Raw genomic sequence first — 1,153,433 nt, forward strand, 5'->3', positions numbered from 1 at the left:
GGTTCATGATAACAGTCCTGTTACTCCCATACTTCCATCTTCAGTCATTTGGGCAGGCCTCACACAAGATTTATTTACCCAGTTAAAACAGCTTCAACACCAAGCTCCTGGAAATTCTCCTGCTAGTCGTCTTTACGTCCCTGAGTTCCTGAGAGCTAATGTTTTGACTGAGTTCCATGATAACAAAGTTTCCGGGCATCCAGGGATCTCTAAGACATTGGAGTTAGTCTCCCGCTCAGTATGGTGGCCTGGTCTTTCTAAAGACGTTAAGGAGTTTGTTTCTTCATGTCAGGTTTGTGCACAGCATAAGGTTGCCCGTTCCTTGCCTATCGGGCAACTTATGCCCTTGAATGTCCCTCTCAGGCCATGGTCTCATATTTCCATGAATTTTGTGGTGGACCTTCCCCTTTCAGCTGGATGCAGAGTCATTTGGGTGGTAGTAGACCGTTTTAGCAAGATGGCTCATTTCATTGCCCTTCCCCGACTGCCATCTGCCCAAGGATTGGCAGTGTTGTTTCTCCGCCATATTTTCAGACTTCATGGGTTGCCCACTGATATTGTTTCTGATCGGGGTCCACAATTCGTTGCACAATTCTGGAAGTGTTTTTGTGCTTCATTAAAGATGAGATTGTCATTAACATCTGGTTACCACCCACAGTCCAACGGGCAAACCGAGCGAGTTAACCAATCATTGAAACAGTATTTGCGTTTGTACTCAGCCAAACTCCAGAATGATTGGTCCGAGTTTCTTCCATTAGCGGAGTTTGCTTACAATAATTCTTGTCATTCCTCCACCAACGTGTCTCCATTCTTTTCAGTTTTTGGTTTTCACCCCAGAGCTAATTCTTTTTTTCAACATTCCTCAGTTTCCTCGCTAACCTTAACCTCCCATCTCAGAGCCATTTGGAAAAAAGTGCACCTTGCTCTCAGAAAAGCGGCCTTTCGTGAGAAAAATTTTTCTGACCGGCTCCGACGTCCTTGCAATTTTAAGGTGGGAGATAGGGTATGGTTGTCGACTCGTAACATTAGACTTCGACAATCTTCAGCTAGGTTGGGACCCAAATTTATTGGACCATTTCATATCATTAAAAAAGTTAACCCAGTTGCTTTCCGGTTACGTTTACCAAAATCTCTTCGGATTGGTAATACGTTTCATTGCTCCCTGTTGAAGCCATACATTTCTTCCAATAAATTTCCTCGGAAGATCTCTCAGGGAAGATCTCCAGTGGATGTACAGGGACAACAGGAGTTCCTGGTGGAGAAGGTTCTCGATTCCAAGTTGTCCAGGGGCCGGCTTTATTTTCTGGTTCACTGGAAAGGTTATGGTCCAGAGGAAAGGTCCTGGGTCCTGGATAAGGATCTTCATGCCCCAAGGCTCAAGAGGGCATTTTTTCGGGAGTTTCCTTGGAAGCCTGGCTTTAGGGGTTCCTTGACCCCTCCTCAAGGGGGGGGTACTGTTAGGCGCCGGGGTCCGCTCGTCGGTGTGGCCCGGCGCCTAGCAACCAGGGACGCCGTACGCGGACAGCCGCCGGCTCCCTGGCAACGCTGGACGCCGGGCGCGCTGAGCCGCACGGACCCTAGCAACGGGGACGCCACTGGCGGACCGTGTTCCCCGTTGCTAGGTTTTAAGAGTTAATGTATTCTCCTGCTCTCTGGCCATGCAGCAAGGCAGCTGCACAGCATTTATTCTAATCAGCCTTTTGGCAGCTGATTGGAGGACTCCTTGTTAAATACACTCCCAGGGCTTCTCACAGACGCCGGTAATAGCTTCCTGCATGCTGTTTCTGTTTGCTGAGAGTCTGTTCCAGTCTTGCTGTATCCGGTCATTCCAGTATTCGGAAGTCCTGAACTCGGAAGTTTGTCATCTTGTTCCTGGAGTCCTGACTAATCACCATATAACATCCAGTGGTGTACGTGAGTCGCGGCCTTGCCGTGTGTTGCGGCTTGTCCGCTTTATTATTTATTATTTGTGTTTTGGAGCATTCTGCGGAGGGTTCCGCTTCCACAGGTCCACTCTGGTATCCGGCGGTGCTGGGTAGGAGTATTGGACAAGTGGATTTTGGTTGTCCTTTTCCCTGGCGGGTTTCCGCACATACTTCTGTTTTTGTTAGTTAGCTTGTTGCCCCTGGCCTGTTGTCAGTCAGAGGTCCTCTTGTTATCATCCTGCCTCGGATTTCCCTTTGTCTCTCACTAAGACCGGGGGGCACCGGAGTTGGGCAGACATAATCAGCCCTTCAAACGTGGCTGCCAGGGGCTCAAGAAACCATAGTCTCGCAGGGGATTTCCGATAGCACGGGTGAGACAATAGAGTTAGGGCGCCAGGGGCAACTAGTCTTCCCTGCTCCCGTTACCTGCATTCCATTCCAGCGCTCTGGTCCTTGTCATAAAATCTCCTCCGGTCAGGAGTGCTGGAATCATAACATTATTACCGGCCATACCAAAACTTAAAATTAAAACGGAGTTTAATTTTTATTCAGTTTTTTGTAAGAAATTGTCGGCCTCATGAATCCAACAGGGTTAGGACCAAATCCTGGTCAGCTCTTAGTCAGTCAGATTCAAGAACTTTTTTGTTAGAAACGTTTTCAAACCAGCGCTCCAACACAGCAGTGCTGCAATCTCCGCTGAAGTGGTCACCCCCACTTCCAAGGGAACTTTTAGACAATGTACAAAATGCAGATATGCGCACCCTGGGGTATTATGGGATAATTAAATATTTTGTGGAGAACGTTCAATGTTCAGATGTTCAAATCCTTCCCTTTTAGAGTAAGAACAGAATTCCTCCTTTTTCCCTCAAAAAAACAGAAGTAAGGGAATATATAGTGAAGTACAGTTTTATTTGGAGTGTAAATAACATGAACAAAAATAAAATAAAAGTAATAATTCCACCAACTTATAGTGGGGCAAATATGCGTACCAGAATACGTGGGGTTCCCACCGAAGGTTACCCTATAACGCTTGTGAGGTGTTAAACAGATACCTCCCGGGATCTCAGTACTGTTCCTCCTCTAGCCGTGGTATTCCTGGGTATTCCCCCTCTTATTGGATCAATCGCAGTCTGTCCCACAGCACCAACGCGTTTCTGCTCTCTGGGAGCCTTTCTCAAGGTGGAGAACCTTCGGTGGGAACCCCACGTATTCTGGTACGCATATTTGCCCCACTATAAGTTGGTGGAATTATTACTTTTATTTTATTTTTGTTCATGTTATTTACACTCCAAATAAAACTGTACTTCACTATATATTCCCTTACTTCTGTTTTTTTGAGGGAAAAAGGAGGAATTCTGTTCTTACTCTAAAAGGGAAGGATTTGAACATCTGAACATTGAACGTTCTCCACAAAATATTTAATTATCCCATAATACCCCAGGGTGCGCATATCTGCATTTTGTACATTGTCTAAAAGATTCAAGAACTTACTCAGATGGTTCAGGATCTTTCCCTTCGGGTGAAGTCGCAGGAAGATCTTTTACGAACTTCCCCGAGGGTAGTTCCTGAACCAAAAATGCATTTGCCTGACCGTTTTTCTGGGGATAGAAAAGAGTTTTTTAATTTTAAAGAATCCTGTAAACTTTATTTTCGTTTAAGACCGATCTCCTCGGGTACTGAATCTCAGCGGGCCGGGATTATTATTTCTTTGCTCCAGGGGGATCCCCAGACTTGGGCATTTGGTTTAAAAGCAGATGATCCGGTGTTGCTGTCAGTAGACGCTTTTTTTGGGTCTTTAGGACTGTTATATGACGACCCTGATAGAGAGGCATCCGCTGAAGGTCAGTTGCGCGCTCTCAGACAGGGTAGGAATCCCGCAGAGGTTTATTGTACGGAGTTTCGCCGGTGGTCGAACGACTGTGGCTGGAATGACCCAGCCCTGCGCAGTCAGTTTCGCCTCGGCTTATCAGAATCAATTAAAGACAGTCTCCTCCAGTATCCCGCTCCTGAGACTCTCGATAAACTCATGGAACTTTCTATTAAGATTGATCGTCGTCTCAGAGAGCGGAAGGCTGAAAAAGGAGCATCGGTCAGGTCATCTCCGTGTGTATATTCCATCCCTGAGGACATAGAGGAGCCCATGCAGATGGGTCTCTCCCGGTTGTCTCCTGAAGAGAGAACCAGAAGGCAAAACTCTGGTCTTTGTTTGTACTGTGGGGGTAAGGGACATTTTGCTCGTAATTGTCCGAATAAGTCGGGAAACGCCTTGACCAGGTGAATTGTGAGGGGGTTCACCTAGGTCTGCAGCTTATCTCCTCGCATAACTCCCTTTTAGTCCCAGCTAAGGTTTCCTTTGGCAGCCTCAGTTCCTCGGTGTCGGCTTTTGTCGACAGTGGAGCCGCAGGAAACTTTATGGATTTAACTTGGGCCAAGGCCTTAGGCATTCCTCAGTTATCTTTGGGTAGGAGTGTCACCATGCATGGTCTAGATGGGAGTCCACTGTCCAATGGGGTTATTTCCCTCTGTACACCCCCTGTACTACTTACGGTAGGAGCTCTTCATTCTGAAAAGATCGAGTTCTTCCTTACCCATTGCCCAGCAGTTCCAGTGGTTCTGGGTCACCCTTGGCTGGCCTTTCACAATCCCACCATTGATTGGCGGTCAGGGGAGATTTCTCAATGGGGTGCCTTCTGTGATAAGGAATGTATTTCGTTTCCAGTCAGAATAGCTGCTGCAATTCCTGAACTCATTCCCGTGGAGTACCAGGAATTTGCTGATGTGTTCTCCAAGGGCAATGCAGACCTTCTGCCTCCCCATCGGCCTTATGATTGCGCCATTGAGCTAATTCCTGGTGCCGCATTGCCAAAGGGAAGGTTATATGCTTTATCTGGGCCAGAAACTGCGGCCATGAATGACTATGTTAAAGAGAGCCTAGGGAAAGGATTTATTAGGTCATCTAAATCTCCTTTAAGTGCAGGCTTCTTCTTTGTGGAGAAAAAGGATGGCTCACTCAGACCTTGCATTGACTATAGAGCCTTAAATAAAATCTCAGTTAAAAATACTTATCCTCTGCCGCTGATTTCTGTCCTCTTTGATCAGCTGCGTTTGGCTGCGATTTTCTCCAAAATCGATCTAAGAGGAGCGTATAACCTCATCCGAATCAGGTCCGGAGATGAGTGGAAGACAGCCTTCAGTACTCAGTCGGGTCACTACGAGTACCTAGTGATGCCGTTCGGCTTGTCTAACGCTCCAGCAGTTTTCCAGGACCTCATTAACGATGTGCTCCGTGACTTCCTAGGGAAATTCGTGGTCGTTTACTTAGACGACATCCTGATTTATTCTGACTCTATTGAACAACATGTTACCCAGGTGCGTCAGGTTCTTCAAAAGTTACGTGAGAATCATCTATATGCCAAACTGGAGAAATGCGAGTTTCATGTCACGGAGGTATCTTTTTTAGGATACATTATTTCCCCTCTGGGATTTTTCATGGAACCAAAGAAGCTTCAGGCCATCCTTAGTTGGGCGCAACCCACCAATTTAAAAGCAATTCAGCGCTTTTTAGGGTTTGCGAATTATTACAGGAGGTTCATTCATTCCTTCTCCGACCTGGTTGCTCCCATTGTGGCCCTGACAAAGAAAGGAGCGGATCCTACCAACTGGTCGCGTGAAGCGGAGTTGTCCTTTCGGGCCTTGAAACAAGCTTTTGTCTCGGCTCCAGTCCTTAGACATCCCAATCCAGGATTGCCCTTCGTGGTGGAGGTTGATGCCTCGGAGGTTGGAGTAGGGGCTATACTATCTCAAAAGGATCCAGAGTCTCAGGAACTACATCCTTGTGCCTTTATGTCTAGGAAATTCTCCTCCGCTGAATCCAACTATGACGTTGGTAACCGGGAACTACTGGCAATAAAATGGGCTTTCGAGGAGTGGAGGCATTGGCTGGAGGGAGCAACACATACCATTTCAGTATTGACTGACCATAAGAATCTGCAATACATCGAATCAGCTAAGCGGCTGAATGCCCGGCAGGCTCGTTGGGCTTTGTTCTTTACTCGTTTCAAGTTTATTATAACTTTCAGGCCAGGTTCCAAGAATACCAAGGCAGATGCTCTGTCACGCAGTTTTCTTCCGGTTCATGATAACAGTCCTGTTACTCCCATACTTCCATCTTCAGTCATTTGGGCAGGCCTCACACAAGATTTATTTACCCAGTTAAAACAGCTTCAACACCAAGCTCCTGGAAATTCTCCTGCTAGTCGTCTTTACGTCCCTGAGTTCCTGAGAGCTAATGTTTTGACTGAGTTCCATGATAACAAAGTTTCCGGGCATCCAGGGATCTCTAAGACATTGGAGTTAGTCTCCCGCTCAGTATGGTGGCCTGGTCTTTCTAAAGACGTTAAGGAGTTTGTTTCTTCATGTCAGGTTTGTGCACAGCATAAGGTTGCCCGTTCCTTGCCTATCGGGCAACTTATGCCCTTGAATGTCCCTCTCAGGCCATGGTCTCATATTTCCATGAATTTTGTGGTGGACCTTCCCCTTTCAGCTGGATGCAGAGTCATTTGGGTGGTAGTAGACCGTTTTAGCAAGATGGCTCATTTCATTGCCCTTCCCCGACTGCCATCTGCCCAAGGATTGGCAGTGTTGTTTCTCCGCCATATTTTCAGACTTCATGGGTTGCCCACTGATATTGTTTCTGATCGGGGTCCACAATTCGTTGCACAATTCTGGAAGTGTTTTTGTGCTTCATTAAAGATGAGATTGTCATTAACATCTGGTTACCACCCACAGTCCAACGGGCAAACCGAGCGAGTTAACCAATCATTGAAACAGTATTTGCGTTTGTACTCAGCCAAACTCCAGAATGATTGGTCCGAGTTTCTTCCATTAGCGGAGTTTGCTTACAATAATTCTTGTCATTCCTCCACCAACGTGTCTCCATTCTTTTCAGTTTTTGGTTTTCACCCCAGAGCTAATTCTTTTTTTCAACATTCCTCAGTTTCCTCGCTAACCTTAACCTCCCATCTCAGAGCCATTTGGAAAAAAGTGCACCTTGCTCTCAGAAAAGCGGCCTTTCGTGAGAAAAATTTTTCTGACCGGCTCCGACGTCCTTGCAATTTTAAGGTGGGAGATAGGGTATGGTTGTCGACTCGTAACATTAGACTTCGACAATCTTCAGCTAGGTTGGGACCCAAATTTATTGGACCATTTCATATCATTAAAAAAGTTAACCCAGTTGCTTTCCGGTTACGTTTACCAAAATCTCTTCGGATTGGTAATACGTTTCATTGCTCCCTGTTGAAGCCATACATTTCTTCCAATAAATTTCCTCGGAAGATCTCTCAGGGAAGATCTCCAGTGGATGTACAGGGACAACAGGAGTTCCTGGTGGAGAAGGTTCTCGATTCCAAGTTGTCCAGGGGCCGGCTTTATTTTCTGGTTCACTGGAAAGGTTATGGTCCAGAGGAAAGGTCCTGGGTCCTGGATAAGGATCTTCATGCCCCAAGGCTCAAGAGGGCATTTTTTCGGGAGTTTCCTTGGAAGCCTGGCTTTAGGGGTTCCTTGACCCCTCCTCAAGGGGGGGGTACTGTTAGGCGCCGGGGTCCGCTCGTCGGTGTGGCCCGGCGCCTAGCAACCAGGGACGCCGTACGCGGACAGCCGCCGGCTCCCTGGCAACGCTGGACGCCGGGCGCGCTGAGCCGCACGGACCCTAGCAACGGGGACGCCACTGGCGGACCGTGTTCCCCGTTGCTAGGTTTTAAGAGTTAATGTATTCTCCTGCTCTCTGGCCATGCAGCAAGGCAGCTGCACAGCATTTATTCTAATCAGCCTTTTGGCAGCTGATTGGAGGACTCCTTGTTAAATACACTCCCAGGGCTTCTCACAGACGCCGGTAATAGCTTCCTGCATGCTGTTTCTGTTTGCTGAGAGTCTGTTCCAGTCTTGCTGTATCCGGTCATTCCAGTATTCGGAAGTCCTGAACTCGGAAGTTTGTCATCTTGTTCCTGGAGTCCTGACTAATCACCATATAACATCCAGTGGTGTACGTGAGTCGCGGCCTTGCCGTGTGTTGCGGCTTGTCCGCTTTATTATTTATTATTTGTGTTTTGGAGCATTCTGCGGAGGGTTCCGCTTCCACAGGTCCACTCTGGTATCCGGCGGTGCTGGGTAGGAGTATTGGACAAGTGGATTTTGGTTGTCCTTTTCCCTGGCGGGTTTCCGCACATACTTCTGTTTTTGTTAGTTAGCTTGTTGCCCCTGGCCTGTTGTCAGTCAGAGGTCCTCTTGTTATCATCCTGCCTCGGATTTCCCTTTGTCTCTCACTAAGACCGGGGGGCACCGGAGTTGGGCAGACATAATCAGCCCTTCAAACGTGGCTGCCAGGGGCTCAAGAAACCATAGTCTCGCAGGGGATTTCCGATAGCACGGGTGAGACAATAGAGTTAGGGCGCCAGGGGCAACTAGTCTTCCCTGCTCCCGTTACCTGCATTCCATTCCAGCGCTCTGGTCCTTGTCATAAAATCTCCTCCGGTCAGGAGTGCTGGAATCATAACATTATTACCGGCCATACCAAAACTTAAAATTAAAACGGAGTTTAATTTTTATTCAGTTTTTTGTAAGAAATTGTCGGCCTCATGAATCCAACAGGGTTAGGACCAAATCCTGGTCAGCTCTTAGTCAGTCAGATTCAAGAACTTTTTTGTTAGAAACGTTTTCAAACCAGCGCTCCAACACAGCAGTGCTGCAATCTCCGCTGAAGTGGTCACCCCCACTTCCAAGGGAACTTTTAGACAATGTACAAAATGCAGATATGCGCACCCTGGGGTATTATGGGATAATTAAATATTTTGTGGAGAACGTTCAATGTTCAGATGTTCAAATCCTTCCCTTTTAGAGTAAGAACAGAATTCCTCCTTTTTCCCTCAAAAAAACAGAAGTAAGGGAATATATAGTGAAGTACAGTTTTATTTGGAGTGTAAATAACATGAACAAAAATAAAATAAAAGTAATAATTCCACCAACTTATAGTGGGGCAAATATGCGTACCAGAATACGTGGGGTTCCCACCGAAGGTTACCCTATAACGCTTGTGAGGTGTTAAACAGATACCTCCCGGGATCTCAGTACTGTTCCTCCTCTAGCCGTGGTATTCCTGGGTATTCCCCCTCTTATTGGATCAATCGCAGTCTGTCCCACAGCACCAACGCGTTTCTGCTCTCTGGGAGCCTTTCTCAAGGTGGAGAACCTTCGGTGGGAACCCCACGTATTCTGGTACGCATATTTGCCCCACTATAAGTTGGTGGAATTATTACTTTTATTTTATTTTTGTTCATGTTATTTACACTCCAAATAAAACTGTACTTCACTATATATTCCCTTACTTCTGTTTTTTTGAGGGAAAAAGGAGGAATTCTGTTCTTACTCTAAAAGGGAAGGATTTGAACATCTGAACATTGAACGTTCTCCACAAAATATTTAATTATCCCATAATACCCCAGGGTGCGCATATCTGCATTTTGTACATTGTCTAAAAGATTCAAGAACTTACTCAGATGGTTCAGGATCTTTCCCTTCGGGTGAAGTCGCAGGAAGATCTTTTACGAACTTCCCCGAGGGTAGTTCCTGAACCAAAAATGCATTTGCCTGACCGTTTTTCTGGGGATAGAAAAGAGTTTTTTAATTTTAAAGAATCCTGTAAACTTTATTTTCGTTTAAGACCGATCTCCTCGGGTACTGAATCTCAGCGGGCCGGGATTATTATTTCTTTGCTCCAGGGGGATCCCCAGACTTGGGCATTTGGTTTAAAAGCAGATGATCCGGTGTTGCTGTCAGTAGACGCTTTTTTGGGGTCTTTAGGACTGTTATATGACGACCCTGATAGAGAGGCATCCGCTGAAGGTCAGTTGCGCGCTCTCAGACAGGGTAGGAATCCCGCAGAGGTTTATTGTACGGAGTTTCGCCGGTGGTCGAACGACTGTGGCTGGAATGACCCAGCCCTGCGCAGTCAGTTTCGCCTCGGCTTATCAGAATCAATTAAAGACAGTCTCCTCCAGTATCCCGCTCCTGAGACTCTCGATAAACTCATGGAACTTTCTATTAAGATTGATCGTCGTCTCAGAGAGCGGAAGGCTGAAAAAGGAGCATCGGTCAGGTCATCTCCGTGTGTATATTCCATCCCTGAGGACATAGAGGAGCCCATGCAGATGGGTCTCTCCCGGTTGTCTCCTGAAGAGAGAACCAGAAGGCAAAACTCTGGTCTTTGTTTGTACTGTGGGGGTAAGGGACATTTTGCTCGTAATTGTCCGAATAAGTCGGGAAACGCCTTGACCAGGTGAATTGTGAGGGGGTTCACCTAGGTCTGCAGCTTATCTCCTCGCATAACTCCCTTTTAGTCCCAGCTAAGGTTTCCTTTGGCAGCCTCAGTTCCTCGGTGTCGGCTTTTGTCGACAGTGGAGCCGCAGGAAACTTTATGGATTTAACTTGGGCCAAGGCCTTAGGCATTCCTCAGTTATCTTTGGGTAGGAGTGTCACCATGCATGGTCTAGATGGGAGTCCACTGTCCAATGGGGTTATTTCCCTCTGTACACCCCCTGTACTACTTACGGTAGGAGCTCTTCATTCTGAAAAGATCGAGTTCTTCCTTACCCATTGCCCAGCAGTTCCAGTGGTTCTGGGTCACCCTTGGCTGGCCTTTCACAATCCCACCATTGATTGGCGGTCAGGGGAGATTTCTCAATGGGGTGCCTTCTGTGATAAGGAATGTATTTCGTTTCCAGTCAGAATAGCTGCTGCAATTCCTGAACTCATTCCCGTGGAGTACCAGGAATTTGCTGATGTGTTCTCCAAGGGCAATGCAGACCTTCTGCCTCCCCATCGGCCTTATGATTGCGCCATTGAGCTAATTCCTGGTGCCGCATTGCCAAAGGGAAGGTTATATGCTTTATCTGGGCCAGAAACTGCGGCCATGAATGACTATGTTAAAGAGAGCCTAGGGAAAGGATTTATTAGGTCATCTAAATCTCCTTTAAGTGCAGGCTTCTTCTTTGTGGAGAAAAAGGATGGCTCACTCAGACCTTGCATTGACTATAGAGCCTTAAATAAAATCTCAGTTAAAAATACTTATCCTCTGCCGCTGATTTCTGTCCTCTTTGATCAGCTGCGTTTGGCTGCGATTTTCTCCAAAATCGATCTAAGAGGAGCGTATAACCTCATCCGAATCAGGTCCGGAGATGAGTGGAAGACAGCCTTCAGTACTCAGTCGGGTCACTACGAGTACCTAGTGATGCCGTTCGGCTTGTCTAACGCTCCAGCAGTTTTCCAGGACCTCATTAACGATGTGCTCCGTGACTTCCTAGGGAAATTCGTGGTCGTTTACTTAGACGACATCCTGATTTATTCTGACTCTATTGAACAACATGTTACCCAGGTGCGTCAGGTTCTTCAAAAGTTACGTGAGAATCATCTATATGCCAAACTGGAGAAATGCGAGTTTCATGTCACGGAGGTATCTTTTTTAGGATACATTATTTCCCCTCTGGGATTTTTCATGGAACCAAAGAAGCTTCAGGCCATCCTTAGTTGGGCGCAACCCACCAATTTAAAAGCAATTCAGCGCTTTTTAGGGTTTGCGAATTATTACAGGAGGTTCATTCATTCCTTCTCCGACCTGGTTGCTCCCATTGTGGCCCTGACAAAGAAAGGAGCGGATCCTACCAACTGGTCGCGTGAAGCGGAGTTGTCCTTTCGGGCCTTGAAACAAGCTTTTGTCTCGGCTCCAGTCCTTAGACATCCCAATCCAGGATTGCCCTTCGTGGTGGAGGTTGATGCCTCGGAGGTTGGAGTAGGGGCTATACTATCTCAAAAGGATCCAGAGTCTCAGGAACTACATCCTTGTGCCTTTATGTCTAGGAAATTCTCCTCCGCTGAATCCAACTATGACGTTGGTAACCGGGAACTACTGGCAATAAAATGGGCTTTCGAGGAGTGGAGGCATTGGCTGGAGGGAGCAACACATACCATTTCAGTATTGACTGACCATAAGAATCTGCAATACATCGAATCAGCTAAGCGGCTGAATGCCCGGCAGGCTCGTTGGGCTTTGTTCTTTACTCGTTTCAAGTTTATTATAACTTTCAGGCCAGGTTCCAAGAATACCAAGGCAGATGCTCTGTCACGCAGTTTTCTTCCGGTTCATGATAACAGTCCTGTTACTCCCATACTTCCATCTTCAGTCATTTGGGCAGGCCTCACACAAGATTTATTTACCCAGTTAAAACAGCTTCAACACCAAGCTCCTGGAAATTCTCCTGCTAGTCGTCTTTACGTCCCTGAGTTCCTGAGAGCTAATGTTTTGACTGAGTTCCATGATAACAAAGTTTCCGGGCATCCAGGGATCTCTAAGACATTGGAGTTAGTCTCCCGCTCAGTATGGTGGCCTGGTCTTTCTAAAGACGTTAAGGAGTTTGTTTCTTCATGTCAGGTTTGTGCACAGCATAAGGTTGCCCGTTCCTTGCCTATCGGGCAACTTATGCCCTTGAATGTCCCTCTCAGGCCATGGTCTCATATTTCCATGAATTTTGTGGTGGACCTTCCCCTTTCAGCTGGATGCAGAGTCATTTGGGTGGTAGTAGACCGTTTTAGCAAGATGGCTCATTTCATTGCCCTTCCCCGACTGCCATCTGCCCAAGGATTGGCAGTGTTGTTTCTCCGCCATATTTTCAGACTTCATGGGTTGCCCACTGATATTGTTTCTGATCGGGGTCCACAATTCGTTGCACAATTCTGGAAGTGTTTTTGTGCTTCATTAAAGATGAGATTGTCATTAACATCTGGTTACCACCCACAGTCCAACGGGCAAACCGAGCGAGTTAACCAATCATTGAAACAGTATTTGCGTTTGTACTCAGCCAAACTCCAGAATGATTGGTCCGAGTTTCTTCCATTAGCGGAGTTTGCTTACAATAATTCTTGTCATTCCTCCACCAACGTGTCTCCATTCTTTTCAGTTTTTGGTTTTCACCCCAGAGCTAATTCTTTTTTTCAACATTCCTCAGTTTCCTCGCTAACCTTAACCTCCCATCTCAGAGCCATTTGGAAAAAAGTGCACCTTGCTCTCAGAAAAGCGGCCTTTCGTGAGAAAAATTTTTCTGACCGGCTCCGACGTCCTTGCAATTTTAAGGTGGGAGATAGGGTATGGTTGTCGACTCGTAACATTAGACTTCGACAATCTTCAGCTAGGTTGGGACCCAAATTTATTGGACCATTTCATATCATTAAAAAAGTTAACCCAGTTGCTTTCTGGTTACGTTTACCAAAATCTCTTCGGATTGGTAATACGTTTCATTGCTCCCTGTTGAAGCCATACATTTCTTCCAATAAATTTCCTCGGAAGATCTCTCAGGGAAGATCTCCAGTGGATGTACAGGGACAACAGGAGTTCCTGGTGGAGAAGGTTCTCGATTCCAAGTTGTCCAGGGGCCGGCTTTATTTTCTGGTTCACTGGAAAGGTTATGGTCCAGAGGAAAGGTCCTGGGTCCTGGATAAGGATCTTCATGCCCCAAGGCTCAAGAGGGCATTTTTTCGGGAGTTTCCTTGGAAGCCTGGCTTTAGGGGTTCCTTGACCCCTCCTCAAGGGGGGGGTACTGTTAGGCGCCGGGGTCCGCTCGTCGGTGTGGCCCGGCGCCTAGCAACCAGGGACGCCGTACGCGGACAGCCGCCGGCTCCCTGGCAACGCTGGACGCCGGGCGCGCTGAGCCGCACGGACCCTAGCAACGGGGACGCCACTGGCGGACCGTGTTCCCCGTTGCTAGGTTTTAAGAGTTAATGTATTCTCCTGCTCTCTGGCCATGCAGCAAGGCAGCTGCACGGCATTTATTCTAATCAGCCTTTTGGCAGCTGATTGGAGGACTCCTTGTTAAATACACTCCCAGGGCTTCTCACAGACGCCGGTAATAGCTTCCTGCATGCTGTTTCTGTTTGCTGAGAGTCTGTTCCAGTCTTGCTGTATCCGGTCATTCCAGTATTCGGAAGTCCTGAACTCGGAAGTTTGTCATCTTATTCCTGGAGTCCTGACTAATCACCATATAACATCCAGTGGTGTACGTGAGTCGCGGCCTTGCCGTGTGTTGCGGCTTGTCCGCTTTATTATTTATTATTTGTGTTTTGGAGCATTCTGCGGAGGGTTCCGCTTCCACAGGTCCACTCTGGTATCCGGCGGTGCTGGGTAGGAGTATTGGACAAGTGGATTTTGGTTGTCCTTTTCCCTGGCGGGTTTCCGCACATACTTCTGTTATTGTTAGTTAGCTTGTTGCCCCTGGCCTGTTGTCAGTCAGAGGTCCTCTTGTTATCATCCTGCCTCGGATTTCCCTTTGTCTCTCACTAAGACCGGGGGGCACCGGAGTTGGGCAGACATAATCCGCCCTTCAAACGTGGCTGCCATGGGCTCAAGAAACCATAGTCTCGCAGGGGATTTCCGATAGCACGGGTGAGACAATAGAGTTAGGGCGCCAGGGGCAACTAGTCTTCCCTGCTCCCATTACCTGCATTCCATTCCAGCGCTCTGGTCCTTGTCATAAAATCTCCTCCGGTCAGGAGTGCTGGAATCATAACAACAACAGATTGGTTCATATGAAAAGACGACACCACCTTAGGCAAAAATTGCGGACGGGTCCGCAATTCCGCTCTATCCATATGGAAAACTAAATAGGGGCTTTTATGAGACAAAGCCACCAATTCCGACACTCACCTAGCCGAAGCCAAGGCTAACAACATGACCACTTTCCAAGTGAGATATTTTAACTCCACCGTTTTAAGTGGTTCAAACCAGTGTGACTTAAGGAAACTCAACACCACGTTAAGGTCTCAAGGCGCCACCGGGGGTACAAAAGGAGGCTGAATATGCAGCACTCCTTTCACAAAAGTCTGTACTTCTGGGAGAGAAGCCAATTCCTTTTAAAAGAAAATGGATAAGGCCGAAATCTGAACCTTAATGGAGCCTAATTTTAGGCCGAAATTCACTCCGGTTTGTAAGAAGTGAAGGAAACGGCCAAGATGGAATTCTTCCGTAGGAGCATTCCTGGTCTCACACCAAGCAACATATTTTCGCCATATACGGTGATAATGTTTAGCTGTCACATCCTTCCTAGCCTTTATCAGAGTAGGAATGACCTCATCCGGAATGCCCTTTTCCGCTAGGATCCGGCGTTCAACCGCCATGCCGTCAAACGCAGTTGCGGTAAGTCTTGGAACAGACAGGGCCCCTGTTGCAACAGGTCCTGTCTTAGAGGAAGAGGCCACGGATCTTCTGTGAGCATCTCCTGCAGATCCGGATACCAGGCCCTTCGTGGCCAATCTGGAACAATTAGAATTGTCCGTATTCCTCTTTTTCTTATTATTCTCAACACCTTTGGGATGAGAGGAAGAGGAGGAAATACATAGACTGACTGGAACACCCATGGTGTCACTAGGGCGTCCACAGCTACAGCCTGAGGGTCTCTTGACCTGGCGCAATACCTCTGCAGCTTTTTGTTGAGGTGGGACGCCATCATGTCTATCTGGGGCAGTCCCCACTGACTTGCAATCTGTGCGAAGACTTCCTGATGAAGTCCCTACTCTCCTGGATGCAGGTCGTGTCTGCTGAGGAAGTCTGCTTCCCAGTTGTCCACTCCCCGGAATGAACACTGCTGACAGTCCGCTTACATGATTTTCCGCCCAGTGAAGAATCCTGGTGGCTTCCGCCATTGCCACTCTGCTCCTTGTGCCGCCCTGGCGGTTTACATGAGCCACTGCGGTGATGTTGTCTGACTGGATCAGAACTGGTAAGTCGCGAAGCAAGGTCTCCGCTTGACGAAGGGCGTTGTATATGGCCCTCAGCTCCAGGACGTTGATATGAAGACAAGTCTCTTGACTTGACCAAAGACCCTGGAAGTTTCTTCCTCGTGTGACTGCTCCCCAACCTCGGAGGCTCGCGTCCGTGGTCACCAGAACCCAGTCCTGAATGCCGAACCTGCGGCCCTCTAGAAGGTGAGCACTCTGCAGCCACCACAGGAGAGATACCCTGGCCCTGGGGGACAGTGTGATCAACTGATGAATCTGTAGATGTGACCCGGACCACTTGTCCAATAGGCCCCATTGGAAGGTCCTCGCATGGAACCTGCCGAACGGAATGGCCTCGTAAGATGCCACCATCTTTCCCAGGACTCGAGTGCAGTAATGCACTGACACCTGTTTTGGTTTTAATAGGTTCCTGACCAGAGTCATGAGTTCCTGAGCCTTTTCCGTCGGAAGAAAAACCCTTTTCTGGTCCGTATCCAGAATCATGCCCAAGAAGGTCAGACGAGTCGTAGGAACCAGCTGCGACTTCGGGATATTGAGAATCCAGCCGTGTTGCTGTAACACCTTCAGTGAAAGTGACACGCTGTTCAGTAACTGCTCTCGTGATCTCGCTTTTATGAGGAGATCGTCCAAGTACGGGATAATTGTGACACCCTGCTTGCGCAGGAGTACCATCATTTCCGCCATTACCTTGGTGAAAATCCTAGGGGCCGTGGAAAGCCCAAACGGCAACGTCTGAAATTGGTAATGACAATCCTGTACCGCAAATCTCAGGTATGCCTGATGAGGTGGATATATGGGAACATGAAGGTACGCATCCTTTATGTCCAGAGATACCATAAAATCCCCCCCTTCCAGGCTGGCGATGACTGCCCTGAGCGATTCCATCTTGAACTTGAACTTTTTCAAGTATAGGTTCAGGGATTTTAAATTTAAAATGGGTCTGACCGAACCGTCCGGTTTCGGGACTACAAACAGGGTTGAATAATATCCCCTCCCTTGTTGAGGTAGGGGAACCTTGACCACCACCTGTTGAAGATACAATTTGTGAATTGCATTTAACACTACCTCCCTTTCTGGGGGAGAAGTCGGCAAAGCCGATTTGAAAAACCGGCGCGGAGGCACCTCTTCGAATTCCAGCTTGTAACCCTGAAAAACAATTTCTATTGCCCAGGGATCCACCTGTGAGTGAACCCAGATGTGGCTGGAAACCCGAAGACGTGCCCCCACTGGGGCGGACTCCCTTAGCGGAGCCCCAGCATCATGCGGTGGATTTTGTAGAGGCCGGGGAGGACTTCTGTTCCTGAGAACTAGCTGTGTTGTGCAGCTTCTTTCCTCTTCCCTTACCTCTGGCAAGAAAGGACGCACCTCGTACTTTCTTGTTTTTCTGTGACCGAAAGGACTGCATCCGATAATGTGGCGCTTTCTTAGGCTGTGAGGGAATATAAGGCAAAAAATTGGATTTACCAGCTGTAGCTGTGGAGACCAGGTCCGAGAGACCTTCTCCAAACAATTCCTTACCCATGTAAGGTAAAACCTCCATATGCCTTTTTGAGTCGACATCACCTGTCCATTGCCGGGTCCATAGGACTCGTCTAGCAGAAATCGACATAGCGTTGATTCTAGAACCCAATAGACCAATGTCTCTTTGAGCATCTCTCATATATAAGACAGCAACCTTTATATGTCCTAGGGTCAATAAGATGGTATCCTTATCTAGGGTTTCAATTTCCGCTGATAAGGTATCCGTCCATGCCGCTACAGCGCTACACACCCAGGCCGACGCAATAGCCGGTCTGAGTAAGGTACCCGAATGCGTGTAAATCGACTTCAAGGTAACCTCCTGCTTGCGATCAGCAGGATCCCTGAGGGTAGCCGTATCTTGGGATGGCAGCGCTATCTTCTTGGATAAGCGTGTCAACGCTTTGTCCACCCTAGGGGAGGATTCCCACCGTATCCTGTCCGTTGGCGGGAAAGGATACGCCATAAGAATCCTTTTGGGAATCTGCAGTTTTTTGTCTGGAGATTCCCAAGCTTTTTCACATAACTCGTTCAGCACATGTGAGGGAGGAAAAGTTACCTCAGGTTTCTTTTCCTTATACATGTGTACCCTCGTGTCAGGGACAGGGGGTTCCTCTGTGATATGCAAAACATCTTTTATTGCAATAATCATATATCGAATACATTTAGCCAATTTTGGCTGTAAGTTTGCATCATCGTAGTCGACACTGGAGTCAGAATCCGTGTCGGTATCTGTGTCTACTATTTGGGATAGTGGGCGCTTTTGAGAACCCGAAGGTCCCTGTGACATAGGGACAGACATGGGTTGATTCCCTGGCTGTTCCCTATCTTCAGCTTTGTCTAATCTTTTGTGCAATAAATTTACATTAGCACTTAAAACATTCCACATATCCATCCAGTCAGGTGTCGGCGTTGTCGACGGAGACACTACATTCATTTTCTCCTCCTCCTCCCCCTGAAAGCCTTCTACCTCAGACATGTCAACACACGCGTACCGACACACCACACACTCAGGGAATCCTCTTATCTGAAGACAGTTCCCCCACAAGGCCCTTTGGAGAGACAGAGAGAGAGTATGCCAGCACACACCCAGCGCTATATGACCCAGGAAAAAACACTATATAAATATATGTTTACCCAGTAGCGCTGTTGTACATATATATATGCGCCAAATTATGTGCCCCCCCCCCCCTTCTTCAAAACCCTCTTTCACCGTGGAATAAGCAGGGGAGAGTCCGGGGAGCTTCCTCTCAGCGCTGTGCTATGGAGAAAATGGCGCTGGTGAGTGCTGAGGGAGGCTTCTGTCCCGCTCAAATATACTAAAAACTGACGGGGGCTCTTTATATATACAGTGCCCAGCTGTATATATATATATTTTTTTGCCAAAGAGAGGTTTATATGCTGCCCAGGGCGCCCCCCCCTGCGCCCTTACAGTGACTGCCGTGTGTGAGGTGTATGGGAGCAATGGCGCACAGCTTCACTGCTGTGCGTTACCTCAGTGAAGATCATGAAGTCTTCTGCCGCCTCTGAAGTCTTCTTTTCTTCTCATACTCACCCGGCTTCTACCTTCCGGCTCTGTGAGGAGGACGGCGGCACGGCTCTGGGACGGACGGCGAGGGTGAGACCTGCGTACCGATCCCTCTGGAGCTAATGGTGTCCAGTAGCCTAAGTAGCAGAGCCTTGAAACTCACAGAAGTAGGTCTGCTTCTCTCTCCTCAGTCCCACGATGCAGGGAGTCTGTTGCCAGCAGGCTCCCTGAAAATAAAAAACATAACAAAATATTTTCTTTCAGGAAACTCAGGAGAGCTCCCTGTAATGCACCCAGGGGCAGATGTATTAACCTGGAGAAGGCATAAGGAAGTGATAAACCAGTGATATGTGCAAGGTGATAAAGGCACCAGCCAATCAGCTCCAATATGTAAATTAACAGTTAGGAACTGATTGGCTGGTGCCTTTATCACCTTACACATATCACTGGTTTATCACTTCCTTATGCCTTCTCCAGGTTAATACATCTGCCCCCCAGTCTCCTCTGGGCACAGTTTCGCTAACTGAGGTCTGGAGGAGGGGGATGGAGGGAGGAGCCAGTGCACACCCATACCTAAAGTCTTTCTTAAAGTGCCCATGTCTCCAGCGGAGCCCGTCTATCCCCATGGTCCTTACGGAGTCCCCAGCGTCCTCTAGGACGTAAGAGAAAGCATGTTTCCAAGGACTAAGGTGACTTTTTAGAAATTAAAATAACTACGGGCTCATGTCTGGTATTTATTAGAGTGAAGCATCTGCATAGTCTGTTTCCGTTCCCGGTGAATTCCTCTACACGTCTAATGCGTTATGTACAAATGTCAGATCAGGTACCAAGCTCTCGTTGCTGCATATATCTCCCTCGGAAATAATAGCAGATGAAGCAGCACGAGGCGGGCACACCACCCTCTCCCTGCCCATGTACGGTGCTCTCGGCAGAAGCAGCCTGGCAGCTGCCCACACTGGCTACAATCACACTTGTCGCGGTGACGACATCGGAGAGCGCCCGGGTGGTTGAGGCAGAGGCGGCTGCAGCAGGAGTGTGCTGCTATTCCCGGGCCAGGGTCTGCGGGTGAGTGCTGCTAGTGTCGGCCAGCCTTATACTGTAGCTCCCGCTCATGTCTGCTGGCACCGCTGCGAGGGTCCTGCTGCTGCTGCATGGCGTCCAGCTTTCTGCCTGCCTGAGTACCCGGGACAGTTACTGTACACTGTGATGCGCTGCCTCCAGTACAGTACCTACTCAGTGTTTACACATACTGTATACTACACAGGTGCAACAAAATCGCATGGGAAGTACTAATAAACACAAATACACAGATCTAGGGTTAATATTTATCATTTAGAAGCACCAATTGTAATTAAAAACCAAGATCATTTTATTTTATAAATACCCGCCAACCTAATTATTATTAATATTTAACAATTGCAATCAGTGGCGGCCGTAAGGTGACACGCAGCGTTGCTGATCCTCAGAGACCTGCAGCCAGCACTTATGTTACATACATCCCTGCATGTATGTTCATACAGTATGTGCTATCCTGCTCTCCCCTGCACAATGTGTAGGTTACAGTTAATTTACAGTCCAGGTTTTTATAGATATCCATGCATGAGCACTGGTGACTTAATACTAGAGATGAGCGGGTTCGGTTTCTCTGAATCCGAACCCGCCAGAACTTCATGTTTTTTTCCACGGGTCCGAGCGACTCGGATCTTCCCGCCTTGCTCGGTTAACCCGAGCGCGCCCGAACGTCATCATGACGCTGTCGGATTCTCGCGAGGCTCGGATTCTATCGCGAGACTCGGATTCTATATAAGGAGCCGCGCGTCGCCGCCATTTTCACACGTGCATTGAGATTGATAGGGAGAGGACGTGGCTGGCGTCCTCTCCGTTTAGAATAGATTAGAGAGACACTTGATTTACTAATTTTGGGGAGCATTAGGAGTACTCAGTAGTGTACAGTGCAGAGTTTTGCTGATAGTGACCAGTGACCACCAGTTTTATTTATAATCCGTTCTCTGCCTGAAAAAAGCGATACACAGCACACAGTGACTCAGTCACATACCATATCTGTGTGCACTGCTCAGGCTCAGGCCAGTGTGCTGCATCATCTATTATCTATATATAATATTATATATATCTGTCTGACTGCTCAGCTCACACAGCTTATAATTGTGAGGGAGACTGGGGAGCACTACTGCAGTGCCAGTTATAGGTTATAGCAGGAGCCAGGAGTACATAATATATTATATAGTGAGTGACCACCAGACACACAGTGCAGTTTATTTAATATATCCGTTCTCTGCCTGAAAAAAGCGATACACACAGTGACTCAGTCAGTCACATACCATATCTGTGTGCACTGCTCAGGCTCAGGCCAGTGTGCTGCATCATCTATATATATTATATATCTGTCTGACTGCTCAGCTCACACAGCTTATAATTGTGGGGGAGACTGGGGAGCACTACTGCAGTGCCAGTTATAGGTTATAGCAGGAGCCAGGAGTACATAATATTATATTAAAACAGTGCACACTTTTGCTGCAGGAGTGCCACTGCCAGTGTGACTAGTGACCAGTGACCTGACCACCAGTATATATAATATTAGTAGTATACTATCTCTTTATCAACCAGTCTATATTAGCAGCAGACACAGTACAGTGCGGTAGTTCACGGCTGTGGCTACCTCTGTGTCGGCACTCGGCAGCCCGTCCATAATTGTATATACCACCTAACCGTGGTTTTTTTTTCTTTCTTTATACATACATACTAGTTACGAGTATACTATCTCTTTATCAACCAGTCTATATATTAGCAGCAGACACAGTACAGTGCGGTAGTTCACGGCTGTGGCTACCTCTGTGTCGGCACTCGGCAGCCCGTCCATAATTGTATATACCACCTAACCGTGGTTTTTTTTTCTTTCTTTATACATACATACTAGTTACGAGTATACTATCTCTTTATCAACCAGTCTATATATTAGCAGCAGACACAGTACAGTGCGGTAGTTCACGGCTGTGGCTACCTCTGTGTCGGCACTCGGCAGCCCGTCCATAATTGTATATACCACCTAACCGTGGTTTTTTTTTCTTTCTTTATACATACATACTAGTTACGAGTATACTATCTCTTTATCAACCAGTCTATATATTAGCAGCAGACACAGTACAGTGCGGTAGTTCACGGCTGTGGCTACCTCTGTGTCGGCACTCGGCAGCCCGTCCATAATTGTATATACCACCTAACCGTGGTTTTTTTTTCTTTCTTTATACATACATACTAGTTACGAGTATACTATCTCTTTATCAACCAGTCTATATATTAGCAGCAGACACAGTACAGTGCGGTAGTTCACGGCTGTGGCTACCTCTGTGTCGGCACTCGGCAGCCCGTCAAATAATTGTGTATACCACCTAACCGTGGTTTTTTTTTCTTTCTTTATACATACATACTAGTTACGAGTATACTATCTCTTTATCAACCAGTCTATATATTAGCAGCAGACACAGTACAGTGCGGTAGTTCACGGCTGTGGCTACCTCTGTGTCGGCACTCGGCAGCCCGTCCATAATTGTATATACCACCTAACCGTGGTTTTTTTTTCTTTCTTTATACATACATACTAGTTACGAGTATACTATCTCTTTATCAACCAGTCTATATATTAGCAGCAGACACAGTACAGTGCGGTAGTTCACGGCTGTGGCTACCTCTGTGTCGGCTCTCGGCAGCCCGTCCATAATTGTATATACCACCTAACCGTGGTTTTTTTTTCTTTCTTTATACATACATACTAGTTACGAGTATACTATCTCTTTATCAACCAGTCTATATATTAGCAGCAGACACAGTACAGTGCGGTAGTTCACGGCTGTGGCTACCTCTGTGTCGGCACTCGGCAGCCCGTCCATAATTGTATATACCACCTAACCGTGGTTTTTTTTTCTTTCTTTATACATACATACTAGTTACGAGTATACTATCTCTTTATCAACCAGTCTATATATTAGCAGCAGACACAGTACAGTGCGGTAGTTCACGGCTGTGGCTACCTCTGTGTCGGCACTCGGCAGCCCGTCCATAATTGTATATACCACCTAACCGTTGTTTTTTTTTCTTTCTTTATACATACATACTAGTTACGAGTATACTATCTCTTTATCAACCAGTCTATATATTAGCAGCAGACACAGTACAGTGCGGTAGTTCACGGCTGTGGCTACCTCTGTGTCGGCACTCGGCAGCCCGTCCATAATTGTATATACCACCTAACCGTGGTTTTTTTTTCTTTCTTTATACATACATACTAGTTACGAGTATACTATCTCTTTATCAACCAGTCTATATATTAGCAGCAGACACAGTACAGTGCGGTAGTTCACGGCTGTGGCTACCTCTGTGTCGGCACTCGGCAGCCCGTCCATAATTGTATATACCACCTAACCGTGTTTTTTTTTTCTTTCTTTATACATACATACTAGTTACGAGTATACTATCTCTTTATCAACCAGTCTATATATTAGCAGCAGACACAGTACAGTGCGGTAGTTCACGGCTGTGGCTACCTCTGTGTCGGCACTCGGCAGCCCGTCCATAATTGTATATACCACCTAACCGTGGTTTTTTTTTCTTTCTTTATACATACATACTAGTTACGAGTATACTATCTCTTTATCAACCAGTCTATATATTAGCAGCAGACACAGTACAGTGCGGTAGTTCACGGCTGTGGCTACCTCTGTGTCGGCACTCGGCAGCCCGTCCATAATTGTATATACCACCTAACCGTGGTTTTTTTTTCTTTCTTTATACATACATACTAGTTACGAGTATACTATCTCTTTATCAACCAGTCTATATATTAGCAGCAGACACAGTACAGTGCGGTAGTTCACGGCTGTGGCTACCTCTGTGTCGGCTCTCGGCAGCCCGTCCATAATTGTATATACCACCTAACCGTGGTTTTTTTTTCTTTCTTTATACATACATACTAGTTACGAGTATACTATCTCTTTATCAACCAGTCTATATATTAGCAGCAGACACAGTACAGTGCGGTAGTTCACGGCTGTGGCTACCTCTGTGTCGGCACTCGGCAGCCCGTCCATAATTGTATATACCACCTAACCGTGGTTTTTTTTTCTTTCTTTATACATACATACTAGTTACGAGTATACTATCTCTTTATCAACCAGTCTATATATTAGCAGCAGACACAGTACAGTGCGGTAGTTCACGGCTGTGGCTACCTCTGTGTCGGCACTCGGCAGCCCGTCCATAATTGTATATACCACCTAACCGTGGTTTTTTTTTCTTTCTTTATACATACATACTAGTTACGAGTATACTATCTCTTTATCAACCAGTCTATATATTAGCAGCAGACACAGTACAGTGCGGTAGTTCACGGCTGTGGCTACCTCTGTGTCGGCACTCGGCAGCCCGTCCATAATTGTATATACCACCTAACCGTGGTTTTTTTTTCTTTCTTTATACATACATACTAGTTACGAGTATACTATCTCTTTATCAACCAGTCTATATATTAGCAGCAGACACAGTACAGTGCGGTAGTTCACGGCTGTGGCTACCTCTGTGTCGGCACTCGGCAGCCCGTCCATAATTGTATACTAGTATCCAATCCATCCATCTCCATTGTTTACCTGAGGTGCCTTTTAGTTGTGCCTATTAAAATATGGAGAACAAAAATGTTGAGGTTCCAAAATTAGGGAAAGATCAAGATCCACTTCCACCTCGTGCTGAAGCTGCTGCCACTAGTCATGGCCGAGACGATGAAATGCCAGCAACGTCGTCTGCCAAGGCCGATGCCCAATGGCATAGTACAGAGCATGTCAAAACCAAAACACCAAATATCAGTAAAAAAAGGACTCCAAAACCTAAAATAAAATTGTCGGAGGAGAAGCGTAAACTTGCCAATATGCCATTTACCACACGGAGTGGCAAGGAACGGCTGAGGCCCTGGCCTATGTTCATGGCTAGTGGTTCAGCTTCACATGAGGATGGAAGCACTCAGCCTCTCGCTAGAAAACTGAAAAGACTCAAGCTGGCAAAAGCACCGCAAAGAACTGTGCGTTCTTTGAAATCCCAAATCCACAAGGAGAGTCCAATTGTGTCGGTTGCGATGCCTGACCTTCCCAGCACTGGACGTGAAGAGCATGCGCCTTCCACCATTTGCACGCCCCCTGCAAGTGCTGGAAGGAGCACCCGCAGTCCAGTTCCTGATAGTCAGATTGAAGATGTCAGTGTTGAAGTACACCAGGATGAGGAGGATATGGGTGTTGCTGGCGCTGGGGAGGAAATTGACCAGGAGGATTCTGATGGTGAGGTGGTTTGTTTAAGTCAGGCACCCGGGGAGACACCTGTTGTCCGTGGGAGGAATATGGCCGTTGACATGCCAGGTGAAAATACCAAAAAAATCAGCTCTTCGGTGTGGAGGTATTTCACCAGAAATGCGGACAACAGGTGTCAAGCCGTGTGTTCCCTTTGTCAAGCTGTAATAAGTAGGGGTAAGGACGTTAACCACCTCGGAACATCCTCCCTTATACGTCACCTGCAGCGCATTCATAATAAGTCAGTGACAAGTTCAAAAACTTTGGGTGACAGCGGAAGCAGTCCACTGACCAGTAAATCCCTTCCTCTTGTAACCAAGCTCACGCAAACCACCCCACCAACTCCCTCAGTGTCAATTTCCTCCTTCCCCAGGAATGCCAATAGTCCTGCAGGCCATGTCACTGGCAATTCTGACGAGTCCTCTCCTGCCTGGGATTCCTCCGATGCATCCTTGCGTGTAACGCCTACTGCTGCTGGCGCTGCTGTTGTTGCCGCTGGGAGTCGATGGTCATCCCAGAGGGGAAGTCGTAAGCCCACTTGTACTACTTCCAGTAAGCAATTGACTGTTCAACAGTCCTTTGCGAGGAAGATGAAATATCACAGCAGTCATCCTACTGCAAAGCGGATAACTGAGTCCTTGACAACTATGTTGGTGTTAGACGTGCGTCCGGTATCCGCCGTTAGTTCACAGGGAACTAGACAATTTATTGAGGCAGTGTGCCCCCGTTACCAAATACCATCTAGGTTCCACTTCTCTAGGCAGGCGATACCGAGAATGTACACGGACGTCAGAAAAAGACTCACCAGTGTCCTAAAAAATGCAGTTGTACCCAATGTCCACTTAACCACGGACATGTGGACAAGTGGAGCAGGGCAGGGTCAGGACTATATGACTGTGACAGCCCACTGGGTAGATGTATGGACTCCCGCCGCAAGAACAGCAGCGGCGGCACCAGTAGCAGCATCTCGCAAACGCCAACTCTTTCCTAGGCAGGCTACGCTTTGTATCACCGCTTTCCAGAATACGCACACAGCTGAAAACCTCTTACGGCAACTGAGGAAGATCATCGCGGAATGGCTTACCCCAATTGGACTCTCCTGTGGATTTGTGGCATCGGACAACGCCAGCAATATTGTGTGTGCATTAAATATGGGCAAATTCCAGCACGTCCCATGTTTTGCACATACCTTGAATTTGGTGGTGCAGAATTTTTTAAAAAACGACAGGGGCGTGCAAGAGATGCTGTCGGTGGCCAGAAAAATTGCGGGACACTTTCGGCGTACAGGCACCACGTACAGAAGACTGGAGCACCACCAAAAACTACTGAACCTGCCCTGCCATCATCTGAAGCAAGAAGTGGTAACGAGGTGGAATTCAACCCTCTATATGCTTCAGAGGTTGGAGGAGCAGCAAAAGGCCATTCAAGCCTATACAATTGAGCACGATATAGTAGGTGGAATGCACCTGTCTCAAGTGCAGTGGAGAATGATTTCAACGTTGTGCAAGGTTCTGATGCCCTTTGAACTTGCCACACGTGAAGTCAGTTCAGACACTGCCAGCCTGAGTCAGGTCATTCCCCTCATCAGGCTTTTGCAGAAGAAGCTGGAGGCATTGAAGGAGGAGCTAAAAGGGAGCGATTCCGCTAGGCATGTGGGACTTGTGGATGCAGCCCTTAATTCGCTTAACAAGGATTCACGGGTGGTCAATCTGTTGAAATCAGAGCACTACATTTTGGCCATCGTGCTCGATCCTAGATTTAAAGCCTACCTTGGATCTCTCTTTCCGGCAGACACAGGTCTGCTGGGGTTGAAAGACCTGCTGGTGACAAAATTGTCAAGTCAAGCGGAACGCGACCTGTCATCATCTCCTCCTTCACATTCTCCCGCAACTGGGGGTGCGAGGAAAAGGCTCAGAATTCCGAGCCCACCCGCTGGCGGTGATGCAGGGCAGTCTGGAGCGACTGCTGATGCTGACATCTGGTCCGGACTGAAGGACCTGACAACGATTACGGACATGTCGTCTACTGTCACTGCATATGATTCTCTCAACATTGATAGAATGGTGGAGGATTATATGAGTGACCGCATCCAAGTAGGCACGTCACACAGTCCGTACTTATACTGGCAGGAAAAAGAGGCAATTTGGAGGCCCTTGCACAAACTGGCTTTATTCTACCTAAGTTGCCCTCCCACAAGTGTGTACTCCGAAAGAGTGTTTAGTGCCGCCGCTCACCTTGTCAGCAATCGGCGTACGAGGTTACATCCAGAAAATGTGGAGAAGATGATGTTCATTAAAATGAATTATAATCAATTCCTCCGCGGAGACATTGACCAGCAGCAATTGCCTCCACAAAGTACACAGGGAGCTGAGATGGTGGATTCCAGTGGGGACGAATTGATAATCTGTGAGGAGGGGGATGTACACAGTGATATATCGGAGGGTGAAGATGAGGTGGACATCTTGCCTCTGTAGAGCCAGTTTGTGCAAGGAGAGATTAATTGCTTCTTTTTTGGGGGGGGTCCAAACCAACCCGTCATATCAGTCACAGTCGTGTGGCAGACCCTGTCACTGAAATGATGGGTTGGTTAAAGTGTGCATGTCCTGTTTTGTTTATACAACATAAGGGTGGGTGGGAGGGCCCAAGGACAATTCCATCTTGCACCTCTTTTTTCTTTTCTTTTTCTTTGCATCATGTGCTGATTGGGGAGGGTTTTTTGGAAGGGACATCCTGCGTGACACTGCAGTGCCACTCCTAGATGGGCCCGGTGTTTGTGTCGGCCACTAGGGTCGCTAATCTTACTCACACAGTCAGCTACCTCATTGCGCCTCTTTTTTTCTTTGCGTCATGTGCTGTTTGGGGAGGGTTTTTTGGAAGGGACATCCTGCGTGACACTGCAGTGCCACTCCTAGATGGGCCCGGTGTTTGTGTCGGCCACTAGGGTCGCTAATCTTACTCACACAGCTACCTCATTGCGCCTCTTTTTTTCTTTGCGTCATGTGCTGTTTGGGGAGGGTTTTTTGGAAGGGACATCCTGCGTGACACTGCAGTGCCACTCCTAGATGGGCCCGGTGTTTGTGTCGGCCACTAGGGTCGCTTATCTTACTCACACAGCGACCTCGGTGCAAATTTTAGGACTAAAAATAATATTGTGAGGTGTGAGGTATTCAGAATAGACTGAAAATGAGTGTAAATTATGGTTTTTGAGGTTAATAATACTTTGGGATCAAAATGACCCCCAAATTCTATGATTTAAGCTGTTTTTTAGTGTTTTTTGAAAAAAACACCCGAATCCAAAACACACCCGAATCCGACAAAAAAAATTCGGTGAGGTTTTGCCAAAACGCGTTCGAACCCAAAACACGGCCGCGGAACCGAACCCAAAACCAAAACACAAAACCCGAAAAATTTCAGGCGCTCATCTCTACTTAATACTTCAGTCAATTTGGTTTAACCATCTGAACGCAAGCATGGATATCCTTAAATCCTGGACTGTAGTGGAATTTGAGAAACTCCAATATACAGATGTGTCCGCATACTGTACACCTTTCCTATATATTGACATGTATGGCGCAGTTTGGCATGCCATAGACTCAGAGATTTAGCCATGCTGTGTGATTTTCCTTACTTTCTCACATAGTCTATTACGGCAAACCAAAAATTAAAAATCCATCCACTCGCTTCTCGTAGAAAAAAGCTTAGCTGAGCTATGCATGGCATGCCAAAAGATGTAAGTGAACACATCTTTAAATTCTGTAATTCGTTTTTTATATTGTCATATACTTCAGCAAAGGTTCTCAAATGTAGTCTTCAAGGAACTCCAGTGGTCCAGGTTTTAAGTATATCCATGCTTGGCTACAATTGAAGTACCTCCATCAATTTAATGTAACCATCTGTTCCCAGCCATGAATATAGGTGTGCGCATGGGGGATGCCTGGTGCGTACAGGCACTCCCTAATGTCTGGCACCCCCCATACGCAGGGCCAACCGTCTGGAGTTTTGTCCTGAGCCCTGACCAACAAGGGGGCCCAGGTGGCAGCCGAGTACATGGGCGGGCACTAGCGAGAGTGACAGGCTTGCCTGCGACATTTAAAATGCTGCGTTGGTCGCCAGCCAATCGGGAGCAGCAGCTCCGGATTGGCTGGAGGACTGCAATTTCTGATTGGCAGGAGGCCGGCACTGCATTTGAAATGCTGCCGGAGAGCCTGCCACTCTCACTACTGTGCTGCCTGTCATTACATCACGGTTCCCTGCCCTGCCTGACTACTGCACCGATGATGTGGCACCTGGTCTCACTGTCCGTTGGCTCAGGTGAGGGATGCTGACAGTGAATGGAAGGGGAGAGGGGAGGTTACCGAGAGACAGAGGGGTCTATTTATGAAGCAGTGTAAAGTGTGGAGAAGTAAGCCAGTGGAGAAGTTGTCCATGGCAACCAATAAAATGCAGTGGTTGCCATGTAACATTTATAATGTGCATACTATACAGTTCTACGGAGCAGCTGATTGGTTGCCATGGGCCACTTCTCCACAGGCTCACTTCTCCACTTTTTTCACTGCTTCATGAGTAGACCCCAGAGAAAGAGGGAAGGGAGATGCAGGCTGAAAAAAGTGAATAGGGCAGTGGTTCCCAAACTTTTGTGAGTCACGGCACCCTGGAGTATCAGATCTTTTTTTCACGGCACCCCTAGGCCACAAGTTTCTTATTGAGAAATTTAGAAAAAAATATTAGATTAAGTAAATTATGTTTATATGTCATCCTTAGGGTCAGTTATGTGGTGAGGGACAAGATTAGCTTCTGTTTGGACACATATTTTATGATTGGCAGCCACCAGCACTGGTTTTGCCTATTACATTGACAATAAATAGTTTGAATTGGTCCTTGACCACCAACCTGAGGCACCCCTGCAAATGTCCTGCGGCACCCCAGGGTGCCACGGCACACAGTTTGGGAACCACTGGAATAGGGGATGCTGAGAGACAAAATGAAGGGAGGAGCCAACTGAGAGGCACAGAGTAAGGTGGGGGTTGGGGGGGGGGCAGGCTGAGAGGCACAGAGTAAAGGGTGGGAGGTTGAGAGACACAGTGAAGTGGGAGCAGGATAAAGGTGGGTACACACTGGAAGATATATCTGCCGATCAATTGATCGGCAGATATATCTATGGACGGATCGGGCAGTGTGTTGAGCATACACACTGCCCAATCCGTCGGGGACTGACGTCATGAACTGGGCGGGCGACTGCCGTACACACACAGCGACGCACCAATATATCGGAAGATATATTGGCCGTCGGCTGTGCTGCGGGGCCGACGCGATACGTCTGTGAACGACGGAGTTCACAGACGTATCGGCTGTACACACTGGCCGACGGACCCGCGATATATCGGCCAGTGTGTACGGGCCTTAAGGCACAGAATGAGAGGTGGGAGTCTGAGAGACAGAGTGAAGGGGAGCAGGCTGCGAGGCATAGAGTGAAGGGTGGGAGGCTGAGAGGAACAGAGTGAAGAAAAGCAGGCTGAAAGACACAGAGTGAAGGGTGAGAGATTGGGAGACGCAGAGTGAAGGGGGAGCAGGCTGAGAGAACGGGGAAAAGGCTGAGATGCACAGAGAGAAGGGGGAGCAGGCTGAGAGGCACAGAGTGAAGGGGGAGCAGGCTAAGAGGCACAGAGTAAAGGGTGGGAGGTTGAGAGACACAGTGAAGGGGGAGCATGCTGTGATGCACAGAGTGAAGTGGGAGCAGGCTAAAGCACAGAGTGAAAGTTGGGAGTCTGAGAGACAGAGTAAAGTATGAGAGGCACATAGTCAAGGGAGGGGCAGGCAGGGCTGTTTCTTGTTAATAATGCGCCCAGTGCAACCTGAGGGGGGCAGGGCCAAGCAGCCGCTGAAGTGTATCAGGGTCTGGCGGGCGCCCTGTGTGCTTGCACGGCTCTCTCGCTCCTAAAAACAGCAGTGGGGGAAGTCTGAAAGACACAGAGTGAAGGGTGGGAGGATGAGAGAAACAGTGATCAGTGGGAGGCTGAGAGGCACATAGTGAAGGGTGGGAGGATGAGAGGCACAAAAGTGAAGAGTGGAGAATGAAAGGCACAGAGTGAAGGGGGAGGCTGAGAGACACAAAGTGAGGGGGATGGTGAAAGACACAGACAGGAGATGATAGTGTGGCTGAAAGAAGCATGGGGGATGATGGTGTGGCTGAAAGGAGTGAGGAGGAGATGATGGTGTGGCTGAGAGATGCGGGGGGGGGGGGGGGGTGATGGTGTAGCTGAGAGCCAGGCTGGATATGATGGTGTGGCTGAGAGATGCGTGGAGGAGATGATGGTGTGGCTGAGAGACGACAGGAGATGATTGTGTGGCATCACTCATTTGGTAACTATAAATTACTTTACTGTATAGCTGCTTAGTGATATGCTGCAAATGTTACACTTAAGTTTGTCAGTATTTTATTCACTTTAAAGCCTGACACAAAACATCCTAATGCATATTATGTGTTTGCATTCTGCTGTGTTTCCTACCTCTGTTAAGATCTGGCTTTTTTTTTATTTTAATTTTTTTAATGTGGATCTGGCATTTTCAATGAACTGTATTTTATGCGGTTCTGGCTATTTAAATATCTTTTTTACGTGGATCTGGCTATTTCAATGTATTTTATGTGGATCTGACTATTTCAGTGTATATTATGTAAATCTATATACAGGGTGATTCAAATGTCGCAGTACACCCTTTTGTTTCAAAAACTGTGCAGAAAATGGGAAAACTGACTTAGATTCAAGATGTTGCCCATGTTCGGTACATACCCTAAAAGATAGGCCACCTCACCCATACCTTAGTGGAGTATTCAGTTTTCCCATTTCCTGCACAGTTTTTGAAACAAAAGGGTGTGCTGCGACATTTGAATCACCTTGTATATTTTTATTTGGATATAACGCTAATCCAGTTAAAAAGCTCTATGTAACGTTAACCTTATTCATATGCCAATGCCTGCATCCCATTCAGCCTTCCCCCCTTATTTTCGCATTTTATGCTCTCCCACTTGCACTAATTGTAAAATAGTGCCAGCCACACCCAATAGGCGGTGCTAGATACGCCCAGTAGTCGGTGCTAGACACGCCCAATAGGCGGTGCTAGACACACCTAATAGGCGGTGCTAAACACTCCTTTTCGGTGGTGCACACCCTAATAAAATGTACTGTGCACGCCTGTGGCCATGGATATACTTAAAATATGGACCGTTGGGGTGCCTTGAGGACCGCGTTTGAGACCCTCTACAGCATTTTCTTTTTGCCCTTTCTCTATATTGCAGTTGCATTTTGACCAGTTATTTTATTTTCTGCAGCGGGGTACACTGGTATTCCACAGGGAATAACATCGGGGTGTAGAGTTGGATCTTGATCCGAGGCACCAACAGGCTAAAAACTTTGACTGTTCCCAGGATGCACTGCATCACCTCCTCTATATGGGTGTGGATCATTAGATCAACAGTGTCTAGGTCAACAGTGTTTAGGTCGACCACAATAGGTCGACAGCCACTTGGTCAACAGGGTTTCTAGGTCGACATGTTCTAGGTCAACAGGTCAAAAGGTCAACATGAGTTTTTTTTTTTTTGGGTGTCGCTTTCTTCGTAGAGTGACCGGGAACCCCAATTAGTGCACCGTGTCCCCTCGCATGGCTCGCTTCGCTCGCCATGCTTCAGGCAAGGTGCCTTGCTCCGCTACTGCTTTGATTGGCACAGATTACCGTTCCAATCATAGTCCACGTGGATCGTTAAGTATGAAAAAGTTGAAAAAAAGATTTTTTTTTTTAAAAACTCATGTCAACCTTTTGACCTGTCTACCTAGAAAACCTGTCGACCTTCCAACCCTGTCGACTTTGTGACTGTCAACCTATAGTGATCGCAATCGCAATCGCGAGGCAGCAACATCAGAGAGCTACATAGCTCTCTACAAAGAGATTGTCCGGAGGGAGCTGCTGGCTGTGCATGCTCAACCACAGCAGCTCCCTCCTTCTTTTTAGTGGCGCATGTCTCCTGCAAGTCCCTTGGCTGGTACAGTATAAATGTAGTACTGTACCTTATGTAAGTGTGTGTATGTAGTATGTATGCAAGCACACAAACAAACATACATACTACATACAGCTTGCTTGTTTATTTATGTATGTGTGATTGTCTATGTATTTGTGAACTGTATGTATGTACGAATGTGTGTGTGCTATATACATATATATATATATATATAGCACACACACATTCATACACTCTGTGGAATATATATATATATATATTTCTCTAACGTCCTAGTGGATGCTGGGGACTCCGTAAGGACCATGGGGAATAGACGGGCTCCGCAGGAGACATGGGCACTTTAAGAAAGAATTTAGATTCTGGTGTGCTCTGGCTCCTCCCTCTATGTCCCTCCTCCAGACCTCAGTTTGAATCTGTGCCCGGACGAGCTGGGTGCTGTTCAGTGAGCTCTCCTGAGCTTGCTGTAAGAAAGTATTTAGTTAGGTTTTTTATTTTCAGGGAGCTCTGCTGGCAACAGACTCCCTGCATCGTGGGACAGAGGGGAGAGAAGCAGCCCTACTCTCTGAAGATAGGTCCTGCTTCTTAGGCTACTGGACACCATTAGCTCCAGAGGGATCGTACACAGGATCTCACCCTCGTCGTACGATCCCAGAGCCGCGCCGCCGTCCCCCTCGCAGAGCCGGAAGACAGAAGCCGGGTGAGCATGAGAAGCAAGAAGACTTCGAAATCGGCGGCAGAAGACTCCGGTCTTCACTGAGGTAGCGCACAGCACTGCAGCTGTGCGCCATTGCTCCCACACACACCTCACATACTCCGGTCACTGTAAGGGTGCAGGGCGCAGGGGGGGCGCCCTGGGCAGCAATTGGAACCTCTTTGGCAAAAGTTTAGCATATATACAGTTGTGCACTGTATATATGTATGAGCCCCCGCCAAAAAATTGTACATTGAAGCAGGACAGAAGCCCGCCGCTGAGGGGGCGGGGCTTCTTTCTCAGCACTCACCAGCGCCATTTTTTCTCCACAGCTCCGCTGAGAGGAAGCTCCCCAGGCTCTCCCCTGCAGATACACGGTAGAAGATTGTAAAAAGAGAGGGAGGGGCACATAATTAGGCGCAAAAATCAATATAAACAGCGGCTACTGGGTTAACATTAATTCTCTAACGTCCTAGTGGATGCTGGGGACTCCGAAAGGACCATGGGGAATAGCGGCTCCGCAGGAGACTGGGCACAAAGTAAAAGCTTTAGGACTAGCTGGTGTGCACTGGCTCCTCACCCTATGACCCTCCTCCAAGCCCCAGTTAGATTTTGTGCCCGAACGAGAAGGGTGCAATCTAGGTGGCTCTCCTGAGCTGCTTAGAGTAAAAGTTTAAATAGGTTTTTTATTTTCAGTGAGACCTGCTGGCAACAGGCTCACTGCATCGAGGGACTTAGGGGAGAGAAACGGACTCACCTGCGTGCAGAGTGGATTGGGTTTCTTAGGCTACCGGACATTAGCTCCAGAGGGACGATCACAGGCCCAGCCATGGATGGGTCCCGGAGCCGCGCCGCCGGCCCCCTTACTGATGCTGAAGCAAGAAGAGGTCCATAAATCGGCGGCAGAAGACTTTCCTGTCTTCATAAGGTAGCGCACAGCACTGCAGCTGTGCGCCATTGCTCTCAGCACACTTCACACTCCGGTCACTGAGGGTGCAGGACGCTGGGGGGGGGCGTCCTGGGAAGCAATGAATTTACCTTAGTTGGCGAAAAATACATCACATATAGCTCCTGGGCTATATGGATGTATTTAACCCCTGCCAGTTTTCCAGTAAAAAGCGGGAGAAGAGCCCGCCGTGAAGGGGGCGGGGCCTATCTCCTCAGCACACAGCGCCATTTTTCCCACACAGCTCCGCTGGTAGGAAGGCTCCCAGAATCTCCCCTGCATCCTGCAACTACAGAAACAGGGTAAAAAAGAGAGGGGGGCACTTATTTGGCAAAATAACAGATATAAGCAGCTATAAGGGATAGACACTTATTGTAAGGTTGTCCCTATACATATATAGCGCTCTGGTGTGTGCTGGCAAACTCTCCCTCTGTCTCCCCAAAGGGCTAAGTGGGTCCTGTCCTCTATCAGAGCATTCCCTGTGTGTGTGCTGGGTGTCGGTACGTGTGTGTCGACATGTATGAGGAGGAAAATGATGTGGAGGCGGAGCAGAGTGTCTGTAACAGTGATGTCACCCCCTAGGGGGTCGACACCTGAGTGGATGTACTGTTGAAAATTACGTGACAGTGTCAGCTCTATATAAAAAAACAGTGGTTGACATGAGACAGCCGGCTACTCAGCTTGTGCCTGTCCAGACGTCTCATAGGCCGTCAGGCAGATGGCAGATACAGACGCCGACACGGATACTGACTCCTGTGTCGACGGTGAAGAGACAACCGTGATTTCCAGTAGGGCCACACGTTACATGATTGAGACAATGGAAAATGTTTTATACATTTCTGATAATACGAGTACCACCAAAAAAGGGGTATTATGTTCGGTGAGGGAAAAACTACCTGTAGTTTTCCTGAATCTGAGAAATAAAATGTGTGATGATGCGTGGGTTTCCCCCCGATAACAATTAATAATTTCTTAAAAAGTATTGGCTGCATACCCTTTCCCGCCAGAGGTTAGGATGCATTGGGAAACACCCCCTAGGGGGGATAAGGCGCTCACACGCTTGTAAGAACAAGGGCTCTACCCTCTCATGAGATGGCCGCCCTTAAGGATCCTGCTGATAGAAAGCAGGAGGGTATCCAAAAAAAGGTATTTACACACATACTGGTGTTATACTGCGACCAGCTATCGCCTCAGCCTGGAGGTGCAGTGCTGGGTTGGCATGGTCGGATTCCCTGACTGGAAATATTGATATCCTAGATAAGGATAGTATATTATTGCCTATAGAGCATTTAAAAGATGCATTTCTATATATGCATGATGCACAGCGGAATAATTGCCGACTGGCATCAAGTATAAGTGCATTGTCCAATTCTACCAGTAAAATGGTCAGGTGATGCGGATTCCAAACGTCATTTGGAAGTATTGCCTTTGAAAGGGGACATTTGGGGTCGGTCTTTTAGACCTGGTGGCCACGGCAACAGCTGGGAAATCCACGTTTGTACCCCAGGTCGCCTCTCAAAATAAGACGCCGTATTATCAGGCACAGTCCTTTGTTGGCAAGCGGACCAAAAGGTTCCTCTTTTCTGCTCGTGACAGAGGGAGAGGAAAAAGGCTGCAGAGATCAGCCAGTTCCAAGGAACAGAAACCCTTTCCAGCCTCTGCCAAGCCCTCAGTATGACGCTAGGGCTTTACAAGCTCAGGCACGGTGGGGGCCCGTTCTCAATGAATTTCAGTGCGCAGTGGGCTCACTCGCAAGTAGACCCCTGGATCCTTCAGGTAATATCTCAGGGGTACATATTGGAATTTGAGACGTCTCCCCCTCGCCGTTTCCAAAAGTCGACTTTACCGACGTCTCCCTCTGACAGGGAGGCAGTTTTGGAAGCCATTCACAAGCTGTATTCCCAGCAGGTGATAATCAAGGTACCCCTCCTGCAACAGGGAACGGGGTATTATTCCACACTATTGTGGTACCGAAGCCAGACGGCTCGGTGAGACCGATTCTAAAATCTAAAATCTTTGAACACTTACATACAGAGGTTCAAATTCAAGATTGAGTCACTCAGAGCAGTGATTGCGAACCTGGAAGAAGGGGACTACATGATGTCTCGGGACATCAAGGATGCTTACCTTCATGTCAAAATTTACCCTTCTCACCAAGGATACCTCAGGTTTATGGTACAGAACTGTCACTATCAGTTCAGACGCTGCCGTAGGGATGGTCCACGGCACCCCGGGTCTTTACCAAGGTAATGGCCGAAATGATGATGTTCCTTCGAAGGAAGGGAATTTTAGTTATCCCTTACTTGGACGATTCCCTGTGATAAAGCTAAATATTTATCTTATATAAAACCCTTTATGAGGTCTAAGAACACTGTACGCTATTTACGTATGGAGTACCGTAAGGGTATGCTCGTTGCGTAACAATCGCTTAGCCGTGGTCGAGACGCTCAAGCGTCACGTTCGCTCACGGCCAAGAGATCACAGGCAGGCACACTATTGGCTGCCGACTAACGTAATGATTCACTATAGCGTAGCGGCCGCTCGGGACCACGAGGAGATCACCAGCGGCGCAGACGCTCACAATGTTAAACCTTTATATCTAAACCATAAACAATGTAATATGCTGTAAAACCTTAGTGTAGAGATAGGGTGTAGATGCAACACAGTGTAACCTTATTAACTTAAAAGCTGTTTGAGCGTCACCGACGCTCTGAGAATACTTAACACTATAAGAAATACACAGATACCGTGCTTAGGGTCCAACGCCTAATATATATATATATTATGAATGTTATACTTGCAAAAGAATTATTACAATACAAGTCATACACTACAATATAACATAGACTACCTAACCAGATAACTACACATGAAATACAATACAATACTATTACGTTTAAGAGAATACGAGAGAAAGAGGAGAAGAGAGAGAGAGAGATATATGGCCCACAACAACAAGAAAGACAATATGATTGCGGAGAAAACTTACGCACAAAGGAAACGATCGCATGCGCCTCTGGACATCCAGCTCCCGATTTTCAGCAATGATAACCGTTGAAGAGTGAGAGCTGGATGTGATCGGCTTGTCTATTTATGCCCCACACACAATACAATTCAATGGTCCCTACAATCTCATTGTTCATTGGACATAGGAATTCCTCCTCGCATCATAACAAAAGGTCATAGGTTGATTCATACAGGTGGGCTGTGACGATTTCCAACTGCTCAGGTGGGTGGGAAACTAGGTTTTCCGCCGCATGGATAAGTAAGTGCAAATAATAGTAAATGGACATAAACTTCTTATGTCCATAACTATTCGCACGAGCGATTAATCCGCTTCAAACCAACACCGGAATTTTGCTAATTAAATACTCTTCCGATGGATACTAAACACCACCGTATTACTCCTGTCTGACCCTTCGTATCAAACAAAGGGGGATTTCCCTGTCCATGAACATTCTACATTAACCAAACTTTCAGATTCTATCAAAGGGACCATGATCTACAAAATACATTATATGGTGAAAATATGTAACGATTGAGTCGCACGCTACGAACACATGAACTCTACCGTAAATGCACATACCGCGCGCCCGCGGGTGCCCGCAACAGCGAGTATGCGCACGCACGGGAGAGCGCACGCATGCGCAGCGCAGACCTGTATGAGGTGCAAATATGGCAGTGTGCATCGTGATATTTTTCTGACTTTGACAGTCCACCCTTTGGCAGTCAACAATAACTGCCACTTCCTAAAACATTTCAAAACGAGAAAAATATATGTCAGGGGTTAATACATTTACATGGTTGGGTAGGGGAGGAGAGGAGAAGGTAGGAAAAGGGTATGACCTAGTGTGATAGCAGAAGCATGTGTGTATGAATCCGTGCTTGGGGGTCATGTATCATCGTGCCGTACGTGTTTTAAATCAAGCTTCGAGGCATTGCGAAGTATACATTTGAATTCCTTCTTATCCCGCGGTACGGGTCTGTGGATGGGCTGTCAAACTTTACCGAGCTCTTTTCGGATTTTGGTTGCAACAAAATGGGGAGCACATTTTAGTTGATGATACATGAATGGGGGAATATGTGATTGCTGATATCTGTGCCTGTATTCCCTATACTATGTGTGTAATTACCTGAAGGTTGTAGAGATGAAGAAAAGACATAATTACGGTAAATGCAGTGGTATTCTATGTCAGGTAAATGAACATTTGTCGGTTGAAGTCTTGTTCGGTGTCTGTTGGTTGCAGTCTTCTTTGTGCTTTTGCCCATAAGGTGCGAGCAAAAGCTTTGTCAATGTCCATAGATTTACAAAAGTGTTGGGCTAGCGTAATTTTAAAATTTCTAGGGAAACTGGGGATCTATGGCATAGTTCATCAAAAATCTGTGTATAAGGTTGTCAAAACTTCTTCTTTAATCCATCAGTTGTCTGTATACAGGATCATCAAATTCCTCGTCCAAGTGGGTCTTTTTACCTTGGAGAAAACGGAAAAACAGGTGAAAGAAACGGACCGTAGAAATCGCATTTTCATCACATCATTGTTTCTACATTTGGGTCATAAATCAAATCCATTGGAATTACAATTTCCTCACTCCTTAAACTCATCACCCTGGTACTTCGTTTGCACTTCGTTAAAGCCTGACCGCATCTAAATATCAAGCCAATCGTTATGATAACACCTAAGATACATAGGAGAAACTTCCCTACATCCATTATGACTCCTTGAGCCCATTCTCCTAAACCGGAGAACCAATTTCGCGGGTTCAACCATGACACCCAACCAGTCAGCTCATTACTCACAGCAGCAAGGTTGAGATTGTGTCTCCTGCGAAATTCCCACTTCAATTGGAGAATATCGTCCATCTTTTGGTCTATGACCTCGACCGGGTCCTCGGTACTATTTGTAATATATGTGCAACATTTCACGCCGTACTGCGTTGCCAGTGTGACACAATATCCACCTGTTACTGCTGTGAGATAATTGAGAATCATTCTATGCTGAACTAGTTCTGTTTTATAAGCTTGAAGTTCTCTTCCAGTATACCTAAACGTGTCATCATACATTTCTGTGATATTGTCTAACAAATTTGCGAGCGCAGATATGTATTTATAATTCAGCACTCCTCTGGCGGTGCGAGTGATGTCTAACGCGATTAGAAACTGAATCCCGCTGGATTCATGGATCATGTCAGAGGCCGGATGCTCTGTTCTTTCTATCAGGTGCCGTTTAACTACGTGCTCGTAATGGGTGTGAGTATAAGGAGCTTGGGCAACACGGTGTATATCTTTCATTTTGGCATGTGATACAGTCATTACTTCAGGCAGTACTTTTCCAATATAACACAATCCTTCAGAGTTTGGGGCAAGCCACTTATACGCCTTCCTCCCGCATATGAAATATGCATCATCGGGGAGAACATATGGGACGGAGTAGGACATAACCATATTACACATCTTCCATGTGAAATCTCCTAACCCTAATTCTCCCATCTGTCTAGTACACGTATCAGCTTGTACGATATGTGCACAGTATCCTGGTGATACCTCTCCAACTCTCGTAATCCTATTTCCTAGGGTATACCTATATCGGAAAGATTTTCCTCTACTGGCTATGTGGCGTATAAGCTCTGTATCTGTCGGCATTCTATCTGCTCTATATGAAAAGGTCATGGTTTGGTTACTCCATGACACTTCCCAATTTCCCGGCTTTCGGGGATTGGAAATGTTAAAACATATGAAGGATCTATCCACATGATATTGGTGGAGCTTCAAACTAGGAGGACTGGAGATATTAAACCTCCTGTCCACCGGCCTCCCACCACTTAGCTCAAGTACCTCCCCTATCGTTAAAGGAAATGGTACTAGTCCTGATTTGCTATGACCTTGAGGTACTTGAGAGCATACCCAACAATCTGTTTGATTTAGCACACTACCCACTAAAGAGTGATAGTCACTCAAGGGATGCCGGTCCATGTGGATATTAAAACTGGATTGGCATTTCTTGATGCACCCATCCTCAACTACATTGTCACAGAGCCTACAGATACAGTTTTCCTCAGCTAACAATCCTTCACAATTCCTTCTATGGTCAATGCTATCGGATCGTTTTCTGATACTCGCCTTTGCTTGTTGGTTAAGTTCTTGGAAAACTACGCCTCCATCTCTGTCATCAGAACTCATTCCAGAACCTCTCTCGACCTCCATGGTACTCTCGCCGGAACAGACTGCTCTGGTCAACATCATGGTCAACAGGAAAATCCGGATCACAGTCTCTTGGGGCAAGTCCATCTTATAGGAGGAAACGAAGAAGAATGAGGAGGGGGAAAAATAATTTGAGGGAGAGGGGATGGGAAGTGGAGAAAAACAATAAATGGGAACAGGGAATCGACAACTGCTTTTGATCTTGTGATTTTCAATGCTCAGGTGCCGCCTCAGTCCTCCTGGAACAGACACTCCAGTGATACAACGTCCTCTACCGTCTGTTCCTTATCACGGGACCTCTCTGGATCAGCAACCTTCTTACAATGGGACGAATGAACCCAAGTCTCTCTCTCGGCAACTTTCAATGCTGTAGTGCTAGTCAATAAGACTTGGTATGGTCCTTCCCATCTGTCAATAAGGCAACCTGAGCGTAGAAAATTCCGTATCATTACATAATCCCCAGGTTCAATGTCATGACAATTACTATCTGGTAAATCAGGAATCACTAACTTCAAATTATCATTTTGATTCCTTAGCTGTTTACTCATGTTAATCAAGTACTTTACAGTCACTTCATTGTTACACTTCAAATCATCCTGAGGGTTAATCATAACATGCGGTTGTCGACCAAACAAGATTTCAAAGGGAGACAGATTAAGAGGGGACCTGGGAGTGGTTCTGATGCTGTACAGTACAATGGGTAGAGCTTCTGGCCATGTCAATCCTGTCTCTGCCATAACTTTGCTCAGTTTATTTTTAATGGTGCTGTTCACTCTTTCCACCTTCGCACTCGCCTGTGGACGGTATGGAGTGTGCAGCTTGCTATCAATTCCCATCAACTTACACATTCCTTGAAAGACATCACCTGTAAAATGGGTACCCCTATCACTTTCAATTATTCTAGGGATACCATATCTACATACAAATTCCTGCACAATTTTCTTAGCAGTAAACATAGCGGTATTTGTGGCCGCAGGAAATGCTTCGACCCAATTTGAGAAAACATCTATACAAACAAGTACATATTTCAAATTTCGACAAGGGGGTAATTGAATGAAGTCAATCTGTATTACTTGGAAAGGGCCGCCTGCAGGTGGGATATGAGATGGTTCTGTTGGTATTGCCTTTCCGATGTTCTTTCTCAAACAGGTAAGGCATGACATTGCTCTCTTACTTGCATGAGATGAAAATCCTGGGGCGCACCAATATGCTCTTACCAACTTGCACATTCTTTCCTTGCCCAGATGAGTCAGCCCGTGTGCTGCCTCAGCTAAACATGGAAGATATGCTCTGGGGGCCACCGGTTTACCTTGTCCATCCGTCCAGAGTCCTGAGGACTCCTGGCCATATCCCTTTGCCTTCCAGACTGCCTTTTCCTGTGTGGAACACAAATTTTGCATTTCACACAACTTCTGTGTGTTGATGGTATTAAATACCATCAGTTGCGTGGTGTCTGTCTGTCTGGGGGTACCAGCTGCTAACTTAGCTGCTTCATCTGCTCGGCTGTTACCAAGTGATTCTGGGTCCTGGCTATATGTGTGTGCTTTACACTTGATAACAGCCACTCTGTCGGGTTCCTGTATCGCTGTTAGAAGCCTTTTGATGTGAGCTGCATGCGCTATCGGTGTACCAGCTGCCGTCATGAAATTTCTGAGGCGCCATAGGGCTCCGAAATCATGGACTACCCCGAATGCGTATCTAGAGTCGGTGTAGATATTGGCTGATTTGCCCTTAGCCAATTCACATGCTCTGGTTAGGGCGACCAGCAGTGTTCATTCTAGCACCCTGCACCTTTCAAAATCTGTGCAGTTCCTCTTTCCCGCCTGGGGTGTCGCTCTCTGCTGTGGTGCTTCTCAGCACACTCTGATCTGTTACTCAGTGCTGTGATAGAGACCTGTGTGTGCTGAGAAGCACCAGAGCAGAGAGCAACACCCCAGGCAGGGAAGAGGAACTGCACAGGATTTGAAAGGTGCAGGGTGCTAGAATGAACACTACGACCAGTTCAGCAACCTGGGCTGAGTGAGGTGGGCCTAGCGGTTCCGCTTCTATGGTGCCTTGGTCATATACGACTGCGTATCCAGTACACAAGTCTCCCGAGTCTGACTGTCTGTGACAACTACCGTCCGTGTAGAAAGTTAGATCTACATCTTCCAGTGGGTTGTCACTGATGTCAGGCCTTGCGGTAAAATTTTGGGTCAAATATTCCATACAATCATGTGTGTCTTCCTTTGTGTTACATTCTCCTTCCCCACCACTCTCATCCTCCACCCTTTGTGCCTGTCCAGGCACACCTGGGAGATATGTTGCAGGATTTAATGCACTGCATCTCCTTATGGTGATGTTTACGGGGGCCATTAGTGCCAATTCCCATCTTGTAAACCGCGCTGATGAGACGTGCCTGGTTTGGGCAGAATTTAGCAAGGCTGACACTGCATGTGGTGTATGAATTGTGAGGTTGTGACCTAGCACTACATCTTCGCTTTTCGTTACTAGCAATGCTATCGCAGCAACGCTTCGCAAGCATGTGGGGAGGGATCGCGCTACCGTGTCTAGCTGAGCGCTGTAGTATGCTACTGGCCTGCTGGCATCACCGTGCTTTTGGGTTAAGACGCCTGCCGCGCAACCAGCACTTTCTGTTCCGTACAGCTCAAAGGGTTTCCCATAGTCTGGCATACCTAATGCTGGTGCCTGCGTTAGGCACTGTTTAAGTCTCTCAAATGCCATCTCGGACTCGTCTGTATGCGAAATCCGATCAGGTTTGTTTGAGGAAACCATCTCCTGCAAAGGTAACGCTAGAATGGAAAACCCTGGGATCCAGTTACGGCAATACCCACACATTCCTAAAAATGTTCTGATCTGTTGCTGGGTTTTTGGCAGAGTCATGTCTCTAATTGCTTGAATTCTATCAGCGGTCAGGTGTCTCAGTCCTTGTGTTAGACAGTGTCCCAAATATTTTACCTTAGTTTGGCATAATTGCAACTTGTCTTTGGAAACCTTGTGTCCTGTGTCTGAAAGATGAAACAGGAGCTGTTTCGTATCCTTCAGGGATGCTTCCAATGAATCAGAACACAGTAGTAGATCATCCACGTACTGTATTAATACTGATCCACTCTCTGGTTGGAAAGACTGTAAACAATCATGCAAAGCCTGGGAAAAGATACTTGGACTGTCTATGAAACCTTGTGGTAATCGAGTCCATGTGTATTGGACTCCTCTGTATGTGAATGCAAACAAATATTGGCTGTCAGGGTGCAGAGGTACCGAAAAGAAAGCGGAGCAGAGGTCAATAACAGTGAAAAATTTTGCAGTGGGAGGGATTTGCATAAGGATGACAGCTGGATTTGGCACTACGGGGAACTGACTCTCAACTATTTTGTTAATCCCCCTTAGATCCTGCAGTAGCCGGTAACCCCTCCCCCCACTCTTTTTCACAGGGAAGATGGGACTATTGGCAGTGCTGGACGTTCTTACCAGAATGCCCTGTTGTAGCAAGCGCTCTATTACGGGATACACTCCTAACTCCACCTCTGGCTTCAGAGGGTACTGTGGGATTTTTGGAGCTATCCTACCATCTTTTACTTGTACAACTACCGGAGCTACGTTTGCCATTAATCCAGTGTCCTGTCCATCTTTAGTCCAAAGTGACTCTGGTATCTGGGATGTCATTTCCTCTACTTGGGATGGAGTCCTATTTGTCATAATGGTATGTGACATTAATTTTGACGGGGAGTCTAACATGTCTCGCACTTCCTGAGCGTGATTCTCAGGTATGTCCAAGAATACACCTTCAGGAGTACAATAAATGACGCACCCCATTTTGCACAATAAGTCTCTTCCCAGGAGATTAGTCGGTGCCGATGCAGCCAGCAAAAAGGAATGCTTGGTATGTAACGGCCCTACTGTAATCTCGGCTGGTTTGCTAACAGGGTAGTGCTGGACTACTCCTGTTACTCCTATGGCTGGAATTGTCTTACCAGTGGTTCTCATGCCCACTGTCGAATTTATCACTGATTTGGCCGCCCCTGTGTCTACAAGAAAGTTTAATGATTTACCAGCTACATTGATTGCAATTTCTGGTTCACTCCCAAGACTTGCAATCAATTTTACTGGCTGCAGATTACAGGTATGGCCACACCCCTATTGGGTATGGTGACCTCCCTGAATCCCGCTGGCAGCAACTACTTGTGAAGGGGTGAAATGGGAACTACCAGTGGCTTGCCAGTCTCTGTTCAAGGGGTATCTTTTTGTTTCCCCTGTATGTGGCTCATAACTCCGTCTCTGCGGACCTTGCTCCCAATGTCGTGTGTCGTGTCGTTGTCTAGGGGGTTGGTATGATCTTTGCGAATTTTTTGCTCTACAGTCTCGTGCTATGTGTCCCTGTTTATGACAAAAATAACATGTTACCACCTTTGACTTACCCACAGGGTTTGGTGATATAAACACAGGCTGTTTTGTGGTCAGGGCCTGTATACTTACTGACATTAACTTATCACCTTGCGACTCCCTGTGTCTGGTGATATTCCGGTCGTGATCAATAGCAGCCTCTCTCAAAGTAGCCACCGACAGACCTCGCCAACATGGTTGTGTGGTCTGTACCCTGGTCTTTAATGCCTCTTTTAAACCATCCATTAGCACAGATACTGCTACTTCTTGATGATTTGCATTGGTCCTAATGTCCTCTATGCCAGTGTACTTTGCCATTTCTAATAATGCCCGGTGAAAATAATCAGCAGCTGTTTCTGACTCTTTTTGTTTAATGGAAAAAATTCTATTCCATTTGGCTACAGCTGGGAAATACTCCTTTAACTGTAAATTTATTCTTTTTACGTTATCTTTGTTGTACACATCTGTAAGAGGTACATCCTGATCCAGTCCACAGTCAGCTAAAAATTGAGCTGCGTCGACATTGGAGGGTAAACATGCCCTCAGCAATACCTGCCAATCTTTGTTATTGGGCTCTAAAGTGTTTCCTAGGTCTCTGATGTATTTTTGGCTAGCAACTAAGTCTTTTCTGGGGTCAGGGAATTCAGACACTATGGTCCTTAATTCCATTCGGGAAAACGGGCTGTACATGGCAATGTTCCTAACAGGAGTGACTCCTGAAGTGTCCGTTTTCCCATTTGGCACTACTATTACCTTAACAGGATTAATTCTAACAACATCATTCTGTGTAGGTTCTACAGTCTGTGGTGAAATAGTCTCAGCATAGTGTATGGTGCCGTACTTACCCGTTGATACGACCTCACCTGTCCCTCCGCTAGGGGGCTTTGTTACTAATCTTATGGGTTGGGCCGTGCCTACTGTCGTTTCTGATATGGTGGCTGCTAGAGAGAGCGCCGATATTGTTGCCGATTCGTCTTCCTGATCACACTCCTGGGGAAAGTTCAAAACAGGGTACAACTTGCACGGGTTAATACTTGCATGGGTTAACTTATTAACATTATCCTTAACATTTATACAGTTGCTAAGTGCCTGTTTGTTACCCCCTGATGCGTCATTCTCCGCAACCAATTTCTCTCCTGATATGTATGGTGGCGGCGGGGCCGTGGCTATCAGTTTTCTGATAGGGCCAGATCCCGCCGCCTGAGCCAATCCTCTCTGTATTTCACCCTCCTGTTGCCATAGCTGCAAATAATCATAATGTTGGATTCGTCTCTTTGCTGATTTAATGAGACATATCCTTCTCCTTAAATTCATTAACACTTCTGGGCTGAAGCTACCTACTCTTGGGAATTTCTCCCCGTCATGTACAGTCATTTTCTCCCATTCATCACATAAAATTTGTGTGTGTCTTCCGTATTTTTCACACATTACATACCTTGCCGACCCGACTGGTCGGTTTACAGAATCAACCCGAACCGAGGTTGATCGCCCCCTTCCTGAACAACTGGCCCCCATAATTTGCAGGTGTTGCTTGCTCTACCTCTGACCTTTATATCAGGGTCTTCAGCGAACCCTTACAAAAAACCAAAATATTCAAAGATAGGTTGACGGTGAAGTTTACCGAGCACCTCACTCACTCGCCCACGCCGACCAATATGCCCACACACTGATATAGTGCTGGCGTACTCGACCCAGGGCCCCTATTAACCTGAGTTTACTGGAACATGTGGGTGTGATCCGAAGAGCATTAACCCTTTCCAGTAAAGGTGGGGTTGTCGGATAATTCCTGAGTGACCAGAGAATTTCCCTTTTTGGTTAAAATAAAAAATTACACAAATCACGTTAGAATGTACAAATAGCGTTTATGACCGGGTTTGTACACAAATGGTACTGGTCAGGTTACTAACTAATGCACACAATTACGTGCGGTACAATCGTTCAGTACATAAGCAACTAATCTTATGTACGGAGCGACCAGTGGAATCGACATTCGGCAGCTGCGAATTCCTTCAGCCTGAGCTTTATTTTCCTATATGGGTGTCGCACCAACCCTTCTTTGGTGTTGTGCCTTGTCTCTATAGCGGACTTCCTTGTCTGCTGTACCTGGACCTCCTGGTCTGTTATGCGACCTCCTGGTCTGACCTCCTGGTCTGTTACAGTATGACCTCCTGGTCTGCTACACTCTAATGCTCAAATTTTATATATGTTTAACCAGAGATGCCTCCCTAGCCACCATGTATGTCACTTACACGTATGTACCTTCACGAGAACTCGATGATTTCTGTGGTTCAATCCCCAAAATTGTAAAACTTAAAAACACTCACTCATCACATACACACTTTTGTTTCTATTTCTATTTCTGCGCAGAAATTTTTCTTTAGACCAGATGTGTTGTAAATTTGGAGAAGGATCTGTTAATTTAAATTTCGGATTTAAAATAGATTTGCGCTACTTATCGCCTGATGCGCTACTTATCGCCTTTTGCGCTATTTATCGCCTTTTGCGTTACTTATAAATCAACACTATCGTGTGACTTGAGTTACGTGGGCGTACCCAGACGCTCCGTTGCGTAATTTACGCTGCGTGCGTCGGCCTTTGCGTACGCGAGTCTCAGCCCTTTGTTAGAGACACGTGTACACAAAGCCAATGTCCACCGTAACACAACTAACACGTTTATCAATGTAGATGATCCTCGATCCTCTACTGAACCCCACACCAATCTCTCCTTTTACCTTTAGGTAGAGCTGTGTGTGCTTTACACTTTATCCCTTAATGCATTACTTTTACACTTTAACTATGAAATAGCGACAAATCTCTCTTAGCACGTTTTATCAATTATAAAATGGCAAACAGGAGAGTGATATATGAAAATACACGAATGAAAAAGAAATGCAGATATGTGCGTGTGTACGCAAGACAGAAATAAACAGTTTTAAAAGACACTATGTTGTTCTTACCTCCGGTTCCGGATTCCTTCAGCACCCTTTACTAAGCGAAGCAGACGCTTATCCCGTCAGCACTGCGAAGAATATGATCTCCCGCCCTTTGCTGATGGATAATGTCTGCTGAAATTACCTAGCAGAGATATGTGAAGGACAGGACGAGCTGCCAATTGATAAAGCTAAATATTTATCTTATATAAAACCCTTTATGAGGTCTAAGAACACTGTACGCTATTTACGTATGGAGTACCGTAAGGGTACGCTCGTTGCGTAACAATCGCTTAGCCGTGGTCGAGACGCTCAAGCGTCACGTTCGCTCACGGCCAAGAGATCACAGGCAGGCACACTATTGGCTGCAGACTAACGTAATGATTCGCTATAGCGTAGCGGCCGCTCGGGACCACGAGGAGATCACCAGCGGCGCAGACGCTCACAATGTTAAACCTTTATATCTAAACCATAAACAATGTAATATGCTGTAAAACCTTAGTGTAGAGATAGGGTGTAGATGCAACACAGTGTAACCTTATTAACTTAAAAGCTGTTTGAGCGTCACCGACGCTCTGAGAATACTTAACACTATAAGAAATACACAGATACCGTGCTTAGGGTCCAACGCCTAATATATATATATATTATGAATGTTATACTTGCAAAAGAATTATTACAATACAAGTCATACACTACAATATAACATAGACTACCTAACCAGATAACTACACATGAAATACAATACAATACTATTACGTTTAAGAGAATACGAGAGAAAGAGGAGAAGAGAGAGAGAGAGAGAGATATGGCCCACAACAACAAGAAAGACAATATGATTGCGGAGAAAACTTACGCACAAAGGAAACGATCGCATGCGCCTCTGGACATCCAGCTCCCGATTTTCAGCAATGATAACCGTTGAAGAGTGAGAGCTGGATGTGATCGGCTTGTCTATTTATGCCCCACACACAATACAATTCAATGGTCCCTACAATCTCATTGTTCATTGGACATAGGAATTCCTCCTCGCATCATAACAAAAGGTCATAGGTTGATTCATACAGGTGGGCTGTGACGATTTCCAACTGCTCAGGTGGGTGGGAAACTAGGTTTCCCGCCGCATGGATAAGTAAGTGCAAATAATAGTAAATGGACATAAACTTCTTATGTCCATAACTATTCGCACGAGCGATTAATCAGCTTCAAACCAACACCGGAACTTTGCTAATTAAATACTCTTCCGATGGATACTAAACACCACCGTATTACTCCTGTCTGACCCTTCGTATCAAACAAAGGGGGATTTCCCTGTCCATGAACATTCTACATTAACCAAACTTTCAGATTCTATCAAAGGGACCATGATCTACAAAATACATTATATGGTGAAAATATGTAACGATTGAGTCGCACGCTACGAACACATGAACTCTACCGTAAATGCACATACCGCGCGCCCGCGGGTGCCCGCAACAGCGAGTATGCGCACGCACGGGAGAGCGCACGCATGCGCAGCGCAGACCTGTATGAGGTGCAAATATGGCAGTGTGCATCGTGATATTTTTCTGACTTTGACACCTGATAAGGGTAAGATCCAGGGAACAGTTGGAGGTCGGTGTAGCACTATCTCAGATAGTGTTGCGGCAGCACGATTGGATTCTCAATATTCCAAAATCGCAGCTGGTTCCGTCGACGTGTCTTCTGTTCCTAGGGATGATCCTGGACACAGTCCAGAAAAAGGTGTTTCTCCCGGAGGAGAAAGCCAGGGAGTTATCCGAGCTAGTCAGGAACCTCCTCAAACCGAGCCAAGTCTCAGTGCATCAATGCACAAGGGTTCTGGGTAAAATGGGGGCTTCCTACGAAGCAATCCCATTCGGCAGATTCCACGCAAGAACTTTCCAGTGGGACCTGCTGGACAAATGGTCCGGGTCGCATCTTCAGATGCATCAGCGGATAACCCTGTCACCAAGGACAAGGGTGTCCCTCCTGTGGTGGTTGCAGAGTGCTCATCTTCTAGAGGGCCGCAGATTCGGCATTCAGGACTGGGTCCTGGTAACCACGGATGCCAGCCTGCGAGGCTGGGGAGCAGTCACACAGGGAAGGAATATCCAGGACTTATGGTCAAGCCTGGAGACATCACTTCACATAAATATCCTGAAGCTAAGGGACATTTACAATGCTCTAAGCTTAGCAAGACCTTTGCTTCAAGGACAGCTGGTGTTGATCCAGTCGGACAACATCACGGCAGTCACCCACGTAAACAGACAGGGTGGCACAAGAAGCAGAAGGGCAATGACAGAAGCTGCAAGGATTCTTCGCTGGGCGGAAAATCATGGGATAGCACTGTCAGCAGTATTCATTCCGGGAGTGGACAACTGGGAAGCAGACTTCCTCAGCACGACCTCCACCCGGGGAGAGTGGGGAGTTCACCCAGAAGTCTTCCACAGGATTATAAACCGTTGGGAAAAACTCGACAGGTATTGTGCCAGGTCCAGGGACCCTCAGGCAATAGCTGTAGACGCTCTGGTAACACCGTGGGTGTACCAGTCAGGGTATGTGTTTCCTCCTCTGCCTCTCATACCCAAGGTACTGAGATTGATAAGATGGTGAGGAGTAAGCACTATATTCGTGGCTCCGGATTGGCCAAGAAGGACTTGGTAACCGGAACTTCAAGAGATGCTCACGGAGGATCCGTGGCCTCTACCTCTAAGAAGGGACCTGCTCCAGCAAGGACCCTGTCTGTTCCAAGACTTACCGCGGCTGCGTTTGACGGCATGGCGGTTGAACGCCGGATCCTGAAGGAAAAAGGGCATTCCGGATGAAGTCATCCCTATCCTGATCAAAGCCAGGAAGGATGTAACCGCAAAAACATTATCACCGCAATTGGCGAAAATATGTTGCGTGGTGCGAGGCCAGTAAGGCCCGACGGTGGAAATTCGACTGGGTCGATTCCTACATTTCCTGCAAACAGGAGTGTCTATGGGCCTGAAATTGGGGTCCATTAAGGTTCAAATTTCGTCCCTGTCAATTTTCTTCCAAAAAGAACTAGCTTCAGTCCCTGAAGTTCAGACGTTTGTAAAAGGGGTACTGCATATACAGCCTCCTTTTGGGATCTCAATGTAGTTTTTTTTTGGATTCCAAAAGTCACATTGGTTTGAACCACTTAAATCTGTGGAGTTAAAATATCTCACATGGAAAGTGGTCATGCTGTTGGCCCTGGCCTGGGCCAGGCGCGTGTCAGAATTGGCGGCTTTATCCTGTAAAAGCCCTTATCTGATTTTCCATTCGGACAGGGCGGAATTGAGGACTCGTCCTCAATTTCTCCCTAAGGTGTTTTCAGCATTTCACTTAAACCAACCTATTGTGGTGCCTGCGGCTACTAGGGACTTGGAGGATTCCAAGTTGCTGGACGTAGTCAGGGCCCTGAAAATATATGTTTCCAGGAGGGCTGGAGTCAGAAAATCTGACTCGCTGTTTATCCTGTATGCACCCAACAAGCTGGGTGCTCCTGCTTCTAAGCAGACGATTGCTCGTTGGATTTGTAGTACAATTCAGCTTGCACATTCTGTGGCAGGCCTGCCACAGCCAAAATCTGTAAAAGCCCATTCCACACGGAAAGTGGGCTCATCTTGGGCGGCTGCCCGAGGGGTCTCGGCTTTACAACTTTGCCGAGCAGCTACTTGGTCAGGGGCAAACACGTTTGCTAAATTCTACAAATTTGATACCCTGGCTGAGGAGGACCTGGAGTTCTCTCATTCGGTGCTGCAGAGTCATCCGCACTCTCCCGCCCGTTTGGGAGCTTTGGTATAATCCCCATGGTCCTTTCGGAGTCCCCAGCATCCACTAGGACGTTAGAGAAAATAAGAATTTACTTACCGATAATTCTATTTCTCATAGTCCGTAGTGGATGCTGGGCGCCCATCCCAAGTGCGGATTGTCTGCATTACTTGTACATAGTTATTGTTACAAAAATCGGGTTATTGTTGTTGTGAGCCATCTTTTCAGAGGCTCCTTCTGTTATCATGCTGTTAACTGGGTTCAGATCACAAGTTGTACGGTGTGATTGGTGTGGCTGGTAATGAGTCTTACCCGGGATTCAAAATCCTTCCTTATTGTGTACGCTCGTCCGGGCACAGTATCCTAACTGAGGCTTGGAGGAGGGTCATAGGGGGAGGAGCCAGTGCACACCAGCTAGTCCTAAAGCTTTTACTTTGTGCCCAGTCTCCTGCGGAGCCGCTATTCCCCATGGTCCTTTCGGAGACCCCAGCATCCACTACGGACTATGAGAAATAGAATTATCGGTAAGTAAATTCTTATTGTTACTGTGTTATTCCTGGGTTATATAGCGCTGGGGTGTGTGCTGGCATACTCTCTCTCTGTCTCTCCAAAGGGCCTTGTGGGGGAACTGTCTTCAAAAAGAGCATTCCCTGTGTGTGTGTGGTGTGTCGGTACGCTTGTGTCGACATGTTTGACGAGGAAGGCTATGTGGAAACAGAGCGGGAGCAAATGAATGTGGTGTCTCCGCCGACAGCGCCGACACCTGATTGGATGGATATGTGGAAGGTTTTAAATGATAATGTTAATTCCTTGCATAAAAGGTTGGAAAAAGCTGAAGCCTTAGGACAGTCAGGGTCTGAGCCCGTGCCTGATCCTATGTCGCAGAGGCCGTCAGGGTCTCAGAAGCGCCCACTATCCAAAATTGTTGACACAGATACCGACATGGATTCTGATTCCAGTGTCGATTACGATGATGCAAAGTTACAGCCAAAATTGGCTAAATCCATCCGTTATATGATTATAGCAATTAAGGATGTGTTGCACATCACAGAGGAAACCCCAGTCTCTGACAAGAGGGTTCATATGTATGGGGAAAAGAGGCAGGAGGTGACCTTTCCCCCTTCACACGAGCTAAATAAGTTGTGTGAAAAGGCTTGGGAATCTCCAGATAAAAAACTGCAGATTTCCAAACGGATTCTTATGGCATATCCTTTCCCGCCAACGGACAGGTTACACTGGGAATCCTCCCCTAGGGTGGACAAAGCTTTAACACGCTTATCCAAGAGGGTAGCCCTGCCGTCACAGGATACGGCTACCCTCAAAGATGCTGCGGATAGAAAGCAAGAGGGTACCCTGAAGTCCATTTATACACATTCAGGTACCTTAGTGAGGCCAGCGATCGCGTCGGCCTGGGTGTGTAGTGCTGTAGCAGCATGGACAGACACCCTGTCTGAGGAACTTGATACCTTAGACAAGGATACTATATTGATGACCCTGGGGCATATAAAAGACGCTGTCCTATATATGAGAGATGCTCAAAGGGACATTAGTCTACTGGGTTCTAGAATAAATGCTATGTCGAATTCTGCCAGAAGGGTCCTGTGGACTCGGCAATGGACAGGTGATGCCGACTCAAAAAGGCACATGGAGGTTTTACCTTACAAGGGTGAGGAATTGTTTGGGGAGGGTCTCTCGGACCTGGTCTCCACAGCTACTGCTGGAAAGTCAAATTTTTTGCCATATGTTTCCTCAAAACCTAAGAAAGCACTGTATTACCAAATGCAGTCCTTTCGATCACAGAAAAGCATGAAAGTCCGAGGTGCGTCCTTTCTTGCCAGGGGCAGGGGCAGAGGAAAGAAGCTGCACAACACAGCTAGTTCCCAGGAACAGAAGTCCTCCCCGGCTTCCACAAAATCCACCGCATGACGCTGGGGCTCCACAGGCGGAGCTAGGCCCGGTGGGGGCGCGTCTCCGAAATTTCAGCCACGAGTGGGTTCACTCCCAGTTGGATCCCTGGGCAATAGATATTGTGTCTCAGGGATACAAGCTGGAATTCGAAGAGATGCCCCCTCACCGATACCTCAAATCGGCCCTGCCAGCTTCCCCCCTCGAGAGGGAAATAGTGTTAACTGCAATTCACAAATTGTATCTTCAACAGGTGGTGGTCAAGGTTCCCCTCCTTCAACAAGGAAGGGGTTATTATTCGACCATGTTTGTAGTACCGAAACCGGACGGTTCGGTCAGACCCATATTGAATTTAAAATCCCTGAACATATACCTGAAAAGGTTCAAGTTCAAGATGGAATCGCTGAGAGCGGTCATCGCAAGCCTGGAAGGGGGGGATTTTATGGTGTCTCTGGACATAAAGGATGCATACCTTCATGTCCCCATTTATCCACCTCATCAGGCGTACCTCAGATTTGTGGTACAGGATTGTCATTACCAATTTCAGACGTTGCCGTTTGGCCTCTCCACGGCACCGAGAATATTTACCAAGGTAATGGCGGAAATGATGGTACTCCTGCGGAAGCAAGTGGTCACAATTATCCCATACTTGGACGATCTGCTCATAAAAGCGAGGTCAAGAGAGCAGTTGCTGATCAGCGTAGCACGTTCTCTGGAAGTGTTACGGCAACACGGCTGGATTCTAAATATTCCAAAGTCGCAGTTGATTCCTACGACTCGTCTGCCTTTCCTGGGCATGTGTTATGAGCCACGGCTGTGGCTCATTCCTATTTTGCATTTTGGTTATGTATTTTGTGTTATACTTCTGTTTATGTTCCCCGTGGGTGTCATGGGGTGCTCGGAGCTCACCCTTAAGGAGAGGATACTGTTATGAATCACAGGTAGTGGTTCATTCCTATTTTATGTTTATAAATTGTCTTGCAGGCCAGGATTTCCCGTTGCTCTGTTTACGAATACTCTTGTTTGCTGCCGGTGGTGAGTCTGTGTAATTACAGCTTGTTCCCATGTGTTCAGCCTCACCTGGCTGCTAATTGCATCTTGTCAGTTTGGAGTCATGCAACAGGACAGCTGCATGACATAATTAATTAGGCCTCTCTGTTATATGCTGGCTGAGTGCAATTCACAGACGCTGGTGATATTTCTAGGTTTCCAGTCTTCCAGGTGCTCTGGACTCACTTCATAACATCTCCCTTGTTCTGAGCACCAGGAACCTAACATTATCACCAGCCATACCACAAAAAAGAAATAAAACTTTTTTCTTTTTTGGCCCAGTCCAGTGTCTAGTCTAGAATCCAGTCCGGTGTTTAGAATCCAGTCCTGTCTGGAATTCAGTGTGTAGAATCCAGTCCGGTGTTTAGAATCCAGTCCTGTCTAGAACTCAGTGTGCAGAATCCAGTCCGGTGTTTAGAAATCCAGTCCTGTCTAGAACTCAGTGTGCAGAATCCAGTCCGGTATTTAAAAAAATCCAGTTTTGTTTAGTTTAAAAATTCAGTCTTGTCTAGTCTTGCCTTGTCTAGTCTTGCCTTGTCTAGTCTTGCCTTGTCTTGTCTAGTTTTAAATCCTCCTATGTCTACTATGCAAGCCCTGCAGGCATCTCTCTCAGCCCTGAACTCTGCTTTCAGTGCTTTGAAACCTGAGCGACTAGAAGTTTTGCAGCAATCCTTAAAGCAACTGCAAAACCTTCTGACTAAAATCTTGCTCATCTTGCCAGAAGTCGTTGAGAGTACATCTATCTCTCACAGTATGGTGACAAGAGAATCCTCTGGTTTAATTGAAGAGAAAAGGTTTAAAAGTTTTCTGCGGCCCAGGCTCTTAGAAGAGGAGCGTCTGCGTCGCAGAAACTTAAACTTATGCCTATATTGTGGGGGTTTAGGCCTCTATCTGCAGACCTGTGAGTTGCGCAAGCCAAAGTATGGTGACAAATCTTGCCCTCTGGCCAAGTTGAGTCAGGATACAAGACCTACTCCTGTCTCTACTGTGGCAGAGGTACTTGTCACACAACCCACACTAAAAAGCTCTCTGTCCTATGATTGGGGTCCTTGGGCAAGGGAGCCCCATTATAGATTCAGGAATCAAAAGAGAATGTTTCTCTCCTCTCTTGATTTTCCTGTTCAAGCAGAATTGCACACCCCTGGAGCGGTACCCAATGCCCAGAGTGCTGGAGCGGTACCCGATGCCCAGAGTGCTGGAGCGGTACCCGATGCCCAGAGTGCTGGAGCGGTACCCGATGCCCAGAGTGCTGGAGTGGTACCCGATGCTCTAGGTTATAGAGGGACATCAAATTTTATAGCTCAGGTGTCCATACCAGAAGGGGTCTCAGAAGCTGTTACCCCAGGTAGGGACTTGAAAAGCGCAACCCCAGAAAGGGTATCTGAAACCATAGTTCTAGAAGGGAACTCGAGAAGTAAAACCCCAGAAGGGATCTTTGAAGTAATATCCCCAAGTGGGGTCTCGAGAGGCGCAGCCTCAAAGAAGGGTCTAGAGGTCGCTTCCCCAGGAAAGAACTTAAGAGGCATAGCATTTGTGGAGGTTCTGAAGGTTATAGCTTCAGCAAAAGTCCCGGAAGTCATAGTCCCGGGAGGAATTTCGATAATTATCGACTCAGAGAGGGAGGCCGATGGTCCGGTCCCAGTAAAAGAATCCGAGGTGCTGACCCCAGCGGGGTTCCCGGAGGCCACTGCCCCAGCGGGGTTCCCGGAGGCCACTGCCCCAGCGGGGTTCCCGGAGGCCACTGCCCCAGTGGGGTTCCCGGAGGTCACTGCCCCGGGTAGGGTTCAGAAAGTCACTGCCCCGGGTGGGGTTCAGAAAGTCACTGCCCCGGGTGGGGTTCAGAAGGCCACTGCCCCGGGTGGGGTTCAGAAAGTCACTGCCCCGGGTGGGGTTCAGAAAGTCACTGCCCCGGGTGGGGTTCAGAAAGTCACTCAAAGTCACTGCCCCAGGTGGGGTTCAGAAAGTCACTGCCCCAGGTGGGGTTCAGAAAGTCTCAGCCAAAGCACTCTAGTCAGTCAGATGGGAAGGAAGCAGATCCTGACTCTGTTGATATCTCAACATCTATAATCTTTGATGGGGACTTAGTCCAATTTCTGGCGCTTTACAAACACTATTACACCATTTTGTTGTCTAGACCATTTCTGGGCATCACTTCAGAGAACCTAGTGCTCTATCTGATATATTCTTTTAAAGGAGAGCCTTTTGAGTGGGCGACCAGCCTAATGAAAGCTGAAGATCCCATTCTTCAGGATCCCCCAGCATTCAGTGATGCAGTTATTAAAAGATATGGTTCCAAAGAAATTGGTTCAGGTTCCTCTAAGTCACCCGTCTTGTCTGCTGAGAGTCCACCAAATACTGTAAACTCGGCACAAGAGTCTCAGCCCGTTGTTTTGACTGCAGGATGTGCTTTTCTGTCTTCTTATAATAGTACTTTGCCTGAAAGGTCAGCTCCCAAGGTTAAGAAACCAATCTCTGATTTGAACCCAGCCTTGCTGGGAGGTACCATCAGTTCAGACAATGTTTGGGGAATTACCTTGGTCAGACCTCAAGAACTTTGTAAAAATAATAAGAAGAAAAAGAAATAATTATTGACTCTTGCCTTGTTATAAAAAAAAAATATATATATATATTTTTCCCCCCTTGTCTTGTGTCCAGTGGCCACCGTCCAGTGGCCACCGGCCAGCTTGTTTCTGTTAGACCAGTGTGTCAGGTTTTTTTTTGTATCCCTTGTTTTGGAAAGTCTGAATTTTGGGGTCCTTTTACCCCTCCTCAAGGGGGGGGGGGTAATGTTATGAGCCACGGCTGTGGCTCATTCCTATTTTGCATTTTGGTTATGTATTTTGTGTTATACTTCTGTTTATGTTCCCCGTGGGTGTCATGGGGTGCTCGGAGCTCACCCTTAAGGAGAGGATACTGTTATGAACCACAGGTAGTGGTTCATTCCTATTTTATGTGTATAAGTTGTCTTGCAGGCCAGGATTTCCCGTTGCTCTGTTTAAGAATACTCTTGTTTGCTGCCGGTGGTGAGTCTGTGTAATTGCATCTTGTCAGTTTGGAGTCATACAACAGGGCAGCTGCATGACATAATTAATTAGGCCTCTCTGTTATATGCTGGCTGAGTGCAATTCACAGACGCTGGTGATATTTCTAGGTTTCCAGTCTTCCAGAGTGTTTGAGTTCTGAGCTTGTTCCTGCCAGTTCCTGGGCTCCTGTCAATCAGTGTCTGACTAGCTGCTTCCTGTGTCGATTCCTGTGTCGGTTCCCGTGTCCTGCCGTGAAGCGTTCCTGTCCTGAAGTCCTGTGGCTTTGCCTGTGCCTGGTCGAGTTTCTAGCTTCTTGGTGTCCACCGGTCTGTCGTTTGGGAATCTGCCTGTCCTCCAGTTCTGAGAGTCTGTGTCGGCAGCATTGGGGGTTCCTGTCCGTTTGCCAGTATTTGTACCGGTTCCGTGAGTAGCGGCTTTGCCGCGTCCGTCGGCCTAGGCCGCTGTATTCCTTGGTTGTATCTGTCACTGGTGTTTTGCAGAGGGTTCTGCTTATGCTGTCACCGCCGGTACACAAAAGTATTGTGTCGGCGTGTGGTCAGCATTTCCTTTGTTGTTCTTTTCCTTTGGCGGCAAGCCGCACATACATATAGTTTTAGGCTAGTTAGTAGCCCCTGGCTTTGGTTGTTTCAGTTAGAGGGCCCCTTGTTATTACCCTGTCTCAGTTCACGCTTTGTCTCTCTTTAAGACCTGAGGGGGCATCGGAGTTGGGTAGACCTAATCCGCCCTTCAAACGCGGCTGCCATGGGCCCAAGAAACCATAGTCCTGCAAGCGTGAATTGACAACACGGGTAAAACAACGGAGGTAGGGTGCCAGGGGCTATTCCCGTTCCATTTCACCAAATCCAGTATTACGTCCTGGTGCTCTGGACTCACTTCATAACATCTCCCTTGTTCTGAGCACCAGGAACCTAACAGCATGATTCTGGACACAGACCAGAAAAGGGTTTATCTCCCGATAGAGAAAGCTCAGGAACTCATGACACTGGTCAGAAACCTATTAAAACCAAAACAGGTGTCAGTGCATCACTGCACTCGAGTCCTGGGAAAGATGGTGGCATCGTACGAGGTCATTCCCTTCGGCAGGTTCCATGCGAGGACCTTTCAATGGGACTTACTGGACAAATGGTCCGGATCACATCTTCAGATGCATCGGTTAATCACCCTATCCCCCAGGGCCAGGGTGTCTCTCCTGTGGTGGCTGCAGAGTGCTCACCTTCTCGAGGGCCGCAGCTTCGGCATTCAGGACTGGGTCCTGGTGACCACGGATGCAAGCCTCCGAGGGTGGGGGGCAGTCACACAGGGAAGAAATTTCCAAGGTCTGTGGTCAAGTCAGGAGACTTGCCTTCACATCAACATCCTGGAACTAAGGGCCATATACAATGCCCTACGTCAAGCGGAGACCCTGCTTCGCGACCAACCGGCTCTGATTCAGTCAGACAACATCACCGCTGTGGCTCATGTAAACTGACAAGGCGGCACAAGGAACAGGGTGGCGATGGTGGAAGCCACCAGAATTCTTCGCTGGACGGAGAATCACGTAAGCGCACTGTCAGCAGTGTTCATCCCGGGAGTGGACAACTGGGAAGCAGACTTCCTCAGCAGGCACGACCTCCACTCGGGAGAGTGAGGACTTCATCAAGAAGTCTTCACGCAGATTGCAAGTCAGTGGGAACTGCCACAGGTGGACATGATGGCATCCCGCCTCAACAAAAAGCTACAGAGGTATTGCGCCAGGTCAAGAGACCCTCAGGCGATAGCGGTGGACGCACTGGTGACACCGTGGGTGTTCCAGTCGGTCTATGTATTTCCTCCTCTTCCTCTCATACCCAAGGTGCTGAGAATCATAAGAAAAAGAGGAGTGGGAACAATACTCATTGTTCCGGATTGGCCGAGAAGGACTTGGTATCCAGATCTGCAAGAAATGCTCACAGAGGACCCGTGGCCTCTTCCTCTAAGACAGGACTTGTTGCAACAGGGGCCCTGTCTGTTCCAAGACTTACCGCGGCTGCGTTTGACGGCATGGCGGTTGAACGCCGGATCCTAGCAGAGAAAGGCATTCCGGATGAGGTCATTCCTATGCTGATAAAGGCTAGGAAGGACGTGACCGCTCAACATTATCACCGTATATGGCGAAAATATGTTGCTTGGTGTGAGGCCAGGAATGCTCCTACGGAGGAATTCCAGCTGGGCCGTTTCCTTCACTTCCTACAGTCCGGAGTGAATTTGGGCCTAAAATTGGGTTCCATTAAGGTCCAGATTTCGGCCCTATCCATTTTCTTTCAAAAAGAGATGACTTCTCTACCTGAAGTTCAGACGTTTGTAAAGGGAGTGCTGCATATTCAGCCCCCTTTTGTGCCTCCAGTGGCACCTTGGGATCTTAACGTGGTGTTGAGTTTCCTGAAATCCCACTGGTTTGAACCACTCAAAACGGTGGAGTTGAAATATCTCACGTGGAAGGTGGTCATGCTATTAGCCTTGGCTTCGGCTAGGCGTGTGTCAGAGTTGGCGGCTTTGTCACATAAAAGCCCCTATTTGGTTTTCCATGCGGGTAGAGCAGAATTGCGGACCCGTCCACAATTTCTGCCGAAAGTGGTTTCATCTTTTCATATAAACCAACCTATTGTGGTGCCTGTGGCTACTACTGACTTGGAGGATTCCGAGTTACTTGATGTGGTCAGGGCTTTGAAGGTTTATGTAGCCAGAACGGCTAGGGTCAGGAAAACAGAGTCTTTGTTTATCCTGTATGCTTCCAACAAGCTTGGTGCTCCTGCTTCAAAGCAAACTATTGCTCGCTGGATCTGTAACACGATTCAGCAAGCTCATTCTGCGGCTGGATCGCCGCTGCCAAAATCAGTTAAGGCCCATTCCACTAGGAAGGTGGGCTCTTCTTGGGCGGCTGCCCGAGGCGTCTCGGCATTACAGCTTTGCCGAGCGGCTACTTGGTCAGGTTCAAACACGTTTGCAAAGTTCTACAAGTTTGATACCCTGGCTGAGGAGGACCTTGTGTTTGCTCAATTGGTGCTGCAGAGTCATCCGCACTCTCCCGCCCGTTTGGGAGCTTTGGTATAATCCCCATGGTCCTTACGGAGTCCCCAGCATCCACTAGGACGTTAGAGAAAATAAGATTTTACTTACCGGTAAATCTATTTCTCGTAGTCCGTAGTGGATGCTGGGCGCCCGTCCCAAGTGCGGAATTCTTCTGCAATACTTGTATATAGTTATTGCTTCAATAAGGGTTATGTTATGGTTGCATCAGGGTTGACCTGATGCTCTGTTGTTTATCATACTGTTAACTGGTTGTTTTCACTTTTTATACGGTGTGATTGGTGTGGCTGGTATGAATCTTGCCCTTACCAAAATCCTTTCCTTGTACTGTCAGCTCTTCCGGGCACAGTTTCTCTAACTGAGGTCTGGAGGAGGGGCATAGAGGGAGGAGCCAGTGCACACCAGAACCTAAATTCTTTCTTAAAGTGCCCATGTCTCCTGCGGTGCCCGTCTATCCCCATGGTCCTTACGGAGTCCCCAGCATCCACTACGGACTACGAGAAATAGATTTACCGGTAAGTAAAATCTTATTTATAGGGGTGTATTTAATAGATGTCGGATCCTTTCCGACGGAAAGGATCCGACATCGACATCTCAGTATTCAATGAGCGGCTAAATAAGACAGTATTTGGCCATTTCTGACAATGCCAACCCAACTGTTTTTAAAGTCGGATTGACATTGTTGGAAACCGGGGTCAAAACCTGTTACATTTTGCCGCGCAATCCGACAACACATGGGGATCCATGGATAATCTGCTGATCCACATGTTTTCCGACAAGTTGATTTGTGGACTTGTAGGAAAAAAAGCAGCCCGATTGAATAGGTTGGAACCCCGTCCGACCTAAAAAAGTCGGAAACTGGCGTCTTCCGACAAGACGGCAGTTTCTGACTTCAATTGAATGCCCCCAAAGTGTTAATTAGTTTTTTTGTCTGTTTTTTTACTCACTTTTCCAGCACATAATGTTTGGGGATAATAAACAGTTTTTTATTATTTTGCTCAATGACTCTACTTGGCAAAATCATAGAAAAATGTATACTTTCTCTTACGTCCTAGAGGATGCTGGGGTCCATATTAGTACCATGGGGGTATAGACGGGTCCACCAGGAGCCATTGGCACTTTAAGAGTTTAATAGTGTGGGCTGGCTCTTCCGTCCATGCCCCTCCCACCAGACTCAGTTTATAAAATGTGCCCGGAGGAGCCGGTCATAGTAGGGGAGCTCTACAGAGCTTCTCTAGTAAAAAGTTTTTTTTATAGAGTTTGTTATTTTACAGGGAGCCTGCTGGCAACAGCCTCCCTGCATCGAGGGTCTGAGAGGGGGAGCAGTGTCCGCTATGCGGGGTCTTGAGCCACTGCCTCCGCTGACTGGACATGAAGCTCCAGAGGGGACAGATCGGGCCCCGCCACAGGGGACCGCTCGCCCCAGCAGCCAGCCGCCACCCCCTCATAGTGCTGAAACATGGCGAGTTAGTCACTGTCCCCCCTTACAAGGGGGTGGGTCCATGTGAAAAAGGCAGCTTAAGGGTGGGAGCGCGGTATTAACCGTGCTCCCGCACGGCTCAGCGGTACTGCGGTGCTGTAAGGGGCGCCCTGAGCCAGCACAGACCCTGCACTGACCATTTCCAGCCTGTCGGGGTCCGCGGATCTCAGCCAGCACAAATTTCCTCAGGCCAGTATAATCTTCAAGAGCGGGAAGACAGCGCCATTGAAGGGGCAGAGCTTCTCCTCAGAGCGGACCCAGCAGCGTTCAGCGACAATTTTTTGGCCTGCAATCACTGCCAGTGTATGTACAGGTCCCTCCAGAACAACTCCAGCTATCTGTACGGTACCAGGGGGTTGTAGAAGGGGGGGGGGGGAGGCTGTATTTAGGCTGTGTTACCTATTAAGGGACACAGCGCTGGTTAGGGTCTCCCTATACCTCTAATAGCGCTGTGTGTGGGTTGGCTCCAATCTCTGTGTCTCTCTGCCATTCTTGGGGGGAAACTCTGTCTCAGAAATACCCTGTGTGTTTGTGGGGTGTTTGGTGTGTGTGACAACATGTCTAGGGACACTGTTTCATATGCTGCAGAGGATTTGTCTTCCCAGGAAGACTCCATTCCATGTAATCAGGATTGCACTGTTGTAGCGCAGATCCCAGTTAGAGAGCCAGAATGGTTAGTCTCTCTGAGGGGGACTATTTCTCAGATTTCTGATAGGGTTGCTAGGACTGAGCATGCCACTTAGGTCCTACAATCCTCTATGGTGGTATGGTCTGATACTGCTTCCTCGGGGTCCCCTGCGGTACATTCTCAGAAACGAGCACTTGCAGTGCTTATGCAGGATGACACGGACACCAACTCTGACACTGCAGACGGTGACGGGGATGTGTCGAGGCGGACAGCATCACTTGCTAAGGGGGTGCAGTTGATGATTGAAGCTGTAAGGGATGTTTTACATATTTCTGATACAGCTCCTGAGCAGGTGGAGGAGGCCTTTTTTACAGATAATAAGAAGCCCCCCTCACCTTCCCGGCATCCAATGAATTAAACGCTGTCTTTGAAAAAGCCTGGGAAACTCCAGAAAATAAATTTCAGATCCCTAAGTGGGTCTTGGTTGCTTTTCCCTTCCCAGAGGAAGATAGAAAGAAATGGGAGTCCCATCCGATAGTCGACGCCTCTGTCTCCAGGCTGTCTAAACAGGTGGTGTTGCCAGTCCCGGGATCTACCGCGTTGAAGGACCCGGCAGATCGCAAGGTGGATGCTACGCTAAAATCCATTTACACGGCTTCCAGGGCTATATTGCTGCCTACTATAGCCTGTGCTTGGATTGCAAAAGCTATTGCCAGGTGGACTATCACTCTGCTGGAGGAATCGACTACGATGGATAAAGGTGACGTTGATTTATTTTTACGCCGTATTCAGGATTCTGCAGGATTCCTGGTAGATTCCATGAAGGACCTGGGTTCCATGTCCGTCTCAGCTCGCAGGGGTCTCTGGCTGCGCCAATGGTCTGCGGACGCGGAATCCAGGAAGAGTGTGGAGGGCCTATCCTATACAGGTCAGGCTGCCTTTGGGGAGGTGCTGGATGCGTGGATTGCCACGGCTACCGCGGGTAAGCCTCCTTTTCTCCCCTCAGCTGCACCGGCTACGAAGAAGCCTTTTACACCAGCCACGGCACAGTCCTTTCGGCCTGCGAGGTCTAGAAAGAACAAGCCTTCGAACACCTTCTTCAGAGGTGGTCGTGCCAAAAAAAAGAAACCTGCTCCCGCAGGTTCCCAAACCCAGAAGCCCGCTTCTGATACCCCTAAATCCTCCGCATGATGGTGGACAACTAGGCCGGGAGGAAGGTCAGGTGGGGGCAAGACTCCAGCAGTTCAGCCACGTCTGGGTGTCGCCTGGCCTGGACCCCTGGGTCCTGGATATAGTGGCCAGGGGGTACAGGCTGGAGTTTCAAGATCCCCCACCTCGCCGTTTCTTCAAGTCAGAGGTGTTCGAGGAGGTAGCCGGTTGGTGGGGGGTTCCTCACATAGACATGATGGCCTCCCGCCTCAACATGAAGCTGGGGAGGTATTGTTCCCGGTCAAGAGACCCACAGTCAGTGGCGGTGGACGCACTGGTAACTCCGTGGGTGCTCCCGTCAGTGTATGTGTTTCCTCCACTTCCTCTGATTCCAAAGGTTCTTCAGCTGGTAAGAAGGGCAAGGGTTCTGGCAATCCTCATTGCTCCGGACTGGCCAAGGAGGGCTTGGTACGCGGATCTACTGGATCTTCTGCTGGAGGATCCAAGGCCTTTGCTTCTTCGGGAGGTTCTGCTACTGCAAGACTTACCACGGCTACATTTGACGGCATGCCGGTTGAGCGCCAGATCTTAGCTCGGAAAGGTATCCCGAGTGAAGTCATTCCTACCCTGATTCAGGCTAGGAAGGGGGTAACGTCTAAACATTACCACTGTATTTGGAAAAATATGTTTCTTGGTGTGAATCAAGAAAATCTCCTGCGGTGGAGTTTCAACTTGGACGTTTTCTCCTTTTCCTGCAGGCCGGAGTGGATATTGCCTGAGATTAGGATCCATCAAGGTCCAGATCTCTGCTTTGTCCATCTTTTTTCAAAAACAATTGGCTGTCCTCCCTGAAGTTCAGACCTTTATGAAAGTAGTTCTGCACATCCAGCCTCCCTTTGTGGCGCCAACGGCACCCTGGGATTTAGATGTAGTTTTGCAGTTCCTACAATCAGCTTGGTTTGAGCCCCTACTGGAGGCTGACATCAAGTTTCTCACGTGGAAGGCGGTCACTTTGTTGGCCTTGGCTTCTGCCCGACGCGTGTAGGAATTGGGGGCTTTATCTTGTAAAAGCCCTTATCTGATCTTCCATGAAGACAGGGCGGAACTTAGGACTCGTCCACAGTTCCTGCCTAAGGTTGTATCGGCTTTCCATATCAACCAACCTATTGTGGTGCCAGTGGCTACTGACTCCTCAATTGCTTCAAAGGCTTTGGATGTTGTCAGGGCCTTGAAGATCTATGTGAAGAGGACAGCTCGTCATAGAAAGACTGACTCTCTCTTTGTCCTCTACGATCCCAAGAAAATTGGGTGTCCTGCTTCTAAGTAGTCAATTTCGCGCTGGATCAGGTTCACTATCCAGCATGCTTATTCTACGGCAGGATTGCAGTGTCCGAAGCTTCTACTTGGTCTGGTTCGAACACGTTTGCTAAATTTTACCAGTTCGATACTTTGGCCTCTGATGACCTAAAGTTTGGTCAGGCAGTGTTGCAGGAGCCTCCGCGCTCTCCCTCCCGTACTGGGAACTTTGGGACATCCCCATGGTACTAATATGGACCCAGCATCCTCTAGGACATAAGAGAAAATAGGATTTTAATTACCTACTAGTAATCCTTTTCTCGTAGTCCGTAGAGGATGCTGGGCGCCCGCCCAGTGCTTCGTTTTCCTGCATTGGTTTTATAGTTCAGTACTGCCTGGTTCCTAGGTAAGTTCTGCGTTATTTACTGTTTCAGTACTGTTTCAGCTGTTGCTGAGTTTTCCAGCATGTTAGCCGGCTTTGTATGTTCTGTGAGCTGGTATGAATCTCGCCACTGTCTGTGTAATTCCTTCTCTCAAGTATGTTGTCTCCTCGGGCACAGTTTCTAGACTGAGTCTGGTGGGAGGGGCATGGAGGGAGGAGCCAGCCCACACTATTAAACTCTTAAAGTGCCAATGGCTCCTGGTGGACCCGTCTATACCCCCATGGTACTAATATGGACCCCAGCATCCTCTACGGACTACGAGAAAAGGATTTACCGGTAGGTAATTATAATCCTATTTTTGTTTCACCTCTCCCCATATAGTGACATAAATTCAGAAATGTATTACTCTGTTACCAGAAAAAAATGTCTATGTTGCATGTAAATGAAATGATTATTCTCAAAACCAAGAAAACATTTGTATTATTCTCAGACATATTTAGTCATAATTGAATTGCCATGATTATGACCTAAATGTGGCTGTGACAACTTTCCTAAGAAATTATTTACTTTACACAGCTTATGGAATCACTAGGTAATTGCTCATAATTGTAGTTTGTGGCCAACAGACACTAAACAAACCATTATTTAATGCTTTAAGGTGTATGTTTTTTTTTTGCTTTTTAGCCATTTGACATTTTAGGTTAAACTGTACCATTATCTATGCACAAGGCGGCAGACATTTTGTGAGCTAATCGCAGCATTTCTGACAATACAACCAATACAGTGATTAGTGACATTACTGTGTTATGAGGGGTAAACCATAATTCTTGGGTCAGAAACAGAACTGTCTTATACATGGTGTACAAGTGACAGGTGCGCTTCTGTGATCCTCTATAAAATACTGAACTGTAGAATATTGTAAAGATTATGCTGCAAATCTTCACACTTCTTTAATTTCTTTCTTTGTTTCTTTTTTTAGACGCCATCACATAACACTGGGGAACAGAAACATGCAAACCTGGGAGAGCAGGCAGAAATGGAAGAGATTACATTCACAAAAGACACGGTTTTATCCGATGTCCATCTTCACATCCCTCATAAGAGACATCTCATGGTCAGACTGAATGCAGTTGGACAGCCAGGTAAAAGTGTGATAAAACACATCAGTTGTTCATCATTTTGTTGTATTATGTGTTTTCTTTCTTTTTTTTTCTTTTTTAAACCCATTACAAGTGAACTGTTTATCCATCTCTTTTAATAGCAACATTCAGAGATTACAGATTTCAGTTACTGCCATTATTTTCTAGCAAATGTGAAATGTGTCATAAAGTACCTCATATGTCCTCAGTAAGCTTATAGACTCATAAGTTACCAGTGAATTCCACACTGCTTTGCAGTATAACTGTCAAGCAATTATTTTGCATTTAACGTAGAAGTAATAAATATTTATACAAAGCAATATCAGCGGTGTCTCTCCCTATGAAAACAGTCATTTTCTTTGCCTAACGTACTGTACATATTCATATGTGTTTAATATTTATACAAGTGCTGAAACAGAATTCCACCCAAATACTGTATACAGAAGTCAAATGGGTAACACATGATCGAAGCTTGAAATATGCAGGCACAGATATAAAAAAAAATAGCATTTTTACATCATTTGTCTATTTTCCTACTTTCATGCCTATTTGTATGGGTCAGGGGCAAACGCAGGATTTGTGTAGGGGGGTTTCTAAAGAGCGAGTGGAGCCAAGCATAAGGGGGAGGAGACTGAGGTAGTGTGCACTCTGTAACCTGATGTGGTGCCTTCCAACAGTCATTTAAATGCAGTATAGAAATGGTGGCACTCACAGACTCTTCATATCCCAGAAATGAAGACCCACAGGCGCCCGTAGGCTACTCTTAACATTTCGCTCTATAATAACCTTTGTCAGAGTATCCATGACGAATGTTAATATAAAGAAAAATGTCAGAGTAGCCTGCGGGCGCCTGTGAGTCTTCATTTCTGGGCTATGAAGAGTCTGTGAGTGCCACTATTTCTATACTGTGTGTGTGTATGTGTATGTGTGTGTATATACCCCTTGATGAAGTCCTTTGCATTGGGACGAAACGCGTCGGGAGTTACCCTGGACCCTCTTTTGATGGACAGATAAGCTTTTATATCTATTGTTTCTTGTACGTGTGATACCTGCTCATTTTAAACCGTGGTCTAATTTATGTACTAAAGTAAATGTGAAGGGAGATATCCTGGACCCTATTTTTATGGACAGATAAGCTTCTATATCATTTGTTTCTTGTACGTGCGATACCTGCTCGTTTTAAACCGTGGATATATTTTATGTACTTAATTAAATGTGAAAAATTATCTTTCTACTACGCTATTGTGGAGTGTGATATTCTGGGAGCATTTCCAATTAACACTCACTAAGTAGAAAAATGCTATAAGTACATATAGGTTTAAACGGTACACACTATTGGTTGTTTCTTTTTCTCTTTTGCATATTACTGTGATGATATTGGTCTGAGGACCGAAGATTCCTATGTGAGATAAGTGCTTGTCCCATTTTTTTCACTTAATATCATTCTATGTCCCCACCGTCATTTTCTAGGCATTATTAGGCGCTGATTACTTCTATTTTTTACACATACATATATATAACTGTGCTGGTGCCTTCACTGAAAATAATCAACAAAGCGCTCTGAATACTCAGAAAAGAAGATCAAACAGCAGCTTGCTTTGTCAATGTTTCAATTTATCTCGTCAAATTGTCATCAGGAAAAAAAAAAATGATGACAATTTGGCGAGATAAATTGAAACGTTGACAAAGCAGGCTGCTATTTGATCTTCTTTTCTGATTATTCAGCTTGAGTGCCGCACCCATATATATAATTTTTTTTGGGGGGGTCGGAGGATCGATGTCCGTGACACTGCATGCCGCCTTCTCATATTCAAAGAGACGGCTCAGCTGGCAGCTGGTTGAACGTGTGGGGAAGGGGGAGCTGCAGCGGTATCGCACAGCTCCTCCCAGGCACTGATGACATGCTCACGTCTCTCTGCACAGAAACAAAATAACCCACCCAAATCTAACTCTTTCTGCACATGTTATATCTGCCCCTCCTGTAGTGCACATGGTTTTGCCCAACTGCTAACATATTTGCTGCTGCGATCAACTCTGAATTAGGCCCAGTGTCTCTTATCACCAGGCGTCGTGGCCAAGCGGTGAAGTGTCCTGCACCCCATGCTCAGAGTCCTGGGTTCGATTCCCAAAGTGCAAATGCCTTTGTTTTTTGTTTTTTTTCTTCTTGACACATTATTCATTATTTTTTTTATAACATTCATATATAGAACATTACATTCAATAGAATTATGCACACAGGAAAAGACCTGTTTCCATTACTAACTGTCAGGGAGCCTGACACGCAAATCCGTAGCACAGTACTGTAATGTTTAATGTACATTCACTCTGGCCCTCCCCCAACCAAAGCGACTGTGGTATCAGCCCATCATTTACATACTGTGTTGGCCTCTTTGTCTGAAAAAATTAGTCTCTCAGGGGAGGGATAAGAGTCAGGGGGAGGAGGTGAGTTCAGAGACAATGCCCTTCCCTGTCCGTCTGAATATACAAGGACTGATACGCCCACTTTATAATGTCTACTGACACTGCAGTCATGCCTTTAATCTACTTCTGATTTCTCTGGCTGGGTCCACAGGATTATCCACAGGATAACATTGGGATATTGTCGAGCGACAGCGAAAATGGCACCAACACGGTCACAAGCTTTCTGGCCTCCCAGGATGCATTGGGGCCTCCACTATATAGTCCCGCCCACTGACTCAGTCAGATCAGTTTTTTGCTTGGTGCGGCAGGAAGCCGCATTGTCACAGGGCCGCTGTGAAAGCAGCCTTAAGTTTTCATTAATTTATTTTTATAGACTCACTGTTTTGGTTTTTTGAGCGACTTCTCTTAACAGCGTCTTAAACGCATATTAGAAAGAGTCGCTCCAACAACTCCCCACCGGGTAGCAACAACGCTCACCTTCGGGTATCAGTGCTGTCTCGACGGGCGTCTGTGTCGGATGTTCTAGCAGGTCCAGCAGACGTAACCAGGCTGTGGCCGGAGCATGGAGAGACGGTGAGTCTATGGACTTCCTCTTACTAGAGGGGTCAGGACACAGCTACACTGATTTGGTGGAGACTACAAACAGTGTGTTGATGCGCCGCACATCTCGGTGTGACAGCGCTACGCTCTGGGGATCATAGGCGCCAGGACAAGGTGAGGCCGCGATCCTGGGAGTTTAAGTCAACAGGGGGTTTCAGACGCTCTCCTGGCCGTCCCTCCTCCGAGTTCATGGCCAGTTCCCGCGTGTCTCTCGTTTCATGAACTGAATGACCTCACTTTCGGCTCAGACGCTACCACGAGGGTACTCTGTCGCAGCTTAGACGCTGCGGTTGTGTACACTGGATATAAACCCGCCCAGACCGAGTCGCAGGCCTTTAGCGTCTGCATACACGTGGAGTCGCTCAGTGTCCGTGTCCATCAGTGAGCGTCCGTGTCCGTTATCAGTTACCAAGAGCGGCAGTGTACACCAGTAGCGTCTGAATCCACTCAGCGTCTTACGAGCGTCTTTGCTTGGATATGGAAGTGTGGTGAGTCTCCCTGTATCCCGCTCTCCGGAGGCAGGGTATACAGTACTAAAAATTCCTTCTACTTCTTAGTATGCATTGTTAATTTTTAGTACCTATTGCATATGAGACCTGTATATTACTGTGTTTTCTGCATGTTATGTTGAAAAAAAGAACCAGTTAAACAGAAGTACAATTTTCCTACTTATGTATAAGTTATTATGGAGGTTGTATTATCATATGACAATGTCTAATGCTTTAACATGTGACTGACTGCTAGTATGCGTGCTGACTTTTCTGTGTACTGTCAGTCCTGTTCTGACCCTCAAATCAGGTGTACTGTGGTCAGATTGATTTCACCTCTATATACTGATTATAGGGTGTTTTTCAGTCACAAAATTGTGTAGTCAATATCAGATAAAATGTCTGTGAGCGGCAAAAGTGATGAGGAGAATTTGTCAAGCACTCCCATAGCCCTAACATGCTTATCTTGTAAGTCAGGGGTAATTGATATGAATGAATTGGTCACTTATGAGGGTTTGTGTGCAAACTGTTTTCGCTTTTCAGCGAAGTAAAAAACAGGAGTTAGTTCAACCTCCAGTAGAGCCACCATGGAATATGTTCGCAAAGACTCTGTCTTCAATAGCGGACAGGTTAGCTCCGGTAGCACCACCTCAAGGGTTAGGTTACACTATGAACCCATACATGCAGCTCCCTTCCTATGGTTTGGTTCCAGTAGCTTCTACAAGCAACCAAGGGGCAGGGAGCTTTAGTTCAGAAGATGTAGCTGAACTTATTAATGCAGTGAAGGCTGTGCTTTCTCTGGAAGAGCCAGCCAAGACAGCGTTAAAAGCAAAAGCACCTGTATTCAAACAAACAAAATCAGTGAAAGCTGAATTTCCAGCGTCAGCTGAGTTGACGGAAATGATGGATGAGTCTTGGGCAGCGCCCAGTAAAAAGTATAAGATTCCTAAGAGATGGGATTCTTATTATCCATTTCCTGCTGTGGATTGTTCGAAGAGAGAAGTTCCTCCAAAAGTAGATGCACATGTTCTGCGACTCGTGCATAAATCTGCTTTACCACTGTCATCTACCTCATTGAGTGATGTCACAGACAGAAGGGTAGAGAGCCTATTGAAAAATATTTTTTCTCTTGTAGGAGCAGTGGTAAGACCTGCTATGGCTTCGGCCTGGGTAGCAAATGCAATGGGCAAATGGATAGAGGAACTAGAGAATGACATCCCCTCTCTTACTAGGGAGCAAGAAGATCATCTTTGCCGTTTAAGACAATCTGCCCAGTATTTAGAAGAAGCAGCAATTGATGTAGGCACTGTTGCTTCTAAAGCTTCAGCCTTGACAGTAGTCGCTCGCAGAGCAGTTTGGCTACGGACCTGGAAGGCAGATGCGGAGTCCAAGAAAGAATTGGAAGCATTGCCTTTCGTGGGTAATATATTATTTGGAAAACCTTTATCGGATATCCTAGAATCAGAGGCTGAATCGAAAAAGGTCAGATTTCCGGCTACCTATAACCCTAAATCCAAGGGTTTAAAATTTCGCTCATTTCGCTGGCAAAGCAAAGCGAAAGCTAAAGAGGAGCCTAAACAACCCCAGTTTAAATCCAGGGGTAGGAAGCAGTGGGCTAGCAAAAAGCCAGCTTCCAAACCTGAACAGAAACCCTCAGCCTGAAGAGACGGGCCTCCGCCTGGAGGATTCCAGGGTTGGGGGCTGACTCCTGCAGTTTGCACACATATGGCAACAGTCAACAGCAGATGCCTGGGTGCAGAAGGTAGTATCTCAGGGGTATGGGTTCCCATTCAGGAGGCAGCCTCCTCAAAGATTTTTTTGCACCAGCCCGTCTCGTATAGAGTCGAAGGCCAATGCCCTGCAAGAAGCAGTCCAAAAATTACTGCAGTCGGGTGTGATTGTCCCAGTACCTCCATCACAAAAGGGACAGGGGTATTACTCCAATCTGTTTCTAATCCAGAAACCAAATGGGTCATATCGACCAATTCTAAATCTGAAGATGTTGAACAACTACATATGGATCCCGAAGTTCCACATGGAGACGTTACGCTCCATAATGTTGGCTATGGAACCGGGAGACTATATGGTGTCTCTGGATGTACGGGATGCTTACCTACATGTGCCTATAGCACCATCACATCAGTGTTACCTCAGGTTTGCCATCCTCAAGGAACACTTCCAGTTCCGGGCTCTGCCCTTCGGGCTAGCTACGGCACCCAGGGTGTTTGCCAAGATCATGGTGGTTATGGCAGCTTGTCTGCGCAAGCAAGGGATAAGAATGTTCCCATACCTAGACGACCTATTAATCTTAGCACAGTTGCAAGATTTACTGTTGAGCCATCTCCAACAGACGATAGTTTGTTTACAGAGACACGGGTGGCTCATAAATTGGGAGAAGTCGTCCCTGAATTCGTCACAGCGGATGGTTCATTTGGGAGCCATATTGGATTCAGACCTACAGAGAGTTCTCTTACCAGAGAAGAAAATAGTTAAGGTGCAGGTCATGGCTCAGGAAGTGTTGCAAGCCCAGACAATGTCAGTCCATGCAGCAATGCGACTGTTGGGTCTGATGGTATCAACCTTCGACATGGTGGAATATGCGCAATTCCACTCCAGACCGTTGCAGCATCTCATTTTGACCAAATGGAACGGAAATCATCAAACGATAAAGAAGCAGATGATAAAGATTCCAGTAAATGTAAAAAGGTCTCTAGCATGGTGGCTACAGACAGACCATTTAAACAAGGGGAGACCCTTTTGGATAAAAGAGTGGCAAGTCCTGACAACAGACGCCAGCCTGCAAGGCTTGGGGGCGGTACTCGGAAGCCTATGGTTCCAGGGAAAATGGACCGCAAGGGAAAGTCGCCTGCCGATAAAGCTGTTAGAAATAAGAGCCATTTACTTGGCTCTGGTTGAGGCAGAGGACAATCTACAAGGAAGACCAGTCCAGATCCGCTCAGACAATGCGACGGCAGTAGCATACCTCAATCATCAAGGAGGAACTCACAGCAAGAGTCTGATGGAGGAAGTAACCCCCATTCTAAAATGGGCAGAACTCCATCTCCCAGCATTGTCAGCAGTATTTGTCCCGGGTGTACTAAATTGGGAAGCAGATTTTCTCAGTTGGCACACCATTTAGGAAACCGAATGGGCACTACACCCAGAAGTGTTTCAGACACTGGTGAACAGATGGGGTCTACCGGAGATAGACCTTATGGCGTCTCGTCTAAACAACAAAGTTCCGAGGTACGGATCAAGAACAAGGAACCCAGGAGCGGTCCTGGTAGACGCACTGTCAGTAGAATGGAGGTTTCAGCTGGCATATCTGTTCCCTCCAATATTTCTGTTACCCAGAGTAGTGAGAAAGATAAAACAGGCAAAAGGAGCAATCATTCTAATAGCTCCAGCTTGGCCAAGAAGGCATTGGTACACAGATCTGTTGAGAATGTCCGTGGAAGCACCGATACTGCTCCCTCAACGTCCAGATCTGTTAATGCAGGGTCCTTGTTGTCACAGTCATCTGGATCGCCTGTCTTTGACGGCGTGGCTGTTGAAACCTCTATCTTAGAGGCTAAAGGATTTTCAAAGCAAGTCATCCAAACCATGCTTAGAGCAAGAAAGCCTTCTTCAGCCCGTGTGTATCATAGAATATGGCAAGCCTATATTCATTGGTGTTCTGGAAAAAATTACAATCCGAGATCCTTTAAAGTAGCTAGAATTTTGGATTTCCTGCAGGCAGGATTGGATAAAGGGTTGAAGGTTGCTTCCTTGAGGGTGCAAGTCTCAGCGTTGACTGTATGGTTTCAGCAGAAGATTGCTGACCTACAGGATGTACGTACGTTTTTCCAAGGAGTAGTACATATTCAACCTCCATTTGTTCCTCCTGCAGCTCCCTGGGATTTGAATTTAGTTCTTAAATTTCTCCAGGGTCCTTTGTTTGAACCACTTGAGAGAACAGATCTTATGTGGTTAATGGTTAAAGTTTTTTTTTTTTACTGGCAATGGCGTCTGCCAGAAGAGTGTCAGATTTAGGAGCATTATCATGTAAGTCTCCTTTCCTAAGTTTTTTTCCAGACAGAGCAGTTCTCAGAACGAGATCTAGTTATCTTCCAAAGGTGGTATCAAAATTTCACCTGAATGAAGAGATTGTAGTCCCAGCTTTTCAGGTATCGGGACTATCTGCGGGAGAAGCGTCGCTGGACGTGGTCCGGGCTTTAAAAATCTACATAGATCGTACTAGTGCCATCAGGAAAACAGATTCCCTCTTCATCCTCTATGGATTCCATAGAAGAGGATGGCCTGCTAGTAAACAGACGCTGGCGAGATGGCTCCGAATGGTAATATCTGAAGCTTATTCTCATGCAGATCTCCCTATTCCGGCTAATGTCTCTGCACACTCTACACGTAAGGTAGGTCCGTCTTGGGCAGCACAACAGGGTGCATCAGCTGAACAGATGTAGGGCAGCCACATGGTCTTCCATAAACACATTCATCAGACATTATGCCTTGGATACTTTTGCTTCTCATGACGCAGACTTCGGGCGAAAGGTCCTCCTGTGCAATCAGGAGCGTCCCCACCACTAAAATGGCTTTGGGAATCCCAATGTTATCCTGTGGATAATCCTGTGGACCCAGCCAGAGAAATTAACGTTATGGTAAGAACTTACCGTTGATAACGTGATTTCTCTTATGTCCACAGGTATCCACAGGGATCCCACCCTGACGCATCTGATTTGAGGATCTAGACAATCACTAAAACCTCTTCCTTCTTGTATGGAAGGGTGTGCATGTGTGTTCTTATCGCCTGTACAGGTCTCTACCTAATGTTCCTGCCTAAAATCGCTGTGGAAAGAACTGATCTGACTGAGTCAGTGGGCGGGACTATATAGTGGAGGCCCCAATGCATCCTGGGAGGCCAGAAAGCTCGTGACCGTGTTGGTGCCATTTTTGCTGTCGCTCGACAATATCCCAATGTTATCCTGTGGATACCTGTGGACATAAGAGAAATCACGTTATCAACGGTAAGTTCTTACCATAACGTTCATTTTATTGATTTCTCTTATGTCCTAGAGGATGCTGGGGTCCATTTTAGTACCATGGGGTATAGACAGGTTCTTTGGGAGCCACTGGCACTTTAAGAGTTTAATAGTGTGGGCTGGCCCCTTCCTCTATGTCCTTCCTACCAGACTTAGTTTAGAAAATGTGACAGTAGGAGCCGGTCACAGCTAGGGGAGTTCTTAGGAGTTTTTCTAGTTTTATTTTTTTCTAGAGTTTATTATTTTCAGGAAGGCTGCTGGCAACAGCCTCTCTGCTTCGTGTGACTTAGGGGGGGAGTAGGAATCAACTTCCTGAAAAGTTAATGGTCCTCTACTCCGTTGACAGGACACTGAGCTCCTGAGGGTGTTGATCGCAAGCCCACGAGGCGACCGCTCACTCCCGCAGCACGGCCGCCACCCCCTAACAGAGCCAGAAGTAAGAAGAGTGGTGAGTACAGCGCCGGCGTCCTGGTTAGTGGGTCGCCGGCGAGTATGGCGGCACAATGGGGGGAGCGCAGCTCTGACAGGCTGTGCTCCGGGAAGGCTCAGCAACAGTAACACTGTAGGTGCTTTGAGGGGCGTCCTAAGCCAGCGCAGAATACCCTACACTGGTCAAGCAGCTAACAGGGGCTAATCCCGCTGTTAGCAATGAAAAACTTTAGACCAGTTTAAACATTTAGTGCGGGAAGCCGTTACAAGGGGCGGGGCTTCCTCTCAGAGCGGATCCAGCACTCACCAGTGCCATTTTCTCCCTGCAGATCATAGGAAAGAGACGCTGACAGAGAGCACTGCCCTCCACACCACTCCAGCTATACCTCTGCGGTACCAGGGTGTTATAGAAAGGGGGTACTTATTACCCTATTAAGGGTAGTTAGTCAGCGCCGGGCTTTTATCATAATAACTGCCTACTCTGTGACTCTCTGAAGGTACTCTGGGGGAAACTGTATCTGACATTTTCCTGTGTGTGTGTGTGTGTGTGTGTGTGTGTGTGTGTGTGTGTGTGTGTGTGTGTGTGTGTGTGTGTGTGTGTGTGTGTGTGTGTGTGTGTGTGTGTGTGTGTGTAAGTGTGTATATCCCACGTTACCATGTCTAAGGACTTTGTGTCCTGTGCTGCAGAGTGTTGATCTTCTCCTGAGGAGTCTATTCCATGTACTCAGGACTTCAATGTGCTGTCTCAGCCTTCTGAATCCGAACCCCCATGGGTGGATTCTTTAAGGGGAATGGTATCCCAGATTTCAACTAGGATGTCGCATACTGAGAAAGAGACGCAGTTTTTGAGAAAATCTGTAGATGGTTTGAAGTATTCAGCTCCCACTACTTCGTCTAAAAGTCTACCTCCATACCCACAAAAACGTACACTTGCCCAGATAATGCAAGCTGACGCTGATACCGACTGATACATGGGACGGTGATGGGGATGGGGATATGCAGGGGGGAGATACATCCCTTGCTAAGGGGGTGCAACTCATGATTGAAGCCATTAGGGATGTTTTGCATATTACTGAGAAGGTACCTGAGCAGGAAGAGGAATCTTATTTTATAGTAAATAAAAAATCCTTGCTCACCTTCCCTGCTTCTAAGGAGTTAAACTCCATGGGGTAAATTTACTAAGATTCGTATTTTCCCGTTTGAGGTCAAAGTTCAATCACGAATGACATCGAAAGTGTAAATATGCAACTTTTTGAATTGATTACGACTAATTTACTAAGCTGCCGTATTCTGCATTTTCGGTTTTTCCGATGTCGATGTCATTCGTTTTTTTGGCAGTGTTTTACGTGAGTGACTTGTAAAACACTGCCGGCTTTAATACAATGAATCTCGGCCGGATCTGAGAGATCCGTGCTGGGCTTCATTGTGCACCTTGTAAAAAAAAAAAAAAAAATGTTTAAACTTAAAAAAAAAATTGCGTGGGGTCCCCCCTCCTAAGGCAAACCAGCCTCGGGCTCTTTGAGCCGATCCTGGTTGCAGAAATATGGGGAAAAATGGACAGGGGTTCCCCCATATTTAAACAACCAGCATCGGGCTCTGCGCCTGGTCCTGGTTCCAAAAATACGGGGGACAAAAAGCGTAGGGGTCCCCCGTATTTTTGAAACCAGCACCGGGCTCCACTAGCTGGACAGATAATGCCACAGCCGGGGGTCACTTTTATACAGTGCCTTGCGGCCGTGGCATCAAATATCCAACTAGTCACCCCTGGCCGGGGTACCCTGGGGGAGTGGGGACCCCTTCAATCAAGGGGTCCACCCCCCCCAGCCACCCAAGGGCCAGGGGTGAAGCCCGAGGCTGTCCCCCCCATCCAATGGGCTGCGGATGGGGGGCTGATAGCCTTTGTTCAAAGTGATTGATATTGTTTTTAGTAGCAGTACTACAAGGCCCAGCAAGCCTCCCCCGCAAGCTGGTACTTGGAGAACCACAAGTACCAGCATGCGGCGGAAAAATGGGCCCGCTGGTACCTGTAGTACTACTACTAAAAAAATACCCCAATAAAGACAACACACACACACACACCTTGAAAGTATAACTTTAATACATCCATCCACACCTCCATATACACATACTTACCTTATGTTCCCACGCAGGTCGGTCCTCTTCTCCAGTAGAATCCATGGTGTACCTGTTGAAAAAATTATACTCACATAATCCAGTGTCTTAGGCTCCTCGGTAACTCCTTTTGTAATCCACGTACTTGTAAAAATAAAAAAACGGATACCCGACCTCGCACTGAAAGGGGACCCATGTTTTCACATGGGTCCCCTTTTCCCGAATGCCTGGAACCCCCTCTGACTTAAGTCCAAGAAGGTTCCATCAGCCAATCAGGGAGCGCCACGTTTGGCACCCTCCTGATCGGCTGTGTGCTCCTGTACTGTATGACAGGCGTCACATGGCAGTGTTACAATGTTTCGCCTATGCGCTCCATTGTAACCAATGGTGGGAACTTTCAGGTCAGCGGTGAGGTCATTTTCGGTCAACCGCTGACCTGAAAGTTCCCACCATTGGTTACAATGGAGCACATAGGCGCTACATTGTAACACTGCCGTGTGCCGCCTGTCAGACAGTACAGGAGCACACAGCCGATCAGGAAGGTGCCACAACGTGGCGCTCCCTGATTGGCTGAAGAAACCCACTTAGACATCAGTCAGAGGGGGTTTCTGGCATTCGGGGAAAGGGGTCCCATGTGAAAACATGGGTCCCCTTTCAGTTCGTGGTCGGGTGTCCCGTTTTTTTATTTTTACAAGTACGTGGATTACAAATGGATTATCCGAGGAGCCCTCTACACTGGATTTGGTGAGTAGGATTTTTTCAACAGGTACACCATGGATTCTACTGGAGAAGAGGACCGATCCTCGTGGGAAGATAAGGTAAGTATGTGTATATGGTGGTGTGTATGTATGTATTAAAGTTATACTTTCAAGGTGTGTGTGTATTGTCTTTATTGGAGTATTTTTTTAGTAGTAGTACTACTACAGGTACCAGCGGGCCCGGTTTTCCGCCGCATGCTGGTACTTGTGGTTCTCCAAGTACCAGCTTGCGGGGAGGCTTGCTGGGCCTTGTAGTACTGCTACTAAAAACAATATCAATCACTTTGAACAAAGGCTATCAGCCCCCCATCCGCAGCCCATTGGATGGGGGGGGACAGCCTCGGGCTTCACCCCTGGCCCTTGGGTGGCTGGGGGGGGGGATCCCTTGATTGAAGGGGTCCCCACTCCCCCAGGGTACCACGGCCAGGGGTGACTAGTTGGATATTCGATGCCACGGCCGCAAGGCACTGTATAAAAGTGACCCCCGGCTGTGGCATTATCTGTCCAGCTAGTGGAGCCCGGTGCTGGTTTCAAAAATACGGGGGACCCCTACGCTTTTTGTCCCCCGTATTTTTGGAACCAGGACCAGGCGCAGAGCCCGGTGCTGGTTGCTTAAATATGGGGGAACCCCTGTCAATTTTTTTCCCATATTTTTGCAACCAAAGCCGGCTCAAAGAGCCCGAGGCTGGTTTGGTTAAGGAGGGGGGACCCCACGCAATTTTTTTGGGAAAAATTATAACATTTCCCACCCCTTCCCACTGATAAACATGCACGGGTCTCATGGATATGTGCATGTCTATACAAACACGGGATAAAAAAGCAGGTCTGTTTTTTTTTAGCACTTTTTCACGATTTGTATTTTAGCACGGCAGTGTTTGGCTATTGTCGGCAGTGTTTGTGTTTTGCACTTTTTAGTAAATGACCGATTTCTACCAAATTGCAGGCGTATTTGACCGATGGTGTATTGATTCGTGATTTTTTCCAAGGACTTCCAAAATATTACGAATGCCCTCATCACTGCCGTGATTTTTGCTTAGTAAATTACCGAGATGACACTTTGAAGAAAAAACGGCATCTCGGTCAAAATCGGGACCTTAGTAAATATACCCCCTTGTTTGAAAAATCCTGGAAAAACCCAGAGAAAAAATTCCAGATCCCAAAAAGACTTCTCATTGCTTTCCCTTTCCCTGAAGAGGATAGAAAGAAGTGGGAAAACTCACCTATTTTAGACGCTTCTGTATCTAGGTTGTCTAAAAAGGTGGTTTTACCTGGCCCTGGTTCAACCGTCTTAAAGGAGCTGGCTGACCGCAAGATTGAGACTACGCTCAAATCACTATAAACTACTACAGGTTTGGCCTTACGGCCCACTATTGCTTGTGCGTGGATTTCTAAAGCCATAGTAAAGTGGTCAGGCACATTACTAGAGGACTTAGATACTATGGATAGGAGTGACATTGACTTGTTTTTACGTCACATACAGGATTCTGCAGGTTTCATGGTGGAGGCCATGAAGGACATCGGCCTACTTAATGCAAGGGCTACTTCCATGGCAGTTTCGGCACGCAGAAGACTCTGGCTACGCCAATGGACCGCGGATGCAGAATCCAAGAAAAGTGTGGAGAACCTGCCCTTCACAGGTCAGGCACTATTTGGGGAAGCATTGGATGCGTGGATTTCCACGGCGACTGCGGGTAAGTGGACATTTCTTCCCTCCACAGTAACACCGGCTAGGAAATCTTATCCTTTCGGACCGCAAAATTAAAAAAATCCAAACCCCCCTCCACCTTCTTTAGAGGAGGGCGGGGTAAATCCAGAAAACCTGCACCAACAGGTTCACAGGAACAGAACAACAGACAGAGAGAGGAGGGGTTGCAAATCCCACCACTACATTTCCCTTCAGCACACTAAAAAATTACCTGTAACCATACCTGAACCTATCTGGTAATAGAAATTCAGAGAATTAGTTTACATATGTTTGCAAACACATGTTTAAGCTGCTGCGCCACTTCACGGCTTCTCCGATGTCAGCAGTCCTAACACTACACAATGGCAGTGCCCACATAGGGCCATGTAATTTGTCACAGTAGGCCTCATGATAAAGGCTATTATTAAAACACATCCAGACAGAGAGCTAACTTACCCAGGAGCCACCCCCAGGATCTCCCATTGGCACTACAAGGAACAGCATGCCTTCCAAGGAACAGAAACCAGGTTCTGCTGCCCCCAAGTCTTCAGCATGACAGTGGACTTCCCTGCCTGGAGATCGGGCAGGTGGGAGTGAGACTAAAAGCTTTCAGTCACATCTGGGTGTCATCATGCCTAGACCCCTGGGTAACAGATATTGTTACCCAGGGGTACAGACTGGAGTTTCAAGAACTCCCACCTCACAGATTCTTCAAATCAGGCTTACCAGTTTCGCTGACAGAAAGTGCTATCCTACAGGAAGCCATTCGAAAATTGGTACGAACAAATGTCATTGTTCCAGTTCCACCTCACCAAAAAACTAAGGGTTATTACTCAAACCTGTTTGTGGTACCGAAACCGGACAGTTCGGTAAGGCCTATATTGAACCTAAAGTAATTGAACCCTTACTTGAGGGTTTTCCAATTCAAGATGGAGTCTCTGAGAGCGGTGATCTCAGGTCTGGAGGAGGGGGAATCCTAATATCCTTGGATATCAAGGATGCGTACCTTCACATTCAGATCTGGCCGCCTCACCAGGCCTATCTACGGTTTGCACTACAGGACTGTCACTATCAGTTCCAGACGTTACCATTTGGCCTCTCTACAGCACCGAGGGTGTTCACCAAGGTCATGGCGGAGATGATGCTCCTCCATCGCAAGCAGGGAGTGAATATAATTCCATATCTGGACGATCTGCTGATAAAGGCATCTTCCAGGGAGCACCTGTTGCAGGATATTTGTCTCTCAACTCAGCTAATCCAGGATCATGGGTGGATCCTTAACCTTCCAAGTCACATTTGGAACCGACAAGGAGACTGCCCTTCCTGGGGATGATACTCGACACGGAAGTGCAGAAGGTGTTTCTACCACTGGAGAAAGCTTTACAGTACGGGAGATTCCATGCAATCTTCTTCCAACTGGATCTCCTGGACAAATGGTTGGGTTCACATCTTCACATGCACCAGTGGATACGCCTGTCGCCAAAAGCCAAAATTTCACTCCTCTGGTGGCTGCAAACTTCTCACCTACTCGAGGACCGCAGGTTCGGGATTCAGAATTGGATTCTTCTAACCACGGATGTAAGCCTCAGAGGTTTGGGAGCAGTCACCCAGGGAGAAAACTTCCAAGGAAAGTGGTTAAGTTAGTTATCTTTCATTCCAATAAACATTCTGAAGCTAAGAGACATATACAACGGCCTTCTACAAGTGGCGCATCTTCTACAAGATCGAGCCATTCAGGTTCAGTTGGACAACGTCACAGCGGTGTCCTACATAAACAGGCAGGGCGGAATGAAGAGCAGGGCTGCGATGTCAGAGGTAACAAGAATCCTCCTCTGGGCAGAAAGGCACGCGCTGGTGCTGTCAGCAATCTTCATTCCGGGAGTGGACAACTGGGAAGCAGACTTCCTCAGCAGACACAATCTCCATCCAGGGGAATGGGGCCTCCACTAGGAGGTATTCGCAGAGGTAACAAGCCGATGGGGTGTACCTCAAATAGACTTGATGGCCTCTCGCCTCAACAAGAAGCTTCGGAGGTACTGTTCCAGGTCGCGAGACCCGCAAGCAGTGGCGGTGGACGCCCTGGTAACTTTGTGGGTGTACCAGTCAGTATATGTGTTCCCTCCTCTTCCACTCATCCTAAGGATTCTCAAACTACTAAAAAGAACAAGAGTTCCGGCGATCCTCATTGCTCTGGACTGCCAAAGAAGAGCTTGGTACGCGGATCTTCTGGCATTGCTGCTGGAGAATCCGAGGCCTCTTCCTCTTCGCGAGGACATTCTACTACAGGGGTCGTTCGCCTATCAAGACTTACTGCAGCTACGTTTGATGGCATGGAGGTTGAACGCCAGATCTTAGCTCGGAAGGGCATTCCGAACAAGGTAATTTCTACTCTGATCCAAGCTAGGAAGGGAGTAACGTCTAAGCCAGAGGTTCTCAAACTCGGTCCTCGGGAGCCCACACAGTGCATGTTTTGCAGGTAACCCAGCAGGTGCACAGGTGTATTAATTACTCACTGACACATTTTAAAAGGTCCACAGGTGGATCTAATTATTTCACTTGCGATTCTGTGAGGAGACCTGCAAAACATGCACTGTGTGGGCCCCCGAGGACCGAGTTTGAGAACCTCTGGTCTAAGCATTACCATCGGATTTGGAGAAAGTATGTGTCTTGGTGTGAATCCAAGAAGTTTCCTACGGTGGAGTTTCAACTGGGACGTTTTCTCCTCTTTCTGCAAGCTGGTGTGGATGTGGGCCTACACTTGGGCTCCATCAAGGTCCAGATTTTGGCCTTGTCCATTTACTTCCAGAAACAATTGGCTGCTCTCCATAAGGGTCAAACTTTCTTGAATGGGGTTCTGCACATCCAACCACCCTTTGTGCCTCCTACGGCACCTTGGGATCTTAATGTGGTGCTGCAGTACCTGCAATCAGATTGGTTCAAACCTTTACAGGAGGTGGACGTAAAGTTTCTTACTTGGAAGACAGTCACACTGTTGGCATTGTCATCTGCAAGACATGTGTCTAAATTGGGGGCATTGTCACTCAAGTGCCCCTACTTGATTTTCCATGAAGATAGAGCTGAACTTAGAGTGAGTCAGCAATTTCTTCCTAAGGTTGTATCAGCTTTTCATATCAACCAACCTATTGTGGTACCAGTAGCTACTGACACCTTGATTACCTCAAAGTCCCTGGATGTTGTGCGGGCTTTGAAAATATATATCAAGTGACTGCTCGTCACAGGAAGTCGGACGCACTATTTGTCCTTTATGATCCCAACAAGATTGGGTGTCCTGCTTCTAAGCAGACAATTTCTCGCTGGATTAGGAATACTATCCAGCATGCTTATTCAACGGCAGGTTTGGCTTGTCCAAAATCTGTTCAGGCCCACTCTACACGTAAAGTGGGTTCTGACTGGGCGGCTGCCCGATGTATCTTAGCTCTTCAGCTTTGACGAGCGGCTACTTGGTCAGGGTGGAACACGTTTGCTAAGTTTTACAAGTTCGATACTTTGGCCTCTGAGGACCTAAAGTTTGGTCAATCTGTTCTGCAGGACCCTCAGCAGTCTACCGTACTGGGAGGTTTGGTACATCCCCATGGTATTAAATTGGACCCCAGCATCCTCTAGGACGTAAGAGAAAACAGGATTTTAATTACCTACCGGTAAATCCTTTTTTCGTAGTCTGTAGAGGATGCTGGGCGCCCGCCCAGTGTTTCGTATTCCTGCATGGTTACGTTTGTTGGTTCAGCCATTGAGGAATCGTTCCAAGTTGGTTAGCTTGGCTTTCCTTTTTTGTTATGTGTGAGCTGGTGTGAATCTCACCACTATCTGTGTATTTCCATCTCTCAAAGTATGTCCGTCTCCTCTGGCACAGTTTCTAGACTGAGTCTGGTAGGAGGGGCATAGAGGGAGGAGCCAGCCCACACTATTAAACTCTTAAAGTGGCAGTAGCTCCCAAAGGACCCGTCTATACCCTATGGTACTAAATTGGACCCCAGCATCCTCTAAGGACTACGAGAAAAGGATTTACCGGTAGGTAATTAAAATCCTGTTTTTTCATTATTCAACCCCCCCCCCCTTTTTTTTTTTTTTACCTTATATGCTTCACAGTACAAGGAGGGGGAGCACATACTACATACAGAACAGTACAGGGAGGAAGAACACACAAGTAGTAGTGAAACACAGACACAGGGGACTAGCGCATCAGAATCTGTCCAAGTGGCCAATCCACCCCTGATTACATACATTGCCACCACATTATATACATAGCCACCACATCACACGTATAGCACAGCATTACATGTGTAGCACCGCACCATACAAATAGCACCACATAACACGAAGAGCACCACATTACACGTATAGTACCGCACTTCACGTATAGCGCCACATTATACAAACAGCACCACATTACACACGTAGCTACCACATTACATAAGTAGCCGCCACATTACACGCGTAGCCACTGCATTACATACGTAGCCACCGCATTACATAAATAGGCTCATCATCATGGACAGACATTGGGCAGCTATAGGGCTCAAGGACTTTGCATAAGAGATTGTCCCAGGGCTTAACTATACCATTTTAATATGAATGTGGAACCCATATTTATCAAGGGGTGATTATTAGCTATCACTGTTTATGCTCTATTATTTCAGATTATTTGGCTGCCTATTTTAGAAGTTAACATATGTCTGAATTTTTAACAGATGATCTATCGAGTTCATCTGTTAAAAGAAACATTTCAATTTATGTTTATGTTAATACATTTTATAAAATTCAATTTCACTTCACTTGTTTTTAAGTCCTTTCCGCAATGAAGCGCAGTGTCCTTTCTTTGTCTGGCTGTGAGTGCTGCCTGATCAGCTGGCATCCTGAGAACAAAGTACGTCCTGCTCCTGTCCAGTCCCCAAACCATACACTGTGACGGGGACGCCCTAACCCTTACACCAACATGATAATGCAAATTATGTAAGCCAGCCCAGCCTGAGTGTGAATCGGCCTGGCTGAGGGGGATGTGGGACTGGCCCATCGGAATCTGTCATGGTGTCCTGGTGGGCCAATCCGCCCCTGCTACTTAATACTCAAATAGAAAATACTGTACAGGGATGCCAAGCACAGTGTTTTGGCATCCAGGAACTTAGGGTGGAGCTTTTATCTCTCCCCATTGTACTTATAAAGATAACACTTGCCGCTGTAGCCTTTAGAACAGAGTATGTTACAAGCTGATCGTGCTACTTAGTACTCAAATAGAAAATACTGTACAGAGACACTAAGCGCAGTGTTTTGGCATCCAGGAACTTAGGGAGGAGCTTTTATCACTCCCCATTATACGTATAAAGATAACACTTGCCGCTGTAGCCTTTAGAGCAGAGTAGAAATACAAATAGAAAATACAAAGTGGACCCGTTTTCCCATAGACTATAATGGGCCTGTTAATTCAGACCCACCATGGGGTCTGACACTTTCGATTAGCCTTGTGGGGGATCACAAAAACTCGGGTTTGCTATCCTCTGGTAGCTAATCGTCTCCCCTTTCATACCAGCCCAATTCTGAGCCGATTGGACTCCCAGAACCAGATATATTAAACTTTAAGCCCATTTTAATTGAATTTCATTTAATAGCTCAAATAAACCTAACATCAATGGACCATTGTTTTAACATGTTCATTTGCGTCTGTATACACTATTTTTATTTATTTGTTTGTCTACGGGACCTCATTGTTGCAGTGTATTTTAAACTAGGTGCTTCATCGCGCCCTACGGGCGCTCTTCACACCGTCGAAAGGGGCTATGCCCCCTTAACCCCTGCACGCCTTGCTGCGGTTCAATATTTGTATGAGTATTACCTGCATTCCTAGGTTTGTTAGTGGTTAAATATTGCACGACGAAAGTGCTTCCAATGGTAAAGGGGGCATAGCCCCTTGCGACGGCGTGAACAGTGCCTGCAGGGCACGATGTACAGAATGTAGCGGGTGCAGGGGGGACCGCGGATGAGGCAGGGAGTATGTAGATGCTGCGAGTGGAGGGGGAGGTGGATGCAGGTGTGGGGGGGAGGGGGTGTGGGACCTATACCTATGTCATTTTATTTGTAACAATATATAGGACACGGATAAGGATGTATGTGATATAGACATACCCGCATGAAGAGGTAAATGGTGTCATTAGACACAGAGGGGAGTGCTAGTACAATGCGGAGCAGGGGCAGCTGTGTCCTCTCTCTACACTGTACCATCCTTCAGGTGTAGCAACACGGACATGTTGCGCACGCAAGGTCTCCACGCGGCCGCAAGTACACCAGTCCCCTCTGCATGCGCTATGTGCGCGCCCCCCTCAGGTGCAGTAGGAGGAGAGGGCGATGGCTGGAGCTGGTACCAGGGCCAATGGGCATGGACAGCGCGGTCATGTGCTCGGTGCTGGGCTTGCGCCCTGCGCTTTCTGTGTGAGGGATAGGGAGGAGGCGGCAGAGCGGAGCATCACCGATAGACCGGTAACTATGGGGGGCACCGCAGGGGGTTATGGCTCCTGTACTCCTGGTGAGGGTTTGTCAGGGAGGTATCAAGAAGCCAGTGGTATGGACCGTGTATGGGATACAGGGGGGTAGGGAGGGGATACAGAGACGCGGGGCGGTAGGGAGGGAATACAGAAACGCAGAGCGGTAGGGAGGTGATACAGAGACGCAGAGCGGTAGGGAGGTGATACAGAGACGCAGAGCGGTAGGGAGGTGATACAGAGACGCAGAGCGGTAGGGAGGGGATACAGAGACACAGGGCGGTAGGGAGGGCACACAGAGACGCAGGGCGGTAGAAAGGGGATATAGAAATGCAGGGCGGTAGGAAGGGGATACAGAGACGCAGAGCGGTAGGGAGGTGATACAGAGACGCGGGGCGGTAGGGAGGGGACAGAGACGCAGGGCGGTAGGGAGGGATAGAGAGACGCAGGGCGGTAGGGAGGGGATAGAGAGACGCAGGGCGGTAGGGAGGGGATAGAGAGACGCAGGGCGGTAGGGAGGGGATACAGGAACGCAGGGCGGTAGGGAGGGGAAACAGAGACGCGGGGCCGTAGGGAGGGGATACAGAGACGCAGAGCGGTAGGGAGGTGATACAGAGACGCAGAGCGGTAGGGAGGGGATACAGAGACACAGGGCGGTAGGGAGGGGATACAGAGCGGTAGGGAAGGGATGGAGAGAAGCGGGGCGGTAGGGAGTGGATACAGAGGCGTAGGGAGGAGGGGATACAGAGACGTTGGACGGTAGGGAGGGGATACAGAGACGCGGGGCGGTAGGGAGGGGATAGAGAGAAGGGGGGCGGTAGGGTGGGGATACAGAGGCATATGGAGGAGGGGATACAGAGACATGGGGCGGTAGGGAGGGGATAGAGAGACACAGGGCGGTAGGGAGGGGATAGAGAGACGCGGGGCGGTAGGGAGGGGATAGAGAGACGCAGGGCGGTAGGGAGGGGATAGAGAGACGCAGGGCGGTAGGGAGGGGATAGAGAGACGCAGGGCGGTAGGGAGGGGATAGAGAGACGCAGGGCGGTAGGGAGGGGATAGAGAGACTCAGGGCGGTAGGGAGGGGATACAGAGACACAGGGCGGTAGGGAAGGGATGGAGAGAAGCGGGGCGGTAGGGAGGGGATACAGATGCGTAGGGAGGTGGGGATACAGAGACGTTGGACGGTAGGGAGGGGATACAGAGACGCGGGGCGGTAGGGAGGGGATAGAGAGACGTGGGCCGGTAGGGAGGGGATAGAGAGAAGGGGGGCGGTAGGGTGGGGCTATAGAGGCATAGGGAGGAGGGGATACAGAGACATGGGGCGGTAGGGAGGGGATACAGAGACGTGGGGTGGTAGGGAGGGGACAGAGAGACGCAGGGCGGTAGGGAGGGGATAGAGAGACGCAGGGCGGTAGGGAGGGGATAGAGAGACGCAGGGCGGTAGGGAGGGGATAGAGAGACGCAGGGCGGTAGGGAGGGGATAGAGAGACGCGGGACGGTAGGGAGGAGATACAGAGACGTGGGACGGTAGGGAGGAGATACAGAGACGCGGGGCGGTAGGGAGGGGATAGAGAGACGCGGGGCGGTAGGGAGGGGATACAGAGATGCAGGGTGTTATGGAGGGGATACAGAGACGCGGGGTAGCAGGTAGAGGATACAGAGAGGCGGGGCGGCTGGGAGGGGATAGAGAGGCGCGGGGCGGTATGGTGGGGATAGAGAGACGCGGGGCGGTAGGGAGGGGATATAGAGACGCGGGGCGGCAGGGAGGGTCCCCAGTGAGGAAGCTGATGAAGAGAGGGGAAAAGTAGTGGAGAGGGAGGGCACCAGAAGTGGAGACTTGTGTAAAGTGGCGACCAGACATAGAATCAGTGGTTAGGATGGCCGGAGGGACTCACCGTTGAGGCTGTGGGCGGCTGCTGCAGGCTGGTAAACAGTAGTGTCCAGAGGCGTCACTGGGTGTCGGAACGCAGTCTGTTCTATTACACACATCTCTCAACACCCCCCTCCCTGCGGATAAAAAGGGGGGGTTTCCTTCTGTAAAAGGGGCGTGGCCTCGCGGGTATGTTCTCTCTCGCTCCGGGGGCGTTTCCAGCTTGCCTGTTGATGCTGGCATCCCCCGGAGAGTGTGTGTGCCGGCTCTTCTCTGTGACAGGAGGAGAGTGCTGCAGGAGTTTATCTCACTGCAGCACTGGGCTCCTGTCACAGCAGGAGAGCTGACAGCTGGATGTGTGTGGAGGAGGCGGCGGGTGTGTGTACACGGCGCAGGGAGGGCTATGAAAGCCTTCTCCTGCGCCACCCGTCCCTCCTAATGTGTATGCCGGGGGCGGCATCAGCCGTTGTTGTTCGCCCGGCACCGCGATGGCGTTGTTGTTCGCCCGGCAGAGCTGCTGATGGGTGGGGGGAGGGGAGAGAGAGAGAGAGGTGGACAGGCAGCAGGAGCAGAGACTTGCTGACTCCGCCCACCGCTGTGACTCCACCCAGCGTTACAGCCAGGCACAGAGTCACAGATTTGGCCTAATATACAGGAGATAGTGTAATGATACGCGCCTACAGCATTGCCCATACAGTGTACAATAAAGTAGTTCTTGCACTATAGCGTGCTGTATTTCAATGGAGACCACACACATGCGCAATGGTGATTTTAAAAAGCGAGTTGATGATCACCAGTATTACACTCACTGGTAACGCCAAACGCCATGGTAAGCTCTGTGAGCCTCCCTACAACTAGGCTCACCACCTTGCGCCCAGGCACGCTGCGACTCCGTGATCGGGACTAACGCCATAGACAGCATAGATGAGCGAGGCTCCATCTCTAGAACTGAAAAGGCCTCTTTGTTTTCATAAAAAAAGTTTAATACCAGTGGTTTGACCAGTGCTAATGCTTACTTCCTTCTCTTGTGTGTGTGTGTGTTAAACTAAAAAATGCTTTCTCTTGCATGGTCCACAGTAGTATCCACAGGATATACATTGGGATATGAGGTAGCATCAGTGGATTGGCACCAACGATCAAAAGCTTTCAACCTCCCAGAATGCAACGGGCCAGTCCCCTATATCCTCGCCTCCTGGTTTAGGCAATTCAGTTTTTTTGTCAGGAGCCGGACCACGATCTTTGGGCTGCTGATTCTTTGGCAGCCATAAGCTTTTTATTTAATTTATTTTTATAGTCTTACGTTTTTGAGTGAGTTTTCTAAAAAGCGTCTTACACGCACCTTAGAAAGAGTCGCTCCAGTAACTCTCTGCTGGGTCGCGACAACGCTTACCCACTTGTACAGTGCTGTTTCGGCGGGTGTCAATATGGATGTACTAGCAAGTCCATCTGACGTTAGTAGGCTGTGGCCGGAGAACGGGGAGAAGGTAAGGTATTGGTTCCGCTTAGCGGGTTAAGATGCGTGACACAGCCGTACTGCTGCGGTAGGAGACTACTGAGCAGTAGCTGACGTGACTGCCACCTCGGGTACACCAGCGCTAGGCCCTGCTGATAACAGGCTCCAGGAATTAGTGTGAGGCCGGGATCCCTTGGGTTGATGTCAGCAGTGGGGAGTAAGGTGCTCCCCTGGTTGCCCCTCCCCCTAGTTCATGACCAGTTTCCGCCAAGTTTCCTGCCATGAACTGATTTCCCGCTTCCGTCTGAGATGATGTGTATCTAAGGGACCCAGTTGCAGCATAGGCGGCTGTGTGGCTTGTGTGTCAGTGTTTACTTGGGTGTCTATGTTCACTGATGTGTTCAATGGGGCGTTTGTGTACACTATTTGCGCCTGGATTCACTCAGCGTTCACTAATGTATTGATTTATCCTGGATGCGGGGTGAAGTCTCCCTGGGGTAAATTTACTAAGATGGGAGTTCTATGTAAGATGGGATGTTGCCCATAGCAACCAATTAGAGTCCAGGTATTATCTTCTAGAAGGTGCTAGATAAATGAGAAGTAGAATCTGATTGGTTGCTATAGGCAACATCCCATCTTAAACAGAACTCCCATCTTAGTAAATTTACCCCCCTGTATCCCACTCTCCTGAGGAGGTGATACAGCACTAAGTCTCTACCTACCATCGGGGTACGAGTAGTTGGATAAGTGCCTGATGCATATGAGTCTGTAAACTATTGCTGCTGTTTCTTTCGCTGTGCGACTGAATACGTTAAAAATCCTATATAAGGTAATGCAGTAATATGTTTCTCCTACATACCTGAAATGTATCTGTAGTTGAGTATGTGCTCATATTTCTTATTATACTAATGTATAACTTGTGACTGATTGCTAGTGTGATTGCTGACTTTTACTTATAATTCTGTCAGTTTCTGTGTATATCCGATCCTCAATGCTGGTGCAAGGCAGGGAGGGATCAGATTGTATGTGTCATGACTGAGGTTTTGTGAACCCGGTGTTAGTGAAGTCTGTGCGAGCGACTGGAGAATTATATGAATACTACCACTGACCTGGTTTGGGAGTGTTGTGGACTCGGGGTTTCTTCCGGTGACTGGGAAGAGGAACCGCAGCAGAGATGGCTGAATCTAGGTTCTCCTCATGCAGGATTAGGTTGGCAGACAGGAGGCACGTGTGGACGCTGAAGGTCTCCTGAAAGACAGAACTAGAAAGGCGCTGATGAATCAGTGAAGAATACCAGGTACAACTGCACTAAAGTGCACCGGATGCTTGGAGACACTGAGGCGCTTGGAGGACACTGAGGTGCTTGGAGGACACTGGGGTGCGTAGAGACACTTGGGTGCGTAGAGACACTGGGGTGCGTAGAGGCACGGAGATGCTGGAGGCACGAGGTGCTGAGACACGGAGGTACTGAGGCACGGAGGTGCCGAAAGCACGGAGGTACTAAGGCACGGAGGTACTGAGACACGAGGCGCTGAGGCACGGAGGTACTGGAGGCACGAGGTGCTGAGACACGGAGATGCTGGAAACACGGAGGTGCTGAGGCACGGAGATGCTGGAAGCACGGAGGTGCTGAGGCACGGAGATGCTGAGGCACCGGAGGCACGAGGATCCGAGACACGGAGATGCTGGAGGCACGAGGTGCTGAGGCACGGAGGTGCTGGGAGGCACGGAGGTACTGAGGCACGGAGGTACTGAGGCACGGAGGTACCGAGGCACGGAGATGCTGAGGCACTGAGGTACTGAGGCACGGAGATGCTGAGGCACGGAGATGCTGAGGCATGGATACGGGAGCTCTGGAGATCACAACTACAACAGCAGTAAAGATGAACCACGGCAGCTGTGGTTTTCAGTTGAGACTATGGAATATAATACTGTGCCTTTAAGATGAACCACTGCAGCTGTGCCTTTACTTTGAGACTCGTGGAAATAGTGATCATCAGTGGCAACACAAAAGTAAACCAAACAGGGTAACAAGGAACAGAGTTTTCACAGGAACTAGAGTATAAAGGTTACCTTTAGGGAGCTCAGCTTGAAGACTCACACATAGCTGTGAGTGTGACAGAAGGAACTGGCCCCGTTTCCAACTCAGCCTCCTGACTTATACTTCCTGGTCCTTGGTGATTGGTGAGCAGGATTAGGTGATGCAGAGAGTCTCAGGCTGGCAGAGGATTGGACAACTCTGGGTCAGGTGAACAGTCACTGTCATGTGACTACTCTAGCCTAGGCTGTGATGTAGAATGAGGCCTAGCAGGCCGAGAGAACACTGAAGCCTGAACTTCTGCAAAACATAAGATTCTGGCTTTTAGGCCCAAACTTCAGATTACTGAATTCAGCCTCACACAGGAGGAAATCACCACAGGTGGAGCTAATTAACTATTACCTTTCAGGCAGAGAACACAGGAAAACTCATAGTGCTGACAAGCTGTTTAACTCAGTGAGAAAAAGACACAGGATCCGGGACAGATGGCTGGGGTAAGTCACCAAATATGAAACCTACAGTCAGGATTGTGATAGTATCCCCCTCTTCAAGGGTGGACTCCGGACACCCATCTTGAATCTTAGAGGAACTTGAGAAATTCATACAGAAGAATTTAGGACCTTCGTTGATGCCTCTTCTTCTTACGGGAACATTTGGTTTTGACCAGGGAGAGCGGAATCTCCTGTAAAGAAAAAACTTCCTTAGAAAACATGGGACCTCCCCTGAAAGAAGTAGCATCATGAACTGGATCAAATTCAGAGTCTGAGTCCAAGTCTATTGGAAGATACCAGTCTTCTTTGGGAGTAACTACATCCGTTTTGTAAGCTGCATTAACAAGTTCAGAACAACACAAGGAACTTGGAGTGGAATCAATGGAAACATAACCAACACTTAAATCAACAGGCTGTTGTCTTTGTACTGTTTTCCAATTCTTGGCATTCCTGAAATTCCTAATGTATTGGTTCATCAAGGCATTATCTTGCTCAGAAAGTGATAGGTCAGAAAACGGAGCATCGGCTGAATGTTCTGAAGACTGAGTGGAGGATGAAATTGGACTCAAGGAAACAGATGCCACTGAAACAACATTAGACTGAGGTACACATTCAGGCATTAGGTCAATAGCCTTGGTATTTTTCTTGACTTTAGATGATAGAGCAGAATTATCCAGACATCGAGGAGAAGAGGTATTAGAATTCCCCGCGGAAGCTGTGAACTCAGTGCTAGAAGACAAGGAAACAGGATCAGAGACAGACTGAAGTCTAATTTTAGAACTAGATGGTGGAAGTCCTTTACTGGGACCAACTGACAAAAGTTCTTTACTCGGACCAATGCTTGGAATCTGTTTGAGTCCAGATGAGCTTGAACAGACTGAAACTGGAGAAATCTTTGGCTGGACGAGTAGGACTGGATTGGATCCGAGGATACTTGAATTGGCTGGAACCAAAGGAGACTGACCAGGCTGGTCCTGGAGTATCACTGGACCGGCTGGAACCGGGACGAACTGACCAGGCGGAGCCTGGAGTATTGCTGGACCGGCTGGAACCGGGACGGACTGACCAGGCTGGGCCTGGAGTATTGCTGGACTGGCTGGAACCGGGACGGACTGACCAGGCGGAGCCTGGAGTATTGCTGGACCGGCTGGAACCGGGACGGACTGACCAGGTGGAGCCTGGAATATTGCTGGACCGGCTGGAGCCCCCTCTTCACGGGGCTGAACTAAGGCAGGAGCCCCCTCATCACGGGGCTGAGCTGAGGCAAGAGCCCCCACTTCACGGGGCTGGGCTGAGGCAAGAGCCCCCACTTCACGGGGCTGGGCTAAGGCAAGAGCCCCCACTTCACGGGGCTGGGCTGAGGCAAGAGCCCCCTCTTCACGGGGCTGGGCTGAGCAAGAGCCCCCTCTTCACGGGGCTGGGCTGCACTCTGTAGACTCTCTGGCTGGGCAGCACTCTGTAGACTCTCTGGCTGGGCAGCACTCTGTAGACTCTCTGGGGCTGGACCCTCTGAACCCCTCTCTGGGGCTAAAGACACGGACGCCCCTCGTTGGGCTGAAGACACGGACGCCACTCCTTGGGCTGAAGACACGGACGCCCCTCCTTGGGCTGAAGACACGGACGCCCCTCCTTGGGCTGAAGACACGGACGCCCCTCCTTGGGCAGAAGACACGGACGCCCCTCCTTGGGCAGAAGACACGGACGCCCCTCCTTGGGCAGAAGACACGGACGCCCCTCCTTGGGCTGAAGACACGGACGCCCCTCCTTGGGCTGTAGACACGGACGCCCCTCCTTGGGCTGTAGACACGGACGCCCCTCCTTGGGCTGTAGACACGGACTCCTCTGTGACTCTAAATGGCTTAAACATTCTTCTCTGGACACCTAACTTGGGATAAGGTCTTTTAATCACCGGACCCCAGTCATAAATTTGAGTCTCTTTCAGAGTAGCCATCTTGATACCCCCATCAGCAGTAGCAGGATCGGCTACTGTGGATGACTTGTAGACATGAGCACTGTGATACTGAGATTTGTCACCATTCCCTGGCTTACGAAGAATGCAGTCTTTAACAAAGTGACTGGAATTTCCACAGTAAAGACAGAGGTGTAGCTCCCTACGCCGCTGACGTTCAGCTTCAGAAAGTTTGGGCCGTGGATAGCTCTGATGAACAACTTTTCCTTGCACAGAGGAAGAGACTCTATTAACTGGATGGGACAAAACATGATCAACAACGTTGGTAGTATTCCTGAAGAGATCAGGCATCACAGAAAGAATACTAGACAAAAGTTCTTGTAACTGTAATAACATCTGGTAGAAAAACTGCAGTTGGTCAGGAGTCTTAGTGCAGAAGGTCAGAGAATCTCTGGAGAAAGAATTCCGCTGCATACACTGTGCTAATTGATGCTGAGTCGACTCCAGACCTTCCAAGCGTCCTGCAATATTGCTTAGAAGGTCCTGCGTCAGACAAACACTTTCGGCCGGGTCCATGTGCCCAGTTGTTAGTGAAGTCTGTGCGGGCGACTGGAGAATTATATGAATACAGCCACTGACCTGGTTTGGGAGTGTTGTGGACTCGGGGTTTCTTCCGGTGACTGGGAAGAGGAACCGCAGCAGAGATGGCTGAATCTAGGTTCTCCTCATGCAGGATTAGGTTGGCAGACAGGAGGCACGTGTGGACGCTGAAGGTCTCCTGAAAGACAGAACTAGAAAGGCGCTGATGAATCAGTGAAGAATACCAGGTACAACTGCACTAAAGTGCACCGGATGCTTGGAGACACTGAGGCGCTTGGAGGACACTGAGGTGCTTGGAGGACACTGGGGTGCGTAGAGACACTTGGGTGCGTAGAGACACTGGGGTGCGTAGAGACACTGGGGTGCGTAGAGACACTGGGGTGCGTAGAGGCACAGAGATGCTGGAAGCACGGAGATGCTGGAGGCACGGAGGTGCTGGAGGCACGAGGTGCTGAGACACGGAGGTACTGAGGCACGGAGGTGCCGAAAGCACGGAGGTACTGAGGCACGGAGGTACTGAGACACGAGGCGCTGAGGCACGGAGGTACTGGAGGCACGAGGTGCTGAGACACGGAGATGCTGGAAACACGGAGGTGCTGAGGCACGGAGATGCTGGAAGCACGGAGGTGCTGAGGCACGGAGATGCTGAGACACGGAGGCACCGGAAGCACGAGGATCCGAGACACAGAGATGCTGGAAGCACGGAGATGCTGAGGCACGAGGTGCTGAGGCACGGAGGTGCTGAGGCACGGAGGTGCTGGGAGGCACAGAGGTGCTGAGGCACTGAGATACTGAGGTGCTGAGGCACGGAGATGCTGAGGCACTGAGGTACTGAGGCACGGAGATGCTGAGGCACGGAGATGCTGAGGCACGGATACGGGAGCTCTGGAAATCACAACTACAACAGCAGTAAAGATGAACCACGGCAGCTGTGGTTTTCAGTTGAGACTATGGAATATAATACTGTGCCTTTAAGATGAACCACTGCAGCTGTGCCTTTACTTTGAGACTCGTGGAAATAGTGATCATCAGTGGCAACACAAAAGTAAACCAAACAGGGTAACAAGGAACAGAGTTTTCACAGGAACTAGAGTAAAGGTTACCTTTAGGGAGCTCAGCTTGAAGACTCACACATAGCTGTGAGTGTGACAGAAGGAACTAGCCCCGTTTCCAACTCAGCCTCCTGACTTATACTTCCTGGTCCTTGGTGATTGGTGAGCAGGATTAGGTGATGCAGAGAGTCTCAGGCTGGCAGAGGATTGGACAACTCTGGGTCAGGTGAACAGTCACTGTCATGTGACTACTCTAGCCTAGGCTGTGATGTAGAATGAGGCCTAGCAGGCCGAGAGAACACTGAAGCCTGCACTTCTGCAAAACATAAGATGCTGGCTTTTAGGCCCAAACTTCAGATTACTGAATTCAGCCTCACACAGGAGGAAATCACCACAGGTGGAGCTAATTAACTATTACCTTTCAGGCAGAGAACACAGGAAAACTCATAGTGCTGACAAGCTGTTTAACTCAGTGAGAAAAAGACACAGGATCCGGGACAGATGGCAGGGGTAAGTCACCAAATATGAATCCTGCAGTCAGGATTGTGACAATATGTCACTTTAACAAGCAATAAAGTGATTTCAGTCACAAATTGTGTAGTTAACACCATACAGGTGTGTGATTTATTTATCTTGTCTAAGAGAGGTAAGGGTGAGGAGGATACACTCTCCACAGCAGCACCAACACTGATTTCATGTTTGTCCAGCAAAGCAGGGTTAACCTCTCAGGATCTGGTTCAAAATATATTATGTGCAAATTGTTATCGCTTTCACCAAAGCCTCCTGAGGTTCAAGTTGAACCCCCATGGGCTCCTTTTGCACAGACATTATCCAGTATAGCTGAGTGGATAATGCCAGCTCCTATACCAGGGATAGGCTACCCAGTTAACCCTTACATGCAACACTCCCCCTGGGTGATGACACATCCAGTTCAGGGGTCTGCAGCCTTTCAACAAAAACAGGCTGAAAGGCCTGGGGATAAATCACACAGACATGAAACAACATCTTCACAGTCTACACATGTTTCAGAAGGGGACACTTCGGAGGATGAAGATTTCTCCTCGCATTCTGGTTCTGCATGCAGAGATGAGGATGAAGGTACCAGCTCACTGGATATACCTGAGTTAATTATTGTTATAAAAGCCATTCTATCCTTGTTAAAATCCAAGGCACCTGTGTTTAAACGTCCCAAAATAGTTAGAACTGAATTTCCGGAGTCAGAACAGCTGACGGAGATTATGCAACAGGCTTGGGTCACACCCAGTAAGAAGTTCAGAATTCCAAAGAAATGGAATTCTCTTTATCCTCTTCCATCTGGGGACTGTTTAAAAATGAGGTGGCTCCTAAGGTAGATACGCATGTTATTCGACTAGTGCGTAAATCTACATTGCCTCTGCCTTCAACATCTGCCTCTGCCTTCAACATGTTACGGATAGAAAGTTAGATGGTTTTCTAAAATCTATTTTTTCCTTGTCTGTGGCAGTTGTAAGACCAGTCATGGCTTCAGCCTGGATGGCAAAAGCAGTGGTGGCCTGGGCTGATGCATTGGAGTATGACCTCTCATTGGCCTCTAGAGAGCAAAAATCCCATATTGCACATATTAAACATGCAGCTATTTTTATGGAAGAAGCAGCCTTGGACATGAGTACTATTGCCTCTCAAGCATCAGCCTCAGCAGTAGCAGCACGCAGAGCTGCCTGGCTACGTACTTGGAAGGCTGACTCAGAGTCCAAGAAGGTTCTAGAGTCTTTGCCTTTTACTGGAGATATTCTTTTTAGTAAAGAATTAAGCAGTATTTCTGCAGCAGGGCACACTGTGTTCCACAGGGAAAACATTGGGCTGTAGAGCGGGATCTTGGATCCAGAGGCTCCATCAGACAAAGCTTTGACTGTCCCAGGATGCATTGTGGCCTCCTCTATAACCCCTCCTCCAGGCACTGAGAGCCCAGTTTCAAGTAGTGCCAGCAGGCAGCAGGTCACCTAACAGGCGGGCTGCGCTGAGTAGCCCTGAAAAAGTTAAAAGAAGACCTTAAGGTCCGCAGCACTGTTATGTCAGGGTGACATTCAGTGCTTTGTCTCCGTCACCTCCCAAGTGGCATCGCTTACTCCTGCAGCTCAGATCCCGGGTACTTGCGGCGGAGACGCTCCAGCTTAGGCACATGATCGCAGACGCTCTTCTGATTCGCGTGGCTGCTACGAAGGGAGGAGGTAAGAGGGTCCCGCCATTGGGACCCGCCCATGTGGGACCCGCCATTAAATCGCGTTCCTGGTTGCAGTCTAGGGAGACGGACTGCGATGCTGCCGTGGACACTGTCACCGAGCAGGGACCCCACTATATCCGCCAGGGCATAGGAGTACAGGACGGGTGTACTGATGCCCCTATTGGTAAGGCTTCGTAGTACCGGCGGTGAAGACCAGCATAGGGGAGCCGGCGCTTGACATGTAGCCCCTCCCCCGGCCCAGGGCGCCATCTCCTCATAGATTTCCCACCCTAGAGCTGCCTCACACTCCCTCAGTTTCTGACAGAGACGCTGAGCGCCATCTTCTGAGCATAGCTGCTACTGGTCTCCGGGATTGCAGGGAAGGTCTTACCTGTAAAGCCGCCTGTCTTCAGCGCTGAGACTTTACAGACACTTGAGTATTTTACATGTCTTTTTATAGACAGCGTTAGTTAAGAAAGAGTGTACCTATTACAGAATATATTGTACGAGTATTCAGATATATACCTCCGGTCTAGGACTGTGCTGTGTTTTTATTTATATACATATATATATATATATTATAAGGGCACGGTCGTGCCCTTATATTAAGGCTGAATCGAACAAACGGAATTCTCCCATAGGGAACTTCTGAGATGGGGGCATGGTGTTTGAGGGGCTACACCTCAAAACTGATTGGACGTACCGAGCTGAAATTTGGCATGGACGTGTAGAATCGTCACCCGCTGGTGCATGCCAAATTTCAGGGCAAAATAATAAAAAATGAGGAATTGAGAGTAAGCTAAAGTTCCAACTGTCAGTTTTTTTCTGCCACTCCCTCTGTGGCTTTTTGACATGGTTTTCCTATAGAGTGAATGAGGATTTTTTTGGGAAGGCATAACTCAGGATAGAGGACAAATTAAGACTTGGGGTTTGTTTTATTAGATAGAGTATGTCCCAGTGTAGTGCCTTTTGGGGTTGTGGTTTTTGAAAAAGTTATAGTTTTTTTTTAATTAAGTAAAATATGCCCCATTTTAAAGATAGGGCTTTTCAATTTGTTGCGCCTGCGCAGTGGCCGCCAGCAGGGGGTGAACATAGATGAGCTTGTCAAGTTGTGCACGAGGAGAGCGCGGGAAGCAGTGTCTCGTGCATGACGAGGACAGCTGCAGGCGGCGGGAGGACGAGAAGGAGGGAGCGTCTACAAGACCCGGAGGAGATCGCGGGACGTGATCGACGGAGGGAGCCTTACTGGGGAAGGAGAACGACGGAGCAGAAGCCGGGTCCCCTTCAGGAGTGTCAGCGGGAGGAGATAGCCGCAGCTCGGAGGAAGCCGGCAGGATGTATGCCATCCTTTCTTATTTTTCTTATACTTCTCCCGCCCGCCCTGTTGTGTCCGCCCGCCCGGCCGCCCTGCTGTGTCCGCCCGGCCGCCCTGCTGTGTCCGCCCGCCCGCCCTGCTGTGTCCGTCCCCCGCCTGCCCGCCCGCCCTGCTGTGTCCGTCCCCCGCCTGCCCGCCCTGCTGTGTCCGTCCTCCGATGCTGTGCCCGGCCGCCCGCCCTGCTGTGTCCGTCCTGCCGTGTCCGTCCTCCGCCCATCCCCCCCCCGCCCTCCCTGCTGTCTACGCCCATCCCCCCCCGCCCTCCCTGCTGTCTACGCCCATCCCCCCCCGCCCTCCCTGCTGTCTACGCCCACTCCCCCCCCGCCCTCCCTGCTGTCTACGCCCATCCCCCCCCCGCCCTCCCTGCTGTCTACGCCCTCCCTGCTGTCTACGCCCATCCCCCCCCGCCCTCCCTGCTGTCTACGCCCATCCCCCCCGCCCTCCCTGCTGTCTACGCCCATCCCCCCCCGCCCTCCCTGCTGTCTACGCCCTCCCTGCTGTCTACGCCCTCCCTGCTGTCTACGCCCATCCCCCCCGCCCTCCCTGCTGTCTACGCCCATCCCCCCCGCCCTCCCTGCTGTCTACGCCCATCCCCCCCCGCCCTCCCTGCTGTCTACGCCCATCCCCCCCGCCCTCCCTGCTGTCTACGCCCATCCCCCCCCCGCCCTCCCTGCTGTCTACGCCCATCCCCCCCGCCCTCCCTGCTGTCTACGCCCATCCCCCCCCGCCCTCCCTGCTGTCTACGCCCACCCCCCCCGCCCTCCCTGCTGTCTACGCCCATCCCCCCCCGCCCTCCCTGCTGTCTACGCCCATCCCCCCCGCCCTCCCTGCTGTCTACGCCCATCCCCCCCGCCCTCCCTGCTGTGTACGCCCACCCCCCCACCCTCCCTGCTGTGTCCGCCCATCCCCCCCCGCCCTCCCTGCTGTGTACGCCCATCCCCCCCGCCCTCCCTGCTGTGTACGCCCACCCCCCCCGCCCTCCCTGCTGTGTACGCCCACCCCCCCCGCCCTCCCTGCTGTGTCCGCCCATCCCCCCCCGCCCTCCCTGCTGTGTCCGCCCATCCCCCCCCCCGCCCTCCCTGCTGTGTCCGCCCATCCCCCCCCGCCCTCCCTGCTGTGTCCGCCCATCCCCCCCCCCGCCCTCCCTGCTGTGTCCGCCCATCCCCCCCGCCCTCCCTGCTGTGTACGCCCACCCCCCCGCCCTCCCTGCTGTGTACGCCCCCCCCCGCCCTCCCTGCTGTGTACGCCCCCCCCGCCCTCCCTGCTGTGTCCGCCCATCCCCCCCCCCGCCCTCCCTGCTGTGTCCGCCCATCCCCCCCGCCCTCCCTGCTGTGTCCGCCCATCCCCCCCGCCCTCCCTGCTGTGTCCGCCCATCCCCCCCGCCCTCCCTGCTGTGTCCGCCCATCCCCCCCGCCCTCCCTGCTGTGTACGCCCATCCCCCCTCGCCCTCCCTGCTGTGTACGTCCACCCCCCCCCGCCCTCCCTGCTGTGTCCGTCCATCCCCCCCCGCCCTCCCTGCTGTGTCCGTCCATCCCCCCCCCGCCCTCCCTGCTGTGTCCGTCCACCCCCCCCCCGCCCTCCCTGCTGTGTCCGTCCACCCCCCCCGCCCTCCCTGCTGTGTCCGTCCATCCCCCCCGCCCTCCCTGCTGTGTCCGTCCATCCCCCCCGCCCTCCCTGCTGTGTCCGTCCATATCCCTGCTGTGTCTGTCCATCCCCCCCCCGCCCTCCCTGCTGTGTCCGTCCATTCCCCCCCGCCCTCCCTGCTGTGTCCGTCCACCCCCCCCCCGCCTTCCCTGCTGTGTCCGTCCATCCCCCCCGCCCTCCCTGCTGTGTCCGTCCATCCCCCCCGCCCTCCCTGCTGTGTCCGTCCATATCCCTGCTGTGTCCGTCCATATCCCTGCTGTGTCCGTCCACCCCCCCCGCCCTCCCTGCTGTGTCCGTCCATCCCCCCCGCCTTCCCTGCTGTGTCCGTCCATCCCCCCCGCCCTCCCTGCTGTGTCCGTCCATCCCCCCCCCGCCCTCCCTGCTGTTTCCGTCCATCCCCCCCGCCCTCCCTGCTGTGTCCGTCCATCCCCCCCCGCCCTCCCTGCTGTGTCCATCCATCCCCCCCCCGCCCTCCCTGCTGTGTCCGTCCATCCCCCCCCCGCCCTCCCTGCTGTGTCCGTCCATCCCCCCCCCGCCCTCCCTGCTGTGTCCGTCCATCCCCCCCCCGCCCTCCCTGCTGTGTCCGTCCATCCCCCCCCCGCTCTCCCTGCTGTGTCTGTCCATCCTCCCCCGCTCTCCCTGCTGTGTCCGTCCATCCCCCCCCGCCCTCCCTGATGTGTCCGTCCATCCCCCCCGCCCTCCCTGCTGTGTCCGTCCATCCCCCCCCCGCCCTCCCTGCTGTGTCCGCCCATCCCCCCCCGCCCTCCCTGCTGTGTCCGTCCATCCCCCCCGCCCTCCCTGCTGTGTCCGTCCATCCCCCCCCGCCCTCCCTGCTGTGTCCGTCCATCCCCCCCCTGCCTCCCATCCCCCCCGCCCTCCCTGCTGTGTCCGTCCATCCCCCCCCGCCCTCCCTGCTGTGTCCGTCCACCCCCCCCGCCGCCCTCCCTGCTGTGTCCGTCCATCCCCCCCGCCCTCCCTGCTGTGTCCGTCCATCCCTCCCCGCCGTCCCCAGACGCAGCACCTGACACTCACACGGACCTGACACACACGCACACATTCACACGCAGCGCCTGACACACACAGTCGCGCAGCGCCTGACACACACAGACGCGCAGCGCCTGACACACACAGACGCGCAGCGCCTGACACACACAGACGCGCAGCGCCTGACACACACAGACGCGCAGCGCCTGACACACACACAGACGCGCAGCGCCTGACACACACACAGACGCGCAGCGCCTGACACACACAGACGCGCAGCGCCTGACACACACAGACGCGCAGCGCCTGACACATACAGACGCGCAGCGCCTGACACACACAGATGCGCAGCGCCTGACACACACAGACGCAGCACCTGACACACACACACAGCAGCACCTGACACACACAGCAGCACCTGACACACACACGCAGCACCTGACACACACACGCAGCACCTGACACACACACTCACGCACCTGACACATGCACTCACACGCAGCACCTGACATACTCACACGCAGCACCTGACACACACACACACACATGCAGCACCTGACACACACACGCAGCACCTGACACACGCAGACATGCAGCACCTGACACACGCAGCACCTGACACACGCAGACACGCAGCACCTGACACACGCAGACACGCAGCACTTGACATGCAGCACCTGACACACACACACGCAGCACCTGACACACACACACACAGCACCTGACATTCAGACATGCAGCGCCTGACACATACACACACGCAGACATGCAGCGCCTGACATGCAGCACCTGACAGACACCCACACACCCACACACACAGACATGCAGCACCTGACACACACACACACACACAAATATGCAGCACTTGACACACCCACACACATACAGACATGCAGCACCTGACACACACACACACACAGGCAGCACCTGACACACACACACAGACGCAGCACATGACACTCACACGGACCTGACACACGCACACACTCACACGCAGCACCTGACACACACACACAGACGTGCAGCGCCTGACACACACAGGCACGCAGCACCTGACACACACACACAGACGCGCAGCACCTGACACACACACAGACGCGCAGCGCCTGACACACACACACAGACGCGCAGCGCCTGACACACACACACAGACGCGCAGCGCCTGACACACACAGACGCGCAGCGCCTGACAGACACAGACACGCAGCGCCTGACACACGCAGCGCCTGACAGACACGCGCACTCACACGCAGCGCCTGACAGACACACGCACTCACACGCAGCACCTGACAGACATGCGCACACGCACTCACACGCAGCGCCTGACAGACACGCGCACTCACACGCAGCGCCTGACACACACGCGCACTCACAGGCAGCGCCTGACACGCACACACACACACTCACACGCAGCGCCTAACACACTCACACGCAGCGCCTGACACGCACATACTAGTGATGAGTTGGTTCGGTTCGTCGGAATCCGGACCCCCCGAACTTCACCCCTTTTACACGAGGCAGGTTCGAACCTTCCCGCCTTGCTCGGCTAACCCAAGCGCGCCCGAACGTCATCATCCCGCTGTCGGATTCTCACGAGATTCGGATGTCTGCATTCGTGGAAAGGGGTCCCATGTGTAAACATGGGACCCCTTTCAGTCCGTCTGGTCCGGGTGTTCGGTTTGTTGTTTTGCCAAGTACGTGGATTTAATCTGGAACCTGGATCAGGTGAGTATAATTATCTTTTATTTTCAGGTACCCGTGGATTCTACTTGGAGAAGAGGACCGACTGCTTCGTGTCAACATAGGTAAGTATGTGTGTGTCGGCAGGTGTGAAATAAAGTTATACTTTCACGGTGTCTGTGTCCTGTTTTTATTTGGGTATTTTTTTTCCAGTAGAACTACAGGTACCAGCGGGCCCGTTTTTCTCCCGCATGCTGGTACTTGTGGTTCTCAAAGTACCAGCTTGCGGGGGAGGCTTGCTGGGACTTGTAGTACTACTGGAAAAAACAATATTCTTTCAATTTTCTCAAGGCTATCAGCCTCCCATCCGCAGCCCTTGGATGGGGGGGACAGCCTCGGGCTTCACCCTTGGCCCTTGGGTGGCTGGGGGGGGGGACCCCTTGATTGAAGGGGTCCCCACTCCCCCAGGGTACCCCGGCCAGGGGTGACTAGTTGGATATTTAATGCCACGGCCGCAGGGCACTGTATAAAAGTGACCCCCGGCTGTGGCATTATCTGTCCAGCTAGTGGAGCCCGATGCTGGTGTAAAAAATACGGGGGTCCCCTACTCTTTTTGTCCCCCGTATTTTTTGCACCAGCACCAGGCGCAGAGCCCGGTGCTGGTTTTAAAAATACGGGGGATCCCCTGTCCGTTTTTCCCCCGGATTTTTAGAACCAGGACCGGCTCGAAGAGCCCGAGGCTGGTTATGCTTTGGAGGGGGGACCCCACGCAATTTTTTTTTCCGGGTTTTTTACATTCCATTTAAAAAATAATAATAATCTTTTAAAAAATATATAAATAATACTTGTGCCTCCAAAAAAGAGAAACCAAGTACCTAATCCCTTCTAATATAGATATGCTATTACCAAAAAAACAACAACTTTTATTTATTAGATTCCGCCTGCAAAGTGTGACGGATTGAAAATGACGAATTTACTGTTTAAAAGCACTGTTGTCGAATTTACAAACTTCAATTGAATATACTTTTGTCGAATTGCTGCATTTGTACCATTGCAGAAAAGTCGAATTTGTCAAATGACGAATTTTAAAAAGTCGAATTTTGAAAGCCTGTAAGAATAGGCCCCGCCCCCTTCTTCACATCAGCCGTCCCCTTCTACCCCTGTACCTTGCTCTCTCCTGTCTGTGTTCTCTCCCGTCTGTAGGACTAGGCCCCGCCCCCTTCTTACCCTCCAGTGACTGCTCTCTCCTGACAAGTGGACCAGGCCTGCCCCCTACACGCTGCTGGTGTCTTCATTGTTACTTGGTCTGGAGCTCCGTTGGGGAGAGAACTCACGTGAGCTCATTAAGAATGAGGAACTGGGATGTGCACCTGACACACACGCACACACGCAGCACCTGACACACACGCACACACGCAGCACCTGACACACACGCAGCACCTGACACACACGCAGACACGCAGCACCGGACACACACACACACACACGCAGCACCTGACACACACACACACGCAGCACCTGACACACACACACACGCAGCACCAGACACGCAGCACCTGACACACACACACACGCAGACATGCAGCGCCTGACACACACATGCAGCACCTGACAGACACGCACACACAGACACGCAGCACCTGACACACACACGCAGCATTTGACACACACACGCAGACACACAGCACCTGACACACAGACATGCAGCGCCTGACACACGCAGACATGCAGCACCTGGCACACACATGCAGCACCTGAAAGACACACACACACACACACACACACACACACACAGACATGCAGCACCTGACACACCCACACACACAGACATGCAGCACCTGACACACCCACACACATACAGACATGCAGCACCTGACACACACACAGGCAGCACCTGACACATATATACATGTGGCATTTAACGCACGCACGCACAGCACCTGACACACAATCATATACACACGCAGCACCTGCTACTCACACATATATACACATGCAGCACCTGCCACTCCCACATACATGAACAGCACCTAACACACACATATATACATGCAGCACCTGACACACACATACACGCGCAGCACCTGACAGTCGCACACATGCAGATGCGACACCTGACACAAACACATACACTCTCAACACCTGACACCCACGTGGCAGCTGACGCATACAAATGAAGCCCCTGAGATACACACATATACACGTGCAGCACCTGAGACACACACATGTATGTACACGCGCGGCTCCAGGCACACACATACGTACGTACACGCGCGGCACCTGACACACACACACACACGTACATACACGTGTGGCACCTGACACACACACACGTATGCACACGCGTGGCTCCTGACACACATACACACATGTACGTACACGCGCGGCTCCTGACACACACACATACACATATATGTACGTACACGCGCGGTTCCTGACACCCACACACATGTACATGCGCGGCTCCTGGCACACACACACGTACACGTGCGGCACCTGACACATACACGCGTGTACGTACACACATGCACAGCACCTGACATACACATGTAGGTACGCGCCACCTGACACACACACACGTACACGCACGACACCTGACACACGTACGTACACGCACGGCACCTGACACACACGTACGTGCACGCACGGCACCTGACGCACACGTACATACTAGTGATGAGTGGGTTCGGTTCGTCGGAATCCGAACCCCCCGAACTTCACCCATTTTACACGGGTCCGAGGCAGGTTCGAACCTTCCCGCCTCGCTCGGCTAACCCGAGCGCGCCCGAACGTTGTCATCCCGCTGTCGGATTCTCGCGAGATTCGGATGTCTGCATTCGTGGACATGGGACCCCTTTCAGTCCGTCTGGTCCGTGTGTTCGGTTTGTTTTGCCAAGTACGTGGATTTAATCTGGAACCTGGATCAGGTGAGTATAATTATCTTTTATTTTCAGTTACCCGTGGATTCTACTTGGAGAAGAGGACCGACTGCTTCGTGTCAACATAGGTAAGTATGTGTGTGTCGGCAGGTGTGAAATAAAGTTATACTTTCACGGTGTCTGTGTCCTGTTTTTATTTGGGTATTTTTTTCCCAGTAGAACTACAGGTACCAGCGGGCCCGTTTTTCTCCATCATGCTGGTACTTGTGGTTCTCAAAGTACCAGCTTGCGGGGGAGGCTTGCTGGGACTTGTAGTACTACTGGAAAAAACAATATTCTTTCAATTTTTTCAAGGCTATCAGCCTCCCATCCGCAGCCCTTTTATGGGGGGGACAGCCTCGGGCTTCACCCCTGGCCCTTGGGTGGCTGGGGGGGGGGACCCCTTGATTGAAGGGGTCCCCACTCCCCCAGGGTACCCCGGCCAGGGGTGACTAGTTGGATATTTAATGCCACGGCCGCAGGGCACTGTATAAAAGTGACCCCCGGCTGTGGCATTATCTGTCCAGCTAGTGGAGCCCGATGCTGGTGTAAAAAATAAGGAGGACCCCTACTCTTTTTGTCCCCCGTATTTTTTGCACCAGGCGCAGAGCCTGGTGCTGGTTTTAAAAATACGTGGGATCCCCTGTCCGTTTTCCTCCCGGATTTTTAGAACCAGGACCGGCTCGAAGAGCCCGAGGCTGGTTATGCTTTAAGGGGGGACTCCACGCAATTTTTTTTACGGGTTTTTCACATTCCATTTAAAAAATAATAATAATCTTTTAAAAAATATATAAATAATACTTGTGCCTCCAAAAAAGACAAACCAAGTACCTAATCCCTTCTAATATAAATAGATATGATATTACCAAAAAAGAAAACTGCAAAAAAAACATGTTTTTACATTTTTTTATTAGATTCCGCCAGCAAAGTGTGGCGGATTGAAAATGACGAATTTACTGTTTAAAAGCACTGTTGTCGAATTTACAAACTTCAATTGAATATACTTTTGTCGAATTGCCGCATTTGTACCATTGCAGAAAAGTCGAATTTGTCAAATGTCGAATTTTTAAAAAAATCGAATTTTGAAAGCCTGTAAGAATAGGCCCCGCCCCCTTCTTCACATCAGCCGTCCCCTTCTACCCCTGTACCTTGCTCTCTCCTGTCTGTGTTCTCTCCCGTCTGTAGGACTAGGCCCCGCCCCCTTCTTACCCTCCAGTGACTGCTCTCTCCTGACAAGTGGACCAGGCATGCCCCTACACGCTGCTGGTGTCTTCATTGTTACTTGGTCTGGAGCTCCGTTGGGAAGAGAACTCACGTGAGCTCATTAAGAATGAGGAACTGGGATGCTTTAATTTTATTGTGAGTAGTGTAGTGTGGTGATGTAGTATGTTGTATGGGGGGTATAGTGTAATTATGAAGTGCAGCATATGGGAGGGCTATAGCATAGTGATGTAGTGTGGCATATGGGGGGTGGTAGCGCATAGGCGTGCGTACAGGGGGTGCCTGGTGCGCACAGGCACTCCCTAATGTCCAGCACCGCTGCACGCCACGCTTGCTGTAGCACAGTGATCTCTGAGTGTGTGATCGGTGGAGCCTAGCCTGCAGCTCATTTCCGTACCTCCCACCACCGATGCGCCCGCCCCCCCTCTGCCTGCTGCTAATACTATGCTGAGTGCATTAGTTGGCGGCCTCACTGGGGGGACTGGCGTCACCTTGCAATGTGACTTGGTGATGTCCGCCCATGCTCTCCTCCCGCCCACCTGTGCTTTCCTCCCGCTGCGGTCTCTCAGTCCTAGTGTGCCGCGGCCGCCACACCACTGGGGACTGGGAGCCGCCGGCAGACACATTCTGCTGAGACTTACTTGTCAGTGCGGGTTCCGGACGGCAGGCGGCGGGTGGGAGGGCAGACGGGGAGCAGGTGTCACAAGGAGTGTGTGGGTAACTAATTCACAATACTTCCGCTCAACGTGGCACTGCTGGTCCTTCATCTCCCATGTCTCTTCACCAGGTGGCGGGCGGCCCGGAAATTAAGTGATGTGTTGTGCAGCAGTCAGTGTGAAGTGACTGTGAGTAACACTGGTGGTGCTGATGATGCTGCTGCAGAATCGGGAAGCAATTAATTCATAAATATAATGTACTCTATCAATGTATTATACATACATAAACATGGACATACGTGTATTTGTGTATACATGTATATACATGAGTGTGTGTGTGTGTGTGTATATATATATATATATATATATATATATATGACTTGGGGTTTGTTTTATTAGATAGAGCATGTCCCAGTGAAGTGCCTTTTGGGGTTGTGGTTTTTCAGAAAGTTACAGGTTTTTTTTAATTAAGAGAAATATGCCCCATTAGAGATCGGGCATTTCAATTTGTTGCGCCTGCACAGTGGCCGCCAGCAGGGGGTGTATTAGAGTGCCTTCACTTGAGAGCCGCAATATGGCCGCCTTCTCCCCGGTTATTCTGTAAATAGGAAAATAACCTCACAGGTTCACATAGGGCAGAGTTGCCACCACTAGTGCAGGGCTGTAACGTACAGTACTAAGGAAAAGCCATATTCTAAAGCGGCACGGTGACCTCACCCCTCTCAGAGATACCAGGGCGCAGCACACTGGCCCTCATTCCGAGTTGTTCGCTCGCAAGGCGAATGTAGCAGAGTTACACACGCTAAGCCGCCGCCTACTGGGAGTGAATCTTAGCTTCTTAAAATTGCGACCGACGTACGCGCAATATTGCGATTACAAACGAGTTAGCAGTTTCAGAGTAGCTCCAGACTTACTCTGCCTGTGCGATCATTTCAGTGCTTGTCGTTCCTGGTTGTCGTCACAAACACACCCAGCGTTCGCCCAGGCACTCCCACCGTTTCCCCGGCCACTCCTGCGTTTTTTCCGGAAACGGTAGCGTTTTCAGCCACACGCCCCTGAAACGCCGTGTATCCGCCCAGTAACACCCATTTCCTGTCAATCACATTACGATCGCCGGAGCGAAGAAAAAGCCGTGAGTAAAAATACTTTCTTCATAGTAAAGTTACTTGGCGCAGTCGCAGTGCGAACATTGCGCATGCGTACTAAGCGGATTTTCACTGCGATGCGATGAAAAATACCGAGCGAACAACTCGGAATGAGGGCCACTGTACGGGGTACACTTGGTACACACACCTGTTAGCTCAGGGCAGCACTATAGGACCCTCCTGTAATGCTGTGCTGGAGGCGTGTAGTGATCAGGGCACTGGGAGACTGGCTGGCTGGTCTCCGTCTCTGCTGCCTATAGAACTTCCACCTCTGTTATATATCAGGGCTGCTCTCCTGTGTGTTCTCTTCCTCTCCTACTTCACACTGGAACTAGCCGCCCAGAGAACGAGAGGGCAGCGGCTGACATCAGAGAGGGTGCAGCAATCTGTGTGGGCAGAGCCCCTCACAGCAAGGTGTCCTTTTGCTGTGCCCCATGTAATCACTGTGATCCATACAGACTCTCACCCTGGTAAGCTCTCTATTTATTATTTATTTTTGTACACTGCAGCATGCTCGAGGGAAGGGAGCAGGCACCCCCCCACCCCCACCCCACCGCCACTACTCCTCCGCCAGCATCACTGCCGAGCCGGTCAGTGTTCCGGTGGCAATGAGCAGTAGGCAGCCACCAGCAACAACAGCCAGGAAGCTGTTACTCCCGGCAGCAGTAGCGTCAAGCTGCAATTCAGCCAGCGGCACGATGATCCGGGAGACAGTGGCAGCACAGGGAAGCAGTACCCCCTCCAATCGCAGCACCAACCTGGAGACTGAGGCAGCAACCCACCCCCAGCAGCAGCACCACCCTGATGATAGGTAAGATGCATTTTGGTGTCACAAGAAGGTGGCCGGAGTAGTGGCTGGCTGTGGTCACACCCCGGGCAAAAGTGATAGTGATTTCAGTGTTCCCTTGCGCGGGGATTGGATGTGTAGATGTATGGAGGCTATGTTTGTATAGATGTGAGCGGCAGTGTGCGGATGTATGAGAGCGGCAATGTACGGCTGTATGAGTGCGATGGTGTGCGGCTGTAAGAGTGCGATGGTGTGCGGCTGTAAGAGTGCGATGGTGTGCGGCTGTAAGAGTGCAATGGTGTGCGGCTGTAAGAGTGCAATGGTGTGCGGCTGTAAGAGTGCAATTGTGTGCGGCTGTAAGAGTGCAATGGTGTGCGGCTGTAAGAGTGCGGCTGTAAGAGTGCGGCAGTGTGCGGATGTATGAGAGCGGGGTTGTACGGATGTATGAGAGCGGCAGTGTATGGATGTATGAGAGCAGCAGTGTACAGTTGTGTGAGAGCGGCAGTGTATGGATGGCAGCATCATGGGGAGGGATGTCAGAATGCTGTTATAGGGTTCCTAATACAAAATGGAATCCGTATAGTGGGCGGGGCTGCACCATGGCACCACGTTGGGCTTGATGGGCAGGTAGTGCGGCAAGCACACCCAAATTGGCGTCTGACGTCGCCCGCAGTCCACACTGTTGTGAGGAGTCAGAGTTAATTTTGACTGTGTAGTGTACTCACAGAGGACCTACCGCCCGTCCCCTCCTCGCATCTGAGCAGCAGGTCAGTCTCTTATTTTCTTTTTAATCAGGAGAGGCTGAGTGAACTCTGAGCAGGGGGGCAGAGCTACATGGGACCCAGAGGGGCTGCTGTGCTGTCAGAGAGGAAGAGAGAGATGAAGCTACTGCAGATCCCCAGCTGATTGTGAGGTGCCGGGTTGAAGGGTGATGTGATCACCCTTCTCCCTCGCTGCAGCTGGGGACCGCATCTAGGCTTCCTCCATCGAGTGCATGCGGCGCAGCAGTGGGCGGCGTGTAATGAGTTTGTCTGACTCATTATACTGCTGCCTGTTGTGGACACCTCCGTCCGTACGGACTGGTGTACATGCCCAGCACAGAGGTGACAGTGTTGGTAGAAGTGCTGCCCAGCTCTGACCCTGCAGGCCTCCCTGATCTGGCTGCGGCCGCTGCTGCTGTGGCCTGAAACCCCTGCCGGTCCCCTCCATAGACTTCCGCCTGGCCAGCGCTGAGGTACTAGGGGTAGCCCAGCTGCGGGAAGGGTATGTCTCTGGCTTTCTCTCCGGCAGGGGAAGGTGACAGCAGCGGAGGAAGTGCTGCCCACCTCAGACACTACAGGCCTCCCCGATCCAGCTGCGGCCACAGCTGATGCTGCCAGAACCCATGCTGGTCTCCTTTGTTGACTGCCGCATGGCCAGTGCTGAAGTACTGGGGGTAAGCCAGCTACGGGAAGAGTGTCTCTGCCTCTGGCTCTCTCTCTCTGGCAGGGGAAGGAAGGGCTGATTCTCTGGCACAACAGGGAGGGCTGGGCTGCAGGAACACAGCACTGGAAGAAACAGGAGGCCGAACTCATGACCAAAAAGTGAGCAGTGCAGTGATCAGCCCCCTAGTCTTTCCCTCTCTCTGGGTGCAGAGCTGTATTCTACAGAGAGAGCTGGGATGGGAAGAAGGGGAACGGCACTTGACATACACATACACGCGCAACCTGACACACACATACACGTGCGGCACCTGACACACACACACGTAGCATCAGACACAATAAAATAAACATGCAGCACCTGACCCACACATACACGCGCAACACCTGACACACACACATATACACGTGCGGCACCTGACAAACACACGTAGCATCAGACACAATTAAATAAACATGCAGCACCTGACACATGCATATACACGCAGCACCTGACACATACATATACACGCACACCATCAGACACACACATACACATGCAGCACCTTACTCACACACACATAGACACGTGTAGTACCTGACGCACACACATGTACACGCGCAGCACCTGACGCACACTCATGTACACACGCAGCACCTGACGCACACTCATGTACACGCGCAGCACCTAATGCACACTCATGTACACACGCAGCACCCGACGCACACTCATGTACACGCGCAGCACCTAATGCACACTCATGTACACGCGCAGCACCTGATGCACACATGTACACGCGCAGCACCTGACACAGACATACGTATTCATGCACAGCACCAGACCTACCCTTGTACACACGCGGAGCACCTGATACTCACACACATATACACCCGCAACACCTGACACACATACACGTGCGGCAGCTGACGCATACACACGCACCATCAGACACACTCGTATATACACGCAGCACCTGACACACATACACACACACACAGGAGCTGATACACAGGCAGCACCTGACACACACACACACACACACACACATATACACGCGCAGCACCTGACACCACGCACTCACACGTACAAGCAATGCATTTCACGCCTACCTCCAGCCTCAGTCACAGGCTGCTGCCGCCTACCCCCCTCCCTGCATCAGCTGCAAAGGCAGCAAAATATTTTGACCAAAGTCTAAAGGCCCATACACATTAAACGATGTCGCTCTGTGAGCGACATCATCTAATGTTTCCCCCGGCCGGCCGGCGGCCAACTGTACACGCTGAGCGATATGACCGCTCATATCGCTCAGTGACGTCACGCCCCCGCCAGCCCTGCATGAAGGTCGTGGACGACAGTCCACATCCTTCATGCATGACCTACCGACAGCGACGATTGTTGCCGACCCGCGGGGCCGCGCATCGTTCGTCGCTGGCGGCATACACACTTAACGATAAAACGAGCGACATCGCTCAAGGAGGGGGAAAATGAGCGACGTTGCTCATTAAATCGTTAAGTGTGTATGGACCTTAAACAATTCGGTTTGGTTAATAAAATAATTTTGCACAGAACAGTGATGTTATACGAACATTTTCATTAAACATTTAAAAAATCAAATGTTTATTCTTACAGTGAAATTTTACATTTCTGAATAAAAAGAATAAATTTAAAAAAAGCGATGAAATTCCATAGACAAAAAACCTTACGGTTTCACATGTCCCATTAAGGCTTCTTAGACATGATCGAAATTTCAGAAACCTGTTGTAACTCTTCCACTCAAACTCCAAAAAGCAATGAAATTCCGATCATTAAGGCTGACGCCTTAATGGACGTGTTCCTTGCGCAATACAGATATGGTATGCCATCACAGCCTGTGGGTAAGTGCAGATTCAGCACTCTCACAGAGTGAGATTGCTGTCACTCACACAATGGTGGAGCTGCTAATTCACAGATTTGTGTGCTCATTGGAATACACACATGCAGTCTATGCAACTGAAGGTCTGAGCGGAAGACAAAGCTGCTCAGATGAGGTAAGAGTGTTGTTGATTGGAGGGAGGAGAGCGGTGTGGATGGGGGAACAGAAGTGTGTGGATAGAGTTGAACACTAAGCAGCACTGATGGGGGGGACAAAGAAACACAGGGGGTAATTCAGACCGCAGCAGCAGCAATCGCAGTCTGAATTAGTTTGTGAGGTGCGCACGTGCAATGGCCGCACTGCGCGTGCGTACCCCAGGAGCCCAGTGAGATGCTATCAGCATCTCACTGGCTGCGATCACCCTGCCTGATTGATAGGCAGAGGTGGTTGCGGGGAAGGAGGGGGGCGTGCAAACAGCGTTAGCATGCCATTGGCAGGGCATGGTCTGCACAACGGAGGCGTTTCCAGACCACTGGGGGGTGGGCTGTAGCGGTTATCCCCCTGCCAAGAGCACATGATCCACGAAATTTACCTTCAGGATGTCAGCTACATGAATGGGGTAAGAGTGGTGTGGATAGGGGGTAGATTAAGCAGCAAGTATGGGAAGGGAGACAGAGCGGTGCAGATGGGTTGAAAACACTGGCATGGATGGGTAGAAAACTGGTGCAGATGGGAGAGAAAATAGTGTGCCATGTACTGAAGGAGGCAGAGTGACGTTGAAGAAGGAAACACTGAGCAGCACAGAGAGAAGGGAACGGTGGTACAGACAAGGCACAGGTGGGGAAAGACAGATGGTGCAGATAAGTTAGTACAGACTAGCACAGATGGGAGAACACAGCAGTAGGGATTGGGGAAGACAGGGCAGCATGGGGGTGTATAGGGGAAGTAAGTGTAGATGCATAGACCGTAGATAGGGTATTATAGTTTTAGCAATTAACCAAGATGTTTGAGGGAGCTAAATGTGTATACTATGTGAGATGGATGTATGGAGTCAGAAGGATGTTGTAACAAGGTGGGATGGTTGTGACCGAATGGGATGGTTGTGGGCACTGTGTGGGATGGGAGCACCACAAAACTGCTCAGACCTTCAGTTGCATAGACTGCATGTGTGTATTCCAATGAGCACACAAATCTGTGAATTAGCAGCTCCACCATTGTGTGAGTGACAGCAATCTCACTCTGTGAGAGTGCTGAATCTGCACTTACCCACAGGCTGTGATGGCATACCATATCTGTATTGCGCAAGGAACACGTCCATTAAGGCGTCAGCCTTAATGATCGGAATTTCATTGCTTTTTGGAGTTTGAGTGGAAGAGTTACAACAGGTTTCTGAAATTTCGATCATGTCTAAGAAGCCTTAATGGGACATGTGAAACCGTAAGGTTTTTTGTCTATGGAATATATATATATATATATATATACAGTTTTATTGTGCTTACAATAATCTCTGCTTTGCCTGTGAATGTGTGTGCCTGCACCTGCTGTATGGTTTCACTCTCATGTGCATCCCATCTAAGGTAGCTATCACTATATTCTGTACACGAAGGGACTAGGTGCGTCAGGGTCCTCTAATATAGTGTACACAGTACTTATTGCTATACAGATATTTTACTGTGTTAAGTACACAGGGATTTAGTTCACAAGTTTGTGTATTCTGACACTGATAGTGTACTTTGTCTGCAAGTTGTGTACTCTGTGTGGCTTCATCGTACTAATAGCCTGATTGTTGCTTTATTACAATGTCTAACAATACGGGCAGTAAAACTCTAGAAGCTCCTGTAAGTTGCAAGGTATGCTCCAGAGGTTTACCTGAGGGGGAAGTATTGTGTGATGATCTGTGTTCTAAATGTCATACACCTCCCAGTCAGCCTGCAGCTCCTGTAACTACAACGGAGCCACCCTGGGCTATGTTCAGTACCCTCCTGGGGACTCTGGTGGACCATTTAGCCCCCCCCCCCCCCCTATGGGACCTCCGGTGTCACTGCCATCACAAGTTGTCCCTATAGTAAATTGCCTTGGGCGGAAAATTTGTCTACCCAGCTGCAACAGTTAAATCAGTCTTTGGTTAGACAGAAATCTACTCGAGGTCACTCCCGTGTCTCTGGGTCCTCTAAGCGGGCTTCTTCCTCCTCACAATTCACTAACCTCTCTGATGTTTCATCTGATGAGGAGGGGGAGCATACGGTCCTGTCAGACTCTGAATCATGTGTTACTGACGAGGATTCTACCTTACAGTTTGATGTCCCTGCCCTGGTGGATGCTATTAAGCAGAGCCTTCAAATCACTGAATGAGGATTCCACCACAGTGGCCAAGAAAACTGATATGTTTAAACAACAGAAGGTGGTTAAAACTGTATTACAGCATTCTGATCATCTTGTAGACATCAGGAAGGAACTCTGGTCTACCACAGGTAAAAAATTCCCGCTCCCTAAACGGACTTTGGCTCGCTATCCTCTCCCTGCAGAGTTATGTAGTAAGTGGGAGAACCAACCGCCGGTGGATTCTAATGTCACCCGTCTCGTGGTGTCGTCTACTCTGCCTGTCACCACTGTCACCCCCTTGAAGGAACCGACAGATAAGCGTGTGGAGAGATGCCTGAAATCTATATTTTCCCTCGCAGGGGCCATTCATAGGCCCACCATAGCTGCCTCTTGGGCCGCAAAGGGTATTGAGGCGTGAGTTCAGGCGTTAGAGGATGAGCTGCCCGAGGATATTTCTGAGAAAGCCAGACTATACCTGTCTCACATATGCACCGCTGCCTATTACATTCAGGAGTCGTTCTATGAGGCGAGGGTACTGGCAGCCAAAGCGTCATCCACGTCTATCCTGGCTCGCCGTATACTGTGGTTAAGGTTGTGGAAAGTGGATTTGGACTCCAAGAAGACCTTTGAGGTACTTCCCTTCACCGGGAACCTTTTATTTGGAGAGGACCTGAAAAAAATAGTGTTTGAATTAGCAGCTGCTAAAACTGCTTTTCTTCCTCCCACTAATCCTTCTACACAGAAGGCGATGACTACCACTTTTCATTCCTTTCGACCTCAAGGGAAAGCCAAGGGCCAGTCTTACCCCAGACAATCTTGTGCTCCCAAGACCACCAAGCCCAAGACGAAACAGTCCAGGGCAGCCCGTTAGCCTGCTTCAAAACAAGGCAAGCTTGCTGCATGACGTGGCGGGCCTCCCCCTGGGGGACCCCGGGGTGGGAGGCCGACCTCTACAGTTCGCCCAGGTCTGGTTAAAGACCACTTCAGATGCTTGGGTACTGGAAGTTGTCTCTCAAGGTTACGCTGTCTCCTTCAAGAGACACCCCCCCCCCACCAGTTCTGCACTACGGTACTCCCTTCGGATCAGTTGAAGGTGCAGGCTCTACAAACGGTGGTAGGTTCTCTCCTGAGCACAGGAGTGGTTGTTCTGGTACCTCAGTTCCAGCATGGCAAAGGCTATTATTCAACCCAATGGGTCTTTTCGGCCTATACTCAACCTCAAGTCACTGAACAAATTTGTGAGGGTAGCCAAGTTTCGTATGGAAACAATGTGCTCTATTGTGCTGGCGATGGAACCCGGAGATTACATGGTATCCCTGGATATACAGGATGCTTATCTGCATATTCCAATTTCCATATCGCATCAGCAATTCCTGCGGTTTGCTATTGGCGACAGTCACTACCAATTCCAGGCTCTGCCGTTCGGACTGGCCACGGCTCCTCGGATCTTCACCAAGGTTATGGCGCACCTATGTTGCTAGGGAGTCAGAATCCTGCCATACTTGGACGACCTGCTGATTCTGGCGAGTTCCCACGATGTCCTCCTCAGTAATCTACAATTGATGGTGATATGCTTACAAGCCCACGGATGGCTGATCAATTAGAAGAAGTCCTCGCTGGTCCAAGCTCAGAGCATGGTGCGCCTAGGGGCACTTCTGGACACACACAGTCAGAGACTTTTCTTGTCTCCAGACAAGGTCCTGAAAATCCAGGACAGGATAAGACAGGATCTGTCACCCCAGAGTGTCGATTCACTCGGCGATGCAAGTGCTTGACCTGATGGTGTCCGACAAGGTGGAGTACGCTCAATTTCATTCCCGTCCTCTGCAACGATTAATTCTTTCCAAATGGGATGGCCTGCCTCATCGGATCAGATCCCAAATTATCTTGTTGACTCCGGAGGTTCATTTGTCGCTGACCTGGTGGCTCTAGGACCAGCAATTGAGCAGGGGCCCGTCCCTTCTGGATCCCCGACTGGGTCCTCCTGATGACGGATGCCAGTCTGAGGGGATGAGGAGCAGTTTTGGAACAACACTCTTTTCAGGGTCGGTGGACTAAGGAAGAGTCACTCCTCCCAATAAACATCCTAGAGCTGAGGGCGGTGTTCAATGCATTATCACTCGCCCTGCCTCGGAACAGACTGATTCAAGTACGGTAGGACAATTCCATGACAGTGGCATACATAAACCATCAAGGCGGCACTCAAAGATGCATGGCTATGAAGGAAGTGTCAAAAAACTTTTGTTGGGCAGTACGCCATCTTCCAAGTATATCGGCAGTATTCATTGCGGGTGTCCTGAACTGGGAAGCGGACTACCTCAGTCGCCAGGACATACACGCTGGAGAGTGGAGTCTTCATCCGGCAGTCTTTCAACTCCTAGTGGACAGGTGGGGTCTACTGGACGTAGACCTCATGGCATCTCGACACAATCACAATATTCTGTTCTTCGGATCAAGGACAAGGGATCCTCAAACAGCGTTCGTGGACGCACTGGCAGTTCGGCTGCCTTATGTGTTCCCTCCAGTGTCACTCCTTCCCAGAGTTCTCCGGAAGTTCAAACAGGAAGGAGGAATGCTGCTTCTAGTCGCTTCAGCATGGCCCAGAAGGCATTGGTTCTCAGACCTGTAGGGTCTATCGGCGGGGCATCCTCTTCTACTTCCTCAACGACCAGACCTCCTCATACAGGGCCCTTGTCTCTACCCATACCTGGCCAGACTGGCTTTGACGACGTGACTCGTGAAGCATCACTCCTGAGAGCCAAAGGATTTTCGGAGGCGGTTATTGAAACGATGTTAAAAGCCCGCAAACCGGCCTCTGCCTGGATTTATTACAGGGTTTTGAATTCTTACTTCACCTGGTGTGCTGAGAAGAATTACGATGTGCATAGATTCGGAACTTCCAGAGTACCGGCTTTTCTGCAAAGAGGCCTGGACTTAGGTCTTTGTCTGGCCTCCCTCAAGGTTCATATCTCTGCCTTGTTGGTTTGGTTTCAGAGAAAATTGCCTTTATACCTGATGTTCAGATGTTCATTCAGGGCGTTATTCGGATTCAGCCTTCCTGTGTCCCTCCCGTGGCTCCCTGGGATTTGTCTATAAGACGGGTGTCGGACTTACGTGCTTTGTCCTGTCGTCCACCCTTTCTCATATTTCACCGGGAGCGGGCGGTTCTACGAACCCGTGCCGGTTATTTGCCTAAGGTGGTGTCATCTTTTCACCTTAAGCAAGAGATTGTGGTTCCGGCCTTTGTCTCTTTGGATTTGTCTACCAAAGAGCGTTCTTTCGATATGGTTAGGGCTTTCCGTGTCTATGTGGAAAGGACTGCCTCTATCAAGAGGTCAGATTCCCTTTTTGTTTTGTTTGGTTTTCACAAACGTGGCTGGCCTGCGAATAAGCAAACCTTGGCCAGATGGATTACAATGGTGATTGCACAAGCTTATGCGCAGACTGGACTCCCAGCTCCTGCTGCAGTTAAAGCCCATTCTACTCGGTCTGTGGGACCTTCTTGGCTGACCCGCCGTGGCGCGTCCCCAGAACAATTGTGCAAGGTGCCTACGTGGTCCTCAGTGAACACGTTCATTAGGTTCTTTGCCTTTGATACTTCCGCCTCCCAGGATGCTTCCTTTCTTACCCGCTAAGGCGCGTCCCCTCCTTGAGGAACTGTTTTAGGACATCCCCGATGTTTTCCCTGTTGAACACAGTGTACCCCGCTCCAGAAAATGAAAGTTATGGTAGACTTACCATTGTTAACTCTCTGCAAGGTACACTGGGTTCCACAGGGAGCCCACCCTGATGCACCTAGCTTCTTTGGTTGGGTTGTTTGTCATTAGCCGCTGGTACCCTCTCCTGTCATGAGATTGTGGTTCTATGTGACTAACATCTGCCTTCTCTCTTACCTGCTTCTGCATTGGACTGGTTAACAAAACTGAGCTCTCAGTGCCTGGAGGCTGGGTTATAGAGGTGGCCCCAATGCATCCTGGGACAGTCAAAACTTTGCCTGATGGTGCCTCTGGATCCAAGATCCCGCTCTACACCCCAATGTTTCCCTGTGGAACCCAGTGTACCTCGCAGAAATAGAGTTAACCATGGTAAGTCTACCATAACTCTCCTTTTTGGAGTCAGTGGCATACGCTAAGAAATTTTAGTTTCTTTCAACCTGTAAGTCCAGTCTAGGTTTCCAGCTTTTCGGTCCTTTTGGAACCAAAGAAAAGCAAAAGGAAAGGGTTGTGGCAAACAGTCCCAATCCGATAAATCTGTAAAGACTATAAAGCATTGGGCTATCAGAGGGCCTGCTTCCAAACCAGAAGATAAGCCATCGGCCTGATGGCGTGGGCTTCCACCTGTGTTATCCCAAGGCGGGAGGCCGATTTTTTCCAATTTGCACAGATCTGGCAGCAGTCCACCACAGATGCCTGGGTGCAAGCAGCGGTATTTCACGGTTATACGTTTGCCTTCAAGCAACACCATCCGCAAAGATGCTTTTGTACCAGCCCGTCTTCAGTGGAAACGAAGGCCAGGGCCTTACAAGAGGCTGTTTAGAAGTTGCTTCAATCAGGAGTGATAATTCCAGTCCCTCCTGCGCAATAAGAACAGGGTTTCTCTTCCAACCTGTTTCTAGTACAGAAGCCTAATGGGTCGTTCCGGCTTATACTCAATTTCAAGGCACTGAACAAGTACATTTGGGTTCCTCATTTTCTTATGGAAACATTATTTTGGCCATGGAGCCGGGGCATTTTATGGTATCCCCGGATATCCAGGATGCTTACCTGCATGTTCCTATAGCACAGTCCCATCAGTGCTATCCTCCGGCAACACTTTCAGTTTCAGGCCCTACCATTTGGACTGGCCACAGCTCCCAGAGTGTTCACCAAAATTATGGTGGTAATGGCGGCTTATCTTCGTTGACAAGGGATAAGGATTTTTTCATACCTCAACGACCTATTAATCTCGACGCAGTCTCAGGAATTGCTTCAGTGCCATCTGCAACAGACAATAGTTTTTTCTACAGAACCACGGCTGGCTCATAAATTGGGCAAAGTCGTCTCTGGTTCCGTCACAGCGTACGACACACTTGGGGGCAGTATTGGATTCCGGGCTTGAGAGAGTGTTTTTACCTCTGAACAAAATATCCACAATACAGTCGAGGATTCAGGAGCTACTACACAGTCAAAAGGTATCCATTCACGCAGCTATGCGTGTGATGGGATCTATGGTGTCGACATTCAACATGGTGGAGTATGCTCAATTCCACTCGAGGCCCCTTCAACGTCTGATCCTTTCCAAATGGAATGGGTTACATCAGACAATAAAAACTCAAACTATGATCCTTCCTCGAAGTTCGGAGGTCATTAGCCTAGTGGCTACAGACATCTCATCTGGACAAAGGGCGACCCTTTTGTATCTCGGATTGGGAGGTTCTGGCAACAGACGCCAGTCTTCAGGGCTGGGGAGCAGTGTCAGAGAAAGGTTGCTTCCAGGGGCTGTGGACCAAGGAAGAAAGTTGCCTACCGATAAATACCGTATATACTCGAGTATAAGTCGACCCGAATATAAGCCGAGGCACCTAATTTTACCACAAAAACCTGGGAAAACTTATTGACTCGAGTATAAGCCTATGGTGAGAAATGCAGCTGTAGCTGTACACAGCCCTCATACTGCCAGATATGCCCCCACAGTGCCAGATATGCCCTCACACTGCCAGATATGCCCCCACAGTGCCAGAAATGCCCCCACAGTGCCAGATATGCCCACACACTGCCAGATATGCCCCCACAGTGCCAGATATGCCCACACACTGACAGATATGCCCTCACGCTGCCAGATATGCCCCCACAGTGCCAGATATGCCCTCATAGTGCCAGAAATGCCCCCGCAGTGCAAGATATGCCCACACACTGCCAGATATGCCCCCACAGTGCCAGATATGCCCTAACACTGCCAGAAATGCCCCCACAGTGCCAGATATGCCCCCACAGTGCCAGATATGCCCCCACAGTGCCAGATAGGCCCTCATACTGCCAGGTTTGCCCCCACAGTGCCAGATATGCCCTCACATTGCCAGATATGCCTCCACAGTGCCAGATATGCCCTCACACTGCCAGATATGCCCTCACACGGGTGCAGTATGGCTGACCGGCGGTCTCCTGACCGCCGGTCAGCTTACCGACGCCGGGATCCCGGCAGTATACCGACGCCGGGATCCCGGCGGGGAGGGGCGAGTGCAGCAAGCCCCTTGCAGGCTCGCTGCGCTCGCCACGCTGCGCTCGCCACGCTGCGTGCTCGGTGGCGACCTGCGGTCGCCACGGGTTCTATTCCCACTCTATGGGTGGAGTGGACACCCACGAGTTGAAATAGTCCCTGTTGGTCGGCATGCCGACCATCGGGATAGTGAGCTGGCGGGATGGTGGAGGAGGTCATGTGACTGTCGGTCAGCAGACCGCCGGTCACATGAATACCACCCCCCTCACACTGCCAGATATGCCCCCACAGTGCCAGATATGCCCTCATAGTGCCAGATATGCCCTCATACTGCCAGATATGCCCCCTCAGTGCCACATATGCCCCCCCCCAAGTGCCAAATATGCTCCGCCAGTGCCAGGTATAACTTACCTTCCGCCGCTTCCGCGCTGTCTTGTGAAGGAGGGACACGGAGGGCACAGCGCGCGCCTCTCCTGTATCCCTCCTGCGTCTCCGGCGGCCGCGGCGGGTCTGTTAAATGAAGTGCCGGTTCGTGAGCCAATCAGAGCTCATGAACGGATACTTCATTTAATAGACCCGCCGCTGCCGCCGGAGACGCAGGAGGGACACAGGAGGGGCACGCGCTGTGCCCTCCGTGTCCCTCCTTCCACTGGCTCGAGTATAAGACGAGGGGGCTTTTTCAGCACAAAAAAAAGTGCTGAAAAAGTCGGCTTATACTCTAGTATATACAGTACATTGGAACTTCGGGCCATATATATAGCACTCACTCAGGCAAAGGACATTCTTCAGGGAACGCCGTTTCAAATTTGCTCGGTTAATGTGACGTCAGTAGCGTACCTCAGGTATCAAGGAGGAACGTGCAGCCAAAAGGCAATGAAGGAGGTAAGCCGCACGTTAAGGTGGGCAGAACTTCATCTCACGGCCTTGTTCACAGTATTTGTTCCGGGAGTCCTAAACTGGGAAGCGGATTTTCTCAGCCGACGCGCCATTCATGCAGATGAATGGGCTTTACACCCCAAGGTCTTCCAGAGTCTGGTGGACAAGTGGGGATTGCCAGAGATAGATCTCTTGGCCTCTCGTCAGAATTTCAATGTGCCCGCATATGGGTCAAGAACAAAGGATCCCAAAGTGATCTTCGTGGATGCTCTGTCAGTAAGATGGGACTTTCAGCTAGCCAATGTGTTTCCACCAATCGCCCTGTTCCCCAGGGTGATTCGGAAGGTCAAACAAGGAAAGGCCACCGTGAATCTAATAGCCCAGAAGGCATTGGTACACAGATCTGCAGAGGCTGTTAGTGGACACTCCGTTGCTACTACATCAACGTCCAGATCTGCTGTCTCAGGGTCCTTGTTATCCCAGGCATCTAGATCGACTGTCTTTGACGGCGTGGCTCTTGAGACATCAATCCTGAAAGCTAGAGGGTTTTCTCCACAGGTAATTCAAACAGTGCTTACAGCAAGGAAGCCATCCTCTGCTCGTATCTATTACCGGGGTTGGAAAGCATATATCCAGTGGTGCAGGGCCAAGAAGCTGGACCCCAGGGGGTATATTTACAAAGATTCGTGTTTTTGCCGTTTTGAAGGGTGTTTGAACTCGAATGGTATCGGGTGCATTTTACTGCAACTTTTTGAATCCTGATACGATCATTCACTAAGCTGCCGACTTTTCCCAATTCGTTTTTTCCGATGTCGATGTGATTCGTAATGTTAGGCAGTGTTTTACGGGAGTGATGAGTAAAACACTGCCTGACAAAACACAAGTAATCCCGGCCGGATCTGTGAGATCCATGCAGGGCTTCATTGTGTACCTTAAAAAGGTGTTTAAAGTCGTTAAAGATCAGAAAAAAATTGCGTGGGGTCACCCCTCCTAAGCACAACCAGCCTCGGGCTCTTTGAGCCGGTCCTAGTTGACAAAATATGGGCAAAAAAATGACAGGGGTTCCCCCATATTTTCATCAACCTGCACCGGGCTCTGCGCCTGGTCCTGGTTCCAAAAATACGGGGGACAAAAAGCGTAGGGGTCCCCCGTATTTTTGAAACCAGCACCGGGCTCCACTAGCCAGGTACATAATGCCACAGCCGGGGGACACTTTTATACTGGTCCCTGCGGCCCTGGCAGTACATACCCAACTAGTCACCCCTGGCCGGGGTACCCTGGAGGAGTGGGAACCCCTTAAATCAAGGGGTCCCCCCCCTCCAGCCACCCAAGGGCCAGGGGTGAAGCCCGAGGCTGTCCCCCCCATCCAAGGGCGGCGGATGGGGGGCTGATAGCCATGTGTAAAAAATGTAAATATTATTTTTAGTAGCAGTACTACAAGTCCCAACAAGCCTCCCCCGCAAGCTGGTACTTGGAGAACCACAAGTACCAGCATGCAGTGGAAAACCTGGGCCGCTGGTACCTGTAGTACTACTACTAAAAAAATACCCCCAAAAAAACAGAACACACACACACCGTGAAAGTATAAGTTTATTACATACATGCACACCTCCATAGATACATACATACTTACCTATGTTCCCACGAGGCTCGGTCCTCTTCTCCATGTAGAATCCTTGGGGGACCTGTGAAAAAAATTATACTCAAATAATCCAGTGTAGATTGTGTCCAAAATCTAATCCACGTACTTGGCAAAACAAAAAAACGGAAACCGACCACGCACTGAAAGGGGTCCCATGTTTACACATGGGACCCCTTTCCCCGACTGCCAGGACCCCTCCTGACTCCTGTCAAAGAGGGTCCCTTCAGCCAATCAGGGAGCGCCACGTCGTGGCACTCTCCTGATTGGCTGTGTGCTCCTGTAGTGTCTGTGAGGCAGCACACGGCAGAGATACAATGTAGCGCCTATGCGCTCCATTGTAGCCAATGGTGGGAACTTTGCGGTCAGCAGTTGACCGAAAGTAACCTCACCGCTGACCGCAAAGTTCCCACCATTGGCTACAATGGAGCGCATAGGCGCTACATTGTATCTCTGCCGTGTGCTGCCTCACAGACACTACAGGAGCACACAGCCAATCAGGAGAGTGCCACGACGTGGCGCTCCCTGATTGGCTGAAGGGACCCTCTTTGACAGGAGTCAGGAGGGGTCCTGGCAGTCGGGGAAAGGGGTCCCATGTGTAAACATGGGACCCCTTTCAGTGCGTGGTCGGGTTTCCGTTTTTTTGTTTTGCCAAGTACGTGAATTAGACTTTGGACACAATCTACACTGGATTATGTGAGTATAATTTTTTTCACAGGTCCCCCAATGATTCTACATGGAGAAGAGGACCGAGCCTCGTGGGAACATAGGTAAGTATATATGTATGGAGGTGTGCATGTATGTAATAAACTTATACTTTCACGGTGTGTGTGTCCTGTTTTTTTGGGGGTATTTTTTTAGTAGTAGTACTACAGGTACCAGCGGCCCAGGTTTTCCACCGCATGCTGGTACTTGTGGTTCTCCAAGTACCAGCTTGCGGGGGAGGCTTGCTGGGACTTGTAGTACTGCTACTAAAAACAATATTCAAATTTTTTACACATGGCTATCAGCCCCCCATCCGCCGCCCTTGGATGGGGGGGACAGCCTCGGGCTTCACCCCTGGCCCTTGGGTGGCTGGAGGGGGGGGACCCCTTGATTTAAGGGGATCCCACTCCTCCAGGGTACCCCGGCCAGGGGTGACTAGTTGGGTATGTAATGCCAGGGCCGCTGGGACCAGTATAAAAGTGTCCCCCGGCTGTGGCATTATGTACCTGGCTAGTGGAGCCCGGTGCTGGTTTAAAAAATACGGGGGACCCCTACACTTTTTGTCTACCGTATTTTTGGAACCAGGGCCAGGCGCAGAGCCCGGTGCTGGTTGATGAAATATGGGGGAACCCCTGTCATTTTTTTGCCCATATTTTGTCAACCAGGACCGGCTCAAAGAGCCCGAGGCTGGTTATGCTTAGGAGGGGGACCCACGCAGTTTTTTTCTCTGTTTTTACACTAAACAGACCCTTTCCCACAGATAACCATGCACAGATCTCACTGATCCGTGCATGGTTATCCAAACTGGACTGGAAAAAGCAGGTCTATTTTTTTTGCTGCTTTTTTTAACTAATCGAAAAAAAACAGACCCGCACTTGAGCACTCAGAGACTAACACCCAAATACGAATGAATAGTGAATGCCCGTATTGTATGAAATAACAGCCGCGTTTGACCGATGGTCTATTCATTCGTATTTCTGAACTTTGCCAATCAAACCATTACAAATAGACCAGACTTCCGAGTTTTCTGCTTAGTGAATTCCCGGATTGGGACTTAGAAAAAAAACCACAAATCGGCAAATTCGGATTTTTAGTAAACACTGGCCCAGGTCTTACAGAGTTTCTAGGGTCTAAGCATTCCTCCAGGCAGGAATGGATAAAGGTGTCCGTGTGTCCTCCTTGAGAGTACAAGTGTCGGCATTAACGGTTTGGATAATTGCCAACCTGCAGGATGTTCACACTTTTTTCCAAGGGCCGCTTCACATCCAACCACCTTTTGTTCCTCCTACAGCTCCTTGGGATCTAGATATAGTCCTAAAGGCGCATCAAGTTGCTCCATTTAAACCACTGACTCAAGTGGATCTTAAATGGTTAACAGCTAAGGCTTTCTTTTTGCTAGCTATTGCCTCAGCTAGAAGAGGGTCAGATTTAGGGACATTGGGGGTCATTCCGAGTTGTTCGCTAGTTGTTTTCGTTCGCAGCGCAGTGATCAGGCAAAAAAAGGCACTTCTACGCATGCGTATGGGGCGCAATGCGCACGCGCGACGTACTTTCACAACAGCCGATGCAGTTTCACACAAGGTCCAGCGATGCTTTTCAATCGCACTGCTGGCCGCAGAGTGATTGACAGGAAGTGGCTGTTTCTGGGAGGTAACTGGACGTTTTCGGGGAGTCTGTGTCAAAACGCAGGCGTGTCAAATACAAACGTAGGCGTGCCTGGGGAAACGCAGGCGTGGCTGGCCGAACGCAGGCCGTGTTTGTGACGTCAAAACAGGAACTAAACAGTCTGAAGTGATCGCAAGGTAGGAGTAGGTCTGGAGCTGCTCAGAAACTGCACAATCTTTTTTTTGTAGCAGCGCTACAAACCTTTCGTTCGCACTTCTGCTAAGATACACTCCCAGAGGACGGCGACTTAGCGTTTGCACAGCTGCTAAAAGCAGCTAGTGAGCGAACAACTCGAAATGAGGGCCATTGGGCCTAATTCAGAGTTGATTGCAGCAGCAAATTTGTTAGCAGTTGGGCAAAACCATGTGCACTGCAGGGGTGCAGATATAACATGTGCAGAGAGAGTTTGATTTGGGTGGGGTGTGTTCAAACTGGAATCTAAATTGCAGTGTAAAAATAAAGCAGCCAGTATTTACCCTGCACAGAAACAAAATAACCCACCCAAATCTAACTCTCTCTGCACATGTTATATCTGCCCCCCCTGCAGTGCACATGGTTTTGCCCAACTGCTAACAAATGTGCTTCTGCGATCAACTCTGAATTACCCCCATTGTTATGTTGTCCTCCTTTTTTGATCTTTCATCCAGATAGAGCAGTTCTCAGAACCAAATCTGGTTATCTTCCTAAGGCGGTGTCTAAATTCCACCTTAACAAAGAAATTGTAGTGCCAGCTTTTCAAGGGCCGGATCTTTCTGTGGGAAATGCATCCTTGGATGTAGTCCGGGCTTTAAGGATTTACATGGATCATACCAGGGCCATCAGAAAGACAGATACTCTCTTCATTCTCTATGGGTTCCACAAGAGAGGATGGCCTGTGGACAAGCAAACGCTGGTGAGGTGGCTTCGAATGACTATCTTGGAAGCTTACTCTCGGTTTCCGAGGCAGGTGAAACAAAATTCCTGATAAGTTGCGGCAACCTGCAGTGTCCCATGACCGCCGCAGCAGCAGGAGGCCGGGACTGCAGTGAGGGTGCCTCGGCCCAGAAGCCGGCACTCAGCGCTGTGACCCCCAGCGGGGAAGCCAAGGCAGCGCCGTGACCCACATCCCCCCTCTTCCATTCCCCCGGCGGCGGTCACATGATGGGGGAGCCGGAGGTGCAGTGCTGCACCTGGAGCTGTCAGGAACCAGCACACGGTGCAGCAACAGAAAAACTCTGATAAACAGCAGCTTGTGCCAGCTTATCGGGGCTAATAGTGTAGCTCAGGGTAATATCTTTACCTGCAGTAATGTACCATGGGTAATAGGATATCCCCCTTAGTTTATCTACATATATTCAGATGTAATAGGAATAATAAACAGTGAAAGATAATTTTATTGAAAGATTCAAAATAAATCATATCAAAGCCGAAGAACTTTGGATTGTTAATGTTAGAAAGCATTAAATCATGGTTGATCGCATTTTCCAATGCATAGCAATGTTCCACAGCATTAATCTAATAAGCAGGATTCAAGTTTTTTTTTATCATTAAAACATTAATGCAAAAAAAATCTTGTTTAACCAAAAAACAAACTTTAAACCAAAAGAAAAAAAAAAGTTTTTATATTAAAAAAAACAAACTGTTTTCTTCCAAACCTGAAATAAACTAAGGCTGCCTAACCCCCTCGCAAATTCCTCAGTCAGCCCTAGTGCTTGACAGCCTCCACTGGTTTCCTCCAAAACAGACCCATTTTCATAGCTTATAATAGAGCACAGGCATAATTGCTAAATACATTTTCTCTAACGTCCTAGTGGATGCTGGGGACTCCGTAAGGACCATGGGGAATAGACGGGCTCCGCAGGAGACAGGGCACTCTAAGAAAGAATTAGGACTACTGGTGTGCACTGGCTCCTCCCTCTATGCCCCTCCACCAGACCTCAGTTAGAATCTGTGCCCGGACGGAGCTGGGTGCATTTTAGTGAGCTCTCCTGAGCTTGCTAATAAGAAAGTATTTTAGTTAGGTTTTTTATTTTCAGAGAGCTTCTGCTGGCAACAGACTCTCTGCTATGTGGGACTGAGGGGAGAGAAGCAAACCTACTAACTGCGGCTAGGTTGCGCTTCTTAGGCTACTGGACACCATTAGCTCTAGAGGGATCGAACACAGGAACTTAACCTTGGTCGTCCGTTCCCGGAGCCGCGCCGCCGTCCCCCTCGCAGAGCCAGAAGACCGAAGCGGCGGGTGAAGCAAGAAGACAGCAAAATCGGCGGCAGAAGACTCCTGTCTTCATATGAGGTAGCGCACAGCACTGCAGCTATGCGCCATTGCTCCCACACTAACCCACACACTCCGGTCACTGTAGGGTGCAGGGTGCAGGGGGGGGCGCCCTGGGCAGCAATTGAGTACCTCCTGGCAAAATAGGGCATATATACAGCTGGGCACTGTAATATGCATGAGCCCCCGCCATTATTTTTACACAAAATCGCGGGAAAGAAGCCCGCCGCTGAGGGGGCGGGGCTTCTTCTTCAGCACTCACCAGCGCCATTTTCTCTCCACAGCTCCGCTGAGAGGAAGCTCCCCAGGCTCTCCCCTGCAGAAGCACGATAGAAGAGGGTGAAAAAGAGAGGGGGGGCACATAAATTTGGCGTAAAAACAATGTATACAGCAGCTACTGGGTTAACATTAAGTTACTGTGTTATTCCTGGGTTAATAGCGCTGGGGTGTGTGCTGGCATACTCTCTCTCTGTGGGGTATATTTACTAAGGTCCCGATTTTGACCGAGATGCCGTTTTTTCTTCAAAGTGTCATCTCTGTAATTTACTAAGCAAAAATCACGGCAGTGATGAGGGCATTCGTAATATTTTGGAAGTCCTAGGAAAAAATCACGAATCAATACACCATCGGTCAAATACGCCTGCAATTTGCTAGAAATCGGGAATTTACTAAAAAGTGCAAAACACAAACACTGCCGACAATAGCCAAACACTGCCGTGCTAAAATACAAATCGTGAAAAAGTGCTAAAAAAAAACAGACCTGCTTTTTTATCCCGTGTTTGTATAGGCATGCACGGATCCATGAGATCCATGCATTTTTTTCAGTGGGAAGGGGGGGGGAAATGTTATAAATTTTCTGAAAAAAAATTGCGTGGGGTCCCCCCTCCTAAGGCAAACCAGCCTCGGGCAGACAGTACAGGAGCACACAGCCGATCAGGAGGGTGCCACAACGTGGCGCTCCCTGATTGGCTGAAGAAACCCACTTAGACATCAGTCAGAGTGGGTTTCTGGCATTCGGGGAAAGGGGGCCCATGTGAAAACATGGGTCCCCTTTCAGTTCGTGGTCGGGTATCCGTTTTTTTATTTTTTCAAGTACGTGGATTACAAAAGGATTTACCGAGGAGCCTTCAGCCATGGATTATGTGAGTATAATTTTCTTTTTCATCCACTAGGGGTCACTGGAGTACTCTTGGGATATGGACGGCTTAGCAGAAACAAAGGCACTGAATATTTAAATGTAGAACTCTCCACCCCTCCATATCCCAGAGTACCTCAGTGTACGACCTCAGTGTTTTTTCTGTGCTAACAGCACTAACAATGGCTTGTGGGAAGTTCCCACACTTTGTGGAAGATTTTATTAATTTTTCATTTTTACTTTTAACTTTTTACAATAGCACATCCCTTCCCAGTTTCTGGAAAAACATGGGTCCGGGATAGTGCCGCTGCACGGGCAGCGCATGGCGTGTCGGTCCTCACAAAGAGCACCCTCACAGCCACAGGCAGCCCACTGCTCCTGCAACAGCTGGACGGAGCTTACACATAGAAACCCCGTCGCAGCCATGACTGGAGAGCTGGACGGAGCGTACACATAGAAGCCCCGTCGCAGCCATGACTGGAGAGCTGGACGGAGCTTACACATAGAAGCTCCATCGCAGCCATGACCGGAAGATACAGAGCGCAGCCTCTCTACAACAAGGTAGGCTGGGGAAACGGGGCGGTCAGCGCAGGCTGCCGCCCCGCTGTGTGGGTCAGTATTGTAATGCCGCTCCCGCCGCTCATACATCCGCCCGCCACACGCTCCGTCCGGCAGCCCCAGCCGCTCCGTCCGGCCGCCCCAGCCGCTCCTTCCGGCCGCCCCAGCCGCTCCGTCCGGCCGCCCATCACCGTCCACCCGCAGACGCTCCGTCAGTTGCCAGCGCTGAGAGGGTGACAACGTGCCGCTCAGGCGACCTCCGCTGCTCGGCAAGAAGGCCTCCCTGCAAGTCTTCCCGGGCTCCCCGCTGAGACACAGCGTTACAGGGAGTACGGGGGGAAGGGGGGGGGGGTGGAATCTGGCGGATTACAGCGGCAAGGGTATGTAAAGGGATACATATATAAACAGCAGGCACAGTTTATGTATATAAACTAATTAATATTGGATGTGTATGGTGGCCTGCCTGTGATTATGACCTGTGATTTACACTGTATAATAGGCTATTGAGCCTATATTACTGAAATAGGCTATTGAGCCTATATTAATGACGGTGATTTTCACTGTATAATAGGCTATTGAGCCTATATTAACACCTGTGATATTGAGTCTATATTAACACTGGAGGCATGTATTGTAACCTGTCCTGTGAGTTTCACTGTATAATAGGCTATTGAGCCTATATTAATGTCTGTGATTATCACTGTATAATAGGCTATTGAGCCTATATATATTCACACTAGAGCATGTGTTGTACTCTGCCTGTGATTATCACTGTATAATAGGCTATATTAACACTGAAGCAATTGTAACTTGTTCTGTGATTATCAGGGTCAGCATGGCATGGGGGCCATTTTAACCATGCTTCCTGTTGTTTCCAGTTTGTAATTCCGGAACATTCCTGCCCTACATCTCTACTCCACCGGAGGCGCAGGGGTGTTAGTGGGAATTTTGGTTCAGGTTTCACATAGGCTGGCCATGTGAACTGCATTTCAGCCATAAATAAATAGATATATATTACACACCTTAAGATAATAATTTTACTAAGTCGTGCAAGTGTCTGTCCGTTGCCTATGGTGCTGTCTGTCTGCATAAGGAGTAAGGCTCCAGCGCAGACTAAAAATACTTTTAAACATTGTCTAGACATAAATCTACCACATGTTCACTATGTTTTGTAGGTTTTCAGGATCCCAGATCCTATGTTAAGCATTGGCAATTCAAATTGACGCTGCTCGACAGGAGCGGTAAGATCAGAGTCTCAAAAGTTACTCCGCCAATTTTTACGGAGGGTGTTAATTTAACTGATCTTATAATTTACACATTTCTTCTATGTTGCAGACCTGACAATTCTATGTCAAACCTCACAGCACTAAATACGAGTGAGGAGGGCACATTAGACAGTCAGATAGGGAGGTTTTGACAACCATACATTGCTAATGACCAGTGAGTCAGTCTCTGTAATTTACAGAGAATAAGGAGCCTCTAACATTTCATCCGTCGTATTTGCTAAACGACGGATCTTTAAGGGGTTTCTTACTTAGGATATCTTACTAAGATTTAAGACTATTTACCCGTTTCCACACAGTGACTTCTACATTGGAGAATTCTCCATTGGGGAATTCGTCGGTGCCAAACCTTATAAAGACCCAAGATACATTTCGGTCACTAGGGCGCTCAGTGTATGGAAACAATGACGATCACTTTATATTTATCATCATGAGAAGCTGCTGAGTATCTCTGTACAGCGTCTGCTGCCGCTTGTTACCTTGCTTCTCGTTTCTCATCGTCGCTAGTTCAGCATTACAAGACCAGAAGTTGTTTGGTCCTAAATTTGACAAAATTGCCTCCTCCGATATTAGAAATACTCGGGTCCGGCGGTTAAAGCCTTTAGACTTCAGTCTTTTCAAGACTGTGGTACAAAAAGCAGTCACGCCTTGTAACGCCAGGGCGCTAAAGTCACAACAAGCCAGTGGCTTGACGGGCTCTCAGCCTATCTCGCATTTCCAATTGAGGAAACGCGCCTTTACACGTTACATTGGCCGGGTTTCCAGCCATCCACTCAAAATAAGGCATTTTGCCAGGTTGCCATTCAGTCTCTGCGGGTTTCAGCAGGTCTTATTTCCTTAAAAGACAAGACTGCCTCGGTCGCTTGATCTCCAGAATGCGTATTTACCCATTCCGGTTTGGTCACCTCATCGCCACTACCATTAACCGTTTCAGGTTCTACCGGTTGCCTTCTTGTCAGTGCCTCCGGTATTCACCAAAGTGATGTTTGTGATAATACCTCATCTCAGATCCCTGGCAGTGACAATCGTTCCATTCTAAGACGATCTACTCATAAGAGCTCTGTTTCAACAAATGCTCCTCCTACTTGCGCTGCTAACATACACCACGGTTGCAGTGTCAAGTTCAACGATTTCAATTCCGTCTCAACGATTTCAATTCCTAGGTATGATTACACATACGGTAACTCAAAGATTTACCTACTACACCAGAAAGTACAAATTATACGCCATCTGGTACAAATTAGTGCTCAAGAACACTATCGGTACATTGGTGTATTCGTCTATTAGAAACAATGATGGCCTTTCGAGGCGCTTCAGGTCGGAGGTTTTCACTCGCGGTTCCCACAGGGTGGCGAGGGTGTCTCTACTCTGGGCGAGAGTCTCAAAGGTTGGGGAGTTGTAGTTTCAAACAGGGTTTCTAAACGGATCACGACTGATTGCTGTCTATAATGTCCTGGAACTCCGTGCAATTTACTATGCACTACATGCTTCGAACTCAGACTGTCCAAGTGCAGTCACACAACGCGACGGCAGTCGTAGGCCCAACAAACAGGGAGGAACGAGAAGCCGCATGGCAATGCGGGAAGTAGCTCAATTCCTCAATTGCCCAGGATACCACAAGGTGATATTGTTGACTGGGTTCATTCCGGGAGTGGACATCTGTTAGACAGATGATCTCAGCCGTTGGGGTTTTTCATCCAGGAGACTGGGCATTAAATCCAGAGGTGTTTCACATGTTGGTCCACAGGTGGGGTTACCCTCAGGTGGACAGGATGGCATCTCGCCACAATTACAAACGCTCAGTATGTGTACAGAACGACAGATCACAAGGGCAGTGGCGGTGGAGGCTCTCACATTCGCGTGGTCGTACAGCCTCGTGTATCTGGGTCCACCGTTTTCCGCTGCTCTCTCCGTTGCTAAAACGGATCATAAGACAGTTCGTCACAGTCATACTAGTGATATCTCATGGGTTTCGGAGAGCTTGCTTCTCGCATCTCCAAGGAATACTCGCACACGATCCTTGGCCGCTCATACTACGTCCAACCTGTTACAACAGGGACTGTTCTTTTACCCCTATTTACCGCGGCTGCGGTTGACGGGGTGGTTGTTGAGACCGTCCTCTTAAGGAAAGAAAGAGGGCATTACAGTATCGGTTATACCAACCATGTTACGAGCTAGGAAGCCGGTTACGGCAGCTCATTATTACAGAATTTGGCGTGCCTATATAGGTTGGTGTGAAGCTCGGAAGTTTCCGACATCATCTTTTAAGTTACCCGTATTCTGTTATTTTACAGACGGGGTGGGATGGAGAACTGAGTTTATCTACACTGAGGGTGCAGGTATCTGTGTTGTCAATTTATTTTCAACGACGATTGGCTCTATTGCCGTCGGTACACACCTTTCTACGGGGTGTCTTCAGAGTGCAGCCTCCATTTATCCCACCTACAGCGCCATGCGACTTGAAGCTGGGTTCAGGTTTCTTACAGTTTTCATGTTTTGAACCCTTACAACAAGTGGGAATTAAGTTTCTCACTTGGAAAACGTTTTTTCTTCTAGCCTTAGCTTCGGCAAGGCGTTTTTCAAATTTGGGGGCCTTGTATTGCAAGCCACCGTATTTGGGTTTCCTGATGACAGAGCGGAACTTCGGACGAATTCCGATTTCTTACCAAAGCTAGTATCATTTTTCACATCAATAAACCAATAGTGGTTCCTGTGTTGACAGCACAGTCTAGAATTCTGATTGTGGTACGCGCATTACGCGTTTATATGTCCCGAACGTCTACTGTTCGTAATACGGATACGTTGTTTGTTCTCTATGATGCTGCCAAGTGGGGTTAGCCAGCTTCTCAGCAGACATTATCCAATTGGATAAAACTGACTACACGTCAGGCTTACATTAAGGCTAAGTTACAGTCGCCTACGTCAGTAAATAGCTCATTCCACAGGTTCTGTGGGAACGTCATGACCAGCTGGTCGTGGAGCTTCTATGACGCGGCTACATGGTCTTCAGTGCACACGTTTGTGCGCGTTTGAAACGTTTGCGGCATCAGCATCTAGCTTTGGCCGCCTACTGTTACAGGTGTCAAACAGCTCTCCCGCCCACGAGGGAAGCTTTGGTACGTCCCAAGAGTACTCCAGTGACCCCTAGTGGATGAAAAAGAAAATAGGATTTTGGTACTTACCAGGTAAATCCTTTTCTTTGAATCCATAGGGGGCACTGGACGCAGTTTTACCTGGGTTGTATTAAGCTCAGGGGATCTTATGGTAACACATTTTCACCGATTGGTTCACATTATAAAGTTCTGTCGGTTATGGTGTCAACTGTTTAGTTGTCAGTAACGTTATGTGTCAACTTTGTTGTTGTCTGTTATGTTATAGGAATTCTCCATTGTCAACCTCTCTATAGTTCCTGTTCGCTCAGTAAAAACACTGAGGTCGTACACTGAGGTACTCTGGGATATGGAGGGGTGGAGAGTTCTAAATTTAAATATTCAGTGCCTTTGTTTCTGCTAAGCCGTCCATATCCCAAGAGTACTCCAGTGCCCCCTATGGATTCAAAGAAAAGGATTTACCTGGTAAGTACCAAAATCCTATTTTTTCAACAGGTACACCATGGATTCTACTGGAGAAGAGGACCGACCCTCGTGGGAACATAAGGTAAGTATGTGTATATGGAGGTGTGGATGGATGTATTAAAGTTATACTGTCAAGGTGTGTGTGTAATGTCTTTATTGTGCTATTTTTTTTAGTAGTAGTACTACAGGTACCAGCGGGCCCATTTTTCCGCCGCATGCTGGTACTTGTGGTTCTCCAAGTACCAGCTTGCGGGGGAGGCTTGCTGGGCCTTGTAGTACTGCTACTAAAAATAATATCAAACACTTATCACAAAGGCTATCAGACCCCCATCCGCAGCCCATTGGATGGGGGGACAGCCTCGGGCTTCACCCCTGGCCCTTGGGTGGCTGGGGGGGGGGACCCCTTGATTGAAGGGGTCCCCACTCCCCCAGGGTATCCCGGCCAGGGGTGACTAGTTGGATATTTGATGCCACGGCCGCAAGGCACTGTATAAAAGTGACCCCGGCTGTGGCACTATCTGTCCAGCTAGTGGAGCCTGGTGCTGGTTTCAAAAATACGGGGGACCCCTACTCTTTTTGTCCCCCGTATTTTTGGAACCAGGACCAGGCGCAGAGCCCGATGCTGGTTGCTTAAATATGGGGGAACCCCTGTCCATTTTTTTCCCATATTTCTGCAACCAGGATCGGCTCAAAGAGCCCGAGGCTGGTTTGCCTTAGGAGGGGGGACCCCACGCAATTTTTTTTTTACATGTAAACTTTATTAATTTTTTTAACAAAGTGCACAATGAAGCCCAGCACGGATCTCTCAGATCCGGCCGAGATTCATTGTATTAAAGTTGGCAGTGTTTTACAAGTCACTCACGTAAAACACTGCCTAAAAAAACGAATGACATCGACATCGGAAAACCCGAAAATGCAGAATACGGCAGCTTAGTAAATTAGTCGTAATCAATTCAAAAAGTTGCATATTTACACTTTCGATGTCATTCGTGATTGAACTTTGACCTCAAACGGGAAAACACGAATCTTAGTAAATTTACCCCTGTCTCTCCAAAGGGCCTTGTGGGGGAACTGTCTTCAAATAGAGCATCCCCTGTGTGTGTGGTGTGTCGGTACGTGTGTGTCGACATGTCTGAGGTAAAAGGCTCCCCTAAGGAGGAGATGGAGCTAATATGTGTGTGAGAGGGTGTCTCCGTCGACAACGCCGACACCTGTTTGGATATGTGTAAGTGCTAAGGTGAATTTATTGCACAAAAGATAGAGAACAGACAGGAAATCTACACATGTCTGTCCCTGTGGCGCAGAGACCTTCAGAGTCTCACAATGCTCACTATCCAAAATAATAGACACTGATATCGACACGGAGTTTGACTCCTGTGTCGACTACGATAATGCAAAGTTACAGCCAAAGTGGCAGAGAAGTATTCAATATATGATTATTGTAATAAAGATGATTTGCATATCACTGATGACTCATCTGTCCCTGACACAAGGTTACACATGTTTAAGGGGAAGAAAGCTGAGGTAAATTTCCCTCCTCTCATGAGGAAAAAGAGCGGGAATCTCCAGACAAGAGACTGCAGCTTCCCACAAAGAATTCTCAGGCAGTATCCTTTCCCCACTAGGGCCAGGATGTGATGGGAATCTTCCCCTAGGGTGTCACGTTTGCCCAAAGGGTAGCCCTAGCTATTCTCAGGGATTTTGCAGATAGTGTGCACATTTTGATACACTACTCAGACCGGCGATTGTGTCGGCATGGGTTTATAGCGCTGTGGCGGCATGGACAGGTACCTTATCAGCAGAAATTGAGAGCCTAGTATGTATATATATATATATATATATATATATATATATAGACTAAAGATGCTGTCTTAAGATATATATATCAGAAAACATGCCCAAAGAGACATGAGTATACTGGGTCCTAGAGGCAAAGCTATGTCGATTTCTGCTTGACGTGTCCTGTAGAATATGCAATGGACAGATGATGCCAACTTAAGTGGCATATGGAAGGCTGAGGATTGTGTGGAGAAGGGTTCTCGGACCTGGTCTCCACAGCTATAGCTGGTAATTCTGATCTTTTGACTTATATTCCTGCACAGCCTAGGAAAGCAAGTCATTATCAAATGCAGCCTTTCGAATAAAGAAACAAGAAAGTCCAAGGTGCGTCCTTTTTTGCCAGAGGCGGGGGCAGAGGAAGCCAGCTGCACAACACAGCTAGTTCCCAGGAACAAAAGTCTTCCCCGGCCTCTACGAAAATCCACGGCATGTCGCTGGGGCTCCACAGGCAGAGCTAGACCCGGTGGGGGCACGCTTTCGTAAGTTCAGCCACAAGGGGGTTCACTCCCTGTTAGATCCCTGGGCAATAGATATTGTGTCTCAGGGATACAAGCTGGACTTTGAAAAAAAAAAGAGAAAAAAAAGAAAGATGCCTCCTCACTGACGGCCCTGCCGGTTACCCCCCACGAGAGGGAAACAGGGTTAACTGCAATTCACAAATTGTATCTTCAACAGGTGGTGGTCAAGGTTCTCCTCCTTCAACAAGGAGGGAGTTATTATTCGACCATGTTGTAGTCCCGAAACCAGATGGTTCGGTCAGACCCATATTGAATTTAAAATCCCTGAACATATACTTGAAAAGTTCAAGTTCAAGATGGAATCGCTCAGAGCGGTCATCGCAAGGGAGGGGGATTTTATGGTGTCTCTGGACATAAAGGATGCTTACCTTCATGTCTCCGTTTATCCACCTCATCAGAAGTACCTCCGATTTGTGGTACAGGATTGTCATTACCAATCCAGACGTTGCCGTTTGGTCTGTCTACGGCACCGAGAATATTTACCAAGGTAATGGCAGTAATGCTGGTGCTCCTGCAAATGCAAGGAGTCACCATTATCCCGTACTTGGACGATCTCCTCATAAAGGCGAGGTCCAGAGAGCAGTTGCTGAGTAGTGTAGCACGCTCTCGGGAAGTGTTACAACAGCACGGCTGGATTCTGAATATTCCAAAGTCGCAGCTGATTCCTATGACGAGTCTGCCCTTCCTGGGCATGATTCTGGACACAGACCAGAAGAAGGTTCTTCTCCCGACGGAGAAGGGTCAGGAACTCATGACACTGGTCAGAGACCTCTTAAAACCAAGACAGGTGTCGGTGCATCACTGCACGAGAGTCCTGGGAAAGATGGTGGCGTCATACGAGGCCATTCCCTGCGGCAGGTTCCATGCGAGGACCTTTTCAATGGGATCTGTTGAACAAGTGGTCCGGATCGCATCTACAGATGCATCGGCTGATCACCCTATTCCCCAGGGCCAGGGTGTCTCTTCTGTGGTGGCTGCAGAGTACTCACCTTCTCGAGGGCCGCAGGTTCGGCATTCAGGACTGGGTCCTGGTGACCATGGATGCAAGCCTCCGAGGGTGGGGGGCAGTCACTCAGGAAGAAGTTTCCAAGGGCTGTGGTCAAGTCAGGAGACTTGCCTTCACATCAATATCCTGGAACTAAGGGCCATATACAACGCCCTAAGTCAAGCGGACAACATCACCGCAGTGGCTCATGTAAACCGCCAGGGCGGCACAAGGAGCAGGGTGGCGAAGCCACCAGAATTCTTCGATGGGCGGAGAATCACGTACGAGCACTGTCAGCAGTGTTCATTCCGGGAGTGGACAACTGGGAAGCAGACTTCCTAAGCAGGCACGACCTCCACCCGGGAGAGTGGGGACTTCATCAAGAAGTCTTCGCGCAGATTGTAGGTCGGTGGGAACTGCCACAGGTGGACATGATGGCATCCCGCCTCAACAAAAAGCTACAGAGGTATTGCGCCAGGTCAAGAGACCCTCAGGCGATAGCGGTAGACACACTGGTGACACCGTGGATGTTCCAGTCGGTTTATGTGTTTCCTCCTCTTCCTCTCATACCCAAGGTGCTGAGAATCATAAGGAAAAGAGGAGGGAGAACAATACTCATTGTTCCGGATTGGCCAAGAAGGACTTGGTATCCAGAGCTGCAAGAAATGCTCACAGAGGACCCATGGCCTCTGCCTCTAGGGCAGGATCTGTTGCAGCAGGGACCTTGTCTGTTCCAAGACTTACCGCAGCTGCGTTTGACGGCATGGCGGTTGAACGCCGGATCCTAGTAGAAAAAGGGATTCCGGATGAGGTTATTCCTACGCTGATCAAGGCTAGGAAGGACGTGACGGCTAAACATTATCACCGTATACGGCGAAAATATGTTGCTTGGTGTGAGGCCAGGAATGCCTCTACAGAGGCATTCCAGCTGGGCTGTTTCCTTCACTTCCTACAGTCGGGAGTGACTTTGGGCCTAAAATTGGGGTCCATTAAGGTCCAGATTTCGGCCCTATCCATTTTCTTTCAAAAAGAACTAGCTTCTCTACCTGAAGTTCAGACGTCTGTAAAGGGAGTGCTGCATATTCAGCCCCCGTTTGTGCCTCCAGTGGCACCTTGGGATCTTTACGTGGTGTTGAGTTTCCTGAAATCACACTGGTTTGAGCCGCTTAAAACCGTGGAGTTAAAATATCTCACGTGGAAAGTGGTCATGATATTAGCCTTGGCTTCGGCTAGGCGTGTGTCAAAATTGGTGGCTTTGTCACATAAAAGCCCCTATTTGGTTTCCATATGGACAGGGCAAAATTGCGGACTTGTCCGCAATTTCTGCCTAATGTGGTGTCATCTTTCATATGAACCAACCTATTGTGGTGCCTGTGGCTACTCGTGACTTGGAGGATTCCGAGTTACTGGATGTAGTCAGGGCTTTGAAGGTTTATGTAGCCAGAACGGCTAGAGTCAGGAAAACTGAGTCGCTGTTTATCCTGTATGCATCCAACAAGCTGGATGCTCCTGCTTCAAAGCAAACTATTGCTCGCTGGATCTGTAACTCGATCCAGCAGGCTCATTCTGCGGCTGGATTGCCGCTTCCAAAATCAGTAAAGGCCCACTCCACAAGGAAGGTGAGCTCTTCTTGGGCGGCTGCCCATGGGGTCTCAGCATTACAGCTTTGCCGTGCGGCTACTTGGTCAGGTTCAAACACCTTTGCAAAGTTCTACAAGTTTGATACCCTGGCTGAGGAGGACCTTGTGTGCTCATTCGGTGCTGCAGAGTCATCCGCACTCTCCCGCCCGTTTGGGAGCTTTGGTATAATCCCCATGGTCCTTACGGAGTCCCCAGCATCCACTAGGACGTTAGAGAAAATAAGATTTTACTTACCGATAAATCTATTTCTCGTAGTCCGTAGTGGATGCTGGGCGCCCGTCCCAAGTGCGGACTTCTTCTGCAATACTTGTATATAGTTATTGCTTAAATAAGGGTTATGTTATGGTTGCATCAGGTTTGTCTGATGCTCTGTTGTTGTTCATACTGTTGACTGGGTATGTTATCACGAGTTATACGGTGTGATTGGTGTGGCTGGTATGAGTATTACCCTGGATTCCAAAATCCTTTCCTTGTAATGTCAGCTCTTCCGGGCACAGTTTCCTTAACTGAAGTCTGGAGGAGGGGCATAGAGGGAGGAGCCAGTGCACACCAGTAGTCCTAATTCTTTCTTAGAGTGCCCTGTCTCCTGCGGAGCCCGTCTATTCCCCATGGTCCTTACGGAGTCCCCAGCATCCACTACGGACTACGAGAAATAGATTTATCGGTAAGTAAAATCTTATTTTAATTGTGAGAAAAATTCCCCAAGCCCTTGTGTACAAATTTACAACCAAACTCTTCTTGGATTCAAATGCGATTTTGTTATAATCAAATATGAATTCTTTTTGTAATTCATGGGAAAAAATAGTTACTTCCACCTCAAGAGTAGCTCCCGACCCTCGTTCGGTCCGGCCACGTCTGCGTTGGTATTTCCCATTCACAGTGGTTTGAAATATTTAAAGGGTTCCTCACCCAATGAGCTTTCTTTCTTACTTATCCAACTCACTAAATCATCCACAGGTGTGAGTCTTAAATTACTTAGTGTGATTTTAGTTCTGCTATCAATATAAAGGTAGACACATTCTAACTAATATACTTACAATATAACAACCATATGGGGATAGCATACATTACATTAAATTTGGTCTCATTTACCTATAATACAAAAATAGATAAACATATATATATATATATATATATATATATATATAAGACATAAAAAAACACAAGTTAAATATAAGTATCACGGAGAGACAGGCAGACTGCTCCCAATGATCCAAAACCTACATATAGTTCAGTATAACTTATAACATCCATTATCTGTGCAAAGCCAATGTGGCTAAGCACACTAGTGTGGAGACACCCATATGCAGAGTCCCACCTAGGACCAAATCTCTAATTTTATTTTTAATTTTAATTATCGCTATTATTCTCTTCATTAGTCTTTTATTAAAGATATATTTTCAAAAGAAAGAGTACTACATGTATTGTAGTTATTGAAACAATGCAAAACAGTCGCAAAAGTAAAAACAAGTTACTCAATTTTGTCAAAACTACACATAAATAAAAATTCATATATAAATATTTTAGACATAGCGAAGGATATTGTTGCCACTAATCTATATGGGAAGATGATTGATATACCTACATAGCATCAGTGCATCGGCATCTCACCTTGGTGCGCCCATGTGTGATCACATGGTCAAAATATGCAAATGCACCCATTCAACATGGATACCACAAAATATGACTTTAGCACAAAAATAAATAAGTACCCAATAGTATAGACAAATTTACTTCTAGATGAAATGCATACCAAAGTATTAGTTTTGGGCCTAAACATTAAGATCCCTATATAACTGACAATGTACAACAAATTGACCAACGATAGATACAACACATAACATAAATATGTGATCATCCACTATTTAATAGTTACCATATGAACACATATAAAGAACAGATATACGATCATATCAGTCCCCAGAGAGCAAGACTACACAGTGAACCTACCTACAAAGAGGAACCTAGGCAAGATGATATTAAATAGACCAATGTAGAGATTTAGAACATGTAAAGGGAAGAGGTATCCAGGACCATCACGATTAAATATTGTTCATTTCAATACAATCGTTCAGGCCATTAGGGAAAAGAGTACCCAGAGTATATATCCAAAAAGCCTCTTACTTGCAGAGAAGGTTAAACCTATCCCCTCCTCTGATAGTGGGTTCTATATGTTCTATGCATTTTACATTTATATTCTTAATATCCCCATCATGGGCATCTATCACATGTCTAACCAAACTATGTTGACTTGTACCTCTAAGTATATTATATTATTCTTATGTTCTAAAAAGCTTGTGTGCAGCATGCGTGTTGTTCGGCCCACATATTGGGTCCCACACACACAATCACATAGATCACATAGTTGGTACGGCAATTTATATTCCCCCGTACCTCAAAGTGTGTCCCATAGACGTGACTGAACCCTGGTGGTTCTATCCATAACAAATTGACAAGTAATATACCTCCTTTTTTTACATTTATAGCACCCCTTAGGTTTTTAATATTTTCGTAGCCAGGTATCTTTATTAGCCATTGGATTGATATCTATTGATCTAAAGTGACTGGGGGCTAAATAGGTTTGCAAATTGGATGCCTTTTTAAAAGTAATACACGGTTTGTCATCCAATATGGTAGACAAAATCCTATCAGTTTTTAGTATAGAATAATTTTTATTAATAATAGTTTGGAGTTCTTTTGAACATGTATTAAATTTGGTGATGAATCTAGGTTGCTGTGAATTAATATTAGGAAGGTGATCTCTTTCTGATTTAGATATTAAAAGTGAACCTCTCTCTCTCTGTAGCGTGTCTCTATTAAAGCTTCCTGTATTATTTTCTCTGGATAACCCTGATCTTTAAAAGAGGCGGTGAGTTCTGAGGCTTGTATCTCAAATTGTTCTAACTGAGAACAATTATGGCGAATCCTAAAATACTGGCTTTTTTGGATGTTATTAAGCCACGGACGAAAATGGCAGCTTCTATAGTTGTTCGTATCAACCTCCTTATGGAAAGTGGAGGTGATCATTTCACTATTAGTAATTGTAATATCAATATCCAAAAAATTGATATGTGAATCATGTGCTGTGCTAGTGAACTGTAAACCAAAATCATTATAATTGAGATGTGCCAAAAATGATACAGTGGATTGTAAATCCTCATCCCAAATGAAAAACAGGTCGTCGATGTAGCGACCATAGAGCACCAGGTTCGCCCCAAAGGGGCCCTCCCATATGAGGGACTCCTCGAGCTGGCCCATATATAAATTGGCAAAGCTCAGGGTGAACTTGGCACCCATCGCCACACAGAGGACCTGTAAATAAACTGACCATCGAACGTGAAGTTCTATTATAAATTGACAGAATGAACTGTTCATAGATTCATCAGATCCTAAATAGACTTCAGTAGCCATTATTCCTTTATGATGGGGTATATTGCTATATAAAGATTCTACATCGCATGTTAAAAACATGTCATCCTTTTTCCACTTCACGTTCTTGATCAAATTTAGAAAATGTGTGAAATCCCTAATATGTGATTTAAGAGTGTTGATGAGTTCACAAAGGCTGATAAATTAGATGTGAGGGTTCCAACACCAGAAATAATAGGACGCCCAGGAGTTGATTGGAGGGATTTGTGAATCTTAGGAAGGTGATAGTATGTGGGGATAATGGGGTACTTATTAAACAAAAAAACATTCTCAGTTTTGGATATGATTCCATTTGACAAAGCTGTATCTAGAAATTGTTTAATTTCAAGCTGATATCTGATAGTAGGATCCACCTTCAACACTGTATAAAATTGGGTATTTTTGAGTTGTCTATATGCTCCTATTAGGTAGTCACTACGGTTTTGTACCACAGTGCCTCCCCCCTTATCCGCTGCCTTTATAATGATACTATTGTCACTCATAAGACTCTTAAGGGCTGATCTCTCACGGGGATGTATATTATCCCTCCTTCGAAGTGTGGATTTAGATGTAGCACAAACGGACTGGAAATCTTTTAACATAAGATTATAAAAAGCCTCTATATTTCCGCTCATATGTTGTAGGGGATAGAGTTCAGATCTGTTTTTGAATTTTGTCCCTTTCCCCATATTTCTATCAACATTGAAAAGTTTAATTGTAGAACTACTATTTTTGCCACTTTCTTCTTCCAATTCCAATAATATATTTAGTCCTACATCATCACTGGAATCCAACACAATAGGTGTCCCTATTTCCTTCCGTTTTTTCAAATCTTTTTGAATGAAATAACGTTTTCTGCATAGTTCCCTAGTATATCTGTTTAATTCAATAAAAAGACCAAAAAGATCTGGTTTCTGCGCTGGGGCAAATTTGAGGCCCTTGGATATAATCGCTTTTTCACTCTCTGTGAGAGTGCAAGACGATAGATTAAAAAGGCCCTTTTGTCTCAGATGTTTCTTGCATTCTTGGATACGTTTCCTTCTGCCTCCTTTGTTTTCTCTAGTAATAATTCTTTTCTTTTTTGAGAATCTTGTTGTAACGTGCTGAATCTGTTTTTGTGTTTTCAAAAGGGATAAACATCCTGATCTAAAAAATGGCTACTGCTGTTTCTATTGGTATTTGATTGTACTTTGGGTCTGGCTCCCTGATGACTATTTTGAGTATGCTTAATAGGGCTAGTTTTCTGTTTGGGAGGAGATGCAGCAGAACAGTGCCGTAACTAGGCATTTAAGCACTGTGTGCAAGAAACGGCATTGGCCTAAGTAAGATAAGGGCAGTGCGCGCCGCAGGCGCTCGGAATATATATAGGGGCGTGGCTTCATGAGGAAGGGGCGTGGCCACAAAATAATACCAATTCATACTACGGTGCACAGTAGTCTCCATTATTCAAATTATGCTGCACAGTAGCGCCACTACACCAGGTAGAGCCCCTTTTTACACATTACGGCAGACAGCGTCCCCCTTTTAACACATTACGACAGACAGCGTCCCCTTATTACACATTACGGCAGACAGCGTCCCCCTTTTTTTACATTACGGCAGACAGCGTCCCCCTTTTTGCACATTACGGCAGACAGCGTCCCCCTTTTTACACTTTACGGCAGACAGTCCCCCTTTTTACAGATTACGGCAGACACCGTCCCCTTTTTTACACATTACGGCAGACAGCGTCCCCCTTTTTACACATTATGGCAGACAGCGTCCTCTTATTACACATTACGGCAGACAGCGTCCCCCTTATTACACATTACGGCAGACAGCGTCCCCCTTTTTACACATTACGGAAGACAGCGTCCCCTTTTTACACATTATGGCAGACAGCATCCCCTTTTTACACATTACGGCAGACAGCGTCCCCCTTTTTACACATTACGGCAGACAGCGTCCCCTTTTTACACATTACGGCAGACAGTCCCCCTTTTTACACATTACGGCAGACAGTCCCCCTTTTTACAGATTACGGCAGACAGCGTCCCCTTTTTTACAGATTACGGCAGACAGCGTCCCCTTTTTTACACATTACAGCAGACAGCATCTTCTTATTACACATTACGGCAGACAGCGTCCCCCTTATTACACATTATGGCAGACAGCATCCCCCTTTTTACACATTACGGCAGACAGCATCTTCTCATTACACATTACGGCAAACAGCGTCCCCCTTTTTACACATTACGGCAGCCAGTCCCCCTTTTTACACATTGTGGCAGAAGAGAGAAAGAGAGAGAGAGAGATATACTTACCATCTCTCCCTGCTGGCAGTCAGGCTCCTCGTGCTGGCAGAGATCCTGGGCAGCCGCAGGGGAGAAGGAGGAGGAGGGAGGGGGACTGGAGCCGCAGCAGCGCTATGTCATTGGTAGTAGCGCCGCTGCAGCAGCCCCCTCTCCTTTCGCATTGGCTGCCCGCCGCTGTGAATGCTGGGTGGAGGGAACTGCATCCCAGAATTCACAGCAGCGCCGGGCAGCCAATACGGAAGGAGAGGGGAGTGCTGCAGCGCCGCCACTACCAATGACATAGCGCTGCTGCGGCTCCAGTCACCCTCCCTCCTCCTCCTCTGCCTCCGGCGCTGCTGCTCTCCTCCAGCGCGGCGCACGGCAAAAAACTGGCGGCTTGTAATGAGTCAATTTGACTCATTACAAGTCGCTGGCCGTGCGCCCTCAGGGTAACTGCACCGTGTGCCAGGCACATCTGGCACACGGGTAGTTACGGCGATGCAGCAGAAGGGGACTCTGTATTCCATTGATACATAGGAGTATCTGGACACTACAACTACATTCAGATTGGGACTTTATTCCCTCTTTAGCTCATCAACTGTGTTGCTTAATAGAGTGATTGTCAGTAGGTTGGTATGTGGTTCTATTTATATAGTGCAACAGTGTTCCCTGCACACCATTTATAATGTTACAATAAATTGTTTTTATGCATGGTACTATCTTTTGCGCTCTCTTATATATTCTGTTTTTTATATTACAAGGAAGAAAGTTGCCTGCCGATAAATATATTGGAACTTCGGGACATATATATGGCACTCACTCAGGCAAAGTCATACTTCACGGAAAACCGGATCAGATTCGCTCAAACAGTGCAACGGGAGTAGCGTGCCTCAATCATCAGGGAGGAACTCGCAGCCAAAAGGGAATGAAGGAAGTAAGGTGGGCAGAACTTCATCATCCGGTCTTGTTCGCAGTATTCGTTCCAGGAGTCCTAAACTGGGAAGCAGATTTTCTCAGTCGACACGCGATTCATGCAAAGGAATGGGCTTTACACCCAGAGGTCTTCCAGATTCTGGTAAACAAGTGGGGGCTGCCTGAGGACTCCTGGAATGAACACTGCGGAAAAGGCTGGATGATGAAGTTCTGCCCACCTTAACGTGCGGCTTACCTCCTTCATTGCTTTTTGGCTGCAAGTTCCTCCCTGCTGATTGAGGTACACTACTGCCGTTGCTTTGTATGAGCGTATTTGAACTGGTTTCCCTTGAAGGATATCCTTTGTCTGAATGAGTGCCATATATATAGCCCGGCGTTCCAATATATTTATTGGCAGGCAACTTCCTTCCTTCTCCACTGCCCTTGGAAGCATCTTCTTCCTGACACTGCTTCCCAGCCCTGAAGACTGGCATCCGTTGTCAGAACTTCCCAATCTGATATTGGGTCTCCTTTTGTCCAGATGGGATGTCTGTGGCCACCAGGCTAATGACCTCCTTACTTCCAGAGGAAGGACCATCGTCTGAGTTTTTATTATCTAATGTAGTCCATTCCATTTGGAAAGGATCAGACGTTGTAGAGGCCTCAAATGGAATTGAGCACTCTCCACCATGTCAAATGTGAACACCATAGATCCCATCACACACATTTCTTTGTGATTAGATACCCTTTGACTGTGTAGCAGCTCCTGGACCCTTGACTGAATTTTGGATATTTTGTTCAGAGGTAAAATTACTCTCTGAATACTCGAATCCAACACAGCCCCCAAGTGAGTCATCCATCGTGACAGAACCAGGGACGACTTTGCCCAATTTATTAGCCAACCGAGCCTCTGCAAACAAGCTATTTTCTCTTGCAGATGACACTGAAGCAATTCCTGAGATTGTGCCAGGATTAATAAATCGTCGAGGTGTGGAAAAATCCTTATCCCCCGCTGACAGAGATAAGCCGCCATTACCACCATAATTTTGGTGAACACTCTGGGAGCTACTGAAAATGTTGTTGAAGTACAGCAAACCTGAGATACAGTAGCACTGATGGGACAGTGCTATAGTAACATGTAGGTAAGCATCCTGGTTATCCAGGGATACCATAAAATCCTCTGGCTACATGGCCAAGATAATGGAATGTAAAGTCTCCGTATGAAAATGAGGCACCCAAATGTACTTGTTCAGCACTTTGAGATTGAGTATGGGCCGGAACGACCCATTTGGCTTCTGGACTAGAAACAGGTTGGAATAGAAACCTTGTCCACGTTGCGCAGGAAGAACTGGAATTATCACTCCTGACTGAAACAACTTCTGAACTGCCTCTTGCAAAGCCCTGGCCTTCGTTTCCACTGAAGACGGGATGGTACAAAAAAACCTTTAAGGAGGGTGTTTCTTGAAGGCAAACGCATAACTATGAGATACCGCTTCTTGCACCCAGGCATCTGTGGTGGACTCCTGCCATATCTTTGCAAAATGAAGAAGTCAGTCTCTCACCCTGGGATCCCCCAGGTGGAGACCCGCAGCATCAGGCTGATGGCTTATCTTTTGATTTGGAAGACGGCCCTCTGGTAGCACAATGCCTTTGTCTTTCCAGACTTGTCAGATTGGGACTGTTTGCCATAACCCTTTCCTTTTGCTTTTCCTTGTGCCTGAAAGGGCCGAAAAGCTGATTTTAATAAAGGCTCTGCTGCTTCCTCTAAGGATAGAATCGCTTTCATAGCACTAATTAGCTCAGGTATGTCCATTGAGCTGAGACCTTCATCCTCATTACTGTAGTCCTCATCCTCTGACGAGTCCCCATCTGTAACGTGTAGACTGTGAAAAATATTAAATGGGGGTGGTTATATGAGAGAAAGGGAATTATGTCATAGGAATTAAATGATGTAACTATATAATAAGACATATGGTACTTACCCTAAAGACTGACAGGATATATGTTAACATGGGATCGTAATGAATATTAACCAAGGTACGGCAAGGCAGCCAGTTTTATGACGTATATGAAATATATCCAAAAATCAAGAGAGAAAGAACATGATATGCGGGTAAATGGGCTGCTGTGGTGTGGGGAAGAGGGGAATATTGGATGTGTGTTTCTCTCCACCACTCTGTCGCACAATAATGCCCCTTGTAATAATTTCCCTTCCCTCTTTTACCAATTTCAGAGAAATCTGGGTCAATTTGTGATAGGAAAATTAGAAAGTCCTGATGTATGATGTTTAAAGAATAGTACCATTTTCCATGTATGACTGACGTCATTCATGTCAGTCCGGAATGTAGGTGTTTGCTAATAAGAGATATGAGAAGGTGTTTTTCCACACCATACAAACCCGAATGTAAAGACAAGACCCACCGATTAGTTGGACTGTCTATCATGAACAGAATGGATCATGATTGGTTCACGGATAGAATTGATAGGACGACATGGGTACACACACTCCAGACTGTGAACAAGCACGATTCGGTGAAACGCGTGTCAGACTTCCAATTCATTTCCGGTTTACGGTGATTCGTGGTGCGCACACGATCACCGGTCCAGGACACCCGAGGGAACCCAATCCCGTTGCCGCCCGCATCTCCAAACAGACACATGAGCACAGGTATCCCTTTACTCACCTCTCCGTTCTCTCATCAGCATGGAGCGGCAGTGACCCTGCAATGTCGTTAGATAACAGGCACGGCTCTTATCTCCTTCACGCTGTGTTTACCCTTCGACCCTCTTATCTTCCATTCACTGCAGCACGCTGCACATGGGGGATAGTAGAATTTGATGGGAAATCAAGCACAGTCTTTTTAATTCTCTATTTCACTCTGTGCACAAAGTTACAAAGTAATACTGTTCCATATGCTGTCTGCTATGATTTAATGTTGCAGTGAAGTGACACATTTTATAACTATCTCTATAGAGTAAGTTATTTCTTACAGTGTTGCAGACTAAGCTAAAAAGATATGTTGAAATCAGAGCAACAATTGATACAGAATATAATTTATGCATGCAGCAGGAAGCAGAAAACAGAATGTATTAATGTCACTGATTGAAGCTAGAAACTTTTTTAAGAGGAAAAAGACGACTTGGGAACAGAGGTGCATAAGGCACAATACTGTATAAGAAATTGACAGTGACATATTGTGCCTGTGTATGGTGTGAGTTAGGAGGCATTATTGCAAGAAAAGTCTGAGGTTATGAATATACGGTATATTATGTCTGTATAAAGGATATTAGAGGAATCGGAGGACTATCCCAATTATAAGCTATTAAGCATATGTTAAGTATCTCTAAAGGGATACCTACTGCATATAGACAATAAATATATATACCTCAGCCTCACCTCTCTGAAAATGTCAATGAATGAAGTGCATGTGTGGAAACTATGCACATGCAATTGATTCCATTATAGGAAATAATGAGGAGAGCCCACGGGTGTCTGGAAGTGTTATAGATGAAAAAGTATTATACATATTAATGTTATATTTATCTTAATAAAATATTTTTCACCCTGACTGATACAACATTGATAGTAAGAAAATTCAGTCAACAGTAATTGTTACACATGTATACATATTTCTTTTTTTTTAGGGAGAAATTAAGTAGGATCCACTTATATGAATTTTTAATGAATTTTTATTGCATATTTATTAAAGGTTATATTTAACTGTAATTACGTTAATAAGAGTGCCCCCAAAAAGGAGGTTTACTTCTTTTTACCCGACAGCTCTTCTTTGCAAAAGGGAAATATTTTCTGTTTAGACTGTGAAGATGTTGTTTCATGTCTATGTGATTTACTTTCCACCGGCCTTTCAGCCTGTTTTTGTTGAAAGGCTGCCGATTCCTGTACTGGATGTGATAAACCCCAGGGGGAATGTTACATGTAAGGGTTAATAGGGTAACCTAGCCCTGGTATAGGAGCTGGCATTATCCACTCAGCTATACTGGATAATGTCTGTGCAAAAGTAGCCAATGGGGGTTCAACTTGAACCTGTGCCTGCCTTGAATTATTCAGGATGCTTTGGTGAAAGCTAAAACAATTTGCAGATAATCCATTTTGAACCAGATCCTGAGAGGTTAATCCAGCTTTGCAAGACAAACATGAAATGAGTGTTGGTGCTGCTGTGGAGAGTGTATCCTCGTCACCCTTGCCTCTCTTAGACATGATAAACAAATCACACACCTGTACAGTGTTAACTACACAATTTGTGACTGAAATCACTTTAAAACTTGCTAAAGTGACATACAATCCGATCCCTCCCTGCTTTGCACAAGCATTGAGGATTGGAATACACAGAAACTGACAGAAATAGTAAAGTCATCAATCACATTAGCAATCAGTCACAGGTTATACATTAGTATAATAAGCAATATGAGCACATATTCAACTACAGATACATTTCAGGTATGTAGGAGAAACATATTACTGCATTACCTTACATAGGAGTTTAAACGTATTCAGTCACACAGCGAAAGAAACAGCAGCAATAGTTTACAGACTCATATGCATCAGGCACTTATCCAACTATTCGTACACAATGGTAGATAGAGACTTAGTGCTGTATCAACCAGCTCAGGAGAGTGGGATACAGGGAGACTTCACCCCGCTTCCAGGATCGATCAATACGTTAGTGAACGTTGAGTGGATCTAGACGCAAATAGTGTGCACAAACACCCAGTGAACCTACAGTGAACACAGATGCCCAAGTGAACACAGACGCACCAGTCACACAGCTGCCTATGCTGCGACTGGGTCCTTTTAGATACAAAGCGTCTCAAACGGAAGCGGGAAATCAGTTCATGGAAACTCGGAGGAAACTGATCATGAACCGGGGGGGGGGGGAGGGGTGACCAGGGGAGCGTCTTACTCTCCACTGCTGACATGAACCCCAGGTATCGCGGCCTCACAGTATTCCCTCGAACCTATGATCCCTGGGGCCTAGCGCTGGTGCACCCGAGGTGGCATCCGCGTCAGCTACTGTTCGGTATTCTCCTCCTGAAACAGTACGGCTGTGTCTTGCATCTTTCCCGCTAAGAGCAACCAACGCCTTACCTTCTCCCCGTGCTCCGGCCACAGCTGGACTTGCCAGTACATCTGACATAGATGCCCACAGAAACAGCACTGTATGCGTGGGTAGGTGTTGTCGTGACCCGGCGGAGAGTTGTTGGAGCGACTCTTTCTAAGGTGCGAGTAAGACGCTTTTTAGAAAACTCACTCAAAAAACGTAAGACTATAAATATAAATTAAATAACAAGCTTATGGCTGCCAAAGAATCAGCAACCCAAAGATTGTCGTCTGGCTCCTGCCGCACCAACAAAAAAAACTGAACAGGAGGCGGGGATATGGGAAAATAGCCCGTTGCATTCTGGGAGGCCGAAAGCTTTTGATCAATTAGTGCCATTCCGCTGACGCTACCTCATATCCCAATGTTATCCTGTGGATACTGTGGACTTAGGAGAAAAAGATTTTTCTCTATCGTCCTAGTGGATGCTGGGGTTCCTGAAAGGACCATGGGGAATAGCGGCTCCGCAGGAGACAGGGCACAAAAGTAAAGCTTTCCGATCAGGTGGTGTGCACTGGCTCCTCCCCCTATGACCCTCCTCCAAGCCAGTTAGATTTTTGTGCCCGGCCGAGAAGGGTGCAATCTAGGGGGCTCTCCTAAAGAGCTGCTTAGAAAAGTTTAGCTTAGGTTTTTTATTTTACAGTGAGTCCTGCTGGCAACAGGATCACTGCAACGAGGGACTTAGGGGAGAAGAAGTGAACTCACCTGCGTGCAGGATGGATTGGCTTCTTGGCTACTGGACATCAGCTCCAGAGGGACGATCACAGCTACAGCCTGGATGGTTACCGGAGCCTTGCCGCCGGCCCCCTTGCAGATGCTGAAATAAGAAGAGGTCCAGAATCGGCGGCAGAAGACTCCTCAGTCTTCTAAAGGTAGCGCACAGCACTGCAGCTGTGCGCCATTTTCCTCTCAGCACACTTCACACGGCAGTCACTGAGGGTGCAGGGCGCTGGGAGGGGGGCGCCCTGGGAGGCAAATGAAAACCTATTTTGGCTAAAAATACCTCACATATAGCCTCCGGAGGCTATATGGAGATATTTAACCCCTGCCAGAATCCGTTAAGAGCGGGAGACGAGGCCGCCGAAAAAGGGGCGGGGCCTATCTCCTCAGCACACAGCGCCATTTTCCCTCACAGAAAGGCTGGAGGGAAGGCTCCCAGGCTCTCCCCTGCACTGCACTACAGAAACAGGGTTAAAACAGAGAGGGGGGGCACTAATTTGGCGTTAGAAATATATAAAAAAGATGCTATAAGGGAAAACACTTATATAAGGTTGTCCCTATATAATTATAGCGTTTTTGGTGTGTGCTGGCAAACTCTCCCTCTGTCTCTCCAAAGGGCTAGTGGGTCCTGTCCTCTATCAGAGCATTCCCTGTGTGTGTGCTGTGTGTCGGTACGTGTATGTCGACATGTAGGAGGACGATGTTGGTGAGGAGGCGGAGCAATTGCCTGTAATGGTGATGTCACTCTCTAGGGAGTCGACACCGGAATGGATGGCTTATTTAGGGAATTACGTGATAATGTCAACACGCTGCAAGGTCGGTTGACGACATGAGACGGCCGACAAACAATTAGTACCGGTCCAGACGTCTCAAAAACACCGTCAGGGGTTTTAAAACGCCCGTTTACTTTAGTCGGTCGACACAGACACAGACAGGGACACTGAATCCAGTGTCGACGGTGAATAAACAAACGTATTCCTTATTAGGGCCACACGTTAAAGGCAATGAAGGAGGTGTTACATATTTCTGATACTACAAGTACCACAAAAGAGGGTATTATGTGGGATGTGAAAAAACTACCATAGTTTTTCCTGAATTAAATAAAGTGTGTGATGATGCGTTGGTTCCCCCCGATAGAAAATTATGGGCGGTATACCCTTTCCCGCCAGAAGTTAGGGCGCGTTGGGAAACACCCCTTAGGGTGGATAAGGCGCTCACACGCTTATCAAAACAAGTGGCGGTACTGTCTATAGATAGGGCCGTCCTCAAGGACCAGCTGACAGGAGGCTGGAAAATATCCTAAAAAGTATATACACACATACTGGTGTTATACTGCGACCAGCGATCGCCTCAGCCTGGATGTGCAGAGCTGGGGTGGCTTGGTCGGATTCCCTGACTAAAAATATTGATACCCTTGACAGGGACAGTATTTTATTGACTATAGAGCATTTAAAGGATGCATTTCTATATATGCGAGATGCACAGAGGGATATTTGCACTCTGGCATCAAGAGTAAATGCGATGTCCATAACTGCCAGAAGATGTTATGGACACGACAGTGGTCAGGTGATGCAGATTCCAAACGGCACAAAGGTGTATTGCCGTATAAAGGAAGATGAGTTATTTGGGGTCGGTCCATCGGACCTGGTGGCCACGGCAACTGCTGGAAAATCCACCGTTTTTACCCTAAGTCACATCTCTGCAGAAAAAGACACCGTCTTTTCAGCCTCAGTCCTTTCGTCCCTATAAGATCATATCTGCCCAGGGATAGAGGAAAGGGAAGAAGACTGCAGCAGGCAGCCCATTCCCAGGAACAGAAGCGTTCCACCGCTTCTGACAAGTTCTCAGCATGGCGCTGAGACCGTACAGGACCCCTGGATCCTACAAGTAGTATCCCAGGGGTACAGATTGGAATGTCGAGACGTTTCCCCTTCGCAGGCTCCTGAAGTCTGCTTTACCAAGGTCTCCCTCCGACAAGGAGGCAGTATGGAAAAAAATTCACAAGCTGTATTCCCAGCAGGTGATAATTAAATTACCCCTCCTACTACAAGAAAAGGGGTATTATTCCACACTATATTGTGGTACTGAAGCCAGAAGGCTAGGTGAGACTTATTCTAAATCTAAAAAAATTTTGAACACTTACAAAGGTTCAAATCAAGATGGAGTCACTCAGAGCAGTGATAACGAACAGGAAGAAGGGGACTATATAGTGTCCCGGGACATCAGGGATGCTTACCTCTATGTCCCAAATTTGCCCTTCTCACTAAGGGTACCTCAGGTTCGTGGTGCAGAACTGTCACTATCAGTTTCAGACGCTGCCGTTTGGATTGTCCACGGCACCCCGGGTCTTTACTAAGGTAATGGCCGAAATGATGATTCTTCTTCGAAGAAAAGGCGTCTTAATTATCCCTTACTTGGACGATCTCCTGATAAGGGCATAGTCCAGGGAACAGTTGGAGGTAGGAGTAGCACTATCTCGGATACTGCTACAACAGCACGGGTGGATTCTAAATATTCCAAAATCGCAGCTGATCCCGACGACACGTCTGCTGTGCCTAGGGATGATTCTGGACACAGTCCAGAAAAAGGTGTTTCTCCCGAAAGAGAAAGCCAGGGAGTTATCCGAGCTAGTCAGGAACCTCCTAAAAACAGTGCATCATTGCACAAGGGTCCTGGTAGAAAATGGTGGCTTCCTACGAAGCAATTCCATTCGGCAGATTTCACGCAAGAACTTTTCAGTGGGATCTGCTGGACAAATGGTCCGGATCGCATCTTCAGATGCATCAGCGGATAACCCTATATCCAAGGACAAGGGTGTCTCTCCTGTGGTGGTTATAGAGTGCTCATCTTCTAGAGGGCCGCAGATTCGGCATTCAGGATTGGATGCTGGTGACCACGGAGCCCAGCCCGAGAGGCTGGGGAGCAGTCACACAAGGAAAAAATTTCCAGGGAGTGTGATCAAGTCTGGAGACTTTTCTCCACATAAATATACTGGAGCTAAGGGTAAATTTATAATGCTCTAAGCTTAGCAAGACCTCTGCTTCAAGGTCAGCCGGTATTGATCCAGTGGGAAAAACATCACGGCAGTCGCCCACGTAAACAGACAGGGCGACACAAGAAGCAGGAGGGCAATGGCAAAAACTGCAAGGACTTTTCGCTGGGCGGAAAATCATGTGATAGCACTGTCAGCAGTGTTTCATCCCGGGAATGGAAACTGGGAAGCAGACTTCCTCAGCAGGCACGACTTCCACCCGGGAGAGTGGAAACTTCATCGGGAAGTTTTTTTCCACATGATTGTAAACCGTTGGGAAATACCAAAGGTGGACATGATGGCGTCCCGTCTGAACAAAAAACGGGACAGGTATTGCGCCAGGTCAAGAGACCCTCAGGCAATAGCTGTGGACGTTCTGGTAACACCGTGGGTGTACCAGTCGGTGTATGTGTTCCCTCCTCTGCTTCTCATACCTAAGGTGCTGAGAATTATAAGACGTAGAGGAGTAAGAACTATACTCATGGCTCCGGATTGGCCAAGAAGGACTTGGTACCCGGAACTTCAAGAGATGTTTACAGAGGTCTTATGGCCTCTGCCGCTAAGAAGGGACTTGCTTCAGCAAGTACCATGTCTGTTCCAAGACTTACCGCAGCTGCGTTTGTTGGCATGGCGGTGGAACGCCGGATCCTAAGGGAAAAAGGCATTCCGGAAGAGGTCATTCCTACCCTGGTCAAAGCCAGAAAGGAGGTGACCGCACAACATTATCACCACATGTGGCGAAAATATGTTGCGTGGTGTGAGGCCAGGAAGGCCCCACAAAAAAAAAAAAAAAAAAAAATTTCAACTCGGTCGATTCCTGCATTTCCTGCAAACAGGAGTGTCTATGGGCCTCAAATTGGGGTCCATTAAGGTTCAAATTTCGGCCCTGTCAATTTTCTTCCAGAAAGAATTGGCTTCAGTTCCTGAAGTCCAGAACTTTGTCAAGGGAGTATTGCATATACAACCCTCTTTTGTGCCTCCAGTGGCACTGTGGGATCTCAACGTAGTTCTGGGATTCTTCAAATCACATTGGTTTAAAACCAGTCAAATCTGTGGATTTGAAGCATCTCACATGAAAAGTGACCATGTTCTTGGCCCTGGCCTGGACCAGGCGAGTGTCAAATTGGTGGTTTTTTTCTCAAAAAAGCCCATATTTGTTTGTCCATTCGGACAGGGCAGAGCTGCGGACTCGTCCCCAGTTCTCTCCCTAAGGTGGTGTCAGTGTTTCACCTGAACCAGCTTATTGTGGTGCCTTGCACCTACTAGGGACTTGGAGGACTCCAAGTTGCTAGATGTTGTCAGGGCCCTGAAAATATAGGTTCCAGGACGGCTGGAGTCAGGAAAACTGACTTGCTGTTATCCTGTATGCACCCAACAAACTGGGTGCTCTTGCTTTTAAGCAGACTATTGCTAGTTGGATGTGTAATACAATTCAGCTTGCACATTCTGTGGCAGGCCTGCCACAGCCAAAATATGTAAATGCCCATTCCACAAGGAAGGTGGGCTCATCTTGGGCGGCTGCCCGAGGGGTCTCGGCTTTACAACTTTGCCGAGCGGTTATTTAGTCAGGGGCAAACACGTTTGTAAAATCCTACAAATTTGATACCCTGGCTAAGGAGGACCTGGAGTTCTCTCATTCGGTGCTGCAGAGTCATCCGCACTCTCCCGCCCGTTTGGGAGCTTTGGTATAATCCCCATGGTCCTTTCAGGAACCCCAGCATCCACTAGGACGATAGAGAAAATAAGAATTTACTTACCGATAATTCTATTTCTCGGAGTCCGTAGTGGATGCTGGGCGCCCATCCCAAGTGCGGATTATCTGCAATACTTGTACATAGTTACAAAAATCGGGTTATTATTGTTGTGAGCCATCTTTTCAGAGGCTCCGCTGTTATCATACTGTTAACTGGGTTTAGATCACAAGTTGTACGGTGTGATTGGTGTGGCTGGTATGAGTCTTACCCGGGATTCAAAATTCCTCCCTTATTGTGTACGCTCGTCCGGGCACAGTACCTAACTGGCTTGGAGGAGGGTCATAGGGGGAGGAGCCAGTGCACACCACCTGATCGGAAAGCTTTACTTTTGTGCCCTGTCTCCTGCGGAGCCGCTATTCCCCATGGTCCTTTCAGGAACCCCAGCATCCACTACGGACTCCGAGAAATAGAATTATCGGTAAGTAAATTCTTATTATCGACGGTAAGTCTACCATAACTACTTATTTTGTGAAGGTGAAATGGCTGTAAACCCCTCTGCACAGATCAGGAATACTTATAAAAATCCACCCAGTGTACCACTTTGGCCAATATCACATGGGATCCGTGATAACATCGCGGACCTATGTGTTCGGGTCCAATCATGGGTCTCCCCGGGGACTGGTTATCGGGGATTCTGCACGCAAAGCAGAATCCAGGATAAGTGTAGGCTTACGGGGCTAATAGGATAGCCCCGCTGGAATCCCTTAGCTGCAGTAACTCACCGTAGCTAAAGGATCCCGGGGGACACATTATCTCTTGTTAACAGGTGAGTTACCACACGGTAAAAACAGGCTGCAATTGAATAGCCTGATAGCATTATCAGGCTAAAAAGCCCATTATTGCCGTGTGTTAACTCACAGCACCTAATAAGATATTGGCATTTATCTCATTACTCTAATCCTGTAAAAAGAAATCTTGTTCCTATCCTGTACCCCAAAACAAGGCACATGGGGACAGCTGCTACATATCATTCCACTGCTTGTGCAGACTTCCGCTGCTCCACTAACCCTGTCATCTTGCTTTTTCACTTTCTCAGCAGATATCTAGGACTTATACAAACTGAATTCACACAGTGGGGGGAATTCAAATGTTTGAAAAGTCGGTTGGGTGTCTGTTTGTTCCTGTCTATTAGATAGGAAAAAACAGACACCCAACTGACTTTTCAAACAATTGAATCTCCCCCAGTGTGTCTTATATACTTTTGCATGCTGATTACTGATCTGTAGCAAATGTTCTTCAATGTGTTTTACTATCTGTAAAACGCTAACTATGTAGTATATACAATTATCGGAAATTATATCCAATAAAAAGCAATAAAAATATAAGGGCCATAAATTGCAGTAGTGACACTTATTATGTGTATTTGGGACAGCAGGTATTCTGTGTGACTGTATTTTTGTTATACACATGAGCCAATGTCTCACAGAGTAGTGGGTACACACTGATAGATCTAGCTGCAGATCAATTGATCGTCAGCTATATCTATGGACGGATCGGGCAGTGTGTTGAGCAAACACACTGCCCGATTCGTCGGGGACTGACGTCATGAACTGTGTGGGCGTGTACACACGCCCGCCCAGTTCAGCTGTCAATCACCGCCGGCCGCCGCAACATGGTCGCCCGTACACACACAGCGATGCGCCAATATATCGGTAGATATATTGGCCGTCGGCTGTGCTGCGGGGCCGACGCGATATGTATGTGAACAACGGAGTTCACAGACATATCGCCCGTACACACTGACCGACGGACCTGTGATATATCGGCCGTTCAATAGAACGGACGATATATCGGCCAGTGTGTACCCACCTTAAGAGACAAGCCTTTCAAAATATTACGTATATTTCTCTGACGTCCTAGTGGATGCTGGGAACTCCGTAAGGACCATGGGGAATAGCGGGCTCCGAAGGAGGCTGGGCACTCTAGAAAGATCTTAGACTACCTGGTGTGCACTGGCTCCTCCCACTATGACCCTCCTCCAAGCCTCAGTTAGATTTCGTGCCCGGCCGAGGTTGGATGCACACTAGGGGCTCTCCTGAGCTCTTAGAAAGAAATAGACTTACCGTATATACTCGAGTATAAGTCGACCCGAATATAAGCCGAGGCACCTAATTCTACCACAAAAACCTGGGAAAACTTATTGACTCGAGTATAAGCCTAGGGTGGGAAATGCAGCTCTAGCCGTACACAGCCCTCAGTGCCAGATATGCCCTCATAGTGCCAGATATGCCCCCACAGTGCTGCCAGATATGCCCCCACAGTGCTGCCAGATATGCCCCCACAGTGCTGCCAGATATGCCCCCACAGTGCTGCCAGATATGCCCCCACAGTGCTGCCAGATATGCCCCCACAGTGCTGCCAGATATGCCCCCACAGTGCTGCCAGATATGCCCCCACAGTGCTGCCAGTTATGCCCCCACAGTGCTGCCAGTTATGCCCCCACAGTGCTGCCAGATATGCCCCCACAGTGCTGCCAGATATGCCCCCACAGTGCTGCCAGTTATGCCCCCACAGTGCTGCCAGATATGCCCCCACAGTGCTGCCAGATATGCCCCCACAGTGCTGCCAGTTATGCCCCCACAGTGCTGCCAGTTATGCCCCCACAGTGCTGCCAGATATGCCCCCACAGTGCTGCCAGATATGCCCCCACAGTGCTGCCAGATATGCCCCCACAGTGCTGCCAGATATGCCCCCACAGTGCTGCCAGATATGCCCCCACAGTGCTGCCAGATATGCCCCCACAGTGCTGCCAGATATGCCCCCACAGTGCTGCCAGATATGCCCCCACAGTGCTGCCAGATATGCCCCCACAGTGCTGCCAGATACGTTCCCTCCCCAAGTGCCAGGTATGCCCCACAGTGCTGTTACTTACCCCTCCGTCGATCCCGCGCTGTCTTCTGGAGGGACACGAAGCACACAGCGTGCGCGGCTCTCCTGTGTCCCTCCTGCATCTTCGGCGGCCGCGGCGGGTCTATTATAGGAAGTGCCGGTTCGTGATCAGAGGTCACGAACGGGTATTTCCTGTAATAGAACCGCCGCTGCTGCCGCCGGAGATGCAGGAGGGACACAGGAGCGCCGCGCGCTGTGCGCTCCATGTCCCTCCTTCACACTGCTCTGCCTCTGCCTGCACTGACTCGAGTATAAGCCGAGGTGGCTTTTTCAGCACAAAAAAAAGTGCTGAAAAAGTCGGCTTATACTCGAGTATATACGGTAGGTTTTTTTATTTTCAGTGAGACCTGCTGGCAACAGGCTCACTGCAGCGAGGGACTAAGGGGAGAAGAAGCGAACTCGCCTGCTTGCAGCCGGATTGGGCTTCTTAGGCTACTGGACACCATTAGCTCCAGAGGGATCGACCGCAGGCCCAGTCCTTGGTGTTCGGTCCCGGAGCCGCGCCGCCGTCCCCCTTACAGAGCCAGAAGCAAGAAGATGGTCCGGAAAATCGGCGGCATGAAGACTCAGTCTTCACCAAGGTAGCGCACAGCACTGCAGCTGTGCGCCATTGCTCCTCATGCACACTTCACACTCCGGTCACTGAGGGTGCAGGGCGCTGGGGGGGGGGCGCCCTGAGGCAGCAATAAAAACACCTTGGCTGGCAAAAATACCTCAATATATAGTCCCAGGGGCTATATATGAGGTAAATACCCCTGCCAGATTCCATAAAAAAGCGGGAGAATAGGCCGCGGAAAAGGGGCGGAGCTATCTCCCTCAAGCACACTGGCGCCATTTTCCCTCACAGCTCCGATGGAGGGAAGCTCCCTAGCTCTCCCCTGCAGTTTACAACACAGAAAAGGGTTAAAAAAGAGAGGGGGGGCATTTAATTTACGCGCAGTATACAATATATAAAAAAAGCAGCTATAGGGGACATAACTCAGTTAGTCCCTGCATTATATAGCGCTCTGGTGTGTGCTGGCATACTCTCACTCTGTCCCCCCAAAGGGCTTTTGTGGGTCCTGTCCTCGTTTAGAGCATTCCCTGTGTGTCTGCGGTGTGTCGGTACGGCTGTGTCGACATGTTGAATGAGGAGGCTTATATGGTGACGGAGCAGAGGCCGATATATGTGATGTAGCCCCCTGTGGGGCCGACACCAGAGTGGATGGATAGGTGAAAGGTATTAACCGACAGTGTCAACTCCTTACATAAAAGGGTGGATGACGTAACAGCTGTGGGACAGCCGGCTTCTCAGCCCGCGCCTGCCCAGGCGTCTCAAAGGCCATCAGGGGCTCAAAAACGCCCGCTCTCTCAGATGGCAGACACAGATGTCGACACGGAGTCTGACACCAGTGTCGACAAGGTTGAGACATATACACAATCCACTAGGAACATCCGTGACTTGATCCCGGCAATAAAAAATGTGTTACACATTTCTGACATTAACCCAAGCACCTCTAAAAATGGGTTTTTAGGTTTGGGGAGAAAAAACAGTCAGTGTTTTGTTCCCCCATCAGATGAATAAATGAAGTGTGTGAAAAGCGTGGGTTCCCCCGTTTAGAAAATGGTAATTTCTAAAAAGTTACTGATGGCGTACCCTTTCCCGCCAGGAGGATAAGTTACGCTGGGAGATATCCCCTAGGGTGGATAAGACGCTCACACGGTTGTCAAAAAAGGTGGCACTGCCGTTTTAGGAATGGCCACTTTGAAGGTACCTGTTGATAAAAGACAGGAGGATATCCTGAAGTCTGTATTTACACACTCAGGTACTAGACGGAGACCTGCAGATCGTGCTGCTGCAGCGTGGTCGGTGACCCTGTCAAACATGAGAACATATTAAAGACGTCGTCTTATATATGAGGGATGCACAGAGGGATATTTTGCCGGCTGGCATCCAAAATGAATGTAATGTCCATTCTGTCAGGAGGGTATTAGAGACCTGTCACGGGACAGGTGATGCTGACTTTAAAAAGATTCTGCCTTATAAGGGTGAGGAATTATTTGGGGATGGTCTCTGGGACCTCGTATCCACAGCCACAGCTGGGAAGAAATATTTTTACCTCAGGTTTCCTCACAGACTAAGAAAGCACTGTATCAGGTACAGTCCTTTCGGCTTCAGAAAAGCAAGCGGGTCAAAGGCGTTTCCCTTCTGTACAGAGAAAAGGGAAGAGGGAAAAAGCTGCACCAGTCAGCCTGCTCCCAGATTCAAAATTCTTCTCTCGCTTCCTCTGAGCCCACAGCATGACGCGGAGGCTCCACAGGTGTAGCCAGGTACGGTTGGGGGCCGTCTAAAAAATTTCAGCGATAAGTGGGCTCGCTCACAGGTGGATCCCTGTTTCTTTCAAGAAGTATGTCAGGGGTACAAGCTGGAATTCGAGATATCTCCCCCCAGCCGTTTCCTAGATTATGGCTTGCCGACAACTCCCTCAGGCAGGGAGGCTGTACTAAAGGCAATTAATAAGCAGTATTCCCAACAGGTAATACTCAAGTGCCCCTACTTCAACAAGGACGGGGTTACTATTCTACACGGGTTGGGGTACCGAAACCGCATGGTTCGGTGTGACCCATTTATATTAAAATCCTTGAACACATACATAAAAAAATTCAAGTTCAAGATGGAATCGCTCGGGGCGGTTACTGCAAGCCTGGACGAGGGGGATTACATTATATCCCAGGACATCAAGGATGCTTACCTGCATGTCCCCATTTACCATCCTCGCCAGAAGTACCTCAGATTTGTGGTACAGGATTACCATTACCAAGTCCAGACAGGACTGTACAAGGCACCGAGGGTGTTTACCGGGGTAATGGCCGAAATGATGATACTCCTTCGAAAAAAGGGAGTTTTAATTATCCCGTACTTGGACAATCTCCTTATAAGGGCGAGGTCCAAGGAGCAGTTGCTAGTCGGGGTAGCACTATTTTGGAAAGTGCTACAACAGCAGAGTTGGATTCTAAACAGTCCAAAGTCACAGCTGGTTCCTATGACACGTCTACTGTTCCTGGGGATGGTTCTGGACACAGACCAGAAATAAGTGTTTCTCCGGGAGGAGAAAGCCAAGGAGCTGTCATCTCTAGTCAGAGACCTCCTGAAGCCAAAACAGGTATCGGTGCATCATTGCACGCGAATCCTGGGAAAAAGGGTAGCTTCCTACGAAGCAATCCCATTCGGCAGGTTCCATGCAAGAACTTTTCAGTGGGACCTGTTGGACAAGTGGTCCGGATCGCATCTTCAAATGCATCGGCTGATAACCCTGTCTCCAAGGACCAGGGTATCTCTAAAATGGTGGCTGCAGAGTGCCCATCTTAAGGAGGGCCGCAGGTTCGACATACTGGACTAGGTCCTAGTGACCATGGAGGCCAGCCTTTGAGGCTGGGGGCAGTCACACAGGGAAGAAAATTCCAAGGACTTTGGTCAAGTCAGGTGACTTCTCTACACAGGCAAGGCCTCTGCTTCAAAACCAGCCGGTACTGATCCAATCAGACAACATCACGGCGGTCGCCCATGTAAACCAACAGGGCGACACAAGAAGCTGGATGGCGATGGCAAAAGCCACAAGGATTCTCCGATGGACGGAAAATCATGTGTTAGCACTGTCAACAGTGTTCATTCCCGGAGTGGACAACTGGGAAGCTGATCTTCTCAGCAGACACGACCTCCACCCGGGAGAGTGGGGACTTCATCCAGAAGTCTTCCAAAGGATTGTACACCTTTGGGAAAGGCCACAGGTGGACATGATGGCGTCCCGCCTCAACAAAAAGCTATAAAAGATATTGCGCCAGGTCAAGGGACCCTCAGGCGATAGTTGTGGACGCTCTGGTAACACAGTGGTGTACCAGTCGTTTTATGTGTTCCCTCCTCTGCCCCTCATACCAAAGGTATTGAGAATAATAATAAGAAGGCGAGGAGTAAGAACGATACTCGTGGTTCCGGATTGGCCAAGAAGAGCTTGGTACCCAGAACTTCAAAAAAAAAATTATATCAGAGGACCCATGGCCTCTGCCGCTCAGACAGGACCTGCGGCAGCAGGGGCCCTGTCTGTTCCAAAACTTACCGCGGCTGCATTTGACGGCATAGCGGTTGAACGCCGGATCCTGAAGGAAAAGGGCATTCCGGAGGAAGTCATTCCTACGCTTATTAAAGCTAGGAAAGAGGTTACAGCGAATCATTATCACCGCATATGGCGGAAGTATGTTGCATGGTGTGAGGCCGAAAAGGCCCCAACAGAGGAATTTCAACTAGGTCGATTTCTGCATTTCCTGCAAGCAGGAGTGAATATGGGCCTAAAACTGGGCTCCATTAAGGTACAGATCTCGGCTCTGTCGATTTTCTTTCAAAAAGAACTAGCTTCAGTACCTGAAGTTCAGATTTTTGTAAAGGGAGTGCTGCATATTCAGCCCCCGTTTGTGACCCCTGTGGCACCTTGGGATCTCAACGTGGTGTTGAGTTTCTTAAAATCACATTGGTTTGTACCACTAAAAACCGTGGATCTGAAATATCTCACGTGGAAGGTGGTCATGTTATTGGCCTTGGCTTCGGCCAGGCGAGTATCAGAATTGGCGGCTTTGTCCTGTAAAAGCCCTTATCTGATTTTCCATATGGATAGGGCAGAATTGAGGACTCGTCCCCAGTTTCTCCCTAAGGTGGTGTCAGCGTTTCACCTGAACCAGCCTATTGTGGTGCCTGCGGCTACTAGGGACTTGGAGGACTCCAAGTTGTTAGACGTGGTCAGGGCCCTGAAAATATATGTTTCCAGGACGGCTGGAGTCAGAAAATCTGACTCGCTGTTTATCCTATATGCACCCAACAAGCTGGGTGCTCCTGCTTCTAAGCAGACTATTGCTCGTTGGATTTGTAGTACAATTCAGCTTGCACATTCTGTGGCAGGCCTGCCACAGCCAAAATCTGTCAATGCCCATTCCACAAGGAAGGTGGGCTCATCTTGGGCGGCTGCCCGAGGGGTCTCGGCTTTACAGCTTTGCCGAGCTGCTACTTGGTCAGGGGCAAACAAGTTTGCAAAATTCTATAAATTGGATACCCTGGCTGAGGAGGACCTGGAGTTCTCTCATTCGGTGTTGCAGAGTCATCCGCACTCTCCCGCCCGTTTGGGAGCTTTGGTATAATCCCCATGGTCCTTACGGAGTTCCCAGCATCCACTAGGACGTCAGAGAAAATAAGAATTTACTCACCGGTAATTCTATTTCTCGTAGTCCGTAGTGGATGCTGGGCGCCCGTCCCAAGTGCGGTGTATCTGCAATACTTGTACGTAGTTATTGTTAACTAACGGGTTATTGTTGAGCCATCTGTTGAGAGGCTCGGTTGTTTCATACTGTTAACTGGGTTTCATATCACGAGTTATACGGTGTGATTGGTGTGGCTGGTATGAGTCTTACCCGGGATTCAAAATCCTTCCTTATTGTGTACGCTCGTCCGGGCACGGTGTCCTAACTGAGGCTTGGAGGAGGGTCATAGTGGGAGGAGCCAGTGCACACCAGGTAGTCTAAGATCTTTCTAGAGTGCCCAGCCTCCTTCGGAGCCCGCTATTCCCCATGGTCCTTACGGAGTTCCCAGCATCCACTACGGACTACGAGAAATAGAATTACCGGTGAGTAAATTCTTATTTTTGAAATATTATTCACTTTTGTATTTTAGGGGAACATGAAAATCTATGAAAGCTAGCAATGGATCGCCAGTGATCTATTAAAGCAGATATGCAGAGGAATACCGAATGTTTCCTTCGCCTGACATGGCTGGCCCAAGTCTTGCCTCATATTTATGTCATCAGGTTTCCATTTCATCCCCAATGGTGAAATAAAGTGCCCACCCTGGGAAATATAAAATCTGAACAACACTGGTCTTATTATTTTGTGTTGTCCCAGCATTCATTATGCTAGCGTGAGAGCATCCAATATTCCATTATAGGACTATACGGCATCATTTTCTCTTATTAAATCTTCTGATTTAGTACTTATTCTTCATTATACATATGTTTATTACACAGTTTATTTATTATGTTCATATTTCATCTGCAGTTTTCCAAACGCGGTTTAAGATCCTTTGGGAAAACAATGTGTTGGAAGCTGGAAATAGCGAGCAAGAAAGGAATAGTGACTATGAGGAATCAGAAGAACGGTGCTGTGGAGATGAGTTGTATTTCACTAGTCAAACAAATCAAGATATAAAAGCAATAGAAGTACTACTTGATGATGATGGAGATCTTGTAGTACAGCGAAGACCACAGGACTCTTCTGGCAGGGATGAATCACACACTTGTTCTCACAATGTTGTATGTCCAACTATACTTACAATAGGAAGCCAAGAACAAACTGAAGAGGAACAGCCTGTTTACAGCAATTGTGATGTGGTTAAAATAGGTAAGTGACATATTGCAATGGATATTTAGTAGTTTTGCTAGGTCTACCAATTCTACTTTAGTTTGATCCCAGTGATCTCTTACCAAAGTATTCCTCATTAGAGTTTGAAATATAATTCTAGGTCACTATAGTCCTACATTGTCTCTGGAATCAGACTGTTTTCTTGATGTATTGTACATGTTTTTTATTGCAGCAGGTGTGCAAGTGCTGGCAGGGTAACTCATAGTAAGGATTGTGAGATACAGGTAGATTCACATACAGTAATGATGCATGGAGCAGGACACTCGTATCAAACATGTATTTTGCCTTTTAACCTACATTGAGTACAATTTCCTCAAGTTCGCTACTTTTTCCTTAATGTTGCATCTTAGTTTGCTTATAGAGTACTATCTAGTGTTTTGGTGCGACTTAGTCACAAAGTCTGTGTTGTGCTAAATGGACCTTTTTGGCGCAATTTGAGGATAGATGTACGAGAACACATCTATAGCTCTACCTTAATTGATCACTGATGGCATTACTGTATTACTATCTGACAAGTCAGCTAGTTGTTTTTTTCCCAATGCACAGTATAAATTTAATCTAAAATAGTAATTAAAGTCAACGTTTTGGCCCAGAAGGGTCTTTGTTAAAACAGGTCAGCAGAGGTATGTCCGCAGACCAAGACAATCGTCAGCGTGTATTTTTTTTTTCAATCTCTATTTTATTGAAGCATAAGAAATACAATATACAAATACAATCTAAAGAAAAGTTACAATATTTATACGATAATATTAGTGACAAAGATACATCAATGATCTTCCAAATGAAGCATGTACATAAGGAACAACCTCAAATAATGACATTGTACCAATTATAATAGGTAACAAGAAATTGCTAAAAATACAAGATTCGGTAAGGATCCCGGCAGTCGAAATACCGACGCCGGAATCTGGACACTGCACGGAATTCCGGCAATGTCATCCCGACTAGGATCATAATCCTGGCAACAGAATCCTGACAGTTGGGATCCTGAACAAGTGTTTGCCGGGCCACCAGAGAGGTAAGCTGCGGTGGGGGGGATATGGGAGGTTAGGGTTAAGGTGTGGGGAGGAGGGGTTGGATTAAGTAAATCTGTGGTGGGGGGGGGGGTAAGGTTTAGGCACCCCCAGGGAGGGTTAGGCTGCTGGGGGGAGTCAAGTTTAGGCTGCAAGAAGGGAGAGTTAGTGAGGCTTTGGGATGCTGCGGTTGGTATACATGTAACAAATAAAAGATATTGTGAAAGAAATTTGTGACACACGTTTCCCCTGCTGTAAATAGTTTGTAGTGCCTTTTATTCTATAAGGCTATCAGAGGATCACCATCTAATATTCTCAACTTGTATCAGGTGGTCAAATGTAAGCTGCAGTATTGTGGATTCTTTTCTGCACTGTGAGAGTCAGAGTTTCTATATACAATAACTCTCCCCAACATCAATAAATGAGCCTATTCATTTTTCTTTATCGAATGCACCTAGTCCATCCTCAAGACATGATGGAGCTTCTCTTTAAAAAAAGAAAATATGGGATTACCTAGTTGTACCCAGTTCTGCATGATAGTTTTTTTTAGCTGCAGGATTTAAAGCCAATAAGAGCATCCTACCACTCTTATTGACTTGTTGGGATTTAGGGGGAAACCCAAATATGGCCCTTTCCGGAGTTAAGGGAACATAATTGATTAGCATCCCGCTTCATTCTCATCCAGAATCCCCTGATTATTAGACAATCTCATAGTGAATGGTATACATCTGCCATCTGCCGATGGCATTTGGGACATCTATCTGATGAAACCAGTCCCATTAGAAATTGCTTGTTAGGAGAGAGATAAGTTGTATGTGTCATATTGCAAAACAATTCTTGGTACATGTTTGAAGACTACAGGAAACATTGCAAAAACGCAGGCGTTCCCGAGTAGAGAAAGCTGTCCCATTCCTGTTTGTAATTAGGAAGACTCAAGACAAAGATTTGCATTATGTGGTGCACAAAAGAAATACAATAAAATATAACTTTTTTCTGCTGCGGGGTACACTGGGCTACACAAGGATTAACATCGGAGTGTAGAGTAGGATCTTGATCCGAGACACCAACAGGCTCAAAGCTTTGACCTTCTGCCCAAGATGCATAGCGCCGCCTCCCATATCACCCCGCTTCCGTGCACAGGAGCTCAGTTTGTAAGTTGGTGCCATGCAGTAAGCAGGCACTTAACAGGAGCAGACCATATTATAAGCTAATTTCTGAAGAAAAAAGAGATCTGAAGACTTCAAGGGCTGCAGCATTGCTGGATGTCAGTCAGACATCCCCTGCTGCAGCTCCATCACTCTCCCAGCGGCGCTGTATACTCCCGCGCCCTGGTTGCCGGGTAACTACAGCGGAGGCTCCGGTGTACTTCTGGTCAGTCACACACACTCGCCGCTGCCCTCCGTAATCGCGTGGCCGCAGGTACAAGGGGAGGTAAGGGGTCTCTTTGGCCCGCTGTTATCGCGATCCGGTGCGCCCGTGAAGGACGAGCCGTGCGCGCTGGCGTGGACACTGTAAAGGGCAGCCTCTCCACTAGCCATCGGGACACAGGGCACAGGTGGGGGGTTTTCTCTCTCATAAAACCCCGTTTTTCTAATAGCATGGTGGGGAAGCCAGCAGGGGGATAAGGCCTAACCTGTAGCCCCTCCCCCAGCCCCAGCACGCCATTTGGGTAAATGTTCCCGCCCTGGAGCTGCATATCTCTCCCTCACTCTCTGTCAGCCGCCATTACACGGAGCTGCGCTGTTCCTGGGACTGTTTGGGCAAATCCTCCTCTGTAGAGCCGCCTGCTCGTCAGCGCTGTGCATTTTACAGGACACTTAAGTATTCTACCTGTCAAGGGACAGTGTTAGTTAAGAAAGAGTGCATACATTCAGGGTTGTGAGGTACAAAACCCTGTGATATACATCCAGTGCTTACTGTGTTTTGTTATGTCCACTGTTTACATATAGTTATACTGAGTATTACTTTGTATTGCTAGTCCAGTGCAGTTTTATTGTTTGGTATAATTTCTGCATTGTACAATTGTGACTATATGTGTGTGTGCATGTAGCTGCTGCGTGGCTGCCATATCGTGTATTTCACTCAGCTTGCTACTCCTATATACTATAACCTGAGGGGGCTAAGTGCGTCAGGTTTGTTAACTGATATCGGTATTTCACAAGATATACCTACTGTGTAATTTTCTTTGTAATTTATAGTCACCATATATCTCTTGGATTCCCGGTTTGTGCTGACACACTACACCTGGCTGACATACGTCAGGAATCCTGGGAAAATCCGGGAACAAAATTCACACCGTATAAGAGACTGTTGGTTCGCTATCCACTCTCTGCGGAGCTATGTAAAAATTGGGAAACTCCTCCGCCTGTAGATTCTCATGTGGCCCGCATGGCAGTTTCCTCAGCTCTGCCAGTAACTACCGTCACCTCTCTGAGGGAACCGACGTGTGGAGGGTTGTTTGAAAGCAATTTACACCCTAACGGGGGCTTTGCATAGACCAACCATTGCAGCAACATGAGCCGCTGAAGCTGTTGAAGCATGGGCTCAGGAGCTGGAGGCGGAGCTACATTCCAACACTTCTGATCACGCCAGACAATGTCTCTCATATATTGCCACGGCTTCTCTGTACCTTAAGGAGGCGGCTTCCGATGCCGGGGTGCTGGCGGCCAAGGCTGCTACTGCGTCCGTCTTGGCCAGACGTATCCTTTGGTTGAGATCCTGGTCGGTGGATATGGATTCCCAGAAAACCCTGGAGGTGCTTCCTTTCGAGGGAGACATTCTCTTTGGAGAAGACCTCAATAAGATTGTGGCTGACCTGGCTACTGCTAAAACAGCTTGTCTACCTAGTATGGCACCTTCAGCACAGAAGACTAAAAGTACTTTCCCTCGGCCCTTTTGTCCTCCAGGTAAAGCAAAAGGTCAGGCGTACCCGAAGCAAGCTCGTGCTTCCAGACCTGCGAAGCACAGACCGAAGCGTGCCTGGGCCGCCCATCAGCCAGCCTCCAAAACTGACAAGCCTGCCACATAATGGGGTGGGCCTCCATCTGGGGATCCCAGGGTGGGGGGTCGACTTCTAGGTTTTGCCCAGGAATAGTTGAAGACCAGATACCTGGGAGAGGGAAGTCGTCGCTCGAGGTTACGCCATACCCTTCAAGAATCCCCCTCATCGATTTTGCCTGATGGATGTGCCTCTGGATCCGGCAAAAGCAAACACGTTGCATTCAGTGGTACATTCTCTCCTGACCACAGGAGTGGTAGTACAGGTGCCTCTGTTCCTAGTCCCGAAACCGAACGGGTCCTCACGGCCCATTCTCAATCTGAAGTCCTTGAACAAGCATGTGCGGATCTCCAAGTTTCGTATGGAAACACTGCGCTCTATTGTTCTGGCCTTGGAGCCTGGGGACTATATGGTCTTCCTGGACATACAGGATGCCTACCTACATATTCCTATTGCGGTATCTCATTAGCAGTACCTGTGGTTTGCGGTGGGCAACCTTTATTACCAATTTCGAGTGTTACCCTTTGGTTTGACAACGGTTCCCCGAGTTTTCACCAAAGTTATGGCGGTCATGACAGCTACACTCCGCCGTCAAGGGGTCAGGATCCTACCGTACTTGGACGATTTGTTGATCCTGGCAAATTCCCCAGAACTTCTCCTGTGTCATCTCGATCTGACGGTCCAGTGCATGAAAGCCCACGGGTGATTGATCAACTGGAAAAAGTCCTCCCTGGTTCCTGCTCGGAGCATGTTACATCTGGGAGCGTTATTGGACACTCACAACCAACGGTTGGATGTAGTACTGGCTCTCCGTATCTTTGTGAAGAGAACTTCCTCCATTAGGAAATCTGATTCTCTTTTCATGTTTGGTTTTCACAAACGTGGCTGGCCTGCTTCCAAGCAGACTCTGGCCAGATGGATTAGAATGGTGATTGCACATGCTTATGTACAGGCTGGTCGTCCGGTTCCTGCTACCATCAAAGCCCATTCTACTCGGTCGGTTGGTCCTTCTTGGGTGGCCCACCGTGGTGCGACCCTTGAACAATTGTGCAAGGTGGCTACGTGGTCCTTGGGGAACACGTTTATAAGGCTCTATGCCTTTGATACCGCCACTTCACAGGATGCTTCCTTTGGACGCCGAGTTCTTGTGCCTGCTACAGTACGTCCCCTCCCATAAGGAACTGCTTTAGGACATCCCCGATGTTAATCCTTGTGGAGCCCCCTGTACCCCACAGCAGAAAACGAGATTTATTGTAAGAACTTACCATTGTTAAATTCTTTCTGCGAGGTACACTGGGCTCCCCAAGGCGTCCACCCTGACGCACTTAGCTTCTTTGGGTTGGTATTGGCATAGCCGCTGACACCCTCTCCTGCGGTGAGTGTGTGGTGTAATTGGCTACGAGCGATTGTCGTCTCTGGTACCTGCTACTGCATTGGGCTGGTTAACGAAACAGCTCCCTGTGCATGGAGGCGGGGTTATAGAGGAGGCGGCACTGTGCATCTTGGGAACTGTCAAAAGCTTTAAGCCTGTTGGTGCCTCGGATCAAGGTCCTACTCTACACCCCGATGTTAATCCTTGTGGAGCCCAGTGTACCTCGCAGAAAGAGATTTAAAAATGGTAAGTTCTTACCATAAATCTCGTTTTTGTCAGGTATTGTGTTTGTCTGGCTATATTCTGCTGTACAGGGCGGGAAATCCGCAGATGCTCCTGCATCATACAGTGCTGGCGAGACGGATTTACCCGAGGAATTGATTTCTACTGAGGGTCCAGGTACTGGGTGTTCTGCACCCCCTAGTCAACCCGTAGCACCTGTGGCAGATCCACCTTGGGCTGCATTTTCAAATATGCTGACTACACTTGTAACAAGACTAACGCACCCTGTGGGACCTCCTGTGCCATTACAGCCACATATTGTCCCTGTAGTTAATCCACCATGGGTGGATATTCTGTCAACCCAGTTACAACAATGAAATCAGTCCTTGGTTAAACAAAAACCTAACCCTCGCCCTACTGGGGCCAAAGGGTCATCTAAGCGGGTCATTTCTTCCTCACAATCCACTAATATTTCGGATGATTCTTCCGCTTCGGATGGGGAATATACTGATCCATCAGATGCTGATACCGCTGCTTCTGATGAAGATTCTACAACACAGGTTGATGTTCCTGACCTAGTGGATGCTATCAAGTTGAATCTTCAGATTGATGATGAGATTGACCCTCCTGATACGTCTAAGAAACCTGATAAGTTCAAACGTCAGAAGATTACTAAATTGGTCTTACCACATTCTGACCATTTAATTGACATACGTCCGGAATCCTGGTCTTCTCCAGGAAAGACATTTTCCCTGTCTAAAAAGATGCTAGCTCGTTATCCTATCCTAAACCCCGCCACCAGTGGACTCACATGTAGCCCGTCTTGTGGTGTCATCTACTCTGCCTGTCACCACCGTCACCTCTTTGAAGGAACCGACGGATAAGTGTGTGGAGGGTTGCTTGAAGTCTATTTACACTCTTACAGGTGCTGTACATAGACCCACTATGGCAGCCTCTTGAGCTGCAAAAGGCATTGAAGCATGGGTTCAAGCAATTGAGGAAGAGCTACCTCTGAATTTTTCTGACACTGCCAGACAATTTCGGACATATATTACCACGGCCTCCCACTATATTCAGGAGGCGGCCTCTGATGCAGGCGTTATGGCAGGCCAAGGCATCTACTATGTCTATCCTGGCTCGCCGGATTCTGTGGTTACGGTCCTGGTCGGTGGACCTGGACTCTAAGAAGACCTTGGAGGTACTCCCTTTTAAGTGAGATAAACTATTTGGAGATGATTTGAACAAAATTGTGACCGACTTGGCGTCGGCCGAGACTGCGTTTCTACCAAGTACTAATTCTTCGGTTCTGAAGGCTAAGAGTACTACTTTTCATTCCTTTCGACCTCCAGGTAAAGCAAAGGGTCAGGCGTACCCAAGACAGGCTTGCACTTCCAAGTCCTCTAAGCCCAAACCTAAACGTTCTTGGGCTACCCATCAGCCTGCTTCCAAACTGGACAAGCCTGCTGCATGACGGGGCGGGCCTCTCCCTGGTAGACCCCAGGGTGGGAGGCCGACTTCTGCTGTTCGCCCAGGTATGGTTAAATAGCACTTCGGATGCCTGGGTGAGGAAGTGGTCTCTCACGGGTATGCAATCTCTTTAAAGAGACGTCCCCAGGGGGGCGTGGCTTGCAGCCTGAGGGAGCAGAGGTGTTTTTGGTGAGCTCCTGCCAAACATCGCTCATTTACACTGCTATTCTGAATTTAGCAGCGGCTACGGGGTTGCCAGTGCCTTGTCATCCTGTCCCTGAGTCGGGACGATCGGAGTGGGGAAGCTGCGGAGCCGGGGAGCGGGTTTTTACTTGCTCCTGCGGGTTGCGACCTTCCTCTCCTATCGCACACGGGCCCCTGAGATTGGAAGCCGGGCGCTGGACGGAGCCGCGGGGGGTCCGGGAGAGTCGGAAGACGGCGGCCATATTGGAGGAGGTGAGGAGGACCGCGCGATCACGGGGAGCGGCCGGGTGACTCGCACAGTGATATCCAGCGGAGCTCGTCTCCCGGGGCGGCTGACGGAGAGCTCCGCTTCACTATAGCAGACCCCTGGGCCGACCTACTTGCCGTTCACGACCGGCTGCAGATCAGAGACGGCAGCCATATTAGAGGAGGCGCTCGGGACCCACATCCACAAGCTCACACTACAGCCTGCCCAGGGCCGCAGCATAACTCCCAGCGTTGCCCGCCACACGCCCACGGGCCACACTGAGCGCAATATTAGCCCCCGGAGCAGTAATATTTCTATGGGCGCCCGGCGCAGCTCGCTGTTGGTCATTGTGACGGCTGAGAGACGAATCTTGGTGCTGCACGCTGCCCTGGAAGGTCCGCGGTGGGGTCACTGGCCTTCACCTCTCTCTCTGCAATGTCTGTGAAGCTGACCTAATAATACAGCCTGTCCTCCCTGCATCGTGATGGTGTTTCTACATATCTCTCCCTTTACTGCATAACGTGCAGCAGACCAAGAACGTCTGTGTCTTTTTCTTTATTTTTAAATAATTTTTTTTCCTCTTCTTCTCCCTTTGGCGTGATATCCCACCTACTCTCTTCATCCCCCCATAATGAAGCAAAGAAATAAGAAAAACACGCAGGCCCTCACAAATTTTTTCGGGCAAAAATCTAAGGGCCTCACAACCCCTGCATTGCTCACGGACTCTCCTCCTTCCCCCTGTTCATCGGAGATGGGTATCGATCCACAGATACAAGCAGTTATGACCAGTTTACTAGAGGGGGTACAGTCCGCTTTTAAGCAAGAACTTTCCACAGCCATTGCTGAGTTCAAGTCTGACCTCACGGCCCTCGGTAATCGTACTGACGCTCTTGAATCAAAGACAGACGACCTGTGCCGCTCTCAACAACGTCTCGATTCTGAGCTCTCTAGGCTCCATGATGAGCTGGAGGACATTAAAGAACGTCAGGAGGACCAAGAAAATCGCTCCCGTCGCAATAATCTGCGCATCCGCAATGTGGCGGAATCAATCCTTAGCTCAGCGCTGCCGTCCTTCCTGAAGGATTTTTTCCAGCACGTACTGCCTGACCTTTCCGTTGCTGATTGTCTGTGTGATAGAGCTCATAGAGCGCTCCGAGCGAAGCCTGCCCCGACTCAGCCGCCCAGGGATGTCATAGTTCGTCTACATTATTTTCGCTCAAAGGAACGCATCCTGATGGCGCTGCGAGACTCTCCAGTGATCAACTTCCGTGACATGCCTCTGCAAGTCTTTCAGGACTTGGCCCCCTCAACTATCCAAAAGCGACGGGACCTCCAGCCCGTCACTCGTATATTACGCCAACAACAAATACGGTATAGATGGGGATTCCCCTTCATGCTACAAGTTACAGTGAACAACTCTACCCACTCCGTCAAAACCTTAAATCAGGGTCAAGAGTTATTGGCCAAACTTGGCCTTCTTCCTGCACCGCCTTCCGATGGTGGGACTGCCTCTTCCTCTGGGCCTAGACGCTCCCAAGCCCCTTCGCCTGAATGGACACAGGTATCTCGACGTCGCAATGACTCCAAGGACCCTCCTTGATTTTGACGAACCTTCTTCTGGATTCACTTGAACAGTTCTCACTACTTTAGGAATGCGCCTCCTGACGAGAGGGGACTTCTGTTATGGTTTTTCACCTTTAAATGCGCTTGTCGTGAGCTCTAAGGTTGCTCACCAAGCTTTACTGTTTATTATCTTATTGTCTGTTAAACATAGTCTGGTGCGTTCAAGCTAGGCTCCGATTGTTTTGCCTTGTCCCCCTTTGTTCCCCCTTTTCTCTCCCCCCCCCCCCTTTCCCCCCCCCCCCCACACAGTACGTTTTTGGTTTGTTGTTTTTCATATGTTGGGTTTCATTACGGTATTGTTCGGCTTTAGCCGACTCAACCATTGCGGTCTCGAGGGACCTGCTTTTCCTGTATTAGCTCACTGTTCCCACTATCCCCGTGCTCCCTTTATTTGCTATTCTAGAATATGATGTTTGGTATTTGTGTAGCGGTCCCTGATAAGGACCCTATAACTCAGGGTTTTTTTCCCGTATGGGTTCTCTACTACTCTCTTTTCCCTTTCTATTTCTATGCCTCTGATTATTTTCTCTTGCTGGTCTTCTTCTTTTCTTTTCCCTCCTCCCCGGGATGGGTTTCCAATGCTCCTATATTGCTCCTTGATATCGCATGGCGCTTAAATTGTTTTCTATAAATGTTAACGGGCTTAATTCTCCCAGGAAACGTACAGTGATGTTGTCCGCCTGTAGGAGGGAGAATGCCAATATAGTCTTCCTCTAAGAGACCCACTTCAACGGTGCACACTCTCAACTATCCGGTAAGCAATTTACCCAGACCTTTTTTGCCTCTGCTGACTGTAAGAAAAGGGGGGTGGCTATATTGATCCACCGCAATGTCCCTTTCGTTCACACTGCCACTATAGCTGACCCAGATGGCCGATTCCTGATAGTTATTGGGACGCTCCGCACCGATATACTCACGCTAGTGTCGGTATACGCCCCTAATCAAGATCAGTCAAGGTTTTTACGCACACTCTTTTTGAAGCTTACTAGAGTGGCGCAGGGCTATATCATCTTGGGCGGGAACTTTAATACCGTGATTGACCCTTCCCTAGATAAATCCACTCCGCCTAAAACTAAGAAAGAAGCACTCCCCTCTGACGCTGCCCTCACATTGACGTCCTCCCTCACACAGCTTGATTTACGGGATACGTGGCATCTTAAACACTCCAACGCCAGAGATTACACCCACTTCTCCGCACCTCACCAGCTTTACTCTAGAATAGATATGATACATGTATCTAATTCACTCTCAGCGCTCATATCTGTTCATGGACAGATCATGCAGGGGTATATATCCAGGTAGACTTGTATAGATCCCCTAACAAATCCCGTAAGTGGCGTCTTGACGACGCTCTTCTTTCGCACCCCTCTACCCTCTTAGACACTAAAACGAATATAAAACTTTTCTTTGAGGAAAACGCCTCCCCTGAGGTCTCTCCTAGTCTGGTCTGGGAAGCACATAAAGCCACTATCCGCGGCCAGTTTATGTCTAAGGCTTCGGCCATACGTAAGAAAGCGGCACAGGAAATTTCCTCACTGGAATCTAACTCAACACAAACTTGCCCCGTGTGTCTCCCTACTTTCCCAGATAAATAATCTCAAAGGCCAGTTAAATACCCTCCTGTCACGGAGGGCGGCAGCCATACTACAGAAGCTCCGTCAAAAATTCTACGACAAAGCGGATAAAATTGGTAGCCTTTTAGCTAATACCATCCCTATAGTGAAGCATGGTGGTGGCAGCATCATGCTGTGAGGATGTTTTTCAGCGGCAGGAACTGAGAGACTAGTCAGGATAGAGGGAGAGATGAATGCAGCAATGTACAGAGACATCCTGGATGAAAACCTGCTCCACAGCGCTCTTGACCTCAGACTGGGGCGACGGTTCATCTTTCAGAAGGACAACAACCCTAAGCACACAGCCAAGATAGCAAAGGAGTGGCTTCAGGACATCTCTGTGAATGTCCTTGAGTGGCCCAGCCAGATTCCAGACTTGAATCTGATTGAACATCTCTGGAAAGATCTGAAAATGGCTGTGCACCTACGCTTCCCATCCAACCTAATGGAGCTTGAGAAGTGCTGCAAAGAAGAATGGGCGAAACTGCCCAAAGATAAGTGTGCCAAGCTTGTGGCATAATATTCATAAAGACTTGAGGCTGTAATTGGTGCCAAAGGTGCATCAACAAAGTATTGAGCAAAGGCTGTGAATACTTATGTACATGTGATTTCTTTGTTTTTTATTTGTAATAAATTTGCAAAAATCTCAAAAAAACTTTTTTCATGTTGTTATTATGGGGCATTGTGTGTAGAATTTTGAGGGGAAAAATGAATTTATTCCATTTTGGAATAAGGCTGTAACAGAACAAAATGTGGAAAAAGTGAAGCGCTGTGAATATTTTCCGTATGCACTGTATATATGGTTACCTTGTTGAACAAAACATATGTGCAACAGTCAATATGACACAGTTTATAAAATACAGGAGGAAATGTACATAATACTTGTCAGAATGTTGTGACTGGATTTTTATTTATCACTCCTGATTTGTCATTTTATCAGCACTGACATTTCTTCCAGCCATTATTTCTTTTTGTCAAGGCTAGTGCTTAATATATTTCTGTATATTCTCCTTTTTATAGTTATTAAGATGTCAGAAAGCCTTAATACACTTACCAAACTGTAGATCAATTAACCTGAAGTTAACATACTAGGCTCTTCATATCGTTAGTCCAGGAGGAATTCCAAGCCTCTTAAGAAATGTTCATATAAATAATTTTGGGCAGGTTCCCAGATGAAACGAGTATACTACATAGGGGGTCATTCCGAGTTGATCGCAACTGTGCTAAATTTAGCACAGCTACGATCATGTTCCCAGACATGCGGGGGGACGCCCAGCACAGGTATAGCCCACCCCACATGTCTGTCCACCTCCCCCCCCCCCCCCCGCACAAGTACAAAAGCATTGCACCTGCACGGACTGGCCACGCCCCCTCCCGCCCAGCGTCCATTTCTGCCTGTCAATCAGGCAGAGGCGATCGCTAGGGAACGACGGCCTTCGGCCGGCCGGCATGCGCCGGCGCAGTGCGGCGCATGTGCAGTTCCGACCCGATCACTGCACTGCGAACAACTTCACCGAGCGATTGGGTCGGAATGACCCCCATAGTGTGTACCTATTTCTTACATTCCAGTACCAGCAGCTTATAGACATGGGGGGCAGATTCAATTAGTATGTGTTTATAGCAGAACTCAGAGCTATTTAATTGCAGCCCGTGGTACGTGTGAACCTGCACTTGCCGCAAATTACTCTTTGCACCCTCCTAAGGTGCAAACAAAAATACACGGTATGGCCCTCATTCCAAGTTGATCGCTCGCTACGGATTTTCGCTGCGCTGCGATTATGGCAGAACTGCATGCGTATGCACCGCAATGCGCACACGCGTCGTAGAAGTACAAAGAGCTTTGTGGTTTTGCACAGGTTCTAGCGATGCTTTCAGTCGCACTGGCGGATGCAAGGCGATTGACAGGAAGTGGGAGTTTCTGGGTGGCAACTGACCATTTTCTGGGAGTGTTTGGAAAAACGCAGGCGTGGCCGGGTGTTTTCTGGGCGGGTTTCTGCCGTCAATACTGGGTCCTTCGTCACAGCAATCATCGCACAGAATAAGTAACTATAGGGCTGGTCTTGTTCTGCACAAAATGTGTTTGCTTCCACTCGGCTGCACAGGCATTCGCACTCCTGCAAAGCGAAAATACACTCCCCCGTGAGCGGCGACTATGCGTTTGCACGGCTGCTAAAAGTAGCTAGCGAGTGATCAACTTGGAATGCGGGCCTAAGTGGGGTTTTCTGCCTTTACCACGGCTGCTGCAAGTGTGTTAACCCATAGCTCCAGGCACATAACCTGTAATCTATGGGTTAACGCATGTTAGCGGTGTGCTTAACGTGCAAGGAAAAAGCTTGAGGCTATAAACCCGCAGTAAGCACCACGGCTAATTTAATCTGCTCCATGAATTTTTAATAATCTATAAAATTGTAGTGCTTGGATAGCCATTATATATTTAGATGAGCCAATGATCTTGACATTTTGACAATTAAATGAACTACCGTGTTTTTTGTGGGAAAGAGAGGAATATTATTGGGACATTTTCAAATATTAACAGCAATATATTGATATGAAAGTCACTGTCAGTGTTTACTGTCTCGATTCTTCTCTGTGCCCTGACCCTCTACTCCCTGTCACTGGCGCGCGTGATATCATTATGTCACACAATAAACACAGGGGGAGCTTTGAAAGTAGGACAGTGGATGCCAAGCTTGTCCTATTGTTGCGCCCTGTGCTTTTCTAAGTAGCGGGTTGCCTCTCCAGACACACTGCAAGGTGGACAAGGGTGGTGGTTGCCTCTCCAGGTGCTGTTGAGGCTGTGACTGTGCCACCCTCTCAGCATTGCGCCCCTAGCAGTGACACTGGTCGCACATCCCTTGTACTAGTCGTGTTTATGTAATAAAGAATTAATACTGTGTTCTTCACTTTGGTAGGGAATTATGTGAAAGATTGAACAGTCTCTGTAAAGTGAGAATAATAATAACAATAATTTTATTTACTGTATATTGCGCTTTCTCCAATAGGACTCAAGGCACTTAACAGATACATAGCATAATATAGTACAGAAAATAATGAAGTGCAGAACAGCTTTTCATAAAATACAGAAGCATGTAGATAGTAAAGGGACATTATGGAAATGCTTGAGTAAACAGGAGAGTCTTGAGTCTATTTTTGAAGGATTCTGTAGTTGGGGCACTATATATAAATGAGACACTATATATAATTATCTAGAGGTCAGTACGGATAATTGCGGATTGGTAGGTGCATATCAAACAGCTAATGAATCCTTTCTGCAAGATGAAGATGATTGCAGCTTCTCGTTCAGTGATTAGATGGACTATTCCGGTATAGTACTGTATGTTGGATAAAAAACTACAACTGCACTAACATATTTCCCATCTATAATGTGCTGGAAATCCAGTGCATATAGGGCCTAATTCAACTCTCTAAGCACAGGTTATATCTGCCCCCCCCTGCAGTGCACATGGTTTTGCCCATTGGAGTAAGATATTGCTTTTGCAATCAACCTTGAATTAGGCCCATAGTCTGCGATTTATAAGGCGCCAGGGCACAGATGTAATGTATGTAACTGAATTTATGAAGACTTCAACAGGGACATGGCGTAGTGCATTAAAAGACATTACATTACTTTTTATGGGATGTAGATATGTGTCCGGCGGTCACAACACCTCCCCTTACATCCCGCCCCCTAAGAGTCCCGACAGTGAGCATGCCAACTAGCACCGAGCCCACAAGGGGCTTATTTCTCTCTCATTAAGTACTTTCACAATCTGGCAAATTTGTACAGTAAGGACCTTATTCAGAGATGAACGCAGATTGCTGCATACACAGCCAGATCTGCGTTCATCTGCTCATATGCTGGGGGCCACCCAGCATGTGTTAGGCCGCCTGTGAGCGGTCGCATCTGAACTAAGGTTGACCCCTGACACTGTCAGGCGGTTGGCCGACATTTTTTTTTTCAGAGCAGCTGAGTGTGACGTCCCTTAAAAGGTCCCGACCCCCCTCTTTGGAATGCCCCGCCCCCCCAACACCGCATCAACACCTCCCCTGACAGCTAGCTGCTGTCAATCACACTGCAGCCGCATCCTTCGTGGATGCGACCTCAATGTTTAAGGTCGCGCACAACGACTGATGCGCGTGCGCAGACCACCTGGATGTGGCCACTGCGTGCAAACGCGGCTGCGTCCAGGTCTGAATAACCCCCTTTTTCCACTATTAGTTGGATACATTTATTAACAATTGGTGTAATTACAAGTACAAATCTTCTTTATATAATTTACATTTAATATCCTAGTTAGTTTGTTTATGTCCATATTGTAGGTTTCATATATTTTTTTTATGCATTTGGTATGTTTTCATTTTAAAGTATTTCCATATGTAATTTCACCCATGTTTAAGAAGTCCATTATTGTGATTTCAGTTGGATTTTTAGGAGTCTTTGTTGTCGCACAAATCCTGACTTCATTGGTTCTAGTTTATTAGGCGACCTATTTAAGCACTACTTTGGTCACATGAACCATATCCCGTTTCTCAAACCATAATTATCAGGACACTACTATCTTTGAAAGGTTATAGCGACTGGAAGTGCCCACTTATCTGAGTACAGTATAAGATGTCTGGAAGATCTCATATTCCCAGGATTTTGGTGATTCATATTGTTATATGCATACATTAAACCTTTGAAATACTACACTATGATATTTGCTTTTGTTTTTGTTGCCTGGATTTGGTTCCATATTGGTTGAAGATATTTGTTCCACTTATCCAGTGTTACATTCTGTGACCATGTGGTGGATCCCTCCTAATGTTATGGAGTGTTATCAGATTAGCTTGAATAATTAATAGAAATATATATAGAAAGTTTATATAGAACGGCACTTTCGCCAAATAATTTTATCCCGCTATTGTGCATTCCGCACAATGGGTAGCAATAATGGACTAGCACAGAGGTTCCCAAACACGGTCCTCAAGGCACCCCAACGGTCAAGGTTTTAAATGTATCCATGCTTGGCCACAGGTGACTTGATTAGTATCTCCGTCAATTTGATTACCCATCTGTGCTGAGCCATGGATATACCTAAATCCTGGACTGTTGGGGTGCCTTCAGGACCGCGTTTGGGAACCTCTGGACTAGCAGAAAATACCAGGACAAGTATTCTCCTTTTTACTGAGGTTTCAGTGATTTACTCACTTTGTTAGGCGCGGCGGTCTTCGGCCGTGCCCTGACTGAGCAGCGGTCACGGCCGCCGCGCCTCTCTCCTTCCCTGTCCCCCGCACGGCGCCTAGCAACGCCAGGACGCCGTGCGCACGATAGCCGCCGGGTCCCTGGCAACGCAGGACGCCGTGCGTGCAGGGCCGCCGGGTGCATAGCAACGGGGACGCCACAGGTGGACCGCGTTCCCCGTTGCTAAGAATAGTTAATTAGGTTGCTCGTGCAGCAGGGAAGCTGCACGGCAACTAGTAATTAGGGTCTGGGGGCTGGTCCTGCTGGCCCTCCTGTTATTGGCCAGCAGGGCCTTTTTATGTGAGCCAGCACACTGCAGCCCCGCCGGTGATAGCTTCTTGTATGCTGTTCCTGCCTTGCAGAACTCTGTTCCTGTCAGCCGTGTTTGGTGGATCTTGCTCCCTGCCCTTTGGTACTTTGGAGGTCCGAAGCCGGTCCTGGGAATCCTTCTAGTCCTTGCGAACCTGTTTGTCATCTGGGGTTCTCGCCCGGTTTCGTGAGTAGCGGCTTCTGCCGCGTGTTGCGGTCTATGCCGCTTAGTGTTTACTTTACTGTGAATTGGTGCATTTGCGGAGGTTTCCGCTTTCACTGTCCTCCCCGGAACTCGGCGGTGCCGTGTAGGGGAGTGGACAGTGGTTTCTTTGTAGTTCTTTTCCTTTGGCGGCGTGCCGCACATACGTTTAGTTTTTAGGTAGTTTATAGCCCCTAGCGTGGTTATTTCAGTTAGAGGTCCCCTTGTTATTACCCTGTCTCAGTTCACGCCTTGTCTCTCTTTAAGACCTGAGGGGGCATCGGAGTTGGGCAGACCTAATCCGCCCTTCAAACGCGGCTGCCATGGGCCCAAGAAACCATAGTCGTTCAGGCGTGAATTGATAACACGGGTAAGACAACGGAGGTAGGGTGCTAGGGTCTATTTCCTTCCCATTTCCCAATCCCAGCATTCCATCTTGGTGCTCAGGACTCACTACATAAGATCTCCCCTGTCCCGAGCATCAGGATCGTAACACACTTTCCCTGAGGTCTATTACACATAAATACATACATATATACATACATACATACATACATACATCTTCCCCTGGTGAAGTATTGATAATATAAACACTTCTAGTTATTCTCGTTCTTTTGTGCCTATATCTTAATTGTCACATTGTAGCTTACAGTGTTGTAATAGGTGCATAGGATTAATATTTTTTTTTGCAATGGATTTGGTTTAAAATCGCAGGATACACTTAATGTTGCTTCACGTGATTCATGGTGCAGCTCACTCACTTTGGTCACCAATTTTTTGCCTTTTTTCTCAGGGTAGTGTCCAAGTCGCACACTTATGCTGCATGTACTTTGTATCGATCAGTTGTAACACTAAAACCACCTACCTAATATTGTGTAGGTCCCCCTTGTGTCATCAAAACAGCTTTGACTCGCCAAGGCATGGACTCCACAAGACCTTTGAAGTTATCTTGTGGTATCTGGCACCAAGTAGATAGCAGACTCCATGACTCAGCTTATTTTTCCAGCACATCCCATAGACACTCAGTTGGACTGAGATCTGGGGAATTGGGAGGCCGAGGCAACACCTTGAGCTCTTTGTCATGTTCCTCAAACCATTCCTGAACAATTTTTATAGAGTGGCAGGGTGCATTATCATGCTGAAAGATGGAATACCATTGCCATGAATTGGTGTACTTGGTCTGCAGCAATGTTTAGGTAGGTGGCATATGTCCAAGTAACATCCACATGAATGTCAGGACCCAAGGTTTCCCAGTAGAACATTGCTTTAACGTGTTGGCTTCTTCCCATAGTGCATCCTGGTGCTATCTCTTCACTAGGTAAACAATGCACATGCACCCAGCTGACCATTTGATGTAAAAGAAAACGTAATTCATAAGCAGTAAGCTGTGATGCATTGTGTTCTAACACCTTTCTATCATAGCCAGCAGTAACTTTTTCAGCAATTTGTGCTACTGTAGCTCTGCTGTGGGATAGGACCAGAAGGACCAGCCTTCGCTCCCCACATGCCTAGGGTGCCCATGACCCTGTCTCCAGTTAACGTGTTGTTCTTAATTACATACTGGGAACACCCCACAAGAGTTGCCATTTTGGATATGTTCTGATCCAGTTGTCTAGCCATTACAATTTGACCCTTGTCAAAGTAGGGATACAGTCCTTAGGTCGACCTCACTAAGGTCGGCACTCAATAGGTCGACCACTATTGGTCAATATGCATTAGGTCGACACCTGAAAAAAGTCGACATGAACATTAGGTCGACATGACAAGGGTCGACACATGAAAAGGTCAACATGGGTTTTTCACAATTTTGTTTCTTTTTTTGAACTTTTTCATACTTTACAATCCACGTGCACTACGATTGGGAATAGTAACCTGCGAAGTGAGCCAACCGAGCGAAGCGAGCCATGTAAGGGGACACGATGTACTAATTGGGGTTCCTTTTTCCATGTAACCATTTCCATGTAGGCCTGCCGACAATGTTGACCGTTTCCAGGTGTTGACCTACTGCCTGTCGACCAATAGTGGTCGACCTACATAGTGTCGACACAACAAACCCATTCAGTCAAAGTCACTTACATCCTTATGGTTTTCCATTTTCATGCTTTCAACAGATCAATATCAAGAACTGAGTGTTTCCTTGCTGTTCAATATATTCCATCCCATAACAGGGCAATTTTAAAGATATAGGGGATCACTCCGAGTTGATCGCTCGCTAGCAGTTTTTAGCAGCCGTGGAAACGCTATGCCGCCTCCCACTGGGAGTGTATTTTAACTTAGCAGAAGTGTGAACGAAAGGATCGCAGAGCGGCTACAAAATTATTTTGTGCAGTTTCAGAGTAGCTTCAGACTTACTCAGCGCTTGCGATCACTTCAGGCTGTTCAGTTCCTGTTTTGACATCACGAACACGCCCTGCGTTCGGCCATCCATGCCTGCATTTTTCCTGGCACGCCTGCGTTTTTTCAAACACTCCCTGAAAACGGTTAGTTGACACCCAGGAACGCACTCTTCCTGTCAATCACTCTGCAGCCAGCAGTGCGACTGAAAAGCTTCGCTAGACCTTGAGTGAAACTACATCGTTCGTTGTAATAGTACGACGCGCGTGCGCATTGCGCCGCATACGCATGCGCAGAAGTGCCGTTTTTTTGCCTGATTGCTGCGCAGCGAACGAAAGCAGCTAGCGATCAACTCGGAATGACCCCCATAGTCAGTGTTACTCACTTCATCTGTCAGTGGTTTAAATGTTACTGCTGATTAGTGTATATGATTAGGGAGTAGTTTGTGCTGTGTGATATATTTTCTCGGCTAATCACTAGAAACTAGCAGTATCTGGAAATCACTTTAGAATGAAGGGGTGTAGTCCTGCATGTGAGAGAGAAAGGCAGAATAAAGTTGTCATTTATAAATGCTAGTGTAATACACTCCCTCCAAAAGTGGACATGAACTCATAAGCCTGCCTTTTTCCCCTCTTTGATCATTAGAAGTTTGTTGTAGTGTCATCTAGTTTTCCAAAAGCAATAGGTCTCCCAGTCTCATTAAATTATGTATGTGTGCTCTCGTGTTAATATGAAGCACAAGTGTAAGTCATATGTGTACCAAGTTTGTTGTAAATTGCTGCAGGCATTCCACAGTTATGCGGTCTGCTGAAATACTCAGTTCTGCTGCCTCACCCCTAGGGGTGCTAGGGGTGTCTGATCCCCAGAGTGTTTGTTTCCAGATTGTAAGGCATGTGTACCAATTTTTGAGTACATTGCTCCAGCAATTCCAGAGATATGTGGTCTCCTTATATACTCTGTGCTTCTGTCTCCCCCCTCCCCCAGGGGTGCTAGGGATTTCTAATTGTTTTAGTTGCCTCCGCCGTGTTTTAATACTCTCGTATGTAAAATTTCGCGATCTTCGCTTGTAAACTGTGGATTTGTATACAAAGACAGAAGGACGGATTTTCACTTTTACATAGTAGCTTGTTGTATTGAGCACCTCTCCCTGAAACCATCTTCTTTCCCATAATAATTCTTATCCCTCCTGTTATCTTATAACCTGTTTAATTCTAAAAATGATTATCATAAGTTATTGAAATATGCAATATGTAACATTGCTAGAATTCTAAATTAATTATTCCTGCTTTTATACTGTTAAGGGAAATGGAAGGGGGGGGGGGGTGGTATGACTTGAACTATATATACTAATTTTAAACCTCATAAGAGGTGCTAACATGCCTGGACTTGTACTACCATACAAGAAAAAAAGAAACATGCAAGTGTGCACTCTAGGCACTACAAATATCGATAGTCAAAATTACTTTGATGAACTCTTACAGTTAACACGGAGTATAAGTGAAGTTCTTAGCACATTTGGCTAGAAATGCCATTCCACCATCGTCAAGATGAACTTCATCATATGGGTCCCTAAAATCCCTAATACTAACAGATTATATCAATTTGTCCAGGACTTCCCTATAATAGTGCCCATTCTAATTTGTCGACATCAGTGTAGGAACCTGTTCTGATTGAAAACACCTAAGGGCAGATGGGAGGGGATCTAATACATAACTGAAGGAAGCTCAACCTCCAAGTCTACATTTTATACACAAATTTATGTTCCCAAATACAGTATATCCATTATGCTTGACACTTACAGAATGACAACTGACTGAATCTTAAATCCTCTTTTATGGAATGTCAGTAGATTAATTGAAATAATGATTTGTAATAATAACAATAGTAATAAAATATATTGAATTGATGATGGAAAATTACTAGAAGAGACAAGTGGAGGTTTTATATGTCTGTGAAACCAGATGTACTGCATAGCAATAATCTCTCTGATAAGTTGTTAATAAGGAAAGGAGAGGAGATGTATGTTTCTTTTGCAGAATTACCAATACCCTAAAGGGAGATGAAAAGAGGATACTGATTCCTTAAGACAAATGTGTAAAGCCAAATAGATTCACATTAGTATAAAAAAAATCAAACTGTGTTTAACGTATGCTATGGTGTCTATAAGGAGACCGCCGGTCAGCTTACCGACGCCGGGATCTCGGCAGAATACCGACGCCGGGATCCCGGCGGTGAGGGGCGAGTGCAGCAAGCCCCTTGCGGGCTCGCTGCGCTCGCCACGCTGTGGGCTCGGTGGCGACCTGCGGTCGCCACGGGTTCTATTCCCACTCTATAGGTGTCGTGGACACCCACGAGTGGGAATAGTCCCTGTTGGTCGGCATGCCGACCATCGGGATAGTGGGCCGTCGAGATGGTGGAGGAGGTCATGTGACTGTCGGTCTCCCGACCGCTGGTCACATGAATACCACCCCCTTTAAGAGTAACTTTACTCATTGGGACTGTAATTGCATTTTGTACATTGTGGCATAGAAGAAGACTTTGTAGGCATGTCGGCTCTTTAACAAAATCTTAGTGATGGCAGTATTATGTTTTTAATAGTCAATTATTATTATTATTTAGTTTTTTTCCATCTTAGACCTGTCTTTTAAAGGGGTCCACACATCAGGAGTATTTCAGGCCAATTTGCACATCTGCCAAAGCCTGGGTCAGGTGATTAGTAAAATCCAAATGTTGGAAGTCCTCGATTAGCCGATTATGGGGGTAATTCTGAGTTGATCGCAGCAGCAAGTTTGTTAGCAGTTGGGCAAAACCATGTGCACTGCAGGTGTGGCAGATATAACATTTGCAGAGAGAGTTAGATTTGGGTGGGTTATTTTGTTTCTGTGCAGGGTAAATACTGGCAGCTTTATTTTTACACTGCAATTTAGATTTCAGTTTAAATACACCCCACCCAAATCTAACTCTCTCTGCACATGTTATATCTGCCCCCCTGCAGTGCACATGGTTTTGCCCAACAAACAAATTTGCTGCTGCGATCAACTCAGAATTAGGCCCTATGACCCAAAAATAATCATAATCGTCAATTTAGGGATTTTTAACGGTATCCGTTTGGATGGTCGACCATATTAAAGTCGACAGTCATTAGGTCAACCACTATTGGTCGACATTGACATGGTCGACGTGGACATATGGTCAATACATGAAAAGGTCGACTTGGCTTTTTAAAAAGAAAATATTTTCAACTTTTTCATACTTTGCCATTCACGTGGACTACGATTGGGAACGGTAACCTGTGCCATGCGTAGTGGTAGCGGAGCGAGGCACCTTGCCCGCAGCATGGCTAATGAAGCGAGCCATGCAAGGGGACACTACACTAATTGGGATTCATGGTCATGTTCCGGAAAAAATGACATAAAAAACAGTTAAAATATCCATGGCGACCTTTCCATGTGTCGACCTGTGACGCGTCGACCATTTCCATGTATCGACTATTAGTCAATGTCGACCATGTCTATGTCAACCAATAGTGGTCGACCTAATGAATGTCGACCTTAACATGGTCGACCATTCATACCAGAACCATTTTTAACATACTGTGATTTGCTGATCCCCCGACAAATAGTAAGTCGTCTAAGTCCATTGATCGTATAGGAGAATCAGTCCATAGATGTAGAGCCCCCATTAGTTTTCTTTTTCTAAGTACTTTTAACATATCACGTGTAACCATGTGAGTTTGTAGCACTTAAACCATATTGATACATGTAATTGTAAAAACATGCACGTTTTAAGAAAAATAAAAAATTTCCCCAATGAAATCTCCCTCATGTGTAACTGTACTTTAAAACTTCTGAAGTTCTATGTAAAAGTACATTATCACGAAAGTTATATTCTTTCATTTCAGAGCATACTATGGCTACACCTCTAGAAGATGTTGGGAAACAGGTACAGTAGGCAGTGCATTATCTATTTTTTCTGCTTCTATATATTCACTTATAGCAAAATGTTATGTCCGTAGAAACTTTTCGGAACATTAAATAATTGGTTTGTACAAACATACTTTATTTATATAGCGCACACATATTACCCGGAGCTTTACAGTTAATATTTCAGTAATTCACATCAGTCTCTGCCCCAATGACATTTACAGTCTATATTCCATATCACATGGATACATACAGTATACACTACGGTTCTTCTTTTTGCCAGAAGCCAGCTAACCTACTGTACCAGTGTGTTTTACAGGTATGGTTTTCCATCCGTACTCTTAAAATAAACTGGTAGGTTAGATGGATTATGATCCATGCAAAAACGCACATACAAACTCCACACGCAAAGTACCCTGGCCAAGGAATTTAACTCATGACTTCAAGGCTGTGAGACAGTAATACTAACTACTATGCCAACAGTGGTATATATTTTATTTGAACAAATATCTTCACAACGGTTTAAAAAAACTAAGTTTGTAGTTACGTGAACTAATGCACAACTGTGCAAAACCACCAAACCACACAGGTTGTGCAAAGCAAGTCTATGGGGGCAATTCAGTTCCGAGCAATTTCAGGTTGCGATGTGCAGCAACACACTTGTCTTGGAATTACTGTAGAATAACCACTGTGGGGTGCAAGGAAAATCTGTGATTTTGGTGGTCACACGATGCTGGCAACATGGTAAGAGCCCTGGCTTCTCACGGACACTGCACAGAATTCAGTTGCCTCATTTACGTCTTTCATTCTGTCTGCTCTGTTAGATAAGCAACTCTCACATAACAGGGCAACTTAATTCACTGGAATGAGAGAGAGTATGGTGGATTTATTCAGTTAGGCATAAACATAAATGATTTTATCTATTTTAAGTGTGTCATACACATCGCATAACAAATATATATGTTAGTTGCTCATCAAGCACTAGCAGTGCCACACAGAGGGCCTAGTTCTGAGCAGACGTGTGCCCTCTGCTGATATTGCCTTTGCAGCTTCATGCAAACACCAGTACAGCCCTTGCCTGGTGTGTCTGAATGCGCAAGTATTAAGTCACCCATAGATACTCAAATACCACTTGGTGTGTCTTTAGATGCAGGTATCGGGTGCACCATCCCCATGCTAGGTGCAAATTCTCTGTCAGAGTATGGCCTGAGGCGGTAAGTGATTATGGTATAGCCTGAAGAGGTAGAGTCTGTGCACCAAATAGTTAAACTTTCTTTCCCAGCAGCCCAGGCTCCCTCTCCTCTATATCCCGCCCCCAGCCACAGACAGCCAGTTAAGTTTGCAAGCACAATGCAAGGAGCAAGTAGAAGGACAAGGGAGACCAGCACATACTCAGAACCACACACATAGGGACGGTGAGCAGAAAAAAACGGTAGTAGAGCAAAAAAAAAACCCTGCAAGCCAGGTGCGTCAGGGTTGGCACCAGTGGTCCCTGTAGCGTAGAAGAAAAGGATTTAACAGATAAGAACATAAATCTCCTTTTCTCTGACGTCCTAAGTGGATGCTGGGGACTCCGTCAGGACCATGGGGAATAGCGGCTCCGCAGGAGACAGGGCACAAAAGTAAAAGCTTAGGATCAGGTGGTGTGCACTGGCTCCTCCCCCTATGACCCTCCTCCAAGCCTCAGTTAGATTTTTGTGCCCGGCCGAGAAGGGTGCAATCTAGGTGGCTCTCCTAAAGAGCTGCTTAGAGTAAAAGTTTTGTTAGGTTTTTTTATTTTCAGTGAGTCCTGCTGGCAACAGGCTCACTGCATCGAGGGACTTAGGGGAGAGAAGTGAACTCACCTGCGTGCAGGATGGATTGGCTTCTTAGGCTACTGGACACCATTAGCTCCAGAGGGAGTCGGAACACAGGTCTCACCCTGGGGTTCGTCCCGGAGCCGCGCCGCCGACCCCCTTGCAGATGCCGAAAAGTGAAGAGGTCCGGAAACCGGCGGCAGAAGACTTTTCAGTCTTCATAAGGTAGCGCACAGCACTGCAGCTGTGCGCCATTGTTGTCAGCACACTTCATAGCAGCGGTCACTGAGGGTGCAGGGCGCTGGGGGGGGGCGCCCTGGGCAGCAATGATAGTACCTTATTCTGGCTAAAAATACATCACATATAGCCCCTGGGGGCTATATGGATGTATTTAACCCCTGCCAGGTCTCAGAAAAACGGGAGAAGAAGCCCGCCGAAAAGGGGGCGGGGCCTATTCTCCTCAGCACACAGCGCCATTTTCCCTCACAGAAATGCTGGTGGGAAGGCTCCCAGGCTCTCCCCTGCACTGCACTACAGAAACAGGGTTAAAACAGAGAGGGGGGGCACTTATTTGGCGATATGACTATATATATTAAAATGCTATAAGGGAAAAACACTTATATAAAGGTTGTCCCTGTATAATTATAGCGTTTTTGGTGTGTGCTGGCAAACTCTCCCTCTGTCTCCCCAAAGGGCTAGTGGGGTCCTGTCCTCTATCAGAGCATTCCCTGTGTGTGTGCTGTGTGTCGGTACGTGTGTGTCGACATGTATGAGGACGATGTTGGTGAGGAGGCGGAGCAATTGCCTGTAATGGTGATGTCACTCTCTAGGGAGTCGACACCGGAATGGATGGCTTATTTAAGGAATTACGTGATAATGTCAACACGCTGCAAGGTCGGTTGACGACATGAGACGGCCGGCAAACCAATTAGTACCTGTCCAGGCGTCTCAAACACCGTCAGGGGCGTTAAAACGTCCTTTTACCTCAGTCGGTCGACACAGACACGGACACTGACTCCAGTGTCGACGGTGAAGAAACAAACGTATTTTCCTTTAGGGCCACACGTTACTTGTTAAGGGCAATGAAGGAGATGTTACATATTTCTGATACTACAAGTACCACAAAAAAGGGTATTATGTGGAGTGTGAAAAAACTACATGTGGTTTTTCCTGAATCAGATAAATTAAATGAAGTGTGTGATGATACGTGGGTTTCCCCCGATAGAAAATTATTGGCGGTATACCCTTTCCCGCCAGAAGTTATGGCGCGTTGGGAAACACCCCTTAGGGTGGATAAGGCGCTCACACGCTTATCAAAACAAGTGGCGTTACCGTCTCCAGATACGGCCGCCCTCAAGGAGCCAACTGATAGGAGGCTGGAAAATATCCTAAAAAGTATATACACACATACTGGTGTTATACTGCGACCAGCGATCGCCTCAGCCTGGATGGGCAGCGCTGGGGTGGCTTGGTCGGATTCCCTGACTGGAAATATTGATACCCTTGACAGGGACAGTATTTTATTGACTATAGAGCATTTAAAGGATGCATTTCTATATATGCGAGATGCACAGAGGGATATTTGCACTCTGGCATCAAGAGTAAGTGCGATGTCCATATCTGCCAGAAGATGTTTATGGACACGACAGTGGTCAGGTGATGCAGATTCCAAACGGCACATGGAAGTATTGCCGTATAAAGGGGAGGAGTTATTTGGGGTCGGTCCATCGGACCTGGTGGCCACGGCAACAGCTGGAAAATCCACCTTTTTTACCCCAAGTCACATCTCAGCAGAAAAAGACATCGTCTTTTCAGCCTCAGTCCTTTCGTCCCCATAAGGGCAGGCGGGCAAAAGGCCAGTCATATCTGCCCAGGGATAGAGGTAAGGGAAGAAGACTGCAGCAGGCAGCCCATTCCCAGGAACAGAAGCCTTCCACCGCTTCTGCCAAGTCCTCAGCATGACGCTGGGGCCGTACAAACAGGTGCGGTGGGGGGTCGTCTCAAGAGTTTCAGCACGCAGTGGGCTCACTCGCAAGTGGACCCCTGGATCCTACAAGTAGTATCCCAGGGGTACAGATTGGAAATTCGAGACGTCTCCCCCTCGCAGGTTCCTGAAGTTTGCTTTACCAACGTCTCCCTCCGACAGGGAGGCAGTATTGGAAACAATTCACAAGCTGTATTCCCAGCAGGTGATAATCAAAGTACCCCTCCTACAACAAGGAAAGGGGTATTATTCCACACTATATTGTGGTACTGAAGCCAGACGGCTCGGTGAGACCTATTCTAAATCTGAAATATTTGAACACTTACATACAACGGTTCAAATCAAGATGGAGTCACTCAGAGCAGTGATAGCGAACCAGGAAGAAGGGGACTATATGGTGTCCCTGGACATCAAGGATGCTTACCTCCATGTCCCAATTTGCCCTTCTCACCAAGGGTACCTCAGGTTCGTGGTACAAAACTGTCACTATCAGTTTCAGACGCTGCCGTTTGGATTGTCCACGGCACCCCGGGTCTTTACCAAGGTAATGGCCGAAATGATGATTCTTCTTCAAAGAAAAGGCGTCTTAATTATCCCTTACTTGGACAATCTCCTGATAAGGGCAAGGTCCAGAGAACAGTTGGAGGTCGGAGTAGCACTATCTCAAGTAGTTCTACGACAGCACGGGTGGATTCTAAATATTCCAAAATCGCAGCTGTCTCCGACGACACGTCTGCTGTTCCTAGGGATGATTCTGGACACAGTCCAGAATAAGGTGTTTCTCCCGGAGGAGAAAGCCAGGGAGTTATCCGAGCTAGTCAGGAACCTCCTAAAACCAGGAAAAGTGTCAGTGCATCATTGCACAAGGGTCCTGGGAAAAATGGTGGCTTCTTACGAAGCGATTCCATTCGGCAGATTTCACGCAAGAACTTTTCAGTGGGATCTGCTGGAAATAACCCTGTCTCCAAGGACAAGGGTGTCTCTTCTGTGGTGGCTGCAGAGTGCTCATCTACTAAAGGGCCACAGATTCGGCATTCAGGACTGGGTCCTGGTGACCACGGATGCCAGCCTGAAAGGCTGGGGAGCAGTCACACAAGGAAAAAATTTCCAGGGAGTGTGATCAAGTCTGGAGACTTCTCTCCACATAAATATACTGGAGCTAAGAGCAATTTACAATGCTCTAAGCTTAGCAAGACCTCTGCTTCAAGGTCAGCCGGTATTGATCCAGTGGGACAACATCACGGCAGTCGCCCACGTAAACAGACAGGGCGGCACAAGAAGCAGGAGGACAATGGCAGAAACTGCAAGGATTCTTCGCTGGGCAGAAAATCATGTGATAGCACTGTCAGCAGTGTTCATTCCGGGAGTGGACAACTGGGAAGCAGACTTCCTCAGCACGACCTCCACCCGGGAGAGTGGGGACTTCATCGGGAAGTCTTCCACATGATTGTGAACCGTTGGGAAAGACCTGGGTGGACATGATGGCGTCCCGCCTGAACAAAAAACTGGACAGGTATTGCGCCAGGTCAAGAGACCCTCAGGCAATAGCTGTGGACGTTCTGGTAACACCGTGGGTGTACCAGTCGGTGTATGTGTTCCCTCCTCTGCTTCTCATACCTAAGGTACTGAGAATTATAAGACGTAGAGGAGTAAGAACTATACTCGTGGCTCCGGATTGGCCACGAAGGACTTGGTACCCGGAACTTCAAGAGATGCTCACAGAGGACTCATGGCCTCTGCCGCTAAGAAGGGACTTGCTTCAGCAAGTACCATGTCTGTTCCAAGACTTACCGCGGCTGCGTTTGACGGCATGGCGGTTGAACGCCGGATCCTAAGGGAAAAAGGCATTCCGGAAGAGGTCATTCCTACCCTGGTCAAAGCCAGGAAGGAGGTGACCGCACAACATTATCACCACATGTGGCGAAAATATGTTGCGTGGTGTGAGGCCAGGAAGGCCCCACGAAGAAATTTCAACTCGGTCGATTCCTGCATTTCCTGCAAACAGGAGTGTCTATGGGCCTCAAATTGGGGTCCATTAAGGTTCAAATTTCGGCCCTGTCGATTTTCTTCCAGAAAGAATTGGCTTCAGTTCCTGAAGTCCAGAAGTTTGTCAAGGGAGTACTGCATATACAACCCCCTTTTGTGCCTCCAGTGGCACTGTGGGATCTCAACGTAGTTCTGGGATTCCTCAAATCACATTGGTTTAAACCGCTCAAATCTGTGGATTTGAAATATCTCACATGGAAAGTGACCATGATGTTGGCCCTGGCCTCGGCCAGGCGAGTGTCAAAATTGGCGGCTTTGTCTCACAAAAGCCCATATCTGATTGTCCATTCGGACAGGGCAGAGCTGCGGACTCGTCCCCAGTTTCTCCCTAAGGTGGTGTCAGCGTTTCACCTGAACCAGCTTATTGTGGTACCTGCGGCTACTAGGGACTTGGAGGACTCCAAGTTGCTAGATGTTGTCAGGGCCCTGAAAATATAGGTTTCCAGGACGGCTGGAGTCAGGAAAACTGACTTGCTGTTATCCTGTATGCACCCAACAAACTGGGTGCTCTTGCTTCTAAGCAGACGATTGCTAGTTGGATGTGTAGTACAATTCAGCTTGCACATTCTGTGGCAGGCCTGCCACAGCCAAAATATGTAAATGCCCATTCCACAAGGAAGGTGGGCTCATCTTGGGCGGCTGCCCGAGGGGTCTCGGCTTTACAACTTTGCCGAGCTGCTACTTGGTCAGGGGCACACCCTGGCTGAGGAGGACCTGGAGTTCTCTCACTCGGTGCTGCAGAGTCATCCGCACTCTCCCGCCCGTTTGGGAGCTTTGGTATAATCCCCATGGTCCTGACGGAGTCCCCAGCATCCACTTAGGACGTCAGAGAAAATAAGAATTTACTTACCGATAATTCTATTTCTCGTAGTCCGTAGTGGATGCTGGGCGCCCATCCCAAGTGCGGATTGTCTGCAATACTTGTACATAGTTATTGTTACAAAAATCGGGTTATTATTGTTGTGAGCAGATCACAGGTTGTACAGTGTGATTGGTGTGGCTGGTATGAGTCTTACCCGGGATTCAAAATCCTTCCTTATTGTGTACGCTCGTCCGGGCACAGTATCCTAACTGAGGCTTGGAGGAGGGTCATAGGGGGAGGAGCCAGTGCACACCACCTGATCCTAAAGCTTTTACTTTTGTGCCCTGTCTCCTGCGGAGCCGCTATTCCCCATGGTCCTGACGGAGTCCCCAGCATCCACTACGGACTACGAGAAATAGAATTATCGGTAAGTAAATTCTTATTTTCTTCTTCTTACCATATGGGACACAGGGATTACAATGGGATGTCCTAAAGCTGTCCCTCTAAGGGCGGGGCCGCTCCTGAACTGCATTGAGAACCCTTTGCCCAAAGACTGCATCCAACGAAGCGAAGGTGTCAAGTGAATATAATCAAATAAAAGTGTGTGCAGAAGACTATGTGGCCGCTCTCTAAAGCTGCTCCACAGAGGCGTAACGTCTAACCGCCCAACAGGTACCCACTGACCGTTTGGAATGAGCAGTCACCACACCAGGGGCAGGAAGTGCAGAGTAAGGGTGCATACACACGGTGAGATTCGGACTTATCCGATTCTCACCGTGCGACAGGGGGCCGGGTCGGCACTTAGCCAGTATCGCAAGCACATAATGAGTGTGCTTGCGATGCTGGCTATGTGCGATGTCAATCCTGACTATCTCTTCTATAGAGATAGTCAGGATTGACTTGCCTGCACAGCCTATTTTTTCGTCCGATGCCGACCGCGCGGGGCCGCGCATCGGCATCGGATCGGGATCGCAAGGTGACTGTCACCTTGCGATCTGCACTATCTTTTCTTCCGATTCTGACTATGTAGTCAGAATCGGAAGAAAATATCGACACGTGTGTACACACCTTAAGTCTGACCAAAGTCTGTTTAGTAGCTGACCAGCCTCATTTGTGAAAGCATACAGGACAGAGAATCCATCTTATGGAAATCCTTTGTCCTGTCCATATAAATCTGGAAGATCCTAACAACATCCAAAGAGGCCTCCTCCAGCAAAGAGTCTGGTACTTGGAAAAAGGGGGTGGTCTTCAGTATGCCGGCGGTCGGGCTCCCGGCGACCAGCATACCAGCGCCGGGAGCCCGACAGCCGGCATACCGACAGCCGGCATACCAACACTTATTCTCCCTCGTGGGGGTCCACGACCCCCCTGGAGGGAGAATAAAATAGTGTAGCGCGTAGCGCGCCACCGTGCCCGTAGCGTGGCGAGCGCAGCGAGCCCGCAAGGGGCTCATTTGCGCTCGCCACACTGTCGGTAAGCCGGCGACTGGCCTCCCGGCGACGGTATGCTGGTCGCCGGGAGGCCGGCCGCCGGCAGATCGTAGTGAACCCGGAAAAAGGTACCACAATCTCATGGTTAATGTGAAATCTAGACATGTCCCTTTGAAGGTAACCAAAGTGTATCCGAAGAACAGCCTGGTCCGAGTGGAAAGTACTTTATATCCAGACACTTTATCTCTCTCCAAGGCTTAGTAAATAGAACCCAAATTATCTTGAGTTTGCAACTAGTTATGTGACGTTCTTGTGACACTCCCATAACACACCTAGTCACCTCCCAATCACCACCTAGGAATTCCCAGTACGTTTCCAAGACATTTCTTACACCACTTCTCAATCTCGACTGCGACTGTGCGCACAGACTCTGGACGCATGTACATGGGTGACTTATACACCTTTCAGACCACTATTGGTGGTCGCACGTGGGATCCAACACGGGTGCTTCCCGAGTGCGACCCGCTTTAGCCCCTTTCACACCGCTGTCCCCAGCCCGGCATATTGCTGGGTTGGTGACATCAGCTGTGACGTGTGCGGGGGCGGCACCGCCCGTCCATACAGTGTGAACGGGAAACGGTTCGCAACCCATGCACACTGCACAGCGACCCGGGTTGAAGCCGTATTCAATCCTGGTTGCTACCAGGGTTGAAATACAGGGTCGCTTAACCCAGGATATTTCCCCTGAGCCCTTTCAAACCGCACAGCAACGCGAGTTACTGGTCGCTCATGTGCAATAACCCTGGTTACAAGCTGGCAGTCTGAAAGGGGTATTAAAGGCATGCACAGAATAAATAATTGTGTGTCCAACATTGAGTTTGCAGGATCAGATTAACGGAAGCAAATATATTTGTGCATGTGGGAATCACTGAGTGCCTGATTGTTCCCAAAACTTAACAAACATGACTCAAGGCATAAGCAAACCATTCCTATGAAATGGATGATATACTGATGCGAAAAGGGCTCCTATGCTGTACATGGCGAATGACACTATTATTTCAGACTTTCAATCTGTTCTTTTGCTAGTATACTGTAGGACTTCTTTGTAAATGATTGGCTTGCTTTTACAGAAAGAGTAACATCATATTTTCCATCTTTAGCCATTTAGTATATCGATGCTTGCGTTTATGCGAATGATTGAACTGTACAGTTAAATAACACCATAATTGAGCAATTTTTATTTAATAATTGCAGAATATGACATTCTTGTGATCTATGTCCTTTTCAGATATGGCGGGGAGCTTTTGTTCTTGCTGATTACATTCTCTGGCAGAGAGATCTCTTCAGAGGTTGTACAGTGCTGGAGCTAGGGGCAGGCACTGGTTTCACAAGTATCATCATGGCAACAGTTGCTAAGACGGTCTATTGCACAGGTATAGCATATCATTTCATTATAATAATACTCATGTCACACACTGGGTGAGCTGTTCCAATGCCCCAAGTCCAGGTTATTAACAGTAATCTACAGTTTAGGCTGACCTTGTTAGACACAAAAGGATTTTCAGTGTGAAAAAGCTTAAAATATAGGAAATAAAAGGGGAGATTGTTATCTTATGAAAGAAAGTGAATAAACTGTCTGCTTTTAGATCCATTTAGGTATTTTATTGAAGTTTATTAGCTATTAGATATATCAGCAGCAATACTACAGTATATTCACTTACAGTGAATACAGTAGAGTAGTAAAATAACATTACTTGTATTATAAGCAGCATGTGGGTAATTTGCCTAGAAAATGTTAAAGGGGGCGATTCAGAGCTGGACGCAACCGTGCATCTGTATGCAGGGGCCGCGTCCATCTGGTCTGCGCACACACAGTGGCCGCTGTGCGCAACCCTTCTCCCTACCGCAGTATCCTGGAGGTATTCTGCCGCAAGGTGATTTACAGCGGCGTCATTTCGTCATTGCGGGGGCTGAAATGGGTGTGTCGCAAAACATTTTCGGGGGTGGCTGCGTGATGTCACACACGGCCACTCCGATAAAAAAAATGGCAGCGGACCGCATGCCATCGCAGTCAGGCTGCGCTGGCAGGGGTCAACCTCTAATTGATGGGTTTGCAATTAAATTGCAGACACATTGTGAGGCGGCGCCACACATTCTGGGCGGCCCCCAGCATGTGAGGAGATGGACGCAAATATTGCTGTGGGAAGCAAGATCTGTGTCCATCTCTGAATATCCCCCAAAGTCTCTTTTGTTATACATGATACATTTATCACTATATATTGTGCACTAAATATTGCATAGGTGTTGAACCTGAATAATATGCTATTAATAACTGTGCTGAACAATTCCTTTATGACAAGACAATGCTTTTATTGGATTAAATATAGTTTATGTACCTTAAATAGAGGAAATTAGGCATAATCATGAAAATGTTAAAACGTCTTATAAATTTGTATGTAATTACTTTTAAATAGTTTGTGCCTATAACTACAAGAGCATCTAGTTCTCACAAGTATGGTAGTGCTAGGTGTATACTCACAAGATCCCTACCTCAAACCTTGCAAAAAGTGTAATCGTATAATGCCTCACTTATGCTAAGAATTAACCTAACCAATGACCTAAATAACATCTTGTGGGGATACAAGCGGTTAATATTGGCTACGCTATAATTTCCTTAAAACAAATTAAATACCTTTTTTATTTGCACTTTTAAAACTATAATGCACCAATCTTTCCAGCAGCTAAAAGTGCGGTGAGGCCTGTAAATCTTTTCTTTACTATGGTTCACGTGAGTGAATCATGTCAATTAGGGACTGCTTGTCCAAACGAGATATGGTCATGTGACCGGCACTCGGGATCCCGGTCTTTACCATGCCGACACTGGGATCCAGAGCGATCAAAAGCCCTACAGTCGGCATGCCGACTAACAGGCACTATTCGCACTCGTGGGTGTCCATGACACCCATAGAGTGGCAGTAGAACCTGTGGCGAGTGTAGCGAGTCACTGAGCCTGTAAGATGCTTTGTTGTGCTCACTGCTGCAGGAGTTACTCCTCACTCTCCACCGCTCCAAGTGCCGCTATGTACAACAGGGAAGGGTTCAAATCTTATTCTTATATAATATAAATATGCACTGAACTAGGTGCTTCATCGCGCCCTACGGGCGCTCTTCACACCGTCGCAAGGGGCTACGCCCCCTTAACCCTTGCATGCCTTTCTGGGGTTCAATATTTGTATTATATGGAGTATTACCTGCATTCCTTTGTTAGTGGTTAAATATTGCACAATGAAAGGGCGTGCGATGGTGAAGGAGGCGCAGCCCCTTGCGACGGCGTGAACAGCACCTGCAGGGCATGATGTACAGAATGTAGCGGGTGCGGGGGGGGGGGGGGGGACTGCGGATGGGGGAGGGTGTCTGTAGATGCTGCGGGTGGAGGGGGGGCGGAAGCAGGGAGGGCCCCGGATGGGGAAGGGTCGGGAGGTGCTGCGGATGGGGGAGGGGCAGAGGAGTGGGGGCTGCAGATGGGGGAGGGGTCCGGAGGCACTGCAGGTGGGGGAGTGGCAGGGGTGCCACGGGTGGGAGAGGGGCAGGTGCGGGGATGTTGCAGATGGGTGAAGGGTTCCGGAGGTGCCGTGGGATGGGAAGGGGCGGGGGTGCCGGGGGTGGGGTAGGGGGTCCGGAGGCACCATGGGTGGGGGAAAAGCAGGTACAGTTGGTGCGGCGGATGGGTAAGGGGGTCTCGAGGCGCTGCAGGTGGTGGAGGGGCAGGTGTGGGGGTGCCGTTGGTGGGGGAGGGGGGGGACCACGGATTGAGGAGGGTGTCTGCAGATGCTGTGGGTGGAGGGGAGGCAGGTGTGGGGGAAGACATATATGGGGGGTGGATGGTGGAGGGGGCCTGGAGGTGCTGTGGTTGGTGGAGGGGCGGGGGAGTGGGAGCCGCGGGTGGTGTAGGGGTTCTGGAGGCACAGCGTGTGGGGGAGGGGAAGGTACGGAGGTGTGGTGCATTGGGGAGGGGTCTGGAGGCGCTGCGGGTACTGTACCTGCCAAAAAGGTAGTTGGAGGGTATGCAGTAACAGGGCCAGGATAGGGGTGACAGGGTCAGGACAGGGGTGACGGGGCCAGGACAGGGGTGACGGGGCCAGGACAGGGGTGACGGGGCCAGGACAGGGGCGACGGGGCCAGAACAGAAATGATAGGGACAGGATAGGGGTGACATGGCCAGGGTAGGGGCGGCAGGACCAGGACAGGGGTGACAGGGCCAGGATAAGGGTGAATGGGCCAGGATACGGGTGAAAGGGCCAGGATATGGGTGACAGGGCAAGGCCAGGGGTGACAGGGCAAGGCCAGGGATGACAGGGACATGACAGAACACAGGGCACGGGAGAGATTAGTATTAGGGACAGAACAGTGGTGACAGACAGATGTGTCTTACCGGAGTCACTGCTGCTGGCTGCTGCTGTTCCACTCCAACCTGTTGGGATCTGCTGCTGGTGGAGACTTGGCATGGCTGACTCTCTCAGGCTGGAGTACTGCTTCCTCTGCCCGTCCACATCCCTCCCCTCCTCCTCAGTCACACACCGCGGACCTCGCACAGCTGCCGGGCACTGTCGTAAGGGGAGACTGGGAGTGACTGGTTTGCCCCCAGGAGACGCTACAGCTGGAGGGAGGAGGGGGTCATAGCATGCACACGGCGTGGACCTCGCAGCTGCCGGGCACTGTGGAAAGGGGAGACTGGGAGTGACTGGTTAGCTCCCAGGAGACGCTGCGGCTGGAGGGAGGAGGGGGTCGGAGCCTGCAAACAGCGCGGACTTCTGCAGCGCTATCCGCCGGCTAAAGTGTGTGAAGGAGCTGGGCGCACCTCACTGCGGGCGGCAGCGCTGCAGCTAGTGGTGGAGTTGCCGGGACTGGAGATAACAGAGGCAGTACGGAACCTGCACAGCGGCAGGTGCCCCACAAAACTGCAGCTAAGAAGCATGGAGTGTGCCAGAAAGTGACGCTCCTCAGCGCCAGAGAGCCCCTGCTGAGTTTGCTGATGTGGGGGGTCAAGCACACAGTGAGCCGGTGCCCGTCTGTCTGTATGGCATACCCCCTCACACACCCCCATACCTCCCCACTGTCCCGATTTTCGCGGGACAGTCCCATTTTTTTGGGTCTGTCCCGCTGTCCCACCCGTGGGCCGCAGTGTCCCTGGGTGGGGTGGGGGGCAGTTGGGAAGCTCCTAAACTCGCTGTTCTGCTTAGCAGAGCAGCGGTGAATACATGCGCACAGCGTCTATTTAGTGGAGACAGGAGGAGAGGGGGCATCAGGGGGTACGGATTAAGGGGGGGTTCCGGCAGCAGAGCCGGATTAAGGGGGGGCAGGGGGTACGTACCGTGGGCCCCACAGTTTTAGGGGCCTCCCCGGCTGGAGTAGCTCTGTCCCAGCTCTGTAGCTCCCCCGTCCTGCCAGCAACAGCAGCAGCATTGTGCTACAGTCAGCACACTCTTCTGCGTGTTGGCAGGTCTGTGGTGGTGCAGGGAGGCAGCAGGGAGGCCTCCCTGCTTTCTTCTGCCTGTGCGGGTGTGTAGTGGGGAGCGACCACCGCCTCTGGATTTACCCCTAGCTGAGGGGCAAAAATCCCATAAAAATAAAAAATAAAAAAAAAAAATCTCAGGAATTTGCATAAGGGGGCGTGGCCACGCGGCACGCGATTAGGCCACGCCCCCAAACACAGCAGGCACAGCAATGAGATAGAACCCCCCTGTTTCAAGTGCCCTGGGTCCCCCGGACTCATAATCCGCTCCTGGGGGCATGCCAGCAGCTCACAGAGCGCTGGGCATGCCCCCTCACTGACGAAAACAGGGGCCCTCCGGTGAAACCACGCCCCTTTTCGTTGGTCACCCCCCCCCCCCTTTTCGCTGCATGTGTGTCCCTCCTACCTGAAGAAAGCTGGTAGGTATGCACCCCTGCCTGTGCCATGCCCATACCATCTGCTTCTGCTCCTAGTCTCCTATAGATTTGCCCAGATCTGTGACTCATTTGACTAACTCCGCCCAGTGTTGTGACTCCGCCCAGCGTTAGCAAATGAGTCACAAAGTCACAGATCTGGGCTATTATATAGGAGATATGTATACACTAGAAAAGAGGCGCCTAAGAGGAGATATTATTAATATCTTCAAATATGTAAAGGGACATCACAAAGAGTTATCAGAAGAATTATTTATTAAAAGAACACAGTTTAGGACACATGGGCACTCGCTGCGACTGGAGGAGAGAAAGTTCCGAACGCAACGGAGGAAAGGGTTCTTCACTGTTAGGGCAATTAGGATGCGGAATTCCCTGCCAGGGAAGGTGGTAATGGCGGACTCTGTAATTGGACTTAAAAAAGGAATGGATACATTTCTGAATGAAAAAGCTTTCCAAGGTTATAATACTTAAAATATCAACGTGGTTAATCCGGGGGTAACATGAGTTATAGTAGCTAACTAGTCATAAAACATTATTCAGCAAGTATGTAGAATCATCACAACTTAAAACAGGTTGAACACGATGGGCAATTTGCCTCTATTTAACCTCAAATACTATGTTACTATGTTACTATATATTGTAATTGAAGTGTGTGATTCACTTAAATAGTAGTTATTTCATATTTATGGTAACATTATAGGCGTAACATATGCTTTAGCCAACCTAATATAATACATGTGACCAACTGCAAATAATTTCGTGTCTTAACTAAAATCCTTAATCCGTTTAAATTGTTTCAGAAACTAGAGGTACAATTGTTTATTGATTTTGTTTTACGTTGAGCTCAAACTACAGCATCAGGGATCCTCAAATTCCTGCAAGTCCTACAATGACATCATGGTTAAAATAGCAATAAATTGTCAATTCCTAGAGAGTCCACCAATATTGCTGCACAATTTTGACTATGCAAAATTTCTAGTTTCTGATTCTGCCATGTGCAGTTATGCTACAAGTTGCTAAATGCTAATGTACTTGTTCATAACCATCTAAGCCACTCATTTCTTGACTTTACTCTCTTTTAACTCATCAAATTTTTTTTTCTCCGTGCCATCAGACATGTGGCACGTAATCCCTTCTTCCACTACAAATCATTTTGGACCAGATCACACTTTTTAAATAAACGTTGCTCACCCCGTGGAAGCCAAACTATGCCTCTTTTGTGTTATCAAATACGGTAAATCCACCTATGAATCCGTTTTTGCAACTTATCTAAATAATAGAAAAAATAGATAATTTTTTAAGGATTTCAAGTGGGAAAAACAAGTCCTGAATACTATGACATACACATTTTATGCCCTTGCTATTTATTTACTCAGCATACTGGTCTTGCAGTAGATGTTTAGAAGATGAAATTGAGCAGAACATAACTGCTCAGCCGTAGCAGGTTACAAAGAGCTGTGATTACAGAATTTTTCTGCCAAGCTTCACACACGCAAAAGGATATTTTGATTTCCCAATGTATGTCCAATATTGAACAAAAGATGTTCATTTTGAACAGGAACTGCTCGGTCTCTTTGAATAAAAGTATATATAGTGTGGAAATCCAGGCTAATATTTGTATTTTCCCTGTACACACTGCTGCATTATGTTATGCTATTGTACTATAACAGCTCTCTGGAGCTCCCCTTATTAGATGTTGCTATTGAAATTTAAAGTTAACAGCAGCAGCTATTTAACTCCCATAGATTGTCAAATTACATGTATGCCTTTAGTGACCTTTCCTTGTTGCTGTTGGATTGGTTCACTTAGCTTCATTTGATTGATTACCCCAAAGTCACATTTAATCACTGCACACTGCTCAGTTTAACATTGCTCTCTGCATTTAAAAATTGATTTCATGGGAAATTAAAACAATTTTGGAGTGTAAGAAGAAAATACATAGCAGTAATTATACACTGTCCTTTTTGACCTATATCATTACAGTGGTGTGATCTGACATATAAAGCACTTATTTATATGCTTGTGCTGGCCAGATCTTGCATATACAGTAATACAGAAATGTTACAAAAACAAGAATCCTTTGTGTCTGCAGCACAAATAAAACCATGTAGTCTGTATTGTCTGTTCTTGCCAGCCTTGCTGCTCTCTATACCATAATGTGTTTTCATGTTAAGGAAAGCAATTCACATCTTTATTGTTGTACAGTAAATTGCATGACCTGTGTCGTTTGTGCCATTGACTCTATGCTGCTAGCTGTATTTGAACACAGAAGTAACTGTCCACATACAGTAGGGCCTAATTCAGATCCCGTCAGATCTGAGACTCTTGTTCGGTACTTGCATGCGTCGCCCCTTATTATACATATGCAGTACAAGTCCTGCGTAGTTGGACACACTATGGCTGTAGACGTCAGTAGATTGACAGAGTCTTGGGGGCAGGGAGAGGATGGTGATGGCAACCATTTCCCAAATTGGGGGCATGTTGCTGCCCTTTTTGGGTGAGTACCAAGGCCAGGATCTCCATTAGAAGTCAGAGATTTCCTGACCTCATTGTGGAAACTCCGGCGGCCAGCTTGAGCGTCCCTAGCCGATAGTGTTCCATGTAATATGATGCTGCGCCCTGGGATGCAGCACGGATCACAAATGCAATCAGGATGCATCTACTTATACCTGATGCCTCCTTCTGCATTGCCATATCAGAGCATCTCTGGTGCTTCCAAGGAAGCTGCAGTGATGCTCACTCCAACCACATCTGAATCAGTGTAGACTGGTTTAGCCGCTTTACGTAACCAAACCTGGTGCTTTTGGGCCTGACTTGCATGGAAACAAATGGGTGCCCAGTAACTTGTGTCCGATTGGCCAAACAATTGAATTGTCCCATCAGACGGGAGAACTGACGCGAGAGGGTGCGGAAAACAATCAAACTCACCCCATAATGTCTTCAAGCACACACATTCATACCCCCAAACATATACATTTATAACGCGCATACCGTAAAAGAGAGAGACCTTTTCAGTGCCTTCTCCCCACCCTGCTACTCCGCTACATGCTGACATTTGTACTCTGTTATACTCATCTACTCTGAAATTGTTCCACTCATTTTCTCCCTGGGGCAGATTTATTAAGCCTGAAGTGATAAAGTGAAAGGTGATAAATTACCAGCCAATCAGCTCCTAACTTCCATGTTACAGGCTGGGTTTGAAAAATGTTAGTTAGGAACTGACTGGCTGGTGCGTTATCACCTTCCACTTTATCACTTCACCAGGCTTAATAATTCTGCCCCCCTATCACTATCCACCTCCTTCCAGAACACACAGACCCTTCACCACTGATACACTATCAACCCTCAGCACACTCACATATTTGGGGAGAAGGAGGGTATGAAAGAGAGAGAGAAAACAAGGAGGAAGAGGGAGAGATAAATTGAATGGGGAGAGGGGGCAGGGGAAGAGAGAGAGTATTGGAGAGTGAGAACTGGGGTGTAGAGAAAGAATTTGGTGGAAAGTAGGGTTAAAGAGACAAGGGGTAGAAAGAACAGGAAACAGAAAGTGGGGATCCATTAAGGAAGCGTACTGTTCAATGGGGGTGATTCCGAGTTGTTCGCTCGCTAGCTGCTTTTAGCAGCATTGCACACGCTAAGCCGCCGCCCTCTGGGAGTGTATCTTAGCTTAGCAGAATTGCGAACGAAAGATTAGCAGAATTGCAAATAGAAATTTCTTAGCAGTTTCTGAGTAGCTCCAGACTTACTCAGCCATTGCAACCAGCTCAGTCCTTTTCGTTCCTGGTTTGACGTCACAAACACACCCAGCGTTTGCCCAACCACTCCCCATTTCTCCAGCCACTCCTGCGTTTTGCAACTCGAACGCCTGCGTTTTTCCGCACACTCCCATAAAACGGGCAGTTTCCGCCCAGAAACACCCACTTCCTGTCAATCACACTACGATCAGCACAGCGATGAAAAAGCTTTGTTATGCCGTGAGTAAAATACCTAACTTTTGTGTAAAATAACTAAGCACATGCGCTCTTTGTACATTGCGCATGCGCAGTAAGCGACTAATCGCAGTATAGCGAAAATCGGCAACGAGCGAACAACTCGGAATGACCCACAATGTTTCAGTCTGTTTAAAGAGAACCTGTCAAGATCACAGTCATCAGATGAGTGGGTATTACCTATCACCAGACCCTGCCTTGTACCCTGACCTATCAGTCTATGTAATCCTACTCTTTAATTAATACAAAAACTGTGCCTGAAATGTTCTTACCTTAACGCATACTGTAACATAGTAACATAGTATCTGAGGTTGAAAAAAGACAATTGTCCATCGAGTTCAACCTATTTGTGGTCTCCTATGCATGATGATTTGACTAAAATTTCTGACTGATGCTGCTGTCAGCCGTTGCATTTTATCCCTATTTATAGTAACTATAATGCATGACTATGCACCATACCCCTGGATATCCTTATCCATTAGGAATTTATCTAACCCTGTACATCTATAGATATGCAACACTCATCTATAGGTAGGAATTAACCTTAATACTATAAATTGCCAATATCAGTTAAGGGACCATGCTTAAACTTCAAACAGCAAAACCAGATCACTTTCATTCCACAGTGGTATGCATGTTACTTCCAGTATTTACACCATATTTGATCCCCAATTGAGCAATTTTGAACTTAGTAAAACTTACTCGAGCCAGTGGAATAGCTATACACATATTAATAATGTGCATTCCCATCTGATCCTTCAATCTTATAAACATTCATGTGAATTATTTTAATGGAAGTATTTCCCAGCAGCTTAAATCCAGTAAATCTATGCAGTAACATTTTATCAAAATGAAATAATTTACACAATTGTATAATTTTCAAATCGGAAATTATTTAGTGTGTACTGCTGGTGTGTTTACCTTAGAGGTTAGTGACCATTTTGGTAGTTCATGTCAAGCTGTGCAAAGTGTTGTCTGTACAACCGTTCTATGAATGTGATTGTTATGCTGGGTGATAACATAAAATACATACAGATGGAGCCTCGCTCAACTATACCGTCTATGGCGTTTGTCCTGATCACTGAGCCGCAGTGTGCCTGGTCGCAAGGTGGCACGCTGTCGCAGGGTGGCGCATAGAGCTGAGCATGGTGTATGGCGCCATGCCATACACCATACACCATTACCGGTGAGTGTAATACCAGCGATCATCCACCAGATGACGTTTTTTGAAAATTACCATTGCGCATGCGTGAGGTGTCCTAAAACACTATAGTGCAAGAGTCACCATTGCACATGCGTGAGGTCTCCACTGAAATACACTATAGCACAAGAACTACTTTACTGTACTGTACTCTATGTTAAATAGACATGTTTCTCAGAATGTCAGAAGTGATGTAAAGTCATGATAATGTATTAAACTCTACGATATGTGCACTACAATATGTGCATAATAATACGCAGTGAAACTCTGCAGTTATGTTATAAATTTTATGCTGGATATAAAGCTATTACAGTATATTATGCTGTCAATTGTCAGTCTCATATTATTACACACTGTGACTTGGGCCTGCACTGTAATACACAGTGATCTCACACAGTGCTTAACATGCCTTAAAGATGAATGCCGGGCCCCACGGTCGTTTTATAAAGTCATCAGCACCCCAACTAAGAATACCAACCCAAGCACATTTGCAACAAATAAACACTTTTCAATACATTTTGACACTTTAAAAAAAAAAAAAAAAAAAAAAACTTTGATCTGTAAAAATGCTCCATGTACTGCACATGTCATTTTTACATTATGTTCCCCAAGAAATGTGTATTAGAGGCTTATAAATGTACTAAATCGTACAAGCAGTTCCAGCTGAATCCACTGATATGTGACAGGCTTATATTCGGTGTATAATTTCCAAATACTCCACGTACTGTACTCGTTTTTTTCTTTTTTTAAACACACAAATGCGTCATAGATGCAAATGAATGTACTAAGGGCCTAATTCAGACCTGACCGTAGCAGCAAAATTGTTAGCAGATGGGCAAAACCTTGGGGGTCATTCTGACCTTATCTCACGCTGCCGTTCATCGCAGCACAGAATATAGGCATGCTGCATATTATTTTAAACAGCAGGAGCTGCTTTTAAAATGAAGTGCTGTGAATAGGACGCACAAGCAGATCCTATTGTTTATAATATATGTACTGTAGCATGCCTATATTGTGGGTGTAATAGCAACTGTATTTGCATACAAAATGTTATGCTACAATGTATTCCAGCCATACACTGTAACATAATTAGATACAGTCACAATTACACACTGAATATAGCCATGGCGCATATAATTTAAATCAGTATAAGATGCTTGTGCTTCCTGGAGGACTGGGGATTATTTAGGGTGTGTGCTGCGTTAATCATGGGGCTTTTGAGGGACAATGGGTGACTTTCTCTGACACTGTGGTCCTCCTATACTAAAATACACATTTCGGTAGGTCCGTAAATAGAAGTCACTTTTCAAGCACATATGCAACAAATAAACACTTTTCAATACATTTTGACACTAAAAAACAAACAAACAAACAAACATTTGATCTGTAAAAATGTTCCATGTACTGTACATGTAATTTTTATATTATTTTTCCCAAGAAATGTGTATTAGAGGCATATAAATGTACTAAGTCGCACAAGCAGTTCTAGCTGAATCTAATAATATGTGACATGCCTATATTCTGTGTATAATTTCCAAATACTCCACGTATTGTACTTGTTTTGTTTGTTTTGGTTATTTTTTTAAACACACAAATGCATCATAGGGGGGTATTCAATGCTTGTCGGAATCTGCTGTCTTGCCGGAAAGATGGCAGTTTCCGACTTTTTTAGGTCGGAAGGTGTTTCAACCTATTCACTCCCTCCGCTTTTCCGACAAGTCAGGAATTCCGACTTGTCAGAAAACACGTGGATCGGCGGATTAGCGGCTGATCCACGAATTTGTTCGGATTCCGTGGCCAAATCCGACAGGTTTTGGCCCCAGTTCCGACAATGTCAATCCGACTTTAATAAAAGTCGGATTTGCATTTTCATGAACGGCCAAATCCGACAGGAAAGGATCTGACATCTATTGAATATACCCTATAGATGCAAATTAATGTATTAAGGGCCTAAATCGGACCTGATCACTGCTGTGCGTTTTCGACAGCAGGCAATTATAGATTGACTGCACATGCGTATGCACCGCAATTGCCAAACAACAGGCATCGCCAGACAGCAACAAGGTGGTGCTAAAATTTCGATTGCACAGCCATTCGCAAGCTGATTGGCAGGAAGAGGGCGTTTGTGGGTGGTAACTGACCATTTTCTGGGAGTGTCAGGGAAAATGCAGGCGTTCTCAAGCGTTTTTGGGGAGGGTGTGTGACGTTAGCTCCGACCCGATCAGCCTCTTCTTTTCACTCTGTAAGAGTAAGTCCTGGGCTGCGCACAGACTGCACACAGTGGGAAAATCATTCAATGGTGAGTGAGGTTTGAACGGATTTGCAGCTGTCCGCTGACTGAGGGACATTTTCGCAGGGCGTACACATGCAATCGCACACTTGCACGGACAAATTAACACTCCCCTTGGGCTGCGACTATCTGATCGCACTACAGCAAAATTAGCAGCATAGAGATCAGGTCTGAATTAGACCCTAAATCACACAAGCAGATTATGCTGATTTAAATGAGATGCGGCATGGCTATATTCAGTGTGTAATTGCGACTGTACCTAATTATGTTACAGTGAATTACTGGATTACATTGTAGCATAACATTTTGTATGCAAATACAGTTGCTATTACACACAGAATATAGGCATGCTGCATATAATTTTAAACAGCAGGAACTGCTGCGCGTCCTTTTCACATCGTTTTGCTTCTGAAATGAAGTGCTTTGAATAGGATGCACAAGCAGCTTCTGCTGTTTAAAATGATATGTAGCATGTCTACTGTATATTCTGTGTGCAATAGCAACTGTATTTGCATACAAAATGTTATGCTACTGTCACGATCCGGGTATCTGGACGCCATTTCTTACCCATCAGATGCCTCCTAAGGCTGGCTCAGCGCTCCAGGACCGGATCCCATCTGTTATCCTGATGTGTACATTCCTGTATCCTCTCCTGTCACTCTGGGACGCTGTCACAGTAAACGCCATATTACACCTGGCATGGCGTCTCCCGCGGCCTCCGCCGCCGTCCCTGAACTTCTGCATGCAGAGTGTCTGAGTGGCGATTACGTCAGCCGCGGCCTCCGCTGTGTCCGCGTGGTTGGATGTGCATCTGTCAGCCTGGCGCCTCCTGTCTCCGGTGGCCGGCGCCGCCATTACTGTTTTCATTACCACATGGATTACAAACCAAACTTCCCTCCAAGTGTCTGCATGGGCGCAGCCATCTTGGATTCTGTCAGCTGATCATTTCCACCAATCTGTTCTCAGTATTGATAATCTGCATAATTGCCTAGCCAATCCCTTCCTTGCTGCAGGTATAAATACACTGTGCCTGAGCAAGGAAGGCGTCAGTGCTTTGGTTGTCAAACCTAGTTCCTGTTTGTCTCTCTCCTGTGATTGTCTTCCAGGTTCCAGCTCCTGTCTCAAGACTTCCACCATAGAGACCCGCACCAGCATTCCACCTGCGGTGTAGCCTGACTCTCCAATCCATTGTGGATTCATCTGTTTCCAGCTACAACATTACCTGCTTCCAGCTCAGCTTCCAGCAGAGTACAGCTTCCCTTAAAGGGCCGGTGTCCTTTCTACACTTTACCACTCTCCACCGGTATTATTATTTCTCCGCTCTCAAGTTCTACATTTCAGTTCATATTTCATCGCTCCCAAGTTCATTTATTATTTAACTGGTTCCAGCCAGTATCCACTCCGTGCTAACAACAGTCTGGTTCCAGCCAGTATCCACAGCAGCTGTTTTATCTTCAGCAACCCAGCTTTTCCTGGAACACCAGCTGGCACAATCCTGGGTTATCTCCATTGCTACAGTCGGGCCTGGTAAGGACTTTCCATCTAGAAGATCATAAGAACTATCTCACACTACCAGTGCCCTGTGGCTCCTGCCATCCTGTAGTACCCAGGAACTGTATTTATTCTTTGCTGACTTTTACGTTTTCTTTTACTGCTGCTGTGTTGCGGAGTTGTCATAATAAACATCATTGACTTTTATCCAAGTTGTCGTGGTCACGCCTTCGGGCAGTTATTATTCATGTTACTTACATGTCCAGGGGTCTGATACAACCTCCCAGGTTCCGGTACATCTCAACCCCTACAACTGAGGCTGCCTCCCGTCAGCTCAGGCCCTCAGTTGTGACAGTAAGCACTGACCTAATGAATCCAGCCGGAGACCAGGATCAAGCGGCCAGGCCGATGCAAGAACTGGCAGCCCGACTAGAACATCAGGAGGCTGCACAGGGCCACATCATCCGCTGTCTCCAGGATCTCTCTACTCGGCTGGATGGGATTCAGACAACTCTCCGTGGATCAGGCGCGTCTGGTGCGTCAACCACAGTGACTCCAGCTATAACCCCACCCACCTTACCCATTTCTGCTCCACGTCTTCATCTTCCAACGCCAGCAAAATTTGACGGATCTCCAAGATTCTGCAGGGGATTTCTCAACCAGTGTGAGATTCAGTTTGAGCTACAACCTGGCAATTTTCCCAGTGACCGTACAAAAATTGCCTACATTATTTCTCTTCTCAGTGGCTCAGCCCTTGATTGGGCATCACCGTTATGGGAGAGGTCCGACACCCTGCTATCTTCCTACACTGCCTTCGTGTCAACATTCAGGCGCATCTTCGACGAGCCAGGCCGGGTAACCTCAGCTTCATCCGAGATTCTCCGTTTACGCCAGGGGTCACGTACTGTAGGACAATATCTGATACAGTTCCAGATCCTGGCATCCGAACTGGCATGGAACGACGAGGCCCTGTATGCTGCATTCTGGCATGGCTTATCTGAGCGTATTAAAGATGAGTTAGCTACCAGAGACTTACCTTCTAAGTTAGATGAGCTAATCTCACTCTGCACGAAAGTTGATTTACGTTTCAGAGAGAGAGCAACTGAGCGTGGAAGATCATCTGCTCCAAAATCTTCTGCTCCTCCTCCTCGTCAACTGTCACCATCTAAAGATGAGCCCATGCAACTTGGCCGTTCCCGTTTAACTCCTGCTGAGCGCCGAAGACGTCTCTCCGAGTTTCTCTGTCTCTATTGTGCAGCTCCGTCTCACACCATTAATGCCTGTCCCAAACGTCCGGGAAACTCCAAATCCTAGCTCGCCAAGGAGAGGGCCGGCTAGGAGTAATGATCTCCTCTCCATCTCCTCAAGATTGTAATCTCCCAGTCTCGCTTCAAGTTGCTCAACGTTATCGGAACGTCATTGCCCTCCTTGATTCCGGAGCAGCTGGGAACTTTATTACCGAAGCCTATGTTAAACGGTGGTCCCTACCCACCGAGAGACTTCCTTCGTCCATTTCTTTAACTGCCGTGGATGGCAGCAAAATTTTTGATGCAGTTATTTCTTTAAGGACTCTACCAGTTCGTCTGAGAGTGGGAGTTCTTCATTCCGAACTTATTTCTTTTTTAGTGATTCCAAGAGCCACACATCCTGTGGTCCTGGGCCTTCCATGGCTCCGTCTTCACAATCCTACAATTGATTGGACGACTACGCAAATCCTGGCATGGGGTTCCTCCTGTGCTGAGACATGTTTGTTTAAAGTATTGCCTGTCTGTTCTTCCTCCCCCAGGTCGTCTGATGTTCCACCTCCTCCATATCAAGATTTCACGGATGTGTTCAGTAAAGCTTCTGCTGATATCCTTCCTCCTCATAGAGAATGGGACTGTCCGATTGATCTCGTTCCAGGGAAGGTTCCACCTCGAGGCCGAACTTATCCGTTGTCTCTGCCTGAGACGCATTCTATGGAGGAATATATTAAAGAGAACCTAGCAAAGGGGTTCATTCGACCTTCTTCTTCTCCAGCCGGCGCAGGCTTCTTTTTTGTAAAAAAGAAAGATGGTGGTCTGCGGCCGTGTATCGACTACAGAGGTTTGAACGACATTACCATCAAGAACCGTTATCCTTTACCCCTGATTACTGAGCTCTTTGACAGAGTTAGCGGAGCTACCATCTTTACAAAGCTGGACTTGCGAGGTGCATACAATCTCATCCGGATCCGTGAGGGTGACGAGTGGAAGACCGCCTTTAACACCCGTGACGGACATTATGAGTACCTCGTCATGCCCTTCGGATTGAGCAATGCTCCAGCTGTCTTCCAGCATTTTGTCAATGAGATCTTCAGAGACATTCTATACCGTCATGTCGTGGTCTATCTAGACGATATCCTCATTTTTGCCAACGATTTAGAGGAACATCGTTTTTGGGTTAAAGAGGTTCTGTCCCGTCTCCGTGTCAATCATCTCTATTGCAAATTAGAAAAATGCGTCTTTGAAGTCAAGTCCATTCCGTTTCTAGGGTACATTGTGTCCGGTTCCGGACTAGAGATGGATCCTGAGAAACTACAAGCAATCCAAAATTGGCCGGTACCCTTAACCCTCAAAGGGGTCCAGAGGTTCTTAGGGTTCGCCAACTATTACCGAAAGTTTATACGAGACTTTTCCACCATTGTGGCGCCTATTACTGCTTTCACTAAGAAGGGTGCTAACCCGTCCAAGTGGTCTGAAGAAGCCATGCAAGCATTTCATCTTTTAAAACAAAGGTTCATCTCTGCGCCTGTTCTGAAACAGCCTGACATCGACTCTCCTTTCATCTTAGAGGTGGATGCCTCCTCCGTTGGAGTAGGAGCGGTGTTATCTCAGAGGGCTAAAGATGGCCATTTACACCCTTGCAGTTTCTTCTCCCGGAAGTTCTCCCCAGCTGAGCGCAACTATGCCATTGGCGACCAGGAGTTGCTAGCCATCAAGCTCGCTCTAGAAGAGTGGAGGTATCTGTTGGAGGGAGCTTCTCATTCAATCACCATACTTACAGACCACAAGAACCTTTTATACCTGAAGGGCGCACAATGTCTCAACCCTCGTCAGGCCAGATGGGCACTTTTCTTTTCCAGGTTCGACTTTAAACTCCAGTTCTGTCCGGGCTCTCAGAATCGCAAGGCCGATGCCCTTTCCCGCTCATGGGAGCAAGAAAATGAGTCAGAGTCTTCAGACAAGCATCCTATTATAAATCCGTTGGCATTCTCCACGGTAGGGATGGACTCTACGCCCCCATCAGGGAAAAGTTTTGTGAAGCCGATGCTAAGGAAGAAGCTCATGCATTGGGCCCATGCTTCCCGTTTTGCCGGACATACAGGTATCCAAAAAACCCTGGAGTTTATCTCTAGGTCCTATTGGTGGCCAACTCTGAAAAAGGACGTCTTGGAGTTTATTGCATCTTGCCCAAAGTGTGCCCAACATAAAGTATCCCGCCAGTCGCCTGCGGGGCAACTGGTTCCACTATCCGTTCCCCGTCGACCATGGACCCACTTGTCGATGGATTTCATTACAGACTTACCCATGTGCAACAAGTTCAATACCATCTGGGTGGTAGTTGACCGGTTCACCAAGATGGCACACTTCATTCCTCTCACCGGTCTTCCGTCAGCTTCCAAGTTGGCTCAAGTATTCATACAAGAGATCTTCCGACTCCACGGTCTTCCTGAAGAAATTATCTCAGATCGAGGAGTTCAATTCACAGCCAAATTCTGGCGAAGTTTATGTCAAGTCCTCCAAGTCAAGCTAAAGTTTTCCACGGCTTACCATCCTCAGACCAATGGTCAAACCGAGAGGGTGAATCAGGACTTGGAGGCCTTCCTCCGCATCTATGTGTCCTCCTCTCAAGATGACTGGGTTCAATTACTTCCCTGGGCCGAGTTCTGTCATAACAACCAGTATCATTCTTCATCTGCTTCAACACCATTCTTCACTAACTTTGGATTCCACCCTAAAGTCCCTGAGTTCCAACCGCTTCCAGCAACTTCTGTTCCCGCAGTGGATATCATCTTGCATCAGTTTGCCAATATCTGGAAGAGCGTACGATCAGCTCTGCTCAAGGCATCGTTCAGGTACAAGAAGTTTGCGGATAAGAAGCGTCGAGCAGTTCCTGCTCTCAAGGTGGGTGATCGGGTATGGTTATCCACGAAGAATTTGAGGTTAAGAGTTCCCAGTATGAAGTTTGCACCTCGCTATATCGGTCCTTTCAAGATTGAACAAGTCATCAATCCTGTTGCTTACAGACTCCAGTTGCCTCCCTTCTTAAAAATACCCAGGACATTCCATGTTTCCCTGTTGAAACCGCTGATCTTGAATCGGTTTCATTCCTCACTTCCTCCAACTCCGAAAGTCCAAACTCAACGAGGCGTTGAGTATGAAGTGGCCAAGATCCTGGACTCACGTCACCGTTACGGTCAACTACAATATCTTATTGACTGGAAGGGTTATGGTCCTGAGGAACGTTCATGGACCAATGCTTCTGATGTCCATGCTCCTGCCTTGGTCCGGAGATTCCATTCCAAGTTTCCTCAAAAGCCAAAGAAGTGTCCTGGGGCCACTCCTAAAGGGGGGGGGGGTGCTGTCATGATCCGGGTATCTGGACGCCATTTCTTACCCATCAGATGCCTCCTAAGGCTGGCTCAGCGCTCCAGGACCGGATCCCATCTGTTATCCTGATGTGTACATTCCTGTATCCTCTCCTGTCACTCTGGGACGCTGTCACAGTAAACGCCATATTACACCTGGCATGGCGTCTCCCGCGGCCTCCGCCGCCGTCCCTGAACTTCTGCATGCAGAGTGTCTGAGTGGCGATTACGTCAGCCGCGGCCTCCGCTGTGTCTGCGTGGTTGGATGTGCATCTGTCAGCCTGGCGCCTCCTGTCTCCGGTGGCCGGCGCCGCCATTACTGTTTTCATTACCACATGGATTACAAACCAAACTTCCCTCCAAGTGTCTGCATGGGCGCAGCCATCTTGGATTCTGTCAGCTGATCATTTCCACCAATCTGTTCTCAGTATTGATAATCTGCATAATTGCCTAGCCAATCCCTTCCTTGCTGCAGGTATAAATACACTGTGCCTGAGCAAGGAAGGCGTCAGTGCTTTGGTTGTCAAACCTAGTTCCTGTTTGTCTCTCTCCTGTGATTGTCTTCCAGGTTCCAGCTCCTGTCTCAAGACTTCCACCATAGAGACCCGCACCAGCATTCCACCTGCGGTGTAGCCTGACTCTCCAATCCATTGTGGATTCATCTGTTTCCAGCTACAACATTACCTGCTTCCAGCTCAGCTTCCAGCAGAGTACAGCTTCCCTTAAAGGGCCGGTGTCCTTTCTACACTTTACCACTCTCCACCGGTATTATTATTTCTCCGCTCTCAAGTTCTACATTTCAGTTCATATTTCATCGCTCCCAAGTTCATTTATTATTTAACTGGTTCCAGCCAGTATCCACTCCGTGCTAACAACAGTCTGGTTCCAGCCAGTATCCACAGCAGCTGTTTTATCTTCAGCAACCCAGCTTTTCCTGGAACACCAGCTGGCACAATCCTGGGTTATCTCCATTGCTACAGTCGGGCCTGGTAAGGACTTTCCATCTAGAAGATCATAAGAACTATCTCACACTACCAGTGCCCTGTGGCTCCTGCCATCCTGTAGTACCCAGGAACTGTATTTATTCTTTGCTGACTTTTACGTTTTCTTTTACTGCTGCTGTGTTGCGGAGTTGTCATAATAAACATCATTGACTTTTATCCAAGTTGTCGTGGTCACGCCTTCGGGCAGTTATTATTCATGTTACTTACATGTCCAGGGGTCTGATACAACCTCCCAGGTTCCGGTACATCTCAACCCCTACAACTGAGGCTGCCTCCCGTCAGCTCAGGCCCTCAGTTGTGACAGCTACCATGTATTCCAGCCATACACTTTAACATAATTAGAAACAGTCGCAATTACACACTGAATATAGCCATGGCGCATATCAATTAAATCAGCATAAACTGCTTGTGCTTCCTGGAGGATTGAGGATTATTTAGGGTGTGTGCTGCTTTAATCATGGGACTTTTGGTAAACAAGGAGTGACTTTCTCTGATACTGTGGTCCTCCTACACTATGGAGGTCATTCTGACCCGTTCGCACGCATCGGTTCTTGTCAATCCCGGGACCTACGTCGCTGGATCTGTCGCACAGGGTAAATAAGTCTGACCCTGGTATAGTTTTGCAGGAAACTTTTTTAGCATAGCAGGTCTGCACAAGTGATCGCATCCCTGCTATGCTAAAATACACTCCCCCATAGGCAGCGTCAAGTTGATCGCACAAGCAGCTAAAAGTTGCTACGTGCGATCAACTCGGAATGAGGGCCTAAAAGACACATTTCAGTTGGTCCATAAATATAAGTCACTTTCAAGCACATTTGCAACATATAACACTAATTGGATGCATGAACAGCAGTGCCTATATGCATGCATAACCTATGCCGTCGTTCACTCCATAGATATGGACTTTCACGAGGCCCTGGTTTGCGATCAGCAGCCATTTTGTTAACCCGCTCAGTGGTCGAGTTTGGCCTTCTATGTTGCCCAAAACTCATTTAGCTCCATAGCCCCTGTGTGTTTTAAAGAGCTTTTAATTAGTTTTGCTTATGCTGTATTGTCTACGGGACTTGGACGCTCACATAACCCTAATTCCAATGGACCATTGCTTTAACACGTAAGTTTGTGTCTGTATACACTATTTTTATTTATGCATGTGTGACGTCCGCACATCACTGCAGAAATGACAGTCCAGTAAAGTACTGTGAATCTTATTGCAACTTCTCCCTTCAATTCATACTGTAGGCAGGCTGATTAACCCCCGCCTCCCCCTTCCCCCTCCCCTGGGAGACTGCTCATTTCACAGACAGGGAGGCCAGCTTACAATCAATAAATTGACAAAACAGTATGTAAATTAAGGGCTCATACTTCAGTAGCTTTGGTTGGTGGAAGGGACTAGAGGGGTCCCGAGTAATGTTATTTTTTATTTTATTTGTAACTTTGCTTGCAAGATCCAGCCCCACGTACTGTCTACAGGATACTGTAAGCACATTAAACAGCAAGTAAGTGCTTATATGAAGTAACGTACTACATATTTTGCGTAGCAGACGCTTAGCCAGTTCATAATTCTATTGAATGTAAGGTTCTTAAATTTATGAATGTTAAAAAAAAAAAAATAATGATAAAGTGCAAAGAAAAAATTAATAAATTAGCATTTCCTCTTTCCGGGAATCAAACACAGGATCATGAACATGGGATCCTGTACACCTCACCGCTAGGCCACGACGCCTTGTGATACAGATGCAAACTCAGGTGTAAATATACACAGTGATCCCTTTTGGTTTTGCTTATGCTGTATTGTCTAAGGGACTTGGACACTCACATAACGCTAACACCAATGGACCATTGCTTTAACACGTAAGTAAGTTAGCGTTTGTGTACACTATTTTTATTTATTGATTTATTGATTTATTTTTTGGTCCTGACAGATAATGAATATTTTCTACAGCATCCCTGAAGCCCAGCGTTCATTAGTAAATCATGGTATCAATGCGTGTGTGATGCCCACACATCACTGCCCAAATGACAGTCCAGGCATTGTGAGCCCACTGCGTAAAAATACGCCTCCTTTATTTACAGTACGCTATACTGTACACTTCAAGTTCCTGATTGACTCTCTCCGTCTGACTGTTGGTCTGTGTGTATAACATTACAGTTGTTACTGGCCATTTGCCAGGGCTTGCTAAGAATACACTATTACAGTATGATTACTGTACTGTACTGTATCTGCCGCTATTCGCTCTAAAGTACTGTATCAGTGGAGCATTAGCCACCCAGTGGTGAAGATGTGTATTGCATGCTGTGTATGCTGTCACACCCTAACGTACCTTTCCGTGCAACACCTCAACAACCTGAGCTATAGCTAAGGTGCAACAAATACTCAGTTTAGGCGGAGAAACTGCAATGATGAGGGAGGCTCCATCTGTAATAGGTACGGGATCTTTGGTCCTGTGATGGTACCGTTAGCTGCATATTCGCCAGGACAGTAGTGGGGGTCCCCCACAAATATGCAACATTTAGCAAAATATGCAATCATCATTTTAATTCTTAAATTCAGTCTAGTGAACTAAAAACTTTCTGTTACCCTCGTGAAACATCCCTCCCCCGTTCCCTCTGGCCCATGTGGAGGGTTTGCATGTAATCAGACTTGATGGTGCCAACCCAGTAGGAGGTCCAGGCCCTACAGTACTGCCCAGGACACAATTACATCCTGGGATTCAAAATCCACCCAATCCCTGTACTGTACTGAGGGGTAAAAAGGGGCTGCACAATAGACTTTATGTTCTTTTTGTCTTTGTTGTGCAACAGTGGATCTGATATAGGACTCTTCGAAACCTGCCTAGCTCCTATGCAGCGCTACCTTGCACCGTGCCATCAGTGAACGTCTCACAACAGAAGGTGCCTAGTTAAATGTTCACATCCAAAGTATGTGCTCCATCAATAGCCATCCATAGGCCGGTGAGCCTGGTGTGCCCCACAGATGGAGGCTGACTCAGGGGCAGACTAAGGGGTGAAGGCCATCAACACAAAGAAAAGAAGAGCTCAATCATTGGTGCACTGGGACAACAACAAAAAGTTTAATTTTTATTGGTATACATTAAAAAATGTAGCATAATGTGAAATAAGGTGAAAATTACAAAGCAAAAAAATAATAAAGGATGAAATTATAATAAAAGGTATTTTAAAATAGAATGAAATAGTCAAAGCTACTATAATACACTGTGGTAGAGAGAAACTTTTTTTTAATAAAACCTTTATTGGTAGAGGGGCGTTACAGCCTTTATTAAAAAAAAGTTTCTCTCTACCACAGTGTATTATAGTAGCTTTGACTATTTAATTCTAGTTTAATATACCTTTTATTATAATTTCATCCTTTATTAATTTTTTGTTTTGTAAATTTCACCTTATTTCACATTATGCAAATTTTTTTAATGTAAACCAATAAAGATTGAACATTTTATTGTTGTCATAGTGCACCCACAATTGAGCTCTTCTTTTCTTTGTGTCAATGATTCTTCTTGTGAGTAGTAGGTTATCACCTCAGAGCAAATAAATAGCCATTGCATAGCTTATATTACTAAATGCTTAATTGTGAGGGGATAAACCATCTGAGTACCTACCTATAAAACTGGTGTGGATTATATTTTGATGTCTCTATAGTAAAGGGTGAGGGCGCCTGTAGGTACAACAAATTCCATTGATTGGTTATAAGACCTCATTTGCATGTGCATGTTCTACCAGTTCGCATTACATTGAAGATGTCGAATGGTACAGTACAGTGGAAATATTTTGCAGTTACTGGTAAATTTCGGACGGACAGTATCAAAATAAACATCCAAGTGCCGCTCCCCAACAAATGCCACCCCTAGGCACGTGCCTAATGGGAAATTCAACACTGGGCTGACTAGTTAGCTGTGCTCTACCACGCTGAAAGAGATCACTGGCTGAGTGGTCGGGATCAGCAAGTTGAAGGCCCCCAAGGCCAGTTTCCAGAAAAGACTACACAAGAAGCAAAGAGTTGCTCAGCAGTAACTTTTTCAGAGGCAGTTCGCCCACTTGGTTATTCACAGCAGTGAACTAGTGCTCATTTGGAGTGCTACGGTGAATATTGACTAAGGAGTGATGGGTCCTTGTTTTTTATTGTCATGTTAGTCTTAATTCTTAGTGTTGTTTCAATATGTATGTATTGTACATAGTGTAGTTACGGTTTACATGTATGTTCTGTGTGTGTATTATAAAGGTGTATCATATCAATTGTGTTCTTACTGTGTGATTCCTGCACCCATAAAGGAACTGGGGTACCATGCGGGTGCTAAAACTGCTGCCTTTCCCAAGGCAGTGACTCACAACCATCAAGAAAATTGCGCATATACCTGGTATGGTCACAGGTCCTTAAAGCAGTTATCAAAAATTCAAGACTAAGTAATTACTGGCCCTATGCACAATCCTAATCATTAACATGTGTACTATAATGCAGTCACTGTGAGCAGCAGTGTCACAATAAGACCCTAATGGGCCATGTACAGTAGGAGTGAGAAGCTTACTCAAAACAATATGGTCTGTCTAAAGACTACAATCTCATACAGTTCTTAACCAGAAAGTGTATAACTAAACAGTAAAACAAACAAATAAATCTTAGGACAGGTATAAACAATCTATACCTGCTATTGTCTCACATTGCATCTTTCTTTCTTGGACTATGTAAATACGTAATTTAAACTTAAAATTTAGCATACAGTATTTATTTTCCATAAAATCATGCCTTTTACTTATAAATCACCATGTATCAGAAATTGCTTTTATTCATTTTACAGCATACTATCATCATTATGGCTATAACATCATGCACTCTCCCTGCATCTTATCCTCCTGTGTAAATTGCCTCCTCAATAATCCAATCCCCTTTTATTAACACTCATGGACTTTTTTCTTATTTTTATACATTGACTATAACGTCCACAACCTGTTGCCACAAAATACATTCATGCATAGCCTACAAATATATTAGTCTCTTTCTCTTTTTTTTTTTTTTTTTTTTTTTTTTGAAACAATGATTTTTTATTGAAATTATCATTTTTTGTACAAGGATATACAATAAATTGAACTTACAGAATACCTTAAAAAAGCTGAAAATATAAGAATAAAAGACACATGGTACAAAGAACATAATCAACAAAAAAACATATTAGAACAATCAAAAATCCAGCCAAAGGCCCCCGGATAGCACATATACCAGGGAATTTACTGAGCTAATACCGTCAGCAAAAAAATCAAAATCAAAAGGAAAATACTTTAGGTATCACTAGAGTCCAGGGTGAGGGGAAGACTGAATGAGGTACCAGGGAGACCATATTTTGTGAAAAGTATCCACTGTATTATTATGTAAGCTTGTAATATACTCCATAGAGGCTACAAAGTGAACACAAGCACGTAGAGTGGTCATTGAGGGTGCCACCAAGCATTTCCAATTTTTGGCAATCCATGATTTGACTGCATTACATATGTGGACTATAAGCTTATCCTGGTGTTTACTGAAATATCAGACAGGGGCACTTCATAATGCCACTGCAACAGCACTTGACATGAATATTCCCAATATTCTTGACAACAATGCCCACTTCCAAAAAGCTTGTATAAGTGGGTATGACCACCACGTGTGAAAGAACGTACCTTCTTCTCCACTATTTCTCCAACATGAGTTTGAGGACAATGGAAACATGGTGTGAAGCTTAGACGGTACCAAGTTCCTTCTAGTATATACCTTGTACCACGTCTCTCTTATGGCCTTGCTAATAGATGCTTTAGCAATTCTTAACCTAATGGTGGATCATCCCTTATCATCAATATGGGTCGGAAGGTCTGCCTGCCATGCCAGTTCGTGAAGTTCCCGGTCAGGAGTAGTTGGAGCTAGAATTGAGCGATATATAACATCAGTTTAAGACCTATGCACGATTGTTAGGAAGGAGGCCCGAAAAGAAAACAGGTGGAGAATGAGTATGCACCAGCGGAGATAGAGTGACATAGAGGAAGGGCAAATGTCCTGCATCGGGGTGGGGGAGGGGTGGATAATAAGGATAGGAGAGGAGGTTAAGGTTGCACGTTGACAGATTGGCCAAGGCCATAGTCACTGAGAGCTGTGAAATTAACTATGTGCTGGGTAAGCATATAGATCAGATAAAAATAAAATTCTGCCCTTGACGGTGTTTCAGATTGCCATCTCAGCTCCTATGCTCCTCCAAGCTACTTGACAGACTTGCCTACTCTCGCCTCACACACTTTCTTGACTCGCACAACGTATTTGTCCCACTCCAGTAAGAATTTCATTCCCAACACACCAGAGAAATGGAACTATGGTAGTGAATGATTTTTTATCACTGCTAAGTCTAAAGAACATTACTCAATTCTTATTATTCTCAATCTCTCTGATGCATTTTACACTGTTGACCGATCTCTTCTCATTCGAACACTACAATCCCTAGGTGTTCAGTATACAGTCCTACCTTGTCCTATTCTATTCCACTTCTTACTTTCTCTATCAGTTGGAGTACTGTAAGGCTCAGTTCTAGGGGGGTAATTCAGACAGGATTGATGCGCACCACGGGAGCCTAGTGAGATGCTAACAGCATCTCTGGGTTGCGATGGCCTCTGTCTGATTGACAGGCAGAAGCGGTCTCGGGGTGTGCCAACGGCGTTAGAATGCGGGGGGCGGGCCATGGCGGCTATGTGACATCACACGCAGCCACTGCGACCCGAGACGTGCCTAGTAGCGTCCTGACAGCGAGCAGGTGCTGCGCTGGCAGGGAGCTACTCAGCAGGTGCAAAAGATAGGGCCAGACATGCGGGGTGAACTAACGCCGTTGCGGGGCGTCGTCCCACATGTCTGAGAAACTGATTGTAGCTGTGCTAAATTTAGCAGATCTACGATCAGATGTGAATGACGTCCTAGGTCCTCTACTTTTCTCGATCTAGACAATGTTTCTTGGCATACTTATGAGCTCTTTTCAGTATCATATGTATTTGGATGATACTCACATCTACCTTTTGCCTCCAGATTTGCCACCACCTGTGTTGGTCCATGTTACTGAATGTCTTTCTGACATTTCATCTTGAATGTCATCTTGCCACCTCAAACTGAATCTTTCAAAAACAGAATTAATAATATTTCTGCTGCGGAGTACACTGGGCTCCACAAGGATAGACATTGGGGGTGTTGAGTAGGATCTTGATCCGAGGCACCAACAGGTTTAAAAGCTTTGACTGTTCCCAAGATGCATAGCGCCGCCTCCTCTATAACCCCGCCTCCCTGCACAGGAGCTCAGTTTTGTAGTTGGTGCTGCAGATAGCAGGCACTTAACAGAGGGGCTGCCCCTGGCAGCCCTAAGAAGAGCTTTTTTGTAAGAAAAGTGAAGACTACAAGGGCTGCAGCAGAGTTTAGATGTCATGAGACATTCTCTGCTGCAGCTCCATCACTCCCCAACTGCGCTGTACACTCCCGTGTCCTGGTTGCCGGGTAACTACAGCAGGAGGCTCTGGTTTACTTCTCGTTAGACACACACGGCTGGGGCTCTACAGGATCGCGTGGCCGCGCTTCGGGAGGTGGTAAGTGGGTCCCGTTCGCGGGACCCGCGCTTTATCGCGATCCGGCGCAGCCGGTGGAAGGCGAGCCGTGCGCGTTTGTGTGGACACTGTCACAGTACAGGCGACCCCACTAGGCCACCATAGTATCAGTGGTTATGCCCAGCAGGGGAGATAGGGCTTAGACCTGTAGCCTCTCCCCCAGCCCCAGGGCGCCATTTACAGTAAATGTTCCTGCCCTGGAGCTGCATATCTCTCTCTCCCTCAGTCCCAGTCAGTGTTTGGGCGCCATTTCTCTCAGCTACACTGTTCCTGGGACTGCTTGGGCAAATCCTCCTTTGTAAAGCCTCCTGACAGTCAGCGCTGTGCCTTTACAAGACACTTAAGTATTCTTCATGTCGTTTAGACAGTGATAGTTAAGAAAGAGTGCATTTGGTCAGGGTTATTTGGTACAATTTCCCTGTGATATACATCCAGTCTTTACTGTGCAGTGTTATATCTATTGTATTGATTACATAGCTATATATAAGCTAGTCCAGTGCAGTATTATTGCTTGTCATAACGTCTGCATTGTACAAACTGTGACTATGTGTGTGTGCATTGGCCTGCTGGGTGACTTCCATTTCGTGTCTCTCACTCAGCTTGCTATCCCTATATTCTGTAACCTGTGGGGGCTAGGTGCGTCAGGTTTATTAGAATATAATATAGGATATTCACAAGATATAATTTTATTGTATTTTTCTTTGTGATTTTAGTCACCGTATCTCTCCCGATCCCTTGTTTGTGCTGACTACACTGCGCAGGGGTTTGGGTCAGGTATTGTGCTGCTGACAATTTGTACTGTGTTACCTTATACTGCAAGTTATAACATGTCTGCTTATGAGGGTAACAGTTCTGGGGCTGAACACAATGGGAGTTGTGCTGAAACCGCAGATACCTTTGAGGAAAATATAGCAGATGAGGGCTCTGGTTCTGGGGGTTCCCTGGCCCCCAGTGGGACTGTGGCAATGGGGGTCCAGAATGACCCGCCGTGGGCTACTTTCTCCACACTACTGAATACGCTAGTTACTAAACTAACGCCCCCTATGGAACCTCCTATGCCGGTCCAACCGTATATGGTCCCCGCGGTTAATCCGCCGTGGGCAGATAACTTGTCCGCTCAGTTAAAGAAATTGAACCAGTCACTGACTACTAAAAAGTCTGACCCTCGCTCGCTTAAGACCAAGGGGTCCTCTAAGCGGGCCATTACTTCCTCACAATCCACTGCTGTCACTGACGCCTCGTCTGATGAAGATGGCGTTTACACTGACCCCACAGATTCTAACACTGATAATACTGATGGGGATAGTAGTTCACAAGTGGATGTTACTGATCTATTGGAGGCTATTAAGTTGATTCTACAAATTACGGATAATCCCGAGCCATCCGTTCCTCCTAAGAAGCCAGATAGATTCAAGCGTCAGAAGGTGGTTAAACAAGTTTTACCTCATTCTGATCACCTGGTTGATATACGTCAGGAATCCTGGGAAAATCCAGGTAAGAAGTTCGTGCCTCTCAAGAAGCTGCTTGCTCGCTATCCTCTCGCGCCAGAGCTGTCTAAAAATTGCGAGACACCTCCAGTGGATTCGCATGTGGCAAGGATGGTGGTTTCCTCAGCTCTACCTGTCACTACCATCACGTCTCTGAAAGAGCCTACAGATAAACGTGTGTAGGGTTGTCTGAAAGCGATTTACACCCTCACGGGCGCTGCGCAGAGGCCCACTATTGCAGCGACATGGGCTGCAGAAGCGATTGAAGCGTGGGCCCAAGAGTTGGAAGCTGAAATCTCTTCTGACCATGCTAGACAATGCTTGTCATATATTGTCACAGCTTCTCACTATATTAAAGAGGCGGCTTCTGATGCCGGTGTCCTGGCAGCCAAGGCTTCTACTACATCAGTCCTGGCTCGCCGGATATTGTGGCTGAGATCCTGGTCTGTGAATCTGGATTCTAGAAAAACCCTGGATGTACTCCCTTTTAAGGGAGATATCCTGTTCGGAGAGGACTTAAATAAGATAGTGGCTGATTTGGCTACTTCCAAAACAGCCTGTCTGCCAAATACTGCTCCTTCTGTGCCGAAGGCTAAAAGTACTTCCTTTCGTCCCTTTCATTCTTCAGGTAAAGCAAAAGGTCAGGCGTACCACAAACAGGCCCGCACTTCCAAACCTGGTAAGCCAAAGCCCAAAAGAGCCTGGGCTGCCCATCAGCCAGCTTCCAAGACCGATAAGCCTGCCGCATGACGGGGCGGGCCTTCCCCTGGGGGACCCCAGGGTGGGGGGCCGGCTTCTAGGGTATACCCAGGAATGGTTGAAGACCACTTCAGATGCCTGGGTACGGGAAGTCGTCACTTGAGGTTATGCCATAGCATTCAAAAACCGTTCCCCTCATCGATTTTGCCTGACAGACGTCCCTTTGGACCAGTCAAAGGCAAAGACTCTTCATTCGGTGGTACAAACCCTCCTGGAAACAGAGGGGCCAGGGGTACTATTCTCCGCTGTTTCTAGTCCCGAAACCGAATGGGTCCTCTCGGCCCATTCTCAACCTCAAGGCGTTGAACAAGTTTGTGAGAATCTCCAAGTTCCGTATGGAAACCCTTCGCTCTATTGTTCTGGCCTTGGAACCTGATTATATGGTCTCCCTGGATATACAGGATGCTTACCTGCATATTCCTATAGCAGTGTCGCATCAGCAATACCTGAGGTTTGCGGATGCTAACCTCCATTACCAGTTTCGGGCGTTACCTTTTGGTTTAACCACGGCTCCGCGAGTGTTCATCAAAGTTATGGCGGTAATGACGGCGGTACTCCGCTGTCAATAGTGTTCATTCTAGCACTCTGCACCTTTCAAATTCTGTGCAGTTCCTCTTTCCTGCCTGGGGTGTCGCTCTCTGCTCTGGTGCTTCTCAGCACACACAGGTCTGTATCACAGCAGTGAGTAACAGATCACAGAACACTACATCAAGGGTTGAGGATCCTACCGTATCTGGACAACTTGTTGATCCTGGCAAATTCCCCAGAAATTCTCCAACGTCACCTAGATCTAACTGTCCGTTTTCTGCAAGCCCATGGGTGGTTCATCAACTGGAAGAAATCCTCCCTGGTTCCTGCTCAGAGCATGGTGCACCTGGGAGCGCTATTGGACACTCACAACCAGCGGTTGTTCTTGTCTCAGGAGAAGCTTCAGGACAGGATTCGTTGCTTCCTCTCTAGTTCGCAAGTGTCGATACATTCGGCGATGCAGGTGTTGGGCTTCATGGTGTCAGCGTTCGACATGGAGGAGTATGCTCAATTTCATTCTCGCCCCCTCCAGAGTCTGATTCTGGCCAAGTGGGATGGCCTGCCTCACCGGATCAGGTCTCACATGATCTCATTGACTTCGGAGGTCTGCCTGTCACTGACCTGGTGGCTCCAGGACCAACGATTGTGCAGGGGTCATCCCTTCTGGATACCCGACTGGGTCCTGTTGACAACGGATGCCAGCCTAAGGGGTTGGGGCGCGTTGTTGGAGCAACACTCACTTCAGGGTCGGTGGACCAAGGAGGAGTCTCACCTCCCGATCAACATTCTGGAATTGCGGGCAGTCTTCAACTCATTGAACCTGGCTCAGCATTTAATACAGAACCGTCCTGTTCAAGTACAGTCGGACAACGCCACCACAGTGGCTTACGTAAATCATCAAGGCGGCACTCGAAGCCGCTTGGCAATGAAGGAAGTTTTACGGATTCTTCAATGGGCGGAACGCCATCTGCCGGCCATATCGGCAATATTCATTCCGGGAGACCTGAATTTGGAAGCGGACTTTCTCAGTCGTTAGGACGTACACGCCGGAGAGTGGGGCCCCCATCCAGAAGTATTTCAACTCCTAGTGGAAAGGTGGGGCCTTCCAGACGTGGATCTGATGGCGTCTCAACACAATCACAAGGTTCCGGTCTTCGGAGCAAGGACAAGGGATCCTCAAGCAGCATTCGTGGATGCGCTGGCGGTGCCATGGAGGTTTCGGCTGCCGTACGTGTTCCCTCCGGTGTCACTCCTGCCCAGGGTAATTCGGAAGTTCAAGCAGGAAGGAGGACTCCTGCTTCGCATAGCTCCAGCGTGGCCCAGACGGCACTGGTTTTCAGACCTTCAGGGTCTCTCGTCAGAGCGTCCAATTCTACTTCCACAATGCCCAGACCTCCTCGTTCAGGGCCCCTGAGTCTACCAGGACCTGGCCCAGCTGTCTTTGACAGCGTAGCTCTTGAAGCTTCCGTCTTGAGGGCTAAAGGGTTTTTTGAGGCGGTCATTCAAACTATGTTGCGGGCCCGAAAACCGTCTTCTGCTTGGATATACTATAGGGTCTGGTATTTTTACTTTGTTTGGTGCGCATCTAACAATTATGACGCTTCCAAGTTTAGTACAGCCAAGCCTTTGGCTTTTCTTCTGCAGGGTGTGTTGCGTATCCAACCTCCATATGTCCCGCCTGTGGCTCCTTGGGACGTGTCGGTGGTTTTGGAGGCGTTGCAAGAGTCTCCGTTTGAACCTCTTGGTTCAGCTGATCTTAAGTGGCTTTCCCTTAAGGTGGTGTTTCTGCTGGCTATTGCCTCTGCTAGAAGAGTGTCGGATTTGGGTGCCTTATCTTGTAGTTCCCCATATCTGATATTTCACCGTGATCGGGCGGTTCTTAGGACTCGTCCCGGATATTTACCTAAAGTGGTTTCTTTGTTCCACCTAAATTAGGAGATAGTGGTTCCGGCCCGTGTCTCTCCTGACTTGTCTTCCAAAGAGCGGTCTTTGTATGTGGTTCGGGTTCTCCGTATCTATGTGACGAGAACTGCCTCTATTAGGAAATCTGATTTTCTCTTTGTTTTGTTTGGTTTTCACAAACGTGGCTGGCCTGCTCACAAGCAGACTTTGGCCATATGGATTAGAATGGTAATTGTTCATGCTTATGTGAAAGCTGGTCTGTCAGCTCCTGCTCACATTACGGCCCATTCTACTCGGTCTGTTGGACCTTCTTGTGCGGTCCGCCGTGGTGTGACCCTTGAACAATTGTACAAGGCGGCTACGTGGTCCTCAGTGAACACGTTTATAAGGTTCTATGCCTTCGATACTGCCGCTTTCCAGGATGCCTCCTTTGGAGGCCGGGTTCTTGTGCCCGCTACAGTGCGTCCCCTCCCATAAGGAACTGCTTTAGGACATCCCCAATGTCTATCCTTGTGGAGCCCAGTGTACCTCGCAGCAGAAAATGAGATTTATGGTAAGAACTTACCGTTGTTAAATTTCTTTCTGCGAGGTACACTGGGCTCCACCCTGACGCACTTTGCTTCTTCGGGTTGGTATGGCATTAGCCGCTGACACTTCTTTTGTCGTGAGAGTGTGGTGTTGGTGTATGTGGCTACTAACTGTTGTCGTCTCTTTTCCTGCTACTGCATTGGGCTGGTTAACTAAAAACTGAGCTCCTGTGCAGGGAGGCGGGGTTATAGAGGAGGCGGCGCTATGCAGCTTGGGAACAGTCAATGCTTTGAGCCTGTTGGTGCCTCGGATCAAGATCCTACTCTACACCCCCAATGTCTATCCTTGTGGAGCCCAGTGTACCTCGCAGAAAGAGATTTAACAACGGTAAGTTCTTACCATAAATCTCGTTTTTCACTGGCCAATAGTAGTTGCCAACCTGATAGCTCTATCCCTGTTGATAACATGACAATCAACCCTACCCCTCAATCTCGCTACCTTGGTTTCATCCTTGACTCTGAACTTTCCTTTCTTGCCTACAGCACATTCAAATTGTTTCCAAATCTTGCTATGTACATCTAAAAAGCATATAGAGCATACACCCATATCTTACACAAGACATTTCAGAAACTCTAATTCATGTACTCTTTATCACCTACATTAATTATTGTAATGGTATCCTTACTGGTCTTACCCAAAACAGACTTTCACCCCTACAATCTATTTTGAATGTAGCTGTGGGACTGATCTTCCTTGCAAAATATTAATTTTCTAATGCTCTGTCTTTACATCTGAACATTGGTTACCTGCATATTAGAATACAATATAAACTACTTCTACAGTACTTAAACATAGGACTGTTAACCAGATTACACCAATATATACTATATCTGTTTGGTTATCTCAAAATATCTCTCAGCTCGACCTCTTACATCCCCTCTGTACAGTCCACACATAACTACATATTTTGTCTTTCTTCATTCACATACTGTATCCTGCTGAACCTAGGCCAACGTGTGACTGGATCTTACCCCCCACCAAGAATCTCTGCACTCTGGCTAGACCATTATGTAATACGTAGCACATATTAATGTAGTTTAGTTAATATAGATTGTAAGCTTGCGAGCAGGGCCATCCTACCGCTATGTCTGTCTGTTTTTGCCCAGGTTGATCTATTACTGTTGTTCTAATTTTAAAGCGCAACGGAATATGCTGTGCTGTATAAGAAACTGTTAATAAATATACATGTGTATCAATGCATATTACCCTATACATTGTAAGCCTGTGAGCAGGGCCTCTTATCTCTTCATCTGCCTGTTATTACACAGTCTTATTTTATTACAGTTTGTTCCCAATTGTGAAGCACAATAGAAAAGTGTATGCTGGTGCTGCAGATGTAGCCAATGTGTACTCATACATAGGGGGAAATTTACTAAGCTCCCGATTTTGACCGAGATGCCGTTTTTTCATCAAAGTGTCATCTCGGTAATTTACTAAACACTAATCACGGCAGAGATGAGGGCATTCGTAATTTTTTGCAAGTCCAAGTAAAAAATTACGAATGAATACACCATCGGTCAAAACGCGGCTGTTTAAGTATGAATCTCGGTCATTTACTAAGAAGTGCAAAGCAAAAAACAAACAAACACTGCCGTGAAAAATTACAACTCGTAAAAAAGTGCTAAAAAAAACCAGACCTTTTTTTTTTATTCGTGATTGGATAGGCATGCACGGATCCATGAGATCCGTGCATGTATATCAGTGGGAAGGGGTGGGAAAGTGCTTATTTTTTCATAAAAAATTGCGTGGGGTCCCCCCTCCTAAGCATAACCAGCCTCGGGCTCTTTGAGCCGATCCTGGTTGCAGAAATATGGGGAAAAAAATGACAGGGGTTCCCCCATATTTAAGCAACCAGCATCGGGCTCTGCGCCTGGTCCTGGTCCCAAAAATACGGGGGACAAAAAGAGTAGGGGTCCCCCGTATTTTTAAAACCAGCACCGGGCTCCACTAGCTGGACAGATAATGCCACAGCCGGGGGTCACTTTTATATAGTGCCCTGCGGCCGTGGCATCAAAAATCCAACTAGTCACTCCTGGCCGGGGTACCCTGGGGGAGTGGGGACCCCTTCAATCAAGGGGTCCCCCCCCCCCAGCCACCCAAGGGCCAGGGGTGAAGCCCGAGGCTGTCCCCCCCCATCCAATGGTTGGCTGAAGAAACCCACTTAGACAGAAGTCAAAGTGGGTTTCTGGCATTCGTGGAAAGGTGACCCATGTGCAAACATGGGTCCCCTTTCAGTTCGTGGTCGGGACACCGTTTTTTTTTTTTTTTCAAGTACGTGGATTACCCCTGGATTTCCCGAGGAGCCTGGACCCCTGGATCTCGTGAGTATAATTTCTTCAACAGGTACCCCTTGGATTCTACTGGAGAAGAGGACCGACCTGCGTGGGAACTTAAGGTAAGTATGTATGTATGTGTGTATGTATGTAATAAAATTATACTTTCACGGTGTGTGTGTCTTGTCTTTTTTTGGGTATTTTTTTAGTAGTAGTACTACAGGTACCAGCGGGCCCGTTTTTCCGTCGCATGCTGGTACTTGTGGTTCTCCAAGTACCAGCATGCGGGGGAGGCTTGCTGGGCCTTGTAGTACTGCTACTAAAAACAATATCTTTTCTTTTACAACAAAGGCTATCAGCCTCCCCATCCGCAGCCCATTGGATGGGGGGGGACAGCCTCGGGCTTCACCCCTGGCCCTTGGGTGGCTGGGGGGGGGGACCCCTTGATTGAAGGGGTCCCCACTCCCCCAGGGTACCCCGGCCAGGGGTGACTAGTTGGATTTTTGATGCCACGGCCGCAGGGCACTATATCAAAGTGACCCCCGGCTGTGGCATTATCTGTCCAGCTAGTGGAGCCCGGTGCTGGTTTTAAAAATACGGGGGACCCCTACTCTTTTTGTCCCCCGTATTTTTGGGACCAGGACCAGGCGCAGAGCCCGATGCTGGTTGCTTAAATATGGGGGAACCCCTATCATTTTTCCCCCCATATTTCTGCAACCAGGATCGGCTCAAAGAGCCCGAGGCTGGTTATGCTTAGGAGGGGGGACCCCACGCAATTTTTGTTTTAAATTTTACAGTGTTTAATTAAAAAAAAAAAAAAAATAGAACCCCAGCACGGATCACACAGATCCGGCCGAGATTAATTGTAAAAAAGTCGGCAGTGTTTTGCTAATCACTGCCGTAAAAAACACAAAAAAAACACGAATGACATCGACATCGGAAGAAAAGAAAAACCCGAATACGACAGCTTAGTAAATCCATCGTAACAAATTCAAAAAGTTGCAGTTTTACACTTTCGATGTCATTCGTGATTGAACTTTGACCTGAAACGGGAAAATACGAATCTTAGTAAATTTACCCCATAGTATCTAAGGTTGAAAAAAGACAATTGTCCATCGGGTTCAACCTATTTGTGGTCTCCTATGCAGGATTATTTTGTATAAAGTTGCTGACTGCCGTTCCGATTAACCCCTCTTTTTTATAATAACCATAGTGCGTAACTATGCCCCGTAACCCTGGATATCCTTATCCATTAGGAATTTATCTAACCCATTCTTAAAGGTGTTGACTGAGTTGTCCATTACAACTCCCTCAGGCAGCGAATTCCAAACACGTATCGTCCTTACCGTAAAAAAGCCTTTACGCCGTATTGTGTGGAATCTCCTCTCCTCTAACCTGAGCGAGTGTCCACGAGTTCTCTGTGTTGATCTAACCAAAAACAGGTCCTGCGCAATATCTGTATATTGTCCCCTTATATATTTGTAAATGTTGATCATGTCCCCTCTTAATCTCCTCTTTTCCAGTGTAAACATGGCTAGTCTTGCAAGCCTTTCCTCGTATTCCAGCGTCTCCATACCCTTAATTAGTTTGGTCACCCGCCTTTGAACCTTTTCTAGCTCCAGGATATCCTTTTTGTAGTAAAGTGACCAGAATTGTACACATTATTCAAGGTGTGGCCTCACAAGTGATTTATATAACGTGAGTATAATACTCTCGTCCCTAGCATCAATTCCCCGTTTTATGCATGCTAATATCTTATTAGCCTTCTTTGCTGCAGTCCTACTTTGGGTACTACTGCTTAGTTTGCTATCTATGAGGACACCTAAGTCCTTTTCCAGTACAGAATCCCCTAATTTTACCCCATTTAGTAGATAGGTGTTATTTTTGTTCTTGCTACCACAGTGCATTACCTTACACTTGTCTGTATTGAAGCACATTCTCCATTTCGCTGCCCAAGCTTCTAATTTAACTAAGTCATTCTGAAGCGACTCAGCATCCCTCTCCGCATTTATAACTTTACACAATTTGGTATCATCTGCAAAAATTGACACCATGCTCTCTAGACCTTCTGTTAGGTCGTTAATGAAAATATTGAACAATAGCGGTCCTAATACTGAGCCTTGCGGCACACCACTTAGCACTTCAGTCCAAGTTGAAAAAGACCCATTAACCACAACGCGCTGCTCCCTATTATCTAACCAGTTTTTGACCCAAGTGCATATTGTGCTTCCTAGCCCTGATTCTTGTAGCTTGTAGATAAGTCTCATGTGTGGTACAGTATCGAACGCTTTGGCAAAGTCTAAAAAGATTACATCCACCTCTTTACCCTGATCTACGTTTGCGCTTACTGTTTCATAAAAGCCAAGTAAGTTGGTTTGACAGGATCTGTCCTTCATAAACCCATGTTGATTCCTTTTAATGACCTTATTGACTTCAAGGAGCTTCTGAATACTATCTCTTAGAATACCTTCCAATACTTTCCCCACTATAGATGTAAGACTAACTGGTCTATAATTACCTGGTTCAGCTTTACTTCCCTTTTTGATTATAGGCACTACTTCCGCTATACGCCAGTCTTTGGGAACCATACCTGATATTACTGAATCCTTCAAGATCAAAAATAGCGGTTTTGCAAGTTCAGAATGAAGCTCCATTAGAACCCTTGGGTGAATACCATCGGGACCTGGTGACTTATTAATCTTTAAATGTTTTAATCGGTCACAGACTACTTCCTCGCTTAAATAAGTACCTATCAGTTGGATATTCTCATTATTGAGATTATATGTTAGTCCCTGAATTGGGTCCTCTCTAGTAAATACTGTTGAAAAAAAACATTTAGTGTGTCCGCTATGTCATTATCATTTTTGCTTAAGACTCCCAACTTGTCTTTTAAAGGGCCTATACTCTCCTTCTTTAATCTCTTGCTATTAATGTATTTAAAGAATTTTTTGGGATTCGCTTTGCTTTCCTTTGCTACTAGTTTTTCAGTTTCTACTTTAGCCGCTCTTATTTCCTTTTTGCATATTTTGTTACATTCCTTATAGTGCTGAAATGACTCTGCTTCCCCGTCAGATTTGTATTTTTTAAATGCTCGCCTTTTCTTGCCCATAAGTTCCTTAATCTTTTTGTTAAGCCACATTGGTTTATGATTTTTATTCCTTTTTTTGCTGCTCGTAGGAATAAATTTGAGTGTATTTTTAGCTAGCAGGAATTTTAGTACCTCCCATTTCTCCGTAGTATTTTTTCTTAAAAACAAACCTTCCCATTCAATATCTCTGAAAAATACCCTCATCTTTTCAAAATTTGCTTTGCTAAAGTTTAGAGTCCTAGTTGAGCCAGTATAGGGCTGTTTATGGAAACTGATATTGAATGTGACCATATTGTGTTCGCTGTTTCCTATGGGTTCCCCTACTATAATACCTGATACCAAATCCCCATTGTTTGTTAATACCAGGTCTAAGATTGCATTGTACCTAGTTGGTTCCTCAATTAGTTCAATTAAGTAGTTATCATTAAGTGTGTTTAAAAACATATTGCCCCTAGCAGTATCACATGAATCGTTTTTCCAGTTTATCTCTGGATAGTTAAAATCTCCCATCACTACTATGTCTCCTACTCCTGCTGCTCTTTCAATTTGCTTTAGTAACAATTCCTCATCAGATGCGTTGATACCAGGCGGCCTATAGCAAACACCCAATACCAACTTTTTTATTCCTTTTTCACCGCATGCAATTTCTACCCATAATGTCTCGAAAGTGTCTACAGTCCCCTCCTGAATATCTTCCCGTATATCAGGTTTTAAAAACGGCTTTACGTACAGACACACCCCTCCACCCTTTTTATTTAGTCTGTCTCTCCTAAACAGTGTATAACCCTCTAGATTGACTGTCCAATCATGAGATTCGTCCCACGAGTTTCAGTAATGCCTATAATATCATACTGTTTGCTTGCTGCAAGTATTTCTAGTTCACCCTTTTTACCAGTAATGCTTCTGGCGTTTACATACATACAACTAAGATAAGTACTTTCCCTTGCATTAGGGACATCTTTCACCTTATGTAGCAATGATGACCTGTAATCGTCATTGGTTTGTGCTTTGGTGAAATCTCTTTTAGTACCCATGTTAGTAACCTTACCGCCTGCTCTTACCCTCCCCCCAACTTCTCCCCCATTTCGTTTACTACCGCCATCCCCACTATTCTCACTGCATGACCAGTAGTTTCTTGCTAAACCCTCCCCCCAGTGTGACTAGTGTGTCCGCGTCTATGACTTCTTTGGAGCAAACGCCGACTGCGACTAGTCGCAGCACGGCTTACACTGGAGCTTGCCATGATGCGTATGCATATGCAATGACGAGTGTGGCTATATCTGTGTATACGGTAAATAAATGTTAATAATAAATTATAAAATAATATTTCTCCCAATCACTTTTAAATGCTCAGTTTTGCCCCCCATACAGTAGCCATGATTCCCTGATCTGCCGGCACTGCCAATCCGGTGGTCAGCAATGATAAGCGATCCACCAGGTATCTAGGAATTTATATATGTTAATATTTCTGATTCCCTGTGCCCAGCTGACAGGGTATCGGGACATTGTCCCAATATATTTGAAATATTTGGGGGCCTTAAGTTGTCATTTTATTGTCAGCTATTTAACTTAAGGCCCCCACACATGTGTCCTCTAATAGCACATCGCAAGCAACGGCTGGGTGCCAGCATTGAAAATTCATACATGCTTTCCAATGCATGCAGCGATGGCGGGGAGGGGGGGGGGGGGGGGTAGACCTCTGCAGTAGGCCTTTTGAGGTCAAGAAACCAGCGTCTTTAGGCACAGACCTTGGCTTCACCACTCCGTTTCCGACAATGCTGGCTGTCCCTGGCCACTGAACGCACAGAAGCTGCAGTCACGCAGGAACCATGTTGCACATGCGCAGAATGGAGCCTGCGCAGCAATAATCGGGAAACTGCACAGGTGATTGCATAAGCATTCCATAAGCGATCACTACTTAATGAGGCCCAGAGTTGCTAGAGGCATTTCAGTGAAGTCATTGGCCTGCGCAAACTGTTAGGGTCAGCATAGAAAGTGATCTTTTTGTGCTACAGATACTAGGTACTGGCTCCTTTGTGGAGGAGTCCAATAATCTTTTCGGTTTCACCAGGTAATCCAGCAAGATGATTTAAGGGCATATTTATCTTTAGCCACCAGTTTGTTTTCTCATAACTATTATTTTTTGTTGATGCATACCTTGGAACATTTTGTATTTTAGCATCCTCCATAGAAACTTATGGGGGCTGCTTTTGTGAACGAAAACTGGAGGAACCGCAGCAGATATCTCACCCCTTCTTACATTCGTAAAATACTTAAATCTAGGAATTCTCACAAACTAGTGCATACCCTCCAACTGTACCTTTTTGGCCGGTACAGGACCCTTTTTTATGGTCTGTACCGACCAAAAAGGGCTTTGTACCGATTTTTTGCTCACTATATCTTCATAGACAGTATAGGAAAGGGGGGGTGGCCAAGCCCCTTTTGCACGTGACCACGTTCCTTTTCCTAATTTGTAACGGTTTTCGAGTGTTCGAGGGTATGCTAGTGTTGATAAGTAGTTTGCCCCTTTAGACTACACTAAAGATGGTTCAAGGGTCCCCCAAAAAGATCTTACCAGACTACTGATAAATGACCTAAATAGACAAAACATAAAATGGTGTTATTACAAATAAAATAAAGCTTTCACTATTTCAGTATAAATGTTTATTTTTGCTTATTAGTTGCAATAAAAGTTTAGTAACCACAGTCAAATTATACTTTACCTTTTATCATACGCCAGTAATCACAGAAATGCGCTATATTGCATACTTTACCCAGTTTTGAGGACATACTCCGCTGCAGCCAATCACAAGCTGTCAAGTGAGTGATTATAATGCCAGGGACTGTGAGGGAAGTGGTGAGTGGGTGACTGTGTGGGGTGAGCGGCCGGTGACTGCTGTGCCGCAGGGAAGGAGGCGGGCGGGTGGCTACAGTATGTGCTGCGGGTAGTGAGCGGCTGGTGACTGCTCCGCATGTGCCGCAGGGAAGGAGGTAAGCAGGTGGCTATGTGCTGTAGGGGGTGAGTGCCCGCCCCAGTGACTGCTGTGTATGTGCAGCAGGGGGGAGGTGAGCGTGTGACTATGTGTTGCGGGGTTGAGCGGCCAGTGACTACTGTGTATGTGCTGTGGAAGAGGTGGTAAGCGGGTTGCTATGTGCTGTGGGGTGTGAGTGGCCGGTGACTGCTATGCATGTGCCGCGGGGGAGGAGGTGAGTGGGTGACTATGTGCTGTGGGGGTGAGCGGCCAGTCACTGCTGTGTGTGTTCTGCAGCGAGTGAGGGCCGATAACTGTGTGTGTGTTGGGGGGAGTCGAGCTCACACACACTGATAATTGCAGAGGCAGCCGCACAGTGAGTCTCACTGAAGTTGATCATTTAGCACATAAATTACAGGCAACATGACATGGATCCATGGCTGTGCTGAGCAGGGCTGTAATTAGGTGTGTGCTGCGTGTTCCTGGTGCATTGCGCACTAGTGGTGTGAGTGCATCGTGCAATGTGTGCTCCCGATTAGCCACCCTGACAGTGATTGTTGCATAGCTGTTCGGAGCTGTGGATGGGAGGCGGGACTTCAGCCTCGGGCATGAGAAAGGGAAGGACTGTGCAGTGCTGGTGATGGAGAAATCTGTAGTGTCCACTGCAGTGTTGGGGATGGCAATGGGGAGGACTGTCTGCACCAACTGTCTGTGAGTAACACACAACACACACACGCAACACACACACATACTGTCTAAGGGCTCTAACTGTCGTAGTGTGTTTAAGGGACTCTGGGGTAGATGTATTAACCTGGAGAAAGCATAAGGAAGTGATAAACACACCAGCCAATCAGCTCCAATATGTAAATTAACAGTTAGGAGCCGATTGGCTGGTGCATTTATCACTTTGCACTTATCACTGGTTTATCACTTCCTTATTCCTTCTCCAGGTTAATACATCTGCCCCTCTATCTGGCCCAAGTGTCTAAGGGCCTCTACTTGGTGCATTGTGTCTAAGGAGCTGTACCTGGTGCAAAGTATCTAAGAAGATCTACCTGGCGCAGTGTGTTTAAGAGGCTCTACCTGGCGCAGTATGTCTAAGGGGCTCTAACTGGCGCAGTGTGTTTATGGGGTGCTACCTGGTGCAGTGTGTTTAAGGAGCTCTACCTGGCATAATGTGTCTAAGGGCTCTAGATAGCACAATGTGTCTAAGGGGCTCTACCTGGCGTAAAGTGTCTAAGGGGCTTTACCTGGAGTTAAGTGTCTAAGAAGCTCTACCTGGTGCAATTTGTTTAAGGGGCCCTACCTGGCGCAGTGTGTATAAGGGGCTGAACCTAACATAGTAACATAGTATCTGAGGTTGAAAAAAGACAATTGTCCATCGATTTCAACCTATTTGTGGTGTCCTATGCATGATGATTTGACTAAAATTTCTGACTGGTGCTGCTGTCAGCCATTGCATTTTATCCCTATTTATAGTAACTATAATGCATGACTATGCACCATACCCCTGGATATCCTTATCCAATAGGAATTTATCTAACCCATTCTTAAAGGTGTTGACAGATTCCGCCATTACAACTCCCTCGGGCAGGGAATTCCAAACACGTATTGTCCTTACCGTGAAAAAGCCTTTACGCCGTATTGTGCGGAATCTCCTCTCTAACCTGAGCGAGTGTCCACGAGTCTTTGTGTTGATCTAACCAAAAACAGGTCCCGCGCAAGCTCTGTGTATTGTCCCCTTATATATTTGTAGATGTTGATCATATCCCCTCTTAGTCTCCGCTTTTCCAATGTAAACATGCCTAGTCTTTCAAGCCTTTCCTTGTATTCCATCGTCTCCATGCCCTTAATTAGTTTGGTCGCCCTCCTCTGTACCTTTTCAAGCTCCAGGATATCCTTTTTGTAGTACGGTGCCCAGAATTGTACACAGTATTCAAGGTGTGGCCTCACTAGTGATTTATATAACGGGAGTATAATACTCTCGTCCCTAGCATCAATACCCCGTTTTATGCATGCTAATATCTTATTAGCCTTCTTTGCTGCAGTCCTGCTTTGGGTACTACTGCTTAGCTTGCTATCTATGAGGACACCTAAGTCCTTTTCCAGTACAGAATCCCCTAATTTTACCCCATTTAGTAGGTAGGTGTAATTTTTGTTCTTGTTACCACAGTGCATTACCTTACACTTGTCTGTGTTGAAGCGCATTCTCCATTTGGCTGCCCATGCTTCTAATTTAACTAAGTCGTTCTGAAGAGACTCGGCATCCTCCTCTGTATTTATAGCCTTACACAATTTGGTATCATCTGCAAAAATTGACACCATGCTCTTTAGACCTTCTGTTAGGTCGTTAATGAAAATATTGAACAATAGCGGTCCTAATACTGAGCCTTGCGGCACACCACTAAGCACTTCAGTCCAAGTTGAAAAAGATCCATTAACCACAACGCGCTGCTTCCTATTATCTAACCAGTTTTTGACCCAAGTGCATATTGTGCTTCCTAGCCCTGATTCTTGTAGCTTGTAGATAAGTCTCATGTGTGGTACAGTATTGAACGCTTTGGCAAAGTCTAAAAAGATTACATCCACGTCTTTACCCTGATCTAGGTTTGCGCTTACTGTTTCATAAAAGCCAAGTAAGTTGGTTTGACAGGATCTGTCCTTCATAAACCCATGTTGATTCCTTTTAATGACATTATTGGTTTCAAGGAACTTCTGAATACTATCTCTTAGAATACCTTCCAATACTTTCCCCACTATAGATGTAAGACTAACTGGTCTATAATTACCTGGTTCAGCTTTACTTCCCTTTTTGAATATAGGCACTACTTCCGCTATACGCCAGTCTTTGGGAACCATACCTGATATAACTGAATCCTCAAAGATCAAAGATAGCGGTTTTGCCAGTTCAGAGTGAAGCTCCATTAGAACCCTTGGATGAATACCATCGGGCCCTGGTGATTTATTAATCTTTAAATGTTTTAATCGGTCACAGAGAGATAGCGGTTTTGCCAGTTCAGAGTGAAGCTCCATTAGAACCCTTGGATGAATACCATCGGGCCCTGGTGATTTATTAATCTTTAAATGTTTTAATCGGTCACAGACTACTTCCTCGCTTAAATAAGTACCTATCAGTGTGATATTCTCATTATTGAGATTGTGTGTCAGTCCCTGAATTGGGTCCTCTCTAGTGAATACTGTTGAAAAAAACTCATTTAGTGTGTCCGCTATGTCATTATCATTTTTGCTTAAGACTCCCAACTTGTCTTTTAAAGGGCCTATACTCTCCTTCTTTAATCTCTTGCTATTAATATATTTAAAGAATTTTTTGGGATTCGCTTTGCTTTCCTTTGCTACTAGTTTTTCAGTTTCTACTTTAGCCGCTCTTATTTCCTTTTTGCAATTTTTGTTACATTCCTTATAGTGCTGAAATGACTCTGCTTCCCCGTCAGATTTGTATTTTTTAAATGCTCGCCTTTTCTTGCCCATAAGTTCCTTAATCTTTTTGTTAAGCCACATCGGTTTATGATTTTTATTCCCTTTTTTGCTACTCATAGGAATATATTTGAGTGTATTTTTAGCTAGCAGGAATTTTAGTACCTCCCATTTCTCCGTAGTATTTTTTCCTAAAAACAAACCTTCCCATTCAATATCCCTGAAAAATACCCTCATCTTTTCAAAATTTGCTTTGCTAAAGTTTAAAGTCCTAGTTGAGCCAGTATAGGGCTGTTTGTAGAAACTGATATTGAATGTGACCATATTGTGGTCGCTGTTTCCTATGGGTTCCCCTACTATAATACCTGATACCAAATCCCCATTGTTTGTTAATACCAGGTCTAAGATTGCATTGTACCTAGTTGGTTCCTCAATTAGTTGGACTAAGTAGTTATCATTTAGTGTGTTTAAAAACATATTGCCCCTAACAGTATCACATGAATCGTTTTTCCAGTTTATCTCTGGATAGTTAAAATCTCCCATCACTACTATGTCTCCTACTCCTGCTGCTCTTTCAATTTGCTTTAGTAACAATTCATCATCAGATGCGTTGATACCAGGCGCCCTATAGCATACACCCAATACTAACTTTTTTATTCCTTTTTCCCCGCATGCAATTTCTACCCATAATGTCTCAACAGTGTCTACAGTCCCCTCCTGAATATCTTCCTATATATTAGGTTTTAAAAACGGCTTTACGTACAGACACACCCCTCCACCCTTTTTATTTAGTCTGTCTCTCCTAAACAGTGTATAGCCCTCTAGATTGACTGTCCAATCATGAGATTCATCCCACCAAGTTTCAGTAATGCCTATAATATCATACTGTTTGCTTGCTGCGAGTATTTCTAGTTCACCCTTTTTACCAGTAATGCTTCTGGTGTTTACATACATACAACTAAGATAAGTATTTTCCCTTGCGTTAGGGACATCTTTCACCTTATGTGGCAAGGATGACCTGTAATCGTCATTGGTTAGTGCTTTGGTAAAATCCCTTTTAGTACCCATGTTAGTAACCTTACCGCCTGCTCTTACCCTCCCCCCAACTTCTCCCCCAATTCGTTTACTACCGCCATCCCCACTATTCTCACTGCATGACCCGTAGTTTCTAGCTAAACCCTCCCCCCAGGCTCCTAGTTTAAAATCTCCTCCAACCTTCTAACCATCCTTCCCCCCAGCACAGCTGCCCCCTCCTCAGTCAGGTGCAATCCGTCACGACAAAAGAGATGGCGCCTGACTGAGAAGTCCGCCCAGTGTTCCAGGAACACAAACCCCTCTTTCCTGCACCAATCCCTAAGCCACACATTTACCTCCCTAATCTCCCTCTGCCTCCCTGGACTAGCGCGTGGCACGGGTAATAATTCCGAGAATATTACCTTAGATGTCCTTGCCTTCAGTTTCTTTCCTAAGTCCCTATAGTCTTTCTTAAGGACATCCCACCTTCCGCTAACATTGTCATTGGTGCCAATGTGCACCAAGACCGCCGGGTCTTTGCCAGCCCCTCCCAACAATCTATCTACCCGGTCCGCGATGTGCCGTACCCGAGCACCCGGGAGACAACAGACTGTACGGCGATCACGGTCCCGGTAGCAGATTGCCCTATCTGCCTTCCTGATGATAGAATCCCCTACCACCACCATCTGACTAAGTACCTCTCTATCTTTTATCCCAACCGCGCCAGAGGAACCGCACCTCTGGATGCTAGAGGGAGCAGTCTCCTCCTGCACCGTCATTTCTTCACTATCATCCTCCGATTCCTCGTCCAATCGGGCAAATTTTTTTCGGGTTTGATAGTTTGGAGATGTCGTGCCTCCCCCTCTTTTTCTTCCTTCTAACTGTGACCCAACTGGCTACCTGATCATCATCCTCTTCTACCAGTGACCCCTCCCGCAACTCCTCCACCGTTCTGTCTAAACTACGCTCGAGATTGTGAATCTCCCTCAGTCGCGTAACGGTTTGCTCTAGATCAGTTACCTGGGCTTCCAGGGCAACCGTTCGCACACACCTCGTGCAGATGTATTCACACTGGGCCGGTAGCTCCAGGTGTGCATACATCTTGCACGACATGCACTGAGTGAGGTCCTCAATCACAGCCGCTCTCATATTGTTTGTAAGGTCTAACTCCCTGTTACACTCAAAGAAAAAGCGGCAAAAATAAAAAGTAGAAGACAAGCAATCTCACTTATACAATAATTATGCTGGCTTATACTTATCTATCTTTGTGCGGTTCTTGGTCCTTCACTTTTATGCAGCAGTAGTACTCTCTCCTGCGGCACCTATACTCCACTTAGCAGTTGCAGTTGTTCCAGCTCACTGCTCCTCCTTTTCACTCGGCTTCCAGCTCCTGCTAAGAAAAAAAACAAAAAACAAACAAACACAAAAACAAAATGCCCCTCACACCCGCACAATCACAGCCCCTCTGCTACTCCAAGTAAGAGACCCTCTCACTCACTCACAAGGTCAGCCCCTTGCAGCCTCACCAGAAGTTTAATGGTACTGCAAATGTGTGTTCCTGATTGTGTATTATAAAACTCACCTTTTTCTGTATTCTAACTCACCTTTTTGCTGTTTACAACTCACACTTAGAAAACCCAGCAGCACTTGGAAGAGACCAGCCCCACAGAGCAGGCTCCAAGAGTCTAGTCACTGCTTATATAGGCTCAGCCAGCTGCTTCAATCAGCCCCTCCCCCTCCTGATTACTCTTGATTACTCACACCTGAGTTAACCCCTCTGGCTTTTCACCTCACACTTTATTTATTTATTTATTTTTTCCCTCCAAAAACAACAACAACAACCCAGTACAGATATATTAAAACAAAAAGAAACAGTATAGATACAAACAATCAGAATCAGATTACTTTCTCTCACAAAATTACTATCCCTATATGGATAGACAGAGATTAATCAGAGTTCACCTTTTTGCTGTTTACAACTCACACTTAGAAAACCCAGCAGCACTTGGAAGAGACCAGCCCCACAGAGCAGGCTCCAAGAGTCTAGTCACTGCTTATATAGGCTCAGCCAGCTGCTTCAATCAGCCCCTCCCCCTCCTGATTACTCTTGATTACTCACACCTGAGTTAACCCCTCTGGCTTTTCACCTCACACTTTATTTATTTATTTATTTTTTTCCCTCCAAAAACAACAACAACCCAGTACAGATATATTAAAACAAAAAGAAACAGTATAGATACAAACAATCAGAATCAGATTACTTTCTCTCACAAAATTACTATCCCTATATGGATAGACAGAGATTAATCAGAGTTCACCTTTTTGCTGTTTACAACTCACACTTAGAAAACCCAGCAGCACTTGGAAGAGACCAGCCCCACAGAGCAGGCTCCAAGAGTCTAGTCACTGCTTATATAGGCTCAGCCAGCTGCTTCAATCAGCCCCTCCCCCTCCTGATTACTCCTGATTACTCACACCTGAGTTAACCCCTCTGGCTTTTCACCTCACACTTTATTTATTTATTTATTTTTTTCCCTCCAAAAACAACAACAACCCAGTACAGATATATTAAAACAAAAAGAAACAGTATAGATACAAACAATCAGAATCAGATTACTTTCTCTCACAAAATTACTATCCCTATATGGATAGACAGAGATTAATCAGAGTTCACCTTTTTGCTGTTTACAACTCACACTTAGAAAACCCAGCAGCACATGGAAGAGACCAGCCCCACAGAGGAAGAGACCAGCCCCACAGACAACCTGGCTCAGTGTGTGTAAGCGGCACTACTTGTGCGGTGTAATGTGAATAACAGACACTACTATGTGGTGTAATGTGAATTGGTACTATTATGGGGCCACACCCCTTCCCCATGAAGCGACCCCCCTAAATTTTTGCTGCACGACTTTAGCACTGTCGCTATTTTAAATATGTGAGGGGGACACCAAATAACTTTCTGGCACAGGGCACCAAAATGTCTAGTTACAGCTCTGGTGCTGAGTGTCCTGTATGCTACACAGCCCAGCAGCATTGTCACCACACCCCCAACCCTGTAACACTTTTGTAGTGTCCAAATCAAGTCTGTGTTTTCATATTTTATACTTATTAAGATTAAATAAGAACCTTCATTCTGATGAGACCCAGAAAAGGACAGGTAGGACCCCAATTTTTAAAAGTGAGGGGTCCCTGTGTCCCACTTTTTTTTTGGCTCAGCGCGATCACTGATAATTCTTCTTTGAGTCTATGCAGGATGTTTGCCCTTTGCATCTTTGTTTCAGTAACACTACCTGCTTACTGCATATGTAACCTGATTACAGGAAAAAATATCTGAAAAATAGTGATACGTTATTTAATGGCAATTAGTGGTTATATTTGTGATATGTTATGGTATTCACAAGTAACAGCCTCCTCACTAACACTGACCACAGAACACCCACTTAGCTGATAATTATCCATGCTGTGATGGATGACTGAGGACGCTGGCTCAGTTAGGTACCTTCAGCACATTAACAGCTCCCGTGAAAACTGTTTTCAGGTCATGTACTTGGTTGCATGGGTGAAACTGCCTCTCTGTTTGTCAATTTTGTTTGTTAATTCCTGATCAGTGTTGCAAAGTTCATAGCAAATGTGCAAAAAGGTGATACATCAACTGCCGTATCTCATTGCAACTCTCCCAAATCATAATGTACTTTTATGTGCGTCTACAAAGTAAATTGCCAATGTGTAAGATACAGAGAAAAATAATTGCACATCTTGCTAGAGGCAGACAATCATTGCTAAAAATAAACCATACTCACAGGGAAAAGTGGCAATACTAATGTGCTTGTTAAACTGTTGCTGTAAGTATTGCTTAAAATCACGGATATTGAGAGAAACGTTATCATTTGTCCCAGGAAATAGTATACATACAAAACATGGTTAATCTTTGTAGAAACATGCAGCTATCTTAATAAAGCCTGTGTTTATTATTTCAATTATTATGTTGGTTAATGTGGACATGCATCATCAGTTAAGCATATTGCCATAACTTATTTGTACTATTATGCCATGCTTTCACAGAACAGCTCCTACTGTAGCTTTGCTGATGTTTGAGACATTAGTGAACACAAGGAAAGATTACTGGGTACTCATTACCCCTTGCAACATACATGAGATAGCTTGCTTCTGTAACCCACATGTGAGTTTATATTTTTCTCCCTTTAAAAATTGACAGAATAATATTATTTGCTCAGGATCAAAGAGTACTGAAAGACAAGTGTTGTCCATAGTTTTTATCATTAAATAAATAGATTGCAGTTTCAGAAAATTGCTGTCTTGATTTGGGTTCAGATACAGTACATGGATAAGTTCAACCAGCTAACATTTACTCATCCAATAACAGCTGCTAAATATAAGCACTGGTTTTCACCAGGGACCCCCAAAAGGATATTTGGGCTTCCCTGTGCCTGGTGCGGATGTAGTATGGTATGCCGGCGGTCGGGCTCCCGGCGACTAGCATACCGGCGCCGGGAGCCCGACCGCCGGCTTACCGACAGTGTGGCGAGTGCAAATGAGCCCCTTGCGGGCTCACTGCGCTCGCCGCACTGCGGGCACTGTGGCGCGCCACGCTATTTTATTCTCCCTCCAGGGGGGTCGGGGACCCCCACGAGGGAGAATAAGTGTCGGTATGCCGGCTGTCGGGATTCCGGCGCTGGTATACTGTGCGCCGGGATCCCGACAGCCGGCATACTGAAGACCACCCCCTGGTGCAACAGCCACTGCCCCCTACAGATGTGACTTTTTACATCCTTGCTGCAGTCATGTTAAACAGCCCTTCTAGTCGTGTCTAGTCATGAACATGTTTACTAACACCGTCTTTTTGTGCATTTTTCCCCCCCGAAAATGTCTTATCCGTAGCATTTTGTATGCAGACAAAGCCGCAGTAGCACACAGAATATAGGTATGCTGAATATCATCAGAGTGTGTGTGTTGGAAAAAAATTATGCCCAGCGCTAGCAGAGTTGCCCAGGAACTGCAGGCTCACTCAAGCCAGGCATCTTGCAGTCCATGGCGTATTGAGGCTGGATGTATGAGGACACATCTGTAAGTTGGTTCCTCTCATGGTAGGCTAGAGAATAGTCAACATGCTTTGATTGCTATATGAACAGACACAATGGGGGAGATTCAAATGTTTGAAAAGTCAGTTGGGAGTCTGTTTTTTCCTATCTAATAGACAGGAAAAAACAGCACCCAACCGACTTTTCAAACATTTGAATTCCACCCAATGACTCAGTAACTGGAACAAAGTGATTCAGTTCCAAAGGAGGAGACGAGGAGCCGGCCTGAAAACAAACTAGATCAGTGATCTCCAACCCGTAGCTCGCGAGCTACCGATAGCTCGCCATAGTATTTTCGGTAGCTCACAGGGCTTGGGCAGTCACTGGCACTCCTCCTCCCTTCATTATTTGTGTATCTTGCAGTGCTGGGAGGCATTATATGTGTATCTGGCACTGCTGAGGGGCATTATTTGTGTATCTGGCACTGCTGTGAGGCATGATTTATATAACTATTTCCCAAAAGTTGTAGAAAACACAAAGTATATTGTCTAACCTCAAAAAGACTTGGATATAGCCCTGTACTCAATTATGTAATGCCAAACCCATAAATTCTGAAAGATTGTAAGATTATTTGGCTAGAAAGCACCGTATTTGTGGTCACTCCAAGTGCATGTATATTCCCTGTAGGAAAAATTAGTTCAAAGCAATAATTTGCATAATCCATATTATAGAAGACCTCTGTATTTTTTTATAAACATACTAATTAACATAATCTAGGTTATGATATATGCATTCTTCATGAGGAATTTATAGAATGTTTGCAGATCCTCAAAGAACCAATGCATATATGCATGGCCGTAATTAGGTGTATGCGGAGTGTGATCCACACATAGCGCTGCAGGGTAGGGGACGCTGTTGGCAGCACTTGTCACTTGTCTAATTACTTGTACTTGCAGCTTCTCCCCTTTTTGAAGCCCAACATCTCCCGACCGCCCCTGTCTTCTACCCCCACCCTTTTGTCGCTAATACCTATACAGCATTCATGGACTTGAATTGACAACTCTTTGGTGTTCAGTCGCACTGTCCTTTATTACATTTCAGGATGCTAATGTGCCCAGGATTCAAACCTGTTGCCTATGACATTGCAGTCGGACACTCTATTCATTGAGCTATGTGCCCTTGCATAGAAAGCTAAAGAATTCCAAGCTGGAGAGTTTTAACTATTTTAAGTTTACCTTGTACTTTGTGATGGGGTGATCAGCGTTGCTGCTGTTCAGATCTATCTAGTGTGTGGCTGCAAGGGATTGGATGTGTGTCTGCACACTGCATGGATCTGCTCGATTATGGTGCTGGTTATTTTTTTTTCTCAGGGTACAGGTAGCTTCATATAGTTACAAATCTCATTGTTTTTAGGCAGGATCAAGTGGCTTGGAAGCGGATGTTTGGCTGGGATGCAGCAGGTTGTGGGTTCGAGTCCTGGATGTGGCAGTATATTAAAATGTGTTAACTAATGAGAGGAATTGTGGCTGAATGGCAGCAAGCTCTCAGGTTGAGTGCACAAATGTAGCATATATATATATATATATATATATATATACTGCTCAAAAAAGTAAAGGGAACACTTAAACAACACAATGTAACTCCAAGTCAATCACACTTCTGTGAAATCAAACTGTCCACTTAGGAAGCTAACACTGATTGACAATCAATTTCACATGCTGTTGTACAAATGGAATAGACAACAGGTGGAAATTATAGGCAATTAGCAAGACACCCCCAATAAAGGAGTTGTTCTGCAGGTGGTGACCACAGGCCACTTCTCAGCTCCTATGCTTTCTTGCTGATGTTTTGGTCACTTTTGAAAGCTGGCAGTGCTTTCACTCTAGTGGTAGCATGAGACGGAGTCTACAACCCACAGAAGTGGCTCAGGTAGTGCAGCTCGTCCAGGATGGCACATCAATGCGAGCTGTGGCAAGAAGGTTTGCTGTGTCTGTCAGCGTAGTGTCTAGAGCATGGAGGCGCTACCAGGAGACAGGCCAGTACATCAGGAGACGTGGAGGAGGCCGTAGGAGGGCAACAAACCAGCAGCAGGACCGCTACCTCCGCCTTTGTGCAAGGAGGAACAGGAGGAGCACTGCCAGAGCCCTGCAAACTGACCTACAGCAAGCCACAAATGTGCATGTGTCTACTCAAACGATCAGAAACAGACTCCATGAGGGTGGTATGAGGGCCCAACGTCCACAGGTGGGGGTTGTGCTTACAGCCCAACACCGTGCAGGACGTTTGGCATTTGCCAGAGAACACCAAGATTGGCAAATTCTCCACTGGCGCCCTGTGCTCTTCACAGATGAAAGCAGGTTCTCACTGAGCACATGTGACAGACGTGACAGAGTCTGGAGACGCCAAGGAGAACGTTCTGCTGCCTGCAACATCCTCCAGCATGACCGGTTTGGCAGTGGGTCAGTAATGGTGTGGGGTGGCATTTCTTTAGGGGGCCGCACAGCCCTCCATGTGCACGCCAGAGGTAGCCTGACTGCCACTAGGTACCGAGATGAGATCCTCAGACCCCTTGTGAGACCATATGCTGGTGCGGTTGGCCCTGGGTTCCTCCTAATGCAAGACAATTCTAGACCTCATGTGGCTGGAGTGTGTCAGCAGTTCCTGCAAGACGAAGGCATTGATGCTATGGACTGGCTCGCCCGTTCCCCAGACCTGAATCCAATTGAGCACATCTTGGACATCATGTCTCGTTCCATCCACCAACGCCACGTTGCACCACAGACTGTCCAGGAGTTGGCGGATGCTTTAGTCCAGGTCTGGTGAGGAGATACCTCAGGAGACCATCCGCCACCTCATCAGGAGCATGCCCAGGCGTTGTAGGGAGGTCATACAGGCACGTGGAGGCCACACACACTACTGAGCCTCATTTTGACTTGTTTTAAGGACATTACATCAAAGTTGGATCAGCCTGTAGTGTGTTTTTCCACTTTCATTTTGAGTGTGACTCCAAATCCAGACCTCCATGGGTTAATAAATTTGATTTCCATTGATAATTTTTGTGTGATTTTGTTGTCAGCACATTCAACTATGTAAAGAACAAAGTATTTAATAAGAATATTTAATTCATTCAGATCTAGGATGTGTTGTTTAAGCGTTCCCTTTATTTTTTTGAGCAGTATAGTATATATATATAGTGCACCCGGAAAGTTTTCATAGCGCTTCACTTTTTCCACATTTTGTTATGTTACTGCATTATTCCAAAATGAAAGAAATCACACATACATAGGTATTTACAGCCTTTGCTCAGTACTTTGTTGATGCACCTTTGACAGCAATTACAGCCTCAAGTCTTTTTGAATATGATGCCACAAGCTTGGCACACCTATCTTTGGGCAGTTTCGCCTGTTACTCTTTGCAGCACCTCTCAAGCTCCATCAGGTTGGATGGGAAGCGTAGGTGCACAGCCATTTTCAGATCTCTCCAAAGATGTTCAATAGGTTTCAAGTCTGGGCTCTGGCTGGGCCATTCAAGGACATTCACAGAGTTGTCCTGAAGCCACTCCTTTGATATCTTGACTGTGTGCTTTGGGTCGCTGTCCTGCTGAAAGATGAACCGTTGCCCCAGTCTGAGGTCAAGAGAGCTCTGCAGCAGGTTTTCATCCAGGATGTCTCTGTACATTGCTGCATTCGTCTTTCTATCTATCCTGACTAGTCTCCCAGTTCCTGCCGCTGAAAAACATCCTCACAGCATGATGCTGCCACCACCATGCTTCACTGTAGGGATGGTATTAGCCTGGTGATGGACTGTGCCTTGTTTCCTACGAACATAATGCCTGGCATTTACGTCAAAGAGTTCAATCTTTGTCTCATCAGACCAGATAATTTTGTTTCTCATGGTTTGAGAGACCTTCAGGTGCATTTTGGCAAACTCCAGGCGGGCTGCCATTTGTGCTTTTTACTAAGGCGTGGCTTCCATCTGGCCACTCTATCATACAGGCCTGATTGGTGGATTGCTGCAGAGATGGTTGTCCTTCTGGAAGTTTCTCCTCTCTCCACAGAGGAATGCTGTAGCTCTGACATAGTGACCGTTGGGTCCTTGGTCACCTCCCTGACTAGGGCCCTTCTCCCCCCGATCGCTCAGTTTAGATGGCCGGCCAGCTCTAGGAAGAGTCCTGGTGGTTCCGAATTTCTACCATTTACAGATGATGGAGGCCACTTCAAAGCAGCAGATATTTCTGCTGCGGGGTACACTGGGCTCCACAAGGAATGGACAATGGGGTGTAGAGTAGGATCTTGATCCGAGGCACAAACAGGCTCAAAGCTTTGACTATTCCCAGAATGCATAGCACCGCCTCCTATATCACCCCACCTCCCTGCACAGGATCTCAGTTTTGTAGTTGGTGCTGCAGTAGCAGGCACCTAACAGAAGGGCTGCTCCAGGCTGCCCTAAGAACAGCTTTTTTTCTGAGGAAAAAAGTGATGACTTCAAGGGCAGCAGCAGTGTTACATGTCAGTGGACATTCACGGCTGCAGCTCCGGCTCTCCCCAGCGGCGCTGTACACTCCTGAGCCCTGGTTGCCGGGTAACTACAGCAGGAGGCTCCGGTTTTCTTCTTGTCAGCCACACACGACGGGGGCTCTCCGGGATCGCGTGGCCGCGTTTCGGGAGGTGGTAAGTGGGTCCCGCTTGCGGGACCCGGTCATTATCGCGATCCGGCGCGGTCAGTGGGAGGCGGGCCGCGCGTGCTGGCGGTGGACACTGTGGCAGTACAGGCGATCCCACTAGATCACCAGGGCATGGGACAGGTCCGGTTTTCTCTATAAACCGTTTTATTAGAGCCCGCAGTACCCGGTGGTTTTGCCAGCAGGGGGATAGAGCTTGGACCTGAAGCCCCTCCCCTAGCCCCAGGGCACCATTTTCTGCAAATGTTCCCGCCCTGGAGCTGCATATCTGTCTCTCCGTCACTCCCTGGCAGTGTCTGCGGCGCCATTATCCCTCAGCTCACTGTTCCTGGGAATGCTTGGGCAAATCCTCCTATGTAAGCCGCCTGGTTGTCAGTGCTGTGACTTTACAAGACACTTAAGTATTCTACCTTCCTTTTCAAGTCAGTGTTAGTTAAGAAAGAGTGCACTTAGTCAGGGTTTCCTAGTACAATTACCCTGTGATATACATCCAGTTCTTACTGTGTACTGTTATATCTATTGTTATATAGCTGTGTAAGCTAGTCCAGTGCAGTATTAGTGTTAGTAATAACCTCTGCATTGTACAAACTGTGACTATTTGTGTGTGCATTTGATAGCTGAGTGGTGTCCATTTCGTGTCTTTCACTCAACCTGCTATCCCTATATTCTATAACCTGAGGGGGCTTGGTGCATCAGGTTTTATCTAATATAGGATTTTCACAAAAATATACTGTATTACGTATTTTTCTCTGTGATTTAGTCACCATATCTCTCCTTTCTCTCTGCTGGTGCTGACTACACTGCGCAGGGGTTTGGGCTAGAGGTATTGTGCTGCTGACAAATTGTACTGTGTTACCTGATACTGCAAGTTATATCATGTCTGCTTCTGAGGGTAACGGTTCTGGGGCTGAACACACTGCCGGTGTTGCTGAAGCCGCAGATACCTATGAGGAGAATATAGCAGCTTTGGGCTCTTGTTCTGGGGGCTCCTTGTCCCCCAGTGGGACGGTGGCAACAGGAGCAAATAATGACCCGCCGTGGGCCGCTTTTTCCACGCTTCTGCATACGCTAGTTCATAAACTAACACTCCCTATTGGACCCCCAATGCCGGTGCAACCGTTTGTGGTCCCTGCAGCTAACCCGCCGTGGGCGGACGATTTATCTGCTCAAATAAAGAAGTTGAACCAGTCCCTGACTACTAAAAAGTCTGACCGTTGCTCGCTTACGTCCAAGGGGTCCTCTAAGCGAGCGCTTGTCTCCTAACAATCCACTGCTGTCACTGACACCTCGTCGGATGAAGACGGCACTTACACTGACCCAACAGGTTCTGACTCAGATACGGCTGATGGGGGGGGGGGGTGGTTCACATGTGGATGTTCCTGATCTTTTGGAGGCTATTAAGTTATTTTTACAGATTGCGGATGATCCCGAGCTATCCATTCCTCCTAAGAAACCAGATAGGTTCAAGCGTCAGAAGGTGATTAAACAAGTTTTACCTCACTCTGACCACCTAATTGATATATGTCAGGAACCCTGGGAAAACCCGGGTACGAAGTTTGTGCCTCAAAAGAAGATGCTGGCTCGCTATCCCCTCACGCTGGAGCTGTCTAAGAATTGGGAAACGCCTCCAGTGGACTCGCATGTGGCTAGGATGGTGGTTTCCTCAGCTCTACCGGTCACTACAATCACGTCTCTAAAAGAGCCTACGGATAAATGTGTGGAGGGTTGTCTGAAAGCGATTTACACCCTCACGGGTGCAGCACAAAGGCCCACTATTGCAGCTACTTGGGCTGCAGAGGCCATTGAATCATGGGCCTTGGAGTTAGATGCTGAAATCTCCTCTGACCATGCTAGACAATGCTTGTCTTATATTGTCACAGCTTCTCGTTATATTAAAGAGGCGGCTTCTGATGCCGGTATCCTGGAAGCCAAGGCCTCTACTACGTCAGTCCTGGCTCGCCGGATATTGTGGCTGAGATCCTGGTCTGTGGATCTGGACTCTAGAAAAACCCTGGAGGTACTCCCTTTTAAGGGAGATATTCTGTTTGGGGAGGATTTAAATAAGATAGTGACTGGCTTGGCTACTGCCAAAACTGCCTGTCTGCCAAGTACTGCTCCTTCTGTGTCGAAGGCTAAAGGTACTTCCTTTCACCCCTTTCGTCCTTCAGGTAAAGCAAAAGGTCAGGCATACAACAAGCAGTCCTGCACTTCCAAACCTGGTAAGCCTAAGCCCAAAAGAGCCTGGGCGGCCCGTCAGCCAGCTTACAAGACAGATAAGCCTGCCGCATGACGGGGCGGGCCTCCCTCTGGGGGATCCCAGGGTGGGGGGCCGGCTTCTAGGGTATACCCAGGAATGGTTGAAGACCACTTCAGATGCCTGGGTAAGGGAACTCGTCACTCGAGGTTACGCCATAGCCTTCAAAAACCGACCCCCTCATCGATTTTGCCAGACAGATGTCCCGTTGGACAAGACAAAGGCAAACACTCTACATTCGGTGGTACAGACCCTCCTGGATACAGGAGTCGTAGTACAGGTGCCTCTTGCGCAGAGGGTCCGTGGGTATTATTCTCCGCTTTTTCTAGTCCCGAAACCGAATGGGTCCTCCCGGCCCATTCTCAACCTCAAGGCATTGAACAGGTTTGTGAAGGTTTCCAAGTTCCGGATGGAAACCCTTCGCTCTGTAGTTCTTGCCTTGGAACCTGGGGACTTCATGGTCTCCCTGGATATACAGGCTGCTTACCTGCATATTCGTATAGCAGTGTCTCATCAGCAATACCTGAGATTTGCGATTGGCAACTGCCATTACCAGTTTCGGGCGCTACCTTTTGGTTTAACAACGGCTCCGCGAGTCTTTACAAAAGTCATGGCGGTGATGACGGTGGTACTCCGCCGTCAAGGGGTCAGGATACTGCCGTGTTTGGACGACTTGTTAATCCTGGCAAATTCCCCAGAACTTCTCCTGTGTCATCTAGATGTGACGGTCCGGTTTCTGCAATTCCACGGGTGGCTCATCAACTGGAAGAAGTCATCCCTGATCCCTGCTCAGAGCATGGTGCATCTGGGAGCACTATTGGACACTCACAACCAGCGGTTGTTCCTGTCTCAGGAGAAAGTCCTGAAACTTCAGGACAAAATTTGTTGCTTCCTATCTTGTCCGCAAGTGTCGATACACTCGGCGATGCAGGTGCTGGGCCTCATGGTGTCAGCATTCGACATGGTGGTGTACGCTCAATTTCACTCTCGCCCTCTCCAGAGGCTGATTCTAGCCAAATGGGACGGCCTGCCTCACCGGATCAGGTCTCAAATTATCTCATTGACTCCGGAGGTCCGTCTGTCGCTGCTCTGGTGGCTCCGGGACCAACAACTGTGCAAGCGCCGTCCGTTCTGGATATCCGACTGGGTCCTGTTGACGACAGATGCCAGTCTAAGAAGTTGGGGTGCGGTGCTGGAGCAACACTCCCTTCAGGGGCGGTGGACCAAGGAGGAGTCCCTCCTGTTGATCAATATTCTGGAGTTGCGGGCGGTCTTCAATGCCTTGGACCTAGCCCAGCATTTATTTCAGAACCGTCCTGTTCAAGTACAGTCGGACAACGCCACCACAGTGGCTTACATACATCATCAAGGCGGCACTCGAAGTCGCCTAGCAATGAAGGAAGTCTCACGGATTCTACAGTGGGCAGAACGCCATCTACCGGCCATATCGGCAATATTCATTTCGGGAGTCCTGAATTGGAAAGCGGACTTTCTCAGTCATTAGGACGTGCATGCCGGCGAGTGGGGCCTCCATCCAGAAGTGTTTCAACTCCTAGTGGAAAGTTGGGGCCTTCCAGACGTAGATCTGATGGCGTCTCGACACAATCACAAGGTTCCGGTCTTCGGAGCAAGGACAAGGGATCCTCAAGCAGCATTCGTGGATGTGCTGGTGGTACTGTGGAGGTTTCGGCTGCCGTACGTGTTTCCTCCGGTGTCACTCCTGCCCAGGGTAATTCGGAAGTTCAAGCAAGAAAAAGGAATTCTGCTTCTCATAGCTCTAGCGTGGCCCAGACGGCACTGGTTCTCAGACCTGCAAGGCCTATCGTCAGAGCATCCAATTCTACTTCCACAATGCCCAGACCTCCTCGTTCAGGGCCCCTATGTCTACCAGGACCTAGCCCGGCTGTCTTTGACGGCGTGGCTCTTGAAGCTTCTGTCTTAAGGGCTAAAGGGTTTTCTGAGGAGGTCATTCAAACTATGTTGCGGGCCCGTAAACCGGCTTCGGCTCGGATTTACTATAGGGTCTGGCATTCTTACTTTGTTTGGTGCGCATGTAACGATTATGACGCTTCCAAGTTTAGTATAGCCAAGTTGTTGGCTTTTCTTCAGCAGGGCCTGGACTTGGGCCTGCATCTGGCCTCCCTCAAGGTTCAAATATCTGCCTTGTCGGTGTGGTTTCAGAGAAAAATTGCGACCTTACCTGATGTTCATACCTTTACTCAGGGTGTGTTGCGTATCCAACCTCCCTATGTCCCGGCTGTGGCTCCTTGGGACTTGTCGGTGGTTTTGGAGGCGTTACAAGAGTCTCCGTTTGAACCTCTTGGTTCTGCTGACCTTAAGTGGCTTTCCCTTAAGGTGGTGTTTCTGCTGGCTATTGCTTCAGCTAGAAGAGTGTCGGATTTGGGTGCCTTGTCCTGTAGTTCCCCATATCTGATATTTCACCGTGACCGGGCGGTTCTTAGTACTCGTCCCGGCTATCTACATAAGGTGGTTTCTTCGTTCCACCTTAATCAGGAGATTGTAGTTCTGGCACTTGTTTCTCCTGATCTGTCTCCCAAAGAGCGGTCTTTGGATGTGGTACGGGCTCTCCATATCTATGTGAAGAGAACTGCTCCTATTAGGAAATCTGATTCTCTTTTTGTTGTGTTTGGGTTTCACAAACGGGGCTAGCCTGCTCACAAGCAAACTCTGGCCAGATGGATTAGAATGGTGATTGCACATGCTTATGTGAAGGCTGGTCTCTCTGCTCCTGATCACATTCTACTCGGTCTGTTGGACCTTTTTGGGCGGCCCAACGTAGTGCGACCCTTGAACAATTGTGCAAGGCGGCTACGTGGTCCTCAGTGAACACACGTTCATAAGGTTCTATGCCTTCGATACTGCCGCTTCCCAGGATGCTTCCTTTGGACGCCGGGTTTTTGTGCCCGCTACAGTGCGTCCCCTTCCATAAGGAACTGCTTTAGGACATCCCCATTGTCCATTCCTTGTGGAGCCCAGTGTAACCCGCAGCAGAAAACGAGTTTTATGGTAAGAACTTACCTTTGTTAAAACTCTTTCTGCGAGGTACTCTGGGCTCCACAAGGCACCCACCCTGACGCACTTAGCTTCTTTGGGTTGGTATAGCATTAGCCGCTGACATGTCTCCTGTCATGAGAATGCGGTGTTGTGGCTACTACCGTTGTCGTCTCTTTTCCTGCAAACTGCATTGGACTGGTTAACTTAAAACTGAGATCCTGTGCAGGGAGGCGGGGTGATATAGGTGGCGGCGCTATTCATCTTGGGAACAGTCAAAGCTTTGAGCCTGTTGGTGCCTCGGATCAAGATCCTACTCTACACACCATTGTCCATTCCTTGTGGAGCCCAGTGGTACCTCGCAGAAAGAGTTTTAGCAAAGGTAAGTTCTTACCATAAAACTCATTTTTTCCGTACCCGTCCCCATATTTGTGTCTCGTGAGAGTCCTTTCTCAGAGTTTTACAGACAATTCCTTTGACTTCATTCTTGGTTTGTGCTCAGACATGCACTGTCAAGTGTGGGACCCTGTATAGACAGGTGTGTACATTTCCAAATCATGTCCATTCATCTGAATTTACCACAGTTGGACTCCAATCAAGCTGTAGGAACATCTCAAGGATGAGAAGTGGAAACAGGATGCACCTGAGCTCAATTTTGAGCTTCATGGCAAATGCTGTGAATACTTATGCACAATTGATTTCTTAAGGCCCGTACACACTGGTCGATAAATCGGCCATTCTCTTGAACGTCCGATATATCGCGGGACCGTCGGCCAGTGTGTACGGCCGATACGTCTGTGAACTCCGTCGTTCACAGACATATCGCGTCGGCCGCGCAGCACAGCTGACGGCCAATATATCTACCGATATATTGGCGCGTCGCTGTGTGTGTACGGGGCGGTCGGCCGACCGACCGTACACATGCTGCGGCGGCCGGCGGTGATTGACAGCTGAACTGTGCGGGTGTGTGTACACGGTTCCGGTATGAATGGTCGACCATGTTATGGTCGACAGTCATTAGGTCGACCACTATTGGTCGACATTGACATGGTTGACATGGACACATGGCCGACACATGAAAGGTCGACACATGAAAAGGTCGACATGAGTTTTTTAACTTTTTGGTGTTGTTTTTTGCGTAAAGTGTCTGGGAACCCCAATTAGTGCACCGTGTCCCCTCGCATGGCTCGCTTCGCTCGCCATGCTTCGGGCATGGTGCCTTCGCTCCGCTCGGCACAGATTACTGTTCCAATCGTAGTCCACGTGGATCGTAAAGTATGGAAATGTTCCCCAAAAGAAAAAAAAGTTAAAAAACTCATGTCGACCTTTTCATGTGTCGACCATTTTCATGTGTCGACCATGTGTCCATGTCGACCATGTCCATGTCGACCAACAGTGGTCGACCTAATGAGTGTCGACCATAACATTGTCGACCATGTGAACGGATACCATGTACACGCCCGCCCAGTTCATGACGTCAGTCCCCGACGGATCGGGCAGTGTGTATGCTCAACACACTGCCCGATCTGTCCATAGATATATCTGCAGATCAATTGATCTGCAGATATATCTGTTAGTGTGTACCCACCTTTAGTCATAGCACGGGCTTTCTCTGGGTTAAATGAGTATAAAGAGTGTAGATATGAGCCAGGGGAGAAGTAGTCCATGACAACCAATCAGCTGCTACTTATAATTTTATAGAATGAATTTGATAAATGTTATATCAATGCCCAAGTGGAGATTGATAGGCTCTTACCAAAGTTATTATCTGGTACGCAACCACCATTCTTTGTGTGTCGAAACACACTTGAAAAAACTTACTACACCATAGGGCGCTTGTTCTTCTTCCTCCCTCTTTTATTTATATATATATAATGTCCATTTCTCTTCATTTAGAGGCGTGCATGGAACCATTTTTCACAGTACACTGAAAATTATTGTGCTTCATGTGTGCCTTTATAATAATAAAATGTTAAAAGTTAGTGTCTGAAATGTTGCACTGTAGCTAGAAAGAAAATTCCTGTAAAGTAAAAATGTTTAAATAGTATACATATTTTATAGTTATAATATTGGAATGAGATATTTCTACAGGCTGTATGAATCAACTCATGATATAATGTATGTGCATGCTTATATACATTATCAAAGTCCATAAAATTAGGTTTCCAAATAATGAAATATTTTTATTACTGTGTATGTTTTTGTATGAGCTATACAAAAAAAATACAGTAACATTTAATGGTTTATTTATACTGTCATCTTTAGTGCGTATTCCTTTCGATGACCATTTTATCTGAATATACTAAATAGTTATGAGACGTTTGCTATAGTAGCAAATAATGTAGCATAATATAAGTCATTAATGCTATATACCCTGCAGCAATTGTACGCATGAATTTTTAATACAGAGTTGGCATTACTGCCATAATGTATTTCTATGATAGAGTTGCAGTTATCATGGACAGTGAGCCAATAAAACCCAGACACAGTGGTTATCAGATTTACCATCAAGGAAAAGACCAATACTTTAGGCTTCATATCATGTAAGAGTGGCCAGTTCAGTCTCCAGACTTAAACCCCATTGAGCTGATTCATGATGCAAACATTTAGATGATATTTTGTTAAAGTATTTTTATGATTTTGTTTCTATCTCCAAATATGGGCGGTATCCAATTAGCTGCTGTAATTTGGTTTGACGGGGCTATCCTATTAGCCCCAAAGCCCGGTACTTATCTCCCAATGCCGGCACTTATCGGGAATTGGTTTCGCATACATCAGATAGGCGAAGCCGATCCCCGATAAGTGACCGTTTTTACGCGATAAGTGCCCCCCCAACCTAGCATTCATGACATCCAGGGAACCTATTTTAGAAAGATGTGTCCTCCTTAGTTTTGTTGGTGTTTGTGGTGATTATCTATGATCACAAACAATATTACGCTGCTCTAAAGAAAACATACAGATGAGTCCTTTCTCATCTGACCCGCGACTGCTAATAGTCGCGGGTCTTTTAATGTGAATAGTGTGCAATCCATAATTCGTAGGATCACATGGGTCTGTATGCTCCTGTGAACGAGTCACAAATGCGATACATTTGCCTGTGTGACCTGTTTGCGAGTAAGATGAGGGCAGATATATCTTTATTTTCTCCAGCGGGGTACACTGTGTTCCACAGGAAAACATGGGGTGTAGAGTGGATTTTGATCCAGAGGGAGGCACCAACAGGCTAAAGCTTTAGGCTGTCCCAGGATGCATTGGGACCTCCTCTGTAACCCCGCTTCCAGGCACTGTGAGCTCAGTTTCGAGTTGGTGCCTGTAGCAGCAGGTCACCTAACAGGAGGGCTGCACTGGGCAGTCCTGAAAAAAGTTTTTTTCTGACAGAAAATTTCTTCAAAACTGGGCTGTCAGCGCTGTATGTAATTTTGAAACTTCAGCGCTGCAGCTCCGTCACCTCCCAAACGGTGTTGCATACTCCCGCGGCTCAGTTCCCGGGTACTTGCGACGGAGACGCTACGGCTTTAGGCACATGGTCACAGACGCTCTCCTGGTTCGCATGGGTGCTACAAAGGGAGGGGGTAAGAGGGTCCCACAGGCGGTACCCGCCACTAAATTGCGTTCCTGATCGCAGCCTAGGGAGACGGACTGCGACGCTGGCGTGGACATTGTCACCGAGCAGGGACCCCACTATATCCACCAGAGCAGAGGAGTATAGGTCGGGTGTACTAATGCCCCTATTGATAAGGCTCCGTAGTACCGGTGGTGAGGTCCTGCATAGGGGATTCGGCACTTGACCTGTAGACTCTCCCCAGCCCAGGACGACATCTACTGCAGATTTTCCCGCCCTGGAGCTTCCTCACACTCTCCCTCACTTCCTGACTGAGATGCTGGACGCCATCTTAGGAGTATAGCTGCGTCTAGTCTGTAAACGTCGATTTACATACAGGACTAAAAGCAACACTTTAACAACACATTAGATACACTTTAAAATGGAGCCGCTGTGGCCGCTTGTGATCAAACCTTAGCCTACGTACTTTTTACACTGTTAGCGTACAAAGCCCCGTACCGTGTACGTACTTTACGTACAAACACCGCGCTGGCCGTACAAAGTACACGCAGTGCATACACACCCAAAGACATGCTGTGAGCACTCTGCAGCTACACGTGTGACTGAAATACACTTATAACCTTAGCAGGGAAAAGAGACACGACACCAGATTGTATTTAAGATGCTGGATTCCGACACACCAACATATAATTGCTGAAAGGGGGTTACAATAACAACAATACAATACAATAGAAAAATTGCTACAGTCAATGGTACATACGTTTTGGTTTTGCCTGCGCTTCCCGGCCCGGTCCTCAGTCATCAGGGTAGATGACCTTCAGAGTCTGTGTGGGATCAGGCATGCAGGTGGCTTTTTATACAATAGTCCAAAACCTAACACAATGGAAACTGTAATCTCTTTGTCCATTGGACACAGGGATGGTCATTTACAGTACAGGAGAGGTCATAGGTCGGTTTGAATAGGTGGGCGATGTCTGTTCCAGGTGCACTTGCAGATGGTCTCCTCTGGGTTCCCGCCGCATATCAAGTGTACAGTAAATACAGTTAATATTTATATTTTGCTCCTGTGCATAACTATGCGCAGGAGCGTGCAATCTTCTGCAAACTAACACCGGAATATTGCTCTTAAAATACCCTACAGCTGGATAAAAAACACCACCTTATAACCTAGTACTGTCCCCTCCTGTCCTGAAAAGGTGAATCCCTTTGTTCTTATACCATTTAAACATGTGTAACTCACTGGTGTGGTGCAGGGAGACTATGTGTACATTGTGCACTATTTGGATTAAATATGTAATGTGTTTTTATGGCTTTTCCATGCGATCACAAACACTACCGTAATTACTCATACCACGCGCTGATACGCAGGACCGCGGGAGCGACCATACGCAAATTGCGAATATGTGCACGCACGGCAGAGCAAGTACGCGCACGGAGGCCATCTGCGTGTAGTTTGTACGTGATGTTTGTACTGCAATATTTTTCAACTTCAACAGTCCACCCTTTTGCAGTCATCAATAACTGCCACTAACTAATCAATAAACAGAAAACTATTATCTATACAATATATATAGAAGCTTGGATGATCGTTGGAGAGTTGTAGGTGGGAAATGTATGACCTAGTGGGATAGTAAAAAGCATGTATGTATGAATCAATGTCTGAGAGGCATGTATCATGCCGTATATGTTCTAAATAAGCTTTGAGGTATTGTGAAGTATACATTAAATCCTTCTCATCCCGTATTAAGGGTCTGTAAATGGGCAAACAAACACTACCGAGCTCTTTTCGGCTTCTTATTCCAACAAATGGGGTGCACATTTAGTTGATGATACATGGAGGGGGAACATATGTGAGTGCTAGTATATGTGGCTATCACCTGTCGACTATGTGTGCCATTAACTGGAGGTTGCAGAGATGAAGATAAGACACATATATAAAAATACATTCACATAAACACTTTGGGTAGGGCTGACGTCTTTTCCGGTTGGATGTATCTGGGCAGAGGGGGAGACAAAGAAAAACGGGTGGAAGAAACAGGCCATGAAATTCACTTGCAATCCTTATAATAACGCTGTCTCTATTGAGGGGTCATAAATTAAATCGGCTGCTATAACAGCGCCCTCGCTTCTTAGACTCATCAAATTTGTGCTTCGCTTGCGCCGCATTAGAATTTGAACACACCTAAATATCAAACCAATAATTATGATGACTCCCAGGATACAAAGGAGAAACTTCCCCACACTCATAATGACACTCTGTGCCCACTCTCCTAACCCTGAGAACCATTTGCGTGGGTTCAACCATGAGACCCAGCCGGTCAGTTCATTACCCACAGTCGCTAAGGTAAGGTTGTGTTTCCTCCTGAACTCCCACTTCAACTGTAAGATCTCGTCCATCTTCTGATCGATGATCTCCTTGGGGTCGTCAGTGCTGTTCGTAATATATGTACAGCACTTCATACCATATTGAGTTGCCAGAGTAACACAGTACCCACCTGTCATGGCTGTAACATAATTAAGGACCATCCTGTGCTGGATCAGTTCCTTCTTGTAGGCTTGTAACTCCCTTCCTGTATACCTGAAGGTGTCATCATACATCTCAGTGATATTATCTAGCAAGTTCGCTAGCGCATGGATGTACCTATAATTTATAGTTCCTCTGGCAGTACGGGTGATGTCTTATGCAAGAAGGAACTGAATCCCGGTGGATTCGTGGATCAAATCGGAGGCTGCGTGCTCTGCCCTATCAATGAGGTGTCTCTTGATGATGTGTTCATAGTGAGTATGAGTATAAGGAGTCTGAGCACTGCGGTGAACGTCTTTCATTTCATCGTGGGTTATAGTCATGGCCTCAGGTAGTACTCTTCCAATATAACACAATCCCTCAGAGCTCGGGGCAAGCCACTTGTACGCTTTCCTCCCACATATAAAATAGGCATCATCTGGGAGAACATAGGGGACAAAATGTAACATCACCATATTGCAAACTTTCCATGTAAAGAAACTGATCCCTAGTTCTCTCATTTGGGAACCGATCCCTAGTTCTCTCATTTGCTCAGTACAAGTATCGGGCTGGATGATATGGGCACAATACCCTGATGATACTTTTCCAACCCACATGGTCTTGCTTCCACGTGTATACCTATACCGAAAATACCTCCCACTGTTGGCTATCTGGCGTACAAGTTCAGAGTCAATAGGTATCTTATCATCTCTGTGTGAAAAGGTCATTGTCTGGTTATTCCACGTCACTTCCCAATTTCCTGGTTTTCGGTAATTGGAAATATTAAAACACAATAAGGACCTGTCTACATGATACTGGTGGAGCTCCAAGCTAGGGGGCCTAGAGATATTGAATTTCTTGTCCACCGGTCTCCCACCCCATAATTCGAGTGCCTCATCTATTGCTAAAGGGTATGGTACTAATCCTGACTTACTCTGACCTTGAGGTACCTGTGAGCACACCCCGCATTCTGTCTGGATTAAGACCTTACCCACTAGTGAGTGGTAATCACTCAACGGATGGCGGTCCATGTCGATATTAAGGTTGGACTGACATCTCTGGATGCATTCATCCTCGACTATATTCTTACAATTCCTACAAATACAATATTCATCAGACAATAACCCTTCACATTGCCTCCGAGCTCCATGACTATCAGAGCGCTTACTGATACCAGCCTTTACTCGAGTGATGTGCTGTTCCTGAGTTCCTACAAATTCGTACTTGCCATCAGAACCCATTCCAGATCCTTGCTCGACCTCTCTGGGACCCTCACCAAAACAAATTGTCTTGATCAAAAACAGAATTACTAGCAGAACCTGAAACACAGTCTCTTGTGATAGATCCATTTCGTTAGGGGAAAGAAGGAAAATAAGGAGGAGAAAAGGAAGGAAAATTCAGGGGGGGGGGGGGGGGGGCGAAAAAAGAAAATGGTGCGACAACCGTCCTTGATCTTGTTGCTCTCCTCGCTCAGGTGCCGTTCAACAGTCCTGCCTCTCAACTTTCCCGGAACAAACACTCTAGTGATACGAGGACCTCTTTGCCTTGCTCTTTGAACACACAGTTCACTTGGAACACACAGTTACAAACTACACAAACTCGATGAATGTGAGCAATAAACTACTTTGTCACGAGTTCTCTCCGGGTCAGCGACCTTCTTGCAGTGGGACATGTGGACCCAAGCCTCTCTTTCGGCAACCTTCAATGCTGTTGTGCTGGTTAACAAGACTTGGTACGGTCCTTCCCACCTGTCTATGAGGCAACCTGAGCGTAAGAAATTTTGAATCATCAATCATCACATAATCCCGAGGCTCAATGTCATGACAATTACTGTTCAGTAGGTCAGGAATCACCAGCTTTAGATTTCTTTGTTGATTTCTCAGCTGCTGGCTCATCCCTACCAAATATTTCACAGTCACTTCATTATTGCATTTCAAATCATCCTGGGGGTCTATCATTACATGAGGTTGTCGACCAAAAAGAATTTCAAATGGTGATAAGTTGGAGTCCTGGGAGTGGTTCTGATGCTGTACAACACTAGTGGCAAAGCTTCTGGCCACAGCAATCCAGTTTCAGCCATCACTTTGCTCAGCTTGTTCTTGATAGTGCTGTTCACTCTCTCTACCTTTGCACTCGCCTGTGGCCGGTACGGAGTATGCAGCTTGCTATTAATTCCCATCAGTTTGCACATGACCTGAAAGACTTCACCTGTAAAATGGGTACCCCTATCACTTTCAATCGTTCTAGGGATACCATATCTACACACAAATTCCTGCACAATTTTCTTTGCAGTGAACGTAGCAGTATTTGTGGCAGCAGGGAACGCTTCTACCCAGTTGGAAAACACATCGATACATACGAACACATATTTCAAATTCCTACAGGGTGGTAACTGTATGAAGTCAATTTGTATTACCTGAAAAGGTCCGTCTGTCGGAGGGATATGGGATGGCTCTGTTGGTATTGTCTTTCCAATATTCTTCCTCAAGCAAGTAAAACATGTCATTGCTCTCTTACCTGCATGAGAAGAGAATCCTGGCGCATACCAGTAGGCTCTTACCAGCTTGCACATACCCTCTTTGCCCAGATGAGTCAGACCGTGTGCCGCCTCAGCTAGACTTGGAAGGTATGCTTTGGGGGCCACCGGCTTACCGTGTCCACCTGTCCAAAGTCCTGAGGACTCCTGGCCATACCCCTTTGACCTACAGACCGCCTTTTCCTGTAGGGAACACAAATTTTGCATTTCAATTTTAACTGTTGTGTGTTATCAGTTGTGTGAAGTAAACCATCTCTGGATGAGAGAAGAGAGGGGAATAATAGTAAATAAAAAAAAGAAAATGTCAGGTTTGGCATTCACCAACAGGCTGTCACACCATCATGCATATCGGTGTATGTACACAGTCTCCCTTCACCAGTATTCTCATTCTCCACCCTTTGTGCATGACCAGGCACACTGCATTAATACTGGTGTCCTTGTGCTGGTGAGATATACTGGGTTTGGGCAGAACCCTTAAGGACCGAGTAGGCATATGGTGTTTGAACTGTAATCGGGTCCATGTATTGTACCCTTCTGTCGGTGAACGTAAGAGATGAGGAGGAAACTTTGAAGAAAAATCACATAGAGGTTAGTAACAGATAAGTTTGTAGCGGCAAAGAGGATTTTATAAAATTTGACAACTGGATTGGGCACTATGGGGAATGACTTTTCTACTAGGTCTACACCCCTTAAAAAAAACATTCTATGTGTCGTATCTCTACTGGGACCATCCCAGCCATCAATCCAGTGTCCTGTCCATCCTAAGTTCATAGGGAACCCGGTATCTGTGAGATAATTTCCTCTACCTGTGATGGACATGAATCTAGAACAGTGAAATGCAATATTAGTCTTCGTGGGTATCCAACATACTTTGTACTTCCTGGACGGGAGCACGCTATATGTGTACCATATCTAACAAAATTCCTGTTAAGTTAATCAGGGGCCATTTCTGCTAGAGACAGAAGCAAAAGTTTAGAGGCCTCATCTTAACCCCAGCACATTTTTGTCAAAAGGGTAATGTTGCATTTATTCCATTCCTCCCATTAACCGAATCTATGTTTTCTATATGGCTCATGATTCCTTACTATATGTCCCTTGATCCCGTCTATGTGTTTAATAATGTGGCTTGTTTTCTCTGTCTAGGGGTTTATATTGGCTATGTGTTCTACTATTCTTACAATTTTGGCAAAATGTCCTTTATGTCTACAAATGTAACATATTCTTGTTCGTGATGTACTACCAGGGGTCTGGGGTTTTGGCTGATGGGGCTTTGCTGTAAGAGCCTGTAAACTTACTGTCATCAGCTTATCCCCCTGTGACTCCCTGTGCTTACTGATGTTACGGTCGTGCTCGATAACAGACTGTTAGGGTCTCCTGCCCTGTGCTGCCACGTCGTCATGGCAACCCGGAGACAAGTGCTAGCGGAGTAACCTGAGCGCAGCTGATACTCCGGTTCGGGTCTTTTGCTGTGCAGTGGTTACAGGCTCTGTGCACGGCAGGGGATCCGGTGCTGGTTTTTGTGCTCACAGTCTGTGAGGTCTGAGTGGGGCGTGGACAGCACCTGCTATATAAGGCCTCTTCTCAGGTTAAGCAGATGCTGCTGAATCTTTGTTGGTTAGTCAGTTCCTGAAAGTTAGCCAGTACTGTGTAGCTTTGTATTTGTTGTTGCTTACTGCAAATAGGCCTGGGGATTTGGTACTACACTCTGTCAATCCAGACCTAGCAGTAAGACTGGAGTCAGTCGTTTAACTTGCTGGGGTTCTTTTGCTACTCTGTGAACTTAGCAAGTTTGCGGCTGTATTCTCAGACTTGCTTGCCTAAATCCTGGCTCACTGTGCAAGGTGTTCAGGTGTCAGTTTAGTGGCAGTAAGCTGAACCTGTGCACTGCAAGTGAGGATTAGGATTGTGGAGACTCTCCTTGTGTCTATCATTCCATCTCTGACCAAGGAGTTTACTGCCACACCCGTTGGTAACCCTTTAGGGTTTTGCTGTTGCCCTTAGCAACAGCATTTCGGGTTCTCTACGTATTAAAACACAACATCTTGCTTTTTCCATCTGAGCATTACTAATACTAGGGAGACACCCAGTTTCTTAGCCTCTGGGCTTCTCTGTTCACTTTGTGTTTATTTTGTTACCCTATCACCTTCTGTGTACGTAATGTCATATTCCCCAGTCTGTCTGTGAGTTCATTTGTTTTGCATCCCTATCCGTTCAGACACCAGTACATTCCTGCAGGCACTGGTGTGCATAACAGTTCAAATACCAGTACATTCCTGCAGGCACTGGTGTGCATAACAGTTCAGACACCAGTACATTCCTGCAGGCACTGGTGTGCATAACATATTCAGCAGCCTAATACTCCTGTTGAAATTTTGTGGGAATATGGAGCATACCCCTCAAAATACGTTGCAACAGGTGGTCGATCAGGTGCAGGTCCTGACTCGACAATTTAATGATTTGTCCATTAAAATGCACACCTCCCAGGCCGCTGGCGGAGCTCCCGCAGCAGCAGCATCTTCAGGGGTTAAGGAGCCGAAAGTAAATCTCCCGGATCGTTTTTCTGGAGATCGCTCGCAGTTCTTTTGTTTCAAGGAGAGCTGCAAGCTATACTTCCGGCTTAGGCCTCAGTCTTCTGGGTCGGAGATTCAGCGGGTGGGCATAGTGATTTCCTTGCTACAAGGAGACCCACAGGTCTGGGCATATGGGTTGCAGCCTGACTGTCCGTCGCTTAAAAGTGTTGATGCTTTTTTTACGGCACTGGGCATGTTGTATGATGACCCTGACAAGACGGCCTCAGCCGAGGCTCAGATTTCGATCCTTAAGCAAGGGCGAAGGCCAGTTGAGGTTTACTGTACGAAGTTTCGGAGGTTGGCCCATGATACCCAGTGGAATGACCCAGCCCTGAGACACCAGTACCGAAGAGGTCTTTCTAACCAGATAAAAGACTAACTGGTACAATATCCCTTGCCTGATAGCTTGGATCAGCTCATGCAGTTATCCATCCGGGTGGATAGACGGCTGAGAGAGCGTAGGCTTGAAAGGGAGACCGAGGTTTCCTTCTTTCCCAAGGGAACCTCAGACTCTGAGGAATTTTCCGAGGAGCCTATGCAGATTGGGGCTACCCGCCTCTCCTCGCGTGAGAAGACGCGGAGGAGACAGCAGGGGTTGTGTTTGTACTGTGGGAATAAAGGTCATGTGGTAGTATCATGCCCAGAAAAGCCGGAAAACTTCAGGGCCTGAGGGTGATGGGAAATATCCTGTCAGGCCAGAAGTCAGAATTTCCCAAGAAGACTTTTATCATTCCGGTGACCTTGAAGATCCTCGGTCAAACTGTCAAGACTGAGGCCTTTGTGGACAGTGGGGCCGACGGGGTTTTTATGGACCGCCAATTCGCCCTGAAACACTCTGTTCCCTTAGTACCCTTGGCATCGGAAATTGAGATTTGTGGGTTAAACGGGGAACCATTATCCCAAGGTAAAATTACCTCTTGCACTAGCCAGATTTCTTTGTTTATTGGAGCCACACACTCTGAAAAATTGTCCTTTTATGTGACTGTCTGTACTTTTGCCCCATTGGTGTTGGGGTTACCCTGGTTAAGGGCCCACAATCCTCAATTTGACTGGGTCTCTGGGGAGATTCTTAGTTGGGGTACTGATTGTTTCAGGAGTTGCTTGAGCCTTCCAGTCAGGCTCTCGCAGCTAAGTTTGCCAGGATTGCCAGGGTGTTATGCAGATTTTGCGGACGTGTTCTCCAAAAAAGTTGCAGAGGTACTACCTCCCCATCGCCCCTATGACTGTGCCATTGATTTGTTGCCAAATGCTAAGCTTTCCAAGAGCAGGTTGTACTCCCTGTCACGTCCTGAGACTCAGGCTATGGCAGAGTACATTCAGGAGAACTTGGCTAAGGGATTTATCAGACCTTCACAGTCTCCAGTTGGGTCGGGGTTCTTCTTCGTGGGTAAAAAGGACGGTTCGTTGCGACCCTGCATCGACTTCAGGGAATTGAACCGTATCACGATTAAAAACTCATACCCACTGCCTCTCATTTCGGTCTTGTTTGACCAGCTTCGTACTGCCACCATTTTTTCTAAGATTGACATATGCGGTGCGTACAATCTAATCCGAATAAGAGAGGGGGATGAATGGAAGACTGCCTTTAATACCCACTCAGGGCATTATGAATATTTGGTGATGCCTTTTGGGCTCTGTAATGCCCCGGCAGTCTTCCAGGATTTCATGAGTGATGTACTCAGGGAATATTTGGATAGATTCTTAGTTGTATACTTAGATGACATCCTAATCTTCTCCCATTCCCTGGAGGAACATCGGAAGCATGTACGCTTAGTCCTCCAGAAACTCAGAGACCACCGGCTTGGGGCGAAGCTGGAGAAGTGCGAATTTGAAGTTCAGCAAATCGCATTTCTAGGATATATTATCTCCCCAGAAGGTTTCCAAATTGAGGGTTCCAAGGTACAGGCAGTCCTGGATTGGGTGCAGCCCACTAGTTTGAAGGCGCTTCAGCGTTTCCTGGGCTTTGCAAATTTTTATAGACGATTTATCGCTGGATTTTCGTCTATAGTGGCGCCCTTGGTGGCACTCACTAAGAAAGGGGCGGATGTTGCTCACTGGTCTTGTGAGGCTAAAGCGGCTTTTGCCCGTCTCAAAAGGGCATTTGTATCGGCCAAGGTGCTGCGACACCCAGATCCAGAGCGTCCTTTTGTGGTGGAGGTGGATGCCTCTGAGATGGGTATTGGGGCAGTGCTCTCTCAGATGGGAGTGTCTGATAATCGCCTTCATCCCTGTGCTTACTTTTCCCGTAAATTTTCGCCTGCCGAGATGAATTATGACGTGGGTAACCGGGAATTGTTGGCTATTAAGGATGCACTCGAGGAGTGGAGACACTGGCTTGAGGGGGCTAAGTTTGTGGTCTCAATTCTCACCGACCATAAGAATCTGGCATATTTAGAGTCAGCGAAGCGTCTCAATGCCAGGCAGGCACGATGGGCTTTGTTTTTTGCTCGCTTTAATTTTTTGATAACATATCGCCCTGGGTCAAAAAACATCAAGGCTGATGCGCTCTCGCGGAGTTTTGCTCCAATCCAGGAGACCACCGAGGAGCCGTTGCCCATTGTGTCCCCATCATGTATTAAAGTGGGCATTACCCAGGACCTCTTATCATTAGTCCTTAGAGCACAGGAGCAGGCTCCTCCAGACCTTCCGGTAGGTCTTTTGTTTGTGCCTCCTAGGTTAAGACAGCGAGTGTTCCTGGAATTCCATGCCAAGAAGTCGGCAGGTCACCCGGGTATTGCCAGAACTCGGGAGTTGCTATCTAGGGCGGTGTGGTGGCCCTCGGTGGCTAAGGATGTGGATCAGTGGGTTCGGGCATGTGACATCTGTGCCCGAAATAAGACTCCTAGAGGGGTTCCTGTTGGCCCATTACATCCACTCTCTCCTAAGCCATGGACCCACATTTCAATGAATTTTGTGGTGGACTTGCCCAAATCCTCGGGGATGACAGCCATCTGGGTTGTCGTTGACAGGTTTTCGAAGATGGCGCACTTCGTTCCACTGGTTGGGCTGCCATCGGCCAGACGCCTGTCTGAATTATTTATGCTGCATGTTGTGCGTCTCCACGGGTTGCCACTTGATGTGGTCTCTGACCGCGGATCCCAGTTTGTGGCCAAATTCTGGAGGGCATTTTGTTCCGATCTCCAGATTTCTGTCAGCTTGTCGTCAGGCTACCATCCGCAGTCTAATGGGCAGACTGAAAGGGTGAACCAGTCCTTGGAGCAGTTCCTCAGGTGTTATGTCTTCAAGTGTCAGACTGACTGGGTTGCTCATCTGTCCATGGCGGAGTTTGCCTATAACAACGCGGCTCACTCTGCTACAGGGATCTCTCCCTTCCTTTGTGTGTATGGGCATCATCCTAAGGCCAATTCTTTTGACCCCCTGGACTCCACGCCTGGTGGTTCCTCTGTGGTTTCGGTCCTTAGAGGTATTTGGAGGAAAGTGAAGAAAGCCCTTGTGTCTGTGTCATTAGTGACCAAAAGGGTTTTTGATAAGCGGAAAAGACCCTGCAGCTTCAAATTAGGAGACTTCGTCTGGTTGTCTACCAAGAATTTGAAGTTGAGACAGCCATCTCATAAGTTAGGCCCCCGGTTCATCGGCCCTTATAAGATCACCAGGGTTATCAATCCGGTGGCATTTCAGTTAGATCTGCCCCGTTCTTTGGGTATCAATAAAACATTTCATTGTTCCCTTTTAAAACGGGCGATTAGTAATCCTTCTTCCAGTGGAAGACCTTCCCCTCTTCTGATACGTGGCCAGAGGGAGTTTGTTGTTGAAAGGATTCTTGACTCCAAGATGGTTCGGGGTCGGCTGTCATTTTTGGTGCACTGGAAGGGGTATGGCCCGGAGGAGCGGTCGTGGGTGCGCAGTTGTGATCTTCATGCCCCCAGACTGATACGCTCTTTCTTCTCGCAGTTCCCCGATAAACCCGGTGGTAGGGGTTCTTTGACCCCTCGTCAGAGGGGGGGTACTTTTAGGGTCTCCTGCCCTGTGCTGCCACGTTGTCATGGCAACCCGGAGACAAGTGCTAGCGGAGTAACCTGAGCGCAGCTGATACTCCGGTTCGGGTCTTTTGCTGTGCAGTGGTTAAAGGCTCTGTGCACGGCAGGGGATCCGGTGCTGGTTTTTGTGCTCACAGTCTGTGAGGTCTGAGTGGGGCGTGACAGCACCTGCTATATAAGGCCTCTTCTCAGGTTAAGCAGATGCTGCTGAATCTTTGTTGGTTAGTCAGTTCCTGAAAGTTAGCCAGTACTGTGTAGCTTTGTATTTGTTGTTGCTTACTGCAAATAGGCCTGGGGATTTGGTACTACACTCTGCCAATCCAGACCTAGCAGTAAGACTGGAGTCAGTTGTTTAACTTGCTGGGGTTCTTTTGCTACTCTGTGAACTTAGCAAGTTTGCGGCTGTATTCTCAGACTTGCCTGCCTAAATCCTGGCTCACTGTGCAAGGTGTTTAGGTGTCAGTTTAGTGGCAGTAAGCTGAACCTGTGCACTGCAAGTGAGGATTAGGATTGTGGAGACTCTCCTTGTGTCTATCATTCCATCTCTGACCAAGGAGTTTACTGCCACACCCGTTGGTAACCCTTTAGGGTTTTGCTGTTGCCCTTAGCAACAGCATTTCGGGTTTTCTACATATTAAAACACAACATCTTGCTTTTTCCATCTGAGCATTACTAATACTAGGGAGACACCCAGTTTCTTAGCCTCTGGGCTTCTCTGTTCACTTTGTGTTTATTTTGTTACCCTATCACCTTCTGTGTACGTAATGTCATATTCCCCAGTCTGTCTGTGAGTTCATTTGTTTTGCATCCCTATCCGTTCAGACACCAGTACATTCCTGCAGGCACTGGTGTGCATAACAGTTCAAACACCAGTACATTCCTGCAGGCACTGGTGTGCATAACAGTTCAGACACCAGTACATTCCTACAGGCACTGGTGTGCATAACACAGACTCTCTCAACGCAGCCACCGAAATACCTCTCCAATTAGGTAGAGAGGTTTGCACTCTTGTTCTCAGTGCCTCCTTTAACACGTCCATTAATACTGAAACAGCTACATCCCTATGGTGTGCATTATCTTTAATATCCTCGATCCCAGTGTATCTAGCTATTTCCTGCAGTGCCCGATGGAAATATTCGGATGCCATTTCACCTTCCTTTTGTCTAATGGAGAAGATTTTATTCAATTTGACAACAGTAGGGAAATACACTCCTAATTGCAGATTGATTTGCCGTACATTCTCCTGATTGTATTCATCAGTGAGAGGTACCTCTACGTCTAACTTACAATCTGTTATGAATTTTGTGGTGTCAATATTTGAGGGTAGACACACCCCGTAGCACTGTTCGCCAATCTTTATTTGTGGGCTCATGGGCGTTACCTAACTCTTTAATAAACTTCTGGCATCCGACTAGATCTTTTATGGGATTGGTAAATTCTGACATAATTGACCTTAACTCTGCTCGGGACCAAGGGCAATGCATGGCAATGTTCCTGATGGGAGTTACTCCCTGAGTGTCAGTCTTCCTATTGGGGACTGCAATCACCCTGACAGGATTTAATTCAACTACATCATTCTGGCTTGACCCTATAATGTGAGGAGCTATTGACTCTGCATAGTGTGTGGTGCCGTACTAACCTGTGGACACAACCTCACTTATCCCTCCGCTAGGGGGCCTTGCTACAACCCTTGGTGGTTGGGCCGTGCCCACCTGAGTATCCTGTATGGTGGCTGCTAGAGAGAGTGCCGATATCGTGCTGGGTTCATCTTCCTGCTCACAGTCCTGGGGAAAATTTAAAACGGGTTACAGCTGGCAAGGGTTAGCGTTAGTACATTTATCAATCACTTTCCTATCCTGTACCAATGCACCATTGCTTGTAGCCACTTTCTCCCCATCAATATATGGTGGTGGTGGTGCGGTAGCCATTGTTTTCCCGCTAGGTTTGGAACCTGCTGTGCGAGCTTGTTCCCTTTGCACATCCCCCTCTTGCTGCCACAGATTTAAACAATCTGTATGTCTAATCCTTTGTTTTCTGGATTTTATCAGACATATCCTTATCCTTAAGTTCTGTAATACCTCTGGCTCAAAGCTGCCCACCCTAGGGAATGATACCCTATCTTTGTCAGTCATACGTACCCATTTGTCACAATAAACTTCAGAGTGTGGACCATATTTCCCACACATTATAAACCTTGCTGACCCTTTTGGCCTCAATTCTGTAGCCTGAACCCTGCCTAAACGCCTCTCACTTGAGCAACTTGCTCCCATAATTGTGGGTCTTTTCACTAAGAAAAAAAATGTCGACAAACACAAAAATACTCAATGCAAGCAGATGGTGGAAGTCTCTCCGAGCGCCTTTCCACTCGCTCTCGCCCACGCTGGCCAGTACAACGATACACTGTCGATAGCAGATTGCAATGTACCCAACTTAGGGCTCCTATAAGACCTTACAGCACCGTGATTTCTCTCGGTTGAGGTTCTGTTGGAATATTTTCCTGAGAGAGGCAGTGAAAAATTCCTTTTCGGTATCTTTCAACTGGAATTTTTGTAGGGTGAAAATCAGAGATATTAGATAACTATTCTTAACCCTTTCCAGTGGAAGCCCACCTGGGAGATTTCCCTACGTTATCAAAGAAAAACCCCTTTGTCTATACAATCACATCTGTGTATGCCTTTCCACAGCGCATATGACACAATGGTATCACGTTGTGCTGTGTAGAACATACGGACGTGCGATTCAGTCGCACAGCCTATAGATACTAGTTATCTATATGCCCTACGATTGCTGTAGACCACCTGAACACCTAGTTCACTTTGAACACCTAGTTCAATTTGAACACCTAGTTCTTATCACGTAAGGTAGCGAACCCTACGCCATTGAGCCTCTACTAACCCAGTGTATCACGACGGCATCCCGAATTCCCGGGATCAGCTCCACACACTCCGCTTTCACTCACTCAAATACACCTGGTTTTTCTGTACAGAAAATTTCCACTTGTTCTGATCGGCAGCTTTTTCCCCAGAGGCAATACAGTTTAAGCAAAAGTCTTATACTAATCTGCTTTTGAAACCAGATAGTTATGTGCTATTATAGCATGGCTACTATCCCACCTTTTAATTGAACGAAACTATCGTGTAATTTGTACTTAGCATCCGCACTCTTACGCAACCTTGCATAAACACGCGACTGGGCGTGCCTTTTACGTTGCGTGCGCGGTCCTGTACTTTGTCTGAGCCATGTGTACAAAACGTGCGTCCGCAATAAAACAAATCACACAACCTCTATAAATGTGAGCAATACTAACTATAATCACTAACAAGCACAACCCACGCTTGTTCTGTGTAACCCTTTATGACTGGGCCAGACCTGCGTGTTGTGTCTTTATACTTACTTCCTTAAATACTTTTATTTAAAATTTATCTGTATAGCAAACAAATGTATCCAATTTCACACAGATCTATAATGACTGCAATAATCTATAATTTAAATGATATGATTCAGATTGGATAGCTATCTTGCAGAACATACACTGATATAAATATACACATAATTATAATATGCCATTCAGCCATTCTTTATGTACTTTTATGTATTTTTATGTGTGATTATGTGTATAAAATTTTTGTATTTTGTAATATATGTACTGCTCAGGCTTCATATTGATCTCGTTTGGGAATAAGCTAGTTCCCTAATTAGGCCTGTGAAATTATGCAGTAACACAATACGAAATGTAAACGGTACACACTATGTTCATTTCTTTCTGTTTTGTTCGCATGGTTTAAGCCACAAAAGAGTGCTGCTTGAACTGAGCTACTTTCTATCAGATAAGTGTTTTTAAACCAATCATTATCATCCCTTCTGTATACCTTCTCTCCCCTGGATATATTCATCACACTCTTGGGCACTTGTTTTCACCAATTCTTGTAACAGATTATATGTGCATACCAAGCACATGTTTATGCATTATAAGCTGCCGCTCACACAAATTTATTGAGAAGTGTTTTTTATATATAAATTTTTTTTTATCATTTTTATCTATTTTCAAAAAAGAGGTTTACATATTTATGGTATAGATCTCACAAAACCGCACCCGAGCGCCGTAGTCTTCAATTCTATATCCTAGTTCCGTATTTTTTTTCTGTCGGCAGCTGGTGCCTGTGTTCTTACCAACAATGTTTAAAAATAGAGGTCACGAAAAAAGAAATGACCTTTGTCACCAAATATTTAATGAAGGTTCTGTGATTGCTGATACAAATATTCATAATGAAAGTGATATGGACTCCCTCTTTTGGGAAGCAGAAAGATTGCTCACTAAAGAAATCAAGGCATGGTGGGAGATAAAGGGTCTTGAACAATACATAACAGTAAATAGGATCCCAAGGGGTCTAAGATTAATAAAAAGACCCACATTTGGTTTAGATAATACAGAATTCATCTCCAAGTTGGATGAAATTTTGCATAATTGCTTAATAAATCTAATGAAGCTCATAGTTCTAGAAAAACAGAAAATTCTCGTTAAAATTGAAGATGATCTCAAAGTTAAAGAACAACAACTAGCCATACATAAAGATAAAGAAGAATTTAAAGCAAACGATCTCACACTAACAAAGAAACTTGAACATATTGAGGAAGATGTTATCAAAGGTAAACAAAATAAATTCTTCAGAGATAAACAAGATTATCTACACAACAAGATACAAAATTGGAGTAGATTCCAAGACAAAAAATACCAACACATCCCTGTATATCAGGATCCAGGAGCAAGGAAATGGAAAATGACACCATATAGGAATAACATTTTTCGTAATCAAAATCGACAACAAACATATCAGGAAAAAGAAAGAACCAATCGACAACTTCAAAAATTGTAGCCACCGACAACAGATTCTCAGCCCTCCAAAGATTGGAGTCAAATAGTACCGGTAACTCCGATTTTTTATCCCCGGATCCAACAACAGAGAACACATTCTCTACATGGAAAACCTTTTTCAGAGAGAGACTAAAAGGGAATTCTCCAATGAAAAGAGGCCTCCAAGAAGACGAGGTACAAGGGGCGGGCGTAGGAAGAACAAACAAATGACGATATCTCCAACAAGGAACCCTGTGGAACAAGGAATCTTCAACCTTTCAAGTCATATTTTCAATGAAGCAGAAATATCACTCTAAAGTAAAGGTTTAAAATTTGCACCTGACAAACAGATGAATAAATTTGACACTTTTATAGATCTTAATAAGTTCTCAAGATCCCTTACTCTAAAGCGACATTTTGCAAAGAAAGAACACCCAATAGATTCAATAGAACCTTCCAAATCAGGTCTCCAAAGGAAATCTAAATATTACCCTCTGGAATCTAAAGGTAATCATATAAGTGTATTCCAGGAGTTAGTGAGAAAAGACCTATGTGACATCAAATTAAAGAAACCCTCTTTTTCCAACTTGAAGAACAAAGAGAAAGAAGCCCTTAGAAATCTGCAAGCAAATGAAGAAATCATCATCAAGCAGGCAGACAAAGGAGGAGGTATTGTCCTAGATAGAGAGGCATATGAATTTGAAGCTCTACGCCTCCTAAATGACGTATCCTCCTACAAGCAGCTCCCACAAGATCCAACCAATTCTTTCGTAGAAGAACTCAGAATTTTACTGGTACACTATTTTCATAATAACATCCTGGATAAAAATGAATTTCAGTATCTTATGATGACAACACCTGTAATTCCAACATTCTATTATCTTCCAAAGATACACAAGAATCTCTCAAAACCACCAGGCAGGCCTATCATCACAGGAATCGACTCCATTACTAGTCATCTATCAGAATATGTTGACTTTTCATGTGTAAATACGTAATCAATTTACCATCTTTTCTGAAGGACACCAGCAGTGCAATCAACATATTGTCCTCAGTCGAATGGAAGGATTCCTACCTTTGGATCACCATAGACGTGCAAAGTCTTTATACCTCTATTGTCCATGAAAAGGGAATAGAAGCCTGCAGAAGATTCCTGGATAAAGATCAAGAACTATCAACAACTCACAAGAATACCAATTTGTGATTTCATGAAATTTATCTTGAGCCATAATTACTTCACTCTTCCTACAAATCTGTGGAACAGCCATGGGTACGTCTTTTGCGCCCAGTTTTGCCAATTTACTAATGGGCTCATGGAAAGAAGATTGCATTTATAACAACAATCCATACTTGAAAAACCTGATTGTCTACAAACGATACATAGATGATATCCTGATCATCTGGGAAAGAGAGGAGGAACTGTTCAGAAGCTTTTTTCAATCACTCACCATTAATCAATACAATCTGAAGTTCACATACGAGATCAGCAAAGAGTTCATTACCTTGATCTAACCTTGTCGAGTTTCGAATCAAAAGTCATAACCAGTAATCACATAAAAGTAGTAGACACTAACAGCTACTTACATTTCAAAAGTTGCTATGCCCGGAATTGGAAAACCAACATTCCATATTCGCAGTTTTATCGGATTAAACGCAACTGCAGTAATGAACAGGATTGCCGAAATCAATTAACAACATATGCCACCAGATTTAAAGAAAGGAAATATCCAGAAAAAGTGATAAATCAAGCCTTGGAAAAAACAGCCAACAAACAAAGAACAGAACTATTCAATAAACAAGTACAGAAGAAATCCGAGAACTTTACTCCTTTCATTACCACATTCAGTAATCAAGAGCAGAACATTAGAAAATCCATCAACAAGCACTGGAACATCTTATTTAATGGATCCTATATTAAAAGAAATTTTTCCATCGAAACCAGACATTGTATTCCAGAAAACCAGTAACCTGAAAGACATTTTGGCACCAAGTCATCTACAAAGTAAGAACAAATCTGGAAACAACACCTTGATAAACTGCAAAGGATGCTATAAATGTGGAAATCGCAATATCTGTAAATATCTTCATCCAAATAGGAAAAAATTCACGAATCACGATAGCACTAAAAAGTACAGTATCAAAGATTTTCTAAACTGTAACTCGACCATGGTAATATATCTGTTAGAGTGCACATGTGGATTTAAATACGTCGGAAAGACGAAAAGGGTCTTAAAACTACGAATCCAAGAGCACATTAGAAACATCAAGAACAAGATAGAGAACCACACAGTTTCCAAACACTTTACATAAAAGCATCAATCGAATCCTGAAGATATTTCATTTAAAGCAATCGAACTGGTTAAACTTGGAGAAAGAGGGGAAGATATCCTTAATAAATTATCAAAACGAGAAATGTTCTGGATACATGAATTGAAGACCTTATCACTGCTAGGACTAAATGATTTGAAATTGCTCCTTTTCTTTGATACTTTATTTGTTTACACACACCCTATCTTTTACTTATCTCTACATATAATTATTTAGATAATTCAGTGGTTCTCAAACTCAGTCCTCAGGACCCCACACAGTGCATGTTTTGCAGGTAACCCAGCAGGTGCACAGGTGTATTAATTACTCACTGACACATTTTAAAAGGTCCACAGGTGGAGCTAATTATTTCACTTGTGATTCTGTGAGGAGACCTGCAAAAAATGCACTGTGTGGGGTCCTGAGGACCGAGTTTGAGAACCTGTGAGATAATTTGTCTCTATTGATATATAAACCTACATATAGTTCAAACTGACGTCACAAGTCATCATATGGTTCTTTTTCAGCAAATTCTTAGAACTGACAACTGTGAGAAGGAGCATAATATGGCTCAAAGTGGGGCACAAGGACAAAGTTTACAGCCAAGTTCCATGAACATTAAAACAATGGACATTGAAAGGACCAAAAGAGAAGGAGTCCTCATTATTGGATCCGATACACTGATCCGCCCCATATGACATTCAGTTGGTCAAGATTCTATTTATAATATCACTTTCAATGATAAATTAACAATGTCTAATTGCACTCAAAACTATTATATGATATATAACTAATATATAGCACTGTCACTTTAAAATTAAAGCTATATAATTTAATGTATAGCATTGTCACTTTAATACATTACCATCTGGTGAGTCTCACAATTATAACGGCACATATGACACAAATAACAATCAAACTACAATAATTCCCTTTTTATAAAGTTTATAAATATCTGTTAAGTATTCTAACTTCTAAATATGAATTACATAAACTAGTCACTTTAATCACATTTTTAAACACTTCCGCATCACAGTAATGGCGGTGTGTGTCACTGTGGTCTTAATCCTAACACAGCCGGACGATAATGGCGGTGCGTTCCACCGCACTAATGCGCACGTCACTTCCACCCGTCTGCCCACTTCCGTGTTTTCCGGATGTGACGCGACGGCCACAGCAGTGCGTGTTACCGCTAATATCTTCTTATTGAGCACACTGTTTCTTCTCTTTTCACCCTCAATAGCACTATCGTCACTAACTCTACCCCCCTGTATCCTCTCACACGTTATTTTTAGGTTGCATTTCATTGCAACAGAAACATAACACGCCGGGCGGAAATGACGCATGCATTCCACATGCGTTCCACCGATAATTCCGACAGCATGAGCTGTTATTTCACGTTCTTAATACTGTTTTCTTGGTTCTTTCATAGTATTGAGTGCCAATTAGAATATTAAAAACTGTTTTCCTGTAATGCTCTTGTAAAATTAATGACAATCACAGGAAGTGATGTCACCATTACTCACCCTCTTTGGGTATAAATAGAGCAATCTTGCCCAGTGTGGTCATCCCCTTGATGAAGTCCAGTTGCTGACTGACGAAACGCGTTGGAAATACCTGCTGACATCTCCATTTATGGACAGATAAGCTTCATACAAATTTAAATTCTGTACGCATGCTCTCCAGCCATCTTTATGGACAGATAAGCTTTAATTAATTTATTATTCTGTACGCATGCCATTCAGCCATTCTTTATGTACTTTTATGTATTTTTATGTGTGATTATGTGTATTAAATTTTTGTATTTTTAATATATGTACTGCTCAGGCTTCATATTGATCTTGTTTGGTAATAAGCTAGTTCCCTAATTAGGCCTGTGAAATTATGCAGTAACACAATACGAAATGTAAACGGTACACACTATGTTCGTTTCTTTCTGTTTTATTCGCATGTTTTAAGCCACAAAAGAGTGCTGCTTGAACTGAGCTCCTTTCTATCAGATAAGTGTTTTTAAACCAATCATTATCATCCCTTCTGTATACCTTCTCTCCCCTGGATATATTCATCACACTCTTGGGCGCTTGTTTTCACCAATTCTTGTAACAGATTATATGTGCATACCAAGCACATGTTTATGCATTATAAGCTGCCACTCACACAAATTTATTGAGAAGTGTTTTTTATATATACAATTTTTTTTTTATAATTTTTTTCTATTTCCAAAAAAGGGGTTTACATATTTATGGTATAGATCTCACAAAACCGCACCCGAGCGCTGTAGTCTTCAATTCTATATTATATATATGTATCATTCACTGGCCTTCTATGAGACACCTTACCTCTTCACTGCCTCTAATTTTCATATCAAAGATATTTGCTTTTCACTGCTAAAAAAAAAAAGTAGTTACACGGGTTAATTTGCATTTCAATGGCTATACTCCCTAGTAAGCAGACTCTACAAGTCTTGGAAGAGAAGAGAGAGAAAAAAACAAAACCTCTCTTTCCTTTTTCTATCTGTGTGCAACCCCCCACTTGATGTAAGGTAATTACGCACAGACAAGAAGGAAAAAAACAAAAACACTTATCTCACCATTTACTCTCACTAGGCTGAATTTAAACTATTTGTAATTGACTATGGCATGGGTTAAATAAATTAATTGGTAACTCATAAATGGTGCTATGTATGTGACAAAGGAAACTGATTGTTCGGAGCACACTGAAAATCAGCTATTTAGAAAGTGACCTTCCTAAAATGGCCACTGCTCCTCCCCCTTCCACATCCATGAGGTTTACACAAGATGGTGGACAGGCCATGTGGTTAGGCCAAAATGGAGGACAAACCATGCGGCTCCTTTGTCACAAAGAAATCACAAATTATACAAGCACCAGAAGTAACTTTAGGCCTGAGTTTAAAAAAAAAAAACTATATCAAGGCTATGCAGCAACTTTTAAATGTACTTTTAAATCTACTTAACAGATAAACAATCCAATCTGAATCAAACACAATATGACTTATTTTAACTTTGTTGTGCAACAATATGTGAGAGGGTATGCAAAGTATCGGTGTCCTTTGTGTACGCTTTTGGCGCCAAAGAAAATTTACACAGATTTTTTAAATAGCTTTTTCCTGTTTACCTACGGATTCTATCAGCATCTCTGTAGACCAGACAGAGCAGACGCAATCTAACAGCACACAAATAGGGTTTTTTAGAACATCCACCAACCAGGAAAAGGTTACGTAGATAACCTTCCACCCTTTGCTGATAGATTAAGCCAGCTATGACTTGCTAGCCTATGAGCATGTGAAAACCGGATCGAGCCCTCAATTGTAAACGTCGATTTACATACAGGACTAAAAGCAACACTTTAAAAACACATTAAATCCACTTTAAAATGGAGCCGCTGCGGCCGCTTGTGATCAAACCTTAGCCTACGTACTTTTTACACCGTTAGCGTACAAAGCCCCGTACCGTGTACCTACTTTGCGTACAAACGCCGCGCTGACCGTACAAAGTACACGCAGTGCATACATACCCAAAGACACAGCGTGAGCACTCTGCAGCTACACGTGTGACTGAAATACACTTATAACCTTAGCCGGGAAAAGAGACACGACACCAGATTGTATTTAAGATGCTGGGTTCCGACACACCAACATATAATTGCTGAAAGGGGGTTACAATAACAACAATACAATACAATAGAAAAATGGCTACAGTCAATGGTACATACGTTTTGGTTTCACCTGCGCTTCCCGGCCCGGTCCTCAGTCATCAGGGTAGATGACCTTCAGAGTCTGTGTGGGACCAGGCATGCAGCTGGCTTTTTATACAATAGTCCAAAACCTAACACAATGGAAACTAATCTCTTTGTCCATTGGACACAGGGATGGTCATTTACAGTACAGGAGAGGTCATAGGTCGGTTTGAATAGGTGGGCGATGTCTGTTCCAGGTGCACTTGCAGATGGTCTCCTCTGGGGTCCCGCCGCATATCAAGTGTACAGTAAATACAGTTAATATTTATATTCTGATCCTGCGCATAACTATGCGCAGGAGCGTGCGATCTTCTGCAAACTAACACCGGAATATTGCTCTTAAAATACCCTACAGCTAGATACCAAACACCACCTTATAACCTAGTTCTGTCCCCTCCTGTCCTGAAAAGGTGAATTCCTTTGTTCTTATACCATTTAAATATGTGTAACTCACTGGTGTGGTGCAGGGAGACTATGTGTACATTGTGCACTATTTGGATTAAATATGTAATGTGTTTTTATGGCTTTTCCATGCGATCACAAACACTACCGTAATTACTCATACCACGCGCTAATACGCAGGACCGCATGAGCGACTATACGCAAATTGCGAATATGTGCACGCACGGCAGAGCAAGTACGCGCACAGAGGCCATCTGTGTGTAGTTTGTATGTGATGTTTGTACTGCAATATTTTTCGACTTCGACAAGTCTTTGGGACTGCAGGGCAAGGTCTCCCTTGTAAAGCCACCTGTACACAGCGCTGTGACTTTACAAACACTTGAGTATTGTACATGTCTCTATACAGACAGCGTTAGTTAAGAAAAAGTGTACAAAATACAGAGTATATTGTACGAGTACTCTGCAATATACCTCCGGTCTAGGACCGTGCTGTGTTTTTTATATATATATATATATATATATATATATATACAGTTGTGCTCATAGGTTTACATACCCTAGCAGAATTTGTGATTTTCTGGCCATTTGTCAGAGAATATGAATGATAACTCACAAACTTTTCTTTCACTCATGGTTAGTGGTTGGGTGAAGCCATTTATTGTCAAACAACTGTGTTTACTCTTTTTAAATCATAATGACAACAGAAACTACCCAAATGACTCTGATCAAAAGTTTACATACCCCAGTTCTTAATATTGTGTATTGCCCCCTTTAACATCAATGACAGCTTGAAGTCTTTTGTGGTAGTTGTGGATGAGGCTCTTTATTTTCTCTATCGTCCTAAGTGGATGCTGGGGTTCCTGAAAGGACCATGGGGAATAGCGGCTCCGCAGGAGACAGGGCACAAAAAAGTAAAGCTTTACTAGGTCAGGTGGTGTGCACTGGCTCCTCCCCCTATGACCCTCCTCCAGACTCCAGTTAGATTTTGTGCCCGAACGAGAAGGGTGCAATCTAGGTGGCTCTCCTAAAGAGCTGCTTAGAGAAAGTTTAGTTTAGGTTTTTTTCTTTACAGTGAGTCCTGCTGGCAACAGGATCACTGCAACGTGGGACTTAGGGGGAAAGTAGTAAACTCACCTGCATGCAGAGTGGATTTGCTGCTTGGCTACTGGACACCATTAGCTCCAGAGGGATCGAACACAGGCCCAGCCGTGGAGTCCGGTCCCGGAGCCGCGCCGCCGACCCCCTTGCAGATGCTGAAGCGTGAAGAGGTCCGGAAACCGGCGGCTGAAGACTCCTCAGTCTTCATAAGGTAGCGCACAGCACTGCAGCTGTGCGCCATTTTCCTCTCAGCACACTTCACTGGGCAGTCACTGAGGGTGCAGAGCGCTGGGGGGGGGCGCTCTGAGAGGCAAATATAAACCTTATACAAGGCTAAAAATACCTCACATATAGCCCATAGGGGCTATATGGAGATATTTAACCCCTGCCTGACTGGAAAAATAGCGGGAGAAGAACCCGCCGAAAAAGGGGCGGGGCCTATCTCCTCAGCACACGGCGCCATTTTCTGTCACAGCTCCGCTGGTCAGAACGGCTCCCAGGTCTCTCCCCTGCACTGCACTACAGAAACAGGGTAAAACAGAGAGGGGGGGCACATTAATGGCTATATATATATATATATTAAAGCAGCTATAAGGGAGCACTTAATATAAGGATATCCCTTGTATATATAGCGCTTTGTGGTGTGTGCTGGCAGACTCTCCCTCTGTCTCCCCAAAAGGGCTAGTGGGTCCTGTCTTCATTAGAGCATTCCCTGTGAGTTTGCGGTGTGTGTCGGTACGTGGTGTCGACATGTATGAGGACGATATTGGTGTGGAGGCGGAGCAATTGCCAAATATGCAGATGTCACCCCCCAGGGGGTCGACACCAGAATGGATGCCTTTATTTGTGGAATTACGTGATGGTTTATCTTCCCTTAAACAGTCAGTTGAGGACATGAGGCGGCCGGACAATCAATTAATGCCTGTCCAGGCGCCTCAAACACCGTCAGGGGCTGTAAAACGCCCTTTGCCTCAGTCGGTCGACACAGACCCAGACACGGGCACTGATTCCAGTGACGACGGTAGAAATTCAAACGTATTTTCCAGTAGGGCCACACGTTATATGATTTTGGCAATGAAGGAGACGTTACATTTAGCTGATACTACAGATACCGTAAAACAGGGTATTATGTATGGTGTGAAAAAACTACAAACAGTTTTTCCTGAATCAGAAGAATTAAATGACGTGTGTGATGAAGCGTGGGTTGCTCCTGATAAAAAGTTGATAATTTCAAAAAAGTTATTGGCATTATACCCTTTCCCGCCAGAGGTTAGGGCGCGCTGGGAAACACCCCCTAAGGTGGACAAGGCGCTCACACGCTTATCCAAACAAGTGGCGTTACCCTCTCCTGAGACGGCCGCACTTAAGGATCCATCAGATAGAAAGATGGAAGTTATTCAAAAGAATATATACACACATGCAGGTGTTATACTACGACCAGCTATAGCAACTGCCTGGATGTGCAGTGCTGGAGTAGTTTGGTCAGAATCCCTGATTGAAAATATTGATACCCTAGATAGGGACAATGTTTTACTGTCGTTAGAACAAATAAAGGATGCATTTATCTATATGCGTGATGCACAGAGGGATATTTGCACACTGGCATCTCGGGTGAGTGCTATGTCCATTTCAGCCAGAAGAGCCTTATGGACACGACAGTGGACAGGCGATGCGGATTCAAAACGTCACATGGAGGTTTTGCCGTATAAAGGGGAGGAGTTATTTGGAGTTGGTCTATCAGACTTGGTGGCCACGGCTACTGCCGGGAAATCCACTTTTTTTACCTCAAGTCACTCCCCAACAGAGAAAGGCACCGACCTTTCAACCGCAGCCTTTTCGCTCCTACAAAAATAAGAGAGCAAAGGGCTTGTCGTACCTGCCACGAGGCAGAGGAAGAGGGAAGAGACACCAACAGGCAGCTCCTTCCCAGGAACAGAAGCCCTCCCCGGCTCCTGCAAAAACCTCAGCATGACGCTGGGGCCTCTCAAGCGGACTCGGGGACAGTGGGGGGCCGTCTCAAAAATTACAGCGCGCAGTGGGCTCACTCGCAGGTAGACCCCTGGATCCTGCAGATAATATCTCAGGGGTACAGGTTGGAATTAGAGACGGATCCTCCTCATCGTTTCCTGAAGTCTGCCTTACCAACCGTCTCTTCCGAAAGGGAGAGGGTGTTGGAAGCCATTCACAAGCTGTACGCTCAGCAGGTGATAGTCAAAGTACCCCTATTACAACAAGGAAAGGGGTATTATTCCACTCTATTTGTGGTACCGAAGCCGGATGGCTCGGTAAGGCCTATTCTAAATCTGAAGTCCTTGAACCTCTACATAAAAAAGTTCAAGTTCAAGATGGAGTCACTCAGAGCAGTGATAGCGAACCTGGAAGAAGGGGACTTTATGGTATCCTTGGACATCAAGGATGCGTATCTACACGTTCCGATTTACCCCGCACACCAGGGGTACCTCAGGTTCATTGTTCAAAACTGTCACTATCAGTTTCAGACGCTGCCGTTCGGATTGTCCACGGCGCCTCGGGTCTTTACCAAGGTAATGGCCGAGATGATGATTCTTCTTCGAAGAAAAGGCGTATTAGTTATCCCATACTTGGACGATCTCCTAATAAGGGCAAGGTCCAGAGAACAGCTGGAGACAGCTTTAGCACTATCTCAAGAGGTGCTAAGACAACACGGGTGGATTCTGAATATTCCAAAATCCCATTTAATCCCGACAACTCGTCTGCTGTTCCTAGGAATGATTCTGGACACGGTTCAGAAAAAGGTTTTCCTTCCAGAGGAAAAAGCCAAGGAGTTATCCGATCTGGTCAGGAACCTCCTAAAACCAGGAAAAGTGTCAGTACATCAATGCACAAGAGTCCTGGGAAAAATGGTGGCTTCTTACGAAGCAATTCCATTCGGCAGATTCCATGCAAGAATATTCCAAAGGGATCTGTTGGACAAATGGTCAGGGTCGCATCTGCAGATGCACCTGCGAATAACCCTGTCACCAAAGACAAGGGTGTCACTTCTGTGGTGGTTGCAGAAGGCTCACCTATTAGAAGGCCGCAGATTCGGCATTCAGGATTGGATCCTGGTGACCACGGACGCCAGCCTGAGAGGCTGGGGAGCAGTCACACAAGGAAGAAACTTCCAGGGAGTATGGACGAGTCTGGAAAAGTCTCTTCACATAAACATTCTGGAACTAAGAGCAATCTACAATGCTCTAAGCCAGGCGGAACTTCTCCTGCAAGGAAAGCCGGTGTTGATTCAGTCGGACAACATCACGGCGGTCGCCCATGTAAACAGGCAGGGCGGCACAAGAAGCAGGAGTGCAATGGCAGAAGCTGCCAAGATTCTTCGCTGGGCGGAGAATCACGTGATAGCACTGTCAGCAGTGTTCATCCCGGGCGTGGACAACTGGGAAGCAGACTTCCTCAGCAGACACGATCTTCATCCGGGAGAGTGGGGTCTACATCCAGAAGTCTTCAACATGTTAATAGACCGTTGGGAAAGACCAATTGTAGACATGATGGCGTCTCGCCTCAACAAGAAACTGGACAAATATTGCGCCAGGTCAAGAGATCCACAGGCAATAGCTGTGGACGCACTGGTAACTCCTTGGGTGTACCAGTCAGTGTATGTGTTTCCTCCTCTGCCGCTCATACCAAAGGTATTGAAGATCATACGGCAAAGAAGAGTAAGAACAATACTAGTGGTTCCGGATTGGCCGAGAAGGACTTGGTATCCGGAACTTCAAGAGATGCTCACGGACGAACCGTGGCCTCTACCTCTGAGAAGGGACCTGCTACAGCAGGGTCCCTGTCTTTTTCAAGACTTACCGCGGCTGCGTTTGACGGCATGGCGGTTGAACGCCAGATCCTAAAAGGGAAAGGCATTCCAGAAGAAGTCATTCCTACCTTGATTAAGGCACGGAAGGAAGTCACCGTGAAACATTATCACCGCATTTGGCGAAAATATGTAGCGTGGTGCGAGGATCGGAGGGTTCCGACGGAGGAATTCCAACTGGGTCGTTTCCTACATTTCCTGCAATCAGGATTATCTATGGGTCTCAAATTGGGATCCATTAAGGTTCAAATTTCGGCCCTGTCAATATTCTTCCAAAAAGAATTGGCCTCTGTCCCTGAGGTCCAGACTTTTGTCAAGGGAGTACTGCATATACAGCCTCCTGTGGTGCCTCCGGTGGCACCGTGGGATCTAAATGTAGTTTTAGATTTCCTCAAATCCCATTGGTTTGAACCATTGAAAAAGGTGGATTTGAAATATCTCACATTGAAAGTGACTATGTTACTAGCCCTGGCCTCTGCCAGGAGAGTATCTGAATTGGCGGCTTTATCTTATAAAAGTCCTTATCTAATCTTCCATTCGGATAGGGCAGAACTGCGGACTCGTCCGCATTTTCTCCCTAAAGTGGTATCAGCATTTCATCTGAACCAACCTATTGTGGTGCCTGCGGCCACTAGCGACTTGGAGGACTCCAAGTTGTTGGACGTTGTCAGAGCCTTAAAAATATACATTGCAAGGACGGCTGGAGTCAGAAAATCTGACTCGCTGTTTATATTGTATGCACCCAACAAGTTGGGCGCACCTGCTTCTAAGCAGTCGATTGCTCGTTGGATTTGTAACACAATTCAACTTGCACATTCTGTGGCAGGCCTGCCACAGCCTAAAACTGTAAAAGCCCACTCCACAAGGAAGGTGGGCTCATCTTGGGCGGCTGCCCGAGGGGTCTCGGCATTACAACTCTGCCGAGCAGCTACGTGGTCGGGGGAGAACACGTTTGTAAAATTTTACAAATTTGATACCCTGGCAAAGGAGGACCTGGAGTTCTCTCATTCGGTGCTGCAGAGTCATCCGCACTCTCCCGCCCGTTTGGGAGCTTTGGTATAATCCCCATGGTCCTTTCAGGAACCCCAGCATCCACTTAGGACGATAGAGAAAATAAGAATTTACTTACCGATAATTCTATTTCTCGGAGTCCGTAGTGGATGCTGGGCGCCCATCCCAAGTGCGGATTATCTGCAATACTTGTACATAGTTATTGTTAACTAATTCGGGTTATTGTTAAGGAGCCATCTTTAAGAGGCCCTTTCTGTTGTCATACTGTTAACTGGGTTTAGATCACAAGTTGTACGGTGTGATTGGTGTGGCTGGTATGAGTCTTACCCGGGATTCAAAATGCCTCCCTTATTGTGTATGCTCGTCCGGGCACAGTACCTAACTGGAGTCTGGAGGAGGGTCATAGGGGGAGGAGCCAGTGCACACCACCTGACCTAGTAAAGCTTTACTTTTTTGTGCCCTGTCTCCTGCGGAGCCGCTATTCCCCATGGTCCTTTCAGGAACCCCAGCATCCACTACGGACTCCGAGAAATAGAATTATCGGTAAGTAAATTCTTATTTTCTCAGATGGTAAAGCTGCCCATTCTTCTTGGCAAAAAGCCTCCAGTTTATGGTTAATCGGCTTTGGGCGGACAACTTGTCTAACCAGTTGCAGAAGTTGTCTCATTCATTGGTTAGACAAAAACCTACCTCCGGTCACTCCCGTGTCGCTGGGTCATCTAAGCGGACTGCTTCCTCCTCACAATCCACAAATCTCTCAGATGTTTCATCTCTAGAGGAGGGGAAGCATACTGTCCTGTCAGACACTGATTCAGGCGTTTCTGACAAGGATTCTACAATGCACATTGATGTCCCTGCTCTAGTGGTTGCTATTAAGCAAATCCTACATCACTGGTGATGAGGAACCCACTATTGTCACCAAGAAAACTGACATGTTTAAACGGCAGAAGGTGGCTAAAAATCTGTTACCCCATTCTGACCATTTGGTGGACATCAGGCAGGAACCCTGGTCTAGAAGAAATTCCCTCTCTCTAAACGGGCCTTAGCTTGCTACCCTCTCCCTGCAGAGTTATGTAACAAGTGGAAAATTCACCACCAGTGAATTCTCATGTCAACCGCCTAGTGGTGTCATCAACTCTGCCTGTCATCATTGTCACTTCACTGAAAGGACCGACAGATAAGCGTTTGGAGGGATGCCTGAAATCTATTTACTCCCTGATAGGTGCTGTACATAGACCCACTATTGCTGCCTGCTGGGCTGCTAAAGGTATTGAAGCATGGGTTCAGGCATTAGAGGAAGAGCTGCATGAGGATATATCTGACAATGCCAGACAATACCTGTCTCCTATCACCACCGCTTCTTATTATATTCAAGAGGTGTCCCCTGAGGCGGGTGTATTGGCGGCCAAGGCATCGACTATGTCTGTCCTGGCGCACTGTATTCTGTGGTTAAGGTCGTGGAAGGTGGACCTGGACTCCAAAATGACCTTGGAGGTATTCCCTTTTAAAGGGTGATATATTGTTTGGGGAAGACCTAAATAAGATTGTGTCTGAACTGGCGGTTGCCAAGACTGCCTTTCTCCCAAATACTAATCTTTCTGCACAGAAGGCAAAATGTACCACTTTTCGTTCCTTTCGACCTCAAGGGAAAGCAAAAGGTCAGGCATACCGAGACAATCTCGTTCTTCCAAAACCACTAAGCCCAAGACAAAGCAGTCCTGGACGGCCCGTCAGTCTGCTTCTAAACAAGACAAGCCTGCCATATGATGGCGCGGGCCTCCCCCTGGGGGACCCCAGAGTGAGAGGCCGACTTCTGCAGTTCACCCAGTTCTGGTTAAAGACCACTTCAGATGCATGGGTGCAAGAATTTGTCTCTCACGGGTACGCATCCTCTTTTAAGAGACGTCCCCTTCGCAAGCTCTGCAGCAGGTTGTAAGTTCTCTCCTGGATACAGGAGTGGTAGTGCCGGTACCTCTGTCCTAAAGGGGCAGTGGTTACTACTCGACCCTGTTTCTTGGTCCCAAAAGCCGTGGGTCCTTTCGGCCTATACTCAGCCTCAAATCACTAAACAAGTTTGTGAGAGTGTCCAGATTCCGTATGGAGACGCTGCTCTCAATTGTACTGGCGATGAAACCCGGAGACTACATGGTATCCCTGGATATTCAGGATGCGTACCTGCATATACCTATTGCCAAGTCACATCAGCAGTATCTGCAGTTTGTTATTGGCAACATACACTATCAGTTCCAGGTGCTGACATTTGGACTGGCTACAGCTCCTTCGATCTTCACCAAGCTCACGGCAAATCTCCGTCGCTAGGGAGTCAGGATCCTGCCGTATCTGGATGACTTGCTGATCCTGGCAAACTCCCACGATGTCCTCCTTAGTCATCTACAACTGACAGTAAGCTTCCTACAAGCCCACGGGTGGCTCATCAATTGGAAGAAATCCTCGCTGGTCCCAGCTCAGAGCATGGTGCACCTGGGGGCACTCCTGGACACACACAGTCAACGTTTGTTCCTTTCTTCGGAGAAAGTCCTGAAGCTTCAGGACAGGATAAGATGCTTCCTTTGTTGCCCCAGAGTGTCGATGCACTCGGCGATGCAAGTACTTGGCCTGATGGTGTCGGCATTCGACATGGTAGAGTACGCTCAATTTAATTCCCACCCTCTGCAGAGGTAAATTCTTTCCAAGTGGAACAGCCTACCTCATCAGATCAAATCTCACATGATTACTTTGATTCCGGAGGTTCGTCAATCGATGACCTGGTGGCTACAGGACCAGCGATTAAGCAAGTGCCGTCATTTCTGGATCTCCGACTGGGTCCCGCTGACGACGGATGCCAGTCTGCGCGGATGGGGTGCGGTGTTGGAGCAACACTCTTTCCAGGGTCGTTGGTCCAAGGAGGAGTCTCTCCTCCCAATTGACATTCTGGAGCTGCGCGCGGTGTTTAATACATTACCTCTTGCCCTGCATCTGTACGGTCAGACAATGTTGGAAGTGTCAAAAATCCTTCGATGGGCAGCGCGCCATTTTCCAGCAATATCATCAGTGTCCATTCCGGGTGTCCTATACTGGGAAGCGGACTTCCTCGGTTATTCGGACCTACACGCTGGAGAGTGGTGTCTTCATCCGGAAGTCTTTCAGCTCCTATTGGACACGTGTGGCCTACCAGATGTAGACCTGATGGTGTCTCGACACAGTCACAAAGTTCCGGTCTTCAGATCAAGGACCAGGGATCCTCACACAGTGTTCGTGGATGCACTAGCCATTCCATGGAACTTTCGGCTGCCTTACGTGTTCCCTCCAGTGTCACGCCTGCCCAGGGTCCTGTGGAAGTTCCAGCAAGAAGGAGGAATACTACTGCTAGCCGCTCCAGCGTGGCCCAGACAGCATTGGTTCTCAGACCTGCAGGGTCTATCGACAGAGCGTCCTCTTCTACTTCCTCGATGACCAGACCTCCTCGTACAGGGCCCGTGTCTCTATCCAGACCTGGCCAGACTGGCTTTGACGGCGTGGCTCTTGAAGCATAACTCCTAAGGGCCAAAGGATTCTCTGAGGTGGTCATCCAAACTATGTTGAAAGCCCGCAAACCGGCATCTGCCCGGATCTATTACAGGGTCTGGAATTCTTACTTCACCTGGTGTGCTGATAAAAACTATGATGTGTACAGATTCAAAACATCCAGAATCCTGGCTTTCCTGCAACAAGGCCTGGACTTAGGCCTTCGTCTGACCTCCCTCAAGGTTCACATATCTGCCTTGTCAGTGTGTTTTCAGAGAAATATTGCATCTCTACGTGACGTTCATACATTTACTCAGTGTGTGTTAAGGATTCAGTCTCCCTATGTCCCTCCGGTGGCTCCATGGGATTTGTCTGTTGTCCTGAATGTCCTGCAAGAGTCTCCATTTGAACCTCTTATGTCAGTGGACCTTAAATGGCTCACAGCCAGGGTCCTGTCTCTGTTGGCTATTGCCCCTTCTAGGAGGCTGTCAGACCTAGGCGCTTTGTCCTGTCGCCCATCCTTTCTAATATTACATCATGACCGGGCAGTTCTTAGAACTCGCCCAGGTTATTTACCTAAGGTGGTGTCATCTTTTTACCTTATCCAAGAGATTGTGGTCCCGGACTTTATCTCTTCGGATTTGTCCCCCATAGAGCGGTCTTTGGATGTCGTAATGGCTCTCCGTGTATATATATGTGGAGAAGACTGCCTCTATCAGGAGGTCAATTACCCTTTTTGTACTGTTTGGTTTCCACAAACGTGGCTGGCCTGTGAATAAGCAAACCTTGGCCAAATGGATTAGAATGTTGATTACACAAGCTTATGCGCAGGCTGGACTCCCAGCTCCTGCTGCTATTAAAGCCCATTCTACTCGGTCTGCTGGGCCTTCTTCGGCGGCCCACTGTGACGCATCCGCAGGACAATTGTGCAAGGCGGCTACGTGGTCCTCAGTGAACACGTTCATTAGGTCTATGCCTTTGATACTTCTACATCCCAGGATGCTTCCTTTGAACGCCGGATTCTCATACCAGCTAAGGCGTGTCCCCTCCCTTGAGGAACTGCTTTAGTACATGACTGATGTTTTCCTGTGGAACATAGTGTACCCTGCTGCAGAAAAGGACAGTTATTGTAGACTTACTATTGTTAACTCTCTTTCTGCAAGGTACACTGGTTTCCACAGGGCGCCCACCCTGTCGCACCTAGCTTCTATGGGTTTGTATGGCATTAGCCGCTGGTCCCTTCTCCTGAAGTGAGAATGTGGTTCTATGTGACTAACATCTGCCTTCTCTCTTACCTGCTCCTACATTGGACTGGTTAACGAAACTGAGCTCTCAGTGCCTGGAGGCAGGATTACAGAAGAGGCCCCAATGCATCCTGGGACAGCCTAAAGCTTTAGCCTGTTGGTGCCTCTGGATCAAGATTCACTCTACATCCCAATGTTTTCCTGTGGAACCCAGTGTACTTCGCATAAAGAGAGTTAACCACGGTAAGTCTACCATAACTCTCCTTTTTTCCATATACGGGGGGATGACACTATGTACCTACTCACTCATAATGACAGCAGCAACTTTATAGAACCCATATTTGAAAGAGCGGAGTCCAATCTTTGGAATTATATGGCCCACTAGTAGCTATTGGTTGGTTATCAATTATGACAATATTACCCTGCGCTATGGAAAATGGAAGTTTTCCGTATATGGGTGGGAGGAAACGATGTGCCTTATCAGGCCCATAACTACACCTCTAAATGGGGGGACACTCAAGTTTGAATGAGGGCAGTCCCTCTTTTAAATTTGGTTAATCGTTGTTCTTGTTGGGCAAGTTTTCATTGTTTATAATATATTTACTGCAAAGCTATAATAATACCCTTATAGTAACATGTCCAGTGACTGAATTTTCTGAGTCTGCTTTGTAGTGTTTGCTATTTTTTAGTCAATAAAATTATATTTAAAAAAAAAAAAAGACCTGTCCTCCCTTCAACCCCATGAGATTGTATCTCCACCAATCTCATTGCTACCTCACATCACTGTTTATTTTTTAATGTATTCTGTTTCTCCACTGATCACCACTACTGTGCTTCTCTCTGGAGCGTTACATAGAAGCAATAATAAGAACTGCAGCCATTCTGGTACCCTGCAAAACATATTTTGTGATGGTATAAACTGTATTTTTATAGTGTTATCCACATGCTGTGCTACATTGTGCAAATAAAATGCACTTGAGGGAGATGGGTCCTATAATGTGGGTGAAATTTGTCTGCAATAATATTTATTTTCCTTTTTCATTTCACTCTGGTAATACCCCTTTAACGTCTCCAATGCCGGATCCCACCCGGGAATTGGAAACGGATCCTTCCCGAATAGGACCCGGCACTGGACCCTACACGCTGCCATCCTGACCCGACAATATGCCTGGTCATGTTGCTATCCGAGGGCAGGGACTGCAGCGTCATCGGGGCCGGTGGCGGCACTGGAGATGAGCTCATCTCCGCCTCTCCCTAAGTAATGTACTGACCCGGTATTCAACCCGGGAAAAACACTGCTTTATTCCTGAGTTTAATTACGGGGTCAGGTGACCCGGGAATTCGCCATTGGCCCTTTCACACCGCACAGCGACCTGTGTCGACCCGGAAATATACCGGGTCGATACCAGGTTGTTTGTATGGTGTGAAAGGGGTTTTATTTAGCCTAGTTTTCCTGTTGGATGAAATTAAATTGTATCTGCATATGCCAGTTTAGTCAACTAGAAACTACAGGCATTTCATGTTAGGTTAGAGCAAGGAAGACAGCACTCCTCTCAGCAGCTGACTATATTTATTACAGTTTACTGCAGGTAAAGAAATACTATTCTTGTTCAGGGATCTATTCAGATTCATGTTCCCCTGCCTCTTGCTAAATATACAGGATTTTTTGTTTTACAGGGAGGCTGTTGGCGATAGGGAGGGAGGCTGTTTAACAAGGATGCTTACCTCCACATCCCCATTTGGTCACCTGCATACCTCAGGTTTGCGCTGTTGGACGACCACTATTAGTTCCAAGCGCTGCCGTTTGGCCTCTCCACAGCACCAAGGATTTTCACCAAGGTGATGGCGGAGATGATGGTTCTTCTCCGCAAGCAGGGGGTGAACTTAGGGGCAGATGTATTAACCTGGAGGAGGCATAAGGAAGTGATAAACCAGTGATGTGTGCAAGGTGATAAAGGCACCAGCCAATCAGCTCCAATATGTAAATTAACAGTTAGGATCTGATTGGCTGCTGCCTTTATCACCTTACACATATCACTGGTTTATCACTTCCTTATGCCTTCTCCAGGTTAATACATCTGCCCCATAATTCCTTATCTGGACGATCTCCTGATCAAGGCGTCGTCCAGGGAGACGTTATTGCGATCCATCGCGCTCACGACACTGCTGCTCAGGAAGCACGGTTGGATCCTGAACCTTCCAAAGTCTCATCTGGAGCCGACGCGGAAGCTGTCTTTCCTGGGAATGATCCTCGACACGGAGGGTGCAGAGGTTGTTTCTCCAGGTGCAGAAGGCATTGGTGATTCAAACAATGGTCCGGGATGTCTTACGGCCTACTCGGTTGTCGGTACATCAATGCATCCGCCTTCTGGGGAAGATGGTTGCCGCCTACGAGGCTCTGCAGTGCGGCAGGTTTCACGCTCGTCCATTTCAACTGGACCTCTTGGACCAGTGGTCGGGCTCTCACCTACACATGCACAAGAGGATACGCCTGTCTCCGAAATCCAGGATTTCACTCCTCTGGTGGCTACAACTTCCACACCTTCTGGAAGGCCGAAGGTTCGGAATTCAGAACTGGATCCTCTTAACCACAGATGCAGTCTAAGAGGTTGTGGAGCAGTCTCTCTGGGGGAAACCTTTCAAGGAAAGTGGTAGTTTCAAGAATCCCTTCTCCCGATAAACATCCTGGAACTAAGGGCCGTGTACAACGCCCTCCTGCAAGCAGCACATCTGCTACAAGATCGGGCTGTTCAGGTACAGTTGGACAACGTGACCACTGTGGCCTACATAAACCGACAAGGCGGAACGAAGAGCAGGGCTGCAATGTCAGAGGTGTCAATAATCCTTCTCTGGGCAGAAAGGCACGCTGTAGCGATGTCAGCAATCTTCAAGTAACCGCTTGGTGGGGGGTTCCTCACATAGACATGATGGCCTCCCGCCTCAACAAGAAGCTGCGGAGGTACTGTTCCAGGTCGAGAGATCCACATGTAGTGGCGGTGGACGCACTGGCAGCACCGTGGGTGTTCCTGTCAGTGTATGTGTTCCCTCCACTTCCTCTGATCCCAAGGGTTCTTCAGCTGGTAAGAAGAACAAGGGTTCTGGCAATCCTCATTGCTCCGGACTGGCCACGAAGGGCTTGGTATGCGGATCTGCTTGATCTTCTTACGGAAGATCCAAGGCCATTACCTCTTCGGGAGGATCTGCTGTTGCAGGGGCCGTTCGCCTATCAAGACTTACCACGGCTACGTTTGACGGCTTGGCGGTTGAACGCCAGATCTTAGCTCGTAAAGGTATCCCAAGCGAAGCTATTCCTACCCTGTTTCAGGCTAGGAAGGGGGTAACGTCTAAACATCACCACCGTTTTTGGAAAAAATATGTTCCTGGTGTGAATCCAGAAAATTTCCTGCGGTGGATTTTCAGCTCGGACGTTTTCTCTTTTTCCTGCAAGCAGGAGTGGATATGGGCCTGAGATTGGGCTCCATCAAGGTCCAAATCTCTTCCTTGTCCATCTTCTTTCAAAAGCAATTGGCTGTCCTTCCTGAGGTTCAGACCTTTTTGAAAGGGGTTCTGCACATCCAACCTCCTTTTGTGGCGCCAACGGCACCCTGGGATCTAGATGTTGTGTTACAGTTCCTACAATCAGCTTGGTTTGAGCCTCTACTTGAGGCTGACATCAAGTTTCTCATGTGGAAGGCGGTCACTTTGTTGGCCTTGGCTTCTGCTCGACGCGTGTCAGAAGTGGGGGCTTTATCTTGTAAAAGCCCTTATCTGATCTTTCATGAAGACAGGGCGGAACTTAGGACTCATCCGCAGTTCCTGCCTAAGGTTGTATCGGCTTTTCATATCAACTAGCCTATTGTGGTGCCAGTGGCTACTGACTCCTCAATTGCTTCAAAGGACTTGGATGTTGTGAGGGCTTTGAAGATCTATGTGCAGAGGACAGCTCGTCATAGGAAAACTGACTCTCTGTTTGTCCTCTATGATACCAAGAAAATTGGGTGTCCTGCTTCGAAGCAGTCGATTTCACGCTGGATCAGGTTTACTATCCAGCATGCCTATTCTACGGCAGGATTGCCGTGTCCGAAATCGGTTAAGGCCCACTCTACTCGTAAAGTGGGTTCTTCCTGGGCGGCTGCCCGGGGTGTCTCGGCACTACAGCTTTGCCGAGATGCTACTTGGTCTGGTTCGAACATGTTTGCCAGGTTTTACAAGCTCGACACTTTGGCCTCTGATTGCCTCAAGTTTGGTCAAGCGGTCTTGCAGGAGCCTCCACGCTCTCCCTCCCGTTCTGGGAGCTTTGGTACATCCCCATGGTACTAATATGGACCCAAGCATCCTCTAGGACGTAAGAGAAAATAGGATTTTAATTACCTGAAACAGTAAATCCTTTTCTCGTAGTCCATAGAGGATGCTGGGCGCCCGCCCAGCGCTTAGTTTTCCGGCTTTGGTTTTATAGTTCAGTTCTACCTGGTTGCTAGGTAAGTTCTGCATTGTTTACTGTTTCAGTACTATTTCAGCTGTTGCTGTGTTTTTCCGGCTTGTTAGCTGGGTTTGTCTGTTGTGTGAGCTGGTATGAATCTCGCCACTATCTGTGTATTTCCTTCTCTCGAAGTAAGTCGTCTCCTCGGGCACAGTTTTCTAGACTGAGTCTGTTAGGAGGGGCATAGAGGGAGGAGCCAGCCCACACTATTAAACTCTTAAAGTGCTAATGGCTCCTGGTGGACCCGTCTATACCCCATGGTACAACTATGGACCCCAGCATCCTCTACGGACTACTTGAAAAGGATTTACCGTTTCAGGTAATTAAAATCAAATTTTCACGATAGTATGCACGCTGGTGTAAGAGATTTATATTAAAACTCACATAAAAAGACGCTTAGATTTATATTAAACTCCTATATAGAAGCTTAGAGACATACTGTATTGGCCTTCTTACATATAAGAGACATCCAATACAGTCACACAACCTGTGTTAGGGTATATGTGATAATATATTGTACACTCCTATCAACCTGCTCAATACAACTAACTTGGAAGGAGTGGATAAATCATGTTCATCATGGGCATAAAAATCAGATGATATTTAGGGATACTGCCACCTGTATATTGTGTGTAAGATGCTATGATGGAACTGAATGATGTGAGTGGTCACTACTATAAGTCTAACATAAGCCTGTGTCATCGATTGTATCTGAGGCCTATATAGAACATGTAACACAAGGGCAGTACAGATGGTGTAAGGGTTAGCACAGCACTGAGGTCATGGGTTCGATTCCCACTATGCCCCTAACTGTGTGGATTTTGTATATTCTCCCTGTGCTTGCATGGGTTTCCACCGAGATCCCTCCACAATCCAAAAATATACTGGTAGGTTACTTGGCCTGTGACAAAACTTAACCGTAGTGTGTAAGTGTGTGCATGTACATGTGTTTAGGGCAGACTAGATGGACCATGTGGTTCTTATTTGCTGTGAAATCCTATGTATCTATGTTAGTTTTCAGCATTTCCTTCAGTTTTTTCCCATTTATGACATATTCCTGTAAGTAACAATTTTGGTGTTTAGTAGAATTTGTTACAATGTTTCTGGGATTTATATCTGAGCTGCATTTATTCACGATTTATAGAATCTTGATAGTGAGATATATATAGTATGTCTGTATGGGCACCCAGACAGGTGTTCAAAATTGTCTTTACCTACGATAGTCTGGGTGAAGATCACCCTGTTGCAGACAAAGCTAAAAGGTATACGTATCACAGCTACTGCTTGTGGTGTGTCAGGTGCAGACTTGGAAATGCAAAGCGATTGCTGTCCTTAATGTTAATTGCAGATTGAGACTGTAGGCAACGGCGAGAGTTACAATCCTATTGGTGTCAATGAAAGTACTGCAGGTCAGCCAATGCACTTTATCCTCTCTGCTTGGCATCTACCCATAGGTTATTTTGATAGTGAAATGCAAGTCTGCAGATTCAGTGTAAAATCCAAAAATTAGATGGTACAATTTTGCTAATTATTTACTTATTGAACTTTCGGGGAAGATGGCAATTAAAAAAAAACATAAAAACTTTGGAAGGCAGCTTGGACAGACTTGTACTAAGCCAACTTCAGCTAACTCTTTCAATAAAATGTTGAATGCATATTGTTCGATATCTTGGAGTTATTTAAATGTATAATTTTTATTTTTTAGATGTTGGTGAAGACCTTCTAGAAATGTGTGAGAGAAATGTGGCCCTAAACAGATGTCTCACAGAAACCACAGGTTGTAGTCTGACATTGTGTATGTTTGTTTTGCATGATATGCTGATAAGGATTGAATGGACAAAAGTGAAAGAAACTCTATGGATTTTATACAATACTAGTATTTTGTACCATTCATACACCAGGTCATTATTGTGCCCAGGGCTTTGCCCCCTCTGTCTCTATTCTCTGTCCTCCTTATACCATATCCCTCTATCTCATTTCTGTCTACCTCATTCCCCTCTCTTCCCTGACTCTTATCTCGGCCCCCTCACCCCAACATCTTCATGTGTCTCATATCAGTCTCTTCTCAGCCCCCACCCCTATAAAATGCCGGGTGTGAGCGCCATCCGTTTTAGCAACTGTGAGGATTGTGAAAGTGCAGCAGAGCAGGTGAGAAGAGCATTCAACACAGCAAGTGGGAGGAGCAGCCGTCACTTCGGTTTGCAGGAGAGAGGACCTTGACATAGCACTCTCTCTGTAGCCAATAAGATTTACAGACATTTCTTGTCCCAGATTACCAAGCCTCCACAGGTTCCTGAATGGAGGAATCCTGTACATGTGGCAACCCTAGGCAGGCCCTGTTCATCAGAGCTTACAGTCCTTACAGTGTAAGCTCTTACCGGCAGGGCCCTTCATAATTTTCATTCTCAGCCTGCACTATCTTTGTCTTGACTCACATTCATAACTCTGATCTTTTCTGTCTGCCCCTCCCAGTGCAAGTACTCATTGGGGCTGATTCCAATGTTTTCTTTGCACGGCCGCCACTAGAGGGCACCCAATGACAGCAATTCAATTGTTCTGCCGTTTGGGCACCCAGCGGTTGCGGAGGACACATTTTCTCTTGCAACATTCTGAGGTACGAGAAAAAATGTGATGAAACTGGGCACTTTGCCAAAGCAGGGAGTTTAGACGGGGTTAGCCATTAGACAGCTAAAACCTGTCTGTTTGGGTGCAACAAGCGTAATGTGCATGGGCGCCCAAACACAATAAAATTGTGACAGTTGTGTGAGCGTCTATAAAGTCCTATTTAGACGGGATTTTTAGACGCCCAAAACAATTGAATTGGGCCCTTTGAGTGCTTCTGTTAATAACTATTTTGTTATTGTTAGTAAAAGGCAAGAACCATGGACTTGCAAGATGCCATGGAGTTCTTCAGAACTATTTGGGAAAGTAGCTGCCTTGAACTTACTTGAAATCAAGGGAAACTCCAGTTGTATTAGGGTGAGACTCCTAGAGCACTCGAGGCGTTTCACTAACAGCAACCCCCCTGCTGTTACCTTAGTACTTGTTACAAACACCGGTACTTAGGGCACCCTTGGACTCCAGCAGTAGAAGGTCACACAATAGACTGGAGATTCCAGATTACACAGAATATGACTTAAGAGTGAGCGGATACAGCAGTGTCTTGGTAGCTAATACACAACTTAATAAGACTTGGGTACCACTGGGTCCTTCGTGAACCTCCCATACAAGAATTTGCTGAGAGGTAGAGTAGGACATCGGCTAATGCAGGCTGACCAGTATGACAGGAATGGCTGTGGGTCAGCCGTGTGGGGTAACAGCAGTTAGGCCAGCTATATCAGATTAGAAGTTGTTTGACATTGCAGGACAAAAGCAGACAGGACTGGTATGTAGGATTAGTTGAGATTTAGCCTTACAGGATATCAGCAAACAGACCAGATATACTGGATAGGTTTGAATTTAACGGATATCAGCAGAAAGGTCAGGTAGATTGTCCAGAGTTAGGACTTGCAGGATGTTAGCAGGTAGATCAGGTGTGCAGGATTGGCCGGATCTTGGCCAAGCAGGATATGAGCAGACAGACCAGGAATGCATGTTTGGCCAAGCAGACCAGGCTTGCAGAATAGACTGAAGCTTGACCTTACAAGATATTTACCGACTGACCTGGTGTGCAGGATTGACTGAGCTTGGTCTTGCAAGATGTCAGCAGACAGACCAGGTTTTCAGGAACAGCCTCAGCAGACAAAGAAGCCACAAAGATCTCCCGTAATAACTGATGACTATAACTGGCAAGGCTAGGCAGGAGTTTCTGAGAGATATAGGGGAGGAAAGCCAATCCAGAGGCCCGCTGGGACAAGCCCCCTCTAAATTACACATTCCATGCAGCTGGAGTGCTGCACTTTCCATCCGATGGCCCACAACCCCCTGCGGCTGCCCCGCGGAAGCGCTGTGACATCCCGGTTGCCTAACAACAACCGGGACTAGCGCTGAGCCTCCGGAGTGTCTTGTGAAAGTTATATCATTGATTGATTTCTTTTTTTGGCTTCTGTACTTTTTGCATCTATTTATATTGTTTGCTCATACTATTATAACTCTTCAGGTAAAGTGCTATGGATATTTGATGGCACCATATAACATGAAAGCTAATATAAGTGATATCTAATGTAAAATGATTCAGTACTAGGCTTTATTGTCATCCTCAGGAAAGATAGATCTAGGCATATGCAATTTTCTATATTCTGTATTTGTTCCTCTTATTAGCATGCAATGAAATATCAGACAATGGGGGTAATTCAGGTCTGATCGTAGATGTGCTAAATTGAGCACATCTACAATCATTTACTCTGACATGCGAGGGGACGCCCAGCCCAGACAAAAAGATGGCATCAAAATGTCATCCGACGTGTAAAACACTGTTCAATTTCCACATAGATAGATCCAGATACCAGTGTCACAACATCACTTTTAATGATAGTTACGTTTTAGCAATTGTAGCCATTTCCTATGGTACTAATTGATTCAGGTCAAGAAACAGTCAATGTACCTTTCTGATAATAGATATCCAAAATCCCTTGCTTGTAAAAGTCCCTAACTTAGACTGAAACACGTCCAGATCGTGTATTCAGCAGAGACATAGGCCCTCATTCCGAGTTGTTCGTTCGCTAGCTGCTTTTAGCAGCATTGCACACGCTAGGCCGCCGCCCTCTGGGAGTGTATCTTAGCTTAGCAGAATTGCGAACAAAAGATTTGCAGAATTGCGAATAGAAATTTCTTAGCAGTTTCTGAGTAGCTCCAGACTTACTCAGCCATTGCGATCAGTTCAGTTAGTTTCGTTCCTGGTTTGACGTCACAAACACACCCAGCGTTCGCCCAGACACTCCCCCGTTTCTTCAGACACTCCCGCGTTTTTCCCAGAAACGCCAGCGTTTTTTCGCACACGCCCAGAAAACGGCCAGTTTCCGCCCAGAAACACCCACTTCCTGTCAATCACAGTACGATCACCAGAACGATGAAAAATCCTCGTTATGCCGTGAGTAAAATACCTAACTTTTGTGTAAAATAACTAAGCGCATGCGCTCTGCGAACCTTGCGCATGCGCAGTAAGCGACTAATCGCAATATAGCGAAAATCGGCAACGAGCGAACAACTCGGAATGACCACCATAGTCAGAATGTGCAGCATCGGAAAATGGAGAAACAATAGACCAGAACGCCCGGGGCTCATATCATGTTGGGCAGGTGCCATTTAGTCTTCTCTCTCCTGGCCAGCAAGTCAACCAGTGGTCACTGCAATTCGCTGTGGACCTGCTGCTGTATGAGATAGTACATCCTATGAATACTTTTAGCAACACGTTTTGTCTACTTATGTTGACTTTTTCAAGCTGATTGTCCGTGTACTCCAAGTTCTGGTATACAAAGGGGCTTAATTGAGCTGATCGTTATCCACTTATTGCACCATACAGTATATCAGTTCAAACAGAATGTAGTAAAAACACTTCTATATATTTACTTCTAATAATTACACTTTCTTTTTTTTTCTAAAAGCATGTCACATTAAATATTCAATTGAGCACATAATATATATATTGCGGTCTTAGTATAGTAATAAATAATTCTTAAATGTATATATATATCACTGTCCCTTTCTCTTAATCTTCTCTATTTAAACTCCACTGTTTAGAGAGTAGATTGGCACACCTAGATCATCTTTAAAATTTAGTATAATAATATCAATAATAAACCGAAAGCATAATAAATGCAGCTTTGGTGTAGTTAACCTCAACAATTATAAGGCCACCTACCATATACATTTGTTTCTCACTGACGTGAGATTATATTACCACAATAAAAAAATAAAAAGCCCAATTCTGAACTGCAAATAGACTGGGTGTATACCTCATAGACAAATAAATATTACAAAGCTAAAATACTAGATATTATTTTTTGGGTTTCCAACACTCACAAAAACTAAGAACAACAAATAAACCTCTCTATAATAACTACAGATTAAGAAACCATGGGCCTAATTCAGACCTGATCGCTGCTGTGCGTTTTCGCCGGCGCATGCCAGACAGCCGATGGCCATCTCAGCCCAGTGATCGCCTCTGCCTGATTGACAGGCAGAGGCAGTAGCTGGGTGGGAGGGGGCTGATAAAGCTAAATATTTATCGTGTATATAACCCTTATGAGGTCTAAGAACACTGTACGCTATCTACGTAAGAAGTACCGTAAGGGTACGCAAGTTGCGTATCGATCGCTTAGCCGTGATCGAGACGCTCAGGCGTCACGTTCACTCACGGCCAAGTGATCACAGGCAGGCAGACTATTGGCTGTTGACTATCGTAATGATTCGCTATAGCGTAGCGGCGCTCGGGACCACGAGGAGATCACCAGCGATGCAGACGCTCACAACGTTAAACCTTTATATCTATACCTTCAGCAATGAAATACACAGTAAACCTTAGTGTGGAGACAGTGTGTAAGTGCAACCTGGTGTAACCTGATTAACTACAAAGCTGCTTGAGCGTCACCGACGCTCAGAGAATACTTAACACTATAAAGAATACACAGATACCTGGCTTAGGGTCCGAAACCTATTATATGTATTATGACTATTACTTGCAAAAAGAATCACAGTACAAAGCATACACTACAGTATAACATAAACCAACTAACCAGATAACTGCACAGGAAATATAATACAATACAATATACTTAAAGGAATATACGAGAGAGAGAGAGAGAAGAGAGAGAGAGAAGATGGCTCACAGTAAGACAATATGATTACGGAGAAAACTTACGCACAAGGGGAAACGATCGCAAGCGCCTCTGGACATCCAGCTTCCCGATTATCAGCAATGAGAACCGTTTGAAGAGAAGTGTAAGCTGGATGCCACAGGCCCGTCTTTTATGCTCCACACACAATGCAATCTAATGGTCCCTACAATCTTATCGTCCATTGGACACAGGAATTCGGCTTCGCATTATAACAAAAGGTCATAGGTTGTTTCATACAGGTGGGCTGTGACTGTTTCCAACTGTTCAGGTGGGTGGGAAACTAGGTTTCCCGCCGCATGATTAAGTAAGAACAAATAATAGTAAATGAACATAAACTTCTTATGTTCATAACTATTCGCACGAGCGATTGATCCGCTTCAAACCAACACCGGAATATTGCTATTTAAATACTCTTCCGATGGGTACCAAACACTGCTGTATGACTCCTGTTAGACCCTTCGTACAATACAAAGAGGGATTCCTCCGTTCAGGGACATTCTATATTAACCAAACTTTCAGAATCTATCAAAGGGACCATGATCTATAAACTACATTAATTGTGAAAATATGTAACGATTGGGTCGCACGCTACGACTACATACTCTTTACCGTAAATACGCATACCGAGTGCGAGCGGGTGCACGCAACAGCGGGTATGCGCTATCACGGGAAAGCGCACGCATGCGCAGCGCGGACCAGTGTGAGGTGCAAATATGGCAGCGTGTATAGGGATATTTTTCTGACTTTGACAGTCCACCCTTTGGCAGTCAATAATAACTGCCACCTTCTAAAACATTTCAAAAGGAGAAAAATATATGTCAGGGGTTAATTCATTTCCATGGTTGGGTAGGGGAGGAGAGAGGAGTAGGTGTGAGGAGGGTATGACCTAGTGAGATAGCAGAAGCATGTGTGTATGAGTCCATGTTTGGGGGGTCATGTATCATCGTGCCGTACGTGTTGTAAATCAAGCTTCGAGGTATTGCGAAGTATACATTTGAATTCCTTCTCATCCCGTATTAAGGGTCTGTGGATGGGCTGTCAAACTCTACCGAGCTCATTTCGGCTTTCAGTTGTAACAAAATGGGGAAGCACATTTTAGTTGATGATACATGAATAGGGGAGGTATGTGGTTGCTGATATCTGTGCCTGTATTCCCTATCGACTATGTGTGTCATTACCTGAGGGTTGTAGAGATGAAGATAAAGAACACTTATGGAAAATGCAGTGGTATTCTATGTCAGGTTAATGTACATCTGTCGGTCGAAGTTTTGTTCGGTATCAGTTGAAAGTCGTCTTCTTTGCGCTGTTTTGCTCATTAGGCGTGAGCAATAAGCTTTGTCAATGCCATCAGATTTACAAAAAATGTTGGGCTAGCGTAAGTTTAAGAATTCTAGGGAAACTGGGGATCCATGGCAAAGTTCATCAAATGTCCGTTTCTCAAGTGGTCAAAAACTTCTTCTTTGGTCAATCCGTTGTCTGTATAGCGTCTCGTCAACTTCCTCGTCCAAGGGGGTCTTTTTATCTTGGAGAAAAGCAGAAAAACAGGTGAAAGAGACGGACCGTATAATCGCATTTTCATCACATCATTGTTTCTATCGTTGGGTCGTAAATCAAATCCAGGTTAATTACAGTTTCCTCACTCCTCAAACTCATCACTCTGGTACTTTGTTTGCACCTCATTAAAGCCTGCCCGCATCTAAATATCAATCCAATCGATATAACGACACCTAAGATACATAGGAGAAACTTCCCAACATCCATTATGACTCCTTGAGCCCAGTCTCCTAAACCAGAGAACCAATTTCGCGGGTTCAACCATGACACCCAACCAGTCAGCTCATTACCCACAGCAGCAAGAGTGAGATTGTGTTTTCGGCGAAATTCCCACTTTAATTGGAGAATATCGTCCATCTTTTGGTCTATGACCTCTACCGGATCCTCGGTGCTATTCGTGATATACGTGCAACACTTCACGCCGTACTGTGTTGCCAATGTAACACAATATCCGCCTGTCACTGCTGTGAGGTAATTAAGAACCATTCTATGCTGTACCAGTTCTGTTTTATAGGCTTGAAGTTCTCTTCCAGTGTATCTAAACGTGTCATCATACATTTCAGTGATATTATCTAACAAATTGGCGAGTGCGGAAATGTATCTATAATTCATCACTCCTCGAGCGGTGCGAGTGAAATCTAACGCCACCAGAACCTGAATCCCGGTGGATTCATGGATCAGATCAGAGGCCGGATGCTCTAACCTTTCTGACAGTTGTCTTTTAACAAGGTGCTCGTAATGAGTGTGAGTATAAGGAGCTTGGGCACCACGGTGTATGTCTTTCATTTTGTCATGTGTTACAGTCATCACTTCAGGCAATACTTTTCCAATATAACACAATCCTTCAGAGTTTGGGGCAAGCCACTTGTACGCCTTTCTCCCGCATATGAAATATGCATCATCGGGGAGAACATATGGGACGGAGAAGGACATTACCATATTACACACCTTCCAGGTGAAATCTCCTAACCCTAATTCTTCCATCTGCTTAATACACGTATCAGGTTGTACGATATGTGCACAGTATCCTGGTGATACTTCTCCAACTCTAGTAATCCTATTTCCTAAGGTATATCTATACCTGAATGATTTTCCTCTACTGGCTATGTGGCGTACAAGCTCTGTATCTGTAGGCATTCTATCTGCTCTGTGTGAAAAGGTCATGGTGTGGTCACTCCATGACACTTCCCAATTTCCCGGCTTTCTGGGATTGGAGATGTTAAAACATAATAGGGACCTATCCACGTGGTATTGGTGGAGCTTCAAACTAGGAGGGCTGGAGATATTAAACCTCCGGTCCACCGGTCTCCCACCATTTAACTCAAGTACCTCCCCTATCGTTAAAGGAAATGGTACTAGCCCTGATTTACTATGACCCTGAGGTACTTGAGAGCATACCCAACAATCTGTTTTGTTTAACACATTACCCACTAAGGAGTGATAGTCACTCAATGGATGCCGGTCCATATGGATATTAAAACTGGATTGGCATTTCTTTATGCACCCATCCTCAATGACATTGTTACAAAGCCTGCAGATACAGTTTTCTTCTTAAACTAACAATCCTTCAAAACGTTTACAAATAACAAGGTTGTTAGATCGTGCCCGGTACTCGCCTTTGCCTGGTGATTGGGTTGCCATTGGAAATTTAAACCTCCGTCTCAGTCATTAGAACCTTTCTGGATCCTTTCTCGACCTCACTGGTACTCTCACCGAAACAGACTGCTCTGGTCAACATCAGGGTCGACAGGAAAATCCATATCACAGTCTCTTGGGGCAAGTCCATCTTACAGGAGGAGAAAAGAAGAAATTTGTAAAGGGGGGTATAAGAAAATCAGTTTGAGGGGGAGAGAACTTGTTACGATAATAAGTTCTCTCGTCTTGTTGTTCTTCTTGTTCTGCTGTCCTCTCGAAGGTGCTGTCTCTCAGTCTTCAAAATGAACATTCTGGTGATGCAATATTCCTTCCTAAGCAGCGATCTTTCTGTAAGGAGCAAAAAATCTGGCATTACCATTGGTCCAACTGAGGGGTGACATACCATCTTTAAACCATGAAAACATGAGTGAGAAGAGAGAGAAAAATAAAAAACAAAAGAGATAGAGAACAATTCATTTGCATATATACATTTACATAACTCGACAATAACCATCAATAAGAGAAGAGAAACAAAGCATTTTTAAACATTGTCAACATTAAGAAAACATTGTTAGCATTAGAAAAACATTGTCAGACTTATTAGGCTGTCATATCTACGTGTCTAATGGTCTCCTTGAGCAGTCCCTCCCCACCAGCACCTGCATTACTCCACTGTCTGTATCTGGCCAGAAATACATTGTGGCGGATAGGTCATGCTGGGGTTTGGTAGACTTCTGCAAGGACCAAGTGGATATGCAATGTGTGAATTCTTACCAATAATCGTCAGAGATGGGGATAGAGAGAGAGAAAAAAAACATTTTTCACAAATACATTTACAACGTTTCACCTGGTCATTCCTGTGTCTTCAGTGAATGACCTCCCACTTTATTAACCGTTACCTCAGGCTTACCATCCGTCGTATGATCACCTTTCTTGACTACCTATCATGGGTGTGGCCCAAAATTCTTCCTATATGATCTCTGATTATAATGGTGTGTGTTGTAATTTTGCTCATTTCTTGGTCTAGGGGGTCTAACTTTATGTGAGTTATTACAGTTGCTGGCGTAATGCCCTTCTCTTCTACAATGGTAACAAACCCTTGGCTTTCTCCAAGTGTCAGTGAACTGGGGTCTTGGCTGATTTGATGCCTCTTCAAACGCTTGGATGCTCATCACCCTCAACCGCTTTCCCTGTATCTCCCTGCTTCTTTGGGTATTATGGTTATGTTGTTGTCTAGGGGGTGCACATACCTTGTGTGTGCTTCTAGGCTTGCAATCTCTTGCATAATGACCTTCCTCCTGGCAGTTATAACACCTAGTCACCTTTGACTTACCCACAGGGACCTGAGGCTCCTTTGCTTCCCCGTGCTTGCTGATGTTCTGCTCATGATTAATGATGGCCTCTCTTAATGCGGCCACCGAGATATCTTTCCAGTCTGGGTTGGTGGTCTGTATCCTTGTTCTTAATTCATCATTTAAACCATTTATTAATGCTTTACCCACTATTCCTTTATATTGTGCATTTGTCTTGATGTCTGTGATCCCAGTGTTTCTAGCCATTATTTGCAGTGTTCGATTGAAATAATGAGAAATACTTTCCCCTTCCCTTTGTCTTATGGAGAAGATTTTGTTCCACTCGCCAATGGTTGGAAAATATACTTCTAACTGTTGGTTGATCTGCTTAATACATTCCTGATTGTGTTCCTCCGTACAAGGTGCCTCCGTGTCTAATTTACAATCAGCAATAAATTTCGCAGGGTCAACACTGGAGGGCAAACATACCCTCAGCACTGTCCGCCAATCTTTGTTGGTGGGTTCTGTGGAGTTTCCTAGTTCTTTAACAAATCTCTGACATGCTGCTAGATTTTTCCTAGGATCAGGAAATTCAGACATAATTGATCTCAATTCGGTCCGGGACCAGAGACAGCGCATTGTACTGTCCTTGACGGGAATGATTCTCTGATCGTCAGTCTTCCCATTGGGGACTGCAATCACCCTGACCGGATCAAACTCAGCTACATCATCTTGTGTTGGTCTTACAATATGTGGTACATCTGTAGGTGCGTGATATGAAACATTGTACGTACCTGTGGACACGACCTCACCTGACCCTCCGTTAGGGGGTTTGATTATTGCCTTTACCAATTTGGTCGCGTCCACCTGGATGTCTTGTGTGATGGTTGTTGGAAGGGGTGCTGACATCGTTCTGGACTCCCTTTCTTGTTGGTATTCCTGAGGGAAGTTTGACATGGGGTGCAACTTGCATAGGTTAATAGTTGTACATTCAACAGTATTACAATAATCATTGTTACATTTATTACACTTATTCTTATTATCTATACTACAGTTGCTAAGAGCGTTTTTATTGTTCACCCTTGTGCTTTTCTCCGCAACCACAATCCCCTCCATCGCCATGTCTCTCTTCTCAAGATAAGAGTCAGATAAGTCAATTAAATCTCTTTGTAATTCACCTTCCTGCTGCCATAACTGAAAATAATCATAATGTTTGCTTCGTCTCTTTGCTGGTTTTATGAGACATATCCTCCTCCTTAAATTTTGTAACACTTTTGGGCTAAAGCTGCCTATATTTGGGAACTTCTCCCCATCATGTACAGTCATTCTTTCCCATTCATCACATAAAACCTCTGTGTGACTTCCATATTTCTCACACATTACATACCTGGCCGATCCTACTGGACGGTTTACAGGGTCATCCCGAACCGAGGTTGATCGCCCCCTTCCTGAACAACTGGCCCCCATAACCTGCAGGCGTCCACTTGCTCTACCTCTGATCTCTATATCAGGGGCTTCAGCGAACCCTTACAGAAAACCAAATTATTCACGATAGGTAGGCGGTGAAGTTTACCGAGCACCTCACTCGCTCGCCCACGCCGACCAATGCGACCTGATCACACCGATATGGTGCTGGCGCACTCGACCCAGGGCACCTATAAAAAACCTTTGTTTACTGGAACATGTGAGGGTTATCCGAAGAACACTTACTCTTTCCAGTAACGGTGGGGTTGTCAGATAGTTCCTGAGTGACCAGCGAACTTCCCTTCTTGAAAAATAAAAAATTACACAAATCACGTCAGAATGTACAAATAGCGTTTGTGACCCCTTTACTCTAATGGTACTAGGTCAGATTACTAACTACTGTACACAATTACGTGCGGTACAGTCGTTCAGCACACAAGCAACTAAACTTATGTACGGAAAGACCAATGGAATCGAAAATTGCGGCTGCGAATTCCTTCAGCGAGCTTGTATGGCCTATATGGGTGTTGCACCAACCCTTTTTGGTGTTGTGCCTGTGGACTGTATAGCGGACTTCCTTGTTTACTGTACCTGGACCTGTTGGTCTACTATGACCTCCTGGTCTTGTTTCTATACGACCTCCTGGTCTTGTTTCTATACGACCTCCTGGTCTTGTTTCTATACGACCTCCTGGTCTGACCTTCTATACTAGTCCGCTATACTCTAATGCTCAAATATTGTGTTTTAACCAAGGATGCCTCCCTAGCCACCGTGCATGTCACTTACACGTATGTTCCTCACGAGTACTCGGTGATTTCTTTTGGTTCAACCTCCAAATTGTATAAATGTATGAAAACACTCACTCACCACATGTACACTTTTGTTTCTTTTTCTATTTCTGCGCAGAAATTTTTCTTTAGCCCAGCTGTGTTACCAATTAGGAGCAGGATCTGTTAATTAAATTTCGGACACCAAAAATAGACTTGCGTTATTTATCGCCTGTTGCGCTATTTACCGCTTTGCGTTACTTATCGCGTTGCGTTAAAAATCAACTTTATCGTGACTTGAGCTACGTGGGCGTAACCGGACGCTCCGTTGCGTAATGTACGCTGCGTGCGTCTGCCTTTGGATTGCGTACACAAGTCTTTTGTTAGGGACACGTGTACGCAAAGCAAAGATCCACCGTAACACAATTTATACTTTTATCAATGTAGATGATCCCTGATCATCTACCACACACCACACTGACTTCGCCCTATCTCCCAGGCAAAACTGTGTGTTTGTCTACACTTTAACTATGTTACCTCTATTCTTAAACTATGAAATAACAGCAAATCTCTTTTAGCACTTTTATCAACTATAAAACTGGCAGACAGGATAGTGATATACGAAAAATGAAAAAGAAATGCAGATATATATGTATGCGTGCGTGTATACGCAAGACAGAAGAAAAATAGACAGTTTAAAAAGACACTAGCGTTTTGTTCTTACCTCCGGTTCCCGGATTCCTTCAGCACTCGTTATCTAAGCGAAGCAGACGCTTATCCCGTCAGCACTACGAGACAACCTCCCGCCCTTTGCTGAGGGATAATGTCTGCTGATTCTACCTAGTGCAGATATGTGAAGGATAGGACGAGCCGCCAATTGATAAAGCTAAATATTTATCGTGTATATAACCCTTATGAGGTCTAAGAACACTGTACGCTATCTACGTAAGAAGTACCGTAAGGGTACGCAAGTTGCGTATCGATCGCTTAGCCGTGATCGAGACGCTCAGGCGTCACGTTCACTCACGGCCAAGTGATCACAGGCAGGCAGACTATTGGCTGTTGACTATCGTAATGATTCGCTATAGCGTAGCGGCGCTCGGGACCACGAGGAGATCACCAGCGATGCAGACGCTCACAACGTTAAACCTTTATATCTATACCTTCAGCAATGAAATACACAGTAAACCTTAGTGTGGAGACAGTGTGTAAGTGCAACCTGGTGTAACCTGATTAACTACAAAGCTGCTTGAGCGTCACCGACGCTCAGAGAATACTTAACACTATAAAGAATACACAGATACCTGGCTTAGGGTCCGAAACCTATTATATGTATTATGACTATTACTTGCAAAAAGAATCACAGTACAAAGCATACACTACAGTATAACATAAACCAACTAACCAGATAACTGCACAGGAAATATAATACAATACAATATACTTAAAGGAATATACGAGAGAGAGAGAGAGAAGAGAGAGAGAGAAGATGGCTCACAGTAAGACAATATGATTACGGAGAAAACTTACGCACAAGGGGAAACGATCGCAAGCGCCTCTGGACATCCAGCTTCCCGATTATCAGCAATGAGAACCGTTTGAAGAGAAGTGTAAGCTGGATGCCACAGGCCCGTCTTTTATGCTCCACACACAATGCAATCTAATGGTCCCTACAATCTTATCGTCCATTGGACACAGGAATTCGGCTTCGCATTATAACAAAAGGTCATAGGTTGTTTCATACAGGTGGGCTGTGACTGTTTCCAACTGTTCAGGTGGGTGGGAAACTAGGTTTCCCGCCGCATGATTAAGTAAGAACAAATAATAGTAAATGAACATAAACTTCTTATGTTCATAACTATTCGCACGAGCGATTGATCCGCTTCAAACCAACACCGGAATATTGCTATTTAAATACTCTTCCGATGGGTACCAAACACTGCTGTATGACTCCTGTTAGACCCTTCGTACAATACAAAGAGGGATTCCTCCGTTCAGGGACATTCTATATTAACCAAACTTTCAGAATCTATCAAAGGGACCATGATCTATAAACTACATTAATTGTGAAAATATGTAACGATTGGGTCGCACGCTACGACTACATACTCTTTACCGTAAATACGCATACCGAGTGCGAGCGGGTGCACGCAACAGCGGGTATGCGCTATCACGGGAAAGCGCACGCATGCGCAGCGCGGACCAGTGTGAGGTGCAAATATGGCAGCGTGTATAGGGATATTTTTCTGACTTTGACAGTCCACCCTTTGGCAGTCAATAATAACTGCCACCTTCTAAAACATTTCAAAAGGAGAAAAATATATGTCAGGGGTTAATTCATTTCCATGGTTGGGTAGGGGAGGAGAGAGGAGTAGGTGTGAGGAGGGTATGACCTAGTGAGATAGCAGAAGCATGTGTGTATGAGTCCATGTTTGGGGGGTCATGTATCATCGTGCCGTACGTGTTGTAAATCAAGCTTCGAGGTATTGCGAAGTATACATTTGAATTCCTTCTCATCCCGTATTAAGGGTCTGTGGATGGGCTGTCAAACTCTACCGAGCTCATTTCGGCTTTCAGTTGTAACAAAATGGGGAAGCACATTTTAGTTGATGATACATGAATAGGGGAGGTATGTGGTTGCTGATATCTGTGCCTGTATTCCCTATCGACTATGTGTGTCATTACCTGAGGGTTGTAGAGATGAAGATAAAGAACACTTATGGAAAATGCAGTGGTATTCTATGTCAGGTTAATGTACATCTGTCGGTCGAAGTTTTGTTCGGTATCAGTTGAAAGTCGTCTTCTTTGCGCTGTTTTGCTCATTAGGCGTGAGCAATAAGCTTTGTCAATGCCATCAGATTTACAAAAAATGTTGGGCTAGCGTAAGTTTAAGAATTCTAGGGAAACTGGGGATCCATGGCAAAGTTCATCAAATGTCCGTTTCTCAAGTGGTCAAAAACTTCTTCTTTGGTCAATCCGTTGTCTGTATAGCGTCTCGTCAACTTCCTCGTCCAAGGGGGTCTTTTTATCTTGGAGAAAAGCAGAAAAACAGGTGAAAGAGACGGACCGTATAATCGCATTTTCATCACATCATTGTTTCTATCGTTGGGTCGTAAATCAAATCCAGGTTAATTACAGTTTCCTCACTCCTCAAACTCATCACTCTGGTACTTTGTTTGCACCTCATTAAAGCCTGCCCGCATCTAAATATCAATCCAATCGATATAACGACACCTAAGATACATAGGAGAAACTTCCCAACATCCATTATGACTCCTTGAGCCCAGTCTCCTAAACCAGAGAACCAATTTCGCGGGTTCAACCATGACACCCAACCAGTCAGCTCATTACCCACAGCAGCAAGAGTGAGATTGTGTTTTCGGCGAAATTCCCACTTTAATTGGAGAATATCGTCCATCTTTTGGTCTATGACCTCTACCGGATCCTCGGTGCTATTCGTGATATACGTGCAACACTTCACGCCGTACTGTGTTGCCAATGTAACACAATATCCGCCTGTCACTGCTGTGAGGTAATTAAGAACCATTCTATGCTGTACCAGTTCTGTTTTATAGGCTTGAAGTTCTCTTCCAGTGTATCTAAACGTGTCATCATACATTTCAGTGATATTATCTAACAAATTGGCGAGTGCGGAAATGTATCTATAATTCATCACTCCTCGAGCGGTGCGAGTGAAATCTAACGCCACCAGAACCTGAATCCCGGTGGATTCATGGATCAGATCAGAGGCCGGATGCTCTAACCTTTCTGACAGTTGTCTTTTAACAAGGTGCTCGTAATGAGTGTGAGTATAAGGAGCTTGGGCACCACGGTGTATGTCTTTCATTTTGTCATGTGTTACAGTCATCACTTCAGGCAATACTTTTCCAATATAACACAATCCTTCAGAGTTTGGGGCAAGCCACTTGTACGCCTTTCTCCCGCATATAAAATATGCATCATCGGGGAGAACATATGGGACGGAGAAGGACATTACCATATTACACACCTTCCAGGTGAAATCTCCTAACCCTAATTCTTCCATCTGCTTAATACACGTATCAGGTTGTACGATATGTGCACAGTATCCTGGTGATACTTCTCCAACTCTAGTAATCCTATTTCCTAAGGTATATCTATACCTGAATGATTTTCCTCTACTGGCTATGTGGCGTACAAGCTCTGTATCTGTAGGCATTCTATCTGCTCTGTGTGAAAAGGTCATGGTGTGGTCACTCCATGACACTTCCCAATTTCCCGGCTTTCTGGGATTGGAGATGTTAAAACATAATAGGGACCTATCCACGTGGTATTGGTGGAGCTTCAAACTAGGAGGGCTGGAGATATTAAACCTCCGGTCCACCGGTCTCCCACCATTTAACTCAAGTACCTCCCCTATCGTTAAAGGAAATGGTACTAGCCCTGATTTACTATGACCCTGAGGTACTTGAGAGCATACCCAACAATCTGTTTTGTTTAACACATTACCCACTAAGGAGTGATAGTCACTCAATGGATGCCGGTCCATATGGATATTAAAACTGGATTGGCATTTCTTTATGCACCCATCCTCAATGACATTGTTACAAAGCCTGCAGATACAGTTTTCTTCTTAAACTAACAATCCTTCAAAACGTTTACAAATAACAAGGTTGTTAGATCGTGCCCGGTACTCGCCTTTGCCTGGTGATTGGGTTGCCATTGGAAATTTAAACCTCCGTCTCAGTCATTAGAACCTTTCTGGATCCTTTCTCGACCTCACTGGTACTCTCACCGAAACAGACTGCTCTGGTCAACATCAGGGTCGACAGGAAAATCCATATCACAGTCTCTTGGGGCAAGTCCATCTTACAGGAGGAGAAAAGAAGAAATTTGTAAAGGGGGGTATAAGAAAATCAGTTTGAGGGGGAGAGAACTTGTTACGATAATAAGTTCTCTCGTCTTGTTGTTCTTCTTGTTCTGCTGTCCTCTCGAAGGTGCTGTCTCTCAGTCTTCAAAATGAACATTCTGGTGATGCAATATTCCTTCCTAAGCAGCGATCTTTCTGTAAGGAGCAAAAAATCTGGCATTACCATTGGTCCAACTGAGGGGTGACATACCATCTTTAAACCATGAAAACATGAGTGAGAAGAGAGAGAAAAATAAAAAACAAAAGAGATAGAGAACAATTCATTTGCATATATACATTTACATAACTCGACAATAACCATCAATAAGAGAAGAGAAACAAAGCATTTTTAAACATTGTCAACATTAAGAAAACATTGTTAGCATTAGAAAAACATTGTCAGACTTATTAGGCTGTCATATCTACGTGTCTAATGGTCTCCTTGAGCAGTCCCTCCCCACCAGCACCTGCATTACTCCACTGTCTGTATCTGGCCAGAAATACATTGTGGCGGATAGGTCATGCTGGGGTTTGGTAGACTTCTGCAAGGACCAAGTGGATATGCAATGTGTGAATTCTTACCAATAATCGTCAGAGATGGGGATAGAGAGAGAGAAAAAAAACATTTTTCACAAATACATTTACAACGTTTCACCTGGTCATTCCTGTGTCTTCAGTGAATGACCTCCCACTTTATTAACCGTTACCTCAGGCTTACCATCCGTCGTATGATCACCTTTCTTGACTACCTATCATGGGTGTGGCCCAAAATTCTTCCTATATGATCTCTGATTATAATGGTGTGTGTTGTAATTTTGCTCATTTCTTGGTCTAGGGGGTCTAACTTTATGTGAGTTATTACAGTTGCTGGCGTAATGCCCTTCTCTTCTACAATGGTAACAAACCCTTGGCTTTCTCCAAGTGTCAGTGAACTGGGGTCTTGGCTGATTTGATGCCTCTTCAAACGCTTGGATGCTCATCACCCTCAACCGCTTTCCCTGTATCTCCCTGCTTCTTTGGGTATTATGGTTATGTTGTTGTCTAGGGGGTGCACATACCTTGTGTGTGCTTCTAGGCTTGCAATCTCTTGCATAATGACCTTCCTCCTGGCAGTTATAACACCTAGTCACCTTTGACTTACCCACAGGGACCTGAGGCTCCTTTGCTTCCCCGTGCTTGCTGATGTTCTGCTCATGATTAATGATGGCCTCTCTTAATGCGGCCACCGAGATATCTTTCCAGTCTGGGTTGGTGGTCTGTATCCTTGTTCTTAATTCATCATTTAAACCATTTATTAATGCTTTACCCACTATTCCTTTATATTGTGCATTTGTCTTGATGTCTGTGATCCCAGTGTTTCTAGCCATTATTTGCAGTGTTCGATTGAAATAATGAGAAATACTTTCCCCTTCCCTTTGTCTTATGGAGAAGATTTTGTTCCACTCGCCAATGGTTGGAAAATATACTTCTAACTGTTGGTTGATCTGCTTAATACATTCCTGATTGTGTTCCTCCGTACAAGGTGCCTCCGTGTCTAATTTACAATCAGCAATAAATTTCGCAGGGTCAACACTGGAGGGCAAACATACCCTCAGCACTGTCCGCCAATCTTTGTTGGTGGGTTCTGTGGAGTTTCCTAGTTCTTTAACAAATCTCTGACATGCTGCTAGATTTTTCCTAGGATCAGGAAATTCAGACATAATTGATCTCAATTCGGTCCGGGACCAGAGACAGCGCATTGTACTGTCCTTGACGGGAATGATTCTCTGATCGTCAGTCTTCCCATTGGGGACTGCAATCACCCTGACCGGATCAAACTCAGCTACATCATCTTGTGTTGGTCTTACAATATGTGGTACATCTGTAGGTGCGTGATATGAAACATTGTACGTACCTGTGGACACGACCTCACCTGACCCTCCGTTAGGGGGTTTGATTATTGCCTTTACCAATTTGGTCGCGTCCACCTGGATGTCTTGTGTGATGGTTGTTGGAAGGGGTGCTGACATCGTTCTGGACTCCCTTTCTTGTTGGTATTCCTGAGGGAAGTTTGACATGGGGTGCAACTTGCATAGGTTAATAGTTGTACATTCAACAGTATTACAATAATCATTGTTACATTTATTACACTTATTCTTATTATCTATACTACAGTTGCTAAGAGCGTTTTTATTGTTCACCCTTGTGCTTTTCTCCGCAACCACAATCCCCTCCATCGCCATGTCTCTCTTCTCAAGATAAGAGTCAGATAAGTCAATTAAATCTCTTTGTAATTCACCTTCCTGCTGCCATAACTGAAAATAATCATAATGTTTGCTTCGTCTCTTTGCTGGTTTTATGAGACATATCCTCCTCCTTAAATTTTGTAACACTTTTGGGCTAAAGCTGCCTATATTTGGGAACTTCTCCCCATCATGTACAGTCATTCTTTCCCATTCATCACATAAAACCTCTGTGTGACTTCCATATTTCTCACACATTACATACCTGGCCGATCCTACTGGACGGTTTACAGGGTCATCCCGAACCGAGGTTGATCGCCCCCTTCCTGAACAACTGGCCCCCATAACCTGCAGGCGTCCACTTGCTCTACCTCTGATCTCTATATCAGGGGCTTCAGCGAACCCTTACAGAAAACCAAATTATTCACGATAGGTAGGCGGTGAAGTTTACCGAGCACCTCACTCGCTCGCCCACGCCGACCAATGCGACCTGATCACACCGATATGGTGCTGGCGCACTCGACCCAGGGCACCTATAAAAAACCTTTGTTTACTGGAACATGTGAGGGTTATCCGAAGAACACTTACTCTTTCCAGTAACGGTGGGGTTGTCAGATAGTTCCTGAGTGACCAGCGAACTTCCCTTCTTGAAAAATAAAAAATTACACAAATCACGTCAGAATGTACAAATAGCGTTTGTGACCCCTTTACTCTAATGGTACTAGGTCAGATTACTAACTACTGTACACAATTACGTGCGGTACAGTCGTTCAGCACACAAGCAACTAAACTTATGTACGGAAAGACCAATGGAATCGAAAATTGCGGCTGCGAATTCCTTCAGCGAGCTTGTATGGCCTATATGGGTGTTGCACCAACCCTTTTTGGTGTTGTGCCTGTGGACTGTATAGCGGACTTCCTTGTTTACTGTACCTGGACCTGTTGGTCTACTATGACCTCCTGGTCTTGTTTCTATACGACCTCCTGGTCTTGTTTCTATACGACCTCCTGGTCTTGTTTCTATACGACCTCCTGGTCTGACCTTCTATACTAGTCCGCTATACTCTAATGCTCAAATATTGTGTTTTAACCAAGGATGCCTCCCTAGCCACCGTGCATGTCACTTACACGTATGTTCCTCACGAGTACTCGGTGATTTCTTTTGGTTCAACCTCCAAATTGTATAAATGTATGAAAACACTCACTCACCACATGTACACTTTTGTTTCTTTTTCTATTTCTGCGCAGAAATTTTTCTTTAGCCCAGCTGTGTTACCAATTAGGAGCAGGATCTGTTAATTAAATTTCGGACACCAAAAATAGACTTGCGTTATTTATCGCCTGTTGCGCTATTTACCGCTTTGCGTTACTTATCGCGTTGCGTTAAAAATCAACTTTATCGTGACTTGAGCTACGTGGGCGTAACCGGACGCTCCGTTGCGTAATGTACGCTGCGTGCGTCTGCCTTTGGATTGCGTACACAAGTCTTTTGTTAGGGACACGTGTACGCAAAGCAAAGATCCACCGTAACACAATTTATACTTTTATCAATGTAGATGATCCCTGATCATCTACCACACACCACACTGACTTCGCCCTATCTCCCAGGCAAAACTGTGTGTTTGTCTACACTTTAACTATGTTACCTCTATTCTTAAACTATGAAATAACAGCAAATCTCTTTTAGCACTTTTATCAACTATAAAACTGGCAGACAGGATAGTGATATACGAAAAATGAAAAAGAAATGCAGATATATATGTATGCGTGCGTGTATACGCAAGACAGAAGAAAAATAGACAGTTTAAAAAGACACTAGCGTTTTGTTCTTACCTCCGGTTCCCGGATTCCTTCAGCACTCGTTATCTAAGCGAAGCAGACGCTTATCCCGTCAGCACTACGAGACAACCTCCCGCCCTTTGCTGAGGGATAATGTCTGCTGATTCTACCTAGTGCAGATATGTGAAGGATAGGACGAGCCGCCAATTGATAAAGCTAAATATTTATCGTGTATATAACCCTTATGAGGTCTAAGAACACTGTACGCTATCTACGTAAGAAGTACCGTAAGGGTACGCAAGTTGCGTATCGATCGCTTAGCCGTGATCGAGACGCTCAGGCGTCACGTTCACTCACGGCCAAGTGATCACAGGCAGGCAGACTATTGGCTGTTGACTATCGTAATGATTCGCTATAGCGTAGCGGCGCTCGGGACCACGAGGAGATCACCAGCGATGCAGACGCTCACAACGTTAAACCTTTATATCTATACCTTCAGCAATGAAATACACAGTAAACCTTAGTGTGGAGACAGTGTGTAAGTGCAACCTGGTGTAACCTGATTAACTACAAAGCTGCTTGAGCGTCACCGACGCTCAGAGAATACTTAACACTATAAAGAATACACAGATACCTGGCTTAGGGTCCGAAACCTATTATATGTATTATGACTATTACTTGCAAAAAGAATCACAGTACAAAGCATACACTACAGTATAACATAAACCAACTAACCAGATAACTGCACAGGAAATATAATACAATACAATATACTTAAAGGAATATACGAGAGAGAGAGAGAGAAGAGAGAGAGAGAAGATGGCTCACAGTAAGACAATATGATTACGGAGAAAACTTACGCACAAGGGGAAACGATCGCAAGCGCCTCTGGACATCCAGCTTCCCGATTATCAGCAATGAGAACCGTTTGAAGAGAAGTGTAAGCTGGATGCCACAGGCCCGTCTTTTATGCTCCACACACAATGCAATCTAATGGTCCCTACAATCTTATCGTCCATTGGACACAGGAATTCGGCTTCGCATTATAACAAAAGGTCATAGGTTGTTTCATACAGGTGGGCTGTGACTGTTTCCAACTGTTCAGGTGGGTGGGAAACTAGGTTTCCCGCCGCATGATTAAGTAAGAACAAATAATAGTAAATGAACATAAACTTCTTATGTTCATAACTATTCGCACGAGCGATTGATCCGCTTCAAACCAACACCGGAATATTGCTATTTAAATACTCTTCCGATGGGTACCAAACACTGCTGTATGACTCCTGTTAGACCCTTCGTACAATACAAAGAGGGATTCCTCCGTTCAGGGACATTCTATATTAACCAAACTTTCAGAATCTATCAAAGGGACCATGATCTATAAACTACATTAATTGTGAAAATATGTAACGATTGGGTCGCACGCTACGACTACATACTCTTTACCGTAAATACGCATACCGAGTGCGAGCGGGTGCACGCAACAGCGGGTATGCGCTATCACGGGAAAGCGCACGCATGCGCAGCGCGGACCAGTGTGAGGTGCAAATATGGCAGCGTGTATAGGGATATTTTTCTGACTTTGACAGTCCACCCTTTGGCAGTCAATAATAACTGCCACCTTCTAAAACATTTCAAAAGAAGAAAAATATATGTCAGGGGTTAATTCATTTCCATGGTTGGGTAGGGGAGGAGAGAGGAGTAGGTGTGAGGAGGGTATGACCTAGTGAGATAGCAGAAGCATGTGTGTATGAGTCCATGTTTGGGGGGTCATGTATCATCGTGCCGTACGTGTTGTAAATCAAGCTTCGAGGTATTGCGAAGTATACATTTGAATTCCTTCTCATCCCGTATTAAGGGTCTGTGGATGGGCTGTCAAACTCTACCGAGCTCATTTCGGCTTTCAGTTGTAACAAAATGGGGAAGCACATTTTAGTTGATGATACATGAATAGGGGAGGTATGTGGTTGCTGATATCTGTGCCTGTATTCCCTATCGACTATGTGTGTCATTACCTGAGGGTTGTAGAGATGAAGATAAAGAACACTTATGGAAAATGCAGTGGTATTCTATGTCAGGTTAATGTACATCTGTCGGTCGAAGTTTTGTTCGGTATCAGTTGAAAGTCGTCTTCTTTGCGCTGTTTTGCTCATTAGGCGTGAGCAATAAGCTTTGTCAATGCCATCAGATTTACAAAAAATGTTGGGCTAGCGTAAGTTTAAGAATTCTAGGGAAACTGGGGATCCATGGCAAAGTTCATCAAATGTCCGTTTCTCAAGTGGTCAAAAACTTCTTCTTTGGTCAATCCGTTGTCTGTATAGCGTCTCGTCAACTTCCTCGTCCAAGGGGGTCTTTTTATCTTGGAGAAAAGCAGAAAAACAGGTGAAAGAGACGGACCGTATAATCGCATTTTCATCACATCATTGTTTCTATCGTTGGGTCGTAAATCAAATCCAGGTTAATTACAGTTTCCTCACTCCTCAAACTCATCACTCTGGTACTTTGTTTGCACCTCATTAAAGCCTGCCCGCATCTAAATATCAATCCAATCGATATAACGACACCTAAGATACATAGGAGAAACTTCCCAACATCCATTATGACTCCTTGAGCCCAGTCTCCTAAACCAGAGAACCAATTTCGCGGGTTCAACCATGACACCCAACCAGTCAGCTCATTACCCACAGCAGCAAGAGTGAGATTGTGTTTTCGGCGAAATTCCCACTTTAATTGGAGAATATCGTCCATCTTTTGGTCTATGACCTCTACCGGATCCTCGGTGCTATTCGTGATATACGTGCAACACTTCACGCCGTACTGTGTTGCCAATGTAACACAATATCCGCCTGTCACTGCTGTGAGGTAATTAAGAACCATTCTATGCTGTACCAGTTCTGTTTTATAGGCTTGAAGTTCTCTTCCAGTGTATCTAAACGTGTCATCATACATTTCAGTGATATTATCTAACAAATTGGCGAGTGCGGAAATGTATCTATAATTCATCACTCCTCGAGCGGTGCGAGTGAAATCTAACGCCACCAGAACCTGAATCCCGGTGGATTCATGGATCAGATCAGAGGCCGGATGCTCTAACCTTTCTGACAGTTGTCTTTTAACAAGGTGCTCGTAATGAGTGTGAGTATAAGGAGCTTGGGCACCACGGTGTATGTCTTTCATTTTGTCATGTGTTACAGTCATCACTTCAGGCAATACTTTTCCAATATAACACAATCCTTCAGAGTTTGGGGCAAGCCACTTGTACGCCTTTCTCCCGCATATGAAATATGCATCATCGGGGAGAACATATGGGACGGAGAAGGACATTACCATATTACACACCTTCCAGGTGAAATCTCCTAACCCTAATTCTTCCATCTGCTTAATACACGTATCAGGTTGTACGATATGTGCACAGTATCCTGGTGATACTTCTCCAACTCTAGTAATCCTATTTCCTAAGGTATATCTATACCTGAATGATTTTCCTCTACTGGCTATGTGGCGTACAAGCTCTGTATCTGTAGGCATTCTATCTGCTCTGTGTGAAAAGGTCATGGTGTGGTCACTCCATGACACTTCCCAATTTCCCGGCTTTCTGGGATTGGAGATGTTAAAACATAATAGGGACCTATCCACGTGGTATTGGTGGAGCTTCAAACTAGGAGGGCTGGAGATATTAAACCTCCGGTCCACCGGTCTCCCACCATTTAACTCAAGTACCTCCCCTATCGTTAAAGGAAATGGTACTAGCCCTGATTTACTATGACCCTGAGGTACTTGAGAGCATACCCAACAATCTGTTTTGTTTAACACATTACCCACTAAGGAGTGATAGTCACTCAATGGATGCCGGTCCATATGGATATTAAAACTGGATTGGCATTTCTTTATGCACCCATCCTCAATGACATTGTTACAAAGCCTGCAGATACAGTTTTCTTCTTAAACTAACAATCCTTCAAAACGTTTACAAATAACAAGGTTGTTAGATCGTGCCCGGTACTCGCCTTTGCCTGGTGATTGGGTTGCCATTGGAAATTTAAACCTCCGTCTCAGTCATTAGAACCTTTCTGGATCCTTTCTCGACCTCACTGGTACTCTCACCGAAACAGACTGCTCTGGTCAACATCAGGGTCGACAGGAAAATCCATATCACAGTCTCTTGGGGCAAGTCCATCTTACAGGAGGAGAAAAGAAGAAATTTGTAAAGGGGGGTATAAGAAAATCAGTTTGAGGGGGAGAGAACTTGTTACGATAATAAGTTCTCTCGTCTTGTTGTTCTTCTTGTTCTGCTGTCCTCTCGAAGGTGCTGTCTCTCAGTCTTCAAAATGAACATTCTGGTGATGCAATATTCCTTCCTAAGCAGCGATCTTTCTGTAAGGAGCAAAAAATCTGGCATTACCATTGGTCCAACTGAGGGGTGACATACCATCTTTAAACCATGAAAACATGAGTGAGAAGAGAGAGAAAAATAAAAAACAAAAGAGATAGAGAACAATTCATTTGCATATATACATTTACATAACTCGACAATAACCATCAATAAGAGAAGAGAAACAAAGCATTTTTAAACATTGTCAACATTAAGAAAACATTGTTAGCATTAGAAAAACATTGTCAGACTTATTAGGCTGTCATATCTACGTGTCTAATGGTCTCCTTGAGCAGTCCCTCCCCACCAGCACCTGCATTACTCCACTGTCTGTATCTGGCCAGAAATACATTGTGGCGGATAGGTCATGCTGGGGTTTGGTAGACTTCTGCAAGGACCAAGTGGATATGCAATGTGTGAATTCTTACCAATAATCGTCAGAGATGGGGATAGAGAGAGAGAAAAAAAACATTTTTCACAAATACATTTACAACGTTTCACCTGGTCATTCCTGTGTCTTCAGTGAATGACCTCCCACTTTATTAACCGTTACCTCAGGCTTACCATCCGTCGTATGATCACCTTTCTTGACTACCTATCATGGGTGTGGCCCAAAATTCTTCCTATATGATCTCTGATTATAATGGTGTGTGTTGTAATTTTGCTCATTTCTTGGTCTAGGGGGTCTAACTTTATGTGAGTTATTACAGTTGCTGGCGTAATGCCCTTCTCTTCTACAATGGTAACAAACCCTTGGCTTTCTCCAAGTGTCAGTGAACTGGGGTCTTGGCTGATTTGATGCCTCTTCAAACGCTTGGATGCTCATCACCCTCAACCGCTTTCCCTGTATCTCCCTGCTTCTTTGGGTATTATGGTTATGTTGTTGTCTAGGGGGTGCACATACCTTGTGTGTGCTTCTAGGCTTGCAATCTCTTGCATAATGACCTTCCTCCTGGCAGTTATAACACCTAGTCACCTTTGACTTACCCACAGGGACCTGAGGCTCCTTTGCTTCCCCGTGCTTGCTGATGTTCTGCTCATGATTAATGATGGCCTCTCTTAATGCGGCCACCGAGATATCTTTCCAGTCTGGGTTGGTGGTCTGTATCCTTGTTCTTAATTCATCATTTAAACCATTTATTAATGCTTTACCCACTATTCCTTTATATTGTGCATTTGTCTTGATGTCTGTGATCCCAGTGTTTCTAGCCATTATTTGCAGTGTTCGATTGAAATAATGAGAAATACTTTCCCCTTCCCTTTGTCTTATGGAGAAGATTTTGTTCCACTCGCCAATGGTTGGAAAATATACTTCTAACTGTTGGTTGATCTGCTTAATACATTCCTGATTGTGTTCCTCCGTACAAGGTGCCTCCGTGTCTAATTTACAATCAGCAATAAATTTCGCAGGGTCAACACTGGAGGGCAAACATACCCTCAGCACTGTCCGCCAATCTTTGTTGGTGGGTTCTGTGGAGTTTCCTAGTTCTTTAACAAATCTCTGACATGCTGCTAGATTTTTCCTAGGATCAGGAAATTCAGACATAATTGATCTCAATTCGGTCCGGGACCAGAGACAGCGCATTGTACTGTCCTTGACGGGAATGATTCTCTGATCGTCAGTCTTCCCATTGGGGACTGCAATCACCCTGACCGGATCAAACTCAGCTACATCATCTTGTGTTGGTCTTACAATATGTGGTACATCTGTAGGTGCGTGATATGAAACATTGTACGTACCTGTGGACACGACCTCACCTGACCCTCCGTTAGGGGGTTTGATTATTGCCTTTACCAATTTGGTCGCGTCCACCTGGATGTCTTGTGTGATGGTTGTTGGAAGGGGTGCTGACATCGTTCTGGACTCCCTTTCTTGTTGGTATTCCTGAGGGAAGTTTGACATGGGGTGCAACTTGCATAGGTTAATAGTTGTACATTCAACAGTATTACAATAATCATTGTTACATTTATTACACTTATTCTTATTATCTATACTACAGTTGCTAAGAGCGTTTTTATTGTTCACCCTTGTGCTTTTCTCCGCAACCACAATCCCCTCCATCGCCATGTCTCTCTTCTCAAGATAAGAGTCAGATAAGTCAATTAAATCTCTTTGTAATTCACCTTCCTGCTGCCATAACTGAAAATAATCATAATGTTTGCTTCGTCTCTTTGCTGGTTTTATGAGACATATCCTCCTCCTTAAATTTTGTAACACTTTTGGGCTAAAGCTGCCTATATTTGGGAACTTCTCCCCATCATGTACAGTCATTCTTTCCCATTCATCACATAAAACCTCTGTGTGACTTCCATATTTCTCACACATTACATACCTGGCCGATCCTACTGGACGGTTTACAGGGTCATCCCGAACCGAGGTTGATCGCCCCCTTCCTGAACAACTGGCCCCCATAACCTGCAGGCGTCCACTTGCTCTACCTCTGATCTCTATATCAGGGGCTTCAGCGAACCCTTACAGAAAACCAAATTATTCACGATAGGTAGGCGGTGAAGTTTACCGAGCACCTCACTCGCTCGCCCACGCCGACCAATGCGACCTGATCACACCGATATGGTGCTGGCGCACTCGACCCAGGGCACCTATAAAAAACCTTTGTTTACTGGAACATGTGAGGGTTATCCGAAGAACACTTACTCTTTCCAGTAACGGTGGGGTTGTCAGATAGTTCCTGAGTGACCAGCGAACTTCCCTTCTTGAAAAATAAAAAATTACACAAATCACGTCAGAATGTACAAATAGCGTTTGTGACCCCTTTACTCTAATGGTACTAGGTCAGATTACTAACTACTGTACACAATTACGTGCGGTACAGTCGTTCAGCACACAAGCAACTAAACTTATGTACGGAAAGACCAATGGAATCGAAAATTGCGGCTGCGAATTCCTTCAGCGAGCTTGTATGGCCTATATGGGTGTTGCACCAACCCTTTTTGGTGTTGTGCCTGTGGACTGTATAGCGGACTTCCTTGTTTACTGTACCTGGACCTGTTGGTCTACTATGACCTCCTGGTCTTGTTTCTATACGACCTCCTGGTCTTGTTTCTATACGACCTCCTGGTCTTGTTTCTATACGACCTCCTGGTCTGACCTTCTATACTAGTCCGCTATACTCTAATGCTCAAATATTGTGTTTTAACCAAGGATGCCTCCCTAGCCACCGTGCATGTCACTTACACGTATGTTCCTCACGAGTACTCGGTGATTTCTTTTGGTTCAACCTCCAAATTGTATAAATGTATGAAAACACTCACTCACCACATGTACACTTTTGTTTCTTTTTCTATTTCTGCGCAGAAATTTTTCTTTAGCCCAGCTGTGTTACCAATTAGGAGCAGGATCTGTTAATTAAATTTCGGACACCAAAAATAGACTTGCGTTATTTATCGCCTGTTGCGCTATTTACCGCTTTGCGTTACTTATCGCGTTGCGTTAAAAATCAACTTTATCGTGACTTGAGCTACGTGGGCGTAACCGGACGCTCCGTTGCGTAATGTACGCTGCGTGCGTCTGCCTTTGGATTGCGTACACAAGTCTTTTGTTAGGGACACGTGTACGCAAAGCAAAGATCCACCGTAACACAATTTATACTTTTATCAATGTAGATGATCCCTGATCATCTACCACACACCACACTGACTTCGCCCTATCTCCCAGGCAAAACTGTGTGTTTGTCTACACTTTAACTATGTTACCTCTATTCTTAAACTATGAAATAACAGCAAATCTCTTTTAGCACTTTTATCAACTATAAAACTGGCAGACAGGATAGTGATATACGAAAAATGAAAAAGAAATGCAGATATATATGTATGCGTGCGTGTATACGCAAGACAGAAGAAAAATAGACAGTTTAAAAAGACACTAGCGTTTTGTTCTTACCTCCGGTTCCCGGATTCCTTCAGCACTCGTTATCTAAGCGAAGCAGACGCTTATCCCGTCAGCACTACGAGACAACCTCCCGCCCTTTGCTGAGGGATAATGTCTGCTGATTCTACCTAGTGCAGATATGTGAAGGATAGGACGAGCCGCCAATTGATAAAGCTAAATATTTATCGTGTATATAACCCTTATGAGGTCTAAGAACACTGTACGCTATCTACGTAAGAAGTACCGTAAGGGTACGCAAGTTGCGTATCGATCGCTTAGCCGTGATCGAGACGCTCAGGCGTCACGTTCACTCACGGCCAAGTGATCACAGGCAGGCAGACTATTGGCTGTTGACTATCGTAATGATTCGCTATAGCGTAGCGGCGCTCGGGACCACGAGGAGATCACCAGCGATGCAGACGCTCACAACGTTAAACCTTTATATCTATACCTTCAGCAATGAAATACACAGTAAACCTTAGTGTGGAGACAGTGTGTAAGTGCAACCTGGTGTAACCTGATTAACTACAAAGCTGCTTGAGCGTCACCGACGCTCAGAGAATACTTAACACTATAAAGAATACACAGATACCTGGCTTAGGGTCCGAAACCTATTATATGTATTATGACTATTACTTGCAAAAAGAATCACAGTACAAAGCATACACTACAGTATAACATAAACCAACTAACCAGATAACTGCACAGGAAATATAATACAATACAATATACTTAAAGGAATATACGAGAGAGAGAGAGAGAAGAGAGAGAGAGAAGATGGCTCACAGTAAGACAATATGATTACGGAGAAAACTTACGCACAAGGGGAAACGATCGCAAGCGCCTCTGGACATCCAGCTTCCCGATTATCAGCAATGAGAACCGTTTGAAGAGAAGTGTAAGCTGGATGCCACAGGCCCGTCTTTTATGCTCCACACACAATGCAATCTAATGGTCCCTACAATCTTATCGTCCATTGGACACAGGAATTCGGCTTCGCATTATAACAAAAGGTCATAGGTTGTTTCATACAGGTGGGCTGTGACTGTTTCCAACTGTTCAGGTGGGTGGGAAACTAGGTTTCCCGCCGCATGATTAAGTAAGAACAAATAATAGTAAATGAACATAAACTTCTTATGTTCATAACTATTCGCACGAGCGATTGATCCGCTTCAAACCAACACCGGAATATTGCTATTTAAATACTCTTCCGATGGGTACCAAACACTGCTGTATGACTCCTGTTAGACCCTTCGTACAATACAAAGAGGGATTCCTCCGTTCAGGGACATTCTATATTAACCAAACTTTCAGAATCTATCAAAGGGACCATGATCTATAAACTACATTAATTGTGAAAATATGTAACGATTGGGTCGCACGCTACGACTACATACTCTTTACCGTAAATACGCATACCGAGTGCGAGCGGGTGCACGCAACAGCGGGTATGCGCTATCACGGGAAAGCGCACGCATGCGCAGCGCGGACCAGTGTGAGGTGCAAATATGGCAGCGTGTATAGGGATATTTTTCTGACTTTGACAGTCCACCCTTTGGCAGTCAATAATAACTGCCACCTTCTAAAACATTTCAAAAGGAGAAAAATATATGTCAGGGGTTAATTCATTTCCATGGTTGGGTAGGGGAGGAGAGAGGAGTAGGTGTGAGGAGGGTATGACCTAGTGAGATAGCAGAAGCATGTGTGTATGAGTCCATGTTTGGGGGGTCATGTATCATCGTGCCGCACGTGTTGTAAATCAAGCTTCGAGGTATTGCGAAGTATACATTTGAATTCCTTCTCATCCCGTATTAAGGGTCTGTGGATGGGCTGTCAAACTCTACCGAGCTCATTTCGGCTTTCAGTTGTAACAAAATGGGGAAGCACATTTTAGTTGATGATACATGAATAGGGGAGGTATGTGGTTGCTGATATCTGTGCCTGTATTCCCTATCGACTATGTGTGTCATTACCTGAGGGTTGTAGAGATGAAGATAAAGAACACTTATGGAAAATGCAGTGGTATTCTATGTCAGGTTAATGTACATCTGTCGGTCGAAGTTTTGTTCGGTATCAGTTGAAAGTCGTCTTCTTTGCGCTGTTTTGCTCATTAGGCGTGAGCAATAAGCTTTGTCAATGCCATCAGATTTACAAAAAATGTTGGGCTAGCGTAAGTTTAAGAATTCTAGGGAAACTGGGGATCCATGGCAAAGTTCATCAAATGTCCGTTTCTCAAGTGGTCAAAAACTTCTTCTTTGGTCAATCCGTTGTCTGTATAGCGTCTCGTCAACTTCCTCGTCCAAGGGGGTCTTTTTATCTTGGAGAAAAGCAGAAAAACAGGTGAAAGAGACGGACCGTATAATCGCATTTTCATCACATCATTGTTTCTATCGTTGGGTCGTAAATCAAATCCAGGTTAATTACAGTTTCCTCACTCCTCAAACTCATCACTCTGGTACTTTGTTTGCACCTCATTAAAGCCTGCCCGCATCTAAATATCAATCCAATCGATATAACGACACCTAAGATACATAGGAGAAACTTCCCAACATCCATTATGACTCCTTGAGCCCAGTCTCCTAAACCAGAGAACCAATTTCGCGGGTTCAACCATGACACCCAACCAGTCAGCTCATTACCCACAGCAGCAAGAGTGAGATTGTGTTTTCGGCGAAATTCCCACTTTAATTGGAGAATATCGTCCATCTTTTGGTCTATGACCTCTACCGGAACCTCGGTGCTATTCGTGATATACGTGCAACACTTCACGCCGTACTGTGTTGCCAATGTAACACAATATCCGCCTGTCACTGCTGTGAGGTAATTAAGAACCATTCTATGCTGTACCAGTTCTGTTTTATAGGCTTGAAGTTCTCTTCCAGTGTATCTAAACGTGTCATCATACATTTCAGTGATATTATCTAACAAATTGGCGAGTGCGGAAATGTATCTATAATTCATCACTCCTCGAGCGGTGCGAGTGAAATCTAACGCCACCAGAACCTGAATCCCGGTGGATTCATGGATCAGATCAGAGGCCGGATGCTCTAACCTTTCTGACAGTTGTCTTTTAACAAGGTGCTCGTAATGAGTGTGAGTATAAGGAGCTTGGGCACCACGGTGTATGTCTTTCATTTTGTCATGTGTTACAGTCATCACTTCAGGCAATACTTTTCCAATATAACACAATCCTTCAGAGTTTGGGGCAAGCCACTTGTACGCCTTTCTCCCGCATATGAAATATGCATCATCGGGGAGAACATATGGGACGGAGAAGGACATTACCATATTACACACCTTCCAGGTGAAATCTCCTAACCCTAATTCTTCCATCTGCTTAATACACGTATCAGGTTGTACGATATGTGCACAGTATCCTGGTGATACTTCTCCAACTCTAGTAATCCTATTTCCTAAGGTATATCTATACCTGAATGATTTTCCTCTACTGGCTATGTGGCGTACAAGCTCTGTATCTGTAGGCATTCTATCTGCTCTGTGTGAAAAGGTCATGGTGTGGTCACTCCATGACACTTCCCAATTTCCCGGCTTTCTGGGATTGGAGATGTTAAAACATAATAGGGACCTATCCACGTGGTATTGGTGGAGCTTCAAACTAGGAGGGCTGGAGATATTAAACCTCCGGTCCACCGGTCTCCCACCATTTAACTCAAGTACCTCCCCTATCGTTAAAGGAAATGGTACTAGCCCTGATTTACTATGACCCTGAGGTACTTGAGAGCATACCCAACAATCTGTTTTGTTTAACACATTACCCACTAAGGAGTGATAGTCACTCAATGGATGCCGGTCCATATGGATATTAAAACTGGATTGGCATTTCTTTATGCACCCATCCTCAATGACATTGTTACAAAGCCTGCAGATACAGTTTTCTTCTTAAACTAACAATCCTTCAAAACGTTTACAAATAACAAGGTTGTTAGATCGTGCCCGGTACTCGCCTTTGCCTGGTGATTGGGTTGCCATTGGAAATTTAAACCTCCGTCTCAGTCATTAGAACCTTTCTGGATCCTTTCTCGACCTCACTGGTACTCTCACCGAAACAGACTGCTCTGGTCAACATCAGGGTCGACAGGAAAATCCATATCACAGTCTCTTGGGGCAAGTCCATCTTACAGGAGGAGAAAAGAAGAAATTTGTAAAGGGGGGTATAAGAAAATCAGTTTGAGGGGGAGAGAACTTGTTACGATAATAAGTTCTCTCGTCTTGTTGTTCTTCTTGTTCTGCTGTCCTCTCGAAGGTGCTGTCTCTCAGTCTTCAAAATGAACATTCTGGTGATGCAATATTCCTTCCTAAGCAGCGATCTTTCTGTAAGGAGCAAAAAATCTGGCATTACCATTGGTCCAACTGAGGGGTGACATACCATCTTTAAACCATGAAAACATGAGTGAGAAGAGAGAGAAAAATAAAAAACAAAAGAGATAGAGAACAATTCATTTGCATATATACATTTACATAACTCGACAATAACCATCAATAAGAGAAGAGAAACAAAGCATTTTTAAACATTGTCAACATTAAGAAAACATTGTTAGCATTAGAAAAACATTGTCAGACTTATTAGGCTGTCATATCTACGTGTCTAATGGTCTCCTTGAGCAGTCCCTCCCCACCAGCACCTGCATTACTCCACTGTCTGTATCTGGCCAGAAATACATTGTGGCGGATAGGTCATGCTGGGGTTTGGTAGACTTCTGCAAGGACCAAGTGGATATGCAATGTGTGAATTCTTACCAATAATCGTCAGAGATGGGGATAGAGAGAGAGAAAAAAAACATTTTTCACAAATACATTTACAACGTTTCACCTGGTCATTCCTGTGTCTTCAGTGAATGACCTCCCACTTTATTAACCGTTACCTCAGGCTTACCATCCGTCGTATGATCACCTTTCTTGACTACCTATCATGGGTGTGGCCCAAAATTCTTCCTATATGATCTCTGATTATAATGGTGTGTGTTGTAATTTTGCTCATTTCTTGGTCTAGGGGGTCTAACTTTATGTGAGTTATTACAGTTGCTGGCGTAATGCCCTTCTCTTCTACAATGGTAACAAACCCTTGGCTTTCTCCAAGTGTCAGTGAACTGGGGTCTTGGCTGATTTGATGCCTCTTTAAACGCTTGGATGCTCATCACCCTCAACCGCTTTCCCTGTATCTCCCTGCTTCTTTGGGTATTATGGTTATGTTGTTGTCTAGGGGGTGCATATACCTTGTGTGTGCTTCTAGGCCTGCAATCTCTTGCATAATGACCTTCCTCCTGGCAGTTATAACACCTAGTCACCTTTGACTTACCCACAGGGACCTGAGGCTCCTTTGCTTCCCCGTGCTTGCTGATGTTCTGCTCATGATTAATGATGGCCTCTCTTAATGCGGCCACCGAGATATCTTTCCAGTCTGGGTTGGTGGTCTGTACCCTTGTTCTTAATTCATCATTTAAACCATTTATTAATGCTTTACCCACTATTCCTTTATATTGTGCATTTGTCTTGATGTCTGTGATCCCAGTGTTTCTAGCCATTATTTGCAGTGTTCGATTGAAATAATGAGAAATACTTTCCCCTTCCCTTTGTCTTATGGAGAAGATTTTGTTCCACTCGCCAATGGTTGGAAAATATACTTCTAACTGTTGGTTGATCTGCTTAATACATTCCTGATTGTGTTCCTCCGTACAAGGTGCCTCCGTGTCTAATTTACAATCAGCAATAAATTTCGCAGGGTCAACACTGGAGGGCAAACATACCCTCAGCACTGTCCGCCAATCTTTGTTGGTGGGTTCTGTGGAGTTTCCTAGTTCTTTAACAAATCTCTGACATGCTGCTAGATTTTTCCTAGGATCAGGAAATTCAGACATAATTGATCTCAATTCGGTCCGGGACCAGAGACAGCGCATTGTACTGTCCTTGACGGGAATGATTCTCTGATCGTCAGTCTTCCCATTGGGGACTGCAATCACCCTGACCGGATCAAACTCAGCTACATCATCTTGTGTTGGTCTTACAATATGTGGTACATCTGTAGGTGCGTGATATGAAACATTGTACGTACCTGTGGACACGACCTCACCTGACCCTCCGTTAGGGGGTTTGATTATTGCCTTTACCAATTTGGTCGCGTCCACCTGGATGTCTTGTGTGATGGTTGTTGGAAGGGGTGCTGACATCGTTCTGGACTCCCTTTCTTGTTGGTATTCCTGAGGGAAGTTTGACATGGGGTGCAACTTGCATAGGTTAATAGTTGTACATTCAACAGTATTACAATAATCATTGTTACATTTATTACACTTGTTCTTATTATCTATACTACAGTTGCTAAGAGCGTTTTTATTGTTCACCCTTGTGCTTTTCTCCGCAACCACAATCCCCTCCATCGCCATGTCTCTCTTCTCAAGATAAGAGTCAGATAAGTCAATTAAATCTCTTTGTAATTCACCTTCCTGCTGCCATAACTGAAAATAATCATAATGTTTGCTTCGTCTCTTTGCTGGTTTTATGAGACATATCCTCCTCCTTAAATTTTGTAACACTTTTGGGCTAAAGCTGCCTATATTTGGGAACTTCTCCCCATCATGTACAGTCATTTTTTCCCATTCATCACATAAAACCTCTGTGTGACTTCCATATTTCTCACACATTACATACCTGGCCGATCCTACTGGACGGTTTACAGGGTCAACCCGAACCGAGGTTGATCGCCCCCTTCCTGAACAACTGGCCCCCATAACCTGCAGGCGTCCACTTGCTCTACCTCTGATCTCTATATCAGGGGCTTCAGCGAACCCTTACAGAAAACCAAATTATTCACGATAGGTAGGCGGTGAAGTTTACCGAGCACCTCACTCGCTCGCCCACGCCGACCAATGCGACCTGATCACACCGATATGGTGCTGGCGCACTCGACCCAGGGCACCTATAAAAAACCTTTGTTTACTGGAACATGTGAGGGTTATCCGAAGAACACTTACTCTTTCCAGTAAAGGTGGGGTTGTCAGATAGTTCCTGAGTGACCAGCGAACTTCCCTTCTTGAAAAATAAAAAATTACACAAATCACGTCAGAATGTACAAATAGCGTTTGTGACCCCTTTACTCTAATGGTACTAGGTCAGATTACTAACTACTGTACACAATTACGTGCGGTACAGTCGTTCAGCACACAAGCAACTAAACTTATGTACGGAAAGACCAATGGAATCGAAAATTGCGGCTGCGAATTCCTTCAGCGAGCTTGTATGGCCTATATGGGTGTTGCACCAACCCTTTTTGGTGTTGTGCCTGTGGACTGTATAGCGGACTTCCTTGTTTACTGTACCTGGACCTGTTGGTCTACTATGACCTCCTGGTCTTGTTTCTATACGACCTCCTGGTCTTGTTTCTATACGACCTCCTGGTCTTGTTTCTATACGACCTCCTGGTCTGACCTTCTATACTAGTCCGCTATACTCTAATGCTCAAATATTGTGTTTTAACCAAGGATGCCTCCCTAGCCACCGTGCATGTCACTTACACGTATGTTCCTCACGAGTACTCGGTGATTTCTTTTGGTTCAACCTCCAAATTGTATAAATGTATGAAAACACTCACTCACCACATGTACACTTTTGTTTCTATTTCTATTTCTGCGCAGAAATTTTTCTTTAGCCCAGCTGTGTTACCAATTAGGAGCAGGATCTGTTAATTAAATTTCGGACACCAAAAATAGACTTGCGTTATTTATCGCCTGTTGCGCTATTTACCGCTTTGCGTTACTTATCGCGTTGCGTTAAAAATCAACTTTATCGTGACTTGAGCTACGTGGGCGTAACCGGACGCTCCGTTGCGTAATGTACGCTGCGTGCGTCTGCCTTTGGATTGCGTACACAAGTCTTTTGTTAGGGACACGTGTACGCAAAGCAAAGATCCACCGTAACACAATTTATACTTTTATCAATGTAGATGATCCCTGATCATCTACCACACACCACACTGACTTCGCCCTATCTCCCAGGCAAAACTGTGTGTTTGTCTACACTTTAACTATGTTACCTCTATTCTTAAACTATGAAATAACAGCAAATCTCTTTTAGCACTTTTATCAACTATAAAACTGGCAGACAGGATAGTGATATACGAAAAATGAAAAAGAAATGCAGATATATATGTATGCGTGCGTGTATACGCAAGACAGAAGAAAAATAGACAGTTTAAAAAGACACTAGCGTTTTGTTCTTACCTCCGGTTCCCGGATTCCTTCAGCACTCGTTATCTAAGCGAAGCAGACGCTTATCCCGTCAGCACTACGAGACAACCTCCCGCCCTTTGCTGAGGGATAATGTCTGCTGATTCTACCTAGTGCAGATATGTGAAGGATAGGACGAGCCGCCAATTGATAAAGCTAAATATTTATCGTGTATATAACCCTTATGAGGTCTAAGAACACTGTACGCTATCTACGTAAGAAGTACCGTAAGGGTACGCAAGTTGCGTATCGATCGCTTAGCCGTGATCGAGACGCTCAGGCGTCACGTTCACTCACGGCCAAGTGATCACAGGCAGGCAGACTATTGGCTGTTGACTATCGTAATGATTCGCTATAGCATAGCGGCGCTCGGGACCACGAGGAGATCACCAGCGATGCAGACGCTCACAACGTTAAACCTTTATATCTATACCTTCAGCAATGAAATACACAGTAAATCTTAGTGTGGAGACAGTGTGTAAGTGCAACCTGGTGTAACCTGATTAACTACAAAGCTGCTTGAGCGTCACCGACGCTCAGAGAATACTTAACACTATAAAGAATACACAGATACCTGGCTTAGGGTCCGAAACCTATTATATGTATTATGACTATTACTTGCAAAAAGAATCACAGTACAAAGCATACACTACAGTATAACATAAACCAACTAACCAGATAACTGCACAGGAAATATAATACAATACAATATACTTAAAGGAATATACGAGAGAGAGAGAGAGAGAGAGAAGAGAGAGAGAGAAGATGGCTCACAGTAAGACAATATGATTACGGAGAAAACTTACGCACAAGGGGAAACGATCGCAAGCGCCTCTGGACATCCAGCTTCCCGATTATCAGCAATGAGAACCGTTTGAAGAGAAGTGTAAGCTGGATGCCACAGGCCCGTCTTTTATGCTCCACACACAATGCAATCTAATGGTCCCTACAATCTTATCGTCCATTGGACACAGGAATTCGGCTTCGCATTATAACAAAAGGTCATAGGTTGTTTCATACAGGTGGGCTGTGACTGTTTCCAACTGTTCAGGTGGGTGGGAAACTAGGTTTCCCGCCGCATGATTAAGTAAGAACAAATAATAGTAAATGAACATAAACTTCTTATGTTCATAACTATTCGCACGAGCGATTGATCCGCTTCAAACCAACACCGGAATATTGCTATTTAAATACTCTTCCGATGGGTACCAAACACTGCTGTATGACTCCTGTTAGACCCTTCGTACAATACAAAGAGGGATTCCTCCGTTCAGGGACATTCTATATTAACCAAACTTTCAGAATCTATCAAAGGGACCATGATCTATAAACTACATTAATTGTGAAAATATGTAACGATTGGGTCGCACGCTACGACTACATACTCTTTACCGTAAATACGCATACCGAGTGCGAGCGGGTGCACGCAACAGCGGGTATGCGCTATCACGGGAAAGCGCACGCATGCGCAGCGCGGACCAGTGTGAGGTGCAAATATGGCAGCGTGTATAGGGATATTTTTCTGACTTTGACAGTCCACCCTTTGGCAGTCAATAATAACTGCCACCTTCTAAAACATTTCAAAAGGAGAAAAATATATGTCAGGGGTTAATTCATTTCCATGGTTGGGTAGGGGAGGAGAGAGGAGTAGGTGTGAGGAGGGTATGACCTAGTGAGATAGCAGAAGCATGTGTGTATGAGTCCATGTTTGGGGGGTCATGTATCATCGTGCCGTACGTGTTGTAAATCAAGCTTCGAGGTATTGCGAAGTATACATTTGAATTCCTTCTCATCCCGTATTAAGGGTCTGTGGATGGGCTGTCAAACTCTACCGAGCTCATTTCGGCTTTCAGTTGTAACAAAATGGGGAAGCACATTTTAGTTGATGATACATGAATAGGGGAGGTATGTGGTTGCTGATATCTGTGCCTGTATTCCCTATCGACTATGTGTGTCATTACCTGAGGGTTGTAGAGATGAAGATAAAGAACACTTATGGAAAATGCAGTGGTATTCTATGTCAGGTTAATGTACATCTGTCGGTCGAAGTTTTGTTCGGTATCAGTTGAAAGTCGTCTTCTTTGCGCTGTTTTGCTCATTAGGCGTGAGCAATAAGCTTTGTCAATGCCATCAGATTTACAAAAAATGTTGGGCTAGCGTAAGTTTAAGAATTCTAGGGAAACTGGGGATCCATGGCAAAGTTCATCAAATGTCCGTTTCTCAAGTGGTCAAAAACTTCTTCTTTGGTCAATCCGTTGTCTGTATAGCGTCTCGTCAACTTCCTCGTCCAAGGGGGTCTTTTTATCTTGGAGAAAAGCAGAAAAACAGGTGAAAGAGACGGACCGTATAATCGCATTTTCATCACATCATTGTTTCTATCGTTGGGTCGTAAATCAAATCCAGGTTAATTACAGTTTCCTCACTCCTCAAACTCATCACTCTGGTACTTTGTTTGCACCTCATTAAAGCCTGCCCGCATCTAAATATCAATCCAATCGATATAACGACACCTAAGATACATAGGAGAAACTTCCCAACATCCATTATGACTCCTTGAGCCCAGTCTCCTAAACCAGAGAACCAATTTCGCGGGTTCAACCATGACACCCAACCAGTCAGCTCATTACCCACAGCAGCAAGAGTGAGATTGTGTTTTCGGCGAAATTCCCACTTTAATTGGAGAATATCGTCCATCTTTTGGTCTATGACCTCTACCGGATCCTCGGTGCTATTCGTGATATACGTGCAACACTTCACGCCGTACTGTGTTGCCAATGTAACACAATATCCGCCTGTCACTGCTGTGAGGTAATTAAGAACCATTCTATGCTGTACCAGTTCTGTTTTATAGGCTTGAAGTTCTCTTCCAGTGTATCTAAACGTGTCATCATACATTTCAGTGATATTATCTAACAAATTGGCGAGTGCGGAAATGTATCTATAATTCATCACTCCTCGAGCGGTGCGAGTGAAATCTAACGCCACCAGAACCTGAATCCCGGTGGATTCATGGATCAGATCAGAGGCCGGATGCTCTAACCTTTCTGACAGTTGTCTTTTAACAAGGTGCTCGTAATGAGTGTGAGTATAAGGAGCTTGGGCACCACGGTGTATGTCTTTCATTTTGTCATGTGTTACAGTCATCACTTCAGGCAATACTTTTCCAATATAACACAATCCTTCAGAGTTTGGGGCAAGCCACTTGTACGCCTTTCTCCCGCATATAAAATATGCATCATCGGGGAGAACATATGGGACGGAGAAGGACATTACCATATTACACACCTTCCAGGTGAAATCTCCTAACCCTAATTCTTCCATCTGCTTAATACACGTATCAGGTTGTACGATATGTGCACAGTATCCTGGTGATACTTCTCCAACTCTAGTAATCCTATTTCCTAAGGTATATCTATACCTGAATGATTTTCCTCTACTGGCTATGTGGCGTACAAGCTCTGTATCTGTAGGCATTCTATCTGCTCTGTGTGAAAAGGTCATGGTGTGGTCACTCCATGACACTTCCCAATTTCCCGGCTTTCTGGGATTGGAGATGTTAAAACATAATAGGGACCTATCCACGTGGTATTGGTGGAGCTTCAAACTAGGAGGGCTGGAGATATTAAACCTCCGGTCCACCGGTCTCCCACCATTTAACTCAAGTACCTCCCCTATCGTTAAAGGAAATGGTACTAGCCCTGATTTACTATGACCCTGAGGTACTTGAGAGCATACCCAACAATCTGTTTTGTTTAACACATTACCCACTAAGGAGTGATAGTCACTCAATGGATGCCGGTCCATATGGATATTAAAACTGGATTGGCATTTCTTTATGCACCCATCCTCAATGACATTGTTACAAAGCCTGCAGATACAGTTTTCTTCTTAAACTAACAATCCTTCAAAACGTTTACAAATAACAAGGTTGTTAGATCGTGCCCGGTACTCGCCTTTGCCTGGTGATTGGGTTGCCATTGGAAATTTAAACCTCCGTCTCAGTCATTAGAACCTTTCTGGATCCTTTCTCGACCTCACTGGTACTCTCACCGAAACAGACTGCTCTGGTCAACATCAGGGTCGACAGGAAAATCCATATCACAGTCTCTTGGGGCAAGTCCATCTTACAGGAGGAGAAAAGAAGAAATTTGTAAAGGGGGGTATAAGAAAATCAGTTTGAGGGGGAGAGAACTTGTTACGATAATAAGTTCTCTCGTCTTGTTGTTCTTCTTGTTCTGCTGTCCTCTCGAAGGTGCTGTCTCTCAGTCTTCAAAATGAACATTCTGGTGATGCAATATTCCTTCCTAAGCAGCGATCTTTCTGTAAGGAGCAAAAAATCTGGCATTACCATTGGTCCAACTGAGGGGTGACATACCATCTTTAAACCATGAAAACATGAGTGAGAAGAGAGAGAAAAATAAAAAACAAAAGAGATAGAGAACAATTCATTTGCATATATACATTTACATAACTCGACAATAACCATCAATAAGAGAAGAGAAACAAAGCATTTTTAAACATTGTCAACATTAAGAAAACATTGTTAGCATTAGAAAAACATTGTCAGACTTATTAGGCTGTCATATCTACGTGTCTAATGGTCTCCTTGAGCAGTCCCTCCCCACCAGCACCTGCATTACTCCACTGTCTGTATCTGGCCAGAAATACATTGTGGCGGATAGGTCATGCTGGGGTTTGGTAGACTTCTGCAAGGACCAAGTGGATATGCAATGTGTGAATTCTTACCAATAATCGTCAGAGATGGGGATAGAGAGAGAGAAAAAAAACATTTTTCACAAATACATTTACAACGTTTCACCTGGTCATTCCTGTGTCTTCAGTGAATGACCTCCCACTTTATTAACCGTTACCTCAGGCTTACCATCCGTCGTATGATCACCTTTCTTGACTACCTATCATGGGTGTGGCCCAAAATTCTTCCTATATGATCTCTGATTATAATGGTGTGTGTTGTAATTTTGCTCATTTCTTGGTCTAGGGGGTCTAACTTTATGTGAGTTATTACAGTTGCTGGCGTAATGCCCTTCTCTTCTACAATGGTAACAAACCCTTGGCTTTCTCCAAGTGTCAGTGAACTGGGGTCTTGGCTGATTTGATGCCTCTTCAAACGCTTGGATGCTCATCACCCTCAACCGCTTTCCCTGTATCTCCCTGCTTCTTTGGGTATTATGGTTATGTTGTTGTCTAGGGGGTGCACATACCTTGTGTGTGCTTCTAGGCTTGCAATCTCTTGCATAATGACCTTCCTCCTGGCAGTTATAACACCTAGTCACCTTTGACTTACCCACAGGGACCTGAGGCTCCTTTGCTTCCCCGTGCTTGCTGATGTTCTGCTCATGATTAATGATGGCCTCTCTTAATGCGGCCACCGAGATATCTTTCCAGTCTGGGTTGGTGGTCTGTATCCTTGTTCTTAATTCATCATTTAAACCATTTATTAATGCTTTACCCACTATTCCTTTATATTGTGCATTTGTCTTGATGTCTGTGATCCCAGTGTTTCTAGCCATTATTTGCAGTGTTCGATTGAAATAATGAGAAATACTTTCCCCTTCCCTTTGTCTTATGGAGAAGATTTTGTTCCACTCGCCAATGGTTGGAAAATATACTTCTAACTGTTGGTTGATCTGCTTAATACATTCCTGATTGTGTTCCTCCGTACAAGGTGCCTCCGTGTCTAATTTACAATCAGCAATAAATTTCGCAGGGTCAACACTGGAGGGCAAACATACCCTCAGCACTGTCCGCCAATCTTTGTTGGTGGGTTCTGTGGAGTTTCCTAGTTCTTTAACAAATCTCTGACATGCTGCTAGATTTTTCCTAGGATCAGGAAATTCAGACATAATTGATCTCAATTCGGTCCGGGACCAGAGACAGCGCATTGTACTGTCCTTGACGGGAATGATTCTCTGATCGTCAGTCTTCCCATTGGGGACTGCAATCACCCTGACCGGATCAAACTCAGCTACATCATCTTGTGTTGGTCTTACAATATGTGGTACATCTGTAGGTGCGTGATATGAAACATTGTACGTACCTGTGGACACGACCTCACCTGACCCTCCGTTAGGGGGTTTGATTATTGCCTTTACCAATTTGGTCGCGTCCACCTGGATGTCTTGTGTGATGGTTGTTGGAAGGGGTGCTGACATCGTTCTGGACTCCCTTTCTTGTTGGTATTCCTGAGGGAAGTTTGACATGGGGTGCAACTTGCATAGGTTAATAGTTGTACATTCAACAGTATTACAATAATCATTGTTACATTTATTACACTTATTCTTATTATCTATACTACAGTTGCTAAGAGCGTTTTTATTGTTCACCCTTGTGCTTTTCTCCGCAACCACAATCCCCTCCATCGCCATGTCTCTCTTCTCAAGATAAGAGTCAGATAAGTCAATTAAATCTCTTTGTAATTCACCTTCCTGCTGCCATAACTGAAAATAATCATAATGTTTGCTTCGTCTCTTTGCTGGTTTTATGAGACATATCCTCCTCCTTAAATTTTGTAACACTTTTGGGCTAAAGCTGCCTATATTTGGGAACTTCTCCCCATCATGTACAGTCATTCTTTCCCATTCATCACATAAAACCTCTGTGTGACTTCCATATTTCTCACACATTACATACCTGGCCGATCCTACTGGACGGTTTACAGGGTCATCCCGAACCGAGGTTGATCGCCCCCTTCCTGAACAACTGGCCCCCATAACCTGCAGGCGTCCACTTGCTCTACCTCTGATCTCTATATCAGGGGCTTCAGCGAACCCTTACAGAAAACCAAATTATTCACGATAGGTAGGCGGTGAAGTTTACCGAGCACCTCACTCGCTCGCCCACGCCGACCAATGCGACCTGATCACACCGATATGGTGCTGGCGCACTCGACCCAGGGCACCTATAAAAAACCTTTGTTTACTGGAACATGTGAGGGTTATCCGAAGAACACTTACTCTTTCCAGTAACGGTGGGGTTGTCAGATAGTTCCTGAGTGACCAGCGAACTTCCCTTCTTGAAAAATAAAAAATTACACAAATCACGTCAGAATGTACAAATAGCGTTTGTGACCCCTTTACTCTAATGGTACTAGGTCAGATTACTAACTACTGTACACAATTACGTGCGGTACAGTCGTTCAGCACACAAGCAACTAAACTTATGTACGGAAAGACCAATGGAATCGAAAATTGCGGCTGCGAATTCCTTCAGCGAGCTTGTATGGCCTATATGGGTGTTGCACCAACCCTTTTTGGTGTTGTGCCTGTGGACTGTATAGCGGACTTCCTTGTTTACTGTACCTGGACCTGTTGGTCTACTATGACCTCCTGGTCTTGTTTCTATACGACCTCCTGGTCTTGTTTCTATACGACCTCCTGGTCTTGTTTCTATACGACCTCCTGGTCTGACCTTCTATACTAGTCCGCTATACTCTAATGCTCAAATATTGTGTTTTAACCAAGGATGCCTCCCTAGCCACCGTGCATGTCACTTACACGTATGTTCCTCACGAGTACTCGGTGATTTCTTTTGGTTCAACCTCCAAATTGTATAAATGTATGAAAACACTCACTCACCACATGTACACTTTTGTTTCTTTTTCTATTTCTGCGCAGAAATTTTTCTTTAGCCCAGCTGTGTTACCAATTAGGAGCAGGATCTGTTAATTAAATTTCGGACACCAAAAATAGACTTGCGTTATTTATCGCCTGTTGCGCTATTTACCGCTTTGCGTTACTTATCGCGTTGCGTTAAAAATCAACTTTATCGTGACTTGAGCTACGTGGGCGTAACCGGACGCTCCGTTGCGTAATGTACGCTGCGTGCGTCTGCCTTTGGATTGCGTACACAAGTCTTTTGTTAGGGACACGTGTACGCAAAGCAAAGATCCACCGTAACACAATTTATACTTTTATCAATGTAGATGATCCCTGATCATCTACCACACACCACACTGACTTCGCCCTATCTCCCAGGCAAAACTGTGTGTTTGTCTACACTTTAACTATGTGACCTCTATTCTTAAACTATGAAATAACAGCAAATCTCTTTTAGCACTTTTATCAACTATAAAACTGGCAGACAGGATAGTGATATACGAAAAATGAAAAAGAAATGCAGATATATATGTATGCGTGCGTGTATACGCAAGACAGAAGAAAAATAGACAGTTTAAAAAGACACTAGCGTTTTGTTCTTACCTCCGGTTCCCGGATTCCTTCAGCACTCGTTATCTAAGCGAAGCAGACGCTTATCCCGTCAGCACTACGAGACAACCTCCCGCCCTTTGCTGAGGGATAATGTCTGCTGATTCTACCTAGTGCAGATATGTGAAGGATAGGACGAGCCGCCAATTGATAAAGCTAAATATTTATCGTGTATATAACCCTTATGAGGTCTAAGAACACTGTACGCTATCTACGTAAGAAGTACCGTAAGGGTACGCAAGTTGCGTATCGATCGCTTAGCCGTGATCGAGACGCTCAGGCGTCACGTTCACTCACGGCCAAGTGATCACAGGCAGGCAGACTATTGGCTGTTGACTATCGTAATGATTCGCTATAGCGTAGCGGCGCTCGGGACCACGAGGAGATCACCAGCGATGCAGACGCTCACAACGTTAAACCTTTATATCTATACCTTCAGCAATGAAATACACAGTAAACCTTAGTGTGGAGACAGTGTGTAAGTGCAACCTGGTGTAACCTGATTAACTACAAAGCTGCTTGAGCGTCACCGACGCTCAGAGAATACTTAACACTATAAAGAATACACAGATACCTGGCTTAGGGTCCGAAACCTATTATATGTATTATGACTATTACTTGCAAAAAGAATCACAGTACAAAGCATACACTACAGTATAACATAAACCAACTAACCAGATAACTGCACAGGAAATATAATACAATACAATATACTTAAAGGAATATACGAGAGAGAGAGAGAAGAGAGAGAGAGAGAAGATGGCTCACAGTAAGACAATATGATTACGGAGAAAACTTACGCACAAGGGGAAACGATCGCAAGCGCCTCTGGACATCCAGCTTCCCGATTATCAGCAATGAGAACCGTTTGAAGAGAAGTGTAAGCTGGATGCCACAGGCCCGTCTTTTATGCTCCACACACAATGCAATCTAATGGTCCCTACAATCTTATCGTCCATTGGACACAGGAATTCGGCTTCGCATTATAACAAAAGGTCATAGGTTGTTTCATACAGGTGGGCTGTGACTGTTTCCAACTGTTCAGGTGGGTGGGAAACTAGGTTTCCCGCCGCATGATTAAGTAAGAACAAGTAATAGTAAATGAACATAAACTTCTTATGTTCATAACTATTCGCACGAGCGATTGATCCGCTTCAAACCAACACCGGAATATTGCTATTTAAATACTCTTCCGATGGGTACCAAACACTGCTGTATGACTCCTGTTAGACCCTTCGTACAATACAAAGAGGGATTCCTCCGTTCAGGGACATTCTATATTAACCAAACTTTCAGAATCTATCAAAGGGACCATGATCTATAAACTACATTAATTGTGAAAATATGTAACGATTGGGTCGCACGCTACGACTACATACTCTTTACCGTAAATACGCATACCGAGTGCGAGCGGGTGCACGCAACAGCGGGTATGCGCTATCACGGGAAAGCACACACATGCGCAGCGCGGACCAGTGCGAGGTGCAAATATGGCAGCGTGTATAGGGATATTTTTCTGACTTTGACAGGGCGGACCGGCTGCGTTGGGCAGGTGTGTCTGGATCGAGCGGGGGCGTGCCGCTGCGACCCGGACAGCGACGGGTAGCTCCCTGCCAGCACGCAGGAGCTGCGCTGGTAGGGAGCTACTCTTCAGGTACAAAAGCATCGCCGTGCGATGATTTTGTACCTGTTAGGGCGGGTGGGGGTGGTAGGGCATGACATGCGGGGCGGACTAGCCCTGTGCTGGGCGTCCCTCCGCATGTCTGAGTAACTGATCATAGCGGCTACGATCAGGTCTGAATTAGGCCTGATAATTTAGTCATAAAATTCAAGGGCTTTAAGACCCTCTGGATGAAGTGTTTGTAGGCTAGATATCCACTTTGATTCAGCTAAACCTATCTCCTCCTCTTTGCATTTCTCTATTGCTTCGACTACTATAAGCTTCAGATCTTACAGATCTTTTCCATGTTCTATGATTCTGATTCTATAAACACGGTTAAGGAAATGCCTCTTGAACTGTGCGAGGAAGTGAGTTCCATAAGGTCAGAGGTACATGGCTAAAAGCTCGACCCCCAGATGAATTCCGGGATAATTAGATTGAAATGACATGAAGACTTAATTACATGTAGCAATTGTGTGTGGGTAAGCTGTTTAGAACATTGCCTTTATTGTTCCTGTAAATAAATAATCTGCTGGGTGCAAGCTGGTGTCCTTTTGTGTAGTGCACCCATCTATACAGCCAGGAGCACACCCTGAAAATGTGCCCTCTCCATATCCTTTCTAACTCTGAAGCAGCTCGGCATTTTAAGGGGTAGCCCGCCACACACTGACACTTTTCAATGGGCTCCCCAAGCCTGCTCCTTTTGCCCCATGTTTCCATTAATATATTCAGAAAGATATTGAGTGCACCGAGGAGAGCCAAGGCACTGGCACAGTGACAAAGTCTTTGCTGCACCAGTGCACAGCCTTCTTTCAGAATACATCGCTGGAAAGATGACACCACCTGACAATTATAGGGCATGCTTTCCGACTTTCTGTCTTCCCCCTCCTGGAGCACATCGGGAGCATAGTGAGGTGACATGGTGCATCATAGGTGGCTAGTACATGTGTGCAGGGGTGTGTTAAGAGAGGAGGGGACCCGCATTCAGCCTCCGTCGCGGGCCCCCTCCTCTCCGGCAGCAGTAGACTCTGGCATAATGCGCAGATAACTCGGAAATTGTTGTGGCAGCCATTTGTGGAGTGATGTGTGCCCGCACATCAGGGCCACCGTTGTGGGACTCCGGAGGGGTAAGTATTATATATAGTTGTGATGTGGGCCCGCCTGGACCCAGGGACCCGTGTGCACCACACACACTGCACCCATTTTAGAAATGCTGTGCATGGGCGTGACTACTCATTTGTGGTTCCGTCCCTGAGATTACCGGCATTGTAAATGTTCTTCAGGGTGGCGGGGAGCAGCACCCCGGGAAAGTAAGCAAGTATGATATAGGGAGGGCAGGGAAGCCACGCATGCAGCCATAGTGGGAATCAGTCAATCGAGGGTGTGCAGCAGGAGGGACTCCCCTATACCTGTGGGCCCATGTGCAACGAACACCATGCCCCCATGATATATACAGCACTGCTGTGAAGAAATATGTGATTACAAGTAGAGACTGCATACAAAAATAAAATAGTTATTTAGCCAATTGGTGAGAACAAAATAATTACACATGCATGTGTTCAACCAATTGTCTCAGGCAAAGATTTCATCTTATATCTAAAGGGCCCCATACACTACAGCAACATGTCGGAGGCTAAAGTCGGATGCGACTTTCCTTGAACCGCCTGGCAGCTTCCCGGGCGGCAGGATCACATACGATACATCGTATGTGGTCCTTTTGCATACGATGTATCGTATGCGATCCCAGCCATGCCTGTGTGATCCAACATATCACAAGTGCAGCACTAACGACCTAGGAGCTCCGATCCAATGCTCATGGGAACGCGCATCGGATCGGATCGAATGTAAAACACATCCGATTTGCCACTTTTCATCCGATTTATCATCCCCGAAAGGTCGAAATCGGATTAAATCGGGCATTATCGTTCTAGTGTATGGTGCCCTTTATAGCGTTGCATCTTTTATAATATTTTCTGCAGCGGAGTACACTGGGGTTCCACAGGGAATAACATCGGGGTGTAGAGTTGGATCTTGATCCGTGGCACCAACAGGCTAAAAGCTTTGACTGTTCTCAAGATGCACAGCGCCGCCTCCTCTATAACCCCGCCTTCGTGCACAGGAGCTCAGTTTGTAAGTTTGTGCCTGCAGGCAGCTAACAGGGAGGGCTGCGCTAGGCAGCCCTGAAAAGATATTTTTTAGAAGAAAGAAGACTTCAAGGGCCACAGCACAGGCGCTTAAAAGTGCTCTATGTCAGTTTGACATATCGTGCTGCGGCTCCCTCACCTCCCCCAGCGGCGCTGTATGCTCCCACGCCCTGGTTGCCGGGTACTTACAATGGAGGGCTCCGGTTTCTCTTCAGGCACACACACACCTGCCGCTGCTCTCCAGGATCGCATGGCCGCATTACAGGTAGGAGGTAAGAGGGTCCCCTAGGTGGGACCCGCTGAAAACCGCGATCCGCCGCGGTCTCTAGGAGACGGACCGCGCACGCTGGCTTCGACACTGTGGCCGTACAGGGACCCCACTAGACCACCAGGGCAAGGGGCACAGGTCGGATTACCTCATAAGCCAGTTTAATAGGCCCCGCAGTACCCGGTGGTGAAGTACAGCAAGGGGATAAGAATCTGACCTGTAGCCCCTCCCCCAGCACCAGGCGCCATTTACTGCAAATGTTCCTGCCCTGGAGCTGCATCTCTCTGTCTCCCTCACTCCCTGTCAGCGTTTGGGCCCATTCAACACACATGCTGAGCTGATTCTGGGACTGCTGGGCAATGTCTCCTCTGTAAAGCCACCTGCATCATCAGCGCTGTGCATTTACAGGACACTTAAGTATTCTACGTGTCATTTAGACAGTGTTACTTAAGAACAATTGCATTACTACAGGGATATTTAGTACAAGTATCCTGTGATATACATCCAGTCTTTACTGTGCATTGTTATATCTGTATACCTATATACTTATTGGTACAGTTTGTACTTAGTATTGCTAGTCCAGTGCAGTTTTATTGTTGGTAATAATTTCTGCATTGTATATGTGACTACTCGAGTGTGTGCCAATAGCTGCTGTGTGATCTCTATTTCGTGTATCCCACACATATTGCTATCCCTATATTCTATACCCTGAAGGGGTCAAAGTGCATCAGGGTCCTCATAAATATAGTGTTTCACAGGATGTACTACTTTGGTATTTCTCATACGTCCTAGAGGATGCTGGGGACTCCAAAAGGACCATGGGGTATAGACGGGATCCGCAGGAGACATGAGCACACTATAAGACTTTGAATGGGTGTGAACTGGCTCCTCCCTCTTTGCCCATCCTCCAGACTTCAGTTAGACTCTGTGCCCAGAGAGACTGGACACACACTAGGGGAGCTCTCTTGAGTTTTGCCCTGGGCAGCAATATACCTCTTGGATGTGTCCTGGCAAAGAAATATACAGTGCTTAGGCATTGTATAATGACCCACGCCAGTATAAAAATATACAAAAATATCGGGACTAAAGCGCGCCGAGAAGGGGGCGTGGCTTAGCCCTCACAACTCTATACAGCGCCATTTTCTCCTCACAGAGATGCTGGGCCCGCCAAAATACTGCTAAACTGTTACCAGTGTAAAAAGGAGGGGGGGGGCACAGTTATTTAGTGCAATAATAGGTCAACATGAAGCACTATATATATATATATATATATATATATACAGTATGTATATATAAGGGGCGTGTGTAAAGTGAGTTGGTTAAATTTTCCGTGTTTTCCCTCTCAGAAATCTGCCCTTTTTAACAATGTTGGGGGGTGTTTAGTACATGTGTGTCGACATGTGTGAGTGCTCTACCACAAACAGATATGGGAATCCCTCTGTCGGCATTGCCGACTTCAGATGGTACTTGATTCATGAGATTAAGTGTCAATAGGTCAGTAGTGTAAGCTTTTCTAAAGTACACACTGTTTGGGAGACACAGACGTATGTGGGTGACCCTGTCTGCACCAACTATTAGGACTGGGTGTACAATAATGTAAAAAACCTATACCTGTATGTTTATATATGTATGGTACGTTTGCATCGTCGACACGAATACTGTGTTCTATGTTGGCCATAATGTTTCCTGATTAGATGCGCAACATTGGCATTCAGTACATGTTCATACACATTCAGAACACATTAATGTCACTAGGGACCCTGGTGTTCCTGACGGATTATATATATATATATATATATATATATATATGAGATTTATATATAGATATATGTGTATTTAAATGTGTACATTTATATTACAGTTTATTATGAATGCTGAAATAAAGTTATTCCTTCTCATGTGCTGGTCGCTCTGTTGATGAAGCTCTAGGTTAGCCGTGACACGATGGTCTCGAATCCTCACGAGGAGTCCGAGTGTTTATTCTTCTCCCGCCGTGGATAGAATAAAGTGAACGTCAACCCCTGGTCTGCACGGGGCCCTGTCACAAAGGATCGTATACAGGAAGCTAAGTGATGTTTTAATTATATGCTTTGATGATATTTGCATTGCATACACATGGGGGAGTGCTTGTATTCAGAAATGGTCAGTTACCTTGTTATCCGATATAATTACCCTGGGGAGAAATGGGATATTCCTTGGGTCTTATCTAGTACATTGCAGCTTGCGGCCGTGCGACTACAAGAGGTATGCACTGACTCCGAGAGATACGGGGGTATCTTCCCTATGAAGGGATAATCTGGTTTGGGGATGACTTGGTTAAGTTGATCTCAGCAGATACCACTGGTAAGTCTACCTTCTTGTGCTATGTTCCATCACACCGGTTGGTGATGCATTTTTTGTAGGATGCAGTCATTTTGAGCGGTTGGATACCGTTGTTATTCCCCTTCTTTGTAGGTAGAGGGAGGTAAAAAGGTAAGCAGCCTTTTCCATTTCACAGAACCTGATATTGTTCTCTGTGTCTACCACATCCACCGCAGGTCGCTGGGTCTATCTTGCTGGAGCCCACACCGGTGGAAACTCGTCTAATACTCTTCAGTCAGTCATAGAAGGGACTTGACACAGTGAGTTAAGAATAGAGTCCAAAGGGGGACTTACTCGAGTTGTCCACATGATTCCCCTCACTGAGTTTTCAAATAGATCTTACCGATTCTCCTTGGAAGAGGTAGTATGCGACGTCATATAAGAGTTGGGTCAGGATCAGGACATTGTCCTGCTGTCCCTGTCACAAAAAAAAAAAAAAATGAACTACAAGATGGAATCTCTCAAGGCAGGGATCTCCAACCTGTAAAAGAAGAAAGAGGGTTTAAATGTGGTCATCCGCATTAAGCTTACCTAGTTTTGCTATTCAGGATTGTCATTGCCATTTCACTGGAGTGATAGCAGTAGGATGGTTTTTCTTCTAGAGTAAGAGCCATTATTATCCTGTACTGGGACGCTCTCCTGACTACGGCGAGGTCAATAAACAAGTGGTACAATTCGTTGTTTCTCTCTGACAGTTCTTCAACACAAATAATCGCTGTTGATCCCTCCGACGCAGAGGTCGGAGTTGGAAATAGGATTAGATACTGATCTGTTGAGAGTTTGTTTTTTCCTGTGGAAAGAGATCTGATGATCTGGAGTCAGATCAGATTTGCAGCAGGGTAAACCCGTCAATATGTTCCGTTGATGCAGAAGATGGTTGCGGCCTACGAGGCCATTCGGTGAGCAGGTCAAATGCCAGAGTTGTTTTTGCGGGACCAGTTGGACAGGTGGTCCGGGTCTTACCTGCACATGCTCCGGAAAATAATCCTATTTTCCAGGACCAGGATATATCTCCTGTGGTGGCTTCACAGTTCTCACCTCCTACAGGGACGAAGGTTCGGGGTCCAGGATTAGATCCTGGTGTCCATGGATACAAGTCTCCGAGGCTGGGGAGCAGTCTTTCCAGGGGAAGAATTTCCAGGGGGAAAGGATCAAGCCGGGAAGCTTGTCTGCAATGAGCATTCTTGGATTAAGAGCTATTTACAACGGAACATCTTCTTCGTGTTCTGCCCGTCTTATTTCTGTCGGACGACTAAACAGCAGTGGCGTACGTAAGCCGCTAGGACGGAACGAGGTGCAAAGCGGAAATGGTAGAAGCCGCAAATGATTTCCGAGCGGAAAGGCGTGTAAACGCTCTATTAGAGGTCGTCGTTCCGGGTGAAGACAACGGAGAAATAGACTACTTCAGCAGACACAATCATCATCCAGGAGAGTGGGGTCTTCATCAAGAAGTTTTCACAGAAGTGACAAGTCTTTGGGGAATTCCTCGATTAGACATGATGGCGTCTCGCCTCAACATGAAACTTCAGGGATATTGTTCCAGGTCAAGGGACACTCAAGCTATAGCGGTGGACGCTGTCGTGACACCTTGGGTGTTTTCAGTCGGTCTATGTGTTCCCTCCACTCTCACTCTTTCCGAAAGTGATAAACATAAGAAAAACAAAGGTTCAGGCGATCCTCATTGTTCCGGTCTAGCCAAGGAGGGCTTGGTGTCCAGATCTTCAAGACTTACTCATAGAAGATCCCTGGCCTCTTCCTCTACAAGAAGACCTGTTACAGCAAGGACCGGGGGCGTGTATCAAGATTTACCGGGGCTGCGTTTGACGGCTTGGCGGTTGAACGCCATATCCTAGCCCGAAAGGGTATTGCCGGTGAAGTCATTCCCACATTGCTTCAGGCTAGGAAAGATGTAACGGCGAAGCTTTACCACCGTATTTGGAGGAAGTATGTGTCTTGGTGTGAATCCAAGAAGGCTCCTGCGGAAGAATTTCAGCTGGGTAATTTTCTCCATTTATTGCAAGCAGGTGTGGATGCAGGCCTATAGTTAGGCTCCATTAAAGTGCAGATTTCGGCCTTATCAATTTTCTTTCAAAAAGATTTGGCCGCCTTTCCAGAAGTTCAGACTTTCGTGAAAGGAGTGCTGCACATCCAACCTCCATTTGTGCCCCCAGTGGCACCATGGGACCTTAACGTGGTGTTGCAGTTCTTATGTCACACTGGTTGGAACCTTTACGAATTAAAATTTCTCACTTGGACAGTGGTCATGCTGTTGGCCTTGGCGTCCGCAAGGCGGGTGTTGGAATTAGTGGCTTTGTCTCACAAGAGCCCCTATTTGATCTTCCAGGTAGATAGAATTGAGAACAAGGCAACAATTTATGCCAAAAGTGGTTTCCGCGTTTCACAGGAACCAGCCTATTGTGGTATTTGTGGCTACTTAAGCCTTGGCTGATTCGAAGTCTCTCAATGTAGTCAGAGCTTTGAATTTTTGTGTCGCCAGAATGGCTCGGATTGGAGAAACAGAGGCTTTGTTTATCCTGTATGCTCCCAACAAAATTGGGGCCGCTGCTTCTAAGCAGACTGTTACACGCTGGATCTGTGATGCGATTCGGCATGCTCGTTCTACAGCTGGATTGCCGTTACCGAAGTTGGTGAAGGCCCATTCTACCAGGAAGGTGGGCTCTTCTTGGGCGGCTGCCCGAGGGGTCTCGGCACTTCAACTTTGCCGAGCAGCTACATGGTGGGGTTCAAACACTTTTGCTAAGTTCTACAAGTTTGATACCCTGGCTGATGAGGATCTCATGTTTGCCCAATCGGTGCTGCAGAGTCGTCTGCACTCTCCCGCCCGGTCTGGAGCTTTGGTATAGACCCCATGGTCCTTTTGGAGTCCCTAGCATCCTCTAAGACGTATGAGAAAATAGGATTTTAATACCTACCGGTAAATCCTTTTCTCTTAGTCCGTAGATGATGCTGGGCGCCCGTCCCAGTGCGTACTGTATTTGCAGCTATTGGTTGTCATCACACTCATGTGATGTTTCTTTTCAGTCAAGTCTGTTGCTGCTGTTGTTCATGCCATGGCATGCGGTATGTGATTATTGGTCGTGTTTACACACAGGTTGTGTTACATTTTCGGTCAGCATATTGCTGTATGTTTTTTCAATGCCGTCAGCTGGTGTTCTGTTGAATGCCACGTTCTGCGGCATGTTCGAGGTATGAGCTGGTATGACACTCACCGTGTTTAAACAATAAATTCTTTCCTCGAAATGTCCTTCTCCTTGGGCACAGTTTTCTAACTGAAGTCTGGAGGAGGGGCATAGACGGAGGAGCCAGTTCACACCCATTCAAAGTCTTATAGTGTGCCCATGTCTCCTGCGGATCCCGTCTATACCCCATGGTCCCTTTGGAGTCCCCAGCATCCTCTACGGACTAAGAGAAAAGGATTTACCGGTAGGTATTAAAATCCTATTTTCTGCTGCGGGGTACACTGGGCTCCACAAGGAAAGACATAGGGGGGTGTAGAGTAGGATCTTGATCCGAGGCACCAACAGGCTGAAAAGCTTTGACTGTTCCCAGAATGCCTAGCGCCGCCTCCTCTATAACCCCGCCTCCCTGCACAGGAGCTCAGTTTTGTAGTTGGTGCCGCAGATAGCAGGCACATCACATAGGGGCTGCTCCAGGCAGCCCTAAGAAGAGCTTTTTATGAAGAAAAGTGAAGACTTCAAGGGCTGCAGCAGTGTGTAGATGTCAGGAGACATTCACTGCTGCAGCTCCATCTCTCCCAGCAGCGCTGTACACTCCCGAGCCCTGGTTGCCGGGTAACTACAGCAGGAGGCTCCGGTTTTCTTCTATGATCAGGCACACACGACGGGGGCTCTCCGGGATCGCGTGGCCGCGCTTCGGGAGGTGGTGAGTGGGTCCTGCTTGCGGGACCCGTACTTTATCGCGATCCGGGGCGGTCAGTGGGAGGCGGGCCGCGCGCGCTGGCGGTGGACACTGTGGCAGTACATGCGATCCCACTAGATCACCAGGGCATGGGTGCAGGTCAGGTTTTCTCTTAAAACCAGTTTACTAGTAGCCCGCAGTACTCAGTGGTTTTGCCAGCAGGGGGATAAGGCTTAGACCTGGGGCCACTCCCCCAGCCCCAGGGCGCCATTTCCAGCAAATGTTCCCGCCCTGGAGCTGCATATCTGTCTCTCCCTCACTCCCTGTCAGTGTCTGGGCGCCATTTCTCTCAGCTACACTGTTCCTGGGACTGCTTGGGCAAATCCTCCTGTGTAAAGCCGCCTGGTTGACAGCGCTGTGACTTTACATGACACTTAAGTATTCTACCTGTCACTTAGACAGTGTTAGTTAAGAAAGAGTGCATTTATTCAGGGGTTTCTAGTACAATTACCCTGTGATATACATCCAGTTCTTACTGTGTAGTGTTATATCTATTGACTACATAGCTATATAAGCTGGTCCAGTGCAGTATTATTGTTAGTATTAACCTCTGCATTGTCTAACTGTGACTATACGTGTGTGCATTAGCTTGCTGAGTAGTTTTCATTTGTGTCTCTCACTCAACTTGCTATCCCTATATTCTATAACCTGAGGGGGCTTGGTGCGTCAGGTTTTTATAATAATATAGGATATTCACAAGATATACCCTAATACGTATATTTCTCTGTGATTTTAGTCACCATATCTCTCCTATATCTCTGCTCGTGCTGACTACACTGCGCAGGGGTTTGGGTAAGAGGTATTGTGCTGCTGACAAATTGTACTGTGTTACCTGATACTGCAAGTTATATCATGTCTGCTTCTGAAGGTAACGGTTCTGGGGCTGAACACACTGCCGGTGTTGCTGAAGCCACAAATCCATGTGGGGAGAATATAGCAGCTGTAGGCTCTGGTTCTGGGGGCTCCTTGCCCCCCAGTGGGACTGTGGCAAAGGAGGTACATAATGACCCACCGTGGGCTGCTTTTTCCACGCTTCTATATACTCTAGTTAATAAACTAACACCCCCTATGGGACCCTCTATGCCGGTGCAACCGTATGTAGTTCCTGCAGCTAATCCGCAGTGGGCGGATGATTTATCTGCTCAATTGAAGAATTTGAACCAGTCCCTGACTACTAAAAAGTCTGGCCCTCGCTTGCCTAAGACCAATGGGTCCTCTAAGTGAGCTCTTATCTCCTCACAATCCACTGCTGTCACTGACACCTCGTCTGATGAAGTTGGCACTTACACTGACCCCACAGATTCTGACTCAGATACTGCTGATGGGGAGGGTAGTTCGCATGTGGATGTTCCTGATCTTTTGGAGGCTATTAAATTAATTTTGCAGATTACGGATGATCCCGAGCCATCCGTCCCTCCTAAGAAACCAGATAGGTTCAAGCGTCAGAAGGTGGTTAAACAGGTTTTACCTCACTCTGACCACCTAGTGGATATACGTCAGGAACCCTGGGGAAACCCGGGTAAGTAGTTCGTGCCTCAAAAGAAGATGCTGGCTCGCTATCCCCTCGCACCAGAGCTGTCTAAAAATCGGGAAACGCCTCCTCCAGTAGACTCACATGTGGCTAGGATGGTGGTTTCCTCACCTTTACCTGTCACTACCGTCACGTCTCTAAAAGAGCCTACGGATAAACGTGTGGAGGGTTGTCTGAAAGCGATTTACACCCTCACGGGTGCTGCACAAAGGCCCACTATTGCAGCAACATGGGCTGCAGAGGCTATTGAAGCATGGGCCTTGGAGTTAGAAGCTGAAATCTCTTCTGACCATGCTAGACAATGCTTGTCATATATTGTCACAGCTTCTCGCTATATTAAAGAGGCGGCTTCTGATGCTGGTATCTTAGCAGCCAAGGCCTCTACTACATCAGTCCTGGCTCGCCGGATATTGTGGCTGAGATCCTGGTCTGTGGATCTGGACTCTAGAAAAACCCTGGAGGTACTCCCTTTCAAGGGAGATATTTTGTTTGGGGAGGACTTAAATAAGATAGTGGCTGACTTGGCTACTGCCAAAACTGCCTGTTTGCCAAGTACCGCTCCTTCTGTGTCGAAGGCTAAAGGTACTTCCTTTCGCCCCTTTCGTCCTTCAGGTAAAGCAAAAGGTCAGGCGTACAACAGCAGGCCCGCACTTCCAAACCTGGTAAGCCGAAGTCCAAAAGAGCCTGGGCTGCCCGTCAGCCAGCTTCCAAGACCGATAAGCCTGCCGCATGACAGGGCGGGTCTCCCCCTGGGGGATCCCAGGGTGGGGGGCCGGCTTCTAGGGTATACCCAGGAATGGTTGAAGACCACTTCAGATGCCTGGGTTCGGGAAGTCGTCGCTCGAGGTTACGCCATAGCCTTCAAGAACCGACCTCCTCATCGATTTTGCCGGACAGACGTCCCGTTGGCCAGACAAAGGCAAACACTCTACATTCGGTGGTACAGACCCTCCTGGATACAGGAGTCGTAGTACAGGTGCCTCTTGCGCAGAGGAGTCGGGGGTACTATTCTCTGCTGTTTCTAGTCTCGAAACCGAATGGATCCTCTCGGCCCATTCTCAACCTCAAGGCATTGAATAGGTTTGTGAAGGTTTCCAAGTTCCGTATGGAAACCCTTCACTCTATAGTTCTGGCCTTGGAACCTGGGTACTACATGGTCTCCCTGGACATACAGGATGCTTACCTGCATATTCCTATAGCAGCGTCACAACAGCAATACCTGAGGTTTGCGATTGGCAACCTCCATTACCAGTTTCGGGCGTTACCTTTTGGTTTAACAACGGCTCCGCGAGTCTTCACCAAAGTAATGGCGGTGATGACGGTGGTACTCCACCATCAAGGGGTCAGGATACTGCCGTATTTGGATGACTTGTTAATCCTGGCAAATTCCCCAGAACTTTTCCTACGTCATCTGGATATGACTGTCCGGTTTCTCCAAGCCCACGGGTGGCTCATCAACTGGAAGAAATCCTCCCTGGTCCCTGCTCAGAGCATGGTGCACCTGGGAGCGCTGTTGGACACTCACAACCAGAGGTTGTTCTTGTCTCAGGAGAAAGTCCTGAATCTTCAGGACAGGATTTGTTGCTTCCTTTCTCGTCCGCAAGTGTCGATACATTCGGCCATGCAGGTGCTGGGCCTCATGGTGTCAGCATTCGACATGGTGGAGTATGCTCAATTCTATTCTCGCCCCCTCCAGAGGCTGATTCTAGCCAAGTGGGACGGCCTGCCTCACTGGATCAGGTCTCACATGATCTCATTGACTCCGGAGGTCCGTCTGTCGCTGCTCTGGTGGCTCAAGGACCGACAATTGTGCAGGGGCCATCCCTTCTGGATATCCGACTGGGTCCTGTTGACGACAGATGCCAGTCTAAGAGGTTGGGGCACTGTGTTGGAGCAACACTCCCTTCAGGGTCGGTGGACCAAGGAGGAATCCCTCCTCCCGATCAACATTCTGGAATTGCGGGCGGTCTTCAATTCGTGGAACCTGGTCCAGCATTTAATTCAGAGCCGTCCTGTTCAAGTACAGTCGGACAACACCACCACAGTGGCTTACATAAATCATCAAGGCGGCACTCAAAGACGTTTGGCAATGAAGGAAGTCTCACGGATTCTACATTGGGCGGAACGCCATCTGCCGGCCATATCGCCAATATTCATTCCGGGAGTCCTGAATTGGGAAGTGGAATTTCTCAGTCGCCAGGACGTACATGCCGGCAAGTGGGGCCTCCATCCAGAAGTTTTTCAACTCCTAGTGGAAAAGTGGGGCCTTCCAGACTTAGATCTGATGGCGTCTCGACACAATCACAAGGTTCCGGTGTTCGGAGTAAGGACAAGGGATCCTCAAGCAGCATTCGTGGATGCGCTGGCGGTTCCGTGGAGGTTTCGGCTGCTGTACGTGTTCCCTCTGGTGTCACTCCTGCCCAGGGTAATTCGGACGTTCAAGCAAGAAAGAGGAATTCTGCTTCTCATAGCTCCAGCGTGGCCCAGACGGCACTTGCTCTCAGGCCTGCAGGGCCTATCATCAGAGCGTCCAATTCTACTTCCGCAACGCCCAGACCCCCTCGTTCAGGGCCCCTGTGTCTACCAGGTCCTAGCCCGGCTGTCTTTGACGGCGTGGCTCTTGAAGCTTCCATCTTAAGGGCTAAAGGGTTTTCTGAGGCGGTCATTCAAACTATGTTGCGGGCCCGGAAACCGGCTTCTGCTCGGATTTACTATAGGGTCTGGCATTCTTACTTTGTTTGGTGCGCATCTAACAATTATGACGCTTCCAAGTATAGTACAGCCAAGTGGGTTGGCCTTTCTTCAGCAGGGCCTGGATTTAGGCCTGCGTCTGGCCTCCCTCAAGGTTCAAATATCTGCCTTGTCGGTGTGGTTTCAGAGAAAGATTGCGACCTTACCTGATGTGCATACCTTCACTCAGGATGTGTTGCGTATCCAACCTCCACATGTCCCGTCTGTGGCTCCTTGGGACTTGTCGGTGGTTTTGGAGGCGTTACAAGAGTCTCCGTTTGAACCTCTTGGTTCAGCTTATCTTAAGTGGCTTTCCCTTAAGGTGGTGTTTCTGCTGGCTATTGCTTCAGCTAGAAGAGTGTCGGATTTGGCTGCCTTGTCTTGTAGTTCCCCATAGCTGATATTTCACCGTGACCGGGCGTTTCTTAGGACTCGTCCCGGATATTTACCTAAGGTGGTTTCTTTGTTCCACCTTAACCAGGAGATCGTGGTTCCGGCACTTGTTTCTCCTGATCTGTCTCCCAAAGAGCGGTCTTTGGATGTGGTACGGGCTCTCCGTATCTATGTGAAGAGAACTGCTTCTATTAGGAAATCTGATTCTCTTTTTGTGCTGTTTGGATTTCACAAACGGGGCTGGCCTGCTCACAAGCAAACTTTGGCCAGGTGGATTAGAATGGTGATTGCACATGCTTATGTGAGGGCTGGGCTATCAGCTCCTGCTCACATTACGGCCCATTCTACTCGGTCTGTTGGACCTTCTTGGGCGGCCCGCCGTGGTGCGACCCTTGAACAATTGTGCAAGGCGGCTACGTGGTCCTCAGTAAACACGTTCATAGGGTTCTATGCCTTCGATACTGCCGCTTCCCAGGATGCTTCCTTTGGACGCCGGGTTCTTGTGCCCGCTACAGTGCGTCCCCTCCCATAAGGAACTGCTTTAGGACATCCCCTATGTCTTTCCTTGTGGAGCCCAGTGTGCCCCGCAGCAGAAAACGAGTTTTATGGTAAGAACTTACCTTTGTTAAAACTCTTTCTGCGAGGTACACTGGGCTCCACAAGGCGCCCACCCTGACGCACTTGGCTTCTTTGGGTTGGTATGGCATTAGCCGCTGACACTTCTCCTGTCGTGAGAGTGTGGTGTATGTGGCTACTAACCGTTGTCGTCTCTTTTCCTGCTACTGCATTGGGCTGGTTAACTAAAAACTGAGCTCCTGTGCAGGGAGGCAGGGTTATAGAGGAGGCGGCGCTAGGCATTCAGGGAACAGTCAAAGCTTTTCAGCCTGTTGGTGCCACGGATCAAGATCCTACTCTACACCCCCCTATGTCTTTCCTTGTGGAGCCCAGTGTACCTCGCAGAAAGAGTTTTAACAAAGGTAAGTTCTTACCATAAAACTCGTTTTTTTCTCTTTCTACAGTCACCACATACCTCTTAAATCCTCTGTTTGTGCTCTGCTTTGCAGTCACACTATACAGGGTTTTTTTGTCAGGTAATTTGTCTGCTTATATTGTACTGTTACACCCTAAGGTTACGCTTACACATAATGTCTGCTAAACAGGGTGGTCGATCTTTGGCTGATCCTACACCATGCAGTGCTGACGCCATGGATTACTCAGAGGAAAACATAGCAGCTGAGGGTTCAGGTACTGGGGGTTCTATACCCCATGGTCAGTCTTTCGCAACGGGGGCAAATCAAGACCCACCTTGGGCTGCTTTCTCTAATTTACAGACTACGCTAGTAACTAGACTTGCACCCCCTGTGGGACCTCCTGTGCTATTACAGCCACATATTGTCCCTGCAATTAATCCGCCATGGGCAGATACTCTATCCTCTCAGTTACAGCAATTAAATCAGTCTCTGGCTAAGCAAAATCCTGACTCTCGCTCATCTAAGACCAAGGGGTCATCTAAACGGGCCATTACTTTCTCACAATCCACACATGTTTCGGATACCTCACCCGATAAAGATGGCGCTTACACTGACCTTTAAGACACTGATGCAGATGCTTCTGATGGGGAATCTCTGACACAAGTGGATGTTCCTGACCTCTTGAAGGCTATCAGGCTGATTCTTGAAATCGATGATGACGAAGAGCCTACAGCTACCTCTAAGAAACCAGATAAGTTTAAACGTCAGAAGGTTACTAAATTAGTTTTACCTCATTCTGACCACTTGGTCGACATTCGTCAGGAATCCTGCGAAAATCCAGTAAACAAATTTGATCTGTCTAAAATATGCTAGCCCGTTATCCCCTCGCTGCAGAGTTAAGTAAAAATTGGGAAACACCTCCGCCGGTGAATTCACAAGTCGCACGTCTGGTGGTGTCCTCTGCTCTGCCTGTCACTACCGTCACTTCACTGAAGGAACCGACGGATAAGCGTGTGGAGGGTTGCTTGAAGTCCATTTACACTCTTGTTGGAGCTGTACATAGAGGCCTGGGTTCAGGAAGCTGAAACGTAACTACCATCTGATTTTCCTGATAATGCTAGACAGTGTCTTTCATATATTATTACAGCCTCTCATTATGTTCAGGAGGCGGCATCTGATGCAGGTATCCTGGCGTCCAAAGCATCTACTACGTCTATTCTGGCTTGCCGGATCCTCTGGTTGCGGTCTGGGTCTGTAGATCTGGACTCTAAAAAGACCTTGGAGGTGATCCCTTTTAAGGGAAACATTCTTTTTGGGGAAGATCTCAACAAGATTGTTGCTGACTTAGCTTCAGCTAAGACTGCATGTCTGCCTAGTACTTCTTCTTCGGCTCCGAAGGCTAAGAGTACTTCCTTTCGTTCCTTTCGACCTCCAAGTAAAGCAAAGGGTCAGGCATACCCGAAACAGGTTCGCACTTCCAAAACCTCTAAGCCCAAACATAAACGTGCCTGGGCTGCCCGTCAGCCTGCTGCATGACGGGGCGGGCCTCCCCCTGGGAGATCCCAGGGTGGGGGCCTGACTTCTACGGTTTGCTCAGGCATGGTTACAGACCATTTCGGACACCTGGGTATGGTAAGTCGTCACTCACGGATACGCCATCTCTTACAAGAAACATTCCCCTCGTCAATTTTGCTCAACAAACATCCCTTTGGATCAGGTGAAAGCAAAAACTCTCCATTTGGTGGTACAATCTCTCCTGGATACACGAGTGATAGTACTGGTGCCTCTGGCTTAGAGAGGCAGGAGGTACTATTCCAAGTTTCTCTGACGTCCTAGTGGATGCTGGGACTCCGTAAGGACCATGGGGAATAGCGGCTCCGCAGGAGACAGGGCACAAGAATAAAAGCTTTAGGATCAGGTGGTGTGCACTGGCTCCTCCCCCTATGACCCTCCTCCAAGCCTCAGTTAGATTTTTGTGCCCGAACGAGAAGGGTGCAGGCTAGGTGGCTCTCCTGAGCTGCTTAGAATAAAAGTTTATTTTAGGTTTTTTATTTTCAGTGAGTCCTGCTGGCAACAGGCTCACTGCATCGTGGGACTAAGGGGAGAAGAAACGAACTCACCAGCGTGCAGAGTGGATTGGGTTTCTTAGGCTACTGGACATTAGCTCCAGAGGGACGATCACAGGTTCAGCCTGGATGGGTCCCGGAGCCGCGCCGCCGGCCCCCTTACAGAGCCAGAAGAGCGAAGAGGTCCGGTGAAATCGGCGGCTGAAGACGGTCCTGTCTTCAACTAAGGTAGCGCACAGCACTGCAGCTGTGCGCCATTGCTCTCAGCACACTTCACACTCCGGTCACTGAGGGTGCAGGGCGCTGGGGGGGGAGCGCCCTGAGATGCAATATAACAGATATACCTTAGGTTGGCAAAAAGAAATACATCACATATAGCTCCTGGGCTATATGGATGTATTTAACCCCTGCCATTTTTCCAGAAAAGAGCGGGAGATAAGGACGTCGTGAAGGGGCGGAGCCTATCTCCTCAGCACACAAGCGCCATTTTCCCTCACAGCTTCGCTGGAAGGACGGCTCCCTGACTCTCCCCTGGAGACCTGCTACAGAATCAGGGTAAAAAAGAGAAGGGGGGGCACTATTGGCAGCTAATAATAAAAACAGCAGCTATAAAAGGGAGTAACACTTATATAAGGTTATCCCTGTATATATATTTATAGCGCTTGGTGTGTGCTGGCAAACTCTCCCTCTGTCTCTCCAAAGGGCTGGTGGGGTCCTGTCCTCTATCAGAGCATTCCCGGTGTGTGTGCTGTGTGTCGGTACGTGTGTGTCGACATGTATGAGGAGGAAAATGATGTGGAGGCGGAGCAATTGCCTGGGTTAGTGATGTCACCCCCAAGGGAGTCGACACCTGACTGGATGATCGTATTAAAAGAATTACGTGACAATGTCAGCACTTTGCAAAAAACTGTTGACGACATGAGACAGCCGGCAAATCAATTAGTGCCTGTCCAGGCGTCTCAGACACCGTCAGGGGCCCTAAAACGCCCGTTACCTCAGTGGGTCGACACAGACCCAGACACAGATACTGAGTCTAGTGTCGACGGTGAGGAGACAAACGTAATGTCCAGTAGGGCCACACGTTACATGATCACGGCAATGAAGGAGGCATTGAACATTTCTGACACTACAAGTACCACAAAGAAGGGTATTATGTGGGGTGTGAAAAAACTACCAATAGTTTTTCCTGAGTCAGATGAATTAAATGAGGTGTGTGATAAAGCGTGGGTTTCCCCCGACAAAAAACTGCTAATTTCTAATAAATTATTGGCACTATACCCTTTCCCGCCAGAGGTTAGGGCGCGTTGGGAAACACCCCCTAGGGTAGATAAAGCGCTCACACGTTTATCTAAACAAGTAGCGTTACTGTCTCCTGATACGGCCACCCTCAAAGAACCTGCTGATAGAAGGCTGGAAAATATCCTAAAAAGTATATACACACATACTGGTGTTATACTGCGACCAGCTATCGCTTCAGCCTGGATGTGCAGTGCTGGAGTCGCGTGGTCGGATTCCCTGACTGAAAATATTGATACCCTGGACAGGGACAATATATTGTTAACTATAGAGCATTTGAAGGATGCATTACTATATATGCGTGATGCACAGAGGGATATTTGCACCCTGGCATCAAGAGTAAGTGCTATGTCCATTTCTGCCAGAAGAGCATTATGGACGCGACAGTGGTCAGGGGATGCGGATTCCAAACGACATATGGAAGTATTGCCGTATAAAGGGGAGGAGTTATTTGGGGCTGGTCTATCGGACCTGGTGGCCACGGCAACGGCTGGAAAGTCCACCTTTTTTACCCCAGGTCACCTCACATCAGCAGAAAAAGACACCGTCTTTTCAAACTCAGTCCTTTCGTTCCCATAAGTACAAGCGAGCAAAAGGCCACTCATTTCTGCCCCGGGGAAAGGGGCAAAAGACTGCACCATGCAGCCGCTTCCCAGGAGCAGAAGCCCTCCCCTGCTTCTGCCAAGTCTTCAGCATGACGCTGGGGCTTTACAAGCAGACTCAGAGACGGTGGGGGCCCGTCTCAAGAATTTCAACGCGCAGTGGGCTCACTCGCAAGTGGACCCCTGGATTCTACAGATAGTATCGCAGGGGTACAAACTGGAATTCGAGGCGTTTCCCCCTTGCCGGTTCCTGAAGTCTGCTCTACCAAAGTCTCCCTCCGACAGGGAGGCAGTTTTGGAGGCCATTCACAAGCTGTATTCCCAGCAGGTGATAATCAAGGTACCCCTCCTACAACAAGGAAAGGGGTATTATTCCACGCTGTTTGTGGTACCGAAGCCGGACGGCTCGGTGAGACCAATTTTAAATCTGAAATCCTTGAACACTTACATAAAAAGGTTCAAATTCAAGATGGAGTCACTCAGAGCAGTGATAGCGAACCTGGAAGAAGGGGACTATATGGTGTCTCTGGACATCAAAGATGCTTATCTCCACGTCCCAATCTACCCTTCTCACCAAGGGTACCTCAGGTTTGTAGTACAAAACTGTCATTATCAGTTTCAGACGCTGCCGTTTGGGTTGTCCACGGCACCTCGGGTCTTTACCAAGGTAATGGCCGAAATGATGATTCTTCTTCGAAGAAAAGGCATCTTAATTATCCCTTACTTGGACGATCTCCTGATAAGGGCAAGGTCCAGGGAACAGTTAGAAATCGGAGTAGCACTATATCAGGTAGTGTTACGTCAGCACGGGTGGATCCTAAATATTCCAAAATCGCAGCTGATTCCAACGACACGTCTACTGTTCCTAGGAATGATTCTGGAAACAGTCCAGAAGAAAGTGTTTCTCCCGGAGGAGAAGGCCAGGGAGTTGTCCGAGCTAGTCAGGAACCTCCTAAAAACCAGGCCAGGTGTCAGTGCATCAGTGCACGAGGGTCCTGGGAAAAATGGTGGCTTCTTACGAAGCGATTCCATTCGGAAGATTCCATGCAAGAACGTTTCAGTGGGATCTACTGGACAAATGGTCCGGATCGCATCTTCAGATGCATCAGCGGATAACCCTGTCGCCAAGGACAAGGGTGTCTCTTCTGTGGTGGCTGCAGAGTGCTCATCTACTAGAGGGCCGCAGATTTGGCATTCAGGAATGGATCCTGGTGACCACGGATGCCAGCCTGAGAGGCTGGGGAGCAGTCACACAGGGAAGAAATTTCCAGGGCTTGTGGTCAAGCATGGAAACATCTCTTCATATAAACATTCTGGAACTAAGGGCCATTTACAATGCCCTAAGTCAAGCGAAACCCCTGCTTCAGGGTCAGGCGGTATTGATCCAATCGGACAACATCACGTCAGTCGCCCACGTAAACAGACAGGGCGACACGAGAAGCAGGAGGGCAATGGCAGAAGCTGCAAGGATTCTTCGCTGGGCGGAAAATCATGTGATAGCACTGTCAGCAGTGTTCATGTTGGCGTCCCGTCTAAACAAAAAACTAGACAGGTATTGCGCCAGGTCAAGGGACCCTCAGGCAATAGCGGTGGACGCTCTGGTAACACCGTGGGTGTACCAGTCAGTGTATGTGTTCCCTCCTCTGCCTCTCATACCAAAAGTACTGAGAATCATAAGAAGGAGAGGAGTAAGAACTATACTCGTGGTTCCGGATTGGCCAAGAAGGACTTGGTACCCGGAACTTCAAGAGATGCTCACGGAAGACCCGTGGCCTCTACCTCTAAGAAAGGACCTGCTCCAGCAGGGGCCTTGTCTGTTCCAAGACTTACCGCGGCTGCGTTTGACGGCATGGCGGTTGAACGCCGGATCCTGAAGGAAAAAGGCATTCCAGATGAAGTCATCCCTACCCTGATCAAAGCCAGGAAGGATGTAACCGCAAAACATTATCACCGCATTTGGCGAAAATATGTTGCGTGGTGTGAGGCCAAGAAGGCCCCTACAGAGGAATTTCAACTGGGTCGTTTCCTCCATTTCCTGCAAACAGGACTGTCTATGGGCCTAAAATTAGGGTCCATTAAGGTTCAAATTTCGGCCCTGTCGATTTTCTTCCAGAAAGAACTGGCTTCCGTGCCTGAAGTTCAGACATTTGTAAAAGGGGTACTGCATATACAGCCTCCTTTTGTGCCTCCAGTGGCACCTTGGGATCTCAATGTTGTTTTGAGTTTCCTAAAGTCACATTGGTTTGAACCACTCACCACTGTGGACTTAAAATATCTCACATGGAAGGTGTCGATGCTGTTAGCCCTGGCTTCAGCCAGGCGTGTGTCAGAATTGGCGGCTTTATCATATAAAAGCCCTTACTTAATTTTTCATTCTGACAGGGCAGAATTGAGGACTCGTCCTCAATTTCTCACTAAGGTGGTTTCTGCATTTCACATGAACCAACCTATTGTGGTACCTGCCACAGCCAAAATCTGTAAAAGCCCATTCCACAAGGAAAGTGGGCTCATCTTGGGCGGCTGCCCGAAGGGTCTCGGCTTTACAACTTTGCCGAGCAGCTACTTGGTCAGGGGCAAACACGTTTGCTAAATTCTACAAATTTGATACCCTGGCTGAGGAGGACCTGGAGTTCTCTCATTCGGTGCTGCAGAGTCATCCGCACTCTCCCGCCCGTTTGGGAGCTTTGGTATAATCCCCATGGTCCTTACGGAGTCCCAGCATCCACTAGGACGTCAGAGAAAATAAGATTTTACTCACCGATAAATCTATTTCTCGTAGTCCGTAGTGGATGCTGGGCGCCCATCCCAAGTGCGGATTGTCTGCAATACTTGTATATAGTTATTGTTACAAAATTCGGGTTATTATTGTTGTGAGCCATCTTTTCAGAGGCTCCTTTCGTTTATCATACTGTTAACTGGGTTCAGATCACGAGTTGTACGGTGTGATTGGTGTGGCTGGTATGAGTCTTACCCGGGATTCAATATCCTTCCTTATTATGTACGCTCGTCCGGGCACAGTATCTTAACTGAGGCTTGGAGGAGGGTCATAGGGGGAGGAGCCAGTGCACACCACCTGATCCTAAAGCTTTTATTCTTGTGCCCTGTCTCCTGCGGAGCCGCTATTCCCCATGGTCCTTACCGAGTCCCAGCATCCACTACGGACTACGAGAAATAGATTTATCGGTGAGTAAAATCTTATTTTTTCCTAGTCCCGAAACCGAATGGGTCCTCTTGGCCTATTCTCAACCTCAAGTCTTTGAACAAATATGTGAAAGTTTCCAAATTTCATATGGAAATGCTTCGCTCTATTGTTCTGGCTTTGGAGCCCAAGGACTATATGGTATCCCTGGACATACAGGATGCTTACCTGCATATTCCTATTGCAGTGTCGCATCAGCAATACCTGCGGCTTGCTATTGGCACCCTACATTTTCAATTCCAGGCCTTACCTTTCGGTCTGACCACGGCTCCAAGAATTTTCACCAAGGTCATGACGGCTTTACTCCGCCGTCAGGGTATCAGGATCCTGCCATATCTGGATGACTTGTTGATCCTGGCGAACTCTCCAGAGTTTCTCCTCTGTCATCTGGAACTGACGGCCCAATTCCTGCAAGCCCACGGGTGGCTCATCAACTGGAAGAAATCTTCCCTGGTCCCTGCTCAGAGCATGGTGCACCTGGGAGCACTATTGGACACTCACAACCAGCGGTTGTTTTTGTCTCCAGAAAAGATCCTGAAACTTCAGGACAAGATAAAATGCTTCCTCTCTCGCCCACGTGTGTCGATACACTCTGCGATGCAAGTACTAGGCCTCATGGTTTCGACTTTCGACATATTAGAGTATGCTCAATTTCATTCCCGCCCCCTGCAGAGGTTGATACTCTCCAAGTGGGATGGCCTGCCTCACCGGATCAGGACCCACATAATCTCCTTGACTCCGGAGGTCCGCTTGTCGCTGAGCTGGTGGCTACAGGACCAGCAACTGAGCAGGGGTCGTCCCTTCTGGATTTCCAACTGGGTCCTTCTGACGACGGATGCCAGTCTGCGGGGCTGGGGTGCGGTGTTGGAGCAACACTCTCTTCAGGGTTGGTGCACCAGGGAGGAATCTCTCCTCCCGATAAACATTCTGGAATAGCGGGCAGTGTTCAATGCATTGACACTAGCCCTGCCTCTAGTACAGAACAGGCCTGTTCAAGTACAGTCAGACAACACCACCACGGTGGTGTACATAAATCATCAAGGCGGCACTCGAGGCCGCATGGCAATGAAGGAAGTATCAAAAATCCTTTGTTGGGCGGAACGCCATCTGCCAGCCATATCGGCAGTGTTCATTCCGGGAGTCCTCGACTTGGAAGCGGACTTCCTCAGTCATCAGTACGTACACGCCGGAGAGTGTAGCCTTCATCTGGAAGTCTTTCAACTCCTAGTGGACAAGTGGGGCCTACCAGATGTAGACCTGATAGCGTCTCGACACAATCACAAGGTTCCGGTCTTTGGAGCAAGGACAAGGGATCCTCAAGCAGCGTTTGTGGATGCACTGGCAATTCCATGGATCTTTTGGCTGCAATAAGTGTTCCCTCTGGTGTCACTTCTTCCCAGGGTGATAAGGAAGTTCAAGCAAGAAGGAGGAATACTTCTAATCGCTCCAGCCCCAGACGGCATTGGTTCTCAGACCTTCAGGGTCTCTCGATAGAGCGTCCTCTTCTACTTCTGCAACACCCAGACCTCCTCGTTCAGGACCCTTGTGTCTACCACAATTTGGCCCGGATGGCTTTGACGGCGTGGCTCTTGAAGCTTCAGTACTGAGGGCCAAAGGATTTTCTGAGGCGGTCATTCAAACTATGTTGAAGGCCCGTAAACCGGCTTCGGCTCAGATTTATTATAGGGTCTGGAATTCTTACTTCGCCTGGTGTGCGACTAACCATTATGACGCATATAAGTTCAGTACTGCCAAGCTTATGGCTTTCCTGCAACAGGGCCTGGACTTAGGCCTTCGTCTGGCCTCCCTCAAGGTTCATATTTCTGCCTTGTCGATATGGTTTCAGAGAAAAATTGTGACTCTGCCTGATGTTCATACATTCACTCTCCCTATGTTCCTCCTGTGGCTCCTTGGGAATTGTTGGTTGTTCTGGATGCCCTGCAAGAGTTTCCGTTTGAACCTCTTGAGTCTGTGGACCTTAAGTGGCTTACTCTTAAGGTCCTGTTCTTGCTGGCTATTGCCTCTGCTAGACGGGTTTCAATCTTGGGTGCCTTGTCCTGTCGGTCACCCTTTCTGATTTTTCACCATGACCGGGCGATTCTTAGAACTCGCCCTGGTTATCTGCTTAAGGTGATGTCATCTTTCCACCTTAACCAAGAGATTGTGGTTCCGGCCTTTACTTCTCCTGGTTTATCCCCCAAAGAGTGGTCTTTGGATGTGGTACTGGCTCTCCGTATTTATGTGAAGAGAACAGCTTCTCTTAGGAGATCTGATTCCCTCTTTGTCCTTTTTGGTTTTCACAAATGTGGCTGGCCTGCTAATAAGCAGACCTTGGCCAGATGGATTAGAATGGTGATTGCACATGCTTATGTACAGGCTGGCTTTCCAGCTCCTGCTACCATAAAAGTCGATTCTACTCGGTCTGTTGGACCTTCTTGGGCGGCCCGACGTGGTGCGACCCTTGAACGATTATGCAAGGCCGCAACGTGGTCCTCAGTGAACACGTTCATAAGGTTCTATGCCTTCGATACTTTCGCCTCCTATGATGCCTCCTTTGGACGCCGGGTTCTTGTGCCCGCTACAGTGCGTCCCCTCCCATGAGGAACGGCTTTAGGACATCCCCGATGTTATTCCCTGTGGAACCCCAGTGTACACCACTGCAGAAAAGGAGATTTATGATAACAACTTACCTTTGTTAAATCTCTTTCTGCAAGGTGCACTGGGTTCCATAGGGCGCCCACCCTGACGCACTTAGCTGATTTGGGTTTGTATGGCATTAGCTGCTGGTATCTTCTCCTGTCACGAGAATGTGGTATATGTGGCTACTAACGATTGTCGTCTCTTTTACCTGCTACTGCTTTGGACTGTTTAACAAAACTGAGCTCCTGTGCACGGAGGCGGGGTTATAGAGGAGGCGGCGCTGTGCATCTTGGGAACAAAGCTTTTAGCCTGTCGGTGCCTCGGATCAAGATCCAACTTTACACCCCAATGCTATTCCCTGTGGAACCCAGTGTACCTCGCAGAAAGAGATTTAACAAAGGTAAGTTCTTACCATAAATCTCCTTATTATTACTATAATTTATTTATATATAGCGCACACACATTCTGCAGCGCTTTTACAGATAATATTCAGCCATTCACATCAGTCCCTGCCCCAGTGAAGCTTACAATCTATATTCCCTACAACATGTACACGCATACACATACACACTAGGGTTGATTTTGCTTGTAGTCAATTAACCTACATATATATTTTTGGATTGTGAGAGGAAACTGGAGCACCCAGAGAAAAACCCACGCAAGCATGTGTAGAATATACAAACTCCACACACAGGGTAAGAGTGGGAATCGAACCCATGACCTCATATTTCATGAATAATTAAAACAAAACAAAAATTATGTCTATAGCCATTAGATGGCAGTAGAGTAACATTTAACACAAATAACTTATTTCAGAAAAATACTTATTGGAGGCCAGAAGTTCATCCTTGTAAGTATAAGGCCAGACCACATAGTATTTACAGTCAGTCATGACTAGAACACGGAACAGTGTGTACTAATCAGTTAAAATAAGACACTTGTAGCTGGATTGTTGCTAGTGAAGCTCCTACATTTGAAGGTACTGCTTTTAGGATCGGCTATAGGCTGCCAGATTGTAAATGAATTAGCATGGTTAGAGGATTTAAGTTAAGAGTCACATTTGTAGAAGAAATAGAAGCATTATATCAATTTCTCCCCATATCTCTTTCTGAGAAAATGTCTGGCTTCCCGACAGTAGTAGAGGCAGTTGAAATTGTCAATTGATATGTAAATCAGCGTATTAGAAAATGTAATTCTATCTGTACAATCTGTTTTCTACATATTCCGAAGCAAATACTTCAACAGCTATATAGATTTTACAATATCAAAGCAACATTTTCTTCCTAAGAAACTTCTGAAAAGAAACCTACAACTGCCATATATTCAATCTGGAATCTTATAAATTATTAGTATGAAAAACCCACCTCATTTGATTTATTTATATTTCAGAGGCAGTACTAAAGCAATACACTTGTTACTAGAAGAAGCAGAATCGTCATTGCCTGATTTAAGTTCATAGTCACAGGAAGAACATAGAGGGTAATTCTGAGTTGATCGCAGCAGCAAGTTTTTTAGCAGTTGGGCAAAACCATGTGCACTGCAGGGGGGGGGGGGGGGGGCAGATATAACATTGGCAGAGAGAGTTAGATTTGGGTGGGTTATTTTGTTTCTGTGCAGGGTAAATACTGGCTGCTTTATTTTTACACTGCAATTTAGATTTCAGTTTGAATACACCCCACCCAAATTTAAACCTCTGCACATGTTATATCTGCCCCTCCTGCAGTGCACATGGTTTTGCCCAACTGCTAACAAATTTGCTGCTGCGATCAACTCAGAATTAGGCCCATAGCTTGGTACTAACCATAGCATTTATAAAATCTTGAACAGAGAGGCGTTTTCTATCATATTAATAAGCCTTGTTAGTAGTGGAATAGTGATCTGCACGTGCCGTTCTGAGATTCCGCAGATACAGAACATCTCCAGTTATTGTAGGTTGAGAGATATTTTCTGCAGCGGGATACACTGTGTTCCACACGGAAAACATTGGGGTGTAGAGTGGGATCATTAGGCAAAGCTTTGACTGTCATATATAGTGGCAGGTGCTCAATTAGCTTAGTGATATCATTCAGGTGCTTGAAAGGGAGGGGTATATCTAAGCAAGGAGAAAAAAAAGTCATTTTGTTTCCCCCAGCACCATGAATGATAACAGTAACCAGATTTAAATCCCACACAGTATTAGAATTCAGAGATCTCGGTTACATATATTTGCGCAAATGTATGAATAAGCCCCAAAGCCGCGTCAAGGCCTCTCTGTATATTTGTGGTCCCTAGCACTATATCTAGGTGCAGGGTGTGGCACTCAAAAAAAACAGCATAAGCCAGAAAGCCCAGGGCAGCATACCGGTGAAAAAACTATAGTGTTAATAAATTAGTGTTAGGAAGTCGAAGCTATAAAGAAAGTGATACAAAAATTAGATGTAATTAAAATGGAGAAATAGCGTTAAAGAATTTAGTAAGTGATAAGTGTTAATAGAATGTAAAGGTATGCCATACTAAAGCCATCCAGCTCAGTCAGTCCAGGGGCACCACACCCCACACCTCCATTACCCCAATCTGAGTCTATGTTTAACCAGCAAGGAGCCACATGATAATGGCTCCTTACTTAAATATATCTAAGCTAAGAGCTACCTACCTTAAAGCAACCTCATAATACTCCATACGGCATGTCAGGGCCTGCACCTCCTCCTAATGCAGGAACCTCTCTGCCTCTCACAACAGACATATATAGTGGCAGGTGCTCAATTAGCTTAGTGATACCATTCAGGTGCTTGAAAGGTAGGGGTATTTCTAAGCAAGAAAAAAAGGCATTTTGTTTCCCCCAGCACCCTGAATGATAACAGTAACTAGATTTAAATCCCACACAATATTAGAATTCAGAGATCTCGGTTACATGTATTTGCGCAAATGTATGAATAAGCCCCAAAGCCACGTCAAGGCCTCTCTGTATATTTGTGGTCCCTAGTGCTATATCTAGGTGCAGGGTGTGGCACCCCAAAAAAAGAGCATAAGCCAGAAAGCCCAGGGCAGCATACCGGTGAAAAAACTATGGTGTTAATAATGTAGTTTTAGGAAGCCGAAGCTATAAAGAAAGTGATACAAAAATGAGATGTAATTAAAATGGAGAAATAGTGTTAAAGAAATTAGTAAGTGATAAGTGTTAATAGAATGTAAAGGTATGCCACACTAAAGCCATCCAGCTCAGCCAGTCCAGGGGCACCACACCCCACACCTCCATTACCCCAATTTGGGTCTATGTTTAACCAGCAAGGATCCACATGATAATGGCTCCTTACTTTGTCATACATTTGCGCAAATATATGTAACCGGGATCTCTGAATTCTAATATTGTGTGGGATTTAAATTTGGTTACTGTTATCATTCAGGGTGCTGGGGGAAACAAAAAGCTTTGACTGTCCCAGGATGCATTGGGGCCTCCTCTATAACCCCGCCTCCAGGCACTGAGAGCTCAGTTTCGATTGGTACCTGCATGCAGCAGGTCACCTAACATGCGGACTGCACTGGGCAGCCCTGAAAAAGCTGAAAGAAGACTTCAAGGGCCGCAGCACTGTTATGTCAGGGTGACATTCAGTTCTACGTTTCCGTCACCTCCAAAGCGCCGTTGCATACTCCCGCGGCTCAGATCCCGGGTACTTGCGACGGAGAAACTCTGGCTTAGGTACACGGTTGCAGACACTCTCCTAGTTCGCGTGGCTGCTACGAAGGGAGGACGTAAGAGGGTCTCCCAGGTGGGACCTGCCACTAAATCGCGTTCCTGGTCTCAGTCTAGGGAGACGGACTGCGACGCTGGCGTGGACACTGTCACCGAGCAGTGACCCCACTATATCCGCCAGGGCATATGAGTACAGGTTGTGTGTACTAACGCCCCTATTGGTAAGGCTCCGCAGTACCGGCAGTGAGGACCAGCATAAGGGAGCTGGCACTTGACCTGTAGCTCCTCCCCCGGCCCAGGGTGCCATCTCCTCACAGATTTCTCGCCCTGGAGCTGCCTCACACTCTCCCTCAGTTCCTGACAGAGACGCTGGGTGCCATCTTCTGAGCATAGCTGCTACTGGTCTCTGGGATTGCAGGGCAAGGTCTCCCCTGTAAAGCCACCTGTCCACAGCACTGAGACTTTACAGACACTTGAGTATTCTACATGTCTTGTTACAGACAGTGTTAGTTAAGAAAGAGTGTACCTATTACAGAATATATTGTACGAATATTCTGATATATACCTCCGGTCTAGGACCGTGCTGTGTCTGCAAGTTGTGTACTCTGTCTGGCTTCATCGTACTAATAGCCTAATTGTTGCTTTATCACAGTGTCTAACAATACGGGCAGTAAAACTCTAGAAGCTCCTGTAAGTTGCAAGGTATGCTCCAGAGATTTACCTAAGGGAGAAGTATTGTGTGATGGTCTGTGTGCTAAATGTCATACACCTCCCAGTCAGCCTGCAGCTCCTGTAACTACAATGGAGCCACCCTGGGCTATGTTCATCACTCTCCAGGGGACTCTGGTGGACCATTTAGCCCCCCCCCCCCTCCACTATGGGACCTCCGGTGTCACTGCCACCACAAGTTGTCCCTATAGTTAATCTGCCTTGGGCAGAAAATTGGTCTACCCAGCTGCAACAGTTAAATCAGTCTTTGGTTAGACAGAAATCTACTCCAGGTCACTCCCGTGTCTCTGGGTCCTCTAACCGGGCTTCTTCCTCCTCACAATCCACTAACCTCTTTGATGTTTCATCTTATGAGAAGGGGGAGCATACAGTCCTGTCAGACTCTAAATCATGTGTTACTGACGAGGATTCTACCTTACAGTTTGATGTCCCTGCCCTGGTGGATGCTATTAAGCAGATCCTTCAAATCACTGAGGATGAGGATTCCACTACAGTGGCCAAGAAAACTAATATGTTTAAACAACAGAAGGTGGTTAAAACTGTATTACCTCATTCTGATCATCTTGTGGACATCAGGAAGGAACCCTGGTCTACCCCAGGAATTCTCGCTCCCCAAACGGTCTTTGGCTCGCTATCCTCTCCCTGCAGAGTTATGTGGTAAATGGGAAAACTCACCGCCGGTGGATTCTCACGTCACCCGTCTCGTGGTGTCGTCTACTCTGCCTGTTACCACTGTCACCTCCCTGAAGGAACCGACAGATAAACGTGTGGAGGGATGACTGAAGTTGATATATTCCCTCGCAGGGGCCATTCATAGGCCCACTATATCTGCCTCTTGGGCCGCAAAGGGTATTGAGGCGTGGGTTCAGGTGTTAGAGGATAAGCTGCCAAAGGATATTTTTGACAAAGCCAGACTATACCTGTCTCACATATGCACTGCCGCTTATTACATTCAGGAGGCGTCCTCTAAAGCGGGGGTTTTCGCAGCCAAAGCATCATCCACGTCTGTCCTGGCTCGCCGCATACTGTGGTTAAGGTCGTGGAAAGTGGATTTGGACTCCAAGAAGACCTTGGAGATACTCCCATTTACTGGGGACATTTAATGTGGAGAGGACCTGAATAAAATAGTGTCTGAATTAGCAGCTGCTAAGACTGCTTTTCTTCCTCCTTCTGCTCAGAAGACGAAGACTACCACTTTTCGTTCCTTTCGAACTTAATGGAAAGCCAAGGGTCAGTCTTACCCCAGACAGTCGTGGGCAGCACGTCAGCCTGCTTTGAAACAAGACAAGCCTGCTGCATGACGGGGTGGGCTTCCCCCTGGGAAATCCCAGGGTGGGAGGCTGACTTCTACAGTTCGGCCAGGTCTGGTTAAAGTACAGTTCAGACACTTGGGTACTGGAAGTTTTCTCTCACGGGTACGCTGTCTCCTTCAAGAGAGGTTCCCCTTACTAGTTCTGCACTACGGTACTCTCTTTGGATCCGTTGAAGGTGCAGGCTCTACAAACGGTGGTAGGTTCTCTCCTAAGTACAGGAGTGGTTGTGCCGGTACCTCAGTCCCAGCATGGCAGAGGCTATTATTCTACCATATTTCTGGTGCAGAAACCCAATGGGTCTTTTCGGCCTATACGCAAACCTCAAGTCACTGAACAAATTTGTGAGGGTCGCCAAGTTTCGTATGGAAATATTGCGCTCTATTGTGCTGGCCATGGAACCCGGAGATTACATGGTATCCCTGGTTATACAGGATGCTTATCTGCATATTCCTATTGTTATATTGCATCAGCAGTTCCTGCGGTTTACTATTGGCGACAGTCACTACCAATTCCAGGCTCTGCCGTTCGGACTGGCCACGGCTCCTCGGATCTTTACCAAGGTTATGGCTGTGATGACGGTGCACCTCCATCGCCAGGGAGTCAGAATCCTGCCGTACTTGGTCTACCTGCTAATTCTGGTGAGTTCCCACAATGTCCTCCTCAGTCATCTACAATTGACGGTGAGTTGCTTACAAGCCCATGGATGGCTGATCAATTGGAAGAAGTCCTCGCTGGTCCCAGCTCAGAGCATGGTGCACCTAGGGTCGCTTCTGGACACACAAAGTCAGAGACTGTTCCTGTCTACAGACAAGGTCCTGAAAATCCAGTACAGAATAAGACACTTCATTCGTCACCCTAGAGTGTCGATTCACTCGGCGATGCAGGTACTTCTTGTCAAGTGGGACGGCCCGCCTCATCGGATCAGATCAGATGACTCCGGATGTTCGTTTGTCACTGACCTGGTGGCTCCAGGACCAGCAATTAAGCAGGGGCCGTCTCTTATGGATCCCCGACTGGGTCCTCCTGACAACCGATGCCAGTTTGAGGGGATGGGGAGTGATGTTGGAGCAACACTCTTTTCAGGGTTGTTGAACCAAGAAGCACTCCTCCCAATAAAGATCCTAGAGCTGAGAGCGGTGTTCAATGCATTATCACTCGCCCTACCTCTGGTACGGAACAGACCAGTTCAAGTACGGTCAGACAACACCACGACAGTGGCATAAATAAACTATCAAGGCAACACTCGAAGCCGCATGGCTGTAAAGGATGTGTCAAAAATCCTTTGTTGGGCAGAATGCCATCTGCCAAGTATATCGGCAGTGTTCATTCCGGGTGTCCTGAACTGGGAAGTGGACTACCTTAGTTGCCAGGATGTACACACCGGAGTGTGGAGTCTTCATCCAGAAGTCTTTCAACTCCTAGTGGACAGGTGGGGTCTACCGGACGTAGACCTAAAGGTGTCTCGACACAATCACAAGGTTCCGGTCTTCGGATTACGGACAAGGGATCCTCAAGCAGTATTCGTGGATGCACTGGCAATTCCATGGAACTTTCGGCTGCCTTACGTTTTCCCTCCAGTGTCACTTCTGCCCAGGGTTCTACGGAAGTCCAAACAGGACGGAGGAAGGCTACTTCTAGTCGCTCCAGCTTGACCAAGACGGCATTGGTTATCAGACTTGCAAGGTCCATCGATGGGGCATTTCCTTCTACTTCCTCAATGTCCAGACCTCCTTGTGCAGGGCCCTTGTCTTTACGCAGACCTGGCCAGACTGGCTTTGACGGCGTGGCTCTTGAAGCATCACTCCTGAGAGCCAAAGGATTTTCAATGACGGTTATTCAAATGATGTTGAAAGCCTGTAAACCGGCCTCTGCCCCGGATTTATTACAGGGTCTGGAATTCTTACTTCACCTGGTGTGCTGAGAAGAATTATGCTGTCCATAGATTCAGAACTTCCAAAATACTGGCTTTTCTGCAAAGAGGCCTGGACTTAGGTCTTCGTCTGGCCTCCCTCAAGGTTCATATATCTGCCTTGTTGGTTTGGTTTCAGATAAAAATTGCCTCTATACCTGATGTTCAGACGTTCATTCTGGGCTTTATATGGATTTAGCCTCCTTATGTCCCTCCTGTGGCTTCATGGGATTTGTCTGTTGTGCTAAATGCTCTGCAAGAGTCTCCATTTGAACCTCTTGAATCGGTGGACCTTAAATGGCTCACAGTCAAGGTCCTGTTCTTGCTGGCCATTGCCTCTGCAAGACGGGTGTCTGACTTAGGCGCTTTGTCCTGTCGTCCACCCTTTCTCATATTCCACCGGGACCGGGCAGTTCTTTGAACTCACCCAGGTTATCTGCCTAAGGTGGTGTCATCTTTTCACCTTAACCAAGAGCTTGTGGTTGCAGCTTTTGTCTATTCGGATTTGTCTCCCAAAGAACGTTCTTTGGATGTGGTTAGGGCTCTCCGTATCTATGTGGAGAGGACTGCCTCTATCAAGAGGTCAGATTTCCTTTTTGTTTGGTTTGGTTTTCACAAACGTGGCTGGCCTGCAAATAAGCAAACCTTGGCCAGATGGATTAGATTGGTGATTGCACAAGCCTATGCGCAGGCTAGAGTCCTAGCTCCTGCTGCAGTTAAAGCCCATTCTACTCAGTCTGTTGGAACTTCTTCAGCGGCCCGTCGTGGCTCGTCCCCAGAACAATTGTGCAAGGCAGCTATGTGGTCCTCTGTGAACATGTTCATTAGGTTCTATGCCTTTGATACTTCAGCCTCCCAGGATTCTTCCTTTGTACGCTGGGTTCTCTTACCCACTAGGGTGCGTCCCCTCCCTTGAAGAACTGCTTTAGGACATCCCTGATGTTTTCCCTGTGGAATACAGTGTACCCCACTGCAGAAAAGGAGAGTTATGGTTAACTCTCTTTCTGCTAGGTACACCGGGTTACACAGGGCACCCACCCTGACGCACCTAGCTTCTTTGGGTTGTATGGCATTAGCCGCTGGTACCCTCTCCTGTTGTGAGATTGTGGTTCTACATGACTAACATCTGCCTTCTCTTTTACCTGTTCCTCCATTGTACTGGTTAACGAATTGGAACTCTCGGTGTCTGGAGGCGGGGTTATAGAGGAGGCCCCAATGCATCCTGGGACAGTCAAAGCTTTAGCCCGATGGTGCCTCTGGATCAAGATCCCGCTGTACACCCCAATGTTTTCCCTGTGGAACCCAGTGTACCTCGCAGAAAGAGAGTTAACCATGGTAAGTCTACCATAACTCTGCTTATTGTGCTAGTTTCAAAGACTTATTGTATTCATCTTGTAGCCATAGCGCTGAGATGGGGTGAGTGGGCTGTTACTTAACTTATTCAATTTACAGATATTTATAAAGGGGAAAAAGGTACAAAAGAAAAAAATAAGGGAAAGCTGGTAGGGAACCAAAGTTCAATCTTTAAGAGAGGAAAAATACAATACAAAATGCTAACATCTAATTGCTGTGTTGGGCCAAGGTTTTGTGCCGGATGGTAACATCCAAGTGCTGATTTGGGCCACTAGACATGTCATGGTAAACCTGGAACTACTAGGTCTAATCAGTTTTGAATATGCCAAGTGAGAAGGCTTGCGTTTCCAAATATATGACAAGTTCATTTTATGAGCCAAAACGAAATAACAGCTTGAGGTCGTATATGGGCCCTCATTCCGAGTTGTTCGCTCGCTAGCTGCTTTTAGCAGCATTGCAAACGCTAGGCCGCCGCCCTCTGGGAGTGTATCTTAGCTTAGCAGAATTGCGAACGAAAAAGTAGCAGAACTGCTACTAAATAATTTGCAGCAGTTTCTGAGTAGCTCCAGACTTACTCCTAGTTTGCGATCTGCTCAGTCTGTTTAGTTCCTGGTTTGACGTCACAAACACACCCTGCGTTCGGCCAGCCACTCCTCCGTTTCCCCAGCCACTCCTGCGTTTTTACCTGGCACGCCTGCGTTTTTTAGCACACTCCCTGAAAATGGCCAGTTACCGCCCAGAAACACCCACTTTCTGTCAATCACACTACGATCCCCCCAGCGATGAAAAAACGTCGGTCTGTCTTGTGTAAATCTACTAAGTTTTGTGTGAAAGTACTTAGCGCATGCGCGATGCGTACCATGCGCATGCGCATTTTCCACTTAATCGCTCCATTGCGAAAATCGGCAACGAGCGAACCACTCAGAATGACCACCATGGTACATTCATTTTGGTAAATCTGTCATTTTGATAGCCGCCAACTTACCTAACCAAGAAATCTCAAGGAGCGACCAGCACCTTAACAGGTCATCTAGCTGCCTTAGAAAGAGGGAAACACAGTCTGCATTACAGTTGGGATATTGATGCCCAAATAAAGCAGATGATGTGGTTTCCAATTATAATTATAGATTGCTTTAAGTCTATATGATTGATCCTTTGCAAAGCGATGCCTGCACTAAAACTGTCTTATATGGCATGTAGCTCAGGGAGAGAGGATTCCGGATCATTAACAAATAACAAAACATCAGTAATTGTCAGGTTTTTTTTATGATTGAATTAGGTCAAGAACAATCATAAAAAAAAACTTATACAAAACAATTTTATTAAAAATGAATAAATACTTTGATTCTGCCCAGATGCTACAGCCTGGGTGGCTGCTCCTCTGTGCAGCTGCCTGGTGGGGTTCCTGTCGTGCTGACCGATCGGTAGCATGGCAGACACTCATGTAGGATGCACAGGGCTGGTAGGTTCCTCTGCGATTGGCTGCAGCTGGCAACTCTGTGTTTCTGACTGGTCGCATAGCCTGGTGTGGTCGCAAACGATGCGACCACAACAGGCAGGTGGTTAATAACAGCATGAACCTCTTGTTCAGATCACGGAGCGGTAATGGAGAGTAGATAGTCATGGGATAAAAGAGGCAGTGGTTTAAGATCATTAAGAATATGTTACTAATGGCCCAGGCTTGTCTAAGGGGCCCAGCCTAGCTGTGCAGGGGAAAGAATGTCCTTCTCCATGGCATGCACACTGCGTGGCACTGGGCATAGTAGTTTTCATTCATATGGGATGGGGAGGGGGAGGTGGTCACACCCCCAGTATTTAGTCACACCTTCACCCATCATTGCTCTCTAAGCCTTGCTTGCTTCCACTATTGCTCTCATTTTCTTCTATTTGACCATTTTCTCCAGCTTTCAGATAATTGTTTGTAGCGTCATTCACACTAACAAAAAGTCTTAGTTAGAGCATTATAAAATGATTACTTATGGTTAGTATTAATCTCTACCAGAATCTTTTTAATTTCAAATATACTTGAGTAATATTCACATATACAGTACAATAGCTGTGTATACATTGTACAGGTAAAATCCACACTCATATTTTATTGGATAAACTATTGAAATTGTCCAAACAAATCCCTTTTAATGTAAAGATTATACAAATAATAGTAAACTTTCCAGCACCTAGGCAGTCAGATTTTCATTTTGGAGAGTTATAAATAACTTAGGTACTATAAATGTGATTCATTGATACATATATGTCCACTCACATCTAGTCTCACTGCACGTTAAACAGCCATTCTACTCATGTCATGCTGTGGTGTGACCTGATAGCATCGAGCATCTTTTCGTGCAAGTTTTCCATTAAAATGCGTCTTATTCGCCAATTGATAGGACGCAAAAGCAGACTCTGCTGATTACAATGATATGTGGCATGCCTATATTCTGGGTGCGACTGCAGCTTTATCTGCTTACAAAGGGCTACGTTACAGTCTCTTCCTAGAAAACACTGTAACTCAGCTTTTCGCATGCAGACACGAAATGCTTATGTGCCTTATTCACAAAGTGATGCGAATAAGATGCATATTTGGCAAAAAAGACGCCCGACGCTAATGGAGTGGCACAGTACCTATCAGCTCACTCACGCCAGGCATATCAGGCTGCATGGCGTATTGAGGCTAGATATATGAGGACACATCTGTACACGCATTCTGTTACTATGTAAAATCATAAGAGCATAAAGAATAGTGTAGTCTATGGCAGTAATACCGTCAGCTTCAAATGTTAAATGCAATGTGAATGTCAGTCACTCTGAGCATGCTTCGGGTGTAAAACACATCCATATTCAAACAACTCTTTGAACTTGCCAGTTTTAATAAAAATCTCTTACTACATACTACTGTGAAAGAATGCCTGACATTGTTGGTGCATTACAGTATGTCACAAATACCCTGTATATTTAGCAAGAGGCAGGGGAACATGAATCTGTTTAGATCCCTGAACAAGAATAGTATTACTTTACCTGCAGTAAACTGTAATAAATATAGTCAGCTGCTGAGAGGAGTGCTGTCTTCCTTGCTGTAACCTAACATTAAATGTGTGTAGTTGACTAATCCAACAGGACCACTAGACTAGGGGGGTCATTCAGACCTGATCGCACGCTACGGTTTTTTGCAGCACTTCGATCAGGTCAGAACCGCGCATGGGTATGCTCTGCAATGCACAGGCGCTTCGCCCCCAGGCGATGGGGATCGCCGGACAGTGCCGGGATTAACGAAGAAAGCGATTGCACCGGCGATCGCAAGAAGATTGACAGCCAGAGGCCGTTTGTGGGTGTTACCTGACCGTTTTCAGGGAGTGTCCGGAAAAACGCAGGCGTGTCCAGCCGTTGGAAGGGAGGGTTCCTGACGTCACCTCCGGGCCGGGTGATAGCACTGGTAGAGTAAATCCTGAGCTGTGCAGAGACAGCACAAACTTCTGATTGCAGAAGTTTGTGCAGCTCTCTGCACATGCGATCGCACCCCTGCACAGCGACTACCCCCTTCCCCTGTAGATGGCGACTACTTGATCGCAAGGATTCAAAAAACGCACCCTAGTGGTCAGGTCTGAATTAGGCCCTAAATTAACAAAGTGAAATGAAAAACAAAAAGAAATATTATTGCAATAAACTTAATATTTCTCTTACATCCTAAAGGATACTGGGGTCCACATTAGTACCATGGAGTATAGATGGGTCTACTAGGAGCCATGGGCACTTTAAGAAATTGATAGTGTGGGCTGACTCCTCCCTCTATGCCCCTCCTACCAGACTCAGTTTCGAAAATGTGCCCGGAGGAGCCGGTCACACTTGGGAAGCTCCTGAAGAGCTTTCTACATTTATTTTCTTTTTTATTGTTTTCAGGCAGATCAGGCTGGCACCAGACTGCCTGCTTCGTGGGACTTAGGAGGGAAAACAGCCCAACCTCCCTAGGGTTAATGGTCCAGTTCCCCACTGACAGGACACTGAGCTCCTGAGGGTCCTATTCGCAAGCCCCACCACGGCGAGCGTACAGACCCGCAGCACGCCGCCACCCCTAACAGAACCAGAAGTCAGTAGAGTGGTGAGTAGGTAGCCTGTGTCCCGGTTAGCGGGTTGCCGGCTGTAATGGTGGCACAAGGGTTGGAGCGCAGCGCTGACATGCAGGCTGCGCTCCAGGCTTTAGAGACACTGTAGTGACTGCTGTGAGGGGCGAGCTGAAGCCACTACTGATACTCACACTGGCAGTGCACTACAGGGGTTTTAACTCACTTTAGAACAGAATAATTACCTCAGCCAGTATAAAAAACCCAGGAAGACCACGCATCATTAAGGGGGCGGGGCTTCACTCTGTGCGGATCCAGCAGCTCACCAGCGCCATTTTCCCTCTGCAACTATACACAGGCAGATTGACAGGGAAGCGCAGCTCCTCCACAAGGATTCCAAACACCTCAGCGGTACAAGGCGGTCATAGCAGGGGGGGAGCAATATTTGGTGTACTAAGCCCAACTAAGCTTGTTATTTAGCTATAGGGGCACTGTGTAGCTGGCTCCATTATACTCTGTGTCTCCCTTGGAGGGTTCTGCGTGTGTTAACTGTGTTTTTAACCTATTTCCAGTGTGTGTGTGTGTGTGTGTGTGTGTGTGTGTGTGTGTGTGTGTGTGTGTGTGTGTGTGTTCTTTCACATTTACTATGTCTAAGTAGTGTGTATCATGCACAGCAGAGTGTTTTTCTCAATCTGGGGGATCACTGCCGTGTAGTCAGGATAGTACACATTCTCAGGCTAGTGGATCTGAACCAGTATGGTTAGATTCATTAAAAGGGATGATTTCAAATATTTCGAATTAATTATCCCAAAATGAGAATAAGACGCAAATACTTAGGGCAATCTGTTGATGACCTGATGAATAGAGATTAAGTGGTCATTTCAGCTCTAAGACCCCTGCCATTTGTCCACAGAAGCGTACTCTGGCCCAAATCATGCAGGATGATACCGATGATGATGATGTATCAGACCCAGAGGAGGGTGAGGTGGACTCGGGGGGGAGGGGGGGGATGCAGCTTTGTCACAGGGAATACAGGCCCTGATAGAAGCTATTGGAGAGGTCCTGCAAATTCCTGATAAGGTGTCAGAGGACGAGGAGGAATCTTATTTTAATGTGAAAAAGAAATCCTCAGCTACTTTCCCTGCATCTAAGAAATTAAATTCCCTATTTGAAGCAACTTGGGTAAATCCTGACAAGAAGTTTCAGGTCCCAAAACGGTTACTCATATCCTTCCCGTTTCCTCAGGATGATAGGAAAAAATGGGAAAACCCACCGATAGTTGACGCTTCGGTTTCGTAAGATAGTTTTACCTGTTCCTAGGGCAGCTTCCTTGAAGGATGCTGCAGACCGCAAGGTTGACACCACTCTCAAATCTCTGAACACAGCTGCGGGGGTGGCCCAGAGACCCGCTATAGCTTGTGCATGGATCTCTAGGGTCATTGCAGAGTGGTCAGGTAATCTAATTGACGGGTTAGATTTCTTATCCAGGGGAGAGATAATTTTACTACTACAACATATACAGGATTCTGCTAACTTTATGGTGGAGGCCATAAAGGAAATTGGTTTATTCAATGCACGCACCACTGCCATGGCAGTGTCAGCATGCAGAGGCTTGTGGCTACGCCAGTGGACTGCGGATTCCAGGAAAGGCTTGGAAAGCCTACCTTTCACAGGTGAAGCCCTTTTTGGAGATCAACTGGATACGCGGATATCCAAGGCTACGGCGAGTAAGTCTACATATCTTCCTTCTGCAGCTCCCCGGCTAGAAAATCCTACACTGTTTCAACTCTGCAGTCCTTTTGGACAGCGAAGTTTAAAAACAAAACCAAAGGTTCTTCTACTGCCTTCAAAGGCAATAGAGGTAAACCCAGAAAACCAGCAAAACCAGGGTTATTATTCCAACCTGTTTGTAGTTCCGAAACCGGACGGTTCGGTAAGGCCCATTTTATATCTCAAGTCGTTGAACCCATACTTACGGGTGTTCAAGTTCAAAATGGCGTCTCTGAGAGCGATGATCTCAGGTCTGGAAGAGGGGGAATTCTTGGTGTCTCTGGTTATCCAGGATGCATACCTTCATATTCCGATTTGGCCACCTCATCAGGCTTATCTAAGGTTTGTCTTACATGACTGTCACTACCAGTTCCAGACCCTGCCATTTGGCCTCTCTACGGCACCGAGGGTGTTCACCAAGGTAATGGCAGAAATGTTGTTTATCTTACATCCAAGAGGATGCTGGAGTCCACCTTAGTACCATGGGGGTATAGACGGGTCCACCAGGAGCCATGGGCACTTTAAGAGTTTAATTGTGTGGGCTGGCTCCTCCCTCTATGCCACTCTTACCAGACTCAGTTTAGAAAATGTGCCCGGAGGAGCCAGTCAAGCTAGTGGAGCTCCATAGGAGTTTTTCTAGTTTTCTTATTTTTATTACAGTTAGGTACAGGGAGGCTGCTGGAAACAGCCTCCCTGCATCGTGGGACTTAGAGGGGGAGTAGTTTCCAACCCTCTGAGGTTAATGGCCACTAGCTCCGCTGACAGGATACTGAGCTTCTGAGAGTGTCGATCGCAAGCCCCCAGGCGACCCGCTCGCTCCCGCAGCACTGCCGCCACCCCCTAACAGAGCCAGAAGACGTCGGTGGTGAGTTGGACACCAGTGACCCGACAAGCGGGGATCCAATGTGAATGGCGGCATCAGGGTGGGAGCACAGCCCTGAGGCTGCGCTCCGGAGGGCTCAGAGCTGTGAGGGGCGCTCTAGGCCAGCGCAAACACCCTTAAACTGGTCACAGCAGCTATCAGGGACACTGTACTACTGTTAGCAACATTTACCTCAGGCCAGTATAATCTTACAAAGTGCTTGAAGACGCACCATTTTAGGGGGCGGAGCTTCTCCTCAGAGCGGATCCAGCACTCACCAGCGCCATTTTCTTCCTGCAGATCACACTACTGAGATAAGAAAAAACTGACAACTGCTGAGTAGCGCCTCAAGTAATGATATTAATATTAAATAGATATGTGGGTATGTAATTGCTCTATCAGCTGCGCTGCCGAAAACACTGTGTGTGTGTTTGTAACAGGTAAATAAATTAAGAAAAGGAGAACGGCTGCGCAAATGTATAAGAGCAATAAATAAGAATTAGTAGTCAGTAGTTAATGATAAGAGCTGACGTGTAGTAAAAGAGAATTTATTATATTAATAACATTAATTATAACACTTTGAAACTAAGTATAAAATTCAGTAGAAACATTCATACATAGAATAAATGTAACAACACTTCGATCAAATGAATAGTTGAGCTGCAAAGTAATATCTTTTGTTGGAGGAAAGAAGCATGGATCCAATTGTTAATTCTACTTGAGAATCCACAGTTCCGATTAGCAGCCGGTCAGTATCATGCTGATAGTAAATGCCGTAATGGTGGCTTCAAAGGCAAAGGAAAGCTGTAGTTTTACAGATGATTAAATACCTCTCCTCGGGCTGGTCCGTACCGAGCGTCCTCGGTAGTGCGGTCCTGCAGTGCCCATCTGTGCGGCAAGGAGATGAGCATGCTGTGGCCAAACAGCCAGCGGTGGAAAGTGCAGTATCAGCGGCGTACAGAGGGAGATTGCCGGCAGCCGTGTAATAGACCGGGATATGGAGCCGGGATATCAGTAGCTCAGTAAGCAGCTTGCTACCAAATAGGTAACACGATCAAGGTGTGCAGGGAGGCGGGGTCCTGACGCATTTCGTCACAAGTCATGTGACTTTATCAAAGGTATATCCAGCCTCTGGAGCTCTCAGTATTTAAAGTGTAAGTGTTAATTGTGAACATGTGTCAACAATTGACTAATTAATCAGTCAGTTCTTTCCTCCAACAAAAGACATTACTTTGCAGCTCAACTATTCATTTGATCGAGGTGTTGTTACATTTAATCTATGTATGAATGTTTCTACTGAATTTTTCTCTGACGTCCTAGTGGATGCTGGGTACTCCGTAAGGACCATGGGGTATAGACGGGCTCCGCAGGAGACTGGGCACTCTTAAAAGAAAGATTAGGTACTATATCTGGTGTGCACTGGCTGCTCCCTCTATGCCCCTTCTCCAGACCTCAGTTAGTATCTGTGCCCGGCCAGAGCTGGATGCACCCTAGGGGCTCTCCTGAGCTTCCTAGAAAAGAAAGTATTTGTTAGGTTTTTTATTTTTAGTGAGATCTGCTGGCAACAGACTCACTGCTACGTGGGACTGAGGGGAGAGAAGCGAACCTACCTGCTTGCAGCTAGCTTGGGCTTCTAAGGCTACTGGACACCATTAGCTCCAGAGGGATCGAACACAGGCCCAGTCCTCGGTTGTCCGGTCCCGGAGCCGCGCCGCCGTCCCCCTTGCAGAGCCAGAAGAACGAAGAGAAGTTGAAAATCGGCGGCTGAAGACTCCGGTCTTCATTAAGGTAGCGCACAGCACTGCAGCTGTGCGCCATTGCTCCCTTAGCACACCACACACTCCGGTCACTGATGGGTGCAGGGCGCTGGGGGGGGCGCCCTGGGCAGCAATTAATTACCTTACTTGGCGAAAAGCACATAATACAGTCTGATAAACTGTATATGTGCATTAACCCCCGCCATTAAAGTACATAAAAGGACAGAAGCCCGCCGCTGAGGGGGCCGGGCCTTCTTCCTCGGCACACCGGCGCCATTTTCTCTTCACAGCTCAGCTGGAAGGAAGCTCCCCAGGCTCTCCCCTGCAGTATCCTGGTACACAAAGGGTAAAAAAGAGAGGGGGGGGGGGCACATAAATTTAGGCGCAAAACTGTGTATATAAGCTGCTATAGGGGAAAAATCACTCAGTATAGTGTACATCCCTGTATTATATAGCGCTGTGGTGTGTGCTGGCATACTCTCTCTCTCTGTCTCTCCAAAGGGCCTGGTGGGGGAACTGTCTTCAAATAGAGCATCCCCTGTGTGTGTGGTGTGTCGGTACGCGTGTGTCGACATGTCTGAGGTAAAAGGCTCCTCTAAGGAGGTGATAGAGCGGATAAGTGTGTGGGAGGGTGTCTCCGTCAACAACGCCGACACCTGTTTGGATATGTGTAAGTGCTGAGGTAAAATTATTGCACAAAAGGTTAGGGAACAGAAAGGAAATCTACCCTGGTCTGTCCCTATGTCACAGAGTCCTTCAGAGTCTCTCTATGTTCACTATCCAAAATAACAAAGTATCGACACGGAGTTTAACTCCGCTGTCGACTACGATAATGCAAAGTTACAGCCAAGAGGGCTAAAAGATATTCAATATATGATTATTGGAACAAAAGATGATTTGCATATCACTGATGACTCATCTGTCCCTGACACGAGAGTACACATGTTAAGGGGAAGAATGCTGAGGTAAATTTCCCTCCTCTCATGAGGAAAAAGAGCGGGAATCTCCAGACAAGAGACGGCAGCTTCCCACAAGAGAATTCTCAGGCTGTATCCTTTCCCCACTAGGGCCAGGATGTGTTGAGAATCTTCCCCTTGGGTGTCCTGTTTGCACTAGCTATTCTCAGGGATCCTGCAGATAGCGTGCACATTCTAGTATACTACCCAGACCGGCGATTGTGTCGGCATAGGTTTATAGCGCTGTGGCAGCGTAGACAGGTACCTTATCAGCAGAGATTGAGACCCTAGTATGCATATAAATATTTTAAGATGCTGTCTTATGTGATAGATATATAATTATAAAGCATGCCCAAAGGGACATGAGTATACTGGGTCCTAGAGACAAAAGCTATGTCGATTTCTGCTTGACGTGTCCTGTAGAATATACATTGGACAGATGATGCCGACTTAAGAGGCATATGGAAGGCTGAGGATTGTGTGGAGAAAGGTTCTCGAGCCTGGTCTCCACAGTTATAGCTGGTAATTCTGATATTTTGCCTTATATTCCTGCACAGCCTAGGAAAGCACGACATTATCAAATGCAGCTTTTCGAATAAAGAAACAAGAAAGTCTGAGGTGCGTCCTTTCTTGTCAGAGCCGGGGGCAGAGGAAAGAAGCTGTACAACACAGCTAGTCCCCAGGAACAGAAGTCCTCCCCGGCCTCTACAAAAATCCACCGCATGTCGCTGGGGCTCCACAGGCGGAGCTAGGCCCGGTGGGGACACGCCTTCGTAAGTTCAGCCACAAGTGGGTTCACTCCCTGTTAGATCCCTGGGCAATAGAAATTGTATCGCAGGGATACAGGCTGGACTGTGAGAAGATGCCCCCTCACCGAGGACCCGGCGGGCTTCCCCCCAAGAGAGGGAGCCAGTGTTAACTGCAATTCGTAAATTGTATCTTCAACAGGTGGTGGTCAAGGGTCCCCTCCTTCAGCAAGAGGGTGTTATTATTCGACCATGTTATAATCCCGAAACCAGACGGTTCGGTTAGACCCATATTGAATTAAAATCCCTGAACATATACCTGAAAAGGTTCAGGTTCAAGATGGAATCGCTAAGAGCGGTCATTGCATGCCTGAAATGAATCGGGACATAAGGGATGCATACCTTCGTGTCCCCATTTATCCACCTCATCAGGCGTACCTCAGAATTGCGGTACGGGATTGTCATTACCAATTTCACCAAGGTAATGGCGGATATGATGGTGCTCCTGCGGAAGCAAGGTGTCACTATTATCACATACTTGGATGATCTCACAAAAGCGAGATCAAGAGAGCAGTTGCTGGACAGCGTATCACCTTCTCTGGAAGTGAAACGGCAACACAACTGGATTCTATATATTCCAAAGTCGCAGTTGGTTCCTAAAGCTCATCTGCCTCGCCTAGGCATGATCCTAGACACAGACCAGAAGAGGGTTTATCTCCCGATAGAGAGAGCTCAGGAGCTCATGACACTGGTCAGGAATCCATTGAAAACCAAAACAGGTGTCAGTGCATCACTGCACTCGAGTCCTGGGAAGGATGATGGCATCATACGAGGCCATCCCCTTCGGCTGGTTCCATGCAAGGACAATGGAACTTACTGGACAAGTGGTCCGGATCACATCTTCAGATGCATCGGTTAATCACCCTATCCCCCAGGGCCAGGGTGTCTCTCCTGTGGTGGCTGCGGAGTGCTCACCTTCTCGAGGGCCGCAGATTCGGCTTTCAGGACTGGGTCCTGGTGACCACGGATGCAAGCCTCCGAGGGTGGGGGGCAGTTACACAGGGAAGAAAATTCCAAGGTTTGTGGTCAAGCCAACAGACTTGCCTTCACATCAATATCCTGGAACTAAGGGCCATATACAACGCCCTAAGTCAAGCGGAGTTCCTGCTTCGCGACCAACCGGTTCTAATCCAGTCAGACCGCAGGGGCTCATGTAAACCACCAGGGCGGCACAAGGAGCAGGGTGGCGAGGGTAGAAGCCACCAGAATTCTTCGCTGGGCGGAGAATCAAGTAAGCGCACTGTCAGCAGTGTTCATTCCGGGAGTGGACACGACCTCCACCCGGGAAAGTGGTGACTTCATCAGGAAGTCTTCACGCAGTTTTGCAAATTGATGGAAACTGCCTCAGGTGGACTACATGGCGTCCCACCTCAATAAAAAGATAAAAAAGGTTTTACGCTGGGTCAAGAGACTCTCTGGCGATAGCTGTGGTCGCACTAGTAACACCGTGGGTGTTCCAGTCGGTCTATATATTCCCTCCTCTTCCTCTCAGACCCAAGGGCTGAGAATTGTAATAAACGGAGGAGTGTGAACAATATTCTTTGCTCCGGATTGGCCAAGAAGGACTCGGTACCCGGAACTGCAAGAAATGCTCTCAGAGGACCCATGGCCTCTGCCTCTCAGTCAGGACATGTTGCAACAGGGACCCTGTCTTATCCAAGACTTACCGCGGCTGCGTTGGACGGCATGGCGGTTGAACGCCGGATCCTAGCGGAAAAGGGCATTCCGGATGCAGTTATTCCTACGCTGATAAAGGCTAGGAAAGACGTGACAGCAAGACTTTTTCACTGTATATGGCGAAAATAGGTTGCTTGGAGTGTGGCCGGGAAGGCCCTACAGAGGAATTCCAGGGGGGTCGATTCCTGCACTTCCTACAGTCAGGAGTGACTATGGGCCTAAAATTAGGATCCATAAAGGCCAAGATTTCGGCCCTATCCCTTTTTCTCTCAAAAAGAACTGGCTTCACTGCCTGAAGTTTGGACGTTGTTACAGGGGTGCTGCATATTCAGCCCCTTTTGTGCCTCCAGTGGCACCTTGGGATCTTAACGTGTGTTGGATTCCTAAAATCCCACTGGTTTGAGCCACTTAAGACCGTGGAGCTAAAATATCTCACGTGGAAAGTGGTCATGCTTTTGGCCTTAGCTTGGACTAGGCGTGTGTCAGAATTGGCGTCTTTGTCATGTAAAAGCCCATATCTGATCTTCCATATGGAAAGGGCAGAATGGAGGACTCGTCCCCAATTTCTCCCTAAGGTGGTATCATCGTTTCATTTGAACCAACCTATTGTGGTGCCTGCGGCTACTAGGGACTTGGAGGATTCCAAGTTGCTGGACGTAGTCCGGGCCCTGAAACTTTATGTTTCCAGGACGGCTAGAGTCAGAAAAACTGACTCGCTATTTATCCTGCATGCACCCAACAAGCTGGGTGCTCCTGCTTCAAAGCAGACTATTGCTCGCTGGATCTGTAGCACCATTCAGCTTGCACATTCTGCGGCTGGACTGCCGCATCCTAAATCAGTAAAAGCCCATTCCACGAGGAAGGTGGGCTCTTCTTGGGCGGCTGCCCGAGGGGTCTCGGCTTTACAACTTTGCCGAGCTGCTACTTGGTCGGGTTCAAACACTTTTGCAAAATTCTACAAGTTTGATACCCTGGCTGAGGAGGACCTTGAGTTTGCTCATTCGGTGCTGCAGAGTCATCCGCACTCTCCCGTCCGTTTGGGAGCTTTGGTATAACCCCCATGGTCCTTACGGAGTACCCAGCATCCACTAGGACGTCAGAGAAAATAAGAATTTACTCACCGGTAATTCTATTTCTCGTAGTCCGTAGTGGATGCTGGGAGCCCGTCCCAAGTGCGCACTCTCTGCAATACATGTATATAGTTATTGCTTAACTAAAGGGTTATTGTATGAGCCATCTGTTGAGAGAGGCTCAGTTATTGTTCATACTGTTAACTGGGTATAGTTATCACGAGTTGTACAGTGTGATTAGTGTGGCTGGTATGAGTCTTACCCTGGATTCCAAATCCTTTCCTAGTAATGTCAGCTCTTCCGGGCACAGTTTCCCTAACTGAGGTCTGGAGGAGGGGCATAGAGGGAGGAGCCAGTGCACACCAGATATAGTACCTAATCTTTCTTTTAAGAGTGCCCAGTCTCTTGCGGAGCCCGTCTATACCCCATGGTCCTTACGGAGTACCCAGCATCCACTACGGACTACGAGAAATAGAATTACCGGTGAGTAAATTCTTATTTATACTTAGTTTCAAAGTATTATAATTAATGTTATTAATATAATAAATTCTCTTTTACTACATGTCAGCTCTTATCATTAACTACTCACTACTAATTCTTATTAATCACACTACTGAGATGCTGACAGGGAGCTCTGACCCTCCACATAACTCCAGCTGTCCTGTGTGGTACCAGGGGGTTATAGAAGGGGGGGGGAGACTGTTATTCACATTACTGTGTAGTCTATTAAGGTTGCACAGTCAGTGCCAGGCATTTATTATATATCTGTCTACTGGGGCGCTGTGTGGGCTGGCTCCATAACTCTCTGAAGGTACTTGAGGGAAACGGTCTCTGACATTTTCCTATGTGTGTGCGTGTGTGTGTGTGTGTGTGTGTGTGTGTGTGTGTGTGTGTGTATGCTATACAGTATATGCCACATTATGGATGGTGTAATGGTTAGCATTACTGCCTCACAGCACTGAGGTCATGGGTTCGATTCCCACCATGGCCCTGTGTGGAGTTTGTATATTCTACCCGTACTTGCGTGGGTTCAGGTACAGCGGTTTCCTCCCACAATCCAAAATATACTGATAGGTTAATTGGATCCCAACAAATAAAAAATGAACCCTAGTATGAATGTGTGCGCGTATCCATGTGGTAGGGAATATAAATTGTAAGCTCCAATGGGGCAGGGACTGATGTGAATGGCCAAATATTCTCTGTAAAGCGCTGCGGAATATGTGTCCGCTATATAAATAACTGGTAATAATAATAATAAATAATAATAATAGGGACTCTGTTTCTTGTGCTGCAGAGTATGTATCTTCTCCAGAAAAGTCTATTCCATGTACTCGGCAATGCAATACACTGCCTCAGCCCTCTGAACCCGAACCCAAGTGGGTGGCGTGTATTAAGGGTATGATATCCCAGATTTCATCTAGGATAGCTCATTATGAGAATGAAACACAGGTTTTAAAACAATCTGTGGAGGTTTTGTCGTATTCAACTCCCACTGCCTCATCTAAGTCCCCTGGTTTATGCTCCCAAAAGCGTGCTCTTGCCCAAGTAATGCAAGTCGACACGGATACCGACTCTGATACGGGTGACGATGATGGGGACATACTGTGGGGGAGGCATCCCTTCTAAAGGGGTACAGCTAATGATTGAGACCATTAGGGATGTTTTACACATTACTGATAAAGTTCCTGAACAAGTCGAGGAGGCTTATTTTACTGACAATAAGAAAGTCTCCATTACCTTTCCTGTGTCTAGAGGATTAAACGCTATATTTAAAAAATCCTGGGAAAACCCAGAGAAAAAATTCCAGATTCCAAAGAGAGTTCTGGTTGCTTTTCCTTTCCCTGAAGAGGATAGGAAAAAGTTGGAAAACCCTCCTATAATAGACGCTTCTGTTTCTAGATTATCTAAAAAGGTGGTTTTACCTGTCCCTGGGTCTACCGCTTTGAAAGAACCGGCAGACCGAAAAATTGAGACTACGCTCAACTCCATATACACTGCTTCAGGCATGGTGCTTAGGCCCACTTGTCACAACTGAGGGCCTGAGCTGACGGGAGGCAGCCTCAGTTGTAGGGGCTGAGATGTAACGGAACCTGGGAGGTTGTATCAGACCCCTAGACATGTAAGTAACATGTAGAATAACTGCCCGAAGGCGTGACCACGACAACCAGGATAAAAGTCAATGATGTTTATTATGACAAACTCCGTAACACAGCAGCAGTAAAAGGAAACATAAAAGTCAATAGAGGATAAATACAATTCCTGGGTACTACAGGGTGGCAAGGGCCACAGGCACTGGTAGTGTGAGACAGTTCTTATAATCTTCTAGTTGGAAAGTCCTTACCAGGCCTGACTGTAGCAATGGAGAGAACCCAGGATCGTACCAGCTGATGTTCCAGGAAAGGCTGGGCTGCTGAAGGTAAAACGGCTGCTGTGGATACTGGCTGGAACCAGACTGTTGTTGGTACGGAGTGGATACTGGCTGGAACCAGTTAAATAATAAACGAACTTGAGAGCGATGAAATAATAATGAAGTTTGGAGTTTGAGAGCGGTGAAATAATAATACCGGTGGAGAGTGGTAAACTGCAGAAAAGGACACCGGCCCTTTAAGAGAAGCTGTACACTGCTGGAAGCTGGGCTGGAAGCAGGTGATTGTTTGAGAGCGGTGAAATAATAATACCGGTGGAGAGTGGTAAACTGCAGAAAAGGACACCGGCCCTTTAAGAGAAGCTGTACACTGCTGGAAGCTGGGCTGGAAGCAGGTGATTGTTGTAGCTGGAAACAGGTGAGTCCAGAATGGATCGGAGAGTCAGGCTACACCGCAGATGGAATGCTGGTGCGGGTCTCTATAGCAGAAGTCTGGAGACAGGAGCTGGAACCTGGAAGACAACCACAGGAGAGAGACAAACTGGAACTAGGTTAGACAACCAAAGCACTGACGACTTCCTTGCTCAGGCACAGCTTACTTATACCTGCAGCAAGGAAGGGGTTGGCTAGGCAATTATGCAAATCAACAATACAGACAGCAGATTGGTGGAAATGATCAGATGACAAAATCCAAGATGGCTGCGCCCATGCAGACACTTGGAGGGAAGTTTGGTTTGTAATCCATTTGAGAATTGAAACAGTAATGGCGACGCCGGCCACAGGAGACAGGAGACGCCAGACTGACAAGCGCACATTTAACCACGCGGGCACAGCGGAGGCCGCGGCTGATGAAATCACCACTCTGACATTCTGCATGTGGAAACTCAGGAACAGCGGGATCCGGTCCTGGAACGCTGAGCCAGCCTTAGGAGGCATCTGAAGGGTAAGTAATGGCGTCCAGATACCCGGATCGTGACAGCACCCCCCCCTTTAGGAGTGGCCCCAGGACACTTCTTAGGCTTTAAAGGAAACTTTGCGTGGAAATTTCGGACCAAGGCAGGAGCATGGACGTCTGAGGCATTGGTCCAAGAGCGTTCTTCAGGACCATAGCCCTTCCAGTCAATGAGGTATTGTAACTGACCGTAACGGAAACGTGAGTCCAAAATCTTGGCCACCTCGTTCTCGACTCCCCGTTGAGTCTGAACTTTGGGAGCTGGAGGAAGTGCGGAATGAAACCGATTCAGGATCAGCGGTTTCAACAAAGAAACATGAAATGTCCTGGGTATTTTCAAGAAGGATGGTAACTGTAACCTGTAGGCAACAGGATTGATGACTTGTTCAATCTTGAAGGGTCCGATGTAGCGAGGTGCAAATTTCATGCTGGGAACTCTCAACCTCAAATTCTTCGTGGACAGCCACACACGATCACCCACCTTGAGAGCAGGAACCGCTCTACGCTTCCTATCGGCAAACTTCTTATACCTGAATGAGGCTTTAAGCAGGGCTGCGCGGACGTTCCTCCAGTTATTTGAAAACTAACGCAAGGTGACATCCACTGCTGGAACAGAAGTTGCGGGAAGCGGTTGGAATTCTGTGACTTTAGGGTGGAATCCATAATTAATGAAGAATGGTGTAGAAGAAGATGAGGAATGGTATTGATTGTTGTGGCTGAACTCGGCCCAAGGAAGAAGTTGAACCCAGTCATCTTGAGAGGAAGACACATATATACGGAGGAAGGCCTCCAAGTCCTGATTCACCCTCTCGGTTTGACCATTGGCCTGAGGATGGTAAGCCGTGGAAAACTTTAACTTGACTTGGAGGGCTTGACACAAACTTCGCCAAAATTTGGCTACAAATTGTACTCCACGATCCGAGATGATCTCTTCAGGAAGACCGTGAAGTCGGAAGATCTCTTGTATAAACACTTGAGCCAACTTGGAAGCTGACGGAAGACCGGTGAGAGGGATGAAATGTGCCATCTTGGTGAACCGGTCAACTACCACCCAGATGGTATTAAACTTGTTGCAGATAGGTAGATCGGAAACAAAGTCCATCGACAAATGGGTCCAAGGTCGACGGGGAACAGATAATGGAACCAGTTGCCCCGCAGGCGACTGGCGGGAGACTTTGTGTTGGGCACACTTTGGGCAGGAGGCAATAAATTCCATAACGTCCTTCTTCAGAGTTGGCCACCAGTAGGACCTAGAAATAAATTCAAGGGTTTTCTGAATGCCTGTATGTCCAGCAAAACGGGAAGCATGGGCCCAATGCATGAGCTTCTTCCTTAGAACTGGCTTAACAAAACTTTTCCCTGGTGGAGGCGTAGAGTCCATCCCTACCGTGGAGAATGCCAACGGATTAATAATAGGATGCTTGTCTGCAGACTCGGACTCATTTTCTTGCTCCCATGAGCGGGAAAGGGCATCGGCCTTACGATTCTGAGAACCCGGACAGAACTGGAGTTTAAAGTCAAACCTAGAGAAGAAAAGTGCCCATCTGGCCTGACGAGGATTCAGACATTGTGCGCCTTTGAGATATAAAAGATTTTTGTGGTCGGTAAGTATGGTGATTGAGTGGGAAGCTCCCTCCAACAGGTATCTCCACTCCTCCAGAGCGAGCTTGATGGCTAGCAACTCCTGATCGCCAATGGCATAGTTGCGCTCAGCTGGGAAGAACTTCCGGGAGAAGAAACTGCAAGGATGTAGATGTCCATCTTTGGCCCTCTGGGATAACACTGCTCCTACTCCAACGGAGGAGGCATCTACCTCTAAGATAAAAGGAGAGTCGGTGTCGGGCTGTTTCAGAACTGGTGCAGAGATGAACCGTTGCTTCAGAAGGTGAAAGGCTTGTGTAGCTTCCTCGGACCACTTGGACGGATTAGCACCTTTCTTGGTTAATGCAGTGATAGGCGCCACAATGGTGGAAAAGTCTCGTATAAATTTTCTATAATAATTGGCGAACCCTAAGAACCTCTGGACCCCTTTGAGGCTTAAGGGTATAGGCCAATTCTGGATTGCTTGGAGTTTCTCAGGATCCATCTCTAGTCCGGAACCGGACACAATGTAACCTAGAAACGGAATGGTTTTAACTTCAAACACACACTTCTCCAATTTACAATAGAGGTGATTGACACGGAGACGGGAAAGAACCTCTTTTACCCAGAAACGATGATCTTCGAGATTATTAGCAAAGATGAGGATGTCGTCTAGATAAACCACGACATGGCGGTACAAGATGTCCCTGAAAATCTCATTCACGAAGTGCTGGAAGACTGCTGGAGCGTTGCTCAATCCGAAGGGCATGACGAGGTACTCATAATGTCCGTCACGGGTGTTAAAGGCGGTCTTCCACTCGTCACCCTCACGGATTCGGATGAGATTGTAGGCACCCCTCAAGTCCAGCTTTGTGAAAATAGTTGCACCACTAACTCTATCAAAGAGCTCGGTAATCAGGGGTAAAGGGTATCAGTTCTTGACGGTAATGTCGTTCAGACCTCTGTAGTCGATGCACGGACGCAGACCACCGTCTTTCTTCTTAACGAAGAAGAAGCCTGCGCCGGCTGGAGAAGAAGATGGTCGGATGAAACCCTTCGCCAGGTTCTCTTTGATGTACTCTTCCATGGAGTGTGTCTCAGGCAGAGACAACGGATAAGTTCGGCCTCGCGGTGGAACCTTCCCTGGAATGAGGTCGATTGGGCAGTCCCATTCTCTATGAGGAGGAAGGATATCAGCAGAGGCTTTACTGAACACGTCCGTGAAGTCTTGATATGGAGGAGGCGGAACATCAGATGACCTGGGGAAGGAAGAACAAACAGGAAGAACTTTGGCTAAACAAGTCTCAGCACAGGAGGGACCCCATGCCAGTATTTGCGTAGTCGTCCAGTCAATTGATGGGTTGTGGAGACGGAGCCATGGAAGGCCCAAAACCACTGGATGTGTGGCTCTTGGAATCACTAAAAAAGAAATATACTCAGAATGAAGAACTCCCACTCTCAGACGAACTGGAAGAGTCCTTAAGGAAATGACTGCGTCAAAAATCTTGCTGCCATCCACGGCAGTCAAAGAGATGGACGAGGACAGATCTCTCGGTGGGTAGGGACCACCGTTTAACATAAGCTTCGGTTATGAAATTCCCAGCTGCTCCGGAATCAAGGAGGGCAATGACGTTCCTGTAACGTTGAGCAACTTGGAGCGACACTGGGAGGTTACAGTCATGAGGAGATGGAGAGGAGATCATTACTCCTAGCCGGCCCTCTCCCTGGCGAGCTAGGATCCGGAGTTTCCCGGACGTTTGGGACAGGCATTGATAGTGTGCGACGGAGCTGCACAGTAGAGACAGAGAGACTCAGAGAGACGTCTTCGGCGCTCAGCGGGAGATAGACGGGAACGACTAATTTGCATAGGCTCATCCTTGGATGGAGATGGTTGACGAGGAGGAGGAGCAGAAGATTTAGGAGTAGATGATCTTCCTCGCTCGGTTGCTCTCTCTCTGAAACGTAGATCAACCTTCGTGCAAAGAGAAATTAGCTCATCCAACTTAGAGGGCAAGTCTCTGGTAGCTAACTCATCCTTGATGCGTTCTGATAAGCCATGCCAGAATGCAGCATACAGGGCCTCGTCGTTCCATGCCAGTTCGAATGCCAGGATTTTAAACTGTATAAGATACTGTCCCACAGTACGTGTTCCCTGGCGTAAACGGAGAATCTCAGATGAAGCAGATGTTATCCGGCCTGGCTCGTCGAAGATGCGCCTGAATGTAGCTACAAAGTCAGTATAGGAGGATAGCAGGGGATCAGACTTCTCCCATAAAGGTGATGCCCAGTCAAGGGCTGAGCCACTGAGAAGGGAGATGATATAGGCAATTTTGGTACGGTCACTGAAGAAATTGCCAGGTAGAAGCTCAAAGTGGATTTCACATTGATTGAGAAATCCCCTGCAGAACCTTGGAGATCCATCAAATTTTGCTGGCGTTGGAAGATGAAGATGTGGACTGGAAATGGGTAAGGAGGGTGGGGTTACAGCTGGTGTCACTGTAGTGGACGCACCGGACGTGCCAGGTCCATGGAGGGTCATTTGAATCCCATCCAGCCGTGTAGAGAGATCCTGGAGACAGCGGATGATGTGGCCCTGTGCAGCCTCCTGATGTTCAAGTCGGGCTGCCAGTTCTTGCATCGGCCTGGCCGCTTGATCCTGGTCTCCGGCTGGATTCATTAGGTCAGTGCTTACTGTCACAACTGAGGGCCTGAGCTGACGGGAGGCAGCCTCAGTTGTAGGGGCTGAGATGTAACGGAACCTGGGAGGTTGTATCAGACCCCTAGACATGTAAGTAACATGTAGAATAACTGCCCGAAGGCGTGACCATGACAACCAGGATAAAAGTCAATGATGTTTATTATGACAAACTCCGTAACACAGCAGCAGTAAAAGGAAACATAAAAGTCAATAGAGGATAAATACAATTCCTGGGTACTACAGGGTGGCAAGGGCCACAGGCACTGGTAGTGTGAGACAGTTCTTATAATCTTCTAGTTGGAAAGTCCTTACCAGGCCTGACTGTAGCAATGGAGAGAACCCAGGATCGTACCAGCTGATGTTCCAGGAAAGGCTGGGCTGCTGAAGGTAAAACGGCTGCTGTGGATACTGGCTGGAACCAGACTGTTGTTGGTACGGAGTGGATACTGGCTGGAACCAGTTAAATAATAAACGAACTTGAGAGCGATGAAATAATAATGAAGTTTGGAGTTTGAGAGCGGTGAAATAATAATACCGGTGGAGAGTGGTAAACTGCAGAAAAGGACACCGGCCCTTTAAGAGAAGCTGTACACTGCTGGAAGCTGGGCTGGAAGCAGGTGATTGTTTGAGAGCGGTGAAATAATAATACCGGTGGAGAGTGGTAAACTGCAGAAAAGGACACCGGCACTTTAAGAGAAGCTGTACACTGCTGGAAGCTGGGCTGGAAGCAGGTGATTGTTGTAGCTGGAAACAGGTGAGTCCAGAATGGATCGGAGAGTCAGGCTACACCGCAGATGGAATGCTGGTGCGGGTCTCTATAGCAGAAGTCTGGAGACAGGAGCTGGAACCTGGAAGACAACCACAGGAGAGAGACAAACTGGAACTAGGTTAGACAACCAAAGCACTGACGACTTCCTTGCTCAGGCACAGCTTACTTATACCTGCAGCAAGGAAGGGGTTGGCTAGGCAATTATGCAAATCAACAATACAGACAGCAGATTGGTGGAAATGATCAGATGACAAAATCCAAGATGGCTGCGCCCATGCAGACACTTGGAGGGAAGTTTGGTTTGTAATCCTTGTGAGAATTGAAACAGTAATGGCGACGCCGGCCACAGGAGACAGGAGACGCCAGACTGACAAGCGCACATTTAACCACGCGGGCACAGCGGAGGCCGCGGCTGATGAAATCACCACTCTGACATTCTGCATGTGGAAACTCAGGAACAGCGGGATCCGGTCCTGGAACGCTGAGCCAGCCTTAGGAGGCATCTGAAGGGTAAGTAATGGCGTCCAGATACCCGGATCGTGACACCACTATTGCATGTGCATGGATTTCTAAAGCCATAGTAAAGTGGTCAGGCACGTTACTAGAGGATTTAGATACTATGGATAGAAGTGACATTGAATTGTTTTGTCACATACAGGATGCTGTGGGTTTCATGGTGGAGGCCATGAAGGACCTTGGTAATCTGACTGCTCGGACGTCTTCCATGGCTGTCTCGGCATGCAAGGGACTCTGTCTGCGCCAATGGTCTGCGGATGTGGAATCCAATAAGAGTGTGGAGAACCAGTGATCGCAAAATACGCGCTATAGCGCGTTTTTACGCGCTACAGGAAGAGACGTACCCGGTTTAAAAAAATGAGCGGGTCCCATAGGACGCGCTGTGTATCACTGCACCAATAGGAGACTCTGTCTACCCATCCAATCACCGCCGCGCCTCCTCATCCAATCGCCGCCGCATCTCTCTATCCGCATGCACCCAGAAGGCCCCGCCCCCTACACCGCGCACACACATCACCCCCCCCCCCATCACCCGCTGGAGCTTCACGGAGCCGGACAGAGTGAGGACGCCCCCCCCCCCCCCCGCCGATCACCCGCTGGAGCTTCACGGAGCCGGACAGAGTGAGGACGCCCCCGCCGATCACCCGCTGGAGCTTCACGGAGCCGGACAGAGTGAGGACGCCCCCCCCCCGCCGATCACCCGCTGGAGCTTCACGGAGCCGGACAGACAGTGAGGACGGCTCTGCGGCGCTACACACTGTGCTGCGGGGATGTTGAACGCCGGGGACTGTGCTTGCTGTGCGGAGGGGTGAGCTGGACTTGCGGTGGCGGCTGGGGGGCTGCTCATATCGGTGGGATGGCGGAGATGGGGCCTGCAAACAGGTGTTAAACGCAACATTTTTGTGGTATGGAGTGGGGGTGAGGCGAGAGGGTGACAGTGCTGCTGGGCTGTGCAGCATACAGGACCCTTGATACAACCACTGGATTCGAGTCATGCTGCCTGTAATTTATGTGCTGACTGATCAACTTCAGTGACACTCACTGTTCTGGCTGCCTTTGTTGGTTACTGCTGGTTGCTGTTGGTTACTGCTGGTTGCCGCTGGTTACTGTAAAGGCAGCCAGCACAGTGAGTGTCACTGAAGTTGATCAGTCAGCACATAAATTACAGGCAGCATGACTCAAATCCAGTGGTTGTACCAAGTGTCCGAAGTCGTCGTCAGGATGTTGGCATTTAGTATACCGACACCAGCATCCCGATCGCAGCAAAGCCGACAAGAGTGACGAGTGCAGAGGGTACCCTAACCTCCCACCCCTAACCCTCCGTTTCCCGCAGCCTAAACCTAACCCACCCCCTTAGTGCCTAACACTTATACCTCCCCCCCCCTCTGCAGCCTAACCCTCCCCAACACCATATCCTAACCCCCCCCCCCTTCCCATCCGCACGCTAAACCAGTGGCGGCAGTGCATACTTCCCTTCAGGATCCTGACTGTCGCTATATCGTTGCCAGGATCCTGATCACCTCTGGATGCCAGCGTTGGTATTGTGGCTGCTGTCAGGATTCCGGCATCGGTATTACGGCTGCTGGGATCCCGACAGCCAGGATCCTGAATGCATACTTCCGATATGATAACAGCCCAGCAGCATTGTCACCCTCCCTCCCCCACAACACTTTTGTAGTGTCTAAATCGAGTCTGGGGCTCTATTATAGCGGCACCATAAAGCCATTACATATAGAAAATGTATTATTTAATAATGTTGTCCTGTTTTTTAATCATATAATTGTTAAGTGCTCTACCTGGCGCAATGTGAATAACGTGCTCTGCCTGGCGCAATGTGTATAACGTGCTCTGCCTGGCGCAATGTGAATAACGTGCTCTGCCTGGCGCAATGTGAATAACGTGCTCTGCCTGGCGCAATGTGAATAACGTGCTCTGCCTGGCGCAATGTGAATAACGTGCTCTACCTGGCGCAATACGTATAACGTGCTCTACCTGGCGCAATGTGAATAACGTGCTCTGCCTGGCGCAATGTGAATAACGTGCTCTACCTGGCGCAATACGTATAACTTGCTCTACCTGGTGCAATGTGTGGCGCAATGTGTATAACGTGCTCTACCTGGTGCAATGTGAATAACGTGCTCTCCTTGGCTCAGTGTGTATAGGAGGTTCTACCTGGTGCAATGTGTATAAGCGGCACTACTGTGTGGAATAATGTGAATTGGTACTATTATGTGACCACGCCCCTTCCCCACGAAGCTACACCCCTAAAAAATTTCAGCGCGCCGTAGGCGCGCACTGTCGCAGTTTTCAGTCTCAGTGCGGGAGAACCAATTCTCTTTCTGCCACAAGGTCACCAAAATGTCTAATTACATCTAAAGTGCGGGGTGTCCTGTATGCTAGCTACACAGCCCAGCAGCATCGTCACCCCATCCTCCCCCTTGCACCCCTTTTGTAGTGTCCAAATCAAGTTTGTGTTTTTATGTTTGAATCATTAATTAGACTAATTAAAACCTTCATTCCGATGGGACCCAGAAAAGGACAAGTAGGACCCCAATTTTTAAAAGTGAGGGGTCCCTGGGACCCACTTTTTTTTGGTCTCAGCGCGATCACTGAGAACCTACCCTACACAGGTCAGGCTCTATTTGTGGAGGCTTTGGATGCATGGATCTCGACGGCAACTGCGGGTAAGTCAACCTTTCTTCCCTCAGCCACTCCGACACCCAAAAAAATCATTTTCTGCGTCTACAGTGCAGTCCTTTCAGACTACAAAGGTTAAGAAGTCCAAATCCCCTTCCACCTTCTTCAGAGGTGGTCGAGGAACATCCACAAAACCTGCACCAACAGGTTCCCAGGAACAGAAGCCGGGCTCTGTTTCCTCAAAATCCTCAGCATGACTGTGGACCTCCCAGCCTGGAGGTCGGGCAGGTGGGAGCACGTCTACGAAATTTCAGTCAGGTTTGGGCGTCCTCAGGCCTGGACCCCTGGGTTCAAGATATTGTATCTCAGGGGTACAGACTGGAGTTTCAAGAGCTCCCACCTCACAGATTTTTCAGATCAGGCTTACCAGCTTTGTTGGCAGAAAGGGCTATCTTACAAGAAGCTATTCAAAAATTGGAAAGTTCAAATGTCATTGTTCCAGTTCCGTCTTACCTGGAAAACAAAGGTTACTACGCAAACCTTTTTGTGGTGCCGAAGCCGGATGGTTCGGTCAGACCAATATTGAACCTCAAATCGTTAAATCCATATTTGAGGGAATTTAAGTTCAAAATGGAATCTCTGAGACCGGTGATCTCAGGTTTGGCGGAAGGGGAATTCCTGGTGTCCTTCGATATCAAGGATGCTTACCTTCACATTCCTATTTGGCCGCCACACCAGGCTTATCTCAGGTTTGCGCTGTTGGACTGTCACTATCAGTTCCAGGTGATACCATTCGGCCTATCCACAGCACCGATAGTGTTCACCAAGGTAATGGCGCAGATGATGCTTTTACTCCGAAAACAGGGTGTGAACATAATTCTGTATCTGGACGATCTACTGATAAAAGCATTGTCCAGGGAGAAGTTGTTACAGTCCATTGCTCTCACAACTCAACTGCTCCAGGATTATGGTTGGATCCTGAATCTTCCAAAGTCACAAATCTGTCCTTCCTAGGGATGATTCTCGACACGGACGTGCAGAGGGTGTTTCTGCCGGTGGAGAAAGCATTGGTGATCCAATCTATGGTCCGGGATGTCCTGAAGCCAGCCCAAATATCGGTTCATCAATGCATTTGCCTTCTGGGGAAGATGGTTGCCTCCTACGAGGCTCTACAGTACGGAAGATTTCATGCACGGTCTTTCCAGCTGGATCTGCTGGACAAATGGTCAGGGTCTCATATTCACATGCAGCAGAGGATACGTCTGTCACCGAAAGCCAGAATCTCGCTCCTCTGGTGGCTGCAAACTTCTAACCTACTGGAGGGCCGCAGGTTTGGGATTCAGAATTGGATCCTTTTAACCACGGATGCAAGTCTCAGAGGTTGGGGAGCAGTTACCCAGGGGGAAAACTTCCATGGAAGGTGGTCAAGTCTGGAATCCAGCCTTCCAATAAACATTCTGGAACTAAGAGCCATCTACAATGGTCTTCTACAGGTGGCTCATCTTCTAAAAGATCGGCCATTCAAGTTCAGTTGGACAATGTAACGACACTGGCCTACATAAACCGACAAGGCGGAACGAAGAGCAGAGCTGCAATGGCAGAGGTAACAAGAATCATCCTCTGTGCGGAAAGACATGCAGTGGCGCTGTCAGCAATCTTCGTTTCGGGAGTAGACAACCGGGAAGCGGACTTCCTCAGCAGACACGAGCTCCATCCGGGAGAGTGGGGCCTCCACCAAGAGGTGTTTGCAGAGGTGACAAGTCTTTGGGGCATACCTCAAATAGACATGATGGCCTCACGCCTAAACAAGAAGCTTTGGAGGTATTGTTCCAGGTCGAGGGACCCACAGTCAGTGGTGGTGGACGCCCTGGTAACTCCGTGGGTGTTTCAGTCAGTGTATGTGTTCCCTCCACTTCCGCTCATTCCAAGGATTCTCAAAATAATCAAAATTACAAGAGTTCAGGCGATCCTCATTGCGCCAGACTGTTCAAGTAGGGCTTGATATGCGGATCTTCTGGAGTTACTACTGGAAGATCCAAGGCCTCTTTCTCTTCGAGAGGGCCTTCTACAACAGGGGGCGTTCGCTTATCAAGACTTACCACGGCTACGTTTGATGGCATGGAAGTTGAACGCCAGATCTTTGCTCGGAAAGGCATTCCGGAGAAGGTTATTCCTACCCTGATCCAGGATAGGAAAGGAGTAACGTCTAAACATTACCATCGCATTTGGAAAAAGTATGTGTCTTGGTGTGAATCCATGAAGTTTCCTACGGTGGAGTTTCAACTTGGGCGGTTTCTCCTCTTCCTGCAAGCAGGTGTGGATGTGGGCCTACGTTTGGCTCCTTAAAAGTCCAGATTTCGGCCTTGTCCATTTCTTCCTGAAACAGTTGGCTTCCCTCCCTGAGGTTCAGACTTTCTTGAAAGGGGTGCTGCAAATCCAGCCTCCCTTTGTGCCTCCTACGGCACCTTAGGATCTTAACGTGGTGTTGCAGTTCCTGCAATCGGATTGGTTCGAACATCTACAGGAGGTTGAGGTCAAGTTTCTCACTTGGAAGGTAGTCACACTGTTGGCATTAGCTTCGGCTAGGCGTGTGTCTGAATTGGGGGCATTGTTCTGCAAGAGCCCCTATTTGATTTTCCATGAAGACAGAGCTGAGCTCAGGACGCGTCAGCAGTTTCTTCCAAAGGTTGTGACGGCCTTTCATATCAACCAACCTATTGTGGTGCCAGTGGCTACTGACTCCTCAATTACCTCAAAGTCCTTGGCTGTTGTGAGAGCTTTGAGGATTTATGTGAAGAGGACTTCACATTACAGAAAGTCAGACTCTCTGTTTGTCCTTTATGATCCCAACAAGATTGGGTGTCCTGCTTCTAAGCAGACGATTTCTCGCTGGATCAGGTTCACTATCCAGCATGCTTATTCTACGGCAGGCTTGCCGTGTCCAAAATCTGTTAAGGCCTCCTCTACTCGTAAGGTGAGTTCTTCCTGGCCGTCAGCTTTGCCGAGCGGCTACTTGGTCGGGTTTGAACACGTTTGCTAAGATCTACAAGTTCAATAATTTGGCTTCTGAGGACCTAAAGTTTGGTCAGTCAGTTCTGCATGAGCCTCCGCGCTCTCCCTCCCGTACTGGGAGCTTTGGTACATCCTCATGGTACTAATTTGGACCCCAGCATCCTCTAGGACGTAAGAGGAAATAGGATTTTAATTACCTACCAGTAAATCCTTTTCTCGTAGTACGTAGAGGATGCTGGGCGCCCGCCCAGTGCTTCGTTTTCCTGCAGTTGTTCCTTGGTTCAGTACTGCCTTGTTACTTGGTTTAGTACTGTGTTGTTACTTGTTTAAGTAATTTGTTCAGCTTTTGCTGAGATTGTTCAGGCTGTTGTGCCTGGTTTGCATTGTTATGTGTGAGCTGGTATGAATCTCACCACTATCTGTGTATTTCCTTCTCTCGAAGATGTCCGTCTACTTGGGCACATTTTCTAGACTGAGCCTTGTAGGAGGGGCATAGAGGGAGGAGCCAGCCCACACTATTAAACTCTTAAAGTGCCCATGGCTCCTGGTGGACCCATCTATACCCCCATGGTACTAATGTGGACCCCAGCATCCTCTACGAACTACGAGAAAAGGATTTACCGGCAGGTAATTAAAATTCTATTTTTATAGAGACAAATTTCACCAGCATTATAGGACCCATCTCCCTCAAATGCATTGTATCTGTGCAATGTAGCACAGCATGTGGATAACACTATAAAAATACAGTTTGCTGCTTCACAGAAAATGTTTTGGAGGGTGCCAGAATGTCTGCAGTTCTTATTACTGCTTCTATGTAATGCTCCAGAGAGAAGCACAGTAGTGGTTATCAGTGGAGAAACAGAGGGGGTCATTCCGACCCGTTCATACGCTGCAGTTTGTCGCAGCAGTGCGAATGGGTTGGAACTGTGCATGCGCGGTCGACGCATTGCGCACGTGTATCGTTGCCAGCGGAAAAAGTGATCGCAGTGGCGATCGCAAGAAGACTGACAGGCGGGGAGGTGTTCCGGGGCGTCAACTGACCGTTTTCCAGGCATGGTGAGGCGAATGCAGGCATGTCCAGGCGTTTGGAGGGCGGATGTCTGACGTCAATCCCGGGATCTTAGTAGCTGGATCCGTCGCACAGGGTAAGTAAGTCTGACCCTGGTCTTGTTTTGCAGGAAACTTTTTTAGCATAGCAGGGCTGCGCAAGCGATCACAGCTCTGCTATGCTAAAATACACTCCCCCATAGGCGGCGTCAAAAAGTTGCTATGTGCGATCAACTCGGAATGAGGGCCTGCATACATAGCTACAAGGTAGCAGACAAAATAGACTCATAAAATTCAGTCACAGGCCATTGTAATATAAGGGCATTATTATAGCCTTGCAGTGGAGGAAATATACATAAAACAACAGTTAAAGCTTGCCCAACAAAAATGATGATTATCATGAAATGCCACAGAAAATACGATTTCTTTCTGCAAAAATATTTTTTAAAAAATGGGGGGGGGGGGGGGGGGGGGGGAGATGTTACACAAAGGAAACAAGGAGAACATTTTGAGAAGCACTTGAGGTTGGAGCTTGGTACAGCAGGCCATCCACACAGTGGAATGAGTCAGGTAGTTGTTGGGTAGGCTTCTGACAGTAAATTGGTTTTAGTAGACTATTTGAAGCATTAGAAGCTGAGCAACAGACTGATATAGTGTGGTTAAGAATTCCATTAGCAGGTAGTGTAACCAGGGCTGACTAGGCTGAAGGCTAGGGGTCTAGAAGGGACTAAGGGACCATCATTTTTTTTGCTGAGGCGCTGTTACTTGCGCCTTAGTGCTCCAGTGGTTAAAATAAGTTTGTACTTTACGTAAAGGCACACTCGTAGTCAGCAGAGGATTGTTTTGAGACAGTTGGGTGGGGAGGGAGGTGGGGGGGGGGGGGGAGGTGGGGGGAGCAGACCCTGGGGGTTATTCAGAGTTATTAGCAAACCAAAAAAGTTAGCTATTGGGAAAAACCATGTTGTACTGCAGGTGGGGCAGATATAACATGTGCAGAGAGATTTAGATTTGGGTGGGTTATATTGTCTATGTGCATAGTAAATACTGTCTGCTTTACTTTTATACTGCAATATAGATTTCAGTTTGAACACACCCCACCCAAATCTAACTCTCTCTGCACATGTTACATCTGCAACACCTGCAGTGCAACATGGTTTTGCCCATTAATGTGCTTTTTTGTTTTGCTAACAACTCTGAATAACCCCCAAAGAGTGCACTAGCGTCAGGGTTGTTACATCATGCCGCATCCTCCTCCCTTATTGCACCTCCATGAACAATACAGTCTAGTCGTGACCTTGGTCGCATGTGCTTTAAAAAGAACAAATGACAGCCAACATGTACATGCACAAGTCAGGATTTCAAAAGAGAAAAGTAAGAACAATAGCGCTGTGAGAAAAGAGGTCAGCAGACTTTATTTCAACTTGGTATTGGTGCCTTTGTGAATACTGAAAGTATAACTGATGGCATAAGCTCTGCTTCACAAAACGTCAGCTGTTGTGGGGTGAAAGACTGAAGTGCCGGAGGAGGGCATGAAATTCCTGAAAGCCTAGGTGCCTGGCCTGTGGTTAATACAGCCCTGAATGTAACTAAAGTTGGGCTGAGAATTGTATTGAGAGATGATCATGAGAACCGAGAAGAGGCATAAGTCAATGATAGATTACAGGTGAGGATTTAGATATAGCAAGTGTTTATGGTAAGGATTTTTAATTAGATTTTGTAAAGAATGTGGAGATTTTAAAAGTACATATGTAAATGTGTTAAACTGCATGGGTAAAATTCAGTCTTAAAGCAGCATTTAGGATGGAGCAGAATACCAACTAAAAGGAGGCTGCAAAAGTTGAGGCGGAAGATGACAAGTCAATGGGTTAGCATTTTTACAGAATCTTCAGTAAGAAGCGGATGTTGTACAGTATCAGGGTTTTGTAGGTGGAGACAGATTTTGTTAAGAGGATAGGACAAAGGTGGTCATTCCGACCCGATCGCACGCTGCACTTTTTCGCAGCCGTGCGATCGGGTTGGAACTGCGCATGCGCTGCAGCCACAATGCATAGGTGTGTCATTGCCCAGCGATGGCCGTCTCTGGGCAGCGACGCTTCCTACAAAGAAAGTGGTCGCAGCAGCGACCGCAAGAAGATTGACATCAGGAAGGCGGATCCGGGCGTCAACTGACCGTTTTCAGGGAGTGGTGAGTCCAACGCAAGCATGTCGAGGCGTTTGGAGGGCGGATGTCTGACGTCAGTTCCGGGACCTGACACACTGAAGTGATCACAACAGGTAATTAAGTCTGACCCTACTCCTATCCTGCACAAAACGGTTTTGCACAGCACGGCTGTACAAGCGATCGCAGCCTTGCTATGCAAAAATCCACTCCCACATACGTGGCGTCTACCTGATCGAATGGGCAGCAGAAAGTTGCTGCATGCGATCAGGTCAGAATGAGGGCCAAAGTCAAGGATGACATCTAGGCAGTAAACCTGAGAGATTGAGGAAATTGTGGTTATGGTTTTATGAATGATTATTGAGTATTGAGGGAGTGAGTCTAGTATGATGGAAGACCAGGACTTTATTTTTAAACATGTTGAGCTTCAATTACCATTGGGACATCCATGTAGAAATAGCAGAGAACCAATTGGTGAGTAGGACTGAGAGAAGTCAGGGGAGATAAGATAGATTTGAGGGTCAACAGTGGATTTGTTAACTGTGAGGAGAGCAAAGGATAAAGAATATAGAAGCTTGTAGGACTTTAACAGATGCAGTGTTCAAGTGGTCAAATTGGATAGTATTTTATGTGACCCAGATATCACTCACACATATCCTCTTGTTTGGTGTCTAGGCTGAATAATAAAGGGTATAGAGTTTGCTGTCCCCGGTTCTCCATGGAGGGGTGTGGATGGTAAAAGTAATCAACGGACCAAGTTATGTGAGAATTCAAAGACATTTTTTATTCAGCCTGGTGCTGTGTCATCAATGCTTCCCAGTATCCCTCAGACAGTATATGTGTCCAGTAACACAATTACCTTGTTGTATATTGAGTTGTAATTAATGTCTAGTATTTGTATCATTGCCCTGCTCCTTGCGGGCTTCAGCTTCCCTTTGACCATGGGCTTGTGTAATCCACTCATTTGGAGACTCTGCTTTTGTGTACCAGACCCTGGCTTGTCAATCAGGCCTCCCTCGGACAGACAGCATATCGTCCTTACCTAGAACGGCTGGAAGCAATGAAAAGAGAAATTGATCCCATGCTCCAGCTAGGGGTAATTCAAAAGTCTCACAGTTCTTGGGCTGCTCCAGTGGACTCTCTGTGGACTAAAGGAGGTTAAATTATGTCACTGTATTTGATGCCTATCCCATGCCTAAGATAGATGAGCTACTAGATCAGCTTGCCCAGGCACACTACATCACTATCATGGATATCAGTAGGAGTCCCATGAGTGATCCGCATTTATCACCCCATTTGGGCTGTTGAAATTTCTGGTCATGCCCTTTGGGATGAAGAATGCCCCTACGTCTTTTCAGTGCCTGGTTAATGATCTGCTGGAAGACCAGGAAGGTCACGCTGTTGCCTACCTGGATGACATTGCAGTGTTCAGCCACACCTGGGAGGAACACCTGATCCATCTGAATAGTGTGTTAGGCCAAATCATTGGGGCAGGTTTGCCAATCAAACCAGAGACGAGCCAGCTTGGCATGGGAGAGGTGCAATATATAGAGCACTGTGTAAGAGGAGGTACCCTTTGCCCAGAACCAGACAAAGTAGAGGCTATTCCTGCATGGCCTACTCTTTAGACTAAAAAACAGTACAACTTTACCATTCAGAACAGAAAGGGTGCAGAGCACCACAATGCTGATGGGCTCTCCCAGCAAGCTGAGAAGGTAGTAAGTGGCGCACAGGTAAGACTGTGACGTGTGTCTTAGTCTCCAAAGCACCAATCTACAGAGGGAGGTATGAAATTTAAATGTAGAAAGAGGTATCAGAAACTATATTTATTCTTCATGGCTCATAGGGCTCCACAGGGGAGACAAAGGGGTATAGATGGCTGGATAGAACCAGGCACCAAACAGTTAAAGCTTTAGCTCCGAGAATTCTCAGGTCCTTTTCCCCCTATACCCCACCCACAGTTGTAGGCATGTTCTGTGAATGAAAGGATGCAAACCTTCAATCAATCTATTTTAATTGCAGGTTGTGAGGCAACAAAACATGAAAAATGCAAAGGGGGTGAATACTTTAGCAAGGCACTGTATAGTGATAAAGAAAACAACAAAGACCTGTTAAGCACACATTTGTGTTGAACTAATAAATTGAAGGGTATTACAGACCGCAGTAACCCATCAGTTTAAAGCATTTGTATTGAAATTATAATCTGAAGTGACCCATATATCAGCAATCACAACAAAAAAAAAAGATTCAAAGATTCTGCGTTTCCCCCTCGATTTAACGATTCTTCAATCTACCAATATGCGCCCATACATTGCAGATATTTTACAGCTATTCTCTGGTCATTTGCATCCAAAGATCAGATCTTCAAATTATGAAAGTGCTTATTTAAATAGTAAAATACTAGCAATGGTCTGTAAATTGGCGGATTGTTACCATACACTACAATCTACAGCCTTGATTGATCATTGAAATCCAACGTGAGACAATCTGATATACAGATTCCAATCACTTTTTGGTCCGAATCAGCGATTGATGAACCTGAAACATTGCCACTTTTTTTACACAACAATCTGCAAAGTGCAGAATTGCCCCAATTGATTGCTGATGTATGGGCGTTATTAGTTTATCTGTAACATATGCCGAATAGAGCTCAGCCGTTTATATTTTTAGACGTGGACAAACTATTTTTCTCTAACGTCCTAGTGGATGCTGGGGACTCCGTAAGGACCACGGGGAATAGACGGGCTCCGCAGGAGACTGGGCACTCTAAAGAAAGATTTAGTACTACCTGGTGTGCACTGGCTCCTACCTCTATGCCCCTCCTCCAGACCTCAGTTAGAATCTGTGCCCGGCCAGAGCTGGGTGCTTTTAGTGGGCTCTCCTGAGCTTGCTAAGAAGAAAGTATTTTAGTTTAGGTTTTTTTATTTTCAGAGAGCTTCTGCTGGCAACAGACTCTCTGCTACGTGGGACTGAGGGGAGAGAAGCAAACCTACTAACTGCGGCTAGGTTGCGCTTCTTAGGCTACTGGACACCATTAGCTCCAGAGGGATCGAACACAGGTACCTAACCTTGATCGTCCGTTCCCGGAGCCGCGCCGCCGTTCCCCTCGCAGAGCCAGAAGTACAGAAGCAGCAGAAGCATGAAGACATCGAAATCGGCGGCAGAAGACTCCTGTCTTCACTTAAGGTAGCGCTACAGCACTGCAGCTGTGAGCCATTGCTCCCGCAGCACACCCGCACACTCCGGTCACTGTAGGGCGCAGGGGGGGGGGGGGGGGGGGGGCACCCTGGGCAGCAATTAAGGTACCTTTTGGCAAAATAACACATATATCCAGTCAGGCACTAAATATATGTTCGAGCCCCCGCCATTTTTTACACATAGAAGCGGGACAGAAGGCCGCCGCTGAGTGGGCGGGGCCTTCTTCCTCAGCACACCAGCGCCATTTTCTCTTCACAGCTCCGCTGGAAAGACGCTCCCCAGGCTCTCCCCTGCAGTATCCAGGTGCAAAAAGGGTAAAAAGAGAGGGGGGGCACATAAATATAGGCGCAAAACGATCACAAACAGCAGCTACTGGGTAATCACTAAGGTACAGTGTAATCCCTGGGTTATATAGCGCTGGGGTGTGTGCTGGCATACTCTCTCTCTGTCTCCCCAAAAGCCTTTGTGGGGTCCTGTCCTCAGTCAGAGCATTCCCTGTGTGTGTGTGGTGTGTCGGTACGTCAGTGTCGACATGTTTGATGAGGAAGGATATGTGGAGGCAGAACAAGTGCAGGTGAATGTGGTGTCGCCGCCGACGGTGCCGACACCTGATTGGATGGATATGTGGAAGGTGTTAAATGATAATGTAAGCTCCTTGCATAACAGGTTGGATAAAGCTGTAGCCTTGGGACAGTCAGGGTCTTAACCCATGCCTGATCCTACAATGCAGAGGCCGTCAGGGTCTCACAAGCGCCCACTATCCCAGATGGTTGACACAGATGCCGAAACGGAGTCTGACTCCAGTGTCGATGACGATGATGCAAAGTTGCAGCCTAAAATTACTAAAGCCATCCGCTACATGATTGTAGCAATGAAGGATATATTGCACATATCAGAGGAAAACCCTGTCCCTGACAAGAGGGTTTATATGTATGGGGAGAAAAAGCAAGAAGTGACTTTTCCCCCTTCACATGAATTAAATGAATTATGTGTAAAAGCGTGGGATTACCCTGATAGGAAAGTAGTAATTTCCAAGAGATTACTGATGGCGTATCCTTGCCCGCCAACGGACAGGTTACGCTGGGAATCCTCCCCGAGGGTAGACAAGGCGTTGACACGCTTATCTAAGAGGGTGGCCCTGCCGTCTCAGGATACGGCCGCCCTAAAGGATCCTGCGGATAGAAAGCAGGAAGCTATCCTGAAGTCTGTTTATACACATTCTGGTACTGTACTGAGGCCAGCAATTGCTTCGGCCTGGATGTGTAGTGCGGTAGCTGCATGGACTGATAATCTCTCGGGGGCGATAGATACCCTGGACAGGGACACTGTTCTACTGACCCTGGGACATATCAAGGACGATGTCCTATATATGCGCGATGCCCAGAGGGACATTTGCCTGCTGGGCTCTAGAATAAACGCAATGTCCATTTCTGCCAGAAGGGTTTTATGGACTCGGCAATGAACAGGGGATGCCGACTCTAAAAAACACATGGAGGTTTTGCCTTATAAGGGTGAGGAATTATTTGGGGACGGTCTCTCGGACCTAGTTTCCACTGCTACGGCAGGGAAGTCAAATTTCTTGCCATATGTTCCCTCACAGCCGAAGAAAGCACCGTATTACCAAATGCAGTCCTTTCGTTCGCAAAAGAGCAAGAAAGTCAGAGGGGCATCTTTTCTTGCCAGAGGCAGGGGTAGAGGAAAAAAGCTGCACCATGCAGCTAGTTCCCAGGAACAAAAGTCCTCCCCGGCTTCCACTAAATCCACCGCATGACGCTGGGGCTCTACAGGCGGAGCCAGGAGCGGTCGGGGCGCGTCTCCGAAATTTCAGCCACCAGTGGGTTCGCTCACAGGTGGATCCTTGGGCTATACAAATTGTGTCTCAGGGATACAAGCTGGAGTTCGAAGTGACGCCCCCTCACTGTTACCTAAAATCGGCCTTGCCAGCTTCCCCCATGGAAAGGGAGGTAGTGCTGGCGGCAGTTCACAAGCTATACCTCCAGCAGGTGGTAGTAAAGGTTCCCCTCCTTCAACAGGGAAGGGGTTACTATTCCATTATGTTTGTGGTACCGAAACCGGACGGTTCGGTCAGGCCCATCTTGAATTTAAAATCCCTGAATATTTATCTGAGGAAATTCAAGTTAAAAATGGAATGGCTCAGAGCGGTCATTGCAAGTCTGGAAGAGGGGGATTTCATGGTGTCTCTGGACATCAAGGATGCTTACTTGCATGTCCCCATTTATCCGCCTCACCAAGAGTACCTCAGGTTTGTGGTACAGGACTGTCATTACCAATTCCAGACGCTGCCGTTTGGCCTGTTCACGGCACCGAGAATATTTACCAAGGTGATGGCGGAGATGATGGTGCTCCTTCCGAAGCAAGGAGTTACAATTATCCCATACTTGGACGATCTCCTCATAAGGCGAGGTCCAGGGAGCAATTACTGATCAGCGTAGCACACTCTCAGGAAGTGTTGCGGCAGCACGGCTGGATTCTGAATATTCCAAAGTCGCAGCTGATCCCTACGAAGCGTCTGCCCTTCCTGGGCATGATTCTGGATACAGGCCAGAAGATGGTATTTCTCCCGGAGGAGAAGGCTCAGGAGCTCGTGACTCTGGTCAGGGACCTCCTGAAACCAAAACAGGTGTCGGTGCATCACTGCACGCGAGTCCTGGGAAAGATGGTGGCGTCATACGAAGCCATTCCCTTCGGCAGGTTCCATGCCAGGATTTCTCTGACGTCCTAGTGGATGCTGGGGACTCCGTAAGGACCATGGGAATAGCGGCTCCGCAGGAGACTGGGCACAGCTAAGAAAGATTTAGGACTACCTGGTGTGCACTGGCTCCTCCCACTATGACCCTCCTCCAGACCTCAGTTGGAATCCTGTGCCCGGCTGAGCTGGATGCACACTAGGGGCTCTCCTGAGCTCCTAGGGAGAAAGTATATTTTAGGTTTTTTATTTTACAGTGAGATCTGCTGGCAACAGACTCACTGCAGCGAGGGACTAAGGGGAGAAGAAGCGAACCTACCTAACTGGTGGTAGCTTGGGCTTCTTAGGCTACTGGACACCATTAGCTCCAGAGGGATCGACCGCATGGAACCGGCCATTGATGTTCGGTCCCAGAGCCGCGCCGCCGGCCCCCTTACAGAGCCAGAAGCAAGAAGAGTCCGGAAAATCGGCGGCAGAAGACATCAGTCTTCACCAAGGTAGCGCACAGCACTGCAGCTGTGCGCCATTGCTCCTCATACACACTTCACACTCCGGTCACTGAGGGTGCAGGGCGCTGGGGGAGGGGGGGGGGGGGGGGGGCGCCCTGAGCAGCAATAAAAACACCTTGGCTGGCAAATATATCACAATATATAGCCCCAGAGGCTATATATGTGATAAATACCCCTGCCAGAATCCATAAAAAAGCGGGAGAAAAGTCAGCGAAAAAGGGGCGGAGCTATCTCCCTCAGCACACTGGCGCCATTTTCTCTTCACAGTGCAGCTGGAAGACAGCTCCCCAGGCTCTCCCCTGTAGTTTTCAGGCTCAAAGGGTTAAAAAGAGATGGGGGGCACTAAATTTAGGCGCAATATTGTTTATACAAGCAGCTATTGGGGGAAAAATCACTCAGTTATAGTGTTAATGCCTGCATTATATAGCGCTCTGGTGTGTGCTGGCATACTCTCTATCTGTCTCCCCAAAGGACTTTGTGGGGTCCTGTCCTCAGTCAGAGCATTCCCTGTGTGTGTGTGCTGTGTGTCGGTACGGCTGTGTCGACATGTGGGATGAGGAAGGTTACGTGGAGGTGGAGCAGAGGCCGATAAATGGGATGTCGTCCCCTGTGGGGCCGACACCAGAGTGGATGGATAGGTGGAAGGTATTAACCGACAATGTCAACTCCTTACAAGGCTGGATGACGTAAAACAGCTGTGGGACAGCCGGCTTCTCAGCCCGCGCCTGCCCAGGCGTCTCAAAGGCCATCAGGGGCTCAAAAAAGCGCCCGTTACCTCAGATGGCAGACACAGATGTCGACACGGAGTCTGACTCCAGTGTCGACGAGGTTGAGACATATACACAATCCACTAGGAACATCCGTTACATGATCTCAGCAATGAAAAATGTGTTACGCATTTCTGACATGAACCCAAGTACCACATAAAAGGGGTTTTATTTTTGGGGAGAAAAAGCAGCCAGTGTTTTGTTCCCCCATCAGATGAATGAATGAAGTGTGTAAAGTAGCGTGGGTTCCCCCAATAAGAAACTGGTAATTTCTAAAAAGTTACTGATGGCGTACCCTTTCCCGCCAGAGGATAGGTCACGTTGGGAGATATCCCTTAGGGTGGATAAGGCGCTCACACGTTTGTCAAAAAAGGTGGCACTGCCGTCTTAGGATACGGCCACCTTGAAGGAGCCTGCTGATAAAAAGCAGGAGGCTATCCTGAAGTCTGTATATACACACTCAGGTTATATACTGAGACCTGCAATTGCCTCAGCATAAATAGTGCTGCTGCAGCGTGGTCTGATACCCTGTCAGATAATATTAATACTCTAAGACAGGGATAATAGTTTGCTAACATAGAGCATATTAAAGACGTTGTCTTATATATAAAGGATGCACAGAGGGATATTTGCCGGCTGGCATCCAGAATTAATGCAATGTCCATTCTGCCAGGAGGGTATTAGAAACCCGGCAGTGGACAGGTGATGCTGCCTATAAAAGGCACATGGAGATTCTGCCTTATAAGGGTGAGGAATTGTTTGGGGATGGTCTCTGGGACCTCGTATCCACAGCAACAGCTGGGAAGAAAAAATTTTTACCTCAGGTTTCCTCACAGCCTAAGAAAGCACCGTATTTTCAGGTACAGTCCTTTCGGCTTCAGAAAGCAAGCGGGTCAAAGGCGCTTCCTTTCTGCACAGAGACAAGGGAAGAAGGAAAAAGCTGCACCAGCAGCCAGTTCCCAGGATCAAAAATCTTCCCCCGCTTCCTCTGAGTCCACCGCATGACGTTGGGGCTCCACAGGTGGAGACAGGTGCGGTAGGGGCGCGTCTCGGGAACTTCAGGGACCAGTGGGTTTGCCCACAGGTGGATCCCTAGGTTCTGCAAATAGTATCACAGGGATACAGGCTGGAGTTCGAGGCGACTCCCCCTCGCCGTTACCTCACATCAGCCTTGCCTGCTGCCCTCGGAGAAAGGTAGTACTGGCGGCAATTCACAAGCCGTACTTCCAGCAGGTGAAATCAAGGTACCCCTCCTTCAACAAGGCCTGGGTTACTATTCCAAAATGTTGTGGTACCGAAACCAGACGGTTCGGTGAGACCCATTCTAAAATTGAAAGCCTTGAACACTTATATACGAAGGTTCAAGTTCGAAATGGAATCGCTCAGGGCGATTATTGCAAGCCTGGAGAATTTCATGGTATCACTGGACATCAAGGATGCTTACCTGCATGTCCCTATTCACCCTCTTCACCAGGAGTACCTCAAAATTGTGGTACAGGATTGTCATTACCAATTCCAGACGTTGCCGTTGGTCTGTCCCCGGCACCGAGGTATTTACCAAGGTAATGGCCGAAATAATTATCCCGTACTTGGACGATCTCCTTATAAAGGCGAGGTCCAGGGAGCAGTTGTTCGGCGGAGTAGCACTATCTCGGGAAGTGCTACAACAGCACGGCTGGATTCTGAATATTCCAAAGTCGCAGCTGGTTCCTACGACGCGTCTACTGTTCCTGAGTATGGTTCTGGACACAGAACAGGATAAAAAGGGTTTCTCCCGGAGGGGAAATCCAAGGAGTTGTCGTCTCTAGACAGAGACCTCCTAATACGTATACAGGTGTCGGTGCATCAATGCACGCGAGCCCTGGGAAGGATGGTAGCTTCTTACGAAGAAATTCCATTCGCCAGGTCCCATGCAAGGATTTTCCAGTGGGATCTGTTGGACATGTGGTCCGGGTCGCATCTTCAGATGCATCGGCGGATAACCCTGTCTCGAAGGGCCAGGGTGTCGCTGTTGTGGTGGCTGCAGAGTGCTCATCTTCTAGGGGGCCGCAGATTCGGCATACAGGACTGGGTCCTGGTGACCACGGATGCCAGCCTTCGAGGCTGGGGGGCAGTCACACAGGGAAGAAACTTCCAAGGCTATGGAAAAGTCAGGAGACTTCCCTACACATAAATATTCTGGAATTAAGGGCCATTTACAATGCCCTAAGTCAGGCTAGACCCCTGCTTGAACACCGGCCGGTGCTGATCCAGTCAGACAACATCACAGCGGTCGCTCATGTAAACGACAGGACGGCACAAGAAGCAGGATGGCGATGGCAGAAGCCACAAGGATTCTCAGATGGGCGGAAAATCATGTGTTAGCACTGTCAGCAGTGTTCATTCCCGGAGTGGACAACTGAGAAGCAGACTTTCTCAGAAGACACGACTTCCACCCGGGAGAGTGGGGACTTCATCCAGAAGTCTTCCAAATGATTGTACACCGTTGGGAAAGGCCACAGGTGGACATGATGGCGTCCCGCCTCAACTAAAAGTTACAAAGATATTGCGCCAGGTCAAGGACCCTCAGGCGATAGCTGTGGACGCTCTGGTAACACCGTGGGTGTACCAGTCGGTGTATGTGTTCCCTTCTCTGCCTCTCTTACCCAGGGTAATGAGAATAATAAGAAGGAGAGGAGTAAGAACTATACTCATTGTTCCGGGTTGGCCAAGAAGAGCTTGGTAACCAGAACTCCAAGAAATGATCTCAGAGGACCCATGGCCTCTGCCGCTCAGCAGCAGGGGGCCTGTCTATTCCTAGACGTACCGCGGCTGCGTTGGACGGCATGGTGGTTGAACTCCGGATCCTGAAGGAAAAGGGAATTCCGGAGGAAGTTATCCCTACGCTATTTAAAGCTAGGAAAGAAGTGAACGCTAACCATTATCACCGCATATGGCGGAAATATGTTGCGTACTGTGAGGCCAGGAAGGCCCCAAAGGAGAAATTTCAGCTAGGTCGATTTCTGCACTTCCTACAGTCAGAGGTGACTATGGGCCTACAATTGGGTTCCATTAAGGTCCAGATTTCGGCTCTATCGATTTTCTTCCAAAATGGAACTGGCTTCACTGCCTGAAGTTCAGACTTTTGTTAAGGGAGTGCTGCATAGTCATCCCCCGTTTGTGCCTCCAGTGGCACCGTGGGATCTCAATGTGGTGTTGGATTTCCTGAAGTCGCATTGGGTTGAGCCACTTAAATCCGTGGAGCTATAATACCTCACGTGGAAAGTGGTCATTCTGTGGGCCTTGGCGTCGGCCAGGCGTGTATCAGAATTGGCGGTTTTGTCATACAAAAGCCCTTATCTGTATTTTATATGGGAAAGGCGGAATTGAGGACTCGTTCCCAATTCCTTCCTAAGGTGGTATCAGTTTTTCATGTGAACCAACCTATTGTGGTGCCTGCGGCTACTTGGGACTTGGAGGATTCCAAGTTACTGGACGTAGTCAGGGCCCTGAAAAGTATATGTTTCCAGGACAGCTGGAGTCAGGAAGACTGACTCGCTATTTATCCTGTATGCACCCAACAAGCTGGGTGCTCCTGCTTCTAAGCAGACGATTGCTCGCTGGATCTGTAGCACGATTCAACTTGCACATTCTGCGGCTGGACTGCCGCACCCTAAATCTGTAAAAGCCCATTCCACGAGGAAAGTGGGCTCTTCTTGGGCGGCTGCCCGAGGGGTCTCGGCTTTACAACTTTGCCGAGCTGCTACTTGGTCAGGGGCAAACACGTTTGCAAAATTCTACAAATTTGATACCCTGGCTGAGGAGGACCTTGAGTTCTCTCATTCGGTGCTGCAGAGTCATCCGCACTCTCCCGCCCGTTTGGGAGCTTTGGTATAATCCCCATGGTCCTTACGGAGTCCCCAGCATCCACTAGGATGTCAGAGAAAATAAGATTTTACTCACCGGTAAATCTATTTCTCGTAGTCCGTAGTGGATGCTGGGCGCCCGTCCCAAGTGCGGACTGTCTGCAATACTTGTATATAGTTATCGTTAACTAAAAGGGTTATTGTTGAGCCATCTGTTGAGAGGCTCTGTTATGTTCATACTGTTAACTGGGTATCATATCACGAGTTATACGGTGTGATTGGTGTGGCTGGTATGAATCTTACCCGGGATTCAAAATCCTTCCTTATTGTGTCAGCTCTTACGGGCACAGTATCCTAACTGAGGTCTGGAGGAGGGTCATAGTGGGAGGAGCCAGTGCACACCAGGTAGTCCTAAATCTTTCTTAGCTGTGCCCAGTCTCCTGCGGAGCCGCTATTCCCATGGTCCTTACGGAGTCCCCAGCATCCACTACGGACTACGAGAAATAGATTTACCGGTGAGTAAAATCTTATTTTTTCAGTGGGATCTATTGGACAAGTGGTCCGGATCGCATCTTCAGATGCATCGGCTGATCACCCTGGCCCCCAGGGCCAGGGTGTCTCTTCTGTGGTGGCGGCAGAGGGCTCACCTCCTCGAGGGCCGCAGGTTCGGCATACAGGACTGGGTCCTGGTGACCACGGATGCAAGCCTCCAAAGTTGGGGGGCAGTCACTCAGCGAAGAAACTTCCAAGGGCTGTGGTCAAGTCAGGAGTCTTGTCTGCACATAAATATCCTAGAACTAAGGGCCATATACAACGCCCTAAGCCAAGCGGAGCCTCTGCTTCGAGACCAACCAGTGCTGATTCAGTCAGACAACATCACTGCAGTGGCCCATGTCAACCGACAGGGCGGCACAAGAAGCAGGGTGGCGATGGCAGAAGCCACCAGGATTCTTCGTTGGGCGGAGAATCACGTGCAGGCACTGTCAGCAGTGTTCATTCTGGGGGTCGACAACTGGGAAGCAGACTTCCTCAGCAGACACGACCTCCACCCGGGAGAGTGGGGACTTCATCAAGAAGTCTTCACGCTGATTGAAAATCGATGGGAATTCCCACAGGTGGACATGATGGCGTCACTCCTCAACAAAAAGCTAAACAGGTATTGCGCCAGGTCAAGGGACCCTCAGGCGATAGCTGTGGACGCACTAGTAACACCATGGGTGTTCCAGTCGGTCTATGTGTTTCCTCCTCTTCCTCTCATACCCAAGGTGCTGAGAATTGTAAGAAAAAGAGGAGTGAGAACAATATTCATTGCTCCGGATTGGCCAAGAAGGACTTGGTACCCGGAACTGCAAGAAATGCTCACAGAGGACCCATGGCCTCTGCCTATCAGACAGGACCTGTTACAACAAGGGCCCTGTCAGTTCCAAGACTTACCGCGGCTGCGTTTGACGGCATGGCGGTTGAACGCCGGATCCTAGCGGAAAAGTGCATTCCGGATGAAGTTATTCCTACGCTGATTAAGGCTAGGAAAGACGTGACAGCAAAACATTATCACCGTATATGGCGAAAATATGTTGCTTGGTGTGAGGCCAGGAAGGCCACTACAGAGGAATTCCAGCTGGGTCGATTCCTGCACTTCCTACAGTCAGGAGTGACTATGGGCCTAAAATTAGGGTCCATAAAGGTCCAGATTTCGGCCCTATCCATTTTCTTTCAAAAGGAACTGGCTTCACTGCCTGAGGTTCAGATGTTTGTTAAGGGAGTGCTGCATATTCAGCCCCCTTTTGTGCCACCAGTGGCACCTTGGGTTCTTAACGTGGTCTTGGGGTTCCTGAAATCCCACTGGTTTGAGCCACTTTAGACCGTGGAGCTAAAGTATCTCACATGGAAAGTGGTCATGCTGTTGGCCTTAGCGTCGGCTAGGCGTGTGTCAGAATTGGCGGCTTTGTCAAGTAAAAGCCCATATCTGGTTTTTCATATGGACAGGGCAGAATTGCGGACTCGTCCGCAATTTCTACCAAAGGTTGTGTCTTCGTTTCATTTGAACCAACCTATTGTGGTGCCTGCGGCTACGCATGACTTGGAGGATTCCAAGTTGCTGGACGTGGTCCGGGCTTTGAAGACTTATGTTAACAGAACGGCTGGAGTCAGGAAGACTGACTCGCTGTTTATCCTGTATGCATCCAACAAGCTGGGTGCTCCTGCTTCAAAGCAAACTATTGCGCGCTGGATCTGTAACACGATTCAGCAGGCTCATTCTGCGGCAGGATTGCCGCATCCAAAATCAGTGAAAGCCCACTCCACAAGGAAGGTGGGCTCTTCTTGGGCGGCTGCCCGAGGGGTCGTGGCATTACAGCTTTGCCGAGCTGCTACTTGGTCGGGTTCAAACACTTTTGCAAAATTCTACAAGTTTGATACCCTGGATGAGGAGGACCTTGTGTTTGCCCATTCGGTGCTGCAGAGTCATCCGCACTCTCCCGCCCGTTTGGAGGCTTTGGTATAATCCCCATGGTCCTTACGGAGTCCCCAGCATCCACTAGGACGTTAGAGAAAATAAGATTAAACTCACCGGTAAATCTTTTTCTCGTAGTCCGTAGTGGATGCTGGGCGCCCGTCCCCAGTGCGGACTTTCTGCAATACGTGTATATAGTTATTGCGTAATAAAGGGTTATGTTATATTGGCATCCTTTGGTTGATGCTATGTTGTTTGTTCATACTGTTAACTGGGTAAGGTTATCACAAGTTATACGGTGTGATTGGTGTGGCTGGTATGAGTCTTACCCTGGATTCCAAAATCCTTTCCTTGTAATGTCAGCTCTTCCGGGCACAGTTTCCTTAATTGAGGTCTGGAGGAGGGGCATAGAGGGAGGAGCCAGTGCACACCAGGTAGTACTAAATCTTTCTTAAGAGTGCCCAGTCTCCTGCGGAGCCCGTCTATTCCCCATGGTCCTTACGGAGTCCCCAGCATCCACTACGGACTATGAGAAAAGATTTACCGGTGAGTAAAATCTTATTATGTTTAACATAGAATAGTTTTTATATTAATTTAACAGTATATAGGCATGGGAGTGTACTGTCATTTGTTTTGTGTGTCTGAGCAGTTGCCTTACTGTGTGTGTCAAACTGTGTGTATTTCTGTAGATTTTTGTCAGTGTTGTTACATAGTTAGCAATCACAAAGAAAGACAAAAGTCTATTGCTGTTTACTTGAATTGACTGGTTACTTGAGTAATGAAAATAGATGAATTCTTCCATGAGGCACAGTAAACAGCAGAGTATAACAGGTAATCAAATCAGCATGAAGTCAGCATACAAGTTGGTTGAATGAACTGAACTCGTAACAATATTCTATTAAATTGTACTTCTTAGAATAAATGTGTCTCAATTCCAACTACAAATCATTGCGACGTGATTAGATTAGATAGCTCTATAATTTTTGTTTACTTAATCTAAAACAATTACTGTACCTGTAAAATGTTTATCTCTGTACCTTATCCTTATTTATCACTTTGTTGCCCTTCCACAATAAAATATGAAATACTGTAAAGTATACTTTATACTCTTGCATTTTTAATCCAAAGGGAAATGTTTTTTAATTTGCAATCCAAACTGAAAAGCCAACCAGATCCCAATGACTTCCCCACCCTAGCCATTACGTGATGTGTTATTCTCTCCCTGTTTTGTTCACACATCAATATAGATGACTTGATTTTCTGTTTATGTGGGTGGACTGGAAGTATTTACAAGTGATGTGCCAGTACACTTGTGTCTGGCATTCATGATACTGGGGCACCTCAGCATATTTTGTCCACATCTACTGTGGCATCAACACTGGCAATCTGACTTACTGAACCTGTTCAGTAGCTGATGCATATTTCCAAGCTTTTGGGTTGGCAGTACTTCTACTATGGTCTGGATAGCCCTTTGTGGCATTACCTGCTACCTCCAGAAACTGACACTGTGTGCATGCACAGGGCTGGACTCAGTGAGCCATGTTAATAAGGATGGTAGTTGTGGGCTTTTAAGCTCCAGGGCATTCAATTACAGCCCCTTTTTCTTGTGCAGTAAATTTGCCACTAATGTGCGTTAACCCATAAGTTCTGGTATAAGTACCCAGAGCCATGGGTTAACACGTTCTCGGCACCCGTGATTAAGGGCACTTACCACAGATTTCTGTTTGAGCCGCCCTCAGGCTCAAACAGAAACTGTGATAAGTGCAAACTGCGGGCTTCATGCAGGCTGCTGTGGCTATAATTGAATAGTCCCGGCATACCAATTAGCCTACAGTTAATTTTACTGGTCAACAAAAATCAACTTTTGAAGCTTTTCTGAATGCATTTTTAATGCCGATTCCAAATCTGATTTTTTTTTTCTTGTGCGTGTAGTTTTTGAAGTTAATTCATTTGATTATCACAAGTCATTAACACATTTTTTGTACTTATATCACATTTTTTTATTACATATATAAAAAGCATTGAAAGTGTGCTTATGTTTTGTGAATTATGTCTGGACTATCACGATACAACATCCAGCAATGGTCAGCCATCACGCTTTCATCCCAAAAACCTTGGTTGCGAGTTTGCATAGTGTGACTATCTTGGGTGAACCATTCCCCTTGCTTGTCACTCACTGCAGCAAGATTTACTGGAAAGAAATCCAGATGGAAATGCAGAAAATGCATTTAGATGACTGAGGGCCTATTGGAATTCCATATACATGAAAATCTCCCTAATTTGTAGCCCATCAAAAATTCCCTTCTTCAATTTTGCTGCACTTATATTAGGAAATTTATTAGAAAGATATTGTTATTGTTAATGTTGCCTGATCACAGTAAATTATTCTAAACAAATAATTCCTTTAAAATGTAATTACTAATCTGAACAATACATGATGAGATTAACTGTTACAAGGTGTGGCGTGCAGCTCCAGCGTCTGGTCATTGCTGGTCATCCCAATTCCCCACAGTACGTTAGTTTCAGTCAACTAGCCATAGTTTGCCTTCCCTTTTCCCCGTCCATTTTAGCTGCCACTTAGTCATCTTAGGGTGTCTGTTCCTGCCGGCTTTGATTCAGGTCACTTTGTGTAAGTCCTGGTGGGCATCCCAGTACCGGTAGACATAATTTCTTATGGGAAAAGTGGCTTTCATAGGCAAAAAGACCTGCTGTGTGCTGTTCTATGAGTTTCAAATCCCAGGGGTCTTTGCCTGAAGACCATCAAGGGATGCAGAAATCTGACTGAAGATCTCCATCAATCATAACATTAACCCAACGAACCCAAATCTTGGTAATTATGTGTGTGTGTATATATATATATATATATATATATATATATATATGTATATATATGCCTTCATCATAAAAACTATGTGCTAGAGAAAATTATTACAGTTTTGGAATCAGTGTCAGAAATGCTGGCCGCTCAACACAAAATTATCCCTGATTATTTTTCCTGGTTGACCGGTGTTATTGAAGTTAAATGAATCCGACCCACAGTGTCAGTTTGTGTTGACTATGGGGTATATGCAATTGCGGTCGAATTGCCGCAAATGTCGAAAAACGGGGCATTTTCGACACAAAAAAAAAGATTCGACAATGCAATACAGTACTTTTCGACAAAAAACCTGCTGTTTCAGATTCGACTTTTTGCAATTCGACATTTACTCAAATTCGACATGTCTGCAATGGTAAAAATGCGGCTTTTCGACAAAAGTATATTCAATTGAAGAATGTCGATTCGACAACAGTGCTTTTCGACAGTCATTTCGTCAATTTCAGTCCGCCTCATTTTGCTGGCCGGGATCTAATAAAAAATTTTAAAAACATGTTTTTTTTTTGTTTTTTTTTATTGCTAATAGCATATCTATTAATATTAGAAGGGATTATGTACTTGGTTTGTCTATTAGGAGCCACAAGTATTATTTATATATTTTTTAAAAGAATATTATTTTTTTACTGACTAAAATAATATGGAGAGATCAGAGCATGTTTTTCAGTGGGAATGGGTTAAAAATCGTGAAAAAAATGCGTTGGTTCCCCCCTCCTAAGCATAACCAGCCTCGGGCTCTTTGAATATATTAGGGTTATTGGTATGACGCTAATATTTATTGTTTTCTATTAATGTAAAAGGGTGTCTTTTAATACTCCTTTGATATTCAGAGAAATTGCAGTGCACAAAAATCCATTAAATCAAAATTCCATGAGCTTCTCTTTGTAGTCCAAATCTTCAGCAACAGTTATACCTTTGTAACACATGAAGACATAGGCACATTTATAATGAACAGGCCCGCCATCAGAGGGGTGCTGCGGGCACAGTAGTCTCGGGCCCGGCCTCTCTAACATAGAGGAGAGGGCCCGGGCCGCTCATGCCGCCTTCCGCCCGCTGCTTTGCTCCGCCCCTTTTTCGTGCCCGAGATCTGACAGTCACAGGAGGGGAGAGGACGCTGCAAGCATCAGTTGTAAGCGCCTCTCCCAAAATGGCCGCCGCCTCATAGGAGACAGTTATTAAAGATACTAGAGGAGGCTCCTCTAGTAACTTAAATAACTGTCTCCTCTGAGGCAGCGGCCATTTTGGGAGGGACATTTTCAATTGAAGTTTGCAGCATCCTCTCCCCCCTCCTGTGACAGTGTCAGAACTCGGGTATGAAAAGGGGCGGGGCTACCAGAATGGAGGGGGCGGGGCTACATGGGATCAGGCTGGCTGCTACCACAGGTCACAGGAGAATCCTCTGCAACAAATCCTGTGATAGGTAAGTTAGGTAGAGTGAGTAAGAGAGAGAAAGTGTGTGTGTGTGTGTGTGTGGGTATGTGTGTATCTATGGGTGTGTGTGTATGGGTATGTGTGTATCTGTGTGTGTGTGGTCATTATGTGTAAGCGGTGCGGCGCTACTATTGGAGGCATCTATAAGCGCCACCGCTACTGTTCACAGGATTTATTTATTTTTAAAATATATATTTTTTTACTTTTTATATATATATATATATATTTCTCTTACGTCCTAGAGGATGCTGGGGTCCACATTAGTACCATGGGGTATAGACGGGTCCACCAAGAGCACTTTAAGAATTTGAGTGTGTGGGCTGGCTCCTCCCTCTATGCCCCTCCTACCAGACTCAGTTTAGAAAATGTACCCGGAGGAGCCGGTCACAGCTAGGGGAGCTCTACAGAGCTTTTCTAGTTAAAGTTAGTTTAGAGTTTATTTTTTTACAGGAGGCTGTTGGCAACAGCCTGCCTGCAGCGGCGGACTAAGGGGGGGAGCAGTGTCCACCTTGCGGGGTCTGAGCCATTGACTCCGCTGACTGGACACTGAGCTCCAGAGGGGTCGGATTGTTCTCCGCCACAGGGGACCGCTCGCCCCAGCAGCATGCCGCCAACCCCTTACAGAGCTGAAGAGTGGTGGGCCGGTGTGAAGACGTCGGCAACAGGGAGGGAGTGCAGTATTAACTGCGCTCCTATGAAGATCCAGAGCCACATGGTGCAGCGCTGTGAGGGGCGCCCTGGGCCAGCGCTTACCCCCACACTGGTCAGCAAGTCTGTCGGTGTCCGTGGATCTCAGCCAGCACATTTCTCCTCAGGCCAGTATAATCTGTGAAGAGCGGGAAGACAGCGCCATTAAGGGGGCGGAGCTTCTCCTCAGAGCGGACCCAGCAGCGTTCCAGCGCTATTTTCCTGCCTGCACAGCGCTGGATGGAAGAACAGGTCCCTCCACAGCAACTGCAGCTATCAGTACACGGTACCAGGGGGTTGTAGAAGGGAGGGGAGACTGTAAAACGACTGTGTCTCCTATTAAGGGACACAATCTGCGCAGGTAAGGAGTCTCCCTTTACTGAAAGCGCTGTGGTGTGGGTTGGCTCCGATCTCTGTGTCTCTCTTGACATTCTTGGGGGGAAAACTCTGCCCCCACGTGTGTGTGTGTGTGTGTGTGTGTGTGTGTGTGTGTGTGTGTGTGTGTGTGTGTGTGTGTGGAGTGTTTGGTGGTCTCCTTAGCTATGTCCAGGGACACTGTGTCATATGCTGCAGAGGATTTATCCTCCCAGGATGATCCCATTACATGTAATCAGGATAGCACTGGTTTAGCACAGATACCAGCAAGAGAACCAGAGTGGTTTTCCTTTATCAAATCTTGGATTTCTCAGATTTCTGACAGGGTTGCAAGTAATGAATCTGCAACCCAGTTATTGCAGAGATCTATGGAAGTATGACCTGTGTCTGGTACCTCAGGACGTCCCGCTATATACCCCCACAAACGTGCGCTTGTGCAGGTCACACAAGACGACACGGATACCGATTCTGACACTACAAACTGTGATGGGGATGTGTTGCGGGGGTCCGCATTTCTTGCAAAGGGGGTGCAATTGTTGATAGAGGCTATCAGGGATGTGTTAAATGTTAATGATATCACACCTGAGCAGGTTGAGGAGGCTTTTTTCACTGAAAATAAAAAGGCCTCGCTAAGCTTCCCTGCGTCAAAGGAATTGAATGCTATTTTTGAAAAAGCATGGTAAAACCCTGAGAAAAAATTCAAGGTCCCTAAAAGGGTCCAAGTGGCATTTCCTTTCCCTGAGGAGGATAGGAAAAAATGGGAAAACCCACCGATTGTTGACGCCTCTGTGTCCAGACTCTCAAAGAAGGTGGTTTTACCTGTTCCAGGATCTACCGCCTTAAAAGAGCCGGCTGATAGGACTTAAATCAATGTATATTGCTTCAGGGGCCATATTACGTCCCACTATTGCTACTGCATGGATTGCAAAGGCAATAGTAAAGTGATTGGTTACCTTACTTGAGGATTTGGATACTATGGATAGGGATGACGTTGCATTGTATTTACACAACATACATGATCCTTCAGGTTTTATGGTAGAATCCATGAAAGACCTGGGTTCCATGGCTGCGGGAATTTCTTCCATGTCTGTTTCAGCTCGTCGGGGACTGTGGCTGCGCTAGTGGTCGGCCGACGCGGAATCCAGAAGGAGTGTGGCGTCCCTACTCTATACAGGTCAGGCTCTCTTTGGGGAAGCTCTAGACAAGTGGATATCCACCGCTACAGCGGGTAAGTCTCCGTTTCTTCCCTCAGCAGTACCTGCTCCGAAGAAATCTTTCTCTTCATCTGCAACGCAGTCCTTTCGGCCCAACAAACCCAGAAAGGCCAGAATATCCAATACCTTCTTTAGGGGAGGTCAGGTTAAGTCCAAGAAACCTGCCGCTGCAGGTTCCCAGGAACAAAAGCCTACTTCGGGTATGCCAAAGTCCTCCACATGACAGTGGACTGCACGCCCCGGTGGTGGGGCCAATGGGAGCGAGACTCAGACACTTCAGTCTAATAAAAATTACACCTACCTACTAAATGGGGTAAAATTAGGGGATTCTGTACTGGAAAAGGACTTAGGTGTCCTCATAGATAGCAAGCTAAGCAGTAGTACCCAAAGTAGGACTGCAGCAAAGAAGGCTAATAAGATATTAGCATGCATAAAACGGGGTATTGATGCTAGTGACGAGAGTATTATACTCCCGTTATATAAATCACTAGTGAGGCCACACCTTGAATACTGTGTACAATTCTGGGCACCGTACTACAAAAAGGATATCCTGGAGCTTGAAAAGGTACAGAGGAGGGCGACCAAACTAATTAAGGGCATGGAGACGATGGAATACAAGGAAAGGCTTGAAAGACTAGGCATGTTTACATTGGAAAAGCAGAGACTAAGAGGGGATATGATCAACATCTACAAATATATAAGGGGACAATACACAGAGCTTGCGCGGGACCTGTTTTTGGTTAGATCAACACAGAGGACTCGTGGACACTCGCTCAGGTTAGAGGAGAGGAGATTCCGCACAATACGGCGTAAAGGCTTTTTCACGGTAAGGACAATACGTGTTTGGAATTCCCTGCCCGAGGGAGTTGTAATGGCGGAATCTGTCAACACCTTTAAGAATGGGTTAGATAAATTCCTATTGGATAATGATATCCAGGGGCATGGGGCATAGTCATGCATTATAGTTACTATAAATAGGGATAAAATGCAATGGCTGACAGCAGCATCAGTCAGAAATTTTAGTCAAATCATCATGCATAGGACACCACAAATAGGTTGAACTCGATGGACAATTGTCTTTTTTCAACCTCAGATACTATGTTACTATGTCTGGGTATCATCCGGCCTGGATCCCTGGGTGATAGATATTGTGACTCAGGGATATAGACTGGAATTTCAAACTCTCCCTCCTCATCGCTTTTTCAAGTCAGGCTTACCAACTCTGTTGGAGGACAGCACGGTACTACAAGACGCTGTCCAAAAGCTGGTGGAGGCGCAGGTCATTGTGCCAGTGCCACCTCACGTGCTGACCCAAGGTTACTATTCAAACCTTTTCATGGTACCGAAACCGGATGGTTCGGTCAGGCCCATTCTGAACCTAGAATCATTGAACCCCTTTCTAAAGGAGTTCAAGTTCAAGATGGAGTCTCTCAGGGTGGTGATATCAGGTCTGGAAGAAGGGGATTCCTGGTATCACTGGATATCAAGGATGCATACCTCCACATTCCGATCTGGCTGCCGCATCAGGCTTATCTCTGCTTTGCATTGCTGGACTGTCATTTCCAGTTCCAGGCCCTGCCATTCGGCCTCTCCACAGCACCTAGGGTGTTTACCAAGGTGATGGCGGAAATGATGATGCTCCTCCGCAAGCAGGGTGTGAACATCATTCCATAACTGGACAATCTACTGATAAAGGCATCGTCCAAGGAGAAGCTGCTGCAGTTCATTGTTCTCACAACGCGACTGCTCCAGAGTCACGGTTGGATTCTGAACCTTCCAAAGTCACATTTGGAACCAACCCAGAGAATGTCATTTCTGGGAATGATCCTGGAGCGGGTGTTTCTTCCGCAGGAAAAGGCGTTGGTGATACAAGCCATGGTCCGGGATGTCCTGAAGCCACCCCGGGTGTCGGTTCATAAATGCATTCTCCTATTGGGAAAGATGGTGGCCTCTTACGAGGCTCTCCAGTACGGGAGTTTCCACGCTCGGACCTTCCAACTGGATCTCCTGGACAAGTGGTCGGGATCTCACCTCCACATGCACCAGAGAATTTGTCTGTCGCCAAAGGCAAGGATTTCACTCCTCTGGTGGCTCCAATTGCCTCATCTTCTGGAGGGCCGCAGGTTCGGGATTCAGGACTGGGTCCTTTTAACTACGGATGCGAGCCTCCAGGGCTTGGGAGCAGTCACTCAAGGAGTAACCTTCCAAGGACGGTGGTCAAGCCTGGAAGCCGGCCTGCCCATCAACATCCTGGAACTAGGAGCCGTATACAACGGTCTTCTTCAGGCGGCCCCTCTTCTGAGAAATCGGGCCATTCAAGTGCAGTCGGACAACGTAACAACAGTGGCTTACATAAACTGACAAGGCGGAACGAAGAGCAGAGCGGCAATGTCAGAGGTGACAAGAATACGGACAGAAAAGCACGCGTTGGGGATGTAAGCCATCTTCATTCCAGGAGTAGACAACTGGGAAGCAGACTTCCTCGGCAGACACGATCTCCATCCAGGAGAGTGGGGACTCCATCCGGAGGTGTTCAAGTGAATAACAGATCTTTGGGGTTTGCCCAAAATAGACATGATGGCCTCTCATCTCAACATGAAGGTTCGGCGTTATTGTTCCAGGTCGAGGGACCCACAGGCAGTAGCAGTGGACGCTCTGGTGTCTCCGTGGGTTTTCCAGTCAGTGTACGTGTTTCCACCACTCCCACTCATCCCAAGAATCCTAAAGCTTATAAGGAGAACAAGGGTTCAAGCGATCCCCATTGCCACAGACTGGCCAAGAAGGGCTTGGTACGTAGGCCTTCTGAATCTACTGCAAGAGGAGCCGAGGCCTCTTCCTCTTTGGGAGGACCTGCTGCAGCAAGGGCCGTTCGCCTATCAAGACTTAGCGCGGCTACATTTGACGGCATGGAAGTTGAGCGTCTGATTCTTGCTCGGAAGGGCATTCCGAAAAAGGTTATTCCTACCGTCATACAGGCTAGGAAAGGGGTAATGTCTAAACATTACCATAATATTTGGAAGAAATATGTCTCTTGGTGTGAGTCCAAGAAGTTTCCTATGGTTGAGTTTCAACTGCGATGTTTCCTCCTCTTCCTGCAAGCAGGAGTGGATATGGGTCTGAGGTTGGGATCTGTGAAGGTCCAGATTTCAGCCCTATCCATTTTATTTCAGAAACAATTGGCTGCCCTCCCTGAGGTTCAGACCTTTTGAAGGGAGTTCTGCATATCCTTTGTACTGCCTACGGCGCCTTGGGACCTTAACGTGGTGTTGCAGTTCCTCCAGCCAGATTGGTTTGAGCCTCTACAGGAGGTAGAGGTCAGATTTCTTACATCAAAAGCGGTCACTTTGTTGGCCTTAGCCTCTGCTAGACGTGTGTCCGAGCTGGGGGCTTTATCCTGTAAAAGCCCTTACTTGATCTTCCACGAAGATAGAGCTGAGCTCCGAACACGCCAGAACTTTCTTACGAAGGTTGTGTCCGCATTTTTATATCAACCAACCTATTGTGGTGCCAGTGGCTACTGACTCTTAAATTACATCAAAGTCCTTGGATGTCGTAAGGGCTCTGAAGATATATGTGAAGAGAACTTCTCGTCACAGAAAGTCGGACTCTCTGTTTGTCCTATATGATCCCAAGAAAATTGATTGTCCTGCTTCTAAGCAGACGATCTCTCGCTGGATCAGGTTCAGTATCCAGCACGCTTATTCTATGGCAGGACTGCCGTGTCCAAAATCTGTTACGGCCCACTCTACTCGTAAGGTGGTGTCTTCCCGGGTGGCTGCCTGGGGTGTCTCGACAGTACAACTTTGCAGAGCTGCAACTTGGTCTGGGTCGAACACGTTTGCAAAGTTTTACAAGTTCACTACTTTGGCCTCTGATGACCTGAAGTCAATCAGTTCTGCAGGAGCCTCCGCGCTCTCCCTCCCGTTCTGGGAGCTTTGGTACATCCCCAAGCTCCGGACACGTCAGCAGTTCCTTCCGAAGGTTGTGTCGGCATTTCATATCAACCAACCTATTGTGGTGCCAGTTGCTACTGACTCCTCAATTTCATCAAAGTCCTTGGATGTTGTAAAGGCTCTGAAAATTTTTGTGAAGAGGACTGCTCGTCACAGAAAATCGGACTCTCTGTTTGTCCTGTATGATCCCAAGAAACTTGGGTGTCCTGCTTCTAAGCAGACGATCTCTCGCTGGATTAGGTTCACTATCCAGCATGCGTATTCTACGGCAGGATTGCCCTGTCCTACGTCGGTTAAGGCCCACTCTACTCGTAAGGTGGGTTCTTCCTTGGTGGCTGCCCAGGGTGTCTCGGCTTTACAGCTTTGCCGAGCGGCTACTTGGTCAGGGTCTAACACGTTCGCTAAGCTCTACAAGTTTGATACATTGGCTTCTGAGGACCTTAAGTTTGGTCAGTCAGTTCTACAGGAGCCTCCGCGCTCTCCCTCCCATTCTGGGACCTAAGGTACATCCCCATGGTACTAATGTGGACCCCAGCATCCTCTAGGACGTAAGATAAAATAGGATTTTGGTTACCTACCGGTAAATCCTTTTCTCATAGTCCATAGAGGATGCTGGGCTTGTTACTTGGTAAGTAATGTTTCAGCAGTTGCTGAATGTTCAAGCTACGTTGGCTTGACGTGCCTTTTATGTGTGAGCTGGTATGAATCTCTGTGTATAATCCAGAGCTGGCCAAACCAGTCCTCGAGATCTACCAACAGTTCACATTTTCCAGACCACCTAGCTGGTGCACAGGTGTAGTCATTACTAATTAAGATGTGCTGCATTCATTCCTAACTGACAATTCTACAGATCTCCAGGAGGCCTGGAAGACATGAACTGTTGGTAGATCTCGAGGACCGGTTTGGCCAGCCCTGGTATAATCCTTCTCTCGAAGTATGTCGTCTCCTCGGGCACAGTTTCTAGACTGAGTATGTTAGGAGGAGCATATAGGGAGGAGCTAACCCACACTCTCAAACTCTTAAAGTGCCAATGGCTCCTGGTGGACCCGTCTATACCCCATGGTACTAATGTGGACCCCAGCATCCTCTACGGACTACGAGAAAAGGATTTACCGATAGGTAACAAAAATCCAATGATTTTTTTATTATTTTTTTTATTTTTTGGGGTGGGGGGGGGGGGGGGAAGGGGCTGCTTATTTTGTCATTCCCGGGCCCCACAATTTCCGATGGCAGCCCTGATAATGGATGCTGGCTGTGCAGTGCACATGGTCCCCGCAATGCATAGTCTGCACTCGCATTATACGTACCTTGTGCCAGTAAGCGCCAATACCTCCTCCTCCATGGATCTTTACAGTGATATTTGGGCAGATGGCACTGCACATTGAAAGCAAAAACTAATTAATATGCCCATAAGACTAATGCATTGTCTGCAGTTTTCCCTTCATATTCCTTGATTCCATGGCATATAATTATACTATAAAATAAAAACAGGGTATGCTTCCATGGTATAGAGTTTTCACTTTTTATTTAGTAAAATATAAAATAAGCACCTAACAGTTAAGCTTATCATAGCACTACATCACAATGCACAGGAGGAAAACCAGACATTCATGCAGAGAAAGCTTCCTCAAAGCCACACCTAAAATGCGGTACATATTAGGCTTTTGTACAGGAGCGACTGTTTGGAATCCTATTGGAAGTCTATGTTTTTGAAATTATAAATATAGATCAATATTAAATGGTAACAAACTGTACCTCCCTACTTTTGTTCATCCTGGATTGGGACCTGCTGCACCCGAGGCGCTGTTGTGGCCAAAAAGGGGGGGCCTCGGGATGAGTGGGACGGGCCTCAGATGGAGGGGTGTGGGTTCGCGCAGCGAACCCCATTTTTGACATTTTGAGGGCGTGCTTAGCGCTCCCTGAGCAGCTGGGCAGCCCCCAGCTAACCCTCCCTGCACTGAAAGATGCCGTGCACATGCGCACGGAATCTATTTAGTGATCACCGGCTGCTTTGCAGAGCAGCAGTGATCACTGACTCTCCCAATCTGAACCCCCTCCCGCTGGACACTGCGACCCGCAGCAGGGACAGCGGGACAGTGTCCAATTAGCGGGACTGTCCCGCTGTATTCAGGACAGTTGGGAGGTATGTGGTAATATTGTATTGTCAGCTCTCTGGGGTGCTCATCATTCATCCATATTATTTCTCATACGTCCTAGAGGATGCTGGGGATGCTTCAAGAACCATGGAGTATAGATGGGATCCGCAGGAGACATGAGCACTTTAAGACTTAAAAGGGGTGTGAACTGGCTCCTCCCTCTATGCCCCTCCCCCAGACTCCAGTTAGATGATGTGCCCAGTGAGACTGGATACAGACTGAGGAGCTCTCCAGAGTTTCTCAGAAAAAAGACTTTATGTTGGGTTTATTATTTTCAGGGAATCCTGCTGGCAACAGGCTCCCTGCATCGTGGGACTGAGGGTAGAGAAGCAGACCTACTTCTGTGAGTTTCAAGGCTCTGTTTCTTAGGCTACTGGACACCATTAGCTCCAGAGGGTCTGATCGCTAGGTACGCCTAGATGCTCGTTCCCGGAGCCGCGCCATCACCCCCCTTGCAGAGCCAAAAGTCAGAAGCCGGGTGAGTAGAAGATCAGAAGATTTCAGTGACGGCTTTGAGGTACCGCGCAGCGGGCGCGCTGCGCGCCATGCTCCCACATACAAAGCGGCACTGCAGGGCGCAGGGGCGGCGCCCTGGGCAGCATAAAACCTCAATAGCAACTGGCATAAGAGTATACAGTTCCTGGGCACTAAATACAGAACCCCACCAGTATAAATATATAAAAATAAGCGGGACTGAAGCACGCCATTAAGGGGGCATGGCTTAGCCCTCACAGCTCTAACCAGCGCCATTTTCTCTTCACATCTGCAGAGATGCTGAGCCTGGCCTCCCACACTGCTGTACAAGTAACAGGGTGCAAAATGGGAGGGGGGGGGGGGCACAGTTGATTCAGTTGATTTGGTGCTATTTTATTGATATTACAAGCGCTAACAGGTCTGGGCAGTATATTACACTATAGTGCTTGATAATTATGACTCCTAAAATTATCAAATCAGGCGCTCTGATATAAGGCACAAAATAAAGCTGTTGGTCACCCAATTTATATAATGGAATTGATATACTGATATCTATATGCTTATAGCTGCTCCCACATGAGTATTCTGCGATACTCAAATAGATACAAAGTAATTGTGAAACATGCAATATCACAAGAGAGCGCTAGATACCGATCATTACTATATAAACATTTTATTCAATCACATAAAATAAAAGCATAAAAAATGCAATGCATATTTTCATAAAATAATTATTCTCACTGCTGATATTATTTACACGCTGCCATATACTGTATCCCAATTGTATATTGCACAGATGTCCACATCCAAAAGACCAGTGTGGCTGGTTCGCTCCAAAGCAAATTATAAACTCCCAATTTGTTTTAGGGAATGTGAATGGTGTTCACTAGATGGTGAATGTTCAGCTGTATAAACGATGGGCGCTATGCTACTATCTGCCCCGTCCGCCAAACAATTTTGTGCTCACCACTTATTCCTTAGAGTCTCATGTGAGGCTGGCTGTCAGCATGCGGAATCCGTTGTGGTTGGTGGGAGCGGCGGTGTTCTATTCAGTACACCGGGAAGGGAGGGCACCGTTCGTAGTTGCAGAATTCAGGCAGTTTGCCGTGTGCTGGAGTCCGGACTGTGGTGCTGTGTTTGTGTAGATCTCAGGGAAAAACAGCAGCGTGAGATGTCCTTAACATGTTTCTCTGTGAAAATCAAAAAACCGTGGTTCCCAAGAGCAGAAGTCCTCCCCGGCTTTTACCAAATCCACCGCATGACGCTGGGGATCCTCTGCGGGAGTCCGCACCGGTGGGGGCACGTCTCCAACTCTTCAGTCAGGTCTGGGTTCGCTCGGCCCTAGATCCTTGGGTATTAGAAATAGTAGCCCAAGGGTACAAATTGGAGTTTCAAGACATGCCCCCTCACCGATTTTTCAAATCGGCCTTGCCAGCTTCTCTTCCAGAAAGGGAGGTAGTATGCGCTGCAATACTAAAGCTGTGTCAAAATCAAGTCATTGTCACGGTACCCCCGTCACAACAGGGGGAGGGCTTTTATTCGAGCCTGTTCGTGGTCCCGAAGCCAGATGGCTCAGTCAGGCCGATTCTGAACCTAAAATCTCTCAATTTCTATCTAAAAAAATTCAAATTCAAGATGGAATCTCTCCAAGCAGTGATCTCCAGTCTGGAGGAGGGGGATTTTATGGTGTCGGTCGACATAAAGGATGCCTACTTACACGTTCCCATATATCCTCCACATCAGGCTTATCTGAGGTTTGCTGTTCAGGATTGTCATTACCAATTTCAGATGTTGCCGTTTGGTCTGTCCACGGCTCCGAGGATTTTCACCAAGGTTATGGCGTAAATTATGGTTCTCCTGCGCAAGCAGGGAATCACAATTATCCCGTACTTGGACGATCTCCTGATAAAGGCGAGATCCAAGGAGCAATTACTGAAAAATGTTACGCTCTCCCTGACAATTCTGCAACAACATTGTTGGCTCCTAAACTTGCCAAAGTCACAGTTGGTTCCGACAACACGGCTGTCATTCTTGGGTATGATACTGGATACAGAATTACAGAGAGTTTTTCTTCCAGTGGAAAAGGCTCTGGAAATACAGAACATGGTAAAACAGATTCTGAAACCGGCAAGAGTGTTGATTCTTCAATGCACTCGGTTGCTGGGGAAGATGGTGGCGGCCTACGAGACCATTCAGTTTGGCAGGTTCCATGCCAGAGTGTTTCAGTGGGACCTGTTGGACAAGTGGTCCGGGTCTCACCTGTACATGCACCGGAAAATAATCCTATCTTCCAGGACCAGAATCTCTCTCCTGTGGTGGCTGCACAGTTCTCACCTCCTAGAGGGACGCAGGTTCGGGATTCAGGATTGGATCCTGGTGACCACAGATGCAAGTCTCCAAGGCTGGGGAGCAGTCACACAGGGGAAAAATTTCCAGGGAAAATGGTCAAGCCAGGGAGCTTGTCTACACATAAACATTCTGGAATTAAGGGCCATTTACAACGGCCTTCTTCAAGTGGAACATCTTCTTCGCGGTCTGCCCGTCTTGATTCAGTCAGACAACATAACAGCAGTGGCGTACATAAACCGCCAGTGCGGAACAAAGAGCAGAGCGGCGATGGCGGAGGCCATAAAAGTTCTTCGCTGGGCTGAGAAACATGCAAGCGCTCTGTCAGCAGTCTTCATTCCAGGAGTGGACAACTGGGAGGCAGACTTCCTCAGCAGACACGATCTCCATCCAGGAGAGTGGGGTCTTCATCAAGAGGTCTTTGCAGAAGTGACAAGTCGTTGGGGAATTCCTCAAATAGACATGATGGCGTCTCGCCTCAAGAAACTTCAGAGATATTGTTCCAGGTCGAGGGACCCTCAAGCAATAGCGGTGGACGCCCTGGTGACACCATGGGTGTTTCAGTCGGTCTATGTGTTCCCTCCACTTCCACTCATTACAAAGGTGATAAAGATCATAAGAAGAACAAGGGTTCAGGCGATACTCATTGTTCCAGACTGGCCAAGGAGGGCCTGGTATCCGGATCTTCAAGAATTACTAATAGAAGATCCCTGGCCTCTTCCTCTACAAGAGGACCTGTTACAGCAAGGACCGTGCGTGTATCAAGACTTACCGCGGCTGCGTTTGACGGCATGGTGGTTGAACGCCAAATCCTAGCCCGAAAGGGTATTCCCAGTGAAGTCATTCCCACACTACTTCAGGCTAGAATAGCAGTAATGGCGAAGCATTACCACCGTATTTGGAGGAAATATGTGTCTTGGTGTGAATCTAAGAAGGCTCCTACGGAAGAATTTCAGCTGGGGCGTTTGCTCCATTTTTTGCAAGCAGGTGTGGATGCGGGCCTAAAGTTAGGCTCCATTAAAGTACAAATTTCGGCCTTATCAATTTTCTTTCAGAAAGAATTGGCCTCCCTTCCAGAAGTTCAGACCTTCGTGAGAGGTGTGCTGCACATCCAACCTCCCTTTGTGCCCCCCGTGGCACCATGGGATCTTAATGTGGTGTTGCAGTTCCTGCAATCTCATTGGTTTGAACCTTTACGTAAGGTTGAGTTAAAATTCCTTTCTTGGAAAGTAGTCATGCTGTTGGCCTTGGCACCCGCAAGGCGGGTATCTGAATTGGAGGCTTTGTCTCACAAAAGCCCCTATTTAATCTTCCATGCAGATAGAGCGGAGTTGAGAACTCGTCAGCAATTTCTGCCAAAAGTGGTTTCATCATTTCACGTAAACCAGCCTATTGTGGTGCCAGTGGCTACTGACGCCTTGGGGGAATCAAAGTCTCTCGATGTGGTCAGAGCTTTGAAAATCTATGTCGCCAGAATGGCTCAGATTAGGAAAACAGAGGCTCTGTTTGTCCTGTGGGCTCCCAACAAGATTGGGGCTCCTGCTTCCAAACAGACTATTGCACGCTGGATCTGTAATACGATTCAGCAGGCTCATTCTACGGCGGGATTGCCATTACTGAAATCAGTGAAGGCCCATTCTACCAGAGAGGTGGGCTCATCCTGGGCGGCTGCCCGAGGGGTCTCGGCATTACAGCTTTGCCGAGCTGCTACTTGGTCGGGATCAAACACCTTTTCAAAGTTTTACAAGTTTGATACCCTGGCTGAGGAGGACCTGTTTGGTCAATCGGTGCTGCAGAGTCATCCGCACTCTCCCGCCCGTTCTAGAGGTTTGGTATAAACCCCATGTTTCTTAAAGCATCCCCAGCATCCTCTAGGACGTATGAGAAAATAGGATTTGAATACCTACCGGTAAATCCTTTTCTCTTAGTCCGTAGAGGATGCTGGGCGCCCGTCCCAGTGCGGGCAGTATCTGTAGTTATTGGTTATGGTTACACACATGCTGTGTTGAGTTCAGTCCGTCTGTGGCTGATGTTAGTCATGCCGTTGCATGTGTTGTTGTTGAATGCCATGTTGTACAGCGTGTTTGAGGTGTGATCTGGTATGTATCTCACCTAAGTTTAAAAATTAAATAAATCCTTTTCCTCGAAATGTCCGTCTCCCTGGGTACAGTTTCTATAACTGGAGTCTGGAGGAGGGGCATAGAGGGAGAAGCCAGTTCACACCCCTTTTAAGTCTTAAAGTGCCCATGTCTCCTGCGGATCCCATCTATACCCCATGGTTCTTGAAGCATCCCCAGCATCCTCTACAGACTAAGAGAAAAGGATTTACCGGTGGGTATTAAAATCCTATTTTGGGAGCAACCACTAAACGTACCATGACCAGTAATAAAAAGCGCACTCAGCTATTCAGTTAAAAAATATATTTTAATCATGAATTAATTGGTTTTCTGTGACATGGCCACATCTGATGCAACTGTGTCAGAATAGCCTGTATCGGCTGCTGGGAGCTGATCCTTTCTGTTAACTCTTCCTGTCGGCCAGGCTCTTGAAGGAGGCCACCTATGGCTGCTGGAAAGCAATCTTTTTGCAGCCAAAGTTCCATAAGTACATGGCAGTGGAGGGCGGCAATCCATGGTTACTCAGACTATGATCCTAACAAGATCACCCACAGTTTGCCCTGCTGGGCTCTCTGTTGCTTATCAGCCATGCCTCGCCCCTCTTCCACGTGGCATAATGGCAGCTGTGAAATCCTGCAAGTAGCTTTATACAATTTAAAAAAAAATTTTTTTTATCTGTGTAAAGTGTGTATGTGGGGGAGGGGGCGGGGTTGTTGTTTTTTTACAAAGAATTTCCTTAGGTCTAGGGCCACACATAGCGGCCAAGCGGGTCCCTTTCTCCAGGACCCGCATGGCCGGAAGGCGACTGCACATTGTCTTCTATGCAGGCGCCCACACATATGCGGCAGTCCCGCATGCTGCGGATGGGCTGGATGACAGGATGGCGTGATTTCAATGTGAACACATACATTTAAATGTATGTGTTCACACAGTGTTGCTGTGCCGCACTGTGTTCTATTGAAGTCCCGTATGTCACTAGCCGGATCCTGATCTGCGGCATTCCGCAGAACAGGATCCGTGTGCACACAAAACCTCCCTCCAACGGGACCCGCTTGGCCGCTATGTGTGGCCCTAGCCTAAAATGGTTGATTTTCTTTTTGTTTATCAAATTGTGGAAACATTAGCTATTTAAACTTGATTAGCTATTATTTATATAATTTGTTAATATATTATTATTATTATTTTACAATTTTGGGGACATCTTTAGATACATTTTTAGTTATAGAAGATAATCTTTTTTTATATACACTTGAATGCTATTTTACATTTTGTGTTTGTTCTCTCATCATACAGTATAATAACTTTTTATCAGCTTTATTTTTGCCTATAATTCTGGTCCTGCATACAGTGCCTTGCTAAATTATTCACACCCCTTTGCATTTTTCATGTTTTGTTGCCTCACAACCTGGAATTAAAATGGATTGTTGAAGGTTTGCATCATTTCATTCACAGCACATGCCTACAACTTTTTTTTTTTTTGGTGAAGCAAACAACAAATAGTACAAAATAACAGAAAACTTCAGCGTGCATAACTATTCACCCCCCTAAAGTCTGTACTTTGTAGAGCCACCTTTTGTGGCAATTACAGCTGCAAGTTGCTTTGGATAAGTCTCTATGAGCTTGCCACATCTTGCCACTGGGATTTTTGCCCATTACTCAAGGCAAAACTGCTCCAGCTCCTTCATGTTGGATGGTTTCCGCTTGTGAACAGCAATCTGCAAGTTTGACCACAGATTCTCAATTGGATTGAGATCTGGGCTTTGACTAGTCCATTCCAACACATTTAAATGTTTCCCCTTAAATCACTCGAGTGTTGCTTTAGCAGTATGCTTCGGGTCATTGTCCTGCTGGAAGGCGAACCTCCATCCCAGTCTCAAATCACAGGCAGACTGAAACAGGTTTTGCTCAAGAATATCCCTGTATTTAGCATCATCCATCTTTCCCTCGACTTGAAACGGTTTCCCAGTCCCTGCTGCTGAAAAACATCCCCACAGCATGATGCTGCCACCACCATGTTTTACTATAGGGATGGTGTTCTTGGGGTGATGGGATGTGTTGGGTTTGCGCCAGACATAGTGTTTTCCTTGGTGGCCGAAAAGTTCAGTCTTAGTCTCATCTGACCAGAACTCAAAACGTGCCTTCTTATTTTAACACTAAGTAATGGCTTTTTTCTGACCACTCTTCCATAAAGCCCAGCTCTATGGAGTGTACGGCTTATTGTGGTCACATGCGCAGATACACCAGTCTCTGCTGTGGAACTCTGCAGCTCCTTCAGGGTTACCTTTGGTCTCTGTGCTGCCTCTCTGATTAAAGCCCCCCTTGCCCGGTCTGTAAGTTTTGGTGGCCAGCCCTCTCTTGGTAGGTTTGTTGTGGTACCATGTTCTTTCCATTTGAAGATGATGGATTTGATGGTGCTCCAGAGGATCATCAAATATTTGGATATTTTTTTATAACCCAACCCTGACTTGTACTTTTCAAAACTTTGTCCCTGACGTGTTTGGTGAACTCCTTGGTCTTCATGGTGTGATGCCTCTTGCTTAGTGATGTTGCAGCCTCTGGGGCCTTTCAGAAAAGGTGTGTTTATACTGACAGATCATGTGGCACTTAGATTGCACACAGGTGGACTTCATTTCACTAATTATGTGGCTTCTGGAGGTAATTGGCTGCACCAGAACTTTTGATGGGCTTAATACCAAAGGGGGTGAATACATATGCACATGGAAATTTTCAAAAAATTTTTATAAAAATTATTTTTTATATCAATTTTTCTCATTTCACTTCACCAACTTAGACTATTTCGTGCATATTCATCACATAAACTTCAGATTTAAAAAAATAATACATTACTGGTTGTAATGTAACAAAATAGGTAAAAACAGCCAAGGGGGTGAATACTTCAGCAAGGCACTGTATATCACCTTAGGTGGCAGCCTTGTTATTTATTTTATGGTTTAAGTGCATATTGCCAGGGCCAGATTAACTATGGGGCGGATGGAGCTACAGCTCCAGGCCTCCATATAAAAATAGGCCCATCATCATGACAGCATGATGGTGACCAGTATTAAATTTAAAATTGCGTTGAGATTTTCCATACAAAATGATGGTGTTTATTTTTACTTTTATATATTTTCAGCCCCAGGCCCATGAGGCCCTTAATCCGGCCCTGCATATTGCACCATATATATTTTTTATTTTGCATTTTAGAATTCTCATAAACATGAATTTACCTTTTTTTAACCCGTCTTACTGTGTTTTGAAGGTGGCAAATTGGAACAAGTAAGGTCTACAATGAAACCATACACAGAGGCAAATGCATATAATTATAGGCATGTTTTATCAAGTGCTTTCCATTAAACAAATCAGTGCAACATTTATATGCCATTAGTTTAGCAGCCTAATATACATATTGTGTTGACTTCTCTTGTCTATTAGTAGTCTTGATTCACACGGAATTTGTCAGTCACAATATTCCTGGCTATAATCACAATAGCATTAATGTATAATATGTGGATTTGAGATTATATATAGACTACCAGTTAAATTGGCATTTTAGAAAGGAGGGACTTACATTAGCAGACAGACAGGGGCACAAAGCACAGCTTAGTGGAGATGCTGTAGGTTTGCATTCTGCATACAGTATTCCGCTGCTCACATGTGGCTTAATGTAATAGCCTCCAAGTTCTGAAGGGGCGGAAACTTTGTGCCTTTTTGTTTTTAAAGCAGCAATCATTTACAGTACAAGGCAAGTTGGTTTTGCCTTGTAAATGATTGCTGCTTTAAAAGAAAAAGGCAGGTTTGCACAAAATGTTCGCACCTCCGGAAGTCAGAGGCTTTTACATTTAGCCAATGGTGTTTGTTAAATAAATTATAAAGCTCTTTCCAAGGTGTAATATAATAGGGTATAACTGATTTGTGACTGGGCAATAGCAGATAACTTTGTGTGATAAATGGTATTCTGTAGTCTGCAGATCTTTGCAGAGAAGTTATTGTGTTTCTTTGGAGAATGTATTGCACACAGATACATCCTCATACACCCATAGATGTTTTTCTTTCATTGTGCTATTTTTTCCTCAATTTTGTTGCAAAAGAACTGGTACAAAGTTGCAGATGAAACACGAAGATCCCTCCTATTGGACATGACTATTGACATGTCTGTTGTCTTTATACATGCCTCACCTGTTAATTCCACACACATACTAATGTAATATTATCCTTTCATTTATATTTTGAAATAGGAGGACAAGTAAAAGTGAGAGAACTAGACTGGCTTAACCAATTTTGTAAAGGTAATTAATTATATTGTTTAAATTAGCATGATGCATGTTTTTTATTATTGTTGAATAAATCTGTTTCCATGTAAGCTAACCTTTAATTAGTGCATGAAGATTTCATGTAATTAATTGTCAGTCAGATTCTGTCCCTGTTTCTTAAATGAGTACTATTACATGATGTCATTCAAATACATTACTGCCATACTGTGGCCCTGATTCATGTTTGTAAGTAAAGCAAAAAGCAACAACTGGACAAAACCATGTTGCAGTGTAGGTGGAGCAGATGTAACGTGCAGAGAGACTATGCAATACGCTCTATGAGCGATATTGCATCGTTTTTCCCCTCCAGGGCCAGGCCGCCGACATTGGCCCTCATTCCGAGTTCGCTCGCTAGCTGCTTTTAGCAGCCGTGCAAATGCTATGCCGCCGCCCTCTGGGAGTGTATCTTAGCTTAGCAGAAGTGCGAACGAAAGGATCGCACAGCGGCTACAAAATAATTTTGTGCAACTGCAGAGTAGCTCCACACCTACTCCTAGCTTGCGATCACTGAAGACTATTTGGTTCCTGTTTTGACGTCACGAACACGCCCTGCATTCGCCCAGCAACGCCTACGTTTCCCCAGCCACTCCTGCATTTTTATCTGACACGCCTGCATTTTTACACACACTCCCCGAAAACGGTCAGTTACCTCCCAGAAACACCCACTTCCTGTCAATCACTCTGCGGCCAGCAGTGCGATTGAAAAGCGTCGCTAGACCTTGTGTGAAACTGCAATGGCCGTTGTGAAAGTACGTCGCGTGTGCGCAGAAATGCCGGGGGTTTTTTTGCCTGATCGCTGCGCAGCGACCGAAAACAGCTAGAGAACAACTCGGAATGACCACCATAGTGTATACACACTATGCGATATCGAAGCGATACCACAGTGATGTCATGACGCGACTGGCCCGAACATGGATCATCTGACGATATAGTCAGATTATGCTGCATGTACTGGCGACAGCAGGGGGTCATTAACGACCCCCGGGAGCGCACATTGGCCATCGCAGCAGCATACACACTGGGCGATATTGCAAACAATATTGCTCAGCAGGAAAAAAATGTGCGATATTGTTTAGAAAATGGCTTAGTGTGTACCCACTATTAGATATGGGTGGGGTGTGTTCAAACTGAAATCTAAATTGCAATATAAAAATAAGCTGTCTAACATTTGGGGGCTATGTGTAAAAGCAGCTAGTATTGAGCCTGCACAGTTACAAAATAACCCATCCAACTCTAAATCACTCTGCACATGTTACATCTGCCCAACCTACAATGTAAAATGGTTTTGCCCATTTGCTACTTTTTTTTGTGTGTATTACTTACAAACATAAATTAGGCCCTTTGTGTCTGGAACAACCCATGTTGCCGTGCAAAGGGAGCAAATACATTTATATTTTTCATCTGCAGGGTAGATACTGGCTGCTTTTGCATGTAGCCCACAAATGTTAGATAGCTTTATTTTTACACTGCAATATACATTTCAAGTTAAACACACCCCACCATAATCTAAATCTCCCTGCATGTTACATCTGCCCCAGCATGGTTTTGCACAGTTGCTTACTTTTTTGCTTTGATTACAAACATGAACCAGGCCCTGTGTATTATCAGCTATTCCTATCAAAATTGGGAGCAATTACATGTCCTAACATTAGCTCAAACTGTGCACATGTAATTTTATTAGAAATAAGCAATGTGACAATGTACTTTTTGCTTCCAATTTCTTCATCAGACCTAATTTAATGTCCTGCTTCACAAAACATAACAGTCTAATCTCATGCATTGATGTGCTGTTTGTTATTCATGTGCTCAACTGGTCATTAACTATGAATTAATATATGGGAAAATTAATTCTCTGTTATAAATTACTTGGAAATTAGAAGTTGCATGGGGTTCTGTGACCAAATAAAAGCTAAGTGATTTTTACACAGGTTATAAAATTCTGAGGTGTCGTCTGATATCCGCAGTTGTTTACAGTATTTGGCACATTTTCCCTTTCTGATACACATTTTTTTTTAATAAACACTAAATGGATTACATCTCACAACTATCACTTTTTACACATCCAACCAAAAAAAATAGTTTAGTTGCCAATGATAGTTGAAGGTATTTAGGGCATTTTGGAGTTGCTGAATTCAAAAATGAAAGTATTTTTTTTTTTAAATTGGCTCTAGTTCTTGAGATAATAGATATTCTCAGTTAATAGGGAACTTAACCATAACGCGTGCTTATGGGAATCTACGTGAATATTCATAAAGATGAGGCATTCAAATATTCTAGGTGTTCATTCCGTGATCATTCTAGAATATTCCCCCTCAATATATATAAATTATCGGCCACTGTCAGGTGACAGTTGGGCATTGTTGTCTATTGTGTTTTTCTTGTTTCTCATTGGTTTAGCTAAAAAATTACAGACAATCTAGTAAAACTGATGTCATATTTAGAATCAGCACCACCCTTGGGTGCCTGGAATGGGGGACCCCTTTATTGGAGGGGTCCCCACTCCCCGAGGAAACCCCGGCCAAGGGTGACTACTTGGGGGCTGATACTGTAGTTGCAGGGACTTGTATAAAAGTGTCCCCCGGTTGCGGCATTATCTCCCTGGCTAGTGGAGCCCAGTGCGGGTTCCAAAAATACAGGGTCCCCTTCCATCTTTTTCCTCCTGTATTTTTGGAACAAGGACTGGTCCAAAAGCGCGGTGCTGGTTGTTAAAAGACAGGGAATCCCTACACAATTTTTGTCCCCTGTATTGTAGCAACCAGGGCCGTCTCAAAGATATATTATATACAGTTTTTTTTTTAAGTTGTTATAAAAACTAATCATTTACCCCTCCTGATGTCAAGCGCATAATTGCTTTCCACACCAGTATTCTTTTATTGGCTAAAGATGTAATTTCCAGAAAGTAGATCGCCTGGTGCATTCCATATTAGTGCTTAAACATGAGCATAAATTGCCATCAACGTAGTTGGAACGTCCCACCCAATACTTGCCTCTATTGGTTGGTTTGCCGTATGTTCGTCAGTTACCTGGCTACAAGAGGGCTCTTCTTATTATATAGTTTAGCTGCTATTTGTGAGAATGTCATAATGATATCAGCTGCTTTGTCACATGATGGGTGATTACCATTTTGATTGGAGGACTTTAAGGATAATTGACACTCTAGCCTAAATGACTGACTTCTGCTATGATAAAGAAGTTCTGACTGATAAAAGGGAAACTATCGCCACAGTCACTGGCAGTGAAGGACTCACAATTTTTGAGTTTATACTAAGGTTTTGTAAAATGATTGTTTTCACATGTTTATAGTAATTTCAGAATATTTTGTAGCACAGCGCCTTTATACACATAATCTGTTTTTACTTATAAGTTTAGAAAGTGTTCAACTCTCAGAACAGGCCATAGAATCAAAGGAAAGTCAGTATTTGTGCTCCAAGATGAAAAATAAAACAAAAGCCTTTATTTAGCCAAAGCCTGAGCAGACCTGAGGATTCTGGGGGTCATTCCAAGTTGATCGCTAGATAAAAATGTTTGCAGCGCAGCGATTAAGTTGAAAAGCGGCACTTCTGCGCATGCGGTGCATTGCACACGCACGACGGACTTTCACAACAGTCGATGTAGTTTCACACAAGGTCTAGCGAAGCTTTTTAATCGCAATGTCCGCCGCAGATTGTTTTTTTACATAAAGTGAGCGTTTCTGGGTGTCAACTGGCCGTTTTCAGGGAGTGTTTGAAAAAACGCAGGCGTGCCAGGAAAAACGCAGGAGTGGCTGGGTCAACGCAGGGAGTGTTTGTGACGTCAATTCCGGAACTGAACAGTCTGAAGTGATCGCAAGCGCTGAGTAGGTCTGGAGCTACTCAGAAAAACTGCACAATATTTTTTTGTAGCTGCTCTGCGATGCATTAGTTCGTACTTCTGCTAAGCTAAGATACACTCCCAGAGGGCGGCGGCTTAGCGTTTGCACGGCTGCTAAAAACTGCTAGCGAGCGATCAACTCGGAATGACCCCCTTTGTGCGTAAGCAATACTTACTCACTCCCACGTAGGGAGGCTCTTGCTGATATGCATAAGCTACTGGCATACCTCTCAGCGTTTACAAATGCTAAACTGGAATAAAATTTGTTCCGCCCAAACCGCACCCCAATCTGCATTCTACAATCATACTTCTTAACTCTCCTGGGAAAGCAGTTCACCCTCCCGTATCTTAGCACCTCCATAGTGAAGTAGGAGTAACATGATAATGCAAATTACAGCATTGCCAGTGGGTGTCAGAGCTATGAAATTGTTAATCGCATCACCATGGCCTTTTCATTTACCACTTGGACTTACCAAGTGGACAAATATGGTGGCAATTCCACATACCCAGCGTATGGTGTAAATAACCTATTTTCTCTTATGTCCTAGAGCAGGCCTGGCCAACCTGTGGCTCTCCAGATGTTGTGAAACTACACATCCCAGCATGCCCTGCCACAATTTTAGCCTTCCCTAATAGCAAAACTGTAGCAAAGCATGATGGGACTTGTAGTTTTACAACAGCTGGAGAGCCACGGGTTGGCCAGGCCTGTCCTAGAGGATACTGGGGTCCACATTAGTACCATGGCGTATCGACGGGTCCACTAGCCATGGGTACTTTAAGAAATGAATAGTGTGGGCTGGCTCCTCCCTCTATGCCCCTCCTACCAGACTCAGTTTAGAAAATGTGCCCGGAGGAGCTGGTCACTCTTTGGAGAGCTCCTGAAGAGTTTTCTACATTTATTTTCTTTTTTGGTATTTTCAGTCAGGTCTGTTTAGGCAACAGCCTGACTGCTTCATGGGACTTAGGGGGGAGAATAGCCCAACTTCCTAGAGAGTTAATGGTCCAGTTTCTCATGCTGGCAGGACACTGAGCTCCTGAGGGAGCTATTCGCAAGCCACACCATGGTGCAGCGTACCCTCCAGCAGCAACGCCGCCACTCCCTAACAGATCCTGAAGTAAAAAGAGTGGTGAGTACAGCGCCGGCGCCCCGGAAAGCGGGTCACCGGCGGGAATAGCGGCACTACGGTAGGAGCACAGCTCTCAGCTAGCTGCACCCTGGGGTGATTCAGATGGACACATGCTGCAGCGCGGTCCCGCTGTGAGGAGCGACTTGAATTCTTCTATTTCTCTTACATCCTAGAGGATGCTGGGGTCCACATTAGTACTATGGGGTATAGACGGGTCCACTAGGAGCCATGGGCACTTTCAGAGTTTAATAGTGTGGGCTGGCTCCTCCCTCTATGCCCCTCCTACCAGACTCAGTCTAGAAAATGTGCCCGGTGGAGCCGGTCACAGCTAGGGGAGCTCCTAGAGCTTTTCTGGTTTTATTATTTTATTTTAAGATGTTAGGCACAGCCTCCCTGCTTCGTGGGACTTAGGGGGGAGTAGTGTCCAATCCTTGAGGTTAATGGCCACTATCTCTGCTGACAGGACACTGAGCTCCTGAGTGTGATGATTGCAAGCCCCAGAGGCGACCGCTCACTCCCGCAGCATGTCCCCACCCCCTAACAGAGCCAGAAGATCACTGTGGTGAGTATGACGCCGGCGCCCCGGTAAGCGGGTAGCCGGCGAGAGTGGCGGCACAAGAGTGGGAGCGCAGCGCTGAAGTTGCGCTCCGGAGGGCTCAGAGGTACAGATGTGCGGCGCTGTGAGGGGCGCCCTGGGCTAACGCAATACCCTCAAATCTGGTCAATTTAGCTATCAGGGCCTGTGTACTACTGCTAGCAAGTATTTTACCTCAGGCCAGTATAATCTCGGAGCGAGAAGACGCGCCATTAGAGGGGGCAGAGCGTCTCCTCAGAGTGGACCCAGCACTCACCAGCGCCATTTTCTCCCTGCAGATCACACACAGAGACGATGACAGGGAGCGCTGACCCTCCACAAAACTCCGTCTATCCTGTGCGGTACCAGGGGGTTTTAGAAGGAGAGGAGAGTGTTTTATTCACATTATAAACTGGGTAGTCTGTTAAGGTTACTCAGTCAGCGCCAGGCTTTTATTATATAACTGCCTACTGGGGCGCTGTGTGTGCTGGCTCCTGAACTTTGTGTCTCTCTGAAGGTACTTGGGGGAAACTGTACAGCATCTGACATTTTCCTGTGTGTGTGTGTGTGTGTGTGTGTGTGTGTGTGTGTGTGTGTGTGTGTGTGTGTGTGTGTGTGTGTGTTATATATCTCACATTACCATGTCTAGAGACTCTGTTTCTTGTGCTGCAGAGTATGTATCTTCCCCAGAGGAGTCGTCTATTCCATGTACTCAGGAATGCAATATACTGTCTCATCCTTCTGAATCCGAACCCCAGTGGGTGGCTTCTATTAAGGGAATGATATTCCAGATTTCATCTAGGATAGCTCATTATGAGATTGAAACACAGGTTATGAAAAAATCTGTAGAGGTTTTTTCGTGTTCTACTCCCACTACCTCTTCAAAATCCCTTAGTATATGCCCACAAAAGCGTGCTCTTGCCCAGATAATGCAGGGGGACACGGATACCGACTCTGACATGGGAGACGGTGATGGAGATATACTGAGGGGGGAGGCATCCCTTGCTAAGAGAGTGCAGCTCATGATTGAGGCCATTTAGGATTTTTTACACATTACTGACAAGGTACCTGAACAGGTAGAGGAGGCTTACTTTACTGACAATAAGAGAGCCTCCCTTACCTTTCCTGTGTCTAAGGAATTAAACACATTATTTGAAAAATACTGGGAAAACCCAGAGAAAAAATTCCAGATCCCAAAGAGAGTTCTTGTTGCTTTTTCTTTTCCTGAAGAATATAGGAAAAAGTGGGAAACCCCCCCCCCCCCCCCCCCCCGCCCACACCTATTGTAGACGCTTCTGTATCTAGATTGTCTAAAAAGGTGGTGTTACCTGTCCCTGGGTCTAGAGACGGCAGACCGCACGATTGAGACTACGCTCAAATCCTTATACACTGCCTCAGTCGTGGCGCTAAGGTCCACTATTGCTTGTGCATGGATTTCTAAAGCCATAGTAAAGTGGTCAGGCACATTACTAGAGAATTTAGATACTATGGATAGAAGTGACATTGACATTTTTTACATCACATACAGGATTCTGCAGGTTTCATGGTGGAGGACATGAAGGACCTAGGTCCTCTGAATGCACGGACGTCTTCCTTGGCTGTTGCAGCACGCAGGGGACTCTAGCTATGCCAATGGTCTGCGGATGCGGAATCCAAGAAGAGTGTGGAGAACCTACCCTTCACAGGCCAGGCTCTATTTGGGGAAGCTTTGGATGCGTAGATTGCCACGGCAACTGCGGATAAGTCAACTTTTCTTCCCTCAGCCACCCCGACACAGAAGAAGTCTTTTTCTACGTCTACAATGCAGTCCTTTCAGACCGCAAAGGTTAAGAAGTCCAAAGCCTCTTCCACCTTCTTCAGAGGTGGTCGGGGAAAATCCAGAAAACCTGCTCTGACAGGTTCCCAGGAACAGAAGGTTCTGTTTACTCAAAATCCTCAGCATGATGGTGGACCTCCCATCCTGGAGATCAGGCAGTTGGGATCTCGTCTAAGGAATTTCAGTCAGGTCTTGGGGTCCTCAGGCCTGGACCCCTGTGTGCAAGATATTGTATCCAAGGGGTACAGACTGGAGTTTCAAGAACTTCCACCTCACAGATTCTTCAAATCAGGCTTACCAGTGTTGCTGACAGAAAGGGCTATCCTGCAGGAAGCCATTCAAAAATTGGAAAAGGCAAATGTCATTGTTCCAGTTCCACCTCATCTGGTAAACAAGGGTTACTACTAAAACCTATTTGTGGTGCCGAAACCGGACAGTTCGGTCTAACCAATATTGAACCTCAAAACGTTAAATTCATATTTGAGAGAATTCAAGTTCAAGCCACGCGCTAGTCCAGGGAGGCAGAGGGAGATTAGGGAGGTAAATGTGTGGCTTAGGGATTGGTGCAGGAAAGAGGGGTTTGTGTTCCTGGAACACTGGGCGGACTTCTCAGTCAGGCGCCATCTCTTTTGTCGTGACGGATTGCACCTGACTGAGGAGGGGGCAGCGGTGCTGGGGAGAAGGATGGTTAGAAGGTTGGAGGAGATTTTAAACTAGGAGCCTGGGGGGAGGGTTTAGCTAGAAACTACGGGTCATGCAGTGAGAATAGTGGGGATGGCGGTAGTAAACAAAATGGGGGAGAAGTTGGGGGAGGGTAAGAGCAGGCGGTAAGGTTACTAACATGGGTACTAAAAGGGATTTTACCAAAGCACTAACCAATGACGATTACAGGTCATCCTTGCTACATAAGGTGAAAGATGTCCCTAACGCAAGGGAAAATACTTATCTTAGTTGTATGTATGTCAACGCCAGAAGCATTACTGGTAAAAAGGGTGAACTAGAAATACTTGCAGCAAGCAAACAGTATGATATTATAGGCATTACTGAAACTTGGTGGGATGAATCTCATGATTGGACAGTCAATCTATAGGGCTATACACTGTTTAGGAGAGACAGACTAAATAAAAAGGGTGGAGGGGTGTGTCTTTACGTAAAGCCGTTTTTAAAACCTAATATATGGGAAGATATTCAGGAGGGGACTGTAGACACTGTCGAGACATTATGGGTAGAAATTGCATGCGGGGAAAAAGGAATAAAAAAGTTAGTATTGGGTGTATGCTATAGGCCGCCTGGTATCAACGCATCTGATGATGAATTGTTACTAAAGCAAACTGAAAGAGCAGCAGGAGTAGGAGACACAGTAGTGATGGGAGATTTTAACTATCCAGAGATAAACTGGAAAAACGATTCATGTGATACTGCTAGGGGCAATATGTTTTTAAACACACTTAATGATAACTACTTAGTCCAACTAATTGAGGAACCAACTAGGTACAATGCAATCTTAGACCTGGTATTAACAAACAATGGGGATTTGGTATCAGGTATTATAGTAGGGGAACCCATAGGAAACAGCGACCACAATATGGTCACATTCAATATCAGTTTCTATAAACAGCCCTATACTGGCTCAACTAGGACTTTAAACTTTAGCAAAGCAAATTTTTAAAAGATGAGGGTATTTTTCAGGGATATTGAATGGGAAGGTTTGTTTTTAGGAAAAAATACTACGGAGAAATGGGAGGTACTAAAATTCCTGCTAGCTAAAAATACACTCAAATGTATTCCTATGAGTAGCAAAAAAAGGAATAAAAATCATAAACCGATGTGGCTTAACAAAAAGATTAAGGAACTTATGGGCAAGAAAAGGCGAGCATTTAAAAAATACAAATCTGACGGGGAAGCAGAGTCATTTCAGCACTATAAGGAATGTAACAAAATTTGCAAAAAGGAAATAAGAGTGGCTAAAGTAGAAACTGAAAGACTAGTAGCAAAGGAAAGCAAAGTGAATCCCAAAAAAATCTTTAAATACATTAATAGCAAGAGATTAAAGAAGGAGAGTATAGGCCCTTTAAAAGACAAGTTGGGAGTCTTAAGCAAAAATGATAATGACATAGCGGACACACTAAATGAGTTTTTTTTCAACAGTATTCACTCGTGAGGACCCAATTCAGGGACTAACGCACAATCTCAATAATGAGAATATCACACTGATAGGTACTTATTTAAGCGAGGAAGTAGTCTGTGACCGATTAAAACATTTAAAGATTAATAAATCACCAGGGCCCGATGGTATTCATCCAAGGGTTCTAATGGAGCTTCACTCTGAACTGGCAAAACCGCTATCTTTGATCTTTAAGGATTCAGTTATATCAGGTATGGTTCCCAAAGACTGGCGTATAGCGAAAGTAGTGCCTATATTCAAAAAGGGAAGTAAAGCTGAACCAGGTAATTATAGACCAGTTAGTCTTACATCTATAGTGGGGAAAGTATTGGAAGGTATTCTAAGAGATAGTATTCAGAAGTTCCTTGAAACCAATAAGGTCATTAAAAGGAATCGACATGGGTTTATGAAGGACAGATCCTGTCAAACCAACTTACTTGGCTTTTATGAAACAGTAAGCGCAAACCTAGATCAGGGTAAAGACGTGGATGTAATCTTTTTAGACTTTGCCAAAGCGTTCGATACTGTACCACACATGAGACTTATCTACAAGCTACAAGAATCAGGGCTAGGAAGCACAATATGCACTTGGGTCAAAAACTGGTTAGATAATAGGAAGCAGCGCATTGTGGTTAATGGATCTTTTTCAACTTGGACTGAAGTGCTAAGTGGTGTGCCGCAAGGCTCAGTATTAGGACCGCTATTGTTCAATATTTTCATTAACGACCTAACAGAAGGTCTAGAGAGCATGGTGTCAATTTTTGCAGATGATACCAAATTGTGTAAGGCTATAAATACAGAGGAGGATGCCGAGTCTCTTCAGAACGACTTAGTTAAATTAGAAGCATGGGCAGCCAAATGGAGAATGCGCTTCAACACAGACAAGTGTAAGGTAATGCACTGTGGTAACAAGAACATAAATTACACTTACCTACTAAATGGGGTAAAATTAGGGGATTCTGTACTGGAAAAGGACTTAGGTGTCCTCATAGATAGCAAGCTAAGCAGTAGTACCCAAAGTAGGACTGCAGCAAAGAAGGCTAATAAGATATTAGCATGAATAAAATGGGGTATTGATGCTAGGGACGAGAGTATTATACTCCCGTTATATAAATCACTAGTGAGGCCACACCTTGAATACTGTGTACAATTCTGGGCACCGTACTACAAAAAGGATATCCTGGAGCTTGAAAAGGTACAGAGGAGGGCGACCAAACTAATTAAGGGCATGGAGACGATGGAATACAAGGAAAGGCTTGAAAGACTAGGCATGTTTACATTGGAAAAGCGGAGACTAAGAGGGGATATGATCAACATCTACAAATATATAAGGGGACAATACACAGAGCTTGCGCGGGACCTGTTTTTGGTTAGATCAACACAGAGGACTCGTGGACACTCGCTCAGGTTAGAGGAGAGGAGATTCCGCACAATACGGCGTAAAGGCTTTTTCACGGTAAGGACAATACATGTTTGGAATTCCCTGCCCGAGGGAGTTGTAATGGCGGAATCTGTCAACACCTTTAAGAATGGGTTAGATAAATTCCTAATGGATAAGGATATCCAGGGGTATGGTGCATAGTCATGCATTATAGTTACTATAAATAGGGATAAAATGTAATGGCTGACAGCAGCATCAGTCAAAAATTTTAGTCAAATCATCATGCATAGGAGACCACAAATAGGTTGAACTCGATGGACAATTGTCTTTTTTCAACCTCAGATACTATGTTACTATGTTTAAGATGGAATCTCTGAAAGCTGTGATCTCAGGTCTCGAGGAGGGTGAATTCCTGGTATCTCTAGATATCAAGGATGCGTACCTTCACATTCCAATTTGGCCGCCGCACCAGGCTTATCTCAGATTTGCACTGTTGGACTGTCACTATCAGTTCCAGGCGCTGCCATTCGGCCTATCCACAGCACCGAGGGTGTTTACCAAGGTAATGGCAGAGATGATGCTCCTGCTCCACAAGCAGGGAGTGAACATAAGTCCATATCTGGACGACCTGCTGATGAAAGCATCGTCCAGGGAGAAGTTGTTGCAGTCCATTGCTCTCACAACTCGACTGCTCAGGGATCATGGATGGATCCTAAATCTTCCGAAGTCACATTTGGAGCCGACAAGGAGATTGTCTTTCCTAGGGATGATCATCGACACGGAAGTGTAGAGGGTATTTCTACCGGTGGAGAAAGCATTGGTGATACAAAAAATGGTCCAGGATGTCTTGAAGCCTGCCCGGATATCTGTTCATCAGTGCATTCACCTTCTGGGAAAGATGGTTGCCTCCTACGAGGCTCTACAGTACGGAGGATTTCATGAACGCTCCTTCCAACCGGATCTCCTCAACAAGTAGTCGGGATCTCACCTGCACATGCACAAGAGAATACGTCTGTCGCCGAAAGCCAGGAATTTGCTCCTATGGTGGCTGCAAATGCCTCACCTTCTCGAGGGCCGCAGGTTCAGGATTCAGAACTGGATCCTTCTAACCACGGATGCAAGTCTCAGAGGTTGGGGAGCGGTCACCCAAGGGGAAAACTTCCAAGGCAGGTGGTAAAGTCTGGAATCTATCTTTCCGAGAAACATTCTGGAACTAAGAGTCGTGTACAATGGCTTTCTACAAGCAGCACATCTTCTTCAAGATCAGGCCATTCAGGTTCAGTCGTACAATGTAACGACGGTGGCCTACATAAACCGACAAGGCGGAACGAAGAGCAGAGCTGTACTGGCAGAGGTAACAAAGATTCTCCTCTGGGCAGAAAGGCAGGCGATTGCGTTATCAGCAATCTTCATTCCGGGAGTGGACAACTGGGAAGCGGACTTCCTCAGCAGACACGACCTCCATCCAGAAGAGTGGGGACTACACCCCGAGGTGTTCGCAGAGGTGACAAGTCTTTGGGGCGTACCTCAAATAGACATGATGGCCTCCCGCCTCAACAAGAAGCAGGTACTGTTCCAGGTCGAGAGACCAACAGGCAGTGGCGGTGGACGCACTGGTAACTCTGTGGATCTTCCAGTCGGTGTATGTGTTTCCTCCTCTTCCACTCATTCCAAGGATTCTAAAACTTATAAAAAGAACAAGAGTTCAGGCGATTCTAATTGCTCCGGACTGGCCAAGACGAGCTTGGTATGCGGATCTTCTGGAGTTACTGCTGGAAGATCCGAGGCCTCTTTTTCTTTGAGAGGACCTTCTGCAACAGGGGCCTTTCGCTTATCAAGACTTTCCACGGCTACGTTTGACGGCATGGAGGTTGAACGCCAGATCTTAGCTCGGAAAGGCAACCAAAGTTATTCTTACACTGATACAGGCTAAGAAAGGAGTAACGTCTAAACATTACCATTGCATTTGGAAAAAGTATGTGCCTTGGTGTGAATCCAAGAAATTCAACTTGGGCGGTTTCTCCTCTTCCTGCAGGCAGGTGTGGATGTGGGCCTACGTTTGGGCTCCATAAAAGTCTAGATTTCGGCCTTGTCCATTTTCTTCCAGAAACAATTGGCTTCCCTCCCTGAGGTTCAGACTTTCTTGAAAGGGGTGTTGCACATCCAGCCTCCCTTTGTGCCTCCTACGGCACCTTGGGTTCTTAACGTTGTGTTGCAGTTCCTGCAATCGGACTGGTTTGAGCCTCTACAGGAGGTTGAGATCAAGTTTCTCACTTGGAAGGCGGTCACACTGTTGGCATTAGCATCGGCTAGGCGTGTGTCTGAATTGGGAGCATTGTCCTACAAGAGCCCCTACTTGATTTTCCATGAAGATAGAGCTGAGCTCAGGACGCGTCAGCAGTTTCTTCCAAACGTTGTGTCGGCTTTTTATATCAACCAACCTATTGTGCTGCCAGTGGCTACTGACTCCTCAATTACCTCAAAGTCCTTGGATGTTGTGAGGACTTTGAAGATTTACGAAAGAGGACTTCATGTCACAGAAAGTCTGACTCTGTTTGTCCTTTATGAACAATATTGGGTGTCCTGCTTCTAAGCAGATGATTTCTCGCTTGATCAGGTACACTATCCAACATGCTTATTCTGCGGCAGGATTGCCGTGTCCAAAATCTGTTAAGGCCTCCTCTACTCATAAGGTGGGTTCTTCTTGGGCAGCTGCCCGGGGTGTCTCGGCCTAACAGCTTTGCCGAGCGGCTACTTGGTCAGAGTCGAACACTTTTGGTAAGTTCTACAAGTTTGATACTTTGGCCTCTGAGGACTTAAAGTTTGGTCAATCAGTTCTGCAGAGGCCTCTGCGCTCTCCCTCCCGTACTGGGAGCTTTGGTACATCCCCATGGTACTAATGTGGACCCAAGCATCCTATAGGACGTAAGAGAAAATAGGATTTTAATTACCTACTGGTAAATCCTTTTCTCGTAGTCTGTAGAGGATGCTGGTCGCCCACTCAGCGCTTTGTTTTCATGCAGTGTTTCCTTGGTTCAGTACTGCCTTGTTGTTTGGTTAAGTACTGCTTTGTTACTTGGTTAAGTATTGTTGTTCAGCTGTTGCTGCATTGGTCAAGCTCGTTAGCTTGGTTTGCCTTTTATGTGTGAGCTGGTGTGAATCTCACCAATATCTGTGTATTTCGTTCTCTCAAAGTATGTCCGTCTCCTCGTGCACAGTTTCTAGACTGAGTCTGGTAGGAGGGGCATAGAGGGAGGAGTCAGCCCACACTATTAAACTCTTAAAGTTTCCATGGCTCCTAGTGGTTTCGTCTATACCCCATGGTACTAATGTGGACACCAGCATCCTCTACGGACTACGAGAAAAGGATTTACCGGTAGGTAATTAAAATCTTATTGTTACCCACACTGGCTCACACACAGCGCTAACAGTGTCCAGGCATCTAGTCAGCGCTGTAAAACGATTCCTCAGGGCCAGTATAATCTCTGAAGTGCGGGAAGCCGTGTGCCATTTTAGGGGGCTTCCCACTGAGCGCTTCCAGCGGCTCTTCGGCGCCATTTCCTCTGCAGCTTTGGGTGACACAGCACTGCTGAAGGCTCGCAGCTCCTCTGAGAAGACCCTTCGCTCCACTGTGGTACCAGGGGGTCTTAGTGAAGAGGGGGAACAGTTTGGGTGTTTTTACACTACACTATATAATATAAATATCGCTCCCCAGCTTAGTTTTACTACTGCTGATAGGGAAGCCGTGTGGCTGGCTCCAAACTATGTGTCTCTCTGAGACTTTGCCTACATATACTGTGTTCCCCATTGTGGTGTGGGTGTGTGTGTGGGTGTCCCTTACCATACCCAGGGACTGCATTTTTTGCACAGCTGAATGTCTATCATCTCCTGGGGACTCACTACCCTGTACTCAGGATAGTGTGCACTCCCTGTCCAGTGGGGATGAACCCCCGTGGTTAACTTCTATTAAAGGGATGATTTCAAATATTTCTACAAAGCTGTCAAATAATAAAAAGGAAACACAATTCTTGAGGCAGTCTACGGATGACCTGATGCATATAGATTCAGCTCCCATACCTGCACCCCAAACTCCTGCCATTTGCCCACTAAAACGTACCCTTGCCCAAATCATGCAGGGTGACACTGATCCTGATACGTCAGATCATGAGGAGGGTGAGATAGATGCGTGTGGGGGTGATGCCGTCCTGTCATAGGGAATTCAGGCCCTCATTGAGGCTGTCAGAACCGTGTTACACATCCCTGACAAGTCTGAGGAGGCTGAGGGGGAATCTTACTTTAATACAAAGAAAAAAAATCCTCTGCTACTTTCCCTGCTTCATTGGAATTAAATGTCCTCTTTGAAGAAACATGGGTAAACCCAGATAAGAAGTTTAAAATCCCTAAGAGATTGATTTCTTCCTTTCCTTTAACTGCAGAGGATAGGAAGAAGTGGGAAAACCCGCCGATAGTGGATGCATCTGTATCCAGGTTATCACGTAAAGTAGTCTTACCGGTTCCTGGGGCGGCGTCTTTGAAAGACGCGTTTGACCGCAAGATTGAGACCACTCTCAAATCTTTGTATACTTCGGCTGGGGTGGCTCCGAGACCCACTATTGCTTTTTGATTGATGATTTAGATTCCGTACCAAGGGATGATATTGCTTTACTCCTACAGCATATCCAGGATTCTGCTAACTTTATGGTTGAAGCCATTAAGGAAATTGGTCTACTCAACACACGCACCACTGCTATGGCAGTATCTGCACGCAGGGGCCTGTGGCTGCGCCAGTGGACGGCGGATGCGGATTCCAGATGGAGCGTGGAAGGCCAGTCATTCTGGGGTGAGGCTCTGTTTGGTGATGAACTGTATACGTGGATATCCAAAGCTATGGCGGGTAAGTCTACGTTCGTTCCTTCCTTCCGCAGCAGCACCAGCTAGGAAAACCTACTCGGCCCCAACCCTGCAGTCCTTCCGTACAGCGGTTTAAAGGCAAATACAAGGGTTCTGCTACCACCATCAAAGGGAATAGAGGTAAATCCAGAAAACCCACAGCTGCAGGTTCTCAGGATCAGGCCTCTGGGTTTGCTTCCTCCAAACCCTCAGCATGACAGTGGTGCACACTGCCTGGAAGACAGGCAGGTGGGAGCCCAGTTGATTTATTTCAGTCACATATGGGCAGCTTCCTGCCAAGATCCCTGGGTAAAAGATCTGATCGCCCAGGGATACCGACTGGAATTTCAGGAACTCCCACCTCCCAGATTCTTCAAATCAAGCTTACCAGCTTCTCCAGAAACAAGTTTGACCTTACAGGCAGCAATTCAAAAACTGATACAGAGTCAAGTCATTGTTCCAGTTCCTCTTCACCTACACAACAAGGGTTATTATTTCAACTTATTTGTAGAACCAAAACCGGACGGTTCGGTAATGCCCATTTTAAATCTCAAGTCACTGTACCCATACTTACGGGTGTTCAAATTCAAGGTGGAGTCTCTGAGAGCGGTGGTCTCAGGTCTGGAGGAAGGGGAGTTCCTGGTGTCTCTGGACGTCAAGGATGCGTACCTTCATGTTTCAATCTGGCCGCTTCACCAGGCTTATCTACGGTTTGCGTTACAGGACTGTCACTACCAGTTCCAGGCCCTGCCATTTGGCCTCTCCACGGCACCGAGGATGTTCACCAAGGTAATGGCAGAATTGATGTTTCTCCTGTGCATGCAGGGAGTGAACATAATACCGTACCTGGACGACCTGCTGATCAAGGCGCCGTTCAGAGAGAAGCTGTTGCACAGCATTGCCCTGTCGACTCGTTTACTCCAGGATTTCGGGTGGTTTCTGAACCTGCCGAAATCTCACCTGGAACCAACTCTGAGGCTTCCGGTTTTGGGGATGATTCTGGATACGAAGGCACAGAAGGTGTTCCTTCTGATGGAAAAGGCATTGGTGATCCAGTCCATGGTGCGGGACATCCTAAAATCGTCCCGGATATTGGTACATCTTTGCATTCGCCTCCTAGGAAAGATGGTGGCCTCTTACGAGGCACTACAGTACGGAAGGTTTCACACAAGGCCCTTCCAGCTGGATCTATTGGATAAGTGGTCCGGATCGCATCTTCACATGCACCAGAGGATACGTCTGTCGCCAAAAGCCAGAATCTCATTTCTGTGGTGACTTCAGACATCTCACCTGACCGAAGGCCGGAGGTTCGGGATTCAAAATTGGATTCTGCTAACTACTGACGCAAGCCACAGAGGTTGGGGAGCAGTCACCCAGGGGGAACAGTTCCAAGAAAAATGGTCAAGTCAGGAGGCCATTCTTCCGATCAACATTCTGGAACTAAGGGCCATATACAACCCCCTTCTTCAGACGTCACATCTTCTTCAAGATCAAGCCATTCAGGTTCAACGTGACGGCTGTAACGTACATAAACCGACAGCTGCAATGTCAGAGGTAACAACAAATTTTCCTCTGTCCGCAATATTCATCCGGGAGTAGACAACTGGAAAGCGTACTTCCTCAGCAGGCACGACCTCCACCCAGGAGAGTGGGGCCTTCACCCACAGGTGTTCGAGTCCTTAACACGTCGGTGGGGAATTCCGCAGATAGGCCTGGTGGCCTCTCATCTCAAGCTAAATTGCTATTGTTCCAGGTTGAGGGACCCACAAGCTATGGCGGTGGACGCTCTGGTGACTCCATGGTTCTTCCAGATGATTTACGTGTTCCCACCTCTGCCGCTGATCCCAAGAATTCTCAAAAGAATAAAAATGGAAAAGGTTCATGCAATTCTCATTGCTCCACATTGGCAGAGAAGGGCCTGGTACGCAGATCTACTGGGGTTGCTCCTGGAGGACCTTTGGCCTCTACCTCTGCAAGAGGATCTTCTGCAGCAGGGACCGTGTATCTATCAAGACTTACCACGGCTACGTTTGACGGCATGGAAGTTGAGCGTCAGATTTTAGCCCGGAAGGGCATTCCAAACAAGGTTATTCCAACCATGATCCATGCTAGGAAAGGAGTAACGTCTAAACATTACCACCGTATTTGAAAAAAATATGTTTCGTGGTGTGAAATTTCCTGCACTGGAATGTCAACTGGGACGTTTTATCCTTTTTCTATGGTCAGGTGTGAATATGGGCTCCTTGAAAGTCCAGATTTCGGCCTTATCTATTTTCTTCCAGAAACAATTGGCTTCACTTCCTGAGGTTCAGGCGTTCTTGAAGGGTGTTCTACACATCCAACCGCCCTTTGTGCCTCCCACGGCACTTTGGGATCTTAACGTGGTGTTGCGTTTTCTGCAATCGGACTGGTTTGAACCTTTTCAGGAGGTTGACGTTAAGTTTCTTACATGGAAGACTGTTACACTGTTGGCCTTGGCTTCCGCAAGGCGTGTGTCAGAACTGGGGGCGTTGTTTCACAAAAGCCCCTATTTGATTTTTCATGAAGATAGAGTTGAACTCAGAACTCGTCAGCAATTTCTTCCTAAGGTGGTGTCTGCGTTTCATATCAATCAGGCTAATGTGGTTCCGGTGTTTATGGACACCTCTGCTACCTCTAAATCCCTGGATGTGGTGAGGGCTTTGAGGATCTACGTGAAGAGGACGGCCCATCACAGAAAATCTGACTCGCTGTTTGTTCTCTATGATCCCAAGAAAATTGGGTGTCCTGCTTCAAAGCAATCTATTGCTCGCTGAATCAGGCTTACTATTCAGCAGGCTTATTCATCGGCAGTATTTCCAGTTCCTAAAGTTCAGGTCCACTCTACTAGGTCGGTGGGTTCTTCCTGGGTGGCTGCCCAGGGTGTCTCGGCTTTACAGCTCTGCCGAGCAGCTACTTGTTCAGGTTCGAACACATTTGCTAAGTTATACAAATTCTATACTTTGGCCTCTGAGGACCTTCAGTTTGGTCAATCAGTTCTGCAGGAACCTCAGCACTCTCCCACCTGGTTTGGGAGCTTTGGTACATCCCCATGGTACTAATGTAGACCCCAGTATCCTCTAGGACATAAGAGAAAATAGGATTTTAATTACCTATCGGTAAATCCTTTTCTTGTAGTCCGTAGAGGATACTGGGCTCCCGCCCGGTGCTTCGTTTCTGCACTGTTACTTGGTTAAGTATTGTTATTGTTTAGCTGTTGCTGTTCCTATTCAAGTTGGGTTAGCTTGGCTTTCCTCTTGTTTGTGTGTGCTGGTTCGAATCTCACCACTGTTCAGTTAAATCCTTCTCTCGAAGTATGTCCGTCTCCTCAGGCACAGTTTCTAGACTGAGTCTGGTAGGAGGGGCATAGAGGGAGGAGCCAGCCCACACTATTCATTTCTTAAAGTGCACATGGCAACTAGAATGTCACATAATGAGAAAGAGATGCAGTTTTTGAAAAAATCTGTGGAGGGTTTGACATACTCAGTCCCCACTGCTTCGTCTAAAACCCCCTCTGCATACCCACAAAAACGTACACTTGCCCAGATAATGCAAGTTGACACTGATACCGACTCTGATACAGGGGACGGTGAGGGGGATATGCATGGGGGGATGCATCACTCGCTAAGGGGGTGCAACTGATGATTGAAGCCATTAGGGATATTTTACATATTACTGAGATGGTACCTGAACAGGTAGAGGAATCTTATTTTACTGATAGTAAGAGATACTCCCTTACTTTCCCGGCTTCTAAGGAATTAAATTCTTTATTTGAAAAATCCTGTGATAACCCAGAGAAAAAATTCCAGATTTCTAAAAGGGTTCTCATTGCTTTCCCTTTTCCTGAGGAAGACAGGAAAAAGTGGGAAAACCCCCCTATAGTTGACGCTTCTGTATTCAGGTTGTCAAAGAAGGTGGTTTTGCCTGTCCCTTTTTCAACTGCTTTAAAAGAGCCGGCTGACCGCAAGATTGAGACTACACAAATCAAAATACACAGCTACTGGTGTAGCTTTATGGCCCACCATTGCTTGTGCGTGGATTTCTAAAGCCATGGTAAAGTGGTCAGGCACATTACTTGAGGATTTAGATACCATGGATAGGTGTGACATTTACTTGCTTTTGTGTCACATGCAGGATTCTGCAGGTTTCATGGTGGAGGCCATGATGGACCTTGGCATGCTGAATGCAAGGGCTACTTCTATGGCGGTCTCGGCACACAGAGGACTCTAGTTGCACCAATGGACTGCGGATGCAGAAGCCAAGAAAAGTGTGGAGAACCTACCTTTCACAGGTCAGGCTCTGTTTGGGGACGCATTGGATGCGTGGATTTCCGCAGCTACTGCGGCTAAGTCAGCCTTTCTATCCTACGTCTACGCTGCAGTCCTTTTGGACCTCAAAGTCTAAGTAGTCAAAACCCCCTTCCACTTTCTTTAGGGGAGTTTGGGGGAAATCCAGAAAACCTGCACCAACAGGATCTCAGGAACAGAAACCGGGTGCTGCTTCCTCAAAATCTTCTGCATGACGGTGGACCTGAAAGTCAGACAGGTGGGAGCGAGACTAAAAGATTTTTGTCACATCTGGGCGTCATCATGCCTGGACCCCTGGGTAACAGATATTGTTGTCCAGGGGTACAGACTGGAGTTTCAAGATCTCCCACCTCACAGATTCTTCAAATCAGGCTTGCCAGTTTCGTTGACAGAAGGGGTTTTCCTACAGGATGCCATTCAAAAATTGGTTCAAACAAATGTCATTGTTCCAGTTCCACCTCACCTACATCACAAAGCTTATTACTCAAACCTGTTTGTGGTACTGAAACCGGATGGTTCGGTAAGGCCAATATTAAACCTAAAGTCATTGAACCCTTATTTGAGGGTCTTCAAATTCAAGATGGAGTCTCTGAGAGCGGTGATCTCAGGTCTGGAGGAGGGGGAATTCCTAGTATCCCTAGATATCAAGGATGCATACCTTCACATTCTGATCTGGCCGCCTCACCAGACTTATCTCAGATTTGCGCTGCTGGACTGTCACTATCAGTTCCAGGAACTGCCATTTGGCCTCTCCACAGCACCGAGGGTGTTCACCAAAGTCATTTTAGAGGTGATGCTACTCCTCCGCAACTCGACTACTCCAGGATCATGGATGGATCCTGAACCTACCAAAGTCACATTTGGAACTGACAAAGAGACTGCCCTTCCTGGGGATGATACTTGACACAGAAGTGCAGAGGGTGTTTCTACCACTGGAGAAAGCGTTGGGGATCAAATCAATGGTCCGGGATGTCTGGAAGCCAGCCCGGGTATCGGTTCATCAGTGCATTCACCTTCTGGGAAAGATGGTGGCCTCCTACGAGGCGCTACAGTACGGAAGATTCTATGCACGGTTCTACCAGCTGGATCTCCTGGACAAGGGTTTACATCTTCACATGCACCAGCGGATACGCCTGTCGCCGAAAACCAGGATTTCCCTCCTATGGTGGCTGCAGATTTCTCACCTGCTCGAGGGCCGCAGGTTCGGGATTCAGAACTGGATTCTTCTAACCACGGATGCAAGCCTCAGAAGTTGGGGAGCAGTCACCCAGGGGGAAACTTCCAAGGAAAGTGGTCAAGTCAGGAATCTGTCCTTCCAATAAACGTGCTGGAACTTCTACAAGCGGCACATCTTCTGCAAGATCGAGCCATTCAAGTTCAGTCGGACAATGTCACAGTGGTCTCCTACATAAACAAACAGACAGGGCGGAACGAAGAGCAGAGCCGCAATGTCAGAGGTAATGAGAATCCTCCTCTTGGCGGAAAGGCACGCGCTGGCACTGTCAGCAATCTTAATTCATTGAGTGGACAACTGGGAAGTGGACTTCCTCAGCAGACACGAACTCCATCCAGGAGAATGGAGCCTCCGCCTGGAGGTATTCGCAGAGGTAACAAGCCGGTGGGGCGTACCTCACATAGACATGATGGCCTCCCACCTCAACAAGAAGCTTCGGAGCTACTGCTCCAGGTCACGAGACCCACAAGCAGTGGCGGCGGACGCCATGGTAACTCCGTGCGTGTTCCAGTCAGTGTATGTGTTCCTTCCACTTTCACTCATCCCAAGGATTCTCAAGCTAATAAAAAGAACAAGAGTTCAGGCGATCCTCATTGCTCCGGACTGGCCGCAAAGGGCTTAGTACGCGGACCTTCTGGACTTGCTGCTGGAAGATCCGAAGCCTCTACTTCTCCGCGAGGATCTTCTTCAGCAGGGGCCGTTCGCCTATCAAGACTTACCGCGGCTATGTTTGACAGCATTGAGGTTGAACGCCAGATCCTAGCTCGGAAGGGTATTCCGAACAAGGCCATCTTATACCCTAATACAGGTTAGGAATGGAGTAACGTCTAAACATTACCATCAGATTTGGGAAAATATATGTGTCTTGGTGTGGATCCAAGAAGTTTCCTACGGTAGAGTTTCAACTGGGACGATTTCTCCTTTTTCTGCAAGCAGGTGTTGATGTGGGCCTACGCTTGAGCTCCATAAAAGTCCAGATTTCGGCCTTGTCCATTTTCTTCCAGAAATAATTGGCTGCTCTCCCAGAGGTTCAGATTTTCTTGAAAGGAGTGTTGCACATCCAACCACCCTTTGTGCCTCCTACGGGACCTTTGGATCTTAATGTGGTGTTGCACTTCCTGCATTCGGATTGGTTCGAGCCATTACAGGAGGTTGAGGTCAAGTTTCTTACTTGGAAAGCAGTCACACTATTGGCATTGGCATCTGCTAGACGTGTGTCTGAATTGGGGGCATTGTCATGCAAGAGCCCTTACTTGGTTTTCCATGAGGATAGAGCTGAGCTCCGTACGCGTCAACAATTTCTTCCGAAGGTTGTGTCTGCTTTTCATATCAACCAACCTATTGTCGTGCCAGTGGCTACTGACTCCTCAATTACCTCACGGTCCTTGGAGGTTGTAAGGTCCTTGGAAATATATGTGAAGAGATCTTCTCGTCACAGGAAGTCGGACGATTTATTTGTCCTTTATGATCCCAACAAGGTTGGGTGTCCTGCTACTAAGCAGACAATTTCTTGCTTGATCAGGTTTACTATCCAGCATGCTTATTCTACGGCAGGCCTGCCCTGTCCAAAATCTGTTCAGGCCCACTATACTCGTAAGGTGGGTTTTTCCTAGGCGGCTACCCGGGGTGTCTCGGCTTTGCAGCTTTGCTGAGCAGCTACTTAGTCAGGGTCGAACACGTTTGCTAAGTTTTGCAAGTTCGATACTTTGGCCTCTGAGGACCTAGAGTTTGGTTAATCTGTACTGGGAGCTTTGTTACATCCCCATGGTACTAAATTGGACCCCAGCATCCTCTAGGACGTAAGAGAAAATAGGATTTTAATTACCTACCGGTAAATCCTTTTCTTGTAGTCCGTAAAGGATGCTGGGCGCCCGCCCAGCGCTTCATATTCCTGCATTGTTACTTGGTTCAGTATTGTTGTTTCAGCTGTTGCTGAATTGTTCCAAGTTGGTTAGCTTTGCTTTCCTTCTGTTATGTGTGAGCTGGTGTGAATCTCACCACTATCTGTGTTTTCCTTCTCTCTAAGTATGTCCGGCTCCTCGGGCAGAGTTTCTAGACTGGGTCTGGTAGGAGGGGCATGGTATCCGTTCACATGGCCGACCATGTTATGGTCAACAGTTATTAGGTCGACCACTATTGGTTGACATGGTCGACATGGACACATGGTCGACACATGAAAATGGTCGACACATGAAAATGTCGACATAATTTTTTTTTTTTTTTTTTCACTTTTTTTTCACTTTTTTCTTTTGGGGAACTTTTCCATACTTTACGATCCACGTGGACTACTATTGGAACGGTAATCTGTGCCGAGCGAAGCGGTAGTGGAGCGAAGGCACCATGCCCGAAGCTGGGGTTCCCAGTCACTTTATGCAAAAAACGACACCAAAAAAAGTTACAAAACTCATGTCGACCTTGTCACGTGACGACCATTTTCATGTGTCGACCATGTGTCCATGTCGATCATGTCAATGTCGACCAATAGTGGTCGACCTAATTACTGTCGACCATAACATGGTCGACCATTCATAACGGAACCGAGGGGCATAGAGGGAGGGTCCAGCCCACACTGTTATATACCCATGGTGCTAAATTGGACCCCAGCATCCTCTATGGACTACGAGAAAAGGATTTACGGATAGGTAATCAAAATCCTATTTTCAGATAAGTATGGACAGTAGATTGAAAAACGTACAGTATGTTGACGACACATGTACGGAAGGGATAGGAAGTCAGCAATTGTCTGTGTGTTTCAGTAGATGGTTACATTAATCTCAAACCTTTGAGGCTTATCTTTAAGCATGTATTATATTATGGTAACATACTGAGTAATTCCTATGTAGAGGATTTCTTACCTATCACAGGATAAATATCTACCAATCCTCTACTAGGCTATATACAGCTCATCTGGCTAACTCAATATGCTGTTAGAAGATACGTACCAGTTATATTTTAAAGTGGGCTCTAGGAAATAAACCTGAGATACTTACCACTAAGTATTGGAATTTACATACCAATTTGGACATTAAGGGGTACATTTACTAAGATGGAAGTTCTATTTAAGATGGAATGTTGCCCATAGCAACCACCTAAATTCTACAGTACTTCTCATTTATCTAGCACCTTCTAGAAAATAATACATGGAATTTGATTGGTTGCTTTGGGCAACATCCCATCTTAAATAGAACTCCCATTTTAGTAAATTTACCCCAAATAACCTGGTAATCTGAAAAGTGCCAGACAACTATGATCAGTCACATGATATCACATACTGGCCATTTTTTACTATATGCACGGCAATAACTGCAGATAGTAACTTTATTTTGTTTTAGATATTAATGTATGTTTTGTCTATATGTGTGTGTTTATTTTAGTCTTAATATTTGTTCTAATTATAAGATAAGCCATTGTATTGTCTATTCTTCTCTATGAAAAGATGTATGTCATTTTAATTATTTTAAAACTTTCTGTATTCTTTCCCACTGGCAAAATCTATATTTTAGTATTTTTATACTCACTGCTGGTAATGTTATTCTTCTTGGTTTTTACATTTGCATCCACATAAAGCAGAAAGGTTTACAGAAGATAAGAGAGGGATTAATAGGATGCCAAACAGGAGGCAGGGTAAGCTTCACCGCTACATAACACATTTTCAGATCAGCATGGGTAGTGGAATAAAACATATACAGTAAATAGACGACACATGTACGGAATGGATAGGAAATCTGCAAATGTCTTTGTGTTTCAGTAGATGGTGATAATTATCTCAAACCTTTGAGGCTTATCTATAAGCATGTATTATATTATGGTAAGTTTGAGCCATTTTCATCAATATCCTGAGCAATTCCTATATCAAGGATCTGTCACTGGCAAATCCTCAGCGATACTAAAATGACACATGTACCCGTCATCCTTTGCTTATCACTAAATGTCAGTGTGGTACTTTGATAAATGTCAGAGTGCCATGCTTATGAAAATCTGTTCCACATAGTCCCTAATATACAGTATGTGTAATACATTTAATAAATAAAAGGAGGGTGTGAGAGAGTTTCCTGGTAAGGGTGGTATTCAGTATGCCGCTCAGTATACCGGCGCCAGAATCCCAACACCTGGCATACCGACAACTATTCTCCCTCTTGGGGGTCCACGACCCCCCTGGAGAGAGAATACCGTGCCCGCCACATGATGAGCGCAGCGAGCCCGCAAGGGACTCATTTGCATTCGCCCAGCTGGCGGTATGCTGGTGGTCGGGATCCCGGCGCCGGCATACCATACTGCACCCCCCTGGTAATTTATTCAGATAATGTGCTCTACTGTGTAAGAGTTTGGCGTGCAGTAATTTACAGCATTTATGTGAGCTAATTAGCAGTCATTATCAGACTGTTTACCCATAGCTACATTAGTGAAATTGATGTGTAAATATTTCTAACGTCTAATTTATTAAATGGATGACATTTCCTCCTGTGAGCTTCATTATTGTTTATTTGTAAAAATTAGCAAAAAATGTAAACATACTAATAAATTCTTTCTAAATATAGCCATTTTGTTAATAATGAATGATGTTCTCTGTTTTTTGTTTTGACTATTAGTAATATCCGAGATTACCAAAGATAATAGAGTACATGTTTTAGGTGCCTCAGGCTTAGTCAGCGCCATATTAAAGATGTGTCCTTATAGACCTATCCTCATAATACCATATGGCGCAAGACTCCAAGCGCAACTGAGCTACTCCGAGATGTGTACAGTAACTTTTCTTTTTCATTACATTGTGCATCTTGTTGGCATGCAACGAAACACCACTGAAAGTGTACTACAGTCGCTGGGCTGCCATTTTAACCAAGCAGGAATTTGTTTCAGCCACGTACAAAGTTGTAGATGAAGCGCAACAAAACTTTGCATGAGAAAAAGCCTCAACCACTGCATCACAGCACTTCATATACAGATTCAGACTCATTTCTGATCAGTACAATCTAACAATGTCGTTTTGTCACTTACTGTACATTTGTTTTATTTATGTGAACAAGACACATTTTGAGTGATAAAGACGCTAATGCACTGAGAAGGACCAATGTACACAGTCTATAAAGACACATCTGTATACTGTATGTAACTTCTGGTCAGTGCACAACAAGCCATTTCTTTCTTTTTTGTTTTTAAAAAACAGTATTTATTTCAAGGCTTTTGTCTTATTTTGTTACCTGTAATGTAGCTACTGTTCTAAACTTCTTATTGGAATTTTTTTCTAATTACTGAAATAACGAATTTGCAAGTCACAGTTAAATGTTGGCATATTTGAAAATTTTCACAGCTTTCCTATATAAGTACTGATAATGGCAAATGTTCCTAAATCCCTACGGAGTTAGCTGCTTAATGTAGTTATTGCAAAGTATTATTTTGCATTGCAGAATTTAATATGAAAGGACATTTGGTTTATGTAAAGCAAATAATTACAAAGGGTTTTTGTTGTTTCATGTTATTGGATTTACTTGCAGTCTGTTCTTTTGTTTATTCTGCTTCTGTATCAAAGACAAAATCTTGTACAATGTTCATCTTTCAGGAGATTTTTATAACACATTACAGTTACATGACTGATTTATTTTCCTTTGGGATCTGATTTCATTTCTCATCCCAGTTCACCTTTAGTCTAGAGATGTGCACCGGAAATTTTTCGGGTTTTGTGTTTTGGTTTTGGGTTCGGTTCCGCGGCCGTGTTTGGGGTTCGAACGCGTTTTGGCAAAACCTCACCGAATTTTTTTTGTCGGATTCGGGTGTGTTTTGGATTCGGGTGTTTTTTTCAAAAAACCCTAAAAAACAGCTTAAATCATAGAATTTGGGGGTCATTTTGATCCCAAAGTATTATTAACCTCAATAACCATAATTTCCACTCATTTTCAGTCTATTCTGAACACCTCACACCTCACAATATTATTTTTAGTCCAAAAATTTGCACCGAGGTCGCTGGATGACTAAGCTCAGCGACCCAAGTGGCCGACACAAACACCTGGCCCATCTAGGAGTGGCACTGCAGTGTCACGCAGGATGGCCCTTCCAAAAAACACTCCCCAAACAGCACATGACGCAAAGAAAAAAAGAGGCGCAATGAGGTAGCTGTGTGACTAAGCTCAGCGACCCAAGTGGCCGACACAAACACCTGGCCCATCTAGGAGTGGCACTGCAGTGTCAGGCAGGATGGCCCTTCCAAAAAATACTCCCCAAACAGCACATGACGCAAAGAAGAAAAAAAAGAGGCACAATGAGGTAGCTGTGTGACTAAACTCAGCGACCCTAGTGGCCGACACAAACACCTGGCCCATCTAGGAGTGGCACTGCAGTGTCAGGCAGGATGGCCCTTCCAAAAAACACTCCCCAAACAGCACATGACGCAAAGAAAAAAAGAGGCGCAATGAGGTAGCTGTGTGAGTAAGCTCAGCGACCCTAGTGGCCGACACAAACACCTGGCCCATCTAGGAGTGGCACTGCAGTGTCACGCAGGATGGCCCTTCAAAAAAACACTCCCCAAACAGCACATGACGCAAAGAAAAATGAAAGAAAAAAGAGGTGCAAGATGGAATTGTCCTTGGGCCCTCCCACCCACCCTTATGTTGTATAAACAGGACATGCACACTTTAACCAACCCATCATTTCAGTGACAGGGTCTGCCACACGACTGTGACTGAAATGACGGGTTGGTTTGGAACCCCACCAAAAAAGAAGCAATTAATCTCTCCTTGCACAAACTCGCTCTACAGAGGCAAGATGTCCACCTCATCATCATCCTCCGATTCATCACCGTGTACATCCCCCTCCTCACAGATTATCAATTCGTCCCCACTGGAATCCACCATCACAGCTCCCTGTGTACTTTGTGGAGGCAATTGCTGCTGGTGAATGTCTCCATGGAGGAATTGATTATAATTCATTTTAATGAACATCATCTTCTCCACATTTTCTGGAAGTAACCTCGTACGCCGATTGCTGACAAGGTGAGCGGCGGCACTAAACACTCTTTCGGAGTACACACTTGTGGGAGGGCAACTTAGGTAGAATAAAGCCAGTTTGTGCAAGGGCCTCCAAATTGCCTCTTTTTCCTGCCAGTATACGTACGGACTGTCTGACGTGCCTACTTGGATGCGGTCACTCATATAATCCTCCACCATTCTTTCAATGGGGAGAGAATCATATGCAGTGACATTAGACGACATGTCCGTAATCGTTGGCAGGTCCTTCAGTCCGGACCAGATGTCAGCATCAGCAGTCGCTCCAGACTGCCCTGCATCACCGCCAGCGGGTGGGCTCGGAATTCTGAGCCTTTTCCTCGCACCCCCAGTTGCGGGAGAATGTGAAGGAGGAGATGTTGACAGGTCGCGTTCCGCTTGACTTGACAATTTTCTCACCAGCAGTTCTTTGAACCCCTGCAGACTTGTGTCTGCCGGAAAGAGAGATCCAAGGTAGGTTTTAAATCTAGGATCGAGCACGGTGGCCAAAATGTAGTGCTCTGATTTCAACAGATTGACCACCCGTGAATCCTTGTTAAGCGAATTAAGGGCTCCATCCACAAGTCCCACATGCCTAGCGGAATCGCTCTGTGTTAGCTCCTCCTTCAATGTCTCCAGCTTCTTCTGCAAAAGCCTGATGAGGGGAATGACCTGACTCAGGCTGGCAGTGTCTGAACTGACTTCACGTGTGGCAAGTTCAAAAGGTTGCAGAACCTTGCACAACGTTGAAATCATTCTCCACTGCGCTTGAGACAGGTGCATTCCACCTCCTATATCGTGCTCAGTTGTATAGGCTTGAATGGCCTTTTGCTGCTCCTCCAACCTCTGAAGCATATAGAGGGTTGAATTTCACCTCGTTACCACTTCTTGCTTCAGATGATGGCAGGGCAGGTTCAGGCGTTTTTGGTGTTGCTCCAGTCTTCTGTACGTGGTGCCTGTACGCCGAAAGTGTCCCGCAATTCTTCTGGCCACCGACAGCATCTCTTGCACGCCCCTCTCGTTTTTTAAATAATTCTGCACCACCAAATTCAAGGTATGTGCAAAACATAGGACGTGCTGGAATTTGCCCATATTTAATGCACACACAATATTGCTGGCGTTGTCCGATGCCACAAATCCACAGGAGAGTCCAATTGGGGTAAGCCATTCTGCGATGATCTTCCTCAGTTGCCGTAAGAGGTTTTTAGCTGTGTGCGTATTCTGGAAAGCGGTGATACAAAGCGTAGCCTGCCTAGGAAAGAGTTGGCGTTTGCGAGATGCTGCTACTGGTGCCGTCGCTGTTGTTCTTGCGGCGGGAGTCCATACATCTACCCAGTGGGCTGTCACAGTCACATAGTCCTGAGTCTGCCCTGCTCCACTTGTCCACATGTCCGTGGTTAAGTGGACATTGGGTACAACTGCATTTTTTAGGACACTGGTGAGTCTTTTTCTGAGGTCTGTGTACATTTTCGGTATCGCCTGCCTAGAGAAATGGAACCTAGATGGTATTTGGTACCGGGGACACAGTACCTCAAACAAGTCTATAGTTGGCTCTGCAGTAATGATGGATACCGGAACCACGTTTCTCACCGCCCAGGATGCCAAGGCCTCATTTATCCGCTTTGCAGCAGGATGACTGCTGTGATATTTCATCTTCCTCGCAAAGGACTGTTGGACAGTCAATTGCTTGGTGGAAGTAGTAAAAGTGGTCTTACGACTTCCCCTGTGGGATGACCATCGACTCCCAGCAGCAACAACAGCAGCGCCAGCAGCAGTAGGCGTTACACGCAAGGATGCATCGGAGGAATCCCAGTCAGGAGAGGACTCGTCAGAATTGCCAGTGACATGGCCTCCAGGACTATTGGCATTCCTGGGGAAGGAGGAAATTGACACTGAGGGAGTTGGTGGGGTGGTTTGCGTGAGCTTGGTTACAAGAGGAAGGGATTTACTGGTCAGTGGACTGCTTCCGCTGTCGCCCAAAGTTTTTGAACTTGTCACTGACTTATGATGAATGCGCTGCAGGTGACGTATAAGGGAGGATGTTCCGAGGTGGTTAACGTCCTTACCCCTACTTATTACAGCTTGACAAAGGCAACACACGGCTTGACAAATGTTGTCCGCATTTCTGTTGAAATACTTCCACACCTAAGAGCTGATTTTTTTTGGTATTTTCACCAGGCATGTCAATGGCCATATTCCTCCCACGGACAACAGGTGTCTCCCCGGGTGCCTGACTTAAACAAACCACCTCACCATCAGAATCCTCCTGGTCAATTTCCTCCCCAGCGCCAGCAACACCCATATCCTCCTCATCCTGGTGTACTTCAACACTGACATCTTCAATCTGACTATCAGGAACTGGACTGCGGGTGCTCCTTCCAGCACTTGCAGGGGGCGTGCAAATGGTGGAAGGCGCATGCTCTTCACGTCCAGTGTTGGGAAGGTCAGGCATCGCAACCGACACAATTGGACTCTCCTTGTGGATTTGTGATTTCGAAGAATGCACAGTTCTTTGCTGTGCTTTTGCCAGCTTAAGTCTTTTCATTTTTCAAGCGAGAGGCTGAGTGCTTCCATCCTCATGTGAAGCTGAACCACTAGCCATGAACATAGGCCAGGGCCTCAGCCGTTCCTTGCCACTCCGTGTGGTAAATGGCATATTGGCAAGTTTACGCTTCTCCGACGACGATTTTATTTTAGATTTTTAAATCCTTTTTTTACTGATATTTGGTGTTTTGGATTTGACATGCTCTGTACTATGACATTGGGCATCGGCCTTGGCAGACGACGTTGATGGCATTTCATCGTCTCGGCCATGACTAGTGGCAGCAGCTTCAGCACGAGGTGGAAGTCGATCTTGATCTTTCCCTATTTTTGGAACCTCAACATTTTTGTTCTCCATATTTTAATAGGCACAACTAAAAGGCACCTCAGGTAAACAATGGAGATGGATGGATACTAGTATACTTATGGATGACGAGTGACTGCCGACACAGAGGTAGCTACAGCCGTGGACTACCGTACTGCGTCTGCTAGTATAGACTGGATGATAATGATATAAAAAATATATATATATCACTACTGCAGGACAGGTATATATTATATAATGACGGACCTGCTGGACACTGTCAGCAGCAGACTCCTAAACTACTAGTATGAAGAAGATAGAAAAAAAAAAACCACCACAGGTAGGTATACAATTATGGACGAGCACTGCCGACACAGAGGTAGCTACAGCCGTGGACTACCGTACTGCGTCTGCTAGTATAGACTGGATGATAATGATATAAAAAATATATATATATCACTACTGCAGGTATATATTATAATATAATGAATGACGGACCTGCTGGACACTGTCTGTCAGCAGAATGCGTTTATAGAGTAAAAAAAAAAAAACACCACACGAGTGTTTAACTTTTTCAGGCAGACAATATACTGGTGGTCACTGGTCAGTCACACTGGCAGCAAAAGTGTGCACTGTTATGTACTCCTGCTATAACTGCTCCCCAGTCTCCCCCACAATTAAGCTGTGTGAGCAGTGAGCACTCAGCACAGTCAGCTATACATAGATGATATTATCATGCAGCACACTGAGGCTGAGCACAGATATGGTATGTGACTGTGTATCGTTTTTTTTCAGGCAGAGAACGGATTTTGAATAATAAATAAAACTGGTGTTCACTGGTCACTAGTATAACTATCAGCAAAACTCTGCACTCTCTGAGTACTCCTAATGCTCCCCAAAATTACTAAAATTAAATTACTAGTAAATCAAGTGTCTCACTCTCTATCTAAACGGAGAGGACGCCAGCCACGTCCTCTCCCTATCAATCTCAATGCACGTGTGAAAATGGCGGCGACGCGCGGCTCCTTATATAGAATCCGAGTCTCGCGATAGAATACGAGCCTCGCGAGAATCCGACAGCGGGATGATGACGTTCGGGCGCGCTCGGGTTAGCCGAGCAAGGCGGGAAGATCCGAGTCTGCCTCGGACCCGTGTAAAAAGGCTGAAGTTCGGGGGGTTCGGATTCCGAGGAACCGAACCCGCTCATCTCTACTTTAGTCATTATCAGTTATTAGGTATGAATTACGTATTTTGTATCTGCATAAATAAGCATTGAAAAATCAGATTTTTTTTCTCTTACGTCATAGAGGATGCTGGGGTCCACATTAGTACCATGGGGTATAGATGGGTCCACCAGGAGCCACTGGCACTTTAAGAGTTTGAGAGTGTGGGCTGGCTCCTCCCTCTATGCCCCTCCTACCAGACTCAGTTTAGAAAATGTTCCAGGAGGAGCCGGTCACAGCTAGGGGAGTTCTCCAGAGCTTCTCTAGTAAAAGATTTTTTTTTAGAGTTTATTATTTTACAGGGAGGCTGCTGGCAACAGCCTCCCTGCTTTGTGGGACTAAGGGGGGGAGTAGTGTCCGCCCTGTGGGGTCTGAGCCACTATCTCCGCTGACAGGACACTGACTGAGCTCCTGAGGGGATTTATCGATCGCCGCCACAGGGGATCGCTCACCCCGGCAGCATACTGCCACCCCCTTACAGAGCCAGAAGACTTGTGGCGAGTTAGTCACCAGGCCCCCTAGCAAGCGGGGAGCCGGTGTGAAGATGGCGGCAACAGGGTATGGAGCGCAGTACTAATTGCGCTCCGGAGCTCAGCGGTACATAGTGCGGCGCTGTGAGGGGCGCCCTGACCCAGCACCTACACCCTACACTGGTCGGCAAGCCTGTCAGGGACCCCGGATCACTGCCAGCACATACCTCAGAGAGCGGGAAGCAGTGCCATCAAAGGGGGCGGAGTTTCTCAGAGCGGGCCCAGCAGCATTCAGCGCCATTTTCCCTGCCTGCAGAGACGCTGAAAGGGAGAGCTGTCCTTCCTCATCAACTCCAGCTATCTTGCATTGGTACCAAGGAATTGTAGAAGGGGGGAGGCTGTGTACAGACTGTGTAACCTATTAAGGTACACAGTCAGCGCTGGGTAGTGGCTGTTCTCTATCCAAGAAGCGCTGTGTGTGGGTTGGCTCCAATCTCTGTTACTCTCTTGGTGTTCTTGGGGGTAACTCTGTCTGCCTTTCACTGTGTGTGTGGAGTGTTTGTGGTCCTCATTAAGCTATGTCCAGGGACTTTGTGTCATATGCTGCAGAGGATATGTCCTCTCAGAATAATCCCATTCCATGTAATCAGTATTGCACTGTGTTAGCACAGTTCCCAGCAAGGGAGGCTGAGTGGTTAGCCTCTCTTACGAGCATGATTTCTCAGATTTCTACTAGAGCTGCACAAAATGAGTCTGCAACTCAGGTTTTACAGAACTCTATGGCTGTTTGGCTGGTTATGTTGCCTCCGGGCCCCCTGACGTACGCTCCCAAAATAACGTGCTCTTGCCCTTATTATGCAGGATGACACTGATACCGACTCTGCGCAGTTGATGATAGAGCCCATTAGAGATGTATTGAATATTGCTGATACAACACCTGAGCAGGTTGAGGAGGCTTGCTTTACAGACAATAAGAAAGCCTCGCTAACTTTCCATGAGTCTAAAGAATTAAATGCTATTTTTGAGAAAGCATGGGAAAACCCGGAGAAAAAACTTCAGATCCCTAGAAGGGTTCTGGTTGCTTTTCCTTTCCCTGAGGAAGATAGGAAAAATGGGAAAATCCACCCATAGTTGATGCGTCGTATCCAGACTCTCAAAAAGGTGGTTTTACCTGTTCCAGGATCTACCGCGTTAAAAGAACCGTCTGATCACAAAATTGACGCTACGCTGAAATCCATATACACGGCTTCAGGGGCGATACTACGTCCTACTATTGCCTGTGCATGAATTTCCAATGCTATAGTAAAGTGGTCAGGCATGTTACTTGAAGATTTGGGTACAATGAATAAAGGTGATGTTGAATTGTTTTTATGTAACATTCAGGATTCTGCAGGTTTTATGGTGGAATCCATGAAGGACCTGGGTTCGATGGCTGCAGGGATATCTTCCATGTCTGTCTCAGCTCGCAGAGGACTTTGGCTGCGCCAGTCGTCTGCCGACACGGAATCCAGGAGAGGTGTGGAGACCCTACCCTACACAGGTCAGGCTCTCTTTGGGGAAGCGCTGGATGCGTGGATTTCCACAGCTACCGCGGGTATGTCACCTTTTCTTCCCTCAGCTGCACTGGCTATGAAGAAACCTCTCACTTCTCCTGCATCACATTCCTTTTGGGCTACTAAAGCAAGAAAGGCCAAGCCGTCTAACACCTTCTTTAGGGGAGGTCGACCAAAATCCAAGAACATGCTGCCTCAGGTTCCCAGGAACAGAAGCCTGCTTTAGGTACGCATAAGTCCTCAGCATGAGGGTGGGCCGCGCAGCCTGTAGGTGGGACCTGTGGGGGCGAGACTCAGGCATTTCAGCCATGTCTGGGTGTCGTCCGGCCTGGATCCCTGAGTGCAAGATATTGTGTCCTAGGGGTACAGGCTGGAGTTTCAAAATCTCCCTCCTCACCGATTCTTCAAATCAGGCTTGCCAGCTTTACTGGCGGACAGGGCTATCCTACAGGAAGCCATCCAGAAGTTGGTGGAGTCACAGGTAATTGTACCAGTTCCACCCCATTTGCAAAACAAAGGTTACTATTCAAACCTTTTCGTGGTACCGAAACCGGATGGCTCGGTCCGGCCCATTTTGAACTTAAAGTTACTAAACCCCTTTCTGAGGGAGTTCAAGTTCAAAATGGAGTCTCTGAGGGTGGTGATATCAGGTCTGGAAGAAGGGCAATTCCTGGTATCCCTGGATATCAAGGATGCGTATCTCCACATTCCGATTTGGCCGCCGCATCAAGCTTTTCTCCGATTCGCACTATTAGACAGTCATTTTCAGTTCCAGGCCCTGCCATTCGGCCTCTCCACAGCACCGAGGGTATTCAGCAAGGTGATGGCGGAGATGATGGTTCTCCTCCGCAGACAGGGGGTGAACATAATTCTGTATCTGGACGATCTGCTGATAAAGGCATCGTCCAAGGAGAAGCTGTTGCAGTCCATTGTTCTCACAACCCATCTACTCAGGGAACACGGTTGGATCCTGAATCTTCCAAAATCACATTTGGAGCCGACCAGAAGGTTGTCCTTTCTGGGAATGATCCTCGACACGGAAGTGCAGAGGGTGTTTCTTCCGGGGGAGAAAGCATTGGTGATACAAACAATGGTCCGGGATGTCCTGAAGCCAGCCCGGGTTTCGGTTCATCAGTGCATTCGTCTTCTGGGGGAGATGGTGGCCTCTTACGAGGCTCTGCAGTACGGGAGGTTTCCATCTGGATCTCCTGGACAAGTGTTCGGGATCTCATCTACACATGCACCAGAGAATATGTCTGTCACCAAAGGCCAGGATTTCACTCCTCTGGTGGCTACATTTACCTCACCTTCTGGAGGGCCGCAGGATCGGGATTCAGGACTGGATCCTTCTAACCATGGATGCAATTCTCCGGGGCTGGGGCACAGTCACTCAAGGGGAGACCTTCCAAGGAAGGTGGTCAAGTCTGGAAGCCGGCATACCAATGAACATTCTGGAACTAAGAGCCGTCTACAACGGTCTTTTCGAAGCGGTCCATCTTCTGCGAGATCGGGCCATTCAAGTGCAGTCAGACAATGTAACGACAGTAGCTTACATAAACCGACGGGGCGGAACGAAGAGCAGAGCTGCATTGTCAGAGGTAACAAAAATCATCCTCTCGGCATAAAAACATGCGTTAGCTTTGTCAGCACTCTTCATTCCGGGAGTAGACAGCTGTGAAGCGGACTTCCTCAGCAGACACGATCTCCATCCAGGGGAAGTGTTCACGGAGGTAACAGACCTTTGGGGAGTACCTCAAATGGACATTATGGCCTCTCGTCTCAACAAGAAGCTTCGGTGGTATTGTTCCAGGTCGAGGGACCCGCAAGCAGTGGCGGTGGACACCCTAGTGTCTCCGTGGGTGTTCCAGTCGGTGTACGTGTTTCCTCCACTTCCACTCATTGCAAGAGTTCTAAAACTCATAAGGAGAACAAAAGTACAGGCAATCCTCATTACTCCGGACTGGCCAAGAAAGGCTTGGTACGCGGATCTTCTGGATCTACTGCTAGAAGAGCCGTGGCCTCTCCCTTTTCGGGAGGATTATCGAGACTTACCGCGGCTACGTTTGACGGCTTGGAGGTTGAATGCCAGATATTAGCTCATAAGGGCATTCCAAACAAGGTTATTCCTACCCTGATACAGGCTAGGAAAGGAGTGACGTCTAAACTAGAGATGAGCGGGTTCGGTTCTCCCCCCCCCCCCCGAACTGTTCCCGCCTGACTCGGAAAAACCCGAACGAGGCAAAACATCATCATCCCGCTGTCAGATTCTTGCGATATTCGTATTCCATATAAAGAGCCGCACATCGCCGCCATTTTCACTCGTGCATTGTAGAGAGTACAGAGAGAACGTGGCTACGTTCTCTCAGTGGCAAATCTCAATATCAGTGCTTATTCCTGCTCAGTTATACTAGTACAGTGTCTCTCTTGTGCTGCATCTTGCTGCTCAGTGTCAGTTCTCAGTAGTATCATCATCAGTGCTCAGTATCACTGCTCATTGTCTTGTGCTGCATTGTGGTGCTCAGTAATACTACAGTACATTACTAATACTAGTACAGTGTCTTGTGCTGCATCTTGCTGCTCAGTGTCAGTTCTCAGTAGTATAATCATCAGTGCTCAGTATCACTGCTCATTGTCTTGTGCTGCATTGTGGTGCTCAGTAATACTACATTACTAATACTAGTACAGTGTCCTGTGCTGCATCTTGCTGCTTAGTGTCAGTTCTCAGTAGTATCATCATCAGTGCTCAGTATCACTGCTCATTGTCTTGTGCTGCATTGTGGTGCTCAGTAATACTACATTACTAATGCTAGTACAGTTTCTTGTGCTGCATCTTGCTGCTATAGGATGCTGTGGTAGTGTCCTGTCACTGTGCATCGGTCATCATCATTCCAGTCACAGTGGTATCTGATATCTATCTAGTGGTATCTAATTTCAGACATTACTGCCGTCTAATTCCAGATATATTACTGGCATATAATTCCACACATTAAAAAATGGGGAACACAAATTTGGAGGGTAAAATAGGGAAAGATCAAGATCCACTTCCACCTAGTGCTGAAGCTGCTGCCACTAGTCATGGCAGAGACGATGAAATGCCATCAGTGTCGTCTGCCAAGGCCGATGCCCAATGTCATAGTAGAAAGCATGTACAATCCAAAAAGCAAAAGTTCAGTAAAATGACCCAAAAATCTAAATTAAAATCGTCTGAAGATAAGCGTAAACTTGCCAATATGCCATTTACGACACGGAGCGGCAAGGAACGGCTGAGGCTCTGGCCTATGTTCATGGCTAGAAGTTCAGCATCACATGACGATGGAAGCACTCATCCTCCCACTAGAAAAATGGAAAGATTTAAGGCCCATACACATTAGACGATGTCGCTCTGTGAGCGACATTGTCTAATGTTTCCCCCTCCACGGCCGGCCGGCTATACACGCTGAGCGATATGACTGCTCATATCGCTCAGTGACGTCACGCCCCTGCCAGCCCTGCATGAAGGTCGTGGACGACAGTCCACATCCTTCATGCATGCCCTACCGACAGTGACGATCGTTGCCGACCCGCGGGGCCGCGCATCTGTCGTCGCTGGCGGCATACACACTTGATGATAAAATGAGCGACGTCGCTCAAGGAGGGGGAAAATGAGCGACGTCGCTCATTTTATCGTTAAGTGTGTACGGACCTTAAAGCTGGCAAAAGCAAAGCAAAGAACTGTGCGTTCTTCTAAATCACAAATCCCTAAGAAGAGTCCAATTGTGTCGGTTGCGATGCCTGACCTTCCCAACACTGGACGGGAAGAGGTGGCTCCTTCCACCATTTGCACGCCCTCTGCAAGTGCTGGAAGGAGCACCCACAGTCCAGTTCCTGATATTTAAATTGAAGATGTCACTGTTGAAGTACACAGGATTAGGATATGGGTGTTGCTGGCACTGAGGAAAAAATTGACAAGGAGGATTCTGATGGTGAGGTGGTTTGTTTAAGTCAGGCACCCGGGGAGACACCTGTTGTCCGTGGGGTGAATAAGGCCATTGACATGCCTGGTCAAAATACTAAAAAAATCACCTCTTCGGTGTGGAATTATTTCAACAGAAATGCGGACAACAGGTGTCAAGCCGTGTGTTGCCTTTGTCAAGCTGTAAGGACGTTAACCACCTAGGAACATCCTCCCTTATATGTCACCTGGAGCACATTCATCAGAAGTCATTGATAAGTTCAAAAACTTTGGGTAACAGCAGAAGCTGTCCACTGACAACTAAATCCCTTCTTCCTCTTGTACCCAAGCTCCTGCAAACCACACCACCAACTCCCTCAATATCAATTTCCTCCTTAGACAGGAACGCCAATAGTCCTGCAGGCCATGTCACTGGCAAGTCTGACGAGTCCTCTCCTAACTGGGATTCCTCCAATGGATCCTTGAGTGTAACGCCTACTGCTGCTGGCGCTGTTGTAGTTCCTGCTGGGAGTCGATCGTCATCCCAGAGGGGAAGTCGGTAGACCAATTGTACTACTTCCAGTAAGCAATTGACTGTCCAACAGTCCTTTGCGAGGAAGATGAAATATCACAGCAGTCATCCTGTTGCAAACCGGATAACTCAGGCTTTGACAACTATGTTGGTGTTAGACGTGTAGCCGGTATCCACCGTTAGTTCACAGGGACTTAGAGAATTGCTTGAGGTAGTGTCTCCCCGGTACCAAATCCTATCTAGGTCCCACTTCTCTAGGCAGGCGATACTGAGAATGTACACAGACGTCAGAAAAAGTGACCTCAGTGTCCTAAAAAAATGCAGTTGTATCCACTGTCCACTTAACCACTGTCACGCCTAGCAAGGTTTGAGGATCCGGCAGCTGAGACTTGCCCAAGGAAGTAGTTGTCTGCGGATGAATAAAACGAGGGGGTTGGATATAGTTCCTTCTCATGGGACAAGGGCAATACAGAAGGCAAGTGGAGCTAAGAGTCAGTGAGCTGTAGTTCTTGAGAATGAGGCTGAGGTAGGGAACTGTGGCTTGTGAATGATGACTTAAAGACGTAGTTGTAGACAAAGAACTATGGGTTGTGGCTTGAACGACAAGGCTGTAGATAATGAACTGCGGAACTGTGAATGGTGGTTAAAGACGTGGCTGGAGACAAAGAACTGTGGACTGTGACTTGAAAGACGAGGCTGTAGATAATGGACTGTGGACGGTGGTTCAGAGACGCGGCTGGAGACTGCGGACTGTGGCTTGAAAGACGAAGCAGAAAGCCTGGGGCCGTCCGTGTCCAAAGGGTCTTACTGGACCGGGGTTTCCAGGAGCGCTTCCACAGGCAGCAGTAGGTTAGGAGCGGCAGGGGCTGCGGCAGCAACTGAGAATCGGCTAAGCAGGGTTAGGAGTAACCAGAATACGGCAAGAATCCTGGGAGCACAGGGCTAAAGCACCTACAACAGGGTTGTAACTTGAAGCACTGGCCTCCCTGTCATAAACCAGCCCCCTTTTATAAGGAGAACTCTCCCTGGATTGGCTGGAAGGGACAGGAAGCCAAAACTATGCCTCAAACTTGGTCTCCAATATGGCGGCGCCCAGAAATGCAGACCTCCCTGTAAGGCCACACAGTGCACTGCCCCTGGTCTCCTAGCAACCGACCTGGTAAGGAGAGACCCGCTGCAGTGGCGTCCCGCCCGCCACGAGCGGACCCCCTCACCGCTGCTACCGCCACCCACGGACCCGGCGCGGCAGCCCTCCGCCGCCGCTGCCCGTACGCCACCTGCAATGACAGCCCCGGGGCCCCTGCGTACCGATAAGACCCCGGACGCTGGCAGTAACCCCCCTTGTGGGTGGACTCCAGACACCTATATTGTTTAGCTTTAGCTGGAAAGTTGGCATGAAATGTCCGAAGAAGTCTTGGAGCATGGACATCTTCTGCTCCTACCCAAGACCTTTCCTAAGGTCCATATCCTTTCCAATCTACAAGGTACTGGAGGCGACCATATCGTCTGTGAGAGTCGAGGATCTTGCGAATCTCAAATTCGTCTCCTTGTGCTGATTGGATCTTGGGAGGTTTAGGCAGAACAGCTCTGAATCGGTTAAGTACCAGCGGTTTTAAAAGAGAAATATGGAATGCATTAGGGATTCTCAAATGCGGAGGCAACTTCACCTTGTAAGCCTCAGGATTTAATACTTTCTCGATTGGGTAGGGTCCAATAAATCTGGGAGCAAACTTTTTAGTAGGTACCTTCAACCTTAGGTTACGTGTGGAAACCCAAACCCGATCTCCCACCTTAAGACTTGGTACAGCTTTTCGCTTCAGATCCGCATAGGTCTTATACCTCTTGGATGTCTTAAGCAAGGCCTCATAAACTTGTCTCCAAGTTTTGGTAAATTGTCGAAGTGCTGATTCTGCAGCAGGAACCTCGAGCGTAGGTAGAAGTTGGAAGTCTGGAACTTTCGGATGATAACCATAATTTATGAAAAATGGAGAAGACTTTGTAGCAGAATGATAGAGATTGTTATGGGCAAATTCTGCGAATGAGAGAAAGTTCAGCCAGTCATCCTGGGAGGAGGACATAAATAAACGTAGAAATTTCTCCAGGTCCTGGTTCACTCTCTCTGTTTGTATTTCAGTTTGGGGATGATATCCAGAGGAGAAATTAAATTTCACACCGAGAGCAGAACATAACGATCTCCAAAATTTGGCCACAAACTGAGGACCTCTATCAGATACGATTTCCTGCGGTAGACCATCGAGTCGGAAGATCTCTGCTATGAACAATTTTGCTAACTGGGATGCTGATGGAAGACCAGCCAGAGGAACGAAGTGTGCCATTTTAGAGAACCGGTCAACAATGTCCCACACGGTATTTCGTCCGCCAGACGCAGGTAAATCAGTAATAAAGTCCATAGAAATATGCGTCCATGGTCTTTGCGGCACAGGTAATGGATGGAGTAACCCGGCTGGAGGACCTTTGGGACTTTTATGTTGACCACACTTTGGACAAGCAGCCATGAATTCCTGAACATCAGTCCTGAGATGAGGCCACCAGTAGGAGCGCTGAATGAATTTGAACGTTTTATGACCACCCGCATGGCCCATGAAGGAGGAGGAGTTAGCCCATGTAAGAAGTTTCTTGCGTAGATTTGGTGCAACGAATATTTTTCCAGGAGGGGGAAGTGGAGAAGTATTAGTTGCTGAGAAAGAGGTGGACTCCAAGATAAATTGTTCTTTTGAACGGTCAGAGGGTTCTTCAGAAGTTAGGGAACGAGATAATGCATCAGCCTTTTTGTTGAGGGAACCTGGTCGATAACTAAGTTTAAAGTTAAAACGGGTAAAGAAGAATGCCCATCTTGCTTGGCGTGGGTTCAGACATCGAGCTGACTGTAGCTATAGGAGGTTCTTGTGATCCGTGGTCACTGAGATTGGATGCCGGGCTCCCTCCAACAAATACCTCCACTCCTCAAGGCTAACTTAATTGCTAGTAATTCTTGTTCCCCAATAGCATAATTCTGTTCGGCGGGAGAAAATCTTTGTGAGAAGAACGCACAGGGATGGACCTTTTTGTCCTCGTAGAGCTGGGACAATACTGCTCCTACTCCTACAGTTGAGGCATCAACCTCCACCAGGAAAGGACGGCTGGGATCGGGTTGACGAAGGGTAGGAGCGGTCATGAAGGCTTCCTTTAAGGATGAAAAGGCTTCTAAAGCCTCCGGAGACCACTTGGCAGGATCTGCTCCTTACCTAGTTAATGCGGTAATGGGGCCTATGACAGAAGAATAATTCTGAATGAATCTTTGGTAGAAGTTAGCGAATCCCAGAAAACGTTGAACCCCCTTAAGGGTAGCTGGAAGCGACCAATCCTGGATCGCCTGGACTTTAACGGAGTCCATCTGTAACTTCTGTCCCAAGAGGATGTAACCGAGGAATGGAATCGTAGGTACTTCAAAGGTGCACTTTTCTAAGTTACAGAATTATTGATTCCTCCGTAAATGAGTTAGAACCTCCTTGACTTGTTCTCGATGGGTCTTCAGATCCCTAGAAAAGATGAGGATGTCATCCAAATATACTACCAAACAGTCATAGAGGAGGTCTCGGAAAATGTTGTTAACGAATTCTTGAAAGACAGCTGGAGCGTTACACAGGCAGAAAGGCATTACCAGGTATTCGTAATGCCCTTCGCGGGTATTAAATGCCGTCTTCCATTCGTCACCTGAACGAATACGTATAAGATTGTAGGCCCCCCCGTAAGTCCAATTTGGAAAAAACAGTAGCTCCTTTAACACGGTCGAATAGTTCTGGAATTAGAGGCAATGGATATCTGTTCTTAATTGTTATGTTGTTGAGACCTCTATAGTCAATACAGGGGCGCAGACCCCCATCCTTCTTTTTGACAAAGAACCCCCCCCCCCCGGCCGGAGAGGTGGAAGACCTGATGAACCCCTTATCCAAATTCTCCCAGATATACTCCGACATGGCCTGTGTCTCTGGGAGTGAGAGAGGGTAGGTTCGACCTCGAGGAGGAGTCTTGCCTGGTACCAGATCAATGGGACAATCTGAAGTGCAATGCGGAGGCAAGGTGTCCGCCCCATGCTTACTGAAAACATCTTGAAAGGCCTGGTATTCCACAGGAAGGCTGGAAGGGCTGGAATAACAGAGGGGTCTTACTGAGGGCAAACAGTTCTGGAAGCAGTGTCGTCCCCAAGAAAGAACATCCATGGTTTGCCAGTCTATGTGGGGATTGTGTTTTATTAACCATGGAAATCCTAGGATCAGTTCGTGAGAGGCTTTAGGAATTACTAAGAAAGAGATATTTTTCGAATGAAGAACTCCAACCTTCATCTTGAGAGGAACAGTACGAAAGGATATGATTCCCTCAGGAATCTGACTTCCATCCACCGCAGTAATTGAAATAGTACGGACCATTTGTATTCCAGATCGTTTAACCAGAGCTGATGTAATGAAACTTTCGGCGGCTCCGGAGTCGAATAGTGCAGGGATGAGAAAAGAAGAAAAAGGGAGCTCCATGTAAGTTAACAAGACAGACTCTTTCTTGGCAAGTAATTCTGAGAATTCTCCTAGCTTGTCCTCTCCGACACAGGCTAGGAGCGGGTGTTTCCCGGACGTTGACTGCAGGATTTGACAAAATGATCAGATGCACCACAATACAGGCATAGGTTCCCTTGTCGCCGTCTCTGATGTTCTTCGTTGGAGAGACGGAAACGATTGCTCTGCATGGGTTCTTCGGTAGTTGGTGATTATGGTCTTGGCGGGAGAGCAACTCGAGACTTAGGACGATCTGACCGCGATCTCTCCATACAGCGTTCTCTGTACCTCAGGTCTAACTTATTTCATAAGGAAATTAACTTATCCAACTTATCAGGTACGTCCTGAGTTGCGAGGTCATCTTTCATCTTCTCGGAGAGGCCACTCCAGAAAGCTGCTGTGAGAGCCTCCTCATTCCAGTTCAGTTCTGAGGAGAGTGTACGAAACTGGATCACGTACTGACTGACCGTACGTGTGCCCTGACGCAGGCGCAGGATCTCCAATGAAGTGGCAGAAGTCCTGCCCAGTTCGTTGAAAATTCTTCGAAAGTTGGCCACGAACTCTGAATATTTAGACAGGATGGGATCCGTCTTCTCCCACAAAGGTGAAGCCCATTCCAATACTTGCCCAGTAAACAAAGAAATTATATAGGCTACCTTGGTTCGTACTGATGGGAAGTTGGCCGACTGTAGTTCGAACTGGATTTCGCACTGGTTGAGAAACCCGCGGCAGTGTTTTGGGTTCCCATCGAACTTACTGGGTGATGGCAAATGTAACCGTGGAAGTGGTACTGGTACAGGAGGAAGCGGAACCGGGGGTGCTACTGTGGGAACAGCCATAGATACTTGAGGGGCCATCATGGCAAGACAGAGGGAATCGAGACGTTCGGACATATTCTGCATGAACTGCACAATTTGAGATTGTGTGGCCTCCTGTTTACTCAAGCGAGACCAGATATCTGCAGTTGAATCACCTCCTGAGGCCTGATCACCCGTCGAATCCATGAGGCCAGTGCTTACTGTCACGCCTAGCAAGGTTTGAGGATCCGGCAGTTGAGACTTGCCCAAGGAAGTAGTTGTCTGCGGATGAATAAGACGAGGGGGTTGGATATAGTTCCTTCTCATGGGACAAGGGCAATGCAGAAGGCAGGTGGAGCTAAGAGTCAGTGAGCTGTAGTTCTTGAGAATGAGGCTGAGGTAGGGAACTGTGGCTTGTGAATGATGACTTAAAGACGTAGTTGTAGACAAAGAACTGTGGATTGTGACTTGAAAGACAAGGCTGTAGATAATGAACTGCGGAACTGTGAATGGTGGTTAAAGACGTGGCTGGAGACAAAGAACTGTGGACTGTGACTTGAAAGACGAGGCTGTAGATAATGAACTGTGGACTGTGGACGGTTGTTAAAGACGTGGCTGGAGACAAAGAACTGTGGACTGTGACTTGAAAGACGAGGCTGTAGATAATGAACTGTGGACTGTGGACGGTGGTTCAGAGACGCGGCTGGAGACTGCGGACTGTGGCTTGAAAGACGAGGCAGAAAGCTCGGGGTCATCCGTGTCCAAAGGGTCTTACTGGACCGGGGTTTCCAGGAGCGCTTCCACAGGCAGCAGTAGGTTAGGAGCGGCAGGGGCTGCGGCAGCAACTGAGAATCGGCTAAGCAGGGTTAGGAGTAACCAGAATATAGCAAGAATCCTGGGAGCACCGGGCTAAAGCACCTACAACAGGGTTGTAACTTGAAGCACTGGCCTCCCTGTCATAAACCAGCCCCCTTTTATAAGGAGAACTCTCCCTGGATTGGCTGGAAGGGACAGGAAGCCAAAACTATGCCTCAAACTTTGATCTCCAATATGGCGGCGCCCAGAAATGCAGACCTCCCTGTAAGGCCACACAGTGCACTGCCCCTGGTCTCCTAGCAACCGCCCTGGCAAAGAGAGACCCGCGGCAGCGGCATTCCGCCGCCACATGCGGACCTCCTCACCGCCGCTGCCCACGGACCCGGCGCGGCAGCCCTCCACCGCCGCTGCCCGCACGCCGCCTGCGACGCCAGCCCCGCGGCCCCAGCATACCGGTAAGACCCCGGACGCTGACAACCACAGACATGTAGAGCAGGGCAGACTAAGGACTATATGACTGTGACAGCCCACTGGGTAGATGTATTGCCTCCCGCAGCAACAACAGCGGCGGCACCAGTAGCAGCATCTCGCAAACGCCAACTCGTTCCTAGGCAGGCTACGCTTTGAATCACCGCTTTCCATAAGAGCCACACAGCTGACAACCTCTTACGGAAACTGAGGAACGTCATCGCAGATTGGCTTACCCCAATTGGACTCTCCTGGGGATTTGTGATATCGGACAACGCCAGCAATATTGTGCATGCATTACATGTGAGAAAATTCCAGCACGTCCCATGTTTTGCACATACAATTAATTTGGTGGTGCATGATTTTCTGAAAAACGACAGGAGCGTGCAGGAGATGCTGTCGGTGGCCGAAAAATTGTGGGCAACTTTCGGCATTCAGCCACCGCGTGCCGAAGACTGAAGCACCAGCAAACACTCATGAACCTGCCCTGCCAACAGCTGAAGCAAGAGGTGGTAACGAGGTGGAATTCAACACTCTACATGCTTCAGAGGATGGAGGAGCAGCAAAAGGCCATTCAAGCCTATACATCTGCCTACGATATAGGCCAAGGAGGGGGAATGCACCTGACTCAAGCGCAGTGGAGAATGATTTCCATGTTGTGCAAGGTTCTCCAACCCTTTGAACTTGCCACACGTGAAGTCCGTTCAGACACTGCCAGCCTAAGTCAATTCATTCCCCTCATCAGGCTTTTGCAGAAGCAGCAGGAGAGATTGAAGGAGGAGCTAAAACGGAGCGATTCCGCTAGGCATGTGGGATTTGTGGATGGATCCCTTAATTCGCTTAACCAGGATTCACGGGTGGTCAATCTGTTGAAATCAGAGTACTACATTTTGGTCACCGTGCTCGATCCTAGGTTTAAAGCCTAAGTTGTTTCTCTCTTTCCGGCAGACACAAGTCTGCAGATGTTCAAAGATCTGCTGGTGAGACAATTGTCAAGTCAAGCGGAACGTGACCCGCCAACAGCTCCTCCTTCATTTTCTATCGTTACTGGAGCTACCAGGAGAAGGATAACATTTCCAAAACCACCCGCTGACGGTGATGCAGGGCAGTCAGGAGCAAGTGCTGACATCTGGTCCAAACTGAAGGTCCTGCCAACGATTACTGACATGTCGTCTACTGTTACTGCATATGATCCTGTCACCATTGAAAGAATGGTGGAGGATTATATGAGTGACAGCATCACTGTAGGCATGTCAGACAGTCCGTACGTATACTGGCAGGAAAAAGAGGCAATTTGGAGGCCCTTGCACAAACTGGCTTTATTTTACCTGAGTTGCCTAAGGGCTCCAGTGTGTACTCCGAAAGAGTGTTTAGTGCAGCCGGTCACCTTGTCAGCGATCGGCGTAGGAGGTTACTTCCAGAAAATGTGGAGAAGATGATGTTCATCAAAATGAATAATAAATTCCTCCATGGAGACATTTACCAACAATTGCCTCCAGAAAGTACACTGGGACCTGTGATGGTGGATTCCAGTGGAGACGAATTAATACTCTGTGAGGAGGAGGATGTACACAGTGAAAGGGGTGAGGAATCGGACGATGAGGATGAGGTGGACATCTTGCCTCTGTAGAGCCAGTTTGTGCAAGGAGAGATTGAATGCTTCTTTTTTGGTGGGGGCCCAAACCAACCAGTCATTTCAGCCACAGTCGTGTGGCAGACCCTGTCACTGAAATGATTGGTTTGTTAAAGTGTGCATGTCCTGTTTGTACAACATAAAGGTGGGTGGGACGGCCCAAGGACAATTCCATCTTGTACCTCTTTTTTTATTTATCTTTGCATCATGTGCTGTTTGGGGACTATTTTTTTAAGTGCAATCCTGTCTGACACTCCTAGATGGGCCAGGTGTTTGTGCCGCCCACTTGGGTCGCTTAGCTTAGTCATCCAGCGACCTCTGTGCAAATTTTAGGACTAAAAATAATATTGTGAGGTGTTCAGAATAGACTGGAAATGAGTGTAAATTATGGTTATTGAGGTTAATAATACTATAGGATTAAAATTACCCGCAAATTCTATGATTTAAGCTGTTTTTGAGGGTTTTTTTAAAAAAACACCCGAATCCAAAACGCATCTGAATCTGACAAAATTCCGAAAGGGTAGTTTTGCCAAAACGCATCCAAATCCAAAACACGACCGCGGAACCGAATCCAAAACTAATATGCAAAACACGAAAAATGCCCGCTGCACATCTCTAGTCTAAACATTACCATCGTATTTGTAAAAAATATGTATTGTAAATGCCAAATTGCTTTCTAACAAATATTTAAAATGTCCGCTCTGATATATATTGTAGACGCCTGCGCATCTTATTACCATGTGCTATGAATGTGCGCTATACATCGCAAAACACTGCATCCCATAAGAGAAAACAATACACCAACACATTATCTGAGTTCCAAAGCTCATTGATGTATATATTTGCTATTAAAAGGATATGTATTCAATATATCACAATGTACAGTATATATAAATATATATATATATATATAGTTACATGGCTACAATTTATACAGTAAGCAGTTATTACAATCTAATTCAAAATAAAGCCACAGCCAGCAAATACATCACCATCTCCCTCAATGCACTTTATAATCGCTCCAGTTCCATCATCTTCACCTGTGTCTCAACTCCAGCTAACAGAAGCAAAATATTACCAACACTCCATCTCGCTCAGGACCCAGGGGAAAACAGAGACTTCTGTGTCCTGATCAGCAATACACTGAGAGTTGGGGGCATGCACAGATCTCTTGTGTCTAGTCTAGGGGAGGGAACTTTCTCATTCATGATGAGTCATTGGTCAGTTCATATGCAAACCTTGAAGACATCAAAAGGGCTGGCCTGAGTTTCCTGTCCGTCACATGCTTTGAATGGAATCCTTTTGTTCTCATCAGAATTGTGGCTTTATATTCCTACATTCAATCATAACTACTTGTTGCAATGAGCTACATCTTAATAACAGGCATCAAATTGATATACACATTAATCTGGTTGCTTTAATACCAAACACGACATGTCCATCTTGCTTCGTTCCAATAATACACATACATGACGTTACTCCATTATATAATTTTAAAACATTATGATGTCTGGCGCTTGATATGTTATAATTATGTACTGTATTAAATATGTGTTGAATCTATTTTTGTGGCATGTCTGTAAATGCATATGTTACCATATATTGCTGTGCTCGCGGCGCGTATTTGCAAGCATAGCGACTCATAATGTGTGGAGCCTGTATGTTCTCTTTATGTAATATTTTTGACTTCGACAGTATCTTGGTGTGAATCCAAGAAGTTTCCTACGGTGAAGTTTCAACTGAGACGGTTTCTCCTATTCCTGCAAGCAGGTGTGGATATGGGCCTGAGGTTGGGATCCGTAAAGGTCCAGATTTCGTCACTATCCATTTTCTTCCAGAAACAGTTGCCTTCCCTCCCTGAGGTTCAGACTTTTCTGAAAGGGGTTCTGCACATCCAGCCTCCCTTTGTACCGCCACGGAGCCCTGGGATCTTAATGTGGTGTTACAGTTCTTCCAATTAGATTGTTTCAAACCTCTACCGGCGGTTGAGGTCAAGTTTCTCACGTGGAAGGCTGTCACTTTGTTGGCCTTATCCTCTGCTAGACATGTGTTGAAGTTGGGGTCTTTATCTTGTAAGAGCCCATACTTAATCTTCCATGAAGATAGAGCTGAGCTCCGGACACGTCAGCAGTTCCTTCCGAAGGTTGTGTCGGCATTTCATATCAACCAACCTATTGTGGTGCCAGTTGCTACTGACTCCTCAATTTCTTCAAAGTCCTTGGATGTTGTAAAGGCTCTGAAACTCTGTGTGAAGAGGACTGCTCTTTACAGAAAATCGGACTCTCTGTTTGTCATGTATGATCCCAAGAAACTTGGGTGTCCTGCTTCTAAGCAGACGATCTCTCGCTGGATCATGTTCACTATCCAGCATGCGTATTCTACGGCAGGATTGCCGTGTCCAACGTCTGTTAAGGCCCACTCTACTCGTAAGGTGGGTTCTTCCTGGGCAGCTGCCCGGGGGTGTCTCGGCTTTACAGCTTTGCCGAGCGGCTACTTGGTCAGGGTTGAACACGTACGCTAAGTTCTACAAGTTCGATAATTTGGCCTCTGAGGACCTTAAGTTTGGTCAGTCAGTTCTGCAGGAGCCTCCGCACTCTCCCTCCCATTCTGGGACCTTTGGTACATCCCCATGGTACTAATGTGGACCCCAGCATCCGCTAGGACGTAAGAGAAAGTAGGATTTCAATTACCTACCGGTAAATCCTTTTCTCTATCGTCCTAGTGGATGCTGGGGTTCCTGAAAGGACCATGGGGAATAGCGGCTCCGCAGGAGACAGGGCACAAAAAGTAAAGCTTTAGGATCAGGTGGTGTGCACTGGCTCCTCCCCCTATGACCCTCCTCCAAGCCTCAGTTAGATTTTTGTGCCCGGCCGAGAAGGGTGCAATCTAGGTGGCTCTCCTAAAGAGCTGCTTAGAAAAGTTTAGCTTAGGTTTTTTTTATTTTACAGTGAGTCCTGCTGGCAACAGGATCACTGCAACGAGGGACTTAGGGGAGAAGAAGTGAACTCACCTGCGTGCAGGATGGATTGGCTTCTTTGGCTACTGGACATTAGCTCCAGAGGGACGATCACAGGTACAGCCTGGATGGTCACCGGAGCCTCGCCGCCGGCCCCCTTGCAGATGCTGAAACGAGAAGAGGTCCAGAATCGGCGGCAGAAGACTCCTCAGTCTTCTTAAGGTAGCGCACAGCACTGCAGCTGTGCGCCATTTCCTCTCAGCACACTTCACACGGCAGTCACTGAGGGTGCAGGGCGCTGGGAGGGGGGCGCCCTGGGAGGCAAATGAAAACCTTTTTTGGCTAAAAATACCTCACATATAGCCTCCGGGGGCTATATGGAGATATTTAACCCCTGCCAGAATCCATTAAAGAGCGGGAGACGAGCCCGCCGAAAAAGGGGCGGGGCCTATCTCCTCAGCACACAGCGCCATTTTCCCTCACAGAAAGGCTGGAGGGAAGGCTCCCAGGCTCTCCCCTGCACTGCACTACAGAAACAGGGTTAAAACAGAGAGGGGGGGCACTAATTTGGCGTTAGAAATATATAAAAGATGCTATAAGGGAAAACACTTATATAAGGTTGTCCCTATATAATTATAGCGTTTTTGGTGTGTGCTGGCAAACTCTCCCTCTGTCTCTCCAAAGGGCTAGTGGGTCCTGTCCTCTATCAGAGCATTCCCTGTGTGTGTGCTGTGTGTCGGTACGTGTGTGTCGACATGTATGAGGACGATGTTGGTGAGGAGGCGGAGCAATTGCCTGTAATGGTGATGTCACTCTCTAGGGAGTCGACACCGGAATGGATGGCTTATTTAGGGAATTACGTGATAATGTCAACACGCTGCAAGGTCGGTTGACGACATGAGACGGCCGACAAACAATTAGTACCGGTCCAGACGTCTCAGAAACACCGTCAGGGGTTTTAAAACGCCCGTTTACTTTAGTCGGTCGACACAGACACAGACACGGACACTGAATCCAGTGTCGACGGTGAATAAACAAACGTATTCCTTATTAGGGCCACACGTTAAGGGCAATGAAGGAGGTGTTACATATTTCTGATACTACAAGTACCACAAAAGAGGGTATTATGTGGGATGTGAAAAAACTACCGTAGTTTTTCCTGAATCAGATAAATTAAATGAAGTGTGTGATGATGCGTGGGTTCCCCCCGATAGAAAATTATGGGCGGTATACCCTTTCCCGCCAGAAGTTAGGGCGCGTTGGGAAACACCCCTTAGGGTGGATAAGGCGCTCACACGCTTATCAAAACAAGTGGCGGTACCGTCTATAGATAGGGCCGTCCTCAAGGAGCCAGCTGACAGGAGGCTGGAAAATATCATAAAAAGTATATACACACATACTGGTGTTATACTGCGACCAGCGATCGCCTCAGCCTGGATGTGCAGAGCTGGGGTGGCTTGGTCGGATTCCCTGACTAAAAATATTGATACCCTTGACAGGGACAGTATTTTATTGACTATAGAGCATTTAAAGGATGCATTTTCTATATATGCGAGATGCACAGAGGGATATTTGCACTCTGGCATCAAGAGTAAGTGCGATGTCCATATCTGCCAGAAGATGTTTATGGACACGACAGTGGTCAGGTGATGCAGATTCCAAACGGCACAAAGGTGTATTGCCGTATAAAGGAAGAGGAGTTATTTGGGGTCGGTCCATCGGACCTGGTGGCCACGGCAACTGCTGGAAAATCCACCGTTTTTACCCTAAGTCACATCTCTGCAGAAAAAGACACCGTCTTTTCAGCCTCAGTCCTTTCGTCCCTATAAGAGTCATATCTGCCCAGGGATAGAGGAAAGGGAAGAAGACTGCAGCAGGCAGCCCATTCCCAGGAACAGAAGCGTTCCACCGCTTCTGCCAGGCTCTCAGCATGACGCTGGGACCGTACAGGACCCCTGGATCCTACATGTAGTATCCCAGGGGTACAGATTGGAATGTCGAGACGTTTCCCCTTCGCAGGCTCCTGAAGTCTGGTTTACCAAGGTCTCCCTCCGACAAGGAGGCAGTATGGGAAACAATTCACAAGCTGTATTCCCAGCAGGTGATAATCAAATTACCCCTCCTACAACAAGAAAAGGGGTATTATTCCACATTATATTGTGGTACTGAAGCCAGAAGGCTAGGTGAGACCTATTCTAAATCTAAAAAAATTTGAACACTTACAAAGGTTCAAATCAAGATGGAGTCACTCAGAGCAGTGATAACGAACCAGGAAGAAGGGGACTATATAGTGTCCCGAGACATCAGGGATGCTTACCTCCATGTCCAAAATTTGCCCCTCTCACTAAGGGTACCTCAGGTTCGTGGTACAGAACTGTCACTATCAGTTTCAGACGCTGCCGTTTGGATTGTCCACGGCACCCCGGGTCTTTACCAAGGTAATGGCCGAAATGATGATTCTTCTTCGAAGAAAAGGCGTCTTAATTATCCCTTACTTGGACGATCTCCTGATAAGGGCAAAGTCCAGGGAACAGTTGGAGGTCGGAGTAGCACTATTTCGGATACTGCTACAACAGCACGGGTGGATTCTAAATATTCCAAAATCGCAGCTGATCCCGACGACAAGTCTGCTGTGCCTAGGGATGATTCTGGACACAGTCCAGAAAAAGGTGTTTCTCCCGGAAGAGAAAGCCAGGGAGTTATCCGAGCTAGTCAGGAACCTCCTAAAATCAGTGCATCATTGCACAAGGGTCCTGGTAAAGATGGTGACTTCCTACGAAGCAATTCCATTCGGCAGATTTCACGCAAGAATTTTTCAGTGGGATCTGCTGGACAAATGGTCCGGATCGCATCTTCAGATGCATCAGCGGATAACCCTATATCCAAGGACAAGGGTGTCTCTCCTGTGGTGGTTACAGAGTGCTCATCTTCTAGAGGGCCGCAGATTCGGCATTCAGGATTGGATGCTGGTGACCACGGAGGCCAGCCCGAGAGGCTGGGGAGCAGTCACACAAGGAAAAAATTTCCAGGGAGTGTGATCAAGTCTGGAGACTTTTCTCCACATAAATATACTGGAGCTAAGGGTAAATTTATAATACTCTAAGCTTAGCAAGACCTCTGCTTCAAGGTCAGCCGGTATTGATCCAGTGGGAAAAACATCACGGCAGTCGCCCACGTAAATAGACAGGGCGGCACAAGAAGCAGGAGGGCAATGGCAAAAACTGCAAGGACTTTTCGCTGGGCGGAAAATCATGTGATAGCACTGTCAGCAGTGTTTCATTCCGGGAATGGAAACTGGGAAGCAGACTTCCTCAGCAGGCACGACCTCCACCCGGCAGAATGGAAACTTCATCGGGAAGTTTTCCACATGATTGTAAACCGTTGGGAAATACCAAAGGTGGACATGATGGCGTCCCGTCTGAACAAAAAACGGGACAGGTATTGCGCCAGGTTAAGAGACCCTCAGGCAATAGCTGTGGACGTTCTGGTAACACCATGGATGTACCAGTCGGTGTATGTGTTCCATCCTCTGCTTCTCATACCTAAGGTACTGAGACTTATAAGACGTAGAGGAGTAAGAACTATACTCATGGCTCCGGATTGGCCAAGAAGGACTTGGTACCCGGAACTTCAAGAGATGCTCACAGAGGACTTATGGCCTCTGCCGCTAAGAAGGGACTTGTTTCAGCAAGTACCATGTCTGTTCCAAGACTTACCGCAGCTGCGTTTGACGGCATGGCGGTGGAACGCCGGATCCTAAGGGAAAAAGGCATTCCGGAAGAGGTCATTCCTACCCTGGTCAAAGCCAGAAAGGAGGTGACCGCACAACATTATCACCACATGTGGCAAAAATATGTTGCGTGGTGTGAGGCCAGAAAGGCCCCACGAAGAAATTTCAACTCGGTCGATTCCTGCATTTCCTGCAAACAGGAGTGTCTATGGGCCTCAAATTGGGGTCCATTAAGGTTCAAATTTCGGCCCTGTCGATTTTCTTCCAGAAAGAAGTGGCTTCAGTTCCTGAAGTCCAGAAGTTTGTCAAGGGAGTATTGCATATACAACCCCCTTTTGTGCCTCCAGTGGCACTGTGGGATCTCAACGTAGTTCTGGGATTCCTCAAATCACATTGGTTTAAAACCAGTCAAATCTGTGGATTTGAAGCATCTCACATGAAAAGTGACCATGCTCTTGGCCCTGGCCTGGACCAGGCGAGTGTCAAATTGGTGGTTTTTTTCTCAAAAAAGCCCATATCTGGTTGTCCATTCTCTCCCTAAGGTGGTGTCAGTGTTTCACCTGAACCAGCTTATTTTGGTGCCTTGCGCCTACTAGGGACTTGGAGGACTCCAGGTTGCTAGATGTTGTCAGGGCCCTGTAAATATAGGTTCCAGGACGGCTGGAGTCAGGAAAACTGACTTGCTGTTATCCTGTATGCACCCAACAAACTGGGTGCTCTTGCTTCTAAGCAGACTATTGCTAGTTGGATGTGTAATACAATTCAGCTTGCACATTCTGTGGCAGGCCTGCCACAGCCAAAATATGTAAATGCCCATTCCACAAGGAAGGTGGGCTTATCTTGGGCGGCTGCCCGAGGGGTCTCGGCTTTACAACTTTGCCGAGCGGCTATTTAGTCAGGGGCAAACACGTTGGTAAAATCCTACAAATTTGATACCCTGGCTAAGGAGGACCTGGAGTTCTCTCATTCGGTGCTGCAGAGTCATCCGCACTCTCCCGCCCGTTTGGGAGCTTTGGTATTATCCCCATGGTCCTTTCAGGAACCCCAGCATCCACTAGGACGATAGAGAAAATAAGAATTTACTTACCGATAATTCTATTTCTCGGAGTCCGTAGTGGATGCTGGGCGCCCATCCCAAGTGCGGATTATCTGCAATACTTGTACATAGTTACAAAAATCGGGTTATTATTGTTGTGAGCCATCTTTTCAGAGGCTCCGCTGTTATCATACTGTTAACTGGGTTCAGATCACAGGTTGTACAGTGTGATTGGTGTGGCTGGTATGAGTCTTACCCGGGACTCAAAATCCTTCCTTATTGTGTACGCTCGTCCGGGCACAGTATCCTAACTGAGGCTTGGAGGAGGGTCATAGGGGGAGGAGCCAGTGCACACCACCTGATCCTAAAGCTTTACTTTTTGTGCCCTGTCTCCTGCGGAGCCGCTATTCCCCATGGTCCTTTCAGGAACCCCAGCATCCACTACGGACTCCGAGAAATAGAATTATCGGTAAGTAAATTCTTATTTTCTCGTAGTCCTCAGTGGATGCTGGGCGCCCGCCCAGCACTTCGTGAGCTTGCAGTGGTTACTTAGTTCAGTACTACTTAGTTCTTGGTTAAGTACTGTTTTGTTACTTGGAAAGTAATATTGCTCAGCCATTGCTGATGTTTCAGGATAGTTAGCTTGGTTTGCCTTGTGTGTGAGCTGGTGTGAATCTCGCCACTATCTGTGTAATATCCTTCTCCCGAAGTTCTCTGTCTCCTCAGGCACAGTTTCTAGACTGAGTCTGGTAGGAGGGGCATAGAGGGAGGAGCCAGCCCACACTCTCGAACTCTTAAAGTGCCAGTGGCTCCTAGTGGACCCGTCTATCCCCCATGGTACTAATGTGGACCCCAGCATCCTCTACGGACTACGAGAAAAGGATTTACCAGTAGGTAATTAAAATCTTATTGTTACCCACACTGGCTCACACACAGCGCTAACAGTGTCCAGACATCTAGTCAGCGCTGTAAAACGATTCCTCAGGGTCAGTATAAAAGGGATTCCTTTTGTTTGACACAATGGATTAAACACAGTACTTGTTAACCACCCATGCGTCAGTCTCCGAGTGCCGCTACATGCTAGGAAGTGTTATCCGTGTGATTGTTTCCAGAGGGCACCGGAGCTTTGTAAACAGGGAAGGGTGAGTGCCAATCCGAGTGCACATATAAATATATATATATATATATATATATATATAATTTATTTATTATTATTTATTAACAGTTATTTATATAGCGCACACATATTCCGCAGCGCTTTTCAGAGAATATTTGCCCATTCACATCAGTCCCTGCCCCAGTGGAGCTTACAATCTATATATTCTTTACTACATGTACACACATACACAATCACACTAAGGTTAATTTTGTTAGGAGCCAAATAACCTACCAGTATATTTTGGATTGTGGGAGGATACCGGAGAACCCGGAGGAAACCCACGCAAGTACGGGGAGAATATACAAACTCCCCGTACTTATATAAAATAGCAAAGTCCATGTCCACCTGAGACAAAGTGAAGTCCAGAAAAACACGGGTAGCCAGCACACCAATTAATATGCACTTAAAAAGGTTTTAATTCCTTGTAAAGCAGCAATGCATAGACATCAAGATTGCAAGAAATCAGAAAAATGCAGTCTATATTTAGGACATAGAATATTCTCCCATTCCTTCAAAATGTGCAATTTAGAGCAAACATCAGTCAACGAATCCGTTGCGGTAGTAACAGCCACCTTCATCCAGGACTGCTGTTACCACTGAAACGGATTCGTTGACTGATGTTTGCACTAAATTGCACATTTTGAAGGAATGGGTGAATATGATATACCCTAAATATTTGACTGCATTTTTCTGATTTCTTACAATCATGATGTCTATGCATTGCTGCTTTACAAGGAATTAAAACCTTTTTAAGTGCATATTAATTGGTGCACTGGCTACGCGTGTTTTTCTGGACTTCACTTTGTCTCAGGTGAACATGGACTTTGCTATAATTCTTCATTAATCGGCACCCACTTTAAAGTTTACAACGAGTGCGGCTCATACAAGTTTTTTATATATATATATATATATATATATATATATACAGTATATATATATATATATATATATATATATATATACAGGTTGAGGATCCCTTATCCAAAATGCTTGGGACCGGAGGTGTTTTGGATATCGTATTTTTCCGTATTTTGGAATAATTGCATACCATAATGAGATATCATGGCGATGGGACCTAAATCTAAGCACAGAATGCATTTATGTTTCATATACACCTTATACACACAGCCTGAAGGTCATTTTAGCCAACATTTTTTATAACTTTGTGCATTAAACAAAGTGTGTGTACATTCACACAATTAATTTATGTTTCATATACACCTTATACACACAGCCTGTAGGTCATTTAATACAATATTTTTAATAACTGTGTGTATTAAGCAAAGTTTGTGTACATTGAGCCATAAAGGTTTTACTATCTCACGCTCACTCAAAAAATTCTGTATTTCGGAATATTTGGATATGGGAAACTCAACCTGTATATATATATATATATATATATATATATATCTATCGAGAGACATCAACCTCTACTAATATCTAGTGAGGACCATATAGAAGGCTAAAGAAACCTTTATGTGCTTAGCATCTTTTTGCTACAAGTAAGCATACATGTAAAAATCTGTTTGAATTCACAATATCATTTGGGTGTCCTTAAAATTGGATTGGGACTATCCACACAGTCATCCTTTTCCGAAAAACACCAGCTGGTGGGACTGTGTTAATTTAAAGTATTACACTGTTTCTCTTACGTCTTAGAGAATGCTGGGGACTCCGTAAGGACCATGGGGTATAGACTGGCTCCGCAGGAGACATGGGCACTTTAAGACCTTTTAATGGGCGTGAACTGGCTCCTCCCTCTATGCCCCTCCTCCAGACCTCAGTTAGATTCTGTGCCCAGAGGAGACTGGTCGCACACTAGGGGAGCTCTACTGAGTTTCTCTGGAAAAAGACTTTGTTAGGTTTTTTATTTTCAGGGAGCACTGCTGGCAACAGGCTCTCTGCTTCGTGGGACTGAGGAGAGAGAAGCAGACCTACTTTACTGATAGGCTCTGCTTCTTAGGCTACTGGTCACCATTAGCTCCAGAGGGTCGGAACACTTGGTACGCCTAGCTGTTCGTCTCAGAGCCGCGCCGCCGTCCTCCACACAGAGCCGGAAGATAGAAGCCGGGTGAGTATGAGAAGCAAGAAGACTTCAAAGGCGACAGAAGACTTCAGATCCTCGTGAGGTACCGCGCAGCGGTCGCGCTGCGCGCCATTGCTCCCACACACACACACGAGGCACAGCAAGGGTGCAGGGCGCAGGGGGGCAGCCCTGGGCAGCAATAATTACCTCATAAAAGTTCACTGGCACGCATAGATACTGCATGGGCAGTATATACAGACCCCCGCCAGTATAAAAATTAGCGGGACCGAAGCGCGCCATCGAGGGGGCGGAGCTTAGTCCCTCAGCTCTAACCTGCGCCATTTTCTCCACAGCTTGCTGCAGAGACGCTGCTCCCGGACTCCCTTCACCGCTGTATACAAGTAACAGGGTGCAAAACGGGGGGGGGGGGGGGGCACATTAATTTGGTGCTAGTGTGATACAAAAAGCACTTACAGGTCTGGGACATTATTAATATTTCAGACCGCAGTGGCACTGGGTGTGAGCTGGCAAACTCCCTCTCTGTCTCTCTAAAGGACCTTATTGTGGGTCTGTCCCCTATATCCCAGTGTGTGTGGGGGTGTCGGTACGTGAGAGGATGCGGAGCAGAATGTAATAGTGACTCCGTCGGCACCACCGACTGCTGATTGGGTAGACATGTGGAATGTTTTGAATGCAAGTGTGGCTTCATTACATAAAAGGTTGGACAAATCTGAGTCCCAGACCCAAGCATGGAGACAATCCATGGATATTAATGTGTCACAGAACCCATCAGGGTCCCAGAAACGTCCCTTTACCCAGATAGCAGACACTGATACCGACACGGATTGCGACTCCAGTGTCGACTATGATAACGCTCGGTTATACCCAAGAGTGGCCAAGAGTATTCAGTACATGATTATTGCAATAAAAGATGTATTACATATCACAGAGGACCCTTCTGTCCCTGACACACGGGTCTGTATGTTTAAGGGGAAGAAACCTGAGGTAACATTTCCCCCATCCCATGAGCTGAACGCTCTATTTGTAAAAGCTTGGGAAACTCCAGACAAAAGATTGCAGATTCCTAAGAGAATTGTTATGGCGTATCCTTTCCTCTCACAGGACAGGTTACGGTGGGAATCATCACCCACGGTAGATAAGACTTTGACGCGTTTATCCAAAAAGGTGGCCCTACCGTCTCCGGACACGGCGACACTAAAGGATCCTGCGGATCGCAGGCAGGAAACTACCTTGAAATCGATTTATGCGACTACGGGAACCCTGCTCAGACCGGCGGTAGCGTCGGCATGGGTGAGTAGCGCGATTGCAGGATGGGCAGATAACTTGTCATCTGACATGGACACCCTCGACAGGGAGAGTGTATTGTTGACATTGGGTCACATCAAGGACGCAGCGTTATACCTAAGGGATCTGCGAGAGATATTGGCCTCTTGGGATCAAGGGCCAGTGCCATGGCAATTTCAGCTAGGAGGGCATTGTGGACCCGTCAATGGACTGGTGATGCTGACTCCAAGAGACTTATGGAGGCCTTGCCTTACAAGGGTGAACTTTTGTTTGGGGACGGCCTCGCGGACCTGGTTTCCACAGCTACCGCGGGTAAGTCTTTTTTGCCTTTTGTTCCCCCACAGCAAAAGAAAACGCCTCCATACCAGATGCAGTCCTTTCGGTCTCATAAATTCAGAAAGGGACGTGGATCATCCTTCCTCGCCAGAGGCAAGGGTAGAGGGAAAAGAACACCAGCTGCGGCTAGTTCCCAGGAGCAGAAGTCCTCTCCGGTCTCTACCAAATCCACCGCATGACGCTGGGGCTCGCTGCGGGAGTCCGCACCACTGGGGGCACGTCTTCAGCTCTTCAGCCAGATCTGGATTCATTCGAACTTGGATCCCAAGGATACAGACTGGAATTCGAAGACGTGCCTCCACACCGATTTTTCAAATCGGCCTTACCAGCTTCTCTCCCAGAGAGAGAAATAGTTTCAGCTGCGATACAAAAGCTGTGTCAACAGCAAGTGATTATCACGGTTCCCCTGTTGCAACAGGGAAAGGGGTTTTATTCAACTCTATATGTGGTCCCGAAGCCAGACGGCTCGGTCAGACCAATTCTGAACCTAAAATCCCTAAACCTGTATTTGAAAAGATTCAAATTCAAGATGGAATGTCTCCGGGCAGTGATTTCCAGTCTGGACGGGGGGGATTTTATGGTGTCACTAGACATAAAGGATGCATACCTTCATGTCCCCATATATCCTCCTCATCAGGCGTTCCTGAGATTCGCTGTGCAGGATTGTCATTACCAATTTCAGACGTTGCCGTTTGGGCTTTCCACAGCCCCAGGGATTTTCACCAAGGTAATGGCGGAAATGATGGTGCTCCTGCGCAAGCAAGGTGTCACAATTATCCCACACTTGGATGATCTCCTGATAAAGGCGAGATCGAGAGACCAGTTACTGAAAAGCGTGAAACTCTCTCTGAGGGTACTACAACAACACGGCTGGCTATTAAATTTGCCAAAGTCGCAGTTGATGCCGACAACTCGACTGTCGTTTTTGGGCAAGATTCTGGACACGGAACGGCAGAGGGTTTTTCTCCCAATGGAAAAAGCTCTGGAACTCCAGAACATGGTCAGGGATCTGCTGAAACCAAAAAGAGTGTCGATTCATCAATGCACTCGAGTGTTGGGAAAGATGGTGGCGGCCTACGAGGCCATTCCATTTGGCAGGTTCCATGCAAGAACATTTCAGTGGGACCTACTGGACAAATGGTCAGGGTCCCATCTCCAAATGCATCAGATGATAAGCCTGTCCCCCAGGGCCAGGATATCTCTCCTGTGGTGGCTCCACAGTGCTCACCTCCTAGAGGGTCGCAGGTTCGGAATCCAGGATTGGGTTCTGGTGACCATGGACGCGAGCCTCTGAGGCTGGGGAGCGATCACACAAAGAAAATTTTTTCAGGGAATATGGTCAAGCCAGGAGGCTTGTCTGCACATAAATGTGCTGGAATTGAGGGTCATATACAACGGCCTGAGACAGGCGGAACATTCTTTGCCAAAGTCGCAGTTGATGCCGACAACTCGACTGTCGTTTTTGGGCATGATTCTGGACACGGAACGGCAGAGGGTTTTTCTCACAATGGAAAAAGCTCTGGAACTCCAGAACATGGTCAGGGATCTGCTGAAACCAAAAAGAGTGTCGATTCATCAATGCACTCGAGTGTTGGGAAAGATGGTGGCGGCCTACGAGGCCATTCCATTTGGCAGGTTCCATGCAAGAACATTTCAGTGGGACCTACTGGACAAATGGTCAGGGTCCCATCTCCAAATGCATCGGCTGATAAGCCTGTCCCCCAGGGCCAGGATATCTCTCCTGTGGTGGCTCCACAGTGCTCACCTCCTAGAGGGTCGCAGGTTCGGAATCCAGGATTGGGTTCTGGTGACCACGGACGCGAGCCTCTGAGGCTGGGGAGCGATCACACAAGGAAAAAATTTTCAGGGAATATGGTCAAGCCAGAAGGCTTGTCTGCACATATATGTGCTGGAATTGAGGGCCATATACAACGGCCTGAGACAGGCGGAGCATCTTCTTCGCAACCTACCTGTACTGATCCAGACAGACAACATCACAGCCGTGGCACACGTAAACCGCCAGGGTGGAACAAGAAGCAGAGCAGCGATGGCGGAGGCCACCAGGATTCTTCGCTGGGCGGAAAATCATGTAAGCACTCTGTCAGCTGTTTTCATCCCGGGAGTGGACAACTGGGAAGCAGACTTCCTCAGCAGACACTATCTCCATCCAGGAGAGTGGGGGCTTCATCAAGAGGTCTTTGCAGAAGTGACAAACGGTTGGGGACTCCCTCAAATAGACATGATGGCGTCACGCCTCAACAAAAAGCTTCGGACGTATTGTTCCAGGTCGAGGGACCCTCAAGCAATAGCAGTAGACGCACTAGTGACACCGTGGGTGTATCAGTCGGTCTATGTGTTCCCTCCACTTCCACTCATCCCAAAGATATTGAGGATCATAAGAAGAACAGGAGTTCAAACGATACTCATTGTTCCAGACTGGCCTCGAAGGGCCTGGTATCCAGATCTTCAGGAAATGCTCACAGAAGATCCTTGGCCTCTTCCTCTAAGAGAGGACCTGTTACAATAGGGGCCGTGTGTGTTCCAAGACTTACCGTGGTTACGTTTGACGGCATGGCGGTTGAACACCAAATCCTAGCTAGGAAAGGTATTCCAGGAGAGGTCATCCCTACTCTGCTTAAAGCTAGGAAGGAGGTAACGGCGAAGCAGTATCACCGAATCTGGAGGAAGTATGTGTCTTGGTGTGAATCCAAGAATGCTCCTACAGAGGTTTATCAGCTGGGTCGTTTTCTCTATTTTTTACAGGCAGGGCTGGATATGGGCCTAAAGTTAGGCTCCATTAAGGTGCAGATTTCGGCCTTATCAATATTTTTTCAGAAGGAATTGGCCTCTCTCCAGAAGTGCAGACTTTTGTGAAGGGAGTACTGCACATCCAACCTCCTTTTGTGCCCCCAGTGGCACCGTGGGACCTTAACGTGGTGTTACAGTTCCTTAAATCACATTGGTTTGAACCACTTCAAACTGTTGAGTTGAGATTTCTCACTTGGAAAGTGGTCATGTTATTGGCCTTGGCATCTGCAAGGAGGGTGTCAGAATTGGCGGCCTTGTCTTACAAGAGCCCCTATCTGATTTTCCATGTGGATAGAGCGGAATTGAGAACTCGTCCACAATTTTAACCTAAGGTGGTTTTGTCGTTTCACATGAACCAACCTATTGTAGTGCCGGTGGCTATGGATGTCTTGGAGGATTCCAAGTACCTTGATGTAGTCAGGGCTTTAAAAATCTATGCAGCCAGAACGGCTCGTATTAGGAAAACGGAGGCTCTGTTTATCCTATATGCAGCCAACAAGGTTGGCGCTCCTGCTTCCAAGCAGACTATTGCACGCTGGATCTGTAACACGATTCAGCAGGCTCATTCTACGGCTGGATTGCCATTACCAAAATCGGTAAAGTCCCATCCCACTAGGAAGGTGGCCTCTTCTTGGGCGGCTGCCTGAGGCGCCTCGGCGTTACAGCTTTGCCGAGCAGCTACTTTGCTAAATTCTATAAGTTTGATACCCTGGCTGATGAGGACCTCTCTTTTGCTCAATCGGTGCTGCAGAGTCATTCGCACTCTCCCGCCCGGTCTGGAGCTTTGGTATACACCCCATGGTCCTTACGGAGTCCCCAGCATCCTCTAGGACGTAAGAGAAAATAAGATTTTAAACCTACCGGTAAATCTTTTTCTTCTAGTCTGTAGAGGATGCTGGGCGCCCGTCCCAGTGCGGAATAAATCTGCAGTACTTGTACATAGTTATTGATAAGTCTACACAAGGGTTGTGTTGCAGTTCAGATCAAGCTGTTGCTGATCTTATTTGTTCATACTGTTAACTGGTTTAGTTATATCCCAGGTTGTACGGTGTATTGTGGTGTGAGCTGGCATGTATCTCGCCCTTAATTAACAAAATCCTTTCCTCGAAATGTCCGTCTCCTCTGGGCACAGTTCCTATAACTGAGGTCTGGAGGAGGGGCATAGAGGCAGGAGCCAGTTCACGCCCATTAAAAGGTCTTAAAGTGCTTATGTCTCCTGCGGAGCCCGTCTATACCCCATGGTACTTACGGAGTCCCCAGCATCCTCTACGGACTAGGAGAAAAAGATTAGAGGATGCTGGGGACTCCGTAAGGACCATGGGGGAATAGACGGGCTCCGCAAGAGATAGGGCACTTTAAGAAAGCTTTGGATTCTGGGTGTGCACTGGCTCCTCCCTCTATGTCCCTCCTCCAGACCTCAGTTTTACACTGTGCCCTGAGGATGAAGGGCGCACTGCAGGGAGCTCTCTTGAGTTCTTTGCTACAGAAAACATTTTTGTTTGGATTTTAACTTTTTCACAGGGAGCACTGCTGTTAACAGGCTCCCTGCATCGAGGGACTGAGGAGAGAGAGGCAGACCTACTTAACTGATAGGATCTGCTTCCTCGGCTACTGGACACCATTAGCTTCAGAGGGGGTGAACACAGGTTCGTCTTGGGCGTCCACCCCCGGAGCCACGCCGCCGTTCTCCTCACAGAGCCAGAAGAACAGAAGCAAGAAGACGTCTCAGGTGGCAGAAGCCTTCAGCTTCACAGAGGTAACGCACAGCACTGCAGCTGTGCGTCATTGCTCCACATCACCTCACACACTCCGGTCACTGTATGGGTGCAGGGCGCAGGGGGGGGCGCCCTGGGCAGCAATAATAACACCTCTTAGATGGCAAATAGGTATATACATGTACAGCTGGGCACTGTACATGTATATAATTGAGCCCCCGCCATTTTACACGATTTTGAGCGGGACAGAAGCCCGCCGCCGAGGGGGCGGGGCTTCTCCCTCAGCACTCACGAGCGCCATTTCTCTCTCCACAGAACGCTGAGAGGAAGCTCCCCGGACTCTCCCCTGCTTACACACGGTGAAGGGAGTTTAAAAAGAGAGGGGGGGGGGCACATAATTGGCGGATAAAGTATAATACAGCGCTGCTGGGGAAAAGCATTCTGTGTTGGTCTCCAGGTTGTTGCGCTGGGGTGTGTGCTGGCATACTCTCTCTCTGTCTCTCCAAAGGGCCTTTCAGTGGATACTGTCTTCAGAAAAAAGTTTCCCTGGGTGTGTGCAGTGTGTCGGTACGTGTGTGTCGACATGTTTGATGAGGAAGGCTCGCTTAATGTGGAGGGGGAGTGCTTGAATGTCAGGTCGCCGTCGGCAACGCCGACACCGGACTGGGTGGATATGCTGAATGTCTTGAATGCAAATGTAAATCTCTTGCATAAAAGATTAGACAAGTCTGGAGCTAGGGATCAGTCAGGTAGCCAGTCTGTGCCTGTCCCTGTGGTGCCAGGACCTTCAGGGTCTCAAAAGCGCCCCATATCCCAGGTCGCTGACACAGATACCGAAACAGATACTGACTCTAGTGTCGACTATGAGGATGCAAAATTACAGCCGAAGGTGGCAAAAGGTATTAGGTACATGATTATTGCCATAAAAGAGGTTTTGCATATCACGGAGGAACCCCCTGTCCCTGACACGAGGGTTCACATGTATAAAGGGAAAAAGCCTGAGGTCACGTTTCTGTCCTCATTTGAGCTAAGCGAATTATGCGAAAAGGCTTGGGAATCTCCGGATAGGAGACTCCATGTTCCCAAAAGGATTCTCATGGCGTATCCTTTTCCACAGAAGGATCGGATACGATGGGAATCTGCGCCTAAAGTAGACAAGGCGCTGACACGCTTATCCAAGAAGGGGGCACTGCCTTCTCCGGATACTGCTTCCCTCAAGGATCCTGCTGATCGCAAGCAGGAAATTACCATAAAGCTAATTTACACACATTCAGGAACTATAGTTAGGGCGGCCATGGCGTCGGCCTGGGTTTGTAGTGCTGTCGTGGCATGGGCAGACTCCTTATCTACGGAGATGGACACCTTAGATAGGGATACCATTCAAATGACCATGGAGCATATCAGAGATGCTGCCTTGTATATGAGGGATGCTCAGAGAGACATTTGTTTACTAAGCTCTAGAATAAACGCTATGTCTATTTCTGCTAGGCGGCTCTTGTGGACCCGACAGTGGACGGGAGACGCCGACTCAAAGCGGCATATGGAGTCATTGCCTTACAAGGGGGAGGAGTTGTTTGGAGAAGGCCTCTCGGACCTAGTCTCTACTGCTACGGCCGGTAAATCGAACTTTTTACCTTATGTTCCCCCGCAGCATTCTAAGAAGGTACCACATTATCAAATGCAGTCCTTTTGTTCCAATAAAAACAAGAAGGTACGAGGATCGTCCTTCGTTGCCAGAGGTAAAGGCAAGGGAAAAAAGCTGTACTCAGCTAGTTCCCAGGAGCAGAAGTCCTCCCCTACTTCCACAAAGTCCACAGCATGACGCTGGGGCTTTCCGGGGGGGAAGGGGGGTCAGATCAAGTGGGGGCACGTCTTCGTCTTTTCAGCCACGTCTGGGTTCAATCACAGGTGGATCCCTGAGCAATAGAGATTGTTTCCCAGGGATACAGACTGGAATTCGAAGACATGCCCCCTCGCCGGTTTTTCAAATCGGCTCTGCCGGCTTCACCGTCAGAGAGGGAGCTAGTGTTAGCGACAATTCACAAATTGTACATTCAACAGGTGATAATCAAGGTTCCTCATCTCCAGCAAGGAGAGGGTTATTATTCATCCCTGTTTGTGGTACCGAAACCGGACGGTTCGGTCAGACCCATTCTAAATCTAAAATCCCTGAACCTGTACTTGAAGAGGTTCAAGTTCAAAATGGAATTGCTCAGAATGGTCATCGCCAGCCTGGAGGGAGGGGATTGGATGGTGTCCCTGGACATAAAGGATGCGTACCTTCATGTTCCGATTTTCCCCCCTCACCAGGCGTTTCTGAGGTTTGCAGTACAGGATTGTCACTACCAATTTCAGACGTTGCCGTTTGGTCTTTCCACGGCCCCGAGAATTTTCACCAAGGTAATGGCGGAAATGATGGTGCTCCTGCGCAAGCAGGGAGTCACAATTATCCCGTACTTGAACGATCTCCTTATAAAGGCGAGATCTCGGGAGAAGTTGCTGGACAGCGTGTCTCTGTCCGTGAAGACGTTGCAGATGCACGGCTGGATTCTCAATTTACCGAAATCCCAGCTAGTACCTGCAACGCGTCTGACCTTTTTGGGCCTGATTCTAGACACAGACCAAAAAAGAGTTTTTCTGCCAGTGGAGAAGGCTCAGAAGCTCATAGCCCTGGTCAGGAACCTTTTAAAGCCGAAAAAGGTTTCGGTGCATCATTGCACAAAGGTTCTGGGGAAGATGGTGGCTTCATACGAGGCCATCCCCTTCGGCAGGTTCCATGCGAGGACTTTCCAATGGAACCTATTGGACAAATGGTCCGGGTCCCATCTACATATGCAGAAACGGATCACCCTGTCTCCCAGGGCCAGGGTATCTCTCCTGTGGTGGCTGCGCAGTGCTCACCTCCTAGAGGGTCGCAGGTTCGGCATTCAGGATTGGATCCTGGTGACCACGGACGCGAGCCTCCGAGGTTGGGGGGCTGTCGCACTGGGAAGAAATTTCCAAGGTCTCTGGTCAAGCCGAGAGACTTGTCTCCACATCAATGTCCTGGAGTTAAGGGCCATTTACAACGCCCTACGCCAGGCGGAGGAGTGGCTTCAGAACAAACCGGTTCTGATTCAGTCGGACAATATCACGGCAGTGGCTCATGTAAACCGCCAAGGCGGCACAAGGAGCAGAGTGGCCATGGCAGAGGCGACCAGGATTCTGCGCTGGGCGGAAGGCCATGTAAGCGCACTATCAGCAGTGTTCATCCCGGGGGTGGACAACTGGGAAGCGGACTTCCTCAGCAGGCACGACCTGCATCCGGGAGAGTGGGGACTTCATCAAGAAGTCTTCACACAGATCGTGGATCAGTGGGGACTGCCTCAAATAGACATGATGGCGTCCCATCTCAACAAAAAGCTAAAGAGGTATTGCGAAGGTCAAGAGACCCTCAGGCGGTAGTGGTAGACGCTCTAGTGACACCATGGGTGTTCAGATCGGTCTATGTGTTTCCTCCTCTGCCTCTCATACCCAAGGTGTTGAGATTAATAAGACTAAGAAGGGTCAGAACAATTCTCATTGTTCCAGATTGGCCAAGGAGGACTTGGTATCCAGATCTGCAAGAGTTGCTCACAGAAGATCCGTGGCCTCTTCCTCTAAGGCAGGACCTACTGCAGCAGGGGCCCTGTCTGTTCCAAGACTTACCGTGGCTGCGTTTGACGGCATGGCGGTTGAACGCCGGATCCTAGCTGAAAAAGGGATTCCGGAGGAGGTCATTCCTACCCTGATCAAGGCTAGGAAGGATGTGACATCGAAACATTATCACCGTATATGGCGGAAATATGTTTCTTGGTGTGAGGCCAGAGCTGCTCCTACGGAGGAGTTCCATTTGGGCCGTCTGCTTCACTTCCTTCAAACGGGAGTGAATTTGGGCCTAAAATTAGGGTCCATAAAGGTCCAAATTTCGTCCTTATCCATTTTCTTTCAAATAGAATTGGCTTCTCTTCCTGAAGTACAGACTTTTGTGAAGGGAGTACTGCATATTCAGCCTCCCTTTGTACCTCCGGTGGCGCCTTGGGATCTTAACGTGGTATTAAGTTTCCTCAAGTCACCTTGGTTTGAACCACTCAAAACAGTGGAGTTGAAATACCTCACTTGGAAAGTGGTCATGTTGTTAGCCTTAGCTTCTGCAAGGCGTGTTTCGGAATTAGCGGCTTTATCATATAAAAGCCCATACCTGATTTTTCACGTGGATAGGGCAGAGTTGAGGACTCGTCCTCAATTTCTGCCCAAGGTGGTCTCATCTTTTCATATGAACCAACCTATTGTCGTGCCTGTGGCTACACGGGACTTGGAGGACTCCGAGTCCCTGGATTTGGTCAGGGCTTTGAAGATTTACGTGACCAGAACAGCTAGGATCAGGAAGACTGAAGCTCTGTTTGTTCTGTATGCGACCAACAAGGTTGGCGCTCCTGCTTCAAAGCAGACAATTGCTCGCTGGATCTGTAACACGATTCAGCAGGCGCATTCTACGGCAGGATTGCCATTGCCTAAATCGGTTAAGGCCCATTCCACTAGGAAGGTGGGCTCTTCTTGGGCGGCGGCCCGAGGGGTCTCGGCCTTACAACTGTGCCGAGCTGCTACTTGGTCGGGGTCAAACACCTTTGCAAAGTTCTATAAGTTTGATACCCTGGCTGAGGAGGACCTCCTGTTTGCTCAATCGGTGCTGCAGAGTCATCCGCACTCTCCCGCCCGTTTGGGAGCTTTGGTATAATCCCCATGGTCCTTACGGAGTCCCCAGCATCCTCTAGGACGTTAGAGAAAATAGGATTTTACTTACCGGTAAATCTATTTCTCGTAGTCCGTAGAGGATGCTGGCCGCCCGTCCCAAGTGCGGACTTCTTCTGCAAGACTTGTATAAAGTTATTGCTTACATAAGGGTTACGTTATAGTTGGTCGGTCTTGAACCAAGGCTATTTTACTTGTTCATACTGTTAACTGGGTAGTTTATCACAAGTTATACGGTGTGATTGATGTGGCTGGTATGAATCTCGCCCTTAGGTTACATAAATCCTTTCCTCGTACTGTTCATATCCTCTGGGCACAGTTTCTCTAACTGAGGTCTGGAGGAGGGACATAGAGGGAGCAGGGCCGTCTTAACAGCAGTGTGGGCCCCTGGGCACAACAATGCACTGGGGCCCCTACCTATCCTCCAGCGGTAGGGGTTGGGGGTGCTATCAGCGGCAGCTTTGATGTCCCGTGGGCGGCAGGGGGTGTTCTATCTGTCGCTCGGGATCCGGATGGAAAGTCGACAGTAACTAGGTCGACAATGTCTAGGTCGACCACTATTGGTCGACAGTAACTAGGTCGACAGGGTCAAAAGGTCGACAGGGTCAAAAAGTCGACATGTTCTAGGTCGACAGGCCAAAAGGTCGACATGAGTTTTTCACAATTGTTTTCTTTTTTTTGAACCTTTTCATACTTAACGATCCACGTGGACTACGATTGGAACGGTAATCTGTGCCGAGCGAAGCGGCAGCGGAGCGAAGGCACCATGCCCGAAGCATGGCGAGCGAAGCGAGCCATGCGAGGGGACGCGGTGCACTAATTGGGGTTCCTGGTCACTCTACGAAGAAAACGACACCAAAAAACATTAAAAACTCACGTCGACCTTTTGACCTGTCGATCTAGAACATGTCGACCTTTTGACCCTGTCGACCTAGTTACTGTCGACCAATAGTGGTCGACCTAGACATTGTCGACCTAGTTACTGTTGACTTTCAATACCACACCCCTGTCGCTCAGCATGTACTGTAGGACCTGGAGCAATGATTTCTGTTAATTAATCCTTTACTGCACAGATGGGGCGGAAGTGAGAACACTAAACTGTAGAAGGGGGCATTGGGCTGAATAAAGGGGCCCTGGTACATAACTTCCAGGATGGTAGGAGGTTTTTAATGTGCAGGGGAGGGGTGGATAGTGGAGTTGGCTTAATATTCATCATTTTCCGGTGGGAGGACTGCTTGCTTGACAGAAGATATCTCCAGTACCTGGAGATAGATTTCTTAGCTTTCAATGGGATAAAAACACTAGAGAGTCCCACCTTTCAGGAGGTACTGAGGACTTGGGGATCAGAGTTCAGGAGCCAGAGCATTCCACCAACGAAAATATAAAACTGTATACCAGGCGTGTGGAGCTGGAGCAGGGACCAGCTGCTGGAAGGCTGATATCTCTGGTTCTGGGCATAGTAAAGACAAGCTGCCAGTGTTCACCAAAAGGGGAGAGCCCCAGCTTTTGGAGTATACCATCAGAAAAACTGTAAGTCAAACAGAATCTGTGATATCTGGCTGGGTAGAGCAATTAACAGGCTTGGATGGAGACCACTGCTTTGAAGTCGGATATCTCTGGTTCCCCTGGCCCGATTTTCAAAAATCTGGTACCCCTGGAAAGAGGGGACCCTCAGCTATCAGCCTAGGGCCCTTATACTCCTGGGGCCCTTGGGCAAGAGCCCATTGAGCCCATACGGAAAGACGGCCCTGAGAGGGAGGAGCCAGTGCACACCCAGAACCCAAAGCTTTCTTAAAGTGCCATATCTCCTGCGGAGCCCGTCTATTCCCCGATGGTCCTTACGGAGTCCCCAGCATCCTCTACGGACTACGAGAAATAGATTTACCGATAAGTAAAATCCTATTTTTTTTGTTTTATTCCATGTGATCTTCATCGGATAACACATTCTTGTGTCCCTATGTTAATCAACACATTGAGAATCATTTAATTTGTTGGACAATTTGTAGCGCAAGTGAGACTGTACCTTTTTCCTTACAAAAATTAGATATTGCCATTTTCCCATTGGAAACACATAAAACACAATCCCAGGTATATATACAAGCACTTAAAACGTGATCAACCAATGTAAATATAATAGATACAGGCATCTACCCACTGGAAACACATAAAACACTGTTCCAGTATACATATCTGCGCTTAAAACGTGATCATCCCAACGTAAATATTAAAGACTAGCTGTACTACCCATTGTTCTCACGGGAGTTTCTGATTTTCACGGTTGTAAATATAAATTAGTTTTAAAAATTTGGTAAATCTATAGAGCTGTGAATTTGAGACGTCTTAATGTAAGTAAATATAAATCCATGGTTCTTGCCGTTACCCGAGGAGCACCCGTAGCTGAAACAGTAAAAAGTGAAGGGGCAATTTTTGTAGTTTATTAAATTCTACACACTGGAGGTGGAATCCAAATTTTGATCTGATTGTCCGTTTTGGCGTTATCGTTCCTGCAACACAAGCCACGCATCGGTAATGGCGTCATTATGTCTACACCCTTTTTATCCCCTTAGGGGAGTTTTCTTTTTAATTCTGATTACATAGTTTTCCTATTTCCCACCTGCAAAATATCTGTTAAATTTCATCTTCCTAACATATCGGGAAGTAAGAGAATTAGTGATGAGTCAGTCAGTGAGTAAGTGAGTGAGGTCTTTCATATTTAAATAAATAGATATAGCCATTTTCCCACTATAAACATATAGAAAACATTCCCAGGTATACATATCTGCACTTAAAATGCAATCATCCCACGTAAATTAAAACTATATAGCCATCTTCCCACTGGCAGCACATAAAATACAGTCCCTAGCATAAACATCTGCGCTGAAAACGTGATCATCCCACGTAAATTTAAATAGATTTTTATACAATTTACAAAACATCATTATTACTACAGTGTAATATTACACCCTATGCAATGTTGTATGTCTCTGTGTGTGTATATATATATATATATATATATATGGGATAATGTACTTTTTACTGCAAATGATACGGATATTGTAAGTCACTAATGGGGTCTAACTTACATATAAGTGGATGTTATGTTTTTTATATTCTGTAAAAGTTGGAATGAAGTAAAAAAAATACTGACATCTAGTGTCTTGGAGGTGACCTGCAGGCACTCATCCTGATCATCCCTTTCTGTAATCATCCTTGTAGTACATCCCCTCGGAGAGGCTGCCTTCCCTCACTGCACCTCGCCTGGTTCCTGCACATAGTTTCCAGGAACTTTCACAGCCACGTGACTGGGAGTGTTGGACCTGGAGCCCACCAGCTTGCTCTCCCTGTTGCACTTACCAGAGTAGCTACCTGTACTCCCTGCACCCCAGCTGGCTCCTCCGCATCGCAGTGCCTGGCCAGGTCAGTGCCCCCCCACCATGCAGCACTTCTCTGCATTGCGGCATTGTGGGTACTGTCTATAGAGCTTCCAGCAGACCAGCGGTGAGTCCCAGGGAAGGATGCGGGGCTCCCTATTGGCCATAATATTATTGCTGTCCTTCCTACAGACCCCTGGGGCCTCTAATCCCATATTATTACTTTTTCTGTAGCGGGGTACACTGGTATTCCACATGGAATAACATTGGGGCGTAGAGTTGGATCTTGATCCGAGGCACCAACAGGCTAAAAGCTTTGACTGTTCCCAGGATGCATAGCACCGCCTCCTCTATCTCCCCACCCCAAGGCACTGGAACTCTGTTTGTAAGTTGGTGCCTGCAGGGAAGGCAGCTAACAGGGAGGGCTGTGCTAGGCAGCCCTGAAAAGAGCTTTTTGAATAAAGAAGACTTCAAGGGTTGCAGCACAGGCACTTAGAAGTCTGACATATCGTGCTGCGGCTCCCTCACCTCCCCCAGTGGCGCTGTATACTCCCGCGACCTGGTTGCCGGGTACTTACAGCGGAGGCGCTCCGGTCCACATCAGGCACACATCACTGCTGACGCTCTCCTGGATCGCGTGGCCGCATCATAGGGAGGAGGTAAGGGGGTCCCCCAGGCTGGACCCGCTGAAATCGCAATCCGATGCGGTCTCCGGGAAATGGACCGCGCATGCTGGCGTGGACACTGTGGCCGTACAGGGACCCCACTAGACCACCAGGGCAAGGGGCACAGGTCGGATTGCTAATAATCCATTTTCTATAGGCCTGCAGTACCCGGTGGTGAAGTCCAGCAGAGGGGATAAGGCTCTGACCTGTAGCCCCTCCACCCAGCCCCAGGCGCCATTTAATGCAAATGTTCCCGCCCTGGATCTGCATCTCTCTTCTCCCTCACTCCCTGTCAGCATTTGGGCGCCATTACAACACAGCTGCACTGATCCTGGGACTACTAGGCAATGTCTCCTCTGTAAAGCCGCCTGCCTCATCAGCGCTATGCATTTACAGGACACTTAGGTATTCTACATGTCATTTAGACAGTGTAATGCGCCCTACACACTGGGCGATTAAACTGAAAGATATGAACGATCTCGTTCATTAATGAATGAGATACCATTCATATCTTTCAGTGTGGAGGCAGCAACAATGAACGATGCGTGGCCCCACGCTCGTTCATCGCTGCTGCCCCGTCGCTTGTGCGTACAGGCCAATATGGACAATCTCGTCCATATTTGCCTGCACTGCTATGGAGCCGGGTGACGGGGGGAGTGAAGAAACTTCACTTCCCCCCGTCACTCTCTCAGGAAAACATTGCAGCTGAGGGTTCATTTACTGGGGGTTCTATTCCCATCAGTCAGTCTGCAGCACCAGTGGTACACCAAGACCCACCTTGGGCCACTTTTTCAAATTTGCTGACTACGCTAGTAACTAGACTTGCGCCCCCTGTGGGACCTCCTGTGCCGGTACAGCAACATATTGCCCCTGCAGTCAATCCGCCATGGGCAGATAATCTGTTCTCTCAGTTACAGCAATTAAATCAGTCTTTGGCTAAACAAACACCTAACCCTCGCCAGCCTAAGACCAAAGGGTCCTCTAAGCAGGCCATTACTGCCTCACAATCCACACATGTTTCGGATACGTCTTCCGATGAAGATGGCGCATATACAGACCCCTCAGACACTGATGCAGATGCTTCTTATGGGGAATCTATTACACAGGTGGATGTTCCTGACCTCTTGGAGGCTATCAGGCTGATTCTTCAAATAGATGATGATGATGCAGAACCTATAGATACCTCTAAAAAACCTGATAAGTTCAAGCATCAGAAGGTGACTATACTGGTTTTACCCCATTCTGACCATTTGTTTGACATACGTCAGGAATCCTGGGAGTCTCCAGGAGAGAATTTTTCTCTGTCTAAGAAGATGCTAGCTCGTTATCCCCTCACTGCAGAGCTAAGTAAAAATTGGGAAACACCACCACTGGTGGACTCACAGGTCGCACGTCTGGTGGTGTCCTCTGCTCTGCCTGTCACTACCGTCACCTCTCTGGAGGAACCGACGGATAAGCGTGTGGAGGGTTGATTGAAGTCTATTTACACTCTTCCAGGAGCTGTGCATAGGTCCACTATAGCGGCTTCTTGGGCTGCAAAAGCTATTGAGGCCTGGGTTCAGGAAGTTGAAGCGGAACTACCTTCTGATTTTCCTGATAATGCTAGACAGTGTCTGTCATATATTATTACAGCCTCTCAGTATATTTAGGAGGCGGCATCTGATGCCGGGGTCTTGGCGGCCTAAAAGCGTCTACTACATCCATTCTCGCTCGCCGGATTCTCTGGTTGCGGTCCTGGTCTGTAGATCTGGACTCTTAAAAGACCTTGGAGGTGATCCCCTTTAAAGGAAACATCCTTTTTGGGGAGGATCTCAAAGAGATTGTGGCTGACTTAGCATCTGCTTATGTACAGGCTGGCCTTCCAGCTCCTGCTACCATCAAAGCCCATTCTACTCGGTCTGTTAGACCTTCTTGGGCGGCCCGCCGTGGTTCGACCCTTGAACAATTGTGCAAGGCAGCTACGTAGTCCTCAGTGAACTTGTTCATAAGATTCTATGCCTTCAATACTTCTGCCTCCCAGGATGCCTCCTTTGGACGCCTTTTTCTTGTGCCCACTACAGTGCGTCCCCTCCCATGAGAAACTGCTTTAGGACATCCCTGATGTTATTCCCTGTGGAATACCGCTGCAGAAAAGGATAGTTATGGTAAGAACTTACCTTTGTTAAATCTCTTTCTGCGAGGTACACTGGATTCCACAGGGCGCCCACTATGACGCACTTAGCTTCTTTGGGTTTGTATGGCATTAGCCGCTGGTACCTTCTCCTGACGTGAGAATATAGTTGTACGTGGCTACTAACTGTTGTCGTCTCTCTTACCTGCTACTGCATTGGACTGGTTAACAAAACTGAGTTCTAGTGCCTGGAGGCGGCGCTATGCATCCTGGGAACAGTCAAAGCTTTTAGCCTGTTGGTGCCTCGGAACAAGATCCAACTCTACACCCCGATGTTATTCCCTGTGGAATCCAGTGTACCTCGCAGAAAGCGATTTAACAAAGGTAAGTTCTTACCATAAATCTCCTTTTTAGGATACACAATTGTTGCCTCTCCTATAGTCTGATTTGACTGAAAGTGCCCTCCTTATATGTATATTTCTGCAGCAGGGTACACTGTGTTCCACAGGGGTGTAGAGATGGATCGGGATGCAGAGATGGATCTTGATCCAGGCACCAACAGGTTAAAGCTGCAGGGCCACAGCACTGTTATATTTCAGAGTGACAGTCAGTGCTGCGGCTCCATCACCTCCCAAGCGGCGTTGCATACTCCCATGGCTCAGTTCCTGCGTACCTGCGGCGGAGACGCTACGGCTCTAGGCATACGGTTGCAGACGCTCTCCTGGTTCACGTGGCTGCTACGGGGAGGAGGTAAGATGGTTCCTCCAGCGGGACCCACTACTAAATCACGTTCCGTTCGCAGTCTAGGGATACTGTTGCGCACAGGGACCCCATTATATCTGCCAGGGCATAGGAGTACAGGTTGGTTGAACTAACACCCAGTTTAATAAAACTCCGTAGGACCAGGCGGTGAGGACCATCATAGGGGAGTCGGCGCTTGACCTGTAGCCCCTCCCCCGGCCCAAGGCGCCATCTCTGAGCAGATTTTCCCGCCCTGGATCTGCTTTCCTCTCTCCCTCACTCCCTGACTGAGACGCTGGGCGCCATCTCAGGTATAGCTGCAGCTGGTCTCCGGGACTGCAGGGCAAGGTCTCCCTTGTAAAGCCGCCTGTCTACAGCGCTGTGACTTTACAAACACTTAAGTATTCTACATGTCTTTATACAGACAGCGTTAGTTAAGAACAAGTGTACATGTTACAGAATACATTGTACGAGTATTCTGATATATACCTCCGGTCTAGGACCGTGCTGTGTTATATATATATACTAAGATTCGTAATTGTCGGGATTTGGAGGGAGATTAAACACGAATGACATCGAATGTGTGAATGTGCAACTTTTTGGGTTTTTTACGCCTCATTTACTATGCTGTCGTATACTGCATTGTCGTGTTTTCCGATGTCGATGTCATTCGTAATGTCTGGCAGTGTTTTACGGGAGTGATTAGTAAAACACTGCCGGACTTAACACAATGAATCCCAGCCGGATCAGTGTGATCCGTGCAGGGCTTCATTGTGTACCTTAAAAGAAGTGTGGAAAGTGTTAAAAATCCTCCCAAAAAATTGTGCGGGGTCCCCCCTCCTAAGCATAACCAACCTCTGGCTCTTTGAGCCGGTCCTGGTTGTAAAAATATGGGGGAAAAATTGCCAGGGGTTCTCCCATATTTTAACAACCAGCATCGGGCTCTGCGCCTGGTCCTTGTGCAAAAAATACGGGGGACAAAAAATGAAGGGGTCCCCCGTATTTTTTACACCAGTACCGGGCTCCACTAGTAATGCCACAGCCGGGGGACACTTTTATATTGGTCCCTGCGGCCCTGGCATTAAATCCCCAACTAGTCACCCTTGGCCGGGGTACCCTGGGGTCACTCTTGTGGTTGGCCCCACTTAACCTCGCGGTCTACCGCAGACTGCAAAGTTCCCACCATTGGATACAATGAAGCGGCTCTGCGCTACATTGGCTACATTGTATCTACAGTGCGCAGCCTGACTGACAGTTCAGGCGCGCACACCCAATCAGGAGAGTGCCATGATGTGGCGCTCCCTGATTGGCTGAAGGGACCCTCTTTGACAGGAGTCACGGGGGGTCCCACCAGACAGGGAAAGGGGTTCCATGTGTAAACATGGGACCCCTTTCAGTGCGTGGTCCGGGTTTTTATTTTTCTTATTTTACCAAGTCCCTGGATTATAACGTATAAGAAGAGGACTGATCTACCCCGGATTTTTGGTAAGTAGAATTTTATTTACAGGTACCCCTGAATTCTACTGGAGAAGAGGACCGACTACTTTGTGTCAACATAGGTAAGTATGTATGTATGTAAGTGTGCATGTATGTTTAATAAACTTTTACTTTCAAGGTGTGTGTGTGTTCTGTTTTTATTTGGGTATTTTATTAGTAGTAGAACTACAGGTACCAGAGTTTTTTCCCCGCATGCTGGTACTTGTGGTTCTCCAAGTACCTGCTTGCTGGGGAGGCTTGCTGGGACTTGTAGTTCTGCTACAAAAAACAATATTCTTTTTTTTTTTTTTTTACACAAAAGGCTATCAGCCTCCCATCCGGCGCCCTTGTATGGGGGGGACAGCCTCGGGCTTCACCCCTGGTCCTTGGGTGGCTGGAGGTGGAGGACCCCTTGATTTAAGGGGTCCCCACTCCTCCAGGGTACCCCGGCCAGGGGTGACTAGTTGGGGATTTAATGCCAGGGCCGCAGGGAGCAATATAAAAGTGTCCCCCGGCTGTGGCATTATCTCTCTGACTAGTGGAGCCCGGTGCTGGTGTAAAAAATAAGGGGGACCCCTACGTTTTTTGTCCCCCGTATTTTTTGCACCAGGACCAGGCGCAGAGCCCGCTGCTGGTTGTTAAAATATGGGGGAACCCCTGTCAATTTTTCCCCTGTATTTTTACAACCAGGACCGGCTTAAAGAGGCCGAGGCTGGTTATGCTTAGGAGGGGAGACCCCACACATTTTTTTTTTCTGATTTTTAACTCTTTCCCACCCCTTCCCACTGATAAACGTGCACGGATCTCACGGATCCGTGCATGCCTATCAGAACACGGTAAAAAAAGCAGGTCTATTTGAAAACTGCTTTTTTTTTTTACGATTTGTATTTTTTCACGGCAGTGTTTGGCTATTGCCGGCAGTGATTGTGAATTCGAATTTTTAGTAAATTACCGAGTTGTATAAAATAACAGGCGTGTTTGACCGATAGTGTATTCATTCGTATTTTTTTTCTTTGCCTTCAAAAAAAATACGAATGTCCTCATCACTGCCGACATTTGTGTTTAGTAAATTCCTGAGATGACACTTTGAAGAAAAAACACCAACTCGGTCAAAATCGGGACTTTAGTAAATATACCCCTGTGTGTGCCTGTATCTGTTGTGTGAATTTCACTTTTAGTGTTTTCCAGATATATCTCTCACTATATTTTGTACCCTAAGGGACTTGGTTTGTCAGGGTCAATTATATAGTGCGTCACAGTATTTACCGATTACACATATTATACTGTGTACTCAGTCACCTAATACTGGATTTATTCGCTGGTGTTGTGTGCTGGGGACTCAATCACATAATATCGGATTTATTCACAGGTGTTATGTACTGGGTACTCAGTCACATACTAGAGGATTTATTTGCAAGTATTGTACTCTATCTGGCTTTATCATACTCATATGCTCTATTGTTGCATTTACTGAAATGTCTAACAAAAAGGGCAGTAAGTCCGGAGATGCTCCCGCATCATGCAGGGCATGCACCAAGGATTTACTTGAGGGGGAAGTGTTATATAATGGTCTGTGTAATGTGTGCCATACCTCTCCCAGTCAGTTCGCAACTCCTGGAACCTATCAGGAACCACTCTGGGCTAAGTTCTCAACCTTTTTGGGTACTCTGGTAGACCGTCTTACATTTACTATGGGATCACATGTGCCACTACAGCCACAAATTGTCCCTATGGTTAATCTGCCTTGGGTGGATTATTTGCCTAACCAGTTGCAGCAATTAAACCAATCTTTGGTTAGACATAAATCTGCTAAAGGTCACACTCGTGTCCGTGGGTCATCTAAGCGGGCTGCTACCTCCTCACAATCCACGCATCTCTCAGAAGTTTCTTCTGATGAGGATGGGGAACTAACTGTCCTGTCAGACACTGAATCAGATGCTTCTGACGAGGGATCTTTTTTACAGGTTGATGTCCCTGACTTGGTGGTTGCTATTAGACAGATCCTCCAAATCTCTGATGATGATGATGAGGATTCCAATATGGTGTCTAAGAAACCTGACAAGTTTAAACATCAGAAGGTAGCTAAGACTCTTTTACCACATTCTGACCATTTAGTGGACATACGCCGAGAACCCTGGTCTGAGCCTGGGGAAGAAATTCCCCTTACCTAAACGGGCCCTAGCTCAATATCCTCTCCATGCAGAGTTATGTAACAAGTGGGAAAACCCACCGCCAGTGGATTCCCATGTCACCCGTCTAGTGGTATCTTCTACTCTGTCTGTCACTACTGTCACCTCACTAAAGGAACTGACAGATAAACTTGTGGAGCGATGCCTGAAATCTGTTTACTCCCTAACAGGTGCTGTACATAGACCTACTATTGCAGCCTCCTGGGCTGCAAAAGATGTTGAAGCATGGGTTCAGGCATTGGAGGAAGAGCTACCCGATGAATTATCTGACAATGCCAGACAATATCTGTCTCACATTACCACCGCTGCTTATTATATTCTGGAGGCGTACTCTGAGGCAGTTGTGTTGGCGGCTAAGGCGTCGACTACTTCTGTCCTAGCTCGCCGTATTCTGTGGTTGAGGTCATGGAAGGTGGACCTAGACTCCAAAAACACCTTGGAGGCACTCCCTTATAAGGGAGACATATTGTTTGGGGAAGACCTAAATAAAATTGTGTCTGATTTAGCGGCTGCTAAAATTGCATTTCTCCCAAATCCTACTCCCTCTGCACAGAGGGCAAAAGGTACCACTTTTTGTTCCTTTTTGGCATCATGGGAAAGCAAAAGGTCAGGCATACCCGAGACAGTCTTGTGCTACCAATACCACAAAGCCCAAGTCAAAACAGTCCTGGGCGGCCTGTCAGCCTGCTTCTAAACAAGATAAGCCTGCTGCATGATGGGGCAGGCCTCCCCCTGGGGGATCCCAGGGTGGGGGCCAACTTCTACAGTTCACCCAGGTCTGGTAAAAGACCACTTCAGATGCATGGGTGCGGGAAGTTGTCTCTCACGCGTACGCAGTCTCCTTCAAGAGTTGTCCCCCTCGCCATTTTTGCACCACAGTTATTCCTTTGGATCCGTTAAAAGCGCAAGCTCTACAAATGGTTGTGGGTTCCCTCCCAGATACAGGAGTGGTGGTGCCGGTTCCTTTTTCCCAGAGAGGCAACGGATACTACTCGACCCTATTTCTAGTTCCAAAACCCAATGAGTTTTTCCGGCCTATACTCAACCTCAAATCATTGAACAAGTTTGTGAGACTGTCCAAGTTCCGTATGGAAACTCTGCATTCAATTGTACTGGCCATGGAGCCCAGAGACTATATGGTATCCCTGGATATACAAGATGCATACTTGCATATACTTATTGCCATGTCGCATCAGCAATATCTGCGGTTTGCTATTGGCAACATCCACTATCAGTTTCAGGCTCTTCCATTTGGACTGGCTACGGCCCCTCGGATCTTCACCAAGGTTATGGCTCATCTCCGTCGCCAAGGAATCAGGATCCTACCATATCTGGACGACTTGCTGATCCTGGCAAACTCCCACGATGTCCTTCTCAGTCATCTACAACTTACAGTGAGCTTCCTATAAGCCCACGGGTTGCTTCTCAATTGGAAGAAGTCCTCGTTGGTCCCAGCTCAGAGCATGGCGCACCTGGTGGCACTGCTGGACACGCACAGTCAATGGCTGTTTCTGTCTCCAGAGGAGGTCCTGAAGCTTCAGGACAGGATAAGATGCTTCCTTTGTCGTCCCAGAGTGTTGATACACTCGGCAATGCAAGTACCTGGTCTGATGGTGTCGGCATTCGACATGGTGGAGTACGCTCAATTTCATTCCCACCCTCTGCAGAGGTTAATCCTTTCCAAGTGGGATGGCCTACCTCATCGGATTAGGTGTCATATGATCACTTTGACTCCGGAGGTTCGTCTTTCGCTGACCTGGTGGCTTCAGGACCAGCAATTAAGCAGGGGCCATCCCTTCAGGATACCTGACTGGGTCTTGCTGACAACGGACGCCAGTCTGAGGGCAGAGTCGGACAGGGGTATGAAGGATGCACCGGGGGAAAGCAGTGATAGAGGCCCATACTTAGGGGTGTGACCAGTCTACAAAGGGGGTGTGGCCAGCCTCCACAGATGCTTGAAATGCACAATAGACTTGTGCAGTGTAATGCAACATATCTACCATGTATAATACAAGTGCACAGTCTGGAACCTGATCCCTAGAGGAAGGAGTGGGCCCTCAGCCAGTGGGGCCCACCGGTGGTTTCCCCTGTACCCCTGTGGGCCAGTCCATCCTTGTCTGAGGAGATGGGGCGCGGTGTTGGAGCAACACTCTTTTCAGGGTCGGTGGACCAAGGAGGAATCACTCCTCCCGATAAATATTCTGGAGTTGCAGGCAGTGTTCAATGCGTTGTCTCCTGCCCCGCCCCTAGTACAGAACAGGCCTGTTCAAGTACGGCCATACAACGCCACCACGTTGGCTTACATCAACCATCAAGGCGGCACTCGAAGCCGCATGGCAATGTTGGAAGTGTCAAAGATCCTTCAATAGGCGGAACGCCATCTGCCAGCAATATCGGCAGTGTTCATTCCGGGTATCCTCAACTGGGAAGCGGACTTCCTCAGTCGTCAGGATGTACACGGCGGAGAGTGGAGTCTTCATCCCGAAGTCTTTCAATTCCTAGTGGGCACGTGGGGCCTACCAGATGTAGACCTGATGGCGTCTCGACACAATCACAAAGTTCCGGTCTTCGGAGCAAGGACCAGGGATCCTTAAGCAGCGTTTGTGGATGCACTAGCCATTCCGTGGAACTTTCAGCTGCCTTATGTGTTCCCTCCAGTGTCACTCCAGCCCAGGTACTGTGGAAGTTGATGCAAGAAGGAGGAATACTGCTTCTAGTCGTTCCGGCTTGACCCAAATGGCATTGGTTCTCAGACCTGCAGGGTCTATCGACAGAGCATCCTCTTCTACTTCCTCAACGACCAGACCTCCTCATACAGGGCCCGTGTCTCTACCCAGACCTGGCCGGCTGGCTTTGACGGCGTGGCTCTTGAAGCTTAACTCCTAAGGGCAAAAGTATTTTCTGTGGCAGTCATAGAAACTATGTTGAAGGCCCGCAAATCGACATCTGCCCAGGTCTATTACAGAGTCTGCAGTTCTTATTTCACCTGGTGTGCTGATAAGAACTACAGTATGTTGTTCACAGATTCAAGACATACAGAATGCTGGCTTTCCTGCAACAAGGCCTGGACTTAGGCCTTCGTCTGGCCTCCCTCAAGGTTCACATATCTGTATTGACGGTGTGTTTTCAGAGAAAAATTGGATCTATACCTGACGTTCATACATTCACTCGGTCTATTGCGGATTCAACCTACCTATGTCCCTCCTGTGGCTCCATGGGATTTGTCTGTTGTTCTGAATGCCCTGCAAGAGTCCATTTGAACCTCTTGAGTCAGTGGACCTTAAATGGCCTACGCTTAAAGTCCTGTTCTTACTAGCTATTGCCTCTGCCAGAAGGGTGTCGGACCTAGGCGCTTTGTCCTGTCGTCCACCCTTTGTGATTTTTCATCGTGACCGAGCAGTTCTTCAAACTCACCCTAGTTATTTGCTTAAGGTGGTGTCATCTTTTCATCTTACTCAAGAGATTGTGGTTCCGGCCTTCATCTCTTCTGAATTGTCCTCCAAAGAACGCTCTTTGGATGTCGTACAGGCTCTCCGCATATATGTGGAGAGAACTGCCTCTATTACGAGGTCAGATACCCTTTTTGTACTGTTTGGTTTCCACAAATGTGGCTGGCCTGCGAATAAGCAAACCTTGGCCATATGAATTGGAATGGTGATTGCACAAGCTTACGCGCAGGCTGGTCTTTCAGCTCCTGCTGCTATTAAAGCCCATTCTACTCGGTCTGTTGGACCTTCGGGGTACGTCCGTTGGGCAATTGTGCGAGGCGGCTACGTGGTCCTCAGTGAACACGTTCATTAGGTTTTATGCCTTTGCTACTTCTACCTCCCAGGATGCTTCCTTTGACGCTGAGTTCTCATACCCACTAAGGTGCGTCCCCTCCCTTGAGGAGCTGCTTTAGGACATTCCCGATGTATTCCCTGTGGAATTCCGTGTACCCTGCTGCAGAAAAGGAGAGTTATGGTAGACTTACCATTGTTAAATTTATTTTCCGCGAGGTACACTGGGTTCCACAGGGCGCCCACCCTGACGCACTTAGCTTCTATGGGTTTGTATTGCATTAGCCGCTGGTCCCTTCTGAGAATGTAGTTCTATGTGACTAACATATGCCTTCTCTTTACCTGCTCCTGCATTGGACTGGTTAACGAAACTGAGCTCACAGTGCCTGGAGGCGGGGTTATAGAGGAGGCACCAATGCATCCTGGGACAGCTAAAGCTTTAACCTGTTGGTGCCTGGATCAAGATCCATCTCTACACCCCGATGTATTCCCTGTGGAACCCAGTGTACCTCGCAGAAAGATATTTAACAATGGTGAGTCTACCATAAATCTTTTTTTTATCTCTTTTTTTTCAGTGCTATTTCTCGTTTTTGTTTGTATAAGCAATTATAGGAAGATACTGAGGTACTATTTCCGGAGTTGGAGCTCCCTCTTGTAGACAACGAGTGTAATTACACTACATGTTTTCTCCTTATATAATAAAGTCAGTTGCTCCAGTAGTCAGTCACAGACCCTTTTGTTTTTCTACCCACCCTTACTGATTCACCCTCCTTCTACTAGTTATGCAGATGCATCCTTCTGCTCCCCCTGCTTACGAACTTGAGGATGGATTATGACTGCTAGGCTGTTACAATATGTTGTGCTGAAAGGACCCTGAGATGCCTAAATCATACTGTGGCATCATATGTGTTCATATTTTCTTTGTAGTATTATCTTTGCTGTCTGCCCTAAGACAAGATGGTGTTCTACTTAAAAACTTGCAGCTGTTCTTGTTAAAGACTCTCCGACTGCTGTGTTTTGATACTCTTTTTGGAACCACCTTCTCCTCTGCAGTTGCCCCGTCAGGTTCTGGATCTCGACCATCGGCCTTTAGTAAGCTTGGACAGCTGTACTACTCATGAGTCTTGATCCAGTCTTCTACCATTTGTGTCTCAGGCTGGGAATTGGAAATTACCGAGATACTAAACCACCTTCGGTCTCTTCCAAGTAGATAAGACTTACAACATGACCTGCAGCCCCTGAAACAGGATTCAAGACACAGTTAAGACTCACATACAGTCTATTCACTCTGAACTTACTCAAGTGATGGATCGGGTAGTGTGGTTGGAGGAACATAAGGAAGAAACTAACTCAAAACTTTCTGGTCTTGACTCTTTTCAATGTCAATCCTGTTTGCTGATTGATATGCAGAGGCGGATCGACAACATGGATAGTCAGGGGTGTGCTGGAGCATGTCCCATAGCAAGTTCTGGTTGATATTCCTACGAAAATATTAACTGTTGGGGTTGGATTTAAACTATTTGATCTAGTTTGATTGTGCACATATGGAATTAAGCCCCAAAGGTATGCCCTCAGGGTGACCCCTGGGCATTATATGTTGTCTTTATTATTATACAGTTAAGGAGGAGATTTTGAAAAAGGCCCATCAGGCCATGAAGATAAACATTAATACAAATCCGGTTAAAGTCTTCCAAGAACTTTCCTTGAATATGTTGCAGCAGCGACACATGCTTTGTACACTCACTGACGAACTTAGGAAATGGGATTTCAAATACTGCTGGGGTTACCTCTAAGAATAAAGGTCGTGCATGAGGGGACTTCCTGTAAGCTCCAGGAAGATTTTCTTCAGTTTTGTTCCACCTTGCTCATAAGGGAAGAAAAAGGAAGGGGAAATGGGATAGTATACTTCTGCACAAGTTTTATTGTTCCACCTTGGGATTACCATCATTTTTGCTTTCTAATTGGCTTGACCCTCCTGATGTATCGGCCCTATCTCAGCCACGTCGATAGGTTTGGCAGAAAGTTTGCAGCTCCAGGCGCCAGCAGCATAGCAGGCTGCTGAAGCTACAGCAATCACCCGAACTGGGACTTTGTGTCCACTATGTGTATACTATTTGCAATTTTTGCTGCAGTAACAGTATCATTTTTTTTTCTCCATTATAATATATGTGTATTTTTTGTGATAAATTGGCACTTTTCTTTTTTCCACTATTGGCCGTTCACTTCTTTGGTATAGGCATTGTGGTATAGTTTCCCACTCTCCCACTGTCAGCTTTTTGGACGCTTATTTCTCTGATATAGGTATCACAGAAATAACCTTTTTTAAAATATATGTTGCTTTGTCCCACATATTTATGGGACAGTTACTTGGTGTCACATTCACTATTACTCTCAAATTCCCCCTTTCTCTGCTGTACAAATGTTGACCATGGACAGTTAGAGGTTTCCATGGATTCTCAAGCAGAGTGTTCTACCAACATTTTGATTTTTCTTTTGCTAATACTTTTCTTACAAACTGTGATACAATATTACAGTACTAGGGATTTGTATTTAGTATTGCTGTTCCCCTGTTTGTCACTTCCCTTCTCATTTTGTCCTTCGCCTTCCCATTTTTCCCATCTCCCCTTCAGGCAGACACCTCTAATATTTCTTACTGACATCATGGTGATAACCTCACTGTGGTCATCAACGCTAATGGTCCGTAAACTGATATTTCATTATGACTAAATTATCTTTATTCTCTAATAATGTGAAGGGTCTCAATGTTCCAGAGAAACAGTCCTGCTTAATACATTTGTTACATGTTGATAAGATTGACGTTGCATTTCTACAAAAGACACACTCAAGAGGGGAGCTTCTCCAAACAGGCCCACAAGAATGCTTCCGTACCCTATACGCTATTGGAATTGTGAAAAGTTAGAACTTACCTTGATGGGGTTAAAAGTAGTGATGAGCGGATTCGGTTTTACTCGGTTTTACTCGGTTCTCAAAACCGAATCTTATTGGCTCACTGATGTCACGTGTTTTGGATAGCCAATAAGATTCGGTTTTGAGAACCGAGTAAAACCGAGTAAAACCGAATCCGCTCATCTCTAGTTAAAAGCGTGTTTTGACGTTCTCCTCACAAATACTATCAGTGGCACAATAAGCCCAGAAGGATGCTAGCACTCCAATGCTGCTTCTCTCTATGGACACAGAGAAAGCTTTGATCGGGTGAACTGGACTTTATGACGGCGATGTTGAGGTGGTTGGGTTTGAGTGATGCGTTTCTACAGAAGATATACTCTTTATACTGAGGGACAGCGTAGGGGACAGCGTAGGTCCAGTTTAATGGAATTTTGTCCATTACAATCCATATTACAAACGGTACACACCGGGGATGCCCCCTCTTGCCTTTAATCTTTTGGCTTTGCATGGAGGTTGTTAGGCGCCGGGGTCCGCAATGTCCGCGCGGCCCGGCGCCTAGCAACTAGGGACGCCGTGCTCGTTCAGCCGCCGGCTTCCTAGCAACGCTAGACGCCGGGCGCGCTGAGCCGCACGGACCCTAGCAACGGGGACGCCACGGGCGGACCGCGTTCCCCGTTGCAGGGTCTAATTGCACACACACTTGTCTTCTGGCCGTGCAGCAAGGCAGCTGCACGGCATTAATACCAATCAGGCTCTGAACAGCTGATTGGAGGACTCCCTGCTAAATACCTGCCCAGTGCTGCACAAAGACGCCGGTAATAGTTTCCTGCATGCTGCCTTGGTTTGCTGAACGTCTGTTCCTGTCCTGCTGTATCCGGTCATTCCTGTCCTCAGAAGTTCTGTATCTTGGAGTTGTCATCTCATCCCAAGAAGTCGTTTGGTCCCCTGTTGTCCTCAACGATCACCAGAGAATATCGTGTGGTGTTCGTGAGTTACGGCTCTGCCGTATGTTGCGGCTCAGCTGCTTTTTCTTTATATTCTGTTTCAGAGCATTTGCGGAGGGTTCCGCTTCCACAAGTCCTCTCCGGAACTCGGCGGTGCCGGGTAGGAGAGTGGACAAGTGGATATTTTGGTTGTCCTTTTCCCTGGCGGTTTTTCCGCACATATTCTAGTTTTTAGTTTCTTGTAGCCCCTGGCCTGGTTGTTTAGTCAGAGGGCCCCTTGTTATCACCCTGTCTCGGATTTCCCTTTGTCTCCCATTAAGACCTGAGGGGGCATCGGAGTTGGGCAGACATAATCCGCCCTTCAAACGCGGCTGCCATGGGCTCAAGCAAGCATAGTCTCGCAGGGGATTTCTGACAGCACGGGCGAGACAACGGAGTTAGGGCGCCAGGGGCTATTTTCCGTTCCCGCTCCCTTTCCCAGCATTTCGTTCCAGTGCTCCGGTCCTCGCAAAAGATCTCCTCAGACCAGAGTGCTGGAATCATAACATTATTACCGGCCATACCAAAAAATTAAAATTAAACAGGGCTTTAATTTTTTCCTCTCATTCAGTTTTTGTTAAAGTTTTTTGGCCGCATGAATCCGACAGGTTTAGGGCCAAATCCTGGCCAGCTCTTAGTCAATCAGATTCAAGAACTTACTCAGATGGTTCAGGATCTTTCTCTTCGGGTGAGGTCGCAGGAAGATCTTTTGCGAGCCTCCCCAAAGGTGGTCCCTGAACCAAAGATGCATTTGCCCGACCGTTTTTCTGGTGATAGAAAATATTTTTTTAATTTTAAAGAGTCCTGTAAACTTTATTTTCGTTTAAGACCTACTTCCTCTGGTACTGAATCTCAGCGGGTTGGGATTATTATTTCTTTACTCCAGGGGGATCCTCAGACCTGGGCATTCGGTTTAAGAGCAGAGGATCCTGCGTTGTTGTCAGTAGACGCTTTCTTTAAATCTTTAGGGCTTTTGTATGATGACCCAGACAGAGAGGCGTCCGCTGAAAGTCAGCTGCGCGCTCTCAAACAAGGTAGAAATCCTGCAGAGGTTTATTGTACTGAGTTTCGCCGTTGGTCGAACGACTGTGGCTGGAATGACCCAGCCCTGCGCAGTCAGTTTCGCCTCGGCTTATCAGAGTCTATTAAAGACAGTCTCCTCCAGTACCCCGCTCCTGAGACTCTCGATAAACTCATGGAGCTTTCTATTAAGATAGATCGTCGTCTCAGAGAGTGGAGAGCTGAAAGAGGAACATCTGTAAGGTCAAGTCCTTGTGTTTATTCCATTCCAGAAGACGTCGAGGAGCCCATGCAGATGGGTCTCTCCCGGCTGTCTCCTGAGGAAAGGACCAGAAGACAAAATTCCGGTCTTTGTTTGTACTGTGGTGGTAAGGGACATTTTGCACGTAACTGTCCGAACAAGTCGGGAAACGCTTTGACCAGGTGAATTGTGAGGGGGTTCACCTAGGTCTGCAGCTTATCTCCTCGAATAACTCTCTTTTAGTTCCAGTTAAGGTTTCCTTTGACAGCCTCAGTTCTTTGGTGTCGGCTTTTGTTGACAGTGGAGCTGCAGGAAACTTTATGGATTTAACTTGGGCTAAGGCCTTAGGCATTCCTCAGTTACCATTGGGTAGGTGTGTCACCATGCATGGCTTAGATGGGAGTCCGCTTTCCAACGGGGTTATTACTCACCGTACACCTCCCGTAGTACTTACAGTAGGAGCTTTACATTCCGAAAAGATCGAGTTCTATCTAACACATTGCCCAGCAGTTCCAGTTGTTCTGGGTCACCCTTGGCTGGCCTTTCATAATCCCACCATTGATTGGCGGTCCGGGGAGATTTCACAATGGGGTACTTTTTGTGCTAAGGAATGTATTTCGTTTCCAGTTAGAGTAGCAGCTATCATTCCAGAACTCATTCCTGTGGAATACCAGGAGTTTGCCGATGTATTCTCCAAAGGCAATGCGGACATTCTGCCTCCCCATCGGCCTTATGATTGTGCTATTGAGCTAATCCCTGGTGCCGCATTGCCAAAGGGGAGATTATATGCATTGTCCGGGCCAGAAACTTCGGCTATGAAAGACTATGTTCAGGAGAGCTTACAGAAAGGTTTTATTAGACCATCAAAATCCCCTTTAAGTGCTGGTTTTTTCTTTGTGGAGAAAAAGGATGGCTCGCTTAGACCATGCATAGATTTTAGAGCCTTGAATAAAATCTCAGTCAAAAACACCTATCCTTTGCCGTTGATTTCTGTACTCTTTGATCAGTTACGTTCTGCTGTGATTTTTTCTAAAATTGACCTGAGAGGAGCTTACAACCTCATCCGAGTTAAATCTGGAGATGAGTGGAAGACGGCTTTCAGTACTCAGTCGGGTCACTACGAATACCTGGTGATGCCGTTCGGCCTGTCTAATGCTCCAGCAGTTTTTCAAGACCTCATTAACGATGTGCTCCGTGACTTCCTAGGGAAATTTGTGGTCGTTTATTTAGACGACATCTTGATTTTTTCTGAATCGATGGAACAACATATCACCCAGGTGCGTCTGGTTCTTCAAAAGTTACGTGAGAATCGTTTATATGCCAAGCTGGAGAAGTGTGAATTTCACGTCACGAAAGTATCTTTTTTAGGGTACATAATTTCCCCTCAGGGATTTTCCATGGAACCTAAGAAGCTTCAGGCCATCCTTAATTGGGCGCAACCCACCAATTTAAAAGCAATTCAGCGCTTTTTAGGGTTTGCGAATTATTATAGGAGGTTCATTCATTCTTTTTCTGACCTGGTTGCTCCCATTGTGGCTCTGACAAAGAAAGGAGCGGATCCTACCAACTGGTCGCATGAAGCTGAGTTGTCCTTCCAGGCTCTGAAACAAGCCTTTGTCTCAGCTCCAGTCCTCAGACATCCTAATCCGGAATTGCCCTTTGTTGTGGAGGTTGATGCCTCAGAGGTTGGAGTGGGGGCTGTCCTTTCTCAAAAGGATCCGGTGTCTTTGGACTTACATCCTTGTGCCTTTATGTCCAGGAAGTTCTCCTCCGCTGAATCCAATTATGACGTTGGTAATCGGGAGTTACTGGCGGTAAAGTGGGCTTTTGAGGAGTGGATGCATTGGCTGGAAGGAGCGAAGCATACTATTTCGGTATTGACTGACCATAAGAACCTGCAATACATTGAATCAGCTAAACGGCTTAATGCCCGGCAGGCACGTTGGGCATTATTTTTTACTCGTTTCAAATTTATAATCACTTTTAGGCCTGGTTCCAAGAATACTAAAGCTGATGCCCTGTCACGTAGCTTTCTTCCGGTTCACAATAACAATCCTGTTGTTACCCCAATACTTCCATCTTCGGTCATCCGGGCAGGCCTCACAGGATTTATTTACCCAGTTAAACCAACTTCAACATCAAGCTCCTAGATTTACTCCTGCTGGTCGTCTTTACGTTCCTGAATTTTTGAGAGCTACTGTTTTAACTGAATTCCTTGACAACAAAGTTTCAGGGCATCCGGGAATCACTAAAACATTGGAGTTAGTCTCTCGCTCAGTATGGTGGCCTAGTATTTCTAAAGACGTTAGGGAATTTGTTTATTCATGTCAGGTTTGTGCACAGCATAAGGTTCCCCGTTCCTTGCCTATAGGGCAACTTATGCCCTTAAGTGTCCCTCTCAGGCCATGGTCTCCTATTTCCATGGATTTTGTGGCTGACCTTCCCCTTTCAGCCGGATTCCGAGTCATATGGGTGGTAGTGGACCGTTTTAGTAAAATGGCTCATTTTATTGCTCTTCCCCGATTGCCTTCTGCTCAAGGGTTGGCAGTTTTGTTCCTCCGCCATGTGTTCAGGCTTCATGGGTTGCCCACTGATATTGTTTCTGATCGGGGTCCACAATTCGTCGCACAATTCTGGAAATGTTTTTGTGCTTCATTAAAGATGAAACTGTCGTTAACATCCGGTTACCACCCACAATCCAACGGGCAAACCGAACGAGTTAACCAGTCATTGAAACAATATCTGCGCTTGTATTCAGACAAACTCCAGAATGATTGGTCCGAGTTTCTTCCTTTGGCTGAATTTGCTTACAATAATTCTTGTCATTCCTCCACTAAAGAGTCTCCTTTCTTTTCAGTTTTTGGTTTTCACCCCAGAGCTAATTCTTTTTTTCATCATTCTCCAATCTCCTCGCTGACTTTAACCTCCCATCTCAGAGCAATTTGGAAAAAAGTGCACCTTGCTCTCAGAAAAGCGGCCTTTCGAGTGAAGAAATTTTCTGACAGGCTCCGACGTCCTTGCACTTTTAAGGTGGGAGATAAGGTGTGGTTGTCAACTCGCAACATCAGGCTTCGACAATCCTCGGCTAGACTGGGACCCAAATTTATTGGACCATTTCTTATTATTAAAAGAGTCAACCCAGTTGCCTTTCGGCTACGTTTACCAAGATCTCTCAAGATTGGAAATACGTTTCACTGTTCCCTGTTGAAACAATACGTTTCTTCCAGTAGATTTCCTCGGAGGATCTCTCAGGGTAGATCTCCAGTGGATGTACAAAGACAACAGGAGTTCTTGGTAGAGAAAGTTCTTGATTCCAAATTGTCCCGGGGTCGGCTTTATTTTTTAGTTCACTGGAAAGGCTATGGTCCGGAGGAAAGGTCTTGGGTCCTAGATAAGGATCTTCATTCCCCTAGGCTCAAGAGGGCATTTTTTCGGGAATTTCCTCAGAAACCTGGCTTTAGGGGTTCCTTGACCCCTCCTCAAGGGGGGGGTACTGTTAGGCGCCGGGGTCCGCAATGTCCGCGCGGCCCGGCGCCTAGCAACTAGGGACGCCGTGCGCGTTCAGCCGCCGGCTTCCTAGCAACGCTAGACGCCGGGCGCGCTGAGCCGCACGGACCCTAGCAACGGGGACGCCACGGGCGGACCGCGTTCCCCGTTGCAGGGTCTAATTGCACACACACTTGTCTTCTGGCCGTGCAGCAAGGCAGCTGCACGGCATTAATACCAATCAGGCTCTGAACAGCTGATTGGAGGACTCCCTGCTAAATACCTGCCCAGTGCTGCACACAGACGCCGGTAATAGCTTCCTGCATGCTGCCTTGGTTTGCTGAACGTCTGTTCCTGTCCTGCTGTATCCGGTCATTCCTGTCCTCAGAAGTTCTGTATCTTGGAGTTGTCATCTCATCCCAAGAAGTCGTTTGGTCCCCTGTTGTCCTCAACGATCACCAGAGAATATCGTGTGGTGTTCGTGAGTTACGGCTCTGCCGTATGTTGCGGCTCAGCTGCTTTTTCTTTATATTCTGTTTCTGAGCATTTGCGGAGGGTTCTGCTTCCACAAGTCCTCTCCGGAACTCGGCGGTGCCGGGTAGGAGAGTGGACAAGTGGATATTTTGGTTGTCCTTTTCCCTGGCGGTTTTTCCGCACATATTCTAGTTTTTAGTTTCTTGTAGCCCCTGGCCTGGTTGTTTAGTCAGAGGGCCCCTTGTTATCACCCTGTCTCGGATTTCCCTTTGTCTCCCATTAAGACCTGAGGGGGCATCGGAGTTGGGCAGACATAATCCGCCCTTCAAACGCGGCTGCCATGGGCTCAAGCAACCATAGTCTCGCAGGGGATTTCTGACAGCACGGGCGAGACAACGGAGTTAGGGCGCCAGGGGCTATTTTCCGTTCCCGCTCCCTTTCCCAGCATTTCGTTCCAGTGCTCCGGTCCTCGCAAAAGATCTCCTCAGACCAGAGTGCTGGAATCATAACATTATTACCGGCCATACCAAAAAATTAAAATTAAACAGGGCTTTAATTTTTTCCTCTCATTCAGTTTTTGTTAAAGTTTTTTGGCCGCATGAATCCGACAGGTTTAGGGCCAAATCCTGGCCAGCTCTTAGTCAATCAGATTCAAGAACTTACTCAGATGGTTCAGGATCTTTCTCTTCGGGTGAGGTCGCAGGAAGATCTTTTGCGAGCCTCCCCAAAGGTGGTCCCTGAACCAAAGATGCATTTGCCCAACCGTTTTTCTGGTGATAGAAAATATTTTTTTAATTTTAAAGAGTCCTGTAAACTTTATTTTCGTTTAAGACCTACTTCCTCTGGTACTGAATCTCAGCGGGTTGGGATTATTATTTCTTTACTCCAGGGGGATCCTCAGACCTGGGCATTCGGTTTAAGAGCAGAGGATCCTGCGTTGTTGTCAGTAGACGCTTTCTTTAAATCTTTAGGGCTTTTGTATGATGACCCAGACAGAGAGGCGTCCGCTGAAAGTCAGCTGCGCGCTCTCAAACAAGGTAGAAATCCTGCAGAGGTTTATTGTACTGAGTTTCGCCGTTGGTCGAACGACTGTGGCTGGAATGACCCAGCCCTGCGCAGTCAGTTTCGCCTCGGCTTATCAGAGTCTATTAAAGACAGTCTCCTCCAGTACCCCGCTCCTGAGACTCTCGATAAACTCATGGAGCTTTCTATTAAGATAGATCGTCGTCTCAGAGAGCGGAGAGCTGAAAGAGGAACATCTGTAAGGTCAAGTCCTTGTGTTTATTCCATTCCAGAAGACGTCGAGGAGCCCATGCAGATGGGTCTCTCCCGGCTGTCTCCTGAGGAAAGGACCAGAAGACAAAATTCCGGTCTTTGTTTGTACTGTGGTGGTAAGGGACATTTTGCACGTAACTGACCGAACAAGTCGGGAAACGCTTTGACCAGGTGAATTGTGAGGGGGTTCACCTAGGTCTGCAGCTTATCTCCTCGAATAACTCTCTTTTAGTTCCAGTTAAGGTTTCCTTTGACAGCCTCAGTTCTTTGGTGTCGGCTTTTGTTGACAGTTGAGCTGCAGGAAACTTTATGGATTTAACTTGGGCTAAGGCCTTAGGCATTCCTCAGTTACCATTGGGTAGGTGTGTCACCATGCATGGCTTAGATGGGAGTCCGCTTTCCAACGGGGTTATTACTCACCGTACACCTCCCGTAGTACTTACAGTAGGAGCTTTACATTCCGAAAAGATCGAGTTCTATCTAACACATTGCCCAGCAGATCCAGTTGTTCTGGGTCACCCTTGGCTGGCCTTTCATAATCCCACCATTGATTGGCGGTCCGGGGAGATTTCACAATGGGGTACTTTTTGTGCTAAGGAATGTATTTCGTTTCCAGTTAGAGTAGCAGCTATCATTCCAGAACTCATTCCTGTGGAATACCAGGAGTTTGCCGATGTATTCTCCAAAGGCAATGCGGACATTCTGCCTCCCCACCGGCCTTATGATTGTGCTATTGAGCTAATCCCTGGTGCCGCATTGCCAAAGGGGAGATTATATGCATTGTCCGGGCCAGAAACTTCGGCTATGAAAGACTATGTTCAGGAGAGCTTACAGAAAGGTTTTATTAGACCATCAAAATCCCCTTTAAGTGCTGGTTTTTTCTTTGTGGAGAAAAAGGATGGCTCGCTTAGACCATGCATAGATTTTAGAGCCTTGAATAAAATCTCAGTCAAAAACACCTATCCTTTGCCGTTGATTTCTGTACTCTTTGATCAGTTACGTTCTGCTGTGATTTTTTCTAAAATTGACCTGAGAGGAGCTTACAACCTCATCCGAATTAAATCTGGAGATGAGTGGAAGACGGCTTTCAGTACTCAGTCGGGTCACTACGAATACCTGGTGATGCCGTTCGGCCTGTCTAATGCTCCAGCAGTTTTTCAAGACCTCATTAACGATGTGCTCCGTGACTTCCTAGGGAAATTTGTGGTCGTTTATTTAGACGACATCTTGATTTTTTCTGAATCGATGGAACAACATATCACCCAGGTGCGTCTGGTTCTTCAAAAGTTACGTGAGAATCGTTTATATGCCAAGCTGGAGAAGTGTGAATTTCACGTCACGAAAGTATCTTTTTTAGGGTACATAATTTCCCCTCAGGGATTTTCCATGGAACCTAAGAAGCTTCAGGCCATCCTTAATTGGGCGCAACCCACCAATTTAAAAGCAATTCAGCGCTTTTTAGGGTTTGCGAATTATTATAGGAGGTTCATTCATTCTTTTTCTGACCTGGTTGCTCCCATTGTGGCTCTGACAAAGAAAGGAGCGGATCCTACCAACTGGTCGCATGAATCTGAGTTGTCCTTCCAGGCTCTGAAACAAGCCTTTGTCTCAGCTCCAGTCCTCAGACATCCTAATCCGGAATTGCCCTTTGTTGTGGAGGTTGATGCCTCAGAGGTTGGAGTGGGGGCTGTCCTTTCTCAAAAGGATCCGGTGTGTTTGGACTTACATCCTTGTGCCTTTATGTCCAGGAAGTTCTCCTCCGCTGAATCCAATTATGACGTTGGTAATTGGGAGTTACTGGCGGTAAAGTGGGCTTTTGAGGAGTGGATGCATTGGCTGGAAGGAGCGAAGCATACTATTTCGGTATTGACTGACCATAAGAACCTGCAATACATTGAATCAGCTAAATGGCTTAATGCCCGGCAGGCACGTTGGGCATTATTTTTTACTCGTTTCAAATTTATAATCACTTTCAGGCCTGGTTCCAAGAATACTAAAGCTGATGCCCTGTCACGTAGCTTTCTTCCGGTTCACAATAACAATCCTGTTGTTACCCCAATACTTCCATCTTCGGTCATCCGGGCAGGCCTCACACAGGATTTATTTACCCAGTTAAACCAACTTCAACATCAAGCTCCTAGATTTACTCCTGCTGGTCGTCTTTACGTTCCTGAATTTTTTAGAGCTACTGTTTTAACTGAATTCCTTGACAACAAAGTTTCAGGGCATCCGGGAATCACTAAAACATTGGAGTTAGTCTCTCGCTCAGTATGGTGGCCTAGTATTTCTAAAGACGTTAGGGAATTTGTTTATTCATGTCAGGTTTGTGCACAGCATAAGGTTCCCCGTTCCTTGCCTATAGGGCAACTTATGCCCTTAAGTGTCCCTCTCAGGCCATGGTCTCATATTTCCATGGATTTTGTGGCTGACCTTCCCCTTTCAGCCGGATTCCGAGTCATATGGGTGGTAGTGGACCGTTTTAGTAAAATGGCTCATTTTATTGCTCTTCCCCGATTGCCTTCTGCTCAAGGGTTGGCAGTTTTGTTCCTCCGCCATGTGTTCAGGCTTCATGGGTTGCCCACTGATATTGTTTCTGATCGGGGTCCACAATTCGTCGCACAATTCTGGAAATGTTTTTGTGCTTCATTAAAGATGAAACTGTCGTTAACATCCGGTTACCACCCACAATCCAACGGGCAAACCGAACGAGTTAACCAGTCATTGAAACAATATCTGCGCTTGTATTCAGACAAACTCCAGAATGATTGGTCCGAGTTTCTTCCTTTGGCTGAATTTGCTTACAATAATTCTTGTCATTCCTCCACTAAAGAGTCTCCTTTCTTTTCAGTTTTTGGTTTTCACCCCAGAGCTAATTCTTTTTTTCATCATTCTCCAATCTCCTCGCTGACTTTAACCTCCCATCTCAGAGCAATTTGGAAAAAAGTGCACCTTGCTCTCAGAAAAGCGGCCTTTCGAGAGAAGAAATTTTCTGACAGGCTCCGACGTCCTTGCACTTTTAAGGTGGGAGATAAGGTGTGGTTGTCAACTCGCAACATCAGGCTTCGACAATCCTCGGCTAGACTGGGACCCAAATTTATTGGACCATTTCTTATTATTAAAAGAGTCAACCCAGTTGCCTTTCGGCTACGTTTACCAAGATCTCTCAAGATTGGAAATACGTTTCACTGTTCCCTGTTGAAACAATACGTTTCTTCCAGTAGATTTCCTCGGAGGATCTCTCAGGGTAGATCTCCAGTGGATGTACAGGGACAACAGGAGTTCTTGGTAGAGAAAGTTCTTGATTCCAAATTGTCCCGGGGTCGGCTTTATTTTTTAGTTCACTGGAAAGGCTATGGTCCGGAGGAAAGGTCTTGGGTCCTAGATAAGGATCTTCATGCCCCTAGGCTCAAGAGGGCATTTTTTCGGGAATTTCCTCAGAAACCTGGCTTTAGGGGTTCCTTGACCCCTCCTCAAGGGGGGGGGGGTACTGTTAGGCGCCGGGGTCCGCAATGTCCGCACGGCCCGGCGCCTAGCAACTAGGGACGCCGTGCGCGTTCAGCCGCCGGCTTCCTAGCAACGCTAGACGCCGGGCGCGCTGAGCCGCACGGACCCTAGCAACGGGGACGCCACGGGCAGACCGCGTTCCCCGTTGCAGGGTCTAATTGCACACACACTTGTCTTCTGGCTGTGCAGCAAGGCAGCTGCACGGCATTAATACCAATCAGGCTCTGAACAGCTGATTGGAGGACTCCCTGCTAAATACCTGCCCAGTGCTGCACACAGACGCCGGTAATAGTTTCCTGCATGCTGCCTTGGTTTGCTGAACGTCTGTTCCTGTCCTGCTGTATCCGGTCATTCCTGTCCTCAGAAGTTCTGTATCTTGGAGTTGTCATCTCATCCCAAGAAGTCGTTTGGTCCCCTGTTGTCCTCAACGATCACCAGAGAATATCGTGTGGTGTTCGTGAGTTACGGCTCTGCCGTATGTTGCGGCTCAGCTGCTTTTTCTTTATATTCTGTTTCGGAGCATTTGCGGAGGGTTCCGCTTCCACAAGTCCTCTCCGGAACTCGGCGGTGCCGGGTAGGAGAGTGGACAAGTGGATATTTTGGTTGTCCTTTTCCCTGGCGGTTTTTCCGCACTTATTCTAGTTTTTAGTTTCTTGTAGCCCCTTGCCTGGTTGTTTAGTCAGAGGGCCCCTTGTTATCACCCTGTCTCGGATTTCCCTTTGTCTCCCATTAAGACCTGAGGGGGCATCGGAGTTGGGCAGACATAATCCGCCCTTCAAACGCGGCTGCCATGGGCTCAAGCAACCATAGTCTCGCAGGGGATTTCTGACAGCACGGGCGAGACAACGGAGTTAGGGCGCCAGGGGCTATTTTCCGTTCCCGCTCCCTTTCCCAGCATTTCGTTCCAGTGCTCCGGTCCTCGCAAAAGATCTCCTCAGACCAGAGTGCTGGAATCATAACAGAGGTCTTGGTGAGGGCTTTTATGGCTAACCCAAATATATCTGGTCTTTTGGTAGGGAAGCGAGATTACCGTCTTGGCTTGTTTGCTGATGATTTTCTGTTTGTGATTACAAATCTATTGACATCCCTTCCAAATATCTTAAAAGAATTTCTTCACTTTAGCCAGCTGTCCAAATTTAAAATTAATTATTCAAAGTCCATAGCCTTCAATGTTACGGCCTCTGTAGATACTGTCTCAGCCCTTACGTCTTCTTTTTCATTTAAATGGCACCTATCCCATATACAATATTTAAATATACAGATACCAAATAGACTTAACCAACTTGTTGCCTTAAACTATGCTCCTACACTCATCAAGCTACATACAGAATTGACCCAGTGGCTCACACAGAAATTGATGTGGTTAGGTTGAATGAACATCATAAAAATGAATGATTTCCTAGACTCCTGTACCTGTTTCAAATTATTTCTATTGGGCTTCCACCGCGCTTCCTGACAACTGTACACAATGTTATTCGTGAGTTTGTATGGGTAAGAGAGCTAAGAGACCTAGGTTTAAACATTAGGTTCTTTTTTTGATGGAAATCCCAGGGAGGTAGACAGCTGCCTATGATTTCCACTTGCCACCAGGCAACAGTGTTAAGTAGGATTATGGATTGGACCAGGAGTTCTAGGGAGAAACAATGGGTCTTGGAGTCTTTCTCCACAAATCTCCACTTAATCGTCCTTCTGTCATGCTCCATAGTGGCTCACTTGGATCACCCGATGGTCAGCCCTACCTTGTCACTGTGGAGGAAACTGCGCACAAAGCCTGGAAATTTTTTAGTGGTGTCTCCGCTTACACCCATTGTACATAACAGCCTCTTCATTCCTTGGAATTTGGGGTGGGCATTTTCCTCCTGTTCGGCGGCAGGTCTTACCAGAATAGGCCAGCTGGTTTCTAATGAGGTGTTTAGTTCCTTGGAGACTTTGTCTATTGAAGCAGGTTTACTTACACAGGATTCCTGGTTCTACATACAAGTCTGCCACTTTGCTTCCTCTCTAGGGGGAGTACCAAATTTAACAGAGACATGACTCCTATCGAGGCTATGTGTTCTCATACCATTGCATGTAATTTCTAGCATATATCAAATACTTCTGATGACCCATCTACCTGATAGTCTGGTATTTCAAGACATTTGGGAAAGGGAATTTAACTCTAGAGATATTCAGATTAATTGGAAGAAAGTATATGAAAGTGCCAGTGTTTGTTCTTCCAGTCTGGAAGTTATGAAGACACAATGTAAGGTACTGATGAGGTTGTATTGTTGCCTGGTCAGAATGCATAAGTTTTCTTCAGAAGTGTCCACTCTCTGCTGGTGGTGTCATCAGGATAGGAGTTCATTGTTACATATTTGGTGAGACTGTCCACTGATAACTCTATTTTGGCCTTGGCATCAGAGATTCTGAGATTACCTGTCCCGACTGGATGACATTTCTCTTACGTCCTAGAGGATGTTGGGGACTCCGTAAGGACCATGGGGTATAGACGTGCTCCGCAGGAGACATGGGCACTCTAAAGACTTTAGAATGGGTGTGCACTGGCTCCTCCCTCTATGCCCCTCCTCCAGACCTCAGTTAGATCCTGTGCCCAGAGGAGACTGGGTGCACTGCAGGGGAGCTCTCCTGAGTTTCTCTGAAAAAGACTTTTGTTAGGTTTTTTATTTTCAGGGAGCACTGCTGGCAACAGGCTCCCTGCATCGTGGGACTGAGGGGAGAGAAGCAGACCTACTTAAATGATAGGCTCTGCTTCTTAGGCTACTGGACACCATTAGCTCCAGAGGGTCGGGACGCAGGTCTCACCCTCGCCGTTCGTCCCGGAGCCGCGCCGCCGTCCTCCTCACAGAGCCGGAAGATAGAAGCCAGGTGAGTATTAAGAAGAAAAGAAGACTTCAAAGGCGGCAGAAGACTTCAGATCTTCACTGAGGTAACGCGCAGCAGCGGGCACTGTAAGGGTGCAGGGCGCAGGGGGTGCGCCCTGGGCAGCAATAAAAACCTCTTGGGACACTGGCATATAAAGTAGATACTGCAGAGGCAGTATATTTATGAACCCCTGCCAGTATAAATAATTTGAGCGGGACCGAAGCCCGCCGGTGAGGGGGCGGAGCTTGATCCTCCAGCACTAACTAGCGCAATTTTCTCCACAGCACGCTGCAGAGAAGCTGGCTCCCCGGACTCTCCCCTGCTGAACGAGGTTACAGAGGGCTAAAAAGAGGGGGTGGGGGGCACATTTAATTGGCGCAGTGAGTTTATTTTTATATATATATATATATATATATATATATATATATATATATATAAAAGCGCTGTACTAACTGGGATTTTATTCCAGTGTCCGGTGGCGCTGGGTGTGTGCTGAAGGGCCTTATTGGGGGACTGTCTCCATATAGATATATCCCTGAGTGTGTGGGGGTGTCGGTACGTGTGTGTCGGCATGTCTGAAGCGGAAAGCTCATCTAAGGAGGAGGTGGAGCAGATGATTGTGGTGTCTCGGTCGGCAACGCCGACATCTGATTGGTTGGATATGTGGAATGTTTTAAATGCAAATGTGGCTTTATTACATAAGAGACTGGACAAAGCAGAGTCCAGGGATAAAACAGGGAGTCAATCAATGGCTTAGACTGTGTCACTGGGCCCTTCAGGGTCTCAAAAACATCCCCTGTCCCAAGTAGCAGACACTGATACCGACACAGCGTCTGACTCCAGTGTCGACTACGATGATGCGAGATTACACCCAAGGGTGGCCAAAAGTATTCATTATATGATTATTGCAATAAAAGATGTTTTACATATCACAGATGAGCCCTCTGTCCCTGACACGAGCGTATGCATGTTTAAGGAAAAGAAACCTGAGGTAACCTTTCCCCCATCTCATGAGCTGAACGCGTTATTTGAAAAAGCTTGGGAAACTCCGGACAAGAAACTGCAGATTCCCAAGAGAATTCTTATGGCGTATCCTTTCCCTGCACAGGACAGGGTACGGTGGGAATCCTCACCAAGGGTGGACAAGGCTTTAACGTGCTTGTTCAAGAAGGTGGCGCTACCGTCTCCAGACACGGCAGCCCTCAAGGATCCTGCTGATCGCAGACAGGAAACTACCTTAAAATCAATTTATACACATACGGGTGCTTTGCTCAGACCGGCAATAGCATCGGCTTGGGTTTGTAGTGCGGTAGCAGCTTGGACAGATACCTTGTCAGCTGACATTGATACCCTAGATAGGGATACCATTTTATTGACCTTAGGTCACATTAAAGACGCAGTCTTATATATGAGAGACGCTCAGAGAGACGTTGGGATGCTAGGTTCAAGAGCCAACGCCATGGCGATTGCTGCTAGGCGAGCCTTGTGGACCCGCCAATGGACGGGTGATGCTGACTCAAAGAGGCATATGGAAGTCTTGCCTTACAAGGGTGAGGTTTTATTTGGGGAAGGTCTCGTGGACCTGGTTTCCACAACTACCACGGGTAAATCTACTTTTTTGCCTTATGTTCCCCCACAGCAAAAGAAAACACCACAATATCAGATGCAGTCCTTTCGGTCGCATAAATCCAGAAGAGGTCGGGGATCTTCCTTCCTCGCCAGAGGTAAAGGTAAAGGAAAAAGAATGCCTGCCACGGCTAGTTCCCAGGAGCAGAAGTCCTCCCCGGCCTCTACTAAATCCACCGCATAACGCTGGAGCTCAACTGAGGGAGTCCGCACCGGTGGGGGCACGTCTTCGACTCTTCAGCCACGTCTGGGTTCAATCGGACGTGGATCCTTGGGCGATGGAAATTGTATCCGAAGGCTACAAGTTGGATTTCGAAGAGGTGCCTCCGCGCCGATTTTTCAAATCGGCCTTACCAGCTTCTCCCCCAGAGAGGGAGATAGTTTTAGCTGCAATTCAAAGGCTGTGTCAACAGCAAGTGATTGTCAAGGTTCCCCTAGTTCAACGGGGGAAGGGGTACTATTCAACCCTGTTTGTGGTTCCGAAACCGGATGGTTCGGTCAGACCCATTCTGAATCTAAAATCCCTAAACCTGTACTTGCAAAAGTTCAAATTCAAAATGGAATCGCTCCGGGCAGTTATCTCCAGCCTGGAAGGGGGGATTTTATGGTGTCACTGGACATAAAGGATGCATACCTTCATGTCTCCATATATCCCCCTCATCAGGCGTACCTGAGATTCGCTGTACAGGACTGCCATTACCAATTTCAGACGTTGCCGTTTGGGCTTTCCACGGCCCCGAGGATTTTCACCAAGGTAATGGCGGAAACGATGGCGCTCCTGCGCAGGCAGGGAGTCACAATTATCCCGTACTTGGACGATCTCCTGATAAAAGCGAGATCGAGAGATCAGTTGCTGAGAAGCGTGTCGCTCTCCCTGAGAGTGCTCCAGCAGCATGGCTGGATTCTAAATCTACCAAAGTCACAGTTGGTTCCAACAACTCGGCTATTGTTCTTAGGCATGATTCTGGATACGGAACAAAAGAGGGTTTTTCTCCCAATGGAAAAAGCCCAGGAACTCCAGAACATGGTCAGAGATCTGTTAAAACCGAACAGAGTGTCAGTTCATCAATGCACTCTAGTAATTGGAAAAATGGTGGCGACCTACGAGGCCATCCCATTCGGCAGGTTTCATGCGAGGACATTTCAGTGGGACCTTCTGGACAAGTGCTCCGGGTCCCATCTTCAAATTCATCAGAAAATAAGCCTGTCCCCCAGGGCCAGGGTGTCTCTCCTGTGGTGACTGCAGACTGCTCACCTTCTAGAGGGTCGCAGGTTCGGCATTCAAGACTGGGTTCTGGTGACCACGGACGCGAGCCTCCGAGGATGGGGAGCAGTCACACAAGGAAGAAATTTTCAGGGACTATGGTCAAGCCAGGAGGTTTGTCTGCACATCAACATTCTAGAATTAAGGGCCATATACAACGGCCTACGACAAGCGGAGAGTCTTCTTCGCGACCTACCGGTTCTGATTCAATCAGACAACGTCACAGCCGTGGCTCATGTAAACCGCCAAGGCGGGACAAGGAGCAGAGTGGCAATGGCGGAAGCCACCAGGATTCTTCGCTGGGTGGAAAATCACGTAAGCGCCCTGTCAGCAGTCTTCATTCCGGGAGTGGACAACTGGGAAGCAGACTTCCTCAGCAGACATGATCTCCATCCAGGAGAGTGGGGGCTTCATCAAGAAGTTTTTGCAGAGATAACAAGTCTTTGGGGACTTCCTCAGATAGACATGATGGCGTCACGCCTCAACAAGAAGCTTCGGAGGTATTGTGCCAGGTCGAGGGACCCTCAGGTAGTAGCGGTAGACGCCCTGGTGACACCATGGGTATTTCAGTCGGTCTATGTGTTCCCTCCTCTTCCTCTAATCTCAAAAATATTGAGAATCATAAGAAGGAAAAGAGTACAGACAATACTCATTGTTCTGGATTGGCCTCAAAGGGCCTGGTATTCAGATCTTCAGGAGATGCTCACAGAAGATCCATGGCCTCTTCCTCTCAGGGAGAACCTGTTGCAGCAGGGGCCCTGTGTGTTCCAAGACTTACCGCGGTTACGTTTGACGGCATGGCGGTTGAACACCGAATCCTAGCTGGGAAAGGTATTCCGGAGGAAGTCATCCCTACTCTGATAAAGGCTAGGAAGGAGGTGACGGCGAAACATTATCACCGTATCTGGAGGAAGTATGTATCTTGGTGTGAAGCCAAGAATGCTCCTACGGAAGATTTCCACTTGGGCTGTTTTCTCTACAGACAGGAGTGGATATGAGCCTGAAGTTAGGCTCCATTAAGATACAGATTTCGGCCCTATCTATGGGGGTAATTCCAAGTTGATCGCAGCAGGAAATTTTTTAGCAGTTGGGCAAAACCATGTGCACTGCAGGGGGGGCAGATATAACATGTGCAGAGACAGTTAGATTTGGGTGGGTTATTTTGTTTCTGTGCAGGGTAAATACTGGCTGCTTTATTTTTACACTGCAATTTAGATTGCAGATTGAACTCACCACACCCAAATCTAGAGGGAGGAGCCAGTGCACACCCATTCTAAAGTCTTTAGAGAGCCCATGTCTCCTGCGGAGCCCGTCTATACCCCATGGTCCTTATGGAGTCCCCAGCATCCTCTACGGACTAGGAGAAAAAGATTTACCGGTAGGTTTAAAATCTTATTTTTTGGCTGTTACCGCATGCAGATATCCCTATATCCAAATAAATCTTTACTTAAACATATGAACAACACAGCCAGAGCAGTGATCTCAGTTCATTGGCGCTCGGCTGTATCTACTTCAGCATGGGATTGGTGCCAACATTTAGATTTTTATATGGCCATGGATGATATCTTTTACTCGACACCTGAGAAACATTCTGATTATGTGACACTATGATTTAGTTGGATGGATTTTAAATCTTCCTCCTCCTATAAGGACTGAATACCACAGGATTCAGTTTAGTTATCTAGCCATGACAGGCTTGTTGCTGCAGCTTCTGTTTATTGAAATGTGCTGCTTAAACCTTGACTGAGCACATTTCTTTAGCATACAGGTTGGATGTCTGCTCTCTGCCTTCTGCTATTTACTATTCTCTATGCTCCCCCCTCCTTCTTTCTACCTTTTGTGTTCCTGGTATGTCTGTTTTTCCCTCTGTCAATATGTATATGATCTTTGTACATATTTTTGCAACCTTTCTGGTATGCATAAACTTGATGTCATAACTGTTCGTGTGTGTGTCATGTTCTTTTATTAAACAGCATTATCATGCATGTATTTTTTTATTCTTGTCTTGACATTGCATTTGTATACTGGAAAAATTCTTATTTGAAAATAAAATAATTTATTTAAAAAAAATGATGAAGGGGGTACAGAGTGTATATGACTGCAAATCAGAATTACAATAGAATACCGCAAGGGTCAGTATTCAGGCCACTACTGTTCAATATATTTATTAATGACCTACGAATAGGTCTGGAAAGGCTTACTAGGTTAGATATGTTTACACTTGAAAAAAGGCGTCTAAGAGGATACATTTTCACATGTCTCATTAAGGCTTCTTACACATGATCTGGCATTTCAGAAACCTGTTATAACTCTTCCACTCAAACTCCAAAAAGCAATGAAATGCCGATCATTAAGGCTGACGCCTCAATGGACGTGTTCTTTGCGCAATATAGATATGGTATGCCATCACAGCCTGTGGGTAAGTGCAGATTCTGCATTCTCACAGAGTGAGGATACTATCACTCACACAATGGTGGAGCTGCTAATTCACAGATTTGTGTGCTCATTGGAATACATACATGCAGTCTATGCAACTGAATATCTGAGCAGTTATGTGGTGCACCCATCCCACTTAGTGCCCACAACCATCCCATTCGGTCACCACAACAATCTCACCTTGTTCCAACATCCTTCTCACTCCATACATCCATCTCATTTAGTATACACATTTAGATCCCTCAAACATCTTGGTTAATTGCTAAAACTTTAATACCCCATCTATGGTCTATGCATCTACACTTAATTCCCCTATACGCCTCCATGCTGCTCTGTCTTCCCCAATACCTACTGCTGTGTTCTCCCATCTGTGCTAGTCTGTATTCACTTATCCGCACCATCTGTCTTTCCCCATCTGTGCCTTGTCCGTACCACCGTTTCCTTCTCTCTGTGCTGCTCAGTGTTTCCATTTTCAATGTCACTCAGCCTCCTCCCATACATGCCGCACTGTCTTCTCTCCCATCTGCACCAGTTTTCTACCCATCCGTGCCAGTGTTTTCAACCCATCTGCATTATTGCCTCCCATCCGCACCACTCTGCCTCCCTTCCCATACGTGCTGCTTAATCTCCCCCCTATCCATACCACTCTTACCCTATTCATGTAGCTGACTTTGCCGACATCCGGGACACTGATAGCGTTTTGGCCTGGGGGGGTTAACCCTAGCTGCCACCCCCCATGGGTAGGTAAAAATACTTACCATCTCCGATGTTGAGACTGTCTTCCCCTTAACCATGCTGCTCTTTCCCCCCTCATCCTTGCACCTGTTTCTTTCCATCTGTACTACTCTCACCCCACCTCATCTGTGCTGCTCTGTCCCACTCACCCACACGGCACTGTCCACCCATCCACACCGCTCTGTCTCCCCACCACTGTCTTTCCCCCATCTACACCACTGTCTTTCCCCATCTTTTGCACTCTGTCTCCCCCCCAACTGCATCACTCTGTCTTACCTCCCCCTGTCTGCACCACTGTTTTCCACCCATCTGTGTTGCTTTGTCCCACCATCAGTGCTGCTAAGTCTTCCCCCTATCCATACATTTCTGTCCTCCCATCCACACTAGGGAAGCCAATCCCGGGCCATTTTTTCAATCCCGGGTATCGGGATTGAAAAATGGTCAATCTCGGGATACCCGGGATTGGCTTTAGACTGTGTCCGGCCGCCCCCCACGCCCCGCACCTCCCGCCCTGCAGACATAAAAAAAAACCCGTACAAACCTGCACAGCCAGGTAGCTGGTGATGAGGAGCCGGCGGGTGAGTGCAGCGGAGCCGGCGGGTGAATGTAGGGGAGCCGGGAGGAGGCAGCGGGTGAGTGCAGGGTGAGCCGGGAGGAGGCGGCGGGTGAAGACCGCCGTACTTTCCGGCTCGGCGGCTGCTGAAAGCGCAGCGTGACCTCACAGTCACAGGTCACGCTGTGCAGGGGGAGACAGGAGGAGGGAGCCGGGCAGCATCTGAGCGTCCTGAGGACGCTCAACGCTGATCCCTCAATCCCCGGGATTGGAGCTTCCAATCCCGGGATTGAAACCCGGACGTTTTTGGGCCTAGATCCCGGGATCCTGCCGATCCCGAACCCAGGATTGGCCTCCCTAATCCACACTGTTCTGTCTCCTCCCTCCTATCAACACCACTCTTACCTCATCTGTGCAGCTTTGTCTTCTGCTCAGACCTTCAGTTGCAGACAGCATGTGTGTATTCCAATGAGCACACAAATCTGTGAATTAGCAGCTCCACCATTGTGTGAGTGACAGCAATCTCTCTCTATGAGAATGCAGGATCTGCACTTACCCACAGGCTATGATGGCATACCATATCTATATTGCGCAAGGAACACGTCCATTAAGGCATCAGCCTTAATAATCGGAATTTCATTGCTTTTTGGAGTTTGAGAGGAAGAGTTACAGGTTTCTGAAATGCCATATCATGTGCAAGAAGCCTCAATGGAACAAGTGAAACCGTAAGGTTTTTTGTCTATGGAATTTCATAGCTTTTTTATAAAAAAAATTAAAATTCAGAAATGTAAAATTTCACTGTAAGAATAAACATTTGATTTTTTAAATGTTTACCGAAAATGTTTGTAACACACCCCTGGCCACAAGCATTACAAACCCCTGGCAACGAGTATGACACCCGTCCCAGAGCATGAAACCTCTGGCAACGAGCAAGACACCTAGCCCATGAGACCCCTGGCAACGAGCTTGACACCCAGCGTATAGAAGCTTTACTGTAGGGCGTAATGTATCACAGGCATTGCAGTGTGTGGCATATGGTGCAGGGAGCATTACTGTGTGGGGCTTAATATGGAGAATTTAATTTTTTTTCCTGTGGTGGCCGAGGTCTGTTGGTGCAGGGTCAAAAACTGGTGTTTAAGGTAGTTTTTTCCTGTGAGGCCATGCCCATTTTAATGAAACCGTGCCCCTTGCCTGGAGCAGCGCATTCTGCAGCTTTTACATTTCCCCAATGGCTGCTGAGAGGAACAGCCGATGGGAATACACTGGGGGCAGCTCATTGTGTATTTCCATTTCCCAGGTGGCTGCTTCTCTTTTCAACAGCAGCTGGGTGGTGGGGGGCGCCTCCAGCTCCACTGGGCTGCCCGATCACTGAGATCAGGGACACACTGGGAGAGAAGCCATTGTTGCAGAGGGACCAGGAGGTTCCTCTGAGATTGGTGGATGCTGGAAGATTGACTTCCAGCAGCAGTACAGTTTTTTGGTTTAAGTGATATTCAGTCGTTTTCTGAAATTGGGCACGTGCATCCATTATATATATATATATATGCCAAGACAGGGGCGTAACTACGGTCTTTGGTGCCTAGGGCAATTTGAAGAATGCCCCCCTCCACCAAAAAAAAATATTATGCACTTTCAAAAAAGTGACATGGTCAGCTGGGGAGGGGCATTATCACTGTTTTGGTTAGTAATTGAAAGACACATGGGGCAGAGAGAGAGGGAGACACATGGGGCAAAGAGATAGAGGTAGACATTGTAAAGAGAATTATAAACCAGGGGCAGAGAGAGAGATGGAGACGAGAGAGAGAGAGAGAGAGAGAGATGAAGAAATGAGAGAGAGAGTGAGGGGAGGTCAAGAGAGAGAGACCAGGGGCAGTGAGAGGAACACATGGGAGAGAGGAAGACAGAGACCAGGGCAAGACAGAGAGAGGGAGACGTGGGGAGAGAGAGAAAGAGAGACCAGGGCCAGAGAGACACTGGAAGACATGGGAGAGAGAGAGGTGGAGGAGACAGAGACAGACCAGGGGCAGTGAGGGAGAGCGCGAGAAAGAGACAGACCAGGGGCAGTGAGAGAGACAGGCAGACCAGGGGCAGCGAGAGAGGCAGGCAGACCAGGGGCAACGAGAGAGACAGACCATCCAGGAGCAGCGAGAGAGACAGACCAACCAGGGGCAGTGAGAGAGACAGACCGACCAGGGGCAGCGAGAGAGACAGACCAACCAGGGGCAGTGAGAGAGATAGACCGACCAGGGGCAGCGAGAGAGACAGAGAGAGTGAGGCATGGGAAAGAGACAGACACAGAGAGACCAGGGGCAGTGAGAGAGGGAGACATGGGGGCGGCAGGCTGTTTTAGAATGGCATACCTAAAGGATTAGGCATTTTGCCCTAAAACAGCCCAGCTTGAAGACTATACACACGAACACTACACATACAAACAGTGAATACACACACTGCACACATACACTGTATGTACACATACAAACACTGCACACATACACTGTACATACACATGCTTACCTCACAATGCAGCAGCTTCATCTCTCTCTCCCTCTCTGACAGCACAGCAGCATACCTCCCAACTTTACAGTTCCCTAAAGAGGCGCGCGCTCCCGGAAAATGGGTGTGACCTACGAAAAGGGGGCGTGGCTTCGCAGGAGGACCCGTGATCGCGAGCCACGCCCCGTTTTTGTCACTGAGGGGGCATGCCCAGCGCTCTGTGAGCCGCTGGCATGCCCCCTCTCCCTCTGAATCCAGTGAATAGACGCTGTGCGCATGTGCTCAGCGTCTATTCACCGCTGCTCTGCTAAGCAGGGCAGCGAGACACAGAGACTCCCAACTGCCCCCCCACCGCGGGACATTGCGGCCCGTGGGTGGGACTGCGGGACAGTCCCCAAAAAACGTGACTGTCCTGCGAAAATCGGGACAGTTGGGAGGTATGCAGCAGCCCCTCTGGGTCCCGTGTAACTCTGCCCCCTGCTCACAGTTCACTCAGCCTCTCCTGCTTAAAAAGTAATTAAGAGGCTGACCTGCTGCTCAGATGCGAGGAGGGGACGGGGATGGGTGGTAAGTCCTCTGTGAGTGCACTACACAGTCAAAATTAACTCGGACTCCTCACAGCACTGTGGACCGCGGGTGATGTCAGACACCAATTTGGGCGTGCTTGCCACACTACCTGCCCATCAAGCACCACGTGGTGCCAGTCCCGCCCACTATACTGATTCCACTTTGTATTAGGAATCCTATAACAGCATTCCGACATCCCTCCCAATAACGCTGCCTTGGCTGCTTCCCGAATCCCCGCCCCATCCTGTTGCTATTGGCTGGGCAGCATTTCCTACCGCCCCTTGTGAAATTCTGTCCACCTATAGACTCGGCGGTGTCTCCGTGCCCTTACCCTGTACCCCGTCCCAGGAATCGGGATACGATGATAAAGTGCTGCAGGGTGCAGAAACGAAGTAAACAAACACCCGGGTCTGGCATAATGGCACACCACCTTCCCCGGGTAGTACACTGCCCTGGACTGTGGTGGCGCTCCCTCTGCCAGGTCTTTCACAGCGTCCAGGGCACATTCCCTACTTGCCCCACCCTTGTTACACGTCTCTGATGGCTAGTGCTGCACAAGAGCATGGCTAGTGTTGCGTATAATTTTAACACTGTTAAAGCTCTGCAGCTACCGGGCACTGGCTGGTGGGGGCGGAGGTAGGAATGGGGTTCACCAGGACCATGTACTGTATGTCACTCACTGTGCTTCCACTCCGCCGCAGAGGGGTAGGAATTTACTTATCTCATCTCTCCCATATTTACGTGTTTCTTTCTCTTAAGTCCTAGAGGATGCTGGGGTCCACATTAGTACCATGGGGTATAGACAGGTCCATTAGGAGCCACTGGCACTTTAAGAGTTTGAGAGTGAGGGCTGGCTCCTCCCTCTATGCCCCTGCTACCAGACACAGTTTAGAAAATGTGCCCGGAGGAGCCGGTTACAGCTAGGAGCTTCTTTAGTTTTATTGTCTTCTAAGAGTTAGTTTAGGCACAGGGAGGCTGCTTGCAATAGCCTCCCTGCTTTGTGGGACTTAGGGGGGGAGTAGTGTCTGCCCTGCGGGGTCTGAGCCACTATCTCCGCTGACAGGACACTGTGCTCCTGAGGGTGCTGATCGTTAGCTGATCCAGGTGACCGCTCACTCCCGCAGCATGCCGCCACCCGCTTACAGAGCCAGAAGACTTCGGTGGCAAGTGAGTCACCGGCCCCCCTGGCAAGCGGGGAGCCGGTGTGAAGATGGCGGCAACAGGGGCGCAGCGGTACATAGTGCGGCACTGTGAGGGGCGCCCTGAGCCAGCGCCAGTATAATATAATGAATAGCGGGAAGCAGCGCCATGTTCGGGGGCGGAGCTTTTCCTCAGAGCGGACCCAGCAGCGTGCAGCGCCATTTTCCTGCCTGCAGTTCCTGTACACAGACACTGACAGGAAGAGCTGCCCTCCAAGCAACTACAGCTATCCTGTGCGTTACCAGGGGGTTGTAGAAGGGGGGGGGGAGGCTGTGTAAAGTCTGTGTAGTCTATTAAGGTACACAGATAGCGCTGATAGTTTTATTAGTTCTACCTCAAAAAGCGCTGTGTGTGGGTTGGCTCCAATCTGTGTGTCTCTCTGTGGTATACTTGGGGGGAAACTGTGTCTGACATTTTCCTGTGCGTGTGTGGGTGTTTAATATCTCACATAGCCATGTCTAGGGACTGTGTCATATGCTGCAGAAGAGGTTTCCACTCAGGAAGATTCCATCCCATGTACACAGGATTGTAATGCTTTGTCTCAGATCTCTATTGTTGAACCTGAGTGGTTAACTTCTACTAGGGTAGCTATTACTGAGACTGAAACTCTGGTGTTGATGAAGTCTATGGCAGTTTGGTCAGGTTCTGTTCCTATTCCTGCAAAATTCCCTAGCATGTTCCCACAGAAACGTGCACTTGCCCAAATTATGCAAGATGACTTGGATACCGATTCTGATACTGCAAACAGTTATGGGGATGTGCTGAGGGGGGGCGGCATCCCTTGCTAAGGGGGTGCAGCTCATGATTGAGGCCATTAGAGATGTGTTAAACATTAATGACACGCCACCTGAGCAGGTTGAGGAGGCTTACTTCACTGACAATAAGAAAGCCTCACTAACCTTCCCTGCGTCTGAAGAATTAAACTCTATATTTGAAAAATCCTGGGAAAACACGGAGAAAAAAATTCCAGATCCCAAAAAGGGTTCTGGTTGCTTTTCCCTTTCCTGAGGAGGATAGGAAAAAATGGGAAAACCCACCCGTAGTTGACGCACCTGTCTCCAGGCTGTCTAAAATGGTGGTTTTGCCTGTCATGGATCTACCGCGTTAAAAGAACCGACTGATCATAAGATTGACACTACGCTCAGATCCATATACACTGCTTTAGGAGTGGCGTTAAGGCCCACTATTGCCTGTGCATGGATTTCTAAAGCCATAGTAAAGAGGATTTGGATACAATGGATAGAAATGACATTGAATTGTTTCTACCTAACATACAGGATTATGCGGGGTTCATGGTGGAATCCATGAAGGACCTGGGTACGCTGACTGCACAGATATCTTCCATGTCGGTCTCAGCTCGCCGGGGACTCTGGCTACGCCAATGGTCTGCAGACGCGGAATCCAGGAGAAGTGTGGAGAACCTACCCTACACAGGTCAGGCTCTTTTTGGGGAAGCGTTGGATGTGTGGATTTCCACGGCAACTGCGGGTAAGTCACCTTTCCTTCCCTCTGCTACACCTTCTACGAAGAAATTATTTTCATCAGCTGTGTCGCAGTCCTTTCGGACGGCTAAGGCAAAAATGTCCAAGCCTCCTACCACTTTCTTTAGAGGTGGTCGTGCAAAATCCAAAAAGCCTGCACCCGCAGGCTCCCAGAGCCAGAGACCTGCTTCTGATTCCTCAGCATGACGGACCACAAAGCCTGGAGGATGGGCTGGTGGGTGCTAGACTCAGACGTTTCAGACACGTCTGGGTGTCGTCCGTCCTGGATACAGGATATTGGGGGTCATTTTGAGTTGTTCGCCAGCTGCTTGCGTTCGCAGCGCAGCGATTAGGTAAAAAAGCGGCACTTCTGCGCATGCGTATGCGGCGCAATGCGCACGCGCGACGTACATTCACAACAGCCGATGCAGTTTCACACAAGGTCTAGCGACGCTTTTCAATCGCCTTCTGGCCGCAGAGTGATTGACAGGAAGTTGGTGTTTCTGGGAGGTAACTGACTGTTTTCGGGGAGTGTGTGTAAAAACGCAGGCGTGTCAAATACAAACGCAGGCGTGCCTGGGGAAACAGGCGTGCCTGGGGAAACGCAGGCGTGTCTGGCCGAACACAGGGCGTGTTCGTGACGTCAAAACAGGAACTAAATAGTCTGAAGTGTTCGCAAGCTAGGAGTAGGTCTGGAGCTGCTCCGCAACTACACAATCTTTTTTTGTAGCCGCGCTGCGATCCTTTCGTTCGCACTTCTGCTAAGCTAAGATACACTCCCAGAGGGCGGTGGCTTAGCGTTTGCCCAGCTGCTAAAAGCAGCTAGCGAGCGAACAACTCGGAATGAGGGCCATTGTTTCCCAGGGGTACAGACTGGAGTTTCAAAAACTCCCACCTCACCGATTTTTCAAATCAGGCTTGCCAGCTTTGCTGACAGACAGGGCTGTCCTACAGGAATCCATCCTAAAATTGGAAAAGTCACAGGTCATTGTTCCAGTTCCACCTCATATGCAAAACAAGGGTTATTATTCAAACCTTTTCGTGGTACCGAAACCGGATGGTTCGGTCAGACCAATTTTGACCGTGAAATCATTGAACGCTTACCTGAGGGTGTTCAAATTCAAAATGGAGTCTCTCAGAGCAGTGATTTCGGGTCTGGAGGAGGGAGAGTTTGTGGTTTTCCTGGATATCAAGGATGCGTACCTCCACATTCCGATTTGGCTGCCGCACCAGGCTTATCTCAGATGTGCACTGTTAGACAGTCACTATCAATTTCAGGCACTGCCATTCGGCCTCTCCACAGCACCGAGGGTGTTCACCAAGGTGATGGCAGAGATGATGGTTCTCCGCCGCAGACAGGGGGTGAACATAATCCCATATCTGGACGATCTGCTGATAAAGGCATCATCCAGGGAAACATTGTTGCAGTCCATTCTTCTCACGACTCGTCTGCTCAGGGAACACGGTTGGATCCTTAACCTTCCGAAATCACATTTGGAGCCGACCAGGAGGTTGTCTTTTCTGTGAATGATCCTCGACATGGAAGTGCAGAGAGTGTTTCTCCCGGAGGAGAACGTGTTGGTGATACAACTAATGGTCCGGGATGTCCTGAAGCCGGTCCATCAGTCGATTTGCCTTCTGGGGAAGATGGTGGCCTCTTATGAGGCTCTACAGTACGGAAGGTTTCATGCTCGGTCCTTCCAACTGGATCTCCTAGACAAGTGGTCAGGATCTCATCTACACATGCACCACAGAATACGTCTGTCGCCGAAAGTCAGGATTTCACTCCTCTGGTGGCTGCAACTGCCTCACCTTCTGGAGGGCCGCAGGTTAGGGATTCAGGACTGGATCCTTCTAACCACGTATGCCAGGCTCCGGGGCTGGGGCGCAGTCACTCAGGGGGAAACCTTCTAAGGACGGTGGTCAAGCCTGGAATCCAGCCCTTCAATAAACATTTTGGAACTAAGAGCCGTCTACAATGGTCTTCTCCAAGTGGCTCATCTTCTGCGAGATCAAGCCATTCAAGTGCAGTCGGACAATGTAACGATGGTGGCTTACATAAACCGACAGGGCGGAACGAAGAGCAGAGCTGCAATGTCAGAGGTAACAAAAATCATCCTCTGGTCAGAAAAACATGCGTTGGCGCTGTCAGCAATCTTCATTCCGGGAGTAGACAACTGGGAAGCGGACTTCCACAGCAGACACGATCTCCATCCAGGAGAGTGGGGACTCCATCCGGAGGTGTTTGGGGCATACCTCAAATAGACATGATGGCCTCTCATCTCAACAAGAAGCTTCGGTGGTATTGTTCCAGGTCGAGGGACCCGCAAGCCGAGGCGGTGGACGCCCTAGTGACTCCATGGATGTTCCAATCGGTGTACATGTTTCCTCCACTTCCACTCATTCCAAGAGTTGTAAAACTCATAAGGAGAACAAGAGTTCAGGCAATCCTCATTGCTCCGGACTGGCGAAGAAGGGCTTGGTATGCTGATCTTCTAGATCTACTGCTAGAAGAGCCGAGGCCTCTTCCTCTTCGGGAGGACCTGCTGCAGCAGGGGCCATTCGCTTATCAAGACTTACCGCAGCTACGTTTGACGGCATGGAGGTTGAACGCCAGATATTAGTTCGGAAGGGCATTCCGTACAAGGCTATTTCTACCCTAATACAGGCTAGGAAAGGAGTAACTTCTAAACATTACCATCGTATTTTTTAAAAATATATGTATCTTAGTGTGAGTCCAAGAAGTTTACTACGGTGGAGTTTCAAATGAGACGGTTTCTCCTATTCCTGCAAGCAGGTGTGGATATGGGCCTGAGGTTGGGATACGTAACGGTCCATATTTCTGCCCTATTCATATTCTTCCAGAAACAGTTGGCTGCCCTCCCTGAGGTTCAGACTTTTCTGAAAGTGGTTCTGCACATCCAGCCTCCCTTTGTGCCGCCTACGGCGCCCTGGGATCTTAACGTGGTGTTACAGGTCCTCCAATCGGATTGGTTTCGAACATCTACCGGAGGTTGAGGTCAAGTTTCTCACGTGGAAGGCTGTCACATTGTTGGCCTTCGCTTCTGCTGGACATGTGTCGGAGTTGGGGGCTTTGTCTTGTAAGAGCCCCTAGTTGATCTTCCATGAAGATAGAGCTGTGCTTCGGACACGTCAGCAGTTCCTTCCTAAGGTTGTGTCCGCATTTCATATCAACCAACCTATTGTGGTGCCAGTTGCTACTGACTCCTCATTTTCATCAAAGTCCTTGGATGTTGTAGGGGCTCTGAAAATCTATGTTAAGAGGACTGCTCGTCACAGAAAATCCGACTCTCTGTTTTTCCTGTATGATCCCAAAAAGCTTGGGTGTCATGCTTCTAAGCAGATGATCTCTCACTGGATCAGGTTCACTATCCAACATGCGTATTCTACGGCAAGATTGCTGTGTCCAAAGTCTGTTAAGGCCCACTCTACTCGTAAGGTGGGTTCTTCCTGGGAGGCTGCCCGGGGTCTATCGGCTTCACATCTTTGCCGAGCGGCTACTTGGTCTGGGTCGAACATGTTTGTAAAGTTCTACAAGTTCGATACTTTGGCCTCTGAGTACCTGAAATTTGGTCGTTCAGTTCTGCAGGAGCCTCCGCACTCTCCCTCCCGTTCTGGGAGCTTTGGTACATCCTCATGGTACTAATGTGGACCCCAGCATCCTCTAAGACGTAAGAGAAAATAGGATTTTAATTACCTACTGGTAAATCCTTTTCTCGTAGTCCGTAGAGGATGCTGGGCGCCCGCCCAGCACTTAGTGATCCTGCAGGGGTTACTTAGTTCAGTATTGCTTATTTCTTGGTTAAGTACTGTTTGGTTACTTGGTTAAGTAATATTGTTCAGCCGTTGCTGATTTTTCAAACTGGTTAGCTTGGTTTGCCTTGTATGTGTGAGCTGGTGTGAATCTCGCCACTATCTGTGTAATATCCTTCTCTCGAAGTTGTCCGTCTCCTCCGGCACAGTTTGTAGACTGAATCTGGTAGGAGGGACATAGAGGGAGGAGCCAGCCCACACTCTCAGACTCTTAAAGTGCCAGTGGCTCCTAGTGGACCCGTCTATGGGGGTCATTCCGACCCGATTGCTCGCTGCAGTTTATCGCAGCGCAGCAATAGGGTCAGAACTGCGCATGCGCTGACGCCGCAGTGCGATCAACTCGGAATGACCCCCAATACCCCATGGTACTAATGTGGATCCCAGCATCCTCTATGGCAGTGTTTCCCAACCTCGGTCCTCAAGGCACACTAACAGTCCTGGTTTTAGTGATATCCAGGCTTGAACACAGGTGACTTAATTAGTACCTCAGTTATTTTGATTTAACCATCTGTGCTGAATCCTGGATATCACTAAAACCTGCACTGTTGGTGTGCCTTGAGGACCGTGGTTGGGAATGCCGGCTCTATGGACTGCGAGAAAAGGGTTTACCGGTAGGTACAGGTTGAGTATCCCTTATCCAAAACGCTTGGGACCAGAGGTATTTTAGATATGGGATTTTTCCGTATTTTGGAATAAATGCATACCATAATGAGATATCATGGTGATGGGACCTAAATCTAAGGCATTTAGGTTACATATACATCTTATACACACAGCCTGAAGGTCATTTTAGACAATATTTTTTATAATTTTGTGCATTAAACAAAGTGTGTCTACATTCACACAATTCATTTATGTTTCATATACACCTTATACACAAAGCCTAGAGGTCATTTAATACAATATTTTTAATAACTTTGTGTATTAAACAAAGTTTGTGTACGTTGAGCCATCAAAAAACAAAGGTTTCACTATCTCACTCTCACTTAAGAAAGTCCGTATTTCGGAATATTCCGTATTTCGGAATATTTGGATATGGGATACTCAACCTGTAATTAAAATCGTATTTTCTATCTCACTCATACACTTGCTGGTCTATCTCCTATTCCTTCACATCTCGCCTTTTTCTCTCTCATTCTTGCTCTCTTTTACACACATACTATTTCGTTTTATTTCTGCCACACACACCTCTATCTCATTCTGTCTCTCATACATCCGTACCCTGCTGCTCTCATACATCCGTACACTCCCGCTCTCATACATTTGTACACTGCCGCTCTCATATATTCACACACTGCCGCTCTCATACATCCACACACTGCCACTCTCATACATCCACACACTGCCGCTCTCGTACACATCAGTACATTGCCGCTCTCGTACATCCGTATACTGCCGCTCTCATACATCCGTACACTCCCGCTCTCATACATTTGTACACTGCCGCTCTCATATATCCACACACTGCCGCTCTCATACATCCACACACTGCCACTCTCGTACACCCGTACATCAATATACTGCCGCTCTTATACATCTGTACATCAGTACATTGCCGCTCTCATACATCCGTACACTGCCGCTCTCATACATCCACACACTGCCGCTCTCGTACACCTGTACATCAATATACTGCCGCTCTCATACATCAGTACATTGCCGCTCTCATACATCCGTACACTGCCGCTCTCATATATCCACACACTGCCGCTCTCGTACATCCGTACACTGCCGCTCTCATACATCCGTACACTACCGCTCTCATACATCCGTACATCAATACACTGCCGCTCTCATACATCCGTACACTGCCACTCTCATACATCCGTACACTCTGCTGCTCTCATACTATAGTGTACACCCGTACACTGCCGCTCTCATACAGCCGTACACTGCCGCTCTCATACAGCCATACACTGCCTCTCTCATACATCCGTACATCAATACACTGCCGCTCTCATACAGCCGTACATCAATACACTGCCGCTCTCATACATCCGTACATCAGTACACTGCCGCTCTCATACATCCGTACACTGCCACTCTCATACATCCATAAACTGCCACTCTCATACATCCGTACATCAGTACACTGCCGCTCTCATATATCCACACACTGCCACTCTCATACACCCAAACACTGCCACTCTCATATATCCGTACATCAATATACTGCCGCTCTCATACATCTGTACATCAGTACACTGCCGCTCTCATACATCCGTACACTGCCGCTCTCATACATCCACACACTGCCACTCTCATACACCCACACACTGCCACTCTCATATATCCGTACATCAATATACTGCCGCTCTCATACATCTGTACATCAGTACACTGCCGCTCTCATACATCCGTACACTGCCGCTCTCATACATCCACACACTGCCGCTCTCAAACATCCGTACACTGCCACTCTCATACATCCGTACACTACCGCTCTCATACATCCGTACATCAATACACTGCCGCTCTCATACATCCGTACATCAGTACACTGCCGCTCTCATACATCCGTACACTGCCGCTCTCATACATCCGTACATCAATACACTGCCGCTCTCATACATCCGTACATCAGTACACTGCCGCTCTCATACATCCGTACACTGCCACTCTCATACATCCGTACACTCTGCCGCTCTCATACTATAGTGTACATCCGTACACTGCCGCTCTCATACAGCCGTACACTCTGCCGCTCTCATACTATAGTGTACATCCGTACACTGCCGCTCTCATACTATAGTGTACATCCGTACACTGCCGCCCTCATATAGCCGTACATCAGTACACTGCCGCTCTCATACATCCATACATCAAAACACTGCCACTCTCATACTTCCATACATCAGTACATCAACACACTGCCACTCTCATACAACCGTACACTGCCGATCTCATACATCCGTACACTGCCGCTCTCATATATCCACACATTGCCGCTCTCATACATCCGTACACTGCCGCTCTCATACAGATCCTTGGGGCCCGGCACGGGTGTAACCTTTGTACCCCCTGTAACTCACACATGCTAACACTCACACACAGACCTTACCTACTCCTTCCTAGTCGGGTTACTCTGCTCCTTCATCTTGCTGACTCCCTTCATATGATGGTAGGCTGCTGTTAGGTATTAGAGATACACCTGCACCAGCCAGACATAGGGCAGCAGCAGGCCAGGCAGGGCTGCACATTGATTGCCGGGCCCAGACAAAATCGGGGGCGTAGCCTAAACGCAGATTCCTGTGGCCACACCCCCTTTTTTAAAAAAAATCTCCAGCTCCAATTCAACAGGAACATCAAGCCGGACCGGGTGAGGGGTTGGAGAGGGAACCAGCTTGAGCTTATGCCAGAAGGGAGGAGAGGGAGACTGCTGACAGCTCTTCTCCGCCCCTGATGCGGCTGAGCGATGGGGGCATGAGGGAGCTGGCAGGGATCATGCTAGGAGAGGAGAAGAGAAAGCTGGAGGTTGTGGTGCCAGGAGTAGGGAGGGGGGTGAGGAAGTCGTGAGGGAGTAGAGGGAGACAGCTGCTAACTCTTCTCTGGCCCAAAGTCTCCCAGCAGCGGCTGGCACTTCCTTCTCTTGACGGTGTTCCGGGGCTCCTTCTACTTGGTAAGCTTGTCCTGGAACTTGTCCATGGAGGAGGTGGCAAGTAGTGACATCTATCCAAGCCAGCGGGAGCAGGATAAATAGTGCAAGTGCAAAGCAGTTTTGAACTTCCCGCTCTCATCTGGCTTTGCTCTGAATAAATTAGTGATGTCACATTCTGTTATAGCAGCCTCTGGCACCGCTCGAACTGGACAATTAAACTCTTTAACATGAGCAGTACCAGAGCAAATTACTGTGAAAATGTGCCCCCACCAACCCCAAAAAACCCCACACCCCAATGTATAAACCTAATATTTGCAATTCCCCACCAGATTACCATCAAAAACTGGATGCAGGGAAACAATAGTCGGTCATATTTGTACACCCATTTGAAACTACTTTGAGTACACCCCCTGCAGGCAGCACTGCGCAGGCGCAACAAATTGATTCGGCCTATCTTTAAAATGGGGCATATTTTACTTAATTAATAAAAATCTGTAACTTTCTGAAAAACCTTGACCCCAAAAAGCACTACACTGGGACAAGCTCTATCTAATACAACAAACCCCAATTCTTAATTCCTCCTCTACCCTGAGTTATGCCTTCCCAAAAATCCCCCCATAGACTACATTGGAAAACTGTCACTTTAGCTAAACAGGAAGTTTAAGAAAAAAACTGACAGTTTAAACTTTAAGGTGGGTACACACTAGTAGATATATCTGCAGATCAACTGATCTGCAGATATATCTATGGACGGATCGGGCAGTGTACTGTGCATACACACTGCCCGATCCGTCGGGGACTGACGTCGTGAACTGGGCGGGCGTGTACACACGCCCGCCCAGTTCAGCTGTCAATCACCGCCGGCCGCCGCAGCATGTGTATGGGCGGTCGGCCGACCGCCCCGTACACACACAGCGACGCGCCAATATATCGGTAGATATATTGGCTGTCGGCTGTGCTGCGCGGCCGACGCGATACGTCTGTGATCGACGGAGTTCACAGACGTATCGGCCGTACACACTGGCCGACGATCCCGCAATATATCGGCCGTTCAAGAGAACGGCCGATATATCGACCAGTGTGTACGGGCCTTTAGATTGCTCCCAATTACTCATTTTTTAATTGAAATGTGGCATGCAGCACCGGGTGACGATTCTACGTGTCCATGCCAAATTTCAGCTCAGTACGTCCACTTTTGAGGTATAGCCCCTCAAACATCATGCCCCCATCTCAGAAGCTCCCTATGGGAGAATTCCGTTTGTTTGATTCAGCCTTAATATAAGGGCACGTTTGTGTCCTTATAATTAATACAGTATATGTATATATATATATATGGACAATACATGGAGCTACCAGGCTATTTGTTTATAAAGAGATCTCTACAAAGGACACACGGACACCCCCTGAAGTTAGAAGAGAGAAATTTTTATACCCCAAAAAGGAAGGGATTCTTCACAGTCAGGGCAGTAGGGATCTGGAATTCTGTAACAGAGAAGGTTGTAATTTCGGGCACAGTCATTAAATTTAAGAATGGGTTGGATGAATTTCTAACATAAAAATATCCAAGGATATAGCATTTAAAATGATTGTATTGCATAAGTACGGGTATATCTGGTTATTTGCAGAATAGTATAAGATCTAAATAAAGGTTGAACTCGATGGACAACTTTTCTTTTTTCAACCTTATTAACAATGTTACTTTGGGGATCATTCCGAGTTGATCGCTCGCTAGCAACTTTTTGCAGCACTGCGATCAGGTTAATTCTCAGCAAAACTGTGCATGCGTATGCACTGCGTTGCGCAGGCGCGTCATACGTGTACAAAGAGGATCAGTGCTGGGCGATGGCTTTAACGAAGAATCCAATCGCACAGCCGATCGCAAGGTGATTGACAGAAAGAGGGCATTTGTGGGTGTCAACTGACCGTTTTCTGGGAGTGTTTGCAAAACGCAGGCATGTCCAACCGTTTGAAGGGCGGGTGTCTGACGTCAATTCCGGGACCAAAAAGACTGAAGTGATCGCAGCGGCTGAGTAAGTCCAGAGCTACTCAGAAACTGCAAAAAACTTCTTTGTGCCATCGGCTGCAAAAGCGCTCGCACACTTGCAAAGCTAAAATACACCCACAGGCAGCGACTATCTGATCGCAGCGCTGCAAAAAGTTGCTAGCGAGCGATCAACTCGGAATGACCCCCTATGTTACTATGACTCAGTAGGATTTACACCAGTGTTTCCCAACCTCCATCCTCAAGGCACGCTAACGGTTTTAGTGATATCCATGCTTGAGCACACATGGTTAAATCAAAATAAGAAGTACTAGTTAAGTCACCTATGCGCAAAGTATGGTCATCCTTAAAACCGGGACCTATGTCTGGAGGGCCGTAGTTGGGAACCCCTGATCTACAGTCACCTCTCTCAAGTAGTCAGTATACATTAGACGATTTTACACAACTGTTTATTGATTGTTGTGGGAATAATGTAAATAAAAATGTTTTTTCGTTTTCTTTTATTCTTTTTAATAATCCAGTAATACAAAATGGGAATTGGACAACTAGTGTATTTCATTTTCTGGTCCAAGGTTGTTTAAGAAAGAGCAGATGATTCCACTCACCTTTTCCAACAATCAGTAACACTTTTGACATTCATTTGTATCCCCAATGTACATCAGTGATGATGAGACACAGAAATATACAGGTTGGGTAAACAGCACGGGCTCCCTGTTAGGTACGAACTTAATAAATAGCACTATGAAAAGGGAACTGTTGGTGTATGTAATAGGTGAATGTAATAATAAAAATAAAATGAATCAAACCATATCTCACTTTTGATTTTGGTCCTTGGATTCTTATATGTTGCCTTTCTTTGGTGGATACTAAATTCATGAAGCTGTTCTTCTCAGAAGTGGTCTGAGTGGACCAAAGCATAAGGAAACAAAGATTAAAGAAAATAATGTGTAGTATAGTTAAAATATGACATGGGCAATTTTATAACTGTATCATGTATATGGGTGTCCAATGGAAAACATTTCTTGTGTAATATCTCACTATGGGTAATGGCAAATGCTTACCCTAAGTCCCTGTGTGACAGCAAACGTGCCACACAGCACGTGCGTGAACAAACACATTGCGGTCACATCCCCAATGCTTGCAACCGCAATGTGAATGACGTCGGCGTGTGTTTTCGGGGTGGTGTTGGGGGGGGGGCGAACAGGGGCAGGCCGGGACCTTTTTCGGGGTGGCCGCGTGGCGTAAAAAAAATGGCTGCTGACCTCCTGGTGCCAGGGGGTCAACCCTAGATCCGATGCATTTACAATTAAATTGCGAATTTATCGGGAAGTGGCTCCACACATGCTGGGTAGCCTTGCCCTGTGCTGGGCGGCCCTCAGCATGTGCAGAGATGAACGCAGTTTACAGTATATTTACCAAACTTTACACATCTACAGTACATCACTTTTTGGAGTACTTGTCAAAGTATTTATGTGGTGATAGTTAATTAAGATGTTTGATGCATAGCCTGGTGTTTTACAGATGCAGATGCTTCTTACAGCTGGACAGAAGACGACATAGCTGACCTTTATGATCAAACAACTGTCATCCTTGCTGCAGATGGTAAGGTATTATGTTATTGTATTTGTAAGCAGGCGTCAAAGAATGTCTAAGCCCAATTAATAAGTTCATTTTTCTAAAGAGTTCATAATATTCAGCTTAACCTTTTCAGATACTTCTTAAACCCTGTTTTATTTTTAATTTTTGTTTTTTGTATTCAAACTAAGGTGATCATGGAAATATATACTGTATATACGAGGGGTGGCTATTAAATAACTAGACTGTACTTGTAAAAAATAAAGCATACTGCGTGAGTTAAAAGGGAGTGGGGGAACATTGACCTTGGACTATCCCAAAATGGTTTTGCAAGCTTTACCCCTCACGCACAAATAGTTTGCTGCCACACAGCATTCGCAGAAGTTGTGTTTTCCCATGCATCTTGAAAATGCTTAGTTCAAAAGTAGAGCAACGTGATAAATTTACATTTCTAGTTAAATTAAACAAAATACCTACCGAATCTTTCCGTATACTAACCGAGGCTTGTGGGGAGGATTGTATGTCACGTGCACGTGTGTTCGAGTGGCACAAAAGATTTAGGGACGGTTGTGAAGATATTGAAGATGATGAATGTCCCAGAAGGCCTTGTACATTACAATCAAATGAAAATGTGGAAAATATTTAGGGGGTAATTCCAAGTTGATCGCAGCAGGAATGTTATATCTGCCCCCCCTGCAGTGCACATGGTTTTGCCCAACTGCTAACAAAATTCCTGCTGCGATCAACTTGGAATTACCCCCTTAGTACATTGTTCAAATTGACCGTCGACTCAGAATGATAGCAGAAATGGTAAACATCAACAAAGTAAGTTTTGCATCAAGATCTTTTTTTTTTTTTAATATTAAATTGTTATTGAGTTTTCATACAAATTACAGTTACATTTAGATAGGGAAACCCCCCAAAAAAAGGGGGAGAAGACACGAACACAACAGAACTAATAAGGACAAGGGGGAGGAAGGGTATGTATCAGGAAAATCTTAATACAACAATGAAAGCAGAGTATGATGAGGAAAAGGAAGTCTGCATCACTTAGTAAGTTAAGGTCCTGTGTGGACCGGAGATCGAAGCACAGAAAGGTCGGGCAAGTCAGTCGAGGCACCAGATACACCTATTTGGCCTGATCTCTCCTTGTATAGGGACCATTTAAACCATGTCTTACTAATAGAGGTAGTCCCTGAAGAGTAATTGCCCTCTGCTGTTTCGAAAACATAATGTTGATGGACTCTATTTTCTATCATCAATATATTGGGGATAACCGCCGACTTCCATTTGTAGGCAATGGCGGCCTTAGAGGCTATGAGAATGTGGCCCAAAAGGTATCTATCACAACTAGACAGCTCACCAGAGTAATAATGAAAAAGTGCCAAGAGGGGGTCAGGTATAAGAACCACTCCTAGTATGTGAGAAATGAAAAGAAACACCTCACTCCAGAGCGACCGGATTGCCGGACATAGCCAGAAAATATAAAGGATATCTCCCACCATCCCGCAATTCCTCCAGCAACTAGAGGAGACATCAGGCCAAATCTTATGCAGACGTTCTGGTGTAAAATATACCCTATGAACCAATTTATAATACATTTCACAATGATTCACACATTTAGAAATTTTGAAGCAAGATTTAAATATATCTTTCCAGATATTTTTGGTGAAAACCGCAGGGAGGTCCTTTTCCCATTTAGTCTGTGAGGGGAATACTCCATGGCGGGATTCAGTTACAAGATGTTAGTACCATCTAGAGATGCCACCTCTATTACCTCTAGGCACTAGAAGAGACATCAATAATTTAGGGAGACCAATATGGAGAACTCGGGGGAGAAGGCAGCCTTGAAGCCAATGCCGCAGTTGCAGGTATTTAGGAAAATCCTGTTTAGGTACATGAAATAGTTCCTGGAGTAGGGAAAAGGGGACCAAAACACCGTCTCGAAGGACAACTTTTAAGGTGGAGAGGCCTATGTCCTGCCAATGGTGTAAGTGTACATCTGGGATCAATAGGGCTATAGCATGGAGAGACAGTTGGGGGGAGGGCAGAGCGCCAGCTGGGAGAGATCTAGTTACGGTTCTCCATGCAGACAACGTTGCGTGGACCGCGGAACACTCAGCAACTCTAGCAGGGATTGAAATCGTAGGCAACCAGAACAAGTCCGGCAGTGTAAAGGGGAATACAGCATTCTGTTCTAAGGATACCCATGGTTTAGAAGTGCCCTGGGTGAACCAATCTCTGGCCTGAGCGAGTAAACAAGCAGTATGGTATCTCTCTAAATCCGGATACGCAACTCCACCTGCACACTTTGGAGCAATTAAAGTGGATTTCGCTATCCTCAGCTTTGAGCCCCCCCATATATATTTGGATAATAAACGATTAAATCTATTACAAATATCTTTAGGGAAGGACCTGGGGATAGTACGGAAAAGGTACATCAATTTTGGAAAGAGAACCATTTTCGCAGCTGCCACCCGTCCAACCCAGGAAACCTCCTGCATCATCCAGTCTTTAATAAACAGTTCAAATGCCCGAAAGAGTAGGTCGTAGTTACATCCCATTAAATCCCGCTCCCTAGATATATGTACACCTAAATATTTAAGCGATCTGAGTTGCCACGCGTATTTATAGTCATTCTTTAGACGTCTAAGAGCGCTATCAGAAATATTCAGAGGGAGGGCCTCAGTCTTAGTAGTGTTCAGCTTGTAGTAGGAGACCGCTGCATAAGAGTCCAAGAGAGAATGTAAATGTGGTAAAGACGATTCAGGCTCTCTAAGGCAAACTAAAATATCGTCAGCAAAAAGACAGATTTTATGTGACATCCCCCCCACAACCGGTCCCACAATTGAGTCCAATACCCTATTCCGCTCCGCCAGAGGCTCAACAGCCAGAACAAAAATGAGGGGTGATAAGGGGCAACCCTGATGAGTACCATTAGTAATATTAAATGTAGAGGAATTGCAACCATTGGTGAAAACTGAAGCCGAGGGCGTGGAGTACAAAGCCAGAATGGAGTCGAGTATCCTGCCCGCAAACCCAAAACGGCCCAGGGTAGCCCGTAAATAGTCCCAGTGGAGCCTATCGAATGCTTTTTCTGCATCTAGAGAAAGGACTAAGAGAGGTTCGCCCTGGACCTGGCAGCATTCAATCAAATTAATAACCCTGCGTGTGTTATCCGACACTTGCCGGCCTAAAACAAAACCCACCTGGTCAGGGTTGATCAAACTAGGTAAAAGAGGGGATATCCTATTCGCAACCATTTTAGCAAACAATTTAAGGTCAGTGTTCAGCAATGCTATTGGGCGGTAATTCTGAACTACTGTAGGTGATTTGCCTGGTTTAGGGATAGTAACTATCCGGGCATCTAACATCTCTTTCGGGAAACATGTGGAGTCAGAGGCTTCATTGAAGACTGACGTCAAAAGTGGGGCAAGGGTTGATTTAAATGTTTTATAAAAGTTAGAGGTGTACCCATCTGGGCCGGGGGCCTTATTCACAGGACAGGAATCTATGGCTGCCTCGACTTCTTCGAGTAACCAGGGAGAGCTAAGGGACTCACGAGTCTGAGAATCAATAGTGGGGAGAGACAACCCATCCAAAAACCCATTAATATCCGCCAGAGTGGGCTGAGGGGTACCAGGATCATCTCTGAGGTTATACAGCTGCGAATAATATTCAGCAAACGTATTAGCTATCTCAACCGGATCAGTTACTTTAACTCCAGTAGATGTATGTATAGCATGTATGTGTTCCTTAGCTCTACGCCCCCTCAATTTACGCGCCAGCAAACGCCCCGCTCTATTGCCAAGCATAAAATATTTTTGATTAAGCCGCTGCAAATTGCGGTGAACTTCAGCTAAGGCAAACATATTTACCTTTTCACGGACAGCAAGGAGTTTCTTAAAGAGGGATTTATTAGCAGGGCTAATTTTATGTGCAGATTCCAGTCGGGAGACCTGTCTTTCGGCTGAGGCGTATCTATCTCTATAATCACGTTTAAGTCTAGCCGCTATTTGGATTGCAGAGCCTCTAACCACGGCTTTCAGAGAACACCAATGATTGAAAACGGATGTATCCTCGGGGCAATTAGTAGCCAGATATAGATCTAGAGATTGCTGGATGGCCTGGTGAGCCTCAGGGCGGGCAAGAAGGTACGAACCCGGTTTCCAGGGACAATGGGGGACTACCCTTTTACTGGTATCCCAAACTACAACAAGTGGCGAGTGATCTGACCAAGACATAGGTAATATGTCAACCTTACTTATAGCCGCTAACGTCCACTTATCCACTAATGCCAAGTCTATTCTAGAGTATGAGCTATGGACATGGGAATAGAAAGTGTAATCCCGCTCTGTAGGGTGTTTGGCCCTCCATACATCATACAACGCATACTCAGCTAGCAGGTGACCAAATTTGCCTGAGGGATCCTGGGTTGGACTCCCACGAAGGGTTCGGGTTGGACGGGAGCGGTCAATAGTAGGATCTAACACCATATTGAAGTCTCCAAGGATCAAAAGCGCACCCCTAGTACGATCCTGGAGAATTATACAAAAGGTTCTAAAAAATGAGATTTGTTTGGTATTTGGGGCATAGCAAGAAACCAGAGTGGTCTCTACATTATCTAACTGACCTACTAAGATTAAATATCTCCCGTTAGCTTCTTCATACTTAGAGGACAAAACAAACGGGCAGTGTTGCGCTATAAGAAGAGCCACGCCAGCTTTCTTGGCGGGCCCATTTGCAGTATAACAATGGGGGTAACGTGAATTAGTGAAGAGGGGGGGATTCTGACTCTGAAAGTGCATCTCCTGTACCGCTACCACCTGCGCCTTAAGTTTATGAAAGTATTTTATGGCCAATCTTCGCTTTTGGGGAGAGTTAAGCCCTTTGGCATTAATAGAGACTATGCGTACCATATTCAACTACAAATAGAGCTGATGACTCTGCAGACCAATTCTGTGCGTGAACTGATATACCTGATAAGGGGGGGGGAAACATCAGAAAACAGGTAGGAAGACAGAAGGAAAATAAAAAAGACAAAACTAAATTGATCTCTCTTGAGATCACAACCAGTCGCCATAATGTGGCGGCTGTGTAGGCTAAAGGGGGGGTTAGTGGCATATCTCCCACCCGCCGCCATACTTTTGTACTTTAAAATAATGAACACAAGAACATCTTGATAATATGAGAACAGATGAATACACATGTATGCGAGCAAAACCTTAAGAGCAGATAAGGCGGAACAGAAGCGCTCCAACATGGAAACACAACGCAGGAATCAAACACTAGAATCATTCCAGCGACTCTCACTACTTATCAAACTTCCCCAACAGGCCAACATTAATAATAAACAAAACTCAGACAGGGGCAAAGGTAATATTGACACAGCAAACAACTATATCCGGAGAGTCACTGGAGTCATAACAGTAGAAACATATCAACTATGTAAGCTGCACGACCCAGAGCAGGCGCCCTCACTTCACCGAGGACCAGTCCTGCTGAAGTCGACGGGGGGAGAAGTCTGCAGAAGGTCCCGCAATGTCCCATGATTTAAGCAATTTCGCCCCTTCATCTGCAGTAGAAATAGAGACAGTAGAGCCATCTCGAGGAATCAACAGCTTGGTAGGGAAACCCCAGCGATAAGGGATATCAGCCTTTCTGAGGGCAGCAGTGATAGGATGAAACAATCGTCGTTTGTAGAGGGTGGCTGCGGACAAATCACTAAAGAGTTGAAGTCCTTGAAGGGCAGAAGTTGTGACAGACGTCGGTCTAGATGCTTTCAATAAGGCCTCCTTAACGTGAAAGTAGTGCATCTTCATTAGGACATCTCTAGGGGCATCGTCTGGAGCCGCTCTGGCCTTCGGTAGCCGGTGTATTCGATCAATAAGGAAGTCCGCAGAGGGAGACTGAGGTAATAGAGCTTTAAATAAGGCCACTGCGTAATCATGTAAACTGCTGTGTGACACCGACTCAGGAACCCCACGCAATTTAAGATTGCTACGTCGTGATCTGTCCTCCAAATCCGTGACCTTGTCCCGTAAAAGTTTCACCTCCGCCTCTAATGCATTATGAGAGTCCAGTAGGCCGTTATGGGACCCAACGACTTCCTCCATTTTAGTTTCCAAATGGTCAGTGCGGCCACCCAGGTCATCTATAGATTGTTGACATGCCGTTAAGGTGGTACGGAACTCGGCCGCCACCTCCTCCTTAAAGCGAGACAAAAGTAGCTTCATAGTGCCCACAGTGAGGGCATCTCCATCTCCGACCTTGTCCAGACTCGAAGCGGCTGTAGATGCAGAAGGGGGCGCCTCCAGAGGGGGAGGGGTCTGAAGAACTTCGTCCTTAGCAGAGGTCCCAGTGGCTTTAGGACGAGACATTTTCGGAGATGACTTGAAAAATGAAAGCTGCGTGACAGGTTTTGACGGTTTGCCACGTCTGGAAGGCATAATAAGGCACAGAGGAAAACAGCTCAACGTTTCCAGACACAGAAGATAGAAAAATCTGAAGGCTCTACTGTCTCAGGGACTATCAAGACATCACGCAGATAATGGCAGGGGTAGGAGATAACTTTCGCATTACATTGGCATGAGCAGGGCTGGCAGGGCTATGAGGCTAGCCATCCTCTTATGTACGCAGAAGAAACACCGGGGGGAGCTCCAGCTCAGCACCCCAAGCACACTGGTGACAATCAGGCTAGGATGGCAGGCTATATATAATCAAGGCCGCTCTGAGGATAATTATAATTTGAAGAACTCCCGGCAGCTCCAGGTGTAGATAGAGGGGTGCAGCCCATCCACAAGGGAGGGTTCCAGGCGGGGGAGGGAGGCGTCAGTAGGGTTGTGGGTAAGGCCCGTCGTGGTCGCCCCCACGGCCGTATTACTGTAAACTGCAGCCCCCGGATCCAGTGTAAAGTGGCTGGAGGCCGCAGCTGCCCGGTGACGGAGGGGGCTGCGCAATCCTCCTGTGCTGCCCAGCAAGCCACCCACAGCCATGGACGGACTCGCGAAGGGGCAGGGGTACTGCAGGACCCCCGGGTGCCCAGAGGTGAGCAAGCGGGGGGGGGGGAGAACTCGTCGGCCGCACGGGGCAGTTCTCACCTCAGGGGGCGGGAAGGTGCTGTATGGGATGTGGTGGGACCCCAGGGGCACGGGGGGGCAACCGCAGAGAGAGCCGCTGATCCTCAGTCGGGGGGGGGCCGCGGCCGGGTCGGCGGTCCGCCCGCAGCAGCATTGGGACGGATGCCCGTCCAGAGCTCGTGGGGAGGGGAAGGTGTATTCACCTCAGTTGAGTCGGGGTAGCAAGCCGCGCACACCCGGGTGCCGCTGGACGTCTCCTCCGGGCTCCCGCCGAGTCCCTCCTTGTTGCTCGGCAACCATGATGGCTGCCGCCCGGGCTCCGGAGCGCTCGGCCCGGCTCCGATCCGGTCCTGGGTTGCTCCTGCTGAGCAGGCTGGAGAGAGGTCCAGGCAGGGGACAGGGTCTAGGCAGGCCTCTCAGGCTTCCCGAGGGGGCAAACCACTCGGCCGGGGAGACGAGTAGAAATTGAGGCCCTGGCTTCAGGGCAGTGAGTAGGCCGCAATCCGCGGGAGCCAGGAAACCGGCTCACCGACTCCGCAGCACTGACTCACCGCTAACACCTCTGGTATAGAATGCTGGCCAGAGCACTTAGGGCAGGTAAATAGGCGTGAGGAGGCTATTTTATAATTCAGAAACTCCCAGATCCCTGGGAGCTCATGTAGAGTGCAGCCTGCTCAATCAGCCTCCAGGCCACGCCCCCTTGCATCAAGATCTTAAGATGACAGAAGTTTATGCTACGATACAGCAGTTCCAAGGCTTCTCACTGCCAAGCAGAAAGAAAATCGAATGCGAATTTGTACAGGCATTTTGGAACACATTCAAGTGGATTCACATTTTGTAGATAAAGTTATTACCTGTGATGAAACATGGATCTTCCAGTATGATCCTGAGACAAAACACCAGTCCATGCACTGGAAAACACCATCATCACCAAGAATGAAAAAAAGCATATAGAAGGAAAACCAAATTCAAAGCCATGTTAATTGTTTTCTGATATCAAGGGTGTTATTTTGGAAGACTGCATACTAGGCCCAACAGTGAATTAACATTACTGCAAACATGTTCTTGCAACTTTGCAGGAAAGAATCACAATATAGAGGTTGGATGGTTTCATCCTCCATCAGGACAAAGCACCAAGGTAGATGCTAGAATCAAGTGGGCTAAGGGACCTTTTTCGTAAGGGGAGGAGTTACGACGCAAGGGGGAGGAGCTAGGCCAGCGGGATAGTTCCTCTACTATCCACGCCACCAACTATTACCTTTAGTAATTAGGTGGTGAGCGAAGCGAGCCACCGTGCCCGAAGCGTGGCGAGCGAAGCGAGCCCGCGAGGGTACTTTTCGGGTACCCTGTTCGCCCGTAGCTCCTCCCCCTGGTGACGTAGCTCCTCCCCTCAATACGTCACAAGGTCCCTTCAGCCCCTCCGATATAGAACCAACCAAAGCACCAACCTGCATCTCTCACTCAAACAATGCTTGGCCGAGAAACAGATTGCCATACTAGAACACTTTTCATACTCCCCAGACTTACTGTAGCACTGAGTGACTCTAAAGTTTAATCTGTACTCAAGGGTACCCAGTTTGCATCGGTTACTGAGGAAAAGAAGAAAATGACGGAGCTGTTGAGACAGCTGACAGATAATGAGCTACAGCACGGATTTGACCAATTTAAATTAAGAATGCAGCAGTGTCAGGATGCAGAAGGGGAGTACATAGAAGGGAGAATTGAGTTAAAATGTACTTAATATAATAAAATGTAAAGCAACCTTGTTATTTAACCACTTAACTGGCAATTTTTCCCCCCAAAAAAAACGATCAGAAATTGTCGGGGGCGGGGGGAATTTAACCCTTTCCAAAATGATTTTAGTTAAAAAAAAAAAAAAAAACTTTTTGAAAAAACAAAACATTTTTTAACAAAGCTTTTTTCTCTTACGTCCTAGAGGATGCTGGGGACTCCGTAAGGACCATGGGATCTAGACGGCTCCGCAGGAGTCATGGGCACTGTAAAGCTTTAGAATGGGTGTGCACTGGCTCCTCCCTCTATGCCCCTCCTCCAGACCTCTGTTAGTTCCTGTGCCCAGTGGAGACTGGATGCACTGCAGGGGAGCTCTCCTGAGTTTTTGTTAGGTTTGTTATTTTCAGGGAGCACTGCTGGCAACAGGCTCCCTGCTTCGTGGGACTGAGGGGAGAGAAGCAGACCTACTTAAATGATGGGCTCTGCTTCTTAGACTACTGGACACCATTAGCTCCAGAGGGAGTCGGAACGCAGGTCTCACCCTCGCCGTTCGTCCCGGAGCAGCGCCGCCGTCCTCCTCACAGAGCCGGAAGATAGAAGCCGGGTGAGTATAAGAAGAAAGAAGACTTCAAAGGCGGCAAAAGACTTCAGATCTTTATGAGGTAACGCACAGTGGTAACGCTGCGCGCCATTGCTCCCAGCTCACACACACAGGCTCCACAGTACGGGTGCAGGCCGCAGGGGGGGCCGCAGGGGGGGCGCCCTGGGCAGCATAAATATACCTCAGATAAGACTGGCAGAGTACTTATATATACTGTAGATGCTATATAATTCCAAATCCCCCGCCAGTATAAAGATTTAGAGCGGGACCGAAGCCCGCCGTCGGGGGGCGGAGATTGATCCTCCAGCAGTAACCAGCGCCATTTTCTCCTCAGCATGCTGCAGAGAAGCGGCCCCGGACTCTCACCCTGCTGTTAGCTAGTGCAGATGGCGCAAAAATGTGGTGTTTTTACACATATATATATAAAAAGCGCTGACAGGCTGGGATTTTTGTCTCAGTGTACAGTGGCGCTGGGTGTGTGCTGGCATACTCTCTCTCTCTGTCTCTCCTGAGGGCCTTATTTTGGGTCAGTCCCCATAATATTAGGTATCCCAGTGTGTGTGGGGGTGTCAGTACGTGTGTGTCGACATGTCTGAGGTGGAAGGCTCATCTAGGGAGGAGGCAGAGCAGATGATTGTGGTGTCTCCGTCTGCGCCGCCGACACCTGATTGAATGAATATGTGGAATGTTTTAAATGCTAATGTGACTTTATTACACAAAAGATTGGACAAAACTGAGTCCAAGGAAAAATCAGGGAGTCAATCCATAGCTTTGACTGTGTCACAGAGCCCTTCGGGGTCTCAGAAACGTCCCCTTTCACAGGTAGTAGACACTGATACCGACACGGATTCCGACTCCAGTGTCGACGATGATGATGATGATGATGATAAGTGGCACCCAAGGGTGGCCAAGAGTATTCAATATATGATTGTTGCAATAAATGAACGTCCTGTTTGAAAAAGCTTGGGAGACTCCAGATAAGAAACTGCAGATTCCCAAGAGAATTATTGTGGCATAACCTTTCCACTCCCTGGACAGGTTACGGTGGGAATCCTCACCCACGGTGGACAAGGCTTTAACGCGCTTGTCAAAAAAGGTGGAGCTACCATCCCCTGATACGGCAGCCCTCAAGGATCCTGCTGATCGCAGACAGGAAACTACCTTAAAATCAATTTATACACATACGGGTGCCCTACTAAGGCCGGCAGTAGCGTCGGCATAGGGGGGTAGCGCAGTTGCAGCGTGGGCAGATACCTTGTCATCTGACATTGACACCCTAGATAAAGATACCATTTTGTTGACCTTGGGTCACATTAAAGACGCAGCATTATATATTAGAGAAGCTGCGAGAGATATTGGGCTGTTGGGTTCAAGAGCCAATGCCATGGCAATTTCTGCTAGACGGTCCCTGTGGACCCGCCAATGGACGGGTGATGCTGATTCAAAAAGACATATTGAGACTTTGCCTTACAAAGGTGAAGTTTTATTTGGGGAGGGCCTCGCGGATCTGGTTACACAGCTACCGCGGGTAAATCTTCTTTTTTGCCTTATTTTCCCCCACAGCAAAAGAAAACACCTCAATATCAGATGCAGTCCTTTCAGTCGCATAAGTTCAGAAAGGGTCGGGGCTCTTCCTTCCTCGCCAGAGGTGGAGGTAGAGGGAAAAGAGTGCCTGCTACGGCTAGTTCCCAGGGACAAAAGTCCTCCCCGTCCTCTACAAAATCCACTGCAGGACGCTGGGGCTCCGCGGAGGGAGTCCGCGCCGGTGGGGGCACGTCTTCGACTCTTCAGCCAAGTCTGGGTTCAGTCGGACTTGGATCCTTGGGCGGTAGAAATTGTATCCCAGGGATGCAAACTAGAATTCGAAGATGTGCCTCCTCACCGATTTTTCAGATCAGTCTTGCCAGTTTCTTTCCCAGAGAGGGAAACAGTGGCAGCTGCCATACAGAAACTGTATCATCAGTAAGTGATTATCAAGGTTCCCACTCTACAACATGGGAAGGGTTTTTATTCAAGCCTTTTTGTGGTCCCAAAACCGGATGGCTCGGTCAGGCCCATTATGAATCTAAATTCCCTGAACCTATATCTGAAAAGGTTCAAATTCAAGATGGAATCTCTCCGGGCAGTGATCTCCAGCCTGGAAGGTTTTTTTTTTTATGGTGTCATTAGACATAAAGGATGCATACCTTCATGTCCCCATTTATCCTCCTCATCAGGCGTACCTGAGATTCGCTGTACAGGATTGTTATTACCAATTTCAGACGTTGCCGTTTGGGTTTTCCACGGCCCCGACAAGGTAATGGCGGAAATGATGGTGCTCCTGCGCAAGCAAGGCGTCACAATTATCCCGTACTTGGACGATCTCCTGATAAAGGCGAGTTCAAGGGAAAAATTGTTACAAAGCGTATCTCTCTCCCTGAGAATACTACAACAACACGGCTGGATCCTAAATCTACCAAAGTCGCAGTTGATTCCAACAACTCGACTGTCGTTTTTTGGACATGATTCTGGACACAGAAAAATGAAAGGTCTTTCTCCTAGAGGAAAAAGCCCAAGTACTCCAGAACATGGTCAGAGACCTGTTAAAGCCAAAAAGAGTGTTAGTTCATCAATACACTCATGTATTAGGAAAGATGGTGGCGGCCTAAGAGGCCATGCCACACGGACTTTTCAGTGGGAACTTCTGTACTAGTGGTCAGGGTCCCACCTGCACATGCATCGGAAGATTGCCCTGTCCCCCCGGGCCAGGGTCTCTCTCCTGTGGTGGCTACAGAGTGCTCACTTTCTAGAGGGTCGCAGGTTCGGTTTTCAAGATTGGGTTCTGGTGACCACGGATGCGAGCCTCCGAGGAGGGGAAGCAGTCACACAGGGAAACAATTTTCAGGGAATATGGTCAAGCCAAGAGGCTTGCCTACACATCATGGTGCTGAAATTGAGGGCCATTTACAACGGCCTCAAACAAGATGAGAATTTTCTTTGCAACCTACCTGTTCTGATCCAGTCCGACGTCACGGCCGTGGCGCATTTGAACCGCCAGGGCGGGACAAAAAGCAAAGCAGAAATGGCAGAAGCCACCAGGATTCTTCGCTGGGCGGAAAATCATGTAAGCGCTCTGTCAGCGGTCTCCATTACAGAGTGGACAACTGGGAAGCAGACTTCCTCAGCAGACACGATCTCCATCCAGGAGAGTGGGGACTTCATCAGGAAGTCTTTACAGAGGTGACAAGTCGTTGGGGACTTCCTCAAATAAACATGATGGCATCACGCCTCAACAGGTAGTGGCGGTGGACGCCCTGGTGACACCGTGGGTGTTTCAGTCGGTCTATGTGTTCCCTCCACTTCCTCTCATCTCAAAAATATTGAGAATCATAAGACGAACAAGAGTGCAGACGATACTCATTGTTCCAGATTGGCCTCGAAGGGCCTGGTATGCAGATCTTCAGGGACTGCTCTCAGAAGATCCGTGGCCCCTTCCTCTCAGGGAGGACCTGCTACTACAGGGGCCGTGCGTGTTCCAAAACTTACCGCGGTTACATTTGACGGCATGGCGGTTGAACACCAAATCCTAGCTAAAAAGGGTATTTCAGAGGAGGTCATTCCTACTCTTATTAAAGCTAGAAAATATGTTACGGCGAAACACTATCACTGTATCTGGAGAAAATATGTGTCTTGGTGTGAAGCCAAGGATGCTCCTACGGAGGATTTCCAACTAGGACGTTTTCTCCATTTTCTACAGACAGGAGTGGATATGGGCCTAAAGTTAGGCTCAATTAAGGTGCAGATTTCTGCCTTATCCATATTCTTTCAGAAGGATTTGGCTTCTCTCACAGAAGTCCAGACTTTGGTAAAAGGAGTGTTGCACATCCAACCTCTTTTTGTGCCCCCAGTGGCACCATGGGACCTTAACGTGGTGTTAAGTTTCCTTGAGTCACACTGGTTTGAACCGCTTCAAACAGTTGAATTGAAGTCTCTCACTTGGAAAGTGGTCATGTTATTGGCCTTGGCATCTGCGAGGCGGGTGTCCGAGTTGGCGGCCTTGTCTTTCAAGAGCCTCTATCTGATTTTCCATGCGGATCGAGTAGAGTTGAGGACTCGTCCTCAATTTCTGTCTAAAGTGGTTTCGCCATTTCATAGGAACCAACCTATTGTGGTACCTGTGGCTACGGGATCCTTGGAGAATTCCAAGTCCCTTGATGTAGTCAGGGCCTTAAAGATTTATTTAGCCAGAACGGCTACGGTTAGGAAAACAGATGCACTGTTTGTCCTGTATGCTGCCAACATGGTTGGCACTCATGCATCTAAGCAGACTATTGCTCGCTGGATATGTAACTCGATTCAGCAGGCTCATTCTACGGCTGGATTGCCGGTACCAAATTCAGTAAAGGCCCATTCCACTAGGAAGGTGGGCTTGTCTTGGGCGGATGCCCGAGGCGTCTTGGCATTACAGCTTTGCCGAGCAGCTACTTGGTCGGGGTCGAACACTTTTGCTAAGTGCTACAAGTTGATACCCTGGCTGATGAGGACCTCGTGTTTGCTCAGTCGGTGCTGCAGAGTCATCCGCACTCTCCCGCTGTTCTGGAGCTTTGGTATAAACCCCATGGTCCTTACGGAGTCCCCAGCATCCTCTAGGACGTAAGAGAAGATAAGATTTTAAACCTACCGGTAAATCTTTTTCTCCTAGTCCGTAGAGGATGCTGGGCGCCCGTCCCAGTGCGGAAACATTCTGCAAGACTTGTATATAGTTATTGCATACTTAAGGGTTAAGTTACAGTTGAGATCGGCCTCTGGCTGATACTGTTTTGTTCATACTGTTAACTGGTTATTGTATACCATGTTGTACGGTGTGTATGGTGTGGGCTGGTGTGTATCTCGCCCTTAGATAACAAAATCCTTTTCCTCGTACTGTCAGTCTCCTCTGGGCATTGTCCTAACTGAGGTCTGGAGGAGGGGCATAGAGGGAGGAGCCAGTGCACACCCATTCTAAAGCTTTACAGTGCACATGTCTCCTGCGGAGCCGTCTATACCCCATGGTCCTTACGGAGTCCCCAGCATCCTCTACGGACTAGGAGAAAAAGATTTACCGGTAGGTTTAAAATCTTATTTTTTCAAACATCAGAACATCGATCAGGAACATTGCGACCATCGGTAACATCGCAACTTTAGTTTTTAGAGCCTGGACAGCTGTCAGGTACACAAAGGGGGCTTGGGGGCGATGATTTACACTTACCAGCGGCTGCAGACAATAGAGGTGGGGGATCCTGCCGTGCTAACTGATCAGCAGTGATGGAGCCATCTTTATCTTGGCCTTTAATAGTATTAACTGAGCCAGGGCAGTCAGACTTAATCCCCTGCTGTAATGACTTAATCCCCTGATGTATTGTTCTCTCTGTATTGTATTGCAGCTAAGAACAATAGACGAAGGGCTTATGCTAATAAACCATGGTGTGCCTAGGCGCATCAGAGAAGCCAAGATAAGCGTGGCACCATCTGTACCTCATATTTTTGTAGGCATCAGACTTCCTCTCAGATGACCACCACAAGGAAACTTTTTGACCTAAAAAGGCTGCCAACACACCATCATACCTCCCAACATGACCCTCTCCAGGAGGGACACAATGCTCTGCTTCTGGACTTTTCTCTTAATTGCCAGCACCTGTTTTGAACAGGTTAATGGATGAGAAAGGTGTTTCAGCACAGGTGATGGCAGTCATACATTAAGAGGGAATTCCAGGAGCAGAGCATTCTGTCTCTCCTGGAGAGGGTCTTGTTGGGAGGTATGCATCATAATAACCTGTAATATACTTTATATTGCAGTTAATTACAATTTCAAACAACTTAATCCTCATCATGGACTGAGATCTTTTCTGTTCACAGGTGTGATTGTTAGACATGAAAACACAAATGGAGACTAGCTGTTTTAGACAGACATCCCTGTGTAGGGCCACACAGACATACAAGTGTGGATATAAATTTAATCAGTACATTCTCATGAAGCCTTTTTGTCGTATCAGATTGAGACTTAAATGCACGTTCGGGCAAAAAAAACATGAGACCATGCTGCACTGTTCGGCAAGGTTCTCACATCAGGCGTCTCTCGTCACGTGGTATATTGAGGCTTAGTGTATGAGGACACATCTCTGTAGCTATTGGCTATTTGCACTGAGTTTATTTCACTCTTTAAAAAGCATTCAGATAATATTTAAGATAACATTCAACAGATCTCTGGACTAGCTACTATTCTGTATAGAGAATAATTCCTTTTTCTCCTACATCCTTGGGTATACTGGGAATCCATTTAGTACCATGGGGTATAGACGGGTCCACTATGAGCCTTGGGCACTTTAAGAATTTGATAGTGTGGGCTGGCTCCTCCCTCTATGCCCCTCCTACCAGACTCAGTTTAGAAAATGTGCCCGGAGGAGCCGGTCACGTCGCTGGAAGCTCCTGCCAACCCTAACAGAGCCAGAAGAAAGAAGATTGGTGAGTACTAAGCCGGCGTCCCGGTTAGCGAGCCACCGCCCATTATGGCGGCATGAGGGAACGGAGATGCACGGCATCTATATGGGGCGGCTGTGTCTCCAGGCTCAGTAAACAGTGCAGACGCACAGCTTCTGAGGGGGCGAACTGAGTCTCAGTACACTATATGCGTACACAGTACCCAGACTGGCATTACAGACTTAAAAGGGGGCTGACTCCATTGTAGGCACAAAATTACCTCAGCCAGTATGAAAAAGAGTGGTAAAACCGTGCGCCATTGAAGGGGCAGGGGTTCACTATGAGCGGATCCAGCAGCTCACCAGCACCATTTTCCCTCTGCAGTGGACACAGACGCTGACTGACAGGGATGCACAGCTCCTCCGGAGAGACTCCAGATTACCTCAGCGGTACCAGGGGTTCATAGCAGGGGGGTGCGATTATTAGTGTACTGAGTCCCTAATCTAGGTACTTAGTCTGTGACCCGGCTAAGCTTGGCATTAGCAGTAAGGGCGCCGTCTGCTTGCTCCATACTATCTCTGTGTCTTCCTGGAAGGGCTCTTTGTGGGTTAATTGTGCATTTAACCTTTTCCTGTGTGTATGTGCTGTCACTGTCACAGTGGGTGGTCTTCTGTATGCCGGCGGTCGGGCTCCCGGCGCTCAGTATACCGGCGCCGGGAGCCCGACAGCCGGCATACCGACACTTATTTTCCCTCGTGGGGGTCCACGACCCCCATAGAGGGAGAATAAAATAGTGTGGCGCGCGTAGCTCATTTGCTGTCGGTAAGCCGGCGGTCGGCCTCCCGGCGCCGGTATGCTGGTCGCCGGGAGCCCGACCGCCGGCCAGCCGTAGTGAACCCGTCACAGTATGTCAGACAAAGAGTGTGTTTCATGTAAGGCACAGTGTTCCTCTTCTCCATGGGATTCACTACTGTGTACTCAGTGCAGTGTACCTTCCCAGGCTAGCGGGGCAGAGCCAGATTGGCTGGACTCCATTAAGGGAATGATTTCCAATATTTCTACTAAATTGTCCCGCAATGAGAAAGAGACGCAATAGTTAAGACAGTCTATGACAGAGTTTATGAAAAGAGACTCAGTACCCAAACCAGCGTCTCAGTCCCCTGCCGTTTGTCCGCAAAAACTTACTTTGGCCCATATCCTGCAGTCTGACTCTGATGATGAATGGTCAGACATAAAGGAGGGGGGAGGTGGACTCAGAGGTGGGGGAGGCTAGAGGCTCTCATAGAGTCTATCAGAGAAGTTCTGCATATCGTGATAAGGTGACAGAGGAGACTGAGGAATCTTATTTTAATATTAAAAAGAAATCCTCAGCCACTTTTCCTGTGTCAAAGGAACTAAATACCCTGTTTGAAGAACCGTGGGTTAATCCTGATAAGAAATTTCAAATCCCTAAAAGGTTGCTATCATCTTTTCCTTTTCCTCCTGAGGATGGAAAAAATGGGAAAATCCACTGATAGTGGATGCATCAGTATCTAGGCTGTCACGGAAAATTGTATTGCCTGTCCCGGGTGCAGCCTCCCTAAAAGACACGGCTGATCGTAGAATTGAGACTACACTCAAATCCTTGTATACAGCTGCTGGGGTGGCCCAGAGACCCACTATACCATGTGGGTGGATTTCTAAGGCCATCGCCAAATGGTTGTAAATGTTGATTTACTTACAGGACTAAAAGCAACACTTTAAATAGACATTCAATACTTTAAATGGAGCCGCTGCGGCCGCTGTAATCAATCCTTAGCTTACGTACTTTTTACCCAGTTTGCGTACAAAGCCCTGTACCGTGTACGCATTTTGCATACAAACGCCGCGATGGTCGTACAAAGTACATGTGTTGTGTACACACACAAAGACACGCCGTGAGCACTTTGCAGCTACACGTCTGACTAGATTACACTTATATAACACTAGCAGAGAAAGAGAGACACGACACCAATTTGTATTTCAAAGACTATGTTGGGATCTGACCCACCAACGGTTCTTTACTAGCAGGGGGTTACAATAACAACAATACAATAGAATAAGAAAATGGCTACAGTCAATGGTACATACGTTTTGGTTTCACCTGCACTTCCCGGTCCGGTCCTCAATCATCAAGGTTGATGATCTTCAGAGATTGAGAGAGTGACCTGGCCTGCAGCTGGCTATTTATACATTTGTCCAAAACCTAACACAATGGGAACTGTAATCTCTTTAACCATTGGACACAGGGATGGTCATTTACAGTACAGGAGAGGTCATAGGTCAGTTTGAATAGGTGGGCAATGTCTGTTCCAGGTGCACTTGCAGATGGTCTCCTCTGGGTTCCCGTCACATATCAAGTGTACAGTGAATACAGTTAATATTTATATTCTGCTCCTGTGCATAACTAGTCTCAGGAGCGTGTGATCTTCTGCAAACTAACACCGGAATATTGCTCTTAAAATACCCTACAGCTGGATACCAAACACCACCTTACAACCTAGTTCTGTCCCCTCCTATCCTGTAAAGGTGATTCCCTTTGTTCTTGTACCATTTAAACATGTGTAACTTGCTGCTGTGGTGCAGGGAGACTATGTGTACATTGTACACTATTTGGATTAAATATGTAATGTGTTTTTATGGCTTTTCCATGCGATTACAAACACTACCGTAATTACTCATACCACGCACTAATACGCAAGACCGCGGAAGCGACCATACGCAAATTGCGAATATGCGCATGCACGGCAGAACAAGTGTGCGCACGGAGGCCATCTGTGTGTAGTTTGTACGTGATGTGTGTACTGCAATATTTTTCGACTTCGACAGTCCACCCTTTGGCAGTCATCAATAACTGCCACTAACTAATCAATAAACAGAAAAATATTACCTATACAATATAGACAGAAGCGTGGATGATCGTTGGAGAGTTGTAGGTGGGAAATGTATGACCTAGTGGGATAGTAAAAAGTATGTATGTATGAAACAATGTCTGAGGGGCATGTATCATCATGCCGTATATGTTCTAAATAAGCTTCGAGGTATTGCAAAGTATACATTCAATCCTTCTCATCCCGTTTTAAGGGTCTGTAAATGGGCAAACAAACACTACCGAGCTCTTTTCGGCTTCTTATTCCAACAAATGGGGTGCAGAATTTAGTTGATGATACATGGAGGGGGAACATATGTGAGTGCTAGTATATGTGGCTATCACCTGTCGACTATGTGTGCCATTAACTGGAGGTTGCAGAGATGAAGATAAGACACATATCTAAAAAATACATTTACATAAACATTTCTTTTTCATCCACTAGGGGTCACTGGAGTACTCTTGGGATATGGATGGCTTCCATAGGAACAAGGCACTGAATAGTTACATTTAGAACTCTCCTCCCCTCCATATCCCAGAGTAGCCCAGTGTTTTTTCTGTGCTCATAGTAGCAATAAGGCTTGTGTGGAATATCCACACTACTTTTTGAATATTTTTCTTTTTTTCTTTTTTTACAACATTTTCCACATCCCTTCCCCCCTTCCAATAGGCGTGGGTCCGGGATAGTGGAAGCTGCTTACAAGCAGCTACTGGCGTGTCGGGCCTCTCTAAAAAGAGCTCCCTCACAGCCACGTGCAGAACTACCTGCAGGAGAAGCTGGATGGAGCTTGCAGAAGCCCCGTCATAGCCCTCACTACAAGGCGTCCAGGTATGTTGGAGACGGGGTGGTCAGCTCACGCTGCCGCCCCGCTGTGTGGGGACACTGTTGTTTGTAGCCGCCCGTCGCCGCTTCCAGGAACACCGCCGCTATGTGATGGCCCGCCGCCGCTACCTGGTCACCGCCGCTGTGCTGCCTCCCGCCGCTCACAGAGCCGCGCCGGCCGCATTCACCATGAATAGCCGCCGCTCCACGGCTCTATGCAGTGCGCTCCCCGGCTCCCTCTACCTCAGCTCCCCACAGGTAATCCCCGGCTCCGTGTAATAGATAGCGGTACACGGAGTACGGGGGGGGGGGGGGAAGCACACACACAAGGGGGGAGAGTGTGCCCATAGTAGCAGCAGAACGCTGTATGGGTTATTAGATAGAGAGGCTATTAAGCCTTTTTTAACAAGATATTCACTGATTATATCTGTTTGGGAAGTTATAATCTGCACTTTGTTTTATACTGTAAGCATGGGGGGGCCATTTTAACCATGCTTCCTGTTGTGATTCTAGACGTTCCTGTACTACATCTCTACTCCACAGAAGGCGCAGGGGTGTTAGTGGGAATTTGGGATCAGATTTCATATAGACTGGCGTGCACTGCACTTGGCCAGATATATATATATATATAGAGAGACACCTTAGTACAATTTTACTGAGTTGTGCAAGTTGTCTGTCTTTGTATTTTGTGTTGTCTGTCTGCATAATGAGTAAGGCACCAGCAAAAACAAAAAAGCAGTTTCACTGCCATGTCTGTAAGAATGTGTTACCGGATGGATCTACCACATGTACAGTATGTTTTGTGGATTCAACTACGAATACAAGTTTGACTCCGGTTACAAAGCCGGTTTCATCCCCGGACCCTCCATGGGCTATGCTAACACAGGTTATGGCTGGATTGCAATCAGAATTGGCCGCCGCTCGACAAGAGCGGGAAGCGGCAAGATCTGAGTTTAGGGTGAGACCGCTAGAACTACCGGAGGGGTCTCAGCCTTGCCAAAAGTCCAAGTCCACTTTGGGTAAAAAGGGAGAAATTTCATTTGTCTTATGATTTACCAGTTTCTGCTATGTTGCATTCTGACGATTCTATGCCAGACCTCTTTGCGCAATATGACGGTGAGGAGGGCGAAGTAGACCAGCAGTCAGATAGTGACGATTTTGACAGCCCGGGCATTGATAATCTCATCAGAGCGGTGCGTCAGTCTCTGAAGTTTACAGAAACTGAGGAGCCTCTGACAAATGATGAGGTCGTCTTTACTAAACGACAGAGAACTCCAATGTGTTTTCCTGTTTCGGAATCTCTTAATAAGATGTTACTAGAAACACGAAAGAATCCGGATAAACGGTTTTCTATACCTCGCAGATTTAAGTCTAGTTACCCGTTTCCAGAGTCTGTGACAGCTACATGGGAGAATCCGCCATTGGTGGATTTGTCTGTGTCTAAACTTACAAAGAAATAAACCATACCAGTACCAACTGCTACTACGCTTAAAAACCCTTCGGACCGTAAAATAGAAGCTATGCTAAAGTCCATGTATACAGCAGCAGGAGTGTTGCTTAGACCTGGGTTGGTTGGCATTTGGGTAACTAAGGCGTTAATGGTATGGATAACAGAACTCAAGTCTGCCTTAAGTGACGATCACCTTATACTTCTCGCTTATCAAATCTGGGAAGCTGCTGATTATCTATGTACAGCTTCTACTGACGTCTGTCAGCTCACTTCTCGCCTTTCATCCTCGCTAGTTACAGCACGACGAGCACTCTGGCTGCGGTCTTGGCAAGCGGAGGCGGAGGTCAAAAAAGGTATAGAGGCGTTACCTTACGGTGGCGAGAAGTTGTTTGGTCCTGAATTGGACAAATGGATTTCTGAGGCCACGGGAGGAAAGTCTGTTTTCTTACCATTGCCTCCAACAGTACCTAGACGGAGATACTCTGGACCTGCGTTTAAATCCTTTAGACCTCAGTCCTTTCGCGGGCGTGGCAGAGGAACAGCCATGCCTGGTAGACGAGGTCGAGGACGTGGTTTCCAACAAACCAACACCAGTCGTCAGGACGCTAAGGTCACTGACAAGCCAGTGGCATGACGGGCTCCCAGCCCATCTCGGATCTCCAACTGTGGGAGCACGCCTTCAGACGTTCCAGTTGGCGTGGCTCCAGACGTCCACAGATGGGTGGATCCGCAATTTAGTGTTAAAAGGTTACAAAATAGAGTTCGAATGTCTCCCGCCACTGCGGTTTTTCAAGACAGGAATGCCTGTGTTGGACGACAAGAGAGCGGTTCTGCAAATTGCCATTCAGTCTCTGCTGGATGCAGCAGTTTTGATTCCGGTCCCTGTACACCAACAAGGTCAGGGTTATTATTCCAGTCTGTTTGTGGTACCAAAGCCGGATGGCTCGGTCAGGCCAATATTGAACTTAAAGGGTCTCAATCAGTACGTCACTTACTACAGATTCAAGATGAAATCTCTGCAGTCAGTAATTGCAGGTTTAGAGCCACAGGAATTCATGATTGTGCTGGATCTCAAGGATGCGTACTTACACATTCCGATTTGGCCACCTCATCAGAGGTTCTTGCGGTTTGCAATACGGCAGAACCATTATCAGTTTCAGGCTCTACCGTTTGGCCTCTCGTCAGCGCCTCGGGTATTCACCAAGGTGATGTCTGTGATGATAGCTCATCTCAGATCCCTGGGAGTGATAATAGTTCCGTACTTGAACGATTTGCTCATCAAGGCTCCGTCTCACCAGATGCTCCTCCAACATGCGTTGCTAACGTACAATGTACTGGTTCAGCACGGTTGGATTGTCAACTTCAAGAAATCGCATCTGATTCCGTCTCAACGACTTCAATTCCTAGGTATGATTCTCGATACGGTAAATCAAAGAATTTAGCTACCAGAATAGAAAGTACAGGTCATTCGTCATCTGGTACATTTAGTGCTCAAGCCACGCATAGTCTCGGTACATTTGTGCATTCGCCTCTTAGGCACAATGGTGGCGGCTTTCGAAGCGCTTCAGTTCAGGAGATTTCACTCACGTCCTTTTCAACTGGATGTGCTCGCACAGTGGTCGGGCTCGCATCTGCAGATTCACCACAGGGTGAGGTTGTCGCCACGGGCCGGAGTGTCTCTACTCTGGTGGCTCAAAGTACACAATCTAACCGCAGGGAACCGGTTCGGCGCCTGGAATTGGATAATTATAACGACGGACGCGAGTCTCAGAGGTTGGGGAGCTGTAGTTCAAAATTGTCAGCTCCAGGGTCTCTGGGCGGATCACGAAAGATTGCTGTCTATAAATGTCCTGGAACTCCGGGCAATTTACAATGCGCTACGACAAGCAGTGCACATGCTTCGGTCTCAGACTGTTCAGGTGCAGTCAGACAATGCGACGGCGGTCGCATACATCAACAAACAAGGAGGAACGAGAAGCCGCGTGGCAATGCGGGAAGTAGCTCGAATCCTCAATTGGGCCGAGCATCATCAAGTGATATTGTCGGCAGTGTTCATTCCGGGAGTGGACAACTGGGAGGCGGATTATCTCAGCCTTCGGGATTTTCATCCAGGAGAATGGGCATTAAATCCAGAAGTGTTTCACATGTTGGTCCAGAGGTGGGGTTACCCTCAAGTGGACCTGATGGCATCTCGCCACAATCACCAAACGCCCCAGTATGTGTCCAGAACGCGAGATCCAAAGGCAGTGGCGGTGGATGCTCTCACCATCGCGTGGCCGTACAGCCTCGTGTATCTGTTTCCACCGTTTCCGCTGCTCCCTCTGTTGCTAAAACGGATCAAAAGAGAGTCCGTCACAGTAATACTAGTGGCGCCTCATTGGCCTCGGAGAGCTTGGTTCTTGGATCTCCACGGACTACTCGCAGACGATCCTTGGCCGCTTCCACTACGTACGGACCTGTTACAACAGGGTCTGTTCCTTTACCCCGATTTAGCGCGTCTGCGTTTGACGGGGTGGCTGTTGAGACCGCCCTCTTAAGAAGAGAGGGCATTCCAGAATCGGTTATACCAACCATGTTACGAGCTAGGAAGCCGGTTACGGCAGCTCATTATTACAGAATTTGGCGTGTCTATATAGTTTGGTGTGAAGATCGGAAGTTTCCGACTTCATCTTTCAAGTTATCCAGTCTTTTGTTATTTCTACAGACAGGGTTAGATGGAGGACTGCGTTTATCTACACTAAAGGTGCAGATATCTGCATTGTCAATTTACTTTCAAAGACGATTGGCTCTATTGCCGTCGGTACACACTTTTCTGCAAGGAGTCCTCAGAGTACAGCCTCCATTCATTCCACCTACAGCACCATGGGACTTGAATCTGGTTTTAGATTTACAGTCTTCATATTTTGAACCCTTACAACAATTGGATATAAAGTTTCTCACTTGGAAAACAATTTTTCTACTAGCCTTAGCTTCGGCAAGGCGTGTTTCAGATTTGGGTGCCTTGTCATGCAAGCCACCGTATTTGGTGTTTCATGATGACAGAGCGGAACTTCGGACGAATTCCACTTTCTTACCAAAGGTAGTGTCATCATTTCACATCAATCAACCAATAGTAGTTCCTGTGTTGACAGGAAATTCTGGAACCTTGGATGTGGTACGCGCATTACGCGTTTATGTATCCCGAACGTCTACAGTTCGGAAGACGGATACGTTGTTTGTTCTCTATGATGCTGCCAAGATGGGTTGGCCAGCTTCTAAGCAGACTTTATCCAGATGGATTAAACTGACCTTTCGTCAGGCTTACCCTCATGCTAGGTTAAAGCCGCCTACATCAGTAACAGCTCATTCCACACGTTCTGTGGGAACTTCGTGGGCAGCTAGTCGTGGGGCTTCTACGACGCAGCTTTGCCGTGCGGCTACATGGTCATCAGTGCACACGTTTGTGCGCTTTTATATGTTTGATACGTTTGTGGCATCAGCATCTAGCTTTGGCCGCCTAGTGTTACAGGTGCCAAACAGCTCTCCCGCTTACGGGGGAAACTTTGGTACGTCCCAAGAGTACTCCAGTGACTTCTAGTGGATGAAAAAGAAAATAGGATTTTGGTACTTACCAGGTAAATCCTTTTCTTTGAATCCATAGGGGGCACTGGACGCCCACCCAGAGCAGTTTTACCTGGTTTGTGGTAAGTTCAGAGGATCTTATGGTAACACATTCTCACCGACTGGTTCAAAGTTTCAAGTTCTAGCGGTTATAGTGCCAACTGTTTAGTTGTCAGTCACGTTATGTGTCAACTTTATTGTTGTCCATTATGTTATATGTAATTCTCCATTGTCAACCTCTCTATAGCTCCTGTTCGGCTCAGTAAAAAACACTGAGGTACTCTGGGATATGGAGGGGAGGAGAGTTCTAAATGTAACTATTCAGTGCCTTGTTCCTATGGAAGCCGTCCATATCCCAAGAGTACTCCAGTGCCCCCTATGGATTCAAAGAAAAGGATTTACCTGGAAAGTACCAAAATCCTATTTTTGGGTAGGGTTGACGTCTTTTCCGGTTGGATGTATCTGGGCAGAGGGGGAGACAGAGAAAAACTGGTGAAAGAAACAGGCCATGAAATTCATTTTTACACTCCTTATCATATCACAGTTTCTATTGAGGGGTCATAAATTAAATCTGCTGCTGTAACAGCGCCCTCGCTCCTTAGACTCATCAAATTTGTGCTGCGCTTGCGCCGCGTTAGAATTTGAACACACCTGAATATCAGACCAATAATTATGATGACTCCCAGGATACAAAGGAGAAACTTCCCCACACTCATAATGACATTCTGTGCCCACTCTCCTAACCCTGAGAACCATTTGCGCGGGTTCAACCATGAGACCCAGCCGTTCAGTTCATTACCCACAGTCGCTAAGGTAAGGTTGTGCTTCCTCCTGAACTCCCACTTCAACTGTAAGATATCGTCCATCTTCTGATCGATGATCTCCGTGGGGTCATCAGTGCTGTTCATAATATATGTACAGCACCTCACACCAGATTGAGTTGCCAGAGTAACACAGTACCCACCTGTCACGGCTGTAACATAATTAAGGACCATCCTGTGCTGGATCTGTTCCTTCTTGTAGGCTTGTAACTCCCTTCCCGTATACCTGAAGGTGTCATCATACATCTCGTGATATTGTCTGTCAAGTTCGCTAGCGCATGGATGTACCTATAATTTATAGTTCCTCTGGCAGTACGGATGATATCTAATGCAAGAAGGAACTGAATCCCGGTGGATTCATGGATCAAATCAGAGGCTGCATGCTCTGCCCTATCTATGAGGTGTCTCTTGATAATGTGTTCATAGTGGGTATGAGTATAAGGAGTCTGAGCACTGCGGTGAACGTCTTTCATTTTATCGTGGGTTATGGTCATGACCTCCGGTAGTACCCTTCCATTGTAACACAATCCCTCAGAGCTCAGAGCAAGCCACTTGTACGCTTTCCTCCCACATATGAAATAGGCATCATCTGGGAGTACATAGGGGACAAAATGTAACATCACCATGTTGCAAACTTTCCAGGTAAAGAAACCAATCCCTAGTTCTCTCATTTGCTCAGTACAAGTGCCTCCGAGCTCCATGACTACCAGAGCGCTTACTGATACCAGCCTTTACTCGAGTGATGTGCTGCTCCTGAGATCCTTCAAGTTCGTACTCGCCATCAGAACCCATTCCAGATCTCTGCTCGACCTCTCTGGGACCCTCACCAAAACAAATTGTCCTGATCAAAAACAGAATTAATAGTAGAACCCGAAACGCAGTCTCTAGTGTTAGATCCATTTCGTTAGGGGAAAGAAGGAAAATAAGGAGGAGAAAAGAAAGGAAAATGCAGGGGAGGTGAAAAAAGAAAATGGTGCGACAACCGCCTTGGTCTTGTTGCTCTCCGTGCTCAGGTGCCTTTCAACAGTCCTGCCTCTCAACTTTCCCGGAACAAACACTCTGGTGATACGAGGTTCTCTTCACCTTGCTCTTTGTCACGAGTTTTCTCCGGGTCAGTGACCTTTTTGCAGTGGGACGAGTGGACCCAAGTCTCTCTTTCGGCGACCTTTAGTGCTGTCATGCTGGTTAACAAGACTTGGTATGGTCCTTCCCACCTGTCTATGAGGCAACCTGAGCGTAAGAAATTTCGAATCATCACATAATCCCCAGGCTCAATGTCATGACAATTACTGTTCGGTAGGTCAGGAATCACCAGCTTTAGATTTCTTTGTTGATTTCTCAGCTGCCGGCTCATCCTAACCAAATATTTCAGTAATTTCATTATTGCATTTCAAATCATCCTGGGGGTCTATCATTACATGAGGTTGTCGACCAAAAAGAATTTCAAAGAGTGATAAGTTAAGCGGAGACCTGGGAGTGGTTCTGATGCTGTACAACACAAGTGGCAAAGCTTCTGGCCACAGCAATCCAGTTTCAGCCATCACTTTGCTCAGCTTGTTCTTAATAGTGCTGTTCACTCTCTATACCTTTGCACTCGCCTGTGGCCGATACGGAGTATGCAGCTTGCTATTAATTCCCATCAGTTTGCACATGACCTGAAAGACTTCACCTGTAAAATGGGTACCCCAATAACTTTCAATCACTTTCAATCATTCTAGGGATACCATATCTACACACAAATTCCTGCACAATTTTCTTTGCAGTGAACGTAGCAGTATTTGTGGCAGTAGGGGATGCTTCTACCCAGTTGGAAAACACATCGATACATACTAACACATATTTCAAATTCCTACAGGGTGGTAACTGTATGAAGTTGTTTTGTATTACCTGAAAAGGTCCGTCTGTCGGAGGGATATGGGATGGCTCTGTTGGTATTCTCTTACCAATATTCTTCCTCAAGCAAGTAAAACATGTCATTGCGCTCTTACCTGCATGAGAAGAGAATCCTGGCACACACCAGTAGGCTCTTACCAGCTTGCACATACCCTCTTTGCCCAGATGAGTCAGACCATGTGCCGCCTCAGCTAGACTTGGAATATATGCTCTGGGGGCCACTGGCTTACCGTGTCCACCTATCCAAAGTCCTGAGGACTCCTGACCATACCCCTCCGATTTCCAGACCGCCTTTTCCTGTAGGGAACACAAACTTTGCATTTCAATTAGCTGTTGTGTGTTGACCGTGTTAAATGTCATCAGTGATGTGATGTTCGTCTGTATGAGGGTGCTTGCTGCTGATTTAGCAGCTTCGTCTGGCCGGCTGTTACCAAGTGAGATTGGGTCTTGGTTGTAATTGTGTGCTTTGCACTTGATAACAGCCACTCTGTCTGGTTCTTGTATTGCTGTCAAAAGCCTTTTGATGTGGGACGCATGCACTACAGGTGTGCCAGCTGCCATCATGAAATTTCTGAGGCGCCACAGGGCCCCAAAATCATGCACCACTTTAAAGGCGTATCTAGAGTCTGTGTATATATTAGCTGACTTACCCTTGACCAATTCACATGCTCTGGTTAGGGCAACCAGCTCAGCAACTTGTGCTGAGTGCGGTGGGCCAACGGGTTCAGCTTCTATGATACCTTCGTCATCTACAACTGCATATCCGGTGCACAAGTCTCCCGATTCCGTCTGTCTGTGGCAACTACCGTCAGTGCAGAAGGTAAAGTCTATGCCTTCCAGTGGGTTGTCACTGATGTCAGGTCTCGCAGTGAAAGTTTGGTTCAGGTATTCCATACAATCATGCGTATCAGTATCTGCACTAAATCCTCCTTCACCATCATTCTCATCCTCCACCCTTTGTGCCTGTCCAGGCACACTGTAAGTTGCAGGATTTAGTGAGCTGCATCTCTTAATGGTGATGTTTACAGGGGCCATCAGTGATAATTCCCACTTTGTAAACCGAGCAGATGAGACATGTCTGGTTTGGGCGGTGTTTAGTTAGACTGATACTGCATGAGGTGTATGGATGGTCAAGTCGTGTCCTAACACTACGTCCTCGCTTTTACTTACCAGCAAAGCTATCGCTGCAACACTTCGTAAGCAAGTGGGGAGAGACCGCACTACAGTGTCCAGCTGTGCACTGTAATAAGCAACCGGTCTGCTGGCATCACCATGTCTCTGTGTTAAGACTCCTGCCGCGCACCCAGCACTTTCAGTGCCGTACAATTCGAAGGGCTTCTCATAATCTGGCATACCTAATGCACGTGCTTGCGATAGACACTGTTTGAGTCTCTCAAACGCCAGTTCGGACTCATCTGTGTGAGAGATCCATTCCGGTTTGTTCGAAGAGACCATTTCTTGCAAAGGTAAAGCCAGTATAGATAATCCTGGAATCCAGTTTCGACAAAACCCACACATTCCAAGGAAAGTGCGGATCTGTTGCTGAGCTTGTGGCAGAGTCATGTCACGAATCGCCTGTATTCTATCAGCGGTGAGGTGTCTACGTCCTTGTGTCAAGCAATGTCCCAAATATTTGACCCTGGTACAGCACAACTGCAACTTATCCTTTGAAACCTTGTGTCCTGTATGGGAAAGATGAAACAGAAGCTGTTTCGTATATTTCAAGGATGATTCGAGTGAGTCAGAACACAACAATAAGTCATCGACATACTGTATTAGCACTGATCCACTCTCGGGTTGAAAGGATGGTAAACAGTCATGTAAGGCCTGGGAGAAAATACTCGGGCTGTCAATGAAACCTTGGGGGAGACGAGTCCAGGTGTACTGTACTCCCCTGTACGTAAAGGCAAAGAGGATGACAGCTGGATTGGGCACTACAGGGAATTGGCTCTCAACTATTTTGTTTATCCCCCTTAGATCCTGCACTAGCCTGTAACCCCTCCCCCCACTCTTTTTCACAGGGAAGATGGGACTATTGGCGGTGCTGGATGTCCTGACTAGGATGCCCTGCTGTAGCAGCCGCTCTATGACGGGGTACACTCCTAATTCTACCTCTGCCTTGAGAGGATACTGAGGGATTTTTGGAGCTATTCTACCATCTTTTACTTGTACTGCTACTGGAGCTACATTCGCCATCAATCCAGTGTCCTGTCCATCTTTGGTCCAAAGGGAACCGGGTATTTGCGAGGTCATTTCCTCTACCTTTGATGGACACGTGTCTATAACAGTAGAATGCGACATTAGCCTTTGAGGGGTGTCTAGTATATCTTGCACTTCTTGAGCATGGTTCTCAAGTATATCCAAGAAGACACCCTCAGGAGTACAGTATATGACACACCGCATTTTACACAATAAGCCTCTGCCGAGTAGATTAGTCGGAGCCAATGCAGCCAACAGAAAAGAATGTTTGGTTTGCAAGGGCCCTATCATAATCTCTGCAGGTCTACTCAAAGGGTATTGTTGCACCGTTCCTGTTACTCCCATTGCCGAAATCGTTTTACCCGTGGTTTTTACACCTGATGTGGAATTCAACACTGATTTGGCCGCCCCTGTATCTACAAGGAAAGGTAATGGTACACCAGCTACATCAATCATGACCTCAGGTTCACTACCAAGGCTAGCAATCAACTTCACTGGCTGCAGACTACAGGTGTAGCCCAACCCCTATTGTGTAGTGGGACCCTCCTGCAGTGCATTGGCAGCTACAATATGTGAGGGGGGTAGCTGTGATTTTTTTCGGAGGCCTTCCAGTCCCTCCTTGGTGGGTACCTCCTTGTTTCCCCTCTATGTGGCTCATAATCTCTCCTATATGGTCCCTGATCCCAATTATGTGAATTGTAGTATGGCTCGTATTCAGGTCTAGGGGGTCTGTATACATTATGTGTCCCTTTATTCCTACAGTCCCTTGCAAAATGTCCTTCCTTATTACAATAGAAGCATACTATTGACCGTGACTTACCATCAGGGGTCTGGGGTTTTGGCTGATGTGGCTTTGCTGTAAGAGCCTGTGTACTCACCGTCATCAGCTTATCCCCTTGCGACTCCCTGTGCTTACTGATGTTCCGATCGTGCTCGACAGCGGACTCTCTCAACGCAGCCACTGAGATACCTCTCCAATTAGGTATTGAGGTTTGCACCCTTGTCCTCAGTGCCTCCTTTAACCCGTCCATTAATACAGAAACAGCTACCTCCCTGTGATGTGCATTATCCTTAATATCCTCAATCCCAGTATATCTAGCTATTTCCTGCAGTGCTCAATGGAAATATTCAGATGCCATTTCACCTTCCTTTTGTCTTATGGAGAAGATTTTATTCCATTTAACAACAGTAGGGAAATACACTCCTAATTGCAGGTGGATTTGCCGTACATTCACCTGATTGTATTCATCAGTGAGAGGTACCTCTTCATCTAACTTACAATCCGTTATGAATTTCGGGATGTCAATATTTGAGGGTAAACACATCCGTAGCACTGTTCGCCAATCTTTATTTGTGTTAGGCGCCGGGGTCCGCTTGATGGTCTGCGCGGCCCGGCGCCTAGCAACTAGAGACGCCGTGCACGTACAGCCGCCGGCTCCCTAGCAACGCTAGACGCCGGGCGCGCTGAGCCGCACGGACCCTAGCAACGGGGACGCCACTGGCGGACCGCGTTCCCCGTTGCTAGGCTTTAGGAAATTAAGACATTCACCTGCTCTCTGGCCGTGCAGCAAGGCAGCTGCACGGCATTTATTCTAATCAGCTTTTAGCAGCTGATTGGAGGACTCCTTGTTAAATACACTCCCAGGGCTTCTCACAGACGCCGGTAATAGCTTCCTGCATGCTGCCTTTGTTTGCTGAGAGTCTGTTTCCAGTCCTGCTGTATCCGGTCATTCCAGTCCTCAGAAGTCCGGTATTCGGGAGTTGTCATCTCATCCCTAGAGGTCGTTTGGTTCCCTGGAGTCCTGACTGATCACCGTTTTATATCCAGTGGTGTTCGTGAGTTGCGGCTCTGCCGTGTGTTGCGGCTCAGCCGCTTTACCTTTTATATTTTGTGTTTGGAGCATTTGCGGAGGGTTCCGCTTCCACAAGTCCTCTCTGGTACTCGGCGGTGCCGGGTAGGAGAATTGGACAAGTGGATATTTTGGTTGTCCTTTTCCCTGGCGGTTTCTCCGCACATATTATAGTTTTGAGTTTGCTTAGCCCCTGGCCTGGTTGTTTAGTTAGAGGGCCTCTTGTTATCACCCTGTCTCGGGTTTCCCTTTGTCTCTCATTAAGACCGGGGGGCATCGAAGTTGGGCAGACATAATCCGCCCTTCAAACGCGGCTGCCAAGGGCTCAAGAAACCATAGTCTCGCAGGGGATTTCTGACAACACGGGTGAGACAACAGAGTTAGGGCGCCAGGGGCTATTTTCCTGTCCTGCTCCCTTCCCCAGCATTCCGTTCCAGTGCTCCGGTCCTTGCCATAAGATCTCCTCTGACCAGAGTGCTGGAATCATAACATTATTACCGGCCCTACCAAAACTTAAAATTAAACGGAGTTTAATTTTTTCTCATTCAGTTTTGTGAGAGTTTATCGGCCTCGTGAATCCAACAGGTTTAGGGCCAAATCCTGGTCAGCTCTTAGTCAGCCAGATTCAAGAACTTACTCAGATGGTTCAGGATCTTTCTCTTCGGGTGAAGTCGCAGGAAGATCTTTTGCGAGCTTCCCCAAGGGTAGTCCCTGAACCAAAGATGCATTTGCCTGACCGTTTTTCTGGTGATAGAAAAGAGTTTTTTAATTTTAAAGAATCCTGTAAACTTTATTTTCGTTTAAGACCGACTTCCTCGGGTACTGAATCTCAGCGGGTCGGGTTTATTATTTCTTTGCTCCAGGGGGATCCTCAGACCTGGGCATTTGGTTTAAGAGCAGAGGATCCGGCATTGTTGTCAGTTGACGCTTTTTTTGAGTCTTTAGGGCTCTTGTATGATGACCCTGATAGAGAGGCGTCCGCTGAAAGTCAGTTGCGCGCTCTCAGACAGGGTAGAAATCCTGCGGAGGTTTATTGTACGGAGTTTCGCCGTTGGTCGAACGACTGTGGCTGGAATGACCCAGCCCTGCCCAGTCTCCTTCAGTACCCCGCTCCTGAGACTCTCGATAAACTCATGGAGCTTTCTATTAAGATTGATCGTCGTCTCAGAGAGCGGAGGGCTGAAAAAGGAGCACCTGTGAGGTCAAGTCCGTGTGTATATTCCATTCCTGAAGACGTAGAGGAGCCCATGCAGATGGGTCTCTCCCGGCTGTCTCCTGAAGAAAGAGCCAGAAGGCAAAATTCTGGTCTTTGTCTGTACTGTGGGGGTAAGGGACATTTTGCTCGTAATTGTCCGAACAAGTCGGGAAACGCTTTGACCAGGTGAATTGTGAGGGGGTTCACCTAGGTCTGCAGCTTATCTCCTCGAATAACTCCCTTTTAGTCCCAGTTAAAGTTTCCTTTGGCAGCCTCAGTTCTTCGGTGTCGGCTTTTGTTGACAGTGGAGCTGCAGGAAACTTTATGGATTTAACTTGGGCTAAGGCCTTAGGCATTCCTCAGTTACCTTTGGGTAGGTGTGTCACCATGCATGGCTTAGATGGGAGTCCGCTGTCTAATGGGATTATTTCTCTCCGTACACCCCCTGTACTACTTACAGTAGGAGCTCTACATTCCGAGAAAATCGAGTTCTTTCTTACACATTGCCCAGCAGTTCCAGTTGTTCTGGGTCACCCTTGGCTGGCCTTTCATAATCCCACCATTGATTGGCGGTCGGGGGAGATTTCACATTGGGGTACTTTTTGTGATAAGGAATGTATCACGTTTCCAGTCAGAGTAGCAGCTATCATTCCAGAACTCATTCCGGTGGAATACCAGGAGTTTGCTGATATTTTCTCCAAAGGCAATGCGGACATTCTGCCTCCCCATCGGCCTTATGATTGTGCTATTGAGTTAATTCCTGGTGCCGCATTGCCAAAGGGAAGATTATATGCATTATCCGGGCAAGAAACTGCGGCTATGAATGATTATGTAAAGGAGAGCCTTGAGAAAGGATTTATTAGACCATCAAAATCTCCTTTAAGTGCAGGCTTCTTCTTTGTGGAGAAAAAGGATGGCTCGCTTAGACCTTGCATTGATTTTAGAGCCCTGAATAAGATCTCAGTTAAAAACACCTATCCTTTGCCGTTGATTTCTGTACTCTTTGATCAGTTACGTTCTGCTGTGATTTTTTCTAAAATTGACCTTAGAGGAGCGTACAACCTCATCCGAATTAAATCTGGAGATGAGTGGAAAACGGCCTTCAGTACTCAGTCGGGTCACTACGAATACCTGGTGATGCCGTTCGGCCTGTCCAATGCTCCGGCAGTTTTTCAAGACCTCATTAACGATGTGCTCCGTGACTTCCTAGGGAAATTCGTGGTCGTTTACTTAGACGACATCCTGATTTTTTCTGAATCAATGGAACAACATGTTACCCAGGTGCGTCTGGTTCTTCAAAAGTTACGTGAGAATCATTTAAATGCCAAGCTGGAGAAGTGTGAGTTTCATGTCACGGAAGTATCTTTTTTAGGGTACATAATTTCCCCTCAGGGATTTTCCATGGAACCAAAGAAACTCCAGGCCATCCTTAGTTGGGCGCAACCCACCAATTTAAAAGCAATTCAGCGCTTTTTAGGGTTTGCGAATTATTATAGGAGGTTCATTCATTCTTTTTCTGACCTGGTTGCTCCCATTGTAGCTCTGACAAAGAAAGGAGCGGATCCTACCAACTGGTCGCGTGAAGCTGAGTTGTCCTTCCGGGCCTTGAAACAAGCCTTTGTCTTGGCTCCAGTCCTCCGACATCCTAATCCGGAATTGCCCTTTGTGGTGGAGGTTGATGCCTCGGAGGTTGGAGTGGGGGCTATCCTTTCTCAAAAGGATCCGGAGTCTCTGGAGTTACATCCTTGTGCCTTTATGTCCCGGAAATTCTCCTCCGCTGAATCCAACTATGACGTTGGTAATCGGGAGTTACTGGCGGTAAAGTGGGCTTTCGAGGAGTGGAGGCATTGGCTGGAGGGAGCAAAACATACTATTTCGGTATTGACTGACCATAAGAACCTGCAATACATTGAATCGGCTAAGCGGCTTAATGCCCGGCAGGCACGTTGGGCATTATTTTTTACGCGTTTCAAATTTATAATCACTTTCAGGCCTGGTTCCAAGAATACTAAGGCTGATGCCCTGTCACGTAGCTTTCTTCCGGTTCACAATAACAATCCTGTTACCCCCATACTTCCATCTTCGGTCATCTGGGCAGGCCTCACACAAGATTTATTTACCCAGTTAAAACAGCTTCAACACCAAGCTCCTAGAATTACTCCTGCTGGTCGTCTTTACGTCCCTGAGTTTTTGAGAGCTACTGTTTTAACGGAATTCCATGATAACAAAGTTTCAGGGCATCCAGGAGTCTCTAAGACATTGGAGTTAGTCTCTCGCTCAGTATGGTGGCCTGGTCTTTCTAAAGACGTCAAGGAATTTGTTTATTCATGTCAGGTTTGTGCACAGCATAAGGTTCCCCGTTCCTTGCCCATCGGGCAATTTATGCCCTTAAATGTTCCTCTCAGGCCGTGGTCTCATATTTCCATGGATTTTGTGGTTGACCTTCCCCTTTCAGCCGGATTCCGAGTCATATGGGTGGTAGTGGACCGTTTTAGTAAAATGGCTCATTTTATTGCTCTTCCCCGATTGCCTTCTGCCCAAGGGTTGGCAGTTTTGTTTCTCCGCCATGTATTCAGGCTTCATGGGTTGCCTACTGATATTGTTTCTGATCGGGGTCCACAATTCATCGCACAATTCTGGAAATGTTTTTGTGCCTCATTGAAGATGAAATTGTCGTTAACATCCGGTTACCACCCACAATCCAACGGGCAAACCGAACGAGTTAACCAATCATTGAAACAATATTTGCGCTTGTATTCAGCCAAACTCCAGAATGATTGGTCCGAGTTTCTTCCGTTGGCTGAATTTGCTTACAATAATTCTTGTCATTCCTCCACTAAAGAGTCTCCATTCTTTTCAGTTTTTGGTTTTCACCCCAGAGCTAATTCTTTTTTTCATCATTCCTCAGTCTCCTCGCTTACCTTAACCTCCCATCTCAGAGCCATTTGGAAAAAGGTGCACCTTGCTCTCAGAAAAGCGGCCTTTCGAGAGAAGAAATTTTCTGACAGGCTCCGACGTCCCTGCACTTTTAAGATGGGAGATAGGGTGTGGTTGTCGACTCGCAACATCAGGCTTCGACAATCCTCGGCTAGACTGGGACCCAAATTTATTGGGCCATTTCTTATTATTAAAAGAGTCAACCCAGTTGCCTTTCGGTTACGTTTACCAAGATCTCTCAGGATTGGAAATACGTTTCATTGTTCCCTGTTGAAACAATACATTTCTTCCAGTACATTTCCTCGGAAGATCTCTCAGGGTAGATCTCCAGTGGATGTACAGGGACAACAGGAGTTCTTGGTAGAGAAGGTTCTCGATTCCAAATTGTCCCGGAATCGGCTGTATTTTCTGGTTCACTGGAAAGGCTATGGTCCGGAGGAAAGGTCTTGGGTCCTGGATAAGGATCTTCATGCCCCGAGGCTCAAGAGGGCATTTTTTTGGGAATTTCCTCAGAAACCTGGCTTTAGGGGTTCCTTGACCCCTCCTCAAGGGGGGGGTACTGTTAGGCGCCGGGGTCCGCTTGATGGTCTGCGCGGCCCGGCGCCTAGCAACTAGAGACGCCGTGCACGTACAGCCGCCGGCTCCCTAGCAACGCTAGACGCCGGGCGCGCTGAGCCGCACGGACCCTAGCAACGGGGACGCCACTGGCGGACCGCGTTCCCCGTTGCTAGGCTTTAGGAAATTAAGACATTCACCTGCTCTCTGGTCGTGCAGCAAGGCAGCTGCACGGCATTTATTCTAATCAGCCTTTAGCAGCTGATTGGAGGACTCCTTGTTAAATACACTCCCAGGGCTTCTCACAGACGCCGGTAATAGCTTCCTGCATGCTGCCTTTGTTTGCTGAGAGTCTGTTTCCAGTCCTGCTGTATCCGGTCATTCCAGTCCTCAGAAGTCCGGTATTCGGGAGTTGTCATCTCATCCCTAGAGGTCGTTTGGTTCCCTGGAGTCCTGACTGATCACCGTTTTATATCCAGTGGTGTTCGTGAGTTGCGGCTCTGCCGTGTGTTGCGGCTCAGCCGCTTTACCTTTTATATTTTGTGTTTGGAGCATTTGCGGAGGGTTCCGCTTCCACAAGTCCTCTCTGGTACTCGGCGGTGCCGGGTAGGAGAATTGGACAAGTGGATATTTTGGTTGTCCTTTTCCCCGGCGGTTTCTCCGCACATATTATAGTTTTGAGTTTGCTTAGCCCCTGGCCTGGTTGTTTAGTTAGAGGGCCTCTTGTTATCACCCTGTCTCGGGTTTCCCTTTGTCTCTCATTAAGACCGGGGGGCATCGAAGTTGGGCAGACATAATCCGCCCTTCAAACGCGGCTGCCAAGGGCTCAAGAAACCATAGTCTCGCAGGGGATTTCTGACAACACGGGTGAGACAACAGAGTTAGGGCGCCAGGGGCTATTTTCCTGTCCTGCTCCCTTCCCCAGCATTCCGTTCCAGTGCTCCGGTCCTTGCCATAAGATCTCCTCTGACCAGAGTGCTGGAATCATAACAATTTGTGGGCTCGTGGGCGTTACCTAACTCTTTAATGAACCTCTGGCATCCGACTAGATCTTTTCTGGGATCGGGAAATTCTGACATAATTGACCTTAACTCTGCCCGGCACCAGGGACCATGCATGGCAATGTTCCTGGTGGGAGTCACCCCCTGAGTGTCAGTTTTCCCGTTGGGAACTGCAATCACCCTGACAGGATTTAATTCAACTACATCATTCTTGCTTGACTCTATAATGTGCGGAGCTATTTTCTCTGCATAGTGTATGGTGCCGTACTTACCTGTGGACACAACCTCACTTATCCTTCCGCTAGGGGGCCTTGCTACAACTCTTGGTGGTTGGGCCGTGCCCACTTGGGTGTCCTGTATGGTGGCTGCTAGAGAGAGTGCCAATATCGTGCTGGGCTCATCTTCCTGCTCACAGTCCTGAGGAAAATTTAGAACGGGATACAACTGGCAAGGGTTAAGGTTAGGGTTAACACATTTATCAATGATTTTCCTATCCTTTACCGATGCACCATTGCTTGTAGCCAATTTCTCCCCATCAATATATGGTGGTGGTGCGCTCGCAATTGCTTTCCCGCTAGATTTGGAACTTGCTGTGCAAGCCAGTTCCTTTTGCATCTCCCCCTCTTGCTGCCACAGGTTTAAACAATTTGTATGTCTGACCCTTTGTTTTCTGGATTTAATCAGACATACTTTAATCCTTATGTTCTGTAACACTTCTGATTGAAAGCTACCAACTTTTGTGAATGGGGCCCTATCTTCCACAGTCATACGTACCCACTCATTGCAAAAAGCCTCAGTGTGTGAACCATATTTTTCACACATAACAAACCTTGCTGACCCTTTCGGCTGCAATTCTGACCTTCTCGGTCCCAACTCTTCTGCCTGAACCCTAGCTACCAAATACCCACTGCTTGTGCAATTGGATCCCATCGCAGACTTTTTGCCTATAAACGCAATCCCCAAATGCACAATACAATAGACGGTGAAAGACACCTAATGCTTTCACTCGCTCCTTCTCCGCTGACGTACCACAACTCACTCCAATAGTGAACACCACGTACCCAGTGAGACCCTAACTGGCTTCTATTCACTGGAAGATTTTAGGAGTAACTTACCTCTTCTAGTGAATATCCGCCGCTGAAGATTTTCCTGAGAGAAATCAGCGAAAACGTCCCTTTTTGACTTACACAAATCACGCTTGCGTATGCTCTACACAGCGATAATGATACCATGATTTTACGCAAAAGCTCGTAAAAGGGGTATCAAGTTGCGCTATGTATCGCACCCACAAACATGCGGTCCAATCGCACAGCGTATAGGTACTTGTTACCTATCCGACCTACGACCACTGGAATCGAATCACAAGCTGTGAAACCTCAGACGGAGCGTAATACAAAACCTTTAAACTTCAATTCACAATTTCTATACTTCTGCACAATGCACAATTCTATATTACGCTCCTCTACAAATCACCTCACGATTTGCGTATTACCTTTATTAACGTGAGTCAGCCGCCTCACGCCACCAAGTCTCCACTCACTTGGTGTACCCACGGGACCCGAATTTCCGGGGTTCAAATCCTCTCACTCCACTTTCACTCACTCAAATACACCTTATTTTTCTTTTCTGTAGAGAAAATCTTTTACTCCCTTTAGGTCAGTAGCTTTTTTCCAGAGATGCTTACAGTTTTTAAACTAAATTTTAGAGTAACCTGCTTTTGAAACTGGATAGTTATGTGCTATTGTATTAAATGTCTACTGTCCCACCTTAATTGAACAAATATCGTGTGCTTTGTACTTAGCGTCCGTATTCCTACGCAACCTTGCGTAAACACGCGACCAGCGTGCCTTTTACACTGCGAGCGCTCTCCTGTACTTTGTCCGGACCACGTGTACATTTGTGCGTCCGTAATAAAACAAATCACACAATCTCTATAAATGTGAGCAATACAAACTATAATTACTCACTTAATACACCCGACACTTGTTCCGTATAACCCTTTATGACTGGGCCAGAACTGTGTTTTGTGTTTCCTTATAATTACTCCCTTAAATACATTTATTTCAAATTTATCTAATTAGCAAACAAATGTATCCGATTTCACACCGGTTTAAGAATGATTACTACCCTATGGCAACAATGTATGGGAGAGTCTGCAAACTATTGGTACGATTTGTGTACGCTCTTGGCTCCAAAATTACACAGACTTTTAAATAGCTTTTTTCTGTTTACCTCCGGGCTCTATCAGCACCTCTATAGACCAGACAGAGCAGACGCAATCTAATCAGCACACAAATAGGGTTTTTAGAACATCCAACAACCAGGAAAAGGTTTAACGTAGATATCTTTCTACCCTTTGCTGATAGATAAAAGTCTGCTATGACCTGCTAGCCTTTGAGTATGTGAAAAAACCGGATCGAGCTCCCAATTGTAAATGTTGATTTACTTACAGGACTAAAAGCAACACTTTAAAAAGACATTCAATACACTTTAAATGGAGCTTACGTACTGTTTACCCAGTTTGCGTACAAAGCCCCGTACCGTGTACGCACTTTGCGTACAAATGCCGTGATGGTCGTACAAAGTACACGCGGTGCGTACACACACAAAGACACGCCGTGAGCACTTTGCAGCTACACGTGTGACTAGATTACACTTATATACCACTAGCAGGGAAAGAGAGACACAACACCAATTTGTATTTCAAAGACTATGGGGGTAATTCCAAGTTGATCGCATCAGGAAATTTTTTAGCAGTTGGGCAAAACCATGTGCACTGCAGGGGGGGCAGATATAACATTTGCAGAGAGAGTTAGATTTGGGTGGGTTATTTTGTTTCTGTGCAGGGTAAATACTGGCTGCTTTATTTTTACACTGCAATTTAGATTGCAGATTGAACTCACCACACCCAAATATAACTCTCTCTGCACATGTTTTATCTGCCCCTCCCCCTGCAGTGCACATGGTTTTGCCCAACTGCTAAAAAAATTCCTGCTGTGATCAACTTGGAATTACCCCCTATGTTGGGATCTGACCCACCAACGGTTCTTTACTAGCAGGGGGTTACAATAACAACAATACAGTAGAATAAGAAAATGGCTACAGTCAATGGTACATACGTTTTGGTTTCGCCTGCGCTTCCCGGTCCGGTCCTCAATCATCAAGGTTGATGATCTTCAGAGATTGAGAGAGTGACCTGGTCTGCAGCTGACTATTTATACATTTGTCCAAAACCTAACACAATGGGAACTGTAATCTCTTTTTCTCTAACGTCCTAGTGGATGCTGGGGACTCCATAAGGACCATGGGGAATAGACGGGCTCCGCAGGAGACATGGGCACTTTAAGAAAGAATTTAGATTCTGGTGTGCTCTGGCTCCTCCCTCTATGTCCCTCCTCCAGACCTCAGTTTGAATCTGTGCCCGGACGAGCTGGGTGCTGTTCAGTGAGCTCTCCTGAGCTTGCTGTAAGAAAGTATTTTGTTAGGTTTTTTATTTTCAGGGAGCTCTGCTGGCAACAGACTCCCTGCATCGTGGGACTGAGGGGAGAGAAGCAGCCCTACTCTCTGAAGCTAGGTCCTGCTTCTTCGGCTACTGGACACCATTAGCTCCAGAGGGATCGTACACAGGATCTCACCCTCGTCGTCCGATCCCAGAGCCGCGCCGCCGTCCCCCTCGCAGAGCCGGAAGACAGAAGCCGGGTGAGTATGAGAAGCAAGAAGACTTCAAAATCGGCGGCAGAAGACTCCGTTCTTCACATGAGGTAACGCACAGCACTGCAGCTGTGCGCCATTGCTCCAAACACACCTCACATACTCCGGTCACTGTAAGGGTGCAGGGCGCGGGGGGGGCGCCCTGGGCAGCATATGGACCTCTTTTGGCAAAAGTACACATATATACAGTTGGGCACTGTATATATGTATGAGCCCCCGCCAAGAAAATGTATATTTAAGCGGGACAGAAGCCCGCCGTCGAGGGGACGGGGCTTCTTCCTCAGCACTCACCAGCGCCATGTTTTTTCTCCACAGCACCGCTGAGAGGAAGCTCCCCAGCCTCTCCCCTGCAGATACACGGTAGAAGAGGGTAAAAAGAGAGGGGGGGCACATAATTAGGTGCAAAAATCAATATAAACAGCAGCTACTGGGTTAACACTAAGTTACTGTGTTATTCCTGGGTTAATTGCGCTGGGGTGTGTGCTGGCATACTCTCTCTCTGTCTCTCCAAAGGGCCTTGTGGGGGAATGGTCTTCAGATGAGCATTCCCTGAGTGTGTGGTGTGTCGGTACGTGTGTGTCGACATGTCTGAGGTAAAAGGCTCCCCTAAGGAGGAGATGGAGCAAATGTGTGTGTGAGGGGTGTCTCCGTCGACAACGCCGACACCTGTTTGGATATGTGTAATTAAGTACTAAGGTAAATTTATTGCACAAAAGATTAGAGAACAGACAGGGAATCTACCCATGTCTGTCCCTATGTCGCAGAGACCTTCAGAGTCTCTCAATGCTCACTATCCAAAATAATAGACACTGATATCGACACGGAGTCTGACTCCAGTGTCGACTACGATAATGCAAAGTTACAGCCAAAATGGCAGGAAAGTATTCAATATATGATTATTGTAATAAAAGATGATTTGCATATCACTGATGACTCATCTGTCCCTGACACAAGGGTACACATGTTTAAGGGGAAGAAAGCTGAGGTAATTTTCCCTCCTCTCATGATGAAAAAGAGCGGGAATCTCCAGACAAGAGACTGCAGTTTCCCACAAAGATTTCTCAGGGAGTATCCTTTCCCTACTAGGGCCAGGATACGATGGGAATCTTCCCCTAGGGTGTCACGTTTGCCCAAAAGGTAGCCCTGACTTAACAGCTATCCTCAGGGATCCTGCAGATAGCGTGCACATTCTGGTACACTACTCAGACCGGCGATTGTGTCGGTATGGGTTTATAGCGCTGTAGCAGCGTGGACAGGTACCTTATCAGCAGAGATAGAGACCCTAGTATGTATATATATATATATATATATATATATATATAGATATATATATATATTAAAGATGCTGTCTTAAGATATATATATATATATATAAAACATGCCCAAAGAGACATTAGTCTACTGGTTTCTAGAGTCAACGCTATGTCGATTTCTGCTTGACGTGTCCTGTTGAATATGTAATGGACAGGTGATGCCGACTTAAGAGATATATGGAAGGCTGAGGATTGTGTGGAGAAGGGATCTCGGACCTGGTCTCCACAGCTATAGCTGGTAATTCTGATCTTTTGCCTTATATTCCTGCACAGCCTAGGAAAGCACGACATTATCAAATGCAGCCTTTCGATCACAAAGAAACAAGAAAGTCCGAGGTGCGTCCTTTCTTGCCAGAGGCAGGGGCAGAGGAAAGAAGCTGCACAACACAGCTAGTTCCCAGGAACAGAAGTCCTCCCCGGCCTCTACAAAATCCACCGCATGTCGCTGGAGCTCCACAGGCGGAGCTAGGCCCGGTGGGGGCACGTCTTCGTAATTTCAGCCACAAGTGGGTTCACTCCCTGTTGGATCCCTGGGCAATTGATATTGTGTCTCAGGGATACAAGCTGGACTTTGAGGAGATGCCCCCTCACCGACGGCCCTGCCGGCTTCCCCCCACGAGAGGGAAATAGTGTTAACTGCAATTCACAAATTGTATCTTCAACAGGTGGTGGTCAAGGTTCCCCTCCTTCAACAAGGAGGGGGTTATTATTCGACCATGTTGTAGTCCCGAAACCGGACGGTTCGGTCAGACCCATATTGAATTAAAATCCCTGAACATATACCTGAAAAGGTTCAAGTTCAAGATGGAATCGCTAAGAGCGGTCATCGCAAGCCTGAAAGGGGGAGAATTTATGGTGTCTCTGGACATAAAGGATGCATACCTTCATGTCCCCATTCATCCACCTCATCAGGCGTACCTCAGATTTGCGGTACAGGATTGTCATTACCAATTTCAGACGTTGCCGTTTGGTCTCTCCACGGCCCCGAGAATCTTCACCAAGGTAATGGCGGAAATGATGGTGCTCCTGCGGAAGCAAGGTGTCACAATTATCCCGTACTTGGACGATCTCCTCATAAAAGCGAGATCAAGAGAGCAGTTGCTGAACAGTGTATCACTTTCTCTGGAAGTGTAACGGCAACATGGCTGGATTCTAAATATTCCAAAGTCGCAGTTGGTTCCTATGGCTCATCTGCCTTTCCTAGGCATGATTCTAGACACAGACCAGAAAAGGGTTTATCTCCCGATAGAGAGAGCTCAGGAGCTCATGACACTGGTCAGGAACCTATTAAAACCAAAACAGGTGTCAGTGCATCACTGCACTCGAGTCCTGGGAAGGATGGCGGCATCATACGAGGCCATTCCCTTCGGCAGGTTCCATGCGAGGACCTTTCAATGGGACTTACTGGACAAGTGGTCCGGATCACATCTTCAGATGCATCGGTTAATCACCCTATCCCCCAGGGCCAGAGTGTCTCTCCTGTGGTGGCTGCAGAGTGCTCACCTTCTCGAGAGCCGCAGATTCGGCATTCAGGAATGGGTCCTGGTGACCACGGATGCAAGCCTTCTAGGGTGGGGAGCAGTCACACAGGGAAGAAATTTCCAGGGTCTGTGGTCAAGTCAGGAGACTTGCCTTCACATCAACATCCTGGAACTAAGGGCCGTATACAACGCCCTACGTCAAGCGGAGACCCTGCTTCGCGACCAACCGGTTCTGATTCAGTCAGAAGCCACCAGAATTCTTCGCTGGGTGGAGAAGCACGTAAGCGCACTGTCAGCAGTGTTCATCCCGGGAGTGGACAACTGGGAAGCAGACTTCCTCAGCAGGCACGACTTCCACCTGGGAGAGTGGGGACTTCATCAAGAAGTCTTCACGCAGATTGCAAGTCGGTGGGAACTGCCACAGGTGGACATGATGGCATCCCGCCTAAACAAAAAGCTACAGAGGTATTGCGCCAGGTCATGAGACCCTCAGGCGATAGCTGTGGACGCACTGGTGACAGTCGGTCTATGTATTTTCTCCTCTTCCTCTCATACCCATAAGAAAAAGAGGAGTGAGAACAATACTCATTGTTCCGGTTTGGCCAAGAAGGACTTGGTATCCAGATCTGCAAGAAATGCTCACAGAGGACCCGTGGCCTCTTCCTCTAAGACAGGACTTGTTGCAACAAGGGCCCTGTCTGTTCCAAGACTTACCGCGGCTGCGTTTGACGGCATGGCGGTTGAACGCCGGATCCTAGCGGAAAAGGACATTCCGGATGAGGTCATTCCTACGCTGATAAAGGCTAGGAAGGACGTGACAGCTCAACATTATCACCGTATATGGCGAAAATATGTTGCTTGGTGTGAGGCCAGGAATGCCCCTACGGAGGAATTCCAGCTGGGCCGTTTCCTTCACTTCCTACAGTCAGGAGTGACTTTGGGCCTGAAATTGGGTTCCATTAAGGTCCAGATTTCGGCCCTATCCATTTTCTTTCAAAAAGAGCTGGCTTCTCTACCTGAAGTTCAGACGTTTGTGAAGGGAGGGCTGCGTATTTAGCCCCCTTTTGTGCCCCGGGTGACACCTTGGGATCTTAACGTGGTGTTGAGTTTCCTGAAATCCCACTGGTTTGAACCACTCAAAACGGTGGAATTGAAATATCTCACGTGGAAGGTGGTCATGCTACTAGCATTGGCTTCGGCTAGGCGTGTGTCAGAATTAGCGGCTTTGTCACATAAAAGACCCTATCTGGTTTTCCATGCGGATAGAGCAGAATTGCGGAACCGTCCACAATTTCTGCCAAAAGTGGTTTCATCCTTTCATATAAACCAACCTATTGTGGTGCCTGTGGCTACTACTGACTTGGAGGATTCCGAGTTACTTGATGTGGTCAGGGCTTTGAAGGTTTATGTAGCCAGAACGGCTAGGGTCAGGAAAACAGAATCTTTGTTTATCCTGTATGCTTCCAACAAGCTTGGTGCTCCTGCTTCAAAGCAAACTATTGCTCACTGGATCTGTAATACGATTCAGCAGGCTCATTCTGCGGCTGGATTGCCGCTGCCAAAATCAGTTATGGCCCATTCCACTAGGAAGGTGGGCTCTTCTTGGGCGGCTGCCCGAGGGGTCTCGGCATTACAGCTGTGCCGAGCGGCTACTTGGTCAGGTGCAAACACGTTTGCAAAGTTCTACAAGTTTGATACCCTGGCTGAGGAGGACCTTGTGTTTGCTCATTCAGTGCTGCAGAGTCATCCGCACTCTCCCGCCCGTTTGGGAGCTTTGGTATAATCCCCATGGTCCTTACGGAGTCCCCAGCATCCACTAGGACGTTAGAGAAAATAAGATTTTACTTACCGGTAAATCTATTTCTCGTAGTCCGTAGTGGATGCTGGGCGCCCGTCCCAAGTGCGGACTTCTTCTGCAATAGTTGTATATAGTTATTGCTGCAATAAGGGCTATGTTATTGTTGCATCAGGGTTGAACTGATGCTCTGTTGTTGTTCATACTGTTGACTGGGTAAGTTTATCACAAGTTATACGGTGTGATTGGTGTGGCTGGTATAAGTCTTGCCCTGGATTTCCAAAATCCTTTCCTTGTACTGTCAGCTCTTCCGGGCACAGTTTCACTAACTGAGGGAGGAGCCAGAGCACACCAGAATTTAAATTCTTTCTTAAAGTGCCCATGTCTCCTGCGGAGCCCGTCTATTCCCCATGGTCCTTACGGAGTCCCCAGCATCCACTACGGACTATGAGAAATAGATTTACCGGTCAGTAAAATCTTATTATCCATTGGACACACGGATGGTCATTTACAGTACAGGAGAGGTCATAGGTCAGTTTGAATAGGTGGGCAATGTCTGTTCCAGGTGCACTTGCAGATGGTCTCCTTTGGTTTCCCGCCACATATCAAGTGTACAGTGAATACAGTTAATATTTATATTCTGCTCCTGTGCATAACTAGTCTCAGGAGCGTGCGATCTTCTGCAAACTAACACCGGAATATTGCTCTTAAAATACCCTACAGCTGGATACCAAGCACCACCTTATAACCTAGTTCTGTCCCCTCCTATCCTGTAAAGGTGATTCCCTTTGTTCTTGTACCATTTAAACATGTGTAACTTGCTGGTGTGGTGCAGGGAGACTATGTGCACATTGTGCACTATTTGGATTAAATATGTAATGTGTTTTTATGGCTTTTCCATGCGATTACAAACACTACCGTAATTACTCATACCACGCGCTAATACGCAGGACCGCGGGAGCGACCATACGCAAATTGCGAATATGCGCACGCACGGCAGAACAAGTACGCGCACGGAGGCCATCTGTGTGTAGTTTGTACGTGATGTGTGTACTGCAATATTTTTCGACTTCGACACGGTCGGGTAACCTACTTGAGGGGTTAGATACCTTGCCTCAGGGGGATATTATTTTACTCCAGCAACATATACAGGACTCTGCAAATTTTATGGTGGAAGCCATAAAAGAAATAGGCTTGCTTAATGCACCACTGCTATGGCAGTGTCAGCACGCAGAGGCTCATGGCTACGCCAGTGGACTGCTGACGCGGACTCCAGGAAAGGCGTGGAAGGCCTACCCTTCACAGGAGATGCCTTATTTGGAGATGAATTAGACAAATGGATCTCCAAGGCTACTGCGGGTAAGTCCACATATCTTCCTTCTGAAGCTCCCCCAGCTAGCAAGGCCTACTCAGGACCTAATCTACATTTCTTTCGGACTGCAAAGTTTAAGGGCAAAACCAGAGGTTCTTCTGCAGCCACCAGAGGCGCTAGAGGTAAACTGTGCAAACCAGCAACTGCCGGTTCTCAGAAACAGAGCTCAAGCTCTGCTTCCTCAAAGCCTTCAGCATGACGGTGGACCGCGATGCCTGGAAGACTGGCGGGTGGGAGCCCGACTAAAAATTTTCAGTCACATCTGGACAGGTTCGTGCCAGGATCCCTGGGTCATAGATCTTATTTCCCAGCGCTACAGACTGGAGTTTCAGGAGCTCCACACCTCACAGATTCTTCAAATCAGGCTTACCAGTTTCGCAAGAGGCAAGTATAACCTTACAGGACGCCATTAAAAAACTGGTACAGACTCATCTGCAAAACAAGGGGTATTATTCCAACTTTTTTGTAGTACCGAAACTGGACGGTTCGGTAAGACCGATTTTGAACCTCAAGTCGTTGAACCCGTACTTACGATGTTCATATTCAAGATGGAGTCTCTGAGAGTCTTGATCTCAGGTCTGGAGGAGGGGGAATTCCTAGTGTCTCTGGATATCAAGGATGTGTACCTTCATATTCCGATTTGTCTGCCTCATCAGGCTTATCTACGGTATGCACTGCAGGACTGTCACTACCAGTTCCAGGCCCTGCCATTAAGTCTCTCCACGGCACCGAGAGTGTTCACAAAAGTGATGGCAGAGATGATGTTACTACTCCGCAAACAGGGAGTGTACCTGGACGATTTTCTCATAAAGGCACCGTCCAGGGAGAGGTTGTTGGACAGCATTGGCCTTTCAACCAGACTACTCCTGGCTCATGGGTGGATTCTGAACTTACCAAAATCTCACCTGGAACCAACGCAGAGGCTTCCTTTCCTGGGAATGATACTGGACACAGAGTCTCAGAGAGTGTTCCTTCCCTTGGAGAAGGCTATGGTAATCCAGTCGATGGTTTGGGCTGTCCTGAAGCCAACCCGGATCTTGGTGCATATGTGCATTCGCCTTCTAGGGAAAATGTTGGCCTCTTACGAGGCGCTTCAGTATGAAAGGTTTCATGCGAGGCCCTTCCAGCTGAATCTGTTGGACAAATGGTCCAGATCGCATCTTCACATGCACCAGAGAATCTGTCTGTCGCCAAGAGCCAGAATCTCCTTTCTGTGGTGGCTACAGACTTCTCACCCTGTCGAGGGTCGGAGATTCGGGATTCAGAATTGGATTCTGCTAACCACAGACGCAAGCCTCAAAGGTTGGGGAGCAGTTACCCAAGGGGTGCAGTTTCAAGGAAGATGGTCAAGTCGGGAAGTCGTCCTTCCAATAAACATCTTGGAACTCAGGGCACTCTATAACGCCCTTCTGTAGGCCTCATCTCTACTTCGGAATCAGGCCATTCATGTCCAGGCGAATAATGTAACGGCGGTAATGTACATAAACCGACAGGGTGGAATGTAAAGCAGAGCAGCAATGTCAGAGGTGTCAAGAATTCTCCTCTGGGCAGAAAAACACACGCCGTGGTGTTATCGGCGGTCTTCATTCCGGGAGTAGACAACTAGGAAGCAGACTTCCTCAGCACACACGACCTGCACCTGGGGGAGTGGGGCCTCCACCCGGAGGTGTTCCGGTGGTTGACACGTCGGTGGGGATATCCACAGATCGACAGGATGGCCTCTTGACTCAAGAAGAAGCTCAAGTGGTATTTTTCCAGGTCAAGAGACCCACAAGCAGTGGCGGTAGACCCTCTGACAACTCCGTGGGTCTACCAGCTGGTGTTTCCTCCACTTCCTCTGTTCCCAAGAATTCTAAAGAGAATAAAAAGGGAAAAGGTTCGAGGCCAGTCCAGAGCAATGAGGATTGCTTGAAGGGCCTGGTATACGGATCTTCTTGAGATGCTGATCGAAGATCCGTGGCCTCTAACTCTTCGCGAGAATCTTCTGCAACTGGGTCTATCAACACTTACCGCGCCTACGTTTAACGGCATGGAAGTTGAACGGCTGATTCTAGCCAGGAGAGGTATTCCTGACAAGGTCACCCCGACTATGATCCAAGCCAGGAAGGGGGTGACGTCTAAACATTACCACCGTATATAGAAGAAGTATGTGAGAGCAGACAATATTCTGCGGTGGAATTTCATCTGGGAAGTCTCCTGCTTTTTCTGAAGTCGGGAGTGGATGTGTGTTGCCTTATAGGTAATTGTCTGCACTTAGTATAATATTAGGGCAATGGATATTGTCTGAATCAAAATATAATTCATTATAAATAGGCGATGTTACCATAGTGGACAGTATACTGGATATATATAGTAAGGAATAGATATGAAATAAGTTTGAATGTATGAGGTAATGTTTAGCTGATTTAAGAGATTAGGTTTGTGTATGTGTTTATATAGATATACTGTATATTTGTGTTTTACAGCAAGATGGTAAAAAATAGTGTAGGGAACAGGTTTATTCTGCTCTAGTCATAAATAAGGCCAGAGAGGTTACAGTAAGATCAAGAGTCATTGTAGAGAAAAGGTATTAGGCCATAAATGATAATAGGTATGTGACAGAGCTCTGTTGGTCATTGGAATTCACAGGTGTGCTTACAGTAGATCAGAATCTACTGGTTTGTCTATTGTCCAGTGAAGGTTAAAAGCTAGGGAGTATAAATTAACTACTATGAAAAGAGATCACATCCATTGATAAAACATTGTGTAACCGACCCCAGGAAAACTTGTCAATACAACAGAACTTTGGATGAAAAGACATTCCAGATTTTACAATACTATACTTGCTTAAGGCAGTGTGGACACCACACTTTTATGACACCATGCCTCCGTGAACAGGACACGACAGCCCAGTTCAATGTTTGTTTTATTACACCTTGGAATCTGACAAACCTATAATTACCTATTCCATTGGAAACTATGAGAATATGATAGTTTGAATTGGTAAAATATGAGATAAAAGGACCAGACTTGTAGTTAGGAGTTAGAAGGAAGAGGGAGAGGGAGAAGAAGAAGGAGAAGGAAGGAAGTCAGTCAGGAGGAGAAGTCATGGAGAACATGCAGAAGGAATGATTCTTGGGATGGCAATCTTTAACTTGCAAGTATACATTTTATGTTAGCAATTGAAACTGTTTGTGAAACTTATGTCATGTTGTTTTATGTTATGTAACGAAGGAAGCATATATAATTATAATTAGTATATATATCACTACTGTGTATATCTTATTCTGTACGATTTGATCTGCCTGTAAATAAAGAATCATATAAAAAGAGCGGTAATATTCAAGCTTGAACTCTCTTTAAGGAATCTTAACTTAATAACTTCATAAGTCATATGTATAAGGACTGCATATATGTATCAGCCAATTAGTTTGTAAGCCTGACATAATATATTTGCAGATATATATGATAAATGCATATTAATTGAAATATATCCATATATTAAATACCATATATGATATATTAAATATTAATATTCATAAATATGATTCCATAAAGCAATATTGGCGACCACGAATTGGACTTGTTATTACTGAATCTGATTATCTGATCTATAATATTTATGAGGAGTAGCAGATGCTATAAGCTGGCTACCAAATCTGCAGAATCACGGTGGGGATGTATCTATGAAAATTTATTACCATTGTGTAATGTCAATTTTGTATTCTGTATAACCTAGGATAAATGTGTTAGTGCAATATACGTTATTTTAACTAACATAATATCTATTAGGAAGCAGCACCAAAGGCTATAAGCCTGCTGGCAAAATACAAGATCACAGTGGAATAGGTTACAAATGAGAATAAAGAATTTAAAGGCCTAGAATAGAAAATGTGCACAGTGGAAAAGAGTATTTCCAAATAAATGTATAAATGTACCAGGTATTAGAGTTTAACCTTAAGACACCGGTCAATCTTAAGGAGAGGATACCTTCAGTACTAAAAACAAAGAATATATAAATTTAGCATTGAAATGTTAAAAATGCAAAAGTTTTCTGTAGCATTTAGAAAAATGCGCAGAACTGCGGCTCTAGAAGCCAAACAGAAATGTAAAGAAGAATCAGGTTCACGTCTTCGTAAGGCGTGCCTGACCATTAATGCAAAAATGCATTCGTTATTTAAGTCCCTTAAACAGAAAAATAAACAGAAAAAGTTTGGGGCAGAAGCGAAAAGCCTGACAGTTTGTAATCAAATTGTCAAGATCTCTGATGAAGAGATAACATCCAGCAAGCAAGCTGAGATAGAAACACCAAACAGGAATAGTGTTGAGGTATGTGAAACTCTGTACACAGAGTCTACAGGAGTCAGAAATGACTTAATCAGTCAAGATCCTAAAATTAAGGAAAGTTACATGTTGCAGGACTGCATCAATGTGCAGCGCATGGAGTCTGCTATGGTCACACAGACCACCAGCAGAACAGCCTCTGTGGTAAAGGAAGAAAGTAGCAATGTGCCGGATGTGTCTATCATCAGACAGCACATTAATGTAAAGGAGGTAGCAGCAATAGGAGATGTCCCCTATACTGTGTCTAGTAAGGGGGAAGATCATTGTAACTCAGATTATGAGTATTCTGCTGAATACACTCTCAGAGTTCCCAATGTAAATGAAGAATTTGTTATGCCCTTAGGCAAAGGTGAATTGTCAGCAGATTTAAACACTGATAGCAGCAGTACAGTGCACACAGGGGTGGGGAAGTTCCCCATGGTGAAAACTCCCATGGCAACCAGAGTTGCAAACCTTGAAATGTATTCACCTGGAAACATGTTTAAAGGGAAAATCCATGAAATTAATTCAGGAATGCATGTTTACAAACAAAGTTCCCAAACTTATGTAACCCCCACAGAGCACTCAGAGACTTCTAGTGATGGTGCAAATGTTTGCATGCTCTCAGAGAGACCACATGCAGAGTGTCATTCTGCAAACCACACACCAATTAACAATGACAAAAAGGATCACCAGGATGAAAATGTTTTTATGCCCTGGTGCCATAACCATTTTATTACAGGTGTGGAAAGACAGAAAGCCCTGGGACCTGCAATACATATTTGGCAAAGTTTAACAAGTTTCTCTCCCCACAAAAGTAGGTTTTTTCAGAAGCTCCAAGATTCTTCCAAACTAAGGAGCCACACCAAGCAGCAAACGCTATGGTTAAAGACAGTCTGGGACCAGGCTGCATCACAAGGGAGTATGGTCACAAGTGAATACGGTAGTATCATTCCTTTACTTGTTAGATCCAATGAAGCCATTGTTTGCTTTGATGTTCAAACAGCCACAGTTTCCAAATTAAACCTGCATCATATCTGCAGCGACAATTGTGCTGTCATTGACACACAATGTGACAGGAAAGATTGGCACAGGCCAGAAACAATTGTTTGTTTGTTATTCAATCGTTAAAAGACACATTTGTAAATTCTGTACCTGATAACATGCAGCAGATAGGACAGAATGCATAGCAAGCTATGTTAAATCACTGTATAAATATCTGTGATAGTCATTGTATGTATTTTTGTTTGATTCATAGTAATCCTGGCAACCTGTATACAGAATGGTGCAAGACTCCAAAAAGACTCCAATTTACAAGGGAAAAGGTCTTCATTAACCCTTTCATCGCTGCTATCCAGCAAAATCTACATAGCATCCCTAAAGACTGATATATGGACAAATCCTCAAGGATTTTTCCAGTTTCACAAGAAAGGGGAAGGTTTTCATTAACCCTTTCATCACAAGTAATCATTACTTGTCTTTCAAACTACATGTACACTCCCACAACAGTGTACAGCACATCTCATCACTGTGATTATACAGAACTGTCTCATCCCTTCATATACCTTAATCACATATATGTAAACATTTGTCTGAGATATATTTTATATCATTGCATATATACCTTGTAAATATTTTATGTTTTTTTTATATATTACACAATAGATACTACCTATGCTTCCTTCGTAAAAGCTTCAAAAGTAATTAAATATCTAATACAGGATGGTATACCACGTTATAACAAATTGGGCCGAGATTATTAAGTGGGATGAATAATTCTCTTAATAAAGACTGTCACAAGTCTAAGATAATTATTTGTAGCATAACAGGGTCACTGTATATGCACATGGCTGCATATAAAATAATATTGGATGGAATTAGATATATTTAAAGCCATTCCTAAATGATATTTAATATCTGTTTGAAGCAAAATTATATTCATTTATTGTATTGATAGGATGTTACTATATACACATCAAAAGCATTTTAAATAATTATTAGTCAAAATATAGGTAGGATAGAAAACGCCTTTATATGGGTTAAACTGGTATAAGTTTATGTAAGATTGAGATGTATAAATAGGTACAAGGTAGAATAAGGAGATTTAAGACTGCATGGTAATTTATTCAGTGAGGAAATACAGAACAGAGTAGGTGTACTACTCACAGCCATTTGTGGTACTATTGCCCGAAGACAATTAAGACCTACTATTAACAAGCAAGGAAAGAAAGAAAGAAAGAAAAAAAAAAAAAAAGACTGTTTCATATATGCCTGTTCTATTCAAAATCACAACCTGTTTGTGCAAAAGCAATATGGACACTGGTCACAACTGCGGCATTGGATAAACGCAAAGGAAACAGAACTGCTAAAGACTGTATAAAGACTATTACTATTACTGAGGGTCGTCACAAGTACTGAATGTTCAAGACACAGCACTCGACGTACACAGCCCTCTGCCTCAAACAGCGAAATGGCAAGCAAAGGAGCAGCTGCTACGAAGAATTCTACTTCTAGTAATGGTGCAAATGTTGCAAACGCAAGGCCATAATGCAAACGCAAGGCATCTCCAATTGCAAGCAAACCACGCAGATGACAGTCTTATCCCAGTAAATTGCTACATACAAGAACAGCAAAAATGTCCAAACGTACTGATCCAGATACAGAAAAAAAGGTCTACAATTGGGCTATGGTATTCCAAATGTCTGTAGAAATTAGTTTTCCTCATGAATACTGAATAAAAACCTCAGTTTTGTCTGCTTTAGTTAAAAAGTAGAATAAGGTTAGGTAAGCTAAGAATTTTTAGAGATTTTTAAAATCATAATGGTTATTATTATTACACTTATGGTATATATTATGGTTACAACGAAAGTTATGTTTGAAGGAATATTTTGAAATGTATTTGGAAGCAATTACGCTAGTTTAATGTGTGGCCAATCAAAAGAATTTCTCATGGCCACAAGGGGGCGACTGTTGCCTTATAGGTAATTGTCTGCACTTAGTATAATATTAGGGCAATGGATATTGTCTGAATCAAAATATAATTCATTATAAATAGGCGATGTTACCATAGTGGACAGTATACTGGATATATATAGTAAGGAATAGATATGAAATAAGTTTGAATGTATGAGGTAATGTTTAGCTGATTTAAGAGATTAGGTTTGTGTATGTGTTTATATAGATATACTGTATATTTGTGTTTTACAGCAAGATGGTAAAAAATAGTGTAGGGAACAGGTTTATTCTGCTCTAGTCATAAATAAGGCCAGAGAGGTTACAGTAAGATCAAGAGTCATTGTAGAGAAAAGGTATTAGGCCATAAATGATAATAGGTATGTGACAGAGCTCTGTTGGTCATTGGAATTCACAGGTGTGCTTACAGTAGATCAGAATCTACTGGTTTGTCTATTGTCCAGTGAAGGTTAAAAGCTAGGGAGTATAAATTAACTACTATGAAAAGAGATCACATCCATTGATAAAACATTGTGTAACCGACCCCAGGAAAACTTGTCAATACAACAGAACTTTGGATGAAAAGACATTCCAGATTTTACAATACTATACTTGCTTAAGGCAGTGTGGACACCACACTTTTATGACACCATGCCTCCGTGAACAGGACACGACAGCCCAGTTCAATGTTTGTTTTATTACACCTTGGAATCTGACAAACCTATAATTACCTATTCCATTGGAAACTATGAGAATATGATAGTTTGAATTGGTAAAATATGAGATAAAAGGACCAGACTTGTAGTTAGGAGTTAGAAGGAAGAGGGAGAGGGAGAAGAAGAAGGAGAAGGAAGGAAGTCAGTCAGGAGGAGAAGTCATGGAGAACATGCAGAAGGAATGATTCTTGGGATGGCAATCTTTAACTTGCAAGTATACATTTTATGTTAGCAATTGAAACTGTTTGTGAAACTTATGTCATGTTGTTTTATGTTATGTAACGAAGGAAGCATATATAATTATAATTAGTATATATATCACTACTGTGTATATCTTATTCTGTACGATTTGATCTGCCTGTAAATAAAGAATCATATAAAAAGAGCGGTAATATTCAAGCTTGAACTCTCTTTAAGGAATCTTAACTTAATAACTTCATAAGTCATATGTATAAGGACTGCATATATGTATCAGCCAATTAGTTTGTAAGCCTGACATAATATATTTGCAGATATATATGATAAATGCATATTAATTGAAATATATCCATATATTAAATACCATATATGATATATTAAATATTAATATTCATAAATATGATTCCATAAAGCAATATGTGGGCCTAGGCTCTTTTAAAATCGAGATTTTGGCCTTGTCTATTTACTTTCAGGAACAATTGGCTTCTCTCCCTGAGGTCCAGACGTTCTTGAAAGGTGTTCTGCACATCCAGCCTCCCTTTGTGCCTCCCACGGCACCTTGGGATCTCAATTTGGTGCTGCAGTTCCTCCAATCGGACTGGTTTGAAACGTTACAGGAGGTGGACGTAAAGTACCTTACGTGGAAGACCGTCGCACTGTGGGCCTTGGCTTCAGCAAGACGTGTGTCGGAGCTAGGGGCGTTGTCTCACAAGGGTCCCTACTTAACTTTCCATGAGGAGAGAGCTGAACTCAGAATTCGTCAGCAATTTCTTTCTAAGGTGGTGTCTGCGTTTCACATCAACCAACTTATTGTGGTTCCGACTGTTAGGGACACCACTGCTACTTCAAAGTCTTTGGATGTTGTGAGGCCTTTGAAGGTGTATGTAAAGATAACAGCTTGTCACAGGAAATCCGACTCGCTGTTTGTTCTCAATGATCCCAATAAAATTGAGTGTCCTGCTTCAAAGCAGTCTATAGCACACTGGATCAGGCTCACTATTCAGCATGCTTATTCCACGGCAGGATTGCCGGTTCCAAAATCTGTACAGGCCCACTCTACTAGGTTGGTGGGTTCTTCTTGGGCGGCTGCCCGGGGTGTCTCAGCTTTACAGCTTTGCCGAGCAGCTGCTTGGTCAGGTTCGAATACCTTGGCCTCTGAGGACCTTCAGTTTGGTCAGTCAGTTCTGCAGGAACCTCAGCACTCTCCCACCCGGTTTGGGAGCTTTAGTACTTCCCCATGGTACTAACTGGATTCCCGGTATCCCCAAGGACGTAAGAGAAAATAGGATTTCTCTTATGTCCTAGAGGATGCTGGGGACTCCGTAAGGACCATGGGGTATAGACGGGCTCCGCAGGAGACATGGGCACTCTAAGACTTTAGATGGGTGTGAACTGGCTCCTCCCTCTATGCCCCTCCTCCAGACCTCAGTTAGATCCTGTGCCCAGAGGAGACTGGATGCACTGCAGGGGAGCTCTACTGAGTTTCTCTGAAAAGACTTTTGTTAGGTTTTTTATTTTCAGGGAGCACTGCTGGCAACAGGCTCCCTGCCACGTGGGACTGAGGGGAGAGAAGCAGACCCACTTTCCTGGACTGATGGGCTCTGCTTCTTAGGCTACTGGACACCATTAGCTCCAGAGGGTCGGAACACAGGTGTCGTCCTCGCTGTTCGTCCCGAAGCCGCGCCGCCGTCCTCCTCACAGAGCCGGAAGATAGAAGCCGGGTAAGTATATGAAGTAAGAAGACGTCAAAGGTGGCAGAAGACTTCAGTTCTTCAGAGAGGTACCGCCCAGCTGTCACGCTACGCGCCATTGCTCCCACACACACACAAGGCACAGCAAGGGTGCAGGGCGCAGGGGGGTGGGCGCCCTGGGCAGCAAGAATTACCTCACATAAAACTGGCACCATTATTAGATACTGCGGAGGCAGTATATTATAAAAACCCCGCCAGTATAAAAAAATGAGCGGGACCGAAGCCCGCCGTCGAGGGGGCGGGGCTTGATCCTCCAGCACTAACCAGCGCCTTATTCTCCACAGCATGCTGCAGAGAAGCTGCTCCCGGACTCTCCCCTGCTGAACAAGTAACAGGGGACAAAAAACGAGGGGGGGGGCACATTTATTTGGTGCAAATTATATATATATAAAAAGCGCTGTACAGGCTGAGACTTTGTTTTCAGTATCTAGGGGCGCTGGGTGTGTGCTGACACTCTCTCTCTCTGTCTCTCCAAAGGGCCTTATTGGGGGGCTGTCCCTATATTCATATATCCCAGTGTGTGTGGGGGTGTCAGTACTTGTGTGTCGACATGTCTGAAGCGGAAGGCTCGTCGAGGGAGGATGCAGAGCAGATGGTGGTGGTGTCTCCGTCGACACAGCCGACACCTGATTGGTTGGATATGTGGAATGTTTTAAATGCTAATGTGACCTTATTACATAAGAGATTGGACAAAGCAGAGTCCAAGGAAAAAGCAGGGAGTCAATCCATGGTTTTGGCTGTGCCAAATTGCAGACACTGATACTGACACGGATTCCGACTCCAGTGTCGACTATGATGATGCAAGGTTACACCCAAGGGTGGCCAAGAGTTTTCAATATATGATTATTGCAATAAAAGATGTTTTGCATATCACGGAGGACCCCGCTGTCCCTGACACGAGGGTCTGCATGTTTAAGGAAAAGAAACCTGAGGTAACGTTTCCCCCATCTCATGAGCTGAACACTTTATTTGAAAAGGCTTGGGAAACTCCAGACAAGAGACTGCAGGTTCCCAAGAGAATTATTATGGTGTATCCTTTCCCCTCAAAGGATAGGTTACGGTGGGAATCCTCGCCCATGGTGGACAAGGCCTTAACGCGCTTGTCCAAAAAAGTTGCACTACCGTCCCCGGACACGGCAGCCCTCAAGGATCCTGCGGATCGCAGGCAGGAAACTACCTTAAAATCAATTTATACGCATACGGGTGCCCTGCTCAGACCGGCAGTACTGTCGGCATGGGTGGGTAGCGCAATTGCAGCGTGGACAGATAACTTGTCATCTGACATTGACACCCTAGATAAAGATAGTATTTTGTTGACCTTGGGTCACATTAAGGACGCAGCGTTGTATATGAGAGAGGCTGCAAGAGATATTGGGCTGTTAGGTTCAAGAGCCAATGCCATGGCAGTTTCTGCTAGAAGGTCCCTGTGGACCCGTCAATGGACAGGTGATGCTGATTCAAAGAGACATATGGAGGCTTTACCTTACAAAGGTGAAGTTTTATTTGGGGAGGGCCTCGCGGACCTGGTTTCCACAGCTACCGCGGGTAAGTCTTCTTTTTTGCCTTATGTTCCCCCACAGCAAAAGAAAACACCTCAATACCAGATGCACTCCTTTCGGTCGCATAAGGTCAGGAAGGGTCGGGGCTCTTCCTTCCTCGCCAGAGGTAGAGGGAAAAGAACACCAGCTACGGCTAGTTCCCAGGAACAGAAGTCCTCCCCGGCCTCTACAAAATCAACCGCATGACGCTGGGGCTCCGCTGAGGGAGTCCGCACCGGTGGGGGCACGTCTTCGGCTCTTCAGTCAAGTCTGGGTTCAGTCGGATTTGGATCTTTGGGTGGTCGAAATTGTATCCCAAGGCTACAAACTGGAGTTCGAAGAGGTGCCTCCACGCCGATTTTTCAAATCGGCCTTGCCAGCTTCTCCCCCAGAGAGGAAAATAGTTTCAGCTGCCATACAAAAGCTGTGTCAACAGCAGGTGATTATAAAGGTTCCCCTAGTGCAACAGGGAAAAGGGTTTTATTCAACCCTATTTGTGGTCCCGAAGCCGGATGGCTTGGTCAGACCAATTCTGAATCTAAAATCCCTGAACCTATATTTGAAAAGGTTCAAATTCAAGATGGAATCTCTCCGGGCAGTGATCTCCAGCCTGGAAGGGGGGGATTTTATGGTGTCACTAGACATAAAGGATGCATACCTTCATGTCCCCATATATCCGCCTCATCAAGCGTACCTGAGATTCGCTGTACAGGATTGTCATTACCAGTTTCAGACGTTGCCGTTTGGGCTTTCCACGGCCCCGAGAATTTTCACCAAGGTAATGGCGGAAATGATGGTGCTCATGCGAAAGCAAGGAGTCACAATTATCCCATACTTGGACGATCTCCTGATAAAGGCAAGATCAAGAGCTCAGTTACTGAAAAGCGTGTATCTCTCCCTGAGAGTACTACAACAACACGGCTGGATTCTAAATCTGCCAAAGTCGCAGTTGGTCCCGACGACTCGGCCGGCATTTTTGGGCATGGTTCTGGACACGTTAAAAAAAGAGGGTTTTTTCTCCCAATGGAAAAAGCCCAGGAACTCCAGAACATGGTCAAGGACCTGCTAAAACCAAAAAGAGTGTCAGTTCATCAATGCACTCGAGTATTCGGAAAGATGGTGGCGGCGGCCTACGAGGCCATTCCGTTCGGCAGGTTCCATGCGAGAACTTTTCAGTGGGCGTTCGGCAGGTTCCATGCGAGAACTTTTCAGTGGGACCTTCTGGACAAGTGGTCAGGGTCCCATCTACAATGCATCGGAGGATAAGCCTGTCCCCCAGGGCCAGGGTATCTCTCCTGTGGTGGCTTCAGAGTGCTCACCTTCTAGAGGGTCGCAGGTTCGGCATTCAAGATTGGGTTCTTGTGACCACGAACGCGAGCCTCCGAGGATGGGGAGCAGTCACGCAAGGGAGACATTTTCAGGGAATATGGTCAAGCCAGGAGGCTTGTCTACACATCAATGTGCTGGAATTAAGGGCCATATACAACGGCCTACAACAAGCGGAGAGTCTTCTTCGCAACCTACTCGTTCTGATTCAGTCAGACAACGTCACAGCAGTGGCGCATGTAAACCGCCAAGGCGGGACAAGGAGCAGAGCAGCAATGGCAGAAGCCGCCAGGATTCTTCGCTGGGCGGAAAATCATGTAAGCGCTCTATCAGCAGTCTTCATTCCGGGAGTAGACAACTGGGAAGCAGACTTCCTCAGCAGGCACGATCTCCATCCAGGAGATGGGGGACTTCATCAAGAAGTCTTTGCAGAGGTAACAAGTCGTTGGGGACTTCCTCAAATAGACATGATGGCGTCATGCCTCAACAAAAAGCTTCGGACGTATTGTTCCAGATCGAGGGACCCTCAGGCAGTGGCAGTGGACACCCTAGTGACACCGTGGGTGTTTCAGTTGGTCTATGTGTTTCCTCCACTGCCACTCATCTCAAAAATATTGAGAACCATAAGACGAACAAGAGTGCAGACAATACTCCTTGTTCCAGATTGGCCTCGAAGGGCCTGGTATTCAGATCTTCAGGAAATGCTCACAGAAGATCCGTGGCCTCTTCCTCCCAGGGAGGACCTGTTATAACAGGGGCCCTGTGTGTTTCAAGACTTACCGCGGTTACGTTTGACGGCTTGGCAGTTGAACACCAAATCTTAGCTAGGAAAGGTATTCTGGGGGAAGTCATCCCTACTCTAATCAGAGCTAGGAAGGAGGTAACGGCGAAGCATTATCACCGTATCTGGAGGAAATATGTATCTTGGTGTGAAGCCAAGAATGCTCCTACGGAAGATTTTCAGCTGGGTCGTTTTCTCCACTTTCTACAGTCAGGAGTGGATATGGGCCTTAAGTTAGGCTCCATTAAGGTGCAGATTTCGGCCTTATCTATATTCTTTCAGAAGGAATTGGCTTCTCTACCAGAAGTCCAGACATTTGTAAAGGGAGTACTGCACATCCAACCTCCTTTTGTGCCCGCAGTGGCACCGTGGGACCGTAACGTTGTATTACAGTTCCTTATTCACACTGGTTTGAACCTCTTCAAACGGTTGAATTAAAATTTCTCACTTGGAAAGTGGTCATGTTGTTGGCCTTGGCATCTGCGAGGAGGGTGTCTGAATTGGTGGCTTTGTCTCACAAGAGCCCCTATCTGATTTTCCATGAGGATTGAGCAGAGTTGAGGACTCGTCCTCAATTTCTACCTAAGGTGGTGTCGTCGTTCCATATGAACCAACCTATTGTGGTGCCTGTGGCTACGGGTGACTTGGAGGATTCCAAGTCCCTTGATGTAGTCAGGGCCTTAAAAATTTATGTAGACAGGACGGCTCGGGTTAGGAAAACAGAGGCATTGTTTGTCCTGTATGCAGCCACCAAAGTTGGCGCTCCTGCTTCTAAGCAGACTATTGCTCGCTGGATCTGTAACACGATTCAGCAGGCTCATTCTACGGCTGGATTGCCGTTACCAAATTCTGTAAAGGCCCATTCCACTAGGAAGGTGGGCTCTTCTTGGCGGCTGCCCGTGGCGTCTTGGCATTACAGCTTTGCCGAGCAGCTACTTGGTCGGGTTCAAACACTTTTGCAAAATTCTACAAGTTTGATACCCTGGCTGATGAGGACCTCATGTTTGCTCAGTCGGTGCTGCAGAGTCGTCCGGACTCTCCCGCCCGGTCTTGTGCTTTGGTATAAACCCCATGGTCCTTACGGAGTCCCCGGCATCCTCTAGGACGTAAGAGAAAATAGGATTTTAAACCTACCGGTAAATCTTTTTCTCCAAGTCCGTAGAGGATGCTGGGCGCCCGTCCCAGTGCGGACTATTTCTGCAAGGCTTGTATATAGTTGTTGCTTACATAAGGGTTATGATGCTGTTAACTGGTTTGGTTTATTCCAGGTTGTACGGTGTGTATGGTGTGGGCTGGTATGTATCTCGCCCTTAGATTAACAAAAATCCTTTCCTCGTACTGTCCGTCTCCTCTGGGCACAATTCTCTAACTGAGGTCTGGAGGAGGAGCATAGAGGGAGGAGCCAGTTCACACCCATCTAAAGTCTTAGAGTGCCCATGTCTCCTGCGGAGCCTGTCTATACCCCATGGTCCTTACGGAGTTCCCAGCATCCTCTACGGACTAGGAGAAAAAGATTTACCGGTAGGTTTAAAATCTTATTTTTAATTACCTACCGGTAAATCCTTTTCTCGTAGTCCGTAGGGGATACTGGGCACCCGCCCGGTGCTTCGTTTTTCCTGCACTGTTACTTAGTTAAGTATTCTGGTTGGTTCAGCTGTTGCTGTTCCTGGTTTCAAGTATGGTTAGCATGGCTTTCCTCTTGTTCTGTGTGTGCTGGTTCGTAATCTCACCACTTTTCTTATCTACCCTTCTCTCAAAGTATCCATTTCCTCGGGCACAGTTTCCTAGACTCAGTCTGGTAGGAGGGTCATAGAGGTAGGAGCCAGCGCACACTATCAAATTCTTAAAGTGCCCAAGGCTCCTAATGGACCTGTCTATACCCCATGGTACTAAATGTATTCCCAGTATCCCCTACGGACTACAAGAAAAGGATTTACCGGTACAGGTACAGTAATTAAAATCCTATTTTTTATTATTTTTAAAATCACTGCATCCTTTCAACTGTGTATTACTTAAGACAAAAACTTCCTTCTGTACTCCCATAAAACTACCTGCTCATTGAATAGAACTTTTTTCTAATCCTTTACAGTTATGGACTTCTGTATTAATTAAAAAGTGAACGGATCTTCTTTCAACTCTTAAAAAAAAAGAGAAATATATTGTTTATTTGACAAGGCAATTCATATCAAGGTACATTCTTTGGTATCCAGACTATAGATCTACACTAAAAAGGTCTACAGTCAGTAGGTCTACCACTAATGGTAGACATGCATTAGGTCGACAGGGTCAGAAGGTCAACATGTAAAAGGTAGACAGTTCAAAAGGCCAACAGGGTCAAAAGGTCGACACACATGTGGAAGACACAAGTTTTTTCTTTTTTTTTTCAACTTTCTCATACTTTACCATCCACGTGGACTACGAATGGGAATAGTAACCTGTGCTGAGCGCAGCGAGGCACCTTACCCGAAGCATGGCGAGTGATGCGGTACACTAATGGGGCTTGTTTGTGGCAGAAAAGTGACAAAACACCCCCAAAAAAATGGTGCCTCTCTTTTTTGTGTCGACTATTTACCTATCGACCTTTTGATCCTGTTGATCATGTCGAGCTGTCCTACTGTCTACCTATTCTGTGTTGATCTTTTGACTCTGTCGACCTAATGCATGTCTACCATTAGTGATAGACCTATTGACTGTAGACCTTTTTAGATTAGATCTAACAATCCACACTCACGTTCTTTGAGGAAATAGCCATATGCCAATGTGAGAGGTGCGGCTGCGGTACGTGTGGTGCCTGCTGCCGTGCAGGTGTAGACTCTGTACTCACCAGGCGCCGCTCTCTCTCACCTTCAGGTACCGGAACCTCCAACGGACCTGGAAATCTTCAGTCGGATCCGGACACGGCGATTCCCTCTCGGAGCTGACCGACGAGCGAGCTGAGGAGAGAAAGGTTTACCTTAAGGGGGGTATCGACCCTTCTTCCACTGGAACAGGGGATACCCCAGGGGTGACCGCGACCTTCACCGGTTGGGTGAAAGGTCATCACTGGCACAAAGCCTCAGCCACCCAGCTTTCACACACTCGCGCTCTCGCACGTAGTGTGATGAAAGGGATTCTCACGTCCGTGAGCAATCCTGACTCCGGCGCTCGGGGACAGACAAGGGACAAACGTACACGGATGCTACTCACCGTCACAAGTCTTGCACTCCGATCTTCTCCACTTACAGGTCCCTGTAAGGAGGCAAAGAGAAACAGCCGTGCAGGGCCTAACTCTAACCTAGTGTGCGTCCGCTACACTAGCTACATAAACAGAGCCCTCAAACTAGCTCGTGTGGGTGGTGCAACACAACTATGCACAACTTAAACAACACATACACTTTGCCCTGCACGGTAACAACATACATCACACTATCGGAATACAAGACCACACGGTGTTGTCCCTTTAAATCCCTACCTGCCGCTGGAAGGGGGTGGACGCCGCACGGCCTACCCACCTAAATACCTCAGGGTGGCCTGGGCCTAGCACCCAGGGCCACCGGTACTCACCTCGGGGAAACACTGATTCGCTGGGCCTAGCGCCCCCTAACTGCACACAGGCCGGAGGCCTGACTTCGCCCACGGGCCTAGCGCCCTCTAATGCCCCACAGGCCTAGTGCCTGATATGCCCCCGGGCCTAGTGCCCGCCTAACTGGTGCCAACGGGAGAGGGTGGCTTGGGCCTAATGCCCAAACCACCTAATCAGAAAATGGCCCCCACTCTCCTACCTGTACCACAGGCCTAGTGCCTGACTTGTGCCCTCGGGCCTAATGCCCGTCCCTGGTGGTCGAGGGAGGAAGAGGGGAGGGGGTGAAGGTTGCCTCACCGAGGCCTCACCTGATCCACGGGGTCTCCGGCACTCTCTTCTGCCGCTGACCCGTCCTGGCCAGCGGCGCCGCCGTCTCTCCTCCGCGTCCAGCCGCCGCTGGACATCTTCCTCCTGCAGGCCGACGTCTTCCGGCCTCTTCAGCGGCCACCGGAGCTCTTCTCCCCACGGCCGCCGTCTTCTTCGTCCACGCCGTCTTGGCTCCCCGTCTGGCTCTTCTTCTCTCCTCCGCGCGGCGTCTTCTTTCCTCTTCGCGCTCTTCCGCGCGCGCGGTCTCCCTTCTCGTCGGTCCCGCCCGGCGCCGGGGGCGGGGCCTATGACGCGGCGAGCGCTGATTGGCTCGCCGCGTCTCTCCCTGATTGGCCGCCACTCCGGGAGCCGCGATTGGCTCCCGGAGGGCGCCAACATTCAAACCCCTCTGCAGCCTCTGGTCCGGTGCAGGGTAAAGGGTAATCCCTGCACCGGACACCCGCCGCCGCCACGCACCCAGCGCTGCCGATGTGCCCGTAGGGCACATCTCTTCATTTCCCCCCCCCTTTCTCCTTTGTAGTCCCTACAAAGGTCTCCACGACGTCCATTGTCCGCGGGTCAGGGAATTCCAAGGTCCTTCCGGCGAAGGTGCATTCGGGGGCCCAGCCTGGACCAGCTGTGACACCACATCCTTCCTCCTCCAGCTCCGGGTTCCTCTTGCGTCCTGACCTCCATCGGCGGATCCTCTGGGGGAGTGGCATCTCCTCACGGTCACTCGACGTTGGCCAAGGGGAATCTTCCTCCACGGGGACAACAGTCACCCACTCTCGACCTCCTATATCGTCTGTGGCTTCGTCCCTGTCTTCCGGGTGTGGTATCGACCACCACCCAACAGCGGAATCCTCCGGGGCATCTGTTCCCCCCCGGGCAACAGCCACCATATGTCGCATTTCCTCGTGGGGCATCTCCAAAGGTCCTGTGTCTTCCTCTGGAACGGGTCCTCCCACGGCATCACAGTCCTGTCCCCGTACGTCGGTCCATTTCGGCACTCCCGGCAGGTACTCTTGCTCCAGGACTATCTCCTCCTCTTCACGGAGGGCATTCAACTGGGAGCATGACTCCACTCGATCCTGCCAGTCACTCTCGTCGGCGCTTCCGATGCCAGAGTCGTCCTCCATCTGTTCTGGGAGGGATTCGTCGGCGGACAGCTCACCGTAGTCTGAGTCCTCCTCCGATATCTGGACTGGGGTATTACTTTCCTCCTCAGCGTACTTCTTCGCTTCCGCTGGCACCTCTGCTTCCTCAGCGTACTCCTTCGCTTCCGCTGGCATCGTTACTTCCTCAGCGTACTCCTTTGCTTCCGCTGGCATCTCTAGGTACCCAGGACACACCTGTTCTGCATGTCCTGGTCGTGGACGGTTCCATCGCGGGGAGATTCCGGACGTCTCCGTCACTGGGTCTTCACGCTTTTCTTCGCAGCGTGGTCTCTTCACCTCCCAGTCGTCCACCTCCGCCTCATGCGGGAAAGGATTCTGCCTTACTGGGGTCACTTTCCTGGGACAGAGTAGGTCCGCGGCATCTTCCCAGGGGCACTCACTGGCCGCATGTCCTGGTCGCCGACACTTCCAACAAGGGAGGGCCACTGCCACCTTCTCCAAGACGGGTTCCTGGTCCACCTCCTTCACTGGGGAATCTTCACCCGTTGGTTCCGGCTCAGAGGAAATGGGCACCTGCGAACTAACTTCAAGCAAGGCCTTCCGCTCCATTTCCCTGGTTTCCTCCTCCCATCTCTGGGCGCGACCATCCGCAATCATCCGGTCTTCATTCTACGGACAATCGGGAAGCGCATGTCCTCTCGCCTCGCAGAGCGCACACACAGGCTCTGCAGCCACCCGGTCCCAAAGCTGCTGACGAGACTCAGTCATCTGCTTCACCGTGGCCTCGTAGTCCGTCCTGTCTTCCGTCCATGGACATTCCAGGAGCCGATGTCGGGGATCTCCACAGCTTTCACACCGGGAATCAACCTCGTCTTCGCTCAACTCTTCGTCCCAAGGACAACTCTTGTGCTCATGCCCGTAGTTTCCGCAGAGCAAACATCGGGACTCCTTCTTCACTTGGCCCTGCTGACGTCTTCGGTCCGCTTCCTGGACCACCTTCTTTGGGGACGTCTCTCGACAAGTGCACTCGCTGGCAAAGTGCCCTGTTTGCCGACATCTCTTGCAGGGCGTCACAGCGGCTTTCTTGCGCCCCTTCTCCCGGCGCTCTTCTTTTCCACGCTGGACCGACCGCTGCACCATCTTCAGGATGTCTGCCCCAGACACCGTCACCCAGTCGCTCTGGTCCGCACGCGTCCGTGGGTGAGTCTTCTCCGGAGCCGTCCGCAGGGAGGTCTTCTTGGTGGCGTTCCACATCGTGTCCGTAATCCGGTCTCTTTTATCCTGCCGACTACGCCAAGTGTGAGAGGTGCGGCTGCGGTACGTGTGTTGCCTGCTGCCGTGCAGGTGTAGACTCTGTACTCACCAGGCGCCGCTCTCTCTCACCTTCAGGTACCGGAACCTCCAACGGACCTGGAAATCTTCAGTCGGATCCAGACACGGCGATTCCCTCTCGGAGCTGACCGACGAGCGAGCTGAGGAGAGAAAGGTTTACCTTAAGGGGGGTATCGACCCTTCTTCCACTGGAACAGGGGATACCCCAGGGGTGACCGCGACCTTCACCGGTTGGGTGAAAGGTCATCACTGGCACAAAGCCTCAGCCACCCAGCTTTCACACACTCGCGCTCTCGCACGTAGTGTGATGAAAGGGATTCTCACGTCCGTGAGCAATCCTGACTCCGGCGCTCGGGGACAGACAAGGGACAAACGTACACGGATGCTACTCACCGTCACAAGTCTTGCACTCCGATCTTCTCCACTTACAGGTCCCTGTAAGAAGGCAAAGAGAAACAGCCGTGCAGGGCCTAACTCTAACCTAGTGTGTGTCCGCTACACTAGCTACATAAACAGAGCCCTCAAACTAGCTCGTGTGGGTGGTGCAACACAACTATGCACAACTTAAACAACACATACACTTTGCCCTGCACGGTAACAACATACATCACACTATCGGAATACAAGACCACACGGTGTTGTCCCTTTAAATCCCTACCTGCCGCTGGAAGGGGGTGGACGCCGCACGGCCTACCCACCTAAATACCTCAGGGTGGCCTGGGCCTAGCACCCAGGGCCACCGGTACTCACCTCGGGGAAACACTGATTCGCTGGGCCTAGCGCCCCCTAACTGCACACAGGCCGGAGGCCTGACTTTGCCCACGGGCCTAGCGCCCTCTAATGCCCCACAGGCCTAGTGCCTGATATGCCCCCGGGCCTAGTGCCCGCCTAACTGGTGCCAACGGGAGAGGGTGGCTTGGGCCTAATGCCCAAACCACCTAATCAGAAAATGGCCCCCACTCTCCTACCTGTGCCACAGGCCTAGTGCCTGACTTGTGCCCTCGGGCCTAATGCCCGTCCCTGGTGGTCAAGGGTGGAAGAGGGGAGGGGGTGAAGGTTGCCTCACCGAGGCCTCACCTGATCCACGGGGTCTCCGGCACTCTCTTCTGCCGCTGACCCGTCCTGGCCAGCGGCGCCGCCGTCTCTCCTCCGCGTCCAGCCGCCGCTGGACATCTTCCTCCTGCAGGCCGACGTCTTCCGGCCTCTTCAGCGGCCACCGGAGCTCTTCTCCCCACGGCCGCCGTCTTCTTCGTCCACGCCGTCTTGGCTCCCCGTCCGGCTCTTCTTCTCTCCTCCGCGCGGCGTCTTCTTTCCTCTTCGCGCTCTTCCGAGCGCGCGGTCTCCCTTCTCGGTCCCGCCCGGCGTCTGACGTCAGACGCCGGGGGCGGGGCCTATGACGCGGCGAGCGCTGATTGGCTCGCCGCGTCTCTCCCTGATTGGCCGCCGCTCCGGGAGCCGCGATTGGCTCCCGGAGGGCGCCAACATTCAAACCCCTCTGCAGCCTCTGGTCCGGTGCAGGGTAAAGGGTAATCCCTGCACCGGACACCCGCCGCCGCCACGCACCCAGCGCTGCCGATGTGCCCGTAGGGCACATCTCTACACCAACACTCTGTGTGGCTATTTCCAGGACTGGAAGCCTATGTGAATATACTGTATGCATGCTAATAAAATTAAAATGTAATGTCAGAGTTTCGTGTTGTAGCACTTCAGTCATTGTATGTGTTGATGCATTATAACATATTTTACTTGTAACTGACGGCGAGGTACTTGATTTTAAAAATATAAAAAACTAGGCCATGTCCCAGAAGACTTATGATAGCACTTTCCCCATCTAGCCACTCACCGCCACTGCGTCAACAATTGGGATGGTCACACGGTTAAACACCTACATCAGATCTTTTGCACATTGTTAAAAATTTCCAAGTTGCAACCAAGACTGTATTTCACCACTTGCTGTCTCCATTTTACATCACTTTACCTTCGAAAGAGGACAAACTGACACTGGCCTGAATCGATCTTGGTTTGGAAGATAATATTTCTTGCTGCTCTCCATGTTTGCAAATACTTTTTGTTTAATATGAGTTGCAACTCCTTTGGGAAAATTGACTAATTGGCAGTTTTGTTGTTAATTTAAAAGAGACGGGCATCAACAGCAGTGTCAAAGTGAGAGTATTTGTCAAGCATCAAAGCATTGTTTATTACTGTCATTGTAAATTCACTGTCGATGTCCATCGTTTTTACGTCGCTATCCCATCTCGATCTCACTAACATACCAACAAGGTTACAAGCATTCCGCCAGACCAAAAGGATCTGTGCAGGTTTTAATTTAAAAAAAATGGAAAAAAAGCTAACTAGAGTGCCACCAAACTGATAACTGGCCATAGGCTGGTATTGAAAAATAGGGGGAAAGGGAGTACAAAGACAAGTACACAAAGGATTGGGGCAAACATTGAACATTGGGGAGGGGGGGGGTGGAATCAGTGGTGAGCGCGGTAGAGAGAGATGCTGCTTACACTGAATTTTGCTAGAAATATGCAGAGGAAGCTCTGGGGAGGAGAGTAGAAGTAATAGAGAAGTTTAGAAAATGGATGCACAGTAATAAAGGGCATACTGTGCCATGTATTACTTCTCTAAGGCTACAGGCCCTGGTCACTGCTCGAGACCCCTACTGCTGAGACCTTCACCTCTCTCTATATTGCCAGGACTTGTAATGGAGTGGTGCCAGGACCCCGCAGGCTGTGAATCCCACCGATCTCCCCTCTCGCTGGCTAGTTCCTTGCCTGCCTCCTGGTTGACTCTCAGCTTTCGCTCTCTCCCTCGCTGACCAGGTGCTGCTGCTCATCTGATATTGCTGCCCTGCTGCTGCTGTAGACTGCCAGCTTGGTGTGTGGTTGGCCAGGAAATGTTACTCTGCTCACCTCTGGAGCTATGCTGGGACTGCTGTAGAGGCACCTTATGCCCGATTTAACCTTTCCAAGGTTGCTCTTCACAGGGTGAGTGCATTGTCCTGACCTTTGTGGTGTCCTCCTTTTCCACCACTCTACATTACTGGCTGCTCCCAGGGCAGTCTTAACAGCAGTGTAGGCCCCAGGGCACAGCAATGCAATGGGCCCCCTATCCATCCTCCAGCAGTAGGGGTGGGGGGTGCTATCAGCGGCAGCTTTTGATGTCCCGTGGGCGGTAGGGGGTGTTCTATCTTCCGCTCAGCATGTAGGACCTGGAGCAGTAATTTCTGCTAATTACTCCTTTACTGCACAGATGGGGATAAACTGTAGAAGGGGGCATTGGGCTGAATGAAGAAGCCCTGGTACATGACTTCCAGGGTGGTATGGTGTGTTTAATATGTAGGGGAGGGTTGGATAGTAGAGTGGGATTAATATTCATAATTTTCCGGTGGGGGGACAGCTTAGTTGACTGCAGATATCTCAAGTTCCTGAAAATATATTTCTAAGCTTTGAAAGGGATACAAAACTAGAGAGTCCCACTTTTCAGGAGGTTCTGGTGACTTGGGGATCAGAGTTCAGGAGCCAGAGCAATTCACCAACGAAAATATAAAACTGCATACCAGACGGGATGCGGTCAAGTTCCCGCCAGACGGAATCCCGACCGGCACAATCCCGACATATTCTCCCTCTGTGGGTGTCCACGACACCCATAGAGGGAGAATAAATTAGTGTGCTGAGCGTAGCGAGGCACCGTGCCCGCAGCGTGGCGAGCGCAGCGAGCCCGCAAGGGGCTTCGTTGCGTTGGCCCCCCTGTCGGGATTGTGCCGGTCGGGATTCCGGACTGATCCTTACCAGACGTGTGGAGCTGGAGCAGGGACCAGCTGCTTGAAGGCTGATATCTCTGGTTCTGGGCATAGTAGAGACAAGCTGCCAGTGTCCACTGAAAGTGGGGGAGCCCCAGCTTTTGGATTATACCCTCCGAAAACTCTAAGTCAGACAAAACCCGAGATATCTGGCTGGGAAGAGCAATTAACAGGCTAGGATGGGGACCACTGCTTTCAAGTCGGATATCTCCGGTTCCCCAGGGCCGATTTTCAAAAATTTTCAAAAATCTGGTACCCCTGGAAAGAGGGGAGCCTCAGCTATCAGCCTAAGGCCCTTATACCTTATACTCCTAGGGCCCTTGGGCAAGAGCCCACTGAGCCCATACGAAAAGACTGCCCTGGCTGCTCCTCCCTGGTACTATGCTTGCACTCACCTCAGGGACTTTTTTTTAAGTGCCTGTTTCTGCCATCTGAAAAATCTGCCCATCTTATGTGCTTTTTCTGCCCCATTTGCCAATCTTAGTGAGCTTCAACTCAAGCATCCTCCATTATTTTAACTTGTTGTCTTGCCCTGTGGGGCCCCTTTTTAGTGGCCATGCCCCCTTTTCTGATGCGCGCACAGTACACCCTGCACTGAACAGTAAATCCTTTAAAATTTTTCATACACCCTCCTACTCCCCCCCCACCACCACTTCAAAATACCCACATCAACCACTGAACAATAGTAAATTAAAAATGAATCTGTTAGTAACACTTTGTATGTGTTTATTTTAAGTGTGTAATGATTGCAGTACTTTTACCATTTACAGATACAAATCCAAAACCTTCAAATGTTTACTGTAATGATTACATTATGTGTTTTGTTGATTTTTTTAATTACGGACAGGTACTGACAGCAACCAGTCATTATCTTTTTGTTTCTCTTGCATCCTGAGCTACTCCTAGAGAACGCACTAGATGGAAGAGATTTGTAATGTAGTTTTAACGGATGGTTGTTTTTTTAATGAGACCAGCTTTAACAATCCAGTGCACAAAACAATGTATAATTAAAGGTGTTTATTGATCCCTGATAACCTAATTATTACTGTTAATCTAAATTACAAAAATAACATTCTGTGACCAGTCTGTGAGCAATATAACCAATACAGGTTAATGAATTCATGTACTGTATTGTACACTTACAGTGGACAGTGAGGAAAGAGTATAAGTGTTGATGCCTGAATTATCTGAGTTAGATTGAAATTTATTATGTATTATTTTACTGGTGGACTTTCAGCATTTCAATTTGATTATATTGTATTCAATGCAATCATATGGTACTCTATTATTATGGATGACCTTATCAATTTGACATTCAATCACAGTCTCTGCAGTTAACAATTTGAAGAAAGGTTCAGGACTTACTGTAGGGCCTGGTACAGGTTTGTAAGCAAAGCAAAAAAGCACGCAACTGGGCATAGCCATGTTGCACTGTAGGTGGAGCAGATGTAACGTGCGCAGAGAAATTAGATATGGGTGTGAGAAGTTCGATAGACTTCTTGGAAAGCAGCCACTAACCCCTATTGCACACTGTAACTGAAGCCGCTGCGGCCGCTGTAATAAATCCGTTACCTTCGTACTCTATCCCCAGTTAGCGTACACAGTCCCGTACTGTGCATGCACTTTGCGTGCACACGCCGGAATAGCTGTGCAGCTTACACTCAGTGCATACACACAGACCGACGCGCTGAGAGCACGAGGCAGCTCTAGGTGTGGCAATTACACTATACAAACGCTCAACAGAAACTGAATGCGACACCAGTATTTGATTGTATGTTGTGGTCCAAAGCAGCAACAAGTAATAATATATTTGTAAAAGGGGATTACAATAAGTTAAAATATAAATGGTACAACACAATACAATTCAATCACAGAGAGAGAGTCACACCCAATGATACATACGTTTGTTCGCCTGCGCAACCCGGATCCGGTCCTCTAGTCGATCTGGCAAGATGACCTTAGAGCAAGAGAGAGAGAGTGACCGGCCCAGGTGCAAGGTTTATATATCCTTGCCCAAAATACAATACAATGGGGTTGTATGCTCTCCACCGATTGGTTGGAGGGATGGTCGTTTACAGTACAGGAGAGGTCATTGGTCGGTTTGAAGAGATGGGCGATGCCTTGATCCAGGGGTGTGTACAGCTGGTCAGCTCTGGATTCCCACCGCATACCAAGTACATAATAAACACAAATATACCTTTAATCTGCCTTTGCGAATAACTATTCGCAACGACATGCGATCTTCTATAAACCAACACCGGATTATTACTCATAATTATCCGAACACGTAGATACCATGCATGATGCTCTGATCAGTTACTGTCCCCTCGCATACTGTAAAGGTGAATAATTCCCTTGTTGTGCCTTGTAAATAAGTAAAAGTTGCATGAGGGGAAAGGGGAGACTATGTGTAATGTGTGTACTAAGTTTGGGAAATATGTAACGTGTGACAGATATTTCCATGTTCATTAGGTTACTTTGTTATGTTATCTCCAAGCAACATGATCCTACACATGAAATGACCAACCATTCTCAAGATACACACAAATATATATATATATATATATATATATATATAATTCCAAGAGTTTTGACTATAAATGTTATACCTCTGATCTATAAATGTAAGTTGTCAGCTGTTAGTGATTTGTATCAGCAAGGCTTGTGTTCTTTGTATAGTATATTTGTCTCCTATTGTCCTGGTTTCTATTAAACAATGACAGTCTGGTTTTGGTTGTCTTTAGTATACACTCTGAAACAATAAGGATAACTAGAGATATTTACTTTCCTCACAGATCAGGGTGCCTGTTTCATGATCACAAACCTTTGCGTAAACAAGACATGTCTTGATATATTCAAGACATTGTTTTAGAAGAATGTGTATGTGTGGTTTGATTAGCTTGTGTGTGAACAGTAACTTGCCTTTGAAGATTACACAGTCTGTACAAATTCTGTACTATAAGGATAGAATATGGAACATGGCTTTGGGGGCCTTTCTATGCGATTGCGCATGTCACCGTATTTACCCATACCCCACGCTAATACGCAGGGCTTCACGAGCCAATGTGTGCAGCGTCCGGGTTTGCGCACGCACGGCTAATACGCAACCGCACAGAAGCCACTCTGAATGGTGTCTGTATGTGTAGTACGGGTTTGTAATATTTTCCGACTTTGACAGTCCACCCTTTGGCAGTCAATAACTGCCATAATTAATATGCAGAAAATATTTACATAATAATACATAGATACAGTGTTAGAGTATGCACCTTGAAGTGAGAAAAAAAGTCATAGGTGAGTAAATGTGTGGCCTATTGTGATAGGAAAAAGCGTGTATGTATGAGTAAATGCTTGTGGGGAATGTATCATCGTGCAGTGTAAGCTTCTAGGTTTTGCAAAGTATTCATTATATTCCTTCTCATCCCGTATTAAGGGTCTGTACATGGTCCAACAAACTCCACCGAGCTATATGATAAATGGGGAGCACATTTATCTGATGATACATCGTGGGGATCCATATGTGTGAGCAATTATGTGTCCCTATTATCTAATGACTATGTGTGTTTCACTATCCTAGCCCTACAGAGATGAACAGAAGATATGTAACGGTACATACAACAATAAAATGACATTTTTGGTGATTGATGAATTGGGTTCCGGTTTGTGGATTTCCTTTTTCTGATGCTAGCCTTGGTGAAAGTGATACGCTGATCCTGGGGTCCTACCAACCCGTACTCTCCATCAGAACTCACTCCAGATCCTTGCTCCACCTCTCTGGGACCCTCACAAAAACAAGTTGTCCATATTAAAACCAAAGTCACTAACAGAACCCGAAACGCAGTCTCTTGTAACCGATCCATTTCGTTTGGGGAAAGGAGGAAAATAAGAAGGAGAAAAGAAAGAAAAAATGCAGGGGGAGGTGAAAAAAGAAAATGGTACGACAACCGTTCTAACTCTCGTTACTCTCCGTGCTCAGATGCCTTTCAACAGTCCTGCCTCTCAACTTTCCCGGAACAAGCACTCTAGTGATACGAGGTTCTCTTCCACCTGCTCTTTGTCACGAGTCTTCTCCGGGTCAGCGACCTTCTTGCAATGGGACGAGTGGACCCAAGTCTCTCTCTCGGCAACCTTCAATGCTGTTGTGCTGGTTAACAAAACTTGGTATGGTCCTTCCCCCTGTCTATGAGGCAACCTGAGCATAAGAAATTTCGAATCATCACATAATCCCCAGGTTCAATGTCATGACAATTACTGTTTGGTAGGTCATGAATCACCAGCTTTAGATTTCTTTGTTGATTTCTGAGCTGCTGGCTCATCCTAACCAAATATTGCACAGTCACTTCATTATTACATTTCAAATCATCCTGGGGGTCAATCATTACGTGAGGTTGTCGCCCAAAAAGAACTTCAAAGGGTGATAGGTTAAGTGGTGACCTGGGAGTGGTTCTGATGCTGTACAACACTAGTGGCAATGCCTCTGGCCACAACAATCCAGTTTCAACCATCACTTTGCTAAGCTTGTTCTTAATAGTGCTATTCATTCTCTCCACCTTTGCGCTCGCCTGTGGCCGGTACGGAGTATGTAGCTTGCTATTAATACCCATCAGTATGCACATGACCTGAAAGACTTCACCTGTAAAATGGGTACCCCTATCACTTTCAATTATTCTAGGGATACCATATCTACACACAAATTCCTGCACAATTTTCTTTGCAGTGATCGTAGCAGTATTTGTGGCAGCGGGGAATGCTTCTACCCAATTTGAAAAGACATCTGTACACACTAGGACATATTTCAGATTCCTACAGGGTGGTAACTGTATGAAGTCTATTTGTATTACCTGGAAGGGTCCGTCCGTAGGAGGGATATGGGATAGTTCCGTCGGTATTGTCTTCCCAACATTCTTTCTCATGCAGGTAATACAAGCCATTGCCCTCCTACCTGCATGAGATGAGAACCCTGGTGCACTCCAGTATGCCCTGACCAGTTTGCACATACCTTCCTTGCCCAAGTGGGTCAGGCCGTGAGCTGCTTCCGCTAGGGCTGGAAGATATGCCTTGGGGGCCACTGGCTTACCGTGCCCATCTGTCCAAAGGCCCGAAGACTCTCTTCCATATCCCTTCACCTTCCAGACGGACTTCTCCTGCAGGGAACACAAATCTTGCATTTCAATGAGTTGTTGTATGCTTATTGTGTTAAATGTCATCAGTGGTGTGATGTTGGTTAGTGTGGCTGAACTTGCTGCTGCCTTGGCAGCTTCGTCTGCCCGGCTGTTACCAAGTGACACTGGGTCTTGACTGTAAGTGTGGGCTTTGCACTTGATAACAGCCACTCTGTCAGGGTCTTGTATTGCTGATAGCAATCTTTTGATGTGGGTCGCATGCGCCACGGGTGTGCCAGCTGCTGTCATGAAATTTCTGAGGCGCCATAGGGCCCCGAAATCATGCACCACTCCAAAGGCGTACCTAGAATCTGTGTATATATTAGCTGACTTACCCTTGGCCAGTTCACACGCTCTGGTTAGGGCGACCAGCTCAGCAACTTGTGCTGAGTGCGGTGGGCCCAGGGGCTCAGCTTCTATGATACTTCTGTCGTCTACAACTGCGTACCCAGTGCACAGGTCTCCCGAGTCTGTCTGTCTGTGGCAACTACCGTCAGTGTAGAAGGTAAAATCTACGTTTTCCAGTGGGTTGTCACTAATGTCAGGTCTCGCAGTGAAAGTCTGGTTCAGGTATTCCATACAATCATGCGTATCAGTGTCTGCACTAAATCCTCCTTCACCATCATTCTCATCATCCACCCTTTGTGTCTGCACAGGCACACTTGGCAGATAAGTTGCAGGATTTAGTGTGCTGCATCTCTTAATGGTGATGTTTACAGGGGCAATTAGTGATAATTCCCACCTTGTAAACCGCGCAGATGAGACATGTCTGGTTTGGGCAGAGTTCAGTAAGGCTGATACTGCATGAGGTGTATGGACGGTCAGGTTGGGTCCTAACACTACGTCTTTGCTCTTACTCACTAGCAAAGCTATCGCTGCAACACTTCGCAATCATGTGGGGAGAGACCATGCTACAGTGTCCAACTGTGCACTGTAGTATGCTACTGGTCTGCTGGCATCACCATGTTTCTGTGTTAAAACACCTGCCGCACACCCAGCACTCTCTGTACCGTACAATTCAAAGGGGTTCCCATAATCTGGCATACCTAATGCAGGTGCCTGTGATAGGCACTGTTTGAGTCTCTCAAATGCCAGTTTGGACTCATCTGTGTGCGAAATCCGATCTGGTTTGTTTGAAGAGACCATCTCTTGCAAAGGTAAAACCAGTATGGAGAACCCTGGGATCCAGTTTCGGCAGTACCCACACATTCCTAGGAAAGTGCAGATCTGTTGCTGGGTTTGTGGCAGAGTCATGTTGCGAATCGCTTCTATCCTATCAGCAGTGAGGTGTCGTTGTCCTTGTGTCAAGCAATGCCCCAAATACCTCACCCTTTTACTGCACAACTGTAATTTATCCTTTGAAACCTTGTGTCCTGTCTGGGAGAGGTGAAGCAGCAGCTGCTTCGTTTCTGCCAAGGACGTTTCAAATGAGTCAGAGCACAACAATAAGTCATCAACATACTGTATTAGCACTGAGCCATTTTCAGGTTGAAAGGATTGCAAACAGTCATGCAGTGCTTGGGAGAAGATACTTGGGCTGTCAATGAAGCCTTTGGGGAGACGAGTCCAGGTGTACTGTACTTCCCTGTAAGAGAAGGCGAAAAGGTACTGACTGTCGGGGTGGAGAGGGACAGAAAAGAAGGCAGAACAGAGATCAATGACAGTGAAGTATGAAGAGGTTGTGGGGATCTGCATCAAGATGACAGCTGGATTGGGCACTACGGGGAATTGACTCTCAACTATTTTGTTCACCCCTCTTAAATCCTGCACTAGCCTGTAACCCCTTCCCCCACTCTTTTTCACAGGGAAGATGGGACTATTGGCAGTGCTGGACGTCCTGACTAGGATGCCCTGTTGTAGCAAGCGCTCTATGACGGGGTACACTCCTAATTCCACCTCTGGCTTCAGAGGATACTGAGGGATTTTTGGAGCTATCCTACCATCTTTTACTTGTACTACTACTGGGGCTACATTTGCCATCAATCCAGTGTCTTGTCCATCTTTGGTCCAAAGGGAACCCGGTATTCGTGAGATCATTTCCTCTACCTTTGATGGACACTTGTTTATAACAGCAGAATGCGACATTAGCCTTTGAGGGGTGTCTAATATATCTTGCACTTCTTGAATGTGATTCTCAGGTATATCTAAGAAGACACCCTCAGGAGTACAATATATGACACACCGCATTTCACACAATAAATCTCTTCCAAGCAGGTTAGTCGGAGCCGATGCAGCTAGCAAAAGGGAATGCTTGGTCTGCAAGGGCCCTATCGTAATCTCTGCAGGTCTACTCAAAGGGTATTGTTGCACTATTCCTGTTACTCCCATTGCCGAAATTGTTTTGGCCGTGGTCAGTAAATTGGTTGGAGCTTTGAGTACAGTATCTGGCCGCCCCTGTATCTACAAGAAATGGTTGTAGTGTTCCTGCTACTTTGACCAAGACCTCAGGTTCATTCCCAGGGCCAGCGATCAGCTTCACAGGCTGCAGACTACAGGTGTGGCCTAACCTCTACTGGGGCCGTGGACCCACCCTTTGGGCGTTGGCGGCTATGATATGTGAGGGGGATAACGGTAAGTCTTCGGGGGCTCGCCAGTCCTCCCGTGGTGGGTACCTCCTTGTTTCCCCTCTATGCGGCTCGTACTCTCTCTTGTATGATCCCTGATCTCCTCTATGTGTATAATTACTTTGCTCGTGTTCTTGTCTAGGGGTCTGAATTTTTGTGTGCTGTAACAATTGCTGGCATAATGCCCTTCCCTTTTACACAGATAACAAACTCTTGGCTTTTTCCATGTGTCAGGGGCCTGGGGTTTTGGTTGAGTTGGTGTTCCTTCCAGTGCTTGGATGCTCATCACCATCAACCGCTCCCCCTGTGCCTCCCTGGTTTTCTGGATATTACGGTCGTGCTCCAGTGCTGATTCCCTAAGTGCAGTCACCGTAATACCCCTCCAGTTTGGCAGAGAAGTTTGCACCCTGGTTTTCAGTGCCTCCTTCAATCCCTCCATTAATACAGAGACAGCTACTTCCCTGTGGTTGACATTGTCTCTAATATCCTCAACCCCGGTGAATTTAGCCATTTCCATCAAAGCTCTGTGGAAATATTCGGATGCCAGTTCATTCTCTTTCTGTCTTATGGAAAAAATCTTATTCCATCTAACTACGGCTGGGAAATACAAACCTAGTTGTATATTGATTTGCCTGACATTCTCCTGATTGTAAGCATCAGTGAGTGGCACTTCTGCATCTAGGTTGCAGTCTGTAATAAATTTTGGGATGTCAATGTTAGAGGGGAGACTCGTTCGCAACACTGTCCGCCAATCTTTGTTTGTGGGTTCTTGGGAAAGTCCTAAATCTCATATATTTCTGGCATCCGACTAAATCCTTTCTGGGGTCAGGGAATTCTGCCATAATTGACCTCGGCTCCATACGGGACCAGGGACAGTACATTGCAATGTTCCTGATTGGGGTCAACCCCTGAATGTCAGTTCTCCCGTTAGGGACTGCAATCACCCTAACTGAATGCAACTCAACCACATCTTTCTTGTTTGTCTCTACAATACGGGGAGTCACTGTTTCTGCATAATGGACGGTACCGTACTTATCAGTCGCCACGATCTCATCTGCCCCCTCACTGGCTGATGTGGCCACTGCCCTTGGTGGTTGGGCAATGCCCACCCTTGTGTCGTGTATGGTGGCAGCCAGGGCAAGGGCTGAGATCATGCTAGACTCATCCTCTATATTGCTGTAATCTTGGGGAGAAGGTAAAACAGGGTACAAGGTACAAGCATTAGTTTTAATACATTCGCTGCGCATTTCCCTGACCTCTACCTTTGTATCATTCTTCTCTCCATCAACATATGGTGGTGGTGGTGGTGGTGCTGTCGCATTCACGCTTCATCCCCCTCTTGTTGCCACAAGTTTAAACAATCTGTATGCCTTCCCTTTGCTTTCTGGATTTGAGCAGGCATTCTAATCCTTACATTGTGTAGTACCTCTGGATCAAAACTACCTATCCCAGGAAATGATGCTTTATCCCCCACAGTCATTCGTGTCCATTCATCACAAAAGGTCTCAGTGTGGGGACCATACTTCCCCCACATTACCAACCGAGCTGACCCCCTGGGTCTCAATTCTGCTGTCTGAACCCTGACTGAGGAACGTCCCTTTGTTGTGCACTTGGCTCACATTGTGGACCCTTTTAACACGGGAAAACTTCCTAAAATGCTCCAAACACAGTAGTCTAATGGTGGAAGTCCTCAAAGTTCTTCCACTAACTTCTTCTGCTCCGAGTACCATAGATCCGCCCTATTTAGCAGACACGCGTAGCCAGTGCAGGCCCTACTTCGGCCTATATCCCCATGTCCCTTAGGAGTAACTTACCGTACCCAGTGAATATCTGCCTAAAAGACAATTTTTTTTTACACAAATCACGCTTGCATGTGCTTTACACAACGCGTATGATGACGAGATTTACGCACAAATATGCAAAACTTCGTATCATGTTGCGCCACGTATCGCTCACACAACGTGCGGTCCAATCGTACCGCTTATAGACACTTGCTATCTATAAGTTGTAGGATCACTGGAGTTTTCACACTGTGCTCCAAAACAGCCGGAGTAAAATACCAAGAAAAAAAAACCTTTAAAACAACAACTTCACAAAGCTTTATCACACTCCGTTGCACGTGTTCACCTAGACCGTGCTCACCAAGTTCACCGAGTTCACCAAGTTCACCAAGCGGGGTTCAATAAGTTCACACCTTTTTCAGCTCACACTAACACTCTATAGTTTTCTGATCAGAAAAATATCCTTTCCTGTTAGCTGATAGCTTTCCCCAGAGGTAACACACTTTATCAATGAACAACCCGGATCCGGTCACTCTCTCTCTCTTGCTCTAAGGTCATCTTGCCAGATCGACTAGAGGACCGGATCCGGGTTGTGCAGGCGAACAAACGTATGTATCATTGGGTGTGACTCTCTTTCTGTGATTGAATTGTATTGTGTTGCACCATTTATATTTTAACTTATTGTAATCCCCTTTTACAAATATATTATTACTTGTTGCTGCTTTGGACCACAACATACAATCAAATACTGGTGTCGCATTCAGTTTCTGTTGAGCGTTTGTATAGTGTAATTGCCACACCTAGAGCTGCCTCGTGCTCTCAGCGTGTCGGTCTGTGTGTATGCACTGAGTGTAAGCTGCACAGCTATTCCGGCGTGTGCATGCAAAGTGCGTGCACAGTACGGGACTGTGTACGCTAACTGGGGATAGAGTACGAAGGTAAAGGATTTATTACAGCAGCCGCAGCGGCTTCAGTTACAGTGTGCAATAGGGGTTAGTGGCTGCTTTCCAAGAAGTCTATCGAACTTCTCAGTTGGGTGCTCGTCCGGGATCGTCTCATACCCGGCTTTTGCACAACATTGCAGGCGCTTGCCAACAGCAAAGGGTGGATTAGCATTATTATATTGTGTTGAGCTATCTTGTGCTGCTGAACCGCGCCTGTACTGCATTGGTTAGGGATGCTGGCGTGAACCGCAAGGACAAAAACAAAAAACTTTTAAATGGCTTTTTTTCCCTTTGTCCTTGCGGTTCACGCCAGCATCCCTGGCACGCTGAGAGCACGAGGCAGCTCTAGGTGTGGCAATTACACTATACAAACGCTCAACAGAAACTGAATGCGACACCAGTATTTGATTGTATGTTGTGGTCCAAAGCAGCAACAAGTAATAATATATTTGTAAAAGGGGATTACAATAAGTTAAAATATAAATGGTACAACACAATACAATTCAATCACAGAGAGAGAGTCACACCCACAATGCCTTGTAAATAAGTAAAAGTTGCATGAGGGGAAAGGGGAGACTATGTGTAATGTGTACTAAGTTTGGGAAATATGTAACGTGTGACAGATATTTCCATGTTCATTAGGTTACTTTGTTATGTTATCTCCAAGCAACATGATCCTACACATGAAATGACCAACCATTCTCAAGATACACACAAATATATATATATAATTCCAAGAGTTTTGACTATAAATGTTATACCTCTGATCTATAAATGTAAGTTGTCAGCTGTTAGTGATTTGTATCAGCAAGGCTTGTGTTCTTTGTATAGTATATTTGTCTCCTATTGTCCTGGTTTCTATTAAACAATGACAGTCTGGTTTTGGTTGTCTTCAGTATACACTCTGAAACAATAAGGATAACTAGAGATATTTACTTTCCTCACAGATCAGGGTGCCTGTTTCATGATCACAAACCTTTGCGTAAACAAGACATGTCTTGATATATTCAAGACATTGTTTTAGAAGAATGTGTATGTGTGGTTTGATTAGCTTGTGTGTGAACAGTAACTTGCCTTTGAAGATTACACAGTCTGTACAAATTCTGTACTATAAGGATAGAATATGGAACATGGCTTTGGGGGCCTTTCTATGTGATTGCGTATGTCGCCGTATTTACCCATACCCCACGCTAATACGCAGGGCTTCACGAGCCAATGTATGCAGCGTCCGGGTTTGCGCACGCACGGCTAATACGCAAACGCACAGAAGCCACTCTGAATGGTGTCTGTATGTGTAGTGCGGGTTTGTAATATTTTCCGACTTCGACAGGTGGGGTGTGGCGATCAACTTGGAATGACCCCCATAGTGCACACTGGGCCCTGATTCTGATTCAAACAAAGCACAAAACAAAACAAGCAACTGGACAGAACCATGTTGCACTGCAGGTGGGGCAGATGTAACATATGCAGAGAGATTTAGATTTGGTTTGGAGTTGTTCAAACTGAAATCTAAATAGCAGTGTAAAAATAGAGCTGCCAAACATTTGTGGGCCACATGCAAAAGCAGCCAGTACAGAAAAAATATCAATGTATTTGCTCCCGTGCATGGCAACATGGTTTATTCTAGACACAAAGTTATTTGCTTTACTTACAAATCTGACGCAGGTCCACTGTATGTATTTGAAATAACTGTAAGGAATAGTATGGGGTTGCACTCAACTTAAAACTATGGGCCTGATTCAGGTTTGTAAGTAAAGCAGAAAAGCACACAACTGGGCAAAATCATGTTGCATTGCAGGTTGGGCAGATGTAACATGTGCAGAGAGATTTAGATTTAGGTAGGTTATATTGTTTCTGTGCAGGATAATTACTGTCTGCTTTTGCATGTAGCCCACAAATGTAAGACAGCTTTATTTTTACACTGTAATTTAGATTTCAGTTTGAACACACCCCACCCAAATCTAATTACTCTGTGCACGTTACATCTGCCCCACCTACAGTGCAACATGGCTATGCCCAGTTGTGTGCTTTTTTGCTTTGCTTACAAACCTGAACCAGGCCCTAAAGGGGGGTATACATGGGAGAGATGTATGCTGAGCAAACTGCTCAGCACACATCTCTCCTGCCACTCAGCACAGTGCGATGTGTGCTGAGCGATGCGGGGGGAGGACCTGCTAGATTGGCCTGCATGCTATCGCTGAGGGGGCTACACACGAGTGATCTGTGCTTAAAATCTAAGCAATCTAGTCAGATTGCTTAGATTTTAAGCATGGATCTCTCCGTGAGTACCACCCTTAAGTCCTGAACCTTTCTTCAAATGGTTAACTGCAGAGACTGTGATTGAATGTCAAATTGATAAGGTCATCCATAATAATAGAGTACCATATGATTGCATAGAATACAATATAATCAAATTGAAATGCTGAAAGTCCACCAGTGAAATAATGCATAATTAATTTCAATCTAAATCAGATAATTCAGGCATCAGCACTTATACTCTTTCCTCACTGTCCACTTTAAGTACAATACAGTACATGACTTCACAAACCTAAATAAGAGCTGGTTATAATGCTCACAGACTGGTCACAGTATGTTAAAAAGGGGGTGTAAACAACGCACTTAATTCAAATTGGTCCTCCTTATACTTATCTTGCTGCTAGGAAGCAAAAGAGTACACGCCACTATACCCTCAAATGAATGAATATAAAAGGTAGATGCTTCCAGCACAAATAAGTATTAATAAGAAACGAGATTAAATTGTAAATTTAAAGAGGTGTACAGTATGTTTATTTATATAAATTCTACATACTAAAATGTTGAGAAATGAAAAATCAATTGTGTATTTTAGTACAATTCCTAATACTGGTATACTACATACCAAACAACATTTAGAACAACACAAATGGGACAGACATTAGATAAATGTACAGTAACTTCTGGGGGGAATTACTGCACTAGCAGACTATTTTTTTTTTCCTGCAGTGTGATAACGTTTGCAGTGGTGATCCTTGAAATGTTTAATAAGCACTATGTGCCATGAATAGATGTTCACACAATCTGTGACCAATGAAGGGGAAGACACCTTAGGTGCTGTGCTCTACTCCGAGTTCCACCAATATTGCAGTCTCACTGTTCCACTTTTAGTATAGAGTATAAGAGTCTTTCTTACCCTCTCTTGAAGTGGTGAGTTTGCCTTCTGGGAAATGTGAAAGATGTGGTGTCTGCTGGCAGACACAATACCTCCTTGTTCGTCGTTTCACCCTGTGGCAGGGCTTTCTCAGGAACGTGTGGAAGCCGTTCCTGAGGAAGCCCTGTCACAGGGTGAAATGGCGAACAATGAGGATAGTGCAAAAATAAAATGTGCAAACCCCCCGTTTTTCACCTCTGAAATTGTTTGGGGTCTAATTGGATACTCCCAGTGTTACTAATGTTCATGAGATTGGACTAGACTAGAAAAAAACAATGCTGAAAAATATGCAGCAGCTCTTGGACGGGTTGTAGTTATTGTGAATCAGTTCTGTAAAAGGAAATGTGTTGGTATACCTATAATGCAGTGTACTGGTTTAATCAAAATTTAGGTAATTGTTGCTAAAGGCTCATTAGGGTCACTTAATCTTTTTTGAACAAACACTGTTAGGCATAGTTACTTACACTGGTATGAAGTGCAAATGCACAGTATCCCAGAAACCAGTTAGGTTTGATGTTTCTAATGCATGTTCAAATAATAAATTAAGTGCATGATTCAGTGCTGTGGGATAGGTAATTGTTGCTCCTATGTTAGTATATAGCATCCAATGTATGGGTATGAGATAAGCTGTTTTCAAAACTCATCTACAAAATGTTCACCTCGTTGTGAATTTAGCAGTGATATTTTGCACCTTTTGTTGGATAACTAAATTTGGCCTTAAGTGTCCTGTGTCTCTCCAACTGTTGTGAAATTACACATCTCAGCATGCACTGACACAGTTTTAGCATTGCTTAAAAGTTATATTGTGGCAGGGCATCCTGGGATTTGTCGTTTTTCAACAACTGGAGAGCCGCAGGTTAGCCAGGTCTGTACTAACAGCTGAGCAGAGCCATGTTAGAATTTTTCTTTACATAGAATGCTGTTCTGCTACAAAATTGAGTAACATTAAGATCAATATACTAAGGCAAATTTGGCGAAAAGTGCAGAGATGTACCACTCTTTTTTGCAATTTTCCCCTTAAATAACAGTTCCATAATGGTTTTCCTTTTACTAAACAGAATGAATGAGTTTATTTTTTTTTAAAACAATTTTATTGACAGGAAAAGTACAAAAATAGAAAAATTTCACACATCAGTAGAACAGAAATTGTAGAAAATCACATTACAGACATGAAGGTATGCATGGGTTACAGTTCAAAGGCGTGAAAACAAACAATCAGTTTGTAAGTACATAGAAAAGTAGGAGGGTGCCCAGAGGTGTCTTTTAAAATGGGTGGCCAGTGTCTAATACGGTCATATTGTACCACATAGTGAGGTGAAAGCTCTGACGTAAAAGTGATTTGGTTTCTGGAGACAGTGTTTTGATATATGGTAACCAAACGTCAAAGAAAGCCGCAGTTCTTTTTTCTTTTTGTAGGGAAACCTCAGACCAGTCCTTTGTAAACAAATAGGATAACCTGGGATACAAGAGGGTAATAGGTACTGGATCGGGGGATATTCATTGGGATAATATTGTCTTCTTAGCAGTGGCTGCTAGCTTATTAAGTAATTTTAGGTTACTGCTGGACAAACCAGATTTCGATTCGGCAGGGACTATACCCCAAAAGGCCCATACATCACTGATGGTAAAGGATAGGCTTAAGTCGTGCGTTATAAAGTGTTGAAGGGCAGACCACAGGGAACGGACATGGGGACATGACCAAAGACAGTGCTTAATGTCGGCCTCCAGGTCACCGCATTTAAAACAAGCAGACGTGTCTGCCTTATCCAACAGAAATTTGAGCTTGGGCGTGAAATACGCCCTATGCAGAATTTTGTGGTTCATCTCTTCATATGATATAGAGACTAATTGTTTGTTCAGGGCCTGATACGCAGAGAGAGAGGGGGGATTTTATGGTAAGACTAGGGAAGTCACGTTTCCATTTCAGGAGTCCCGTCAAACCTTCCTCAAGGTTCAGTACTACGCGGGCTTGGTCATAGATATGCAATGTGGTGAGCGGGGATCTTGGGGCGCGTCGTATAGCACTGTCAAGGTCAGTGGACATACCTCTACATCCCAATACATATAGAGTATTTAGTTAACATAACTGCAGGCCTGTAGGAAGGAAAAGATGGGTATCATTAACGTCGGGAATTGCTCTTGAAGCTGGATGTGTGTTAAAAGAATGAACGAGTCAGATTGTAAAAATTTAAATATATAATAGAGGCCATGCTTATGCCATTCTCTAAAAATCGGGGATGTGAGGTGGGGGTGGAAGTTGGGATTTCCCCACAACGGTAGGAAAATAGATTGGTAGCGCAACAAACGCAACCTAGGGCACAATGTGCGCCAGGCAACACAGGCAGAGTTGATTAGGCAGTTGTATTTAAATGAGGGCAGGAGAGCTTGAGGTGGAGTATGTAGTAAAGAAACCAGGTTCCAACCAGGCGTGAAGGATTGATCTAGGCGGCTATCCGAATAAGTCTGGGTGCCACTGATCCAGTCAGAGGCTATTCTGTAATTGGCTGCCAGGGCATAAGATCGTAAACACGGCAAGTTAAGGCCTCCCAGGTCACGCTTCTGTTGGAGTTTAAATAGGGAGATTCTAGGGTGTTTATTCACCCAAATGAATTTAGAAAGGGCTTTATTTAAGATCAATAACGTGCGTTTAGAGGGGTAAATGGGTAGAGTTTGGAGAACATAAAGGAATCGGGGGAAACTGATCATGTTAAAGAGGTGACAGCGCCCAATATATGTTAAAGGAAGGTGTGCCCATTTTGAAAAATCCAGGAGGGTCCTCTGGAGGAGTGGGTTGTAATTACAGTCATGTAATAGAGATGTGTGACGTGGTATATGTATACCTAAGTAAGTGAGGCAGTTATTCTGGGCCCAACAGAATGGGAAAGAGCCTCGCCATCCTTTCAGCCCCTCTGGGGAGAATGCTAATGCCTCCGTCTTAAGATAATTGATTTTAAATCCCGAAACCAGTTCAAAGTCTGTCAACAAAGCAAGGACTTTTGGGATGGCTGTTATAGGGTTGGAGAAGTAGAGGAGAATGTCATCGGCAAAGGCCGAGAACTTCACCTCCACCTCCCCAGTCATTATCCCCCGCCAAAGGGGTTCCTTAATAAAGTGTCTAAAAAGTGGGTCTATAGCTAGGTTAAATAATAAAGGGGAAATAGGGCAGCCTTGTCTCGTACCTCTGGCTAAATTAAAACAACGAGTACTGTTAGAGTTGATGGTTAAGAAGGCCTTGGGGTCAGTGTCGAGAGTGGAAAACACTTGTAGAAAGGGGGCTCCGAAGCCCCGTACCTGAAAAATTTGGGAGAGGTGGGCCCAGGATTCCCGATCAAATGCCTTGTCAGCATCACAACTTACCACCAGGTTATCCACAAGGCCAGCATGGTGCGTTGCAGTCATGGCAGCTAGAAGTGCCCTAATGTTACGTACCGAGTGTCTGTTACACATGAATCCTGTTTGGGCAGGGTGGTTCAGGTTGGAGAGTATGGGTTGCAGCCGGGAAGCAATCAGTTTAGTAAATATTTTAAAGTCCTGATTAAGTAGGGAAATCGGTGTATAGGAGGAGGGAAGGGTGAGGTCTTAATTTGATTTTAAAAGTAAGATAATTCTAGCAATATTGAACTGCGGGGTGCTGGTTCACCCGAAAGAGTTAAACAGTTGGGCAAGAAGTGGGGAGACTTGCGATGACAGAGATTTATAGTACGCTGCAGAGAGGCCATCTGGGCCGGGAGACTTGCCAGTGGGGAGCAATTTAATCGTCTGTTCAATCTCCTGTGCCATTATTGTAGACATGAGAAATTCTCTATCATCGGCAGTGAGGCTCGGAAGGTCTAGGCGGGTGAGAAAGTCCAGCCCTGCCGTCGGGTTATCTACCGGGGCTCTGTAAAAGGATTCAAAGTAAGTAAAAAAGGTTGAGTTTATTTCAGTCTGGGAGGTGGAGAAGGTGCCGTCAGGGAATTGTATCGAAACGATAGGGGCTGCTGTCGTGGAGGCTCGCACCATGCTGGTAAGAAGTTTACCGGGTCTATTTCCCCAACAAAAATAACGATTTTTCTGGGAGGTAAGAGTCATCTGGGCCTTTTCGGAACAGAGTGTCATAAAGATCCTTGGCCTGTTTATATAAGAGGCGTGAGGATTCTGAGGGGTTTGCCAATAAAGTGGAATATGCTATAGAGACTGCCGTGAAAGCGTGGGAGAATCTCTGTGTAAGTTTTTTCTTTTTGGCTGCTACATAGGCTATAATGTGACCCCTTAAGACAGGTTTAGATGCCGCCCATAGGAGGTTAATGTCAGAACAATGGGCATTATTATCTACAAGGTAATTAGAAAAAGACTGCGTTAAGTGAGAGTTAAAATCGTCAGTAGATGCTAAATAATCAGGGAATCTCAAGTTATAAGAAAAGGTTTTGGGCTTGAGTAAGGTGATGGTCATACAGATGGGGACGTGATCGGATAATAGAATAGTCTTTATGGACACTTTTTCTACTTTATGTAGAAGTGAACTGGACACCAGCCAGTAATCTAAACGGGAAAAGGAGTTGTGGGGGTGGGAGTAAAAGGTATATTCACGAGATACGGGGTGGAAAAATCTCCAGGAGTCTATGAGGGTGAGGGAGTCAATAAGAAGGGAAACTGTGGGGGGAGGTGCCCTGCTGGCAAGGTGTCATGAGCCTCCTGAGACATCCAGTTCCGGGTCTAAAATTACGTTAAGGTCCCCGCCCAAAATCACAAACCCCTCAGCCCATAACTGTAATTTAGAATAAATGTCGAAGAAAAAGGGGGCATTTGGACCAGTGGGGGCATATAGGCAATCTAAGGTATATAATTCACCTTCCAGGTCAACTTTCAAAAAGAGGAACCGACCTTCCGGGTCACACCACTCATCATGTATGGCATAGTGGATAGATTTGCTAAACAGTATGAGAACCCCCCGGGATTTGCTATGATAAGAGGCAGATTTAAAACCCTGAACCCAGGTGTCACGGAGAGTGTTAGGATCTGAGTTCCTCCGGTGAGTTTTCTGGAGAAAAACAATATCTGGGCGAAGTCTTTTCAAGTGACTAAGTACTTTTTTCCGTTTGATGGGGGTGTACAGCCCTTCTACGTTCCAAGATATGCTTTTAAAAGAGGTTTTAGAGTGAGGAGAGGCAGCAGCTAATGATGACGTCATTGTATCAACCTATACCATTCCTGGGGAATTTAAAACAGGGAAATTAGATAAACTCGGTCACGGACCTATCCCAGCAAGTAGGCCAAGGGACACATGGAAATGGCATACCTTGAGAAGACATGAAACGGGTACCTAAGAGATGAGTGTGTGAAAGAGAACACCTGTCAAGTAATTTTAAAGTTATAAGAACCCAATATGGAGGCCTGAGGGGCCAAATATACTCGCTAACAAATACAGCAAGACAAGATAGGAGAAAAAAATGGGAGAAAAAATAGAACAGTTGAAGAGCCATGGAAAAAGGAAAAAAGAGGAGGAGCGCTAGGCCCCAATCCAGCCAAGAGGCAGAGGCAGTGTGGTCCATTGCAAACTATGCAAAACCACCCTGACATCACATTATTAGAAGAAAACACATGTAACAACTTTTCTCATACGTCCTAGAGGATGCTGGGGTCACATCAAGAACCATGGGGTATAGATGGGATCCACAGGAGACATGGTCACTTTAAGACTTTCAAAGGGGTGTGAACTGGCTCTTCCCTCTATGCCCCTCCTCCAGACTCCAATTTAGAATCTGTGCCCAGGCAGACTGGATGCACACTGAGGAGCTCTACTGAGTTTCTCTGAAAAGACTTTATGTTAGGTTTTTTATTTTCAGGGAGCACTGCTGGCAACAGTCTCCCTGCTTCGTGGGACTTAGGGGAGGAAATCAGACCTACTTCTGTGAGTTTAAAGGCTCTGCTTCTTTGGCTACATGACACCATTAGCTCCTGAGGGTCTGATTGCTAGGTACGCCTAGATACTCGTTCCCAGAGCCCGCCGTCACCCCCCTTGCAGAGCCAGAAGTCAGAAGACAGGTGAGTAGAAGAAGATCAGAAGACTTCAGTGACGGCTTTGAGGTACCGCACAGCGGGCGCGCTGCGCGCCATGCTCCCACACTCAGAGGCACTACAGGGTGCAGGGCGCGGGGGGGCGCCCTGGGCAGCATTTTAACCTCAAAATAACTGACTTGCAAGGGCGAACATAGTGCCAGGGCACTGTCCGGACCCCCGCCAGTATAAAAAAGTTTGAAAAAAGAGCGGGTCTGAAGTGCGCCATTACGGGGGTGGGGCAGGGCCCTCACAGCACACAGCCCGGCGCCATTTTCTCTACACAGGCTGCAGAGACGCTGGTCCTTCCTCACACTGCTGTACAAGTAACAGGGTGCAAAATGGGGGGGGGGGGGGCGCACAGTGATTTTGGTACATTGTATGTAATTTATAAAAGCACTGCAGGTCTGGGACATTTTCTGTAGTGTTCACACCGGGTTTGGGCGCTGGGGTGTAAGCTGGCCCAGTGTATCTGCGTGTGGTGGGTGCACGTGTGTCGGCATGTCTGAGGCGGAGTGCTCTTCCCAGGAGGAGACTATGTTAGGGACACAAACGGCTGTGGGAGTGACCCTGTCGCCACCGCCGACACCTGATTGGCTGAATGTTTTGAGTGCTTTGAATGCAAATGTGGCTCTGATAAATTAAAGATTGGACACATCTGAGTCTCAGAACCAGGCTTGGAAGAATTCCGTGTGGATGTGTTGTTTCAGGTCCAGACCCCCTCCTGGTCACAAAAGCGTTAATTTGCCCAGCTGACAGACACGGATACCGACATGGACACTGACTGAAGTGTCGACTATAGTGATGCCAGATTAGATCCAAAATTGGCAAAGAGCATTCAGTACATTATTGTGGCTATAAAAGATGTATTACATATCACCCTACTGTTCCTGATACTAGGGTCTGTATGTTTAAAGGAAAGAAACCTGTGGTAACGTTTCCTCCCTCTCATGAACTGAACACGCTTTGTGAAAAGATTTGGTAAAGTCCTGACAAAAAGTTTCAGATTCCCAAAAGGATTGTAGTGGCGTATCCGTTTCCCTCTGGGGATAGGGAAAAATGGGAGTCATCCCCCATTGTGGATAAAGCTCTGTCACGGCTGTCCAAAAAGGTAGCTCTTCTGTCCCCTGACACGGCAGCCCTAAAGGATCCTGTGGATCGTAGGCAGGAAAATACATTGAAATCCATTTATGTCACCACAGGTACGCTACTCAGACCAGCCATTGCGTCTGCGTGGGTGAGTAGTGCTATCGAAAAATGGGCAGATAACTTGTCATCTGAAATGGATACCCTAGATAGGGATAGCATTCTTTTGACACTAGGTCATATCAGGGACGCTGCAGTCTACCTAAAGGAAGCTGCGAGAGATATTGGCCTCTTGGGATCACGGGCCAATGCCATGGCAGTCTCAGCTAGGAGTGCATTGTGGAATGCTGATGCTGACTCTAAGAAAGCTATGAGTCTCTACCGTATAAGGGTGGTGTGTTGTTTGGTGATGGCCTTGCTGATTTGGTATCTATGGCTACCGCGGGTAAGTCATCATTTTTACCTTATGTGCCTGCACTACAAAAGAAAGCACACCACTATCAGATGCAGTCCTTTCGGCCCAATAAATACAGAAGGGGCCGAGGGTCTTCCTTCCTTGCTACGAGAGGAAAGGGAAAAGGTAAACTATCACCGGCCGTGGCCGGTTCCCAGGAGCAGAAGTCCTCCCCGGCTTCTGCCAAGTCCACTGCATGACGCTGGGGCTCCTCTGCGGGAGTCCGCACTGGTGGGGGCACGTCTCAGGCTCTTCAGTCAGTTCTGGGCTCGTTCGGCCCTGGACCCATGGGTTTTAGAAATAGTGTCCCAAGGGTACAAACGAGTTTCAAGACGTCCCCCCTCACCTATTTTTCTAATCAGCCTTACCAGCTTCTCTTCCAGACAGGGAGGTGGTATGCGCCGCTATTCAAAAATTGTGTCACAATCAAGTCATTGTCAGGGTTCCCCCGTCACAACAGGGAGAAGGCTTTTATTCGAGCCTGTTCGTGGTCCCGAAGCCAGACGGCTCAGTCAGACCAATCCTGAACCTCAATTCCCTCAATTTCTACCTAAGAAAATTCAAATTCAAGATGGAATCTCTCCGGGCAGTGATCTCCAGTCTGGAGGAGGGGGATTTTATGGTGTCGGTAGACATAAAGGATGCCTACTTGCATGTTCCAATTTATCCCCCACATCAGGCTTACCTGAGGTTTGCAGTTCGGGATTGTCATTACCAATTTCAGACATTGCCGTTTGGCCGTTTGGTCTGTCCACAGCTCCTACGCAAACAAGGAGTCACGATTATCCCATACTTGGACGATCTCCTGATAAAGGCGAGATCCAGGGACCAATTGATGCAGAACATTACACTCTCCCTGACAATTCTGCAGCAACATGGTTGGCTCCTAAACTTGCCAAAATCACAGTTGATTCCGACGAGACGGCTGTCGTTTTTGGGAATGATTCTGGACACAGAATTACAGACAGTTTTTCTTCCAGTGGAAAAGGCTCTGGAAATTCAGAACCTGGTCAAACAAATGCTGAAACCAACAAGAGTATCGATCCATCAATGCACTCAGTTGTTGGGGAAGATGGTAGCGGCCTACGAGGCCATTCAGTTTGGCAGATTCCATGCCAGAGTGTTTTAGTGGGACCTGTTGGACAAGTGGTCCGGGTCCCATCTGCACATGCACTGAAGGATAACCTTGTCTTCCAAGTCCAGAATCTCACTCCTGTGGTGACTGCATAGCTCTCACCTCCTAGAGGGACGCAGGTTCGGGATCCAGGACTGGATCTTAGTGACCACAGATGCGAGTCTCCGAGGCTGGGGAGCAGTCACGCAGGGGGAAAGCTTCCAGGGAAGATGGTCAAGCCAGGAAATGTGTCTACACATAAACGTTCTGGAGTTGAGGGCCATTCACAACTGACTTCTGCAAGCGGAACATCTTCGCAATCGGCCCGTCTTGATTCAGTCGGACAACATAACTGCAGTAGCGTACATAAACTGCCAGGGCGGAACAAAGAGCAGAGCGGCGATGGCAGAGGCCACAAAGGTGCTCCGTTGGGCGGAAAGGTATACAAGCGCTCTGTCAGCGATCTTTATTCCAGGAGTGGACAACTGGGCAGCAGACTCCCTCAGCAGACACGATCTCCATCCAGGAGAGTGGGGTCTTCATCAAGAGGTCTTTGCAGAAGTGACAAGTCTTTGGGGAATTCCTCAAATAGACATGATGGCGTCTCGCCTCAACAAGAAACTTCAGAGATATTGTTCCAGGATGAGAGACCCTCAAGCAATAGCAGTGGACGCTCTGGTGACACCGTGGGTGTTTCAGTCGGTGTACGTGTTTCCTCCGCTTCCACTCATTCCAAAAGTGGTAAAGATCATAAGAAGAACAAAGGTTCATGCGATCCTCATTGTTCCAGACTGGCCAAGAAGGGCTTGGTATCCAGATCTGCAGGAATTACTCATAGGAGATCCCTGGTCTCTTCCTCTGAGGGAGGATCTGTTACAGCAGGGGCCGTGTGTGTTCCAAGACTTACCACGACTTCGTTTGACGGCTTGGAGGTTGAACACCGGATCCTAGCCCGAAAGGGTATTCCCAAGGAAGTCATCCCCACTCTTATTCAGGCCAGGAAAGGAGTAACGTCTACACATTACCACCGTATTTGGAGAAAATACGTGTCTTGGTGTGAATCCAAGAAGGCTCCTACGGAAGAATTTCAGTTAGGACGTTTTCTCCATTTTCTACAATCCGGTGTGGATGCGGGCCTAAAGTTGGGCTCAATTAAAGTTCAAATTTCAGCTTTATCGGTTTTCTTCCAAAAACAATTGGCCTCCCTTCCAGAAGTTCAGACCTTCATGAAAGGCGTGTTGCACATCCAACCTCCCTTTGTGCCCCCTGTGGCACCATGGGATCTTAACGTGGTGTTGCAGTTCCTTCAATCTCATTGGTTTGAACCTTTACAGAAGGTAGAGTTGAAATTCCTTACTTGGAAAGTGGTCATGCTGTTGGCCTTGGCATCCGCAAGGCAGGTGTCTGAATTGGCGGCCTTGTCTCACAAGAGCCCTTATTTGATCTTCCATGAAGATAGAGCAGAGTTGAGGACTTGTCAGCAGTTTCTGCCAAAAGTGGTTTCGTCGTTCCACTTGAACCAACCTATTGTGGTGCCAGTGGCTACTGACGCCTTGCTGGAATCGAAGTTTCTCGATGTAGTAAGAGCTTTGAAAATTTATGTCGCCAGAACGGCTCAGTTTAGGAAAACAGAGGCTCTGTTTGTCCTGTATGCTCACAATAAAATTGGGGCTCCTGCTTCCAAGCAGACTATTGCGCGCTGGATCTGTCATACGAGTCAGCAGGCTCATTCTACGGCTGGATTGCCGTTACCGAAATCGGTGAAGGCCCATTCTACCAGAAAGGTGGGCTTGTCCTGGGCGGCTGCCCGGGGGGTCTCGGCATTACAACTTTGTCGAGCGGCTACTTGGTCGGGTTCAAACACCTTTGCAAAGTTCTACAAGTTTGATACCCTGGCTAGTGAGGACCTCATGTTTGGTCAATCGGTGCTGCAGAGTCATCCGCACTCTCCCGCCCATTCTAGAGCTTTGGTATAACCCCACAGTTCTTGATGTGACCCCAGCATCCTCTAGGACGTATGAGAAAATAGGATTTTAATACCTACCAGTAAATCCGATTCTCTTAGTCCGTAGAGGATGCTGGTCGCCTGTCCCAGTGCATACTGTATCTGCAGTTAGTAGTTGTGGTTACAGACATGTTGTGTTACGTTTATAGTCAGCCTGTTGCTGATAATGTTCATGCCGTTGACTTGCGTTGTGTTAAATGCCATGTTGGCCGGCGTGCTTGAGGTGTGAGCTGGTATGTATCTCACCTTAGTTTAACAATAAATCCTTTTCCTCGAAATGTCCATCTCCCTGGGCACAGTTCCTATAACTGGAGTCTGGAGGAGGGGCATAGAGGGAGGAGCCTGTTCACACCTCTTTGAAAGTCTTAAAGTGTCCATGTCTCCTGTGGATCCCGTCTATACCCCATGGTTCTTGATGTGACCCCAGCATCCTCTACGGACTAAGAGAAAAGGATTTACCGGTAGGTATTAAAATCCTATTATTAGAACAGTATGAACAATACTAGTCCGCATCAGCAACAGAGGACCGTGGTGAGACAGAGTCCAATGAGGATAAGAAGTTCCTTGCAGCTTGTGGGGTATGAAGAAAGGTGGTGGCCCCGTTGTAGTGCACTCAAAGTTTGGTGGAGTATAGGAGAGCAAAGCGAATGCCCCTGGAGAACATCTCGGTGCAGACGGGGGAGAATTTCCGGCGTTTAGTGGAGACCTGAAAGGAAAAGTCTTGGAATAACAAGATTCGTGAGTCCTCGTAACGGAGTTCTTTCAGCTTCCGATATGTGTTCAAAATCGATACCTTATCGAGGTAATTCAGTAGGCAGAATATAACCGGGCGAGGATGCTGCGGTTGTTTGTCACAGCGGTTCGGTTCGACACCGTGGGCCCTTTCCACTTGGAGTGGCCTAGTGGCAGATGGTAGTCCTAAAGCTTCGGGCAGCCAAGAAGACACACTATAGAGCAGTTCTTTAGGTTTCACCAATTCCGGTTAACCAATAAGACGCAAATTGTTACGGCGATTCCGATTTTCAAGTTCTTCTAACTTGTCCTGAAATGCCAGCATATTAGTGTCCTGGGTATGAAGCAGATTTTTCGCCTCCGTCAATTACTCCTCTAAGGCTGAGATCCTATCTTCAGCTTCCATCAAACGAGAAGTATGTTGTTTTAAAAGCGTGGTTGCTGAGGTTACAGCCTCGGTGAGAGGGGCCAATTTGGCGTCAAGCAGCGGCGATAGTATGTCCGATATTTCCTTAGCTCTTCTCGCTGTAGCGGGGAACGGATCAAGTGGATCTGATGAGTCATCTCTGAGGGGAGATGCTTGAAGGGGAGATGAAGTGGCTGCAGGGAACTTCTCTTTCTGTTTCAGATTCTGAGAGTTTTTAGTGTTTCTGGGTGTTTTAGCCACATATTTCTCCATTGCTAGGCACAGTAATATAGTAAGATAAGATAATATGCTGCAAATAGGCGTCCACAATAAGCTATTAAAAAGATGTCACGTAAGGCATAGGTTGTCAGGGGAGGAAAGACGTCTGCGATTATATGTCACACTGAAACAAAGTTATGGAGCTGTGGTAAGGCAGGGAGGGGGGCCGGCAGGTGTGAGCAGCCCCTATCAGAGAGAGTGCTTATACAGAGGAGGGAAGGAGTGGGTAGTAGCCTAAGTCACTCAGTGTGGTGGCCCTGCCAGGCAGGCAGCGACCAGCATGGTACTTGCTGTGGCAGGGGGCAAGCTGTAACACTCACTGTGGTTCTGACAGGAACCAGGAGGATCAGGGCTGCTGCAGGGCTCTGAGCAGTGAGCTGCAGCAGCAGAGAGGACCAGAGGCAGTGTGCTCGGCCTGGACGTACAGCAGGCTGGAAGGGGGGAGACACTGGAGAGATGTAGGAGATGGAGACAGAGAGGGAGGTGCAGCAGATGGGGAGCACCGGCATTTAGCAGCCCAGAGTCCCGCCGATGACGTCACCAACCGCCGTTGCTGGGAGATGGGTGTTCACAAGGGGTCCGGTGGCCTGATGTGTCACTGGCGGGGCTACCGCCAGACGCTGCAGGGAGCCGAGCGCCTGGTGTGAAGAGCTCCCAGCCGTGACGTTCTGGTGCTGAAGCAGAGGAATCCAAGATGGCGGCCGACGGAGCTGGTGTTCAGCAAACGCCCTAGTTCCGGTAGTGAGTGGGTGGTGGGGAGCTGGGACCAAAGTCCACTTGCCCACTGAAAGGATTGCCCCTCTATTCTTTAACCCTCGATGTGATGGCCTCTCAGACGTCCGTGAGTGTAAACCTTTAGCCACAAGTAACATGCACAACACAAGCAGTAAAGATTCACACTGTTTATTGTTCGTTTAACAAAAGTATATAAAAGAAAGGATTTAGGGCGTGTATATCCAAAGTCAATAACTAATTGGACAGAACACAAAGGGGGCTAACATAACATGATTGGCTAGGAACTGCCGCAGTGGAAGGATATGCATATATGGGCAAGTTGGTACTTCAAATAGGAAAGTTATTCACACGGTATAAAAAAGATAAGAGACAAGGACAGTAGCAAGAAATGTGCTGGAACATTAAGTTCTATAACACAAGCAATTCTATGACATTGAAGCAGAGACGAGCTTTAACCCTTTCAATCCCCTCTTAGAATCATTATTGTTATACTATATGATTCTTGCAAAGCTTACGTCTTTCTGCACACCAATGGCGCAATTTTTAGCCTGAGCGGGAGTTGCAGTAATTGTTGGGCATTTTAAGAAGGGTTAATCGTTGGGTTAATGATGTTCCGTGTTTATCCTTTTCATCTAAGGCTTCAGCGGGCTTATAGCCCCATGGGGTACCTGTGTTCCAGGCAGCCGCGGACCATGAGCTGCAATCATTTCCCCAGTTATGGCCTGTAACGCAAATATAAGGTACCTCGGGGCTTAGGTTGTCTGTGGTGTCAGCGCGGATCTGGTAGTCAACAGACTTTTGGACAGCAGCTAGTTGGGGGAATTGGAAATAATCTAGTATGTAGGTTGCGGTGTATGTGGTGGAAGAGTTATACCATAGTGTCAGTTTCCCTTATTCTGAGTTATATCAACCTCAGTCATTGAGAGGGGAAAATGGGCCAGTAGGGCTATCAAGATAGTCCCCAGGGTAAAGATAGGGGGCATTTTCTTCATCCTCCTCTGGTCTTCTGTCTTCGCTAGGTGGGAGGTCAGGGCTGTCCGCCCCTGTTCGTACCTCACTGGAATCACCTGTTTCCTCCTCTAGGTCTGGTCTAGGAATTTTCTTTACTCGGGAAGCATGGATCCAGGTGGGACTCTCTTCTGTCAGGACTGCGGTTCGGGTTACAGCAACGACTTCCGCCTCTGGGCCATAGGTGAAGTCTCCTGGGCTCTTGCTGCGGGGGAGGATCTTCACCACTACTCTGTCTCCGACCTTAAAAGGGTGTGTTGGTTCCTGTGGATTCAGAGGGTTTTTTACAAGCGACATCATGTTCAATCTCATCAAGTTTTGGTTATGAGGGCCCTGACATACTCTTCCCTTATAAGTTCTAGATCTCCTTCCTGTATCATCAACGGTTTCTTAGCCCAGGGTGTGGGGAAGGGTCTACCCATTAATATCTCAAAAGGGGAGTACCCTAGGGTTTTCTGTGGGGTCATCCTCATTTCTGCTAGGATGATAGGGAGGACTTGCTTCCATTTGTGGAAGGTACCTCCTGTGGCCTTCCTTAGTTTGTCTTTAAGGGTCCTATTCATTCTTCCTACGATCCCTGAACTCTGCAGGTGGTACGGGATGTGAAACTTCCACTCCACCTGCAGAGCTTTTACTAAGGCCTGTGTGATTTTGGCTGTAAAGGCTGAGCCTTTATCACTATTTATTTGCAGGGGGCACCCCCATCTAGGGATGATTTTCTGTGTTAGGATTCTTGCTACTGTCTTGGCATCCTCTGACTTAGTTAGGAATACTTCTGGCCAGCGAGAGAACATATCTACAATGACCAGGGCATATTCTTGTTTACCTGTACCAGGGATATGGGTAAAATCAATTTGTAAGTGTGTAAAAGGGGTGGTGGGGTATTCAAGATGCTGGTGTTTAGCTTTATTAGGGTTGTTAGGGTTGTTCCTGAGGCAAGTGATGCATCTGCTAACATACTGGTCCACAAGTGATTTTGCATTAGTAACATAAAAATCATTGGTTAGTAGGAGGAGTGTTGTGGCTTTACTATGGTGACCAACACCATGGTAATGGGCAATGAGCAAAGGGGCACTGGACTGGGGTATACAGGGTTTCCCCTCTTTGCAGATTAATCCTGATTTAGGATTTTTCTGCAGAATTGGGTAAGTCCAGTCGGAGAGATCAGTATTAGTCGCAGCAGCTTGAAGTTTGAGTGAGCAGATGGACGTTGTCAAGGGAGGGACATGCTCTAGTGAGTGCAATGAGTTCTGCAGCTTGCGCGGACTGATAAGGTGTTGGTAGGGCTTCCAACACAGTGTCAGGGAGGGTGACAATGGCATAGCCAGCCTGGTATGTATTGTCATTGGGCCTACTACAGGAGCCGTCAACAAAAACTATGTCTGCGCCTGGTATGGGAACGGGAGACATGTCAAGTCTGGGAGAAGTTTCAGCTTCAATGGAAGCAGCACAGTCATGTAGGTCGGGTGGTTCATCCTCGGGACCTTTCAAGCCTAAAAGGGCATTGAGAATGGGTGCAGGGCCAGAAGAACTAGCAGTGTACTTAATGGTAAGGGTAGGGTTGCCCAAAAGGAGTACTTCATATCCACTAAGGCGTTGTGCTGACATGTGCTGTGTGTGTAAGCCTTTAAGTATTGCCAGGACATCATGTGTGGTGTGGAGTACTGTGATGTGGCCTAAAGTGAGGGTAGTGGCCATTTCTGCAACCATTGCACAGGCTGCCAAAGCCCTGAGGCAGGCAGGCATACCTTGCACAGACACTGGCATGACTTTGGACAAAAAATGCCACGGGGCGCAACTTCCCTCCATGAAACTGTGTGAGCACCCCCGCCATGGTTTTACAATTGTCCCTTGCATATAGATGGAAAGGTAGTACATAATTGGGGAGGCCAAGTGCCGGACTTTTCATCAACATACATTTTAAACTTTCATATGCAGTTAACATTTCTTGTGACCATTGTACAGTTTTAGGTTTGTCCTTCAGTGTGGCTTGTCTCAAAATGTTATCATAATAGGAGCAATCAGATATCCACTGTCTGCAGTAATTTACCATACCCAGGAAGGACAGTAGTTCCTTCTGGGTAGTTGGGGTGACCAGGCCCAATACAGACTGTATGCGTTGTGGACTGATTTTCCTCTCTCCCTGAGTGAGCACAAAACCTAAGTAATCAACATGCTGTTTACACCATTGCATTTTTGTTTTGGACACCTTGTGTCCACATTCACAAAGCCAGTTTAGTAATGAAACACCATCCTCTCGGCAGGCCTCCTCAGTTTGACTACAGAGCAGCAGATCATCTGCATACTGTAGCAGGACTGAACCATGGTGAGGTTGCCAGGGCCCCAATGTGGCCTGGAGACAACAGGTGCGTCAATAATCTGCACCAGGTAAGTTGTTTACCCTCAAAAGAAAAGGCAAAAAGTAATTGTGTCTGTGAATCTACAGGTATGCTGAAAAAGGCATTCTTCAAATCAATTACAGAGAAGAACGCAGCATCTGCAGGGATTGCAGAAATGAGTGAGTTTACATCTGGAACAATTGGTGCAATTGGGACAATTAACTGATTGATCGCTCTGAGATCCTGTACAAATCTTATACTGCCATCAGCTTTGGCAACAGGGTTCACAGGAGTACAGTATGGTGATACAATATGTCTGAGAATACCCTGTTGTAAGAATTGCTGTATGAGACCTTCTATCTTTTCTGGTGAGAGGGGATACTGCTTTTGATAAACAGGTTGTGAGTCGGGTTTGAGATTGGCCTTATATGGTGTGCATGAGATTAGGCCAGTGTCATATGGACCTTCCGACCAAAGAGCGGGGTTTACTTGAGCTAAGTCAGGCATTGGTGGGTATCCCATTGACTCCCATTGAAGGAGCAGTCTTTTCCAAATCACCATCATATAGGTCAAAACACAAAACACTGGTTGTTGCACCGCTGTCCACATAAAAGGGAACTTTACTTCCATTTATAATAAGTGGCAGCAGAGGTGAATCTTTCCCTGACTGCGGGGTTGGTTCTGTCTGTCAAAGCGTCTGGAGTTCTGATAGTTATGAGTGAGTGCAGGTTTCTTTACATCAAAACACCCTGCAGCCTCTTTCTCATACAGATGTTTTTTTTTAAATCTATCGTACTATCAGAAGTCCAGGAAGAGACGCTTTGCTTAACAGAAACTATGACAGAAGGTAGAAGGTTGTTAATGAAGGTGGAAATGAGTAAGCTTTCTGAGTTAAGCAAAGGTAAGCCAGCGTCATCTGTCCAGCAGTCCTTAAACCTTTTCCAAAACTCAGTAACAGACTCCGAAGGTTTCTGTTTACAAGCTACAGCGACAGGCAAAAAAGCACAGGCAAAGGAGCACGGGTTTTAAAGACTTCCTTCATATGTGTATAGCTGCGTCCTTTGCAAGCTTTGCGCAAATAAGATATACAGCCATCGAGGGTAATAGTGGGCTTGGGACAGTGTTTTACTATTATCTAAACTCTGGGTTACTGGTGCGTTAGGGATAGAGCTAGTGGACGCAATTTCTAGCAGTGGAGTTGGAGGCGATCCCATCTGGTGTGAAAGGGTTACGGCTGCTAAGAGATCTGTGTCTTTAAGCGCAGGATATATTGGAATGTAAGGGGGAGGCGAGAGGGATTTCAAAGATTTACAGTTTCTCACTTCTTCGCTTCTGTGCTGTTGGGAACTGATATTTTTTAATCCTCCATATAGAAAGGGTAATTACTGCCTTCCCGTAGGAATGGGTCCTGTCCTGCTTTCTCTGTCTACCCTGCTAAATTATCCACCCAGGGATCAATCAAATAATAATCAGAGGTAGAACTACGGGCCACGTATGCTTTACATGTCTCTTCGGGTAGGGGAGGGGGGTATACAGTTTTCTTACTCTGACCAGAGCCCATAGTAAAACACAATTTCCAACAACTTTCTATGCATGCATCAGCTAACCAGTTAATTAGTTATTGACAATATCACAATATCATATGCATAGTACTTTAACAAGCAATCGATAGTAATAATCTGTACGTCTACTCACCACTCGTACAGGGACTTGGAAATGCAGCGTATTGTGATAGGAAGCAAGAAAGTTATAAGGGTATTCAACAGACGTATACTTACCACCCGTCAAGCTGAATACATGAAACTTATACTCTAATATCTGTTATGGCCATAACATAATAGACAATCAAATCGAGGTAAAATCTACGTTATGTATAGACTCCCAGGTCTATTTTAAGTATCCCAGATACTAACGTCTCGTTATGTATAGACTCCCAGGTCTATTTTAAGTATCCCAGATACTAACGTCTTTGGAGAGTTGCGCTTGGACCCCCGGTCCCTTCTCAGACGTATCTTTAAGTCCCAGACATTAAAGATGTTTGGTCACGTGTTCCCAGAACACTGACACGGATTCAGCTTCAGTGTATGACCGCAATCCCGTATGGCAAAGACAGACAATAAATTCTCTATCTTACCATCCGGGGACGACCAACTGAATCCCGGACGAGCCCCCACTTGAAAGGATTGCCCCTCTATTCTTTAACCCTCGATGTGATGGCCTCTCAGACGTCCGTGAGTGTAAACCTTTAGCCACAAGTAACATGCACAACACAAGCAGTAAAGATTCACACTGTTTATTGTTCGTTTAACAAAAGTATATAAAAGAAAGGATTTAGGGCGTGTATATCCAAAGTCAATAACTAATTGGACAGAACACAAAGGGGGCTAACATAACATGATTGGCTAGGAACTGCCGCAGTGGAAGGATATGCATATATGGGCAAGTTGGTACTTCAAATAGGAAAGTTATTCACACGGTATAAAAAAGATAAGAGACAAGGACAGTAGCAAGAAATGTGCTGGAACATTAAGTTCTATAACACAAGCAATTCTATGACATTGAAGCAGAGACGAGCTTTAACCCTTTCACCCACCGCTATCTCAAGTAGGTGCCCCGATGCTGGGGGGGGGCTCTTCTCCCGGTGACAAGGTGAGGGTAGGCTGTGTCTCACCGAGGAGAGGGAGAGCACTAGAGATGGCTACTGACTCAACACAGTGACTCGAATCATCAGGAAGTATGAATGATTCGAGTCACTCACTGTTTAATGAGTCGAGACAGCTGCAGCAGCAGCCTCTCTCAGCCAGAGGGATGAAAGGAAACTCAGTGTGTCCTTCAGTCAGTGTCTTCTGCTGAGTGTCTTTATCTGTGATTGGCCAGAGGCTATACCAGGTGACACCCAGTGGGAGGGGGGAGGGAGCAGTCACGACTCACCAGTCAGTGAGTGCTGTGCTGCTGTGCCTGATCCATTTCATGAATCATGATTCATCCTGAGTCTGCCAGTGAGTTGAGACAGTTGTACACTGTAGACTCAGTGACTCAGTGGATGGATCTGATTCATGCAGCATAAGGCTGCAGGAGGTGGAGCCCCTGTGGTACAGTGTTCTCAGCTCAGTGTTCCTGCTCAATGTGATTGTGGGTGGCAAACTCCCTGAAGGCTAGATAGTGGATAATATAATAAATCCAAGCCCACCTAAAATCATCCAATTAGCAAAGTATGCAAAATAAAAATATTTTTTTCTTTATTTGGTTTAGTTACAGACTGAATGATGTGTTTCATGGCTGTTAAGCTTTCTCTCCTCAGCCAGAAGTAATGTGCATATTCTGTAACTAGTATGCAATAAGTGCTTATTAATAATATATCAACATATTTGTGAATCTATGTTAATATATTATTAATAATCAGTATATTATTAATAATCAGTGCATAAGCAGCTGCCTCCCCCAGATACACTGCACAATCACTGCAGCTGAATAACTCCCTCCATGAGTCCAGCACTGATCTGCCAGCACTGGCAACTCACTGATTCATGTGCAGTCTCTGCAATACATTCCACTACAACTGAGTCATGACTCATGTGCCGAGACACTGACTCGAGACACTTTACTGAACTGAGTCATGTGTCTCAACTCAGTTCAGTGAATCACTTTGCCCATGACTAGAGAGCACACTTAAAATGCAGCCCGTTCGTTAGGCCCGCCCACCGGAAGTCGGATGAATGAGTTGTAAAGAATCAGAGCTGTTATACTGTACTAAAATTACTGTTTTTATTGCATAATTATGTTGCTTTTCACTTTTTTCTTTTCTTTTTACATTACAGTAAAATGTTATTTGCAAAATGCATAACAAGTGCATTCTTAATTATATTGTTTAAAACTGTACATTTAAAAAGTGCTAAATGCAGAATTAAATTATTTTTGATTTTTTTTTCAGTATTTTACGATGATGTCCTTACGAATGCACTGTTTAAAACCATTTCACGAATTACGCGCAACTTAAGTAATCCTTGCACTATTTACTTATCAGTTGAAAGAAGGTAAGTGTTATACTGTACATGTCTGCCTATTTAAAATTGCAGTTGTTTTGAAGAATTTTGAAATACTTTTCTAGATTAGATGTGTTCAACCACTGAAATATTTAAACACTTTTGTTAAGTGTTAATTAAAGCTACTTTGATAGGCTGGGTTTAGTCTGGCATCTTGTCAGGTGACCAATATGTATAGTATTTCACTGCCATCAGTAACCTGCCATCACTGCCAACTTCTACCAGCACCAGTTGGCCAAACCAACCACACATTAGGTGTGATTCAATTATCTGGGCACCAACCTGAAACTTATTGATATATACTGTATACCTCTCACTTTGTTTCACAAAATGAATATTTTTTTTCATTTCTTCAAAAATACATTTGTTACTTATGGGCCCTAGACACTTACTGATTACACTGAGCGATATGAACGATCTCATTAATTAATTCATATCGTTCATATCGCTCAGTGTGTAGGCACCAACGATGAACAATGTGCGGTCCCGCGCTTGTTATTGTTGGTGCCGGCTCGTTTATACATGCAAGCCAATATGGACAATATCGTCCATATTGGCATGCAGGGCTATGGGGCTGGGTGATGTCAGGGAGTGAAGAAGACCCTTTTGCTCTGATGGTATTAGCCCACCGCAGCACCCGCTTATGGTGAGAGGCTGAGGGGTCACCCCTTAATTTGTCCATTGTATTTATTTGAAGTATGTGAAAGTATGTTTTATCTTTGTTATTTGGATGTAATAAGAATTCCATATTTTTCACACATGTCCGTGGTTAGTGTTGGAATATCCATTTGGTTTTTTTTAGCACCAATCCCCTTCACTATTTTGTACTTTCATTGATTTTGGAAACTAGTGTTTCTGCAGTGGGGTACACTGGGATTCCACAGGGAATAACATCGGGGTATAGAGTTGGATCTTGTCCGTGGCACCAACAGGCTAAAGCTTTGACTGTTCCCAGGATGCAGTGCAACGCCTCCTCTATAGCCCCGCCTCCTGGCAGTGGAGCTCAGTTTTATTAACCAGTCCAATGCAGTAGCAGGTAAAATAGATACGGTAGAGGATAGCCACGTAAGTGCAGGTCACTAACGGGGGGCTGCGCTAGGCAGCCCTGAAAAGAGCTTTTCTAGAAGACTTCAAGGGCCGCAGCACAAGTACTAGTTGCAGTGTATGTCATGTTGACATTCTGTGCTGCGGCTCCATCACCTCCCTCAGCGGCGATGTATACTCCCGCGGCCTGGTTCCCGGGTACTTACAGCGGAGGCGCTCCGGTCATCAGGCACACATCACCTCTGGTGCTCTCCTGGCTCGCGTGGCCGCATTTCAGGGAGGAGATAAGAGGGTCCCCCAGGTGGGACCCGCCGGTAAATCACGGTCCCAGGAGACGGACCGCGCCGCTGGCGTGGACACGGTGGCCGTGCAGGGACCCCACTATATCCACCAGGGCAGAGAGCAGAGGTCGGATTTACAATAATCCATTTGTAATAGGCTCCATAGTACCTGGTGGTGAAGTCCAGCAGAGGGGATAAGGCGCTGACCTGTAGCTCCACCCCCAGCTCCAGGCGTCATCTACAGCTGGTGTTCTCGCCCTGGAGCTGCATTTCTCTCTCTCCCTCACTCCCCTCCCTGTCAGCGTTTGGGCGCCATTTCACGTGGCTGCGCTGATCCTGGGACTGATGGGCACTGTCTCCTCTGTAAAGCCGCCTGCCTCATCAGCACTATGCATTAACAGGACACTTAAGTATTCTACATGTCGTTTAGACAGCGTTAGTTAAGAACAAGTGCACTACTATATGAATATTTAGTACAAGTATTCTGTGATATACATCCAGTGTTTACTGTGCATTGTTATATCTGTATATATACATTTCTATATGTAGTATTACTAGTCCAGTGATGTTTTATTGGTTATATGTAATAATTTCTGCATTGTGCCTGTGACTGTGTGTGCCTATAGCTGCTGTGTGGTCTCTATTTTGTGTATCACACATATTGCTATCACTATATTCTGTACCCTGGGGGGCTAAGTGCGTCAGGGTCTCATATACCATATAGTGTTCCACAGGATATACTGTTTTTTATTTTTCACTGTGTGTTTCAGTCACCTCACACCGCTTAAATCCTCTGTTTGTGCTTTACATTTGCTGTCACATAATACAGGGGTTTTTTTTTTTTTTTTTTTTGCAGGTATAGTTTTTGTCTGGCTATATTGTACTGTTGCGCCCTAAGGCTACATTCCCAATAATGTCTGCTACACAGGGCGGGAAATCCGTAGACGCTTCTGCATCATGCAGTGCTGGCGCCATGGATTTGACTGAGGAAAAGGTTTTAGCTGAGGGTTCAAGTATTGGGTGCCCTGCACCTTCCAGTCAGTCTGCAGCACCTGTGGCTAATCAAGACCCATCTTGGGCTGCTTTTTCAAATATGCTGACTACACTTGTAACACGACTTACGCCTCCTGTGAGACCTCCTGTGCCATTACAGCCACATATTGTCCCTGTAGTTAATCCACCATGGGCAGATACTCTGTCAACCCAATTACAGCAATTAAGTCAGTCCTTGGTTAAACAGAAACCTAACCCTCGCCCTACTGGGACCAAAGGGTCCTCTAAGCGGGCCATTTCTTCCTCACAATCCACTAATATTTTGGATGATTTCTCCGGTGAGAATGGCGATTATACTGATCCTTCTGATACAGTTGTTTCTGATGAGGAATCCACGACTCAGGTTGATGTTGCTGAACTAGTGGAGGCTATCAAGCTGATTCTCCAGAATGATGATGAGATTGAACCTCCTTCTACGTCTAAGAAACCTGATAAGTTTAAACATCAGAAGGTTGCTAAAGTAGTTTTACCTCATTCTGATCTCTGAATTGACATACGCCAGAAAGCCTGGTCTTCTCCAGGAAATAAATTTTCCTTGTCTAAAAGGATGTTGGCTCGTTATCCTATCCCTGCGGAGTTGAGTAATAATTGGGAAACTCCACCGCTGGTGGACTCTCATGTCGCCCGTCTAGTGGTGTCTTCTACTCTGCCTGTCACCACTGTCACTTCACTGAAGGAACCGACGGATAAGCGTGTGGAGGGATGCCTGAAATCTATCTACACACTTACCGGTGCTGTACATAGCCCCAATATAGCAGCCTCTTGGGCTGCAAAAGCTATTGAAGCATGGGTTCAGGCAGTTGAGGATGAGCCACCTCTAAATTTTTCTGACACTGCCAGACAATATCTGTCGTATATTACCACAGCCTCTCACTATATTCAGGAGGCAGCCTCTGATGTCAGTGTAATGGCGGCCAAGTCGTCTACTACGTCTGTCCTGGCTCACTGGATTTTGTGGTGAAGGTCCTGAAAAGTGGACCTGGACTCCAAAAAGACCTTGGAGGTGCTCCCTTTTAAGGGGAACATACTATTTGGGGAGGAGCTGAACAAGATCATGACTGACTTGGCAAAAGCCAAGACTGCATGTCTCCCAAGTACCAATCCTTCTGCTCTGAAGGCTAAGAGTACCACTTTTCATTCCTTTCAACCTCCAGGTAAAGCAAAGGGTCAGGCGTATCCGAGACAGGCTCGTACTTCCAAAACCACCAAGCCCAAGTCTAAGCAATCTTGGGTCGCCCGTCAGCCTGCTTCCAAGCAGGACAAGCCTGCAGCATGACGGGGCGGGCCTCCCCCTGGGGGATCCCAGGATGGGAGGCCGACTTCTGCAGTTCGCCCAGGCCTGGTAAAGAACCACTGCGGATGCCTGGGTGCGGGAAGTTGTCTCTCACGGGTATGCAATCTCTTTCAAGAGACGCCCCCTCAACAGTTCTGCTCAATGGTTATCTCTTCGGATACGCTGAAAGCACAAACTCTACACTTGGTTGTACAATCTCTCCTAGAAACTGCAGTGATTGTGCCGGTACCTCTGTCTCAAAGATATTCGACCCTGTTTCTAGTCCCGAACCAAATGGGTCCTCCCGGCCTATACTCAACTTAAATCTTTGAACAAAGTTGTGAGGGTGTCCAAATTCCGTATGGAAACTCTGCACTCTATTGTACAAGCTATGGAACCCAAGGACTATATGGTATCCCTGGACATACAGGATGCTTACCTGCACATACCTATTGCCATGTCGCCTCAGCAATATCTGCAGGTGCTATTGGCAACCTACATTATCAATTCCAGGCCTTGCCTTTCGGACTGACCATGGCTCCTCGGATCTTTACCAAGGTCATGGCAGTCATGACGGCTCTTCTCCACCGTCAGGGTGTCAGGATCATGCCGTATCTGGACGACTTGCTGATCCTGGCGAACTCCCCAGAGGTTCTCCTTAGTCATCTGGAACTGACGGTCCAATTCCTACAAGCCCATGGGAGGCTCATCAACTGGAAGAAGTCCTCGGTTCCTGCTCAGAGCATGGTGCACCTGGGGGCATTGCTGGACACGCACAACCAATGATTGTTCTTGTCTCCAGAGAAAGTCCTTAGACTTCAGGACAGGATCAAATACTTCCTCTTTTGCCAGAGAGTGTCAATACACTCGGCGTTGCAAGTACTAGGCCTCATGGTGTCGGCATTCGACATGGTAGAGTTCACTCAATTTAATTCCCTCCCTCTGCAACAATTAATCCTTTCCAAGTGAAATGTCTTGCCTCACCGGATCAGGTTTCAAATGATCTCCTTGACTACGGAGGTTCGTCTGTCACTGAGCTGGTGGCTACAGGACCAACAGTTGAGCAGGGGCCATCCCTTCTGGATCTCCAACTAGGTCTTCCTAACAACGGACATCAGTCTGCGGGGTTGGGGCGCGGTGTTGGAGCAACACTCTCTCCAGGGTCGGTGCACCAAGGAGGAATCCCAATAAACATTCTGGAATTGCGGGCAGTGTTCAATGAGTTGACACTGGCCCTGCCTCTGGTACAAAACAGGCCTGTTCAAGTACAATCAGACAAAGCCACCACGGTGGCGTACATAAATCATCAAGGCGGCACTCGAAGTCGCATGGCAATGATAAAAGTGTAAAAAATTCTCCAATGGGCGGACCGCCATCTGCCAGCCATATTGGCAGTGTTCATTCTGGGAGTCCTCAACTGGGAAGCGGACTTCCTCAGTTGTCAGGACGTACACGCCGGAGAGTGGAGTCTTCATCTGGAAGTCTTTTAACTCCTAGTGGACAAGTGGGGCCTACCAGATGTAGACCTGATGGCGTCTCGACACAATCACAAGGTTCCGGTCTTCGGAGTAAGGACAAGGGATCCTCAATCGGCGTTCGTGGATGCACTACCAATTCCATGGAACTTTCAGCTGCCATATGTGTTCCCTCCAGTGTCACTCCTGCCCAGGGAAATACGGAAGTTCAAGCAAGAAGGAGGAGTACTACTTCTAGTCGCTCCAGCGTGGCCCAGACGCCATTGGTTCTCAGACCTGCGGGGTCTCTCAACAGAACGTCCTCCTCTACTTCCTCAACGCCCAGACCTCCTCGTTCAGGGCCCTTATGTCTACCCGGACCTGGCCAGACTGGCTTTGACGGCGTGGCTCTTGAAGCATCACTCCTGAGAACAAAAGGATTCTCTGAGTCGGTCATTCAAACTATGTTGAAGGCTCGTAAACCAGCTTCGGCTCGGATTTATTACAGGGTCTGGAATTACGATGAATTACGATGTCCATAGATTCAGAACTTCCAAAATATTGGCTTTTCTGCAAAGAGGCCTGGACTTAGGTCTTCGTCTGGCCTCCCTCAAGGTTCAAATATCTGCCTTGTCGGTGTGGTTTCAGAGGAAAACTGCGTCTCTTCCTGACGTTCACACTTTCATGCAGGGTGTTCTACGGATTCAGCCTCCTTATGTCCCTCCAGTGGCTCCATGAGATCTGTCTGTTGTATTGAATGCCCTGCAAGAGTCTCCATTTGAACCTCTTGAGTCTGTGGATCTTAAATGTCTTACGCTTAAGGTCGTTTTTCTGTTGGCTATTGCCTCTGCTAGGGTGTCGTCCACCCTTTCTGATTTTTCACCGTGACCGGACTGTTCTTCGAACTCGCCCTGGTTATTTGCCTAAGGTGGTGTCATCTTTTCACCTTAAGCAGGAAATTGTGGTTACGGCCTTCACCTCTTCTGGCTTGTCCTCCAAAGAAAAATCTTTGGATGTGGTACGGGCTCTCCGTGTCTATTTGGAGAGGACTGCCTCTATCAGGAGGTCTGATTCTCTTTTTGTACTTTTTGATTTTCATGTGGCTGGCCTGCGAATAAGCCACATAAGGACCTTCTTGGGTGGCCCGCCGTGGCGCGTCCGCAGAACAATTGTGCAAGGCGGCTACGTGGTCCTCAGTGAACACGTTCATCAGGTTCTATGCCTTTGATACTTCCGCCTCCCAGGATGCTTCATTTGGACGCTGGGTTCTTGTGCCCGCTACAGTACGTCCCCTCCCATGAGGAACTGCTTTAGGACATCCCCAATGTTATTCCCTGTGTATCCCAGGGTACCCCGCTGCAGAAAAGGAGATTTATGGTAGACTTACCACGGTTAAATCTCTTTCTATGAGGTACACTGGATTCCACAGTGCGCCCACCCTGATGCACTTAGTTTCTTTGGGTTTGTACGGCATTAGCCACTTGTACCTTCTCCTGTCGTGAGAATGTGGTTCTATGTGGCTAACCTCTACCGTCTCTATTTTACCTGCTACTGCATTGGACTGGTTAATAAAACTGAGCTCCACTGCCTAGAGGCGGGACTATAGAGGAGGTGGTGCAGTGCATCCTAAGAACAGTCAAAACTTTAGCCTGTTGGTGCCTCGGATCAAGATCCAACTCTACACCCCGATGTTATTCCCTGTGGAATCCAGTGTACCTCGCAGAAAGAGATTTAATCATGGTAAGTCTACCATAAATCTCCTTTTCTTTCCTTATTGGTTTTGTGGAGGCTGCGTTAAATCCAATTTATTGTGCATTTATATGGTATCTTTTTACCATTGTATTTTACTCACTAAAGCAGTTAAACAAATCATTAAATTGAAATCGGTGGTCTGGCAATTAACACGTGCAGTATGTTTTGGTATTATATTTTGGTACTATAATCTTCATGATTTGTAACTATTGTTTACTTATCCACACATTTCTGCTGCTGAGAAGTACTACATATATGACATAAAGTATGAGCAGCAGGTCATACATGTAATATGGCAATTAGTAGAGAGCAAATCACATCTAGGGCAAGCTCCTAGAGCTTCTTTGGTTTTATTTTTTTCTAAGAGTGTTTAGGCACAGGGAGGCTGCTGGCAACAGCCTCCGTGCTTCGTGGGACTTAGGGGGAGAGTAGTGTCCAACCCAGAGAGGTTAATGGCCACTATCTCCGCTGACTGGACACTGAGCTCCTGAGGGTGCTGATCGTTAGCCGTCCGAGGCGACAGCTCACTCCCGCAGCATGCCACCACCCCCTAACAGAGCCAGAAGATTCCGGTGGTGAGTGTGATGGCGGCAACATGATGGAAGCGCAGTACTGACACTGCGCTCCGGAGACTCAGCGGTACACAGTGCGGCGCTAGGAGGGGCGCCCTGAGCCTGCGCACATCCCCTAAACTGGTCACTCAGGCTATCAGGGACCTCGGTACCGCTGCTAGCACTATACCTCCGGCCAGTATAATGATTTCAAAGTGCGGGTCGGAGCTTCTCCTCAGAGCGGACCCAGCAGCTCACCAGCGCCATTTTCTCCCTGCAGATCCATAGACTGAGACATTGACAGGGAGTGCTGTCCCTCCACACGAATCCAACTATCCTGTGCAGTACCAGGGGGTTGTAGAAGGGGGGGTGGCGGTAGTTTACTGTGTAGTCTATTAAGGGTGCACAGTCAGCGCCAGGTATTTAATTTATAACTGCCTGATATAGCGCTGTGTGTGTGTTGGCTCCAAACTCTGTGTTCCTTTGAAGGTACTTGGGGGAAACTGTGTCTGACACATAGCCATGTCCAGGGACTCTGTGTCTTATGCTGCAGAGGAAGTATCTTCTCCAGAGGAATCCATTCCATGTACTCAGGAATGTAATACCATGTTTCAAGCCCCTGAATCTGAACCCCAATGGCTGGCTTCCATTAAGGGAATGATATCTCAGATTTCTCATACGTCCTAGAGGATGCTGGGGTCCACTTCAGTACCATGGGGTATAGACGGTTCCGCAGGAGCAATGGGCACTTTAAGACTTTTTAACAGTGTGAACTGGCTCCTCCCTCTATGCCTCTCCTCCGGACCTCAGTTTAGAAAATGTGCTCAGGCAGACTGGATGCACTCCAGGGGAGCTCTACTGAGTTTCTCTGAAAGACTTATGTTAGATTTTTTATTTTCAGGAAGGACTGCTGGCAACAGTCTCCCTGCTTCGTGGGACTTAGGGGGCAGAAGTAGGAACCAACTTCCTGAATAGTTCATGGCTCTGCTTCTGGCTGATAGGACACAATTAGCTCCTGAAGGGTACTGAATGCTATCTGCGGCTATGTGCTCACTCCCACAGCCCGCCGTCACCCCCCTTACAGAGCCAGAAGACAGGTGAGTGTAAGAAGAAAAGGATCTTCAGACATCGTGACGGCTGAAAGGTACCGCGCAGCGGGCGGGAACGCTGCGCGCCATACTACCCATCACACACAGGCATTGCAGGGCGCGGGGGGGGGCGCCCTTGGCAGCATGAAACCTACTAAAACTGGCAAAAATAAGGGGCATAAGATGCTGAGGCACAGTCCTATCCCCACCAGTATAAATATTAGTTCAAAAGATCTGAGGGGAAATGCGCCATTAAGAGGGCGGGGCTTCCTCCTCAGTCAGCCAGCACACTGCTCAGCGCCATTTTCTCTCCCTCCAGGCTGCAGAGAAGAACGCTGGTCCTCCTGCACTGCTGAACTAAGTATCAGGGTGCTAAACAGGGTGTGCACAGTGAGATTTGGTGCTATATATATATAATATTGTGTGATTATAAAAGCGCTACAGGTCTGTGGGCATTTTGTGTTACACAGACATTTTATTACTGGCGCTGGGTTGTGAACTGGCAAATCCTATCTGTGTCCTTCTGACAAACTTTGCTGTGGGTCTGTCCCCTATAAGTCTCGGAGTGTCTGTGGTGTGATTGTGCACGTGTGTGACATGTCTGAGGCAGGGAGCTCTTCCCCTGAGGGAACCATTTTAGGGACACAGAGTTGTAATGTGGTGGCACTGCTGACACACCATGAGCCTGAATGGGTGAAAGAATTACGTGATAGTGTGAATTATATCAGTAAGAGATTAGATAAGTCTGAGTCTCATGCAGAGAGCTGGAGAAAATCAGTGGAAGATGTGATTTTTAGCGGTTCTGCTTTTTCATCCACAGGTGTCACCTCTGGGTCACATAAAAGACCATTTGCACAAATAGTACAAACTGATACCGACACAGACTCTGATTCTTGTGTCGACGCTAGTGATTCCAGGGAGATAGTTCTTAAATTGGCAAAAAGCATTCAATACATGATTGTTGCTATAAGGGAGGTATTGGAAGTTACGGAACCACTCCGGTACCTCAGGAGAAGGCTTATTTTTATAAAGAAAAGAAAATTGATGTAACTTTCCCTCCTTCTCACAAGCTAAATACTCTTTTTGAGGGAGTTTGAAACCCTGAAAAGAAATTTCAGATTCCCAAAAGGATTCAGGTTGCTTATCCTTTCCCGGCAGAGGACAGAAAAAGGTGGGAGTCACCTCCAGTTTTAGACAGTGCCCTGTCACGGCTAACAAAAAAGGTGATTCTTCCTGCACCTGGGACGGCTTCACTAAAGGAGCCGGCAGACCGCAAGTTGGAGACTACGTTAAAATCTATTTATGTGGCCAATGGTACGCTGCTCAGGCCCACCATTGCTTGCGCGTGGGTGAGTAGGGCTATCGAAAAATGGTCAGATAAATTGTCATCTGAAATTGACACGATAAATAGAGACGAGATTCTCCTAAAGTTAGGTCATATCAAAGACGCTGCTGCATACATGCTAGAGGCCATGAAGGATATTGGGCTTTTAGGTTCAAAAGCCGCTACCATGGCAGTCTCGGCTAGGAGGGCGTTGTGGATTCGCCAGTGGAATGCTGACGCAGATTCCAAGAGAAATATGGAGGCTCTACCGTATAAAGGTGAGGCCTTGTTTGGAGATGGGTTGGATGCGTTGGTCTCTGCTGCTACCGCAGGTAAGTCGACATTCTTGCCTTATGCTCCAGCACCGACAAAAAAGACACATCACTCTCAGATGCAGTCCTTTCGGCCCAACAAATATAAAAAGGCCAAAGGTTCCCCCTTCTTTGCAGGTAGAGGGAGAGGACGAGGAAAAAAGTCTACAGCATCTCCCGGATCGCAGGAGCAGAAGTCCACCCCTGCTTCTGCAAATCTGCAGCATGACGCTGGGGCTCCCTTGCGGGAGTCCGCTCGGGTGGGAGCACATCTGAAACTTTTCAGTCAGATCTGGGCTCAAACTGGCCTGGACCCTTGGGTTTTGCAAATAGTGTCCTAGGGATACCAGCTGGAGTTTCAAGACGTCCCCCCATGCCGATTTTTCAAATCGACCTTGCCAGCTTCTCTTCCAGACAGAGAAGTAGTAAAGGCTGCAATTCAAAAATTATGTTGGGATCAAGTCATTGTCCTGGTACCCTTGTCACAGCAGGGAGGAGTTTTTTATTCAAGCCTCTTTGTAGTCCTGAAGCCGGACAGCTCGGTCCGACCAATTCTGAACCTAAAATCTCTGAATCTCTACCTGAAAAGGTTCAAGTTCAAGATGGAATCTCTGAGGGCAGTGATTTCCAGTCTGGAGGAACGAGATGTCATGGTGTCGGTAGACATAAAAGATGCCTACTTACATGTTCCCATTTATCCTCCACATCAGGCTTATCTGAGGTTCGCAATACAGGATTGCCATTACCAGTTCCAGACATTGCCGTTCGGACTCTCCACAGCACTGAGGGTGTTCACCAAGGTGATGGCAGAGATGATGGTCCTCCTCCGACAACAAGGAGTCCATATAATTCCTTACCTGGACGATCTCCTGATAAAAGCGAGATCCAAGGAACGGTTGGTGCAGAACATTGCACTCTCCCTGTTAGTGCTCCAACAAATGGTTAGATTTTGAATTTTCCAAAGTCATAGTTGGAACCAACGACAAGATTGTCTTTTCTGGGGATGATACTGGACACAGAAGTTCAGAGGGTATTTCTTCCAGTGGAAAAAGCTCTGGAGATCCAGAAAATGGTCAAACAAGTTTTGAAACCGACAAGAGTGTCAATACACCAATGCATTCGGTTGTTGGGAAAGATGGTAGCGGCCTACGAGGCCATACAGTTTGGCAGATTCCATGCCAGAGTTTTCCAGTGGGATCTGTTGGACAAGTGGTCCGGATCCCACCTACATATGCTCACCTATTAAAGGGACACAGATTCGGGATTCAGGACTGGGTCCTAGTAACCACGGATGCAAGTCTCCGAGGCTGGGGAGCAGTCACACAGGGAAGAAGCTTCCAAGGAAAATGGTCAAGTCGGGAATCCTGTCTTCACATAAAAGTTCAGGAATTGAGAGCCATTTACAACGGCCTTCTACAAGCGGTGCATCTTCTACAAGATCGGCCAGTGCAGATCCAGTCGGACAATGTAACAGTAGTCGCGTACATAAACCGTCAGGGCGGAAAAAAAAGCAGAGCGGCAATGGCAGAGGTGACAAAGATCCTCCTCTGGTCAGAAAGACATGCGAAAGCTCTGTCAGCAATTTTCATTCCGGGATTGGACAACTGGGAAGCAGACTTCCTCAGCAGACACGATCTCCATCCAGGAGAGTGGGGCCTCCACCAAGGAGTCTTCGCAGAGGTGACAAGTCTTTGGGGAGTTCCTCAAGTAGACATGATGGCATCTCGTCTCAACAAGAAGCTTCAAAGATATTGTTCCAGGTCGAGAGATCCTCAAGCAGTAGCAGTGGATGCACTGGTGACCCACTGGGTGTTTCGGTCGGTATATGTCTTCCCTCCTCTTCCACTAATACCAAAAGTTCTCAAAATAATAAGAAGAACAAGGGTTCGAGCAATCCTCATTGCCCCGGACTGGCCAAGGAGGGCTTGGTATCCAGATCTTCAGGAGTTACTCATTGAAGATCCTCGGCCTCTTCCTCCTCGCGAGGACCTGCTACAGCAGGGGCCGTGCGTATATCAAGACTTACCGCAGCTACGTTTGATGGCATGGCTGTTGAGCGCCGGATCCTAGCCCGAAAGGGGATTCCTAAGGAAGTCATTCCCACATTTGTTCAGGCCAGGAAAGGAGTAACGTCAAAACATTACCACCGTATTTGGAGAAAACATGTGTCTTGGTGTGAATCCAAGAAGGCTCCTATGGAAGAGTTTCAGTTGGGATATTTTCTCCATTTTCTGCAGGCAGGTGTGGATGCGGGCCTAAGATTGGGTTCAATCAAGGTTCAGATTTCGTCCTTATCAGTTTTCTTTCAAAAACAATTGGCCTCCTTTGTAGAAGTTCAGACGTTCGTGAAAGAGGTGCTGCACATCCAACCTCCATTTGTGCCTCCGGTGGCACCATGGGACCTGGAGGTGACAAGTCTTTGGGGTGTACCTCAAATAGACATGATGGCCTCCCGTCTCAACAAGAAGCTTCGGAGGTACTGTTCCAGGTCGAGAGACCCACAAGCAGTGACGGTGGACGCTCTGGTATCTCCGTGGGTGTTCAAGTCAGTGTACGTGTTCCCTCCACTTCCACTCATCCCAAGGATTCTCAAAATAATAAAAAGAACAAGAGTTCAGGCGATCCTCATTGCTCCGGACTGGCCAAGGAGGGCTGGGTACGCGGATATTCTGGAGTTATTGCTGGAAGATCCGAGGCCTCTTCCTCTTCGAGAGGACCTTCTGTAACAGGGGCCGTTCGCTTATCAAGACTTACCGAGGCTACATTTGACAGCATGGAGGTTGAACGCCAGATCTTAGCTCAGAAGGGTATTCTGAGCTAGGTTATTCCTACCCTGATACAGGCTAGGAAGGGAGTAACGTCTAAACATTATCGTATTTGGAAAAAATATGTCTCTTGGTGTGAATCCAAGAAATTTCCTACGGTGGAGTTTCAACTGGGATGGTTTCTCCTCTTCCTGCAAGCAGGTGTGGATATGGGCCTGCGTTTGGAATCCATAAAGCTCCAGATTTCGGCTTTATCTATTTTCTTCCAGAAACAATTGGCTGCCCTCCTTGAGGTTCAGACTTTTTTGAAAGGGGTTGTGGCGCTGACGGCACCCTGAGATCTTAACGGGGTGTTGCATTTCCTGGAATTGGATTGGTTTGAGCCTTTACAGGAGGTTGAGGTCAAGTTTCTCAAGTGGAAGGCTGTCACTTTGTTGGCCTTAGCTTCTGCTCAACGTGTGTCGGAATTGGGGGCTTTATCCTGTAAAAGCCCCTACTTAATCTTCCATGAAGATAGAGCTGAGCTCAGGACGCATCAGCAGTTCCTTTCAAAGGTTGTGTCGGCTTTTAATTTCAACCAACCTATTGTGGTGCCAGTAGCTACTGACTCCTCAATTACATCAAAGTCCTTGGATGTTGTGAGGGATTTGCTGATTTATGTGAAGAGGACGGCTCGTCCTGTATGATCACAAGAAAATTGGGTTTCCTGCTTCTAAGCAGACGATTTCTCGCTGGATCAGGTTCACTATTCAGCATGCATATTCTACGGCAGGATTGCAGTGTCCAAAATCTGTTAAGGCCCACTCTACTCGTAAGGTGGGTTCTTCCAGGGCGGCTGCCCGGGGTATCTCAGCTTTACAGCTTTGCCGAGCAGCTACTTGGTCTGGGTCGAACACGTTTGCTAGGTTCTACAAGTTCGATACTTTGGCCTCTGAGGACCTTAAGTTTGGTCAATCAGTTCTGCAGGAACCTCCGCGCTCTCCCCCCCGTTCTGGGAGCTTTGGTACATCCCCATGGTACTAATGTGGACCCCAGCATCCTCTAGGACGTAAGAGAAAATAGGATTTTGGTTACCTACCGGTAAATCCTTTTCTCGTAGTCCGTAGAGGATGCTGGGCGCCCGCCCAGCGCTTCGTTATCCTGCAGTGGTTACTTGGTGCAGTACTGCTTTGTTCTTAGTTAAGTACTGCGTTATTGCTTTGTTCAGTAATATTTTCAGCTATTGCTGAGTTTTCAGGCTAGTTAGCTTGGTTTGCCTTGTTTGTGTGAGCTGGTGTGAATCTCGCCACTATCTGTGTATTATCCTTCTCTCGAAGTATGTCCATCTCCTTGGGCACAGTTTCTAGACTGACTCTGGTAGGAGGGGCATAGAGGGAGGAGCCAGCCTACACTCTCAAACTCTTAAAGTGCCAATGGCTCCTAGTGGACCCATCTATACCCCACGGTACTAATGTGGACCCCAGCAACCTCTACGGACTACGAGAAAAGGATTTACCGGTAGGTAATTAAAATCCTATTTTTTATAAATTAGCAAAAATCTCGAAAAACTTTTTTCACGTTGTCATTATGGGGTATTGTGTGTAGAATTTTGAAGTAAAAAAATAAATTATTCAATTTTGGAATAAGGCTGTAACATAACAAAATGTGGAAAAAGTGAAGCGCTGTGAATACTTTCCGGATGCACTGATCTTGGGAGGAACATTAAGAGACCTGTTCATAAATGACTGGCCTCAAACCTTTAGTAACTGGATCAGTGTCACAAAAAGATTAAGCCCAAAGCTTCTTAAATTGGGTGTTTTTATTTTTTCACATCTCATCATCACTTCATGTTGTGTTTTGTTGTCAATATAAAATCTGCTACGTGTTATTTGTCACATGACATTACATCTACTGTATACAATTTCAAGATTTAGTGAGGCTTAAATAATTCATTGGGGGAAATTCAAATGTTTGAAAAGTCGGTTGGGAGTCTGTTTTTTCCTGTCTATTAGATAGGAAAAAACAGACTTCCAACTGACTTTTCAAACATTTGAATTTCCCCCAAAATGTTATAATACTGTATATCAAAACAGGGGTGTAACTTGAGGTTTGTGGGCCCCTTAGCAAAAGCTTGAAAGGGCCCCCTACCCCCACTGACAGAGACAGGTAAAAAACACACACACACACACACATTTGCCCGAATGTGTGTGGGGGGGGGGGGGGGGGGGGACATACCTAAAACTGTAAGTGGGAGACCTTGCTTACACGGAAGTTACGTCACTAGCCAGGGGTGAATGCTGGTATACATGGAGAAGGTAGGAGAGAGTTGATGTACAGGCTTACGGTCCTAAGATCGACAAGACTTAGGTCGACAGTCATTAGGTCAACCACTATTGGTCGACATGGTCAAAAGGTCAACATGGTTATTAGGTCGACATGAGTTTTTCAAATTTTTTCTTTCATTTTCTGAACTTTTTCATACTTTACGATCCATGTGGACTATGACTAGGAATAGTAACCTTGCCCAAAGCATGGCCAGCAAAAACTCATGTCGACCTTTTTCCATATCAACCTTGTTCATGTCGAGCTAATGACCATGATGACCTTTTAACCACGTCGACCAAATGCATGTCGACCAATAGTGGTCGACCTAATGACTGTCAACCTAAATCTTGTCGTCCTAATGACCCATACCCTATATACATAGAGCGGATATGCATGGGATGTGAACAGAAATACATGGTGAGGGGAAATCAAGCATATATGGGATGTAGAGCAGGTATACAGTACATGGGTTAGAGCCGATGTAAGTGGGGGGAGTTATACATGGAGTGTGGAGCAGGTATACATGGGGGAGAGCTGGTATACATTGGGGAGGGAAGGCTGGGTGCATGTGGTGCCGCTTCCACTTTGGTATTACTATGTCAACTATTAGGAGGTTGTGATTGTTCATTACACTGCAACCCCAGCACTTCTACATATAACACATTATAGTGACACACATTATAACACCACCAGCACTACCTATAATAACACATTACAGCACCACCAGCACTACCTATAATAACACATTACAAAAACACACATTACAGCACCACCAGTACTACCTATAATAACACATTACAGTGACACACATTACAGCACCACCAGCACTACTACCTATATAACACATTACAGTGACACACATTACAGCACCACCCAGCACTGTCTATAATAACACATTATAGTGACACACATTACAGCACCACCCAGCACTACTACCTATAGTAATACATTACAGTGACACACATTACAGCACCACCCAGCACAACTACCTGTAATAACACATTATAGTGATACGCATTATGGGGGTAATTCCAAGTTGATCGCAGCAGGAATTTTGTTAGCAGTTGGGCAAAACCATGTGCACTGCAGGGGAGGCAGATTTAACGTGCAGAGAGAGTTAGATTTGGGTGTGGTGTGTTCAATCTGCAATCTAGTTTGCAGTGTAAAAATAAAGCAGCCAGTATTTACCCTGCACAGAAACAAAATAACCCACCCAAATCTAACTCTCTCTGCACATGTTATATCTGCCTCCCCTGCAGTGCACATGATTTTGCCCAACTGCTAACAAAATTCCTGCTGCGATCAACTTGGAATTACCCCCTATAGCACCACCCAGCACTACCTATAACAACACATTACAGTGACACACATTACAGCACCACCCAGCATAACTACCTATAATAATACATTACAGTCAGTGGCGGAAATAGCGCCAGTGCAATAGGCCCACCGCTGTCACATGACTCATTGTATGCCGGCTGCGCTGCCCATCGGTAGAACTCTTCAATAAATGCAGCCGCTGCCTGCTCTGAATACGGTGATTGACAACGGTCCGGCTGGAGGGGCCGCTCTTTTACTCTCTGTTACTCCCCATACAGTGACAGTAACACTACCTGCAGTGTAGCCCCTGAGCCTTGGCGCTTATGTTAATGACAGCCTCTGGGCCCTACCAGAGATGGAGAAGGGGCGACTCTCTCCTTTCTCCTATCCCATACTCTATTACGCTGTCTGTCAGGCTGCTGATGCCGAGCCTCAGTTGCCCCATATGATGCTAAAGGCGGGGCATGCTGTCCGACTTTCCTCCATCACTATCTTTGCAGCTGCTGTGTCATCATCTCTGCATGCGTAAGGATCGTGGAGTGGGTGAAAGGTTAGCAAACTCCGATTCTCTCTCCCTCCACCCCCTCTTTCAACAGGGTCTCTCATTAGAAAGGGGAGACACTGTAAAATGCATTTGCTCTGGGCAGCAAGGCTCCATACTTTACCTCTAGCTGCTGATTGGCTGGAATGCTTTCAGGATCCTACCTAATATTTCTCCCAATCCTCTGTTCTCATACTACACACCTTGTTAATGATGTCCTTAAACAGCTAGTGAGCAGCAGGCTCTACAGCAGGCATGTCAAACTCAAAATCCCAACTGGGCCGAATAATCAAGGTCTAAGTCTTGTGTGGGCCGCAAGAAAAAGAAAGAGTCTTATATGCAATAATATAATAATAATAATAGTACCATATATCAGTGTGTGCCAGGAGCTGTTATTCCCCCTTATACAGTATATCACCACCGGCAGTGCTTGATACACATAATTGCCCCCACGGTGCCAAATAACACACACCAACCCTCGGTGCCAGATAACACATATGCCCCCTCGGTGCTAGATAACACATATGCCCCCACGGTGCCAGATAACACATATGCCCCCTCGGTGCCAGATAACACATATGCCCTCTCGGTGCCAGATAACACATATGCCCTCTCGGTGCTAGATAACACATATGCCCCCTCGGTGCCAGATAACACATATGCCCCCTCGGTGCCAGATAACACATATGCCCTCTCGGTGCTAGATAACACATATGCCCCCACGATGCAAGATAACTCATATACCTCCACGGTGCCAGATAACACATATGCCAGCCCCCTCCAATTTACCTTCCTCCTTGACAGCTAACAATTACTTTTCAATGCAGAATTTGCATCGCAGACGACTCTTCCTGCTCTTCAAGGTCAGATGGGCACACAGTGAGTGTAAATTTCCTCTATATAATAATAACAATACCACATATCAGTGTGAGCTGACAGCTGTGCTATACCCCTTCATATATAACTGTGTGGTTCCCTCTCCCCTATATAATAATAATAATACCATATATCAGTGTGTGCCAGGAGCTGTATATACCTTATACAGTATATCACCACTGGCAGTGCCTGATACACATAATTGCCCCCACAGTGCCAAATAACACACACGCCCCCCCAGTGCCAGATAACACATATGCCCCCTCGGTGCCAGATAACACATATGCCCCCTCGGTGCATTTTATATTAAATAAATAAGTACTATTATTACTATATAGGGGAGAGAGGACCGCACTTTATATATGAGGGTGAATAACAGCTCCTGGCACACACAGAAACTACTATCTTTATGAGTGTGCTAGGAGCTGTTATTCCCCTCATATATAAAATGTGGGCCTCTCTCTCCTAGCTGACTGGCTAGATAGCTTCAAAAGCATGATTCCGAATGTAAATTCAGAATTGGTGGCTGCTAAAAGAGAGAGACAGGTGCTAAGACAATCTATTGATTGTGTGGCTAAGGCTGCAGATTCCAAGATTATCAGCCCCCTCTAGTGGTATCCCATAAACGCTCACTGCCTCAGGTATTACAGTCTGATTCTGACTCTGATCAGCCAGATGATGATGATATGAATGAGGACAGCTCTCTGTCCCCTGGAGTTGAGGCCCTCATCTCTGCTATTAGAGAGGTCCACCACATACCTGATCAGGAGACCAAATGAGGAATTATATTTTAATGTTAGACCAAAGACCTCAGCAACTTTCTCTTACATCCTAGAGGATGCTGGGGTCCATATTAGTACTATGTGATATAGATGGGTCCACCAGGAGCCATTGGCACTTCAAGAGTTTAACAGTGTGGACTGGCTCCTCTCTCTATGCCTCTCCTACCAGACTCGGTTTAGAAAATGTGCCGGAAGGAGCCAGTCACAGCTAGGGGAGCTCTACAGTGCTTTCTTAGTAAAAGTTTATTTTAGAGTTTTTATTTTACAGGGAGGCTGTTGCCAGCAGCCTCACTGCATCGAGGGACTGAGGGGGGGAGCAGTGTCCGCCCTGCGTGGTCTGAGCCACTGTCTCCACTGACTGGACACTGAGCTCCAGAGGGGATAGATCGCTCCCCACCGCAGGGGAACGCTCACCCCAGCAGCATGCCGCTACCCCTTGCAGAGCTGAAGTTTGTGGCGAGTGAGTCACCGACCCCCCTAGCAAGCGGGGGGCCGGTGTGAAGATGGCGGCTACAGGGTAGGATCGCAGTACTAACTGCGCTCCGGGGGAGGCTCCGCGGTACTTAGGTGCGGCGCTGTGAGGGGCGCCCTGAGCCGGCGCCTTAACCCTACACTGACCAGAAAGCCTGTCGGGGTCTGCGGATCTCAGCCAGCAAAAAATCCTCATGCCAGTATAATCTTGGAAGAGCGTGAAGACAGCGCCATTAAGGAACGGGAGCTTCTCAGAGCGGACCCAGCAGCATTCAGCGCCGTTTTCCTGCCTCCAGAGCAACTCCAGCTATCTGCACGGTACCAGGGGGTTGTAGAAGGGAGGGGAGGCTGTGTAAGACTGTGTCACCAATTAAGGGACACAGTCAGCGCTGGTTAAGGGTTTCCCTATACCTATATAGCGCTGTGTGTGAGTTGGCTCCAATCTCTGTCTCTCTGCCATTCTTGGGGGGGAAACTCTGCCTGCCCTGTACCCTGTGTGTATGTGGGGTGTACAAGCAAACATGTCTAGAGACTCTGGCCCTGATTCCGAGTTGTTCGCTCGCTAGCTGCTTTTAGCAGCATTGCAGACGCTAGGCTGCCGCCCTCTGGGAGTGTATCTTAGCTTAGCAGAATTGCGAACGAAAGATTAGCAGAACTGCTACTAAATAATTCCCTGCAGTTTCTGAGTAGCTCCAGACCTACTCCTAGACTGCGATCACCTCAGTCCGTTTAGTTCCTGGTTTGACGTCACAAACACGCCCTGCGTTTGGCCAGCCACTCCCCCGTTTCCCCAGCCACTCCTGCATTTTTACCTGACACTCCTGCGTTTTTTAGCACACTCCCTGAAAATGGCCAGTTTCCGCTCAGAAACACCCACTTCCTGTCAATCACACTACAATCACTCGAGCGATGAAAAAACGTAGCTCGAGCTTGTGTAAATCTACAAAGTTTTGTTTGAAAGTACTTAGCGCATGCGCGCTGTGTACCATGCGCAAGTGCATTTTTGCCGTTTTTTCACTTGATCGCTGCACTGCGAAAATCGGCAGCGAGCGAACAACTCGGAATGACCACCTCTGTCTCATATGCTGCAGAGGATTTATCTTCTCAGGAAGATCCCATGTAATCAGGATTGCACTGTTGTAGCGCAGATCCCAGCTAGAGAACCAGAGTGGCTAACCTCTCTTAGGGGGGCTATTTCTCAGATTTCTGAAAGGGTTGCAAGGACTGAGCATGCAAATCAGGTGTTGCAGTCCTTTATGGCAGTATGGTCTGATACTGCTCCCTCAGGGTCTCCTGCGGTACATTCTCACAAACGTGCTCTTGCCCAAATTATGCAGGATGACACGGATACCGATTCTGACACAGCAGACGGTGATGGGATGTGTCGAGGGGGACGGAATCACTTGCTAAGGGGGTGCAGTTGATGATTGAGGCCATGCGGGATGTGTTACATATTTCTGACACACCTCCTAAGCAGGTTGAGGAGGCCTTTTTCACGGACAGTAAGAAATCCCCTCTCACCTTCCCAGCATCTAAGGAATTAAATGCTATATTTGAAAAAGCCTGGGAAAACCCGGAGAAAAAATTCTAGATCCCTAAAAGGGTCCTGGTTGCTTTTCCCTTCCCGGAAGACGATAGAAAAAAAATGGGAGTCCCCGACTATAGTTGACGCCTCTGTCTCCAGGCTGTCAAAACACGTTGAAGGACCCGGCTGATCGCAAAGTGGATGCTACGCTCAAATCCATATACACGGCTTTAGGGGCTATACTGCGGCCTACTATTGTCTGTGCATGGATTTCTAAAGTTATAGCCAAGAGGTCAATATCTCTGCAGGAGGACTTGACTACGATGGATAAAGGTGACGTTAATTTGTTTATACAGTACATCTTAGGCGCCTCTTTTCTAGTGTATACATATTCAGCCTAGTAAGTCTTTCCTTATAGTCCAGTCCTAGGCCTTTAATCAATTTAGTAGCTCGCCTTTTAACACTTTCGAGTTCACTGATGTCTTTTTTATACAATGGTGCCCAAAACTGAACACAATATTCCAAGTGCGGACGTACCAATGCCTTATACAGCGGCATGATTACATCCGAGTCCCTTGTCTCAATTCCCCTTTTTATGCACGCTAGCACCTTACTTGCCTTCTTTACTGCATTTTGACATTGTGTACGGTTATTAAGCCTATTATCAATGAACCTCATTTTCCATTTAGACACCCAGAGTTCAAGTTTAGATAGATCATTCTGCAAGGACTCCACATCCAATTCTGAATGAATTACCTTACACAGTTTAGTATCATCTGCAAAGATTGACACTGTGCTTTCCAGGCCTATTTCTAGGTCATTGATAAATATGTTGAACAGTAGTGGTCCGAGTACGGACCCTTGTGGTATTCCGCTGACTACTGGGGACCAGGTTGAGGACTTCCCATTGACCACTACTCACTGTACCCTGCTATCCAACCAGCTGCTTATCCATGTGCAAATAGTTTTTCCTAGGCCAATCTCCTTTAATTTGATCATCAGTCTCCTGTGAGAAACTGTATCGAAGGCTTTTGCAAAATTTAGGAAGACCACATCCACTGCTTTTCCTTGATCAAGATTATTGCTTACTTCCTCGTAGAAGCTAATTAAGTTAGTCTGACATGACCTGTCCCTCACAAACCCATGCTGGTTCTTGCTAATAATCCTAGCGGACTTTAGATACTCCTGTATGACGTCCCTTAGAAATCCTTCCAATATTTTCCTCACTATAGATGTTAAACTAACTGGTCTGTAGTTTCCCGGAAGATTTTTGGATCCCTTTTTAAATAATGGCACTACCTCAGCTATACGCCAATCCTTCGGTACCATGCCTGATCTAATTGAACTATTGAAAATCAAGTATAGGGGTCGTGCTAATTATGAATTAAGCTCCATAAGAACCCTCGGGTGAAGTCCATCAGGACCAGGTGATTTATTAATCACCAATAAGAAGGTTGCTTCCTACGAGGCTCTGCAGTACGGAAGGTTTCATGCTCGATCCTTTCAGCTGGATCTCTTTGACCAGTGGTCGGGATCTCACCTACATATGCACTAGAGGATACGTCTGTCGCCAAAAGCCAGGATTTTGCTCCTCTGGTGGCTTCAACTACCACACCTTCTGGAGGGCCAATGGTTCGGAGTTCAGGATTAGATCCTTCTAACCACGGATGCAAGTCTAAGAGGTTGGGGAGCAGTCGCTCAGGGGGAAACCTTCCAAGGAAGGTGGTCAAGTCAAGAATCCCTTCTCCCGATAAACATCCTGGAGCTAAGAGCCATATACAACGGCCTTCTTCAAGCAGCACACCTTCTGCAGGGTCGTGCTGTTCAGGTGCAGTCGGACAACGTGACCACAGTGGCCTACATAAATCGACAAGGCGGAATGAAGAGCAGGGCTGCAATGTCAGAGGTGACAAGAATCCTCCTCTGGGCAGAAAGGCACGCGGTAGCGATGTCAGCAATCTTCATTCCGGGAGTAGACAACTGGGAAGCGGACTTCCTCAGCAGCCACTACCTCCATCCAGGAGAGTGGGGCCTCCACCCGGAGGTGTTCGAGGAGGTAACCGGTTGGTGGGGGGTTCCTCACATAGACATGATGGCCTCCCGCCTCAACAAGAAGCTGCAGAGTTACTGTTCCAGGTCGAGAGACATACAGGCAGTGATGGTGGACGCACTAGTAACACCGTGGGTATTCACGTCAGTGAATGTGTTCCCTCCACTTCCTCTACTTCCAAAAGTTCTACAACTTATAAAAAGAACAAAGGTTCTGGCAATTCTCATTGCTCCGGACTGACCAAGGAGGGCTTGGTACGCGGATCTGCTGGATCTACTGCTGGAAGATCCAACGCCCCTACCTCTTTGAGAGGATCTTCTACTGCAGGGGCCGTTTGCTAATCAAGACTTACCACGGCTACGTTTGATGGCATGGTGGTTGAGCGCCAGAGCTTAGCTCGGAAGGGTATTCCGAGCTAGGTTATTCCTACCCTGAAACAGGCTAGGAAGGGGGTAATGTCTACACATTAACATCGAATTTGGAAAAATATGTGTCTTGGTGTGAATCCAAGAAATGTCCTGTGGTGGAGTTTCAACTTGGACGTTTTCTCCTTTTCCTGCAAGCAGGTGTGGATATGGGCCTGAGATTGGGCTCCATCAAGTTCCAGATCTCAGCTTTATCCATTTTCTTCCAAAAACAATTGGCTGTCCTCCCTGAGGTTCAGACCTTTTTGAAAGGGGTTCTGCACATCCAGCCTGCCTTTGTGGCACCAAAGGCACCCAGGGATCTTGATGTGGTGTTGCAGTTCCTGCAATCGGATTGGTTTGAGCCTCTGCAGGAGGCTGAAATAAAATTTCTCACGTGTAGGCGGTCACTTTGTTGGCCTTAGCTTCTGCTCGACGTGTGTCAGAATTGGGGGCTTTGTCCTGTAAAAGTCCCTATCTGGTCTTCCATGAAGATAGAGCGGAACTCAGGACTCATCTACAGTTCCTTCCTATTAAGCAACCTATTGTGGTGCCAGTGGCTACTGACTCCTCATTTGCTTCAAAGGCCTTGGATGTTGTGAGGGCTTTGAAGATTTATGTGAAGAGGACGGCTCGTCATAGAAAATATGACTCTCTGTTTGTCCTCTATGATCCCAAGAAAATTGGGTGTCCTACTTGTAAGCAGTCGATTTCACGTTGGATCAGGTTCACCATTCAGTATGCGTATTCTACGGCAGGATTGCCGTGTCCAAGATCTGTTAAGGCCCACTCTACTCGTAAGGTGGGTTCTTCCTGGGCGGCTGCCCGGGGTGTCTCGGCTATACAGCTTTGCCGAGCAGCTACTTGGTCTGGGTCGAACACGTTTGCTAAGTTTTACAAGTTCGTTACTTTGGCCTCTGATGACCTCAAGTTTGGTCAAGCAGTTTTGCAGGAGCCTCCGCGCTCTCCCTCCCGTTCTGGGAGCTTTGGTACATCCCCATGGTACTAATATGGACCCCAGCATCCTCTAGGACATAAGAGAAAATAGGATTTTGGTTACCTACCGGTAAACCCTTTTCTCGTAGTCCGTAGAGGATGCTGTGCGCCCGCCCAGCGCTTCATTATCCTGCAGTGGTTATTTAGTTCAGTACTGCCTGGTTTCTAGGTAAGTTCTGCATTTTTTACTGTTTCAGTACTGTTTCAGCTGTTGCTGAGTTTATCCGGCATGTTGGCCGGATTTTCCTTGTTGTGTGAGCTGGTATGAATCTCGCCACTATCTGTGTATAATCCTTCTCTCAAAGTATGTCGTCTCCTCAGGCACAGTTTCTAGACTGAGTCTGGTAGGAGGGGCATACAGGGTGGAGCCAGCCCACACTGTTAAACTGTTAAAGTGCCAATGGCTCCTGGTGGACCCTATACCCCTTGATATTAATATGGACCCCAGCATCCTCTACGGACTACGAGAAAAGGATTTACCGGTAGGTAACCAAAATCCTTTTTTTCCTGTGTCTAAGGAATTAAACTCCCTGCCCAGAGAGGCTTGGTTAAACCATGATAAAAAATTTAAGATCCCTCAGAGGTTTTTAACTACTTTTCCCCTCCCTGCTGAGGACAGGAAGATATAGGAAAACCCACCGTCAGTTGATACGTCTGTCTTCAAACTGTCCAAAAAATTTGTACTACTGGTACCAGGGGCTGCATCCCTGAAGGAGCCGGCTGACCGTAAGATTGAGACTACACTCAAGGCAATTTATACGGAAGCGGGTGCGGCACAGCGCCCCACAATAGTTTGTGGGTGGATTTCTCGAGCAGTAGTCAGGTGGTCTGACACTGTTATTGGAGGTTTAGAATCTCTACCCCGTGATGAGGTCATTACTCTGCTGCAACATATACAGGATGCTGCAATCTTTATGAGTGAAGCTATTAAGGAATTGTGTAAGGTAAATGACCACACTACTGCTATGGCTGTTTCGGCGCGCAGGGCTCTGTGGTTACGTCAGTGGTCAGCTGACGCTGACTCCAAAAAGGTGGTAGAATATCTTGCCTTGTTTGGAGATGAATTAAATAAATGGATATCCCAGGCTATGGCGGGTAAGTCTACCTATCTGCCGTCAGCTGCGCCGCCTGCTAGACGTTCTTACTCCAGACCCTCCTTGCAGTTCTTTTGTGTGGCAAGGTTCAGAGGCAGGCGCCGAGGGGCCTCCACCACCTCCAGAGGATCTCATGGTAAATCCCGTAAACCTGCACATGCCGTCTCCCTGGACCAGACCTCCAGATCTCCTGCTGCTAAGCCTTCCACGTGATGGTTGGTCCCAGTGGAGAGGCGCCTTTCAGGTAGGAGCTCGCCTTCAACACTTCGCCCACGTGTGGGCGGAGTCCTGCCAGGATCCTTGGGTGAGGGACCTCATTTCCCAAGGGTACCGGCTGGAATTCCAGACACTCCGTCCTCACAGGTTTTTCAAGTCGGGCTTACCAGCTTTACCTGCAGCAAGAGTCACCTTGCAAGAGGCTATTCAAAAGCTTTTGCAGACAGGGGTGGTGGTGCCTGTACCTCCTCAGTTACGCAACCAGGGTTTTTACTCCAGTCTTTTTGTCGTACCCAAACCAAACGTTTCGGTGCGCCCCATCTTGAACTTGAAGTCTCTAAACCCGTATCTGCGGGTATTCAAATTCAAGATGGAATCACTGCAGGCAGTGGTGTCCGCACTGGAGGAGGAGGAGTTCATGGTATCTCTGGATGTCAAGGATGCTTACCCACACATTCCCATGTGGCCCCATCAGGCTTACCTCAGGTTCGCCATATTGAACGGCCATTTCCAGTTTCAGGCCTTTGGATTATCCACAGCTCCGAGGGCTTTCATCAAGGTCATGGTGGAGATGATGCTGCAGCTGCGTATGGTGGGAGTGAACATAGTCCCCTACTTGGATGATCTCCTAATAAATGCTGTGTCCAGGGAGTGTCTGCTGGTCAGCATCGCCCTGACGATTCGACTACTGACGGATCATGGGTGGATCCTACATTTTCAGAAGTCTCACCTGGAACCGACCCAACATCTTCAGTTCCTGGGAATGATACTGGATACTGTGTCTCAAAAGGTGTTTCTCCCGAGGGACGAAGCCTTGACTATCCAGGCTATGGTTCTCTCGGTGCGCGGTCCTCGCAAGGTATCCATACATCTTTGCATCCGATTACTGGCCAAGATGGTGGCTGCTTACGAGGCAATCCAATACGGCAGATTTCATGCCTGACCGTTTCAGCTGGATCTGCTGGACAAATGGTCATGGTCTTACCTTCACATGCATCAGGAAGTGACGTTGTCCCCACAAGCCCGGATTTCTCTCTTATGGTGGATACAGGTTCCTCGCCTGGTGGAGGGCAGGAGTTTCAATATCCACCCGTGGATTTTACTGACAACGGATGTCAGTCTCCGGGGTTGGGGGGCTGTGACCCAAGGGGCCCACTTCCAGGGGATTTGGTCACGATAGGAATCTGCCCTACCAATAAACGTCCTGGAACTCAGGGCAGTTTACAATGTTTTTCTGCAGGCTTCTCATCTCTGGAAGGATCAGGCGATCCAGGTACAGTCGGACAACACCACGGTAGTGGCATACATCAACCGACAAGGGGGAACAAGAAGCAGAACGGCAATGTGAGAGGCATCGAAGAACCTCCTCTGGGCGGAGACGAACGCAAGGGCCATCTCCGCCATATTCATTCCGGGAGTGGACAACTGGGAAGCGGATTTCCTCAGCAGACACAACCTCCATCCGGGGAAATGGGGCCTACATCCCACGGTGTTTAAACAGTTAATTCACCAGTGGAGCTGTCCACAGATAGATCTGATGGCTTCTCGACTCAAAAAAGAAGCTATGCCATTACTGTTCCAGAACGAGGGATCCGCAGACTGTAGCAGTGGACGCGCTGACGACACCGTGGATGTACCAGTTTGTGTACTTGTTCCCTCCGCTACCGCTAATCCCAAGGGTTCTCAAAAGACTAAGAAGGGAAAGCGTTCAGGCAATTCTAATTGCCCCAGATTGGCCTCGACGGGTGTGGTACTCGGACCTCCTGACCATGGCCCTCATTCCGAGTTGTTCGCTCGCTAGCTGCTTTTAGCAGCATTGCACACGCTAGGCCGCCGCCCTCTGGGAGTGTACTTTAGCTTAGCAGAATAGCGAACGAAAGATTATCAGAACTGCTACTAAATAATTATTTGCAGTTTCTGAGTAGCTCCAGGCCTACTCACAGATTGCGATCAGCTCAGTCCGTTTAGTTCCTGGTTTGACGTCACAGACACGCCCTGCGTTCGGCCAGCCACTCCCCCGTTTCTCCAGACACTCACGCATTTTTCCCTGACACGCCTGCGTTTTTTAGCACACTCCCGGAAAACGCTCAGATACCACCCAGAAACGCCCCTTTCCTGTCAATCATTCACCGATCAGCAATGCGACTGAAAAGCACCGCAGGATTCACAGCAAAACTGCTAAGTTTTTAGTTAAATAACTAAGCGCATGCACCCTGCGTGCCTTGCGCATGCGCAATTAGCAACAAATCGCAGCATAGCGAATATCGGCAACGAGCGAACAACTCGGAATGACCCCCCCTTGTCTCTGGAGGAACCCTGGCATCTGCCGCTCCAAGAATATCTTCTTCAGCAAGGTCCGCTCGTCTATACAGACTTACAGTGGCTACGTCTGACGGCTTGGAAGTTGCAAAGGAGATTCTAGCAAAGAAAGGTCTTCCCTCTCGGGTTATTTTCACCATGGTCCAGGTCAGGAAAATGGTTACGTCAAAACATTATCATTGTATCTAGAAAAAGTATGTTTCCTGGTGTGAAAGTAGAAAGTTTTCACCTGTGGAGTTTAAACTTGGTCGTTTTCTGCTTATCCTACAAGCTGGAGTGGATATGGGCCTACGTCTAGGCTCCATTAATGTCCAGATTTCGGCGCTCTCTATTTTCTTCCAGAAACAACTTGCTCTGTTACCAGAAGTACAGACTTTTCTGAAGGGAGTTCTTCATATGCATCCACCCTTTGTTCCTCCCACGGCTCCGTGGGGTCTCAATGTGGTTCTGTCCTTTCTCCAATCGGATTGGTTTGAACCCTTAGATAGGGTGGAGTTGAAATTTCTCGCCTGGAAGACGGTGATGTTATTGGAATTGGCATCTGTCAGGCGTGTCTCTGAATTAGGGGCCTTACCCTGTAAATGAAGACAGCACGGAACTTCGGACCCGTCCTCAGTTTTTGCCTAAAGTGGTGTCTGTCTTTCATGTGAACCAGCCTAGTGTGGTTCCAGTGTTCTCTGACGTTTCTGTGGGCCCTGAGTCCTTGGATGTGGTCAGGGCTCTGAAGATTTATGTCAAAAGGACTCGCTGTTTGTCCCTTATGATTCCTCCAAGATTGGTCGGCCAGCTTCAAAGCAATTTATTGTTCGTTGGCTCAGGTTGAGCATTCAACAGGCCTATACTTCAGTGGCACTGCCCTTGCCGACGTCTATTCAGGCCCACTCGCCGAGTTGCAACTTGGTCTGGTTCGAACACATTTGTTAAATTCTATAGGTTTGATACCTTGGCCATGGATGACCTTCAGTTTGGTCAGGCGGTTTTGCAGGGGTCTCAGCACTCTCCCGCCCGTTTGGGAGCTTTGGGACTTCCCCATGGTGCTAAAGTACAAGACCCCAGTATCCACTAGGACGTAAGAGAAAATAGGAATTTAATACCTACCGTTAATTCCTTTTCTCCTAGTCCGTAGTGGATACTGGGCACCCGCCTCAGTGCGTCGTTCCTGCTTACCTGTGTAAGTTTTTGGTTGGACCGATGTTGCGGTCCTCTTCTGTTGTTGGGATACAGTAGCTGTGCTATCCTAGTTAGGTTGGTGTTGCTATCCTCTGTTCTGGTTAGTGCCTTTTCGTTTTTGGTTGTGTGTTGGCTTATTGCCTCACCACTGTTGTGTCAGATTATGTCCATCTCCTCGGGCGCAGTTTCCTAGACTGAGTCTGATAGGAGGGGCATAGAGGGGAGGAGTCAGCACACACATGCACACACTAAAAGTTCTTAAAGTGCCAGGCTCCAGTGGCCCCGATGTATACCCCATGGTACTAAAGTACAAGACCCCAGTATCCACTATGGAGAAAAGGAATTACCGGTAGGTATTAAATTCCTATATTTTGGGAACATGGAAATCTGAATAATTCAAGGATTTATAGATGATTATACTCACTCAAGTCTAATTTTAAATACCAAATTTGGAAGTGTTGTGTGATATGAAAAATCTATTTCAAATTATTTGGCACTTGGCAACCGTTACCCACTGCCTCTCCCTTTCACCCACTCTCTGTCACCATCTCACCACTCCTTCTCCCTGCAACCCTCTGTCTCTCCATCACCCTCTCCCCAGCACCCTTACCTTCTCTCTCTCTCTCCCTGTCACTCTCGCTCCTCTCTGCCTCTCCCTGTCACCCACTGCTTGTGACCCTCTCTCCCTGTCACCCACTGCCTTGTAGGATATTGTGACCATGGTGTTGGGCCGAGGAGGGGTGCCCAAAGCATATTTTTGCACCTGGGCCCACCACTAACATGTTCCACCTCTGATTACAATGACACACATTACAGCACCATCCAGCACTACCTATAACATATTCTAGTGACACACATTACAGCACCACCCAGCACTCCTACCTATAATACATTACAGTGACACACATTACAGCACCACCCAGCTCTACTACCTATAGTAACACATTACAGTGACACACATTATAGCACCACACAGCACTACTACCTATAATAATAATGATTGGACAGTCAATCTAGAGGGCTATACACTGTTTAGGAGAGACAGACTAAATAAAAAGGGTGGAGGGGTGTGTCTGTACGTAAAGCCGTTTTTAAAACCTAATATATGGGAAGATATTCAGGAGGGGACTGTAGACACTGTTGAGACATTATGGGTAGAAATTGCATGCGGGGAAAAAGGAACAAAAAAGTTAGTATTGGGTGTATGCTATAGGCCGCCTGGTATCAACGCATCTGATGATGAATTGTTACTAAAGCAAATTGAAAAAGCAGCAGGAGTAGGAGACATAGTAGTGATGGGAGATTTTAACTATCCAGAGATAAACTGGAAAAACGATTCATGTGATACTGCTAGGGGCAGTATGTTTTTAAACACACTAAATGATAACTACCTAGTCCAACTAATTGAGGAACCAACTAGGTACAATGCAATCTTAGACCTGGTATTAACAAACAATCAGGATTTGGTATCGGGTATTATAGTAGGGGAACCCATAGGAAACAGCGACCACAATATGGTCACATTCAATATCAGTTTCTACAAACAGCCCTATACTGGCTCAACTAGGACTTTAAACTTTAGCAAAGCAAATTTTGAAAAGATGAGGGTATTTTTCAGGGATATTGAATGGGAAGGTTTGTTTTTAGGAAAAAATACTACGGAGAAATGGGAGCTACTAAAATTCCTGCTAGCTAAAAATACACTCAAATATATTCCTATGAGTAGCAAAAAAGGGAATAAAAATCATAAACCGATGTGGCTTAACAAAAAGATTAAGGAACTTATGGGCAAGAAAAGGCGAGCATTTAAAAAATACAAATCTGACGGGGAAGCAGAGTCATTTCAGCACTATAAGGAATGTAACAAAAATTGCAAAAAGGAAATAAGAGCGGCTAAAGTAGAAACTGAAAAACTAGTAGCAAAGGAAAGCAAAGCGAATCCCAAAAAATTCTTTAAATACATTAATAGCAAGAGATTAAAAAAGGAGAGTATAGGCCCTTTGAAAGACAAGTTGGGAGTCTTAAGCAAAAATGATAATGACATAGCGGACACACTAAATGAGTTTTTTTCAACAGTATTCACTAGAGAGGACCCAATTCAGGGACTGACACACAATCTCAATAATGACAATATCACACTGATAGGTACTTATTTAAGCGAGGAAGTAGTCTGTGACCGATTAAAACATTTAAAGATTAATAAATCACCAGGGCCCGATGGTATTCATCCAAGGGTTCTAATGGAGCTTCACTCTGAACTGGCAAAACCGCTATCTTTGATCTTTGAGGATTCAGTTATATCAGGTATGGTTCCCAAAGACTGGCGTATAGCGGAAGTAGTGCCTATATTCAAAAAGGGAAGTAAAGCTGAACCAGGTAATTATAGACCAGTTAGTCTTACATCTATAGTGGGGAAAGTATTGGAAGGTATTCTAAGAGATAGTATTCAGAAGTTCCTTGAAACCAATAAGGTCATTAAAAGGAATCAACATGGGTTTATGAAGGACAGATCCTGTCAAACCAACTTACTTGGCTTTTATGAAACAGTAAGCGCAAACCTAGATCAGGGTAAAGACGTGGATGTAATCTTTTTAGACTTTGCCAAAGCGTTCGATACTGTACCACACATGAGACTTATATACAAGCTACAAGAATCAGGGCTAGGAAGCACAATATGCACTTGGGTCAAAAACTGGTTAGATAATAGGAAGCAGCGCGTTGTGGTTAATGGATCTTTTTCAACTTGGACTGAAGTGCTAAGTGGTGTGCCGCAAGGCTCAGTATTAGGACTGCTATTGTTCAATATTTTCATTAACGACCTAACAGAAGGTCTAGAGAGCATGGTGTCAATTTTTGCAGATGAGACCAAATTGTGTAAGGCTATAAATACAGAGGAGGATGCCGAGTCTCTTCAGAACGACTTAGTTAAATTAGAAGCATGGGCAGCCAAATGGAGAATGCGCTTCAACACAGACAAGTGTAAGGTAATGCACTGTGGTAACAAGAACAAAAATTACACCTACCTACTAAATGGGGTAAAATTAGGGGATTCTGTACTGGAAAAGGACTTAGGTGTCCTCATAGATAGCAAGGTAAGCAGTAGTACCCAAAGTAGGATTGCAGCAAAGAAGGCTAATAAGATATTAGCATGCATAAAACGGGGTATTGATGCTAGGGACGAGAGTATTATACTCCCGTTATATAAATCACTAGTGAGGCCACACCTTGAATACTGTGTACAGTTCTGGGCACCGTACTGCAAAAAGGATATCCTGGAGCTTGAAAAGGTACAGAGGAGGGCGACCAAACTAATTAAGGGCATGGGGACGATGGAATACAAGGAAAGGCTTGAAAGACTAGGCATGTTTACATTGGAAAAGCGGAGACTAAGAGGGGATATGATCAACATCTACAAATATATAAGGGGACAATACACAGAGCTTGCGCGGGACTTGTTTTTGGTTAGATCAACACAGAGGACTCGTGGACACTCGCTCAGGTTAGAGGAAAGGAGATTCCGCACAATACGGCGTAAAGGCTTTTTCACGGTAAGGACAATACGTGTTTGGAATTCCCTGCCCGAGGGAGTTGTAATGGCGGAATCTGTCAACACCTTTAAGAATGGGTTAGATAAATTCCTATTGGATAAGGATATCCAGGGGTATGGTGCATAGTCATGCATTATAGTTACTATAAATAGGGATAAAATGCAATGGCTGACAGCAGCATCAGACAGAAATTTTAGTCAAATCATCAAGGCATAGGACACCACAAATAGGTTGAACTCGATGGACAATTGTCTTTTTTCAACCTCAGATACTATGTTAATAATACATTACAGTGACAGACATTACAGCACTGCCTAGCACTACCTTTAATAACACATTACAGTAACACCCAGCACTACTACCTATAATAACACATTACAGTACCACCCAGCACTACTACCTATAATAACACATTACAGTGACAAACATTACAGCACCACCCAGCACTACTACCTATATAACACATTACAGCACCTCCCAGCACTACTACCTATATAACACATTACAGCACCACCCAGCACTACTACCTATATAACACATTACAGTGACACACATTACAGCACCACCCAGCACTACTACCTATATAACACATTACAGTGACACACATTACAGCACCACCCAGCACTACTACCTATAATAACACATTACAGTGACTAACATTACAGCACCACCCAGCACTACTACCTATATAACACATTACAGTGACACACATTACAGCACCACCCAGCACTACTACCTATATAACACATTACGGTGACACACATTACAGCACCACCCAGCACTACTACCTATAATAACACATTACAGTGACAAACATTACAGCACCACCCAGCACTACTACCTATATAACACATTACAGCACCACCCAGCACTACTACCTATATAACACATTACAGCACCACCCAGCACTACTACCTATATAACACATTACAGTGCCACCCAGCACTACTACCTACAGTATATAACACATTACAGCACCACCCAGCACTACTACCTATATAACACATTACAGCAACACCCAGCACTACTACCTATATAACACATTACAGTGACACACATTACAGCACCACCCAGCAGTACTACCTATAATAACACATTACAGTGACACACATTACAGCTCCTCACACCAATACTACCTATAATAACACATTACAGTGACACACGTTACAGCAACACACCTAGCACTACTACCTATAATAATACATTACAGTGACACACATTACAGCAACACCCAGCACTACTACCTATAATAATACATTACAGTGACACACATTACAGCAACACCCAGCACTACTACCTATAATAACACATTACAGTGACACACATTACAGCAACACCCAGCACTACTACCTATAATAATACATTACAGTGACACACATTACAGCAACACCTAGCACTACTACCTATAATAATACATTACAGTGACACACATTACAGCAACACCCAGCACTACTACCTATAATAATACATTACAGTGACACACATTACAGCAATACCCAGCACTACTACCTATAATAACACATTACAGTGACACACATTACAGCAACACCCAGCACTACTACCTATAATAATACATTACAGTGACACACATTACAGCAACACCCAGCACTACTACCTATAATAATACATTACAGTGACACACATTACAGCAACACCCAGCACTACTACCTATAATAATACATTACAGTGACACACATTACAGCAACACCCAGCACTACTACCTATAATAACACATTACAGTGACACACATTACAGCAACACCCAGCACTACTACCTATATAACACATTACAGTGCCACCCAGCACTACTACCTATATAACACATTACAGCACCACCCAGCACTACTACCTATATAACACATTACAGTGCCACCCAGCACTACTACCTATATAACACATTACAGCACCACCCAGCACTACTACCTATATAACACATTACAGCACTACTACCTATATAACACATTACAGTGACATACATTACAGCACCACCCAGCACTACTACCTATAATAATACATTACAGCACCACCCAGCAATACTACCTATAATAACACATTACAGTGACATACATTACAGCACCACCCAGCACTACTACCTATAATAATACATTACAGTGACACACATTACAGCAACACCCAGCACTACTACCTATAATAACACATTACAGTGACACACATTACAGCAACACCCAGCACTACTACCTATAATAACACATTACAGTGACACACATTACAGCACTATTACCTGGGGACTGTGCATTACTGGTCCTTTGCACCTGTAAGATGCCATATATGCGTCTGGGGGGGTCGGAGGAGCCAGGTCCCTTCAGCTTGCATCCAGAGCGTGCAGGGGTTCTGTGCAGCACAGGTCCCGTGTGGCAGGAGGATGGGATGATGCAGTGGTATGCACCCATAGGTCAGGGGGTTCGGTTCTGCGGCCGGAATAGTGTTGGCGCTGGTGCTGTGGGCAGAGGAAGAGGAGAACGCACTGGCTGCATGTATTCCCAGCTCTAGGGTTCCTACTGCCTCTGTGGCAGCTGTGGAGTATCTGCAGGTAGCTCTGCTCCCTCCTTGCTGCCAGATACGGGACAACAGAGATCTCTGGGTGCGGGTGGCAGCTGCTGTTAGGCTCCCACCAGGTGAGTCAGGGGAACAGGGAGCCAGCTATCCTTGACTGACGCAGGCTGATACGATTGTGTCTATGGGGGTCATTCCGAGTTGATCGCTCGCTCGCTGCTTTTAGCAGCAGTGCAAACTCTAAGCCGCAGCCCTCTGGGAGTGTATCTTAGCTCAGCAGAAGTGCGAACGAAAGGTTCGCAGAACAGTGCTGACATTTTTTCAAGCAGTTTCAGAGTAGCTGCAGACCTACTCCTTCCTTGCAATCACTTCAGTCTGTTTAGTTCCTGCTTTGAAGTCACAAACACGCCCTGCGTTCGGCCAGCCACTCCCCTGTTTCCCCAGGCACGCCTGCGTTTTTACCTGACACACCTGCGTTTTTTAGCACACTCCCGGAAAATGGTCAGTTACCACCCAGAAACACCCACTTCCTGTCAATCACTAACCGATCAACAGAGCGATGGAAAAGCTTCGCTAGACCTTGTGTGAAACTGCATAGTTTTTTGTGAAAGTACGTCGCGCGTGTGCATTGCGGCCCGTACGCATGCGCAGAAATACCTATTTTTAGCCAGATCGCTGCGCTGCGAACAACGGCAGCTAGCGATCAACTCGGAATGACCCCCTATGTTCCCTTCGTCATCAGGATGAGGAATTGACAGCATGAGAGAGCAGGAGAGAACTTCTTCCCTTACAGCAGCTCAATCTTTTCTCCATTCTTGGTTTGTTTGAGGTTATTTAATTTTATCTCTGCACCATTGTACCCTTGCGTGCTCGCTTCACTCGCCAGGCTTCAGGCTCGGTGTCTCGCTTCGCTTGCCACAGGTTACTATTCCAAATAGCATACCTTCCTACTGTACCTTTTTAATAAGTACAGTACCCTTTTTTATGGTCTGTACCGATTTTTGGCTCCCCAAACTGCCATTGAAAGTATAGGAAAAGGGGCGTGTCCACATAACCCTTTACCCGTGACCACGCCCCCTTTTCTAATTTGTACCAATTTTTATGTGTAAAATGTTGGAGGGTATGAAATAGTTTGTGACATGAACCCAGGGGCTTATGGGAAATGTCCTCTCCATAAAGACAAACTACACACTACCAGGCTGATGCATAGCTTCCCTAGCACCTGTTGCAAGAGCAGAGATGCAGCCAGGGGCGTATCTACCCATTGGCAAGGATAGCACTCGCCAGGGGCGCCAGGCAAGGAGGGGGCGCCACCTGGCGTGCCACCTGCAGCCAAAGGGTAGAAAAGTAGTACTGTCAGACTGTACCTGGTGAGAATCTGTTACTGCCGGCGCAGCGCCGGTGTCCGTCAGCACCGCACTGCACTAGTGATCAGACTAGTGTCCGGCAGCACCGCACTTGTAATCAGACTCAAAATAAACTACAGCTCCCAGCAGCCAATGTTGCTGGGAGCTCCCGGCAGCAAGGACTGCTGAGAACTGTAGTTTATTTTGAGTCTGATTACAAGTGCGGTGCTGCCGGACACTAGTCTGATCACTAGTGCAGTGCGCGCCGGCAGTAACAGACTCTCACCAGGTACACAGCAATTGTTATATAGCACAGTGCTATAGATTTATTTGTTGTTGAAGATAATTAAAAAGTGTCAGTGTTTGGGAGAAGGGTCTGTAGTACCTGTAAAACTACACGATTTTCATGCATGTCAGATGTAAGTAAGTAGTAATTAAGCGAAAACGTTAACTTGTTGAGTGTAATAAAGCAAATACATATCTTACCTATTTCAAAGCCAGGTTCAAGGAAATGTATATCAGTTTATTGTATAATTGTATTGGAAGAGATGGCACCCTGAAGTTTTTTTTCTAACAAGAAGCACTTCTACCATCCAACTAATGGTGTTTGGTTAATGTCTGGGTCCATTTGAGGCTCATCTCACAGCATCTCATTAGCATTTCATTTAGGATACAGTCAAGATGCCGGTGGGTGGCATCCCAGCGGTCGGAAAGCTGACGCCAGCATCCCGAAACTGCTCGGAAGTGGATGCTGGCATCCCAACATAGATAGCGTTGCAGAATGCCAAAATTTGGATCGAGTTGGTGTCAAAGTCTCCACTGGCAAGCCGCGTGGGAGGGTTAGGGTTAGGCTGTGAGGGTGGGAGGGTTAGGGTTAGGCTGCAGGGAGGGAGATTAGGATAGGTGGGTTAGGGTTAGGTACCACTGAAGAGGCTGAAGGGGGGGGTTTAGGCTCAGGCTGTGGGAAAGGTGGGTTACGGTTAGGGGGGAGGGATGTTGTAACGTGAATACGAGACACTACTGTGCAGTGTAATGTGAATAAGGGACACTAGTGTGTGTCATAATTTGAATTGGAAGTACTATTGTGTCCATGCCCTTCCCCCACAAGACCATGCCCCATTTCCAATACTCACACCTTATTTTAAATGTGTGTAGGGGGTGGGGGAAGCCCCTTACTTTGCCAGGGGCTCTCGGACCCCTAGATACACCCCTGGATGTGGCCTCTAGTGTTTGGTCTCATTATTAGACTGTGAGCCAAGCATTCCCTTCTAATCTGTGCGTGACTGGGTGCAGGGGAGCTGCAGGCCCTGGAGGCAGTTCAGGTCCCGTAGCAGCTCCATTCCCTACATCCACGATAGTTTTGCCACTGTGTCAAAACACAGATTGCAAAGTAAGTGTTCTTTCTTTTTTACATGACAAGTATGTTCTCTTCTGGTTCTTAAACTATAATGTTTTACATAGGGTTTATTAACATTTTTGTCAGCCTTCAAGTATGTGTCATCAGTTTAAACATAATCATTATTTTCAAAAGATTAGCTTCTGAAATCTCTCCCCTAAGCTGTTGAATTTTTATTGTGGTTTATAATTATTGTACTCTTACATTTCACTGACTTCTGGGGTAAGACTTTTAGTTGAAATTTAGTAGAAATTGAGAAGTGCAAATTGTATGTGAGGTGAACCAGAAAACAGAGCATTATTCCTTTCACTTGAAGTATTTTGCACTTGTAGAAATTTTACAATTAAAAGTAAGTGGTGCAGGCAGGATATGCTGGATGAATTACTGTAGCTGCCTGCTCCATTGTCAATAGAACATGTATTAAAGCATATTTATAGTTTTATCAATGGTTTTAGCATTAGATTGTATCTCCCAATACTTTTATACATTTATCTTTGTATATTTTAAGGTTTGTACTATGGCAAAATGAAAATGTAAAAAATCCAAGGGGATACACCACAATTTATTGTATCTCCATATGGTGATTTTTATTTGTTTTTTTGACACAGAAATAACACCAAAAATTATTTTGGTGTAATTAACTTGACAATTCACTTTATGGGACTTTATATAATGTATGCTGCTTGTGGGTGAAACAGTTGCTTACACAGTGGAGTGAAACAATAGCTAATTTTCACAATAAGTTAATAAAAATGTAACAGTCATAAATAATTAAGGTGTCTACAATTAGCAAAGCAACATGCATGCATTGGAAGGCCGAGATTAGTTTAGTTTTTAGAATTACATTATTAGCAGCCAAGAGAGATAAGTATACAAGTTAGTAAATTCAAAGGGGTATATGCAATTCTGGCCGAATTGCGTCTTTTTTTCGTCCGTTTTAAGATTCGACTGTACTCGACAGCCGGAACCCTCTACCCGGGACCATGAATTCGACATATGCAATACAAAACGCATTCGACACTCCCCTTGTCGAATAACGGACCAATTGTCGAGTAGTGGGCGTCCTGGATTCGACTTCCCGGCAGCAGAGATGACTGCCCGCCAGGATACCTACACGAATGTCGTTGAAACAAGACTGGACGCCATTGAGAAGATAATGGAGAAGATGGCAAACGGTCTGGTTGAAATGCAAAAGGCTCATGCCGACAGCACGGCAGAAACGCAAAAGACCAGACAAGAAGATAACAGGGAGACTATGGACATCCTTCAGGTTCTAGCCACATCCATCAACCGGCTCGTGGATAACACATCATGCCTGGCACACAGCATTGACAACATGTCGGAGAGCCAACGACATTCGGCATCCAGCCAACAGATCATCGCAACCACACTGCAGATGATGTACGATAAGCTCCCAGAGCCAGCTCATCAACACGCTGGTGAACCACCACTTCCGCCATCACAAGCCACACGGACGCCTCCTTCCCTTCCTCCACCACCATCCTGGTATAGACGGTCACAGCTGTACCAAGGATATACAGGGATGAACCCCACCCACCAGATGCCTCCACCACCAACACCAGCCGCATCATCTACACCCGCACGGACACCGAGGCCAAGTCAACACACTCCCCAGCCGCCCAGGGCATCGACGCCCCATCATGAGGAAGAAGAGGATCCGGATGGACAACCACCATAAGCCCGGTCGTATTGTTTTATTATTTACTCTTATGTTTTTCATGTTTCCCTTTCTCCTTCTCCCATTAGTTTTTTTTTTTTCTTAATAATGTTATGTTTGTGTTGGGCTCCCCCACTCTCGACCGGATACTACCAAGGAGCTTTATGTCTAGGCATACATGCGCGGGCATGTATGCGGGCGCGTGTGGTAACTGATGAAAGCTCCTTGTGGCTACATGTATGATGGGCCAAAGAGCTATTCTGATACCACTTTTTTTTTTTTTAAACAAACTCCTTTTTGTATTGGTGTAAAATAGGTGGACGGCGTAGTTCGTGTTGTGCGTACCAAGGTGAGTAAAGCCATGTTTCAATGTATATATTCAAGAAACTTTGGACCGCCTGCCCTTGGGTAACAACACAGTCCAGCAATGGGTCATGCTGGGCTGGGTGGTTCCACAAGTGCAGGCGTGTCAGAGTGCAGACCACTGACACCACTCTGCCACTTTGGAACGCCTGCCCTTGTGGAACCACACAGCCCAGCAATGGGTCATGCTGGGCTGTCTGGTTCCACAAGTGCAGGCGTGTCAAAGTGCTGACCACTGACACCACTCTTCCACTTTGGACCGCCTGCCCTTGTGGAACAACACAGTCCAGCAATGGGTCATGCTGGATTGTGTGGTTCTACAAATGTTCTTGGGAAAGGAATGAACATGACATCATTAGTGTCTTTACTTAATATGGAGAAAAAAAATTCACAGATATCTACACAAGAAAAGAATGTAAAGAAGAACAAAAACTACTTTTTTTGTTTTATTACATTTTATATTGTATTCCAAAATAAAATACAATTATATTTCTTCAATAAATTTTTAAATGAGAAGTTTTGTGTATTTTTCTTTAAATTATTGGTAAATAAAATGTAATATATGAGATGCAGTGGTATTGTGTTAGGTCGCCCATGGTACAGCAGGGGAACGGTCGTGTCCCTTTTCATCCATGATGATTCAAGCAACTTGGGAACGATACTCCGCAAGACCTGTGGAAGAGAATAGTATGAGGTTCCAGCTATTGGTAATAGTGTCACCCTTCTATGGAAATGACAAGGTACAAGCAACACTTTGACACAAGCAGGTTACAGCGGCCTTTGTCCCAAATGCAACCCTCCGGCACTTGAGTAACTGCACATCCAAACATTCCCTGACACAGTGTAAGCATTGGTGTATCAGGGCATGATTGGATGTGCAGTTTTGCAAATGCCGGAGGGCTGCACTTTGGACATGCCGGGGTGACTTGGACAAGAGGGAGTTTTGGGCAATACATCTCGCCTGAGGGGGATTGTCTGCTACATGGCGGAGGTTCAGGTCCACATCACAAGTAGGTCGCCCATGCCATGGTACATCAGGGGAACTGTCGTGTCTCTTCTCATCCACGCCACTTGGGAAGGATACTCAGCAAGACCTGTGGAAGAGAATAGTATGAGGTTCCAGCTATTGGTAATAGTGTCACCCTTCTATGGAAATGACAAGGTACAAGCAACACTTTGACACAAGCAGGTTACAGCGGCCTTTGTCCCAAATGCAACCCTCCGGCACTTGAGTAACTGCACATCCAAACATTCCCTGACACAGTGTAAGCATTGGTGTATCAGGGCGTGATTGGATGTGCAGTTTTGCAAATGCCGGAGAGCTGCACTTTGGACATGCCGGGGTGACTTGGACAGGAGGGAGTTTTGGGCAATACATCTCACCTGAGGGGGGTTGTCTGCTACATGGCGGAGGTTCAGGTCCACATCACAAGTAGGTTGCCCATGGTAGAGTTGGATAAACGGGTCCAATATTTGCGGCAACCCAACAACAGGAAAAAACAGGGGGTAACAGGTCGTCAACAGGATGAAACTTTGAAAACAGGCCTGGGAAGGTGCGTCAACAGGACGTAAAACTCTGAAATACATAAATAAAGATTTTTTTTTAGAATATTACAATCTCAGTTTACACGATAATACAAATGTTACAAGTATACTCACAGGCAGTGGAAAAAAAGCTTTGGATCAATGTCCGTCGGGAATCATCTCCTTCGTCCATACCCACCGGTAAAGCAGAAGAACGGTTCCTGCGTCGGAAAGCACTGCGACGAAGAGTCACCGGCAACCGGTTTGCGACACATATGTTGTGTAAAATACAACATGCATTTACCATGCCGCAAACCTTCGCCGGTGAGTACAAAAGAGCACCACCGGAAGTGTCTAAACATCTAAACCGGCTTTTAAGTACACCGAAGGCACGCTCAATTACTTGCCTCGATGCTTTGTGTGTCTCTTGGTAACGTTTTTCTGCTCTACCAACAGGATTAGACAATGGGGTCAAGAGCCACGATTTGTTGGGATAACCCGCATCGCCTATGGAAATGAAAAAAATGGTGGGTAATATAAAAAATAAAAATAAAAAATAAAATAAAAACAATTAAAATAAATGCCTAACAGCCAGCCACCCGGCATGTTTCCTGTTTCAAAATTGTCAAACAGCGATGACTGACTTAGGATGAAGGAGTCGTGAGACGATCCAGGAAATCCCACAAAAATATTCAAAAATTTCATGTTGACATCACAGACCGCCTGTATATTCATGGAATGGAAATGTTTTCGGTTCCGAAAACATTCTTCCGAATTCCGTGGCGGTCTGATCTGCACGTGGGTACAGTCAATCGCGCCCAGAACATTGGGGAAATTGTATTTGGTAAAAAAGCCTAATTTGATCTCACGACATCCGCTGTCCGTATCTGGAAATGTGATGAACTGGATCGTCAATTTGCGGAAAGCCCTAATGACCTGGGTTATACAGCGCGACAGTGTCGACTGTGAAAAACGGCATGTTTGAGACAAAGTAGGCTGGAATGTGCCTGACGCCAAAAAATGTAACGTGGCCAGCAGTTTCTGGAAACCGCTGACTGCGCGATTGGTCCGTGCCCGAGGTTCCATGTCGGCCTCCAACAGAGCGTACAGCGAATATATGTCGCGAGTCGATAAGCGATAATTTTGAATCACCTCGAACTCGCTGAGATCCTCCAGTTCACGCCTAGTGCGATACTGGCGTGGACGTGGAAATGAAACACGCAATACTGACTCACCCAATGCAGACATTTGCTGACCTTGATCCTGATGTTCAGCAGCCCTTTCTTCCTCCATGCTTGCAGCCAGCATGAACATCACAATCTGGTCAGAAAAAGGCTCCATTATTGTAGTCAGTACAAAAACCGGATATAAATGTGTTAAAACGCAGGGGGATTGTCCTAAAAAAACGATTCCACAAGAGAGCTGGCTGTAATGGCTGCTCGTCTCCCTGAAGTCTCAAACCCGGGAGTTAGGATAGAGGAGGGGCTTTGCAGAAGTGTATCCTGGGTAAAACTGTGGAATCATGGGTACATTTCCCTCAGCAGAGTGAAGAAAAAAATATTCTTTTAAAAAATCAATTAAATAATACTTGTGAGTCAAAAAAAGACAAACCAAGTAGATAATCCCTTCAAATATAAATAGATATGCTATTAGCAATCCAAAAAGCAAAAAAAATAAAAAAATTTAAAAAAAATTATTAGATCCCGCCAGCAAAGTGAGGCGGAAGGAAATTGACGAAATTGCTGTCGAAAAGCACTGTTGTCGAATCTACAATCTTCAATTGAATATACTTTTGTCGAAAAGCCGCATTTTGACCATTGCAGACATGTCGAATTTTGAAAATGTCGATTTGCAAAAAGTCGAATCTGAAACGGTAGGTATTTTGACGAAAAGTACTGTATTGCATTCAACATGTTTTTTTTGTCGAAAATGCCCCGTTTTTCGACTTTAGCGGCAATTCGACCGCAATTGCATATACCTAATATATTAGCAAGTCCCATAATTAAATTTTAATTCTGCAGAAAAGTTCTGTTAGTAGTCAGCTGAGGCTTGTTTACATTGTACATCTGCAGCACTACCTTGCATTAGGCAGCAATTTCCCATATCACTAAAGTCCTTGAGCCTTATTCAGGTTTGTTAGCAAACCGAAAACATTAGCAACTGGGCAAAACCATGTTGCACTACAGGTGAGGCAGGTGTAACATGTGCAGAGAGATTTAGATTTGGGTGGGGTGTGTTCAAACTGAAATCTAAATTGCATTGTAGAAAAAAGCAGTCAGTATTTACCATGCACAGAAACAATATAACCCACCCAAATCTAACTCTCTCTGTACAAGTAACATCTGCCACACCTGCAGTACAACATCCATTCTCGGTTTGTTTGAGGTTATTTAATTTTATCTCTGCACCATTGTACCCTTGCATGCTCGCTTCACTCGCCAGGCTTCAGGCTCGGTGTCTCACTTTGCTCGCCACAGGTTACTATTCCAAATAGTTTGTGACATGGACCCAGGGGCTTATGGGAAATGTCCTCTCCACGAAGAGAAACTAGATACTACCAGGCTGATACATAGCTTCCCTGGCACCTTTTGCAAGAGCAGAGATGTGGCCTCTAGTGTTTGGTCTCATTATTAGACTGTGAGCCAAGCATTCCCTTCCAATCTGTGCGTGACTGGGTGCTGGGGAGCTGCAGGCCCTGGAGGCAGTTCGGGACCCGTACAGGGGCGTCTTAACAGCAGTGTGGGCCCCTGGGCACAGCAATGCACTGGGGCCCCTACCCATCCTCCAGTGGTAGTAGTGGGGGTTCCTATCAGCGGCAGCTTTGATGTCCCGCGGGCAGTAGGGGGTGTTCTAACTTCCACTCAGCGTGTAGGACCTGGAGCAGTAATTTCTGCTAATTACTCCTTTACTGCACAGGTGAGGCGGGATGGAGAACACTAAACTGTAGAAGGAGGCATTGGGCTGAATGAAGGGGCCCCGGTACATGACTTCCAGCATGGTTTGGGGTGTTTACTACGCAGAGGAGGGGTCGATAGTGGAGTTGGCTTAATATTCATTATTTTCTTGTGAGAGGGCAGCTTGCTTGACTGCAGATATCTCCAGTTCCTGGAAATAGATTTCTTAGCTTTCAGTGGGATAAAAAAATTAGAGAGTCTCACCTTTCAGAAGGTATTGGGGATCAGAGGTCAGGAGCCAGAGCAATCAACCAACGACTATATAAAACTGCATATTAGGCGTGTGGAGCTGGAGCAGGGAAAAGGTGCTTGAAGGCTGATATCTCTGGTTCTGGGCACAGTAGAGACAAGCAGCCAGCATCCACCGAAAGTGGAGAGTCCCAGCATTTGGAAAAGTCAGATAGAGCCCGAGAAATCTGGCTTAGAAGAGCAATTAACAGGCTCAAATGGGGACCACTGCTTTGAAGTCGGATATCTACGGTTCCCTAGGGCCGATTTTCAAAAATTTGGTACCCCTGGAAAGAGGGGACCCTCAGCTATCATCCTATTGCCCTTATACTACTGGGGCCCTTGGGCAAGTGCCCATTGAGCCCATACGAGAAGACGGCCCTGGCCCCATAGCAGCTCCATCCCCTACATCATCTGTAGTTTTGCCACTGTGTCAAAACACAGATTGCCCAATTACTAACTTTTTTAGTTTGCTAACAAACCTGAATAACTCCCCTTATTCAGTGTTTAAACAACCATTTTTGCAATGTAGAAAAATCAGTCTCCTCACTTCTGTTAATATTGGTCAAATCACATAATCACAGATGTTCTTGCTATAACATGTCATAAAATATGTGTCGTCTAAATTAAGATCAGAGTCAGATTTAACATTAGGCCACAAACGTTGTTGTTGTTGTAGTGCCATCACTGGCACAATTAAAGTGATTTCCCCACTGTATATGTTTTAGTACTAACTTTTCTGACAGGTTAAGCAATTGTTCACTTGATAGTGCCATTGTACGTTCCTTGGAGATAATTATCATATGAATAGCCTCTAGCTAAAAATGTTGCCATCATCAGTTTGAATCTCAGTTTGCTCATCACTGCAAATTATCCTAGTGCAGAGAATCTGAGAATAGGGTGATCCATACTTCAGTGGCTTAGGATGAAAGCTGCTAGCATGTAACAACATATTTCTATTAGTAGGTTTGCTGAATATTGAAGTATTGATTCTACCTTTGGCCACTGAAATATGTACATCCAAAATGTTTGCACTGATCCGGTCAATACAGTATGTGCATTTAGTGGGACTGTCCGATGCATTGTGCATCAACATTCAATTTGTAAATTGTTCCCTAGAATCAGTTCAAATTAAAAACAGGTCATCAATGTACCTGGCATAAACAAATCATTAAAAAAGGAATATACAGGTGCACTCTCTAAGCAGTAAGAACATTGGTGATCAGAACAATTATAATAAACTTCTGCAATTTAACATGGAGTAAAATTGAGGTTCTAAGCATAATTTTTGGTGAAAAATATGGGCCCACCTACAGTACCATGGCCGGGTGACTTCATCAAGTCGCCTAACATTCCTAAGGTTCAAGTCCAGAACACAGGACCACCCTGGCCAGCACAACCAAACCTCCCCAAGGTATCACATTACTAAGGAGTCACAGATTAAGTGTTAAAAAGCTACTATATTAAGAAGTAGCAGCTTAAGTGCTAAAAGTGTTACATAGGTGAGAAGTAGTAAAGTGTTAAAAAGTGTTACATTAGTAAAAAGCAGTTTAGGTGCTAGAAAGTAAAATTAAGTACAGGTTGAGTATCCCATATCCAAATATTCAGAAATACGGAATATTTTGAGTGAGAGTGAGATAGTGAAACCTTTGTTTTCTGATGGCTCAATGTACACAAACGTTGTTTAATACACAGATTTATTAAAAAAATGTATTAAATTACCTTCAGGCTGTGTGTTTAAGGTGTATATGAAACATAAATGAATTGTGTGAATGTGCACACACTTTTTTTAATGCACAAAGTTATAAAAAATATTGGCTATAATAACCTTCAGGCTGTGTATAAGGTGTATATGAAACATAAATTCATTCTGTGCTTAGATTTAGGTCCCATTGCCATGATATCTCATTATGGTATGCAATTATTCCAAAATACGGAAAAATCTGATATCCAAAATACTTCTGGTCCCAAGCATTTTGGATAAGGGATACTCAACCTGTATTACAATTATGATGCTACAAATTAGCCTAGCTATACTAACCCAGAGGGGCCCACGCCCCAAACTCATTCCTAATACTGACATAGAAATGTGCATATTCCAATATGTAGACACTGTATGTGTACAATATAAAATATATGGGAAGGGGTCACCTGACTATGGTAGGTTAGTCCATAGTTTTGGCCAAAAATTATGCTAAGAGCCTCAATTTTGCTCCATGTTAAATTGCAGAGTTTATTAAAATTGTTCTGATTGTCAGTGTTCTTAGTGCCTACAGTGTGCACGTGCATTTCTCATTTTTTTCTGTGTGGTACAACAAGTCTCAGCATGCTAGCACCTCTTAATATATTTAGAATTAGGGTTTGCAGTCCAGTCTCTACCCATAAAAAACAAATATCATACCAAATACAGTACCAGTCAAAAGTTTGGACACACCTTCTCATCCAATGGTTTTTATTTATTTTAATTATTTTCTCTTACGTCCTAGAGGATGCTGGGGTCCATTTAGTACCATGGGTACAGACGGGTCCTTTGGGAGCCACTGACACTTTAAGAGTTTAATAGTGTGGGCTGGCCCCTCCCTCTATGCCCCTCCTACCAGACTCAGTTAAGAAAATGTGCCAGGAGGAGCCGGTCACAGTTAGGGGAGCTCCAAGGAGTTGTTAAGTACAGGAAGGCCGCTGGCAACAGCCTCCCTGTTTCGTGGGACTTAGGGCGGGAGTAGGAACCAACTCTTAAAGTTAATGGTTCTCTATCTCCGCTGACAGGACACTGAGCTCCTGATAGTGTTGATCGCAAGCCCACGAGGCGACCGCTCACTCCCGCAGCACGGCCACCACCCCCTAACAGAGCCAGAAGAAAGAAGAGTGGTGAGTACAGCGCCGGCGGCCCGGTTAGCAGGTCGCTGACGGGAATGGTGGCACAAGGGTGGGAGCGCAGCTCTGACAGGGTGCGCTCCATGAAGGCTCAGCAACATACATATGTAGATGCTGCTGAGGGGCATCCTGGGCCAGCGTGATCACCCTAAGAATGGTAAATACAGCTAACGGGCTAAACCCGCTGTTAGCATTAAAGACCTCAGACCAGTATAATCTAATTGTGCGGGAAGCCGCGCGCCATTACAGGGGGTGGAGCTTCTCCTTAGAGCAGATCCAGCACTCACCAGCGCCATTTTCTCCCTGCAGGACGCTGACAGGGAGCGCTGACACCCACATAACTCCAGTTATCCTCTGCCGTACCAGGGTGTTATAGACAGGGGGGGGGGGGGAGTGTAGTTAGTACTATTTAACCTATTAAGGTTAGTTAGTCAGCGTTGAGCTTTTATCATAATAACTGCCCACAGGGGCGCTGTGTGGCTGGCTCCTCATACTCTGTGACTCTCTGAAGGTATTCTGGGGGAAACTGACATTTTCATGTATGTGTGTGTAAGTGTATATATCCACATTACCATGTCTAAGGGCTCTGTGTCATGTGCTGCAGAGTGTGTATCTTCTCCTGAGGAATCTATTCCATGTACTCAGGACTTGCATGTGCTTTCCCAACCTTCTTAATCCGAACCCCATGGGTGGATTCTTTAAGGGGAATGATATCCCAGATTTCATCAAGGATGTCACATACTGAGAAAGTATTTTGAGAAAATCTGTAGAGGGTTTGAGGTATTAAGCTCACACTACTTCCTCAAATACCCCACCTACATACAGTACCCGAAAAAACGTACACTTGCCCAGATAATGCAAGTTGACACTGATACCGACTCTGATACAGGGGACGGTGATGGGGATATGCAGAGGGGTGATGCATCCCTTGCTAAAGGGGTGCAGCTAATGATTGAAGCCATTAGGGATGTTTTACATAATTCTGAGTAGGTACCTGAACAAGTAGAGGAATCTTATTTTACAGAAAATAGGAAATCCTCGCTTACCTTCCCTGCTCCTAAGGAGATAAACTCTTTATTTGGAAAATCCTGGGAAAACCCAGACAAAAAATGCCAGATCCCTAAAAGGATTCTCATTGCTTTCCCATTCCCTGAAGAGGATAGAAAGAAGTGGGAAAACCCACCTATAGTAGACACTTCTGTATCTAGGTTGTCTAAAATGGTGGTTTTACCTGTCCCTGGTTCAACCGCTTTAAAAGAGCCGGCTGACCGCAAGATTGAGACTATGCTCAAATCACTATACACTGCTACAGGCGTAGCTTTAAGGCCCACTATTGCTTGTGCATGGATTTCTAAAGCCATATTAAAGTGGTCAGGCACATTACTAGAGGACTTAGATACTATGGATAGGAGTGACATTGGCTTGTTTTTACATCACATACAGGATTCTTCTGGCTTCATGGTGGAGGCCATGAAGGATCTTGGCATGCTGAATGCAAGGGCTACTTCCATGGCAGTCTCGGCACGCAGAGGACTCTGGCTACGCCAATGGACTGCGAATGCAGAATCCAAGAAAAGTGAGGAGAACCTACCCTTCACAGGGCAGGCTCTGTTTGGGGACGCATTGGATGCGTGGATCTCCACGGCAACTGCGGGTAAGTCAACCTTTCTCCCCTCAGCAGCACCACCGACTAGGAAATCTTAGCATGATGGTGGGCCTCCCAGCCTGGAGATCGGGCAGGTGGGAGCAAGACTAAAAGATTTTAGTCACATCTGGGCGTCATCATGCCTAGACCCCTGGGTGACAGACATTGTTACCCAGGGCTACAGACTGGAGTTTCAGGAACTCCCACCTCACAGATTCTTCAAATCAGGCTTACCAGTTTCGCTGACAGAAAGTGCTATCCTGCAGGAAGCCATTCGAAAATTGGTCCAAACAAATGTTATTGTTCCAGTTCCACCTCACCTAAAACACAAGGGTTCTTAATCAAACCTGTTTGTGGTACCAAAACCGGACGGTTCGGTAAGGCCGATATTAAACCTAAAGTCATTGAACCCCTACTTGAGGGAATTCAAATTCAAGATGGAGTCTCTGAGAGCGGTGATCTCAGGTCTGGAGGAGGGGGAATTACTGGTATCCCTGGATATCAAGGATGCATACCTTCACATTACGATCTGGCCGCCTCACCAAATAAACAAAAAATATATAAACAGCGCTACCAGGTGCTAATATTCATAAAATTATATAAATTTTAATAAATTATTCAATAACATGAACACATGTACATTAAAAAATTAAACCAATCGAATAAAAAACAAGCCTCATATGCCAATAATATGACCAATCGAGCTTTTCCATGGACTCCTATATAACGCCCAGTGATATTGAAGAATGTTCCAATGCTTAATGTGTTATATCCTGCAGGGATAACCGGATAATAGTTACCAGATCCTAAGTGGAGGAAGGCAGGGTATTCCACCTAGCGCGGTGATGATGATTCTGTCCTGCGCAAATGTAAATGGTGGTTCTCCCTTTTTGTTAAATGTCCAACCTATGACCAGGACGTCGCTAAGGCCAGTGAATCCATGGAACTGATCATCCATTGCTTGTCCTAAATTTGGATACAGATGTGTTGGGATGACCCGCAGTGGTCTTTAGAGCTGTGACCCATCTGAAATTCATCAATTCCGGAGACTGATCCAGAAATCCATATATGTGGACATTTAACAAAAAGGGAGAACCACCATTTACATTTGCGCAGGACAGAATCATCATCACCGCGCTAGGTGGAATACCCTGCCTTCCTCCACTTAGGATCTGGTAACTATTATCCGGTTATCCCTGCAGGATATAACACATTAAGCATTGGAACATTCTTCAATATCACTGGGCGTTATATAGGAGTCCATGGAAAAGCTCGATTGGTCATATTATTGGCATATGAGGCTTGTTTTTTATTCGATTGGTTTAATTTTTTAATGTACATGTGTTCATGTTATTGAATAATTTATTAAAATTTATATAATTTTATGAATATTAGCACCTGGTAGCGCTGTTTATATATTTTTTGTTTATTTGGTTCATGTGGTGATTGACTATCACTTTAATTTAACAGCTGCTTTAGGAAAAACAGCCCTGTTGAAGCGCCCGGAAAAGGATATACTAATTTATTAGTGTATTTTTACGAATTTTCCTCTGGCCGCCTCACCAGGCTTATCTCGGATTTGCGCTGCTGGATTGTCACTATCAGTTCCAGGCACTGGCTTTTGGCCTCTCCACAGCACCAAGAGTGTTCACCAAGTTCATGACAGAGATGATGCTACTCCTCCGCAGGCACGGAGTGAACATAATTCCATATCTGGACGATCTCCTGATAAAAGCATCTTCCACGGAGAGGTTGTTGTAGAGTATTGCTCTCTCAACTCGACTACTCTAGGATCATGGGTGGATCCTGAACCTTCCAAAGTCACATTTGGAGCCGACAAAGAGACTGCCCTTCCTGGGGATGATACTCGACATGGAAGTGCAGAGAGTGTTTCTACCGGTAGAGAAAGTGTTTGTGATCCAATCAATGGTACGGGATGTCCTGAAGCCAGCCCAGTTTTCGGCTCATCAGTGCATTCGCCTTCTAGGGAAGATGGTAGCCTGCTACGAGGCTCTTCCGTACGGAAGATTCCATGCGAGGTCCTTCCAACTGGATCTCCTAGACAGCTGGTCGGTATCACATCTTCACTTGCACCAGCAGATACGCCTGTCGCCGAAAGCCAGAATTTCACTCCTCTGGTGGCTGCAAACTTCTCACCTACTCAAGGGCCGCAGGTTCAGGATTCAGGATTGGATCCTTCTAACCACGGATGCAAGTCTCAGGTTGGGGAGCGGTCACCCAAGGGGAAAACTTCCAAGGAAAGTGGTCAAGTCTGGAATCCATCCTTCTGATAAACATTCTGGAACATAGGGCCATATACAACGGCCTTCTACACATGGCACATCTTCTGCAAGATCAGGCCATTCAGGTTCAGTCGGACAATGTAACGGCAGTGTCCTACATAAACCGACAGGGTGGAACGAAGCGCAGAGCGGCAATGTCAGAGGTAACAAGAATCCTCCTCTGGGTAGAAAAGCACGCGGTGGCGCTATCAGCAGTCTTCATTCCGGGAGTGGACAACTGGGAAGCGGACTTCCTCAGCAGACATGATCTCCATCCAGGAGAATGAGGCCTCCACCCGGAGGTGTGTGCAGAGTTGACAAGCCGATGGGGCGTATCTCAGGTAGACATGATGGCCTCTTGCCTCAACAAGAAGCTTTGGTGGTACTGTTCCAGGTCAAGAGACCTACGAGCAGTGGCGGTGGACGCACTGGTATCTCCGTGGGTGTTCCAGTCAGTGTATATGTTCCCTCCACTTCCACTCATCCCAAGGATTCTCAAAATAATAAAAAGAACAAGAGTTCAGGCGATCCTCATTGCTCCAGACTGGCCCAGAAGGGCTTGGTACGCGGATCTTCTGGAATTTCTGCAGGAGGATCTGAGGCCTCTTCCTCTTCGCGAGGACCTTCTGCAACAGGGGCCGTTTGCCTATCAAGACTTTCCGTGGCTACGTTTGACGGCATGGAGGTTAAGCGCCAGATCTTAGCTCAGAATTGTATTCCGAAAAAGGTCATTCCTATGCTAATAGGCTAGGAAGGGGGTTACGTCTAAACATTACCATTGGATTTGGAAAAAGTATGTGTCTTTGTGTGAATCCAAGAAGTTTCTAACGGTGGAGTTTCAACTTGGACGGTTTCTCCTCATTCTACAAGCAGGTGTGGACGTGGGCCTATGCTTGGGCTCCATAAAGGTCCAGATTTCGGCCTTGTCCATTTTCTTCCAGAAACAATAGGCTGCCCTTCCCGAGGTTCAGACATTCTTGAAAGGGGTTCTACACATCCAACCACCCTTTGTGCCACCTACGGCACCTTGGGATCTTAACCTGGTGCTGCAGTTCCTGCAATCGGATTGGTTCTAACCTTTGCAAGAGGTGGATGTCAAGTTTCTTACTTGGAAGGCGTTCACACTGTTGGCATTGGCATCTGCTAGACATGTGTCAGAATTGGGGGCATTGTCATGCAAGAGCCCCTACTTGATTTTCCATGAAGATAGAGCTGAGCTTAGAACGTGTCAGCAATTTCTTGCAAAGGTTGTGTCGGCTTTTCATATCAACCAACCTATTGTGGTGCCAGCGGCTACTGACTCCTCAATTACTTCAAAGACCTTGGATGTGGTGAGGGCTTTGAAAATTTATGTGAAGAGAACTTCTCGTCACAGGAAGTCGGACGCTTTATTTGTCCTTTATGATCCCAACAAGGTTGAGTGTCCTGCTTCTAAGCAGACGATTTCTCGCTGGATCAGGCTTACTATCCAGCATGCTTATTCGACGGCAGGCTTGCAGGTCCAAAATCTGTTAAGGCCCACTCTACTCGTAAAGTGGGTTCTTCCTGGGCGGCTGTCCGGGGTGTCTCGGCTTTACAGCTTTGCCGAGCATCTACTTGGTCTGGGTCGAACACGTTTGCTAAATTCTACAAGTTCGATTCTTTGGCCACTGAGGACCTAAAGTTTGGTCAATCAGTTCTGCAGGAACCTCCGCAGTCTCCCTCCCGTACTAGGAGCTTTGGTACATCCCCATGGTACTAAATGGGCCCCAGCATCCTCTAGGACGTAAGAGAAAATAGGATTTTAATTACCTACCGGTAAATCTTTTTCTCGTAGTCCGTAGAGGATGCTTGGCGCCCGCCCAGTGCTTCGTATTCCTGCATTGTTACTTGGTTCAGTATTGTTGTTTCAGCCGTTGCTGAATTGTTCCAAGTTGGATAGCTTGGCTTTCCTTTTTGTTATGTGTGAGCTGGTGTGAATCTCACCGCTATCTGTGTATTTCCTTCTCTCGAAGTATGTCCGTCTCCTCGGGCACAGTTTGTAGACTGAGTCTGGTAGGAGGGTCATAGAGGGAGGGGCCAGCCAACACTATTAAGCTCTTAAAGTGCCAGTGGCTCCCAAAGGACCCGTCTATACCCATGGCACTAAATGGACCCGAGCATTCTCTAAGGACTACGAGAAAAGGATTTACCGGTAGGTAATTAAAATCCTATTTTCTATATTTTAGATTAATACTGAAAACATCAAAACTATGAAAGAACACATATGGAATTATGTTGTAAACAAAAAAGTGTTAAACAAATCAAAATATGTTTTATATTTTAGATTCCTCAAATTAGACCCCTTTTGCTTTTATGACAGCTTTGCACACTCCTGACATTCTCTCAATCAGCTGCATGAGTTATGCTAGCCATACATCAGACCAACTTTTCTCCAACACTCCAAACTTCCAACCATCCAACTTGTCTGTTCAACTAAAACAGTGCCCCACACATCTCACCAACTTTTTACCAGTGCTCCACACATCTAACCAACTTTTCATCAGACCAACCAACCTTCCAACTTCTGTCCAACTTGTGATGTCACCGAAGTAGGCGGACAGTGCCTGCCTACAGTTCTTCAGTTTTGTTTTGTTTTTTAATTTCAAAACATGCAGAAGTGTCTTTTTTTCAGTGAAACTGGGCTTTTCTTTCACCACCATACATTTATTAGATTTACTTATTTTTATACTGAACTATGGATACCAGCATGGTTGGGCTGCCAAGGCAAATTATATATATATATATATATATATATATATATATATATATATATATAAGATGTAGATATTCGGCACTCCCAATGTAGTAAAATGTACAGCTTGCCTGGTGCCCTCTTTTTTGGAGGCACAAGTATTATTTATATATTTTTTAAAAGATTATTATATATATATATTTTTTTTTAAATGGAATGGGAAAAACCCGAAAAAAAATTGCGTGGGGTCCCCCCTCCAAAGCATAACCAGCCTCGGGCTCTTCGAGCCGGTCCTGGTTCTAAAAATCCGGGGGAAAAACGGACAGGGGATCCCCCGTATTTTTAAAACCAGCACCGGGCTCTGCGCCTGGTGCTGGTGCAAAAAATACGGGGGACAAAAAGAGTAGGGGTCCCCCATATTTTTTACACCAGCATCAGGCTCCACTAGCTGGACAGATAATGCCACAGCCGGGGGTCACTTTTATACAGTGCCCTGCGGCCATGGCATTAAATATCCAACTAGTCACCCCTGGCCGGGGTACCCTGGGGGAGTGGGGACCACTTCAATCAAGGGGTCCCCCCCCCAGCCACCCAAGGGCCAGGGGTGAAGCCCAAGGCTGTCCCCCCCATCCAAGGGCTGCGGATGGGGGGCTGATAGCCTTGAGAAAATTGAAAGAATATTGTTTTTTCCAGTAGTACTACAAATCCCAGCAAGCCTCCCCCGCAAGCTGGTACTTGGAGAACCACAAGTACCAGCATGCGGGAGAAAAACGGGCCCGCTGGTACCTGTAGTTCTAATGGGAAAAAAATACCCAAATAAAAACAGGAGACACACACCGTGACAGTAAAACTTTATTTCACACATGTCGACACACACATACTTACCTATGTTGACACGAAGCAGTCGGTCCTCTTCTCCAAGTAGAATCCACGGATACCTGAAAATAAAAGATAATTATACTCATCTGATCCAGCGTCCTTATACGTAATGCCACCCATGTAGTAGTAGCATCCTTATACGTAATGTGCCCCCAGTAGTAGTACCGTCCTTATACATAATGCCCCCCCCAGTAGTAGTAGCATCCTTATACATAATGCCCCCCCCAGTAGTAGTAGCACCGTCCTTATACATAATGCCCCCCAGTAGTAAGAGTCCTTATACATAATGCCCCCCCAGTAGTAGCGTCCTTATATGTAATGCCCCCCCAGTATTAGTAGCCTCCTTATACATAATGCCCCCCCAGTAGTAGTAGCATCGTTATATGTAATGCCCCCCTGTAGTAGTAGCGTTCTTATACATAATGCCCCCCCAGTAGTAGTAGCATCGTTATATGTATTGCCCCCATGTAGTAGTAGCGTTCTTATACATAATGCCCCCCAGTAGTAGTAGCATTGTTATAGGTAATGCCCCCCCAGTAATAGTAGCGTCCTTATACATAATGCCCCCCCAGCAGTAGTATCGTTATATGTAATGCCCCCCCCAGCAATAGTAGCGTCCTTATACGTAATGCCCCCCCTATAGTAGTAGCGTCCTTGCATGTAATGGCCCCCCCAGCAGTGGCGTCCATAAAGCGCGCACACACAGACATACCTCACACACACACAATTCACACATATATACACACACACACACACACACACACACCCCACCATGCACACACACACACACACATATATACACACACACACACCTCCACCACACACACACACACTTCACACATATATACAAACACACACACACCCCCACCATACACACACCCCACCATATACACACACACACACACTTCTCTCTCACCCTCCACTTACCAAGTCTGGCTGGCCGTCACTGCAAAGCTGTCTGGTCCCGTGTAGCTCCGCCCCTCTATTCCGTGTAGCTCCGCCCCTCGTGCCGCCGTAGCTCCGCCCCCTTTTCAGGCCCCGCACTGCACAGCCCGCTGTCACAGGTAATGGGGGTGGGGGGGGGGCTTTTCATGCTGCCGGCGCAGTAGGCGGACACTGGCAGGCAGTGTCCGCCTACTTATCGTTCAGTTGGGGGGGAAGTTTCCCCTACACCTGAACGATTGGTTGGGAAAATCAAACAGGTTTGATTTTCCCAACTAGTTGGACAGACCGTTTCTGTACGTTTTTCAGCGTGTGGGAGCAAACGGCTGATAATCGTTTGCTCCCACACACTGCCACATTATCTTTCCAACCAGCCAACTAGTTGGCTAGTTGGAAAGATATCGTCCTGATGTATGGCCAGCTTTAGTCTCCTGGAATGGTTTTCCAACAGTTTTGAAGGAGTTCCCAGAGGTGCTGAGCACTTGGCTGCTTTTCCTTCACTCTGCGGTCCAACTCATCCCAAACCATCTCAATTGGGTTTAGGTCGGGTGATTGTGGAGGCCAGGTCATCTGACGCAGCATTCCATCACTTTCCTTCTTGGTCAAGTAGCCCTTACATAGCCTGGAGGTGTGTTTTGGGGTCACTGTCTTGTTGAAAAACAAATTATGGTCCCAGTAAGCGCAATCCAGATGGGATGGCATGGCGCTGCAGAATGCTGTGGTAGCCATGCTGGCTAAGTGTGCCTTGAATTTTGAATAAATCACCAACAGTGTCAGCAGCAAAGCACCCCCACACCATTACACCTCCTCCTCCATACTTCACAGTGGGAACCACACATGCATAAACCATCCGCTCACCTTCTCTGCGTCTCACAAAGACACGGCGGTTGGAACCAAAAATCTCAAATTTGGACTCATCAGACCAAAGTACAGATTTCCACTGGTCTAATGTCCATTCCTTGTATTTCTTGACCCAAACAATTCTCTTCTTGTTGTTCATCCTCAGTAGTGGCTTCTTCGCAGCAATTCGTCCATGAAGGCCTGATTCGCGCAGTCTCCTCTGAACAGTTGGTGTTGAGATTTATCTGCTACTTGATCTCTGAAGAATTTATGTGGGCTCTAATCTGAGGTGCTGTTGAGTAGCGGTTTCTGAGGCTGGTAACTCTAATGAACTTATCCCCTGCAGCAGAGGTTACTCTTGGTCTTCCTTTCCTGGGGCGGTCCTCATGAGAGCCAGTTTCATCATAGCGTTTGATGGTTTCTGCAACTGCAGTTTAGGATGCTTTCAAAATTCTTGAAATTTTCTGTATCGTTTTTCTTTGCTGTGTTGAGTGGTTCATGCCATAATATTGATTACAACAGTAGTCAAATAGGGGTGTCCACTGTGTACTAACCATACCTCTGCACAACACAGCTGATGGTCTCAAACATATTAAGAAGGCAAGTAATTCCACAGATTGACTCTTGACAAGGCACACCTGTTAATTCAAACCCATTTCAGGAGACTACCTCATGAAGCTGATTGAGAGAATGGCAAGAGTGTGCAAAGCTGTCATCAAAGCAAAAGGGGGCTACTTTGAGGAATATAAAATATAAAACATATTTTGATTTGTTTAACACTTTTTTGTTTACAACATAAATCCATATGTGTTCTTTCATAGTTTTGATGTCTTCAGTGTTAATCTACAATATAGAAAATAATTAAAATAAATAAAAATCATTGCATGAGAAGGTGTGTCCAAACTTTTAACGGGTACTGTATATGTACTGTACATCATTAAAGAAAATAGCTGTTTAACTTGAAACATGTTGACATACGATGCGGCTACACTGGATCCCATGGCACAGCCAAATACTTGAAAATAGAGCTGCCCATCATTCACAAACAAATGATGGGTCACTACTATCTCTAAGAAGTCAAAGACTAAGGCCCTCATTCCGAGTTGTTCGCTCGCTAGCTGCTTTTAGCAGCATTGCACATGCTAAGCCGCCGCCCTCTGGGAGTGTATCTTGGCATAGCAGAATTGAGAACGAAAGATTAGCAGAATAGCGAATAGAAATTTCTTAGCAGTTTCTAAGTAGCTCGAGACTTACTCAGCCATTGCGATCAGTTCAGTCAGTTTCGTTCCTGGTTTGACGTCACAAACACACCCAGCGTTCGCCCAGACACTCCCGCGTTTTTCCCAGAAATGCCAGCGTTTTTTCGCACACTCCCAGAAAACGGCCAGTTTCCGCCCAGAAACACACACTTCCTGTCAATCACACTACGATCACCAGAACAATAAAAAATCCTCGTTATGCCGTGAGTAAAATACCTAACTTTTGTGTAAAATAACTAAGCGCATGCGCTCTGCGAACCTTGCGCATGCGCAGTAAGCGACTAATCGCAATATAGCGAAAATCGGCAACGAGCGAACAACTCGGAATGACCCCCTAAATCCATATCAGGTCCTATGTAAAAGGTATTATCTTTAATAAGATCATGGACAGCCCTCAACCCATCACCAATAGGTATATCTATACTAGAAATATCTATACTGCCTTAAAAAAAATCTGTCATTAGGAATCTCTGGTAATGATTCCTATTTATTCAGTAGTGAAGCTGTATCCAGTAAGTATTTAGGGTGCCCAACAATACAAGGTTGCAGCAGAGCGTCCAAAGACACAGAAGTCTGCTGAAAAAGTGATCCACAAGCAGCAATTATGGGATGTCCTGGTGGTGCCACCATACTCTTGTGCACTTTAGGGAGAGTATATAACAATGGAGCACCTGGATTATTTGATATTGAAACCCCATACAATAATTGTGAAATACTGCCCTAATGGACTGCAAGTTGTAAATGTGATGTCAAGTCTCTGTTAAAGCACTTACTGTGGTAGGATCCTCAGGCAATGGTTTGTATAAGGAACTGTTGTCAGATAATTAACAGTCAGTCTCTGTAAACAGACAAATCCTGGATGATAATAATAGCATTGCTCTTATTTGCAGGACAATAAATATCAGTATACAATGCCAGATCACAATTTTAATTAATTCCATCTTTATTTTCTATTCATTGTTTTTCGTTTCATTTATAATGTAATAGTTCTAATTATACATGATAACACAAGGTATGCCATTAGGATGTTGAAGAGAGATAGTGTGGGGACGAACCCACCAAGCTGACATGTTATTAATGGGATTTAATGTAGTTTAACAGCATCAGATTTAGAACTTCAAATATAAAGATTTACTATATGATACTGACATTGTAAAGTAGACTCTGTTTAACAAAAAAAAAAATTACATTATTAACAGGTCTGTATTACTGGTTCAACCTCACACTGTTCCTGTTCTGAGTGTCAACATTCTGATTGTCACATCCTCATACCAAACCCTACTGTATTGTAGTTATTGTATACAAAATTCTATTTTGCACCCCATGAGCATGAGTTTATTGAATGGGTACATAAATTGATTTAATAGATACCAACAGAAACAGTAACCCGAAATTGAATTTATTTTCAGCAACTATAGTCCAGCTTTTTATTTAGCCCCTTTTGGATGCAAACTATTTTCTATCTAACCTTCCAATCCATGTATGATCATTTGCCAGATTTAAACAGCTTAATATACTGTTACATTTTCATAAACTTATAGAGCAAATTAACTATTGTTTCATTCCAGTAGATATATGTATATGTACATTTTTATGATTATTACTTTTAGTATATTTTTATTTCTGTGTGTCTAAATAAATGTTTAATTTTTAATTTTTATTTTTTATTGTTAAATATCTGCTTGCAATAATTGTGTGAAAATCAGAGAAATGTATCTTTTAATTAAGCCAGCACCTTTTTGTTTCTTTTCCTTTTTTTAGTGTTAACTATTGAAGTACTAGTGTAACCTTAATAAAATGATCATAATAATAAATATAGCACACTGGGAGTAACGTCAGACAAGATGGAGGTCATCAGATATTCACATGCAGAGGGAAATAGAAGCTTTCACACACAGATGTGCAGTAGAGGGAAAAGTTGTTCAATGGGGTGGAAAATCCTGCAGAGGAACCAAACCCCAGGAAAAAAGCTCTGTTGGATCCTGCCCCAATAAGCCCCAGGCCAATTAGATCTGGGTTCTGAAATAAAAAAAAAAAAACTGGAAAAAAACCCAACAATCAGAAATACAAATTAAGAGGTGACCCCATAATATCATCCAGACTACCTGGAAAACTATTATCACCTCTGCGTGTACTATAATTTCTAATATACAGTAGGGGCCGATTAAATTGTTGGCTGCCCCATCTGCCACTAGATGGCACCCATGGAGCAATTCAATTGTTGTTCCGCTAGGTCGCGCATGCTGCCATGGGGACACATTTCAGCTTGCAGCATCCTGAAGTGCGAGCTGCAATGTGCGAAAGCTACGTGGTTTGGGCACTCACACAGGAGTTTCAGCACCCTAACCAGGACTTTAGACGGTACTACTAATGGGTGTGCATACGGGTGATACACGCCCAACAGAGAACGGACGGGGGGGATATTGCATAGCTCCAATGGGCTCTCATTACATTTGTGCGCCCACAAAACAATTGAATCGACCCCATAGTAACGTTAAATTACAAATACTGCAGGACCTCATGAAAAGAGTACCAAATTCTGATGATGAAAATAATCTGTAAAATTGACATTTTCATGTTTATTTTATATTTCTGTTAGGTTTAACTTTACCCTAAGACATATGGACATTACATGTGATGCATACAATCATTTTCGGAATTGCTTAAATAATTTTGAAAGCAGCAATGGAAAACTGAAATGGTCAGCAATGGAAATCAAAACAGTATTTCCACAATTCTTCAGCTATGAGCGAGAGCACTTGGTAAGTTATGTGTGCTCCAGTGGAGAAGGTGGGGCCATAAAGCTTCTATTGTATTACATTTTGAGTCATATCATCTGCATTGCCTTTTTCAGGTTTTTTTTTTTTACTACACTGTAGTTGTTTTTGTAAGATAATGTTACAAGTGGTGTGCATAATCTATTCGCCATTTGTTAAGGGACTTCATAGTAAATATTGAATTAATATTGCATATACAGTATAATCAATGGTTCATTAAACATGCATACTGCATTCGGGACTAAATAGTACGTTTTATATATATATATATATATATATATATATATATATATATATATACACCGCTGCAGAAAAACGAGGCGACACTTGGAGACTTGTATTGAAACAAAAACGTGTATTGCTGTGTTGTTTTTGTTTGAATACAAGTCTCCGAGTGCCGCCTCGCTTTTCTGCACCAGTACGTCAGAGAAATTTTCCCCAGTGGAGGGCACAGGAGCAATTAAGCGTGGATCGGATATAGGAGTGCCGGAATATCTGTGGATATATATACAGTATGTGTATGTATATATATATATATATATATATATATATATATATATATATATACACACATAGTATAGGCTGAATTTCCTCAGTCAGATCAACTTTCTGACCTCATGCATGAAGCATGGAGTACCCCTAGTAAAAAGTTTCAGATACAGTGCATCTGGAAAGTATTCACAGCGCTTCACTTTTTCCTCATTTTGTTATGTTTCAGCCTTATTACTAACTGGAATAAAATAATAATAATTAATAAATCTGTGTACATTGCTGCATTCATCTTTCCCTCTATCCAGACTACTCTCCCAGTTCCTGTAGCTGAAAAACATCCCCACATCATGATGCTACCACCGCCATGCTTCACTGTAGGGATGGTATTGTCCTGGTGATGAGCGGTGCCTGGTTTCCTCCAAACATGACGCCTGGCATTCACACCAAATAGTTCAATCTTTGTCTCATCAGACCAGAGATGTTTCTCATAATCTAAGAGTCCTTCAGGTGCATTTTGGCAAACTCCAGGCGGGCTGCCATGTGCTTTTTACTAAGGAGTAGCTTCCGTCTGGCCACTCTACCATACAGGCCTGATTGGTGGATTGCTGCAGAGATGGTTGTCCTTCTGGAAGGTTCTCCTCTCTCCTCAGAGAAATGCTGTAGCTCTGACAGAGTGACAATCAGGTTCTTGGTCACCTCCCTGACTAGGGACCTTCTCCCCCGATCACTCAGTTCAGACGGTCGGCCAGCTCTAGAAAGCGTCCTGGTGGTTCAGAACTTCTTCCATTTACGGATGATGGAGGCCACTGTGCTCATTGGGACCTTCAAAGCAGCAGATATTTTTCTGTACCCTTCCCCAGATTTGTGCCTTGAGACAATCCTGTCTCAGAGGTCTTCAGACAATTCCTTTGACTTTATGCTTGGTTTGTGCTCAGACGGGTATGGGACTCAAGGTCGACACCAATGAGGTTGACACTCATTAGGTCGACACCCATTTGTTGACAGTGGGTAGGTTGACACTAGAAATAGGTCGACACGGCAATTGGGTCGACATGAAAAAATGTCTACATGAGTTTTTTATGTATTTTTTGGTGTTGTTTTCTCCATCAAGTGACCGGGAACCCCCTTGCATGGCAGGCAAGGTGCCTCACATTGGTACCACTGCACCTGGCACAGGTTACCGTTCCCAATTGTAGTCCACTTGGAACGTAAAGTATGAAAAAGTCCACTAAAACGAAAAGAAGTTAAAAACTCATGTCGACCTTTTTTCATGCCGACCTTGTTCATGTCGACCCAATGGCTGTGTCGACCTATTTCTAGTGTCGACCTACCCACTGTCGATCAATGGGTGTCGACCTAGAGTTCGGATACCGCTCAGACATGCACTGTCAAGTGTGGGACCTTATATAGACAGGTGTGTGCCTTTCCAAATCATGTCCATTCAACTGAATTTACCACAGGTGGACTCCAATTAAGCTGTAGGAACATCGCAAGGATGATCAGTGGATGCATCTGAGCTTAATTTTTAGCTTCATGGCAAAGGCTGAGAATACTTTATGTACATGTGATTTCTTAGTTGTTTTATTTTTAATAAATTTGCAAAATCACAAACTTTTTCATGTTGTCATTATGGGGTATTGTGTGTAGAATTTTAAGGTAACAAATTAATTTATTCCATTTTGGAATATGGCTGTAACATAACAAAATGTGGAAAAAGTCAAGCACTGTGAATACTTTACGGATGCACTGTACCTAAGTGCCTGGCTTCTTTTTACCCTCTCTCATCTGGTGATTGTGATAAGTGGTAAGTTCCTCCTACAGTGGCATGCTTAGTTAAAACTCTACTTTACCTATCCCAACTGCTCGATGTTCCCCAGCATGTGAGGAGATTAATGAAGATCTGGCTGTGTATGCGTGTACAGATCCAGAATAAGAAACAGCCTTCGTAGATGCCCTGGCAGTTTAATGGACCTACCTATTCCCTCCAGTCTCCCTCCTTCCCAGATTTCTTCACAACTTCAAGCAAGAAGGTTGCACAGTCCTGTTGATAGCGCCGACCTAGCCCAGTCACCATTGGTTCACTGATCTGCAGAGTCTCTACATAGACATTTCCTCTCCACTACCTCTACAACCAGACCTGTTGTCCCAAGGGCCCTGTCTGCACCCAGATTTAGCTCACCTGTCTTTGATGGTGTTGCACTTGAGTCATCCTTCCTAAGGTTTCTTCGGCTCTGTGATTCAAATCATGCTCAGGGCACGGAAGCCGGCCTCAGCCGTATCTTTTACCATGTGTGGCATATCTACTTCCAGTGTGTGCTGCTAGGCACTATGACTCTCTGGTTTTTCGAGTTTCCTAGATCCTTGCCTTCCTCTAAGCTGGATTGCATCTCTGACTCCGCCTGACATCTCTGAAAATGCATGTCTCTGCTCTGTCAGTTTTGTTCCAGCAAAGAATTGCTCCACTGTCTGACGTCCGCACCTTTCTTCAAGGTGATCTTTGTATTCAACCTCCCTTTGTCCATGGGATTTGTCAGTAGTTCTCCAGGCACTTCAGGAGCCCCTGTTTGAACCTCTGGACTCAGTGGACCCCAAATGGCTGACGACAAAACTGTTTTTCTTCTGGCTATTTCCTCCGAACAGAACAGAAAGCTCTCCTGTTGCTTCCCTTTCATGATCTTTCATCGGGACATAGTTTTCCTTCGGACCCAACCTGGCTACCTCCTCAAGGTGGTGTACAGTTTCTACTTTAACAAAGAAATTGTGGTTCCGGCCTTCCAGTCCGCAGGCCTTATGGCGGGGGAGGCCACTTTGGATGTGGTTTGTGCTTCTCAGATTTACGTGGATCGCACCAGCTCCATCAGGAAAACGGATTCCCTCTTTGTCCTCTATAACTTCTACAAGAGGGGCTGGCTAGCTAACAAGCAGACTCTGGCCAGATGTCTTCGTATGACTATCTTACAGGCTTACATGCAGGCTGACCTCCCTGTGCCAAATACAGTCTCTGCCCATTCTACTCACTCTGTGAGTCCTTAATAGGCAGCGCCACGCATCTGCTGAACAACTGTGGAAGGCGTCCACGTGGTCTTCTGCTCATACCGTAGGTTCTATGCCTTTGATACCTTTGCCTCTCAGGATGCTTCCTTTGGATGCCAGATTCTTCTCTCAGCTGAGGAGTGTCTCCTCCCTTGAACAACTGCTTTGGGACATCCCCAATGTCTCTCCCTGTGGAGACTATGGAACCTGCAGAAGAAAATAAGATTCATGGTAAAACTTACCTTTCTTAACTCTGTTCTTTGAAGTCCATAGGATCCACAGGGCGCCCACCCTGACGCACCTGGCTTCTATGGGTTTCTTCTCTTGGTTACTGGTTCCCCTCTCTTCTCTATTGTGTGAGAGTAGTTTTCTTTTGTGTACCAACCTTCCTTCTCTCCTTTCCTGCTTGGGCATGTTAACAAAAATTAATAGCCTAGGCTGGGGGCGGGGTATAGAGAGGTAGGACTGGAGCATCTTGGGAGCACTAAAAGCTTTGTCTTTCCCCAATGTCTTTCCCTGAGCCTCAAAGAAAAAGAGTTCACACAGGTAAGTTTTACCATAACCCTTAATTTTTCTTTAAGCACTATTCTATTACCCGCTCAGCGCAGCTACCATAATGGGAGGGGGATAGGGGGGGGGGGGGGGGGGGGGCTTGTGTCATCATGTGTCATCTATGGCACTCACAGTGCTGCTGGTGCCACCATGTATGTACAGTACCAGAGGCACTATTGCAGACATGGTGACATATAGTGGAGTCAATAGGGGAGGTTCAGCGGCTCTGATACTCTCTTGTTGTGGCCACCCATGCCTTAATGTATGTTGCTGTGGTACCACACCGTCCACTACACAGCGAGTCCCCTCTCTCTCTTCTGCACTCCTCCGCACGCACCTCTGCAAGTGGAAGTCCAGACTCCAAAATAGATAATGTTAAGGATCAGGGGCACCACAACCTTTTTGGTTGGGGGGTCAAGATATAATTTCATTTTGGCGCCCCTAATTTGCTAAATATTGCCCTCTAAGGGGAACCTACTACACAACCTACTTGATGACAGATATCTGTCTACAGATGCGGCCGCCGTCTGCTTACCCTCTAATGGGTCGCACATGCAACCGCATCATGATTGCAGCTAGCTGCACCCATGTGTGCCCTGTTCACAGGAGTGTACAGAACTGTGCAATCCTGTGGCTCTTGACATTGCCCATTTTAATTGTAGATGACAGCCACTCTGCACCCCTCAACTCAGAACTTTGACTGGCACCTCTCACATATTTGGGGAGGAGCGTGCCACCCGCTTGCCCCTGCCCCCCTTCCAGCGCCAATGCAAAGGATCGGTAAGGTTCTGGAATGTATTGGGTGGTGTATTAATATTATTTGGGAGTAGGGTGTGTGTACACACACAAGTGTTAACCGATGGTGACTTTAGTGTGTGGGGCCCTGAGCTAGTGTGCTGCCTAGGGCCCCATGTCATCTTAATCTGGCCTTGCTTACATTTATTGTGAACTTCTGCTTGCCAGCCTTAATGTTAACACAAGTCTTGCACTCAGGATCTGACTTTCAATTTTAAGCTAGCGTTAGATTTCCCTCTGCTGGAACTAAGTAATAGTAACGTGTTGAATAGTGGAAAGACCAGAAATGTTTTTTTTATGTGCATTTAAGTGTCCACACCTGTTCAGGAATGTACTGTATCTGTCCTTTTTCCTAGCTATTCTCTTACAAATCTTTATTATTTTGTTAATATCTCTGGAAGAAAAACAAGCATTGCTGTCAAATACAGATACAGGCCCACATCTCCACTCAACTTATTATGTGATGAAATGTGTGTGTGTGTGTGTGTGTGTGTGTGTGTGTGTGTGTGTGTGTGTGTGTGTGTGTGTGTGTGTGTGTGTGTGTGTGTGTGTGTGTGTGTGTGTGTGTGTGTGTGGGGGGGGGGGGGGTTACATCACCATGCAGTGGAGCATTCCAAAACCTTTCACCAGGCTCAGTGGGGCATTCCAAAGCCTCTCTGCTCACTATATCATGTGCAGTGTGGCTGTGGTTGTTGTGGTAAACTTATAAATAATTTCTCTTACGTCCTAGAGGATGCTGGGGTCCACATTAGTACCATGGGGTGTAGACGGGTCCACCAGGAACCATGGGCACTTTAAGAGTTTAATAGTGTGGGCTGGCTCCTCCCTCTATGCCCCTCCTACCAGACTCAGTTTAGAAAATGTGCCCGGAGGAGCCGGTCACAGCTAAGGGAGCTCCATAGGAGTTTTTCTAGTTTTCTTATTTTTGTTAGAGTTAGGCACAGGGAGGCTGCTGGCAACAGCCTCCCTGCTTCGTGGGACTTAGGGCGGTAGCAGTGTCCAACCCTCTGAAGTTAATAGCCCCTATCTCTGATGACAGGACACTGAGCTCCTGAGGGTGTCGATCGCAAGCCCCTGAGGCGACCGCTCGCTCCCGCAGCACTGCCGCCACCCCCTAACAGCCAGAAGACATCGGTGGTGAGTTGGACACCGGTGACCCGACAAGCGGGGATCCGGTGAGAATGGCGGCATCAGGGTTGGGAGCACAGCGCTGAGGCTGTGCTCCAGAGGGCTCAGAGTGCGGCGCTGTGAGGGGCGCCCTGGGCCAGCGCAAACACCCTTAAACTGGTCACAGCAGCTATCAGGGACACTGTACTACTGCTAGCAACATTTACCTCAGGCCAGTATAATCTTACAAAGGGGGTCATAGCGATCAGTGAAAAAAACGGCTAATCTGCGTATGCACCGCAATGCACATGCGCGTTGTACGGGTACGAAGTCCATTGTGGTTTTGCACTGGTTCTAGCGACGATTCCAATCGCACAGTTGAACGCAAGGAGATTGACAGGAAGAGGGCGTTTATGGGTGTCAACTGACCGTTTTCTGGGAGTGTTTGGAAAAACGCAGGCATGGCAGGGCGTTTGCTAGGCGAGTATCTGATGTCATTACCGTGTCACTTGTCGCAGCAATCATCGCACAGGATAAGTAACTACAGGGCTGGTCTTGTTTTGCACAAAATGTGTTTGCAGGCGCTCTGCTGCACAGGCGTTCGCATTCCTGCAAAGCGAAAATACACTCCCCCGTGGGCGGCAACTATGCGTTTGCACGGCTGCTAAAAACTGCTAGCGAGCGATCAACTCGGAATGACTTCCAAAGTGCGGGAAGACGCGCCATTTTAGGAGCGGAGCTTCTCCTCAGAGCGGATCCAGCACTAACCAGCGCCATTTTCTCCCGGCAGATCACACTACTGAGACGCTGACAGGGAGCGCTGACCCTCCACATAACTCCAGCTATCCTGTGCGGTACCAGGGGGTTATAGAAGGGGGGGGAGAGTGTTATTCACATTACTGTGTAGTCTATTAAGGTTGCACAGTCAGCGCCAGGCATTTATTATATATCTGTCTACTGGGGCGCTGTGTGGGCTGGCTCCATAACTCTGTGTCTCTCTGAAGGTACTTGGGGGAAACTGTGTCTGACATTTTCGTGTGTGTGTGTGTGTGTGTGTGTGCTATATATCCCACATTACCATGTCTAGGGACTCTGTATCTTGTGCTGCAGAGTATGTATCTTCTCCAGAAGAGTCCATTCCATGTACTCAGGTATGCAATACACTGTCTCAGCCCTCTGAACCTGAACCCAAGTGGGTGGCTTCTATTAAGGGATGATATCCCAGATTTCATCTAGGATAGCTCATTATGAGACTAAAAACACAGGTTTTAAAACAATCTGTGGAGATCTTGTCATGTTCAACTCACACTACCTCATCTAAGTCCCCTGGCTTATGCCCCCAAAAACGTGCTCCTTGCCCAAGTAATGCAAGTCGACACGGATACTGACTCTGTTACAGGTGACAGTGATGGGGACATACTGCGGGGGGAGGCATCCCTTGCTTAAGGGGTACAGCTAATAATTGAAGCCATCAGGGATGTTTTACACATTACTGACAAAGTTCCTGAACAAGTCGAGGAGGCTTATTTTACTGACAATAAGAATGTCTCCCTTACCTTTCCTGCGTCTAGGGAATTGAACGCTATATTTGAAAAATCCTGGGAAAACCCATAGAAAAAAATACAGATCCCAAAGAGAGTTCTGGTTGCTTTTCCTTTCCCTGAAGAGGATAGGAAAAAGTGGGAAAACCCTCCTATAGTAGACGCTTCTGTTTCTAGATTGTCTAAAAGGGTGGTTTTACCTGTCCCTGGGTCTACCGCTTTGAAAGAACCGGCAGACCGCAAAATTGATACTACGCTCAAATCCATATACACTGGTTCAGGTGTGGCGCTTAGGCCCACTATTGCTTGTGCATTGATTTCTAAATCCATAGTAAAGTGGTCAGGCACGTTACTAGAGGATTTAGATACTATGGATAGAAGTGACATTGAATTGTTTTTACGTCACATACAGGATTCTGCGGGTTTCATGGTGGAGGCCATGAAGGACCTTGGTAATCTGACTGCACGGACGTCTTCCATGGCTGTCTCAGCACGTAGGGGACTCTGGCTGAGCCAATGGTCTGTGGATGCGGAATCCAAGAAGAGTGTGGAGAATCTACCCTACACAGGTCATGCTCTATTTGGGGAGGGTTTGGATGCGTGGATCTCCATGGCTACCGCAGGTAAGTCAACCTTTCTTCCCTCAGCCACTCCGACGCCAAAGAAATCCTTTTCTGCATCTACAATCCTTTCGGACCGCAAAGGTTAAGAAGTCCAAATCCCCTTCCACCTTCTTCAGAGGTGGTGTAGGAAAATCCAGAAAACCTGCACCGACAGATTCCCAGGAACAGAAGCCGGGCTCTGCTTCCTCAAAATCATCAGCATGACAGTGGACCTCCAAGCCTGGAGGTCGGGCAGGTGGGAGTACGTCTATGAAATTTCAGTCAGGTTTGGGTGTCCAAAATACAAGAAAGTGTCAATGCGCTTTAGTGACTAAAAACACAGTGAATAATAAATGGATGTCTGTCTGTTTTCACTCATAAAACCAGGAGACTTGCTAATAATATAAACGTTTACTGATACAATATCATCACATTTAATAATGTTACAATTATCTAAAATATGATGGCATAAAAAAGTAACAATACTAGTTACATAACAATAAATATATATTGCAATATAAAACCTGTTCGGTTAATATTAAATTCAGCCTATAATATATGTAAAAATAGCCTATTATCATATAAGGTCAGAAATGTCTTCTATTTGCCACTACTGCCACAAAGTATATTCAGATTGTTAATGCACAGATGACAAAGAAACAATGTCTCCGATTAACTCTAACACTGGCGTCCCAGTGCAGAGTCCGTCCTCCTTCAGTGTTTTTACCCGATCAAGCGGGATTATATTTACCCCCTTCTGGAAGTGTCCTCTGTTATAGCACTATGGCACAAGTGCAGAGATGTATTCCTTCAAAGGATCCAGCTGGTGGGCAGCGTTTGTAAGCGCACAGTAGGAGGTAACGGAGATCGTGACAAGCGGCTGGCGCTGCAGCGAGCGCAGTCCAGAGACCACCGTGCACGGACGTGCCGTAGATGTAACAGATGCCCTTAGTGTTTAACACACATCACCTCACGGGCGGCAGCGGTCCAGCGTAAGTAGAAGCGGCAGAAGCAGCAGAGACCTTGGAACAGACAGCGGCTGAGTAATTCAAATGGACAGTGAACCGGCAAACGATGACGTCTATGCGTTTCGTCCCGTTAATTCTCGGGACTTCCTCAAGACTTGAGGAAGTCCCGAGAATTAACGGGACGAAACGCGTTGACGTCATCGTTTGCCGGCTCACTATCCATTTGAATTACTCAGCCGCTGTCTGTTCCAAGGTCTCTGCTGCTTCTACCGCATCTGCCACTTCTACTTACGCTGGACCGCTGCCGCCCGTGAGGTGATGTGTGTTAAACACTAAGGGCATCTGTTACATCCACGACACGTCCGTGCACGGTGGTCTCTAGACTGCGCTCGCTGCAGCGCCAGCCGCTTGTCACGATCTCCGTTACCTCCTACTGTGCGCTTACAAACGCTGCCCACCAGCTGGATCCTTTGAAGGAATACATCTCTGCACTTGTGCCATAGTGCTATAACAGAGGACACTTCCAGAAGGGGGTAAATATAATCCCGCTTGATCGGGTAAAAACACTGAAGGAGGACGGACTCTGCACTGGGACGCCAGTGTTAGAGTTAATCGGAGACATTGTTTCTTTTTCATCTGTGCTTTAACAATCTGAATATACTATGTGGCAGTAGTGGCAAATAGAAGACATTTCTGACCTTATATGATAATAGGCTATTTTTACATATATTATAGGCTGAATTTAATATCAACCGAACAGGTTTTATATTGCAATATATATTTATTGTTATGTAACTAGTATTGTTACTTTTTTATGCCATCATATTTTAGATAATTGTAACATTATTAAATGTGATGATATTGTATCAGTAAACGTTTATATTATTAGCAAGTCTCCTGGTTTTATGAGTGAAAACAGACAGACATCCATTTATTATTCACTGTGTTTTTAGTCACTAAAGTGCATTGACACTTTCTTGTATTTTAGTTTCTCTTGCTAATTAGCCCCTTGCAAAGCCTGGTCCGTGCAGTTAGTGAACTCTAAACACAAGTGAAATTCATTTTTCTCTAACGTCCTAAGTGGATGCTGGGGACTCCGTAAGGACCATGGGGAATAGCGGCTCCGCAGGAGACTGGGCACATCTAAAGAAAGCTTTAGGACTATCTGGTGTGCACTGGCTCCTCCCCCTATGACCCTCCTCCAAGCCTCAGTTAGATTTCTGTGCCCGACGAGAAGGGTGCACACTAGGGGCTCTCCTGAGCTCTTTGTGAAAGTTTTAGTTTAGGTTTATTATTTTCAGTGAGACCTGCTGGCAACAGGCTCACTGCATCGTGGGACTAAGGGGAGAAGAAACGGACTCACCTGCGTGCAGAGTGGATCGGGTTTCTTAGGCTACTGGACATTAGCTCCAGAGGGACGATCACAGGTTCAGCCTGGATGGGTCCCGGAGCCGCGCCGCCGGCCCCCTTACAGAGCCAGAAGAGCGAAGAGGTCCGGTGAAATCGGCGGCAGAAGACGATCCTGTCTTCAGATAAGGTAGCGCACAGCACCGCAGCTGTGCGCCATTGCTCTCAGCACACTTCACACTCCGGTCACTGAGGGTGCAGGGCGCTGGGGGGGCAGCGCCCTGAGACGCAATAAATCGATAAAAACCTTATATGGCTAAAATAAATGCATCACATATAACTCCTGGGCTATATGGATGCATTTAACCCCTGCCAAAACATACAGAAAAACGGATGATAAGGACGCCGAGAAAGGGGCGGAGCCTATCTCCTCAGCACACTGGCGCCATTTTCCCTCACAGCTCAGTTGGAGGGAAGCTCCCTGGCTCTCCCCTGCAGTCACTACACTACAGAAAGGGGTTAAAAAAGAGAGGGGGGCACAAATTAGGCGCAGTATAAACAATACAGCAGCTATAAAGGGAAAAACACTTATATAAGGTTATCCCTGTATATATATAGCGCTCTGGTGTGTGCTGGCAAACTCTCCCTCTGTCTAGGGCTAGTGGGTCCTGTCCTCTATCAGAGCATTCCCTGTGTGTGTGCTGTGTGTCGGTACGTTGGTGTCGACATGTATGAGGAGAAAAAATATGTGGAGACCTAGTAGAGTGTCTGTAATAGTGTTGTCACCCCCTAGGGGGTCGACACCTGAGTGGATGTACTGTTGAAATTGCGTGACAGTGTCAGCTTTGTATAAAAGACAGTGCTTGACATGAGACAGCCGGCTACTCAGCTTGTGCATGTCCAGACGTCTCATACAGGGGCTTTAAAGCGCCCGTTACCTCAGATACAGACGCCGACACGGATACTGACTCCTGTGTCGACGGTGAAGAGACAACCGTGATTTCCAATAGGGCCACACATTGCATGATTGATGCAATGGAAAATGTTTACACTTTTCTGATAATATGAATACCACCAAAAAAAGGGGTATTATGTTTGGTGAGGAAAAACTTCCTGTAGTTTTCCCGAATCTGAAAAATAAAATGAGGTGTGTGATGATGCGTGGGTTTCCCCCCGATGACAATTGATAATTCTAAAAAGTTATTGGCAGTATACCTTTTCCCGCCAGAGGTTAGGGTGCGTTGGGAAACACCCCCTACAGGGGATAAGGCGCTCACACGCTTGTAAGAACAAGAGCTCTACCCTCTCTTGAGATGGCCGCCCTTAAGGATCCTGCTGATAAAAAGCAGGAGGGTATCCTAAAATGTATTTACACACATACTGGTGTTATACTGCGACCAGCAATCGCCTCAGCCTGGATGTGCAGTGCTGGGTTGGCGTGGTCGGATTCCCTGACTGGAAATATTGATATCCTAGATAAGGACAGTATATTATTGCCTATAGAGCAATTAAAAGATGCATTTCTATATATGCATGATGCACAGCGGAATATTTGCCGACTGGCATCAAGTATAAGTGCGTTGTATTCTACCAGTAAAGTGGTCAGGGATTCCAAACGGCATTTGGAAGTATTGCCTTAAAAAAGGGGATGTACCCTAGGTCGCCTCTCAAAATAAGACGCCGTATTATCAGGCGCAGTCCTGGTTGGCAAGCGGACAAAAGGGTTCCTCTTTTCTGCTCGTGACAGAGGGAGAGAAAAATGGCTGCAGAGATCAGCCAGTTCCCAGGAACAGAAACCCTTTTCCGCCTCTGCCAAGCCCTCAGTATGACGCTAGGGCTTTACAAGTTCAGGCACGGTGGGGGCCCGTTCTCAGTGAATTTCAGTGCGCAGTGAGCTCACTCGCAAGTAGACCCCTGGATCCTTCAGGTAATATTTCAGGGGTACAAATTGGAATTCGAGACGTATTCCCCTCGCCGTTTCCAAAAGTCTGTTTTACCGACGTCTCCCGCTGACAGGGAGGCAGTTTTGGAAGCCATTCACAAGCTGTATTCCCAGCAGGTGATAATTAAGGTACCCCTCCTGCAACAGGGAACGGGGTATTATTCCACACTATTGTGGTACCGAAGCCAGACGGCTCGGTGAGACCGATTTTAAAATCTAAAATCTTTGAACACTTACATACAGAGGTTCAAATTCAAAATTGAGTCACTCAGAGCAGTGATTGCAAACCTGGAAGAAGGGGACTACATGATGTCTTGGGACATCAAGGATGCTTACCTTCATGTCAAAATTTACCCTTCTCACCAAGGGTATCTCAGGTTATGGTACAGAACTGTCACTATCAGTTCAGACGCTGCCGTAGGGATGGTCCACGGCACCCCGGGTCTTTACTGAGGTAATGACCGAAATGATGATATTCCTTCGAAGGAAGGGAATTGTAGTTATCCTTTACTTGGACGATTCCCTGATAAGGGTAAGATCCAGGGAACAGTTGGAGACCGGTGTAGCACTATCTCAGGTAGTGTTGCGGCAGCACGATTGGATTCTCAATATTCTAAAATCGCAGCTGGTTCCGACGACTTGTCTTCTGTTCCTAGGGATGATCCTGGACACAGTCCAGAAAGAAGGTGTTTCTCCCGGAGGAGAAAGCCAGGGAGTTATCCGAGCTAGTCAGGAACCTCCTAAAACCGAACCAAGTCTCAGTGCATCAATGCACAAGGGTTCTGGGTAAAAATGGTGGCTTCCTACGAAGCAATCCCATTCGGCAGATTCCACGCAAGACTTTCCAGTGGAACCTACTGGACAAATGGTCCGGGTCGCATCTTCAGATGCATCAGCGGATAACCCTGTCACCAAGGACAAGGGTGTCCCTCCTGTGGTGGTTGCAGAGTGCTCATCTTCTAGAGGGCCGCAGATTAGGCATTCAGGACTGGGTCCTGGTGACCACGGATGCCAGCCTGCGAGGCTGGGGAGCAGTCACATAGGGAAGGAATATCCAGGGCTTATGGTCAAGCCTGGAGACATCACTTCACATAAATATCCTGAAGCTAAGGGACATTTACAATGCTCTAAGCTTAGCAAGACCTCTGCTTCAAGGTCAGCCGGTGTTGATCCAGTCGGACAACATCACGGCAGTCACCCACGTAAACAGACAGGGTGGCACAAGAAGCAGGAGGGAAATGGCAGAAGCTGCAAGGATTCTTCGCTGGGCGGAAAATCATGTGATAGCACTGTCAGCAGTATTCATTCCGGGAGTGGACAACTGGGAAGCAGACTTCCTCAGCACGACCTCCACCCGGGAGAGTGGGGACTTCACCCAGAAGTCTTCCACATGATTAAAAACTCGACAGGTATTGCGCCAGGTCCAGGGACCCTCAGGCAATAAGCTGTAGACGCTCTGGTAACACCGTGGGTGTACCAGTCAGGGTATGTGTTCCCTCCTCTGCCTCTCATACCCAAGGTACTGAGATTGATAAGATGGAGAGGAGTAAGCTCTATATTCGTGGTTCCGGATTGGCTAAGAAGAACTTGGTAACCGGAACTTCAAGAGATGCTCACGGAAGATCCGTGGCCTCTACCTCTAAGAAGGGACCTGCTCCAGCAAGGACCCTGTCTGTTCCAAGACTTACCGCGGCTGCGTTTGACGGCATGGCGGTTGAACGCCGGATCCTGAAGGAAAAAAAAGGCATTCCAGATGAAGTCATCCCTATCCTGATCAAAGCCAGGAAGGATGTAACAGCAAAAACATTATCACCGCAATTGGCGAAAATATGTTGCGTGGTGCGAGGCCAGTAAGGCCCAACTGGGTCGATTCCTACATTTCCTGCAAACAGGAGTGTCTATGGGCCTGAAATTGGGGTCCATTAAGGTTCAAATTTCGTCCCTGTCAATTTTCTTCCAAAAAAGAACTAGCTTCAGTCCCTGAAGTTCAGACGTTTGTAAAAGGGGTACTGCATATACAGCCTCCTTTTGTGCCTCCAGTGGCACTTTGGGATCTCAATGTAGTTTTGGGTTCCAAAAGTCACATTGGTTTGAACCACTTAAATCTGTGGAGTTAAAATATCTCACATGAAAAGTGGTCATGCTGTTGGCCCTGGCCTGGGCCAGGCGCGTGTCAGAATGGGCGTCTTTATCCTGAAAAAAGCCCTTATCTGATTTTCCATTCGGACAGGGCGGAATTGAGGACTCGTCCTCAATTTCTCCCCAAGGTGGTTTCAGCGTTTCACCTGAACCAACCTATTGGTGGTGCCTGCGGCTACTAGGGACTTGGAGGCCTCCAAGTTGCTAGACGTTGTCAGTGCCCTGAAAATATATGTTTCCAGGACGGCTGGAGTCAGGAAATCTGACTCGCTGTTTATCCTGTATGCACCCAACAAGCTGGGTGCTCCTGCTTCTAAGCAGACTATTGCTCGTTGGATTTGTAGCACAATTCAGCTTGCACATTATGTGGCAGGCCTGCCACAGCCAAAAATCTGTAAATGCCCACTCCACAAGGAAGGTGGGCTCATCTTGGGCGGCTGCCCGAGGGGTCTCGGCTTTACAACTTTGCCGAGCAGCTACTTGGTCAGGAGCAAATACGTTTGTAAAATTCTACAAAATTGATATCCTGGCTGAGGAGGACCTGGAGTTCTCTCATTTGGTGCTGCAGAGTCATCCGCACTCTCCCGCCCGTTTGGGAGCTTTGGTATAATCCCCATGGTCCTTACGGAGTCCCCAGCATCCACTTAGGACGTTAGAGAAAATAAGAATTTACTTACCGATAATTCTATTTCTCATAGTCCGTAGTGGATGCTGGGCGCCCATCCCAAGTGCGGATTGTCTGCAATACTTGTACATAGTTATTGTTACAAAAATCGGGTTATTATTGTTGTGAGCCATCTTTCAGAGGCTCCTCTGTTATCATGCTGTTAACTGGGTTCAGATCACAGGTTATACGGTGTGATTGGTGTGGCTGGTATGAGTCTTACCCGGGATTCAAAATCCTTCCTTATTGTGTACGCTCGTCCGGGCACAGTATCCTAACTGAGGCTTGGAGGAGGGTCATAGGGGGAGGAGCCAGTGCACACCAGATAGTCCTAAAGCTTTCTTTAGATGTGCCCAGTCTCCTGCGGAGCCGCTATTCCCCATGGTCCTTACGGAGTCCCCAGCATCCACTACGGACTATGAGAAATAGAATTATCGGTAAGTAAATTCTTATTATAATCTTTTGCGCCGGGAGTATTGGGTGTTGAATACACCTCTAGTTTTTGTCAGATTTGGGTGTCCTCAGGCCTGGACCCCTATTGTATCTCAGTGGTGCAGACTGGAGTTTCAAGAGCTCCCACCTCACAGGTGTGGATGTGGGCCTACGTTTGGGCTCCTTAAAAGTCCAGATTTCGTCCTTGTCCATTTTCTTCCAGAAGCAGTTGGCTTCCCTCCCTGAGGTTCAGACTTTCTTGAAAGGGGTGCTGCACATCCAGCCTCCCTTTGTGCCTCCTACGTCACCTTGGGATCTTAACGTTGTGTTGCAGTTCCTGCAATCGGATTGGTTCAAACCTCTACAGGAAGTTGAGGTCAAGTTTCTCACTTGGAAGGTGGTCACACTGTTGGCATTAGCTTCGACTAGGCGTGTGTCTGAATTGAGGGCATTGTCCTGCAAGAGCCCCTATTTGATTTTCCATGAAGATAGAGCTGAGCTCAGGACGCGTCAGCAGTTTCTTCCAAAGGTTGTGTCGGCCTTTCATATCAACCAACCTATTGTGGTGCCAGTGGCTACTGACTCCTCAATTACCTCAAAGTCTTTAGATGTTGTGAGGGCTTTGAGGATTTATGTGAAGAGGACTTCATGTTACAGAAATTCAGACTCTCTGTTTGTCCTTTATGATCCCAACAAGATTGGGTGTCCTGCTTCTAAGCAGACGATTTCTCACTGGATCAGGTTCACTATCCAGCATGCTTATTCTATGGCAGGCTTGCCATGTCCAAAATCTGTTAAGGCCCACTCTACTCATAAGGTGGGTTCTTCCTGGGCGGCTGCCCAGGGGGTCTCGGCTTTGCAGCTGTGCCGAGCGGCTACTTGGTCAGGGTCGAACACGTTTGCCAAGTTCTACAAGTCCGATACTTTGGCCTCTGAGGACCTACAGTTTGGTCAGTCAGTTCTGCAGGAGCCTCCGCGCTCTCCCTCCCGTACTGGGAGCTTTGGTACATCCCCATGGTACTAATGTGGACCCCAGCATCCTCTAGGACGTAAGAGAAAATAGGATTTTAATTACCTACCGTAAATCCTTTTCTCGTAGTCCGTAGATGATGCTGGGCGCTCACCCAGTGCTTCGTTTTCCTGCAGTTGTTCCTTGGTTCAGTACTGCCTTGTTACTTGGTTTAGTACTGTGTTGTTACTTGTTTAAGTACTGTGTTCAGCTGTTGCTGAGATTGTTCATGATGCTGTTCCTGGTTTGTCTTATGTGTGAGCTGGTATGAATCTCACCAATATCTGTGTATTTTCTTCTCTCGAAGTATGTCCGTCTCCTCGGGCACAGTTTGTAGACTGAGTCTGGTAGGAGGGGCATAGAGGGAGGAGCCAGCACACACTATTAAACTCTTAAAGTGCCCATGGCTCCTGGTGGACCCGTCTATACCCCATGGTACTAATGTGGACCCCAGCATCCTCTACGGACTATGAGAAAAGGATTTACCGGTAGGTAATTAAAATCCTATTTTCTCTGACGTCCTAGTGGATGCTGGGTACTCCGTAAGGACCATGGGGAATAGACGGGCTCCGCAGGAGACTGGGCACTCTTAAAAGAAAGATTAGGTACTATATCTGGTGTGCACTGGCTCCTCCCTCTATGCCCCCCCTCCAGACCTCAGTTAGAATCTGTGCCCGGCCAGAGCTGGATGCACCTAGTGGGCTCTCCTGAGCTTACTAGAAAAGAAAGTATTTGTTAGGTTTTTTATTTTCAGTGAGATCTGCTGGCAACAGACTCACTGCTACGAGGGACTGAGGGGAGAGAAGCAAACCTACCTGCTTGCAGCTAGCTTGTGCTTCTAAGGCTACTGGACACCATTAGCTCCAGAGGGATCGAACACAGGGCCCGACCTCGATCGTCCGTTCCCGGAGCCGTGCCGCCGTCCCCCTTGCAGAGCCAGAAGACGGAAGAACCAGGAGAAAATCGGCGGCTGAAGACTCCGGTCTTCAATAAGGTAGCGCACAGCACTGCAGCTGTGCGCCATTGCTCCCACAGCACACCACACGCTCCGGTCACTGGTGGGTGCAGGGCGCTGGGGGGGGGGGGGCGCCCTGGGCTGCAATAAGTATACCTTTTGGCAAAATGTGCACATAATACAGTTATAAACTGTATATGTGCCTAATCCTCCGCCATTAACATTATTAAAAAAGCGGGAGAAGGCCGCCGCGGAGGGGGCGGGGCTATCTCCCTCAGCACACCGGCGCCATTTTCTATTCACAGCTCCGCTGGAAGGACGCTCCCCAGGCTCTCCCCTGCAGTATACACTACAAGAAGGGTAAAAAAGAGAGGGGGGGGCACATAAATTTAGGCGCAAAAGGTGATATAAGCAGCTATTGGGGGGAAATTCACTTTGTGTTAGTGTAAATCTCTCTGTTATATAGCGCTCTGGTGTGTGCTGGCATACTCTCTCTCTGTCTCCCCAAAGGACTTTGTGGGGTCCTGTCCTCAGTCAGAGCATTCCCTGTGTGTGTGTGCGGTGTGTCGGTACGGCTGTGTCGACATGTTTGATGAGGGCGCTTACGTGGAGGCGGAGCAGGAGCCGATAAGTGTGATGTCGCTCCCTGCGGGGCCGACACCAGAGTGGATGGATATGTGGAAGGTATTAACCGACAGTGTCAACTCCTTACATAAAAGGTTTGATGACGTAACAGCTTTGGGACAGCCGGCATCTCGGCCCGCGCCTGCCCAGGCGTCTCAGAGGCCATCAGGGGCTCAAAAACGCCCGATAGCTCAGATGGCAGACACAGATGTCGACACGGAGTCTGACTCCAGTGTAGACGAGGATGAGACAAATGTACAGTCCACAAGGGCTGTCACGATCTAGGTTATTCCTTATCAGTATTTACCTTCCAAATGCCTCCTGAGACTGTCCCAGTGTTCCAAGCCTGGATTCCATCTGCACTGTCTGTGTGCAGCACGCTGCATCTCATTGTCTCAAATCTCTTTACTGTGATTCTGGCAGCTTCATGGTTAAAGCTCACATTCAAGTTACAAACAATCTTTCCCTCCAAAAGCTACCATGGGCGCAGCCATGTTTTCCTAATCACATGTTACCTATCAGCTGCACTCTGCTCTCAGCCTGATTACACAGCAGCTGCACTCTGGTCTCTGGTTAATCAGCCAGCCAATCCCTGCTTCCCAGCAGGTATAAATATCCTGTTCCTGGGGTGGAAAGATGTCAGTGCTTCAATTGTCTTCAGTGATTCCAGTGTGCAGTTCTCCCATGGACTTTCTCTGCAGTACAGCCTGACTCTGCAGTGTCTCATCATTGCACCTTGCGACTGGCAGTTACCTGACACCGGCTTCCAGCTTCCAGCGGTGCCCTGCCCTGCCAGTAACCATCGGTGTTCCGCCATCGATCCCAAGTCACCATCGGTGTTCCGCCATCGATCCCAAGTCACCATCGGTGTTCCGCCATCGATCCCAAGTCACCATCGGTGTTCCACCATCGATCCCAAGTAACCATCGGTTTTCTATCATCAGTATTCCTCTGAACTGTGTTTCCTATTACCAGTACCAAGTCATCAGTATTCCTCTGAACTGTGTTTAATAAAACCTTTGAACTTTCCTTTGTTGTCTTGGTCACGCCTTTGGGCATTTGTTTTAAAGGTTCCCTGCATGTCCAAAAACCCTGTACTGCCTCCCAGGTACACACATACCTCAGCCCGTACAACTGAGGCTTCCCCCTGGTCAGCACCAGCCCTCAGTTGTGACAGTAAGCACTGACCTAATGGATCCGGCCGGAGACCAGGTCCAAGCGACCAGGCTGATGCAAGAACTTGCAGCCAACCTTGAACGTCAGGAGACTGCACAGGGCCATGTGATCCGCTGTCTCCAGGACCTCTCCTCTCGGCTGGATGGAATACAAGTAACCCTCCGTGGTTCAGGGGCGTCCAGTGTGCCGACTGCAGTACCTTTGATGGTATCCCCACCCACCATTCCCGTTTCTGCTCCTTGTCTCCATTTACCGACACCTGCCAAGTTTGATGGTTCTCCAAAAGCCTGTCGGGGTTTCCTAAATCAGTGTGATATATTTTGAGTTACAGCCTGGCAGTTTCCCAACTGACCGCACCAAGGTTGCTTACATCATCTCCCTCCTCAGTGGCTCCGCCCTCGATTGGGTATCACCTCTATGGGAGAAGTCTGATGCCCTGCTCTCTTCATATGCAGATTTCGTGGCAACCTTCAGGCACATCTTTGATGAACCAGGTCGTGTGACCTCTGCCTCCTCTGATATCCCCCGGCTACGTCAGGGGACACGAACAGTCGGTAAATATCTGGTACAGTACCAGATCCTAGCGTCCGAACTTTCCTGGAATGATGATGCTCTTTACTCAGCCCAAGGAGGGGCGTCTGTGTCTACAGCCCAAGGAGGGGCGTCTGTGTCTACAGCCCTAGGAGGGGTATCCAATGTTCAAGCTCTAGTAGGGGCATATGAGTCTTCTCAAAAAGTAGTTTCTGATCTGTCAACCCCAGGAGGGGTGCTGGAGAAAACAACCCTGAGAGAGGTGTCTGATTCATCAACCCCAGGAGGGGTCACCAAAGTTTCAGTCCCAAGGGAAGTATCCAGTGCCAAGTTCCCAGATGGAAATTTTTGTGCTACAGATGCAGTTATGAACTCCTGTTTGCCGTCTTCAGAGAGCACCACCCTGTTGGCATCCAGCATGGACCAGGTCCAGGATGGTCTAACTGAACACTCGGATACCACTCATTCCCGTTCTAACCGGATTCTGACTCCTTCAGTTCCAGCTGATTCAACTGTCTTTAGACTCAATCCGGTTCCATCCGTCTGTCTGAAGATTCCTTCGGTTCCAGCCGATTCCGATATCTCTGGACCCAATCCGGTTCCATCCGTAGGTCCAAAGACTCCTTCAGTTCCAGCTGATTCAACCGTCAATCCAAAGACTCCTCCGGTCCCAGCCGGTTCAAGCTTTTCCGGTCCCAATCCGGTCCCATCCGTCTGTCCGGATCAGCCTCCTTCGGTTCCAGCCGATTCCAATACCTTCGGATCTAATCCGATCCTATCCGTCGGTCTAAAGTCTCCGCCGGTCTCAACCGGTTCAAGGTTGTCTAGACTTAATTTGGTCTCGTCCATAGATCCGGTACAGTCTCCTCTGGTCCCAGCCAGTTCAAGTTCATCAGGATTCAATCTAGATCCTTCCATTTGTTCAGGTAAAGAACTTATAAGAAGTGTCCTGGGGCCACTCCTAAAGGAGGGGGTGCTGTCACGATCTAGGTAATTCCTTATCAGTATTTACCTTCCAAATGCCTCCTGAGACTGTCCCAGTGTTCCAAGCCTGGATTCCATCTGCACTGTCTGTGTGCAGCACGCTGCATCTCATTGTCTCAAATCTCTTTACTGTGATTCTGGCAGCTTCATGGTTAAAGCTCACATTCAAGTTACAAACAATCTTTCCCTCCAAAAGCTACTATGGGCGCAGCCATGTTTTCCTAATCACATGTTACCTATCAGCTGCACTCTGCTCTCAGCCCGATTACACAGCAGCTGCACTCTGGTCTCTGGTTAATCAGCCAGCCAATCCCTGCTTCCCAGCAGGTATAAATATCCTGTTCCTGGGGTGGAAAGATGTCAGTGCTTCAATTGTCTTCAGTGATTCCAGTGTGCAGTTCTCCCATGGACTTTCTCTGCAGTACAGCCTGACTCTGCAGTGTCTCATCATTGCACCTTGCGACTGGCAGTTACCTGACACCGGATTCCAGCTTCCAGCGGTGTCCTGCCAGTAACCATCGGTGTTCCGCCATCGATCCCAAGTCACCATCGGTGTTCCGCCATCGATCCCAAGTCGCCATCGGTGTTCCGCCATCGATCCCAAGTCACCATCGGTGTCCCGCCATCGATACCAAGTCACCATCGGTGTCCCGCCATCGATACCAAGTCACCATCGGTGTTCCACCATCGATCCCAAGTCACCATCGGTGTTCCACCATCGATCCCAAGTCACCATCGGTTTTCTATCATCAGTATTCCTCTGAACTGTGTTTCCTATTACCAGTACCAAGTCATCAGTATTCCTCTGAACTGTGTTTAATAAAACCTTTGAACTTTCCTTTGTTGTCTTGGTCACGCCTTTGGGCATTTGTTCTAAAGGTTCCCTGCATGTCCAAGAACCCTGTACTGCCTCCCAGGTACACATATACCTCAGCCCCTACAACTGAGGCTTCCCCCTGGTCAGCACCAGCCCTCAGTTGTGACAAGGGCCATCCGATGCATGATTACGGCAATGAAAAATGTGTTGCACATTTCTGACATTAACCCGGTTACCACTAAAAAGGGTATTATGTTTGGGGAGAAAAAGCAGCCAGTGACTTTTCCCCCATCTGATGAGTTGAATGAATTGTTTGAAGTAGCGTGGTGTTCCCCAGATAAGAAATTTGTGATTTCTAAGAGGTTACTAATGGCATACCCTTTCCCGCCAACGGATAGGTTACGCTGGGAGACATCCCCTAGGGTGGACAAGGCGCTCACACGATTATCTAAAAGGGTGGCACTGCCGTCTCAGGATACGGCCGCCCTAAAGGAGCCTGCAGATAGAAAGCAGGAGGCTATCCTGAAGTCTGTATATACACACTCAGGTACTATACTGAGACCTGCTATTGCTTCAGCATGGATGTGTAGTGCTGCAGCAGCATGGTCTGATACCCTGTCAGACAACATTGATACCCTCGACAGGGATGCTATTTTGCTAACCATAGAGCATATTAAAGACGTCGTCTTATATATGAGGGATGCACAGAGGGACATTTGCCGGCTGGCATCTAGAATTAATGCAATGTCCATTTCTGCCAGGAGAGTATTATGGACTCGGCAGTGGACAGGTGATGCTGATTCTAAAAGGCACATGGAGGTTTTGCCTTATAAGGGTGAGGAATTGTTTGGGGACGGTCTCTCGGACCTCGTATCCACAGCAACAGCTAGGAAGTCGACTTTTTTACCTCAGGTTTCCTCACAGCCTAAGAAAGCACCGTATTATCAAGTACAGTCCTTTCGGCCTCAGAAAGGCAAGCGGGTCAGAGGCGCATCCTTTCTGCCCAGAGGCAGGGGTAGAGGGAAAAAGCTGCACCAGACAGCCAGTTCCCAGGAACAAAAATCCTCCCCTGCTTCCACTAAGTCCACCGCATGACGCTGGGGCTCCACAGGTGGAGCCAGGTGCGGTGGGGGCGCGTCTCCAGGACTTCAGCGACCAGTGGGTTCGCTCACAGGTGGATCTCTGGGTTCTACAAGTGGTATCTCAGGGATACATGCTGGAGTTCGAGGCGACTCCCCCTCGCCGTTACCTCAAATCAGCCTTGCCAGCGGCTCCCAGGGAAAGGGAGGTAGTGCTGGCGGCTATTCACAAGCTGTACCTTCAGCAGGTGATAATCAAGGTTCCCCTCCTTCAACAGGGACGGGGTTACTATTCCACAATGTTTGTGGTACCGAAACCAGACGGTTCGGTGAGACCCATTCTAAATTTGAAATCCTTGAACACTTATATAAGGAAGTTCAAGTTCAAAATGGAATCGCTCAGGGCGGTTATTGCAAGCCTGGAAGAGGGGGATTTTATGGTGTCGCTGGACATCAAGGATGCTTATCTGCATGTCCCCATTTACCCACCTCACCAGGAGTACCTCAGGTTTGTGGTACAGGACTGTCATTACCAATTCCAGACGTTGCCGTTTGGTCTGTCCACGGCACCGAGGGTATTTACCAAGGTAATGGCCAAAATGATGATACTCCTTCGGAAGAAGGGAGTTATAATTATCCCGTACTTGGACGATCTCCTTATAAAGGCGAGGTCCAAGGAGCAGTTGTTAGTCAACGTAGCACTATCTCGGGAAGTGCTGCAACAGCACGGCTGGATTCTGAATATCACAAAGTCGCAGCTGATTCCTGCGACGCGTCTGCTGTTCTTGGGCATGATTCTGGACACAGAACAGAAGAAGGTGTTTCTCCCGGTGGAGAAGGCCCAGGATTTGTCATCTCTGGTCAGGGATCTCCTGAAACCAAAACAGGTGTCGGTGCATCACTGCACGCGAGTCCTGGGAAAGATGGTAGCTTCTTACGAAGCAATTCCCTTCGGCAGGTTCAATGCACAGTGGGATCTGTTAGACAAGTGGTCCGGATCGCATCTTCAGATGCATCGGCTGATCACCCTGTCCCCGAGGGCCAGGGTGTCTCTGCTGTGGTGGCTGCAGAGTGCTCATCTTCTCGAGGGCCGCAGATTCGGCATACAGGACTGGGTCCTGGTGACCACGGATGCAAGCCTCCGAGGTTGGGGGGCAGTCACGCAGGGAAGGAACTTCCAAGGACAGTGGTCAAGTCAGGAGACTTCCCTTCACATAAATATTCTGGAACTAAGGGCCATTTACAACGCCCTGAGTCAAGCAGAACCCCTGCTTCAAAACCAACTGGTGCTGATTCAGTCAGACAACATCACGGCGGTCGCCCATGTAAACCGACAGGGCGGCACAAGAAGCAGGATGGCGATGGCAGAAGCCACAAGGATTCTTCGATGGGCGGAGAATCACGTGCTAGCACTGTCAGCAGTGTTCTTTCCGGGAGTGGACAACTGGGAAGCAGACTTCCTCAGCAGGCACGACCTCCACCCGGGAGAGTGGGGACTTCATCCAGAAGTCTTCACGTTGATTGTAAATCGTTGGGAACGGCCACAGATAGACATGATGGCGTCCCGTCTCAACAAAAAGCTAAAAAAAATATTGCGCCAGGTCAAGAGACCCTCAGGCGATAGCTGTGGACGCACTAGTGACACCGTGGGTGTACCAGTCGGTTTATGTGTTCCCTCCTCTTCCTCTCATACCCAAGGTACTGAGGATTGTAAGAAAGAGAGGAGTATGAACTATACTCATCGTTCCGGATTGGCCAAGAAGAACTTGGTACCCAGAACTATAAGAAATGATCTCGGAGGACCCATGGCCTCTGCCTCTCAGACAGGACCTGTTACAGCAGGGGCCCTGTCTGTTCCAAGACTTACCGCGGCTGCATTTGATGGAATGGCGGTTGAACGCCGGATCCTAACGCAAAAGGGCATTCCAGATGAAGTGATTCCTACGCTGATAAAGGCTAGGAAAGACTGAAGTTCAGACGTTTGTTAAGGGAGTGCTGCATATTCAGCCCCCTTTTGTGCCTCCAGTGGCACCTTGGGATCTTAACGTTGTGTTGGATTTCCTGAAATCCCACTGGTTTGAGCCACTTAAGACCGTGGAGCTAAAATATCTCACGTGGAAAGTGGTCATGCTATTGGCCTTAGCTTCGGCTAGGCGTGTGTCAGAATTGGCGGCTTTGTCGTGTAAAAGCCCTTATCTGATCTTCCATATGGACTCGTCCCCAATTTCTCCCTTTCGTTTCATTTGAACCAACCTATTGTGGTGCCTGCGGCTACTAGGGACTTGGAGGACTCCAAGTTACTAGATGTAGTCAGGGCTTTGAAAATCTATGTAGCCAGGACGGCTGGAGTCAGGAAAACTGACTCGCTGTTTATCCTGCATGCGCCCAACAAGCTGGGTGCTCCTGCTTCAAAGCATACTATTGCGCGCTGGATCAGTAACACGATTCAGCAAGCTCATTCTGCGGCAGGATTGCCGCATCCTAAATCAGTAAAAGCCCATTCCACAAGGAAGGTGGGCTCTTCTTGGGCGACTGCCCGAGGGGTCTCGGCTTTACAGCTTTGCCGAGCTGCTACTTGGTCGGGATCAAACACTTTGCAAAATTCTACAAGTTTAATACCCTGGCTGAGGAGGACCTTGAGTTTGCTCATTCGGTGCTGCAGAGTCATCCGCACTCTCCCGCCCGTTTGGGAGCTTTGGTATAATCCCCATGGTCCTTACGGAGTACCCAGCATCCACTAGGACGTCAGAGAAAATAAGAATTTACTCACCGGTAATTCTATTTCTCGTAGTCCGTAGTGGATGCTGGGAGCCCGTCCCAAGTGCGGACTTTCTGCAATACATGTATATAGTTATTGCTTAACTATAGGGTTATTGTTATGAGCCATCTGTTGAATGAGGCTCAGTTGTTGTTTATACTGTTAACTGGGTATAGTTATCACAAGTTGTACGGTGTGATTGGTGTGGCTGGTATGAGTCTTACCCTGGATTCCAAATCCTTTCCTAGTAATGTCAGCTCTTCCGGGCACAGTTTCCCTAACTGAGGTCTGGAGGGGGGGCATAGAGGGAGGAGCCAGTGCACACCAGATATAGTACCTAATCTTTCTTTTAAGAGTGCCCAGTCTCCTGCGGAGCCCGTCTATTCCCCATGGTCCTTACGGAGTACCCAGCATCCACTACGGACTACGAGAAATAGAATTACCGGTGAGTAAATTCTTATTTTAGCAGCCTGAAAAAAACAAACCAAGGAGAAATAACAATGTGTTTCATTTATGTACTTGGGAGGTCAATCCGAGTTGTTCGCTCGTTGCCGATTTTTACAACGGAGATATTAAGGCGAAAATGCGCATGCGCATGGTACGCAGTGCGCATGAGCTAAGTATTTTAGCACAAAACTTAGTAGATTTACTCACGTCCGAACGAAGAATTTCCATCGTTGAAGTGATCGGAGTGTGATTGACAGGAAGTGGGTGTTTCTGGGCAAAAACTGACCATTTTCTGGGAGTGTGCGGAATAACGCAGGCGTGCCAGGATAAAACGCGGGAGTGTCTGGAGAAACGGGGGAGTGGCTGGCCGAACGCAGGGCGTGTTTGTGACGTCAAACCAGGAACGAAACGGGCTGAGCTGATCGCAGTGTAGGAGTAAGTCTCGAGCTACTCAGAAACTGCTAAGAATTTTCTATTCGCAATTCTGCTAATCTTTCGTTCGCAATTCTGCGAAGCTAAGATACACTCCCAGAGGGCGGCAGCCTAGCGTGTGCAACGCTGCTAAAATCTGCTAGCGAGCAAACAACTCGGAATGCAATGACCCCCTTTATACCATGGAGGTAGATATATAGAGTGTGTTCATCTGCCACCTGTGATATTGCTTTCTTTAAGTAAACAGATTCACAACCGCTGTTTCTTAAGCTGTGACATGTGATTATTCAAAACTACATTCACCATAATAAATTATTTTGTATAGCCTGCCACAGTATTATTGCTTGGTATTGGATTAATGACGTTTATGCCTGTAAATTCATCATATTCATTGAATAATGGGATACTAGAGATATATTCATGCTTGAATTTTTAAATATATGGACTGGTATGCAATAGTCCAATTCATGAGTTCGATGATGAGCAAGTGATTTTCTCATGTGTGTAATCCAGTGGTTCCCAAACTTTTCTGAATCACGACGCCCTAGAGTATCGGAATTTTTTTCACGGCACACCTAGGCCTAAAGATTCTTATTCAGAAATTTAGAAAGAAATATTAAATTAAGTAAATTGGCTTTATATGTCATCCCTAGGTTAAATTATGTGGTGTTTGTCCACATAGTTTATGATTAGCAGCCAATAGCACTGGTTGTGCCTATTACATTGACCATAAATAATTTTAATTGGTCCTCAACCACCAATCCAAGGCACCCCTGCAAGTGTCCTGCGGCACCCCAGGGTGTCACAGCACACAGTTTGAGAACCTCTGGTGTAGTCTGAACAAAGCCACAATATTCCAATGGGCAGGGTGCACTTACAGTACTGTTCTTACTGACTACTTGCATATACCATAGTATAATTTTGTTTGCATCGACTAAATTAATGATGAAAAAATATCCAAAGTAGGGACATCTACTGTAGGTGAGATTTGCAGTTAGGCCCTCACCATAAGACTAACTGGCCATACGCGTAAGTCAAAAAGTGCAATGTTGTGCTGAAGTGTGTTGTCAACTTTTTTACCCTAATAATAGTAACCCCACACCCCTTTAGTAGCAAAACAATAAATAAAAATGCAGGTTTTAAATGTTCCAATATGTTACCAAGAAGATCCGTCATATACAAAAATGCTAAATTCTCTTGCTATTGTAGGTTAAAACGTAACAATGCAAAATTCTAATATAAAAAAATGTGAGGTAGTTAAGGTGTAAAAAATTAAGGAACTGAGGGGGATATTTACTTAAGTGTCTATTTTTAGAAGTGGTGATATTTCCCAGAGCAACCGATCAGATTCTAGATATTGTCTTCTAGAAGGTGCTAGATACATGATAAGTAGAATCTGATTGGTTGCTATGGGTAACATCTCCACTTCTAAAAACCTGCACTTTAATTACTATACCCCTAAGCGAGTTTGTGCTTTTTGTTTTATTTCATTTTTTACAATGCAATGTATTTTTTGTCTGGTGACAGTATTTGAACTTAATATACAGTATCATGAGCAGTGAATTGTGATATCGTTTATTAAATCCTATATATAATCTGTTTTTTCTCTTCAATAGGAGCTATGGAAAGTTGTTGCTGCATCCCTTACATGATTATACAATGTATGTTCATAAAGTATTTGGACAAATGTGAATATTTAAAATTGGAATGCAGAAGAACAATCATGCAGTGTTAAGAAGCCAATGAATTGAGAAGGACACAGCAATACATTGCCAGCAAAGGACACCATGATTGACGCCAAAGTATTGGGGATACATTTTTATAGAAATGCAACAGATAGGAAACCAAATGAATCACAGTGGAGCTTATTCTGAGTTGGGAGCAAAGCGAAAAAGAGCTACTGTAATAACAATTTACTGTAATTTAGCGCGACCATGTCACAGCGCAGGTGGGCAGGCTTACAGTGTGCAGGGAGATCTAGATGTGAGAGGGGCGTGTCCAAACTCCAATCTAAATTTCAGTGTAAAAATAAAGTTGTCCAGCATTTGTGGGCTGCATGGGAAAACATGGAAAAATAACTGTATTTGTAATCCTCATTACAGGATGGTTTGTCCACATACAGTTACTTGCTTTGCTGTCAGCTTAGAATCATCACCAGTGTGCACAATGGGATGCGGTTTATTTACCAGCTATCGGGATCCCGGCATTCAGGATCCTGACGCCGGAATCCCGACAGCCGGTGAAATGCCGGTGGTCTGAATCTCGACCAAGGCACGGTATTCCCACTCAGGTGGTGGTCACCGAGGGGGATAAGAATAGTGTGGTGAGCAAAGCTCGCAACCGGGCCCGATGCCTGGGACGCGCTGCAAGCCCACAAGGAGACTCACTGCGTTCCCTGCCGGCATTCCGCCTGTCGGGATCCCGGCGACGGTCTCCTGACAGCCGGGATCCCAACTGGCGGTAAAGCATACCGAACTATGCACAACAAAACAACTGATTTCTGTGCTCCTGACTTCAGCACACCTAGAAGATGCCATTTGAAAAAAAAACTTTCTAATAACTATTTTAAAAATAACAGGATTAAAAGGCAAATAATGTTAATATAGCATGTGCTTACTCTCCTGGAAAGTCCTGGAGACCCCCGATTTTTCAGGTGGCTCTCCTGCATCCAACCCACTTCCTAGTGAAGTGGGCAGGATGGGAAGTGTAGTGACAGGAACAGTGGATCTGTAGGGAGGGGTTGAGGCCAATGTTACGCTATTCAATGAGAATAGCTTCATTTTGGCTCCGCCCCCTGTTCTTAGACCCCCCAATTTAGAGTAGGAAGACCTGGTAAAGGCTGGGGCTTACACACAGTGTAAACAGAGCTTCTCCCGGAGAGGAGGTTCAAAAGTCAGCAAGTATGATTTAGCATTTAGCCATAACACAATTGTAGTTTGCAGGAAGACAATTTTCAGACCTCTTTGTATCAGTTTATTATGCTGCCCAGAATTTTGTTATCACAGTGTGTTCTGCAGTTTTGCATGCAGTTATTGTAAGACAACCAGCTTTACCTACACATGTAGCCAGCTACATCTGTGCCGTGATGCGTACACGTGTGTGCGCATTGCAGCAACAGCTTCTCATGCCCAGGTGCTATCGCACAATACTTTACCTATGGGTCGCAGGTGTGACTGTTCGCACATGAACAGGCACCCGTACCATTATTTGCACCCCGTATGAGACTGGCTACATCTGTATTGGGGTTTTTGGGTAGTTTTGTGCCAAGATAGCATTTTATTGTTTTAACTAGATGTGACATAATATTAAATATTTTGTTTGCAGTGAGGAGTTTAAGGTTCATGTATTGCTGATATTTTCAATTACAGTTGACATTAAACAGTTAATCTAAGTAGCATTCTGTTTATTAGGTATTGTCCCTATTTATTTTCTGATGCAAAATGTGTCGAGTGTTTGTCTCTCTTTACCTGTAACCTACACCTCTTTCTACATCTCACCTCTACTATAGGCATACCTCCCAACTGTCCTGATTACAGTGGGACACTGGCAGGCCACAGTGGCCATAGGTAGGGGGAAGCCTTTGATCACCCGCTGCTCTGCTCCGCAAAGCAGCCAATGATTCCCTAAAAATGCAGAAAAAAGGGCCGAGCCACGAGGCCACGTCCACCCACCCAAGGCCTATGGCTCGCAAGGGTCTCCATCTGACGGATTAAAAGTTGGGATGTATGGTATAGGGTTTTATTAAAGGTACTTTATGTGGCTACTATTACTATTTGTAAAATGCAGTTATACTACTGGCAATCCTAACTCCACATCACTAAATGTATTTGCAGCGTTAGTAAATGAAGACACTTATTAATGAGGAATGTATAACTGCAGTGGAAAGACCAACAGAGTGCAAAGCAAATATATTTGATTGACACGGTCATGCTTATCTAACAACAAAGTGCAGACAGTACAATTTAGCTATAAGCTACAGAAAGCATTTGATTTCTTTAGGTCAGCTTGATGAAGGCTAATATCTGATTAGTTACTATGGTGATAGCAGATGACAGTACATTTATATTTTCACCATGTTATTAACTAACACATTTTTATCATTACATGGTCTGTCTGCGCTGTGCAATCTTTGATACCTTTGCTGATAGCTATAAGTTGGATAGGGGAGTATTACTGCACAAATATAACAGTTCAATTAAAGGTTAATTGTTCCTACTTTACTACATGCTTCTCTCTGCCAGAACTTAGTAATGATTACAGGTGTTGGACAGTGGAAACTTTCATTTACGAACCAAAAAACCTTCAGAACATTAATGGTACTCTCTGTGCACGCCCAGGGGTGGATTTGGATGGAAAACCAGCCTGGGAAATTTCTGGAAGCAATCAAAATGGGGGTGGGTTTTTTTTGTGGAGGCAGGGTCTGTGGAGGGGGTGGGATTCTTCCTTATAGAGCCTGATTCTGAGGTGGATGCAGTTGTGCCCTTCCTTGTGTCTTTATTTGTTCTGCAGTTGCGTCAACAACTTTATGCTAATGTTGCTACAAAGCCCTTTCCTGGGGTACATCCGTGCATCTGGATGTGCAAGGACTGAGATGCCCACTGTCAGTGTCAACAGATGCTGCAATCATGCTTTGTGTGCCTTTTAGCCACCATCGGTTGCACCATTGAAAGTTGCAGCAGTCTTATGCTAGGTGCAGGTCATTCTTATAAATATGCCCTCCAATGTGAGCAATTCAGCGTCTCTATACGCAACCACTTTTTGCATCATACCCATATCACTCCAATAACATGCATTTACTATGCTACATCTTAGTATGATTATCAACCCCCTGTAACCGCCCAGGGGCGCCCAACACATTTTTAATACACTGATTGAAAACTTCACTCCAGTCCAAGAAACGGAAGCCGTTGCTGCCCCCTCCACACATGTGCAGTACGGGTCTGGCGCATGTGCAAACTACTGAACATCGGTACTTTGCAGCATGCACCGCAGATTCTTCAGGATTAGGGCCATAATGTTAAAAGCACAGTGATTTACTTACAGGCTTGTTTACCCCTGATATAACATAGTACACTATCTGCTCCCCCCATTTCTTTTTTGTCTTAGTATATCATTTATCTTGCACATGTGCTGCGGATTTACCTTGGAGGATAAAAAGCACCCTTGTGATGAACTTCATGTTCGTGAGCACAAGTTGCCCTGGAGAGATATATATATATATATATATATATATATATATATATATATATATATATATATGTGTGTGTGTGTGTGTGTGTGTGTGTGTGTGTGTGTGTGTGTGTGTGTGTGTGTGTGTGTGTGTGTGTGTAGGTTAAAGTCCGCGCAAGCACCAAGCAATCCCAGGTGTTTGAAATCATTTATATATATATATATATATATATATATATATATATATATATATATATATATATATATATATATATCACAGTGGGTTCTGCACTCTCATCAATTAAAAGTCAACAGCTGGGTGCTCCCAATGGACTTAACATATGCTAGTCCACAAATATAGATGAGGTTCCACAGGAGGTGGGGGGCTCTCACACAATTATCTGTTGGATAGCCAAACAGGAAGGATCATCACTGAGGAACACAGAAGAGATCTAAAAAAGGACCCCAACTTGGGACCATAAAACTTCTTCTGTAAAAGCTGGGACCTCTAATCCAATTGATAATATGGGAAAGGCTTAAAGGGACTTGAATAGGAATATAAGCCAGCCGTATGGTCCATGGTGACACTATTCAACACGGGCTGATCAATTTAATTGCAGTGGCCCCACAGAAGAGACCTTAGGGGCTCCACACTGTACTATAACTGTTTGAGTCATAAACTTGATAAAAGAAGTTTAGAAATAGTCACAACTCCTAACTACAACCCAGAGTGATAACCACATGGAAAAAACCACATAGCATTCCAAAAACCCATGAACATTGATTGTTTTGCTATACCCCTGATGAAGTCTTGAATGACAAAACACGTTGGGTGTTGTACGGATTGATCACTCAGATCCAGAAATGAAAGAAAACAACTGATTTTTAATATACACTGTTTATTTAGTAATTTTATACAATATCATATATGTATCTCTACATGTTTTTTAATAAATATGTTAATATCTTGTAAATATTAATCTTGGTTGTACTCAACAAATTACTTACCATGGTATTTGGACTAAATATAAGATCAAAATTTAAATTTAAGACCTTTTTTGACTGTGAAAAGAATTATCCCATAGAAAGCCATAAGAATAGGCGCCCCCAAAGAAACCATTTCTATATGTATGTATGTATGTATGTATGTATGTATGTATGTATGTATGTATGTATGTATGTATATATATATATATATATATATATATATATATATATATATATATCACAGCGGGTTCTGCACTCTTATCAATTAAAAGTCAACAGCTGGGTGCTCCCAATGTACTTAACATATGCTAGTCAACAAATATAGATGAGGTTCCACAGCAGGTGGAGGACTCTCACACAGTTAAATTTCAAACATTTTTAATTTTTATGTTTCGAAAGTCAGTTCAATATGCCATCAGTCAATGTTTCGATCCAACATATGGATCTTTCTCAAGACTGGCTTTTATACAAAAGAATATTAAGTGATACCTTGTATGTGCTCATCAATATAAGAACTTGCAGCATGTGCATGTCGTGCAAGATGTATGCACACCTGGAGCTACCGGCCCAGTGTGATTACATCTGCACGAGGTGTGTGGGAACTGTTGCCCTGGAAGCCCAGGTAACTGATCTAGAGCAAACCGTTACGCGACTGAGGGAGATTCACAATCTCGAGCGTAGTTTAGACAGAACGGTGGAGGAGTTGCGGGAGGGGTCACTGGTAGAAGAGGATGATGATCAGGTAGCCAGTTGGGTCACAGTTAGAAGGAAGAAAAAGAGGGGGAGGCTCGACATCTCCGAACTATCAAACCCGAACAAATTTGCCCGATTGGACGAGGAATCGGAGGATGATAGTGAAGAAATGACGGTGCCGGAGGAGACTGCTCCCTCTAGCATCCAGAGGAGCGGTCCCTCTGGCGCGGTTGGGATAAAAGATAGAGAGGTACCTAGTCAGATGGTGGTGGTAGGGGATTCTATCATCAGGAAGGCAGATAGGGCAATCTGCTACCGGGACCGTGATCGCCGTACAGTCTGTTGTCTCCCGGGTGCTCGGGTACGGCACATCGCGGACCGGGTAGATAGATTGTTGGGAGGGGCTGGGAAAGACCCGGCGGTCTTGGTGCACGTTGGCACCAATGACAAAGTTAGCGGAAGGTGGGATGTCCTTAAGAAAGACTATAGGGACTTAGGAAAGAAACTGAAGGCAAGGACATCTAAGGTAATATTCTCGGAATTATTACCCGTGCCACGCGCTAGTCCAGGGAGGCAGAGGGAGATTAGGGAGGTAAATGTGTGGCTTAGGGATTGGTGCAGGAAAGATGGGTTTGTGTTCCTGGAACACTGGGCGGACTTCTCAGTCAGGCGCCATCTCTTTTGTCGTGACGGATTGCACCTGAATGAGGAGGGGGCAGCGGTCCTGGGGGGAAGGATGGTTAGAAGGTTGGAGGAGATTTTAAACTAGGAGCCTGGTGGGAGGGTTTAGCTAGAAACTACAGGTCATGCAGTGAGAATAGTGGGGATGGCGGTAGTAAACAAAATGGGGGAGAAGTTGGGGGGAGGGTAAGAGCAGGCGGTAAGGTTACTAACATGGGTACTAAAAGGGATTTTACCAAAGCACTAACCAATGACGATTACAGGTCATCATTGCTACATAAGGTGAAAGATGTCCCTAACGCAAGGGAAAATACTTATCTTAGTTGTATGTATGTAAACGCCAGAAGCATTACTGGTAAAAAGGGTGAACTAGAAATACTTGCAGCAAGCAAACAGTATGATATTATAGGCATTACTGAAACTTGGTGGGATGAATCTCATGATTGGACAGTCAATCTGGAGGGCTATACACTGTTTAGGAGAGACAGACTAAATAAAAAGGGTGGAGGGGTGTGTCTTTACGTAAAGCCGTTTTTAAAACCGGATATACGGGAAGATACTGTCTGTCGAGACATTAAGGGTAGAAATTGCATGCGGGGAAAAAGGAATAAAAAAGTTAGTATTGGGTGTATGCTATAGGCCGCCTGGTATCAATGCATCTGATGAGGAATTGTTACTAAAGCAAATTGAAAGAGCAGCAGGAGTAGGAGACATAGTAGTGATGGGAGATTTTAACTATCCAGAGATAAACTGGAAAAACGATTCATGTGATACTGCTAGGGAAAATATGTTTTTAAAACACACTTAATGATAACTACTTAGTCCAACTAATTGAGGAACCAACTAGGTACAATGCAATCTTAGACCTGGTAATAACAAACAATGGGGATTTGATATCAGGTATTATAGTAGGGGAACCCATAGGAAACAGCGACCACAATATGGTCACATTCAATATCAGTTTCCATAAACAGCCCTATACTGGCTCAACTAGGACTCTAAACTTTAGCAAAGCAAATTTTGAAAAGATGAGGGTATTTTTCAGGGATATTGAATGGGAAGGTTTGTTTTTAGGAAAAAATACTACGGAGAAATGGGAGGTACTAAAATTCCTGCTAGCTAAAAATACACTCAAATTTATTCCTATGAGTAGCAAAAGAAGGAATAAAAATCATAAACCGATGTGGCTTAATAAAAAGATTAAGGAACTTATGGGCAAGAAAAAGCGAGCATTTAAAAAATACAAATCTGACGGGGAAGCAGAGTCATTTCAGCACTATAAGGAATGTAACAAAATTTGCAAAAAGGAAATAAGAGCGGCTAAAGTAGAAACTGAAAAACTAGTAGCAAAGGAAAGCAAAGCGAATCCCAAAAAAATCTTTAAATACATTAATAGCAAGAGATTAAAGAAGGAGAGTATAGGCTCTTTAAAAGACAAGTTGGGAGTCTTAAGCAAAAATGATAATGACATAGCAGACACACTAAATGAGTTTTTTCCAACAGTATTCACTAGAGAGGACCCATTTCAGGGACTGACACACAATCTCAATAATGAGAATATCCCACTGATAGGTACTTATTTAAGCGAGGAAGTAGTCTGTGACCGATTAAAACATTTAAAGATTAATAAATCACCAGGGCCCGATGGTATTCACCCAAGGGTTCTAATGGAGCTTCACTCTGAACTGGCAAAACCGCTATCTTTGATCTTTAAGGATTCAGTTATATCAGGTATGGTTCCCAAAGACTGGCGTATAGCGGAAGTAGTGCCTATATTCAAAAAGGGAAGTAAAGCTGAACCAGGTAATTATAGACCAGTTAGTCTTACATCTATAGTGGGGAAAGTATTGGAAGGTATTCTAAGAGATAGTATTCAGAAGTTCCTTGAAGTCAATAAGGTCATTAAAAGGAATCAACATGGGTTTATGAAGGACAGATCCTGTCAAACCAACTTACTTGGCTTTTATGAAACAGTAAGCGCAAACCTAGATCAGGGTAAAGACGTGGATGTAATCTTTTTAAGACTTTGCCAAAGCGTTCGATACTGTACCACACATGAGACTTATCTACAAGCTACAAGAATCAGGGCTAGGAAGCACAATATGCACTTGGGTCAAAAACTGGTTAGATAATAGGGAGCAGCACGTTGTGGTTAATGGATCTTTTTCAACTTGGACTGAAGTGCTAAGTGGTGTGCCGCAAGGCTCAGTATTAGGACCGCTATTGTTCAATATTTTCATTAACGACCTAACAGAAGGTCTAGAGCATGGTGTAAATTTTTGCAGATGATACCAAATTGTGTAAGGCTATAAATAGAGGAGGATGCAGAGTCTCTTCAGAACGACTTAGTTAAATTAGAAGCATGGGCAGCCAAATGGAGAATGCGCTTCAACACAGACAAGTGTAAGGTAATGCACTGTAGTAACAAGAACAAAAATTACACCTACCTACTAAATGGGGTAAAATTAGGGGATTCTGTACTGGAAAAGGACTTGGGTGTCCTCATAGATAGCAAGCTAAGCAGTAGTACCCAAAGTAGGACTGCAGCAAAGAAGGCTAATAAGATATTAGCATGCATAAAACGTGGTATTGATGCTAGGGACGAGAGTATTATACTCCCGTTATATAAATCACTAGTGAGGCCACACCTTGAATACTGTGTACAATTCTGGGCACCGTACTACAAAAAGGATATCCTGGAGCTTGAAAAGGTACAGAGGAGGGCGACCAAACTAATTAAGGGCATGGAGACGATGGAATACAAGGAAAGGCTTAAAAGACTAGGTTGTTTACATTGGAAAAGCGGAGACTAAGTGGGGATATGATCAACATCTACAAATATATAAGGGGACAATACACAGAGCTTGCGCGGGACCTGTTTTTGGTTAGATCAACACAGAGGACCCGTGGACACTCGCTCAGGTTAGAGGAGAGGAGATTCCGCACAATACGGCGTAAAGGCTTTTTCACGGTAAGGACAATACGTGTTTGGAATTCCCTGCCCGAGTGAGTTGTAATGGCGGAATCTGTCAACACCTTTAAGAATGGGTTAGATAAATTCCTAATGGATAAGGATATCCAGGGGTATGGTGCATAGTCATGCATTATAGTTACTATAAATAGGGATAAAATGCAATGGCTGACAGCAGCATCAGTCAGAAATTTTAGTCAAATCATCATGCATAGGAGACCACAAATAGGTTGAACTCGATGGACAATTGTCTTTTTTCAACCTCAGATACTATGTTACTATGTTTAACTTCTGTAAGGAAACAAAACACCTAAAACACTCTAAGCCTCCCAGGCCCTTTGACCGGAGTTACAAAAATCAATATACTCATAACAGAAAGCCAAAATCCAAGAACCAAGTGCACATGGAAAATGTAACAACGTCCATCAGTGTAGCCCCAAAGAATATAGTCCATAAGGTACACTTACAATATATATTATCCAACCAGGCAGGCATCACTGCCATTCTCAGGAGGGAAAAGGCTAAGCAATAGGTTATAATCAGACATACACCAACAGATTAAAGTAATAGGAAAGAGGACATATGGGAATGATAAACAAAAAATGCTACAATATGCATACTTGATCAAGCAGTATGGATAGCCTAGGATACCAACACAAAATCCGCTAAAAGGATACAAAATGAACGATTCCTGTAAAAAAAGCACATCTTAACCCCAGGAAATCTATATCCAAATTCCACTCTAGGGACAAAAGAGGAAAATACTTACTTCAAATAACCATATAAAAGCGGAGCCATCATGGGATCCACAACCAATTTCTTAAGGCATAAACTAGAAGGAATACATTTAAGACAGAATAAAGGGTCTGTATACCCAAACAGTGCCATAAATATATCAGACCTTCCAGCCAAAAAACACATGTACTCACTTCCGGCAGCTGTATCAGAGACATCCTGCTGAGTGGCTGAGGATCAAATGTCTCAAGGCCGGTATTACATAGGCCAATAACCGGAAGTAGATGCAAAACGGAAACGGACTTCAGTATAATAATATAAGGTAAATAATACTATTAAACCCAGTGAGTTATACAAAATGCCGTCCACCACTGCCCGTTTTTACATCGTATAACCGTCAGGTGTGCTAAACCATAGCCAACAAACGTGTAAACACTACCCGCCATGCAAGCTCCGATCCCGGAAGCGATATGCGCTCCAATGACATGAAATACATCTACGTTCCACCGGCCAACAGCTGTGGAATGCACAGTATATCAACAAAGACCGGAAGGACCAAGGGGGTAATTCAGACCTGATCGTAGCAGCAAATTTGTTAGCAGTTGGGCAAAACCATGTGCACTGCAGGTGTGGCAGATATAACATTTGCAGAGAGAGTTAGATTTGGTTGGACTATTTTGTTTCTGTGCAGAGTGAATACTGGCTGCTTTATTTTTACATTGCAATTTAGATTTTAGTTTGAACACACCCCACCCAAATCTAACTCGCTCTGCACATGTTATATCTCCCCCCCCCCCCCTTCCTGCAGTGCACATGGTTTTGCCCAACTGCTAACAAATACATACGTGGCTGAAGCCGAGCCGTTAAGGGCACATCAGAGACAAAAGTCCCAGCATGGGGGACCCAGTGATAAGACCTGGGAAACATTACAGGCAAACCAAAACATATATAACATTACAAGACTATTGTTAGGATTACTAGGTTTCTCTGTGTGTGCATACCTGAAATGAGGTCAGCTAAAGCCAGGTGAAAATTAAAACAAGGTTTATTGTAGAAAAGAACCAGTAAAATATCAGCATACAGAAACTGGATACTTGATTAACATGGAACAGAACACAATATTCCCAGATAATTGTAATGGCTTGTTATAGAAACAGGGAGGATGATTATGCTCGAATATAGGTATAGTCCAGGTTAATTACAGAGGTGAAATAAACATGAAGAAATCCGGGTTTAAACCAAGCAGGGGGAAAATAACATACCAAAACGTAGTAATCAGGCAGGGGTGGAAACAGACTGCAAATAATAGTACAGGAATGCAGATGTTGATCCAGCAGGGTTAGAAGTCTTGTAGCAAGGCATGTGTAACGGCAAACTGCAGGAAATGTCTCCAAGATGTAGGTATGGCAGAAGCAGGACAGGATAACTGGAGAGAGCCTAGTCACACTCCAGACGGAACCACAATGATCTGCACATGAATGCTGGTGAGCTGGAGCTAAATAGCAGCACAAGGTGTTGGCCACAGCTGCTCACAATCAGGTAATCAACCTGCAGGGACAGAGTTTGCAACTGCCATTCAGACCTAAGGCAGCAAGTGAGACCCCTAGAGGCAGGAATGAGACAATGCAAGGCAACACAAACACACAGACATTCCTAACAACTATACAATAAAAATAAATATAACTATTACTATATACATATATACACAGTATATATATATATATATATATCCATAGAAATGTCCGCACTCACGTCCAAAAAATCGTCACCATGGGGTGCTGCTCATGATAACCCCAAAAGGGTTTCACATATACCAGGTGTGTTGGAAAATCCAACAGAGGGCACTCACCAGTCCATAAGAGTATAAAGGTTTATTGATACATTATAATCACCAATAGTGTGTCGACGTTTCGGCCCCTAGGGCCTTTCTCAGGACAATCAATGGAGACATCCAAACAGCATGCCAATTACACACATACTGACACTGCCTGCCGGGTCCCCTTATATAGCCCATCAAATATCAATCAACAATGTAATCAACCCAAATAGAATACCTGCAGTGTGATTCAAAAACCCCCCGTTATGTATATAATATAACATCCTGGACCCACAGAGCAAGCAAGAATCAAAATACATATCACCGAAATAGGTACCATCATTTAAACACATGAGACAGCTGTGAACGCTGCGCCACGCGTCCGGAGCTACCGGAAATACGTCATCCGTATCGCGCGTTACCATGGCTACAGAATTGAATCCATACGCGTCACCGGTAACCATGGTAGCGCGGCGCACATTTTAGTGATGTGCTAACCGCGCATTAAAGCGTGTCATACTAGTTATTCGTAGCAGTAGCAGTTGGACGCATTAACGTGTTTTAAATTAGGTCCTCTACCATAAGCCATCATGGGTGCTTGTATACGAGTGAAAGGTAAAGCTGAATCTGCAGCAGGACCGCTACCTCCGCCTTTGTGCAAGGAGGAACAGGAGGAGCACTGCCAGAGCCCTGCAAAATGACCTCCAGCAAGCCACAAATGTGCATGTGTCTACTCAAACGATCAGAAACAGACTCTATGAGGGTGGTATGAGGGCCCGACATCCACAGGTGGGGTTTGTGCTTACAGCCCAACACCGTGCAGGATGTTTGGCATTTGCCAGAGAACACCAAGATTAGCAAATTCACCACTGGCGCCCTGTGCTCTTCACAGATGAAAGCAGGTTCTCACTGAGCACATGTGACAGACGTGACAGAGTCTGGAGATGCCAAGGAGAACGTTCTGCTGCCTGCAACATCCTCCAGCATGACCGATTTGGCAGTGGGTCAGTAATGGTGTGGGGTGGTATTTCTTTGGGGGGCCGCACAGCCCTCCATGTGCTCGCCAGAGGTAGCCTGACTGCCATTAGGTACCGAGATGAGATCCTCAGACCCCTTGTGAGACCATATGCTGGTGCAGTTGGCCCTGGGTTCCTCCTAATGCAAGACAATGCTAGACCTCATGTGGCTGGAGTGTGTCAGCAGTTCCTGCAAGACGAAGGCATTGATGCTATGGACTGGCCCGCCCGTTCCCCAGACCTGAATCCAATTGAGCACATCTGGGACATCATGTCTCGCTCCATCCACCAACACCACGTTGCACCACAGACTGTCCAGGAGTTGGCGGATGCTTTAGTCCAGGTCTGGGAGGAGATCCCTCAGTAGACCATCCGCCACCTCATCAGGAGCATGCCCAGGCGTTGTAGGGAGGTCATACAGGCACATGGAGGCCACACACACTACTAAGCCTCATTTTGACTTGTTTTAAGGACATTACATCAAAGTTGGATCAGCCTGTAGTGTGTTTTTCTGCTTTAATTTTGAGTGTGACTCCAAATCCAGACCTCCATGGGTTAATAAATTTGATTTCCATTGATAATTTTTGTGTGATTTTGTTGTCAGCACATTCAACTATGTAAAGAACAAAGTATTTAATAAGAATATTTCATTCAGTCAGATCTAGGATGTGTTATTTTAGTGTTCCCTTTATTTTTTTGAGCAGTGTAATTACTAATAATGTGGACATTATATCAAACACTGAAGTTGGGGAGACTTTGGGTAACAGTGATCACTATATGATCACATTCGACATCAGTTTAAAAAAACATAGCTACAGGGGTTCCACCAAAACTTTTAACTTTAGGAAGGCCTTTAGGAAGGCTAATTTCAGCATGCTTAGATGTGCACTTAACGACATAGGGGTATATTTACTAAGATTCGTAATTTCCGTAAAAAGGTCAAAGTTCAATCACGAATGACATCGACAGTGTAAAACTGCAACTTTTTGAATTGATTACGATGGATTTACTAAGCTGTCGTATTCGGGTTTTTCTTTTCTTCCGATGTCGATGTCATTCGTGGTTTTTTACCTATTTTTACGGCAGTGATTAGCAAAACACTGCCGACTTTTTTTACAATCAATCTCGGCCGGATCTGTGTGATCCGTGCTGGGGTTTAATTTTTTTTTTTTTTTTAATTAAACACTGTAAAATAATAAAAAAAAATGCGTGGGGTCCCCCCTCCTAAGCATAACCAGCCTCGGGCTCTTTGAGCCGATCCTGGTTGCAAAAATATGGGGAAAAAAATGACAGGGGTTCCCCCATATTTAAGCAACCAGCATCGGGCTCTGCGCCTGGTCCTGGTCCCAAAAATACGGGGGACAAAAAGAGTAGGGGTCCCCCGTATTTTTAAAACCAGCACCGGGCTCCACTAGCTGGACAGATAATGCCACAGCCGGGGGTCACTTTTATATAGTGCCCTGCGGCCGTGGCATCAAAAATCCAACTAGTCACCCCTGACCGGGGTACCCTGGGGGAGTGGGGACCCCTTCAATCAAGGGGTCCCCCCCCCCAGCCACCCAAGGGCCAGGGGTGAAGCCCGAGGCTGTCCCCCCCCCCATCCAATGGGCTGCGGATGGGGAGGCTGATAGCCTTTGTTGTAAAAGAAAAGATATTGTTTTTAGTAGCAGTACTACAAGGCCCAGCAAGCCTCCCCCGCATGCTGGTACTTGGAGAACCACAAGTACCAGCATGCGACGGAAAAACGGGCCCGCTGGTACCTGTAGTACTACTACTAAAAAAATACCCAAAAAAAGACAAGACACACACACCGTGAAAGTAAAGATTTATTACATACATCCACACAAACATACATACATACTTACCTTATGTTCACACGCAGGTCGGTCCTCTTCTCCAGTAGAATCCAAGGGGTACCTGTTGAAGAAATTATACTCACGAGATCCAGGGGTCCAGGCTCCTCGGGAAATCCATGGGTAATCCACGTACTTGCATAAAATAAGAAAACGGAAAGCCGAGCCACGAACTGAAAGGGGCCCCATGTTTTCACATGGGACTCCTTTCCACGAATGCCAGAAACCCACTCTGACTGATGTCTAAGTGGGTTTCTTCAGCCAATCAGGGAGTGCCACGTTGTAGCACTCTCCTGATCGGCTGTGTGCTCTTGTCCTCACTGACAGGCAGCACACGGCAGTGTTACAATGTAGCGCCTATGCGCTACATTGTAACCAATGATGGGAACTTTCTGCCCTGCGGTTGACCTAAAGTGACGTCACCGCTGAGCTGAAAGTTCCCATCATTGGTTACAATGTAGCGCATAGGCGCTACATTGTAACACTGCCGTGTGCTGCCTGTCAGTGAGGACAGGACCACACAGCTGATCAGGAGAGTGCTACAACGTGGCGCTCCCTGATTGGCTGAAGAAACCCACTTAGCCAGAAGGCAACGTGGGTTTCTTGCATTCGGGGAAAGGTGACCCATGTGCAAACATGGGTCCCCTTTCAGTTCGTGGTCGGGACACCGTTTTTTTATTTTTGGCAAGTACGTGGATTAACCCTGGATTTGCCGAGGAGCCTGGACCCCTGGATCTCGTGAGTATAATTTATTCAACAGGTACCCTTGGATTCTACTGGACAAGAGGACCGACCTGCGTGGGAACATAAGGTAAGTATGTATGTATGTGTGTATGTAAGTAATAAAATTATACTTTCACGGTGTGTGTGTCTTGTCTTTTTTTGGGTATTTTTTTAGTGGTAGTACTACAGGTACCAGCGGGCCCGTTTTTCCGCCGCATGCTGGTACTTGTGGTTCTCCAAGTACCAGCATGCGGGGGAGGCTTGCTGGGACTTGTAGTACTGCTACTAAAAACAATATCTTTTATTTTACAACAAAGGCTATCAGCCCTCCCATCCGCAGCCCATTGGATGGGGGGGGACAGCCTCGGGCTTCACCCCTGGCCCTTGGGTGGCTGGGGGGGGGGACCCCTTGATTGAAGGGGTCCCCACTCCCCCAGGGTACCCCGGCCAGGGGTGACTAGTTGGATTTTTGATGCCACGGCCGCAGGGCGCTGTATAAAAGTGACCCCCGGCTGTGGCATTATCTGTCCAGCTAGTGGAGCCCGGTGCTGGTTTTAAAAATACGGGGGACCCCTACTCTTTTTGTCCCCCGTATTTTTGGGACCAGGACCAGGCGCAGAGCCCGATGCTGGTTGCTTAAATATGGGGGAACCCCTGTCATTTTTTTTCCCATATTTCTGCAACCAGGATCGGCTCAAAGAGCCCGAGGCTGGTTATGCTTAGGAGGGGGGACCCCACGCAATTTTTTTAGCAAAAATAAGCACTTTCACACCCCTTCCCACTGATATACATGCACGGATCTCATGGATCCCTGCATGCATCTCAAATCACGGATAAAAAAAGCAGGTCTGTTTTTTTTTAGGACTTTTTTACGAGTTGTAATTTTTCACGGCAGTGTTTTGTGTTTTTTTGCTTTGCACTTCTTAGTAAATGACCGAGATTCATACTTAAACAGCCGCGTTTTGACCGATGGTGTATTCATTCGTAATTTTTTACCTAAACTAGCAAAAAATTACGAATGCCCTCATCACTGCCGTGATTAGTGTTTAGTAAATGACCGAGATTTACCGAGATGACACTTTGATGAAAAAACGGCATCTCGGTCAAAATCGGGAGCTTAGTAAATATACCCCATAGAGTGGGAGGTTCTGTTTAATAACAAGAACACTTCGGAAATGTGGGATGTTTTAAAAGGGTTGTTGGATAGCAATATTCATAACTTTATTCCCATGGGCAGTAAACGCAGGAGTATTAAACTCAAACCGGTGTGGCTTAACAAGAAGTTTAAGGCAGAAATGGATTTTAAAAAAAGCGGGCTTTCAAAGCATTTAAATCTAATGAAAAGGAGGAGTCTTTCAAGTATTACAATTACAAGGAGTGCAATAAGAAATGCAAAAAAGCAATAAGAGCAGCTAAAATGGAAAATTAAAAGCAAATCGCTATAGAGAGTAAAACCAATCCTAAAAAGTTTTTTAAATACATAAACGGTAAAAGGTTAAAAAAGGAGAATATAGGTCCATTAAAAGATGAATTAGGAGAATTGATAAATGATGACAAAATAAAAGCAGAAATACTGAACAAATTCTTTTAATCAGTGTTCACCAGTGAAGAACTGATGGTGGGAGTAGAGCATAACAATTGTGACAGTAATGATTCATGGTTAGATACTTGTTTAAGCGAAGAAGTAGTCCGGGAGAGACTAAGCAAAATTAAGATTAATAAATCACCTGGTCCTGATGGACTTCACCCGAGGGTTCTTATGGAGCTTAGTTCACAACTAGCACGACCTCTAAACTTGATTTTCAATAGTTCAGTTAGATCAGGCATGGTACCGAAGGATTGGCGTATAGCTGAGGTAGTGCCATTATTTAAAAAGGGATCAAAAAATCTTCCGGGAAACTACAGACCAGTTAGTTTAACATCTATAGTGGGGAAAATATTGGAAGGAATTCTAAGGGACGGCATACAGGAGTATCTACAGTCCGCTAGGATTATTAGCAAGAACCAGCATGGGTTTGTGAGGGACAGGTCATGTCAGACTAACTTAATTAGCTTCTACGAGGAAGTGAGCAATAATCTTGATCAAGGAAAAGCAATGGATGTGGTCTTCCTAGATTTTGCAAAAGCCTTCGATACAGTTCCTCACAGGAGACTGATGATCAAATTAAAGGAGCTTGGCCTAGGAAAAACTATTTGCACATGGATAAGCAGCTGGTTGGATAGCAGGGTACAGCGAGTAGTGGTCAACGGGAAGTCCTCAACCTGGTCCCCAGTAGTCAGCGGAATACCACAAGGGTCCGTACTCGGACCACTAATGTTCAACATATTTATCAATGACCTAGAAATAGGCCTGGAAAGCACAGTGTCAATCTTTGCAGATGATACTAAACTGTGTAAGGTAATTAATTCAGAATTGGATGTGGAGTCCTTGCAGAATGATCTATCTAAACTTGAACTCTGGGCGTCTAAATGGAAAATGAGGTTCAATACAGACAAATGCAAGGTTATGCATTTTGTGACTAAAAACAAACTTGCATCCTACAAATTAAATGGGGAACACCTAGGGGAAACAGAGTTGGAAAAAGATTTGGGGGTATTCATTGATAATAGGCTTAACAACCATACACAATGTCAAAGTGCAGTAAAGAAGGCAAGTAAGGTGCTAGCGTGTATAAAAAGGGGAATTGAGACAAGGGACTCGGATGTAATCATGCCGCTGTATAAGGCATTGGTATGTCCGCACCTGGAATATTGTGTTCAGTTTTGGGCACCATTGTATAAAAAAGACATCAGTGAACTCGAAAGTGTTCAAAGGCGAGCTACTAAATTGATTAAAGGCCTAGAAAGACTGGACTATAAGGAAAGACTTACTAGGCTGAATATGTATACACTAGAAAAGAGGCGCCTAAGATGAGATATTATTAATATCTTCAAATATGTAAAAGGACATCACAAAGAGTTATCAGAGGAATTATTTATTAAAAGAACACAGTTTAGGACACGTGGGCACTTGCTGCGACTAGAGGAGAGAAAGTTCCAAACGCAACGGAGGAAAGGGTTCTTCACTGTTAGGGCAATCAGGATGTGGAATTCCCTGCCAGGTAAGGTGGTAATGGCGGACTCTGTCATTGGATTTAAAAAAGGAATGGATAAATTTCTGAATGAAAATGATATCCAAGGTTATAATACTTAAAATATCAACGTGGTTAATCCGGGGGTAACATGAGTTATAGTAGCTAACTAGTCATAAAACATTATTCAGCAAGTATGTAGAATCATCACAACTTAAAACAGGTTGAACACGATGGGCAATTTGCCTCTATTCAACCTCAAATACTATGTTACTATTAAATCTTATTTATCTGTACTAGATTATTAAGAGATGTACACTATTGCATTTGCAGCTGCAGATTTGTACGCTGCAAGTCTAAGTTGGCGCATGTGCAGTCCAAAAACAATCTCTAAACTACACAAATTTTGGCATTGCATCCGCCCCAGAATAAGACCTTTATTTTTCTAGAGGTTGTTCATTTTAAGCCCCCTGAGCTCCTAGGCTCCATTATAGTTATGTTCCTGATCATATCACTATTCTAAACTGTGAATACTGTAATATGTGCATGGTCACACTCATGTTGTATGAAACCCTCTCATTTTGCCCTCATGGCCTAATCTTCTAATTATACACATCACCGCCATACTATTCCTTAGTACACACAGCACCCTATATCACACTGTAGTACACAGCCCCCAATGCTACCCCTCAGTACACACAACATCCTACATCACATTGCAGTATACACAGCACCCCCATACTACCCATCAGTACACACAACATCCCACATAACACTACAATATACACAGTCCCCCTCATACTACTCCTCAGTACACACAGCACCCCACATCAGATTGCAGAATACACAGTCCCCCACCCATACTACCCCACAGTATACAAATCACATTGTTTTATACACAGCCCCCATACTCAGTACACACAGCATCCCAGTATACGTTTAATTTGCCAGCTGTAGGGATCCCGGCGCCCAGCATACCAACGCCGGTATCCCGACAGCTGGCAATTCTGGCAGCCATAATACAGGGCTATTCTTACTCGTGCGTGTCCACAACACCCATAGAGTGGGAATAGAACCTGTGGCAAGTGCAGTGAGCCCACAAGGGGACTCTTTGTGCTTACCCCGCTGCCTGCAAACTGGCGGCCGGTATGCCGCTGATGGTATATTGATGGCCAGGATGTCCCGGCTGCCGGTAAATCATACTGTACCCATATCACATTGCAGTATACACAGCCCCCCCACTCATGCTACCCCTCAGTAAACACAGCACCCAACATCACATTGCAGTATACACAGCCCCCCACCCATATTACCCCTCTGTACACACAGCATCCCACATCAGATTGCAGTATAAATAGCCTTTTACCCATACTACCCCTCAGTACACACAGCACCCCACATCACATATGGACATCGAAGAAAGAGACTTAACAAAGTTAAGTCTTATGGTAAGTCTATCATAACTCTGCTTTACTTCTTCGGGTACCATAGGGCTCCACAGGGATAACATTGGGGATGTCCTAAAGCAGTACTTCAAGGGTGGGAACGCTCCTAAGTGGATAGTAGTATCCGGTATCCAAATGAACATCCTGTAAGGCGAATGTCTTAAAGGAATAGAACCTAAGAAAAGTGTGGATAGACGACCACGTAGCCGCGGCACACTGCCCATGATGGTCCTAGAGACCGAGTAGAATGAGCAGAGATAGAAGCTGGTACTTGGAGACCAGCCTGAGAATATGCTTGTGCAATTGCCATTCTAATCCATCTGGCCACAGTTTTATTAGCTGGCCAACCACGTTTGTAATAATGAAGAGGGAATCCGATCTCTGCAGTGAACTTGTTCGGTCCACATAGAGTCAGAGGGCACGAACCACATCCAGAGAACTCTCTGCAGCCAAGAGATCCGGGGAGATGAAGGCCTGAACCACAATGTCCTCATTTATGTGGAAACGGAAAACCACCTTAGGTAGGTAACCCGGTCTAGAACGAAGGAAAGCCCTGTCCGGATAAAAAATCAGGAAAGGAGGGCAACAGGATAGAGATCCCAAATCAGACACCCGTCTGGCAGATTCAATGGCCATAAAGAACAAAGTCTTCGCAGTTAACCAATAGAGATCTACTGATTCCAAAGGTTCAAAAGGAGCCTGTTGAAGGGCGTCTAAAAGCACAGACAGGTCCCATGGAGCCACTGGAGGGACGTAGGCAGGCTGTACTTGAATCACGCCCTGGAAGAAGGTGCGAACATCCAGAAGCAGGGCAATCCTGCATTGAAACAGACAAAGTAGAAATATGCACTTTGAGGGAAGCCAGGCAAAGGCTGAGGTTCAATCCCATTTGTAGAAAGGTAAGAATTCTGGAAATCCGGAATACTACAGGGTCATAGCTCTTGGCAGCGTACCACTGGAAGTTGGTATGCCATACCCGGTAGTAGATGCAGGCCAGCTTTCGAGTCTTAAGCATGTGTTCACGACATGATGTGAAAAACCTTTTGCCCTAAGACTTCCAGCACTATAATCTGGTCCACTTCCTGGTCTAAGTGACCTTCCCTGTTAAATGTGCTACTCCATTGTTACCAGCGCTACTCCACTGGTTAACTCTCTTTCTTCAAGATCCATAGGTTCCACAGGGAGACAATGGGGTGTAGGTAGTGGTAAAGGACTGGGCACCAAACAGTTACGTTTTTAGGTGTCCCAAGATGCTCCAGTCCTTCCCACCTATACCCTGCCCACAGAATAGGCTCCTTAGTTTTTTCACAAGCCCAAGGTAGGAGCAGGACATGAGAGATGGAAGACATGGTACACACAAGAAATCACTCTTACATATAGGAGAAGGGAACCGGTAACCAAGGAAAGATACCCATAGAAGCCAGGTGTGTCAGGGTGGATGTCCTGTGGAACCAATGGACCTCAAAGAAAGAGTGTTAACCAAGGTAAGTCTACCGTAACTCTTCTTTTCTTCTTTGGGTTCCATAGGTTCTAAAGGGAGACAATGGGGATGTCCCAAAGCAGTTGTTCAAGGGAGGGGATACTCCTAAGCGGTGTTGTCTGACTGAACTTGAACCAGACAATGCTGAAGTATGTCCTGAGCCAGAATTAGGACTTTGTAGGCAGGCCGAAGCTCCAGAAAGTTGATTGGCAAGTCCTTTTCTGTTGAAGTCCAGTGTCCCTGAAAGGTGTGGGATCAGAGACTTGCCTCCATGGTGAGAATAAACTAATCCGGGATCCAGAATGGCCAACCCCTGTCTAGGTGGGAGATCTGCAACCATCACGAGAGAGATGTCCAAACTACTGGAAAGAGGATCATTGTTTGGGACTTTATCAGCTTGGGGTGTCCGTTCCACCAGGATAGGATTAGGCACTGAAGAGGCCTAGAGTGAAATTGAGCATAATAAACCATGTCAAAGGTGGAAACCATCGAACCCAATGTCTGCACTGCTGCGTGAATGGACACCCTGTGTCTGTGGAACAATTTGCGCACCTGTAGTTGCATATCCGCAATCTTGTCCTGTACTTAAGCATCTAAAAGAACTTCCAGATGTACCATCCTCTGAACGGGGATCGGAGAAGACTTTTGCCAACTGATTAGCCAACCATGTCTCTGCAGGGAGGCCATGAAATTTGAAGATGGTGGTTGAGGACCATCGGAGAGGACACAAGGAGCGGCAGGTCATCCAAATAAGGGAGTATTCTGATCCCCTGACGATGAAGCTGAGCAGCAATGATGTCCATGAGTTTGGTAAAGACTTTTAGGGCCGAAAAAAGTCCAAAAGGCAGAGCCTTAAATTGGAAATGCTGGTGCAGAACAGCAAGCCAACGGTATTGCTGATGAGAGGATGCTTAAGGCACATGTAGGTAAGCATCCTGAATGATAGAGACCGTCCAAAGAGACCATAACGTCCCCAGACTGCATAGCCAGGACAATGGAACAGAGGGTTTCCATACAAAATCTGGGTACGCTGATGAATTTGTTCAGAATTTTGAATGGGCAAATGGTAACCATTGGGTTTCTGAACCAAGAAAAGGGTTGAGTACAAACCCTTCCCCCATTGTTATGTTGGAACTGGAACAATCACTCTGGATTGTAGTAGGGAGTGAACAGGCATGCCTGAGCATTGTTGAAGTCTGCGGGTGGACTTGTTGGAAAAATAGTGTCGGGGAGGTCGTCTCATGAAAGAGAGGGCATATCCATGAGAGACCATTTACGCACCCAGGCATCTGTTGTGACCTGATGTCAATATTGTGCAACCTGAAGAAGTCAGCCTCCCACCCTGGGATCTCCCAGGAGGAGTCAGTCCTGTCAGGCTGAGAACTAATCCTCAAGCTTGGTAGGTCGATGTCTGGCAGCCCAAGCCTGCTTGGTTTTGGGATTAGAGGTCTTTGTGGAGTGCGACAGTTGAGGAAAGGCTTCAGCCCTGGCGGTGAAAGGACCGAAAGGAGAAAGTTGGAGGCTGGTAAGAGGAAGCTGAGGGTAGGAAAGCTGTTTTAGAGGCTGCAAGCGTAGTGACAATCTTGTCTATCTCATGCCCAAAAAGTTCCCATGAATAGGGGAGTGCTTCAAGGGCTTTCTTGGAATCTGCGTCAGCTTTCCATGAGCAAAGCCAAAGGATTCTGTGAGCCCTACCGATGAAGCCAAAGCTTTGGAGGTTAGTAGTGCAGTGTCCACAGCTGCTTTGCCTACTGTACATAAAATGCAGCTTCACTAATGTTGACAATAAAAGATGGTTGAATATAAAACTGCAGTGGCCACTATAATCAACTGCTCAACTGCAGTGGTTGGTAGGAAATAGCGCTAAATAACCTTACTCTGTGAGTGGTATACACGGAGACTGGACCCAGCATTCCCGGAGACCTGTGTAAAGGGACTGCCTTGCGCTGTCTTTAGTAGAATAAAAGTAAAAGAAAAATAAATAATAAAGAGAAAGCTTGGGCTGCTTAAAAGCAGCCCCACTGTTATAATAGGTGCAGCTCTTGCTGGCACCAAAACTAAACTGAAGAGCCCAAGCTGTGGGCGGGGTAGGAGGGGAGAAGGACCAATGCATCTTGGCAGCAAAAACTGTTTGGTGCCCTGATCCTCGTCTCCACCATCATACCCAGCGTCATTCCAGTGGATGGCTATGAACCCTCACGAAGAAATACACGATATATGCATCTATCTGAATGCAGCAAAAGAGACCTACAAATATACTCTATTAGTGATCAGCATTGTATAACACTTGTGTATAACGGGTGTCTAATCAATAAAGCCATCCATCAACACATGATTTTACATATCAGGCAATCTCACACAGCCCACTTATTTATAACATGTTTTATAAAATAAATGTGTATCTTATTTTCAAAATGCCTGTACACATAGCCAGATGCACCATTATATCTGCAATGGAACATGTCTTTGAACGACGTCGGATACATATCGTTTGTATACATCAGCTGACCCGCTTGCGACATATAGGCCGTTCGATCAAATGGCTGATATATGTTACCCAGTTTGCACCCAGCAATAGGAAAGCCTTACTTCTGTCATCTCCATTAAACAGTGTTATCTTTATCAACTGAACATGCAGTCCAGTTTAGGCTATATCATTCATGACTGCATGTTCAGGAATGGAAGGGGTGACGTCACTGAACGATAGGGCCTTCCTACCTCTATGTCTGTCTGTTTTTACCCAGTTTTGTTCTATTACTGTTGTTCTAATTGTAAAGCACAACGGAATATGCTGCGCTATATAAGAAACTGTTAATAAATAAATAAATAATAATATATTTCACTATATCGCTCAGTGTGTATGCTCTTTAGCCTTCATTCTGCAGCTGGAGGCATTTCAAGGGAAATCTTTATCTTTATTGAGGCAAAATCTTCTCGTTTGTATGCCCCTTTAGTACTGGAATGTTCCCTCTTTTTAGCACATGCAGCTGTACCCCCCTTCCCTTAGCCAACCACACATCTGCTGAGGCTGTTTTTCGTCCCAGGGGAAGAGTGGGACTCAAGACAGAGGGAGACAAGGTGGGGAGGTGAGATGGTGGGGAAATGGAGGGGTAGAGAAGCAAGACAGGAAGATAGGGCAGGTGTGAAGAGAACAAAGAAGAGAAAGAGGTGGAGTGGAAAGCCTGTGTAACGCTGGTCATGATAATTAGCAACCCAGCTAAACACGGGTCCAAACTATAAAGTACTAGTGTCTATCATATATCTATTTATGTTCTAACTATCTACAGTAACTTATCTATGTTATCTAATATATCTTTCTTTTTTAGAGTCCATAGGCATCCACAGGAATGACCTTGTGTATGATGGTGGAGACCAGGAACCAGGTCCTTAGGATACCAACACTGCTCCTCCAGCAACCACCCACCAGCACCACGACTCCAGTGCTGACACTGGTACTTTTGGTGGGGACCTCCAGATCCATGCTAGTACAGCTCCTATGAGGATCCCCAGACTGTAGCTGGAGCACGGGAGGCAGGTAAGGTGGGTTCCCACTCGCAGGACTCGTGATGTGTGCAGTCTATCCTCCGGTCCTAGGGAACAGAGCGGAGGTTGCTTATTTGTACCCAGTCTCCGGCCTTGGACTACACTAGACCACCAGGGCTAATTATGCTGGCGCTGGGGACCATTTATAAGGCCAGGGAACCAGGTGGTATACGTCAGCCAGGGTAGGTAAGTGCTTCCCCAGCGGCCCCTCCCACAGCCCAGGGTGTGATTCCACTGCGGTCTTGTCTCTGAGCTGCTTCTCCTCCACCCTCTTCCCCTCAGCCATCTTTGCAAGCTTGAAAATCTCTGGGAACACTAGGTCCAGTCCTCCTGTATACCTCTTTTTGGAGTCAGAATATACAGCGCTAAAATCCTACAACCCACAAGAGGTTGTGCAGTTGATGCAGCGCCCATTAGCAGTTACAAATTGTTTTCTGCATTGTATGTGACGTGTGCTAGCTCTGCTGTCTGTTTTCTACCAGTCAGCTTAAAATATCTGTCCCTTTACCTCTAAAACCCTCAGATGCTGGTGTATCAGGAATGTGCTAGTAAATCATATTTACTTATAGCTGTGAAAACAAGTTGTCACATACAGGTTACACACTGTTCAGTGCCATATGGTGTGTTGAGTTGATATCACAGCTTAGTGTAGGGGTGGGCAACAGGCGGCCCGCGGGCCAGATGCGGCCCGCAGGCCAGATGCGGCCCGCGTACCGATCCTGCCTGGCCCGCTGTGCCCCACCAGAGTGCAATGACAAGTGGCCCGACATGCCGCTTGTCACTGCACTGCTCTCAGACGCGGCGCCGCTGAGGAAATCCCGGTCACGTCACAGGGTCAGCTGACCGGGATTTCCTGTTATCATGCACTGGGTGGCACGGGGGCGGACACTGCAGTGAGCAGGAGCGGCGGCCGAGAAGCGGCGGCCAGTGAGGAGAGGAAGCGGCGGCCAGTGTGGAGAAGCGGCGGGCAGCGAGCGGGAGCAGGAGAGGCCACATCAGCAGTGACTCCGGCCGGCAGCAGCGCGGATCATCGGACAGCGGGGATCGTCTGCCACTGTGACAAACAGGTAAACCCCCTGTCCAGCCAGCCCCTGGATCACTGCTTAAGCTGCCATATAGGTTTAGGGGTGGGGAGGGAGGGGAGTTAAACACTGCAATATGGGTTTAGGGGAGGAGGGGGGGGAAAGGGGGGTAGGGACTGTCTGCCGTAATGTGTAAAAACGGGGGCGCTGTCTGCCGTAATGTGTAAAAACGGGGGCGCTGTCTGACGTAATGTATAAAAACGGGGGCGCTGTCTGCCGTAATGTGTAAAAAGGGGACGCTGTCTGCCGTAATGTGTAAAAACGAGGGCGCTGTCTGCCGTAATGTATAAAAATGGGGGCGCTGTCTGCCGTAATGTATAAAAAGGGGACGCTGTCTGCCGTAATGTGTAAAAACGGGGGCGCTGTCTGCCGTAATGTGTAAAAACGGGGGCGCTGTCTGCCGTAGTGTGTAAAAATGGGGGCGCTGTCTGCTGTAATGTGTAAAAAGGGGACGCTGTCTGTCGTAATGTGTAAAAAGGGCACGCTGTCTGCCATAATGTGTAAAAAGGGGGGCGCTGTCTGCCGTAATGTGTAAAAAGGGCACGCTGTCTGCCGTAATGTGTAAAAAGGGATCTCTTTTTTAGTATTTTGTGTGTGGCCCTCGAATATTCGCTGGAAGTGTTAAATGGCCCCCCAGCTGAAATAATTGCCCACCCCTGGATTAGTGCTTTATAGTGTGTGTGGTAAAAATCACATGCTGCCTGGGCTGCACGCTGTTCACTGTTTTTAATGTTTGGAATACAAGTTCCTGCAGCTATGTCTAGCAGAAGTAAGGGCAACAAGCACCCTGCTGCTACCTCACTGGTCTCATGCAGTGTTTCTCTTGTGCAGAGTTATCTCCGGGGGATATAGGGCACCCCATCAGTCTACCCCTTCAGCTGTGAATCAGGAACCTCCCTGGGCTACTTTTTCATTAATGCTTTTAAAAATTGCAGACCATTTAGCAGCCACAGCGGAGCCCCCCTCTACAGGGCCATCAGAGTTAGTGCACCAGACCCTACCAATCACATCTATGCCCTCTATGCGTGGATACGCTAAATAGTTCAGCACATAGCCTGGCTGCTTCATCACCTCCTCTCAGCAGTTGTTACAGACCCACACCTATCAAAGTCGTCAGACGTGCTGTGCTTTTGTCACAAACCATGCAGGTGTCGGACTCAGAAGAGTCATATGGTGAGGTAGAGGATGAGGAGGACTCTGTTACGGAGTCTCCCTCGGCTGAAGAGGAACATCAATCCACAATTAATGTGCCTGCCTTGGTAAGGGCGGTTAGATCTACCCTCCAGATAGAGGATAGTGAACCCATTCCTAGAACTAAAGCCCCACTTTTCAAGTGGAAGACAATAGTAAAAGAGGAATTCCCTCACTCAGTACAAATTTCTGAGTTAATAGGTGAAGCTTGGCACCAGGAAAGAAGTTCCATGTACCAAAGTGTTTGACTTCTCTAACCTATTCCTGCTGAGGATTGTGTTAAATGGGAAACCCCTCCAGTAATGGACTCCCATATGACTAGACTGGTTAAAAGTTCTACACCTCCTACTCCTACAGCATCCTCTTTCAAAGAGGCTGCGGATAGGAAGAGTGAAGCATGCCTTAAATCTGCATAATATTGGCAGGGGCTAGTACTTGGCCTGCGGTGGCTGTTGCTGGGTAGATAAAGCTATGCGAAGCTGGGCGGATACTTTAGAGGAAAGTCTTGTTTCTGATATTTCCCGACAACAGCAATCTGTCATAGATCAGGGATGCTTTCTTGCCTTCAGCACCTACACCAAGACCTCATTCTTTGTCCTTTTGCCCTCAGGGCAAGGTCAAAGGCCAGTCCTTTAAAAGACAATCTGCCTCCACCGACACTAAGCTCAAACCTAAGTAGGCCTGAGCTACTAGACATCCAGAGGCCAAATCTGCAAATGAGCGCTCAACTTGATGGGGAGGTCTCCCTTGACTTGACGGGGAGGTCCCTCTTGGGAGATCCCAAGGTGGGAGGCCAACTTCTTCAGTTGCACAGACGCCTGAGTGCAAGAAGTGGTCTCCTAGGGGTACATCATCTCATGCCTACACCATCCCCAAAAGTGTTCTTTCTAACAGGCAAACCATCAGACCCAGCAAGGGGCATTTTCAGGAAACTGTTCAGTCATTGCTGCAATCAGGCATAACAGTTCCTGTCTCTGCAACACAAAAGGGAATGGGGTTTTATTCGACCCTGTTTCTGGTGCCAAAACTAAATGGGTCTTACAGGCCTATTCTAAACCTGAAATCTCTGAAAAAGTACATCAGCGTGCCCAAGTTCCGTATGGAAACTCTCCGCTCTGTTGTTGTCCTGGCTATGCAGCCTGGGGACTTCATGCTATTTTTAGATATTCAGGATGCCTACCTACATGTGCCTATAGCGTCTTCTCACCAGCGGTATCTTCGCTTTGCTGTTCAGCAGCAACATTCATTGATCTGTCTACAGTAGGGGTGGGCAACAGGCGGCCCGCGGACCGATCCTGCCTGGCCCGCTGTGCCCCACCAGAGTGCAATGACAAGTGGCCCGACATGCCGCTTGTCACTGCACTGTTCTCAGACGCGGCGCCGCTGAGGAAATCCCGGTCACGTCACAGGGTCAGCTGACCGGGATTTCCTCTGTTATCATGCACTGGGTGGCACGGGGGCGGGCACTGCAGTGAGCAGGAGCGGCGGCCGAGAAGCGGCGGCCAGTGAGGAGAGGAAGCGGCGGCCAGTGTGGAGAAGCGGCGGGCAGCGAGCGGGAGCAGGAGAGGCCACATCAGCAGTGACTCCGGCCGGCAGCAGCGCGGATCATCGGACAGCGGGGATCGTCTGCCACTGTGACAAACAGGTAAACCCCCTGTCCAGCCAGGCCCTGGATCACTGCTTAAGCTGCCATATAGGTTTAGGGGTGGGGAGGGAGGGGAGTTAAACACTGCAATATGGGTTTAGGGGAGGAGGGGGGGGAAAGGGGGGTAGGGACTGTCTGCCGTAATGTGTAAAAACGGGGGCGCTGTCTGCCGTAATGTGTAAAAACGGGGGCGCTGTCTGCCGTAATGTATTTAAGATTAGGAAATACTGTAGTTTAAAAACATGCGCAGATTAATTCACGGGTGCAGCTAAAAATTATATATCTCAGAGTGTATATCCCTTTACACTTAACAAATAGATTGAGAGGAAAAAAGGAGAGATACAAACTAAAAGCGCTCCCATAAAAGCCAAGTTTACAAACAAACACCCAGTGGATACATAAAATTGATTGGTCACGTACACTGGTAATTCAGGAGATGAATAAAGATCCAACGTTGATTAAAGGCAGATGGATCTAATTCTCATAAAATTATAAGACAAAAAGAAAGTGCAATAGTGCAATTATCTTTGTTTAAAAGACCTGAATTTATTTTAATATCGCACTTACACCAAACAGATGAGGTCAGTAGCATATAGAATGAATCCTCTTTGGCAGTACAGCAGCAGAGGACTGGATGATAACAGTCCTAACAATGTCCAACGCCGATATCAAACAAATGCAGTTAGACCTCATAAAAAGCAGAAGAAAGTGCAATAGTGCAATTATCCTTTTTTTTAAAACAAGGGTTTATTTTTAAACAGTGCACTTACATCAAGTAGGTAAAATAAAAGCATATAGATAAATCCCCAATGAGGAATACAACCACAGGAAGCAAGGTCTGGAAGGGGCCAGATGGATATAGCACCTTAAGGAAAAAGGCTCCGGAAACCAGGATCCAACACAGTCCCTCAGCGTCCAGTGCAGATGGTAAAACTCAAACGGGGTCACAAGTAAAGCGGGAGAGTACACGCTTAACGCGTTTCAAACTTTCATAGTCCTTCAGAAGCTTCTGAAGAAGGACTATGAAAGTTTGAAACGCGTTAAGCGTGTACTCTCCCGCTTTACTTGTGACCCCGTTTGAGTTTTACCATCTGCACTGGACGCTGAGGGACTGTGTTGGATCCTGGTTTCCGGAGCCTTTTTCCTTAAGGTGCTATATCCATCTGGCCCCTTCCAGACCTTACTTCCTGTGGTTGTATTCCTCATTGGGGATTTATCTATATGCTTTTATTTTACCTACTTGATGTAAGTGCACTGTTTAAAAATAAACCCTTGTTTTAAAAAAAATGATAATTGCACTATTGCACTTTCTTCTGCTTTTTATGAGGTCTAACTGCATTTGTTTGATATCGGCGTTGGACATTGTTAGGACTGTTATCATCCAGTCCTCTGCTGCTGTACTGCCAAAGAGGATTCATTCTATATGCTACTGACCTCATCTGTTTGGTGTAAGTGCGATATTAAAATAAATTCAGGTCTTTTAAACAAAGATAATTGCACTATTGCACTTTCTTTTTGTCTTATAATTTTATGAGAATTAGATCCATCTGCCTTTAATCAACGTTGGATCTTTATTCATCTCCTGAATAACCAGTGTACGTGACCAATCAATTTTATGTATCCACTGGGTGTTTGTTTGTAAACTTGGCTTTTATGGGAGCGCTTTTAGTTTGTATCTCTCCTTTTTTCCTCTCAATCTGCCGTAATGTATAAAAACGGGGGCGCTGTCTGCCGTAATGTGTAAAAAGGGGACGCTGTCTGCCGTAATGTGTAAAAACGAGGGCGCTGTCTGCCGTAATGTATAAAAATGGGGGCGCTGTCTGCCGTAATGTATAAAAAGGGGACGCTGTCTGCCGTAATGTGTAAAAACGGGGGCGCTGTCTGCCGTAATGTGTAAAAACGGGGGCGCTGTCTGCCGTAGTGTGTAAAAATGGGGGCGCTGTCTGCTGTAATGTGTAAAAAGGGGACGCTGTCTGTCGTAATGTGTAAAAAGGGCACGCTGTCTGCCATAATGTGTAAAAAGGGGGACGCTGTCTGCCGTAATGTGTAAAAAGGGCACGCTGTCTGCCGTAATGTGTAAAAAGGGATCTCTTTTTGAGTATTTTGTGTGTGGCCCTCGAATATTCGCTGGAAGTGTTAAGTGGCCCCCCAGCTGAAATAATTGCCCACCCCTGGTCTACAGCAATAATAGTATTTACCAAACAAGTAATGGTGGCTCAGCTTCGTTGTCAGGTGGTCAGAATACCCCCATACCTGGATGACCGGAGGTCCTACACTGCCATCTCCAGATAACCATTGCCTGAGTTGTTGTTGATTGTTGATAAATTGGAAGAAGTCTGCATTATCTCCTTGCCAGAGAATGGTACATCTGGAATCTCTGCTGGATTCACAAGCACATGGAATGTCATTACCTGTAGAAAAAATCGTAGCATTGCAACAGAAAGTACACAGGTTACTACACAGTTGCCGAGTGTCAGTCCAGGAGGTGATGCAGGTCTTGGAATTTATGGTGTCAGCATAGTTCCACTCCAGACCTCTACAGCATCTGATCCTATCCAGATGGCATTATCTGGCCCATTTAATCAGATCCCAGACAAAGACGCTCTTGCCAGAGGCTCAACCTTCCCTAACCTGGTGGCTGCAAACATCCCACCTGGACAAGGGAAAACCCTTCTGGACCTCGGATTTGATACTCCTTACCACAGACGCAAGTCTTTGAGGTCGGGGTGCAGTAGTCGACCTGTACTCCTCCCAAAGACGTTGGACTCTAGCAGAAACAGTCCTACCAGCCAAGGTCCTGGAACTTCGGGTGGGTCACAGAGTGCTCATTCTAGCCCGAAAAGTTATTCAGGGACAACCAGTACAAGTTTAGTTATACAACGCCACTGTGGTAACCTATCTGAATCACCAAGGACATAAATATATATTTTTTTAAAAGATTGGGGACCAACCGCACAGGACAATAGTATCAAATACATGATAAAGAATAATTCCCCTATTGTTTATTTGTTGATGAATATCTGTCTAGTTAGGAGGTGCTGCCAAACACAAACTGATATATATGCACAAACAAATAGGAAGGAGTTTGTTTAATGTGGTGCACATAAGTGAAAGAAAAAAAAAGAAAAATAAACTTTTATTACTCTAGGCCAGTGTTTCCCAACCTCGGTCCTCAAGGCACACTAAAAGTCCTGGTTTTAGTGATATCCAGGCTCTAACACAGGTGACTTAATTAGTAGCTCAGTTATTTTGATTTAACCAACTGTGCTGAAGCCTGGATATCACTAAAACCTGCACTGTTAGTGTGCCTTGAGGACCGCGGTTGGGAATGCTTTCTCTAGGCGAAGCGGTTAAGGCAAAGCGTGCGCTGGTTTTTCAGCTGTGTGCAGGCTCTGCTGCTGCAGTATTGTATATGGGATCAGTATGATTTACCTAAAATCAAAATCCAGACAGTCAAAATACCAACAACAACTGACCGATGGTCAAAATACTTACAAGGTCAAAATACTGACATGGTCAAAATACTGATATTTAAAATGTCGACGCGGTTAAAATACCGAGCTTTGAAATGTCGACAGGTCAAAAAAGCAAAACATTTTTTTTTAAATTGTGTGTACGTCGACATATGTCGACATGGGCACCATATAAGTGTACTGCTTCCACTCGCATAGCTCGCTGCGCTCACCATGCTTCAGGAACAGTGCCTCGCTGCACTTGGCACACTATTATATTCCACGTCCACTGGGATGGTAAAGTATTAACAAGTCGGTTTCAATGAAAAAATCATGAAAAACTTGTGTAGATTTTTTGACCTGTCAACATCTTAAAGGTCAAAATTTTACCGTGCCAATATTTTTAATGTCAGTATTTTGACCATGGGGGTCATTCCGAGTTGTTCGCTCGCAAGCTGTTTTTAGCAGCTTTGCACATGCTAAGCCGCCGCCTACTGGGAGTGAATCTTAGCTTATCAAAATTGCGAACGAAAGATTCGCAATATTGCGGAAAGACTTCTCTGTGCAGTTTCTGAGTAGCTCGAGACTTACTCTGCCAGTGCGATCAGTTCAGTCAGTTTCGTTCCTGGTTTGACGTCACAAACACACCCAGCGTTCGCCCAGACACTCCTCCGTTTCTCCAGCCACTCCCGCGTTTTTCCCAGAAACGGTAGCGTTTTTTCGCACACACCCATAAAACGGCCAGTTTCCGCCCAGAAACACCCACTTCCTGTCAATCACATTACGATCACCAGAACGAAGAAAAAACCTTGTAATGCCGTGAGTAATATACCTAACTGCATAGCAAATTTACTTGGGGCAGTCGCACTGCGGACATTGCGCATGCGCATTAGCGACTAATCGCTCCGTTGCGAAAAAAAAATAACGATCGAACAACAATTTGGAATGACCCCCCATGTCGGTATTTTGATCTTGCCGGTATTTTGACCATCGGTAAGTGGTTGTCGGTATTGTGACCATCTGGATTTTGATTGTAGGTAAATTGACTGCATCCTGTACAGGCTCGGACTGGGCCAGCTGGGAGCCGGTGAGATCACCGGTAGGCCCCACTGGTTCGTAGCCACGCCCTCTTTTGTGTGAGGGTGGGGCCTACCAGAGGGGCAGGAGAGGCACACTGCACTCTCCTCCCTGGCCCTCAGATACAGAGCCGCAGGAGCAGCGGGAGCGGCCGCAGAACCCGGGCAGAGGCGGTGACAGTAAGCAAGTGTTATGGCATTGCTGGTGGGGAGCCGGGGCAGCAGAGGACTCTGTGCATGACATACGCTCTCCTCCCTGGCCCTCAGAAAGAGCAGGAGCAGCGGGAGCGGCAGCAGAACCTGGGCGGCGGCGGAGGCGGTGACTGTAAGCAATTATGGCATTGCTGGCAGGGACATGCGGCCCACCGCACGTCACTGATTGCTGGTGGGGAGCCGGGACAGCAGAGAACTCTGCATGGCATGCCTGCAGCCACACTATTCCCAGTCCCGTTAGCTGCTCGGCCCTTACACATAGGAGGGAAGCCCCCATCCAGCTGCTCCTTCATCCCCAGCAGCATCAGGTCTCTGTCTTCCATTAGCAGAGTGCTCCTGACACTGCATCCCCGCTCTGCAACCTCACTGCTTCCAGGGGTGTCACCTGGAGCGCCCATAGCCGCTCCACCCCCCGGGAGGTCAGTGCACCACCATGTCCGAGCACTAGGTGCCGCAAAGCACAATGAAAACATTAAGCAAGTGATGTCCTTTCACTGATCAGTGTAGTAGTTGCCCCAGAAATGTTGATTCTCTAAGTAGCCATCCTCAGTTTGCCTAATGGTAGTGTGGGTCTTGCTAGTGCTACTAACCATACTATGTTTTACACAAGAGAGATTAGAATAACAGTGCTGTAATCTTTGTAAGAACTGTCTATGCTGTTTACCTGTGTTATGAAGCCAGAGTCAGTCTGAGAGGCAGGAGAGGTACGCTGTGCCCTCCTCTCTGGCCCGCAGACACAGGAGCAGAAGCAGAGCCCGGGTGGCGGCAGTGAGCAGCACTGTGGGTGCATATGCGTATCTGGCAGTATATGTAACTAGTACAGTGTGGGCATATGAGTAGCTGGCACTGCACTGCTGGGGACGTATGTGTATCTGGCACTGCTGGGTAGTGTATGTGTATCTGGCACTGTTGGGGGGCGTATGTATATCTGGCACTGCTGGGGTGTATGTGTATCTGGCACTGCACTACTGGGGGCGTATGTGTATCTGGCACTATTGGGGGCATATGTGTTTATGGCACTGCTGGGGTCATTATGTGTATCTGGCACTATACTGGAATCATTATGAGTATGTGGCACTGCTGGGGTCATTGTTTGTATCTGGCACTATACTGGGGTCTTTATGTGTATCTACTGTTCTCTCCAGGCGTAACCCAGGCGCATATACTACTGCTCTCTCCCGGCATAACCCAGGCGCATATATTACTGCTCTCTCCTGGTGTAACCCAGTTGCATATACTACTGTTCTCTCCTTGTGTAACCCAGGAGCATATACTACTGTTCTCTCCTGCAGTGGCGGAACTACCGTCAGTGCAGGCAGTGCCTTGCACTGGGGCCCGCCACTGTCCAGGGGCCCAAAGCCAGAGCGGCATGTAATGAGTCAAACCGACTCATTACATGCCGCCGAGGAGAGGAGCGCACCGATTACGGGGGGGGGGGGGGGGGGTGAAGGAGGAGGAGGAGGGAGCGGATCCAGCAGCGGGCAATCAGGGGGAACGCCCCCCGTAACATTGTCATAGCCACGCCCACTTCATAATGCTGCAGCTCCAGCCACAGTGAGGCACAAGTCAGCTCGCTGTCTATTCCTCGGAAACATACAGGGCAAGCTGCTAAGAGGTACTCCACAGACTCTGTCCACACTTCCTTCCCTGTATTTCTGCAATCCCGGGACCCCCACTGACACCCGACCTCTACCTCCAGGCTCCAGCTGCTATCACTTTTTTCTCATCTCTTCTCCTTGTCTGTCCGATCTCTGGGAGAGGAGGCAGCAGCAGCCCCTCTCCTCTGGTCTGGCAGTAGCGTGCTTGCTCTCCCAGTACAATGCACATTCCCTCCTCCTCTGGCCAGGGATACATACAGTATAGTAAGGTAATATAACAATGCACGGTGCCTGAAAATACAGTATGGCTGTCATTGTGAGAGCTAAATATCTCTGCCTGGTTCACACTCACAGTATCTGTCTCTAGCAGGTGAGCAGACAAACACTGTGGAGTTTTGAACGGATTACCCTGCACATCCCTCTGCCCACAGAAGAGAGAAGAGGGCATTGCTCCCATTGCTTTGCAGCCTGTTCTCATGTTTATATTGCTGAGATACCAAAAAGATTTATGAGCCCATAAAGCTTGAGCAATACACCCCTAAGCTCTATACTTCACACTTTAATATCACATCCGTCAGCTGACTGCTGCTTGGTCAATAAACCTCTACCAAATCATTAACCCTTTCAGGAGCAGCAAGCCTGGATCCATAGGGGTACTGAATTACCAGTGATGGTGAAGCTCTGACTGGACCCTGAACACAAAACCCTTTTCACTTTCAGGGGTAGATGTAGGATCGCACAGGCTTCTTTCATTATGTGTATGGACCCACTTCACCTCCGATTCACGGTGAAGTAGGTCCACACATCAGCAGAATGTATTATCACTGATGCAGCCGATGTGGGAGAGGTTAAATTACCTGCCCAGTGATTTGCGCTCTCTCACTATCGGCTGCCCTGTTCAGTGCAATGGTCCCCTCTGCACATGCGCCGTGTCTCCCTCTCCCAGCGGCCATCGCACCTCAGTACCTTGTGCTTGTATGCTTCTTTTAGCAGGACGCCGAGGCTCTGTGGAGGACAGCCCGGAGCTGACAGCTGTGGTGAATGGGCAACGACACCTGCAGCTGTCGAAATTGATAGCTGCAGGTGTTGGAACGTTTAGTGCTACTGACCATTCATACATTGCCCTGCATATTGGCCTGCTATCTTATAGATAGCAGTGCCGAAATAGACACTGATCGCATAGCGCCCCTGTCATGTTCCTCACACCACCAGAGTCATACATAGGGGAGAAGTGGTATCAGCACACATAGCGTGCGCTGATACCACTTCTCCCCCATACGGACGATTAATACACCTACCCTTCTGTATTAAATTGGGACACTGAGTAATCATTGGGCAGATCAATCATCAAAGGGCAGAAGAAAATATATTAAACATGATTTATATTTCATGAAAATCAAGTTTTTGTCAATTGCAAAGTCTTTGTATACAGACCCATAACTGGTGCAAACTCAGACTTTGCCAGTCGCTTTTTCCCCCCTCTATTTGCACGTAGTGTCGATTCCACACACAGCTGGATGATATTTTAAGCCTGCGCATGCATGCCAGTCACACAGCACCTGCGTTCTAATTGTTAGCACTCAGAGAGAGGCAGAATAAAATATACTCACACGTTATTACAGGGTGTAGTTGTGTGTAGATGGGAAATGGGAGGAGTCAGTACTGAAAAGGGGAGGGGTTATGCAGAGTGGGGGTAGGATTGTTAAATCACCCCCTAAATGAAAAGTCTAGATCCGCCTCTGGAGGGAGGTGGAGGGAGCTGCAGCAGCGCTGTGTAATTGGTGGAGGCGCTGCTGCTGCTGGCCCTCTCCTTCACCATAGGCTGCCCTCTGCCACTGTGAATGCTGGGATGCACTTCTATTCTGTTTGCCGTAATGTGTAAAAAAGGGGACGCTGTCTGCCTTAATGTGTAAAAAAGGGGACGCTGTCTGCCGTAATGTGTAAAAAAGGGGACGCTGTCTGCCGTATTGTGTAAAAAAGGGGACGCTGTCTGCCGTAATGTGTAAAAAAGGGGACGCTGTCTGCCGTAATGTGTAAAAAGGGGGCACTGTCTGCCGTAATGTGTAAAAAAGGGGACGCTGTCTGCCAAAAGGGGACGCTGTCTGCCGTAATGTGTAAAAAAGTGGATGCTGTCTGCCGTAATGTGTAAAAAGGGGACGCTGTCTGCCGTAATGTGTAAAAGGGGACGCTGTCTGCCGTACTGTGTAAAAATGGGACGCTGTCTGCCGTAATCTGTAAAAAAGGGGACGCTGTCTGCTGTAATGTGTAAAAAGGGGAATCTGTCTGCTGCAAGGTGTAAAAGGAGCTCTACCTGGTGTAGTGGTGCTACCGTGTGGCGTAATTTGAATAATGGAGATTACTGAGCACCGTTATATGAATTGGTATTATTTTGTGGCCACACCCCTTCCCCACAAAGCGACGCCCCTATTTTTGGTCTCGCGCCTACGGCGCGCACTGCCCCTGTTTTACATGTGGTGGGGGGGGCTCCGATGCCGTTTCTTGCACACAGCGCTAAAATGTCTAATTGTGGCACTGTTGCTAGGTATCCCTTTCCCTGGAATATAGGTACTGGCGCCGGCTGTAGTTCAAAGAAACTTAACTATACCAATATAGATTAAAAAATCTTAAATTTAATTTCTACACATTCATAAAAATAAAGGAAAAATATTACTTATTCCTCAATAGTAAAATACAATCAAGTACAAATGACTATATATATAGGAACCACAGTTTCACCCTTTAAAAATGTATCGTCCACAGTCCCTGGCTAGGACATTTGCCCACAGCTGTTTCACAAGTTCAATTGAATAAGGTTAATTACCAGACTCTTTTTCCAAATGGAAGTTCCCTAGGTATTCGTATTGCAATGGAAACCAGATAGCAGATGGGTGTGAGTCCGGATCTGTAAATCCCTTGTGTGCAAAATTAGGGCTGATGGATGCATGAAAGTCCAAATATCGCCAGGATGTGGATGAGGGTGCTGGTACTTGTGGTCCTTCAGATAAAAAGCTCAACGCGGTTCACTGGTCTTATGGGTGCCAGCTTTCTCAGGAGCATATTATATATATATATATATATATATATATTATATATACGGCGCGCACTGCCCCTGTTTTACATGTGGTGGGGGAGCTCCGATGCCGTTTCTTGCACACAGCGCTAAAATGTCTAATTGCGGCACTGTTGCTAGGTATCCCTTTCCCTGGAATATAGGTACTGGCGCCGGCTGTAGTTCAAATAAAATTAACTATACCAATATAGATTAAAAAATCTTAAGTTTAATTTCTACACATTCATAAAAATAAAGGAAAAATATTACTTATTCCTCAATAGTAAAATACAATCAAGTGCAAATTACTATATATATAGGAACCACAGTTTCACCCTTTAAAAATGTATCGTCCACAGTCCCTGGCTAGGACATTTGCCCACAGCTGTTTCACAAGTTCAATTGAATAAGGTTGATTAGCAGACTCTTTTTCCAAATGGAAGTTCCCTAGGTATCCGTATTGCAATGGAAACCAGATAGCAGATGGGTGTGAGTCCGGATCTGTAAATCCCTTGTGTGCAAAATTAGGGCTGATGGATGCATGAAAGTCCAAATATCGCCAGGATGTGGATGGGGGTGCTGGTACTTGTGGTCCTTCAGATAAAAAGCTCAACGCGGTTCACTGGTCTTATGGGTGCCAGCTTCCTCAGGAGCATATTATATATATATTATATATACGGCGCGCACTGCCCCTGTTTTACATGTGGTGGGGGGGCTCCGATGCCGTTTCTTGCACACAGCGCTAAAATGTCTAATTGCGGCACTGTTGCTAGGTATCCCTTTCCCTGCTCCTGAGCAGGTCCTCCCCAGGGGTGAGGGCGTGGACTTGGATGGGATGAGGAGGGGGGGGGGGGGGGGCAAAGCATTTTGTTGCACATGGGCCCATCGCTCGCTAGTTCCGCCACTGCTCTCCTGGGCCAGTATTTACTAAAAATCCGAGTTTGGCCGATTTGTGTTTTTTTTTCTAAGTCCCAATCCGGGAATTCACTAAGCACCAATCTCGGCAGTGTCTGGTCTGTTCGTAATGGTTTGAATGACAACGTCCCGAAATACGAATGAATAGACCATCGGTCAAACGCGGCTGTTATTTCATAGAATACGGGAATTCACTATTCATTCGTATTTGGGTGTTAGTCTCTGAGTGCTCAAATGCGGTCGTATTTTTTTGCGATTCGTAAAAAAAAGCGGCAAAAAAATAGACCTGCTTTTTTCAGTCGTGTTTACATGTGTTGCAAATAAAAAAATCACTCACACCTGAATTAGGATGCCTATAAAAGGATGTTAGGCCCATTTCAATACACCTACACTCAGAAATGGCAGCAGGACTGTGGGCCAGTGATCTTTTGTGTGCTGTGGGATTCCTCAGACTCAGACATCAGCCTGTAAGTAACCAGGGCCAACAAACTGAACATGGTCAGCAGGTTGTACAGGTTCCGCGGAGGCTGTGCAGGCCTCGTTTTTTTTAGGGGGCGTTTAAACTTGAACGCATTGTCCGATGATAAGGTCATACAGATGTTCCGTCTAAATCGTAACAACATTTTCCGTCTGTATGACCTTGTCAAACTGGGCCTAGACCCTGAGACAGCACGCTCTCGCCCTGTCTCAGGCCTGCACAAACTCCTGGCTGTGTTGCACTTTATGGCTACTGGCAGCTTTCAGGCTGTGTCTGGGGATGTCATAGGAATCTCACAGCCCACATTTTCCAGAATCTTAACACAGGTGATGTATACCTAACGACCTCTTCTGTTTTGTGTTTGTTTTAATTTCTCGGTGGCCATTTCTGTCCTAAAATCTCATGTTTATTGTTCTTTAAAATATACACACAGGTGTTGGCAGTTTTGCAGCCCCACATCGAGGCCTCAATCTGCTTCCCTACCCAGGAGTCTCAGTGGCATGCCGTCAGGGTAGATTTATATGAGCTGGCTGGCATGCCCAATGTGCTTGGAGCCATAGATTGCACACACATTCAGCTGAGACCACCTAGGGGCAGGCAGCACATATATACAAACCGCCATTTCGAACACTCCACAAATGTGCAGGTGGTTTGTGATGCAAATCTCAAAATAATGAGTGTTGTTGCTGGTTACCCTGGGGGTTGCCATGACTCCTTCATCCTCAGTCAGTCATCCCTCTTTGATAAGTTTGAGGACGGACAAATGCCAGATGGATGGCTGCTGGGTATGTAATTTGATATGTGTAGGCCTGCGTATACTTTGTCCAAATACAGGGGCAGATGTATTAACCTGTAGAAGGCATAAGGAAGTGAGAAACTAGTGATCTGTGCAAGGTGATAAAGGCACCAGCCAATCAGCTCCAATATGTAAATGAACATTTAGGAACAGATTGTCTGCTGCCTCTATTACCTTGCACATATCACTGGTTTATCACTTCCTTATGCCTTCTACAGGTTAATACATCTGCCCCACAGTGTGTTACTTATGTTTTGCTGTATCTTAACATGAATCACGTTACTATATCTGTCTTTTAGGTGATGGAGGATATGGCTGTTTCTCTTGGCTTCTAACTCCATTGTCCCGACCTGATACCCCTGCTGAACACAATTACAATCATGCACATAAGTCCACGCGGAATGTGATAGAAATATGTTTTGGTGTGCTGAAATCTAGGTTTCGGTGTCTGGATAAGTCTGGTGGCCTTTTGTTGTATAGTCCCTCCAAGGTGACTCAAATTGTGTTCTGCTGCTGCTTTCTTCATAACATGTGTTTGCAACAACATCTGCCACATGTTGAGGAGGAGGAGGAGGAAGAAAGCAGCAAGCAAGCAGAGGAATTAGAGACATCTGGTGATACTTGGAGTACTGATGTAGGGGGGCAGTTTAGGCAAGAGATCATCAATCGCTATTTCTAAGGTAAGCTTGGTTTGCTTATTTCATTTGTTGTGTAATCATAAATAGATGTTTTGACTTTTTTTCAAAAAACCATTACTCAGAATGTGTCTGTCTCCTTAACACATACAAACATACCCTCGCTGTATGAAAAACAAATGTCGCATGTGTATTGTGTCTATTTTTATTCACAAAACAACAGATTATGAGTGGCATGCATTAAGTCTGGATAAGTGATCGTAAACTTGCAGTGCTAATTTCTTACAAGCCCACATCATCCATTTAGTATTTCACTTTATCATTGTGTGTAACGTCCTAATGCACAGGTTCACAAACTCGGCCCTCAGGACCACACACAGTGCATGTTTTTCACGTAACCCAGTAGAAGCACAGGTGTATGAATTACTCACAGACATATGTTAAAAGGTTCACAGGTGGAGCTAATTATGTCACTTGTGATTCTGTGAGGAGACCTGCAAAACATGCACTGTGTGCGTTCCTGAGGGCCGAGTTTGAGAACCTGTGTTCCCAAAAAACACTTCTCAACATATAATATGTTAGCCTTGAGGAATACATGTGTCCCTATGTGTGATGCACCATCATATTTAAGACACACAAACTTACTGTAATCAGGAATAATTTATTTCCTAATGTTTGATGCTGTAAACTTGATGATGTGTAAGTAAATACACAGTTTGCCACACATATACAGTATTATTCACTTTTTTTGTTTTTTGGTGTAAAAGTACATATTTGTTTGTTTCAGCATCATGTGTAAAAACATTCTTACTAATTTTTAACACACACAAACATGTCCCAACAATACTGACATTCATTTGGACAATGTTTTTCAAACAAAACAAAGCCAACATATTACAAGCTTTTTACATAACTCAATTGTGTTCTTCTTGTAATGTTGTATAGATAAGAAAGCTAAGATATGTATCAATAACATTGTAATTTGGATTGTCTGCAGGAAAAGAGAATGATTGGAATCTAGAAAGAGTAATGATTAGGAAAAAATCAAGTGGTCAGTTAACTTCCTGCTAAAGACATTCTGCCTGGCTGGCAATTATTGTATCTGCAGGGAAAGAGAATGATTGGAATCTAGAAAGAGTAATGATTAGAAAAAAAATCAAGTGGTCAGTTTACTTCCTGCTAACATGTATGTGTGGCTCCTTCAACATTTCCCTCCTCTAATACCAAAAAAATAAAAATGGTAATGAATAAATGTGCGTACAAAATTTATGTTTTTGTTTGTACCACTTTTAATTAATGATGTTGAAAATAGTGTCAAGGAGCTATGTGTTATATTATTTTTGGGGAAAAAAACACTTGCTAACTATTTTGAGTTACTTATCACAAATGTCTAACTTGTTTTTTTTCACATTTTTTTGGGTGGCTGCTTGTCCTGCCCATTGCCTTTAGCACTGTCATGTTGTCGTGCTCTGGTGGATCGTCTTGGTGGTGATGAGACTGGCGTGATATTTGGAGTAGTCGTACCAGAACTGCTGCTTGTTTGCTGTTGGTGCATGCATCTGAGTGTTTCATTCAGGTTAGTGAGGGTGGCATTGAGTTCACGTGTAGCAGCATTTTGATTGTCTACTATTCGGAATAAACTTTCATTAATCTTTTGATTGTTTTGAAAAATGCTCATATAACTTTGCTGTTGTCTGTGCTGTTCTTCCATTATGCGCTGTAAGTTGCCCATGACCTGTGTAATGTCTGTACACATGAGTTCCATGGTATTGCCTATTCTGGTTGTTTGTTCATTTTGTCTACTCAGATTTCTTGATATTCTTCTGAGGTGAGATAGTAGGCTTGCAAACATTTGTGTCTGCTTACGCAGGCAATCTTCATTAGTGGCCTGCTGTCTAGCCCAAATAGTCCAAAACACCTGATCAGGGCCTTGTGTTCCTGGTGTTGTTGGGCTGTGTTGTGGTGGTGGTGTGCTTTGCTGTGGTGGTGTACTCACAGGTGCTGGGGGGCTCATTCCTTGCATTAATGGCTGCATTTCTAAGATGATTGTCTCCTCCATGTCACTGTGTTGGTGTTGTTGCGGAGGGATACTGTTCCCTGGACTCAAAGCTGAAATGTTAAACAAATCTCCGTTAGCTATCCATATGTTTGAGAAATGTAAACAAATCACTACACATGGACCACATGTCATTCACTGTTGCTTTCAACTATTCTGCCTAGCAACATCATCACTCATAGCTTAAATACATACATATGCCTGTTAGTGGCAAATGTGTCTGGTTACTTAATTGTGAAAGCAAACACTTTAGTTTTATTGTAGCTCACACATACTCCACCATAAAAAAACATTGGAATACATAATGTGTTACCTTATAGCTTTGTTCAAACAAACATAGTAATGTTTTTATATGTATTTTGCAATGTTACCTCAAGCACACATGTGAAATATGGAAAAACAACCTTACTTTTTGCAAACAAACCAACATGCTTTTTTGTTGCAGCATCTTACACACAATGTCATACTGTATGGATCAAGTGGACATACATATCTTTACTGGATGTGGACAAGGCCATTTAGCTTGGATTCCATTTCAGCTTTTACTTACTGCGGTAAGTATTTTAGTTTTTGATGTGTTTTGACTTAATGCGGTTATGAATGATTTTGTTTATGTTCTGACATTTTACACATTTTTATCAGTTTGATACTCACAATCAAGATGAGGGGAGTGTGGATGACGTCTTGGAGGTGTGTTCAAAATTTGGAGTGGGGGTACAGAACATACGGACGATAATCTTCGTGGCGGGGTAGCCTGCTGTGTTTGTGCCGGGACATACGACCTTGCTTTCTTTTCGGCCACAGGTTTTTTGTGGTGATGTCTTACAGAAGTGCCACTTCTGCTGCTCCATACTTCTTTTAATGAAAGTGCAATTTTGTTATGGCCTTTCTTTACAAGCATACCCTATACTACAATGGACACTTTACCTGCTTCCACAGCGTCATCATCATCAGATGTGATAGGAGTTACTGGCCGACGAGTAGTACTGCTTTTTTCAAACACTGTATAAAATAAATTTTAACAAAAATTCATGCTATTGTGTATACATCCACCCATTATGCTTATAAACATTTATTCTTTTTGAAATGCTTGGTTTTTATTTAAAACAAACATAAGGAGCAGAAATAAAAAAATAAATAAAATAAAAAAAATCATTGACCAAAACACATATGCACTATGGCAACATCAACACAGGAAAACATGTACAGGACACTGACATAGGCCACAAGTTCAAGAAAAAAAAACAACACAAAACTTCATTTTGTATTGAAAGAAAAAATATTACAGATGCAATATATAAATTGCTCTGTGATGTTGCACTCCAAAGACACATTACCACTATATGAGCAAAAACAAAATGCAGCAATTTTTAAAAAAATTACACTGCAGTGTGGTGTCACGGTACAAATACAAGTAAAAAAAAATATATATATATAGTTTTTAAAAATAAATAATTAACATTATCTAAAGATGACATTACACATGTAAGTGGTTTCCAAACCACTTTCCAGTACTCCAGCCTCTAACATGACAACCACTGTTTTAAAAACATTGCACATGGATCACTTAAATATAAAACATAGTCACAATTTTTTTTTTTAAAACGCACAAAAGGAAAACATTATTGCAGGACAATTCAGAGACACACCAAGTCCAAACTACACATGCAAAATATCTGTCTGAAAAACACATGACATACAATAAAGTAAGATGTTACATTGGCTTTTGTATAAAACATTAACCAAAACAATGTATTTGCTGACACACACTTGAAGATGGGAGTAATATGCCACGTCACATGACCCACATTTAAAAAAAAAACAAAACAAAAACATAGAATGTAATTGCAAATACACATGCTCACCATTCTTCCTGGGCCTATCTGAATCCCGGACATGGGTTGCAGAGACAACTTCTGGAGGGATTACACTCCGCATGGGCTCCTCATACTCCAGATAGCTTGCAATATAGGGCTGGCCACCACCGGTTTTCCGAGCAGACTTGGCCATTTTGGACTTGACACGTCGCTTTATGTCATAGTACCGTTTGCGGCACGTGTCCTCCGTCCGCTTGACCACCCCCTCACTATTGACAGCAGCAACAACTTTCGCCCACAACACCGTCTTCCTCCGTGTTGGCACCTTGGCGGACTCAGGGCCAAATAGCTGCCTCTGATACTTCATCAGCTCACGCACCAATGCCACATTTTCAGCAAAATTTAACTTTACATTCCGCCCAGTCTTAGTAGTGGTGCGTGGCTGCGGAGCACTCTGACTGTCACTATCACTTGAGGCTGCTGCAGCAACCTCACCCACCTCCTCCACCTCACTAACACTCACCTCCTCCACCTGACCAACCTCCTCCCCCTCACTCACACCCTCCACCTCACCCACCTCTGAGTCACACATAATTGTGTGTCTAAACAGTTAACACAGAAAAAACAATAGACAAACAACACACTCCTCCACTACCACTACACAACTCACACACACACACACACACACATATACACACACACACACACACACACACACACACACACAAACACTGACAAGGGACTATAAAGAAAAATAACTTGGACTAAAAATGAGACAAAACCACAAAATACAAGACAACAAGAATGACAAGACGACTTCCAAACACAATACCACACTCAGAAATCGCTACCAACACTCCTCACCAAACCACAAATTCACCTACCTCCACAGCACAACCTCCCTCCTCCTCACCACTAACTAAACCCACGAGGTGCGGACGGTTTGGGGCGTATTTATATGGTTGCGCACAGACACTCCTACCATGTGAAACACAACCAATCACGGATGGGGATGAAAATCGAAACTGAAAGTGAAAATGCGGCCGCCGGAAAAAAAAACCCTGCCGCGTTTAACTTAGGAAAAAAACCAACAAATACTACAAAAACACGTACGCAAACGACAATGACGGCCGTAAATGTGCCAAAAAAAACACGACTGGCATCGACATCGGAAAACACGACAACCATAAAGTCGACGGCTTCGTAACTTTGCGTATATGGGCCCTCATTCCGAGTTGTTCTCTCGCAAGCTGCTTTTAGCAGCTTTACACACGCTAAGCCGCCGCCTACTGGGAGTGAATCTTAGCATAGTAAAATTGCGAACGAAAGATTCTCAAAATTGCGATTACACACCTCTTAGCAGTTTCTGAGTAACTTCAACCTTACTCGGCATCTGCGATCAGTTCAGTGCTTGTCGTTCCTGGTTTGACGTCATAAACACACCCAGCGTTCGCCCAGACACTCCTCCGTTTCTCCAGCCACTCCCGCGTTTTTCCCAGAAACGGTAGCGTTTTTTCCCACACGCCCATAAAACGGCCTGTTTCCGCCCAGAAACACCCACTTCCTGTCAATCACACTCCGATCGCCTGAACGAAGAAAAAGCCGTGAGTAAAATACCTAACTGTATAGCAAATTTACTTGGCGCAGTCGCAGTGCGAACATTGCGCATGTGCACTAAGCGGAAAATCGCTGCGATGCGAAAAAAATTACCGAGCGAACAACTCGGAATGACCCCCATGGATTCAAAAAGTTGCATGAAAATGCACCCGATACAAAACGAGTTTAAACACTACACAAACCGCCTCAAACACAAATATTAGTAAATATTGCCCCTGGTGTATCCCAGTTGCATATGCTACTGTTCTCTCCTTGTGTAACCCAGGAGCATATACTACTGTTCTCTCCTGGTGTATCCCAGTTGCATATACTACTGTTCGCTCCTTGTGTAACCCAGGAGCATATACTACTGTTCTCTCCTGGTGTAACCCAGGAGCATATACTACTGTTATCTCCTGATGTAACCCAGGCACATATACTACTGTTCTCTCCCGGTATATCCTAGGCGCAGATACTACTGTTCTCTCCCGGTATATCCTAGGCGCATAATCATATACTACTGTTCGCTCCTGGTGTAACCCAGGCGCATATAGTACTGCTCTCTCCTGATGTAACCCAGGCACATATACTACTGTTCTCTCCCGGTATATCCTTGGAGCATATACTACTGTTCTCTCCTGATGTAACCCAGGCGCATATAGTACTGCTCTCTCCTGATGTAACCCAGGCACATATACTACTGTTCTCTCCCGGTATATCCTTGGAGCATATACTACTGTTCTCTCCTGGTATATCCTAGGCGCATATACTACTGTTCTCTCCTGATGTAACCCAGGCACATATACTACTGTTCTCTCCCGGTATATCCTAGGAGCATATACTACTGTTCTCTCCTGGTATATCCTAGGCGCATATACTACTGTTCTCTCCTGATGTAACCCAAGCACATACACAACAGCATGAAGTGGGCAGTGAGATAGAGCTCTTTTTCTTTATATACTATGCTAGGTGGTGCCTATAACGGCTGGCCACTCCTCTCTGGTCACATGGCCACACCCTTTCCAGCATATGGCAACGCCCCTTAGTGGGCCCCCATGATTGCATTTCCCTGGTGGGCCCTTCATGCCCCAGTCCGACACTGATCCCGTACAGTACTGTAAACAGATAATATACAAGTAAAGCCTCTACAGCATGGCATTGATGTCTGACAAATACTAAACATTGAGAATATAAACTAGCTAATTCATCCATCAGCCTTATTCTCTTTGCAGTGGTATACAAGAAGAATTCACCCTCCAATTTAAAGGTGTAATTAGTGAGAGGGCCTCTTAATGGCATATTAAATATCATTTTAACACACTATTTTCATGCAGCCCTTGTAAAGTAATTCATTTTCTGAAGGTTGCTATGCCTATTTCAATTAGTGGAAAAATAAATTGCACCAATTATATTTGTCAAACTGTATCAATGCACCTGTATCTGTACCTACTTAATAGTAAAAACTACTATTATTTTTTTATTTTTACTTTAACACTAAAGTAGCTTAAAAATAATTGAAATAAAATGTAATTATACGATTATGTGTCCTAGTGCAGCCTTGCCGGCAATGCTACAGGAGTCTGAGAGTGATCGCAGCTGCGGGAGGCTGGGAGTGATCGCAGCTGCGGGAGGCTAGGAGTGATCGCAGCCGCAGTTCTCCCATTCAAATGAATGGATCGCAGGTGCGAACGTATGCACACAACCACGCAAATCTCGGGAGCCTATAAGGACACATCTGCAAGACCAAAAATACACTCTGGTATGGTTAAAGGAAAGCACTCTGACGGTATGGTCAGTCACAGCATTTATTTCTTGGTATTCATTTATTTATTTATTAACAGTTCGACATCGGAAAACACGACAACCATAAAGTCGACGGCTTCGTAACTTTGCGTATATGGGCCCTCATTCCGAGTTGTTCTCTCGCAAGCTGCTTTTAGCAGCTTTACACACGCTAAGCCGCCGCCTACTGGGAGTGAATCTTAGCATAGTAAAATTGCGAACGAAAGATTCTCAAAATTGCGATTACACACCTCTTAGCAGTTTCTGAGTAACTTCAACCTTACTCGGCATCTGCGATCAGTTCAGTGCTTGTCGTTCCTGGTTTGACGTCATAAACACACCCAGCGTTCGCCCAGACACTCCTCCGTTTCTCCAGCCACTCCCGCGTTTTTCCCAGAAACGGTAGCGTTTTTTCCCACACGCCCATAAAACGGCCTGTTTCCGCCCAGAAACACCCTCTTCCTGTCAATCACACTCCGATCGCCTGAACGAAGAAAAAGCCGTGAGTAAAATACCTAACTGTATAGCAAATTTACTTGGCGCAGTCGCAGTGCGAACATTGCGCATGTGCACTAAGCGGAAAATCGCTGCGATGCGAAAAAAATTACCGAGCGAACAACTCGGAATGACCCCCATGGATTCAAAAAGTTGCATGAAAATGCACCCGATACAAAACGAGTTTAAACACTACACAAACCGCCTCAAACACAAATATTAGTAAATATTGCCGCTGGTGTATCCCAGTTGCATATGCTACTGTTCTCTCCTTGTGTAACCCAGGAGCATATACTACTGTTCTCTCCTGGTGTATCCCAGTTGCATATACTACTGTTCGCTCCTTGTGTAACCCAGGAGCATATACTACTGTTCTCTCCTGGTGTAACCCAGGAGCATATACTACTGTTATCTCCTGATGTAACCCAGGCACATATACTACTGTTCTCTCCCGGTATATCCTAGGCGCAGATACTACTGTTCTCTCCCGGTATATCCTAGGCGCATAATCATATACTACTGTTCGCTCCTGGTGTAACCCAGGCGCATATAGTACTGCTCTCTCCTGATGTAACCCAGGCACATATACTACTGTTCTCTCCCGGTATATCCTTGGAGCATATACTACTGTTCTCTCCTGATGTAACCCAGGCGCATATAGTACTGCTCTCTCCTGATGTAACCCAGGCACATATACTACTGTTCTCTCCCGGTATATCCTTGGAGCATATACTACTGTTCTCTCCTGGTATATCCTAGGCGCATATACTACTGTTCTCTCCTGATGTAACCCAGGCACATATACTACTGTTCTCTCCCGGTATATCCTAGGAGCATATACTACTGTTCTCTCCTGGTATATCCTAGGCGCATATACTACTGTTCTCTCCTGATGTAACCCAAGCACATACACAACAGCATGAAGTGGGCAGTGAGATAGAGCTCTTTTTCTTTATATACTATGCTAGGTGGTGCCTATAACGGCTGGCCACTCCTCTCTGGTCACATGGCCACACCCTTTCCAGCATATGGCAACGCCCCTTAGTGGGCCCCCATGATTGCATTTCCCTGGTGGGCCCTTCATGCCCCAGTCCGACACTGATCCCGTACAGTACTGTAAACAGATAATATACAAGTAAAGCCTCTACAGCATGGCATTGATGTCTGACAAATACTAAACATTGAGAATATAAACTAGCTAATTCATCCATCAGCCTTATTCTCTTTGCAGTGGTATACAAGAAGAATTCACCCTCCAATTTAAAGGTGTAATTAGTGAGAGGGCCTCTTAATGGCATATTAAATATCATTTTAACACACTATTTTCATGCAGCCCTTGTAAAGTAATTCATTTTCTGAAGGTTGCTATGCCTATTTCAATTAGTGGAAAAATAAATTGCACCAATTATATTTGTCAAACTGTATCAATGCACCTGTATCTGTGCCTACTTAATAGTAAAAACTACTATTATTTTTTTATTTTTACTTTAACACTAAAGTAGCTTAAAAATAATTGAAATAAAATGTAATTATACGATTATGTGTCCTAGTGCAGCCTTGCCGGCAATGCTACAGGAGTCTGAGAGTGATCGCAGCTGCGGGAGGCTGGGAGTGATCGCAGCTGCGGGAGGCTGGGAGTGATCACAGCCGCAGTTCTCCCATTCAAATGAATGGATCGCAGGTGCGAACGTATGCACACAACCACGCAAATCTCGGGAGCCTATAAGGACACATCTGTAAGACCAAAAATACACTCTGGTATGGTTAAAGGAAAGCACTCTGACGGTATGGTCAGTCACAGCATTTATTTCTTGGTATTCATTTATTTATTTATTAACAGTTTCTTATATTGGGGGTCATTGCGAGTTGTTCGCTCGCTAGCAGATTTTAGCAGCATTGCACATGCTAGGCCGCCGTCCTCTGGGAGTGTATCTTAGCTTAGCAGAATTGCGAACGAAAGATTAGCAGAATTGCGAATAGAAATTTCTTAGCAGTTTCTGAGTAGCTCGAGACTTACTCCTACACTGCGATCAGCTCAGCCCGTTTCATTCCTGGTTTGACGTCACAAACACGCCCTGCGTTCGGCCAGCCACTCTCCCGTTTCTCCAGACACTCCTGCGTTTTATCCTGGCACGCCTGCGTTTTTCCGCACACTTCCCAGAAAACGGCCAGTTTCCGCCCAGAAACACCCACTTCCTGTCAATCACACTCCAATCACTTCAACGATGGAAATTCTTCGTTCGGACATGAGTTTTGTGCTAAAATACTTAGCGCATGCGCACTGCATACCATGCACATGCGCATTTTCACCTTAATCGCCCCATTGCGAAAATCGGTAACGAGCGAACAACTCGGAATGACCCCCATAGTGCAGCAAATTCCGTTTCGCTATATAAGCCTTTGCAATCCAGTGGACAAATATGCAATAGATAGTGCCTATCCTTGTGTATCCATGCCTATTTCCCTATAGATTGTAAGCTTGCGAGCAGGGCCTTCCTACCTCTATAACAGTTTGTTATTACCCAGTTTTGTTTTATCATTGTGTCCAATTGTAAAGCGCAACAGAAAAGATTGATAGGGTCGAAAGGTCGACATGGATCCACAAAAAAAGGTTACTAAGATTTGTTGTTGTTTGGGGTGTTTTGTCACTTTTCTGCCACAAACAAGCCCAATTAGTGTACCGTGTTCCCTGCATGGCTCTCTTCACTCACCATGCTTTGGCCAAGGTTACTATTCAGGCTACTATTCTGATTTGTAGTCCAAATGGATGGTAAAGTATGGAAAAGTAAAAAAATAAAAATAAAAAAAACTTTTGATAGCCGTATGTGTGTCGACCTTTTGACCTAGTCGACCTTTTACATGTTGACATTTTGACACTCAACCTTTTGACCCTGTCGACCTAACACATGTCAACCATTAGAGGTCGGCCGACCTAATGACTGTAGACCTTTTTAGTGTACATCAACCAAGCTTTTGACCCACAGGAGAGTGCTGGACCCGGTAATTGAAACCCAGCATTCTTTTGATGGGAGGCAATAATTTTGCTGGCTGTCGGGATCCCGGCTGTCAGGATACCGACACCGGAATGCCGACACCTGGTGAAATACCGGCAGTCGGAATACCAACCTTCTGCCGGAATCCCCACTCGGGTGGTGGGCCACGGGGACGCTGCGCTCGCCGCCGGTATTCCGGCTGTCGGGATCCCGGCATCAGCCTCCTGACCGCCGGGATCCCGACAGCCGGGATATCATGCTGAATCCCATTTGACAGACATCTTTTTGAAGAGTTCATTCCCCCAGATGCAGAGATTCTTGCTGAGGGTGATGTGAGGTTATTCTCTTCACAGTGTGCTAGTTCCCACAACAATGTCATGCTCCTTGTAGGCAACTACAGTATTGATCTGATTTCTGAAACAATTTTGAGATGACACACCTGTAACAATGGCTTAGTCTGTTGTAGTGCTCTCCATACTGCACTTATCTTCCATGTATTCGAATGACATTACATTTGTTCTAATTCCCATAATCCCTGTATTGGGCATGTATTTGCACATAGCAACCTATGGGACTTCATTCATTGACATTATTGTCCAAAATGGTTCTGTCAGATGTGTCCATAAACTGACCAGTACCAGATTTTTCCACCAATTGAGAGAGCTCTTTACCACATAGCTTAATGTAGCTCTCTGATTTAACCAATATTGACTACCGTTTCACAGTTGAACAGGGCCAAATTAATAATGGCGCAAATGGAGCTCCAGGCTTCCACATAAAAATAGGCCAATTTTCATGGCGGCATGATGATGACCTGCTGCCCAGCTAGCCGCACAGTAGGCCATAAATCATTACAATTATATTTCTAGTTTATGTTATTTTTCAATTTTTATGTGTTTATAAAGACAGCAGGGCTTATAGTATAGGGCGTGTACTCACCCATGTGGCTTTGGCAATTGTACCAACTGGTGTGTCTTTTGTAATCTTTGTGGTGATAATGTCACCTTATCCTCTTTGGTATCTATGACTACTCCCAGGAACTGAATTTGTTTTTTAGGACTCATGACTTTTCTGGACATTTGCTATTGTATGTCACACTCACGGCGCTGCGGCTGCCGCGCTTACCGCTCCGGGTGCGCTGGGTCTCCCGGCGGTCTTCGCCCCCGGTGGGCTCCGGGTCATCGCGTCTTGCTGGCGCTGCCTCCAGCGGGTTCCCGGGGTGTGGGCGCCGCCATTGCGCCTGGCATCCACGAAAGCGTGGTGAGCGGGTGACGTCATCGGCCCCTTCCGCCAATCGGGAGAGGGCGGGTAGTTCAAAGGCAGACGCCGTACAGAGCCCCGGCGCCTGAGTATCATCTTTCCAATGATCACCAGTGCTAGCAGCGTTCAGCGTGTTCTCAAGCTGAACGTCTCCTGTGTTCCAGCGTTACAGAGTATCTTTCAGTGGGACATTCCCTGTGCTACCAGCGTTACAGAGTATCTTTCAGTGGGACATTCCTTGTGCTACCAGTGTTACAGAGTATCTTTCAGTGGGACATTCCTTGTGCTACCAGCGTTACAGTGTATCACTCAGTGGAACCTTCTCTGTGCTACCAGCGTTACACTGTATCACTCAGTGGAACCTTTCCTGTGCTACCAGCGTTACAGTGTATCACTCAGTGGAACCTTCCCTGTGCTACCAGCATTATAGTGTATCACTCAGTGGGACATTCTCTGCGTTACCAGTGTTACAGTGTATCTCTCAGAGGGACACCTCCTGTGCTTCCAGTATTACAGGGTATCCCTAAGTGGAACGCCTCCCAAACTTCCAGAGTTACACTGAATCTCAAATCTTCATTCATCTCTTCAGCATCGCTCACAAGTTCTTCATTCTTCTGTGTGCTTCAACATCGTTCTCAAATCTTCATTCATCTCTTCAGCATCGCTCACAAGTTCTTCTTTCTTCTGTGTGCTTCAACATCGTTCTCAAATCTTCATTAATCTCTTCAGCACCGCTCACAAGTTCTTCATTCTTCTGTGTGCTTCAACATCGTTCTCAAATCTTCATTCATTTCTTCAACATTGCTCACAAGTTCTTCATTCTTCTGTGTACTTCAGCATCACCCCCAAGCCTTGGCCACAACTAATTCTTTAGCATTACACGTCGGTTACAACGGCTAAGTTCTGCATGAGGAAAACCTACATCCGGCCATCCCTGCTCCGGCCCAGCTGTGGTTCCTCTTCCCGATCATCGGAAGAACCCCCGAGTTCTCAACACTCCCAACCCAGGTCAGTGACAGTATACACAGGCCACATGGACCCGGGGGATCGGAACCCAGAGTCAAGCGCCATCCAAAACTTGGCTTCCCGAGTTCAGAGTCAGGAGGCGGCACAGAGCCAGGTGATGCAGTATCTCCAGGAATTATCCGCCCGGCTGGATCAAATTCAGGCTTCCCTGGCTTCAGTAGTTCCGGCTCCTGCTCCAGTACCCGCTCCATTAGTCGTCTCCAGTAATGTTCAATCCTCGTCTGGAACCAGGTTACGCCTTCAGCTTCCCACTCCCTCTCGCTATAATGGGAATCCAAAGAATTGCCATGGTTTTCTCAATTAATGCAAGGTGCATTTTGAACTTCTCTCACACAATTTCCCCACGGATCGGTCCAAAGTGGCATACATTATTTCCTTGCTTGAAGGTTCAGCGTTGGATTGGGTGTCTCCATTGTGGGAACGATCTGACCCATTGGTTTCCAGTTACACTAATTTCATGCGTCATTCCAAAGGATTTTTGATGAGCCCGGTAGAACGACCGCTGGAACAGTATGTGGTTCACTTCCAGACCATTGCCTCAGAACTACGCTGGAATAATGATGCTCTCAGGGCCGCTTTCTGGAACGGGCTCTCTGACCGTCTGAAGGACGAGCTGGTCACGAGGGATCTGCCGGATCCTTTAGAAGAGTTGATCTCACTCTGTGTCAAGGTGGATCTTTGCATGCAGGAACGAGGTGGCGAACGTAGTCGGTCGGATCGATCCAGATTCCGGCTTCTCCCGCCTAAGCAAACAGTTACCCCGAGTCCGGACGAACCCATGCAAATCAACCGATCCCGGCTGTCCCCGGAGGAACGACAGCGCCGTCGTCAGGGTAAACTCTGCCTCTACTGTGGAGCCGCGGATCACTTTATCAAGTTCTGCAAGTCCAGTCCGGGAAACGGGCAGGTCTAGCTTGTTCCGGAGGAGTCAAGTTAGGGGTTACATCTAAATCTTCTCCGACAGTGGATTGTTTACTCTCCGTGTCTCTGTTTTCTGAGTCTATAGCCAAACCGGTTAAGGCCCTGCTGGACTCTGGGGCTGCAGGGAATTTTGTTTCTCTTTCTTGTGTTCAGAGTCTGGGTTTACAGTTACAGTCTGTCAAACTACCTATTACGTTGACTGCCATCAATGGTACCAAAATATCTAATGGTCTTATTACAAGTCGCACAGAGCCAATCAAGCTGCAGGTCGGAGCTCTGCATCAAGAACATTTGGAGTTTCTAGTAATTCCGGAGATGCCTCACGATCTTGTTCTTGGTCTACCTTGGCTTAAAATTCACAACCCTCACGTCGACTGGAAGTCATCACAAATATTGTCCTGGAGTTCGTTTTGTCACTCTAGTTGTCTCACTCCTGTTTACCCACTCCGTGCATCTTCCAAGTCGGATGAGGAGCTCATTCCGGAGGCCTATCGGGAGTTCACAGATGTGTTCTCGGAACAGGCGGCCAATCAGTTACCACCCCATAGACCCTGGGACTGTCCCATTGAGCTTATCCCAGGGAAAATGCCACCCCGGGGATGCACATATCCCTTGTCATTACCCGAGACCCAAGCTATGTCGGACTATATCAAATCTAATCTACTGAAAGGATTCATTCGCCCCTCTACCTCCCCGGCTGGAGCAGGTTTCTTTTTCGTGAAGAAGAAGGACGGGGGGTTAAGACCATGTATTGATTATCGTGGCTTAAACGATATCACCGATAAGAACAAATACCTTTTGCCGCTAATCACAGAGCTATTTGATAGGGTTCGTGGAGAGCACGTCTTCACTAAACTCGACTTAAGAGGAGCCTATAATCTGATACGTATCCGACAGGGGGACGAATGGAAGACGCCCTTCAATACCAGGGACGGGCATTGCGAATATCTGGTAATGCCGTTTGGCCTCAGCAATGCCCCTGCCGTTTTTCAGGGATTTGTAAATGAAATCTTCCGAGATATGTTATACCAAAGCGTAGTGGTGTACTTGGATGACATTCTGATATTTTCTAAGAATCTTGCAGAGCACAGAGTACAGGTCAAAGAAGTACTTCTTCGCTTATGAAGGAATCGTCTCTACGTCAAGATTTCCAAATGTATCTTTGAGGTCCCTTCAATTCCGTTCCTCGGTTATGTCATCTTGGGTACGGAGCTTCGCATGGATCCGGAAAAACTCACTGCCATTCGGGACTGGACTCAGCCTCTCTCCTTGAAAGCGGTACAAAGATTCCTGGGCTTTGCAAATTACTACCGGAAATTCATTAAGGGATTTCTACCATCGTTGCACCCATTACTGCCCTAACCAAAAAGGGGTCTGACCCAAGTCTCTGGTCTTTTCCGAAGCTGTAGAAGCGTTTGCCCGGTTGAAATCAGCCTTTATGTCTGCTCCGGTACTCCAACAACCGAATTTCTCAAAACCATTCTTCTTGGAAGTCGATGCTTCCTCAGTAGGCATCGGTGCCGTCCTTTCACAGTACTCTTCTGATGGGAAGTTACATCCATGTGGTTTCCATTCTCGTAAGTTCTCTCCTGCTGAACGAAACTACACCATTGGAGATCAGGAACTTTTAGCAATAAAATCTGCCCTAGAAGAATGGAGGTACTTATTGGAAGGTGCTAAACACCTAATTACTATTTACACCGATCACAAGAACTTGCTGTATATCAAGACGGCCCAGTGCTTGAATCCCCGTCAAGCTAGATGGGCGCTCTTCTTCACTCGGTTCTCGTTCGTTATTAAGTACCGGACCGGGACTCTTAACGCTAAGGCTGATGCTCTGTCTCGTTCTTTAACGGCCTCGGATGAGGAGAATTCCATTGAAAAGAGTTTAATTCTCAGTCCAGTCTCTATTTCAGCAGCTCCCACTTCTCTGGGCCCTCCTCCTGGGAGAATGTCTATACCAGTTGAACTTCGACCAAAGTTACTGCAATGCGCTCATATCTCCAAGTTTTCCGGTCATCCTGGAGTTCAAAAAATGTGTGAATTTCTACGAAGGTCATATTGGTGGGACACCATGAAGAAGGATATACAAGATTATGTCAATTCATGTCCTCAATGTGCTCAGCACAAAACTCTTTGTCTGCCTCCTGCGGGGTTGCTTCGTCCACTGTCCATTCCTAAGAAACCCTGGACCCATATTTCTATGGACTTTATTACCGAATTACCCCTCTCCAAGGGTTACAATACCATCTGGGTGATTATTGACCGCTTTTCAAAAATGGCACATTTTGTTCCGTTGACCGGTTTACCAACGGCTCCCAAGTTGGCTTTACTATTTATTTGTGAACACTTCCGCCTGCACGGGTTACCTCGGGAGATAGTCTCTGATCGAGGGGTACAGTTCACTGCAAGATTTTGGAGGGCCCTCTGCTCAGCCTTACAAATAAAACTCAAGTTCTCATCTGCTTACCATCCACAAACCAATGGGCAAACTGAATGTGTCAATCAAGATTTAGAGACTTTTCTCCGCATTTATCTCTCTCCTTCACAGGACGATTGGGTGGAACTGTTACCCTGGGCCGAGTTTGCCCATAATCATCTGTACCACTTTTCCACTGGTGAGTCCCCATTCTTCATTAATTATGGATTCTATCCATGAGTACCAGAATTACCAATTTTTCCTTCGGAGGATGTTCCTGCTGCAGCCTCCACTCTCCGGCACTTCAGTCAAATCTGGAGTAGGGTTCATGCTAATCTCAAGAAAATCTGTGGCCGCTACAAATTCTTTGCGGATAGAAAACGGCGAGTAGCTCCTCAATACAAAGTTGGTGACACGGTATGGCTCTCTACCCGCAATTTTCATTTAAGAGTACCCGCTATGAAGTTTGCTCCGAGGTTCATCGGTCCTTACCCCGTTTTGCAAGTCCTGAACCATGTTGTCTGCAAATTGGGATTGCCTTCCCATTTTCGGGTACCAAATTCTTTCCATGTTTCTCTCCTTCATCCCCTCATTTTAAATCGGTTTCATTCGGAGTCTCCTAGCCCAACCTCGGTAGAGACTGAAGCTGGAACAGAATTTGAAATCAAAACTATTCTTGACTCTCGTTATCTTCACAAGAATTTACAGTATCTGGTAGAATGGAAAGGTTATGGTCCTGAGGAGAGGAGCTGGGTCAAAGCTTCTGAAGTCACTGCTCCCCGACTAGTCCGGAACTTTCATTCTAAACATCCAACGAAACCAGGAAAGTGTCCAGGGGCCACTCCTAGAGGAGGGGGTACTGTCACACTTGCGGCGCTGCGGCTGGCGCGCTTACCGCTCCGGGTGCGCTGGGTCTCCTGGCGGTCGTCGCCCCCGGTGGGCTCCGGGTCATCGCGTCTTGCTGGCGCTGCCTCCGGCGGGTTCCCGGAGTGTGGGCGCCGCCATTGCGCCCGGCATCCACGAGAGCGTGGTGAGCGGGTGACATCATCGGCCCCTTCCGCCAATCGGGAGAGGGCGGGAAGTTCAAAGGCAGATGCCGTACAGAGCCCCGACGCCTGAGTATCGTCTTTCCAATGATCACCAGTGCTAGCAGCGTTCAGCGTGTTCTCAAGCTGAACGTCTCCTGTGTTTCAGCGTTACAGAGTATCTCTCAGTGGGACATTCCCTGTGCTACCAGCGTTACAGAGTATCTTTCAGTGGGACATTCCTTGTGCTACCAGCGTTACAGTGTATCACTCAGTGGAACCTTCCCTGTGCTACCAGCATTGCAGTGTATCACTCAGTGGAACCTTTCCTGTGCTACCAGCGTTACAGTGTATCACTCAGTAGAACCTTCCCTGTGCTACCAGCGTTATAGTGTATCACTCAGTGGGACATTCTCTGCATTACCAGCGTTACAGTGTATCTCTCAGAGGGACACCTCCTGTGCTTCCAGTATTACAGGGTATCCCTAAGTGGAACGCCTCCCAAACTTCCAGAGTTACACTGAATCTCAAATCTTCATTCATCTCATTAGCATCGCTCACAAGTTCTTAATTCTTCTGTGTGCTTCAACATCGTTCTCAAATCTTCATTCATCTCTTCAGCATCGCTCACAAGTTCTTCATTCTTCTGTGTGCTTCAACATCATTCTCAAATCTTCATTCATCTCTTCAGCATCGCTCACAAGTTCTTCATTCTTCTGTGTGCTTCAACATCGTTCTCAAATCTTCATTCATTTCTTCAACATCGCTCACAAGTTCTTCATTCTTCTGTGTACTTCAGCATCACCCCCAAGCCTTGGCCACAACTAATTCTTTAGCATTACATGTCGATTACAATGGCTAAGTTCTGCATGAGGAAAACCTACATCCGGCCATCCCTGCTCCGGCCCAGCTGTGGTTCCTCTTCCCGATCATCGGAAGAACCCCCGAGTTCTCAACACTCCCAACCCAGGTCAGTGACAGTGTATTCTGTATTACAGCAACTCTTGAATTCGCAACCACAAGAATATAAGTTACAGTAAAACTGGTCCACCCTGCTATGTCCTATTGAATGAGTGCTACCACTTAAGGTGTCCATACACAAGGTGATATTATGAGCGATTTGGCTGTTTCCGACAGATTGGAACAAGAAATTGTTCATAATAGTGCAGATCATTTAGCGTCTATGAATAATAACGATGCTCGGTCTTGCGTGTCGTTGGTCAGAGCTTCTGATTTTCCCTACTGCAGGGATGATCTGAAGCTATCGTTAACGATGGCATGCTTCTGGATGTGACCACTCCTAGATCTTTTACAAAATCTTTAGATTTATCTTTAGTGTATTGTCACTATATTGACTCTATATTGTCAAGGACTGCCGGGGACTACAAGGGAAATCGTTTAACGAGTTTATATTGTTTACAATTCGTGTAGTGTATGGGCATCTTACGACTATTAATACTTTTGTGATTGTCCTCAGAACTGCAGAGGCCAGAAAGAAGGCATATGAATTGAAAATGGTCTTCTGGTATGTAAAAGCTTAATATCTGCAGATGGTGGTTGTTTATACACACACTGACCACTGCCATCTAAATATATATCTGTTGTTGAGAACAGCAGGTCTGTGCACCAAATTATGATATGGCGATGTGGCCTTTTTTCCCCTGATTAGAAGTGTTAGAAGAGTTTAGGAAGAGAGTTATTTAAAAAAAAAAATCCTAAAAAAATGTTTTACGACAGTGGCACAGCTTTTGAGATTGAAAACTAAAAAAAGGAAAACACTTCCAAAAGAGTGAAAAATTAATGTTGAGTAAAATAATTGAAACATGCATCTGTTAACTAATTGTGCTTGTGTAGACTTTGACAGAAAAATAAGAATAAAAAACAACTCCTGACAAGCAGATTACACATGAAACCACATGCAAACTAATTTCAGATTATATAGATCTGTACTGTCGGTCATTTTCTGGCTGCTGTCAAATTCTATGGATTTGTTTATATCAATGCTTTACCAGGAATACATTAACATAAACTTTAGACTGAAATATGAAAATTGTTAATCCAAACAAAGAAACCTTTATATGTTTGACAACATCACCTATCCCGTGAGTACGCACTATCACATATTTTGACAAAGATAATGCTATGCGCCTCATTCACACTTTTAATGTGTAAATGAGATATGTCACCTCAAATCACATCCATCCTAATACAATATTTTTATAACACATTTGAATAGATGCAGATATAATTAAAGCAGGCATGTCCAAACTGCGGCCCTCCAGCTGTTGAGAAACTACACATCTCAACATGCCCTGACACAGCTTTAGCATTCTCTGACAGCAAAACTGTGTCAGGGCATGCTGGGATATGTAGTTTCACAACAGCAGGCGGGGCCGCAGTTTGGACATACCTGAATAAAAGGATATTATCAACAAGGATCTCTCCTGTGCATATATTTTGGAAGATATCTCTATAGGAAACCTTCTCTCATGCAAACAATTACAGATACCTTTATAGGAGTCAACCAAGTCTCTGCCCAGTGAGTTTGGATGCGCTCTATTTTTTTCTGGTAGTTTCTTAAGTGTTGTAGATCATAATATACATTGTGGTATTATTCTGTTTTTCGTGGGTTCACTACGATATGCCGGCGGTCGGGATCCCGGCGACCAGCATACCGGCGCCGGGAGCCCGACCGCCGGCTTACCGAGGCACCCGAAGCATAATTCCTGATTAGTGCCAGCATTGGGGGGAAATTATGCTGGCATTGGGGCTAATGGATAGCCCCCGGCGATCCTATTAGCAGCAGTAAAGTACCGCTGGAATTAGGATACCACCCTAAAGTGTCATCACTAAGTACATAGTAAAGTAAATAAGTGAATTCCGTGTCAAAGGTTGGTACATAGAAAAAGCTTTGGACATTCAAATTTAGTAAGCAATATTGGACGCATTATTATAAGTGAAGAAAGCATTTTTGGGATGTGCATTGAGAGGGTGTGTGCATACATGGTAATGCAGGTGCTATCTCATCTCTGTAATCTCCACCCAAATTATGCCTTGACTCTTCTGGACAGTGCCAATGAAATAATCACCAGAGAGAGATTGGGGAAACTCCATGCCCATCCCTTATACAGAGTGGTGCAAGTAGAAATGTTTTCTTAGTGGTACTGATAGTACAAATGGGCATGGTCATGTGTCATGGGGGCATGGTCACATGAAACTAGGGGAGTGGCTACATGACAATAGGGGCATGGCCACATTATGCCACACACCGTAATGCCCCTTACACATTATGCCAAACACCGTAATGACCATTACACATTATTCCACACATCGTAATGTTTATTACACATTATGACACATACCGTAATGCCTATTACACATTATGCCAGACACCATAACACCCATTAACAGAGGAGGATTTACCACAAGGCAACCAAAGCAGCTGTTGGTATCAGGGGGCCCGTCGACAAGGCTGTGCAAAGGGCATTTCTGGCAGACCACGAGCTTCACCAAAATTGTCCGAGAACTGAGTTAGCGGAATATTCCCAGCAGGCTGTCAGTACTCAAAGAGCTGTTGGGTGCCGGCTCCAGCGCATGTCGATGTCTCCAGTCCTGCAGTACTGTGCGTGTGACCAGTCATGACACAGGTGTGTATGACAAACAGTGGTAGCTGCTCAATCACACCTGATATAATTATCTCCAGGAATGATTGAGCAGCTACCACTGTTTGTTTGCATGTGTAAGAAGGCATTGAATGGGAGCAGCATTTAGAATGCATGCTGGTCCTTGTAGTGCTAATGGTAGATCTTAGGGGTGGCTCTCAGGTAAGCTAGCCCTAAGTCTGGATGCGGTTTTGTATGAGCCTTTATCATGAGGCCTTACTGTGGACAAATCACATGGCCCTATGTGGGCACTGCTATTATGTAGTGTTAGGACTACTGATATCGGAGAAAGCCTTGATGTGGCTCAGCAGCTAACCATGTCTTTGCAAACGCATGTAACCAATTCTCTGAAATTCTATTTACCAGATAGGTTCAAGTATTGTTACAGGTAATAGTCAGTGTGCTGGGGAGACACCGGGGGGAGGAGGGGGGGAAGCACCCCCCCCCTTCCCTCTCTGTCTGCTGTACACATCTTTATGACGTCAGATGCTTAGAGAGAAGAACCAGGAAGTATACAGAAAAAAACATGGGTTCTTCCAGTGTACTTTATTACAGTATTTTTTATATTTTATATAACATCCACCACCTACTTCAAATTCCAATCAGGCATGATTGGGGGATGATGGGGGGAACGATGGGTGGGGGGGGGGGGGTGGTAGACAGTGTTAATTTAAGTACAGTGTCTAACATCTGCCTGCGACATGACTGGGGAGGAGGCACACACTGACTGGTAATATATCAATATGCTATAATACTATATTTTAAGTCCTTCCGTGTATGGGAGATGCCGGCTACAATCAGTGGGGCATTGATATATAATCAATACTGTCACACAGACTGAGGGGTGTAATAATGTGTATTATAAGGGACGGGGGATCTGCTGGGCTGCTACAATCAGTAAGGGGGGGAGAGGCACTATAATGCAGTCAGCACTAATGAAATTGGGTGTAATATTAAATATTATAAGGTATAGGCGCCTGCATTATATATCAGTGCCCCCCCCCCCCCCACACACACACACACACACACACACACACACACACACACACACACACACACACATACTGATTGTAGCACATTACCCATCCCCTATTAGCTGGTCCCCCATCCCTTATAATATCCATTATTGCACCCCTCAGTAACTGTATTGACTATATATTATTATTATTATTATTATTATTATTATTATTAGCAGTTATTTATATAGTGCACACATATTCCACAGCGCTTTACAGAGAATATTTGTCCATTCACATCAGTCCCTGCCCCAGTGGAGCTTACAATCTGTATTCCTTGCCACATGTACATACAGTCACATTCATACTAGCGTTAATTTTTGTTGGGATCCAATTAACCTACCTGTATATATTTTTGGATTGTGGGAGGAAACCGGAGCACATGGAGGAATCCCACGCAAGTACAGGGAGAATATACTGTTAAGTTTGTTTAACTTTCAGGGAAATGCAATACCTTATAATACTATGGTTCGGGCCGCTGCGGCCGCTGAATGCAAACAACAACCCCTGCGATGTGTATGCATGTTGCGTATACACGCCGACACGCTATGCGCACGATACAGTGACACGTGTGGCTGAATACACCTCTATACCCAAACAAGAATGGAATGCTACACCAGTAGTATATGTTATGTTGTGGTCCAACGCAGCAACAATATATTTACTCAAAAAGATATACACAGAAAATACAACAATATCACAGAGAAGAGCTACAACCAGTAGTACATACGTTTGTTCGCCAGCGCCTCCCGAGTCCGGTCCTCAGTCAGTCTTAGCAAGATGACCTTCAGAGAATTAGACAATGGGTCCAAAACATAATACAAAAGAAACTGTAAGCTCTTCTTCCAAAGGTCAAGGGGCAGGTCATTTACAGTACATGAGGGGTCATAGGTTGGTTTGAAGAGGTAGGCGATGCTTGGTCCAGGTGTACTTGCAGAGGTCCACCACTGGGTTCCCGCCGAATATCACGAGTACAGTAATTACAGTAAGTTATGATTATTGTATTCCTGCGTGCTATAATCTGCAAATTGCAATCGGAATGTAGCCCTTGAAATACTGTACATCTGGATACCAAACACTATGTCCTAACCTAGTTCTGTCCCCTCACATCCTGTAAAGCTGGATATCTCTGTTGTTCTATTTCCTAAGTAAATGTAACTTGCTGGTGTGGTGTGTGTAGACTATGTGTAAATTATGCACTATGTGGATAAAATATTGAATATGTCTTTATGGCTCTTCTATGCGATTACCTATGCTACCGTATTCACTCATACCATGCGCTAATACGCAGGGCTTCGCGAGCCAATGTACGCAGCGTGAGGGTATGCGCACGCACGGCAGAACACGTGCACGCACAGAGACCACCCTGTGTGGGGTTTGTACGTGTGTATGTACTCTGTATGGGTATGTAATATTTTTTACTTCGACAGTCCACCCTTTGACAGTAGACAATAACTATCATAACTGTCACACTAACCATAAAAATATTTCATATACAATATGCACAACATTCGAGTATGTACCTTAGAACAGGAGGAAGAGTTGTAGGTAGGAAATATATTGCCTAGTGTGATAGGAAAAAGCGTGTATGTATGAGTAAATGTTTGAGGGGATGTATCATCGAGCCGTGTAAGTTGTAGGAGAGCTTCAAGGTTCTGCGAAGTATACATTTAATCTTTCTCATCCCGTATTAAGGGTCTGTACATGGGGGGTAATTCTGACTTGATCGCAGCAGGATCTTTGTTAGCAGTTGGGCAAAACCATGTTCACTGCAGGGGAGGCAGATATAACATGTGCAGAGAGAGAGAGATTTGGGTGTGGTTAGTTCAATCTGCAATCTAAATAAAGCAGCCAGTATTTACCCTGCACAGAAACAAAATAACCCACCCAAATCTAACTCTCTCTGCAAATGTTATATCTGCCCCCCCCCCCCCCTGCAGTGCACATGGTTTTGCCCAACTGATAAAAAATGTCCTGCTGTGATCAACTTGGAATTACCCCCCATGGTCAAACAAACATTACTTAGCCTTCTCTAGACAAGGGCTTTTCGTCCTACCCTTGTTTGGCTTCTTTAAATAATAAATGGGGAGCTCATTTATCTGCTGATACATGCGGGGAGATGTATGTGTATGCCATTATGCGTGGATAATGTTTATCGGCTATGTGTATTATTAACTGAAGATTGCAGAGATGAGAGTAAGACATGTAAAAGTACATACACCTAAATCAGGGTACAAAGATGTTTTTTCTGATTGTAGATCTCGGTAGAGGAGAAAACAAAAATAAATAGTGAAAAGAAACAGATCATGAAATTAATTTACATTCCTTATCACAACACTGTTTCTATGGTTGGGTCGTATATCAAATCTGCCGCATTTACAACACATCTGCTCCTTAGACTCATTAAATTTGTATTATGTCTTTTTTGCTGCTTCAAAATCCGAACACATTTAAATATCAGGCCGATAATTATGACGACACCCAGGATACAGAGGAGAAACTTTCCTACACTTGCAATCACACTTCGTGCCCACTCTCCTAACCCATAGAACCATTTGAGTGGGTTCAGCCATGAGGCCCATCCGGTCAATTCATTACCCACAGCCGCTAAAGTGAGATTGTGTTTCCTTCTGAACTCCCACTTCAACTGCAAGATCTCGTCCATCTTTTGATCAATGATCTCCGTTGGATCCTCGGTACTTCAACACAAAAGGAAGACAATCTTTTCTCAGTATAAGCGCCCAATGTAAATATAAAGATGAAACTAAAATATACGTCCCTTAAGGGTATTCAGGATGGAAGTCCTCAGTAGTTCAGCAGAGGTTCTCAGTCGGTATGATTAATGTCCATTCATAGTTACATGAAAAAGAACAAAACATACAATGTGTACTATTGTTTTTTAATGCTGTTCAAAGAAAGTCCTTTTATCCCATCAGACAGAGCTAGAAAATGGTAGTATGAATAGGGGTCTGTATGCAGTGCGTACCCCAACTCACACTAGGAAGAACGAATGTGTGCACATAAAGGTTTCTTTTGAAGCTCTTCACCCTTTCCGTGTGTCCTCCACCAAAAAGTATGCGTAGATAAGCATACCTAAACTCACATTAAAGTGAAGATACGGCAAGTATATAAAGGTATCTTTCATATATATTCCTATATCAAAGTGAAGATGCGTACCACACTCACAGAATGAAATGTGGAGATGTTCCTATCAAGGTATCTTTTGGATCCACAGCTGTTTCGGGCCTCAAGATGCCAGTGGGTATTTGAGCAGTTGTAAATCCAAAAAGAAAAAATGGTGCCAATCAATCCATTTCTTTCAATAAAAACTTTTTTAATAGGTACAGAATCCCATAGTTGGGAAAAGAGTACATGAAAATAAAAACGCTCCACAGGAGGAGAATAAAAAATGTCAAAGCTGGAATATGCAGACACAGAAAAAATTTTTCCACAGCGTATGAATCAAAATAAAAAAAGGGGATACCTTGAAGGCTGGTTTTTTGAAAAGTTGCACAGTGCCCAAAGTTGTCGACGCGTTTCGGCTCAGCAGGAGCCTTCCTCAAGACAGTCCTCGGTACTGTTCGTAATATACGTGCAGCACTTCACACCATATTGAGTTGCTAAAGTAACACAATACCCACCAGTCACGGCCGTGACATAATTTAAGACCATCCTGTGTTGGACCAGTTCCTTCTTGGAGGTCTGTAGTTCCCTACCTGTATACCTGAAGGTGTCATCATACATCTCAGTGATATTATCTATCAAGTTCGCTAGCGCATGGATGTACCTATAATTTATAATTCCTCTTGAAGAATGGGTGATATCTAATGCAAGAAGAATCTGAATCACGGTAGATTCATGGATCAAATTAGAGGCTGTGAGCGCTCCCCTGTCTATGAGGTGTCTCTTGAAAATGTGTTCGTAGTGGGCGTGAGTATAAGGAGGCGGAGCGCTGCGGTGAATATCTTTCAATTTATCATGTGCGATGGTCATGACCTCTGGTAGTCCTCGGCCTATGTAACACAACCCTTCAGAACTCGGAGTAAGCCTTTTTGCGTCATCTAGAAGAACATAGGGGACAAAATGCATCAGGATCACAAATAACTTTCACGAAGAAACTCATCCCCAGCTCTTCCATCTGTTTGATACAAGTATCTGGCTGGATGATGTGTGCACAATATCCCTGTGACACTTTTCCAGCCCACATGGTTTTGATCCCATGTGTATACCTGTATCGGAAGTGCCTCCCACTTGTGGTTATCCCACGCACAAGTTCAGAGTTGATGGGTTCCTTATCAGCTCTGTGTGAGAAGGTCATTGTCTGATTGTTCCATGTCGCTTCCCAATTTCCTGGTTTCCAGAAATTGGTTACGTTGAAACACAGTAGTGATCTATCTACGTGGTACTGGTGGAGCTTTAAGCTAGGGGGTCTAGATATATTGAATTTTCTGTCCACCGGTCTCCCCCCATGCATTTCGGGTACCTCATTTACTGTTAATGGGTATGGCACTAATCCTAATTTACTCTGTCCTTGAGGTACTTGTGAGCACACCCAGCATTCCATTTGGTTTAAGAGCTTACCCACTAATGAGTGATAGTCACTCAAAGGATGTCCGTCAATATTGATATTATTGTTTGATGACATCTCTGGATGCACCCATCTTCGACTATGTTATCGCAGTACTTACATATGCAGTATTCATCAGACAATAACCCTTCACATTGCCTCCGAGCTCCGTGACTACCAGATCTCTTACTTATACCAGCTTTGACCAGAGTGATGGACTGATCCTGGGGTCCTACAAATTCATCCTCTCCATCAGAACCCATCCCAGATCCTTGCATGACTTCTCGGGAGCCCTCACAAAAACAAATTGTCCTGATCAAAAATAGAATCACAAGAAAAATCCGGAATACAGTCTCTTGATGTGGATCCATTTCGGCGAGGGAAAAAAAAAAGGAGGGGAGGAGAAAAATTGAAGTGGGTTGGTGTTTGGAGAGAAATTTTTTTTAAGACAACCATCCTTGATTTTGCTTTTCACCACACTCAGTTGTCGTTCAACAGTCCTGCCTTTCAGCCTTCCTGGAACAGATTCTCTAGTGATATGAGGTTTTCTTCACCTTTTTCCTTCTCACAAGTTTTCTCCAGGTCAGCGACCTTCTTGCAGTGGGACGAGTGGACCCAAGTCTCTCTCTCGGCAACCTTCAGTGCTGTCTTGCTGGGTAACAAAACTTGATATGGTCCTTCCCCCTGTCTATGAGGCAACCTGAGCGTAGAAAATTCTGAATCATCACATAGTCCCCAGGTTCAATTTCATGACAATTACTGTTTGGTAGGTCAGGAATCGCTAGTTTCAGATTCCTTTGCTGGTTTGTCAGTTGCTGGCTCATCCTAACCAAATATTGCACAGTCATTTTATTATTGCATTTCAGATCATCGTGGGGGTCTATCATTACATGGGGCTGTCGTCCAAAAAGAATTTCAAAGGGTGATAGGTTAAGCGATGACCTGGGAGTGGTTCTGATGCTGTACAACACTAGTGGCAGTGCTTCTGGCCACAACAGTCCAGTTTCAGCCATCACTTTGCTCAGCTTGTTCTTAATAGTTCTATTCATTCTCTCCACCTTTGCACTGGCCTGTGGCTGGTAGGGAGTATGTAGCTTACTATTAATACCCATAAGCTTGCACATGACCTGAAAGACTTCAGCTGTAAAATGGGTACCCATATCACTTTCAATCATTTTAGGGATACCATATCTACACACAAATTCTTGTACAATTTTCTTTGCAGTGAATACGGCAGTATTTGTGGTGGCGGGGAATGCCTCTACCCAGTTCAAGAACACATCAGTACATACCAAAACATACTTTAAATTCCTACAGGGTGGTAGCTGTATGAAGTCAATTTGTATTACCTGGAAAGGTCCGTCTGTAGGAGGGATATAGAAGGCTCCGTTGGTATTGTTTTACCAATATTCTTCCTCAAGCAAGACATGTCATTGCTTTCTTGCTCGCCTGAGAAGAGAACCCTGGTGCACTCCAGTAGGCTCTTACCAATTTGCACATACCTTCCTTGTCCAAATGAGTCAGACCATGTGCCGCTTTAGCTAAGCTTGGGAGATATGCCCTGGGGGCCACTGGCTTACCTTGTCCATCTCTCCAGAGTCCTGAGGACTCCTGACCATGTCCCTTCGCCTTCCAGACTGCCTTCTCCTATAGGGAACACAAATTTTGCATTTCAATTAACTGTTGCGTGTTTACCGTATTGAATGTCATCAGTTGTGTGGTGTTAATTTGTGTGGTGGTGCTTGCTGCTGATTTTGCAGCTTCGTCTGCTCGGCTGTTACCAAGTGAAATTGGGTTTGTTGTAGGTGTGTGCTTTACACTTGACAACAGCCACTCTGTCAGGTTCCTGTATGGCTGTCAGAAGCCATTTGATGTGTGACGCATGCACCACAGGTGTGCCAGCTGTCATCATGAAATTTCTGAGGTGCCACAGGGCCCCAAAATCATGCACTACAAAGGCATATCTAGAGTCTGCGTATATATTAGCTGACTTACCCTTTGCCAACTCACATGCCCTGGTCAGTGCTACCAGCTCAACGACTTGTGCTGAGTGAGGTGGACCAAGGGGTTCAGCTTTTATGATACCTTCGTCATCTACAACGGCGTATCCGGTGCACAGGTATCCCGAGTCTGTCTGTCTGTGACAACTACCGTCAGTGCAGAAGGTAAAGTCTACATCTTCCAGTGGCTTGTCACTGATGTCAGGTCTCGCAGTGAAAGTCTGGTTCAAGTATTCCGTACAGTCATGCATATCAGTGTCTGCACTAAATCTTCCTTCACCATCATTCTCATCCTCCACCCTTTGTGCATGACAAGGCACACTCGGCAAGTAAGTTGCAGGATTTAGTGTGCTCCACCTCTTTATGGTGATGTTTACAGGGGCCATCAGTGATAGTTCCCACTTTGTAAACCGAGCGGATGAGACATGTCTGGTTTGGGCGGAGTTTAGCAAGGCTGATACTGCATGAGGTGTATGTATTGTCAGGTCGTGTCCTAACACTACGTCTTCACTTTTACTTACCAACAAAGCTATGGCTGCAACACTTCATAGGCAAGTGGGGAGAGACCGTGCTACAGTGTCCAATTGTGCACTGTAGTAGGCTACCGGTCTGCTGGCATCACCATGTTTCTGGGTTAGGACTCCTGCCGCGCACCCAGCACTTTCGGTACCGTACAACTCAAAAGGTTTCTTATAATCTGGCATCCCCAATGCTGGTGCTTGTGATAAGCACTATTTTAGTCTCTCAAACGCCAGTTCGGACTCCTCTGTATGAGAGACCCGTTCTGGTTTGTTTGAAGAGACCATTTCTTACAGTGGTAATGCCAGAATAGAGAACCCTGGAATCCAATTCCGACAATACCCACACATTCCTAGGAAAGTGCGAATTTGTTACTGGGTTTGCGGCAGAGTCATGTCACGGATGGCCTGTATCCTGTCTGTGGTCAGGTGTCTGAGTCCTTGCGTCAAGCAGTGTCCCAAGTATTTAACCCTATGCGCTCCATTGTAGACAATGGTGGGAACTTTGCCGTCAGCGGTGAGGTTACTTTCGGTCAACCGCTGACCGCAAAGTTCCCACCATTAGCTACAATGGAGCGCATAGGCACTACATTGTATCTCTGCCGTGTGCAGCCTGACAGACACTACAGGAGCACACAGCCAATCAGGAGAGTGCCACGACGTGGCGCTCCCTGATTGGCTGAAGGGACCCTCTTTGACAGGAGTCAGGGGGGGTCCTGGCAGTCGGGGAAAGGGGTCCCATGTGTAAACATGGGGCCCCTTTCAGTGCGTGGTCGGGTTTCCGTTTCACTATTTTGCCAAGTACGTGGATTATACAAAGGTCTGATTCTACACTGGATTATGTGAATATAATTTTTTTCACAGGTACCCCAAGGATTCTACGGGGACAAGAAGACAAAGCCTCGTGTGAACATAGGTAAGTATGTATGTTTGGAGGTGTGCATGTATGTAATAAAATTATACTTTCACGGTGTGTGTGTCCTGTTTTTTGGGGGGTATTTTTTTAGTAGTAGTACTACAGGTACCAGCGGGCCCGGTTTTCCACCGCATGCTGGTACTTGTGGTTCTCCAAGTACCAGCTTGCGGGGAGGCTTGCTGGGACTTGTAGTACTGCTACTAAAAACAATATTAAAATTTTTACAAAAGGCTATCAGCCCCCCATCCGCCGCCCTTGGATGGGGGGGACAGCCTAGGGCTTCACCCCTGGCCCTTGGGTGGCTGGAGGGGGGGACCCCTTGATTTAAGGGGTTCCCACTCCTCCAGGGTACCCTGGCCAGGAGTGACTAGTTGGGTATGTAATGCCAGGGCCGCAGGGACCAGTATAAAACTGTCCCCCGGCTGTGGCATTACGTACCTGGCTAGTGGAGCCCGATGCTGGTTTCAAAAATACGGGGTCCCCTACGCTTTTTGTTCCCCGTATTTTTGGAACCAGGACCAGGCGCAGAGCCCGGTGCTGGTTGATTAAATATGGGGGAACCCCTGTCATTTTTTCCCCCATATTTTTTCAACCAGGACCGGCTCAAAGAGCCCGAGGCTGGTTGTGCTTAGGAGGGGGGACCCCACGCAATTTTTTTTTTCAGTTTTTACACTAAACAGACCCTTTCCCATAGATAACCATGCACAGATCTCACTGATCCGTGCATGGTTATCCAAACTCGACTGGAAAAAGCAGGTCTATTTTTTTGCTGCTTTTTTTAACAAATCGAAAAAAAACAGACCCGCACTTGAGCACTCAGAAACTAACACCCAAATACGAATGAATAGTGAATGCCCGTATTGTATGAAATAACAGCCGCGTGTGACCGATGGTCTATTCATTCGTATTTCGGAACTTTGCAAATCAAACCATTACGAATAGTCCAAACACTGCCGAGATTGGTGCTTAGTGAATTCCCGGATTGGGACTTAGAAAAAAAAACACAAAACGGACAAACTCGAATTCTTAGTGAATATGGACCCTCATTCCGAGTTGTTCGCTCGCAAGCAGATTTTAGCAGATTTGCTCATGCTAAGCCGCCGCCTACTGGGAGTGAATCTTAGCATCTTAAAATTGCGAACGATGTATTCGCAATATTGCGATTACACACCTCGTAGCAGTTTCTGAGTAGCTTCAGACTTACTCGGCATCTGCGATCAGTTCAGTGCTTGTCGTTCCTGGTTTGACGTCACAAACACACCCAGCGTTCGCCCAGACACTCCTCCGTTTCTCCGGCCACTCCTGCGTTTTTTCCGGAAACTGTAGCGTTTTTTCCCACACGCCCATAAAACGGCCTGTTTCCGCCCAGTAACACCCATTTCCTGTCAATCACATTACGATCTCCAGAACGATGAAAAAGCCGTGAGTAAAATTCCTAACTGCATAGCAAATTTACTTGGCGCAGTCGCAGTGCGAACATTGCGCATGCGCATTAAGCGGAAAATCGCTGCGATGCGAAGATTTTTACCGAGCGAACAACTCGGAATGAGGGCCATTGTCCTATGTGTTTGATAATTTGTCTCGTGTTCTTGTCTATGGGGTCTATACTTATTATGTGTGCCTGTACTCCTACACTCCCTGGCAAAGTGTCCCTCCTTTATGCAAGCATAACATATTTTTACCCATTTCCAGTCTTCAGGGGTCTTAGGTTTTGGTTGGTTGGACATCCCTTCAAGTGCTTGTATACTTACCAGCATCAACCTATCCCCTTGCGACTCTTTGTGCTTAAGGATATTACGGTCGTGTTCAATAGCAGACTCTCAGGGCATCTACCGTAATTCCCTTCCAATTTTGCAAAGAGGTTTGTACTCTGGTTCTCAATGCCTCTTTGAGCCCGTCTATTAGAACAGAGACAGCTACCTCCCTGTGGTTGGCATTTTCCTTTATATCCCCTATTCCAGTGTATCTAGCCATTTCCTGTAAAGCTCTATGGAAATACGCAGATGCCGTTTCACTTTCTTTCTGTCTTATGGAGAAAATTTAATTCCACTTGACAACAGTGGGGAAATACAATTCTAGTTGTATGTTAATTTGCCTAATGTTCTCCTGATTGTATTCATCAGTCAGAGGCACGACTGCGTCTATCTGTTATAAATTTTTGGGTGTCAATATTTGAGGGTAGGCTCGCTCGTAACACTATCCGCCAATCTTTGTTTGTGGGCTCATGGGCATTGCCCTGTTATTTAATAAATTTCTGGCATCCGACTAAATCTCTCCTGGGATCGGGGGAATTCTGACATAATTGTCCTCAGTGCAGACCGGGACCATGGACAATGCATTGCAATGTTCCTGATGGGGGTTACTCCCTGGTTATCAGTTCTCCCATCGGGGACTGCTATTACCCAGACAGGGTTTAACTCAACCACTTCACTCCTGTTTGTCTCAGTGCGGGGGGCTACTGTTTCTGCATAATGAACGGGCCCGTACTTACCGGTGTATATGATCTCACCCGTTCCTCCAGTGGAGGGTATTGCCGCTGCTCTTACTGGTTGGGCCGTGCCCACCCTAGTTTCCTGTATGGTGGCTGCCAGGGAGAGGGCTGAGATCATGCTGGGCTTGTCGTCTTCCTCGAAACTACAACCGTTGGGAGAATTTAGAACAGGGTACAACTTGCATGGATTATGGTTAGTACAATTTGTATGTGTATTCCTATAATTTCCCAATGTACCATTGGTTGTAGCTGTCTTCTCTCCATTGACATATGGCGATGGTGGTGCACTCGCATCCACATTCCTGTTTGGTTTGGAATTCACTGTGCGAGCAAGTTCCCTTTGCATATCTCCCTCTTGTTGCCATATGTTTAAACAGTTGTTATGGGCGGTGGCCAGGATGGGCATGGAGTAGCACACACATTGTGCAACTCTCCAGCCAACATTATCCTTTTATAATATCCTGTTTCTCCCTCTGGGGCTCCCTGTTGGACAACGGCTGCCTTAATTGTTGGTGCCCCCCCTGAACCCGTTTGGTCTGCTGCACAGTCGGGATTTATTGAACACTGGACAGATTTGTGAGGGGACTCCGGAGCGGGCTGGGCCCACTTGCTACACTACAGCCGCACGCTCTCCTCTGCCCCGGAAGTTCGGGCTTCTCCGCTTACCGGCACCCGCTGCCGCCAGCCGAGATACGGACAGCTTTGGAGAGTACCTCCTGTGATTGCTGCTGTCCTTTGCGGCTCTGCTAGCGGGTGGTCGCTCCCTCCTCTCCAGCTGCCTCAGTTCATCTCTGCATGCTGCACGCTGCATGCTCCTTGACTTCCCTGCTGGCTGTGCCTGTATAACCCACTGTGTAATAAGCCCTGTAGTGTCTGCCTGAGGTGATAGACGAGCTGTGCTACCGCTGTGAGGGGGAAGGTTGGTGGTGCTTTGTGCCGGTGCTCCTGCTGATTTATATACCTCTTTCACCCCCTCATCTCTCCTACTTTAATAAAGGAGTGCCCACTGCTACCCCCCCAGTACTGGGGTTTGGAGTCCCTGCCTATGCCCTGCACTGTATACAATGAAGTTTGGCCCCATGTGCTCGCCTTTTGCAAACACTGAGGTCACTCGTGTGGAATATAGCCGGCTCCCCTACTCTATCTACTACTGGTGTCTACACTCTTGCTAAGACCTGCATTTGCTTTGATACCTGCTACTGGTCCTGTACAGCGGCATTGTGTTATCCAAAATGGTGCGGTGCAGCCAGCAGAGTGCCGCGGCCAGTACGATAGAAAAGTTTGTTCAAAATCCTGCTCCCCTGCAGCAGAGGAGGGAGGATGGGCGGTCTGAGGCTTATCCCCCATCCCCCGCAAATAGCTCTGCTTCCTCTGAACCGCCAGATGCTGCTTTACAGAGAGTATTGGATGCTGTGACTGCCAGTGAGGCTCGTTTGGCTGATAAGTTTGGGCAAGTGCAGGCTGACCTTTCTATTATTCACCATGACCTTCAGCGGGTGAGAGAGTGGGTGGGGGAGGTCGAGACCCGCATCTCCACTGTTGAAGATTCCGTTACTCCGCTAGGGAGGCGTACTGATGCCCTGGAATCACAGATGACTGAAGTGCGTAAAAAACTGACAGATATGGAGGGACGCTTACGGCGTAATAACATTTGCTTCATCGGCCTGCCTGAAAAGGAGGAGGGCTCATCACCTGAGAAATTATCGAAAATGGCTCATGCATGTCAGTGTCTGCACTAAATCTTCCTTCACCATCATTCTCATCCTCCACCCTTTGTGCATGACAAGGCACACTCGGCAAGTAAGTTGCAGGATTTAGTGTGCTCCACCTCTTTATGGTGATGTTTACAGGGGCCATCAGTGATAGTTCCCACTTTGTAAACCGAGCGGATGAGACATGTCTGGTTTGGGCGGAGTTTAGCAAGGCTGATACTGCATGAGGTGTATGTATTGTCAGGTCGTGTCCTAACACTGCGTCTTCACTTTTACTTACCAACAAAGCTATGGCTGCAACACTTCATAGGCAAGTGGGGAGAGACCGTGCTACAGTGTCCAATTGTGCACTGTAGTAGGCTACCGGTCTGCTGGCATCACCATGTTTCTGGGTTAGGACTCCTGCCGCGCACCCAGCACTTTCGGTACCGTACAACTCAAAAGGTTTCTTATAATCTGGCATCCCCAATGCTGGTGCTTGTGATAAGCACTATTTTAGTCTCTCAAACGCCAGTTCGGACTCCTCTGTATGAGAGACCCGTTCTGGTTTGTTTGAAGAGACCATTTCTTACAGTGGTAATGCCAGAATAGAGAACCCTGGAATCCAATTCCGACAATACCCACACATTCCTAGGAAAGTGCGAATTTGTTACTGGGTTTGCGGCAGAGTCATGTCACGGATGGCCTGTATCCTGTCTGTGGTCAGGTGTCTGAGTCCTTGCGTCAAGCAGTGTCCCAAGTATTTAACCCTATGCGCTCCATTGTAGACAATGGTGGGAACTTTGCGGTCAGCGGTGAGGTTACTTTCGGTCAACCGCTGACCGCAAAGTTCCCACCATTAGCTACAATGGAGCGCATAGGCACTACATTGTATCTCTGCCGTGTGCAGCCTGACAGACACTACAGGAGCACACAGCCAATCAGGAGAGTGCCACGACGTGGCGCTCCCTGATTGGCTGAAGGGACCCTCTTTGACAGGAGTCAGGGGGGGTCCTGGCAGTCGGGGAAAGGGGTCCCATGTGTAAACATGGGGCCCCTTTCAGTGCGTGGTCGGGTTTCCATTTTACTATTTTGCCAAGTACGTGGATTATACAAAGGTCTGATTCTACACTGGATTATGTGAATATAATTTTTTTCACAGGTACCCCAAGGATTCTACAGGGACAAGAAGACAAAGCCTCGTGTGAACATAGGTAAGTATGTATGTTTGGAGGTGTGCATGTATGTAATAAAATTATACTTTCACGGTGTGTGTGTCCTGTTTTTTGGGGGGTATTTTTTTAGTAGTAGTACTACAGGTACCAGCGGGCCCGGTTTTCCACCGCATGCTGGTACTTGTGGTTCTCCAAGTACCAGCTTGCGGGGGAGGCTTGCTGGGACTTGTAGTACTGCTACTAAAAACAATATTAAAATTTTTACAAAAGGCTATCAGCCCCCCATCCGCCGCCCTTGGATGGGGGGGACAGCCTAGGGCTTCACCCCTGGCCCTTGGGTGGCTGGAGGGGGGGACCCCTTGATTTAAGGGGTTCCCACTCCTCCAGGGTACCCCGGCCAGGAGTGACTAGTTGGGTATGTAATGCCAGGGCCGCAGGGACCAGTATAAAACTGTCCCCCGGCTGTGGCATTATGTACCTGGCTAGTGGAGCCCGGTGCTGGTTTCAAAAATACGGGGGACCCCTACGCTTTTTGTTCCCCGTATTTTTGGAACCAGGACCAGGCGCAGAGCCCGGTGCTGGTTGATTAAATATGGGGGAACCCCTGTCATTTTTTTCCCCATATTTTTTCAACCAGGACCGGCTCAAAGAGCCCGAGGCTGGTTGTGCTTAGGAGGGGGGACCCCACGCAATTTTTTTTTTCAGTTTTTACACTAAACAGACCCTTTCCCATAGATAACCATGCACAGATCTCACTGATCCGTGCATTGTTATCCAAACTCGACTGAAAAAAGCAGGTCTATTTTTTTGCTGCTTTTTTTAACAAATCGAAAAAAAAACAGACCCGCACTTGAGCACTCAGAAACTAACACCCAAATACGAATGAATAGTGAATGCCCGTATTGTATGAAATAACAGCCGCGTGTGACCGATGGTCTATTCATTCGTATTTCGGAACTTTGCAAATCAAACCATTACGAATAGTCCAAACACTGCCGAGATTGGTGCTTAGTGAATTCCCGGATTGGGACTTAGAAAAAAAAACACAAAACGGACAAACTCGAATTCTTAGTGAATATTGTCCTATGTGTTTAATAATTTGTCTCGTGTTCTTGTCTATGGGGTCTATACTTATTATGTGTGCCTGTACTCCTACACTCCCTGGCAAAGTGTCCCTCCTTTATGCAAGCATAACATATTTTTACCCATTTCCAGTCTTCAGGGGTCTTAGGTTTTGGTTGGTTGGACATCCCTTCAAGTGCTTGTATACTTACCAGCATCAACCTATCCCCTTGCGACTCTTTGTGCTTAAGGATATTACGGTCGTGTTCAATAGCAGACTCTCAGGGCATCTACCGTAATTCCCTTCCAATTTTGAAAAGAGGTTTGTACTCTGGTTCTCAATGCCTCTTTGAGCCCGTCTATTAGAACAGAGACAGCTACCTCCCTGTGGTTGGCATTTTCCTTTATATCCCCTATTCCAGTGTATCTAGCCATTTCCTGTAAAGCTCTATGGAAATACGCAGATGCCGTTTCACTTTCTTTCTGTCTTATGGAGAAAATTTAATTCCACTTGACAACAGTGGGGAAATACAATTCTAGTTGTATGTTAATTTGCCTAATGTTCTCCTGATTGTATTCATCAGTCAGAGGCACGACTGCGTCTATCTGTTATAAATTTTTGGGTGTCAATATTTGAGGGTAGGCTCGCTCGTAACACTATCCGCCAATCTTTGTTTGTGGGCTCATGGGCATTGCCCTGTTATTTAATAAATTTCTGGCATCCGACTAAATCTCTCCTGGGATCGGGGGAATTCTGACATAATTGTCCTCAGTGCAGACCGGGACCATGGACAATGCATTGCAATGTTCCTGATGGGGGTTACTCCCTGGTTATCAGTTCTCCCATCGGGGACTGCTATTACCCGGACAGGGTTTAACTCAACCACTTCACTCCTGTTTGTCTCAGTGCGGGGGGCTACTGTTTCTGCATAATGAACGGGCCCGTACTTACCGGTGTATATGATCTCACCCGTTCCTCCAGTGGAGGGTATTGCCGCTGCTCTTACTGGTTGGGCCGTGCCCACCCTAGTTTCCTGTATGGTGGCTGCCAGGGAGAGGGCTGAGATCATGCTGGGCTTGTCGTCTTCCTCGAAACTACAACCGTTGGGAGAATTTAGAACAGGGTACAACTTGCATGGATTATGGTTAGTACAATTTGTATGTGTGCTCCTATCATTTCCCAATGTACCATTGGTTGTAGCTGTCTTCTCTCCATCGACATATGGCGGTGGTGGTGCACTCGCATCCACATTCCTGTTTGGTTTGGAATTCACTGTGCGAGCAAGTTCCCTTTGCATATCTCCCTCTTGTTGCCATATGTTTAAACAGTTGTTATGGGCGGTGGCCAGGATGGGCATGGAGTAGCACACACATTGTGCAACTCTCAAGCCAACATTATCCTTTTATAATATCCTGTTTCTCCCTCTGGGGCTCCCTGTTGGACAACGGCTGCCTTAATTGTTGGTGCCCCCCCTGAACCCGTTTGGTCTGCTGCACAGTCGGGATTTATTGAACACTGGACAGATTTGTGAGGGGACTACGGAGCGGGCTGGGCCCACGTGCTACACTACAGCCGCACGCTCTCCTCTGCCCCGGAAGTTCGGGCTTCTCCGCTTACCGGCACCCGCTGCCGCCAGCCGAGATACGGACAGCTTTGGAGAGTACCTCCTGTGATTGCTGCTGTCCTTTGCAGCTCTGCTAGCGGGTGGTCGCTCCCTCCTCTCCAGCTGCCTCAGTTCATCTCTGCATGCTGCACGCTGCATGCTCCTTGACTTCCCTGCTGGCTGTGCCTGTATAACCCACTGTGTAATAAGCCCTGTAGTGTCTGCCTGAGGTGATAGACGAGCTGTGCTACCACTGTGAGGGGGAAGGTTGGTGGTGCTTTGTGCCGGTGCTCCTGCTGATTTATATACCTCTTTCACCCCCTCATCTCTCCTACTTTAATAAAGGAGTGCCCACTGCTACCCCCCCAGTACTGGGGTTTGGAGTCCCTGCCTATGCCCTGCACTGTATACAATGAAGTTTGGCCCCATGTGCTCGCCTTTTGCAAACACTGAGGTCACTCGTGTGGAATATAGCCGGCTCCCCTACTCTATCTACTACTGGTGTCTACACTCTTGCTAAGACCTGCATTTGCTTTGATACCTGCTACTGGTCCTGTACAGCGGCATTGTGTTATCCAAAATGGTGCGGTGCAGCCAGCAGAGTGCCGCGGCCAGTACGATAGGAAAGTTTGTTCAAAATCCTGCTCCCCTGCAGCAGAGGAGGGAGGATGGGCGGTCTGAGGCTTATCCCCCATCCCCCGCAAATAGCTCTGCTTCCTCTGAACCGCCAGATGCTGCTTTACAGAGAGTATTGGATGCTGTGACTGCCAGTGAGGCTCGTTTGGCTGATAAGTTTGGGCAAGTGCAGGCTGACCTTTCTATTATTCACCATGACCTTCAGCGGGTGAGAGAGCGGGTGGGGGAGGTCGAGACCCGCATCTCCACTGTTGAAGATTCCGTTACTCCGCTGGGGAGGCGTACTGATGCCCTGGAATCGCAGATGACTGAAGTGCGTAAAAAACTGACAGATATGGAGGGACGCTTACGGCGTAATAACATTTGCTTCATCGGCCTGCCTGAAAAGGAGGAGGGCTCATCACCTGAGAAATTATCGAAAATGGCTCAGAGATGCATTCGGGTCTGAGGAGTTTTCACCCTACTTTACAGTGGAACGAGCCCATAGGGTGCCAATGCGCCCACCGTGGGCCCCGCTCCATACCTTCATTGCCAAGTTTCTCCATTTCCATGATCGGGACGTTGTTTTGAAACTTGCTCGTACGAAAGGCCCTCTTAAATGGAATGGGTCCCCAATATCGGTATTCCCAGATTTTGCAGTGGATGTACAAAAGGACAGGGCTCAATTCCTACCCATCAAACTGAGGCTCCGGGAGCTGGATTTGCCATATGCTATGCTCTTTCCATCGAGACTGCGGGTGGTGGCTAATGGTGAGACTAAATTTTTTGCTAATCCACGGGAGGCCTCAATATGGCTGGATAGACACTTTCCGGCGAGACGGGCTCTAGCTGATCCCTGATTGTTTCCTGGAGTTCTGGATACAAGGACTTTGCTAAGCGTGCTGTGATTTTATACATATCTGTTTTATGGTTGTGGGGAAGAGGGGAAAGCTAAATGTTATGGCTGTTTCCTCTTTTTGTTTAGACCAATCATATTTCTGCTGTTTATGCTGATATACGGGGGAGGGGGGGTTTATTTGCCGTGCTATATCCGACTGTATTGTGTTTTCAAGCTCCGGGGGGAGTTTATATATCGTGCAGTTTTTTTCTGCAACCCCCCCCCCCCCCCCTTTTTTTTCCCCCCTTATTGTTTGGGGGGAGGGAAAAGGGGGGGGGGGTGTTGTGGCTTGGTGGCTGGGAGTTTTTCTCTTTTCTCAGGGTCATTATATTCTTGGCTCCGCCTAGACTATAGCTCACTGCGGGTTTTGTGATTGATTTAGTGTTAAGTTTTGGGATCCAAGTATGCTGCAAGTTGGGAGTAGTATACAGGGTTTTAAGTAGCGGTTGTTTTTGTGTGGATGTTCTGGGTCTGTTTGTATGTGGAATGCTAATTTATCTATTGAGCGCTGGTACCATGTGGTTGCACGCCACGGGGATGGATTTGGCTGGCTGCGGGCTATAGTTCTTATTGTTGTTATGACCTCTCATGGCTGGATTTAGAATGTTATCATGGAATGTGCGGGGACTCAACGATAAGATCAAGCGGTCCCTGGTGCTTAGACAAATCAAACAATATGCCGCTGACATAGTCTGTCTTATGGAAACTCATTTATTGGGCAGTAAGATCCTTTCCCTTAAGAAACCCTGGGTGGGATGGGCGTTCCATTCTATGCACACATCTGCTTCTAGGGGGGTTTCTATCCTTATCAAAAAGACCGTTCCCTTTGTATTGGAATCTGTACAGACGGATCCTTGGGGGAGATACGTATTTTTGAAGTGTAGAATACATTATACCCCTCTGTTTTTAATGGCTGTATATGTGCCTCCTCCTTACTCCTTACTCTCCTGATTTTCTTAAAAAAGTAGCGGGATTTCTGGCTTCCTCACCAGGAATTCCCGTCATCTGTTTGGGTGATTTCAATAATGTTTTAGACGCAGCGTTGGATAGATTCTCTACTTCCTCTGTTACGCATTCTGGGAGGTCAGCTTTCGCGGATGTTGTGTCGGGATTGGGCCTGGTCAATCCTTGGAGACTGAGACACCCGTCTCTCAAACAATATTCCTGTTTCTCACATTCTCATTCATCGTTCTCTAGGATTGACCTGGTCCTCCTCTCGAATGACATAGTCCCCCGAGTTCGTAATTGTCGATATGAGACTAGAGGTATATCAGATCACTCCCCATTGCTCTTGATCTTAGATTTCAACTGTTCCAGAGGCCAGGCAGTCTGGAAGTTTAATCCATTCTGGCTGGTACATATGGGTGATGGCTCTGACTTGGTGGCTGCATGGCGAGAATTTTTTTAGATAAATAAGACTGTACAGTCTGTTTCTATTTTATGGGACACGTTTAAAGCATTTCTGAGGGGAGCCTTAATTAAAAGGGTTTCTAATTTAAGTCCTTTTTTAGACGCCAGGAGTCCAAGTTGGAGGCCCTGAGTGTTGCTGCAGAAACACAATATTTGCAGGATTGTTTGGACAGTTCTAAATCGGCATGGCTGTCGGCCCAGGGGGAATGGAAGGATTATCTCATGGAGAAGACTCAGCATAGACTCCTTTTTTCATCCCATACATTTTATGCATCTGGGGATAGGTCGGGGCTATATTTAGCTTCCCTGGCACGTGGTGAGAAATCTTCTAATACTGCGGTCGAAATTGAAGCCTCAGATGATACCGCTTTATTGCAGACTCCGCAAATTGCAGCGGAATTTGTGTCCTATTATAGGCGTTTATATAGCTCCAACTTAAATTGTACTCCGATACAATTAGACGATTACTTACAATCTGTATAGTTTCCCCTATTAACTTGCAAAGCTCATGATTTTCTTGAAGCACCTATCTCGCCGGAAGAAATAGCGGCTGCTATTAGTGCCTCTCCCAGTGGTAAGGCGCCGGGACTGGACGGTATACCATCTGAGCTTTATAAGCGACATTTGGATTTTTTTGTCCCTCAACTACTTGAGTTATATAATCAGATATTTGCCCAAGAATCTCTCCCCTTGTCCATGGAAGAGGCATTGATTGTGGTCTTTCCTAAGCCTGACAAAGATAGTAAGAAGGTTGATTCTTATCATCCTATCTCCCTTTTACCCTCCGATATAAAAATTCTGGCCAAGGTCCTGGCATGTAGACTAAATCAGGTTATTACGCAGATTATACACCCTGATCAGACTGGGTTTATGCATAATAAATTGACGTCCATTAATCTTAGATGTCTTTTTACTCATTTGCAGATCCCCCGTGAAGAATCCTCCTCCATTGTTGTCTCATTGGATGCCACTAAGGCCTTTGATTCCGTGGAGTGGGACTATTTGTGGAAAATTATGCGTAAATTTGGTATAGGCCCCAACTTTTATTAAATATGTTCGGTTAATGTATTCCTCTCCCTTAGCCAGAGTGGCGGTGAATGGTTTTGTGTCCCAATCCTTCCCTTTGTCTAGAGGTACACGTCAGGGATGCCCATTATCCCCTACCCTGTTTGCTATGGCTATTGAACTTCTTGCATGCCTTCTGAGGGCGAATCCAGGGATTTCTGGTTTTAAAGTGGGTACCAGGGAGGATAAAATAGCTTTATATGCTGACGATATTTTGTTGTTCGTGGATCGCTATGCTGAGTCTATGCCTAAAATATTAGAAATTATTAATGAGTTCGGAAGCTACTCTGGGCTTCTGATTAACTGGGAAAAATCCTCCATCATCCCGGTTCGGGGCGAGATCCCTGCCTCTCCACTAGTTACTCTCCCACTACGATGGGTGAACTCTTTCAAATATTTAGGTATTTGGGTGTCTAATGACCCTCATAAATTCTCCTCCCTTAATATCACGCCACAAATAGCGTATTTACGGGGCAAGGTGAAGATCTGGGGGAAACTGCCCTTGACTGTTACGGGGAGGGTTAACATGATAAAAATGGTGTTTCAGCCCAAACTCCTATATATTCTACAACAATCCCCTGTTTACATTCCTCAGAAAGTTTTTAAACAAATAGACGGTCTGCTTCCCTCTTTAATTTGGGCTAGTAAACGGGCACGGTTGAGACTTGATACTTTGACCAGGACTAAAGCTTTTGGGGGGTCTGGCTCTTCCCAACTTTCGTTTTTATTACTTCGCAGCACAATTAGCACATCTTTGGGAATGGGTTAATGACCTTGACAACTCGAGCTTGCACTCACAACTGGTGCTTCAGAAATATCCTGGTGGTTCCCCTCTGCGACTGCTTCTTTGTGGAAATGTCAGAATGTCGTCTTTTCCGATCATAAAGAAATATATTACTATTTGGAGGCTTGCGCACTCTGTACTACAGGGACATGGTATCGACCCCGACACTCCATTGGACAATACATATGGATTGCCCGAGCTGTGTCAGCTTCAGGTCAGGAGAGTTTGGGAGACATGGGGGGTGGTCTCTTTGGGACATTTATACACTGGCGGGACGTTTAGATCATTCCAGCAGCTTCAACAGGAGTATAATGTCCCTTCTGTGTCTTTCTTCCGCTTCCTCCAATTGCGACATGCTAGGACTGCCCAATTCCCTGATGGCCCTCCAACCCTTGCTGATTCCCCGGTTAAATTACTTTTGCAAACAGTGGGATCTAGACATTTGGTCTCTAAAATATATGGCCGTATACTTCAGATGGGTTCACTACGATATGCCGGCGGTCGGGCTCCCGGCGACCAGCATACCAACGCCGGGAGCCCGACCGCCGGCTTACCGACAGTGTGGCGAGCGCAAATGAGCCCCTTGCAGGCTCGCTGCGCTCGCCACGCTACGGGCACATTTTATTCTCCCTCCAGGGGGGTCGTGGACCCCCACGAGGGAGAATAAGTGTCGGTATGCCGGCTGTCGGGATCCCGGCGCCGGTATACTGTGCGCCGGGATCCCGTCAGTCGGCATACTGAAGACCACCCCTTCAGATGCATCATATAGATCCCCTTGCTTTCCTTAAGACTAAGTGGGAATCTGATCTAGGTCCATTGTCAGATGACATATTGGAAGGTGCTATGGGGTCTTATCGGCTTTCTACTTCCTCCGTCCGATACCAGCATATACAATTGTTCATATTACAAGGGTATATATGACACCAGTGAGGCTGTCGCATAGCTCAAAATGCCCTAAGTGTGGAAGTCTGGGAGCAGACTTTTGGCACATGCTTTGGTTATGTCCCATGGTGTCTGCATTTTGGGAGGAGGTTGGACGCGCTGTAGTTGATACAGGTATTCCTTCTACTATATTTACACCCCTAACGTGTATACTGGCAGTCGTAGATGAGGAAGTTCTGGATCCGCCCAGTAGACACTATGTTATCAACCTCTGTGCTCTTGGCAAAGGTCTGCATAGCCAGATTGTGGCTGGCTAGTGAAGCCCCGACTTTACAATCCTGGATCTCTCTGGTGAACGCTTCTATTACACACGAAAAATTTGTGTTCCTAGCCAGGAATGCAGAGAAAACGTTTATTGTAATATGGGAACGGTGGATGGGTTCTCGCTATTTCAGGGATAAATACTGTTGAGTTTTAGAGCTGTCTGGTTAAGTGGGGCTCAAACCTTCTTTGGGAGGTTTGTGTGGTGGGTAGCCCGTAGCCGGCCGTGTCAATGTATATGTGATTTACATTTTTTTGGGGGGTATTTTGACATACTTGTGTTATGGTTTGCTGTATGTATCTATGGTGGTCATTCTGAGTTGTTCGCTCGTTGCCGATTTTCGCTATGCTGCGATTTGTTGCTAAATGCGCATGGTACGCAGTGCGCATGAGCTTAGTTATTTAACTAAAAACTTAGCAGTTTTGCTGTTGTTCGTGCGGCGCTTTTCAGTCGCACTGCTGATCGGTGAGTGATTGACAGGAAGTGGGTGTTTCTGGGTGGTAACTGAGCGTTTTCCGGGAGTGTGCTAAAAAACGCAGGCGTGTCAGGGAAAAACGCGGGAGTGTCTGGAGAAACGGGGGAGTGGCTGGCCGAACGCTGGGTGTGTTTGTGACGTCAAACCAGGAACTAAACGGACCGAGCTGATCGCAATCTAGGAGTAGGTCTGGAGCTACTCAGAAACTGCAAGAAAATATGTAGTAGCAATTCTGCTACTCTTTCGTTCGCTATTCTGCTAAGCTAAGATACACTCCCAGAGGGCGGCGGCCTAGCGTTTGCAATGCTGCTAAAAGCAGCTAGCGAGCGAACAACTCGGAATGAGGGCCTATGTCTGTATAGATACCTCTGGCGTGCAGTGTCATACCTGCTGTATTGCTATGTTACCGATGCTCTGCTAAATACTGGTTTCGAATGGGATCCACATCCGCATGTTGTATTTTGCTCTTTCTATATGTACAACCGTAAGCCTGCTGTTGTATTGCTGTTTCCTGTTTATTTTATTTTATTTTTTTTGTTTTTATAACTGTTTAATTGTAAAAAAAGTAAAAGAAAAACCCAATAAAAACTTAATGAATAAAAAAAATAAAAAAACAGTTGTTATGTCTGATCCTTTGTTTCTTAGATTTGATCAGACATATTCTATTTCTAACATTCTGCAGCACCTCTGGTTTAAAACTACCAACCCTTGGAAATGATGCCCTATCATCCACTGTCATTAGCACCCATTCGTCACAAAAAGCCTCTCCGTTTGGACCATACTTCCCACACATTATCAACCGAGCGGACCCTCTTGGCCTCAGTTCTCCATCCTGAACCCTGGCTGCCGAACGTTTCTCGCTTGTGCACTTGGCTCCCATCGCGGTCTTTTGACACGATCCCCAAATGAACAATGCGAGCAAACGGTGAAAGTTCTCTGAGTTCTCTCACCAACTCCTTCTCCGCTGGCAGTACCACGACTCATTCCAATAGTGACCACCGCGGACACAGTGAGGATCCCTACCAGGCCCCTCTGCACTGTAAGTATTGACGTACAAACAGCAATAAATCAATACGCCACCTTTTTCAGTGGAGGTTAAAAATCAGCCTGATCTTTGTGGTTTCTTTCCACAGGAATTCCGCCTGGGAAACGTCACCAAGCCTTCCTATGGACTTCCACCCGGAATATTTCCTGAGAGTCAGCAAAAAATTCCTTCTACTTTACACAAATCACATCTGCGTATGCTCCACACAGCGCGTATGATGATGCAATGCGAGTAAAGAACACAAATGGTATCATGTTGCGCCACGTATCACACACACAGACGTGCGGTCCAATCGCACGGCTTATAGATACTTGTTATCTATACGCCCTACGATCACAGGAGTCGAATTCACAAGCTGTGCTCCACAGCCGGAGCGTAACACTAAGAAAAACTTAAAACAATACTTCACAATCTATCACGCCCCTCTGCACGTTTTCACACAGTACGTGCCTCAATACTAGTCAATACGCAAGGTTGCGACCCTTACACGCCGCCAAGCCTCTGCCAACTCAGCGTCTCCCACATCCACACCTACTTTCAGCTCACACTAACACAGAAGGTTTTCTGTACAGAAAAATATCACTCCCTTTGATTGATAGCTTGTCCCAGAGGTAGTGCACTTTAAACAAAATATTATAGTAATCTGCTCTTAAAATTGGATAGTTACTTGCTATTGTATGACTATGTCTTCTATCCCGCCTTTAAATTTATTTCTATTGTGTGGTAAGAACTTGCGCTCGCTACTTCACGCAACCTTGCGTAAGCACGCAACCACACGTACCGTACCACGTGTACACCGTGCGTTCGCAACTGAATATACCACACTTATCACGATCAATGTAAGCAAAAATTCTACTGCTCACTACACAATACACTTTTGTTCCTTACGCCCACTGTAAGTTGCCCACAAGGGTAATCCTCCTTTGAGTGCTTACCTAAACTTTTAGGCCGGAACTGCGTTTTGTGTTTTTACAATCACTTACTTAACAAAATATACCAAATGTATAACAAATAAACGTATGCAGATCTATAATGATTACTACAACCTATGGCAACAATATGTGAGAATTTATGCAAACTATCAGTATGCTTTGTGCGTGTTTTCGCGCCAAAACTTACACACACAGAAAATGAATGGCTTTTTCCCTGTTGTCCCTCGGTTCGCACAAGCACCTCTAAGACTACACAGGACAGACGTGGTCTAACAACATTAGATAGTTTTAAACACAATACAAAATTACTTAAGACGCGTCTCCACCCTTTGCTGGTAGACCAAAGTCTGTTAGGCCCTGCAAGTCCGTGAGTATGTGGTTAACCGGACGAGTCGCCAACTGTTAAGTTCGTTTAACTTTCAAGGAAATGCAATACCTTATAATACTATGGTTCAGGCCCTGTGATGTGTATGCACGTTGCGTATACACGCCAACACGCTATGCGCACGATACAGCGACACGTGTGGCTGAATACACCTCTATACCCAAACAAGAATGGAATGCGACCCCAGTAGTATATGTTATTATGTGGTCCAATGCAGCAACAATATATTTACTCAAAAAGATATACACAGAAAATACAACAATATCACAGAGAAGAGCTACAACCAATAGTACATACGTCTGTTCGCCAGCACCTCCTGGATCCGGTCCTCAGTCAGTCTTAGCAAGATGACCTTCAGAGAATTAGACTGAGGCCAGCCAGGAGGTTTTTCTTTTATACAATGGGTCCAAAACATAATACAAAAGAAACTGTAAGCTCTTCTTCCATAGGTCAAGGGACAGGTCATTTATAGTACATGAGGGGTCATAGGTTGGTTTGAATAGGTGGGCGATGCTTGGTTCAGGTGTACTTGCAGAGGTCCGCCACTGGGTTCCCGCCGAATATAACGAGTACAGTAATTACAGTAAATTATGATTAATGTATTCCTGCGCATATCTATGTGCAGGAGCATGCTATAATCTGCAAACTGCGATTGGAATGTAGCCCTTGAAATACTGTACTTCTGGATACCAAACACTATATTCCTAACCTAGTTCTGTCCTCTCACATCCTGTAAAGCTGGATATCACTGTTGTTCTATTTCCTAAGTAAATGTAACTTGCTAGTGCGTTTTGTGTAGACTATGTGTAAATTATTCACTATGTGGGTAAAATATTGAATATGTCTTTATGGCTCTTCTATGCGATTGCGTATGCTACCGTATTCACTCATACCACGTGCTAATACGGAGGGCTTCGCGAGCTAATGTACGCAGCGTGCGAGTATGCGCACGCATGGCAGAACACGTGCATGCACAGAGACCACTCTGTGTGTGTATGTGGTATGTAATATTTTTTGACTTCGACAATACTAACACCACACAGTTAGAGCCATGGTGGGGTTCGAACCCATGACCTCAGTGCTGTGAGGCATTATTGCTAACCATTACACCATCTGTATATATCAATGCCTCCCCCCCCCCCCACACACACACACACACATACACATACTGATTGTAGCACATATCACCCATCCCCTATTAGCAGGTCCCCCATCCCTTATAATATCCATTATTGCACCCCTCAGTGACTGTGACTGTATTGACTCTATTCCGAGTTGTTCGCTCGCTAGCTGCTTTTAGCAGCCGTGCAAACGCTAAGCTGCCGCCGTCTGGAAGTGTATCTTAGTTTAGCAGAAGTGCGTACGAAAGGATCGCAGCACTGCTACAAAAAAAGATTGTGCAGTTTCTGAGCTGCTTGAGACCTACTCCTAGCTTGCGATCACTTCAGACTGTTAAGTTCCTGTTTTGACATCACGAACACGCCCTGCGTTCGGCCAGCCACGCCTGCGTTTGTATCTGACACGCCTGCGTTTTTCCACACACTCCCCGAAAACGGTCAGTTACCTCCCAGAAATACCCACTTCCTGTCAATCACTCTGCGGCCAGAAGTGCGATTGAAAAGCGTCGCTAGACCTTGTGTGAAACAGCATCGGCTGTTGTGAAAGTACGTCGCTCGTGCTCATTGTGCCGCATTCGTAGAATTGCCGATTTTGTGCCTGATCGCTGCACAGCGACCAAAAACAGCTAGCGAACAACTCGGAATGACCACCTATATCAGTGACTTTAGTGTGACTCCATTATACGAGGGCTGGCAATTAGGTTAGAGAACTGGCTACCGTACAGTAGCAGATTTACCAGTAGGCTTCCAAAGCAGCCGCAAGGGCCCGGCAGGCTTCAGGGGGCTCGCCGACAGATCATGGAGTCGGGAGGGCATTTCTGATTGCCACTGAAAATGTCCGAGCACTGGTTTGGCTGAATACTCCCGGCAGGCTATCAGTGACTAGATAGCTGCCAGGTGTGATTTTAAGGGCAGCACAGATGGTGCAATGGTTAGCATTACTGCCTCATAGCACTCAGGTCATGGGTTCAATTCCCGCCATGGCCCTAACTGTGTGGAGATTGCATATTCTCCCCATACTTGCATGAGTTTCCTTCGGGTACTCAGGTTTCCCCCCATAATCCAAAAATATGCTGATAGGTTAATTGGTTCCCAACAAAATTAACCCTAGCGTGAATGTGTACATGTGATAGGGAATATAGATTGTAAGCCCCACTGGGGCAGGGACTGATGTGAATGGCCAAATGCTGCGGAATATGTGTGCGCTATATAAATAACTTCTAATAAATAATAATCAACACACTAGTACAACTTCCATCCGCCTGCTATAATCGGCTATGGGCAGATTGGAGAGCATACACTGACTGGGGGGCAGCAGGACCTGTCTGCTACAGTTGGTGGGGAGGCACACTGAGGATTGTTTGAGGAAAGGGGGCCCATATCGGGGTCTTGCTTAGGGCCGCATGAGGTCTGAATCTGCCTCTGCCCATTACACATTAGGCCAGACACCATAATGCCCATTACACATAATGCCAGACACCTAATTCAGACCTGATCGTAGCTGCAAATTTGTTAGCAGATGGGCAAAACCATGTGCACTCTAGGGGGGGCAGATACAAAAATGTGCAGAGAGAGTTAGATTTGGGTGGGGTGTGTTCAAACTGAAATCTAAATTGCAGTGTAAAAATAAAGCAGCCATTATTTACCCTGCACAGAAACAACATAACCCACCCAAATCTAACTCTCTATGGGGGCCCCACCTCCTCCTCTAGGGATCAGATTCCAGACTGTACACTTGATTTATACAATATACATTTTATATTATACTGGACAGGACTACGGTGTTTTTTCTACAGTGTATGGCGGTTATTTTTATTAATCTAGTATAGTATCATGCATGTACTAGCAGTATTTAATATATATATTTATCAAGGGACCCCGACCATGCACACACTAATGGTTAGCCAACTATGGGCCCCTACCACTGTATGGGCACTTAATGCCCCTGTCCGACACTGACTGTACCTAAGACTTAATTAGTGAATAGGGACCCTGGGATGGGTGTTACTGTACACAGGGTGTACAGGAAGTGATGATTGTTGAATATAAAATACTATAGACATGTTGTACAGTAAGTTAAGTGGATCTTGTATATTTCCTCCTATTGTCAGTTGATAAAATAGTAACTTTTTCTTTTATGTAGATAGACATAGATCAGACCAGCTGTGTAGATCAGCTCACATTTGCCTACTTTTGAAAACTAGTTTCAGGAAGGTTGAAGTAGAATGTGCCACTGCACTGTTGAGGGGGTGTGTCATTATACACCCAAATGGTGTGCCTAGTTTCACTTATGGGCATATCCTTTGCCACTCAGAAGTCTGTCCTTCAGTGGCAGGTGAAAACTAAAGCACTTATTAGGGGTCTATTTACTAAACTTTGGATGGAGATAAAGTGGCCGGAGATAAAGTACCAGCCAACCAGCTCCTGTCATTTTTCAAACCCAGGCTGTGACATAGCAGTTAGGAGCTCATTAGCTGGTACTTTATTTCCATCCAAGGCTAAGTACATAGAACCCTAAGTGCAGCATGCCGCCAGAAAAGATTTGTGTATGGGTGGCAAAGTATCTTTACAACCTCCACTGTTTGGGCTGGGTGGTATCCAGTGTCTCCCAACTGCCGGTCACCATACCAACTCCGGGATACCGTCTGTAATATGGCCGGCGAGGGGGTGTTAGTGGTGAGCGCAACGCTCGGCACAAATCGGGCTCGGTGGCTCGCTGTGCTCACTACAGGTTCTCTTCCCACTCTGTGGGTGTCGTGGGAATAGTCCCTGTTGGTTAGCATGCCGACCGGCGGGCTAGTCAGTGTTCGGGATGCCGGTGCCAGTATTGTGACTGGCGGTCTCCTGGCTGCCAGTCAAATAATAACCGCATCCCATTTGGGCTGTGTAGGAATTGGGGGAAATGTGAGAATCCTATATAGCCAAGGGTCTGCACTACCTATGTGTGCTGCAGCTGTAGCTTGCAATCCCGTTCCTGTCTGGTACATAAATGGTGTGTATATCTGTGAATGCCTTTCTGTTTGGTGAAGGGGTTACCTCAGTTTTCTTTTGGGTTGATACAGTGTTTTCGTGTTGACAGCAGCCTGGGGCTGCCCGTCAGCTGCATCGACTGCTTTACTATCTGATATTGGCGGTAAGCTGCTTGGCAGGCTTCAGAATCTGTTCCTGTCAATGACAATAGGTATAGCAAGAATGAATGGTGGTATCCAGCTGTTGCTCCAATGATGGCTGCAAGTCACCCTGAGTGAATGATGACAAGTAGATATAGCGATGACCAATATGTTGTATGCCATTTGGGGTGCAGAGGGTATACAGCAATAACTGGCTACATACAGTATATACAGAATAATATTACACAGGAGTACGTTAAATCCACTCCAGCTGATAGTACAGACTTCTATAATTAGCCACACATAAATAAACAGGGAAATTATTTTAAAAAATTATAAAACCTTGTTTTGTTTTAAATGAAATCGCATTGGATGTGTTTTAAATCAATGTTCTTAACCCCATTCAAGCATAAACAAACAACCGTACAGATGGTGTAATGGTTAGCATTACTGCCTCACAGCACTGAGGTCATGGGGTCGATTCGGTTTCATCCCACAATCAAAAAATATACTGGTAGGTTAATTGGCTCAGAACAAAAAAAACAGGATTTTAATACCTACCGGTAAATCCTTTTCTCCTAGTCCGTAGAGGATGCTGGGGTCCACTTCATGACCATGGGGTATAGACGGTTACGCAGGAGCCATGGGCACTCTTAAGACTTTTCAATGGGTGTGAACTGGCTCCTCCCTCTATGTCCCTCCTCCAGACCTCAGTTATAGGAACTGTGCCCAGGGAGATGGACATTTCGAGGAAAGGATTAACTTTAATACTAGTGGTGAGATACATACCAGCTCACACCTCAGCCATGCCGCACAACATGGCATTCAACATAACACATGCCAACAGCCATGAACCAATTACAGCTACATGCTGAAACTAATATAACACAACATGTGCAACTCTAATGAACAAAACTGCAGGTAAAGTACGCACTGGGACGGGCGCCCAGCATCCTCTACGCACTAGGAGAAAAGGATTTACCGGTAGGTATTAAAATCCTGTTTTCTCATACGTCCTAGAGGATGCTGGGGTCCACTTCATGACCATGGGGTTTATACCAACGCTCCAGTATGGGCGGGAGAGTGCGGATGACCCTGCAGTACCGATTGATCGAACTTGAGGTCTTCATCGGCCAAGGTGTCAAACTTGTAGAATTTAGCAAATGTTTTTGACCCCGACCAAGTAGCTGCTCAGCAAAGTTGTAATGCCGAAACCCCCCTGGGCAGCCGCCCAGGATGAACCCACCTTCCTAGTGGAATGGGCCTTCACCGACGTCGGTAACGGCAATCCAGCCGTAGTATGAGCTTGCTGAATTGTACCTCTGATCCAACGCGCAATAGTCTGCTTGGAAGCAGGACACCCAATCTTGTTGGGAGCATACAGGACAAACAAAGACTCTGTTTTCCGTATTCGAGCTGTTCTAGCGACATAAATCTTCAAAGCTCTAACCACATCTAGAGACTGTGACTCAGTGAACGTGTCAGTAACTACTGGCACCACAATAGGTTGGTTTATGTGGAAAGATGAAACCACCTTTGGAAGAAAATGTTGACGAGTTCTCAACTCTGCCCTATCTTCATGGAAGATCAGGTAAGGGCTCTTGTGAGACAAGGCCCCCAATTCAGACACCCTCCGTGCGGATGCCAATGCCAAAAGCATCACCACTTTCCAAGTGAGAACTTCAACTCTATCTCTTGTAGAGGCTCAATCCAATCCGATTGAAGGAACTGCAACACCACATTAAGGTCCCATGGTGCCACTGGAGGCACAAATGGAGGCTGGATGTGCAGAACCCCTTTCACGAAAGTCTGAACCTCTGGAAGAGAAGCCAATTGTTTTTGGAAGAACACTGACAAGGCCGAAATCTGGACCTTGATTGATCCCAATCGGAGGCCCACCTCCACACCAGCCTGCAGAAAATGGAGAAAACGTCCCAACTGAAACTCTGGCCTGAATAAGAGTGGGGATGACTTCCTTGGGAATACCCTTTCGGGCTAGGATCCGGCGCTCAACAGCCATGCCATCAAACGTAGCCGCGGTAAGTCTTGATACACGCACGGCCCCTGCTGCAGCAGGTCCTCGCGAAGAGGAAGAAGCCGAGGATCTTCAATGAGCAACTCCTGAAGATCTGGGTAGCAAGCCCTCCTTGGCCAGTCTGGGGCAATGAAGATTGTTTGAACCCTTGTTCTTCTTATGATCCTGAGAACTTTTGGGATCAGCGGAAGTGGAGGGAAGACATACACTGACCGGAATACCCAGTGGGCCACTAGCGCATCCACTGCTATTGCTTGCGGGTCTCTCGACCTGGAACAATATTTCTGAAGCTTCTTGTTGAGACGAGATGCCATTAAGTCTACTTGAGGAACTCCCCAAAGACTTGTCACCTCTGCGAAGACTTCTTGGTGGAGGCCCCACTCTCCTGGATGGAGATCGTGTCTGCTGAGGAAGTCTGCTTCCCAGTTGTCCACTCCCGGAATGAAAATTGTCGACAGAGCCTTTACATATTTTTCTGCCCAGAGGAGGATCTTCGTCACCTCTGCCATTGCCGCTCTGCTTTTCGTTCCGCCCTGCCTGTTTATGTACGCGACTGCTGTTACATTGTCCGACTGGATCTGTATGGGATGATCTTGAAGAAGATGTACCGCTTGTTGAAGGCCATTGTAAATGGCCCTCAATTCCAGCACGTTTATGTGAAGGCAGGCTTCCTGACTTGACCATTTTCCTTGGAAGCTTTCCCCCTGAGTGACAGCTCCCCAGCCTCGGAGACTTGCATCCGTGGTTACCAGGACCCAGTCCTGAATCCCGAACCTGCGTCCCTCTAGTAGGTGCGAACTGTGTAGCCACCACAGGAGTTAAATCCTGGCTTTTGACGACAGGACTATCTTCCGGTGCATGTGTAGGTGGGATCCCGACCACTTGTCCCACAGGTTCCACTGGAATATTCTGGCATGGAACCTGCCAAACTGTATGGCCTCGTAGGCCGCCACCATTTTCCCCAACAACCGAATGCACTGATGACACACTTGATGGTTTCAATATCTGTTTTACCATTTTCTGGATTTCCAGAGCCTTTTCCACCGGAAGAAAAATCTCTCTGAACTTCTGTGTCCAGAATCATCCCGAGAAAAGACAATCTCGTCGTCGGTTCCAACTGCGTCTTTGGAAAATTTATGATCCAACCGTGTTGATGGAGTATGGACAGGGAGAGTGTGATGTTTTGTAACAACTGCTCCCTGGATCTCGCCTCTATCAGGAGATTGTCCAGATAAGGAACAATGTTGATTCCTTTTTGACGAAGGAGGATCATCATCTCCGTCATCACCTTGGTGAATACCCTCTGCGCCGTGGAGAGGCCGAACGGTATTGTCTGGAATTGGTAATGGCAATCCTGAACCGCGAATCTCAGATAAGCCTGGTGAGGAGGGTAAATGGGAACATGCAGGTAAGCATCCTTTATGTCTACTGACACCATGTAATCTCCCTTCTCCAGACTGGAAATCATTGCCCTGAGTGATTCCATCTTGAACTTGAACCGTTTCAAGTAGAAATTTAGATTTTGTAGGTTTAGGATCGGTCTGACCGAGCTGTCCGGCTTCGGAACTACAAAGAGGCTTGAATAAAACCCCTCCCCTTGTTATGAGCAAGGTACCAGGACTATGACCTGGTCCTGACATAGGGCCTAATTCTGAGTTGATCGCAGCATCAAATTTGTTAGCAGTTGGGCAAAACCATATGCACTGCAGGGGGGACAGATATAACATGTGCAGAGAGAGTTAAATTTGGGTGGGGTGTGTACATGCAAAGAAGGGGGAACCTCTCGCTTTTTTGTATTTACTGGGCCGAAAGGACTGCATGTGAGGGTGATATGTCTTTTTTTGCCGGTGCAGGCACAGTGGGCAAAAAGGTCGACTTACCTACGGTAGCCGCCGAGACTAACGCATCCAGTCCATCGTCAAATAAGGCCTCACCTTTATATGGGAGAGCCTCCATATTTCTTTTGGAATCTGCATCCGCATTCCACTGGCGAATCCACAACCCCCTCCGAGCCGATACTGCCATGGTAGCGGCTTGTGAACTCAAGAGTCCAATATCTTTCATCGCTTCTAGCATGTATGCGGCAGCGTCTTTGATATTCCCTAACTTAAGGAGTATCTCATCTTTATCAATCGTGTCAATTTCTGATGACACGCTTTCTGACCATTTTTCAATAGCGCGACTCACCCACGCACAAGCAATTATGGGTCTGAGCAGCGTACCATTTGCAACATAGATGGATTTTAATGTAGTTTCCATTTTGCGGTCTGCCGGCTCTTTTAATGAAGCCGTGCCAGGTGCAGGGAGAATTACCTTCTTTGTCAACCTGGACAGTGCACTGTCTAACACAGGGGGTGACTCCCATTTTTTCCTGTCCTCTGCCGGGAAAGGATAAGCTATCTGAATTCTTTTGGGAATACAAAATGTATTTTCGGGATTCACCCACAACCCTTCAAAAAGAGTATTAAGCTCGTGGGAAGGAGGGAACGTGACCTTGGATTTCTTTTTTTTACAGAAATAAACCTTCTCCTGGGGTACAGGAGTGGCTTCCGTGACTTCCAGAACTTCCCTTATAACTACAATCATATATTGTATATTTTTAGCCAATTTATGATCTATTTCCCTCGAGTCACTATCGTCGACACAAGAATCAGTGTCCGTGTCGGTATCAGTATTCACAACATTTGCAAATGGTCTTTTATGTGACGCAGAGGGGTCGCCTGCGGATGTAAGAACAGAATCCTGAAAAATCACATCTTCCACAGATTTTCTCCAGCATTCAGCATGAGATTCAGCCTTATCTAATCTCCTATTTATATGATGCATACTATCACGTATTTCTTTCACCCATGCAGGCTCTTGGTGTGCCGGCAGCGCTACCACATTACAACTCTGTGTCCCTAAAATGCCTTCCTCCGGGGAGGAACTCCCTGCCTCAGACATGTCACACACGTGTACAACACGCACAGACACACTGGGACTTATAGGGGACAGACCCACAGTAAAATCTGTCAGAGGGACACAGTTAAGGAGCAGCCAGTTCACAAACCCAGCGCCAAAGAAAAAATCCCTGTGCCGCGTACTTTGTACACAGAGACAAAATCCCTGTGTTGCGTACTCCGTACACAGAAACCTTGAAGCACTATTATATTATGAACAATATGATTTAGCACCCAGGCCCACCCTTTTTTTCACCCTGATATTTGTTCAGAAGTGTAGGAGGACCAGCTTCTTCTCTGCAGTCTGTGAATGAGAGAAAATGGCGCTGAGCAGTGTGCTGGCTGACTGAGGAGGAAGCTCCGCCCCCGCAATGGCGCGTTTCTCCTCAGAGATTTTTCACATAATATTTATACTGGCGGGAGTAGGGCTGTGCCTTGGCATCTTATGCCTCCTTTTATCCAGTTTACGAGGTTATTTGTTGCCCAGGGCGCCCCTGCGCCCTGCACCCTGCAGTGTTTGTGTGTGTGGGCAACAATGGCGCGCTGCGCTACCGCCAGCCGCGCTGTACCTCAGCCGTCACTTTACTTGATAGAAGATCTGTCTTCTTCTACTCACCTGTCTTCTGACTTCTGGCTCTGCGAGGGGGTGATGGCGTGCTGTGGGAGTGAGCATCTAGACACGGCTAGCGTTCAGCACCCTTCAGGAGCTAATCGTGTCCTGTCAGCCAGAAGCAGAGCCATGAAACTCTTCAGGAAGTTGGTTCCTACTTCTGCCCCCTCAGTCCCATGAAGCAGGGAGACTGTTGCCAGCAGTTCTCCCTGAAAATAAAAAACCTAACATAAGTCTTTTCAGAGAAGCTCAGTAGAGCTCCCCAGAGTGCATCCAGTCTGCCTGGGCACATTTCTATAACTGAGGTCTGGAGGAGGGGCATAGAGGGAGGAGCCAGTTCACACCCATTGAAAAGTCTTAAGAGTGCCCATAGCTCCTGCGGAACCGTCTATACCCCATGGTCATGAAGTGAACCCCAGCATCCTCTAGAACGTATGAGAGAAAAAAATAACCCTAGCATGAATGTGTGTGAGTGTACGTGTGGTAGGGAATATAGGTGGTCATTCCGAGTTGTTCGCTCGTTGCTGTTTTTCACAACAGAGCGATTAGGTAGAAAATGCGCATGCGCATGGTACGCTGCGCGCATGCGCTTAGTTATTTAACACAAAACTTAGTAGATTTACACAGGCTCGAGCGACGTTTTTTCAACGCTCGAGTGATCGTAGTGTGATTAACAGGAAGTGGGTGTTTCTGGGCGGCAACATGGCGTTTTCAGGGAGTGTGCTAAAAAACGCAGGCGTGCCAGGTAAAAACGCAGGAGTGGCTGGAGAAACGGGGGAGTGGCTGGCCGAACGCAGGGCGTGTTTGAAGTCAAACCAAGAACTAAACGGACCGAGCTGATCGCCATTTAGGAGTAGGTCTGGAGCTACTCAGAAACTGCAAGGAATTATTTAGGAACAGTTCTGCTTATCTTTCGTTCGCTATTCTGCTAAGCTAAGATACACTCCCAGAGGGCGGCGGCCTAGCGTTTGCAATGCTGCTAAAAGCAGCTAGCGAGCGAACAACTCGGAATGAGGGCCATAGATTGTAAGCTCCACTGGGGCAGAGACTGATGTGGATGGGCAAATATTCTCTGTAAAGCGCTGTGGAATATGTGTGCGCTATATACATAACTTGTAATAATAATAATAACAATTTCTGAATGGTTTAAAAAAAATATATATTAGCCAATTACTGTGTTTCATAGCACCAGAAGGGTTCTGCAGCGCCCAATTACAGAATACATATGCACATACTGTAATCAAAACAGGAAAACAGTGACTTACAGTTGAAGACAATATAGGATAAGTACAGGGTAGTTAAGCATAACTACATCAGTAAACAACACTGAGATAAGTATCAAGGTGGCCAAGAACTGCAGGATTTGGAAGTTGAGGATTATTAAAGTAAGAAAAGGATAATCACATGAGGGAAGAGGGCCCTACTCGTGAGAGCTTACTTTCTAAAGGGAAGGGACAGACAGATGGGGTGATACAGATGGGGTAGACCGACCGTGGGACAGAGGGTTAGGATTTGACTGGGTTTGGTAAAGAAGTGTGTCTTGAGAGCCCGTTTGAAGTCCTGTAGAGAGGTGGAGAGTCTGAACGGGAGAGGTAAAGAATTCCAGAGTAAGGGAGCAGTACGTAAAAAATCTTGGAGGTAGGAGTGGGAGGAAGTAATCAGAAGACAGGAGAGTCGGCGTGCATTAACAGAGCGAAGAGGACGGGTGGGAGAGTAAAGGGAGATAAGGTCAGAGATGTAAATGGAAGAGGAGTGGGTGAGTGCATTGTAAGTGAGTGTGAGAAGTTTGCATTGGATTCTGATATGGAAGGGAAGCCAGTGAAGGACTTGTAGGAGAGGGGAGGTGGACATAGTGTGTTTGGTGAGGTAGATGAGCCAGGCTGCAGCATTGAGGATAGATTTGAGTGGAGAGAGGTAATTGTCAGGGAGGCCAATTAGGAGGAGATTACAGTAATCCAGTCTGGAAATAATCAGTGTGTGGATAATGGTCTTGGTGGCATCCTGGGTGAGAAAGGGTCTGATCTTGAAAATGTTTTTGAGATAAAAATGACAAGTTTGTGAGAGGTGCTGAATGTGTGGTTTGAAGGAGAGGGAGGAGTCAAGGATTACGCAAAGACAGCGTACTTGGGGGTAGAGGAGATAGTCGTGCCATCAATGGATAATGAGATTGTGGGAGGTGAGTTTGTGCGGGAGGGTGGGAAGATGATCAGATCAGTCTTGGACATGTTGAGTTTAAGAAAGCGCTGGGACATCCAGGAAGAGATAGCAGGGAAACAGTGGGAGGTACGAGTGAGGAGAGCCGGGGAGAGATCAGGGGAAGAAAGGTAGATTTGAGTGTCATCAGCATAGAGGTGATATTGTAAGTTAAAAAAAACTAATGAGTTCACCTAAACAGGACATATAGAGAGAGAAAAGGAGAGGACCAAGAATAGAACCTTGGGTGACATCAACAGTTAGTGGAAGTGGGGGGAGGTAGTGTCATGAGAGGAGACAGAGAAGGAACGATCAGAGAGGTAGGAGGACAGCCAGGAGAGGGCAGTATCACGCAGACCAAGAGAGTGAAGGATTTTCAGAAGGAGAGGGTGGTCCACAGTGTCAAAAGCAGCAGAGAGGTCAAGAAGAATAAGCAGAGAGTAGCGGCCCTTAGATTTGGCTACATGGAGGTCATTGCACATTTTTGTGAGGGCAGTTTCAGTGGAGTGGAGAGAATGGAAACCAGACTGGAATGGGTCAAGCAGTGAGTGGGAGGAAAGAAAAGCAGTGAGGCGGTTATAGACAATATGCTCAAGGAGTTTGGAGGCAAAAGGGAGGAGAGAGATGGGTCGATAGTTTGAGATGGTGTTTGGATCAAGGTAATGTTTTTTAAGAATAGGGGAGATGAGTGCATGCTTGAAGGCAGAGGGGACAGTGCCTGATGAGAGGGAGAGAGGTAGCGGAGGAGGTGGGATGGGGATAGGTTCAAGTGGGGAGGTGGCGTGGTGGAGGAATAGATGAGGGCCATGACTTCCTCACCAGATACATGGGAGAAATATGTCAGAGTTGATGAGAGGGAAGGGCAGGGGTGGCAAGGGATGGATGGTATCTGGTTGCTGGTCTGGTGGGATGTGATGTTCTGACGTGTTGGATGTAAAATAAGTGGCAAAGTAAAGAGCGGATAATGAAAAAGGGAGAGGAGGTGGTAGTGGCAAAGAGGCGCCGGGGTTGGAAGACTTGGTAGAGATGAGAATTTTGAAATATGATTGTTTAGCAAGGGAAAGGGCCGCACTGAAGGATGAGAGCATGAATTTGAAATTGAGGAAGTCTGCCTCCACTGTCACTCGGCAGTATGTGAGCATTTGTGAAGATATCTGGTGCAGAAGTAAGAGATGCATTGTATAGGGATGTGGCTTGTTCAGGGCATGTGTGAGAGAGAATAGGAGAGAGAAGCGAGTTGAACAGGAAGGATAGGGATGAGGTGTCAATAGCCTCAATGTTACACTTAGTGATGGTAGCCTTAGGAGGGAGAGATGGGGAGGCGGAGATAGATAAGTTGAAAGAGAGCAGGTGGTGGTCAGAGAGGGGAAAAGGGGAATTGGAGAAATCAGAAATATTGCAGCGGTGAGTGAAAACCAGATCCAGTGAGCTCCCATTCAGATGGGAGGGTGAGGTGGTCCACTGGGAGAGTGATAGGTGAGGTTAAGGAGTTTAATGGCAGGTGATTTTGTGGGGTTATTGACAGGGATGTTGAAATCACCTCGGAAAATTGAGGGAATGTCAGAAGAGAGGAAGTGAGGTAGCCAGGAAGCAAAGTTGTTGAGGAATTTGGAGGAAATGCCAGGTGGACGATAAACGACAGCAACTCGAAGATTAGTAGGTTGGTAGAGGCGTATCGCATGGACCTCAAATGTAGAGAATGTAAAGGATGGTTCTGGAGGTATAAGTTGGTATGTGTAAGTAGAGGGTAAAAGGACCCCAACACCACCACCATGGCGACCCCATGCCCCATTAATGCTCTCCCGTGGCAAGTGAACCCCTGGACCAGCGGTGACCAACCCGCGGCTCTCGAGCTGCATGTGGCTCTTTCTACCTCCGCATGCGGCTCGGCTCCCTGCTCCTGCTGCCCGGCACACTGCTCCCGAGTGCAGCAGCAATGTTTCTAAGGGTGACAGCACTTGAGCCAATCAAAGCTCGTGGACTGGCAGCAGCAAACCCTGATTGGCTGCCGGACCGCAAGCTCTGATTGGCGCCATAATTAATATGCGCAAGAGACTAAGAGGCCGGCAGCAGCTGTAGCCACACAGACCAACTTGCAGCAGCCACTCTGGCCAGCCCACAGCAGCCGGCCAGGCCAGCCCTCAGCAGCCGCCCAGCAGACCAGCCCAGCAACAGCAGTAGTGAGCATTATTGGGGGCATTATATGTATGTGGCACTGTACTGGGGCATTATATATATGTGGCACTGTAATGGGGCGTTATATGTATGTGGCACTGTACAACGTGACTAAAACAGGGTTGTGACACAAGGTCATACTCCTACAAATGTCATACCAAAAGGTGTGTGCACAGAAATGGGGTGTGGCTTGGTGACAACTAGGTCACGCCCCCATTATTGCGCACACACCTTTGGTGTGTGAATGATAATGGCTCTTTCACTTGACTACAGATCTTTTCTGGATCTTTGCATCTGACTGGTTTGCCACCCCTGCTCTGGACAGATCGTACCAACAGCAGTAAGCATAGGGACTGCTTGCTGCTAGACCGGAGGAAAAAGCAAATACCATCTAAATTTCAGTTCTCTCCTACCAAGGAGCCTATTTATGATTATTTTCTCAAATGCCTTGAAAATCAACATTGCTTATCACAGTATAGTGCAACAATATGGCATGTGTTTTTGTTGCAATTTACTGAGGGGCTGCCACCAGGACACAGGTTCTGTTAAGAGCCTGTCCTGACGATGAGCAAAAAGTAAAGTGATAGCTAATGCTTTCATTTTACTTCAGGAGTTGGACACGGCCTGGCAAAAGAACATGTGAGGCCAAGCATGTGCAAAGCAGTAAAGTTACAATGGGCAGTGTAACCAGCTTCATCCCATTGGTGAGGGATCTGACTATTCCTCTGCAGTTGTGCTGCTCCAAAGAGGTGTGACAGGACGGTTCCATACGAAAGCACTCAACGCTCTCGTGTCCCGCCCCCTGTGCACAGAATGGAGGGTCAGGTCACACGGGACCTGGCCACATAGGGGATTCCCGCTTACCATCAGTAACCGCCTGTTACTGACTCCACCCACTGCGCTGTGGGCGGGTTTGTGCTGCCACCACCAAACTCCTAACCTGCCGTGGCGTTTTGGAACCACGGTTCTGCTCTGTATGTGCCGACGCACTGCCTTACCACACCTGTGTGGTGTTGACGAATCCCCACTAGCCACTTGCTAGGCCTCTACCGGTAGCTGGCGGAAGGCGGAACTTGGAGACGTTAGGTGCTTCCCTGGACAGCCGGAGGACGGGGCTATGTCTGGCATAACCCTGTAGGTCACAAGATGAAGCAATCTTCTTGAGGCAGATGAGATGTTTATTTGTTCAATAATAGCCTTAAAAAAGACTCTTCCCTATTGCTAGGGGTAACAGCATACAGCAAGATGTTCCAGCAGAATAAAGATGGTACAAATACAATACTTGGAGGCTCACAGGCATCCTCTTTTTATCTCAGTTCTACACACAGTACCACAGGGGGGTAAGCCCTCCCTGTCTTCTCCAACCAATCAGGTTATCGCAGAAAATATAAATAAATACAAGTTACATTTCAAAAGTTAAGAATTAGATAAACCACATTCCTGCTCCTCTTCATATATAACCAAACCAGTGGCTTTCCCAAACACAATCTGATTATCATGTTCCTGTCTCTTTCACAAATGTAAATGTAACTTGCATTTCAATTGCATTCACCCTCTCACACATAGACAACGTTCTTATACTGTAAATTAAACATAATCTGCATCACACATAATGCAGCCTAAGAAATCTTACATCAAACTGTTGGTAAACGAAACCCACTAGTTTGCATTCATAAAACACAATCTGATTTAGCAGCAACTTGTGTCTCCATGCAAAACCAGTTCACACAAGGGCCCTCATTCCGAGTTGTTCGCTCGGTATTTTTCATCGCATCGCAGTGAAAATCCGCTTAGTACGCATGCGCAATGTTCGCACTGCGACTGCGCCAAGTAACTTTACTGTGAAGAAAGTATTTTTACTCACGGCTTTTTCTTCGCTCCGGCGATCGTAATGTGATTGACAGGAAATGGGTGTTACTGGGCGGAAACACGGCGTTTCAGGGGCGTGTGGCTGAAAACGCTACCGTTTCCGGAAAAAACGCAGGAGTGGCCGGAGAAACGGTGGGAGTGCCTGGGCGAACGCTGGGTGTGTTTGTGACGTCAACCAGGAACGACAAGCACTGAAATGATCGCACAGGCAGAGTAAGTCTGGAGCTACTCTGAAACTGCTAAGTAGTTAGTAATCGCAATATTGCGAATACATCGGTCGCAATTTTAAGAAGCTAAGATTCACTCCCAGTAGGCGGCGGCTTAGCGTGTGTAACTCTGCTAAATTCGCCTTGCGACCGATCAACTCGGAATGAGGGCCAATATTCAGAGAAGACAGCAAACAAATCCTTTCACCTGCATGTGTCAATAAAGTTACACAGAGACACATCTCAATCTCAAAGAAATGGCTTGTCCACAGACCCCTTTCCAGGTGCCAGGGTCATCAGCATCTCAATTCCTAGGTGAGAAGCTTCCAAGGCCATTTGTCCTCAAACGTAAATGCATTTTAAAACCAACACAGCTTACACATTCCTTCTAAGTGCTGGCATTTGCATGCAATGTAAATGTGCAATCCTACAACTGTGCCTATTGCATTAAATATAACATTGGTGAAAACACAGTATTAAATATATTTTTAAATACCCCGTGCCTAGCACCCACACTACATTTAAAGATGGCGCCTAGCACCAGTGCATAGTTTAAAAGTGGCGCCAAGCGCCCATTGTCCTTGAATATGGCGCCGGTCACTGAGGGTTAACCCCTTCAGTGCCGCGCAGCCATTGTCCACGTGGGCTGGGGATCTCTCCAGCCACACTCCCCCCCCCCCATTCAAGCGGGCCAACCAGGAAGCCATGTCCCAATGATTTGACTCCTGGTCCCGCAGTCTGTTGGGTTGAAGGTGACGCTACCTGGGGGGCGTAGGCTCCGGCCTAGACAGTTCATCCATAGTGCAGTGGGCCTCTCTTCGTGGGTGCACAATGTTCAAATAGTCCACCTGAAGTCCAAGTTCAAGGCTCCACCACAAAAGTCTGTCCAATTTCCCCAAGGTAGGTTGCAGCCACCTAACAGGTGGGTGGTAAGTCACCACGGTGGGGGGCCAGTTACACACAAGTGCCACCCACGGTGTCCCAATTGTGGCATACCCCACCTCCCACAATAGCAGTATACTGCTCAAACAGGCCACAGGGTGCTCCTGCCCATATGGCTCTTTCTGGCTCGGTACTGCTCCCAGTCCGTGCAGTGGCGCAGTAGTTCGTAACACACAGTCCTGGTCAAGAATGTGCGCCATCAGCACTGGAGCGGGTACCCGAGCCTCCTTCAATGACTGGAATGCCAACTCGCAAGCGGGTGCAAAGTCCACTGACTTGGGAATGCCCTTCCTAGCCATCTCTGTCAAGGGCTTCACTACAGGACTAAAGTCAATGACAACGTGTCCGTAGGACATTACAGGTTCTAAGGTCAGTACCGGTCTGGGTGATGTGGGTCGGGGACAACCTCTGGTTGCCTCCACCCCCTCTGGTTTGGGCCTACCCCTGTCTCCTCCCACATAGTGCCCCAGGCACTGCACCTCCGTCATTCCTATCCGGCAACTGTCTGCCCTAACTGTCAGACCTGCCCTCCAATCCTCCTCTGTCGACCTATGACTCGGGAAACCTACCCTGTCACCTAGGCCTACTCTTTCCTCCTTGTCCGCTACCTGTGCCACAGTGATGGCGGCCAGACCACCAGCCTCTGGATCCTGTGTGGCATCCACTACAGGGAGGCTGCGTGTCTTCCCCGATCTACTGAGCACAGGCAAGGGACCTGCTATGTCCACAGCAACTTGCTGCAAGGGTTCTCCTATGGGCAGAGGCCCAGAGACAACACAACTGCTGGAGTGCCCCAGCTGCCAACGCATGGCACCAGCCTTACAGTTGGTCTGGGCGTCATCCGACATTCCAGACCAGGGTAAGCTCTGTGTCAGGCACTTCAGGGTACGGTCTGTCTCCGGGTTACTGTCCAAAGGGGTTTCGCTGGCAACCGACACCGGTTGCGCAGGAACGTTCCCTGGGGGGACCAGTTGGAAACATTCCCTATCTGGTCTATCCCCTCCCACTTTCCTGGCTACCCTGTACCTTAACCCTTCCCGCCAGGTCAAACTTCCTGCCCCAACCCTGTCAAGGCCGCTGCCAGAGTGGCGCCTCATGCCTTTCAGGGATGGGTCAGAGGGTTGAGCCTCCCTAAACTTCTGCCTGCGGCCCTCAATCTCTCCTTAATTGGGACACACTACAGGGGGATCTAGGTGGGGTCTACTAGGGTCAGTCTGGTAGGGGTCAGTCATGGAAAAGTCAGTGTGGTTTCTCATACTCACCGCCGGAGTTGGCAAACCACTTGGGTCAGGAGCATCATTGGACACCCCCACAGGATCAAACGAGCTGGAACCAACATCCTCTGCGTTGCTAGGGGACGTAGGCATACCAGAGGCAAAAGGCATGCGGGGTCGATGTGCCGATCTAGCCGCTGTAATCTTTTCCTCTGGGCTAGTTGATGCTGTGGTTGGCTGTGCTGGCAGTGGTCTAGCAGCTGTAGTCTTTCCCTCTGGGCTGAGCTGTGCTGGAGTAGCTGATGTCAACGGTGGTTGTGGAACTTGACTCCGGGAAATGGCGCCAGCAAACGTGGTGACGATCCCACCACCCAGATCATTTCCTAGGACCACATCAGTTGGGAGACCATCCATGACGGCAACTTCTCGCAACTCTGGTCCAGCTCCCCAGTCCAGGTAGACTCTTGCCATGGGAACCTCTTTCTCTGTTCCATCTGCCAGGGTGACCTTGGCAGTGCGACCCTGCAATACTGCAGCAGGATCTATAAGGTGGGGGCTCACCACAGTGATTGAGGCTCCAGAGTCTCTTAGGCCTTCTTCCTGCAGGGGTCCCACGTGGACCGGCTGCAGGTGCCTCCACATGTTATGTAGGGGCTGTTTGGCCATGCAGGTGACTCTCTCCGCAGAGTGCACCTGTCTCTCGCCACACTCCATCGGACTGACTGGAGGGGGAACAGTCTCTGTAGGCTCATCTCCTCTCGTCAAACAAGTGATCCGGGCTCCAGCACTCGGATTTGGGGCACGAGTCTGGGGTGCTTGGGATGCAGGACAGTTCATCCTCAGATGTCCGATTTTCCCACAGCCGTAGCACTTCTTCTCCAGTCGTGGCACCGATGATCTCTGATCAGTGGCAGGGACGCTGCGGTGCGGTTGCTGGCCAAGAGCACCCGGGTTGGAAGATGCTTGTCTTTAGGGGTGATGAGCTGAAGAGGGGGGTTCCCTTGGTAGTACAGTCTTTTGGAGCTGGCTGCTGGCTGGGCGCTTCTGGCCCTGTGGCCGAATTGCCACATACTTGTCTGCTAACTGGGCAGCCATCTTAAAGCTGGGTGGCTCCCGTTCTAGCACCGACTCCTTCACTTCTGGGGCGCACCTGCGGTAGAACTGCTCCCTGCAGATCAGGTCAATCAGTGCGTCCCATGTAGTGGCTTCCGAATCCTTTACCCACTTCACCACGTACTGCCGCAGCTGGGTGGCGAACTGCTCATGGGTGCTGCTAGGATTCTTGGGCAAGTCTCTGAACTTCTTCCTGTAAGACTCTGGAGTGATGAAGAATCGCTGGAGGAGGGCCTTCGCAACTTTGTCGTGGTCCCCACAGTCCTCCGTGGCCACTCCTTGATAGGCCTCCAATGCCTCTCCATGCAGAGTGGGCACAAGGTGTCTCACCCACTCCGACTTGGGTAAATCGTGTAGTTTGCAAGTCCTTTCAAAAACTTGCAAATGTCCATCAATGTCCCCATCACTGTCTGCAAACTTGGAAAACTGAACGCGCCCTGATCTGTGTACAACAGCTGACAACGGCTCCCGGGGTACCATGGCTTGTGATGCCCGCTCCGCATGCCACATCCGAATGGCAAGCATGCGTTCTTGCTCCGTTGCCCTTTCCCCCAATTCCGCTAGCCGATCTGCTAGGGTATCCGGGCCGCCCCCCCCTGGGACGTTGGAATCCTGGCCCTGCTAGGGATTGCTAAGAAACATTGCTGCTGTGAGAGAGGACGGGGCTTGTGGGTCTCACCGGTTCCTTACGAAGGTCCACTGTTGGGCCATCCTCTGCGATGCTGACGCCGTCAGTGCTTTCCACCTCCGCCCGATGGGACTCCTCCAAGCTCATGAGCGCCGCCTTCATGACGCTTCTGGACGCGTTGAAAGGGATATCCACACCCTTCTCCTGGCACACGATCTCCAGATCATCCTTGGACATTCCGCTGAATTCCGCCATCTTGTGCATTCTCCTGCGCTGCAGTTACTCCTCTCCTGAGTAACTCGGCTTCTCCAATCAGGTGATGAAAAGCCGCTTGGGATTATCCCACCGCTATGCCACCAATTTCTGTGACAGGACGGTTCCATACAAAAGCACTCACCGCTCTCGCGTCCCGCCCCCTGTGCACAGAATGGAGGGTCAGGTCACACGGGACCTGGCCACATAGGGGATTCCCGCTTACCGTCAGTAACCGCCGGTTACTGACTCCACCCACTGCGCTGTGGGCGGGTTTATGCTGCCACCACCAAACTCCTAACCTGCCGTGGCATTTGGAACCACGGTTCTGCTCTGTATGTGCCGACGCACTGCCTTACCACACCTGTGTGGTGTTGACGAAACCCCACTAGCCACTTGCTAGGCCTCTACCGGCAGCTGGCGGAAGGCGGAACTTGGAGACGCTAGGTGCTTCCCTGGACAGCCGGAGGACGGGGCTATGTTTGGCATAACCCTGTAGGTCACAAGATGAAGCAATCTTCTTGAGGCAGATGAGATGTTTATTTGCTCAATAATAGCCTTAAAAAAGACTCTTCCCTATTGCTAGGGGTAACAGCATACAGCAAGATGTTCCAGCAGAATAAAGATGGTACAAATACAATACTTGGAGGCTCACATGCATCCTCTTTTTATCTCAGTTCTACACACAGTACCACAGGGGGGTAAGCCCTCCCTGTCTTCTCCAACCAATCAGGTTATCGCAGAAAATATAAATAAATACAAGTTACATTTCAAAAGTTAAGAATTAGATAAAGCACATTCCTGCTCCTCTTCATATATAACCAAACCAGTGGCTTTCCCAAACACAATCTGATTATCATGTTCCTGTCTCTTTCACAAATGTAAATGTAACTTGCATTTCAATTGCATTCACCCTCTCACACATAGACAACGTTCTTATACTGTAAATTAAACATAATCTGCATCACACATAATGCAGCCTAAGAAATCTTACATCAAACTGTTGGTAAACGAAACCCACTAGTTTGCATTCATAAAACACAATCTGATTTAGCAGCAACTTGTGTCTCCATGCAAAACCAGTTCACACAATATTCAGAGAAGACAGCAAGCAAATCCTTTCACCTGCATGTGTCAATAAAGTTACACAGAGACACATCTCAATCTCAAAGAAATGGCTTGTCCACAGACCCCTTTCCAGGTGCCAGGGTCATCAGCATCTCAATTCCTAGGTGAGAAGCTTCCAAGGCCATTTGTCCTCAAACGTAAATGCATTTTAAAACCAACACAGCTTACACATTCCTTCTAAGGGGTATATGCAATAGCGGGCGAATCGCGGCATTAGATCCGCCTCTGTGTGATTCGCCCGCTATCGCCAGCTGCAGCCCTGTCGCCGGGACCCTGGTTTCACTATATTCAATGTAAAACAGATTCGCCCCTCCCGCAGGCGGATTCCGGCCAATCGGCGAGCAGTGGGCGTGCTGAATTCGCCTTCCTGCCCAATTGCTGGAACGGTAAAATCTGTGAAAAAAATGGCGTGGGGTCCCCCCTCCAAAGCATAACCAGCCTCGGGCTCATTGAGCTGGTCCTGGTTCTAAAAATCCGGGGAAAAAATTGACAGGGGATCCCCCGTATTTTTAAAACCAGCACCGGGCTCTGCGCCTGATGCTGGTGCCAAAAATACGGGGGACAAAACGAGTAGGGGTCCCCCGTATTTTTAACACCAGCATCGGGCTCCACTAGCTGGACAGATAATGCCACAGCCGGGGGTCACTTTTATGCCGTGCCCTGCGGCCGTGGCATTAAATATCCAACTAGTCACCCCTGGCCGGGGTACCCTGGGGGAGTGGGGACCCCTTCAATCAAGGGGTCCCCCCCCCCCAGCCACCCAAGGGCCAGGGGTGAAGCCCGAGGCTGTCCCCCCCCCCCATCCAATGGGCTGCGGATGGGGGGGCTGATAGCCTTTGTGTAAAAAAAAAAGATTGTTTTTTCCATTAGTACTACAAGTCCCAGCAAGCCTCCCCCGCAAGCTGGTACTTGGAGAACCACAAGTACCAGCATGCGGGAGAAAAACGGGCCCGCTGGTACCTGTAGTACTACTGGGGAAAAAATACCCAAATAAAAACAGGACACACACACCTTGATAGTAAAACTTTATTTCATACACCGACACACACATACTTACCTGTGTTGACACGCCGACTGCAACGATCTCCGACGATCCGAGGGTACCTGTCAAAAAATTATACTCACCTTCCAGCGTCCGTCCAGAGGTCCAGGTCCAGGGGTATATCCACGTACTTTGTAAAATAAAAAAACGATCACGGTCCACCGGACTAGAAAGGAGTGTAATGTTTTCACATTACACTCCTTTCTCCCGAATGTCGGGACGTCACGTGACTCCCTGTCACTGACGTCCCTTCAGCCAATCAGGAAGCGCTACTGCCGTGGCGCTCAGCTGATTGGCTGGACGCCGTCTGTACACTGACAGCGCCTCGCACAGCTCCCTCCATTACTTTCAATGGTGGGAACTTAGCGGCTAGCGGTGGGGTCACCCGCCGGTCAGCCGCTGACCGGCGGGTGACCGCACCGCTAGCCGCTAAGTTCCCACCATTGAATATAATGGAGGGAGCTGTGCGATGCGCTGTCACAGCGATCAGCCAATCAGGTGAGTGCAACGAAGTTGCGCTTCCTGATTGGCTTAGAGACCTGTCAGTGACAACTGTCACTGACAGATCTTAATCGTGGAAAGGTGTCCCATGTGTCAGCATGGGACACCTTTCAGTCCGTTATGGAGCGGGTAAATGCGTTTTATTATTTTGCCAAGTACGTGGATTTATCTCTGGAGCCTGGTTAAGGTGAGTATATTGAACTTTGCTTTTCAGGTACCCCGGGATTCTACATGGAGAAGAGGACCGATGTCGGCGTGTGAACACAGGTAAGTATGTGTGTGTCGGCAGTGTGTAATAAAGTTTTACTGTCGACGGTGTCTGTGTCCTGTTTTTATTTGGGTATTTTTTTTCCAGTAGTACTACAGGTACCAGCGGGCCCGTTTTTCTCCCGCATGCTGGTACTTGTGGTTCTCCAAGTACCAGCTTGCGGGGGAGGCTTGCTGGGACTTGTAGTACTAATGGAAAAAACAATATCTTTTTTTTGAACACAAAAAGGCTATCAGCCCTCCCATCCGCAGCCCATTGGATGGGGGGGGACAGCCTCGGGCTTCACCCCTGGCCCTTGGGTGGCTGGGGGGGGGGGACCCCTTGATTGAAGGGGTCCCCACTCCCCCAGGGTACCCCGGCCAGGGGTGACTAGTTGGATATTTAATGCCACGGCCGCAGGGCACGGCATAAAAGTGACCCCCGGCTGTGGCATTATCTGTCCAGCTAGTGGAGCCCGATGCTGGTGTTAAAAATACGGGGGACCCCTACTCGTTTTGTCCCCCGTATTTTTGGCACCAGCATCAGGCGCAGAGCCCGGTGCTGGTTTTAAAAATACGGGGGATCCCCTGTCATTTTTTTCCCCGCATTTTTAGAACCAGGACCAGCTCAATGAGCCCGAGGCTGGTTATGCTTTGGAGGGGGGACCCCACGCCATTTTTTTTTCGGATTTTACCGTTCCAGCAATAAAAAAAAATATTTTAAAAAATATATAAATAATATTTGTGCCTCCCCAAAAAAAAAAAAAGTACCTAATCCCTTCTAATATAAATAGATCTGCTATTCCCCAAAAAAAAAACACCAAAAAAAACATGTTTAAAATTTTTTTATTTGTTTTCACCCTCCAAAGTGTGGCGGATGGAAAATCGCGAATTTGCTGTCTAAAAGCACTGCAGGCGAATTTCCAAACTTGAATTGAATATGCTGGAGGCGAATTGCAGCATCTGTACCATTGCAGAAAAGGCGAATTCGGAAAAACGCGAATTGAGAAAAGGCGAATTTTGACGGGCCGTTTTTTTGCGAAAAATGACTGCACTGCATAGGCGAATTGATTTTTGGAGGCGAAAACGGCCCGGAATTCGCCTTTTTTGCCGATTCGCCCGCTATTGCATATACCCCTAAGTGCTGGCATTTGCATGCAATGTAAATGTGCAATCCTACAACTGTGCCTATTGCATTAAATATAACATTGGTGAAAACACAGTATTAAATATATTTTTAAATACCCGGTGCCTAGCACCCACACTACATTTAAAGAGGGCGCCTAGCACCAGTGCATAGTTTAAAAGTGGCGCCAAGCGCCCATTGTCCTTGAATATGGCGCCGGTCACTGAGGGTTAACCCCTTCAGTGCCGCGCCGCCATTGTCCACGTGGGCTGGGGGTCTCTCCTCCCCCCCCCATTCAAGCGGGCCAACCAGGGAGCCATGTCCCAACGATTTGACTCCTGGTCCCGCAGTCTGTTGGGTTGAAGGTGACGCTACCTGGGGGGCGTAGGCTCCGGCCTAGACAGTTCATCCATAGTGCAGTGGGCCTCTCTTCGTTGGTGCACAATGTTCAAATAGTCCACCTGAAGTCCAAGTTCAAGGCTCCACCACAAAAGTCTGTCCAATTTCCCCAAGGTAGGTTGCAGCCATCTAACAGGTGGGTGGCAAGTCACCACGGTGGGGGGCCAGTTACACACAAGTGCCACCCACGGTGTCCCAATTGTGGCATACCCCACCTCCCACAATAGCAGTATACTGCTCAAATAGGCCACAGGGTGCTCCTGCCCATATGGCTCTTTCTGGCTCGGTACTGCTCCCAGTCCGTGCAGTGGCGCAGTAGTTCGTAACACACAGTCCTGGTCAAGAATGTGCGCCATCAGCACTGGAGCGGGTACCCGAGCCTCCTTCAATGACTGGAATGCCAACTCGCAAGCGGGTGCAAAGTCCACTGACTTGGGAATGCCGTTCCTAGTCATCTCTGTCAAGGGGTTCACTACAGGACTAAAGTCAATGACAACGTGTCCGTAGGGCCTTACAGGTTCTAAGGTCAGTACCGGTCTGGGTGATGTGGGTCGGGGACAGCCTCTGGTTGCCTCCACCCCCTCTGGTTTGGGCCTACCCCTGTCTCCTCCCACATAGTGCTCCAGGCACTGCACCTCCGTCATTCCTATCCGGCAACTGTCTGCCCTAACTGTCAGACCTGCCCTCCAATCCTCCTCTGTCGACCTATGACTCGGGAAACCTACCCTGTCACCTAGGCCTACTCTTTCCTCCTTGTCCGCTACCTGTGCCACAGTAATGGCAGCCAGACCACCAGCCTCTGGATCCTGTGTGGCATCCACTACAGGGAGGCTGCGTGTCTTCCCCGATCTACTGAGCACAGGCAAGGGACCTGCTATGTCCACAGCAACTTGCTGCAAGGGTTCTCCTATGGGCAGAGGCCCAGAGACAACACAACTGCTGGAGTGCCCCAGCTGCCAATGCATGGCACCAGCCTTACAGTTGGTCTGGGCGTCATCCGACATTCCAGACCAGGGTAAGCTCTGTGTCAGGCACTTCAGGGTACGGTCTGTCTCCGGGTTACTGTCCAAAGGGGTTTCGCTGGCAACCGACACCGGTTGCGCAGGAACGTTCCCTGGGGGGACCAGTTGGACACATTCCCTATCTGGTCTATCGCCTCCCACTTTTCTGGCTACCCTGTACCTTAACCCTTCCCGCCAGGTCAAACTTCCTGCCCCAACCCTGTCAAGGCCGCTGCCAGAGTGGCGCCTCATGCCTTTCAGGGATGGGTCAGAGGGTTGAGCCTCCCTAAACTCCTGCCTACGGCCCTCAATCTCTCCTAAATTGAGACACACTACAGGGGGATCTAGGTGGGGACTACTAGGGTCAGTCTGGTAGGGGTCAGTCATGGAAAAGTCAGTGTGGTTTCTCATACTCACCGCCGGAGTTGGCAAACCACTTGGGTCAGGAGCATCATTGGACACCCCCACAGGATCAAACGAGCTGGAACCAACATCCTCTGCGTTGCTAGGGGACGTAGGCATACCAGAGGCAAAAGGCATGCGGGGTCGATGTGCCGATCTAGCCGCTGTAATCTTTTCCTCTGGGCTAGTTGATGCTGTGGTTGGCTGTGCTGGCAGTGGTCTAGCAGCTGTAGTCTTTCCCTCTGGGCTGAGCTGTGCTGGAGTAGCTGATGTCAACGGTGGTTGTGGAACTTGACTCCGGGAAATGGCGCCAGCAAACGTGGTGATGATCCCACCACCCAGATCATTTCCTAGGACCACATCAGTTGGGAGACCATCCATGACGGCAACTTCTCGCAACTCTGGTCCAGCTCCCCAGTCCAGGTAGACTCTTGCCATGGGAACCTCTTTCTCTGTTCCATCTGCCAGGGTGACCTTGGCAGTGCGACCCTGCAATACTGCAGCAGAATCTATAAGGTGGGGGCTCACCACAGTGATTGAGGCCCCAGAGTCTCTTAGGCCTTCCCCCTGCAGGGGTCCCACGTGGACCGGCTGCAGGTGCCTCCACATGTTATGTAGGGGCTGTTTGGCCATGCAGGTGACTCTCTCCGCAGAGTGCACCTGTCTCTCGCCCCACTCCATCGGACTGACTGGAGGGGGAACAGTCTCTGTAGGCTCATCTCCTCTCGTCAAACAAGCGATCCGGGCTCCAGCACTCGGATTTGGGGCACGAGTCTGGGGTGCTTGGGATGCAGGGCAGTTCATCCTCAGATGTCCGATATTCCCACAGCCGTAGCACTTCTTCTCCAGTCGTGGCACCGATGATCTCTGATCAGTGGCAGGGACGCTGCGGTGCGGTTGCTGGCCAAGAGCACCCGGGTTGGAAGATGCTTGTCTTTGGGGGTGATGAGCTGAAGAGGGGGGTTCCCTTGGTGGTACAGTCTTTTGGAGCTGGCTGCTGGCTGGGCGCTTCTGGCCCTGTGGCCGAATTGCCACATACTTGTCTGCTAACTGGGCAGTCATCTTTAAGCTGGGTGGCTCCCGATCTAGCACCGACTCCTTCACTTCTGGGGCGCACCTGCGGTAGAACTGCTCCCTGCAGATCAGGTCAATCAGTGCGTCCCATGTAGTGGCTTCCGAATCCTTTACCCACTTCACCACGTACTGCCGCAGCTGGGTGGCGAACTGCTCATGGGTGCTGCTAGGATTCTTGGGCAAGTCTCTGAACTTCTTCCTGTAAGACTCTGGAGTGATGAAGAATCGCTGGAGGAGGGCCTTCGCAACTTTGTCGTGGTCCCCACAGTCCTCCGTGGCCACTCCTTGATAGGCCTCCAATGCCTCTCCATGCAGAGTGGGCACAAGGTGTCTCACCCACTCCGACTTGGGTAAATCGTGTAGTTTGAAAGTCCTTTCAAAAACTTGCAAATGTCCATCAATGTCCCCATCACTGTCTGCAAACTTGGAAAACTGAACGCGCCCTGATCTGTGTACAACAGCTGACAATGGCTCCCGGGTACCACGGCTTGTGATGCCCGCTCCGCATGCCACATCCGAATGACAAGCATGCGTTCTTACTCCGTTGCCCTTTCCCCCAATTCCGCTAGCCGATCTGCTAGGGTATCCGGGCCGCCCCCCCTGGGGCGTTGGAATCCTGGCCCTGCTAGGGATTGCTGGGAAACATTGCTGCTGTGAGAGAGGACGGGGCTTGTGGGTCTCACCAGTTCCTTACGAAGGTCCACTGTTGGGCCATCCTCTGCGATGCTGACGCCGTCAGTGCTTTCCACCTCCGCCCGATGGGACTCCTCCAAGCTCATGAGCGCCGCCTTCATGATGCTTCTGGACGCGTTGAAAGGGATATCCACACCCTTCTCCTGGCACACGATCTCCAGATCATCCTTGGACATTCCGCTGAATTCCGCCATCTTGTGCATTCTCCTGCGCTGCAGTTACTCCTCTCCTGAGTAACTCGGCTTCTCCAATCAGGTGATGAAAAGCCGCTTGGGATTATCCCACCGCTATGCCACCAATTTCTGTGACAGGACGGTTCCATACAAAAGCACTCACCGCTCTCGTGGCCCGCCCCCTGTGCACAGAATGGAGGGTCAGGTCACACGGGACCTGGCCACATAGGGGATTCCCGCTTACCGTCAGTAACCGCCTGTTACTGACTCCACCCACTGCGCTGTGGGCGGGTTTATGCTGCCACCACCAAACTCCTAACCTGCCGTGGCGTTTGGAACCACGGTTCTGCTCTGTATGTGCCGACGCACTGCCTTACCATACCTGTGTGGTGTTGACGAATCCCCACTAGCCACTTGCTAGGCCTCTACCGGTAGCTGGCGGAAGGCGGAACTTGGAGATGTTAGGTGCTTCCCTGGACAGCCGGAGGACGGGCTATGTTTGGCATAACCCTGTAGGTCACAAGATGAAGCAATCTTCTTGAGGCAGATGAGATGTTTATTTGCTCAATAATAGCCTTAAAAAAGACTCTTCCCTATTGCTAGGGGTAACAGCATACAGCAAGATGTTCCAGCAGAATAAAGATGGTACAAATACAATACTTGGAGGCTCACAGGCATCCTCTTTTTATCTCAGTTCTACACACAGTACCACAGGGGGGTAAGACCTCCCTGTCTTCCCCAACCAATCAGGTTATCGCAGAAAATATAAATAAATACAAGTTACATTTAAAAAGTTAAGAATTAGATAAACCACATTCCTGCTCCTCTTCATATATAACCAAACCAGTGGCTTTCCCAAACACAATCTGATTATCATGTTCCTGTCTCTTTCACAAATGTAAATGTAACTTGCATTTCAATTGCATTCACCCTCTCACACATAGACAACGTTCTTATACTGTAAATTAAACATAATCTGCATCACACATAATGCAGCCTAAGAAATCTTACATCAAACTGTTGGTAAACGAAACCCACTAGTTTGCATTCATAAAACACAATCTGATTTAGCAGCAACTTGTGTCTCCATGCAAAACCAGTTCACACAATATTCAGAGAAGACAGCAAACAAATCCTTTCACCTGCATGTGTCAATAAAGTTACACAGAGACACATCTCAATCTCAAAGAAATGGCTTGTCCACAGACCCCTTTCCAGGTGCCAGGGTCATCAGCATCTCAATTCCTAGGTGAGAAGCTTCCAAGGCCATTTGTCCTCAAACGTAAATGCATTTTAAAACCAACACAGCTTACACATTCCTTCTAAGTGCTGGCATTTGCATGCAATGTAAATGTGCAATCCTACAACTGTGCCTATTGCATTAAATATAACATTGGTGAAAACACAGTATTAAATATATTTTTAAATACCCCGTGCCTAGCACCCACACTACATTTAAAGATGGCGCCTAGCACCAGTGCACAGTTTAAAAGTGGCGCCAAGCGCCCATTGTCCTTGAATATGGCGCCGGTCACTGAGGGTTAACCCCTTCAGTGCCGCGTCGCCATTGTCCACGTGGGCTGGGGGTCTCTCCGGCCACAAGAGGTAAGCAGACTAATGCCATCTTCTTATAGTATTAGCCAATGGAGACAAGTTCAGAAAAGCTCATTTTTTAGGGCTTGCTAAATAACCCCAATAATGCTATCCCTGTAGAAAACTATGGGGATGATTCAGACCTGATCATAGATGTGCTAAATTTAGCACATCTACGATCAGCTTCCTTTATATGCAGTGATGATTTTGTACTGTAGGTGTAGCTCCCAGCTAGCGGAAGGGAGCTACTCGTCGCAGTGGCTGCGTGTGACGTCACGCAGCCCCCCCCCCCGAATGGTCCGGTCACGCCTGCGTTGCCTGGCCCGCACCCCTAAACGCCCAGCGACCGCCTCTGTCTGTCAATGAGGCAGAGGCAATCACAGGGCTAAGACAGCCGTCGGCACACACAGCAGCGATGAGGTCTGAATTTGCCCCTACAGTATGTGGGAAAGCTGCTGAGAGGGCTGGTCATCAGGAAGCAGGAGATATCCTTCTTTCTAGCTTTGTTAAATAGTGTGATACTTAATTTTGCCTTAAACATGTGGAAACATGTTTTAAGGCTAGAATTCAGTTGATAAAGGGTATTTAAGAAATCATTTTGTATACAAGGAAGTGTAAAAATATCCATCACATATGTCACTTAGAGCTCTTTGGTACTATGACCCAATAACTCTTTTATGACTATATAATATTGGAAAAACTGAACTTTAACCTGTTAGTGGTTTTTTAAATGTGTTTTAAAGCAGAGCAATATATCTATATACCTATATCTGCTGTATTTTATTGACAATCACTTGCAAATAGTGACATAACCAGTTTCAAACTTGACCTGCCACTTGAGTTATTTGCCACACTTGCGGTAAAATATGCAACTGTGCAGTCACTAACCAACATTTGAGGGCCTAGTTATCAAACCCTAATTCCAGGAAAAATATCAGTTATCACAGGAGAAAGGATCAGTTTAGGATCAGAGCTTTTTATTAAACCCTTAGCACAGAGAATTCACTGTTTTCTCCTACATGTTACATATATAACAGTGGATATTGGTGTCCTCATAGACATATATGGAGAAAGCAAAACTGCCAAATTTACCAAGCTCCGAAAAGAAAGATAGCAGTGAATTCTCTGTGCTAAGGGTTTAATAAAAAGCTCTGATCCTAAACTGATCCTTTCTCCTGTGATAACTGATATTTTTCCTGGAGACAGGTGTCACAGTCAAAAATATTGCATACACACAACATACAAACTCCAAACGGAGTGGCCTCTGTTCGTGCGCGTTACCGCCTTGCATATGCATACACGCACATTACGTATACAGGTTCACGAGCCTTGCGTATTAACGCATGGTAAGAGTATATACGGTAGCATACGCATTCACACAGAAAAGCAACAAAGACATATATAATACCTTATTCACATAGTGTATAATTTACACAGTCTCCATATATATTGTCAGCGACTTGTATACATTTTAAAGGTAAAACAACAAAGTTATTCAACTTTACATGGTGTGAGGGGATGGAGCAGTGTTAGGACTTAGTGTTTGGTATCCAGATGTGCAGTATTTTGTGATCCACATTCCGGTGGCTATTTACAGTTTATCGCATGTTTCTGCGTGTAGATATAAGCAGAAATGTAATATTTGCAAACTGCTATTGTACTGTACTTATGATATTCGGGGGAAAACTAGAGGCTAATATCTGCAAGTGCACCCTGGACCAAGCGTCGCCCATTTATTCAAGCCAACCTATGACCCCTCATGTATTGTAAATGACTTGCCCTCTGACCTATGAAAGAAGAGCTTACATTCCCCTTTGTACTGTATTTGGACACATTGTATAAAAGAGAGGCCTCCTGACCAGGCTCAGTCCCTGTTCTCTGAGGTCATCTTGCCAAGACTGACTGAGGCCTGGATCCAGGAACGCTCGCGTTTAAACGTATGTATTATTGGTTGTAGCTCTTCTCTGTATATTGTTGTACCTTTTTATCTGTATATTCTTAAGTAAATACTGTTGATGCGTTGGACCACAGCATTACATTTAACTACTGGTGTCGCATTCCATTCTTGTTTGGGGTAAAGCGTATTCAGCCACACGTGTCACTATATCGTGTGCATAACGTGTTGGCATGTATACGCAACGTATATATGCACAATTTAGCTGTTGTATATATTTGATTAGCGGCCGCAGCGGCTCAAACCACAGTGTGCGTATATGTATTGCTTCTCTGTGTAAGTTAAACAAACTTAACACAGGGAATTCTGGGGGGGGGGGGGGGGCGGGATCTTGTGTAATACTCCCTCTCTTGTGTTTTTATGCAAACATGACAAGCAGGTCTAACACAAAAGCTGTTTACGTGTAAAGAGTGTAACATTAAGTTTACTCAGACAAATCCTCAAGGAGTTGTACTTTATGTGAACCTTGCATTACCGCAGAACCTGATAAGACTGCGGATGCGTATTCTGCTCCTCCCTGGGCAGCACTTTTAGCCGGAGCAATCGCCAGAATTAGCAGAATGGAACCGGCTTGGGCCGTCAGTTTAGCTAAGTCTATGGAGGGTATTGTTAATGCTATAGGTTCTTCTAACAGATCTCCACAGGTTTCACAGAAACGTCCTCTTCCTATAGTTCTCCAGTTGGGCTAGTCGGACGAGGAATTAATTACTCAGGAGGAAGTGGATGAAGGCGAATGGGAGGAGAATCCGGATGAAATGTTACAGGATTTGGACATCAATACGCAGGGTGTCGAATCCTTGATCACTGCAGTGAAAAAGATTCTGAAAATTCCTGAAGATCTGGTACCGGAGTCTAAAGAATTCAAACTATTTGGTAAGGCACAAACGTCTCCTGTTGTTTTTCCTTTTTCTCACCAGTTACATGATCATTTAGCCATGGCATGGAAACAGCCTGATAAGCGTTTTGAAGTCCCTAGGAAATTTCTCTCTAACTACCCTTTCCAGTCGTCCATGACTTCTAAGTGGGAAACTCCCCCACCTGTTGATACGTCTGTATCTAGACTATCTAAGAAGATGACCCTTCTGGTATCGGATGCGACATCACTTAAAGAAGTGTCAGGAGACTTCCTGCTCCGCCTCTGAGAAGTGAGGCTGCACTCTAGAGCTGCTCTGCTGCCACCCGCTCTAAATAGCATTTCAAGGCTGTTTTACAGCCTCCAGTGTGGCCCCGGGACCCCCCGGAACACCCCCCAGAGATCCTACCTCGCATGGAGAGATATTTTTTCTCCCTTGATGCCCGGAAAAAAGAACAAACAGAAGTCCCAGCAAGGTGGCCAGAAATCCAAGATGGCAACAGACACTGCAGGCACTGCTGATGAGGCTGAATCTGATCCTTCCTCTCCTCACCAGACACCTCAGGTGAGCAGAAACACCACTACTCATTTCCAAAATAGAGTTATTCCTTCCCCAGACACACCAGTTACATATGGGGATATGATAGTGGCAATCAGAGAGGCTATAGGTCCTTTGCTGCAACAACAAACAGCCAGCATTACAGAGCAGTTGAACCAGCTAACACAGAAAGTTAAAGTAAATGAACAGAGAGTGGGAGAGTTATTCTCAGATATGGCAGCACTCAAGGTGATCCGAGTTAAACAGGACCGCATTCAATCTCGAATAGTAAACAAATTAGATGACCTTGAGAACAGATCGCGGAGACAGAATTTGAGGGTGGTGGGGCACCCCGAAACTCTTAAAGGGCCGGCATTGCTGGACTTTCTCAAAAATTCACTTCCCAGCTAATTGTAAATTACAGACTCCTGCTCAGACCTCGTAATAGAACGATCACACAGAGTGGGACTGCTATGGACCCACCCTGGAGCAAAACCACGTGTAGTTCTTTTTAGATGTCTGAACTTCCTGCATAAGGAGGCGTTCTGGAGACCATCGAGAAAATGTCATGACCTTGTTTGGGAAGGGAACAAGATATTTCTGTTTCAAGATTACTCTGCTGAACTGACTAAAGCACGCAAAGATTTCTCACCGCTGTGCTCGCAGCTAGTTCAAAGGAGAAAAAAGTTTGCTCTATTATACCCTGCTCGCCTCTGGATATTTGATGGGAACAGTTATGTCGACTCTACTAATGTTGACGATGCTTCTATCTACCTAGAGGAAGAAGATGCTCGCCCATCACGTAATACAGACCCAAGCTGAATTTTGATTGCTCACATACAGTAATATATGTTTTCCCCTTTTCATTCTTTCTTTTTACTTTTCTGTTATATCTTCCATGTTTTTTCCCTCATGTTCTCTCTCTACCCCCCCCCCCTCCCAACTGCACATGGGCACCATTACGTCGTTACTCTATATATTATGCTGATGCTCCTGTTTTTGACATTTGTATTTTTCTCGTGTGATATGGAATGGCTTGTTGGAAGATAGGATCCTGGAATATAGGAGGTGTTAACTCCACCCAGAAATGCAAGAAAATTCTAATTTATGATAATAAAATGTAATTAGATATGCTTCTCCTTCAAGAAACACATTTGATACCATCAGAAATATTAAAACTAAACACTTTGACATGGAAGGTCTTAGCATCTGCCCCGTTTAATTCAAAGGCAAGAGGGGTGGTTATTTTGGTTAAACCGCACTAAGATATAGAGTTAATCTCCGTTAACGCTGACCCGGATGGTCGCATTCTTATATGTGAAGTTTTAATGGCCAAAATTTAAGTTGACTCCTTGTAATATACGCCCCCTAACATATATTCCAGGTCCTTCTTCCAGACATTATTAGCCAAACTTTTACCGAAAGTGGACACCCCACTGATTATTTGTGGGGACTTTCATTTGATCTCGTCTACCCAGTTAGATAAACAAAGACCTTCAGTAGGCAGACGTAAACCCCCGAAAACAGGGGTGCCTTATTTTTCCAAACGACTACAACTATTAGATATTTGGAGGTTACACAACCCTACACAAAAGAAATTCTCCTGCCTATCTGCGGCGACTGGTCTGATGTCCCGAATTGACTGTGTCTTATGTTCTCATACTTTGATCAATAAAATACCTCATATCCAAATGGAACCTATCAGCCTCTCAGACAACGCACTGATTTGGTTTGAAGTACATACAAATATTGCACAAAGCCATTTTAGATCGTGGAAATTTCCCACGGCTCTTTCTAATTCACAAAATTTAGAGAAAAATTAGAAGATGCCTGGGAGTCGTATAGATTAAACAACCTTCCCTTCGCATCAGATAATCCTGTATTATTTTGGCAGGCGTCCAAGGCCGCAATCCGAGGTAGCATTATTTCTTATGTGTCATCAGCTAGGAAATCTCTGAGGGATGATCATGTCAAGGCCCAACAAGCTTTGACAGATGCGTTTCAAACATATAAATCCCACCCTAATTCAACGACTAAGAAAATATATTTTGAAGCTAAATCACATTATGATGGCATGTTTATTAAGATGGAAGAATGTTTTTCCTTTAAAAAAGACCATAGATTCTACAAATATTGCAACAGAAGTGGTAAACTTTTATCTACCATTTTAAAAGGACAAAAACCGCTGATGGTGGTTAGACCATTAGCTAAGCCTGATGGTACCTTCACAACTACCAATGTGCAGATAGCTGATATTATGACTAAATTCTACACCTCATTGTACTCACAACTGCCCGCCTCTCCTGCAGCGGAAGTTGCAAGGTTCTGGGAAGACTTACCTATCCCTTGAATCCTGGAACAATTAGTAGAATCCCTTATAGGCGCTATCACTGAGGAAGAAGTATCTAGTACTTTTAAACATTTAAAAAATAGCAAATTGACAGACCCTGATGGGTATACTGCAGAATATTATAAGATACTAGCACCCAGAATTGTCCCTCAATTAACGCTATTTTATAACTCACTTTTGACATTAGCAAAGGTTCCGGATCATTTTAATTCAGCCACTATAACATCATCCCCAAACAAGGTAGAGAACTGGCAGATCCGGGCTCCTATCGCCCAATATCACTTTTGAATGCCGATTATAAAATGCTTACTAAAATTTTTGCAGAAAGGGTAAAATATATCCTCCCGCATATAATTCATAAAGATCAGACGGAACTCGACAGTAAACATCCGAAGAGTATTAGCAGCTATTTCAGATGCACAGAACTCTAACAAGAAGACACCACAAGCTATCCTTGCTCTAGATGCTGAAAAGCCATTTGATAGAATACATTGAGACCATCTGTATCTATTGCTTCAGAAATTTGTTTTCCCTGACAGATTCGTTAATATTCTGAACCTGTTATATTCTTATTCAAATTCTAAGATTCTATGTAATGGCTATCTTTCTGACTCTTTTCAAATTTATAAGGGGATGAGACAAGGATGTCCACTCTCACCGTTACTCTTTGCAGTAGCCCTAGAACCACTTGCAATAGCCCTCAGACAATCGCCCCTATATCAAGAATCATGGTAGGAGGAGTAGACTTGCGTCTTTCTCTATTCGCTGATGACATGTTATTGTTTATGTCACACCCCAATTATTCTTTACCCATTATCTTAGATATTAGAACACAGTTCGACTCTTTTTCTGGATATAAAATAAACATAAATAAATCAGAAATGTTGCAGTTGGGCACCGACACATCATATGACATGTCATCAGCATTACTCAAGGAAATTAAAGTGGTGAAATCCAAATTTAAATATTTAGGAATTAATATTCCGAGCCATTTATCTCACCTATACTCATATAATTTTACTCCACTTATAAACTCAATTATCACTTTATTAGAGAGTTGGAATGCGTTACCTTTGTCCCTAATGGGAAGGATAGCAGTATTTAAGTCTGTTATTTTTCCAAAGCTATTTTATATGATGCAGATGCTCCCAATTTCTATCTCTACCTAGGATATTAAAAAATTATACAGAGAATTAAAAAAAATTAATCTGGAAAAATGGACGCCCTTGAATTTCCAGAACCAAATTACACATGCTGCGCTCGGATGGTGGCCTTGGACTTCCAGACCTACTGAAATTCACATATTCTATATTTTTCCGTTATATTGCAGATTGGCTACTGGAAAGGGATACCTACTCTGTGTATGCCTTAGATTGTGCTACTTGTGCCCCGTTCTCCCCAGGTGCCTTGCTACATATCCCGAAAAAGCTTCTCCCACTTTCTGTACTTAATAATATTTTCTTTAGAGACACCTACCATACTTGGTGGGCCCTTAATAAGCTGTTCAAGAGAAACCCTTGCCGCACTGACGTGATCCCGCTTTGGGGCAACCCTTTGTTTAAACCAGGGCTAGAAAATCTAACTTACCTTAGACTGAAGACAAAGGGCATCAGAAACACTGCTGACGTTTTTGACCCTGGAGGCAAGATACTTTCTTTTTCTGAATTGAAAGCTAAATATAATCTAAGAAATCACCATTTCTGTGCATACCTTCAGATTAAGCACTACATGGAGTCGCTTCCTAATGCCTTGTCTTCTCCTGAAGAAGACGATGTTCTGATGTCTTTGTTGTCTTTCATTAAACAAATTAAATATAAAACTAGATACCTTTATCAAGATTTAGGCAAATTAAACTCCCCCAAACTGTGGACTCATGTCACTGCATTATGGAAGAATGATGTTCCTTCCTTAAATAATGAACCGATCTTGTTTAAAACCATGAGACTGTATTGAAAGCTCTTCACTCTGTTTCTTTACTAGAAACCCATATACAATTCATTCATAGAACTTACATTTCGCAGGCTCAGCGCAAACACTTTGTACCCGCCGAAACAGGGCAATGCCCTAAGTGCAAGGCCTCATCGGCTACCTTCTTTCATAATATATGGTCTTGTGGAAAAATTAAAAAGTTTTGGAACAAGATTATTTAATATATTAATACCACATTTAGTTTAAAAGTTCCTGCAGCATTGTTGTTTGCTAATTTCAAAAACTGGACTCTAGGTGCTGGTACCACCAAGCTCAGCCCTTTCTTAATTGTACTGGTCACTATTGCCAAAAAAGTAATATTGACACAGTGGATACACCGTTCACCACCCATATTAGATATGGACCTCCGCATGCTTCTTAAAACCATGTATTTAGACAGATACTCCATGCTCCCTAATGCTCCCTAATGTTGAAAAAGGTATTATAACCTTTCAACATAAATGGGGCTCCTTTATTGATACACTGCCAGAGAATTGTAGAAACTAGTCACACCATTCTCCGACTTGCTACCACTTGTTGAACTATAACAGTCTAAATGCATTTCTTTAACATATTGTCTAACTACTTTAACAGCAGCTCTAATGTATTATGCAAATATGACGCCTATGTGCAAAACATTTCCCCCTCTTCCCCTCATTCCCTCCTTCGGTGTTTACCCTTGTTGTCTATGGGGGTCATTCCGAGTTGTTCGCTCGTTATTTTTTGTCGCAACGGAGCGAATAGTCGCTAATGCGCATGCGCAATGTCCGCAGTGCGACTGCGCCAAGTAAATTTGCTATGCAGTTAGGAATTTTACTCACGGCATTACGAGGTTTTTTCTTCGTTCTGGTGATCGTAATGTGATTGACAGGAAGTGGGTGTTTCTGGGCGGAAACAGGCCGTTTTATGGGAGTGTGTGAAAAAACGCTACCGTTTCTGGGAAAAACGCGGGAGTGGCTGGAGAAACGGAGGAGTGTCTGGGCGAACGCTGGGTGTGTTTGTGACGTCAAACCAGGAACGACAAGCACTGAACTGATCGCAGATGCCGAGTAAGTCTGGAGCTACTCAAAAACTGCTAAGAAGTGTCTATTCGCAATTCTGCTAATCTTTCGTTCGCAATTTTAATATGCTAAGATTCACTCCCAGTAGGCGGCGGCTTAGCGTGTGCAAAGCTGCTAAAAGCAGCTTGCGAGCGAACAACTCGGAATGACCCCATATGTTTTCTTTTCCCACTTTCTTTTAATGTGATAACTTAGTTGATATTTTACATTACTGAATACTGTTCTTTTATTGATACGTACATTGTATTTTTGCCAACTATTCCTATATATTCCTTTGCCAATTATTCCTACTCTTTCAACACTCTCGTAGTATTAATGGAGATGCTGATTTCGTTGATTACATCATACCTGGACGAACTTGGACCGGAGCTGCAGATCCCTATTGATATTCTATGTGAACATTAAGTAATGGGATTGTGTGTCTCAATCTCTGACTTTATATGACAGTCATTTTTGTCAACTCTTTTTTTTTTCTCCACTTATCCATTCAATGACTTAACATTGTTATGATTTTATTGTTGGCAACTGTACAACATTTATTGCGTTTTAATACTTTGAGTATACTTTTTGTAAAAATCAAAAAACCTAATAAAAAGATTTTTGAAAAGGATGTGTCAGAGCGTAAGTTGGAATCTACACTCAAATCCATATACACTGCAGCAGGAGCACAGCTCAGGCCTACACTTGTCAGTGCATGGGTAAACAGCGCGGTGGTCAGATGGGCAGAGGAGATAGTTACTGGTCTAGACTCGGGGGCTCCAAGAGCGGATCTTAGGGTTCTTGCGGAGCATATCTGAGAGTAAGACTCTTATTTGACTGAAGCCGCTAAGGACATCAGTCAAGTCAGTGCCAGAATTTCTGCTTCAGCCATTGCAGCTCGTAGGGCGCATTGGTTGCGCTTTTGGCATGCTGATACAGAATCCAAATGGGTGGCCGAGGCTCTGCCATTCACAGGTGAAATTCTGTTCTGAAGTAGACAAATGGATCTCCCAGGCGACGGGTGGAAAATCCACTTTTCTACCATCTGTAACACGGCCTGCCAGACGTGTCTATACTGGTCCTTCCTTCCAGTCCTTTCGGGCCCCGCAGTCCTTTCGTGGTAGAGGCAGAGGTGCTACCACTCAGAATAGAGGTGGCAGAGGTAGAGGCCGAACACAAACCGCTGTCCGTCGTCAAGAGGCCAAGCCCGCTGAAAAACAGGTGGCATGACGGTCTCCCATTCCACCTAGGGGCTCCACAGGTGGGCGGCCATCTGTTATCATTTCACCACATTTGGGAACAGACCTCCACAGATGCCTGGATTCGCTGTTTGGTATCCACAGGGTACAAAATAGATTTCTCAGTTTTTCCTCCGAAACGCTTTTTTACAACAAGCCTACCGGCCTCTTAGGACAAGACAACAGTTCTGCAAGAGGCGGTTCGATCCTTCATTCTATCCGAGGTGTTGGTCCTAGTCCCTCTACACCAGAGAGGTCGGGGGTTCTACTCCAACCTTTTTGTTGTACCGAAACCAGACGGATCGGTCAGACCAATTCTGAACCTGAAGTCTTTAATCCAATATCTAACGTGCTATCGATTCAAAATGGAATCGATTAAGTCGGTAATTGCAGGCCTGGAACCAGCAGAGTTCTTAGTGTCCATGGACATCAAGGATGCATATCTTCACATGCCGATATGGGAGCCACATCAGCATTTCCTGCGATTTGTAATTTTGCAGGAACATTATCAATTTCGGGCTCTGCCTTTCAGGTTATCTTCGGCACCTTGTGTCTTCACCAAGGTTATGTCGGTGATGATTGCCCACTTAAGATCATTCGGGGTTACAATAGTTCCTTACCTGGACGACATCTTGATCAAAGCACCATCAGAAAAAAATATTTTGGAGCACTCTCTCCTGGCCTACCAGACTCTCATTCAACACGATTGGATAATCAATTTCAACAAGTCACACCTTCGACCAACCCAACGTCTTCATTTTCTAGAAATGATCCTGGATATGAAGTTGCAAAGAGTGTTTCTGCCAATGGACAAGGCATAAGACAGGTTGGTCCAGGGAGTTCTGAAACCGAGATGGGTGTCCTTACACCTTTGTACTCGTCTACTAGGGAAGATGGTGGCGCCTTCAAAGCACTGCAATTGTGCCGGTTCCACTCCAGACGCTTTCAATTGGACCTCCTGTCTTAGTGGTCTGGCTCTCATTTACACCTCCATCGACGAGTCCAGTTATCCACTCGGACCAGGCTGTCTCTTCTTTGGTGGCTCCAGACTGACAACCTGCTGGCGGGTCGGAGATTCGGATTTTGGGACTGGATTATCCTGACAACCGATGCGAGTCTCAGGGGGTGGGGTGCAGTGGTACTGGAATCTCACTTCCAGGGCAGATGGTCAGTTCAAGAAAGCAAGTTGCCCATAAATATATTGGAACTCAGAGCGATTTACAACACCCTGCAGGAAGCAGCTCACCTTTTCGCTTTCGGACGGTTCAAATACAATCAGACAATGCAATGTCTGTCGCCTACATCAACAGGCAAGGCGACACTCAATGTCGCATGGCGATGTGAGAGGTATCTTGGATTCTCCTATGGACCGAAAGGCATCAGGTAATTCTTTCCGCAATGTTCATTCCAGGAGTGGACAACTGGGAGGCGGATTATCTCAGCCGCCAGGACCTTCATCCAGGAGAATGGACACTACATCAAGCTTTCTAAGCCCTTGTCCACAGGTGGGGATGCCCTCAGATAGACCTCATGGCATCACGACTGAATCACCAACTTCCAAGATATGTGTCAAAAACAAGAGACCCTGCGGCGGAGGCAGTGGACACCCTCATGGCCCCCTGGCTGTACGATCTGGTATACATCTTTCAGCCGTTTCTTCTTCTACCTTGAGTTTTAAAACAAATAAAAAGAGAGTCAGTTATGGTGGCGCCCGACTAACCACACAGAAGTTGGTTCTTGGATCTTCAGATACTTCTGGCAGACGTTCCTTGGGGATGCTTCCACTCCGTCTGGATCTTCTATAACAGGGTCCATTTCTGCACCGCAATTTAACATATCTGTGTTTAACGGGGTGGCTGTTGAAGCCCATACCTTGAGGAGCAGAGGTATCCCATAATTGGTCAATCTTACTATGTTACGTGCCAGGAAACCCGTTATGGCTGCCCATTATCACTGCATCTGGAAGTCTTACGCTTCCTGGTATGAAGGCCATGGTGTGCCAACCAGGCATTTCCGTCTCTCCCGACTTTTACTGTTTCTCCAAAAAGGTTTAAATGCCGGTCTCCGCCAAGGTTCCTTGAAGGTGCAGATTTCTGCGCTTTCGGTCTTCTTTCACCGCAGACTGGCTGTCTTGCCCAAGGTACAAACATTTCTTCAGGTAGCGCTCAGACTTCAACCACCTTTTGTCCCACCTACAGCTCATTGGGACCTTAATTTAGTGTTGCTATTTCTTCAGACTTCCATGTTTGAACCACTGGAAGAGGTGGATATTAAATATTTGACTTGGAAGACGGCTCTTCTGTTGTCATTGGCTTCAGCTCATAGGGTGTCAGAATTGGGAGCACTTTCGTGTAAGCTTCCATTTCTCGTTTTCCATGAGGACAGGGCAGAACTTCATACCCAATCCACTTTCCTTCCAAAGGTGGTGTCAGCATTCCACATTAATCAGCCTATTGTGGTCCCAGCATTCCAGGACAAATCCGGCCAAAGTTCTACGAATGGCCCCCTTGCGAAAGTCTGATACTTTGTTTGTTCTGTATGACGCTGTAAGGAGGAGTTGGCTGGCCTCTAAACAGACCTTGGCTTACTGGATTCACATGGCTATCCATCAGGCGTATCTCAGCAATGATAGACAACCTCCAGCGTCCATTTCAGCACATTCCATGAGGTCGGTACTAACCTCCTGGGCGGCACATCATGGTGCTTCCAAGTTACAACTTTGCCGTGCGGCCACTTGGTCCTCAGTTAATACCTTTACAAAATCTTACAGGTTTGACACTTTTGCAGCTTCGGCCTCTCGTTTTTGCTGGCTGGAATTGCAGGTTCCTCAGCACTCTCCCTCCCATGGGGGAAACTTTGGGACGTCCCCTTTGTAATCTGCCAGTGTCCCCTAGTGGATGATAGAGAAAAGAAGATTTTGGTACCTACCGGTAAATCCTTTTCTCTGATTCCACAGGGGACACTGGCCGCCCACCTCTGCACTGCTAACCTGCTTTTTGTAGATAGTTTTTGGGTTATGAGCTGTTGTGGAGGGGGGGGGGGGGGGGGGGGTTACGTAGCTTGTTCCTCCTCCTTTCCATCTCCTCTTGGTCTACATTTTCCTAACTGAGGATGATGGGTAGTTGAGGGAGAGGGGCTTCACCCTTCTACATTTTAATAAGTGCCAGCTCCTACTAGCCACGCCTCAGTACCCCTGTGTAATCTGCCAGTGTCCCCTGTGGAATCAGAGAACAGGATTTACCGGTAGGTACCAAAATCCTCTTTTTGCTGTTCTGCGATCAGATAGTCACCGCCTACAGGGGGAGTGTATTTTCACTGTGCAAATGAGCGTTTCTATGTGTAGCAGAGCTGCAAAAATCAGTTTGTGCAGTCTCTGCGCAGCCCAGGACTTACTCTTCCAGTGCGATTGAATCCTGCTGATTGGGGCCAAAACTGACGTCAGACACCCTTCCTGAAAACGCTTGAGCCCGTCTGAGTTTTTCCTGACACTCCCTGAAAATGCTCAGTTGCTACCCACAAACGGCTTCTTCCTGTCAATCACCTTGCGAATGCCCATGCGAATGGATCTTTCGCACCATCCCGTTGTGACCACCGATGCCCATTGAAGCCGTCCGATGCACCTGCACATTGCGGCTCAGACACATGCACAGTTCAGATCTGATCGCCCGCTGTGGGAAAACGCACAGCATCGATCAGATCTGAATGACCCCCTGAGTTCCACCACCTGTAATTGCAGGTGGAACTAGTTCCACCTCCTCCACAGTAATTCTATAGTGTATAAGCGGTACCACTGTGTAGCATAATGTAAATAAAGGGCGCTACTGAGTGATGTAATGTGAATAAGGGGCATTGCTGTCTGTCATAAAGTGAATAAGGGGCACTACTATGTGGTGTAATGTGAATAAGGGGTACTACATGCGGTGTAATGGGAATATGATTGTTCTACTGTGTGACGTAATTTGAATTGGGGGCACTATTGTGTGACCACGCCCCTTCCTTGTGAGACCATTGTCTCTTTATAAAATATGAGAGCTAATGCACAAATTTATAGTTTGCATGGGGACGCCGAACAACCTAGCACTGGCTCTAATTCTGCCTAATGGGAGGGGTGTGTGTGGGGGAGGGTGGGAGGGGTAGGTTGCATGGGAAATGAGTTCCACCATTTCTCTTGGACCACTTTAGGACCTGCTTATACCTCTTGAGGTCCATAACGATTATAATAAATCACAGACAATACAGAACACAAACAGGAAGGGAAGCCTTCACAAAAAGATTTTTGTATTGAGATTGTAGGTGTACTTTGATTTCTTCAAGAGTGCATTGGTTTGTTTAGGAAGATGAACATATTTGTGAAAAATAGAAGTTTGACGGAGGGGAAGATTTTTTATATGTGCGGGATTATACTGAATTAATTGTCATGTTCATGGAACCAGCATGCGATGATGCGTGCTCTGCGACACAAACTATAATGCTGGAAGTAACCATTAGAAGATGAGTATACATGAGTATATTGCAAACAATACACTTGTAGTCTTGGCATTTAAATTATTTTCAATTAAAGGGGTGTAATGTGTGCCAAGAAAACACAGTCACTCTACAACAACAGCTTGAACCATTGACATGAGGCAGGGTGAATCCATGGATAAATGACCCTTTTATCACAAATTTTGAGCTTGTAACAGTAGAAATTGAGATTCATCAGGGAATCTTTTTCTGATCTCCAGCAAATTGATGAATTTGTGGGCCCGATTCAGTATGAATCGCTGAAGTGCGAAAATCAGTGTTTGTTCATTTCCACACACGATCCCAAGCTAAGTCCTGGGTGGTGGATGGGAACTGGGCGTCGATGCACTATTTTGTGGGTGTGGTCTGGACAACAGAGGCATGCCCACACAGTTTGTGTGGTGTGCTGCGGCGGCTGTGTGACTTCACACACAGCCGCTGCAAGACTTAACAGGTCATGTAGGCAGCTAGGCTGCATAGGCAGGAGGCAACCATAAACATGCACGTGCATCGCTGTCTTGTGATACGCTTGCATGTTTGGGGGTGGGGCAGTATCCGGCATGCGGGGCGGACTTGCCCTGTGCTGGGTGTCCCCCCGCATGTTAGAGTAAAAGGTTGTAGGTGTGCATTTTTTCGCACATCTACAACCCGTGCTGAATTAGACCCGGTGTCCACTAATGTATAACTTTAGTTTTCTGTTCTTAGCTGACGAGAGTGGAACCCGTTCTGGTTTTCTGCAGCTATAGCCTACCCACTTCAAAGTGCATACTTTTGTTCATACCACTCTTAAAGGCATGGTTATTTGAGTAACTGTCATCTTCATGTCAGCATAAACATATTGATCATTCTCTTCTGAGCTCTTCTTATTAACAACAGTTTTCACCCATAGCTCTGCCACTTGCTGGAATATTTTGTTTATTTTATTTTGATTGACATTATCTGTAAATTCTAGAAACTTTTGTGGATGAAAATCCCAGGCAGAGCCAGCCCTATGCATAGGTAAACTAGGCAAATGCCTAGGGGCACAAGCAGCTTCTGCTGATTAAAATTATATGCAGCATGCCTATATTCTGTGTGTGACTGCGGCTCTATCTGCATACGAAATGCATTACTAATGTGCTGCATATGTGTAAGGGACATTATGAGTATAAGGGCATTAATAATGTGTGTCATATGTGTAAGCGGCATTACTGTATTATGTGTATAGAGGGATTACTAATGTGTGGCCTTATGTGTATAAGGTATACTACTTTGTGGCTTAAATTATAGAAAGGTATACAGGGTCAGAGGCGGAACTAGTGTCTGTGCTAGGGGGCACCAGCCGAAATCTTGCCTAGGGCATCATATTATTTAGGGCCGTCTCTGATCCCAGGTGACCTAAGATACTCAAACAACAATAAACCTTTTGACCATATGTGAATGCTTTTATGCTTAGAGCTGTTTGCTGATTATATGTGGCTGCAGTGCCGACTACGTTGTGCAGGGAGGAGATGCTAAGCACATATAAACATTCATGTGTACATGTATGTAATATATGTGATGGTGTGTGTCCAGGATCGGCAGTGGCGAAGTATACCACAGCCGCTGTGCAGAACCCATGACTCGGCATTAGACTTCCCTTTTCTAAGCCTGCCCCCAGACTCCTGGGTACTAGCCAATGAGAGTCTGTGGGCGGGCTTAGGAAAGGGAAGCCTAATGCTCAGTCCTGGTTTCTACACAGCGGCTGTGGTATACATCGCCGCTGCTGATCCCAGATACTTGCCAGCACATATGTTACTATCTACACATGTATGTTTATACATGCTTAGCATATCCCACCCACCCCCCTCCCCGGACAAGGTAGTCGCCGCTGCTTGTTATCATTAATGAGCAGGTGCACTACAAGTGTCCACAGAGTACAGAAACATACAGTGTATGCGCCACTTTCTTTTCTGAATTTACCTGTGAATGCTCCCAATTTGCTTGTTGATTTGCAAGGGGCCATGATATGTGCAACTTTCAATGACACATTTTATTAATGGACTTACATCAAACTCCAAATAAGGCCCCCAGAGTTCTCCATAAGACTTACTTAAACACTGTAGGGCAGATATATTAAGCCTGGTTAAGTGATAACGGGGAAGGTGATAACGCACCAACCAGTCAGCTCCTAACTGTCATTTTTCAAACCGAATATCTAACATGGAAGTTAGGAGCTGATTGGCTGGTGCGTTTTCACCTTTCACTTTATCACTTGACCAGGCTTAATAAATCTGCCCCTATCTAAATTAATGATAAGCAGTCTTATCAGAATCAGAATCAGCTTTATTGGCCAGGTATACTTGTGTATACTAGGAATTTGTCTTCGGTTTGCTATACAACAGCCAAGTAGGTAACAGATAAGCAGGTGGGGGCAGGTAAAGTCAGACAGATAGGTATACCTTAGAGACACAAGTGAGTTACATGTATGTCTAGTCAGTCAATGTTCAGGAGTTCAGCAGGCGGACCGCTTGGGGAAAGAAACTTTTGAGGCTTCTGGTAGACATGGTGGGAAGCAAGTTAAACATGCTGTGGCCGGGGTGTAGCTGGTCCTTTACTATCTTCGTTGCCCGCTTTTTAGCTCTGGATAGGTACAGGTCCTGGACTGAGGGAAGGTCGGCCCCGATAATCTTCTCTACGGTTCTGATCACCTTTTGGAGCCTGCATCTGTGCCTCGTGCTGGCGGAGCCGTACCAAACCAGTATTGAGGAGCACAGTACTGACTCCACAATCGCGGAGTAGAAGAGGAGCAGAAGCTTCTGTGGGATGTTGAGCTTCCTTAGTTGCCTGAGCAAGAACAACCTCTGATGCGCTTTCCCGACAGTGGCATCAGCTTGGACCCCCATTTAAGGTCCCGAGAGATTGTGGTCCCCAGGAACTTGAAGGAGGTCACTAGCGATACCACACTGTCAGCAATCGTAATTGTGCACTAGCTGACTTCTTCCTGAAGTGCATTATCATCTCGACACTTTTGAGGGGGTTGAGCTCAAGGTTGTTGTGGCTGCACCACTGGGCCAACCAGTCTACTTCCTGTCTATATGCCGATTTGTCCCCAACCTTGATGAGGCCGATGATGGTGGTGTCGTCAGCTAATTTGATCTTTACTGATTGCGCCTCAGAGTTGCAGTCATTTGTGTACAGGGAGAATAGCAGGGGTGAGCGGACACAGCCCTGATGTGCCCGTGTTCTAATGGACCACACTTGATAGGTGAATTCCCCCGCTTTCACCACCTGTGTCCTATCTATATACAAACCCTATTATATATGGTTTGACAAAACAAGAAAAATCCTGACCTCCAAATGTCACTTTAAATGTTTAAACTTTAACATGCCTCATTAATATTATCACTGGAATTCACTAAAGTGGTAAGGTTATCTTGTTTTATTGTCAGATTATAGCTGCTTCATTCCATGCACTAAGTACTTTATAACTTCCTGAAAGTATGTGTACAGCATACCACACCCATTGATCTTACTATATATATATGATCCAAATGACTTTGGATTTTCACTCCCCTGTGATTACTGTAACCATGGCATCTGCAAAAGTGAGAGAAGAATTATGCTGCTCTCTCTGCCTTGACATTTACTCAGACCCAGTATGCCTGAGCTGTGGACATTACTTCTGTATGAACTGTATTGAGAATGCCTTTGGGAAGCAGAAAGAGTCCAGGACTTACACTTGTCCAGAATGTAGAACCGTGTTCAAGAAGAAACCTGATCTGACCAGATGCCGGAAGCTGTGTAACATTGTGGCACACTTCTCTGACAAGACAAAGAAAGATGGTGTGGCTTTGTGCACGTATTGTATTGGCTTCATTACACGTGCTGTTAAAAGATGCTTTCTCTGTGAAGCCTTCTTGTGTGAGGAACATCTCAAAGTACACAGCAAGTCACAGGAACATGCCCTAACAGAGGCCAATTCCATCCTGCTAATAGACTCTGGCAGAAAGTGTCTCACACACAACGAACTTCTAAAATACTACTGTTTCCATGATGATGTTTTTCTGTGTGCAACCTGCTACAGCCTAAAGACCCATAGCACTCACCAGGTCGGTACACTTAATCATTTATGTAAGCAAAAAATGGAAGAGCTAAAGAATGCTTTGGATAAAATAATATTGACATGGAAGAATATTGACAAGAGAATCCATGATTTAAAAGGAAAAGCTAGGAAGGAACAAGAAAAGACAACCGAATTAAAGATCAGGGTTATTAATCTGTTTGTGGATATCAGAAAACAGGTGGATGAGCTTGAGAATGAAGTTCTAGATGAGATCAGTAGACAAAAGGATGAAGCACTACAACAAGTGTCTGAAATGATCCAAGAAATGGAGATACAGAAGGATGAATTGTACCATACAATACTACATATTGAGGAGCTCTTTGTTGTCAATGATTCAGTAAGCTTCCTAAAAGAATGCAAATTAATTCTCAGCAAATGTTCTTATTTTGAGGACTGCATGAAGATGGAGCAGGGTATAATGGAGACTACCAAACATAAACTAGATGATGTACTGGTCTCTGTTAAACTGCAGAACAGCCTGGACAATTTGGTTAATTCCATATATAAACTGAAAGAAAAAAGAGGGTTTTACCTTAAAGCACATTCAGATATAGTAATGGACTCTAATACTTCCAATAGTCAGGTCATTCTTTCAAGTGATCTTAAGATAGCATCTCATGTGAAAAAAGAAGCAAAACCTCATTTGATGCCTGAGAGATTTGCATCCTCACAGGTCTTGGGTACAACCAGTTTTAAGTCAGGAGAACATTACTTGGAAGTACAAGTCAGCATGTCCGGATACTGGGTTGTTGGTATGGCTTATCCAACTTTACAGAAAACTGGAAATGAATCCCTTATTGGATGCAATGACAAATCTTGGGGCTTGGTAATGCTTAATAACAATCTATCAGTACTTCATAACTCTGAGAGTAAAGCAATACGCATAGATAGCCCCTTGCGGGCACTTGGCATTTACCTGAACTATGAGGCTGGTCAACTTTCTTTTTACCAGCTATGTGAACCATTCAGACACTTGCATACTTTTTCAGCCACCTTTACACAGCCTCTTTATCCTGCTTTTTTTGTATATGGAAACAGCTGGGTAAGGATAAAGAGCTAGAAAAGAAGAATACAGATAGAACACGGTTCCTTTATGCAAACAGTGCCTCCATGATTACAAAGATTGTACCAGTCTTGCTGCCTGGCAGCAACCACAGGTGGGTAGGCACAGCTTGATAAAGAGGACCCTGTTCCATTTTTATACAGATAAGTAAAGATTATTTCATGTAAATGTAAAATTTGGATTGAGACGCACTCCTAATGTAGATTGTATTGTATATAGGAAAAGCATAACCTGACCTGTGGGTTCTCTCTTCTAGAAAAGCTTTGAAATGTGTGAAGCTTGGTACATACTATAAAATGTGTACCTAGCCCGACTACTGCAGTGTTGGGACCCGACGGGGTAGCCGGCATCAGCAAGTGTCTACATACTTGCCGATGCAGACAGCAATGGCGGGGGCGGCAGCATGGACTTTGCTAACGACATCCCCTGTCAGCCCTGCATGCATGGGGTGTTGCTGACGACCCACGGGAGCACGCATCATCAGCAACATTGTGGGTACACACCAGACGATAAGAGTAATATGTCGGTACGTTCCGCCGCATCGGACAACATATCGTGTAATGTGTAGCCAGCTTTACACACAATGGGCCTAATTCATACTTGATCATAGCCGTGCAATATTTTGCACAGCTACAATCAGTTACTCAGACATGCGGGGGGACACCCAGCACAGGGCTAGTCTGCCCTGCATGTCTAGCTCTGCCCCTCCGCTCAAGTACAAAAGCATCACACAGCGGCGATACATTTGTACTTGACGAGTAGCTCCCTACCAGCACAGCTCCTGTGCGCTGGCAGGGAGCTATTGGTCGCTGTTCGGGCCACCGTAGCGGCGTGCCCCTCACACGGTCCGGGTACGCCTGCGTTGCCCGGACCACGCCCCTAAAACGGTGGCTGAATGCCCCTGTCCCGCCCCCTACCACCCAGTGACCGCCTCTGCCTGTCAATCAGACAGAGGCAATCGCAGGGCTGAGATGGCCGTTGGCTGTCCAGCGCCGGCGCATACGCAGTTCAGACCTTATCGGCTGCTGTGCGAAAATGCGCATCAGCGATCAGGTCTGATTAGACCCAATGCTTTGATATGACTTGCCTAAAGTCTAACTGGTCAATCTACAAAATCATAACATAGCAGAAGCTTTTCTCAGATCCAGTTATTAGTATGTAGTTTAACAGCAGAGCCGGCCATAGGCATAGGCAAACTAGGCAATTGCCTAGGGCATTTGATATGCCTAGGGGCATCAGCAGCTTCTGCTGATTAAAATTATATGCAGCATGCCTATATTCTGTGTGTAGCATTTCATATGCAGATACAGCCACAGTCTCACACAGTATAAAGGCATGCTACATATCATTTTAATCAGCAGAAGCTGCTTGTGCATCCTAACCACATAGCAATGCAAATAAGCTGCATTTTCATGAAAAAAGGTGGCCAACGTTAGCATTGAGGCAAGATTTATGAGGACACATCAGTTTCCAAGCAGAGGCAGAGGTCACAGTGTTAGTGGCAGTGTGAGTGCTGTGTGCATGTGAGTGGGTTGGTTGTGCAGTAGTGTTCGGAATATGTGTAAGGAGCATTATGTGTGTCTTGTAAAAATGCATTAATAATGTGCAACATATGTGTAAGGGGCACTATGTGTGTCATTATGTGTATAAGGGCATTAATAATGTGCGGCATATGTGTAACAGGGTATTACTGTATGTGTGTCATTATCTGTATAGGGGCACTAATAATATGCAGCAAATGTGTAGGGGGCACTATGTGTGTCATTATGTGTATAAGGGCATTAATAATGTGCGGCATATGTGTAAGGGACATTATGTGTAAAAGGGCATTAATAAAGGTTGTCATAATGTGTAAGGCACATTATGTTTATAAGGACATTAATAATGTGTCTCATATGTGTAAGGGGCATTACTCTGTGGCATTATGTGTATAAGGTGCTCTACTATGTGGCGTTGCGTATAGAAAGGGCACTACTGTGTCGTCTAATGTGAATAAAGAGCAATAGGGTGTGATGTAATGTGAATAAGGAGCAATTCAGTGTGATGTAATGTGAATAAGGGGCTCTACTGTGAGGAGTAAAATGTATAAGGTAAAGTGATACTACTGTGGGATGTAATATGAATTATGGACACTATTGCATGATCAAATGTGAATAAAGTTGCAGTACTGTGTGGCGTAATTGGAATTGGGGTTACTATTGTGTGGCCATGGCCCTTGCCAACAAAAACACACCCCTTTTTGGGCTGAGCACCAAATGTGTGAACTGTTCCTATTTAAAATCTGGGGGGTACAAGCACTAAAATAAGGACTGGTATGGGTGAGGGGTGATGGTGCTGGGAAATAGGTGCAAGGTCAGAGGCAGAACCAGCGGTGGTGCTAGGGGGCACCAGGCAAAATCTTGCCTAGGGCATCATATTGGTTAGGGCCGGCTCTGTTTAACAGTATTAAAGAGTGATGCTGGAAAAGAGTTGCCAGGTACATTTCTAACTGGGAGCGATGGGATAATGAAAAATAAAGCCATACTTTTCAAATTCTTGCAAATACTTCATTATACTGGGATATAACTTGTCCAGGTTAAGTAATGACATTGTAACCAGTGAGTGTGATTGCATGTAGACATAACCCATAAAGCATGAAGTCTGTGTTACACATTAACTCAGAAGCAGAACGTGATACTTATCATGTGACCATATAAATATGTACATGGGGGGTCTCATGATTTCCACTTTTTACAGGAGTTACATTTTTTCGACCATATATTTACCTCAGCGTGCTTTTATTTCTAGATTTCACACATCTGAAGCACCTGGATTACCTAATTTTTGTCATTGATTTTTGGTATCCAAAATTAAGAAATTACTGCCTCAAAATCTGAACAACCCTCATATCATAATCACTTTATTATTTCACACTTATGGATCCCATATCACTGCACTATATAAAGAAATAAATGGGCCCATTTATCAACGAGTTTTAACATATGCAACGAGTTTTAAAACTCGTTGCGTATGATAAATGATGCTCCAGCCAATCAGCTCCTTACCGACATGTGTTTGAAAAATGACAGTTGGGAGCTAAGTGGCTGGAGCACCATTTATCATATGCGACGAGTTTTAAAACTCGTTGCATATTATAAAACTCATTGATAAATTGGCCCCAAAGTACATACTTCGTAATTAACTTTCTGAGTTGTACGCTATGCTAATATATACGCAGTCAGACGATGCTATTATTTTTATTATGCAACGTTGTTCACAGGCAGGGGAATCCAGGGGTTGGGGTGTGTTTAGAAAAACACTGGTGTGTCGCAACCATTTTATAGGCATATTGGAGCCAGCGACTACATCTTTGTACGCAGTTTCACTGGTGCCTGTGTCTTATTTCCGTCGCCCATTCTGAGTAACCATATTACTCAGAATGGTCGATAATCGACACATCTATGTCCGATGCTACGTCTTAGTACCCAGCTGCTGGAATTTGCAAAGCTGCTGGTGGGTGTCTCGATACAAATCCCGACATTTGCATGTTTTCGCACAGTATCTGCGTACAAAGACGCAGCAATGGCAGCATTAGTGTACATCTATGAATCAGGCCCAGAGACACAGCAGTGGCAGCATTAGTGTACATCTATGAATCAGGCCCAGAGACGCAGCAATGGCAGCATTAGTGTACATCTCTGAATTAGGCCCAGAGAAGCAGCAGTGGCACCATTAGTGTACATCTCTGAATCAGGCCCAGAGACGCAGCAATGGCAGCACTAGTGTACATCTCTGAATCAGGCCCAGAGACGCAGCAGTGGCACCATTAGTGTACATCTCTGAATCAGGCCCAGAGACGCAGCAGTGGCACCATTAGTGTACATCTCTGAATCAGGCCCAGAGACGCAGCAGTGGCACCATTAGTGTACATCTATGAATCAGGCCCAGAGACGCAGCAGTGGCACCATTATTGTACATCTCTGAATCAGGCCCAGAGACGCAGCTGTGGCACCATTAGTGTACATCTATGAATCAGGCCCAGAGAAGCAGCAGTGGCACCATTAGTGTACATCTCTGAATCAGGCCCTGAGACGCAGCAGTGGCACCATTATTGTACATCTCTGAATCAGGCCCAGAGACGCAGCTGTGGCACCATTAGTGTACATCTATGAATCAGGCCCAGAGAAGCAGCAGTGGCACCATTAGTGTACATCTCTGAATCAGGCCCTGAGACGCAGCAGTGGCACCATTAGTGTACATCTATGAATCAGGCCCAGAGACGCAGCAGTGGCACCATTAGTGTACATCTCTGAATCAGGCCCAGAGACGCAGCAGTGGCACCATTAGTGTACATCTCTGAATCAGGCCCAGAGACGCAGCAGTGGCACACGAGTGTACATTTCTGAATCAGGCCCAGAGACGCAGCAGTGGCAGCATTAGTGTACATCTCTGAATCAGGCCCAGAGACACTGCAATGGCAGCATCATACCTCCCAACTGTCCCGATTTTCGCGGGACAGTCCCGTTTTTTGGGGACTGTCCCGCTGTCCCACCCGCGGGCCACAGTGTCCTGCGGTGGGGGGGGGGGGGGGCAGTTGGGAGGCTCCGTCTCTTGCTGCCCTGCTTAGCAGAGCAGCAGTGAATAGACGCTGTGCGCATGCGCACAGCGTCTATTCACTGGAGTCAGAAGGAGAGGGGGCATGCCAACAGGGGCGTGGCTCGGCGAGTCCTCTCGCAAAGGCACGCCCCCTTTTTTAAGTCACACCCCTTTTTTGCCGCGCATGTGTCCCTCGTTGGCAGACTGAAAAGTTGGGAGGTATGCAGCATTAGTGTACATCTATGAATCAGGCCCAGAGACGCAGCAGTGGCAGCATTAGTGTACATCTATGAATCAGGCCCAGAGACACAGCAATGGCAGAACTAGTGTACATCTATGAATCAGGCCCAGAGACACAGCAATGGCAGCACTAGTGTACATCTATGAATCAGGCCCAGAGACACAGCAATGGCAGAACTAGTGTACATCTATGAATCAGGCCCAGAGACACAGCAATGGCAGCACTAGTGTACATCTATGAATCAGGCCCAGACACAGCAGTGGCAGCATGAGTGTACATCTCTGAATGGGCCTTAGTCAGCTTCAGTTGCAATTTAGCAAAATTGCAAATCAGACGATTATTGTAAGGCTGTGCATGCGCTGCGACCGCATCGCGTGGGCCAGCAATCTGCGATCGCATAATGATTGCCAGGAAGTTTGGGAGGTTACATGGAGTTTGCGCAGAGTTGTTGAAAAAAACGCAGGCGTGTCATGGCTATTTTCGGGGCGTGCATCTGATGTCAGCTGCGATTCAAAACATGGCGCCGCTGTGACTGCAGCCACGTATATCCTGCTTAGACATCGCTCAACCGGTATTGACGATGGTGGTTGATGGTTCTCGGTTTCTGCGTATGCATCGCAATTATGCGAATGCATACGCAAATTTGTGAATGCATTGGTGGGTGTCTTTTACCTTTCTGGGCAGATCTTCACATGCGTTTTTTTAGCAGAAGGAGGATTGAGAAAATCGCAATTTCTGTCTCAATAGCGATCCAACCCTATATTCTTTGGGGGGGAATTCAAATGTTTGAAAACTCGGGTGTCTGTTTTTTCCTATCTAATAGATAAGAAAAAACAGACACCTAACTGACTTTTCGAACAATTGAATATCCCCCTTTGAGTCTTAACTAAAGATAATGGATCAAGGAGGTAACATAGTAACATAGTAACATAGTATCTGAGGTTGAAAAAAGACAATTGTCTATCGAGTTCAACCTATTTGTGGTCTCCTATGCATGATGATTTGACTAAAATTTCTGACTGATGCTGCTGTCAGCCGTTACATTTTATCCCTATTTATAGTAACTATAATGCATGACTATGCACCATACCCCTGGATATCCTTATCCATTAGGAATTTATCTAACCCATTCTTAAAGGTGTTGACAGATTCCGCCATTACAACTCCCTCGGGCAGGGAATTCCAAACATGTATTGTCCTTACCGTGAAAAAGCCTTTACGCCGTATTGTGCGGAATCTCCTCTCCTCTAACCTGAGCGAGTGTCCACGAGTCCTCTGTGTTGATCTAACCAAAAACAGGTCCCGCACAAGCTCTGTGTATTGTCCCCTTATATATTTGTAGATGTTGATCATATCCCCTCTTAGTCTCCGCTTTTCCAATGTAAACATGCCTAGTCTTTCAAGCCTTTCCTTGTATTCCATCGTCTCCATGCCCTTAATTAGTTTGGTCACCCTCCTCTGTACCTTTTCAAGCTCCAGGATATCCTTTTTGTAGTACGGTGCCCAGAATTGTACACAGTATTCAAGGTGTGGCCTCACTAGTGATTTATATAACGGGAGTACAATACTCTCGTCCCTAGCATCAATACCCCGTTTTATGCATGCTAATATCTTATTAGCCTTCTTTGCTGCAGTCCTACTTTGGGTACTACTGCTTAGCTTGCTATCTATGAGGACACCTAAGTCCTTTTCCAGTACAGAATCCCCTAATTTTACCCCATTTAGTAGGTAGGTGTAATTTATGTTCTTGTTACCACAGTGCATTACCTTACACTTGTCTGTGTTGAAGCGCATTCTCCATTTGGCTGCCCATGGTTCTAATTTAACTAAGTCGTTCTGAAAAGACTCGGCATCCTCCTCTGTATTTATAGCCTTACACAATTTGGTCTCATCTGCAAAAATTGACACCATGCTCTCTAGACCTTCTGTTAGGTCGTTAATGAAAATATTGAACAATAGCGGTCCTAATACTGAGCCTTGCGGCACACCACTTAGCACTTCAGTCCAAGTTGAAAAAGATCCATTAACCACAACGCGCTGCTTCCTATTATCTAACCAGTAATTGACCCAAGTGCATATTGTGCTTCCTAGCCCTGATTCTTGTAGCTTGTAGATAAGTCTCATGTGTGGTACAGTATCGAACGCTTTGGCAAAGTCTAAAAAGATTACATCCACGTCTTTACCATGATCTAGGTTTGCGCTTACTGTTTCATAAAAGCCAAGTAAGTTGGTTTGACAGGATCTGTCCTTCATAAACCCATGTTGATTCCTTTTAATGACCTTATTGGTTTCAAGGAACTTCTGAATACTATCTCTTAGAATACCTTCCAATACTTTCCCCACTATAGATGTAAGACTAACTGGTCTATAATTACCTGGTTCAGCTTTACTTCCCTTTTTGAATATAGGCACTACTTCCGCTATACGCCAGTCTTTGGGAACCATACCTGATATAACTGAATCCTTAAAGATCAAAGATACCGGTTTTGCCAGTTCAGAGTGAAGCTCCATTAGAACCCTTGGATGAATACCATCGGGCCCTGGTGATTTATTAATCTTTAAATGTTTTAATCGGTCACAGACTACTTCCTTGCTTAAATAAGTACCTATCAGTGTGATATTCTCATTATTGAGATTGTGCGTTAGTCCCTGAATTGGGTCCTCACGAGTGAATACTGTTGAAAAAAACTCATTTAGTGTGTCCGCTATGTCATTATCATTTTTGCTTAAGACTCCCAACTTGTCTTTTAAAGGGCCTATACTCTCCTTCTTTAATCTCTTGCTATTAATGTATTTAAAGAATTTTTTGGGATTCGCTTTGCTTTCCTTTGCAGAGATCAATTCAGAGTTGATCACAGCAGCAAATTTGTTAGCAGTTGGGCAAAACCATGGCCCTCATTCCGAGTTGATCGCTAGCTGCCGTTGTTCGCTGCGTAGTGATCACTTAGAAAAATGGCAAAACTACGCATGCGCATGGGCCGCAATGCGCACGTGCGACATACGGGTACAAATAGCATTGTTGTTTTGCACTGCTTCTAGCGACGATTCCATTCGCACAGCCGATAGTTTTCCCGGAGTGTTTGGAAAAACGCAGGCGTGTCCATGCGTTTGCAGGGCAGGTATCTGGCGTCAATTCCGGGACCTTCATAGCCGCAGTCTTCGCACAGAATAAGTAACTACAGGGCTGGTCCTGTTTTGCACTAAATGCTTTTGTACCGCTCGGCTGCACAGGCGTTCGCACTCTTGCAAAGCGAAAATACACTCCCCCGTGGGCAGTGACTATGCATTTGCACGGCTGCTAAAAGTAGCGAGCGATCAACTCGGAATGACCCCCATGTGCACTGCAGGACAGGTGTGGCAGATATAACGTGCAGAGAAAGTTAGATTTGGGTGGGTTATATTGTTTCTGGGCAGGGTAAATACTGGCTGCTTCATTTTTAAACTGCAATTTAGATTTCAGTTTGAACACACCTCACCCAAATCCAACTCACTCTGCGAATGTTATATCTGCCGTCTCCCCCCCCTCCCCCCCTCCCCCTCCTGCAGTACACATGGTTTTGCTCAACTGCTAACAAATTTGCTGCTGCGATCAGATCTGAATTAGGGCCTAAATACATGGTGTTTTGGTGTATAATTTATTGTTAGCCAAAAGACTGAAGATAGCATCAACAATTTTTTTACATACTCAATATTAAAGCAAGAGCAGTTAGGATGAAGGATGGTAGAGTTTAGTAAATAAACAGAACACACTTATTGAAGTCTTCTGGTTAAATGCACTGGATAATAGTGATTACTAGGATCTACAGTAGGGGTGGGCAAAATACGACCCGCGGGTCGGATGCTGCCTGCGAACTGAACCTGCCCAGCCCGCTACCTCCAATCAGTGTGCAATGACAAGCGGCCCGACTGGCTGAGCTACTTGTCATTGCACTGCATTCAGTAGCGGATCTTGCCACGGGCAAGCAGGACTTTTGCCCGGGGCGCCGCCTTCCGGAGGGCGCCGCACCATGGCAAGATCCACTACTGCTGTGCTCTCCGCTGCCCGCTGTGTCCCCCGGCTGTGTCCTCCTGTGAAGGGAACTAGACGCGTAGCGTCTAGTTTCCCTTCATGGAGAGGACCTTTGCTGTGCGGTGCGCGATGACGTCATCGCGCACCGCTCAGCATTTCCGCTGCGCTACTGCTGTAACTGACCACGCCCCCTGTACGAAGCCACGCCCCTATGCACTGCCCGTGGTGCAAAAAGGGCTCGATTTGGCCCTGACTGCATTACCTCCCAGCTGTGGGCGCCACCAGAGACGGATTGGCCATAGGGTTTACAGGGAAGATTCCCGGTGGGCCGACACACCCGTGGGGCCTGTTTTGTTTGAGGACATGTGGTCCTATTTATAGACATACTGAATAAGATGCAAAATAATTTGCAGATATGAAAATGACTTTGCCACTTAGCCTGTGATTGCAGATGATCTAGTGTATGCTCTGTCTGCCTGCTTGGCTGACATATAAGATTGAGTGAATAGTGATTGCGATACGCGGTTTGTGTAATAAGCAAGAAAATATCTTTCTAAAGAATTATATAGTTTCCTAAATTCTAAAGATGTATCATATAATGTGCTCATAATATTTAATTTTATTTCCTTTTAACTTCCCCCTTGATGCTGGACATGCCCACTATCTGGAAAGTCTTGGGGGGGAGGGTGCTGCTGCCATGGCCCATGGCTAGACCTTACACCTCTAGTGCTGCACATGTGGGGCTACTAGTACAAATTTTTCCAGGGCTGCTTTTTGTTCCCAATCCGCCCCTGGGCGCCACTGAGGAAGCTTGGTCATGTTGGGTACCACTGGCCCAATTACCTGTAACCTCAGGCGCTGTTGGGGGTGGAACCAAAGGTAGAGCCTCAGCGTGGATGCGGGTGGCGTGCGGCACGGCCAGTTTGAATACATGCAGCAGCACAGGCACAGCACCTTCTGTGCTTGGGAAAGTGCACCTAAGTAAGGTACATGCTTGGATGGCGGGTGGCGGTGGGACCTGTCTGGCAAGGGGGCAGGGGTGTCGGGGGGAGCTGGCAATTCTTTCCAGGGAGGGAGGCTGGTAACTTTGTCTGGGGAGGGGGGAAGCTGGTAACTTTGTCTGGGGAGGTGGGGAGCTGATTATTATGTCCAGGGAGTGGGAGAAGGGAGGCTGATTATTTTGTCCAGGGAGGGGATAGATAGGAGGGAAGATGATAATTGCAATGTAGCCCATACACTTATGAGCTATCAGGTACAATCCTTCGCATCTGTGAGATAAATCGAAAGATTGTATGCACATTTTAGGTACCATGCGACACAATGCGTGGTCACGTCGGTCGAATGTCGCGTCTCAAGATAGTATGTGCTGCACTTAATATTTAGCGAATCGCAGTGTGATCACATGTTTTCAAAAACACATGCGAAATATCGCACTGCAATGCGCGACGGCCGCTCCCACTCGGCGGTGACGTGCCCATCACGTGATTACCATGCAATCTATCGCATGATCGCATGGTAATCACTTTGCAGTTCATGTGCAATTTCATCTCACCAGAACTGCCAGTGCGATGCCCCGTGATGTCGTGTCGCGGAGCATCGCACAACTGTATGGGCACGGTAAAAGTTTTTATTATTATTATTATTAGATGTGATTGTTTGTAAGTGGTGCTTTGAGGTCAGGTTTTGACACCTGACTATTCAGTGTCGGTGGCAGTAGGGAATGCGTGTCAGGCTATACACGTTTCTGTGCCTTCTGGCACTGACTGTTCCTGACGAAAGTATACTGTGTTTAATAAATGTGTGTTACTTCAGAATCAGCACCATAATGTTATTAGTAATTTATGGAAACATATATGGGGGACGGAGCTATCCTATTAGCTGCAATGCGGCGGGCTCCTCCTCCCGATGCCGGCATTTATCGGGGATTATGCTTAGGGTGCCTCAGGCACCAGAAGCATAATCCGCGATAAGTGCCATGCCGGAGCCACAATGTTTTATGTGCAGCCCTCAAGTATTCGCTGGAAAGTGTTAAGTGGCGCCCCAGCTGAAATAATTGCCCACCCCTGATCTACAGTATCCTGAAGATCCTAACTTCAATCCCAATGTCAGGTTCAAATGACTTTCATCAATTCTTCCTTTTTCTCAGTCATCAAAATTAGATTGTAAACTCAAATGTTCAAGGAGTTATACATACAGTGATGTGTAAATTTGCATTTGCAGTGTAAAACTGTGCCTGGAAAATGTGGTGATCATTAGCCCAAAAATACATTGTGTTCATCAGAAACAAAGATTAGCATGACTCCAGAAAAAGGTCACCATGATTTCCTGTGATAAAATGGGCAATCATTGCTGTGCTGTGGCTTATAATTCATATTACAGTTGCAATGTGTGACTAAGGTGACAGCCATGATTATCGTGAAAAATTTGTGTTTGTTATATACACATAACCTGTTTCCAGGTACAAAGTTCAGAAAATATATAAATCATGGTACAGCAATAAGATAGCTCTTGTGAAAAAGTTAGCTATGCATACACAAATAAGCCATTCCCTTTGTCATTATTATATAATTATTAGATCAATTAACTGTGCTTAATTATAACATAAAGTTCTATTATTTTTAATTGTTTTATGGTAGCAGTAAACTTTTGTTTATGACTAATATTAAGCTTAACTGGGTACACACTTGTGCAATATCATGTTCATTTGTCTAAGTCGGGCAAATTGGAATGACAAATTGGTCATATCGTGCAGTGTGTACGGCCAATTGCACACTTCCGCGGGTTGCATGCAATGCCAATCACATGACCTTGCATGCGATGCAGTGAATATTAATGAGGGACGGAACAGTGATCAGTCCATCACTCATTATTATCTGCCTATTGTATATCGGCAATGATTGCTGGTTGGACTTGTGTGTACCCAGCCTTACTGTATGTCCCTCCTTTTGCTTAGCTAATATGACTCTAGTCCACGATATGCAATACAAGCAGTCACATATTCTCTTGTCCAGTGTAATTATTCCCAACATATAGACTTTCTTTTCAATTAAGTTAATTTTCTTGTTTAAATGTTTTTATTTTTTAAATATATTCATGCTCTCTACAATCAGACTTTCTCACTTTAATTGCATGACAAATTCATTTACAATAAATTATTTGTTGTCTGTAGTCTGATTATTATTATTATTATTATTACTATTATTATTGCTACTACTAAGATGATCTACAGTATATGTTTAATATAACTGTCCAGTGTCAGACTGGGGCATGAAGGGCCTATCGGGGGAATGCTGTTATAGGGGCCCATGCTTAAAGGTGTAGCCAGGTGCCAGTGGGGGCGTGGCCAGCCACCACAGAGGTTTGGCTAACCATTACATGTTCTGTGCCCCTTGGTAAATATATAATAAACCAAATTATTGTGAAGTATAATGTAACATATGTATAATGCAGAAATCCAGTGCACTAGGATAGTCTGGAACTTGATCCCCAGAGGAGTAGGGCCCACCGGTGGTTTTTCCTGTTCCCCTGTGGGCCAGTCCTACCCAGTAACTGTCATATAATAGGGGCACTGTCATAGAACAGTATAACATTTAAACTTGCTTCTTATATTTAAACATAGGGGGTAATTCCAAGTTGATCGCAGCAGGAATTTTGTTAGCAGTTGGGCAAAACCATGGGGGTCATTCCGAGTTGTTCGCTCGGTAAATTTCATCGCATCGCAGCGATTTTCCGCTTAGTGCGCATGCGCAATGTTCGCACTGCGACTGCGCCAAGTAAATTTGCTATGAAGTTAGGTATATTACTCACGGCTTTTTCTTCGTTCAGGCGATCGTAATGTGATTGACAGGAAGTGGGTGTTTCTGGGCGGAAACAGGCCGTTTTATGGGCGTGTGGGGAAAAACGCTACCGTTTCTGGGAAAAACGCGGGAGTGGCTGGAGAAACGGAGGAGTGTCTGGGCGAACGCTGGGTGTGTTTGTGACGTCAAACCAGGAACGACAAGCTCTGAACTGATCGCAGATGCCGAGTAAGTCTGGAGCTACTCAAAAACTGCACAGAGATGTCTTTTCGCAATATTGCGAATCTTTCGTTCGCAATTTTACTATGCTAAGATTCACTCCCAGTAGGCGTAGGCTTAGCGTGTGCAAAGCTGCTAAAAACGGCTTGCGAGCGAACAACTCGGAATGACCCCCCATGTGCACTGCAGGGAAGGCAGATATAACATGTGCAGAAAGAGTTAGATTTGGGTGGGTTATTTTGTTTCTGTGCAGGGTAAATACTGGCTGCTTTATTTTTACACTGCAATTTAGATTGCAGATTGAACACACCCCACCCAAATCTAACCATGCTCTGTTTCAGCTTTTTAAGGGTGATTCTGCAGGATATCCAAGATAGTAGTGAATCAATGGTCTGTGGTACGTATTATTAGAGTAAGATGAATGAAGATAAACTCAGCTCATGTTATTACTAGGGCAATGAGCAGGAGATAAAAATTAGCTACTATAAGTAGTTGAAAATTAACTTTATTTCATATAGAGGTATGTTTGATACCTCACTGTTTCCACATTTGTTTGACATCACTACTTTGATTTGAAATGACCCTGATCCTTCCAGTGATCCATTACTGCTGGCTGAGAGAGGATGAAAGAACAAGGCGGTGCTGTAATCTGGCATACCACAGAGAGTTACACACTATTAGGCGGTGGGTGGTCCCGTGGCTTCCCGTCTCTCGCCCGCTCACAGTGACTGTGGCCGGGAGAGGAAAGGAAAGGTGCTGCTTCCCTGAGCTAGGGCTGCAGAAAACCCTGCCAGACAAGTGGTTTAAGGCATTTGGCAAGTACAACGCCAGAGGATGCATAAATCTGCTTTATAGAGTACACCAACATGCCAGTCGTTCTGAAATAAGTATTTACTTTATTATTCTGAGCGCTGGGCAAAAATCAGTGAGCGTTATTTAAGCTGGGCACACACTATACAATTATCTGGCAGATCATCTGCCAGATCTAGCTGGTTGGAATGAGCATCTGGTAATGGATGAGAGCAAATGACAATTGACCATTTGCTCCCGAACACTGAAAAAAACTTGCAACATTTACACACCACTATTTCTTGGATTCATTGAATGCTCTCATTAATGTCACTAACACCTGCCTTTGTTGATTGTAAAATATTAAACACAAACAAATGCTTTTATACTACAGTATTTTCATTTAACGCACTTTTGGAATTCTCAGATCCAGATCTATACTGTATACAGTACCTTAACCATTCTGAAGACGCCCTCATGCCTTGAGCTGGTTGTGTGTGACATTGTTGTTCTGTGTGCTATGTTCCATGACACTGCTAGTAGAAGTGGGTGCGTTTGGAGGAGGAGACTGAGGTTTCTGACCAGGAGGATGACAACAAACTTGACCCAGAGCCTGGAGAATCCCAGGGTTCTTAAGGTGTGCACACATGATATCACTAATGATATCGCACAGTGACGTCATGTCGCGGCCGGCCGAAGCATGCAGCTTTGGATGATGAGCCCAAATTGAGCTGCATGCACGGCCAAGACCAAGGGTCATTATGACCATTGCTCGGTGGCAGCATACACACTGGGCAGTATAGTAAACCATATCACTCAGGAGGGGAAAATGAGCGATATAGTTCACTATATCGCTAAGTGTGTACCCACCTTTAGATTTGGAAATTAATCTAAATCTCTCTGCAGTGCAACCTGGTTTTGCCTAGGTGCAACCACATTTGAAAGAAGGGAGTCTCCTCTTTCAAATGATGTAGCCTCTTAGAGGTTATTATTTGGTGAACATCTGTAATTAACCGACAGTAACACCCTGCACTGCACAAACACTAGGTTTCAAAATGATTTGGTAAATGCACTTGAAGAACCCTATCTTCTCCATCCTGGCCGGTAAAAAACCCACAAAGAGGAAGAATACGGGATGCGGTCAGCATCCCGGCAGTTTGGATGCAGGCGGTCAGGTGAACGATGCTGAAATCCCGACACCAATTGGAATCCCGGCGCCAAAACCCCGACCGTTGGCAACCTGAAGGTAAATATTGGGGGGAACAGTTAGGGTTAGGGCCCAGGGTTAGGGTTAGGCACTACAGGGGGGCTTAGCCAAAGCTGCCACCCCCGTGAGTCTTAGCCTCTACCCCCCACTATCTTTACCTAGCTGCTGCCCCAGGAAGGTTAAATTAATTACCACATCCCCACCGGCAGTCTAAAAGTTGGAATACTGCAGTCGGTAATGTGACCGCCGGCATCCCGACCAATGGGATTTCCTATCACACTCATAAATACCATCAACCTGGGTGCTATCTCAGAGTATACAGACTAGTACCAGTCTGTATATCAGTACTTCTCGGGTTTTCAAGGAAAATTAATGTTCATGAGAGCCGCTGACTTTACCAACGTTTCAAATGTACAGTCACATTTTTCTCCAGAAAAGACAAAAAATGTGACCATACATTTGAAGCCTTGGATTAAATCAGAGACTCTCATGAGCTTTATTTGGCCTTGAAAAGCCAAGGAGTGCCGCTCTTATCTACACTGTGGGCCTAATTTAGACTGAGTTTCTGGGTTTGCATAAATCAGCAGTTGTGATCTTACCTACTACTGAAGAGCCCTCTGTGTCCCTGGAGAGCAGCTCAGCTCTACAGAAGCACTCAGACTCTGTGACAAGACCCAATGGGGGTAATTCTGAGTTGATCGCAGCAGCAAGTTTGTTAGCAATTGGGCAAAACCATGTGCACTGCAGGGGGTGGCAGATGTAACATGTGCAGAGTGAGTTAGATTTGGGTGGGTTATTTTGTTTCTATGCAGGGTAAATACTGTCTGCTTTATTTTTACACTGCAATTTAGATTTCAGTTTGAATACACCCCACCCAAATCTAACTCTCTCTGCACATGTTATAACTGCCCCCCCCTGCAGTGCACATGGTTTTGCCCAACTGCTAACAAAATTCCTGCTGCGATCAACTCAGGATTACCCCCAAAGTTTGACAATGGTACCACTGTAGAAGCAATTATACTCTTTTGGAACGGAAATTATGCGACAGCAGTGGGCTTCCCTTTCCTTAAGTTAGCTACTGCCCATATTAGCATATAATCACAATTGCGTATGGCAAAAGATAGCAACAACAATCACAAGAACAACCACATCTGAATTAGGCCCTGTATTATATAGCTTTCTATCCACTGTATATATTCTAAAAAGAGTGAGAAAACAGTGCCTTCTAGTGTAGCATATTAGTTGTTATGATGTAATTATAAATCAATAAAAAATACAAACATTCAAAAATCTGTATTGTTTGATGTTGTTTTTTGTTGTTATCCTCTTCTTAAGGTGGGTACACACCGCACAATATGTCATTGATTGACACATCGTGCCCAGCGGGGGGGCGGCATCGGCAAGTGCATACACATTTGCCAATGCCTGCAGCGATGAAAGGCAGAGGGGTGGGGGAGCGGGTGATATGCTGCATTCAGCAGCATGGCATCGCTAACGACAGCCCCAGATCTTCTTGTATGTTCAAAAGATCTGTGGTTGTCAGTGTAGCCCTGTAAAACTAAATAAATGACAAAGAGGAGATACATGATGATCTCTGTTCCCTGAGGCTTACATTGAATGTATATATATGTGTATCTATATATATTTATATATATATATATAATCTAGTTATCCACTGCTTGTGTACATATATGAACTATGTACTATATAATTACTGCCTTTGTAAATAGATGATATATATTCACATTGTTTGATGTGACTCTTGTACTGTATATATATATATTTGTGGGTTGTTGGTGGAGAACGGGGATATTGGACATTAATGTGTTGGACGGTACTGTGGTACGTTGGCACGAGCAGGATTAGCTTGAATCTTCCAGAAGCTCTCGTGCTGACTGAGATGTGCCCGGATTGAGAGAGCCGTTGAGGGAAGCTCGAGGGAGAGCGGGAGTGAGAGCCGCGAGGACACAGAGACGCTGAGGAGAGCGGTGTGCGGCTGAGGTTTATGACAGGAGGCGCTGTGTAGTCCGGCACCGGAGCCCACCCGTACGCACCCCGAGGAAAAGAGATAGCGCGGAGGGTGGCTGAGGATAGTGACGGGACGGAGCGGCAAGGCGGGAGATTGACCTTACCTGACAAGGAGCTACGGTGGGGTTCAAGGTGCTGCATCTCCCTGACTGAGCTGCTGAGGAGAACAGACGGGACAGTCTGTGGAAATCTGATCCAAGAGACGCCTTCAGAGAGGCGGCCCCCGAAAGTGTGACCAACAGGAGCTGTGAGTTGAGACCTAAGGGGGAAGTGGGAGGAATAAACAGACCCATCCGATAAGTGTACAGGCTGCCTGACATAGACTGTGAAATAGACAGGCAGTTCACTGAAGGGAAATAGAACTGTGTATCAGAGAATACCCTTCAGCCGCTGTCTGACACTGAAAATATTAGTGCATTAGAAACTATCCTTCAGCAGCAGACTCACCCTGTAAAGTCAAGTGCAGTATAATAGACTATACTGAAACGGCCCCCTTCACATTAACCCTTTTGACAGGGAATTATTGCAGTAATTGAGGAATCAATAGATGCCAGCTGATCATTGACTTATAAGGTCTAAATGAGACTCTACCGATAGGGAGCAGTACTGGAATATGATACCTCATCCAGTGCAGTAACTGTATATAGTTATTGGAGCATACCGGACAGAGAGGAGAGTCAGGCTCTGTGTGTTGAAGGAGGTATGACCCAAGACCACGTTAACGAATAAAGGGGATGCTGAGGTAACATCAGTCAGTTGTACTATGTGGAGTGACTTTTAGGAAGAGCATCCAGACAGGGGAATTTGCTCCAGAGATGGGGGAGGAGAGCCTGCTTTAGTTTACAGCAGGTGATGATCGAGGAGAAAGATCTTATGGAAATGGACTAAGGTTCACTAATATTATATAGAGGGGACGAGAGTACCGAAGGATATACAAAAGCACAGGAACATTATATGTGGAAGGAGTTTAGTATGCCAGGGAAATTTCGAGTGACATAAAAGGCAGAGGGGATACTGGTAACTTTTCTTTTTGTTGAAGACTAACAACCCACACTAAACTCTCAGAGCGGAGTTCAACCAGTAAACACTAGTTCACTAAAATATTGTTATCAGTAGAGGTAGACCAGATACTTCGGATGAAATTGGAAAGCATATGTATCTCTACAACTTACCTTGTACTCCGGAAACAGACATAGATTCATGTCACTATACTTCGAAAAAAGGCATATGTATAATATAAATTATATTGGGCCCCAACTGTGCACCAACAATCACCATATGGTATACCATAACGGAGAACGGTAATATAAAGTGGGTAATCTAAGGTTACTGTATAAATATTAACAACCTAACTTTATAAAGTTCAGTAGCAACCAGTTTTTTTTGTATTGCATGCACGGTAATCTTTTATGTATAGGGAAAGGATATGGTATAGCATAGTATAATGATATGCATTGTTTCAGTTAAATAAATATTGTCATCTTTGTGAATAAACCATCATATTTATATATGAAGTGAGTTATATTAATGAATACTTACCGGTGAGGTGGAGAACATCCTTGGTAAACGAAAGAACAGCCCCTGAAAGACATAAGGTGACAATAAGGTAAACAACCTCTTTTATCAATTACCCCTTTGGATACAGTATATGTATATAGCATTACTGGTAAATGCTTTCCCAAGCAAGCTAAAGGGGGGAATAAATATTGCTTGGGTGGAGGCACTCTGTTCAATTGAAATAGTAACCTCTTCAGTGTATTATTAGGGTACAAAGGAGGGTTACATTTGGAGGCACTGCTGAGATCCTACTATACCCAAGATTCAGTGTTCCATATCGAAAATATACATCATGGAAGAAGTTACCAACGCCGATATCTATAGGTGGTGTAAAGAAAAGGGCGTGGAACCCTTATGTAGCTTCGGATTAGTTGGACAACTTTCATCGGCCAGTGATGATGCAGTCATTCGGGCTGTTGTACAACTGTATGGTATTAGTCAACCATGTACGGTTGATCGATGGAAAGGACAAGATGGAGAAACTTTTGCTATCCTACTTAGTAATAGACTTCCTTTGGATAACACATTACTACCCTGTATGGTGGTGGTTGAAGATGTCCCTGGGCGAAAAGTTCAACTAGTATGGCCTGAAACCATGGAAGAAGCGGCCACCCCAGGAGAAGATATAGGAAATGATACCACGACTGTAGGAGACTGTTTTCATATCCCCAGTGGGGAAGATCGAACAGAGGATAAGGAAGAATCTCCTGGAAAAGGGGTGAAAACCATGATGGATAAAATGGTTAGTCAGATGGAGAGATTACATTATGAAGGGGGATATAGGAGACTTAGGATTTTCTCTGGTATTTCCCCTGTACCTGCTGGTGAAGAAACATATGATACTTGGAGAGAAGCTGCCATTCAGCACTCTGAAGAGTGGCAATGTCCTGAGCATATCAAACGACAGCGCATAGTGGAAAGTCTCCGGGGACCTGCTATGAGAGTGATTCAAGCCACCAGAAGGAGTAAATCTACCGCCACTCTGAAAGATTATCTAGAAGCGTTGGATTTTTCTTATGGCACCATGGAAGATGTAGGAGATCTGATGTCAAGATTACATCGCACCTATCAGGAGCCGGGGGAGACTCTCACTCAATATATTTATAGAGTGGATCGATTGATTTATCAAATTGTAGAGAAAGGGGGGATAGTTAGGGATGCGGTAGATGACCAACGAATGCGACAGGTTCTGAAAGGAGCTCTAACTCTAAATCCAGTTGCACAAAGACTACGTTGTACCCGACGGTCAGGACCCGCACCCAGTCTTACGGAACTTGTGAGGGAGGTCAAGATAGAGGAAGTACAAATCGAGAATCGAGACAAGACTATTAAGAGAGTCAAAGCTATCTTACCGGCGATACCTGCCCCCACCTCCACTGTTATGGATGACCGATTGATTAAGTTACTGGAAGATCAAAATAAAAAAATAGACCAGTTAATTGCTTTACAGAGTACAGCTTCATCAAGGCCCTACTGGTCGTCAGACTCAACCCGAGGAAGGACCAGGGGAGGTGGTAGACGTGGGAATATACTCTGTTATAGTTGTGGACAACCAGGACATAGATCTTTTGAATGCCCAGTGAGTGGTATGGAGCGGAATGGACGAATGCCGTTTTACCACCGGTCCAGAGAGGAGCAGATGGAAAACCCCAACGGGAGTTCTGTGAACCCCTCACAGGCTCCCCAACAATAACTGTTCATGCTATGGGGAGTGCCCAATGGTCCGATGCTATTCCAGACTGTCTTATGGGAAATGCACCATTAGTGAAAGCACTTATAAATGGACAGGAATGTATGGTGTTGTTGGACAGTGGGTCACAAGTGTCCATTGTATTTGAAACATGGTACCGGGAGAATCTGTCAACTGTTCCCATTCAAGCTCTTAGCGGTCTTACAGTATGGGGCCTCAGTGAACAGAAGTACCCGTATTTAGGGTACATAGTTACACAACTTACTTTGGAACCTGGATTAATTACCCCTAATGATTCTATCCCATTGGTAGCCCTGATTTGCCCTGATTCCCCTGGGGATAATGGCCACTTGTCCGCTATAGTGGGTACTAATACCAATATGTTTAGAAATTTAAAGCAATGGTGTGATAAACAAGACAGGGGAAATAATGAAGGGATGAGACCATTGATAGAACCAGAAACCGTTCACTGTAACTTCTTGGAAAGTCATCCTGATCGAATGGTTACCCCTTTGTCTAATGGGTCTCAGGGAAATTATAACCAATTGAATCTGGAAGAGTGTTTTCAGGGGAGTGATATTGATCAGACTCGAAAACAACTGCTAATGGAACAGCTCATGTTAAGGGAAGATGTTTTTTCCAAAAGTGATTGGGACCTAGGGACTGCATCGGGTGTTGAACATCATATTAGATTGACAAATAATACTCCATTCCGAGAGAGATCCAGGAGATTGGCTCCGGCTGATTTCGAAGACGTCAGGAGTCACCTTAGGAATTTGTTGGAGAATAATGTCATCGCCGATTCCGAAAGTCAGTATGCTTCACCTATTGTGGTTGCTCGGAAAAAGACCGGAGAAATTCGTCTATGTATAGACTATCGTACTCTTAACAATAGAACAGTGACTGATCAATACACTGTACCTAAAGTAGACGAGGCATTGGATTGCCTTCAAGGGAGCCAGTGGTTCTCCGTTCTTGATCTACGATGCGGGTACTATCAGATCCCCATGAGTAAGGAGGACAGGGCCAAAACTGCCTTCATCTGCCCTATTGGGTTCTATGAGTTTTTAAAGATGCCCCAAGGAATCAAGGGAGCACCGGCTACTTTCCAACGAACCATGGAACAAACTGTAGGTGACATGTGTTACCGGGAAGTATTAGTGTATCTCGACGATATCATCGTGTTCGGAAAAGATCTAGATGAACACAATGAACGATTACTGAAAGTGTTAGATCGTCTACGAGCTCGAGGATTAAAACTTTCAGCCGAAAAATGTAAATTGTGTAGATCTTCAGTCAAATACTTGGGACATGTGGTGAGTCGGCAAGGGATAGCTACTGATCCCGATAAAGTAGCCACGGTGAAGAAATGGCCCCGACCAACCAACCTTAAGGAACTGAGGTCTTTTCTGGGTTTTTGTGGATACTACAGGAAGTTCGTAGAGCACTATTCTAAAATCGCTAAACCACTGACAGATTTAACAAGAGGGTATCCGCCCGTCAATAAAGACAGAAGAAAGAAATCCGAGGTAGACATGTCTTACCATAAGCCCAGAGAATTGTTTGGAAACAGGTGGACGGATCAGTGTGAGAAAGCCTTTGTTACTCTGAAAGATCGCCTCACTGAATCTCCTGTGTTGGCATATGCTATACCGGATTTGCCTTACGAAGTACACATAGATGCCTCATTAGACGGGCTAGGGGGGGTGTTGTACCAAAAACAAGAGCAATTGTTGAGACCCATTGCCTATGTTAGTAGAGGAATTTCTAGTAGTGAAAGAAATTATCCCGTTCACAAGTTGGAATTTCTAGCATTAAAATGGGTGGTTAGCGAAAAATTACATGACTATCTTTATGGCGCGAAATTCATTGTACAGACGGATAACAACCCACTTACTTATGTACAGACCTCCGCTAAACTTGATGCCACTGGACACCGATGGCTTGCAGCCCTTACCAACTATGACTTCACTCTCAAATATAGGCCAGGTATTAATAACCAGGATGCTGATGCTTTATCTAGGATGCCACACTCTGAAGCTCCCGAAGGCGAATATGATTGGATTGAAGTACCTGCTGGAGTAGTAAAAGGACTGTGCCACCATATTAGTATCACCAAAAATCAAGAAGTGGCGGCGGTATATGATATAGGAGCCTCTGAAATAGCTATTCCACCTCTCTATTGCAGGTTAGGACGGGTTGAACTCCAGGGGTTAGGAATAATAACCTCTGAACAATTGGCTCAAGAACAACGAACTGACCCCGATATTCTTCCTATTGTTAGGATTATCGAAGATCATAATTATCAGTTGCATCGTTCTCAATTACCAAGGAAGGCACAAATATTGATGAGGCAGTACCGGAAGTTAACCATGCTGAATGGGGTATTATTTCGGAAAACAATCAAGAAAGACGGAGGTACTAAAATGCAAATAGTATTACCCACCAAGTATAAACAGATGGTGCTAGAAGCCTTGCATGATCAACATGGCCACCTTGGATATGAGAAAACCCAGGGGTTGGTGTCCGATCGTTTTTTCTGGGCTCATATGAATCAGGATATAGAACGATTCTGTAGAACCTGTGGGAATTGCATTCTCCGAAAAACTTTACCTATATCTACCGTTCCATTAGTTAATATCACCAGTACGGGACCTATGGAGTTAGTATGCATCGATTTCCTTACCTTAGATGGCCCTGGTAGATCAGACTGTCATATTCTGGTAGTAACTGACCATTTTACAAGGTATGCTCAAGCCTACGTAACTGTGAACCAGACTGCCCTAACTGTTGCAAGAACATTGTGGGAGAAATTCTTTGTACATTACGGTTTGCCCGCAAGGATTCATTCAGATCAAGGTCGAGAATTTGAGAGTAAAGTAATTCGAGAACTGTGTCATTGCTGTGGTATAACCAAATCCCGAACTACCCCCTATCATCCCCAAGGAGACCCTCAGCCTGAGCGATTTAACAGAACGTTATTAAACATGTTGGGCACATTAGACTCTAAAAGAAAATCCAACTGGCGGAAATATATTGCTCCTTTAGTGCATGCATATAATTGCACTCGAAATGACACCACGGGATACACCCCATATTACCTCATGTTTGGTCGGGAGGCCAGATTGCCCATAGATATTTGTTTAGGAACTCGCAATAATTCTAGTTCAAAGATATCTCACAGCCAATATGTTAAACAACTTCGTCAACAATTACGAGAAGCCTATCAACTCGCTGAAAGGGCCGCCCAGAAAATGTGTGACAGAAATAAAGAATATTTTGATCGACATATTAAGGAACACATCTTAAAGCCTGGAGATAGAGTGCTGATTAGAGCTCTGGGGTTACCACGAAAGCAAAAGTTACAGTATAAATGGAAATCCACTCCTTTTATTGTATTGAAACAGCTCCCTAACATTCCGGTATACCAATTAGCCCCAGCAAATGGGCAGGGAAATATGGTCACTTACCATAGAAAACATTTACTCCCTATTGCTCAGGACATTAGATGGGAAAATAATGTAACGTTTCCTATGGAAGATAGTGAAATTAAAAGCATTGGTACACAGGAAGTTAACCTTCAGAGTCCAAGAAAAGAAGCTGAGGACATTGAAGATGACTTCAAAGCAGGATACTACTTTTGGGATAGTGAACCTTGGGAATCCAAAACCCATGTATTGGATTCATATCCTGGAGGACAAGAAAAAATACCCTCTTCATGCACCGGGGTAGAACCGGAGAGTGTTGGAAGCCATGATGGTAATGAAAGTGAATCGATATGTGGAATAACAGAAGTTCCTGACCACATCCATGGGGATAATATAGGAGAAGGGCTTAATTTTGAACAACCATCTATGTCACCTAGGCCTCAAAGGGTTAAGAGGGCCCCTAGAATACTCACCTATGACCAGTTGGGAACCCCAACTGAAATTCCTTTGGTATTGCAACCCCACATGATGATGTCATGGCCATATTTTGGATGAAATATAATCTGTAATACTTAGTGTGAACATTGGAATGTATATGTGTGTGGTGATATACAATTAACTTTAAAATAGTGTAAATGTACTCACCAGGGGGAGAGTGTAGCCCTGTAAAACTAAATAAATGACAAAGAGGAGATACATGATGATCTCTGTTCCCTGAGGCTTACATTGAATGTATATATATGTGTATCTATATATATTTATATATATATATATAATCTAGTTATCCACTGCTTGTGTACATATATGAACTATGTACTATATAATTACTGCCTTTGTAAATAGATGATATATATTCACATTGTTTGATGTGACTCTTGTACTGTATATATATATATTTGTGGGTTGTTGGTGGAGAACGGGGATATTGGACATTAATGTGTTGGACGGTACTGTGGTACGTTGGCACGAGCAGGATTAGCTTGAATCTTCCAGAAGCTCTCGTGCTGACTGAGATGTGCCCGGATTGAGAGAGCCGTTGAGGGAAGCTCGAGGGAGAGCGGGAGTGAGAGCCGCGAGGACACAGAGACGCTGAGGAGAGCGGTGTGCGGCTGAGGTTTATGACAGGAGGCGCTGTGTAGTCCGGCACCGGAGCCCACCCGTACGCACCCCGAGGAAAAGAGATAGCGCGGAGGGTGGCTGAGGATAGTGACGGGACGGAGCGGCAAGGCGGGAGATTGACCTTACCTGACAAGGAGCTACGGTGGGGTTCAAGGTGCTGCATCTCCCTGACTGAGCTGCTGAGGAGAACAGACGGGACAGTCTGTGGAAATCTGATCCAAGAGACGCCTTCAGAGAGGCGGCCCCCGAAAGTGTGACCAACAGGAGCTGTGAGTTGAGACCTAAGGGGGAAGTGGGAGGAATAAACAGACCCATCCGATAAGTGTACAGGCTGCCTGACATAGACTGTGAAATAGACAGGCAGTTCACTGAAGGGAAATAGAACTGTGTATCAGAGAATACCCTTCAGCCGCTGTCTGACACTGAAAATATTAGTGCATTAGAAACTATCCTTCAGCAGCAGACTCACCCTGTAAAGTCAAGTGCAGTATAATAGACTATACTGAAACGGCCCCCTTCACATTAACCCTTTTGACAGGGAATTATTGCAGTAATTGAGGAATCAATAGATGCCAGCTGATCATTGACTTATAAGGTCTAAATGAGACTCTACCGATAGGGAGCAGTACTGGAATATGATACCTCATCCAGTGCAGTAACTGTATATAGTTATTGGAGCATACCGGACAGAGAGGAGAGTCAGGCTCTGTGTGTTGAAGGAGGTATGACCCAAGACCACGTTAACGAATAAAGGGGATGCTGAGGTAACATCAGTCAGTTGTACTATGTGGAGTGACTTTTAGGAAGAGCATCCAGACAGGGGAATTTGCTCCAGAGATGGGGGAGGAGAGCCTGCTTTAGTTTACAGCAGGTGATGATCGAGGAGAAAGATCTTATGGAAATGGACTAAGGTTCACTAATATTATATAGAGGGGACGAGAGTACCGAAGGATATACAAAAGCACAGGAACATTATATGTGGAAGGAGTTTAGTATGCCAGGGAAATTTCGAGTGACATAAAAGGCAGAGGGGATACTGGTAACTTTTCTTTTTGTTGAAGACTAACAACCCACACTAAACTCTCAGAGCGGAGTTCAACCAGTAAACACTAGTTCACTAAAATATTGTTATCAGTAGAGGTAGACCAGATACTTCGGATGAAATTGGAAAGCATATGTATCTCTACAACTTACCTTGTACTCCGGAAACAGACATAGATTCATGTCACTATACTTCGAAAAAAGGCATATGTATAATATAAATTATATTGGGCCCCAACTGTGCACCAACAATCACCATATGGTATACCATAACGGAGAACGGTAATATAAAGTGGGTAATCTAAGGTTACTGTATAAATATTAACAACCTAACTTTATAAAGTTCAGTAGCAACCAGTTTTTTTTGTATTGCATGCACGGTAATCTTTTATGTATAGGGAAAGGATATGGTATAGCATAGTATAATGATATGCATTGTTTCAGTTAAATAAATATTGTCATCTTTGTGAATAAACCATCATATTTATATATGAAGTGAGTTATATTAATGAATACTTACCGGTGAGGTGGAGAACATCCTTGGTAAACGAAAGAACAGCCCCTGAAAGACATAAGGTGACAATAAGGTAAACAACCTCTTTTATCAATTACCCCTTTGGATACAGTATATGTATATAGCATTACTGGTAAATGCTTTCCCAAGCAAGCTAAAGGGGGGAATAAATATTGCTTGGGTGGAGGCACTCTGTTCAATTGAAATAGTAACCTCTTCAGTGTATTATTAGGGTACAAAGGAGGGTTACACTAGCAACCCACGGGTGCGCGCATTGTCATCGTTCAAACATGCACGGAACGATTTGAACGATTGGTCTTTCCCATCGATCAGGAATGCCCACATCGTTTATCAAATCTATCCATGTGTATGCACCTTTAGAGATTTCTGGTGAACTTGTGATGCGTAATCTATAAATAGTACATAAAATAAATATAATTAGTAGTAATTGTCCACGTACCCCATCATGTGCAATTTTGGGCACCATATTACAAAAAGGATATCCTGGAGCTAGAAAAGGTTCAAAGGCGGGCGACCAAACTAATCAAGTGCATGGAGATGCTGGAATACGAGGAAAGGCTTGCAAGGCTAGGCATGTTTACATTGGAAAAGAGGAGACTAAGAGGGAACATGATCAACCTCTACAAATATATAAGGGGCCAATACACAGAGCTTGGGAGGTATCTGTTTTCTATAAGATCAGCACAGAGGACACATGGTCACTCGCTTAGGTTAGAGGAGAGGAGTTTCCGCACATTGAGGCAAAAAGGTTTTTTCACAGAAAGGACAATACGTGTTTGGAATTCCCTGCCTGAGAGAGTAGTAACAGCGGACTCAGTCAACACCTTTAAGAATGGGTTAGATAAATTCCTATTGGATAAAGATATTCAGGGTTATGGTGCGTAGGCACGCATTATAGTTAATATAACTAGTCCTAACATAAAAATAACTAGTCCTATAATAAGACTGCATAGGAGACCACAAATAGGTTGAACTCAATGGACAATTGTCTTTTTTCAACCTTAGTTACTCTGTTACTATGTTACTATATTAAAACGTCCCACACCAATGCAGTATTCCAGGTGAGCGAGAAGAATGCTTTGCAATCAAGTGTGCCACAAAAACACCAGAAATTAGTTTTCCGTAACGTGCACAGTGCTAGAAAGTTCTAAATAATCCATAATATAAACGTAATTCAGAAAAAAAGTGCATGTGCTCGTGCCAAGGATGTATTCTACTTTGTCATGACGTCACAATGCCACTCAGATTTGTTTATTGATGAAAATATAGAAAAAGCAACAATGAAGTACAGTAGTACATACGGGTTTGGTACGCGTTACAGCATTTAACAAATAGTATCCAAAATGTACATTGTTATAAAAATGTACATGTAAGAACAATAAGTAGAGTTTATCTACTAAAGCCCACGTACATGCTCCAGGCAGCAGAGGGTGAATATCATCCCCATGATCATCTCATGCCAAATGGCCGGACTTCATCAGGAGGTTAGGTTGTATGTGGTACCTAATTACCCTATATATACCCACACTAAATGGTGTAATTTGCAAAAAATGATGGTGTCTGTTAGCCCAGTGAGCAAGCTCAGTAACTAAGATTTCTGTGACGATGGTCACTACCTTAATTCCTGGTTTACAAACCGCAGATATGCAGTCCCATGCAAAGTCCCAGGGGAAGAAGGTCACCACCAGTATAATGCGGCAATTGCTGTGGATGCTACTGATTATACACAAATATAAAATCTAACCTGGATTACCTAGATTAGGCTGCCCGAATGCCATATGAGCACCAGGAGCCCACCAATACCCATAAATATTTGGCAATCAGTCCCTTTTCTAAAAACTCCACAAAACTGTGACAGCCATTTTCTTGTGGTCCTATAAATCTGATGGCAGCCACCATTTTTGCTTAGACAAATATTCATAGTAGGTCTGTTAACTCATTTTATAGAGGAACTAGTTATCCACCCGTCAAAATCATGGAACAACATAACAGCAATGTCAGTGTTGGTAGCTGTGCACACCCAAATGGAGCAACACTTGAATTGCTCCGTTGGGCACCATCTAGTGGCCGCCAGCACGCAAAATACTTGAATCCCCCATATAGGTGAGGAGCAGCATTAGCCTTGTTGTAGGGGTGATTCAGGGTCTCTGCTGATCTGCCAGGGGGCTCTGCAGCTCAAAACAAAATATATATTAAAAAAACTTTGTGTTCTGTGTCCTCCCATGTGCTCTGTCCTCCATAGGCCTGCTGTTGTAGCGGTGATTTAGGGTCTCTGCTGATCTGACAGGGGGCTCTGCTGCCCCCCAAAAATAATATATATACTGTATAAAAAACAGCGTGCTCTCCTCTCATTTGTGCTCTGTCCTCCATAGGCCTGCTGTATTTTAGGGGTGATTTAGGGGCTCAGTGCTGATCTGTCAGGGGCTGTGCTTGCTGATTTCCCCCCCTTCCAAATAATATATTATTTCAAAAAAAGTGTGCTTACCTCTCATTTGTGCTCTGTCCTCCATAGACCTGCTGTCTTATAGGGGTGATTTAGGGGCTCAGTGCTGATCTGTCAGGGGGCTCTGCTTGCTGCCCCCCCCCCCCCCCAAAAAAAAAAAATCATGTATTTTAAATATTTAGTGCTCTATCATGATCCCAGGCCAGTACACATCCAGGGACTGCTGCTGTGTGCATCCATCTACCCCCTAAGGGTGTTTTGCTCTCCGTCCATCCACGGGCTTTGGCCCAGTGTTAAAAAAAAGAAAGTAAACTAATAAAGCAAAACACTGTAGGTGAAAGTGATCTGCAGTGCATCATCCTCTGTGACTTATACACGTATTATTGTGCGCCACTGTCGGTAAAGCTAAACTGCAGTGTGCAGTGTATAATAATACATATTCTTTGGACACTGTAACCGCAGCGAGTGATTTAAAAAATGATATTGATAGATATATATATTATATATATATATAGCAAATGAAGAATAGCGCCTACCCAAGTGAATATAAATATATCTATGATAATTCAACACCCCTATATATATATATATATATATATATATATATATATAATATATATGTATATATATATATTTTTGTTATTTATATTTTGCGCTGTGTCATCCCAGTATACATCCAGGGACTGCAGCTGCTCCATCCATCTAGGGGTGTTCTGTCAGTCCACCCAAAATAAAAAAACATCTTTTTCTTAAATATTTTGTGCTGTATCCTCCCAGTATACATCCAGGCATGCTCCGTCTATTTCATGGTGCTATGTCCGTAGCTCATAATCTTATGTTATCACTTATTGTCCGATTTTCAGAATTCTTCTTATCACAATATTGTGATTCATTCAAATTAATATTATTAATAAGAATTGAATTTCCTTCAGCAACAGAAGAACTTGATCCTAATTTGAAAATATTTTTTAACGGATGATTAGCGAACCTTCTCCTTGTCGAATGTATTTTTGAGGAACAGAAGAACTTAATCCTAATTTTAAAATAATATTTAACGGATGATTAGCAAACCTTCTACATGTTGAATATATATTTGAGGAACAGTAAAACTTAATCCTAATTTCAAAATAATTTTTATCGGATGATTAGTGAAACTTCTTCATGTCGAATATATCTTTGAGGAACAGAAGAACTTAATCCTAATTTTATGATTACAGCATTTAAAAATATATTGTTAACTGCCACATGTTTGCTGCCCACTGCTGTCGCTTAGTTTAGTCATCCAGCTACGTTGGTGCAGCCTTTTGGCCTAAACTGGATAAAACCAATATTGTGAGCTGTGAGGTGTTCAGAACAGAATGGAAATGAGTGGAAATGAATGTTATTGAGGTTAATAATACTATAGGAACAAAAATAACCCCAAATTCTGTTATTTTAGCTGTTTTTATGATTTCTCTAAAAAAAAAAATCCAAATTCCCATAAGGGAACCAATACAGATCCAAAACATGAAGGAGATACAGATCCAAAACCAAAACACAAAATACATAAAATAGCCCGGAGCACACCCCTAATAAATACTAAAAACAAGTATAAAAAAATGTACACAAGATATTATAGAAAGACAAAATGAATGATAAACATAATACTTTTTCTTATCAGTATAACAAAAAAGGGACAATTTCATAACTCATTATAAACCAGAAGGGGTGAGGGCATTTAATTTATGTATCCAGAACATTTTTCTTCTAGATAATCTTTATTCTAAATCTCCTCCCCTTTCTCCCAATTTGACACATTCTATTGCTTTAAACTTTAGACTGCCAGGATCTGCTTGATGATTACTTAAAAATTGTCTAATATATATATATATATATATATATAGTTTGTTCTTAATACATGCAATGCATGTAAATATACCTATCCTCTAACATTAAATATTTACAGATTCTGAAAATTTGAGAACCTTCCAAACTAAAGATTTTTGTGATTGTAATACATCTTGGGTTATACAGTATATTTGTTAGAAAGTCCTTGCAGACAACAATATGTTGGTAAAATGAAACACACACACATATATATATATATATATATATCGTTTGTTCTTAATACATGCAATGCATGTAAATATACCTATCGCCTAACATTAAATATTTACAGCTTCTGAAAATTTGAGAACCTTCCAAACTAAAGATTTTTGTGATTGTAATACATCTTGGGTTATGCAGTATATTTGTTAGAAGGTCCTTGCAGACAACAATATGTTGGTAAAATGAAACACCCACTTAAGTTCAGAATACAGGAACATGTAAGAAGTATTAAGAACAAACAAGATTTTCAAGCAGTTCATAGCCTTTCTTAAGTCATCATAAAACAGATCGGTATACGTTCAAGATACCAGCTACTGTGCAGGCAATCGCGAGACCGCCTGCAGGGATTCCAGCATCGGCATTGTGACCACCGGGATCCCAACAGGCGGTCTCGTGATTGTCTCCACTATAGCTGGAAATGCAGACGAGCCCGCAAGGGTCTTTCTAGTGCTCGCCCCGCTGCTGGTATCTTTGTGGAGCCCTATGGAACCTGAAGAAGAAATTAAATATAATATATTTAGTAGGGTAATTGTGCACATACACCATCAAATTAAAATGTTCCACACCAATACAGTGTTCCAGGTGAGTGAGAAGAATGCACTAAAACACCAAAAATATTTTTTCCATAAAGTGCACAGTACCAAGGACGTATTCCAGTTTGTCCTGACATCCACTGTTTGGTGCCCAGTCCTTTCCAACCACCTGCACCCCATGGTATCCCTGTGGACCCTATGGACCTTGAAAAAAGAGATTTAACAAAGGTTAACATACCTTTTACCATAACTCTCATTTTATGTACTATTTATATATTGCTCATCGAAAGTTCACCAGAATGTTCTAAGAAGAGGATTGCAACAAGCACCAACATCACACAATAGACTTTTGTACATTTGTATTATTTACAGTATTTATAGCCACACTAGTTACCAGCTCGTCAAAATAACAGAACAACATAACAGTAATGTCAGCGCTTCCAGATGCACGCGCTTGAACAGAACAACAATTGAATTGCTCCATCAGGCGCCATCTGTTTATAGATAATAGATAACCACAATCACACATCACAAACGCATGATATTTACAATCATATGGTAGCTACAATGACAGAGATTAATATGAACACCCCATATTTTAGGCAATCCTTCTGCCGAGGGAGTTATGGAGAATTATTTGGTTTAAGTTAAAAGTGATTTGAGCAGTTCAGGGAGGAACCCAAACTTAATTAAGTAACCAGCCAGTCAGCAGGGACGTAGGTGACATCCTCCAAGGTGTAATGCTCTGTTCATAAAAGGCATGAGCACCTTTTGTTCTGGGTTCAAACTAGGAGATCAATGTCTGAGTTGAACGTCTGAAACCTGCGCCTTCAGTTCTCCCTGGGGCATAATTAGCTGCATGTTAACTATTGTAAGTTCCTGCCCTTTTTATTTGAAATTTACTTACATGTATGAACTTTGTAACTGTTTTCTTAGTAACATTCTTTTCTAAATAAGCATTGTACCCTTTTGTAAACAAAGTATTCTTTGTTTGTTATTTAATATACGCTTCAGAACCCAATCCTTGGAGAGACAGAAACATAGAATTCACAGCAGATAAGTACCACTTGGCCAATCTAGTCTGAACCCTTTTTTATCCCTTAGGCAATCTCAACCCTTTTTGAACCTTAGTCTTGTTAGAGAAAGAGTGCTACTATATATAAATAAAATTATTATTATTATTATGATTATTATTATTATTATTATTATTATTATTATTAGTTCATTGTAAGGTTATTCATATGCCTATTTCAAGCATGTTTAAATTGCTCTATTGTCTTAGCCTCTGCCACCTTTATAGAAACATAGAATTTGACGGCATATAAGAACCACTTGGTCCATCTAGTCTGCCCCTTTGTTAGACCACTAGGCTATGTTACAAACTGTTATTAATTGGCAAAGCAGGTGGCTCGCCAGCGGACTGCATGGCGGTCGGGGTTTCCGATCCAACGCGCAATTGTTATAAAGGTGTTGGGGGACCTATGACACTTTTAATGATTCACTGGTGGTGGAAATATATAGTATGGAATTGTGATGCTCTGACCATAGTCAGAGTGCTAAACATCCATAAGTTAGAGATACTAGTGAGGTTCCAACTGACTTTGGGTTACTCGCTCGGGCATATTCAGTTAGCTGCAGGGGGATTACCCACTCATGAATACTTACAGCCTCAGGAGCTGCAAAGAAAAGTCAGTGAGAAAAGGGTATAATTGAGGATTCACATGCATGGAAAACCCATTGACTCCACAGTTTATGCGCAGTATTCCTGATTTTAGGTACAGAGTAATAGGTATTAATTGAATAGCCTTTCCCCATGTTGCGCGGTAATTACCAGACAAATAGCCACAGAGTAAATTCCTGCAGCTAAATGCCTGTCTGTATTTTATTGTGGTCACTCGGGTGCTCAGAATAAAATATTGTGGTCACTGGGGTATTGATTCTCTGTATTTTATAGAAAACACTTTTATAGAAAACACAGTTTGCTGATAATTGCCTCATTGCATGATAATCTGCCATTGTGTACAAACATGAATTAGGCCTTATATTAGGATACTTAATGAAATATAAATGATATTAACTTTGAAACATCAAAAGTTTTAAAAAGCAAACTGCACACTATCCATTCACCACTAGATGGTGCTCACATATCTGAAATAGAAGTACTCATACAGTAGAAGCCTGACAATAAGCAAATATATTGCTTTGCCATAGGGATTATGGGGGTCATTCCGAGTTGATAGTAGCTGTGCTAAGTTTAGCACAGCTACGATCGTAAACTCAGACATGCGGGGGGACGCCCAGCACAGGGCTAGACCGCCCCACATGTCAGTGCCGGCCCCTACCGCACAAATACAAATGCATCGCACAGAGGCAATGCCTTTGTATTTGAGGAGTAACTCCCGGCCAGCGCAGCTCCTGCGGCTGGCCGGGAGTTACTCGTCGCTCCCGCTGGCCGCAGCGGCTGCGTGACACGTCACGCAGCTGCCGCGGCCCGCCCCCCCGAACGGTCCGGCCACGCCTGCATTGGCCGGACCGCTCCCCCTAAACGGCAGCTAAACGCCGCCGTTCAGCCCCCTCCCGCCTAGCGACCGCCTCTGTCTCAGAGGCGATCGCTAGGCAACGATGACTGCCATGCGCAGTTCCGACCCGATCGCACGGCTGCGAAGAAGTGCAGCGTGCGATCGGGTCGGAATGACCCCCTATAAGAGCAGTTGTGATGGTTTTTTATTCACGCTTGCACAGCAGCTCAGAGTTACTAGGCTGTCAGCCAGTAGCCCTGCGCTGCCACTGGCTCAGAGTCCAGAAGCTTTACAGTTTCAATTCCACAGTAATATTAGGGACGGTCAGTGTGTGTGTGTTTGCAAGCGTGTGTGTGCGTATGCACCGGGATGGATCGGGCAGGGCTGGCTATGGCCTGCCTTGCTGACTTGACATTGGCTGAACTCAGCTGTCAGTCAGCAGCCTACACACAGCCAGCCTGCCTGCTGCTGCAGCCGAGCCCTTGGCCCCTCCCAAAGTATACTGTATACCATGTTGTAAGAACTTCATTTAAAAGTCTATGACATTATTAATATACTAAATACTAGTGGGGATCCCGCACAGATGTGTGCTCTTATTCTATATCAGATCATATATAAAACAATAGATTGTCATATATCTATATAGATTACAGAGCGATAACTTTGTTGGTGGTGCTCCCTAAGAGGGTATCCACTATCCAGTCTCTAAGTCGACCACACTTAGGTCGACGGTCATTAGGTTGACCACTATTGGTCGACATGCATTAGGCCGACATGGTTTCTAGGTCGACATGGTCACTAGGTCGACAAATACTAGGTCAACATGATCTTTTTCATATTTTACGATCCATGTGGACTACGATTGGGAATGGTAACCTGTGCCGAGTGCAGCGGTAGTGGACCGAGGCACCTTGCCCGAAGCATGGCAAGCAAAACAAGCCATGCGAGGGGACGCGGTGCACTAGTTGTGGTTCCCGGTCCCTCTGCGAAGAAAACGACACCAATTTTTTTTTTAAAAACTCATGTTGACTTTTCTCATGTCGACTTTGCTCATGTTGACCTAATTCTTGTGTCGACCTATTTTAGGTGTCGACGTAGTCACTGTCGACCAACAGTGGTCGACCTAGATACTGTTGATTTAGTATGGTCAATCCTATGAACCACACCCAAACAAAAGATAGAGAAGCAAACTGTCTTTGTTGTGGCACTCTTTTTGTAATTAAAATATACAGTATTCTTAATTGAATGTCACATTAAAATTAAAAACATGCCATTTCTCGGTTCACATAAGTCATAATATTTCATATACTGCAGTACTATTTTGTATTGTGTCTAAATTATTGTTTGAATTTTTTAAGGTATATATCAAATGTTGTATTATATATATATATATATATATATACACACACACTGCTCAAAAAAATAAAGGGAACACTAAACACAATGTAACTCCAAGTCAATCACACTTCTGTGAAATCAAACTGTCCACTTAGGAAGCAACACTGATTGACAATCAATTTCACATGCTGTTGTGCTAATGGAATAGACAACTGGTGGCAATTAGCAAGACACCCCCAATAAAGGAGTTGTTCTGCAGGTGGTGACCACAGACCACTTCTCAGCTCCTATGCTTTCTGGCTGATGTTTTGGTCACTTTTGAAAGTTGGCAATGCTTTCACTCTAGCGGTAGCATGAGACGGAGTCTACAACCCACACAAGTGGCTCAGGTAGTGCAGCTCGTCCAGGATGGCACATCAATGCAGCGTAGTGTACAGAGCATGGAGGCGCTACCAGGAGACAGGCCAGTACATCAGGAGACGTGGAGGAGGCCGTAGGAGGGCAACAACCCAGCAGCAGGACCGCTACCTCCGCCTTTGTGCAAGGAGGAACAGGAAGAGCACTGCCAGAGCCCTGCAAAATGACCTCCAGCAAGCCACAAATGTGCATGTGTCTACTCAAACGATCAGAAACAGACTCCATGAGGGTGGTATGAGGGCCAGCCCAACACCGTGCAGGACGTTTGGCATTTGCCAGAGAACACCAAGATTGGCAAATTCGCCACTGGCGCCCTGTGCTCTTCACAGATGAAAGCAGGTTCTCACTGAGCACATGTGACAGACGTGACAGAGTCTGGAGATGCCAAGGAGAACGTTCTGCTGCCTGCAACATCCTCCAGCATGACCGGTTGTTATGATTCCAGTACTTCTGACCAGAGGAGATCTTATGACAAAGGCCAGAGTACTGGAAGGGAATGCTGGTTACGGGAGCAGGAAAGCCTAGTAACCTCTGGCGCCCTAACTCCGTTGTCTCGCCCGTGTTATCAGAAATCCCCTGCGAGACTATGGTTGCTTGAGCCCATGGCAGCCGCGTTTGAAGGGCGGATTATGTCTGCCCAACTCCGATGCCCCCTCAGGTCTTAATGGGAGACAAAGGGAAATCCGAGACAGGGTGATAACAAGGGGCCCTCTGACTAAACAACCAGGCCAGGGGCTACAAGCTAACTAAACTTAAACCAGAAGTATGTGCGGACAAACCGCCAGGGAAAAGGACAACCAAAATCCACTAATCCGTTACTCCTACCCAGCACCGCTGGATACCAGAGTGGATTTGTGGGAGCGGAATCCTCCGCAAAAGCTCCGAGACTCAATATAACAAATAATAAATAGTAAGCGGTCAAGCCGCAACACACGGCTACGCCGCGACTCACGAACACCACAGGATGTTAAAGGTGCTCGGTCAGGACTCCAGGAACAGATGACAACTTCCGAGTACTGGACCACTGAGGACAGGAACGACCGGAAAGAGCAGGACTGGAAACACTCTCTGCAACAGATACAGCAAACAGGAAGCTATTACCGGCGTCTGTGAGAAGTCCTGAGAGTGCCTTTAAATGGAAGCCCTCCAATCAGGTGCCAGACAGGGCTAATTACAAACATGCCGTGCAGCTGCCATACTGCACGGCCGGGAAACAAGTGTGGTAATTAACTTTGGACCCAGCAACGGGGAACGCGGTCCGACAGTGGCGTCCCCGTTGCTAGGGTCTGTGCGGCTCCGTGCGCCCGGCGTCTAGCGTTGCCAGGGAGCCGGCGGCTGTCCGCGTACGGCGTCCCTGGTTGCTAGGCGCCGGGCCGCACTGACGAGCGGACCCTCGGCGCCTAACAGTACCCCCCCCCCTTGAGGAGGGGTCAAGGAACCCCTAAAGCCAGGTTTCCGAGGAAATTCTCGAAAAAATGCCCTCTTGAGCCTCGGGGCGTGGAGATCCTTATCCAGGACCTAAGACCTTTCTTCTGGATGGATGTTAAAGGTGCTCGGTCAGGACTCCAGGAACAGATGACAACTTCCGAGTACTGGACCACTGAGGACAGGAACGACCGGAAAGAGCAGGACTGGAAACACTCTCTGCAACAGATACAGCAAACAGGAAGCTATTACCGGCGTCTGTGAGAAGTCCTGAGAGTGCCTTTAAATGGAAGCCCTCCAATCAGGTGCCAGACAGGGCTAATTACAAACATGCCGTGCAGCTGCCATACTGCACGGCCGGGAAACAAGTGTGGTAATTAACTTTGGACCCAGCAACGGGGAACGCGGTCCGACAGTGGCGTCCCCGTTGCTAGGGTCTGTGCGGCTCCGTGCGCCCGGCGTCTAGCGTTGCCAGGGAGCCGGCGGCTGTCCGCGTACGGCGTCCCTGGTTGCTAGGCGCCGGGCCGCACTGACGAGCGGACCCTCGGCGCCTAACAGTACCCCCCCCTTGAGGAGGGGTCAAGGAACCCCTAAAGCCAGGTTTCCGAGGAAATTCTCGAAAAAATGCCCTCTTGAGCCTCGGGGCGTGGAGATCCTTATCCAGGACCCAAGACCTTTCTTCTGGACCATAACCTCTCCAGTGTACCAGAAAATAAAGCCTACCCCGGGACAACTTGGAATCAAGAACCTTCTCCACCAAGAACTCCTGATGACCCTGTACATCTACTGGTGATTTCCCCTGAGAGATCTTTCGAGGAAATCTACTGGAAGAAACGTATGGTTTCAACAAGGAGCAATGGAACGTATTTCCGATCCGGAGAGCTCTTGGTAAACGTAACCGGAAAGCAACTGGATTGATTTTTTTAATAATATGAAATGGTCCAATAAATTTGGGACCCAATCTGGCTGAGGTTTGTCGAATTTTAATGTTGCGAGTCGACAACCATACCCTATCTCCTACCTTAAAAGTGCAAGGCCGCCGGAGCCTGTCAGAAAATTTTTTCTCCCGAAATGCCGCTTTTCTGAGAGCAAGGTGCACTTTTCTCCAAATGAGTCTGAGATGAGAGGTTAAGGTTATCGAGGAGACAGAGGAATGTTGAAAAAAGGAATTAGCTCTGGGGTGAAAACCAAAAACTGTAAAGAATGGAGACACATTGGTGGAGGAATGACAGGAATTGTTGTAAGCAAACTCCGCCAAAGGAAGAAACTCAGACCAATCATTTTGGAGTTTGGCTGAGTACAAATGCAAATACTGTTTTAATGATTGATTAACTCGCTCAGTCTGCCCGTTGGATTGGGGATGGTAGCCAGACGTCAAAGACAATTTCATCTTAAATGAGGCACAAAAAGACTTCCAAAATTGTGCAATGAATTGTGGACCCCGATCAGAAACAATATCAGTAGGTAACCCATGGAGTCTGAAAACATGACGGAGGAACAAAACTGCCAATCCCTGGGCAGATGGCAGTCGGGGAAGAGCAATGAAATGGGCCATCTTGCTAAAACGGTCCACTACTACCCATATGACTCGGCATCCGGCTGACAGAGGGAGGTCTACCACAAAATCCATGGAAATATGAGACCATGGCCTGAGAGGAACATTCAAGGGCATAAGTTGCCCGATAGGCAAGGAACGGGGAACTTTATGCTGTGCACAGACCTGACAAGAAAGAAACAAACTCCTTAATGTCTTTAGAAAGACCAGGCCACCATACTGAGCGGGAGACTAATTCCAAAGTTTTAGAGATCCCCGGATGCCCGGCAACTTTGCTATCATGAAACTCAGTCAAAACAGTTGCTCTCAAAAACTCAGGGACATAAAGACGACCAGCAGGAGTATTTCCAGGAGCTTGATGTTGAAGCTGCTTTAACTGGGTAAATAAATCTTGTGTGAGGCCTGCCCGAATGACTGAAGACGGAAGTATGGGAGTAACAGGACTGTTATCATGAACTGGAAGAAAACTGCGTGATAGGGCATCCGCCTTGGTATTCTTGGAACCTGGCCTGAAGGTGATAATGAACTTGAAACGAGTAAAAAATAAAGCCCAACGAGCCTGCCGGGCATTCAGCCGTTTAGCTGATTCGATGTACTGAAGATTTTTGTGATCAGTCAAAACTGAAATGGTATGTGTTGCTCCCTCAAGCCAATGCCTACACTCCTCGAAAGCCCATTTAATAGCCAGTAATTCCCGGTTACCAACATCGTAGTTGGATTCAGCAGATGAGAATTTCCTGGACATAAAGGCACAAGGATGTAATTCTAGAGAGTCCGGATCCTTCTGAGACAGGATAGCCCCTACTCCAACCTCCGAGGCATCAACCTCAACAATGAAAGGCAATTCTGGGTTGGGATGTCTGAGGACTGGGGCTGAGACGAAGGCTTGTTTCAAGGCCTGAAAAGATAACTCAGCTTCACGAGACCAACTGGTTGGATCCGCTCCCTTCTTAGTAAGTGCCACAATGGGAGCAACCAGGTCGGAAAAAGAATGAATAAATCTTCTATAATAATTCGCAAACCCTAAAAAGCGCTGAATTGCTTTTAAGTTGGTGGGTTGCGCCCAACTAAGGATGGCTTGGAGCTTCTTTGGTTCCATACAGAATCCCCGAGGGGAAATAATGTACCCCAAAAAGGATACCTCCGTGACATGAAACTCACACTTCTCCAGCTTAGCATATAGGTGATTTTCACGTAATTTTTGAAGAACCTGACGCACCTGGGTAACATGTTGTTCAATAGAGTCAGAATAGATCAAGATATCGTCTAAGTAAACGACCACGAATCTTCCAAGAAATTCACGGAGCACGTCGTTAATGAGATCCTGGAAAACTGCAGGAGCGTTAGACAGGCCGAATGGCATAACCAGATACTCGTAGTGACCCGACTGAGTACTGAATGCCGTTTTCCACTCATCTCCTGACTTGATTCGGATGAGGTTATATGCTCCTCTCAGGTCAATCTTAGAAAAAATCACAGCCGAACGTAGCTGATCAAAGAGGACAGAAATCAGCGGCAAAGGGTAAGTATTTTTTACTGAGATCTTATTCAAGGCTCTAAAGTCAATGCAAGGTCTGAGTGATCCATCTTTCTTCTCCACAAAGAAGAAGCCTGCACTTAACGGGGATTTAGATGGCCTGATAAATCCTTTCCCTAGGCTCTCTTTAAGATACTCATTCATGGCCACAGTTTCTGGTCCGGACAATGCATATAACCTTCCCTTTGGCAATGTGGCACCAGGAATTAGCTCAATAGTACAATCATAAGGCCGATAAGGAGGCAGAATATCTGCATTGCCCTTGGAAAATACATCAACAAAATCCTGGTATTCCACAGGAATGGGTTCGGGAATGGCAGCAGCTATTCTGATGGCAAACGTAATACATTCCTTATTACAGATGGTACCCCATTGTGAGATCTCCCCCGACTGCCAATCAATGATGGGATTATGAAAGGCCAGCCAAGGGTGACCCAGAACCACTGGAACTGCAGGGCAATGGGTAAGGAAAAATTCAATCTTTTCGGAATGAAGAGCTCCTACCGAAAGTAGAACAGGGGGTGTACAGAGGGAAATAACCCCATTGGACAAGGGACTCCCATCTAAACCATGCATGGTGATACGCCTACCCAAGGTTAACTGAGGAATACCTAAGGCCTTGGCCCACGTTAAGTCCATAAAGTTCCCTGCAGCTCCACTGTCAACAAAAGCCGACACCGAAGAACAGAGGCTGCCAAAGGAAACTTTAGCTGGGACTAACAGGGAATTATTCGAGGAGATAAGCTGCAGACCAAAGTGAACCCCCTCACAATTCACTTGGTCGAGGCGTTTCCCGACTTGTTCGGACAATTACGGGCAAAATGTCCCTTACCCCCACAGTACAAACAAAGACCAGCATTTTGCCTTCTGGTTCTTTCTTCAGGAGACAGCTTGGAGAGACCCATCTGCATGGGCTCCTCTAAGTCCACAGGAATGGAAAAAACACAAGGAGAAGACCCGACAGGTGCTCCTTTTTCAGCCCTCCGCTCTCTGAGACGACGATCAATCTTAATAGAAAGCTCCATGAGTTTATCGAGAGTCTCAGGAGCGGGATACTGAAGGAGACTGTCTTTTATAGACTCAGATAAGCCGAGGCGAAACTGACTGCGCAGGGCGGGGTCATTCCAGCCACAGTCGTTCGACCAACGGCGAAACTCCGTACAATAAATCTCTGCGGGATTCCTACCCTGTCTGAGAGCACGCAACTGACTCTCGGCGGATGCCTCTCTATCAGGGTAATCATACAAAAGCCCTAAAGACCCCAGAAAGGCGTCTACAGACAATAATGCCGGATCCTCTGTTCTTAAACCAAAAGCCCAGGTCTGGGGATCCCCCTGAAGTAAAGAAATAATAATTCCGACCCGCTGAGATTCCGTACCTGAGGAGATTGGTCTTAAGCGAAAATAAAGTTTACAAGACTCTTTAAAATTAAAAAACTGCTTCCTATCACCAGAAAAACGGTCAGGCAAATGCATTTTCGGTTCAGGGACGACCCTCGGGGAAGTCCGTAAAAGATCTTCCTGCGACTTCACCCGAAGGGAAAGATCCTGAACCATCTGAGTAAGTTCTTGAATCTGGCTAACTAGAAGCTGGCCAGGATTTGGCCCTAAACCAGTGGGATTCATGAGGCCGACAAATCTTCCAAACTGAAATAAGGGAAAAAATCAAACCTTGTTTAATTTTAAGTTTTGGTGTGGCCGGTAATAATGTTATGATTCCAGTACTTCTGACCAGAGGAGATCTTATGACAAAGGCCAGAGTACTGGAAGGGAATGCTGGTTACGGGAGCAGGAAAGCCTAGTAACCTCTGGCGCCCTAACTCCGTTGTCTCGCCCGTGTTATCAGAAATCCCCTGCGAGACTATGGTTGCTTGAGCCCATGGCAGCCGCGTTTGAAGGGCGGATTATGTCTGCCCAACTCCGATGCCCCCTCAGGTCTTAATGGGAGACAAAGGGAAATCCGAGACAGGGTGATAACAAGGGGCCCTCTGACTAAACAACCAGGCCAGGGGCTACAAGCTAACTAAACTTAAACCAGAAGTATGTGCGGACAAACCGCCAGGGAAAAGGACAACCAAAATCCACTAATCCGTTACTCCTACCCAGCACCGCTGGATACCAGAGTGGATTTGTGGGAGCGGAATCCTCCGCAAAAGCTCCGAGACTCAATATAACAAATAATAAATAGTAAGCGGTCAAGCCGCAACACACGGCTACGCCGCGACTCACGAACACCACAGGATGTTAAAGGTGCTCGGTCAGGACTCCAGGAACAGATGACAACTTCCGAGTACTGGACCACTGAGGACAGGAACGACCGGAAAGAGCAGGACTGGAAACACTCTCTGCAACAGATACAGCAAACAGGAAGCTATTACCGGCGTCTGTGAGAAGTCCTGAGAGTGCCTTTAAATGGAAGCCCTCCAATCAGGTGCCAGACAGGGCTAATTACAAACATGCCGTGCAGCTGCCATACTGCACGGCCGGGAAACAAGTGTGGTAATTAACTTTGGACCCAGCAACGGGGAACGCGGTCCGACAGTGGCGTCCCCGTTGCTAGGGTCTGTGCGGCTCCGTGCGCCCGGCGTCTAGCGTTGCCAGGGAGCCGGCGGCTGTCCGCGTACGGCGTCCCTGGTTGCTAGGCGCCGGGCCGCACTGACGAGCGGACCCTCGGCGCCTAACACCGGTTTGGCAGTGGGTCAGTAATGGTGTGGGGTGGCAATTCTTTGGAGGGCCGCACAGCCCTCCATGTGCTCGCCAGGGGTAGCCTGACAGCCATTAGGTACCGAGATGAGATCCTCAGACCCCTTGTGAGACCATATGCTGGTGCGGTTGGCCCTGGGTTCCTCCTAATGCAAGACAATGCTAGACCTTATGTGGCTGGAGTGTGTCAGCAGTTCCTGCAAGACGAAGGCATTGATGCTATGGACTGGCCCGCCCGTTCCCCAGACCTGAATCCAATTGAGCACATCTGGAACATCATGTCTCGCTCCGTCCACCAACACCACGTTGCACCACAGACTGTCCAGGAGTTGGCGGATGCTTTAGTCCAGGTCTGGGAGGAGATCCCTCAGGAGCAGAGGCATAACTAGGGTTTTTGGAGCCCAGGGCAAGATTAGGAATGGCGCCCCCCCCCCCCCCCCCCAAAAAAAAAAATATATATAAAAAAAATGGATGCAAAGAAACCGTGTGCGTGCGCCGATAAAATGGCCGTAGGCACATACCAGAAGGGGTGTGGTGACTGAAAATGGGGCGTGCCAACATGACACACCACCTGTTTCACGTCGCACTAGGAACATTCTTTTCAATTCAACACGCACCTTACCTGTATGATGGTTTCTCACAATACGGAACCTCTGAAGAAATTTATCCTCTTAGGCAAACGGCATCTTCAGTCGGTATTCACTATTCATGTACGAGATCACATCGTCCGGAAGATGCCTGTTTGTGTAGGAATATTAACAAGGTCAGCATGATACAACAGCGGTTCAACAGGGCTCACATCCTGCACCGTGTGTCTCATCCTTCCCCCCTGGCACACTATTATCTGCCCTTCGTGTCATCTCTCAGTTACATCATCACCTCCCCCTGCATCATCTCTCAACCACACCATCACCTCCTCCTTCGACGTCTCTCAGCACACCATCACCTTCCCCCACGCGTTGTCTCTCAGCACACCACCATCTCCTGCTGCGTCATTACTCAGCACACCATCATCTCCCCCTTTGACGTCACTCAGCACACCATCATCTCCCGCTGCGTTGTCACTCAGCACACCATCACCTACCCCTGCATCGTCATTCAGCACGCCATCGCACTCTGTGTATCTGTGTGTGTGTGTGTGTGTGTGTGTGTGTGTCCCCACACACACTTCTAACCGCTTCTTTTGAGTCACCTCCCCCCTTGTAATCCTATCACTGTTGCATTCCTTACCCCCTTACCATCTGGGAGGCAGCAACCGTGAGCAGTTGGGCACTGTGTGCGAGGTCCCGCTCTGACAGGCAGCATGGGCACATCATGCTCTCCAGCAATCTCCCCTTCCCTCCATAGACGGACACAGCACAGACATTCCCCTCAGCCCCCCCCCCCCATCCCTCCATAGTAAAACACACACAGCACCAACATTGCCTCCAGCAAACCCTCCCCCATCATAGACAGACAGGTCAACACCATCATCCCCCCTTCCTTAGACAGATTAGCACCATCTTTACCCCTAGCAACGCCCCTCTCCTCCATAGACAGACATAGTACCAACATTCTCCCCGTCCCCGTAGACAGACAGCACCATCACCCCCCACCCTACAACATGGGCACTATCAAACTTTGTCCTGACTCACCGATATAAAGAGTACCGTAGTGCAGGCATCTCCCCAGCACCAAGCCCAGGTTTCTGCCAGAGTGTGGCCTCCATCATACTGCTACAGGGGACATTGGAGGAGGAGAGGAGACTGGCCCAAAGCAGCAGCAGCAGCAGGCACAGCACAGAGAAAGAGCCCCCGGCCAGCAGCAGCACTATGCACAATATAGCTGCTGCGGGAGCTGAACCCCAGCAGGAGCAGCACGTGACACAGGGCTCTCACTCCCTGCAGGTAGTGATGACCGCAGCAGCAGCAACTTCCTCCAGCAGCAGCAGCATATACCCGCTGGCTGCATGTCAGCCCTAGCAGCTGGGGGAGGCAGATAATAGATGCTGTTGTAGTGTAGAGCGTGCGCTGGATATAATGGTGACCCCGGCCATCACCCCTAGTAATGTGCTATAACCTGCTGCTGCTGCTTCCCCCGCCTCTATGATGGGGAGAGCCCCAAGGCATGTCAGTCACTCAGCAGGATGACGGAGCTCCGACAGCCTCGGACTTCGGAGTCAGTGAATGCCGCTGTCCGGAAGTTCTGAGGAGCCTGAGAGGAGCTGCACCCCCCACGGTGCTCAAATGCCGGCGAGCACCGTGTCCACGGGTCTAGCTCGGCGGCGCAGTGCAGGTGGGAGGGCGGCAGCAGCAGCACAATGACGGAGGCGGGCGGGTGGAGCAGGTACGATGCCCTGGCCGGTGGCGCCCCCTTCTGCTGGGCCTGCCACGGCACCCAGGGCACGTGCCCTGTTCGACCCCCCTTAGTTACGCCTCTGCTCAGGAGACCATCCGCCACCTCATCAGGAGCATGCCCAGGCATTGTAGGGAGGTCATACAGGCACGTGGAGGCCACACACACTACTGAGCCTCATTTTGACTTGTTTTAAGGACATTACATCAAAGTAGGATCAGCCTGTAGTGTGTTTTTCCACTTTAATTTTGAGTGTGACTTCAAATCCAGACCTCCATGGGTTAATAAATTTGATTTCCATTGATAATTTTTATGTGATTTTGTTGTCAGCACATTCAACTATGTAAAGAACAAAGTATTTAATAAGAATATTTCATTCATTCAGATCTAGGATGTGTTGTTTAAGTGTTCCCTTTATTTTTTTGAGCAGTGTATATATATATATATATATATATATATATATACATACAGGTTGAGTATCCCATATCCAAATATTCTGAAATTTACTGAATTTTTTGAGTGAGAATGAGGTAGTGAAACCTTTGTTTTCTGATAGCTCAGTGTACACAAACTTTGCTTGATACACAAAGTTATTCAAAATATTGTATTACAGTAAATGACCTTCAGTTTGTGAGTATAAGGTGTATATGAAACAGAAATGAATTGTGTGTATGTATACAAACTTTATTTAATGCACAAAGTTATCAAAAATATTGGCTAGAACAGTTCTATGCCTGGCATTCACCCCAATTGATGTATTATAAATGCTACGGTGCCCTCCACGGTATAACAATACCTAGTATAAAGATTCCAATGTAGGCGGCACTCAGGAGGCTGAATATTCCTTTAAGAGTTTTTAATTAATAGTGTCACAGTCCGCAGCCCATTTCGGGACACAGCAGAGGCGTAACTAGAGTTTTTGGAGCCCAGGGCAAGATGGAAAATGCCCCCCCCCCCCAAAAAAAAAAAAAACCCAGCGAAGGAAGCATGTGCGCGTGCCGAAAAATGGGTGTGGCCACACACCAGAAGGGGTGTGGCCACGCACCAGAAGGGGTGTGGCCACTGAAAATGGCCCACAGTGCCAGTTACATTGCCCCGCAGTGCCAGATACAATGCCCCACAGTGCAGGATACATGCCCCACAGTGCCAGATACATGCCCCACTGTGCCCCACTGTGCCAGATACATGCCCCACTGTGCAAGATACATGCCCCACTGTGCCAGATACATGCCCCACTGTGCGCCCCCCCCCCCCCCGGTCACTCACCTGCTGTTGTGTCTGTGAGGGGAGGAGAGCGCAGCGCCTCTCCTTCCCCTCACCGCTCCCGGTCTCCGGCGGCTGTGTGGCGCTGGTTCGCCAGCCAATTAGAGCTCGCGGACCGGCAGCCAATCAGGAGCCGGTCCGCAAGCTCTGATTGGCTAATGCCGGAGACTGGACACACGCAGCGCTGCTGGCAGCGCTGTTAGTGCTCTGGCGGCGGTGAGGGGAGGGAGAGACGCTGCGCTCTCCTCCCCTCACATTTCGGCGTGATGGGGGCGAGTGGGGCATGATGCCCTGGCCGCCGGCGGTGCCCCCCTCTCCTGGGCCTGCCAAGGCGCCCAGGGCACGTGCCCCACTCGCCCTACCCTTGTTACGCCTCTGGGACACAGCCAGTCATCAGGGACAAACACATAACACAAGACATATGACAATATTATATACCCTAAACCACACCTCGTTATAGTGTTTAATTGTACTCACCTGCAAGGTGCCATCCCTCCGACTACATTGCAGCTGTTGCTGGATGTCCACGGTGTCATATGTCTTGTGTTATGTGTTTGTCCCTGCCGATGGGCTATGTCTCGAAACGTGCGTTGGACTGTGACACTATGAATTAAAAACACTTAACGGAATATTCAGCCTCCTGGGTGCCACCTACATTGGAATATATATATATATATAGTCAGCAGTAGTGCCCGTAAAGCTGGGGGTACAACCACTGGAAGCACACCTACTGGGGGCATTACTACTGACTGGGGGCATATCTACTGGGGGCACATATACTGGAGGCACAACTACTGTGTCACGGGGCTTGGATCTTGAATATCCGGAGTTGTGGCTTGGGTTTCGGTGTCAGTAGCTTTCCACAGGATAAACCGGGCAGGCTGGATAAAAGTCTTTTTCATAGGACTTCTGAGAGGATTATGCTGGAGCTGAGAACTGAGGATTCAGTCAGTGAAGTGAAGAAGCCTGGAATTCTAGGAACTTGCAGAGAAACTGGAACAGAATGCTGTAGATTCAAGGCTGTGGAGCGCAGATTGACACACACACACAGTACTGTGTGAGAGACGTTGCACTGGCGATTTCTTACCCAGAAATCCCCATATTTATACCTGCAGACTGTTTCCCATTGGTTTTGCAAACCTTGCAGGTGACTGAGTGTTTTAGATTAGCTGATCCTTCCAAGGCGGCGACGCCCATCCCATACCTCTGCAGCTGGAAGCTGCACAAACGTTAGCTGCTGCCTCTGAGACCTCTCCTCCCAGATATGCCTGCAAGTCGTGCCCCTCGCCAGCAGCCCGCACCCCCACCGGAGGGACCGCGCCAGAGCGTCCGGACAGGTAAGTACCGCTGGTCCCAAACCCGATCCACCGGACCGTGACCTTACCCCCCCCTTTTAGGGATGGCCACTGGACAGCCACCAGGCTTGCTAGGATTCTCTTCATGAAACTTGTGAAGCAACGCAGGGGCGCGTATATCTGATGGATCCTCCCAAGAACGCTCTTCAGGACCATACCCCTTCCAGTCCAGGAGATATTGTAGACGACCGTGTCGCATCCGGGAATCAAGGACCTTCTTAACCTAGAATTTGACCCCACGGTCTGTGACCACTCTTGGAGAACGGGGAAGAATTTTGCAGAACTTGTTTAAAATTAGGGGTTTTAGAAGCGAGATATGGAAGGTTGGGAAGACTCTTAAATAGGAAGGTAACTTAAGTTTGTAAGTTACTGGGCTGATCACCTGTTCCATTGGGAAGGGACCGATGTAGCGAGGAGCAAATTTCATAGATGGAACACGTAACCTCAAGTTACGAGTTGAGAGCCAAACTTGATCACCTACAGGTAGTTTAGGTGCAATTCTTCTTTTCTTATCCGCCCAGAATTTATAACGGATGGATGTCTTTCGTAGATTTTGATGAACTATTTTCCAAATTCTGGAGAGTTCCTTAAAAGTTTTTTGTACTGCAGGAAGATCCAGATTGGGTAGAGCCAAGAACTGAGGAACCCGGGGATGTAACCCATATACTGTGAAGAAGGGAGTATGACCTGTGGAAGAGTGGTAGGAATTGTTATGAGCAAATTCTGCCCATGGCAGATGTTCGAACCAGTCGTACTGGGAGGACGAGACATGAATTCTGAGGAAGGTCTCCAAATCCTGGTTGACTCTTTCCGTGCTCCCGTTGGTCTGAGGATGATACGCTGTCGAAAATTTTAGTTGAATTTGTAAAGCTGTGCAGAGAGCTCTCCAAAACCTGGCCACGAACTGGACTCCACGATCGGAAACTATCTCGGTTGGCAGACCATGAAATCTGAAGATTTCTGAGATGAAGAGCTGTGCTAATTCAGGTGCCGAAGGAAGACCCTTGAGGGGTACAAATCGAGCCATCTTGGAGAAGCGATCGACAACTACCCAAATGGTTGTGTACCCTTTAGAGGCGAGTAAATCTGTGACAAAGTCCATAGAAAGATGTGTCCAAGGCAACTTGGGAACAGCTAACGGAGACAATTGCCCAACGGGACGTTGTCGAAGGATCTTGTGTTGTGCACATTTGGTACAGGAGGCAATGAAGGTAGAGACATCAGACTTTAAAGAAGGCCACCAATAAGAGCGCTGAATAAATTCTGTCGTCTTGTGGACTCCAGCATGACCGGAAAACCGTGAAGAATGAGCCCAGGATAACAACCTCTTCCGGAGAGAGAGGAACGAACACACTCCCCACTGGGGGTTGAATCTTAGTCGAAGCAAAATTTTGAGTCTCTAATACCGGCTGAGGAGGAGGTGAGTCCTTAGAGTCATTTGAGGAGTAGGACCGGGAGAGAGCATCTGCTTTTTGGTTTTGAGCCCCGGGTCTAAAAGTAAGAACAAAGTTGAATCTGGTGAAGAACATAGCCCACCGAGCTAAGCGAGGGTTCAGACACTGGATATTCCTGAGGAAGATTAGGTTCTTATGATCAGTGAAAATAGAGATGGGGAATTTGGCTCCCTCCAAGAGATACCGACACTCTTCTAGAGCTAACTTTACGGCCAAAAGTTCTTGCTCCCCTATAGTATAATTCCTCTCCGCTGGAAGAAATTTTTTGGAAAAGAATCCGCATGGATGCAAGTTGTTATCCTCCGACCTCTGGGAGAGGACTGCTCCCACAGCATCGGCAGAAGCGTCAACCTCCAATACAAAGGCTTTGTTGGTATCAGGTAGCCTTAGAACTGGAGCCGTAGTGAAGGCCTGTTTCAAGTGTAGGAACGCTGCTTCAGCTGCTGGTGACCATTCCCTAGGATTAGCCTCCTTCCGGGTAAGAGCGGTGATAGGAGCCACTATTGCAGAGAATCCCTTGATAACTCTTCAATAGAAGTTTGCAAAGCCCAAGAATCGCTGTATAGATTTAAGAGTGTTGGGTTTGGGCCAATTGAGGATCGCTTGTACCTTGGCTGGGTCCATCTCCAACCCAGAGCCTGAAATTATGTACCCCAGGAAAGGCATAGAAGGCTGTTCGAAAACACATTTTTCAAGCTTGCAGTATAAGTGGTGTTGCCGCAGTCTCTTAAGCACCTCTTGAACTTGCAAACGATGGTCTTTCATAGAGGACGAGAAAATCAAGATGTCATCTAGATATACTACGACCGATTAATACAGTAGATCTCTGAAGATTTCATTCACAAAGTTCTGGAAAACAGCTGGCGCATTACTAAGGCCGAAGGGCATAACTTGATACTCGAAATGCCCATCTCGAGTGTTAAAAGCAGTTTTCCACTCATCACCCGCTCTAATCCGGATCAGATTATATGCTCCTCCGAGATCTAATTTGGAGAAGATTGAAGCACCCTTAACTCGATCAAAAAGCTCCGAGATCAGGGTAACGATTTTTGATTGTTATTTCATTTAAACCCCGGTAATCGATGCAAGGGCGAAGACCTCCATCTTTTTTCTGTACAAAGAAAAATCCTGCACCGGCCGGGGACGTGGAAGGCCGGATGAACCCTCTGGCCAGATTTTCCTTAATGTACTCCGACATGGATTCTGTCTCAGGAGCCGAGAGAGGGTATACTCGCCCCCTAGGAGGTGTTTTCCCAGGTAGAAGATCAATAGGACAGTCCCAGGATCTGTGAGGAGGAAGAACCTCTGCTGCTTGCTTGCTTGCTAAAGACATCGAAATAAGAAGAATACTGAGGCGGAATTAGAGGATGAGATTCCAGGTTGCATTTATTCAGAGGTTTGATACAAGGAAGACAGGAACGGGAACAGGTCTCTCCCCAAGCCAAAACTTGCATATTTTCCCAATTATTTCTTGGGTTGTGCCTCTGGAGCCAAGGAAGCCCTAAAACAATATCATGAGTAGCCTTTGGAATAACTAAGAAATTAAGTAACTCCTTAACACATAACTGAAGAGGGAGAGTCTGTTGGGTGACAATTCCACTGGATATTCTGCTACCGTCCACAGCGGAAAGAGAAATCGGATGAGGAAGCTTGACTGTAGGTATCTGAAATTGCTGCACCACATCTAATGTGCCGAAATTTCCAGCGGCTCCCGAATCTAGAAGAGAATGGAAATTTTTAGGACCCAGCAGCAAGGTCAAGGTAACTTCAAAGGCTGGTTCAGAGTGAGATGGAGACGAATTCAACACTCCTAACCTAGTGTCTCCACGGCTGGTTAGGAGGTCTAGTTTCCCGGACGCAGAGTGCAGGAAGCCACCAAGTGGCCGGAAGCTCCGCAATACAGACACAAGTTCTCCCTGTGTCTCCTTTGACGTTCGTCAGGCGTGAGGCGAGCACTATTAACTTGCATAGGCTCGTCTTGAGTCACCTCAGGTGGAGAGGTAGAAGGAGGTGGCAGAGGACGGAATCTCTGACGTTCCCCTCGATTCTTTTCCAATTGTCGCTCTCGGAAGCGCAGATCCACCTTGGTACACAGGGAAATCAGATCGTCCAACTTGGGTGGTAAATCCCTAGTAGCCAGTTCATCCTTAAATTTCTCTGCTAGACCACTCCAGAAGGTGGCTACTAATGCTTCCTCGTTCCACCGGAGTTCAGAGGCATAGGTCTGAAACTGTACTGCGTACTGACCGACGGTCCGGTTCCCTTGCCGGAGACACATTATCTCAATAGAAGCCGATGTGGTCCTTCCGGGTTCGTCAAAAATCTTCCGGAAGGAGACTAGGAATTCAGAGTAATTATCAAGTAGGGGATCGGCTCTTTCCCACAGAGGTGACACCCAGTCAAGAGCAGAGCCTGCCAGGAGAGATACTATATAAGCAACTTTAGCTTTCTGGGACGGGAAGTTGAAAGGCTGCAGAGAGAAATGAATCTCACACTGATTCAAGAACCCACGACACATCTTCGGGTTCCCATCGAACCTGGTGGGTGTGGGTAAGCGTAAGGAAGAGGGTGACGCAACCATCGGCACTGGAGGAGGCGCAACTTGTTGAGGTTCAGTTCGTCGACTGGCGGCCATGTTGGCGACCTGCATGGAATCTTGCCGAGTAGATATGCCTTGAAAAAATTGCGCCAACTGACGCTGGGACTCCTCCAGACTCCCGAGACGAGAAGCGATACTCTGTAGAAGGTCCGTACCGGAACCTTGCGCTCCCTCCGGATCCATTTGGCCAGTGCAAACTGTCACGGGGCTTGGATCTTGAATATCCGGAGTTGTGGCTTGGGTTTCGGTGTCGGTAGCTTTCCACAGGATAAACCGGGCAGGCTGGATAAAAGTCTTTTTCATAGGACTTCTGAAAGGATTATGCTGGAGCTGAGAGCTGAGGATTCAGTCAGTGAAGTGAAGAAGCCTGGAATTCTAGGAACTTGCAGAGAAACTGGAACAGAATGCTGTAGATTCAAGGCTGTGGAGCGCAGATTGACACACACACACACAGTACTGTGTGAGAGACGTTGCACTGGCGATTTCTTACCCAGAAATCCCCAGATTTATACCTGCAGACTGTTTCCCATTGGTTTTGCAAACCTTGCAGGTGACTGAGTGTTTTAGATTAGCTGATCCTTCCAAGGCGGCGATGCCCATCCCATACCTCTGCAGCTGGAAGCTGCACAAACGTTTGCTGCTGCCTCTGAGACCTCTCCTCCCAGATATGCCTGCAAGTCGTGCCCCTCGCCAGCAGCCCGCACCCCCACCGGAGGGACCGCGCCAGAGCGTCCGGACAGGTAAGTACCGCTGGTCCCGGAACCCGATCCGCCGGACCGTGACATACTGGAGGTATAACTACAAGGGGCACAACTACTGAGGGCACATCTACTGGGGCATAACTACTGACTGGAGGCAAATCTACTGGAGGCATATATACTGGGGGCACAACTACAGGGGGCATAACTACAAGGGGTACATCTACTTGGGGCACAGATCTGTGGACACTACCACTACAGTAGGCATTGCAAAAGGGGAACTACTACTGAGGTAATTGTATAACGGGCACTACTGCTGTGGGCATTATGTGTATTTGGCGTGCTACTACTGTGGGCTTTGTGTATAAGGGGCACTAATGTTTGTCATAACATGAATAAGAGACACTACTATGTGGGCATTATGTACTGCTGGGGGTACAACCACTGGAAGCACACCTACTGGGGGCATTACTACTGACTGGGGGCATATCTACTGGGGGGACATATACTGGAGGCACAACTACTGGAGGTATAACTACAAGGGGCACAACTACTGAGGGCACATCTACTGGGGCATAACTACTGACTGGAGGCATATCTACTGGAGGCATATATACTGGGGGCACAACTACAGGGGGCATAACTACAAGGGGTACATCTACTTGGGGCACAACTACTGGGAGCACATCTACTGGGGGCATAAGTACTGATTGGGGGTATATCTACTAGGAGCACATCTACTGGGGGCATATCTACTGGGCGTATTACTACTGGGGGCACATCTACTGGGTGCATAACTACTGACTGGGCATAACTACGGACTGGGGGGCACAACAACTGGGTGCACATCTACTGGGGGCACAACTACTGGAGACACATCTACTGGGGGCACAACTACTGGGGGAATAACTACAAAGGGTATATCTACTGGGGGCATAACTAATGACTGGGGGCATAACTACTGGGGGCATATCTACTGGGGGCATATCTACTGGGCGCATTACTACTTGGGGCAATACTACATAGGGGCATTACTACTGGGGAACTACTAATGAGGGCATTGCATAGGGGCCACTTAATAAGGGGCATCACTCCTGGGAAAACAATGGGCACTACTACTGGGGGCACTGTATAAGGGGCACCAATACTATGGGCTCTACATAAGGGGCACTAGATCTGTGGACACTACCACTACAGTAGGCATTGCAAAAGGGGAACTGCTACAGAAGTCATTGTATAACGGGCACTACTGCTGTGGGCATTATGTGTATTTGGGGTGCTACTACTGTGGGCTTTGTGTATAAGGGGCACTAATGTTTGTCATAACATGAATAAGAGACACTACTATGTGGTGTAATGTGAATAAGATTGTGCTACTGTGTGGCGTAATTTTAATTGGGGATATTATTGGGTGACCACGTCCCTTTCTTTTTGAGACCACAACACTTTTTTGCAATCCCTTTATTGCACAGGCGGGGGGGGGGGGGGGGGGGGGGCGGGGAGGGGGGGAGATGAGTTTTCCCCAACCTCTTTAGGACCACTTTAAGCACTGCACAGGAGTCTTTGATTTTTACGGTTATACATACAGTAGTTACATAGTTTCTGAGGTTGAAAAAAGACAATTTGTCCATCGAGTTCAACCTATTTGTGTTCTCCTACGCTGTATTATTTTGAGGACTAATTTTACCTATTGATAAAATCGTCCGTTGTGTTTTTTTCCTCATTTTATTGTAACTACAGTGCCTGGTCTATACACTATAACCTTCTATATCCTTATCCATTAGGAATTTATCTAGCCTATTCTTAAAAGTATCGACCGAGTCTGCCATTACCACTCTCTCAGGCAGGGAATTCCAAACTTGTATTGTCTCCTCTCCTCTAACCTAAGTGGGTGTCCACGTGTCTTCTGTGTTGATCTTACCAAAAACAGATCCCCCACAAGCTCTGTGTATTGTCCCCTTAAATATTTATAAATGTTGATTATGTCCCCTCTTAGTCTCCTCTTTTCCAGTGTAAACATGTCAAGCCTTGCAAGTCTTTCCTCGTATTCCAGCGTCTCCATCCCCTTAATTAGTTTGGTCGCCTGCCTCTGAACCCTTTCTAGTTCCAGGATATCTTTTTTGTAGTAAGGTGCCGCCCAAAATTGTGCGCAGTATTCCAGATGGGGCCTCACTAGGGATTTATATAGTGGTAGTATAACACTCTCATCCCTTGCATCAATCCCCCTCTTTATGCATGCACCTTATTTGCCTTTTTTGCTGCAATCCTGCATTTGGTACTGCTGCTAAGTTTGATATCTATATGTACTGCTAAGTCTTTTTCCAGTACGGAGTCCCCTAAAATCACCCCATTTAGTATGTAGGTGTTATTTTTGTTCTTGCTACCAAGGTGCATTACCTTGCACTTGTCTGTATTGAAACTCATTCTCCATTTTGCTGCCAATGAGTCCAGTTTGAATAAGTTGTTCTGGAGAGACTCAGCATCCCCTCAAAATTTATAACCTTAAATAGATTGGAATCGTCTGCAAAAATTGACACCATGCTCTCTCGACCTTCTGCTAGATCGTTAATGAAAATGTTAAACAATAGTGGTCCAAGTACAGACCCTTGTGGCACACCACTTAGTACTTCAGTCCAATTTGAAAAAGTTCCATTTACCACAACGCGCTGCCACCTATTATCTAACCAATTACTAACCCAAGTGTATATTGTGCTCCCTAGCCCTATTTCTTGTAGCTTATAGATAAGTTGCATGTGTGGCACTGTGTCAAAAGCTTTAGCAAAGTTTAAAAATATAACATCCACCACCTTACCCTGATCAAGGTTCGCACTAACTGTTTCATAATAGCCTAGTAAGTTTGTTTGACATGTTCTATCCTTCACAAATCCATGTTGGTTCCTATTAATAACCTTTTTGGCTTCAATGAACCTCTGTATACTATCCCTTAGAATGCTTTCTAGTACTTTCCCCACTATAGATGTAAGATTGCCTGGTTTAGCTTTACTTTCCCTATTTGAAAATCGCCACTACTTCCACTGTACGCCAGTCTTTGGGAACCATGCCTGATGTAAGTGAATCATTGAAGATTAAAAATAGAGGTCTTGCTAATTCGGAGTGTAGCTCCATGAGAACCCTTGGGTGAATACCGTCGGGACCAGGTTGTCACGATCCGGGTAATTGTACATCATTATTTACCTTCCAAGTGTCTCCTGAGACTGGCCCAGCATTCCAAAACGGGATTCCATCTGCGCTGTCTGCATGCAGCGCGCTGTCATAGGTGTGCGCAGGGGGGGTGCCTGGTGCACACAGGCACCCCCTAATGTCTGGCACCCTGATCTCACATGCCTGATGCAGCGATCGCCGTGCAGGCTGATTACTGTCCCCTCTGTGCTGCACCCTGTCAGGACTGCATTACTGACCGGACGCCTGGGTTAATCAAGGGTGCCACTGCCACCGGCTTTCAAACTCCGGGCTCCATTTCCATGTACAAAAACAGCATGATGTGATTACGTCATGCTGCTCGCACGCCCACCCGCCACGTGCCCATCTCTCTCCTTCTATGCTATGCCAACGCTAGCCACTGATGAGGAGCAGCATGCAGCCAGCGTTCCTCTTAGGAAGACAAGTTCAATACTGACAGGCGGTTAGCAGCAGCATTGACACGTCACTCATTTTTCCAGCAGCAGGAGTACTAGTCTGCGACTGTCAGTGTCAGTGAGTGACTGACTTGTAAGTAAGCTGCTGCAACTTGCAGGGAAAAGAGAGGAGGAGCCAGACCAGGCTGAGGAGGAGCAATGCAATTGCAGTGAGTGCCATCAGGGCACACCACAACATCTGACAATGTATCTGCTTTATTAGGATTGGTACAAGGGTGGATATTTTATATTGCGTTGACCGTCAATAGATGGTGCTAGACACGCCCAAAAGGCGGTGCTAGACACACCCCTCCAACGGTGCACCCCCTAATGAAATGTGCTGTGCACGCCTATGCGCGCTGTATGTCATTGCCTCAGGTCTCTTCCCTGTGATCCCACAGTGCTGTCATGGCAGCCTTTCAGCTTAGTTACACTGTTTGTAGAATGGCGTCTCCTGTCCTCCGCGGCCTCCGCCGCTATTACTGCTGTTTACCACATGGAATATACAAACAGACTTTCACTTCAAATGCAAACATGGGCGCAGCCATGTTTTTTCTCATCACATGTCATTCTACAACCTATCCGCTGCACTCTGGACTAATTATCCAGCCAATGCCTGCTTCCCTGCTGGTATAAATATCCTGCTCCTGGGCAGGATAATCATCAGTGGCCCTCATTCCGAGTTGTTCACTCGCAAGCTGCTTTTAGCAGCATTGCGCACGCTAAGCCGCTGCCTACTGTGAGTGAATCTTAGCTAAGCAGAATTGCGACCGAAAGATTCTCAAAATTGCGAATAGAAATTTCTAAGCAGTTTCTGAGTAGCTCGACACTTACTCTGCCATTGCGATCAGTTCAGTCAGTTTCGTTCCTGGTTTGACGTCACAAACACACCCAGCGTTCGCCCAGACACTCCCCCGTTTCTCCAGCCACTCCCGCGTTTTTCCCAGAAACTTCAGCGTTTTTTCACACACACCCATAAAACGGACAGTTTCCGTCCAGAAACACCCACTTCCTGTCAATCACACTCCGATCACCAGAACGAAGAAAAAACCTCGTAATGCCGTGAGTAAAATACCAAACTTCTTAGCAAATTTACTTGGCGCAGCCGCAGTGCGAACATTGCGCATGCGCAGTTTGCGGAAAATCGCTGCGATGCGATGAAAAATAACGAGCGAACAACTCGGAATGAGGGCCAGTGTTTGGTTGTCTAACCTGTACACATGTCTCTCCTGCTTGTGGATTCTACTGCTTGTGTCTCCAGGTATTCCAGCTCCTGTGATTCAGCTCCACTAGGAGGCCCGCACCTGTTTCCATCCTGCGGTGCAGCCTGACTTCTGCTGTGTTCCAGCATTGCTTCTGGTTACTCTCTACGATCAGACACCGGCTTCCTGCTCGCTGCGTTGGTCCTGCTTTGCCTCCAGCGGTGTCCTGGTATCGTTTTCAACTTCTCCTTCCTGCAGCACCGCTCTCAATACTTCATAGCGCACTTACCACGGCCTACCAGCTTTCCACAGTGCTCCTGAGTCGTTGGTATTCTGCAAGCGGTGCTCTACAGGTTCTTCAGTTCATTTCAACGTTATCAGCGGTATTCCCATATCGCTTGCATCTGTGACCATTCTACCATCGAACCACAGTTTTCATCGATGCTCACCATCAGACTCTAACTACAGTGGTGAGTTCTGCACACCTTTCATTAATACCGGTTCCATCCGGCACTCTCTGCAATTATACCAAGTACCATCTACTCCTGTGCATCTGTGTTACTCCAGCCTCTGTATACCATCTGCTGGGCAGTACTAGTTCATACCTCTCCTCAGCGGTTAGCTGTGGCATACGGACTTACCATCTCCAGTTCTGGCAAGGACTCTATAACATTCTGTTCTGCAAGCCACAGCACTAATTACCTCTGTGCTTCTGGGAACTGTACTGTAACTTATCTCTGCACATCTACTGTGAAGTATTGCATATCCAAGGTGTCTGAAGCTGTGTGTTCAAAAATCTGACTACTTTTTACAACTTCGTTGTCGTGGTCACGCCTTCGGGCAAATGGTGCTAGATCTCCTGTATGTCTAGGAACCCAATACTACCTCCCCGGTTCACCTACACGCCAGCCCCTACTTCTGAGGCTTCCCCAGTTCAGCCTCAGCCCTCAGTTATGACACAGGTGAGTTATTAATCTTAGTTTTTTCAATCGGTCACAGATTTCCTCCTCACTTAAATAAGCACTTAGCAGTGAGACATTATCCTTATTGAGGTTGGATGTTAGTTCCTGCATCTGGTCCTCTATTGTAAATACTGGTGAGAAAAACTTGTTTAATTCATCCGCTATGTCATTAGCGTTTTTGATTAAGACTCCCAGTTTGTCCTTTAAAGGGCCTATACTCTCCTTCTTTAATCTTTTGCTTTTGATATATTTAAAAAATTTGGGGGGTTTGATTGACTTTCCTTTGCTACTAGCTTTTCCGTTTCTACTTTAGCTGCTCTTATTTCTTTTTTGATATTTTGTTGCAAACCTTATAGTGCTGGAATGACTCCACCTTCCCATCTGATTTGTATTTTTTGAATGCTCACCTTTTTTTGCCCATTAGATCCTTAATATTTTTGTTACGCCTCAATGGTTTGGAGTTTTTAGTCCTTTGTTTGCTGCCCATAGGAATAAATTTATGAGTATTCTCATCGAGCAGCGATTTTAACACCTCTCATTTCTCTGTAGTGTTTTTTCCTTGAAACAAAATTTCCCATTCAGTGTCCCTTAAAGCTTCCATCATCATGTCAAAGTTGGCTTTGATAAAATTCAGAGTCCTAGTTGAACCTATATAGGACTGCTTATGAAAATTGATATTGAATGTGACCATATTGTGGTCGCTGTTTCCTATGGGCTCCCCTACTATGATATTTGATATAAAATCCCCATTGTTTATTAATAACAGGTCTAAGATTGCATTGTACCTAGTTGGTTCCTCGATTAGTTGAAGTTAGTAGTTATCATTTAGTGTGTTTAAAAACATATTACCCCTAGCAGTATCACATGAATCGTTTGCCCAATTTATCTCCGGATAGTTGAAATCTCCCATCACTATTACGTCACCTACTCCTGCCGCTTTATCAATTTGTTTCAGCAACATTTCCTCGTCAGACACATTAATACCAGGGGGCTTGTAGCATAGCCCCAATACTATCTTTTTCTTTCCCTTTCCCCGCATGCAATTTCAACCCATTATGTCTCAACAGTGTTTACAGTTTCCTCATGAATATCTTTCCATACATCAGGTTTTAAAAACGGCTTTATGTAAAGACATACCCATCCACTCCGTTTGTTTGTTTGTTTGTTTGTTTGTTTGATCTGTCTCTCCTGAACAGCGTATAACACTCCATATTAGCTGACCAATCATGAGATTCGTCCCACCAGGTTTCAGTAATGCCTATAAATATTGTACTGTTTGCTTGCGGCAAGGATTTCTAGTTCCCCTTTTTACCTGTAAGGCTCCTAGCATTTACATACATACAATATATGTACACTAAGTATTTCCCCTTGCGCAAGGGACATAATTTTCTGTATGCAGTAACGATGACCCATAATCATCATTAGTTGGTGTTTTGACAATACCCTTGGAAATTATAAGATTTTATTCACCGGTAAATCTATTTCTCGTAGTCCGTAGTGGATGCTGGGGACTCCGTAAGGACCATGGGGATTAGCGGCTCCGCAGGAGACTGGGCACAGCTAAAGAAAGCTTTAGGACTACCTGGTGTGCACTGGCTCCTCCCACTAAGACCCTCCTCCAGATCTCAGTTAGGATACTGTGCCCGGAAGAGCTGACACAATAAGGAAGGATTTTGAATCCCGGGTAAGACTCATACCAGCCACACCAATCACACCGTATAACTCGTGATACTATACCCAGTTAACAGTATGATAACAACTGAGCCTCTCAACAGATGGCTCAAAAATAACCCTTTAGTTAGGCAATAACTATAAACAAGTATTGCAGACAATCCGCACTTGGGATGGGCGCCCAGCATCCACTACGGACTACGAGAAATAGATTTACCGGTGAGTAAAATCTTATTTTCTCTAACGTCCTAAGTGGATGCTGGGGACTCCGTAAGGACCATGGGGATTATACCAAAGCTCCCAAACGGGCGGGAGAGTGCGGATGACTCTGCAGCACCGAATGAGCAAACTCTAGGTCCTCCTCAGCCAGGGTATCAAACTTGTAGACTCTTGCAAGAGTGTTTGAACCCGACCAAGTAACAGCTCGGCAAATTTGTAAAGCCGAGACCCCTCGGGCAGCCGCCCAAGAAGAGCCCACTTTCCTCGTGGAATGGGCTTTCACAGATTTAGGGTGCGGCAGTCCAGCCGCAGAATGTGCAAGTTGAATCGTGCTACAGATCCAGCGAGCAATAGTCTGCTTAGAAGCAGGAGCACCCAGCTTGTTGGGTGCATACAGGATAAATAGCGAGTCAGTTTTCCTGACTCCAGCCGTCCTGGAAACATATACTTTTCAGGGCCCTGACTACGTCCAGAAACTTGGAATCCTCCAAGTCCCAAGTAGCCGCAGGCACTACAATAGGTTGGTTCACATGAAAAACTGCTACCACCTTAGGAAGGAATTGGGAACGAGTCCTCAATTCCGCCTTATCCATATAAAATACAGATAAGGGCTTTTGACAAAGCCGCCAATTCTGATACACACCTGGCCGACGCCAAGGCCCACAGCATGACCACTTTCCACGTGAGGTATTGTAGCTCCACGGATTTAAGTGGCTCAACTCAATGCGACTTCAGGAAATCCAACACTACGTTGAGATCCCACTGTGCCACTGGAGGCACAAACGGGGGCTGACTATGCAGCACTCCCTTAACAAAAGTCTGAACTTCAGGCAGTGAAGCCAGTTCTATTTTGGAAGAAAATCGATAGAGCCGAAATCTGGACCTTAATGGAATCCAATTTTAGGCCCATAGTCACCTCTGACTTGTAGGAAGTGCAGAAATCGACCTAGCTGAAATTCCTCCTTTGGGGCCTTACTGGCCTCACAGCACGCAACATATTTCCGCCATATGCGGTGATAATGGTTTGCGTTCACTTCTTTCCTAGCTTTAAATAGCATAGGGATAACTTTCTCCGGAATGCCCTTTTCCTTCAGGATCCGGCGTTCAACCGCCATGCCGTCAAACGCAGCCGCGGTAAGTCTTGGAACAGACAGGGCCCCTGCTGCAGCAGGTCCTGTCTGAGCGGCAGAGGCCATGGGTCCTCTGAGATCATTTCTTGGAGTTCTGGGTACCAAGCTCTTCTTGGCCACCCGAAACAATGAGTATAGTTCTTACTCCTCTCCTTCTTATTATTCTCATTACCCTGGGTATGAGAGGCAGAGAAGGGAACACATACACCGACTGGTACACCCACGGTGTTACCAGAGCGTCCACAGCTATCGCCTGAGGGTCCCTTGACCTGGCGCAATATCTTTGTAGCTTTTTGTTGAGGCGGGACGCCATCCTGTCCACCTGTGGCCTTTCCCCACGGTGTACAATCATTTGGAAGACTTCTGGATGAAGTCCCCACTCTCCCGGGTGGAGGTCGGGTCTGCTGAGAAAGTCTGCTTCTCAGTTGTCCACTCCGGGAATGAACACTGCTGACAGTGCTAACACATGATTTTCCGCCCATCGGAGAATCCTTGTGGCTTCTGCCATCACCATCCTGCTTCTTGTGCCACCCAGTCGGTTTACATGAGCGACCACCGTGATGTTGTCTGACTGGATCAGCACCGGCCGGTGTTGAAGCAGGGGTCTAGCCTGACTTAGGGCATTGTAAATGGCCCATAGTTCCAGAACATTTATGTGTAGGGAAGTCTCCTGACTTTTCCATAGGCCTTGGAAGTTTCTTCCCTGTGTGACTGCCCCCCAGCCTTGAAGGCTGGCATCCGTGGTCACCAGGACCCAGTCCTGTATGCCGAATCTGCGGCCCCCTAGAAGATGAGCACTCTGCAGTCACCACCACAGCGACACCCTGGCCCTTGGAGACAGGGTTATCCGCCGATGCATCTGAGGATGCGACCCGGACCACTTGTCCAACAGATCCCACTGGAAGATCCTTGCATGGGACTTGGCGAATGGAAATTCTTCGTAAGAAGCTACCATCTTTCCCAAGGCTTGCGTGCATTGATGCACCGATACCTGTATTTGTATTAGGAGGTCTACGTCTAGAGACGCCAACTCCTTGGACTTCTCCTCCGGGAGAAACCCTTTTTCCCTGTTCATGTCCAGAACCATAGCCAGGAACAGTAGACGCGTCGTAGGAACCAGCTGCGACTTTGGAATATTCAGAATCCAGCCGTGCTGTTGTAGCACTTCCCGAGATAGTGCTACTCCGACGAACAACTGCTCCCTGGATCTCGCCTTTATAAGGAGATCGTCCAAGTACGGGATAAGTACTTCGGCCATTACCTTGGTAAATACCCTCGGTGCCGGGGACAGACCAACGGCAACGTCTGGAATTGGTAATGACAATCCTGTACCACAATTTTGAGGTACACCTGGTGAAGAGGGTAAATAGGGACATGCAGGTAAGTATCCTTGATGTCCAGTGATACCGTGAAATTTTCCAGGCTTGCAATAATCGCCCTGAGCGATTCCATTTTGAACTTGAACCTTCGTATATAAGTGTTCAAGGATTTAAATTTTAGAATGGGTCTCACCGAACCGTCTGGTTTCGGTACCACAATCATTTTGGAATAGTAACCCCGGCCTTGTTGAAGGAGGGGTACCTTGATTTCACCTGCTGGAAGTACAGCTTGTGAATTGCCGCCAGTACTACCTTTCTCCGAGGGCAGCAGGCAAGGCTGATGTGAGGCAACGGCGAGGGGGAGTCGTCTCGAACTCCAGCCTGTATCCCTGTGATACTACTTGCAGAAGCTAGGGATCCACCTGTGGGCAAGCCCACTGGTCCCTGCAGTTCCCGAGACGCGCCCCCACCGCACCTGTCTCCACCTGTGGAGCCCCAGCGTCATGCGGTGGACTCAGAGGAAGCGAGGGAAGATATTTGATCCTGGGAACTGGCTGACTGGTGCAGCTTTTTCCTTCTTCCCTTGTCTCTGTGCAGAAAGGAAGCGCCTTTGACCCGCTTGCGTTTCTGAAGCCGAAAGGACTGTACCTGAAAATATGGTGCTTTCTTAGGCTTTTGTGAGGAAACCTGAGGTAAAAAATTTTCTTCCCAGCTGTTGCTGTGGATACGAGGTCCCAGAGACCATCCGCAAACAATTCCTCACCCTTATAAGGCAGAATCTCCATGTGCCTTTTAAAGGCAGCATCACCTGTCCACTGCCGGGTTTCTAATACCCTCCTGGCAGAATGGACATTGCATTAATTCTGGATGCCAGCCGGCAAATATCCCTCTGTGCATCCTTTATATATAAGACAACGTCTTAAATATGCTCAATGTTAGCAAAATATTATCCCTGTCTTAGTGTATTAATATTATCTGACAGGGTATCAGACCACGCTGCAGCAGCACTATTTATGCTGAGGCAATTGCAGGTTTCAGTATATAACCTGAGTGTGTAGCAGGTTCCTTCAAGGTGGCCGTATCCTAAGACGGCAGTGCCACCTTTTGACAAACGTGTGAGCGCCTTATCCACCCTAAGGGATATCTCCCAACGTGACCTATCCTCTGGCGGGAAAGGGTACGCCATCAGTAACTTTTTAGAAATTACCAGTTTCTTATCGGGGGAAACCACGCTTCTTTACACACTTCATTCATTCATCTGATGGGGGAACAAAACACTGGCTGCTTTTTCTCCCCAAAAATAAAACCCCTTTTATGTGGTACTTGGGTTCATGTCAGAAAATGCGTAACACATTTTTCATTGCCGAGATCATGTAACGGATGTTCCTAGTGGACTGTGTATATGTTTCAACCTCGTCGACACTGGAGTCAGACTCCGTGTCGACATCTGTGTCTGCCATCTGAGGTAACGGGCGACATCCCATTTATCGGCCTCTGCTCCGCCTCCACGTAACCTTCCTCATCCAACATGTCGACACAGCCGTACCGACACACCGCACACACACAGGGAATGCTCTGACTGAGGACAGGACCCCACAAAGTCCTTTGGGGAGACCGAGAGAGAGTATGCCAGCACACACCAGAGCGCTATATAATGCTGGGATTAACACTATAACTGAGTGATTTTTCCCCAAATAGCTGCTTGTATACATATATTGCGCCTAAATTTAGTGCCCCCCCTCTCTTTTTAACCCTTTGAGCCTGAAAACTACAGGGGAGAGCCTGGGGAGCTGTCTTCCAGCTGCACTGTGAAGAGAAAATGGCGCCAGTGTGCTGAGGGAGAAGCCCCGCCCCTTTTTCGGCGGACTTTCTCCCGCTTTTTCTGGAATACTGGCAGGGGTAATTTTACATCTATATAGCCTCTAGGACTATATATGATGTAGATTTGCCAGCCAAGGTGTCATATATTGCCCTCAGGGCGCCCCCCCCCCAGCGCCCTGCACCCATCAGTGACCGGAGTGTGAGGTGTACATGAGGAGCAATAGTGCTGTGCGCTACCTTGGTGAAGACCGAAGTCTTCTGCCGCCGATTTTCCGGACTCTTCATGCTTCTGGCTCTGTAAGGGGGACAGCAGCGCGGCTCCGGGAACGAACACCAAGGTCGGGTCCTGCGGTCGATCCCTCTGGAGCTAATGTAGTCCAGTAGCCTAAGAAGCCCAAACTACCACCTATTAGGTAGGTTCGCTTCTTCTCCCCTTAGTCCCTCGCTGCAGTGAGTCTGTTAAATATACTTTCTTTCTAGGAGCTCAGGAGAGCCCCTAGTGTGCATCCAGCTCAGCCGGGCACAAGAATCTAACTGAGGTCTGGAGGAGGGTCTTAGTGGGAGGAGCCAGTGCACACCAGGTAGTCCTAAAGCTTTCTTTAGTTGTGCACAGTCTCCTGCGGAGCCGCTATTCCCCATGGTCCTAACGGAGTCCCCAGCATTCACTTAGGACGTTAGAGAAACCCTTATTAGTACCCATGTTAACGGCCAGGCTGCTTTTTCCCTCCCCCCTTCTCCACTCCCATTTGGTTCACTACCACCATCCTTACTATTCTCACTTCATGACCCATAGTTTGTAACTAAACCCTCCCCCCAGGCACCTAGTTTAACCTCTCCAACCTTCTAACCATCCTTCCCCCCAGAACCGCTACCCCCTCCTCATTCAGGTGCAATCCATCATGACAAAAAAGATGGCGTCTGACTGAGACGTCCGCCCAGTGTTCCACGAGCACAACCCCTCTTTCCTACACCAGTCCCTAAGCCACACATTTACCTTCCTAATCTCCCTCTGCCTCCCTGGTCTAGCGTGTGGCAGGTGTAATATTTTGGAGAATATTACCTTAGATGTCCTTGCCTTAAGTTTCTTGCCTAATTCCCTATAACCTTTCTTAAGGAAATCCCACCTTCCACTAACTTTGTCATTGGTTCAAACATGCACCAAGACCGTCGGTTGTTCCAAGCCCCTTCCAACAATCTATTTATAAACTAGTGTTCAAAATTTGGTAAATCTATAGAGATGTAAGTAAATATTAATCCATCGTTCTTGGCGTTACCCGAGGAGCACCAGTAGCAGAGACGGTAAAAAGTGACGGGACCATTTTTTATAGCTTATTAAATTCTACACACTGGTGGTGCAATCCAAATTTTTATCTCAAGCCACACATATGTAATGACGTCATTATGTCAAACCCCTTTTTATCCCCTTAGGGTAGGTTTATTAAAATTCTAAGTACGTAGTTTTCCTATTTCCCACCAGCAGAATACCTACAGATGGAGCCACGCTCATCCATCACTAAGCAGCATTTCTTTGGATTAGCTGTTGGCTCTACACTTCTTGCCAGGGCAGACATCAGGGGTGGACTGTGTGGACTGGTGTCCTGGGCCAATACCGAGAGCCCTGGCTCCTACCGCCAATACCTGTAGAGCTGCACCAGTCTGTGAATCAACAGCAGTCTGCTGCACAAGGAGGACTTCTTAAAACAAGCTTTATTTGCGCAACAGCTCTCTGTAAACCGTTCCTGTAGGTCTGCAAAACTCCACCTTTATGTAACATTTTTTGGGGGGAGGGAGTGGCCCTGTCTACTTTGTCAGTCCCAGGCCCCATAATTTCTCATGGCAGCCCTGCTTCTTGCACTCTAACCATGTTAGAATCGCAATCCAGACTGTGAATTATTGATTGATTACATACTCTCTGTAGGGCTTCAAAATCAATGTATTTATAGCACTACCTGTTGTATATACTGTAATATTGCTATAGTGAATACCTGAACTACCCCATTCATAGCACATAAACACATTGGGCCAGATTCTGAGTCATACGCAATGGTGCTATTTACACAAATGGTCAATTTTTTTCAACGGCACGTGAGTCACTGAAACGTCGCACAGCTCATGCATCCCAAAGTATGTGCGCACAGAGGCAGAATAGCAATTGACTGAGACGTACTGTATGGTCTCGCATTGAAAATGTATTGAGACCTTTTTTGGTGGTGACTATTTAAAAGCATAGTAATGCTTTGTTTATGGGAGTATCACTCTTTGCCATAGCTTAAGGTGATTTAAAGTATATTGGACCCTATTGAGGTTGGATCGCAAAATTTGAGAATCGCAGTCTGGCCGATTATCGAATGACTGCGCATGTGCAGTGGTCATATTGCACGTGTGCAACCAAATTTATTTCAGAAAACTCATTGTTCTTCAGTGCAATCGCATTTGAATTGACAGGAAGTCAGCTTTTAGGGGAGAAAACATGGCGTTTTGTGGGTGTGTTTGTAAAAACGCAGGTGTGGCAAGGCATTTTTCAGGTATGTCTCTGACGTCAGCGATGACCACTTCCAGCCTCTTGCATATGCAGAATTGTGGACGAACTTGCCTGGCACAGATGGAAAAACTCTTCGATGTTCCGGTATTTGCGTATGGTTATGCGATCACATCGCGCATTGCGATGCATTAGCAATTTCTGCAATGGGCATTTTTTCTCTATCTCTGGGCAGCAACTATTTGATCACAGCAAAAGCTTTTTAGCAAGATTAGAGAAGCAACCTGAATAGGGTACATTATCTGTATGTGGTGTACCATGTACAACCAAAAGTAGCTAAGCAATTGCAGATACTCTTAAGACTGTTGATAGGAGCCACTATATTTAGGAGGACATGTACTAAGCAGTGATAAAAGTGGAGAAGTGAGCCAATGGACAAGTTGCCCACATGCCACACACATGCCTCACTTCTGCCTTCCGGCATTATGGAACGCAACCGGTTGTCGGAGGTGATCAGCAAACGTCACTTCCGACCGACAAAACCACAGGAACAGGAGCATCAGCATACATCCGGATTAGGGGTATAAAATCCCGTGAAGTAACACAGCCCAGTATCCGTTCTTGAAAAAGGTCCTACGGGACTGAAACTAGTCACACGAACTTGCTATGTCTTCCAGAAGTGGATCGGTGGCAGGAGAGACTTACCTTGGGGACTTTTTATGCCAACTGCGGTGGTGCAGTGCTTTAAGTCCGGGACCCCTTCTTTGCTTTGAAATTAAGCTTAGCCCACCGCACCCCTAAAAATTGGTGAGATCAGGGGCGGATCCAGAAGAAAATGATAGGGGGGGCACCATGGAAGGGGCAAGTACATTTGCGTGCGCCTTCAGCGCATTCGCTCGCAGAAAAGGGGTGTGTCCCCACTACAAAGGGCGTGGCCTCACAGGACAGGGAGAGAGTGAGAGAGTGACTTGCAGTAGGTGACAGGGAGAGTGACTATCAGTTGGTGACAGCTAGTGGTTGATGGAGAGTGACACAATAAACGGACACTGAAACGCTACTTGAAAACTTACCACTTGTACATGTGATTTATCTTCATGTCTGGGAGTGCCGTTCCTGAGTATCTGGCTTTATATATATATATATATATATATATATATACTGTGAAAAAAAAAAAATATATATATATATATATATACACACATACATACACACATGTGTATATATATATATATATATATATATACATATATATAGGTGAGGGGGAGAGACAGGGAGGGGGAGGGGGAGGGTGCTGAGGGGGAGAGACAAGGAGGGGGAGGGTGCTGAGGGGGAGAGAGAGGGTGCTGAGGGGGAGAGACAAGGAGGGGGAGGGTGCTGAGAGGTGAGAGACAGGGAGGGGGAGGGTGCTGAGGGGGAGAGACAGGGAGGGGGAGGGTGCTGAGAGGGAGGGTGATGGGAGGGGGAGGGTGCTGAGGGGGAGAGACAAGGAGGGGAAGGGTGCTGAGGGGGAGGGTGCTGAGGGGGAGAGACAGGGAGGGGGAGGGTGCTGAGGGGGAGAGACAAGGAGGGGGAGGGTGCTGAGGGGGAGAGAGAGGGTGCTGAGGGGGAGAGACAAGGAGGAGGAGGGTGCTGAGAGGTGAGAGACAGGGAAAGGGAGGGTTCTGAGGGGGAGAGATAGGGAGGGGGAGGGTGCTGAGGGGGAGACACAGGGAGGGGGAGGGTGCTGAGGGGGAGATACAGAATAGGTGGAGGGTGCTGAGGGGGAGATACAGGGACGGGGGGGCTGAGGGTGAGATACTGGGACATAACTTTGCTTCAGGAAAGAAACAATGAAGGATTCCCTGACAACCTTGCACGCACCCCTCCCCCTCCCCCCTATCACATATACTTAGAAAATACCTTAAGGCTTTACCCCACTGGCTGGCATCATAGGACAGGACTCCTAACGGTGCTCATATACCGCAGGTACAGCAGGAGAGAGCGCACTGTGAGTGCAGGAGGCGGGCTGGGTACAGGAGGTGAGAGCGGCAGCGCGCGGTTCAGGAGGAGAGAGCGGCAGCGCACAGCGTGACGTGGGCGCTGGGTTGCCATTGGTTACGAGGCAGGAGGAGGTGCAGCGCAGCGCTGGCGGCTGACAGTGTGAGTACGACGGCTGTCAGTGGGGAGTGCTGGCTCTATCAAGGGGAGATGCTGCAGAGAGCTGTGGCCGATTTAAAAAAAAAAAACTGCCACAAATGACAGGGGGGGGGGGCACGGGCCTGAGTGCCCCTCCCCTGGATCCGCCACTGGGTGAGATACTTGAGACATCTAAATCCTGCACTGACACTTTATGGTGATATTTAAGGAATGTTTGTTTTTATATGAAGTAAGTGTTTGCACATGCACTTTATGTTTTAAAAGAATAAAATCGTGGTACCAGAAATGTACTTACTTTTTTGATTTGTAAGGATATTAGCAACATTGGTGGTTAACAGCGCCTAACCATATACTTATCCATACATATGCAATCTGGCTGGTTGGAACATAAATCCAGTATATGGAAACAAATGACAACTGACCATTTGCTCCAAAATGCCGGAAAACTGACATATATACACAGTATTTGGGATGAACTATACACACTATACTAACTAAAAATGAAAAAGATTCACAATTGACAAGAGACCAGTCCCTAGAGCAGGCTTGGCCAACCTGTGGCTCTCCAGATGCTGTGAAACTACACATCCCAGCATGCCCTGCCACGGTTTTAGCATTCCTTAATAGCAAAACTGTGGCAAAGCATGATGGGACTTGTAGTTTTACAACAGCTGGAGAGCCACAGGTTGGCCAGGCCTGCCCTAGAGGTTTTCAATATGCCTGACTGACACTGCTGTGCTGCACAATCCATTCTAAGAACAAGCCTTTGAGTGGAGGAGAGGAGACTACTGTACTTTGGACATTTTAAAGACTGAAAGTCCTATAAACTATCCCATGTTTTTTTCTAATACAAAGTTTTGATGCACATTAAAAGATTTGCAAATGAAAAATAATTTTGAAGTGTTATAATTACATTTCTGCTGCAGGTTACATTGGTTTCCACTGGGAAACATCAGGGGGGTAGAGTGGATCTTGATCCAGAGGCACCAACAAGCTAAAGCTTTAGGCTGTCCCAGGATGCATTGGGGCCTCCTCTATAACCCCACCTCCTGGCACCGTGAGTTCAGTTTCAGTCGGTGTCTGCAGCAGCAGGTCACTAACAGGTGGGCTGCACTGGGCAGCCCTGAAAAAGCTTTTTCTGACAGAAAATGTCTTCAAAACTGGGCTATCAACGCTGTATGTCATGGTGACACTTCAGCGCTGCAGCTCAATCACCTCCCAAGCAGCGTCGCTTACTCCCGCAGCCTGTTCCCGGGTACTTGAGGAGGAGACGCTTCGGCTTTAGGCACACGGTCACAGTCGCTCTCCTGGTTTGTGTGGCTGCCACGGGAGGAGGTAAGAGGGTCCCCCAGGCGGGACCCACCATTAAAACGCGTTCAACCCGCGACCTAGGGAGACGGGTCGCGGTGCTGGCATGGACAATGTCACTGAGCAGGGACCCCACTAAACCACCAGAGCAATAGAGCACAGGTTGGGTGTACTAACACCCAGTGCTTAAAGTGGTCCTAGGGAGGTGGTGGAACTCACCCCCCTTCCCCAAGGCGCCCATGTAATAAAGGTATTGTGCGCAGCAACGGCGCGCACAGCAAAAAAAGGGGTGTGGCCTTGAAAAGAAAGGGACATGGTCCCACAATAGTAATAATGCCCACAGTAGTAGCACCCAGTGGTCGATGTGGAAATTTTGAAGTGAGGGTATGGACAAGTGAAGGTTAGAAGTATGTGCGAGCCAAAGGCGTGCGCACTCTGGAAAAGGGGGCATGGCCACTCAGAAGGGGGCATGTCCTTCAGTGTAGTTTACCACACCATATACGCCTTATACACATTATGCACCACAATAGTAGGACCCATTACTGGTGCCCCTTCACATTATACCACACAGTATGAGCCGAAATTCACACTATACCACACAGTATGAGCCGAAATTCACATTATAGCACACAGAATGAGCCGAAATTCACATTATAGCACATGGTATGAGCCAAAAATTCACATTACAGCATTCAGTATGAGTCTAAATTCAAATTATAGCAAACAGTATGAGCCGAAAATCACATTATAGCACATGGTATGAGCCTAAATTCACATTATAGAGTGACAGAGGGACAGGGAGAGTGACAGCAGAGACATGGAAAGTGACAGCAGGGACATGGAAAGTGACAGCAGGGACAGGTATAGTAACAGAGAGAGGGACAGCAAGGGCATACAGTAGGGGAGAGAAAGGCAGCAGGGTAAGATTACCTGTTTAGCAGCGGCGGTGGTCTGCAGTGCGGTGGATGAGGACGCTGTGGTTGGCATGGGTTGGAGGAGGCTGTGGGCGTGCAGAGGTCTGAGGACGGTAAAGGAGGCTGGGGGCGGCTGCAGTGGATCTGGGACCAGGCTGGCTTTATTATCCCTGCAGTTATGACCCCAGTAGTTTACCCCCCCCCCCCTTTAGTTTAGCCTCCCAGTGGTTATGCCCCCAGTAGTTTAGCCCCCAGTAGTTTAGTCCCTGTAGATTAGCACTCATGTAGTTTGTCCCCAGTAGTTAGCCCCCAGTAGTTTAGCCCCCAGTAGTTTAGCCCCCAGTAGTTTAGCCCCCAGTAGTTTGCCACTTATAGTTTACTCCCTGTAGTTATGCCCCCTTGTAGTTTAGCCCCCAGTAGTCATGCCCTCAAGTAGTAATGCCACCAGTAAAGTCCCTGTAGTTATGCCCCCAGTAGTTTAGCCCCCTGTAGTTTAGCCCCCTTGTAGTAATGCCCCTGTAGTTATGCCCTTGTAGTTATGCCCCCAGTAGTAATGCCCCCCAGTAGTTTGCCCCCTTGTTGGTTGCCCCCAGTAGTTTGCTCCCCTGTAATTTACCCCCTTGTAGTAATGCCCCCAAGTAGTAATTCCCCTGTAGTTATGCCCCCAGTAGTAATATCACTGTAGTTATCCCCCCAGTAGCTTGCCCCCTTTGTAGGTTGCCCCCAGTAGCTTGCCCCCAGTAGTAATGCCCTCCAGTAGATAGCCCCAGTAGACGCGCCGCTAGACATATGGAGAAAAAACAAACAAACCCACCATACTCACCGTGTCCCGCTCCCACGTTCGACCGCTGCAGTCCATAGCGTGCACTGACAGAGCCGGAAGCCGGAGCTCAGTAGTGAGCTCCTGCCTCCTGCTGACGCTGTGGAGAGGGTGCTGGGCGCCCGCTGGTAAATCAATCTCAGTGGGCGCCCAGTATCTCCCTGCAGCGTCGGGCTAACATCGGGTGAGGTGAGCCGGAGGAGGTGGAACTGCGTTCCGTCTCCAAGTGGAACTGACGGAATGCAGTTCCGCCCCGTTTGGCTCACTTTAACCCCTGCTAACGCCCCATTTAATAAGGCTCGCTAGTACCTGGGGTGGAAGTCCAGCATACGGGAGCTGACGCTTGATCTGTAGCCTCTCCTCAGCCCAGGGCGACATCTACTGCATATTTCTCTTACGTCCTAGAGGATGGTGGGGACTCCGTAAGGACCATGGGGTATAGATGGGCTCCGCAGGAGACATGGGCACTTTAAGACTTTAAATGGGCGTGAACTGGCTACTCCCTCTATGCCCCTCCTCCAGACTCCAGTTAGATCCTGTGCCTAGAGGAGACTGGTCACACACTAGGGGAGCTCTACTGAGTTTCTCTAGAAAATAGACTTTGTTAGGGTTTTTTTTTTAATTTTCAGGGAGCACTGCTGACAACAGGCTCCCTGCTTCGTGGGACTGAGGGGAGAGAACCAGACCCACTTTCCTAGACTGATGGGCTCTGCTTCTTAGGCTACTGGACACCATTAGCTCCAGAGGGTCTGAACACTGGTGTCGTCTAGCTGTTCGGTCCCGGAGCCGCGCCGCCATCCTCCTCACAGAGCCGGAAGATAGAAGCCGGGTGAGTATAGGAAGCAAGAAGACTTCAGAGGTGGCAGAAGACGTCAGATCTTCATGAGGTACCACGCAGCGGTCGCGCTGCGCGCCATTGCTCCCACACACACACAAGGAACTACAAGGGTGCAGGGCGCAGGGGGGCGCCCTGGGCAGCAAAATTTCTCTGACGTCCTAGTGGATGCTGGGAACTCCGTAAGGACCATGGGGAATAGACGGGCTCCGCAGGAGACTGGGAACTCTAAGAAAGAATTAGGACTACTGGTGTGCACTGGCTCCTCCCTCTATGCCCCTCCTCCAGACCTCAGTTAGAATCTGTGCCCGGCTCGAGCTGGTTGCACACTAGGGGCTCTCCTGAGCTCCTAGTAAAGAAAGTATTTATTAGGTTTTTTATTTTCAGTGAGATCTGCTGGCAACAGACTCACTGCTACGAGGGACTTAGGGGAGAGAAATGAACCTACCTGCTTGCAGCTAGCTTGGGCTTCTAGGCTACTGGACACCATTAGCTCCAGAGGGATCGAACACAGGCCCAGCCTCGGTCGTCCGGTCCCGGAGCCGCGCCACCGTCCCCCTTGCAGAGCCAGAAGACGGAAGATTCCGAGGAGAAAATCGGCGGCTGAAGACTCCGGTCTTCATTAAGGTAGCGCACAGCACTGCAGCTGTGCGCCATTGCTCACCATGCACACCACATACTCCGGTCACTGATGGGTGCAGGGCGCTGGGGGGGGGCGCCCTGGGCTGCAATTAGATTACCTTAAAAATGGCAAAAAACACATAATATAGTCTAATAAACTATATATGTGTAAAAATCCCCTGCCATAATATTAATAAAAGAGCGGGATAAGTCCGCCGTGAAAGGGGCGGGGCTATCTCCCTCAGCACACTGGCGCCATTTTCTCTTCACAGTTCCGCTGGAAGACAGCTCCCCAGGCTCTCCCCTGCAGTTTCCAGGCTCAATAGGGTAAAAAAGAGAGGGGGGGCACTAAATTTAGGTGCAATACTGTGTATTATAGCTGCTATAAGGAAAATCACTTTGTGTAGTGTAAATCCCTGTGTTATATAGCGCTGTGGTGTGTGCTGGCATACTCTCTCTCTGTCTCCCCAAAGGACTTTGTGGGGTCCTGTCCTCAGTCAGAGCATTCCCTGTGTGTGTGCGGTGTGTCGGTACGGCTGTGTCGACATGTTTGATGAGGAGGCTTATGTGGAGGCGGAGCAGGTGACGATAAATGTGATGTCACCCCCTGCGGGGTCGACACCAGAGTGGATGGATATGTGTAAGGTATTAACCGACAGTGTCAACTCCTTACATAAAAGGTTTGATGACATAACAGCTGTGGGACAGCCGGCTTCTCAGCCAGTGCCTGCCCAGGCGTCTCAAAGGCCATCAGGGGCTCAAAAACGCCCGATACCTCAGATGGCAGACACAGATGTCGACACGGAGTCTGACTCCAGTGTCGACGACGACGAGACTAATGTACATTCCACTAAGGCTATCTGTTGCATGATTACGGCAATGAAAAATGTGTTGCACATTTCTGACATTAACCCAGGTACCACTAAAAAGGGTATTATGTTTGGGGAGAAAAAGCAACCAGTGGTTTTTCCCCCTTCAGATGAGTTAAATGAAGTGTGTGAAGAAGCGTGGGCATCCCCTGATAAAAAATTAGTGATTTCTAAAAAGTTACTAATGGCATACCCTTTCCCGCCAGAGAACAGGGTACGTTGGGAGACATCCCCGAGGGTGGATAAAGCGCTCACACGCTTGTCAAAAAAGGTGGCACTACCATCTCAGGATACGGCAGCCTTAAAGGAGCCTGCGGATAGAAAGCAGGAGGCTATCCTGAAGTCTGTATATACACACTCAGGTACTATACTGAGACCTGCTATTGCTTCAGCATGGATGTGCAGTGCTGCAGCAGCGTGGTCTGATTCCCTGTCTGATAATATTGATTCCCTTGACAGGGACACTATGGCCCTCATTCCGAGTTGTTCGCTCGCAAGGCGATTTTAGCAGAGTTACACACGCTAAGCCGCCGCCTACTGGGAGTGAATCTTAGCTTCTTAAAATTGCGAACGATGTATTCGCAATATTGCGATTACAAACTACTTAGCAGTTTCAGAGTAGCTTCAGACTTACTCGGCATCTGCGATCAGTTCAGTGCTTGTCGTTCCTGGTTTGACGTCACAAACACACCCAGCATTCGCCCAGACACTCCTCCGTTTCTCCAGCCACTCCTGCGTTTTTTCCGGAAACGGTAGCGTTTTCATCCACACGCCCATAAAACGCTGTGTTTCCGCCCAGTAACACCCATTTCCTGTCAATCACATTACGATCGCCGGAGCGAAGAAAAAGCCGTTAGTAAAAAAACTATCTTCATAGCAAAATTACTTGGCGCAGTCGCAGTGCGAACATTGCGCATGCGTACTAAGCAGAAAAACGCTGCGATGCGAAGAAAAATACAGAGCGAACGACTCGGAATGACCCCCTATATTGCTAACCATAGAGCATATTAAAGACGTAAGCTGGCCATACATCAGGACGATATCTTTCCAACCAGCCAACAAGTTGGCTGGTTGGAAAGATAATGTGGCAGTGTGTGGGAGCAAACGATTATCAGCCGTTTGCTCCCACACGCTGAAAAACGGACAGAAACAGTCTGTCCAACTAGTTGGGAAAATCAAACCTGTTTGATTTTCCCAACCAATCGTTCAGGTGTAGGGGAAACTTTCCCCCCAACTGAACGATAAGTAGGCGGACACTGCCTGCTAGTGTCCGCCTACTGTGCCGGCAGCATGAAAAGCCCCCCTCCCCCCCCCCCCCAATCACCTGTGACAGCGGGCTGTGCAGTGCGGGGTCTGAAAAGGGGGCGGAGCTACGGCGGCACGAGGGGGCGGAGCTACACGGAATAGAGGGGCGGAGCTACACGGGACCAGACAGCTTTGCAGTGACGGCCAGCCAGACTTGGTAAGTGGAGGGTGAGAGAGAAGTGAGTGTGTGTGTGTGTGTGTGTGTGTGTGTGTGTGTGTGTGTGTGTGTGTATATATGTGTGAATTGTGTGTGTGTGAGGTATGTCTGTGTGTGCGCGCTTTATGGACGCCACTGCTAGGGAGGCCATTGCAAGGACGCTACTACTATAGGAGGGGCATTACGTATAAGGACGCTACTACTATAGGGGGGGCATTACGTATAAGGACGCTACTATTGCTGGGGGGGGGCATTACATATAACGATACTACTGCTGGGGGGGCATTATGTATAAGGACGCTACTATTACTGGGGGGGCATTAACAATGCTACTACTACTGGGGGGCATTATGTATAAGAACGCTACTACTACATGGGGGCATTACATATAACGATGCTACTACTACTGGGGGGGCATTATGTATAAGAACGCTACTACTACAGGGGGGCATTACATATAACGATGCTACTACTACTGGGGGGGCATTATGTATAAGGAGGCTACTAATACTGGGGGGGCATTACATATAAGGACGCTACTACTGGGGGGGGCATTATGTATAAGGACTCTTACTACTGGGGGGCATTATGTATAAGGACTCTTACTACTGGGGGGCATTATGTATAAGGACGGTGCTACTACTACTGGGGGGGCATTATGTATAAGGAGGCTACTAATACTGGGGGGGGCATTACATATAAGGACGCTACTACTGGGGGGCATTATGTATAAGGACTCTTACTACTGGGGGCATTATGTATAAGGACTCTTACTACTGGGGGGCATTATGTATAAGGACGGTGCTACTACTACTCGGAGGGCATTACATGTAAGGATGCTACTACTACTGGGGGGGCATTATGTATAAGGGCGGTACTACTACTGGGGGAACATTACGTATAAGGATGCTACTACTACAGGGGTGGCATTACGTATAAGGACGCTGGATCAGATGAGTATAATTATCTTTTATTTTCAGGTACCCGTGGATTCTACTTGGAGAAGAGGACCGACTGCTTCGTGTCAACATAGGTAAGTATGTGTGTGTCGACATGTGTGAAATAAAGTTTTACTGTCACGGTGTGTGTCTCCTGTTTTTATTTGGGTATTTTTTTTCCATTAGAACTGCAGGTACCAGGAACATTACGTATAAGGATGCTACTACTACAGGGGTGGCATTACGTATAAGGACGCTGGATCAGATGAGTATAATTATCTTTTATTTTCAGGTACCCGTGGATTCTACTTGGAGAAGAGGACCGACTGCTTCGTGTCAACATAGGTAAGTATGTGTGTGTCGACATGTGTGAAATAAAGTTTTACTGTCACGGTGTGTGTCTCCTGTTTTTATTTGGGTATTTTTTTTCCATTAGAACTGCAGGTACCAGCGGGCCCATTTTCTCCCGCATGCTGGTACTTGTGGTTCTCCAAGTACCAGCTTGCGGGGGAGGCTTGCTGGGACTTGTAGTACTACTTGAAAAAACAATATTCTTTACATTTTCTCAAGGCTATCAGCCCCCCATCCGCAGCCTTTGGATGGGGGGGACAGCCTCGGGCTTCACCCCTGGCCCTTGGGTGGCTGGGGGGGGGGGACCCCTTGATTGAAGTGGTCCCCACTCCCCCAGGGTACCCCGGCCAGGGGTGACTAGTTGGATATTTAATGCCATGGCCGCAGGGCACTGTATAAAAGTGACCCCCGGAGGGCGTGGCCTGGAGGCTGAACTGATAGGCAGCAAGTGTTGTGAGCTCCTCAGAACCTTGGGGGAAAAAAACTGAAAAATCTACATTTTCCACCACAAAAAACCCCTCTAAATCTGCTCCCTGATCTGGAGGTGCAGTGCTGAACGGTGGGGTAGCGCTGCGGAATCGGGGAGCCGGTCTGCTGGCTCCCGCGGGTTGCGGCCTACCCTCCACTACGAAGCCGGGGCCTAAATTTCAGCTACTCGCCCGTGGTGGGCCGTCTGGAGCTCCGGACTCGGGCCTCCTCCTGCCGTTTCTACAGCTGCTGGTCTCGCTGCCTACCCGGTGATCTGCCCCATAGCCTACCTCCGCTGCCTGGACGCCATCCACCGACCGCCCGTCCACTGCGCGGGCAGGAAGATACGGCCGGGATGCGGACTCCGCCACCCCGGCGCCTCAGGGACGGCGGCCATCTTTTGCTCCCAGGCCTACGAAGGTGCTGCGGCGACGGGACCCGACGGAGCTCCACACTCCTGCTCTCCCCCACCAACGCTTACCTACTCCTGCCACATCCAGCTACATCCAGCGAGGGACCGTGGTCACCCCCCTCACGGCCGACCGTCGGGTGGCGCACGGCCCCGCGGCGGCTCTGACTGGGGTCTTCTCTGGGGACTGTCTCCCGGCTCCCGGACTCGGCAGGCGCCGGTCTCGCGCTGGAGTTGACGGCTATCAGCCCTGCGCCCTGCACCCGGCGAGGTGTAGATGATTAGGCCCGGCGGGACGTGCGACCCGATATGATAGGCTCCAGGGCTCTCTGCTAACGTGCCTCACCTGACGGCTGAACCCTGCTAACCCTCCCTCCTGGACCCACTGCACTGAGCTCACAAGGTACACCTGGGGGCCCTGAGCGGATTAACCCCACACATGCTGGCACACCTTCCCTCTTCCCAGCATTTGCACTAAGTTTGTACACGGGAGGTGTCTTCTGGCCCTTTATGTGAGGCCTCCATTCACTAGGCCCAATCTCACTCTCTCTCCCCCTAAGTACCACCTATAACCATATATAACTGGGGCTATTTGTCTCTGTCTTAAGACACTGGACTCTTTCTATACTACAACCTACAGCCCGGGGGTGCCACCCTCCCCGGCCCATTGCCGGTGAATCTCTCTATACGATACCCCAACCCCCCATGATCTCTTCAAGCGGGGGAATGTTCTGCTGAATTCCTATGGGTGCGACCCGGGGGGTCTTCTCATGTGCTATCTCTATGCAGCCTACATGATGGATCGCTAATTACTTACGTTAAACCTCAGCTCTGATCTTTGACCTTCGCTATCCTCTGGACTGTCTTACACCATGCCCAAATCTAAATCCAAGTCTAAGAAAGCCTCAGCTTCGGCAGAAATCTCGACCTTTATATCCAAGATGAAGTCTAGTGCGGCCAAACCCCTGGTTGCCCCCCCCCCCCGGACCTGGTCTCGGAATCCGAGGAAGAATCGTCAACCCATGAACCCTCCATGAAAGATTGCTTCTCCTCAATTCTAACGGAAATGAAGTCGCTGAAGCAGGCTTTCCACTCGGAGATCCACAAAGCCATCTCTGGCCTCAAAGCCGAGATATCTGACCTCGGGGCCCGCACTAAAGAGGTGGAACAGAAAATCGATGAAGTCATTACTTTCCAACAGGAGCTAGAGCACTCGGTTCAAGTCATGCAGGAGGATATATACCTACTCCAGGACCAACAAGAGGACGCTGACAACCGCGCACGACATAACAACCTGCGCATTAAATATATCCCAGAGTCAGTAGAACCAGCTCAACTGGAGGATTTTCTCCTCAGGTTCTTCCAGCACCTCCTCCCGGACATTTCTAGTGAGCAGCTCCTCTTGGACAGAGCCCATCGCTCACTACGTCAAAAGCCCTCAACTTCGTCCCCCCCACGAGACGTAGTTTTACGCTGTCACTATTTCAAGACTAAAGAGAGAATTCTGTCGGCTGCCCGGAACAAAGATGTGTGCCTATTTGAATCACATAAGCTATTGGTGTTTCAGGACTTATCCCCTACTACTCTCAAGAGACGCTTCGATTTGAGGGAGTACACCCAAATCCTCAGAAATAATCAAATCCGCTACAGATGGGGCTTCCCTTTTGCTTTAATTGTACAGCTGGATGGGAAGAGACTGTTGGCACGATCCAAAGAAGAGGCTCACAGGCTCCTGTTGAGACTGAACCTGTCCCCCCCGGAGGCCAACAAACCTTCCTCCCCACGGGATGCTCCAGATCTCCGACATTCTCCAAATTCACCCCTCCCTCAGCGAGCACCTAGACGTCTTTGGTCGATGGTCCCGGAGAAAACCTCTACAAGCCATGACCCGCCGTGAAAGTCTCTGCACTGAGGTGCTGCTGGGTCACTATCCGTTAAATGTTAATGTTTTACAAACTAGTTTAGAGGTTTAGGAATTTCTTCTTGAGCTGAGATTGTTTATTTACTTATATAATTTTAACAGTGGTCCATTGTGGCAGGTTGTTGCAACGACCCCCTTGGTCGCCCCCCCATATGTTTAATTGGTGGGCGTCCCGGCGGCCGGGGCCGCGCCCTCCACGAGCCTCCATAGTCAGTTTTGAGCGTGAGGGAGTTCTTTTCTCCCTTAATTCCCCATACGGGTGCTCAAACATACAGACCCGTACGTAGCGTACAATGGGTCACTGGCTCGGTCAATTCTATTTGTTTATTTTACAGTTTTTTAAATGTCTTTTTGTGACTCTTTTGATTTTTCTTTTTTTTCTTCTTTTTCTTTTTCCTCTCCTTCTTTTTCTTCCCCAACTTCCCGCTCTTCCTCTTCCCCTCGTTCCCCTCGTTTCCCAGGGAAACGACCTCAGGTTCATTAAGACCACTCATGCTATATTTACACTTGTAACATTATGGCTGTTAACGTAATATCTTACAATGTTAAGGGCCTTAACAGTCCTCAAAAGAGGACCAAGTTATTTCTTTTTCTGAAGCAGGTGAGGGGAGATCTGGTATTCCTTCAGGAGACGCATTTCAAAGGGACTTCCCACCCTGAACTACGTTCTAGACGCCACCCTGTTGCCATACACGCCTGTGACCGCACTCAAAAGAAAAGAGGGGTCGCCATTCTAATTCCCGCTCATTTACATTTGGAATCAGACCGAATCATTAAGGATAAGCGCGGTAGGTTTCTCATTATAGTAGGTAAACTTAATAATGTCCCTATCACCATGGTTAATGTTTACGCTCCCAATATTAACCAGGCCTCGTTCTTTGCTTCCTTAGATTCCAAAATCGCCCAGTGTAGGAAAGGTGACCTCTTAATAGCAGGAGACTTTAACACCATACTACACCATAATCTGGATCGCTCCCATCCCCTCCCACGGTCCCAGTCCCATATCAGCACCCGCAACTCTAGAGCCCTACAGTCGCTGCTTAAAAATCACCTCCTATTTGACTCCTGGAGGGTAGTCGATCCCCTAATTAAGGATTACACGTTCTATTCCCCAGTCCACAATCTATACACTAGAATTGATATGATTATGGTCGGAAGGGACCTAACATCTAGAATCCAGAACTGCTATATTTATCCAATCACGTGGTCTGATCACGCCCCGATTTCTCTGACTCTGACTGGGCTGGCCCGTACTCCTTCCCCCCCCCTCCTGGTCGCTTAACGACGCCCTTCTCCAACAACCTGAAGTGTTACAGCAAACTACTCAGGTATTAACTGATTACTTCAATGAGAACCAAACCCCCGGCATTTCCGATATGACCCTGTGGGAGGCACACAAGGCGGTCCTCCGGGGCCACTTCATCCAGACTGCGGCCAGGATCACCAAGCAGCGTTCCCAAAAAACTCTAGAGTTATCTAGGCAGCTCCACCAAATGGAGGAGGTGCATAAGTCATCTCTAGACCCTGCTGATTTAGAGTTGGTACTTAAAATCAGAGGCGAACTTAATTTACTGTTGTCTCATAAGACTGAAATGTGCCTTAGACGTCTCAACCAGATTTACTACGAAAAAGGGGATAAGGCGGATAAACTATTAGCCAGAAAATTGAGGGCTAGGATTTCCTCTAAAAATATCTTATCCATTCGCACCAAACAAGGGGCTCTGACCCATGATCCTGACCGCATTCTGGGTGAATTCGAGGAATTTTATAAATTGCTGTACAACTCGGAAACTACCCCCCCCCCCTCACCACCGAGACTTGAAAAGGGAATTGACTCCCTCCTAGACAAATGTAACCTACCGTCACTGAGTGACGCGACAGTGTCCCAATTAGGCTCAGAGATTACCATCGAAGAAATAGAGAACGCACTTAAAACTCAGAAACCGGGCAAGGCCCCTGGACCTGATGGGATGTCAATTACTTATTATAAGAAATCTAAGGGGATGCTTCTGCCCCACCTCTGCCGGCTCTTCAATGGTTTCTTAAATGGTAATCCTCTATCACCCCGTACCTTAGAGGCACGAATAGTCTTAATCCATAAACCTGGGAAAGATCCCAACTCCTGCGCCAGCTACCGCCCCATTTCCCTATTAAACAACGATATTAAGTTATTCGCAAAAATTATAGCCTTAAGGTTAAACCCTGTTCTCCCGCGCTTAATACACGCTGATCAGGTGGGCTTCATCCCAGGCCGACAAGCCAGAGACAATACACGAAGAACTATTAATCTGGTCCATCTCATTAACAAAACTAAAATGCCTTCTGTCCTTCTCTCGCTAGACGCAGAGAAGGCTTTTGACAAAATACTATGGCCTTTCATGTTTGCCACTCTACGCAGATTTGGTCTGGGGGGAAGCCTACTTCAAGGCATTCAGGCACTTTACTCCAACCCCTCCGCTAGAGTTCGGGTCAACGGCAAGGACTCTCAACTCTTTCACATTAGCAATGGAACACGCCAGGGATGTCCCTTGTCTCCACTAATTTTTGCCATGACGATTGAACCTCTGGCGTGTATGGTTAGGGCCAACCCCGATATCAAAGGCATCCATGTGGGTGAGGAGGAATTCAAATTGTCATTATTCGCAGATGATGTCCTCTTGACTATCTCCTCTCCCAATATATCCATCCCTAATCTATTTAAAACCCTCTCACTATACTCTCATTACTCTGGATATCGTATTAATTACTCCAAATCAGAGGCCCTCCCACTGCATCTTGATGAGAATGCCAGATCTCTCCTAGCTGCTAACTATAACTTCTCTTGGCGCTCCAAGAAAATCAAGTACCTTGGCGTGTACATCACAAACTCCTACGACTCCCTATACTCTGAAAACTTCCCTGCCCTCTTTAAGTGTATAGAGTCTGACCTCAGAGCTTGGGACAAACAGATTATAGCCTGGTTTGGACGGATAGTTTCAATTAAAATGAACATCCTCCCGAGGATCCTATATCTGATCCAAACAATCCCCGTGAGCATCCCCGCTGAGGCCTTATGTCGAATGCAGAAATTATTTGTAAAATTTATATGGTCTGGTAAGCCCCCTAGAATTAGGACCTCCACTCTGATACGTGACCCGTTGGCGGGGGGTAGGGGACTGCCGGACATCCGTAAATATTATCATGCAACCCACCTGAGTCAGGCTCTGGCATGGTTCTCCCCTGCCCCCCATCTGCCCTGGATACGAATCGAGCTTCTGGCAGCTGGGGTCTCCTCTTTGGTCCCCCTCCTCTCACCGACCAAGCCACTGCGGTCGTTACAAACCTGTGTCCCTTCGACGAAACTCACTTGCGACTTGTGGTTTTTCTGCATTCGACATTATGGCCTGTCCACTTTCCCATCTCCTATCACCCCCATCTGGGATAACAGGGACTTCCCCCCAGGTTCCACTTTACAATCTCACTCGTGGCTTCATCTGAACCCACGCCCGGGTCTCGTATTTGATTTTACAGAAGGTTCCTCATGGCGTTCCCTACAATCTTTATGTGACAAATACGATATCTCCCAACCCGTATTTTACGAATATTTACAACTCCGCTCCTTTTTAAACTCCCTCCCCAAATCCCAGGTTATTCGCCAACTCACCCCCTTGGAGCGTCTATGTATTTACTCTCCTATGAGGCAGGGTATTATCTCTATACTCTACGGATTACTACGATCCCTGAAGGCAACAAGCACCCTCCCCCATGAACATAGGTGGGAGCGGGACCTAGGCCCTCCACCTGATGAAGACTCATGGGAAACCATTAGACAAAAAGTAGCCCAATCATCAATTTCCTCTCTTGTGAAGGAAAACTCTTATAAAGTCTACACTAGATGGTATCGGGTCCCAGCAACAATGCATAAGATCTTCTCCGGGTCCTCCCCACTGTGCTGGCGTGGATGTGGCCAGATTGGAGACTTTAAACATATCTGGTGGTCATGCCCCAAAATGCATACGTTCTGGTCTCAGGTGGAGGCTCTCTTAGGCTCTGTCTTCTGTTCACGGATAACTCTGGGTCCCTGGTCAGCCTTGCTGGGCCTACCCTTACCCAACCTAGACAGCCAAGCTAATAGCTTAGTGCTCCAAATCCTACATGCAGCTCGCTGTGTAGTAGCAAAAAATTGGAAAAACACCAATACTCCCCCTAGGAGCATGCTAATAGCAAAAATCTGGCATATCTCCACGATGGAGAAAATCACAGCCTCCTTACATGACAGATCGGACAAATTTAGGAGGATATGGGAACCATGGTTCACCTATACTACGCCCCCCGCTACTGGGACTTGACGAGATATGTCACACTGTGAGGCAGTTCTCTATACCATACAGGACCCAATAAACATAAACATAAGAGATGTAATACAGACCCTGGTGGTACAGATGGTATGATTTGTAGCTGGGAAGTATTACCCTCCCATCTCATGTATTCACTTAGGCCGCTTTTCTGACGAACCACCATTCTCCCATCCCCCTCCCCCCCCTCCCTTTCCTCTCTTTCCCCACAATCTTTTTCTCTCTCCTCTTCTCAGAACCTTTCTTATTATTTTCTTTTTTTTGCTTGTTTGATGTTTAAGCATAAAAAATTATGATGGTCGTGACATGCATATACTGGGTATTGTTACAATTTGCCCTTGTTTCTGTAATATTTGGTTACCCCCTAGGGGATAACTTGTATATGATTAAGCATCTACTTGGAGCTGTCATCTCTTGTCTGTTCTGTACTTGCATGCTCGACTTTTCTTTAATAAAAATATTAATTAAAAAAAAAAAAAAGTGACCCCCGGCTGTGGCATTATCTGTCCAGCTAGTGGAGCCTGATGCTGGTGTAAAAAATATGGGGGACCCCTACTCTTTTTGTCCCCCGTATTTTTTGCACCAGCACCAGGCGCAGAGCCCGGTGCTGGTTTTAAAAATACGGGGGATCCCCTGTCCGTTTTTCCCCCGGATTTTTAGAACCAGGGGTGGCTCGAAGAGCCCGAGGCTGGTTATGCGTTGGAGGGGGGACCCCACGCAAAAAAATTTCGGGTTTTTCCCATTCCATTTAAAAAAAAAATATATATATATATAATCTTTTTAAAAATATATAAATAATACTTGTGCCTCCAAAAAAGAGGGCACCAGGCAAGCTCTACATTTTACTACATTGGGAGTGCCGAATATCTACATCTTATATATATATATATATATATATATTTGCCTTGGCAGCCCAACCATGCTGGTATCCATAGTTCAGTATAAAAATAAGTAAATCTAATAAATGTATGGTGGTGAAAGAAAAGACACTTCTGCATGTTTTGAAATTAAAAAACAAAACAAAACTGAAGAACTGTAGGCAGGCACTGTCCGCCTACTTCGGTGACATCACAAGTTGGACAGAAGTTGGAAGGTTGGTTGGTCTGATGAGAAGTTGGTTAGATGTGTGGAGCACTGGTAAAAAGTTGGTGAGATGTGTGGGGCACTGTTTTAGTTGAACAGACAAGTTGGATGGTTGGAAGTTTGGAGTGTTGGAGAAAAGTTGGTCTGATGTATGGCTAGCAGTAGCCTTATACATGAGAGATGCACAGAGGGATATTTGCCGGCTGGCATCTAGAATAAATGCAATGTCCATTTCTGCCAGGAGAGTATTATGGACTCGGCAGTGGACAGGTGATGCGGATTCTAAAAGGCACATGGAGGTTTTGCCTTACAAGGGTGAGGAATTGTTTGGGGATGGTCTCTCGGACCTCGTTTCCACAGCGACAGCTGGGAAGTCGAAATTTTTACCCCAGGTTCCCTCACAGCCAAAGAAAGCACCGTATTATCAGGTACAGTCCTTTCGGCCCCAGAAAGGCAAGCGGGTTAAAGGCGCGTCCTTTCTGCCCAGAGGCAGGGGTAGAGGGAAAAAGCTGCACCATACAGCCAGTTCCCAAGAACAGAAATCCTCCCCTGCTTCCACTAAATCCACCGCATGACGCTGGGGCTCCACTGGTGGAGCCAGGTGCGGTGGGGGCCCGTCTCCGGAACTTCAGCGACTGGTGGGTTCGCTCACAGGTGGATCCCTGGGTTCTCCAAGTGGTATCTCAGGGATACAAGCTGGAATTCGAGACGTCTCCCCCTTGCCGTTACCTCAAATCAGCCTTGCCAGCTACTCCCCCGGACAGGGAGGTGGTGCTGGCGGCAATTCACAAGCTGTTCCTCCAGCAGGTGATAATAAAAGTTCCCCTCCTTCAACAGGGACTGGTTACTATTCCACAATGTTTGTGGTACCGAAACCAGATGGTTCGGTGAGACCCATTCTAAATTTAAAATCCTTGAACACTTATATAAGAAGGTTCAAGTTCAAAATGGAATCGCTCAGGGCGGTTATTGCAAGCCTGGAAGAAGGGGATTACATGGTATCACTGGACATCAAGGATGCGTACCTGCATGTCCCCATTTACCCACCTCACCAGGTGTACCTCCGATTTGTGGTACAAGACTGCCATTACCAATTCCAGACGTTGCCGTTTGGTCTGTCCACGGCACCGAGGGTATTTACCAAGGTAATGGCCGAAATGATGATACTCCTTCGAAAGAAGGGAGTTCAAATTATCCCATACTTGGACGATCTCCTTATAAAGGCGAGGTCCAGGGAGCAGTTGTTGGTCGGAGTAGCACTATCTCAGGAAGTGCTACAACAGCACGGCTGGATTCTGAATATTCCAAAGTCGCAGCTGGTTCCTACGACGCGTCTGCTGTTCCTGGGTATGATTCTGGACACAGAACAGAAGAAGGTGTTTCTCCCGGAGGAGAAGGCCAAGGAGTTGTCATCTCTGGTCAGAGAGCTCCTGAAACCAAAACAAGTGTCGGTGCATCACTGCACGCGAGTCCTGGGAAAGATGGTAGCTTCTTACGAGGCAATTCCATTCGGCAGGTTCCATGCAAGGATCTTTCAGTGGGATCTGTTAGACAAGTGGTCCGGATCGCATCTTCAGATGCATCGGCTGATCACCCTGTCCCCGAGGGCCAGGGTGTCTCTGCTGTGGTGGCTGCAGAGTACTCATCTTCTAGAGGGCCGCAGATTCGGCATACAGGACTGGGTCCTGGTGACCACGGATGCAAGCCTCCGAGGTTGGGGGGCTGTCACGCAGGGAAGAAACTTCCAAGGACAATGGTCGAGTCAGGAGGCTTCCCTACACATAAATATTCTGGAACTAAGGGCCATTTACAATGCCCTAAGTCAGGCAAGACCCCTGCTTCAAAACCAGCCGGTGCTGATTCAGTCAGACAACATCACGGTGGTCGCCCATGTAAACCGACAGGGCGGCACAAGAAGCAGGATGGCGATGGCAGAAGCCACAAGGATTCTCCGATGGGCAGAAAATCATGTGATAGCACTGTCAGCAGTGTTCATTCTGGGAGTGGACAACTGGGAAGCAGACTTCCTCAGCAGGCACGACCTCCACCCGGGAGAGTGGGGACTTCATCCAGAAGTCTTCCAACTGATTGTAAACCGTTGGGAAAGGCCACAGGTGGACATGATGGCGTCCCGCCTAAACAAAAAGCTAAAAAGATATTGCGCCAGGTCAAGGGACCCTCAGGCGATAGCTGTGGACGCTCTAGTGACACCGTGGGTGTACCAGTCGGTTTATGTGTTCCCTCCTCTTCCTCTCATACCAAAGGTGCTGAGGATAATAAGAAAGAGAGGAGTAAGAACTATACTCATCGTTCCGGATTGGCCAAGAAGGACTTGGTACCCGGAACTGCAAGAAATGATCTCAGAGGACCCTTGGCCTCTGCCTCTCAGACTGGACCTGCTACAGCAGGGGCCCTGTCTGTTCCAAGACTTACCGCGGCTGCGTTTGACGGCATGGCGGTTGAACGCCGGATCCTAATGGAAAAGGGCATTCCGGATGAAGTCATTCCTACGCTGATAAAAGCTAGGAAAGATGTGACAGCAAAGCATTATCACCGCATATGGCGAAAATATGTTGCTTGGTGTGAGGCTATGAAGGCCCCCACAGAAGAATTTCAGCTGGGTCGATTTCTGCACTTCCTATAGTCAGGAGTGACTATGGGCCTAAAATTGGGATCCATTAAAGTCCAGATTTCGGCCCTGTCTATTTTCTTTCAAAAAGAACTGGCTTCACTGCCTGAAGTTCAGACGTTTGTTAAGGGAGTGCTGCATATTCAGCCTCCTTTTGTGCCCCCAGTGGCACCTTGGGATCTCAACGTTGTGTTGGATTTCCTAAAATCACATTGGTTTGAGCCACTTCAGACCGTGGAATTAAAATATCTCACGTGGAAAGTGGTCATGCTTTTGGCCTTGGCTTCGGCTAGGCGGGTGTCAGAATTGGCGGCTTTGTCCTGTAAAAGCCCCTATCTAATTTTCCATATGGACAGAGCAGAATTGAGGACGCGTCCCCAATTCCTCCCTAAGGTGGTATCAGCGTTTCATTTGAACCAACCTATTGTGGTGCCTGCGGCTACTCGGGACTTGGAGGCCTCCAAGTTGCTGGACGTAGTCCGGGCCCTGAAAATATATGTTTCCAGGACGGCTAGAGTCAGAAAGACTGACTCGCTGTTTATCCTGCATGCACCCAACAAGCTGGGTGCTCCTGCTTCTAAGCAGACTATTGCTCGCTGGATCTGCTCCACGATTCAACTTGCACATTCTTGCCGCATCCTAAATCAGTCAAAGCCCATTCCACGAGGAAGGTGGGCTCTTCTTGGGCGGCTGCCCGAGGGGTCTCGGCTTTACAACTTTGCCGAGCTGCTACCTGGTCGGGATCAAACACGTTTGCAAAATTCTACAAGTTTGATACCCTGGCAGAGGAGGACCTTGAGTTTGCTCATTCGGTGCTGCAGAGTCATCCGCACTCTCCCGCCCGTTTGGGAGCTTTGGTATAATCCCATGGTCCTTACGGAGTTCCCAGCATCCACTAGGACATCAGAGAAAATAAGAATTTACTCACCGGTAATTCTATTTCTCGTAGTCCGTAGTGGATGCTGGGCGCCCATCCCAAGTGCGGATTGTCTGCAATACTTGTATATAGTTTTTGCCTAACTAAAGGGTTATTGTTATGAGCCATCTGTTCGTGAGGCTCAGTTATTATTCATACTGTTAACTGGGTATAGTATCACGAGTTGTACGGTGTGATTGGTGTGGCTGGTATGAGTCTTACCCGGGATTCCAAATCCTTTCCTTATTGTGTCAGCTCTTCCGGGCACAGTTTCCCTAACTGAGGTCTGGAGGAGGGGCATAGAGGGAGGAGCCAGTGCACACCAGTAGTCCTAATTCTTTCTTAGAGTGCCCAGTCTCCTGCGGAGCCCGTCTATTCCCCATGGTCCTTACGGAGTTCCCAGCATCCACTACGGACTACAAGAAATAGAATTACCGGTAAGTAAATTCTTATTTTACCTCAGATACTAGACTGGCATAGTATATACACTGCATAGGCAGGGTATGCAAACCCCCGCCAGTATAAATAATAGCGGGACCAAAGCCCGCCATCAAGGGGGTGGGGCTTCTTCCCTCAGCTCTAACCAGCGCCATTTTCTCCACAGCTTGCTGCAGAGACGCTGCTCCCGGACCCTGCCCTGCTATACACAAGTAACAGGGTGCAAAACGAGGGGGGGGCACAACAATTTGGTGCTGATTTGATATATATTTATATATAAAAGCGCTTACAGGTCTGAGGTATTGTTAATATTTCAGACTGTGGCGGCGCTGGGTGTGAGCTGGCAAATTGGCAAATTCCCTCTCTGTCTCTCCAAAGGACCTCATTGTGGGTCTGTTCCCTATAATTCAGTGTGTTTGGGGGTGTCAGTACGTGTGTGTTGACATGTCTGAGGCGGAAGGCTCGTCGAGGGAGGAAGCGGAGCAGAATGTGGTAATGACTCCGTCGACACAGCCGACTGCTGATTGGGTAGACATGTGGAATGTTTTGAATGCAAGTGTGGCTTTATTACATAAAAGGTTGGACCAATCTAAGTCTCAGAACCAAGCATGGAGTCAATCCATGGATATTACTGTGTCACAGAACCCATCAGGGGTAAACGTCCCTTTACCCAGATAGCAGACACTGATATCGACACGGATTCCTACTCCAGTGTCGACTATGATGATGCGAGGTTACACCCAAGGGTGGCCAAGAGTATTCAGTACATGATTATAGCAATAAAAGATGTATTACATATCACAGAGGACCCCTCAGTCCCTGACACAAGCATCTGTATGTTTAAGGAGAAGAAACGTGAGGTAACGTTTCCCCCATCTCGTGAACTGAACGCTCTATTTGAAAAGGCTTGGGAAACTCCAGACAAGAGGCTGCAAATTCCCAAGAGAATTATTATGGCGTATCCTTTCCCCTCACAGGACAGGTTACGGTGGGAATCATCACCCACGGTGGATAAAGCCTTGACGCGGTTATCAAAAAAAGTGGCCCTACCGTCCCCAGACAAGGCGACCCTACAGGATCCTGCGGACCGCAAGCAGGAAACCACTTTAAAATCAATTTATGCGACTACGGGAGCCCTGCTCAGACCGGCGGTTGCGTCGGCATGGGTGAGTAGCGCAATTGCAGGTTGGGCAGATAACTTGTCATCTGACATGGATACCCTCGACAGGGATACTGTTCTGTTAACTTTGGGTCACATCAAGGACGCAGCGTTATACCTAAGGGAGGCTGCGAGAGATATTGGCCTCTTGGGATCAAGGGCCAATGCCATGGCAATTTCTGCTAGGAGGTCGCTGTGGACCCGTCAATGGACTGGTGATGCTGACTCCAAGAGACTTATGGAGGCTTTGCCTTACAAAGGCGAAGTTTTGTTTGGGGATGGCCTCGTGGACCTGGTTTCCACAGCTACCGCGGGTAAGTCTTCTTTTTTGCCTTTTGTTCCCCCACAGCAAAAGAAAACGCCTCAATACCATATGCAGTCCTTTCGGTCTCATAAATTCAGAAAGGGGCGTGGATCACCTTTCCTCGCCAGAGGTAGAGGAAGAGGGAAAAGAACACCAGCTACGGCTAGTTCCCAGGAGCAAAAGTCCTCTCCGGCTTCTGCCAAATCCACCGCATGACGCTGGGGCTCCCCTGCGGGAGTCCGCACCGGTAGGGGCACGTCTTCAGCTCTTCAGCCAGGTCTGGGTTCAGTCGGACCTGGATCCTTGGGTGCTAGGAATTGTGACCCAAGGGTACAAACTGGAGTTCGAAGACGTGCCTCCACACCGATTTTTCAAATCGGCCTTACCAGCTTCTCTCCCAGAGAGAACAATAGTTTCAGCACCAATACAAAAGCTGTGTCAACAGCAAGTGATTATCATGGTTCCCCTGTTACAACAGGGAAAGGGTTTTTATTCAACCCTATTCGTGGTTCCGAAGCCAGACGGCTCAGTCAGGCTGTTTCTGAACCTAAAATCCCTAAACCTGTATTTGAAGAGATTCAAATTCAAGATGGAATCTCTCCGAGCAGTGATCTCCAGTCTGGACGGGGGGGATTTTATGGTGTCACTAGACATAAAGGATGCATACCTTCATGACCCCATATACCCTCCTCATCAGGCGTTCCTGAGATTCGCTGTGCAGGATTGTCATTACCAATTTCAGACGTTGCCGTTTGGGCTTTCCACGACCCTGAGGATTTTCACCAAGGTAATGGCAGAAATGATGGTGCTCCTGCGCAAGCAGGGTGTCACAATTATCCCGTACTTGGACGATCTCCTGATAAAAGCGAGATCAAGAGAACAATTACTGAAAAGCGTGGAACTCTCTCTGAGGGTGCTACAACAACACGGCTGGCTTCTAAATTTGCCAAAGTCGCAGTTGGTTCCGACAACTCGGCTGTCGTTTTTGGGCATGATTCTGGATACGGAAAGACAGAGGGTTTTTCTTCCAGTGGAAAAAGTTGCGGAAATCCAGAACATGGTCAACGATCTGCGGAAACCAAAAAGAGTGTCGATTCATCAATGCACTCGAGTGTTGGGAAAGATGGTGGCAGCCTGCGAGGCCATTCCGTTTGGCAGGTTCCATGCAAGAACTTTTCAGTGGGACCTACTGAACAAGTGGTCAGGGTCCCATCTCCAAATACTTCGGATGATGAGCCTGTCCCCCAGGGCCAGGATCTCTCTCCTGTGGTGGCTCCAGAGTGCTCACCTTCTAGAGGGTCGCAGGTTCGGAATTCACGATTGGGTTCTCGTGACCACAGACGCGAGCCTCCGAGGATGGGGAGCAGTCACACAGGGAAAAAACTTTCAGGGAATATGGTCAAGCCAGGAGGCTTGTCTGCACATAAATGTGCTGGAATTAAGGGCCATATACAACGGCCTGAGACAGGCGGAGCATCTTCTTTACAACCTACCCGTTCTGATCCAGTCAGACAACATCACAGCCGTGGCGCATGTAAACCGACAGGGCGGAACAAGGAGCAGAGTAGCAATGGCGGAAGCCACCAGGATTCTTCGCTGGGCGGAAAATCATGTGAGTGCTCTGTCAGCAGTATTCATTCCAGGAGTGGACAACTGGGAAGCAGACTTCCTCAGCAGGCACGATCTCCATCCAGGAGAGTGGGGACTTCATCAAGAGGTCTTTGCAGAAGTGACAAGTTGCTGGGGACTCCCTGAAATAGACATGATGGCGTCACGCCTCAACAAGAAGCTTCGGACATATTGTTCCAGGTCGAGGGACCCTCAGGCGATAGCAGTGGACGCGCTAGTAAAACTATGGGTGTATCAGGCGGTGTATGTGTTCCCTCAGCTTCCACTCATCTCAAAAATATTGAGAATCATAAGAAGAACAAAGTTTCAGACGATACTCATTGTTCCAGATTGGCCTCGAAGGGCCTGGTATCCAGATCTTCAGGAAATGCTCACGGAAGATCCTTGGCCTCTTCCTCTCAGAGAGGACCTGGTACAACAGGGGCCGTGTGTGTTCCAGGACTTACCGCGATTACGTTTGACGGCATGGCGGTTGAATACCAGATCCTAGCTAGGAAAGGTATTCCAGGGGAAGTCATCCCTACTCTACTTAAAGCTAGGAAGGAGGTAATGGCGAAGCACTATCACCGTATTTGGAGGAAGTATGTGTCTTGGTGTGAATCCAAGAATGCTCCTACGGAGGATTTCCAGCTGGGTCGTTTTCTCCATTTTCTACAGACAGGAGTGGATATGGGCCTAAAGTTAGGCTCCATTAAGGTGCAGATTTCGGCCTTATCAATATTCTTTCAGAAGGAATTGGCCTCTCTTCCAGAAGTGCAGACTTTTGTGAAGGGAGTACTGCACATCCAACCTCCTTTTGTGCCCCCAGTGGCACCGTGGGACCTTAACGTGGTGTTACAGTTCCTTAAATCACATTGGTTTGAACCTCTTCAAACTGTTGACTTGAAATTTCTCACTTGGAAATTGGTCATGTTATTGGCCTGGGCATCTACAAGGCGGGTGTCGTAATTGGCGGCCTTGTCTCACAAGAGCCCCTATCTGATTTTCCATGTAAATAGAGCGGAATTGAGAACTCGTCCTCAATTTCTACCCAAGGTGGTTTCGTCGTTTCACATGAACCAACCTATTGTGGTGCCTGTGGCTACGGATGTCTTGGAGGATTCCAAGTACCTTGATGTGGTCAGGGCTTTAAAGATCTATTAAGCCAGAACGGCTCGTATTAGGAAAACAGAGGCACTGCTTGTCCTATATGCGGCCAACAAGATTGGCGCGCCTGCTTCCAAGCAGACTATTGCACGCTGGATCTGTAACACGATTCAGCAGGCTCATTTTACGGCTGGATTGCCGTTACCAAAATCGGTAAAGGCCCATTCCACTAGAAAGGTGGGTTCTTCTTGGGCGGCTGCCCGAGGTGTCTCGGCGTTACAGCTTTGCCGAGCGGCTACTTGGTCGGGTTCAAACACTTTTGCAAAATTCTATAAGTTTGATACCCTGGCTGATGAGGACCTCATATTTGCTCAATCGGTGCTGCAGAGTCATCCGCACTCTCCCGCCCGGCCTGGAGCTTTGATATAAACCCCATGGTCCTTACGTAGTCCCCAGCATCCTCTAGGACGTAAGAGAAAATAAGATTTTAAACCTACCTGTAAATCTTTTTCTCCAAGTCCGTAGAGGATGCAGGGCGCCTGTCCCAGTGCGGACTGAAATCTGCAATAATTGTACATAGTTATTGATAAGGTTACACAAGGGTTGTGTTACAGTTGAGATCAGGCTGTTGCTGATTTTTGTTGTTCATATTGTTCATATTGTTAACTGGTTTACTTATATACCATGTTGTACGGTGTGTTTGTGGTGTGAGCTGGTATGTGTCTCACCCTTAATTAACAAAATCCTTTTCCTCGTAATGTCCGTCTCCTCTGGGCACAGTTCCTATAACTGGAGTCTGGAGGAGGGGCATAGAGGGAGGAGCCAGTTCACGCCCATTTAAAGTCTTAAAGTAGCCATGTCTCCTGCGGAGCCCGTCTATACCCCATGGTCCTTACGGAGTACCCAGCATCCTCTACGGACTAGGAGAAAAAGCTTTACCGGTAGGCTTAAAATCTTATTTTTCCTACCTGCCTCACACTCAGGCTTGGACTGGCCCACAGGGTTACAGGGGAAACCACCGGTGGGCCCAAACTTTTGTTCTAAGGATCAAGTTCCAGACTGTGCACTTGAATTATACATTATACATGTTACCTTATACTGGACTATGGTGTATTTTCTACAGTGCATTGCTGTTGTTAATCTGGTACATTATCATGGATGCAGCTGCTGAATTTAATAAAGAAGCCCAGATTTTGCACTCTCTATTGGTTAGTCAAACCAATGTGGTGGCAGGCCACACCCCCTCTGAAGACTGACCACACCCCTAAACATGGGCTTCTACTACAGCATCCCCCCGGTGGGCCCCTCATGCCCCAGTCCGACACTGCTCACACTCTCCATCGCTCCCTGACTGAGACGCTGGGTGCCATCTTATAAGCATAGTTGAGGCTACTCTCTGGGACTGCAGGGCAAGGTCTCCCTTGTAAAGCTGCCTGTATACAGCGCTGTGACTTTACAAACACTTGAATATTCTACATGTCTTTGGGCCTAATTCAGAGTTGATCGCAGCAGCAAATTTGTTAGCAGTTGGGCAAAACCATGTGCACTGCAGGGGGGTCAGATATAACATGTGCAGAGAGAGTTAGATTTGGATGGGGTGTGTTCAAACTGAAATCTAAATTGCAATGTAAAAATAAAGCAGCCAGTATTTACCCTGCACAGAAATAATATAACCCACCCAAATCTAACTCTCTTTGCAAATGTTATATCTGCCCCCCCTGCAGTGCACATTGGTGGTCATTCCGAGTTGCTCGCACGCTAGCAGTTTTTAGCAGCCGTGCAAACGCTATGCCGCCTCCCACTGGGAGTGTGTTTTAGCTAAGCAGAAGTGCGAACGAAAGGATCGCAGAGTGGCGGAAAACTTTTTTTGTGCAGTTTTAGAGTAGTTCAATACCTACTCAGCGCTTGCGTTCACTTCAGACAGTTCAGTTCCTGTTTTGACGTCACGAACACGACCTGCGTTCACCCAGCCACGCCTGCGTTTTTCCTGGCACGCCTGCGTTTCTCCGAACACTCCCTGAAAATGGTCAGTTGACACCCAGAAACGCCCACTTCCTGTCAATCACTCTGCGGCCAGCAGTGCGACTGAAAAGCTTTGCTAGACCTTGTGTGAAACTACATTGTTCGTTGTAATAGTACGACGTGCGTGCGCATTGCGCCGCATGCGCAGAAGTGCCGTTTTTTTTTCCTCATCGCTGCACAGCGAACGAATGAAGTAGCGATCAACTCGGAATGACCCCCATGGTTTTGCCCAACTGCTAACAAATTTGCTGTTGCAATCAACTCTGATTACCCCCTTTATACAGACAGTGTTAGTTAAGAAAAAGTGTACCTATTAAAGGCTATATTGTACGAGTATTCTGATATATTTCAGGTCTAGGACCGTGCTGTGTTACATATATATCTGTACATATACTAGTCCAGTGCAGTTTTATTGTCATAATAGTTATCTGCATTGTGACTGTGTGTGCCTGTATCTGCTGTGTTGTTTCACTTTCAGTGTTTCCCAGATATATCTATTGCTATATTCTGTACCCTAAGGGACTAGGTGCATCGGGGTCATATATATATAGTGCGTCACAGTATTTACTTTTCTCTGACGTCCTAAGTGGATGCTGGGCCTCCGTAATGACCATGGGGAATAGCGACTCCGCAGGAGACTGGGCACAACTAAAGAAAGCTTTAGGACTACCTGGTGTGCACTGGCTCCTCCCACTATGACCCTCCTCCAGACCTCAGTTAGAATCTTGTGCCCGGCTGAGCTGGATGCACACTAGGGGCTCTCCTGAGCTCCTAGAAAAGAAAGTATACTTTTAGGTTTTTTATTTTCAGTGAGATCTGCTGGCAACAGACTCACTGCTACGAGGGACTAAGGGGAGAAGAAGCGAACCTACCTGCTTGCAGCTAGCTTGGGCTTCTTAGGCTACTGGACACCATTAGCTCCAAAGGGATCGAACACAGGGCCCGACCTCGATCGTCCGGTCCCGGAGCCGCGCCGCCGTCCCCCTTACAGAGCCAGAAGCAAGTGTTGAAATATGGACAACAGACTATGGTTTTGTTTACATGCATGTAGTTACCGTACAGGGGCAGCAGATGGCGCTGTATAGTTACAGAGATGTAGTGTTTGTCTGTTGCATATGTTATGTACTTGTTTGTTTTACCTCACATGTGTCTTTCTAGAAGAGTCTCTGAGGGAGAAGGACATAAGCTGATGATACTGAAACCTGTTGTATTGATCCTGCTATTTCAGTACTATATAAAGGAGATATACATCTCAAGTCTCGTTCTGTCTGTATACAAGGTAACTCCTGAGGTAATACTTTATCTAAGGCTCCCCACTGCACACCTATGGTATCGATCCATCGCACTATACCAACAGGTTATGGGCCCAGACTGGAGTCTGTACAAGATAAAGTTTTCAGGAGTGCATCCTAAGCAGCATCCAGATCACGAGTCGCACTGCAAGTCCCAGCAGGCGCAGACAGCAGACTGTGTAACGCACAAGAAACAACCCAGGAGAACCTTGGAAAGAAAACTGTGAGTAAAACAAGTTTAATACCACAGAAGAATAGAGAGATCTATACAAGGAAGGGTTATGGCAAATTACACAGATCTCAGACTAGCTGCAAGCAAGCTTTCTAATGAGAACTATCAAACATGGAAGTTTAAAGTAGAAATGCTATTAACCAGAGATGATTTATGGGATGTTATAAATGCAGACAGACCTGAAGGAGAGGATCAGCAGTGGATTAAGAAGGACAGACAGGCAAGAGCCACTATAAGTTTACTAGTGGAAGATGAACAGCTTATACACATAAGACAAGAGAGTACAGCTAAAGGCATGTGGTGTGCTTTGCAGAGAGTGCATGAAGGAGCAAGTTTGAACAGCAAACTATTCCTATTAAGAAAATTATATCAAATGAGATTTAATAAAGGCAAGACAATGCAAGAACACATCAGTGCACTACTAGAGATAACCATACAGCTCAGGTCAATGGGAGAAGAAATCAAAAGCAACCACATAGTAGCCATCCTCCTTTGCAGTTTACCAGATACATACAGTGCACTAATAAACGCACTAGAAATGAGACCTGAAGCAGAAATCACACCAGACTTTGTGAAGAACAGGCTCATAGAGGAGTATCAACGCAGAAAGGAGCTTACAGAGTGCAATACTGAAAGTGACACAGAGAAAGCACTTAAAATGGCGGACACTAAGCCACACACCAGGGAAACAAGAGCATGTTTCAGATGCAAGAAAGTGGGTCACCTGAAAAGAGATTGCACCATATGGAAGACAGAGCAGCACAAACCACCAGAAAGATTACACAAACAAAGAGCCAAAGCCACACTTACAGATACAGGAGCACACAATTGGAATGGAACATTTAAAGCGACAGTAAACCAATTATCAGAAAAGTGGTATGTAGACTCAGGAGCGACTAGTCACATGACAAATAACAAGGACTTCTTTACTGAACTTGATTTGAACCATAAAGAAACAATCTACCTAGCAGATGGAACAAATATCATTGCAGAAGGGAAAGGGAATGGTCAATTCCTATGCTCCAAGGGTAATGGCAGCTATACAGAAATACCCGTAACAGATGTGCTATATGTTCCCAAGCTTGAGGGAGCACTGCTATCAGTAAAGAATCTAGTAGAAAAAGGACTTACTGTAAAGTTTCAGAATAATAAGTGTTTTATCCAAAATGGAAGAGAAACACTAGCTACAGCCAGAATAAAAGAACATTTATACTGTCTGGATATCGCAGCACAGCAGGCAAAGCTGAGTACACAGAAACACGCTGACTGTATTCACAAGTGGCATAGAAGATTAGGACACAGACACCCAGATTGCATAAAGGAAATGCAGAAGAGAGACCTAGCCAGGGATCTCAAAGTGTCAGACTGTTCAGAAATGATGAAGTGTCAATGCTGCATAAAAGCGAAAGCGACAAGGATTACAATTCCTAAGAAAAGTGAAAACAGAGCTTCCAGACCACTAGACCTGGTACATAGTGATGTATGCGGACCTATGAAAACGCGAACCGTAGGAGACAAAAGGTATATGCTGACATTCATTGATGACTACTCCAGGTTCACAGTCACTTATCTAATAAAAAGTAAAGATGAAGTCTTTGAAAAGCTGCAAGACTACGTGAACATGACCAGAAACAAGTTCAAGAGGAATATGCTAACTCTACGCAGCGACAATGGAGGCGAGTTCACAGGACAGAAAATAGAACGGTACTTAAGAGGACTCGGTATTGAGCATCAGAAGACAGTACCACATACACCAGAGCAAAATGGCGTATCTGAGAGGAAAAACAGATCACTAACAGAAATGATAAGGTGCATGCTTACAGATTCAGGACTACCTGATAAATATTGGGGTGAAGCAGCAGCAACAGCCACCTATCTTCAAAACAGACTACTTTCCAAAGCAGTAAGGAAGACACCATATGAGCTGTGGCACGGTAAGAAACCCAGCTTAAAGCACATTAGAGTTTTTGGATGCAGAGCCTTCGTTTACATTCCTGCTGAAAAACGAAGCAAGTTGCAGAACCGAGCAGAAGAGGGAGTTCTAGTCGGCTATAGTGAACATTCAAAAGGCTACAGAATCTTAAATCCAAGAACTGGAAAAGTAGTTATAAGCAACAGTGTGACATTCATAGAAGAAACACGAGATGATGTCATAATTCCAGTAGACTCTACTGAAGAAGAAGAAAGCACCAAATTCAAAGAAACAGATGAAGTAGAGATCACTCAAGAAGTTGAAGTACAACACAAGACAAATACCAGCGACACTCATGAGAGTGCATCCGAGGGTGTGAGACGCTCTTCAAGAGAAAATAAGGGAAAAGCACCTACACGTTTATCTTACAAAGCAAAAGCCATTAACATACAAGAACCTGCAACATGGGAAGAAATTGCTAATTTTTCTGAAAGAGAAGCACAGAAATGGCTAGGAGCCGCAAAAGAAGAAATGGAATCAATGGAAGACAATCAGACATGGACATTGACCAGACTACCATTAGACAAAAAGGCCATAGGATGTAAATGGACTTTTAAGGTCAAGTATGATTCTGAAGGAAAAATAGAAAGATACAAGGCAAGACTGGTTGCTAAAGGATATTCACAGAAATTTGGAGAAGATTATGATGAAACGTTTGCTCCAGTTGTGAAGCACACTACCATTAGAACCTTACTCCTAACAGCAGCCATAAAGGGTATGCAAGTGAAACATTTCGATGTAAAGACGGCTTTCCTACATGGTGAACTAAAGGAAGATATATACATGGAACAACCACCAGGCTTCGTGAATTCTCAGAACCCAGATCACGTATGTAAACTGAACAAGAGTATATATGGTCTTAAACAAGCAGCAAGAGCATGGAATACAAAGATAAATGGAGTTCTGACAGAAAAGGGATTCATCAGAAGCAAAGCAGACCCATGTCTCTATACAAAGTTGATAGAGGAAAGATGGTTCTATGTATTAATTTACGTGGACGATTTGCTAGTTTGTTTCGAACAAGAAGGGGACGAAGTTGAATTGCTACAAGAACTAAACAGTCAGTTTGAAACAAAAGACCTCGGCCACATAACGCATTACTTGGGAATGCAAATTTCAAGAGAAGGTGATGGAACATTCACACTAAGTCAGAAATACAAAATTCAGGAAACCATTGAGGAATTTGGTATGCAAGATGCAAAGACAGCAAGCACTCCTATGGAGACAAGTTATGAAAAGGAACAAAATGATCAGAGCAACCTGTTAGAGGACAACCATCTATACAGAAAAGCTATAGGAAAATTGCTATACATTGCAACCGTCACCAGACCAGATATCTCCACAGCAGTCGGGATTTTAAGCAGAAAAGTCTCTAAACCAACAAAGATGGATTGGAACGCAGTTAAGAGAGTAATTCGTTACTTAAAAGGAACGATTAACAAGAAGCTTAAGCTCTCAGCAAACACAAGTCACAAGTTAACAGGATATGTTGACGCAGATTGGGCTGGAGACACAAGTGACAGAAAATCCACAAGTGGATATCTATTCTCTATTGGAGAAGGATTAATCAGCTGGACAAGCAAGAAGCAGTCTACCGTAGCACTATCTTCTACAGAAGCTGAATATATTGCAGCAGCTCACGCCAGTCAAGAAGTGGTATGGTTAATGCAACTACTATCAGACCTAGGAATGCCTCAAGAAGAACCTATTAAGATATATGAGGATAATCAAGGATGCATTGCATTAGCGCAAACAGAAAGAGTGAACCCAAGAACCAAGCACATTGATGTCAAGCATCACTTCCTGAGGGATCTACAGGAACAAGGTCTTATAGAGTTGAACTATTGCCCAACAGAAGACATGACAGCTGATATCATGACTAAGCCTCTTACCAGAGAGAGACATTGGAGACTTACGTCAAAGATGGGTCTAACTGAAGAAACCCAGTCTGTTGAGAAGGGGTGTTGAAATATGGACAACAGACTATGGTTTTGTTTACATGCATGTAGTTACCGTACAGGGGCAGCAGATGGCGCTGTATAGTTACAGAGATGTAGTGTTTGTCTGTTGCATATGTTATGTACTTGTTTGTTTTACCTCACATGTGTCTTTCTAGAAGAGTCTCTGAGGGAGAAGGACATAAGCTGATGATACTGAAACCTGTTGTATTGATCCTGCTATTTCAGTACTATATAAAGGAGATATACATCTCAAGTCTCGTTCTGTCTGTATACAAGGTAACTCCTGAGGTAATACTTTATCTAAGGCTCCCCACTGCACACCTATGGTATCGATCCATCGCACTATACCAACAGCAAGAAGAAGGGTCCTGGAAATCGGCGGCAGAAGACTTCGGTCTTCACCAAGGTAGCGCACAGCACTGCAGCTGTGCGCCATTGCTTCCCATGCACACCTCACACTCCGGTCACTGGTGGGTGCAGGGCGCTGGGGGGGGGGCGCCCTGGGCTGCAATATTAAGACCTTGGCTGGCAAAATAACACATAATATAGTCATAGAGACTATATATGTGTAAAATACCCCTGCCAGATATACTTAGAAAAAAGCGGGAGAAGTCCGCCGAAAAAGGGGCGGGGCTATCTCCCTCAGCACACTGGCGCCATTTTCTCTTCACAGGGCAGCTGGAAGACAGCTCCCCAGGCTCTCCCCTGTAGTTTTCAGGCTCAAAGGGTTAAAAAGAGAGGGGGGGCACTAAATTTAGGTGAAAAATTTTGTATTATAGCAGCTATAAGGGAAAAATCACTGTGGGTAGTGTGAATCCCTGTATTATATAGCGCTTTGGTGTGTGCTGGCACAGGGGTGTATCTACCTATTGGCCAGGATGGCACTCGCCAGGGGCGCCAGGCAAGGAGGGGGCGCCTCCTGGCTGTGCCACCCACGGCCAAAGGGTAGAAAAGCAGCACTGTCAAACTGCACCTGGTGAGAGTGTGTTACTGCTGGAGTGGTGCCAGTATCCGGCAGCACTGCACTTGTAATCAGACTCAAAATAAACTACAGCTCCCAGCAGCCCTTGTTGCTGGGAGCTCTCAGCAGCAAGGGCTGCTGGGAACTGTAGTTTATTTTGAGTCTGATTAAAAGTGCAGTGCTGCTGGACACTAGTCTGATCACTAGTGCAGTACTGTGCTGACGGACACCGGCACCGCGCCGGCAGTAACAGACTCTCGCCAGGTACACAGCAATTGTTATATAGCACAGTGCTATAGATCTATTTGTTGTTGAAGATAATAAAAAAAAGTGGCAGTCTTTGGGAGAAGGGACTGTAGTACCTGGAAAACTACACAATTTTCATGCATGTTAGATGTAAGTAAGTAGTAAGTAAGCGAAAACTTTAACTTGTTGGGTGTAATAAATAAAATACATATCTTACCTATTTCAAGGCCAAGTTCTAGGAAATGTATATCAGTTAATTGTATAATTGATCATTTTATCTTGGAAGAGATGGCACCCTGATGTTTTTTCTACCATCCAACTAATGGTGTTTGGTTAATGGCTGGGTCCATTTGAGGCTCATCTCACTGCAGCTCATTAGCATTTCATTCGGGATGCAGTCAAGATGTCGGTGTTTGGCATCCCAGCGGTCAGAAAGCTGACGCCAGCATCCTGAAACTGCTCGGAATGCTGATGCTGGCATCCCAACATAGATAGCGATGCAGAATGCCAAAATCCGGATCGAGTTGGTGGCAAAGTCTCCACTGGCAAGCCACGTGGGAGGGTTAGGGTTAGCTGCGAGGGTGGGAGGGTTAGGGTTAGGCTGCAGGGAGGGAGATTAGGAAGGGTGGGTTAGGGTTAGGCACCACTGAAGAGGCTCTGGGGGGGGGGGGGGGGCAGGTTAAGGTTAAGCTGTGGGAAAGATGGGTTAGGGGGAGGGACTGTGTAACGTGAAAGCGAGACACTACTGTGCAGTGTAATGTGAATGAGGGACACTACTGTGTGGCATAATTTGAATTGGAAGTACTATTGTGTCCACACCCTTCCCCCACAAGACCATGCCCCATTTCCAATACTCACACCTTATTTCAAATGTGTGTAGTGGGGGGGCGCCAGCCCCTTACTTTGCCAGGGGCGCTCGGACCACTAGATACACCCCTGTGCTGGCATACTCTCTCTCTGTCTCCCCAAAGGACTTTGTGGGGTCCTGTCCTCAGTCAGAGCATTCCCTGTGTATGTGCGGTGTGTCAGTACGGCTATGTCGACATGTTTGATGAGGAAAGTTACGTGGAAGGCGGAGCAGATGCCGATAAATGTGATGTCGCCCCCTGTGGGGCCGACACCAGAGTGGATGGATAGGTGGAAGGTATTAACCGACAGTGTCAACTCCTTACATAAAAGGCTGGATGACGTAACAGCTGTGGGACAGCCAGCTTCTCAGCCCGCGCCTGCCCAGGCGTCTCAAAGGCCATCAGGGGCTAAAAAAAAACGCCCGCTACCTCAGATGGCAGACACAGATGTCGACACGGAGTCTGACTCCAGTGTCGACGAGGTTGAGGCATATACACAATCCACTAGGAACATCCGTTGCATGATCTCGGCAATGAAAAAATGTGTTACACATTTCTGACATTAACCCAAGTACCACAAAAAAGGGGTTTTATGTTTGGGGAGAAAAAGCAGCCAGTGTTTTGTTCCCCCATCAGATAAGTGAATGAAGTGTGTGAAGAAGCGTGGGTTCCCCCGATAAGAAACTGGTAATTTCTAAAAAGTTACTGATGGCGTACCCTTTCCCGCCAGAGGATAGGTCACGTTGGGAGATATCCCCTAGGGTGGATAAGGCGCTCACACGTTTGTCAAAAAAGGTGGCACTGCCGTCTTAGGATACGGCCACTTTGAAGGAGCCTGCTGATAAAAAGCAGGAGGCTATCCTGAAGTCTGTATTTACACACTCAGGTACTATACTGAGACCTGCAATTGCCTCAGCATGGATAGTGCTGCTGCAGCGTGGTCTGTTACCCTGTCAGGACAGGGATACTATTTTGCTAACCATAGAGCATATTAAAGACGTAGTCTTATATATGAGGGATGCACAGAGGGATATTTGCCGGCTGGCATCCAGAATTAATGCAATGTCCATTCTGCCAGGAGGGTATTAGGGACCCGGCAGTGGACAGGTGATGCTGACTTTAAAAGGCACATCTGCCTTATAAGGGTGAGGAATTGTTGGGGATGGTCTCTGGGACCTCGTATCCACAGCAACAGCTGGGAAGAAAATTTTTTACCTCAGGTTTCCTCACAGCCTAAGAAAGCACTGTATTATCAGGTACAGTCCTTTCGGCTTCAGAAAAGCAAGCGGGTCAAAGGCGCTTCCTTTCTGCACAGAGACAAGGGAAGAGGGAAAAAGCTGCACCAGACAGCCAGTTCCCAGGATCAAAAATCTTCCCCCGCTTCCTCTGAGTCCACCGCATGACGCTGGGGCTCCACAGGTGGAACCAGGTGCGGTGGGGGCGCGTCTCGGGAACTTCAGCGACCAGTGGGCTCGCTCACAGGTGGATCCCTGGGTTCTGCAAGTAGTATCACAGGAATACAAGCTGGAGTTCGAGGCGACTCCCCCTCGCCGTTACCTCAAATCAGCCTTGCCTGCTGCCCTCGGAGAAAGGGGAGGTAGTACTGGCAGCAATTCACAAGCTGTACTTCCAGCAGGTGATAATCAAGGTACCCCTCCTTCAACAAGGCCGGGGTTGCTATTCTACAATGTTTGTGGTACCGAAACCAGACGGTTCGGTGAGACCCATTCTAAAATTGAAATCCTTGAACACTTATATACGAAGGTTCAAGTTCAAAATGGTATCGCTCAGGGCGGTTATTGCAAGCCTGGACGAAGGGGATTACATGGTATCACTGGACATCAAAGATGCTTACCTGCATGTCCCCATTTACCCTCCTCACCAGGAGTACCTCAAAATTGTGGTACAGGACTGTCATTACCAATTCCAGACGTTGCCGTTGGTCTGTCCCCGGCACCGAGGGTATTTACCAAGGTAATGGCCGAAATGATGATACTCCTTTTAAAAAAAAAAAAAAAAGGGAGTTATAATTATCTCTACTTGGACGATCTCCTTATAAAGGCGAGGTCCAGGGAGCAGTTGTTGGTCGGAGTAGCACTATCTCGGGAAGTGCTACAACAGCACGGCTGGATTCTGAATATTCCAAAGTCGCAGCTGGTTCCTACGACGCGTCTACTGTTCCTGGGTATGGTTCTGGACACAGAACAGGAAAAAGTGTTTCTCCCGGAGGAGAAGGCCAAGGAGTTGTCATCTCTAGTCAGAGACCTCCTAAAACAAACACAGGTGTCGGTGCATCAATGCACGCGAGTCCTGGGAAAGATGGTAGCTTCTTACGAAGAAATTCCATTCGGCAGGTTCCATGCAAGGATCTTCCAGTGGGATCTGTTGGACAAGTGGTCCGGGTCGCATCTTCAGATGCATCTCCAAGGGCCAGGGTGTCGCTGTTGTGGTGGCTGCAGAGTGCTCATCTTCTAGAGGGCCACAGATTCGGCATACAGGACTGGGTCCTGGTGACCACGGATGCCAGCCTTCGAGGCTGGGGGGCAGTCACACAGGGAAGAAACTTCCAAGGACTATGGTCGAGTCAGGAGACTTCCCTACACATAAATATTCTGGAACTAAGGGCCATTTACAATGCCCTAAGTTAGGCTAGACCCCTGCTTCAACACCAGCCGGTGCTGATCAAGTCAGACAACATCACGGCGGTCGCCCATGTATACCAACAGGGCGGCACAAGAAGCAGGATGGCGATGGCAGAAGCCACAAGGATTTTCCGATGGGCGGAAAATCATGTGTTAGCACTGTCAGCAGTGTTCATTTCCGGAGTGGACAACTGGGAAGCAGACTTTCTCAGCTGGCACGACTTCCACCCGGGAGAGTGGGGATTTCATCCAGAAGTCTTCCAAATGATTGTACACCATTGGGAAAGGCCACAGGTGGACATGATGGCGTCCCGCCTCAACAAAAAGCTAAAAAGATATTGCGCCAGGTCAAGGGACCCTCAGGCGATAGCTGTGGACGCTCTGGTGACACCGTGGGTGTACCAGTCGGTTTATGTGTTCCCTCCTCTTCCTCTCATACCCAAGGTACTGAGGATAATAAGAAAAAGAGGAGTAAGAACTATACTCATTGTTACGGATTGGCCAAGAAGAGCTTGGTACCCGGAACTTCAAGAACTGATCTCAGAGGACCCATGGCAGCAGGGGCCCTGTCTGTTCCAAGACTTACCGCGGCTGCGTTTGACGGCATGGCGGTTGAACGCCGGATCCTGAAGGAAAAGGGCATTCCGGAGGAAGTCATCCCTACGCTGATTAAAGCTAGGAAAGAAGTGACCGCAAACCATTATCACCGCATATGGCGAAAATATGTTGCGTGGTGTGAGGCCAGGAAGGCCCCAACGGAGGAATTTCAGCTGGGCCGTTTTCTGCACTTCCTACAGTCAGGGGTGACTATGGGCCTAAAATTGGGTTCCATTAAGGTCCAGATTTCGGCTCTGTCGATTTTCTTCCAGAAAGAACTGGATTCACTGCCTGAAGTTCAGACATTTGTTAAGGGAGTGCTGCATATTCAGCCCCCTTTTGTGCCTCCAGTGGCACCTCGGGATCTCAACGTGGTGTTGGATTTCCTAAAGTCGCATTGGTTTGAGCCACTTAAAACCGTGGATTTGAAATATCTCACGTGGAAAGTGGTCATGCTGTTGGCCTTGGCTTCGGCCAGGTGTGTGTCAGAATTGGCGGCTTTGTCATGTAAAAGCCCTTATCTGATTTTCCATATGGATAGGGCAGAATTGAGGACTCGTCCCCAGTTTCTCCTTAAGGTGGTATCAGCTTTTCATTTGAACCAACTTATTGTAGTGCCTGCGGCTACTAAAGACTTGGAGGATTCCAAGTTGTTGGACGTAGTCAGGGCCCTGAAAAATTATGTTTCCAGGACAGCTAGTGTCAGGAAAATTGACTCGCTATTTATCCTGTATGCACCCAACAAGCTGGGTGCTCCTGCTTCAAAGCAGACTATTGCTCGCTGGATCTGTAGTACGATTCAGCTTGCACATTCTGCGGCTGGACTGCCGCATCCTAGATCAGTGAAAGCCCATTTCACGAGGAAGGTGGGCTCTCCTTGGGCGGCTGCCCGAGGGGTCTCGGCTTTACAACTTTGCCGAGCAGCTACTTGGTCGGGGTCAAACACATTTGCAAAATTCTACAAGTTTGATACCTTGGCTGAGGAGGACCTAGAGTTTGCTCATTCGGTGCTGCAGAGTCATCCGCACTCTCCCGCCCGTTTGGCAGCTTTGGTATAATCCCCATGGTCCTTACGGAGTCCCATCATCCACTTAGGACGTCAGAGAAAATAAGATTTTACTCACCGGTAAATCTATTTCTCGTAGTCCGTAGAGGATGCTGGGCACCCATCCCAAGTGCGGATTGTCTGCAATACTTGTATATAGTTATTGTTTAACTAAAGGGTTATTGTTGAGCCATCTGTTGAGAGGCTCAGTTATATTTAATACTGTTAACTGGGTATAGTATCACGAGTTATACGGTGTGATTGGTGTGGCTGGTATGAGTCTTACCCGGGATTCAAAATCCTTCCTTATTGTGTCAGCTCTTCCTGGCACAGTATTCTAACTGAGGTCTGGAGGAGGGTCATAGTGGGAGGAGCCAGTGCACACCAGGTAGTCCTAAAGCTTTCTTTAGTTGTGCCCAGTCTCCTGCGGAGCCGCTATTCCCCATGGTCCTTACGGAGGCTCAGCATCCACTACGGACTACGAGAAATAGATTTACCGGTGAGTAAAATCTTATTATTACGTGTATTCTACAGTGTACTCAATCACATAATACCGGATTTATTGCTGGTGTTGTGTACTGTGTCTACAGTCACATTCTAATGGATTTATTTGCAGGTATTGTACTCTGGCTTTATTGTACTAAGGGGGTCATTCCGACCTGTTCGCATGCTGCAGTTTTTCGCAGCGCAGTGATCAGGTCACTACTGCGCATGCGTATGCACCGCAATGCGCAGGCGTGTTGCACAGGTACAAAGCAGATCGTTACTGAGTGATGTATTTAATGAAGAATCCATTCGCACAGCCCATCGCAAGGAGATTGACAGGAAGAAGGTGTTCATGGGTGTCGAATTACCATTTTCTGGGAGTGTTTGGGAAAATGCAGGCGTGCCCAAGCGTTTGCAGGTCGGGGGTCTGACGTCAGTTCTGGGACCAGAAAAGCTGATATGATCGCAAGGGCTGAGTAAGTTCAGACCTACTCAGAAACTGCACAAAATGATTTTGCAGAGCTCGGCTGCACAGGCGTTCGCACACTTGCAAAGCGAAAATACACTCCCCTATAGGCGCCGACTATCTGATCGCAGCGCTGCAAAAAGTAGATAGCAAGCGATCAACTCGGAATGACCCCCTAATTCGCTCTGTTGTTGCATTTGTGTACAATGTCTAACAAGGGCAGTAAATCTGTGGACGCTACTGCATCATGCAGAGCATGCACCAAAGATTTACCAGAGGGGGAAGCTTTGTATGATGGTATGTGTACTAAGTATACATCTCCCTGTCAGTCCGCAGCTCCTGTAACCAATCAGGAGCCACCCTGGGCTGCATTCACAAACCTAATGGGTACTCTGGTGGAATGCCTTACGCTCCCTATGGGACCACCTGTGCCATTACACCCACAAATTGTACCTATGGTTAATACGCTTTGGGTGGAAAATTTGTTTAATCAGTTGCAGCAATTAAATCATTCCTTGGTCAGGCAAAAATCTACTCCAGGTCACTCTAGTGTCTCTGGGTCATCTAAGCAGGCTGCTTCCTCCTCACAATCCACAAATCTCTCAGATGTCTCATCTGAAGGGGGGGGGGGGGGGGGCATACTGTCCTGTCAGACACTGAATCAGGTGTTTCTCCATTGCAAAATTATGTCCCTGCCCTTGTTGTTGCTATTAAACAAATCCTAAAAATCACTGATCATGGGGAACCCACTACTGTGACTAAGAAAACTGATATGTGTAAACGGCAGAAGGTGGTTAACAATCTTTAACCCATTCTGACCATTTGGTAGACAACAGACAGGAGCCCTGGTCTAATCCAGGGAAGAAATTCCCTCTGTCTAAATGGGCCTTGGCTCACTATCCTCTCCCTGCAGAGTTATGTAACAAGTGGGAAAATTCACCCCCGGTTGATTCTCATGTCACCCGCCTAGTGGTGTCGTCCACTGTCACTTCACTGAAGGAACCGATAGATAAGCATGTGGAGGGATGCCTGAAATCTATTTACTTCCTTACAGGTGCTGTACATAGACCCAGTAAGGTGGCCTCTTGGGCTACAAAAGGAATTGAATCATGGGTTCAGGTATTAAAGGAAGAACTGCCTGAGGATATATCTGACAATGCCAGACAATACCTGCCTCACATTTCCACCGCCGCCTATTACATTCAGGAGGCGTCCTTTGAGGCGGGTGTGTTGGAATCCAAGGTGCCAACTACATCTATCCTGGCTCACCGTATTCTGTGGTTGAGGTCATGGAAGGTGGACCTAGACTCCAAAAAGACCTTAAAGGTACTCTTCTTTAAGGGGGGCATTTTGTTTGGGAGACCTAAATAAAATTGTGTCTGAATTGGCGGCTGCTAAGACAGCCTTTCTCCTAAATACTAATACTTCTGCACAGAAGGCTAAAGGTACCAGTTTTCGTTCCTTTCGGCCTCAAGGTAAAGCAAAAGGTAAGGCATACCCAAGACAATCTCGTACTCCCAAAACCACAAAGCCCAAGGCAAGGCAGTCCTGGGCGGCCCGTCAGCCTGCTTCTAAACAAGACAAGTCGGCCGCATGACGGGGTGGGCCTCCCCCCGGGGGACCCCAGGGTGGGAGGCTGACTTCTACAGTTCACCCAGGTCTGGTTAATGTCCACTTCAGACGCATGGGTGCGAGAAGTTGTCTCTCAAGGGTACGCAGTCTCCTTCAAGAGATGTCCCCCTCACCAGTTTTGCACCATGGTTATCCGTTCGGATATCTTTAAAGGCGCAAGCTTTGCAAAAGGTTGTGAGTTCTCTCCTGAATACAGGAGTGGTAGTGCCAGTTCCTCTGGCCCAGGGAGACAGAGGTTACTACTTGTTCATGTTTCTAGTTCTGAAACCCAATGGGTCTTTCCGGCCTATACTCAACCTCAAATCACTGAACAAGTTTGTGAGAGTGTCCAAGTTCCGTATGGAAACACTGCACTCAATAATACTAGCTATGGAACCTGGAGATTACAGTATATGGTATCCCTGGATATACAGGATGTGTACCCGCATACACCTATTGCCATGTCGCATCAGCAGTATCTGCGGTTTTCTATTGGCAACCTCCACTATCAGTTCCAGGCTCTGCCATTTGGGCTGGATATGGCTCCTTACTTCTTCACCAAGGTCATGGCCGTAATGATGGCCCATCTCCATCGCCAGGGAGTCAGGATCCTGCCATATCTAGTTGACTTGCTGATTCTGGCAAACTCCCACGATGTCCTCAGTCATCTACAACTGACGGTAAGCTTCCTACAAGCCCATGGGTGGCTCATTAATTGGAAAAAATCCTCGCTGGTCCCAGCTCTGAGCATGGTGCACCTAGGGGCACTCCTGGACAAACACAGCCAACGACTGTTTCTGTCTCCAGAAAAAGTCCTAAGCCCTGCAAGAGTCTCCATTTGAACCCCATGAGATGGTGGACCTTTAATGGCTCACGACCAAGGTCTTGTTTTTACTGGCTATTGCCTCTGCAAGAAGGGTGTCGGATTTAGGCGCAATGTCCTGTTGTCTACCCTTTCTATTATTTCATTGTGGCCGGGCATTTCTTAGAACTCGCCCAGGTTTTTTACCTAAGGGGGTGTCATCTTTTCACCTTAACCAAGAGATTGTGGTTTCGACCTTTATCTCTTCAGATTTGTCCTCCAATATGTGGAGAGGACAGCCTCTATCAGGAGGTCAGATTCCCTTTTTGTTTTGTTTGGTTTCCACAAACATGGCTGGCCTACGAATAAGCAAACCTTGGCCAGATGGATTAGAATAGTGATTGCACAAGCTTATGCGCAGGCTGGTCTCCCAGCTCCTGCTGCTATTAATGCCCATTCTACTCGGTCTGTTGGACCTTCTTGGGCGGCCCGCCATGGCGCATCCGCAGAACAATTGTGCAGGGCGGCTACGTGGTTCTCTGTGAACACGTTCATTAGGTTCTATGCCTTTGATACTTCCACCTCCCAGGATGCTTCCTTTGGTCGTCTGGTTCTCTAACCCGGTAAGGTGCATCCCATCCCTTGAGGAACTGCTTTAGGTCATCCCCGATGTTTTCCTGTGAAAACCAATGTACCCTGCTGCAGAAAAGTAGAGTTATGGTAGACTTACCATTGTTAACTCTCTTTCTGCGAGGTACATTAGGTTCCACGCGGCGCCCACCCTGGTGCACCTATCTTCTTTGGGTTTGTATGGCATTAGCCACTGGTCCCTTCTCCTGTCCATTGACCTTCTCTCTTACCTGCTTCTGCATTGGACAAGTTAGCGAAACTGAGCTCACAGTGCCTGAAGGCGGGGTTATAGAGGAGGACCCAATGCATCCTGGGACAGACTAAAGCTTTAGTCTGTTGGTGCCTCTGCCCCCCCCCCCCCACCTCCCTCCAATGTTTCCCTGTGGAACCCAATGTATCTCGCAGAAAGAGAGTTAACAATGGGAAGTCTACCATAACTTTCCTTTTTTAAGTACTGACAATTCTCCAGCCTGGTCAAGTCTCCCAATGTAGACTGCCTCTAACGGTGCCTTAAAGTGGTCATGATTATGAAATCTTAACACCCCCCCCCCCCCTCCAACAAGTCACAGCTTCAACTGACAGGGGCAACTGCATTACTCCACCTCTCCAAACACACACAATTAGGTCAAAAGCTCCCCTTGACTGGGTCACCTGCTGTCAGCACCTGCATTACCCCCCAAGTCACAGCTCAGACTGTCAGTGGGAACCCTTTTGTGAGACGGGTGTGGGTGCAGTGCCTGCTGCCGTGCAGATGTAGTCTCACTTCTTACCTCGCACCACACATTCACCTTCAGATCACGGAAACCTCAACGGACCTGGAATCTTCACTGGCACCCGGACATGGTGATCCCCTTCCAGAAGCAGATGACGGATGACTAGGAAGGAAAGCAAACCAATTAACGGGTATCAACTCTTCTTCCAGTGGGTGGCGGTGATCTTCACCGGTTAGGTGAAAATCATCATCGGCACAAAGCCTCAGCTACCCAATTTTCACCTAACAGCGCTCTCACGCTGAGGTGTACTCTGGACCTTGCACGACCGAGCAAGGTCCTCTGAACCAGCGCTCAGGGAACAGACAGACACAGGGACAGACAGACATAGAGTATGCTCACCGTTGCTAATCTTGTAATTGGATCTTCTCCACTTCCAGGTCCCTGTAAGGAGTCAAAAAGAAACACCAGCCGTGCAGGGCCAAACGCTAACCTAGTGTGCGTCCGCTACACTAGCGTCATTAACAGAGCCCTCAAACTAGCGCAGATGTATGTGGTGCAACACTAACTCTGCACAAACTGTAAACAAACTTTACCCTGCATGGAAAATAACATACATCACAATATCACAGTACAAGCATCAACAATGTCCTGTCCCTTTAAATTCCTAACTCCTAGAACTGTTAGGGCTAGTGTGTGGAGCTGGACCACTCCTCCACACAGGGGGAAACTTATTTTATATTACTGGGGAGTGGGTGCAGCAGAACCTGTCCACTTCCCCTGCTTAATTGGGACTACTGCCCAGAACCTTGCGAGAAACACTATTTATACTGGGCCTAGTGCCCCCTTAACCTTAACTGCACACAGGCCGGAGCCCTGACTTTGCCCACGGGCCTAGCGCCCGCCTAACTTGTGGCCAGATGGGTGACTTGGGCCTAATGCCCAGGGTCACATTATTTACTAATGAGCCACACTTAAGCTAGGACTTAATGCCCTCCAATGCCGGCGCAGGCCTATTGCCTGATATTGGCCATGGGCCTAGTGCCCGCTTAGTATGCCCCTCAAGTGATCTTGGCCTAGCGCCAAGATCACTATAAGTACTGGGCCCCCACCTCTACTTGACCTTTAGGCCTATTGCCTGTTTGTGCTCAAAGGACTAGTGCCTGGCAACCCGGTGGTCTAGGGTGGAAGGGGAGGTGACAGGAGTCCTCACTGAGGGCCTGCCTGTACCGGTGGGAGAGGCACCAGGGGGGAGCTTTATCAGCTCTTTTTCTTTCCACCCCTGGTGACCTCTCCGGTCCGTGCCTCAGTCTTCTGCCACTGGCCCGTCCTGGCCAGTGGCGCCACCGCTTCTTTGCATCCAATCGCCGCTGGACATCCTCTCTGCCGACGTCAGCTTCTTCAGATTGCTCTGATTGGCTCGTCTCGGACGCTTCCTATTAGCTGCCGCTCTGCGATCCGTGATTGGCTCACGGAGGGCGCTTGATTCAAAAGCCCGCGGGCAGTGCTTCCAATTGGCTGCCGAATCGGTGCCAAGTTTGAAGCGCAGCATCCGTGGCACTGCCCGCCACCTCAAGTCTACCAGCGCTGGGATCAGCTGCTTCCTGCCGCCGCTGCTCTGATGTGCCCTGTGCACATCTCTACACTTTAACCAGTTATCTGGATGATCATATCACCCGCACCCTCCCTTCCCCTAGGTCATGACTCCCGCTGGCAGGAACACCCATATTAAACACACACACACACACACACACACACACACACACACACAAACATGTCAAAACTCCCACTGACTTGTTCTCCCGCTGTCGGTACCCGAATAACCCCCCCAACCAAGACAGCACACCAACCCTTAACCCAGGTTTTGGCTCCCGCAGGCAGGGACGCCCACTGGTAGCTCCTGGACTTCACTGGTCCCTTTGACCATGCTCCCCTGAGGTAACGGCTTTTGCTGATGGCTCCACAATGGTGACATCACCAGCTTCCACACTGACAGTGTCAGGCTCCATGGCTGTGAAATACTCACCTCTGTGGACTCTGACCACAGGATCCTGTCTGTGTACACTGAAGCTCCTGTCCCACACCAACGCACTGAGTAGGCGGCTGCTCCCACGCGGACAAAACTCAGAGAAGAAGATTTGAATAACCCCGCCCATCCAACGTGATGTGCTGAATAGTAAACCTATCGCAGGTCAGCCATACAGACAGAATGATCCACCAATATAGCTGAAGATTTATTAGTCATCATCTGTGCAGCAGAGCTGACGTGATACGTACAGGTGAGTGCACATTGTATACAACACTTGGCAACTCTGCAGTTTTTCATGTAGGAGGGGATTGTAAGTGGGCAGGGCAGTAGAGAGCCTGGCTGGGCCCAGGTACTTTTCAGGAGTTGTGGCCTAATCACTTACAATAGGGGAATTATATTAAAACCTGTTTCCATGTTTTTTGGTAGGCATGAATGGTATTATCCATCAATCTAGAAATATATAAATTAAGAGTAATGTTTGGAAGCAATCATATGAGTCAATTAAATTACATGTGAGGGGGGATGGGGGTGATTTGCTATTGTAACAGCATAGAAACACCGGCACGGCAACCGAACTTGCAATCTTCTGGATCTCTTTTCTTATGTGCTTTTCCAGTTGGCCGTAACCTTAGATGATGGCTTTTAGGAAATACAAACAGACTCAAAATAATAATGACAAAGAGGTGTATCTTGACAGACGGAAGGATGCTAAGAAAGTGATCAGACGTGCAAAGGCAGAAGCTGAGGAGAAAATGGCCCAGTCAGTAGATAAAGGGGGCAAAACTTTTTTAAGTATATAAATGAAAGGAGAAAATCAAATGGAGGAATAATAAGACTTAAGACAGAGAGTAAGAATTTGGTGGAGGGAGACAAGGCAATAGCAGATCACCTAAATAATAATTTTTGCTCAGTATTTACTACAGAAGGAGAAAGGAAGGGGCCCCAGTTACGTTGCAAGGACATTCATAAAAATAAGGTAGATGAAAGTACATTTACAGAGGAGAAGGTCCTAACTGAACTTTCAAAACTAAAAGTGGATAAATCAATGGGGCCAGATGGGATACACCCAAGAATACTAAAAGAGCTAAAAGATGTGCTGGTGGAACCATTAACAGAATTATTTAACCAGTCACTAAATACAGGTGCCATTCCAGAGGACTGGAAAAGAGCAAATGTAGTTCCACTGTACAAAAGTGGAAGCAAGGAAGAAGCAAGTAACTACAGACCAGTAAGCCTTACATCAGTAGTAGGGAAAGTAATGGAAAAAGAGTTGTGGAATATCTTAAATCAAACAACTTACAGGATCCAAAACAGCATGGATTTACTGGTGGGAGATCATGCCAAACAAATCTTATTGACTTTTTTGACTCTGTGATGAAAATAATAGATCAAGGGGGTGCTGTAGATGTAGCATATCTAGACTTTAGTAAGGCATATGACACTGTCCCACATCGCAGACTGCTAAATAAACTTGAAAGTGTGGGGGTGGATTATAAAATAGTTAAATGGATAAGAACCTGGTTGCAGGATAGGAAACGGACAGTTATAGTAAATGGAGTGCAATCTATGGAGGGAAATGTTACCAGTGGAGTACCCCAGGGATCTGTACTCGGACCAGTTTTCTTTAATATCTTTGTTGGTGACATTGCAAATGGTATTGAAGGGAAAGTATGCCTTTTTGCAGATGATACAAATTTATGCAACAGGGTAGGCACACCAGGAGGGGTAAAACAAATGATTGATGACCTAGCTAGGCTTGAAAAATGGTCAAGAACATGGCAACTACAGTTTAATGCTAAAAAAATGCTAAAAAAATGCAAAATCATGCACTTGGGTCTCAAGAACCCAAAAGCTAAATATAGTATCAAGGGTACTATAATGGAAACTACTGAGGAGGAAAGGGATTTAGGAGTCACTATTTCAAGTGACTTAAAGGCAGGAAAGCAATGCAACAAAGCAATGAGAAAGGCAAGTCAGATGCTTGGTTGCATAGGGAGAGGAATCAGTAGCAGGAAAAGAGAAGTAATAATGCCACTGTATAGGTCATTGGTGCGGCCTCATCTGGAATACTGTCTCCAGTTCTGGAGACCATATCTCCAGAAGGATATAAATACATTAGAGAGTGTACAAAGAAGGGCAACTAAAATGGTGCATGGCCTACATCACAAAAGATCTTAACATGTATAGTATGGAGGAGAGAAGGGAAAGGGGAGACATGATAGAAACTTTCAAATATACCAAAGGTTTTAACAAAGTTCAGGAGGGAAACATTCTTCAAAGGAAGAGAAGTATTAGAACTCGAGGACATACACTGAAACTGGAGGGAGGCAGGTTCAGGGGAAATTTAAGGAAAATTATTTCACAGAAAGGGTAGTGGATAAGTGGAATAGCCTCCCATCAGAGGTGGTAGAGGCTAAGACTGTAGAGCAATTTAAACATGCTTGGGATAGGCATATGAATATCCTTACAAAGAATTAAGGTTCAAAAAGGTTTGCGATTACCTAAAGGATAAAAAAAAAATGGCAGACTAGATGGGCCAAGTGGTTCTTATCTGCCGTCAAATTCTATGTTTCTATGATGAAATCTGCAAATGTGTGCAATGTACTATACCTATAAGGCCCTTGAAGCACCCATCAATTGTCAGATCCAGCTCTGCTGAGAACAACACATCAGAGGATTAGAGAATCTTCTGCTGTTATCAGCTGTCAGAAACAGTCAGGTTCCTGGATTAAATGTTCTGCCATGTTAAGCAGTGCGAAGTGTCAGGGAATTGTTTAATGGAATGCAGCCATCTACTGTAGTTACCTATTTAACCTCCGGGATCAGTGTGATCATGTTCTGGTATAGGGGTTACAGGGGGAGTTAGCTTGCAGAGGATATTACAGAATCTTCATTTTAGGAGTCCAGTCCCAGAAATGCTCACTTTATTAACATAACCAGCTTTCATTGTTTACCTTGATAATATTTTAGTTTTTTAATGTGTGTTTGTCATATATTTAATTCATATGTAAAATATATTTACTAACTGCATAAACCGTAAAAAAAACAAAAAAAAAACATACAAACAAACAAACATCCAGTTCTTAAGTTTAGTCATATCTGCTGACAATATTTTGATACAGTAGAACTACACCATCAGCAAAGTTTTGGACTCTGCTGGAAAGAAACCTGTACAAATATTTGGTTTTCAAAGGGCCTCCCTGACGTTGCCACTGACCAGAGGGAACACTTTGCAGAAATCTCCTATATATTAGCCCTGTGACTCTGTGCCTGCATTTCTAACGCTGGGTGGAGTCACAGACCTGGGCGGACTTAGCAGCTCCTGGCCTGTCCCAGTGGTAGCAAACCACACACCATTAGCAGAAGGGACCAGCAGCCACAGATTCAACAGACCATTCCCAGGCACAAACCAGCAGCGCACTGACGCCCCACACTGCCAGGTAAGCATGGACACCCACACAGCCAAACCCCACACCACCCCTCCCCTGCAAACACCCACCACCACCTAGCCCACCCACCTTCCCCACCACGGCGGGACACACACCAGCTACCGAGGCCGCCGCTAACCCCCCTACCATCTGTAAGAGTGCAGCCGCGCCGCGGCCACACACTCACGGCTAAACGCCCTCCACACCTCTGCCGCACACACCGCTCCCCAACACCGCTGCACACACTGTGGCACGGAGGCGGCCGACACCAGTCCGCCAGCCTCCCACACAACCAAGCCAGCTCCTTCTGGCCTTCACCAGCTCCATCACCCGCCGCCCGACAGAGCCGCACATACCGCTCCCCCCCTCCCCACTACCGCTGCACACACTGTCATGGAGGGCACTCTCCCTCACAACCACGCCAGCTCCCTCTGCCCTTCACCAGCCCCGTCACCAGCACCTGTCTTCCGCCGCCCGACACGCCTCTCGCCACTCCCGCATCACCCAGCGCAACCTTTACCCAACACCCTCCCCATGCACCCGCAGCCCCCATCACCATCAGTCACACAATCATACATGGCTTACATACGAACCAGCAGCAGCGCACCCACATACACCCCTGCCCCACCTTGGGAGGAAAGCTGATCTTGGGAAGGGGGTGGGGAGGGAGTGAAAGGGAGAGAGAACGGGATGCCTGATATTGTGGGGGAAGGGGGAGGAGGGTGATGCCTTATAAAGGGGGGGGGGGGAGATGACTGAGAATGGGCCAGCGGGATTGCTCATTTTATGGGATGGGGGGGCATCTATTATTGTGTGCCTTTATTCTCTCTTGGCAGGGTGGGGGTGCCCCAGGATACTGCTGCAATGGGAGACTTTTCTTTTTACACCTGCTGCTGGGGACAGGAGTGCCAACATCCCTGTCACCCCCACCCAGGCAGCTGCGGGTGATGCTGCTGTGGACCTGCACAGGGTCCCGCCGTTTTGCTGATGGTGGCTCACGGTACAGTGTGGGACGGAGTCCCCTGTATCATACAGTTTGTGCTGGGTTAGTGGGGAGGCCTGGAACCTTCACTGTGGCCCCTGTGTTTCCACACTGTGTGCCCACGCCACTCTACCACACACACGACAAGAACCCAGCCACCTGACCAACCCTCAGCGCACCGCACAATAAAAAACCAATACAAATCTCCACCATACATACCTACCACCCATTTAACAGACATACATCACCCCCTAACACCACACACAGCTCTACACACCCTTCACCTTTCACAAAGCCCATCCCCAACACATACCCACCAAAAACCACCCACCATCACCATGTGACACTCAAACTTCCATGACACCTTACAACACCCTCACCCATTCCCCTTCACCCCACACCCACTATTCCTACAATTCCTATGTCTTTTGTTCCCTACAACATCCATCAATGCTAGCCCCAAGCATACACACCCAACTGCACCCTTACACCATCCTGCCTAATCATCCACCACCCACACCATCTTGGCCACCCACAGGCCACCCCAATTACACCTCACAACCACAAGGGTGTGCAAGGGTTAAGGGGGCGTAGCCCCTTACGACGGTGTGAAGAGCGCCCGTAGGGCGCGATGAATCACCTAGTACTGTAGAAATGACTAAAATAGTTTTTCCTTCCCATATTCCTGCTTGTTGCACTGCCTCTTTCTTGGCTGTTCTTGCTCCTGTCACCCTCGCTCCTAGCGGCCGCCTCTTTTTCTCACTCTTTCCTGGGCTACATCTCTTTTTAACTCTCCATGCACTTTCTGTCTCTATATCTCACTCAACCCTGTAACAATAAACTTTGCAATGTTGAGCTTAGGGAATAAAAAAAAAATGGAATTGGGCTTTTACATTTCCAGTCCTGCATAAATCTCTTTACACTGGCATGCTCTATAACACACTAATGGAGGGAGATGTGCTCATGTGATTTGCTGACCAATCACTGTGCACCCCTCCCACAAAAGTGTACTGAGTAGCACTCCAATGAAGTAAAAGCAGTGTGCCTAAGAAAGCTCAGCTGTGGACTAGCTTCAGACTAAAATAAAGAAAAATTAAGTTAGGGGCTGATATTATGTTGTACATTCCTACTCGTACTTTATATTATTGCTTGTTGGAAAATATGATGTACATTGACTATATCAATGATAATCACATGGTATGTAAATTTGACACGTGATGCTTCAATACAAAAAAAAGTTAGGGGCTGATATTGTGTTGTACATTCCTGCAACTAATTTAAGATGTTTTGCTTTGGTCATGTCTGGGACTTTATGCTAATGCTACTTAAAGTGCTTCCCCTAGTGTACAAGTGTGCGTCTGAATGTACAAGGAGTGAGACGCCCGATTTCTGCATATATAAATGCACAATTACAGAAGCCAATCCCATACCTCCCAACATCTGGTTCAGGCAACACGGGGACTCTGTCACGCAATGAAGCAGCGCCTGTGCCCAAAAGGGGTGTGTGTCCTATGGAACAGGGAGCATGGCTTCATGGTAGTGCCACAATCGTGAGCCACGCCCCTGTGTTTGTCAGTGAAGGGGCACTCTGTGAGCTGCTGGAATGCCCCCTATCCTTCTGTGTCTCGTGAATAGACACTCTCTATTCACTGCTGCTCATAGCGAGTGACAGGAGCCTCCCAATTCCCCCCCACCCCAATCCCCCACCCCACCCGCCGCGGGACATTGCGGCCTATGGTTGGGACAGCCCTAAAAAATGGGCTTATTACGTATACATTGGGACAGTTGGGATGTATGCAGTCCCTCCTCATTTTTTCAATCCTGTGATTCAGGGTTCTATTTACTAAGGCTTGGATGGAGATAAAGTCGCTGGAGATAAAGTACCAGCCAATCAGCTCCTAACTGTCATGTTACAGGCTGTGTTTGAAAAATGACAGTTAGGACCCGATTGGCTGGTACTTTATCTCCAGTGACTTTATCTCCAACGAAGGCTTAGTAAATAGATTCCTGGAATTGAGATGATCAATGAAAATATTTTCTAAGACAAAAATGAGTGACTAGTACGAACAAAAGTGTGAAAATGACTTGCTTTTATTAACAGGGCCAGGCACTGGCAGGCAGCAGCGGGCACCCATCCCTCCAGAGTCCCGACTCTCACTGTGTTCCTCTCACAGCAGCCAGTCACTCAGTTCCAGTCCTCCTCCTAAAACCACAGGTGCCGCTCAGAGAGTGAGAGTGTCAGTCAACCAGGTCCCTGCTTAGCTCCACAGTGTGGGCGTGCAAGGCTGTATATGGGACGGGCTGGCATGCAGCTACGTAGTGTGACCCTTATGATGAAACACGCAGCCGCACAGCACAGCAGTAGGAGTCCCAGGGGCAGCATCTGAGCTGACGGGACTAGTGCTCAGTGCTACCCGGACTAAAGAAAGATGCGCAGCCTGTCCTAGCTTATTCCCAAAAATCCTGGGATTGGGGCCACCAACCCCTGGATTAAAATCTCTGTGTGTTTTTTTATGCTAAATCCCAGGATCCTGCCGATCCCGAGATTGGCTTCACTATGCACCATCCCTCTTGGTTGATGCAGATTGAGCAACTGAGTTTGGCATCCAGTGTAAACTGCTAAATGTCTGAGTTCACAAACAGAGCTGTTTTAACAGCAGTGAAGGCCTATGGGCAAAGCAATGCACTGTGGCCCTAACCCATGAGAGGTTAGAGCCACAGTGGGAGGTGATAGCAGCAGCAGCTTTGATGTCCCGCGGGCAGTAGGGGGTGTTCTATCTTCCGCTCAGCATGTAGGACCTGCAGCAGTAATTTCTGCTAATTACTCCTTTACTGCACGGATGGTAGGAGATGGGGTGCTATGGATAACACTAACCTGTAGAAGGGGGTAATTGGGTTGAAATAAGGGACCCCAGTACATGACTTCTGGGGGGTAGGGGAGGGGTCGATAGTGGAGTTGTCTTAATTTTCATCATTTTCCGGCGGGAGGGCAGCTTTCTTGACTGCAGATATCTCCAGTTCCTGCAAATAGAATTTTTACCTTTTAGGAGGTATTGGGGACTTGGGGATTAAGGTTCAGGAGCCAGAGCAATCCACTGACGAAAATATAAACTGCATACCAGGCGTGTGGATCTGGAGCAGGAACCAGCTGCTGGAAGGCTGATATCTCTAGTTCTGGGCATAGTAGAGACAAGCTGCCAGAGTCCACCGAAAGCTTTTGGAGTATGACGAAAAACTCAGAAAAACTCTAAGTAGCAAACAATAGGCCAGCTCAACTTTTCCGCACAGTGGAGATGCTTTGCAAGCCAGCATGCCTGCAGACTGATGAGACCCTTTCCCAGGCAAGATGCAACGAGTTTGCAAACTTCTTTGCAGATAAAATATCCACCATCCGGGCTGGAATCTCCACAGTGCCATCAAAGGAGTGCCAAACTACAAAGCCTGCCAATATAAGCTACCTGCCTTCATGGACCAGCTTTGACCCAGTGGATGTAAAGGACACTGCTGAAATTGCTCGGATTTTGCGTCCCACCACCTGTGGTCTGGACCCAGCCTCAACAAAGCTTCTAATAGGTTGTATGGATATAATTGGTCCTGTCTTTGCAAAAATTGTTCAATGCTCTTTGCAGACAGGCATTTTTCCTGGACCCCTAAAGGAAGCAATTGTTAGACCGCTTCTTAAAAAACCTAATTTAGATCCCGACTGCATGACCAACTACAGACCGGTATCAAACCTTCCTTTCCTAGGAAAGGTTATTGAGAAAGTGGTGGCAAATCAACTGGAAACCCGCCTGACAACCCATGATATTTATGATCCATTTCAATCAGGATTCAGGAGAAGACATAGCACTGAAACAGCCCTGGTGTGTGTGTTAAATGATCTTCTGATGGCAAAAGACAGAGGTGACTGTTCAATATTAATCCTTCTGGATCTCTCGGCAGCATTTGATACCGTGGACCATGGGCTTCTGATTGAGCGACTGATACATTTCTGTGGTTTGGATGGCACAGTCCTAAGCTGGTTCAAATCATTTCTCACAGGCAGGTCACAGAGAGTATCATCTGGATTATACTCATCACCACCAGTGCCATTGCCATGTGGTGTCCCACAAGGTTCTATACTATCCCCCATGCTTTTTGCAGTATACATGCTCCCATTGGGCGAAATAATCAGGCGCCATGGCCTGGTCTACCACTGCTATGCAGATGATACACAATTGTACTTGTCCTTTGCTCCGGGCACTGATAACCCAATAGCAACCCTAAATGGCTGTCTAGCTGAACTACAGGAGTGGATGAGCGCCAGCTGGCTACGACTGAACCCGGATAAAACAGAGGTCCTTATAATACGACCGCAACATCAAAGGACAGGACTGCAGCATAGCCAACCAACTGGACTTACACTCGGGGATTCAGAATTACAGACCAGTGATCGTGTGCGGAATCTTGGCGTTGTCCTGGATGGTGGCTTGACACTTAAACATCAGATATCAGCCACAATCAAATCCTCATTCTTTCACCTGAGGAACATAGCCAGAATCAAGCACTTAATTCCCTCAGATGATCTGCCAAAAGTCATACATGCATTTGTATCATCTCGATTAGACTACTGTAATGCCCTCTACCTTGGTCTACCAGCAAAAGAATTGCAACGCTTACAGCTGGTGCAAAACACAGCTGCCAGGCTGTTAACCAACCAGCCCCGTTCTAGCCACATAACACCCATCCTCTACTCCCTTCACTGGCTGCCTGTAAGATGGCGAATCATCTTCAAGATTGGCTTACTGAGTTTCAAAGCATTACATGACCAAGGCCCAAGGTACCTGAAACAGCTTCTGACCCCATACTGCCCCACTCGATTACTGCGATCTGTAGATGAAGGACTTTTAGCTGTACCTAGAATCTACCGTAATTCATCTGGGGGTCGAGCTTTTAGTCATGCGGCTCCGACTCTATGGAACTCACTTCCCCGCACAGTGCGAGAGGCCCCAACTATAGAATCCTTCAAAAGTAGACTCAAGACTTTCCTGTTTACTCAAGCATTTCCATAGTGTCCCTTTTAGTATCTTCGTGCTTCTGTATTTTATGAAAATGTACTTCATTATTTTCTGTATTATATCATGCTATATATCTGTTAAGCGCCTTGAGTCCTATTGGAGAAAGAGCGCTATATAAATAAAATTATTATTATTATTATTATTATTATTATTATTAAGTCAGACAGAACCCAAGATATCTGGCTGGTAAGAGCAATTAACAGGCTCGGAAGGGGACCACTGCTTTGAAGTCAGATACCTCTGGTTGCCCAGGGCCAATTTTCAAAAATCTGGTACCCCTGGAAAAAGAGGACCCTCGACTATCAGCATAAGACCCTTCTACTCCTAGGGCCCTTGTGCAACTGCCCATTGAACCCATGCAAAAAGACGTCCCTGTTCATAACCAGTTATGCGTCACGCCCACAACAATCCGAGAATATGGCCATAAGGCATTAGATGTCTGTGCGTCTGAAAATCCACCTCCCAGTCACTGCCCAGGAATGCCCAATATATTTCCAATACATTTCTGAGACTGTGTGTCTCCGTTGCTACTGCAGTTCTGTAAGCACACACAGTAGGATGTACTATGGGGGTAACTCAGACCTGATCGCTGGGCTGCGTTTTTTGCTGCCCTGTGATTAGATAGTTGCCGCCGACAGGGGATGGGTAGCAGAGCTGCACAAAGTGATTTTGTGCAGTCTCTGCTCAGCCCAGGACTTACTCAGCCGCTGCGATTGCTTCTTGCTGATCGGGGCCGGAGCTGACATCAATCACATTGTGAACGCCCATGTGATTAGATTTATCGCACCATCCCATCGCTGACCGTCAATCCCCGTTGCTGCGGTCTGTCGTGCCTGCACATTGAGGTGCATACGCATGCGCAGTTCAGATCTTATCGCACGCTGTGTGAAAACGCACAGCAGCAATCAGGTCTGAATTACCCCCTTTATGTGCTGCAAGATATATCTGTGCTGGTCTTATGCTGGCCATACACTTGTGCGATTGCTTTTCGATGCGAGCTCGGGCCCGATTTCCTTTGAAGCTCACCTTGAGACAAATCTCATTGAAAGTGCATTTTTACTGCATTCGATGCGCATACAATCCTGAGATTTATCTCATGCCCCTTACGACCGGAAATCGACTGGTATCGTAGGATCGAATTCGAGCTCATCTCATGCTGCCCAAAAGCACACCAGATTTAGAAAAATTTAAATAGTGTGCTGGCCTATATGGGGGATATATAAACAAGCAGCCATTTCATAGTCTGTGCACTCCTGTTTGCTCTGTGACTAGAGAAGTTTGGTTTATACCTGCTGCTCGTTCCACATTGCTAGCTACCGTGCACTGCTTTGTTCTGCCTGGCATTAAAAAGTGTTTCTATATTGCTGTGTGTGTGTGTGTAGAGATGGATTCTACTCGCTATCCGGCTCTCATGTACTACTCTGTGCTGAAGGTGAGGGCAGACAGGGAGAGGGTCCAGCATAGGCGGAGGGAGAGATCTTGCTGGACCAAGGAGTGGCTGCTTAAGCGGCCTACTCGCTCCTACATGCCCCTCCTGGATGAGATCAGGGAGAGCAACCCGGATGATTACTGCAACTTCCTGCGCATGGATGACGACACCTTCCAGGAGTTGCTGCGTCTGGTGACCCCCCTCATGCAGAAGCGGGATACCAAATGGCGGGTTCCTATGCCTGCTGAGGAGAGGCTCGTGGCTGCCCTGCGGTTCCTTGCTACTGGACAGTCGTTTGAGGACCTGAAGTATGGGACCGGTATCTCTGCGCAGGCTTTGGGACACATCATACCTGAAACCTGCAAGGCTATTATCAAAGTGCTTCAGTATAAGTACTGCAAGGTAAGAAAATTACACCACACATTGCTTGTCGTATAACAAAATATTTTATTTTGCAAACTGAATTTGCGTAGAAAAAGATATGCTTTTTATTTCAAGACATAATTGTATATGCAGCCAACATGGCTGAACTTTTTAACAACAAAATAAAGGTTTCATTATGCATCATGCATTATGCATTCGGACATGATAACAAAATGCTATATATAGCAACAGATGTGGTGCATTGTGATGCTACACCGTTGAGTGGCACCGCAGGCAGGGGCACAAAGCACACATGCAACTTGGGGTAGGAAGATGGGTCCCCGGTTCCATCAATCTGCACCAAGTTGCATGTGTGCATTGTGCCCCTGCCTGCGGTGCCACTCAATGCTGTAGTATCACAATGCACCACATCTGTTGCTATATATACTGCTCAAAAACATAAAGGGAACACTTAAACAACACAATGTAACTCCAAGTCAATCACACTTCTGTGAAATCAAACTGTCCACTTAGGAAGTAACACTGATTGACAATCAATTTCACATGCTGTTGTGCAAATGGAATAGACAACAGGTGGAAATTATAGGCAATTAGCAAGACACCCCCAATAAAGGAGTTGTTCTGCAGGTGGTGACCACAGACCACTTCTCAGCTCCTATGCTTTCTGGCTGATGTTTTGGTCACTTTTGAAAGCTGGCGGAGTCTACAACCCACACAAGTGGCTCAGGTAGTGCAGCTCATCCAGGATGGCACATCAGGGGCAAATGCAGGATTTGTGAAGAGAGGTTTCCAAAGAGGACGTGGAGGCAAGCACGGGGGGGGAAGCAGAGGCTGAGGTGACCATATACACGTACGTACGTGTTATATATATATATATATATATATATATATATTAGTCCCTCTATTGCTGAATTAGCAAATGGCACGTCACTCCAGGTTACTGAAAAAAGGATTTTTAATAGTCCATGACAAAGTACATGGTCAAGCAATAGTTAAATGTGCAGCATGGCAAATTCTCAACGGCTTGTTTCAAGACCTAGTCTCGTCTTCAGGATTTATTGCCGCTGCTTGTGTGCTACATGGCTGAAAAGAGCATAAAGTGCTGCAGAAAGCAGAGTGCTTTCTGCAGCACTTTATGCTCTTTTCAGCCATGTAGCACACAAGCAGCGGCAATAAATCCTGAAGACGAGACTAGGGGGTAAATTTACTAAGATTCGTATTTTCCCGTTTGAGGTCAAAGTTCAATCACGAATGACATCGAAAGTGTAAATATGCAACTTTTTGAATTGATTACGACTAATTTACTAAGCTGCCGTATTCTGCATTTTCGGGTTTTCCGATGTCGATGTCATTCGGGTTTTTTTGGCAGTGTTTTACGTGAGTGACTTGTAAAACACTGCCGACTTTAATACAATGAATCTCGGCCGGATCTGAGAGATCCGTGCTGGGCTTCATTGTGCACTTTGTTAAAATATAAAAAAAAGTTTAAATGTAAAAAAAAAATTGCGTGGGGTCCCCCCTCCTAAGCCAAACCAGCCTCGGGCTCTTTGAGCCGATCCTGGTTGCAGAAATATGGGGAAAAAATGTTATACAGTACAGGAGCACACAGCCGATAAGGAGGGTGCCAAACGTGGCGCTCCCTGATTGGCTGATGGAACCTTCTTGGACTTAAGTCAGAGGGGGTTCCAGGCATTCGGGGAAAGGGGACCCATGTGAAAACATGGGTCCCCTTTCAGTGCGAGGTCGGGTATCCGTTTTTTTATTTTTTCAAGTACGTGGATTACAAAAGGATTACAAGCAGAGGAGCCTTCAACCATGGATTATGTGAGTATAATTTTTTCTACAGGTACACCATGGATTCTACTGGAGAAGAGGACCGACCTGCATGGGAACATAGGTAAGTATGTATGTATGTTGGTGTGCATGTATGTATTAAAGTTATACTTTCAAGGTGTGTGAGTGATGTCTTTATTGGGGTATTTTTTTAGTAGTAGTACTACAGGTACCAGCGGGCCCGTTTTTCCGCCGCATGCTGGTACTTGTGGTTCTCCAAGTACCAGCTTGCGGGGGAGGCTTGCTGGGCCTTGTAGTACTGCTACTAAAAACAATATCAAACACTTTGAACAAAGGCTATCAGCCCCCCATCCGCAGCCCATTGGATGGGGGGGACAGCCTCGGGCTTTACCCCTGGCCCTTGGGTGGCTGGGGGGGGGGGACCCCTTGATTGAAGGGGTCCCCACTCCCCCAGGGTACCCCGGCCAGGGGTGACTAGTTGGATATTTGATGCCACGGCCGCAAGGCACTGTATAAAAGTGACCCCCGGCTGTGGCATTATCTGTCCAGCTAGTGGAGCCCAGTGCTGGTTTCAAAAATACGGGGGACCCCTACTCTTTTTGTTCCCCGTATTTTTGGAACCAGGACCAGGCGCAGAGCCCGGTGCTGGTTGCTTAAATATGGGGGAACCCCTGTCATTTTTTTTCCATATTTTTGCAACCAGGGCCGGCTCAAAGAGCCCGAGGCTGGTTTGGTTTAGGAGGGGGGACCCCACGCATTTTTTTTTTGGAAAATTTATAACATTTCCCCCCCCCCCCCTTCCCACTGAAAAACATGCACGGATCTCATGGATCCGTGCATGCCTATACAAACACGGGATAAAAAAGCAGGTCTGTTTTTTTTTAGCACTTTTTCACGATTTGTATTTTAGCACAGCAGTGTTTGGCAATTGTCGGCAGTGTTTGTGTTTTGCACTTTTTAGTAAATTCCCGATTTCTACCAAATTGCAGGCGTATTTGACCGATGGTGTATTGATTCGTGATTTTTTCCTAGGACTTCCAAAATATTACGAATGCCCTCATCACTGCCGAGATTTTTGCTTAGTAAATTACCGAGATGACACTTTGAAGAAAAAACGGCATCTCGGTCAAAATCGGGACCTTAGTAAATATACCCCCAGGTCTTGAAACGAGCCGTTGAGAATTTGCCATGCTGCACATTTAACTATTGCTTGACCATGTACTTTGTCATGGACTATTAAAAATCCTTTTTTCAGTAACCTGGAGTGACGTGCCATTTGCTAATTCAGCAATAGAGGGACTATTCAAACATAGCACGGGCACCCAGGCCACTGTCTTTTCCCATATCAGGAGTGCCGGATGATTTAAAGATACATATATATATATATATATATATATATACATACAGACACACACACACAATATATACATACAGTATGTATAGTGTACTCCGGCACTACACTCACTTTTGTATACTGTGCCCCGTTGCCTTCCGTAGATAGTGGGACACATGAACAAAAAAAAGACAGCGGCACTCAGTAACTTCCAATGTGACAAAGGGGGCTGCAGGCCCCGAAACATTGTTTTTTGATATGTGACACTTTGAAACAGATTTTTTTCACATTGGAAGTCCCTGAGTGCCGCTATCTACAGAAATGGTGGTACTAACGGACTTTTCATCACCCAAAAATGAAGACTCACAGACACCCGCAGGCTACTACGTTTTGGTTTTTAATAATCTTAGGCAAGGTATCCCTAACAAAGGTTATTATAAACTGAAACACTGGAATAGCCTGCGGGTGTCTGTGGGCCTTCATTTTTCGGTGATGAATGTCCCAGAGCAACCATTTAAATACACACACTTACTAACTATATATATTGAACCCCTTTATATATACATACTTGCCTACCCTCCCGGAATGGCCGGGAGGCTCCCGAAAATCGGGTGACCCTCCCGGCCCCCCGGAAAGGTGGGCAAGCCTCCCGCTTTCCCCCTCGGCCGCCCGCAGCAGAGAACAAGTTGGATGCCCGAGGGGGTCCGATGACGTGATTCGCGCTGAATCGCGTCATCGTAGCTCCGCCCCCCGCTATGCAGCACCTCGTTTCTCGGCACAGCACAGCCAGGGGTGGAGTCACGATGACGCGACCCTGATGCAACGCCCCCAGACCACCCATCCTGCTGCCGGTCACGCCCCCGAACCACCCATCCTGCTGCCGGCCACGCCCCCGAACCGCCCGTCCTGCTGCCGGCCACGCCCCTAAGCACCTACAACGCTGCCTCCTCCCGGAGGAGGAGGCAGCAAAGTAGGTAAGTATGTATATATATATATATATATATATATATACACACACACACACACACACTGAATGTGTAAATATATATATATATATATATATATATATATATATACACACATACATACATACATACATACATACATATATATATATATATATATACCCATATATTGACACAAATCAGTTTGCAGAATGGTGATACTAGGTGTGCTGGAACAAGTCCCGTGGACCTTACACAGGGTTGGAAATAATGGGGTTAAACTTTCAGATGTTCGCTTGAGCTGTTCAGGAGTGCATCTGACCTCTATAAACTCACTGCTTCTCTGTAGTAATCACTACTAGGTGTTGTTGTTATGGTCTCTGTATGATTCAGACAGCAGGAGGAGATGCATGCACTTTCCGACCGTAGATATCGAGCAGGACAGACGTTTTGAAGAGAGAGTGCTTCACTCTGCCGTCTCTCACTCTCACAGCCCATTAGGAAATGCTTGGGAGGAGCTGCGCACTTCAGCTCCCCCTAGCTTCAGCTATCTGACACTGCAAGCTGTCTCTGTAGTTTCATGGAGGCAGTTGCAGCATCACTCCGTCTCCAAAAAAAAAAAAAAAAATCAGTCAACTGCGGCGATGAATCGGCGGCCAGGGGGGTTTCTAGGTACTCAGAAACCCCCCCTGCGTGCGCTAGTGCACATCACTGCGAGCTGTGGCAAGAAGGTTTGCTGTGTCTGTCACCGTAGTGTCCAGAGCATGGAGGCGCTACCAGGAGACAGGCCAGTACATCAGGAGATGTGGAGGAGGCCAACAACCCAGCAGCAGGACCACTACCTCCGCCTTTGTGCAAGGATGAACAGGAGGAGTACTGCCAGAGCCCTGCAAAATGACCTCCAGCCAGGGCCGGCGCCACCACTAGGCAGCTTTAGGCAGCTGCCTATGGGCGGCTGCCACTGGAGGGCGGAGCCGCACGCTGCAGATGAATGCTTCCTTTATTCTTTCATTAGCTGAGCTGCTCCTCTTCCTTAAAAGACGAGGAGCAGGGATGTCACGGCCGCTTAACTGTCTGTAACCAGCTAGCACAGTAAGTGTAACCCATCAGTTTTATGCAGATAAAGTAAGCAGCATGCTGGTGATAGGTTCTCCGTACATTTGAACTACAACACTGTATGATCCTCTCTCTGCAATCACCCCTCCACCCCTCTCTCCCTGCGATAGCATCCGCATATTCCCTCCCCGCACCACGACAACAGCACCCTCCTATTCAGCCCCCCATGATCTTATCCCATGTTACCTGCCCCCCACACTTGCATCCCACACATTACAACCCATCTCACCCACAATTACACCCCCCAAACTGGCTGCGGTCGCATACCCCATATATTCTCACCTACCCCGCCCCCCCCTCTCTTTTCCACCCTTCATGATCGCAACATGCATACACTGCAATAACTGTGTGGCACCTGTACAAGGGGTCGCCCCTGCTGCACACACCCTGCCGTGAGGATGGGTCAGGCTGGGCAAGTGACCTCAGTGGCAGTGCAAGGGGGGGGGCACCTGTACGGAGACATGGTGAGGCTACTACAGGATGGAGATCATTACATGAGACTGGCTGTGTTGTCGGCTGCTTCAGTGAGTGAGTAACCTGATCTCTCCCTGTTTGCAGATCGCATGCTGGGAGCGAGGGACAGTCTGCAAAGTACTTGCCACTTTATAAGTGTATTCAAACAACTTTAAAGACACTTGTATATTGACAAATAGTTGCAGACTGTCCCTCACTTCCAGCATGAGTGAGACCTCACAGACAGGGAGAAATGAGTCCAGTCGCTATCTCTACCAACAATGTACACCAATGGGGGACCTATATTTTGTAATGATTGCTGTGTGCTGCACCCTTTGTTTTGTAATTAATGGTGGCAGGACCCACGACAGCAGCCCTATGCGTCAGATAATACATTTGTCCATCCTTCCTATTTCCTCCCCTCCCCATGTTTCTTTCCATATTGCATTCTGTACACCCCTCCCCTTTGTCAGCCCCGGCAACAAGGTACCAAGGAACCCCGAGTCTAGGTCCAAAATGCTTAGGGGTTGCTAGGTGCCAGTGTCAGCATGTATTACCAGCACCAGGTGTGTAAAAAATGTTTATTTAAATGTTTTTCGCTGTGCCGCAGCCCCACACCATCTCTGGCGGCTACGGTGATGTATGTGTGTTAACGCCTTGCAAGCTGCACCAGGAGGCGGTTTGTAGGGGGCCGCTGCAGCCGGGACTTAGCCCCTGGACTGCAGTACTATGTACGAGAGCAGTGCTGCCTGTAAGGGGACCAGGAACACCGCCTCCCAAAGCAGCGATTCGACAGCTCTGCAGGCAGACAATCAGATTTACCCCCAGTGCGCTGAACAAGAGAAATTGAGTTGCCACATACTGGTGAGACCGGTATAGCCAGCTACCATTGTTACAATACAGTACGGTGGCACCAAGTTTAAATGCACCAATTGGCGCTTCGTGTACAGTGAAATGTCAGGTCCAGAGGATGTGGGCTGTGTAATGGGAAGCAGTAGCGCTGGGATACCAGGGAAGGCAGCACTGAGTAGACACAGCAAGCTGAGCACTGCAGCCAGGACCGAGTTCCACAGCTGCAGTGACTCATGCTGTTAACACCTGATGCACCATTAAATAGACCCAAATATACAGTATAAAGGGCATGATGACGTGCAGCTCTGGCGCTTCTCTGTCCCTGCCTGTTTGGATCCCGCTGCCTAGAAGTAGCTGAGCAACCACCGCTGCAATGCCGGATGATTGCCAGCTGCCACAGCACATCAGATATAGGTGCTCTGGGGAAGGCGTGCATGGGTGGGAGTGCTGGGTTGAGATAGGGGGCCCCGAAGACATCAGTATACTTGGCTCCATGATTTCTGTCACTGGCCCTGCCTTTTATCTAAATGGCAGAGGTCCATCACCTAGTGGAATGTTGCTGCACTATGGCTCCTCCTATAAGTGACAGCCCAGGCAGATCAGTGAGTAACCAGCAGAGCTAACCTGACTGAAGAAAGCAGTGAAGATAGGATTTCCCAGCAAGTATTAAGGTAATGTACCCCCTCCCCCCGAGAATGTTGGATACTTTAAGGGGGGAATCCAATTAAAGGTGAAGGGTACAAGTTGCTGTTGCAGTGGTGTTGAAATGCCGGCAGCGGCACTGCATCTCGCACCTCTCATGGCCTATTCTCATCCCGCATTAGTACATTTATGCAGGGGCAGTATTATGTAGCTTTGCCTAGGGTGCCTAGCAACCTTGCACTGGCCCTGCCTCCAGCAAGCCACAAATGTGCATGTGTCTACTCAAATGATCAGAAACAGACTCCATGAGGGTGGTATGAGGGCCCGACGTCCACAGGTGGGGGTTGTGCTTACAGCCCAACACCGTGCAGGATGTTTGGCATTTGCCAGAGAACACCAAGTTTGGCAAATTAGCCACTAGCGCCCTGTGCTCTTCACAGATGAAAGCAGGTTCTCACTGAGCACATGTGACAGACGTGACAGAATCTGGGGACGCCAAGGAGAACGTTCTGCTGCCTGCAACATCCTCCAGCATGACCGGTTTGGCAGTGGGTCAGTAATGGTGTGGGGTGGCATTTCTTTGGGGGGCCGCACAGCCCTCCATGTGCTCGCCAGGGGTAGCCTGGCTGCCATTAGGTACCGAGATGAAATCCTCAGACCCCTTGTGAGACCATATGCTGGTGCGGTTGGCCCTGGGTTCCTCCTAATGCAAGACAATGCTAGACCTCATGTGGCTGGAGTGTGTCAGCAGTTCCTGCGACGAAGACATTGATGCTATGGAATGACCCGCCCGTTCCCCAGACCTGAATCCAATTGAGCACATCTGGGACATCATGTCTCGCTCCATCCACCAACACCACAGACTGTCCAGGAGTTGGCGGATGCTTTAGTCCAGGTCTGGGAGGAGATCCCTCAGGAGACCATCCGCCACCTCATCAGGAGCATGCCCAGGCATTGTAGGGAGGTCATACAGGCACGTGGAGGCCACACACACTACTGAGCCTCATTTTGACTTGTTTTAAGGACATTACATCAAAGTTGGATCAGCCTGTAGTGTGTTTTTCCACTTTGCGTGTGACTCCAAATCCAGACCTCCATGGGTTAATAAATTTGATTTCCATAGATAATTTTTGTGTGATTTTGTTGTCAGCACATTCAACTATGTAAAGAACAAAGTATTTAATAAGAAAATTTCATTCATTCAGATCTAGGATGTGTTATTTTAGTGTTCCCTTTATTTTTTTGAGCAGTGTATATCAAGGTCAGCATTCCCATTTGAGAAACGGATAAAAATGCCTATAACTTTATTTTAAATATGCAGCCAACATGGCTGAACTTTTGCAAACAGTATAAAGTTTTCATGATGAAGCACCTGAAATTGCTTTGAAACAATATGTTCTTTTTATTTCAAGACATAATTGTATGTGGTCAACACACCAACGTCAGCAAATATTATAAAGTTTTCATGATGCACCACATGTGCACCATTCCATGTATTAAATAAAAATAAATAAATCTATATATAACCAACTAATGTGGTACATTTTGATACTACACCGTTAAGTGGCAGCGCAGGGAGGGGCACAATGCACACATGCAACTTGGGGTAGGTAGATGGGTCCCCGGTTCCATCAACCTGCACCAAGTTGCATGTGTACATTGTGCCCCTGCCTGCGGTGCCACTCAACGCCGTAGTATCACAATGCACCACATCTGTTGCTATATATATATATATATATATATATATCAAGGTCAACATTCCCATTTGAGAAACGTCTAAAAATGCCTATAACTTTATTTTAAATATGCAGCCAACATGGCTGAACTTTTGCAAACAGTATAAAGTTTTCTTGATGAAGCACATGAAATTGCTTTGAAAAAAATATGTTCTTTTTATTTCAAGACATATGTGGCCAACATGGCTAGGTGTCAGCAAATATTAAGTTTTCATGATGCACCACATGTGCATCATTACATGTATTAAATGGAAAAAAAATGCTATATATATTGCAACAGATGTGGTGCATTTTGATACTACAACGTTGAGTGGCACCGCAGGCAGGGGCACAATGCACACATGCAACTTAAGGTAGGAAGATGGGTCCCCGGTTCCATCAACCTGCACCAAGTTGCATGTGTGCATTGTGCCCCTGCCTGCGGTGCCACTCAACACTGTTGTATCACAATGCAGCACATCTGTTATATCTGATATACGGTGCACTATGATATACATTGTTTTTGGAGTGGCAGCGCTTTCAGGGGCATAATGCACACATGCAGGTAGGACCGGCTTCAGGCTCCCTGGCACCATCAACCGGACCCAAGCTGCATGTGTGCATTGTCCACCTGAATGCGGCACCACTAAAATGCCGTATATCATAGTGCAACAGATCTATCACAGTATATACCAGGGCAGCAGGAATGTTATATATACCAACAGACGTGGTGCATTCTAATACTGCTGTGCTGAGTGGCATTGCAGCCAGGGGCTCAATGCACACATGCAGCTAGGGGCAGGAAGATGGGTCCCCGATACCATCAACCAGTCCCTAGTAGCATGTGTGCATTGTCCGCCTGAAAGCGTTGACACTCACCGTAGTATCAGACTGCACCACATCTGTTGGTATGTATAACAAGGGCACCAGTAATTTAGAATCACCCTACATTTGAAAGAGACTTGTCTCTTCCTCCTCCTCCTCCTCCTCCTCCTCCTCCACTTGTACCCCCTGTGACATCAATGAGGTCATAATTGTGGAGGAGACGGTGGATGTGTGGCTGGCTTGGGAAGGGTAGCTGGTTTGAGGAGGAGATTGGAAAGTGGGGGAAGGGTGCGTGGATGGGGTTGGGGGTTGACGAAAACGGGAAGGGTGGATGGTTTGATGAGGAAGGGTTTGAGGAGGATGGAAAGTGGAGGAAGGGTAGTTGGATTGGGCCTCCGGTTGCAGATAACCGGAATGATAGCTGGGATGCAGAGTAGTAGATGTAAGGTAGGTGGGTGGTGGTGAACAAAAGGACAATGGGAAATGAGGAGCAGGTGCTTTAGGTTTAGGACCATGGACGCTCCACTCCGGTGTCAGATGCCCTGATAGTGTTTCATACAACACCTGCGACACCAGGCGCTGGCACTCTACCTGCTGCTGCGCAGAAACCTTCCGCATTGTTTTGCTGACATACGCAGCAAAGTCGTCAAACACGTCAGTTTTACGTAGCAGCTGTGAACGTGCCTCCACTAGGAGAGGGTCCTCTACAAATTTTGTTTTCCATGGCTTCCTCTTCCCAGTAGGTCGCGGCGGAGAGGTAGGTTCCTCAGGGGAGATGTTGATAAGGGCAGGGGTCCGGCTGAGGTCTTCTTCAGGTGTCTGTAGGGTAAAGAGAAACATATTTAGTGGATAGTCTAACTATTTTTTTTTCTTTTACAGTTCCCTACAAGCGTGGCAAAATGGCAAGCTATTGCAGAGGACTTTGAGAGGCGCTGGAATTACCCAAACTATGGTGGTGCAACAGACGGGAAACATGTGCGCATCACCAAACCCACTAACAGCGGGTCGGACTACTACAATTACAAGGGCTACTTTAGCATTGTTCTCATGGCGGTGGTCAATGCAAACTATGAGTTTATTTTCCTTGATGTTGGGAAAAATAGTCATTGCTCGGATGGTGGCTCTTTGAAAAATACGCACTTCTATGATAGGCTCACCACCAACTCCATTCATCTGCCGCCTATGGAGCAAACAAAGAATGGCCTGGGATTTGTGTTCATGGCAGATGAGGCCTTCGCACTGCACGAACACATAATGAAGCCCTACCCGCAAAGAGTTCTGAACCATGATAGGCGTATTTTCAACTACCGCCTTTCTAGGGCCCGCAGGGTTGTTCAGAATGCATTTGGCATTCTCAGCAACCAGTTCCGGATCTTCCACAAACCCATTAACATGAGGCTGGACAAAATTGACTGTGTAGTAACAGCATGTTGTATACTACACAACATGCTCCGTCGCAAGGCCACAAGGCAAATGCCTTTGCTCCGAGCCGGACCGGAAGATCCCAACCAGCCTGTGATGACAGCGCCAATTTCCTCCTTGGGACCACCTGCAGCAACTATACGTGGCACTGCAAGGGCAAAAGAGGTCAGGGAAAAATATAATGCATTCTTCAATGGGGAGGGAGCTGTGGCATGGCAGGAGGAATGTATTAGGTAAAACTATTTAAAAGGCAACTTACCCCTTCGTTCTCGTCCACATCCAGACTTCCCTCCTCGAACTCGGCCATCACCACCATGGACTCCTCAGCAGACCTTTTCTCCAGGAGGAATTTGAGATCTTTAAAGTACCACAGCTGCGGCACATACACGTTGTCTGCGCCGGCCCCCGACCTCTTGGACTCCTCCACCTTGCGATTTTCTTTAACAAAGACTGTCCGTAGATTGGCGATCTTCTTACGGACCCAGGCCACCGAGGCAGCAGAGAAGGTGGGCTTGGAGTAGTCCACCATCCGTGTATAAGCAGCCTCCCTCTTCTGTTTGTTGCTGTAGTCCGGTGAGGACGTCAGCCACAGACACTTCTCCTCGCGGTACTGGCAAAAAAAGGAAAATTAAAAAAACATGAAAAAAGTAAACTATTCTGGTTAAATAAAGTTTGTTTTCCAGTTACTGGTGTGACTTATCTGAAATATGTAGTGAGAATACATTGGTGTGCAGGGTGCAGCAGCATAACGGTGGAATGTGGGTTGCAGTGGTGCAGTATAATGGCGTTAAGGGCGCGGCCACCTGGGGCTTGCAGAAGTGCAGCATTTTGGGCAGGGGGCCTGTATAATCGTGGGTAGAGCAGCAGAAACAGTGGGCAGTGTTGTTAAAAAAGAATAATAACATACCTCCCAACCTTGCATATTCATAAAGAGGGACACATCCGCGGCGAATCTGCACGCTCCCCAAAAAAGGGGTGTGGCCTAAGAAAAGAGGGCGTGGCTTCACGGGAGGACCAGCGATCGCGAGCCACGCCCCGTTTTCGTCACTGAGGGGGCATGCCCCCTCTCCCTCTGACTCCAGTGAATAGACGCTGTGCGCATGCGCCGCTGCTCTGCTAAGCAGGGCAGCGCGTGCAGGAGCCTCCCAACTGTCCCCCCCCCCCCCAGCTCGGGACACTGTGGCCCGCGGGTGGGACAGCGGAACAGTCCCCAAAAAATTGGACTGTCCCGCGAAAATCGGGACAGTTGGGAGGTATGTAATAATCACTGGTGGTCAGTGGCACAGTATACAGTATAATAGCGTTTAGGGCGCTGCCACATAGGGCTTGCAGAAGTGCAGCATTTTGGACAGGGGGCCTGTATAATCATGAGTAGAGCAGCAGAAACAGTGGGCAGTGTTGTTAAAAAAGAATAATAATCATTGGTGGTCAGTGGCACAGTATACAGTATAATGGCATTTAGGGCCCGGCCACATGGGGCTAGCAGAAGTGCAGCATTTTGGGCAGGGGGCCTGTATAATCGTGGGTAGAGCAGCAGAAATGGTGGGCAGTGTTGTTAAAAAAGAATAATAATCATTGGTGGTCAGTGGTGCTGTATAACGGCGTTTAGGGCGTGGCTGGCTGGGGCTTGCAGTGGCGCAGCATTTTGGGCAGGGGCCTATATAAATGTGGGTAGAGCAGCATAGGGGGTGGGCAGTGTTGGTAAAAATGAATCATCATTGGTGGGCAGTGGTATAGCCTACCTTGTGCTGTGTTTGTGCGGAGCTCTGCAGCGTGCTTCCAGCCTCCTCTCCAGTCATGTGCGCAGTGAGGGGAAAAGGAGTGGCCAGGAAGTCGTCTCCTGTCTTCACATATCGCACATGTGATAAATCGAAAGTGGTAAAAAATAGCATGCGATCACGCCCCGATTTGATAAATATTAAGTGCAGCACATAATATCTTGAGACGCGACATTCGACCGGCGTGCTCGCGCATCGCGTCGAAAGGTACCTTAAATGTGCATACAATCCCCCGATTTCTCTCACAGATGTGGTCGAAATCGAAGGCTAGTACCAATAATCTCACAAGTATATGGGCACCATTACACATTGAACACCCTATTCACATGAAAAAAAGCAAGGGTACAGTATGAAACACAGAGGACATTGTAGACATCACTTATTTATTATTCTTAACTTTTATTTATAAAGAGCTGGCATACTCCAAAGTGCTTTATAATGTTGGACAAACAGCAATAAAACAAGACTGGTTATTAATAGACAGACAAAGTAGTAAGAGGGCCTTGTTCGCAAATTTACAACCTATTGGGAAACAGGAGTTTCATACATGAGAATAAATAACCCTTATAGTGTATCGACTCAGCCCTACAGCAATAGGAAAAGGTGCTTTGTGGGACTGTATAATCCAGTCAGGATCAGAGGTATTTGTGGGACTGTATAATCCAGTTAGGATCAGAGGGGTTTGAATATAAAATGAGAATAAGGGTACGATTGTGTCAAATGTGTAGCATGCTGGTAATCTGGTAGATTTATCCAAGGAGGTACATGCTGGGTAAACACTGTGCAATAGATTCTGCCAATCCGATAAATGCTCTGATCTGACAGATTATCGGATCAGTGTGCACCCATACACACTAAGCAAAATCTGGCTCAGTATTTACTTTAGTCAAATGTTTTCCATGTGATGGGGGGGGGAGGTAGGAAACATGATAGTGTGTGCAGCACAACAAATCGTGACCACCTAATCTGACCGTTGCAGGATCATTTTATTGTCACACTCCTGCATATATATATATATACTGTCCAATTATTGTGACTATAAGACAGTTATTGGCTGATTGGACTGGTAATTGGATAGTATATACCCGGCTTAAGAAGGTGGCTCAGGATATGACTTTTTTACGGGGTGTCTGAAATTTTGTGAGCAAAGGAAAAGTCTTTTTGTATCAGGAAGGGAATTCCACTGAGTGAGTGCCGAGACAAAAAGTGATGTGATCTGAAATGGGGAGTAATGCTGGCCATACATCAGGGGGACATCGTTCCAACCAGCCAACTAGTTGGCTGGTTGGAACGATAATCTGGCAGTCTGTGGGAGCAAACGATTATCAGCCGTTTGCTCCCACACGCTAAAAAATGGCCAGAAACGGTCTGTCCAACTAGTTGGGAAAATCAAACCTGTTTGATTTTCCCAACTAATCGTTCAGGTGTAGGGGAAACTTTCCCCCCAACTGAACGATAAGTAGGCGGACACTGACTTGCAGTGTCCGCCTGCTTCTGTCACCCTCACTGCCGGCTGGGCTGACTTTGTCATCCCAGGATCCCCGGTAGCGGCGGCGGTACTGTGGAGCAGGTTCAGGGGTCACACCGGGACCCCAGTATTGGCACCCCACCCAAGATCACTGCTCCCCACCCCCCGATCATGGCACCCCACCCACGGTCACTGCGCTCGCCCCCCACCTTACCATATAGCTGCTGCACATACCGTCGGGATCGCTAGATGTGAGGGTGCCGCTGATGTTTAGTTACCGCTCCCCGCTCAGGGGTCACACCAGGATCTCATCAGCAGTGGCGGCGGGCAGCGGCTGGGGTCAAGGCAGGCACTGGCGGGAGCTGCGGGACTGTGGCAGTGGAGGCAGCTGCGGACATGGCAGGTACCAGGAACTGCGGGTCCTCAGCAGCGGTAGCAGCGGCAGGATGGAGATGCCTCTGTGTATGCATTCTTACATACCGTACGTGAGTACAGTATATACCATATATAGAGCATCTGTGGCTCAGTTTATCAATGACTGACTTTGAAAAGTCCCAGGAGTGCCGCCAGCAGTAATGGTGTGTGTGTGTGTGTGTGTGTGTGTGTGTGTGTGTGTGTGTGTGTGTGTGTGTGTGTGTGTGTGTGTGTATTTGTATATATGTACTTTATTTATATATGTCTAATATACTATATATAGTGTGTATGTATGTGTATATTTATATATATCTACACATTATATATATATATATATATATATATATACCCACACATATAGTATATTAGACATATGTAAATAAAATAAACATATACACTATATATATATATGTTAGTTTATATATTTATTTTATTTGTATATGTCTAATTATATATATATATACACACACGCACAGACACACACACTAGTCTGGGATGCACGTATTAGCCAAATTACAATTCCCAGGTGCTCTCTGTAGGTCTCCCAAGCAGACGGGTAGTAGAGATTGTCACAACGCAGATATGCCATATCTGTGTTGTTACATTTTTATTAACCGTGTACCGCCGATACATGGATCTTATAGATAGATAGATAGATAGATAGATAGATAGATAGATAGATAGATAGATAGATAGATAGATAGATATGTGATAGCCGGGCAGCGGCTGGTCCATCAGTCATATTAAAAAGCATTGCACACCAGGCCATCTCATCACATAAGCAAGCAGTTTATTCACAGTTCAGACAGGGTTATCACGACAGTAACATTTAATTTCTTTTTCTTCTCTCCAGCACAATATTCATATGGGTTACATCAGGTTACATCTCCTTTCATTTGCTTCACTGGCAATAACAGCATTAACAATGATGTGACAGCATTACAGTACAGTACATACCAGCGCAGTCTCTGGGAATCAGTAGTGCGGCTTCCGCAAACTGAGATTCATTTCAGCGTGCTCTCCCCCATTCGCTAGGGGCTCTATCTAAACGGGATCTCTCATGGACACGTTACTGGGGGCCTTCCGCCAAACGTGGTTTCCTACCACTCACCCAGCTCGTCCTCTCCCGAAGAATCACACCTCCCGTCCTGCTTCTTGGGTACCCCTGAAGGTCCTTTGTCCCTGGTTCCTTCCACTGTACTCTGCATACTGTGGCTCTCAAACTGCACTCTCCATCTCTCACTGAAGCTGCTGGCTCTCCTGTTACACTGCAGATATGGGCTCTCCCTCTCTTCATAGCAACACCCACATGCTGCTCGTCTCTCCATCATGCCAGGGACTGTGGAGTGCCATTCTTGTTCCACAGTCCCCAGACTGCGTTTCTCCTGGACACTAGCCTGTGCCCTCCATCCTCAGTCCTCAGCTCACACTGCACTGTACCCTGTGCTTTGTTCCTTCTACCAAAACCCCCTACACTTCCTGTCCTAACACACTACATGTGGCAGGGTCAGAGCCGGCCCTAGGCATAGGCAAACTAGGCAATTGCCTAGGGCATCTGGTATGCCTAGGGGCACAAGCAGCTTCTGCTGATTAAAATGATATGTGGCATGCCTATATTCTGTGTGTAGCATTTCTTATGCAGATACAGCCACAGTCGCACACAGAATATAGGCATGCTGCATATCATTTTAATCAACAGAAGCTGCTTGTGCATCCTAGCCACATAGCAATGCAAATAAGATGCATTTTCATAAAAAAATAGGCACCCGACGTTAGCAGAGCTGCCAGTTGACTCACGCCAGGAACTATATGTGTCATTATAAGGGCATTAATAATGTGTTACATATGTGTAAGTGGCACTATGTGTGTCATTATGTGTATAAGGGCACTAATAATGTGCGGCATATGTGTAAGGGACATTATCAATGTGCGGTATATGTGTAAGGGAAATTATGTGTATAAAGGCATTAATAAGGGTTGGTATAATGTGTAAGGCGCATTATGTTTATAAGGACATCAATAATGTATGTCATATGTGTAAGGGGTATTATTGTGTGGTATTATGTGTATAAATGCATTACCAATGTGTGGCATTATGTGTATAACGTGCTCTACTGTGTGGCGTAATGTAAAGAAAGGTCACTACTGTGTGGTCTAATGTGAATAAAGAGCAATATGGTGTGGTGTAATGTGAATAAGGAACAATTCAGTGTGATGTAATGTGAAAAAGGGTCACTACTGTGAGGAGTGATGTATATAAGGTAAAGTGGTACTACTGTGTGATGTAATGTGAATAAGGGACACTATCGCATTATAAATTGTGAATAAAGTTGCACTACTGTGAGGCATAAATTGAATTGGGGTTACTATTGTGTGGCCATGCCCCTTGCCAGCAAAAACACATACCTTTTTGGGCTGTGCGCCGAATGTGCGCACTGTTCTTATTTAAATTACAGGGGGTAGGAAAACAAAAAAAAGGACTGCTGTGGGTGGGGGGTGATGGTGCTGGGAAAGGGGTGCAGGGTCAGAGGCGGAACCAACGGTGGTGCTAGGGGGCACCAGCCAAAATCTTGCCTAGGGCATCATATTGGTTAGGGCCGGCTCTGGGCAGGGTCTGCAAGTAACTGGTGTTGGGGCCATAAACTCCCCCACTCACTGATAAGAATCAAAAGGCTTTTGGAACTTTCCAATATCTCTTGTCTCCTAACATTCCAGTATGCCACATACACCCCTGCTAAAATCTTGCGTGTCCCCACGCAATATACCTATGAGCTTGCAAAAAGTCTAGCAAGGAACAGTCTCTTATACTCTACAGCAAGGTCAAAACATAACACACAATAAACAAGCATAATTGCAGTATATATCACACACAATATAACAGTCACATGAGCAGAAAAACATGGCATGCAAACACACAATATAACAATCACATGAGCAGAAAAACATGGCATCACATGAAATAGAAATCACATATACTGCTGTCTTTTTCCTGTGAATTACATTCCTGGGTCACAGTTGATCATGAATGTTCCAACATCTTCTGGCAATTGTTGCAAACACTTAGAACCTGCCCGTGCCGGCCCTTATCTCCCCCAGTTCGCTGGGTCAAAAGAGGTAGGTGGCTTTCATGGGCCCCTCCCAATAAAGTTTTCCCCAAATTTGTCAAATAAATCTTCGGTACCGATCCTGTTCGCGGACGCCAAGTTGTGATAGCCGGGCAGCGGCCGGTCCATCAGTCATATTAAAAAGCATTGCACACCAGGCCATCTCATCACATAAGCAAGCAGTTTATTCACAGTTCAAACAGGGTTATCACGACAGTAACATTTAACTTCTTTTTCTTCTCTCCAGCACAATATTCATATGGGTTACATCAGGTTACATCTCCTTTCATTTGCTTCACTGGCAATAACAGCATTAACAATGATGTGACAGCATTACAGTACAGTACATACCAGCGCAGTCTCTGGGAATCAGTAGTGCGGCTTCCGCAAACTGAGATTCATTTCAGTGTGCTCTCCCCCATTCGCTAGGGGCTCTATCTAAACGGGATCTCTCATGGACACGTTACTGGGGGCCTTCCGCCAAACGTGGTTTCCTACCACTCACCCAGCTCGTCCTCTCCTGAAGAATCACAGGAGAGGACGAGCCCTGAAGGTCTTTTGTCCCTGGTTCCTTCCACTGTACTCTGCATACTGTGGCTCTCAAACTGCACTCTCCATCTCTCACTGAAGCTGCTGGCTCTCCTGTTACACTGCAGATATGGGCTCTCCCTCTCTTCATAGCAACACCCACACGCTGCTCGTCTCTCCATCATGCCAGGGACTGTGGAGTGCCATTCTTGTTCCACAGTACCCAGACTGCGTTTCGTTTCTCCTGGACACTAGCCTGTGCCCTCCATCCTCAGTCCTCAGCTCACACTGTACTGTACCCTGTGCTTGTTCCTTCTACCAAAACCCCCTACACTTCCTGTCCTAACACACTACATGTGGCAGGGTCTGCAAGTAACTGGTGTTGGGGCCATAAACTCCCCCACTCACTGATAAGAATCAAAAGGCTTTTGGAACTTTCCAATATCTCTTGTTTCCTAACATTCCAGTATGCCACAGATAGATAGATAGATAGATAGATAGATAGATAGATAGATAGATAGATAAACTGTGTGTCATGTTCCTCTATCTAGGCACCCCCGCACCCCACCCGCAATGAGAAGACTAATATTACTGTAACGGGGAGAGGGGCTCTGGCTACAGGGACCCGGGATAGTTACCCTCAGAGTCTATACATCAGGGAGACCGGGGTGCATGTGAGGACGGTGGGGAGACAGGCTGAGGGTGTGTAGGGTCTGCACCTTACCATATAGCTGCTGCACATACTGTCGGGATCGCTAGATGTGAGGGTGCCACTGATTTTTAGTCACCGCTCCCCGTTTTCTCCCACCCTCCTATAAGCAGCGGGCTCTGTGCCAATGGCTCCCAGTTGCTGAGAGCAGACCATCCTTTGTAGGAGAATCTCCTCTGATCATGTTAGGCTCAAGTACTCCAAAGTCCTTGCCCTCCTCCAGGCAGAAGTCCCTGCATGACATAAAGCACCCCCTGAGCTGCTCCCCTGGGGATGAAGAAGATGAATAGGAGTGGCCACCAGGAGCTGGATCGTTTGCACGTATACCAACCACACAGGTGAGTGTATATCACTGCAAAAACCCCAATATTTCATTCTAGGAATATATATTTTGTAATTCGGGGGGGGGGGCGTTGGGTGGTGCTGCCACAGGCAATATAGCCTATCGCAAATAACAAAAGAAAGCAAAGAGGAACTCGTCCTAAAGTGGTGCACTAATTATATATAATATTAAAATATAACTTTTAATTCTTTATTTCTTTATTTTATAAACTTTAGCAAAATGTTAAAAACAAGAATGGTGAAAGATAAGAAATTGTGATTAATAATGTATTTGCTGCGCACTGAGTATCACTGTATTTTTCCATCAATAAATTTGCTGTGATAAGCCAAAAGTTGCATCTGCGTGTTCAATTCTATTAGGGCTGTCAGAATTTGCCCCTTGGTTGTCTCCTGCTTGTCAAAGAACCAGTTTCATGTACATGTACTCTGTGTGTATACACTGTTCAAGTGTTGCAACTATGTATCCATTCTATTTAGTTATATGAAATCAGGGAGTACTGATTTGTATCAGTTATAAATATGTAACCATTTCATACATCTCCAAGTTATGATTTTTACTTCTGCAAGTATTGATGTTATTATCAAATGCATTTAGATCAGATCAAATAATGATATTATTAATAATATCTCCCTTTGTGTCATATATGTTCTCTCTCTATTTATTATATATGATCCCTGTTCACACTAATTATATATTATATTACCCTGTGAAGAATAAATTCATAAAACCCTGCATGTGCATGCGTTATTTAATTTGTCACTACTATTGGCGTTAATATCTGCTACTAACGAGTATCACACATTGTCAATACAAATGATGCTGCAATCCCGAGGGGGTTAGATAATGACATCTTTCTGTTCTGCTGATAAATAACGGCACTCAGAGATACTCATAGTCAGAATGTATAAGAAATATCAGTATATAGCAGCAAATACATTTTTAATCTCAATTTTAATCTCAATTTTTAATATTTCGCTAAAGTTTATAAAATAAAGAATTAAAAGTTATATTTTAATATTATATATAATTAGTGCACCACTTTAGGGCAAGCTCCTCTTTGTTTTCTTTTGTTATTTACCAAGAGCTGGATCCAGCCCATTGAGTGGGGGACAGTTTTGAATTGTGGAGAATAGGTGGCTCCGTGTCTCACCTGCTGGCACCCACACCTCTACCCACCCCAACACACACACACCCCCCATAGAATAGTGACACAACCTGCCAGCACACACACATATGTATATATATATATATATATATATATATTGAGAATTGCAGATAAGATCAGAGCGACCATAGGTGGTAAATACTCTAAGAGACTAAAAAGATGATTTTTTTAAAACAATGCGGGGTTTATTTATAACGAACATTTTAAAAGGTTTTTTGGACATAAAAAGGCAACATATAGGAATGCTTTAAAAAAATTTTTTGCTACAAAGTCATTTAAAAAGCATTCTAAAGGACATGAAGATAATAATATAAAAAGTAGGAGCGATAAAAAATAGTGCTAAAAATTCCCGTGTTCAGAAAATAAGAGTCATTAGAGACAATCGTATGTCTAAAATTATGTAAAAAAATTTCTAATACAAATACGTATAAAAGATCGGATAAATAGAAAAAGCATCTTAACTTGAGGATTTCAGTAGTAGCAGGAATCAACCAACCGGTTTCGTCTGGTCTGACTTCATCAAGGGGTAATGAGCACAGTGGGACACATCATCTATATATACCCCTATGGGTAAGGAAGTGATTAGTGACATCACTTCCTGTAATTGATTGACATTTGTGGAAACAGGATGTAAACATACTAGTATAGTTCAGGAACACATAATGAGTTTGGCCAATAATGAGGTAGGCTGTAGATGTGATGAAGCGCTTTACTTGCGCTTAGAAACTGTGTGGGGAGTCTTTGTGAATCATAAAAGACTTTTGCGCTTGTTTAGTCCGATGTGTGACGCTAAACGCGCCATTTCCGCCCCACTTCCGGTGTCCGTGGCTTCCTCTTGCGCATGCGCCGGTCATTGCGAAGGGAAGTGCGGCGGCCATTTTCTGGGAGTCCGTGAAGCGTGACAGTTGCTCGTGCTGGAAGCGGGTGCCGGCGGCCATATTTTCATGGATAATGTTCATGTAGTTTAATAGGTCTGATATATTCAAACCGTCTCCACACCGGAAGCCGCATATGTAAATAAGATAAGATCGAGAATCAGTACATATATACGATTCCGAGGTCATATATAGTTCATCGTTTATATACAGATTCTACAGACTAGGTGTAGAGTATGTTACAATGTAGTTCATACTCCTGATCTGATAAACATAAATAAAGTGTTTCTCCTATAAAAATGACATCCATTTAGGACATCTGGCATTTTCTATTGGAGTATAAATTGTATATGCATTGGATAAAATTAATAAGATTAATAAATAAATAGAGAGTGGATGTTGCGGTGAGACTTATATTTAGGAGTATATAGGCATAGGCATATACCGTCATGGTCAGAGAACTTAGTTTCTTTGAATTGAGAGATAGAAGAAAGAGAGATGTATAGAGAGATATAGGAATAGCACGCCCCTGATCTGATTGTTATTACAGCACCCGGTCTTCTTGGGAAGTTTCCTTACCCAGTACTGGCCGGGCCAACACTGCTTGGCTTCCAAGATCGGACGAATTTGGGCATATCCAGTGTGGTATGACTGTAATCTAAGATCTGGGTAGTGGGAGAGGTGGTCCAGGGGTTGGGGAGCCTCCGCTCCGTGTTCCAACCTGGACCTAGCTGGAAAAAGGCAAGTTGATATTGTCAGGAGTTAAGGATTGGGAATGAAAGGCTTACGTTTATAGAAAGGGGGCTATTTCGTAGCCTTCATTCAGTCCGTCCGGATGAAGAGATTTCATTTCATGTATCCAGAACATTTCTCTCCTTGATAGAAGGTTGGAGAGGTCTCCCCCTCTTTCTCCAAGTGTCACTAGTTCCAAACCCTTGAACGTGAGTTCCTCCGGGTTAGAGCCGTGGTATAGTAGGAAGTGTCTGGATACAGCATGTGTTTGGACCCGACTCTTTATATTTCTGACATGCTCCTGTATGCGGATTTTCAATGGCCTCTTTGTCTTGCCGATATACTTCATCTTGCAAGGGCATTCCAGGAGGTAGATGACGGAAGATGTGTTGCAGTTGATAAAGTGCTTAATTTTGTACTCCTTAGTTTCCCCTGTGTTCTTGAAGGGTTTTCTATTTGGGTTCACATACTTGCAGATGTTGCAATGACCACATTTGAAACATCCCACACATTTCGGTAGTGTGCTTTTTGGAGTATCACGGTTTCTTAACATGCTTGGTGCCAGGAGGTCCTTTAGATTCTGTGATTTCTTAAATACCACTTGGGGTTCAGTTGGTAAATAATCTTTGAGAATCGGGTCCATTAAGAGTATGTTCCAGTGTGATTTGAGTGTTTGTTTAATCAGGTTGTCATGTTTACTGTAAGTGGTGATGAATCTAACATTGTCTTTATTGTTCTCCTTAGGTTTGTATTCCAGAAGTTTGTTTCTTTCCAGGGTTTTTGCTTGGGCATTGGCTGCTGCGAGAATATGTTCAGGGTATCCTTTTTCTTTGAATCTCTCTGTGTAGACTGACAGTTGGGCATCACGATCATCCGTTTTCATGCAGTTTCGTGCAATCCTGGTGAACTGGGAGAGGGGAATATTATTTTTCCATCGTTTAAGATGGTTGCTACGATAATGAACATAGCTGTTTGTATCCACCTTTTTAATGAAGTTCTTCGTAATGACATTGTTTCCTTGGTGGGTCAGTATCAGATCTAAAAACTCTATTTGTTCCGTGTTGTTTTGTGTGATGTGAACTTCAAGTTCATGGTATTGTCGGATATATAGATGAGGAAGTCTTTAAAAGAGGGTTCATCGCCATCCCATATGATTAAAATATCATCTATATACCTTTTATAAAAGATGATATTCAGATTAAAAGGATGATTCGTAAAAATATATTCATTTTCCCAGTGACCCATAAAAAGATTGGCGAAGCTTGGCGCAAAGATAGTGCCCATCGCTGTCCCACAGGTCTGAAGGTAAAATTGATCCAGAAATTTAAAATAATTATGTTTCAGGATAAAATTCATAATCTCAGAAATAAAAATCCAGTGGTCGTCTGTGATGAGATGATCCTTGCCCATAAAAAAATTGCAAGCCTGAATTCCCTTCTCGCGTTCGATGCACGTGTATAAGGACTGTACATCTATCGTGACCCATCTGTACGTGTCTTTCCATCCTTGTGATTCCATTAAATTAAGAACTGAAGTGGTGTCTTTAAGATATGCAGGTAGGTCCATGACATATTTTCTAAGGAAGATGTCCACGTATTCCGACAGGTGGGATGTTAGGGAATCTATTCCTGCCACAATGGGCCTCCCTGGTGGGTTGGTCATCGATTTGTGCACCTTTGGGAGAAAATAGAACATGGGGGTGACGGGGTTGGTGTTAAGGAGGTACTGGTACTCTTCCTTAGACAGTGTCTCATTTCTGAGGCCTCTAAGGAGAATGACTCTAAGTTCCTCCACGAAGGATTCCTTTGGATCCGCTGCTAGTGGTTCATATGAAGACCTATCTCCTAATAGTCTTTCGGCTTCCACAATATATGCTGTGCGGTCCATGATCACCAGCCCCACCCCCCTTTGTCAGCTGGTTTCAAAATGATGTCTTTGTTTCCCTGGATTTGTTTGATCGCTTGTCTTTCTTTGTTGGTTAGATTCTTTTCCTTAATAGGTTGGATCTCTGCCTCACATAGGTCTTTCATCACTAAATCGTAAAACATGCCTATGTTATTTCCCTTAGATTCCAATGGGTAGAATTTTGATACCGGTCTTAGTCCTGATTTTGATTGTTCATAATTCCTTAGAACCGCGTCTTCTTTCCTTAGGAAGTGACGTTTCAGAGTGAGTTTCCTCACAAATTTGTTTAAATCCACGAAAGTGTCGAATTTATTCATCCCTTTAGTTGGTGCGAATGATAATCCTTTGTTCAAGAGAGAGATTTCATGTGCAGTTAGGTCATGGCTCGATAGATTGAAGATGCCCTTGGATGCGGGGTTTTCTACTGCAGATACCTTCGTTTGAAGCAACTTTTTCCTGCCACTCCCACGGCATCCTCTTCTTCTAGCTGCCTTTTTCGTGGTGACGCATAACTTGCTCCCTCCTTGATGGTCCTTGCCGTGTCCCTGACCTTTGTGCTTGGTCCTGGGGATAAAAAAACCTCTCCTGTTGAGTCCAATTTGTGTAGTGCTGTAAATCTGTTGGAACTTTGTATGTGTCTCCTTTCTTGTGGAACTTGACTTGGCAGTCTCCTTTTTCCTTTTTGTGATACTGATTGCCAATATTCCTTCCTCACCTTTTGTTCTTGTGGTCCCTCTTTGTTGAACCTGTTCCAGTTTTTCACTTTGTTGTTTTCGTAGTCCTGTTTGTCCCTACTGAACTTTTTTTCTTTATTCCTGATTACTACGTCCTCTATGTGTTCTAGCTTTTTATTCAAAACTTTCTCGTTTATCTTAAAGTCTTCCTTATCCTTGAAGGTCTCAAAACCTTTCTCGGTTTCATTGATTTCCGTTTCTAGATTGGCTAGAATACGTTTTTTTTCTGTGATAAGCAATCTCATTAAATTGATAGAGCAGTTATGCAGAATATTATCCCAGTCTTTCATGAAGGCCTGGTTTTCAGTGCCAAAGGTAGGTTGTTTAAGAATTCTAAGGCCTCTGGGGACTCTGTCCACACTGACATAATGTTCTAAACCTTTGATGTCCCACCATGCTTTTATTTCCTTAACAAGTAGTCTCTCAATGTCCCAGAACATATTGTCAAGGTTATCAGATGTGGGTGCCTCCTCAGGTTTATTGGTTTCATTGACAATTCTATTGCATAAATTGCTTCTCTTGTCCGTACGTTCGTTTATTCTGAACATATTGTGTTTTTTTATTCTACTGGCCCAATTTAAGGCAGCTGTAAGAAATAGTACAGAGGTATGTGTATATAGGGTGAGCTAACAGCGCCAAAAAATAGTAGAAAATAATTTTTCACAGTATGTCTATTATATGCCCCAGTGTGATGTCTAGTCTCTATATGCCACTCCCCTTTCTTTATGGGGCGTCTGCTGGATCTTAAATAAAACCTGCACTTGTACGTGTGCAGGATGGAAGAAAATTGAGAATTGCAGATAAGATCAGAGCGACCATAGGTGGTAAATACTCTAAGAGACTAAAAAGATGATTTTTTTAAAACAATGCGGGGTTTATTTATAACGAACGTTTTAAAAGGTTTTTTGGACATAAAAAGGCAACATATAGGAATGCTTTTAAAAAAAATTGTTACAAAGTCATTTAAAAAGCATTCTAAAGGACATGAAGATAATAATATAAAAAGTAGGAGCGATAAAAAATAGTGCTAAAAATTCCCGTGTTCAGAAAATAAGAGTCATTAGAGACAATCGTATGTCTAAAATTATGTAAAAAAAATTCTAATACAAATACGTATAAAAGATCGGATAAATAGAAAAAGCAGCTTAACTTGAGGATTTCAGTAGTAGCAGGAATCACCCAACCGGTTTCGTCTGGTCTGACTTCATCAAGGGGTGTTGAGCACAGTGGGACACATCATCTATATATACCCCTATGGGTAAGGAAGTAATTAGTGACATCACTTCCTGTAATTGATTGACATTTGTGGAAACAGGATGTAAACATACTAGTATAGTTAAGGAACACATAATGAGTTTGGCCAATAATGAGGTAGGCTGTAGATGTGATGAAGCGCTTTACTTGCGCTTAGAAACTGTGTGGGGAGTCTTTGTGAATCATAAAAGACTTTTGCGCTTATTTAGTCCGATGTGTGACGCTAAACGCGACATTTCCGCCCCACTTCCGGTGTCCGTGGCTTCCTCTTGCGCATGCGCCGGTCATTGCGAAGGGAAGTGCGGCGGCCATTTTCTGGGAGTCCGTGAAGCGTGACAGTTGCTCGTGCTGGAAGCGGGTGCCGGCGGCCATATTTTCATGGATAATGTTCATGTAGTTTAATAGGTCTGATATATTCAAACCGTCTCCACACCGGAAGCCGCATATGTAAATAAGATAAGATCGAGAATCAGTACATATATACGATTCCGAGGTCATATATAGTTCATCGTTTATATACAGATTCTACAGACTAGGTGTAGAGTATGTTACAATGTAGTTCATACTCCTGGTCTGATAAACATAAATAAAGTGTTTCTCCTATAAAAATGACATCCATTTAGGACATCTGGCATTTTCTATTGGAGTATAAATTGTATATGCATTGGATAAAATTAATAAGATTAATAAATAAATAGAGAGTGGATGTTGCGGTGAGACTTATATTTAGGAGTATATAGGCATAGGCATATACCGTCATGGTCAGAGAACTTAGTTTCTTTGAATTGAGAGATAGAAGAAAGAGAGATGTATAGAGAGATATAGGAATAGCATGCCCCTGATCTGATTGTTATTACAGCACCCGGTCTTCTTGGGAAGTTTCCTTACCCAGTACTGGCCGGGCCAACACTGCTTGGCTTTCAAGATCGGACGAATTTGGGCATATCCAGTGTGGTATGACTGTAATCTAAGATCTGGGTAGTGGGAGAGGTGGTCCAGGGGTTCGGGAGCCTCCCCTCCGTGTTCCAACCTGGACCTAGCTGGAAAAAGGCAAGTTGATATTGTCAGGAGTTAAGGATTGGGAATGAAAGGCTTACGTTTATAGAAAGGGGGCTATTTCGTAGCCTTTATTCAGTCAGTCGGGGTGATGGCTTATTGATTGTGGGAGACATGAACATGAAAATTATTTGTTGATAAACGGGTGTGATGTGAGCCCCTCAGCAGGGTCAAATCCAGCAGGGGGGTGCAGTAAGTGTGATCACCACCTATTCCCCACCCCAACTCCCCCCACACACACATACCAACTCCCCCCACACACACATACACACGCACGCAGTGACTGCTACTGCGATGTCATCCCCTTTGGCCCCACTGCAGCCCAGCATGCTAAGGAGAAAGGCTGCTGCTGCTGACAGGTAATAGGTAGGGGGGGGGGAGAGGCAGCAGACTCTGGCCCCTGCCAGGCCCCTTCAATAAGCCGGTCCAAGGTAATTAGTACTCCCCCTCCTCTCAGCGGCCCTGATTTGAGTTGGGAGCGAAACTAAATTATAAGAGTTATGGTAAAATCTTGCTAACTCTTTTTCTTCGAGGGCCATGGGATCCACAGAGTTAACGATAAGTATGAATGGTGGAGACGAGGATTGGCACTGAACAGCAAAGCTTTCAGATACTCCCAGGAAGCAGTGTGGTTCGTCTCCCCTTATACCCTGCCCCCAGCCTCAGGCACTTCAGTTAAGTAACAAGCCCAAAGCAGGAGCTGGAGAGTAGAGAATGAAGGATGGTAGACACTGTAAACAAACTCTCACTAGTAGGAGAAGGGAACTGGTGACTGAGAAGAGTAGCCCATTGAAGCTAGGTGCGTCAGGGTGGGCACCCTGTGGATCTCATGGACCTCGGAAAAAAGAGTTAACAAAGGTAAGATTTTACCATGACTCTTGTTTTTTTCTTCAGGGTCCATGGTCTCCACAGAGTTAACAATGGGATGTCCCAAAGCAGTTGTAATATGCTCTTAATCTGAAAGGAGGACATTGTGGCCAAAGGATGCATCCTGAGAGGCAAATGTATCAAAGGCGTAGAACCTAAGAAACATGTGAGCAGAAGAACATGTAGCGGCCTTGCATAGTTGTTCAGCAGATGTGCCACGGCGGGCTGCTCACAAAGGACCCACAGAGTGAGTAGAATAAGCAGAGACTATACTAGGACCTGGAGGATCAGCCTGCGTGTAAGCCAGTGAGATGGTCATGTGGCTACAATGTGCCAATGTTTGTGTATCCGCTGGCCACCCCCGCTTATAGAGCATGAACAAGGAATCTGTCTTTGTAATGGAACAAGTATGTGCCACGTATACTTTTAGAGCAAGGACCACATCCTCTTGTAAAAGATCTGCTCCTTGGATGGCCAGTACCACAATTGGCTCTCAGATGCTGTAGGAGCCATTACCATGTGGCCTTACACTGGGAATTCAACCCAGACATATTTGGAATTATTTATGGGGTGGGTGTGGGGTGTGGTGGCCCCTGTGTCGGTATCGCTGGGCTGCTTCAGGTCGGCACACCCTAACACTTTATTAACACTTATGAGTTTCCCTATCACTTTGTATATATTTTTGTATTATTTTAATCACACCACTCACATAGCACTTCTGTGCTTCTTATTAACCCTATTAACTCTCACCTGTGTGCTGACCTGGGGTAGCCGACCTGTGCCGACATTATGGGGTCCTGCACCCCGGACCCATACCTAATATTAGGGACCCCCAGTGACGGAGAGGCCTTGTCGATCGGCCTGGGGGCTTAACCCTATATCTGCAGATATACGCAACCAAGATCTCCGTATTATCTGACTATTATGTAGGAATATTATTCACTCAGTGTGCATTAGGGAACCATTGTTTTTTCCTTCACAGAATTACCCCTCCCTTTTAGCACCTGAGTGACATCACTATCTGATTGAGCAGTTCACCATTTTTTTGCATTGTATTGAGAGGCATGAATGGGTCAGCATTAGGAGGGATTGCTGACTCTAGACTGCCATAGGGGGAAGTCAGGGGTATCCCCAGGTAAGCTGGCTCTCAGATGCTGTAGGAGCCATTACCATGTGGCCTTACACTGGGAATTCAACCCAGACATATTTGGAATTATTTATGGGGTGGGTGTGGGGTGTGGTGGCCCCTGTGTCGGTATCGCTGGGCTGCTTCAGGTCGGCACACCCTAACACTTTATTAACACTTATGAGTTTCCCTATCACTTTGTATATATTTTTGTATTATTTTAATCACACCACTCACATAGCACTTCTGTGCTTCTTATTAACCCTATTAACTCTCACCTGTGTGCTGACCTGGGGTAGCCGACCTGTGCCGACATTATGGGGTCCTGCACCCCGGACCCATACCTAATATTAGGGACCCCCAGTGACGGAGAGGCCTTGTCGATCGGCCTGGGGGCTTAACCCTATATCTGCAGATATACGCAACCAAGATCTCCGTATTATCTGACTATTATGTAGGAATATTATTCACTCAGTGTGCATTAGGGAACCATTGTTTTTTCCTTCACAGAATTACCCCTCCCTTTTAGCACCTGAGTGACATCACTATCTGATTGAGCAGTTCACCATTTTTTTGCATTGTATTGAGAGGCATGAATGGGTCAGCATTAGGAGGGATTGCTGACTCTAGACTGCCATAGAGGGAAGTCAGGGGTATCCCCAGGTAAGCTGGCTCTCAGATGCTGTAGGAGCCATTACCATGTGGCCTTACACTGGGAATTCAACCCAGACATATTTGGAATTATTTATGGGGTGGGTGTGGGGTGTGGTGGCCCCTGTGTCGGTATCGCTGGGCTGCTTCAGGTCGGCACACCCTAACACTTTATTAACACTTATGAGTTTCCCTATCACTTTGTATATATTTTTGTATTATTTTAATCACACCACTCACATAGCACTTCTGTGCTTCTTATTAACCCTATTAACTCTCACCTGTGTGCTGACCTGGGGTAGCCGACCTGTGCCGACATTATGGGGTCCTGCACCCCGGACCCATACCTAATATTAGGGACCCCCAGTGACGGAGAGGCCTTGTCGATCGGCCTGGGGGCTTAACCCTATATCTGCAGATATACGCAACCAAGATCTCCATATTATCTGACTATTATGTAGGAATATTATTCACTCAGTGTGCATTAGGGAACCATTGTTTTTTCCTTCACAGAATTACCCCTCCCTTTTAGCACCTGAGTGACATCACTATCTGATTGAGCAGTTCACCATTTTTTTGCATTGTATTGAGAGGCATGAATGGGTCAGCATTAGGAGGGATTGCTGACTCTAGACTGCCATAGGGGGAAGTCAGGGGTATCCCCAGGTAAGCTGGCTCTCAGATGCTGTAGGAGCCATTACCATGTGGCCTTACACTGGGAATTCAACCCAGACATATTTGGAATTATTTATGGGGTGGGTGTGGGGTGTGGTGGCCCCTGTGTCGGTATCGCTGGGCTGCTTCAGGTCGGCACACCCTAACACTTTATTAACACTTATGAGTTTCCCTATCACTTTGTATATATTTTTGTATTATTTTAATCACACCACTCACATAGCACTTCTGTGCTTCTTATTAACCCTATTAACTCTCACCTGTGTGCTGACCTGGGGTAGCCGACCTGTGCCGACATTATGGGGTCCTGCACCCCGGACCCATACCTAATATTAGGGACCCCCAGTGACGGAGAGGCCTTGTCGATCGGCCTGGGGGCTTAACCCTATATCTGCAGATATACGCAACCAAGATCTCCGTATTATCTGACTATTATGTAGGAATATTATTCACTCAGTGTGCATTAGGGAACCATTGTTTTTTCCTTCACAGAATTACCCCTCCCTTTTAGCACCTGAGTGACATCACTATCTGATTGAGCAGTTCACCATTTTTTTTAGCAAAACTAAATTATAAGAGTTATGGTAAAATCTTGCTAACTCTTTTTCTTCGAGGGCCATGGGATCCACAGAGTTAACGATAAGTATGAATGGTGGAGACAAGGATTGGCACTGAACAGCAAAGCTTTCAGATACTCCCAGGAAGCAGTGTGGTTCGTCTCCCCTTATACCCTGCCCCCAGCCTCAGGCACTTCAGTTAAGTAACAAGCCCAAAGCAGGAGCTGGAGAGTAGAGAATGAAGGATGGTAGACACTGTAAACAAACTCTCACTAGTAGGAGAAGGGAACTGGTGACTGAGAAGAGTAGCCCATTGAAGCTAGGTGCGTCAGGGTGGGCACCCTGTGGATCTCATGGACCTCGAAAAAAAGAGTTAACAAAGGTAAGATTTTACCATGACTCTTGTTTTTTTCTTCAGGGTCCATGGTCTCCACAGAGTTAACAATGGGATGTCCCAAAGCAGTTGTAATATGCTCTTAATCTGAAAGGAGGACATTGTGGCCAAAGGATGCATCCTGAGAGGCAAATGTATCAAAGGCGTAGAACCTAAGAAACATGTGAGCAGAAGAACATGTAGCGGCCTTGCATAGTTGTTCAGCAGATGTGCCACGGCGGGCTGCTCACAAAGGACCCACAGAGTGAGTAGAATAAGCAGAGACTATACTAGGACCTGGAGGATCAGCCTGCGTGTAAGCCAGTGAGATGGTCATGTGGCTACAATGTGCCAATGTTTGTGTATCCGCTGGCCACCCCTGCTTATAGAGCATGAACAAGGAATCTGTCTTTGTAATGGAACAAGTATGTGCCACGTATACTTTTAGAGCAAGGACCACATCCTCTTGTAAAAGATCTGCTCCTTGGATGGCCAGTACCACAATTGGCTCATTTATATGAAACTTGGAGACCACTCTAGGTGGGTATCCCTGTTTTCTCCAAAGAACCACTCTGTTCTGCTGGAAAATCAAAAAGGGGGAGCTACAGGAGAGTGCCCCCGGGTCAGAAACTCTATGGGTTAAAGCAATAGCCAATAGGAAGAGAGAGCTTTTGCTGTCAACAATTTGAGGTCAACTGTATCTAACGGTTCAAAGGGAGGGTGTTGTAAGGCCCGTAGTACCAAGGCTAGATCCCAAGGAGCCATTGGAGGCATAAAGGGAGGTTAGATTCGAAGTACTCCCTGCATGAATGCACAGACATCTGGTAGTGGAACCAGTTTTCTCTGAAACCAAACTGACCGGGCAGAAACCAGCACCTTCAGAGAAGCCAGGCATAGGCCCAAAGTGAGGCCTGCCAGCAGAAAGGCTAGGAGTCTAGTAACCTTAAGAATCAGAGGATTATAGTGACGATGAGCACACCCATGAAAGTAAGGGAGCAAGATGCCGTAATAAATGCGAGCTGATGCCGGCTTACAAGCACTCAGTAGGGTTTGAATGACTACATCAGAAAACCCTTTATCCCTTAGGAGGGATGATTCAAGAGCCATGTCGTCAAAGACAAGCGAGCTAGGTCTGGGTGAAGACAAGGTCCTTCCGATAAATGATCTTGTCGAAGAGGAAGTGAGAGGATTCAGTAATGCCTCTAGATGAGGCATCCTCTGTAACGGAATGAGAGACGACTTGGCCCGGTTGATAAGCCAGCCCTGACTCTGCAGAAATGAGATTGTCACCTGAAGATGACGGTGGAAGACCTCCGGAGAGTGTGCTAGGAGCAGAAGGTCATCCAGGTAAGGGAGTATACATATTCCCGGTTTTCGCAGATAGCCCGCCATAACTGCCATGAGTTTGGTTAATGCCTGAAATTGGAAATGCTAATGGGGAACAGCAAATCTGAGATACTGTAGATGACTAGGTGTTATAGGGACATGCAGGTATGCATCCTGTATATCCAGGGAAACCATAAAATCCCCAGGTCACATAGCCAGGACTATGGAACAAAGTATTTCCATTTGAAACTTGGGTACTCTGAGGTAATTGTTTAGGAATTTCAGATTGAGCATGGGATGGTAAGATCCATTGGGCTTCTGAACCAGAGAGAGAGTAGAATAGAATCCCTGGCCCTGCTGGGACACAGGAACAGGAATAATTATCCCCAATTGCAGTAAATACTGAATTACTGGCTTCAGTGCCTTGGCCTTCGTAAGGTCAGCTGGAAGACCTATGGGTAAGTATTGTCTGGGCGGACGTTTCAGGAAAGAGAGCACGTATACATGAGAGACCACTTCTTGAACCCAGGCGTCTGTTGTGATCTGATGGAACATGTGGGTGAACTGAAGATTTCAGCCTCCCACCCGCCTCGTTGGCAGACGGTTTGTCCTCAGATTTTGCAGTTGGATATCTAGTCACCCAGGTCTGTTTAGGCTTAGACTTCAAACTCTTTGTGGTGTTAGACTATCCAGGGCAAAATTGACCTTTTGCCTTGCTCTGGACGTGGAAGGACCAAAAGGACGAAGTCCGAGGCCACTTAGAGGAAGCTGAAGGCAGGCATGCTGTTTTTGAAGTTGCCAGATTGTTGACAATTTTGTCCAATTCTGGTCCAAAAAGAAATTTGCCTGTGTAAGGGAGTGCTTCTAAGGCTTTCTTAGCATTAGAACCAGCTTTCCAGGAATGCAGCCACTTAATGCAATGTCCTCCCAAGAGAAGCATACTGTACGAAACTTTAGAGGATAAGAGAGCAGTATCCAAAGCAGCCTCTCCAATGTAATATGCAGCATCTCTGATGTTGGCTAACAGTGTCACCTGTTACCCATGGTAGCAAACTTTTTTCAAATGCCTCAGCCTTGTTTTCAATCACATTAGCTATGTTGCAGGTCTGGCTATGACACCTGTAAGTGAATATATACAGATTTAAGACACTCATCAATTGTCTATCCGGCAAGTCCTTAAGGGGGGACGCAGTAGGTAACAGCAGAATAGAACTTCTAGCTAAACATGTCACATGGGCATCCACTGTAGATGGATTTTCCCGTTTCGAACAAACCAGATTTTTGGCATTGGATAAAAGGAGCTCAACATTTTAGGAACCATAAATTTCTTTATAGGAGTTTTCCATGCCTCATCCATAGATTCAGACAAATGATCACAGCATGGAAACTCAGCTACTACTACAACCTTCTGTCGAGTTCAGTATGATTTACCGTTGGCTGGGATGCCGGCTGTCAATATACCACCAACGGCATCCTGGCTACCAGTATGACAGCAGCTGGGCGAGCGCAAAGAGTCCCCTTGCGGGCTCACTGTGCTCGCTGCACTGCAGGCTCGCTGTGCTTGCCACAGGTTTGACACTTAAAGAGTGGGAATAGTCCTGTTGTGCAGGCATTCCGGCTGCCGGCATTTCTAGCTGTCGGGATTCCGACATCGGTATCCTGAAAGCTGGGATCCCGACAGCTGGCAAATTAAGGGGGTCATTCCGAGTTGTTCGCTCGCAAGTGAATTTTAGCAGATTTGCTCATGCTAAGCTGCCGCCTACTGGGAGTGAATCTTAGCATCTTAAAATTGCGAACGATGTATTCGCAATATTGCGATTACACACCTCGTAGCAGTTTCTGAGTAGCTTCAGACTTACTCGGCATCTGCGATCATTTCAGTGCTTGTCGTTCCTGGTTTGACGTCACAAACACACCCAGCGTTCGCCCAGACACTCCCCCGTTTCTCCAGCCACTCCTGCGTTTTTTCCGGAAACGGTAGCGTTTTTTCCCACACGCCCATAAAACGGCCTGTTTCCGCCCAGTAACACCCATTTCCTGTCAATCACATTACGATCGCCAGAACAATGAAAATGCCGTGAGTAAAATTCCTAAGTGCAAAGCAAATTTACTTGGCGCAGTCGCAGTGCGGACATTGCGCATGCGCATTAAGCGGAAAATCGCTGCGATGCGAAGATTTTTACAGAGCGAACAACTCGGAATGACCCCCTAAATGTATACCTTTCTGTCGTTTATACAGAGGATCTTTCTTTTTAGGGACCATTCAGTATATTCTAGTTGTAGAGAGAATTTTGCCTGATTAAAGCTGTCACATAAAATTTTGACTGCACTTCATCCTCCCCTGAGGGAGAGTCTGTGTCAGAGCCCTCAGCCTGATCTACTGCCGTAGAAGACTCTTCTGAGTCAGAAAGTGGTGTGGACTGTTAAGATTGCACAGTACGTTTAATGGCCGTAGGTGCTGGTGTAGGCATTGATACCTGGCCCTGTAACATATTCTGAAATGCAGTAGATGTGTCACAATACTGACTAAATTCATATCATTTCATTTGGTGACTTAACTACGCCATCTGTCCAGGATCCTGGGTGTTTTCTGCTCGCTGGGATAAACAGTTTACCAGTACCATGAGTTCCATGTGTGCTGAGTTCACTATCTGGAAAGTATGAGATGCTATCAATCTGCACTCTTGCTGATTAGCCTCTGGTGTGAATGCTGAATTCAGCAAGTCTCTTCATGCTGTGCCTGCACAGCAATCATTGTGAATTGTCCATGCTGTCATTGTACTACACGCCTCTCTGACTCCAGTGGTCACCAGATACAGCTCCCTACGCTCCCACTGCACACACCATGCAGCATACCTCCCAACATGACCCCCTCCAGGAGGGACACCATGCTCTGCTTCTGGACTTTTCTCTTAATTCATGATTGCAGGCACCTGTTTTGACCAGGTTAATGGATAAGAAAGGTGTTTCGCACAGGTGCCGGCAATCATAAATTAAGAGGGAAGTCCAGGAGCAGAGCATTCTGTCCCTCCTGGAGAGGGTCATGTTGGGAGGTTTGATGCAGACAGTCCCCTCCAAGCCAGCTATGCATGTCACCATGACAGTCTCTGTCAGGTGATTTTTCAGGTTCTAATCGGCAACTGGTCTTCTGTCAGGTGATTACTTCCTCCAATCAGCTACAAGCCAGTGGTATAAATGCTGAATCCCAGCACAGGCAAATGGCCAGTGCTTTGTTGTCTATCAGTCTGCTGTGAGCCCCTGATTCTCCTGCTGAGTATAGACAGAGTGCAATTTCCATCTATAGCACTACCTGACACCCTGGGTGATCCTTAAGGACTGCTCCTACAATACCATCGCAGCATCGCTGGTAATCCAAACCCAGTGTTCCTGGAAACCTGCTTTGCTGGTAAAGCCAATGCCAGCATTCCTGGAAACCTGCTTCGCTGGTAAAGCCAATCCCAGCGTTCCTGAAAACCTGCTTTGCTGGTAATACAATCCCAGCATTCCTGAAAACCTGCTTTGCTGGTAAAGCTGACCACAACGTTCCTGAAAACCTGCCTCACTGGCAATCCAATCCCAGCATTCCTTAAAATGCTGTCCCAGTGACATCCCGACACAGGTGATATCCAGGCTATCCATTGCACCAGGGACGTGCAGGCAGGGGAGGCAGTGACTCCCCTGTCATTAATGACTAAAATAATATAAAGAAGATACTTATGACACATATTCTGTGTCTTAAGTATACAGTATGCTTTATATTATCTGTCAAAGCCTATAATTTATCCTATTTAAAACACTCTAAAAGGTTAATGAACACAGTACGCAATTGGCGTATGGAATACCGTAAGGGTACGCACTTTGCGTAGCGGACGCTTAGCCGTGGACGAGACGCACGAGCGGCACGTTCGCTCGCGGCTTGATGCGTAGAGGCAAGCACGCTATAGGCTGCCGACTAACGTAATGATACGCTATCAGCGTAGCGTACGCTCGAGACCACGAGGAGATCACGAGAGGCGCTGACGCTTACAGAGTTAAACCTTTGTAACAATATCATAAACAATGTACTTATATTGTAAACCTTTGTGCAGTGATAAGGTGTAAATGCAACACAGTGTATCCTTGTTAGTTAAAAAGCTGTATGAGCGATTCTTACGCTCTGAGAACCCTTTAGCAATATAATAAACACTCAAATACCGGTCTAAGGGTCTAACACCTTTTAAGGGAGAGAATGAACGTTCAATCGCAAAAGAATACACAATACAAGTTATACACTACCAAACTAACATAAAATACCTAACCGAGTTACTACACGTTAAAATACAACAAAGACACAATTACATTTAAGGGGGAAGGAGAGAGAGAATGGCTTACAACAAAATAGGAGATACATATGGTTGCAGAGAACTTACGCACAAGGGGAACAATCGCAAGCGCCTTTCTGGATATCCAGCTCCCGATTATCAGTGATGAGAACCGTTGTGAAGAGTAGAGAGCTGGCCCAGATCGGCTTGTCTTTTTATACACTACATACAATACAGTACAATGGTCCCTACATTCTTATTGTTCATTGGACACAGGAATTCGTCTTCGCATTATAACAAAAGGTCATAGGTTGGTTCATACAGGTGGGCTGTGACTATTCCAAACTGCTCAGGTGGGAGGGAAACTGGGTTTCCCGCCGCATGGGTAATAAAGTGCAAATATAGTAAATGTCCATAAACTTCTTATGTCCATAACTATATGCACGAGCGAGTAATCCGCTTCAAACCAACACCGGAATATTGCTAATTATATTCTCTTCCGATGGATACTAAACACCACTGTGTAACCCCTGTCTGACCCTTTGTATCAAACAAAGAGGAATCTCTTTGTCCCCGAACATGCTACATTAACTAAACTTTCAGATTCTATCAAAGGGACCATAATCTACAAAATACATTATATGACTAAAATATGTAACGATCGAGTCGCCCGCTAGACGCACACAAACTCTACCGTAAATGCGCATACTGTGCGCCTGCGAGTGCACGCGACCGCGAGTATACGCACGCACGGGAGGGCTCATGCACGTGCAGTGGGCACACGCATGAGGTGCATATATGGCAATGTGCAGCGTGATATTTTTCTGGCTTTGACAGTCCACCCTTTGGCAGTCACCAATAACTGCCACTTCCTAAAACAGTTCAAAAAGAGAAAAATATATGTCATGTATAATACATTTCTATGATTGGGTAGGGGAGAAGAGAAGAAGGTGGGAAAACGGTATGACCTAGTGAGATAGCAGAAGCATGTGTGTATGAATCCATGTTTGGGGGGTCATGTATCATCGTGCCGTACGTGTTTTAAATCAAGCTTCGAGGTATTGCGAAGTATACATTTGAATTCCTTCTTATCCCGAGGTACGGGTCTGTGGATGGGCTGTCAAACTTTACCGAGCTCTTTTCGGCTTTTGGTTGCAACAAAATGGGGGAGCACATTTTAGTTGATGATACATGAATGGGGGGATATGTGAGTGCTGATATCTGTGCCTATATTCCCTATCGACTATGTGTGTCATTACCTGAAGGTTGTAGAGATGAAGATAAGAAGCAATTATGGTAAATGCAGTCGTAAACTATGTGAGTTTAATATACATTTGTTGATTGAAGTCTTGTCTGGTGTCTTGTCTTGATGTACATGTTGACTGTAGTCTCTTTGGGCTTTTGCCAAAATGCGAGCAAAAGCTTTCTCAATGTCCATAGGCTTACAAAAGTGTTGGGCTATCGTAAAATTTTAAAATTGCTAGGGATATTGGGGGTCTATGGCATTGTCCATCAATTGTCTGTGTAAAAGGTTGTCAAATTCTTCTTCCAAGCGGATGTCTTTGTACCTTGGAGAAAAACAAAGGAGAAACGGGTGAAAGAAACGGACCGTGGAATCACATTTTCATCACAACATTGTCTCAATGGTTGGGTCGTAAATCAAATCAGTCGTTGTTATTACAGTATCTTCACTTCTTAAACTCATCACTCGGGCGCTACGTTTACACTTTGTTAAACCCCGAATGCATCTAAATATCAGACCGACCAATATGATGACACCCAGAATACACAAAAGAAATTTCCCTACATCCATGATAATTTCTTGAGCCCATTCTCCTAAACCAGAGAACCAATTTCGCTGGTTCAACCATGACACCCAACCGGTCAGCTCATTACCCACAGCAGCGATGGTGAGATTGTGTCTCCTGCGGAACTCCCACTTTAATTGGAGAATGTCGTCCATCTTTTGGTCTATGACCTCGACCGGGTCCTCGGTGCTATTCGTAATATAAGTGCAGCATTTTACGCCGTACTGCGTTGCCAGTGTGACACAATATCCACCTGTCACTGCCGTGAGATAATTAAGAACCATCCTATGCTGAACCAGTTCTGTTTTATAAGCTTGGAGCTCCCTTCCGGTATACCTGAATGTGTCATCATACATTTCAGTGATATTGTCTAGTAAATTTGCAAGCGCAGATATATATTTATAATTTATCACTCCTCTGGCGGTACGAGTGATATCTAACGCGATTAGGAATTGAATCCCGGTGGATTCATGGATCAGGTCAGAGGCCGGATGCTCTGTTCTTTCTATCAGGTGCCGTTTAACGAGGTGCTCGTAATGAGTGTGAGTATAAGGAGCTTGGGCACTGCGGTGAATATCCTTCATTTTAGTGTGGGATACGGTCATTACCTCAGGCAGTACTTTTCCAATATAACATAACCCTTCTGAGTTTGGGGCAAGCCACTTATACGCCTTCCTCCCGCATATGAAATATGCATCATCGGGGAGAACATATGGGACGGAGTAGGACATAACCATATTACAAATTTTCCATATGAAATCTCCTAACCCTAATTCTCCCATCTGTTTAGTACACGTATCTGTTTGTACGATATGTGCACAGTATCCTGGTGATACTTCTCCAACTCTCATGATCCTACTTCCTAGGGTATACCTATATCGGAAATATTTCCCACTACCGGCTATGTGGCGTATAAGTTCTGTATCTGTAGGCATTCTATCGGCTCTGTATGAAAAGGTCATGGTTTGGTTATTCCATGACACTTCCCAATTTCCCGGCTTTCGGGGATTGGAAATGTTAAAACATACTAGGGATCTATCCACATGATATTGGTGGAGCTTCAAACTAGGAGGACTGGAGATATTAAACCTCCTGTCCACCGGCCTCCCACCACTTAGCTCAAGTACCTCCCCTATAGTTAAAGGGAATGGTACTAATCCTGATTTGCTATGGCCTTGAGGTACTTGAGAGCATACCCAACAATCTGTCTGATTTAACACTTTACCCACTAAGGAGTGATAGTCACTCAATGGATGCCGGTCCATGTGGATATTAAAACTGGACTGACATTTCTTGATGCACCCATCCTCAACTACACTGTCACAGAGTCTACAGATACAGTTCTCTTCAGCTAACAATCCTTCACAATTCCTCCTATTGCCAATGCTATCGGATCGTTTTCTGATACTCGCCTTTGCTTGATGATTATGTTGTTCTTGGAAATCTACGCCTCCAACTTTGTCATCAGAACCCATTCCAGAACCTCTCTCGACCTCCATGGTACTCTCGCTGGAACAGACTGATCTGGTCAACATCATGGTCAACAGGAAAATCCGGATCACAGTCTCTTGGGGCAAGTCCATCTTATAGGAGGAAATGGAGAAGAATGAGAAGGGGGAAAGAAATAATTGAGGGAGATGGGATGGGAAGTGGAGAAAAACAATAAAAGGGAACAGGGAATCGACAACTGCCTCCGATCTTATTATTCTCAATGCTCAGGTGCCGTCTCAGTCCTCCTGAAACAGACACTCCAGTGATACAACTTCCTCTACCGTCTGTTCTTTATCACGGGACCTCTCTGGATCAGCAACCTTCTTACAATGGGACGAATGAACCCAAGTCTCTCTCTCGGCAACCTTCAATGCTGTCGTGCTAATCAATAAGACTTGGTATGGTCCTTCCCATCTGTCAATAAGGCAACCTGAGCGTAGAAAATTCCGCATCATTACATAATCCCCAGGTTCAATGTCATGACAATTACTATCTGGCAGATCAGGAATCACCAACTTCAAATTATCATTCTGATTCCTTAGCTGTTTACTCATCTTAACCAAATACTTTACAGTCACTTCATTGTTAAACTTCAAATCATCCTGAGGGTTAATCATAACATGCGGTTGTCGACCGAACAGAATTTCAAAAGGGGACAGATTAAGAGGGAACCTGGGAGTGGTTCTGATGCTGTATAATACAATGGGCAAAGCTTCTGGCCATGTCAATCCTGTTTCCGCCATAACTTTGCTCAATTTATTTTTAATAGTGCTGTTCACTCTTTCTACTTTCGCACTCGCCTGGGGGCGGTACGGAGTGTGCAGCTTACTATCAATTCCCATCAACTTACACATTCCTTGAAAGACATCACCTGTAAAATGGGTACCCCTATCACTTTCAATTATTCTAGGGATACCGTATCTACACACAAATTCCTGCACAATTTTCTTAGCAGTAAACATAGCGGTGTTTGTGGCCGCAGGAAATGCTTCGACCCAATTTGAAAACACATCTATACAAACTAGTACATACTTCAAATTTCGACAAGGGGGTAATTGTATGAAATCAATTTGTATCACCTGAAAAGGGCCGCCTGTAGGTGGGATATGAGATGGTTCTGTTGGTATTGCCTTTCCGATATTCTTCCTCAAGCAGGTGAGGCATGTCATTGCCCTTTTTCCCGCATGGGAAGAAAATCCTGGGGCGCACCAATATGCTCTTACCAACTTGCACATCCCTTCCTTGCCTAGATGAGTCAGCCCATGTGCTGCTTCCGCTAAGCTTGGAAGGTATGCTCTGGGTGCCACTGGTTTACCCTGCCCATCTGTCCAGAGTCCTGAGGACTCCTGGCCATATCCTTTTGCCCTCCAAACTGCCTTTTCCTGTGTGGAACACAAATTTTGCATTTCACACAATTTCTGTGTGTTGACGGTATTAAATACCATCAGTTGTGTGGTGTCTGTCTGTCTGGGGGTACCAGCTGCTAACTTAGCAGCTTCGTTTGCTCGGCTGTTACCAAGTGATACCGGGTCTTGGTTATATGTATGTGCTTTACACTTGATAACAGCCACTCTGTCGGGTTCCTGTATCGCTGTTAGAAGCCTTTTGATGTGAGCTGCATGCGCTACCGGTGTACCAGCTGCCGTCATGAAATTTCTGAGGCGCCATAGGGCTCCGAAAACATGGACTACTCCGAATGCGTATCTAGAATCGGTATAGATATTGGCTGATTTGCCCTTAGCCAATTCACATGCTCTGGTTAGGGCAACCAGTTCAGCAACCTGGGCTGAGTGAGGTGGGCCTAGCGGTTCTGCTTCTATGGTGCCTTGGTCATCTACGACTGCGTATCCAGTACACAAGTCTCCCGAGTCCGTCTGTCTGTGACAACTACCGTCAGTGTAGAAAGTAAGATCTACATCTTCCAGTGGGTTGTCACTGATGTCAGGCCTTGCCGTGAAATTTTGGGTCAAATATTCCATACAATCATGCGTGTCATCCCCTGTCTTAAATCCTCCTTCACTATTACTCTCATCCTCCACCCTTTGTGCCTGTCCAGGCACACCTGGGAGATACGTTGCAGGATTTAATGCACTGCATCTCTTTATGGTGATGTTTACGGGGGCCATTAATGCCAATTCCCATCTTGTAAACCATGCTGATGAGACGTGTCTAGTTTGAGCCGAATTCAGCAAGGCTGACACTGCATGTGGTGTATGGATTGTGAGGTTGTGTCCTAGCACTACATCTTCGCTTTTCGTTACTAGCAATGCTATCGCAGCGACACTTCGCAAGCATGTGGGGAGGGATCGCGCTACCGTATCTAGCTGAGCGCTGTAGTATGCTACCGGCCTGCTGGCATCACCGTGCTTTTGGGTTAGGACGCCTGCCGCGCAACCAGCACTTTCTGTTCCGTACAGCTCAAAGGATTTCCCATAGTCTGGCATACCTAATGCTGGTGCCTGCGTTAGGCACTGTTTAAGTCTCTCAAATGCCATCTCGGATTCGTCTGTATGCGAAATCCGATCAGGTTTGTTTGATGAGACCATCTCCTGCAAAGGTAATGCTAGAATGGAAAAACCTGGGATCCAGTTACGGCAATACCCACACATTCCTAGAAACGTTCTGATCTGTTGCTGGGTTTGTGGCAGAGTCATGTCTCGAATTGCTTGAATTCTATCAGCGGTCAGGTGTCTCAGTCCTTGTGTCAGACAGTGTCCCAAATATTTTACCCTAGTCTGGCATAATTGCAACTTGTCTTTGGAAACCTTGTGTCCTGTGTCTGAAAGATGAAACAGGAGCTGTTTCGTATCTTTCAGGGATGCTTCCAGTGAATCTGAACATAGTAGTAAATCATCCACATATTGTATCAATATTGATCCACTCTCTGGTTGGAAAGACTGTAAACAATCATGCAAAGCCTGTGAAAATATACTTGGACTGTCTATGAAACCTTGTGGTAATCGAGTCCATGTGTATTGGACTCCTCTGTATGTGAATGCAAAGAAATATTGGCTGTCAGGGTGCAGAGGTACCGAGAAGAAGGCGGAGCAGAGGTCAATAACAGTGAAAAATTTCGCAGTGGGAGGGATTTGCATAAGGATGACAGCTGGATTTGGCACTACGGGGAACTGACTCTCAACTATTTTGTTAATCTCCCTTAGATCCTGCACTAGCCTGTAACCCCTCTCCCCACTCTTTTTCACAGGGAAGATGGGACTATTGGCAGTGCTGGATGTTCTTACCAGAATGCCCTGTTGTAGCAAGCGCTCTATTACGGGGTATACTCCTAACTCCACCTCTGGCTTCAGAGGGTATTGTGGGATTTTTGGAGCTATCCTACCATCTTTTACTTGTACAACGACTGGAGCTACGTTTGCCATTAATCCAGTGTCTTGTCCATCTTTAGTCCAAAGTGACTCTGGTATTTGGGATGTCATTTCTTCTACCTGGGATGAACTCCTATTTATCATAACGGTATGTGACATTAATTTTGATGGGGAGTCTAGCATGTCTCGTACTTCCTGAGCGTGATTCTCAGGTATGTCTAAGAATACACCTTCAGGAGTACAATATATGACGCACCCCATTTTACACAATAAATCTCTTCCCAGGAGATTAGTCGGTGCTGATGCAGCCAGTAAAAAGGAATGCTTGGTATGCAAAGGCCCTATTGTAATCTCTGCTGGTTTACTAACAGGATAGTGCTGTACTACTCCCGTTACTCCCATGGCTGGAATTGTCTTACCAGTGGTTCTCATGCCCACTGTCGAATTTATCACTGATTTGGCCGCCCCCGTATCTACAAGGAAATTTAATGATTTACCAGCTACATCAATTGTGATCTCGGGTTTACTTCCAAGACTTGCAATCAATTTCACTGGCTGCAGATTACAGGTGTGGCCACACCCCTATTGGGTATGGTGACCTCTCTGAATCGCGCTGGCAGCAATTACTTGTGGTGGGGGTAGATGGGAACTATCAGGGATTTGCCAGTCTCTTCTTGGGGGATACCTTTTGGTTTCCCCTGCATGTGGCTCATAGCTCCGCCCTTTCGGTCCTTGATCCCAATGTCTCGTATCAGGTCGTTGTCTATAGGGTTGATATGAATTTTGTATTGGTCTTACTTTACAATCACGTGCTATGTGTCCCTCTCTGTGGCAACAATAACATTTTATACCTTTTGACTTACCCACAGGGGTCACAGTTCTGGGCTGAGGGGGCCGGGTAGTGAGGGCCTGTATGCTCACAGCCATTAACTTATCACTCTGTGACTCCCTGTGTCACTTATCACTCTGTGACTCCCTGTGTCTCCGATCATGCCCAGCAGCAGCCTCTCCCAATGCATCCACCAACATACCTCTCCAATCAGGCCTAGTGGTTTGTATTCTATTCCTTAAAACCTCTTTTAGACCATCCATTAATACTGAAACAGCTATTTCCCTGTGGTGTACATTAGTTTTAATGTCATCTATACCAGTGTACCTAGCCATATCCTGCAGAGCCCGGTGAAAATATTCTGGTGTGGATTCACCTTCTTTTTGTTTTATTGTAAAGATTTTATTCCACTTTACTACTGCAGGAAAATATACCCCTAACTGTAATTCTCTTTACATTATCCTGATTATACTCATCTGTTAGTGGTACTTCCTCATCTAACTTGCAATCAGCGATAAACTTTAACGGATCAACGCTGGGGGGTAAACATGCCCTCAAAACTGTCCTCCAATCTTGGTTATTTGGCTCTGCAGAATTTCCTAGCTCCCTAATATACTTTTGACATGCAACTAAGTCTTTCCTAGGATCAGGGAATTCAGACATCATTGATCTTAATTCTGCTTGGGAAAAGGGACAGTGCATGGCGATGTTCCTGACAGGAGTTGCTCCTGAAGTGTCAGTTTTCCCATTTGGCACTGCTATTACCCTAACAGGATTAAGTCCAACAACATCATTCTGAGTAGATTCTACAACATGTGGTGAAATGGTTTCAGCATAGTGTATGGTGCCGTACTTACCAGTCGATACGACCTCACCTGTCCCTCCGCTAGGGGCCTTTGATACTAATCTTACGGGTTGGGTCGTGCCCACTGCTGTTTCTGATATGGTGGCTGCTAGGGAGAGTGCTGATATTGTTGTGGGCTCATCCTCTTGGTCACAATCCTGGGGGAAGTTCAAAACAGGGTACAACTTGCACGGATTAGTGTTAGCATTGATTACTTTAGTTACATTATCTTTAACTTCTATACATTTAACATGACCCTGAGTGCCATTCTCTGCAACCAATTTCTCTCCAGGTATGTATGGTGGTGGGGGTGCAGTGGCTATCAGTTTCCTGATAGGGTTAGATCCAGTGGCTTGCGCCAACTCCCTTTGTATTTCACCTTCCTGTTGCCACAATGTTAAATAATCATAATGTCTAATACGCCTTTTTGAAGATTTAATCAGGCAAACTCTTCTCCTTAAATTCTGTAATACTTCTGGGTTAAAACTACCTACCCGGGGAAACTTTTCCCCGTCATGCACAGTCATCCTTTCCCATTCATTGCACAACATTTCTGTGTGATGACCATATTTCTCACACATGATATACCTTGCCGACCCGATTGGTCGGTTTACTAAATCAACCTGAACCTGGGTTGATCGCCCCTTACCTGAACAACTGGCCCCCATCTCTGCAGGTGCTGCTTTCACTACCTCTGACTTCAAATCAGGGTCTTCGGCAACCCTTACAGAAACCAAGATGCTCGGGATAAGGCTGCGGTGGGGGTTTTGCTCCGAAGTCCGCCCACTTAACTCCCGTCCACGCTGGCCAATACGGCGACCAAAGTTCCCAGAGGTTCCGTACCCAACCTAGGGCACCTAAGTACTTCTACTTGCTCGGGCGTGTGGGAGTGTCTTACCCTCCCCAGCAAGTATCAGTCGCTGGAATGTCCCTGAGTGATCAGGCTACTTCCCTTAAAATAAAAAAAAATTACACAAATCACGTTAACAATGTGCAAGTAGCGTTCTTCTGAATTCAAGACACGCTAATGCACACAATCACATGCGGTACAATCGTATCTGCACACAAGCAACTAATCTTATGTGCGGAACGATCAGTGGAATCGAAAATCTCTGCTGCGAATTCCTTCAGCAATGAGCTTTGTTGGCCTATATGGGTCTCGCACCAACCCTCTTCGGTTGTGCTCTCTACTTCTAGTCTGCTGTACCTGAACCTCCTGGTCCTTGACCTCCTGGTCTGTTATGTACAGCAGACTCTACTGCTCATAAATATGTCGAGATTAACAAGGGACGCCTCCCAAGCCACCCCACGCTATCACTCTCGCTGGTGTACCTCTTTCTACTGGCCTATGGTTCCCACTTCCGTAATAAAAGAGAAATCTTATATATATACACACTCTTACATTCGAACACTCTTATTTCTGTACAGAATTCCTTTCATTCAGTAATAGTCTAACCCAGAAGAATTGCAACAGAGAAAGTCTTTTTCTTTTAACTTTAAACTTTTGGATTTGAGATAGATTTGTGTTATTTTCGCGTTACTTCCTTATCGCCTATTAAAACAATACTATCGTGTGGTTTGTATTATGTGGGCGTATCCGTACGCTCCGTTGCGTGATATACGCTCCGTGCGTCGACCCTTGCGTTGCGTACGCCCTGCCCTTGTAAGGACACGTGTACGCAGACCAAGTACGTCCACAGTAACACACTACACATTTATCAATGTGAATGATCTTTAACAGTAATCCTTCACTGAACACCACTCAAATCTCCCTTGTATTCTAGGCGAGATTGTGTGCGTGCCTTTTACAATTATTCCCTTAAATATTACTTTTTTTATCTTTTAACTATTAATAACAACAAATGTCTCAGCACGTTTATCACTAGTGTGTGGCAATCAGGAGAATGAGGTACGGACAAATAATACTAAACAAGAAATACAGGTGTGTGTGCTTATGCGTACGTTCGCAAAACAGAAACTAAACAGGTTTTAAAAGACAATAACGTACTGTTCCTACTTTCCGGTCCCGGATTCCTTCAGCACTCCTTACTAAGCGAAGCAGACGCTTATCTGGTCAGCACTACGAGGAATATTACCTCCCGCCCTTTGCTGACCGATAATGTCTGCTGAAATTACCTAGTGCAGATATGTGAAGAGCGGGCGAGTCCCCAATTGTCAAAGCCTATAATTTATCCTATTTAAAACACTCTAAAAGGTTAATGAACACAGTACGCAATTGGCGTATGGAATACCGTAAGGGTACGCACTTTGCGTAGCGGACGCTTAGCCGTGGACGAGACGCACGAGCGGCACGTTCGCTCACGGCTTGATGCGTAGAGGCAAGCACGCTATAGGCTGCCGACTAACGTAATGATACGCTATCAGCGTAGCGTACGCTCGAGACCACGAGGAGATCACGAGAGGCGCTGACGCTTACAGAGTTAAACCTTTGTAACAATATCATAAACAATGTACTTATATTGTAAACCTTTGTGCAGTGATAAGGTGTAAATGCAATGCAACACAGTGTATCCTTGTTAGTTAAAAAGCTGTATGAGCGATTCTTACGCTCTGAGAACCCTTTAGCAATATAATAAACACTCAAATACCGGTCTAAGGGTCTAACACCTTTTAAGGGAGAGAATGAACGTTCAATCGCAAAAGAATACACAATACAAGTTATACACTACCAAATTAACATAAAATACCTAACCGAGTTACTACACGTTAAAATACAACAAAGACACAATTACATTTAAGGGGGAAGGAGAGAGAGAATGGCTTACAACAAAATAGGAGATAAATATGGTTGCAGAGAACTTACGCACAAGGGGAACAATCGCAAGCGCCTTTCTGGATATCCAGCTCCCGATTATCAGTGATGAGAACCGTTGTGAAGAGTAGAGAGCTGGCCCAGATCGGCTTGTCTTTTTATACACTACATACAATACAGTACAATGGTCCCTACATTCTTATTGTTCATTGGACACAGGAATTCGTCTTCGCATTATAACAAAAGGTCATAGGTTGGTTCATACAGGTGGGCTGTGACTATTCCAAACTGCTCAGGTGGGAGGGAAACTGGGTTTCCCGCCGCATGGGTAATAAAGTGCAAATATAGTAAATGTCCATAAACTTCTTATGTCCATAACTATACGCACGAGCGAGTAATCCGCTTCAAACCAACACCGGAATATTGCTAATTATATTCTCTTCCGATGGATACTAAACACCACTGTGTAACCCCTGTCTGACCCTTCGTATCAAACAAAGAGGAATCTCTTTGTCCCCGGACATGCTACATTAACTAAACTTTCAGATTCTATCAAAGGGACCATAATCTACAAAATACATTATATGACTAAAATATGTAACGATCGAGTCGCCCGCTAGACGCACACAAACTCTACCGTAAATGCGCATACTGTGCGCCTGCGAGTGCACGCGACCGCGAGTATACGCACGCACGGGAGGGCTCATGCACGTGCAGCGGGCACACGCATGAGGTGCATATATGGCAATGTGCAGCGTGATATTTTTCTGACTTTGACATATCCTAATCATTATCCCTGTCTAAATGGGGATGGAAGGCACCGATCGTGCCATTAGAGGTGCTGCTTTCATACAGGGGCGTGCTTTCAACCTATGAAAGCACGCCCCTGTCAGTGAGACCACAGTGATTGGCCAGCAGATCCGTCACTGGATCTGCTGTCAATCACTGTGTGGGCGCGGCGGAGGTGCGGGCTTCGGTGGCAGCGGAGGTGCGGGCGGCGGGAGGCGGTGGAGGTGCGGCCGGCGGTGAGAGTATTAGCGGCAGGCAGGGATCTGAGATCCCTGCTTGTCATTCTGCAGAGTTTGGCAGCGGAGCGGTACCAATTTCAAAAATGGCGCCTCAGCGTCATTTTTGAAATTCAAGATTGGCTCGCTGCGTCATCGCCCCGCCCCCTCCGGCTGACTTATATAAGTCAGCGTGAGGCAGTGGCGTGTCAGTCCGACGGCGGGGGAGGAGCAGAGAAGAGCTCCTGAAGACAGAAGACGCCGGAAGTCCTGGATGGGCGGCAGCTATGCAAAAGAGTTTAACAGCAGCCGCCTACCAGGTGAAGACACTGGAAGCCCTGGGGAAGGCGGCGGCCATGCAAAAGAGCTTAAAGGCTGCCGCCCCCCAGGTGAAGACGCTGGACGCCCTGGGAAGGCGGCGGCCATGCAAAAGAGCTTAAAGTCCACCGCCTCCAAGGTGAAGACGCCGGAGGAAGATGCTGGAAGCCCTGGGGAGGTGGCAGCCCCCCCAGGTGAAGATGCCGGAAGCCCTGGGTAGGCAGTGGCCATGCAAAAGAGCTTAAAGGCCGACGCCCCCAGGTGAAGACCCTGACTAATAAACTCTTTTTTTAAAGCTAGTGTGGTGTTTTTATTTTAATATTGTTCTTTACAGGTGGATTACAAGAGCCAGCGGGCCCATTATGTCCAGGCATGCTGGTACTTGTGGTTCTCCAAGTGCCAGCATGCTGGGGCAGTCTTGCTGGGACCTGTAGGCCACCTGTAAAGAACAATATTACTATTATTTACAGGTGGACTACAGGTGCCAGCGGGCCCATTATGTCTAGGCATGCTGGCACTTGTGGTTCTCCACATGCCAGCATGCTGGGGCAGTCTTGCTGGGAACTGTAGGCCACCTGTAAAGAACAATATTAACAATGAACCCCGCACCCACCGCCACCAGGGGTGCGGGGCATAGCACTGGGCTAACAGCACAGTGCTGGTTATTGCTTGGGAGGGGGATCCCATTTTTATTTTTTGGGGTCCCCACTTCCAAGGAATTCCAGCCCTGGGCTGACTAGTTTGGGGGGGCAGATTAATGTTATGGCAGGGGGACCCCATACTGAGTGTCTCCCCTGCTATGGCATTACTCCCCCCTGGCTGGTTCTGCCTGGTGCTGGTTTTAGCAATGTATGGCGGACTACACTTTTTCCCCCTGCATTGTATGGGGGGGAGGTGGCGGGATGGTTAGCTGCCAGTGGCTTCCCAGCCTCACCGCGGGATCCGGTCTGAAGATCGACAGTGTCTAGGTCGACAATGTTTAGGTCGACATGTTTTCAAGGTCGACAGGGTTTCTAGGTCGACAGGTCAAAAGGTCGATTTGAGGTTTTCAAATGTTTTTTCTTTTTTTGAACTTTTTCATACTTAACGATCCACGCAGACTACGATTGGGAATAGTAACCTGTGCCGAGCGCAGCGGAGCGAGGCACCTTGCCCGAAGCATACCGAGTGAAGCGAGCCATGCGAGGGGACAAGGTGCACTAATTGGGCTTCCCGGTCACTGTACGGAGAAAACACAAAAAAATATGAAAAACTCATGTCGACCTTTTGACCTGTCGACCTAGAACATGTCGACCTAGAAACCCTGTCGACCTTCAAACCCTGTCGACCTAGTGACTGTTGACCTATAGTGGTCGACCTAAACATTGTCGACCTAGACCAGGCTTTCCCAACCACGGTCCTCAAGGCACACCAACAGTGCAGGTTTCAGTGATATCCAGGCTTCAGCACAGGTGACTTAATTAGTAGCTCAGTTACTTTGATTTCGCCATCTGTGCTGAAGCCTGGATATCACTTAAACCTGCACTGTTAGTGTGCCTTGAGGACCGTGGTTGGGAATGCCTGACCTAGACACTGTCGATCTAATGATCCACACCCCCTCACCGCACGCCACTACATTGCACTAATGATTCCATTCATCAGTGTTTCAGTTCCCACATAGCTGGAACTCCATCACCAATCAGACTTATCTGCAGACTCTCTGGCCAAACTACCACGTCAGTATGAGAAGATCATACAGTATATTAAGCCTGCCCAATTCAGTCCTGAGCTCTCAAGTCGGGACCCAGTAGCTAAGCCTAGACCAAATTGACAAATAACCTCAACTGTGACAAAATGAAACAGCCAAATTAATTCAAACCTGATCGTAGCAGCAAATTTGTTAGCAGATGGGCAAAACCATGGGGCTAACTCAGACCTGATCGTACATGCAGGGGACACCCAGCACAGGGCTAGCCCGCACCGTCGTGCTTTTGTACTTCAGGAGTAGCTCCCTACCAGCGCAGCTCCTGCGCGCTGGCAGGGAGCTACTCGTCGCTACCCAGGTCACAGCAGCTGCATGTTACGTCAGGCAGCCACTGCGACCCGCCCTCCCCCCCCCCCCCCAATGGTCCAGGCACGCCTGTGTTGCCCGGACCGCGCCCCCTAAACGGCGGCCAAATGCCTCTGGCCTGTCCCCTCCCCTCCCTGGGCGCCGTCGGCTGTCTACCATGCATTGGTGCACTGCAGTGCCGACGCATGCGCAGTTCAGACATGATCACTGCTGTGTGAAAACGCACAGCACAGATCAGGTCTAAATCAGCCGCCATGTGCACTGCAGGGGGGCAGATGTAACATGTGCAGAGAGAGTTAGATTTGGGTGGAGTGTGTTAAAACTGAAATCTAAATTGCAGTGTAAAAAATAAAGCAGCCAGTATTTACCCTGCAGAGAAACAAAATAACCCACCCAAATCTAACTCTCTATGCAAATGTTATTTCTGCCACACCTGCAATGCACATGGGGGGTCATTCCGAGTTGTTCGCTCGGTAAAAATCTTCGCATCGCAGCGATTTTTCGCTTAATGCGCATGCGCAATGTCCGCACTGCGACTGCGCCAAGTAAATTTGCTATGCAGTTAGGAATTTTACTCACGGCTTTTTCATCGTTCTGGCGATCGTAATGTGATTGACAGGAAATGGGTGTTACTGGGCGGAAACAGGCCGTTTTATGGGCGTGTGGGAAAAAACGCTACCGTTTCCGGAAAAAACGCAGGAGTGGCCGGAGAAACGGAGGAGTGTCTGGACGAACGCTGGGTGTGTTTGTGACGTCAAACCAGGAACGACAAGCACTGAACTGATCGCAGATGCCGAGTAAGTCTGGAGCTACTCAGAAACTGCTACGAGGTGTGTAATCGCAATATTGCAAATACTTCGTTCGCAATTTTAAGATGCTAAGATTCACTCCCAGTAGGCGGCGGCTTAGCATGAGCAAATCTGCTAAAATCCGCTTGCGAGCGAACAACTCGGAATGACCCCCATGGTTTTGCCCATCTGCTAACAAATTTGCTGCTACGATCAGGTCTGAATTAGGCCCCATGTGCAGTGCAGGTGGAGCAGATATAACATGTGCAGAGAGAGTTAAGGGCCCTACACACTCAGCGACCTGCCGTCGAGCTGCCCAATGGCCGATACCGCCGGCATGCGACCCGGCGGTGGTGGTGGTGGTGGGGGGTCAGTGACGGGGGGAGTGAAATGTGCTGCTGCGATCAGGTCTGAATTAGGCCCTGAGTTTGAAAATACTGTATATCCAACGATAGAGGATGAACAGACGGGCCTGCTGTAGGCTGGTAAACAGGTGTAATGTCTGTGGTAAGCCCTGTAATAGCTGTAATGTTTGTGGTAAATGACTGGCATAGCCCTCTGTTCCACAAGTTTAACCAGCATGTCAGAAAAAGCAGCCCATGGGGGCGCATGAGCTGGGAGTGATGAAGGACCCGGGGGTGCATAGCAAGTAATGTACTGGCCATCCTGCAATAAGTCCTGAGGTATAACTTCTGTAAAGGTGGTGTCCCAGCTTGTTTTGTTCCCTTTGTTTTGTTAGACATAACTGACAGGTTTGTACACACACAGAGGGTTATTCATGTTAGACAGTGGATTACTCTGTGGACTGTCTCCGTTCCCAGCACTAGAGGCAGCTTCCCTGCTCTAGTGATTTCCCTCCTGGTGTCAGCTCAGTGCAGGAGGAGGTGCTTAGTGTGCACAGTCTGAGAGTGTTCTTACTGGGAGAGACAACTGCACTGACGTTCAGCTTCTGCTCTCCTGAGTGTGGGACCTTGTCTACCCTGCTGCCGCACCCTGTGTGTATGCAGCAGCATCCTATGTGTACTGAGATGCTGTGTTACCGCTGTACTGCTTCATATGTATACTGTGAGTTCCTGCTGCGGCAGATCATCTTCTATATACTACAAGCTGTTTTCTCTGTTATCTGAATAAACCAATCATCCAGGTTAAGGGCCGTTGTGTGGACTAACATCCCTATACGACACGCAACACTCTGCCAACAATTCAGAGATGAACGCAGATGGCTGCATACACAGCCAGATCTGCGTTCATCTCTGCACATGCTGGGGGCCACCCAGGACAGGGCAAGGCCGCCCAGCTTATGTGAGGCCACCCTCCGATGCATCCGCAATTAGATTGTGGAGGCATCGAATCTAAGGTTGACCCCGGGCAGTGCAGCCTGGCTGCTCTGTCATGAAGTCGGCGGCCATCTTTATTTCGGAGCGGCTGCATTTGATGTCACACAGCAGCCCCGAAAATGCTCCTGACTTGCACCCATTCAGTACGCCCGCCAATATCACGACGCCTTCCGCTGTCAATCACACTGCGGCCGCATCCTTCCTGGATGCGGACGCAATGAGGTCGCGCATGCACACTGCGGTCAGTACACGTGCGCAGACTAGATGGACTCGGTCGCACGGCTGAATCCATCTCTGAATTAAGCCCTATACAGTCACACACCAGTATTCAAGGGTTAATGAAAGTAAAGCTGCAGGGAAAGCGGTACATGTACAGTGAGAGAGAAAAGTACAGACAGCAGCACTAGAATAAGTCACATACAATGCAGAAATAACAATATAATTGCAGTGGGCACTGATATCAACTACTCAGCTTGTATGAGAAAGCTGGTAGGATGCAGTGCTCTGTATAACCTGACTCCAAGGGGTATATTTACTAAAATTCATAATTTTCGGAATTTGGTTGAAGATGAAACACAAATGACATCGAGAGTGATCATTTGCGACTTTTTTTTTTTTGTACCCCTCATTTACTATGCTGTCGTATTCTGCATTGTCGTGTTTTCCGATGTCGATGTCATTCGTAATGTCTGGCAGTGTTTTACAGGAGGGATTAGTAAAACACTGCCGGACTTAACACAATGAATGCCGGCCGGATCAGTGTGATCCGTGCAGGGCTTCATTGTGTACCTTAAAGAAGTCTTGAAAGTGTTAAAAATCACACAAAAAAATTGCGTGAGGTCCCCCCTCCTAAGCATAACCAGCCTCGGGCTCTTTGAGCCAGTCCTGGTTGTAAAAATACGGGAGAAAAATTGACAGGGGTTCCCCCATATTTCTCATACGTCCTAGAGGATGCTGGGGATGCTTCAAGAACCATGGGGTATAGACGGGATCCGCAGTAGACATGAGCACTTTAAGACTTTGAATGGGCGTGAACTGGCTCCTCCCTCTATGCCCCTCCTCCAGACTCCAGTTTAGAATCTGTGCCCAGAGAGACTGGTCACACACAGGGGTGCTCTACTGAGTTTCTCTGAAAAGACTTTACGTTAGGTTTATTATTTTCTGGGAGACCTGCTGGCAACAGGCTCCCTGCATCGTGGGACTGAGGGGAGAGAAGCAGACCTACTTCTGTGAGTTTCGAGGCTCTGCTTCTTTGGCTACTGGACACCATTAGCTCCAGAGGGTCTGATCGCAAGGTACGCCTAGATGCTCGTTCCTGGAGCTCGCCGTCACCCCCCTTGCAGAGCCAGAAGTCAGAAGACAGGTGAGTAGAAGAAGAAAAGAAGACTGGCTTTGAGGTACCGCCAGTGGCAGCGCTGCGCGCCATGCTCCCACACACACAGGCACTGTCGGGTGCAGGGCGCAGGGGGGGGAAGGGGCAACCCGGGCAGCAGATAAATCCTCATATAAGACTGGCAAAAGATAATATAGGTGCCTAGGCACTATATACAACCCCCGCCAGTATAAACATTTTAAAGAAAAAGCGGGGCTGAAGCGCACCATTAAGGGGGCGGGGCTTAGCCCTCACAGCTCGTTTCAGCGCCATTTTCTCTTCATAGAGACGCTGGTCCTTCCACACTACTGTACAGAGTGAAAAACGAGGGGGGGCACAGTTGGTTGGTGCAATATATGTTAAAATAAAAAAGCACAATGTATAATGAGCGCTGAAAAATGAGCTGGTTAACTCTTTCTGTGTTTCCCTGACAGAATGTGCTGAGGTCTATCCCTTATAGCCAGTGTAATGTCGGTAGGTGTTGGTACACGTGTGCCGGCATATTTGAGGCTGAGTGCTCTGCCACAAACGGCTGACGGAATGACTCTGTTGGCACCGCCGACTCCTGATGGTACTTGGTAAATGTAAATAAGTGTCAGCATGTAAGTAGATGTATGTTTTTCCCAAAAGAAAACTATATGGGAGACACAGACGTGTGTGGGTGACCCTGTCGGCACCAACAATATCTGACTGGGTAAAAAAAAAAAAAAAAAAATTATACTGTGATGCATGTCAGAGAGTGCTATACCTATATGTATGTTTATATGTATAGCAAGGGTTACATAGATCTGTGGCACAAACACAGACGGTGTAATATTTATGAAGGGTGTCATATTCGTAGAATATATTTCCCTCAGATCCCTCGTGGTTGAAAAACTGTTATTTTGCCCAGTTGCTACTCCCTGAGATCGACACGAATACAGTTTCTCTTGTCGACCATAATGTTTCCTGTTTAGATCCACATACTGTAATCCGCATTCGCTACATGTTTAATACACATTAAGAACGTATTAACGTCACTAGGGACCCTGCTGTTCCTAAAAAAAGGATATATATATATATATGAGATATGTATATATGGATATATGTGTGTGTATGTATGTATGTGGGTATTTAAATATATATTATATATATATATATATATTTTTTTTTATTTTTTTTTATTTTTTTATTTTTATTTTTATATAAAAAAAATTATAATGAATGCTGAGGTAAAGTTATTCCTTTTCATGCTGAGCGCTCTGTTGAAAAAGCTCTGGGTCAGCCGTGACATGATGGTTTCAAATCCTCAAGAGGAGTCCGGGTGTTTATTTTTTTCCCGCCGTGGATAGAATAAAGTGGGAGTCACCCCCTGTTCTGTATGGGGCCCTGTCACAAAGGCTCGTATGCAGGAAGCTATGTGATATTCTAATTATGTGTCCACGTGTGCGTTGATTATACTTGCAGTACATACGCATGGGGGAGTAGTTGTATTCAGGAATGGTCGGTTACCTTGTCATCCGATATAATTACCCTGGGGAGAGATTGGGTACTCCTTAAGTTGAGTCATATCTAGCACATTGCAGTATACTGCCGTGCGACTATGAGGGATATAGGGCTCTTGGGTTCGCGAGCCAATTCCATGGTGGTCTCAGCTAGGAGGGCGTTGTGGATTCACCAATGGAATGCTGATGCTGGCTCCGAGAAGAACTGGAGTCTCTTCCCTAGGGAGGTGAAGCCTGGTTTGGTGATGGCCTTGTTAGTTTGATCTCGGCAGAGGCCACTGGTAAGTCTACCTTCTTGTCCTGTGTTCCCTCACAACGGTTGGTGACGCATTATTGTAGGATGCAGTCAATTCGACCGTGTAGATACGGATTCCCCTTTCTTTGCAGGTAGAGGAAGGTGAAAAGGAAAGAGGTCAGCAGCCGTTGCAAGTTCACAGGAGCAGAAATCATCCTCTTTTTCTGCCACATCCACCGTCTGACACTGGGTCTGTCTTACGGGAGCACAGACGGTGGGACCATGTCTGAAACTCTTCAGTCCGTCCTGGAACGGACATGGACCAGTGAGTTTTAAGAATAGTGTCCAAAGGGGGAAATACTAGAGTTTCCTTCCAGATGTTTCCCCTCACCGATTTTTTCAAATCAATTTTACCGATTCTCCTCAGGACGCGGAGGTAGTATGCGACGCAATACAAGAGTTGTGTCAGGATCAGATCGTTGTCCTGCTGTCCCGGTTAAAAAAAAAAAAGAAGAGACTGTTATTCAAGTTTTTCGTGCTCCCGAGGCCGGACGGCTCGCTCAAATCAATCCTATATCTGAAATCCCAAAATTTCTACTTAAAGAAGTTAAAATCCAAGATGGAATCTCTCTTGGCTGGGATCTCCACTCTAGAAAAGGAAAAAGGCGGTCTAATTTCAGTTTCTTCCGCATTAGGCTTACCTGGGGTTGTTGCAATTCAGGATTGTCATTACCGATTCACCAGAGTGAGGGCGGTATGATGGTTTTCCTTCGCTAGTAAGGAGTCATTATTATCCTGTACTGGGACGCTCTCCTGATTATGGCGAGGTCAAGAAATCAAGTGGTTGTTTTCTTCTAGTGGATAAGACTCTGAGGATCCAGTGTCTGGGCAGATCTGCACTAGTGTCAATCCATCAATACGTTCAGTTGCTGAAAAAGATGGTTGCAGCCTACAAGGCCATTCAGTGGGCAGGTTACATGCCAGGGTGTTTTGGCGGGACCGGTTGGACCAGTGGTCTGGTTCCCAGCTCTCATAAGTGCAGGTTCGGGTTCCAGGACTGGATCCTAGTGACCACGGATGCATGCCTCCGAGGCGAGGCAGCTGTTGCACGGGTGGATAACTTCAAAGGAAGAGGGTCAAGTTTGCATACTTGTCACCACATTAACGGTCTGGAGTTAAGGGCCGTTTATAACGTTTTTTTCTACAAACGGAAAACGGAGCAGTAATGGCAGAAGCCAGACGGATTTTCCACTGAGCGACGAAACATATACGCACTCTGTCAGCGTGGTTCGTTCCCAGAGTGGACAAATGGGAAGCAGGCTTCCTCGGCAGACACGTTCTCCATCTAGGAGAAAGGAGTCTTCATCAAAAAATTTTCACAGAAGTGATAAGTTGTTGGGGAATTCCTCAAATAGACATGATGACGTTTCGCCTCCAACAAGAAACTTCAGAGATATTGTTTCAAGTCAAGGGACCCTCAAGCAATAGCGGTGGAAGCCCTAGTGACACCGTGGGTGTTTCAGTCGATCTATGTGTTCCCTCCACTTCCACTCATTCCAAAGGTGGTAAAGATCATAAGTAGAACAAGGGTTCAGGCGATACTCATTGTTCGAGACTGGCCAAGGAGGGCCTGGTATCCAGATTAGTGATGTGAACCGGAAATTTTTCGGGTTTTGTGTTTTGGTTTTGGATTCGGTTCCGCAGCCGTGTTTTGGATTCGGATGCGTTTTGGCAAAACCTCCCTGAAAATTTTTTGTCGGATTCGGGTGTGTTTTGGATTCGGGTGTTTTTTTTAACAAAAACCCCTCAAAAACAGCTTAAATCATAGAATTTGAGGGTCATTTTGATCCCATAGTATTATTAACCTCAATAACCATAATTTCCACTCATTTTCAGTCTATTCTGAACACCTCACACCTCACAATATTATTTGTAGTCCTGAAATTTGCACCGAGGTCGCTGGATGGCTAAGCTAAGCGACACAAGTGGCCGACACAAACACCTGGCCCATCTAGGAGTGGCACTGCAGTGTCAGGCAGGATGGCACTTCAAAAAAATTGTTCCCAAACAGCACATGATGCAAAGAAAAAAAGAGGCGCACCAAGGTCGCTGTGTGACTAAGCTAAGCGACACAAGTGGCCGACACAAACACCTGGCCCATCTAGGAGTGGCACTGCAGTGTCAGACAGGATGGCACTTCAAAAAAATAGTCCCTAAACAGCACATGATGCAAAGAAAAAAAGAGGCGCACCAACGTCGCTGTGTGACTAAGCTAAGCGACACAAGTGGCCGACACAAACACCTGGCCCATCTAGGAGTGGCACTGCAGTCAGGCAGGATGGCACTTCAAAAAAATTGTCCCCAAACAGCACATGATGCAAAGAAAAATTAAAGAAAAAAGAGATGCAAGATGGAATTATCCTTGGGCCCACCCACCCACCCTTATGTTGTATAAACAGGACATGCACACTTTAACGAACCCATCATTTCAGTGACAGGGTCTGCCACACGACTGTGACTGAAATGACTGGTTGGTTTGGGCCCCCACCAAAAAAGAAGCAATCAATCTCTCCTTGCACAAACTGGCTCTACAGAGGCAAGATGTCCACCTCATCATCATCCTCCGATTCCTCACCCCTTTCACTGTGTACATCCCCCTCCTCACAGATTATTAATTCGTCCCCACTGGAATCCACCATCTCAGGTCCCTGTGTACTTTCTGGAGGCAATTGCTGGTGAATGTCTCCACGGAGGAATTGATTATAATTCATTTTGATGAACATCATCTTCTCCACATTTTCTGGAAGTAACCTCGTACGCCAATTGCTGACAAGGTGAGCGGCTGCACTAAACACTCTTTCGGAGTACACACTGGAGGGAGGGCAACTTAGATAGAATAAAGCCAGTTTGTGCAAGGGCCTCCAAATTGCCTCTTTTTCCTGCCAGTATACGTACGGACTGTCTGACGTGCCTACTTGGATGCGGTCACTCATATAATCCTCCACCATTCTTTCAATGGTGACAGAATCATATGCAGTGACAGTAGACGACATGTCAGTAATCGTTGGCAGGTCCTTCAGTCCGGACCAGATGTCAGCACTCGCTCCAGACTGCCCTGCATCACCGCCAGCGGGTGGGCTCGGAATTCTTAGCCTTTTCCTCGCACCCCCAGTTGCGAGAGAATGTGAAGGAGGAGCTGTTGACGGGTCACGTTCCGCTTAACTTGACAATTTTCTCACCAGCAGGTCTTTGAACCTCTGCAGACTTGTGTCTGCCGGAAAGAGAGATACAACGTAGGTTTTAAATCTAGGATCCAGCACGGTGGCCAAAATGTAGTGCTCTGATTTCAACAGATTGACCACCCGTGAATCCTGGTTAAGCGAATTAAGGGCTCCATCCAGAAGTCCCACATGCCTAGCGGAATCGCTCTGTTTTAGCTCCTCCTTCAATGTCTCCAGCTTCTTCTGCAAAAGCCTGATGAGGGGAATGACCTGACTCAGGCTGGCAGTGTCTGAACTGACTTCACGTGTGGCAAGTTCAAAGGGTTGCAGAACCTTGCACAACGTTGAAATCATTCTCCACTGCGCTTGAGTCAGGTGCATTCCCCCTCCTTTGCCTATATCGTGGGCAGATGTATAGGCTTGAATGGCCTTTTGCTGCTCCTCCATCCTCTGAAGCATATAGAGGGTTGAATTCTACCTCGTTACCACCTCTTGCTTAAGATGATGGCAGGGCAGGTTCAGGACTGTTTGCTGGTGCTCCAGTCTTCGGCACGCGGTGGCTGAATGCCGAAATTGGCCCGCAATTCTTCGGGCCACGGACAGCATCTCTTGCACGCCCCTGTCGTTTTTTAAATAATTCTGCACCACCAAATTCAATGTATGTGCAAAACATGGGACGTGCTGGAATTTTCCCAGATGTATGCACGCACAATATTGGTGGCGTTGTCCGATGTCACAAATCCCCAGGAGAGTCCAATTGGGGTAAGCCATTCTGCGATGATGTTCCTCAGTTTCCGTAAGAGGTTGTCAGCTGTGTGCCTCTTATGGAAAGCGGTGATACAAAGCGTAGCCTGCCTAGGAACGAGTTGGCGTTTGCGAGATGTTGCTACTGGTGCCGCCGCTGCTGTTCTTGCTGCGGGAGGCAATACATCTACCCAGTGGGCTGTCACAGTCATATAGTCCTAAGTCTGCCCTGCTCCACTTGTCCACATGTCCGTGGTTAAGTGGACATTGGGTACAACTGCATTCTATTATCATGTGGGATTTATATCTGGTTACTGTTATCATTCAGGGTGCTGGGGAAACCAATTGCTTTTTTTCTTGCCTCTTTTTCTGACGTCTGTGTACATTTTCGGTATCGCCTGCCTAGAGAAATGGAACCTAGATGGTATTTGGTACCGGGGACACAGTACCTCAAACAAGTCTCTAGTTGCCTGTTAATTAACGGTGGATACCGGAACCACGTTTCTCACCACCCATGCTGACAAGACCTGAGTTATCCGCTTTGCAGCAGGATGACAGCTGTGATATTTCATCTTCCTCGCAAAGGACTGTTGGACAGTCAATTGCTTTACTGGAAGTAGTACAAGTGGTCTTCCGACTTCCCCTCTGGGATGACGATCGACTCCCAGCAGCAACAACAGCAGCACCAGCAGCAGTAGGCGTTACACTCAAGGATGCATCGGAGGAATCCCAGGCAGGAGAGGACTCGTCAAACTTGCCAGTGACATTGCCTGCAGGACTATTGGCTTTCCTGTGTAAGGTGGAAATTGACACTGAGGGAGTTGGTGGTGTGGTTTGCAGGAGCTTGCTTACAAGAGGAAGGGATTTAGTGGTCAGTGGACTGCTTCCGCTGTCATCCAAAGTTTTTGAACTTGTCACTGACTTCTGATGAATGCGGACCAGGTGACGTATAAGGGAGGATGTTCCTAGGTGGTTAACGTCCTTACCCCTACTTATTACAGCTTGACAAAGGCAACACACGGCTTGACACCTGTTGTCCGCATTTGTGTTGAAATAATTCCACACCGAAGAGGTAATTTTTTTTGTATTTTGACCAGGCATGTCAATGGCCATATTCGTCCCATGGACAACAGGTGTCTCCCCGGGTGCCTGACTTAAACAAACCACCTCACCATCAGAATCCTCCTTGTCAATTTCCTCCCCAGCGCCAGCAACACTCATATCCTCATCCTGGTGTACTTCAACAGTGACATCTTCAATTTGACTATCAGGAACTGGACTGCAGGTGCTCCTTCCAGCACTTGCAGGGGGCGTGCAAATGGTGGAAGGCGCAAGCTCTTCCCGTCCAGTGTTGGGAAGGTCAGGCATCGCAACCGACACAATTGGACTCTCCTTGGGGATTTGTGATTTAGAAGAACGCACAGTTCTTTGCTGTGCTTTTGCCAGCTTAAGTCATTTCATTTTTCTAGCAAGAGGATGAGTGCTTCCATCCTCATGTGAATCTGAACCACTAGCCATGAACATAGGCCAGGGCCTCAGCCATTCCTTGCCACTCCGTGTCGTAAATGGCATATTGGCAAGTTTACGCTTCTCATCAGACGCTTTCAATTTTGATTTTTGGGTCATTTTACTGAACTTTTGTTTTTTGGATTTTACATGCTCTCTACTATGACATTGGGCATCGGCCTTGGCAGACGACGTTGATGGCATTTCATCGTCTCGGCCATGACTAGTGGCAGCAGCTTCAGCACGAGGTGGAAGTGGATCTTGATCTTTCCCTAATTTTGGAACCTCCACATTTTTGTTCTCCATTTTTTAATGTGTGGAATTATATGCCAGTATTAATAGCAATGGCCTACTACTATATATACTGCGCACAACTGAAATGCACCACAGGTATGGATGGATAGTATACTTGACGACACAGAGGTAGGTAGAGCAGTGGCCTTCCGTACCGTACTGCTATATATACTGGTGGTCACTGTCAGCAAACTGCAAAACTAAAATGCACCACAGGTATAGAATCTACATGGATAGTATACTTGACGACACAGAGGTAGGTAGAGCAGTGGCCTTCCGTACCGTACTGCTATATATACTGGTGGTCACTGTCAGCAAACTGCAAAACTAAAATGCACCACAGGTATAGAATCTAGATGGATAGTATACTTGACGACACAGAGGTAGGTAGAGCAGTGGCCTTCCGTACCGTACAGCTATATATACTGGTGGTCACTGTCAGCAAACTGCAAAACTAAAATGCACCACAGGTATAGAATCTAGATGGATAGTATACTTGACGACACAGAGGTAGGTAGAGCAGTGGCCTTCCGTACCGTACTGCTATATATACTGGTGGTCACTGTCAGCAAACTGCAAAACTAAAATGCACCACAGGTATAGAATCTAGATGGATAGTATACTTGATGACACAGAGGTAGGTAGAGCAGTGGCCTTCCGTACCGTACTGCTATATATACTGGTGGTCACTGTCAGCAAAACTCTGTACTGTACTCCTCCTATATAATACTGCTGGTCCCCAGTCCCCACAATAAAGCAGTGTGAGCACAGAGATATATGCAGCACACTGAGCACAGATATGGAGTGTTTTTCAGGCATACAACGTATACTGGTGGTCACTGGTCAGCAAAACTCTGCACTGTACTCCTCCTATATAATATACTGGTGGTCCCCAGTCCCCACAATAAAGCAGTGTGAGCACAGATATATGCAGCACACTGAGCACAGATATGGAGTGTTTTTCAGGCAGACAACGTATATTGGTGGTCACTGTCAGCAAAACTCTGCACTGTGCTCCTCCTAAATAATACTGCTGGTCCCCAGTCCCCACAATAAAGCAGTGTGAGCACAGATATATGCAGCACACTGAGCACAGATATGGAGTGTTTTTATGGCAGACAACGTATACTGGTGGTCACTGTCAGCAAAACTCTGCACTGTACTCCTCCTATATAATATACTGGTGGTCCCCAGTCCCCACAATAAAGCAGTGTGAGCACAGATATATGCAGCACACTGAGCACAGATATGGAGTGTTTTTCAGGCAGACAACGTATATTGGTGGTCACTGTCAGCAAAACTCTGCACTGTACTCCTCCTATATAATACAGCTGCTCCCCAGTCCCCACAATTAAGCAGTGTGAGCACAGATATATGCAGCACACTGAGCACAGATATGGAGTGTTTTTCAGGCAGACAACGTATACTGGTGGTCACTGTCAGCAAAACTCTGCACTGTACTCCTCCTTTATAATACAGCTGCTCCCCAGTCCCCACAATTAAGCAATAAGCACAAATATTTGCATCAAGATTAATAAACGGAGAGGACGCCAGCCACGTCCTCTCCCTAACATTTCCAATGCACGAGTGAAAATGTCGGCGACGCGCGGCTGCTTATATAGAATCCGAATCTCGCGAGAATCCGACAGCGGGATGATGACGTTCGGGCGCGCTTGGGTTAACCGAGCCATACGGGAGAATCCGAGTATGCCTCGGACCCGTGTAAAATGGGTGAAGTTCGGGGGGGTTTGGTTTCCGAGGAACCGAACCCGCTCATCACTAATCCAGATCTTCAAGAATTACTCATAGAAGATCCCTAGCCTCTTCCTCTATGAGAGGACCTGTTAGAGCAAGGACCGTGCGTGTATCAAGACTTACCGCGGCTGCGTTTGACGGCATGGCGGTTGAACGCCAAATCCTAACCCGAAAGGGTATTCCCAGTGAAGTCATTCCCACACTACTTCAGGCTAAAATAGCAGTAACGGCGAAGCATTACCACCGTATTTGGAGAAAATATGTGTCTTGGTGTGAATCCAAGAAGGCTCCTATGGAAGAATTTCAGCTGGGGCGTTTGTTCCATTTTTTGCAAGCAGGTGTGGATGCGGGCCTAAAGTTAGGCTCCATTAAAGTTCAAATTTTGGCCTTATCAATTTTGTTTCAGAAAGAATTGGCCTCCCTTCCAGAAGTTCAGACCTTCGTGAAAGGCGTGCTGCACATCCAACCTCACTTTGTGCCCCCAGTGGCACCATGGGATCTTAATGTGGTGTTGCAGTTCCTGCAATCACATTGGTTTGAACCTTTATGTAAGGTTGAGTTGAAATTCCTTACTTGGAAAGTAGTCATGTTGTTGGCCTTGTCATACGCAAGGCGGGTGTCTGAATTGGCGGCTTTAACTCACAAAAGCCCCTATTTAATCTTCCATGCTGATAGAGCGGAGTTGAGAACTCATCAGTAATTTCTGCCAAAAGTGGTTTCATCGTTTCACGTAAACCAGCCTATTGTGGTGCCAGTGGCTACTGACGCCTTGGCGGAATCGAAGTCTTTCGGTGTGGTCAGAGCTTTCAAAATCTATGTCGCCAGAACAGCTCAGTTTAGGAAAACAGAGGCTCTGTTTGTCCTGTGGGCTCCCAACGAGATTGGGGCTCCTGCTTCCAAGCAGACTATTGCACGCTGGATCTGTAATACGATTCAGCAGGCTCATTCTATGGCGGGATTGCCGTTACCGAAATCGGTGAAGGCCCTTTCTACCAGAAAGGTTGGCTCATCCTGGGCGGCTGCCCGAGGGGTCTCGGCATTACAGCTTTGCTGGGCTGCTACTTGGTCGGGATCAAACACCTTTGCGAAGTTTTACAAGTTTGATACCCTGCCTGAGGAGGACCTCTTGTTTGGTCAATCGGTGCTGCAGAGTCATCCGCACTCTCCCGCCCGTTCCAGAGCTTTGGTATAAACCCCATGGTTCTTGAAGCATCCCCAGCATCCTCTAGGACGTATGAAAAAATAGGATTTTACCGGTAAATCCTTTTCTCTTAGAGGATGCTGGGTGTCCGTCCCAGTGCGGGCTGTATCTGTAGTTATTGGTTATGGTTACACACATGTTGTGTTGCGTTCAGTCAGCCTGTTGCTGACGTTGTTCATGACGTTACATGCGTTATGCTGTTATTGGTTGTGTTTACACGCAGGTTGTGTTACACTTTCTGTCAGCATATTGCTGCGTATTTTTCTTGCCGTCAGCTGGTGTTCTATTGAATGCCACGTTCTGCGGCTTACTTGAGGTGTGAGCTGGAAAGATGCTCACCGTGGTTTAACAATAAATTCTTTCCTCGAAATGTCCATCTCCCTGGGCACAGTTCCTTAAACTGGAGTCTGGAGGAGGGGCATAGAGGGAGGAGCCAGTTAACGCCCATTCAAAGTCTTAAAGTGCCTATGTCTCCTGCGGATCCCGTATATACCCCATGGTTCTTGAAGCATCCCCAGCATCCTCTACGGACTAAGAGAAAAGGATTTACCGGTAGGTATTAAAATCCTATTTTTAACAACCAGCACCGGGCTCTGCGCCTGGTCCTGGTGCAAAAAATACGGGGGACAAAAGACGTAGGGGTCCCCCGTATTTTTAACACCAGCACCGGGCTCCACTAGTCAGAGAGATAATGCCACAGCCAGGGGACACTTTTATATTGGTCCCTGCGGCCCTGGCATTAAATCACCAACTAGTCACCCCTGGCTGGGGTACCCTGGAGGAGTGGGGACCCCTTAAATCAAGGGGTCCCCCCCTCCAGCCACCCAAGGGTAAGGGGTGAAGCCCGAGGCTGTCCGCCCCATCCAAGGGCGGCGGATGGGAGGCTGATAGCCATAGTGTAAAAAAAAAAATATTGTTTTTTGTAGCAGTACTACAAGTCCCAGCAAGCCTCCCCTGCAAGCTGGTACTTGGAGAACCACAAGTACCAGCATGCGGGGAGGGGGAATGGGCCCGCTGGTACCTGTAGTTCTAGTACAAAAAAAATACCCAAATAAAAACAGAACACACACACCTTGATAGTAAAATTTTATTAAACATACATACACACTTACATTCATACATACTTACCTATGTTGACACGAAGCAGTCGTCCTCTTCTCCAGTAGAATCCCGGGGTACCTGTAAATAAAATTATACTCACAAACAATCCTGTGTAGATCGGTCCTCTTCTTTAAATTTGTAATCCAGGGATTTGGCAAAATAAAAAAACGGATTACCCGAACCACGCACTAAAAGGGGATCCATGCTTACACATGGATCCCCTTTGCCCGACTGGCGGAACGCCCTATGACTGCTGTCAAAGAGGGTCCCTTCAGCCAATCAGGGAGCGCCACGTCATGGCACTCTCCTGATTGCCTGTGCGTGCCTGAACTGTCAGTCAGGCTGCGCACAGTAGATACAATGTAGCGCATAGGCGCTCCGTTGTATTTAATGGTGGGAACTTTGCGGCCTGCGGTAGACCACGAGGTTAAGTGGGGCCAACCACAAGAGTGACCCCAAATCACATGGCCCTATGTGGGCACTGCTATTAGGTAGTGTAGGACTGCTGACATCATAGAAGCCCTGTCGCGGCTCAGCAGCTAACCATGTATTTGCAAGTTCATGTAACAACTATCTCTGAAATTCTATTACCAGATAGGTTCAGGTATTATTATGGATAATAGTCATTATTCCCGGGGGTATTCCAGGAAGGGAAAAAGCACCCCCCTCTCTGTTTGCTGTTTCCAAGTGAGAGGTATACAGGCACACCAGACCCTAGCATTCCCGGAGAGCTGCAATGGCTGCCTGATGTAAGAGGAAGAAGGGTGTGAGAGAAGCAGCTCAGTGTGGGAAAACTTTAGCGGAATGGTGCTGGGGACGGGGCCGCTGGGCAAGTGCTGACCTCCCCTTGCTGAATGTCAACCACCAGTACCCTGGTCTGACAAAAAGATCACCAGCGCCAGCATGTATCGCCCTGGTGGTCTAGTGAAACCCTTAAGAACACGGTTTATTGGCACGAGCGCACATGGTATCCGGACTCTGGGTCGACACCAGTTAGGTTGACACCCATTAGGTCGACATCCATTGGTTGACACTAGAAATAGGTTCACATGACCTTTAGGTCGACATGAACAAGGTCAATGTGCACAAAGGTCGACATGTATTTTTCATTTTTTTGAACTTTTTCATACTTTACGATCCATGAGGACTACAATTGGGAATGGAAACCTGTGCCGAGCGCAGCGGTAGCAGAGCGAGGCACCTTGCCCGAAGCATGGTGAGCGAAGCGAGCCAAGCGAGGGGACACGGTGAACTACTTGGGGTTCCCAGTCACTTTATGAAGAAAACTACACCCCAAAAAATTAAAAACTCATGTTGACCTTTTTTCATGTCGACCTAATGGCTGTGTCGACCTATTTATAGTGTCGACCTAGCCACTGTCAACCAATAGGTGTTGACCTAATGGGTGTCGATCTAGACACCGTCGACCCTGAGTCCCATACCCAGTGCGCATAACCCGTGTTCCTGTGCAGTCTGAAAGGTACCAGGTGAGATATACCAGGTTGAGCGACCCGGTATTTCAACTCATGTTCAACCTGGCTAGCTGTGAGGTGTGAATGGGAGCCGGAACTATTCGACCCATTTCCCGTTCACACTGTGTGGACGGGTAGCGCTTGGAGATCATGTGATCTCCAAGCGCCACCCCCTGACCCATCACCGCTGGCGTCACCAATCCGGCAATGTCAGGCTCCCGGGTGCGACCCACCTCAAGCGCTCTGAAAGGGGACTACCTCAGCGCCGCGGGTCTGTCTCCTGGAACGACAGTACTGGACTACAGAGAGTGAGTCTCATAAGCGGGAACCCACCTTACCTTCTCCCCACGTGTCCAGGTGCAGTCCGGGTGTCTCCTGCGGACTCTGCTATTGAAGGAAGTTTGGGGAACCCCCGCCAAAATCACCTAGCCGGAGCTGGTGTTGCGGCATCAGTGGAGTTGTGGAGCAGCAGTGCTGGCATCTCATGGACTACCTATAGTTGTCTGCTCACAGAAGTAATGTCTGCTCATAGAGGTAGTGAAAAGAAACATAAAATAATAAAGTTAAAAGTAAAAAAAAATCAAAGCTTGGACTGCTACTGCAGCCCCACTGTTTTCTGCTGGCACTGAAAAAAACCTGTAGTGTCTGGGGGCAGGGTATGAGGGGAGATGGACCCCACTGCATCCTGGGAGAATCTGAAAGCTTTGATCTTCGGTGTCAATCCTGGTCTCCGCCATTCATACCCATTGTTAACCCTGTGGAGACCATGGACCCTGAAGAAGAAGAAAATAAAATAACAAACCATGCTGCAATGCAAAGGTTGCAACATTTTTATTTTGTATGCAGGGTAAATACTGTCAGCGTTTGCATGCAGTCCACAAATTCTAGCATATCCTGTTGAATGGTCGACAGTAACCATGTCGACGCACATGGATCAAACTGACAACAGGCACTAGGCTAACATCTTAAAACTGTCAACAGGTTCACAATGTCGCCACTTGTTGACAATTTCAGGATGCTGATGGTTAGGTATAGACTGTGTTTGGGGAGAGGATAGGGTTAGGCTGCGCGTGTGTGTGTGTGTGGGGGGGGGGTTAGTTAAAGGGGGGTGAAATACTCATGGGATCACTGTAGCATCAAAGGTCCGCGCAGGAGCTGACTGTCACATGGCCACCAGGGTAATGTAAGAAACTTTTCATCATGTTTAATTACAAATATGTCCCTATACATTGTGGCTGCAATGTATAGATTAGAGATGTGCACTTGAAATTTTTCGGGTTTTGTGTTTTGGTTTTGGGTTCGGTTCCGCGGCCATGTTTTGGGTTCGACCGCGTTTTGGCAAAACCTCACCGAATTTTTTTTGTCGGATTCGGGTGTGTTTTGGATTCGGGTGTTTTTTTTTAAAAAACAGCTTAAATCATAGAATTTGGGGGTCATTTTGATCCCAAAGTATTATTAACCTCAAAAACCATAATTTCCACTCATTTTCAGTCTATTCTGAATACCTCACACCTCACAATATTATTTTTAGTCCTAAAATTTGCACCTAGGTCGCTGGATGACTAAGCTAAGCGACCCTAGTGGCCGACACAAACACCGTGCCCATCTAGGAGTGGCACTGCAGTGTCACGCAGGATGGCCCTTCCAAAAAACACTCCCCAAACAGCACATGACGCAAAGAAAAAAAGAGGCGCAATGAGGTAGCTGTGTGAGTAAGATAAGCGACCCTAGTGGCCGACACAAACACCGGGCCCATCTAGGAGTGGCACTGCAGTGTCACGCAGGATGGCCCTTCCAAAAAACCCTCCCCAAACAGCACATGATGCAAAGAAAAAAAGAGGCGCAATGAGGTAGCTGTGTGAGTAAGATAAGCGACCCTAGTGGCCGACACAAACACCGGGCCCATCTAGGAGTGGCACTGCAGTGTCACGCAGGATGGCCCTTCCAAAAAACACTCCCCAAACAGCACATGACGCAAAGAAAAAAAGAGGCGCAATGAGGTAGCTGTGTGAGTAAGATAAGCGACCCTAGTGGCCGACACAAACACCGTGCCCATCTAGGAGTGGCACTGCAGTGTCACGCAGGATGGCCCTTCCAAAAAACCCTCCCCAAACAGCACATGACGCAAAGAAAAAAAGAGGCGCAATGAGGTAGCTGTGTGAGTAAGATAAGCGACCCTAGTGGCCGACACAAACACCGGGCCCATCTAGGAGTGGCACTGCAGTGTCACGCAGGATGGCCCTTCCAAAAAACCCTCCCCAAACAGCACATGACGCAAAGAAAAAAAGAGGCGCAATGAGGTAGCTGTGTGAGTAAGATAAGCGACCCTAGTGGCCGACACAAACACCGTGCCCATCTAGGAGTGGCACTGCAGTGTCACGCAGGATGGCCCTTCCAAAAAACCCTCCCCAAACAGCACATGACGCAAAGAAAAAAAGAGGCGCAATGAGGTAGCTGTGTGAGTAAGATAAGCGACCCTAGTGGCCGACACAAACACCGGGCCCATCTAGGAGTGGCACTGCAGTGTCACGCAGGATGGCCCTTCCAAAAAACCCTCCCCAAACAGCACATGACGCAAAGAAAAAAAGAGGCGCAATGAGGTAGCTGTGTAAGATAAGCGACCCTAGTGGCCGACACAAACACCGTGCCCATCTAGGAGTGTCACTGCAGTGTCACGCAGGATGGCCCTTCCAAAAAACCCTCCCCAAACAGCACATGACGCAAAGAAAAAAAGAGGCGCAATGAGGTAGCTGTGTGAGTAAGATAAGCGACCCTAGTGGCCGACACAAACACCGTGCCCATCTAGGAGTGTCACTGCAGTGTCACGCAGGATGGCCCTTCCAAAAAACCCTCCCCAAACAGCACATGACGCAAAGAAAAAAAGAGGCGCAATGAGGTAGCTGTGTGAGTAATATAAGCGACCCTAGTGGCCGACACAAACACCGGGCCCATCTAGGAGTGGCACTGCAGTGTCACGCAGGATGGCCCTTCCAAAAAACCCTCCCCAAACAGCACATGACGCAAAGAAAAAAAGAGGCGCAATGAGGTAGCTGTGTGAGTAAGATCAGCGACCCTAGTGGCCGACACAAACACCGTGCCCATCTAGGAGTGGCACTGCAGTGTCACGCAGGATGGCCCTTCCAAAAAACCCTCCCCAAACAGCACATGACGCAAAGAAAAAAAGAGGCGCAATGAGGTAGCTGTGTGAGTAAGATAAGCGACCCTAGTGGCCGACACAAACACCGGGCCCATCTAGGAGTGGCACTGCAGTGTCACGCAGGATGGCCCTTCCAAAAAACATTCCCCAAACAGCACATGACGCAAAGAAAAATTAAAGAAAAAAGAGGTGCAAGATGGAATTGTCCTTGGGCCCTCCCACCCACCCTTATGTTGTATAAACAGGACATGCACACTTTAACCAACCCATCATTTCAGTGACAGGGTCTGCCACACGACTGTGACTGAAATGACGGGTTGGTTTGGACTCCCACCAAAAAAGAAGCAATTAATCTCTCCTTGCACAAACTGGCTCTACAGAGGCAAGATGTCCACCTCATCATTATCCTCCGATTTATCACCGTGTACATCCCCCTCCTCACAGATTATCAATTCGTCCCCACTGGAATCCACCATCTCAGCTCCCTGTGTACTTTGTGGAGGCAATTGCTGCTGGTCAATGTCTCCACGGAGGAATTGATTATAATTCATTTTAATGAACATCATCTTCTCCACATTTTCTGGATGTAACCTCGTACGCCGATTGCTGACAAGGTGAGCGGCGGCACTAAACACTCTTTCGGAGTACACACTTGTGGGAGGGCAACTTAGGTAGAATAAAGCCAGTTTGTGCAAGGGCCTCCAAATTGCCTCTTTTTCCTGCCAGTATAAGTACGGACTGTGTGACGTGCCTACTTGGATGCGGTCACTCATATAATCCTCCACCATTCTTTCAATGGTGAGAGAATCATATGCAGTGACAGTAGACGACATGTCCGTAATCGTTGTCAGGTCCTTCAGTCCGGACCAGATGTCAGCATCAGCAGTCGCTCCAGACTGCCCTGCATCACCGCCAGCGGGTGGGCTCGGAATTCTTAGCCTTTTCCTCGCACCCCCAGTTGCGGGAGAATGTGAAGGAGGAGATGTTGACAGGTCGCGTTCCACTTGACTTGACAATTTTGTCACCAGCAGGTCTTTGAACCCCAGCAGACTTGTGTCTGCCGGAAAGAGAGATCCAAGGTAGGCTTTAAATCTAGGATCGAGCACGGTGGCCAACATGTAGTGCTCTGATTTCAACAGATTGACCACCCGTGAATCCTTGTTAAGCGAATTAAGGGCTCCATCCACAAGTCCCACATGCCTAGCGGAATCGCTCCGTGTTAGCTCCTCCTTCAATGTCTCCAGCTTCTTCTGCAAAAGCCTGATGAGGGGAATGACCTGACTCAGGCTGGCAGTGTCTGAACTGACTTCACGTGTGGCAAGTTCAAAGGGCATCAGAACCTTGCACAACGTTGAAATCATTCTCCACTGCGCTTGAGACAGGTGCATTCCACCTCCTATATCGTGCTCAATTGTATAGGCTTGAATGGCCTTTTGCTGCTCCTCCAACCTCTGAAGCATATAGAGGGTTGAATTCCACCTCGTTACCACTTCTTGCTTCAGATGATGGCAGGGCAGGTTCAGTAGTTTTTGGTGGTGCTCCAGTCTTCTGTACGTGGTGCCTGTACGCCGAAAGTGTCCCGCAATTCTTCTGGCCACCGGCAGCATCTCTTGCACGCCCCTGTCGTTTTTTAAAAAATTCTGCACCACCAAATTCAAGGTATGTGCAAAACATGGGACGTGCTGGAATTTGCCCATATTTAATGCACACACAATATTGCTGGCGTTGTCCGATGCCACAAATCCACAGGAGAGTCCATTCCGCGATGATCTTCCTCAGTTGCCGTAAGAGGTTTTCAGCTGTGTGCGTATTCTGGAAAGCGGTGATACAAAGCGTAGCCTGCCTAGGAAAGAGTTGGCGTTTGCGAGATGCTGCTACTGGTGCCGCCGCTGCTGTTCTTGCGGCGGGAGTCCATACATCTACCCAGTGGGCTGTCACAGTCATATAGTCCTGACCCTGCCCTGCTCCACTTGTCCACATGTCCGTGGTTAAGTGGACATTGGGTACAACTGCATTTTTTAGGACACTGGTGAGTCTTTTTCTGACGTCCGTGTACATTCTCAGTATCTCCTGCCTAGAGAAGTGGAACCTAGATGGTATTTGGTAACGGGGGCACACTGCCTCAATAAATTGTCTAGTTCCCTGTGAACTAACGGCGGATACCGGACACACGTCTAACACCAACATAGTTGTCAAGGCCTCAGTTATCCGCTTTGCAGCAGGATGACTGCTGTGATATTTCATCTTCCTCGCAAAGGACTGTTGGACAGTCAATTGCTTACTGGAAGTAGTACAAGTGGGCTTACGACTTCCCCTCTGGGATGACGATCGACTCCCAGCAGCAACAACAGCAGCGCCAGCAGCAGTAGGCATTACACTCAAGGATGCATCGGAGGAATCCCAGGCAGGAGAGGACTCGTCAGAATTGCCAGTGACATGGCCTGCAGGACTATTGGCATTCCTGGGTAAGGAGGAAATTGACACTGAGGGAGTTGGTGGGGTGGTTTGCGTGAGCTTGGTTACAAGAGGAAGGGATTTACTGGTCAGTGGACTGCTTCCGCTGTCACCCAAAGTTTTTGAACTTGTCACTGACTTATTATGAATGTGCTGCAGGTGACGTATAAGGGAGGATGTTCCGAGGTGGTTAACATCCTTACCCCTACTTATTACAGCTTGACAAAGGCAACACACGGCTTGACAAATGTTGTCCGCATTTCTGGTGAAATACTTCCACACCGAAGAGGTGATTTTTTTTGTATTTTGACCAGGCATGTCAATGGCCCTATTCCTCCCACGGACAACAGGTGTCTCCCCGGGTGCCTGACTTAAACAAACCACCTCACCATCAGAATCCTCCTGGTCAATTTCCTCCCCAGCGCCAGCAACACCCATATCCTCCTCATCCTGGTGTACTTCAACACTGACATCTTCAATCTGACTATCAGGAACTGGACTGCGGGTGCTCCTTCCAGCACTTGCAGGGGGCGTGCAAATGGTGGAAGGCGCATGCTCTTCACGTCCAGTGTTGGGAAGGTCAGGCATCGCAACCGACACAATTGGACTCTCCTTGTGGATTTGGGATTTCGAAGAACGCACAGTTCTTTGCGGTGCTTTTGCCAGCTGGAGTCTTTTCAGTTTTCTAGCGAGAGGCTGAGTGCTTCCATCCTCATGTGAAGCTGAACCACTAGCCATGAACATAGGCCAGGGCCTCAGCCGTTCCTTGCCACTCCGTGTGGTAAATGGCATATTGGCAAGTTTACGCTTCTCCTCTGACAATTTTATTTTAGGTTTTGGAGTCCTTTTTTTACTGATATTTGGTGTTTTGGATTTGACATGCTCTGTACTATGACATTGGGCATCGGCCTTGGCAGACGACGTTGCTGGCATTTCATCGTCTCGGCCATGACTAGTGGCAGCAGCTTCAGCACGAGGTGGAAGTGGATCTTGATCTTTCCCTAATTTTGGAACCTCAACATTTTTGTTCTCCATATTTTAATAGGCACAACTAAAAGGCACCTCAGGTAAAAAATGGAGATGGATGGATACTAGTATACTTATGGATGGACTGCCGAGTGCCGACACAGAGGTAGCTACAGCCGTGGACTACCGTACTGTGTCTGCTGCTAATATAGACTGGATGATAATGAGATGAAATCAATATATATATATGTATGTATATATAATATCACTAGTACTGCAGCCGGACAGGTAGATAATATATTTATTAGGTAATGATGACTGATGACGGACCTGCTGGACACTGTCAGCTCAGCAGCACCGCAGACTGCTACAGTAAGCTACTATACTATAGTAGTATGTACAAAGAAGAAAGAAAAAAAAAACCACGGGTAGGTGGTATACAATTATGGATGGACTGCCGAGTGCCGACACAGAGGTAGCTACAGCCGTGGACTACCGTACTGTGTCTGCTGCTAATATAGACTGGATGATAATGAGATGAAATCAATATATATATATGTATGTATATATAATATCACTAGTACTGCAGCCGGACAGGTAGATAATATATTTATTAGGTAATGATGACTGATGATGGACCTGCTGGACACTGTCAGCTCAGCAGCACCGCAGACTGCTACAGTAAGCTACTATACTCTATAGTAGTATGTACAAAGAAGAAAGAAAAAAAAAAACCACGGGTAGGTGGTATACAATTATGGATGGACTGCCGAGTGCCGACACAGAGGTAGCTACAGCCGTGGACTACCGTACTGTGTCGGCTGCTAATATAGACTGGATGATAATGAGATGAAATCAATATATATATATGTATGTATATATAATATCACTAGTACTGCAGCCGGACAGGTAGATAATATATTTATTAGGTAATGATGACTGATGACGGACCTGCTGGACACTGTCAGCTCAGCAGCACCGCAGACTGCTACAGTAAGCTACTATACTATAGTAGTATGTACAAAGAAGAAAGAAAAGAAAAAAAACCACGGGTAGGTGGTATACAATTATGGATGGACTGCCGAGTGCCGACACAGAGGTAGCTACAGCCGTGGACTAACGTACTGTGTCTGCTGCTAATATAGACTGGATGATTGATAATGAGATGAAATCAATATATATATATGTATGTATATATAATATCACTAGTACTGCAGCCGGACAGGTAGATAATATATTTATTAGGTAATGATGACTGATGACGGACCTGCTGGACACTGTCAGCTCAGCAGCACCGCAGACTGCTACAGTAAGCTACTATACTATAGTAGTATGTACAAAGAAGAAAGAAAGAAAAAAAACACGGGTAGGTGGTATACAATTATGGATGGACTGCCGAGTGCCGACACAGAGGTAGCTACAGCCGTGGACTAACGTACTGTGTCTGCTGCTAATATAGACTGGATGATTGATAATGAGATGAAATCAATATATATATGTATGTATATATAATATCACTAGTACTGCAGCCGGACAGGTAGATAATATATTTATTAGGTAATGATGACTGATGACGGACCTGCTGGACACTGTCAGCTCAGCAGCACCGCAGACTGCTACAGTAAGCTACTATACTATAGTAGTATGTACAAAGAAGAAAGAAAAAAAAAAACCACGGGTAGGTGGTATACAATTATGGATGGACTGCCGAGTGCCGACACAGAGGTAGCTACAGCCGTGGACTAACGTACTGTGTCTGCTGCTAATATAGACTGGATGATTGATAATGAGATGAAATCAATATATATATGTATGTATATATAATATCACTAGTACTGCAGCCGGACAGGTAGATAATATATTTATTAGGTAATGATGACTGATGACGGACCTGCTGGACACTGTCAGCTCAGCAGCACCGCAGACTGCTACAGTAAGCTACTATACTCTATAGTAGTATGTACAAAGAAGAAAGAAAAAAAAAACACGGGTAGGTGGTATACAATTATGGATGGACTGCCGAGTGCCGACACAGAGGTAGCTACAGCCGTGGACTACCGTACTGTGTCTGCTGCTAATATAGACTGGATGATAATGAGATGAAATCAATATATATATATGTATGTATATATAATATCACTAGTACTGCAGCCGGACAGGTAGATAATATATTTATTAGGTAATGATGACTGATGACGGACCTGCTGGACACTGTCAGCTCAGCAGCACCGCAGACTGCTACAGTAAGCTACTATACTATAGTAGTATGTACAAAGAAGAAAGAAAAAAAAAAACCACGGGTAGGTGGTATACAATTATGGATGGACTGCCGAGTGCGGACACAGAGGTAGCTACAGCCGTGGACTAACGTACTGTGTCTGCTGCTAATATAGACTGGATGATTGATAATGAGATGAAATCAATATATATATATGTATGTATATATAATATCACTAGTACTGCAGCCGGACAGGTAGATAATATATTTATTAGGTAATGATGACTGATGACGGACCTGCTGGACACTGTCAGCTCAGCAGCACCGCAGACTGCTACAGTAAGCTACTATACTATAGTAGTATGTACAAAGAAGAAAGAAAAAAAAAAACCACGGGTAGGTGGTATACAATTATGGATGGACTGCCGAGTACCGACACAGAGGTAGCTACAGCCGTGGACTAACGTACTGTGTCTGCTGCTAATATAGACTGGATGATTGATAATGAGATGAAATCAATATATATATGTATGTATATATAATATCACTAGTACTGCAGCCGGACAGGTAGATAATATATTTATTAGGTAATGATGACTGATGACGGACCTGCTGGACACTGTCAGCTCAGCAGCACCGCAGACTGCTACAGTAAGCTACTATACTCTATAGTAGTATGTACAAAGAAGAAAGAAAAGAAAAAAAAACACGGGTAGGTGGTATACAATTATGGATGGACTGCCGAGTGCCGACACAGAGGTAGCTACAGCCGTGGACTAACGTACTGTGTCTGCTGCTAATATAGAGTCTAGACTGGATGATAAATTATTGATAATGAGATGAAATCAATATAATATCACTAGTACTGCAGCCGGACAGGTACTATATATATTTATTATGTAATGACTGATGACGGACCTGCTGGACACTGTCAGGTCAGCACAGCACCGCAGACTGCTACAGTAAGCTACTATAGTAGTATGTATAAAGAAGAATGAAAAAAAAAAAACCACGGGTAGGTGGTATACAATATTATATATATATATATATATATATTATATACAATTATATATATATATATATATATATATATATTAAACTGGTGGTGATTGATTATTAAACTGGTGGTCACTTCAGGTCACGTTGCAACTTGCAACTAGTACTCCGAGGCCTAAGCAGACAATCACAAAATATATTATTATACTGGTGGTCAGTGTGGTCACAACAATGGCAGTGTGGCACTGACTCTGGCAGCAAAAGTGTGCACTGTACGTTATATGTACTCCTGAGTCCTGCTCTCAGACTCTAACTGCTCCCCACTGTCAGTGTCTCCCCCACAAGTCAGATAATACACTTACAGTCACACTATCTATTATCTAATCTAGTATAAATATCACTTCAGCAAGTAGTATAGTAGTATACAGTATAGTAGTACTCCTCCTAATAATGCTCCCCAAAATACTGTGTCTCTCTCTTCTCTAAACGGAGAGGACGCCAGCCACGTCCTCTCCCTATGACTCTCAATGCACGTGTGAAAATGGCGGCGACGCGCGGCTCCTTATATAGAATCCGAGTCTCGCGATAGAATCCGAGCCTCGCGAGAATCCGACAGCGTGATGATGACGTTCGGGCGCGCTCGGGTTAGCCGAGCAAGGCGGGAAGATCCAAGCCTGCTCGGACCCGTGTAAAAAACCTGAAGTTCGGGCGGGTTCGGATTCAGAGGAACCGAACCCGCTCATCTCTAGTATAGATGCCGCATAGCGGGGTATACGCTATGTGTATGCTCCCGCTATGCATTCATTTCAAAGGGAGCTGGTAGACGCATTGTGGTCCCGCCATATTCAGCAACACTGTAGCAGGACACATATGTACCATCAGGGACATGAGGTGAGGTAAATGGCCATAGCCAAGTTTACACACAAATGGGCCGATTCAGCAGAGAACACTGAAGTTTGTAAATAGCTATTTGGCACTTCTGCCGCTGTACGCATGCGCAAAGACTTAGATTGCGATCGCAGTCTAAGTCGCAGCGAGGACAGGGTGTCCCTGCTGCGTTTTTGGGGCATCATAGCGGCGTTGGGGAGGAGGGGGCGCAGTCCAGACAATGCAGGCGTGTTCTGACCGTTTGCGGGACAGCCCGCGGTGGCTGAGTGACATCACACGTAGCCGCTGCAACCTGAAACATGGCGGCCCACTGACTGCCTTCGCATGCTAGGCTGCAGAGGCAGGGGACAACCCTTAAGATGCGAGCGCATCGCTGTTTAGCAATGCAGTCGCATTCCAGCAGGGAAATCAAGGACCTGGCATGCAGGGCAGCCTTGCCCTGTGAGAGGTGAGTTGTAGTTTTGCGATTTCTCGCAAAACTACAACTCAAACTGAATTAGGCCCAATATATGAACCAAATGGTTCCATACCCTCCAACATGACCCATTCCATTAGGTACAAAATACTCTGTTCCTGGATTTCTTTGCCAGTGGCAGTTACAAAGGTGAGGCTGCAGCACAGTACAAAATTCAAATAGGGCAGTAACACCAACTGCCACTGAGTCCTGGCCAGTGATGTCTTGCAGTGTTTGGGGTGGCAGTTGGTGTGGTTTCCCTAGTTGAATTTTGGACTGCGCTGCAGCCCCACCTCTGTAACCCCCACTGGCAAGGAAGTCCAGGAACAGAGCATTTTGTACCTAATGGATTGGGTCATGTTGGAGGGTATGTGGTTCATGTGAGGATTATACACGGGTTGGGGCTGATATGCCAGCGGTCGGGATCCTGGAGGTCAGCATAACAACTCTGGAGGAGGAGGGGATCAGCGCAATGAAGCCCCTTGCGCTCACCCACTATATTGGTGTCGTGGACACCCATGACTGGGACTAGCCCCTGTTCGCTGGCATTTCGGCTGACGCAATTGTCAGAGGTCGGCATTTTGGCGTCGGTATCCTGACCGGCATATCAACTGCATCCCTTATAAACAGGTGCAGCAGTATAAACTCCTGAAACTTTGGTGAGTTTTGATCAGAGATGTGAGGAAAAGATAGGTAGGGGAGGCACTGCCTAACCTGCCATAGACTTTTTACTGCAGAGTTTTGACTATGAAAATGATTAGAATAATACAAAGAAGATATTGATTACATATTCTTTGTATTTGTCGTATACTTTGTATAGTCAAAACTTTGGCACAAACGTTTGTATAACAGGAAAGGCTCTGCCTCTATTCTCCGCTGCTCTGCTCAGAGCATCGAGTGATGGGGAATCTCTCAACTGCCCCCCACCCCAGGACACTGTGACCCGCGGGTGGAACAGCAGGACAGACTGTGAAAAACGGGACTGTGATGCCAAAATCGGGACAGTTAGGAGGTATGCAGGACCAGGGAACAGACATCGTAATCAGTGGTGGATTTTACCTAGCTAGAAGCCGCAAGGCTGCAGCCCCCACTAAAACCTACCACCCCAGTGACAGCCTAGCTGTGACTTCCCATTGGAAGCGCTATCTGCTAATCAGTGCTGGGCAGCCTAGGGGGAAAACATCTCCACATAGCACTGTCATTCTGGACTTTGATAACAGAAAACACATCCTATAGGAAGCCACTCCCCTGATATCTCAGCAGCCTTACTGGGCTTCTAGGAGCTGCAGACAATGCAGTTTCTAGAAGCCGGCTTGTTGATTTGAATATCAGGCCCCCTGGCAAATGTATGTCGCAGCTGCCGCCGATACTAGTTAACTTGGCCTCAGGAACAGGAAGAGTAGCCTCAGGAAAAGGGGTGTGGCCTCATGGCACGCAGGGCTGGATTTACCACTCGATAGCAAGCACCTGCCTAGGGCCCGGTGGGTCCCATGGGCGGGCTCCTTTAAATCTGGTCCTGACCATCAGATTAGAGAGACAGAGAATGCAGGTAACACAGTTTCAGGGATGGGTTGGGCAGGCCATCAGGAACAAAAACGACTTTCCTCCAGTGCCAGCGCTGTACTATACACACAGTGGCTGGTGACCACACAAGCTGCCTGGGTAGAGGAGGGGGTCAAGGAGTCCATACACATCAGTGAGGAGTGGCTAGCGCTGCAGTCCTCATTAGACTCCACCCCCCCACCCCCCACCCCACCCCCCTTCCTCCCACACTACACTGATGTACTCTGAGATATCAGGGCGTGGTGAAGTAGTGTCATACTGTATTGTGACACTGTTGTGTGGCATATAGTGTGTATGGGGACCTGATGTCTAGCAACAGCACCACATTTCACATTGTCTGCCCGCCCTGACCAAATGCCAAATTCCCTATGTGGTAGCACAACACTTTTGTGCTCGACCGGCATTCGTAAAGCACAGCTGTTGCCACGCTGATTTGGCCGAGCAGAAGTATTCAGATGCAACTGAAATGTGTGGGCTGGCTCCTCCCTCTATGCCCCTCCTACCAGACTCAGTCTAAAAACTGTGCCCAAGGAGACGGACAACTTTGAGAGAAGGATTTTACACAGATAGTGGCGAGATTCACACTAGCTCACACATACAAGGCAAACCAAAATAACCAGCTTGAAAACTCAGCAACAGCTGAACAAGATTACTTAACCAAGTAACAAAACAGTACTTAACCAAGAACTAGGCAGTACTGAACTAAGTAACCACTGCAGGATCACGAAGCGCTGGGTGGGCGCCCAGCACCCTCTACGGACTATGAGAAAAGAATTCACCGGTAGGTAATTAAAATCCTATTTTCTCTTACGTCCTAGAGGATCCTGGGGTCCACATTAGTACCATGGGTATGTACCAAAGCTCCCAGAATGGAAGGGAGAGCGTGGAGGCTCCTGCAGAACTCATTGACCAAACTTCAGGTCCTCAGAGGCCAAAGTAAAGAACCTGTAAAACTTAGCAAACGTGTTCGACCCAAACCAAGTAGCCGCTCGGTAAAGCTGTAAAGCCGAGACACCCCGGGCAGCCAGCCACCCAGGAAAAACCCACCTTACGAGTAGAGTGGGCCTTAACAGACATAGGACACGGCAATCCTGCCGTAGAATACGCATGCTGTATAGTAAACCTGATCCAGCGAGATATAGTCTGCTTAGAAGCAGGACATCCAAGATTCTTGGGATCATACAGGACAAACAGGGAGTCCGATTTCCTGTGACGAGCAGTCCTCTTCACATAGATTTTCAGAGCCCTTACAACATCCAAGGACTTTGATGAAAATGAGGAGTCAGTAGCCACTGGCACCACAATAGTTCGGTTGATATGAAAAGCCGACACAACCTTCGGAAGGAACTGCTGACATGTCCGGAGCTCAGCTCTATCTTCATGGAAGACCAATTAGGGGCTTTTACAAGACAAAGCCCCCAACTTCGACACACGTCTAGCAGAAGCTAAGGCCAACACAGTGACACCCTTCCACGTGAGAAACTTGGTCTCAACCTCCGGCTCGAACCAATCCGATTAGAGGTACTGTAACACCACGTTAAGATCCCAGGGTGCCGTAGGCGGCACAAAGGGAGGTTGGATGCGTAGAACCCCTTTCAAGAAAGTCTGAACCTCAGGGAGGGAAGCCAACTGTTTCTGGAAGAAAATAGATAAGGCCGAAATCTGGACCTTCACGGATCCCAACCTCAGGCCCATATCCCCACCTGCTTGCAGGAAGAGGAGAAACTGTCCCAGTTGAAACTCCACCGTAGGAAACTTCTTGGATTCACACCAAGAGATATACTTTTTCCAAATGCGATGGTAATGTTTAGACGTTACTCCTTTCCTAGCCTGTATCAGGGTAGGAATAACCTTGCTCGGAATGCCCTTCTGAGCTAATCAACTTCCATGCCATTAAATATAGCCACGGTAAGTCTTGATAAGCGAACAGCCCCTGTTGCAGTAGGTCCTCCCGAAGAGGAAGAGGCCTCGGATCTTCCAGCAGAAGACCCGCGTACTAAGCCATTCTTGGCCAGTCCGGAGCATTGAGGGTTGCCTGATCTCTTGTTCTCCTTATGAGTTTTATAACTCTTGGAATGAGTGGAAGTGGAGGAAACACGTACACAGACTGGAACACCCACGGAGTCACTAGGGCATCCACCGCCACGGCTTGCGGGTCCCTTGACCTGGAACAATACCTCCGAAGCTTCTTGTTGAGATGGGAGGCCATCATGTCTATTTAAGGTACACCCCAAAGATCTGTTACCTCCATGAACACCTCCGGATGGAGTCCCCACTCTTCTGGATGGAGATCCTGTCTGCTGAGGAAGTCCGCTTCCCAGTTGTCTACTCCCAGAATGAAGATTGCTGACAGCGCCACTGCGTGCTTTTCTGCCCAGAGGATGATTCTTGTTACCTCTGACATTGCAGCTCTGCTCTTCGTTCCGCCCTGTCGGTTTATGTAGGCCACCGTCGTTACATTGTCCGACTGCACTTGAATGGCTCGATCTCGCAAAAGATGAGCCGCTTGGAGAAGACCATTGTAGACGGCTCTTAGTTCCAGAATGTTTATTTGAAGACTGAATTCCAGGCTTGACCACCTTCCTTGGAAGATTTCTCCCTTAGTGACTGCGCCCCAGCCCTGGAGACTTGCATCTGTGGTTAGAAGGACTCAGTCCTGAATCCTGAACCTGCGGCCCTCCAGAAGGTGAGGCATTTGCAGCCACCAGGGGAGTGAAATCCTGGCTTTCGGCAACAGATGTATCCTCTGGTGCATGTGTAGGTGAGAACCCGACCATTTGGCTAGAAGATCCAGTTGGAGGGACCGAGCATGAAACCTTCCGTACTGCAGAGCCTCATAGGAGGCAACCATCTTTACCAGAAGGCGAATGCACTGATGAACCAATACCCAGGTTGGCTTCAGGACATCCCGGACCATTGTTAGAATCACCAATGCTTTCTCCTCCAGCAGAAACACCCTCTGCACTTCCGTGTCGAGAATCATTCCCAGAAAAGACAATCTCTTTGTCGGCTCCAAATGTGACTTTGAAAGGTTCAGGATCCAACCGTGTTCCCTGAGCAGATGAGTCGTGAGAACAATGGGACAATGCCTTTATCAGCAGATCATCCAGATATGGGATTATGTTCACCCCCTGTCTGTGGAGGAGAATCTCGGCCCTCACCTTGGTGAACACCCTCGGTGCTGTGGAGAGGCCGAATGGCAGTGCCTGAAATTGATAGTGACTGTCTAACAGTGTAAATCTGAGATAAGCCTGGTGTGGTGGCCAAATCGGAAAGTGGAGGTACACATCCTTGATGTCCAGGGATACCAGGAACTCTCCCTTTTCTAGACCTGAAATCACTGCTCTGAGAGACTCCATTTTGAATTTGAACACCCTCAGGTAAGGGTTCAATGATTTCAAGTTCAAAATTGGTCTGACGAACCATCCGGTTTCGGTACCACGAAAAGGTTTGAATAATAACCCTTGTTTTGCATATGAGGTGGAACTGGGACAATGACCTGTGACTTTTCCAATTTTAGGATGGCTTCCCGTAGGACAGCCCTGTCTGTCAGCAAAGCTGGCAAGCCTGATTTGAAGAATCGGTGAGGCGGGAGTTTTTGAGACTCCAGTCTGTACCCCTGGGACACAATATCCTGTACCCCGGGATCCAGGCCGGACGACACCCAGACGTGTCTGAAACGTCTGAGTCTCGCACCCATCAGCCTGTCCTCCAGGCTGTGCGTTCCACCGTCATGCTGAGGATTTTGAGGAACCAGAAGCAGGTTTCTGGTCCTGGGAGCATGCGGGTGCAGGCTTTTTGGATATGGGGGGTGATTCCGAGTTGATCGCTATTTTTTTCGTTCGCACAACATACACGCAAAATTGCGAACACGTTGCACAATAGTGAATATCCGCCCCCAACGTATTTTTGCTATCTCTTACGCAGTACTACACAAAGTAGCCGTATGCCAAATGACATCGCACTAATGCGAACCCATCGCATTACCACAAACCTCATCGTAAAAATACAAACTTCTCGTAGATTTACACATTGAGGGTCATTCCGCGTTGTTCGTTCGCAAGCTGCTTTTAGCAGCTTTGCACACGCTAAGCCGCCGCCTACTGGGAGTGAATCTTAGCTTATCAAAATTGCGAACGAAAGATTAGCAGAATTGCGAATAGACACTTCTTAGCAGTTTCTGAGTAGCTCCACACTTACTCGGCATCTGCAATCAGTTCAGTCAGTTTCGTTCCTGGTTTGACGTCAAAAACACACCCAGCGTTCGCCCAGACACTCCTCCGTTTCTCCAGCCACTCCCGCGTTTTTCCCAGAAACGGTAGTGTTTTTTCGCACACACCCATAAAACGGCCAGTTTCCGCCCAGAAACACCCACTTCCTGTCAATCACATTACGTCACCAAAACGAAGAAAAAACCTTGTAATGCCGTGAGTAAAATACCTAACTGCATAGCAAATTTACTTGGCGCAGTCGCACTGCAGACAATGCGCATGCGCATTAGCGACTAATCGCTCCGTTGCGACAAAAAAATAATGAGCGAACAACTCGGAATGACCCCCATTCTTCTTAAAATTGCACACGCTTTTGCTAAAAAACGCACAGCAATGGGGTTTTTTTAAGTTTAATTTCAACACCTTTCAGTTCAAACTCAACAAGCCTTACTCAATTACGAGTCCAATTAGTGTAATGAATGATAATGGTCATGACCAAATAAATCTTCAAAGAATACCTGCAGAACACTTTGTAGCCATAATTGTCCATTAACATGTTCTAACATGTTCTTTTTAAAATTAGTGAAATAGATGTTGAAATTGTGCCTGCCCTAATGTTAACTTGCTGCTTTTTGTGTAGTGGTGTTGGTGTAGTGTGTGAATAAATGTGTTTACCTGTTTTTAGAAACAATAAGCTCCTAACTGTCCAAAATTGGTTTTTTTTTGGGGGGGGGAGGGGGGGGGCGGCTAAAAAAAACTATTCTTAATTTAGATGTGTGAAATGTTTAAGGTAACCAATTTCTGCTAGGCAATCTGCTGTTCCTTTATTGCATTAATAAACACAACACCCACTTAACTTGAAACAAAATTGTTTGTTCGTGAACAGTAAAAAAAATTTTTTTTTTTTAAACAAAAACATTTTTTTTTTTTTTTAATTAAAATTGTTTGAGCCGTTCAACGTCGGCCAGCAATGCCCTCAGATTGACCTTTATACTGGCCAGAATGCCAGGCAGGCTTGTGGGATCTCCAATTGCACCATCTGAAAATCTGAAACCACGGTCATATCGCTCAGTGCGTACAGGCGGACGCCGACCGGCCGGCCCGGGAGGGGGAAACATTCGACGATGTCGCTCATAGAGCGACATCGTCTAATGTGTATGGGCCTTAACTCACATTACCTATTATACAAGCAAGGCACAAAGCACACTTTAATGGCAAAGTGACTACATCATGGATGTTTTAATATTAAAACAGTAGCATACCAACACACAAGCATGCTCAGCAATGTTTGTTATTGTTAAATAAAAAATAAAAAAAGTGTACCACACCATGGGGTACATTTACTAAGATGGGAGTTCTATTTAAGATGGGACGTTGCCCATAGCAACCAATCAGATTCCACATATTATCTTCTAGAAGGTGCTAAATAAATGAGAAGTAGAATCTGATTGGTTGCTATGGGCAACATCCCATCTTAAATAGAACTCCCATCTTAGTAAATGTAACACCATGCTGGTATTCATTCACATCTGGAGTGAAGCAGACTTCTCTTTTTTGTGGTTGGCCCTGCATCATCACACTGCATATCAACATCTTCAGAAGGACAACATATCCTAGCATGCCCACACTCCCTGAAAGCCTGCCTTACTACATAAGGTCAAACAGGTTTTTTTAATTAAAAAATATTTTTTTGAGTGTAACTTTCACAACACAAATCACTGTGTCCTTAGCCTGCCTAACAAAGTGAAGCATGCGAGTTCAATGTGCCAATATTGGAATACCGAGGCACAAGTGTAAAAGTCCAACAACATACTAAACTCCACTCAGGTCTAACTGTTTTGCTGATAATCTAGCACATATAAACCCTGTTGTCCAGGCAACCCTGACGACATAATGAGTGTCGACCTAGAGTGGGCAGCCTAAACATTGCAGACGTAGACACTGTACATCTAATGATCCTCACACAAATGTAAATGCAACATCCAAACCATGATGAAGAAGACAAACATTTTACCTTGGCACAAGATTGGCCCCAGTACAACACTGCATTTATTAAAATGTGAAGTTAAATTAGGTAACAAATTAAATGTCAATGTGTGTCAACTTACTCTCCTCTGCCACTTGAGCACCTCCCTGAAGTGCCTCCGGGGCCACTGCTGCCCATTCAGAAGGTGGGGATGGTGGCTGGATGGGGGAAGGAGGCTGGATGGCGGAAGGAGGCTGGATGGGGGAAGGAGGCTGGATGGGGGAAGGAGTCTGGATGGGGGAAGGAGTCTGGATTGGGGAAAGAGGATGGAAGGGGAAGTGGTAACAGAGGGTGGGTCAGATTGAGAGGGGGAGGGTGGAGGAGAGGTGAGTTGGGCCACAGAGGGGGGCGGAGAGGTGGGTTGGGCCACATAGGGGGAGGGGGCAGAGAGGGGGATTGGGAAAGAGAGGGGGAGGGGAGCAGAGAGGTGGGTTGGGCCACAGAGGGGGGGGGCAGAGAGGGGGTTTGGGAAAGAGAGGGGGAGGGGCGAAGTGGTGGGTTGGGCCACAGAGGGGGAGGGGGCAGAGAGGGGGTTTGGGAAAGAGAGGGGGAGGGGGGCGGAGAGGTGGGTTGGGCCACAGAGTGGGAGGGGGGCAGAGAGGGGGTTTGGGAAAGAGGGGGAGTGGGGCGGAGAAGGGTATTGGGAAAGAGAGGGGGAATGGGGCGGAGAAGGGGATTGGGAAAGAGAGGGGGAGTGGGGCGGAGAAGGGGATTGGGAAAGAGAGGGGGAGTGGGGCGGAGAAGGGGATTGGGAAAGAGAGGGGGAGGGGGGCAGAGAGGGGGCTTGGGCCACAGAAGGGGAGTGGGGCGGAGAAGGGGATTGGGCTGGGCTTGAAATTGGAGGCCTTCCAGCCACTGCTTGACATTGTGCTTGCCCTAGAATGACATATGTAATAATTAGGTTGTGGCTAAAAAAAAAAACCATCAGCATTTCAAAATTACATTGTTCTGTCCCATGTTAAATACACAGAGCAAGTTATTGTGTTCAGCCGACAGCCTGTGTCGCAACTCAATACAACATTAACTTTTTCACAAGCACTTTGCTACAGTCAGTACTGCAAGCCATAACCACACACAATGTTGAAACTTGTGTCATGTTTGTGCTACAATAGTGTAATTACACAGTCTGCTAATTATCTCACTATAGCGCTTCTTAGTGAAAATGTGCAGTCTTTACATTTAAAGTTTCTACTACTAATCTCAGTGTAATAAACATATTTAATGTAATGTGTTTAACTTACTGCGTTTACGGCAACTGTGAATTTGTTGGCGCAGCTCCACCAACAGCTCCGGCGTGCGACGGCAGAGGTCACTCCACCGCCACTCAAGTTGGATTATTGTGCGCTGTGTCCGGGTGCGGGTCCGCAGTATGCGGCGGACCTCCGCGTAGGCCTCGCGCTTAACTCTATTTGGTATAAAGGGCTCTGTGCGGCCTACGTGGCGGTCCATTACCGCTATTAACACGCGCAGCTCCCGGCGTTTTCCATACATGGGCATATATTTATAGTGTGTGGTGGCATTTCATTGGTTGTAATTTTATGGTGTCATCTGTATTAAACTTTATTGATATGTGTACATTAATGTGCAGGACAGTGTGTACAGTTCGCATCAGCGGAGATTCGCACCCGCGGACACACACACACACACACACACACTCACACACTCACACACACACACTTATTATTTAAAATTTGTATTCCAAAGTCATGCTTCTAAATTAATAGCATTGTAGGTTTGTAGGATAAAAGCAAAATCAAACAAACATGACAATGTTTAGATACATGGCTCTAGATAGTTCTATAGATACATACACACACACACACACACACACACATACCATTAATATATGGCCACAATTCATAAACATATAAGTCTACACATATACATATATATATATATATAGAGAGAGAGAGAGAGAGAGAGAGAGAGAGCACAAAAACACACACACACACACACACACACACACACATATATTTTTTGCCTATTTTTGGGGTAAGAAAAAACACAACTAAGTGTAAAAATCTGTTTACTCACCACATTTTGCAGGAACAATCAGCTACACAAAGTCACAAAGTTTATGTTTTTTAGGATCAGATGTTGTGTCATTTTTATGGTAAACAGATGCACAAGCCACACATGAAATAAAAAAAACTGCTGTTATTGTTGTTTAATAACACAATTACCCCAAATTAAAAACTAAAAAAAAACAAAACTAAAAAAAAAACAGTAATACCATTGTATACAACAATCTTACACAACAAACATGATAAGGAGAACATTACAGATAAATTCTGTACTGAAACAATATAAAATACTCACAAAACACAAACAACACACTCTGAACTTTACTAAGCTACCTAAATGCCATCAGTCCAAAAAAGTAAACACGTACAGACAGTTTGGGGAGACAAAACAAAATAAAACAAAAATAAATACCTGGAATAATCACGCACAATTCGAGCCCTTACAGCATTACCCCGGTGGTTCACACTCCCCCCACGGAATGGCCGGTCAACCCCTGGCTCCTCATCCGGCAATTCCTCCATGTGGGGAAGCTCTACGCGACTCCTTACAGCGATGTTATGGAGGATAGCGCACAGGACCACAATTTTACTTACCATCTCCGGCGAATACATGATGTCACCACCAGTGTGGTGGAGCACACGAAAACGCCCTTTAAGAACATCAATCGTGCACTCCACCAGCTGTCTAGTGGCAGTAAGCGCGGAGTTAAATGCCGACTGTGGTCCTGGCCTGGGTTTACTGTAAGGAGTCATGAGCCAGGGGGTGCAAGGATATCCACGGTCTCCTGTTTGATAATATGAGAAGAGAAAAAGGATAAAAGCAACATTAAAGAATGTATTTCCAACAATATGACTGTTCAAATAATAAAAAATTAAAAACTCACCCAATAGCCACATGTCTTGGCCTTCCATCGTTCTTAATCTTTGCCATATCCCTGATTGTCTAATGACATGGGCATCATGGGAGTTCCCAGGGAACTTAGCATTCAGGGACAGGATCTGGAGGGATGGGCCACAAACAACCATTACATTCAGAGAATGAAACAGTTTCCTGTTTCTATAGATTTCTTCATTATGTCTTGGTGCAACAATGGCAACATGTGTCCCATCCACAACCCCAATAACGTGTGGGAAGCGACTACCCCCTTCCTGAAATTGCCGCTTTACCACAGCGAGGGCACCAGCATCCAAAGGCATTGATATAAATTGCTTTACTAGGCTTGTAAATGCTTGGCTGACACGCCGCAGGACCTTACTGAACTGGCCCTGCGACATGCCAACCAAGTCACCAACTACATGCTGGTATGATCCAGTGGCCAAAACATGTAACACAGCAAGGAATTGTGTCAATGCTGGTATTGCTGTAGGATACCTAATGGATTGTTCTAGATCACTCTCTATTGGAGAGAGGGTCTATAATTAGATGAAGTGTCAGTCTGTATCTGCGCAATACAATATCATCAGGCATCCCAAAAAGGGTGACACGGGTACGGAAAATTGGTGGCCTTGCACGCCTCCGTTGCCTTGGAGGATGAGGAGCCGGTTGGGGTTGGAGGGCTTGCGCAGGTTGGGGTGGGAGTGCTTCCACAGGTTGGGGTGGGAGGGCTTCCGCTGCCACATATATGGACATCACCAACTTCAAATGAAGGTAAGAATCATTAAAACACACAATCAATTAACAACACACATTGCCCAAAAAAAAAAAGTGTATGGGTGTTCAAACACTTACTGCAGGAGCGTACTCCATATCTTCATGATGAAAATACGTAACAATAAACAAAATAAAAAACCATTAAGCCACAGTTAGCTATGTAGCTACAACATAGGTTACCATCACAAAGCAAAATCAAATTCAAAATACAAACATACCCATATAATTACTGCAACAAGATATGAATTACCTACTAAGTATGAAATAATTTAAAAAAAAAATACAAAAGGAGTAAGATAATAGGCCACTTACCTGCTCTGAAAATAAATGGAGACTTGTGTCCAAAATGGAAACCAAAAAAGGCCTACTTCGGCAAAGAAAACAATAGAGACACCTACAAGAGAGAGAAAAGGACAATGAGAATAGCAACACACACACTGTCAGCACTCCCACACCATGCCACCCAGGGACAGGCCACTTACCTGCTCTGAAAATAAATGGAAACTTGTGTCCAAAATGGAAACCAAAAAAGGCCTACTTCGGCAAAGAAAACAATAGAGACACCAACAAGAGAGAGAAAAGGACAATGAGAATAGCAACACACACACTGTCAGCACTCCCACACCATGCCACCCAGGGACAGGCCACTTATCTGCTCTGAAAATAAATGGAAACTTGTGTCCAAAATGGAAACCAAAAAAGGCCTACTTCGGCAAAGAAAACAATAGAGACACCTACAAGAGAGAGAAAAGGACAATGAGAATAGCAACACACACACTGTCAGCACTAGAACGGGCACACTGCAAATTACATGTAACATAACTATTAGATACTACATGTAAACACAGATAATAAATTAAACATAAAACACCATACAAAATGAACAAATTATAAACCACTACAAAGGAGCATTGCACACCCATACATACTCTGTTTTGTAATATACTAACTAATTTTTTTTTATAAAAAAAAGTTGTGTTAAATACGGCAACTGCAACACAACAGTAAGAAATGTGCAAGCTAACAAACGCAAATTTTTATGCAATATACTGCAATAAAAACTCACTCAGAAATGTGCTATGCACCACGTCCACCTTGCTTCTGTCTTGCTTCAGTATTTTTCACCATACACCCACTCACACAGGCTGCATACAAGGCGTTTAAATAGCCAGTACAACAATTACTGGACCTATTTGCATAATTGACACCTGTGCGAATTACCGCACTGGAAATCACACGCAGCTATAAATCGCAAGACAGCTGTGCAAACACACATGCCACCAGCAACATGGCTACATGTGAGCAGATGGCAGCAGAGATGGACCTGGTGCAGCAGCAGATGTCCGCATTGACAGCTAGGCGCCTAGCGCTGCGGAGACAGATGCTGCAAGATGCCAGTGCGGATGTTGAAATAGCAGGACCCAGTACTGTTGAAACCCCATCTTCTGATACACAGGAGTTAGATGTGAATCCCCTGACAGACATAGATACTGGGGAAACTGAGGGCGATTCTGGACTACCATCTCAAACCCAAAGTACACAACCAGCTAGTGAAGAGGAAGATGGTGAGGAGGGACAGGACGATAGCTCACAGGCTACATCCAAAAAACGAAGAAGACAGCCCGCCTTCACTAAGAGGGTGTTTTGGTCACACAGGCCATGGAAAAAATTCATAGAGGCAGCAAAAACATGGGTGCTGCAACCAAAGATCGAATCTGGAGGGACATCACTGATTCTGTTAATGAAGTCGGCTCAATTGTCCGCACCTCACAGGAAGTTAGAAGACGGTTAGTGTATATTGACACACCATTTTCTGACCTAATTATTATTACAAACTTAGCTAGATGCGATGTTGCCTATAGCAACCAAATACATAACATGTGTACTATCAATAAAAACAGGTATTCATAACTTTTATGTCCCTTACCCCTAATTCTCATCACATATGTAGTTGGGCCGACTTCAAATCCCGCCTGAAGGGCAAGAGGTCTGCAGAGTGGAATGCCTCGAGGGCAACAGGGGGAGGTCCAGCTGCCACTGTGGAATACACAGATCTTGAGGAGCTGGCGATGGACTGTGTGAGCTATGAGGAGGCGGGCCTGCCTGAAATAGTTAATCTACATGACTTGCCAGGTAAGTGTACAAACATATTCCTAAAAATCGAATTTAGTGGTTCCAAAAGTCTAATGTTGATTTTTTTCTTCCCTTTTTCCACTCATTCTTCTATTTGCTTTTAACATAACACAGCACAGGTGGGTGAGCAGGTAAAGTCAGAGGAGGGTTATGTGGCTGAGGCTGAGGTGGGGGGACCTAGTGTCTCTGCCAGTGTGGGACCACATATTTCATCGGTCCAGATTCCAACTGGCCCCCCCACCCAACCCTCTGCTATCCCAGACATCCTGTCTCAAATTGCCAGGTATAGTGAGAGCCTGAATGCTTTTCAGAACAGGATGATCCGGGAGGTAAGCCAGATACCTGTCCGGCTCACTGAGCACAGAACCAGTGTGGAGCAAGGTGTAGCTTGATAAAGCTAAATATTTATCGTATATAAAACACTTTAAGAGGTCTAAGAACACTGTACGCTATCTACGTAAAAAGTACCGTAAGGGTACGCAAGTTGCGTAGCGATCGCTCAACCGTAGTCGAGACGCTCAAGCGTCACGTTCGCTTATGGCCCAGAGATCACAGGCAGGCACGCTATTGGCTGCCGACCAACGTAATGATTCGCTATAGCGTAGCGGACGCTCGGGACCACGAGGAGATCACCAGCGGTGCAGACGCTCCCAACGTTAAACCTTTATATCTATACCTTTAACTATGAAATACACAGTAAACCTTAGTGTGGTGATAGAGTGTAAGTGCAACCTGGTGTAACCTGATTAACTACAAAGCTGCTTGAGCGTCTCCGACGCTCAGGGAATACTTAACACTATGAGAAATACACAGATACCTGGGCTTAGGGTCCAAAACCTATTATATGTATTATAACTATTATACTTGCAAAAGGAATCACAGTACAAATGATACACTACAATATAACATAAACCAACTAACCAGATAAACTACACAGGAAATATAATACAATACAATTAAAGGAAAATACGTGAGAAAGAGTAGAGAGAGAGAGAGAGAGAGATGGCTCACAGTAAGACAATATGATTACGGAGAAAACTTACGCACAAAGGGAAACGATCGCATGCGCCTCGATATCCAGCTCCCGATTATCAGTAATGAGAACCGTTGAAGAGAGAGAACTGGATACGGTCGGCCTGCCTATTTATGCCCTACACACAATACAATTCAATGGTCCCTACAATCTCATTGTTCATTGGACACAGGAATTCGGCTTCGCATTATAACAAAAGGTCATAGGTTGATTCATACAGGTGGGCTGTGACTATTTCCAACTGCTCAGGTGGGAGGGAAACTGGGTTTCCCGCCGCATGGGTAATAAAGTGCAAATAAAGTAAATGTTCATAAACTTCTTATGTCCATAACTATTCGCACGAGCGATTGATCTGCTTCAAACCAACACCGGAATATTTCTAATTAAATATTCTTCCGATGGATACTAAACACCACTGTATTACTCCTGTCTGACCCTTCGTATCAAACAAAAAGGGATTCCTCTGTTCATAAACATTCTATATTAACCAAACTTTCAGAATCTATCAAAGGGACCATGATCTATAAAATACCTTATTAGTGAAAATATGTAACGAATGAGTCGCACGCTACGATTACATAAACTCTACCGTAAATACGCATACCGTGCGCCTGCGGGTGCCCGCGACTGTGAGTATGTGCACGCACGGGAGAGCGTACGCATGCGCAGCGCGGACCAGTGTGAGGTGCAAATATGGTAGTGTGCATAGAAATATTTTTCTGACTTTGACAGTCCACCCTTTGGCAGTCAATAATAACTGCCACCTTCTAAAACATTTCAAAAGGAGAAAAATATATGTCAGGGGTTAATTCATTTCCATGGTTGGGTAAGGGAGGAGAGAGGAGTAGGTGGGAAGAGGGTATGACCTAGTGAGATAGCAGAAGCATGTGTGTATGAGTCCGTGCTTGGGGGGTCATGTATCATCGTGCCGTACGTGTTGTAAATCAAGCTTCGAGGTATTGCGAAGTATACATTTGAATTCCTTCTTATCCCGTGGTACGGGTCTGTGGATGGGCTGTCAAACTTTACCGAGCTCTTTTCGGGTTTTGAACAAAATGGGGAGCACATTTTAGTTGATGATACATGAATGGGGGGATATGTGATTGCTGATATCTGTGCCTGTATTCCCTATACTATGTGTGTCATTACCTGAGGGTTGTAGAAATGAAGAAAAGACATAATTACGGTAAATGCGGTGGTATTCTATGTCAGGTTAATGTACATTTGTCGGTTGAAGTTTTGTTCGGTGTCAGTTGAAAGTCGTCTTCTTTGCGCTGTGTTGCCCATTAGGTGTGAGCAAAAAGCTTTGTCAATGCCATTAGATTTACAAAAAACGTTGGGCTAGCGTAAGTTTAAGAATTCTAGGGAAACTGGGGATCCATGGCAAAGTTCATCAAATGTCCATATCTCAAGTGGTCAAAACTTCTTCTTTGGTCTATCCGTTGTCTGTATAGCGTCTCGTCAACTTCCTCGTCCAAGTGGGTCTTTTTATCTTGGAGAAAAACCAGAAAAACAGGTGAAAGAAACGGACCGTAGAAATCGCATTTTCATCACATCATTGTTTCTATCATTGGGTCATAAATCAAATCCAGGTTAATTACAGTTTCCTCACTCCTCAAACTCATTACCCTGGTACGATGTTTGCACTTCATTAAAGCCTGACCGCATCTAAATATCAAGCCAATTGATATGACAACACCTAAGATACATAGGAGAAACTTCCCAACATCCATTATGACTCCTTGAGCCCAGTCTCCCAAACCGGAGAACCAATTTCGCGGGTTCAACCATGACACCCAACCAGTCAGCTCATTACCTACAGCAGCAAGAGTGAGATTGTGTTTTCGGCGAAATTCCCACTTCAATTGGAGAATATCGTCCATCTTTTGGTCTATGACCTCGACCGGATCCTCGGTGCTATTCGTGATATACGTGCAACACTTCACGCCGTACTGTGTTGCCAATGTAACACAATATCCGCCTGTCACTGCTGTGAGGTAATTAAGAACCATTCTATGCTGCACCAGTTCTGTTTTATAAGCTTGAAGTTCCCTTCCCGTATATCTAAACGTGTCATCATACATTTCCGTGATATTATCTAACAAATTTGCGAGCGCCGATATGTATTTATAATTTAGCACTCCTCTAGCGGTGCGGGTGAAATCTAACGCGATTAAGAATTGAATCCCGGTGGATTCACTTATCAGATCAGAGGCCGGATGCTCTGTCTTCTCTATCAGGTGTCTTTTAACAACGTGCTCGTAGTGGGTGTGAGTATAAGGAGCTTGGGCACCACGATGTATGTCTTTCATTTTATCATGTGTTACAGTCATTACTTCAGGCAATACTTTTCCAATATAACACAATCCTTCAGAGTTTGGGGCAAGCCACTTGTACGCCTTTCTCCCGCATATGAAATATGCATCATCGGGGAGAACATATGGGACGGAGAAGGACATAACCATATTACACACCTTCCAGGTGAAATCTCCTAACCCTAATTCTTCCATCTGCTTAATACACGTATCAGGTTGTACGATATGTGCACAGTATCCTGGTGATACTTCTCCAACTCTCGTAATCCTATTTCCTAAGGTGTACCTATACCGGAAAGATTTTCCTCTACTGGCTATGTGGCGTACAAGCTCTGTATCTGTAGGCATTCTATCTGCTCTATGCGAAAAGGTCATGGTGTGGTTACTCCATGACACTTCCCAATTTCCCGGCTTTCTGGGATTGGAGATGTTGAAACATAATAGGGACCTATCCACATGGTATTGGTGGAGCTTCAAACTAGGAGGGCTGGAGATATTAAACCTCCTGTCCACCGGTCTCCCACCATTTAACTCAAGTACCTCCCCTATCGTTAAAGGAAATGGTACTAGCCCTGATTTGCTATGACCTTGAGGTACTTGAGAGCATACCCAACAATCTGTTTTGTTTAACACATTACCCACTAAGGAGTGATAGTCACTCAATGGATGCCGGTCCATATGGATATTAAAACTGGATTGGCATTTCTTAATGCACCCATCCTCAATGACATTGTTACAGAGCCTACAGATACAGTTTTCTTCAGCTAACAATCCGTCACAATTTCTTCTATGGTCAATGCTATCGGATCGTTTTCTGATACTCGCCTTTGCTTGTTGGTTAGGTTGATCTTGGAAAACTACGCCTCCATCTTTATCATCAGAACCCATTCCAGAACCTCTATCGACCTCCATGGTACTCTCGCCGGAACAGACTGCTCTGGTCAACATCATGGTCAACAGGAAAATCCGGATCACAGTCTCTTGGGGCAAGTCCATCTTATAGGAGGAAATGGAGAAGAATGAGAAGGAGGAAAAATAAATTTGAGGGAGAGGGGATGGGAAGTGGAGAAAAACAATAAAAGGGAGTGGGGAGTCGACAACAGCTCTCGGTCTTCAAGGCTCAGGTGCCGCCTCAGTCCTCCTGGAACAGACACTCTAGTGATACAACCTCTACCGTCTGTTCCTTATCACGGGACTTCTCTGGATCAGCAACCTTCTTGCAGTGGGATGAATGGACCCAAGTCTCTCTCTCAGCAACCTTCAATGCTGTAGTGCTAGTCAATAAGACCTGGTATGGTCCTTCCCATCTGTCAATAAGGCAACCTGAGCGTAGAAAATTCCGTATCATTACATAATCCCCAGGTTCAATGTCATGACAATTACTATCAGGTAGATCAGGAATCACCAACTTCAGACTATTATTTTGATTCCTTAACTGTTTACTCATGTTAATCAAGTACTTTACAGTTACTTCATTGTTACATTTCAAATCATCCTGAGGGTTAATCATGACATGCGGTTGTCGACCAAACAAGATTTCAAAGGGAGACAGATTAAGAGGGGACCTGGGAGTGGTTCTGATACTGTACAATACAATGGGTAAAGCTTCTGGCCATGTCAATCCTGTCTCTGCCATCACTTTACTCAATTTATTTTTTAATAGTGCTGTTCACTCTTTCGACCTTCGCACTCGCCTGTGGACGGTACGGAGTGTGCAGCTTGCTATCAATTCCCATCAACTTACACATTCCTTGAAAGACATCACCTGTAAAATGGGTACCCCTATCACTTTCGATTATTCTAGGGATACCATATCTACATACAAATTCCTGCACAATTTTCTTAGCAGTAAACATAGCGGTATTTGTAGCCGCAGGAAATGCTTCGACCCAATTTGAGAAAACATCTATACAAACAAGTACATATTTCAAATTCCGACAAGGGGGTAATTGTATAAAGTCAATTTGTATTACCTGGAAAGGGCCGCCGGCAGGTGGGATATGGGATGGTTCTGTAGGTATTGCCTTTCCAATATTCTTTCTCAAACAGGTAAGGCATGACATTGCTCTTTTACTCGCATGAGAGGAGAATCCTGGGGCGCACCAATAGGCTCTTACCAATTTGCACATCCCCTCCTTGCCTAGATGAGTCAGCCCGTGAGCTGCTTCAGCCAGACATGGAAGATATGCTCTGGGGGCCACTGGTTTACCATGTCCATCCGTCCAGAGTCCTGAGGACTCCTGGCCACATCCCTTTGCCTTCCAGACTGCCTTTTCCTGTGTGGAACACAAATTTTGCATTTCACACAACTTCTGTGTGTTAATGGTATTAAATACCATTAATTGTGTGGTGTCTGTCTGTATGGGGGTAGCAGCTGCTAACTTAGCAGCTTCGTCCGCTCGGCTGTTACCAAGTGATACCGGGTCTTGGCTATATGTGTGTGCTTTACATTTGATAACAGCCACTCTGTCGGGTTCCTGTATCGCTGTTAGAAGCCTTTTTATGTGAGTTGCATGCGCTACCGGTGTACCAGCGGCCGTTATGAAATTTCTGAGACGCCATAGGGCTCCGAAATCATGGACTACCCCGAATGCGTATCTAGAATCGGTGTAGATATTGGCTGACTTACCCTTAGCCAATTCACATGCTCTGGTTAGGGCGACCAGTTCAGCAACCTGGGCTGAGTGAGGTGGGCCTAGCGGTTCCGCTTCTATGGTGTCTTGGTCATCTACGACTGCGTATCCAATACACAAGTCTCCCGAGTCTGACTGTCTATGACAACTACCGTCCGTGTAGAACGTGAGTTCTGCATCTTCCAGTGGGTTGTCACTGATGTCAGGCCTTGCGGTAAAATTTTGGGTCAAATATTCCATACAATCATGTGTATCTTCCTTTGTATTAAATCCTCCTTCCCCATCACTCTCACCTTCCACCCTTTGTGCCTGACCAGGCACACCTGGGAGATACGTTGCAGGATTTAATGCACTGCATCTCCTTATGGTGATGTTTACGGGGGCCATTAGTGCCAATTCCCATCTTGTAAACCTTGCTGATGAGACGTGTCTGGTTTGGGCAGAATTCAATAAGGCTGATACTGCATGTGGCGTATGGATTGTGAGGTTGTGGCCTAGCACGACATCTTCGCTTTTTGTCACTAGCAATGCTATCGCAGCAACGCTTCGCAAGCATGTGGGGAGGGATCGCGCTACCGTGTCTAGCTGAGCGCTGTAGTATGCAACTGGCCTACTGGCATCACCGTGTTTTTGGGTTAGTACACCTGCCGCGCAACCAGCACTTTCTGTTCCGTATAGTTCAAAGGGTTTCCCATAGTCTGGCATACCTAGTGCTGGTGCCTGCGTTAGGCACTGTTTGAGTCTCTCAAATGCTGTTTCGGACTCGTCTGTATGCGAAATCCTATCAGGTTTGTTTGAGGAGACCATTTCCTGCAAAGGTAACGCCAAAATGGAAAACCCTGGGATCCAATTACGGCAATACCCACACATTCCTAAAAACGTTCTGATCTGTTGCTGGGTTTGTGGCAGAGTCATGTCTCTAATTGCTTGGATTCTATCAGCGGTCAGGTGTCTCAGTCCTTGTGTTAGACAGTGTCCCAAATATTTTACCTTAGTTTGGCATAATTGTAACTTGTCTTTGGACACCTTGTGTCCTGTGTCTGAAAGATGAAACAGGAGCTGTTTCGTATCCTTCAGAGATGCTTCCAGTGAATCTGAACACAGTAATAAATCGTCCACATACTGTATCAATACTGATCCACTGTCTGGTTGGAAAGACTGTAAACAATCATGCAAAGCCTGAGAAAATATACTTGGACTATCTATGAAACCTTGGGGTAATCGAGTCCACGTGTATTGGACTCCTCTGTATGTAAATGCAAACAAATATTGGCTGTCAGGGTGCAGAGGTACCGAAAAGAAAGCGGAGCAGAGGTCAATAACAGTGAAAAATTTGGCAGTGGGAGGGATTTGCATTAGGATGACAGCTGGATTTGGCACTACGGGGAACTGACTCTCAACTATTTTGTTAATCCCCCTTAGATCCTGCACTAGTCTGTAACCCCTCCCCCCACTCTTTTTAACAGGGAAGATGGGACTATTGGCAGTGCTGGACGTTCTTACCAGAATGCCCTGTTGTAGCAAGCGCTCTATTACTGGGTAAACTCCTAACTCCACCTCTGGCTTCAGAGGGTACTGTGGGATTTTTGGAGCTATCCTACCATCTTTTACTTGTACAACTACTGGAGCTACGTTTGCCATTAATCCAGTGTCTTGTCCGTCCTTTGTCCAAAGTGACTCTGGTATCTGAGATGTCATCTCTTCTATTTGGGATGGATTCCTATTTGTCATAATGGTATGTGACATTAATTTTGATGGGGAGTCTAACATGTCTCGCACTTCCTGAGCGTGTTTCTCAGGTATGTCCAAGAATACACCTTCAGGAGTACAATAAATGACGCACCCCATTTTACACAGTAAGTCTCTTTCCAGGAGATTGGTTGGTGCCGATGCAGCCAGCAAAAAGGAATGCTTGGTATGCAAAGGCCCTATTGTAATCTCGGCTGGTTTGCTAACAGGGTAGTGCTGGACTACTCCTGTTACTCCCATGGCTGGAATTGTCCTACCAGTGGTTCTCATGCCCACTGTCGAATTTATCACTGACTTGGCCGCCCCTGTGTCTACAAGAAAGTTTAAAGTTTTACCAGCTACATTAATTGCGATCTCGGGTTCACTTCCAAGGTTGGCAATTAATTTTACTGGCTGCAGATTACAGGTATGGCCACACCCCTATTGGGTATGGTGACCTCCCTGAATCCCGCTGGCAGCAACTACTTGTGAGGGAGATAGTTGGGAACTACCAGAGGCATGCCAGTCTCTGTTTGGGGGATATCTTTTTGTTTCCCCTGTATGTGGCTCATAACTCCGTTTCTGCGGACCTTGCTCCCAATGTCGTGTGTCGTGTCGTTGTCTAGGGGGTTGGTATGAGTTTCGTGGATTCTTTACTCTACAATCTCGTGCCATGTGTCCCTGTTTGTGACAAGAATAACAAGTAACCATACTTGACTTACCCACAGGATTTGGTGATACAAACAAAGGCTGCCTTGTGGTCAGAGCCTGTATACTTACTGACATTAATTTATCACCTTGTTGTTCCCTGTGTCTGGTGATGTTTCTATCGTGATCAATAGCAGCCTCTCTCAAAGTAGCCACAGACAGACCTCGCCAACATGGTTGTGTGGTCTGTACCCTAGTCTTCAATGACTCTTTTAAACCATCCATCAGTACCGATACTGCTACTTCCCGATGGTTTGTGTCTGTTTTAATGTCCTCTATGCCTGTGTATTTTGCCATTTCTAATAATGCTCTGTGAAAATACTCTGCAGCTGTCTCTGACTCCTTCTGTTTAATGGAGAATATCTTATTCCATTTAGCTACTGCTGGGAAATACTCTTTTAGCTGCAAGTTTATTCTTTTCACATTATCTTGGTTGTACACATCTGTAAGAGGTACATCATGATCTAGTCCGCAATCAGCTAAAAATTGAGTTGCGTCGACATTTGAGGGTAAACATGCTCTCAGCAATATCTGCCAGTCTTTATTGTTGGGCTCTGCAGTGTTACCTAAGTCTCTGATGTATTTTTGACTGGCAACTAAGTCTTTTCTAGGGTCGGGAAATTCAGACACTATGGTCCTTAATTCCATTCGGGAAAATGGAGTGTACATGGCAATGTTCCTAATGGGAGTGGCTCCTGATGCGTCTGTTTTCCCATTTGGCACTGCTATTACTCTAACAGGTGTAATTCTAACAACCTCATTCTGTGTAGATTCTACAGGCTGTGGTGAAATAGTCTCAGCATAATGCATGGTGCCGTACTTACCAGTTGATACGACCTCACCTATCCCTCCGCTAGGGGCCTTTACTAATCTCGTGGGTGGAGCTGTGCCTACTGTGGTCTCTGCTATGGTGGCTGCTAGAGAGAGCGCTGAAATCGTTGCCGATTCGTCCTCTTGATCACACTCCTGAGGAAAGTTCAAAACAGGGTACAACTTGCACGGGTTAATACTTGCATGGGTTAATGGGTTAACATTATCATTAACATTTACACAGTTACTAAGTGATTTTGTGTTACACCTTAGTGCGTCTTTCTCCGCAATCAACTTCTCTCCTGATATGTATGGTGGCGGTGGGGCCGTGGCAATCAGTTTTCTGTTAGAGCCAGATCCCGCCGCCTGAGCCAAACCTCTCTGTATCTCACCTTCCTGTTGCCACAACTGTAAATAATCATAATGCTGGATTCGTCTCTTTGTTGATTTTATGAGACATATCCTCCTCCTTAAATTTTGTAACACTTCTGAGCTGAAGCTCCCTACTCTTGGGAATTTCTCCCCGTCATGTACAGTCATTCTCTCCCATTCATCACATAAAGTTTCTGTGTGACTTCCATATTTCTCACACATTATATACCTGGCCGACCCAATTGGTCGGACCACTGAATCAACCCGAACCGAGGTTGATCGCCCCCTACCTGAACAAGTGGCCCCCATAGTTCGAAAGTGTTGCCTTATTTAGCCAACCCTTTACGCAAAACCAAATGTCAACAATAGGCTGACGGTGGCGGTTTACCGAGTACCCCACTCACTCGCCCACGCCGACCAATACGACCTGATCACACCGATATGGTGCTGGCGTACTCGACCTAGGGCCCCTGCGACCTGAACCTCTATTTACTGGAACCTGCGAGGGTTATCCGAAGAACACTTACTCTTTCCAGTAACTATTGGTTGCTGGATAGTTCCTGAGTGAGCAGCAAACTTCCCTTAAAATAAAAAAATTACACAAATCACGTTAGAGTGTACAAATAGCGTTTGTGACCCCTTTACTCTAATGGTATTAGGTCAGATTACTAACTACTGTACACAATTACGTGTGGTCCAGTCGTTCAGTACACAAACAACTAAGCTTATGTACGGAAAGACCAATGGAATCGAAACTTACGACTGCGAATTCCTTCAGCCAGAGCTTATATGGCCTATATGGGTGTTGCACCAACCCTTTTCGGTGTTGTGCCTGTGAACTGTATAGCGGACTTCCTTGTCGGCTGTACCTGGACCTCCTGGTCTTGTTACAGTATGACCTCCTGGTCTGCTATACTCTAATGCTCAAAATTGTATATTTAACCAGAGATGCCTCCCTAGCCACCGTGCACGTCACTTACACGCATGTACCTCACGAGTACTCGACTTTTCTTGTGGTTCAACCTTTAAAAATTGTAAAAACACTCACTCATCACATGTACACTTTTGTTTCTATTTCTATTTCTGCGCAGAAATTTTTCTTCAGATCAGGTGTGTTACCAACTAGGAGCAGGATCTGTTAATTAAAATTTCGGACACCCAAAAATAGACTTGCGTTATTTCTCGCCTCGCGTTATTTATCGCTTTGCGTTATTTATCGCTTTGCGTTAAAAATCAACTTATCGTGACTTGAGCTACGTGGGCGTAACCGGACGCTCCGTTGCGTAACGTACGCTGCGTGCGTCGGCCTTTGGATTGCGTACGCAAGTCTTTGTTAGAGACACGTATACGCAAAGCAAAGATCCACCGTAACACAATTTATACTTTTATCAATGTAGATGATCCTTGATCATCTACCACACAACACACTGACTTCGCCTTATCTCCCAGGCAAAACTGTGTGTTTGTCTATCTTTTAACTATATTACCTTTACTCTTAAACTATGAAATAACGGCAAATCTCTTTTAGCACTTCTATCAACTATAAAACTGGCAGACAGGAGAGTGATATACGAAAATGAAAAAGAAAAAGAAATGCAGATATATATATGTGTGCGTGCGTGTGTACGCAAGACAGAAAAATAAACAGGTTTTTTTTTAAAGACACTAGCGTTTTGTTCTTACCTCCGGTTCCCGGATTCCTTCAGCACTCTTTACCTAAGCGAAGCAGACGCTTATCCTGTCAGCACTACGAGGGATACAACCTCCCGCCCTTTGCTGAGGGATAATGTCTGCTGATCTACCTAGTGCAGATATGTGAAGGACGGGCGAGCCGCCAATTGATAAAGCTAAATATTTATCGTATATAAAACACTTTAAGAGGTCTAAGAACACTGTACGCTATCTACGTAAAAAGTACCGTAAGGGTACGCAAGTTGCGTAGCGATCGCTCAACCGTAGTCGAGACGCTCAAGCGTCACGTTCGCTTACGGCCCAGAGATCACAGGCAGGCACGCTATTGGCTGCCGACCAACGTAATGATTCGCTATAGCGTAGCGGACGCTCGGGACCACGAGGAGATCACCAGCGGTGCAGACGCTCCCAACGTTAAACCTTTATATCTATACCTTTAACTATGAAATACACAGTAAACCTTAGTGTGGTGATAGAGTGTAAGTGCAACCTGGTGTAACCTGATTAACTACAAAGCTGCTTGAGCGTCTCCGACGCTCAGGGAATACTTAACACTATGAGAAATACACAGATACCTGGGCTTAGGGTCCAAAACCTATTATATGTATTATAACTATTATACTTGCAAAAGGAATCACAGTACAAATGATACACTACAATATAACATAAACCAACTAACCAGATAAACTACACAGGAAATATAATACAATACAATTAAAGGAAAATACGTGAGAAAGAGTAGAGAGAGAGAGAGAGAGATGGCTCACAGTAAGACAATATGATTACGGAGAAAACTTACGCACAAAGGGAAACGATCGCATGCGCCTCGATATCCAGCTCCCGATTATCAGTAATGAGAACCGTTGAAGAGAGAGAACTGGATACGGTCGGCCTGCCTATTTATGCCCCACACACAATACAATTCAATGGTCCCTACAATCTCATTGTTCATTGGACACAGGAATTCGGCTTCGCATTATAACAAAAGGTCATAGGTTGATTCATACAGGTGGGCTGTGACTATTTCCAACTGCTCAGGTGGGAGGGAAACTGGGTTTCCCGCCGCATGGGTAATAAAGTGCAAATAAAGTAAATGTTCATAAACTTCTTATGTCCATAACTATTCGCACGAGCGATTGATCTGCTTCAAACCAACACCGGAATATTTCTAATTAAATATTCTTCCGATGGATACTAAACACCACTGTATTACTCCTGTCTGACCCTTCGTATCAAACAAAGAGGGATTCCTCTGTTCATAAACATTCTATATTAACCAAACTTTCAGAATCTATCAAAGGGACCATGATCTATAAAATACCTTATTAGTGAAAATATGTAACGAATGAGTCGCACGCTACGATTACATAAACTCTACCGTAAATACGCATACCGTGCGCCTGCGGGTGCCCGCGACTGTGAGTATGTGCACGTACGGGAGAGCGTACGCATGCGCAGCGCGGACCAGTGTGAGGTGCAAATATGGTAGTGCGCATAGAAATATTTTTCTGACTTTGACAAGCTCAACTCTGCCAAGGTCTGGCAGAGATCAGGCAGGGCCAAGAGCAACTTGCCTCCTCCTTCCAACAAATTGCCAATTCCATTCTGCAAGGGCTCCAGGACATCGCTGGCTGCCTTGCCCACAGTGGCAGAGAGCCAGCCACATCTGCTCCCTCCCCTCCCTCTGCCCAGGAAGAACATCCCACTGGGCAGGGCCCTCGAAGGTCACTTCGCAGACCGAGCCGTGAAGAACAACATCAGGCGGGGGAAAAGAAGAGAAAGTGATGTCTCTCCAGATGCCCAGCACCCATGTTTCACATGTTGCCTCAATGTTTGTTTGCTTTTGGCTTGTGTGGCCAGAATGTACAACTCCCTCAAGGTGAAAGGGGGTTGTGTTTTTTTTGGATTTGTAGCCTGTGAGTTATTTTCCTGTACACTTGAGCCATCTTCCTCTTCCTAGCGTGCTGTGTATGTTTGGGTTGGTGTATTGGGTCCAGAATCGACCTCAGTTCCCCTAAAAGTATCGTCTGGCTGGGGGTTCACAACATATACTTAGTAAATATTATACTTCATATTTTGCCAGTAGATGGGGTTATCATAGTACTGGGTTCTGCTATGTCAAATTTGCCACTGGCAGCTGCTTGTTGCTATGTCCATCTTTGTATGTGATGCTCATTTGTAGCCATGTTGTGTTGCTGCTTTACTTTATTTATTGAAGTAAAAAAAAAATGAAAACACTTGTTTGTGTGTTTTATTAAAGGTTATGCACTCTTGAAAACTGTGCCCTGTAAACTTTAACCCTGTGCCCTGTAAACTTTAGTCAATGTGTGTCAACTTACTCTCCTCTGCCACTTGAGCACCTCCCTGAAGTGCCTCCGGGGCCACTGCTGCCCATTCAGAAGGTGGGGATGGTGGCTGGATGGGGGAAGGAGGCTGGATGGCGGAAGGAGGCTGGATGGGGGAAGGAGTCTGGATGGGGGAAGGAGTCTGGATTGGGGAAAGAGGATGGAAGGGGAAGTGGTAACAGAGGGTGGGTCAGATTGAGAGGGGGAGGGTGGAGGAGAGGTGAGTTGGGCCACAGAGGGGGGCGGAGAGGTGGGTTGGGCCACATAGGGGGAGGGGGCAGAGAGGGGGATTGGGAAAGAGAGGGGGAGGGGAGCAGAGAGGTGGGTTGGGCCACAGAGGGGGGGGGGGGCAGAGAGGGGGTTTGGGAAAGAGAGGGGGAGGGGCGAAGTGGTGGGTTGGGCCACAGAGGGGGAGGGGGCAGAGAGGGGGTTTGGGAAAGAGAGGGGGAGGGGGGCGGAGAGGTGGGTTGGGCCACAGAGTGGGAGGGGGGCAGAGAGGGGGTTTGGGAAAGAGGGGGAGTGGGGCGGAGAAGGGTATTGGGAAAGAGAGGGGGAATGGGGCGGAGAAGGGGATTGGGAAAGAGAGGGGGAGTGGGGCGGAGAAGGGGATTGGGAAAGAGAGGGGGAGTGGGGCGGAGAAGGGGATTGGGAAAGAGAGGGGGAGGGGGGCAGAGAGGGGGCTTGGGCCACAGAAGGGGAGTGGGGCGGAGAAGGGGATTGGGCTGGGCTTGAAATTGGAGGCCTTCCAGCCACTGCTTGACATTGTGCTTGCCCTAGAATGACATATGTAATAATTAGGTTGTGGCTAAAAAAAAAACCCATCAGCATTTCAAAATTACATTGTTCTGTCCCATGTTAAATACACAGAGCAAGTTATTGTGTTCAGCCGACAGCCTGTGTCGCAACTCAATACAACATTAACTTTTTCACAAGCACTTTGCTACAGTCAGTACTGCAAGCCATAACCACACACAATGTTGAAACTTGTGTCATGTTTGTGCTACAATAGTGTAATTACACAGTCTGCTAATTATCTCACTATAGCGCTTCTTAGTGAAAATGTGCAGTCTTTACATTTAAAGTTTCTACTACTAATCTCAGTGTAATAAACATATTTAATGTAATGTGTTTAACTTACTGCGTTTACGGCAACTGTGAATTTGTTGGCGCAGCTCCGCCAACAGCTCCGGCGTGCGACGGCAGAGGTCACTCCACCGCCACTCAAGTTGGATTATTGTGCGCTGTGTCCGGGTGCGGGTCCGCAGTATGCGGCGGACCTCCGCGTAGGCCTCGCGCTTAACTCTATTTGGTATAAAGGGCTCTGTGCGGCCTACGTGGCGGTCCATTACCGCTATTAACACGCGCCGCTCCCGGCGTTTTCCATACATGGGCATATATTTATAGTGTGTGGTGGCATTTCATTGGTTGTAATTTTATGGTGTCATCTGTATTAAACTTTATTGATATGTGTACATTAATGTGCAGGACAGTGTGTACAGTTCGCATCAGCGGAGATTCGCACCCGCGGACACACACACACACACACACACACACTCACACACTCACACACACACACACTTATTATTTAAAATTTGTATTCCAAAGTCATGCTTCTAAATTAATAGCATTGTAGGTTTGTAGGATAAAAGCAAAATCAAACAAACATGACAATGTTTAGATATATGGCTCTAGATAGTTCTATAGATACATACACACACACACACACACACACACATACCATTAATATATGGCCACAATTCATAAACATATAAGTCTACACATATACATATATATATATATATATAGAGAGAGAGAGAGAGAGAGAGAGAGAGCACAAAAACACACACACACACACACACACACACACACACACACACATATATTTTTTGCCTATTTTTGGGGTAAGAAAAAACACAACTAAGTGTAAAAATCTGTTTACTCACCACATTTTGCAGGAACAATCAGCTACACAAAGTCACAAAGTTTATGTTTTTTAGGATCAGATGTTGTGTCATTTTTATGGTAAACAGATGCACAAGCCACACATGAAATAAAAAAAACTGCTGTTATTGTTGTTTAATAACACAATTACCCCAAATTAAAAACTAAAAAAAACAAAACTAAAAAAAAAACAGTAATACCATTGTATACAACAATCTTACACAACAAACATGATAAGGAGAACATTACAGATAAATTCTGTACTGAAACAATATAAAATACTCACAAAACACAAACAACACACTCTGAACTTTACTAAGCTACCTAAATGCCATCAGTCCAAAAAAGTAAACACGTACAGACAGTTTGGGGAGACAAAACAAAATAAAACAAAAATAAATACCTGAAATAATCACGCACAATTCGAGCCCTTACAGCATTAGCCCGGTGGTTCACACTCCCCCCACGGAATGGCCGGTCAACCCCTGGCTCCTCATCCGGCAATTCCTCCATGTGGGGAAGCTCTACGCGACTCCTTACAGCGATGTTATGGAGGATAGCGCACAGGACCACAATTTTACTTACCATCTCCGGCGAATACATGATGTCACCACCAGTGTGGTGGAGCACATGAAAACGCCCTTTAAGAACATCAATCGTGCACTCCACCAGCTGTCTAGTGGCAGTAAGCGCGGAGTTAAATGCCGACTGTGGTCCTGGCCTGGGTTTACTGTAAGGAGTCATGAGCCAGGGGGTGCAAGGATATCCACGGTCTCCTGTTTGATAATATGAGAAGAGAAAAAGGATAAAAGCAACATTAAAGAATGTATTTCCAACAATATGACTGTTCAAATAATAAAAAATTAAAAACTCACCCAATAGCCACATGTCTTGGCCTTCCATCGTTCTTAATCTTTGCCATATCCCTGATTGTCTAATGACATGGGCATCATGGGAGTTCCCAGGGAACTTAGCATTCAGGGACAGGATCTGGAGGGATGGGCCACAAACAACCATTACATTCAGAGAATGAAACAGTTTCCTGTTTCTATAGATTTCTTCATTATGTCTTGGTGCAACAATGGCAACATGTGTCCCATCCACAACCCCAATAACGTGTGGGAAGCGACTACCCCCTTCCTGAAATTGCCGCTTTACCACAGCGAGGGCACCAGCATCCAAAGGCATTGATATAAATTGCTTTACTAGGCTTGTAAATGCTTGGCTGACACGCCGCAGGACCTTACTGAACTGGCCCTGCGACATGCCAACCAAGTCACCAACTACATGCTGGTATGATCCAGTGGCCAAAACATGTAACACAGCAAGGAATTGTGTCAATGCTGGTATTGCTGTAGGATACCTAATGGATTGTTCTAGATCACTCTCTATTATGGAGAGAGGGTCTATAATTAGATGAAGTGTCAGTCTGTATCTGCGCAATACAATATCATCAGGCATCCCAAAAAGGGTGACACGGGTACGGAAAATTGGTGGCCTTGCACGCCTCCGTTGCCTTGGAGGATGAGGAGCCGGTTGGGGTTGGAGGGCTTGCGCAGGTTGGGGTGGGAGTGCTTCCACAGGTTGGGGTGGGAGGGCTTCCGCTGCCACATATATGGACATCACCAACTTCAAATGAAGGTAAGAATCATTAAAACACACAATCAATTAACAACACACATTGCCCAAAAAAAAAAAGTGTATGGGTGTTCAAACACTTACTGCAGGAGCGTACTCCATATCTTCATGATGAAAATACGTAACAATAAACAAAATAAAAAACCATTAAGCCACAGTTAGCTATGTAGCTACAACATAGGTTACCATCACAAAGCAAAATCAAATTCAAAATACAAACATACCCATATAATTACTGCAACAAGATATGAATTACCTACTAAGTATGAAATAATTTTAAAAAAAAATACAAAAGGAGTAAGATAATAGGCCACTTACCTGCTCTGAAAATAAATGGAGACTTGTGTCCAAAATGGAAACCAAAAAAGGCCTACTTCGGCAAAGAAAACAATAGAGACACCTACAAGAGAGAGAAAAGGACAATGAGAATAGCAACACACACACTGTCAGCACTCCCACACCATGCCACCCAGGGACAGGCCACTTACCTGCTCTGAAAATAAATGGAAACTTGTGTCCAAAATGGAAACCAAAAAAGGCCTACTTCGGCAAAGAAAACAATAGAGACACCAACAAGAGAGAGAAAAGGACAATGAGAATAGCAACACACACACTGTCAGCACTCCCACACCATGCCACCCAGGGACAGGCCACTTATCTGCTCTGAAAATAAATGGAAACTTGTGTCCAAAATGGAAACCAAAAAAGGCCTACTTCGGCAAAGAAAACAATAGAGACACCTACAAGAGAGAGAAAAGGACAATGAGAATAGCAACACACACACTGTCAGCACTAGAACGGGCACACTGCAAATTACATGTAACATAACTATTAGATACTACATGTAAACACAGATAATAAATTAAACATAAAACACCATACAAAATGAACAAATTATAAACCACTACAAAGGAGCATTGCACACCCATACATACTCTGTTTTGTAATATACTAACTAATTTTTTTTTATAAAAAAAAGTTGTGTTAAATACGGCAACTGCAACACAACAGTAAGAAATGTGCAAGCTAACAAACGCAAATTTTTATGCAATATACTGCAATAAAAACTCACTCAGAAATGTGCTATGCACCACGTCCACCTTGCTTCTGTCTTGCTTCAGTATTTTTCACCATACACCCACTCACACAGGCTGCATACAAGGCGTTTAAATAGCCAGTACAACAATTACTGGACCTATTTGCATAATTGACACCTGTGCGAATTACCGCCCTGGAAATCACACGCAGCTATAAATTGCAAGACAGCTGTGCAAACACACATGCCACCAGCAACATGGCTACATGTGAGCAGATGGCAGCAGAGATGGACCTGGTGCAGCAGCAGATGTCCGCATTGACAGCTAGGCACCTAGCGCTGCGGAGACAGATGCTGCAAGATGCCAGTGCGGATGTTGAAATAGCAGGACCCAGTACTGTTGAAACCCCATCTTCTGATACACAGGAGTTAGATGTGAATCCCCTGACAGACATAGATACTGGGGAAACTGAGGGCGATTCTGGACTACCATCTCAAACCCAAAGTACACAACCAGCTAGTGAAGAGGAAGATGGTGAGGAGGGACAGGACGATAGCTCACAGGCTACATCCAAAAAACGAAGAAGACAGCCCGCCTTCACTAAGAGGGTGTTTTGGTCACACAGGCCATGGAAAAAATTCATAGAGGCAGCAAAAACATGGGTGCTGCAACCAAAGATCGAATCTGGAGGGACATCACTGATTCTGTTAATGAAGTCGGCTCAATTGTCCGCACCTCACAGGAAGTTAGAAGACGGTTAGTGTATATTGACACACCATTTTCTGACCTAATTATCATTACAAACTTAGCTAGATGCGATGTTGCCTATAGCAACCAAATACATAACATGTGTACTATCAATAAAAACAGGTATTCATAACTTTTATGTCCCTTACCCCTAATTCTCATCACATATGTAGTTGGGCCGACTTCAAATCCCGCCTGAAGGGCAAGAGGTCTGCAGAGTGGAATGCCTCGAGGGCAACAGGGGGAGGTCCAGCTGCCACTGTGGAATACACAGATCTTGAGGAGCTGGCGATGGACTGTGTGAGCTATGAGGAGGCGGGCCTGCCTGAAATAGTTAATCTACATGACTTGCCAGGTAAGTGTACAAACATATTCCTAAAAATCGAATTTAGTGGTTCCAAAAGTCTAATGTTGATTTTTTTTCTTCCCTTTTTCCACTCATTCTTCTATTTGCTTTTAACATAACACAGCACAGGTGGGTGAGCAGGTAAAGTCAGAGGAGGGTTATGTGGCTGAGGCTGAGGTGGGGGGACCTAGTGTCTCTGCCAGTGTGGGACCACATATTTCATCGGTCCAGATTCCAACTGGCCCCCCCACCCAACCCTCTGCTATCCCAGACATCCTGTCTCAAATTGCCAGGTATAGTGAGAGCCTGAATGCTTTTCAGAACAGGATGATCCGGGAGGTAAGCCAGATACCTGTCCGGCTCACTGAGCACAGAACCAGTGTGGAGCAAGGTGTAGCTTGATAAAGCTAAATATTTATCGTATATAAAACACTTTAAGAGGTCTAAGAACACTGTACGCTATCTACGTAAAAAGTACCGTAAGGGTACGCAAGTTGCGTAGCGATCGCTCAACCGTAGTCGAGACGCTCAAGCGTCACGTTCGCTTATGGCCCAGAGATCACAGGCAGGCACGCTATTGGCTGCCGACCAACGTAATGATTCGCTATAGCGTAGCGGACGCTCGGGACCACGAGGAGATCACCAGCGGTGCAGACGCTCCCAACGTTAAACCTTTATATCTATACCTTTAACTATGAAATACACAGTAAACCTTAGTGTGGTGATAGAGTGTAAGTGCAACCTGGTGTAACCTGATTAACTACAAAGCTGCTTGAGCGTCTCCGACGCTCAGGGAATACTTAACACTATGAGAAATACACAGATACCTGGGCTTAGGGTCCAAAACCTATTATATGTATTATAACTATTATACTTGCAAAAGGAATCACAGTACAAATGATACACTACAATATAACATAAACCAACTAACCAGATAAACTACACAGAAAATATAATACAATACAATTAAAGGAAAATACGTGAGAAAGAGTAGAGAGAGAGAGAGAGAGAGATGGCTCACAGTAAGACAATATGATTACGGAGAAAACTTACGCACAAAGGGAAACGATCGCATGCGCCTCGATATCCAGCTCCCGATTATCAGTAATGAGAACCGTTGAAGAGAGAGAACTGGATACGGTCGGCCTGCCTATTTATGCCCCACACACAATACAATTCAATGGTCCCTACAATCTCATTGTTCATTGGACACAGGAATTCGGCTTCGCATTATAACAAAAGGTCATAGGTTGATTCATACAGGTGGGCTGTGACTATTTCCAACTGCTCAGGTGGGAGGGAAACTGGGTTTCCCGCCGCATGGGTAATAAAGTGCAAATAAAGTAAATGTTCATAAACTTCTTATGTCCATAACTATTCGCACGAGCGATTGATCTGCTTCAAACCAACACCGGAATATTTCTAATTAAATATTCTTCCGATGGATACTAAACACCACTGTATTACTCCTGTCTGACCCTTCGTATCAAACAAAGAGGGATTCCTCTGTTCATAAACATTCTATATTAACCAAACTTTCAGAATCTATCAAAGGGACCATGATCTATAAAATACCTTATTAGTGAAAATATGTAACGAATGAGTCGCACGCTACGATTACATAAACTCTACCGTAAATACGCATACCGTGCGCCTGCGGGTGCCCGCGACTGTGAGTATGTGCACGTACGGGAGAGCGTACGCATGCGCAGCGCGGACCAGTGTGAGGTGCAAATATGGTAGTGTGCATAGAAATATTTTTCTGACTTTGACAGTCCACCCTTTGGCAGTCAATAATAACTGCCACCTTCTAAAACATTTCAAAAGGAGAAAAATATATGTCAGGGGTTAATTCATTTCCATGGTTGGGTAAGGGAGGAGAGAGGAGTAGGTGGGAAGAGGGTATGACCTAGTGAGATAGCAGAAGCATGTGTGTATGAGTCCGTGCTTGGGGGGTCATGTATCATCGTGCCGTACGTGTTGTAAATCAAGCTTCGAGGTATTGCGAAGTATACATTTGAATTCCTTCTTATCCCGTGGTACGGGTCTGTGGATGGGCTGTCAAACTTTACCGAGCTCTTTTCGGGTTTTGAACAAAATGGGGAGCACATTTTAGTTGATGATACATGAATGGGGGGATATGTGATTGCTGATATCTGTGCCTGTATTCCCTATACTATGTGTGTCATTACCTGAGGGTTGTAGAAATGAAGAAAAGACATAATTACGGTAAATGCGGTGGTATTCTATGTCAGGTTAATGTACATTTGTCGGTTGAAGTTTTGTTCGGTGTCAGTTGAAAGTCGTCTTCTTTGCGCTGTGTTGCCCATTAGGTGTGAGCAAAAAGCTTTGTCAATGCCATTAGATTTACAAAAAATGTTGGGCTAGCGTAAGTTTAAGAATTCTAGGGAAACTGGGGATCCATGGCAAAGTTCATCAAATGTCCATATCTCAAGTGGTCAAAACTTCTTCTTTGGTCTATCCGTTGTCTGTATAGCGTCTCGTCAACTTCCTCGTCCAAGTGGGTCTTTTTATCTTGGAGAAAAACCAGAAAAACAGGTGAAAGAAACGGACCGTAGAAATCGCATTTTCATCACATCATTGTTTCTATCATTGGGTCATAAATCAAATCCAGGTTAATTACAGTTTCCTCACTCCTCAAACTCATTACCCTGGTACGATGTTTGCACTTCATTAAAGCCTGACCGCATCTAAATATCAAGCCAATTGATATGACAACACCTAAGATACATAGGAGAAACTTCCCAACATCCATTATGACTCCTTGAGCCCAGTCTCCCAAACCGGAGAACCAATTTCGCGGGTTCAACCATGACACCCAACCAGTCAGCTCATTACCTACAGCAGCAAGAGTGAGATTGTGTTTTCGGCGAAATTCCCACTTCAATTGGAGAATATCGTCCATCTTTTGGTCTATGACCTCGACCGGATCCTCGGTGCTATTCGTGATATACGTGCAACACTTCACGCCGTACTGTGTTGCCAATGTAACACAATATCCGCCTGTCACTGCTGTGAGGTAATTAAGAACCATTCTATGCTGCACCAGTTCTGTTTTATAAGCTTGAAGTTCCCTTCCCGTATATCTAAACGTGTCATCATACATTTCCGTGATATTATCTAACAAATTTGCGAGCGCCGATATGTATTTATAATTTAGCACTCCTCTAGCGGTGCGGGTGAAATCTAACGCGATTAAGAATTGAATCCCGGTGGATTCACTTATCAGATCAGAGGCCGGATGCTCTGTCTTCTCTATCAGGTGTCTTTTAACAACGTGCTCGTAGTGGGTGTGAGTATAAGGAGCTTGGGCACCACGATGTATGTCTTTCATTTTATCATGTGTTACAGTCATTACTTCAGGCAATACTTTTCCAATATAACACAATCCTTCAGAGTTTGGGGCAAGCCACTTGTACGCCTTTCTCCCGCATATGAAATATGCATCATCGGGGAGAACATATGGGACGGAGAAGGACATAACCATATTACACACCTTCCAGGTGAAATCTCCTAACCCTAATTCTTCCATCTGCTTAATACACGTATCAGGTTGTACGATATGTGCACAGTATCCTGGTGATACTTCTCCAACTCTCGTAATCCTATTTCCTAAGGTGTACCTATACCGGAAAGATTTTCCTCTACTGGCTATGTGGCGTACAAGCTCTGTATCTGTAGGCATTCTATCTGCTCTATGCGAAAAGGTCATGATGTGGTTACTCCATGACACTTCCCAATTTCCCGGCTTTCTGGGATTGGAGATGTTGAAACATAATAGGGACCTATCCACATGGTATTGGTGGAGCTTCAAACTAGGAGGGCTGGAGATATTAAACCTCCTGTCCACCGGTCTCCCACCATTTAACTCAAGTACCTCCCCTATCGTTAAAGGAAATGGTACTAGCCCTGATTTGCTATGACCTTGAGGTACTTGAGAGCATACCCAACAATCTGTTTTGTTTAACACATTACCCACTAAGGAGTGATAGTCACTCAATGGATGCCGGTCCATATGGATATTAAAACTGGATTGGCATTTCTTAATGCACCCATCCTCAATGACATTGTTACAGAGCCTACAGATACAGTTTTCTTCAGCTAACAATCCGTCACAATTTCTTCTATGGTCAATGCTATCGGATCGTTTTCTGATACTCGCCTTTGCTTGTTGGTTAGGTTGATCTTGGAAAACTACGCCTCCATCTTTATCATCAGAACCCATTCCAGAACCTCTATCGACCTCCATGGTACTCTCGCCGGAACAGACTGCTCTGGTCAACATCATGGTCAACAGGAAAATCCGGATCACAGTCTCTTGGGGCAAGTCCATCTTATAGGAGGAAATGGAGAAGAATGAGAAGGAGGAAAAATAAATTTGAGGGAGAGGGGATGGGAAGTGGAGAAAAACAATAAAAGGGAGTGGGGAGTCGACAACAGCTCTCGGTCTTCAAGGCTCAGGTGCCGCCTCAGTCCTCCTGGAACAGACACTCTAGTGATACAACCTCTACCGTCTGTTCCTTATCACGGGACTTCTCTGGATCAGCAACCTTCTTGCAGTGGGATGAATGGACCCAAGTCTCTCTCTCAGCAACCTTCAATGCTGTAGTGCTAGTCAATAAGACCTGGTATGGTCCTTCCCATCTGTCAATAAGGCAACCTGAGCGTAGAAAATTCCGTATCATTACATAATCCCCAGGTTCAATGTCATGACAATTACTATCAGGTAGATCAGGAATCACCAACTTCAGACTATTATTTTGATTCCTTAACTGTTTACTCATGTTAATCAAGTACTTTACAGTTACTTCATTGTTACATTTCAAATCATCCTGAGGGTTAATCATGACATGCGGTTGTCGACCAAACAAGATTTCAAAGGGAGACAGATTAAGAGGGGACCTGGGAGTGGTTCTGATACTGTACAATACAATGGGTAAAGCTTCTGGCCATGTCAATCTTGTCTCTGCCATCACTTTACTCAATTTATTTTTAATAGTGCTGTTCACTCTTTCGACCTTCGCACTCGCCTGTGGACGGTACGGAGTGTGCAGCTTGCTATCAATTCCCATCAACTTACACATTCCTTGAAAGACATCACCTGTAAAATGGGTACCCCTATCACTTTCGATTATTCTAGGGATACCATATCTACATACAAATTCCTGCACAATTTTCTTAGCAGTAAACATAGCGGTATTTGTAGCCGCAGGAAATGCTTCGACCCAATTTGAGAAAACATCTATACAAACAAGTACATATTTCAAATTCCGACAAGGGGGTAATTGTATAAAGTCAATTTGTATTACCTGGAAAGGGCCGCCGGCAGGTGGGATATGGGATGGTTCTGTAGGTATTGCCTTTCCAATATTCTTTCTCAAACAGGTAAGGCATGACATTGCTCTTTTACTCGCATGAGAGGAGAATCCTGGGGCGCACCAATAGGCTCTTACCAATTTGCACATCCCCTCCTTGCCTAGATGAGTCAGCCCGTGAGCTGCTTCAGCCAGACATGGAAGATATGCTCTGGGGGCCACTGGTTTACCATGTCCATCCGTCCAGAGTCCTGAGGACTCCTGGCCACATCCCTTTGCCTTCCAGACTGCCTTTTCCTGTGTGGAACACAAATTTTGCATTTCACACAACTTCTGTGTGTTAATGGTATTAAATACCATTAATTGTGTGGTGTCTGTCTGTATGGGGGTAGCAGCTGCTAACTTAGCAGCTTCGTCCGCTCGGCTGTTACCAAGTGATACCGGGTCTTGGCTATATGTGTGTGCTTTACATTTGATAACAGCCACTCTGTCGGGTTCCTGTATCGCTGTTAGAAGCCTTTTTATGTGAGTTGCATGCGCTACCGGTGTACCAGCGGCCGTTATGAAATTTCTGAGACGCCATAGGGCTCCGAAATCATGGACTACCCCGAATGCGTATCTAGAATCGGTGTAGATATTGGCTGACTTACCCTTAGCCAATTCACATGCTCTGGTTAGGGCGACCAGTTCAGCAACCTGGGCTGAGTGAGGTGGGCCTAGCGGTTCCGCTTCTATGGTGTCTTGGTCATCTACGACTGCGTATCCAATACACAAGTCTCCCGAGTCTGACTGTCTATGACAACTACCGTCCGTGTAGAACGTGAGTTCTGCATCTTCCAGTGGGTTGTCACTGATGTCAGGCCTTGCGGTAAAATTTTGGGTCAAATATTCCATACAATCATGTGTATCTTCCTTTGTATTAAATCCTCCTTCCCCATCACTCTCACCTTCCACCCTTTGTGCCTGACCAGGCACACCTGGGAGATACGTTGCAGGATTTAATGCACTGCATCTCCTTATGGTGATGTTTACGGGGGCCATTAGTGCCAATTCCCATCTTGTAAACCTTGCTGATGAGACGTGTCTGGTTTGGGCAGAATTCAATAAGGCTGATACTGCATGTGGCGTATGGATTGTGAGGTTGTGGCCTAGCACGACATCTTCGCTTTTTGTCACTAGCAATGCTATCGCAGCAACGCTTCGCAAGCATGTGGGGAGGGATCGCGCTACCGTGTCTAGCTGAGCGCTGTAGTATGCAACTGGCCTACTGGCATCACCGTGTTTTTGGGTTAGTACACCTGCCGCGCAACCAGCACTTTCTGTTCCGTATAGTTCAAAGGGTTTCCCATAGTCTGGCATACCTAGTGCTGGTGCCTGCGTTAGGCACTGTTTGAGTCTCTCAAATGCTGTTTCGGACTCGTCTGTATGCGAAATCCTATCAGGTTTGTTTGAGGAGACCATTTCCTGCAAAGGTAACGCCAAAATGGAAAACCCTGGGATCCAATTACGGCAATACCCACACATTCCTAAAAACGTTCTGATCTGTTGCTGGGTTTGTGGCAGAGTCATGTCTCTAATTGCTTGGATTCTATCAGCGGTCAGGTGTCTCAGTCCTTGTGTTAGACAGTGTCCCAAATATTTTACCTTAGTTTGGCATAATTGTAACTTGTCTTTGGACACCTTGTGTCCTGTGTCTGAAAGATGAAACAGGAGCTGTTTCGTATCCTTCAGAGATGCTTCCAGTGAATCTGAACACAGTAATAAATCGTCCACATACTGTATCAATACTGATCCACTGTCTGGTTGGAAAGACTGTAAACAATCATGCAAAGCCTGAGAAAATATACTTGGACTATCTATGAAACCTTGGGGTAATCGAGTCCACGTGTATTGGACTCCTCTGTATGTAAATGCAAACAAATATTGGCTGTCAGGGTGCAGAGGTACCGAAAAGAAAGCGGAGCAGAGGTCAATAACAGTGAAAAATTTGGCAGTGGGAGGGATTTGCATTAGGATGACAGCTGGATTTGGCACTACGGGGAACTGACTCTCAACTATTTTGTTAATCCCCCTTAGATCCTGCACTAGTCTGTAACCCCTCCCCCCACTCTTTTTAACAGGGAAGATGGGACTATTGGCAGTGCTGGACGTTCTTACCAGAATGCCCTGTTGTAGCAAGCGCTCTATTACTGGGTAAACTCCTAACTCCACCTCTGGCTTCAGAGGGTACTGTGGGATTTTTGGAGCTATCCTACCATCTTTTACTTGTACAACTACTGGAGCTACGTTTGCCATTAATCCAGTGTCTTGTCCGTCCTTTGTCCAAAGTGACTCTGGTATCTGAGATGTCATCTCTTCTATTTGGGATGGATTCCTATTTGTCATAATGGTATGTGACATTAATTTTGATGGGGAGTCTAACATGTCTCGCACTTCCTGAGCGTGTTTCTCAGGTATGTCCAAGAATACACCTTCAGGAGTACAATAAATGACGCACCCCATTTTACACAGTAAGTCTCTTTCCAGGAGATTGGTTGGTGCCGATGCAGCCAGCAAAAAGGAATGCTTGGTATGCAAAGGCCCTATTGTAATCTCGGCTGGTTTGCTAACAGGGTAGTGCTGGACTACTCCTGTTACTCCCATGGCTGGAATTGTCCTACCAGTGGTTCTCATGCCCACTGTCGAATTTATCACTGACTTGGCCGCCCCTGTGTCTACAAGAAAGTTTAAAGTTTTACCAGCTACATTAATTGCGATCTCGGGTTCACTTCCAAGGTTGGCAATTAATTTTACTGGCTGCAGATTACAGGTATGGCCACACCCCTATTGGGTATGGTGACCTCCCTGAATCCCGCTGGCAGCAACTACTTGTGAGGGAGATAGTTGGGAACTACCAGAGGCATGCCAGTCTCTGTTTGGGGGATATCTTTTTGTTTCCCCTGTATGTGGCTCATAACTCCGTTTCTGCGGACCTTGCTCCCAATGTCGTGTGTCGTGTCGTTGTCTAGGGGGTTGGTATGAGTTTCGTGGATTCTTTACTCTACAATCTCGTGCCATGTGTCCCTGTTTGTGACAAGAATAACAAGTAACCATACTTGACTTACCCACAGGATTTGGTGATACAAACAAAGGCTGCCTTGTGGTCAGAGCCTGTATACTTACTGACATTAATTTATCACCTTGTTGTTCCCTGTGTCTGGTGATGTTTCTATCGTGATCAATAGCAGCCTCTCTCAAAGTAGCCACAGACAGACCTCGCCAACATGGTTGTGTGGTCTGTACCCTAGTCTTCAATGACTCTTTTAAACCATCCATCAGTACCGATACTGCTACTTCCCGATGGTTTGTGTCTGTTTTAATGTCCTCTATGCCTGTGTATTTTGCCATTTCTAATAATGCTCTGTGAAAATACTCTGCAGCTGTCTCTGACTCCTTCTGTTTAATGGAGAATATCTTATTCCATTTAGCTACTGCTGGGAAATACTCTTTTAGCTGCAAGTTTATTCTTTTCACATTATCTTGGTTGTACACATCTGTAAGAGGTACATCATGATCTAGTCCGCAATCAGCTAAAAATTGAGTTGCGTCGACATTTGAGGGTAAACATGCTCTCAGCAATATCTGCCAGTCTTTATTGTTGGGCTCTGCAGTGTTACCTAAGTCTCTGATGTATTTTTGACTGGCAACTAAGTCTTTTCTAGGGTCGGGAAATTCAGACACTATGGTCCTTAATTCCATTCGGGAAAATGGAGTGTACATGGCAATGTTCCTAATGGGAGTGGCTCCTGATGCGTCTGTTTTCCCATTTGGCACTGCTATTACTCTAACAGGTGTAATTCTAACAACCTCATTCTGTGTAGATTCTACAGGCTGTGGTGAAATAGTCTCAGCATAATGCATGGTGCCGTACTTACCAGTTGATACGACCTCACCTATCCCTCCGCTAGGGGCCTTTACTAATCTCGTGGGTGGAGCTGTGCCTACTGTGGTCTCTGCTATGGTGGCTGCTAGAGAGAGCGCTGAAATCGTTGCCGATTCGTCCTCTTGATCACACTCCTGAGGAAAGTTCAAAACAGAGTACAACTTGCACGGGTTAATACTTGCATGGGTTAATGGGTTAACATTATCATTAACATTTACACAGTTACTAAGTGATTTTGTGTTACACCTTAGTGCGTCTTTCTCCGCAATCAACTTCTCTCCTGATATGTATGGTGGCGGTGGGGCCGTGGCAATCAGTTTTCTGTTAGAGCCAGATCCCGCCGCCTGAGCCAAACCTCTCTGTATCTCACCTTCCTGTTGCCACAACTGTAAATAATCATAATGCTGGATTCGTCTCTTTGTTGATTTTATGAGACATATCCTCCTCCTTAAATTTTGTAACACTTCTGAGCTGAAGCTCCCTACTCTTGGGAATTTCTCCCCGTCATGTACAGTCATTCTCTCCCATTCATCACATAAAGTTTCTGTGTGACTTCCATATTTCTCACACATTATATACCTGGCCGACCCAATTGGTCGGACCACTGAATCAACCCGAACCGAGGTTGATCGCCCCCTACCTGAACAAGTGGCCCCCATAGTTCGAAAGTGTTGCCTTATTTAGCCAACCCTTTACGCAAAACCAAATGTCAACAATAGGCTGACGGTGGCGGTTTACCGAGTACCCCACTCACTCGCCCACGCCGACCAATACGACCTGATCACACCGATATGGTGCTGGCGTACTCGACCTAGGGCCCCTGCGACCTGAACCTCTATTTACTGGAACCTGCGAGGGTTATCCGAAGAACACTTACTCTTTCCAGTAACTATTGGTTGCTGGATAGTTCCTGAGTGAGCAGCAAACTTCCCTTAAAATAAAAAAATTACACAAATCACGTTAGAGTGTACAAATAGCGTTTGTGACCCCTTTACTCTAATGGTATTAGGTCAGATTACTAACTACTGTACACAATTACGTGCGGTCCAGTCGTTCAGTACACAAACAACTAAGCTTATGTACGGAAAGACCAATGGAATCGAAACTTACGACTGCGAATTCCTTCAGCCAGAGCTTATATGGCCTATATGGGTGTTGCACCAACCCTTTTCGGTGTTGTGCCTGTGAACTGTATAGCGGACTTCCTTGTCGGCTGTACCTGGACCTCCTGGTCTTGTTACAGTATGACCTCCTGGTCTGCTATACTCTAATGCTCAAAATTGTATATTTAACCAGAGATGCCTCCCTAGCCACCGTGCACGTCACTTACACGCATGTACCTCACGAGTACTCGACTTTTCTTGTGGTTCAACCTTTAAAAATTGTAAAAACACTCACTCATCACATGTACACTTTTGTTTCTATTTCTATTTCTGCGCAGAAATTTTTCTTCAGATCAGGTGTGTTACCAACTAGGAGCAGGATCTGTTAATTAAAATTTCGGACACCCAAAAATAGACTTGCGTTATTTCTCGCCTCGCGTTATTTATCGCTTTGCGTTATTTATCGCTTTGCGTTAAAAATCAACTTATCGTGACTTGAGCTACGTGGGCGTAACCGGACGCTCCGTTGCGTAACGTACGCTGCGTGCGTCGGCCTTTGGATTGCGTACGCAAGTCTTTGTTAGAGACACGTATACGCAAAGCAAAGATCCACCGTAACACAATTTATACTTTTATCAATGTAGATGATCCTTGATCATCTACCACACAACACACTGACTTCGCCTTATCTCCCAGGCAAAACTGTGTGTTTGTCTATCTTTTAACTATATTACCTTTACTCTTAAACTATGAAATAACGGCAAATCTCTTTTAGCACTTCTATCAACTATAAAACTGGCAGACAGGAGAGTGATATACGAAAATGAAAAAGAAAAAGAAATGCAGATATATATATGTGTGCGTGCGTGTGTACGCAAGACAGAAAAATAAACAGGTTTTTTTTTAAAGACACTAGCGTTTTGTTCTTACCTCCGGTTCCCGGATTCCTTCAGCACTCTTTACCTAAGCGAAGCAGACGCTTATCCTGTCAGCACTACGAGGGATACAACCTCCCGCCCTTTGCTGAGGGATAATGTCTGCTGATCTACCTAGTGCAGATATGTGAAGGACGGGCGAGCCGCCAATTGATAAAGCTAAATATTTATCGTATATAAAACACTTTAAGAGGTCTAAGAACACTGTACGCTATCTACGTAAAAAGTACCGTAAGGGTACGCAAGTTGCGTAGCGATCGCTCAACCGTAGTCGAGACGCTCAAGCATCACGTTCGCTTACGGCCCAGAGATCACAGGCAGGCACGCTATTGGCTGCCGACCAACGTAATGATTCGCTATAGCGTAGCGGACGCTCGGGACCACGAGGAGATCACCAGCGGTGCAGACGCTCCCAACGTTAAACCTTTATATCTATACCTTTAACTATGAAATACACAGTAAACCTTAGTGTGGTGATAGAGTGTAAGTGCAACCTGGTGTAACCTGATTAACTACAAAGCTGCTTGAGCGTCTCCGACGCTCAGGGAATACTTAACACTATGAGAAATACACAGATACCTGGGCTTAGGGTCCAAAACCTATTATATGTATTATAACTATTATACTTGCAAAAGGAATCACAGTACAAATGATACACTACAATATAACATAAACCAACTAACCAGATAAACTACACAGGAAATATAATACAATACAATTAAAGGAAAATACGTGAGAAAGAGTAGAGAGAGAGAGAGAGAGATGGCTCACAGTAAGACAATATGATTACGGAGAAAACTTACGCACAAAGGGAAACGATCGCATGCGCCTCGATATCCAGCTCCCGATTATCAGTAATGAGAACCGTTGAAGAGAGAGAACTGGATACGGTCGGCCTGCCTATTTATGCCCCACACACAATACAATTCAATGGTCCCTACAATCTCATTGTTCATTGGACACAGGAATTCGGCTTCGCATTATAACAAAAGGTCATAGGTTGATTCATACAGGTGGGCTGTGACTATTTCCAACTGCTCAGGTGGGAGGGAAACTGGGTTTCCCGCCGCATGGGTAATAAAGTGCAAATAAAGTAAATGTTCATAAACTTCTTATGTCCATAACTATTCGCACGAGCGATTGATCTGCTTCAAACCAACACCGGAATATTTCTAATTAAATATTCTTCCGATGGATACTAAACACCACTGTATTACTCCTGTCTGACCCTTCGTATCAAACAAAGAGGGATTCCTCTGTTCATAAACATTCTATATTAACCAAACTTTCAGAATCTATCAAAGGGACCATGATCTATAAAATACCTTATTAGTGAAAATATGTAACGAA

General features: G+C 46.6%; 3 protein-coding genes, 1 long non-coding RNA gene and 1 pseudogene across 11 annotated transcripts; 4 read left to right on the top strand and 1 right to left on the bottom strand.

Annotated features, from left to right (window-relative positions):
- The first annotated feature begins 19,389 nt into the window (after positions 1-19,389).
- On the top strand, positions 19,390-768,116 carry METTL22 (methyltransferase 22, Kin17 lysine). Of its 8 annotated transcripts, none has more exons than XM_063934253.1 (13): positions 19,391-19,493; positions 67,048-67,210; positions 167,866-168,207; positions 190,958-190,998; positions 200,326-200,470; positions 303,577-303,648; positions 449,772-449,822; positions 474,774-474,830; positions 573,230-573,310; positions 673,639-673,710; positions 677,463-677,565; positions 738,122-738,284; positions 766,342-768,116. In XM_063934253.1, exons 1-13 carry the CDS (start codon positions 19,476-19,478, stop codon positions 766,375-766,377), a joined length of 1,344 nt encoding a protein of 447 aa, XP_063790323.1. In that variant the 5' UTR covers positions 19,391-19,475; the 3' UTR covers positions 766,378-768,116. The 8 variants fall into 8 exon arrangements, with proteins under 8 accessions (XP_063790327.1, XP_063790323.1, XP_063790324.1 ...); XM_063934254.1 differs by having other exon boundaries at positions 474,777-474,830; XM_063934258.1 differs by lacking the exon at positions 19,391-19,493 and adding an exon at positions 19,763-19,869.
- A 32,995-nt stretch (positions 768,117-801,111) lies between these two features.
- On the top strand, positions 801,112-892,986 carry LOC134943618 (uncharacterized). The gene is made up of 3 exons (XR_010181639.1): positions 801,112-801,182; positions 886,352-886,552; positions 892,760-892,986. It is a non-coding gene; the product is annotated as an uncharacterized LOC134943618 (long non-coding RNA).
- An 8,695-nt stretch (positions 892,987-901,681) lies between these two features.
- Positions 901,682-903,313, top strand: LOC134944144 (E3 ubiquitin/ISG15 ligase TRIM25-like). Its single transcript, XM_063932721.1, has one exon. The coding sequence runs from the start codon at positions 901,682-901,684 to the stop codon at positions 903,311-903,313; it is 1,632 nt and encodes a 543-aa protein (XP_063788791.1).
- Positions 903,314-922,030: 18,717 nt separating this feature from the next.
- LOC134944145 (paraneoplastic antigen Ma3 homolog) lies at positions 922,031-923,431 on the top strand. The gene has a single exon (XM_063932722.1). The coding sequence runs from the start codon at positions 922,031-922,033 to the stop codon at positions 923,429-923,431; it is 1,401 nt and encodes a 466-aa protein (XP_063788792.1).
- A 127,301-nt stretch (positions 923,432-1,050,732) lies between these two features.
- Positions 1,050,733-1,050,850, bottom strand: LOC134946358 (5S ribosomal RNA; annotated as a pseudogene).
- Between the last annotated feature and the right edge of the window lie 102,583 nt (positions 1,050,851-1,153,433).

Source organism: Pseudophryne corroboree, chromosome 7 (assembly GCF_028390025.1).
Source record: "Pseudophryne corroboree isolate aPseCor3 chromosome 7, aPseCor3.hap2, whole genome shotgun sequence".
NCBI classification, from domain to species: Eukaryota; Metazoa; Chordata; class Amphibia; order Anura; family Myobatrachidae; genus Pseudophryne; species Pseudophryne corroboree.

Coding starts and splice junctions, on each gene's coding strand:
- METTL22 (XM_063934253.1), top strand. Junction 168,208..190,957: donor TTGTGATGTGGTTAAAATAG/GTAAGTGACATA, acceptor CTTTCATTTCAG/AGCATACTATGGCTACACCT. Junction 738,285..766,341: donor GCTATGAGCGAGAGCACTTG/GTAAGTTATGTG, acceptor TCTCTTCAATAG/GAGCTATGGAAAGTTGTTGC.
- LOC134944144 (XM_063932721.1), top strand. CDS start 901,682: ATGACTTTGGATTTTCACTCCCCTGTGATTACTGTAACCATGGCATCT.
- LOC134944145 (XM_063932722.1), top strand. CDS start 922,031: ATGGAAGAAGTTACCAACGCCGATATCTATAGGTGGTGTAAAGAAAAG.